General features: G+C 43.7%; 2 protein-coding genes across 5 annotated transcripts; both read right to left on the reverse strand.

Moving 5' to 3' along the window:
- Positions 1 to 3,126: 3,126 nt before the first annotated feature.
- On the reverse strand, positions 3,127 to 592,648 carry ATP11C (ATPase phospholipid transporting 11C). 4 transcript variants are annotated; one of them, XM_069212455.1, is made up of 30 exons: positions 590,999 to 592,648; positions 386,180 to 386,299; positions 356,118 to 356,207; positions 327,088 to 327,168; positions 312,485 to 312,592; positions 299,930 to 300,058; positions 288,619 to 288,722; positions 279,504 to 279,554; positions 276,567 to 276,631; positions 275,378 to 275,459; positions 265,917 to 266,067; positions 233,545 to 233,742; positions 197,058 to 197,219; positions 172,386 to 172,543; positions 171,144 to 171,215; positions 158,370 to 158,443; positions 142,344 to 142,447; positions 132,627 to 132,808; positions 114,491 to 114,754; positions 97,188 to 97,362; positions 72,356 to 72,458; positions 59,232 to 59,377; positions 58,966 to 59,025; positions 54,665 to 54,792; positions 47,864 to 47,999; positions 45,377 to 45,442; positions 40,174 to 40,277; positions 13,228 to 13,381; positions 10,807 to 10,897; positions 3,127 to 5,282 (listed from the first exon to the last, which is right to left on the reverse strand). In XM_069212455.1, the coding sequence occupies exons 1-29, from the start codon at positions 591,023 to 591,025 to the stop codon at positions 10,808 to 10,810; spliced, it is 3,384 nt and encodes a 1,127-aa protein (XP_069068556.1). In that variant the 5' UTR covers positions 591,026 to 592,648; the 3' UTR covers positions 3,127 to 5,282; position 10,807. The 4 variants fall into 4 exon arrangements, with proteins under 4 accessions (XP_069068556.1, XP_069068555.1, XP_069068553.1 ...); XM_069212453.1 differs by lacking the exons at positions 10,807 to 10,897; positions 590,999 to 592,648 and adding exons at positions 7,941 to 8,027; positions 425,234 to 425,329 and having other exon boundaries at positions 5,150 to 5,282; XM_069212454.1 differs by lacking the exon at positions 10,807 to 10,897 and having other exon boundaries at positions 5,055 to 5,282.
- A 235,827-nt stretch (positions 592,649 to 828,475) lies between these two features.
- Positions 828,476 to 872,232, reverse strand: VGLL1 (vestigial like family member 1). Its single transcript, XM_069212456.1, has 4 exons — positions 871,954 to 872,232; positions 846,906 to 847,141; positions 844,282 to 844,698; positions 828,476 to 831,832 (listed from the first exon to the last, which is right to left on the reverse strand). The coding sequence occupies exons 2-4, from the start codon at positions 847,117 to 847,119 to the stop codon at positions 831,759 to 831,761; spliced, it is 705 nt and encodes a 234-aa protein (XP_069068557.1). The 5' UTR covers positions 847,120 to 847,141; positions 871,954 to 872,232; the 3' UTR covers positions 828,476 to 831,758.
- Positions 872,233 to 1,029,538: the final 157,306 nt, after the last annotated feature.

A 1,029,538-nucleotide genomic window follows, 5' to 3' on the forward strand; every position in this document is an offset into this window, starting at 1 on the left:
ATGGGGCATGGCTTCTTCATATAATGCTGGTGCTATTTGTGGGCTGCCACTATGAGCACCACAGAAAGGCCTGCACAAGTGTCTGCAGCCCCCTCTGCAGTGTGGAAGTGCCGTGGAGAGCAGAAAACACCTCGTCAGTGGAAGTAAGAACTATTTAAATACAATAAAAAAGCCTAGGCGCGCATGCCCGTTTCGCTTCTAGAGCACTGTATGGGATACAGTCCCAGAACTGTGCAAACCTTCCCTTAGGACCTCTCTAATTGTATCTCCCCGAAGCAAGGACAGCACTTCAAGAAAGACCAAACCACATTGTGGTTATCACATGAATAAGAGATCCTAGTTATCCTGAGTGGTAACGATCTTGAAGCACACAAATATTGTTCACATAAAACTTTTCTTATTACACACCTTAGGACTTTGGACATTAGACAGCTGTAAGTGAGAGACACTAAATAATGTACATGCAGTGCTTACATCTTAGGTAACTTTTCAACTCGGAAAATATTTTTTCTAAAAAGATTTTCCATCTCCTACCCCGTCTCCAAATTTGGGAAGGGTCACTCTATATTTCCATCACGAAACCCAACATACCATCCTTGTGGGGGTAACTTACAATAAAACGTTTTATTAATACCCCAAACCTGCGAGTTTGGAGTGTTCACCAGCTTTTGCTGGTGTCATCCAGAACTCCCATAAATGTAGACTGGTTCCCATGGAAATTCCATCATACTAGTGGAAAGTACCATGTGAAAGCCCGATTTAAAATTCACACAATTTTTGGTTCTGTGATTCAGGAACCGGAATTGCCTGCCATAAGCAAAGGTCTCTGTACATTTGACTAGCTAACAATCATGCAAAGAGTGAATTTGAATAGTTCCCAGTATTTGGGGGAAACTGGTGAATCCGGTGTGCTAGTACTGACTTCCCTGATTAGTGCCCTATCCCGCTTCTGAACGCGTGATCGGGAGTGAATACTAGACCAAGGAATTACTAATGGTCACAACATATATATTCTTCGGGTGCGGGAATTCCCACCAATTACTGTGTTATTTCTAATAAGCAAGTAACTGGACAAATATGTTGTGTATGGTGCCCAAAAACAAATCAGAATAAAAACTGCATCGCCGTGAAACTGGAATATAACTCTAGCAATTTTTAACTGCTTCTTACTGCACTGTAAACACGTTTCCTTGTCTAAGTATTCTCTGATAGCAGCACTGCCCCCTCAGTGGCTCTCCTCCTATTAACACTAGAAAGCAGAGTCAGATATCCATGTTAAAAATCTGAAACATGTAAGATTTTACATCACCGACATATGTGTTCTGGGAAAATGCATTGTAATAAAATCTGTTATTCCAGGTCAGAATAGGAAAAAATCATATTACATACTTTACTTGAAGATATACAGGGAGTGCAGAATTATTAGGCAAGTTGTATTTTTGAGGATTAATTTTATTATTGAACAACAACCATGTTCTCAATGAACCCAAAAAACTCATTAATATCAAAGCTGAATATTTTTGGAAGTAGTTTTTAGTTTGTTTTTAGTTTTAGCTATGTTAGGGGGATATCTGTGTGTGCAGGTGACTATTACTGTGCATAATTATTAGGCAACTTAACAAAAAAAAGATATATACCCATTTCAATTATTTATTATTACCAGTGAAACCAATATAACATCTCAACATTCACAAATATACATTTCTGACATTCAAAAACAGAACAAAAACAAATCAGTGACCAATATAGCCACCTTTCTTTTCAAGGACACTCAAAAGCCTGCCATCCATGGATTCTGTCAGTGTTTTGATCTGTTCACCATCAACATTGCGTGCAGCAGCAACCACAGCCTCCCAGACACTGTTCAGAGAGGTGTACTGTTTTCCTTCCTTGTAAATCTCACATTTGATGATGGACCACAGGTTCTCAATGGGGTTCAGATCAGGTGAACAAGGAGGCCATGTCATTAGATTTCCTTCTTTTATACCCTTTCTTGCCAGCCACGCTGTGGAGTACTTGGACGCGTGTGATGGAGCATTGTCCTGCATGAAAATCATGTTTTTCTTGAAGGATGCAGACTTCTTCCTGTACCACTGCTTGAAGAAGGTGTCTTCCAGGAACTGGCAGTAGGACTGGGAGTTGAGCTTGACTCCATCCTCAACCCGAAAAGGCCCCACAAGCTCATCTTTGATAATACCAGCCCAAACCAGTACTCCACCTCCACCTTGCTGGCGTCTGAGTCGGACTGGAGCTCTCTTCCCTTTACCAATCCAGCCACGGGCCCATCCATCTGGCCCATCAAGACTCACTCTCATTTCATCAGTCCATAAAACCTTTGAAAAATCAGTCTTGAGATATTTCTTGGCCCAGTCTTGACGTTTCAGCTTGTGTGTCTTGTTCAGTGGTGGTCGTCTTTCAGCCTTTCTTACCTTGGCCATGTCTCTGAGTATTGCACACCTTGTGCTTTTGGGCACTCCAGTGATGTTGCAGCTCTGAAATATGGCCAAACTGGTGGCAAGTGGCATCGTGGCAGCTGCACGCTTGACTTTTCTCAGTTCATGGGCAGTTATTTTGCGCCTTGGTTTTTCCACACGCTTCTTGCGACCCTGTTGACTATTTTGAATGAAACGCTTGATTGTTCGATGATCACGCTTCAGAAGCTTTGCAATTTTAAGAGTGCTGCATCCCTCTGCAAGATATCTCACTATTTTTGACTTTTCGGAGCCTGTCAAGTCCTTCTTTTGACCCATTTTGCCAAAGGAAAGGAAGTTGCCTAATAATTATGCACACCTGATATAGGGTGTTGATGTCATTAGACCACACCCCTTCTCATTACAGAGATGCACATCACCTAATATGCTTAATTGGTAGTAGGCTTTCGAGCCTATACAGCTTGGAGTAAGACAACATGCATAAAGAGGATGATGTGGTCAAAATACTAATTTGCCTAATAATTCTGCACTCCCTGTATACAATGGAATGTTTAGGTTTACTGGCAAAATGAAATATTGTAACATAACAAAAAACTGTGTTAATATACGAAGGCAAACAATTTACTTTACCATTAGAGAACTTATTTCCTCTCCTATGCACACTAGACATTATTTAAGCATTTCTGACTTCTGTACGGGGTGCTAAGTGCTCTTTATTGCCCACCAGCAAGCACGGGCTTGAGCCAATGATGCTTGTTGAGGGAAAAGCAATGACCAGGTGTTTACGTCTGACAACATTTAAGCAATAAGGCTATTAGCGCTTATCCCCTAATCTTATCCAACATACAGAAAAAACCTGCCCACTAAATCTGCCTGTTTCTTGTCACTGCCACTGACAAGTAGCTGGCAGGCATACAACGAACGTCAGTGTCAACATTCCAAACAATCTGATTGGCTGAGTCAAACGTTGTGCTAATGACGGTTAAAAAGAAAGCAGTAACAATGTTAATTAACAACAGAGAGTGTCGAAAAGACAAATACATTGATTTTTCCCCCAAGACGACTTGTTCATTCAATGTATATGAAATCAGAAAACCTATATAAAAAACGTAATAAATATTAGGCACGTTGATTAGAAGTGCACATGATCAAAGAACGCCGCAATAAAATGTTAAAAAATAAAGTGTACATGTTTTTATACAATCTAATTTAGAATTTCCACTAAAATGGCAATTATATTGGAAGGATTGGCTAGTAACACAGCAGAACCCCTTGCAGCAGTTAACAAACAAACTGTTCAGAAATACAGCTTAATTTATAAACGGTAAACAGTTTGATGACAACTGTATTGGCATTGACCTGAAAAGAAGGCTTTATCACTGTTAATATTTGGCACTTACCTGCTCGTCAGTCTACCAATCACATTCGACCCTTTAATCCCTCTACTACACCGACACATCAAAGTAAACCATAAAAATGTCTCTGGCAAACACTCACATATAAACTAAGGTTCAGCAAATTTCCAAGGTCAGTGCAACTTTAATGGCTGGCTGGCCACCACATGCCACCAGCCATGACTCAGTAAATCAGACTCCGCCCACTAGCGGCACAATGTCCGCTGTAGGTAATGACTCATGTTAGGAATTATCCATAAACAGATCAATATAATACTGTGTAAATGCAATATTTGCTTAGTAACAAAATGAGTATGAGCAAGGATGACTAGGTGTAATCCTAGATTATCTATCACTGAATCCTTTGTAGCCAAACGAAGCATCACATGGTCGTGAGTTGCTTTACTGGCTGCATGCATAGTAAGATATATCATACGATATTGCAGCATATAGCAGGTTATCACGCGCGGTCGGAAACTGCGCAATATGAGTTTGAAGTGAGAACTACAAGGCAGGGAGCTCCACGGTGAAATGACACCGCACCAATGGGAAATGAAAATGTAGCATTAGCATTTCAACAAAGGTTATTCTATGTTGCCACACATTTTGCCTGTGAAGATAACTGAATTTAAGGGGTATTCTGACACAAATAGTTTTGTACCGAGTTCCATCGCAACAAAAAGTTATTTTTCGGTAAAATATAAAAAGTAGCCTGCATGCACTGACCAAAGGCTCAGGCCAAATGGACCTATAATATGTAACTGGGTTCTAGAGAACCCTTTTCTTTAACTCTTGGCAAATATGAGCAAATATTTAAGCTGGATACATTTTAAATGCAGCAAGTGAAGCCTGATTTCAGTTGCCACATGCATTATTAGACATTGTCCTGCGAGTCTGCTGTGGAGTCAGTTTGGTGGATGACAACTGCATTGTTGTTAGTTTATTACACTTGTGATGATAAAGTCAACTGCATCCAGGCACTGATGGTCACTGAGATTGAACCACAAGCGGGAAGAGCCCGCTCTCTCACTAGTGTGAGCTGCTCTTGAGATCAAATAATATTAAATTCTTTTGTTGAGATCCAGGCAAGGCTTCTTCCTAGTTCTTTTTAATGACGCAGCAATGTATAAAGTTGAGCACTACTTCTCGATTTAATTCCGGAAACCGACCTAAAATCAGATGCATAGGTTCTTTCTTTTTGCATTTCTTTCAAGTGTTAGACTTTTTAAGAAGTTCTTAGCTAAATGCTTTGCTCCAGGTTGCCTTGAAATAGAATATATCGTTTGTTAAATAACTGAAATGTGGGTGAAAACTTCCACTGTGTGAAATGGTGGCGTCAGACGTACAAGGCGACTTTGCCCTAGTTGAAGGTACAGTTTTTCGGATGCATTTCCAGGGTGCATTGGTTCTCAGAATGCTTGTATGAAAGTAAGAATGGCTTCTGCAAGTGCCTGATCTGTAAGAAAATAAACAGCGTATTAGGCTCGCTTAACTCAAGGAATCTACAGAAACAAAGGTGAAACTGAACAAATCAAATATGTAATGTAATAGTAAACGAGAATCAATGAACATCAGGACCCTAAACATAAAAGTTGAAAGGATACGCAACTTCATCTTTAACTAGGGGAGAGGGCGTGGAGTCAAGGCCAGAGCTGGCAACTGCGAAACAAGTTTTGAGTAAGTCGCCTCAGTAGCCTGTGATTCCGGGCAAATAACTTTATCTCCCAGTGTCTAACGTAGATGATGCTTATCTAAAGCGCTCCAATACCTTCAGGTCAAGTGGGTTGAGGTTGCGCTATATAAAATTACAAAAAAACAACAACATTTAAACTATGTAACAAGCTCAGAGCAGACACATACGGTACTACCATGGTCGTACTCAAAGACAATGGCTTTAAGTTGTAGAATGGAACCGGAAACTAGAAGACTGATGGAGTAATTTGAGGCCCCACTTCTATCCCATGATATACTGACAGCTGTAAGCAGCTAGTCTCTCAATAGGAGACTTGAGCATCCAGACATTTTGGATCTGAGTATATGCCCTTGAATGAACAGCTGTGTGGTAGGTTTCTAAATAAAGCCATTCATTAACAGTGGCCCACATACTGATCGCTGGCAATTCATTTGAAGAGCTGACACACCACTTCTTGTCCTAAATGGACATGCATACAAACCCTTTCCTTACATGCCTCTAGTTACACTAGATTTTAATATCCCACGTCAGTATTCCCTAAGACTGATTTATAACTTTCAAAATAGGGCAGCGCAAGACCTTTTTTCCAGTCATAGTTGAGTAATACGTTCCCACCACCCACCTGCAGCACGTGGCCAAGCCTTTTATTAAGGCAGGCAATCCGTTCCCTTCTACGTAATTGTGGCACACATGGCGGCTGCCATGTCTTGCCTTATACACATGAGCTGTGCATGTACACTTACCTCATTTTCAGAGCATCATCACAATCTTCCCACACAATCACCCTGTCTGGCGGAAAATGAACAATAAAGCCACGTACTCCACCAATAAAATGTTTGCAAATTAATTGGGGTGAGGATCAATAAAAGCTGTTATATACAGCAATACAAAACGACTGAAACTGTCTCGGTAGGCACTACAGAAACACAAGTTATTAGTTCTCGGGGTTGCAGTGGTAAGTTGATTACCCAGCTGTGAATGGTACCTTCCAAGGCGGGTTACATTGTTATGGAATGTTGCTGACAGTGTAAAGGGAGACACCTGGGGGAGCGGTGTGTCCAGGTGGATGGGGCGTTTCCTGGACAATACTTCCAACTTCATCCTTGGATGAACAACTTTTATTACCCTGGCAATTACCTGGATGGAACTGTCATGGAGATGCCTCATAAAGGATGGAGATTGTATTTGGACCCCATTTATTATCGGACTCGGACTGAGTTACTGGCGGCTTGCCCTGGAGCCTGATAGCTTGACTTCGCTCTTCTGATCGGTCCTACGCTAATAACTCGAGGAGGACTTTGGTTTGCTTCACTGATTAACCATTGTTCTCTGAGGGTTTCTATCTGATCCTGTAGGCCTCCTGGAGCCTCAGCTGGGCCTCAGCAGTGGCCTAATCCTCAACATAAGATCCGGTGTCCAACAGTGACCTTCTGCAATCACAATAACAAGGCCTTCATAGTGTTTTTTGTCATGTGGTGCAAACTAGTAACTTGTTCGTTCAACCGGAACAGCCACTCCTGGATAAGTCAGTGATGCTTGTACCCTTAATTTACAGTCACATGTGACCACAATGGTGGGGCTAAATACTGGAAGCATAAGGAGATATATGATTAGAAAACACACTCGTTTGAATTTGAATTTAGAACTACGGATTCCCCTTCCCACACACAACCCACGACAAACAGCAATCAATATATTTAAAATACCTATATACGAAATAATATGTAGTTGGGGAAACAGCATTGCCACTGGATTTGGATCACATGCCACCACTGATAGTGAAATGTTTTGTCGGTCCGAGGTACATTAGGTCAAGGGCTGTCCCGTGTAGCTCCAGCGAGCCACATTTGTGCTAGATTTCCAGGACAGCCACTAACTGTGTAACAAATTTATACTTCGATGCGCTCAAAATAAATGTATTTTATCAAGATATCTTTCAAGTACATCATTGCGAAGGCCTCTTGGCCCTGTGTGGGACACCCTGATCTCGTCACGCAATAGGCGTTCTTTTAAAGCACACACCAAATTATTTCTAATGTTTTTCATTAAAGGTTCTGCTATTGCGATAGCAGTCATTGGCTGTGCTGAAAAGGACGTCCAGTGCTGATCCAAAGCACCAGGCCGTGATAAGTCAGCAACGCTTGACCTGTGGCAAAGCCATCCCCAACTAGACATACTTCGTTCTAGATTATTCATATTAAGCAACATTCAATCTCTCACAATCTTTTGAATTTATTTGACGTCTTCAGAGGTTAAAGGGATAATTTAAATCTACTTATACACCCCGCATGCATTAAATCTATACATTGTAAGCAAAGAAGCAGGAATCCACGCCAGAAGACGAGAGAGAGAGGCGCTTTTGATTGGGTGAAGATTTCAGACGGCATTAGGCTCCCCCCTATCTTTAGCAGCAACGGGTACCTGTCACAAAACATTAGACTCATCAGAGAACGTGCGCATAAGAAGAGGTCGAACAGCAGATCTGGCTGCAATGCTGCTCGACGTTTTCTGCAAAGGTGAGAGCACACGAGTGGTTTAACTTTTACAGTGGTGAGCAACTATACTAACATCAAACAACCACATGATGTACACATGTCCCCTTGGTGATAACATTGCTGTGAGGTTAGTCCTCCATTCATATTGAAGAAAAATAAACAAGCGGTACTGTATGTGACAATGGGACCCAATAACACATGCGGCGTTCACTTGGCATGGTGTGTTGACAGTCATGTTGAGTTCACATACACATTTACTAAGTTAGCAGGATTAACCGAACACCAAGGCAGCAAGGACCTGCATTTACTAAACTTTATTTACAGCTCCAATCCTCTTCATGAAGCCACAGGAAAACATACACCACCAAATCAGGAGGCAATTAGTGGAGACAGCCAGTGCTGCAGGAAAGCGCCTAGAGTTCGATAGCACCTTCCCTAAATTACACTTACTGTTACTTATTAATAATCAATCAGCGTACCAAAACATACACTGAGAAATACTTAGAGTATCTTGTAGCATCCTAATGAGCGCAAAGCTGTAACTTACTGCAAATACAGCAAGCACTAGTAAATGCAATACACAGTTTTTTTGTTGTTCTTTCTTAAATAGACTTCTTCACACAATTCCACATTTGTCAGCAGGGACACTTATCCTGAAGCAAGTCTGAATAATATTTTACGGTTGTCGTTTTCGAGGTGAAGCTCGAGCTCAACTGTTCAAATCATTAAGGGCTACATCAATTAGATATGATATAAACTTTCATTTGTTTAGTTTAATGGACATTAAAAGTTATATCATTTCTAATTTAAATAGCTTTTCTGAAGAAACTGCAGGACTTGGATCCATCATTTATCCATTATGTGAATATTGTGTATCAAGTGATTTTTTTGTGTTGAGGCAGCTTTCTGCACCTAAAACGTAGAGACACCAAACAGAAGAGAACAGACCGAGCAGGTGCTACACTAGTCTTGCTTGTGGTACCCCAGGCTCTGCATCTGACCTTATGTGAGATGAAGGTGGCATGAGGAGGAGAAAACAATACACGATCTAAGGGTAACTGGTACCATTATGCCGCTGTCCCATCAATCATGTTTCACTCCCCAAGAATGATTCCAGATCCTTTATACTCTCTAGCAAGCTCTTCACCAGAGGCACTTAACCTGCCATCAATTTACTGATGTCAAGCTACCCATACTGTGCTTATGTCAAGGAGTGAGGAAAACCTGGCTATGCTAAGTAAGTAAGTTGAATCTATTGGTGGTTTTGATACAGTGGAATATGCCTTGCTGGCGAATCAACTCTCAAATATTGTTGGGGTAAAAATCAGTGTCCTGGTATAATTATCCCAGTAATTTTGAAAGGCATACAAGACGGTCAAACTGGACATAATCCCCTATGCCTCTGAATCATTAATATAAGAATTCCTTATGGTTACACTCTGTTCCCATATATGTTTACAATGGTGAGTAAGAGTTTATAGGTAAATGTATCCAAGACGAAGGTCATCTGATTTGGGAGTTAAGCATGTCCTAACGAATAGCTAAAACAAGAATTTTTTTTACAAATTATTTGGTCAAGCAGTCCCTTTGGCATACAAAGTCAATAGTCTATGTATCTAGTTGTAAAGTTGGCCATAAACACGCCAGTTTCCCTGCAAACATTATTTGTTAGGCATACTTGGTAAATCTACAGTGGACTGTGCCAGGAAACTTAACCTGAGAAATGTGAGAAAAATAAGAATAGAGCTTCTTAGAAGAAATTCACATCTGCATGCAGCTAACCAGAGCTGGTATTTGCGTGTCAATTCTATGCTTTTTGCTGTACAAATGGCAAAAGACTGTCATTATCCAGCTCTGCATGGATAGCACTGTGCTGATCCTACGCTGGGAACTTCCCAGAGTTCTCCTTTGTTTTTTTGCATAATTTATGCGTCACTCTAACCCTGAAAGGGCCTTGTTTTGACTTATACTGGGTGCTCCCTTGTGTCTGGACAAAGCTAAACCCCTCTGAAGAGCTCTAATGAGAGCGAAACACGTGTCAGGGGTTGCTTTACTCAGTCCAGGTTGGCTTGGACGGTATTTGACCAGTCCAAAGCTGTAATACTGTGCCTGGAGTGGTAAATGGCTTTTGTTATTTTACAGCTCGGCGAGGATGACACTGTGTCAATCCTATGCTTAAAGATTTTGCTGTACAAATGGCAAAAGACTTTGCACTGTGCTGATCCTATGCTTAAAAACTTTGCTAGATAAGCAGACATTTGAGGTGAGCAAATCTAGAGTGTCGCTGGTGTTGCAGGATGCCCCTTACTAGAGCTGCTCTCCACCTAAATTTGGGAACTTCCCAGAGTTCTCCTTTGTTTTTTGCATAATTTATGCATCACTCTAACCCTGAAAGGGCATTGTTTTGAGATATATATATATATATATATATATATATATAGTGTTACTCTTGATAGCGGTAACAGTGGCAGAGAAACAAACTCTTAATTTCTTTTTGAAGATCAAAGCAAGCAAATCCATGAAGGGTATGTGCTTTACAAGTATGTAAATATCCACACAGAGATTTGGGTCATCAGCAAAAATGATTTTGTATAGAAGTAAAACAAGCTACGCTTTCTCAAAATGTAATAGCTCAACAGTTGCTGGCAGTATATACAAGGGAAGGGATTGAGAAAAAGGAAACATGCATAGATGACATTTATTTTATTTAATTGGAAGTCAGGGACCATATGTCCAACCAGAGATGTAAAAGTATAGGAAAGCAATCAGAAGTCTTTAAGAAAGTATGTCACCTTAATCATTCCAAGAGAAACTGTGACTGCTGGAAGTTTGAGAGAGCATGAAGACAGTAGAAATCCCAGAGGAAGGAAGGTATCTTTTTACCTAGTGCACAATAGTAGAAGAGAGGGAAAGGTGGTAAGCAAAGAGAAATGCAGAAAAAAATGTTTAGCTGAATAGTCGAAAATCAGTGCAGGCAAAAGTGGAGATGTGATTCTAGCAAGACACTTACCTGTACACAAGTTATACTTAATACTTACAAATTAATATATTTGATCTCCTTGGACATACATAATGTTGATTCATTACATTCTAGAAATATGTCTTCTATTATTAATAACATATTTACAATCTTAGAACTGATTCCTTATTCTATAATGCAGGTTGAGGCCACACTGCATGTGCTCCGGCACCAAACCTGTGTAATAAACTCAACAAAGAGTTGAGTCATCATGGACTGTTAATATGGCAAACAAGGATAGTAAAGATATCTCTTTTCCAGCCCCTCTTTAAATGAATCAGACCACGTATCCTTCAGGAAGGCTTAAGACAATGGTAGTGTAAGTAACAGTGCTTTTTCACATGAATCGAGGCCACACCCTAAGCGTCCCCATTACATCTGTAATTTACAGGGGCATGACCAGCATCGTGATAAAGTAGCAGTATCTAGTTTTTGCCAGAGGCAATGGAGGCAGGTCGAGTTAACTAACTAGCTGTCAGCAAGGCCTCCTATCCCCTCTCTGTACTACCATTGTGAAAGACCTGATTGCCAGACTGCTTTGGGACTAGTGAGCTGGCTGGCAAGAGGATTCGACAGACCCAAGAGCGCAGATGGAGGCTTCCTCAGATTGACTTTGCTATGTGAAGAAATTGGCTGAGGGGAGTTGAGAGCAGAGCTGATTGGCAAAGCAGGGGCCACAGTTTGAGGGAGAACTAGAGAACCCTGCTGAGCCACCTGGATAGGAGTGGTGCCAGAGTGGTGGTCGGCAACACCAGTGGCCAGATGGTGGGAGTGTGGTACTGTTGTACTGGGAAGCGCCATTATCTGAAGGTTGTTATGCAATACAACTGAGAGTGATGACCACAACACACCAGAGAAGGAAATGGAAAGAAGATAGGACTGGACCAGAGTTGTCACTGATGGTCATCTTTAAATTGAACAAATCATTCTCAGTGCCACTTATGGGCTGGAAATATGCGTTGCCAAATGTGGCAGTTTCTATAGTATGAGACCACTGGGCTGGGAGATGTATTTTTCTTAAAATAAATATATATTTTTATTAAAACCTGGAAGCAGACAATCATAAAGGTTATGATCCTGTAATGCCATCAGACTGGAGCAGTGCAGGGCGAGTGACTGTCAAAAAGGAATCCACATTTTTAGGAGAGGCGGAGGGGTGTGTTTCTATCTATAGATAGATAGATAGATAGGTAGATAGACAGATAGTTAGATAGACACACATGAGTTCTAGTCTGGGAATTAAAAGACCAAATGTAAAGAAGTAAATCCCACTTCGCTTAGAAGGCCATCTGCAGTCATTGGTGGAGAAGTTCTTCACTGAAACTCCCATTCCGAGAGCCTCTACTGCCTCTCAGACAAATGTTTCTGTGCACTATTTGAATGAACCACACTCAAGTGGACACAAAGTCCTAACCAATTTAATTTCACACCAAATTATCAAAATATCATAAAACAGAATAATCAACAGCACTTGCCCTTAAGGATAATTCCCCATGTTGGAAAAATGTAAATAGCCACAATTCTCCAGTAGATACTCAGACTGTGTAGGAGAATCCAAACCAGGATACTGAGGCCACACATGAGAATCTGTTCAGTGTTTAGCGCAAATTCCTGCAATAACAGAAATGTCTGAGATCTGATCACAAATCGTATTCACCCACCAAACAGCAGTTCCAGTATGGGGGTTGTGGGAATGTAAGCCACAGGTACAGATGGCCACCGCCCATTATAGATCACGTCCTGAAACAGGAAGGTTCTTAAAAGTGCAGTACACATTATTTATCAGGAGCACAGTAGGACTTGCCAGGGCGTTCTTCCTACAGATTCTGTGGCGATCCAAAAAAATGCCAAGAGAAAAGAAATATATCTTGGAATTTATGCAAACATTGCAAAGAGTGCTGGCAGGCATGTAAAGTAAGTTCGATCTACTGCATGAGCAAAATATATCAATGTTTTCATTTTCCCTTATTCCAAATTGGCAAGGTGGGTAATATATAAGGGACAAAGCACAACGCCCTGCCGTACATTATAAGGATATTGTAAGTCACCAAGGAGTTTTATAACCATTTAGAGGAAGTAGGCCGAAGGAATGTATGATAAACATTCAAAAATAATTCTAATATTATCTCGCACTCGGATTTGTTTTTATTTTTTATTTTCTAGGTGTCAAGTTCCCTGACATGTTTTCACTTACCTTTTGATCAGATCGTTTCAAATTGCTGAAAATAATTAGAAGAATCTCTGGGAAAAGGCTGACGAGTATCAGAAGAATTATCGTCAGCCAGACTGAAACAGAAGTCAGCATGTGAGCAAATATGAAATACATTCTTTGCTGTTTGAGGAAAGGCCTGAAACAAAAGAAATGGAAAGAATAACAGATCTTAAACTTGATGAAGTTCAGCGAGGAAGAGCCAATAATCACAGTTTAAGGTGAGCACAGTATCATCTTAAAACCTTTTACAAGCATGCAACAAACACAGGTCAATTGAAGACAAAATGGATAGACTAATATTAATTCACTCTTCTAGGATGCTAAGTTTACAGTTTGTTTATGCAGCATGCATCACGAAAGGAAAGCTGGGGGAGCCTGCAAATGCCAGTAAGACCACTGACAATTTCCCTGCAATACCTGCCAATGCCAGCAGCCATGTGGAAGACCATTGACAACTCTACCCATTACCCCCGTCCGAGCAACTATGCAGGAGACTCCTGACAACTTTATCCATTAACCCCATCCCCGAGGACATCTACGAGACTGCTGGTGACTCTACCTGTTACCCCATTCAAGCAGCGGTGCACAAGACTACTGACGACTTTACCCATTACCCCATCCCAGCCGCCACCTACGAGACTACTGATGACTCTCCACTTCCATTTTGCCACCACCTCTGATTTGTGATTTACATGGACTTCCTATGAGAGGGTTTAAAAACTGTGTTTCAGGATAGAAGGAGTGAGGAACTGTGCAATGCTTATTAGCACAAGATGCTTGATTAGTCAAGGAGCAAATGAAACAGAAGAATGGGGTATTCGGTATTAGCTCCCGTCCGTCTTTGAGGCAGTGTGGAATGGTCGGTTTTCATGGTTGCGCTGGACATGGATGGGGCCAACCTAATATATGCTGAGATATGCACTGGGAGAACATATGTGCTCTTTTGGTTCTCACTGTGAGTGGAGGCACCACATGGTAGGGAGGGATGGGGGTAAGTGGCAGTATTTTGGATAGCAGGATAAGATGCCTGTACCCCCTACGGCCACTGGCAATTAAAAGAGGAATTGTGGAAACAAATTAGACATAATGCCACATAGATGCTGTAGTTATCAGACAAACAGACAGAGCTCTTAACCTTTTCCATATTACCAGTCCTACCTAGGTACTACCAACTACATTTGTTGAGCCAGAAGCTCTGTGAACATTTTGAGAATTTAATACGCGTATGAGGAAGAATCCAGATGAAACAGATAATTAATGTCTTTACAAGGAACAGTAAATGTCATATTTGCTATCATCTAATTTAAGAAAGTAATCCAAACTATATTCTGTTGCATCTTTGCCAAAAGTCATGTCAAAATCCTGCAAAAGGTTGCATGTGTTCAAGAAACGGCATAGTGCCCCTCTTGCAGCAGGTCTGAACGCTCCTGGAACATCAATCAGTGAACACATACCACATGCACGACCCAGAACATTGTGGCCTCTCTACATTCGTGATCACCCAAAACCTTTTTCTGTAAGTCTCCTGAAGTGGAACGCATGTAAGGCGGATGTGTCCAGAATGCAGCTTTAAATGGACAATACTGAGATGCCACTTTTTCTCCCATCTCCAAACACCAGAAATTTGTGAAAGCAGGCATGGAAAACACTTACAAGTAGGCTTTCTCAAGATGGCAGACTAACCAGACAGCATTATTAACAGATTCAAATCTAGGATGGAGTTTGAATCATTTCTTGTGATGTAAGTTCATGTTTAATCATATATAAGGGAGACAGAGCTGAGAGTAAGACATGTTGCAACACATTCATTCCTTTATTTTGTCTTTGGTTCTTTCTGTGCACATAGGCAACAACCCAATCAATGAAGTAGCCGTCTCTTCACACCTCACTAAGGGGATCCATTCGCCAGGATTCCCTACTGGAGTCTTATATATATTTGTATAGCACTTACTACTCCTGACGAGGCATTTAAGAGCTTTACAGCAAACAGCATGCTACTCCAGACAAGGTTTGAGGTTAATGTTAGGTTAAAGGGATAGGGTTTTAAAATGGAGTGAGGACAAAGGAGAAAAGGGTCCTATAGAAATCAGATTAGGTCCTTCCCGTAGCACTACTACTTGGTAGATGGTGGGGGTGAATGAAGCTGTAGTCCCTGTTGTTCAGACCACCATTTTGTCTCTTTCCTGATCACTGTCTTTGTGTTGTTCATAGCCAGGAGCAGATAGTAGGTCACACCTCTTTGTGCCTATGTTGTGAGTACTCCAGGCTGGGGGACTACCCTGCTGTGAGGAGAATCACCAGTCACGAGGCAGCGTCTGCAACTGCATAGAGAGGTATTTGAAAAACAGAAGCCACCCTTAACCATTTTTCTTGCATGCAGATTTCTGGTGAAAAACAGCTCTTCCAGGTTTCTAGAGTAGGTTGACAGAAAGTGGAGGGAGCCACATTTTTCATGTATTTCAAGACAAGACTAGCTAATAGCTCTTATCGCAATCAATTTATGTAAACTGTTCTTTTTTACGTTGCAGTTAGTCATGTTTCACTATTTATGATGAAAGCAGTTTACAATATTTATAAAAAAAAACAGTAGTTCGATTTCATTGCTGGCACTGTTATTGCAATGGTATGGGGCAAATCTTTTCTACTTATGCTGTCTTGGTTGAAAAGCAAAATAATAATGATGACTATAGTAATAATAACAAAATAAAAAAGATGGCTCAAAAGATTCTTAAAAGTATCCCATATGCTTGTAGGCCTCAAAGTGTGGGGCTTTTAAATTCTGTATGGATTTTCACATCCTTGGGGACTGTTGTTTCGATCTCCTCTGCAGGAGCTGATTGTAAGAGTCTGGATCTGCCCCAGTAGCGGCTCGCAGTGATTCCTGGGGGAGGGGTGACGCGCAGGGGTGGTGGGGGTGGTTGTAGGTGGGGGGAATTAATAACATTAAAAACAATAATAATAATAAAAAAATATTACCTCCTCTCCAGCGCCACGCCGCTCCTCTCTCCCTCATCGTGTTGCCAGTAGACAGGCACAGGCTCCCAGCCTTCCCTGCGGCCAATCCTGACACTGCTCAAAGCAGGGTTAGGATTGGCTCGGAGTGCCCAGCCAAAGCGCTCCCAGGCAGACTGGGAGCGTGTGCAGGCTCTCTCCAGCCCAGTAACTGTGTTAGCTGACTTTTTGCCCATGGTGCAGCAGAGTTCTTCCTAATTTGAGATAATTTCTGCCTGGAAGAACGACAAACCATACCAATTCTGTTCTCTTCCCCTCATGGATGATAGGAAACAGATCCCCAAGTTTTGGCCAGGTATCTGGTGACCATGCTCATCTCTGCTAGCTATGCTATCATTGTGAGTGCAATGCATCACTGCGGGGCATTGCTGCAATACTTATAGTCTGACCTTTTATAAAGGGGTACGTTTAGAAGAAAGCGGAGAAGAAACAATGAATTTTGACAAAAAATAAAACATTACCTTTTATTCCTGGAATGTCAAACCTGCTGCAGAATGTGCTTACTATACCTGTGGTGCCATCAAGTCCAGTGACCCTACAGGGGAATTGTTAGAAATGGGGTCTTTGGTTGACAGTCAGGTTACCCCCTGTTCAAGCAAGGACCCTCACTCTAGTCAGGGTAAAAGAGAATCACCCTCAGCTAACCCCTGCTTACCCCCTTGGTAGCTTGGAAGAGCAGTAGGCTTAACTTCAGAGTGCTAGGTGTAAAGTATTTGTACCAACACACACAGTAACTTAATAAAAACACTACAAAATGACACAACATCAGTTTAGAAAAATAGGAAATATTTATCTAAACAAAACAAGACCAAAACGAGAAAAATCCGACATACACAAGTCAAGTTATGAATTTTTAAAGATTAAACTAAAAATAGCGCTTAGAAACAAAAATGCTTCGATGAGATGTTAACACAGCGTCGTGACGGAGTCGTTCCCAACAAGCCGACACCAGCGGCGCCGGACACGGAGTCGCGTAGACCCCCAAGTACAGTACCTTTGGTGAAGAGTGAAAACAAACCGATGCGCGAAGTCAGGGATCGCGGCGTCTGTGCGAAACGTTGAATCCACGCACTTTGAGTGGCGTCAGTCACGACGTGGTGCGGCGACTTCCACGGAGTCGCGGACTTCAGCGGGGCTGCAGCGGCGTCGGGCCTGCGAAGAGTGTTGCGTTCCAGCGAAGGTCACGGCGTCAGGTGCAGGCGGCGTTACCGGATTCAGCAGCGGCGTCGGTCCGGATTCGTCCGAAGTCGATTTCCTTGGATTTCCACCAGCTTTTCTTTCAAGGGCCCAGGGACTGGATTGGGCACCACTTGTCGGAGCAGGAGTCTCTCCAGACACTCCAGGTGCTGGCAGAGAGAAGTCTTTGCTGTCCCTGAGACTTCAAACAACAGGAGGCAAGCTCTAACTCAAGCCCTTGTAGATTTCTTCACAAGATGGAAGGCACACAAAGTCCAGTCTTTGCCCTCTTACTCTGTCAGAAGCAGCACTGCAGGAAAGCTCCACAAAGCACAGTCACAGGCAGGGCAGCACTTCTTCCTCAGCTATCAGCTCTTCTCCAGGCAGAGGTCCCTCTTGGTTCCAGAAGTGCTTGTCAAGTCTATAGATTTGGGTGCCCTTCTTATACCCATTTTAGTCTTTGAAGTCACCTTTCTTCAAAGGGGACTCACACCTACTTGTGAAATCCTGCCTTGCCCAGGCAAGGCCTCAGACACACACCAGGGGGTTGGAGTCGGCATTGTCAGAGGCAGGCACAGTCCTTTCAGATGAGTGACCACTCCACCCCTCCCTCCTAGCAGAGATGGCTAATCAGGAAATGCAGGTTACACCCCAGCTCCCTTTGTGTCACTGTCTAGTGCGAGGTGAAAAACAACCCAACTGTCAAACTGACTCAGACAGGGAATCCACAACCAAGGCAGAGTCACAGAATGGTTTAAGCAAGAAAATGCTCACTTTCTAAAAGTGGCATTTTCAAACGCACAATCTTAAAATCAACTTTACTAAAAGATGTATTTTTAAATTGTGAGTTCAGGGACCCCAAACTCCACATGTCCATCTACTCTCTAGGGGAATCTACACTTCAATCATATTTAAAGGTAGCCCCCATGTTATCCTATGAGAGAGACAGGCCTTGCAACAGTGAAAAACGAAGTTGGCAGTATGTCACTCTCACGACATATAAACCACATTACTATATGTCCTACCTTATCCATACACTGCACCCTGCCCTTGGGGCTACCTAGGGCCTACCTTAGGGGTGTCTGACATGTAAGAAAAGGGAAGGTTTAGGCCTGGCAAGTGGGTACACTTGCCAAATCGAATTTACAGTTAAAACTGCACACATAGACACTGCAGTGGTATGTCTGAGACATGATTACAGAGCTACTTATGCAGATGGCACAACCAGTGCTGCAGGCCCACTAGTAGCATTTGATTTACAGACCCTGACACCTCTAGTGCACTTTACTAGGGACTTACTAGTAAATCAAATATGCCAATCATGGATAAACCAATTACATACAATTTACACGGAGAGCATATGCACTTTAGCACTGGTTAGCAGTGGTAAAGTGCTCAGAGTTCAAAAGCCAACAGCAACAGGTCAGAAAAAAATAGGACGCAGGAGGCAAAAAGATTGGGGATGACACTGCATAAGCAAAAAAGTCTAACAGGAATGTTAAGTAAAAGTGGCACTATCTGGCTGCCTATATTTAATTCTTTCTTGCAGTTGTTAGATAATTCAGGAATGGATAAAAAAAGCTCCAAAACCACCATGAATCAAAGTTTGAAAAAGAGACCAACATAAGACTTCCAAAAACAAGAAGATCCAGAGGAATTCCTGATGTAGAAGCTAAGTGGCAATCAACAGGATAAAAATTCTGGGAACAGATGTGTTGTGATGCCTTCACCTTAAGGTATACCTCCTTATATATGATTCAAACAGACAACGCCATCCCAGAAAAATACATTACCATCATCTTGAATTGTGAATGTCCAGCAACAATCACTTGAAAAGCAACCATGTTTAATAGGCATATATTTAAGGCTAGCCAAGCCTATGCCATCAGTGATACTATGTTTTGAGGTCAAAGAAAAACATCTGTGTTTGACATCCTTAAAGCCCTCAACCACCATCTTCCTAGGACAACACTCTACACAGGTCAGTTATCTCCCCTCTGGGTAACCGTGGCTGCGGATACACTGACACTTACGCAGCAGCGTATGGTAAGATGCTTGCCCAGGTGCTGAGCGTGAGGAGAAGACACAACCTACTTTAGAGAAACACATGAGCTGCAAAGACACACAAAGTCCAACTCTGGGCTTACTGGAATGCAGTTGGGAAAAAGCTGAACCATCAAGGAGGAATGAAAAGCAGATGCATCTTCCAAGAGCACTGAGGTGTATAGACTTCAATGAATAAAACACTGAAGACATCCTTGACGAAAAATTGAGAATCACAGATTTTTTCATATTCTTTTTGCTTCTGTACCATAACTGTTGTAGTTCTGAAGAGAATTGGTGGTACATATGGTTTTATTACGCAGAATGAAAGACAGGATGAATTCTCCAAGTACAACACAACGTTTGCCGGAGAGCTAAAAAATTAACTTGTGATGGCAAATGAATCAAAATATTGTGATTGAACTAAACTAGCAAATAATGGACAGGAGGAAAACAAGAAGACAACCAAAATTTAAAACTAAGAAAATATTTATATTGACTTGTCAATGTGTTCCTTTTTGATATTAGAATGACAGATTAAAACCTTTGCTTTTATAAATGGTTGATATAGTCAATAGCTAATGGAATCAAAGGATCAACAAGAGTAAAAAAGTGGAAACTCTAGGATGAAAAAGTTACAAACAGAAAAATCATGAAAAAAAGGGAGCAAGGTGGCTGGGTTGCGCACACACACACACACACACACACACACACACACACACACACAATATCAAAGATAACACTGGATGCTCACAAAGGAAGAAAAGCCACCAGATTTTCTTCTAATGGAAAACTTCCATAAGCATAGTCCACTCTTTTGTATGTAGTCTTCTCAACCATTTATTCAAAGTCAAGATCAGCATCACTACATCCTTCTAGCCAATACGTGTTTCTTCTAAGGATGGGTACATCCAACTTGACCAGAAGGCAATTTAATAAATCGCTGCTTGTGGAACAAAATTGGTTAAGCAATATGAGGGGTTTCATTCAGGAGTCTGTTTTTAGTTTAAAGTCAGTACTACCTCAATTTTCATGGTCTGGGAAGCGTTCAAGGTCGCATTCAGGGAACAAGTGATATCTTACAAAGTTAGACTAGGCTGGGCCTGCTCAAATAAAATTCAGAACCTCCAAGCAGCTTTAGCTATTGCCCTGAGTGAATTCACAAGGCTACTAAAAGCCCATTCTATAGCTTGGTCACAAATACCAGATCAGGTCGCTAAACACAAGTTTAGGAATTTTCTCTTGTAAGAAGAGATTACAGGCAGTAAAGCTTTTCAGCAGAATCTCTATGAGGAGAGCCAACACGTGGGGAAATTCCTGGCATGGACAACCAAAACCCAGAAGAGTAGACAGTTAATTACTCATGTGCAGTATCCCGCTACTTGGGCGATAGAAGATGACTGCCGCAAGGTAGCCGAGGTGTTCTTTTGCCACTGTAGGTGGATTTATAAGGCGACTCAAATGGTATCATCCTTTGAGTTGGAGCAGTACTTCAGTGCTCAAGTTTAGCTACCGTATCTCTCTAATACCCAAAAATGCACTCTGACTAAAAAGATTGAGCCTTCTGAAATGGCTGGCACCCTCAAGAACATGGCTAATGCGAAAGCCAGCAGAGTGATAGTAACCCCATCGAAGTTTATAAGGCTTTTGAGAAATTGCTCCCCTTTCTAACAAATCTTTTAAATTAAATTAAGGATGGGGTGCATGTTTTTAAAAGATTTCATGCCACAACAGCGCATAGCCATGAGAAGAAAGCATTGGAAGGCCTAAGACTGAAAAAGAAAAGATTCACCAACCCTTTGTATACTATTTTATAATACCACAGTGAAAAAGAGATGTACTTATCATCTGGGCCACAATCTCTATTCCACCCTGATGGTACACTGGAGATACATCATTATTAATAAAGTATTATGTTGTTAAGAAATACATGAATATTTATGATAAATACCACGTTACACTTCAACCCATAGTATATATACATATAGACAAACCCGAAACTTAAACGTCAGACAAAAAACTGAAATGTAATTAAGGTGCGACTCCTGTATAATGACTAAGTCAACCTGGGAACCTAGCTTTGAATCTATCTCGGATCATGACTGAAAATTGTTCAGTTCTGAGCAAATCACTTAATCTGTGATGAAGTGTAATTGTGTATAGCCTAAAGATTTAGGCTCCCATCAGATGTACACAGTCTTACTTTGTCTCCATCACTGCCTGTAATATACAACACTCTGTTGCTCTCCGGCTAAGTCTGTATTATATAAACTCATACATGTTTTTGCACTGTGAAGTTATCCCACTTATTCCTCTCCGTCAATGCCCCTTCCTTTTGGGCTCTTTGTGAACACCCGTCACTTTGTAACATTTACATAGAAGCCCTAGTTCATTTTCTCTATCCCAGTATATGTGCCACACCTTTAATTGGGTTCATATAAGTCTCTTTCTCGTTGTAGTACTTTCTTGTGTTTTTTTGGGGATCCCCTCAAAAAAACATCTTTTTTTTCCCTAAAACATTTGTTCATTATGTGTCTGAGGTTGTTTTTAGTAAGAAAATACACTTTTATGATAAGGTTTTCTTTTCTGTGTGTCAGACATGCACACAGGCACAAGATTCACTTGGTACAAATCATCTTGCAGACATCTGCTACTCTCCGGTCTGGTGGATAGCCTTGAAGCTCCAGCAGTGCTTAGGGGCATATTTACAATCCCCTTTGCATCGATCTTGCAGCAGACAACGTGGTGTAAGAGTGACACAGCTGAAAAATGAGATTTATGAAGCCACACAAGGCCACCTTACATGGCCCAGAGCGGCTTCAAAAAGCTCAAGTAATGCAACACAGCACAAATCACGGTGTTGGATTACTCTGCTTAAGGGAGGCATTTCTATGGGTGTTGCATGGGTGTTACCATGCAACATCCATGGATTTTGACACATTCCCAGATTTACCAGAAGTGGTAGACCTGGGAACGTGCCCAAAACATATGCCTCCCCCGCTGAGGCGTATTGAGGAGAAATGTCTTTATTTCTCTTCGTTTTTTCCTCTTCATATAAGAAAAAAGCCTTAGGGTATTGTTTTTGTGCAGGAAGGTTCCCCCTGGTGCAAGTGTTTCCCGCGTTGGCACTAGATTGCCAGCGGGGGGAAAAGGCAGGAATGCACTGTATTGACTTAAATACAGCACATTCCTGTCCCTTTCCTGTCACAAAGTGCAGCGCAACAAGGCTACTTGCTGCACTGTGTAACAATCTCGTAAATATGCTCCCCAAGTGTTTGAGTGGAAATTATTAGCAAAGCCAGTACACTTGGCTTTAATGTGTCCATGCTTAAAAATATAGTCATTCATAAATGCTGTTTTAATGTATTAGTACATTGAAGGCAGACATATTGGCACTGGGTGCTCATACACTGGTTCTGAGAATGTCTCTTCCCGCACTGTGTGAAACGGTAGCTCCACTAGTGCCGCTTTATGTAATAGCCCCCTCCTCCCAAAGTTCAGGGCTAGTTGCGCCCCTGGCCGGAACTACTTCTTTTGGGGTTAGTCAAGCTGAGCCCAGCCTCTGACTCTCTCTGAGCGAACCATGTGGCGTGTCTCAGTGACGCGTGATGGGTGTGAACATAATGACTATCCGGGATGGCACTGTGTCCATGGCATCATGAGTTAGATTTACAGATATAAAGTCTCTGCATCCCCACAACATTTGAAGAAAGTTACACAAATGAGTGGAAACTGACAAGGCTGAAATCAACTGTCTGCTTGCCCGCACTGCTGCTTACTTATGGCCAACAGGCAAATATTTTAGCCCCAGTGGCGTAACAAAGGCCCCCGCCGCCCATGCGATGTGGTGGGAGACGAGCTCCAGGGGACCTCCTCAGCAAAGTACCCTATGCACAGGCAGCAGGCTTCTGACTGGGTATGGGGGGGAGGGGACTCCTTCAAGGTACTTTGCAGGGGGACCCCCTTAAACTTCGTTACGCCACCCCCCCTGATTGCATAAGCTACTTGCATTACTTGACCTGCACTTTTGCCATTAAAAACCTGATATTGACTATCACCTTCCCTGCAAAGTAATTGCTGGGAATCCATCTCAGGAAAAAAAAATGTGTCCACAGAGAGTCGAGTGGCAGCCCTGCACTCACCCGCGGAAGTCAAGTGGCTGTCAGAAGGAGTATAGTGACTTTCAGTAGTGTCTCCCTCTTAGGGACCGGATGCCTGGAGTCTTCCAGAGTCCCTCTCATCTTTTCACATGACCCTAAGGCTGCTCTGAGACGCAGTCACGAGACGAACAATGCTGCTGCACATGAAGAACCTGGTCCACAAAAAACATCTACAGCCATCATGAAAAAGTAAATTTGTCAACTTGTTTATCAGGTTTAAAAAGCTGATACAATTCACGTTGGTGGAGGCTTTGCAACTTGAATGTGAAGAAAAATGTAGTCACATAAATCAAATATGTTCTGATCGTTATGACAATGCTAAAAGTGTAACATTGTCTTTAAAAGTAAAGTTGTTTCCTAGGAAGAATGTTTCGTAAAATGCATCACATATTGATGTCGGTCTGTGCTGCTTCGTCTCATTATCATAGGCTCTGTTTCAAAGAGATTGTTTTAAATTTCTTTCACTAAAGCAACATCTGGGGGTTTTGTGGACTGTTGCTGAATTTTACTGACAAGATACATATTTATGGAAAAACAGCTCAGTAGCTTCAGCACTGACTGCCAAGAGCTGCAACTTTCATCCTCTTGGCTGAGAGGATCAGTGTTGTTGATAATCAAGTTGCCTTATGGTATTATTGTGAAATGCTTGGCCCAGTCAAGTGTGGTCATTTAGCAACATAATGGATTCTGCGAATTGTAGTTTTCATTCTCTTCAAATAATGCTATTACCAGATCATAGTGGTTTCGCTTATAATACACTGATGTTATAGGTCTTGTAGGCTGCAAAAATAAACTAAAAAGAACAATCTGCAAAATTTGAAATTCTGGTCAAGCACATGAATGTTTGCATGTGTTGTGTGTTTGCACGGGCAAACCCATGATATAGTTGATAAGCAGTCTCTTGTGCTGGGTGACTGAAACCTTTGGTCTCACCTTGCTTTTCTGCTAAGATTACTTTACATTCTGGGCTTTTTTAAGGCCACTTCCACACCATTATCTTGCACAAAGTAGGTATTTGTATCCTCTTTCATGGACATAACAGCCTCATTCTATTCACAATAGCGTGTCAGTCAGAGTGTCACATCTGACACTGTCAGACACAAGCACACCGAAAAAATGGAGATGTCACACTCAAGCAAAAAAATATTGGCACCTATGCAGGACATGCAAGTTAATATTTTGAAAAATCTATTAAGTAAACACAAATTAATAGGGGGACATAGTGGTCTATCAAAAAGAAAACTGACACATTGCATGCTATTTATCGTACACTGCGGTAAGAGACTGCACAATTCGACTTGTGCCTAAACATTTGCAAAGCTAAGTTACAAAACCACATGAGGCCCTGTGTGGACGAGTGGTCTGATGTGCAATCCAACCACGTCTTTGGAAAGAGGCAAAGTAAGAGGGACGGGGCGTATGTGGACGTTGTGGAAGCACCCACGCTGCTCCAGGCAGAGATTCCTTTCTTCTATGATGGTCTCCCCAACAGCTTTCAAGTTCAGAGCTGGTGTATCATTCTACTGTTTATACCCTGTCCTCTTTCTATGATTGTGCTTTAATGAATGGAGACGTTCAGAGGTCGGAAAAAAAACGTTGCATAATCTTCCTCAATTTAGACATATTTGCAGCACTACAGGTTACGAGTTTCACTGGCAGACATCAGGGGTGGCTTCTCCGCTGAAGAGCGTCGCCCCACTGCTTTCAGCAGAAGGGGAAGGAAAAATAAAATGATAATAACAAGGCATAATTATCATTTTATTATTTAGCTGGGCCAGGTTAGGGCAGGGCATTGCTGGAAGGAGGAGTGGTTTGTGTACCGTAAGTGTGCATGTCTGTTTGGCTGGCTGTATTGGATCGGCCAAACAGACATGTACATTTTGCATTTTTTCTCCTGGCTGTATTGCACAGCTGGGAGGAGAAAGCGCACAGGGTGCCACTTCCTTTGTGAGTGCCGAACCAGGCCACTCACACCGATCACAGCCCTGCTGTCATGCTGGTGACAGCAGCGTCATGAGTGGCTAATTGGAGCCTGTGCGCTTCCTGGACGAGGACGGAGGAGACGAACCTGTCTCCATAGGAAAAATGTAAGTGCTTTTTTTTCTTTTTTCATCCCCTCCTCCCCCCACCACACCTGTTCAGTGGCAGCCACCACTGGCAGACAGTGTTGTAGCATCACCAGGGAATGTTCTCTATTTTCACTCCTTTCTCTCTTCCTCTTTGCCCACTATTGTTTTACCCTTTTCTCACCCCTCCATTCCCCCTTCTCTCTCTCGCTCCTCCGCTTCTTCTCATTCCTTTGTGTTGTGAACACATTATCCTCAAAATACTCATTATGCGCATTTTGCTGTCAATTTGATACACAGAGCAGAAAGTATGTCACTGCTGTATGGAGAATGTACCGTCCTGCTCTCATGCGGGTAGATGAATGCATTCACATCCTACAGTAAGGCATTGCTACCTGGCCTTCTTCCAAGTGGCACTGGTAGGTCTGTGGCAAGGAGCTGCACAAACACATAGTCGTTGATGATGAACTTTGATATTACAAAAAGGGTAAACAGAACAAGCATGTGTTCCACCCCTTATCAGAGCACTGGTGGCTTATAGCACAGTTGGAGTGGCATTGGCATTTACTGAAACAAAATCTAAATATAAATATAGAAAGGGGTGTGTACCTTCACCTGAGTAAAGGAATGCTGCTCACTCTGCAAGGTCCAGACAGTATGCATTTACAGTGGATGCATAATTTAGGGCCAGATTTAGAGTCTTGCGGATGGGTAAGTACAATATAATTAGTCAGACGGGATATCCATCACTTTTGTGGCAGAGTACCCTTACCCCAAAATTTAAACCTGGCCCTTATTTTGAGACTAATGCCGTCAATAACATTCAGGCCCTAGTGTAAAATTGGGTGCAAGTGGAATCTGTATACATGTTTACACTAATACGTTTCAGAAGATGAACCCAATACTGTTTACTGATGTGCTTGTGTGGGCAAAAACTACCAGATCCTAAGCAAGGCTCCACTTCCAGAGGCCAGTGTCACACATTGGCCTGAGGCCTGAAGAGTTATAAAAGGAAGGACAATAACTGGAAATGCAAGATAGCAGTAAGTGCTGACAGTTTCTTATAAGTCTGTGTTCGGAAATGTGGCCTTCCAGCAGGCTAACCCCAGATTTTTGCCATCTGTTGCTGAATCATTTTTTTGTTGTCCACAGAACTCTGTGCACTTTACCTCTGCCAAGCAGTGGTAAAGTGAGTATGCTTTCCCTTCTAAACATGGTAAGAAATGTCATATCTACTTAGAACATATATCTACTTAGCACATTTGATTTACTTTTACATCCCAAGTTTATGGTACTACATGTACTTAGGGCCTATAGATTAAATGCTACTAGTGGGCTGCTGCACTCATTGTGCCTCCCACTAAAGTAGCACTGTAAAACATGTCTTCAGGCCTGCCACAGCATCCTAGGTTTGTAGTTATGAAACTGCTGTTCCAACCTGGTAAAACAACCTTTTGTCAGACATAATCCTTCATTTTTATGTGTATAAGTCACACTCTTAAGGTAGGCCCTAAATGCCCATAGGGCAGGGATGCATGGTATTTAAAAGGTAGGACACGTATAATTTATGTCTTACGTGTATAATTTATGTCTTACTTGTCCTGGCAGTGAAAATCCTACAAAGTTATCTTTTACAGAGGGCAGGGCTGGTTCTCCCATTGGCTAACAATGGTTTACATTCTTACTTTTAATAAGTGCTAAATTCAGCTTGGGAGCAGCTAGAAAAAGGCTGAAGGACTTGTTTTATTAGTAATTTAAAATCCAAATTAATTGTCAAGTCCGATTGTATATTACTATTTTGGAAATGACACTTTTAGAAAGTTGTCATTTTCTTGCCTAAAACCAATTGCATTTCCTGGCAGTGTCCAGCTATCACCTGATCCTGTTAGCTCTCCTGTGGTGAGATGTGTAGTACCCCCAGACAGTGTACAAAGGGCCCTGGGAGTGGGGAGCTGACCCCTCCCTTGACAGGATGGCCTGGGGAACCGTGGCCAGCCCTTTTCTGAACTTCAAAGCATACCTACCTTGTCAATGGCATATGAAGTTCACACACACAGGCTTGCCTCCCCTTTTCTCTCTAGTCAGGATGGCACCAAACCCAGAGGTGGTAGAGGAACTTTCCAGAACTGTTTTTTGGGCTGTGGGCAGGGAGAGAGACTTGTCCTTCATCCACAGGCTTTCACTGGGCACAAAAGTGGATTCCACAGATCCCTCCTCAGACCTGTGAAGACTCAGAAGAATGACTGCTTTGCTGTCTGAAGAACCTGAAGACTGGACCTGTTTGTCTTGAGCCTAGGTCTGCAGAAGTGACTCCAAGGGTCAGTTGGCTGACCTCCTGTTTGAACTACCCTGAAACTACAAGCTTCTCAAGACCCGTTGCCTGTATCTGCCCAGCTGACCAGGACCAACTGGACCTGCTGGTCTGTGTTGGAATGAGTCCTAACCTCCGAGTGGTGCCTGCCAGGTTCTGAACCCTTGGCTGGCTCCTCTCTCCAAACTGCAAGAAGAGGAACTTAGAAACCCTCTGCCAGCTTTCTGCCTGATAACTGATGGAGACCAGGACCAGCAGCTTGCTGGTTTGCTTCGCTAATGGAGATCTGACTTCCAGAAACGTTTTCAAGTCCCAACATACAGGGTTTCATCAGGACTGACACTGAGCATCTTCCCATTAATGTTGAGGCTTTACTGGGCATGGACTTCACCTGTTTGCAGCTTTGCCACCTTCGTCGATGACCACACCAGGTCCCTACTTTTCAGCAACTTGTCATCGTAGACTCCTGCTTCGGAGCCAACTTGCCACCCAGACAATTTGATGATCACTTTTCTCCATAAAAGTTTCTAAGTCCAACGGTAAACATTCCACTGGGATGAACTTGGGCCCTGTATCCGCTCTGTACTCATCATGGTCGAGCTTAACCTCCGACTTTGAAACTGGCGATTGTAATCAGATAACCACTGTTGGCACATTGTGGTTTTTGGAGCTTTTTAAAATTCAAACTTTAAAAATTCATATCTACAGTTCCATGTATTACAGTTCAATGTATTGTATTTTTGTCATTTTGGTATTGTATTTATAAAAATGTACTCCTTTTCTAATTTGCTTTCAGATTTTTCTTGTGTTGTTTTGACTTTATTACTGTTTGAGTGCTGCATAAATACTTTACACATTGCCTCTATGTTGAGCCTGACTGTTTTGTGACAACCATCCTTCATAACTTGTTAACCTATATTATGATGGCAGAAGAAATTCAGAAAACGTCGGAGACCTGGGGCTCAAGGAAGCTCAGTTCTGCAGAGACTCCATCTACCACCTCTATGACCCAAGGCCCAAACCATGGGATCGAAGACACAAGTGCAGAAGAAATGTAAGCTGCAACACAAACTTGGCCAGTCAACAAAACCACTAGGTAAATTTTCAATCCCAACAGTGACCTGAGCAACCATTGAGTACATGGAGAGGTCCGACAGAGAAACACAAGTGAAGGAGACAGGCCCTTCAAGAGTCTCTACACTTAATTTCTCCAACCTCTGGAGTTGCCTAGTCCTTTGCGCTATCCCTTATCATCCTGAACTGGTGCTTTCAGCAGAATGCAGTCAGTTACAGTCACTTCATGTGAAGGTCTCACTGTCTATCCTCTAAAAACTCTGAAAGGACCCCTTCTCAGCGGTCTTAGCCAAGTACACCTCTCACAAATGAAAGGCCAAGTAAGAGGATATTAGTTATGCCAACTCCACCTGGCAACTCAAAAATACGGTTTGCACCAATGTACCACTCTTATTTGTACAGCACTGCAGTTTTCAAGTTTATATTTTTGTAAGTCTGTTCTCTGCATGCAAAGAAAAAAACACTTGTGGAGCAACAGAGCTAAGCAGGAATGTCAAATCTAGAAGTAGATCTTCAAACATGTTCATGGGCCAACTAATAAATGCAAAGCAGGTAGTAAACAGGTTTGAACAACTAAAGAAAGGGAAAGGCAGCATTTGGCACACTGCAAGCAGAAGGCTGAGTCAATTGTTCTGGAGAGAATACCCACTGACGAATGGTTATGGAATCTTCTTCTACATGGAAATGCTTGTTAAGCCAATTTCATTGTATATTGTTATAAAAAAAAACAATAATCCTGAATAAATCTAATCTTTGTAATTTCTTCCACATTTCCTTCCAAGTAAATTGATAATTTCTAAAACTTAGTTAACAATAGAATTAACCAGACAGTTGGAATACACCACTCCATTCAATTTACATCTTTAACTAGTCCCTTGTTGCTTTTTATTGCTCGAGTTTATATTATCCAGGCTGCTGTTATAAGTTGACATGTCATGCAGTTTAACTCATATGGTACGATGAAACCATAGAAAATGTAGCTAGATAGATCTTAAATGAACCCACTGTTCATGGATCTCATGCAGAGAGGAATAAATGATATGATTCTTCAGAGCCACCCTGAATTAGAAAATAGGAGGCCTTCATTTTGCCTCTATTGTTTTGGCTCATTTACAAAATTCTTTAAGCAGGAGAGGAATATGCCAAGAGGCATCAGAATCTCCTGCAGAGAGGTATAAATGATATGATTCTTCTGAGCCATCCTGAATTAGAAAATAGGAGGCCTTTATTTTGTCTCTAGTGTTTTGGCTCTTTTACCAAATTATTTAAGGCAGGAGAGGAATATGCCAAGAGGCATATAATATTGTTGCATGTCAGAGGACTGGAATCACCCACAGTTTGCTGTTTTAGCAACTTTATCTAGAAAAGGAAAAGAAAAGAACTGAGATTTGCAAGAGCACTGGAAACATGTACCAACAAAAACTATTCTGATGTTGATTGGCCACATGTTTATCGAGACTCTCAAAAGTTTTGCTTTGGTGACCATAGTTTTGACCTCAATTAGGTGCTGGGTCTATGAATACCAGAAATCAAAGGCCTATGTGTTTTTATAAAATACCTATGCTGTAGCATTCTTCTACACCAAGGTGAAGTGTACTTCCTGCTAAAACACGTTACACTGATGTATGGCTGCAATTTAAGTAGGTTTGAACCATTTTGGGAATACAAAAATAATTTCAGCAATATTCATGGGCGTCTATGCACATTGTAAATTTCTGTGAGCGATACCGCTTATGTGTAGGTACTACTGTGGTGTGTTTGCAGAGGGGATAATCAGCAGGACAAAATATAGTGGATTTGTGAATTTGCCTAGCAAACTTTCATTTACTCCACTAGGATTTCATTTTTGATGAATTGTCCTAAAGCACCTTGAAGTTGAGGGTATTCTCTTCCATTTTCCACCCAGGACATCTATACGCCAAACTTTTTAGAGTATATTTACCTTCATTTCCATGGCATGAAAGGCAATGCCAATGGGTTTTGTATACACAGAAAAATCGAACTTTGCAGGTGTTTTGCATGACAGCCCTAACTAATATACCTCCTTCCGCAAACTTCTAACTGCAGGCTATCTACCAGAGTATCAGGGTTTCCCCAGTTGGAGGTTTCACTTGGGGAATAAATCTCATGAGATCCGAATTTTGCGTAGCAAAAATGATGCAAATAAGGATCTAGGAAATTATACCCACAGTGATATTTTCACCACCCAAGTTGAACTGGGATGCACAAGCAAAGTTTTCGACCCATTATTGGCAACAAGTTAACTGTGGTAGATGCTTTGAAAAAAACATTTTTTAATGGCTTACATAGATTCAAAGTAGATCACTTAAATGGCCGTTGAGATATAGCTGAGAGTCTCTTCATCAAGTCAACTGAAATATGTACAGTCCCATGTCTGAGCCATTTAGCAGGAAAAACAAGACCCTTACCTCACAGTGATGAACTATCTTTATTTAGCTAGGAGGACTGTTATGTATTTCCTGTGATATTATCTGAAAGATATACCTCTTAGAGGAGCTGTACCCATAACTACTCTATCTGTGTCCAGAAGCCAAGTCACTTAGCCAACATGCAAAAGAGTTTTCTTCAAAGAGGGGAGACTGTTTTCTCATTAGGAGAGGGTGAGGAAGGGTGGTATTCATGAAGGGATTCCAACAAAAATGGCTGCAGTCCAGCCTGCTATCTGGCTATACGTCCATTGTTCTTCAGCAGCCAAACGGTGGGCTTACTGCCAGAATAGTGAGAAGCCTGCTGGGGAAATGTACCAGAGGCTGAATTGTTGGGCAGGATGCCAGTGGGTGGCTGGCAGCAGAGTGGTCCTGGAGGGCTGACGTGACATGGGCTACCAGCACCTACACATGGGCATACAACTCATAAAAAAACAAGAAAGCAGCGCAAACAATAATCAGTGAACAATGAAAATCCTTGTTTTTATATAAAAAGAAGTATTTTTTTCGAATTCTACACATGCAAAGGTAAACGACATTCAAAAGCATAACACAATCCCCCGTGAGGTCAGTTCTCTAGTAGTTGTCCTGCCATTCCCTTTCCTACTAGCTTTAGTGAAATGGGTTCACATCCAGGCAATGTAAACTATTAGGCCGTACACAAGAGTTTTCCCCTCTGACTCTTTTTAGAAGTTCAGTCACAAGAGTCTACAGGGTTGCAGGCCCAATTGTAGTATGTCCCTGATGGCCCCAAAGGCCCAGTTCCTGGTTTACCCACTCAGGCGGTATGGAACCTTGCAGTGGGGCAGTGAAGTCCTGCTACAGATCAGCAAACTCAGGCTGCGCGCAGGCACATGACGCAAAATCCAGCAGGCCCAGGTTCTTTCCTCCGAGCGATGCTACTGGCTGGTTGTAGCAACCGGTGTTGTTACTGCTTCCACAATCACATGGTAAATCACACTTCTGAGGGGGAGGGGGTTAGGATGCGTTGAGGGGCATAGGGGGCGCAAAAGGAGGTTCATTTGCTTGCTCCAATTGAGCTCTGGTGATGTCATTTGATCTTCAGACCTCCTTTGGTGCAGTTCGCAGTATGCAGGCCTGCCTTGGCCACAGAAGCAATTTCTTGGTCCTTACAAGCTTCTCCAGTGGCCCCACCTGGCATTTGGGGGTCACCATCACGGCACTCACAAGTCTGGTCACACTGATCTAGCGTTGACGTTCACGGTGGCCCTCTCTCTGGCGAGGTCATGCAGACCTGGCACCCTCCACACAACCCTTGCACCTCAGCTTATTCCACTCTTGGTACACGGGGGTTGCCGAACCAATCCAGTAAACGGGTTACGGCCCGATCAGTGCATGAGTGGACTCCTCACACATCGCACAGGGAATCCTCATGATAGTGCTCCACCCTGGACTGTGGTCTTTCATTGCTCTCCTCCTTCTCACAGGACACACTGGTCTTAACGAGCAGGCAGGTGCTGGTGCTCCAGACTCCACGGCAGGTGGTCTTTGTTTCCCTGGGTGATGCCCCCTCACCTAGCAGGGTGACAAGCAGGCTTGGGCTCCCTGTCCTGGTTACAGGCAGAGGTCTTGCAGCGCATTCCTTTCTAAGACAGCCCATCTTGTTATGCAGCAGATGACAACGGTTGAGGTCTCAAACTCCCCTACATACAGTCCTCCTCCAGGGACAAAAAGTAATTTCATGTCTGAGCCTTTCAAGGGGATGTCTGTTACAGCAGGCAGGACTATGAAACTGATTAACCCACAACAAGATTCATGGGAGTGACCAGGGTTCACACCTGGATATCAGGCACAGTGAGATGTGAATCAAAAGGTTAATCCCTGGCTCCAAGCCCTACTCTTTATGACTCTCTTATCAACCTCATCTTTCTCTTCCTGAGATGTGTCCAGGCCACTTCCTTGTGATCTATCACTGAATCGAAGAGCCATTTTAAATTAAAGAGAGAGCCTGGCTCTCCCATCCTCCAGAGCTTCCCAGCTTACAGGAATGCAGCAATACACAAATCTGTCTCGGGGATTTCTCCATTCGTTATGTTTGCAACAGGTAGGCCTGGCCTTCCCACAATGGAACTCAAGGTCCCCCATGTAATGTACCAGTACAGGCACTTGTACTCAGTGTGCATCCACAGCACACTTACTGCACAGCACTGTTATCCTTATGTATTATGCTACCACAAGCAAAACTATATGCAGCAAATGCATTCAGTCTGCCCACACTGTTCAGTACTGCAGCCCTTCTGCATTGTACCAGAGTGTGTTATTTTAGCAGCACACACTGCCAGCATTCACACAATAGACATGGGCACACGGTACCAGACAGTGTACTTCCTGCAAGCACACATGCACACAGCATATTCCCATCATGCACACACTTCCACATCAATCTGATGTAGGACAGGGGTGATTTAGACACACAGCAGTGGAACTTTTAAAAAGGAGCGCAAGACTGTGGGCCCCACTTCAGTGACACAGGGTAAAAAGGTCCTGTTCATTGCTACTGACCACTACAGGGTATGCTGCCACCCCTGTGCTTGTGCTGCTTAACACCTGGCGAAGGCAGTAGCCTTCCACCACTTTGAGGGCAGCACTTTGGGCGCCCATCCTGGTCCAACAAGACCACAATCCGTGAGACAGACCTATGTCAGGACACACACCCATGTTCCCCTATGACCCAAAAAAATAAAATCAGCATTGGGGATTCAGACAACAGTACAGTTGGGCACTCAGGGCAGGGATACACGTCTCTTACCATGCACAGGGCTTTTCTATTCCAACACTGCTCTTCCTTCATTTCCTCTATTTGTGGTTATACTATGTGGAAAGGTTTTGTGATTTTTGTCCTATACGTTTATCATTTACATCGTTAAATGGTCTACAATATATCTCTATGTATTGTATTGTTAAAGTCAAACTTGGCAATAAGGCAAGGGTTCGATGTTATGACTTCATTTGATGCAGAAATGCTTGTCTTTAGTTGTATGGTATTTAACCACCTTTTGTTATTCTTTAATTATTTTCCATATACAACTTTGTTTTTCTTTCACTTGTCATGAACTTAATGCTTAGGTTGGTCCTAATCTTGTTCCTTGGTTTTTCTTTCGGATATAAAGTACTCTGAAATAGGTTATTTGGAGGGTAACTTTAAAGTATATACTTGTGTTTATGTCTCAGTTAAGAGTTGTTACTTGGAGTATTAATGGGCTTAAAAAATCCAGTTGCGAGACTAAGGGTGATCTCTCATTGATGCAGACATAAAGCCTAAGTGGTGTTTTTGAGAGAAACTCATAATATATATAAAGCAGAGAACGCTGGGTAGTTCCCAGGTTTAGGTGGAGAGCAGCTAGTTTATAGAGCACACCAGCAACACTCTAAAATCTGCTCACCTCAAATGCCCGTTTTTCCAGCAATGTTCTTAAGCATAGGATTAGCAAGGTGCTATCCCTGCCGAGCTAGAAAGGAACAAAGTCTTTTGCCATTTATACGGCAAAGTTATTAAGCAAATGATTAACTAGTGCCATGCAGAGCTGAAAATGACAAAAGGCTTTTACCACTATATATACATCAACAACCAAACTTTGCTTGTTGGCCCAGCTACAGCACAGCAGGCCTCGACGGGGTAGCGACGCCCTTCAATCCACAAGCCTGTTTCTCCTGCTACCAGCTCCTTCTTAAAGATCCCCTTGCAAGAAACAATCGCGGCCACAGCATCTTCAATTTTATAGGTAAATGGCAACCAAACACCTGATGAGCTTCAGGGTCAGCGTCTCCTTGATCGCAGCCTTTGAGAAGGAACTGCTAGCAGGAGAAATGGGTTGGTGTATGTAAATATATATCTTACAGCATTCAGGGAGACACCGGCTGCTTCAGTGAAAAAGGAGCACTGCATGGTCCTCTATACCAAAGGCACAGGCCTTTAAATGTAACTGCCACCCTTGGAAGCAATAAAAATCAGGGTAATAATTTAACATACAAGGAGGTAACGGGGAACAATGAAAGGCACACAGGAACTGGGCTCAGGGAAAAGCTGGACTCGAACAAGGGACAGGGCTGGATTGTAGAGAACTGAGAATACTGGAAATCTGCAGACATATCCAGTGAGTACAGGAACACAGAATACAATACAAAGAATCTTCATATGTAAGATAGGTCTGGATGTATACAGTCAGTGTTAGGAACAAAGCAAACACATGACCAAAGAGGCAAAACACGCAAGAGAAATGCAACACAAATAACTAATCAGAACAGGCACATGGAATCAAACAGCAATGAAAATAGAAATCAAAAGCTAAGCCTGGACTATAGTAGCAGGATCAAACAGATTGCAAGGAGACTCAGCAGCAAGGTCAGGTGTGATTCGCTATACTCTGGGCTTACCACACAGAAAGAGGAGAAGGCTCGGGGAAGGAGCACAGGTGCAGGGAGAGAGCCAGGTGCAAGAAATCAAGCAGGTTCAAGAAACTGTGAATTCTCAAATAAGGGTATGGTGGAACTGGGACTTGGAAAGGGAAGGAGCACAAAAACCTGGTGGAACAAGCAAGGACACAGGAAAGCCAGAACGAAGTACGAGTCAGAGTCAAGAGAGTGAAAAGTCCGGAAAGGAAGTGTATATAATCCTATTCTCGGATAAAGGCAGGACTCTAGAGGGCCTATGTGAACACCAACTATAGGCCATATGGTAAAATCCTAACAGAGTTCAAGAAATATATTGATAACCTAGGTCCAAAAGTGGTAACAAATAAGGGTTTTATGAGATTGATGGTAATTTATAAAAAGAAGGAAATTAGAGATGCTCTTATTAGACTTTAAAAAGACAAGGCTCCTGGGACACATAGCTTTTACAGTCAAGTTTTAATGCAATTCTCGAAGCTATTAATTCACAAATTGTTTATACTTAATTATATTGCCTTATTATGTTCATCACCTAGTTTCTGTAAATGGAATGTTGTCTTCATTTTGATTTTCATTCTATCCTCTGTGCTACTTATGCTGCTTTAGAACCTTTTTAAAAAAAACAAATTAGACAAATAAATCTATTTCTGGTTATTCTTCCAAATCCAATCAGATCAAATTAACAGTTTATGCAGATGATATTTTATTATTTATTTCTAACCCTGAATTACCTCTACCGGCTTTCATTTAGGAGTTATCAAGGTATCCTGATGTTTCAGATTATAAACTCAATATGGAAAAGTTGGAGGTATTATCTCTAAATAAATAATGTTTTAACAAACCTTTCAACAAGTGGGACACAGTAGGGTGGGACCAAGTTAAAATGTTTAGGTATTTAGTATTCCAACTCTGTTCATAAAAATACCAAATTTAACTCAGAGGTACAAAGAATTACACTTGACAATTTAGTGGAGAGATGATTCACATTATATTTCTCTTAGTAGGGATGTTTTGTTACAATCAAAATTATTCTTCTGCCTAATATTATTTTTATTATGGTGACGCTGCAGAACAAAATTAATGGATCTTTTTTTCTCTAAAACAGATATGTTAGAATTTTTCCTATAATTCTTAAAAAGGATAAGTCTAATGGAGGAGGGGTTAACTCCTTTAATTTGGTAGATATCACCAGGCCTTCTGTTTGAAACAAGCCTGGAGCATTTGATTTGATTCTGTAAGGAAACTCTGGTTTTTCTACAATTACACTATTTCGATCCCTTTTTATATACAAAAGTTTTATATATGACACAGCCTCCAAGGCAAATTTTAGGTATTACAATCATTTTTTCTTGTCTATTAAGGTTTTAATCCATTGTCAATACAAGATACTTTTTACTCCTTTTTTATGGCATAATAAATAAATTACAGTTAATAATAAGGTTATTTTAAGGAAAGTTTGGTATTCCCATGGAATAAACACAATTTCTCAGTTGATTGAATTTTATTCCTATTTCAAAATTAAAAAGGCATTTATAAATTACTCCCTTCACAAGGTAAACAGTATGAAATATTAAGTAATAGTCTCAAGTAAAAAATCTAATGGATATAAGATGACAGAGTAGTGCAGTGTAATTGGTAAATGGGCTACAGCTATTTATATATTTCTAACTTCGATTTCATATCCAAGAGATAAAACTGATAAGTAATTAAAATGGGAAAGTGATAGGCAACGTAATTTGTCTTGGGGCTTATGAAACTTATGAACTTATGAAACTAAAATTCACTAAAATGAACTTATGAAACTAAAATTCACTTGACACGCCACTCTGCAAATGCCACCCAGAGAGTATTTTGTAACCGATTATTTTATGTGCATACTGAACTTTATAAATGGAAAATACAGGACACATGTTGGTCATGTGGTTTCTCTACTGGTACACTTATGCATTTGTTTTTTTAATGGTTCCTTCTCTTACATTATTATATTTTTTGATGGTTGCCATGATTATTACAAACACTAAAAGTTCTATCTAAATTAATTGCTATGTTTCTTGCTAATGCTATTCAGGTTATTACCTCAGACTGGAAATGAACTGATGGGGTTTCTTGTAAGCCTTTGAAGAAATTGGTATGCAATAGTCATAGACTGTATACTGTATTAAATATTGGCAACTAGCTATAAGAGATAAAATCTGGCAACAATTGACCAAATTTCTCAACAAATCATCTGTACTGTAATAAATATTTAGCAAAGAAAAATGGAATGCCACTGTAATATTATTTACCCTTCTTACAGAGAACTTTCTTTTGTTTACATTGACAGTTGGTTTTAATTATAGAATTTTTTTCTGTAAATAATTACGATTTGATCTATTAGGCCCCTAGTTCGAGAATTTTAATTTACTGCCATTATTTTATATTCTTGCTTCAAGTAACAGGAATTATATTTCTATCTCTATATTTAGTTTTTTCTTTCAATAAAATAATAATCTAAAATTTAACAAAAAATAGAGAAATAAACATATTTTCAGCAGCCTTAGAAAGCAGACGTTTTAGCCAGACCCATGACAAGGAATTCGCAAAGGACAGTGAAAACAGTATGCTTATCTGTAGAATCAAAATAAATTGGATTTTTTCTCAAATGGCTTTTAGCAGGGAGAATCATAACAGAGCAACAGGCCCACATGGCATGGCTTCATCACTGCAGTTGCTTCTGATGGTGCCATAGCACTCATCAAGGATATGAGTGCCCACTATGCCAAGGCTGCAGGAGTAAAACTTTGTGACTGCCACTTGGGTACCTGATGTGCTAAAGGAAATTATATCCTATTAGGACTCTAGGATCAAACACCAATGGCCGTTGTAAAAAGCGAACACCAATGAACAATGGCGTTTGCAGCTAAGTATTAATAAAATGTTCAAACTATTAACATAATAATATTAACTCTGGAAACAGTTAATTTTGATACAGGTACACAAAAATATGTGAAGCACAAAAGATGATGGGATTAATACTTGCAAACAGCCTAACCCTTGCAAACTGCTCAGGGCAGCAATCTAATCCATAATTTTCTTGTCCACCATGCCACCCCAGATTGGACCAGCCTTATGAAAATCAGCCTTGGTTTTGCTTCAATAGGCCTAAAATGCCAAGGCAGGGCCTCTCAGAACCGGCGAAGACAAGCAACACAAGTCTAGTTTCAGCCTACTTGAGCCGCTTCACTCAGGTGTAACTTTGTTCTAGTGGCACATAAAGCATGGGACCCACATCTGGGCATATCCTTTGCCAGTGCTTAATTTGTAAATAAAAAGGTGCCTGTGCGCAAAGCTCTCCTCTGAAACACGCGGCTGCTGCAATTAAATGTGCGAACACGGAATACTGAGACAGTGTAATCCTGAGGCCTCTCTGAACTATTTACAGCCACTCTCTGCCCCTTCAGCTCACTCCTGCAGCGTTCTACATTCTCCCATTGTGATGCTTTTTCGTTTTTCTCTTCCTCAGTCTTTCCCATATGAGTATTTTGCCTCCAGTAAATGCTTGAGGCAAAAGAATAAGCGCCGGCCCTCATAAATAAGTGCTGGTGTCCGCACTGGAAACAAAAAGCACAAATTAAGCACTGCCCTTTGCCACTTAAAGTGCTACAGCAAACACAAAAGGTGATGGGAGGGATACTTTCAAATAGCCTACTGGCAATCACTCAGGTACCATTCCAACACATAATGTTTTATACAAAAAAAATGTAGGCACTAAAACAGAAGAAATTGGTAGTAAAATATCAGTGGTAAACAACCAGCATATAGATCATCTGCGAAATGAAACCTTTTCTCTTACACAGCATGCTGAATCTAACTTTAATGTGATACATAAATGAACAAATATAAATGAGGAAATCAATTAAGACAGCAACACAACCCCAGTTTTCACAAATCTGAGATTATCACCTCCTCCCTGTGACTAAAGGTGGGACTGATTTCCTGTTTGGGGGGGATGGGTAAGAAACGATACTTTTATTTGTAGTGTGACAGAGAACAGCACACCTGTCGACTGCGTAGACCATTATACTGGCATGGAATATGTTTCATAGGCAAGGAGCACACCATACCCTGCTTTTGTAATTCGATTAAGATTTGTGACTTGTCACATTACACACAAATGAAAAAAGGCCTTACATCTGGATGTGAGACAGACATTCTTTTAAGGAATATAAATGGAAAGCAAAAATAGTTACCATATGATTCCTCCCCAAAAGAAAGAGAAAAATACATAGAATGCTAAGGATCCCCAAATCACAAAGTGATTAACCCACGTCCAGAATCGAGTATCGAGTGCCAGCTGAAAAGAAAAAGAACATAAGATAAACAATAATTTATCATGGTCGTGCATTACTAGAAACAGATCATTAAAAAAAAAGATGTTGCAATATTTACTCTACGGCAGAAAAGGATCATTGCAACCCTGGGTTATTAAATACAATTATTTACTGAAACTGTAACGATCACCCCCTTCCGCCCCTTGTTTTTGTGTACGCCTTGTGTTAAAGTGCATGACACTGTTTTTTTTCTAAGTATGTGCAGAGGCAGAACATCCATGTTTCTAAAACGAGTTAAATGCAGCTTTGGTGGAATAAGCCTTAAGATTTAAGTGGAAGCCAACTCGTGCAAGAAAGATAAATAAAAGACCCACCAAATGTTCTGCCAAAGTTTTTGTCATCAACAACCAAACAAATATATGCATTAGGGCTTTAGGTCAGCCCTCTTTAGCCATTGCTTGCTTTAAGTGTATTTGCAATGCTAATACTGTTTTAAGAAGCAATAAGTCAGTGATTTGATTTTACAAAAACAACAAGGCGATGGAAGGAAACCTTGAAATAATCTCAGCCACTGGCAATCGCTTTGAGCCGCATTCCAGGCCATCGTTTTTTGCCCACTCTGCCATTCTAGACAGAGACTCGACTGATGCAAATTAGCTTGGTCCTGCTCCAATTGATTTTGGGCAACACATGCAGCATTATAGCAAAGTGCTAACTTGTGCATTAAGCACATGGACATTCACAAAATCAACAGCCGAGGTTAGGGCATTTTCACATGCAGAGAGGTATGACTTTCTCGTTAAACACCGATTCTCGTCTAGTGGTGCAAAATAAAAATGAAAGGGCCTTCCCACAGAATGTGGTGAAGGCAGTGCTTGATTTGTGAAACAATACGTGCCTGGTTCCAAACCTTTCCTCAGAAGCCTGAATCCGGCGCTATGAATATCAGGGGTACTGAACATCTTAGTCTTGATTTCACCTCATGCCTCTTTCATCCACCTTCAAGCACTCCCTGGCCCTTTATCTCACTCTTCTGGGTTATTTTTCACCCCTGCGTTGTCCCTTTGATATTGTTTTTTTCGTCTTTCTCTTCCTTTTTCTTTCTTCAATTACTATTTTCTCTCCCTTGCTCTGGGTGAAAGTCTGATGAGGAGAAATAAGTACCAATCCACAAAAATAAATGCTGGTGGACCCCACCTGCAACAACCGGCTCGGATTAAGCACTGGTTGAAGGGACCCTGAGACTCCTGCATCATGCAGATATTCACAGACCGTAGGCTGAATGGGGCCCAATTAAAGGTGAATGCACCGCAGTCCTCTTGCCTGCTTTACCGTCTTCTGGGGTACAGAATGTTCTTGTGAAGCCCACATTTTTTCTTAGTCCCTGAGCCTTTCACAAACTGAACAACTGTGAAATCCATTGGTTCCAGTGTGGATCCCCCCATCACTTATAATACAAATGAACAACGAGGCCACAGATGCCAGTTTTTCCCTTCATCACCTCACAAACAGTGAAATCTCTCATCACTCCTCTCCTCTCTAAAGGACAGGTAAAAACAGTCTACACAGTAGGACTACTGTGACGGTCTTTCAGCAAAGCTAACCGAGCTGGTGCTGCGCATTGTTTTCTGGCTTTGCTCTAAACCATTTTACACTCTTCAGTCAGGCTGATCACTTCAAGCAAAAACTTCAGATATCTCCTCCATTCTTAAAAAACGTAATTGGTTACCACAAAACGCTTGCTCTAATCCACCTTCAAGCTATGCTACATAAGGCACTACACCTGAACAGCTATCCCTAGCTTGATGCTCTACTGCCAGCCACCAGGCGTGAAAGAAATCTATTGATCCGGACACCCCTGATGACTAAAGTCAATAGGTCAGAACTTCCACCACCAACTATCACTCCTTCACAGGTGCTTCCCCATCACCCTGGATCTTTCTTCCACTTAGCATTAGATCTCATCTCTCCATCATCGCCATCAGGAAGCAGCTAAAAACTCAATGCTTCCACCTCACTACCCTTCTCCTCTTCCCTAACCATCCTCCCTTTGCAGCCAATCTTCCCCTTGAAGGTGTTCTGGTTGTTTATTTTGCCTTCTGATTTTGTACTCACTTAACTTATTATTTCTACAAGTTATCTGTTCACTCTGATGTTTAGAGATTTTAACATAGTTTGCTATGTGCAAATGTTAAGTAAATAAGGAGTGAGTGGGTGAGGGATGGTTAGTGAGAAGCGAGTAAAGTTTGCAGAGAATAAATCACCGGATAAGAAAAGGTGGAGCAGAGTCTTAATAGGGTTAAGGGATCCAGATAATCGCTGGAAAGGGGTTGTTAAATGACTGAGGAGGGGCAAAGGGATTAGGCTGTTCAAGTTGGGAGACGATGAGAAGGGGGAACTGATGGAGTCAGAAGTTCCCAAAACGAGGTGGCAAATGTAAGGGTTGTGTTAGCGGGGGATTGTGAGAGGAATGGGGATGTTGAGGAGATGGAGAGGGGTTAGGACGGTCAGCCTTGGCAGAGGGAGAACAGGGTGAGGAGTGGGAGACTGCTAGGTTGTGGGGGGATAGGAGGGACGAACAGTCCAAGAAGAGGGGTGGAGGAGCCTGGGATGGATTTGAGAGGGCGACTCAAAGACGTTACAAGGTAAGGGTGGTTCAAGGAAAGGACAAAAGATAGTGGAAAGGACTGGGAGGTTACTGGTGAAGGTGGGGCAAGGAGGTGCATGGAGGGAAGTAGAAGAATGATGTTATGGGACCAGGCCAAGCAGGGAGACGGTAGGGAAGGAGCGGTGTAAGAAAGGGAGAGCTGGTGTAGTCTGGAAAAGGAAGTTGTGGAAGAAGATGAAACAGAGGGGGGCAGTTGGGTTACAGAGGAGAGGAGGGTTGTGAAAGAAGGGGCACAGAAGGAGGTGAGGGTTACAAAGGGACTGATAGGTTAGAGTGGAGAGGAAGGTTACATACGGAGGAGTAGGAGGAGGTGCTGACGGAAGGCAGGAGGCATTCAGAAAGGTGAGAAACCGGTCATGACGTAAAGATCGTTCTTGGAAATAGAAAAGGAAGCAATAGCATTCAGAGGAGATGGAAAATTTACATTTCATGAAGGACATTGTAGGTCTGGGCCAGAACTGGAACACTTTGCTTCAAAAAGTGGGTTCTGTTAGTTGTGCTTCTTTGCAGGGAGACAGATGTCTAAAGGTCAGCAGGTGTCAAAAGATGCAGACTACTGGGCCAAGAAGTTTAAGAAACGAGCAGACTGATGTTATCTATGGATGATGCTTATTCCCAGAATTACACTTAACATAGGCATTTATCCAGTGTAGCCCACAAGAAAATGCTGCTTCACAAGAACACCAGCTGGCGTTAGAATCTGTGGGATCCACCGCAACATTGCCGTGGATAAGATGCAACAGTTTATACATTGAGTATGGAGGAGAGATAGGGTGATATCTCCTAGAGGTTCCCAGAGGGGGTGTTGGAAGGGACAGCCCACATGCCCTAAGAGTCATGTCGCCACTGCAACTTACATTTGACTCTTCCACCCTTCAAATGGTCACCCAGGCTAGACACTGTGTGGACAGTAGTTATCAGGGAGAGGTATTCCACGAGGGAAGAGAGGATGGGCACATTACCACCACAGAGGCCCATGGAACAGCACTGAACAGGGAGCTAGGACTGTAAAGGATTTGGGTACGGTGAAGGGAAGAAGACAAAGGGAGTGGCAAGAGCAAAGCACAGAGGGAGAAGGTTTACAGAGCAGGAAGTGATAGTTGGGTTGACTACAATGCATCCGGTAGAAACTGGACACAAGCTGGCAGTGCTGCCTAGGTTGTTAAAGTGATGGCTAACCACCTCTCAGACACCGTATATCGGGCACTGTCCAGAGAAAAAACGTATATTCAGTTTTGTGTTTTGTTACATGGAGGGCACCTGTTGGACAACATGCAATGGACCTGTAATTCCAGTTGAAATTAAGGGTTTGTGGCACATATTAGGGGTAGATTGTTTTGGTTCTATTAGCAGTGTAATGGGTGCCATTAACTTCATAACAGTAATGTTTGGTTATTTTACTTAAGGGACAGAGCTGTAGATAATGTTAGCTCCCATCGTTGAGAGAGTGATTTCCTCTTTGGGCACCTATTCAGCTGGAACATTTTTACACTTGATACTGTCACAGAAAATGGAGTCAGATTTGCGTCTGGTCAAATGGTTTGCTTTATGGTGAAGAGTATCATGAATCATGTTACAGCAGTCTCTGACCACCCACAGTGTAATAGTTGGGTGGAACACTGTGAAGGCAGCAACTGAAATGGCCGAATTAGGTGGCCCTTCTGTAAAAGAGACATTGAAACCAAGGTGGGTAGTAATACTGACCGATGGGAACACTGTGGAAGAACTGGGAGGCACATATAGGAATTACAAGTTATGACTCTGAAGGTTCGGGACATATTTATGTTTATTTGCTGTGATAACACCGCAGAACTTAATTGCTTATCGTTCTGGGGTCCTCTACCCAGATTAGGTAGTTGTCATTAGAATGACCTGGCCACACCTTGGCGGGTGAAAAGAACAGTAATTAAATTGAATCAAGGACATGGGTTTTTGACTTAAGTGCATCAAACTGAGAGAAATACAAGTGATACATTTCCAGACAAACAGTAAAAATAGGCATGACCAAGGTTGGTTCCCCACAATACATTGGTTGGAGTCATGCTTATGGAAGAGGTACAGTGCTTCCAATTATTGCCTAAGGACAGAACTGTAACTAAGTGGGTAGTGTGATGGAAGATCTCAGTTGGGGGTAGCTGTGGAGGAGGTAGAGGTGGGTACTTGTGTTGGAAAAGGTATTGTGAACATTTTACTGAAGGAGTCATGCAATAAAGATGATGGCTGGGGTAAGCATGGCTGTAGGCTATCTAAGAGTACGGCCACATATTTCTCACATTTTAAGTTGTTATATGCGTCATTTACTTTTCTGTAACAGGGAAAGTGATGTGGTATTCTTTATTACCTGTTGGTAGTGCTGTTACAGTGCGTATAAGACAAAGATAGACATAGGACCTGGCATGATAAATATCAGTTTTTCTACCTACAATTGATAAAACACAAGTATTATATACTGACCTTTAGGGTAACTGTAAACACTAATGTAGTGAAAACAAGAGTTCCAAATGTCCAGTTGCCAGAAACCTAGAAAACAGAAAGACTTGTATTTAAACCTCATTCAGGGAATAAGAATGAATCATACATTTATTCTACAATGTCTCTATTATGGAAGAAAAGCACCAACTGACGAAAAAAGGGAAAATTACAAAATGTGCAGAATTCAGCAGTGTGAGAAACATAATTTGCTAAAATGTTGAGATGGGTTAATATTTACTATTCTCATATTATAAAAGTGACTTTAGTTACTGTATGCACTTTGTAAGTACTTCATAGCAAGTCACCGGAGAAGGTATGTCAGGTACAGACCTCAAAGTCCTAGGATCTCACTATCAGGTCTCTTGTAGACCTACCCGGTTACTTTACCCCCCAAGAGTTAATGATTCTGGGAACATCTATAAATACATGGAGACTGAGTTATCGGGGATTAAAAGTGAGACCACGAGGGTTCTTTAGAAAGAAGGAGTTTCGGGGTGGTGGGGGTCGGTGGTGTCATTTCGGTCTACATTCCCTTGGTTACACACCTGGTATTCCCTTGGAGATTCCCCTTGTACTTAGCAGGTAGGAGGCAATGGTGAAAGACATTCAATTGGTGATGTTTCTGCAGGATCCTAAATCCGATGCGGTTGCTAACTCCCATTACTGTCACCATCTGAATTAACATGTGCCTTCTAATTAACCTCCAAGGCTCTTTGGGTAGCAGGATTTCAGGCTGGAAGAAGGTGATGCACCAGTCTTGTTTTTTGAGTAGGGTTTCAAACATCTGTGGAATTTTGAGTTGGGTGTGAGGATGGAGAATTGCTGTAGGTGATATCTAAATGGGTTTGTTAAAATATAACACTTGCATATGGAAGTTGCATTGATGGGAAGGTAACTTTGGAATCAAGCTTCCAAATCGTTTGAGATTAGCAATGATTGATGACATACATGCCAGTAACAACTAAACAGATTTAGAGCGTTAATGTAAATGAACGCCCTCGCCCCAAAAACCACACACCACCTACTGCTTGAATGGTCAGATACTATGTTCAGTGATGACCACAGAACTAATGATGTGGAACTACCTGTGCACAACCTATGGTGCCATTGGTGGTTTACATGCATTGATGTGAGGTATTGTCGATCTTCTACCGGGGAATCCAGTTGGGGAGAAAAGAGAGGCACCTTTCCCTGTAATTGTCACTTGTTTGCATGAACTCAAAACACAGCTCCGTGTTTGATTTGGGAATTACATGCATCTTGATCTATTGTGTTCCATCTTTCAAATCTCCATGGGCTCTCAGCCTTCCAAGCTGTCTATCTTAATGGTTCTCTTTATTGGTCATTGTTCCTACTATAAACCTATTCCTTACCACATGTCAGATCCTCACAATCATCCAGAGGCAATCTTTGGCAAGTCCCTAGAATTAAACAAACTTGCACTGCAGATGTTTCTTGCAGTAAAACATTTAAACTCTCCATTCCACAGTATTGGCAGGACTGTCCATCAACATGGCAGAAGTCATTCAGTAAAATGAAACTAAGCAGGTCAGCTCACCATGCCATGCCATGGTGGCACGGTGGACAGATCAGCATTAATTCAGTTTTCCATAGACAAACCGACAGGAGTTTGTTTTTGAAAAATACAACATATGAGTCCCTGAAACTCAAAGAGATTCCTCACAGCATGTGGGAGAAATTGGTGTTTCCTATTCCGAACATAACTGGATTTGTCAGTATCACCTGAGAAGAGATTAAACACTGCTTGAATGTGTGCCTTATATTTAATAAGTCAGCAACTTCATGCTGCACCATTTGCAGTTAGTTTCCTAATGTAGAAGACCAAGAAGGAATGAATGGGGTTTCTGGAATCAAGAAAAAATTAAACAGCTGGTGGTGCATTTATTAAGCTGTTGTCTTGGAACAAAACAGTTAAAATTACCCTTTGAAACGTTTCACTGAAATAAAAGGAGCAAGTAAAAAGTTTACTCTGCAGTGAAATGCAATGGACAACTCAGATGACAGTTTAATGCATAGACTTCTCCCACAGACCCAGAGAAGGTGTCAGTCGTGGTGATGGGAGGGTCAGGCGCGGCGGTGCAGTCACTGCAACCCACAATCAACACCCACATCTGAAAAGATTAATTTTAGCCATTCACTAATGGCTGACAATTCACAAAACCTTTAGATTGGTCCCACTTTCCAAAGGAGATATGATACATCATTTGCCGAATTTTTACATCCTTTCTTCGCTCAATATACAGTTCATCGTGACGGATATCCCCATCCACCATAGTACGATCTCCATAGGCTATTATGGGATCGTAATACGGCGGGCGGGATATCCGTCGCGTTGTGACGAGTAACCCCCTCCACCAAACTCTAAGTCAGGCCCATAAAGAGGGTAAGTACCACCGCCCTCATGCACGCCAGAGACGAGACAGGAGGAGGGATTACTTCTTGGTTTACCTGCCCGTTGTCTTCTAAAGATGGGTTCTGAAAGAGTAAGTAGACTCCAAAGAAAAAAACAAGCCCTTCAAAAGCACCAAGGCAGGTCCAGTACAGGAAAGGCCTCCACTGCAGCATGGCATTATCCGAAATTGTCCTGCCACGAAAAGAATTCAAATGAAAGGCCGTATTTATTTCTGTTTAATAGGCGGTGACGTACAAAGTGGGGAAAGAGGAAATACAGCAGGTCATGTTCACAAGCAATGTATAAAAAAGGCAGCAATTTACATATCAACCTACATTTATTTTTTCATAATTTGCTATTCACAAACATTTCCTGGCAGAGTGTGTGAGGAGAAGCTGACTGGATTCCAAAAGCAGCTCTGGGACAATTTTTTAAACGAGCCTCTACCCCCCAATTTTTGTTTTCTCTCTCTCTCTCTCTCGTGTTTTGCCGACCCCTCCCCCCACCCCCTCGGTAGCGAAAATCAACCTTTAAAAACAGGCCTTCAGTGGCTCCCGCCCACTGAGACACATGCACGACGGAATACATAGCCGATCCGGCCCCATGTGAGAGGCAGAGCTTAGGAGGATTGCCTGAGTAGAGATGAAACTATTGCAACTTCTCCCAAAAGGTCCTCCTTCCTCTGTGCGGAGTTCTCTGTAACGGAGACCTTTTCACTGAGGAATGGAGCAAATGCACATTTATTTTCGCAGCAGAAAAACATTTTTCCTGTGGAGAAAACTCAAACTCTACACCCCCCAACAAGTCTATGAATCTCCCGTCATTCCGAAGGTGAAAAGGTGTCAGATCAAAGTTTGAAAATACTCACATACAAAGTTCCTTAAGTCGGTTTTACAGATGACTGATGTGGACTTCTCCACACTTATGGCAGAGAAATCTACACCTGAAAATCCATTTACGGCCACCAGGATTCCCAGCATACATACAAAAAGGTTAATTTGTTCATAATCTGATTATTGCCAAATTCAGCTATCTATGTAGGACCCATAGGGTGGTGATTTAACGTGAAGTGAATACTAAGCGCTACAGGTCAGGCCAAGGACTTCTACTCATTTTTAACAAGTCAACCGAATTGCTTTCACTGTGTGCCATTATAACACGGAATACTGGATCAAAATAATATATTTGTATCTAGTTCTTTAACAACTTTACCTTCATGCAGTTTGGAAAATGTAGGTATTTTACAACAACAAAGTGTACGGTGAATAAGTGACGAAATTAAGAAAAGCATTTACAAAGACATAAATTGGCAAGGTGCAATACAATAGTCCAATACATGCTGAACCAGTTAAGAGCAATAGAGTGAGAAAGATAGGGTGAGGATTTTAGGCTAACAATAAGGCAGTGACAAGGGCAGGATGGATATAGTGGAACTGGCGGTAAGAATATGGCCATTAAGAGCAGCTTTAGGGGACTGGGTGGAGCCCAAGGGCAGGTTGCAGAACAGAGGGGAGGGGATGGTAGGACCTCCTGACAGGGACAAAATTTGACAATGGATCTAAGAGTTCTGATTTAAATGGAAATTGAATATGTGAGTATTTAGGTGCACCTGAAGCGATAGTAGGGTGGGTTTGGTTCTATGCTCCACTGGAAGCAAGTTCCTAAAGAGAGTCGCAACTCCTGAGAAGAACTGCTTTTGATTGTATAAGCATAACCAATGGCCTGTTTTTGTACATATGTCTGATGGTAGGGGTCACAATGATTAATCAGTTTAGAAATTATCTTATTTGTTTGTTGAGCTGTTGGGATTAGATTTGTGGCTGGTGAGGTGTTGGAATGAATGAACTGAAACAGGTTTGTAGACTGATCAATTTGCTAATTGACTTTGGCCACAGAGATTGCTTGTTTGAATTTTCTAAGAGATTTGAGTTTCTTGAGACGTGTTGATGATTTGGACAGCCTCCGAGCATTTTCCAGTTTGTAGCTGTCCCTCCTCTTTGTGTTTTGTTGGTATACGAACGAATGCTGGGTATGTTTCTAGTAACATTATTTTACTTTCAATGGAGCTACAATGTTCACAGCTGAAGAGACAATATTGTTTTATAACTCTAACACTGAGTATATAATCCCTATGTAGGTGGAGCAGCAGCTTTTTAGTGATGAGTTTCTAGGTCGTCCACAGTAAGAGCCATGAAGAAACTATTTCCATATTAAATGCCATGATGGACATTTGCTGATCTGGGATTGTGAAGCAAACAAGAAAAAAAGGTTGGATGTTTTGTGAGCCAGATAAAAAAAAAGTTAATCATAAAAGTTAATGAGACTGTTTGTATTCGTTCTCTATCTGTGGACTAGATTATGTCCATAGCCTTGGAGGAAGTGACATCTTGCCAGTTGGTAACAGACAGAACAGGGTCAGTATGGGGATTCTAGTTTAATGACACAATGGAGAGATAAGGAAGAGTCAGAAACTATTGTTGAAGTTGCTGGGTGAGTTGCACTCCAGATGGAATGATACCATCTAGGTGACATTGTTGCTGGTTGCTATTAAGACCAACTAGCTGCAGCTAGTTGTTTGTTGAACCAGAACCAGACAAAACACAGTCTTTGCTTAGTGCTATGGCAAATACAGGATTGAATAAGAGTTAGCTAACCCTGGAGCGTGCTTTGAGTTAACTGAGCACAAAGAGGGGCGTGCAGTCAACTGAGAGAAAAGGAATAATCCCATCCCATGGACAGCTGGGGGCTAAAGAGTGACTGTCAGGTACAATCACAGTTTGAGCAGTCGTAATAGCCTTCATCTATTAATGAAAGGACCAGCTGGTTTGTTCGAGCTTGCCAATGGAGAGGCTTAGCTGACTGAGCTGAAGGTTTAGAGGACCTGTTGAAAGGGCCAGAGGATGCACAGTATAAGGCTAAACCAGCAGAGTAAAGAAATGAAACACTAGTGTAAAGTGCAATAATTCCTGCTTTTAAGATGGTGCTGCTCAACCAATTCACATTGGAAAATTTACTTTGTTTGCTGTGGGGGGTGATGCACAGTGCAAGTTGCAAACCTCCTCGGAATGAAGCCGAGACAACAGGATGAAATGGTTACTTGTTGGAGTAGTTGACTGGAGCGACGAAGATGAACAAAAAAGTTTAAATTATTGTTAATACCTCTCTGTAGTAAACAGCGAGATTTAGTTAGTTGGTTTAGGTAGATGTGTTGATCTTCAAGGTAGTCCTAATGAAGCAACTGGGGAGATGAGAGCAGCAGCTCTATTTTATAATATTCATGGGTTCATGGAGCACTTCTAGTGCATCACCAGTGGGGCTGCTTTTTCAAAAAATTAATTTGGCTTGCAATTCAAGGGGCTTTTTTGATTCCACAGTTGGGCCTACCAGAACCAAGAGCGAAGAATGATACCTTGAGCTGATGTGATTCAGAACTTGAAGTCACTGGATTCATTTTAAAAGTGTATAAGCAATCGTTACATTACAAAATGTTCAGAACCTGCATGAAATAATTCAACAAAAGATTACAGTGGAGCCACGATACGGTCTCATTCCATCTTCCCGCCTTCAGGATGATTCAACATACATGTGGAACTAATGTCAGATATTTGGATTGACTTTAAATGAGGGAACCGCAAATCTAGAATCATATAATCAGAGGACTACAAAAGACAGGTGATTCTGGGCTTCTCTTTCAGATCACAAGATGGTTATCTCAGATGGGGTCATTGGACAAATGAAGAGTGAGGAGGAGAAGGGGAGAGGGCGTAGTATTGCCAATAGAAAAGGGCGATGATTAGAAGGTGGGGATTGAGAGAGGGGGTTAATTCTCATCAAACCACAGATACTAACTTAAAGTGTGAAACATTGTTGCTTGAAAAGGTGAATCTTCATGTCCGTCTGGTAGTGGAAAAAAATATGGCCTTCCAAATATTAACTGGGATAGTATTCCATACTGTGGGCTTGTGGCAGGAGGATTGGCATCTCATTTCCTCAAGTCATTTCCAGTCTTTCAATGCTACTGGTGTATGTTGTGCCCATTCTGGCAGACATCTTGGATGCAGGTTATGTTTGGTTTGTATTGACAGCCTACCATTCAGTTGTTCTTGTGCGTACTGTATGTGGGCAGTTGAAACTAGTGACGTTCTCTGAGCATCAGAGTTTTTGTCACATTTATGAAGACTTTTCATTTGACAGTCTGCTGCATGGAGAACACTCTTCAGCAGTGTTAGATGAGTCTCTGGGATGTTAGCCAGGAAGGTGTTAGATGGTTAAGATGAGACAGAATCCATCCTTTTCACAAACGTTCTTAAGTCGGCTTCTGGAGCTAAGAGCTTTAGCTAGATGATTACGGTAAGCTAGTGCTAGGTGGTCATTGGGTTTTGTGGTGTGTAGGTGTTGAAGCTGAGGTTGTTGTCAATGTGGAAGCCCAGGGACTTTGCACAATAGGAAAGTCGTGGGGGGAAACCATACAGCTTATTCTTTAAGAGTATTCCTTCTACTGTCTGTTTGCTGTCATGGGCAAGGAGTATTTATTCTGTCTTGCTGGGGTTCAACTAGAAGGAAATATTTGGACGGCCTACTTGGATGTCGCATTTCACTTATTTATCAATAATAAGCTTCTTAAATTTAGGGCTGGACTTTCCATCCAAGTAATTTCTTAGTTACCCTGAAGGCTGCAGGCTTGGGTGCCATGCAACATTAAAAGCCCCTCTGGCCTCTCTCCAGCTGCAGTCTCCTGTCTGGAATGCACATAACCAAGAGGGCTACTTATCCACTGACTCAAAGTGCACCCCCATTTTCTAGGGAGCTTGTTTTTCCAGACAGGAAAAGCTAACAACCTGTGAAATGGCCCTACAGCAAATGTACTGGCACAAGCTTGTATAATGATTCATTCGCTGGTCAATATAGCAGAACCAATAGACTGGAAGAGAGGTCTGCTATATTACAGGAGCAAAAACAGACGAAGGAAATGCAGGTATTTTTTTTTTTTTTTTGATTTTATATAGCGCAAACTCGACCCGAAGGTATTGGAGCGCTTTACATTAGTAGCACCAGTTACGTTACACATTCATCTTTTTGGTGGGCACGGGGAGATTAAGTGATTTGCCCAGAATCACAGGATGCTGAGCCCTTGCTGATACTCGAACCTGATTCCCCAGCTCCAAAGTCAGCAGCTCTGGCCGTTACGCCACAACCTCTTCCATGGTTTCATTCTATCTGTTCAGAAGTTTACTTTTGTGAGCTGTGGGAGGACAACACTGCAGTTCCAAGTGTGTGCATCTTCAGCCACCAGCCTCTAGTTCAGCCCGGACTGTTTGAGTAAGAAAGTGATAAGGGAAGAAGAGATGAGATAGGGCTTTAGGTGTGTATCATGTTAGCAAAGGGGTTTGCACTGAAATAAGGCTTTAAATAAAAGGAAATTTGGATTATGAGCTGAGTATAGTGCAGTGCATGCCTGTGCAATGGGAATTCTAGCAGGACAATGATGGTGTACACAGATGTGTAGTATGGATTATGGTATGACGGCAAAGGTATTTAATAAACCAGAACATTGTTGATGTATGCACTACAGTGGTGCTTTTATAGTGGGACAGTTTGATATCTTGCATGACTGTGATGCTGTGCATATCTGTGTGGAATACATTTGTGAATGGCATGTGAGCCTCTCCTACTAGGACAATAGGAGTTCTGACTTGGAAGTGGTGGTTCTCAAAATCCAACAATGTCTTACTGACAACATGTTCTTCACACCATGTAAAAACTCCTCTGACATTGTTTGATTTTAGACTAAAGCAGTCTAAACAGTGGCATTATTATAATCTATTGGATAATTGTTTATGTCTGAGTCCTGAGCCTTTAAAATAAGTAACTGACACCAATCCTAGGGCAACGAAGCAGGGCCCATGTTAACTGCTTGGTTACATGGCACAGTGAATTGCCTCCTGTCACAGTGTTGACTATATTAAGCATCAGTGATCACCTCTGGTCAGCCAGCATTTTGAGAAGTATTCTGGCATTGCTTGAGTGGCACTTCTAACAGAATAAAATGGTTAGCATTGTTTTATTAATGGCACAGAATGTTTTGCTCTTAAGCGGCACAAGAACTGGACATCACATCTTTGACAAAAAGTTCAAAGCTGGTGTTATTTCTCTCAGGATATTATTTTATATCTGAAGTTTTTCAGTGGGGCATCGTTTTAGAAAGGCTCTGCTAGTCCTTTGGTACAAATAGTCTCATATTGGGCTTTATATTTATAAACATATTATGGTATTACTGCCGGCGAGCTTCTCTTCCTGCTAGAGTATCCACTACTGTTAACTGTGCTGTAAAGGCCCCAATGTGGCCCAGATTAAAAACATGTTTTTGGGGACAAACAAATATGAATTTGTTAAAAATGTATATACGTTTCTGATCAGACTGGACCTGAAGAAAGTTCTTTCTTTCACTGAAATGTACACCCATAGATTCTGACTAGCAATCAGACCCTCAAAGAGTTGGTCATTATCATTTGTGATAAATATCGCATCCAATACAAAAAGACACCAGGGTGTTCAGTATTCATGGGTGTAATAAATATAACCTATCGCAACTTTTTGGGGGAAGACAGGCGGATGTTAGTGTCTGCCACATCATAAGTCACATAGTCAAGTGTTTACCAGGTATGTTTCCTCTGGTAAATATTAGCATATTTGATCTGACAAAAATGTATACAGGGGAAGCATTATATAAAACAAACCTCATAATTCCGATAGGTTCGGTAACAGGAGTTATTGCACATATCGGAATTTATCAGCCACTTGTCGTGAGCGCCTTTCCAACATCCCACAGACGCAAGAGCCACGGACGCAGTACTTACATGTAGAGTTTCGGGTCGGCGCTCAGGGTTTCAATGGTGAGGTGCTGCTCCAGCAGACTGAAGGCCAGGATAGGCAAGGAGGTGAAGCAGATGTTGTACATTGTAAGGTAAGCTGCATCATAGAGCGGCTTTATCCACAAAGAGACAAAGGAGAAGAGGTGGACAATTCAAATGTTATAGGAAGCAAACTTAAGAGACATACCAGAGAGATTTATTCCACATTACTATTCCATAAAACTATGTAACTGCAACTGACAACAGACTAGCTGAAAAAGCACACTGTCCCAAACTTGAGATAATCCGACTCACATTTTCATCAAAAAATAATTTGTCTACACGTTCTACTGAATGCAGCATTTTACAAACTACAGTGGATCCTTAGGGATGCTATTAAGCCTACTCCTAGTTCCATAACATCTAAAACAAATTAGGAGAAAGGCCGGGGCTTACCGTTTTACAATTCACAGCAAATTACATCATACAAATGGAAGGTACACTGACAGTCCTCTATTAAAATAAACAGAGAAGGATACTACCAGGAGATGGGTATTTACTTTTATGTGGCTCAGATACACGGGTATGGTCACATATGGTCTACATTAGTGCCTATGACTAGCTAAGTAGCTTCCGTGGCTATAACCAGGGATGTAGCTTCAAGTGGATTGAGGTGCCATCCCCAACTTCCCCAACCCCCAAATAAAAACTTCCTCAGATTGGTAGTCAGGGGGGCCCTTGGCACGCCCCTGACTAATACCGAGTGGCAATCCCAATTTCCGAGTGAGTGACAGGTTATCTACTTGCAAAATAGGAATGGTACATGCCATAAGGCCATTCTATGGTCGCAAAAGGCAAATTTCGCTATTTGCGACCACAAAATAGCTTAGTACTTCTGGCCCCTGGTGCAGAGACGTCATTCTAAGGTAAAAGTATGCTTCTCGTCCTTTTTTCTTAAAAGGAGACAGTTTTCTCTTAGTGTTCGCAACACACACTGTCGAGATAACTTGGCTGTGATGAGAAGGGAAAGTGTAATGTAAAGACTAATGGACCTCTTCTCCACATCTCATGCAGTGTTTGGGTGGGAGGCCAAAGCGAGCAGAACAAAAGAACTCAATACCTTCCCTTGCATTTTTATGATTTAAATGGAAATGTTTGACAAGGAGCTAAAACAAGACCTAGAAATGTTGTCATCCCAGTTCCGTATTACACTGAGCGAGAGCAGTAGGAGGACCCGAAGTAGAATTCACATCAATATAATTAAATAATTATAATTCAGTAGGGTTATAGTTAGCTAGCGTAAGGGTATCATGATTTTAAATAAAGTGGTATACATTTCATTTCAGCAAACAAAAATATTTATAATTATTCTCAAAAGAACTGAAGATTGTATTGGTGTGAGATAAGATTAGGGTTTGGCATTAAAGATGAGGTGAAGATAAAAAGAAAGAGGTTTTGGGCCAGCTGAGAATGTTATACTTAAAACTTTCATGAACTCAGCCCTACCAAGAGCAACGTTTCTTTATTGTATGTGGCAGTGATCTAGTGAATAGTTAATTGGAAATGGCAGGCAAAACTAGTTAAATTCGATATTTACATAGCACATATCTCAACCCTTTAATATTGTATTAGATTAATGTTTGTGGTTGTTTGATATAACTACCAGTAAGTGGTATTGAGTTGACTTTGACGAGTGTTTTTGATATCCCAGTACTTGTTTGCTTACATTACAAATAAACGGATCACAAAAAAGAAGAATGTACTTTAGTAATACTAAATTTAATGTTACAAATATGCTGAGTAGGGAGTGGAATAGGTGGTAATAGTACTGAGGTATTGTAGAGGAGGCAATGGCTGCAGTAATGGCCCTACGTATTAGTTTCCAAACACTCATCCAGCTAAGTTCTCTTTTTGGAGTTCAAAATCATCCAGGGCAAGCCTGAAGCTGTGTCTGATACATTCCTTACAAAGTGAGGCATCTTTACCACGAGGTCCCCCTAAAGCTCTAGTGCTCTTGGAAATCCAAAAATGTGTTAAGTTCCAACTTTTCAGGCTTTCTGGAACAGTTCTTCTTAGCAACTTGTATGGCTCCCAGAACCTCAGGCATAGTACTCAAGGTCCAGGACACACTAGAGCAGAGTCCACAAGCAAGGTCCAGTTTCAGCTGTAACTGGTCAACCATCAGACCAGGAAAAAGGCCTCTTGCAGCTTTTGAGGACCATGTAGCCACTGGAGGTCAGCTAATGGAGCCTTTTAGTGCATATCTTAGTCCTGGGTACAAGTGGGAGCACGTCCAGCACTTCAGATTTCCTCACAGATTACAGACAGGAGATCCAGTCTTCTTCAGGTTTGCCACTTGTCCAGAAAGTTTTCTGAGCGAAGAGGTTGGGGTAACTCCTTTACACTTCCTCACCAATAGGCAAATGATTTCCACTGGCAAATCTTCACAGTTTTACAGCACATCCTATTTGCCTCATTGCAAACTATCCCACAGTATACCATTCTTATTAAAATCCAACATGATAACATCTTTCTGCCCTTAGAGGTGCTTTTGGCACACCTAGGTGTATTTAAGGTAATGAATAATCCCTTTCAACCACTCTTAACTAGTTTTTGGGCCAGATCCCTTCTCCATCGAGTCTAAAGCCAGGAGCTCAAGTGTACATTACGATCAAAAGACCAGTCTTCTCTAGACGCCCTCTCTCCTAGTTCCTTTTGAGTTAGTGAAATTTCAGGGCACTTCTAAACAGCCCTGCTTTGGTTAAGCTGGGTTACATTCCTCCCCCCACAACCCCAAGCCTTTCTGCCAGAGCCAAGCCATTATCTCTGCTCTGATAGCAGTATTTCACACCTCCTTAAAGCCGCAGGCAGGCCCGTGCAAATTAGCTTTCAGTGGTTGAGGAAGAGAAAGTATAACTTTTAGAATGTTACTTTTCCTATATATTTAGCAAACGTCCACCTTAACCACTGAATTTAATAATTAATAAATAGTGATTGAACCACCTCTATCATATTCCAAACCAAATATACTCAGTTAGCACATTACGTTTTCTTCATAGAACCAGCTACAGCCCTAGCAGTGAAAATAGTTTTTGGAGACTGGTCAGTTTAACAAAATGTAAAAATTTAAATCTGACTTGTTCCACTTTTAAATACCAGGAACCTTACATTGTGGGCTACAGGGCCTATTTAGTAGCGACTTACCTAATATTTAATAGTAGTATTTCCCTATTGTTAAAATCTTTTTTTTTTACAGGTCTGCCTGCAGGTATAAAAGCTGCAGGAGTAGGTCTACACACTTAGACCTGAAGCCACACTTATTTTGTCAGTCTAGTGAATGGCACAGTAGGTTCTGCAACCTACAAGTTACATTTACCTTTCTATGTGTGTATTTTCCTACACGATAAGCTATGGCATTACTTAAGATTTAAATATGCCAACTGGAGATCAGCCAATACTATCATGTTTTATGGGGTCAAAACACATACATTGGGGGCAGGGCAATAACCCAGTGGGTAGATTTTTATAAAACAGCATTACATCTATGTGGGGGTGGGGGTGGGGGGGGGTGGGGAGGGGCTTGGAGGGGGGAGGGTCTGATTTGCACGGCCCATGTGGATATCCTGTCCATGAAAATACCAATTTGGTATTATGGCACCAGTGTTGTGAGGACATACACCATCTTTATAGTCCAAATAAGGGTGTTGTACACAAAAGCTTCTTGAGGTGCACTTGCTTATTGGTAGGTCTGACAGACTGCATTTATCTGTAAAGAAGTGGCCACAGAGATTGCTTTCCCAGTGACAAGATTAAAGTCTAAGGCTCTGATGAAACGGCTGGCGCAGTGGGTGGCTTGGACTGGGTGGGTGGAGAAAATGGGCTGCTCTGCCCTTTTTCCACCACCTAATAGGGTATGGATTAAAGTGGACAATGCTTTTCAGAAATAACTGTGCCTGTGCCTGTGCCCAAGCACCCTGCCTTGCCTATCCTGCTCTCCATGTTGCACAGTATGGGCTTCTACATTGCATCCACGGTAGTGCTCTGTCATTCTCATTTATTAGAGAAGCATAGTCATGGTATTTTTTTCTCTGGCTTTAAACTTTCTCACGGACATTTGTGGCATGCTGCAAAATATATAGTAATTACTAGATAGTTCAACACAAACATATTTCAATGGCATATCTACAGAATTTCCATGGTTTGACTGCTTCTATACAGTCAAGTCTGTGCTCATGTTTTGCCAGGTACATGAGCATATACAAACATTTTGTAACATGAGTCATGTTAATTCTACACAATTAACTTACCTGTTGAGAGAATCCACAAAAGAATTGGTACAAAAACTGAGGTAAAATGAAGCAGAGATTCTGAAACATAAAAATGAAAATTGTGAGAATCAATGTAGATTTTCTAACTTTCCATGCAAGCAAGTTTTACTTTAAACTTCATCTGATCAACAAATGTTGAAATGAAGTAACAGATGAAAGAAAGATAAACAGCTAGCTTCATTTGAAAGTGTGCAATACATAGTGTGTATAGTATCTGTGCAGGTTTTCTAAGTTAAAAGTCCTACCTTGTAAAAGAAATACTGTACAAGGTGGGCGATTCTCACATAGTATAAATGCCCATGTGCTAATAGTAGTTTCTTTAAGTGTTTAAACTTTGGAACAGCATAATCACTGTTTCTTGCTGCTTGGCGGCCTTCTTTTCCTTTTATACCTAGACAAATAAAAGGATTGCATTAATGTGATGAACTATTTGGAATAGCAAAGAGCTGAAAGGTGCCACTGCTTTGGAAGCATAAAGAATCATCAATGGCACTGGTTATAGGGCAACCCCTTTGGCACTTATTTTTCCCTCAACAGAAGACAATTTAGGAGATATCATCATTAGCTTTACTGCCCATTAATCAACACTCCCTATTGTGCTTCACCAACACTGCACCTTTGCCGAACATCATGGGCTACCATTTTGATATTCAGTGACTTAGGTGTCTGCCACATCAAGGATTAGGGCACTCATAAGGAACTTTGGCACCACAGGTGAGTACATTTTCTGAGCCACACTAATCTCTTTATCTGCACAATTCTAGTGCTAGTCAGTGCGCCTCTGCCCTCCATTCCACCTCCCACCCTGTTTCAGACTCTACATTCACATCACCAAGGGAAAAGGAAATAGCTCATTTCACTGCCTTCTTCTTATAAAAACTCTAGTGGTGTATGGTGGTATTGCCTGTGAACGTCTATGCTCCCTGGGTCATGTACCTGTAGAAATCAAAATATCCTGGAACATCAATTTCTTTTATTGTTAATTTCTGTTACATTACAACATTTATAAGCATCACTGCCCTCTCTAAGATGTGCATACTTATTAGCTAATGATTTGTCAGGTGATCTGCACCTTTGCAGAACTTGGCACTTAGCTCGTCTTGGAAATCGGTCACTGGTTTGGGGGCAAGGTATGGTACTGTACAGCATGCAGTGCATCTATAGGATCTGTGGCAGAAATCCATTTAGCATGCACTGGCTGAAGTGGGGATGCCCTGCTGGGTAGCCTCACTGCTATATCTAAGGCCACGCAGCCCAAGATAGCCCATCTGGTAGCAGCCTGTAAATCACCCCTGTGTGACCTCCACCGGTATGGAGTAGTGATAATAGTGTAGAGTAGGCTGTGCACTTTTAGGGCCTTGGACTCACTTTAGGGACCTGTCTCTCGTTTCTCTCAAGTTCCCACTAGTGACCACTCAGGTTAAAAGACACTGCAAAACCTGCATGGTAATGTACTGTGCACTGCAGTACCACTATCTGACTCTTCTCCAGGCAGCCACAGAGAAAAGAATGTGCCATCAGCAGAAGGTGCTACAGGCAGGCAACTTCCTGTGTCATCTATGTCTTGAGATGTGTTTTCTGTGTCACCCATGTCTAGAGATGTGTTTCCTGAGGACTGGTCGCTGCAGAGTTTGAATAATTCTCACAATTGTATGCTCTGATGATTGTACTCAAAAGTGCAATGTGGCTGCTAACTGATTCTGTGAATGAGCGTTTTAGCCCTAAGACTGGCACCTGAAGGCACCTATTTGTGGTTTGGTTGCTTATAAGTTTAGTGAACTATGGGAGCCTGAATGCAGATTTAGCCCACCAGTTATATCACAACCCACTGTAAAAAGGTGCCACTAACAATTATTGCCACTTCAAATCAATACAGTCAGTACCCTAGCTTTAAATAAGAAACAGCAAACTTCTGTACTTTGTGATGCCTAATGGTTGCTCCTGGGAAATGCAGGATGAATTACGCCCTGGCACCGTGAAAGGAAAAGGCGAAAGAGCAGTACAGAAGAATAATGATAAGAAAACAAAACTGGTATGGAATATGCGTGCTGGGAACATTTTGAACCCATTTGTATACAGTGAAAACCAGTGCAAGCACTTCTACTCTTTTTACAGGCATACTCATTCTAACACAAATGTTGTTGCCCTGCACTACAAAATATGCATTATTCAGTGAATTCTTTACTTCTTACAGAGGCTTATGTAATGGAAGGATATCTTAACGTTTGAAAAGAATGTGTACTACCCATCACTCAATAATCACTAGTTGATCATTTTGAGTGTGTGAAATCAGCACTGCAGAGAAATAACAGAGCATTAGAGCCTTGCCCTCAGAGTTTGGGAGAGGGCAAAGCTCTGACGCGTTGCATATAGTGGAGGGGTAATGGTATGAGATGGGGATGTTATCTTTTTAACAATAATAGAGGTCTACAGAACTAGCTGAGCTGCTGTTGCCCATCTAAGTGAAGCTTTCATCTTATGGTGACTGACTTGCCTCTCAGGGAACTGGGACACGAGTTTCAACGACTACCACAGCATCAAATGGCACAGCATTCCTAAAAACATCAGAAGAATCAGCAGGTCATGCTGCTGCAAACGTATACACAAGCAATCCCAGTATACTGCTGTAAGGACCACCGTGCTACAATTCAGCACCCTACCAAATGTGATTCCATGAACTGTCTCAGGATCCAAATAATAAATACAACTCAGCTGTAATGAATATTTGCAAGTTAGCCTTTAGACTCCTCCGTTCTGTTCTAATCGGAAGTGTGGCTCACACCCCAGATGGTGTACTGCGTCAGAGGAGGGATGTTGTGACGGTGCTGAGAAAAGTAGAGCATTCCTTAAGTGTCTTGCTTCCTCAGGGCGGTATATGTGTGGTCTGTGTTGTAACAAGAAATTGCCTGCAGCGCTTGAAATAGCAGAAGCGGAAAGATGAAAAGTGCAAGAAAAATGTTTTTGGGGACGCTCCCACAGCAGTCCTCATTCCTGAGGAAACGTTGGCCTGAGGGAGCACCAGTATCTATACAGTGTTGGCAAAGCTGTAACTATGCCATTCTCCTGCGAGGATAAGTGTGGCTAACACTTTAACCTTTCCAGTATAGGATGGCCGTCATTTGCACCTGAGCTTCCAAAGCCAAGCTGGCACTCTCTTCCCTTCTAATGATGTTGAGTACTACCTAGACCATAGATAAGGTGGTCTTCTTTTGAGATGGATGTTTCACAATGGTTTCTAAACCCTACTTTTCATTGCGATCACCACCCACTTTGATAATTGTTCTTCCTGATCTCTGCTCTTCTTAAACATCTAAACTCTTTAAGAAATTGTATGCTCCCAATCTGCAGTGCTTTCTCTACTCTCAGTTAGAGTAGATTTTATTATCTCAGTGTTCCTCCTCTCCAATCACGTGCCAACTTGTTGTCAAAAAAACATTTTGTGCCCTCTGGCTTTTTCTACCTACCATAACCCTCTTTAGGAGAACCTTAAAACATTTCAAGTGTAAGGTGGCACTGTGGCTACTGGGAGGATTTATATTTTTCCATAGGCAATCGAGACAGATTAGAAGGACCTTCATAGCGTTTAGCCCTTGACATCTTTAAATCTTTATATTCAACCAATATTTTCGAGGTGTAGGAAAGTCCCCAGCCAGGTAGGGGGCAAGGGTGGGGGGTGGAGTCCTGACATGCACTGGCATAGTTCCAGCAACAACGGGGTCAGAAATATCTTACATAAGAAAACCGAAAACTTACAAATCACACCCTCTGGAATCTTTGCTGAGCTCAAGACTCTTATATGATGTTAAGGGCACAAGGATAACATTCTCAAAATAAGTAAATCAGTTGTAAAAAAATAAAAGATTTAAGGGTCAAACCTAGTTAATAAAGTTTAAAGATGTATTAATTAACATAAAACGTATTATGCAATTTCAAAAATTGTAAAATGCAGATATTGATGTACATCACTTGGAGCAAAGTTAATCAAGCATTGCAAAAAGCAGCAGGTTCGGCATTTTATTTACAAAAGTATAAAAATGGTTAACTTTGCATGTTGTTGTAATAAAGGTTCACATAAACATGCAAAGATGGCTGCCCATGTATGCATGCACTGGCAGATGTATTTTAATGTTTCCCTAGTAACGTTTTACAAAAATATAAAAAATAATAAAAGATGAACTCTTTATGTGGACATTTACATCCATGTGCATGCAAAAGGGCTATCTTTGAGTGGAATACAAGCCCATTCACAAAGATGGCCGCCCATAACTGTTCATGGGTGATGAGGTGCACGCAACTGTGGCCATCCTTGAATAGAATGGCAGCCCATTCACAAAGATGGCCCTCTAATATGCGAATGGTCAAAACACATTAGGACGGCCATTTGCGTCTTATGCGGCAAGTGCTGTAAAATGAGCAAAGACAGGCAGCAGCGAGAGGACTCTGAGGGAAGCGGGAAAGGGGTACAGGTATAAAATAAAGTCATAGTGGAAGCAGGGGACAAATAGTGAGAGAGAATAGATAGTCCCTCCCCCACCACTGCTACGTAAAGTCTGACATAAGCAGCAGAAGGATATATAGGTCAATTCAAACACTGAGATTGTAATGCTCCATGGTAAGACAAAAACAAGAATAAAGAGGAAAGCAATATACGCAGGATTGAAACAGACAATAATGATACTCAATCATGACCAAGGGGCAGGCTGAAATTTGTAAAGTATTGGACACAATAGGTTTAAGACATGAAAAAGGGTAATACTACTGCCTTCAAAAGTTGTATTGGAGAAATGATATATGCTGGAGCCTATACTGAGTAAATCAGATTCTGACAAAAACCAGCTGAGATTCAAACAGTACTGTCATCAAGGGCTTTAGAAGACGACTAACTTCACACTTCTGACATTCATCACAGAAATTCAAGAATGAGTGTTCTAAAGAATTTGATCTTAGAAACAGTCACACATTCGTATATGGAAACTCTGAGCTACAAAAGCGCTCATTAGCACTATATGTCTTCCATCACTGAAAATACTTGATACACATTCCTGGGAATCAGGGAGTTTCTCTTTTCTGTCTATTGTGCATATATTGAATCAAACAATCTCAGTTAGTGCATGAAACACAAATAAGTATTTACTGCCCTGTGTTTCTGAACCCTGCTCTGCAGTCCATGCACTGACTCAGAGATCTTTTGAGTTAATTTGTGCACTGAAGATAAGAAAAACAAACCGACCACTTCTGCATCAGCACAGCACACAGAATGAGATAATGATACAGCGCCATTTGTCAATAAGGAAAATGTTACTTACCCAGTAGGCATCTGCTTGTCGCATGTAGTGCTGTAGATTCACATGATCTGCTTTAACCTGCCATCTGGTGTTGGGTCCAGAGTGTTGCAAATTGTTTTTGTTCGAAGAAGCTGTTTTTCAAATCACAAGATCGAGCAAATCCTTCTTCTCAGTGATACTACGCATGGGCATCGAATTCTTTGTTAGATTGTTTTCTCGCAGGCAGATGACAAAGAGGAATGAGAAGGCAGTATAGAGAAAGAGATGTCCATGCAAGTGTATCTACATATATACAAATATATTTACAAATATAAAGTAACTGCAACAGCCATAGGCGTCCGGGGAAGAGGGAGAGCACATGTGAATCTACAGCACTACATGCCACGAACAGATGTCAACTGGGTAAGTAAAATCTTCCGTTCCATGGCATGTGTGGCTGCAGATAGACATGCTCTGCCCAGACTGTAAAGCAGTCCCTCCAAAAAGTGTTGGCTAACCTGTGGGAGTTGCAGCTGTCTGGAAAAGTGTTCTGAAGACAGCCTGCCCTCCATTTGTTTGCTGTCATGCTTGTACATCTACACAATAATGCTTTGTGAATGTGTGCGGTGTAGTCCAGGTAGCTGCTCTACAGATGTCAGCTAAAGGAATATTTCCCCAAAATGCCACAGCAGCACCTTTTTTCCTAACGGAATGCGCCCTAGGAGTTTGCAGCAATTGTCTTTTTGCCTTAGCATAACATCTTTGTATGCATTTAACAATCCAGCTAGCTATGCCGTTTTTTTAAATGACTTTGCCCTTAAACAGCAAAGCAAAAGCTACACAAAGTTGTTTGGTTTTACTAAACTCTTTTGTCCTGTTAATATAGTGCATGAGTGCTCTTTTTTACATCTAAAGTGTGGAACACTCTTCTATTGAATCAGGCTGTGGGACAAAAGAGGCAATTGAATGGCTTGATTGATATGAATTTGAGATACAACGCTTGGTAGGAATTTTGGGTTTGTGCAAGGGACTATATTGTGTTTATGTATTTGAAAGGAAAGTTCTTCTAGAGCGAATGCCTGGAGTTCACTCACATGACTAAGGGATGTAACTGTGATTAGAAAAGCCACCTTCCATGAAAGGAACTGAATAGGACATGAGTGAAGTGGTTCAAAAGGAGGACCCATGAGCCTAGTGAGTACAACGTTAAGATTCCATGATGGAACAGGAGTAAGTCTAGGTGGGATTCTTCTTTTAAGTCCTTCCATGAAGGTTTTAATAACCGGGGTTCTAAACAATTAAATATCTTCTCTATTTTGTTTGTGTGCAGCTATGGCTGCAAGGTGTAGTCTGATTGAGGCATAAGCCAACTCGGCTTTTTGCAGGTGTAGCAAATAGCAAATATTGTCTTGGACAGATGCTTTAATTGGGTCAATGTGTGTGGACTGACAGCCACAAACAATACGTTTCCATTTTACCGCATAGCACGCTCTAGTTGTTGGTCTGTGAGCCTCCTTAAAAATTTCCATACACTCAGTAGGTAAATTGAGCTAACTAAATTCTATGATTTCAGGAGCCATATTGCAAGGTTGAGCAATTTGGTGTCTGGATGTCTGATCTGATCATGCGTGACAAGGTCCGGCCTCTTGGGGAGCCTTTTGTGAGGAACCTGTGAGATATCCAGACATGTTGTGAACTAAGGTTGACATGCCCATGTGAGCGCTACCAGTATCATGGTTAGTGATTTCTGTGTGAGACTGCGAACAAGGAGCGGAATGAGTGGGACAGATGGAAAAATGTAGGTAAATATCCCTGGCCAGTTCATCTATAGAGAATTGCGCTTTGACAAAGGGTGAGGGTACCTGGACGGATGTTTGGGTATTTTGAGTGTTCTGCTGTGTAGACAAAGTCTTTTTGAGGAGTTCCCCACATTTGGAAGTATTTTTGAAGGACTTCTGGGTGGAGTTCTCATTCGTGGACTTGTTGATGCATCCTGCTGAGCAGGTCTGCAAAGTTGCTGTCCATTCCTGGGAGATATTCTGCCAATAGGTGAATATGGTGGTGATAAGCCCATTTCCATATTCTTTGTGCCAGTTGTGATAACTCAAGCGACCGCTCCCTCCTGTTTTTGTAGATAACACATTGCTGTCCTATTGTCTGTCCGGACTAGGACAACTTTATGTGAGAGGTAAGGAAGGAAAGCTTTGAGGGCTAGAAATACTGCTTGAAGTTCTAAATAGTTGATGTGCACGTATCGATGTATGTGATCCCAAAGGCCCTGGACTGTGAAGTCTTGAAGTTGTGCTCCCCAGCCTGTCAAGGATGCATCCGAGGTTAGAATAAGTTGAGGCACAGGGTCTCGAAAAGGCAGCCCTTTCAAAAAAAGTTGGTGGAGTTCAACCATTGCAGAGAGTGGTAAGTTTGGCGGTCTATCAACACTGGATCCTGAAGGTGACTCTGTGACTGAGATCACTGACGAGACAGACACTACTGTAGAAGACGCATGTGGAGTCTGGCATGACAGACGATGGCAATGCAGGATGCCATCATCCCTAAAAGATGCATGTCAGTTTTGATTGGGAGAACGATTCTCTTGACACTGAGGAAGAAGATGTTGAAAACTTTGTATTTGAGCTGGATTGGGGATGCTAGCCCCAGTTGCGTATTGAGAATGGCCCCTAGGTACGGTTAAATCAAAAGGTGTTGTTGATGAGATTTTAGAAAGTTGAGTGTAACTAACTTGTGAAGGAGGTTTACTGAGATTTGGGTGTGGGATTGACACTGCTGTAGCGTGCTGGCTTTGATAAGGTTAACTGCAACAACTGCTAGGCAGTTAGTGAATACGATGGGAGCAGTTCTGACCCCAAAAGGGAGGACTTTGAACTGATGTTTGCCTCTGACCACAAATCTTAGATATTTGCAGTGTGGACGGGAATGTGGAAATATGCATCTCTCAGGTCTACAGCTGTCATGAAATTGCCCTGTTGAAGTAGTGGGATGACATTCTGAAGAGTGACAATGTGAAATTGTTCTGAAAACATTTTTTGATTAAGGGGCCTGGGGTATGAGGAAATATAGTGAGTATACTCCTGTTATGTGATATTGGGATGCGTAAGACCTGACAGCCTTAGGGTGGTCATCCCACAACTTTTTGCCGGCCTCCCTCCACTTTTCTGACACTGTTGTTGCTGGTTTTAGAACTCTGTGCACTTTATCATTGCTAACCAGTGCTAAAGTGCATTTGCTCTCTCCCTTAAACATGGTAATATTGGTTCATCCCCAATTGGCTTATTCAATTTACTTATAAGTCCTTAGTTAACTGCACTACGTGTGCCAAGGGCCTGTAAGTTAAATGCTACTAGTGGGCCCGCAGCACTGATTGTGCCACCCACCCAAGTAGCCCCTTAACCATGTCTCAGGCCTGACATTGCAAGACCTGTGTGTGCAGTTTCACTGCCACTTCGACTTGGCATTTAAAAGCACTTGCCAAGCCTTAAACTCCCAGTTTTCTACATATAAGTAACCCCTGAGGTAGGCCCTAGGTAACTCACAGGGCAGGGTGCCATGTAGATAAAAGGCAGGACATGGAGATAACGTATTTTACATGTTCTGGTAGTGAAAAACTCCTAAATTCATTTTCCACTACTGTGAGGCCTGCTCCTCTTATAGACTAGCATTAGATCTGCCCTCATATACCTTTTCAGTAGTAGATTCTGACCTGAAGGGGGTAATCAGGTCATATTTAGTATGGCCAGAATGGTAATAGAAAATACTGCTTATTGGTGAGGTTGGATTTTATATCACTATTTTAGAAACAGCACTTTCAGAAAGTGAGCATTTCTCTGCACTTAAAAACTATCAGCGTCTTACAGCCTGTCTCCAATCATCGTCTGGGCTGGGCTGATTGACAGCTACTTTGTGCATTTCACCTAGACAACCACAAACACATGAGACTCAGTCACACCTGCACTCATCTGCATATTGAATGGTTCTTCCTGTGCTGGAAGGGTGGAGGGCCTGACACTTACATTTCAAAGGCCTGCCCTAACACAATGGATTGCCAAACCCCCTACTGGGTCCCTGTCAGACAGGACTGCACTGAAAGGGGAACTTGTGCACTTCAAAACCACTCTTTTAAGTCTCCCTCATTTCAAAGGAATTTTTGGGTATATAAACTGGGTCTATGACCCCACTAACTCAGACACTTCTGCATCTACACCTACACCTACACCTGCATCCTGTCAAAAGGAACTGCCTTGCTGCCCAAAGGACTCACCTGGGCTGCTTTGCTTAGAAGGACTGCTGTCCAGCTGTTGATCTGCTGCCCTGCTGGCCTCTGACTTCGCTGAGAAGGACTCTGCCTTCCCCAAGGGCATGGATTGAGCTTATCTCCTGTTTTTTTACGTCTCAGGGCCAAAAAGCCAGAATCAACGCGAAGCCTGCATTGCGACTGAGAAATTATTGCACAGCCAACTGGAACAACGCAGCCCAACTTCCCGAGTGGAAATTCGACGCAGCGCCTGCCTTGCGATAGAAAATTAGACGCATTGCCTACCAGATCGATGCAGAGCCTGTGCCTTCTTCCAATGCATCAAGGATCTTTTCCCGCATCGTCACTGGGCATCAAAATATCCCGCATCACAGTGAGGAACCAAGACTGCGTGCCTCAAAACAATGCAAACCCCTTGCAGTGTGGAAAGAAACACTGTCAAAGAAATCGACGTGTCAAAGAAATCGACACGCCACCCTATTTTTACACGCATCTCCTTCTCTGCGGTCTCCGTCTATTGTTATTTTTAACGCATACCAGGTACTGTGTGTGACAAAGAGACAAATGTTTATTTCCAAGGATTAAGACTCTTTTAAATCTTGCAAGAGTGAAATTTCAACTTGGGTTTATTGGATCTTTGTCGTTTTTACCTTATTTCATTCAGATACATATTATCTAGTTTTCTAAACCTGTGTGGTGTATTTGTGTTGTGTTTTCACTGTTATTGTATGAGTTATTGCACAAATAGTTTATTTACATCTTGCCTTCTAAGTTAAGCCTGACTGCTCAGTTCCAAGATACCAAAGGGTGGGCACAGGATAATTTGGATTGTGTGTGACTTACCCTGACTAGGATTGTGGCCCCTACTTGGACAAGGGCGTATACCTCTGCCAACTAGAGACCCCATTTCTAACAGCATGGAACCGGTTCTTTGGACCCTTTTAGAAGAGGAGACTGTACCTCTTCTTTGAGGAAGCCTGTGTGTGCAAGGAGGGATACTGAGAGATGTCGAAGTGAGCACCAGGCAGTAACCAAGTTGGATAATGGAGAGGACCCATTGATTTGATTTTATGTCTGTCCACTGTGTGTAGTAGTCCTGAATTGGTTTTATATCGGGTTTTTGCATTTTTAGGTAGTCAATGATTTGTTGTGGAAGCTGAGCCCCGGGAGTTATTGTTTTGGCCCCTGCTTCTGAAATTATTGCTTCTGAATGTGCCTTTAAAGAAGCCTCTGGTGTAAGAGCTTGAGGCTTGATTATTTTGGGAGGTGGAAGGGTCAGATGTTATAGATGTTACACACATTGGGCGGCCAAAAAAATCCCCTTTGTGCTTGGGACTGAAGAGCCCCCATGGCCTTCACAGTGTCCGTGTCTTTTTTTTAACTTCTCTAATGTAGTGTTAAACTTGCGGACCAAAGAGATGCTCTTGGTCAAAAGGCATATTTAATACTGCTTGTTGAATCTCTGCCTTAAATCCAGAGCTCATAAGCCATGCATGCCTCCTTATCAACACACTGGTATGTATGCCCTTTGCTGCTGTATTGGCAACATCTAGTGCACACCAAATTGAATTACTTGCAATTGTTTGTCCCTCTAAAACAATTTTCTGGCCACGCTTGTGATGCTCCTCTGGGTGATACTGGAGGAGATCCTCCATTTCGGCCCAGTAAGCTCTATCGTATCGAGAGAGTAAGGCTTGTGAATTGGCAATACATGAATGATTGTGGCTTGCATAGCCACTCTCTTGCCTGCCGCATCAAGCTTTTTACTCTCCTTGTCTGGTGGAGGAGAGTCTCCAGTGGCCTGGCTATTAGTCCTCTTTCTGGAGTTAGTGGACTTTATTGAATCTGGTGGCACTTGTGACCCGATAAACAGTGGGTCCGAAGGTGCAGGCTTATATATCTTTATCCACTCTAGGTGTTAGGTTTCTGGAGTGGACAAGCTCTAGAATGATATCATCTGCATGGCACATCATCCCTGAAAGCATAGGGAGATATAGGGTGTCTCTATGGGTGGTGGTAAGGGTATCAAACAAGAAATCTTGTTCAGTGGGTTCCTTATGTAGTGGTACATTACGGTAAGCAGCTGCCATAGCAATAGCTTCTTGTTGGATGGTAGTATCCTCTGGAGGGGATGGCCTAGCAGGATACAAATCCAGGTCAGTGTTAATGACCAGGTCCAGATCATAGAAATCCCAGGGTCTGAATCCTGTAGTGTGTCCTCTAAGTAGTGCTCTACAAACAATGGTGAGTTCTGTGGAGTGAGATCTCCTGCAGTTGGAGAGGCGGGAGAGTGAGAAGAAGAGACAGGTGGAGGGGAAGTAGTGGGAGGGGGAGGAGGAGGAGAATGAGGCGGCAAGTTGTCAAATGCCTCCTGAAAGTGAGCTTCCTTTTAAAAGTCACAGTAGGGGAAGCTACAATTCAACCTGCGCCTTCTTGATTGTATAGCCTGTGCTGTTTAGCATCCATAGTCTCAAGTATGGGCTGAATGGGTGAGGGCATGAAGGAAAAGTGGCCTGAGTCCAAAGGCTCCTAAGTAATATGGCCTCTTATTTTTCAGAGCCAAAGTTTTCAGTCCATTGACCTTTACACTGCGAAATTGGTTCCTAAGAGAGTCGGCTCGAAGTGGATGCTGTTGGTGCTGATTGTTTTCCGATAGTAGGTCAGACCGAAGTGGATGAGGTCAATGCCGAAGATGCAGCATTAGGCTTCAGAACTATTAGTGCTAAGCCAGTAGGCGGGGCAGCTGAAGCGTCCTACTGAGACCGATTATGGCTTGATTGCAGTGGTGGTCCCATGACCTCCAAAGGGACTTTTTCTGAGTTTTTGTGGGTGGGGGTTGAGCCACAGTACTCACTGTTTGCGCCGACATCAGTTCTTGGCTCTCAATGGCAGATTGGATGTCAGAATCTGAATCTTGGATGGAGATGGCTTCTTCCTGTTCGTCCCTAAAAATATCCGGGGTGCCAATTCTGGAGATTTGCATGCCATCTCAAACCTTATCAGTCTTGAAGAGTTTTCGTGGATCAAAACGATTGACACCATTCACAGGTAGCCTCTTGATGATCCAGTGAGAGGCACAGGTTGCACACCCAATGGTGATCGGTATACAGGTACTCAGGTGGCACTGAGGACAGAGTTGAAACGGTGTCCATTCTATCAGGATTATATTCTTTTTGGCACCACAAGTATATAGGTCCGAAGGCCGGCGGGGCCCGCCTCAAAGGTGGAGACTAGACCTGAAAAGATAGGAAGAACAATGTACGAAAAGAAACTGCGATCTAAAGTACAATACCGTTGGATATAGAAAAAAACGGGAGACCGGAGCAAGTCAAAGACAGAGCAAAAAAATGACACGTCCGAACCCGACGCCGGCGAGAAAACAATCTAACAAAGGACTCGATGCCCATGCCCAGTATCAACAAGAAGGAGGAGTTACTCGATCCTGTGACTCGAAAAACAACTCCTTCTAACAAAAGCAACTTGAAACACTCTGGACCCAGCACTTGTTGGCAGGTGAATGCAGAGCATGTGTATCTACAGCTACACATGCCATCAAAAATTAACTTTGGCAATTTTAATGGCAAAGAAATCTTATTTTTTACTTTTGATAACATAATGATCATACCTGCTCTAGTAAATATTAGATATTGACCATTTTGCTTACCTGTTCACGGAGTTCACTTTTTAAAGAGGATGAATCAAAAATTGAAATCGTGCATTAACTATGTGGTAAAGGGACTCTTTGAAATTCACAACAGAATATTTATTTTGTGCTCAGAATGCTTCTTGATGTCCTGCTTTACACTAATAATTTCACTGATAGAGACCTACTTACCTATACCGACATGTGCTTCCAAGATCATACTAACATCATTTGCACCATCCCCCACAGATAACGTAATCGGGCTGCCCCTTGTGTTCTTCACCATTTTCACAATCTATTGAATAAAAAATAAAACACATGTATACATCCATAAAAAAGAAACATTTAAGTATATTCACACTGCCTGTGTCCTCCATGTCTGGTGAACAACTGCTCTCAGGTAGCGCCCAAAACTTCAGCCAAGATGCTCCTCAGGCAAATAAACATCTGACCTATATGGAAAATGTCACTTACCCAGTGTACATCTGTTCGTGGCATGAGACGCTGCAGATTCACATGCTGTGCATTATCCTGCCATCTAGTGTTGGGCTCGGAGTGTTACAAGTTGTTTTTCTTCAAAGAAGTCTTTTCGAGTCACAAGACCGAGGGACTCCTCCCTTTCGGCTCCATTGCGCATGGGCGTCAACTCCATCTTAGATTGTTTTCCCCGCAGAGGGTGAGGTAGGAGTTGTGTATATAGTAAAGGTGCCCATGCAATGGAGTAAGTATGTAAGTATATAATGTGATTAAAAGTGATATATATTTACAAATGTACAAGTTTCATCAACATATAATATACAGTTTTCATCAACTTAAACGGCTACAGGCTCCCGGGGAGGCCGGAGGGGGCATTTGAATCTGCAGCGTCTCATGCCACGAACAGATGTACACTGGGTAAGTGACATTTTCCGTTCGATGGCATGTGTAGCTGCAGATACACATGCTGTGCATAGACTAGTAAGCAGTGATGAAGCAGAAATGAAGGTTTTACACTTATTTACGCTTAAACGTAGTGTTGAAATAATCATGTGTGACTTTAACCGAACTAATAAAGATTGTACGGGGACAAAATGTGCCCTTAGAGTAGTTTGCCAATATTATAAGCGTGCTTTATATAACGTGATGTACTAGAATTGCACTAATCCGACATAATCGTAAACGTGTGCTACGATTTGCTTGTTTGAAATGCTTTAGCTTAGCATAACTTTAGCGGAGGCTTTGGCCTAGTTGCCTGGTCTCACGGTTTAGATGCTCGTATTTTTCCAATGTGCTATTAAACGTGTATTTTTGCTTGAAGCTGTACTTTTCCACTGAGATCGTTCACATGCTTATCTTAAAGTTTCGTGCCAGCTTGGCATTTTTCTCTTTACTCCAAGGTCGATCTGCAGGTGCGGACAATGGAGGCTCTGAAAGTGAGCTAATTGGTATAAAATGTTGCAACTTGCGTACCCATCTCCAAGGATAATGTATGCTTAAGTAAAAGCTTGAGAACTGTTGTTTTTGATTGGACAATTTGAAGCTAACCTATGAACCCTCCAATGGAAGACCCTACTGGATTTGAACTGTTGTCTATAAAAACCAGGTGCACAAGAAGAAATTAGATCATTACGGCCATTATCGGACATCCCGCCATTTTGTAGACTTCGTAGCTATTATGGCCCACTTTGCTGCGACGCCATTTTGAAAGAGACTTTGATGCTTTCTCTAATCGAGAGAAAGAGACTCTAAATGATTCTTGCCCTAGAGACTTTAACTTTGATCCCTTTGCATGAAGTAGTAGTTTTACCTTGCCGCCGTGAGGCAATTGCCCCGTCCACCCCTGCCCCTTTGCCCCGTCCCATGCTGATCGAAACGGTACCCATGCTGATCGAGAAACGGTACCTGTGAGACGAAGACTTCCTTGTATGCTGATCGTAATTGGTAAATATGAAAGGAAATTGTAAAATTGCATTGTGTTTCTTTTAGGTAACCAACTGCTGATTTTTGACAAGATCCCTAGTCAGGAGTTTTTCTAAATTAATGTTGCTAAATTGTTTTGCATGAAGTCCCACATGCCGATGCTAATTTGAGGTTAGATGAGGATTCCTTGTGTTGCACGATGCAATTTGAGACCTTGTTATGCTGACTAAATGTATGCGATTAGCTCGTTACAGATTATCGTATTAGTGATTTGCATAGCTATTATCGAATGCCTTGTGATTCAAATGCTGCATAGATTACACTTGTTTCGCCGCTATGGACAGCTATTAATGTTCATTTATGTTTATCATTTGGTGTTGAGACACATTTATATTGTGCTAGCTTTGTTAATATAGGGAAATAAATTCACTAACTTTGAATAAACTGGTGTGGTTATTCCTGACTGAAAGGTCAGGGTTCGCCGAAATGTATTCTGGATTAATTGTTAAGTGTTATGTTGATCAGGGTATTGCTTATGTTCGTTATTGATTATTGATTTAATGAAATTGATCGATATAAGAGTACGGAGAGTTCCCACTTAGCCAAAAGATTAATCGGCCTAAAGAGCGTCCGAATACAGGTAAAATTACTAGTACGGACCGCTCTATCAGTAGATGGTAGCAGAGGATGGTTTCGTCTTTTGGGACCCTGTACTCTTAAAGTACATGGTGTTGAATTAACGAGTACGCATTTTGAGACCCCACTCGAGAAGTTGGATTAGATTTTTCTTGGGTAAACTGATTGACAGAATGATGATGGGCTAGGTCCACCACGACTTTCCCGGGATCTCGGAGCTTGCGAATGGAGAGAACGGAGGTGTGGAATCGGCGTTGGCGGTACTAGTGATGGTATGAGTGAAGTTAGGGTTTTGCGCTTGCACAGCTTATTGCCGAAGATTGTGTGAAAAGGTTGCGAGGAATTTTTTTCTTTTTAGGGAATAGCGGAGGTGCGACTCCGAGTGTAGAAGTAGGGAAGTCGTCGAACTTCATAGAAATAGCAGAGGTGCGGCTCCGAGTGTGAGAGTAGGGAAGTCGTCGAACTTCATGTGCGTGTGGCGCTTTGTGCATAAAAAGGTCCACGTGGTTGTTGTTGTTGAGACGGGCCCTGCGAGGTCAAGAGACTCCGGAGTATGTTGATCTATGTTGTGGTCTGGGCGGTTTAGTAGGTTGATCGGGCGTGGTCAACAAGTCGGTACGTGTGTTAAGGGAGTGAAAGAAACTTCGACTTCGGGCTTTGACAAGATTCTAAGTGCACTAGAATAGATCATTGACAAGTTGAGAGTAGGTCTGCGGGTCAGATTTGCTTGCGAACGTGGGGACCGAGAAAGACGGAATAGCGGCCGAGGCTAGTGAAAAGTCCCTAAGGTCCTGAAGCGACTGTGTTACCCTTCCTGTAGTAAACCGACAGATCCGTTTTATTTTTTGGTAGCTCGCGATACATGCAAGAAGTTGTTACGAGAGGAGCTGAATGAAGGAGGATTAGCCGCGAGGCTTTGTCAGCCGCAGTGTGTGTGAGTGTGACGTCACTAGGAGCCGCGCTGGGATAGGTTGGTTGGAGAGAAGGGTCGCGAACGGATTGGACGCAGTCCGTGGGGCTCGTTTGGAAGGGGAAAGGCAAGCGAAGAGTATTCCGGGAATTAAAGTCACCTATTGATTACAAATTTTGTGAAATAAAAGACGAGAAAATGAAATTCTTTAAAGCATTCAGGAGTGCAATGAAGGGGGAGTCTTACATTAAAGCGAGCGTAGGAGAGGAGACGCCGCCCGAAGGCACACCAGCTTACATTGTAATGGAAGAAAAGGGGTTAGCTCCGTGCCTTTGGCTAAAGCAATGGCACAAGTTGACAGAGAAACATGGGAGCGTAGCATTCCCGATCCACGGGACATTCAATATAAGGATTCTGGAGAATTTGAGATTCACGATGTACGACATGAAGGTACCTCCAAGGCCAGCACAGTTTGAGGCGCTAGCAATTTGGGAACTGATGGCTAGACAGCAACAGCAAAATAAGTTCGAGAACAGGATAAGGAAGGTAGAAAAGACACTAGCGGACGCTAGGTGGGATAGTGCACAGAAGGTGTGGAGGTCAGATGTACTGCAGGGGATAAAATTGTTTCCCGCAATTACTAAGGAAGAAGAGGAGACAGGTAAGAAAGCTACCTGTAAGACAAACAGGAGGTGTTCCAAGGATAGAGAGGACGAGGAAAAGTTGAGAAGAGAAGAGGAGTTAGAGGATGAGGAGTTAATCATGCAATTGCTGAACGACCGTCCACCACCTTATGCAGAGAGTGGACAAGGTCCAAGTACCAGTTCTGCCCCTCCGGCATCGGTACAGAACAGTGAAACTCAGAGCTCAGGAGCTTCATCGGGATCTAAGGACCCGAGTCTACTGTTCACCCCGCAGATACCGCAGGTTAGGAGAATATATCCAGATGTGCCCATGTTGAAACCTGCAGAAAATTATCAGCCGCAGATCCCAGGGTACTACAGCAGTGACAACGGTGCAGGAATGATTCTAGATCCAACCGTAAGGGGAGTACAGAGTGGTCACAACCAAACAATGGTACAAGCTGAATCAACCCAGTTTTTGATGCCTCAGAAGCAGATGCAGGGGGGAACAGCACATGCTCAGATGACGGGGAGTCAGATGGGCATGCCGGCAATGATGACCCATGGTGTGGGAATGAACATGCCTCAGAACATGGGGAATGGACAAAACCCAGATGCGATATCGCTACCCATTACTGTAGGTCCACCGGTACCTTTGTACAGTCAGCCTAATCTAGGTATGAGCGGTCAGGGATCAATGCTGCAGAATGGGACAGAGAGGAGGTGCATAGAAAACACTCCAGGGATAACTCCGATAGTGGCTCAGCCAACAGGATCTGGGACCTTGATGGAGTTTAGTCCCATATGTGCTCAGTCGACACTGGTGAGGTCGAGTCCCCCACTGATAATACCTCTGTCATTGAATACTGAAAAGTTGCCGCAACCATCAATGGCAGTCGATGTGAACGCTACACTGATGGGGTTGAATGCGCAACAGCTGACACAATGGTTCAACAGTCTAAATTCCACACAAAGCTCGGACAGTGGGAAGGGAGAAGATTATGTGAATAGGATGAGGTTGAACATGGAAGCACAAGAATTGGTGGAAGGGACTATGGGTGTGAATAGGTTAGAATCCTACTCGGAAGAAGAGCTGAGGTATCTATGTCCCAGGATTACGAAGGAAGTGAATAAGGTACATAAAAGCTTGCAGGAAATAGCTGACAAAAACGGGGTTGATATAGACAAGACAAAACACTTGAGCAGGAGCTATAGGTTGGATTTCGGTACCGCAGATTTTGAACACATGAGGTCAGCAGGCATGAAGGCGCACCTTAGAGAACTGCTGCAGAGTGCACAAGTGTGGAGGTGCTTAGACAAATGGGAAAGCAGGTGGGTAAAGAGAAAGGAAAAGAGGAGGGACAGTGCTACAGAGCTCAATGAGAAAAGACCACAGAGTAGCGAGGCAGTAACCATGTTACCAATGAGGGAGACAGCAGAGGGAAAATTAATACATGTACCATGGCACAGAAGTGACATTCAGTCATTTACGGATGACTTTCCCAAACTGAGAGAGAAGCCGATTGAATGGTATCAACAGGCTGATAGGTTTGTGAAGCTTGCAAAATGTCTCTGGGAAGACCTGAACACTCTCTTCGAGATTGTGGTTCCGGCAGATTTGTGGGAGGATTGCAAAAGAGCTGTAGGTTGGCCGACAAGTGAACCAGAGAGAGACAGGGAGACGGGTGCACCATCACCTATGGTGATGAGCTTGTACTACAAGGTGATTGAGCATTTGAAGACGAAGGTTGCCGCGAAAAATGTGGATTGGCAGAAGATCGATCGAACGGCCCAAGAGGCTAAAGAGTCGATTCATAGTTACTATGAGAGGTTGTTGAAGGCGTTTAAGAACTACAGTGGCACAGAGACAATAGAGGCGAAGGACATGCTTCATTTTGTGTTCAGATTTGTGGAAGGGCTGAGACCAGAAATAAGTCAGATGATAAAGTCGCATTTGATTTGTTGGCAGTCGAAACCGATCGATGAGGTGTTGAATTATGCGAAATACTGTAGCGACGAAATTGAAGTGAAACAGAAAAGGTTGAAAGAGAAGGTGATGATGATGCAACTTAAAGCAGCTCAGACAGGTCTGCAAGGTTTGCAAGGGATGCAAGGGTTCCAACAGCAGGTACCGCAACCGCAGCCGCAGTTGCAGGGAAATATGATGTTTCAGCCACAGGCGAGAGGCAGAGGTAGAGGAGGTTTTGTGAATAATGGTCCGGATTTGAACACTGTTGTGACTGGTGTGCAGGCAATGAAGAAGGTGATGCCGTGTCACGTGTGCGGAATTGTCGGTCATTGGAAACGCGAGTGCCCGATGGTGGTGCAGGAAGGTGCAGGTGCAGGTGTTGGTCAGCAAAACAATGATGTCAATGCATTTCAGACAATGAGGGGACCGAAAATGAGAGGTCCAAACCCAAATTTTCAGACCATAAATCAGTTGCAGGGATTACAACCTATGCAGCCGCAGCAGATGCAGATGCCTCGTATGCAGATGACGCAAATGCAGCCAATGCAACAGCAGTTACCCATGGTACCTAATCAGCAAATGCAAATACCTTTGGCACCAATGAGTCAGCAGCAAGTGATGGTTCCTCCACAGGTCTCGGGTCAGGTAATGAGTACAAATGGCACAGTACAGCAGTTCCCACTACACAGTGAGAGTGGAATAAACAATGTATGGGAGAGTGAAAGTTCAGAAGAAGAAGGAGATTGTGTGCTTGCAGCATCCTTGGAAGTTGATCAAAAGGGTCCGTACGTAGATGGAAGAGTAATGGGTCATCGTGTTTCATTCTTGGTTGACACAGGAGCCACACGTTCGACTGTTAAGAGCAGTGAAGTACCAAATTTGCCACTCTCAGGGAGGACAGTTCAAGTGGTGGGAGTAGCAAACAGGCACCTGACGAACCCAATAACAGATCCGGTACCAGTCAGCATCGGTAACTATCAAGGGGTGCATCAGTTTGTGGTATGTGACTCAAGCCCGATAGCACTGTTAGGGAGAGACCTATTGTGCAAATTGGGTTGTTCGATTATGTGTTCGAACGAGGGAATAACAATTCAGACGAGCAGTGATGGGGAAGAAGAGGACAGTGTAGAGGGGGATGAGATGGAAACTGTCGATGAAGAGTATCCTCTGATTTGTCTTTTCCCGATGATAACTGAAGAAGATATTCCAGCCGAATTACGGGAAACAGTCGGAAAGGAAGTGTGGGATATGACAGGGAAAGAGGTGGGATTGATGAAAGGAGTGGAACCAGTGAAAGTGACTGTAAAGCCCAATGCAATCTTTCCCCAGACCCCACAATACCACATGGCACAAGATACCCTCATGAAAGTTGCCCAACTTATTGACGAATTTGTAAAACAGGGGGTACTGAAAGAAGTGTTAAGCAGTCCATGTAATTCACCAATAATGGGACTAATAAAGCCAAGTGGAAAGGTCCGACTTGTGCAGGACTTGAGGAAAATAAATGACATCATAGTCAAGTGTTGCCCTGTCGTACCAAATCCAGCTGTGATAATGTTTCAAGTCCCTTGCGATGCCGAGTGGTTCTCAGTCATCGACCTGTCACAAGCATTCTTTTCTGTGCCCCTTCATGAGGACAGCCAATTCCTCTTTTGTTTCAAATTCTTAGACAGGGTGTACAGTTGGTGTCGAATTCCTCAAGGGTTCTCTGAGTCACCGTCAATCTTCAATCAGATTCTAAAGAAAGATTTGGAAGCATTAGAATTGCCATTCGAGTCAACCCTAGTACAGTACATTGATGATTTACTGATCGCGTCAAAGACAGAAAGTGGCTGCACAGCCGATACCATTGCTCTGTTGAACCATTTGGGAAGGAATGGACACAAGGTGTCTCCTTCCAAATTGCAGTTCTGTCAGAAGAAAGTGAAATACTTGGGTCACCAGATAGAGAAAGGGTCAAGAAAAATAATGAAGGAAAGAATAACGAGTGTACTTCAAATGAGTCCACCAAAGACAAGGAGGGAGGTGAGAAAGTTTTTGGGAATGGTGGGCTATTGTCGCCAGTGGATTCCCAACTTCTCAACTCTAGCAAAGCCTTTACTGAAACTGACCCAGAAGGATGCCTTGGATCAAATTGAACTGAAAGGAGATGAGATGGATGCTTTTGTTGAATTGAAAGAGTGCATGTGCAGGGCTCCAGCTTTAGGTATGCCTGATTACACAAAGCCTTTCACATTGTTTTGCCATGAACGTGATGCATGTTCTTTGTCTGTCTTGACACAAGCCCATGGTGGCGTAAACAGACCAGTAGCGTATTTTTCAGCTACTTTGGATCCGGTTGCAGCAGCATTCCCAGGGTGTTTGCGCGCCGTAGCAGCAGTTGGTATCAGCCTCACTCAGAGTGAAGGAATAGTGATGGGACACCCAGTAACAGTCATGGTCCCTCACTCAGTTGAGATACTTTTGACCCGCTCCCGAACGCAACACATGACCGGAGCGAGACTCACAAGGTATGAAACGATAATTCTGGGCTCACCGAATGTGCAGCTGAAAAGGTGCACTACGTTGAATCCAGCAACCTTGCTTCCTGGTGAAAATGCTGAAATTGAGAACGCTGAAGACGTCGAGCATGACTGCCTTCAGGTGACTGAATTTTGCACAAAACCTCGACCTGACATTAAGGACACTAAGCTTGATGAAAATGACCATATTGTTTTTGTTGATGGTTCATGTCTAAGAGATGGGATGGGAATTTTGAAAGCAGGATATGCTGTATGTACTGTAACAGGTGTCTTGGAAGCGGGCTGGCTCCAAGGAGTCTATTCTGCACAAGTAGCAGAACTTGTAGCTCTTACAAGAGCATGTCAACTGTCTGCATTGATGAAAGTCACCATTTACACTGATAGTCAGTACGGGTTCGGAATTGTGCACGACTTTGGCCAACTATGGTCACAGAGAGGTTTCCTGACTTCTTCAGGATCCCCAGTGAAAAACGGGGAGAGAATAAGGGAATTGTTACACGCCATTCAAATGCCAGCTGAAGTTGCAGTGGTAAAGTGCAGTGCTCATACAAAAGGACAGGACTATGTTTCTCTGGGAAATGCATATGCGGATCAAGTCGCAAGATTTTGTGCCTTGAACTGTATATTACTCAGAGATGAATGGAATTCGAAAAGTGAACCAGAACTCGAACCAGCTGAAGCATTTGCCTTGAAGGTTGTAGATACAATCGATGAATTAAAAGCACTACAGAATAACGTCAGGGAGGATGAAAGAGAGTCCTGGATTAAATCACAATGTATAAAGAGACCAGATGAGTTATGGGTTTCAAATGAGGGAAAATTTGTTTTGCCAAACAGTCTCTTATCACAGCTTGCGCGGTTCTATCATGGGCAAGCTCACCTAGGGAGAGATGCCATGATAAGATTGTTCAAAACTGATTGGTTTAACCCCAGATTTCGTCAAGCTGCAGAAGCAGTTTGCCATCGATGTGTCACTTGCCAGCAGATGAACCCAGGAAAGGGAACAGTTGTGAACGCCAGCCACATTGGCAGGGCCAGTGGGCCATTTAGTAGGATGCAGATAGATTTCATTGAGATGCCTGTGCATGGAGGTCTAAAGTATGTGTTGGTGATTGTGTGCATTTTTAGTCACTGGATTGAGGCATACCCCACACGTAGAAATGACAGCCTTACAGTTGCAAAGCTATTGTTGAGGGAGTTAATACCACGTTTCAGATTCCCGATCTCTTTAGAATCAGATAGGGGAAGTCACTTCAATAACGAGGTGATAAAGTTACTTTGCGAAGCGCTGAACATTGAGCAAAAACTGCATTGTAGCTATCGCCCTGAAGCATCAGGATTGGTGGAGCAGATGAATGGTACACTGAAATCAAGAATGGCGAAAATATGTGCATCGACAAATTTGAAATGGCCTGACGCATTGCCCTTGGCGCTAATGTCAATGAGAAACACCCCTGATAGAAAGACTGGATTGTCTCTGCATGAAATTCTCATGGGCAGGGCTATGAGACTTCCTGCAGTTCCCGCAAACGCGCTTTTGAATATTACAGATGATATGGTGTTAGACTACTGCAAGGGTCTGGCTGACGTGGTTTGCTCTTTCTCTCACCAGGTGGAAGCAACCACCTTGCCACCGATCCAAGGTCCAGGACACACACTGAAAGCAGGTGACTGGGTCGTGGTAAAGAAGCACGTGAGGAAGTCGTGTCTGGAACCCCGTTGGAAAGGCCCTTTCCAAGTGATCCTGACGACAACTACCGCTGTGAAGTGTGCGGGGGTTCCCAACTGGATTCACGCCAGTCACACAAAGAAAGTGTTGTGTCCCACAGATGAGGAAGTTGAAGCGCTGAAACTGCCAGTGCCTGATAAAACAGTGCTGAGTGCTGGGACAGAGCAAAACCGAACTGAAAGTGAACAGGCAGGAACGGAAGAGAGAGAGATATTCTCTGAGGACGAAGAGACCAACTCACTTGGGGAAGACCAAGGAGAAAGTTCAGACAGCGACGAAGCAGCTGAAGGTGACAAAGAACCTGAAGCAGCTGAGGGTAGCAAAGAGCCTGAAGCAGCTGAAGGTGACAAGGAACCTGAAGCAGCTGAAAGTGATACAGAGCCTGACGAAAGTAACCGTGACGAAGGGCTCGAAAAAGGTGAAAAAGCAGGAGAGCCTGATCAGAGGAGGGCTTTCCCAGAAGCAGACGATAGAGAAAAAGAAAAAGAGAACGTGATCGATTCCCCAGAAGGAGGGGACAAGGCAGAACAGAACGAAAAGGTTCAAGCTTCCACAGAAAAGATCGCAGGTCCAACAAATGGACATGGTGCAAAGAGGAGACTAAGTATATCACCAGTTAAACAAAGGACTGGAGAAGGTTTGAATGACGGAGAAAGGCCAAAAGTGAAAGAGAAAAGAAAGGAAGTGTCTGTCGTGGTACCAACTTCGAGTGAAGAAAAAGACTTGACAAAAGAGGAAAGTACCAGTGAGGCAGAATCGAAAAGAGAAGCAAAATTGAAAAGGAAAAGGATACCGAACAGGAGATATTCCGTTCCTGAATGGGCATATGTAGTCAATGACGATTGGACTGACGAATTTATATCTCTAGGCATCGAGAGCGAAGAAGAAGAGATACCAATAGAAAAGAAAAGTTTTATGGACAGTGTTGATTGAAAGGGTGATAAATGACATTGCCTGCTACAATCTAAAGTGAAACAAACAACCAGCTGAGACATTGCTAAACCGGATGAGACATTTGCTAAACCGATAAAGACTGAGTTATAGCCGAATTGAGACAAATGCTGCTAACCGATAAGTGACTGGCCTCTTGAAGAAGACTGTGTGAACATTGCGCTCGTTCAGCTTTGTAACTGAATTGCTAAATAGTTTCATTTATAGGTGCTTCTAGCTCTCTGATTCTATACAGATCATGACGCAAAACAGTAGAAAGAAGTATTGTAAATATGTGTGTATAGGCTTGATAATTGCATGTGTACTAATAATAATGGCAATTGTACTTGGAATGCATGGTAAGGGTGAGAATGAGAGAATTGATGCTTCTACTTTTGCTCCTGTTACTGTCACTGAACTAACCGCATTGAAAAGATTAGAAATAGATGAGAGACTCTTGCATGGTAAGAAAGAACTTTCATATAATGTTTTCTATCGCTTGCTAACAGAATATGTTGAGACTATGGATGCGAAAGATTGTTATGTGTGTACACAGATACCGACATCAGTAAAGGAAGGGGTGACTTATCACCACATGCCTCTTACATACGGGATTACATGTAGTATAGTAATGTCTAGATTTTATGGTCAAACTAACATACAGTATTTTTACTCAAATTATGATGTTACCTTTGCATATGTTCCTATAATAGCGCAGCTAAGCCAGATTGCTAAAGATTGGGATGCTAAAATAATGAGGGAATTTTTCGAGCCAATGCTACCTTTTGAAACGGCTCACGCTCATAGGGAAAACCTTACCTGCTCGCTCTCTGCAGTAGAAATAAGCTTTTTAGATCGTACAGATGATAGAAGGGCACAAATGAATGCGAAATTAGAAAAAGAGCTACATAAGAGGGCTTCAGTAGATAATTATGATTTTGCTGCAATAAAAACACAAGGGAGAATAGCTTTAGATGCTTGGCATGTAGGGAAATTTTGTATATATCGAGGTGAATCTTATTATGACAACATTTTTGTAGGAGCGAGTGAGTGTAAACATACGTTTATCTTTAAGGCCAAATGGACATTCATGATGAACGGACTTGACCCTGTCATTCCAGGTGTATATTACATTTGTGGGTATAATGCCTATTATCGTCTTCCGAAAGGATGGTGGGGGAGATGTTATTTGGCTATAGTGTTCCCAAAGGTTTATCAACTGGATGACCTATCGATGATTCCAAAGACATCTGGATCCCATCGTATCCAGAAAAGAGAGACCGCAGCTGCTGTGGTAGGAGATATATTTGGAGCCATGATTCCTTCATTAGGAGTTGTGTTGAATTCCATCAAAATAAGAAAGTTGTCTACTATAGTGGATAACATGTTGACAAAGTTTTCACGTGCTATAATCCTGATAGATGCTGAACTTGCAGCGGAAAGAGCTATGACTCTTCAAAATAGGCTTGCTTTAGACATTCTTTTAGCAAAGGATGGCGGAGTTTGCAAAATGCTTGGTGCACGACACTGTTGTACATATATTCCCGACAATAGTGTGAAGATTAAAACTATGCTTGCTAATCTAACAAAAGAGAGTGCAGATTTGAAGGAATTGAAAGAACCAGGAGTGTGGGAGAAGGTTGGAAAAGGACTTGCTTCAGTGGGACATTGGATTGGGGGAATTTGGAATGGGATACTGTTAAAAATAATAGAGGGAATATTAATTGTAGTGATTTGTATATTTGGAATTTGGGGAATAATAATGATAATGGAAAGAATTAAGAGAAGAAAGGAAGAGAAAATAATGAAAAGAATGGCAGAAGAATACAAAGCGACAACTAGGGGAACTAAAAGGAAAAGAGAACTGACAGAATTTTAATGGAATAAAATTTGTGGGCATGATTTGTGTGATAACTAGTAGTCATCAGAGGAGGGATTGATGAAGCAGAAATGAAGGTTTTACACTTATTTACGCTTAAACGTAGTGTTGAAATAATCATGTGTGACTTTAACCGAACTAATAAAGATTGTACGGGGACAAAATGTGCCCTTAGAGTAGTTTGCCAATATTATAAGCGTGCTTTATATAACGTGATGTACTAGAATTGCACTAATCCGACATAATCGTAAACGTGTGCTACGATTTGCTTGTTTGAAATGCTTTAGCTTAGCATAACTTTAGCGGAGGCTTTGGCCTAGTTGCCTGGTCTCACGGTTTAGATGCTCGTATTTTTCCAATGTGCTATTAAACGTGTATTTTTGCTTGAAACTGTACTTTTCCACTGAGATCGTTCACATGCTTATCTTAAAGTTTCGTGCCAGCTTGGCATTTTTCTCTTTACTCCAAGGTCGATCTGCAGGTGCGGACAATGGAGGCTCTGAAAGTGAGCTAATTGGTATAAAATGTTGCAACTTGCGTACCCATCTCCAAGGATAATGTATGCTTAAGTAAAAGCTTGAGAACTGTTGTTTTTGATTGGACAATTTGAAGCTAACCTATGAACCCTCCAATGGAAGACCCTACTGGATTTGAACTGTTGTCTATAAAAACCAGGTGCACAAGAAGAAATTAGATCATTACGGCCATTATCGGACATCCCGCCATTTTGTAGACTTCGTAGCTATTATGGCCCACTTTGCTGTGATGCCATTTTGAAAGAGACTTTGATGCTTTCTCTAATCGAGAGAAAGAGACTCTAAATGATTCTTGCCCTAGAGACTTTAACTTTGATCCCTTTGCATGAAGTAGTAGTTTTACCTTGCCGCCGTGAGGCAATTGCCCCGTCCACCCCTGCCCCTTTGCCCCGACCCATGCTGATCGAGAAACGGTACCTGTGAGACGAAGACTTCCTTGTATGCTGATCGTAATTGGTAAATATGAAAGGAAATTGTAAAATTGCATTGTGTTTCTTTTAGGTAACCAACTGCTGATTTTTGACAAGATCCCTAGTCAGGAGTTTTTCTAAATTAATGTTGCTAAATTGTTTTGCATGAAGTCCCACATGCCGATGCTAATTTGAGGTTGGATGAGGATTCCTTGTGTTGCACGATGCAATTTGAGACCTTGTTATGCTGACTAAATGTATGCGATTAGCTCGTTACAGATTATCGTATTAGTGATTTGCATAGCTATTATCGAATGCCTTGTGATTCAAATGCTGCATAGATTACACTTGTTTCGCCGCTATGGACAGCTATTAATGTTCATTTATGTTTATAATTTGGTGTTGAGACACATTTATATTGTGCTAGCTTTGTTAATATAGGGAAATAAATTCACTAACTTTGAATAAACTGGTGTGGTTATTCCTGACTGAAAGGTCAGGGTTCGCCGAAATGTATTCTGGATTAATTGTTAAGTGTTATGTTGATCAGGGTATTGCTTATGTTCGTTATTGATTATTGATTTAATGAAATTGATCGATATAAGAGTACGGAGAGTTCCCACTTAGCCAAAAGATTCATCGGCCTAAAGAGCGTCCGAATACAGGTAAAATTACTAGTACGGACCGCTCCATCAGCAGTTATTCCCCAAAAGCGGTGGCTTAGCCTGTAGGAGTGGAAGTTGTTTGAAATAATGTTTGTAATACTGCCTGTCCTACTGTGGCTTGTTGTGTTGTTAACACATCTACACAGTAGTGTTTTGTGAATGTATGAGGCGTAGACCATGTGGCTGCCTTACAGATTTCTGTCATAGGTATATTTCCTAGAAAGGCCATTGTGGCGCTTTTCTTTCTAGTGGAGTGTGCCTTTGGGGTAATAGGCAGGTCTCTCTTTGCTTTCACATAGCAGGTTTGAATACATTTCACTATCCATCTGGCAATGCCTTGTTTGGATATTGGATTCCCTGCATGAGGTTTCTGGAAGGCTACAAACAGTTGTTTTGTCTTGCGAAATTGTTTTGTTCTATCAATGTAATACATTAGTGCTCTTTTGATGTCTAATGTATGTAAGGCTCTTTCGGCTACTGAGTCTGGTTGTGGAAAAAAGACTGGGAGTTCCACTGTTTGGTTTAGGTGGAACGGTGATATAACTTTTGGTAAAAATTTGGGATTTGTGCGTAGAACCACTTTATGTTTGTGTATTTGTATAAAGGGTTCTTGTATACAGGGAGTGCAGAATTATTAGGCAAGTTGTATTTTTGAGGATTAATTTTATTATTGAACAACAACCATGTTCTCAATGAACCCAAAAAACTCATTAATATCAAAGCTGAATATTTTTGGAAGTAGTTTTTAGTTTGTTTTTAGTTTTAGCTATGTTAGGGGGATATCTGTGGGTGCAGGTGACTATTACTGTGCATAATTATTAGGCAACTTAACAAAAAACAAATATATACCCATTTCAATTATTTATTATTACCAGTGAAACCAATATAACATCTCAACATTCACAAATATACATTTCTGACATTCAAAAACAAAACAAAAACAAATCAGTGACCAATATAGCCACCTTTCTTTGCAAGGACACTCAAAAGCCTGCCATCCATGGATTCTGTCAGTGTTTTGATCTGTTCACCATCAACATTGCGTGCAGCAGCAACCACAGCCTCCCAGACACTGTTCAGAGAGGTGTACTGTTTTCCCTCCTTGTAAATCTCACATTTGATGATGGACCACAGGTTCTCAATGGGGTTCAGATCAGGTGAACAAGGAGGCCATGTCATTAGATTTCCTTCTTTTATACCCTTTCTTGCCAGCCACGCTGTGGAGTACTTGGACGCGTGTGATGGAGCATTGCCCTGCATGAAAATCATGTTTTTCTTGAAGGATGCAGACTTCTTCCTGTACCACTGCTTGAAGAAGGTGTCTTCCAGGAACTGGCAGTAGGACTGGGAGTTGAGCTTGACTCCATCCTCAACCCGAAAAGGCCCCACAAGCTCATCTTTGATGATACCAGCCCAAACCAGTACTCCACCTCCACCTTGCTGGCGTCTGAGTCGGACTGGAGCTCTCTGCCCTTTACCAATCCAGCCACGGGCCCATCCATCTGGCCCATCAAGACTCACTCTCATTTCATCAGTCCATAAAACCTTTGAAAAATCAGTCTTGAGATATTTCTTGGCCCAGTCTTGATGTTTCAGCTTGTGTGTCTTGTTCAGTGGTGGTCGTCTTTCAGCCTTTCTTACCTTGGCCATGTCTCTGAGTATTGCACACCTTGTGCTTTTGGGCACTCCAGTGATGTTGCAGCTCTGAAATATGGCCAAACTGGTGGCAAGTGGCATCGTGGCAGCTGCACGCTTGACTTTTCTCAGTTCATGGGCAGTTATTTTGCGCCTTGGTTTTTCCACACGCTTCTTGCGACCCTGTTGACTATTTTGAATGAAACGCTTGATTGCTCGATGATCACGCTTCAGAAGCTTTGCAATTTTAAGAGTGCTGCATCCCTCTGCAAGATATCTCACTATTTTTTACTTTTCTGAGCCTGTCAAGTCCTTCTTTTGATCCATTTTGCCAAAGGAAAGGAAGTTGCCTAATAATTATGCAAACCTGATATAGGGTGTTGATGTCATTAGACCACACCCCTTCTCATTACAGAGATGCACATCACCTAATATGCTTAATTGGTAGTAGGCTTTCGAGCCTATACAGCTTGGAGTAAGACAACATGCATAAAGAGGATGATGTGGTCAAAATACTCATCTGCCTAATAATTCTGCACTCCCTGTAGTAAATGCTTGTATTTCACTTACTCTTCTAAGAGATGTGATAGCTATTAGGAAGGCTACTTTCCAGGTTAAGTATTGCATTTCACAAGAGTGCATGGGTTCAAATGGTGGACCCATGAGTCGTGTTAATACAATATTGAGGTTCCATGAGGGACCTGGTGGTGTTCTCGGGGGTATGATTCTCTTTAGACCCTCCATAAATTTGATGACTGGGATTCTAAAGAGTGATTTTGAATGTGTAATCTGCAGATAGGCAGATATTGCTGTGAGATGTATTTTAATGGACGAAAAAGCTAGATTTGATTTTTGTAAGTGTAATAAGTAGCTTACAATGTTTTTTGCGGACAATGTAGTGGTTGAATTTGATTATTATGGCAGTAATAAACAAATCTTTTCCATTTTATTTGCATAACAATGTCTTGTAGTAGGTTTTCTTGCTTGTTTAATGACCTCCATACACTCTTGTGCAAGGTCTAAATGTCCAAATTCTAAGATTTCAGGAGCCAGATTGCTAGATTGAGCGATGCTGGATTCGGGTGTCTGATCTGTTGTTTGTTTTGAGTTAACAGGTCTGGTCTGTTTGGTAGTTTGATATGCGGTACTACTGACAGATCTAGTAGTATTGTGTACCATGGCTGACGAGCCCAAGTTGGTGCTATTAGTATTAGCTTGAGTTTGTTTTGACTCAATTTGGTTACTAGATATGGAAGGAGTGGGAGAGGGGGAAAAGTGTAAGCAAATATCCCTGACCAACTCATCCATAACGCATTGCCCTTGGAGTGAGGGTGTGGGTACCTGGATGTGAAGTTTTGGCATTTTGCGTTTTCTTTTGTTGCGAATAGGTCTATTTGTGGTGTTCCCCAGCTTTGAAAGTAAGTTTGTAGTATCTAGGGATGAATTTCCCATTTGTGGGTTTGTTGGTGATCTCAACTGAGATTGTCGGCTAACTGGTTTTGAATTCTTGGGATGTACTGTGCTATTAGGCGAATGTGATTGTGAATCGCCCAATGCCAAATCTTTTGTGCTAAGAGACACAGCTGTCATGAGTGTGTCCCTCCCTGTTTGTTTAGGTAATACATTGTTGTCATGTTGTCTGTTTTGACAAGAATGTGTTTGTGGGCTATTAACGGTTGAAATGCTTTCAATGCTAGAAATACTGCAAGTAGTTCCAGATGATTTATATGAAGTTGGCTTTGTTGAGCGTCCCATTGTCCCTGTATGCTGTGCTGGTTGAGGTGTGCTCCCCACCCTACCATGCAAGCATCTGTTGTGATCACGTTTTGAGGTACAGGGTCTTGGAATGGCCGCCCTTGGTTTAAATTTATAGGATTCCACCATTGAAGCGAGGAGTGTGTTTGGCGGTCTATCAACACCATGCTTGTGTCCATTGTTTTGCTAGGCACTGTTGTAAGGGCCGCATGTGTAGTCTTGCGTCTGGGACAATGGCTATGCATGAAGACATCCTGCCTAGAAGTTTCATCACAAACCTCACTTGATAGTGTTGGTTTGGGTGCATGTTTAGTATTACATTTGTACCCTTTGTGGACTTTGAGTGGCAATCCCTTTTTCTGTGTTGATTGTTGCTCCTAAGTATTGTTGTATTTGACACGGTTGTAGATGTGATTTTTGGTAGTTTATAGAGAACCCTAGCTTGTGAAGCTCTTTCTATGATGTATTTTGTGTGTTGAAGACACTGTTTCTGAGTGCTGGTTTTTATTAATCAATCGTCTAAGTAAGGGAATACGTGCATGTGCTGCCTCCTGATATCAGCAGCTACTACCGCAAGGCATTTTGTGAATACTCTTGGTGCTGTTGTTATCCCGAACGATAACACTTTGAATTGGTAATGCACGCCTTGGATTACAAATCTTAAGTATTTCCTGTGGGAAGGATGTATGGGTATGTGTAAGTAAGCATCCTTGAGATCTAATGTTGACATGTAGTCCTGTTTGAGCAAGGGAATCACGTCTTGAAGTGTCACCATGTGAAAGTGATCTGATTTGATGTAAAGATTTAGTGTTCTGAGGTCTAATATGGGTCTCAGTGTTTTGTCCTTTTTTGGAATTAGGAAATACAGAAGATAAACACCTGTTCCTTTTTGATGGTTGGATACTAGTTCTATTGCTTCTTTTTGTAACAACGCTTGGACTTCTAGTTGTAACAGATCTAAGTGCTGTTTGGACATGTTGTGTGCTCTTGGAGGCACATTTGGTGGTATTTGTAGGAATTCTATGCAATAACCATGTTGGATATTGGCTAGGACCCACAAGTCCGTAGTCATGGGTTTCCAATTCTGGCAATAATGTGTGAGTCCCCCCCCCACTGGTGTTGTGTGTTGGGGGTTTGTGATGTTGGAGTCACTGTTTAGTTTGTGGAGTTTTTGGGCTTTGGAATTTCCCGCTTGTTTTAGGGAACTGTCCACCCCTATATTGTCCCCGAAAGCCTCCTCTTTGGTATTGGCCCAGGTATGTGGGTCTGGCCTGTGAGGTCGAAGGCTCTATGCTTTGGGCCCGAAACCCCCCTCTAAAGTGTGGCTTCCTAAAAGTGCCTCTGCTCTGTGGGAAGTAGAGCGTGCCCATGGCTTTGGCCGTGTCAGTGTCTTTCTTTAGTTTGTCTATTGCTGTATCCACCTCCGGCCCAAACAATTGTTGTCAGTTGAAAGGCATATTCAGCACAGCCTGCTGGATCTCTGGCTTAAGTCCGGAGGTACGTAGCCACGCGTATCTCCGAATGGTGACCGCCGTGTTTACTGTTCTGGCCGCCTTGTCTGCTGAGTCCATAGCCGACCTTATTTGATTGTTGGAGATGGTTTGGCCCTCCTCTACAATCTGCTGGCCACGCATTTGGAACTCTTTTGGAAGGTGTTCAATAAAATGTTGCATTTCGTCCCAATGTGCCCTGTCGTATCTTGCCAATAGAGCCTGCGAATTGGCAATTTGCCATTGATTGGCTGCCTGTGCTGCCACTCTTTTGCCTGCAGCATTGAATTTCCGACTTTCTTTGTCGGGTGGTGGTGCATCCCCAGAAGTTTGTGAGTTCGCCCTTTTCCGGGCTGCTCCCACTACCACTGAATCAGGAGTCAGTTGTTGCGTAATGTACACATGGTCCGTAGGGGGAGGTTTATATTTCTTTTCCACCCTAGGTGTGATGGCTCTGCTCTTGACTGGGTCTTGAAACAACGGTTTGGCGTGTTTCAACATGCCTGGTAACATTGGCAAACTATGATATTGGTTGTGTGTTGATGACAGGGTATTGAATAGGAAGTCATCTTCTATAGGTTCAGAATGCAATGCTACGTTATGAAAAGTAGCTGCCCTGGAAACCACCTGCACGTAAGCAGTACTGTCTTCTGGTGGTGATGGCCTTGCCGGGTAGCAATCTGGACTAATATCAGAGACTGGTGCATCGTACAGATCCCATGCATCTGGGTCATCTTGGCTCATCCCTGTGTGCGTTGGTGACTGCACCATTGGGGGTGTTGCTATTGGGGACAGATGTGGTGAGGTTGGTGGTGATGGCTGTGGAGAAAACTGTGGTGGTGTTTTTTCTTTAGCCACTTTTGCTTTTGGCTGCATTTCCGCCTCATGGAATGCGAGCTACCGCTTCATCTTAATTGGGGGAAGTGTACTTATTTTCCCTGTGTCTTTCTGTATATGGAGCCTCCTCTGGGTATGGTCTGGCTCTCCCATCCCCAGTTCTTGTTCAAACCTGTGGCCTTGTAATTGTGAGGAAAGGCCCTGTTCGTCCGTATAGGAGCTTTGTTTCGGCTCCGAGGCTGGGTGTTTCGGCACCGAAACCTTTTCAGCAGTCTTTTTTGGCTCCGAAGAAACCTTCTTGGATTTCGGGGTGCCGATTTCTCGGTGCCGGATCTGGTCAGAGCCGGTATCTCGGTGCCGAGTATATTCAGTGCCGGTATCTCGACCGGAGTCGGATGTCTTCGGCTGCTGTGAGGCCTTTTTCGGTGCCGATGCTTGGTCACCGTGCTTTCGGGTAAAGCCATGGCCTGTCGGCGGTGGCGTCCCCTGGGCCTTAATGATTTTCGAGTGAGTTTTTGCCGGGGCAGGTTTACTCACGGTTTGTTGCCTCGTCGGATGCTCAATCTCGAGCTCGTCCAAGTCCGAATCTGGAATGGAGAATGTCTGCTCTTCTTTGACGTCGGTGTGCCCGGCCGGTGTCAACGCCATTTGAAGTCTTCGAGCTCTCCGGTCCTGCAGCGTCTTCTTCGACCGAAATGCCCAAAAGGCCTCGTACGTAACCTCTTTGTGTTCGGGGGACAAACACAAATTACAGACCAAATGTTGGTCTGTATAAGGATACTTAGTGTGGCATTTGGGGCAGAAGCGAAATGGGGTCTGTTCCATGAGCCTTGAAGACACACGCTGTCGGGCCGACCAGGCCCCGCCGAGGAGTGGAAGTCCCGAAGGGCTGCCGGAGCTCTTCTTTTCATCGGTGTCGATTTGCTATCACTAACCCGATACCGAGCGCAAACAATACCGTCGAATTTTCCGATTGTTAACTAACTTTTCCGAACCGAAACACGGAGCGAACCCGATGGCAGAAAAAAAACAATCTAAGATGGAGTCGATGCCCATGCGCAATGGAGCCGAAAGGGAGGAGTCCCTCGGTCTCGTGACTCGAAAAGACTTCTTCGAAGAAAAAAAACTTGTAACACTCCGAGCCCAACACTAGAAGTCAGGATAATGCACAGCATGTGTATCTGCAGCTACACATGCCATCGAACTGGGGGTTATCATGCAAAATTATTTACTGTAGACAAAAAAAGTAACAATAATAGGTAAACAAGTTTCTCACACCTGTGGTAAAGGTGGTCTTAACTCAGGTGTAGTTAGTGGTACACCTACATGAATGAACTGCTAACTGTGTAGTCTGTATCCATTATATCTTTGTCTCTCCAAAATGGTTTTAATATGGATTCAGTATTCAGTGTGTTCCGATTATTATGTTCATTTTTTTCAGGGAATGCGTTTACATAAAATACTTTGGAGTGGCACAGGACAATATTGTCTGTTCAACAACAGAATGAATGTGACATGACCATGTGCTTTTCATTTCTCTTTTTGGTTTTGGGTGAAGATATATTGCCCACTTGGGCTCGAGTTACCTTGGTGTCCTGCGTTTTATATTGATGGGTCAGAAAAGGACTGATGAATATTTCAATAAATTAGAGGATGGTGAATAATTTGCACTACAAATGAATGGTTCCTTTCCAATTGATACATGAGATTTGATGTTTGGACTTAATGCAGAATACACAAGCACGTTAATTTATACATATGTTTGAACAAATGTAATGTACCCACTTGGGCAAAACAGCACTGAATAACAGCACATACATAAGAATTTTTGTTTTTTAACATGAAAATGATACAACTATGATAGTATATTACCTCCTCAGCGATTCCTCATGCATGAGGCCAATGTTATGGATGTCTTGTTGGACATACAAAAATCTTTTCTTTTGAATATTTTTTTCTTTTACATTTAGTTGCCACAGTGTCCTATTTCTATTTTGATACAAGGTATAAACGTAAAGAAGTAAGATGTTTGCTTCAACTTCATGGTGTGTGAAAAGCTTTTGCTGAAGTGCATTACCTATTAATGTTTTTATTTGCTTACAATAAATACTTTTGATTGCTTGATATGTGCCTCTGGAGTGCTGACGTATTTGCCTGAAAAAATCACATGTACAGCAATGTATAAGATATAAATATATATAGGTAGAAAATACTTTTTTTTTGTTTTGTTGGAAAGACAATGCTTGCTTTAAGCCTGTGTATGAATTTATGGTAGTCAATACAAATAGGCAAGATGATAATCAGAAAGCGACATTAATGAAGAAGAACTAGAGACAAATATATTTTCATTGGTCTGACATTAAGCATTTCTAGCATAATGTTAACCTTATAAAAGCTCTCTTACCCAATAGTTGCAAGAGCTGGAGTTCAGAAAGCTGCTAAAAAGGGTTTCTAATTGGATTTAAGATTTTTTGATAACCACTAAAAACATTCAACAGCGCTTCCGAAAAGGCAAGTAAGTATTTGTCATTCATTGTTTGAATTGTGCCCTTTATATTTGTACACTGTTTTTAAATTTTTACATTTAGCTCATTCCAATATTGTTGTGTTCTAATTTACCTGTACTATAGAAATTGTTTTTGCAACAATCTTTCATCTTTCTTTGCTTTTCTTTTATGGTATATCTTGGGAACTGGTGTTTAATTTGGGGAAAAGCCTGAGCTGATTTTTATGTATCAGACAGTCATTTGTCTCTCCACCTTTTTCCTGCTATGCAGCCCTATCTCCCTGACCATCCTAGACATTCGGAGAAAGAGCAAGCGCATGTTCACAAGGAAATGTGGATTATATGAACTCTCACTCTAGGCTCTACGCCTAGGTTACTCTAACATGGCACAATGGACAAGGCCACAACATGGCTCTTGATTGCAGTGACTTTCAATAGGTTAGTCATATGCTGGGTATTTGCAGTCAGTGTATTTATGTGGATCAAAAGGATTGCTACGATGATTTCAGTGCGGTATGCATGATGATGCAAAATCACACAGTGCTGAGGAAAACACTGGGGCAACAAAGGGTGGCCGTTTACATTGCTTGTCTAACCTGTTGAGGACATTTCTTGGTAGCACTTAAAAGTACCTTGGATAGTGGTCGGCCCACAAAACATTTGGGGTCATTCTATAATGTGTAAGTATTCGGAAAATGATAAATGCCTGCACTATGCCTTTTTGACACATGGTACAAGCAGACCAACACCCATCAACCTAACCTCCCCCATTTTTTTATTTAGCTATTGCAACTAACTTACCTCTGACAACTATACAGATTCTAATTTGAATCCACCTCCCATTCCCCGCAACAAAAAGAATGTTTATCTTAGGAACTGAAGAAGTTAAGATAACAAACCATTTCAAATTTCTATAGACCCACACCTTTAGAGCTCTTTGAGAATCACGCCCTTGTAATGTTTCGAGACACAACCTTGGAGCATGTCTTAATAAGTAATTATAAATTAACAGTAACAATTACATTTAAATAAAAAATTGACATTTATAATAATATATAAATTCGAAACAGGTTGTTAAAATATTTTATAATATCTATGTATCTTTTTAACTATTGCAAATAATGTAATTATTCCTATGGGGTTTCATTTTAAGTCCCTACCTCCATTATTTTCAGTGTGTGGGGTTGCAGTACCTGTGGATGACTATAGGTGGTGCTGATCTTACTGCTGTTCCTTTTTGGCAGTAGTAACAAACTCATACATTTGGCCACACTCCCTTTTACGGGTGGTGGATAAATGTAAATCTACACTTTTGACTACCATTACCAGACCTCCCAACTTGTGAATTTTTTTTAACTGTGTGAGTAGGCAGTGTGGCAATGAAGGGGCAGGGCCTAGTACCAAGCACAGCCCAAGACACTTCTAAATCCACAGCCCCCGCTCCCACAACAAGCCTTCTCCGTTTCCACGAGTCCCCCCCCCCCCCGAACTCACACCCACCTAGTCAAAATACAAATCAAAGCTTTTGAGGCTGCCTCTTTTGTCCTGGGGAAGTTCCTCAACTTCTAATGGACATCGGCTGACCTAAACCTCCAAACAATTAGACGGAAACCTGCTCTCTGCAGGGGCTTCCAGCTAATTGTGTTCCCAAAATGTGTTATCGGCTTCTGACCAGGTGACTGTGTGAAAGGAGCTGCTATCATATGACACATGGTGGCACCATCTGAGTTAGGAGGGCTGCTTTAGACTCATATTTCTGAATATCCCAAAGCAGTAAAGTTGCTCAAAAGTGTAAGAGTGAATTCCACCTGTAAATTACTCACAAGTGTAAGTTACCTTTGTGAATAGCCCTGATTCTGTCTACATAATACAATTCAATTCCATTCACTTTGATATTAATATAACTTCTTTACCATCCACAGTAAACTGGTAAATTTCAGACACAGCAAGAAGTGGGTACTCATAAGATCATGTTGCACATAAGAAGATAGTTGAATGGTTTCCCACAGCTTGAGTGATTTTTACGAAGACAATTTAAAATCAACAGTCTGTAAAAGTAAATAAATTTGTTGAGGCAATAATACCATATTTACCTGTGCTTTTTGTAAAGGAGCCATTCGACAACATAGAACAGCAGTACATTTCTGACAAATTTGTAGAAAAATATGTTTGTAGTTACTGGAACTGGAGTTCAACGTTGAATTTAATATTAGGGATAACGTGAAGCCATCAATTATTAGGCCATAGTCTTGGGTTACTGAACAGCTTCTATAACAATAAAAAATGCATTTAATGTATTTGTCCATCAACCAGAGATTAACAAGAAGAAAGGGCCCTTAAACTTAGATGGAGGCATCATCTACACAGAGTAAATATATATGCTTTTGGAAAACATACTATATTAATACACTTTACAATTTTAGTGCTAACATTCTTATGACAAAATGTTCAATTTAGGCGCACAGATATCAGACTGTGTTTTCAGCAGTAGAACCAGTTGTTATTTAGCTGAGCAGCACATTGTTATTTTAATCATACACAACTTGGGTCTTCAAAAAGTCTTTATTTCATTGCAATCCTTCTAAATGTGGTGCTCAGCTCTAACCTTATAATTGGTACTTGATTATATGTAGATCTAGGGTGGATAACATTCTTCCAACGTGCAATACACACATTTTGGATGCAAGAGCAAAATAGTTTGTCAGCCAGACCACTATTATTTGCTAGACAATTAATCTCACATATAACAAGTGAACTGGGGACTAAATTGTGTATTCTTGATATTGGTGTCAATTTATCTATGCAATATTCTGCGCCAGGAATCTTATTGTCCATGGACAAGGATTTTATGTTAGCTTTAAACAGCTTTTAGGATTTTGTGATATCCAATAATGTGTGTCTGTAGTGAAATAAGTGAATTGGTTGGCATTTTCAAAGCAGAAACTCTGGTTAGGTCTTTCTGACATATTTTGTTACAGACATGCAGTTAAATCTTTTTGTTGAAGCATTCTTCGGATGTAAACAAAACCCAGACCTCAGTATTACCCAAAAGGCTGTTGCCAAGATTCTAATGTGTTTTACTAAAACCAGAAATCATAACACTGCAAACCTTCCACTTGTCACAGGCCTGGCTAAAAGTAACACCATTTTATACAAGTCCTCCCATACAAAATATTAAGAGTTTCTAGGGTTGTGATCGAGAGAAAGATGCAACAGAATCACTCTGCCAGGCTTTATCTCACACCCTATACGTTTTAGGGAGCATCTTATTTTTTGAGGAATTATGCCATCTGTTTTATCTACTAGCCCGAGTGAGACTGAAATGACTAAAAAGGACTTTGGGGGTTATTACAACTTTGGAGGAGGTGTTAATCAGTCCCAAAAGTGACGGTAAAGTGACTGATATACCACCAGCCGTATTACGAGTCCATTATATCCTATGGAATTCGTAATACGGCTGGTGGTATATCCGTCACTTTACTGTCACTTTTGGGACGGATTAACACCTCCTCCAAAGTTGTAATAACCCCCTTTGTCTCCTTTTTGTTTTACAGTGGTAATTGTGTTAGAATAGTCAAAGTCTATTTTTTTGAGGTGGGGTAAAAGTCAGTATCAAACACTAACACAATTACAAAATGTATTCTAAATCCAAATGAAAATGGCTTAACCTCTTGGATGAAAACTACAGTTAAAATTATGAACCACCCTCAAAACCAGAAGACTTTAGCCAGAACCATTATGGAGCTATGACCCAAACATCTGTGACACAAAATATGATGTTACTGCACTCATGAAAATGAATGTATCTGTATTAACTAATGGGGGGATTTAGAATTATGTTTACTCTATTGTTGAATGTTAGTCTAAGGTATCATTTAGTATCTGCTCATACAGGTATGCACAAAGAATGGACTAGCCACATTTTATAGCTGTTTTAGTGGAGAAATAATTTACAATGATTGTTTAAGAATGTGAGACAGCTCCCTGTTAGATTAAATAAATGGCCACCTCAAAACCTTGCAACCTCAAGGTTAGAGAAATATGCAAAAGACTACATACTACGTTAATTTTGCTGTATTGCAGTCACACGCTTGGTGTCAGCAGGGTGTGTGGTGCTTGGCTAAAGCATGTATAGGAGCTACCAGGAGGCAAAAAAAACATTACCTACGTTTCTGATTGCCACAGCAGGATTGTTCCGTACTCGTTTAGTGCCTAGTGACTTGCAGCCCTTCCTTTTAGAGTAGGGCATACAGGGACGAGGTGGAGGAATCTGCAGTTAGGAATGGAGAAAATCTCCCCACCTACCACCAAAAAGGAGCAGGAGGAAATCCAGGCTGCACAGAATCAAACAGCAGTCTCACAGCCAGGTGTATTTTGGGGGAATGGTGTCAGCAGTGGAAGCACAATAAAGGCAGAATGTTTTTGTGTGGTTTGATGGTGACGAAGCTAGATACTTCTGACTGACAACTCATCACAAAGAGACCCTGGGATGCCAATCATTAATCCAAAATCTGCAGATGAATCAAGATGTCCCTGTGAGAGAGTTCTCGAATGATGAGAAAATAACGTGCCAATGAAGCAGAGCTGGGTAAAGGATGGTTTACAACCACCAACAAAATTGTGTTACATTTATCTTTCACTCTTGCGGTGGGGAAGGGGGTCTGGATATATCACTATCAAGAGGCCTAGAAATGTCTAAGTGTCCTGAGAGAACCTCAAAAAGAAATTGCCTGGAGACATGGACAGAGAGCTGGGAAAGGCAAACCAGGAATTATTTATTAGTTATACTCCAAAAGAGCTTAGGAGTGCCTGATTGCAGTTACTGTATTTTTAATTTTATAACTTAATTTTTTGCACGCAACTTTACCTGATCTTTTAATAGAGTGGACCAGATTTATTTACTCCTGAGTTGCCTACACAAGATATGGAGACGGGGAGGCATGGTTATACCATATGCTGTGGTAGGGTCCAATTAAAAACAAATGCTGGGCGACTGTGAGTGGTATTCTTTTGGAGAAGACAGAGAGAGCAGAAACAAAGAAAGCTGAGACATGCTTACTAAGCTTGAAGGCGAAAGTAAATTTATAGCTCTTGCTCTACTATTAAGAAGAGGTGCCTTGTGATGAACTGAATATCAGCAAGTACTCCAAACACTATGTTGGAGAACTGAACTGGTGAGATGAGCAGGACTGGACAGGGACATCAATTGTGCACGCATAGATATGCTGTTATTAGAAACCGAGACCAAAAAAATGATATTAGGCCTCCATAAAATCTCATGAGAGGAAGGGCAAATGTAGCAATTGTGTAGAGAGGTGTTGATTCTAGATCATTATAATTAATTTCTCAATTGAGTATTTTTTCCATTTCCAGCTTAAGAACTGTGAGTTAAGCTTGGACACACCTACAAGATGGCAGTGGGTAAGTGCCTACTGATGTGGGGAAAGGGGTTTTAATCATCTCAGAGTATCCTAGTGGTATGATTACCAGGTTACAGAATCAGCTATCTAGATGTTGCAGCGTCTCCCTTGTCACAAGGCTGGCATTTGAATGGACAATCATACCAGGGACCCCAGATTCACAACTGCTCAGAATGGTGTACGGTTTGAAAAAAAATATATATGTTCACTTTAAAAATGTAATTATAGAGTATATATATGGAGATCAGAGGTAACTGTTTCCCAACGTATTAGACTGATTTGGCTCTTTAAGTACACAAATCTAAGTGGACACAATCTGTTAAAAACCAATGATTAATGTGTTTTTAAGATGATCTTTAATATGGAATTCAGACTGACCGAAGAGAACCTACATTTCTGGCCTGTATCATAACCCTTTATAATGCAGAGAGGGTTTACTGCAAGTAAACAGCAAAAGAGTGAAGTACTAAATGGGTTCTGACTGTGATTAATAATAGTAATTTGGTTTTAAAGTTTGTTAGTTAACTGAAAACCACATATCCTACTTCGATTGCAATAGACACAACTATGTGCAAATGAAGTGGCACACCAGAAACGTCTTCTGTACCTCTACCTCAGGACGTGATCTCTTTGCTTGTTTCCTATAGGTAAGCTTTGACATTAGTATCTGCGATTATTGTGGAATCACTTGCTTGAGGTATTGAGCTTACGAACTTTAGCAACTTAGAACATGAATCAATCTTTCCATATTTTACTACCTCCTTGGCTTTCTGCTCCAATATTACAACCTCACTCGTTGCAGACAAAACATATTGAAACCTATTGCTTATTTGCTTCACTTGCATATACTAAATCCCATTTTCCATGACTAATTCAAGGGCTACAAAGTCTTTTTCACTACTGCCCTAAAAACGAAAACCCACAACAGTTATCCAAAGCCGTCCTAGAACACTACTTGTCCACTACAAAATTTCAGTGAAGTGGAAGAACATCAGCACTCTGGCTCTCCATTACAATCTCATCAATCCACATCAAATAACTTATAGCCACTTCAGCACAGGTACCAGGCAAGCTGCGGACCACCATTCAAAAGCATGAATGCTAAACATACAACATTCTAGTACACACTAGACCACGTCAATGTGAGCAAAAAAAACGAAAGTTAGGAAAACTTTGGCTGAAAATCTTGTCCTCTGAAGGCTGCTTCATAATGGAAGGTACTTCTTGCAAATAAGCCATTATGTCTTTCTCCAGAGAATTTTAAAAAACAATTATCACCAGCAAGTGTAACGATCTCTTCAAAACTGCAAAGCCCTGAATCATCCTGTTCCTACTAAATCTGATCCGCCATTGAATCCTCCAGTGAGCTCAGAAATCCTGGCTCTAAGCAGTGTTTCACTGAAAAGAAATGTGCACCATAGGACACAATCTTTTGACTGACAGCTTCGCTTATATCCCCCTGTGCCTATCACAGCATCACCCATGTAGCAGACCTTTACCCACATTAACCATAGATCTCACAAAAATTCTCCATTCCCTAAAGACGAACGGCAAAACCCTCCTGTAGAGGCGTTTTCATATAAGTCAAGATTTTATGAATTTTAGAGAACTGTTAACAGCCTTCTGTAGAATTTCCAAAATAAAGTAGCCATTAATATGATTACTTAGCAGTATGGAACAACTCTTAAAAATGTCACCACAGTAACTCTTCCAAAAATGTTTAAAATATTCTTCACCTTTATTTTATAAAAAGTTAAAAAACAATAGCACACTTAATTCATATTCTACAATCCACAGTAGCTTTTTACTCTTTTGTTCTCCAATCTAGTACAAGCCTCAAGCAGGGCCAGCATCTGAGTTTAATAAAGTTATGTAAAGTTATGTATAAAACCAAATTCATCAAGGAGGAGCCAATAAATGCTGTCCATCAAAGACATTGATTACGCTATTCATGATAAGGAAAAATTCATCATTTTAAAACTCCCAATCCAATCTCAACCTTTGGCTAAACAATGGCATCTCTTTCATTCAACACAAGAGTCTTAGCAGCCAACTGTAGCAGAGTTTAGTTACCGGACTACAAAGTGGGATACATTTTTGATTAATTGCAAAATTCTTAAGAGTCAATGCCAAAGATAGCTCAAATAGTTTAAAATATAAACCCTCCTTCCATCTAGTGTAATTTTAAGGAATAATTCTCTCCCTGTAGATTTTATGCATCTTTCTCATGATTTCTTTTCTCTTCACAAAGATTAAAAAGTAGCAATGTTTCAAAGAATAAAGTATAGTGTATAAATGCTGTTAAACCTGTCTCTTTATTCTTGAAGACAGTAATGAGAGGTAAATAATCCATTTAGCTTCTTTTTTTCCTCATGCTTGATTTCCGGCATTAGTCTTTCCATGTCACAGAACTGAAATCCATTACATTTTAATTCATGACTTTACTTGAATGTTTATACAATTACTGTATCGTTGATAATGGAGAGGTGCAGAAACAGGACATTTTTTATGGTTACAGCTTGGTGTACTTTATCATAGTTTATTGGTGGGGATACGTGTATTTGAAGATGGATATAAATAAGTTAATGAGATTCTATATTTGGTTGTTACCTTTGGACATCCTTTAGGTAAATTGGTGTTTTGTTGTTTACATCATAATTGCTTTTAGTAGCTCCTGCATGTTATGACACAGGATCTTGCTAGAACACTTTTCATTTTTCACAGGAATCAAATGCTCACTGAGGTCTTTATCTTTGTGCCCAGAAAAGGTGTGGTACAACAATTACACCATTTCAAATACAAACCAAATACATTACATAGTATGGCCAATATGGCCATACAAGGAAAACTCCAATTACGATTCAGGTTAAGATATTTATTACAAACTCAAGCTCATGTAGAAAATTCTAAGAACGAAATTATAAAAATAAAGCATCACCAAGGGTTGACCAAGGCGACGAAATGAATGCAAACAAAATAACATTAGAATTACAAGGCTCTCAATTAAGATCATATTAAAAACAAGAAACATTTCTGCGAATTAGAAAGACAACGTTGCGCATTATTAAATAGCATTAGTTCAGTTTAAGTTACAAAGTCAAAGAGTTGATCAATAAAGGGTAAAACTACTGCTAACTGTTAGACTTTTCATCCTTGGCGTGGTCTCCCTTAACTTTTTGCCTCTGTTCCCCAGGTTGTTGATGTGTGCTGTACTCTGATTTTACTGTTTTTGTTACTCTGGGCACTTTACCACTGCTAACCAGTGCTAAAGTGCAAGTGCTCCTTTGCAAATTGTGTATGTAATTGGTTTATCCATGATTGGCGTATTTGGTTTACTAGTAAGTCCCTAGTAAAGTGCACTAGAGGTGCTAGGGACTGTAAATCAAATGCTACTAGTGGGCCTGCAGCACTGGTTGTGCCACTCACCAAAGTAGCTCTGTAATCATGTCTCAGACCTGCCACTACAGTGTGTGTGTGCAGTTTTTACTGTAAATTCGACTTGGCAAGTGTCCCCACTTGCCAGGCCTAAACCTTCCCTTTTCTTACATGTCAGACACCCCTAGGGTGGGCCCTAGGTAGCCCCAAGGGCAGGGTGCAGTGTATGCTTAAGGTAGGACATATAGTAATGTGTTTTATATGTCCTGACAGTGAAATATTGCTAAATTCGTTTTTCACTGTTGCAAGGCCTGTCCCTCTCATAGGTTAACATGGGGGCTACCTTTAAATCTGATTAAAGTGTAGATTCCCTTTGGGAGCGAATTGACGTGGAGTTTGGGGTCTCTGAGCTCACAATGTAAAAATACATCTTTTAGTAATGTTGATTTTGAGATTGTGTGTTTGAAAATGCCACTTTTTAGAAAGTGAGCATTTTCTTGCTTATACCATTTCTGTGACTCTGCCTGTTTGTGGATTTCCTGTCTGGGTCAGTTTGACAGTTGGGCTGGTTGCACCTCACACTAGACAGTGACACAAAGGGAGCTGGGGTGTAGCCTGCAAATCCTGATGAGCCATCTGCGCTAGGAGGGAGGGGAGGAGTGGTCACTCACACATGAAAGGGCTGTGCCTGCCCTCACACAATGCAGTCTCCAACCCCCTGGTGAGTGTCTGGGGCGTGGCCTGGGGAAGGCAGGATTTCACATTCAAAGGATACTTTACTTTGAAGTAGGACTACTTCAAAGGAGAAACTGGGTATAAGAAGGGCACCCAAAACCACAGACTTTAGAAACACTTCTGGAAATAAGAGGAACCTCTTCCTGGAGAAGAGCTGAATAGCTGAGGAAGAAGAGCTGCCCTGCCTGTGACTGTGCTTTGTGGAGCTATCCTGCAGTTGCTGCTTCTGCCAGAGTAAGAGGGTAAAGACTGGACTTTGTGTGCCTTCCATCTTGAGAAGAAATCTCCGAAGGCTTGATTCAGAGCTTGCCTCCTGTTCTTTGAAGTCTCAAGGACAGCAAAGACTTCTCTCTGCCAGCACCTGGAGTCTCTGGAGAGACTTCTACTCTGCCCTGTGGTACCCATTCAGTTCCTGGGAACCTGAAGGGAGAAACTGGCAGTCTAAGAGGAAGAAATCCACGCACAGAGCGCCGTGCGAGGAAAAGATTGACATGACTCCGATCTGCGGCTGAAGAAACGACGTGCCGCCAGCTCCGTGGATGAGAATCGACGCTCACCGGAAACGTGACCGAAGAATCGACGCATGGAGCAGGAGAAAGGACGCACAGCATCGCTGATGGAGGCTGGGAGATCGCAACCCGCGCTCTGTGGTTTTGGGATCATCGTGCGGCTGAATTTCTGACGTGAACCATCATGTGCGTGTTAAAACAACGCAAGGCCTGTCTGGACCCGTCAGCAGACCAAATTGACGCCTCACTCTCCTGCGGAGAGAAGAACTGATGCACGCCAACTCGACAGAAGGGGGAAACAACGCAAAGTCTCACTCGTGAACGACATCGACACACCGCAAGCCCTTTTCAATGCACACCCGCCCGCCCGGGGTTATTTTTGACACACACCAGGTACATTTTCACTCTAGCAGCACTAGCGTGTGTTTAAAACTACTTAAAGACTCTTTTTGCATTTTTATTGATAACTTGACTTGTATATTGTGGATTTTGGTCTTGTTTTGTTTAGATAAATATTTCCTATTTTTCTAAACCGGTGTTGTGTCATTTTGTAGTGTTTTCATTGAGTTACTGTGTGTGTTGATACAAATACTTTAGACCTAGCACTCTGAAGTTAAGCCTACTGCTCTGCCAAGCTACCAAGGGGGTAAGCAGGGGTTAGCTGAGGGTGATTCTCTTTTACCCTGACTAGAGTGAGGGTCCTTGCTTGAACAAGGGGTAACCTGACTGTCAACCAAAGACCCCAGTTCTAACACTAACCAAATTAGGGAAATACATATGTGGGGATGAACATGTGGGCAAAAGACAAAAAGGACAAAATAATTTGGTAAAAGGCAAGCTCAGTCACCAGATAACTAAGGATAGATAAAAACTGGGAGCATCCGCATAGCAGAAGCTCGCTCAAGAGTCTTCTGATAGGGCATAAGGGGAAATACCTAAGCTCAAGCAGGGCATCTCAAAGGGCCAAAGGCAGAAAGGAATATACCTCTCCAAGGAGCTCAGGATATGGGGTTCTTCATCTGCTTCTGTTAGGGACTGCTTCAGCAGGTACTCTGATGGGTACTCTGACCCTAATCCAAATGTTCATCAATATATATCAAAAAGGCCACATCAATCTGATTTGTCAAAGTGGTTGGTTCATATTACGTTGAAAGGTTTGCCCTCCAATAGAAATCCATCACTCGACTTCAAACAATATTCTGCCATCTTTTCCCATGTATGTCATGAGAACACCATCTCTCCGTCCGATGCCATGAAAAGTTGCAACAAATGTTTGAACTTTTAGTCCATAGTCCGGGATGTTCCTGCTTCAAGGACGAAATTACACCTCTCACTATGCCAACTAACGTCTCGTGAGAAAAGAATCTAAAAGAATGTTCTAGTTAAGAAGAATAAGATTTCAATTTCTGCAGTTATGAAATTAAATTAGGCCTCTGTTAAGCTAACGCCAATAATTAAATACCACGTTTATATTCAAACAAAGCATTGATTTAATTATGCAAATTAGAGTTTTCAACAGAAATGTAATTCATTAGTGTTCATGTTACATTGGTTCAAAACGTATTACTATTTCTGGCACATTTCAATAAGTGCGGTGCACTACTAAATGTTTATACATTTGCATACATATTTAAAACAAAGCATTAGAAATTCAGTATAGTTTTTATATATTCTGTTAAAGCAGAGTCTAAATTACACCATTACATCCCTTTAGTTCGGTTAACATTCAGTAAAACTTAATAAAGCTTTCTAACAATACGTTAAATGAATAAAGCTTGATAACAAGTTAAATGTATGCACATTTAAAATGACTACGTGTTAATTCTACATTTCAAAGCATAATTGTATATTAACTTGACACATTTTCTAACATGTAGATATTAATTATATAGCATGAGGGACACTCCAATATTTCAGCTATATCAATCTTATGACGCAGGATCTTATTTTAGGGCATCAAAATTCTTTAGAGCGCGGCTGAAGCTGAGAGCGAAGCTCATGTCAAAGGTACCTGGCACAGGCTTGAGACATACTGCTGATAAAATGGTGTCCATGGATTATAGGCCCCCTTAGCAGCTCTCGTTTTGTACTATAAGCTCTGCTGGTGGATTTGGGTAGCACAAAGTGTGGGAAAGGGCCTTCCTCACTATGGTGCTGGGTCAGACACTTTTACATTCTGTGAGCACTCCTGTTTTCAGTGCTTTACTCTCCTTTGTGGATATACACTGAACACACTCAAAGCTTCCTTCTCTATTGTCGGATAATCAGGAAAGTTTTGGGAATTTTAAGAGAACATGGTTTGACTCTTAAAATTGAGGAGTGTTCATTTGGTACACCGGAGGTAGAATATTTAGGTCATAGAATAACTCCCAATGGGGTGTATCCTAAGGAAGAACTTATTAAGAACATTTTGGGCCTACGGGAACCTGAGAAAAAGGAGGAACTGTTAACATTTTTGGGAATGGTTGAATTTCAGGCAAAGTTCTTGCCAAATCTAGCATCCAAAACCACAAACATGAGGAAATTGTTGAAGAAAGGGAAGGAGTTTGTGTGGGATGATGAGTGCAGAGTGGAGTTTGAGAGTATAAAGAAAGAATTGGACCCATGTAGCAAAGTCACCATTTCTGTTATATTAGGCAAAGGAAATTGGTCACTCACTACACATTTATTAAGATTCCTCAAATCGACACACATTCTAATATCACCTGATTGTTTCCGTGCGACTACAATTGGTGATACCCATTTTGATGACTCCACAGGCTCAATGATTCCATTTTTGCACAATCTTTGTATTTCTCTTTCTACATCATCTTTCATAGCAATTGGTACAGGACGCACTTTGGAAACTACAGGAACTGATCCTTCCTTTATTCTAATGCGGTGGACATATTTCTTAAGACGTCCCAATTTGTCACTGAATACGTCCTCATAGTCCTTAACAAACTTTGGCCAGACATTTCCTTTGATTTCCTGCACAGGAAATTCACCACCATCCTGCACTTTTTTGATGAATTCATCCCTCAACATTATCGGAGAAGTTGAGTTAGGATCTAAAATGACGTTCAAGTCTCGTTGGTGCGGCCAACTTAACACACTGTCCCCTTCAACTGGAACATAAATCTTCACAAAAATAGTATTTCCTCTGAATGAAATTTCTGATTCAAAATAGCCCCTCAGTTGAATGGTTTGGCCACCATATCCTCCTGGGATAACATCCAGATCTTTTAAATGGATCTTGCAAGTCAAATTTTCATCAAAAAACTTATTTGAAATTAGAGCCAACCACGCTCCAGAATCAAACAATATTTCCACATCTTCATTTAAGATCGAAATTGTGTCTCTCGGATGATTTTTCCTTTGAGCATTTGCTGAAATCGACAAAATGCAATCTTCCACCACTTTCACCGATGTTGCACTTTTGCTTGACTTACAGCATTTAGTAAAATGTCCCTTTTTATTACACAACTTACATATGCTGTTGATCGCTGGACATTTCTTATATGAAGCAAAGTGACCTGCATTCCCACAACGGAAACATTTAAAATCCTTAGATTTTAACCATTGAGCATGAGTCACTTTATCTTCCCCTTTGTCACCAGATGCTTCTTTACTATGATCTTTTTTTTCATATATCTTATTTACTGAATTATTCTTTCCTTTCTCTAATTCTTCTACACATGCCAAAGTGTGCTCGACACCCTTTGCTAATACAATGACCTCTTGCAAAGAAGGATCGTCCTTGCTCCACAATTCCTGACAAACTTTATCACTCGAGCATCTCAGCATAAATTGATTCCTTATACGTTCCTCTATGGTTACTCCAAACTTACAAGTAGATGCAAGTTTCCGCAAAGCTGTAATATAATCCTCAACACTTTCTCCTGGTTGTTGCTCTCTCATGCCAAAGTGATATCTTTCCAAAATGGTACTGACTTTTGATAAATAGTGCAAATCTAATTTGTTTAAACAAATTTCAAATTCGTTCAGATCTGTTCCCTCATCACCAGTGTCAGGTAAGTTCTCAAAAATTTCTTGTCCTTCGCATCCTAGACAATGCATTTGGAGAGCTGTTTTTCTTTCATTAGAAAGATTAGTTCCACACACCCTGGAATAGTGTAGGAAAGTATTTTTTCATTTATACCATTTTATAGGAGGTTCCCCTGGTGTAGTAAGGAAAAATGGTGGAGGCGAGATGTTTTGCATACTTCCTTGTGATTTATTTCCAAAACGATTTTAAAGTTGAAAAATATATGTTAAATATGCTTTTAGTATAAAGCTTGAAAACGACCAAAAATGGGATTATATTCCTATTCACTTCGTTGTATGAATTTATAAACCAACAGATTGTTTTCTAGAGGAGGTTGGAGTTAAGCACCTTCCTATTCACTTCGTTGTATGAATTTATAAACCAACAGATTATTTTCTAGAGGAGGTTGGAGTTAAACAACTTCCACAACAAAACAAGTTAGAAACAAAGAAGATTTGGCTGAAAATCAGATTCTGCACGCTTCACTGTAAGGTAGGAAATCTTCAATCTTCATGGGTGGTTATAAAAACACACAAAGGCAGCTATTAAAGACGTGCTAGAGTGTTTCTTAGCGCACACTCATAAAAAGGAAAAGCTTGTAAATCCAACATACACAAGGTATAAAGCATTTCAAATTTCAAAATGAAAGCGTTTGAATCCAAAAAGGGAAAGATGTTTCTCACCGTCTTTAATTAAATATCCAGCTCCCTCGATGTAGAAATTCTAACGGTCTAATTGTCTGGAAATGAAGGCTCGATTAGAAGTGCTGGATAAAGTAAAGTCCCAAAAATATAGTGTTAAGATACTCCTGCACACCCTCGTCGCCAAGTGTAATAAAGATTAATCTTGATGGTACAAAATGTAGGTTCTTTAATAGGAGTATCTTAGCCACATACAGATCAGGTCAAGCCAACAGTCAGCTCCAACAGCTTCCTCGGAATCCCTCCTCTCTCACACTCTACTCTGATGTTAGATATTACATCAGTGCCACATCAGTGCCAGAGAGAGATGAGATCCCTCACATTCTAATGCTGCATTCTACCATTACACTCTACCACAGCAAGACCAGTGTATCATACAAAACTCGGGTTAAGATTTTTGCAAATACTGTACATCTGAATACAATGTGAGTCAATTAACCTACTCTTCATTTTAAGATGTTGCAAAGACATGTCTAGTGGCCTGACCAGGTGAAAAGGATTCCCTTTAAAACACAATGAAAAAAGGCAGAGGCTAGTGTTCAATCTTCTGTCATTTGTCACTCTAAGTGAGAAGAATATGCCCAGACATGGGTTTCGTGCTCGCTATGCCACCGGACTCCAGCTAGCCTGGTAGTTGAGGGTTGATACTCTGAAACCGGTCACAGGATGCTGGTTTCCGGTCCAGGGAGGACCTAGTCTGGCAGTTTGGGCTGGACTGTTCCCACAGGGAGCAATGACAGGACTGATTTGAACATAGCTGGGTCCAAACTGGAACAATGAGGCGAGCAAAAACAAAAAAATGGATTTAGGCACAGAATTGTGCCTGGGTGTGAATGTTTGACATTGTTCAGCATTCCATCCATCATCTGTTTTTTTAGCATTTGTCGCCCGAAGTGGGAAGGGTATTCTCAGAAGTGGGTTCTGTGCTTGCTATGCCACCAGATTCAAGCTGGCCTGGCTGATGAGGAATAATACTCTGAAACCAGTACCACAATGCTTGTTTCCGGTCCAGGGAGGACCTGGCCTGGCAGTTCGGGCTGAACTGTTCCCATGGGGATCAGGGTCAAGACTGATTTTCATATGGCTGTGTCCAAACTGGAATGATGTCACAAGCAAAAAACACAATGGATTTAGGGCTAGATCTGTGACTGGGGGTAAATATTTGACATTGTTCAGCAGTCCATCCATCATCTGTTTTTTTTTTTGCTTGTTTTTGAAACCTTCTGATCCAACATACATGGTGTAAAGCAGAGGTTGAAGCCAAGCCTAGTAAAAAAGTTCTCAAGCTATGTAAAGAAACCTCAAGGCAAGCAGACCCCTCAAGCACCAAGGAACATAGAAGGGAAGAACTGAAATGGTCAAACAGCTGAGATCTGGGACCAGAACATATGACGAGATAATAACATCCATCAGGCTACCTTTGTAACCTCACAAACCCCCTCACAAAAGAAACCAGCTACTTGGGGAAGGAGGGCATATGCTCCTGTCTGTACCTTTCTAGAGTCTCCCAAGAGATGGGAGTCATCAAAAGGTAAGTCCAAGAAGTCCGACTGGACAGTCCCTGAAAAACAGAAGTACCCAGTAAGCAATATGGGGTGGAGACACAAGAACCCATGGATCTAGTCACTGAGTTCACTGTGTCAGGGCCAGACCCAAGTAGCTGGTTAGCTATTTCATGAACAGGGCCACTGGAATGATGTGAATGTGTGGCAGCGGCGATTTTTGTATAATCCTAGTTTTTCAGTTTTTCTGACATAATCCATCATCTGACACACAATCTACAGATTTAAGCAGTAAAAAATGCTTCTAGATCAAACCTTTTCAAAAGTTACTAAAAATGCAGAGACAAATGTCGCTGCGCAATGAAAGGCCCTTTGCTAATGTTGACTGGTCACATTTCTATAGCTTGTTGCTACATTTGGGTGTTAAACTGGTACTAACGAGGTGCAACTAATGACCAGACAGCATTAAAAAGCTAATAAATGATAAAATAATGAAGCAATACTATCACAAAATGTGCTGCATAATTTGCCTTTTCTTGTTGCATAATTCACTAAACCCTGCCGCATAAGTTAGCCCTCTCCCCTGCAGCATAATTCCAGCAGCCCTGATCATGAACTACCTTTGCAAAGTAACCAATGACATGGAGTTTATGTTTGATTAATGTAGTAGTACATCATATTAAGAGTTATGCATTATGTCTTAGCTTTATTAATTGTAGACCTTAACTTAGCGGAGGTCTTGGCCTAGTTGCACGACCTCATGTCAAGCTGTATTTCTAAACCGATTACTAAAATGTCTGCTCAAAGAATTAAATTGTAATTTTCCACTGTGCTGACTAAATGTGCTTGTAGCTAAAAGTTTTTCTCATGAGAACCGCTTGCTAGAAGACGCTATACTTGCTAAATGGAACAATATAAGCGTAATGTCTGTAAGACTGACTTTCTCAGGAGAACAATGTAGACACTGACTGGAGTAAAGGCTGCAACAATATTGTTACCTGAAGAGTTATTTTGATAGAGCCATAGTTTAGATGTTTTCTAAATTTGTGTTAACTAAAATTGAAGCATGAAGCCCAACATGCTAATGCTAATCTGGTATTAGATAAGGATCCTCAGTAATGAAAATTTGCTATAGGAAGTAACAGTCGATGTCTTTCCTTTGCTGAATATAAGCGTATGTAATATTGTTTGCTCAATTGTTATTGTTATTAATTTGCACCATAACCTTAGAATATGTAATTGTTCAAGCTTTGATTAGATTACGTTTCTTTCGCCACTTTGGGCAGCCAGTGATGTTTCTGTATGTCTATCATTTGATACGGAGATTATCTTAAGTGACATTAGCATTGTTAATATAGGGAAATAAATATTCTAACCTTTACTAAAAGGTGTGGTTATTCATAACTGAAAGGTCATGGTGTGTGATAATTACTGATTCCTATTGATTACTATTGTTATTGATTATCACTGATTGTTGAGGTTATTGATTAAAATTGAATTTTGATCTGCATGTACTGTATCCATGGTGGGAAAATCTTAAATGCAAGTCAAAAGGTTCATCGACCTATTCCAGTCCCCTTGTAAGTTTACTTATTAAGGTCTGATGCACTAACAGAAATTATCCATGATCTCACACTCCATCCCAAAGCTGATAATATAGAAGAGCGAGCCAAGTACCCAGATTCCGAGGTCAAGATCTTGATGTCAAACCAAAACAACATATCACTTACAGCACTCCCAAGGCTGTGATTGTTGAAGCTGATGATGAACCAACTGGGCAGGCCTTTCAGATGCAAAATTGAAAGCGTCAGAGGCAAAATGAAGCTGACAAGGTGGTCTAAACCGACTAACGATGAGGCAGAAGTAGTTTGGAGGAGGGGCACATACCAGGACTAGGATGGAGACCATCCGCTGGTCAAGGATAATTCAGGGGAACATTCACCAGAGGGGGGAGGGAGAGCATACAGTGGGCCTGGAAACTCTTTAGTGTCCAAATGTGTGCCAGAGGGAGTTGGAGAAGGTCAAAGCCTCACCAACAGAGCCTGATGAATACTGTCACTTGAGGAGGGTCAGAAATAGATGCCAATAAAACCATGAATGGATCATTCAAACTATGCATCATGCTGGAACAGAGCTAGGCAATGGCACCCGGCCTGTGCTGAAGTCAGCAGATGTGGAGTCTAAAAACAACATTGAGGTCGGAGTCGAAGAGTGATCGCATACAAAGAACCTGGCTTGGATCAGAGATGGATGGTGGATAAGAGGGACACCTCGCAAACAGATGGAAGTAAAGTATCAAAGGGAAGGAGGATACAACAAGAAGGATGAATCTTCAAATAAATCTCAGTGGCAGGATTCAGACTAAGACTGGGCTCTACAGCGTTCCCTGTTATTTCCTCGGTCTATCAAAATACTTTTACTGCCCACTGGGGTCAGTAGGGAAAGAAGCCTGAGGAAGCAGTCCACGGGATGCGCCAGAGAAAAACACCAAAAAGGGGACCAACAAAAGTGATTATAACAGGATCACTAGGACTGCACAAATGTGAAAAAAGTTCAGAGAAGGGCACCTTGGATCCGTGTTGAAGGGCACTGGAAATAGGGAACTGATTTCAGAGTACCAGTTGGTGCCACTGCTCAATCTTCTGGCACAGGAGAGCTTTTGCAAAATGTTTAGATCCAGTGGAAATTTATGAGTTTAGGAGTAGAATTATCCATGAGAAGGTAAATAGCATCATACTGATAAAATGCTGGAGACATTATGCTCTCAATCCTCCTGCTACTAAAAGCAACATGAGAGTCCTCTTACTTGTTACTATGCCTTCAAACAGTTTTTAGGGCTATAATCCCCATACTCTACTAAGAACAAGAGTTAATAATGGAGAATGACTTTTTAGGGTCTGATTTAGATTTCGGTGATGGATATCCCACCCTCTTTACTACGATCTCTATAGGATATAATTGGATCGTAATACTTTGGACGGGATACTGTCACATTTGTGCAAGAGTATTCCCCTATGCCAGATCTAAATCAGGCGCTTAGTAAAGTTGCAAAACTGATCTATTTAAAATGTTCTTTGAATAGGTTAAACAGAGAAAAAGTACAAGGGAAAGATGTTGCATGTCTTACCTTTTCATACTCCCTTTTAATTTGGGAACGTCCTGCACCAACCTCTTATGATAGTCAAGCAGCAGTTCAAGCAAGCGATCTTCCCTTCGTTCCCCACCATCAGTGGTTTTTATAGTTAGTTCCAGTAGCTCAGTATTGGTTTGGAAAAGTCTGCAGGCATAGCATGTGGATTTTGCAGTCTCCATCTTGTCTCCAGTGAGCACCCACACCTTCATGCCTGCAGCATGTAGAGACTCAATAGTTTCAGCAGCTCTTTCCTGGAGCCTGAAAAGAGAAGCAATTGAATTCAAACCACTGAATAAGGTAAAATATTATCTTATTCTATAATCATAACCCATATGAAAACAAGCATTAACCAGTCCCTAATCAATTTGCTTGGCTTGATGATTCTTAGAAACTGGGTTTCTGGTTGGCAGAGGTATGACCCTTGTCCAAGCAGGAACCACAATCCTAGTCAGTTTAATTTAGAGACACATCATATAATAACTTGTGCTCACCCTCTAGTAGCTTGTCACAGAACTTAACTTAAGAGGCAATGTGTAAAGTATTTGTGCAACACTTCAAACAGCAAATCAGTGAAAAGACCACACAAAAGACAACACACCTGGTTAGAAAAACAGAAACTAATTTTATGAACAAAACAACAAACATCCAATTAGTAGAAGTTGAGATGATTTTTTTAATGATTAAAATGCACTCGACTGCTATAAAGCATAGAGCACCAACCAAAGCTATCTGGTCGCTAGACTGGATTGAATCCAAAAGTTCAGGCCAACCATGATGGACTGCGAGTTGGATACAGTCCCAGGTAAATCCCGCTGGGCCCAGAGTCCTGTTCGCGGAGACGACGTTTACTGGGAACAAGGACAGAGTCGCTGGCAGTGGTCTGCAGAGAGTCGGCTGGGCATCGAAGGCGGCAATACTTGTTGTGCAGGGAGATGAACTTGCAGAGGCTCTAGCTGATTCTTTGAGCGATTGCTACGAGCAGGCCAACTTGTTGTTGCAAGGGGCCCAAAAGCTTGATTTCAGGAGCCAAAATCCACTTCCAAGGGCTCAGGACTAGGGAGGTGCCTCTTAGGGGCCAGGAGCTGGTTGAAGACAGGTCCAGGAGCTGTAGCAGGTGAATTGGAAGTCTTTTTTGCCCCTGGGACTTAAAAAGAGGGCCGCAAGTCAGCTCAGCAAAGCAGGAGTCCAGCATAGTAGCCGCTTAGCAGAGTGGCAGTCCTTGTTGCAGCATAGCAGTCATACTTCCTGGCACAGTATCCACAGGTCCAGAAGTGTACTGAGTTGGTGGTATCAGAGGTCCAGGACTTGTACACGGTTGCACTTTTGAAGTGGGAGAGACTTCAAAGAAAGGCCTTTGAAGTGCATAGTCGTCCTCCCTTCCTGCTGTGCCTGCCTCCAGACTCACTGCAAGGGGTATGCAGCTTTTTTGTGTGGGGCAGGACACTGAGTCAGCTCCTCCCTCCAATCCAGCATGGCCCATGAGGCTGTGGAAGGCAAATCAGTCACACCTAAGCTCCCTTTGTGCATGCCTGTTTATAGGAAATGCACAAGCCCAGCTGTCACCCAACCCCAGACATGTATTTGATACGAGCAGCAGGCACCAAATAGCTAAAGTAAGAAAATGCCAACTTTCTAAAAGTGGCATTTTCAGAACTGCAATTTAAAATCCGCCTTTACCTTAAGTTGTGATTTTAGGTTGTGAGTCCAGAGACCAAACCTATCTCTTCCAGATGGTGAATTATACTTATAAGAGGTAATAAGGTGATTCCAATGTTATCCTATGGGAGAGATAAGCTTTGCAGTAGTGAAAAACTAATTTGGGATTTTTTTCACTACTAGGGCAAGTAAAACTTAAAAGTACATTTTCTGCCTTTTTAAATACATTGTGCCCTGTCACGTGGGTTATACAGGGCCTACCTAGGGGTAGCATATATTTATACAAAGTGAAGGTTTAGGCCTGGTAAGAGGTTTATCTTGTCAGGTTGAAGTGGCTGTGTAAACTGCGCAGACAGGCTCTGCAGTGTCAGGCCCGAGCCATGGTTATGGGGCTACTTAGGTGGGTGGCAAAACAAGTGCTGCAGGTCCACTAGTAGTATTTAATTTACAGGCCCTTGGCACATTAAGTGCTATTTACTAGGGACTTATTTAATTTACTTATATGCCAATAGGTGTTAAGCCAATGTTACCTGAGGGGAGAGAGCACAAGCACCTTAGCACTGGTTGGCGGTGGTAAAGTGCACAGAGCCCTAAAGCCAGCAAAAACAAGGTCAAAAAATTGAGGGAGGCAGGGAAACAATTTGGGAGAAGACGATCCAATGCCTGCCAGGTGTAACAATATTACTAGAGCTCTCTCCTGGATTTGACACAATCAATCAAAAATCTTGAGTGCCAGACTAGACTTATTTAGGAGTGGGTGACAAATCAGAATCAGTTGGTCAAGCAGGTTCCTTTATTGTCCATGACTACTCCCTTCAAGTGCCAAATCCCTCAATGCTACAAACACTCTCTCAGCCTTTACAATGCACAACTGGAATCAATGACATGTATTGTGGAGGCTCACAATCTTCCTCAAACTTGTACATGGAATGGAATCAAGACAAACACTGTCTGAAGCAGTTACAAAACTGGATGCACCACAGTTATCTTTGAAGAGAGAAACGTTGCTTGTGGAAAAAGTCGACCCTTCACTTCTCCTTTTCTCACTGCCAGACCACATTAATCTGGCCTCAGCCAATCACCAGATCTGAAGGTTTGCAGCCTGGGTTTGTCTTCAGCAATAATCTTAACCTTACACTTCATGTGAACTGAGGCACCAAATGTGCATTCTACCATTTACGCTTGCATCAGGACATCCCCCACCACTTTTCTACAATCCAACTAAAAGGTTGCACTAGTCCTCATTATGCTATCATCTCACCTATATTACTGAGCAGCATTGAGCTCCTTAATTGACCAATAGCAAAGAGTTTAAAATCATGCAGCACAAACATTGCATCCCTCCAACCCTCAGATCAATACAATGGCTACCTATTATAGTGAGATTCCACTATAAAGGCTGTGCATTGTCCCCAGGTCTGTTCAGAGTGGTGTGCCACTTTACCTGGCCAGAGCCTGCTATAAGAATATGAAATGGGGAAGGGAAATGAGGAGGGAATAAAGAAACACTGCATTAAGCCCAGGGGTGGTTCCTCTATGACAGGGTAAGAGTTTTGCCCCCTGGCCCCTTTATTGTGCAAGCTCCAGAGGGGTTTCCTTTTGTTATTTTAAGCCTCAGGAGCTGGGAAAGAGCTTCCACAGCACCTGAGGCCGTTTTTTGCTATGTAATGATCAGCGCGCTGAACACCCACTAGACACCAGAAGTTTTTTATTTTACTGCAAAAGCATCAGGCCTAGTCACCACCCACCCATACAACCTCCAGCAGTCTTTCTGCCCTCACTTGGGGCAGATAAGAGGTGTTTCCTCCAAACTGTCCCCGGCAGGGGGTAGATAGCCCACTAGACCACCAGGGATTATATTTGGAGGACAAGAACCCTCCCACCCCGAAGCAATGGGCTAATGCGCTTCCTAGGGCCGAAAGTATTTCTGCTTCCCTGGGGGAAGGTTGGAGATTGTTACCTTCAATCTGCCCCCCGGGAGAGCAGGGCAGAAAGCCCACTAAACACCAGGGATTTTTTGGGGGGTGAGAAATGGGTGGGGTCAGCCCTCCAAGGAACTGGGCCTAATACCACCCCTCAAATGAATAGCAACAATCTTTCTGCCTCCTCTATCCCACGAAAGTGGGAAGGTCAGAAAGGCCACTAGATACCAAAGAGTCTATTTTTATTGCTACAAGGTGTAGGGGAGGCCAGCCCACCTGCCCACACATTGGCCCTAGTCTCAACCTCCAATATGACCCCAACATTCTTTCTGCCCCTCTGGGGACTAAAGCACCCCCATCTTTTTGGCAAGAAGGGAAATTTTGATTTATGATGCTTTTTTATTCATACGTATGGGTAGAAGTGTTGGGCTAGGTCCCAATATCGTCCTACTTCTGTCTTGAATGGCTGGACTTTTTGAGTTGGGATCAGCTGCCACCTGGGGAAACTTGTCAAACCCAGACATTTCTGAAAACTAGAAAAATCTGGGGAAATCCAGGGTGGTGTGCCTCATGTGGATCCCACAAAGTTTTCTTACAGACAGTGCCCTGCAAACCACAAACTTTGTCTAAAATTGCACATTTCCCTTACCTAAACTTCCGGAATCAGCAAGAGTCCACACAATTTCTACCATCCAGTGTTCCCATACTTAAAATATTACCCCATTTTTGTGTCCTGGCAAAGTGCCTTCCACAGGCACAAATTAAAGCAAGGTCAAAAAGAATTGCTACACAAAACCCCTAATGACTTTTGATGCTTGCCTTTTGTGTGAACTAGGCCCAGCCACAAAAGCGAGGTAGCATTTTTATCAGAAAACTTAGGGGAATGCTGGAGATTCCAAAACTTTACATCACAGAAACGTGAAGAAAATGTGCTTTTTTTTAGTCAAAGCTTGAGGTTTCCAAGGGATTCTGGGTAATTCGACCTGGTGAGAGCCACGCCTGTAACCCTATGCTGGATTCCCCTGGGTGTCTCGTTTTAAAAAATGTAGAGGTTTGCTAGGCTGAGGCTGTACTAGGGGCCAAAATTCACAGTTACCCTCTCTGCAAAAAACGGGTTTGTTTTGGGTGAAAAATGCAATGTACCCAAGTTGCCTTTTGGGCTGCTCCTGTCATGAGCATGAGGCCTACCTGCTCAAGCGAGGTACCGCTTGCATCATAAGACATATGGGAGCATAGAATAGTAGGATATTTATTATTATCAATAAGATTTTGCTGCATTTGTGACTTCCAAACATAAGCCGGTGTGTAAGGAAGAAGACATTTTGAAAAATATCCTCCAAGTCATGTGCTAGTATGAGTACCCTTAAATTCAGAGATGTACAAATACCCACCGCTCCTCAACTCCATATCTTGTGCCTATTTCAGAAATACATCGGTTACCATGGTACCTATTTTCACTCCTCACATTTGAATTGGTCTATACTCATTGAAAAATCATTGCACAGTGCAGCTCAGTTGTTGGCTCTGAGTATAAATATAAACATATATACACATAGAACCAAAAGGGTCTAGGGAATGTAGTGGTATATTGCTCTTCTAAATCGGTCATCGTGACAAAATATTACAGATGAAAACATTGTAACAAACTGCTGATTTTCCCTACTCCTTTTAAATTTGTATTTCTTTCAACAGTTAATTTATTTGGGAAAACCTTAAGGGATCTACACAAGATCACTTACTGAACTCGGAATATTTTCTACTTTTCAGAAATAAATACATTTCCTGCATCACCCACGGATTTCACACTAGTTTGCACCACAAACTTGAAGAATTAGTGCCAGATCTTATCACCACTCACTTCAAAAAGGTTCTCAATGAAGTCATTAGTACCAGGGTTTTTCCTTAGCTATGGAAGGAGGCTACTGTTATCCTCCTTAAAGAACGCCAAATAGAGAGGTCTTAAAAAATGTAAGTCCCATCTTACTTTTGCCTACACCAGTCAAAATCCTGGAAAAATATATGAATCAGACCCTGGTGGGATTCATTGGCACTCAGAACCTTCTGGAACCTTCTCAGAATGGTTTCTACAGTGGTCACAGTACTGAATCTGCTATGGTCGATGCAGCAGAATATATGCGGTCTCAAGTGGACCAGGGCAGTACCGCCATCCCTGTGAGGCTGGATCTATCTGCTGCATTTGAGACAGTGTTCCCAACCCGCTTAGTGCATAGATTGCACCGGGCAAGGGTAAGGACACCATATTGGCCTTACTGAGCTCTTTTCTTAACAACAGAATCCAGAAGGCCAGCAGCCCAGCTTCATGGCATCCCCTCCTCATGCAGAATCCCACAAGGGTCCCCACTTACCCCCACCTGATTTAATATATATGTGGCCCCACTCACATCCCTGGTTCAATCTTTTGGTTTCCATGTCCTATCTTATGCTGGCCATACCCAGATCATTGTTTCCATGTCTGATGACACCACAAAGAACTAGGAGTTATCTTTGATAACAGGTTGACCTTTGACACACAGGTCAATAAGACAAGACTTTGAGAAAACTATTTCCCTTCATTCTTCCAGAACGTAAAACTGCAGTGACTATTGCCCTTGTGATGTCTTGCTTGGCTATTGCAATTCACTTTATCTAAACATCAACAAATCCTCCCTCAAGAAACTTTAGGTGATTCAGAATGGAGCTGCCCGATTATTTCTGAACACACCTAAACATTTCTAATTGAGAGCAGGCCTGCGCTCCCTTCACTGGTTACCGGTTACACAAAGGGTGAACTTCGAAGCCCGTTGCATGGTACTCAAGGTTCTGCACCAGCAAGGGTCATTTTCCGAGGTTGGCATTTCAATGGTATTGTCCCTTAACACAATTAAGATCCTCCTCTCTGAGGAAGGCTGTCATACCTAATTTTCGGAAGACCAGATGGGTTGGCCGTACCTTCTCGGTAGCGGATGCCAAACACTGGAAGATGATTCCTATAAGGCTTTCTGGAAGCAACTAAAGACATGGCTACTCTCTCTCCCATAATTTCCCCCACTTTTAGGGCTCTTTCTCTCTGTTGGTAGTGCTTTGACACTAAAGGGCATAAAATGCTTTATAAACTCTAAATACAAAATACAAATACAAGAAGGTTAGGAGCACAAAAAATAGGAAAAATGGGCTACCTCTTTGAATAATGCCAAAACTGTGGTAAAAAAAAAAAAAAAATAATAATAATAATTCAACTTTGCTTGTTGCTGAAAGTGACTTTAGCACATCAAACCGTTTGTTGATGCCATTCTTATGCTAAAACCAGACACTTTTATCCAGAGAAAGTTTTTTTAATTTTTCTCAAAAAAAACAAATTTAGCTGTATTTTGGCTACTTTCTCATTCCTCTCCAGGAGAATCCACAAACCCTTGGTTCCTTATGGTGGAAAAAAAGACACAAATTTGGCATTGATAGCTTATGTGGACAAAACGTTATGGAGCCTGAACTATCCCAAATAGCCCAAACAAGGCTTAGCACAGGCTGGGCAAAGGGGGGCTAGCAGTGTAAGGGTTATTTGCCCAGATCAAAGAAGAAAGGAGTTTTGCAAACTTCCCAGTGCTGGTTCTTCCTGTGGGGTGACAAGCTGAATGAACTTCTGTAAGTATGAATGGAGCGAACTTGACTGCATGAGTTACTATGTTTCGTAAAAATGGATTCCTCTTTATGTGGTAAGTTATGTTATGTTATGTTATTGGATCTTATATAGCGCCAACTACCCGGAGGCCTTGTAGTGCTGTTTATGTGGTAAGTTGTTTGGTTATGTGATGACGATGATTGTTGCTTCAATTGGAGAGCTCCCACACACTGTTCACTTATTTTCATTTTCTAACTGACTCTTCCAGTTCGGTGGTCAGTCTTGCGCAAAGGTCCTATGAATTAAGAGGACTGCATTTTTGGTCAACAAACTTTTGGATATAGGGACATAGTCTATCTATACCATTAGGAAATATTGACACAATTCCTTGCTAGCTCACAGTGCCCAGTCTGAACCTCTTAACATACCAGGGTACCAGATCGCGTCTGCAACCTCAAACATGACTACTCGGACTCCCAAAGAAATTGTGGAAACAGATCAATGCAGATCAAATCTTTCATTGTTACTTTGCACACACAAAGCAGAACACAAAAAAGATACAAAATGTATTTTCAACCCTTTATTGCAGTAATCATATTCTTGTATTAAAGGCACGAGCTAGGCAGATGGAATAAGGCATGGTAACCAGCATTACACAAATGGTGAAAAAGATAAACAATTCAACTATGTGTTGGTTTACTCCTATCTGCCACTAACTACACTATTGAAATCACAGTGCGAGTACCCTCTACCAGATCAATTGGGATAGCCTAGCCCTCATACCTGGGTAAGATGTACTGAGAGGCAAAGACGTTTTTCTGATATAGTGCAGGCTTTCGTTCCTTGCAGAGAAGAAGTTAGCAGGGCTGCATCTCGGACACAGGGCACAACGTTCCAGGACAATCCCAGCACAAGTGCTCTTCTGCCGAATGTAACACAAAGGTGATTTATATAATGAAACCTTGCACTGTTTCAGAGGTGCAGAGCTGATGCAATGATATGTCTGTGGCTTCGGAGATGTCTCCAATGAACAATCATAAGCAAGGACATTGTGTTCTGTGTGTGCCTAGCCTTTGGCGGAGTGTGTACACTACATGGCAGCAGCGTTTACAAGGAATAGGACTCCTGTACAGTCTTTTCGCAGTACATTATTGCATGTGTATTATATCATGTAAAGGGTCAATATTAGAAAAAATGCAAGCTAAAATGTGCATTCTAAAATGGAGGTTCTGTGCAGGCCTTGCCGTGCTTTACCTCAGAGCCAGGTCGGAATATAAAAAGTTAAACAGATTTCACAATGTCAGACTGTATTCAACAGAGCAATCCCTCAGGCTAAACAAATTTCACTGGCTCAGTTACGAAATTTATCTCTACAAACTTAAAATGTTCACATGGCTGACATATCCATTACGCTACACTGACCTTACATGCTCAGGGTCCAGATGATAATCAGTGGAGGTAATAATGTTATGAAAATAGGAATCAACATAACATTTTTTTTTTTAATCAAGCATGTGCATGTATTACAGCCCCATATAATGAAATTCGACCTCATATGTCCACATATATCACAATCGCTACAAGACTAGCAGGGATATGTCACGGATGGCCACCATACACTTGGGGTGGTCATCAATTTTGCAGGAAAACCATCATATTGACAAAGATAGCCATCACTTGCATGAGATCACAATTATGCAAAGAATACCTACAATATACCAAGTAAGAACATTATTCTTGGAAGACCATTATGCTGTGGAAAACCTTAATGGAGTGGGCATGACTCCCTAGTGCAAATTAAAAGAGGTAACTGAGATTTGGTCCTCTGACACATGCTCATAGTAGAAGACTGGCTTGATCTCAGCCTTCGCCACCACATCCAGGAGAAGCATCTGACTCAACTCACCCATGCAGTGGTGCCTGTCCCAAACAAGGACATGAGCTTTACTTCACAATGCACAGGAGTATCTCTAGCAGAAGACAGTTTGATTCCCAGTGCGACATATACCTCCTGGGAGTTTTGACCCATTACCTTGGACCATGACCACCAGTGGCGTAACAAAACTAGAGCCCCCTTGCAAAACACATGGAGAGGGCCCACCCCTCCACTCACTCATGCCAGGTGCCGTGCTGAGGTGGCCCCTTGGAGCTCACCCTCCCCTCCCCCGCTTTGCAGGGGCCTTTGTTAAGCCACTGGTGACAATTGGGTCTGGCTGGTAAACCTAGGGTATCAAGGAAAACGTTTCTTGTAACCATGAGCTTTCATCTCTCTTAAGGTTAATTCTCAGTTTGTGTAGATTCTGTCTGGGTGATTTACAGTTTGGATGTAGAGAGCCCTGGGCAAGGCACAGGAAAATGACATAGTGAATAAAAGGAAATCATACAGTCTGTATGATGAGAATAACAAGGGAATTTGGACAGACTGGGTGTATGGAAAGTCCTTATTAGTTCTCACGACCCTCATGTTCTGCTCCTACGAGTAATCTTGTTTCAACCACAGGCTCTTGTTCCCTTGACACCTCACGATTCCCTAATCACTGTCCCCACTTGTTCACTAGGAAACTAGTGTTGCTCAGCAGAATGGTAGGTGGAAGTTTTAAGTCGGTCCTTTCTTCTTTTTACTTAGTGGTTGGAGGGCAAAAGAGTTTTTTCATAAACTCAAACTACATCATGTTTGGAAATGAGTAGTAATATAGCAATAGATGATGCCTATTAAAAGCTGTGTGGCAAAGCAGCAGGTGATGCTGTCCAGGACTGAGGTACATTGCTAGAGCTGAGTGTAAGTCACAGTACTGGAAGAAAGGGTAGGAACCACAGGTAGGACTGAAGTGAATTGACAGAGTTCTAAGTATGCCATGTACTAGAACAGCAAGAGTTGCTGCACACCAGGACAGATGTGCACTAGTGAAGCTGTGTCTTATTCACACTACTTGTATACTTAGGGTTTCTGCAGGTCGTGAATTGGGTGCACTGGTAAAGATGCTTATGTGTAGGAAAAGCCATAAATGGGTTGCTGGAGATCAGAATTGAGGTGCTTTTTCGGAGTTGGACATGGATTGAAATACTCGCATGGCACATGGCATTTCAGCATGCCATTTAAGAAAAAAGAGACAGAATGGGGAGGAAAAAAAGAAAGCTAACAAGACAGAAATATAGGCATAGAGGGAAAATTGTGAGGGAAGGAAGAAAGAGTGAGAAAGAAAGAAACCATGAGACAGTAGTGAAATATGTTAACAAGCAGCAAGGGGCAGACTGGAGGTGAAGAGAACCCCAAGAGCAAACAGAAAGGTGTAGACAGAATACAATAGACAGGTAGTTGAAAAAAACAAAGTTGAAATGAAGAGGCTAAATATGCAGTAAAACATATGGAAGAGAAGGCTGTGGTGAAGAGATATAAAGAAATACAAGGAAGAGAAATAAAAAGGCAAAGCGGTAAGAAATACTGAAAGAGAGGGGTCAAAGGAAGAGAGGTGAACTACAGAAAATCTGAAGGGAGTTAAGAAAATGAGAACTGAAACAAGAGACTAGATAGGAAGGTAGGAGAGCTACAAAATGACACAGGAAAATCATACTGGAAAAAAGTGAAAAGACTGGTGGAGATGGAAAAAAGGAAAATGTTACTTACCCAGTAGACATCTGTTCTTGGCATTTAGTGCTGTAGATTGACATGTTTTGCATAAGTCCGCCATCTAGTGTTAGGCTCTGAGTGTTACAAGTTGTTTTTGTTCGAATAATATTTTAGAGTCACGAAATCGAGTGACTACCCCTTTCGGTGACAGTGCGCAGAGGCATTGAGTCCTTTGTTAGGTTGTTTTCCCTCAGAGGGTGAAATAAAGAGTGTATATAAATGATATATAGATATAAATAGTAAATGAAAAGAGATGTCCATGCAATGTATGTACATATTTGCAATATGTTGTACTACAATGACTACAGGCTTCCCGGGAGGAGGGAGGGCGCTTGTGAATCTACAGCACTACATGCCACAGACAGATGTCTACTGGGTAAGTAACATTTTACGTTCAATGGCATGTGTAGCTGTAGATACACATGCTTTGCATAGACTGTAAAGTAGTCCCCTCCAAATAAGCGATGGCTAGCCTGTAGGAGTTGGAGTAGCTTGAAAAAGTATCCTAGGGACTGCTTGACCAACATTTTACCTGTTGACAAGCTAGAACATCTACACAATGGTGTTTAATAAATGTGTGTTGTGTAGACCAAGTAGCAGCTTTACAAATATCTGCTATTGGAGTGTTCCCTAAAAAGGCCATAGAAGCACCTTTTTCCTGGTAGAGTGTGCTTTAGGAGTGGTTGGTAGTGCCCTTTAGCTTTAAGATAACAAGTTTCAATAAACTTGACTATCCATGTAGCCAATCTATTCTTTGAAACTGGATTACCTTTGTGAGGCATTGAAAAAGCTATAAAAAATAGTTTTGATTTTCTAAAACTTTTGGTCCTGTCAATGTAATACATAAGAACTATTTTAACATCCAGTGTATGGAGAGACTTTTCAGCAACTGAGTCTGGCTGTGGGAAAAGACCAGCAACTCCACTCATTGATTAATGTGAAATGGTGAAACTTCCTCAGGTAGGAATTTAGGGTTTGTCCTAAGAACTAAAATGAGTCCTCTAAAGTGAACACATGTATTTCATTTACTCTTCTTAGTGAAGTTATAGCTACCAAAAAAGCAACTTTCCATGAAACAAATTGCAAAGAGCAGGAATGCCTGGGTTCAAATGGTGGACCCATAAGTCTAGTAAGTATGATGTTAACGTTCCTTACTGGAGCTGGAGGAACTTTAGGTGGAATAACTATTTTAAGCCCTTCCATAAATGCCTTAATAACAGGAATTTTAAACAAAGAAATATGTTGTCTATTTTGGAGATAAGAGCTATCGCTGACAAGTGAAGTCTAATAGAAGAGTATGCTAAGTTTGCTTTTTGTAAATGTAGCAAGTAACACACAATGGGCCTGATTACAACTTTGGAGGAAGGTGTTAATCTGTCCCAAAAGTGACGGATATACCACCAGCCGTATTACGAGTCCATTATATCCTATGGAACTCGTAATATGGCTGGTGGTATATCCGTCACTTTTGGGACGGATTAACACTTCCTCCAAAGTTGTAATCAGGCCCAATGTCTTGTACTGAGGCCTTAAGTGGATCAGCGTTTTTAGGTTGATAATATACAAAACTTTTCCATTTAGCAGCATAACACTATCTAGTTCTTGATCTACATGCTTCTTTAATAATGTCGCTACATTCAAAAGGAAATTGTAAATAGCAAAACTCTGACTTCAGGAGCCATATCCCAAGATTGAGTGTTTTGGGGCTTGAATGTTTGATTTGACCTCTCTTTTGAGTCAGAAAAGCTTAGACAAATATCCTGTTTCCAATTCATCCATAGCACATTGCCCTTGGAGTGATGGTGTGAATATCTGGACGCAAAATTTTGGCATTTTGAGTTTTCTGCGGTGGAGGAGAGATCTATTTCTGGTGTTCCCCATAGGTGAAAGTGTTGGTGAAGTACTTGTGGGTGAATTTCCCAATCGTGGACTTGTTGCTGCGTTTTGCTTAATAGGTCCGCTAGCTGATTGTCCATTCCTGGGAGATATTCTGCCTGTAATTAAATGCGATTGTGAATCACCCACTTCCAAATTGTCTGAGCTAGAAGGGACAATTGAAATGAGTGTCTCCCCCCTGTTTTTGCAGCTAATACATTGTTGTTATATTGGCTGTATGGACTAACACCACTTTGTGTGAGATTAAGAAATGCCCTGAGTGCTAGAAACACTGCTAGCAACTCCAAATAATTGATGTGATAAGTCTGTTGAATGGGATCCTATTTCCCTTGTATGATCAGGTTTTGAGGTAAGCTCCCCAACCTATCTGTGATACATCTGTTGTGAGAGTGATCTGAGGCACAGGGTCCTGAAAGGGCCGCCCTTTTGAAAGGTTGGTGGGATTCCACCATTGCAGAGAGCGGTGAGCATGGCGGTCCAACAACACTAGATCCTGAAGATGACCCTGTGATTGAGACCACTCACAAGAAAGACACAGTTGCAGAGGACACATGGTTAGTCTTGTATGGGGAACAATGTCAATGCAATAGGCCATCATCCCAACAGTTGCATCACTAGTTTTACTTTGTAAGCAAGATTCTGAAAAGCTTGAATCCTTACCAGGTTTGGATATGCTAATGCCAAGTGAGTGTTCAGAATTGCTCCCAGATAAGGCTGTATTTGTGAAGGTTGAAGATCAGAATTGAGATATTTTATTGTGAATCCCAAATTGTGTTGAAGATTACTGTGTATTCAGTGTGTTGCTGACATGTTTGAATGGTATTGGCTTTTATGAGCCAATCGTCCAGGTATGTGAAAACGTATACGTATTGTCTTCTAAAAAAATGCAGCTACTATGGCCAAGCGTTTTGTGAATACTCTTGGGGATTTTGTTACCCTGAATTGTAGTACTTTGAATTGATAATGCTTTCCCTCAATGACAAATAGTAGACAGTGTGCTTAATGTGTGGGAACGTGGAAATAAGCATATTTGAGATCTAATGCTCTCATGTAATCTTCTTGCTGTAATAGAGAGATAACATCTTGCAGGTTGGCCATGTGAAAATGCTCTGTAAGTATGTATAGGTTGGGAAGCCTGAGATCGAGAATTGACATTTAGGAACCGTCTTTCTTTGGGTATGAGGAAGTACAGTGAATATATTCCTAACCCTTGTTGAGACAGAGGAACTTGTTCTATAGCTCCTTTGAGAAGAAGGGACTGTACCTCTTCTTTTAATAGAACAGGATGGTTGTGAGAAAGTTTGTGAAAACAAGGAGGAATGTTTGGTGGAGTGGAGATGAGTTCTAGACAACAACCATGTTGGATAACTGATAGAACCCACTGGTCTGTGTTGTACCATTGTGGGCAAAAATCTGCCAGTCTTCCTCTTACGGGAGATGTATGTGCTGTGGGGATTTGTAGAAAGTCACTGTTTTGTGTTAGAGGGAGATCATCTAGAGGCAGATGTTTTGCCTCTTCCTCTATTATTTGTGCCTCTACATGATCCTCTAAAGGAACCACTGTTATAGAAATGTTTTCCTTATTTTTGTTAGAGGTAGAAGGCTCTGTGGTTGATGTTTTAAACCCACCTCTAAATTGTGGCCTACGAAAAGGCCCTTGCTGGGTGTAGTGTATAAGGTACCCATAGCCTTAGCTGTCTCAGAGTCCTTTAAAAAAAATTCTATAGTGGTATCTACCTCTGGGCCAAACAGAGGCTCTTTGTCAAAAGGTATGTTCGAGACTGCTTGTTGTATTTCTAGCTTAAATCCGGAACATCTTAACCATGTGTGTCGTCTTATAATAACACTAGTGTTAACCCCACGTGCTGCTGTGTCAGCTGCATCAATGGCACATCTGATTGAATTATTGGAGATGGCCTGTCCCTCTGTTACTATCGCATGTCCTCGTTTTTGGTGTTCTTATGGAAGATATTGTAATAATTCCTCCATTTTGTCCCAGTGAGCCCTATCATACCTCGCCAGGACTGCTTGAGAATTTGCAATTCTCCAATGATTAGCAGCTTGAGCAGCCACTCTTTTGCCTGCTGCATCTAGTTTTTTACTTTACTTATCTGGAGGAGGAGCATCCCCTGTGGATTGACTATTAGCACACTTTTGTGCTGCACTTACCATTACAAAGTCTGGTGGTAGTTGTGTCTTTATAAAAGTTGGATCTGTGGGTGCAGTTTTATATTTCTTATCTACCTTTGGTGTAATAATTCTTGCTTTAACGGGTTCTTTAAATATGTCATTAGCATGCCTAAGCATGCCTGGAAGCATGGGTAGAAATTGGGACTCTTTGTGTGTAATTGTTAATGTATTGAATAGAAAGTCTTCTTCTATTGGGTCTGTATGCAGTTGCACATTATGATACGCTGCTGCTCTAGCTGTAACTTGGTTATATGCAGTGGTAACCTCAGGGGGAAAAGGTCTAGCCTGATATAAGTTCAGGGTCACTGGGTAAAAAGGATCTGGATCACATAGATCCCATGGGTCTGTATCTTGCGGATCATCACTGAAATCGTCACTAGGAGGTGATGATGATGCTTGTGGAGAAAATTTAGGGTGAACAGAATATGTAGGTGATGATGATGGTGGTGGAGTAGAAGAAAGTACAGGAGAATGAGGTGGTGAAGGCCGAGGTTGTTCTGGAGCATCGTCCTTTTCTTTAGAGACTTTTTTAGGTGGAGGCACAGTGTTCAAAGTCTCTTGGAATGTAAGTCTCCTTTTAATTGGAATAAGAGAAGCTATAATTCTTCCTGTTCCTTTTTGTATATGAATTTTGCACGGTTTAGTGTCTATTACTTCAAGGATAGGCTTTATAGAAGATGACTCCTCCGAGGGAACTGTAGAATGTTTGCTCACTACAGTTTTCGGCTCTGAACCCTTCAAGACCGAATGTTTTACTCAAATAAAAAATGTCAGCCCGAAGTGGATGGCATTTTTGTCGGCTCTGAAGTGGATGGGTCCGCTTTTCGGCTCGATCCCAAAACAGACTGGGATGAAGATGCCTGTTTGGTCGGTGCCAAAGGCATTTTGGTCTTTGTTAAATTCGGTGGCGAGCCAGAAGGTGGACAAAATGAAACAAACACAAATGATGGGTGGAATGTGCAACCAATCAAACAATCACCGTAGTCACAGATCTGGGTTTAATCGATCAGTTCTTTTGCTCACCACGCTACCCCAGTTTGGACCCAGCCATATGCAAATCAGTCTTGACCCTGTTCCCCATGGGAAAAGTCCAGTCCGAACTGCCAGGCCAGGTCCTCCCTGGACAGGAAACAAGCTTCCTGGGACGGTTTCAGAGTATCACACTTCATCAGCCAGACCAGCTTGAATCCGGTTGCATAGTGAGCCCGGGACCCATGTCTGGGCATACCTGGCGCACTTAGGGCGACAAAAGCAAACAAACACAAATGATGGTCAGAATGCGGAACCAATCAAACATTCACCCCCAGTCACATATCTGGGTTTAATCCATCAGTTTGTTTGCTCACCACGCCACCCTAGTTTAGACCCAGTCAATCTTGACCATGAACTGCCAGGCCCGGTCCTCCCTGGACCGGAAACAAGCGTCCTGGGACTGGTTTCAGGGTATCATCCTTCATCAGCCAGGCTAGCTTGAATCCAGTGGCATAATGAGCCCGTAAACCAGAAGGGGAGGAATTCAAATGTATTGTTTGGCTCCTACGAGGGCCCATGGGCAGTGGAGGATCAACAACCAATTTAGGAGTCTTTTTAAAAGTGTTTGTTTGGTGCGATGTTGCTGGTGTACTCATGTACTGCGCTGCTGGGATGGACTGACTCTCAACGCCCGAATCTTGATCCGACTAGGAGTCTCGAATGGTAAAGGATGTCTGGTGCCATCTCCAAAGTGTGGTCTGTTGCTTTCAACGCCATTTCTAGCCGACATACTCTTCGGTCCCGGAGGGTCTTCTTTGATCGAAAAGACCTACAGGCATCGCAGGTCTATTCTTTGTGTTCTGGGAACAGACAGAAATTACACATCAAGTGTTGATCTATGTAGGGAAACTTGGAGTGACACCAAGGACAGAACTGAAACGGAGTACGTTCCATCAGCCAATCATTCTCTGACTACAGTTGTCGAAGTAGGCCCAAAAAGGGCATGAACGCCCCTGAGGGTGTTAAATAGACCCTGAAGATAAAATTCGGATTGACTATTAAAGTATAGAATATCAAAAACTATAGCAACGTTGATAGAAAGATGGAAATAAAGGTCAGACGATACCGAACCGAGATTCACCGGAGCGAGAGGAAACACGTCTGAACCCGATGGCAGAGAGAAAACAATCTAACAAAAGACTCAATGCCCATGCACACCATCAGCGAAAGGAGGAGTCACTGGATCTCGTGACTCGAAAATGTTCTTTGAAGAAAAACAACTTGTAGCACTCCATTCCCAACAATAGATGAAAGAAATAAGGATTGGTTGGAGTCTGAATGGGAATGTCTGCTTAGAAATCATTGCCAAGCCGATAACCCATCATTCAGAAAACAGGAAGGACAAGACCTTCATGGAGAGTAATGGTGGTAACTACAGGCTTGACATAGCCCTCTGCAGGCTATGATACAAGGGGTTCCTACTGTTCAGGAGTCTCCTTCCCAGCTCAAGGACCTTGAATATGCATGAGGTTCAGGAATCTCAGAAGCTTGTAAATACCTTTTGCCTAGTTCCCCTTCATTGTGCGTTGTGCCACCAATAGGTGCACAATATGGCATTCAATGGCAAGGAGAAGGAAGCAGTCTGAATATCAACAAACAAGGCATTGGAAGAGGGGCTCAATGATGCTCAAGAAGCATTTGCACCACTAGAGAAGCGGGTTGGATGCAATGTATAGATGTCTTCTCTGTAGCTAAGTACATCCTACTGCACTCATTGCTCTTCGTTACCTACTACTCCTTTGAACACTCAGCTAACACCCTATCACATCAGATGGTTTTGCAAGCATATTCCTTCTCAGGCCCTATGTACTCTCCTGGACTCCAACCAATTAACAACATGGGACTACATTTAATGTTGCTAAAGCAAGGTTCAGTATGCCTTGTTATGACGAGAAGGCAATACCAATTGTGAGTAGAAAATACTGAAATCATTAACTAGGAAGCATGTTGTCTTACAAAAGAACTGTGGAATGTGTTGCACACATTAAAGTGTGATTATCCACATTTCCGTCTCCTACTATACATCATTGGTAGAATGGCGACTGAGTACTAATTGCTTTGATTATTCAAAAAATGAAATATTTCACACGATTCTCACAACCCCTCAATTACAAACTTTAATTAAAATGCTGGAGAACTACACATTTTCCTTTATTGATAGTATTTCAACACATTTGCCCTAAAGGTTACCTGTCTTCCACTGCAGTTGCTCCAATCAAATGCATGTCAGTCTCAATGTCGTCAAAAGCCTTTGCCATCTTCTCCTCTCTGTCCTGCAGAGCCATCTTGGCATCATCGAGCTGTTTGTTAATTTTTTCATATTCACTTTGGGATAGTTCTTTGAAAGCCACACATAGTGTCCGGTAGCCATCCTGGTTATGGAAGAAAAGTAGAGGTACTATGTGTACAGAAACAGCAAACGCTTCTTTCGGAGCGAGTTCAATCTGTTTCTACACCATGCAGTATACTACTTAATAAAATATATTTAAAAAATTGTAAGCAACGAGATTGTAGTTTTTTCAAACAAATTTAAATGCTAAATGAAAGATGCTCTAGGGATAATTGTATGTAGCAAGACTGGTGGAAAAGGCTTCTCTTTTTTAGGATGTAATACATTTTGAAGATTCATTCTATGCATAGTGCATGTTTTACCCTCATTGTTCAAATACTGAATTCCATGTAATGGTACTCACTGGGATGTCGTAACTGCACAGCTCAGACCTTCAATTCATACGTCAGACAATCTGTTAGGAATATGTAGTCTGTGATTTAACAAGGTGGTTTGTACATCAGCCAGGTCTACTCTTTTGAACCAATAAACAATGAGGTGCATCTGCTAGCCTTGACAGTGACTATGGAATCGAGATGTGGGTGACATTTAACCAAAGGTAAATTAAGAGGCCTGCTTTACATATGTATGTGAGCAGAAGCATGTATTATATTCTAACAACTCTTCTCGACTACATCTCAAAAGAAAGTCAACATTTCCCTGTGATAGCTGTTGAAGGAGTCTTCAACTGTTAGGAACAAAACCATGTTTCTACATCATGTGTCTAATGATGACACTTCTTGTCTGCATAAGAAGAGTGGATAGATTAAGAACATAAAAAATGAACGTCAATGGCACAATATTGAGAAGGAAGGAGACAACAGAAGTTTTTCCATCCCAAAGAACAAGTTACTTACCTTCGGTAACGCCTTATCTGGTAGAGGCACATACTAGCTGCAGATTCCTTATCTTAGAATTCTCCCCCACAGGTCAGACTGGATCTGGAAACTTTTCTTCAGCAGTACCTCTGCACATCGGTAGAGGGCGTCGAGCGACTCCGCAGCAACGTCGGCCCTGGAAATAACACCAGCGGAGTCCATATATTCTCTCCTCCGACGCACTGACATCAATTTCTTCAGTGTCTTGAAGTCTCAGACCAACACAGAGCCACAGAGAAACTGGCAATGGAATAGAAAAACTGTGCAATAGCGTATATGCCTACCAGAAGAAAAAGAGATGTCTTGAGACATAGCAGAACAGTAAAACACCCAAAACCACCACAAACGAGACTGAAGAGTACACAGTTCGCAAGCGGGGAGGATGGGTGGATCGATAAGGAATCTGCAGCTAGTCTGTGTCTCTACCAGAGATCGCATTACCAAAGGTAAGTAACTTGTTCATCTGATAGAGACAACTAGCCGCAGATTCCTTATCTCAGAATAAGATACCCAAGCAATCTCAACCTATGGCGGAGGGGCGAAAACAGACCACACCAGTCTTGCAAGAACAACCCAGTAGTACAGAGAAAGAACCAGGGTTGAGACAGAGTGGCAAGAGAAAAATATAAATGACTGATACTAGACAAGTGAACTGCAATTCCTCTGGGGAAAAGCTAAGACATGGCTGGGAAGGAACAGCCTCCACCGGAGGCTAGGCAGCAACCACCCCGTAGGAGAGGTACACTGTGAACAACCCAGCAGGATAAGGAAAGGAAACCCTGTAAGGGACACCAGAAAGACACACCCACGTGTGAAATAAAACGTGTAAAAGAGTCAAAGTAAAAAGACTAGCATAACTTTGACATACAACAATCTTACAGGCAGAAGGAGAAAGTACTCCAGACAGAAAAGTGAATGAAGACCGGATGGTGGGCTCAGATGGGGGCAAAGAAACAGCACCAGGTCCAAAAGGAACAAGAAATTGGGAAAGACCAAGAAGGTCTTGCGCAATTGCAAAGTATATAGACATACACCAGCCAGGGTAAGGAGAGAGCATTGAAGGAGAACCGGAACGACAAGGTAAAAGGAGCAGGAGCAAAAATGGAGGTCAGAAAACCAGCTGACAGGGAAACTGGAGGCAGAATAATCCAGGAAAAGAACTGTGCAGTAGGAAGCACAGAGTACCACGAAAGGAGCCTACTAAAATGTAAGAGCGGTGGCGAGGTGCGAACCCCTGGAGAGGGATAGCCTGCTGCACCAAAACAGTAGTCCTAGCCACCAAGCTAGAGCTACTTAAAACCACAAAAACACCAAGTCATGGCACCCCGCAAGGAATATGAAGGGAGAAAGACATGGCATCTGAGACCCAGGAAGGAATAAATGTTCAAAAACAGTGAGGGACTGTGAAAAGGTTTCAGAGGACGGAAAAAAGACATTGACAGACAACCAAGGCCCATGCCAAGGAAAACAAATAGGGAACATGCAAAGTGTCAAGAACACCAGCAGTAAGAAAAAAACACAGAACCATCCTGGAGGCAGAAGGACAGAGTGTGGTGGAGAAATCCGACAGGAGTAATGGCAAGTAATAATGACCGAATAGTCAAAACCACTAGGGAAGAAACCCTAGAAGCATGCCTAGAAGGAGATCAACACATGTGGTCCGTGACATACCAAACAATGGAAGGAATACCGACAACAGGACCCAAAAGGTATAACACCTCCCAGGCCATCACTATGAACAATGAAGGTGAGGGACTAAAGGGCACCAAGCAATTCTTAAACCTAGTGGAAGACAGCAATGGAAGTAGCACCATACCCCACCTAGCGAAGTGTAGCGGAGGGGGCTGAGGGAGGGATGAAAGAGAAAGTGGCGCCAGGAATGAAATCCAAGAATAAGGATGCCCTGTGGCAAGGTGAAAAAGAGGAACCAGACTGCTTCAAGAAGAGGCAGTACGAGAAAAGAACCCAGAACATCCTGCTGGAAAGAAAGCAAGAAACCGTGAAAAATAGCACAGGGAGGGCCCAGCGTAGGATGGAGACCACATAGAGAAGAGTCCATTATCAGCACAGTACTACAGGAGGAAAACAGAACGCTAGAGATCCGTTTTTTTTTTTTTAAGGGAAAAGTACCTTGAAGTAGGAGGGATGCATAGGTGGTTATGACACCAAAGGCACAAGACTTGACACCTGAGCCACAGCTCTTGGATGAAACGGGGAGCCAGTACCTCGAAAGGCAGAAAGCACAAGACATGAGCTAGAGTGAAACTGACCGGGATGAAATGGGAGCAACAACCAACACCAAATTCCTGCAGCCCCTGACAGCAGTGGCAGGAAGTGAACCACTGTCCGGGGAAGCCTGTACCACTAGAAGCAGAAGACGTTGGCCACTGAGTCAGAGCACCCTGATCCCAAAAGACACGGAGCGGAACCTGCAACAAGCACAATATGAGCCCGTAGCAGAGGAAAAAGAGAAAATGGAATATGGAAACTAAACCTTCCTAGGAAGGAATCCAGAGGTAAAGAACCTACCAAAAGTAGGCAAGGATGATAGCCACATGGGGAACAAAACATGAGAAATGGGCTAAACAGCATCCACTACCAAAAGCTCAAAGAGCGAATGTCCAACCCAGTCTCTTAGCAACAGAGATAAAGGGTAAAATGCCCAGGGTAAATAAAAAAAGAGAGGCAATGGGGCAGGTACGCCCAACAGAAGAAAATCCACAAACCGTGGTAAAAAAAGACCAAGCAAGGGCGGAGTCTCCACCAGGAATTAGGCCAAACGAGAAAAGGGCACTCTGCCAGTCTCAAAAGTAGAAACACACCAATCATGGCAAAGCCTCCCCCAAAGTAAACAAAAGGGAAAGTTGAAATTTACCAAAAAACTATAGAGGACCATACCGTTATGGCTGTGGAAGCAACCCTGTGAACAAGGGAGGCTGCACCAGCCGAGGCACAAGATATGCTCTGGAACCACTGCTCCGCTGAAAGGAGCAGCAGAAAAGAAAGGTGCTTTGCGCACCAAAGGAAGCACAAAATACCCAACGTGGATGACAAAAGCGCTTCTAAAATATGACTCCAAAACGACTCAACTAATGGAACAAACACCAGCACAATAGAGAAGGGGTGCAAATGTTCACACTTGAGAGGAACATGACAGTTCTCAGAAAGTCACAACAGACAAAGACAGAAGAGGAAGGACACTAGTCTCCACCAGGGTAATCACAGAAACAATGCAAGGCAGAATCTGCATGCACCCCAAAAAGCGACTTGCCATCAAATGGTATATCAAGGAGAGCATCTCTCACTGAGATGAGAAACTGGAGCCGCTAACCAAGCCCTGAGACGTATGGCAACAGAAGCAGCCATGATCTGTCCAGTGGAATCAGTAGAATCCATATGGGAGCGTACTGCAAGGCGAGCAGCCTGTTGACCATCTCTGATCAAAGACGTTAGAGCAGGGCGAACATCATCAGAAAGCGATGGGAGTAAACGTTCCACAGAGTCCCAAAGAGCATGAGAAAAGCGGGCCAACACACATGAAGTGTTGATGTAACAAGAAGCAGCACTAGAAGAGGCGAAAATACGCCCGAAAGCAGCATCCAGCTACCGAGAGTCCCTGTGTGGGGAAGTAGGTGGAACCTGTTCCAGCGCAGGAACACCTAAAGCAGTTTGAATAAAAAAAAAAAAAAACGATGGGTAGGGTGGTGGTGAAGAAACAAAGGGTCTGCCAGTGCCAGCAGATGCCTGTGCGAAACATAACGATTCACCGAAGTACCAGAGATAGGTTGAGGCCAGACACCTAGAAGGATGTTGTAGAGAGCCTCGCAAAAAGGCAGAACTGGTTCGGTGTCAGATTGATCCGCGGTAAAAGACAACAAGGAATCTATAGACAGTTGCACCGTAGGAAGATGCAAGTCCAAAACATCAGACACCTGCCTCAAAACATCGGTGAATGCAGTGCTGGCTTCCATCGCCAAGCCAGGGGGCGAGAGCAGGCTGGACGCTGGGGAGGAGTCTAGAACACTAGGATGTCCCAAATGAAGCACCCAATCCGAGGATGAACCTGGAATGGGCCCCAGAAGGGGAGCATGAGGAAGTGCAAGAAGGTCAGAAAGTGGGCCCAGCACAGAATCCCCATGTAAAGTCCCTAGCGTCGGTATCAATATTGACTGATGTCGAGTGGGGGAAGCTTCCTCAGAAGCAGCATCCTCCGACTCCATAAATATTAATATAGGTGCGTCGAGTGGAGTAGTCGGGTCCAACGGCGCTGTGTCAGGCTTTGGGACAAGAGGATCAGGCGAAGGCGACAGAGGCCACAAGAGGCAGTGCGCCGACCCGACTCTGGAGTCTGATTCAAGAGGGTGAGCAGGCAACGAGGTGGAAACCGCCGACGAGGACCCTGCCCAAACACTCACCACCTCCATAGGGCTGGAAGGCACTCCAGAGGGAGGGGAGGGACCAAACATAGAATGATGGGATGTATAATAATATCGCATTTGGTCCATAGGCGCTCCAACGCCGGGAAATGTAGGAAGGGATGGGTCAACACAGCTGCGGACTCCACTGGAGGAGAACGCGGAGGCGTCGAAGAGCGTGCAGGCACCTACGAATACCTACCTTGAGACGTCAAAGGTGCAACCGAGATCGATGGAACAATCCGAGAATGACTCCTGGAGTGCTTCCGGGACCATGAAGATGGACTGCGACGCCGACGCGAAGAGGACTTGTCCGCCCGCGCTGCAAGGAGCTTCATATAACGCTCCCTAAAAAAGACTTTGGCTTCAGAAGGTGGCAGGCGTCACCGGCGTCATGATGAGATCCCAGACACCACAAACAGACAGAATGAGGACCGTGGCTGACATCTGCCTGCAACAGGATCCACTGGGCTTACACCCAGAAGGCATACACACTATTTACTGTGGAGATATTTATTTTTAAACAAAATACCCGAAGTCCAGTAGAAAACGCGAAAAAGGGGTCGAAGTACTACGATACACCAGATCTGAGTTGCTGCGTAGAATAGAAGAGACTGACGTCAGCACGTTGGAAGAGGGAATATATGGACTCCACTAACGTCGTGTTCGGGGACAACGTTGCTGTGGAGTCACTCGATGCCCTCTACCGATGCACAGAGGTACTGCTGAAGAAAAGTTTCTGGATCCAGTCTGATGCTTGGGGGAGAATTGTAAGATAAGGAATCTGCGGCTAGTTGTCTCTGTCAGATGTCAATATCAATGAGGATTGATGTTTGAGGCAAGGCCAACACTGAGATGAATGCTGCCGATACTGTGAGCATCATCACTGCTCACAGGTTTTACATCATACACCCGCACAAGAACCATCATCCATCTCTGCACATCACCACTGATCACCAGTTTTCCATCATCCATCTGCACAGGAAGTGACTATAATGGATTTCCCATCATTCATCTGCACTGGAAGTGACATCACTCTTTCCCCTCCCAGGACATACTTAATGGCAGCCGTAGCTTGATTTGAAGTGGACGTGTGCAGCTGGTGCGCCAAAGGCAAACCCATCTGTGCTCATTTGTGCCTGGTCTATGCCCAGCACCAGGAACCCTGGTCCTTCCCCTTCCCGCCGCTAACCTACATCGACCCTCTATGCCCTCAACCCCGGCCGCCAGTCCCCAAGCTGCTGTCTCTCCACACCACACAACACTGAAAGAGCGCTCTCCTGCACTTTCTGCTAGTTTTCATGCACTTACCCACACCCAACACTAAACCCACTGCAGCACCCAACAGCCCACTCTCTCACACAGTCCTGCAACCCCCCACACAACACTCTGCATTCACAAGCACGCTCAACATCTGCTCACTGAGCAAACAAGGCACAGAGATCTGGGACCTGCTGCACAACAATGCCCCGACCTACGGAAACCTGGCTGAATCCCATGTTGGGAACTGACATCACCAAAGCCATACTCCCTGGATACAAGATCGCCAGACAGGACAGACTTCACAAACCCTGATACAGATTTGTCATCATCCACAAAAACGCCAACTGATGCACCACCTCCTCGGACATGTCATCCTCCAACTTTCAACACCTGTCTTTCAAGCTTCATATCAACTTCACCCTAAGGAGCACTGTCAGCTACAGGCCACCAACTTCACCAACAACATCACAGACTCCATCCCAGTACTAGCCCTCGAGACCTGAACTTCCACCTGGAAGACCGTGCCAACCTAAACTCAAAAGAAGTGATTGAAGACCTTCGAAGCGTGGGCCTCATTCAACGAGTAAAGAGAACCATCAATGTTATTGGACACCTCCTGGATCTTATACTCACCACCTTCGACAACATCCAACTAGAACAGTCCACACCAGTTTCCCGGATAGACCAGAACCTCATCAAGTTAAGCATCCACTTCCTGGTCCAATTCGTACACACCACCACCACCACCAGACCAGCCCGCCAAAACTGGAGAGGCATCACTGACAAGGACTGGAACACTACTCTCAACATCTACTGACCTGAACACAGCAAAATACTCCCTAAAGTCACCAAGAACTTCAACAACTAGATCACTTCTTGTGCCAATGCTCTGACACCCCTCAAACACAGCAATACAACAAAATTTGGGTCTGTTAGCGACTGAAAAAATACTTTTTTAAATATATCAAAGCATAAATCAAAATGTGATTTGGTAACACATTACTGAATCACAATTTGTGTTAGTAATTGGTTATTTGGAAGGGGAGTCTTTTGGGCATCCCTTCCAGATAACGAAATGCAGTGGTATGTATGAATGATCTGCGACCAAATTAGTCATAAAACATTCATTTTTTACTGATACCTCAAAGGAGATGATAACCATTCACAAATGGAAAGGTGCCCCTAGGGACCTCTTTCCCTTTTGAAAATGTTCAACAATATATTTTTAAGAGCAGGCAGTAATCCCAGGGATCAAGTTCAAAGCATGCATGACTGAAATTGTCTACTGGATAAAGCCCAACTGTCTGAAGCTGAACACAGACAAGACCGAAATCGTAATCTGCAGGAAGAGCCGTTCACCATGGAACTCTAACTGGTGGTCAACAGAGCTAGGAAGGATAACCACTCCCACCACCCACGCCAAGAACTCAGGATTGTCATCGGGATTTACATGACCGCTCAAGACAATGCTATCACTGCTTCATGCTTCCACACCCTGAAGATGCTGAGGAAACATCTTCAGGGTGCTGCCAATATTCCCTGGAACCATCTGTAACCCTGCTTATCATCAAACATGCCCTTGTCACAAGCAAGATGGCCTATGGGAATACCCTCCATACAGGGATCAACAAAAAACTCACCCTCACAATTCAGAGCTCAGTGGCCAGAATCATTCTCAACATTCCATGCCGCACTCACATTGCCCTACACGTGAAAGAGTTCCACTGGGACCCTGTACACAAATCACAATTCAAACTCCTCACTCACACTTTCAAGACACTTTATAATACTGGCTTTTACAATTAGACAATAATAACTGTATTTGTTAATAAGGTTCACTCCTTTCATTGGAAATGTAGATCTATACTGTATACACCTGTATCTTCTCATCACCAACAAATTACATACAACCAGTCATTATTAAAGAGAAAAACGGTCTTGTTTTCCCATCTGTTGGATGAATTTCTTTGGAGGAGAAAAGCAGAAAGTGGGATTTTGTGTGTGCATGTGTCTATATGTAAACGTGTTGTGAGAGTATGGTTAAGACATCCTCACGCAATGGATTTATAGTTCTTTCAGACAAGTCTTTTGGAACATGTAAGCTGGTCTGTAGCAAAAGGGTAGTTTACCAGTTTACAACCTCATCTTGAATTATGTTACTGACATTGACAAGAAAATTAAGAATAACATCAGCTAGTTATGATCTTGATTACAGAATCATGGTGTCTGTGTGATGTTTAACTTACAGGGAATAAAATGTCCCCCTTCACGTTTAATTCTGGGTGCCAATCAGAAACCTAGATCCTCTTCTAACACTTCTATAATTCTAGAGCTCACAAGCAAATCAGGAATCCCCTCAAGACGAATAACATCTACTGTTGAAGGAACTTTAAACTTCGAGGCAACAAAGCGAGCTTCTAATGTTGAAGCGTCTTCTACATTTGGGCAGACACTGGCCTCCGCAACGGTTCCACATCCCCTTTAAGTGCACTATATACTGAGCTTGAACTGTGCTCAGCCTGAGTTCCCTGACTAAGGGTCCTACTGAAGCTGTCAGCCTTCTGCACACCTTTGTAGAGCACCTACAAAGTTAGCAGGGTAGACGGCAGCATGCCGGCAAAGACAGAGAATAAGTACAGAGACAGTCTGGTCAGGGCAGAGGCCACCGCTGTGGCAGAGCTCCAGACCACTGATGGTGTGTGTATGTATGCTTATTTATGGGGCTAAGCAAAGTGATATGAGATAACGCGGAGCTGAGATTTGAAAAAAACAAGAGAAGTGGCAAATGTTATATCTGGAAGATCACAAAGATAGTATCAACTGTGAATTCAACAGGTGCCACATAGAGAAGAGTATGGCTAAGAAAAGACCAAGTATCAGTTCTTAATGGATTAAAGTTGTGCTGCTTTGAAAAAAAGTAGAAGTGTGTAATAATTAGTTATCAACATAAAAATGCCAAACGTGTCACATGTACTAGTTTAGGCTTTGCAGGAAATAAAGGACCTTGTCTTCCAGTACATACCAGCGCGTTGCGCTCTACGTGGGCCTTTGTCCGTTCCACTTCATCTTGCTGGACTCGATGAAAAATAGAAGAATCTGCTCCTTTACAGAAGAGTAAGATCTTTCCTAAGGAAAAGGTAACAAAACTGAATGACAACATGCAGAGTTCTGGCAAGTCTTTAACCCAAATTGGTTCCCTATGCACACCAACTGGCAAAACATACACCTGCTTGTTCTTTGAATTATATTATTTATTCAGCTAAAGTGCCATTGTAATTAGTCTTATTTTATTGAGGTCAAATGATGAAAGGTTTAGTCGATCCGCTGAGATTTGAACTCCCCTGCACTGGATACATTAGTAAATTGAGCCACTCGATCCAGCATGCAGGAGACAAACCAACAGTGCAGGGACCCAGCCCTCCTGCACACCAGCAGAACACAAACAAATCTGAAGTCAATGGAAAGGGAAAAGAGAATTCCATTGGAAACGTAAGGGCACAGTTTCAATCGAGGGGATGGGACAGTCCTTTCATGCCTTTGTTGAGACATAAATAACTCCTCTGACACCGACCTCCCGTTTGATATATCTGCAGCATTCGTTGACTATAAGTTCTGAAAGGAGTCTGCCATTTGCTTTTTTTTTTTTTAAATGTCTTTACTGTTTTTTCAAAAAGAAACGATGATCAACGACAGGGGGTGAGGGGAGCAGCATATGCAGCTGGTTGCAATCATGTTTCTTTATCAGTGCGCGGTTCATACGTGTACAGGCACGCTAGGGTGTGGTCTCACTGAACGCTACTTTGCACGCAACCTAACAGCTGCCGTCCACACCTTTGTACAAGAATACGTTTAGATAGTAAGAGTAGTAATCAACACTTTGCTATCAATGTAAATTACAGCACTCATATTCCTAACACATGAAAATCTTTGGAAGAGCGAAAAGGAGTCTGGCGTATGCTCAGTCTGACTTGTCGCTGCTTACCTCCTATGACTTACCTGTGGCTGGACTTTGATTTTATGCAGCCTTGTCACTATCTCTGCTATTAAACATGAAGAAACCTGGATTTCTGAACCACCGAATGACTTTGGCTTAGTTCTGCTCTAAGCTACACAAATTGTATGCTAACAAACAGACAATACTGGATGCAGGATATTTCAAGGCCTACCTTACTCCAAGCCCAAATCCTTCTTATTCTCTCTGCCGGTCTCAAGAGTCACTGTGCATCCAAAACTAATATGTATCTGCTTGTATACATGCACCGAGCTAGTATTAACTCCAGCACATCACTCAATATCACTAATGATTGAATATGTGTGGTGCACTTTGAGCACTCATCATCTCATGCATTATATACATCTTCCATGTGCACCCTGAAGATCATCAATCGCTAAATTATGAGCGAGAGAGGGCACAGTGGAGTTGAGAGCTGTGACTGAATGTTCACAGAGTCGAACCTGATCTCCTGTGAGAAATCACAGACACGCCTTTGGTGTCTTGACCAACATCAAGCCTTTGCCCAGAGAACTTCATCCAGTAAGAGTGCAAAACTGAACCAAAACCGAACCAAAACAACAATAAAGTTAAGAACATAAATGAGGAAGGTAAAGGTCTAAACCAAGTTAGTGAAAACAGAAACAAGCAATGTGACAAAAAATAATGAAAACTGATGTAGGGATCAAATATCAAAGCAACAAGAAACTGAAATTACTTTGGAAGTAAAAAAACAGTTCACTGCAGTCACAGCATCTAGTTAGTTTGCTCAAAATTGCCAGAATGGGACAGCGGTGGTTTGTTTGGCACAGAAAGATGCAACGCTCCCAAAGACGGCAGTGAAAGAACATGTTTTAGGAAAGGTATACTCGAAATAGAACGGTCTGCTTCAGAAGAAATCCCCCACTAATCTGGACGTTGTGTCCACTTAGTCAAAATGACATACCCTAGATATTACATTAATCAATGCTTCTAGCACCAAAGATCCTACTACATTTTAAGAAATAAGTAAATACCACTGCATGCCCTGTTAACCCTAATTTATGCTGTGCCTTAGATCTGGCCTGTAATGATCAATACTTTGTTAAAGTGTTTGCGCACCGTGAAGTGTCTCCTCACAGGAGGTGCAGTTAACTACCGCTGGCAAAGGAACATTTAGTACTGAACGCCTATAATACTTAATAGTCCTGTAAGCCACAAAAACTACAAACCTAGCTTCTTTGTGCCAAAATATCCAGAAGGGAAAGCAACGGAAGCAACAAATTATCTTTCAGTAAAGATGCGAAAATCAAGACACCATTGAACCTTATGACGTCAAACATGCCTGAGATAACCTTAGTACACTTAATACCAAGTGAACCACAGGGACTTATGCTCATTGGAGAATTTAAGAGGGTTGCTTAATATGTTCACTGATTTCACCTCCTCCCATAAAAAACTGAACAAGGCTCAGCTCTTCTGTTGCACAGGTGCTGAGAATGTTGTTACTGCATTGATTGGTGGAGACGCTACAGAAAATCTACTAAATCTAGGAAGGGGCGGGTTAGCTTTTTACCAACAATCTAGTTCCTGAAAGAAGTGGAGGGGCAAAAAACATAACAGATAAGGCTTTACAATTGTCATGGTTTGTGTATGTGTTTGTCGATAAAACAAGTGTTCTCATTATATGCACTGTATCCTTCAGAAGGGAAGAGGGTAGTAATGCCGTCTGATTAACCCTTTCGCTGCCAGGCCTTTTCCCCCTCAGGTGCCAGGCCTCTTTTTTGGCTATTTGGGACAGTGCGCGCTTAGGCCCTTATAACTTTTTGTCCACATAAGCTACCCACGCCAAATTCGAGTCCTTTTTTCCCCAACATCCTAGGGATTCTAAAAGTACCCAGAGTTTGTGGGTTCCCCTGAAGGAGACAAAGAAACTAGCCGAAATACAACGAAACTTTTATTTTAAAAAAAAAAAAAAAAATGGGGAAAAAAGGGCTGCAGAAAAAGGCTTGTGGTTTTCTTCCCTGAAAATGGCATCAGCAATGGGTTTGTGGTGCTAAAATCACCATCTTCCCAGCTTTCAGGAACAGGCAGACCTGAATCAGAAAACTCCATTTTTCCAACACAGTTTTGGCATTTTACTGGGACATACCCCATTTTTACTATTTTTTGTGCTTTCAGCCTCCTTCCAGTTAGTGGGTGTGAAACCAATGCTGGATCCCATAAAGCTAAACATTTCTAAAAAGTAGACACAATTCTGAATTCAGCAAGGGGTACTTGGTGTAGATCCTACAAGGTTTTCCTACAGAAATAAACAGCGGTATTAAAAAAAATATTGAAATTGAGGTAAAAAAAACAGCCATTTTTTCTCCACGTTTTACTCTGTAACTTTTTCCTGCGTTGTCAGATTTTTTAAAGCAATATATCGTTATGTTTGCTGGACTCTTCTGGTTGCGAAGATATATAGGGCTTGTAGGTTCATCAAGAACCCTAGTTACCCAGAGCCAATAAATGAGCTGCACCTTGCAATGGGTTTTCATTCTATACCGGGTGTACAGCAATTCATTTGCTGAAATATAAAGAGTGAAAAATAGGTATCAAGAAAACCTTTGTATTTCCAAAATGGGCACAAGATAAGGTGTTGAGAAGCAGTGGTTATTTGCACATCTCTGAATTCCGGGGTGCGCATACTAGCATGCGAATTACAGGGCATTTCTCAAACAGATGTCTTTTTTACACACCGTCTTATATTTGGAATGAAAAACTGTAGAGAAAGACAAGGGGCAATAACACTTGTTTTGCTATTCTGTGTTCCACCAAGTCTCCAGATAAAAATGGTACCTCACTTGTGTGGGTAGGCCTAACGCTCACAACAGGAAATGCAACATGGACACATCACATTTTTACATTTAAATCTGACGTGTTTTTTGCAAAGTGTCTAGCTGTAGATTTTGGCCTCTAGCTCGGCCAATATTTAGAGAAACCTACCAAACCTGTGCATTTTTGAAAACTACACACCTAGGGGAATCCAAGATGGGGTGACTTGTGGGGCTCTCACCAGGTTCTGTTACCCAGAATCCTTCGCAAACCTCAAAATGTGGCAAAATAAACACTTTTCCCTCACATTTTGGTGACAGAAAGTTCTGAAATCTGAGAGGAGCCGCAATTTCCTTCCACCCAGTGTTCCCCCAAGTTTCCAGATGAAAATGGTACCTCACTTGTGTGGGTAGGCCTAGCGCCCGTGACAGGAAATGTCCCAAAACACAACGTGGACACATCACATTTTCCGAAAAAAAACAGAGCTGTGTTTTGGAAAGTGCCTAGCTGTGGATTTTGGCCTCTAGCTCAGCCGGCACCTAAGGAAACCTACCAAAACTGTGCATTTTTGAAAAGTAGACACCTAGGGGAATCCAAGATGAGATGATTTGTGGGGCTCTCACCAGGTTCTGTTACCCAAAATCCTTTGCAAACCTCAAAATCTGGCCCAAAAAAACACATTTTCCTCACATTTTGGTGACAGAAAGTTCTGGAATCTGAGAGGAGCCACAATTTCCTTCCTCCCAGGGTCCAAAAGATGTTTTTTTTAAATTGCCAAGCTGTGAATTTTGTCCTCTAGCTCAGCCAACACCTAGGGAAACCTACCAAACCTGTGCATTTCTGAAAACTAGACACCTAGGGGAATCCAGGATGTCCTGACTTGTGGGGCTCTCACCAGGTTCTGTTACCCAGAATCCTTTACAAACCTCAAAAGTTGCCCAAAAAAACACTTTTTCCTCACATTTTGTTGACAAAACGTTCTGAAATCTGAGAGGAGCCACAAATTTCCATCCCCCCAGCATTCCCTCAAGTCTCCCAATAAAAATGGTACCTCACTTGTGTGGGTAGGCCCAGCGCCTGCGAAAGAAAAGGCCCCAATACACTAAATGGAGACATCAAAATGATCAAATACAAAATTACCTGTTTTTGCGGGGGCACCTGTGTTTTTGGTCCTGGGATCAGCAGCCATACAGGGAAACCTACCAAACCCAGACATTTCTGAAAACTAGACACCTGAGGAAGTCCAGGGAGGTGTGACTTGCGTGGATCCCCCAGTGTTTTCTTACCCAGAATCCTCGGCAAACCTCACATTTAGCTAAAGCATCATATTTTTCACACATTTCTGTGTGGGACCACTGCACTAGGACAAATTTCCTACCACCCAACTTTCCTCTCAGTCTCCCTGTGATACCTCAATTGTGTGGGTGGGCCAAGTGCCTGTGACGGGAAATAGCCAAAAACATGTTGAAATTGAGGGGAACCAAAGCAGGTCCAAAAGAGCAGTTTGACAAAAAAAGATTTTTAGGCTGACAAGTGGGGAAGAATTTTTATCGGTATAGATGAGACAATGCTGGGTGGTAGGAATTTTGTGGATTCATGCAGATTCCGGAAGGTTCCCTCACAAAAATGTGGATTTTTTTTTTGATTTCCAGCAAAGTTCAAGGTTTGCAGGGCACTGTGGGTAAGAAAATGGTGTGGATGCATGTGAAGCACACTACACTGGCAGCGTCCCCAAAGTCCAAAAAGTGCTGCCCTCACCATTCCAAGTGGGACGATTTTGAGAGTTAACCAGCTAGAGGGGAGCGAGGCCTCCAGGGGGAGCAGTAGCGCATCCCCGAGGGTCTCTATCTGGACATAACGGTTACGAACGGTGCTGCCCAGGACGTAACCATTATGTCCAGGGCACACAAGGGGTTAAAGCAAAAGTCAAAAACTCCTTTTTGAGCGAGGAAAGACCAGTTCTTAACAAACCTCTATTACAATGACATAATTCATATAACAGAACAACTGCAGTTTAGCTGAAAAGGTGGGTCCATTCATTTTTAAAAGTCAAAAACAGATGTCGACGACGGATATTTTTGGTACTTGAAAGTTGCTAAGTATAAAGACGGAAGCCCTATCGGATTTAGGCCCAGGCACCCTGTATGGCAAGTTTTAGCATTTTGTGTATTTGATTGTGTTCAGCATGCCCAGCTGATGGGCTCTGACTGGCCGAAGATGTCTGAGAGTAGTAAGTCACTCAGAACCCAGTGGAGATGTTCAGTGCAGAGAGAGACATCAGCTCTACCTGCAAGCTTCCTACCAAAAGCTATTGCCAAACTGAATGAACACCCATAAGACAGTTTTTGTTAAGAGGTCATGTTAAATAATGTTAATTTTAGCTATGACAATTAGTTATATGTCACATACTTAAATGTGGAGATACTCTAAAGGTTTAGCAATATCAAAGAATATCCTGTGATGGAGACGACATCAAGTATGCACTTCTACTGAATCGGCTACCAAGACGAAAGTCATACTTAAAAACCATTGTCTGATACATGGCACACTAGAGTGGCACAATGGTAACAATACTGGGCATAAAGGAAAACAATTGGATTTGTCTATTTCTAGGCACATGGGTCAGACAAATGTATTCTCCTCATTCTCGTATTTAAATAAAAGGTCGCAGAGTAACACAACACAAAAACTAGAAAGTGCAACCAAAGCCCCAAATCAAATGAAAATATTGGTGCAGAACACAAATACCAATGGGATAACTGTGAGACACTAAGCTGAAATGCCAAAAATCATTGGTGCGTATATTAAGGCTTTGCTCAAAGACAAGAGAAACAGAAACTTCATGAGAAAGAATAATTAAAGCTGACACCCTAGAAAACTGAATTTAAGAAAAAAACAAAACAGGTCAAGGTCTACTTAGATCTAAAGACGTATGGGCCACAAGCCCAACTGTACTAGCCTACCCATTTTAACTTTAAAGTTATACTTTAATCACTACCTAACACTGAGATCAAGTGCCTAAAACATATTCTTTCTAACTCATAGTTCTGTAACATTTTCATTCTTATGATGGACAAAGAGGCTGATAAAAGGGATAAGTATGAGTAGCCGAGAAGGCCTAACTGAAGTCTAAAGGGGGAAGACTGTTCTTAGTAAAATAGTCTATAAGTGAGACTACTACTAGACACAGAAAAGACTACTACTAGACACAAATCAATTATTTGTTCTCTTTTGTTATCTTCGAAACAATCTGAGGGTAGTTGTTTAAGAATTTTGTAGCAACATGACTCAAGCAACTGGAACTACTGTGCTATAAAAGTGTGGTCACATCTTTGGCATTTTTTTAAACCAAATGATGAAAGAGGCAGAAAATCTAGCATGGATTTGGCATGTGGTGGACAATAGAGTTCTTGTCTAAATCCTTCTACTTCCATCAACAGGGTTTACAAAATCCCTACAGGAAAGATGATCAAACCCAGTGATTTTAAGAACAGTAAGATCGCTAATAGAGGTCCACTGATTACATGTCATGGAAGTGAATAAAGAAGGCTTATGTTCTAACCTTACATGGTCCTTGGTTTTATTTATATTTATTTTATTGGTTTTGCAGTTGTACATTCAAAGAGAAAAACAAACATTTCCCAACCTACCCCCCGATCCAAAGAAGAGGAGCTAGGCACAGAGTATTCACTTCTGCACAATAAGTTTAGCATTTTAAAACAGTACAGGCATTTTTAAGCTTTTAACCACTGGTTATCCCCGTCCGAGTTCCGACATATGTGCATGAAATAATTGTTCCGTTATCCATCATTTTGAATCTCTGTATCCCCTTCCATTCCCTGTTGTAATCTTTTTCTGTCCTCCCAAACCACTTCTGTGCATGGCGCCTGCCTGTCTAGGTCTTCAATTTGTCATTCCAGTTGTGTCACTGTTCTTGTTAATGACCTACAAACTCCACAGGTTACCCAGTATGGTGAACTTAAACGCTTCGCATAGTACCCCAGCAGAAGCAACAGTTCCGGTGGTGAGAACAAAAAAATTCCCATAGCACTCTTCTAATTTCTTCCCTGTATGCCTGGTTCCCCAGCACGCAGGGATGAAATCTCCACTGCGACATTGGTGCCATAATGTATCCTCAGTGACTTAACTCCGCCACCAATGGGGCATGAACCAATAATGTGGGATATAGGTATTGAATCTCACAGCGACCTATTCCGGGTGTACCAAGAGGTAATAAATCCTAGAGAACGTACCATATGGGTATGACTAAAACAAGTATTTCCTTGTGCTTCCATGTGTCGCCCTCCACAGTTCTAGAAGATTCAGAGTGTCCATGCCTGTATTAGTGCCCTTGAAGCCCTGCCCAATGGCCTAGCAGTCTGCCTGGAACTGTCTAGTTCTTTATCCAGTACACAGTTGTAATCCCCCATCCACAACACATTGCAGAGGGCATGAGGTATCATCAGGCGCACCACCTTTTCAAAGAAGTCCGAAGTATCAACATTAGGAGCATATGTTTTAGCAGTATTGATGGTAAACTACCTATATCCCGTACCACTCCAACATATCGGCCATCATCTGCTTCCAATTCGATATCGGCCCATAAGGAAACACTAGCGTCTACACACAGTAGCACTCCAAGGGCTGTGGAATTAAAATGTAAGTAAAACCAGCATACCACAGTCTGCACCCCAATTTTGCATGCAATTTCTCATGCTCCTGCAGCAGTAGGTGCATCTTCTGAAGCATCACTATCTTACCTCGTTGTTTGTATATATATATATATATATATATATATATATATGCATATATATATATATATATATATATGTATATATATATATATATGTGACCATATTCTTTGTCTCTTGATGGGATTATGGATCCCCTTTACATTCCAAGATAAGATTGTTGCCCCCCATGCACATTTCTCGTGTATCCCTCTGTGACCATGTTTTAGCCCTCCAATCAGTAGGCCTCCGTTTGTCTGCGGCCCTTCTCCTTGGGTTAATAACATATGTATCCCCCATCCTGTGTGGCCTACCCCAACTTGGCCATCACAAATGACACAGAGAGTGTCTGTCCCTCCTTACCTAACATCAAACCTTTTTTCCCCAGTCACAGCACATTGTCCCTCAGGCTCCCTGGAAGGGAGCACACCAGGGACAGCACCACTACAAAGCAAGTATATGATAAGGAGCAATAATCTACTTAAGTTTACCTCCTACCCAACAGCCATATTTAGAATGTTCAATGTTAGACTTTTCATCCTTGGTGTGGTCTCCCTTAACTTTTTGAGTCTGTTCACCAGGTTGTTGAAGTGTGCTGGACTCTGATTTTGCTGTTTTTATTACTCTGGACACTTTACCACTGCTAACCAGCGCTAAAGTGCAAGTGCTCCTTCACAAAATGTGTATGTAATTGGCTTATCCGTGATTGGCATATTTGATTTACTAGTAAGTCCCTAGTAAAGTGCACTGGAGGTGCCAGGGCCTGTAAATCAAATGCTACTAGTGGGCCTGCAGCACTGGTTGTGCCACCCACATAAGTAGCCCTGTAATCATGTCTCAGACCTGCCACTGCAGTCTCTGTATGGGCGGTTTCAACTGTAAATTCGAATTGGCAAGTGTACCCACTTGCCAGGCCTAAACCTTCCCTTTTCTTACATGTAAGGCACCCCTAAGGTAGGCCCTAGGTAGCCCCAAGGGCAGTGTGCAGTGTATGGTTGAGGTAGGACATATAGTAATGTGTTTTATATGTCCTGACAGTGAAATATTGCTAAATTCGTTTTTCACTGTCGCAAGGCCTGTCCATCTCATAGGTTAACACGGGGGCTACCTTTAAATCTGATTAAAGTGTAGATTCCCTTTGGGAGCGGATGGACATGTGGAGTTTGGGGTCTCTGAGCTCACAATTTAAAAATACATCTTTTAGTAAAGTTGATTTTAAGATTGTGTGTTTGAAAATGCCTCTTTTAGAAAGTGAGCATTTTCTTTCTTATACCATTTCTGTGACTCTGCCTGTTTGTTGATTCCCTGTCTGGGTCAGTTTGACAGTTGGCTGGTTGCACCTCACACTAGACAGTGACACAAAGGGAGCTGGGGTGTAGCCTGCATATCCTGATGAGCCATCTGTGCTAGGAGGGAGGCGAGGAGTGGTCACTCACACCTGAAAGGGCTGTGCCTGCCCTCACACAATGCAGTCTCCAACCCCCTGGTGAGTGTCTGGGGCCCGGCCTGGTCAAGGCAGCATTTCACATTCAAAAGAGACTTTACTTTGAAGTAGGCCTACTTCAAAGGAGAAATTGGGTATAAGAAGGGCACCCAAAACCACAGACTTTAGAAAAACTTTTGGAAACAAGAGGAACCTCTGCCTGGAGAAGAGCTGAAGAGCTAAGGAAGAAGAGCTGCCCTGCCTGTGACTGTGCTTTGTGGAGCTATCCTGCGGTTGCGGCATCTGTCAGAGTAAGAGGGCAAAGACTGGACTTGGTGTGCCTTCCATCTTGAGAATAAATCACCAAGGGCTTGATTTAGAGCTCACCTCCTGTTGTTTGAAGTCTCAGGGACAGCAAAAACTTCTCTCTGCCAGCACCTGGAGTCTCTGGAGAGACTTCTACTCTGCCCTGTGGTGCCCATCCAGTTCCTGGGACCCTGAAAGGAGAAGCTGGCAGCCTAAAGACAAGGAAATCCACGCACAGAGCGCTGTTCGGGGAAAAGATTGACGTGACTCTGATCTGCGGCTGAAGAAATGATGCGCCGCCGGCTCCACAGCTGAAAATCGACACTCGCCGATGAATGACCGAAGAATTGACGCACGTCGCAGGAGAAACAACGTGCAGCATCGCTGACGGAGGCTGGGAGATCACAACCCGCGCTGCGGGGTTTTCGGATTATCGTGCAGCTGGATTTCCGACTCAAGTACTGCTGGGCGTGGAAAAACCACGCAAGGCCTGCCCGGACCTGAGGGCACTGACCGGATCGACACATTGCTCTCCTGCGGAGAGAAGAAACGACATACCCGACCAGGCGAAAGGAGAAACGACGCACGGTCCCGCTCGTGACTGGAATCAACGCATTGCAAGCCCTTTTTGATGCGCACTCGCCGGGGCGGGGTTATTTTTGACGCACCCAAGGTACATTTTCACGCTAACAGTGTTAGTGTGTGTTTAAAACTACTTAAATACTCTTTTTGCATTTTTATAGACTTGTGTATGGTGGATTTTTGTCGTTTTGGTCATGTTTTGTGTAGATGAATATTTCTTAATTTTTCTAAACTGGTGTTGTGTCATTTTATAGTGTTTTCATTAAGTTACTGTGTGTGTTGGTACAAATACTTTACACCTAGCACTCTGAAGTTAAGCCTACTGCTCTGCCAAGCCACCAAGGGGCTAAGCAGGGGTTAGCTAAGGGTGATTCTCTTTTACCCTGACTAGAGTGAGGGTCCTTGCTTGAACAGGGGGTAACCTGACTGTCAACCAAAGACCCAATTTCTAACACTCAATCAACTGGAATGTGCCCCCCTCGGCTACAACTATACAATTGTTGTTAATTTCCTCAAATATACGGCAAAAATCACATCTACACATTGCACAGCTAATAATTCTCCTCAATATAGATCTATCAAGCTACTCAGCCATTCTGTTAATGATTCTCCAGGGACCGCATGGCTTCTTCAGATTGTTAAAAAAAAAAAAATGCTTTTTCCCCTGGAAGTCCACTCTGAGTTGTGCTGGTGGTAGTAGGGCATAGACCTAGGCTTTTTCTCTTAGTTTCTTCTTCACCTCTGTGAATGTTCTGTATCTCTTTTGGGTCTCCACTCCATAGTCCGGATAGAAGGAGATATGGGTCCCGTTAAATGTGACCTCTCCCTGCTGGTGTGCTGCTGCCAGTATACCCATCTTGTCTTTGTATCTGAGCATTTGGGCAATCAACATTCAGGGAAGCACTCTGGGCTTGGGTCTCTCACCAGGTGTTCTATGTTCTCTGTCCACCGTTATTCCATCTTCAGTGCCAAGCAGATTTGGTAACCATGCCTCCAAAAGCTGCTCTACGGCTGCGGTCTCTGTGCCTTCCGGTAACCCCGGAATACGCACATTATTCCTGCAGGATCTGTCCTCCAGGTCAGCCAGCTTAGCTTCCTGCTGTTTCAAGCACCTTTCCTGGTCCGCCAGTTGGCTAGTATGGGCTCACATAATCTCCTCCGCGCCGCCTGCTCTAGTGCTCTGGTCCTTCTCCCATTCTCTAATTTTCTCCAAATCCTGGCGCAATAACGTCACGGTGATGGCCAGACCATCTATTTTTTCTGTTATGGCCTTGTTCCCCTCCAGTATATGATGTCAGGCGTTGACAGCGGAGCAGTTTCATCCTTCTGCATTTCCTCGTCCGGGGTGCTTACCTGCGCCATTCTGGCTATGCCCTCTTCTATAGTGTATTGACGTTTTGGAGCCAGGCCAGGTCCCTCCTTATGTTTGGGAGGCATTCGCAACTCGCTCTGTTGCATTACAGATTCCACTGTTTCGGGGTTTAGACCTCCCCCTGCACATACAGAGATTCCGGAGTGCCCAGCCACAGTTCGGCAAATGCTCTCCTAACCTCCCCCTCTCTCACTGTAACTGTGTCACCAATACCAATCCTTCATGAATGTCTCCAGTAGCTGGGGTTTGAGGGAGGACTTTGCTTTCATCAGTTCTGGTCCCAAGTGGCCTGGCAAACTTTAGAACCACACCCCCTGTAAGATAATGCTGCCTCGCTAATGGAACACAGGCGAGGCACATTAGGATTTAGCCCAGTGCTTTCAAAGACCCGGTGTCAATAAGAGAGGATGCAGACCCCTGTTCTCATATTGTCACAGGGAGGGTGGGATTAGCAAAATTCACTGATCCCACCATTCCTCTGATGAGATAGGACAGGTACAGGTTTCCACAGACTCAGAATAGTTTTGCTAAGTTATCAGAGAGCGTTTTAACAGTGCATACTTCTCCGTCTCATCCTTTCATCTTGCCACTCTTCAAGCTTACAATGTCTGAAAATACCAGACACATTTACCGTCTGGCTCTATGCAGTGGCATCTTGTCAGTCAGAGCAGACCATGCGTGGGCTGGCACATAATTTTGCTTTCAGGTGAGGTCATTTTCAATTTAATTTTGTGAAGGCTCAGGCTTTCTCTGAAACTTTTTTTGCAGTTTTATTTTGTGCAAACTCAACCTGAAGGTTTTATTGAAAAATTCAGTGAGTCCGCCCACCAGTTTAAGCCCAGGGATCATGGCGCACTGCATTTCATGGAACCTGCTGATGCCACAGACACTGCGTAAACTACCCAGGATTCACCTCCATAGGCCTGCAGAATAAAGATTCTCAGGGACAGCACATTTAACTAGAGTGGCTACCGGCCATTTGCTGAATTAGCTCTTGCTGCATTTGCCATTCATGGTGAAAGTGGAGATATCAGCCAGGGTCTCCTGTTCGGCAGCAGACTGTGAGCACAACATTATTGTGCATTCTATCCTGCTCCCCTTCATTGTATGACATATATATGGAGAGTGTTAAGTCCTGAGCTGGGGACCGGATGAGATCCGAATCTGGACTGTGCTAGTGAAGCACTGTGGCCTTCCTTGTCTGCATATTCACCATGATGAATCATTCACAATTTCACAAATAACGCCAGGCAGGCAGGGCACCTTGACGGTTCTTTAGCATGCTACCTGAGATGCCTGAACCGCTACAGCTGTGAGAGACATATCGTTCAGATATGTTTCTTTAAAATAAATGTTTTTATCTGTGGTTATTTTACACATTGTATTGACATCTACCAGAACTGCAACTTTAAGAAAATGAAGAAAATGCATCAGCACAAACACAGTTAGTCAGTTATTCCTTTTACGATAAACAATTGCGACTAGTTAGGTACTATTTTAAAACACACACATAGCAGATCTGATAAAAATGATGCCATCACTGCACACCCGCCAAGACATACTTGCAGTGTGCATGCTCAAAACACGGCAGCAAGTTACCAACTCAAAACATATGCTTAGAAAAATCCCAATGCTCCTGCTCTGAAGCATGACTGAAAAATCACACACTGAAAATGATGCCGGAGGTACATGTGCCCATAAAGATGCCAGCAGTGCTACCTGACGAGACACCAGTGGCTCCATGCCAAATCACCCATGTAGGTGGAAGGGGGGGGGCTTCATATGTCACAGTAATGTGTGTGCCTGTCTCAATATATAGGGCACATTAGTAACAAATCAGTGCATGGCTGAGTATAACAGAAATCTGTATAAGAAGAGAGCCCACTGTGTGTGGCAGCGTGCAATTTTGTTTGTGGAAGTTGTGTATTATGGTTGTGTGTCTAGAATCTCTCTGCAGCTGATTGTGTAAAACCGCAATATCTGCAGGCCGAGTATGAGCCCAGTCACCAGTGTTTGTGGGCAATTTGTTTATGCATGTCTTACTGTTACATGTCTGAAGAGGTTAAGTTTCACAGTATTTTGTGTGTATGTGAGCACAGACGATTTGTGAATGGCTATATGTGATGCAGAGTATGCCAGAAGACAGTAACTGTATACTTGAGAACAGGAAGTAGTTTGTATGCTGCAAACCTACACAGTGTCAGGTTTTACACATCTCTTCAATTCCTGTGCAGTAGTGTAGCAAGGGTGCAAGAATCCACAATGCAAGCAAAGACCATTACTGAATTGTAACAGAACATCATTATTGAGGTGTGGGGCTAAGGGGACCCATCAAGCACCTGAACTCCAGTCCAAGTGCTGTACTAATAGCCACCCCATTGTTCCTGTACACAAACATCATGTTTAAGGGTGATTAGTTTGGTGTTAGTGTGGCTATATCAACTGCCTTTTTAGCTCGGTTTTCATTATTTGAGTTGCACATGTATGTAGCTCGATATTAGTGTGCCCATTATTGTTATTGTCACATAAATAGGATGCAACCTGCCCTGTGTGAGTCGAATGGCTTTAGCTATGCATTGGACCAATGGCAAATATTACACACCTCTCATATAAGAGCAAGATAATGAATGCTGTATATGTCTGAGGTTCATTGCTGATGGGCTCAGGTAAGCACTACATGTATTTTGCTTAGAATTGTTTTCCTTTAAACTTAACAGAATCCCCTTGGTAGCCATGCGAGTGTCACGCCTGAGGCACTGCATCTCTATGTACACGCTATGTGAGAAACTGGGAAGCCCAGTAAGGGAGCAGAACAAAAATGGCGTGCATTGGCAAAGGTGTGTGCAGGGCACTGTGCTGAAATAAAAACACATTGTAGGGTAGGATGAGGTACATCTGGAAAGCAGGTTGTGGGTCTAGACCTGCATTAGGGGGCATCACTCTTTAGTGATTGAAGTATGTTGGAGAGAGAAGTGTTTGGAAGTTGATACTGTCATAGTAGGACTGCATTAGGTGAGATTTTGAGATCTAGTGACGGAGAGCTATTCTCACTCTCCATGTCCGTGTAAAAGTTTTGTGCTGCAAGTCAAGACTGAGATGGGTTACACACTTTCATACTTGGTGGGTTCAACTGTTGGCCATTTCTTAGTGGAATGATGTCTCTTTAAGGTGATGTACTTTCGACTAGTAATAAAATAGCAACTCACACATCCCTATGTCTGTAGTCATGCCGCAAAATACTTGGTTCTACCTGAAATATCTTAACTTGATTCCTCTATTTGCATTTGCTTTTCTTACCACTGTAATATTGGGGTATTTCACGTTTAGCCTTTCTCTAAACTTAAGTGAACACTTTCCAAGCTTTGCACTGCTAACATTAAACAAAATTTGAGGGACGGGTGCCAAGGAAGACTGTTGCATTGATAGCCGGCAATGCTATAGCTGGCCCTGGCAAGGTTTCACCATTTGCTGGGATGTACCAATCTGGAGCTCTAAGAAGGAAAGCTAAGGCAGCATCCAATACAAAGTGCCACACCATACGTTATGCTTGTTCATATTGTGACATTTTAATTGAGATGAACTGTCAAACAATACAGGCACACCACTTTTCATTACTGGCTCAATACATAACGAGAGATAATGGCAATGACTGCCCGCAGAGTAGAAGTGATGAGGGTATGTAGATAGTGTGTACTGTTCCAGTCAAAAGCATGTAGAGTTGAAATGCAGGAAAATTAAGTTATCAAGACATTTTTGCATTGGTGTCTTGTTTGGTGGGTGGTCCTTGCAATTCAAGACAAGAGTTTACGCCCCACCACTTTCACATTTTATCAGCCCCCACTACTTACCTGCACTGTTTTTCACAAGAACGCTCATTCGTCGACGGACGGGGTCAAAGTTTAAAACGTGGAGGAGCTGATACCTAAAAGAAAAAACAGTCAATACAGAACTGATGGTTTTAAACTCCTAGAAATATACAATAAATAAAACAATAAGGCTGTATAATATTCAGCAGATAAACAGAAAAGTGGTAAGTATTTTTGTTTATATATTTCTGCTTCGAAGACTTCCTCTATTGATAACATGCAGAGTTACTTAACTGGAATTGTAGACCAGTTACTAAAAAAAAATGGTGCATTAAATTACCAAATGACAGATGATTTAAAAAATACATTGATATTTCTGTTACAGAAATGAATCACATTTTAAATTATATTTGACTGGGCTTGACATTTATTTTCGGAATGTATAACTTGATTGAACTGCATTTTCAGTGCCACAGTAAAAGCACAAGAACTCCTAGAAAGTTATGAACCCCATGATCTCATAAATAGATTTATCTGCAGTTTATTCACAACTACCATAAATAGAAGGGTGAGGAGATGGGGCTGATAAGAGAATCATAAAGAGTATGACGGGGCCTTTGGCTAACCTTTTGATACACACATCACTGTGGCTGACATCCAGGTGTGAACTCTAGTCACTCCCAAGGCCTGTGTTTTGTGGCTATCGATTTAGAGTCACTACTGCTGTGACAAACCGCTTTCAAGAAGAAGAGAGAGCAAAGGTGTAGACACTTTAAAATGAAGCAGACCCCCAACATAAACTCTTAATAACATTTGGTGTTTGGAAATGCTCTATAAGAAGGGGAGCTTGAGTCCCCAAACTTTGTCAACTATCAAGCAGCTATTCAGGTTGTGTGAGGAGGAGAAGCTCTGCAAGACTTCTGACTGTGACCAAGCCAGGGGACCAAGGACTGCTAGCCTCCCTGCTAGGTTAGGGGACATCACCCAGGGAATACAAGACCACCTGTCTTAGAGCCTGGAGCACCGGCACCTTTCTGCTTGCCAAGACCAGTGTGCCCTGTAAGAAAGAGGGGAGCATTGGAGGGATCGAAATCCAGTGGGGAATGGAGTGTATTCTCTGAGCGAAGTGTGAGGAAGTGGATGCTGTACCAATCTGGTCGTTGCCTGAGTGCAGGACAAAGCTTGTGACTCCCCGTTTGCCAGAGGAGGACTGCTGTGAAGTGAGCTGTGGATAAAGCCATGCTGATCAGGTTGGAGCCTGTGTGCTTTGAGGTGTCAGTGACCCCATATGCCAGGAGAGGCAGCCACAAAGTGAATTTAATTGTCGCTGGGTCAGACTGACAGTTGGACTGTTTGTGAATTCTCTTTAGACAGTGACACAAGGGTAGCTGAGGAGTGTCCTTCATTTTCTGATGAGTCTCTGGGGCTAGAGAGGGAAGGGAGGAGCTGACACTTACACCTGAAAGGGCTGTGCCTGTCCTCACACTATGCAGTCGCTAACCCCCTGTGGTGTGTCTGGGGCCAGGCCTGGACAAGAAGGATCTTGTGAACAAAAGTTTGCCTACTCCAAAGGCAGAAATGAGTATAAGTAGTGGACCCAAAACCCAAGATTGTTAGATTACTTCTGGATCAAGAGGAACCTCTGCCAAGGAAAAGAGCTGGAGGAGGAGTACTGCCCCATTGCCTGTGACTGTGCTTTGCTGTGTTGGCCTGCAGTTGCTGCTTCTGCCTTAGAGAAGACAAAGACTGGACTTTGCTGTGTTTTCCTGCTTGTGTAGTGTCTCCAAGGGCTTTGACTGAGCTTGCCCCCTGTTCCAAAGTCTCAGGCCATCAAAGACTTCCTATGCCAGCACTTGGACTCTTTTGCTGAGGGTCCTACCCTGCCAAGTGCTGCTCAATCTAGTCCCTGGGCCTTTGAGAGGAGAAACTGGTGGAGCCGAGCGGGAGACAAATTGACAGAGCACCTGCTTTGTGGCTGAAAAATTGAAGCACCACTGGCATTGCAGCTGGAAAATCAATGCAACACCCGCTTGCGGCTGAAAAAAATCAACATCACCCACGCAGCGCAGCTCTTCACCACTGTGCGTCAGGGTTTTGCATGCATCTTCGCTGGGCATCAAAACCACAGTGAGCCTGCACGGACCTGAGACTGCTCGTCCAGAAATCGACACATCGCTCTTCTGTAGGAAAGATAAAACGACGCATCGCCTACCCGACTGGAGAAGAATCGGCAACCTGCCTCACTTGCGATTCAGGAATCGACGCATTGCTTACTTTTCCGACACACGTTCACCCATGTGGCTTTATTTTTTATGCATACCATGTATTTTGTGTAAAAACAAAGCATCCTATAATGTCTATGGATTAAGACTCTTTTTAATTTAAAAATTCATATCTTGCTTGTATAAGTTAGATTTTTGTCATTCTGGTCTTGTTTGATTTAGATAAATATTGGCTATTTTTCTAAACTGGTATTGTCGCCCTTTTGTAGTGTTTTCACTGTATTACTGTGTGTGTTGGTACAAATACTTTACAAACTGCCTTTGAGATAAGCCTGACTGCTTGTGCCAAGCTGCCAAGGGGGTGGGCAGGGGTTGTCTTGACAGTGTAACTCTCTTACCCTGACTAGAATGAGGGTCCCTGCTTGGACAGAGTGCAAGCTGACTGCCAACCAGAGACCCCATTTCTAACAAGCACCTCACGTCCAAATCTGTGTCTCTGCACTAAAACATAGTTACTGTACTTTTCTCCTTGCCTCCATCCATGGCTCAAGTCAGAGGTTGACACAAGTTTCTGGAGTCCACCCACGATTTTTAGAAAGGGGGTTCTGTTCTCCTTAGAGACTAAGAGATATCACCTACTGCCTCAACAATGTAGCTCCTTGCCTTTGCAAAAGCAGTATGTTGTAAACCTCCATCACAGTGGCAGTTTCCTCTTTGTTTGTGTGAATGGCCCAGGAGGGTGTATGTTTTAATCACTTATTTACTGCAGATTAGAAGCACGTTTGTGCTGTGAGGCTGCATAAAGGACACCAGCATGAAACAAATAGGCATTACCAGTGACCTTAATTTTTACAAAATATTCCCAGCACATTTTGATTACACACTAAAAGCAATTTAAATATGTAATTAATGAGTCTAAAAACATTAAACAAACAAAAACTGATGGGAAGAATGCTTGCAATAAGTCTAACCACTGGCAATCGCTCATGCTAGTCGTCCAAACAATCATTATTTTGACCACCATTCTACCAAAGATTGGACCCAGTCAAATACAAATCAGTCTTGGTCCTGCCTCAATAGAACCAGTACAGCCTTACGGCCAAGCCAGGTCCTCTATGAAATGGAACACAAGCAACCTAAGTTCAGTTTCAGCCTGTTTAGACCTCCTCAGTCTGTGTAGCTTGGTTCTAGTGGCACAGTGAGCAAGAGACACAGGTCAGGGAATACCCCACAGCCACTTTGGGTGTTTCATCAAACAAACAAAAGATGATGGGAGGAATGCTTGCAATAAGTCTAACCACTGGCAGTCGACATGGTAGCATTCCAACCCATATTTTTTAATATCTAGTGTTTGTAATTATACTTATTTTCTATTAATATTGTTGCACCATTTATGGATAAATAATAACTTTACTTTTTATTTATTGTCATTGTTGTAATTAATTTAATGATTATATTTTTATTTTACGTTTGTAATTTATACTTTTATTTAACGATATTGTGGATTTCTATACCTTTGTTATCAAAATGTTTGACTTTGCATACAGCGTATGTAAAGTCAATATACATGACCTCGATATTTTTTGGTGATAATGTTGCTCGAATGAGAATTTACCTTAAAAATCAAAAGGCAAGAGGCGTCTGCCAAAACAGGAAATAGTTTGCTCAATTAAACATTATGGCTAGGAGAGTAGTTACAGAACCGGGGTATGAGGACTGTCTCTCTTTGTACATTGGATTGAAGCAACTTTTATACATTTCTCTGGATGCAATAAAACCATAAAAATGCAAATAATTGTCACAGAGCCATAGGCACAATTCCAGATAGGGAATAGAGGTGGACCTCAACCTGGCGTGGACACAATGTGGGCCAGCGAGTAAGTGTCCAGATTTCCGGCCAGAGGGGCATGTGGTCACTGCGTGTGCTGTGTCCTGATTGGCTAAGTGTGCCTAACTACATGTGGCATCTAACTTTAAGATGTTTTGGAAATGCAAGCATCCCTCTGGCCATGGCTGCTTTATTGGTGCCATTCTCCAGGGACCATTATAGTGTTGCTGCCTATTTGTGTGATCTAATCTAAGCTATCCTGTTTGTGTGTTTGGCTGCTGGCTAAGTGGTATGCCACCTGCGACCGGTCAGCCATTAACCTTCAAGGGCCTGAACCTCGGGCCTTCCTGACCATGTACCTACATGCTGGGGTTGACAGATAATTCACGACAGGGGACTCTAACAATGGTGATGTGACTTCGTTTATGTATGAAAATGTCTTGTTGGTGTATAAAAATGTCTTGTTGGTGTATAAAAATGTCTTGTTGTCATGCGCATCGTCATTGATCAATCCGATTTCAACAATATTTGTGCCCCGATATTTTTGTCAGAGATATTTCATCATACAACCAAAGGTTTATTTTCGGTTGGATATTGAGGTCAGAAGAAAGGCACCGACTGCAGCAGACCGGCAGGTGCACAGCCTGGAGTGTGTAGGGATGTCAGGACATGGATAACATTTATCTTAGAGGGCGGCAAGGAAGGTGTAGGGAGACCCGACGACACCGCCCAACAGTCACTTTGAGCTTTACAATAATATGTTCGTTTTGCGTGAAAATCCAGTTATACTGCCATACGATAAGTAGTCACTGAGAGGTCAATCAACACGAAAAGTAAAAAGTAAAATGATATTTATTTTTTTAAGTGCAATTTAGGACTGATCTAATCTCCAGGCACTGCAGTTCCAGCAACAGTGTCTTAAAACAGATCTAACAAATCAAGTATCGCAATACTTTGAACTCGCCCAAAACCGCCATTATATTTAAAATATTGCACAACACTTCGAGTTTCCTTCGTCAATCGGAGTACGGATTCCGTCCATGTGTAACTGGAATGACCTGCCACATACCACCAGCTGCTGTGAGCCAAATAGCTGAAGAGAGCTCGGGCACAGGTTGTACTAGAATTTATTTTCATTTATTGGCCGAACAGCAACTTGTACCGTGAAAAGATTTACTGCTCCTCCGTGTACATTCCGAGGTAACCCTGTTACGAGTATTTTTTTTTTACCAGTTAGTGAATAAAAGTAAACCTGTCTGTTATTTGTCATTTTTTAAAATTATTTTTTGTTCGAAGTTCACCGTAAAAGTACGCTTTCCCTGCAAGCAATACCAGACTCAACTTCGGCTGCTTGCAGTTTACACTCGTTACCACTGGATGGCAGTCTCACCATTCTATTGCCATAGAACGGCGCACGCAGCTAACGCATTATCTGAAACACTACATTCAATTTGAACACGGCGCTTGAAATGCAAAAAATAATTGTTCTAGGGTCCAATAAATTGGGGGTCAAGTTTAAGAGTAGAAAGGGGGTGGAGTCACAAGGGGCGGGGTCACAAAATTCGCGTCTGAAAGTCAATTCTTTAAAAACTCTTCCACAAATAAATTGGAAATAAGGACATGACAGTAAATCTTACTTGGTCACAGACAGGCTGCATTTAAAATGTCCCTACCAGTATGGGGGATACCTGACTCCTATGCTTTGTAATCTTTGTTGTCTAATGCAACATTTCCTTACACTGATTTACACGTGTATGCTATAAAGTGATCTGACACCCTACACTGGGATGAATAGTGCTATAAAAGATATTGTGCAAAAATGAATGAGTGCTATTTAAACCGTTATAAGTGTAAATACTCATACAGATACAGCTGACTTTCTGATAGTGCACGCAGATCTCTTACATACAAGGGTTGAACAAACCCCCAAACCTGCCTGCAAATAATAGTTTGGAGAAAGAATTTCTGTTATTTGCATTTGCCCCCAAAACACTATACAGTAAACATCCGCTTAATTATGTGCCAAGGCACTTACATTCACCTTGGACATCAACCTTACCTTCAAAGAACACCCTGCCAGAAACAGAGATGACCTCATACTGGCTCACCCTTCTAAAGAAAGTCAAACTATTACTTCCAAAAAGTGACTTCAGAAATGCTGTTCAAGCCCTTGTACTCTTGCATCTGGTTGGTGGCAATGCCCTACCCCATGGCCTCCCAGATTCCACACTTGCACCACCCCTTAGGGACATCCTACATGCCACAGCACGCCTCATCCAGGATATGAAGAAATAGGATCACGTCACCACATACTAACAGAACTCCATTGGCTCCCCTTGCCAGCCTACACTTTCTTCAAAACTAATGGCATCATTTACAAAGCCATCATAGCCAGCACCCCGGCTTATATTGCAGACATGCTCATTTCTGATGTTTCTCGGTATAGCTGCAGCAAGGACAGCATCAGACTGCAAACTATGAAGTGTGAAAAATTAAAAACAAGACAGCAAGTCTTTTCCATCAATGCACCCAGGATCTGGAAAAATATTCCTGCAACTATCAGAACCAGTCCAACCCACTTCAATTTAGAAAAGCGTTAAAGACTCCCCTCTTTATAGAAGGCTACATTACAATGTGTTAAATATCCACAACTTCCTCCCCTATTGATTGTTGCCTGGCTTGTATTTGAACTGTAACAGCGCTCCGCTGCCTTGTAACTACGTTTGCTTTATAAAAGTAGCATATACATTCATGCATGCATACTTTCTCTTATGCACATGTGAAGTAGGAACATGCTGAGTGCCTTTGCTTACTTCCATTACATTGGTAATTAGGTATTAGGCTCCAGATGGCTCCCAGCTAGGATATAACTCCAACATAAGGAGGGCTGATGGCCCTTTAAGTGAGGCATTTCTGTTGGACCCAGCTGGGAGTAAAAATAAGGAAACTTCTCTCACGCCCTGCAGGTTGCTGCTCCAAATGGAAAGCACATAATATGTGAGTCCTGTTTAAAGTGTTCCTATCTCTGCATACTACAACAGGACAAATGTAGCATATTACACTGGGGTGCCGGCCAGATTCCTGGTTCTGCTTGATGCCCTGGAGTCCTTGCACTGTTTATACCTTCAAATATAAACAACTCCCAAAGCATGAAATCCTGTTATATTCTATGACTCGGCTTATCTTTAAGGGGCTACAACATTATTTGTGCCAAATCTATTGTCATGAAATAAAAACAACCAAGTACCTCTCAAAAGTGAAAAACATTAGTATTATTAGACTGTGTAATCAACAGAAAGCATTTTGAGAAGAATGCTGAGAGAGGGGTATTGGCTCCATCCAAATGTTAACATTTACTAGAGTACAGATTTCAACTAGGTAGAAGTTGTGTGCTCCTGCAGTAAAGGAGTGCTTGTACTGCACTATTTGCCTTGTGTGAGCAAGCATGTGCTCAATACAACATGACTGCTTTGAATATAGTGACAAACTAATGATCAAGGCTACAGACCTGTTTATTTTACAGATAACATATTTATAGTGAAAATCATATGTTAAAGGCAATGCATAAGGCAATGCATCTTTGAGGATGGATTGTCATTACCGTTTTAAAGCTTCTAGAGAGGTAATATACTGCAAAAAGCCTCAAGGGTACCATAGCACACAAACATTTTGGTGTTGTTTTCGCCCTCCGACAAACTAACAAAAGAAGATTTGCACTTTGAGAATACGTGTTATGTTATTTTAGCAAGGCTTGCATATTGTTCTGCCAACTGTAATTTTGTACATACTTGTGATTTTATGACTGTATACCAATAGCTGCCTTGTGGGAATGCTTTGCAGAATACAATAGGCTTGAGTTGGAGGCCAGTCTGTGCTCAAGGCTATTCACCTGATTGCTTATTTGGAAAGGTTATATCAGCTGCCATAGGTTCAATCTTATTATTACGGAAATTTACGACAATCACAGTAGGCCAGCCTTATTTGTTGTGAAGAACGCATATTAAAGTCAACAGGTCTTTACAGCTGGATTTGTCTTACATTGTGCTAAAACCTGTAGACCCTGGTTTACATGGTTTTTCAGAGTACTATAGTAGGCAAGGGTTTTGGTTTCCTCATCTGACAAACTCAGTGGGTAGAAGATCTTCACTTTGATAATCCTTGTTAACCCTCTTAAGAGGTGCTGAACACTGTTGTGCCAACTGCAACATTCATGCTTCAGACTCACTAAACTCCAGTGCACGCCAGATGATTCCCACTGACAAAGGTAAACACATTCAACAGCTGAAATCAAAAGGATCTCAGTGCTGCACAAGGCTATCCAGTGTGCAGAGGGATGTGGAGACCTCATCAATTTGGCTGAAAATAAAGGCTGTTTCCAAGAAACGAGCCAATCATAGCATGAAGAGGATATGTGACATGCTTGCCAAAACTTAATAACTTCAGTGATGTAATTTCACTAATATCCTGGGGCAGCGGAGGTGACATCGCTCATCTAGGGAGTCTCACGCAAAATAATATAACGAACTAAGCAATAAACACAAATTCAAGCACAAATAAGCATATCTACAACACACAAGTATGTGTGCAAACATGCCCACACAATCATAGGCACGACTACAGACCCAGCCTAAATCCCAATGGTGATGTTTTAGTCTCAGCATGCATACCTTAAACTCATGTTACTAGGTTTATGATGTAGACCTTGACACCGTTTTTTCATCAATGATTGTGCAATAAAGTGAACGCTTTTGGTGAAATTATATGGATGATGCCAGTGTCCGTGACCTGCTCACAACTCTTTGCTGCCTTCTGACCACCTGATCACGACCACCTATCATTCCATCACTTGCCTTCCGCTGCCCTCCTTCCACCTGCTCACCATCTCATCCTTTCGTTATGGCAGCCTCCATATCACCTGTCCCCACTGTTGGCCTTCTACCACCAGCCCATCATTGTTACACATAGGACACTCATAGGACTCTCCCATCACTTGTTTATTTGTACCCTCTTCCCTGCTTGCTATTGGCCTACCTCATGCTTTAATAAAAGCTCCTACCACTGCACACAAACTCTACAAGTCTAAGACTATCTCACCTCTGCAGTCGTAAGATTTGTTCATTGCTATCGCCATACCAAAAGCACAGTTGACCTGTACTCATCGACCTTCTGCTTATAATGCCCTGCACCCACCTGCCCACCACTGTTACCCTTCTCACAACCAGTCACCACCTACTCATCACTGCTGCCCACCTAACACTTGCTCATCTCTACTCTTGGAGCATCTTCTCATCACTGGCCTCCTGCATCGTGCTCCGCTCACCTCCACCCTTTGACTACCTGCCTACTCGTCTGCTTCAGACACATGCTCACCACTGCCATCCTCCCCGCACCTGTTCACCACTGCTTTCCTACAACTACCTGCATACCGCTGTTCCCTACTCCTACCCTCGGCTCACGAATTCATACACGAGCACGCACAAATGTGGACTTTGGCGTGCTTATGCTTACATGTGTTAGCACTTTAAAGCCAAAACTACTGCAATTCTCAAAGACTCGTTGGCTTGATTATGCTCACCGCATTCAGCCACTGCCTGTCGTCGTACTTTTGGCTCATCCTACATCATATCGGAGATGTTAACTTTTTTTTTTTTTAGCACTGTCTTCAGCTGGAGTCCATGCTGTAAGAGTCCTTCCAGAAACAAATGGACATTGGACATCGCCAACGTCATTTACCACATGTGCACATTTTGCAATGGAAAGGCATGCTAGTGAAAGCAGGAGGGGTGCAGTCCAAGCAGCAGTCAGTTAGGAGTTATCTTCTGCTGATAACATCCTAAGGACCGCACATCACTGCACCATACGTAGAGGCGTGGGCCAGCTCTCAGATAGCAGCCTTACCCCAAATCCTCCCATATGTTTCAATACCTGGCCCATTCATGCACCTTCAAGCTGTCTCTCCTCCACCTGTGTCACTGCACGTCGCCTTCCATGGAGCACGCACCGACCTGTGTTGCTCAATGGAGGGTGGTGTGCAACGAACCATCCGGACGCAGGGTTTTAGTGGAGCTAGTGAGGAATTACACCTCATGCACAGTAAACTGCTGCATGCCTCTCGGCCTGTAAGCATGTTGTGCTTTACTTCTGCGTTCTGAGGCTTTTAGTCCAATGTACCCGAGCAACTGGGAGAGCTGCTAGAGCAGTATACCCGCCAGCAGATCCTTAAACAGACCTGCAAATAAGGTCCATTCTTTCCCAAACAGGGTACAACGTCCCAGAACCCCTGCACTACGTCAGTCCAAAAGTCCCCACATTCTCCATCTGGTAGCACACCAATAAGCCTTTATCTGCTGGGAGCTAGACAGCATCTGCTCCTCAGAGGCAGTCATCCTCAGCTTGGGGACCAAAGCCTGCTGTTACAGAAGTGCCAGGCACTGCTCCTCTGTCACCTGCATGGGGCTCCGCTCCTTCCATACAGCCACCTTCATCCACCAGTGAACACCTAGAGTGGAGCCACAACTACCATATACTGTTCTTGTGGGCATTTTCTTTCACCATCTTAAATGGGTCATGTTTTGGGGCACACAGCCAAGCAAGCAATGCAACTGCTGAGCCCTAATGGCCCCCCACATCCATACACCCAGCCTAACGTATGCTTTTAAGTGTATAGAGGATCCAGATGGTATATCTCATTACCGTCTGCAGAGGTGCTTGTGCAATTTTCAATGTGGGGGTGCTGCTATCAACATAACATCACTGAAATCATAAGGTCTGTGAAAAATGCAAGAGTCACACAAAGAACAAGTGTACCAAATGTATTCAGCAACACCGTGGTAAGGATGTAGTATGCAGCTAATGGCGCATTTTAGAGCATACTGTTGCAAATATATTACTAAAGCATGCTGTGGTTGCACACTGTCATTTACAGACAGCAAGCACACTTCCCATTGAAATTGCCACTAAATTTGCAGAGACGTACAGTTTTGGTGAAAAAACAATACAGCGCACTGGCAATGTGTGGAAATCGAGTTTCAGGGAATATTTATCATTTGTGGTCACCAAGTGTCTTGATTTATTTTAAGTGTCTCAATATATTTTGACCATTAAAAAAAAAAAAATGTTTCCATCACACACTTCAGATTTACAGACCTGTCTTAACTGGTAATATATTCCGAAATATTTGCACAGTTAATATATCGGTATTTACTTTTGTGTGTGTGTGTGACATCCTACAGCCTTACTTTTCAGACTCCCTGAGTCCAAGCAAGATTGTCATGTAGTTCACTTTACAAAATCCTCCGACTTTGCAGTGAGAGAAAGTAAACATCATTCTTCGTGTTAAAAGATGAAGCCGTTTTTCAAAAGGCACAACCTGCACAGAAAACGTAACAAAATAACAACATAATTTAAAGGCATCTTTATTGCACAGTCACCTTCTGAACTACAGCGTGGTTATTCTGGGGGTGCTGCAGCACCCCCACACCTCTTGGTCCAGCACCTGTCACTGTCTTCCATCCTTACTCCAATGTGAATGGAGTTGAACATTTTGTTTTTCTTTATTTTAATGCATCTCGCAGTTGCATAGTGAGGGTGCCCTGGGCCCTAATATAGGTAAAATAAACAGGTCCCCCGTGCCCTGGTCAGGTAATAAATGGCAGCCATGAATGGGGTGTAAAGTGCACTTTATACATTTTGGAATGTTCCAAAAATTATTTCACTCTTTGACACAGGTTTCAGCACAGTATGGTCTGAAAGAGTATGGGGATTCTTGATTGCACAATGAATCAACAGAAAAGTACCGAAGCAATACGTGTGTGTATGTGTCTACAAAGCTAGAACAAAACACCAGCAGCAGCAACCCACACGTAATACTTAGCGCATATACGAAACACGCACAGAATGTACACGAGCACACCCCACACACAAGCACACACATAGGTATGATCTGGAATTTAAAATCAAGCAAGGCCTATTGGCTTTGCAAATGCTTGCTCTGCCTGGCGCTGCACAGGAGTGTTGGGTGAAAATGTCTCCGACGGCACAGCGGGATTTTTGTGTTGGGTGGCAGTGTCTCTTGTGAACAGGGTATTCTGCTGAGGAAACATTCGACAAGCGACTCTGCCACTGCACGGTGGAATGTAGGTCGCCACTGGCGGTCACCACGGTGACCACTGGGGGAAGGACAACCTGACCATATACGATGAAGACCCCAGAACACATCGTGCTTCAGAACTCTAGCTACACCCATTACTGTGTGCAATCTTTGTCCTTTGGTCCACATTATCATTTTGTCTTTATAGTTCTATGACTCTATACCGGGACAAGATAAATATAATTGCATAATTATATACCGTAATCTAAATAAATACAGCTGTAGACGCAAGAAAAAAGCAATATAAACAAAAACACCCAATTTTTAAAATCAACTGAAAGGTTCCTCTCAGTGACACAGGAGGGAAGAGGCAGATTTTCATCAGCCAATAAGAAACACAAAGATTTTTTATCTAACATAAAGGGAAATGTGCGCATCCCAAAGAAAATACATCATCTTTACAGCTGAATTACAGCAGTTACGGTCTTCCACATGATTTACATTGCCCGTTCTTTACAGTCTGTTTGTTACCAGGTCTTTCTGTATAAATCAGCTTCCAGGTTGACTGGACATCACCGTGTTTTTGACACTGCAATGCTATGAAACTGGTTTACCAGTGAGGTACACAACATATGTAACAATACAGTTATTTAGGATTTGTGGTTGCCATTACTCACATTTCCGTTTCTTGTTTTTGATTTTGTATTTTCATGTACTCATTCTCGACTCCTAAATATGTAAAACCATATCTGTGCCGGAAAAAGATCAGACAAAACATTTTCAGCTTCACTTGATCATTGAATCACTACGTTTTCGACAAAAACAAAATGAGGTCTCTGTTTCCTTAGGTCCCACATCCATGGAGACCAGCCAATGAAAGGAGTTCCACTTGGGCTGCCCCCTCCCAATGATTATCACCCTGTGGAAAACACTGAGCGCAAAGGAATCCTAAGCTGGAGGGTTTGTGATGGACTCTCTTCTACCCTCGTGGGCACGAGCCAAAGAAGCCCCTCAGCAGATGTACACGAGAGCTACCGGGCAGCTAAATCCACCAATGCCACAACAAAGTAGGGTTAGGGGACTGGATCTCCCACGTGCCCCCGCCACCTCGGTGCTCTCGTGCCCCACATCATTACCGGGTATAAAACTCTTTTACAAGAGATTGCCGACTTTTAGGATCCTCCATAAAGCTGGCCAATCGCAACTGTAACAGAACATGGCATTTTACCAGTTAGGAAGACATCCTTTTCCTATGAAAATAAGCAGTGACCACTGCAAGCATCAAGAAAGTTGGACGCATATTCCCCAGTTAGTGGTCTGAGCGCTAGAAGCACCTCAGAGCGAACATTCAGTTTCCAGGATCCTTACTCTAGGCCACCTCTCGTGCAGCACCCATTCCCCGCTCCCGATCCAAACGCAAGACGAGCTATCCGTGCAGGACGAGCCATCCTTATAATGGAATGTATAGCCTTTAGGTTTCTCTACTGTAGCTGCTGTGATACATGGCATACAGGAAGTAATCCAACCAGTAAGTAAGGCAAAACTGGGTGAAAAAACACTGCCATCCAAGGAGTTGAGAAGCATCAACTTTCATGAAAAGAGTCAATCAAGACAGCACAGTTTCTGGCTAAAACTCTATGCTCAGATATCTCTGAAGCTTCCCTCCCCGCTGTGGTCACCTATGACCCCTCACCCCCACTCCACCAATAAACACTCTTGCATTTGCAGCCATTCTGTCCTGCAGACGCACTAAAGATGCAGTCTAGAAGCACGCATGCATAAATGAAAAAAAAGAAATATAAAAATTAAAAACATATGTTGATAATACCACGTGTACTAGGCATTAAAGAATATATAAAAATACAATAGTATTCCAAGAAGTAGGACATTCTTCAACTAAACCTAAATGATGAACTTACTTTTTAGCTCCTGTCACCAATGCAATTTCATCAGGAGAAGATGAAATGTAGGAATATTTACGCTCTGAGGTTAAGGGTCGTCCATCAACCTGATCGTGCTCTTTAATTCGTACAGTGTGACACAAACACAAAGCACGCAAAAACAGCTCCTCCTTTTCCTAAAAAATAAAAACATAGGATCAAACAGGTTCTTTTTACTAAATTATTACTTCACACACAGAGAGCGAAAACTAACACAAAAAGTATGCAAAAAAGACAATTACACAACACTGAAAAAATGACCTCCATGTAATACATGCAGACATTTAGAAATTAACTCATGTCTAACCTGCTCAAAACCACTCATAACCGTGGGACACTTTCGACTTTGTAACTCGGTTGCCCACCCAAATGGGGTGTCTAACGCATCAATTGTTTGCGACCATTTGGCGCTGCTACATTTCATAGTGCCTTGCACACAGGAGAATAGGGACCATGTCGCCCCATTGTATTTGTGAATCAGAATGATTCGCATGTTACTTTGCTAATTCAAAATATTCTTCTGGCACCCCAAATAACTTTTGTACATTGTGACATAGCTTTCTGTGGTCACAAAGCCTGTAATTTTGTGATTTGCAACGGAAAAAGTTTTTTTTTACATCGGGCTCTAAATTGCAAAATTTACTCCAAACAGATTTATTGTTCAGATACTCCACACCTACTAAATTTCCTTCAAAAAGACATTTGCTTCCGATACTCCACATCTGTTAAAACATCTTCTATTAAATATTCACCTTGTTCCAATATATTTGGCTTTCTCGATCCTCACAGCAGCAGTGATGCGTCGGGGCGATGCAGTGTCCTCGATCCTTGCAGCAACTTTGATATGTTGGTATCATTGGAGATGTGCCAGTTCGAAGTGGTGCAATGATGGTGATGCGTGGATTTTAGCAGTTGCAGCACTTTACATCCACCTCCTAGGGCCCAGGACTGGATTGGCATAACCTAGCAGGGCAATAATCTCAGATGGCAGAATTCAGGTGCTGTAAGCAATGAGTTTGAGGTCTTCTGTGTCCCTGAGCCTTCTTAAGAACAGGAGGTAAACCAGTAACCTCTTGAAGTCAATTTGGTTCGGGGTTGTAGAGATGCAGGTCTAGTTCTTCTTACTCCCAGGTTAGGAGGGCAATCAAGCAGCAGGTCAGCAGGGCAGGAGTTCAGCAAGTCCAACAGAGTGACTGTCCTTTCAGCAACATAGCAGTCCTCCTTCCTGGCAGAGTATCCACAAGTCCAAAAGTGTACTGAGTTGATGGTGTCTGAGGTCCAGGACGTATACCCAGTTGTGCCTTTGAAGTGGGGGAGACTTCAAAGAAAGGCCTTTGGAGTGTACAGAGTCCCTGCTCTTCCTGTCCTGGCTCCAGACTCACTACAGGGGGTATGCAGCCCTTTATGTGGGTGCAGGACACAGCCCAATCAGGTGCGGGTGTCAGCTCCTCCCTCCCATCCTGCCCAGGATGGCCCATCAGTCACACCTAAGCTCTTTTTGTTTGTGGCTATCTGAAGGGAATACACAATGCCCAGCTGTCACTCACCATATACATGAATATAGAGACAGGCAGAAGGCACCAAATAGTTGATGTAAGCAAATGCCAGATCTGGGGGTGTTTGAAAAGTTTCAGCACTCGATCCATCATCCTTTTCTGTTGTCAAAGTTGCCATAAGTGGGAAGAGTATGCCCAGACGTGGGTCCCGTGTTCACTGTGCCACTGGATTCAAGCTAGCCTGGCTGATGAAGGGTGATACCCTAAAACTGGCCCCAGGATGCTTGTTTCAGTCTAAGGAGAACCTGGCCTGGCTGTTCAGGTTTGATTGTTCCCAGGGGAAACAGGGCAAACACTGATTTGCATATGGCTGGGTCCAAACTGGGGTGGCATGGTGAGCAAAAGAAAAATGGATTCAACCCAGATCTGTGGCTGGGGGTGAGTGTTTGAAAGGTTTCAGCTCTCCGTCCATAGTTGTTTTGTGTTGCTAAAGTTGCTCGCGTGCTCATTGTGCCACGGATTCAAGCTATGAAGGGTGATACCCTGAAACTGGTCCCAGGATGCTTGTTTGAGGGACAGGGAGGACCTGGCTTGGAAGTTTGTGCTGGACTGTTCCCATGGGGAAGAGGGTCAAGACTGATTTGTATATGGCTGGGTCTAAACTGCGGCAGCATGGTGAGCAAAAGAACAATGGATTAAACCCGGATCTGTGACTGGGGGTGAATGTTTGAAAAGTATCAACACTCTGTCCATCATCCTTTTGTATTGTTGATTTTCTAAAGGTGGCATTTTCGGAATTACAGTTCAAAATCCAATTTCACCATAAGTTGTGATTGTAAATTGTGATTCCAGAGGCACCAAATATGAGTGTCCCATCTCTTCCCAATTGGAAATCACACTTATAAAATGTAATAAGGTAATCCTGATGTTATCCAATGGGAGAGATAGGCCTTATAGTAGTGAAAAACGAATTTAAGAATTTTTCACTACTAGGACATGTAAAACTTAGAAGTACCTGTCCTACATTTAAAATACACTGCACCCTGCCCTTGGGCTGTCTAGGTCCTACCTCAGGGATGACGTGTATGTATTAAAAAAGAAAGGTGTGGACCCAGAAAGAGGGTTAACTTGCCAGGTTGCCATGGCAGGTTAAAAGTGCACACACACAGGCTCTGCAATGGCAGGCCTGAGACATGTTTGAAGGGCTACTAAAGTGGGTGGCACATTCAGTGCTGCAGGTCCACCAGTAGAATTCAATTTACAGGCCCTGGCCACAGGAAGTGCACTTTACTAGGGACTTATAAGTACATTAAATATGCCAATTGTGGATAAGCCAATGTTACCATGTTTTAAACAGAGAGAATGTGCACTTTAGCAGTGGTAAAGTGCCCAGAATCCTAAAGCCAGCAAAGACATGGCCGGCAAAACAAGATGTATGAAGGAAAAAAGTCTGGGGAAACCACACCAAGGATGCCAGGCCTAACAGAAAGTCACAAGCCCATAAACCTGAGGAAGGGCATCTACACAAGGTCTTGGCAGTGGTGTCCATAAAACTCCATGGCACAGATACTCAGAGCCTTTGCATACTTTCTGTCACATGTTAAACCAGCAATGTTTTACAACTCAGCACAAGGAGTTACAGACTGCATTAGAGTAGATGTGGAACTCCAGTGTGGCCCTGTCTCCATAGGATGGGAGGCAACAAGAAGTCCTCACATGAGCGGAAGAGGGTCTGCAGAATATCATTAAAGGAGGAAAGAGCAAGAGGAAGCAATTTGAGTAGCCTAACCGTTACAAAAGTGAAAGTCGGATTCTGTTCCTAAACAAGTACAACAATGGAACAAACCATTCCATTACCCTGTGAGGAGCAATTGATTGGTAGCCAACTTGTAACTCTTCTCTATGGGCCATTTAAATTAAACAAATTGTATGCACACTTGTAAAAAGAACATCAAGCCACAATAACAGTCTCGAGCACATTTACATTATTTAGTTACTGTACTAAAGATCCAAAATCAATGCATCTCTCATCCCTATCTATTTACCATACCACATAACTCCACCATCCAAATACAGTACACACCACACAATTTCACCCCCATACAATTCCACAACTAACAATTTCAATTCAACCCACATAGTTCCACTCCACGCCACATACATCCACTCCAAACAAAAACACATGGGTAAAAGACATTGTCATTTACTACACGAATAGCCCCAACTCTCACAAATATGATACCTATTACATTGCAACTGCTTGTTACATGTGCATTGGAGAGTGTACAGTCCCATGATCCTGAATTTGTGCCTGTGCAGCACTGCCTACTGCCTAGCAGTGACATGCTCTAAAGAATCTCACCTCTGAAACCATGATGTGATTCCTTTGGGACATCTGGAACACATCTGCATTAAATTAGAGTGTCTAAAGTAATGGGGGTTGTAGTATAGTGGAATTTGTGTATTTTATGGTCTTTTTTTATTCTTGTACAGACTTGAGATTATGTATGGGGAGAATATAAAATCGTCCTGAGGAAGGTGAGGAAAGATTGGTGAGAGACCACCAAAACACGTCAACACAATCTGGATAGCTGGACCCATTGGAACTTGCCAAGAATAGATGAGAAATTTTATGAGAAATGTTATGCACGAATAAACTGGCCACTGCATACCTTTATTGGGACAGCAAGAGACGATAGACGGGGGAGGGTGTCTTGGCTCCCATTTTTGTTAGGCCAGAGATTGTACAGAGATCCCTTCTGGGGTCTCTTGAAATTTTTAATTACTGGGTTTTTATATATATTTTTACATATTTTTGAATGGGATTATTTAATAAATAATATTTTCGACATTCCCTTATTAAGATTGATCATTAGACTAAATGGGTGTTTTGAGAAGAGTATTGTGGGGTGTATAGTATATTTCCCCCAGGGGGTAATACTTTTCATATCACTGTGATACGGTAATGTGGCCCCTAGAGTGGGTAGGTTACGTGGGGGGGCCCTCTCTCTCCTTTTTTGTAGTTTTTAGGAAAGGGCAGGGTAGCTTTTAGGGTTTAGGGTGGGGATCGAGGTAGAGTAACGCAGTGGCCAGGTAAGTGGGGCTTGTTTAGGACAGATCGGGTTAGATTTTAGGGTTCAGGGCAGGTGAGGTTGGGGTAGTTTTTAGGACAGGGCGGGGTAGGTTTTAGGGTTCAGGGCGGGGGCGGGCAGGGTGTTGCATCACACAACCATGCATGTCCTTACCACATATACCTTTACTAAGCATGCTTTTACAACAAAATTTGTTGTAAAGGCATGCCTGGTAAAGACGCAGTCGTGGTTCCAACCGCGTTAAGCCATGCATGGTTCTGCCATGCGTGGTTCTGTGATACAACCCAATGGACACTCCTAACTTTTTATTTCTATACTGAGCAACCTAAAATATGAAGCTTTTTAGCATCTGCAGAATTTGAAGAACAAATATTTTATTTAGCATCATGTTTCTTTTAACTATTACGGACCTATAAACACATTCAGGTTTCTTTAGGCTGTTCCCATGCAGTCTGTGTTTTTAATTGAATAATTAACCCTTGGAACTAATCTATACTTACTTTATTTTTGTTACGTTTTCTAATTTGTAGGATTTTTTGCATTTTTGCTATAAATGTTTAGGCAAAAAACAGGTTGTTTTAACTTGGTTTATGGTTGTACAATAAGGGGTTGGATCGAATATTGTATCAGGCAAATACATGTATATTTTATGTGCTTGTTGCCTGCTTTTACTGTGTTTACTCCCATTGCTTAACGTGTACATTGTAACAAAAATAATGATTCGTTTGTCAATTACTTGATTTTGTATTAATACTTGTTTCCTAGTTTACAGGATTATTTGGCCGTGAATAAAATCTTTTATGCTTTAAAAAAATGGGTTTGTTTGAAACTGGTTTATGTTTGTAGGCTTCTGAGTCGGAGAGAAGATTGTAGGTCTGCCTAGATGATGTTTTTATTAGCAGCCAACTCAGGTAGTGTCTCCTGAAGAGCAAGATGTTTGGTGAAAGTGTGTGGGGTGAATGGTGGTTCACACAGGCGGAGAGATAATCTGATGGTGGCTTCTAGGCACATAACTGTTAAACATGTGCACCATAAAGTGTTAGGAAACAGCGCATGCGGTTGAAAGAGATGCACGGTCTTCTCTCCTAGCACTAGAAAAAACGCTGAAATGGTAGAGATTGTAAGTAAAACAAGCATTGGTAAAACCAATTGGTCTCTGCTACGTGAGTTCTACTGGCTTCGTCAATGTGTTTTTATCAATGTAGTACAGCAGCGTAAATGTGGTGAAACATTGGTAAAAGTAAAAAAGAAAAAAAAGAAAAGTGATACACCTGACCGCGTCATAGTGTTTTTTTAAATTTATTTATTTTCAGCTGCTGGACAACATTGTTAAACAAGTTTTTGCAATGTAATGGGTCTCGCATATTTAGAACATGTGTAGAAATTGAAAAAAGATGACTTGGCAAAATAAAAAAAGTTAGATTTAAAAAATAAAACTTTGCAATTTTGTTTGTCCTGCTGGACACATTTTTGCCAGTCACAAGCCTTCTGTTTGCGGGGCAGTAGACGTTTATAAAAAGAACAGTACCTTGTTCATGTCAGGAGCAGCAGACGGGCACTAATTAGTGCTTGATCCCTGCTCCACACAGAAAAAAACAGAAATGATGCCAGGCGTGCCGTGATGAATTACGAGGTTGTAAAGAAGAGTGCGATGCAAACCAACAAATGGCGAGTGACAGGCGGGCTCCAAGCCCTTTACTGAACACAACAGTCTCTCGCAAGCGAGACACATGCGCTAGAGCATGCACTCGCAGATTCGACGCTAAAAAGCGCTGACAAAGCCAATAGATCGTACAAGACCTATTGGCTTTGCCAATGCTTGTTTTTACTCTGGGAATCTCTATTTCAACATATTCCAGTAAGATAGCCCCCGAAGGTCAAAGCATACAATGCAGTGATCTGTGCATAACCTGTATATTTGAGGGTCAAATTACCCGTGGCTGGCACAGAATGCCATTATTATTAAATTAATGCAAGGATACCATTAATAGGTTTATTACTGTGCAATAAGGTACATGAAGCATAGTTAAATCAAAGAGTGCAAACACTGCAGAAAAATGCACAATCTTCCTCCTCATCTTTGCAGTTTCTAGTGATTTATAGAAGAGTGTGTGGTGAGAGTGAGTAAAACAGAGTGTGTAGGCTCTGTATACAGAGAAAGTAAAAGAGACAGTATGCTAATGAGATAGCTTGTCAGATAGCTAGTGAGTTATATTATGCTAGATTTTAATATAGCGCTTTATGCTCAGCTCACCTCAAAAAGATCTGGGAGTAGAAAGTGAGAGAGGTGAGAAGGAGGCACGATAACTGTATGAGTGAAAGAGGAAGGGAAAGACACTCAGGCCCTCATTACAACTTCGGTGGACAGAAATGCCCGTCCACCAAAGCCGTGCAGTCATAAAACCGCCAGTGCGGTGATCAGACCGCAAGGGTTATTAAGAGTTTCCCGCTGGGCCAACGGATGGAAACACAGCTTGCGACCGGCGGCCCAGCGGGAAACAGCCCACAACATTGATGCCGGCTCATAATAAGAGCCGGTGGCAATGTGCCAGTGCGTTGGGTGTAGCAGCACCCATCAGGCTTTTCTTTGTCTGTCAAGCATGGGCTGGCCATGGGGGCCCCTGCACTGCCCATGCCAAGTGCATGGGCCCCGTGGAGCCAACGCACCCTATTTCCGCCAGCTTTTACATGGCAGTGCAACTGTCAACCGGCTTGCAGCGCTGCCCTGGTGCATTGAGACTACCGGCACCACCAGGCCGTCGAAAAAGTGGTTGCGCCGGCGTTCCGACCGTGGCGCTTTTGCCACGGTCATAATGTGGAGGCCAGACCGCCGCATTGGCAGCCGTCCGACTGCCACTGCAAGTCTGGCGGTCCTAGGACCGATGGACTCGTAATTAGGGGTTCAGTGAGAGGGAGGAAAATGAACACCTGGAAAGGGAGAGAGGAGCTGATAGGCAAGCATCATGTAGCCCAGTGTCAGACCGGCGGGATTTGTGTTGTGCAAACATTCAACGGCATAGAGACTGTTGAACAAGGACATAGTATAATATTGGATGAAAAGGGAATAAGCAATGGAAAGAGATCATGTTTAAAGCACATTAATACACAATCGTTCTGTGTAAGTTGAATAAGCACTGTAACTGATGTGCTTTTTCTCTAGCAAATGTGAATGTCATGGGCATATGTATTTATTGAGATGAAACAAGTTTCTTACCTGTAACTGCGATTACCGAACCTTAGTATCTTTCATGCTGTCACCAGCTTGAATCATTCCCTGTCATCAAGTTAAGGGTCCTACAGTCAATTCCAATAGGAGTAGAAAACATTAACAGGCCTGAAAAGCTTTAAAACACTGTGGGCCTCATTTTGACATCGGCTGTAAAAACCGCCTAACGCCATGGCGATGGCCGCCAAAAGACCGTCACCGCAGCTACCAGCTGACCGCCATATTATGACCACAGCCGGATTTCTGCCACAAGAATGGCGGAAATCCAGCTGTGGCCATGCCGGCAGATGGCGGTAAGGTGGTGCTGCTTCCACCAGAAGTGCCACACCAGTAGACTGCCGCCAGCCATATTATGACTATTAATACGGCCTGGTGGTGTTCTGCTGGCTGGCGCTGCTGGCGGTAGCAGTGCCCCATCCTGTTCCCTGCCACAGGACCCCCTGGATCCAGGTAAATCGGGTCTCAGACAGGGGAGGCAGCAGGGGGTGTTGTGTGTGTGTCAATGTTTGTATGTGCGTGGATGCAGGTGTGTGTTGCGTGTGTGTGTCCTTTATGGAGGTGTGAGTGCGTGTATGTTGTGTTATGTGAATGCGTGTCTGCATGTATGTTTGAAAGTGTGTGCAGATGTGTGTGTGAATGGATATATGCATGCGTGTAAGCATGTGGGAATGGGTGTGTGTATGCGTGCATGTGTGCGTGTGTGTGTGTGTGTGAAGGGGGAGTGTGAATGTAGGAGGTGCAGTGGGGGACTGGAGCGGTGGGGGGTGAGGCAGGGGTAACCGGAGAGGAAGGGGGGAGACCCCTATGAGTGAGAGGGAAGGAATTCCATGTCACTAATATAGCCTACCGTCATGGTTTTTGTGGCGTTATCAACGCCACGAAAACCATGGTGGCAGGCGGGGTCATAATCCCGCAGGCGGTACGCCGTGGTGGTCAGAGTGGTACATTGGCAGTAAGTACCGCCAGCCTGATGGTGGTACTTACCGCTACATTAGCACCGACCGCCGGAGTCATAATGATCCCCTGTGTATTTAATTGTAGACTCACCTAATTGAAAAAAATCCCAAATGTTAGTCAGTGGGGTGAATGAGCCCTGAACTCTCGCCCCTAGAGGCCACTATATCTTGATAGCGGAGCTCAAGTGTAAAGATTGTAAAGATTGAATAACAGACCAGCCCCTGACTTGGGAAGAGAGATGGTTGCATATGAACCTACTGATGACACTGGTATTTAGAGGTAAACCATTTGCTTATTTTCTTGCACTAGATCCTTCATAGATTTACAGTCTTGAAAAGAAGCACTAAAAGAAAAATCATCATCAAACAAAAAAAAGAATGTGAGGTGCCAAAGCAGATGCGCCTTATTGGAATAAGGTGCAAAGAACCACCTGACCCACCTCTGATTCTCTCTCAATGTCTGTTTTTAATAGTAGAGTTTTGTGAATAATAGCTGCCTCTTCCATGTGACTGTACTGCAAATGTCAAAAAGCAGAAGCTCTGTGTAAAGGGGTGCTGTCAGTACCATGCGCCTCATGGAATAAGCTGTCAATCTTCCTAAAAAAAAGAGCAGTTGGCGTCGATATGACCGAAACCGATAGCTAGCACGATCCACCTTGTGATCTTCCTTTGAAAAGTAGGCCTATTTCCTGCTGACAAAAAGTCACTAACAGCCTGATTTACACTTTGGTGGACAGGTACTCCATCACATATGTGACGCTATCCTGTACCCCTTAATATGAGGGTGGATTAGGATATAAAGCACTTGTAGTAAGTTGGACAGGGAATCTGTCACATTTGCAACAGAGTAATCCACCCACCAACCACTAAATCAAAACCTTAGTCCTTTGTCTTTACTGCAGTGAAATTCAGGAATCAGTGAATGCCAAGTGAATGCAATAGCCTCTCCCCAAAAGCGGCAGGATTCGGGGCACAACATTTTAATATTATCTGGTTATTTAAAAATTAAATGCACCTTTCCTATGAATTTGTTGTTGGTTCACAGAAACACTGACTTTATGAAATAGAGGGTTTTTGTTTGTGAAAGCCTAAATGACACTGACTTTCAGAGCTAAGAGTGCAAACAATAAGGATACCTTTTAGGGGAGATCTCGCAGGTCTGCTGGATGAGTAGATTCTAATAGATTCTAATAGTTCTTTGTGAGATGGGATAGAACTATATTAAGCTACCACTTGATGGGAGGCAGGTGCATTGGTAGGAAGACCTGACCATCCACCTGAACTCTTTGGTGATTCTGTGGGAGAACGGAAATGCCATCTTAAATGTCCAATAGATCTTAAATATCACTAAGAGATGCAACCCTGCTGAACAGCATTTAGGCAGGACTTTGACAGATGCAACAGATAACCCTGAATTTTGTGTGAATGCAAGGATATTGGGTGAAGACCATACCACAGACACCAACCACTGAATATCATCCCACTCTGCCTGTGCTAGGATCTGTCAACTTTCTATTGGGATGTTTAGGTGTTTAAACCCCAAATATTCAATACCAGGCCGTCAAACTCAGAAATGGTGTGTGGATTTTGACCTATTAGGTGAGGGGGACTTTGATGTGTGCTGAGGGGAATATGAGGCACTTCAACAGATGAAGATAGGCCTGCCACCAATGTTTGCACAGCCATGCAAATGTAGCAGGAATGATGCAGGATGGTTCCTCCTTTGTCTACTGATGGTACAATGGATGAACGTAAAAGGGGAAAAAGTTATGCAAATGTCCCACAGTGGGTAATCTAAGAGGTATCAACCTCCTGTACTGGTTGCCAATGGTGATGGGGTAGAGCTGGCATTTTCCTACTAAACCTACTGATGAAGAGGGCCAGAAGTGGCTTGTTCCATCAGTGAAAAAACTTGTTCAGCTGAGTTTGATTTAATTTGCACTTGTGACAGTCTCCTGTTGACCTGCTAGGTTCATCAACCCGGGTATTTCTGGTATCTGGCTGAAGCTCTCAGTGCGGTGAGAGTTGATTGGCCCAGTTAAAAAGCAGTTGTGTTTTCTCTGACATGACAAAGAACACATTCCTCATTGCTTGTTGACATAGAACATGGAGCTAGAGTTGTTCATCCTTCATATCCTTGGAAGAAACACTTGCAGGCCAAACCTGATTACTCTTAATTATAGAACAAGAGAAGGTGAACTTTTGGAGAAGGGCAACCTGCCTTCAAAGCATTTGTCATCATGACACAATCTAGAGTTTGGACTTGGAACTGGAGGCCTAAGTAATTGTTATGTTTCTCCCAACTACCACGTAAGAACTTTCTTAAAACTGGACATGATCAAAAGCTGGCTCTCTCACGGAGCCTGTGAATTGGATCAACTTTCGGTCCACTTCTTCTTGCACCAGCCTCATCATAAAAACTAGAGGCGGAAGTGATTGCACAACGTTGGTTTTTCTTTTTTGAGGGTTAATCGTACACCAGATGATAAGGTAAGGAAAAACTTAAAGGAAAGACAGCGACTGAAGGTCCTGGGAGAAGATTTAAAATCTTCTAAGTTGATACTTCTTAGAACTAAATTGTGACTAGCCAACACGAATCACACAAACATTTGGTTGGGAATTAAGGGGATATGGATGTATGTGTCTTGTAAGTCCAATGATGTCACAAATTATCCTTATAGAGTGGAATATGTTATTTTGCTTTTATCTGGGGATAGCCTCCAAAGTCCCTTATAGCACCAACAAGATGATTTTGGCTAATGGATCATGTGGTGTTGATGGACCTTCTCCTGCTCTGGGATCTGAGAAGATGTGTCCCCAAACTGGATTAAATCTAAAACCCACCAATCTAATGTAACATTCTCCCACCAATAGGGTGCTGTAAAGAAGTAGTTAGGGAAAAGATGGACATGCTGGTGAGGAGTCAAACTCTCATTGTGGTGTTTTGAGACCTGGATTGGAAGGCTCCTCATATCTAGGAGGCTGCCAGAAGGAAAATCATAGGGGGAATCTGGATTGCGCCTAAGGATTATAAAGATGTTCATAAAATGGCTACTGTGGCTTTGGGTACTGACAGGGATTGTTGCCTCCACTACATGGTAGGTGGCTGTGACCTTGTGTGTCTGCAAAGGACAGATGGAACCAAAGGATCTTGGCATTTTGGTGTCAGTCTTGATGAACTGAATGGAATCTTCAATGTGGTGTCCAAAGAGGGGCTTCTGCAGAGGGTAGTATATCCAGCACCCTATTTTGCACCACTGGGTGAAGGACTCAACTAATCCTGGTAACGAAGGACTGACAGCTGTTAAGAACCAGTACTTGCCATTTCCAGATACCTAATTGACCTCTGAGGAGGTGTGACCCATCTCACATAAAGTTGTGCTTTGCCTCTTCTCTCTTTTCCTCCAAACTGAGGTCCACGTAAGAGGCTTTGCCCATCTCTGTCCATCATACCTAATCAATGCAGCCAGAAAATGTGCAGATTTGATTAAGTTTGCAGCCATGGTATTGACTCACTTCCAGAAGGGGCCTATCCTTCTACCCTCATAGTATGGGAAGAAAGACTGTGGAATGGCACTGGACTACTGCCAACACCACTGAGTCTGTCTTGGGATGTCCCATTAAGCAAACCTGTTTCTTCTCTGGGGCCTTGTTTTCTTTCACTTGATGTAGAACTACCACAGGTAATGGTTGCAGGATTTGCATTTTTTTTCTTTTCATCCTCCCATTTATGTTCCAGCATTGGAATTCAACTTCACCAACCTTGAAAACAAAAAAGCAGTCATGGGGTAAATGGACTCTCCTAGAAACTCTCTAAATGACAGAATTAAACTTTGGGATTTTGATAGGTGGCAAATTCAAAAAGGGGTGTTTTTCTAGCATTTTCAGTTGCTGAAAATGTAGTCTGCCAATTCAACGCACAGGTCTTCTATGCCCTCATCTTCGGCCTCTGCCTTGACATGCTGGGAGAGTGTAACAGGTGGCTGCAGTGGTGACGGTAGAGGAGGTTGCATTGCTGGAAGAGGCTGTTGGGAATCAGGAAAAAAGTAATAAAAGTTTTGCATCCTACCTTGTAAATCCCTAATGAGGACCACCAGGATGTGTGACATCAACAGCTTTTACTACTGAGGTATATGCTTATTGCAAGGGTCATAATCTACCCCACAGTTTGGCTTCTTGTAGTGCACATGGTAAAAATGATCCTCCAGGGTCTAGAGACAATGCAAACCCATTGCCTCATCCTATTTAATTATTGGGTCCTGTTGAGGATCCTGGCCAGGATCTTTATTGTTATTATCATCATCATGTAAGTATTTGATGCTCAACTGTTCCAGGCCAAAAGCTAGCAAATCAGGATCTGTCACGCTTCTATCGCCTTCTGATCCTCCTTCTCCAGATGATATTTTCACTGCTAACATAAAAACTGTGACACACTTGTGGACAATGTAAGAATGGTGAAGGTAAACTATTTCCTTGCTGTCTTGGACACCCTTTTGTGAATCATCGACAAGATGGACATTGATGCTGTTTTCAACGATAATTTGTTAGTGACAGATCATTGATAATTATTGAGGTATCCACAAAATAGTGGTTATCAATGAAGGCAGAAAAGAGGAGGTGACAGTAAACAGGACAGTCATTAACAGGGTAAACTGGGGAGGTATAAGACGAAGGTACCAATGACAAAAGAGTCTTTCACAATATCACTGATGGCATTTGCTCAGATGGAATTCTTCTCTTTTAAAGATAAGCAAATGATTTGTCACTTGGTTCAAGGCATCAAAAACAACTGGAAAGTTTTCTAAGCCAATACCAGAGTAACACAAAAGACATCATGAGGTAAAAACATGTGTCTCGAAAGTAGAGCAGAGCTATCAGGATGTGTAATGGAAACTTGAACTCTGGAGGCCTTCAGAGGGAACCTTAATTCAGGTCACAGTTACTTCAGATGCCTCTTTGGCTGAAGTTTCGGTGCTTTTCAATGAGGTTAATGTGGTATTAAATATTGTTCTATAACCTTTCAAGCAAGTTAACGCTATTTACTGCTATCCTAAAGTACCATAAAACTCCTAACTCAACAATGGGCAATAACTCAAGCATGTGAATCAGTAAATGTTCCAATGCTAAGAAAAGAAAAACAACTCATTTTGAGATCGGCAAGCATTCTATACCACATCAGATCTGAAAAATTCTGAGAATAGTTCAAGAAAGCTTCTGCAAATCGCAAGGCATGATCGATCAGGCAACCAGACTTTATTGCACCTGCTTCAGGCACACTTCAATAATAGATTCAGCACTTTCTCTGATCTGCATTGACCTCAGAACCAATTTTGACTGTGTGGATAGGCATGCCCTTTAGCAGAGAATGCAGATCAAGTTCTCTGAATTAAGCAGGTGAGTGCTGTATGACAACTCCATATAGACAAACAGCTTTGGGCTAAAGGGCGAGTGTATACCAAGCATCACAATAAAAACTTGTATCAGGCAAAGATGCGTCTTATCTCTGCTGCTTTGTAACTTGCTCATCAATGAAGTTGGGAATCATCTACAGCTGATACATCTGGATGCTCCAAATAGGGGGAGTTAAAACACCGATCCTACTATTCGCTGACAATGCTGTACTGCTGTCTAGCACAAAACTTTCCGTGCACAAGCTGCTGAAGGGCTTCAAATACTTGCTAGCAGACGATATTCATGAAGAATGTCTCCAAGACAAAGTACATGTTGGTCAACGCAGGGCGCAGCTTCAAAAGTGCATTTAAAGTATACAACAGCCCGCTGGATGAAGTCAATTTTTATGATTACTTAGGCATAAGATTTGATGCAGACCTATCATGGGCACAAAAAAAAAGTCTACAAGTGAAGCCAGTCTTTCCCAACATGCTAATGCTGGCCTGCCATTTAGTGCCAAATGTGGGTGATGATTAATTAAACCTGCCCTGCAGGCCTGGAAAAGGTAAACCACAGTATCGGGGTCGAACACTGTGGATGTTATAAATGCCCTGGCCTTCAGAAACTTGAAAAAACAATTTTTGTGCCACCTACTACAGCTTGGCCTGGGGACTCCAATGGCTGCCCTAATGAACAAATTGGGCATGAGTAATACTGAAGCTGTTGCTGCACTTAAACCCTTTTTGCACTGAGACAGAATACGTAGCAAACATTGCATCTTACCTCAAATCTGTCCCTGAAATCTGGCAAAATAGCAATTTAAACAGATTCAAAAGATTCTATGCTTGAACCATACTGCAAGGTCCTTAATACAGGATGTCCGAATTTTTTGAGTAACACAGGGACAACGAATTCTCCTAGAAGTAATTAAATATTCATAGACAATACGTGTCTTTATCTTACAGGGAGGTAAGCTCTTTCTATTGTTCCAGGAAATAAAATCTTCCCAGGGCATTGACAAGTACCTGGATCGGCCTTTTACTAGAATAAAGGGAGCTTTATTTGAAAGTTCAGGTTAGGCCTACTGCCTGTAAATACTTTCACGAGGGAGGAATTGGTTGAACAAGAATCAGTCTACTGTCTGCAACTGCATTCAAGGTGGTAACGAAAGGCCACTTAAAAAAAAAAACACAATATAAGGTACTGCAAAGATTCTATTATTTATGTCAACAGATTGACAGTGAATGTATTTTTGATCCAGTAGAATCTTACTGGAAAGTTACATGCTTGCAAGTGCACGCCTAGACTAAACACCTGATCACATTTGCTTGCGGTATCAACTGTAAATTTGATTTTAGCTCTCCAGGTACGAGCTACAGTCTGCGGTTACAGTATACAGCCATTATGTTGTCCTTTGAGACATCTCATTACTGTGAAAATGTCACTGTGGATTACTAGCAGGACAAGGCATGAAGCACGTATTCTATGTTCATGAAACAAACCAATGGCACTCATTGTAAGAGCTTAAATTGTTTTAATGTTTAATGAGCTAATTGCAGTGGCAGCCGCAGCATACGTCAAGGGGGGACCAACGACGGGGGCAAAAGAAAGCACTTACCATCTCCCTTGCGCCACCACCTCCAGCCACCGCCTCCAGCTGCCTTTGCTGGGACACCAGCACAGGCTCCCCAGCAATCCTGGTGTTGCTTACATGCTAAACATAGCATGTAAGCAGCGTCAGTATTGGTCTGAGTGGCTCGGAGTGCCACTCAGAGACAATCCTGGGGTCTGTGCTGTTCATACAGCCGGGTTGGAGAAACCTAAGTGTGCACTCAGACTAAGTGCGCTCTCCCCTCCTCCCACCTCCGTGGCCCAGCCCCAGCCCTCCCTACACACTCTGCTGGCAGAGCCAGCAGATGAAAAATGATGAAAAATAAAACGATAGCAAGCTATTTTTTGTTTTTCATCTGCTGGCTCAGCCATGGTGGCAACGCCCTCCGCCACTGCGGAGGTGCTGCCCCTGACTAATTGGGAAATTTGAACTCTCCTAAATGCAAGCAATGGTCTAGAAGTACAGCATATTTCGGGAAATTTCTGATTATGCAGGGCTGCACTTTAGAAGAGAAGCAAGGTAAGTTATTTGCCCAGTAGGCCCGTTTAATGTATGAACTCATGGACTGACTGTATACTTGGGTTTATATATTAAAGTCTACTGGGATCCGAGGGTTACTGGGTTTTGGAGTCAGGAGGCGCTGAGATGCAGGATCAGTAATTTGGGACCAGAGGGACTAGAATTGTAAGCCCAATTAAAACGTTCCTAAAAGGTGAAACAGGGGAGCATTCATTAAATTGTAAACCCTAAACACAAGCGTTACAATTTTAAAGATGCTCACTAAACTATCATCGTAATCATTATTTTGGCAAATAAGTAATCATATCTAAAAATATCCAATAGCCACAGCAATTATAAGCTGACTGCTCAATGTCAGATACAAATTAACAGCTGCAGTTGAAATACCCCACATTTCACATCTCTTGTGTGGTAGGTTACTCAAATACCTTTCTTTTTACTGTTATTTGGAATATTTTCTTCAGCACACAAGGACTTCATACTGCTGTAGTCTCAGAGTATGTAAAGACATCTAAGCATCAACTAACACGCTGTAAGAGAAAGTAGCGCCTTTTTAAATGTGTTTTGTGTCTTCATCCATGGTGTCTATGCAGGCACGTTCGAAGTATAGTGGAGGAGGCAACTGAGGCACTTACAGAACCTCAAGTTTTGATATGAAGTCTACTGCTTCGGTCTGTGATAGCTGCCTCCTGATGTGTGTATTTTAGCCATCGCTTCATTGAGTTGCCTTGAGTTGTTTGCCTTCACTTGTGTCACCATGGTAGCACATGCCTAGCTGGCACTGGGAAGGCAGCACTCACTATTGTAATTCCAGTCCTTGAATAGTTTGGACACATTTTAACATTTCCAAAATATTATAAAGGAGCATATACTTTTTGTAGATCAGTAGCACCACACTATCCTGTCTGCTAATGAGTGACAGCACAGCTGAAGAAAAACAAATAGGAATGCCCTTCTTTGGTTCCTCGATCGAGGTTGGCACATAATTCCTGCTGTATCTTCCCTCATTCTTGGCTTCCTCTAGTGCTCTCCCTTGCCTGTGGTTATCTTCCTGTCACCTTTGGGTCTGTAGAGAGTAGTGACTCAGCCCATGCATTTTGGCCTTACTTTCTAACAACTATGGATGACTAGGCTTCAACAGCCCTAAGAAAAGCGCATCCATGCTTGGTTGGGGAATAGCCCCAGTCACCACCAGGCAGGTACTTGTCAGTCCAACCCTTCTGTCTGGGAACCAGAAAACTAGTAGTTCTGACATGTAATAGACATTTCCACCACTCTATGGAGTGACTTCCTCCTATGTAGTGGCCTCCATCCTTTGGAGTGGCCAAACTCAATTCAGCAGGGGTTCTCAAACTAGGATCCATCAACTACTGGGGGGCTGTAACGCCTACTCAGAAAGTTCACAGCTATTTAGAAAATTAAATAACATTAGAAGATTAATAAAGTACATATACATAAAAAGCAAAGTTAAAATTGTTAAAGGCTCTGTAAATGTGAAGGAATTTTTAATTGAAGGCTAAAAATTATGTTGGTATCCTTCACTTGAATTGCAGGAGCAGCAAAATCACAGCAGATGGAATCTATTATGCAAGTTTGGTAGCTGCAACTCAAGCACTGAAATTCTTTGATAAAAAGAGAGCTTGCATTAGGAGCATAAACGGCAGTGATATGACAGCCTAGCATATCCCCATATCTTTTATAACTAAAATTCAATTTTGAAAAATTCCAACCTTCCATTAAATGGAACATCTCACTTTTTATAATTTTTAGTTTGTGAATTAAACCATTTGTGTGTTTAATTGATGTATGTTTGTAATTTTTGTATTGCTTTGAGGTTCAAATTATGGAAACTGCTGAAGCAGAGGGGCCCCAACTGCCAGTAGTGATTCAGTGGAGGTCCACAGAAGTCAAAAGATTAAGAAACTCTGCCAAATAACACTGAACACCAGTATTAATGGTCCTCACAAGGTAGGGCCTCTGGAAGTCATAGCAGAGACATAGCAATGCCAACATGCGCACACTGGGTCCAGAGTATTCCCACAAGGCCAAGTATCTACACCCTGCTACCTGTCAAATCCTTCGAACAAGGGATCTGTATATTTATATATTATCCCTCAGCTATCCAAACAAGCAAAGGTTGAGCTAGGTTCACCTTGGAAAGACACTGGTTAATTTTTGTTTATGAATACGTTGCAACACAGAAATATCTTCAACAGAGCTTTGTTGCTAAAGTAATGCTTTATTGTAAACCAGATGGCTCCACGCAGTCCTTCCCCACGAGTTAGCCGCCTCAACTGCCAGTGAGTGGAATTTTCGCGTTGAACCTCTTAACAAGAGTCTTACAATGAATCTCCCTTCTTTGCAAACAACAGAAAAAATAAAAATAATCCAGAAACAATATGAATAAACCACTTATTGATGTAAGAGCAGCAATAAAACCTTCTGAACTTAACACGACATAAAATATAAACTAAAGTACTTATATACAACTATTAATTGCAATTACATCAAAAAATCTCTCAAATGCCCAGGAATCTAGTGATTTCTTTGACTTCTCCTTGGTTCCCTTGTTTCAATTCCAGGGACTGTGTCAATTCGTTCCATTCGTCCATTTTCACTCATTCCTTCTTTCCCACACATTCTCTCTTCTCCACACCTATCTGGACTTCCCCTACTACCATTGTTTTGTGAAAGTGCCCTGTCATCCATTAATATATAACTACTACACGCCTATCATCCTCTTCAACATTGACAGAATTTGCATTACCATACCATTCCACTTTCCTCAAATTCAATTTGCATTCTCCAAAACTACAAAGAACCAATGCACTTCCTTCACTTTGAAAGGACCACAGATTTTTTTTCCGTCCCTTGTCCACCTGCTAGTTTTGAACTTGACATAATCTCCTTTCTGAATTGTTCTACACCTATTTCCACAACCATTCATAGGAGTACTACTACTGCCTTGAATTTCCTCATCAACTTCCCGCTCAGTATCCAAAAGATTTCTCATCCATGCCGGGAAAACTTAAGTCCCCGCTTTCCTTCCTCTAATCAACTGGAAAAGGCACTTTCCGTGTTACACTATTTTTTGTAGTATCCTAGGCCCATACTAGATTTCAAACTGTGGATTTGATACAAATGCCATTTGTCACTGTCATCTGAATTGCTCCTTTTACCATGCGGTTGGCCCTCTCAACAATACCATTAGTCCGTAGGTTGTAAAGACTGGTACAGGAGTGTCTGACACCAATTTTATTTAGATAATTTCTCATTTCTTCAGACACCAAATGTGTCCAATTATCGGTTATAATTGTATTGGGGTATCCCTCTTCTTTAAAAATCTCTTTCAAGGTTATTATGGTAGATCTGGTGGTAATTTCTCTCATAAACCTCACAACCAGCCATTTTGAACTTGCATCCACCATGACAAAAGCAAATTTCAACTCTCCACTTACACACCATAGTGGACCAATGAAGTCCATGCAAACACTATGCCACACCTTCCCGGAATCTTTAATGACATCACCAATTGTTTGATTGCTCAACTTTAATCTCTTCTTGCTGTCTTTAAAATCCTTACAATTTTCTACCCATTCTTCCACATCTCCATCCATTCCTGGCCACCAAAAATGTTCTCTTAACCTTCTTTTTGTCAAACTTTGTCCCATGTATCCCTCATGTGTTAACTTAATATCATACACACACAAATTGGGGGAATACATTTATCTCCTCTCATTAGTACCTCACTCCCAACAATCAATAACTCATCCAATACCTTTGAATACAGGCGTACAGGTGCACTACCTGAACTTTCTCTTTTGCTACCATATTTCACCGAAGCTGCCACTTCTATCAAAGTAACATCCTCCTTCATTCCTAGTTGCCACTCTTCTCTAGATACAGCACCTTGAACACATTCAAGAATATCTTCTATACTTTCTACCGCACTTTCTCCCTCACATTTACCCAGATTTGTTTTTTCTATTTCTTGCCACTCAACAGGCATAAGTGACAAGCAATCTGCTTGAACATTGCGCCACCCCTGGAATATATTCCACTGTATACGTAAATAAGACGAGCAGCTAATCTTGCCAGTCTTGCATAACCTTTTCCTGCTCCACCTAGTGTGAATACTTTAAGCAAAGGCTTGTGGTCTGTGCGTATTGTTATGGGTACAACCCAAATGTATAAACAAAAATATTCCAACGCCCATGCAGCAGCTAAAGCTTCTCTCTCGATAACAGAGTAATTTATTTCACTAGAGGTGATAGACCTTGACGCAAATGCCACCATTCTCTCCTCTCCAGTATTGGATTGAGTCAAAACCGCCCCCACACCTACAGCATTTGCATCTACTATGATGATAGTTTTAAGTCTTACATCAAATGAGGTTAAAACTTTAGCATTACACAATTCATCTTTTATGGTATTAAAGCTCAACATTTGTTTCTCACCCCACACAAAACTACTATTTTTTTAACAACTTCTTTAAAATTTGAGTTTTGTCTGCAAGGTTGTGTAATATTCAATAAGACCCATAAATGATCTTAACTGATCCTTATTACTTGGAACTTGGGCATCTTTAATAGATTTCAACAAGTCTTTCTTTGGTTTTACTCCCTCCTTTGAGAGTGTATAACCTAGATACTCAATTTCTTTTACCAAAAAATTAAATTTTTGTTTCCTGAGTGTTAAACCTGCAGCTATGAATCTATCCAAGACCTGTTTCAATGCAACATTATGACTTTCTATGGTTTCTCCAAATACCAAGATATCGTCCTAAATATATAGGACATTGCTCACATCCTTGAAAATATCCGCCATCATTCTCTGAAAAACACTTGCAGCTGATGATAACCGGAAAGGCATCCTGTTAAATTGAAATATACCTTCCGTAGTTTTTTTGATTCCTGGTGTAATTTGATTTGGAGATACACTATCTTCAAGCCAAGTTTACTAAAAAAAAAAAAGTCTACCCTTAAGCAATATCATCATTTCATTGATATTCAGTAGTGGAAAACTGTCAGTTACTACTCTACAATTCACACTGCGTAAGGCCACACAAAATCAGACTGCCATCAGATTTTTTTGTAATAAGAACTAGAGAAATCCATTCAGAACTTTTCACGGGCTCAATAATCCCCTTGGACACCATATCTTTGATTATGTTCTTCACCTCTCCTCTCACAACCACTGGTACTTTCCTTAGAGTATGTTGTACAGGTACTGCATCTTTTTGTACTACTATTTTATGCACATAGCCTTTTAATTCACCAAGATCCTCAGAAAACACATCTTTTGCTCCATCAAGGACCTCTTTAATAGCCATTTCTTCAATAACTATAACCTGGTTAGGAGTTCTGGGATTAATAACAATGTGAAGATCATACTGATGTTGCCAACCTACAATTAGAGGTCCAGATTCTGCTACATAGATTTTCCCTACCACAGACCTACCATGAAATTCTATTCTTGCTATCATGTACCCAATTAAGTCAATTTTTTCTTCTTGGTAACCACCAAGGTTTATGTCTTTCGGCAATAAGCAAACTTCAGGCTATTCACGTCTTAACATGCTCCTAGGTATAATAGTATATAAAGAATCTGAATCAACCTTGAGTTGTACAACTTTTTCTTTGATTACAAAATTAGTTTTTGGTCTAACTAATCTTCCTGCGACAGAGTGTGAATCTTCCACATACAAAATTGTGTCTTCTCCATCGTACCCTGCACAATTGCCAGAGTTGTGTTCTTCTTGTACAATTGACACCTTCAATTGGGCATAGGCTCTACATACTCTTGCAAAATGTCCTTTATGCCCACATTTCTCACAATCTTTTCCTATGGCACTACACCCTCTGAAATCTGCATTGTGGAAACTATTGCTGCATCTGAAACATGCTTTACTGCTAGACTTGTAACCACTCGTTGACTTGTTTACCAGACTGCGTCCCATGGAAGGTGGAATCTCAGAGGACTATTTCTCTCTACAAATGTAACTTTTTTGCTTATGTCTTTTTCTCCCATATCCTTGATGTAAAATTCTGATTGCTCCACCATCTTAGCAATTTCTAGAGCATCTTTAAGTGTTGGATTTTTCGTTGCCCATAACCTTTCCTGTGTCTTCTTGCTTTTGCACTTTACAATAAATTGATCATGAATTAGTTTGGCAGTCATCCCACCAAACTGACATTTAGTGGACAACTTTCTCAATCCAGATACAAAATCATCAATAGATTCTTCCATCTTCTGTGGTTGCATGTAAAACTTGTATTTACACATTGCTACATTGGTATCTTTCGCAAACCTTTTTTTAGTCTTAATTCTGCTTCTTTGTAGACATCTTCAATCTGAGTTCTATCATCATTGGTGGCAACTGGTAAGTATCTGAACACATGTTGGCCTTCTTTACCCGATACACTCAACAAAATAGCTTTTTTACATGTAGGTCTGAAGCTATGACCATCTAGTGCCTCTAGATAATTTTCAAACATGTCAAACCACTCCTCCCATTCAATTGGTGGTGCACCAATATCTTTCAAAAACACTGGTGGTGGAATTATAGCTGAGGTGTTCATTTTTGTTTGTTTGTATAGTTTCACAATACAATCAAACAAATTGAGAAAATACATTTACAGGATTCCCTCCATTTATAATATGGTAGGATGATTGGACTATAGTCTTTTCTCAATTTTGATTATACAAGCCAGCCAGCAACTTGTCCCTTCACTCTGTTGATTATGTCTTCATAGAGTGCAAAGAATTCTCTCAGCCTGCACTGCATAAAACGTGTTCACTCGGTTTGCACTGCCTGAGGCAACCTGAACTAAAGGTACTGTCAGGTTTCCTTTTTTCTTTTTCTGAATAGTGGTACGCATTTCCAGAGTAACGTATTGCGTGCATTTATATCAGCACGAATGCAAGCTGGCCTGAACTGTTGTCCCAGTAACAGACGACGCGCATTTGAAGCAGCGCGAGTGACAGCCTTGACAAAAGCGCGTGCGCGTATATAATTTTATTACAGTTTTACAATTTTACGGCTCGCAACCCCGATTACCCTCTGGCTGTATAAGTCGAAAAAAAAACAGCCCATTGCCCAGAAACATTCACTTTACGCTTAGAGACGTGCAGGTAGAAAATTCTACTGTACATATATCGATTCGCTTACGATGAACGTAGGTTCTTTGGACCGCCCACCGTCTTTGAGAGTGAACTGGTGACTCGTCGTCAAATAAGTTTTGCAATGCAGAAATATCTCCAACAGTACTTTGTTGCTAAAGTTTGGCTTTATTGTAAACCAGATGACTCCATGCAGTCCTTCCCCACCAGCTAGCCGCATCAACTGTCGGTGAGTGGAATTTCTGCACTAAACCTCTTAACAAGATTCTTACAATGAGCCTTCTAACATTCTTTAATACAATATAACAGAATACTTAAATCCAGGAGCTAAGGGAGTTTAGATATAATCCGCTAGGCTTTGACCTCTACTTCCACTTCAAACTTCCACCTCTACCAGGCCACTGACTTGCTCAATACCATGTATCTCTATTTTTTTGAGTCTACTGCTCCACAATTTCTCATTTCAGTATCACTTTTCCATACTCTCCTCCATTTTAACTGAAGTTTATACGCTATAATGCAATGCAGAGCCCAGTACCTCAAAAACCTAAACATATATATCTAAAGAATGTGTTCCTCCCTCTTCTGTCCCCATTCAAAAAAAGTACCAGACCAATTGTTATATATGGAGGCAATAACTAGGGAGATCTTCTTTCTGGACTTTCGAACCAATGCAGTACTGTTCATATTTCCTCCTACGCTCCTCCATATTCCCCCTACGCTATCCACATCATCAATCTCCATGCAACATCTAGGCATCAGATGATTCCTGCTTAAGAACTTTTTTTCTTCAAAACGACAAAAAGTAGAAGTTGATACAAGTGAAACAAACATGGGAGCGAAAGACTCAAAAGGAGTTTGTTTAACGGTGTAAGACTACAAAGATGATCTACTGCTTATTCATCTTTACCCTGCCCGATCTTTGTACAAGATCTGTTCATCAAGGGGGGAAGGATGTATAGCAAAAGAGGCACAAACATATTTCAGGCATACAGTACCATCTTAGGGAGTTCATTTCACTGCAGACATTGAGATTAGGTCAAGCTGATGTGCAGGTTTCTCCCTATGTTATAAAGAATATAAGCTACACATATCAATTTAGACATTTACAGTTTGTACACAAACTGTAACGAGCGCCGGAATTCAATTCACTTCATTGAGTCAAAGGTGCACTTGTAGAAATTTCTCTTTCAAATGCCTACAAATTCCAACAAAAATGCATCGCACACACATTTACCTTCTGATCTTTTCTATAAAATCCAATTTGTCCATCAACGTCTAGAAATCCGTCAGCTTCTGAAAACTGCTGGTTATATTTGAGTCCATCAATGCAACACTCAATGAACTCCATGCTGTTTTCTGTAAGGGTTCCTGTTTTATCTGTAAATACATATTCCACCTTGGGAAAAATGGAAAATTAAACAATATTAACTTACGCAATTCTGACTAGAGATGCCTTTATAAGAAAGGTATTCTGTGGCCAAAAGTTGTTTAAAGATTTGCTTGTTGAACAAACATAGGTATTTACCGGACCATAAACACATTTTTGAAGGTTGCACTATACCCCCCTCAGATCCCCCATCTAATAAATGCCACGAAAGGCCTAGCAATCCCAATGAGAATGTTAATACTCAAACTACATTGCCAGGTAGTGACTGCGCTGCTCAGAAATAAACCCTTGTGTGATCACGTCATGAGACTTGATTGCAAAGAGGGCAGAGCGAGCTGTGTTTACTGAATTCCTTAAAACATTATTACCAAGAAGATGTCTGGAAGCAGTGAGCATTTCAAGATGAGAGGACAGTGGATGAGAAAAACGTCCTGAGAAAAAGTTATCCGTCAGAAAAATGCAATTACTGTTGAGTATTCTAACTGCCCCCTACATACTGCAGGTTCATTATCTTAGAAAAACTCTACTAAGGTGCAGTGGCAATCTAAAAAGTCCAGACTAATTATTATATTATAGTATTATAGTTAGGATCGCGTTTCCATAGTAAATGCCTTTTTTGTGTTGCTAATAACTTTGGAGCCGTTTGACGAATCTCCACAATACTTTCCAAAAAAGCTGCTTTTTGTCTAGTTAGTGAATGGTAATTTTTGGGGTGGTCCGTCAAGCAACGGCTGTGTAAAAGGGGTCCAAAAACAAGATTCGTTAGTTTAGTAAAACTCTACTAGGGTGTGGTGGATAACTAAAATGTTTAGAGGTTTGAGAGTTATATTGTAATCAATGCACTGTGAAAGTCTTTTTAAGTCTGGTGTTAGCCAAGCCGTTTTGGTTTTAGTAAAATTATATATATTATTAAAAATGTATATATTTCTATATTAGTGATGTGTGCCCCAGGGCCAAAGCCTATAAAAAAGGGGTGGGGGTCAAGCCCCGGGGCATTCACTAAACACATCCTGGAGGCTGTCTGGGGAGCCCCAGTGCCCTTGTGGCTCCAGTTAGCATTGTTCCCACCCACAGGGAGGAGCTAGTTATGCTGTTCTCTTCAGACAGGGGCAATACGGGTTCTGTTTCCCTGCCGGCATCAGTGCAGGCAGAGCAACAGATCACAAGTCTGCTCCCAGCCAACAGGGGTGTTTTTAAAGCCCCGTCTGCTGGGAGCAGACTTTATGCCTGATTTAGATTTTGGCAGCGGGGATATCCCGTCTGCCATATGACAAGCCCCTTATATTCAATGGAGATCGTAATCCGGAAGACGGGATATCCGTATTGTTTGTGATGGAGTATTCCATCCACTATGATCTAAATCAGGACCTTTGTGTTTCCTCCTGTTTGGTGGGAGATTGCTCCTGCCAGATGAGATCAAACACATGGTTACATGCCCACGCCGGTGGGGGCAGAGAAACTACTGTGTCTCAGGGTGGGTTCCCCAGGACACAGCCTGTGAGCCAGCCTTGAGGGAATGTGGGGTGTTACTAAAACAAGTGCAGGAGCCAGCACTCTAAACAAAAACAAAAATTGTCAGAGATTCCTAAATCTTCTGGGAATTAGCTGCAATTTAAAAGGAAATGTTTTTGGCCCAAGGCAGGATTCCTCTGGGACTCTACCAGCATGCCTAGGGGGCTAGGGTATCTGTACCCTGCACCCTATGCCTTTTTTGTGCTTTGTTAGGACAGGGGACTCAGTCCAGAGTCCTAAGTTGGCTGCCACCACTTTCTGTTTGAGGAGGTGGCAGACAATCACATCTCATGATGAGATCTTTCGGCTCCACGGATCATTCATGGCATGATATATCCACATCTTTTAACCTTAATTTCTCCAAAACTACTGAACAGATTTACACCAAAGCACAAAAAGCACTCTTTTTGGACCAAGGTCTAGGTTTCTGCCAAATTTGCTGTAAATCAGTTCAGCAGTTAGGGCTGTAGCTGTGTCCAAAGTTCCTATTGAAGAAGAAATGGGGAAAACACGTTTGGGACCAGCCCCCCCCCCTTTTTTTTTCTCCGCCCCTACTTGGCAGATCACCAAAAAAAGTTACATGCACAAACTAGTCAAAAGGTTGCACTTTTTGGAAAGTTTTGTGGAGATTCGTCAAATGGCGCCGAAGTTATTATCAACACAAAAAATGCTTTTCCTATGGAAACATGATCCTAACTAACTGCCCAGTGGCGATCCCACTAGGTAATATACAAATTATACTTTTTTATTGCAGCTTTCATTGCCAGCCCTTTTCATCTATTGATTTGCTGTTGAGTTATTCACATTTTCCCCACCCACTATGGCATACAGACTGGAGCTACGCGTCAGCCCTATACAGCCACTGGCTGATTTAATTGTGAGTGACGGTATTTTGCTCTATCACAACGAGCACATCCTCTGACAAAATTAGTATGATTAAGACCATGGTCTAGCACTGGATGGGTTTTTTCTGAGACAAAAAATATTTAGGCTTTTAGCTAATGTTTTCTTTCTTTGCTTTGGAGATGACATTGCAGCTTCCCAAAAAATAAAACAAATGAAACAAATAATGACAAAGCCAAACGGCGTGCTGCCTTTGCCAAACGGCGTGCTGCCTTTACCAATGCTTGTTTTCAAATGTACCCATGCCAGTAGTTAGCATTCAGTGGAGACTCATTCTGTGGAAGATGAAGAAACTTTGTCAGAATATGTCTGCCTTCCACCACGACAACAACAACCTTAACACCTCCTGCTTTACTCCCTTCTAAAAATCAATTACACTGGTCTGTGGAATAAAAAGGAAGGCTATCAGAAGATACCTGCCTGGCATCTTGAAGAACCATATTAAAAATAAAAACAAATAAGTAAAATTTCCTGTGGAAGAGAAAGGAAGCTTACCAGGAAATGCATGCTTCCCTCCATGACCAACCAAGGGATGGTCAGGAAACTCTTTTAAAGCCAGGTCCCCTGCAAGTCTCCCCTTTTATTAGGAAGCAGATTTTCTTTTCACTTTGTGAGCAGCTTGATGTCTCAGGTTGTGTGGCCATTTATTTTTTAATTTTCAGGATTGTACTCTAGCAGCTGACTCCATGTGCAGTTTGGGCCGGCGTATATAAATCACCTGCATGCAACAACATGCAGCAGGTGAGCCAATGGCACATCAAAACCCAAAGTTAAGCCCTGGACCCGGCCAGAATCTTTGCGTGTTTTTTATCCAGTAGAAGGATTTTATCTAGAGCAGAGTTAACCCATCTAGCTCCTGCAGATGTGAGTATGGGTCAAAGGTTTTACCTTGCTGACTATTCTGTAGGGGCAACTCAACCTCTACTGAATATTACTGTAGATTGTTTTAACCAGTCATGGATAATCACTCCCTTATCAGGTTATCTTTATTTGAGGATACAGAGAAGCTCAGTTTCCTTCTCAACAGAATTCCTATTAGGGGCCAATATGGTGTCACTAAATATAAGACCATCCATGATACGCAAGGGTCAGCTGCTTGCAACCCTGCTACATAACCATTGTTCAATAACTAAATTATACCTCATCTATATGACGCAAGGACACTTCTGGCCCAGTTATATTCCTGACAGCCACAGGGTTATAACATACTCTATTTGGAACATATCAGTAAACCTGGAGGTAGCACTGCAGGTATTTACAGAGAACAGATAAAAGTAACACTCTTAGAAAAGGAGGTATTTCCCTATCCAGAAAAATCACCCTTTTCCTATTCCATCACTGCTTCGGTAACCTTGTTTGGTACTCTGCTTTACCATCCCCAAAAAGTTGAATTTTGCTAGACTTGTGCAAAATATATTTCTTCATTAGCTTTAGACTCATCCAAATGTATTTGTTAGGGGAATTCAATTACTGGGTTGATCTCCATTCCTCATCTGCTTCTTTGAACTTACCTTCCACATGTACATCCTTGGGACGCACTCAACTAGTTTCTATACCACTCACTCATACTGCAGGAGGTATCAATAAACAGTATTTGTTTCCGGTAACCTCACTCTAGATATAAAAGATGTGTCTGTTGTTTGGTCAGACAATTTGGCACTCATGTTTGAGGTTAAATTTGATGATCTGGACATCAGGTTCAGTGCTACATGTTTGCCATCTACTGCTAAAAGTGCACTTAGAAACAGCTCCTCTGGCAAAATTGGTTCTTAGCTAAAAAAATAGATTGTGTAACTTAGATAATAACAACCAGGGGAAGAACATACACGTTAATGCTTGGAGTGCATTTCTATTAGAAGCAGTAGCTGAGATAGTCACTACTACCTCCCATCATAGGTCCCCATCGGCCCCATGGTCTTCTAGTACATTTGTTAAAGGAAAACACATCTATGAAGCCTTGGAAAGAAAGTGGAATAAAAAATATTCTATGGAAGACAAAATGAAATATAATGAAAGGCCTAAAGTTTATAGGGAACAGCTGAAGCAAACTAGCTCAGATAACTATGCTAATTGCATCCTCTCAAGCAATAATGCTTCTTGGGAATTTATTTAAATAGTTAAATGATTTTCTACTTCTAATAGTAACAGTCTCCATTCTGTTGTACTGCATTTAAAAGATCTATGTAAGATTTGTTTTTCAGTTTCTTTGTTAAAGAGATCCAGGACATCCAGCGATCAGTTACCACCGCTGATAGCCTGGCGTCAATGTCAACTGAAGTTCATACTAATCCAATTGAATGTCTATCTGAATTCAGCACCATTACTATAGACAAGGCACTGCAAGTTTTAAAACTATTTGGTGAGGTGTCATCAGATGAGCAAAAGACTCAGGTTTTCATCTGATGACACCTCATATCAGGATCTCTCATTTATTCAAGCCTTTCAAATCTATATGGAAGTGTAGGTCCGCTGCTAAAAAGACAACTTCAGACTCTGCATCACTATGCAACTATTGGCACATTTATTTGTTACTTTTGCAAAATTCGCAGAATAAATTGTTAACAAACTGTTGAAAGATTTTTTTCTTGAATAATTTTCTTCTCAATCATTTTCAGATATATCATGGCACTGAAGTTGCACTGTTCAACAGGATAAAATAAACTGTGCAAGCCACCTGACCAAGGAGGTGTGGTGGTCCTCACTCCTTTCCACTACCTTTATCATGATTTGTTGTTAAACAGACTGGCTGAAATTAGAGTTAGAGGGCTCACATTAGATTCATTACACTAATTTCTTAATGGAAGGAGTCAAGCAGTGTTCATCATCATTCAGATCACTATGCAAATCTTTCAAGGGGGGTATTCAAATGGGTTTGTCTCTTAGTTCAACCCTATTTGATCTATATGTTTTTCCTCTGATTAAACTCATTAAGGACCATCAGCTGTACTGCCTGTGCTACTCAGACGACACTAAGGCAGTAGTTGGACTGGATGGGAGTTGTGACAATGCATAAAGCAGCACTGGAAATTAATTTAAGCCAGTGGTGGATTGGATGTCTTCTAATTGCTTGAAATTAAAGTAAAACAAAACTGAGAAACTGAGAAACTGAAGGTAGGTAGATTGTACACCCAAGTGGTGGCCTAAGGAGCTGGGGTAACACTCTATCCCGTTGATTCTGTTTAAAATTTAGATGTTATCACTCTGTACTCGAATTGAGAAAGTTACATTGTAAAGAAATGGCTCCCTGTTGCAGTTACCCCCCACTTTTTGCCTGATACTGATGCTGACTTGACTGAGAAATGTGCTGGGACCCTGCTAACCAGGCCCCAGCACCAGTGTTCTTTCACCTAAAATGTACCATTGTCTCCACAATTGGCACAGCCCTGGCACCCAGGTAAGTCCCTTGTAACTGGTACCCCTGGTACCAAGGGCCCTGATGCCAGGGAAGGTCTCTAAGGGCTGCAGCATGACTTGTGCCACCCTAGGGACCACTCACTCAGCACAGACACACTGCTTGCCAGCTGGTGTGTGCTGGTGGGGAGAAAATGACTAAGTCGACATGGCACTCCCCTCAGGGTGCCATGCCAACCTCACACTGCCTGTGGCATAGGTAAGTACCCCTCTAGTAGGCCTTACAGCCCTAAGGCAGGGTGCACTATACCACAGGTGAGGGCATATGTGCATGAGCACTATGCCCCTACAGTGTCTAAGCAAAACCTTAGACATTGTAAGTGCAGGGTAGCCATAAGAGTATATGGTCTGGGAGTCTGTCAAAAACGAACTCCACTGCTCCATAATGGCTACACTGAATACTGGGAAGTTTAGTATCAAACTTCTCAGAATAATAAACCCACACTGATGCCAGTGTTGGATTTATTAAAAAATGCACACAGAGGGCATCTTAGAGATGCCCCCTGTATTTTACCCAATTGTTCAGTGCAGAACTGACTGGTCTCTGCCAGCCTGCTGCTGAGAGACGAGTTTCTGACCCCATGCGGTGAGAGCCTTTGTGCTCTCTCTCTGAGGACAGAAACAAAGCCTGCTCTGGGTGGAGGTGCTTCACACCTCCCCCCTGCAGGAACTGTAACACCTAGCAGTGAGCTTCAAAGGCTCAAGGTTCGTGTTACAATGCCCCAGGGCACTCCAGCTAGTGGAGATGCCCGCCCCCTGGACCCAGCCCCCACTGGCCAGTCAGGACAGCCCCTAAGGTGTCCTGAGCTGAGGTGACTCTGACTTTTAGAAATACTCCATCTTGTAGAAGGAGGATTCCCCCAATAGGAATAGGGATGTGCCCCCCTCCCCTCAGGGAGGAGGCACAAAGAGGGTGTACCCACCCTCAAGGACAGTAGCCATTGGCTACTGCCCTCCCAGACCTAAACACACCCCTAAATTCAGTATTTAGGGGCTCCCCAGAACCTAGGAACTCAGATTCCGGCAACTTACGAAGAAGAGGACTGCTGAGCTGAAAAACCCCGGCAGAGAAGAAGAAGACACCAACTGCTTTGGCCCCAGCCCTACCGGCCTGTCTCCCTTCTTCAGAAGAAAACTGCTCCAGCGACGCTTTCCCTGGGACCAGCGACCTCTGAATCCTCAGAGGACTGCCCTGCTTCCAAAAGACCAAGAAACTCCAGAGAACAGCGGCCCTGTTCAACAAAGACTGCAACTTTGTTTCCAGAGGAGCAGATTTAAAGACCCCTGCAATCCCCGCAAGAAGCGTGAGACTTGCAACACTGCACCCGGCGACCCCGACTCGACTGGTGGAGAACCAACACCTCAGGGAGGACCCTCCGGCGACTCCGAGACTGTGAGTAACCAAAGTTGTCCCCCCTGAGCCCCCACAGCGACGCCTGCAGAGGGAATCCCGAGGCTCCCCCTGACCGTGACTGCCTGACTCTAAAATCCTGACGGCTGGAAAAGACCCTGCACCCGCAGCCCCCAGCACCTGAAGGATCGGAACTCCAGTGCAGGAGTGACCCCCAGGAGGCCCTCTCCCTTGCCCAGGAGGTGGCTACCCCGAGGAGCCCCCCCCTTGCCTCCCTGCATCGCTGAAGAGACCCCTTGGTCTCTCATTGAAACCTATTGAAAACCCGACGCGTGTTTGCACAATGCACCCGGCCGCCCCAGTGCCGCTGAGGGTGTACTTTTTGTGTGAGCTTGTGTCCCCCCCGGTGCCCTACAAAACCCCCCTGGTCTGCCCTCCGAAGACGCGGGTACTTACCTGCTGGCAGACTGGAACCGGGGCACCCCCTTCTCCATTGAAGCCTATGTGTTTTGGGCACCACTTTGAACTCTGCACCTGACCGGCCTTGAGCTGCTGGTGTGGTGACTTTGGGGTTGCTCTGAACCCCCAACGGTGGGCTACCTTGGACCCCAATTTGAACCCCGTAGGTGGTTTACTTACCTGCAAGAACTAACATTACTTTACCTCCCCCAGGAACTGTGAAAATTGCAGTGTCCACTTTTGAAATAGCTATATGTGTTTTATGTAAAAAGTATATATGCTATTGTGATTATTCAAAGTTCCTAAAGTACTTACCTGCAATACCTTTCAAATGAGATATTACATGTAGAATGTGAACCTGTGGTTCTTAAAATAAACTAAGAAAATATATTTTTCTATAACAAAACCTATTGGCCTGGAATTGTCTCTGAGTGTGTGTTCCTCATTTATTGCCTGTGTGTATGTACAACAAATGCTTAACACTACTCCTTTGATAAGCCTACTGCTCGACCACACTACCACAAAATAGAGCATTAGTATTCTCTATTTTTGCCACTATCTTACCTCTAAGGGGAACCCTTGGACTCTGTGCATACTATTCCTTACTGTGAAATAGTGCATAGAGAGCCAACTTCCTACATAGGTGGATCAGCGGTGGGGTACAAGACTTTGCATTTGCTGGACTACTCAGCCAATACCTGATCACACGACAAATTCCAAAAATTGTCATTAAAAATTGATTTTTGCAATTTGAACTATTTTTCTAAATTCTTAAAAGTCCTGCTAGGGCCTTGTGTTAGTCCCTGTTAGCATTTCTTTTAGAGTTTAAAAGTTTTGTGAAAGTTTGAATTAGAACCTAGAACTAGTTTTAGATTCTTAAAAAGCATTCCAACTTTTAGAAGCATAATGTCTAGTACAGATGTGAATGTGATGGAACTCGACATCACCCCTTACCTCCATCTTAAGATGAGGGAGCTAAGGTCACTCTGTAAAATAAAGAAAATAACAATGGGCCCCAGACCTTCGAAACTACAGCTCCAGGAGCTTTTGGCAGAGTTTGAAAAGGCCAACCCCTCTGAGGATGGCAACACAGAGGATGAAGATAGTGACTTGGAGGAAAATTCCCACCTACCAGTCCTAACTAGGGAGAGCAGGGCCACTCCAGCCCTGTCTCCAAATATAGTAGTAAGAGATGCTGCTTCCCTCACAGGAGGGACCAACATCTCTGAAATCACTGAGGATAACTCCAGTGAAGAGGACATCCAGTTAGCCAGGATGGCCAAAAGATTGGCTTTGGAAAGACAGATCCTAGCCATAGAAAAGGAAAGACAAGAAATGGGCCTAGGACCCATCAATGGTGGCAGCAACATAAATAGGGTCAGAGATTCTCCTGACATGTTGAAAATCCCTAAAGGGATTGTAACTAAATATGAAGATGGTGATGACATCACCAAATGGTTCACAGCTTTTGAGAGGGCTTGTGTAACCAGAAAAGCAAACAGATCTCACTGGGGTACTCTCCTTTGGGAAATGTTCACTGGAAAGTGTAGGGATAGACTCCTCACACTCTCTGGACAAGATGCAGAATCTTATGACCTCATGAAGGGAACCCTGATTGAGGGCTTTGGATTCTCCACTGAGGAGTATAGAATTAGATTCAGGGGGGCTCAAAAATCCTCAAGCCAGACCTGGGTTGATTTTGTAGACTACTCAGTGAAAACACTGGATGGTTGGGTAACTGGAAATGAAGTGCATGACTATGTTGGGCTTTATAATTTGTTTATGAAAGAACACATTTTTAAGTAACTGCTTCAATGAAAAGTTGCATCAGTATCTGGTAGACCTAGGACCAATTTCTCCCCAAGAATTGGGAAAGAAGGCGGACCATTGGGTGAAGACTAGGGTAACCAAAACTTCCACTGGGGGTGGCCAAAAGAAAGGGGTTACAAAACCTCCTCAGGAGAAAGTGGGTGACACTAGAAACAAAGAAAAAGAGTCCTCTGTAGGCCCCCAAAAACCAGACCAGGTGGGTGGGCCCCGAGACACAACCCAAAACAAAGATGGGTACCAGGGTAAAAACTGGAATGCCACTAAGGCATGGTGCCATAACTGTAGACAGACAGGGCACCACACCAAGGACACTTCTTGTCCCAAAAACAAACCCCCTAGCAAAATCCCAGGGGTAACCAGTGTAGCCATTGGGGATGACTCCTCAGATGAGGAGGTCTTCATAGCCTTCAACTGGAAAAAGGGCCCAACAGGTGAGTTGGAGATTCCAGAGGGAAGTAGACACTTCCACCACCTACTGGTGAATGGAATCCCAGCCACTGCCCTGAGAGACACTTGTGCCAGTCACACTATTGTGCATGACAGGCTGGTGTTCTCAAACCAGTACATCCCAGGTGAGATGGCCAGAGTAAGAGTTAGCCCAGACAGGGTCACTGATAGGCCTGTGGCTTTTGTGCACATAGAAGTGGGTGGGACTTTTAGCTGGAGAAGGGTGGTAGTCAGTACAGACCTCCCCCTTGATTGTCTCCTTGGAAATGACTATCCAGAGGTTAGTCAGAGCCCAAGAGAGGAATTGGTCCAGTGCGAGTCCTCTCCCAAGGATTCTGAAGGTGCTACCCCTGCAGTAATTGCAAGTAGGCCCCAGAAGAAAAAGAAAAGAAAACAGAGTAGGAAAGGTGGACAACCTTTAGCCAAGGTTCCAGCAAGCCAAGGAGATTCTGCTCCAGTAGGGGAGAACTCCCAAAGTGGCACTGGTACAGTTCAACTTGACCCACAAGAAGTCCTGGCTAGTCAGGCAACTGTTAAGCCTGAGTGGGTGGCTCCTCAGCTAACAGAAGAAAGAGTGGAAGAAGGGTGTTCACTACAAGATGTGGTAACCCCCCACTCTAATACAGCAGACAGGAACCCTGAACCCAAAGAAGCCTGTAACTTAGCCCCTTCCCTTGTAGGTGAAGAGCTAAAGGTGTGGTTCTGGGCACTGACAGCTGTCAGTGGCCTCTGCTGGGTGTTAGCCTTTATGGCTGCACTATCCTTGGCATGGTGGTCAGACCCCATGCCAAATAGCAAGTTAGGCCCCCTGACCCTGTTGGTCATGGTGGGGTTACTCCAGCTCTGGGTAACCTCTTTGGGTAAGCTAGGGGTGACCTTGGCTAAGATAAGATTAGCAGAGGTGGATACCTCTAACCCCAAAATAGAGAGAATGGGTGAAGACATTAAAAGCACAGACAATCAGCAGTTCAGATTAGGTCCTATCACTGTGGAAGTGGGTCAGTTCCCCAGAGGGAATGACCTGAACAGAAGGATGTAAGGCAGAGTAGGCCCTGCAACAAACCAGCCTATTTCCTCTACTCTTCCTCGCCTGACAGACTAGGAAGACTCTCCCAGCTTTGGCTGAGTCTCCTGTCCTGTGGGCTGGGGGGTGGGGTGGCGGGGGGCTTGTGTAAAGAAATGGCTCCCTGTTGCAGTTACCCCCCACTTTTTGCCTGATACTGATGCTGACTTGACTGAGAAGTGTGCTGGGACCCTGCTAACCAGGCCCCAGCACCAGTGTTCTTTCACCTAAAATGTACCATTGTCTCCACAATTGGCACAGCCCTGGCACCCAGGTAAGTCCCTTGTAACTGGTACCCCTGGTACCAAGGGCCCTGATGCCAGGGAAGGTCTCTAAGGGCTGCAGCATGACTTGTGCCACCCTAGGGACCCCTCACTCAGCACAGACACACTGCTTGCCAGCTGGTGTGTGCTGGTGGGGAGAAAAGGACTAAGTCGACATGGCACTCCCCTCAGGGTGCCATGCCAACCTCACACTGCCTGTGGCATAGGTAAGTCACCCCTCTAGCAGGCCTTACAGCCCTAAGGCAGGGTGCACTATACCACAGGTGAGGGCATATGTGCATGAGCACTATGCCCCTACAGTGTCTAAGCAAAACCTTAGACATTGTAAGTGCAGGGTAGCCATAAGAGTATATGGTCTGGGAGTCTGTCAAAAACGAACTCCACAGCTCCATAATGGCTACACTGAATACTGGGAAGTTTAGTATCAAACTTCTCAGAATAATAAACCCACACTGATGCCAGTGTTGGATTTATTAAAAAATGCACACAGAGGGCATCTTAGAGATGCCCCCTGTATTTTACCCAATTGTTCAGTGCAGGACTGACTGGTCTCTGCCAGCCTGCTGCTGAGAGACGAGTTTCTGACCCCATGCGGTGAGAGCCTTTGTGCTCTCTGAGGACAGAACAAAGCCTGCTCTGGGTGGAGGTGCTTCACAACTCCCCCCTGCAGGAACTGTAACACCTAGCAGTGAGCTTCAAAGGCTCAAGCTTCGTGTTACAATGCCCCAGGGCACTCCAGCTAGTGGAGATGCCCGCCCCCTGGACCCAGCCCCCACTGGCCAGTCAGGACAGCCCCTGAGGTGTCCTGAGCTGAGGTGACTCTGACTTTTAGAAATCCTCCATCTTGTAGAAGGAGGATTCCCCCAATAGGAATAGGGATGTGCCCCCCTCCCCTCAGGGAGGAGGCACAAAGAGGGTGTACCCACCCTCAAGGACAGTAGCCATTGGCTACTGCCCTCCCAGACCTAAACACACCCCTAAATTCAGTATTTAGGGGCTCCCCAGAACCTAGGAACTCAGATTCCTGCAACTTACGAAGAAGAGGACTGCTGAGCTGAAAAACCCCTGCAGAGAAGAAGAAGACACCAACTGCTTTGGCCCCAGCCCTACCGGCCTGTCTCCCTCCTTCAGAAGAAAACTGCTCCAGCGACGCTTTCCCTGGGACCAGCGACCTCTGAATCCTCAGAGGACTGCCCTGCTTCCAAAAGACCAAGAAACTCCAGAGTACAGCGGCCCTGTTCAACAAAGACTGCAACTTTGTTTCCAGAGGAGCAGATTTAAAGACCCCTGCAATCCCCGCAAGAAGCGTGAGACTTGCAACACTGCACCCGGCGACCCCGACTCGACTGGTGGAGAACCAACACCTCAGGGAGGACCCTCCGGCGACTCCGAGACTGTGAGTAACCAAAGTTGTCCCCCTTGAACCCCCACAGCGACGCCTGCAGAGGGAATCCTGAGGCTCCCCCTGAACACGACTGCCTGACTCGAAAATCCCGACGGCTGGAAAAGACCCTGCACCCGCAGCCCCCAGCACCTGAGGGATCGGAACTCCAGTGCAGGAGTGACCCCCAGGAGGCCCTCTCCCTTGCCCATGTGGTGGCTACCCCGAGGACCCCCCCCCCTTGCCTGCCTGCATCCCTGAAGAGACCACTTGGTCTCTCATTGAAACCTATTGAAAACCCGACGCGTGTTTGCACACTGCACCCGGCCGCCCCAGTGCCGCTGAGGGTGTACTTTTTGTGTGAGCTTGTGTCCCCCCCGGTGCCCTACAAAACCCCCCTGGTCTGCCCTCCGAAGACGCGGGTACTTACCTGCTGGCAGACTGGAACCGGGGCACCCCCTTCTCCATTGAAGCCTATGTGTTTTGGGCACCACTTTGAACTCTGCACCTGACCGGCCCTGAGCTGCTGGTGTGGTGACTTTGGAGTTGCTCTGAACCCCCAACAGTGGGCTACCTTGGACCCCAATTTGAACCCCGTAGGTGGTTTACTTACCTGCAAGAACTAACATTACTTTACCTCCCCCAGGAACTGTGAAAGTTGCACTGTGTCCACTTTTGAAATAGCTATATGTTTTTTATGTAAAAAGTATATATGCTATTATGATTATTCAAAGTTCCTAAAGTACTTACCTGCAATACCTTTCAAATGAGATATTACATGTAGAATTTGAACCTGTGGTTCTTAAAATAAACTAAGAAAATATATTTTTCTATAACAAAACCTATTGGCCTGGAATTGTCTCTGAGTGTGTGTTCCTCATTTATTGCCTGTGTGTATGTACAACAAATGCTTAACACTACTCCTTTGATAAGCCTACTGCTCGACCACACTACCACAAAATAGAGCATTAGTATTCTCTCTTTTTGACACTATCTTACCTCTAAGGGGAACCCTTGGACTCTGTGCATACTATTCCTTACTGTGAAATAGTGCATACAGAGCCAACTTCCTACATACATCCTAGAGCTTTTGATATTTAAAGAGCTTAAGGAACGTTCAGAGGAAAACTTATCTCTTAGAGTACATCACGTTGTTATCCAGGCGGAGGCTAGAATTTGTCTCAACTAGGCCAACACCCCTCACTTGGGGCTGATCGGCATAACAATTTCAGAATCTTCAGTTTGTGCAAAATTATGAAGCATGTTTTCGCCTTAATTGATCATGCCTCACTGCCATCTCAGGTCATCTTTGCACAATTCCTTGGATTTCTATTGAGAAATGTGTTAATTTCAAAAGAATGTTTACATTTCTTAATGATTGTGGCCCTGCTATTGTTAAGGAGTTGTTCTCGTAGTATGTTACAGGCAAGGTGCTTTGCTCTTCTGCTTGATTTCTTCACATCCCCAAAATAATAAAAACATCTAAAGGGGGGTAGATACGTGCTTAGCTGGTCTCCACTATGTGTACATTGCTTCCTTGCAATCTTATGTGTTAATCTAATCTTTTTTATTCCAGGAAACAACTCAAATGCGTTACATTCTGCAGTCGATCAATTGTTTATTTTCCTTCTACCGCTAGGACACCTTTGGGTAATTGTGTACTTTCTGAATATGTTACATAAATAAATAAATGTATAAATAAATCACTTCCTCTTCTGCTATCCCTCTATTTTGGATAGAGTAGGTATCTTATTTCACATGCCTGGGACCAAATATTCAACGAAGAATAGGGGATGGGTAAGGCAGGTTCCTATCACTTACACAAAACTCAGCCAGCGAATCCTGTCCCTTTCCCTTTGGCCAGTGTTTATTTCAGCACATCCCTTAAGTTCCTTTCCTCAGGTGGTAATGCTAAAGATAAGGTAACCATGGTGCACACCAAGAACAGGCAGAGTGAAAATATTCATCCAGTGATCCAGGGAGGAGTACGTTTGAACTCACCCTGCTCCTCATGCGAACAGTCCATCCCAGTTTACCAGGTTAAGTTTTCTCCAAAGGGTAACAGAAGCAGCCCAAGGCCAGATACAACCTGTCTTGGCTTCATCAGTAGGGTGCAGCTTGCACCCTAATCACAAAGGCTATGCCCAATCATGCATCCCATTCTCTTTGCGACTTTGCAACCAATCCACACTCTCCTGACAAAGCTCAAGTGGGCCAAAACTAGACTGGGGTTGTTTCTGTCCCAGTTCAGAGGGGACCTTGCTTGGCAGTTCAGGCTGGACTGGTCCCACTGGAGCAGGAACAAGACTGATGTGCCTACAACCTATCTGAGGTGGTATGGAGAAGCAAAAATAAAACAATGGACTGGGATGCAGACTGAGTGGCTAAGATTAACTTAAGTATTTCCCCCATCACTTTTCTGTATTCCTTAGTGGGATGTAACGAATATGCTCAGAAGTGGATCCCTTGCTCACCATGCCGAACCAAGCTGCACTGACTAGGCTCAAATAGGGTAAAACCGATCACGGGTTGCATGTGTTCTCGTTCAGAAGGGACCTGGGTTGGGAGCTCAGGCTCAACTGTTCCTAATGTAGCAGGACCAGGGCTAATTTACATGTCAATAGTTCCCGTCTGAGGTGGCATGGTGGGCAAAAAGCACAATGGATTGGAATACAGCCTGAGTAAATATCAGTGGCTAAGATTAATTCAAGCATTACCATCCATCACGTTTTGGATTCTAGCCTCCTACCGCCCACCAGCTCCTTATCAATTTTGGGGCTAGTATTCTAACTTTTCTGTAAAAATCTAATTGAACAAAAAAAACTGAAAAAGGAAAAAAGTCTTGAAAACGCAAAGGCTTACAGCTCTAGTTTGGCAAGGAAACATGAGGAAAGTAAAGAAGTGTATATAGTTAATAAGTATATCAGTTCTCTAGCCGCATTAGCCATTTGACATATAGGCACATTGTGGAGAAAATGATCAGCTTTGAGGGACCAAATACCACATAGTAATCCTGAAACATTCAAGACATGAATTAGGCTCCTAAGAACAGTATTAGGCATTTCATATTTCAAATTCTTGAGGAACCATACAGCAAACAGGAATACAGAGCCCAATTAATGAAGCATCTTAACACACTAGCAAGTTGTTAATATCTTCTTTCTTGCAATGTCCAAACAAACCACATGACATGCATAAGAGACGAGTAAGACATCCAGGCCCCCATTATGAAAATGGCGGTAAAAAACGCGATCGCCGTGGCGACGGGCACGAAAAGATCGTCGCCCCGGCTAGCATCCTTCTGCCATAATATGACCACAGCCGGATTTCCGCCACAGGAAGGGCGGAAATCCGGCTGTGGCCATAGTGGCGGATGGCGGTAAGGTGGCGCTGCTACCACCAGCAGCAAGACAGCAGTAGACCGCCGCCAGCCGTATTATGAAAAATAATACTGCCTGGTGGTGTTCTGGTGGCGGGCGCTGCTGGTGGTAGCAGTGCCCCGTCCCGTCCTCTGCCGGAAAACCCCCAGGTAAGTCAGGTCTCCGTCAGGGGAGACTGGTGGGGGATGTTTTGTGTGTGTGTGTGTAGGGGGGGAGTGTGCATGTATGTGTGAGTGTGTGCATAAATGCAAGTGTGTGTGTAGTGTTGTTTGCGTGCGTGTATGAATGTGTGTGAGTGCGTGTATGTATGGAAATGTGTCTGCGTACATGTTTTGATGTGTGTGCGGATGTGTGCGTAAATGGATGAATGCATGCGTGTATGTGTGAATGAGTGTGTGTCTGCGTGTGTGTGAATGGGGGGTGTGGATGTTGGGGGGTGTGGATGTTTTGTTTGGAGAGGATGGGGCCTCCTATCAGTGACAGGGAAAGAATTCCCTGTCACTGATAGGGCCTACCGCTGTGGATTTCATGGTGTTACGAACGCCACGAAAACCATGGCGGTAGGCAGGGTCATGATACCGCTGGCGGCACAATGGTGGCCGCCGGGCTGGAGATTCTACTCACCAGCCCGGCAGCTGCTACCACCATGGCGGTCGGAGTGGTACATTGGCGGGTTGGCTTCAGCCAACCTGCCAATGTCATAATATGGCGGTAAGTACCACCAGCATGTTGGCAGTACTACCGCCACATTATCTCTGACCGCTGGGGTCATAATGACTCCCCAAATGTATAAAACCTAAACTGAGATCACAAAATATCAAAATATAAGAATCTGAAAACAATATATCGTAATATATAAGGAATAAATTCCATGTTGATAAAGACAAAAAATAAAGTTCTATCTGAATAATGTGATAAACTAGTTCTTGTGACAGATGTTCATGTCCAGTGCCTCAGTAATCAGATCAACACCCTGTGTCAGCCTATCTCATTTGTTTAAAACCCTGAAACATTAGTTTGAAGATTATGTTACCTGATATCACTTAGGCAATTCCCCCTTTCTCTTGTCAACACAGTCTTACAAGAAGTACTGAACCAAAGACATCCAAGTTCAGAAATTACCTGGCAACAGTGCAAGTAAAGTCACGTGAGCACACTGCACACCAGTAAAACAATTTCCGATGTTAATCATTTCCTTTAGCATGACCCCCCAGGAGACCATCACCCAGGTGCACAAAGACTAAGATAAGTTCTGTTTTGTCTTGTTAGGACTTGCTGAGGAACGGAAGGTCCAAGGTCCAAAACCTATATTTCTCACATACCCCCACCTCTTAGCAACATCAATAATCACTCAGTCATCTATTAAGTGCAATCCTTCAACATCACCCAGCACCAAAACACCATAAGCACACCTGACACCCAGGCATCAAAACAACTTCAACATCCCACTCACCACAACACATAATCACACTAAGAACCCATTACATTTCATGTTGTTCAACACACACTTTGCAGTCCTATGTGCTGCAGATACCACAAGCGTGGGTGTCATATACAAACACAAAACCTCAACTCCATCTTCATCATGGAGGCCTAGCTTTCCTAATTTCACACAAGCACTGATGTCTTCATCCTGCCAGACTAAAACATCCAGCATAAACCAACATTATAGATTAGAACTGTTGGAGTCATCCATAAACAAATCCATGACTGGTTATCAGCAATGAACCTCAGCTACTCAAATGTGCCTCTGAATTTTCACATCAAAACCACCGTCAGAGTTTAGACTCACATTACTAAATGACATAAAATGCATAGTACTAATTCACCACACGCCACAAAATAAAGGCTTTTCTCCCTGACTGCATTACAGTCATCGCAGCCTTGCTTCTGTCACACAGAGGCAATGAACTCCTTGTCAGCGTCACAGATTCAATCTTTACCCTTCAGGAATCTCTTTCAGAACACAGACTGACTGACCAAATGACTCAGTAAGTTTGACAGACTTTCTCTATTCACCAACTCCCTTTAACAACCTGTATTACCTTCTCAATTTGCTATATCACTTAAAAGTAATTCAATCACTGCACCCTACCTTCAAGCAGGATCAAGATGTCTGGTGGGTAACACATCACTCAAAGGAGCGATATGATGAGACTTGAAACAAGAAAATGCAGACAAGGAATGACAAAATAACAGGCATTCATCAGCAATGCACCAAGGATCTGTGGCTTCTTCTGACCCAGATCTGGCATGCGTCTCCCTCATTACCTTAAGACCCTCCTCTTCAAACAATACTTTGCTCTTATGTGACTCCTTTGGATGATGGATCCAGCCCCCCCTTCAATCAGTAATGCCTACACCTTCGCCATCTCACTTCCCTACTTCCGCCTGCAGTTATCATGCTGTCTACTATGTTACAATTCTCCAGAAGGGAGATTATTATTCATAAGTAGGATGCACTATATCAATTTCAATACATTTCACATCACAATACAGGCTTTCGATTGTTTCTACTCAAGACACGATAATGCAGTCCAGCCATTAAGTTGTTTCTACTTAAGACACACATATGCAGTTGTATATGGTTCAGCTAGGATCTCAATTTAAAGCTCTTTACAGTCAGATTTAGGAGCATTAGCAGCTGTCAGTTTGATGATCACCTTTGCCTGTAGGAGTTGTATCCATAAGAGGACCAGACAGATGAAGGGTACTAGGAAAATGTTACAGCTCACGACCAGAGCATCACCACAAAAGTGTTTTCAATGGACCAGAACAGAAATAATTTCCTTTTTTGCCCTTTGAAAACAGAACTACATTGAAAACACTTGGTGATTAAACATCCAGTGAGCCACACCCTCCTGAATTGCTTCATGGCAGAGTCTGAATGGAAAAAAGTACTTTTCGTACAGTCTGGAAGCGTCTTACCACAGGGACCAACTGTCAGCAAATATTGGCTCATGCATAAAGGTGAGCACAGCAGACAAATAAAATGTGGTAGTTTTGCCTCCTACTCTTCGTCCATTCACAGGCCTCCCTCCGTAACCTTGAGGGGCTGACTTTAATAATCATGGTGCCCTAGTGCACCTACTAACAGTGAGCCCCTGTCACATTGACAACATCTCTACATGGGCACCCCATCTTCCCTTTGGTAGGGGGCTTCAGGACCCACTAAAGGGTGTTTAGTTAGAGACAGCAGACTACACGTTAGGTCCTCAAAAAGCTCCCCGAGGCCCTACATCCCAGCCTAAAGAAGGCGTGGGAGGAAAAGAGTGCATTTGCTAAATGTATAGCATCCACTGGATGGCTTGCATTCAGTGCGTTTCTCCACACAGAGTTTTGCTCAAGTGCATGTTTTAGTAGAATGGTGTAAGCACAGTGGCAAAAGGGACTCCTTAGTTGTATGTTGTCATATGCTGCAAAAGAGGGAATGGCTTCTCTCAAATGTGTGCCCTCTGCAAGAGTGGGTATGAATTCAGTATTAAAAAACAAGCTCTGCTGTCAGTTCTTTAGACCCTTTCTGGGTTTTCTGTGGTGCTAAAATCCGACAAGGGTCCCACTACGGTAAATTGCTCCTTTTAATTAAGAGATGAACTAACATTGGTGATCACTGTTTAATTAGAAGCAACACATTTCTTCTCTTGTGCAGGTAGTTCACTGTTGCTAAGAGGTCTTTTGGGACCACTGAATTAGAATTCTCTATCATAGAGTTCAACGAGCAAGAAACCACGTTTTTCAAAGAAGCCCATATTCTGGATCCTGGTGTGTTCTGAAAATCTCTTGTACCAGCAAGAGGATTTCAACACTCACTAAAGAACATCACTGTTAATCTAGGATGAAGGTTGGTTTTGAATAATGCAAATGCAAGATGCCATCAGTCTAAGAAAAAATGAGAAGATGACTTCCGAATGGGGCATCTAGCCTAAGAAAAGGACTATTTGTTGGCTCTGACTGGCACTTAAAAAAAAAAAAAAGGAAAAAATAGGAACAGTGCTTTACTGTTTTGATTTACTCAGAAGTGAAATTATGAACTTGAGGCAGGGAGTGCAAAAAGGGATGTGCAGGAAAAATGTATCTCCTGCCTTTCATACATCAATGTATACAAGTGAAACATTTTAATTTGATGACATTGCAGTGTATCTGAAATGAGTAATACGGTTGCCTCGTATAGAGAGTCCACACACTCTTGTACTAACAACCCCAACCAGATATATTATCACAAACTAGCCAGTAGATAATTTTGAGGTTTTTATCAAGGTGAATGTTTAATCCAATGAGAATAAAGTAACATTTAGAGGAACTGAAAATGACTATTCCAGTAAAGTCATGTTTTAATGCTATTTGTATTACACGCACAATGTATAAAGTTGGTTGACTGACTGGCAATATTTAAAAAAAATAGAAGCAAGCTGGTAGCCAGATTGAACACGTCAGTCAAAAGGCATCACACCATTTTCACGGTGCATGCTAAATCAAAGTAACCAAATGGCTTGACAATCAAGAATGGGACTTCAAGACTTAAGCAGAATGACACAGGCAAAAACTGCAGCTCTAGGGTGACTGGCATGACATGACAACACGATGTGCTTGCTGTCTGTTAGCTTCAGTACATGAAGAAACCAGACGCTACTTTCTCCTGAAAGATCCAATAGTGAAGTGGAATTAGCTTGACACTAAAATGTAAATTATTAAGCAAATAGGCCTTCACAGAAATTACTATAATTAAATGGAACACATGCTCTGTACTATAAACAAACAAAGCTGCAGTTTCTAATCCAGGATTCATTCACTGTTGCAGTAGTGAGAATACAAAAGGGAGAATTGCCATCACAATGATGGCAGAGTAATCCAAAAGGTAAACATCACAATAAATATGATTTAAAACAAAAATCTGATAAAAAATGATGTTAGGAACACATGCTTAAACCGAGGCCCATTTGAAGCAAACATTAACGAGGCTTGTGCAGCTGCATTCTTAATGGAGTACTTGCTGTGATACATAACATTATAGATGCTTTGGGACAGAGTTAATTCGTAGTGTGGCAGTCAGGATCGGTATCTATGAAGGCTACTGCTTCTAGGAGCTGCTTTCACCTTTAACTATGCATACGTAGGAAATTGGGTTATTGGTTGAGGGGAGGGTGAAACCCTTCTCAAGCACCCACCACAATTTTTCTAAGGGTGAAGTCACAAGGATACCCTAAATTGGCATGCCCTCAACCCTCGGGTAGCATTATACAGAGCAGTCAGGCTTAACTCAGGGCAACATGCAAAGTATTTGTGAAAAACTTGAAACAGTAATACAGTCAAAACACACCACAAAAGGAGCCCACATAAGGATTAGAAAAATGGAAGACTTTTTAATAAACAAAACAAGACCAAAATGACAAAACACCAATTAGCAGAATTGGAGATATTCCATTTTAAAGATTTTAGTAAAAATAATGGCAAAACGCGTACTGTGTCAACTGTGGCTATCTGGTCGCGCCAAACTGGGACAAAGTCACAAGTTCAGGCCAACCACGATGGAGCATGGGCCGGCTACAAGGACCCAGTTAGGCTCGCTGAACAAAGTACTTTCAATCCTGGTTTGCAGAGTGTTTCGTGGATCTGTGAAGAAGGTGCAGTGTGCAGCCAAAGTGATGCATCAATTCTAAGATGCAGTAAGGCTGCGGTGTGAGGTCCTGTTGTGTCATTGCCGAAGATTCCATCAACAAGGGCTTGCGGTGTAAGGTCCAGAGTCGGGGATGTATCACACAGCAGGGGTGATGCGTTTGGTCTGAGGAGCTGCAAGGATGAGATGTGGAGTCTGGCATGATTGCCGAAGATGGTGGTGACGAGAGATAAGAGGGGCTGCACCAAGGATGTGACACGCAGCGTCGATTCCAAATGTGATGCAGCCTGTGGCAGCGATGCAGGTCTTTGCAACAGGTACCCTCAACACAGCAGCAAAGATGCAGCTGTTCAGCTCATGGTTGAGCAATGCTGCAGAGGAGATGGGTCGGTTCCACAGAGGCTGGCACAGCACCCTAGGCCCACTTCCAAAGGTCCAGGACTGCAGTGGAACCGCTTGGCAGTGTAGACTCACAGATGGCAGAGTCCAGGTTCAGGTGCCAGGTTGTTGGAAGTCTGTTATTACCCTGAGGCGCAGATTAGGAGGTCAGGCAACTAGCGCTTGGAGTCATTCTTGGTTTTGTTTTCAAGAAATGCAGGTCCAGTCCTTCTCACCCAGGCAGGATGCAGCAGGCAACAGGTCAGCATAGCAAAGCAGCAGCACAACAAGGTAGCAGTCCAAAAGAGTACAGTCCGACAATGTGTTTGTCCTTCAGCAGCACAGAAGTCCACTTTTCTGGCGGAGTATCCACAGGTCCAGAAGTGTACTGAAGAGTTGGCATCTGGAGTCCAGTATTTATACCCAGCTGTGCCTTTGAACTGGGAGAGAAGATTCTAGAGGTTTCCTTTTGAAGTCCCCAGGCATCCTACCTTCCCTGGCCTCAGTCTAAAAGCAGGGGGATATGCGGCTCTTTGTGTAGAAGCAGGACACAGCCTATTCAGGCGTAAGTGGGGCGGTGCCCAGCTCCTTTTTCCCATTCTCCAGTAATAACCCATTCACACCTAAGCTCCCAATTGTGTGTAACTATCTAGGAGGAATACACAAAGCCCAACTGTCAGCTACATCCAGTCAGGTAACCAGAGACACGCTACAGGTACTAAATGGCTAAGGCAGGAAAATGCCAACTTTTTGAATGCCTCACTTAAAAATGCTCCTAAAGGTATTGTTTAGATATAATTTGTGTACATAAGATCCAGCCTTCAATTAATGAATAAGACAACTCTATACTGTTCAAATCCAATATATTAATCAATAGGATTCAGGAAGTTCAAAAAAGTACAATAAATACAATGAATGTCCATCCCACAGCCAACACTGTCTATAACCCCCACTAGATTACACAATTGTATCCCAACAGAAGATCCAGGAAGGGGTTATAACCCTCCTCTTGACACTGTCCTGCACAATAATTGCTGGGTTTTCAGTCCACGTTCACGCAATATTATGGTCTTTCAATTCAGCTTCTCAAAAGAGAAGGTAATTTCAATGTTTTGGTCTGTGGTGGCAGCTAGAGGTCCGTCAGACCATCATCAGGACTCAGGGGGTCCTTATGAGTTCGGCGGGCGGCACCTTCGCCCGCCAAACTCATTGCTGCCACTTGACCACCAGTGCGGTGAAGTCCCCGCCGGAGCTATTATCATTTGCCTTCTGGCCCAGCGGGAAACAGGGCCTTTACATTGACGAAGGCTCCTAATAGAGCTGGCGCCAATGTGGCGGTGCGGCGGGTGCAACAGCACCAATCGCGCATTTCAGTGCCTGTAATTCCGGCAGTGAAATGCACAACAGGGTTGTGCACGGGGGCCCCTGCACTGCCCATGCTAAGTGCAAGGGCAGTGCAGGGGCCCCCAGGGGGCCCAAGCCACCCATTCCGCCAGCCTTTTCCTGGCGGTGTAAACCAAGAAAAGGCCGGCGGAAGGGGACTCATAATCCCCAGGGTGGCGCTGCATGCAGTACCACCCTGGAGGATTACAAACGCCGAGACCACCAGGCTGCTGGCTGGTGGCAGCGGAGTTTCGAACATGGCGGCTCCGCCATGTTCTTAATATGGAGGGCGGACCGCCAGGACCGCAGCGGTCCGCCCGCCATGGTGATTCTGGCGGTCCCAGGACTGCCAGACTCATAATGAGGGCCTCAGTGTTGTAAAATAATACCTACACATAAGGAACATTAATTATAAAACAGTACGTGCAATCTGCCAAATCGAGCCATGTGTACCGTTTGTTGAACCCAAGAAAACACCACAAACACAGGTGTGGATACTAGTATAAGCCACCACCTACATGACAAATAAAGTTCAAAAAGTACCTTAAAAACATAGAAAGCGTGCAGCATGTAATACACTGTGTCAGGCTCCCAACCAAAATAGCTACATTCCGCTACCTACTAACTTAAAAAAAATCTGCATTTTTAGAATTGCTAATTAAAATCCGACTTCACCATAAGTTAGGATTTTAAATTGTGATTCCACAGACACCAAACATGAACTGATATCCCTACCCATTTAGAAATTATACCCATAAATTGTAATAAGGCAACTCAATTGTTATCCTATGGGAGAGATAGGACTTGCTGCAGTGAAAAGAGCATTTAAGAGTTTATTACTACCAGCGCATGTAAAACATAAAAGTACATGTCCTACTTTTTAAATACATTGCATCCTGCTCTCTTAGGGTCAAGCCACTGAAACCCCTCCTCCTCTTTCGAGAGGTGTGTGGAAGCAAACAAGGCTGTAAGGAGATGGACTCTCTGACAAAGACACACCCCTTTGGCAGGAAAGGAGTCTGCGTTCTCAGCATTAGTTTGGAAAGAAAGTGGTTTAGGGAGAATGCACCAACAGTACTTGTAGTTTACTTCTGCACACCACATAAGTGATCACAGTGAGGAAGACTTTTTTGATTGTCAGGAGATGTAGGGAACAAAGTATGCCTACGTTTAAATGTGGGCACAACAGGAATGTGAGGACCAAACTGAGGTCCGATGGTAACATGACTAACTGTTCCGGGTGAAACATGTGAGTCAGACCTTTCAGGAAGCACATCACATAAGCTGATTTGAAAAGAGAAGGTTGGTCAGGCAACCATAAAAAGGTAACAACAGCCAACATGCAACTGTTGCTGAGACCCAAGATTCTCCCAAACAAGAAGCCACATTGGAGGGTAAATGCTCATACTGAACATTGCTGAATATCACAGTCTTCTGGCCCAGTCTGATGCTATTAGGTTGTAGTGGTGACCCATGTTCCATCATAGGTGCAATGCATCTCCCAGTGACTTTACCAAAGGAAAAACAAGTCTGCACTACTTCTGACACGGCACACCACATGAAGATGTTCTGTGTCACCGTGGGATGAAGGGCTATTTGTGGTCCAACTCACCTTCTCTGCTGTTTAGGGACCATGCCTGGTGGTTGGCTGCCAGGAAGATCTGCTAATGATTCAGCTACATGCAAAGGCACAAGGCCTCTTAGCACAAGATCTAGGACCCCACTCTGCCCGCTTGTTGCAGTGCCACATGGCTATTGTGTTGTGAGTGAGGACCTGCACCAGCCTTCCCTTCATGGTTAGCAGGAGGGCTTTCGAGGCCAACCAGCTTGCATGAAGCTTCATCAGACTGGTCTGGAGCTAGCTTTTTACTGGATATCAGACACCTGTGATTTCTGTCTCTCCCAGATGGCCCTCCTCAACTCAAGGACGATGCATCCATCATCATTGTGACTTATGGTTGGGTAAGGGGCAGTTGACTTCTGCAAGTTAGGTTGGTGTCCATTTGCCACCACAGCTGGTCTTGATCATTCTCTTGGGAGCTCTGGATTGAGTTGAACAGGCTGCTCCGGTGCCCCTGCATGTGCCATCTGGTGCACAGCATAGGGAGGCTGCACTTGGCCATGAAGCCTCAGAACCACTGTCCAAAGGACTCGGGACTGAGCCAAAAACATCAGGAACATATCCTGAATGTCTCTGGCATGCTGTGGTGGTTGAAAGGCCTTCCACGCCGCCGTATAAAAAACAGCCCCAATGAATGGATTCCTCTGCATAAAGCTCAGGAGAGATTTCAGCTCACTGCTGGAAAACCCAAGGTAAGTCAGGAGGGTGACCATCATCCAGAGGGAGTCCACAACCTACTACAAACCTTTGAACAGCCATTCATCGAGGTATGGAAATACATATAACCCCCACCTACTAAGATGATTTGCAGCCACTGCTTTCACCTAAGTGAGCAACCAAGGGGTGAAGGCTGAAGAGCAACACGGCAAACTGGAAGTGTTCTGACTTAACTGACTTAACTTAACACCAACGCGTTTCGACCTTCCCGGTCTTGATCACAGGAAGGTCGAAACACGTTGGTGTCAGTTTGTTGGGGTTCTTTTTATGGAATAAAAGAAGTTGACGTAATCCTGTGAGTGCCGCATCTTTGATTTATTTGTCAAATTGGTGTGAAGATTAATGGGAGTAGGTCCTTCCCTGATGCGGACACTGACAAGAAATGAGCGTGCCCTTTCTGGGCCTGTTGGAGCTGAAATATATATATGGAAAATGTCACTTACCCAGTGTACATCTGTTCGTGGCATGTTGCGCTGCAGATTCACATGATGTGCACTGTTCCTGCCATCTAGGTTGGGCTCGGAGTGTTACAAGTTGTTTTCCTCCGAAGAAGTCTTTTCGAGTCACGGGACCGAGTGACTCCTCCCTTTCGGCTCCATTGTGCATGGGCGTCGACTCCATCTTAGATTGTTTTCCCCACAGAGGGTGAGGTAGGAGTTGTTAAAGTAAGAATACTAGAGGTGCCCATGCAATGGAGTAAATGTGTATGTACATAGCATGTAGTAAAGTCAAAATTATTTACATATTTACAACTTGAATGCAACTAAAACAGCTACAGGCTTCCGTGGAGGTGGGAGGGCGCATGTGAATCTTCATCGCAACATGCCACGAACAGATGTACACGGGGTAAGTGACATTTTTTGTTCGATGGCACGTGTAGCTGCAGATACACATGCTGTGCATAGACTATAAAGCAGTGATCTCCCCAAAAGCGGTGGTTAGCCTGTAGGAGTTGAAGTTGTCTGAAATAATGTTCTTAGTACAGCCTGTCCTACTGTGGCTTGTTGTGTTGCTAACACATCTACACAGTAATGCTTAGTAAATGTATGGGGTGTAGACCAGGTGGCTGCTTTACAAATTTCTGTCATTGGTATATTACCAAGAAAAGCCATTGTGGCGCCTTTCTTTCTAGTGGAGTGTGCCCTTGGAGTAATGGGTAATTCTCTTTTAGCTTTAAGGTAGCAAGTCTGAATGCATTTAACTATCCATCTGGCAATACCTTGTTTGGATATAGGGTTACCTGCATGTGGTTTTTGGAAAGCTACAAACAATTGTTTTGTTTTACGAAATTGTTTTGTTCTGACAACGTAATACATTAGTGCTCTTTTTATGTCTAATGTATGCAATGCCCTTTCTCCTACTGAGTCTGGCTGTGGAAAAAAGACTGGGAGTTCTACAGTTTGGTTTAGATGAAACGGTGATATGACTTTTGGTAAGAATTGTGGATTTGTCCTGAGAACCACTTTATGTTTATATATTTGTATAAATGGTTCTTGAATAGTAAACGCCTGTATTTCGCTAACTTTTCGAAGTGAAGTGATAGCTATCAGAAAAGCTACTTTCCTATCAAAAATTGTATTTGACAAGAATGCATGGGTTCAAATGGTGGGCCCATGAGTCGTGTTAATACAATATTAAGATTCCATGAAGGTACTGGTGGTGTCCTTGGGGGTATGATTCTTTTTAGTCCTTCCATAAAGGCTTTAATAACAGGGATTCTAAAAAGTGATTTAGAATGTTTAATCTGCAAATAAGCAGATATTGCAGTGAGATGTATTTTAATGTAAGAGAAGGCCAGATTGGACTTTTGTAAGTGTAGTAAATAACTTACAATGTTTTGTGTGGAGGTGTTTAAGGGCATAATTTGATTAGCGTGGCAATAGCAGACAAATCTTTTCCATTTGTTAGCGTAACAATGTCTTGTCGTGGGTTTTCTTGCTTCTTTAATGACTTCCATACACTCTTTGGAAAGGTTTAGGTATCCAAATTCAGAAGACAGATTGCTAGGTTGAGCGATGCTGGATTCGGGTGTCTGATCTGTTGGTTGTGTTGAGTTAACAGATCTGGTCTGTTTGGTAGTTTGATGTGGGGTACCACAGATAGGTCCAATAGTGTTGTGTACCAGGGTTGGCGTGCCCAAGTTGGTACGATAAGTATCAGTTTGAGTTTGTTTTGTCTCAGTTTGTTGACCAGATAAGGAATGAGCGGGAGAGGGGAGGGAAAGCATAAGCAAATATCCCTGACCAGCTGATCCATAGAGCATTGCCCTTGGATTGAGGGTGTGGGTACCTGGACGCGAAGTTTTGGCATTTTGCGTTTTCTTTTGTTGCAAACAGATCTATGTTTGGTGTTCCCCAGTGGTAGAAGTGATATTGTAGGATCTGGGGATGTATTTCCCACATGTGAGTTTGTTGGTGATCTCGACTGAGATTGTCGGCTAACTGATTGTGAATGCCTGGTATATATTGTGCTATTAGGCGAATGTTGTTGTGAAGTGCCCAATGCCAAATGTTTTGTGGTAAGAGACACAGCTGTGACGATTATGTCCCCCCCTGTTTGTTTAGATAATACATTGTTGTCATATTGTCTGTTTTGACAAGAATGTGTTTGTGGGCTAGAAGGGGCTGAAAGGCATTTATTGCTAGAGAGACTGCTAACAGTTCTAAGTGATTTATGTGCATTTGTTTTTGCTGACTGTCCCACTGACCTTGTATGCTGTGATTGTTGAGGTGTGCTCCCCACCCAATCATGGATGCGTTTGTTGTGAGAATGACTTGAGGCACTGGGTCTTGGAAAGGCCGCCCTTTGTTTAAATTTATCTGGTTCCACCATTGAAGCGAAGAGTGTGTTTGGTGGTCTATCAACACTAGATCTTGGAGTTGACCCTGTGCCTGCGTCCATTGTTTTGCTAGGCACTGTTGTAAGGGCCGCATGTGCAGCCTTGCGTTTGGGACAATAGCTATGCATGAGGACATCATGCCTAATAGTTTCATCACAAACCTGACCGTGTATTGTTGGTTTGGTTGAATGTTTGATTTTATATTTTGAAACGACTGCACCCTTTGTGGACTTGGAGTTGCAGTTGCTCTTTGTGTGTTGAATGTTGCTCCCAAATATTGTTGTATTTGGGATGGCTGCAAACGAGATTTTTGGTAATTGATAGAAACCCTAGTTTGTGTAGAGTATCTATTACGTATTGCGTGTGAACGTGACATTGTTGTCGAGTGTTGGTTTTTTTAGCCAATCGTCCAGATATGGGAATACGTGCATGTGATGTTTTCTTATATGAGCTGCTACTACAGCTAGGCATTTTGTAAATACCCTGGGGGCTGTTGTTATTCCGAATGTCAACACTTTGAATTGGTAATATTTGCCTTGTATTACAAACCTGAGGTATTTCCTGTGAGATGGATGGATGGGTATGTGAAAATATGCATCCTTGAGATCCAGTGTTGTCATGTATTCCCCTTGCTTTAGTAAGGTAACTACGTCCTGAGGTGTTACCATGTGGAAATGATCCGATTTGATGAAGAGATTCAGTGTTCTGAGATCTAAGATAGTCCTTAACGTTTTGTCTTTTTTTGGGATGAGGAAATATAGGGAGTAAACGCCTGTCCCTTTTTGGTGATAGGGTACTAGCTCTATGGCTTGTTTTTGTAGCAGTGCTTGGACCTCTATCTGTAATAGGTCTAAGTGTTGTGGAGACAATTTGTGCGGTTTTGGTGGAACATCTGGAGGGAATGTTGTGAATTCTATGTAATAACCATGTTGGATAATTGATAGGACCCACATGTCTGTGGTAATGTGTTTCCAATTGTGGTTGTATTTGGTTAGTCTCCCCCCCACCGGTGATAAGTGTTGGGGAAGTGTGACATTGAAGTCACTGTTTGCTAGGGCTTGGTTTGGAGGGCTGGAATTTCCCTCTTCCTCTTGGGAATTGTCCTCTGTAGGAACCACAAAACCCCCCTCTCTGGTACGGAGATTGGTAGGTGGGTTTTGTTTGGGAGGTGGATGGTTCTGATGACTGCTGTCTAAACCCCCCACAAACTGTGGTTTCCTAAATGTTCCTCTGTATTGTGAGGAGTAGAGCGCGCCCATGGCTTTGGCCGTGTCCTTATCTTTTTTCATTTTCTCGATCGCAGTATCGACTTCCGGCCCAAATAACTGCTGTTGATTAAACGCCATATTCAATACCGCCTGTTGTATTTCTGGCTTAAATACAGAACTTCGCAGCCATGCATGCCTTCGAATAGTCACTGCTGTGTTGACAGTCCGTGCTGCTGTATCAGCAGAGTCTAGGGCAGACCGGATTTGGTTATTCGATATGGCCTGTCCCTCTTCGACCACTTGTTGGGCACGTTTTTGGTGTTCTTTGGGCAAGTGCTGGATGATGTCTTGCATTTCGTCCCAGTGTGCCCTGTCGTAGCAGGGCAAGTAAGGCTTGTGAGTTGGCAATTCGCCACTGGCTGGCTGCTTGCGATGCCACTCTCTTCCCCGCAGCGTCGAATTTTCGACCCTCTATCAGGGGGTGGCGCATCCCCTGATGATTGTGAATTAGCTCTTTTTCTTGCAGCCCCCACAACCACTGAGTCCGGAGGGAGCTGTTGTGTAATAAACACCGGGTCTGACGGGGCGGTTTATATTTCTTTTCTGGCGTGATGGCTCTCCCTTTTACAGGTTCTTGGAAGACCTGTTGTGCGTGTTTAAGCATGCCCGGTAACATTGGCAAACTCTGGTAGGAAGCATGCGTAGATGCCAGAGTGTTGAACAGGAAGTCATCCTCCACTGGTTCCGAGTGCATTGTTACGTTATGGAACGTAGCTGCTCTGGCAAGTACTTGCGTGCATGATGTACTGTCCTCTGGTGGTGAAGGCTTGGTTGGACAAGTCTCTGGGCTGTTGTCCGATATAGGTGGGTCTTATAGATCTCAGGGATCCGCATCATCTTGAGTCATCCCAGTGTGTGTGGGTGACTGCGCGATCGGTATGCCCACGGGTGACAATTGTGGTGACTGTAGTGGGGATGTTTGTGGTGAGAAATGTGGTGGTGGTGACTTTTCTCTAACCACTTTGGCTTTCGGTTGCATCTCGGTCTCTTGAAAAGCCAGTTTTCTTTTTGATTTGAGTGGAGGGATGGTTTGTATCTTCCCTGTGTCCTTCTGGATTTGTAACCTTTGTTGTGTTTGGTCATGTTCTTTTAAATCCAGTTCCTGCTTAAATCTGTGTCTTTCTTTGAGCTGCAGAGAAAGCCCTTGTTCTTCAGGGTAGGAAGAACGTTTCGGTTCCGAAGCCGTTTTTTTCGGTACCAAAATTCCCATCTAAATTAGTTTTTTCGGTTCTGATACGCTTGTTTGAGGCTTTCCCGACTCGATTACTCGATGCTGACTTTTTTCAGTGCCGGATTCTCGACCGGAGTCGGAAGTCTTTGGCAAATCTTTGGCCTTTTTCGGTGCCGATTTTACTTCGTCACCATCTTTTCTGTGGGTTGAACCATGGCCTTCTGGCAGTGGCGTCCCGTGGCCTTGGGTTTCTTGGTGTGACCCTGGGTGTGGGACGGGGCAGGTGTACTCACTGTTTGCCGCGTCGTTGAAGGTCAATCACGTCAGATTCATCCGAGTCTGATTCTTGGATGGAAATTCTCATCTCTTCTTCCTCGATGCAGAGATGTTGTTTCGGCTTCTACGCCATTTGTAATCGTCTTGCGCGTCGATCCCTTAAGGTCTTCTTAGATCGAAACACTCGGGAAGCTTCACAAGTATCCTCTTTGTGTTCAGGCGACAAACACAGGTTACAGACCCGGTGCTGGTCTGTATAAGGATACTTGCGTGACACTTAGGACAGAAATGGAAGGGGGTCCAGTCCATTAGTGCTCGACGATGGGTGTGGTCGGGCCGACCAGTCCTTGGTGAAAAGCGGAAGCCCTGAAGGGCCGCCGAGGCGGTTTTGATGTCGGTGCCGATACGATAAGGCTAAACCGGTACCGAACGTAAACAATACTGCCAAATTTTCGATTCTTTTCTAAGTTTCCCGATTTGAAATACGGAGTGAAGAGGAACACGTCCAAACCCGATGGCGGAAAGAAAACATTCTAAGATGGAGTCGACGCCCATGTGCAATGGAGCCGAAAGGGAAGAGTCACTAAGTCCCGTGACTCAAAATGACTTCTTCGAAGGAAAACAACTTGTAACACTCCGAGCCCAACACTAGATGGCAGGAACAGTGCACAGCATGTGTATCTGCAGCTACACATGCCATCGAATATATGTGTGTGTGTGTGTGTGTGTGTGTGTGTGTGTGTGTGTGTGTGTTATTCTGTGCTTAACATGTTCATAGGTCATTGCAGAACGCCTAGATAAGTTGTTATACTAGATACTTATGAATCCCTACTCTCATCTTATATCACACTTATCTACCCATCACCATATGTCATGCCTCTATCAATCTATCCTCCATTCCCACTCTGACTCATCCCAAATCCACTCCTTTCATCTCCTGAATAACTCTGCCTAAGCTCTTCCCTCCGCTTCCACATCTAACTCCCCAAACCTCACTTTACTATCATGATCTCCAAAACAACCCTACTATATTCTCCCTCATTTATCTCACCCTGCTACTATGACCTCCCTAACCCCTCCCCCAGACTCTTCCTTCCTCCATCATCCCTTTACTCATCCCAAACCTAAATCCTATTACCATATACTCCCAATTAACAATTCTGGATTCTTTCCTCCTCCCCCCTCCATTACTCCAGTCAATCTAACTAACAAACTCTCATATCTGCGGCTCAAATTAACTCATAATAATACTAAAACTGTACTCATATTTCCCTGTACTAATCCATCACTAATTCTTATTGGATTCCGGAGTAGCGTGTTACTCGCCAAAAAGCACTTTGACGCCTCATCAGGGGAAGTAAGCGCTATATAAATACTATTACAATACAATCCAAAGGCCCATACCCCTCTCTGAAAAGTGTTTCAGCTCTACACTCTAGTGCAGTTCACCATTTGCCATTTTTATGGGAAGATCAATATCTTGGCCAATGTTCAATATTGAAGGGAATGGGCAAGGTTGTGACATTTACAATCAATTGCTGTTACTACATTAAAACATCAACCTGCCTAATGTCCATTAAATCTATCTGGGTCACGAAAGTTTGTCGTTCAAAAAACTATGTTGTGGTACTAAAAGGTTTAGGCTGCTCTACAAGATGAAAGTGGAGTCCAATACATTGAAAGCAGTGCATCTTATTTAAAGGAGAAAGCACCACAGAATTAACATCAGGTCTGGACAACAGAAATATCTCCTGAAATTGCATTCTTCATATTGGAAACATCAAAAACACCTGCCCAGACACAAAAGGCAGTCCCGTCATTAAATAAGGCATCCAAAAGCTTAAGGCCAGAAAACCCCCGCTTTCGCAAAGAAACCTTGCCATTAACACAAAACAAAGATGCCAAATTGAAATACTGGTGGGGAGAAGCATATTGTGCCATCTTACAGAATAGATCAAAATGCCCAATGACAGATAGTCCATGAGTAGTGTGCAAAATGGCTAAGCCTTTATATTCACATTATCCTCTTCCACTATCACACTTAGAAAATCTTGCCAGTACTAGCCTGTACACCTGCAACTGGAAGCCCATTAACTTCTACAAACACAAGAGAGAAAGCAGTTCATTTGTCTCAGGAAGGAATGAGATCTATCCCTTGAAAAGTCTGATACAAAAGAAAAGTAAAATGTGTTATTTCAGATCAGTTATTGATTACCAAACCAATTGGTACAGTAAGAAACATTCAGAATGTTAGTTCTGTAGATACTGCCCGACTACCATTGACTTACTAGATGCCTATTTCAGCATAGTTGTCTGTTAGACCTCTCAACCTTAGGGTGGTCTTCCCCTAACTTTTTGTCATGCTCCTTCTGTCTTTGCTGACCTCGTTTTTGTTGGCCTTAGAACTCTGCACACATTGCCACTGCTAACCATTGCTAAAGTCATTGTTCCCTCGCCTTTAAACATGGTGAAATTGCCGTACACCCAATTAGGACACTTAATTTACTTGTAGGTCCCTAGTAAAGTAGTACATAATTTAACTTGTAAATTAAATGCTACTAGAGGGCCTGTAGCACTAATTGCGGCACCCACTTAAGTTGCCTTTTAAACATGTTTCAGGACTGCCACTTCAGCCTCTGTTTGCAATTTTAAAACTGCCATTTCAACCCCTTCTGCTGTGATGCCTTCCGAAAAACGTATTGGTGAAAGTCCTTTTTCACTAACAATGGTGCAGCAGATGCATCAGTGCTCAATTTGAGGAACTTTCTGGTAACCTTTGAAAAAAGCAGGTGAAAACAATTGCCAAGACAACTGGGTTATTCACCAACTGCATTTGCAGTACATTTTGTAGTACTACAAAAAGCACCACAAACTTCTCTTCACAAAACTACACATGGAGTTTACACCTCCACCTCTCCTATACTTATATGAGTGGAGATTTTTACCCCGACTGAGGTGGCTCAGCATATGTAAGTATATGTTTTAGTAGTAAATGTGGGAGAGGCAAGGGGAGTGGCTGGAAAATAAAAACATATGAATAAAAGGAAGGTGATTAAGGAAAAGTAAGGAGGTGTTTTGGGGGTAGTCAAGAAGAGGTTTTGGGAGGGCGTCAACCCAACCACAAATAAGCCTAGAGCTATTAAAAAACTGCACTTCTACAGCAACTAGAGCCAAAAATAGACCCAAAACACTAGTAAAGTACTCAAGCTCAAAGCTGGAGTATGTCTATCACCACATATGGCCAACAACTGGTATTGCAACCTTCTCCAATAGAAAATGATGGAGTTAGGGACCTAAACTAAAATATGTATTTACTACATTATCATATTTTAATAACATTTGGTTTTCAGTAATTTTTAAATGCAAAAAGTATTTTATATATGTTATTCGTATCATTACTTATAATATGAATTAATTTAATTTCATTTCACACTATTTCTTATGGGTTTTTGTTTAACTTAATACCTCAATTATTGTCCATTGGAGGGTGTTGCGCTATCAGGGGTTGACAATGTGTGATGCTAGACTTACTGCTGTGTTTTATTTTTTAGTAGTAACTTACACTTGTAGGTTATACCCTTTGTTTGAGGAGGTGAAGTCATGTAAGATACAGTTTTTCAGTAACTTTACACACAGATTTTAAGAATAGCCGACAATAGTAAAGTTACTCAAAAGTCTAAGAGTAAATTACACTTGTAAATATCCTCACAGGCTTAAGTTACCTTTGTGAATAGCCCTGAACAGCTATCCAGAACTGGGTTCCAATGATCCTGAAAATTCATCAAAAAGTTTAAAATGTCAAAGAAAAGGAAGAATTTCATTCTTGCCAAAACAGCCTCCGAAACAGTGGTTTCTGGATCTCCTTCAGCTGTCAGAGAGACAACACCAGAGATTGCCTTACACACTAAATCTCCAGGCTCTAGGACAAAATCTACTATTCCAGCTTACTATCACTGAACTTGGTTGCGTGTCTCCTGAGGTCTTACAATAAGTTTCAACAATCTATGCACTTGCTTAATGAAGCAAAGGGTCCAACTAGAGGGTTGATTTATGCCTTCCAACAGAAGATAGACCTGCATCATATATGGTAAAGTTCCATGAACCCTTCCTTTGCTAGGAGGAAGCACTGTTGTTAGGAGGAAGTAGTGTTGTTCTATTCCCCTGATCAAGTATTGTATTGTACTGTATTGTTTTGCTGCATTTATATAGCACTTACTACCCCTACATGGGGACCAAAGCGTTCACCTACATTTGTAGCAAGCTATGCCAAGTAGGGTGTGTGGTTGGAAGGCTATCACCTTTGTTTTGTGATCATATGTGCGAAGTGTTTCCATGTTGTGAGTGAGGACCACTAAGGTGTGGGTCTCGTGTTATGGAATGCAGCGAGTAGCAGTGTGGTGGAAGATGAGGTGTGAGGGATAGACTTGCAGTTTTATGGTTTTCAGGGTGTTGGTAGCTTAGAACAGTTCAGCAGGTCCCTTTGTGGTATTTCTTATGATTGTAGTGTGCTGAACTGGTTACTGCACTGGGTTGTCCAATCAGAGATTTTGTGTATAGTTGTGGTTCTTAGCTGGCATGGGTTATGGGGCATATTTTAGCCAATCTATGAATCTGGATTTCAAAGAACGGTATAAAGGAGTGTGGGAAGGTATAGATTGTTCATTGTTACATGAGAAGTTAGAGAAACTGGGAGGGGGTCCTGTTAAATATTTAATTTGATGTGTAAGCCGAAGGAGTAATTTACTGCAACATGAACATTTCCTACAGTTTTCCCCCCAAATGTTTAGTTCTGTTTATGTAGTTAGATGCATATTGTAAAAAAAAAAAAAATGCCCCCTTACATGTGTCTTATTAAATGACACTCACTAGTACCACATCCCAATGGTATTTCTAATATATCTTAATGTATTCATCAATGCCATACACAACTAAACTATAATTCATTCCATACAAAACAGTACAGTATGTTAAATATAATTCTATTCACAGGATGTATGGCGGAATAAGGTATTAACTTTATTCAGAAGGAAAGAATGGAAATCTGACCTGGCCAAGCTCTTCATTGAGGTCTGAAGTGTTAACAAGAGCACCTTCTTTTATTTCTTCATCATACATTTCTTTGTCCCAAGAAATGAAGAAGGATCCCAGAAATTTCTGCATCTCAACGGTTACGTACATGGAGACTGGGATAATGAAGTTGAAGAGAACCATGAAGGATAAGAAGTCGGTGAACATTTTCAAGATCTTAAAAAGAAAAATAATTTATGTTGTTATGGGGATACTGGTCAGGCTGGATTGCTAAACACTCAGGAAAAATGTTACCTAGGCTGGAACGTGGTACAGGTATAGTTAACACAATATAACAAAAAGTATAGATCCAAAGGATAGACAATCAATGTGAGTAACTGAATAACACTTTTGTACAAATGTGTACAACTTTGAACAGTCCAACCAAGGGGTAAATCGATCCAGACGAACAATTAAATTGACCAATAGCTTTTTAAATTCACTATACTGCAACCAAACCAAAATGCACATAATCTCACCACATATAACTCCCATCATTCGAAGATTTTCTGTGATCTCACAAATAATTCTTAGTGTATCTTATCTATACTTTGCATTTCAATACATTTGAACAAAAAATTGTGAAAAAAAATGACAAAATATAGTATCATAAGAGAAGGGGCTTTACTCTTACAAATTAGACAACATTTGTCAATAGAAAAAATAGTACAATTCAAAGGCACTTGCTTTGATTGCCATATCTGTCAGACTGATAAATAAGCAATCAATGCTCAATGAGAAATAGCTGCCATAACGCTGTATGCCAGGCGCACCAGATGTACAAATGAATCAAATAATGTATGTGGTAATCAAATACTGCGCTAAATCAGCCTGGTTGACTTGAAACGTTAAAAAAATAATGAGAAATCACAGCCAAAACTTAATTTAGCTGCTTTGGGCTGAAGATTACCCAACCAATCAATGCTAGACTGTAATGTCCGTATTCACAAAAATCTTACACTGGAGCGATTTGCAAACAGAAAAGATTAATTTAGGTTGTGTGAAATGTACACTTTCTGATGGAATTTACTATCTGCGAGTATATCTAACTTTCACCAGTCATGCATTCAGTGTAGAAAGTGGAAGCATGGGTGTCCCCAGGGAAAGGATACATAGGTCACTACTGGAAATGTGGTGAACACCCACCAAGTCGTAACTCTGTAGTTAAAGGCAGTACCAAAAAAAGGCCCAACATCCATCAAGTGGAATACTAAAAAATATTCTAATGTGGCAGGAGTAATGTAACAAAGTTCTCTTTTAGATACAAACATCTGAGAGAACACACGGGTCTCGTGATGTTTATTGGCATATGAACCCTTCAAATTCTGTAATGGAGGGCATGACATCCAGCCAAGCATTCTCTGGTGTTTATTAACGGCCATGACCCCTTCTCGCTCTTCCAAACGAAATAAATACTGCTTGAATACACTAACATAACAGAGGGGACCTAAAGAATCGCACCCATTCCTTTCAATTCTTTTATTTTCTGTGAGCAAAACAAATCCTGTGAGAAACTCAATGAACAACTACAATTGTTTTCGTTTTTCAAAACTTTCTTTGGGATTTCTAACAATATAATCATGCAGCAGATCAGCAAGCAGAAACAACATTAAGTGACAGCACATACTAAGCATTGCCACACGCTAGAACATATAGATCAGCTCCCATGTAACCAGTTTACACTATTTCATAGCATAGCAACAGTAATATTGCTGTCAGAGTATACAAAATTCATGTTTTCAATTCATTACAGTGACAAGGCATCTGAGGGTAGTGGAGTTTACAGTCCAACAAACACCAATCATTGAGTTCCTCTGTAAGTTTGGCGTCTGTCCATCTCTTGGAGATGAATTTCAACCACTGACCAAACACACCTTTTCAGCCCACAGGAAACTAAAGGCCATTAGTTAGCAACCAATACAATGCTACTCTGAATTGAGCAAGCACGAGGCACAGAGCAACAAACCAGTATCACACCTTTCTCCTATATAGCAGTGGGCAGAATCTTAATATTCAGCGGTGTATGGTATTTTCAATAATAAGTCCCAAAACCAGCCTCAGCTCAGACACCACAAGCTCCAGTATATTACGATCATTACGCATGTTCATTTCATAAACATGATCCTGATGCCGCCTTACCTTATCTTATACATTTAGTGGGAGAAATTGCGTCAATATGATGTATCGCTACAGGTGGGAGTTAAATTGTGTACACGAATTGTGCAAGCTTAAACTGTGTATTACTAGACACTTTAACATATATGTAGGTTATGCCCCATATGTCAATTGTCAGAGGGGTACCAAGGTCATGGTCCCAGTAATGTCTCATGATCATTATAGGTCTAGGGTAGTAATGGTGTACTGCTTCATATAGGAAGTATATCCTTTGACCTTCCGTCATCAGCAATTTATCAGAATTTGCAAAGTCTGAGGTTGGGCTGGAACTACCCTTCCATCCCTCCTCTCTCCCCCTCTCCCCCTCTTCCCCAGCCCCCCTGCCCCCCAGCCAAACTAGCTAATCTGGCATGTATCTAAAAAAAAAAAAACAGCAGCACCTTAATCTGTATGTCTTCACATTTTCATACATCAGTATACCCAACCTGGATGCATCTACTGACAGCAGATTCGTCATTTAATGTGTTGCCCCCATCCCCATGTCAGCAGCAGCAGCTGCAAAACGTGAAAAATACTATTAATATCATAGGTTGGTGACAGGAAGGGAGGGGGAGTGGTGTGCACTCCCCTCAGTGCATATGTGGGTTTGGCCGGCCATCTCGGCACAGCCAAACCCTCATGCGCACTGAGTTGTCCCCATCCCGAGCTGTGTTGCCGGGTTGCAGAGAGCAGGCACCAGCTCCCAGTCTGCCTGGAAGTGCAAAGGCAGGGCGCTCAGGCCAATCCTGACTCTGCTCTCATGCTCATAGCAGCATGAGACAATTGTAGGGAAACATCCAAAGGCACAAAGCATACAACTGGAGGGAAACATCCAAAAGCACACTAATGGGTAAAGATTAGGGGTAGTGCTGTTTATTGGGGGTTCAGGGATGGCTGATGTTTGGGGTGATGAGGGTTTTTTAGGGTTTACAGATGGGTGGAGTTTAGAGGTGAGGGTTTTAGAAATACCAGGCATGGGTGGAGCTTAGGGTGGTGTTTTTTAGGGTTCACAGACAAATGGAGTTCAGGGATGGGATGCATGTAGGGGTGTTGAGCTTTTTAGGCGCAGTGTAGGGCTGGTGAGTGTTTGTAAGGTTCAGTGATAGAGTTTTGTGGTGGGGAAGGGTTTTCAGTGTTCGGTAATGGGTAGAGGTTAGAGTGGTGGGGGCTTCAGGGATAGGTGGAGTCTATATGTAGAAACGTTTTTTAGGGTTCAAGGTTGCAGGAGTTTAGAGGTGATTGGGGTCTATAGAGGTCCTGAATGGGTGGTTTTCAGGAGTAGTGAGGGATTTTTAGGGTTCAGGGATGAGTGACGTTTAGGGTGGGGCAGGATTTTAAAGGATCAGGGATGTGTGGGGTTAAGTATAGAAAGGGATTTTTAGGGTTCCAGAATGGGTGGATATTAGCAGTAGTGAGGAGATTTTAGGTTAAGAGATGGGTAGAGTTTCATAGTGGAAAAGGCTTTAAGAGTTTAGGAATAGGAGAAGTTTAGAGGTCACAGATAGGGGTAGTTTAGGTGGGGTAGGCATTTTTAAAGAACAGGGATGGATTGTGTCAAGGGGAAGTAAGGGATCAGCGAATTAAAAGCATCCAAAGTAATTGCTTGACAATGTAAACGATATAGATCAAAGGACTGAACTAAGTACCTTTGACAAAAAAATGTTTCTGAAAGACCTGAAACTATTTAATTTACACCTTTGAAAATAAGCATGGCAAAGCCAATTTCGATAGAAAGACTTTCTATGAATTGTTTTTTATGAAATGGTAAATGCCATTCATCCTGAAAACGTACATTAAAACATTTAGATGACATGGTTTTTCAGAAATGGTATTCCATTAAATTGTTTTTCTATGAAATCACATACAACCTCTATATATACCTGTGAAGCACTACCATCTTACATCAACAGATCAGCGGCTACACGCTACGGCCTGCTGCCAAATTTAAGGAAGATTATCTTGTTTCTGCCTCAGCCAGCAATGAAGCTGGTGGTGCAATGCTCAGTGTTAAGCAGAATAGATTACTGTAGTGCACTTTTGCTGGGAGTTTCTGATTATCTACTCAATAGACTTGACAAGGTTCGAAGAATGGTATCGAAGCTTGCACTTAACAAATCCAGATTTGACTCTGCCTTAAGCACCTTAAGAGAATTACACTGGTTACCAGTTAAAGAAAGAATTGTTTTTAAAGCAATGTGTGTAGTTTTTAAAGCTCTAAATGGTACTGGTCCAACACTTTTGAGGAATACGTTTTGTCATTATAGGCTACAGAGGCGGCTACGGTCTCCGTCAGCAAAACTACTAGTGTACCAAGCTTCAGGAAAGTAAGGTCTGGAGGTAGATCTTTCCAGGTGAATGCTGCTCAGCTATGTAATACTTTGGCATATTTTCTTACAACGGCCAGAAATCTGTATAGCTTTAGGAGGAACTTAAAAACTTGGCTCTTCCGTAGGTAAAAGTAGGAGATGAGGTAAACAGGTAGCTAAAGTTTTGGCTAGTTCTATTTGATACAGGCAGTTTGCTAGTGCCAAACAAGATACCTGTGAGGTGAACACAGTGCTTTATAAATGCTTGTTAATAATAATAATATTAATCTTGCCTACGCTATCCATCCATCAACAAGAGGGGCAAAGAGGGCCAAATGACAATGTGGTCCTCCGAATCCTCGAGTATGGGGATAATATGCAGGTTCACTATGTTGTGTGGCACGTGTGCCAATTGGATAATTAGGTATTGATCACCCTCAATTGCCATGTGAGTCTGACAGCCAGATAGGATGTCTGCCAGAAGAAAAAGTCATGACTCTAATCAGTGCATAAGCCAGATAAAGTACTATATGGTTTCAGTTGTTGTGGCAGACACATTTCACTCAAATATACCAATGTGCTATCTCAGAGACATAGACAGGCCACATTTCCTATTTCCCACTTTCAGCTCACATGGTATTTCTGAGTGTTACTGAGAGTGGTTCTATTACCTAGGCGAAAATGATATACCTCTTGGATACCTTTTTCTAAAGTGCAGCTCTAAGATATCCACCTTCTGCCTTAACCTGGCTTTTGTTGCCATGTACAACACCCTGATCTACCTAGTGAATTAAGATCCAAAGTTAAACCGGTTTACAGTGTGGGAAAAGAATTCACAGCTTATTGTATCAAAGGTCTTCTCAATATCAGGGAAGGCCAAAGCTAAACATCCTCACTGAAAAATATATGGAAGTGAGTCAGACAATGGAGATTAAGCATAATCTACAACGTCTATGTGTAGACAACACTGATTTACAAGACCCATTGAGATGGAGTTACAAATAAACTCCTAAAAACGTCTCTTTGATGGGATGAGATGCTTGGCTGCCCTACCTGGTATAGTGGTCAGAAGCCTGGAAGGTGTCACAAAACAACTGACCTTTGACTGGGGAGTAAGAATGTAACCTGCTACTTTCCTTGACTGGGTAAAGTAACTTGCAAGGAAGACTGAGTGAAAGACTCATTATACGTTTGTAGACCAATGAACTTGTCTGCACACAAGCGAGGTCCTTGGTGAAATCATCTCTAAAGCGGCAGCTATTGGTATAAGACCTCTCAAATTATTTCCCAGGTCAAATAGCTTGGGTGAATTTTGAGCAGTATTTCTATTCTAAGCTCCATGTACAGAGCAAAATTTGCATTTAGAACTTTGCTGATATCTCTCGGTTTCCACCCTTGAAAATATCAATATACACTGAGCTAAGAAGTGTTGAAAAGATCAGGAGGAACCTTGCAGTATCTCGAGTATGGCCTTAGCAGCTGGGCCATTTTCTGTTGCCCAATCACAAGACACCTATCCCAGAATACTGTAGAATTCAGGCCTGTCTCAGAATATGGGATGGTATGTATACACTGACAGGTATAACAGTATTGGTAATACTTATGGATTTACTGCATGCCTAGTAGTTGCAATCAGTCTTTTCCTTTTGAAAGTCTTTATGAGGAAGTCTTTAGGTGATCAGGTTAGTAGTCTGACAAACATGAATGTTATCCTTGTGGGTTAGAGCTGTATGGGTCATGGAGAAGAGAAGGGAGAGTACATCAGTGTCCATGTAGTTTCTAATTCTCTTCTCACTTCCACCACTGTATATAAACCTCCCAGTGTAATCCCAGGATGTCTGCAGTCCCTTCAAGTCCCACTTGCCAGCAGAACAGACTGGAGAGCCCATTAGTGACCCTGTGGCTGACACTATATCATGATGCAGTAACAGCACAATTCTTCTCCAAGAACCCAGCTACCTCTCTTATCACTCGCTAAGTGTCCTTTTTCCCTGCATAAAGATCCCTGCCTTTTGGCTAGATTCGCGCTACACAAATACCAGATACATACTTGCATATACTGTGTCTTTTTGCTGACTGCCAGGCACCCCTGTTTGACATAGAGGGTGAAGGGGAAAGTCACATCCCTGGGATACTCACCTCTGATCTTTACTGTCCCACCTGTTGGGGAAAGGCCAGACAACTGTGCATCAACTCTGGTGATTTATTCCAATTTCCTTGTTCCTTGGTAGCCCCTCTCGTTCCTGGACTGAGTGACCGATGACCTCAGGCTAGGGAGCACCGTAAGATTCATGGGCCCTGTGTTCTGTGAAATGTTGGGAAAGTACTGGAAAGTACCACACTGTTGTTCTACCCCCAACTCTGAACAAGGTCCATATAGGCCTTATTGTTGGCAGGACTGGCTGTCATACTAACTTATTCATATTGCCACTCCAACCATGGGAACCAGTGATGCCAATCATGAAGCTACTTGGTGGTGGTCAATAATTAGAGACACTTTGGGATTTTGGATTTGGCTAGCAAGACAGTTGGATGGCAAATATCTTTGATGAAAGTTCATTGAAATCTCTTCACAAACGTAAACTTTATGTTCATGGTCAGAAAAAATGTATCACCCTATAGACGTGAGAGCCTGTAAAAATGAAGTAACATGAAAGAATCCCACAGAGCTATTTAACAAATGATTCACTGGTTTATATACACATCATTGATCACCAAGGCTAATATTGGAATGCCAATAAAATGTTGTTGTCAAACAGTTTTAAAGAGCATTGACATTTGGGAAAACACAAGATCATACTACATATATGAAAAAGCCTTTGGGTCTTGAAACAACTTTTGTCCTGAAGACTCCACTAACATCAAGCGGAAAAGCGTGGACATATTTAAAGTGCCTTTTATTGTAATGCAAGCTTTAGCTGGTGACTATTTCTTGGCTTTGAATAGGACATTACAGTGCATTTCACTAAGATTTGTGATGAGTATTTCTCAGGGTACATACAGATTGTAAGGTGACAACACCACCATGCACTGTTTACGTAGGGGCAGATAGAGGTGATGGAGTTCAGGTCCACACTCTAGAACAGATAAGGACTTTATCTTCAGTTTCATTCCTCGTATTCTTTTGTTTATTTTTGTCAACTTGACACCAATGATGAGAAATACAGGTGTAAGGCTATTATCATGACCAAGACTCATGTGGCGTTATTCCAGTGAGGTGATTACTTACTTTTTTTAACTTATTTTTATTTACTCTATAATAGAATAAAACTGTTAAACATCTATTAAAATCCCCAGTTACAAACTGTGTCCAGCACTATGCCAGAACACATTGTCCCTTTGGACTCATTTGAAGATTGGATTCAACAGAGTAATGGTGCATTGGAATGTTGGTGTAATTTCTGCTAATAGCTATTTTTGGTGAACCCTTTTTATTTGGCAGATGTTAAGTTACACAGGATACCACCTACATAAAACAGGGATGTCCAAAGTCCAAGAGGGCCCATCCCAGATTATCAGGATAACCATACAAAATGAATCAAAGCAGAACAGAACTAATTAACAAAACTGGAGGTTATCCTGAAAGTCTAACATTGAAATTATCCTTACGGGTCCACAGAGGTTTTTTCAATCAATCAATCAATTTTTATTTTCATGATTTGGAACTCCGAAGAGATCCACATGAATAATGATACAAATCCATATAAATACATAATAAAAGGACACGCTTTTCTAAAAAAAAAAAAAAACAGAACCATATAAATGCATAATAAAATAGTACATTTTTAAAAAGAACACAAAAGATCAGAATATCTGCAGAAAAGCTTGAAAAAAATTAAAAATCCTATAACAAAATCTTTCATTACGAGGAGTATAGCATAAGTCTAAGGCCTCTCTATAAGATCTAATATTTAGCCACAAAAAGAGGGGTTTCAGCCATATTTTCCTTTGTGCGGCTAAAGCGGGACAGACAAATAAAACGTGGCACAAATCACAGGAGTTAGTAGAACCATCCCACTTGGAAGTAAGGTCCCTCAGCGGTAGTCCATCAAGTCTGATCATGATTCAAAATCACCTCACACCATGTGGTAGCTTCCAGGACAGGTAAGGTTGCACCAATTTCATAGCTACAGAATTGATTAACTTCTCAAGACCTCTTCTATGGCAACATGCATTGAGGTCCATTAAAAAGCCTTTGGACCATGTCACTATCTCCAAGATTTTTTTTAAAGTTATTTATGAAGGGTACTGAAAGACTGAGGTTCGAGTCCAGCTCTACGGGCCGAAGAGCATGGGTGTAGTTTCTGAAAAACCTGGATTTTTCTCTCAAATTGTTAAAGATTTCATTGAAGGCCAGGTTTCTCAGCGTAAGTTCCTTGCTATGGATAAGGCTATGTGTCCTAATTACGGCTGCGAGGCCTTGCACAAAAATATTCTTAATGCCTAATTCAAGTCTTAGCGCTGCCCCTTGGGTTGAGTGATTACAAGAGGCCATGCGCCTTAGAATATGGCCTTCTGTGTTGTCAAGGAAATCCCATTTGTGTATGTCTATACATTCTATCGCATATAAGAGAGTAGTTGGAATCTTAACCTAATATGCAGACAATAAGTGCAAGAAGTGACGTTTACCATTTGCATTACAGAAAGCCTCCATACCTTGGGTGTGTGAAATAGCCTTATTAGTATTATTGTGAATATGGTCTTGCTCATTTATTGAGGCAGAAAAGATCTTACCCAAAAACCAATATGTATCTAATTGTCCCAACTTATGTTGACCCAGAACCCAGGGGTTACAGATTTTCCTTCTGTTTTTTTTCCTGGAGAAGCATACAACCTGAGACTTCGATGTATTGATTCTTAAGTGTAAAGATTTAGAGCGGCCAGGTGTTGATTTAGGCCTTTTGGGGTAAGATCGAACACAACTATGTCATCCGTGTATAATAAGCATACGATTGGCCGACCACCCACCACGAGTGTAGCCAAAACCACTCCAAAGGTTTTTAGGGAGATCATGAATATAAAGGGAGAAAAGCAGTGGGGCCAATAAACATCCCTGTTTCAGGCTGTTTTTGGTTGAAAATTTTGAAGCCAATCCCTGCTTTCCACCCATGAGGATTTTACACCAGGTCGAAGAGTGCAGGGCGATCACCAATCGCAGGAGACAAGGCTGAACCCCTAATTCTTGAAGTTTCTTCCACAGGATTTTCCTATCCACTCTATCAAATGCTGTGGAATAATCAATAAATGCAGCGTACAATGTTACCCCCGTAGTCTGGACATATTTGTCAATTATAGTTTGCATTATGAGAATATTATCTAAAGTATTATGGGCCTTTCTGAAGCCTGCCTGTTCCAATGGAAGAATACCATTTTCCTCAACCCAATCGGTTAGTTGCAGTAAGATGCTTTTCGCAAATATCTTTCCTGTTGCACCTAATAAGGCAATTTGTCTGTAATTTGACGGTACTGTTCTATCTCCCTTTTTATGTAGAGGACGTATTATACTACCCGTCCATGATTCCGGGATATTACCATGGGCATAGCAGGCGCCAAATACTGGATAAAGAAGTTTTGCCCAAAGCAAAGGCTCCCTTTTAATTAGAGTCATCGGAACCTCATCGGGGCCCATGGCGCCCGATGAGCGCATTGAAGTTATAATCCCTTCTAATTCAGCCACAGTAGGAGCACCTGTATTGTCCATTTCTCCCCCTCCATTTAATACTATTACCTCTCTCCCACGGTCAGCACATCTGTTTTCAGCGTAAAGGACTTGGATATACAACTTCCATTCTTCCTCTGCTATCGGAGGGCAAATAGAGTTTTACAGTTTCCGCACCCCTCTGAGATGATAGCCCAGAATTTACTGTGGTTTCTCTTTACGGCTGCTTCCCTCAATGCGATCCACTTATAATCCTCTTCTTTTCTTCGGACCGCCAGTTTCAGCCGCGTCCTTCTTCTTTTAAGATGTATTATTTTCCTACTCATTTCCTTAGAATTATGCTCCAGCTGTCGCCTTACTAACTTATTTATTTCTCTATTCAGATTCATGATAGGCAGCTGAGCTTTTTTGATTCCAGATGTACTACGCTCAAGCTGCTTACGCGTAATAATGTAACTCATTAAGTTGGGAAAATGTGTTAAAGCGTATTTTCCCCAAACCTGCATAGTTCCAAAAAGGTTTTCCAACAATGGCTTAATCAATGTTATTTTGAGCTGTCGACCAAAACATTTTCCTATTTTGTTCCGTTAATTGAAGGGTTTGTGCCTTTTATAGACCATGGATCTATGGCCCCTAACTGTAATTTTAAGGTAAGTTTTAGAATCATGTGGTCACTGTACAGGGTATTTATTATTCCCATATCTTCGACTCTTTGAGCGATGTTGTATGAGGTACAAATATAGTCTATAATAGAGTCATTCTTGACAGACTTATGTGTGAAAGCTGCAGGCAAATCCGAATAGAAGCGCCCATTCAGAATAATACTGCTCCAAGACCTCAAACTTTTCTCTCTTTTGTCTGTCCTAATTCTAGGAGGGAATAGGAAAGGTGGACTATTCAGTGCTTTTTCCCTGTCTGGGTCACAAAAGATGTGGAGCGAGGAATTAGAAATTTTACAGTTTAAGTCCACCATTATAATTAAGTTGGCAGAATTTCTTATAGCACAGACGTGTTTGAGCTATTGTTGCAGAATATTATCGAATTCCTTTTCAGGGGGGATATATGCATTTACAATATTCAAGGGAAATTTTCCAGCCTTCTCCCCCCTAACATGTACTCACACTATTTTAAAAAGATTTCTAGTCCGGGGAGGCTATCAAATTCCCAGTTATATCTCACTTAAAAGCATGGCAATACCCCCTTTAGCACGCCCTTTTTTGGAGAGGAATGCTTTTTTACTTAGAACCGTGTAACCCGGGCATGAGAAGTCATTTAAACACCAGGTCTTTTGAATGCAAATCAGGTCGATCTTCATTGAACACAAGTGTTGGACTTTTGCTTATGCAGGGTCATCCCAAATCTTTTTGCCTCCTGCCTCCTATTTTTTCTGACCTGTTGCTGTTGGCTTTTGAACTCTGAGCACTTTACCACTGCTAACCAGTGCTAAAGTGCATATGCTCTCTGTGTAAATTGTATGTAATTGGTTTATCCATGATTGGCCTATTTGATTTACTAGTAAGTCCCTAGTAAGGTGCACTAGAGGTGCCAGGGCCTGTAAATCAAATGCTACTAGTGGACCTGCAGCACTGGTTGTGCCACCCACATAAGTAGCTCTGTAATCATGTCCCAGACCTGCCACTGCAGTGTCTGTGTGTGTATGTTTACACTGTAAATTCAACTTGGCAAGTGTACCCACTTGCCAGGCCTAAACCTTCCCTTTTCTTACATGTTAGGCACCCCTAAGGTAGGCCCTAGGTAGCCCCAAGGGCAGGGTGCAGTGTATGGATAAGGTAGGACATATAGTAATGTGGTTTATATGTCCTGACAGTGGAATACTGCCAACTTCGTTTTTCACTGTTGCAAGGCCTGTCTCTCTCATAGGATAATATGGGGGCTACCTTTAAATATGATTAAAGTGTAGATTCCCCTAGAGAGTAGATGGACATGTGGAGTTTGGGGTCCCTGAACTCACAATTTAAAAGTACATCTTTTAGTAAAGTTGGTTTTAAGATTGTGCGTTTGAAAATGCCACTTTTAGAAAGTGAGCATTTTCTTGCTTAAACCATTCTGTGACTCTGCCTTGTTTGTGGATTCCCTGTCTGGGTCAGTTTGACAGTTGGGTTGTTTTTCACCCCACACTAGACAGTGACACAAAGGGAACTGGGGTGTAACCTGCATTTCCTGATTAGCCATCTCTACTAGGAGGGAGGGGTGGAGTGGTCACTCTCATCTGAAAGGACTGTGCCTGCCTCTGACAATGCAGACTCCAACCCCCTGGTGTGTGTCTGAGGCCTTGCCTGGGCAAGGCAGGATTTCACAAGTAGGTGTGAGTCCCCTTTGAAGAAAGGTGACTTCAAAGACTAAAATGGGTATAAGAAGGGCACCCAAATCTACAGACTTTAGAAACACTTCTGGAACCAAGAGGAACCTCTGCCTGGAGAAGAGCTGATAGCTGAGGAAGAAGTGCTGCCCTGCCTGTGACTGTGCTTAGTGGAGCTTTTCTGCAGTGCTGCTTCTGCCAGAGTAAGAGGACAAAGACTGGACTTTGTGTGCCTTCCATCTTGTGAAGAAATCTCCAAGGGCTTGAGTTAGAGCTTGCCTCCTGTTGTTTGAAGTCTCAGGGACAGCAAAGACTTCTCTCTGCCAGCACATGGAGTTTCTGGAGAGACTCCTGCTCTGACAAGTGGTGCCCTATCCAGTCCCTGGGCCCTTGAAAGGAAAGCTGGTGGAAATCCAAGGAAATCGACTTCGGACGACTCCGGACCGACGCCGCTGCTGAATCCGGTGACGCCGCCTGCACCCGACGCCGTAACCTTCGCTGGAACGCGTCACTCTTCGCAGGCCCGACGCCGCTGCAGCCCCGCTGAAGTCCGCGACTCCGTGGAAGTCGCCGCACTACGTCGTGACCGACGCCGCTCGAAGTGCGCGGATTCAACGTTTCGCACAGACGCCGAGATCCCCGACTTCGCGCATCGGCTTGTTTTCACTCTTCACCAAAGGTACTGTACTTGGGGGTCTACACGACTCTGTGTCCGGCGCCGCTGGTGTCAGCTTGTTGGGAACAACTCCGTCACGACGCAGTGTTAACATCTCATTGAAGCATTTTTGTTTCTAAGCGCTATTTTTTGAGTTTAATCTTTAAAAATTCATAACTTGACTTGTGAATGTTGGATTTTTGTCGTTTTGGTCTTGTTTTGTTTAGATAAATATTTCTTATTTTTCTAAACTGGTGTTGTGTCATTTTGTAGTGTTTTCATTAAGTTACTGTGTGTGTTGGTACAAATACTTTACACCTAGCACTCTGAAGTTAAGCCTACTGCTCTGCCAAGCTACCAAGGGCGTAAGCAGGGGTTAGCTGAGGGTGATTCTCTTTTACCCTGACTAGAGTGAGGGTCCTTGCTTGAACAGGGGGTAACCTGACTGTCAACCAAAGACCCCATTTCTAACATTGGTGATCAGCGGTTGGGATTTGGACTTGTATTTGTACTTGACATACAGTGATTAAGTGTACACTACTGTTTTGAGCTCAGACCACTACGTGACCACATACTACTTGTCTTGTGATTCTGCTTTTTGTTCTCTGATGTCCTCCTGGAAGTATTGCTAATATTTTTGGACTTTGGTTTTTGGTTGTGAAGCCTTTGCAGAATGGAAGTAAATTTCTGGCACCTATTTATGTATAAAAAGTGGCAGTTTAAAGCATTCTGCATGTAAAGAGGACTGGCTGTGAACATGAAATCCAGAAGGGAGGATCTTGAGTCAGCCCTGTTTCAGTATGAATTGAAACGTTGTCAGGCAACACCACCAAATGAGTCTGAGGAGGATAACTACTCTGAGGAGGAGGACTACTCTGAGGAGGAGGGCAGTGGCCCTGAGGAGGGAACAGAAAGAGATTATTGGCTCCTAGCTTGAATCCGGAGTCTGGAAGAGCTAGATGCAGAGCTTGAGAGGGCTGAGGAGAAGAGAGCCTTAGACCTGGAAAAAGAAAGGATTACAGCTCAAGAGCTGAGCTGTGAAGAGCTGAAGCTGGAGGCCATGAGGGCTGAGTCCAGTTCAGATGGTGGCAGCAAAAATCTTGTATCCAGTACTGCTAAAGAAGTGCACATGCCCATAGATGTAGTGCCCTACTTGAAGGAGGGAGTTAACACACGCCAGGAGGTTCAGGGGTATGAGGTAGCTCCAGTGATGCACAGGGTCCCTGAAGTGGATTGGGGAACTGGCATGGGGAGTCATATTCCTACTGGTGGGAGGGACACTCTACTGACTCTAGTTGAGAGTGACAGGGAGAGGGGTTCCCCCCAGGTAGAAGTCCTGGTTATGGAGTGTGAAGACATCCCAGAAGAGTGTGGGTTGAGTGTCAGGGACAGTCAGGTACTGTCTCACCAGTCTCAGGAGGGTGATGTGGGGTGCTTTTTCAAAGCAGAGTCACTGGATGGTTGGGTGAAGGGTACTTTCGTTAATGCATGTAAGGGGTTGAGTGATGTAATTGCTAGAGAGCATATGTCTAGTCCTTATTTTCCAGAGCTACGCCAACACCAGGTGGAGTGTGAGTTCTCTGACCCCAGGGAGCCGACAATGGAGGCAGACCTCTTGGTGAGTACCAGAGAGTCTGAAGAGGCATTTGGGGGGGGCTCCTGAGAGGAGTGGTCTAGGTATTTCCCAACCAGGTGAGGTAGGGAAGGATTGTAGTGTCCCAGGTAGGTCCCAGTGTAGTGGGATGGGTGAGGGACCCCATGTCCAGTCTCTGAGGAGAGGGAATGGGGATGGGCTGAGGTCCAAGGTGCCCAAGATCCGGTCCCAGGTCCTGGAGGGTTCCATGAGGGAACACCAGGAGGGGAGCCTAGCCTGTACCATAGGGCCATCTGTTGAGGGAGATCCCACAGTGTCAGGAGAACTTGGGGGAGGCGGCTGTAGCCAGCGTCCCACCAGTTCTGGTGTCTGGCAGTACCACTCCTAGTGAGGGGGTGCAGAAGTCCAGACAGAGGGTTGAGAGGGGGTTGCGGACCCCAGTGGAGAACCTGGAGGGTCAGCTCTGAGAGCAGAGCCCCCCAGGAATGACCTCGGTGAGACCATTTCTGGGTTGGGGGGAATCCAGACTCTGTCAGATGGGCAGAGGTCAGGAGACCTGCGCCAGCCAGACTCTTGTGTGGCCTTGGGGACAGTGTGTCCCTTGAGGGGGGTAGGTGTGCGCCCCTGGAAGTCCTGGTGTGCCAGGCAGTGGTTCAACCGCAGGGTGGTGACCCTGGGTTGGATGACCAGGTTCAGAGGGTAAACTCTAACCTGGTGGGGGGTAGGTATGCCCCCCAGAAAGTCCTGGGTTGCCAGGCAATGGTCCAGTCTGAGGGTACAGACCCTGGACTGGAAGACCAGGTTCAGGGTGCCCCCCCTGACCTGGAGGAAGGGGCTACTGCTAACAGTGCCAATCCCATGTTGTCTTCTGAGGGGGCCACTCCTAGTTGGGGGGTGCAGGACCCCAGAAGGGAGGGCAGGGGGAGGGAAGCCTCACCCCTGGCCCTAGTCCAACCTGAAGGTACAGACCCCAGGTTGGAGGACCAGTTGCAGGTTAACATCCCTGCACTGGTGGAAGAATAGTGCAGGACTGCGTCTACAAGCACCCTGACAGTTTTTTACTCTGGGGGTGCCGCTTCTGCAGGGAGGGTACAGAGCCCCAGAGGGGAGGACCAGGGTCAGGTTGTCATCCCTGACCTGGTGGAAGAGAGAGTGGTCAAGGGGTGCCAGGCATCTGGGGCTACTGCCCCCCACTCTCCGCAGTCACAGTGCTTGGAGAGGCCTGAGGTCGGGCTCTCATCCCTGACAGTTGTCTGGGGCCACTGTGGCTTGCTGTCCTGGTGGACAGAGTTGCCCCTGGGGGGGGAGGGGGAAGAGGGGGGGGAGAGAGTCACACCCCGGGGGTGGAGTGGGCAACACCACTGTGTTGGCCCTGGTGGTGCTATCTGGCCATTGGGATACCTCTGTGAGCAAAGTAAAGTTAGGTGCTGCACAGATGGTGTCTGCAGATGTGGAGAAGGGTTCCCCATGGGTTAGCTTAGTGGGCCCTGAGAGTATGGACAGAGGGATCCAACTGGAGTCAGGAAGGCGTAGAACTGGAACATGCCCCTGCTGTTGTGGGCCTGCGTCCTTGTTCTATCGCCCCAATCAGGGAAGTACATCAAGGTATTGATTGTTCTCCCCTGGCTTTAGGCTGGTAGGGGGTCGTGTTGGACTTTTGCTTATGCAGGGTCATCCCAAATCTTTTTGCCTCCTGCCTCCTATTTTTTCTGACCTGTCGCTGTTGGCTTTTGATCTCTGAGCACTTTACCACTGCTAACCACTGCTAAAGTGCATATGCTCTCCGTGTAAATTGTATGTAATTGGTTTATCCATGATTGGCCTATTTGATTTACTAGTAAGTCCCTAGTAAGGTGCACTAGAGGTGCCAGGGCCTGTAAATCAAATGCTACTAGTGGGCCTGCAGCACTGGTTGTGCCACCCACATAAGTAGCTCTGTAATCATGTCCCAGACCTGCCACTGCAGTGTCTCTGTGTGTATTTTTACACTGTAAATTCGACTTGGCAAGTGTACCCACTTGCCAGGCCTAAACCTTCCCTTTTCTTACATGTTAGGCACCCCTAAGGTAGGCCCTAGCTAGCCCCAGGGGCAGGGTGCAGTGTATGGATAAGGTAGGACATATAGTAATGTGGTTTATATGTCCGGACAGTGAAATACTGGCAACTTCGTTTTTCACTGTTGCAAGGCCTGTCTCTCTCATAGGATAATATGGGGGCTACCTTTAAATATGATTAAAGTGTAGATTCCCCTAGAGAGTAGATGGACATGTGGAGTTTGGGGTCCCTGAACTCACAATTTAAAAATACATCTTTTAGTAAAGTTGATTTTAAGATTGTGCGTTTGAAAATGCCACTTTTAGAACGTGAGCATTTTCTTGCTTAAACCATTCTGTGACTCTGCCTGGTTTGTGGATTCCCTGTCTGGGTCAGTTTAACAGTTGGGTTGTTTTTCACCCCACACTAGACAGTGACACAAAGGGAGCTGGGGTGTAACCTGCATTTCCTGATTGGCCATCTCTGCTAGGAGGGAGGGGTGGAGTGGTCACTCTCATCTGAAAGGACTGTGCCTGCCTCTGACAATGCAGACTCCAACCCCCTGGTGTGTGTCTGAGGCCTTGCCTGGGCAAGGCAGGATTTCACAAGTAGGTGTGAGTCCCCTTTGAAGAAAGGTGACTTCAAAGACTAAAATGGGTATAAGAAGGGCACCCAAATCTACAGACTTTAGAAACACTTCTAGAACCAAGAGGAACCTCTGCCTGGAGAAGAGCTGATAGCTGAGGAAGAAGTGCTGCCCTGTCTGTGACTGTGCTTTGTGGAGCTTTTCTGCAGTGCTGCTTCTGCCAGAGTAAGAGGACAAAGACTGGACTTTGTGTGCCTTCCATCTTGTGAAGAAATCTCCAAGGGCTTGAGTTAGAGCTTGCCTCCTGTTGTTTGAAGTCTCAGGGACAGCAAAGACTTCTCTCTGCCAGCACATGGAGTCTCTGGAGAGACTCCTGCTCTGACAAGTGGTGCCCTATCCAGTCACTGGGCCCTTGAAAAGAAAGCTGGTGGAAATCCAAGGAAATCGACTTCGGATGACTTCAGACCGACGCCACTGCTGAATCCGGTGACGCCGCCTGCACCCGACGCCGTAACCTTCGCTGGAACGCGACGCTCTTCGCAGGCCCAACGCCGCTGCAGCCCCGCTGAAGTCCGCGACTCCGTGGAAGTCGCCGCACTATGTCGTGACCGACGCCGCTCGAAGTGCGCGGATTCAAGGTTTCGCACAGATGCCGCGATCCCTGACTTCGCGCATCGGCTTGTTTTTACTCTTCACCAAAGGTACTGTACTTGGGGGTCTACACGACTCCGTGTCCGGCGCCGCTGGTGTCAGCTTGTTGGGAACAACTCCGTCACGACGCAGTGTTAACATCTCATCGAAGCATTTTTGTTTCTAAGCGCTATTTTTTAGTTTAATCTTTAAAAATTCATAACTTGACTTGTGTATGTTGGATTTTTGTCGTTTTGGTCTTGTTTTGTTTAGATAAATATTTCCTATTTTTCTAAACTGGTGTTGTGTCATTTTGTAGTGTTTTCATTAAGTTACTGTGTGTGTTGGTACAAATACTTTACACCTAGCACTCTGAAGTTAAGCCTACTGCTCTGCCAAGCTACCAAGGGGGTAAGCAGGGGTTAGCTGAGGGTGATTCTCTTTTACCCAGACTAGAGTGAGGGTCCTTGCTTGAACAGGGGGTAACCTGACTGTCAACCAAAGACCCCATTTCTAATACATTTAATTTACCCCGATCTTTCCCTAGTGCTTCAGCATTCCAAGAGACCAATGAGAGGTCAGTGTTAGTAACTTGACTGTATCAATTTACCCTTCCACTGAGATCTATTCAGGGCCCCCGCTAACCAATTCCAGTTTTCCTGATTGGGACTGGAGCCCTGATCTTTGGGACCTTCCAACACATTCACTACCCTTGTACCCTGGAATAGGGAAACTTGCACAACTTCGCCTGAGGTGAAAGAATGTTCCTCCCCTCCCCCAGATCACGATAGTATTTGTGGAGTTTAAACTAAGAGTCGTATACTGCTCACCAAGGTACGTTGACTTCTCCCGAACTGGGATAACATCTATGCCCCTGCATTGGAGTTGGGCATAGTTAACCGAATTAATTTCAAAATGGTTTTAGAGGAAAACCATTCCTTTCCCTTACGCCCCCCTATACTGTGGTCAAGAAAGACAATATCAGTACTCTCAATTGAGTTCTTTTATTTCCAAAAAGCAAGACAGTAGAAAGGAACGATTTCGGCATATATTTGAGTCAAATATAGTCAAGAATTCCAAGCAGTCCGGTATCTCCATATGCCCAGCAAGGGGATTATCCCTTCTGAATTTTTCTCCCGCTTTCTGAGTAATGAATCTGAGGGCAAATGTCCATAGCTCTTAGTGGGGCAGTATCAGGCAGGATTACGTTGATGGAATCAGATATAGCACTAGATGTGTCACCTGGAAGATCTGTCTGTCCATGATCTCGCAGCAGTACAACAAGAGTCGCCCCCTCAGGCTTGTTCTGAAAAGTTCTTGAGTAAGGGGACCTGTTCCAACTCGTCTGTAGATTCCACCTGTTCCCTTTCCTCAAACTTAACCTTCTGTGCTTTCTTTTTAGAAAGTCGCCAGTTCCTTTTTTTCCAGTCGTTTTCCCTCTTGTTTTAATTGCTTTACTAGTCTTTTCCATGACGATTTCATTTTGATCCATCGACTTTAAAGATAGATGATATTCAGGAAGAAAGATTGGGAATGGAGCCATCTGAGGATTTAGAGTGGGTTCCTTTTTCTGGACATCATGGGCCAATGGTAGAATATTGTGCGGTGAATTCATACTAGAAAAGAGGTTGTCTAGGTTTAGGAGGCTGGCCTGGCTTGTAGTGGGTACCAGCGGTACTTACACCTTGTGCCAGGTCCAGTTATCCCTTATTAGTGTAGAAGAGGTGTTTCTAGCAGCTTAGACTGATAGAAGGTAGCTATGGCAAAGCAGCTTAGGCTGAACTAGGAGACATGTAAAGCTCCTACTATACCACTTATATCATATGCACAATATCATAAGAAAACACAATACACAGAGTTACTAAAAATAAAGGTACTTTATTTTTATGACAATATGCCACAAGTATCTCAGTGAGTACCCTCAGTAAGAAGGTAAGTACTATACACAAGTTATATGTACACAAACCAAAATTAGGTAAGTAAGAGCAAGAAAAGTAATGCAAACAGTGTAGAATTACAATAGATTGCATTAGGAGCACATAGGTATAGGGGCAACCCAAACCATATACTCCAAAAGTGGAATGCGAACCACGAATGGACCCAGACCTATGGGAGCTTGTAGAGGGTCGCTGGGACTGTAAGAAAACAGTGCGGGTTAGAAAAATACCCCACCCCAAGACCCTGAAAAGTAGGAGTGAAGTACACCTACTACCCGCAGAGAGCACAGAAGTCGTGATAGGGGGATTCTGCAGGGAGAACAAACACCAGCAGTGCACTGACAACGGATTTCTGGACCTGAGCACCTGTAAGACAAGGGGACCAAGTCCAATAGTCGCGACAGTGTCTGGTGGTGCAGGAGCCCAGGAAACCCCAGCTGAAGGTGCAAGGAAGCTGCCACCGGTTGGAAGAAACTTGGAGTTCTGCAAGGAAGAAGACGACTAGGAACTTCTCCTTTGGAAGACGGATGTCCCACGTCGCGATGAAGCTTGCAGAGGTGTTCCCACGCAAAAAGACCGCAAACAAGCCTTGCTAGCTGCAAGGGTCGCGGTAGAGGTTTTTGGGTGCTGATGAGGACCAGGAGGGACCAGGATGTCGCCTTTTGGAGGAGGAGACAGAGGGGGCGCTCAGCAACTCAGAGAGCCCTCACAGAAGCAGGCAGCACCCGCAGAAGTACCCAAACAGGCACTTAGAAGTTCACACGAAGTCACAAAAGGGAGTCCCACGATGCCGGAGGACAACTCAGAAGGTTGTGCACTGCAGGACAGAGTGCTGGGGACCCAGGCTTGGCTGTGCACGAAGGAAATCCTGGAAGAGTGCACAGGAGCCAGAGCAGCTGCAAATCACGCAGTACACAGCTTTGCAGTCTAGCGTGGGGAGGCAAGGACTTACCTCCACCAAACTTGGACTGAAGAGTCACTGGACTGTGGGAGTCACTTGGACAGAGTTGCTGTGTTCCAGGGAACACGCTCGTCAGGATGAGAGGGGACCCAGAGGACCAGTGATGCAGTCTTTTGGTGCCTGCATTAGCAGGGGGAAGATTCCGTCGACCCACTGGAGATTTCTTCGGAGCTTCCGGTGCAGGGTGAAGGCAGGCTACCCCCAGAGCATGCACCACCTGGAAACAGTCGCGAAAGCCAGCAGGATTAGGCGCTACAATGTTGCTGGTAGTCGTCTTGCTACTTTGTTGCGGTTTTGCAGGCGTCCTGGAGCAGTCAGCGGGAGATGCAGGGAACTCTGGTGAGCTCTTGCATTCGTTATCTGAAGAATTCCCCTAAATAGCCAGAAAAGGAGGTTTGGCTACTAAGGAAGGAGGATTGGCTACCAAGAGAGGAAAGAGCCTATCAGACGGAGCCTCTGACGTCACCTGCTGGCACTGGCCACTCAGAGCAGTCCAGTGTGCCCCCAACACCTCTGTTTCCAAGATGGCAGAGGTCTGGGACACAATGGAGGAGCTCTGGTCACCTCCCCTGGGAGGTACTGGTCAGGAGAGTGGTCACTCCCCTCTCCTTTGTCCAGTTTCACGCCAGTGCAGGGCTGGGGGATCCCTGAACCTGTGTAGACTGGCTTATGCAGAGATGGGCACCATATGTGCCCATCAAAGCATTTCCAGAGACTTGGGGAGGCTACTCCTCCCCAGCCCTTCACACCTATTTCCACCCTCTCTCAGAGGAAATCCTTTGTTCTGCCTTCCTGGGCCAGGGCTGCCTGGACCCCAGGAGGGCAGAAACCTGTCTGAGGGGTTGGCAGGAGGAGCAGCAGCTGCAGTGGAGACCCCGGAAAGGCAGTTTGGCAGTACCCGGGTTCTGTGCCAGAGACCCGGGGGATCATGGAATTGTCACAATTCCATGATCTTAGACATGTTACATGGCCATGTTCGGAGTTACCATTGTGACGCTATACATAGGTAGTGACCTATGTATAGTGCACGCGTGTAATGGTGTCCCCGCACTCACAAAGTCTGGGGAATTTGCTCTGAACGATGTGGGAGCACCTTGGCTAGCGCCAGGGTGCCCACACACTAAGTAACTTTGCACCCAACCTTCACCAGGTGAAGGTTAGACATATAGGTGACTTATAAGTTACTTATGTGCAGTGGTAAATGGCTGTGAAATAACGTGGACGTTATTTCACACAGGCTGCAGTGGCAGGCCTGTGTAAGAATTTTCAGAGCTCCCTATGGGTGGCAAAAGAATTGCTGCAGCCCATAGGGATCTCCTGGAAGCCCAATACCCTGGGTACCTCAGTACCATATACAAGGGAATTATATGAGTGTACCAGTATGCAAATGTGAATTGGTAAATGTAGTCACTAGCCTGTTAGTGACAAATTTGGAAAGCAGAGAGAGAATAACCACTGAGGTTCTGGTTAGCAAAGCCTTAGTGAGACAGTTAGGCATCACACAGGGAACACATACAGTGCACATACTTATGAGCACTGGGGGACTGCCTGGCAGGGTCCCAGTGACACAAGACTAAAACAAGATACATACAGTGAAATATGGGGGTAACATGCCAGGCAAGATGGTACTTTCCTACACCAGGGAATATATCTCATTCTCTTTGGGGGCCAAATTCACTAGTGTAGTGACTACTTCGTCCAAATGTGGTTTTCCTGCTTGGGTTCCTTTATTGGAGTGGAAGAACCTTTCACCTGTGTTCGTCAAGTCTTCAGCAATTGGGACCTGCAAACAAGTACCATTTATATTTAGACCCAAGCCTTTACATACCTCCTTTTTGATTATCTTGGCCGACTCGTCGGGACAGTGGCTCACATTTTGATTTACTAGTAAGAATTTTAGAATGGAAACAGGAATATCTTGAGTGTGATCAGAGTTTTTTATGGATTTTTTCGAGAATTTCCAAAATAGACGATAGGATTCTTTCGAGACATTAAAGGATTCAGAAAGGATTGTGTTGTTCTGGTGGACATACTAAGTTTCGGGTTTCTGAAGATCTTATATCTGAAAGAAAGTGGTCCGAAGGAGTACTACTAAAGAGCTTTAGCATAGGGGAATCGATATTCGATTGTGCTACTACGGGCGTTATTGGGATGAATTGAGTGGCAATTCTGCGGCCGGGCACCTCATCTGAATCAATATCGGGAAGAATAAACTCCATAATTTCAGCTTGGTTGGACCTACTCAGGAGGGGGGAGGCGTTCAGAACAGCTGATCCCTCCCTGGCAGTGTAGCCATCATCCGTCAAGATATTCAAATCATTACCGTGGGCGGAACCCTGGGCGGAACCTTGATGGATATTATTGTTGACGCCGAATGTATTTCCTGCCTTGACCATTATTTTCTCACAAGAATCCTTTAGAAGAAATGGGAGGATAGAGTTCAAACTTTTTACATTTATGTGTTGCACCCCCTTGTTTCTTAGGGGGTTTGATTTGGGTTTTTTGCAGGCCCGACTAAGGAATGACCTACTCCTTCTCATACGTTTATTAGTCATTTTTATTTATTCCTGATCTTTTTATTTCCTTTCTACTATAATCTGCTTTTATCCTGGATGTACTCTCCCAGAAAACCAATTTTCCTGTCAAGAGTTGTTTGACGATCCACCAGGACCTAGTATGTATCTGGTATGTTTCTGGCTATGATTTTCCTGCTACGCCCTTCTAATTCACTCTGAAATACGGGCACTCACTCGGTCACAAGGTACTTGATCCACGAACAGTCCACCGACCTTGAGTACCCCTTTCATCACAATTGCAGACAGACTGAGGTTCAACAAAAAACAAAATAGGGCAGAGCGGAGCAGATCAGGGCGAGTCAAAGCCAGGCCAGAGGAAAAGAAATAACATGTGTGAGGTCAGCAACAAGTCACAGTACCTTAATGTCAGGTGACAGGCCCCCCCTTCAGTTCCCGACTCAACCAGCTCTCAGCCAGGCCAGCAGTTCTTCGCCACCTGCTAGCCTTGTTCCTCTGTGTCTGATTCCTCTGTGTAGCTAGCTCCTACGTGCTTCCTCGGTGTTCAGGCTCTTTCCTTGAGTGGTTGGGGGGATTTCTTTCTTCTTTCCCCTCTCACACAGACTTTCTTGCTACCAGAAGCTCCACCGAGCTTCCAAGTTATCCTGGATCAGGGGTAGGAAAGGGTAGCATAAGTGGCGAATTACTTTCCTGCAACTTTTCTTGCCGTGACTCTTGATGTGTTTACTCTGCCACTCCCACTACAGCCGCTTTATGTTCCCCGAAGTGGAAGAAAGGGGTGACCCGCCTGCCCCGGCGTCTTTTCAGTCTTTTATACAAATGTCGCTAGTACCGCTACTGCTGCTGTATTCTGCCTCCACCTCCCTTCCAGCACTACCACTGTGTTATATGCAGTGTGATACACGCCCTGGGGTGGGAGCGTGGGCAGGAGTGGGAGCAGGAGAATATGCGGGCGGCTTTGCGGTATCACTATCACTTCCCGGCGTCTTCTCCCGCACTGCCACTATTCTATCAGCTCCCTAGGGCGGGAGCGTCACTTTCACTTTCCGGGAGCAAAAGCAGGCTCCTCGTAGCTTGCGCTGCCCTTGGCTGCACAGAGTCTCTTGGCTTGTGGAGACTTTGTCCACCTGGAAACGGGAGTGGGAGCAGGGAACAGCCCCACCCCCCGTAGCTAGCACTGTCTGCGGCGCGCTTTCTCACGGTTTCTCGCTTAGCTGCGCGAGCAAAGAGCAAGCTCCTCGTAGCTTGCAGCAACTTTGCCCTCCTGGAAACCCTCCTGGGAGCGGGAGCGAGGGACAGCCTCCCTGTAGCTTGCGCCATCCACAGTGCGGTTTCTACCCTCACGAGCAAAGGGCAGGCAAAGAGCAGGCTCCTCGTAGATTGCACTGCCCCAGCACGGCACGGTACTTCTCGACTCACCGCAACTTTGCAGCGACGCATGCACTCTTATCCCCCTGCGACGCGGGAGCAGAAGCGAGAGCTTACGCTTACGCAGAAGTTTAAAATGGTGGTGTTTGATATAAACAAAACCAAGTTGAGATAATAAATGTCTGTCAAACTGGTGTTTAAATCATTAATTTTGTTAATGAAAATACATCGTTCTGTGTTTTATAGGTAAGTTATTAGGAGGTCACACTGCGAACATTGAGAAGTCTGCATTCTCCTTTCCTAAGTAATTATTACTTTGCTTAGATCCCTGTTTTAGTGGTTTTAAAGACGTGCTATTTTAATTCTTCTATATTCTGTTCATACACCACAGGATACGTAATAGCATTGTTTAGGCTAGCCTAAGCATTACCTGTTATATTACCTTGTTCCTCAGGTAAGTAACGCAAACGTTCCGCAAAGTGAGTTGTTGAGACTGATGAAGCTTTTTGATTCAAAGCCATCTTGTGCAGTATCGGAGAAAAGAATCCCAGAAATCTGAAGAAAACCACAAGATGACCACTGCTGTCATTCCTGTCTTTCTATTGAGGCCTAATGCTTAATCTACTGTCGCATCTGATTTGAAGTTTCTGCCGAGGTTTGATTAATGCAGCGCCCCTTGTGGCAGTTCACCAAACGCACTCACAGCGGCACTTTTTTTAGGTGCAGTTTTACTCGCTGGAGAACACTAACGTGCACTTTTTTGGGCAATGAGGAATCTGGAGAATTCTAAACTTCACAGACAAAGTCAAACGAGATGAGAGAATGAGAGAGAGATAGGGCGAGCAAAAGAATCTGGGTAGGAGGGATGAAGGTGCGACTGGGTGTGCAACAGAAAGTCAAATGGAAGGCGAGACCCACCTGAGCGGCTGCCCCCCACTACATAATCTGGGTATTTGATACTGTTCTATGATCACCTTCACCGTGGTCGTTCAGGGTTACTGTACTTCACTAGGATCATGGAATGATGTTTGCATATGAAAAACGAAATAAAAACAGTTTAAAAAAAGAAAATATGGAAATTGAGACTCTTCCCATCCTCCTCTGCACTACCACCTGTGCAAATATTAAGTTTTACAGATGACATGAATCTGCACGTGAAAGCATCAATTACTTGTACAGCATGCCGGGATGTTTCATAAGGTGTTCACTGAATAATTTAACATAATTATGGAAAAACACCTGTTTTCATTTAAGGAAGAGAAGAAACACATTTAGCCTTCCTCTCCGCCGTCTCCTTTTCCCCATTACTCCTTTAAACAGTGTTTTTCAGCCTGGTGCTTTGGTTCAGAGAGGTTTCCCAGAAATGGAGGAACATAATTACAGTAACTGTTTTTATACATCTGAGTGCTTCACTGACCACCTCAGTCGCTCACCATAGCAGACAATCGGGTTGTGATTCACTTCACTTACTTAACATGGTACATAAATAGAAACTCCTATTATTGTTTTTTTCTCGAAATTAGCTGCTTTCTCTATTAGCTTTGATATCCAACCCACTGGAATACGACATGTGCCGCAGCCCTACAGAGCTCATAAGCTGATTAAGTCAAGGCAAACTCAGCCTTAGATGAAGAACAATAGTTAGAGTGGGCAGCATCCAAGATGGTCGAGATGAGCGATCTGTCTTTTGAAAGAATTTTGCAGGATATTGATGGGGAAAGGTAAAGGAGAAATGAGAAGAACATTTCTCAAAGGACTTGGAGATGTTTTTTGAGGAGGGGGGTCATCAAAGAGTGTTTCCAAGAAGAGAGGATAAGAAGTGGACATAGATGTATTATGTATAACCTGTAATGTCTGGGCTACCAAACGGGCATCCTGAAGGGGAACATCTGGAGGACAAGGATCAAGCAGAGAGCCAGAAGAAGTGGAACACATAAGTTCTAGGATGTCCTTTATAAACAAGCATTTGCAATGCAATGGGTCTCGCATTGCGTCGAGTTAAAGCTATTAGTGTTGTAAACTCCTAACCGGACTTCTCTTGACACACTAAAGGAAAAAAAACATTAAATTAAAGAAAAAGTAGTTCAGAGACCATGGAGCCTCGTATGTTTCCAGTAGGTTATGGTGCTCTCGAGGAGGGCTAAACACCAGAAAAGGTATGGCATGCCTTTCACGAATGAAAACAAGCAGATTTTAAAAGGCAAGCCCACGAACCAATGAAAGTGACTGACGTAACATAAGTGTGGTTAAAATCCCCCTAAAGAGAAATTAGAAGAGGGGTGGAGTGCTTTGCGCTCGCCCCTTCAAAGGAGAACAGTCTAAAACAAGAGCAGAATTAACCGTATCAGTGGGTGGCAATGATGGGCAATATAGTGGCCACAGGATGCGAACAAGGAAATAGCTGCAGATTGTGGGTCGTTTTATCTGTGGAATAGTCTGAGAGACTGACACAACTCTAGCACTCTGGTGAGGGTAAAGAGTGTCCAATATTCAAAAGCTCTTCTGTAGCACTGTGAGAGCTGACAATCTTGGCCACAAAATAATTAGACAGGTAGTGGGGACAACAAGTTGGTTGTAAGAACCAGGTGTTACTGAAAAAATGCATAGCTTGCTCAATCGACAAATTAGCCAAGTACATGAAATCTTGTAATTAGTGAACAACGCTCTCAGTTTTTATTGTATAAAGGCATCTGTCAGTTTAATATAAGGATGATTTTTTCGAGATGCCATCCGATACAAAGAGATTGACTTATTTTTACGTGTACACAGCAAAAACAAAGCAGGGGGTTCTTCTGTAAAATTTTGTAATTCTGGGACATGATACGGCGCATCTTATTCTTGTTAAAACCTAACATAAACCAGAAAATTTAAATTCACTCCGCAGAACACAAAAACAAATACCAAAAAACTATTTTGCGGTCAAAGCAGCAGCTACTTTAATAACACAGTAAAGACTGAGCATTGTATGTTCACTTGAATGTGTGACTGAGCACATGTCCATTGTGTCTGAAAACAAGGGCTGTTGCACATTGCCACACATCTCCAACCACAGCCTAATTTAGGGTATGGTGGAGAGGCAGCACTGCAGAACTTGTCATTCCCGCACTCTATTCGAGGCATTGGAAGTACCGGTTTACACCAGCAGAGCTGGTCTGATGCCCCGTCCACCAAAAGGTTGCAAGGGCAGGGAAAATGCAGAATGATCCCCATGTGTAAGGAGAAAGTTCCTTGCACATCGGGGTCTTTTATTTCTTGCTTCCTGCTTTGGGAGTTTGTTTTCTATGAACAAAAAATTTGCTAAGCTGGTGCTGTAAACATGCCACCTGCATGGAAAACTTTTAGTGTGGCTCCCTTTGCAGCACAGAGGTCCCTACCAGTCAGGCTGAGATCTATAAATAGCGCAGACGACCTCTGCGACTTGGTCAAACCTGGGGACCATCCAGGAGGATCTCAATAAGGTTGCTTTTAGGTAAAGTATTTCAGGAATGAATGATTCAGATTGGTGAAAAGACATAGGCTAACTGAAGCAACAAGAAATTGTTTTTTAACTGGCGTCTAAAAACCCATCTTTTTTTGTGATCACCCCCATGTTTTGCTTACTGCTATTGCTGGGGCATCACTTTCTAATTTCCACTGTATGAGCCCTGACCCCTAAAACAAATTAAAATTGCCCCACACCCTGATCGGCATTTTTAACTTTCCAATGAAGCTATAGTATAAGGTGAAGGAAAGTACACCAATGACATGGAAAGTTAAATGTCACCTGTGGACTGCAGCACATGTGAAATCCACTAGGCGGATAAAACAAAAGCATGGTTTCAGGCCTACTGGTGCCGCCTGATCGATGCAGCTGTTAACCCTGCAGACGAGCCTCTCACAATAACAAAGACAGGAAATGAATATCATAGCCAAAGGGATAACAGCATTTTCTCAGGGTTACAAGTAGGCGCCTTTACCAAGAATGTCGATTTCAAATGCAGACCTATGTAATTTGGATAATTTGAAATGCTACCTTTCACCGAAAAACATGGGTGCAAAGATCGGAACGATGCAGGGCTTGACCCAATAAAAGAAAAGATGTGCTGTTTGGTATCAGTATTGTTTGACCTAATGAGAATATGTAACATTTTGAAAAAACTAAATTAAAACAAGACATTTCTCAAGAGATGTGCCGGAAGAGGCAGTCATTACTTTTTCTCAACAACTTTAATTTTATTGTTTTAGAAGATCGAAAACAGATGAAAAGAATAAGTATCCATTATACTTATACAGATATTCATCACATAACAAATATTGGCAAAGCCAATAGTTTGCATCTTTGGGATCTATTGGCTTATCCAATACCTTTTTAGCCATGCTATAGAACATCTCCGATGGCGAGTTGAGAAAAACAAAGCCTATTGCGTCATTTTGTATGCAAGCACACCAAGCATGCATGTGCCTAAAAAATGCAGCCACTTTTTTTTTTTTTTTTTAGTTTTAGTTTTTATTTGCTGATTCAACTTGGATTGGCAAAAGAAAAAAAAACACGAAAGTGTTTTTTTCTTTTGGAAAGTGGGTGGAGTAGAGGAAGGGGGGTAATGGGTATGGAAGAAACCTGGGGGTAAGTGGGTGGGAGAAGCAACACAGAAGTCAGAATAAGAACATAGCAAGGCATCCATGCTTCTGGGGAGGGATGAACACAAGAAGAGGAAGGAAATCTCACAAATGCTAACGAATAAGAAGTAAGCAACTGAGAGTGACAGTGAAGCCAACCAACAGTAAGCAACGACTCTGCACCAGCTGTAGCCTAACAATACGTTTTGCAATAGCCGCACATGCAATGTCTAGCAACAAGACCTAAAATCCTTGAGATGTGGGCTCCTCGAGCCTTTCAGTAAATGAACGCCAGTTGGTTTCGGTGAACAACATCATGGACCGAAATGATAGGGGCAGTAACAAGTTACTTTGCTCACCTGTATGAGGCCAGACCAACCGCCTCACCGAAACCATACCCTCTGACAAGGAAATGTTTAGACATTTCTCGCCAGACCAGTATTTTGTTTTATTCCTGGAGAACAAAGATTATCTGTGCTGCTTTGGAACACAAATGAAAAGGGAACTGCATTTCAGAGGTGCTCGTCAAAAAAAGTCTACGTGCATGAGAGAAAGTGGCAATACTTTGTTTTTCTTCAAAATACCGATTTCTGTATTTTATTCTAAGTAATCAGTATTTTGAGGAAAAACACTCCGCTGCCACCTCTCTGTGTGGTAGGCATGGTTTACCATCATTGTTGGAACCCCCTGTTGAAAAGCATGCCTGTTATACTTTCCAAATCAGTGCCCGAAATGTTGAGCATTGCGTTTGAAGACTGATAGTAAGGGGCTGCCTGATAGCTGCCTGAATTGAACTACTGGGGCCTCGCCAAAGGAAAAATAATTGCAAGCATGCAATATATTTTTATTAAATAAAAAAGGCACATTAGATTATCAACTGTGGCGCTGCAAGGCCCTTCTTTTGGGAAGAATGTGCACTTTGTGCACAAGCAGAATGCAATCAGTCAATGGCGGCAGTGACACAGTGGGCTGACCCTTTACCCTGTTATGTATGCTAAGATGGGCAGAAGCAAAGAGTGAATGACAAAAGGCCACAGTATGCAAGGATCACATATATTGTTTCTTAAAATCAAGAATTTAGCCTAACACCTAAAGCTGCTGGCAGGCCAGGCCTAAAAATATTTCTCTAAAAGTGAGCGGTGGAAGGAAACAAGTAAAAAGGATGTGCTCTAGGGGAGCGGCAAACACAAGCTGGACAAGGCAAGGATCAGTATACAAGCAAACAAATGAAAGTGGCAATCAATTCAAACATTTGTGAGCAATGGGCGGACTTTAAGGCCACTGTAAATTCTTGGTAAGCTGAAATAGGTATTTAGCAAACAGACAGCTTGCACTGTGGTAGGTTCGATCTAAAAACGAAACAGAGCTGGGGAGGGAGAACGTTTAGTACCTAGAGCTTTAAACATGCACTAAAAGGGCAAGGATTGAAATTGAAAATCTGACCTACTGACACATTTTCCACCAAATACATTTACATCAACACAAACAGGATTCTAACACCGTTGTAATGTACATAATGTAGATTTAGCACATAATCACCTTATGGAACAAGCTACTTATGTCCGTTAATGCACTTTCTGGTAGAGACTCCAAATAGCGTCAGATTCCTCACCTTTTCAATATTCCCCATGCATCAGACTAGATCTGGAAGCTTTTCAGCAGTACCTCTGTGTGCCAGTGGGTGGCGTTGTGAGGCTCCGCTCTGATGCAATTCCGCTCCAACTGCGACCCCTGCTAACCCCTAAATGACATCCATGGGCAGGATACAACCCTGTCTACCCTGTAGGGGACATTTCAGTCCCAACACCAATAATGAAATGTATGGCCAGAAAAACAGCTATTCAGCTTTTCCTCACCCAGTATTTGCAGTTCGAGGTTAGAATAACAGTAGGAAAAGAAGCCATTCAGAGAGAAGGATAAAAAACATAATCCTTATCCCCAGGAAACGCATGCATTTAGAATGAAATCTGACAATAAAAACATTGACAGAAGCAAAACATTGTGAACCAAGATAAACACTAAAAGGCCGAGAACAGTGTAATTGCATCTTCTTCACAAAGTGGTAACAAGCATTGGCAAATCCAAACGTTCTAGCTATGCCAGTGCTTGTTTGCTACTGCTATAGCTTTACCAATGACAGTAAAACGGTGATGCAAGCATCAGCAAAGCCAATACTGAAGTGTAGCCGTTGTGGTCTATTTCTTCGTATACTTTGAAAATGGCTATCATGTTTTAATTTTCTAGCGGGTTTGAGTGCCCACAGTACACATGCATAGATTGTTTGCACTCTGCAAGTAATCTGTGGCAGGTCTACATTCGATAACGATGGATATGCATGCATTGCCATGCATACTTACTCTGATTTTTGTGAATCCATTATGATTGGACAATCTAAGCAAACGATAGGAGGAAACCTACAACGAGCATTGACAGGCTTGCTTGTGCTTCGAGTCTACAGTGCACACAGAGTAGTGGATATCTTCCAGGTGGCACTGTCTGACGAGGTTTGCTACTTTTCACATTTGCACCCGATCAAACCCCACTGTACTATTATTTACTGCATTACTGTAGCCAGCAGGCTGGCAGCGATAAGTTGGCGAAACAACTGACAAAGTAAACATGAAACAATATACAATTGATACTGTATTTTAAAGAGGCCATCCGGTGCATGATATCCCACCTGGCCTCAAAACCCAAGGACACCAAACAAATACAAGAGCAAACCAGAATGTCCACGTGAACCTGGGTATAATTATCACAAAACACATTTTCATGTGAAACTCATTTTCAATCAATTTAATTATAGCAGAAAAATCTTGCTACTGGTTAACTCATACAAAAAAATCTTAATTGAAGATGAAAATCATCTGTCTAGAAGCTTTAAAAAAACTCCCTCGAATCCAGTACAAACACACATGCGAAAACGTGTTTTTAATGCTTAGGAAGCTGCACCAGCATATAATGGTGAATCATTTTTATAATAATACTTTAGGAAAATAAACAAGCGATCGTCGTACCTTGAATGACTCCTTTTCTTTCCGCGTTTTTTCACTGTACCAAGGCTCGTCATTGGCGGGGTCACTCTGCCAGACGTACTTCAAAGTAGTGCACACGATGGCCTTGCAGAGCAGGATACACAGATACACGATCAAAAAAGCATTAATAGACCTGAAATAAACAAAGGGCAGAATTAGACACCAACACAAACGCGGCTGCAGTCCCAAGGCACAGCCCCGCCTCGAACACGGTCCTTGGCTCTACATTAAAGTCCTCGTTCAAAGCCCCACGTATCTGTGTGCCCTGTGCACGTTGGTCACATCGGCTGACAGAGGTTAGAGGACTGTAATAAATTAAGCATTTTATCACCCGACCCATTAAACAATACAAATATAATTGATCAAACGTTACTGTGTTTGAGGAGACGGTTAAGGGTGGAACCCATGTGGAGATTCCTGGTGAAATGGATGTGAAACTGTCTGCGCCAACGAGAGTACACTCACACCATAAAAGTCTGACTTATAACATTGGGTTCTTACAGTGCTTATTTTGAGCCGGTGGGGGGCACCAGCACTTATTTGGGGGGGCAAGCACTAATATTTTTTGCGTCAGGCATTTACTGAGAGCAAAACACACATGGGAAAGATGGAAGAAGAGAACGACGGAAAAGCGTCACAAACAGAGAAAGCTGCAAGAGTGAGGTGAAGGTGCAGGGAGTGGCTATACGTGGAAAAAGATGCCCGAAATGGCTTTAAGGAATATCCTGCCTGATTGCTTCCTACCATTTTCATAAAACATGTAGAGCGAGGAGCAGCCATTAAGGTAGCATGACATCTCCTTTATACAGATATTTCGATCAGAGATGACAGCATCTGTAAACTCATCCATCAAACTGCATGATTTACACAGTTTTTGAAACTAACACTAGAGAAGGGCAAATGTAAGACTCACATTCCCTTTGATGCACCCTGAAACACTTGATTGATTTTCGAACTCCCTTGTGACTACCTTCCTTAGCTGGTATAGCTAGCGTACACTACGTTGTTGGGGATGTAGACCTTTAAGGGTCAGGTGATCGAGTATTGTTCGGACAGGCACGTGCACTGCGCACTTTGCCATAACACCTAAAAAGTATGGGCCATTTGGGATTTTAGTGACAGGTGGCAGCTTGGCCCTTAAATCACGATTCTTGGACAAAATCCAAGAGTTGTTATCCAATGTAAAACTGTATATATTAAATTCAAAACTGGCCACAAGTTTCAAAGTAACCTGACTTCACCTTTGACTTTCGATTAGAAACCTAAATTTTACAAATGTGTAGCTTGAAAGCAACTCCCTCTCTACCACGGAACGTCATCTCCACACACAAATGAAATCCTGCTAGCTAGCAGTCTGGACTTCAAACCGACCATCATATCAGCAACCACAGTGCTGCATGCTTCATCAAGGAACTAAATAAACGTGATCGCATCACCTCCCACCATTTAAATATTTGAATTGACATCTCTTGCTCAAGCCTAAGTAACTTTCGATATCCGCTGTCACTTGAAAATCAGCGACAATCGAAAGCACCTCCCTACCTGTCGCAAAACCGAAATTCTTGGAGGCCAATGCACCACAAACAGGGAGGTAAAATGCAAAGAGCCCCAGTAATACTGCTTCTGTAGTTATGCACTTGGAACCTCAATGAACTTCCCTTCACATACTGGGGAGAAACAAATACTCCTGCAAATCAGAAAATAATTGAAGACACAGCTCTTTAAAGTGCACTTAATCCACCACAGAGAAAGGGCTCTGCCTCAAAACCATGTTAGATTTTCATCTATACCATCCTCTCAGCTCTACAGTGCTCTAATGCTCACTAGATATGTTAAAACCTAAAAATACCAAGACATTAAATAACAAAAACTTTATGAATGTAGGTTTACAAATTGAAATAACAGCAGACTTCTATATGGCTAGAACATTGGAAATCTTTCACTTAGTCTGAGTAACTGCCATAAATTGACTTGGACCTGTTTGAATCAACCAATGCCCCAATGTGAAGTTGTTGTCAGTCCTCTTCGTCCTGTCTGGAAATAAGCTTGAAGGTGCTGTCGAAGCTCTGCAGGTCTGCTATTCCCCTCCATTGCCTGCATAGAAGCGCCCATCAATCCACGGAGACCAGAGCGCCAAAGTATAAACCTGAAGCTAGTTCAAGCCCCCATCAAGCGACCAGAGGCATGCTGTTGAAGAATCAACTTCCACAATAGATATTCATGAACATCCACTGAAACCCCCACAAAGATGGAGGAGGGTTGCCTGAGACATTGACTGCAAAATCTACAGGTGAGACAGCTGATAAATATGCCTGCTGGATACACCCTCACATGCACCATCATTTGTGATTTCTATCCCGTTTGCACTCCACTGACCTGCCACTGTGACAGTCAAACACCCGAATGGCTATAGACTTTGCTGCACCCAGAGAAGTCTCATAGTCTGGTCCTGTGTTGGGTTTGTCACTCAAAGGGTAACCAACTTCCACCATGGGCATCAATTTACAAACTCCAAAAATAGTGTTTCCTTCCTTGGTAGGTACTACTGATGGAGTAGATGTCATTGAATTTGCTTTGCTTGTGTTGTTGATATGTTTATAAACATTAGCACTTCAAGAACACTAAAGCTGGGGGCAATTTCATCACTGTATAGCTTTTTATGGATTATTTGGTTAACAGTTCCTGATGAGATTACTATTATAATTGTGAGATTACTGATTCATTGTATCAGTACTGTATTACATATGTCAGTGTTTTATAGGTGTCCTGTTTTCTGATTAGTGCTTATACTCTTAATACACTTAATGAACAAGTTACTTAATTTTCACAACACTCCCTCTGATGGACACCCTACTCACAGATTCCTCACCTTATGAATATCCCATCAGGTGTCAGACTGGATTGGCAAACTCAAAAGCAGTACTCTTCATGGATAATGTTCCAATCATAAATTGAGAAGCGACCCGCATATAAGTGCCACCTGTGCAGGCAGATGTTATTTGCTTTCTAGGGCTTGTCCATTCCCTCAGACACAGCCCATCAGCACATTGGCTTGACCAGTGTGCTGATCTCCGGGTTAGGACCTTTTTAGATGGGAAAAGAGTGCACTTCCCAGAATGGGAAGGTGGGAGGATCAGTGAGTAACCTGTTGTTGATAGAGTATTCACCAGAAAGAGCGTTACAGAAGGTAAGAAGCCTGTTCTTCTGATAGATACTTCTAACCTCAGATACCTTACCTTAAGAATAGATACAAAAGCAGTGACTCCCCAGGTTTTGTGTCTGTGGAATGGCTCACACTGAAAATTCCTGAAGGGCAAAACAGACAACGTGAGCATCCAGACGGATTCAATAGTGGTTTGCAAATGTGTGCACTGATGTCCACGTAGCAACCTGATGGATATCCAGGACAGCCACTCTGTGTGCTAGAGCAGTAACAGCAGCCTTGGCCCAAGAAGGATGATCCCTCAACCCTTCACGAGGCTGCCTCTTAGCTAGCTCTTACCAGATCTATAGTGACAGACTGCCCAACATGGAAAGGTGTTACTAACTTCAGTAGAAATGCTGCTTGAGTTCTCAACACCAGCTTGGCTGGGAAGAATGTTGTATAAGGCCAATAGACAAAGGGCCTGCAGCTTATTCACATGATGAGCTGGCGTGATCGCACCCAGAAAAATGTTTTCAGGTTCAAGAGATGCAATGGACAGCTGGGCATTGGCCCAAATGGGGTACCCATTGAAAAGTGAGAACCAAATTCCAGTCCCACTACGGCTTCACAAATGGCTGCGGTGGGAACATGCTGTAAACCATTAAGAAAGCTAATTGCAATAGATGATTAAAATAAAATGACTGATCTGTCAACCTCACAAAAGCCAAATAAGCCATCAAATAGTCTTTAGTAGTGCCAAACGCAATGTTTTGCTAGGCTCTTGAGAATACAAACAGCACTTCAGACAGCTAAGCTTGTCAATTCGTCAGGTGCCACACCAAGACACAAACTCGTCCCAGCACACGCTGTACACCAGTTTGGTAGATGGAGGCCTGCCTGCGAGAATCACATTAACATAGTTCAGAGGAAAATCAAGAGATTCTAAATGCTGCAGCTCAATCTGTACATATTGAGATGCACAGTGGGGATGCCCGCATGCAGGACCCTGCCCTGTTGCAACAAGGTTAGGTCCTCCAGAAGCGGGGACAGATGCTCATGCCCATTAGTTCTAGAAACCACACCCTTCTGGGCCAATATGGAGCCACCAGAATGACTTGGGCCTGGCCAGTCTTGACATTCTTCAGAACTCAAGTCACAGAGGTAGAGGCAGAGAGGCACATAGGAGTCCCAAGCACCATTTCTGGCAAATGCTTCTCAGAGAAAGTGCTTTCTTGGAAATTCTTGGATGTAAAAAGCTGACACTGAATGTTCTTGGTGTGGTGAACAGATAAGGCCAGGCCCCATTGTAAGAAAATGGCCTGCACAACCCCCTGGTGCAGCTGTCATTCGTGATCTGCTAGGCATCAGTGACTGAATTAGTCTGCCTTGCTGTTTAAGGATCATACCAGGGGGTTCAGGAACAGAGAAATGTCAGGGCGAGCCAGCCACTTTCAGAGGTACAAAACCTCTTGGTACAGCTTGAGGCAGTACCACATGATGGCAGTCTTGTCTATGAGAACCTGTACCATCTTCCCTCTGATGAATGGCAGCAAGACTTTAAACCTCAAGACGATCGCCTGCCACTCTAGCAAACCGATATGGTTGCAGATTTCACTGGAGAAAGGAGCCTTTGACTTTCACCTCGTCCAGACGGCCTTCCCATGTCAGTAGTTATGCATCCCGGACCTCTGTCAGCTTGGTGTGGAGTAAGAAGAGGGGCCTTCGACTGGCCCAAGCAAGGTCTAGCAGCCAAACCTGCAGAAACTGTGAAATCTCCTCTGATATCTGGATGGAATCCAAAAGGTTCCCCTTCTACTGTGCCCACTAGGACTTTAGATCCCACTGCTGAGTTCACTTGTGCCATCTGGTGAGTTGGACTAGCACGACACAGGATGCCAAGAGTCCCAGCAGCCTCAAGCCCACCCTTACTGAGATTCAGTACAGAGGATGAAACATTGGGATAGTAGCCCGAATGTCCTGGACTCTCCACTCTTGGGGAGGGCACAAAACTACACCGTATCCAGGATAGCTCTGATGAATGAGTGTGTCTGGGAGTCAGGTGTGACTTTGGCATGTTGATAGTGAACCCTCACGATGTGAGACGGTTTGCTGTTGTGTGGAGATGGTCTATGACTGCCTACGTCGAGCCAATCTTCAACAGCCAGTTATCGAGGTACGGATCACTGGTACCCTGACATCCAAAGATGCACTGGCATGCCATGCAATCACCACCATCACTTTTGTAAGCACCAGAGAGGTAGTGGTAAGATCAAAGGAGAACATCGCATATTTTCAAAACGCTCCTGGGCCATTGAGAACCACAGGTTATGCCTGCGGGCCTACAATATGGGGATATGGAAATCTGTGTCCTGCAGGTTTAATGCCAACATTTCTCTAGGATCCAGTGCAGATATCACCTGGGCCAATATGAGCATTTGTAATTTGCCCTCCACAGGAAGGTGTTGAGAAGGTGGAAATCTAAAATAGGACAAAGGTGCCTGTCACTCTTCAGCACAAGGAAGTAGTGGGAATAACACCCAGTTCCTACTTCCAAGGCCGAAAACCTCTCCATGGCTAATTGTACCAAAAGAGACTTCTCTTTCTGTTGAGAAACTGATTATTCCTCCACCAGCCGCATTGATGGGGTGGTAAGAACAGCGGATTATCAAGGAATGGGAGGGTGTTGACCCGCTTGACAAGTTGGAGAACCCATATGTCAAAAGTGATCTCACGCCAACCTTGAAGGAAATGTCTGATCCTGCCTCCTACAGGGTCGGTGTGAGTAAAAAAAAAAATAACAAAAAAAATGGCATATTAAGAAGTTTTGTGGTGGTGGTTGCTAGAGGAGCAGGGAACGAAGCTACACATTGTTCCTGATGTCCTGAATGTGGTCTCTGGGGGCTGCTGCCTCAGCCATGAAACGACTGAACAGGCCGTTATGGTTGTGCCAGAGTTGAAACCCCCTAGCACAGCCATGAAAGGGGTGAAAATGTTGAGGAAGCTGTCTGATAGGGGCAGACAGACACAAGGAATGAGTCTTGGCACAACTCTTTAAATCGTTCCAATTTTCTCACCAAAAAAGTAAAAGCCATAAAATGGCGTGTCCTTCGACAGATGCCTGGACACTCCTAGCGAAGTCTGTGGACCTCATCCAGGCATGGTGCCAAACCACCACACTTTTGCATATTACGCAAACCAAATAGTTAGTTGTACCAAGGCCAGACAGTTTAACGAATATTTCTGTATCCTGGCCATCCTGCATGGTTTGGGCTAAAGACGCCTGTGGGTCTTCTGAAAATGCCAGCAGGATTCGAACAACTGCATCCCATAAGGTATGACTCTCACCGCTTCGAAGGCAGCTGGCAATGACTGAGAACAAAGCATGACTAGCCAAAGAAAACATGCACTTGCTAAAGGTTTCTATGTGCTTAGACTCATGGTCAGGAGGTGCTGTAGGAAAGGTTAGAGTTGACTTTGGTGCTGAACACATGGACCACAAGACTCTCAAATGTAGGGTGTTGTGTCAAAAAGTCTGGCTCGCCCAGTGCCTGTCTGTGGGGATGAGCTACCTTTCTATTAACTTGGGGGACAGGACATGGCTTTGCCAGACTGTATAGGAGGGTATTCATTGAGGCATCATTCAAAGACAACATAGGTTCAGCAGGTGCCTGGCCAGTTTCAAAATTTCTATTAAATCATTAGTTCAGATCTCCATAGTAGAGAGCTGTAGGTCAAGGACCTTTGCAGTGTGCCTCACAACCACAGAAAAAGAGGCCCTCTCCTCAGTGGCAGGACCTGGGGGACAGACAAGTCCAGTGTCTGGGGAAGTGTTGAGACCACTGGCATCATGAAATTCGACATAGCAATTGTCCTCAGCATATTGAGGGGCAAGTTTGTCCCCTTTACCATAGTCATTATTGACAGAACCAGATCCAAAAAGCTGAAGTAAAGTTTGAGCTCTGATGGTGTGGTAAGGGTAAGGTATCTGTGAATGAAGGATTGGTTTTAGGCAAAGCCCCAGTGGGATCAGTGTGTGGTCTTGGTCGAGTTGAAGCCAACTCTTATTCATAGATCACTGTAAGCAACAGCTCCTCTTCTGGTGCAGGCAAAGTTGGCACTGGCATCAATGATAAAAGAACTTGTGCATGGAGTGGTGCTAGAACCAAATTTGGCACTTTAGCCAGTGCAGAACCCAATGAGGGATCAAGAAGCACAGACGGAGCCAAGGGGACACCTGCGGTGTGACCCCAAAAGGAAGCCTCTGCGAAGTCTTGGGGTACAAAGGCATACCAGACGGGGCTGAAAGAATACCAAATACGAACAGGATGGCCTTCCTAAAGGCCTCTATTTGCAGCAACAATGACAGGTTGGAAATTTGGGCTGCATTGGAATCAAACTTTGAATTGGTTCCTCGGGATTTAGGGAGCAAGACCAGGAGGCACGCTGATGACACTGCACCCTCTATGAGTTAGAGGGTGGCAGGAAGTGGCTGATTACCACTTTGACTTCTTCTGTTTCGTTTTAGACTTACACAGAGACTCCAATAAGGCGCAGAGTCTTCGGATGCTTGGCGACAGAGTTTCACCTCTCAGTTCCATATGACCCTCGGGTTCATCTGGGTCATTGCAGGACCTGGAGTCATGCTCCGACCCCACGCACCAAAGGCATACCTCATGGGGATGCGTCACAAGCATTTGTTTGTGACATAGAATGTTGGCTAGACAGTGAAAGTTTATCAACACTGGATAACTGTGTTCTCGGGTGAGAAAGCTTTCGGGATGTGGTATTTCACAATTACACTTTATTGAGCCAGGGGGGAAGGGAGATGAAGGTGCTACTGGCGGAGGTAGGCACTCTTCTGTTGCCTAATTGTTACATGAGATTTGTTTTTTTCTGTATTTTACCAACAATTAGCAGTATCCTCTCTGTAAAAGGCAAATGGGTAACTAGTGTGGAAACATGCACCAGCAAATATCGCGCACAGAAGAGACATGGGATGGCCTGACACAGAAGAAAGTGCAGCAGTAAGGACGAGAGACAGCAGAAGTGGATGCGACAGACAAACAAAGAGGGAAAACAACAATTAAAGATAGCAGAAAGGAGAAACTTTCAGGCACAGGGAAAGAGAAGGTAGGCCTGGTATGAAGGTTAGAGAAACTGGAGAGAAGGGATAGAAAAATGGATACAGAGCAGAGGAAGGACAGAGAAGGAGTAAAGCAAAGGGCAAGCTGACGAGGGCTCATGGGGAGAAGGTAAAAAGCAAGACAATGGGGAGAAGAAAGAGAGCAGGGGAAGCAGTGACAGAGGAGAGATCTACTGATTTTGGGGGGGAACCAAGAAATCCTTACCCATGGTCCTTAAAAGTCTACACACCCAACTCAGAGCTCTTTCTTGTAGGATGGGGAAGGTTTACCCACACAGGAATGTTGGTATACCCACTGTAGTATACGCTGGTTATGTCACCTAACAACGTTGTTCACAAGGGACTTTGGTCAATCAAGTGTTTCAGGATGCCTCAAAGGGAATTTGAGTCTTAAATATGCACTTTATTAGTGTTTAGTTCAAATACTGTGCAAATCATTCAATTCTGATGACTGTTTTTTTTAAATATTGTTATCTCCGATTGAGGCGATTGACAACCCGTGATTAACAAAGACAGAAAAGGGGTACAGAGTAGTGGAGACAGACTGTAAACTCAAGCAAGAGGAGCAAGGATAGAGATCAGAAGTAGTGGATAGAAAGGAAGGCCACATCAGCTGTGGAAGTGGGCTATACGCATGAAGGAACTGCGCAGCTCAGATGAAGGCAGCGGGAGGTGGTTTCCTTAGAAGAATTGTGAGCACAACTGCATATTTTATTTCTAAATTAAACACTGCAAATAACATAGAATCAATCAAAACAGAATACAACAATTTCAAAACAAATCAATTAACACATATTTAAAATATATATTTCTTATTGTTCATTTAAAAAACTTCTACAACATACATTATGAAATGTACCAATTAGATCCAAATCGAAAAACATGCCCAATGGCGTGGGATCAGTATCTGTACAGCGTACACTTTTGATTACATAAAACTTTGAAATGTGAAATTTGTTTTTGCTAAACAGGAAAAAGAGATTTTAATAAAAATATGTTACTGCTATTTATAAAACACCCATAAGGGCACTTGGAAAGCACCTCAATTGGTAACCGCTTTGAAAGCTGGACTAAACTAAACAACACACTTTGAGGCTAAACTAAACAACACATTAAGTAAACAAGACACTTCAATACTAAACATAACGTACTTACTTTTCCACCGCAGAGCGCTTCTGGGACTTCCCTTGGTAGTTCAGAGCCATTTTCGTTTCCATTCCAGTATAGATAGCAACTCCTGTACGTCATAAAGTGCTTCGCATTAGAGAGTTGATGGAGTAGTATAGTGCCTTACAAGCATCAGCAAGATACTTTATGTATGTTAGGCTGTAATTTCAAAATGAGCCATCCTCATAAACGCAGCCCCTTCCATCATACTTGAGTCTCCAGAAACCGGAGGTCACCTCCATCTCTCCACTGAACTCCAGGGCGTTTACACTCACCCTATGAGCAGCAGACCCCTGGGGTCCACAACACCTACTCATTAGCAGGTTAATAAAGCATATGCACATAAAAATGATGACAAAAGTTTAATGTGTTCTTTAAGCAAGAAGGAATTTTAATTTGTTGGCTAAAAATGGAGTTGGTAGACTTACCTTGATTTGTGGGTGAGGCACAAGTACAGCTAATACAATATTCTAAGGAAATAGGTGGCCTCTGGTCAATCAATGGTAAGAGGAGCGTGCATTAGGAGCCATAAGACAAAAAATGTGCTACACTTTAGTATGTTGCTTTATCTTTTAGAAATTAAGTTAAACCATGAAAAGCTCCAACCTTCCCATTACAATTTCTATATTTGCATATTTTATGTTTGTGAATTAAATAAAATATTTCATAGTACGTAAATGTGTTTGTTATATATTTTCTGTATTATTTTGAGGTTCAAATCATAGATTATTTTTTTTTAGCAGGGGTCCCCGGCTTCCACTATTGATTCAGTTGGAGGTTAAGAACCACTGCTCAATAGAATTTCCAGTAAAATGCCTAATTTATTTGTAAACTCAAATTTGCGTTGTTACCCCACATCTTACCATTCAATGGTTCATATGCTCTGTATTCCTAGACATTTTATATTTTTATTCCCACCCTTTCAGAAAATTCTGTCAAGTCCTATGTCATTCCATAGAAACTGTCTTTATATTTCAGTACCGCACTCCAAGAAGATGTATTAAAACACCATTCCGGCTATGGGGAACAAAAACAGTACTAATATTCCCCATATTTGTGAAGAAAATATCCAGAAAACATAAGCTGTTTTAGGCATACCCTGGCATTCAGAAATGAGCTCTAGAATGATTGTTAATTCACATTTTGTTTCCAAAAATTAAGACTCAACAATGCTTACCATAAACCTTCTCAGTATTTTTCAAAGTAGCTCCCTTTAGCAGCAGGTTTTCAGGGCCCAGCGATCTAGAAACCAGTATGTTGACAGTATTAGCTAATATCAAATGCATTCAAACATCTACATCTTCGAATTTCACTAATCTTCTCCTTAGATTGTTTTGGGGAGAAATAATGGCTATGCAACCAGATCACTCTTAAGCATTGCTGACCTCTTCTTAGGGTATTAAGAAGTGATAATTGCCAGTCCAGTCGTTGCAGGTTTGGGTTGTGGTGGGGCTGCATAATTAGAGATGGGTCAATTAACTGTTGTAAATGCCAACCAAAGTGTCAGTAATATATTCAAAACATCCACACAACCTGATCCCACATGCATTTAACCCTTTCGCTGCTAGGCTTTGCCCCCCCCGCCCCTTCCCAGTGCTAAGCCTTTTTGTTGGTTATTTGGAGTAGTTCGCGCTTAGGCCTTCATAACTTTATGTCCACATAAGGTGTCCACGCCAAATTTGTGTCCTTTTTCCCCCCCAACATCCTAGGGATTCTAAAGGTACCCAGGTTTGTGGATTTCCATAGAGGGGACCGAGAAATTAGCCTAAATACAGCACACATTTCGTTTTTTGGGGAAAAATAGGAAAAAGTGCTGCAGAAGAAATCGTCAGATTTTTTCACTGTAAATGGCATCAACAAAGGGTGTGCGGGGCTAGAATCCCGGAAAACTATACATTTCTGAAAAGTAGACACAATTCATTCATGTAGTTCCTTCAAGGTTTTCCTACAGAACGTAACAGCTGAAAAAATATATTAAGTTAAGTTGAAAAAAACAGTTGTTTGTGTCTATGTTTTAATATGTTACTTCTAACTATGGCAGATTGTTAAAGCAACATACCGTTATGTCCGCTGGACCCTTCTGGTTGCGGAGATATACAGGACTTGTAGGTTCACCAAGACCCCCATGTACCCACAGCCAATAACTGAGCTGCATGTTGGAATGGTTTTCAATTGTGTACCGAGTATACAGTAATTTCTTTGGTCAAATATAAAGAGTGAGAAATAGGTATCAAGGAAACCTATGTAATTTCAAAGTATATATGTATATATATATATATACACAGTTCACTGCATAAAAAAAGAGAAAGGACGGATAGGCCCACTAAAATAGTTTTCAAGCAAGGGAAATTATTCGTGGTGAGCTTTGGAGCTCGATTTTAGCTCCCCAGCGTTATGTCTGTTTCCTCTGAACCCAATAGCTCAGTTTCACTTTTATTAAATGTTCTTGACTTTAAAACTCTATTGCTAATAACTTTGTACGTAGAAATAGAAAGGCATTTTTACAGACACATTTCTTCATGGCATACCACGAAGATCTAGCGCGAGATGGGATTAACAACTTTGCAGACTTTTTACTACATTGTGTTTATTGCACTTAAACTAATAAAACACAAGCAAGCCGTCTCTTATGACATGTTCATGGTCACAGACGTAACTGACTGCCGAAGCGGATGCCGTGAACGTGACGTGAAATAAGAACTGCGGCAGACGGTCATCTTGGGTTGTTAGCTCAGTAGTGCAGTCAACTAAGGATCAGAATGATTTTTATGCGTCAAAACGGTATTATCATTGGGCATGCTTACATTTATAGATTAAAAAAAAAATACATAAGGCGACTTGGATATAGAAAAGACACCAAGTTCCAATCACCAATCCACAGCACACCCATCAGGGTGAATCCCACCATCAACACAGTTTGCAGGAAATACATTCTGCTGAGGTTTGTCATCATTTGTAAAGATGTCGAACAGTTGTGTACCACAGGTGTGTGCCATTCCTCTGTTCGCAGTTCTTTCTTCCTGAGCTCTAATACCTCAGTCCGTTTGTAATTAATGGACTGTGGCAGATTTCCAGGCCACTGCATTGTTACATTAGCAAGCCTGCTGACTAGCCCAATCAACCTGGGCTCGACCAGGACTTTCTATGGCCTTCTCATGATGCAAAGCAAGCAGGCCAGCCCTGTCTGTCAACTAAGATATTTCTTCAATCACTTCAGGCCATAGTGTAACTGATATCACACTCAGGGCATGTACCTTCCACATTCAGGTACAGTTTACAGAAAGGCCAGATGTCAAGTAAGGTAGGGGTCTGACCCGTACATTCCAAGACAAGGAGCGCCCAATGCCCATGTCATTCCACCATTTTGCCCTGGCATCGTTCATTATATAAAAAAATGAACTTACAGAGGTAAATAAGTGGCACCGTGTTATTCGGAGGTAGTACGTTTGAGGAAGCCTTTACAAGGTTTCAAAACAGCTGTAATGCTGGCCAGAGAACGAGCAATGCGCTAGATGTAAATGCACTATTTACCAACTGGCAATACAATACCATATGTGAAAGAAAAACCCAACTGGAGTTTTCTGCTGCGCAGGCTAAATGTGGTCAACAAAAGGCACTCAAACTTAGGGAGGACAGAGCAAACGCACCATGCAAAATCCAGTCCAGTAAATGACAGCCATGAAGTTCTGCCATGAGACTCGATGAAAGACCAGACCCTAGAAACCGGTGAACACATTTTTCACACCCACAAAAGACAACACGAGAACTGTAAAAGGGATGAAAACCCGAGTGCAAAACCCATATGAAATTAAATGAACAGGGCTAGCACAACAATGCATTTATTTGGACAAAGCACTCGGGTACTCTATCGACTATTCGATATGTAGTGAAATTACAGTAAATAGCGCAAGGAAATGTGAAAAACATATCCAGCTTCAACAGGTTCAAAAGGTTAAAAAGTATGGATGCATGGTTTGAGTGGAGATGAAAATGCACCAGAAAACCATCCCTATTTCTCAGTCCGCACCTGCTAAATTGTGACAGTAAAGTCGGCAATATTAAGACATACATGCGTAAAACAAAGATGCACCATGCCCTGGAGGAGCAAACTAACCGTGCAGTGATTGTTTGGTGATCTTCATAGATGTTCATTCGTCCAACAAACCTGCAACAAAATAATGAGAACATCTTTTAGGGTTTCCGTTTCCGGTGTGTGATAAGTCAAACCCAGCAACCATCAATTCTGGCAGAGCCCCATAGGGTGATCAGCTCCCTCCACTTCACTAAACTCACTATCTCCAGTCCTGAACTATGAACATGGAAATCATTCTTTTCAGGTGTGTTAGTCTACTTAGTTTAATGGAAGCATCACAAGAACACAACACCCGTAAAGCATTATGATATCACATGATGTCTCGAACTGGAAATATGGTCTACAACACCGGGAGGGAAGTGATTCCCCCTACATTCTCCTCAGATGCAGAAGAGACTGCATGTCACCTAATTCGAAGTTAGTTAGTCTTGACGTACTAAAGACAAGTCAGTGAGCACGCATATAAAGTTATAGGCAACTTTAAGACAACATTAACTATAAAATGATCCCATGTCAGTTCACATGGCCAGGACGTTCTTTGTGAGGTCACGGACCATTTGTTTAGTACTAAATCCTTGATTACGATCTTAACAGATACATCCTGGCCAGCATCCTGGTACAACCTGAACTTCACAACTTTGTCTGACGTTCAAAATACTTAGCGAAACTCGACCTTAGCTCTTCAAGTAAAGGCTCAATAGAATATAGACATGTTCACCTGGCACGTGCTTGAAACTTGCCACAGCACAAACAGGGACACTGTGCCAGTTACTTAATACAGGCCCAAATGTGCATCCTGCTGTTGACTGCAATATCACCCCAGAATATATTTATTTCTGCTATCTGAAAATAACCAAAAAGTAACCCAAACTAGTACTTGAAGTCACTAATAGTATTTACCCTTCTACTGAGTAACGTGGTGATATGCAGGGTGAGGCAACATGCTTGTTAACCCGAAAGCAATGTCAGATAATAAAAATGTACGTCTTAAATGGATGTTTTCTACTCCGATTTAGTTTGGACACATAATTTAGAAAGTGTGCAAAAGTTCACAAATCATACTTATAAATCAAAATAAATAATTGTATTCAATGGGCAGGATGAGGCAAAAGGGGAAGTTCTACATAAAGTCACAAGAGCCTAATGTGACTCTTGAAACAGTGGCTGGCGTGGTCACACCATCACTCCTGCAATCCCCTTCACAAATGTTTGTTCTCTTTCTACTTCTAACGAAAGAGCTCTTCGTGTGGCTGATAAGTAGCAAAAATGTGTAATACGTCATATAAAAAATAAAGATGTAAACTGTACTTTTTTAGTAACATATTTTATGATTTATGCCATTGATTAGAGCAGGATTCGTTTCGTAGCACCACAGATTAGTTTGTTTTCTTTAGTTGTGAACTATAGAAAAAATGCCTTCAATGACTTCGTATTCGCCAATCAATGTGGATTTTTTAGGGAAAGAAAAAGGACAGGAAGCTTAAAGACTTTGGGCCTGATTACAACTTTGGAGGAGGTGTTAATCCGTCCCAAATGTGAACGGATATACCACCAGCCGTATTACGAGTTCCATACGATATAATGGACTCGTAATACGGCTGGTGGTATATCCGTCACATTTGGGACGGATTAACACCTTCCTCCAAAGTTGTAATCAGGCCCTTTGTATTTACAGACTGCCAGTTTCTGTTGCCCTGAGAGGGCTGCATCACCACTGCCCTTCGGTTCTGGCAGCACGTTTTATTTCACAACTCTACTGTAAATTATTATTACAGAAGAGCAGTACGCCATTTTCCTATTAAGATGACTACTGATGTAACAGACACGTTTCCGTCTTGTATAAGACTTGAAGGCAACATCAATCAGTGGCAGCAGCTGCTAGTCATCATTTGGGAAGTCGACCCTACGAAAGGGATACATTTAGACAAAAGGTGGCTTGGTAACTGAAGTGTGACATGTGGACTCTGCACCATTTCAGACACAGATTACTAGATGAGTCAGGGACCTCAAAATAGCCCCTTTCAAGAAGGCCACTGGGGATAAATATTAATCACAGCCATTGGAATTATGCGATTGTGCGACAGCAACAATTTCCACACAATTGTAGATGTGTTTCATTTGTCACTTAATCCATCATCTGCTGCATAATCTGCTGAATTTCTGCTCAAACGGTTTAAATGCAGCGACCCGTGTTACCGCGCAGTGGAAGGCCCTTTGCAAAGCTGGATTGGTCACCTTTCTTTTGCTTCTTGTTATATTTGGGTGTTAAATACCTTCTAATAATGTGCAACCAATACCCAGACAGTGTTACTAAATTTAGAAATGCGAAATAATGAAGTAATACGAATACAAAATGTGCCACGTTATGCTGCATAAATTGCCTTTTCTTGCTGCATAGTTACATTTCAAAAGCCTTCACTGGCGGACCGATTACGAAGTAAGTACAAAAAAAAATGAGAGGAAAATATCCCCATTAAACAAAGCAATGCAGCTGAGGTGTGACATTAATTTCAAGTATCCTTGTGAATCCTACAATTCAAATCTCAGAAGGTGTGCTTTTCTTATTTTTTTTTTCCCGATTGTGTATTCTGTCTCCATCCAAGGTTTCTGTAATGTTCATCCTTGGGTAGACGAACAAAAGCACCTGGCTGCAAGGTGATTCTTGGTCCCACAATGAGGATGGAGCCATCCACAAAAAGTAAGAGGAGGGCGTTAGGTTTACTGATGTCCAGTGTTGGACTTTTGCCCTTTTGCAGGGTCATCCCCAATATTTTTTCCTCCTGCCTCCTATTTGTTCTGACCTGTTGCTGTTGGCTTTTGAACTCTGAGCACTTTACCACTGCTAACCAGTGCTAAAGTGCATATGCTCTCTGTGTAAATTGTATTGTTGATTGGTTGGTTTATCCATGATTGGCATATTTGATTTACTAGTAAGTCCCTAGTAAAGTGCACTAGAGGTGCCTAGGGCCTGTAAATCAGTGCCTGCAGCACTGGTTGTGCCACCCACATGAGTAGCCCTGTAATCATGTCTCAGACCTGCCACTGCAGTGTCTGTGTGTGCAGGTTTTAACTGTAAATTCGACTTGGCAAGTGTACCCTTCCCTTTTCTTCCATGTAAGGCACCCCTAAGGTAGGCCCTAGGTAGCCCTAAGGGCAGGGTGCAGTGTATGGTTGAGGTAGGACATATAGTAATGTGTTTTATATGTCCTGACAGTGAAATACTGCAAAATTTGTTTTTCACTGTTGCAAGGCCTGTCCCTTTCATAGGTTAACATGGGGGCTACCTTTAAATATGATTAAAGTGTAGATTCCCTTTGGGAGCGGATGGACATGTGGAGTTTGGGGTCTCTGAGCTCACAATTTGAAAATACATCTTTTAGTAAAGTCGATTTTAAGATTGTGTGTTTGAAAATGCAACTTTTAGAAAGTGAGCATTTTCTTGCTTATACCCTTTCTGTGACTCTGCCCGTTTGTGGATTCCCTGTCTGCGTCAGTTTGACAGCTGGGCTGTTTGCACTGCACACTAGACAGTGACACAAAGGGAGCTGGGGTGTAGTCTGCATTTCCTGATGAGCCATCTGTGCTAAGAGGGATGGGAGGAGTGGTCACTCGCACCTGAAAGGGCTGTGCCTGCCCTCACACAATGCAGTCTCCAACCCCCTGATGAGTGTTTGGGGCCTTGCCTGGGCAAGGCAGGATTTCACAGTCAAGTGAGACTTTACATTGAAGTAGGCCTACTTCAAAGGAGAAATTGGGTATAAGAAGGGCACCAAAAACCACAGACTTTAGAACACTTCTGGAAACCAAGAGGAGCCTCTGCCTGGAGAAGAGCTGAAGAAGAAGAGCTGCCCTGCCTGTGACTGTGCTTTGTGGAGCTATCCTGCAGTTGCTGCTTCTGCCAGAGTAAGAGTACAAAGCCTGGACTTTGTGTTGCCTTCCTTCTTGTGAGGATCTCCAAGGGCTTGATTTAGAGCTTGCCTCCAATTGTTTGAAGTCTCAGGGACAGCAAAGACTGCTCTCTGCCAGCACCTGGAGTCTCTGGAGAGACTCCTACTCTGCCAAGTGGTGCCCATCCAGTCCTGGGACCCTGAAAGGAGAAACTGGCAACCCAAGAGTGAGAAATCCACACACAGAACGCCGTACGGGGAAAAGATCGACCTGACTCAGATCTGCGGCTGAAAAAGCGACGCACAGCTGGCTTTGCGGCTGAAAATCGACGCTCGCCTGCAACGCGACCGGAAGATCGATGCCCATGGCTGGAGAAACGACGCGCAACATCACTGACATAGGCTAGTGAGATCGCAACCCACGCTGCGTGGTTTTCAGATCATCGTTCGGCTAGATTTCCGACACAAGTACCACTGGGTGTGTAAAAACAATGCAAGGCCTGCCCGGACCCGAGAGAGCTGACCGGATCGACGCATCGCTCTCCTGCGGAGAGAAGAGATGACGCACGCCGACCCGACTAAAGGAGAAACGACACAAGGTCTCGCTCGTGAGTGATATCGACGCATCACAAGCCCTTTTTGACGCACACTTGCCCGTGCGGGGTTATTTTTGACGCACCAAAGGTACATTTTCATGCTAACAGTGTTAGTGTGTGTTTAAAATTACATGAAGACTCTTTTGCATTTTTAGTGATGACTTGTGTATTGGGGATTTTTGTCGTTTTGGTCTTGTTTTGTTTAGATAAAATTTTCTATTTTTCTAATCCTGTGTTGTGTCATTTTGTAGTGTTTTCATTAAGTTACTGTGTGTGTTGGGAGAAATACTTTACACCTAGCACTCTAGAGTTAAGCCTTCTGCTCGTGTCAAGCTACCAGGGGGATAAACAGGGGTTAGCTGAGGGTGATTCTCTTTTACCCTGACTAGAGTTAGGGTCCTTGCTTGGACAGGGGATAACCTGAATTCCAACCAAAAACCTCATTTCTAACACCCAGTATATCATGTGAGGTTGCTAAGGCTTTACTCTAGAGCTTTGTGTGGCTACTCCAAAGCGTTGATATGAGAAATCACATTTGTTTCACTTCCTTAGAATTATTATAAATTATGCCTTTAATTGGAATGTCTGCGATGCATGCATATTAGAGGGCACAGGCTACTTTAGGACCATTATGAGGCCTTTTCCCACAGCAATGAGTTTTGTAATATTTTGGAGTGTACATATAGGGGGCACGGGTCCCTGGGAAGGAGACACTTGAAACGTTTTGTCGCTATGCTCCAAAAACACAGATGCTCTATCAGGTGTAACTTGGTTTTTATAGCCCTTCTTCTCTTTCCAGCATCCCACTGCACTGGGGACCTTGCAGCTAAGTTCCACGGTGCATTTATTACATCACGACTACAAATTTAGAAATCCGATGGCAGGAGCATGAATGGAGGCTGTGATTTCTCCAATGAAAAGGAAGCACTGGTACTGAAGGAGGCTTTGGGGCAGACACCAGCCCCAGAATGTATTCTAAAGCCAGAGGTCAGGAGGATAACTGCTCCTCCACTAACTCCATTGTCTACTTATCTCATCACATAACTCAATGCTGCACTCCTCTCGAAAAAACACTAAGTACCTCCTACCACTACCCTCAGTGAATCCCCAGTCAATATGTTCTACCCTTCCAATGCCCCAAGCAGGAGAGCTGGTGAGGAAGATGGGGGTGGGCATATGTTCACAGCAGGCCGAGGCCTGAGGGACAGACGGCAGTCCTGAAAGCAGTGCCACCTGTATCTGGGACATGCACATGCTGCTAGGAGCCTGCAACTCTTAGAACCAATGACCTCCGGAGGGAAAAAGAGCCACCAACACCCACTGTGCAGAGCCACGATGGAGTAATGGCTGTGTCATGGAGCTTTGCCTTAAAACGTTTAGATTTATACGTTCTTATCGCTGGCAGGTTTTAATCTATCTGAGTCACTTCCTTATTCATCAGTTTGCTCTATTAATGCCTATGCTTCTTATCTTTAGAGTAAAAGTGCAGGCAGCCAAAGCCACCCATGGTAGGTCAGCCAGAGAGAGGGGCGACTGGATCATGTTTGCAGGAAGGCCCAAGGATAGAAACCCTCTCCAAAATCAGACGAGTAAAAGCCAAGAAGGGGAGACACATGCGTGGACATGTGGAGAGAGCAGCAAGAACATCGGAGCACACAAACATGAACAGAGAACCTAAGGAAGGGAAGAGTGGTACACTGGGACAAGGATACCTGACACACAGGAACAGAGGCACAGGGACAACGAGAGCGGCTAGGCACGGAGATGTGGGCAGTCTGCACCCACCAGCTGGGAAACAGCAGTAGAGACATCTGGATAGAAATGCACAGACCCTGGTACAGAAAGGCCTAGACTGTGAGTCAGAGAAAGCTATGTCCATGTAAAACTGTATTAGCAATGAAATTAAAAGGTAGTCTGTTCCTTCCTAAAGTCTTGACTTGCTCCTTTGAGACTGGCTTTATTGCTTGGATCTGTTCATATACTGCAGACCCGGGGCGTGTTTAGGTGTGGAGGGTATGGAGACTAAGCTCTCATGTTTAAAGGTTACCTGCTGTTGTTAAACTAATAAGATTTTTTTAAAGACTGGCATTATTTAAATCTATTTCAACCTCTCAAAATTCACCCTTTATTCAAAAAAAGTCTTCTCTAGAAGCTAGCAACCTGTTTAACATCAAATCTTCCTTCTACCTAATCCACCCCAAATGCTGCAAACCATACAACTGCAAACATTTAGAGAAAACAATGATTTCCTCAACGGTGATCAAGCTGACAAGCTGGCTTACATCCTGTCAAGGGCGAGGAACATACTGGGATTTCCTTTGAGGTGATCACAGATGAAGGTGCACTATTCTTAATAGATGATATAACTGCATTTGTTACCACAGGCCGACTTTCAATAACAGTTAGCCGACTGCTCAATCCTGGACGCAACACCCAATTGGATGGATTCTTTTTTCTCAAAGAGCTCAGTCAGTCCATCCTGGACTTTCCACCTCTTCTTCTAGTTGTGCTCAATACATCAGCACGTTATTAAATGTCTTTGGGAGTATTGTGATCATACCTTCCTTGGTGTGGCTAATTCTGCTTTCAAGGCTGGACTACTTTCCGCATTTTGTAACAACTGTATAAAATGCTCTGAATTAATTCATTATTTATTTTTCAAGATATACATATACAGATTTATTGTCAAACAAGATATTAGGCATGAATAAGTGCCATGCCAGGTTAGCTGATCTGTGCATAGATCCCCTCCCTCTCGGTAATCCTTGACCAAGTAATAATCAACATCTACAAACTGTGGCTTTAAAAGCTTCTGAAGCTGGGTGGACGTAAAGAATATAACTTTTCACATCTCTAATCCACTCTTTGATATTTGGCATTTATTTTCAAACCCAAACGTTAGCCTGAAGACAAACTAAAAAAAAACAAGCATTCACTAAGTTAATAGGAACAGGCTTTATCAATGTTTTTTGTGTTAGATAACCAATACAAATGTACACACCTCTCAGGGAGCCATCTTGGAACAAGATTTATTAAAATGCATTTAAAGATGGCCGCTGTGGATGTGCGTCCATCCACGACAGCTGTTTTAACAACCGCTGCTCTATGGTGGTTTCTGCGGATGCACACACGTTCACAGAGGCCACCTTTCAATGCATTTGTAATATTTTAATAAACCCAGCTCAAAGATATCCTCAGTGAGAGCATGTGTTTCTGTGCCAGCTGTCTTTGAATGGGTTTGTTAAAATGATAGAAACCAATTTCTGGATTCCCACAGCACATGCATGCCCATGTTCCTTTACGGGTGGACATCTTGAATTGGTTAAAAAAAAGTATTTGATGACAGACATCCACTGATAGTGTGGCAGGCAACACATCCTAAAACAACAAATGATATTGGAGAGGGTGGGAAGGAAGTACTAAGCGGGGAAGTGCAGGGCAATCAACAGAGATGCAGGTGTGGGGAGAATATTATTAAAATGAGAAGAAGTGTAATGTGGGGAAGCAATGGACAAGCTTTGGGGCAGGAGGGAATATCACAGAGAGCGTAGGAGTCAGTCAAGAGGGAAGCAACACATAGGGCAGAGAGTAAGAAAACACATGCACTCCCATGGGGTGCTTAAAGTAAAAGAAAAAAATGTTTCATGAATGCAAGCAATCTCAACAGTAGACAGATATAAGTCAACCAATCGGAACACTGAGAACAAAATGCACCAGGGCAGAAAAAAAATGGATAGGGAAGGAAGCCAGTAATTCAAGAGAAGACCACTGAGATATACAACAAAGCCAACCAATCATGAGCAAGGGACTACCCAAAGTGCAATCTAAATATTGCAAACAACAGGTCTGGCCAATCACTAACAGCTAAAGCGGTCTGAAGCCTTGGCTTAAAAAGGAGGGATTCCACTAGTTTCACCTTTGGGCTAATCAATTGGGCCACTACAACAGACTGCTGAAAAAAACTAAGTTACTTCTAGACTATGACCCAAGAACTGTCAAATGACCTGTGAGTAACTGCACATGAGAGCTATGCCTGTCAAATACAGACATGTGTCTAAGGCATGGCGTGTCTTTAAGAAGAAGTATCTGCCACTTCTGTAGGCCTTCTATGTCTCTGGATGGAGTTGCATCACTTCCACAAAGCTGATTGTGGAATTCAGTTTCTTGCAGTGCTTTAACCAACTAACTAAGCGCACCACCCCAGGGAAGGAGGTCAATCCGGTGCTTTGCCTCATGCAAACTAAAACTTTACCTGCACCTCTCCTCCATCCCATGAAAAGCAGGCAAAAACAGCACCCTCGTATGAGTCCAGTTTGCAAATTTCACTGCCTGACACAAAGGGGTGCGTAACACCTGCCCTGTGCTTAAGCCAAGTTTGAGATGTCATTCTGAAACCTCAGAAGGCGTATCCTTCATCTGGGAGAGACTGGAGCATGTTATAGGTGAATGTGACTACATCTCCAATGGACTTGTGCAGGGAACTTGGAACTGTATCATGTAGTACGAAAGTAGGGAATCCATTTCCCTTTTTTTGATCTGTACTTACCAAGGCGACCAATGTGTACTGTAAGGTGTCAGAACAGTGAAGAGAACAGGAAGCATGCACCCACTGCCAAGAGCTCATGGAGGAATAAGGAGTCTGTGAAGCCTTACTTGTAGAGGTCAGGCTGAGGCTGCTCGCATTCAATGGTGGCATTGAGGCAATCCACAGTCTGGACGGTGGACAGGGCGGCAGTTTCACGCAGAGCATAGTAGACCTAGGTGAGAAACAGGAACAATAAGGGGAAATCGTTCATTTCACACGACAGAGTTAACACTTGCACTGTGACCTGCTGGCAGGGTCTGGGGGTTTGCATTACATGCTTCCAGCTGTTGAGGAAACATCACGGCTGTCTCCGTGGAGTGATTAAGATATTGTTTCCGCTGCAGAGGAATGGTTGATTGAAGCCTTGCCAAAGAGCCCTATTCTTAGCATCAGCTGCTGAGATGGGCTATTCCGAAGCGCGCCCACAATCAATGGAAACATCCGACATCGACCCTTCAGTTTGCATTCAGCCATCAGGGGAATCCGAAATTATCAGAGTCACGAGGCAACTGCTGTAATTGATTTTAATTAAACTAATCACAAAGCGGGCCTCCCCTCTCTCCAGACATCTACTGCAACAGCCTTGGAATGAAAAGCGCGCGCGGCGCAGGCACTGGTTTAATAAACAGCTTCTGCAGCAATGCTGGTCCGGACATGGCTCCTTGCAGCGGCTGCATTAGGATTCAGACAGCCCTTGCACGGTTAAATATAGCACATCCTCTAACTCCAAAGCCCATAAAATGTTATTCTCCTCAGACTGCCAGCCTGGGGTCACTCTCTCATCCCATGATGCATTCAAGGGCTCCCTCTCCCCTTCACCAGTGCACTGAGGCGTGCTCACAACACCCCGGGTCCCGCACCAGGCAGCCTCTGGTGCCTGTCATGAGATGTTCACTTGGGCTTAAGGGCGGAGTGCAGCACAACCTACCGACCTCCTTGGTGGATTATAAACATTGGCCACATGCTGTGAGGGAAACGTTTGCCATGTCTCTCAAATGTCTGCTGCAGGCGTAGGTACATTCATAATCACAAAGACAAATTCAGATGTGGGATGCTAAAAGAACCTTAACTAATACATTGTTCTAAAAAAAATGCAACAGAGATTTACTTTTTGAACCACAACACAAAATCAAAACATGCACTGGCAAATCCAATAAATGTGGCCTCAGAATGCTGGTGCACTGGTTGATTTTTAGGCTGAGCGTAAGCCTAGGGCCTCTTGTATACTTTTAGTATAATTCTGTGGGCTTAAAGCCATTTGAATTGTTTGTTTCAGTGTAATTTAAAAAGCCTTGCTTGTTAGTGGTCAGTCATACTCCTTTGTCCCTCCTTTTTTTTCCTCTTTGCCAGCAGGGACTAACTACTGTATAGTTACGCTTCTTTGCCTGTTCTTTGAGGGACTTTTTTTTTCTTCGTTTCCTGCTGGGTTGGGCGACGCTTACCTTTTAATTTCCACAACTTTCTTGCTCTCAGCTAACGTAACCATGTTGTTCCTGCTTACATTTGACATGCTTTACTTAATCTAGCATTCTCTACGAGTGTTTGCTTTGTTTCTGCCAGCATATTACTCTTGTCTAGCCTCCCTCATAACCTGAAGGCACAGCGTAAAACTTTTCACAAAACGGGCGCTGCGCTTCATTTTTCAGCACAGCGTCCAAAAGTCATTGGGGATGTGTTCAATCCACGACTGCAGGGTGCAGTACCTTATGTGGCCAAAAGAGGTCCCAAGGGACACCTAGGGACAGGCTGTGGTTCGGCACCCTATCCCTGCTTTATGCACATTGGAACGGTAAATGTGCCTGTTTTTTTCAGTCATTTTCTTTTATGACTATTTGCTTTTTCATAGGATTACAAATGCTGGCTCATATTTTACTTGTATTGTTTATTTTGCTTAAATCCGCAATTCACACATTTGGAAACAGTTTTATTATTGGTTTTAGAATGTTTTGTTTTCACTGAGATATTGATTCTGTGCTTATATTGATGGAATTCCCAGTCGGTCGGTGCTCACGTTGCTACAATTCCGACACAGTAATCATCTTCTGTTCCTGTTTTTTCTGATTTGCTATATTTACTAATTGATGTATTAACCCTCTGCACTACCTTACAATAGAGTCAAAACTTCCACTACACAGATTTCCGATCTCTCTCCAGAAAGAACATTAATCACAGTTATGTTGACATTTTTATTGTTGCCTGAAAATAGAAATGCCAGCAGCAGGTGCTTTTAAAATTACATTACACTTGCAAAAACTGCACCCCCACCAAAAGTCAACACCTGGTGCAGTGGCACTGGTCGCACTGTAATTCTTTGCAGCAGGCATACTGCCCCTTTGCGCTACCTTACAATAGAGTCAAAACTTACACGGTACAGATTTCCGATCTCTCTCCAGAAAGAACATTAATCACGGAGTGTGATGACATTTTTATTGTTGCCTGAAACGCCAACAGCAGGTGCTTTTAAAATTATAATACACTTGCAAAAACTCTGCCCCCACCGAAGCCAACACCCGGTGTGGGGGCACCGGTCGCACCGCCGTTTTTTGCAGCAGGCATATTATCCCTCTGTGCTACCTTACGACAGAGTCAAAACTTACACTATGCAGATTTCCGATCTCTCTCCAAAAAAGAACATTAATCACGGAGTTATGTTGACATTTTTATTGTTGCCTGAAAATAGCCAGCAGCCGACATTAAAATTATTATACACTTGCAAAAAGTGCTTAGAACTTCCTGCTTGTGTTTTATGTGTGTTTTAGTCCAAATTGCTTTTTTAACACTGTCGCTGTTTTTATATTATTTTTCGCATTTTACAAATAAACTCTACTGGTTATTTTTTTTTTATTTTTTGTTAGGATTTAACAGTTTCAGGAACAGGGCATTTTACAAAGTAAAGAACTTGGTTGTTAAATTCTAATGGAAAATAAACACACTTTTTCTGTGTTGGCCTCACTGTAACATAGTACTTTATGTGGCCAGGAGAGGTCCCAAAGGTCACTGAGGGACAGCCTGTGGTACTGCACCCTTTCCCTTCTTCATGCACACTTGAACAGTAAATGTTGAAGGTTTTTTTAAGCCAGCATGTTACAAGTGTAAAAACGTAACCATGTTGTTCCTGATTACATTTCACATGCTTTACTTAATCTTGCATTCTCTATGAGTGTTTGCTTTTTTAGGTTGAGCATAGCAGCGCGCAAGCACTGCTATTCCAACGTGTTGGTATCTATGTGGGCTTTTTACCACACCCACCTCAATCCCATCACTTTGACTCGTTCGTGGGCTTGCCTTTCAAAAATCATTTGTTATCATTGGTAAATACATTACGTTTGTCCCTCCTTGGGGCAGTTTTGTTACTGCCTTGGACATCGGCCCAGTTACATGGATAACTGCACGATTGTAGATATGTTTGACTGCGAGCAAACTTATTTTTCCTTTTGTGTCTCTCCTCCACGCTCACGCTCATGGTGGCTGTGGTGCTTTGAATTAGCTCGTTTATTTTTATAAACAATCATGGCTATCCATGGCTTATACGCAGACAGCCATGGTTGGGACCACTTAGTATTAACCTTTTTCTACACATGCATTTCACTGATAATCTCTTGTTATTTGATACCCAGGTTTCACTGCCACAGAGGACTTTGTGATCATCCTGTCCACAAAGTCCTTTGTAATCAAACTTCATACAGTATGTATTCGTTATATTTTGTTTTTATTTCTTATACCACGTTTTCTAGAGCACTCTAAAATAAATACAAAATATAAAACAAAAAAATTTGCTGCGCAGGTTGAAGAGGCCACAAAGTGGCAACAAGCAAAAAATAATGGCTGAATAAAGATTTCTTGCAGGTTTATGGAAAAAGAAATACAGGCAGAAAATAAACACATTTAAAAACAACGCCGAGAAAACGAAACCGAAACTGAAACTACAGCAAGCATGGCTATTAACTGCTTTCATGGAGATTGCAATTTTTTATTTATTTAATTCTAGACATATGGAAAAATGTGGCAATCACATGGAAGACCAAATGGGAAAAGCGTAGCAGAGTTTAGAAACTCAGGGAATGAAAAAAAGATATAGGAGTATATATTTGCCATCCTATAAATAAAGATATATTTTTCTGGTGGGTCCTTCATTTCACCTATGTTTAGAGTTACTATATGCCCCTGGGGCACACCTTTTTAGTCCTGGATTTTTTTTTTGTGATTAGTTACTTTCAGCTTTGCTAGTGTAATTGAACCCAAAAAACACAACCCAGGATACAACTCTTATAGTACTCTTTTTTAAATCTTTTAAGTATGCCATATACAAAGAAACATAGTAATATTTGACACTGATAGAACACACAATTCAGAAATCAATGTTTCATATATAATAAAATTGAGCTGACAATTTGAAAACCCACCAGATTAATCGTGGTGTCTGAACTACTTAATTTGTAAAAAAAAAAAACGAAAAAAAAAAAAAACATTGCTGGGGCCCTTGTCAGGAAGCCACTACAGCTAGCACCGCCCATTGCCACTGTCAGCACTACCAATGACATTTCAGAATTTGTATACATTTAAAATGACTAGTACCAGCCAACAAAACTATTCTTATAGCTTTGGGTGGCAAGTATTAGTCATTTTTAATGTATATGGCATTATTAAGCATCTGTTGTTGAGTTCCTTACGAAATTAGACAAGCAGCACTAGGTGACTGGCTGTCATGAGTCCCAGTGTTGATGAATAAGTGCCGGTGCTGAGCACAGGAAAGCCCCAGCTCAAATTAAGCACTGGGTGTCTGTATTCACTCCAGGGACCCCATTTCTTTTCAAATTTTCATGGGCATCCCCTACTTTTATATATCGTCCTTTGAGACTGCATGCATCAATCCATTCCCGCCTGCCATTGAGAGAGGGTAGGTACCTCTCTGCTCCCCCATTTATAAGCAATGTCCTTTCGTGCTGTGATAAGGGCCACGCTGCACAACAATAGCCCATGTGTAGGTAGCGTTTGGTACCCCCATAGCCCAAGGCGCCCAGCTTCTGGTTCGAATCCACCGACACCTCTGCAACTGTAGAGAGAGACAGACCCACTTGCATCCAGAATCGTCGGATGATTGGGCAGTCCCAGATGATGTTTGTCAGGGTTCGGCCGCGGCCGCAGCCCTGCAGACACCTATGGTTATCGACCCTATCCATTAGGAAGCAATCAAGTTCTGGGGAGGTAAGTGCGATGGAGGATTTTCAGTTATACCAACCAGTAGCCTGATTTTATAGCTAACTCATGAGGGTGGCGACACACCTCCCCTCGGTCTTTGTCTGTCAGAACCCCAATATCTTCCTCCCACAGACCACGGAGCTTGCCTAGGAAAGCTGGTGATTAGCCACTAGTGTCCAGGATGTCTGGGAAGTAGCATGGCTCTACAGAGGACCCAATAGTAATCGAAATTCCAGCAGCCCACTGGTTGGGGACTTTATATAACATATCCCAGCAACCCTGGAGTGCGTGTTGGACCTGCAGATAATGGCAATTTTCAGTTATCAGTTCGTATAGAGTTTGCAAGTCAGGGAAGGGGAGAAGTCCCCCCAGATCCCAGATGTCTCCCAATATTGGCATCCCAATCATATTGCACTGTTGCCTGCATTCCAACCCCTGTAAGGCTCCCACTAGGGCTGAGTCCCATAATGGGGTTTGTATCATTAATCGCCCCTGCCATCTCATCGTTTGTGGCTTCTTTCCATATTTTTATTACTAGGGCCATCGATGGAAGGGTGTTAGAGAAGCTGCGCTCATCCTAAAGCCTCTTTAAGTATCCCTGGGGAGCCATCAGTCTCCTACTACCTTCAGAGGGGGTTCCTGCTGTGGGGCAAACGCCCAATCATTGACAACCTACAGTTGAGTGACCCAGTAATACAAATGTAAGTCTAGGCAGCCGAGTCCCCTTCGTATGGGTGTCTAGTCAGCGATTGTAGGTCAATGCGGGTGGACTTATCATTCCACAACAGGGATCTGGTCACCGTATCCGTGGATTTAAAGAAGTCATCTACTCCCATAGTACTCTTACATGCAAATGAACAGCCCAGGAGTCAACTGGGATTCCAACCCATTTTTAACATCCCACACAGAGACTTGCTGCCCCTACTTATCAATGTTAAGCTATCTACTGTTCATAAAGATATCAACAGATAGGTTGATATACCTACAAATATAAAAACATAGGGGGTTATTACAACTTTGGAGGAGGTGTTAATCCGTCCCAAAAGTGACGGTAAAGTGACGGATATACCACCAGCCGTATTACGAGTCCATTATATCCTATGGAACTCGTAATACGGCTGGTGGTATATCCGTGACTTTAACGTCACTTTTGGGACAGATTAACACCTCCTCCAAAGTTGCAATAACCCCCATAATATTGACTGAGTCAATATTGCCAGTGGCGTGGTACGTGGATTAAGATACCCTATAATAACATAGCTAAATATAAGTGTGTTAGCCGCGATGCCAACAATATTAATAGATGTTGTGGTGCATACATCAAGATACCAAATGTTACTGATAAGTCTATCAAGCCTGGTGTGAGACACCTGGTTCCATAAAATCTTGGTACGTGGATAAAGATACACAACAACAATGATCAAATGTTTTCATGTATTAGCTAACGGATTTTGGTGATTTAAAATCCCCAACACAACATAGAGAAACGCGTATGTGTGATGGTAGAAATATTAACAACATTGATAGACATATTGGTGCAAGATATTGAATAATATTGATAAATCTACATACGTGTGTGTCAAAGTATTCAGACAAAAAAGTTCATTTATTTTACAGGAGAACAAACCAGTGGATTAGGAATGTTCCAACTCACTCCTGTCTCCCTGGTTTAAAGTAATCACGTGTTCCAAGCGGCGCCTCTTAGTAATGTGGCTGCCTGGTCTGGTGACGGATAGGTTCCCTGTAGGAATGCTGCATCGGCGAGCATTCAAACCATCAATCAAATCTCCATTTGCAGGGCCGATCACCCTTAAAGTAGGGTTATCCTTCTAGCACAGCACCTTATGTTCTAAAAGCAGCAGCGTGTGGAGGCAGCGAAAAGGCTTGGACTTCGAGCATTGCAATTAGCAAGAGACAGAGAAGAAGCACGTCGCATAGGCCAGAGTGCAGAAACGCGTGCAAGTGCTGAGCTTCCCCAGGCCTAAGATGCGTCCTGCCCACCTGTACAAAATCTCCAGTACAATCAGAGGAAGCAGGAGTTTACATTTAAGATGCTCCACAAAATAACATGTCTGTATGCAAGTGAAAGGCGTAAGCCTAGAATGTATAGGTTCAGCTTTTGTGTGAATTTATATTGCCATGTTTTGCAAAACATTATATGTAAGCACGCGGACTGCAGAGTGAGCATGTGATTGTAGTGTGCTCACCTTAGTTGTTCAAGACCGGACTGCCTATTTGTTCCACCGGGCACTTTCCCCAGTGGGCTGGAGCCTTTGGAGGCTAGTTTTAAGGCAGGGGAGTCGCTGCTGGTGGAAGGGTGCTGGGCTGGTTTGAACTTATTGCTAGGACAGTTGTTGGTCCAGCCCCGTTGTCAAAACAATATTTTACTGTCACAGTTGTGTTGGTACTGGGCAGTGACATAGTTACCATGACAGAGGCTCTATGACTCTGCTAAGGCCTTACTGTCTCTTTTGTGGGCTCAGTCTATCTGTTGTGAGTTCAGTGACTAACTGCACAACTGAGTTTATAAAGCACTCACTTTGTGGTGTCTTGGTGCTGGTCTAAACACAGTTTAGCCAAACAGGTAATTTTCAGCTTTTTAGGTCCAGTGCACAAGCACTTTCACCTGTTGTAATATTGTAGGCTTTTAACCACGCCCATAACTTTCACGCATTCATGGGCTTGCCTTTCAAAAATCCTTTATCATCATTGACAAATGTTCTACGTTTGTCCCTCCTTGGGGGAGGGGGGTTGTTACTGCCTTGCAAACTACCCCTGTTACATGGATAATTACACAATTGCTGATATGTCTGACTGTGAGCGAACTTCTTTTTCCTTTTATGTCTCTCCTTTGCAGTCATGGTGCTTTAAATCAGCTTGCTTATGTCAACTGTTTTACTGCAGCTTTCTCATTTTCATGCAAATTTAGATCTGTGATATTCTCACTCAAAGGGCAATAAAGCCAAGGGCTGAAGTGGCTTCACCCATTACCTCAATCTCTACGCTGCCACGGGGTGAAGCAGAATCCGAGTGACATCTGAACAGAACAACAGATGAATAGGGCTTATCCAAAGCCCCTCTTTTTAGGCATATGTATCTGTTTTATATCATTTTGGATAATAATAGTCTGTAAGACAGCTAAAGCTATCAAGTCATACCTGAAAAGTACTTCCATACACACACAGCTAAATAATACACAAACAATTACAATGATTTCCAAATTACAGTCAGCAAAACAATAGTCAACCCCTCCCAAGAGTCCTTGACAAGGATTCTCTCAGTGCAAATTTTCTACCCCCACAGGTTCTCAAAGGGGGTAATTAATACAAAAACTCTCTCTTGTGTGTCCTATTGCCCCTGAATTAGGTCTTACAGCAACCATCAGGTATACAGTCACAACATATTATACATATATACACAATTATAGTTGGTAGAACAATATATAACTCTTCCAAAGACAGGTTAACCAGATATGTCACAGTGCAAATAGTCTACCCAGAAGGTGTAACCAACACCCCAAACCCTTGCCTCATGCAATAAGCTTAGATTACATGTCATGAAATTTATGTTTTAACGGTCTATTGCCTATTTCATAGCAAACGGGCCATTAGCTCAGCATTATAATCAACTCATGACTACTGTACTGAGCTTAACCTTTCCCACAAGGTGCAAAGCCCAATACTAACACACTTGTTTCATTGGAAGTACACACCTTCTGCCCAATCAAAACTTGTAGACAGGAAGCTCAATGTGTGGTTGAAGCCTAAGGCCCTCGAGTACTGCTTTCCAAAGCTCTTTTTAACAACACGCAACAGTTGTGCCAGACATAAAAAGTATGCTTGCACTTCATTCACTACACCATGGATAACTAGGTCACAATCTGACCGATTTGGCTAATCCCACATCTTCTTATTCCACTAAGCAACCATGGGAGGAAGCAGCGCAGACTTAAAAGGGGGCAGCTGAAAGATGTACAACTGTATGAAAGCAAAACGATATCTAATTTACAGATTGCCACTTGGGCTGAATATGGAACTTGAAGCCGTAGATAACATCTTCCACACCTCCAGTAACAACCCGCTGGACACAGAATCACTGATGAAAGGCCTAAACTCTGCCATATGTTTTGACTCACTAAGCCTCTGCTATCATTGCACCACTCCAAAACATACAAACCACCTCTTCGGAAAACGTGGTGTTTTAAGTACCTTCGATAAGGCAAAACAGTTTGTCAATCTCTTAAGTTTCCGAGACAGCCTTAAGAGAACTTTTGAAAAATTCCCCTCCTTACCCTCACTATACTGGCAAGTCACCCTCACGGTAACTCTCTGCTGTCTTGAAAACAAAATGTAAAGATATGCTTGAGATAGCAAGATCAGGGAAAGTATGCAAAAATATCCAAGAAGCAACTACCAACAAGGCTAATACATTGAATCAGGACAGTGACATTGCTATTCGATAATGAGCGAAGATACAGAAAAAAGGACAAAAGAGAGTCTGCACAAGATAGTTATTTGATCTGCTGATAGGAAGCTTAACTAACGAGAATCTTGCTAATGGTTAACTGTTAATTGTTGCAAAAGCTTGGCCCCCGTTGGTTACAGGCAGACCCTTGAAATACATCACTCTGCTCTAATGGAAGGAGGGCAGGCAAATATGTAATTTTCAATGGTGATGGATTTATCATATTTCTATCTATCCTTCATGCGAACTGCTGATGTTCTGCCAAATGGTCAATTTCACCTGAAGCTTTGCAGGGATTGGACAACTTCACCAGAGGGTTTTCTGCAGGGGTGGCTCCTCCATAAGGGCGGGGGAGCATCGCCCCCTCCCCCCCCCAAGCAGTAACCGCTGCAAATCCTTTCACAAGGAAAGGATAATAAACAGGGTTTATTATCCTTTCCTTGGGAAAGGGGCGAGGCATTGGGGATGATGAGCAGAGGAGAGTGCACTGTACACTCCCTTTAGAGCGCGTGTGGCCGGCCAAACACACATGCGCACAGGGCGCTCTCCAGCCCAGCAACACAGTTGCCGGGCTGAAGGGAGCCTGCACAGCTCCCAGTCTGCCTGGGAGTGCCCTGGCTGGGCATTCCCAGCCAATCCCGATGCTGCTTTGCGTGCAGGGAGCAGAGGTAAGTTTTGTAATTATTTTTTTTTTTTAATGTTATTAATTCCTACAGCCCCCGTCCCCTGCATGCCGCCCCACCCCCAGGAATCACTGAGAGCCGCGACTGGTTTTCCGACAATATCTGATGACACTGAGGGAAGTTCTGACCATCTGTTCAGGCAATGGAAAAGTATCATTAATGAGGCACTTTATTATTGCCCAAATTCCTCCACCCACAACAGCCATTGGAGGTTCCCTTGCTTAATGTTTCTTGCCTTTGCCAACATCCTTTTATAGCAGTGATTTTTTAAGGTTAACAGGTTTTAAGGTTGTGACAGTGTTCTGGCTCTGGATACGGTAGGTTTGCCAACACCTATGTTTCATTTCAGCCATGCTTGTTAGCAATAAAGATGACAGAGTTCACAGTGAAGCCTCTCCACAGTTTTTCATAAATATAAGTCAGCAATTCTTCTGTCATTAGAAATATGCATCTAATCTAATTTCAGTGATTTGTGATTTACACTATATAAATCAGATAAAGAATTCTTTGATCACTCCAAACCATCTCCACTCATCACTACTTTGACGCAGAGGAAAACACGGAAGCAACCTGTTTGGAGGCAATATCATTGTCACAAGAGAACATACTGACTAGGTAGATTGTATGACACTCCCAGAAAATCCAGCACAATACCCACCAATCACACTTGGATGAGTTGGTGGAATTTCGCAAGATTACTTGTCTGCTGAGGTCAGCCAGAACCTGCAGACAACATGGAGAGGGAGAACACATACTTGGGGTCGAAAATACAAACTCGTAAGAGTCCAAAGCAAATGGAAACAGCATAAATTGACATTGGAATGATCCCCACATAGATTGAGACAATCACAATACCTGCTTTGGTAACGACATACCAGCAACCACAGAGTGTGTAGACTGTACCAAGACTGAGCCTCTCTAGCAGTACCCTCAAGCAGGAAGAACTACTATCATGGAGCCTGAGAGACACAACACGAAACCGGCATAACTAAAAAAAGAAAACAACAGTAAGATCTTTATGTGGCACGTATACCTTGTAGTTGGATTCTCCGTCTAGACTTGCTGTAGTAACGGAGCAAGTGCCATCATCATTACTCGATGACAAGAATATCAGGTCACAGGGGAAGGTTTCATTGTCTGCAACTTCTACAATATCTCCGACCTGCAGTGATTAAGAAAGCTGTTATTCTGCTGAACAGTAGTTCATTGATTGCCCAGTGTTTTCAAACATGAATTATGGTAAACCTCAACTGAATCCTACGTCTGAAAATGGAGAAAAGGTAAGCGAGTCTGAATAACAGTCTAAAACAGTCTAGTTAAATCCACATACATCAAGTCCAGGCCACCTAGTATATGCCTTCTCTCAACATAACCAAAACCCTCGACTGGGCAGCCCCTTAAAATGATGAAAAAAGCAAAATTTAGATGCAAAACTACCAACAAATGCCCGATTCACAAAGGTAAATTTATATGTGTAGATTTACTCACTTGTAAATTTACTCCAGCAGCTAGGAGTAGGTTTACAGCTTTTTTTGCTATTCACCATTTCTGTGAATTAAGTTACTCCTAGGTGTAGACTTACATTTCTCCACCCCCAGTGGAGCCTCATAGGGTAGGATTCAGGAGTGTAAAGTTACTACTTGTAAGTTTTCACACACAGGCATAGGTCTCCGCCGCCAGGGCAGAGATCCTGGTATGGTGAAGTACAGCAATCTCTACCATCGGGGCAGAGATCTCACCATGGTAAAGTACGGTATAATTTATTAAACTTTAAAAAAATTACAAATACTTTATTATAAAATACTGGTGTAAATAATTAAATATTTTAAATCTATAATTAATAAAATTGTTACAGCATATTAACTTAAATACGCATTAAAATAATTAAACTATATTTATTTTCAAGTGAGTGCTGGCAAAAAAAAGAAAATATATTTATATTATTTAAAAATAATATTCCGAAAGAATAATAGACTAAAGAAAAAATTCCAAATACATAAAATCTTTTATTGTGCAGTGCAATGTATTTAAAGTTTTGTATAGAATTTATTTTAAATAATTATTAAACAAAAATGTATTGAACAGATTCTCTCTTCTATATGTATGTTCTAATGCCAGTTTGTAAATGCAAGCGAGGATTTGCTGATATTACCTCTATTAGAATAAGACCAAGCAGACAATACAAATCACTCAAGCAATGTTTAATAGAAGCTAAAGATAATACATTTTTTATATCATCAACTTACATAGCGCATTTCATTTATCTACTGTACAGTTCCAAAACCTTTGGTCTTTTCTTCAGCTTGACTTCAAACTCTAGTAAGGACCTAACCTGCATCTGTCTCAACCCTCATGTGTTTCTCTTAAAATGACTAGCCTTTCCCTCAGGAGCTAACTGTGTGAGGGCTAACTTTGTTCAAACCAACAGGTATGTTGCGGAATACTTTTATTCTTAAGTTTGGTTTTTCCATGTGTTCCAGGTGCCATGTGTTCTGACGTTGCCAGCACAAGGACATACAGGACACCTTCAGGCTGCTACGTAAATAATGTATTTAGTACATTATTAAAAAATATAGCTATGCATGTATTTAGTATTGAAATATTTTTTTTAATTTGTTTTATTATTTTGAACGCTTGTTGAGCATAACTACCTATTTACATATCAATGATCATTGATTACAGTTACCCATTAGAAACAGACAACTAGACTGAAGCGGAACACTACAATCATTAACAATAGACATGGCTATATTCAATACTTCAATAGCATGAGATTACACAGAAAAGAGAAAAAAGAAGCACTTCCTGCCCTCGTGCGGAGAGGACAAGGCAGTAAAAATGACTATACAGCAAGGTGAGGTGTCTTAGGATAATGTACTGTTCACGGCGGGAATAATTGTCATGATTATCATTGTCAGCCTGGGGGCGTGAACTTTGTTGAGCCAGTGAGACAACCTACATAGCATACTGAGAAGTTATAAATTAATAGTATGATATATTTATGAAAAAAATCCATACCTCACTATTGGTAGAGTTTTGTAACCAATTGGGATCCATCAAATTTGATATTTATTTGGGGAGAATGTCTCTGAATTTGATATCATAAAATCCATCATGAAATTAGATCTGTATAACATAGTTGTGCGGTTCAACACTGGCCTTTCATGAATGGTTGAACAGAGGTAATCACAAGGAGCTTCACATGCCCATCCTTACTCAGGAAGAACAGTTAGCTTTAATCACCTAAGTAGAATTTGTTTGCCTTCACTGGGTACAAGGCAGTCTCTCTAGATCTAGGCCGAGCAAGAGAGGCCGTCCCCTCCGTCCTGCTTTACCCCAGAGGCTACCTTTAAAGTGATAGGGGCAAGAAAAAAGTGCAGCATAGGCTGTGCTCCTTGTAAATAAAACCTTATGAAGCCATGGAATTTAGGAGGATAATTTGTGGTAAATGTGGGGGGAGGTTCTCTTAGAAACCAAGAGGAAAATAGATTCTCCTTGTATAGCACATAGCTGGGACCTATGGAATATTGAAGAACTTTCTGTTTATTAAGGACAAAAATTGGACAGTTCTCCCTTCAGCCAATGTCTTTGTAGGATTGAACTTGACAGTTAGGAACGGGGAAGCGGGATGCTTGATCTACCAATAAAACCCTAGTTCCATTGAGGTACTTTGGGTTCTGTTATTCCATTCTTTCTTGGTGTGGAAAGTTTAAGTGCAGAAAGGCCTTGGCACTTGTGATGCTCAATGCCGAACAGAGAAGTGACAGCCGGAGAGACCGAGCCCCAGTCCCTGTGCCTGGATGAGTATTGGAGGTGTAAAAGGGACTTAATTGGCATTCATTAGACTTGTCGTATGCCAGGTCATGGTTGTCTGGCTCCCAGCCTTGAGAACACTGAAAGAACACTAATCTACCACTGCAAAGGCAAACCTATCTCCCATGCCAGAGGCATGAATGGCCCAGAGTATCAGTCCTCTTTGCATTATCTTTTGCATGCCAGATGGCCTTTATCCCTGAAGCCTGAGTACGTCCAGTCTTCATACATAGGGTCAACTACACCTGGGTGCAGAAGAAACACTGAAGACAATTTCAAATGAAAAATTCCTTTTTTCTTTTCATTTGAACTGGAATATGCAGTGATCTTAATCCCCATAAATATGTTTTTCACCTCCTTCCCAAGTTTTTCACTGCACTTTTATATATTTAGTTTATAGTCCTAATTCCGTTAAGAGTATTTAAATATATTCTGTTTGAGTAGTGTTGTCCTGTTACCCGATAGCACTTCTGCATTGTTGGAACCCTCCCATAGAGGTCCTGAATTGGCAGCATACAAGTGGAAACGTTCTTGTCGTATTAAGACTGCTACTGCTAGTACATATGTGTCTGTACATTGCCAAACCCAATTAGCTTTGAGCTGAATGGAAATACCACCAGAAACTAAATAGGTGTCTTTAAGATGTTGAAGCTGGGAAAATGCTTGCCCGTGCTCCTAACAAACTTCACACATCACATTGCTGGTAGGAGAGACGCACAATGCAGGATAAAAGCAATTATTGCAATGCCTTTGAATGTGTTTCCATCAGTTATGGATTTTTTGCTCACCCTGTATCTGAGGGTTTGAAAAAACCTATACATCTCACACATGTAGTCCGATGGGAAATCAAGCCCATGTGAAATGACTACCTGAATTCGAGGGGGTATCTGCCAAAATCACACAAAAAATGGGGACTTGATTAAAAATGAAAATTTCAATTATACTCTCACATGAATAAAAATATAGGTTCTAACGCAAGAACCAAAAAAATAGGTCAAACAATGAAGTCAATTTAAACAGAGAAAATTGAAGCATCAATAAATTATAAAACTCAGTGCATAAGAAATCCACATACATTTATTTAATCCCACTTTCTCCAGCCTCTACCAAGGGGTCACGTATACAAAACCATTTCTGGTCGCAAACCTTGCTATTAACAAACACACAGCGTTTGCATTAAAACATTTGTATTGAGCCATGTATTAAACCTATTTTGCAACTCATTAAAGCCTTTTTAAATTGTAAAATGGATTTTATCGACTCATTCAGAACAGCAAAATAGGAGAGCTTGAAAGGGGCATTACCTCGTAGATGTGATTCTCAAAGAGATGTAACAATCATCTGCTGCAACTACAGTAACAAACTACTGAAGTGTCACAGAGTCCTCAAAAGATGCGGTAACTGGCTCAAATACGTGAAGGTGTCTCTGTTGGATAGCTTCCCCTTTGGGAACTGTTTCTGGAGGAACAGGATGTGGTGACTGGAGCCTATCAATCTCTTCCAAAAGGGCTTTTTTTAAGCAGTACTGATTCCTTTAAGTAACAGATAGTTTATGTTGGACTTTTGCTTATGCAGGGTCATCCCCAGTCTTTTTGCCTCCTGCCTCCTATTTTTTTCTGACCTGTCGCTGTTGGCTTTTGAACTCTGAGCACTTTCCCACTGCTAACCAGTGCTAAAGTGCATATGCTCTCTGTGTGAAATTGTATGTGATTGGTTTATCCATGATTGGCATATTTGATTTACTAGTAAGTCCCTAGTAAAGTGCACTAGAGGTGCCCAGGGCCTGTAAATCAAATGCTACTAGTGGGCCTGCAGCACTGGTTGTGCCACCCACATAAGTAGCTCTGTAATCATGTCTCAGACCTGCCACTGCAGTGTCTGTGTGTGTATTTTTACACTGTAAATTCGACTTGGCAAGTGTACCCACTTGCCAGGCCTAAACCTTCCCTTTTCTTACATGCAAGGCACCCCTAAGGTAGGCCCTAGGAAGCCCCAAGGGCAGGGTGCAGTGTATGGATAAGGTAGGACATATAGTAATGTGGTTTATATGTCCTGACAGTGAAATACTGCTAAATTCGTTTTTCACTGTTGCAAGGACTGTCTCTCTCATAGGATAATATGGGGGCTACCTTTAAATATGATTAAAGCGTAGATTCCCCTAGAGAGTAGATGGACATGTGGAGTTTGGGGTCCCTGAGCTCACAATTTAAAAATACATCTTTTAGTAAAGTTGATTTTAAGATTGTGAGTTTGAAAATGCCACTTTTAGAAAGTGAGCATTTTCTTGCTTAAACCATTCTGTGACTCTGCCTTGTTTGTGGATTCCCTGTCTGGGTCAGTTTGACAGTTGGGTTGTTTTTCACCTCACACCACACAGTGACACAAAGGGAGCTGGGGTGTAACCTGCATTTCCTGATTAGCCATCTCTGCTAGGAGGGAGGGGTGAAGTGGTCACTCTCATCTGAAAGGACTGTGCCTGCCTCTAACAATGTCGGCTCCAACCCCCTGGTGTGTGTCAGAGGCCTTGCCTGGGCAAGGCAGGATTTCACAAGTAGGTGTGAGTCCCCTTTGAAGAAAGGTGACTTCAAGGACTAAAATGGGTATAAGAAGGGCACCCAAATCTACAGACTTGAGAAACACTTCTGGAATCAAGAGGAACCTCTGCCTGGAGAAGAGCTGTTAGCTGAGGAGGAAGTGCTGCCCTGCCTGTGACTGTGCTTTGTGGAGCTTTCCTGCAGTGCTGCTTCTGCCAGAGTAAGAGGGCAAAGACTGGACTTTGTGTGCCTTCCATCTTGAGAAGAAATCTCCAAGGGCTTGATATAGAGCTTGCCTCCTGTTGTTTGAAGTCTCAGGGACAGCAAAGACTTCTCTCTGCCAGCACCTGGAGCCTCTGGAGAGACTCCTACTCTGCCCTGTGGTGCCCATCCAGTCCTGGGACCCTGAAAGGAGAAGCTGGCAGCCTAAAGACAAGAAAATCCCCGCACATAGCGCCGTGCGGGGAAAAGATCGACGCAAATCCGATCGGCGGCTGAAAAACGACGCGCCGCCAGCTCCGCGGCTGAGAAACGACGCTCGCAGGAAACGCGACCGAAGAATCGACGCACAGAGCAGGAGAAACGACGCGCAGCATCGCTGACGGAGGCTGGGAGATCGCAACCTGCGCGGCTGGATCGTCAACTCATCGTGCGGCTGGATTTTTGACTCGAGTACCGCCGTGCGGAGTTATTTTCGACGCACGCCCGCCCGTGCGGGGTTATTTTTGACGCACACCAGGTAAATTTTCACTCTAGCAGCGCTAGTGTGTTTTTAAAACTACTTAAAGACTCTTTTTGATTTTTAATTAATAACTTGACTTGTGTATGGTGGATTTTTGTCGTTTTGGTCTTGTTTTGTTTAGATAAATATTTCCTATTTTTCTAAACCTGTGTTGTGTCATTTTGTAGTGTTTTCATTGAGTTACTGTGTGTGTTGGTACAAATACTTTGCGCCTAGCACTCTGAGGTTAAGCCTACTGCTCTGCCAAGCTACCAAGGGGGTAAGCAGGGGTTAGCTGAGGGTGATTCTCTTTTACCCTGACTAGAGTGAGGGTCTTTGCTTGAACAGGGGGTAACCTGACTGTCAACCAAGGACCCCATTTCTAACATTGGTGATCAGCGGTCGGGATTTGGACTTGTATTTGTGCTTGACATACAGTAATTAAGTGTACACTACTGTTTTGATCTCAGACCACTACGTGACCACATATTACTAGTCTTGTGATTTTTGTTTTTTTCTATTTGGACTGTTTTTGCTCTGCATTCAGTTTCTTTTTTCGCTGATCCGGTGATTGACTTTTCTGGAACTTCATTTGAGAACTTGCTTTTCTGCATTTGGAACTTTGCACTCTTTTAACCTTTTATCATGTCTCTACTTGGAGATGCACCAGTTGAAGCTGTTTTTGACCTGAAGCAATTGGATAGTTATAACAAGGCTCAGCTAAAGCAGTTTTGTAAAAATTTTGGTTGTCCCATTAAGAGCTCTTCCAAGAAGGATGAGCTGAAAAAGGCGCTGAGGGCCTGGGTGACAACCAGAAGCACTGGAGGGCACACTGAGGATGAGGAGGATGAGGATGAGGAGAGAGAGCAATCAGTACAGAATGGTATATTGGGGGGGCCTGTTATTCCCAGGGAAGGAGTCTCTAGGGCAAGTAGCAGTGTATCCTCCAAGGGTCTGACACCTGAAGAGTTACAGGACAGACAGGCAGAAAGGGTTCGCCGGTTGGAGGCAGAAACGTTGAGGATGCAAAGGGAGTATGACAAGTGGGAAAGGGACTTCGAGATACAAAGGATGATTTATGCTTACAAGCTTAAATTGAAACCGCTGGAAGTCATGAGGGCTGAATCCAGCTGGAATGGTGGCAGCAACAATTTTATATCTAGTGCTGCTGAAGAAATGCACATGCCCAGAGATGTGGTGCCCTACTTGAAGGAGGGAGTTAACACACACCAGGAGGTTCAGGGGTATGAGGTAGCTCCAGTGATGCACAGGGTCCCTCAGGTGGATTGGGGAACTGGCATGGGGAGTCATATTCCTACTGGTGGGAAGGACACTCTACTGACTCTAGGTGAGAGTGACAGGGAGAGGGGTTCCCCCCAGGTAGAAGTCCTGGTTATGGAGTGTGAAGACATCCCAGAAGAGTGTGGGTTGAGTGTCAGGGACAGTCAGGTACTGTCTCACCAGTCTCAGGAGGGTGATGTGGGGTGATTTTTCAAAGCAGAGTCACTGGATGGTTGGGTGAAGGGTACTTTGGTTAATTCATGTGAGGGGCTGAGTGATGTAATTGCTGGAGAGCATATGTCTAGTCCTTATTTTCCAGAGCTATGCCAACACCAGGTGGAGTGTGAGTTCTCTGACCCCAGGGAGCTTACAATGGAGGCAGACCTCTTGGTGAGTACCAGAGAGTCTGAAGAGGCATTTGGGGGTGCTCCTGAGAGGAGTGGTCTAGGTATTTCCCAACCAGGTGAGGTAGGGAAGGATTGTAGTGTCCCAGGTAGGTCCCAGTGTAGTGGGATGGGTGAGGGACCCCGTGTCCAGTCTCTGAGGAGAGGGAATGGGGATGGGCTGAGGTCCAAGGTGCCCGAGATCCGGTCCCAGGTACTGGAGGGTTCCATGAGGGAACACCAGGAGGGGAGCCTAGCCTGTACCATAGGGCCATCTGTTGAGGGAGACCCCACAGTGTCAGGAGAACTTGGGGGGGCGGCTGTAGCCAGCGTCCCACCAGTTCTGGTGTCTGGCAGTACCACTCCTAGTGAGGGGGTGCAGAAGTCCAGACAGAGGGTTGAGAGGGGGTTGCGGACCCCAGTGGAGAACCTGGAGGGTCAGGGGTCAGCTCTGAGAGCAGAGCCCCCCAGGAATGACCTTGGTAAGACCATTTCTGGGTTGGGGGGAATCCAGACTCTGTCAGATGGGCAGAGGTCAGGAGACCTGCGCCAGCCAGACTCTTGTGTGGCCCTTGGGGACAGTGTGTCCCTTGAGGGGGGTAAGTGTGCCCCCCTGGAAGTCCTGGTGTGCCAGGCAGTGGTTCAACTGCAGGGTGGTGACTCTGGGTTGAATGATCAGGTTCAGGGGGTAAACTCTGACCTGATGGGGGGTAAGTGTGCTCCCAAGGAAGTCCTGGTGCGCCAGGCAGTGGTTCAACCGCAGGGTGGTGACCCTGGGTTGGATGACCAGGTTCAGAGGGTAAACTCTGACCTGGTGGGGGGTAGGTATGCCCCCCAGGAAGTCCTGGGTTGCCAGGCAGTGGTCCAGTCTGTGGGTACAGACCCTGGACTGGAGGATCAGGTGCAGGGGGTAAACCCTGACCTGAAGGGGTGGGCGGTTTGCCCAATCACCCCCCCTGGTGTGACTTCAAGGGGTACTCTCCCTGAGGGGGGGGTGCAGAACCCTGAGAGTAGGGGCAGGGGAGAAAGAGCCTCACCCCTGGCCCCAGTGCAATCTAAGGGTACAGACCCTGGATTGGAAGGCCAGGTTCAGGGTGTCCCCCCTGACCTGGAGGAAGGGGCTACTGCCAACAGTGCCCATCCCATGTTGTCCTCTGAGGGGGCCACTCCTAGTTGGGGGGTGCAGGACCCCAGAAGGGAGGGCAGGGGGAGGGAAGCCTCACCCCTGGCCCTGGTCCAACCTGAAGGTACAGACCCCAGGTTGGCGGACCAGTTGCAGGTTAACAGCCCTGCACTGGTGGAAGAATTGTGCAGGACTGCTTCTACAAGCACCCTGACAGTTTTTGACTCTGGGGGTGCCGCTTCTGCAGGGAGGGTACTGAGCCCCAGAGGGGAGGACCAGGGTCAGGTTGTCATCCCTGACCTGGTGGAAGAGAGAGTGGTCAAAGGGTGCCAGGCACCTGGGGCTACCGCCCCCCACTCTCCACAGTCACAGTGGTTAGAGAGGCCTGAGGTCGGGCTCTCATCCCTGACAGTTGTCAGGGGTCACCGTGGCTTGCTGTCCTGGTGGACAGAGTTGCCCCTGGAGGGGGGACGAGAGTCACACCCCGGGGGTGGAGTGGGCAACACCTCTGTGTTGGCCCTGGTGGTACTATCTGCCCATTGCAATTCATCTGTGAGCAAAGTAAAGTTAGGTGCTGCACAGATGGTGTCTGTAGATGTGGAGAAGGGTTCCCCATGGGTTAGCTTAGTGGGCCCTGAGAGTATGGACAGAGGGATCCAACTGGAGTCAGGAAGGCGTAGAACTGGAACATGCCCCTGCTGTTGTGGGCCTGGGTCCTTGTTCTATCGCCCCAATCAGGGAAGTACATCAAGGTATTGATTGTTCTCCCCTGGCTTTAGGCTGGTAGGGGGTCGTGTTGGACTTTTGCTTATGCAGGGTCATCCCCAGTCTTTTTGCCTCCTGCCTCCTATTTTTTTCTGACCTGTCGCTGTTGGCTTTTGAACTCTGAGCCCTTTCCCACTGCTAACCAGTGCTAAAGTGCATATGCTCTCTGTGTGAAATTGTATGTGATTGGTTTATCCATGATTGGCATATTTGATTTACTAGTAAGTCCCTAGTAAAGTGCACTAGAGGTGCCCAGGGCCTGTAAATCAAATGCTACTAGTGGGCCTGCAGCACTGGTTGTGCCACCCACATAAGTAGCTCTGTAATCATGTCTCAGACCTGCCACTGCAGTGTCTGTGTGTGTATTTTTACACTGTAAATTCGACTTGGCAAGTGTACCCACTTGCCAGGCCTAAACCTTCCCTTTTCTTACATGCAAGGCACCCCTAAGGTAGGCCCTAGGAAGCCCCAAGGGCAGGGTGCAGTGTATGGATAAGGTAGGACATATAGTAATGTGGTTTATATGTCCTGACAGTGAAATACTGCTAAATTCGTTTTTCACTGTTGCAAGGACTGTCTCTCTCATAGGATAATATGGGGGCTACCTTTAAATATGATTAAAGCGTAGATTCCCCTAGAGAGTAGATGGACATGTGGAGTTTGGGGTCCCTGAGCTCACAATTTAAAAATACATCTTTTAGTAAAGTTGATTTTAAGATTGTGAGTTTGAAAATGCCACTTTTAGAAAGTGAGCATTTTCTTGCTTAAACCATTCTGTGACTCTGCCTTGTTTGTGGATTCCCTGTCTGGGTCAGTTTGACAGTTGGGTTGTTTTTCACCTCACACCAGACAGTGACACAAAGGGAGCTGGGGTGTAACCTGCATTTCCTGATTAGCCATCTCTGCTAGGAGGGAGGGGTGGAGTGGTCACTCATCTGAAAAGACTGTGCCTGCCTCTAACAATGCCGTCTCCAACCCCCTGGTGTGTGTCTGAGGCCTTGCCTGGGCAAGGCAGGATTTCACAAGTAGGTGTGAGTCCCCTTTGAAGAAAGGTGACTTCAAGGACTAAAATGGGTATAAGAAGGGCACCCAAATCTACAGACTTGAGAAACACTTCTGGAATCAAGAGGAACCTCTGCCTGGAGAAGAGCTGTTAGCTGAGGAGGAAGTGCTGCCCTGCTTGTGACTGTGCTTTGTGGAGCTTTCCTGCAGTGCTGCTTCTGCCAGAGTAAGAGGGCAAAGACTGGACTTTGTGTGCCTTCCATCTTGAGAAGAAATCTCCAAGGGCTTGATCTAGAGCTTGCCTCCTGTTGTTTGAAGTCTCAGGGACAGCAAAGACTTCTCTCTGCCAGCACCTGGAGCCTCTGGAGAGACTCCTACTCTGCCCTGTGGTGCCCATCCAGTCCTGGGACCCTGAAAGGAGAAGCTGGCAGCCTAAAGACAAGAAAATCCCCGCACATAGCGCCGTGCGGGGAAAAGATCGACGCAAATCCGATCGGCGGCTGAAAAACGACGCGCCGCCAGCTCTGCGGCTGAGAAACGACGCTCGCAGGAAACGCGACCGAAGAATCGACGCACGGAGCAGGAGAAACGACGCGCAGCATCGCTGACGGAGGCTGGGAGATCGCAACCTGCGCGGCTGGATCGTCAACTCATCGTGCGGCTGGATTTTTGACTCGAGTACCGCCGTGCGGAGTTATTTTCGACGCACGCCCGCCCGTGCGGGGTTATTTTTGACGCACACCAGGTACATTTTCACTCTAGCAGCGCTAGTGTGTTTTTAAAACTACTTAAAGACTCTTTTTGATTTTTAATTAATAACTTGACTTGTGTATGGTGGATTTTTGTCGTTTTGGTTTTGTTTTGTTTAGATAAATATTTCCTATTTTTCTAAACCTGTGTTGTGTCATTTTGTAGTGTTTTCATTGAGTTACTGTGTGTGTTGGTACAAATACTTTGCGCCTAGCACTCTGAGGTTAAGCCTACTGCTCTGCCAAGCTACCAAGGGGGTAAGCAGGGGTTAGCTGAGGGTGATTCTCTTTTACCCTGACTAGAGTGAGGGTCTTTGCTTGAACAGGGGGTAACCTGACTGTCAACCAAGGACCCCATTTCTAACAGTTTACAAAAATGCATGTTTGGAAATGCAAGCACAAGGATGGTGGTCTTCTGATCTTTGCAGGCTGAATCCTTTGTCTGTGGCAATCACCGGGGGTCGAAAATAACAAACTGACCGCTTACTACTCAGTACGCAAGTTGGTCTGCATCACTAAGTGACCGAAGATTTTCCAACGTGAGCTATTAGTAGGTAGGTCCCAAACTCTGATTGCAAAACATTGTGTCCAATACGTGACCGCTTTCTGTGCCCATCTGGCCCAATGTTCACAGATTCTCGAGTCACAGAGAAAATAAATTTGAAATGGCACCAGGGTTTATGGAAAGTTGAGGACCCAAGAAATGACAGCTCCTAAGTAAGCTACACACCCCTAAGCAAGTTACACATGCCTAAAGTATGCAGCTATGACTCGTCTGAGGCAAGGTGATTCTATCAAGCGTTCAGTGGATGCGAAGGAGATGCTGTGCTGTGGAAACACTAAATTAAAAGAACGGATAGATATATCTTAAGTAACTTTATTGTGGCTAATTAAAATCATTAAAAACACCAACAGTGAAACTTTCGAATACAAATAAAAACACTATACACTTAATATCAACATTCATCTGATAAAAACTTAATAAAATTAGAAATTGGAATGGGCTAAGGTAAAGTAAGACCTAAAAGCTTTTTAAAAATGCTTTGCAAAAAGTTTGCGTATCGGCAAAGTTCAGTTTCATCCTTGGTAATCAGGCAGCGTCTTGCTGCTTCCATGCAGGTGTTAAGATCGTTCTATAGCATGAGCTGATGTATAGATGTATCTTAATTTATCGCTTTTCGTAATTACATTTCAAAGGAGTTTCTGTGGATGCTTACCTTGATTTTTTCACTCTCTTTTTGCACGCACTTGGAGGACTCGACAATGAAGACGGTGCTCTTATTGACCTCGTGGTCAGCTCTGTGCCGGAGCCAGTCCTCATAGCCCTGAAACATACGAGAGCAACGCACTGAAGGGGCTGCGAGGACATTCACGCGTTACACATATTCATCTTCAGGCGCCTGCATTTTGACTTCAGAAACTCCTGCCTTTTGAAAACTTTGCATTTTAAAATGTAAACCCCAACTTGACAGCAGATGACATTGTTTACTGGTCATTTCACACGACAGATAACAACGCTTGAGGTACTACTGAATCCGAGCCTCATTAAACACTGACATGTAGAACGGGAGAGAAAAGAGACCGAATGTTGTTCTTTCCAAGCAGGGGAGCCTTTTCCATTGAAAATTGCATATACTTCACAGTTTATTAAACAGGGCAAACAGCTTTTCAGTATGATCATTTCAATACACTCTTTACTACAACATATTAGCTACTATGGAATTACTATGGAATTATGTAAAAATTGAAATTTATTCAGAAGTGCCAAAAACCCCAGAAAGTGATCTGGCAGTAAGTTGCAAATGCAAAGTCTGAAGGCCATCTTAGAGCAAAGGCAGCATCTGACGCAGGGATGGCAGTGATTCCAGCTTGAAGGCACACCAACAGGCATGACTTCCCGAATAACTCAAGGAAAGGATAGCTCCTACCGATTCATGGTCGTATGAGCCCCATCCAAGGAATGTCACAGCACAATGGTTCACACGCAGCCATTCAAATATGATGTTCGAGGATGACAGACACTGTGCAATGCATGTCAAATACTGAACAAGTCCCCCCCACCTACCCTCTCATTGACGTAAAATGTGAATATTATAAAGGTGAATTTTATACTGTTGTATTATATTATTAGTACCACTATCTACGAGCAAGCATTGCACGCTTTGAGGCACAAGCAGGCTGTATCACCTACACGTGCAACACAGCGAACCAATGAACGGCCAGAATCACAGATAGTGGGAGGAGCAATTAGAGAAAGATTCTGATCAGTAAAAAGGCAGGCATAGACGATACAGATCGCCTGCTAAGTGGGAGTTATACAAGCGGAAACACCAGCAGAATGAGAACAAGTACTTGGGATGGGTGTGGGATTACAAACAACGAGCCACGTAAGGGTAATGCAGTTCTTTGTTAACTAGCATGGCTGCACCCATGAGATCCACTTGTATCTCCATGAATTCTGGGTCAAGATTGGATTAAGGACAAATAGCGTGCCTCAGACAGCATCAATTGTGCATTTAAAGAACTTCTGATATGAGGAAAGGGCCTCGCTATCGATGGATCAAAAATATTCTCAACTTTAGAGGGACACCTTGTCTACTGCATCCTGTACAACATATTCATTCAGAGCTCCACTGTGCCCTCAACCACGTTAAGTGGCACAAATCCACCGGTCGGCATTTCTGAATTAAATGACCACAACAATAATGAGTGATGAAGGACAGCCATACAGCAATGCACCTTTCCTATTCAACATCAGACCAACACATCATGTTTCAATGTAAACATGATCCTACAAGCCAAAGCTCCATAAACTGTCATAGGCCAGGCAAGGCAGTTGAGGCACAGAGTAAACAGCTAACACCAGTACATGACTATATCACCAACAGAGAAGCCTGACGGGCACATCTGCATGAAATATGGCACATCAGCATGGCATGCCAGGCATCAGACTGCACATTTGAAGACTAGCCACAGCAGCTGACTGTAGGCATCGGATGGTATTTAATCATGAGAGGCAACAGACTATCAAGATACAGGCAGATAGAAGAAAAAATTATCAAAACAATTATGTAGATCTCTGCAACTAAAAACCCACACTGTTTAGATCAGCTACCCACCCTCATTCAATGCAACAAACTAATATAGTCCTGGCCCCTTGATAAAGATTTGTGTTTTGTATCATTAGAGAAGTAATTTAGCTGGGTAGACATTGCTAATCTGGGACAATTGTGTGTAGACATTTTTAAAAATGGCGGATGTGTTGCAGTGATGATGTAATTATTTCAGGAACCATGATACCTATATACCTCATTTTGGTGTCAAAACATAGATATTGGGGACAGAAAATAACTCCTCAGAAGAACCCTTCCGCCATATTCCAAAATGGTGGATCTATAATGATGTGTTTTAGCCACCATATTGGCGATTTATTTTAAGATTGTTTTTGTTTCAGGTTTTTCCAGTTGATTCAAATTTGTATAAATGAGCAAAGCAGGTGGTAGCAGAGGATCTTTACCTCCTGGCAGAGTGTTGATAACTACAAAATCTGAGGATTCCTTTAACAAAGAAAAATGTGCCATTTGTCAAACTAATCCGAAAGAAAAGCTAACATCAACTGCGGTGGGACAGAAGAGAGTTTAAGATGCTGCAGAAATACGGCAAGACAAAGCTCACAAATGAATGAAACTGATGGGTAAAGAGGATCAAATATTTTATCGTTGTAACAAGTGCTACAAGTCATAGACAATGGAAGGAAAAAAGCCTGGAAAAAAATGTCAACAAGTAGCAGAAACCAGTGAATCACATCAAGAATCCAAGTCTTCTGAGAAAGCGACAACAACCAAACCCAATGCCCATCTACTAAGAAGATCAATGGCTACCCCTCGTCTACCTCCAAAAACTGATCGGAAAGCAGAGAATCTTCAATGTGTTATCTGTGGTTTAACCAGAGCAAAGGCCAAAGGGATTGACAAAAGAACAAAGTACAGAGTGTGTGAGCCTCAAAGGGCAAGCATGTTTTTATTCGCAGCTAGTTTCTTCCAAGATGAAGTTTTCAGCCAAGTAGCCGATCTAAACAGCGTGGTGAATATATTTTCAGTGGATTTGTGTGCCCACCCGAACTGCAAGCATGTATACATTCGAAAATAGGAATGTACAATGAGCTCCCAGCAGTAATGTAACCACCAGCCTTCAGTTAAGTCTGCACTCTTTGAAAAAGCAAATAAAGTCTTGAGTGCTGGCTACGAGTTCACTCTCAGTGAGATCAGAGAAATAATGGTCAACATTGATGAAACTTTATTGATCCATAACAATGAAAATACGATTTTTCTGGTGAGAATGTACAATGGTAGAATTTTTTTTTATAGTCTAACAAAAAGAATGAGCTACTTATGGTGTTATCAGCTGATCCGACTCCTGAAGTTCTTACTGCCAAAATGAGATCACAGGATGCAATAAAATCAGCAGGAACAATTTTAACAAATGCCCTGAAAGATTTAGATTTTGGACTTAATAACACATTTTGTGATGCCCCAGAGCTCGGCAAATCATGGGAGTCAACACGAATGCTTGATGTTGTCTTAGCATTTTATTACATCATTTTTTAATATCAGCATAGCAAAATTATTACAAACAAAGGTTCTTGAGTTTGGAACAGAAGCAGACAAAATTTATGATGGCATTGAAGATAGAAGCAAAGAAGTGGAAGACAATCCATTGAACCGACAGGCTTATGCTGTGCAAATGTATTGTATTTTCCAAATCATGTTTTATTACATCACAGCAAAAAGAAAACTCCGCTACACATGATGACTGCCCACGCAATCTATGACAAGTGCAACAGTAGAGAGCTAATCACTTCAATTAATAGGATTGGTGCATCAACTAGTTATAATTACATAGTACGGTGCAGGAACTTGTTAGCAGTTCATGCTGTAAATTCTTGTAAATCCCTACAGCACATCACTTCCAAGTCATTTTACCAGGAAAGGATTTACAATTGCTGCTCTTGATAATTTTGATTTTGAAGACAGCTCTTCTTTGTCTGGAAAATCTAGCACATACGATACTGCCATGGTGCTTTTTCAAGACTGTGCCAATGAAGTAGCTGCCAGAAAACAAGCTGTGTCGGCTGTGGGCATTAACAAGCAAAGCTGCAAACTTATAACCTAACTGCCTTGCCAACATGTGTAAAATCACTACAAGCAATCAACACATCCCAGCCTACCGGAAAGTTTCAAAGTGGCTGAGGACATGGATTCTCTTGTACCTGATGCTGCAGTCTGTAAAGCTGATTTAACTGAAGTTATAAACCGCTTATTCGATGCGGACTGAAGGATGAAGAAAAGTCAGTTCCTCCATGGGCTGGAAATTCATGCTCTGACCTTTCAGAATACCACCCCACTAAAAAAGGTTGGGTTTTTATCAGTGATACCATCTCCAGTCACAAACTATGCAACAGTATAGATAGCACTAATAAATGTCCAAAATGTACGTTCTCAGCTTGAAGATCGGCCTATCCTGCCAATTTTGTGCAATGAAAGTGTTTTCCATATTGAATCTGACATTTTTATGAGAAATCCAGTTGAATTTGATGATATTTATCCAATCCAGTCATCTCAGTAGATGTGGCATAGGCAATACACTTATCGAGGCTGACATCTTAGGAAGCAAAACTGTCCAGTCAGTATTGATCAGAACTCATTATGTTTGTTGGTTACCAGGTGTGCTCATCATATATGAGGCTATAGACTCTTTGCGGTGGAATATCTTATCTCAGAAGTGAACAAGGCACTGGGTGTACTTCATTCAAAAGACATAATGCAAAGCCAGGCAATGTTCAATACACTCAGTTCAAAATCTGAAAACCTGAAAACCAAGTTCATAGAGTTTATCAAAGAATGTGAAAATAAATCAGAACTTTAGAAGTACTGGGGAAATGTTTTACACATGATAGCTCTAGTGGAAAACTTGATGCATGCTGATCGAGAAGGTGCTTGGCAGCTGGACATGAAGACTGTTGAGTCACTGATTACTGTGTTTCGCCAATTCCGCTACCTGAGATATGGGTCCTGGTATTTGGAAAGGGTGAAGAAGCTAGAGGTGGAAAACCCAAGCCTCTATAGAAAATTCATCCAAAGACATTTTGTGGTGAAAGACAAAGAGACAAGGTTCAATGTTGTGGCTCCAGATATGAAACTGGAAAAGATGACCCAGAGATCACAGAAATACTCCAAGGTAATTGTTGGTCATATACATAAAAGTGTATATGTTGTTCAATACAGCTGCTATTGCACATGGCAGCTAGTTTACCATGAGATGAGAGATTCAAAGTTAATTGAACTTTGTGAAACTGTTCCTCACCACGAACTTGTAAAGAGAGGGGAATGTTTTAATAAATATGTTGACAGCCTTGCAGCAGCAAGGAAACATATTTGAAATGACTGGGCATGTGCAACTACACAACTTTGTGAGCAAACTATGGGCCTCATTACGAGGCTAGCGGTCTTAAGACCGTCCGACCACCCCATAATGACTGTGGCGGAGCCACCAAGGTCAAACCGCCGACACCGCCAGGCTGCAGCCAGCCTGCAGCCTGGCAGCCCTGGCAGTTGTAATCCACCAGGGCTACGAGTCCCCACCTGCCAGCCTTTCCATGGAGGTAAACACCACCATGGAAAAGCTGGCGGAATAGGGGCAAAGGGGCCTTCTCAAAATAGACAACAAATCTAACTATCTAGATAGCGAGATAGAGGGTTAGATAGGTAGATAGAGAGCTAGATAGGTAGATAGAGTGCTAGAGCTAGATACATAGGTAGACAGAGAGATAGGTAAGTAGACAGAAAGCTAGATAGGTAGCTAGAGAGCTAGATTGGAAGATAGAGAGCTAGGGAGCTAGACAGCGATAGATTGATAGATAGATAGAGAGAGAGATAGATAGAGAGATAGAGAGATAGACTAAAACTGCATGTTTCCCCCTTGTCCAGAGCTAAAAAAACTCCAAATCTGGGCTTCTTTTTCTTGCACAAATTTCACCAGGGTCCAAGTGCTCTTCGCTTGGTACGAGAATGTCAAACTGGGTGTAACAACTGGTTGCTTCAGATTAGATATTTTACTTTGATTCAGAAAGAGGCCCTGAATATAATTTTTCAATGTATTATGTGAAAGGTATTTCGCCAACACTGTTACCAGCCCGGCTGTGACAAAGCATGGATTTATTACAGGCGGCCAATGGCAACTAGTCACCGCTTGCAGAGTATAAGCAGTCGCTTTCTGAGAACTTATACTCTGCATTTCAAAACTATAAGGACCGCAAGAGCAGGCAAATGAACCAAAGAGCATAGTATTCACCACAACTGGCCTCTCTGTGGAATTGCAAACCCTTTACCGAACCGGGTGTGCAGTGCCAGCACATTGCAATACTGTGACGGAGGGCTGCTGGCCAGTGCAGCTGCATCCAAGCACCGGCTACAGTGAACAATGAAGTACACAGTAAACTCCTTTCATTTTAATTAGATGGGCAGGGTGCGCCTTACTGCACAAAGCCATTTACACACAAAAGGAGCAGTAAATGCTTCAAAATACAAAATGTGAGGGGGCCAGCAGCCCAATTCCAAGCACTGGACGTAGACTCTTCATGAATCTGGACTGTTATGATATTTCAAAGGACTTCCAAATGTTCTACTGATGTTTTTCATCTGTTTGAGGCTTTGTGGTCTGAGCAGTAGGCTCATGTGCCCACTGATATACCTTATCATTCAAAATACTATTTGTTGCTGATTTGCTTTTTAGGAGAACCCTAATGGTCCCGCCATTGAAATTTAGACAACCAAAGTACTCTATTATGCACAAGGTGTTGGGAAAAACAAATCACCTCCAATTTCATATGGAAATCTGGAAATTTCAAGAAATTAATTTTAGTTCTGGTGTTAGCCAAGATCATTTCATTTTACAAAACATAGATATATATTTCTTATGGGGGCTTTCAATCCAGCCCTCTTCATCCCCTAGTCTGCTGTGTCATTTACATTTATCAGCCACCCACTGCAGCATACACCTTTGGGCAAAGGGAACCCACTTTAGCTATTAGCTAAGGTGACTATTAGTGACATAATTCTTCTGTTCTACTAGACGCACATCAGCATATAAAGTAGTTCCTTTTTGTACAAGGCACTACTATGCCAAAGTGTGCTTTCTGAGACCAACAAACATTTTTTCGATTTTTTTTTTTTATATTGGCAAGGGTCCATCCGACCCCCATCAATAATTTTTACAAAACACCACAAACATTGACAAAGATAAAATCCTGGTTGTCAACGACAGGCCTACTGGCTTTGCTAATGCTTTTTAAGATTATACTGTGAAGTAGGAAGCTCACAGGAACGTTAGATTTTGAAAAGTTTTCAATTCTATTATCAAAAGATAATTATTAACGCAAGCTCAAGCTTGATGTTTTCATAGCTGTAGGCAAAGTGGCTCTGAAAGATAAGCCCTCAGTTGCACGATCTGCAGATAATGAATATGAACACCAGTAAGGTTTTGCCTTTTTGAATTATTGGCTTTGCCTCTGATGATGCAGTATAGCATTGGCAAAAAAGGGTGCGAAAACACAAATGTGTGCACCTGCACATACAATGACACTGCTGGTGCGCAGGACATTTCTTTTGCACATGCATGAATGATGACGTATGTGAGCATGCATGCACATATGGAATGATAGACACAGGTGGCGTTTTATTCAATCTTGCATTTACCATTCCAAGATGGTGGATGTCACTTGGCGCACTGATTTAAAAAAATGAATTTTCATTTGTGTGAAAACGCTTTCATGGAAAACATAGTGGCTGAGCAGCAAATGGCAGCTGCAGAGCACTCCTAACAATTGGAAAGAAAACGGTAGAGGGTGGGGAAGCAATAGAGGAGCAGGGCATGATAACAACCAAAAAAACAAGCATAAAAAAGGAGGAGTGGGTGAATCAATGGACGGAGTGAATGGAGGAGAAACCAACATTGGGAATACGGTGTGGTAGCGAGTATTTGAGGGGGTAAGGAGCACACATAAGAGAGCTAGAAAACACATACACTTTTAGTGAGTGCTTGACGAAATAGAAAAAAAAGTAGTTCTTTAAATGTGAGCAGTGAAAGGATACATGCGGTCCAATCACAAGACCGGTAAAGAAGCTCTACTCTGGGAAAGGACGAATACAACAAGCATTTGTAATGCAATGGGTTTCGCGTTTGCTCGAGTTAGAGCTGTTAGCATTGTAAATTCCTAACTGGACTTTTCTTGCCACATAAATAGAAAATGAAAAGTAAAACAGTTGAAATAAGCAAGCCGATTCAAAGCTACACAGCCGCCAAGAGCATAAGCGTGAAGGAGAAACACAAAAGGAAAAAGTTCACTTGCAGTCAATCGTATTGGCAAATGTGCAATTATCCATGCAGCAGGGTCGATGGCAACAACACCTCTGCGCAGATTGGGAGAAGGGAAGGAGACACATCCAAATACAAGTACCAGATATTTCCTTCATCACTCCACAGTGCCCCGAATGGTCTTGCTTCATATCGTGCCCCCTGCACTGGTTGCCTAGGACGTTACCCTTACTGGGGGACTCTTGATTCCTTCCTGTACAGAAATACTGCTATGGTGAAGACCCAGTGGGGGAGTCCTTGGGGTTACCATTGCCACCACAGACACAGAAATGACGGGGCACGGACCACTACATGCAGCGTGACCCTAAGAGAGGAGGCAATCCACAATTCGTAGATTGCGGCAGCGGGTATTACGCAACCCCCCCCAATTCGCACCGCCCCCAAAGACACCTAGTGATCAGGGTACCTGCCCTGCAAAGGGTGCCAATGACATCGCGGGGACATTGGAGACCCCGCGTGCCAAACACCTCTATATCACTAGAAGCACATCTACGAGAAATGGACCTGACCTCCTACTGAGGGCTGTCATCGCTCCAAATAGTTTCAGACCACAGACAGTGCTAGAATCATTGCTTCCATTATCTTCCTCCCACCAGAAGTGCCGCCCGCCTACACCTCCCCCTTCTTCTTCAGCTGGCCATCTATCCTGTTCAACAGGGAGTAGGCCCGATGATATGCCCTGTTGACGGTTGTAGCCCTTCGCTCTCCATGGCCTCTCTAAAACTTCAACCTGGCCCTCAACATTTTGCAGCTGAATTGACAGACGACAGATCCCGTCCATACACTGACAATAGATTTGCAGATACATTACCAGACATTTCATTTGTTGGCGTGAGGGGACACAGCACATCAGGACAATACAGACCCATACGACACATTCGGCCCAGGATACTATCTGCCAAAAGTGATAAGCAACCCCGGACAACACAGGATTCTCCAACCTCAGCTCGCCACCCCCTCTCTCTTTTTTCTAGAGCTCTCATTTCCTTTTCCCTCCTCTCCTTCTCCCCCATCCCCTACTACTGTCCTCTCCCAATGGTTAGAACAACTGTTGATCACATTTTTCATTCCATAACACCATTACCGTTTGAATCTGTACAATTACTTCTCTTCCTTTTCCCTTCTGTATCTTCATGATCCGCTAATAAATAAATAAATAAAAAAAAAAACAGCAATGGAAGTAGTAAGAAACCAACCCCTCCCAACCAAGCTAAAAGAGGGATTTGCATTCAAGAAAACTCTAAGAAATTGATGATTTGAAGTTTTCAATCTCTGTATGGGTCAGCGGCTCCTTTAACTGCTGCTCTCCTGACCCTGCTTCCTTACATCCTGTGGTCGTGGCCAAGAAGAACTAACCACTGGAGAACAGAAGCTTGGAAATGGACATTTATGGAATCTGAGAATGTATATGAGACATACTATGCGAGGTAAGTATGATGGGAAAGCATTAAAATTTGATCGAGGTGTCAGTTCTTGAACAATAAGTTACAGTTTATTGTTTGAAATAAATGTCTTTTGTGAAGAGAACATAGCAGGCATTTACCAACTGTAAAATCGCGGGTAGCCAGTTGTCCAACTTCCACACAATTATATGATACATTATTTGGGATGAATGCCTAATAATAAGTATTTGGGGAAAAAAACTATGAAACATTCTGTATATTACCATGAACAGCATTGCTAGTCACACTTTCTATTATGAAGAGCACAGTTATGAGGTTAGGAGTTTGGAACAGAGCATTTGGTGGTTGAGGATATCATGATGAATAACTTTCAGCTCTATTTGTAAAAGAGACAGCCATTTTCTAAATTGTGAAAAGTAATTATGAGCTAAATATTTATCTTATTAAGACTAACTTGGTTTTCTGATGGTTCTTTCTGCAGATTTCACTGTGTAAAGTGGCCATTCTGATCGTGTATGTGCCTTCAATAAATTAGCAATTCAAGTTCCACGCATGGTTTGGGGAAAATGTTCTTTAAAAGGCACACTGTGTTCCATTCTTAGGTCGAGTGTAGGCGTTCGACCTCATGTATACATTAAGTATACTAATACTGTGGGCTTAAAGCAATTTAATTTGTTGGTTGCAGTGTCCTTTAAAAATCCTTGCTCGCTAGTGGTCAGTTCTGCCTCTTTGTTCTTCCTTTGCCTGTTTGGGAGCAGTGACCAACTACTGTTTAATTATGCTTTGTTGTGTTTGTTTGGTCTTTGAGGGACTTTTTTGGGGCTATCTGCTCATGTTTGGCACAGCTGCTCTATTTGTTTGCAGACCATTTGTTTCCTCTCACCTTACCTTCGCTGTAACGTTGCTCTAGGAAACAGATCTGTAGATTATGTTACATGTCGTTTTTTTGGTTACTTTTGCTTATTATTGAAATTGTGAACTTGAGTTTTTTGTGGTGTACCACGATTTTATAAAGTTTAACTTTTTCTGTGCAAGATGTGTTGCCTTTATTGTAGATCACGGCCTTTAAATCCAAATGAAAATGTTGTCTTTTTGGCACGTTTGATTACTTTTGTTGAAAGAAACCTTCTTGATGACATAAAAAAATATGAAAAGAAATAAAACATTGCCCAATGTACAAAAAAAATCAGTGTTTAGTTTTTTCTGGAGGTTTTCGGTGCTGGGCACTGGTACTTATTTTGGAGGGCTGGTACTTATTTTTCCGCCTCAGTCATTTACTGTGAGAAAAAGACACATATGGTCAATATGGAGGAAGAGAAAAACAAAAAGGCGTCACAACAGTGAAAGCAGAAAGATGCTTGAGGGAGCTGGAGTGGCAGGGAGAGGCTGCAAATGGATTAAAGAGGCCCGAGATTGCTTCAGGATTACACTTGTGTCTTTTGCTCAAAAAAATGCCTCATGTAAAAAACTAAGTGACAGCCCTCAAAAATAGGTGCTGGTGCCCCCAACGCACAACTTAAGCATTGGATTTTGAATGTAGCTTTGTATATAGAGCTGTATAGATAGGTTTGTATGAGTAACAACCTGGGTGGCCCGCGTAATTGCTACAATAAATGGAGTTGTCCAAACATCCCCCTCTTTTCCAGAAAGCACTGCTCCCATCTAGTACCTTTTAATGCAGCACTCTTAGTGTATATGGAATCATTTTGTTGGTCGTTTTAGGTAAGGATGCGTGCATTGTTAAATCTCACACCCCTAGTCCACTGGTGCTAAAGGTATTGCTGTTTCACACATACAAACCTTCCATTTTCAGAATCCACGGCTGGAATGCAGTTGCACGCAGACACAATTGCCCTCACATAGTCACGCATACTGTTGCGCACGCCCTCAGGGTACCACAGAATCGCATATATTCCTAAGGGCAAATTGCTTCTAAAAAAGAAGTGGCATACCAGTCAGAGCTGCTGACTAAGGAACCTCGAAATCAGGCCGAGTCTCGGCTTCCACTTACTATCCTGTGATTCTAAGCAAAACACTTTAACCTCTCAGTCCCTAAAATCAACAAGCATTGGCAAAGTCAAAAGGTTTCACCTATGCAGAATATGTAGTTCAATTATTTATTTGTTGCACTTGGGCAATGTCACCAGTACCAACTGCAAAGTAAATACGTTTTGCACCAGAGAGTAGTTTGTGTTTTAAGGGCCTTGTTTAAAAACAAATATTCCAGTAGGCCTACTAGCCCTTTAGTTATATACAGGGCCACTGGAATCATGTGGCAGAAAGGAACAAAATATGTGGCAGAAAGGAACAAAATATGCAGCAGGTTTGACCAATGAATGTGGCAAAAAAAGTCCAGTTATGCATTTACAATGCCAATAGCACCAACTCAAGTATATGCAAGACCTATTGCATTGCAAATACGTGCTCAAAAATGTCAAAGAGAACCAACAAGGGAGTCATCATTCTCTTCTGGAAAGGTCTGGCTGTTTCTAACCTCACATCTTCTCATACCTCTTGTAACTAGCAAGCTGGCATCACTAGCCAACTCCTAAACTCGAAGAATTGTCCCAGCACCACTGGGTGGAACCAACTAATGGATGAAATAAAAAGTCTTGGAAAGAGGCCACTCACAAGGAACTGGCTGAGAGCCAGGACACAGAACTTTCAGGAGAGAAAATATAAATGATAACCACAAACACTAGAGAATAAAGTAATTTAAGCTTGTAAAATGTATCAGTTTGTCTATGCAAATATCACACTAAAGCCAGTGGAAGTATGTCGGCTCTTTGTAACCGGATCCTAAACTCATGACTTACCTCTTAAAGCAACCGGGTGATGCAGTTTGTGACACAGAATTAATTAATGTTACCTAAGCCTTTCATAAGCTTTGTGAGATGGCTAGAGCAGTGTCTCCTAACCAGATTAGGGAAAAACAGAAAAGAAACTGCTTTCACACGAAAGTAACAATCAAAAAGTAAAGGAGATGTTGACGTAAAGTATATTAAACTCAGCAAGGTAAAGCTTCACTGGAAGGAATGGGTGCTGTCAGTAAATCCCTCCATCAGGAAGAGACAAGATAAATGCACAAAGAATATCTAATTATTTTATATTTTAAAGGCACAAGACTGACAGCAACGCCAAACTTAAGACATGCCAACCTCTAACAGCACCAATACCAACAGGTCAGTCTCAGAAAGAATTATGAAGTGTGAATTAGATTTTCAGATGGACACTGGGGCTCTGAGTCAGTGCCCATAATTGAGTGCTAGTAAGAAGACAAAATTATTTTTAATGTTTATAAAAGCTACTATTGTTCTTGTTTTAAAAGCAGAGGGCCTGATTTAGTTCTTGGCAGTAACGGTCCAGCTACCAGCTTTCCTCCAGAAAAAACATTCCCCGCCTTGGCAGTTCACCGGCCCGATTTAGATGTTGGCAGGACCATAGGTGAAAAAGTGCCCAAGTCCCGCCGACTCCAGTGCCCTCAACTGCATCACTGGGAAAAGGGGCTGATGGTGGGACTCCACACCTGAGTTGGCGGATTGGAGGGGCTACCTTTTTCCCCGTTCCACTTCAATTTCGACTGGACAAGACCTTCCGTCACTGTTGCCTCTGGACACAGAGAAAGCCCAACCCCCACTTCTCTGTCACCGGACTTAAAGGTAGAGAACCCGCATTGGCTCTTTTACATTGTGTGGTCACCGCATATGATCTGGAGACCACTGCAGTTATATACATGTCACAGTAGTTCTTTTCAATTACTGTGTCATGCATATGTCGGGAGCACATTTGTGTGGGACATATATGGGAACACATAGGTACATGACACATATCGCACACATACACAACTGTCATTTTGGTATCAGTATTCATTGCTAAATTAATGCTGGCACCACAGTGACGTTACATTCAAACCCGTCGACTATGTCCACTTGTGCATATTACAAGGGGACCTGTACCTGTGATGTTGTGCTTCCAGTTGTGTATAGGAATCATTAAGTCTGTGTGTGTGCGATTCAATTGGCTGTTTGAGGCAAAGGAGGGCTGGAATGGGTGATGTGGTTGTGTCTGTGTGTGCCACTTGCATGTTGGTTCGATGTTGTGTATATTTGGTTGTGCACAGTGTTGCTGTGTGCAACACTGAGGTGAGTGTTGCTGTTGTGTGGTTGTAATTGTCATGATGTGTGTAGCTCTGCTTTTGTGTGAGTGAATTTGAAAAGATAGTGTGTAGTTGTGTTGGTTTATGTGGCTGTGTCATGTGTTGGTGCAATGTCAATAAATTGTGTGTGTTTCATGAATGAATGCCAATGTGTGTTTTTGGCATGTAGGTGTTGTGTGGTGTTGGAATGGAAATGGATTATAGACTATGTGGTGTTTTGTGTAGTGTGTTGTGCAGTGGGACACCTATGGCTAAGGTACAGTGTGTGTGCGTGACTTACTTCTATTCCATTGCACTGCCACTGTACGATGTCTGTTGGGTCCAGCAACGGGCTCCCTACGTCAGCTATCCGCCACCAGTACACCACCTGCAGGACTGTAACATCTAAATAGGGTCAGTAGGAACTCGACATCCTGACGGATAGGAAGAGCATTCCGTTGTGGCAGTCTGCGGCTCAGCTGCAATACATCTATTTATGGCCAGCAGAACACCGTTGACTTGGTGGTGTTTTCGGGTCATAAGCAGTGGCCGATTGGCGGTAATACCACTGAGATCGAAATCAGGCCCAGAATATTTTCATTCTTGTTGCCAAAGGTCCAAAATCCAGACCTCAAACTTAATCTAAACTAGTAGCTAATGTAAAATGGCCTGGAATACCAGTCCTGTGTTTTAGCTGCAATACATAATCTGTAAAATCAGAGCATCTGCATTCAGCAGATTAGTAAATATTTTTTTTCAGGGCAACCATTTTCAAGGACCACAGGCAACAAAAAATGGGCATGCCAGTGAGTATTACATAGACTGAAATGATGAGAAAAAACATGTTTACCTGTTTAATAGCTGTGACAGTTATGACAAAAAACAGCGGCAATCCACTGGTTACTGGGCTTGTTGGTGTGTCAACTATAACCTAAAATAAAAGAAAAAATATCATTATGTGAAAATGCAACAAAAAAGCCAGTATTCTAGACCCTTTATTAACCATACTTCAACTGGTCGCTGAACTAGTCTCACTTCAATAGAAAACTCGGACTTTGAATACTATGTTGCAAAGATCAAAGCTGTAACCCATTGACTCGTCCTCGGGGTGGGGTGGGAGGATACTTTTGACATGGAGTAAAATGATATGGTTCTCACAGGCTTAGTCAACCTGCATGGTGACAGTGGCTGGCAGCCACAGAGCAAACAACCACCTCATTGCAGTCACCAATTGACTGCTCCTACACAGACAGATGGATGAGAGCATTTACAGACCTACTCATTGAGGCAGTGCTCTGACTGCCTGATGATGGAGCCTGAGTAGGAAGAGATCTAAAAGACTGATTTTGGCATATGTGTACTAAATCACAAATGTGACTGATATCCCATCCACCTTACTACAAGTGTATTAGGATATAAATCAGGTCCTGAGTAATTTATGAGCTGTGCAGTACAGAGGAACCAGCATCTGTAGTAAACCTGGTCCCTGTGAAATTATCTGCTTTAACATCATGCTTGACTTGTCAAGTGGAAGAAATCTTTCTCTCAAGATCCCTGCCTGACTTGATTGACCAAATGAATCAAACCCTCCACTGCAGAATCCCTGCAAATGATATTCAGTACCTACTAAAATACCTAGAACTTTTTCTAAGGTCCACAGAAACATGCATACAAAGGACCTTCATTATTCTAGAGGAGACTTTTGTTTGCCACGTAACCAGGTGAATGACCTTCATTATTCTAGATAAGACGTTGTCCCCACCGCAAGCGCTTGCAAGACCAATTCGACCTTGTAGAGCTCTGTTGATCCTGAGTTACAACCACTGCTTGCTCATGAAAGAAAAGCTCCTGTGTTAAAATGCTAGAGACAAACTACAAAAGTTTCTAGTATTCCTCCACCTTGTATCCAGAAACAGAAATATCCTTAATTTTTCTCTTTAAATCAACTATTGCTATAGGAAATCAGAACTGTGTTCTCACAACACCAACATGTATTGCCTGTCCTGTACCTAAGGGTCATTAGCCCCATAAAACCTTTAAACAGATGTGTAACAGCAAAGCAAACCAAAAGTCATAAACATTAATGATGGCAGATGAATGATGCCCTGAATCCGTTAGCTGTATATCGTATGCACTGGAGCATGTGTGAAAAGTGTCACATACTTAATCTTGATCAGTAAAGCATCTTGTTTCCTTAAATTTAAACAGGTACTGTCTTATTTTAAATCCATAAAAATACATCATATATATCATATTTTATACATATATATATATATATATACCTCATTCTTGTGCTAAGTGGCAGGTTATAATGCTATCTCAAAGTGTTAGTCATACCTGCTAACAGAATGCATGCAAGGTCCCCTTTACAGAGCTCACGGGACGCTATATAATTTATTCCATACATTATGTGGAGGAAGTTCGGGGATGTAGCCAGGGTAAAATGCATGTTTGCAAATTATGGTTATGCCATGGAAAGAAAGCACGTCATTAATCAACTGATTTTTCGTTGTGAACCAGCAGTAAGTACATCCAGTGTGCTTATTTTTGCTTTGAGAGTGTGTCTCGGTGGGTGCAGCTACCCAGAAAATCTTATGGCATTGTAACCTATCTCTATCATTGGTGTTTCAGTACTTCCCTGAGGAGGGCAAGGAACTCATTTATGATTGTTTTTTAAAGAATTAGGCACTGTGCCAATCTGAACACAGAAGATGCGATATATTGAGAATGGGGTGAGGGAGTCAGAAGACAGGTATGTGATGATGGGAGGATGTCACTGTCGTATGTCTCTGCCATTAGAAAGTGGATGCTGTCTAGGATTTGAGTGAACAGAATCTGGAATGAGTCCTCTGACAGCTTGATATGTAGTGGTACAGTCCCAACAGATTATTATACTCCCATATATAGTTTGAAATTTCGATGTGTTATTGCCTTAGATTCATTCATTTGAATTAGGGTTCTTCCCATTTTGCAAGCTGGGCCCCTTCAAATATGACAGCCAGTATGCCATTTGCTCTCTGACTCACTGCCACGAAAACAGCTGTCTGACGGACTAGGAACAACAAATTTACCCACGCACCAAACTATTTTCCATAACATGTACCTGAAACTCTCCCTGTATTGGACCCAAAACAAAATACATGCAAAAGGTGTATCTGAGCATCCTTTTTTGCGGTTCACATCATGTTCATATTATGCATTACCGCACTCTTTATCGTCAAAGGCAAAATCCAGAACCTCATCATAAGAGCACTGCCTTCACTCAACCGCCTAGATTCACCTTCCCTAAAGCGGAATGATCGCAATGCAGTTCCTTTCAAGTTAACAACCAATTTGTCAAATTAAGTTGATTGGGAAATTCATAAATGCATGGGAAGTGTCTCTTTAAGCTGTTCTTTGCCTGGGTCAGGCGAATGCTGCTGGAGTTAGAAATGGCAACAGTGGATGTCAATTCTATTGTGAGGTCCCTGTTACAGCTAAGAGGTGAGCTGAAATGTGATTGGCAGAGACAGAGGTAGGAAGAGAACAGAAGAACCGGAGGTGATGGAGGATGAGGTAAGTGAAGTGTGCTGCAGACAGAATTTACAGTAACAAGTGAGGATTGTCAGAGTCCTCCCATATCACGACCAATTTGATCCCCTTTGGCCATCAGGCAAGCACGAGTATTACCACCTTGGGCAGGGACAACAGAACAGTTATGACCATCAGAGCTCTCACACATACCATGGAGAAAGTGTTTCAGGCACATAACAAACCTGCCAGCCTGTCAGGCATTTGATTTATTTTTGTGAGTTAGTGACACCCAATCACCCACAAGTGCGTACACACAAGAAATAGACAATATAATCTGCAAGGATTTATTTAATGCCAATTTTAGTGCAGAGTTCATCTAAACATATTATTGCAGATATGAGAACAACAGTAGCGATTGTGAATATATATACTGACTAAAGGTTACAGGGACGTTATAGTTAGGCTCACATTTTGAATGTACCAAACCCTATAAATTCACCAGCTATAGTTAGAGTTACCTCATGTAACTATAACTCGTTCCCTAACGTAACTATAACTCACGCTCTCGCCATGCACTGCTAAATACCCCACAAATTACGGCAATCATGCCATCTTTCATAACATAATTTAAATTATCTATGGAATATTTTCTGTAGAATTTTTGATGGAAAAAGCGCCCCCCTGCTCAAAAATATTTGCTGCCCTGGGGAGGAGGGGGAAGTAAAGGGGCCAGGGTGTCCATACCCTTCCCCCCCCCCTTTTTTATTTTGTTACATTTTTGGGGGGGACTAGGCTGAAGCTGAGTCCCAAGAGACTGCCAACACTTCAACAGCTTCTGTTGTAGAAGTGTTATCAGCCCATCATATCTCTGCACAAGATCAGGAGAGGTCACAAATCCTTCGCGTCCCTAGATATAAAAATTTGTTTTCCCCTTTAATAAAAAAAAGCACTCTTTCTGGATCAGGACCTACCTTCTTGCTAAGTTTGGTGCAATTCCATTCAGTAGTTTTTGCACCATCACTGTTCAAAATCCCTATGGAAAAATGAAAGGAGGAAGTGTGTTTTGGGGCCCCCATTTTTTCTCGCCCCCAAAACACACATAGTACAGTATTAATGAATAACACTGTGCAGAAAAAATATAAAGCAACTCTGGATATATCCAACGTGTTCTTCTGTCAAAACATAGTGCCTGAAAGTAGGGACTTAACAAGTTTTAGCGCTTTAGGCTCTCAGAAATGTTTTTGCCAACTCCGACAAGGCTATAAGAACAGTCCTGGACTGTTCTCAGCTCGTGTGACATCAATATTACACGACATAGACCCTGAGGCGCTGTCCTAAATGGATGATATATACTTCATGGATGATGACCTCATACAACATTTAAGACGGGTAGCCCGCGTTGTCGGTTTCGCCAACATCAGCTACAAATTCCATAAAAAAAAAAAAAAATAGCCTTTCTCCGCGTTCTGTTTTTGGGATACGAATTGTCAGATGAAGGCAAAAGCCTGGTGCCCCAATTTTTAGAAAAATGTGCTCAACTACAACCACCAAATACAATAAAAAAGCTCCAATCAGTGTTAGGCTTCCTGAATTTACAGACTATGCACAACACATTAAACAATTATATGACGTAATATGTCCTGACTTTACCAGCAAATGAACAGTCGATCACACACGCATTCTCAAAGCAGTACAAAAAGACATGCTCGAAGCAAAACATCTACACACAAGGGACAACAAAAAACATTTGGTCATCAGAGTAATTGTTGGTGCCATTGGTTTCACCTATGTGACTTTCAATGAGGGGGAGACCGTCCCAATTGCGTATAAATCTCACTTACATTCCATAGCCGAACAACGCTTTGCTCCCACTGAGAAAATTCTCACTGCTGTGCAGATGGCGATCCTTAAAGAGAGATCACAGGCCAAAGGGAAATGCATTATTGTCATATCCCCAGTCCCAGCCCTTGAGGCTGTCACCAAAGCAAGCGCCCGAACGTTACATCCTTGTTGGATTCAATGGGCTATATCCCTGACGGCTACTGTTGATTGTGTGTATGATTCCAAATTACAGACCCAAGAATTCCTACAATACAAACTTGAATATCCAGTGTAGGAGGCTGGCCTCCTACAGAGGTGTTCCCACGCAGAAAGACCGCAAACAAGCCTTGCTAGCTGCAAGGGTCGCGGTTAGGGTTTTTGGATGCTGCTGTGGCCCAGGAGGGACCAGGATGTCGCCACTTGGATGAGGAGACAGAGGGGGCGCCCAGCAAGTCAGGGAGCCCTCACAGAAGCAGGCAGCACCTGCAGAAGTACTGGAACAGGCACTTAGAAGAGGAGTGAACCGGAGTCCACGCGAAGTCACAAAAGGGAGTCCCACGACGCTGGAGGACAACTCAGAAGGTTGTGCACTGCAGGTTAGAGTGTCGGGGACCCAGGCTTGGCTGTGCACGAAGGAAATCCTGGAAGAGTGAACAGGAGCCGGAGCAGCTGCAAATCACGCGGTACCCAGCAATGCAGTCTAGCGTGGGGAGGCAAGGACTTACCTCCACCAAACTTGGACTGAAGAGTCACTGGACTGTGGGAGTCACTTGGACAAAGTTGCTGAGTTCCAGGGACCACGCTCGTCGTGCTGAGAGGGGACCCAGAGGACCGGTGATGCAATCTTTGGTTGCCTGCGGTTGCAGGGGGAAGATTCCGTCGACCCACAGGAGATTTCTTCAGAGCTCCTGGTGCAAGAAGGAGGCAGGCTACCCCCAGGGCATGCACCACCAGGAAACAGGCGAGAAAGCGGCAGGAGAAGCGATACAAGGTTGCAGTAGTCGTCTTTGCTACTTTGTTGCGGTTTTGCAGGAGTCCTGAGCAGTCAGCGGTCGATCCTTTGGCAGAAGGTGAAGAGAGAAATGCAGAGGAACTCTGATGAGCTCTTGCATTCGGTATCTGAAGAATTCCCCAAAGCAGAGACCCTAAATAGCCAGAAAAGGAGGTTTGGCTACCTAGGAAGGAGGATAGGCTAGTAACACAGGTAAGAGCCTATCAGAAAGAGTCTCTGACGCCACCTGCTGGCCCTGGCCACTCAGAGCAGTCCAGTGTGCCAGCACACCTCTGAATCCAAGATGGCAGAGGTCTGGGGCACGCTGGAGGAGCTCTGGGCACCTCCCCTGGGAGGTGCAGGGCAGGGGAGTGGTCACCCCCCTTTCCTTTGTCCAGTTTTGCGCCAGAGCAGGGCTGGGGGATCCCTGAACCGGTGTAGACTGGCTTATGCAGAGATGGGCACCATCTGTGCCCATCAAAGCATTTCCAGAGGCTGGGGGAGGCTTCTCCTCCCCAGCCCTGACACCTTTTTCCAAAGGGAGAGGGTGTAACACCCTCTCTCTGAGGATGTCCTTTGTTCTGCCTTCCTGGGCCAGGCCCGGCTGGACCCCAGGAGGGCATAAACCTGTCTCAGGGGTTGGCAGCAGCAGCAGCTGCAGTGAAACCCCGGGAAAGGTAGTTTGGCAGTACCCGGGTCTGTGCTAGAGACTCGGGGGATCATGGAATTGTCTCCCCAATGCCAGAATGGCATTGGGGTGACAATTCCATGATCTTAGACATGTTACATGGCCATGTTCGGAGTTACCATTGTGACGCTATACACAGGTAGTGACCTATGTATACTACTTTGTCCAGTCATTCAATAAATACCTGCATTACTGGCGACAAAAGGGTTCAGAGATTCAAAAGCTAATACCATAAAACACAGACTTCTGTGGGAGAAGGTAGCAGATCTGAAGGAAAAACAACCTAATGTCCATATTGTACACACACACTAGGACACCAACGTATTAGAATACATGTTGAAGGCAACACTTTGGCTGATGAAGCAGCAAAGTAAGCCGTAGCAACGGCTTCGATCGCAGCAGTAACACGCTCTAGAACAAGAGTGGAGGATGAAAAATTAGCACCTATAGGAGCAACCGCAGATGGCACACCCATGCCCAAGGCCTATCCCACGAAATATTCCTGCTGGATGGGAGGCATGCTTGACGCAGAAGTAACAATTCCAGGCGTGGGGATCCAAGTGATTCCCAACAAAGACCTGAGACCTGAGTTAGTAAAAGCAGCGCATGAGGGAGTTACATCTACACATGCTGGTGTGGCTGCTACTATATCAATATTACAATCACACTATTGGTGGTCAGGCCTTTATAAACAGGCCAGACAGTATGTCCTTTGTTGTGACATCTGTCAACAAATAAACGGCTCCAGTGTTAAGCGCCCACCACAGACACCTTCCAATAAACCTTTACAATGTGTGTACTTGGACCACTGTGTTCCCCTGACACCAGATAGTGCATACAAATAAATTTTAGTTGCTGTAGATCATGCTCCAGATTTCTATGGGTCTGGTCACAATGCTCGGCTGACGCTTGAACTGTTATTAAAGATTTGCAAGTCTTTGTCGGTACATATGCTGTTGCGGCTTTCCATTCGGACCGGGGCCCTGCTTTTGCCTCAAGGGCTTACAGGGATACCCTGGCTTCATTAGGGGTCCAACTGCAATACTCGTCTCCATTTCATCTAGATGGAATTAGTGTTGTTGAGGAACGAAACCGCGATCTAAAGCAATCCTTAACAGCCAGAGTACTAGGCACGGGTCGTAGTTGGCTTATACATCTGTATGGAGTTCAGAGAGCACTTAATAATCTGCCTAGAAGTTCCCTGGGACAGTGTACCTCATATGAATGCCTGTTTGGAACTCAAACATATGTTCCAGATCTTGATGGTCCTGGTATGGAGGCAGAAGATACACCTTTTGACATAAATGAACGTGTCCCAACCTAGGGGATCTATTACGTGAAAGGACTGCTGCGAAAAAGGAGGTCGGTCCTTCTTATTGAGCACCCATCCCAGTCCTGGGAATACACAGCACCAGAACTGTCATTCTACCACGCTTTGTCTCAATCAACAATGTCAAACTACACCATGTGGCCGATCCTGCACTGCAGACGTAGGGGGCTCCAAGGTAGTACCCGAATCCCTCCCACTAACAACGAGGATCTTTCCCTACAAGTCATCATCAACAATACTGACACCTCTCCGAGCTTGGGGAGGGTGGAAAATGAGCTTTTGTTGGTTCCACTGACGACTGCTACTTCACTGATTTCTGCTGATATGGAGCAACCTTCTACAAATTCCACATAAACGGATGTTGTAACATACTACTCACCACTGAGGAAATCTTCAGCATTTTCTCCTCTTCTAAATACACCATCAGCATTTGTTTCTACAGACGATGGTTACTTCGTCGATGCTGACAACTTTTCTTCAGACCCATCTGCCTCAACTGTGACTGAACTGTCAAGAGCATCTAAGCTAGTATATTGGCTAAAATTAACTATTTCACTCATCCATGGAACTATTTGTGGTTATCGCTGACTGTGGTTGCCTTTCTCCTTTGGATTGGGTTTGTCATTGTCTTCTTTCTTCTTATCCATGGTCATTACCTTCCTGATCGCTCTGTGGTTGAACTGATGGATGAGGTTTCAAAACTTCTGATGATTGGGACGTGAAAACTGTTGATACTATGATATCTGATCTACAGTATTGTACAGTTTTTTAAAATGATGATGTGCACCAATTTAAAAGAAATTATGGAGATATGCTCTGTTATATTAATTATGGACATCATTTCATTCACAGAGCTAGTACTCCAAAGACTTTTTAAATATGCACAATAGGAACACTGACCGACTCCGCCAAAAGGCAGTTCAAAAACATATATTGAAAAGTTTGCATTTTTTTTTTGGACATAATATCAAGAATGCTGAGTCATATTATTTCAAATTGCCAGTGATGGAAGATTTGCATGTATTACTGACTAATACAAAATTAATATATTTTGACTCTTGTTTCCCGATTGTCCATAGAAGGTTAAGAACATTGGGTTAATTCGAATGATTTGAAAAGTGTGTGAGGAACAAAAAAATGGCAAATTAGAGGTACAGAAGCTTGATTTAGAGCTTGTATGATTCCTGTTCAGATGATACTTTTAAATGAAACAGTACAACAGACGAGTTGTTTAGGCTTAGCAAACATTAAAGAATTGAATGCCCACAGTATTCCCGCCCCTATGAAATTTAACAAATGGCAAAGGTGTACAAATGCATCTGAAGATCAGCTTAATGAATGGGTACAAAATGGAACATATAACACATCATTATCACGTCCTGGTGGGTAGTTTTTGTGGCCTGTAGACACCAATGGGTGTCATAGGCGTTTTGTAAACTCCTCGGGTTGAGGGGGGGGGCGTTTAGAACTAAAAAGCTGGATCCTCGCTATATACCCTTAGAACACTCGGGTATGGTGATAACATATAGTGTAGGTAAACTATGCCAGCAATGGATGAAGGTCTCCTCATCTAGATGCTATTAAAGAAAATCTTGGTCTCCTGTGCAATAACACAGATTTACAGGACTTCCTGTTAGGCCCCAGAAGACAACTCCGAAAACGCTTCATATATGAAAGTTATAATAAAATTTGGAAAGTTTCCCAGCAAGAAGCGGCTGCCCGGTTAAGGCAAATGGATCAGAAAAACTTACAGAAAGCATTAGCTGTCGTAGATAATGGAATTAACACCTTGTCCGACCACATTTACACCCTAAATAATATTGTGTCCTCTGCAATAAATACAGTACAGAGTGATGTGTCATTTCTGCAACATGGACAAAGTCAGATACAATCCATCATGCAGTTAGGTTGGACACTACAAACGCTGAAGGCAGGTCGCGTCCTGTGGCAATATGTGAGCATAAGGGAGATTTTTTCAGCATTTAAGTTAATGCGACAGCAACAAATTATGGCTGTTAGACTTTTCATCCTTGGCGTGGTCTCCCTTAACTTTTTGCCTCTTTTTCACAGGTTGTTGATGTGTGCTTGACTCTGTTTGTGCTGTTTTTGTTACTCTGGGCACTTTACCACTGCTAACCAGTGCTAATGTGCAAGTGCTCCTATACAAAATGTGTATGTAATTGGTTCATCCATGATTGGCATATTTGATTTACTAGTAAGTCCCTAGTACAGTGTACTAGAGGTGCCCAGGGCCTGTAAATCAAATTCTACTAGTGGGCCTGCAGCACTGGTTGTGCTACCCACATTAGTAGCTCTGTAAATATGGCTCAGACGTGCCACTGCAGTGTCTGTGTGCAGTTTTAAACTATAAAGTATACCCACATAGGCCCTGAGGTCATAGAATCTGACTGACGTTTTTATTTACTTTGAGCCATAAAATTGTTTACTAAAGATACGGGGTGCAGCGATTGATTTCAAAACCGCAGATAGGAAGAATAGCATCAAATACATATCTAGCATTTTTGTATCTGTTGCACATCAGCTCTTGAACCGATTTTCTGCTGTATATCTGTATCCACTATTTCAACTTGTGTTCCTCCAGGTACTCATCCTTTGCTTCTTATTACATTTGAAATCTTAAAACCTGTGGCATTATAACCACACACTGGGACTAAAACTGGTCTGAAACTACTCCTTTATGCCACCATATTTTTACCAGGTTTTCTTGAGATGACAGTGCCAAAACTGCTAGTGGAGTGGGAAAGGGGCTTGGGAATCAGACAGCTAATGCACATCAAAAACGAATTACAATAGTACAGGATCATCTCTATTGACATTCGTGTAACAATGTGTTTTATTTTTTTAGCTAACTGATTTGAAAATTGTGCTATACAATGCACAATTTGGTCCCATTTATTCAAAAATCATCCCTGAGGAAGGTCAGTTTTCTTGGCTAATATTTCTTTTATGCATAATTTCATGAGCGCCCATTCAGAACTGCCAGGAACATTTTTAGATATTGACCAACCTCTTAAACAACTGTGTAGTAAAATGAGGCGGTTCTCAAATGTCTGTCGGGGATCACGCCCTTGGACATTCACACGTAGGGTTTGGCTTGCCCATCTACTCTCATTCGGGTATGGTTCAGAATAGCTGGTATTTCATATTTGTAGATTCTCCCATGACAGGGAGATGGAGTGGTGTGCTTACAATCACACACATTTCGGTCAAGTGGCAAAGCCAAGTTAGAATCAAGGTCTCGAGGGGTTCCAAGGTCATCCACTTGGCCACTAGTACCAAATCTTTTCCCTTATTCAATGTTCTGTAGTAACCAACTATTTCAAAATACCTATGTTGAGTGCTTATGTTTCATGGAATGTCTGAATATTGCTTATTAATTTTGTAACAGGAAAAATAAATGAAGGAACATTTTCCTAAGGACTTATGTATTTAAATTGAAGTGTGTTGTCAACAGTTTCCTCTTGGATAAACATTGTCATAAAAAACGAACAAATGTTATGTTGCCAGTGCGTGCCATCTGTCGTCATCTGGCAGCAGGGGAGCGAGAGGTTGGAATCGACTTTGCTAGACGCTGCCCATGGCCATGTCACGTGAATGAACACAGTGACTGACCTAGAAATGGGGTCTTCAGACCCATCAAACATGGGCATCCACCGATTATCACTGTGAAGAACGAACTATCACACTTCTTACAATGACAGCTTATTTTAAACTGCAATGCCAAACTCTTTAAAGGACAGTGAGGTAACCCTGAAAGCTAAACCCATCTGGGTAAATCCGCTAACGTTCAAACAGCCTGGTGAAAACAGGGTTCAAATCTAAAGAGCAGACCTCATCTGCTCCAATAGCTACAAAGGTTTGGCGAAAGGCTCCCCCAGTGTGCACTTGCGGCTTCTGTCTTGCTTGCAGACAGTAAACACACAACCACTGCGACTATGGGTAAGGCAAAGTGCCAAGTAAATACTTCATACTGAATGCCCTTCAAAGCGCATTTGAGGAGCATAGGGCGTAAGATGAAGCAGGCAGTCCCAAAGTCAAAAGGTGTGGCTTACAACAGAAAGTGCCTGATGCTTTGATCTAGGCAGCCATTCATCCATCCATCCATCTATCCATGCGCTAAACTGGTCAACATTTATGCACTCAGTCATGCACCTTGCATTCACTCATTTCAGTACCTCACACACCAACTCACAAGTAAAGGAGCTTTCATTTTATCAGCCAGACCTATGACCATTGTCCAGTGCTTAATTTGTTAATAAAATCATGCCGATGTCCAAAGCTCTCCTCTGGAACACACGGTGGCTGCAATTAAATGTGCGAGCATGGAATGCTGAGGCAGCATAATCCTGAAGCCATCTCGGGCCTCTTTAATCCATTTACAGCCACTCCCAGCTCCTTCAGCTCACTCTTGCAGCTTTCTGTTTTATCCCATTGTGAAGCTTTTTCATTTTTCTCTTCCTCCCTCTCTTAGTTGTCTTTTGCTCGCAGTAAATGCTTGAGGCACAAACATAAGTACCAGCCCTCAAAAATAAGTGCTGGTGCCCTGCACCGGAAAACACTGGCTCAAATTAAGCACTGGTGTTGCGGCTAGTTTGCAAAAAGGGTGGGAGCGATTTCAGGAATATATGTGAATGTTAATCTGTGAGGGGTTTTATGGCTGTCTGTAGACTACGACTGCTAGTTAAGAGTCTAAAAATACATCTGTTACTGTACTCAGTGTGGGGAGTCGCAGTGCTTCGGAAGTATGTGGCTAGAAGTCTGTAATGCGCATAAGACGGCTGACAGCATTTTCACAGTGTCTGAATAGGAGCTAAACAGTGTCCCCTGTGTTTTCTTTGATATCAAGGCTGAAGACAGTTATTTATTGATGAAGGACTCATTCTTTTGACACAATGGAGAAGAACACATCCCTAAGATGATTCCACTTCGTGCACTACTAAGCCGTGATGGTTTGATGTTCATAATGAAGCTGATTAAGACTGGATGGGTTGTTAATTACCGAGGCTGGCTATTTGCTTTCAAGAAACTTGCCCAATAAACACTGTCCGCATGCAGCAGTGTCTAGCAGCTGCTCTCCCAGGCTGATGCCAGCATCTGCACACCAACCTCTAGGACGTCCTGGTGATCCAAGGTGGTCTCTCAGTGCTAGAGCAAAGCCCCCTTCTGCGATGTTCATTATAGAGTTCACAATGTAAAATCCCACCCTACAGTAATTGTCAGAGTTCATAATGTAAAACCCCTTCTTATAGTGCCTGTCTGTTAACTATGTGAAACCCTTTCATACTTGTCAGACTCTTTTTAGACCTAGCACACAAATCCCCAGATCTTCAAAAACAGCATTATTGACACTCTTACTACAAGTTTTCCAAAGAAACTGTGGACAAAGTGGGCTGACACTTGTTCTTCAGAATAAGGACTAAGAGAAGAGATTTGAGGATTCACAGATTGACTTTGATTCAAGAAGCAAAACAAAGAGCAATATCCCATAAAACCATTGTGGCATGATGGAAATCAGATCATGGAGGGACAGAAGATTAAGGTTGAAAGTCTCCAACGGGCTTTGAGTGATAGCAAGCACAATGCAGCAGGCACCTGTCAGAGGGTTAGGATTCACCCCATGTTGAAACAAATGTTTCAAACTTTGAAAAAATAAATGATATATGCAATATAAAAAAGGTTTAGGAATCACTAAATCGACTGCGGTCAGCTAAGACAGCACAATCAAAAGTCATTCTTCAGTTGGAGAAGTGTCAGTATGCCAAACTCACCCGTTCAGCGTGTAGCAACGCTGACAACTACAAGAAGGCACAGGAGGTTTGCGTCACAAGCTCTAAATAATGAGGCCAAAGTGTCAGGTGAAAACATCCCTTGTACGACCAACGTCCTGTGCATTCTATAAGTGTCAACACTCATTTACCGAGCTCCGGAACAATGTTTCACAGCAGTGTTATCCCAGCAGATCAGCAGCTTGAAAATAACACTCGTGGTTTCGACAGTGTTCTGCCAACAAGGATGAGGCATGACTAAGCTACCGATGCACCTCAGTTTGTGAGCCTCTAGCCCAAAATGTGAAAAATGTGCACAGTAAATGTTCAGTAACTGAAATGTTCCTTGTATAAAGCAGGCCTAAGATGCATGGTTTACAGGAGAGACGACAAAACCCGGAGGCAGGTATTGGTTTTCCATCATGCAATAAGAAAGCAGGTTCATCAAAGTTATTTCTGTTGTGACTTAAATTGTTGCTATTGGTGAGAATGGTGGGGCGCAGTCTCGGCTGGTGACTGGAAAAGTGGCGGGGGGACTAAAACAAAAATAAAAAATGAATTTAAAAAAAGTTCCTAAAGCTTGCCGCCGCTCTCCGCTGCGCTGCAGGCTCCCAGGCTGCCCTGCGGCCAATCATAACGCTGCTCAAAGCAGTGCTATGATTGACTAGAGTGCCCTGGCTGGGTGCTCCAACGTAGACTGGTAGCCTGGTAGCCTGGGCTTGCTCTTGCCAACCTGACAACACATGGCCGGGTTGGAGAGAGCCCGAGACGGCCGGCCAAGCATACATGCGCAGTGAGGGGAGTGCTCTGTGCACTCCCCTCATTGCTCGTCACCCCCATGGCCCCACCCCTTTAAAAATAAAATGATAATAAACATGGTTTATTGCGGAGGAGCCACACCTGGTGGGGTGTTACCCGTAACCTGTAACTAAGCTGAATAAACCTACATCTTATAATCTACAAAGGATCTATCTTTATATACAACACTTTATAGCGTGACGGAAGACAGAGCATCATATGATTTCTATTTGGTCATGTATTTGACTTTCATTTCTATTATGGCGTTATTGATTGAGATCATCTGGGTATCTTACTTAGCTTTTGTGTTTTGTCAAAGATGAATCCTGCAAATTATTCTAATTCCATTTTAGATGTATATGGGATGGCTGATTTAGGAATTTGAATTTTGTTGATCATAGTAATTTTTATGGCCCACTAGTCTCTTATTCGCTCCCTTGAGCCACACTGATAGAAAGAGGCTTTGACCTAGAGTAGGTTTTGTTATTTTTTTCTCTGTTTTTCTTGCTACTTTTAGAGCATTTACATTCAGTTCAATGTCTTTGCGGCCAAACCCTCTCAAACACACTCAATTTCCTGACTCCATTAACATCTTTTGAGAACAAGTAGTGCTTTGTGATTATGTAGAAAATAGAAACTGAACAGAAGGTCCGAAACTGTATTACTTCACAACAGAAACCGACAGGAAAAAAGGGCGTTCCTAACTATTGTGATATTTGTCACATTACACAGATGTCAATGGCAACATATTTGGCTTCTAGCTCTATTTGTGTAATCTCACAATCGTGATAACATTTATGTTCAGACCATTATGAAGATGATGACCTTCGCTGGGAGAATCAACTTAGGTTATGGTGTTGATGCATGGGACATTACAGGTTAACGAAGGCCAACTGCCATGTATTATTCCCTTCGGGAGAGGGAAGGATACTTTTGCAAATTATAAACCCCCCTTTATCTTTTTAAAAGGAGGTAAAAACATCTTTGTGTATAGCAGCTTGTCATGCATTAAAAAGGATAAATCCTTGAAGGGTCCTATTGGTAGGTAGGTGCAGGTAATGGAAAGGAAAAGTATTTTATAACCGTAGTCTCAAACTCACAAGAAGAGATTCAGACAAAGCACTGAAACCAAGTAAAGGTCAGAAGAAAACCAAACGTACATTTGCAATGACAAATGGCCCATGATTATGTACAACACTGATTCATTCACCAATTCTGCTGTAATAAGCGATGTCATTCGTAGACTGTGCCTTTGAGTACTTTAATTCTAATATAAACTTAATAAAAACAGTTTTTTTTTTTTAAAAGGTCCCACTATACCAAAAAATGATGTTAGATTAATATAACAACAACTTTATTAGCCAACACTGACTGAATATTTGGAAGTCTCCTGCAGGAAATCTACTTGGTGTTCGGTAGGAAGACTCTGTACAAGCCTTCTCTCCACATGCAGCTGCAGTCAAAGTATCAGAGCCAAGGCTCTCATGTGCGTGGCTGCCTCTAGAATTCTACTCAAGAGGGATAAAGAACATCCAATGGCTAGGGTACATCTAGTCACTTCTGGCAACTACATAAGCTATGTCTGGATCCCATCAAAGAAAAGAACAGAAACTGGACCACCATTCGGTTAAAGATGTTTGTTGTGAAATACGACTGGCACAAATTCACTTTTATCAGGGCCAAGAATTGTGAAAAAACTTGCACTCTAGTTGCAGTTGGTGGGTCAGAAAAAAAGTCGGATTTGTTTACTAACCTCAAAAGTGAATATCCTATTAGAACAATACATGATAAGCTGGGAACTCCACAGTCAGCACTAAAGGTGGGCATCAAATTGGTTCACAATTATAAGTGGAACATTCCATTGGTTCGACCCTACTTAATAAGAGGAATGTCTGCTCCGATGTGCTTCTATCCAACCGCACCACAGATATAGCTAATACTGACTGTGGCTAACATAAGCTGCATTGGGCTACACGTGTATGATCATGCATGGTCATGCACGTCCTGAGGTGTTCCTCATGCCTAGTAATATCAAAATCAAAGGATGAATGTATTTTCAGGTTTTCAGCAGAAACAACCTGCTGATCCTGCAAGACTGCAGTCTCAAAAGAATTTGCTGCAGTACTGGAGCTGCAAAGAATGTAGAGTGAGCATGACTAGATTAAGTCCTGTGGTAGCACAGGTAATAAACCTTTTTGACTCAGAAGGGAACCTGATGAGCTGAGATCTCAGGAAGAAGTCCTGATCATGCTGCAATAAAAAAGGCAAATACTTTGGAGACAACAAGACAGTAATGGATATAAAAAGAAGGTATACCAGCAAACAGTCATCCTGTCACCACCGAATAAGGGAAGGAGCCTTACACTAAGCAGAAGCATATTTCACAGTGGGTGAAAGGCGTTGTGTTGTACAGCACTGAGCTTCTGGGAGCTCTTAAATACTTAGGAAGTTGGTCATATCTGAATTTCACAAGGATCCTTTAAGTACTAACGAACACATTTGTGTTACATTAGGGGATGGAGCAGGGTTAATGCAAAATGTGCATTCAGTGCCTTAAATACGGATTTGGGAAATATTTAGGAACTGATTTAGAGTTTGGCGGAGAGGGTTACTCCATCACAAACGTGACGGATATCCGTCCGCCGTATCACTATCCATTAACAGCCTATGGAGATCGGAAAATGGCGGACAGGATATCCGTCACGCTTTGTGACCAAGTAACCCGTCTGCCAGAGTCTAAATCAGGCCCTTGATGTGTTCTAAGTGATTTCAAAACATTAGAGAAGAACCTTCTACCCTTAAATGTTGTGCTCAATTTTGCTTCGTATTTCTAGACGGCTCATTTTTCAGAGGATCAGGCACCTCCAACTGCATCAATAACCAAAGCTGCACACTTGAGCAAATGCCATTTTAGTGGACCAGACTAAGAATCAGGACTAGTAAAGGGGCTACCTCTGGCTAGCTTGGTGTGACCTGCCCTGGAAGTAGCCAGCGAGCCCAAGAGATTGTACGAACAGAGGCATGTAAGGTGGCTGCTCTAACACTGCCAGAGCAAGGCAGTTATATAAGGAACACAAATGATCGTATACTAGAGTTTTGCCATACAATACATGAATAACTGGAAAATAGTAATTTTAAGATTAACCTGTTAACAGGTAGCCAGTGCCTATGCCACAGCCCTTAAGTGAAGTATATTCTACTTGGTGTCCTAGAAAAAAAAAAAAAAAAAAAAAAAAGCTGCATAGTTTTCAGTCTACTGAAGATAAAATGGGCCAGGGTGTCAGACCGCGCCTGGTATTACAGCACTCTTTCTTGGCATGCATATTTGTTTGCAGCGCCGTTATCAGATGTTTCCCAGCATATATTTTGCTAATGACATGACATAGCCAATGAACTGCCCTTCTTGACTAAATACGACGCCCCAGATTCTACTTGGTAACTTGTGCTATCGCGAAGTGGGTGCTCTACAGTCACATCTCTGTGGGTGCAGTGCGAGTGTTTCTGAACAACATATCAGTTTTACACCTAAATGTGATTTATTTGCTGATGCTGCATCATGGGCAATTTTGTACTTCAACGTGCTGTCAAGTAAATGTGATGTAACACCTCGCACGACTTTTCCACTTAATTTGACATGTTACCTCTGCATTTTCTCTCTCTATTGCGTGGCTTTTGCATTTAAGTGTCTCACCCCACTCCTACTAACTTTGCATCAAATGGGGATTTGCATCAAAAATGCTTGAGCCCCGATTGTGATTTTCACTCTTAAATGTGTACACTCAAACGGGTTTACCCAATCCTGTTGGCCATGAGAGTCAAAGGTGAAGTTCCACCTTAATGTATTTTTGAATCTAAAAGTCTTTCCGGACTCCTTGATGCACAAAATGCGACTGCGAACCTAAATGTGTTTCATTGCAACAAGTATTATACAACCCTACCGACCTTGCACCACTTATTGTGTTTCTGCAACTAAATGTGATCTGAGCTTCCTAAAAGTGTTTACACACACCTACTGGTCTTGCAAGAAGCATGATTTTGCACCTCAATGCGCTGTCAACAAATGTGATGTGAACTGTTGCACATCTTTTAGGCCTAATGTGACATTTTACGAGCTGATAATTTCGCTCTTCTCTGAGTGATTTTGCACAGTATTTGATACCCCACTTCTGCTGACTTTGCCTAAAGGGTGAATTTGCATCCCACTTTGTTGCCTAAAAGTATTTCCACACATCTAACAGTCTTGCAAGAGGCATGATTATGCACCTCAATGTGCTGTCAACTGATGTGATGTGAACTGTTGCATATCTTTTACATCTAATGTGACATCTTACTAGCTCATGCTTTCTCTCTAATCTGAGTGATTTTGCACAAAATGTGATACCGCATTCCTGCTGACTTTGCATGAAGGGTGAATTTGCACCTCACTTTGCTTGCACCTAATACTAACACTACACCCTACGGAGAATGAAAACAGACAAGACAAAGCTGACATAAATCAAGATTGTCAGGACCATAAGCTGGAACAAAGCTACCCCTACAAGGGGGCCTATTTAAATATTATCAAAGGCCCAAACCACAGACTGTTGCGGACTACTCCGTACACCCCGACCAGCATATTGCCATGTCTGCTGGACTGACATAGAGGATTCACCTACCAACTTACTTTATCGGCCCTATCTGTGTTTGGTCTGGCACAGAGCACTACCTTGGCCATCATTATTCTGGGCTGCCTCCTCATAAGGGCTGCATTGACCGGTGGGGGGGCCTTGGGGACTATAGAACCACATGAGCAACTCTGCTACTTCTCCTAATGTCATTGACATCAAGGGGGGGCAGACAATAGCCTCTGTCTCTGAGCCTGCTCGTGCCCCCTGGCATACAAACCTCCCCAGGGCCCCGCAGACTCCTTGTCCTAGGTCCTGCCACATGCTCGCACCCATCGCCTCAGCCTGTGACTCAGCGCATAGCATGCCCATCTCCACGCCGGGGCTTCACCCACCTGTTACCTGCACCGGCTGCCCAGTCTGCCTTCGTCATAGAAAAACATGAAGCTGAGCAATCAATACTCTACTTCGAGAGTAGGCGACTTAATCGCCAAGTGGAGCAGGGCCAATGTTCCGAGCCTGTTGTGGATCGCTCAGAGGGCGATGGCCGCCAGGAGATTGACCTCACAGAGTTACTTACTGACATAAACACAAGACTGAAAGCTATAGAGGCCATGCTGGATCTGCTCACCAATCAGCTGGATCATGTCAAGCAACACGTGGACAAACACTAAGCAAACCTGGACCATTTAGAAAACCGCATTTCTGATGCTGATGACTTTCAGGCAGATTCTAAGGCACATCTACTCTGTATGGACAAGGTACCTGAAATCATAACAGCCAAAAATGAAGATTAAAAGGCGAGATCAAGACGTAACTACCTCTGAATCACCGTGATCCCGGAAACAACCGCAATCTCCATAATGGAAGACTTTGTTGAGACCCTGCTGTGGTACCTCTTTCGCGACGGCCTGTCTGTGGTGTTCACTGTGGAGCGTGCTGACCGCTTGCTTGGCCTCATCCACCCCTGGGTGCGCCGGCTTGCCCCCTTAATTGCTTGTTTACTAAACTACTGAGATCATGATGCGGTCCTGTGGCTGGCACGTGAGCATGGTTTGATCCAATACCAAGGTAAAAACAACTCATTTTACCCAGACTTTACGCTGGCGGTGCAGGCCGTCCGCCGCAACTTCTTGCCCATCTACAAGATTCTTCAAAAAGAGGAAATTCCTTATGCTCTATTATACCCGGCCAAGCCGAGGATCTCCCTCGAGGGCAAATCACACTTTTTCCACAGATGCAAAATCTGCATTAATACAAGCCAAGCATGCCGTCAAGGGACATTGTTCCTCAAGGTGCTCGTCAATTGCCACAGAGGAGACTCTACTAAGTGACAATGATTGAACAGATACTGCAGCAAGCTACCCTCGCTTTCTAAACTGCTTGCATGTACTGGGGATCCCCACATTGCCCTCCTCTGTGTTTCCAGTGCAGGGTGCTTTTTGCTCACTCCACTTGTTCCTTTTGGTTCATCATACCCAGTGTCAATGTTCTGGATAGTTCATTTACATGGGGTGTCCCCTTTTATTCCTTGTTCGGCCACCCAGCTGGTCATGGCAGGGTTGTCGCATGGTGTTTCCCCGTCTCCAGGGATGATTCCAGTCTGTCATATTGTGGTAAGATGGGGAGATGGGTGGTGATGCTTATCTCAACCTAGTTTGGGGGGTTTGAGTGGGTCGTTTGTTCGGTTTATGGTTCTTTGTTTTGCTTGTTTTATCTTTTTCAGTTCCTGTCACAGGACTTTCTTCCTCCTGAATGCACCTTCTTACTAGGGATCATACAGCACATGCCTATCGCATACACTATTCACTCCCTACTGAAAACACTGCCACCTTAAATAGCATCACCTGGAACATTTGCGGCCTCAATGACCACACTAAAGCACACCTGATTCACCTTAACAGACACAACATTGACAAATGCTTCCTACAAAAGACTTACATGCACAGCCCATCAGCCCCAGGTCTGTGCACCCGGTGGTGTGGTGACACTTACAACTCCACTTACTCCAACTATGTTGTAGCATGTTGATTCTGGTGCATTTGGGACTCCCATGGCAAATGTCCCACTCCCCTATCGATCCGAACGGTTGATGTTATAATTGCAGGCTCCCTACACATGTGCCTAGTAATTCTGGCTGCTGTGTACAGTCCCAATATTGACAACACAGAGTTGTTCTCTGAAATATGGACACAAATAACCAGACTAGGTTCCCGTGCTAAACTATTGGTTGGCAAATTTAACGATGTAATGGACGACTGGTTGGATCATTCCAGCGTCTCTAAAAGCTTACATACACACACTGCACTGATGTCAGCACAATGGCACATGACAACTGTCTACAAGTTGTCTGGCACCTCGCACACCCTTACCTGAGCGTAGGCACCAGCCTTTCATCATTTCACAATGCATGGTCCAGGGCAGATTTTTAGTTGGTTCCAAAGATGTCTGGACCTGGACAGCCTGGGTGGCTCACCTGCAGCGCACCCTCTCAGATCATGCTTCGGTTTTGCTAATGCTTCAGGTTCCCCAGGCGACTCCCCGCGCCTTCACTTGGAGACTCCCAATGACAGCCCTGCGAGATTCAGTATTCCGAGAGGCAATTTGCAAAGAAAATTGTAGAACACCTTTGCTCATAATGTAGGCTTTGTAAAATCAACATATGTACTCTGTGAAGCTTTCAAAGTTGTAATATGGGGGCACCTGTATCGTACAGCAATTAGGGGTCCTGAAGACAATCCAGGGGACTCTGACCTGATTCGAGCAAGACATGCGAACTGTGGCGATACAACACTTCCATTCCAAGGATACAGACATCTTGGACAATATCCATGATAAACTGACTGTGTTCCAGGAGGCCCTCCATGAGACTTGCTATCTACACTGTGATGCAGAAGCTGGATGCTATGGGAAAGGGGACTGCCTGGGGCAAAACACTTGCAGGTCTCCTTTGCACTCCGCGTGCATCTCATTAAGTCGCTGAACTCCTTAACCCCATGGTCCCCATGCCTTAGTCATTAATGGTCCAGGAGACCCCATCCTCCGGGACAGGCTCAGGTGCTATGTCCCCACCCCCAAGACAAAGTGTTTTTCTGGTCCTGGTAGTGTGGACAGCAAAATATGTGTTTGCTCTCCCTTGGTGGGGGCATTTTTAAATCTTTTGCCAAGTGGAAGAAAACATCAAGTCCACTCCCAGTGGACATGAGCTTTGAAAATGTTCCCAACCGCTGGAGCAGACATTTGATCTGTTTCCCTGCCCACACGGATGAGAACAAGGAAACGGACCAAAATATTGCTCCTGCCCAGAGGAATCCGCTTTAGAAGCATGCTCCTGCTGCATGAGGGGAGCTGCTTGGTGCTGCAGGGGCCTTGGAGCTCCCCTCTGCAGCCCTCAAAGACAGTATGGTGGGTGCCCTTGGTGGGCACAAAGCCATCCACCTTTTAAAGAGGGACTTGGGGTCCCCAGGACTCAAATCGGTCCAGAGAGGAGGGCCATGTGCCCCCTCCCCCTAAAAGTTTCACCAGACCTTCAGATCCCTGGGGCCAAAATGGTGAAGTTGCTCCTCTTCCTTGAGGGGATGTGGCAGAGTGTAAAAAGTAGGCAGACTGATGGACTGGCCTACATGAAAAGGGAAAAATGACTTTCAGCAGGTTAAGGACAACTGGATGACAAAGCATAAAGCTCACTGGCCCTCCAGGCTATGTTATTTCCATCAGGAATGCCATCTTGTTAGTAAGAAGCCCAAGGGGACAATTATGTAATGGCTCAAAGGGAGTTTACATCAGAAAAGTTAGGACAAGATTAAGGTTCCACTGAGACGTGATGATGGGCGATGGTGGAATCATGTTCAAGAATCTATTTACAAATGAGGATCTGAAGACTGATCTGGGAACCGCAGAAAGGCTGAGATGGTAGAATTAACCCTTCAGGTTGCCCAGCGCAGAGCCCTGCTGGCTTTGAGAAAGGATAAAAAGAAAGACCTGAGAGAGGGCAGCAGAGTGAATGTCAACCGGCTTCTCAGCACACCATGCCCCAAAGGCAGGCATACACAGTCTTGGTAGAGAAACACCTGGCTGCCAAGATAACATTGCAGACTTCGGAGAGAAAGTCGAAAGCTGTCAATTGTTACAGCTCAAAGGTGGAGCATTGACAGGTTTGGGTCAGGTTTGGCTCAGCCCGTCAGCAATAGGGTGGCTTCATCCAATCGTTTTGCTTGCTTGCCTCAATCTTGTCTGGATTTTTGCTCTCTAGGCCTTAGGATTCTTGGTACTTTACCACTGTTAAAAATCACAAACGTGCTTGTACTTACTCTCCTAAACATGGTTTGAGTGGCATATACCTGATTGGCATATTTAATTTAAATGTAAGTCCCTTTTAGAATGGCATACCATATATCCAGGGCATGTAAATTAAATGCTACCAATGGACCTGCAACACTTATTGTGCCACCCACCTCAGCAGCACCTTAAAGCATGTCCCAGGCCTACAACTGCAGCAAGAATGCATTGTTACACTGCCATGTCGACTTGTCATTTAAAACCCCTTGCCAAGCCTTAAACCCCCTTTTATTACATACAGGTCACCCCAAAGGTAGGCTTTAGTTAGCCCATAGGGCAAGGTGCTGTGTAATTAAAAGGTAGGACATGTTCTAGCAGTGAAAAACTCCCAAATTAGTTTTGTCACTACTGTGAGGCCTATCCCTCCCATGGGATAACACTGGGGATTCCTTATTACATTTAATAAGCTGTAATCCCTAAACCATAGGTGGTCGATATGTCATGTATAAACTTGCACTAATAAACCCTATTTAATGGTAGCGTTGGATTTATCATTACAAGTTTGAAAATGCCACTGTTAGAAAGTTGCCATTTTCCTGCACTTAGCCCTTTGTGTTTGTAGCATGTCTTAGGTCACACGACTGGGTGTAACTGACAGTTGAGACTCTCTGAATTCACCTCAGATGTCACACAATAGTGGGATTAGCAGAGCCTGAATGGGCCATTAACTGACTTGATGGGGGCAGAGCTAAGCACAGCTCGACATACACATGAAGAGGCTAGACTAGGCCACCACACAGGAGGCATAACAACCCTATATTGTCAGTGCATCCAGCTAGGAGCCAGAGCAGGGGAGGCAGGAAACTCCTGGAGCTTCAAAGAACGCTTCTAGAAACTTCTTCCACCTTCCAGGAACAGGGCACTAGGGTAAAAAGCAGGGCTCTCACACTCCTCTTAAGTTCACTACTGGACCTGCAGAAGGCTCTCAGAGTACTGCTTGCTGCTGTGACCTGCTGTGCACTCTACCAGACTGCTTTGTGCCAGACGCCTACCTTGAACCTTCACAGGCTAGCCCCACTGTGAAGCCCTGCATCTTCACATGCACCCAGGACTTTAGAAGTGACGCTAAGAGCTGGTTTAGCTGACCTCCTGTTAAGAGCCACAGGGACATAACAGACTCCCACCATCTTAAACTCGCACCTGGACCCAGTTTGAGTGAGTCCTGAACCCCCAAAAGGTCTCCATCCACTCCTGCACCTTTGGTTGTCAGTCTAAAGGTAGTAATTTTCCAAAATAGAGGATTTGCTATTTTGAACCTTAAACTTTAATAATTCATAACTCCGGTTCTACTAATTGGATTGTGTCAAATAATTTATTAAAATGCTCTATTTTTCTAAATTGGTTTGGAATTTTTATTGTGTTGTGTTTTCAATGCATTACTGTTTGTTTGCTGCATAAATGCTTAATACACTGCCCCTAAGTTTAGCCTGACTGCTTTTTGTGCCAAGCCACTCAGGGTTAAGTACAGGTTAAATAAGTGACTCTTTGTGGCTCACCCTGCAAGAGTTTGTGGCTGTTGCTTGATCATAGCTCACACCCCAACCAACCAACCTTGCTGCTGCAACAGAAGATCCTCCCAAAGGGGCAGCCTGATTGGAAGACCGATTGCCATGCTCAATAAACTCAGGATACCAAACTCTTTGAGTGCAGCCTGGAGCCACAAGGATGACTTGGTCCCAGTCATTCCTGATTCTTGAGAACTCTGGAAAGTAGTGCTATGGACAGGAAGACGTACATGAGGCCTGAGCTCCACTTAAGACAAAAAGCCTTGGAAGCTTCTGCATGTATATCCACTGATATTGTACTTTCTTGTCAGTGGTGAACAGATTTAACCAAGGCTGTCCCCAATGCTGAAAGAGACCTTGCATCACCCAAGGATGGAGACAATGTTTGTGATCTACTAGGCATATTTGGCTGAGTTTGTCTGCCCTTGCTTTTCAGAGCGTCCACCAGGAGTTGAGCCAATAGGGAAATGCCCTGATGTTCCAACCATATCCAGAGACGCAGGGCTCTGGCAAAGGGTCCATGACCCACCCCACCCTGTTTGTTGAAACACTACATGGTGGTGGTGTTGTCCGTGAATACCTGCACTAACCTTCCCCTGATGGAGGGTAGAAAGGATTTCAATGCCAGCCAGATCACGCGGAGCTCCAGTAGGTTGATGTGAAGTCTGGATTCTGCCAGAGACCAGAGGCCTCTGATCTCCACCTTTCCCAGATGGCCACTGCATCCCAAGAGTGATGCTTCTGTCACTATTGTCAGATCTGGTTGGGGAAGGGAGAAGGGTCTGCACCTGACCCAATTGAGGTTTGTTAGCCACTACTGCAGACCTTTTGCAGTTACCTCTGGGATCTTGACCATGTTGGAGAGATTCCCCAGATGCTGTGCCCACTGGAACTTCAGGTCCCACTGCCGAGCCCACATATACTAGCAGTCATGTCCTACACGCAGGAGGCCATGAGGCCCAGCAGCCTCAGAGTCAGTCGCACAGAAATCCAGGACAGAGGTTGAATGATCGGTATCATAGCCTGAATATCCTTGACTGCCATTCAGAAGGATAGGCCAGAAACAGCACTGTGTCCAGAACAGCTCCAATAAAATGCAAAGTGCGAGAGGGAGTCCTGTGTGACTTCGGTACATGGAGAGTGAACCCCAGCCAGTGCAGGAAGTCCACCATAGTCACCCATGATCCCCGCAGATGAGCTGCAATCCGCCATCACCTTGGTGAACACCCGAGGTGCGCTGGTAAGGACAAAATGAGCAAACAAGTGCTTGTGGCCTATTGTGAACTGTAGGTAACAACTGTGGGCAGGTGGGACAGGAATGTTAAAGTACGTGTCCTGGAGGTCCAACGCTACCATCCAGTCACCCAGGTCCAAGACAGGACTTGAGAGAGCGTGAGAATTTTGAACTTCTTTTTTAGGAAGAAAATGAGAGGGCACAGATCTAGGATAGGATAGGATGAAGGCCTCTGCCCTTCTTGGGTACCAGAAAGTATCGGGAATAGCAACCACAACCTACTTCTGGCATTGGCACCCTTTCTATGGCTTCCTTTGCCAAGAGAGCTGTCACTTCCTGGCAGAACAAAGTGAAAAGGTCCTCCATCAGCCTTTCTCAAGTGGATGGCATGGGTGTAGGGGTGGTCACAAAGGGGGGAGTAGCCCCGTCGGACAATTCGAAAAACCCATGGGTTTGTTTTAGACCTCCAGTGGAATAGGTGTCGCCCTATGCTGCCTTCCATTGGGTGGGGCTTGGAGGCTGTGGCTGCTTGAGGGGTCGGGAAGTGGAGGAGCTGTGCGACCGCTGGCTGCCCGACCCACAGGGTCTATGGGTACTGCTTCCTCTGCCGTGAAGAGGCTGGGAAACATGTGTGCAGTGGTGACTGTGTGGCTAAAGACATGGTGGCCACGAAAGTAGCAAAAGGTGGACTAGGTTGGCAGGGGACCATGGAAAGACCCAGTGACGGGGTCATAATTCTGCTATCCTTGAAGGTCTCCAGCGCTGAGTCTCCGAAGAGACGGGAGGACTCAAAGGGCATTTCCATAAACAATGCTTGAACATCCCTGGAAAAGCCAGTTGTTCTCAGCCAAGTGTGGCACCGTATGCCCACCAACGAAGAGACCACTCTGCCTGGTGAGTCGGTCATATCCAGCCCACAATGAATTGTGAACTTCGCTGCACCTCTCCCATCAGAGGGAGCTTGGGAGAGTATGGCCCGAGCCTCCTCCTGGACCACGGGCAATACCTGCACGACCGAACACCAAAGAGCTTGGGAGTAATGGCCCAAAAGGCATGTGGTGTCCACGCAACACAGTGGTAGGATGGTGGAAGAAAACTTTTTCCTTCCTATGGTGTCCAGCCTCTTGGATTTCCTATCCAGTGGAGTGTTAGGGAATGCACCTGGATTCACATGGGAAGTAGAGGCTTGGACCACCAGGGGCTCCGGGGTAGAGTGCTGCATGGGGAAGTTGGGGTCCCTGGGGCAGGGCGGTGGTGGCAGGCAATTGTCCTGTTCAAAGGAGCCCTTGTGCAGGGTGTGGATCAAGTCCCCAGCAGGACGTCCTTGGGAGAAGCAGGTCTGAGGGACTCACTCTAGCTGAAGCACCTCAGTCAAGACATTAGTCTTGACTGCCAATAGGGGAGGTTAAGGTCCAGGACCCTTCTAACCACCACAGCGAATGAGGCTCTCTCCTCTGTGGCCATAATAGGAAGACAGACCATGCCAGTATCTGGAGATGTCCAGTCCACTAGCTTTCACTAATTCCTCACACCAGTCCATGTTGGGGGTCTAGGGGCTGGTATTCTTCAGGATCCAACAATCCCTCCCAATCCTCCCCAAGTCCCAGTCTAACTGAACAGGGCTCAGGTCCGGCCTGGAAGGGAGGGCTCCAGTTGGTGCCAGAAATGACATCAGACAACGCTCCCCCAGCTCTGTGTCGGAGTCAGGGATAAGAATGGGGACAGCGCTGCCAGAGGGCACCGGGAGTGTCAGCATTGAACCTGAGCCAGGGAAGCTTGAGATGGTACCACCGTTGCCAGTCCCGATCCTTCTGTGGATTCTAGGGGCCCGACTGGAGAGGGGCATGAAACTGCTGGCTGAGAACCAGTGAGGGCCCCTCCCATGCACCTAGGGCCCAAAGGCACACCAGATATGAGGTGCCTGGCCTCATACACCTTGCAGTGTTGGGCAGTGGTCACTCTAGCTCCCGGAAACTTGGGGAGGTGCAGAGATGGCCCAGGCACAGGCTCAACCACCGAGCCAGGCCTAGAAGACAACACTCCCTTGTCTTGTCAGACAACTTAGACAGATGTGGTGAAGTCAAAGACTTTTTTGACTTCTTAATCTTCTTGCACTTATGGGATTTACCCGAAGACGACTTCAGATGCAACGAGGATATTGGGCTGCACGACCAATCCCAGGACCATCTCTTAACCAGGATTGAGACTGTTGCGGTGTTACGTGCCAAGCAGCAAGGGTCTTGAGGAAGCGCTCCCTCAAGACAGTGGGGTGCAAGTCACAGCAGTCCATGCAGCTCTTCACATCGTGGTTGCGCTTTAGGTACGACAGGCAAACAAGGTGCGAGTCAGTCACCAACATCTGTAGAAGCAGCACAACTTGGAGCATACCTTCCTAGCTGACCTCCTTGCCACACCAGGAGAAGATTCTAAAAAAGGCTTTGACAAAAAGTCAAAAAAGGTCAGTCAAAAATTGACTCTGGGTAGCTCTCTCCAGATCTGCACTGACTAGCGCGGAAAGAAAAGAACTGACATCAACGCGCTGGAGGAGCCCCTGTATTGGCATGTGGGGCAAAACAATGCCACATACCAGTGTGCAGAGGTACTGCTCACTAAACATTTCAGGGTCCAGTAGGACGCCTGGGGATAAATCTAAGGTAAGGAATCTGCAATAAGAAGCCTATCCGATTACCCTGTAATTTCTGGGTTCATCTCACTTTTGTGTCAATGAAGTTGTGACGTGCATGTTGCTTACTACATAGCAGCAAACCTCCATTTATTTTGAGTAGCATTTACTATCCACCAATTGCTGATGAATATGATGAAAGACACTTTCAATCAACCAATGAATGATACTAAAATATCAATCACAAGTTGCCCCACTGTGGAAAATACATGATCTTTATGATACGGATAACTAAAATGTAATATGGAAACCAAACAAATATTAAATAGCATAGAATAAAGCGTGCATGGTCCACCGGCGACAAGCAACTTAGACTGCAAAAAACAACCACTGAGAGACTCGGAACTTCTACGCTAACGTGAGAAAAATGCAGATAAAATATTTAACGTCTGTCATTTGACTAAAATGTATTTTCAGGGTAGATCCCGTCTGAAGAAAGAGAGTAATTCAGAGTTTTGAGTCCCGTGAGAGACAACTGAATACTGAGGACAACATTACATGTTAGTTAGGCACTTTATTGAAACATCTTACAAAAAGAAAAGATTTGTAAAGTGGTTTATTAGTTCTCACTTAAAACATCTGTTCTTACCTGTACGAGGAAAATTATTAGAAAGTAAAAATTTGCAATTCTTCTGAACTGCTCGAAGAGGTTCTTCGGAATGAAGTTCCATATTGTATACTGCAGAAAAAGATAAAAGGGAAACACGTCACCTATCAGTTAAAAATACTCTCTCCGTTCTACAGTAAAAAAAAGACGCAAAGTAAATCAAAGTAAGTCACACAAACCAAAAAAGGAGCTAAACATCGCATAAGAAATATAGTTACACTTAGGAAGATGGACACGATCAAGTTTCAGAGTGCATGATTAAAAGTTATGGGACCGTAAAACATAGCTTTGGTTCCCAATTCAGATTCAGCACTTGTTGTTACCTTAAAACCTGGATATATTGTAACACCTCACAAGAGCTACCTCTGTCTGGACAAAGGCCTCTTGCCATGGGATAAGAAAGGGCTGATCTCAGTACTGTGAGGAAGTCTGTGCGTTGCCCCACCAGGAATAAAATGCAGACATGCTGAGCTTCTGGGTCGAGGTAGAACACAAGCCAGCCTGCTGCTGCTGCTGGGCCACTGCACTGCAAGGGTGATGCTGCCCTCCAACCCCAAACTGTGGTTTAAGGCAACGTTTTGGTGTTTTGGGCCTGTATTTCCACGTGGAAATGCATACACACCACACCTGAAGAAGCCTTAATGGTACTGGAGAAGGATGGAGGATGTTCCCACAAAAATTAAGAGACTAAAATGTAGGCTGAAGAGACCGAGTGTGCTCAACAGGGAGAGTCACAACTGAGCTCACCAGGTCATTTCTAAACGGTTCTTGGTTCTTTAATAAAAAGTAGTGACGGCTTCTTGGCAGGGACAGTTCTTCCGTAAGACATAATTACTAAATCTATGCCTGAAATGGCCTTTTTTCATTAACGAAGAGCTCTCTAGGAGGCAATATTCTGTGCTAAAACTGCTTGCAGTGGTGCTGCTCTGGCACTCAGTTGCATCACCTCTTCCCTGGCACTCAGTTGCCTCACCTCTTCCCTGGCACTCAGTTGCCTCACCTCTTCCCTCTTTAGGCTGGCCGAGAGCTTCCAACCAGGCACTGTTCGCAGCGGAAGAGCAGCAGAGCTTTAGCACTAGCTCGGTGCTAGTCTTAAGAAAAGGGATAACACACGGTTCCATATTTAAGAAGCACCACCGGAGGGTCAATGCAGATCTAACCTGATGGAGATCTTGCAAGTGCTGGAATCGGGCTCTATGTTACATGACCAATCCTAGAGAACAGGGCATTACACCAATCCTAAGAAAAGAGGAGCGGCATGGCGGAGCAGGTACGTTTTTATTATTATTTGTTTATTTTTATTAAATGCCCCCCTAGCGAGCCGCAACTGGATACCAAGGTGCCTGTATGTCAGAGAGGGTGTTGTACCATGAGGGGGAGCATGTAAGCACTTCACAGAGGCGGGCGGATAAGTGTAATTCAAGTATTTATTAGAGAAAGAGCAACTTCCTAAGACCTGTATTCACTCAACTCCCAACCACTCTCTGCCTTCGTTCCCGAATGTGGCGTCCGGTTACCATAGCGATAGTAACCTAGACATCTCCTCTCTTTGATAACATTAATAATGCTGTGTAAATATTTTAGATTCAGCAAAAGTTATTCATGCTACAAGTATCCCTATCACTAAGCTTAAAACTATACCATTGTGAGAAAACACCATTGTAACATTCCAGAACGCAACCTCCCCTTACATTTCACATAACAAACCTTTCACATAACAAAATCTTTGAATTTCTTAGATAATATAACCTCTTTTCCAGTTGTTTTACTAAAATGAGTACCAAGTACATCTGTAGGTTGTGGTAAATTATCATAAGTATCCACCTGAACACTTGGAGCCGTGGTCCTAGATTCAGGTGTGCATCCATGTTGTGTATCTTCATTTATAATGTCTTCCCGCAGCCAGCTAATGTTATCACTCCGTAAATTCCCCTTCTAATGGAATTCTTGCACCATCAAATCATCACACTTAGTATGGCACTTTGGCAGAATGTTTTTAACTCAACAAGGCTGACTTATTGTACACTTCACACTCTCCTAAAGGAACTCAAAATTTGCTGTATGCTTTCTTAGTCCTATGACCCAGTTTCACCTTAACCCAATCACCTCGAGAGAAACATACATCCTTAACACTGTGTTTTTTATCAAACTGCTTTTTGTACTCTTCTTACATTTTCCTCAGGTTGCTCTTAACCACTGAGGGTGACCATTTACTACATATTTTTTTGTTTTTTGCCAAATTACAATATTTTTCATAAAAGGGTATCTACTTCTTAAAACCCTGAAAGGGCTACACCCAATCCCAGTTGGGGTTATCCTGTATGCCCAAATAGTTCTAGACAGTTCCTTCTCCCAATCCTACCCCCCCAGCAATGGCAGCCTGTACAATGCCCATAATTACTCAGTTAAATAGTTCTATAATGCCATTCCCAGCCAGATGATGAACTGGAGATTTTTTTGGCAATGATTCCATTCCTTCTCATGAACGTAACCACATTCTCAGAGATGAATTGTTGACCATTGTCACAAAGCACATATTTGGGAATACCTTCTCTTAAAAAAAACTCTTTAGGAAATTGACAATATCTTCTCCCCGAATCTGTTACCATAATCTCGGGCCACCTGGAATAGTTGTCCACGGCAACTATAATGTATTTAGCAATCTCTGAATCATTCATAATGGGTCCCAATAAGTTTATAATAACTTCTTCCCATGGGTGTTCTGGAAGTGTGCATTCTCCCATGGAAGGCCTGAACAGAGTGGAATTTATCAGCATTGGAGCAAATTATACAATTCTTTACAAATCTTTCAATTGCAACGTCCTTACCAGGCCACCAGTACAATGACTTCATTATTTTTTCAATTTCACGTTCCTTGAATGTCCTTCATGATTCAGTTCTAAAATCCTCAATCTCAATCCCTCTGGAGGAACCAATCTTTCATTTCTGAAAATATACCCTGCTTCACTTACAGAACGATTGTTTTTAATCTCCCAATACTTCTTGCACTCCTCCAGTAGTCTGTCCTTTGCATTCCACCCTTTGACAATAAATTGCTTAATTATATTCAAATTATCATCTTTTTCATATTCTGCATCACACTGTTCCTCTAAAATGGCCCTGTGACCATCATTCATCACAGCCACATTGTAATCATCCCATTCTGTCTCAATCTCCTCTATAGGTAATGGAGCTCGACTTAAATAGTCTGAAATTTTGGTCAACCTGCCCGGTAATTATACTAAATTGTATACATAATCCAATAACTTCAAAGTCATCCTTGCAATATGTGGTGTTGCTTTGAAATCCCCCCTGAAGTAAGAACTTTCACCAAGGGTTTGTGATCAGTCCTTAATGTAAATATTGGTCCCCAAATCTACTGTCTAAATTTTTCCATTGCCCAGACTGCAGCTAACATCTCCCTTTCTATCACAGAAAATGTATTTTCTGCAGGTGCAAGTGAATGGGAAGCATTTGCTACTGTGTACTCACTGTCATTCCCCGATGTCTGGGTAAGTACTGCACCTAGGCCCTTTCCGCTAGCGTACGTTGTAATTATGCTATACCCACCAATTTTAAACCCTTGTAAAGGACCTGCTCTACAAATGTCTCATTTGATATTTTCAAAATCCATTTGTAATTGCTCATCCCAATTGAAGCCTTGCCTAACTTTAAGCAACTGTCTCAATTTGTATGTTTTCATGACAAAGATCTCCACAAACTTAGCATAAAACTCTGTAAGACCTAAAAAGAATCTCACTTCATCCTTTGATGTAGGTGCGGGTGAGTCACTAATTGCTTTAATAATATCCTTCTTAGGCGTGATACCCTCACAGCTCACTTCGTGACCCAGGTAAGATACCGATTGCATTGCAAATTTACACTTCCTTAATTCTGCCGTTAATCAAACCTTGTTTAGTTTCTCCAATAACCAACTTGAGCTTTTGATCATGTTCTTCTCTACTGTGGCCCATAATTAATATGTCATCTTGGAAATTTACCCATTCCTTTAAATAGTCTGGACATCAGCCGCTGGAGTACATCTGCTGCTGATGCCAATACAAACGGCATTCTTACAAATCTATAACACCCAAAAGGGGTGATGAACGCTGTCAGATCCCTGCTGGATTCATGTAACTAGACTTGGTGGTATGCTGAAGTTAGATCTATTGTAGAGAACCACTTTGGCCTCTGGATTGAGACAACACCTCATTAATTTTAGGTACAGGAAACCTGTTGATGATAATGTATATGTTTAACTCTCTCAAATCAATGCAAAGGCGCAACTGTCCATCTGCTTTACAAGCTACCACCAACTGGGCCAAACATTCAGCGCTTTCTATAGGTTCAATGATCCCTTTAGATTCCAACGCTTCCAATTCCAATTCATTCAAAACATCACCTCTTATGCTAATAGGTATATTCCTCACTTTGTGACACACAGGAATAACACCCTCCTTTAATTTAATTTTATGTGTGAACCCTTTTAATCTCCCCACAGTGCCAGAGAATAAATTTGGAAATGGTTCCATAACCATTCCTTCAACGTTTGACTTTGAATACTTGATGACCATCACTTGGTCTAACAATACCCAAAGCTCCTTGCTCTATCCAACCAAGAACTGATGGACCTTTCTCTGAAATGTATAACTTCCCTGTTCTTGAATTTGAAACTTACTTTTTTAAACCCCACCAAAGGAATCTTTTCACCCGTAAAGGTGACAGGATGTATGTCTGTAGGGTGCAATTGTTCTCCCGAAACAGCTGCCAATTCTTCCTTCCATACTGATCGCTGAATAATTGAGTAAGGAGCCCCAAAGTCCACAACCACCTGAATGTTAACCCCATTTATGCCTATGCCACACTTTGGTTTCTTCTAAGAATTACAAGTGACATACAAAATTGTATCACCATCACCAATACTCAAAATACTTTCATCACTCATGGAATCACGTTCATCTGTTCCATCCCCACTTAATACACCTTTTACTCTACAATTATTTGTACTTTTCTTTTTTCTGCACATCCTTTCGTAATGTCCCACAATTCCACAAAATGTACATTTAATTCACATTGCAGGGCAGCTTTTATTGCATGCAAACTGTCCCTTATTGCCACACCTAAATACACAGGACCTTTGTCAGGTTGTATGACTTATTTTGCAAATTGCTTCCTCCCCATTCTTATTTTTAAAAACTACATTTGCACACATCTTTTGGACATTTCCGCTTTTTAAACAATTACTACCACCTCATTTAGAGATGATTCGCCACACACCCACAATTTCTCTTGTATACTTGTGTTGTTGGAAGGCATAACCACTTGGTCTCTGATTAGGTCAACATGCAATACGCCAACTTTACAATTGATGGCCAATATTTTTAAGGCCGAAACATAATCAATAGTTGTTTCTTTTGGAAGAATGCATATCTGTCAATTGCTACACAGACTGTAGGTTGGTGGTACAAGTTTAAATCATCCAATGCGTCTTTAAATATATCTGTGTCTCCAGTTGGTTTATCCTTTTTCTCCATCTGATTATAAATGCATAAGCCTTCAGGACCCAGACAGTGCAATAAAATCTTTTTTTCCCTGGACGGAGTAAACAGTTCTTCATTTTCATCCTCTAATGCATACAAGTAATTTAAAAAATACTATTTTCAGTCTGTCCATTTAAGTGAAGGTTCTCCTGGTTTAAGACGAAATGGTACTGGAGAAGTTAATCAGCAGGCTTGGGCACACATTTTCTTCACTTAAATCTCAACACTTCCTTTAATGTTTTGTAAATAATAGTGTGCTCAAATAAACCTCAGATCTTCCTTTACAGCTGTAAAAATTAAATTGTGTATATCACAACTTAATTTGCTGCCGTAAACACACTTCTTCTTAAGTTATTCTTTTTTTTCAACAAACTAAACATTGCTTCCATCGAAGAAATACAATAATAATTGTGCCGTAATTGTTCAGTATGGGATGCACGTCGTCCCAACCTAAAATGTCCAGGGTGCAAGCGTGCCTCCTACGTAGACGCACGTAATGCGTCAATGACAAAGTGAATCAGTACCAACATGCAGCGCAAGCTCGTAGCACATGAAGCAGCGTAGCGCGAGCTTCTCTGTTTCAAGTCCAGTAGCGACCCAACTATCGCAAGCTCGTAGCGCGTTAAGGTAAGACCAATATTTTCGGGGGAAAAGAAAATATACCTTAACAGCCCGAGATCTAAGGGGTCTACTACAGTTGCGTTTCATTGTTTATTTCTGTGTTCACTGCAGCCAATGAGGTATCCACTGAAGAAACATTCCAATTCCCCTCTTTCCATGTTGCCGCTGCACTCCAATTTCTAGGTGCTCACTTCTCTTGAAGTATCAATCATCCAGTCTCGTCGCCATTCTGTAAGCACTTCACAGAGGCGGATAAGGGTAATTCAAGTATTTATTAGAGAGAGAGCAACTTCCTACGACCAGTCTTCACTCCACTCCCAAACGCTCTCTGCCTTCGTTCCTGAACATGGCGCCCGGTTACTATAGAAATAGTAACCTAGACACCACACAGCACACCAGGAACAGCCCTTAAACAATGGGTGGTGGGAGCCTGCAGTGCAGTAGCACCAGCTCAATCTCACCTCATGGTTCACAGAGCAGTACTGGGGCCAAAAGGATTTTACTCACAAGAAGAATGTATCCTGCTAACTTATAATGGAAGCCTAATTTAGGTGGGCATTCGGGTGGGAAAACATAATGAATTCAGGAATTGATTATATCAAATTTTGCTCCAGTATGTTGAAGAGTAACATTCATACTGCAAATCAAGAAACATACTCGGCTACTGCAACAGTTTGGATTGTTATTTATACAAACGTGATGCATAGAATCAAAACAACTGGATTAAGGAACTGAAATATTTTAAGACGAGGTAACACCCAATGCCATTAGGTAACTAAACATGGGGTTATTCGTGCAATACTTCTGATATCGGAACCCAGACTACCAAAAGAATGCACCGGAGCAGCTCTATTAACCAGGGCCTCTGGGATTATATGATTTTGTGGCTGTGGCGTTTTCTGTTTAATTATGGATTTGTTGCACTTTTCACATAATTCATCATCTTATGCCTAGTCTGCAGATTTTACAAAAAAATATGTTTCTAGCTGATACGGATCAAAAGTTACTGATAATGCTACCACACGTGCATCTGCGTGGTGGGGGGAGTCGCAAAATGTGGGTTGCAAAAAAAATCATGGGGGTTGTATGGTCATATCTGTACTCTATTCGAACACTCCCCTTGGGCTGTCCGGCCCTTTTCCCTCGAATTGCTGTCTTGCTGTATTTGAAAAAACTGAAAATAAAAGTTTTAAAAAAATCTTTGATTTCCTTCTTCTTCTTGAGTTCACCAATCTGCGAGGCCAGAGCAACATTTCTGCTTCTCAATGTGCTTCCCCATCTCGAATCAGTGGTAAAAAATGAGATTGAGCTTGAGGTTGAAAAGCCAGTGGGGGCAGGGGTTCATGGGTGCCCCAGAGTGGATGGAGATGACACGATGGCTGCGGTGGTCTGTGAGGTAATCAGGGACCAGGAGGCTATCATTTGGCTGGTGTTCGCTGCTGGAGAGATGTTGTCCAGGCTGGAGGTGGAGGGTTGGGGGCCAAAATTGTTGTATATGGTGATGATTTTGCTGTGGAAGTACTCTGAAAGGGTATGGCAGAGTTCTTGGGATGGGTGGATGGTGATCTCTGTGGCTATCGGGTTAGAGAATTCCTTTGTGATTCTGAAGAATTCTTTCATGTGGTTGGATGTGGTGTCAATGTGGGCAGTGATTAATGCTCTTTTTGCCTCCTTGATGCGGTGGTGATAGTTGTTCAGGGCTGTCTTGCAGGAGGCTCTGTCTGAGGGGTCCTTGGTCACGTGCCATTGTTTCTCGAGTCTGTGGCAGTCACATTTGGAGTTTGAGCTCTGGAGTGTGCCATCTCGCTGGTGTGGAGGTTTGTTGGTTTTAGTTGGTTTCAGCGAGGCGACTGTCAGCGGATTTGGTGATCCAGGTGGTGGAGTGTTGGACGGTTTGGTCACAGTCTATCATGGACTCGGTTTGTGCTGTGCCTAGGGCCTCTGCCCCAAGGGTTTCGGTTACCCTGCCCCAGCTTCAGTGGGGGGTGCTTGGAGGTGGTTTGCTGGGAATTGGAGATGGTAAAGTGGACAATTACGTGGTCGGTCCAGGTGAGTTCAGTCACGTGGGTGAAACTGATTCTGTCAGTAGGAGTGAAGATGGCATCATGAGTGCACGAAATAACTTGCTTTCCATTAAAAATATAAATGTGATCCCATGCACCACAGAAATATTCTACTGAGAGTCAACCAATACTTAGATCCTCTTCAAGGCCACTTCTGTGCCTGCCACATTTTATACGATCACAGATTAAAGCACTGCTCGATGTTCGTGCATCCAAGTGAGAGCAGCATGCCAGAACCTATGTTTCTCACAGGCCCAAGTATTGCTTGCCTATATCTGACATGCAGGCCTCAGTACCACTAAAGCAAACATGGAGGAACAAGGCTAAAGAAAAAATAATAAACAAATAAAAGGAAAAGCATGCAAGCCCGGCAGCACCAAAAGTAGCGCACTCCTTTGATGCCACACTTAAACAAAAACAAAAATTAATATAAATCTAAGTTCTACAGATCTCTCTTTGTGGACACAGCCCACCAGAAATCACAATCAGATTCTCGGGCCCAAGCCCTGGAATCTTTACAGAAAAAAGTTTTCAGGCCACTGTACCACAACAAAAAAATCAACTTATTTCCACAGGAGCAGCACAATGGGAAGAGAAAGTCACTCAGCAACTCCATATATTAAAAACAGGTTGACCTATGGGGGTATTCCCTTTTAATTGTTAAAAGAAGTGAGTATTGTTGAAACAAAGTTACTTGGGGGGGGGGGGGCATCCTGAATATCAACGCCATAATATAGAGGACAAAATATTGATAATAAAATATGAACAAGTAAGACAAAGTTTTATGTACCTAACCAACATCTATGTACCTTGATAAAATATATATCTTCTAGGTATGTTGATGTAGAGCTACGAATAGTAAATCTATACTTCCTTAAATGCACTTAACTTTCGATATTTTGTCCCTCTATAGTCTGTCCTCGCTATTTTTGTGACACAATATTTTGGGATATATATTTAGTACTCAGTGTGTATCTAGTTTGTCGTCATGTCAGTGGAATTTACCCAAATTGATTATTGGGTGGGTAAATAAAAATGCCAGAGGTGCAATGCCGATGTATTAAATGGATAAATGTAAACTTGCACTTCCATAAACTATTAGCTAAGTAGCCACACAAAACAACACCCTCGCTTACAAACTTTAGCATTATAGTACTGGCAAATGCTTCATTGTCTCACTATTTCCATTAGTGATTCTCACTCCATGAGTTGTTAACTCTCATTTTGATGATATGAACAGTTACTGGCATAGCAGTTATGAATGGAAGCACGAAAATACATTCTAAACAAGCATTTGCAATGCAATCGGTCTTGCATTTGTTGAGTTAAATCTTATGGCGCTGTAAATTCATAACTGGACTTTTCTTGGTACATAAATTGGTCAACCCTGCCTCATAATTTGGTCTTCTTGTGCCACATTATTCCAGTGTCCCTGCATATAACTAAAGCACTTCCATTTACCTTCTTCCTCTATTTGCAGCCAAAAATGAAAATGTTGTCATTTAGCATCCTAATTTAAATCTGCCATGCCAATTCCACTAGAATACCACTTTCACCAACCCACCATCAGAGTTGCTGGCTGGCTAACACAATTCTCAAAACAAGACAGCCACAAATGAGTAGCAAGAGAAATAAACATATCAAGAGTATTCAAACAGTCATAGTATAATATGGATGTTAAGTTGGCCTGAATCATGGTCATAACTTCAATAAGGAGAGATTAATAAACATATACAATTATAATATAAACCCAACAAAAACCTTTATCAAAAATAAATGTTTGGCACTAGAATGTAATGCTCGGAAAAGCCACTAGAGGACACCACAATGTAAATACCATTTGTAAAAAACATGGTCATGTTACCATATAGTTAGCCCCTAGAGGGCATAACCACATGAAAAGAAAATGACTGAAAGTATTGCAGTGTAACCATATATGTAGCCCCTAGGGCATAGCGCATTACACATTGTAAGGTCTAGCAGGCCTACTGCAATGATATTACAAACAAGACCCTTAAATCACAAACTACTGTCAGTGGTAAAACACTAGTTCCAGCCATGAGAGAGATTAAAAAGACACTGAATGGAGGAAGGGGTTAATATGTTGTGGCCCCCACTAACCTAGTGTTGGGTTCCAGAGATAATCTAGACAGAAAAAGCAGGCTGTGGTGAACGTTTTGAAGGTGATCCCATTGTCCTAGGACCACCACAGGCTGAGTTATGAGCAAAAATGTTTTGTAAAAGAATGTCCTGCAAAGCATTATGGGATGACCAAGTGCAGCAAATATTGTAGTGTTTTGACTGTAATGCTCAGAGCAGCCCCTAAAGGACACCACAATAAAAATATCATTTGTAAGAAACATTGTCACGTAACCATATACTTAGCCCCTAGAGGACATAACGACATGAAAATAGAATAGCACAAAGCAATGTAGTACAACAACATATTTAGCCCCTAGAGGGGGCGTAATGCCTTACACATTTTCAGGCCTAACAGAAGTACTGCAATACTAAGGCCCTTGCAACACAAACTACTCCAAGCTGTAAAATAAAAGTTCCAGCCATAAAAGAGCTTTAAAAAAAAAACACTGAATGGTGGGAGGGGTTATTATTTTGGGGTCTCCACTTACCTAGTGTGGGGACCAAGAGATGACCTAAACAGAAAGTGTGTGTCATGCAGAATGTTTTGATGGTGGTTCCATTGTCCTAGGACCACCTCAGGCTGAGTTATGGGCAAAGTGTTTTGGAAACACATGCGCCGGGAGAGCTGAGTTGCGAATTTCTATGTTTTTTTTAGTAAAGCATTTATCATTTATTAGTGTTTTTGGGAAAGCTCTGAAGCGTGAAGGGGGGCCAAAAGAAATGACTCTTATTAGGTAACAATGTGAACAATATGACTAGCGTTCCAATACCGCTGATGGAGCTTGAGCTGTTGGCCATGTTTCACCCACACTGAAGTATATTGGCAATCGTGCAATTATCCATGTAACAGGGTCATTCTCAAGGCAGTAACAAATCCACCCCAAGACAAGACAAACGTAAAGCAATCCCCAATGACATCAAGGGACTGTGGAAAGGAAACCCCACAAAAGAGTTAAAGTGATGCCGTGAGGTGGGCATAGTTAAAAGCTCACACTACGTACAACAGGTCAAATCGCTTGCACGCTTGACCTAATCAAAAGGACTCAATTCTTCTTTTTCCGTTCTTGAAAATAAATACATAGAGGGAAACAAGGCGTGTTAGCTATTTATGAGCAAAAATCAATAGAAATACAAAACAAATAAAAAGTATTTTCTATTTGCATGAATCATGCAAAACTAGCAACCCTTTACACAAAAACATTTAATGAGCTTAGCTTACCAGAACTGTTTTTGTCCTTGAGCTTCAGAGCCTTTACGCTTGAATTTCTACTTCTCGCAAACAGTTGCAAGTCTAGAAGTCCCATGCACCACACAGGGTACTTTTGTGTATGTTATGTGCAAAGATATACCATGAATGGAGCAAGCACTACTAAATGAAACCTAAAAGGTAATATTGTAGGGGGAAAATGTTGGGCACTGTAAACCCATGAATCTTTTATATTATGAATCCCCGAGTTACAATAGTTAAGAACCCTTCTGTGCTCTTGCATCTGGCTTTCCATCCCCAGAATTATCATAGAGATTATCAAGCAAGAAACATTCGTGGGATAGTGACCTGACAGGAAACGGGAAAATACATTACAAAGACGATTATATGAAGTTGAGTCTTTTCGCTGATTTTTGTAGCTGGGAATGTATTGACAGATTATAAGTGAGGCATCTCAGGTGACCCCTTAAATACCTCAAAATGACCGTTTGATTGTGTAAACAACAGAAGTTGTCTTTTTTCTAGTGAAGCTGTCATGACGTCATTCAGTGAGCATCGGTGGCACACACTGAAATCCAGAGAGAAGCAGAAATGTGGACATCATTCCCACGGTGTCCATTTCTAAAATAATTCTCACAGTGAAAATTAATGAAGCTACATTTCTTGGTGTAATCACTGTGAATCTCAGCACATGCCCAAAATCCACCTCAGGAGATGGACCCCGACACCTGAATGCAGGTAATGTAGAGAACAGAGGAATATGAATGCCCTGGTTTAAATGAAAATATCGAGGCTTCGAGTATGAGGTACACAACACGCAAATCAGGGAGGAAATAATACAAATACCAACAAATTACATACCAAAATAATCAACCTCAGGACATTTTATAAAAAGTAATTTATTTTTCAATCAATTTTTTCCATCCCAAAAAATTTCCCCATAATCAAGAACATTTTTAACATTGGTTATATCACAACATTCCATTTGTGGTATAAATGTTGATCCAACCATCACGCGCTCTTACTTGGCAGTGTCAGGCATCTATTTCGATGTTGGCAGTCAAGTTCGGTATTGATATCCAATTTAGATGTTAGCAGCCAACATGTGTTTTGCAAGAACCCACGCTTCTTTATGGCAGAAAATTATTGATAATACGTTGCTCGAACCTCTCTGTACAATTTTAAGGGTTTTCTTCAAATGCCGGTTACCCATTTATTTGCAACGCTGATCACACCTTTAAATTTCTCCAAAATAGCTACTGAAAAGCCACTTTAAAATTCAGAAGGACGGCACACGTCGACACATTGTCAAGTTGTGCTTATCGGTATTCTAATGGGTATTTGTTTGAATGACGGAAACCTCTATCTCACTGGTTAACACAAGCCCTGTGATTTCAAAATATGCAGGCAGATAAGCTGGACTGAGCTGTTGGCACCGTTACAGGAGGCCTCTGCAAACACCCCATCTCTGATAGTTGTGGAAACTGTCCTGAAGAAACTCCGCGAGGGTCTACAACCCGAAGACCAACCCCCTTAGTACTCCGAATGGGTTGTTCCGTGATTGCACAACACCCTCAGCCTGTGATCAGCGCTCCTATCTGACCGCCACGCTCCCTCTAACCAGACCCAGGTACACTCATGTCTGCTCTCAGTTGTATTAACTCTGTCACAAATGACGGGGGCAGGACCGTTAAAATCTTAATGGTTGTAATCAGTTACGTTCTATTGAATACCAGGCATCAGTTAACGTCGCCTGTGTTTAAGCACGCTCGTTTATATACCCCCACCTTGACCGAGGCACACAAACGTTGTATTTGTTAAACTGCTGCATTGCTTAGCACTGTGTTACACCAATCGCACTGTTTATGCTGAACAATACGCTTTGATGTCTGTACAATAACTATGTAAATGTCAAAATACCAATAATAAAAAAGTTGTTGACACTGCTGAAGATATCCTCACAATTTTATCAACCACAAGACATCAGATCTGCCACTCAGCACCGGTATGCATAGGCTGATAGGGTTAGGTTGATGTAGTGGGCATTAAGGTAGGATAGCACATCTGTAGTTATTATTAGGTCAAGTTTCCATTCAAAATAATGTTTTGTTCCTTACAAACTTGTGCACAATGCGTTGAATATATGCAAATGTTCCCAAAAATATTTCCCCCGCAAAAAGTAATCTGATTTGGGTACGGAATTACGAGGGGAAAAGAAAAAGGAAGAGGATCAGAAAAATGTTTCTTTCTATTTTAAATCCCATGGGATTCTTTGCTCTTCTATACCGAAAGAAATGTCAAAACAGAATTACACCAAACGTGCCAAGAAAACAGTACTTTGCTCAAGTGCCTTTGGTTGGTGAATTTCAGGTGCTTTGTAATTGTAACAGTTTTTTACTTGTGTTTTTTTTTCACTGAATACAAAAACACATATGTACAGAGAAAGACAGATACATAAGAACAAGCTACTTACTTTCTGGAACAATATTTCTGGTGATACTCTAGCTAATTGCAGATTCCTCACCTTTTGAATATTCCCCAGGTGTAAACCTGGTTTGGGAAACTTTTAAAGCAGTTTTCTTAAGCACCAGTAGGTAGCTTGGTGAGGCTCAGGGCTGATGACGTTCCACTCCTGAAGTGACAAGCGGAGCCACATATAATCACCACCCATAAGCACTGACACGAGTTGTTTTCTAGACTACCCTCAGACACAGAGCACCTTAGCAAACTGGCTTGACCAGTTTGGAGATCTCCAAAATTGGGACCTTTTTAGATTGAGAAAGTGTCCAGTTTATACATCTGGGGAGGTGGGAGGATCAGTGAGTAATCTATGGTTAGAAGTATCTACCAGAAGAACACGTTAATTACCTTTGTTAACAAACTTTCTGGTGAATACTCTGTCTAACTGCAGATTCCTCACTGATCCTCCCACCTCCCTGTTGTGTACACTGGACTCTTTCTCGATCTTCATGTTCTTCTGATAGATACCTCTAACCGTAGATTCCTCACCTTGCAGAAAGGTACCATAGCAGTACCTCCTAGGGAGGTGAGTCTGTGAACTGGCTCATACCAAAACATCCTGCACAATCGAGAGGGCAAAATGCCCTTTTCAACAGACCTTATTGTTGTGACAGTAGTGTTTCATGAATGTGTGTATCAATGCCCACGTAGCTGCCTTTTCAGGACAGACATTCCGCATGACCCAGGTGGAGTGAGCCTGCCGGAGGCTGCTTCCTTACCAGTGCTTCACAGACCTTTATACAGAGAACAATCCATCGAGAGATGGTAACATTTTGTACTGCTTTGCCTTTCTTTGCCTTGGAGAACCCTACAAAGAGATGATCGTGCACTTGACGTTCCGTGGTGAGATCGATACAAACGCATAGTACCCTGTTAGGGTCCAAACAATGGAATCTTTCTAGCCCCTTCGAGGGAGGGATGAGGTGGAGCAAAGAATACTGTAAAGGAGAGAGCCTGCCCAGCATGAAATGGAGTGAAAATTTTCAGAAGAAAGGAAACTTGGGTTCTTAATACCAACTTATCCAGGAAGAAAGTGGTATAAGATGGGTCGATAGAAAAAGCTTGCAGCTCCCTCACACGTCTAGTCGATGTTATGGCAATGAGAAAGACTGACTTCACTGTCACAAGTGTTAAAGAACAACTGTGCAGTGGCTCAAAAGAGGTGCACTTCAAAAACGTAAACAAATGTTGCAAACCTTTCAAAAATCTCATCACAAATGGTGATTTAAATAACAAAGGCTGAGCTGGAAACGGCAAAAAAGCCAAAAGAGCCAATAATTACCCTTCAATACAGCCCAAAGCAAGTTCCTGCTGAGTTAGGGAGAAGGCAAACACAAACACAAACCTTCACACAACTTTGCATGAAATTAGTCAACATGTCGGGGGGTGCATCAAGCCACAAATTTGTCCCAACAACTGGAGTACAATGATTTCGAGGAGGTATGTCTTGCTGCCAAAATAACATTAACAACCTCAGGAGGAAGACTGAAATGGGTCTACTTCTGCTGCTCAATCTCAAAGCATGGAGGTGCAGATGTGCAAGCCTGAGTGCTGCACATTGCCTGGCTGTTGCATTAGAATATTCTTGCAAAGCGGTAGTTTGATCGGAGGACAAATGCTCATGCCCAGGAGTACCAGGTATCAGACTCTCCTTGCCCCATACAGTGCCACTAGTATGACTTGCACCTGGTCCTTCCTGATTTTCTTCAGAACTCGTGGCAGGAAAGGCAGTGGCAGAAATGTGGAAGGTGTCTCTGAGAGAGCTGCCTTGGAAATTCAGGACAAGGCGCATTCTCAGAGATGGCAAAAAAGATCCACTCTCCCTACTGCTGGAAGACACCATGCACAACCTCTGTGTGCAACTGTCATTCGTGACCCACTAGAAGTTTGCGACTGAGTTTGTCCACCCTGGTGTTTAAAGATCCCACAAAGTGCTTTACCACAAGAGAAACCCCCTCACAGCCCAGCCACATCAGGAGGCACACAGACTCCTGACACAGGGCTCAAGAACCCACCCTGCCTTGCTTGGTGTAGTACCCCATGGCGGTGGTGTCCATGAGCACCTGCACCAGTCTTCCTACGATGATGGGCAAGATAGCCATCAACACCAAGTGTATCACCCTCATCTTCAACAAACTAATGTGGAGTTGGGTCTCTGCTGGAGACAAAAGGCCTCTGATCACCACCTCTTGCAGATGCCCTCTACAGCTCAGTAGTGATGCATCCGGGACCACCTGCAACTCTGGGTTTGGTAAGGAGAGGGGCCTGCCACTAACCCAACCGCGGTCCAGTAGCCACCACTGCACATCATTTACAATCTTCTCTGAAATCTTGATAGTATCCAACAGATTTCCCTGAAGTTGTGCCAATTGGGATTTAAGACAGATTGCAATGTCTGCATGTGCCATATGGTATGTGTGGCCAGCAGGATGGAAGAGGCCAGTAACCCCAAGAGCCCTGATTCATCCACATACAGATTCAGGATAGAGGCTTACATATCTGGATCATATCCTGAATGTCCTGGACTCTGTACTGGGGGAAAATCAACATTGGTGTATCTATTTTATTATGTCAACCTCACTAATTTAGGATTACTGTTATTTCCAATCATTTATTTTGGAATACCAGTATTTCAGCCTGGAAAGCACCACTAGATTCAACATGCCTACATTGAGCTATTGAGGATAGTGTGGAAATGCAGAAAGAATCAAGGCCCAGACAATGGAGTCATCAAATAACAGGCTGATATTCCTCAGCACAAGTGTTACAATTGCTTTTTTACAAAGAGAAACAGCAACTACAGTAAATGAGCCATTGATAATCATGTAAAATAGTGCAGCTATTGACAATGAAATAGTTCAGCTACTGACAGTGTCAGCAGGGCTTTGACTATAGCCAGGCAAAAACTAACTGGTGAACCAAAACATTTGCTTCAGATGTTGTCTAGATGCAGAGGCTGACACAAAAAAAGAGTACATGACCAAAGAACAAGTTACTTACCTTCGGTACTTATCTGGTAGAGATAAAATCAACCAATCAATCATGAATTTGTAAAGCGCAGCTATTCACCTATAGGGCCTCAAAACGCTGAAAGTAGGTGTGCTGCTCAGTCGAAGAGCCAGGTCTTGAGGTCCTTCCAGAACTGCTTCAGTGATGTGGTCGGCCTGAGCTTGCAGGGAGGTGTGTTCCATGTCTGGGCTGCTAGGTAGGAGAAGGATTTTCCTCCTGCTATACTTTTCCGGATCTTAGGGACGGCTGCAAGGGCAAGCTGGGAGGAATGGAGATGTCTGTTGGGTACATAGAGGGTGAGATGGTGGTTGAGGTATGCCAGTCCTATTTTGTGCAGTGCCTTGAAGGTGTGGATTAGGAGATTGTATGTGATGCTCTTGTTGACTGGGAGCCAGTGTAGGTCTCTGAGGTGGGAGGAGATTCGGTTGTGACAGGGGATGTCCAAGATGAGTCTGGCTGCTGCATTCTCGACTCTTTGTAGCCTTGATTCAAGTTTCTTGGTAATGCCAACACAGAGTGTGTTTCCGTAGGCCAGTTTGCTGGTGATGAGTGCGTGGGTGACTGTCTTCAGGGGGGGGGGGGGAGGGATGAATCCATTTGAAAATCTTCCGTAGGAAATGAAGGGTGTGGAAGCTTGATTAAGAGAGGGCATTAACTTGGCGGGTCATCAATAGAGTCCAGGATGATAGCCAGGTTCCGCGCATGGATAGTGGGGGCGGGAGTGAGGATCCTTGGGGCACTCCGCAGTGTATTTAGGTTTTGATATGAGCGGTGGTAGACTGACCCTTTGTGTTCTTCTGGTGAGGAAGGACCTGATCCAGTTCAGGGCTTTGTCTCAGATGCCAGCGTTGTGCAGTCTGTCGCAGAGTGTGGAGTGGGAGAGGGTGTCAAATGCAGTGCATAGGTCGAGGAGGATGAGTGCGGCAGTGCCTCTGCAGTCCAGTATGATGCAGATGTCATCGGTGGCTGCTGAGAGTTCGGTTTCAGTACTGTGGTTGCTTCTGAATCCAGACTGGGAAGGGTCTAGGATACGTTGTGTCTTGAGGAACTCGGTGAGTTGTTGGTTGACTGCTTTTTCCTTTACCTTGGCTGGGAAAGGGAGCCAAGAGATGGGTCTGTAGTTCTTCATCTCCCTGGGGTCGTGGTGGGTTTCTTGAGTAGCGGGCTGATTTCGGCATGTTTCCAGTCTGTGGGGAATGTGGCAGTCTTGAAGGATAGGTTGAAGGTTTGGCAGAGCTCTGGTGCTAGGGTGGCGCTGGCCAGGTTAAGGATGTGATGAGTATATAATCACTAAAGGTGTGGGGTAGTAGGAACTGAGGGTAGGACTGGGTCGGTATTCCCTCAGTGAACGGTGTTAGTTAAGTCGCTATAGCTTCTGAAGCGGGGAAGTCATGGTTGGAAAATGTCCAAGCAAGGGGGTGCCGTATTGTGCTACAGGTGGAGGGGGGGAGTTCCCTTACGGACTAGGTGGTCTCACACACATAATAGTGTCTTATCCAGTCAGTCTAATTTCAGCACTCCCTCTGGTTCTTTTAACCAAGAGGTTGAGTCCGCCCAAGTAGTATCATCTTACTTGGGTGGGGCTAGGTGGTCAAATGATGAAGCAAGACACTATTATGTGTGTGAGACCACCTAGTCCGTAAGGGAACTCCCCCCTCCACCTGTAGCACAATACGGCACCCCCTTGCTTGGACATTTTCCAACCATGACTTCCCCGCTTCAGAAGCTAAAGCGACTTTAGTTCACTGAGGGAATACCGACCCAGTCCTACCCTCAGTTCCTACTACCCCACACCTTTAGTGATTATATAGTTTCCTTTGGGAGGTGGTGTGGGTTAGCAACACTCCCAGTGCTCTCCTTTTGTGTATTATAAGGATGTGATGAGGGCATGGATCCGAGGGTGCTCCCGAGTGGATGGAGTTCATCAGTCTTTGGGTGTCCTCTATTGTGATGGGGGTCCAGGAGTTCAATAATTGGTGGGGTACTAGGTATGTGGTGGTGAGCGGTTCTGGCAGGTTTTGTTTCCCGAAGCCCTTGTAGATGTCCTGGATCTTTCAATGAAAGAAGGTGGCAAGGTAGTTGCAGAGGTCTTGGGAGGGAGGGAAGGATGAGGTGTCTTCTAAGGGATTGGTGAACTCTTTGACGATGGCGAAGAGCTCTTTGCTGTTGTGAGTGCTGGTGTTGAGGCATGCTTGAAAGGCAGATCTTTTGGAGGCTCTGATGTTCGGCGGCGCGTGGTGACTGCATTTCTGTAGGCTGTGCGGTCTTCTGTGGATTTGCTGAGCCTCCATTTATGTTCGAGTTGTCTGCAGGCACGTTTAGATTCCTGTAGGTCTGGCATAATGACTTGGGTGTTTTGCTCTGTCGACTCCCTGCTGATTTCCTTAGGGGGCTACGTTGTCGGCGCAGTATAAAAGCAAGCGGTGTAGGTTGCTTGCGGCTTCATTAGCGTCTGCTGTGTCCGGTGAGAGGGAGTGGTTGAGTGCGTTGGTGAGCTGTGCTTCTGTGACTTTGCCCCAGCATCTGCCAGGGGAATGGGTGGGTGTGGTGGCATGTGGTGTTCTTAGTGTAGGTAAAGTGGATGCACATGTGGTCGGTCAAATCGTGTTCGAAGGTGTGGGAGACGGTGATGTTGTCCCCTGCTGAGAAAACAAGGTCAAGAATGTGTCCAGCTCTGTGGGTGGGGACATATTCTAGTTGCCGATTCCTTACCTTAGAATGTCCCCAGGCTTTAGACTGGATCTAGAGATTTTTCTTCAAGCAGTACCCCTGTGTGCCGTCAGGCGGTGTCGGTCGACTCCACGTATGTCGTTGGCATCGTGGTCGCTGTGATGATGTCGCAGTCTTATATAGGCGCCACCCCAGTGCGATGACGTAAGTTTCTTTTCACAACTTTCTACGTCAGTAGCACGGAGCCATGAAGAACACTGAGAATGGTGTGCCAGAACTATGGCCCTGAAAAGGGGATCCCTGTCCCTAGAAATCAGTTCACAGTGAGGGAAGGGTTGGCAGTGCGGTAAGGAATCTACAACTAGAATATGTCTCAGATAAATCGTTACCAAAGGTAAGTAACTTGTTCATCTGGTAGAGAATTAGAGTTGCAGATTCCTTACCTTATAATACATACCAAAGCAAAGACATCCTCGGCGAAGGGCTGTGAACCAAGATCATACTAGAAAGTCCTGCAGGACCGAACAATGAAAGTAGCCGTCTCTGCGGACCTGACTGTTCAGGCAGTAATGGCTTGAGAACGTGAGCCGGGATGGCCATATTGCTGCCTGGCAGATGTCCAGGATAGGAACTCCACATGCTAACACTGTGGTGGCAGCAGTTGCTAAGGTGGAGTGAGCACACAAGCTCTCAGGTGGTTGCTTCTTTGTCAAAGCGTAGCACATTTTGATGCAGAGCACCACCCATCCTTTCTTGGCACCCACATATCCCACAAAGAATTGACCCGGAAATCTTTGCTATGATTGAGGTAGAATGCCAATGCTCTTTTTGGATCCTGGCAGTGGAGATTCTCCTCTTCATGAGAGGGATGTGGGGATGTGTAAAAAGTAGGCAAAGTGATAGATTGGCCTACATGAAAAGGCGTAACAACTTCAGGAAGGAAGGAGGCCCTGGTACAAAGCACCACTTTGTCAGTATGGACAGATAAAAAATGTGGCTTCGACAAAAGAGCTTGAAGCTCACACACTCTGCGAGCAGAGGTGATGGCAATATGGAAAGCAGTTTTTAGTGTGAGGAGCTGCAAAGGACAATTATGCAGTGGCTCAAAAGGGGCACACATAAGGTAGGTAAGTATCAGGTTCTAATCCCATCGGGGCATTATGAACAGGGTAGGAGGGTACAGATGGGTGAGTCCCTTAAGGAACCTCCCCACAATGGGAGATTTGAACAGCAAAGGTTGATCTGGCAATCTGATAAAGGCTGAGATAGCACATAAGTAGCCTTTAGGGGGGGCCAAAGCAGAGCCCTGCTGGGCAAGAGAGAGGATGTACAGCAGAACCTCAGGTGCAGAAAGGGGTATCAATAGATGTGTTGGTACGCCAAGCCACAAATTTGTGCCAATGACAGACGTGTACAGTTTTGTTGGAAGGACACCTGGCTACCAAGATAACATTACAGACTTCGGGCGGAAGGTCGAAAGCTGTCAAATGCCGCAGCTCAATCTGCACACAAGAAGGTGGAGACTGCACAGGTTTGGTGGAGAACCGTCCCCTGCTGCTGCGACAGAAGATCCTCCCAAAAGGGCAGTCTGATCGGAGGATCTGTGGCCATACTCAACAGCTCGGGATACCAAACTCTTTGTGCCCTGTCTGGAGCCACACGGATTAATTGGGCCCGGTTGTTCATGATCTTCTTCAGAAATCTGGGCAAAAGTGGTATTGGCGGAAAGACATAAAGGAGGCCTGTGTTCAACTAGAGATGAAATGTATCGCCCAGCGAGTGCCACCTTGGAAACTCCAACGTGCAAAACAGCTGACATTGCTTGTTCTCTACAGAGGCGAACAGAACTAACCAAAGCTCTCCCTACTGCTAAAAGAGACTGTGCACCACCTCCAGATGGAGATGCAATTTATGATCAACCATGCATCGACGGCTGAGTTCATCTGCTCTGGCGTTCAAAGAGCCCACCAGATGATGAACCAACTGGGTTATGCCATGGTGTTCCAGCCACGTTCAGAGGCACAGAGCCTCTTAAATAGTCCACAACCGTACTTCGCCCTGGTTCTTGGAGTACCATGTGTTGTCCGTGAACACCTGCACTACTTCAACCTACTTCTGGTGCAGGGACCCTCTCTATGGCTCCCTTGCCAAGAGAGCCATGTCTTCCTCGTGGAGAAGTGCCAAATGACACTCTGCTAAGCAGTTGTAAGATGGTGGCATGGGCGGAGGTGTAGTCTTGATGGGGAAGGAGTAGCCTCTTTGGATTATTTGCAAAACCCACCTGGCAGTTGTGATGGATTCCCAGTGGGGAAGGTGATGGCGGATCCTGCCACCAACTGTTCCAGGATGTTGCAACTGACTAGGAGGGTTTGGAGGCTGCAGTGGTGGGCGGGGATGGACTGGGTAGACCTCTGGCTCCCTGACCCACACGCCTGTGGGATTCCGCGTTCACAGCCATGAAGTGGCTGAGTGGCATGTGCGTCTCGGTGACTGGAAGCGAAAGGATGCAGGAAGGAGTGTCTTATATGGCCATGAAAAGGGCGAAAAGCTAACTCTGCTGGGCGAAGGGCTGCCTCAAGGCTAAGGGACAAGACGTAGCCCGGGTCTCCTTAAAATGCTTGAGTGCTGAGTCCGCTTTGTCTTCGAAGAGATGGGTGCCATCAAAGGGCATGTCAAAGAGAGACAACTGGACATACCCCAAAAAGCTTGAAGTCCTCAACCAGGCGCGGTGCCTTAAGGCCACCATCGACACAACTGATCCACCCAGTGAGTCGGTTATGTTCAGCCCACAACGGATCGTGAACTTGGCTGCATCCCTCCCATCAGCAACGGCTTGAGAGATAATAGCCCGGGCCTCCTCCAGGACCTGCGGCAAACACCTGTGTGATCATATCCCATAAGGAATGTGTGTAGTGGCCCAACAGGCATGCAGTGCTCACGGACCAGAATGCCAGACTGGAGGAAGAAAACATCCTCTTCAAGCCATTTTGATTACCTATCCGGGGGAGCAGATGGTAATGTGCCAGATGAGGAAGAAGTCTGGAGGATAAGGCTCCAGGCGTAGGGTGTTGAGACAGGAATTTAGGGACAAACAACATAGGACGATGGCGGCGGGTGATTGTCCTATTCACAGGAGCCCCTGTGCTGGTTTTGGACCAGGTACCTAGAAGGACATCTGTGAGAGCTTCACTGAAGGGTAAATGGGGTCCCAAAGTGGAAGCCCTAGGCTGAAGCCCCTCAGCCAGGAGGTTAGTCCTGAACCCCTCAGAAGGTAGCTCAAGGCTGAGGACCTCAGCCGCCATGCTGATCACCATTATATATGACGTTCCCTTCGCCGTAGCCACCGTACCGGGAGAAAGCATGCCAGCGTCTGGAGAACTATCCAGACCACTAGCGTCGCCCAATTCCTGTGCCAAGTCCAATTCAGGGTTGTCTAGCTAGTATTCCAGAGGGTCCAAACCTTCCCTGTATCCATGCCCGTAGAAAATATGTTCAGAACCCAACCAAGGGTGATAAGACCCATTCGAAGACGAATCCGGTGTTGAGCGATGCCATTTCGGCTCCGGGTCATTGGGGATCAGGATTGGGTCGAAGTCAATTGTGGGCAAAAACAGCATCTTGAGTGTCAACGTCTCGGCCGGATCCCACAACGGATCAGGAGGGGCCCTCAGTGGCTGGAACCGAAGCCACCGGCACAGAACCCGGGGGGCAGCTATCCAATCCCCTGGACACTAAAGGGGCACAGTGGGGTCGTTCTGCCCAAAGATGAGGCAGGAGTGGGCTCTGGCTCCCGGGAAGTCAGGGAGGAGTGGAGCGGACACAGAAGTAGGTTCCACAGACTAAGGTCTAGAGTGTCAACCCTTTTCCCGAGTTGCATCGGCCAAGAGACGAGGCGAAGTCGAAGAACGTTTGGCCTTCTTCTACTTCTTCTTTTTATGACACGAGTGTCAAGAAAATTTTGAATGGGACATTGAAGAGTGGTGATGACTCCGGGAGGGGTCTCATGACCTTCTTCTCAAACAAGACCGGGAGTGATGCAGAGTCAAGCACCGGGTCGCCATGAGCTTGGGAGAAGAACCCAACAAACTACGGACGTCCTGGGGAAGGGGGAGCTTCCACTTTGATGGTGCCTGCTCAAACATCAACACAATTGAGCAAGCCATCCAGTCCTCCTGCCAGACCCTTGAAACAAAAATTGGGGAGGTAGGGGCAGAGATGGGGACAGACGAGGTCTACACAATATCACCTCTCAGGTCACTGAGGCAGAAGACTTCATAGCCGCCTTGGAGGGCATAGTTGTGACCCTTTGCCAAACAGTCCAGAAACTACAGTGCTCCAATGGTAAAATGTCAGCCCGCGCTGAGGATGCAGCAGGTCACTCCAGAAGAAACTTCCTGCGTCTTCTAGGTTTCCTGGAGAGTTGTGAAGGAACTCAGCCCGAGAAATGTCTGGAAACTTGGCCTCAAAACCTTCTTGCTGGGCAATACGGTTTATCCATGATTCCTGCCTCAGTGGGAACACCGAGCATGGATGCCAAATCCCCCACCTGGAGCCACACCTTGGCCTTTTAGTGCAAGTGTCTTAAATACAAATCCTGCAAAATAAAAAAAATTCTACACTATAAAAGAAATGTGCAGCGGCAGAGAAAATCCTTTGAACAGGTGAAGAAAAAGCTTCATCTGATGGATGTCAAATATATGTTTTGTTACCATGCTAAATTTAGAAATCTATAATGGGAAAACACTAATTTTTAACTACTTAGACCAGGTTTGGAAGTAGACTGAAGAACAACCCTCCCCCCCCAACCTTTGGGAGACTGAAGACAGGAGGAGGTGAGAGATCATGGTGATACAGAGGACTGGATCCACATGAAGCCACTAACAAAGGTCACACAAAAGCCACAGAACTGGTCACACACCCGCCAATGCCGGCTGCAACATAGGTCATGCGACGGACCCGAAGGACATGGAGGACAGTGTCAGGTCCCAATCCCCTGACAGGGAGATGAGGACTGGTACACCCCTTGGTTAATACTCCTAGCACTTCCAGGCATTCTACATGGATTTAAGAAGTGTTATTCCTCCTCCCCAACAGAAACACACGTTTATTGCAATTTTCTCTTTCTTTTGTCTATTTCAGCCAGTAAGTTGAGCAACAGATACTTCTGTGATGGAAATATAGGGTGAAGTGTTGAAAAGGGAGGAGGTTCTTCTTGTTTTTTTTTTTCCTGGTTTATAGTTGCTGATGGCACTAAGCAGAAACGCTGCAGCAAGCACAGAGTATTTTGATGTCCCACCCACAGTTATGAGGTAATTCACTGATCAGTTCAAAGAAATAACCTGGAAGGGCATTGGGATCCTTGAAAAGATTAGGATAGGGGCAGTATTGGAGTATGTTAAAAAACACTCTTCTAGGGATATCCTGATACAAGAGAGCCATCTCCAGGGGACTAGATGCCCCTTTCTTGGGAGATACAGTTATTCTAGGGTCTACCATGCAGTCTTTGCCAGGGGCTCTAAGGGGTTGGTAATAATACTCATAAGTCACTCCAACTGTCATTGACCAAGGTGCACACAGATAAATTGGGACACTTCATTGTCGTAGAGGGCACAGACACAAACGTAGGCACCTCAACTAACAGAGTTCAAGCACTGATGAAATGGGTGACATCCATGAGATCGGTTGATGCCTAGTGTGACTTTCAACCACACAGCTGAAGTTTCACTCACTACTCACTACTCCGCCCTACACAATTGCTGCTCAAGAACAGATAACCTGTTTGTTTCCCCAGGGGATTTTGCCAACACTTTAGGCAACCTGATTCCACTGTGGGGCCTTTTGAACCACGTCCGAGCTGAAGTGTTCTCCAGGGCCTGGGGGTATTTGGCAAGTAAATGAATGGTGGCTCTAAGATGGGGATTTAACATATCTTTTCTGTGAGGCAATTGCTGAATGCCTTGATCTCACGACTTCACCCGTGACCTCCCCTGTGAGCCTATGGGAGGCACTGAAGGCAACGATAAGGGCGAAGGGCATCTCCGTGATCTGAGACAGGGAACGGGAGATCACAGGGTTGGGGAAAAGATCTTTCTTGACAGACGGAAGTACACCAGACACTTTTAGTAGGACTGCGTGCGTCTCTCTGGCATATGTTAATGGACACGGCCAAGCTTGTTTGGACCATGTCCCAATATAGGATCTATGAACAAGGCAACAAATTTGGTAAGCTCCTCTATTGGCTAGCATAGACAGAAGAGGAACACAGAATAATACCCGGACTGTGCTCAAACGAAGGATAATTGATCTCTAGGTCGCATGAGATTGCAGAAGCCTTTGTAAGCTATTATATGGAGCTTTACAGAGTCCCATTATGACCCGAACAGCTATACCCATCGTGAACAACCTCCCACTATGCTGCAGTTCGAATGCAGACAGGGAACTCTGAGAACACCTCTAATGGCGCTGGGAGAATCTAATGCCTGTCTCAAACTGTCATTGAGCGTTGGCCTAATCCCTGACTGCCTCCTGCTGTTCCAGGACATGAGACCGATCGGATGATCAGGGTATACAGTGACTGGATTTAGATACTGAACCCTCCCAAAATGAATGTGGATTGTGACAAGTCTGAAGCCAATTGCAAAATGTAATGTATAAATTAGCAATTCTACATTGCTGTTGAAACATAGGGAACAATGGAGTGCCCCACAAAGCAGGAGGGTTGACACAGGAACTTGGTTATTACCCTTGAGGAGGTATGGAAGCACCTTACATCTGGCAGGATACTGAACTCCACAGCAATTCAGCATTAAGGCACGGCACTGGCTCTGCCCCAGCCCATTAAGCCCCATAGAAACACCAATCTGACCCGTGCTCAAGTGTGCTCCAGCCCAAAAAGCTCCATAGAGATGTCAGTCAACTGACTACCTCCGCCACAGCCCATGAGGCCCCATGAAGACTTAAGCCTGACATGTGACTTACTCTGCCCAGCCCTAAAGCTTGTACAAAGCACTGGCATGTCTTCAAGTGTTCCCAATTTGCCTGGCTACAGTGCAGCGTGATAAAAAGACCCATCTTGCACTAATTTCACTAATTTTTGAAGTTTTTTTTTTTTTTTGCAACATTCCATAGAGCAAATTCAACCCAAAGTTTTTGGAGCGCTTTACATGAGCACCAGTTACATTATATAAGGACATATTCATTTTTGTAGGCACAGGGATATTAAATGATTTGCCCAGAATTACAGGATTCCGACCCGAGTCTCGAACGTGGTTCCCCCGCTTTAAAGTGTGCGGCTCTGGCTCCCCTGCTACCCACACTCTCTCCATGGACGAATCTTCACAAGACCGTGTGAATCTCCGGGGAACCTGAAAGGTGTAAAGGGCCCACTTTACCTTTTGCAAAACACACTCATTCAATCGCCTGTTGCAGCGCTGCTTACATTGCACGATTGTTTACTTTTAATCGTCTCTTCTACTCTTTTTTCTTCACCTTTGTTAGTGTAAACGCTCGCACGGGGCTCCGTTATTTAACAATACTAAATCAAAAGTACATGCAGAGTGCCAGCTTGTGTTTGGGGTGGTTTAGGGGTTCGTTTCCTGGGTGCTGTGTCTCTGGGCATGGAGAGAGCGAGCAACTTGGGACTTTGCTTCAGGGGCTATGCAAGAGGAGCCTTTTAAATAAAAAAATACCCATTAAAAAAAATAAGACTAATTACACAGTACAGTAACAGTAGATAAACAGAGATAAATGTAGTGAGCACACAAATAAATAAAAAAACATACACACAAATCCATACAACGGCCTTAAAACCCTTTTCTGAGACAGTAACAAAAGGCAAGGGCTTCGGCAGTGCACGAGTTTAAGGGGTGGGCTGCTGGTTTGTTTGTGGTAATCCGGGGGCTGATACAGTTTCCCAGCACTGCTTGAAATCAAGGGAAAGACACATGTAGTCATCAAAGCCCAAACCGCCCGCTTTTCTTCCCTCACCTCTACCTGTGCATGTCCATCAATATCAGCCAAGCCAAATCCTCATTAGCTTACTCAGCAGTCTGTGCGGTAGGGTATAACCACATGTATTTACAAACAATGGACTGCACCTGAATACTGCGCCGCTTCCAGTTGTATCTACGTAGAAAAGATGAAAGGATAAGACAGCCCCAACACAGCGTTCCAATCATTGATCTATGCGTTAAACTGGGGCTCGCCCACTGAGTTACTTTTTCCATCCTAGGTAAGAGCGCACATGGTAGGGAACAATCAGCATATCTCACATACGCCACATCGCTCCCCCTCTCTTTCCACTCACCACTGACGGTGGACCGTACGCATTGGTAAGCATGACTGCAGACTAGGGAATGTCTGATTAGGTGTTACATTTATAGCCTGAGCCCTGCCCTCCATCTTTCTGCCCCCTGTGGACTTCAGATCACTATCCAACAAAAAGGAGTCTCTTGGAAGGCCGATGATGGCTGGAAGTGTTGGTGGTTTTTTTTGTTTTTTTTCACACTGAGGGCAAAATGGAGAACCTGATAGGGACCTGTCTCAGCACCTGACTTTTAGAACTGCCGGGTGCTGAGCACTGGCAGGACACGCCCACTTAATGTCCTGGCACCAGCAATGATCGGTTCTGGTGGCAACCTACCCCGTACGAATCTTTGGGCTCCATCACTTAATTATTTACAGCTGAACAGTGGTTGTGGGTTCTAATCTGATCACTATAGCTGATTGCTGGAGTAAGCTATGCTTTCAGTAATGCTTAGTGTAGGTAAGACAGATGATAGAGCATAACTTGGCTGCACCATTATGCTTTGTTGGAAGAAGAGCATTTAATCATAACATACCAGGGCATCATTAACATACCAGGGCATCATTGTGCCTTTATGAGTAAAGATACAACAAGTTATATGTAAACTGCCTTTATGTAATGTTAACCAAATGCATTTAGACCTTAGTATTTTAACAGATTATATATTTTACAATCACTCTTCATTTATTGTGTTTAAGACACTAGTATTTGTGAGTCCTGTGTTTGTTACATTTCAACATGATGTTTGCTCTTTTTGTGCATTTTTAACTTTCCTCTGCAGGTGATAGATAAGGCAGCATGGTTTGGGTTGTCAAGGACGAGAATCTGCAGCAATGGGCCGCAAGAACAGAATCCCGTATTGGATTCCTGAGTGTGGATGTAATCCAAGGTCAAGCAGATGTGTTCAGAAGAAGATAAACGTTAACTGGATATAATTCACAATGGTGTCTGGTTAGTGGAAATTTCCTTTGGTGTGATGTCAGCTACTGGAAGGTTCTGAGCTTGATTAAAGTGTTGTTTAGTTGGGTAGAGATTCAGCTACCCTTTGCCCCTAAGATAGATCTCCTTTCTTTATTAGACTAAACTCCTGATTACTACATTGATTTCTACCAATGTTTCCTGTGATGCTGACATTTTCCTTTGTATTCATCATTATTTTATTAGAATTGTTAGGAACTGAGATTTGTTGATTAGGCAGGAATATCTGAGTCTCAATTCGAAGCATCATACACTTTTCTTTATCTTCTGCATTATCACTATTGAATTATCTGTCTTTTATATGTTAGTGAAATTTAACATTATGCAACATTTCAATTCTCCTCTGGTGATCATATACATCACGTTTCTAAGACTCATTTATGCAAGTTTGGCTTTGAGTCTGTGATACACCCCTTTCTAAACTTCAAGTTGTCTCTGAGATTTAAATGTGCAACCAAATAGGTTGCACTGTCATTAAACTGCTGTGAGTGAAGGTGTTTCTCCTTCCCTCTCGGTCTCCTAAAACGATTCATCAGACTGAGAAAGAGACGGAAGGACGGCGCTGGATCGCAGACATCAGTATTTTGAAACTTCGCTGTGTTGACATTCAATGAAAGCACGTAGAGTGTCAGTGCACAGGCTAAGGCGGCCTCTCTTCCCTTTTTAACAGGCCACCGTAACAATTATGTTAGATTGCACTGCTAGCAGCTAGCAGAGGACCCGCCCCCTTCAACCACTTCCAAGAATACACTTCAAGGCAGCCGTACTGAGGTTTAACAAATACAAAATTTCAGATCTTGCAAAATGTACTGAAAAAGTGTGAAGACAAGTGTCTGAAAATGTGTGCCTGGCTCTGTAGATGCACGTCCTTGACCTGCCATCACCAAAAGGAGCTCTTAAGCAGATTTATGGAAAACGACAACATTGGCGACACCAATCTTCTGAAACACGCGTGCCGAACACGACCACGAGCAGTGGAACAACCCTACCTTGGATGAGACAATTCTGTTGTCGCAGAACTTCTGTGGGACGTAAGCATCTGTCTCGGAGCCTGGCCGGTGTCCAACATACACTGTGCGGGTGCCAACTCTATTTTCTTCGCCGGGACACTGTTGAAAAATAAAGAGAGTAAACAATTTAAATTGGAGGCTTTTTGCTTATATAATTGCCTGTCACCAACAATTGATAACTCCTTAGTTAAAAGATGACCTTGCAGTTCAACTGTTTCCTGCAGCCTTGCGAGTCATTTATATTCACCTTCCCAGGGAGTTCGATGCCATCTGAGGCTGTAGAAAACCAAGGTCCCCACGGCCGTCTACAGAACTCTAGATGCAACCACCGCGCTTAGAGCAAACTCTATTACATGGACAGTTCTTCCTCTTTACTGCAGTCCTTTTGCTAAAACCGGAAAGTTAATTTACAATGTGTTTGGCAACTATGGTCAGTCAACACTAATAACACCTGCCTTGGAGAAAATCTCTTGTTTGCATCCAAAACAGGACTCCATGGGCACAAACTGTGTAAGCAATCAGCACTTGCGAGCGGTTTAAGCACCACCTTCGCTACCGGCACTACATTCCCATATCAAGAACGACAGAGAGCAATGCTCTGAAGCAAGTCTCTGGGAATTAGCAAAGGAGGGCAATACCCAAGCACCAATCCACCCACTAGACACCAGGGAGGGAGAGCGGCCCTTTGGGCAAGGGCTTTTGCTTCGCCATTTTTTGGGGAGCAATATTTCAGTCTTTCTGCCCCCTCCACCCCCCCCCCCCCCGGGTGAGATGTGGTTAATAGCCCCTGATCTGCCCCCTCTCTGGGGGTGGGGGGGGGAAGGGGGAGGGATGGAGGTGTCCACTAGGCATCAGGGATTACTTTTTTTCCTTCCAATCTTTGGGGTGGGGGCTGCCCAAAATGGGCTTACCAATGCACCCACCCCTGCATATGTAAACAGTCTTTCTGCTCCCTCTGCTGAGGGCAAATGGGGGCAATAGCCACCGATCTGTCCCCCCGGTGGGGCAAAAAGCCGACTAGGCACCAGGGATTACTTTATTTTTCCAAATTTTGGGGTGGGGGCTGCCCAAAATGGGCTTACCAATGCCCCCCACACACCTCAAAAAAGTAAACAGTCTTTCTTGCCCACCCCCACACCCCAGGGGGTGCAGAAAGCCCACTAGCACCAGGGAAGAATTTATTTTAAAAAGAGGGGTCAGGGTATGGCCATGCCTCCACCCCAAATAAATGAGGACAAAGTCTTTCTGCCCCCGGGGGTGGGGCAGATGGAGTAATTACTTGCTAGACACCAGTGAATTAATAGTGGGATGGGGGCTGCCCATGGGCATGGTTATGCTCCCTACCCCACTGAAGGGGGTAACTGTCTTTCAGCACCCCCCGCCACCCTGCATTCACCCCCTGCGCACTAAAGCATCTCATCTCAATGACAAGCAAAAGGACATTTGACTCTTTTGGGTTTTGATTTTACATATGGCCCAAGAGAGCTTGGCTAACTCCCAATATCGTTCCACTTGCAATGGTGAGCGGCTGCACTTTTTGGACTTAGGTACCTGAAAAAAACCTACCCGACCCAGACACATTGGAAAACTAAACATCAGGGGGAGTCCAAGATGGTGTGCTGCACATGCATCCCAGACCATTTTCTTACCCACAATGCCTTACAAACCTCCAACTTTGCCTGAAATCACACATTTTCCCTACATTTCTTTGATGGAAACTTCTGGAATCCGCATTTCTACCATCCAGCATTGCCCCATTTGTATCAATAAAAATGCTGCTCTTCCTGTGTGGGTGCCCAAAGCAGAGTCAGCTAAAAAAAAATATGAAACAAACTGCCATTTTGGACCTACTTTGGTCACCCCTCAATTTCTACACATTTTGGCCCTTCTCTGTCACAGGTACTTGGCCCACCTACACAAGTGAGGTATCATTTTTATCAGGAGACTGAGGGGAATGCTGAATGGTAGGAAATTTCTGTCAGTGCTGTGATCCCATACAAAAATGTGAGACAAATGTGATTTTTTTGTAGCTTAATTTGAGGTTTGCAGGGGATTCTGGGTAAGAAACCTCTGGGGGGGTCCATGCAAGCCACATCTCCCTGGACTCCCTCAGGTGTCTAATTTTCTGAAATATCTGGGTTTGGTGGGTTTCCCTAGATGGCAGCCGAGCCAGGACTAAAAACACAGGTGCCCCCATTGTAAAAACAGATCATTTTGTGATAAATCATTCTGATAGCTCCACAATACGTTTTGAGCCCCTTCCTGTCCCAGGCACTAGGCCTATCCACACAAGTGAGGTACCACTTTTATAAGGAGACTTGAAGGAATGCTGGGTGGAAGGTAGTTTGTGGCTCCCCTCAGATTCCAGAACTTTCTATCACAGAAATGTGAGGAAAATGTTTTTAGACAAATTCTGAGGTTTGCAATGCATTCTGGGTAGGAGAACCTAGTGACAGCCACCCAAGACACCCTATCATGGATTCCCCTAGGTGTCTAGTTTTAAAACAATGTACAGGTTTGCTATGTTTCCCTAGGTCCAGCTTTGCTAGGGCCCAAAATCCACAGCTAGGCACATTGCAAAAAAGGGTCAGTTTTGGATGGAAAAACGTGATGGGTCCACGTTGCGTTTTCAGCCGCTTTGTGTCACAGAGACTAAGCCTAGCCACACTAGTGAGGTACCATTTTTAATCGAGAGACTTGGGAGACTGTTGGGTGGAAGGAAGTTTGTGGCTCCCCTCAGATTCCAGAACTTCCCATCACAAAAATGTGTGGAAACTGTGTAATTTAGACAAATGTTGAGGTTTGTTTGGGATTCACAGTAACAGAACCTGCTGAGAGCCACACAAGTCACCCTGGATTCCCCAAGATGTCTAGTTTTAAAAAATGTACAAGTTTTCTAGGTTTTCAAAATGTGCTGGCTGAGCTAGAATCCAAAATCCACAGCTAGGCACATTGCAAAAAAGGGTCAGTTTATAGTGGAAAAATGTGCTGTGTCCACATTGCATTTTGGGCCGTTTCCTGACGCGGGCACTAGGCCTACCCATACAAATGAAGTATCACTTTTATCAGGAGACATGGGGGGACATAGAATAGTAGAATAAGTGTTATTAGCCATTGTCTTTCTCTGTATTTGCGCCATCTAAATGTAAGACAGTCTGTAACAAAGAAGTCATTTTGAGAAACGCCCTCTAATTCACATGCTAGTATAGGAACCCATAAATTCAGAAATGTGCAAATAACCACTGCTTCTAAACTTCATATCTTGTGCTCATTTTGAAAATACATAAATGTCCTTGATACCTATTTTTCACTCTTGATATTTTACCAAATGAATTGCTGTCTACCCAGCACTTAATGAAAAACCATTGTATGGTGCAGCTCAGTTATTGCCATTAGGTAGCTCGTGTTCTTGAAGAACCTACAAGCCCTATATACCCCTGCAACCAGAAGGGACCCGCACATATATTGCTTAAAGATATCTGGCATACTTGCAGAAAGTTACAGATGAAAACTTAGACACAAATGGCTGTTTTTTTCAGGTCAATGTCAATATTTTTTTTATTTATTTCAGGTGTTTCTATAGGGAAACCTTGAAGGATCTACTCAAATTACCCCCTGCTGAATTCAGAATTTTGTCTAATTTTAAAAAAATATGTAGCTTTCCAGGATCTACCATTGGTGTCACACCTATTGCTGTTATTAACTGAAAGGAGGTTGAAAGCACAAACAATAGGAAAAATGGGGCATGTCGCAGTAAAATGCCAAAACTGTGTTGAAAAATGTGTTTTTCTGATTCTAGTCTGCCTGTTCCTGAAAGCTGTGATAATGGTGATTTTAGCACCACACACTCTTCATTGTTGCCATTTGCAGGGAAAAAATGAGATGCTTTCTTCTGTGGCATTTTTTCCCATCCCCCCCCCCAAAAAAACAAATGTTAGCTGTATTCTGGCTAATTTTGCGGTGCCCACCAGGGGAATCCACAAACCCTGGGTACGCTTAAAATTCCCAGGATGTTGGGAAAAAAAGGACACACATTTGGCATGCACAGTTTATGTGGACAAAAAGTGATCAGGGCGTAAAAGGGAACTACCCCAAATAGCCCAAAAAAGAGGCTTAGCACAGGAGGGGGAAAAGGATTAAGAAGTAACAACTTCCTACTTCCCCTTCTTCCACAACCTGTCTGTCCTTCACCTCTTCAAGTATTACAGACATAGAAAGAAGCACCCCTACAGGAGACCTTTGAAACTTCTTACTGGGGATCAGTCTCAGTTATTAAAGTCTTAAAAGCCACCAGGAAAATGGTAGCAATGAAGGACAAATCCATGAAGGAAACACTCTTGTGGTCGGGTGGAATGCTGGGAGAATGGGTCAGCTTGGAGGCTTATTTGGCATCAGGAGATTATTTATGCACTTGGTAGACATGGCTTCCTGAAAAGAACTGACCAACTTGAACTTCAGTATGATTACTGATTCGACACCCAAAAGGGCAATAGAGCGCATGTTGGGGGTTCTAGATCTACCTGGCATGGCCTTACTTTGGGTGCACCGGGGCTCAAGAGTGCAAGGCATGATACTGCTTACGAAAGTGAGAGTGCCACAGTAGCAGACATTGGGCCGTGCATAGTTGGTTAGCTAAGTAAGTAATACAGGAATTAAGTGGGTGCCCAGAAAATGTGTAAAAATGCAGGGGCCTTGAAAGAGCTATTATGAGTTGGAATGCACTTTAGGATGCTATACTACATGAAGGCCTCATGTGGGAATGAGGATTATTGGACTTTTGATTTTGAGAATTACTTACGTCTGTCAGCTTGCTTACTGGTTAGAGCACTGATTGATAATGCACTCTCGCTCATACTGATGTTCACAACCTTTGTTTTAGTGTGTTCCTCTTCTCTCTCGGTTAGTGTCGTTGTATTTGATTAAAAAGAAAAGACAATATCTAAACAAGCATTTACAATGCATCGGGCCTCGCGTTTGCTCATGTTAGAGCTGATCGCGTTGTAAACTCCTAACCCGACTTTTCACCTATCGGGCAAAAGTGCATTTATGTGCATAACCCGAAAACGTGAAATCAAGTACGTAAAGCGCTCGACTTCTGCCAAGCGAGATCGGGCTCGTAAATTAGAGAAAAAAAACTCCACGAGCCCGATGGAAAACAGCGAGCCTCGCATGTTTTCTGTACTTGGTCGCTGCGCTGGAGGTGGGCTAGCCACTGGAAAAGGCATGCCATATGCGTGCCTTCGACTAATGAAAGCAAGCAGATTTTATTAGGGAAGCCCACCAACCAATAAAAAAAACTGATGTGAAGTTGACAGGGCTCCGAGCCCTTTTATAAATACAAAAGAGTCTCCCTGCGAAACGCATGCGCGAGCGCATGCAACGCAGGCTCGACCCTAAAAAGAAAAATATTCTTTCTGATTCTCCTGGGGACAACAAACCATTTAAGAAACAAATAAAATATTTGTATGCAAGGTCTCATGAGGACAATATTAAGCCTTCGAGGTCACCTCGTTTTTTTCCAGTGGTTGCTATAATATTCTACTGCTTTAACATTGTCCACGTGGATCACACGTCTCTCCTATAGGCACTTTTAACAGAAAGAACCAAATAAGAATCATACAAAACATGTTCACCTCGTAAGCTCCCAGTCTTCCTACAGAAAACCCATAGAATCCATGTTGATCACAAAGGAATACCAACATGCCCTGGTGGCATTAACAATACCAGGGCCATTGGTATCTCTGGAAGGAGGAGTTGTCAGGGTATTTACAAGTTGAACCCTGATAGTTTTCTTCAATAATGAGCAATTACCAGAGGACGTTGATAATTCTTGGTCCGATTACTCTATTAAGTATTCATTTTGCCCCAGAGTTTCACCTGGACACTCTAGCTTCTGTCAACAGAAAGCAAACAGGTCCAACATATTCCTGATGAACTCCTAATTCCACTTGGGCTGGCAACTGGAATTGGGTGGCCTTTCTTATTGAGGGCCTAAGTGCTATTGTTTGGAGCCTAAGTTTATTGCACCTCCGGTTGAAAGGCTACAGGGAAAAAAATGTCTACTAAATGTTATTTTTTAAGTGAAAACTGCTGGCACAGCAAAATAGCGCTTATCTAAGTGAGCATTATTATATTCGGTTCAACTAGTCACTGACTATGAGGTTCAGAAATTCCCTAAGCCAGTAAAATGTTATTTGCACAAGATCCCCCGGTGTCATGGTAAGGAGTTACAGGGTATGTCCTCTCATGGCCGACACAACAGCGCCATGCACCTACCTTCCTGGCCCCAGACCACGAGCCAGCTGGTCACCGTTTAGAAGCCATGGTCTACCTGACTACTTAGCATGCGGTTTGCTTTAACAAGGCAGACACAAGATCCTGATGTTGCCTCCTTGTTTATGTAATATATACTTTCCAGGAAGTAACGAAAAGAAAGCTTGAAGGGTCATAAATCAAGATTAATGCACACACCTTCCATTAAGTTTATAAATAAAAAGCAAACGGGGGCCTATGTAGCAGGAGCTCTTCGGGAAGATGCTTCTGGTTTCTTTCCATGATGATGGCAGGCACTTAGGGCCAGATCATGACCGTGCTCCCTCCTTCCGCTTGGACCGATGACGGAAGCTGTTATTGAGTATGCATGCGCAGGAAGGCATTTACACAAATCTATCTCTTGGCAAACGTGTTTGTAGCAAATTCGAAAGGAGTCAAAACGTTGATTATTTGCAGGTGGTATTTCGGAGAGGTGCCGTGTCAAATTACCAGAAGAAGCATTTCATTTTACATACATCAGCATTTAACAAACACATTTATCTTGTATTGCATCGATTACGGACTTTAAATAATTTGCTAGAGACAGAGAAAAACACTTAAAAAGAAGGGAAAGAACTAAGACCGAGGATAGAAAATAAAAAATAGAAATCATGCTTCAATTTATTATCACAAACCAGCAGCAGTCTAGCAGTATGGCTTCAGGTCTCTGGGGTAATTAGAATTTGGTACACCACAAGGGCCTCCACTGGTCCTTTAGAGCTGGCGCAACTGTATCAGCCATAAAATAGGAGTAGTACCACTCTACCAAATCTGTGATTCATCCACTCCATTTAGAGCGAGTGGAAAAAAAAATAACAAAAATCAACAACAAAAAATCGCTGGGCTCCCTCAGTGAACCCTCAACCAACTCTGCCAGTAAAGATGCTAGACCCACTGGTCCGTCCACTGCAGGACCATTATTAGGTCATAGGGGTGATCCCTTTGCCCTAGGCAGAGTGGGGTCAACTTACCATCATTCCCTCCCAGGGCCAGTGCTTAATTTATGCTGGTGGTTGCAGGTAGTCCCGCTGGTACTAATATTTGGGGATCGATCAGTTTGTTTATTTGAGACACCATATCCATAACCAAAATATGATAAAATGAACACGATTTATTTCTACTATGATTCAATAAAAGTCTTAGCATTCGAGCTTCAAAATGGCTGCACACGTTTACCCCTGCAGCTGTCTCCGTTTGGGGCAGGTGCCAAGAGGCTCGAAGGGGTTAAACCGGTGTCGGAACACCTTGTGTCTCAGATGCGGCATTGGGACCAGTCTTTTGACCCTCTTCCAGTGAGAACTATAGAGACATGCCCTAGCACCTTCAACCTGAAGGGATCACAAAATGGCAGAGACCATTGGCGAAGCTGTCTTTGGAACAGGAGGAGCTTCCAGTGCACAGGTTTCTATCGAGTATGGGTCAATGGTGGCTGAACCAAGTGCATGCTGGGGGTGATCTAGCAGCTGTAAGAGTTAATCCCAGTCTGTGTTTGGGTTCCAAAATACCATGATGGTTCAATCTTCCCACCCTGCAAATGTTTCGGGGGAGAACAAAGATCTTGGATCCTAACTGAATACAGAAGGACCTTGTGATGTCTCTTGGTGACATACACATGGAGGCATCTGACTAAGTGATCAAAAATAGGCAACTCACAGAGGGAGAGGGAATGTGTCCCCAAGACAGCTGCGGGACAAGAGCTAGAAGGGAGGGCTCCCTTGAAGTATGTTTGCAGTCTCAGTGTCCGTTCCAGGGCAGTGTGAAAGGTGTAAGCTTCAGGAAATCATATAGCAATGTCTATGGAAGGCCTAACACAGGCGGAAAGAGCCCTGATTACATTCGTAAATAATCTTCATACGAAGGCTTTATGTTAGTATGTCAAGACAAAAATAGCTTGCTAGCAGAACAAAAGATACAATTTATGTAACATCACCTTTCCATTTTGTCCACGAAACCAATTCCAAATAGAATGTCTTTTTTATTTGGCTAATTGAAAAGGTGGATCAACGATAGCACGGTTCTTTTCCTGAGCAGAGAAGTGACATTGACAAATTAAACACAGTATGAGGTAGTCACGTTGGCCTGCAAGCATTGACGTTACATCTTGGACAGCCGGTCCATGGCTTTCATCTTTCAATTGTGGTGTGGAAAATTAAAACTGACTATGTTTCCTCATGGAGTACTTACAGATATCTCTCTGCATTTCCTAATTTCTTCTTACATGTGTAAAGGAAAACTAATGCTAATAGTGAGACACATCCAGGACAATGGCCTTGGCACGCAACGATAAATGCCCAACTGAGGTCAACATTGATGGTCCCTAAAATCAACAAGCATTGGCAAAGCCAATAGGTCTAGCCTACACAAGAGATGGAGTGGCCTGGAGTGTCGTAAAGTGGAATGATGAAGAATGGAGTAGAGTGTTATAGAGTGGAGTGGCACAGAGTGTTGTGTATTGGAGTGGCATAGTGTTGAGTCGAGATGAGTGGCCTACACTGGAGTGACAAAGTACAGTGGCCTGGTGTCAAGTGCATTGCCGTAGAGTGTTACACAGTATAGTGACGTAGAGTGCACTGGCACTGAGTGCAGTGGCATTTAATTCAGTGGAGTACAATGCAGCATTGTAAAATGCACTGGCTCAGACTAGAGGGGTGCATAGTAGAGTGGAATGGTGCAGAGTGGAGTGGCGCAGAGTGAAGTAGCAGACTACAGTGGTGCGGAGTTCAGTGGTGCAGAGTGCAGTGGCACAGAGTGGAGTGATGCAGAGGGCTGTGGCTCAGAGTAGAGTCAAGTGGCATAGAGTGCAGTGGTGTAGAGTGGTGCGGTGTAGAGTAGCATAGATTGGTGTAGAGTAGAATGCACAGAGTGCAGTGCCATAGAGTGGAGTAGTACAGAGTAGAGTGACAGAGATTTCAAGATTGCAGTGGTGTAGAGTGAAGGAGAGTGGCATAGAGAGCAGTGGCATAGCGTACAATGATTCAGAGTGCAGTGCGGTGTCTTAGAGTGCAGTGGTTAAGAGTAGAGTGGCATAGAGTGTAGTGGCATACAGTTTCAGACTAGAGTGAAGGGGCGTGGAGTGGTACAGGTACAGTACAGTTGCGCAGACTGCCATAGAGTGTAATGGCGTAGAGTGGAGTGGCATAGAGTGCAGCGGCACAAAGTAAATTATAGTGGCATACAGTGGATTGGCAGAGTGCAGGGACATAAAGCTGACCATTACAGAGTAAAGTGCATTGGCGTAGAGTGTATTGGTAGAGTGCAGTGACATAGAGTGCAGTGTTATAGAGTACAGTGATGCAGAGTGGAGTTCTGCATAGTAGATTGGTGTGGCCTAGACTGGAGTGGTGCATAGTTCAGTGGCGAAAGTTTGCAGTGGTGTAGAGGAGAGTGGTGAAGAGTGCGTTGGCACAGAGTACTACAGGGTAGAGTAGAGAGGCGTAACATGAAGCGGCATAGAATGGAGTGGCGCAGAGTGCAGTGATCTGGAGTGGTTTAAAATGGAGTGGTGCAGAGTGGAGTGGAGTGGAGTGGCGTAGACTGGAATAGTCAAGATGTGGTAGCACACTGCCATTACAGACAACACATTATGACCATTACATTTGCACAGATAGTTTTACTAACAAAACTATACAGTGTACAGATGAAAATGAGTGGAAACTACACCACCTACTTAAATGATCTCTTCTGATTATATTAAAGTACATGTTTCCAACACACTTCAGAAATAACAAAAAATGTGCTTCATTTCTGTGTTCATAATTCTAATATATTCTGAAATGCGTACAAATCAAATCAAATCAAATCATTAATATTTATAAAGCGCGCTACTCACCCGTGCGGGTCTCAAGGCGCTAGGGAAAAAAAAGGGGGGGGGGTTACTGCTGCTCGAAGAGCCAGGTTTTTAGGAGTCTCCGGAATGCGGAGTGGTCCTGAGGCTGGTGGGGAGGGAGTTCCAGGTCTTGCCTGCCAGGAAGGAGAAGGACCTCCCACCTGCCGTGGAGCGGCAGATGCGAGGGACGGCAGCGAGGCCCGAGGAACGGAGGAGACGGGTGGGGGCGTAGAAGCTGAGGCGACGGTTGAGGTAATCCGGGCCCTTGTTGTGGAGGGCTTTGTGTGCGTGGGTGAGAAGTCGGAAGGTGATCCTTTTGCTGACTGGGAGCCAATGCAGGTGTCTCAGGTGTGCGGAGATGTGGCAGTTGCGGGGTACGTCGAGGATGAGGCGGGCCGAGGCGTCTTGAATACGTTGCAGGCGTTTTTGGAGCTTGGCGGTGGTCCCAGCATAGAGGGTGTTGCCGTAGTCCAGGCGGCTCGTGACGAGGGCGTGGGTCACGGTTTTTCTAGTGTCGGCGGGGATCCAGCGGAAGATCTTGCGGAGCATGTGGAGGGTGAGGAAGCAGGCGGAGGACACGTTGTTGACTTGCTTGGTCATGGTGAGAAGAGGGTCCAAGATGAAGCCGAGGTTGCGGGCGTGGTCTGCGGGGGTCGGTGCGGTGCCGAGGGCCGTGGGCCACCAGGAGTCGTCCCAAGCGGACGGGGTGTTGCCGAGGATGAGGACTTCCGTTTTGTCAGAGTTCAGCTTTAGGCGGCTGAGCCTCATCCAATCTGCGACGTCCTTCATGCCCTCTTGTAGGTTGGTCTTGGCGCTGGCGGGGTCCTTGGTGAGGGAGAGTATAAGTTGGGTGTCGTCGGCGTAGAAGGTGATGATGATGTCGTGCTTGCATACGATGTCGGCGAGGGGGCTCATGTAGACATTGAAGAGTGTCGGGCTGAGTGATGAGCCTTGAGGTACGCCGCAGATGATCTCGGTGGGGTCTGAGCGAAACGGAGGGAGGTAGACTCTTTGGGATCGGTTTGAGAGGAAGGAGGCGATCCAGTCCAGGGCCTGGCCTTGGATCCCGGTGGAGCGGAGGCGGGTGATTAGGGTGCGGTGACAGACTGTGTCAAAGGCAGCCGAGAGGTCGAGGAGGATGAGGGCGACTGTTTCACCATTGTCCATCAGGGTTCTGATGTCGTCTGTGACTGAGATGAGGGCGGTTTCAGTGCTGTGGTTGGTTCGGAATCCGGTTTGTGAAGGGTCGAGCAGGTTGTTGTCTTCCAGGAAGGTGGTCAGCTGTTTGTTGACGGCCTTCTCTATTACCTTGGCGGGGAAGGGGAGGAGCGAGATGGGGTGGAAGTTTTTCAGGTCGCTCGGGTCAGCCGTAGGTTTCTTTAGTAGCGCGTGGACTTCGGCGTGTTTCCAGCATTCGGGGAAGGTAGCAGAAGAAAAAGAGGAGTTGATGACGGCCTGGAGGTGCGGGGCGATGATGTCGTCGGCTTTATTGAAGATGAAGTGAGGGCAGGGGTCCGATGGAGCGCCGGAGTGGATCGAGTTCATGGTGGTTTTGGTTTCTTCGTGTTGATGTGGGTCCAGTCGTTGAGGGTGATGGTCGGAGGTGTGGGTTCGGTGATGCTTGGTTGGGTCTGGTGTCCGAAGCTGTCGTGGAGGTCGCTGATCTTGCGATGGAAAAAGATGGCGAGGTAGTTGCACAGATCTTGTGAGGGCGTGACGGCGTTGGCGTTGGAGAACTCCTTGACGATGCTAAAAAGTTCTCTGCTGTTGTGGCTGTTTTTGTCCAGTCTGTCGGTAAAAAAGTTCCTTTTGGCAGCGCGGATCAGGTGGTGGTGTTCGCGGGTAGCGTTCTTGAGGGCGGTCATATTGTCAGTGGTGTGGTCCTTGCGCCAGGCCTTCTCGAGTGCGCGACAAGTTTTCTTCGATTCTTTGAGGGTGTCAGAGAACCAGAGAGGTTTTTTGGTGTTGGCCTGTCGATGCGTGCGTTTGAGGGGAGCAAGGTTGTCTGTGCAGTTGGAGATCCAGTTTGTGAGGCTGAGGGCTGCGTCGTTGGGGTCAGTGGTGAGGGTGGGTTGGTTGGCGGCGAGTGCGGAGAAGAGTTGCTCTTCGGGGATTTTGTTCCACTGTCGACGAGGGATGGGTTGAGTGCGGAGGTGGCGGGTCTTGCGTCGGAATGTGAAATGTACACAGCTGTTGTCGGTCCAGTGTAGAGCGGAGGTGTGGCTGAAGAAGACGTGTTTGCTGGCGGAGAAGATGGGGTCAAGCGTGTGTCCGGCGATGTGGGTGGCGGTGTTCACCAGTTGCTTGAGGCCGAGGTTGGCGAGCAGGGTGATGGTGTTGGGGTCGTTGTTTTGTTCCAGATGGAAGTTGAGGTCGCCTAGGAGGATGTAGTCCGGCGAGGCGAGGGCGTGCGGGGAGATGAAGTCGGCGATGGCGTCGCTGAAAGGGGCGTGCGGTCCGGGAGGACGGTAGACGAGGGATCCTCTGAGGGTGGTCCTGGGGTCGGTGCGAATCTGAAAATGCAGGTGTTCAGCAGCGAGAGGGGTGTCTTCGGTGGAGGTGGTGACGCTGATGGAGTCTTTGAAGACGATGGCGATACCTCCTCCTACTTGGTTGGTGCGGTCTTTTCTGGAGATCTTGTAGCCTTCGGGGATGGCGGTGGCGATGTCTGGAGCAGAGGAGGCGTTCATCCAGGTCTCCGTGATGAAGGCGACGTCCGGTGCTGTGGAGTCCAGGAGGTCCCAGAGTTCAACAGCGTGCTTGTGGACGGAACGAGCGTTGACCAGGATGCACTTGAGGTGGTTGATGGCGCGTGGGCTTGTGGTCGTGGTAGTTGCGTGGTGGAAGATGCGTTTGCAGGAGTTGCAGGCGAAGGGTCCATGGGTGCGTTTGGGGTGAGCTTGGAAGCAGGTGTTGGAGCGCCCTGGGTTGAGGGCGTGGAGGGTGGTGGGGTCGTAGCGGATCAGCGGGGCTTGGGAGAGCTGGGGACCAGGGGTCGTGGTGCTGGGCGCGGGCCAGGCACGGACGGGCGCAGACGGGCTTGCCTCTGGCGCGCCAGCGGCGCAGTCGCGCAGCGGCCGCCATATGAGGTAGGAGGGGGGGGAGGGGTCAGCTGGGGTCGAATGGGAGCTGGGGGGCAGGGGCGTGCAGGAGGTCGCAAAGGGAAAGTGCGAGGGGGGGACAGGTAGAGTGAGAAGAGCTGGGGGAGGGGGATTTAAGGGTGGAGGGGGGTGAGTGTTAGGAGGTTTAGGAGATTAGGGAGAGAGATAGGAGTAGGGTTGTGAAGATAGGGGAGGGGGGTTGTAGAGGTGGGTGAGAGGTAGAGTGAGAGGATAGGAAGATAGGTGAAAGAGGGGGTGGCGGGAAGGGGGGGAGAGATAGAGAAATAGATAGAGAAAGTAGATAGATAGAGAAATAGATAGAGAAATAGATAGATAGAGAAATAGATAGATAGAGAGATAGGTAGATAGGAGGAGTGAGGGAGGTAGATAGCGAACGGGGTAGGTAGGGGTGATAGAGAGGGGGGGGCGAGTGAGGGAGGGGGATGAGGCAGGAGCAGGAGGGCAGGTGCGGGGAGAAGAAGACGGAGGAGGCAGAGGAGCCGAAGACAGAAGATAGAAGACAGAAGACCGAAGAACAGAAGAACAGAAGAACGGAAGACCGGAAGAACCGAAGAACAGGAGAACCGAAGAACAGGAGAACCGAAGAACAGGAGAACCGAAGAACAGGAGAACCGAAGAACAGGAGAACCGAAGAACAGAAGAACAGGAGAACCGAAGAACAGGAGAACCGAAGAACAGAAGAACAGGAGAACCGAAGAACAGGAGAACCGAAGAACAGGAGAACCGAAGAACAGGAGAACCGAAGAACAGGAGAACCGAAGAACAGAAGAACAGGAGAACCGAAGAACAGGAGAACCGAAGAACAGGAGAACCGAAGAACAGGAGAACTGAAGAACTGAAGAACAGAAGAACAGAAGAACAGGAGAACAGAAGAACAGAAGACCGGAAGAACAGAAGACCGGAAGACCGGAAGAACAGAAGAACAGAAGAACAGGAGTCCAGAAGATCACAGATGAAGATACGAAGAACAGAAGGCAGAAGACAGGCAGAAGACCACAGAAGAAGATGAGGAAGAAGAAAGGCGAACAGGAGAGGCAGAGAAGCACCCAGAAGAAGAGAGCAGACGGGGAAAAGAAGAGTACAGAAGAAGATTACAGAGGAGGAGCGAGGAGGAAGAACAGAGAAGAAGAAAAGAAGAAAAGAAGAAAAGAAGCAGGAGCAGGAGAGAGGGTGAGTAGCGCGGGGCAGGGCGAGGGGCAGGGAGGTGGGGGGTACTTACTGTGAGGTGGGTCTCAGGAACTCAGGAACCTGGAGGAGCTGCAGCGGCAGGGGGAGCGACCTACCCTTAATTTACACTTTGTCATATGCTAGGAAAAAAACACTTCCCAACCTCCAATATCCAGCAAGATTGTCATATAAATCCTCTCACTTTTAAGTCAGAAAAAAAACAAAAAAACAAGCGCCCTGGGAGAGGGGACAGTGCCTGACATTTGACATGGGTCTTTGAATGCACAGCATCTGCGAGTATCTGGAAGGATACAGAAAACGGGGTTTTGGCAAGGGAAGGTACAAACTCAAGCTGGACAACCTAAAACAAATAAAGCCAGAAAATGTTAATTACAAACCACACAGCCAATGGCAAGCAACAAGTAGAACGCCTTCCTAGGTCAGTTTTCTGAAAATACCCAAGATGTCTTTACCAAACCAGACAGCAGTTCTTTACCAAACCAAAAGAACGACCCACACACTGACCTTTCAGACCAGCCCGTTGGACGTTGCCTGCCTTATGGGCCACTCCAATTCTGCAGTCCTTCACTAGACACATTTCAGAACGTCAGGCACCCCCAACCTACCCCCACACATCCCCAGCACTAAGAAAACCGACTTGACCCTTTCCAACAAGTATTAGTTACAGCTAATCGATATAGGAGCAAGACTTTTACACAAAATATTCACTAAAAGAAAATATTTTTACTCCACTCTATTAAAATCTTCACTTGACAACATTAAAAATGGAATCGCATTTTGAGCAAACGTGAACAAAGTATTTCCAAAATCTGAACATACTACTGTCAAAGAAAGAGCTGTAATGGCCACATAGTCCCTAGTAAATCTATCCAAACTGAACTGCCTTAGAAAACGAGAACTAAAATATTTGTATATTTATTATTTATACGTTGTCTTATGAATTGCGAAAAGCAGATACGGAATGAAGGGGCTGCCCAAATGTTTACTACATAAAGGCAAACCGAGCTGCTAGTAAAAAAATTCAAAGGTGTCAGTGAGGTATTTTACTGATATTTGAAAAATACTCAAGCAGACAGCAAAACTACACCTTCATCGACCACATACAACAGTGACTATCATAGGAATCAATTTTAGAGAAACATGTTTTTTCCCATACCATACACCGGTTTACAAAAGACTATTCTCTTATTGGACCTATTGAGGTTGCTTATAACCTCTGTAAATAACAAGGGCTACTGTTGTTACCCAGTATATTGACAGTAATCACAGTATGAAGCACTACATAAAACAATTCTTTTAATATTACATACAGGAAGTAAAACTCCCTGATAGTAATGGATTAACTGCTCAACCTGGGTACCAGAGAGAAAACACTACAGTTACACTGAATTAGAATTCAACTGCAAATCAGTAAATTAGAAGGTACAGCAAAAAGCAGAAATTTCAGGTCTCAGGCAGATCTAGTGGGGATTAAACATTTGTTGATGTCAACTCATAGTTGATTCACTACCTCCACAGGTCAGAAATGCCCCAAATACTTACAAATGTCAGTACTGGGCAAGTTGTGGACAAACAAACATTTAATATACAAACGCTTGCAGCACCCAGTTACAATCTAAAGGTTAAAAATTATTACTTAATTCTTCACGCTCATCATCAATAGCTCCAACTGTTGATTACATAACGCTCTATAGTCACGTACAAAGATGGCTGTAAGAAATCCCTTCACAGGCGATTATTTTCATTTTCCTGCACTTCCATTTTGAATAGAAAACTGCTTTAACGACAAAGCTGAAAATGACCTAATATATTCTTCATACCCAACTCAATGTAAAGCTCAACAATCATTAAACATAAGTTCTGTTAGATCACCAAACTTTACTAGCTGTAGGCTTAAAACGCATTGCAGTAAAGCGGCCAAAAATACAAAAATCCCCTTTCTGGTGGAAATCAGTATGCAAGATTTGGAAAAATACAATATATATAGACAATAATCTACTTATCAGGGTTTGGAAACTAAAGCCTGCTTCGGTGAGAGGACAGAGGCATAGCTGCAGTGCAAACAGGAATCCCTTTAAGACATGATGTGTGTGTAGAGGAGGGAGTTGTTTGCATAACTGTAGCAGAACCATCTATTACACAAACCGTAGACCAATGTCCATCGAGCAATGCAATGAGGAAACACTCCGCATTACAAAATGCTGCTTCCTTCCCTAAGCAGCATGGCCTTGGAAGATAGTGAAGAAACTACCAATAAATAAATAAGTGCATGAGAAATGGATAAGTACAAATAATATCTCCTCTCCTTCTCTTCCTCTGAATTCTATTCCACACATTGAAACACCATTAGCTTAAAAAATATGTGCAATATTTAAACACAAAAACAAAAGGCAGAAGAAGTTATTTCTTAGTAGCAGGACTTCAGGAAAGTGGAGCACAAGGTGACATAAGCTAGTCTCCATTTTAGACCATTTTAATTGAAGGCGATACCGGCCTCGAAGTGACTATTTCTTTAAATCTTCAAGCTTTGGTGCACTTACAGATGAAGCCTCAATAACTTGTGGTGCAGGCACTAAGACCATACGATGAAGGAGGGGAGCAGCTGACAAAGATGAGGCCCGGCAAAGGGTGTGGGGTGGGCGACTTGGTGCTTGTTGACAACTTTAGGCGTTGTCAATGTTTGCACGTGTTTTCTTGTAAAACTGTTTAAGGGGGCTACTTTTGTGCATAAATGCACACTGGGCAAGATCAGAATATTGTCACTCACTGAGAGGTAAGGCAGTGGCTGAAATGGCTGACCTGTGCCCCAGGCTGCATTTTGTGGTGGGTGGAACACAAATGTGAATGTCACAGTGGCAGACCAAAGGATGAAGAGTGGTGTCTGAAAGTCCCTAAAACTAAGTATATCATACATATCATTTTAGTAAAAATCTAAAAGTCTTGGCTAACTCCAGACCTAAAAAAACAGTCTAGGTAAACAGAAATGGCTGTGTCGTCACAAACACATTTGAAAAATATGGTTCCGGACTCAAATATTTAGCAAGGTAGCACTTTGATTTAAAGTGCAGTTAATATACTTAATGCAGACTCAAACATGGTCCAAAACATTTAGGGTGGTTAGTGATAAAGCTATGAAGATATTATTAATATCAATTAATTTTTAGTTAGCGTGTGTTACTGTTGTTACTGCCATGTCTAAGGGGTGGAAGTGGGTGCAGATTTTCGGCATACGGTTTTGAGTTGTGTCCAGATTGTACAATACTGGAGGGAAGTCACTAAGACATTAAAGGAGGCATAGGGGATCCGACCGGAAATGTCAGATAAGCACTGTCACCTAGCAGTGGTCCTTCGCCCCCAAAAATAAAAGGATGTAGAGTAGCTTTGTGTCGCGGGGGTGTCTGCTGGCCAAGAGGCGGACAGCCATACAGTGGTTGGCAAATACCAGACCAGGTCTGTGCAGTCCTGTGTAAAGATATAAAGGTATGGGAGCTAGCCGAGAAAAGGCGTAGGATGGAAGTGCCTACAGATGAGAAAGTAGGGGATGACTGTATGATATGGGATGAACTAATGCGTGAGCTCGACACCTACACCCCCTGAAGGGGTTGAGCCGACTCAACGTACTACCGATACACTCTCTTCAACTATAAATGGGTGCAGCACAGTGAACCAGAGGAATGTTTTGTAGTGCAAGCTTTTGCATGACTAAATGGGCCAAAGGCATATAATATCCCTCTAAGGGAATGTGTAGTCTTGTGAAGAACACCATGTACTTTCTGAATGCAATATGTATTTCACCCTTGTATGCCTATGAAAATGTAAATATTTTAAAAAAAGAAGTTATTATTTGAGTTTGCAACCTGGGTAAATAAGTGTTGGGGGCATCTTATGCCTAAAAGGTTTTTGCATTGCTTACGGAAAAAAATATGTAATTTCTAAGAGATTTAAATGACAGGTGTCTTCCCTCTTTTTCCACCTTCCTCTAAAGATGCAAACACTACGTTATTAGGACTACTGAACACAAGCACTTCCTGTTCAGGAAATGAAAATGTCTCCAGTCCCTTTGCAAACTCCAGACACCCAGAGAACAGAGCTAACGCTGGGCCGTGTCAATGAACGTAAATATCCCGTGATGCTGGGCTTTCCAGAGGGAGGAGACAGCTTTATTAAATGCCATGAGGGAGAGCACGGGTGTCACGAATACACAGCAAACGCCAACAGCTCGCTCCAACCTCGACATCGCAGCAGCTGTGGCGTCCATTACATCAGGTGTTAGCATCTCTCACCCGTCGGTCGCAGGTTCGCCCATGCAGTGCTTAATTTGCAAATAAAAACGTGCCGGTGCCCAAGGGTCTACTTGGAAACACGCGGCTGCTGCAATTAAATGTGCGAGCACAGAATGCTGAGGCAGCCTAATCCTGAAGCCAAATCTGGCCTCTTTAATCCATTTACAGGCACTCCCTGTCCCTTCAGATCTTGCAGCTTACTGCTTTCTCCCTTTGTGACGCATTTTCGTTTTTTCTCTTCCTCGGTATTTTTCATGTGTGTCTTTTGCTCGGAATAAATGCTTGAAGCAGGAAAATAAGTGCCGGTTCTCAAGAATAAGAGCCGGCCCTGAAAAATATGTGCCAGTACCCCGGACCGGAACCCATCGGCTCAAATCAGTGCGCCCATATAGCATCAACACAGTTCCCGGGCTTTGAATGGTACTACATTTCAACCAAGACAACTACTGTTTTTCGCTCACTAAACACGCTAGACGGTGTAACAGCAATGCAATGCAGAATCAGAATATTCAAACAATACTTGAATGCTTTGGACTGAAAAACACTAATTGACAGATATGCATACAAGGTAAATGTTCTCTTTAGCCCACGCTCCTTCACAAAATTAAAACGCAATAAACACAGCATGGCTGACCACCCGGCGCGAAGTAGAAATGTGTAGTCGATGCCTCTCGTGAGCCTTTTTTGTCCCTCGAGGGAATTTCAACATAAAATGCATTCAATTAAAATTATACGATACGCGAGTGGCACAAAAGTACAGTAGTCTGTTCCTTACTTTATTCACAAATACAATAACCTTTTTCTTCGCGAAGACTGAGCATATGAGCTCAAAAAATAAATGTGTGATCGTACATTTCACTGCCTAATCCACAGACTCGGGAAATCATAATCTGTGGAACTGTATGTTGATGAATTGCACTTACGTTGTGCTAACCCTGCCAGTGTGGCTAACGTGCGGTACACGTCCCTCCAACATGAGGTTTGCATTGGAGCATTCCAGGGTGTGGAACTGCAAACATGAACAATGCAGCTAACACTTAAATACACAGGTGTGGGGGATTTTAACAAACATTTTGCAGGTCGTTTCCCGGTCTTAAAACACATGATCCTTAATGTCAAAGGTAGGTGTAAGTGCCTTTTCAGAGTGAGAAAGTGAATGTACCACCCCCACATTTAATAGGAGCGTAAGGGAATCGTTTTCTACAGAGGGGAAAATACCCTGGAGAGAAGTAAAAAAAAAAAAAAAAAAAAATACATACACAAATGCAGATTACCTCATAATTTACCCATGTGGATTTTCATGTAGGGGTTCAGTACATTTTGCAAAGTTGGAGTGCTATTGCAAATGTAAACTGCAAAATTTCCAAAGCCATTACACCATCACGACAAGCAACCTCGTTTTCACAAGGCAAGCGCCCCATCTCCAGTGGACCTCAGTACATCTGCATGTAGGACACTCTTCGACCTCATTATGAGTGGTTCACTAATTGGAGTGATGTTTATCACAACTGATAAGTACCACCCAATAGCTACTTTTTGGAGAATAGCATATAGATTTTGATGCTTGAGACACCCAAATCCATGTGTTCTAGTAAATAAAGGCCATTTTTCCTCATGATCAACAACAGCGGATTTGACTTACCACAAAACTGATATCTGAAATATGTGCCCTAACAATTACCACACATATTGCAATTAACCAACCTGCTCATAATAAGGGCTCCCAAAGTAAAAACAATAAAGAAGTAGCAGCTGTTTTTTAACATGTTTGTACCCAGGATATAGAACTACATTCCATATCCATCAGGACCGCCTCAATCCTGATCCAACTAAGGAAAGAGTTGAAGGCACTCACCTTTGAAGCATTTGTTGACTGCATCATTGCGCCTTTGACCATGAACAACGCTCCACTAACTTCTGGCTAGGTTTGTGCTCTACAAATACCACATACATACGTACATATATGAGCTGTCAAAGACTTTCAAGAGTATTCATGGGAGTATTTGCGAATTCCACAGAAGTTAGTTACCTTCCGCAAATGTAGGAAAAATTCCACAGAAGTAGATTTCTGATATTTTTCATCTTGCATTTGTGAATGAAATCCATAAAATATTTCTCCACCTAATGTCAATTCCTTCTATGTTTCAGACTGACGCAAAGCCGTTTTACGCTACGGATGATGCTTACGTGCAACATGACAGAGGTAGAGCTTTGGCAGTAGAAAGAAAAATGTCTAGGTTCACATAGTGACACCAGTAAAGACCTTTGGGACATCACAAACAAGAATGCCTAATGGGTAAGATCAGTGTGGGTCTAGACGCATTCATCTATTATTCCTATTCTATGGTTCCCAGCCACAGATCCATGAAGACTGACATGACAAAAAGAGCTCAGCGTGGCACTAGCAATGGGAAATTCCACAGAAACTAGCACTGCATTAATGGAGGAGACGATGCCAAGTAAGGGAATACGCCACACAACAGGTTTTGAGACTAATCGAAAACCCTGATTTCCTGCTGCATAGCGAAGAGTTTCGAACCTACCTCCAACACATGCACACATCTGACAAAGTAGAAGCGTACAGGGCTCTGGTGATCATAAGATAACTGCTTCAATAGAAGCGGTTGCACATGCACAGTAAAAGGGACAAGTACTTTCCTGATTGTCAAGTAGTTTGAGGAAACCATTGAAAAATAACTATGGACTTAGCCTCCACATCATAAATTCTCATGGATTCCCCTGGTCCATCACAAAAGAAACTGTGGTCTTTCCCCAGCTCTGGTTGCAAAAATGTTCACATCTTTCTGTAGCTGTTCCGGGGAGCAAGTAGGCCCCACAATGTAGTTCTCGGGGGGGGTTAGCACACAGTTCTCAATATTGGGTGCCTCTAGGTGCAGACAACTGGGAACTTCAGTTCACTTTAGGAACATCTCATACTAGCTTCTCTCAGGCACTACCCAACTCTTATGTCTTCTCCTCTCCTCCGACTTCACAGGTGTCAATTTGTAACTGTTGCACTCTAAAGATTGAACAGATTGCTAACTCGTGAACCTACAAAATTGATGATCCTTTGAGAGCCGGCTGTTGCTCATACACCACGTTTTAAGAGCTCTTTACCATATTATAGTGTGCTTATTCTGCATCAATCTGTTGGGTCAGTCTCTGACCCTCTTAAGTATATGCCTTAAGGGATTTACAGGTTCGGTGGTAAATGTGATTCTTTGATATCTACGATGAAAGGGATATGAAAACTGACAAAAATGTTTTTCAGCTTGCAATGCTGTCCCCATGCCTCACTACAAAACTATCAAAAGTTCAACTCGCATTGAGTCAACAGGTAAACGTTCACAAGCTGCTGCAATGGATTTTTTTTTTTTTTTTTTTTTTTTTTTTTTAAATCGCAAGCACATGCCGCAAAAATAAGAACGATCAAAAGAGAAAGTATGCTGACACCTAAAAAAAACAGCCATATGCTCAAACAAATTTGAAATCTAAAAATAAATGAATCATTGCACAGAATTTTAATTGAACAGTATGGACACTTCCTAACAAGCAGATGTACTTAAAAACAGGCATAGAAACCTTTCTTGAAATTCCCTTTTTTAGATTTAATGCACAACATAGGCAAATAGGATACCTACTGCTGTAAGAAAATATACTATTGCCGTTGAATATCTGTAAACGTAACCTGAAAACACGGTATAAACACACAACGGTGACTAAACAAATAAGCACTGACAAGGCCAATAGGTCTTGCTATTATGTGCCACTATATGTAAACGCTGGCACTCAGTAATATCTTTTATAGGCTTCGCATTTACAAATGCCATTTACTGCATTAAACCAGGGTTACGGCTTTGTGAATGCTGTGAAGAAGTACCAAAAGTTTCGCTTTGTCTAGAAAGCATCTAGGTGATAAAGTGTTGACTATGACAAAGAACATGATGATTAAGTGTACCTTTCAGATGTAAAATATCCCCTCATGAATTCAAATGGAAAAAACTTCCCGGAAGGTAAGATGTTATGTTAAATAGTCAATTGTCTGCAGTGAGAGAGTAACACTACACTAATTTGAGTCAAAGTCCACTTTATGTATATCTTAAAGATTTGGTAACAGGACTTCTATAGACAGCTACACTGTCAGGCCAGAACTAAAGAACGATAAAGAATGGTAAGGGAAAATCCTTGGCAAAGTTCACTTCTTTTAGGCGGATTTGCACATGTCATCAGTCAAAATGTGGTTAATGATATTGGAACAAGCAAATAGTTGAAGCTGTTTGAGAAACTGGAATATGATTTATGATGTGGGGTAGAAGCAAAATCTGAATGATAGTTGAAAAGATTGATGGAAAAAGAGGGCTGACCCAAAGTTCCTCTAAGTGTATACATACAATCATTTTATTTACGACTGGATTTAAAAAAAATTAAATACGGGTGGAGATCTAAAAATGACAGAAAGCTGTTGAAACGGATACAAGAAACTGCACATATTTATTCTGTGCGGAAGGTGTAGTCTGATACAGAATAAGAGACTGAGCAATTTAGGGAATACTTGTGCTTTTGGACCTGGAAAGTGGGCCTTAGCACTTACTGAAAAGGAGCTTGCAGGATGTATTATCTTCAGAGGAAAAGTGGCACAATGTTTCCTTGAGTGGACTCTAGGTGCTCAAGTTATTGCTTTCAACACAACTGTCTTAGTGTAAGTGTTTGCAATGAGAAACTATGTACTACCTCAAACAGGGATGCCACCAAGACAGTCTACGTGAGATTCTAACCCTACTGGGAAGCAATAAACAGTGTTACGGAAACAAAGCAAACCATTAAAAAAAGTGCCACTATTGGTAATCTAAACAGGGAAGGCTTTTCAGACAGACGCAGCAACCAGATAGCTCATAAACGAAGACATTGCCATATTCTTCTGTGCAAGGGACAACACAAATAGCAAGATGTTGGAAAGCCGAAATTTAAAGGGGTTGATGCCTTTGAATCACACCGCTGAACAAACTTATTCCAGTAACCTGCTGAGATAGATTTGGTAGCATGATTCCTGGCTGCCAAAATGATTTTTGCTACCTCATCAGGAAGGCATAATAAATCTAACTAGCTCAGCTCAATATCTGTGCATTTGTGTGTGGCATTTGGGAATTAAGATGTAGGACTTGACCATCCTGCTGCGGGGCAGGTCTGCCGTCCATTGGAGATGAAAGCGCGGCTGAGTGCCAACTGATCAATTTACAAGATGCACTGAGCCCATTCTAGGATGATCAAAACCAGTTATGCACAATCTTCCTGCACCTTCTCTCCACTATTTTTGATAAAAGGAAGTGAAGCAAAAACAAGTACAGTTGGACCTGAAAGCATCCCTTAGGGAACCATTCAGAGAAGTGCAGTGAACAAAACTGAGGGGACTTCCTGTTCGAGGCCGCAGTTTAGAGATCCACAAATGGAACCTCTATCACTTCGAGGTATGACTCTCACATAAAGGCCTCTAGTGAGAGCTGGCTGAGGGAATCCATTCTCACACTGAGGAAGCCTGCTAGATGAGCCACTACCATGAAGATTCCCACCACTGAGCCCACGTATACAAGTGAACTGCCTCCAAACTTAGGGTCCACCAGGCGCTGTCTGTTGATATAATACACAATTGTGATACTGTCCGACAAAATCTGAATGTAGCTTCCTGACACAGCCGAAGAAACACTTTCACTGCATGACTGACTGCCTGCAGCTCAAGCACTATGTCCTCAGATACTACAGAAGAAACTTCCTATGCTACCTGGCATCAACAACATGCCCAAGATAGAGTCAGAGTAGACTCGAAACCAACTCCTGAATATACACGATCCTCTGAGAAGGAGAAAAGATATTCACTTATCGATAGTCGAAGTGTGAATCAAAGAATTGCAAGGGTTTTTTGTTTCTATTGTTGGAGAACAGAGTGCTTCCAAGACTGAAAGCCAAGTGAACAGTAGATTTAAATTTGGATTACACCCTCTGTTAAATATCATGATCTAGGTTTTGCCTCTGTTTAGGCAGAGGAATTTCTCCCTCACCCAAGTGAAAATATGTTCTGAGCAGTTAGGATTGTTCTTATGGTCAGACATACTTCTTTCTAGTTGAAGTAGAATATGATTGCCATTAGCATGTAACTGAAAATCCAGGTGGTAAGAGTACCTGATCTGAGTAAGAAAAACAGGCCTAGACAAATCAATATGGGGAGTCAGCTATTTTTAGGACCTACTCTCCCCTTCTGGCAGTTGACAAAAAAACTGTTCAGTCAGAAAGTGAAGGAGCAATAAAAATGCTTTAAAATCTTGTTTTTGTCACATTTGCTCTGTGTTCTGAGACAGGTCAAAAGTCAGTCTGTCTTCTTACAATTAATTTTCCTTCTGACTGCAGAGTTCCAGGATTCTGTAAGGTGAACTCTGACATACAGTACAAACAGTGGGAAAGCAAAGGCTGTAGGGTGTCAGATTTTTCCTGACACACATTTAAGTAGCTAAGTCAACTCTAAAAACATTTCAAAATATTTTTCAGTACTTGTGAAAGCCCATTTTTTGTACTTGTGTGATGAAAACAATATTTAAATGTGATGAAAATGAATCAGAACACTTTACTTGGTGATGTGCAAATGATAAATATGTTTTCAAAACCCAATTTTTACAAGTTATTGTTAACACTATATAGTTTTATCAGTAAATCTGCAAGTTAGTGGGAAGGATTTTGGACATTTCTTGGAAATTTAATGTCTGTAGATGACAGTGTGCTACCACATCATGCGTCTGTAATATATTTATTAAAGATGACAATTTAAACATAAACTGAGAAACACTGCCCTGATGACAGTGCAATTAGTAAACTAAGAGGCAAATCATGGATCATGTGTCCCCTATATGTGGGCTGGATTCTTATCATACATGGAGCAAACGTTTAGTCTATTTAATCAAACAAAAGACGTTTTTGTGTACAGCAGAAATGCTGAGCTCATGTATTTGAAGGTGCACTCATATGTGAGAATGAAGAAAAAGGCGACTCTGTAAATTAAAATATTTGCCTCGGATAAAAAAATTGAGACCCGCCTATTAGTCAAGTACATTACAGTTAGGTCGCGTAGATTGTTCAAGTTACTTGACCTGCAGGTCTAGTAAAATTTTAATGATTTTTCGAGGCCTGAAAAGCACATGTACATTGAATATGAGAATACAAAAATGATGAACCTTACAAGACCCCCACAATATAAGGGTTGCCAACTGAACTCTGAGGGGCTGATTGTGAGAAAATGTCAATTTTTGCATGGTCTTTCCCATTTTTTTGCTGAATTGTATTTCTTTTTTAGACTCTGCACACTGAGACATTGCTGTCCAATGCCCAGTGTGTGTCCTCTGACCCCTGAGCATGTATAAATTGACCGGTCCCTTATTTAACTTTCTCATAAGGCCATAGTATATGGTGGAGAAAATACCCCGTGGCATAAAAAGTTACAATATCACTTATAGACAACTGCTCTTATTGTGCCATCTGCTAGTGTGACAAAGGAAAACATGGTTTTAGCCCTAATATTCCAGCATGACTGCTGCAGTGTAAAACTCCCTGCAGTGCGGCCTGTACAAAACCCTTTTTAACAGGTACAACGTCTTTTAAATAATAATGTCACCCATAGCCCACAAGGCAGGGTGAGTGGTATTTAAAGGTGGGGAATACAGAACATTAATGTTACCATGTCCCTGCTGTGACAGGCCCTAAAAGTTATTTTCACTGCGGCAGTCCTGGCTGTCCTATGTAGAAAACCACAGTGCAGATGGAAATACTAATGCTGTTTCCTGGGAATGGGAAAAGCTAGAAAAATAACTGAACTGCTATTTTTAATAAATATAAAAAAATCGAATTCAATGTTCAAGTTGCATGTTTGATAAATATGCCCCTCCTGTTGACACCACAGTGCATGCATGACAGCACAAGTAAAGGTTTTGTGCCCTTCAAAGGGAGCAAACCAGATGCCAGGAGAATTATTGTGTATTCCTGGTCTGGTTGCTGAAGGACTCTCCTTTTGTCCTACCAGACTTTTCTTTTTGGGTTTGATGTTACCCTCTACCTGATACCCTGAGAGTCTCTGAGTACTGAGGGCTTGGAAGTGTACTCCTGAGGCTGCTTGGGTGCCTGAGCTTCAAGGAGACCACGAAATGTAATGGACCAGACTATCAAACATAATTCCAAGTAGTGCAGTGATTGAGATAAAAATCTTATTATAGGTCAAACGTGGGATTTCCCTCTGCCAGGAAAATTGTGTATTTTACTCGGCTAGTAAAATACACAATTTATAGATCATGTTCACTTGTGAGAGGTAAACAAATGTGGCATTTGCACATGCTTTTTATGTTTTATTTTGCTTTACTACATGAAGAGTTCACAGTGTCTCCCTGAGAAAGGAACAATCTGTTCATTCCCTTGGAAAGTTCTGTACACATTAAAAAGTTGCATTTGATCCCTAGCTCTGCAGAAGATTGCGTCACATTCAAACCTAGTTCTGTAGCGCCAAGCCGACTTAAGGAGTAGATTTCTACTTATTAGGGCACTTAAGTTGTTTCTCAGGCCCAGGAACATTCTAGGGAACTTGAGGCAATCATAGATTTGCAAAACTACTACAAAATGCAAAATTTACTGAGACGGGTTATCCAAAACGGTGGAGTATTCGCGTGGCTAAATTATATGGAAATATATTTCTTCCTCTTTAGCATTATGAAGAAAGTTTCCATGAAGCGAACCCTTACCCTGCGCCACCGTAAAATACGGGGGTACTCCATCCACTTTCCCACCCTACACCGCAGGTTATGCCTGCCTTTCACAAGAGTAGTTTGCATGCTTTCCAGAGTGGGAAGCTACCTGTACATTGAACCTAAGAATGTCTTGGTGTTTTCTAGAATATGCATGACAACCCACAAAAATCCCACCCCCACCCCTGCTTTTATTAGTCTTAAAGTACTAATGCATGTTACAAGAGTGAAACTGTGGCTATCCCAGTTTTGTGAACTGGAATGAGAAACTTACTTTCAAAATTATTTTGTGTGCACCAAAAATGAACTTTTTTATTTATTTATTTTTTACAATTTTATTTTTTATTTTCCATTATCAAGAATACCATACAAGACAAACAAGGACAAGAGGACCAAATAATAAAAAAAAAAAAATAAGACAAATCTGTGTTACCACATATGAGAGCATTCAGTTGGCTGTTTCATAAGGTACATAACTAGGACAAACCATAACAAACAGTGTATCTGTGTCACCAGATATGCCATAAAACAAAGCATGAAGTAAAATAAGTTGCGTGGAAGATTACGGATGACAGTGAGGGTGAAGAGGGATCTTGGGACACTAGTGTCAGCAGGTTGTCTTGAAGGGGCTGCCACATGTCTTTCGGCCTGGGTGTGGATGGCTGTAGGGATGCAAAGAGTTCATTATCTGTATCACAATACATTAAGCTTTCGATCCATGTTGTTATAGGAGGCGAGTGTTTGCTGCCTCAGTTAATTGCTATATCTCATTCAGCTAAGAGGATAGGGATTGCCACATATCAGCGTAACTATTTAGATATGTCTCAGACGTAACCCAGGAGGGCTAGAAGCGAGAATGACTCAAGAGTAGCATGAGTCATCAGGATAGTTTATCAAACACCTCCCTCCAGTATGATGCAATGGTGTTGCAGGTTCATGACAGGTGAGCACAGTCAGCGTTCTGGCCTCTGCATTTCGGACACTCCGTGGATCTCGCAGGGTCTGTGTTTCAGATGTGAAGTATGCTCTGCGTAGGAATTCATAGTGGATGAGCTTATGATGATGACTGAATGAAACTAGCCGTGTATGTGTGCAACAGGATTTACAAACCTTGATTGCCAATGGGTGGCGCAAGTCAGTGTCTCAGGCAGTCTAGAGTCTCGAGTCGGTAGGAGATTCAGACATGCATGATAAAGTTTGGATACCAGTCTATCTCCATCACCGTAAGTAATGAGCATTGTTAGTTGGGTAAAATCATCCAGTGCAAGATGAAATGTTAACGCTGAAGTTACTAATGAGTTTACTAATGAATATTCATGTATTCTGAACATTGAAGTTGCGTAGAAAATGTATTAATGTAGAGAAAAATAATGCACACATTTGAAGGTGCACCCACCTGAGTGGCCACCAATGTTCATGAAGTGTACTTATTAATGGCTTATTAATATGAAATGTTGAGCTTATGTCTGATTAATGTAGTAATATGTCATATTAAGGGTTATGTATTATGTATTAGCTCTATTAATTGTAGGCCTTAACTTAGCGAGGTCTAGGACTAGCTGCACTGCCTCATGTCAAGCTGCATTTCTTAGACGTTTTATAAAATAGATGCTTAGAGAATTAAATTGTGATTTTCCACTGTGCTGACCTAATGCTCGTAGCTGAAAGCCTTTCTCATGAGAGCTGCTTGCTAAGAGATGATGTACTTGCTAGTGAAACAATGTGTAATGTAATATGTGTGAGACTGACTTTCCCAGGAGAAGACAATGAATACAACAACTGGAGTATAGGCTGCAACAATATTGTTACCTGATGAGCACAAATGACGAGAACGGCATAACAGGAACCAATCATCGACATGTGAACCATATACTAGTAGCAGTACAGATGTGAGGGTTTAGTTTTATTGGATTAAGTGTGAACATGCGATGCCCTGACCAAGGAGAGTGTGAGAAGTAGTTTAAGGAAATCTAACTTAGCCAGACTGCACTGAGAAGAGACACCATTTGCCCATTTTCAATCTTGCAATAAGGCCATTATTTTCTTGACAAGCTTGAGAAGAGACACACTTAACTTTATTGCTTAAAGAGACTTTGCTTTTCTGAACTTTGATGCTGAATCCTGATGCCTCGCTGACCAGACTGATGTCCTGATGAGGAAGACTATCTTAGCTTGCTGATCCACTTGAGGAGAGGTATACCAATAATGTTATTGATTGCTATGTCTATTTGCTTTTGTTTCTTGGTACCAACCACCATTTTAATAGATCCATAGTAAGATGTTTTCCAAATCTGTGTGACTAAATTGTTTGCATAAAGCCCAAACATGCTATTCTAATCAGAAGTTAGTTAGGGTTCTTACTGATAAAGTTTGCTACATGTAATAACAGCTGATGTATTTTCTTTGCTGAATCTAAATGTATGTAATATCATTATGCAGTTATTCTTGCTATTAATTTGTACTGTAACCTTAGAATGTGTAGTAGCTCAAGCCTTGATTAGATTACGATTCTTTCGCCGCTTTGGACAGCCAGTGTTGTTTCTGTATGTTTATCATTTGATTTTGAGATTAAGTTATGCAACATTAGCATTGTTAGTATAGGGAAATAAACATTCCAACTTTTACAGGTCATGGTGTGTGAAAATTTCTGACTCATATTGATTATTGATGTAATTGATTGTTACTGGTTATTGATCCGTATAGGTACGGGATATATGGTGGGAAAACCTTGAAGCGAGTCAAATGGTCCATCAACCTATTCGTGTCTCCTTGTAAGTTTACTTATCAACGTTGGACGCGCTAACAGGAAAGGCAGTATCCGGGCTCTAAGCGAACTCTGAAGGCGCCGAACTACGAAATGGTCCATCTGCGTGGCAGCTTGAAAGCTGATATTGTTGGTACAAGAAAACACATAGCCATCGGGAAAGAGGTCACAAATGATGTGCAGATTGAATTTCGTCGGGGTGCGCTGCACTAATTTTTCCTGAGTGATGGAGAGCCAGGGACTACTAGCCAGTGAGAGTTCCGAAGAGTAGAGAGTCCGGTATCCTAGCATCCGGGTAAGTTTACGCCAGGCCCACTAGTAGTGGACAGCAGTTGTATGTGCTGTGGATCTAAAGATAGACCTGCAGGAACCAGTGCTTTCAGGGGCGTCAGATCTAAAAAGTCTTTTTCAGGTCTGCAGTATGGTATTCGTATATCTACATGGTACCTATGGTGGGCAAAATGGCACTGCACAACTAGGTAATACAGGTGGAGATTTAGTGACGCCAGATTATCTCAGCCCACACCTGGCTGCTTCCTCACCCAAAACAAAAAGGAACTTAAGTGAGCCAGTCGACTTAAAAACATAAAAAGGAGCCAAGAGCGAGCCCAGTTTCTCAACATTCATTGTGAAAGATGATTCTGAAACCACTCTCAACTGAGTAAAATCACAATACAACCACTTGCCACTGAAAGCTCAACTTTATGGATGAAGTCACTTCATGTATGTTATCAATACTAAAAAAAAAACTCTTATCGCTGACTGACTCATCTAAACATTTTTCTAGTTGTATCGAGGAAAACGCTTGTTTTTTCACTCTGATCCAAGATAGAGTGCTGAAGGGTTGTCAGCTAAGGATATGAAGGATAAAAGTAGAAAATGAACACATATTAACTGCGTGGACCATACTGCTGATGTTTTACAGCAATGAGTTGTGACATTACTTAGTTACGATTGTGCTGTAGACTCACTCTCCTACCCCCAACTGAATAGTCTAGAGCAGTGGTTCCCAACCTGTGGTCCGGGGACCCGGGGGGGTCCGCGAAGCCTCCGGGAATGCTTAGAAAATTAAATAATATTAACAGATTAAGCCCCAGCAGTCAGTGGAGGGGGTCATCAGATTCTAATAATGATTCAATGGGGGTCCCCGGGTTCCAGTAATGATAAAGTGGTGGTCCACAGAAGTCAAAAGGTTGTGAACCACTGGTCTAGAGCAGCAGTTCTTAACCTCTGGTTCACCGGCACCTAGGGGTCCGCAAAGCCAACTCCTAGGGGACCACAACTGCCTAGAAAATTTAATATTACCAGATGCCTAAAGTACATATCCGAAAAAGTGACATTGAAAAGGTTACATATCTCTGAAGATGTGAAGGAGTTGGAAACTGGATGCTAAAAATTAAGTTGTGACCCTTTGTGGGAGCAGCCCAAGTTCAGCAAACGGAATCCAGAGTGGACAATTGGTGGTCTCGGCCGAAGCAGCACTGCTGTGTGCCAACACAAAGAAAACAAGCATTAGGGACAAAAAAGGCGGTGAAATGCTAGCGTCGGTTCGGCTTTTAGGAAACAAAAACTACATTTTGAAAAGCCCCAACCTTTCAATTAGGGTTAAAATGTCAATGTTTACATTTTTTGCTGGTTAAATAAAATAATTAATTTTGTATGTGTTTAATGCATACTTTTTCTGTATTGTTGTATATTGGTTTGAGGTTCAAAATGGAGGAATGGCTTAGGCAGGGGACCACTGCTCCCGGTAGTGAATGGGTGACTTAAGTCAAACGGTTAAGAACCGCTGGTCTAGAGACAAAGGACTGAATTTACTGCGCCCCGTTCCCAAACCACGGTGTTCAATGTTCACTGAATTGTTTGTGAACAAGGCTTAGTTTTCTGATATAACTGATGTGCAAATTAGCTGCATCGCAAAAAGTACATTTTTTAACGAAGTCGCAAAACCTTGTTCCTCATAGAAATTCATGAGGCGAGGGTCATTCTGCAGCCCCTTTGATGATTGCTAAGAAGGGATAGGAGCATGAGAGGGGCAGCAGACCACTTCCATCCATTCACATTCCTTCCCAGTGAACATTTTAATTTTTAAGCAGCTCGTGTCTCTAACGTGACACTGACTGATGTAGATCAGTTCTCAAATGGAAAGAATGACATAAGGGGAGCATGCCATGCGGCACAATAGGCCCCTTGATCACTGTATGCTCGTACCCCGAGGCTGCCCACTACGATTTCCAATGGGGAAGTTGTTCTTCAGACACAATTACAACTTTGTGTATCAGTACCATGATTGTAAAGCAATGCCTCCTTGACATGGTTAACCCCTGACTTTTTGCCTTTGCTGATGCTAAGTTATGACTTGAAAGTGTGCTGGGACCCTGCTAACCAGGCCCCAGCACCAGTGTTCTTTCCCTAAACTGTACCTTTGTCTCCACAACTGGCACAACCCTGGCGCTCAGGTAAGTCCCTTGTAACTGGTACTCCTGGTAACAAGGGCCCTGATGCCAGGGAAGGTCTCTAAGGGCTGCAGCATGTCTTATGCCACCCTGGGGACCCCTCACTCGCACATGTACACTGCCTCACAGCTTGTGTGTTCTAGTGGGGAGAAAATGACTAAGTCGACATGGCACTCCCCTCAGAGTGCCATGCCAACCTCACACTGCCTGTGGCATAGCTAAGTCACCCCTCTAGCAGGCCTTACAGCCCTAAGGCAGGGCGCACTACACCACAGGTGAGGGCATATGTGCATGAGCACTATGCCCCTACAGTGTCTAAGCAAAACCTTAGACATTGTAAGGGCAGGGTAGCCATAAGAGTATATGGTCTGGGAGTTTGTCAAACACGAACTCCACAGTTCCATAATGGCTACACTGAAAACTGGGAAGTTTGGCCTCCCAGACCTACACACACCCCTAAATTCAGTATGTAGGGGCTCCCCAGAACCTAGGAAACCAGATTCCTGCAACCTTAACAAGAAGAATGACTGATGACCTGAAGCCCTGCAGTGAAGATGGAGACGACAACTGCTTTGCCCCAGCCTTACCGGCCTGTCTCCCAACTTTGAAGAAAACTGCAACAGGGACCAGCGACCTCTGAAGCCTCAGAGGACTGCCCTGCAACCAAGGACCAAGAAACTCCCGTGAACAGCGGCCCTGTTCAACAATCTGCAACTTTCTTGCAACAAAGAAACAACTTTAAAGACTTCACGTTTCCCGCCGGAAGCGTGAGACTTTCCACACTGCACCCAACGCCGTCGGCTCGACCTGCGGAAAACCAACACTTCAGGGAGGACTCCCCGGCGACTGCGAGCCCATGAGTAGCCAGAGATGACCCCCGAGCCCCCACAGCGACGCCTGCAGAGGAAATCCAGAGGCTCCCCCTGACCGCGACTGCCTGTAACAAGGGACCCGAAGCCTGGAACCAACACTGCACCCGCAGCCCCCAGGACCTGAAGGAACTGAACTCCAGTGCAGGAGCGACCCCCAGGCGACCCTCTACCTAGCCCAGGTGGTGGCTACCCCGAGGAGCCCCCCCCCCTGTGCCTGCCTGCATCGTTGAAGAGACCCCTGTGTCCCTTCATTACTTCCTATCTGAAACCCAACGCCTGTTTGCACTCTGCACCCGGCCGCCCCTGTGCCGCTGAGGGTGTACCTTCTATGCCTGCTTGTGTCCCCCCTGGTGCCCTACAAAACCCCCCTGTTCTGCCCCCCGAGGATGCGGGTACTTACCTGCTGGCGGACTGGAACCGGGGCACCCCTGTTCTCCATTGAAGCCTATGTGTTTTGGGCACCTCTTTGACCTCTGCACCTGACCGGCCCTGAGCTGCTGGTGTGGTAACTTTTGGGTTGCCTTGAACCCCCAACGGTGGGCTACCTTGGACCAACTTTGAGACTTGTAAGTGTTTTACTTGCCTGCAAAACTAACCTTTACTTACCTCCCCCAGGAACTGTAGATTTTTGCAGTGTCCACTTTTAAAATAGCTTATTGCCATTTTTACAAAGACTGTACATGATATTGTGATTATTCAAAGTTCCTAGAGTACCTAAGTGAAATACCTTTCATTTTAAGTATTACTTGTAAATCTTGAACCTGTGGTTCTTAAAATAAACTAAGAAAAGATATTTTTCTATATAAAAACCTATTGGCCTGGAGTAAGTCTTTGAGTGTGTCTCCCTCATTTATTGCCTATGTGTGTACAACAAATGCTTAACACTACCCTCTGATTAGTCTACTGCTCGACCACACTACCACAAAATAGAGCATTAGAATTATCTCTTTTTGCCACTATCTTACCTCTAAGGGGAACCCTTGGACTCTGTGCACACTATTTCTTACTTTGAAATAGTATATACACAGAGCCAACTTCCTACAATGATACATTGCACTGCAACTCACAAATGAGAGGTGCCACCCCTTTAATGACCCCATCCTAGTTGCTTTTCAGAATGAGTCGCAAATTTTACTTTGTGATTCAAATACTTTTCCAACTCAAAAACTAACTTTTGCATATTGAGACATAGATTTTTGCAGTCACAAATCTTGTGATTCTGCAAACTGCAGGCATTACGACCGCAAAACGTTTTTGTACATCGGGTTCAAGTTTCCAAGCTATATTTGTTTTAATTCGTTTGAGAGTCCGATCTGGTAAGCCAGAGGGAGGGTGTGCACATGAAGGTCCTCCTCGTCTGGGCGAGAAGCAGTCGTGTCCTGATGACAAATACAGCCGTGAATGTTTTCAGCGTATCCAGCACTTGCCTCTGTTCTCAATAATTCACATCGAAGCTTATAGCTGCACAACATCCATATTTTCCAACAAAATACAAACTATATGAACAATTATACACCAATCTTATTTACTGACCCACATGAATATCCTAACAATACCACACATAGTCACTTCGCAGGTATGAGCAAGTCTTTAGTTACGAACATTAAAAGGTGTAGCAGCTCACTCCTGGTAACCACTAGAACATTGTTAGATCCTTAGTATGTACATCCACCTCCGAAGTATTTCAACTGTGCCATACCCAAGACTGTCCCTCTGCTGCCCAGGGGTAATCCTTGCTGCTCTCTTGAAGCATGGTGTCTGGGTTCCCATACGACAACGTATGGCAATGTTTGGGTTTCCTATGCTCATCTGCATTTATGCTAAGTAGATCATTCTGGACTACGTGTGGAGTCAAACTGCATTTGAATAAACATTGCTCTACAAAATTTGCAGAGCACAAGCCGTAAAGTTTTTTCATTCGACTAACACAAACCACCAATAGCTACATTCTTTAAAATACTGTCTGTACACCTCTAGCTAGTACTCGCCACTGTCAAGTACTGAGAAAAATCCCCCCTCTAGTTCTCTTTTGTACATTATCCTGGATGTCAGGCGGAGCCAACAGTTTCAAGTAAACTCTAAAACCGAAACACAAGTTTTTCAACTTAAGTGAAAACCCACTACTCTACCTACTCATGATCAAAGCAAAGTATTCCCATAGTTCTCCTTACGTCCTATCATTATACCAATACTGTAAAAGGGGAAGAGAAAAAAAGGGATTATGAGCGAAACATTGGAAAGCAGGATGCCAATTGCAGGGTTAATAGATTTAAGCATCTTGGATCATTATTTAGCCTTATAGCCCACTGCTGAGGGGTATACCGGTTGTTAAAGGCCCTGAATCTGGGTTATAGGCCCGAGCCACTGGTGAAAGACTATAACGAAGGAGAGGGCTTTTAACAACTGGCGTAGCCCGCAGCAGAAAGACTATAAGGCTATTAAAACTTTGCACACACTACAGGTAGAATGATTTAAATTAAAAAAGGAGAAACAAAAAGACCATCATTGGAATATTGGAGCAGAGGGTTATACCAGCCATTACAAACCGGGAGCTACTCCATTGTTTCCAATGTAACTCCCCACATTCCAATGTTCTAATCAGGACTCCACCACACCTTTCTAAGATAGAAAACCTGTCCGCAAGCAAGGGTATCTCTAACCTTCTTCCACACTCAGGTGAGTCTTAGTGAACAATCCCTATTGTTCGCCAAATCCACAGTTTTCATTCACCTCCGCAGAAGACTTTCCTTGTTCTTGTACTCCAGCTTCTGTCCTGACTCTCACAGCCTCAGTTTGGAAGTCTCCAAGGTGATAACAAATCCTCCCCCAGAGATTAGCTGTTGAAAGTTAAAAAGGGAGCAGGGACATTCAACCAGCAACAACATGGTAAGTGGGTACTAATGCAACATAAATTAAAAGTCATCCTCCCCTTGCACAAGCACACTTCACCAAGTAGTGACAGGACTACCCTTCGTCCCAATTAAGCACAATACTTATGCGTATGTCATGTCTTCGATGCTGAGGCTGTTCTGGGTGAAAAAGGCAGCCCTATTTTAAAGACTCATGATCAGTCCACTCTGGCCGGGAAGCTCTGGGGTACTGAGCCTTACCAGGCGACACATGCCTTTCTACCTGCTGTCTACTACTACACGGCTTTCATTTCAACCGCAGCGGTGTTAAGCAACAAATCAATAACCGCAGAGAAATGAATATGTTTCATGCTGCACAAAAGCAACCTCTGGATATTGGGACCCGAGAAGCAGCATTTGCAAAAAACAATTTGATAAATGTGTGAGCTAAGCGAGAAGCAGAAAGAACAAATATATTATCCGTGTACTTGTATTGCATGAAAATGTTGACTTGCAGGACTGGTGTATCCCATTTATTAAGTTATTACTTCTGTACGTAGTTTGAATTAACTCTTGCATGTCTGGAAATATACAGGAAGGACACCCTTTAAAGTCTATAAAAGGAGGCAAATACTTGTATCTCAGAAGGCAGATATTATAGTATGGTCTAAGATTTTTTAAATCCCTATAATTAAAGTGATATTAGATGCTTAAGGTTTTCTAATGAGTTTAAATGGTAGACTATATGGCATGGCAAAGTCTTAAACTAACAGGACAGTGAGCTTCAGAGTTCATCACCAGGGGCTGCATTAAAGACAACGCACACTGCCCTTTTGATAGATGCACTGGTGCAAAAGGGGACAGTGTGCACCCTAAGGGTCTGTCTGTCTCTCTGCTTGCATCCGTAATAAGGCATTGGCAACTGGCAATGTGATTCACTCATATGCATGGGGCCGCGCCCCTATTGCCACTGAGGGGACACACTCTCAAGAAAGTGCAGGCACAAGCGACTGGGAATCCTTCTGAAATACCATAGTGCCCCAGGGGCACACATAGAAGAGTTTGCAAGAACATCCCTCACAAGCCTGGTAAACGCTTCCGGAGGTGTGTCTTAGTGGGTATTCACAAATATTATGAATACATTTATCTAACTTACCAGTACATGGCAGACACACCTGAAAGAGCTGAACTTCTCACCGTGGGAAAGCCACTGACACCTGCTCTACACCAGTGGCTGGCCTGCAGTGATACTACTACACTGCCCTGTTCACTTTCCTTCCCCAACCCTTGTGGGCACCTTTTTTTGGGCCCCGAGCCATATGTCAAGCTGTGATCACTTTCTGCAGGCTGACCTTTGTTGAGTTGTGTTTTTTCTTCTATTTTTCTCCATACCCCTGCCTTTCTTTTTTATCTTTCTGTGCAGGGGGTGGCCCTCTTACTCCTGTTCTTCCAAGCGGCCCCATTCTTTTCCCTCTCCCATGAGACATTTACCCACCACTAGCTGCTGCACTCTGAGGTGCGCAGTGCAGTGCTGGAGGGTAAATTCCGGCACAATCCCTCCATACCAAGAGATCCAGGGGTAAGCTCTGTTGATGGTGCGTGGGAAGTGCACCAGTTACCCCAGACAAGCTATAGAGCGTGTCATAAAGTGAAAAGAATAAAATACATTCAAAAGGTTTATTGTAAATATGCTTTATTATCTATCTCTTAGAATGTGTATTTTATACAATGTGCATTGATGGGAAGAAGGGTTTGGCAGACAGGAGTAAGTATGGTTTGTTAGTGGATATCATACACTTTCCCCTGTTTCGTCAACCAGTCACAGAAAATGCCAAATTGAAAGGAAAGTTTTGTGACACCCCAAACTGGTGTAATTAAGAAACGTTTACATAAATTACGAGTGGCATGAGTTACAGCTTTCCTTATGGCGAGAGTGATAGTGCTGCAGTATTGTGAGGAAGCATCCTTGCGAGGGAAAACTCTTCTAAATAGTGAAATTTCTGTTCAATAGAACTGGACTATAGCAAGGCATTCATACAAGTAGACTTATGCATGAGTGTTAATATTCCATCAACATCAGCTATCCGTATTAACTGCTTGTAATCAGATAGCAGCAGTATTTCCTATCTGTCAAAGATCTGCTCACTTTAAATAGTTAAGGAAACTGTATTCTGGCCCGCGGCTTACCTAATCAATTCCTGAACAATGTGATGAGGGTCTCCGAGTCACCCATATCCGAAGGATATTCAATGAGCATGGCCAAACTGTGTCCCCCCGGCAGTGGGCCCACCTCCCCCCGCGCCGCAGGGGCTGCAGAGCCCTGCGTTACTCCCCTGATTCTGGCAGCATTCACGTGCACGGCTTTTAATAGATGTCTGCTAAAAGTAGCTTTGCATAGGTCCGATATTTTCAGCTGGTCATTAAATAAACTTGTCTAAACACGCCGCCTCTCTTTGAAGTTGAAGGACGCGTGCGCGGTGTTTAGACGGCCATGTCACCACTCCGCAGACACTTGGAGACGTGATTTCCGGACGCTCAGAAGTTTAGTTCGAGTTTCTTTGTCCTCGATAAGACAGTAGCTAGCACTTACCCAGCGTGACCAAAGGGCGTAGCAGGATTCGTCCCTCAGGTAGGCTTCCATCCCTTCCAGTTGGGACAGGCCAGTGAGTCACCCACTCCCGTCTGCGGGCCGGACCGATGGATTACACGCTCTGCGGGGTGGAACGTGTCACATGCTAAACTTTACATGGGCAAAGTTCAGGGACTCTGTTTGCCGAGGCCAGCGCCAACTCTCAGCCAAATTTTCGAAAGGGAATTAGGCTAGGGATCAATGGACAGTTTGCTTTTAGGGAGGGGGTGGCATAAATACTGAGCAGTAGGCGCAACACTTTAGGCCATGGGAAAAACATCTAGTGCAACGTTAAAAAATCAGCAACACACGATTTGTCAGAAACATACAAAGTATCTATTGCGAGAATCTATTGTTTGGGATAGGAACGACTGTAATAAGGGAATTTAAAAAAAAAATACAATAACAAAAAACTCGTACTCATTCTAAGTCCCGTGGTAAATCTACAATCTATTTCTCGTTAAAAGTCATTGTTCTTGGAGCCATGGCCTGTCTCTGCACAAACGCATCCGGGTATCACGGAGGTGTTTGCGCATGAAACGCAGTGCAGAAACGGGATTTTATGTAGATTTAACGGTCCGTGCATCTGAAACAACATATCTTTGCCCATTCCGAAGTCGAAAACCTGAAATTAACTGGTAATACCGCAACATTCACAGTATTTACGCGTAAAAGCACTGGACGACAAGCCTAGAGACGGTGGGTTTAAAAAAAGGCGAGTGATAAAGGAGACAAAATTGGAGGGAGTTTTTATTTAATCCCTTGATATAGAATACTTTTTACTCTACATAAAAAGAAGGACATTCTCTCTAAATTTTGTCACAGCGCATCAATCTGGTCCAGGAATTTAATTTTCAAACACTTTTATTGACACTTCAAGGAATAATTTACAGAAAAAGCCAGCTCCAATGCCTTCATGAGCACGGTAACATCTACCAGCATCTGGGTGTTCAGATCATATGTTTAAAAATATATTCCCCACACCACAGAGTGACAGCAAAGCATCCGTCATTCGAGTGGCCTCTTCACATTGGTCTACAAATCTGTCTAATCAAACAAGTAAGCCCTAAACTTTTGAATGAGACCCAAGAACACATTTTGCCTGTGATGAAGCCGGTAGCAGCCGTCTCTTGTTACAACCGCAGCAGTTTTAACTTCAGATGTTGAGAGCATGAGATCCTGGGTAGAGAGCGCCAGAGAGAGAAAGGACAGCAGTAGACACTGGAAAGTTACTGTAATAACAGAAGCAGTGTAGGGTACACTTAGTGATCAAGTAGCAGGGTGGAGCTGGGTTAGAAAATTCTTGGGTAGACAATGTTGCCTCCCTAAAGCTTTACTACTTTGGTCTAGCCCGGGCTAGGAATTGTGAAGGATACTTTGATATGGAAAAACTGATGACAAAAACACTTCAGGGGATGACATTTCACAGTGTCTCTGGCCTTGTGTCTGAGAAATATGAAAAGCATCAAGTCCAAAATATGTGATTTGAAAAAGAGGGAGGACTCAGGATGTGATCTGAAAAAGAGGAAAGCCTCTATCCCTGCTGAGCAGCTCTCGCAACAGCGTAGCTCACCTGTACTGTGCAGCTAATAGAACAAGTGGACTTAAACAGTCTAAAATAGGTCGATTGGATGCTGAAGGCCTCCATGAAAAAAGAGCAAGTCAAACAGGATACTGTGCAGCAGAACATAGCAGATTTCAACACCAAACAGGAGCATGGGGAGCCACCATTGTTAGAGGCCAACAAGACAATTGCTTAAACAGAGGCAAGACAACAAAAATGAAACTGGTGGTGTGCCATGTAAGGGATGGCTCCTCAAGGAACTCGGTTATCCAGTCTTGTGCACTGATTTCCACAGACTTCCTAGAAGCCCAGGTGGTAAATCTTGAGAATTTTGGCTAATTCAAAACTATGAGCGTACTGGAATGGTCTTCATGTGTCAACAAATTACTTTGTTACATTACCTCTGTGGCAAGGGAAGTTATAAGACCACCTAAAAGAGGTTATGCCAAGCGAGGGGAGCAGGAGCATACATTTAACTACTATGGTTGTAATGTACACTCATGAAAGATAAGAGGGGCAGCTACATCAAACCCATCCACTAAAGGTCTCAAATGCTCCTAGTTTCGGACCTCATCTCCACGACTATCACTAGGAAACAGAAAATGCATGAACTAAGAAAAAAAACAATTAAATGGAGGAGGGCAAGGGCTCGAGCTGATCATTCTCACATGAGAATAGCTGTTGGAGAAAAAATGTCTTTATTTGTCATGGATGAAACTGCTGGAGTATTTTTGAACCACCTTAGACAAGGGGACAATAAGAAATCTGGAACCTTGTCAGCCTACTCCAGCACATTGTATCACGTTGTGGCATTCCGTAGTAAAGTCTGGTGATGAAGGAGTCGACAACACAGGAATAAATCAGGTAAGTTGGGTTTATTGACAGGAGCCACCAGAAAAATGCAGTGACAGCTTGGCTGGAACCAGCAACTGACCACATTTTCAAAACTTCCCACATTCCACTTTCTCTACATTCTAATGTTCAGACATAACATTCCAACAATATGTCTGAACATCACACAGAGCTTGAGGCAAATGGGCTTCCTGGCAAGGAGTAGGGTGGCTCTTAAGTCTTGAGCCATTCCAGTGTTTGGCCTTTGGGATTAAACAATAATTTGCATCTCCTACCCCTCCTACTCCCTTTTGTGGGGCTTGTGGTTTTACAAGTGCAGAGAGGCAAACAAAGGTTATACCATTCCACTCCTTTGCCGCCTCAGTATAATCCACTCCATATTCAGGTGCAGGTTTTTATTCTCTTCTCAGGCTTTCCACAATTCTCTCCCACCACCATTTCTATCCTCCTAACTCTTTGCATTTTTCCTCCTCTTTAATCTGTCCTATCCTAACATTTATTTTTATCTTTCCATGAACTGCCAGACACTTGGGACATACCATTATGTGTGGAGACAAAACCCTCCCTTTTTGGGAGCAAGGGACCCTGAGGAGCAACAGGGATGGCATACCCCCACCCACAACATTGAAATAGGTCAACGTCATTGGAGGCCAAATGTGGTACAGTATTCAGCATTTAAAAGTGTAATTTTTTATGTTGCTTGCTTTTGTGTGCTTTAAATAGAACTACAAGCTTACTTGTGAATGATGTTTTCTTGGCATACCTTAAAACGACAGCGTTACTAAAAACAGTGGGTGTGACAGTCCATTGTTCAAGGTTAAGGCATTTCATAACAGAGGTCTTTGACTTGACAAGACCAGACCACCTGTGAGGTAAGTTTATTTTTGAAGCCAAGCAACTTACCCTGAGTTCTTCTGTTGCCAAATGACTGGGAGTCATTTGATGCAGGAACGTGCACAAAATGAACAAGATTTGAAATGCAATACGGTCCTTGGCTAGAAAGTCAATATACGGTCTGATGAGCAGATGAAACATGGTCTTGTCTCTTCAACCCAAAAATGGCTCAAAGTGCAGCATTGCAGTGGTCGCACCAAGCAGTTTCTGTGGCTTCTACCACAAATGCTTGATTCTTTAGAAAGAGGAGAGGAAGTCAGGGTTTTAGCAAAGTGATGTTGAGCAGCTTTTAATGAGAAAATGTACTTGTAGTTTAAGATAGCATCTTTACCTGTTCACTAGGGTTGTAGTTAAGTTAAAATTTATTGGGATCTTGAGGGGAAAATAGGAACTACATACTGTTAGCGCCAAAATAACCAACTGACAGATAGGCATTCTGTCCTTGTCAAGGAACTGGGTACACGTGAGAAATAAGCTCCCTTCCAAGAATCCCTTAAGCCTGTACTTTACATACTTTAATATTTTGAAAAATACTGTTGTTGCCCCCAATGTGCCCACTATTCTATCTATGGATGCACTCCACACTGTATTAATGTCACCTGTCATCAGAATATCCCGACACTACGCTGTAAACTTGTTAAGAAAGTTAATTAAAAAGTGTCCTGATCTGTATTAGGGGTGAACACTGTAGTTATCTTTAGGGATATTTCGTTAAGGGTTCCTCCATACATGAGATAACTCTCAGCATCACGCTTCTGGTCAGATGCTTGAAAGTGGAAGTGCTATTCTATTGTGTTTTATGGATATTGAGGACAAATAAGCACTTGTGTATCCTCATCTGATATGCCCTAGTCAGGTGAGTCAGATTACCTGGAGTTTTTACTATAAGTAGCCACAACTGTTCCACTAAGCAGGCAATGATCTGGAAATATTTACAATAATCATGACTGTTCAAGTGGTTCAAAATTCACACAGATCCTGCTGTGGGAGCTCTGGTAACTGGAAATTCCTTGTTCTTGTAATCGGGATTGACTGAGAATCCTGATCCAATACAATGTTACCACTCCAGGATGAATTCCTTCCTCTCCTCTAAGCCATTCCCCCTCATTTCCCAATATGAAAACAACTATAACTTCACATAGGTGAATTCGAAGCACAGCGCCAGAATGACCCCTTGTAAGGAGAACTGCTTTTTCAAGAAGGTAACAATCTCTCTGTGTAATGGTTTGCTCCTTACTGGTCCACATTCCCATCCCAAAGGTATAATGGGATGAAGAAACAGATCTGCCCCGTGCTAAGCCCACCTGAACATATATAATTTTTCTTGTGGTACCTCTTCGGGTGGTCCTGTTCTCAATTTCAATCCAAATAAAAGTATTATTGCAATGAATCTGGCAGTCAACTCAATGTATCTTACTTCAGACCCCATGTTTTTGGGTATATTCATTGTTCTGGAGTAAGCTGTGTCTCTGACCCACCTTCTCAATTCTCTTTCTCTGAGGTTTACCAGGCTCATTCCCACCAGCCTTCACTTTTAACGGTCACCACCTGCCCCAGGATTTTTTCCTTTTTGAATTGGGATTTGTAGGAATTGCAACACCAGTATTAGGTCAAGGAAGAGGTGAGTTTTGTCCTCTTTCTCCAACGTGATTCCGTAGAGTTTTGTCTGTCTGCAGGATATCTTTAATTCTGTGAGCTGGCCTGTGATGAGCTTAAATATGTGCCTCCCCTCTGCAGGGCTGTATTGCATTGTATGGTGACAAATTTATAGCCCTTTCTACCTCCGTCTGGGATGCTGAAAAGCTGACCCACATGCACAGCAAGCTACACCATGTAGGGTGTGTGTAACAGTGTAGGGTGTGTGCCTTTGCTTTGAGCCCACGTGGAAAGCATTTTCACATTGTTCACAATGACCACTCTGGGATTTGTTTCTGCTGAAATGTCCTGAGAGGGCTCACATGAGCATTCTTGGAAAATTATGTCATCCTTGATTTTTTGCCCAGTCTTAAGACTTCTTCTTTTTTTCTGAGAAAAAAATGAACATTCGCTAGCAAATACCTCTGTTTTTGGTCATTTATTGTGTGCCTGTGGTCTAAGCCGTGCACCATTTCTAATATTACTTGCTAATTTCTGTCTTCTGGCAAAAAGAAGAACATGCACACCATGAACGCCTCCAGGACTGCACCTCTGCCGTCTCGTCGATGCCTTTCATCATTTTCTCTCGTCTTGAACGGTTCTTCAACAATTTGTTTTGTAGTAGGGCACTGTCTGCTTTCACTTACAGCTACTCTATTGTCCAGGATGATTTATGGTGAACCTTCTCCAATTATGTCCACTAGTCCTCCAATTCCAAAGTTATGGTTCCCCAAAAAATATGTTCATTTTAGTGCCATGGTCTGTTCTAAAACATTAGATGTTTTTGGTCAGGTTCTGAAGTTTCTCACTCCGTTCTTTTCTGAATGTCGCTAGACTAGCTAGTAACCTTGATTTTTGAGTCACTGAGCACTAAGGCTCAATTTGTTTTGCTGCTAAGCATGTCCTTTCCCAGGTTCGCAGCATCTCCACCAGGGTTGCCCTCCAACTTTTCCCCTCTTTGTCATACAGCCCAGCAAGTAGAGGGACAGCTAAGCCCAATTAATGCTTTGAGAGTAGGGCAGTTCGTCTCCAGTTCGACAACGCAATGGCTTATTAATGCGAGCACTGTTGTATTTTTGTGTGTTTGCCAATATCAGGTTGTAGGACCCAGACTGAGGGGGCTTCAATGCAGAGACCCCTTAAATGGGATAGCGCAGTTCAAGCAAAAAATCAGCACTCCTCTAAGGGACTTATTTTCTACTAAAGAGGGCAGGCAGTGGTGGTGGAGGAAAACGTTCACCTCCTAACAAAGGTTCATTGTATTTCTCTCCTATACCACCCGCCCCCTCACTCCCACCTGGAGGTGCACTTATGGCTTCTCAATTAATTTATACACATCTTGAGAACGACCTACTAATTAGTTCTTCATTTGTGCTTCTTTGTTTCACCTCTGTGGTGTAACGTGCCACCATTCAAGCAGCATCAGATCACATGGCATGGTCGCTATGCTAGTTTATTCCTGCTAAGGAATGCCTGGGCTTCAGTTGCTTGTCTCAGTCATCTCAAGGCTGGGCCACTTTTCTGCAACTGTCTCATATTGTGGGCCCCCCCAGATGGATCTACATTGACAGTTTTCTGGCCCCTGGCGATAGCCTCACAACAAGCTCAGGTGCCCACCTCTGCCACACCAGCTGGGTCTAGGAAGACACAGGGGACTGGCAAGACTCGACCATTGTTCTGTCCATGGAGAGGCATGGGTCAGTATGGTTGAGTACTTGTTTTCTGAATCAAGCCAATCTCACCCCACTCTTTACCACTGATCACTACCTGAAATCATCAATACCAAATCATCTCGAGAATCTACTTGTACTACTGCACTCAAAAGAGCTGACTAGGCCAGTGGACCACTATTATCTGCTGTGTAAACCGCTATTATCTGCTGTGGAAAGTAGCAGCTCGCGGGGCGTTGAAGGGGTAGAGCGGCGCACATAGGGGGGAGGGAAGGAATAAACATTTATTTTATTTAATAATAAAATAAAACACTTAATTTTACTCTCCGCTGCTCCTCTCCGTCGCCGGATGCTGCAGGAACAGGCTCCCAGCCTGCCCTGCGCCAAACCTGATGCTGCTCAGAGCAGCGTCAGGATTGGCTGGGAGCGCCCAGCCAGGGTGCTCCCAGGCAGACTGGGAGCCTGTGCAGGCTCTCTCCAGCCCAGCAACTATGTTGCTGGGCTGGAGAGAGCCCTGTGTGCATGTGTGTTTGACCGGCCCGAGACGGCCGGTCAAACACACATGCGCTCTGAGGGGGAGTGCACTGCTCATCACCCCGTGGCCCCGCCCCCTTTACCAGAAAGAGATCATAAACAAAGTTTATGATTGTTTTCTGGTAAACGTTTTGCAGCTGCCGCTGCTGGCAGAGGGAATGGGGGGGCGACGCTCCACCACCCAAACGGAGGAGCCACCACTGGCTGTGGAAACAACTTCCATGAATCGACCAGATATGTAGCACACAAGAGCCACATCTGATCAACTCTGCACCATGCGCTACCCCTCTGGGTATTTATTAAATACCTTCAGATAGTAAGGGAACCAATGAACTTTGTGTGCTGTGATCGTGACAACCAAAAGGTGAACAACTGATCCACAGATGATTCCATAGAGCTAGTAAAGAATTGCATGCTTCGCTCGCAGAGAGTTTCTCATTTATTATGTGTTGAATGAGGATAATGTAAGAGAACGTGACCATACCTCAAGCACAGAGTAGTAGAATTGACAACTGTTAGAAATGGGGTCTTTGGTTGACAGTCAGGTTACCCCCTGTTCAAGCAAGGACCCTCACTCTAGTTAGGATAAAAGAGAATCACCCTCAGCTAACCCCTGCTTACCCCCTTGGTAGCTTGGCAGAGCAGTAGGCTTAACCTCAGAGTGCTGGGCGTAAAGTATTTGTACCAACACACACAGTAACTTAATGAAAACACTACAAAATGACACAACACCAGTTTAGAAAAATAGGAAATATTTATCTAGACAAAACAAGACCAAAACGACAAAAATCCAACATACACAAGTCAAGTTATGATTTTTTAAAGGTTTAAAATAAAAAGAGTCTTTAGGTAGTTGTAACAACACACTAGCGCTGCTAGCGTGTAAATGTACCTGGTTTGCGGCAAAAATAACCCCGCACGGGCGGTGTGCGTCGAAAATAACCCGGCACGGGTATATGCGTCGAAAACAGCTCGGCTCGGCGAGGCGCGTCGAAAAAGCCAGCCACGCGACGGTCCGAAGTCCCGCGGCGCTGGTTGCGATCTCTCAGCCTTCGTCAGCGATGCTGCGCGTCGTTTCTCCTGCTCCGGGCGTCGATTCTCCGGTCGCGTTTCCAGCGGCGTCGTTTCTCAGCTGCGGAGCCGGCGTCGCGTCGTTTTCTCGGCCGCGATCGGATTCGCGTCGATCTTTTCTCCGCACGGTGCGCGGTGCGTGTATTTTTGTCCTTAGGCTGCCAGCCTCTCCTTTTAGGGTCCCAGGAACTGGAAGGGCACCACAGAGCAGAGCAGGGGTCTCTCCAGAGACTCCAGGTGCTGGCAGGAAGAAGTCTTTGCTATCCCTGAGACTTCAACAACAGGAGGCAAGCTCTACATCAAGCCCTTGGAGATTTCTTCTTCAAGATGGAAGGCACACAAAGTCCAGTCTTTGCCCTCTTACTCAGGCAGAAGCAGCACTGCAGGAAAGCTCCACAAAGCACAGTCACAGGCAGGGCAGCACTTGTTCCTCAGCGATCAGCTCTTCTCCAGGCAGAGGTTCCCCTTGATTCCAGAAGTGTTTCTAAAGTTTGTAAGTTTGGGTGCCCTTCTTATACCCATTTTAGTCTTTGAAGTCACCTTTCTTCAAAGGGGACTCACACCTTCTTGTGAAATCCTGCCTTGCCCAGGCAAGGCCTCAGACACACACCAGGGGGCTGGAGACAGCATTGTCAGAGGCAGGCACAGTCCTTTCAGATGAGAGTGACCACTCCACCCCTCCCTCCTAGCAGAGATGGCTAATCAGGAAATGCAGATCACACCCCAGCTCCCTTTGTGTCACTGTCTGGTGTGAGGTGAAAAACAACCCAACTGTCAAACTGACCCAGACAGGGAATCCACAAACAAGGCAGAGTCACAGAATGGTTTAAGCAAGAAAATGCTCACTTTCTAAAAGTGGCATTTCCAAACGCACAATCTTAAAATCAACTTTACTAAAAGATGTATTTTTAAATTGTGAGTTCAGGGATCCCAAACTCCACATGTCCATCTACTCTCTAGGGGAATCTACACGTTAATCATATTTAAAGGTAGCCCCCATATTATCCTATGAGAGAGAGACAGACCTTGCAACAGTGAAAACGAAATTGGCAGTATTTCACTGTCAGGACATATAAACCACATTACTATATGTCCTACCTTATCCATACACTGCACCCTGCCCTTGGGGCTACCTAGGGCATACCTTAGGGGTGCCTTACATGTAAGGAAAGGGAAGGTTTAGGCCTGGCAAGTGGGTACACTTGCCAAGTCGACTTTACAGTGTAAAAATACACACACAGACACTGCAGTGGCAGGTCTGAGACATGATTACAGAGCTACTTATGTGGGTGGCACAACCAGTGCTGCAGGCCCACTAGTAGCATTTGATTTACAGGCCCTGGCACCTCTAGTGCCCCTTACTAGGGACTTACTGGTAAATCAAATATGCCAATCATGGATAAACCACTTACATACAATTTAAACAGGAGAGCATATGCACTTTAGCACTGGTTAGCAGTGGTAAAGTGCTCAGAGTTGAAAAGCCAACAGCAACATGTCAGAAAAATATAGGAGGCAGGAGGCAAAAAAGTCTGGGGATGACCCTGCAAAAGCAAAAGTCCAACACGACCCCCTACCAGCCTAAAGCCAGGGGAGAACAATCAATACCTTGATGTACTTCCCTGATTGGGGCGATAGAACAGGGACCCAGGCCCACAACAGCAGGGGCATGCTCCAGTTCTACGCCTTCCTGACTCCAGTTGGATCCCTCTGTCCATACTCTCAGGGCCCACTAAGCTAACCCATGGGGAACCCTTCTCCACATCTACAGACACCATCTGTGCAACACCTAACTTTACTTTGCTCACAGATGTATTGCAATGGGCAGATAGTACCACCAGGGCCAACACAATGGTGTTGCCCACTCCACCCCTGGGGTGTGACTCTCGTCCTTCCCCCCCCAGGGGCAACTCTGTCCACCAGGACAGCAAGCCACAGTGGCCCCAGACAACTGTCAGGGATGAGAGCCCGACCTCAGGCCTCTCTAACCACTGTGACTGTGGAGAGTGGGGGGTGGTAGCCCCAGGTGCCTGGCACCCTTTGACCACTCTCTCTTCCACCAGGTCAGGGATGACAACCTGACCCTGGTCCTCCCCTCTGGGGCTCTGTACCCTCCCTGCAGAAGCGGCACCCCCAGAGTCAAAAACTGTCAGGGTGCTTGTAGAAGCAGTCCTGCACAATTCTTCCATCAGTGCAGGGATGTTAACCTGCAACTGATCCTCCAACCTGGGGTCTGTACCTTCAGGTTGGACCAGGGCCAGGGGTGAGGCTTCCCTCCCCCTGCCCTCTCTTCTGGGGTCCTGAACCACCCAACTAGGAGCGGCCCCCCCAGAAGACAACATGGTAGGGGCACTGTTAGCAGTAGCCCCTTCCTCCAGGTCAGGGGGGACACCCTTAACCTGGCCTCCCAATCCAGGGCCTGTACCCACAGACTGGATCACTGCCTGGCAACCCAGGACTTCCTGGGGGGCATACCTACCCCCTACCAGGTCAGAGTTTACCCTCTGAACCTGGTCATCCAACCCAGGGTCACCACCCTGCGGTTGAACCACTGCCTGGCACACCAGGACTTCCTGGGGAGCACACTTACCCCCCATCAGGTCAGAGTTTACCCCCTGAACCTGATTATTCAACCCAGAGTCACCACCCTGCGGTTGAACCATTGCCTGGCACACCAGGACTTCCAGGGGGGCACACTTACCCCCCTCAAGGGACACACTGTCCCGAAGGGCCACACAAGAGTCTGGCTGGCGCAGGTCTCCTGACCTCTGCCCCTCTGACAGAGTCTGGATTCCCCCCAACCCAGAAATGGTCTCACCAAGGTCATTCATGGGGGGCTCTGCTCTCAGAGCTGACCCCTGACCCTCCAGGTTCTCCACTGGGGTCCGCAACCCCCTCTCAACCCTCTGTCTGGACTTCTGCACCCCCTCACTAGGAGTGGTACTGCCAGACACCAGAACTGGTGGGACGCTGGCTACAGCCGCCCCCCCAAGTTCTCCTGACACTGTGGGGTCTCCCTCAACAGATGGCCCTATGGTACAGGCTAGGCTCCCCTCCTGGTGTTCCCGCAGGGAACCCTCCAGGACCTGGGACCGGATCTCGGGCACCTTGGGCCTCAACCCATCCCCATTCCCTCTCCTCTGAGACTGGACATGGGGTCCCTCACCCATCCCACTACACTGGGACCTACCTGGGACACTACAATCCTTCCCTACCTCACCTGGTTGGGAACTACCTAGACCACTCCTCTCAGGAGCACCCCCAAATGCCTCTTCAGACTCTCTGGTACTCACCCAGCAGTCTGCCTCCATTGTAAGCTCCCTGGGGTCAGAGAACTCACACTCCACCTGGTGTTGGCATAGCTCTGGAAAATAAGGACTAGACATATGCTCTCCAGCAATTACATCACTCAGCCCCTCACATGAATTAACCAAAGTACCCTTCACCCAACCATCCAGTGACTCTGCTTTGAAAAAGCACCCCACATCACCCTCCTGAGACTGGTGAGACAGTACCTGACTGTCCCTGACACTCAACCCACACTCTTCTGGGATGTTTTCACACTCCATAACCAGGACTTCTACCTGGGGGGAACCCCTCTCCCTGTCACTCTCACCTAGAGTCAGTAGAGTGTCCCTCCCACCAGTAGGAATATGACTCCCCATGCCAGTTCCCCAATCCACCTCAGGGACCCTGTGCATCACTGGAGCTACCTCATACCCCTGAACCTCCTGGCGTGTGTTAACTCCCTCCTTCAAGTAGGGCACCACCTCTCTGGGCATGTGCACTTCTGCAGCATCACTGGATATACAATTGTTGCTGCCACCATTCCAGCTGGACTCAGCCCTCATGACTTCCAGCTCTTTCAATTTAAGCTCGTAAGCATAAATCATTTTTTTAATCTCTAAGTCCCTCCTCCTTTCTGCCAGGACTAAGGCCCTCTTCTCCTCGGCCCTCTTAAGCTCTTCCAGACTCCGGATTCGAGCTAGGAGCCTATCATCTCTTTCTGTTCCCTCCTCAGGGCCACTGCCCTCCTCTTTGGAGTAGTCCTCCTCCTCAGAGTAGTTATCCTCCTCAGACTCATTTGGTGGTGTTGCCTGACAACGTTTCAATTCATCCTGAAACAGGGCTGACTCAAGATCCTCCCTTCTGGATTCCTTGTTCACAGCCAGTCCCCTTTCCATGCAGAATGCTTTAAGCTGCCACTTTTTATACATAGATAGGTGCCAGAAATTGACTTCCATTTCTGCAAAGGCTTCACAACCAAAAAACAAAGTCCAAAAATATCATCAATACTTCCAGGAGGACATCAGAGAACAAAAAGCAGAATCACAAGACAAGTAGTATGTGGTCACGTAGTGGTCTGAGATCAAAACAGTAGTGTACACTTAATTACTGTATGTCAAGTACAAATACAAGTCCAATCCCGACCGCTGGTCACCAATGTTAGAAATGGGGTCTTTGGTTGACAGTCAGGTTACCCCCTGTTCAAGCAAGGACCCTCACTCTAGTTAGGATAAAAGAGAATCACCCTCAGCTAACCCCTGCTTACCCCCTTGGTAGCTTGGCAGAGCAGTAGGCTTAACCTCAGAGTGCTGGGCGTAAAGTATTTGTACCAACACACACAGTAACTTAATGAAAACACTACAAAATGACACAACACCAGTTTAGAAAAATAGGAAATATTTATCTAGACAAAACAAGACCAAAACGACAAAAATCCAACATACACAAGTCAAGTTATGATTTTTTAAAGGTTTAAAATAAAAAGAGTCTTTAGGTAGTTGTAACAACACACTAGCGCTGCTAGCGTGTAAATGTACCTGGTTTGCGGCAAAAATAACCCCGCACGGGCAGTGTGCGTCGAAAATAACCCGGCACGGGTATATGCGTCGAAAACAGCTCGGCTCGGCGAGGCGCGTCGAAAAAGCCAGCCACGCGACGGTCCGAAGTCCCGCGGCGCTGGTTGCGATCTCTCAGCCTTCGTCAGCGATGCTGCGCGTCGTTTCTCCTGCTCCGGGCGTCGATTCTCCGGTCGCGTTTCCAGCGGCGTCGTTTCTCAGCTGCGGAGCCGGCGTCGCGTCGTTTTCTCGGCCGCGATCGGATTCGCGTCGATCTTTTCTCCGCACGGTGCGCGGTGCGTGTATTTTTGTCCTTAGGCTGCCAGCCTCTCCTTTTAGGGTCCCAGGAACTGGAAGGGCACCACAGAGCAGAGCAGGGGTCTCTCCAGAGACTCCAGGTGCTGGCAGGAAGAAGTCTTTGCTATCCCTGAGACTTCAACAACAGGAGGCAAGCTCTACATCAAGCCCTTGGAGATTTCTTCTTCAAGATGGAAGGCACACAAAGTCCAGTCTTTGCCCTCTTACTCAGGCAGAAGCAGCACTGCAGGAAAGCTCCACAAAGCACAGTCACAGGCAGGGCAGCACTTGTTCCTCAGCGATCAGCTCTTCTCCAGGCAGAGGTTCCCCTTGATTCCAGAAGTGTTTCTAAAGTTTGTAAGTTTGGGTGCCCTTCTTATACCCATTTTAGTCTTTGAAGTCACCTTTCTTCAAAGGGGACTCACACCTTCTTGTGAAATCCTGCCTTGCCCAGGCAAGGCCTCAGACACACACCAGGGGGCTGGAGACAGCATTGTCAGAGGCAGGCACAGTCCTTTCAGATGAGAGTGACCACTCCACCCCTCCCTCCTAGCAGAGATGGCTAATCAGGAAATGCAGATCACACCCCAGCTCCCTTTGTGTCACTGTCTGGTGTGAGGTGAAAAACAACCCAACTGTCAAACTGACCCAGACAGGGAATCCACAAACAAGGCAGAGTCACAGAATGGTTTAAGCAAGAAAATGCTCACTTTCTAAAAGTGGCATTTCCAAACGCACAATCTTAAAATCAACTTTACTAAAAGATGTATTTTTAAATTGTGAGTTCAGGGATCCCAAACTCCACATGTCCATCTACTCTCTAGGGGAATCTACACGTTAATCATATTTAAAGGTAGCCCCCATATTATCCTATGAGAGAGAGACAGACCTTGCAACAGTGAAAACGAAATTGGCAGTATTTCACTGTCAGGACATATAAACCACATTACTATATGTCCTACCTTATCCATACACTGCACCCTGCCCTTGGGGCTACCTAGGGCATACCTTAGGGGTGCCTTACATGTAAGGAAAGGGAAGGTTTAGGCCTGGCAAGTGGGTACACTTGCCAAGTCGACTTTACAGTGTAAAAATACACACACAGACACTGCAGTGGCAGGTCTGAGACATGATTACAGAGCTACTTATGTGGGTGGCACAACCAGTGCTGCAGGCCCACTAGTAGCATTTGATTTACAGGCCCTGGCACCTCTAGTGCCCCTTACTAGGGACTTACTGGTAAATCAAATATGCCAATCATGGATAAACCACTTACATACAATTTAAACAGGAGAGCATATGCACTTTAGCACTGGTTAGCAGTGGTAAAGTGCTCAGAGTTGAAAAGCCAACAGCAACATGTCAGAAAAATATAGGAGGCAGGAGGCAAAAAAGTCTGGGGATGACCCTGCAAAAGCAAAAGTCCAACAACAACCAACTCTTAATTTTTGGAAATAAAGTGTCAAGGATGTGACATTTGCGGCTGATTTCCCTCTATAATTAAGAGGGGCTAGTAAGAGTTAATACCAGCCTCATTGGAACTATAAGATCAGCAGGAGAACCACAGATCGGTTTTGCTACACTCAGAGTTTGGCTGCTAAGGCATTTGAAATCCGTGGATGAATCTCCAATGGAAAATGAGGTATTACTGGGTGAATCTGATCCAGAATGACTAATTCCTTTGTCATCCATCTCGTGTGAGGTGACCCTCTAGGTCCCACTTGTAATCACCTGGTACCTCTCCACTTTGGAGCACAGGTACCGGAGGTAAAAGTAATTCTGGGGGAGGGGCTAGATGACAGCCATAAATCAGAAGATTCTGTACAGAGGTCCCTCATGTGGGGCAATCAACGTACCTGAAAAAATCCTAAGTGTGACAACCTCTGGACTATCCTCAAAGGGGAAACAACCTTTACAATGCTGCCTTCACCATGCAATGTTTTTACCACATATATCTTTCCCACGCAGGTAAGTTTTTTTTGCCTTTACCACACAAGGTAAGTATTGGCAATGTAAATCTAATATATATATATTGTATATATATATAGATATATATCTCCAACAAGTTACTCCGTGTTTGAGCCTAATCACTAACAGGGCGGCAACGGCACTGCAGGGACGGAGCACCCTTGCAAAAAATTCCAACAACTTCTACACACAAAAAGAAAATGCGCCGTACTCCTCAGTTAGCAGTAATGTGAGGCACTTTATTTTCAAATCAACAGGGAAAAATGTTCTTTCCTTTCCTGACGCGTTTCGGCTGCGATGTCAGCCTTAATCATAGGTATCTGGTTCTCCTGTTTTAAAAGATCCGCCCGTTTTCACTGCACGAAAGATTAAGGTACGGGGATACCGACCAAAGTAATTTAACTAATGTAGCATCATGTGAAACTGGGAAAGGGCAGTGAATGTGTTATTATAATTCCATTCACTAGTTAACAGTTTTTGTGGGGCATGGAAAGAACGCTATCTGCAATTTGACACGCATTGAGGAGTACGGCGCATTTTCTCTTTGTGTGGAGAAGTTGTTGGAATATATATATATATATATATATATATATATATATATATATATATATAATAGATTTACATTGCCAATACTTATATATATATATATTCACACATGTATACACACACACACACACACACACACACACACACACACACACCAGTGGTGGTTGCCACTAGGTAGTTAGAGTTAGATCTGCTTGTGCATAGTAAAAGTGTTTTTTGTGCTGCTAATAACTTTACCACTGTTTGACGAATCCACAAAAAAAGTCCAAAAAGATGCTACTTTTTTGGCTAGTTTGTCCATTGCAGGTTTCGGAGTGATCCGTCAAGCGGGGCAGAGAAAGAAAAGGTGTCCCAAAATGCAAAATCCCGATATATAGACTGTTTTTTTAAGACAGTATTAGACCAAATTCGGCAGGAAGCTAGATCTTGGCACACAGATTGTGCAGTTTGAGATTTGGTGTAATCCCATTCAGTAGTTGTTGGGAAATTAAGGGTAAAAAATAATAGTATATTTTGGCAGTTGGGCTCACGAGAGTCTCAGAGACTCTCGCAGGAGTGCCAATGTTCTGACAGGCCCAGGAAGCTTTATTTCTCTTGGGCCATCTGCTCCCATGGAAGTCAGAATCCCGTAACAGCGAGCACCCTTAGTTACTGTCAACAGCATGAGAAAATGTTGCTGGCAGCCATTAGAGGACTTGGGGACGTAGGCCTGATTTATAACTTGGCGGACGAGATACTATGTCACAATGGTGACGAATATCCCGTCCGCCAAAATATACATCTAATTATACCCTATATGATTTATATTTTGGCAGACAGGATATCTGCCACTGTTGTGATGGAGTAAGTTCTCTGCCAAGTTCTGAATCAGGCTCTTAGTCCCCTGACCTTGAGATATAAGAAATAAATAATACAAGGGGGCAGGGTAGGGGTACTCTGAACCCAAGGCCCCACGTGAGTGTGTATGTGTGTGTTTTTAGGGGAAGGGTTGTTCGAAAGGGATCACCTCCCCGGGCCCAAATTTTTTTTTGACAAAAACGAAAATTTCCCTCCCTGAGTCTCAAAAGGCCCTGAGGCCAACACTTTATAAAATGGGCACGGGCCCCCATCCCCGAGCCTCAAAAGGCACCTGGGGAGCCTGCCCTCAGGGCCAAATAATAACTAAAAGGGGAGGGGGGCCACGCAGGACCCTCCCCGAGCCTCAAAACATCCTACAGAGCCTACCCCCTGGGACTATTCTTTTAAAGGATTATTAGCATTATTAGTTGCTCATGCAGGCGGGAGAACAGCCAGCTCTTGCTGGATGCGGGAAGCCTGCTTGGGCTACAGGGGCCATGGGTTTCCCCACGGCCCCCAGTGTACTATGATGGGTGCCCTGGGTAGGCACCTTTTGATGCTCGGGTCCCGGGGAATGGGGTCCTCGGGACAAATTTGGTCTGGGAGGGGGCTGTGTGCCCCCCTTCTCCGTGAATTTCTATGTTTATTTTAGTTCAAAACATTAATGTTGTCACTGACAAATTCACCTAACTGTAATGTTACTCTAACCTTTGTGTGTGTGTGTGTATATATATATATATGTATATATATATATATATATATATATATATATGAAACCAAAGGTTACAGGGACTTTATAGTTAGGCCCAGAATTTACACGCACCATGCGAGTCAGGGGTTTGGCCCCCTCATACAGTCACCCCTACGCGTAATCCCATGCAGGGCTGGTGAGTGAGTGCATAAAGGGATGTCTTTTTTTTCATTGGGTTCCTGATCCACGGAACCTTCCCACGTTTACAGAAGGCCACGCTGCCATCCCCCCTCAAGCCCCCCCCCCCCACTGAGCCGATAAACAAAGTGGCATCTGAAACTTTTCTCTCAGGTTGCGGTCAGCCAATCAGGGTCATGCTTTGGCGCTTGGATCAATGAATCAGTTATTTTAGAGCACGCTACTCGCCCATGGGGTATGTCCTCAGGGTTCAGTCGAAGAGCCAAGTCTTTAGGTCCTTCCCGAATTGAGGTAGCAATGGCGACTGTCTGAGGTGGCGAAGTAAGGTGTTCCAACCTTTTGCCGCCAGGTAGGCGAACAATCTTCCTTTGGCAGAGGACTTCTTTATGCGGGGTACAGTGGCAAGCGACTGCTGGGAGTAGCTGAGGGCTCTGTAAGGGGCGTACCAGGTGATGCGGTGGTTGAGGTAGCTGGGTCTGATGTTGTGGATGGCTCTGTAGGCGTGTATGAGGAGTTCTGGCGGTGGTGTTCTGTATTTGTTGTAGCTTGCTCAGGTTCTTCTTGGTTCTTCCGGCATAGAGGGCATTTTCGTAGTCAAGTCTGCTTGTGATCATGGGATATGTCATGGCTTTGCAGCAGTCGCTTGGTATCCATCTGAAAATCTTCAGAAGGAGTCGGAGGGTGTAGAAGCAGGTGGATGCAACAGAGTTGACCTGTGTGGTCATTGTGAGCACTGAGTCGAGGATGACGCTGAGGTTTCAGGCTGTGTCTGTCAGGGTAGGAGGGCTGCCGAGTGTTGAGGGCCTCCAGGAGTCGCCCCAGGCTGAGATGGTTGGTCCCACGATGAGGATCTCAGTCTTCACGAAGTTCAGCTTAACACAGCTCTCTTTCATCCAGGCCATGACTGCTTCCATCCCGTCTTTGAAATTTTTCTTGGCTGTTGAGGGTTTTTCAGGCAGGAAGATGATCAGGTGGGTGTCATCAGCATAGGTGACGATGTTCATACGGTATTTCCTGAATAGCGGTGAGCAGGGTCATGTAAATTTGGAACAGCGTGGGGCTCAACGAGGATCCTTGGGGTACTCTACACCTGATTACTGTAGGTTCTGACAGGTGTGGCAGGAGCCTGACTCTCTGTGTTCTGCCTGTCAGGATGGAGTGTATCCATTGGAGGTCCTTGCTGCGCATGCCTGCTGAGAGTAGACTGGCACATAGGGTGTGGTGGGACACTGTATCGAAGTCGGCTGAAGGAGCTAGTAGGATGAGGGATGCGGTTTGGCTGTGGTCAAGGAGGGAGTGGATGTCATCTGTGGCGGCGAGTAGGGTGGTCTTGGTGCTGTGGTTTGTTCTGAATCCTGATTGGGAGCTGTACAGGATGTTGTTGTCCTCGATGTGTTGGCAGGGCTGGTCGTTAATTGCTTTTTTTGTGTCCTTAGCTGGGAAAGACAGCAGCAAGATGGGCTGGTAGTTCTTGAGATCCTTTCGTTCGGCTGTGGGCTTCCTCAATAGTGGGCGGATCTCTGCTTCCAGTCCTCGGGGAAGGTTGCTGACTAAGGAGCAGTTGATGGTCTCTGGTGCGATCTAGACACTTGCCTTGTTGAGGATGTAGTGGGGGCAGGTGTAGGAAGGGGCTCCGGAATGGATCTGTGGTGGGTCCGTGGTGGATCCCCATCCCTAGATACCTACATTTCTTATTCCTTTCTTATCTTTGAAAATACTGAACAGATTTACACATAATTAGAAAAAGCACGCTTTCTGGACCAAGATCTAACTTTTTAAATTTGGTGTAATTAAGTTCAGCGGTTTGGGCTGTAGTCATGTCTAAAATCCACATGTGAAACTGCATGGGGATAAAATGTTTTTGGACACCCGCTTTTTGGAGCCCCCGCTTGACGAATCACCCTGAATCTTTCAAGACAGCAACTGAAGTGGTGGCGTAGAGTTTTGAAAATTGCATGATGATTCATCAAATGGCGGCAAAGTTATTGGCACAGCAAAAAATGCTTTTCCTATGGAAATTAGGACCTACCTATACCTACCTACTGACGGCCGACAAAAAGACCGGCAGGGCTGTTTTGTCGGAAACACCGCCAACAGGCTGGCGATGCTTTCCTTGGAATTACGACCGTGGCGGAAGCGCCGCAGTCGCAATGCCGGGACCGGCGGTTTCCCACCACTTTGGTCCCGGTGGTTTCCTGCCACTTTGGTCCCGGCGGTTGTCATCCCCAGGGCAGCGCTGCCCAGGGGATTACGAGTCCCCCCTCCCGCCAGCCTTTTCATGACATCACGTTAGGGATAACCTAACCATTAACTAATTACATACATTATTTTTCAAATCAATGTAAGTAGATTTTTATGTGGATGACAATAAAATCTGGCATGAATTTGGTTTTCCTGGACCTACATAGAACACCCTTACAGTCACTTTCATTTTAGCTGGTTCGTACAATAAAGAATGGCGCAATAATGGTTGCTGAATTGGGAAGTCGTGCTTGGAGTGCAAACGCCATGTGATTTATGGTTTAATTAAATGCAAGCTCACACAAGTAATATTTCAGGTAGGTAAACAATGTTACAACGTAAAGAAAATCTTAATATACTTTTAACTGAATCATGCCAAAATTAGGAGAATAAACAGGACAGTTGGTACATCAATTTGGCTGAAAGTTGGTATTTTCAAAAAACATTTCCTATTATCTCCAAACTTGAGAGACAAGGTGGATATGAAATGTTAGCACTTGAGCTGAGCTGAACATTCCTCAATACAGAACCCAGAAGCTGTGGCAGAGCAAATGAGTGCTGCAGCACCGGATAGGAATGCTGTGGCCTCGCACATAAGTGCGGGTTGCGTGTAAGACCAACTGGGAAAGTAGTCACCAAAACATGTCAAAATATGCCATGCCCTTATTCTCAATGTACTGCCCTCTTGGGCAAAGAATGAACAACGCACTCCAAAGAGCACTGAGAGAATAACGCACTTGTGCAAAGAATTAGCTAAGTGTGACAAACAGCATTGACAGAGTACCCGGTGTGTTCAAAGAGTGAACCAATCGCTACAAATAGCAGTAACAGTGTAACCTGCTTGTTCAAAAAATTTACCAAGCATTACAAAGAGCACTGAAGAATGAACCAATCCCTACATAGTGTATTGACAGAATAACCCGCTTGTGAAATAGGCCATGAGCCAGGACCACAAATTTAGGCTATTGGTACCACTCGGGGAGATGGTTTATAACATGATTTTTTGCAAGGTAAGGATGCCTAGAGATGGAAAATATGTGATAGCAAGTCATCACTCTTTGCCTTTTGTCTGATATCATTGGATTAGCAAAAGTAGCCAATAAAAAAAATAATGTTTTTCATATTTTATATAAATAGCATACAAATTCATCATAATATGTGGAAAAATAAATCTAATTCCACCAGATTGGTTACATTAAACATAATTAAAAAATAAATATGATTATTCATTGTAATAATAACAATATAATCCTTAAAAATAACAATAAAACTTCATTGTACTCCTCATATATTGATATAGATTATAAGCATAATTTTCACTAACAATTTCAAATAATAGTTGTGACATCTTACATAGGCAATGTATGTCATGAGTAAACAAACACAATTTTATCATTCACATTCGTCGTCATCTTCTTCTGGATAGGTGTCATCATTCTCTGTGTCTATTTTATTCTCACAGGCGGTAAGTATGAACACGTCAATGCACCTGAGGCCATTTAAACAGCAGACACATTGTTGGCATTTTGCAGTTCCTGATGCAGTTGCAGGCTAGTAGATCTAACACAGCCTGAGGTGCTGGCTGCCTCTCCATCCGGTCCAATACCAGTTGCTCTGTTCCCTCGTGTTTTTCTAGCTTCCACCCTCTCCAAATTGGTGCAGGTGTCTGTGGACAATTCAGAAGACGGCTCTTGCTCATAGCGGCTTGATAATTCACACATTTGGCATGTTTCTTCAGAGAGTCCCTGCAAGGTGGAAGTTGATGACTTTATCTCACCCTTCTTTGCGCAGAATAGGTGATATATCAAGTCTTTCACGTGATGAACGGAAGATTTTGGTGCATACCGCAAGAATTCCTCCAATTTGTCCATTAGTTCTTCAGAGAGATCCCATTTGTCTCCGATATGCAAAAATGTTTCCTGCGTATGTCTGTTGGCAGACAGGATTTTGAATGGACTTACGTTTCCTTTTCCCACAAATGTGCTTACTGTGTCACATCCGGTAAAAGTATGGAGACCTATCAGAGCTCGACAAACATTTTCACCAAGAGTTGAAGTTACTTTCCTAATGTCAAGGGCTCACATGCATATTTTAGTACCACATTTCAAAAACAATTTAGCCATGATTCTGTCATGGAATCCCAAACATATAATAAGCACATTGGTGTCATCTGAGCTTATCACTACTGCCTCAAAATCCTCATTAGCAGCGTGTGCAGCATGCAGTAACAAACAACCATCTGCTTCTTTGTGTGTACTGTTGAGATCGGGCACTTCGTGGCTCCCTTCAGACGTGGTTTTGTAGCATTTATCTTCACAGTTTGCGAACAGTGTTTTATTCTCATGTTTTACAAAATATTCTGGTTTCCTCCATTCGTTAACAAGAGATGCAATAAGAGTTGTTTTACTGGTTACTTGGCTAAGGAATTTCCTCCACTGTCTGACAATCTGGGAAGGTGAGATGCTCTGTAACTGGTGCCTGAGTTCTTCCCCTCTGATTGTCTTGGTGCTGTTCTTAATAGACATCTCGTTGTATGTAGCAGACACAACATTGATTCTTTTACTCCTATTTCCTTCTCGCACAGCCATGGACAAGACAGATATAGCCACCTCACCAAAGTAGAATTCCTCTCCTTTTACTCTCTGAACATGAACCATACCATCAATCAGTGTAGCTGAATTTCAAAGTATTTCCTCAGCAGGAGTAACTTTTTTCTGCAAGTATGTTGCTAAAACAGCTTTGTTTGCCTTTTGCAACAGACCTTATGGAGTAGCCAAAGCCCATGGTAAAGGTCCTAAGGGATGAGAGAGTATATCTGCCATTTGAAGGTTCAGATTCTGTGCTGTTACAATGATTCAACCAAATAATGCTTTGTCTGCCTTCATGATGATTGTCCTGTCATTGCTGTTCACTGCCATATTCTTGGACATGTTAGTGAAGGTTTTTAGTTTGTTCATTTTCATTGGGTCATGAAACTTCTTAATAGGTGGATTATTTTCAAGTCGCTCAAGTCTGAAGTCTGTATAACACTGTTCACCTATTTCATGCACAATCATTATGTCAGATACTATGGGCCTAATTACGACTTCGGCGGTCTATTTTGAAGACCGCTGAAGCCGCAGCAGGCAACAGACCGCGGTCTGTTACCCGCCATATTAGGAGTCTTTGGAGGACTTCTGCCCATTTCTGGGCGGAAGTCTGACTCTGAAGAGGCGGTTGCATCGCCAATGCAGCCATGGTAGCAAGACTCTGCCCGCAGTATTACAAGGCATCATCCGGCTTGGCAGAGTCCTTCTGGCTTGGTGGTGCTGGCGGTGCAAGACCACTAGGACCCATCCCCTCCCGGACAAACTCCTTAACAAAGAAGGTGAGTAGGTGTCCGAAAGTTGGGCGGAGGGTGTCTGTGTGTGTGGGTGCGTGAATGCAGAGGGGGGTGGTGAATGCGTGCGTGTATGTGCGTGAATGTGAATGTGAGTGTGCGTGCGTGTATGTGTGCGTGTATGGGGGTGTCTGAGTGCATGTTTGCGAGTGAGTGGGGATGTGTGTCTGCATGTTTGCGAGTGAGTGAGGTGTGTGTCTGCATGTTTGCGAACGCGTGGTGGTGTCTGCATATGCTGACGGGTGTGTATGTGAATGCATGCGTGAGTGAAGGGTTCCGGGGTGTTTGAGAGTGTGTGCATGGGTGGGGGGTGGTGTGCATGTGTGAGGACATGTGTGCATGTGTGTGCTGGTGACAGGAATGGGGATTCCTATTGCCGGGTACATGACTGCTAGGGTTTTCGAGGCGGGGTGACGTCCATGGAAAGGCTGGCGGTCTGCAGCCTTGTAATCCGGCTGGCAGGCTGAGGCTGAGGCCTGCCGCTGGGTTGGAGGTGCACATCACCGGCTGCGTCTGTACAGTCGCATCGACGGGCCAGACAGAGTTGTGGAGGCTTGGTGTCTGCTAAGTCCCGTAACTTGTGATGTGGCGGTCCTTACTGCCGGGTCCGTGGCGAAGTCATGGTCTTCTTCCTTTGCTTTAACCCTTGAATAGTTCCTATAAGAAGATGCATGATAAAGGGCTTCTACAGCCACTTTGGCCCTACTAAAAAATGGTAATATCTTTATATCACAATTAAGGGTTGCACACTCTTTAAGCCTTTTGTCAGTTCTAAGCTTTATGGCCTTGAATAATTTCTCACATATTGATGTTCCCTTGTAGAATTTTATCTTTCCACAAAATATACATTCTTCAACGTACACGTTTGACTTCAATGATGTTCTTCTGTTAAGTGTTTACTCGTGCACTCACTCGTTCAATCATCATCTCTGACACTTGCTTCAGCTCTTCGCTTAATAGTCTGCAAAACCTTCTTCATAGTAAACAGGATCCTGCACTTCCTGTGGTAAAACATTTGGAGAACCGTGTTGCTTTCCACATTTCTCGCAATGTCTAACAGTGGAAGGTGATTCCTTACTTAAGCTGCCTCTAACAAAGTTTTCCATGATAAGAAGTCCTGCAGGCTTGTCAGCATAACTCCGTGTTTGACATTTGGCATTTGACCATAAATTAATAATACACTGGGGATCAGAGGGACAGGATGTGCTTTTTTTCCAGTCTTCTTCATGATGCTGCATGGTCATTCACCATCAGCTCTGTAAAAAGAAATTAATTTAAAAAAAAAAATGAATTTTATTTGGTTTACTTAACACAATCATAATTTCGATTATTATCAATTTATATAAGTACGTTTACTGTAATTTAAATTTTTGATAATAAAATATGCAATAACAAAATTAGGGGAAAAATTTGCATTTACATCACAGTATCTTGGGAGTGGAGGCAGAGAGTTATGGCTTGCTATCACATATTTTCCATCTCTAGGCATCCATACCTCAGAAATAACTCATATTAAACCCCATCTTCCCAAGTGGTACCAATAAGATGGTTGGTTTAAGGCCTAAAAAGGACGAGCCAAGTGCTACAAAGAGTAGTAACAGTATTGTCCACTTCCTCAAAGGATGAACCAGGTGCTACAAAAATCACTGCCGGAATGACACGGCTAATCAAGCAAGCAAGCCGAATGATAATACAGACACTTATAAAAACTGGGCAACAACATAGGCAGAGTGCAACCTAAGCTGCATTTACCTGTAGCTTCCAGGAAAATGTTTTAATTCTATTTTTGAATGGATGCGCATTTCAGAGGGGAAAGGGCAATGCTAACCTTGGTAATTGAAAAAAGTGTATTTTGAAGGAGAAAAGAGACAAAAATAAGCATTAGTGTGGCATCTAAGCAACAGCATGTGAGTGCAGCTGCACTAATAAAGCGTGGGGAAAGGACCTGACTTCAGAGACTGCAGCTGTGCACTACAAAGCACAAAAATAATATCAAACACTGAAATACAGCACACTGAGATACTGAACAATGGAGAGCACCTCCTGCGCTGCAGATCTGTAAACGACCCCACAGGGAGGTCCGGATCAAGGGTGTGTGGTTCATATCACAGGAGGCAGGCGAGCTCAGAGCCTGCTGGCCTCCTCCCAATCGCAACAGAAATTAATAAAAAAAGGTTTGAAGTAAGAAAATAAAGCGCTAATAAAGCTGGCCATCATTACAGCAAGGAAAGAGGGAGAGAGTGAAGATAAAGAGACTGGATTGATTTGCCACAGAATATGCATGCATAAAGCCGCCAGTGGCAGGAATCTCATTGATTGAATGTACTGAAAACACTTCTCTGCTTAATTTGTAGCACTGAAGTTAATAGCAGCTTTTTTGCCTTTTTCCGAGCTCCAGTCCAAATTTTGAAAGGGCCACTGTACAATGGAACCACACACCCTTCTACTTAGTGCATGGCTCAGAAAAATGCAGAAGAAACAAACAAAAAATAAATGCGCTATGGAGGGAGAAGCAGACAGGGAGAATGGGGATAGAGGAGAAATAGTATCTCATATCAGGAGCAGTGGACGGGCACTGATTAACTTTAATCAATCTGTGCTTGGTACCTGCTTCACGAAAGGATTGAAAGTGACGTTTTGCCTGCACTAGCCAATTAAGGAGGCAGCAAAGAAGAATGACAGCGAAGCCAGCAAATGATAAGCAAAGTGCAGGCTCCTAGTCCTTTTTGTAAACAGCAGTGCCTCGCAAGCGAGAGTGCATGCGCTGGCGCTTGCTATTGCAGGCTCAACTCTTAAAATAAAAAAAATAAAAAAAAGGAGGGTTGGGTGAGATTACTTCCAAAAAAGGAAACAATTAAATTAAATATTAAATAAAATATATCTATGGGTTTCACTTACCTTATAATACTTACCATGCATAGTAAAGGCATGCGTAGTAAAGGCATCTGCATAGTAAAGGCTGTGCAGTAAACGCATGCTTAGTAAAGGCATGTGTTATATTGTCATACATCTTCCAGAAAGAGACAGGATCAATAAGGACATAAAACCACACGCCAGAGTCCCTTACGATGACAAAGGAGATGTGGAGGTTGGAAAGAGATGAATACATAAAAAGGTGCTCTGTTACTGGTTTAGAGGGTGATAACAGAGCAAGATAACTGTACTCTCCATGTAATCCAGTACTCAGGGAGTAGAACGTTTGGCTGGTGGCATGAGTGGGAGTAGAGAAGAAAACAAGATTGCTGTGCTTTAGATTCAACCGCTTCAACAGTAATGAATAAAGATATAGTACACTGTATCCTGCAATCATCGTATAAAAACCCAGCTCTAATTTCTTTATTACAGGCAACTTGTGACAACCCTAGTCATTTGTATAAAAGAAATGATTCAGCTGCTCAACTTTAGTAAGTTAATAACGTTGAGTTCTAACACCATAATGCTTACTGCCAGAGCCACAAGGCTGGGTAAAAGGCAGTTCATACAGATAAGGATAAGTTACTTACCTGTAAATCCTAGTTCTCTTCCAGGGGTATCCTCATCAAAGTCATAAACATTGAATATTCCCGCCCTCGTGCGGGGACCCTGGAGCATATATAAAAATACACATATATAAAGTATGAAATATGCACGAAAAATATATACAGCTTTGTTAGTAGACACATTTTCATACTAAACTCATATAAACATGTGTAAAACAGCAATGCAGACTACAGTATAATCATAAACAGGCTAAAATGCTTTATTTCTATGGAGTTTTTTTTTTTTTTTAAACCATCCTTTTCAAAATTACAACAAGAGAAAAAAACTGGGCCTAGGGAAATAAGCAGTAGTAACATCAGAGAAAAAGAAGAAAAAACTACATTGAAAAACAATGGAGCATTCTTAACCAATAGGCTGCATGCTGGTTAACACAGGAGAACCATAAAAATTCTGGCACCATGCCTTTAAGACCCTGAGCACCTCCAGTATCCCACCATGCCTCAGGGGTGAAGGAAAGGTGACAGTTGGTTCACAGTTAGGTCAGTACTTTTTTACGGTGACAAGCTGTGTAGCAGATTCGAAAGATAGTCTGTCCTGCACTTCTAGAAGACGTGCGTCCGGGGAGGAGGGTGGGCTGTTTATGACTTTGATGAGGATACCCCTGGAAGAGAACTAGGATTTACAGGTAAGTAACTTATCCTTCTCTTCCAGGGGATCCTCATCAATAGTCATAAACATTGAATAGATTAGCAAGCCCATCCCTTAACTCTGCGGACTGTCTAATAGAAGTGCTGGAATAGATATGTATCATGCGAACAAATTTCTCAGAGAAGCTTGCCCAACTTGGGCGTCTGCTCTTGCATCTGAGTCCAAACAGTAATGTCTAGTAAATGTATGTACAGACTTCCATGTAGCAGCCTTACAAATTTCAGAGATTGGAACATTATTAAGGAGGGCAGCAGTAGCCGCCTTTCCTCTTGTCGAGTACGCCTTAGGTCTAGCAAGTAGTTGTTTGTTAGCTAATTGATATGCATTAACAATACATGAAACTATCCATCTAGATATGGTTCGTTTTGATGCTGCCTCTCCTGTTCTCAAATGACCATAATTTACAAACAAGTGGTTGGAATGTCTAATTAGCTTGGTTTTATCCAAGTAAAATTTTAGCACTCTTTTCAATTCTAGGGAGTGCAAAGCTTTCTCCGCCGGAGTCTCCGGATTGGGGAAAAAAGTTGGTAGTGAAATAGTCTGATTGATGTGAAATTCTGACACCACCTTCGGTAAGAATGATGGATGAGTTTGTAGAACCACACTATTCTCGTGGAAGACTGTGTATGGTTCTTTGGAGGACAAAGCCTGAATTTCACTGACCCTCCTTGCGGAAGTAATGGCTACCAAAAAAGCCATCTTCCACGTAAGGTGTTGCAAAGAGGCTTTGTGTAAAGGTTCGAAAGGAGTGCCCATAAGCTTTGATAGCACTATGTTCAGCTCCCATGGAGGGGAGGGTTTCCGAATGGGTGGAAAAACTTTTTTCAAACCTTCTAACAAATCCTTGAATACTGGTCTTGTAAAAAAGGATTCCTGAGAAGGTGACTTACGATAGGCTGTAATGGCAGATAAATGTACCTTAATAGATGATACCTGCAGACCCGATTTTGCCAAATGGAGTAGGTAACACAGTATGACCTCCTCCTGAGCCAGTATAGGATTCTGACCTTGCTGACGACACCATATGTAGAACCTCTTCCACTTGAACGCGTAAGAACGCCGCGTGGAAGGTCGTCTGGACTCCTTCAAGATGTTCATGCACTCCTGCGAGAGCCCTAGGTGCCCATACTGCAGGAATTCAGGAGCCATGCCGTCAAGCTCAGAGAGGGTAGGTTGGGGTGAAGTATCCTGCCTCCCAACCTGCAAAGGAGATTCGGTCTGCACGGCAGCCTCCTGTGAGGTTGTTCCAATAGGTTGAGGAGATCTGTGTACCAGAACTGACGAGTCCATTGCGGAGCTATGAGAATCATTCTGGTGCTGGATCTGTAGAGTTTGTTGATCACCGCAGGTATGAGGGGGATCGGTGGAAAAGAGTAGAGAAATATCCCTGACCAGTCGATCAACAGGGCATTCCCTCGAGATCCCAGACAGTAGAACCTGGACGCGAAGTCTGGGCATTTCCTGTTTACCTCGTCTGCGAAGAGATCCAATTGAGGCCGACCCCATTGAGTGAAGATGTCTTCGACGACTTCGTCGTGAAGGACCCAATCGTGGGCGTCCTTGAGGTGTCTGCTCAGGAAGTCCGCCTCCACATTTTGTTGACATGGTAGGTGAACTGCTGTAAGCGACATTCCTCTCGCTAGGAGCCAATGCCAGATGGTCTGAGACTCCCGAGATAGGGGCAGGGATCTCGTTCCCCCTTGTCTGTTCAAATAATACATTGTGGTCGTATTGTCCGTTTGTACAAGGAGAGATTTCCCCTGAATCGATGGAGCAAAAGACTTGAGAGCCAGATGGACTGCTCTGAGCTCCAGCAGGTTGATGTGGTACTCTCTTTCGTTGTCGGACCACAGGCCCTGAGCTTGAAGGGAACCTAGATGAGCCCCCCATCCCTGAAGAGACGCGTCCGTTACCAGAGTGTTGGATGGGATTACCTGGTGAAACGGAGCTCCCACTGACAGGTGAGGTCTGTGCATCCACCATTGCAACGATTGTCGCGCTCTTATCGGAAGCCACACTCTGTCCTCCCAGCGGCCTGTGCTCTGGTTCCAGTTGTTTTCTAGCGCCTCTTGGAGAGGCCTCATATGTAGCCTGGCATTCGGGACAATGAAAATGCAAGAGGCCATGGAGCCCAGTAGAGATGTCACCTGACGGGCCGTAGGTTCGTCGGACTTTAGCAGGTCTTGACACTTTCTATTTATCGATAATAGTCGTTCCTCCGAAGGATACACTCTTTCGAGCTCTGTATCCAGTATTGCTCCCAGGTAATGTAGATTTTGCGTCGGAGTCAAGGTGGACTTCTGGTAGTTGACTTGTAGACCTAGAGACCTGAAAACACTGAGCACAATGTCCCGATGGCTTCTCGCCTGCTCTGGAGAGGAGGCTTTCAGTAGCCAGTCGTCTAGGTATTGGTAAATGAAGATTTTTTGTTTCCTTAGATGTGCTGCTACCGTTGCTACGCATTTTGAGAAAACGCGAGGGGCAGATTTCAGGCCGAATGGCAGCACCTTGAACTGATAGTGCTGGGAGGCTATCCGGAAGCGTAGGAATTTCCGATGCTTGGGAATGATCGGGATATGAAAATATGCGTCTTGCAGGTCGATGGAGCACATCCAGTCTCCTCGATGTAGCTGAGGGAAAATCTGGTGGAGAGCCAGCATCCTGAACTTTTGCTTTTTTATGTACTTGTTCAGTAGTCGTAAGTCCAGAATCGGTCTGAAAACTCCCTCTTGACCTTTTTTTGCTACCAGAAAATAACGGGAGTATACCCCCTTCCCTCTGTGTGCGACTGGAACTTTTTCTATTGCTTTTTTCCACAAAAGGGCGTGAGCCTCTTTGCGTAATAGGCTCATGTGAGACAGATTGCATTTGGTTGGCGGCAAGTGAGGAGGAGGTTGTCGGAAAAGAAGAGTACCCATTCTCGACAATGTTGAGCACCCATTTGTCTTTTGTTATACCATGCCACTCGTGAATGAACATTGTGATACTTCCCCCCGCCGAAGTGGTGCACAGTGCTAAGGGAAGCGAGTCCTCATTGTTTTGCTGGAGTTTTGGGTGTGGACTGCTGTGGTCTGCTTGACCCTCGGTCCCTCGTGGCCTTACGAGATTGGAAAAGTGGGCGTCCTTGTCTCTGCTGTGGCCTCTGGGACCAATGAGGGGTTTGAACCCTCTGCTGAAAAGGGCGCCTGTCGTAAGGCCTATACCTTCGCCTGAAGTCCTTTTTCCTCTCCAGGCCTACTGCTCTCATGGTATCCACCTCCGTCTTCATGCGCGCCATCTCCTCGTCTGTATGGGTACCAAAAAGCGAGTTCCCGTTGAATAGAAGATTTAAGATACGCTGCTGCGCTTCCTGCTTCATTCCTGTCAGTCTCAACCAGGAAGACCTTCTTGCACAAACCCCATGTGCGTACCCATGTGCAGCTAAGTCTGCCCCATCTGCTGCTGCGCTGATGATCTTATTGGAGACCAGACATCCCTCTTGAAGGATCTCCTGGAAATCCTGCCTGTCCTCCCTAGGCAATTTGTCTGCGAACCTGCTCAGTGAGTCCCAGAGTGAACGGTCATATCTGCCTAGGAGTGCGGAAGCGCTGGAGACCTTCATCATGGAAGCTGCCGTGCCACACATTTTCCTCCCCAGAGAGTCTAGGTGTCTACTCTCCTTGTCAGCTGGAACCGTTGAGGATGATGCCACAGAGTGCGTTTTTCGGGCTGCGGCCAATATGACGGCGGATCCGTCCTGAGAAACAAAGGATCTTGTTCAGGTGCTTTATATTTCTTCAAGATCCTAGCAGGAGCTGATCTGAATGTGGCTGGTGCTAAAAAGGTGTCCATGGTTGGTTGTAACAGACCAGGCCCTAGCGGCAGCAGCTTTTTTGAAACCGCCCTATGTTGCAGGGTTTCAAAGATGACGGATGAGGAGGTTGAAGGTTCCGGAGCCTCTATATTTAGTTTTTGTGCCCCCCTGAGAAGCACTTCGTTAAAGGTTGTGATGTTGTCCACCGGGGAAACTCTAGCTGGTGGAGAATCCGTTAAGGTCGGGGAGTATTGTCTGACAGAGGACCCCGACGATGACCAAGCGGGAGACCTTCTGCGATGGTGTGACCGTGACCTAGATCGTCTCTGGGAGCGTGACCTGCTCCGAGATGCTGTAGCAGAGCGCCGAGGCCTCGTGGTCGACTGGTGAGAAGCAGAATGAGCCCGTCCTGCCCGCACTGTTGGCAATGGTGTTCTCGGGAGAGAGGCAGAAGGAGAGTACATCCTCTAATACTGCGAGTCTGGGGAGGCAGTCGTTCTATTAAGGCTCTCCAACCACCTTGGTGACAAGTTGATGGGCGAGACATGCCCAGACGATGTAGCCCTCGACTGAGATGCACCACTTCTTATGGAGACCACCGGAGATGTTGGAGTGGTCTTATCCGCCGGCGGAAGCCGATGCTGTGCTCCCTGCAAGACAGGTAAAACCTGTGTCGACGTCGACAGCTGCAACGACGAAGGGAGTGCCGTAGGTTGCTCTGGTCTCGACGTTGAGTCCCTCGACGGTGACCGGCGATCCCTTGACAGCGACCTGCTTGACGTCGTGTGCCTCGCCGTCGAGTGGTGGGCCGCCGGCGGCGGATGTCCTCGTTCTCGCCGCTGAGGCGATTTCAACGTCGTCTTCCTTGACGTCGAGGGGCGTGAGGCCTTTGGTGGCGAATGGGCACGCCGGTGATGGCTCGACGTCGATCGGTGGGTTACCGTCGACGGAGATCTGCCCCTGCGGTGGCCATGTTCCTTCGACGTCGTATCCTTCGACGTCGGTCGGGTCGCCATCGACAGCGATCTATGACGGTGTGATGGTGGCAGCGATGACGTAGACGGGGAACAAACAGGTATCTTCCTACCTGCTGACGTCGATATAGCCTGTCTCTCCTGAGAATGGCTTGTTGGTTGCCTGGGAAGCGAAGAGGACGATGTTTTCTGCCTCTCGTGAAGACCATGAAGCCTGATCCTCTCCCTGTCCTTTAGAGTTCTTTTTGACATGTTCTTGCAGTGTCTGCAAGTGTCAGGGCAGTGACTCTGAGGCAAGCACACAATGCAGAGAGTGTGTGGATCTGACTGGGCCTTCTTCTTCCCACAGGAAGGGCACTTCACAAAAAGAGAAGGCATTTTCCAGTCAGGAGAAAACTTCTAGACTCAGACAAAATTGTTAGATGTCGAGTAAAAACAGAAAAAACGCTGTTTTGAAGTATTTTTCTGAGAAAAACTCAGAAAAACAGAGCTCAATGCTCCAGGATCCTCTCAGAAGAAGCCGGAAAAAAGAACTGACCTAACTGTGAACCAACTGTCACCTTTCCTTCACCCCTGAGGCATGGTGGGATACTGGAGGTGCTCAGGGTCTTAAAGGCACGGTGCCAGAATTTTTATGGTTCTCCTGTGTTAACCTGCATGCAGCCCATTGGCTAAGAATGCTCCATTGTTTTTCAATGTAGTTTTTTCTTCTTTTTCTCTGATGTTACTACTGCTTATTTCCCTAGGCCCAGTTATGGGGCTTTGGTAAATATTTTTTTGCTCTTGTTGTAATTTTGAAAAGGACGGTTAAAAAAAAAAAAAAAACTCCATATAAATAAAGCATTTTAACCTGTTTATGATTATAGTCTGCATTGCTGTTTTACACATGTTTATATGAGTTTAGTATGAAAATGTGTCTACTAAAAATGCTGTATATATTTTTCGTACATATTTCATACTTTATATATGTGTATTTTATATATGCTCCGGGGTCCCCGCACGAGGGCGGGAATATTCAATGTTTAGGACTATTGATGAGGATCCCCTGGAAGAGAATTACTGCTGTAGTTTACACAAGAAAAAAAGGAGCTGGCTTTTCCTTCTTTTGATATATTTTTCTAGAAGGATGGTGAGCAGCAGAAAGGAGATATTTATGACAATGTTTATTTTCAGCAAACTTTAGGTAATTTTATGTAAGACAGAATCCCTCTGCATGTTTTTCCACATTCTGAGTTATAGTTTTTTTTTCTCAATTTGACTTGTATTAAACTGAATCTAATATCCGTTTTCAATACATTCTAAATGTTCTTTGGTGGTTTTACTTTTGAGCTGCATATTCTACTTATATTCTTCAGGTACGCAAACACCCCATCTTTTTCACATAAAACAGCAGCACACTAAAACGTTAGTAGTTTGTGTGAAGGGTATTGGTGCAACCATGTATTAAAAGGAATAAGGGACCCTCTGAGTTCCATGACCTTGTACAGGAATGAGGCCTTGGGCCTCGTTCCGCTATATGGTCACAGAATGTCTTGGGTACTTGCAATATCCTTATAATGTATGTCAGGGGGTACTTTATCTCATGTATATTGTCTGAATACAGTAACTTTTAAGTGTCTTGGTGACCTCAGTAACTAGACAAATGCAAAGCTCAACCCTACTGTATGCAAGAGTGCATGTTTTCACTCCTATTGCATCTTGTGATGGAAATTAGTCTAAGGTGCTTTTGCCAGCATGCAACTTATTCATATGCAGATACAGCATGGTGACTAATGTGTACTCCTTCACGTTACGTCAAAAAGCTCTTAAAAAGTTTTCATCCCCCAGCAGAACCCTTCAACTGAGACATCCATCATGGGTGGTTCGTAAAGGCAGGCAAATCTGTGCCTGTCCTTCGTTTAGTCCACACAGGCTTGGTTTTTGAGCAGAAAACAATTAACGTTTTTGGTATCAATGATGTGATGCTTGGCATCAGGACGTCTCTTCTATTGTGAATACCAGAGGTTGAAATATGGCTTAACTTTAGACTGAGAAAAAATTCTGAGAAATATGTTCTGAGAAATTAAAGTTCAGCGGGGCAAGGCTGCAGGTTGTGTCTGAGGAGGAAGCATAGTCATCAGGGAGCCGCTGGATGAAGAGAGAAAACCAGGAAGCCAGATACCCCTATGTCGAGGGACCGTTGAACAGGATTTGCTGGTTGGAGAAGAATGTAGCGAGAGCTGCCACAGAGTATGGCTGACCGGCGATGCACAATGGGAAGACAGAAGAGCGGGTAAGTCTCAGTCTCCTCTTAGTTCATAAAGCAGTTTTTAGATTAAAAAAAAAAAATTAAGTCGAAAGTTTGGGATTTTGTCAATTTCTGCACTTTTAGCACCACTACCAAGGGTTCAGAACTGGAGGGGTAGCAGTTGGGGATTTATGTTTCATCCAGACTGGGTCCAGGTGTGGGTTCAAGATGGTTGGAGGCTTCTCTGCCCATGAGGTTCTGATCAGGAAGCCAGTCAATTAGCCACCAGAATCATTTTGGTAGTCCTGGGTTCAGCAGTAGAACAGGGCTCAAGCAGCATGGCACACCTCTGAGGGTTCAAGGCAGACTTCAGGCAGCAATGCAGTCCTTCCAGGTGTAGCAAGGCAGTTTTCTGAACTACAAAGCTAGCCACAGCAGCAGGTTGTCCTCTGAGAGCCCTTCTGCAGGTCCAGAAAGTGTCTGAGGGTCCTATTTCTAGGTCTCTGCTAGACATCGCTTGCACCGTCTGTTCGAGACATGTTTATATACTTAGTGGGTTTCAGTCTGCTCGTAGGATTCTTATTTACTGGCTCCATCGTCGCTCTCCTATTCCTTCTCCCCATAGGCCATGACATGCACTTGATCTGCCTCTTGCTGTGCTTAGCCCTCCCCAAGAGCAGGGACAAAATACTATATCAATCCACTGGTCACCATCTTAGCATCTGATTTAGGAACTACTTTTTTGTCTAAGAGCAGCTCACATGACTGCTTGTGTTTCGCTCCGAGCTTCTCTGTAAATAGGCCTGTAAATCTTGTTCTTATCTTCTTACATTTGCTGTGATTCAAAGACCAAGATCAAATCTCAGAAAGTGTTTTCAGATGGCACCTGTTTACTTTTCTTTGTCTGACTTCAAAGGGGAATCAAGAACATACACTGCTGCTCGCTCATTTTGCACACAGTAAGGGCTGTGGAAGCCTATGAGCTGTTTTCTAATTTTCTGTTTTAATTTGTGTGCATACTTTGTTAATGAGCAGCTGCTTGTTTCCATGGCAGCAAACCTGGATTTTCTTTTAATCCTGAGGTCCCGCGGGAGTCAGCGCTGCTTGACTGTTTTGTTATTTGTACTATACTTTGTAGTGACTTTAGTAAAAATGTTTTTCATTCTTCAAAATATTTTCAGATGATTTTGATTTAAATTAAGCTGTAACAATAAATGTACATTTAATTAATTTTATACAACAAATTTACTGTGCATTTGAGGAACGGCAGCCATGTACACAGAAAACCACCCTGAAACGTTATCACGAGAGCCACTGCTTATTAAATTATTCCTCTTTTCAAAATCTCCATTAGCTGCCAGACCCCGACATCTAATGGGCAAGCATGTTGAAACAATGTTGAAACAACTCAGCAAAAGTTGAAACAAGCACTAGTAAAGCCAATAGGCCTCGGCTCAGGATAAAAAGCACTATTACTATTAAACGACCAACGCTGCCTGCTTAATATCGTTTTTCGAGGCTCTGGCCAAAAGAAGCATTATTCACATAATAGGGCTTTTGGTTTATATCACTCCCATAATGCAGGACTCTGCAGTCTCTTATATGAAGGAGGAAAGTGTTATCTACCGCCCTGCTGACAAAAACTTTAGCGATGTAATTGATCTCTCAATCCACAAGGCTGTGTCTGATGTGGTGCCCTTAGACAGGAAATTCCTGCAAATGGCAGTACAATGTTTAAAATGTCTCCCCGCGAGGGAAGACCTTTCCCGGTCCTCTCGTCCCTTTACCTCTAGGGCAGCCTCGCACTACATCCGCAGAGAGCAAAAGGAAGCGCCGACCTTGACGCTTTTGAGAGGCTTAAAAGAGCCTTTTTCAGCTAGGCCCAGCTGCTAGGGTGAGAGCCCCCTGGTACTCCCAAGCCGGGCACATCAGATGGGTGGCTCACTCCCACTCCTGAATCCCCTCCCTCCCTGGACCCCTTAGATGGGAATGACTCCCCAAAGCCTGACACGTCCTTGCACCCTTCTGCTGCCACGTATACACCTGATGGCGATGCCACCCTGGGCAAGAGTACTCAAGACACTGGGTCAGATATGCTAGATCCTGAAGACCTAATGCACCCACATTTGGCGGCGCAGACCCCAGCGGCGAAGGTAGGGGCCTTTGTGCGGGGCAACTTAGGAAGCCCCTCGAGAAAGAAATACATAACCACCTTTGGGCGAAGTGCCCACGACTGTCACTGGAAAGCAAGGTTGCTTTAACTCTTGAGGCTGACGCCCGAATGGCCACCTTCCTTGCCATTTGGGACCCTAGAAGAGGCTAGACAGTTCCTGGAGCTCCAGTCAGGATACACTCAGACATTTCTGTTTCCGTCTCCAAAATCCTCGATATGGCAGAAGATGCCAAAGTGTCTGGTCCCCTGATCTCTCCAAAAAACTTATCAGGCTGGGCCCAACAGGCCATTATTTTTCTAGGAAATGCCAACTGCACCTTTTCCACTGAGCAGCACCGGTCTCTGCTGATCAAGATAGACCTGAAACTAGGAGACCTAGCGACTTCAGAAGCGGGTCATAGTCCCCAAGGATGCCTTTTTGGAGATCCACTTATAGGGGAGGTGGGAAAATTTGTGGCCACATTCAATTCCCTCTTCAAGGCTCAGGCCTCCATGAATAGAATCTTTACCTCACAGCTTCTTGCCAGGGCTGGTCGCGGCAGGGGGCGCTTGGCTGGTCAATCCCAATCCAAGCCTCCTTGAGGTGTCAAGGGGTCCAGCGGGGCCAGGGGCAAAAATCCCTCAAATTCTGCAACTCCTTCTCACCAGAAGCTACCCCACCAATGAGGCTCCAGAGGGATCTCCAGAGCAGGCACCAACCATGCCTCCTCTCAAGGGGAGTGTACAATATTTTTTGCAAGTAAGACTGGCAGCCAGACTGCCGGCCTTTGCTCACAAATGGGGAGAGATCACATCGGACTGCTATGTTCTTCAAACAATTCCAAGCTACTGAATAGAATTTTATGGGTCCCTGTGCCAAAAACCCTCTCTCCTCCAAAATCAAAGGCTGCCCTCGTGGATCAAGAGGTTACAAAGCTCCCTGCGAAGCGGGTGATTATCCAAACACTTTCCCATCCCAATGGGTTTCTCAGCAACCTCTTCCTAGTAGAGAAGAGAGATGGAAGACAACGTCATGCCATTAACCTTAGGGAATTCAATGAGTGGCTGATCTTCTGCCACTTCAAGATTGAGAGTATACACCTCATGCAACATCTGCTGCATCCCAAGGATTGTATGGTGCGCCTGGACCTAAAAGACGTGTAGCTTATGATCCCGATCTATCCACCATTCCGTAGTTTACTGCAGGTCCAATGGCATCACCAGATCTTCAAGTTCACAACTGTTCCCTTTGGGCTGTCTTCGGTGACGTGGTGCTTAACCAAGGTCATGAGACCAGTGATGGAAACACCTCAGCCAGGGGCATATGTCTCATTGTGTACTTGGACGTCATCCTTCTCATGGATCAATATCCAGAGGCTGTCGGAACAACCGCAGACAGTCATCGATCTCCTGGCATCCCAGAGCTTCATCATCAATGGGAACAAGTCCATAACATCATCAACACAATCTATTGTGTTCATGGCTTTCATGGTGTACTCTGTCTGAGTCATTCAGAGCCTTTCCTCTCAGAAATTGACCAAGATCAAACATGAATTGATAAGGATGGTGTACAAACCATCCTTCTCCATCAGGCACATTGTGCGGATAGTCGGCCTCTTGTTGTCCTCAATACAGACCATCTTCCTGGGATCTCTGCAGTGCCAGGCCACCCAGCCCATGAAAGCCTTTCATCTTCGCAGAGGATTCACCTACTCTTAGAGAGTTCCCTTATTGGAGAAATCCACAGAAGAGATAAGGTGGTGGATCGCCCGCATGGAGGCCTGGAACAGCTGAGCCAGTTTCGGCTCTCAATCAGACCTAGTAATTAAACCTGATGCCAGTGGCTCAGGCTGCAGAGCACACTGTAAGGAGTTCTACATTGGTGGAAAATGGTGGTTCTATCAAAAAGACAGTTCAAATCAACTGTCTCGAGCTGATGTGGGATCCTTCACTGTGAAATACTGAACCCAGGACAGGATAAAGAGCTGTCTCCTTCTAAAGATGGACAACATAGCCACGGTCCGTTACACCAACCATCTGGGTGGAACAAGATCCTGAACCCTTTCCGATTTGGCTCACAACTTTTGGGCATACTGCCTCGAGAACCACATTTCGGTGATGGCAGACCAACCCCCAGGGAAAGCCAATCAGGTAGCGGACTGGCAACTCAGGCACTGGAACGCCAAGTCTGTGGAAGCTGGATCCAATAGTTTTCTAAGAACTCCAGACATGGTAGACGTGTTAGCATCCCATCTAGATTATCAACTGGTCAGATATTTCAGCTGGAGACCAGACACCAATGCAGTGGCGAGTGATGCATTGCTTCAAGATTGGCGACAGGAGAAGGGGAAAGCCTTTCCCCCCATTCGCAACGATAAGGAGGATGTCTACACAGGTCTGGAGACAACAGGAGAACCTGGTGGTAGTAACCCGGCTCAATCATGTTGTCATGTAGATTCTTATTATCCTAATGAGACTACTGGATTTGGGCGACAGAATCGCCCAGAATGCTGGGGACTGAGTCTAAACCCGCTCCAGGTGATGCCTGTTGGCCCAATCCGGGTTCGTTCCAGCAAACTAGCAGGGCCTCATCTCCACCCACGAGCAGGGATGATTTGTGCAACCGGGCGCATGACATAAATGACTTCTCAGGGGAATCGTGGTCACTCTGATCTCTTTAGTTTCTCTCAGTTACATTTGTCTCACGTAAGCAAGGACAATCAGAGGCAGGATAAAGTTCAATAAGGTTTTTTTGAAGTAACTGCATCTTAGATAATAAAGCATGTATTGCAATAACTAGGACGATGAAGCACAACAGAATTAAAAAAGTGACAAGAAGAGTAAAACGCAAGAATAATCCTACCATATTGTCACTAGGGTTTGTTTAGATAGTTCCTACCTAAGCTATGTTAAAGCACAGCATGTTAAGCTCTAATTCTGCCCTTTGGGTTCCCCATGGGAAGACACATCCCTCATACCTGAGCAAGAGGCCTGTAGTCTACATAAGCAGCTGCAGCGAAGCAATCAGCATACAGTCATGGTCATCTGGCTGGAATCTCCCTCTAACGTACATGGGTCAAAATAGTGTTTTTATAATAAAACAGCTGATGTTCCAAGAAGGGATCCCCACGTAAGAGTGTGTATGTTTCTGTGAACAGTGGAGACAAAGTGTACCACTTTTGCCGACAACCTATCTCACTGCAGCGTTGAGAAAGCACATAGTGAAAGAAATGTCTTTATTTAAGAACGCAGTGCTGACCTAGGCGAGGAGCAACTAGATAGAGAAAATAAAACAAGACCGCAAATGTGTCTGTTATAAAAATAATATAACAAAGCTAGAATAAAAACATATCTAGGTTAAAGTGCACATTGGCAGGCCTAGTTTAGCTAAAATAACACGCACAAAGGTATAGTTAAAATGGCTACACAACAATGGTATCCAGTTCTGATGGAATTTTCCTGGGATTCTCCAATCCGTTGACCTCGGTTTCCAGGTCTCCTCAGGGATCCCACAAATAACCCTCATCACCTGATGCTGGGCAGCACTCTGCATCTTATGGTGTGGAGCAGTGATTCCCAACCTTTTGACTTCTGTGGACCACCACTTTATCATTTCTAGAACCAGGGGACCCCCACTGAATAATTATTGGAATCTGGGGACCCCTCCACTGAGTCATTACTGAAAGGTGGGGACCTAATCTATTAATATTATTTAATTTTCTAAGCAGTCGCATACCCCCTGAGGAGGCTTTGAGGACTCCCAGGGGTCCCCGGACCATAGGTTGGGAATCACTGGCATGAAGGATTACATGGAAAGCTGGACAGTCCCACGCTATTCGCAACAAGCTGCATGATTACTCTCCAAAGCCTGGGCTAACAGCACGATCAAGCTTTACAGATCGGCCTGGTCTTGATGGTTGGGCTGGTGTCACCAGAGACATCTGAATCCTGTGGGGACCAACAATGTTCATATCTTGAACTTCCTCGCTACCCTGGCCTCGGAAGTATGGCGTATAGGCCTATCAACACCTTCCAGTCACCAATTTCAGCACTCCCAAATTGGGGATCATCTGGTGGCCGAACGTCCTCTGGTCTGTAAACTACTCAGGGGTATTCGATTATTTCTTCCACCGGAACCCCAATACACCACGCTTTGGAATGTTAACAAGGTCCTAAATCATTTCCTGTCTTGGCCCTCTAATAACTACCTTTCCAGAAAGGAGATGCCAGCGAAACTGGCTACATTGTTGTCCCTTGTGTCCTGACAGAGGGTGTCGGACATCAGAGCTCTGGACATAACAGGTAGCATATTCACCACAAAAGGGGTTACTTTCCATACATCCAGAAGACCAAAATGTTACTCTTGTGCTGTGTTGCATCCTGTCTATACAGAGTCTCCCAAATTCTGTGTGGTTTTTAGTATTACGGCCTATGAGGCTATGGTGCAAGACGTTCACCCCCCAGGAGAATAGCAATTGCTCATTGCGCTTTGGAAGCCCCACAAAGAGGTCTTTTCCTCTACCTTCGCTAGATGGGTTTGATGGGTCATGCAAGAAGCTGGCATTGACGCAAAGATGTTTGGAGCATATTTTGTTAGAGAAGCAATGACCCCCAAGTCCTTTGCCCTGGGAGTACATCAGGAGGACATTCTCAATGCAGCAGACTGGTCATCGCACTCTACTTTTAAAAGGTTATTTTTTAAACCAGTTCCCAGCACTGTGGCAGTGGATAAGCTTTGAACTAGCGTAATCCTCGCCTTCTGGCTGACATAGAACTGAAACTTTCTGTTATGATAGCTAAGAATTTTTTTATTCTACTAAGGGCACGGAGGCAAGGATTAGACCACCCCATGCTTCATGATCACTTCTCCCACCCACCAAAGGGCACTGCTGTATGGATGTTACATGTAAGTATATACTTCTTATGCACTGACAGCACACTGCCCATGAGTCAGTGATGAAAATGATGACTTGATGCCATGGAGTTTTTCCTGTGTATGAGGTTCATCTCCTACTGGTATTTTACACTCTGGGCTCTCTGATGGTAAATGAACATCAATTTTACCATAGGAGTAGAGTCGTCTAAGCAAGAATGAAGGACACCATTACCGGCTTCTGTCACAGGAGGAAAGAGGAGGCAGGGGTGTCTTTAAGGCAGGATAAAGGGAGTTACTGTGTGCCATCTGGTTGTAATGACGGTCTTTTTCCTTTCCCACTGGTTCGTGGGAAATAGAGTTTATTGTTACTGTTGTTTCTGGCATGGCTGCTCTTAAGAATAAAGTGAAGAAAGAACAGCGTAATCCTCGCCGTACTTAATAGAATTGAAACATTCCATTACGATAGCTAGGAAATTTTTCATTCTCAGTTACCTAATGCATGCAGATTGTATCTGGCTCATATCTTACTTAGGAACATGTCAGGTATGACCTAAAAAAATATGTAGCTGTCTTAAGAGAACATTCATTTTCAAGGTGGCCATTCTCCCCATTCACAAAATAAAGAACTGTTCCCATCTACTCAAATCACTTTTTCTCTCTCTTGTGAGGGGATATAATTTGCTTTGTATGGATCATGGAGCGTAGGTGTAATTTGTAATCCCAAATACTTGATGGCCTTTGCCCATTTAAGCGGAGAAATGTGTTCAATCTCCGACCTAACTTGCCTGTATATCTTGATCCCAAGGACCTCAGATTTAGTGTAGTTGACCTTAAACTCGCATAACCATTCTATGCTGCTGCTGCAGGAGTGGGATAATCATCTGGGTGGAGTTTATAGGGTCCACCAAACACAATCCAATGTCATCAGCAAAAAAGATATATCGTCCGCAAGGGTCCCTCAAACAGCATCCCTGTTATTATTGTAGTCTGCCTAATCAGTTGGGTGAAAGGTTCTATTAAAAGTGCAAAAATGACAGGGGTTAAGGGGTACTCCTGCCTCATTCCACAAGACAGCCTAAACCGTTCTGATTTATCTCCATTACCAGAATGCTGTCCGTCGGGTTCTAGTAACTAACCCCAATGTATTTCTGCATTTAGGGACTGATCCCCACTTCTTCCAACATCTGCTGTAGGAAAGGTCATGATCACGACTGAATGCCTTTTTGGCACTGAATGTCAGTGTTAACATTATGGAATGTCTATTGGCCTTCTCTATTAAATGCAGAACTCTGCACATACTGTCAAAGGTTTGGCGGTTTCTTATAAGCAGAGACTGGTCTGGGTCAATCAAAAAGGAAGTTAATTTTTCAGTCTATTCACCAGTACTTTAATATAAATTTTCAGGTCTGAGTTAAAAAATTAAATGGACCCATAAGGCAGACATTGTTCTTTAGTTCTGCCTGATTTATGTATCAGGGTCATGCCTGCCTCATTCATAGATTCCATCAAAAGCTTTGTGCTATGAAAGGTAATAAATAACCTGGTCAAGTGAGGGGCCAGCAATAAAGTAAAGCATTTGTAAAATTCATTGGTCAGGCCGTCTGGGACAGAGTTTTTATAGGAGAGGAAGGTTATAATGACCCTTTCTACTCCCATACTTGTGAGTTTCTTCTCTAAATCAGTTTTAGTGTCTTTCGGTAGAACAGGTAATTTACATGTCAATTCTGAGGAAACAGGGCTAAATGCAGAGGCCCCATGACTTTTTGCCCCTATTTGTCTCTTTTTGCTGGTGTTTTCCTGACTCTAATGGTGCCTGGGTACTGCTAACCAGTCCCAGGGCCTGTGCTCTGTGTAAACTCAGTATGCAAATTGGGCTAATTATAATTGGCTAGGTCAACCTACCTATAAGTCCATAGTATATGGTAGGGCATGTAGGTTTAGTGACCCCAGCATTGGTGGTGCACCCATAGGTGCACTGCTGAGGTGCCCAGTGTCATTTTAAAGGCAGGCCTGCCTTGCTGGCTGCTTTTAAAGTACAGTTACATGCAAATTCGACTTTGGAATTAAAAGTAGTTCCAAAGTCTTCAACTACCTTATGTTTACATATAAGTCACCCCTACGGTGTGCTCTATGTGCCCCTAGGGCTGGGTGCCATGTAGTTACAAGTGGGGACCTTATAAAAATAGTTTTGTAAGCCCTTGTGAGGTAAAACAGTCAAATGTGTTTTTCCCTCATTGTAGTGGATGGCCTCTATAGGCTAGAATGGGGAGACTTTATTTTAATTTCTAAAGTCCCCTCAAGTAACAGATACCTTAATTTTGATATGAAATTAATTGTTATAATAAATCCCACAACTTACAATTGTCGGATTTAATATAACTTGTTCAGGTAAAGAGTTTTAAACTTTACCTGAAAAGTTGCCAACTTCAGTCCTGCAGTGTTTTGCTGCTTTGCTCTGATTGGCCTGCCTCTGGCAGCCTCGATGAGGTGTGAAGTGGCCTGGCTCAACACAAACAGATGTTCCTGGGGAAGAGATCTTACCTCAGCAGATGGGGAAGGAGGAAGGGGGGAGGGCTGCTAAACTGGTCGTCAAAGGCAGGGAAGGACATTTGGAGCAACCCAGCACCTCCCTTGACATCCTGCAAACCCAGACAATTAGGTGCCCTCCTGATTAGATTAGGAGAGGGTAGGATAAGGGTGTGCTTAAGATTTTTAGCCACACCAGTGGGTGAGCTCAGCCAGATGTAACCTCCAAAAATCACTTTTAGCCATGATGGATTTTTGAGGAATGTTGCTCCCTGGGATTGATTTTTGCCACACTTCCCAGAAAGTGGTCTTCACAGGGGCAAGGACCCTGCACCTGATTGGAGAACCAGGACCCCCGTTTTTCACCCAGGATCAAGGATAAAACTGGCAGACCTGCACCCACCCCTCAGATCCCTACCAGATTCCAACAAGGAAGAACTACAGAAGGACTGCCCTGCTTGACCCCTGACTTGCACCTGGTCACTGCACTCTGGAGGTCTGCACCAGCTGCACACACGGGCTCCATCACAAGAAGGACTTTGCCTGGCTTCAACTGGTTCAAGGAGGGACTTCCTGTTTACTAAGGTGAAAACTTGCTAACCAGAGTCCTCAGCACCAACTCCTGAAGAAACTGACCACCTGACCAGTGGCCAAAAAGGAATTTGCGCTAGGTGCATTCTGGGAGTTGTAGTCCGCACCCCTCAAAGAGCGTCTCAGAGCTTCTGGAACCTTGGGGTGAGCTGTGGACCTCAAAAGAACCTTAAAGGAACATCTGGAGAAGATCCAGAAGTTTAGAGACGTTTGGAGAACTTTTGAAAAAAAGCTCCATAAAGGGGCTGACCCGCCGCTGCAACTCTAGCCAGCTTGCCTCAACCGCGACCAGGCCTGGCTTGTAGGTTCGTCCCGGTGAAGAAAATGTCCAAAAAAGTGACTAAGTCTGAACGTAGAAAGTTGACCGGGACCTTCCAGGCAGTGTTTTCGAAGAGGGCTCCAGGGACGTCAGATCAAGATTCAGGTTTGCCCCGGTCGAAGAAACGACTAAGTCCGAAGGTAAAAATATCCACCGAGGGCACTCGCGACGCGTATCCGAAAAAGAGTTCCAGGAGGTCCGATTGGACTGGCCACTTGGTCCCGCTGAAGAAAATCTCCAGAAAAATGAGGTAAGGTAATCTTTTGACCGAGGCCTCCTGTGGGCTGTAGCGATCAGTGCTCCATCGCGGTTGGCCTAAAACTTTGACTTTGTCCCAGTCGAGGTGCAACCAGATGACCAGATTGGCGCTATTAGTTTCTAAGCGCTAAAAAGCACGAATTCTTTAAAAATTCATATCTCCATTCCCCTTTTCAGATTTTAATCATTTTGGTGTCATTTTAAAGATAAAAATATAATCTACTTTTATAAATTGGTGTTGGACTTTTATTGTGTTTTACTTATTTACTGTTTTGTGATTTTTAAATGCTTTACACATCTGTCTACTAAGTTAAGCCTTGTCGCTATTTGCCAAGCTACCAAGGGTTGAGCTGGGTTTAATTTATTGAGACCTAACTGACCCTAAGTGTAGGTTAGTGGCCTATTGCTAAGTGTAGGTACTCACCTGCCCTTACCAATAACTGATTCTCCAACATCAGTTATTACCTGTAGGGCAAGGTTTTAGCTTTGGTAAAGTCCCTTGTAATATTCTAAGAAAGCAATAATTTTTCTCAGTTTCCATCTTGCTCAAGACCCCTCCCTGGCATCCAACACTGAGTATTCGTGTGGTATCTTTTATTCCTGTCAATCGGGCTGCTAAAAACTTGTCAGCTTTATTGGCTTTTTCATGGAATTCCCACCCAGGGAGGCCCAGAAATAGTGTTTTTATGTTGTGAATTTGCAGCATTTTTTATTTGGTTGAATAAATTATTGCAAAAGGTGGTTACATTCGTCCCCTCCAGATTTTCTATGGCATTGTGAATCCTGATGTTATCTCTGTGTGAATGTCTTCAGGATCTTTGCACATCCGTTTCAATTCTTCGGCAGTTGTCTGTATGACTGCCTGGACTTCTCTTACACCGGTAAGACAAAGTATATGTAAATTTCACTTGCATATCCAATAGGCAAGGTAAAAGGTCTTGCTCTGGCAGGGTCTGTTGTTCTCCTTTCACAGTTTTCACTGAGGTGCCTGTTGTGTGGGTAAAGAGGGGACTAGAGAGTTGCTGTTGTCCTAGGAACCACCAAGATTTGAGGACTCGCTGTGCTTTAGGAATGGCTGAGCACTTCATCAGCTGGTGTTTACGTGGTGGCTCCTATTTCTTGAAAGTACCTTTACCTCTGGTGTAGCCAGTACTACTTGTATGAGTGGGAAGAGGAGGTTTCCAATGTAGCTGTGGTGCACAGAGTGGATTAAGTTTCCCTGATCCAGGTTCAAAGGAAAAGAGAAAATTTTCTAAGTATGCTGGGGGAGAATCCTTACCTGCAGACTGCAGTTTTTGGCACTATAACGATATCGGCCCGCGCATTTAAGCTGTATCAGTTCACCCATCATCTGCTCCAATCTCATGTATTTTACAGTTGTTAGAACCCCACTCAGGTTGAAAAAACTTGTTTTTAGACTTGGGATCTTCGTTACGGATTCCTGTTGTAAAAGGATTGGATAGGGTTCACCAGGCAGGTATATCAAAGGAATAGAAAAGCGTTCCCCATCTTAATGCTTCTTTAGTCTGGGCTGGAATCAGCCATTCTGTGGCACCCACTACACCTTGGAGTGGACGCTGGTTTGATGGCATTGCTAGGTTGCTGTTTGTCATGCCTCATACATGTCCTGTGAATATTCAAGATGGCCAGACCCCGTTCCGTATGTCTAAGATCCCTCTGCCGGTGTTCTACATCACCAAGCATACTTCAGATGAGTCGACCAAGTTCCACCATCTCCCATGGCTCAGGCCTCCCTCAACTCAGTTATAGGTTGGTAAGCGGAGAGCTTCCTAAGTCATAATGTATTCGTCGGGCCGAGAGTTCTCAGCTAGCACATCAACATAGTGCATCGCTGGCCACGCCTCCCTTAGCTATATTTATTATAGTGGAAAAATCAGAGTATGGTGAATGGAGAGCTGGCATATGTTTAGGGTTAGGTAGGGGAAATGAGCCTACACGAATGTATGCAGTAAAAACAAGTGCATACAAATATTTTGAAGGTTGTTTCCAACCTGGAAACACCAGCAAAACTACTCCTGTAAACATCACTTGCACGTTACTTTTCAGGGTTGAGAAAGAAAGGCATAGCCCCATATTTCATGAGGCTGTAGCAGAAGGGGTTCTCCACAAGCAAAAATGTTATTACAGTGAGGAAAACAGAAACAAAATCCCTTCCACTTTAATTACTCCTTTCAATTGTCAACCACACAGACATTTCACAAGAGGACAAGACTTTGCAAATACAGGAAATCTACACCTTCCACACATTTTCAAGCAAACTCAAAGCTCTTGCAACCTTAGCAGGTATTTTAACCCCCTGGATGCATCTGCTTCGTCTCTGAAATGAGACCTTCAATGGGTGGTGTCATTAGAGCTACTAAATGCTTGTAAAACACACTAAGGGCCTCATTATGAGTGTGGCGGGCCGAGGACAGCCACACTCGAGGTGACAGTCGGATCGCCGCACTCCAGGCGGTCCGACTTCCTCATTACAACCCTGGCAGGCGGACCCGCCAGGGGACCGCCATCACTGCCAGGAACATCGCCCCCGATTGACTGATGGACGTTTGAGCTGTACTCAGCCAAGGCGGCGCTAAACTCAGCGCTGCTGCGCAGATTACAACTCAGCTTTCCGCCAGCCTTTCCATGGAGGCCAGCACGCCATGGAAAGGCTGGTGGAAAGCCAGTGCTGGGGGCCACAGTTGTGTGCAGTGCAGAGGCCCCCGTGCCCAGTACCATCAGAATGAGCACCGACTGCTTTGTAGACACTGCACATTCTGGTGTGCTGTTGTGCTACGGTATTGGACTTAGCTCACTTAAGCCAATACCGTAGCTCTGTTCCTGCCAGTCAGCCCGGCGGGAACGGCATTATACAATGTTCTCACCGGTCAGCAAGGTGGGAACATTGTAATAGGCTTCGGGGTTACGCCACTGCCACGGCTCATTCGACCGCCAAACTCACAATGAGGCCCTAAGTGTTGTTATCATGATTAAAAAGTGACACTGTCTCCACAACTAGTCAAGATATATTCTAATGCACTTCGACTCAAGTTCCAAAACACATACAAACAGGAAGCAAATGCATTACACTGTCATATTCGAGAGAACAGCTTGTTCTTTCATAATAAAACACTCTTTATGCAGAGAATAGGATTTGGGTCGGAGCCCATCAGCAACTGGATGTTTTGGATCGGCCCCCTTAGACATTACTTTATTACCATGTTATTCACACCTTGGATGGGTTGAGCAAAGCACCTCTTTCTCTATCGCACCTTTGGATATCATTCAATCTCCAAGGCAGTGCTTTCATTCCAGTACATAACTATTGTTTGAGAAGCAGCAGAACCCAGCAAGGACTATTTACCGAATGCACCCTGAAAAGACGTATTCTTTTATCTAAAAGTAATTGATTTGCGTAAAAAAATCAAACTATTACGTGAAGTTTCATCCAAATGAGTATATAAATCAAGTACATTGGGATCAGACGGTTTTTTTTTAAAGCATGTTTTGTGTGCAAATGAAAAATATAAAAAAATACATGGCCTTTAGGAAAAAGCACACACAGGCAGTATTTTGGTGCATTTACACAAGTATCCAGATCACACTTAAAGTGTTTCTCTCTCTTGTGGCTTGTGTTGCTTTCACCCAGTTCAGTCTTTCAAACGTCAATGATTGTCTTTAGTCGTTGCTTTCTTCTTATTTGCTACCTCCTGGGGTCCCTAAACTGAAGTGAAAACATTGCAAAGGCAAGTTGGCTATGGTAGCACTCCAGGTAGTTATGTTGAAATGGTGCAACGTGTTAAGAACTATCTCAACAACTATTCTCTCACAGGAATATTAGAACACTTTTGGAAGCAAAGGGTCAGAAAGTGAAGCTCTCTCTGTGTTTTTTGTTACTACAGAGGATAGTTTTAGGCTTCTTTTCAGGGACGATTGTGCTTATGAGGGCTTCTTTTGTTAGTACAAAGGCTTGTTTCAGGTGTGCCTTCATGGAGGGTTACATGTATTTCAGCCTTCTTTCAGCAGGATGGTAGCTTGCTTTGGGCTCTTTTCTACTGGAGAGAGTTGGCTTTCCCTAACTTTAAGCAAGAGATTACACAAAAAGGAGTATGCACGACCTGCCTATGACAGACCTGGCATACATCCTCCACCATTGCCTCTCCAGGACCACGACTCATCGTGGAAGCGCGCGCCAAACCATCAATATGCCGCTGAGGGAGGGGTTGTTTGGCAGATGCTTACTAATTGCAAACGCACATGCGTGTAAAGAGGAACTGAGAGCCGTACGGGCTCTCTGTATCACGTTAACGTGCTCAACGTGTCCGGGAGGGGCACGGAGCACGAGGGTACAAATAAAGGACGGAACTGTGGTGACGCAGTCCCGAGTGTGGCAGCCAGGCATCGTGTCCGTGTGATTATTAGCTCCTCGTGCCACGTGTCTACAATGGCGACGAGTGGGATGCGAGTTAGCGCGGTATGAACAAATGAAAATGTCCAGTACTGTAGGCGTGTAGGAGCTTACTTGCAAGAGAGGTGCTGCCGGCTGGAAAAGTCACGGCGGGAGCCCTGGCTGTCGAGCGCCCGATTGAGAAGGGTGTGGTGTGGTTTCCCGGTCGGGGAAACCCAAGAAGGTGAGCCCGCAGTACGGCCCCGCCCAAGAAAAGACCGTCACATGCTGATGATTTCCCAATCGGGGAAACTCAAAAATAAAGAAGCCCGGCCCCGGCCCCGCCTTCGTGTCGACTGCCACGTGGGGCAGTGATCGTTTCAGAAAGGAAAAAACGCTCTGCTCGCGGGAGCGAAGCAGCGCGTCTGACACGTGGGGTCGTGAGGCCCTGAAGAACGCTCTGCTCGCTGGAGCGAGGCAGCGCGTCTGCCACGTGGGGCTGTAAGGCCTTGAAGAGCGCTCCGCTCGCTGGAGCGAGGCAGCGCGTCTGCCACGTGGGGCTGAAAGGCCGTAAAAAGCACTCCGCTTGCTGGAGGAGGCAGCGGATGTGCTGAAGAGAAGACGTGTAAGCTGAGCGCTGCCCATAACAGCGTCTCAGCTATAACGGAGGTGAAACTGACACGCATGTGGGAGCATGTTGAAAAAAAAAAAAAAAGATTTTTTTTTTTTTTTTAAAACAAAAAAAAAAGCAAACAACAACAAATTCAAACACAGTTAAGAAAAGAAAAGAACATTATTGACTCGGGAAAGACACTATATTGAAGGGGTGTAAAAATGAGTGCACCACCGCCAGACAATGCAAACAATGCCAATCCCCCTCAACCACCAGGGAATCCCCATCTGCCAGCTCCACTAAACAATAGCGTTCACTCCTCGATTACCTCTTTGCCACCGTTTAGCCAACTGATTGACCCGGCCACTGCTGCGCCAAGGTGGCGTCTATGGATTAATCGCCTAGAAAACTATTTTTGTGCAACCCGAGAAACGGATGGAGAAGTGCGCAGGTCGGTGATGCTGCTGATGGGGGGAGACGAGCTGCAAGAGTTGTTTGATTCTTTGCCGGATACAGGTGAAAGGTCGGACTTTGATGCAGCAGTGACTGCGTTGAATAGATATTTTGATCCTCAGCTTAACTCGGATTATGAAAGGTTCAAACTGAGACAGGCGCAACAGACTGAAGTAGAGTCTATGGATATGTTTTACGCCCGATTGAGGAAACTAGCGAGTTCGTGCACGGGACTGAACCAGCAAGAAGAAATCCGGGCGCAGATTATTCAAGGATGTCGGTCCAATGCCTTAAGAAAGCTTATCCTTCGGCAACAGGGCATGTCCCTTGATGATATTCTGATTTTAGCGAGGTCACATGAGTTATCGGCAGTGCGAGCTGATGCGATGGCGGCGGTGAGAGGACAGTCGTTGGCTGCTGCTTCTTCGACTCGTGCAGTTCAAGTCAAAGAGGAACAAGTAGAGGCCGTCCAGACACGTCCGGCCACACCTCGCAAGATGAACCCCAGCAAACCCGGTGAGAGAGTCTGCGGGAGTTGTGGTTATGAACATCGACAGAATGCGGGGTGTCCGGCCAAAGGTCAGTCGTGCAATCGCTGTGGGAAAGCTAATCATTTTGCGAAGGTGTGCAGATCCAGGAGGAACAAGCCAGGAGAGCCGAAAGGAAGGGACACGAATGTCCGGGCTGTATCGAAAAGTGTGGAGGATGCAAGGGATCAAGCGATGGCGAGTGGTCCAGTTTGTGAAGAGGACGACGAAGAAGACATTTGAGCAAGAAGCACACGTGGGCAAGAACACTCATCCTAGCTTAGAACCTAGCCTCATGTCGTCATTTCCCAGAGAACTCCTGTCTGGTGGAAGTTTTGCAGAACCATAAAGACATTGTGCCTCTTTGTTAGGCCATCATTCAGTGGTAATGCAGAACTATAAAATCCATGAGCTTTTTTGGACTGAAAGCAAACTATAACTATGTTAAGAGAATGCCTTCCTTCTTTTGTAAATTACTATAACAGGAGCACTGTGTAGGTCACATCGTAGTTTTTAAAGCTGGATATATTATTTTTAGGGCTGGCTTTAATATGCTAAAATAAGCAAACAGGTTCGAAAAAATGTTGCTTGCATGGTTTAGCACAATAAAGCCAACCCGATTTGCATCGCCAATGTTTGTGATTGTTTAGCAGTTGTGTACTGCATACAACCTGTTTATTTGGGCAGATTTAACGCAAGCCGAGAGGGATAATTCACAAGCACTGTGCATCTAATGAAATGCTTCCAGTTGACTTTACTGCACCGTCGAAAATGATACCTTGACGTTTTATAAGAAACAATCACGCTGCAGCACATTAGCAGCGTTCCAGTTATCTAACAGGAAAGCAACGATAAGCAAGTCCAAACACAAAGTACTATAATCGCATAGTTTTCATTCTTCCCTGTACACCATGTCCCTTCAGGCACTGTACAAGACAAGTGTTCAGGGAGGCAGTGGAATATGCACAAGCACATGTCTGCAAAATACCGAGTGCAGCCCAACCCTTCAGAATTCACGGCAAACCTTCCTGTGCGTTTGTAAGCAATTAGTAAGCCATTGAGGCAAACCTGGAACTTAAATAAGTTAGAAAACTGTTCCAATAGCCACTTTTCTGTCACAATCCTGCTCCAGCACTGTATGTGTCACTTTGTAAAGGAATCCTTCCTATCCAGATACAGCACTCCCTGATTGCAAATGTCTACTGCCCACTACCCTAACAAATATGTATATATGGGGCGTTTATTGCAAAAGACGCTGATTGGGTGAATGAACATATGAAAACCACAAAACGCTGAAGGACAGTACAAAATAAATCTACTATACATAAGCGGCTAAACAAAGGGAAAATAAACATCAACAAAGCCAACAGGTCTGGCTTGCATTTGGAATTCGGACTAACATTTTCCAAACGTCTCCAGTAGGGAAAAACAACAAAACAAAAAAATCGAGAGTACTTCTGAGATGTGAAATAGTCCCACATGCATTACAAAACAAGCTCTCCAGGCTCCAAACCAATGCCTGAAGATAAAAGAGAAAGGTTTCTTTTCTTTTTAAAGACTTGATAACAATAAATACTTAGCCAGCTGCACTGTCCAGCCAGACTTAAAACAACAAACCAACCAAAATGATAAAAAGCCCTGTAAGACTGGCACATGATTAAAGTTATTAAAGCAGAAACTACCTCGAATTAAATTCTGAAAAATCTTTGAGGACAATGTCATGGCATCCTCTGCATGACACCCGGATTTGCGAAGATCATAACACAAACATTTCATTACACAAACTAATCTGTTAATATTTCATTAACACAAAATTGTTAGAACACAAACTAATCGGTTAATATACCCCGGGCAGTCTCATCAGAACAGCACTGGACTGCTTAGGACAAGAGTAGTCACTCCCAACCAGTTATTGATAAAACACTACATCTGAATGAAAGCATCCCCTGTCATACATTGCACAGGCACTGCACGTCACCAGGAGCTATGGGACTATAGAGGGAACAGGTCTGAATGGCGAGTCCTTCATGAAGACACTGAACTCTGAGAAGACTTGCAAACTTTCAAGCTGTGTGGGTTGTTGTCTTGGGGCAACTGCATCTTATTAAACAAATGCTCTTTTTTTCCTATACGTTGTATAAATATGAGGTCTATATTGTGGAAAAAACACACCAATATGCAGGGGAGTCCAGCCCATGTGCGTATTCGGGCGGTTCCATACTCCCATTTCCCCTCATTACTCTGAATGTCTCGAGTTATCCAGCTCTGCCTCCAGCAGACAGCTTCAGACCCTGGAGCGACTGGAATAAAGCATGTGAACAGGCAACAGACCAGTGGTCCATGCTCATCTCAACACATTTGAAGTTTATCTCTGTTGTACAAGTGCACAAAAACGTGGCTATGGGAGATGGAGACCAGTAGGCACAAGGAGGAGCGCCGTCAGAAAGCAGATGTGTTGCGTCTGTTTCGTGCAGATGTGGAGGTGTACGTGCTTCCCACACATGCATTTGCGTGTATGTCTGTTTCTGTATGATGTGCTCACTCCTATAAGGCTGACCTTGGTGTAATGTTGGCCATTCTTTGCACTAAACCTGGAGGACACTAGGACCAGGACGATGCCACAGTTGATGAGAAGTACTCTCGATTTTTTTGTTTTGTTGTTTTTCCCTACTGGAGACGTTTGGAAAATGTTAGTCCGAGTTCTAAACTGGAGTAATGTACCAAACAGTCCACAACTACTTAGAATTAACCCTTAAAAGTCCATCAAGCTCCTTATTTCTTATCGTACAACTATCACAAAACCTACTAAACACATCTAAGGAAAGCACTTCTGAGTAAACCTTTATCCTAAATTCAGGTTTTGGATGGTCCTGTTCAATAGTTTTGACTTTAACAGTGAGCAAAAATTCTTATGGGACTTTAAATGCGAAATTATACACTTGACTCCAATCCCAATAACATTGTCCCTCCCTCAACCAGTCTGTGCATACTTTCAAATGAACTAATTACCAAAACAGTGGTCCCTAAAGTATACATACAATGTTAATTATCAATCAATTGCTCAATCAGGATTTATAAAGCACAGCAAATCAACCAATAGGGTATCCAGCCTCTTATCGATGCAATTCTGAACCATTTCTCATTTAATAAGAATACTAATTGTAAAAAAAAAAGCAGGTGCCAGTGAGAAATGAATGTTATAGGGTCCGTGCTATACGTCAACAATATTGTGATCCGGTAGTACAATCTGGGATCATCATCAGGACTCTTATAGGGAGAGGGAGCTGAAAGATAGAGAAGAGGGAATTATTTATTTCTCAATTTTTCAGCTACCTCTCGGGCTTCCCCCTGAAGATGACTGGGATTTAAATGGGCGGTATCCTTGGTTACATGATACACACAGTGATCATCTTACTCAAATGTGTGTTGCGCTAAAAAGAGCACAAAGCACGTTCGTCACTGAAACCTGCCTTTTATCATAATTTGTATGTTGTCATTAAATGGAAACTTATTATAATTAACACTGTAAGTGTACTTTAGGGACTACTGTTTCTATAATCACTTGACGACCCCCAGGTCCCTAGTGATCCTCAGGTTCCCTCTTGTTTCCTAATACTTTCAAATGAAGACATTTATTGAAATGAATTACGTCTGCCAACTTTTATGGAGATTCATCAAATAACATCAAACTTCTAATTCATATGTACTTACCTACTGAGTCATAACAACAGATTTGCATTTAATGGCTCTGTTGAATACATATATAATTAAATAAAAACACTTAAATAAGGGCCTTACAGTTGATATATGTGGGGGGAAAAAACCACTCCCTCATGCACCTTAAATGTAATGTTTTCCTTATTGAAGGTGACAGTAGGTGCATTATGGTTCCAGTGGCACCACTGACCAGAGAGCTTGTGCAGATCTCAACTGTAATGTCCCATAATGCGAGTCCTTTTTAGTGGCTGTTTGTGTTTTTTTTTTAATCATATTTTGTTAATCTGCAAACTATCAGCACACATAAAACAATCACAACCACTAATATGGTGATAACATCAAATTTAGTCTGCTGAAATCACTGGGGCTCTTCACCTAAAGTGAATCATATGTGAATGAGGTAAACATATGGCAGCTAAAAGTCCACAGACACTGAATATATATGGGAACATTAGCAAATCAGATTGTAAGGGAATGTAGGCTTACTCACCCATCTGTAGTGAGATCACTTTCATTGTAATACTCAAATGTATGGATATAAGGATGCTTCAGGAAGCCCAAGTGTGCATTTTTGACATTGGCTACAGCAGTGCTTCCTAAACGTTTTAGAACACTGACCCAATTTTTAGAACCACAATCTTTCATGACCCTCTTAGCTTTAATCGGCATGAGGTGGGGCTAATTGCTTGTAAACATAAGACACTTGATGTAGAAAAGTGCCCCTTTTGGACATGGTCTCCCACACTTTTTGCTCACTGGTACGGAGGTTTTTCGAATGAGATGCACTGGGTCCCTGCTAAACAGGTCCCCAGAGCCAGTGCTCTTTCCCTAAAAGAGGTAACGATTTGTACAATTGGCTATACTCCCCTAACTCAGTAATTCCCTAGTAGAGATTGCCCCTGGCACCATGGGCCTGAGTAGAGAAAAGAGGGTTCCTAAGGGCTGCAGCACACATTGTGCCACCCTCAGGGATTCCCTAAAACAAGATGCACACAGCTGCCATTACAGTATGTTTTTTCTGGTGCAAGCCAGGCGAAAACACGACATGGCACACCCATTGTGTACCATGTCCCCCTCACTGCCTCTAAGTATATGTAAGTCACCGCTACAGCAGGCTTGGAGCCCTAAGGTAGGGTGCATTATATCTGATGTGACCCTGTGATGCCTGCCTCCATTGCTGAGCATTACAAGCGAGCAAGGACGCCATCTTAGGGCATGTGCTGGACACTAATCATCACGAGTTCCCCAGCTACATAATGGCTTCCCTGAAACCTGTGTTTGGTATCAAACAACCTGTCTTAATAAGTCCAATCTGATGTCTGCCTCAGATGTATTATTACCTGGACCCAGAGGGCACCTCAGGGGTGCCCCCTGAACCCCACTAGTCTCTGACCACTGGTGTTGGCTGACTGGCCGCTACCAGCCTGCCACCACAGACAGGTTTCTGACACCCTGGAGGTGAGCCCCCTCACTCCCAGATGCCAGAAACAAAGCCCCCTCTAGAGTGAGGTCTTGTCACCTACTCCAGCAGGATGGCTAGTGAATCTGCATACTAAGGCCAGGGACTTCAAAGGCACTACCGCCTTTTGTATGCAACCCCCTGGCTTCCCCAGACCTGAGGGCAGCCACCCCCTTCCCTGAAGCCCACTTGGCACCAGGACAGGTGGGAAAATTAGTCAGTAGTCGTGTACCATCTTTAGGCTAACCACACACCTTAGGTGGCCTACCCAAAGTGGACACTCGAGAAAGGGTTCCACCATATTCTTTTTGGTGGCACTAGGCCTTCTCGGAGAGTGTTATGCCAACTCCCTACAGTAAATCGTCATATAGAGGGTTTAGTAACCCCAACGTAAGTAGCCCATTGGCTACTACTCTACAGTCCCCTAAAATGCCCCTAAGGTGAGTATTTAGGTGCCCCCCTAACACCAGAAGAACAGATTTTTCTGCCACAAAGAAGAAGAGGACACAGATGAGCCGGAAGAGCGAGAACTGTGGACTGGTAAAAATTTGGCATGAAACCCTGCCTACCTGCTCCTGTTCTGACAATTGCAACATCATAACTCACCCTGCAGCCGTGGGGACTCCAAAAGCCTCAGAGGTTTTCCAGCACTTCGACCAGCTCATCAGCATCTCCCTTGGAGTGGAGGAACCGCAACGTCCAGTCAACGGTTCTGCAGACCATCGGCTCCACCGAAGGCACCCAGGAGGAGGTCACCAGGCTCCATAAGACCAGTTCCCTCTGCCCTCTATGTGAGAAGACTGTATGACCAACCTGAGCCAAGCTGCAGCAATACCTGAGGTACTAGACCCCTTACACCAACCAAAGCTTGTTGAAGCCCCACCCATACTCCAGCAGTATATCCAAAGACTCAACATCTTCCAGAGTCATCCAGTTGTCCTGCCTTGTCCCTCTTCTTGCAGGTCCCCCGAAGAACTGTGGGTGCCTTGACGCAGGAGCACCAACTACAAAGACCTGCTCCCCCCAAGCTTGCTTGCCCATGTTCAGCACACCCGACAGTGCCCCCAGGTTCCCAATACCCCCACTGACAACCCCCATTGGGAGCTCCCTAACCTGTCCCCAAGTCTCCCCTTGCAATATTTTTCTAGGTGGCCTCCCTCGTCGCCAAGTTTGCGGTGCGCAAGAACCCAACTTGACTAGCACCACTGCACCCAGACGCCCCAGGCAAAGTAAAACTGAACTGCAGGTTTTATTTGTGACTTTAAACCCCTAGCACCCTACTACCTACAGGGGACCCCCGAGAACTGATTGCAAGGACCACTATGCAGTAAAAGTACTTTGGAACCTTAATTGCGTATAAGTGCATTTCAGTAAAAGTGGTACCTACTTGCAAATCTTCATAAAAATGCAACAGTACTTAGGGTCTGATTACAACTTTGGCGGAGGGGATTAATCCATCCTAAATGTGACGGATATCTCGCCCACCGTATTACAAGTTCCATAGGATATAATGGACTTGTAATACGGCGGATGGGATATCCGTCACATCTGGGACGGATTAACCCCCTCCGCCAAAGTTGTAATCAGGCCCTTAGTCTTTTGAAAGTATTCTGGTGTTGAAACATAATATTAACAAAGTAACTATTTTTCTAAACAATTGGTCTCAAGTTCCTTCTTGAGTGTGTGGCTTATTTATTGACTGTATTGTGTAAAACAGACGCTTAGCACTACCCTCTGATAAGCCCAACTGCTCGCACACACTATCACAAAAGAGAGCTTTTCGACTGTCACTTTTAACCCTGTTAACCAATAAGGGTCACCTGTACTATCTGCATAGTGTACCCCTACATTTGGTACTCTACATAGATAGCCAGCTCCCTACACTCGACCACACCCTTTGATATCAGACTGTGGCCATGGTACTTATCTGCCCACACAAATGGTAGATGGTGACCTGCACTGGAGTCTGAACACTATTTAGAGTGAGGTACTGGTGTGTGGCACTCATTCACTAAAATCAGAAGGCTTCAGAAAAATCTTAGTGTTGGTACCAGTGAAGTTAGCAAATCTGAGAAACCCTTCTGCAGCACAGTGTGGTGTAAGGCCTCATACCCATTTTTCAGTTAAAACGAGGCAGAGTTTTACATATATATATATATATATATATATATATATATATATATATATATATATATTTCACTAAAAACCCAAAGGTTACAAGGGCGTTATAGTTAGGTTCAGATTTTAAACACACAAAACCAAAGAAATTCAGCAGTTATAGTTATGCTTATCTCGTGACCCCACCATACACAGTTTTCACATCAATAATTTTATTACAAATGTTGCAGTGATATTGGCAATGAAGGCAAAGAAGATGTCATGACTGATGTAATATGAGGGTTAATTAATAATGCATGGCCAGGGTGCTAGTTATAGGTACCTTAGGTCACGAGTTAGAGTTTCTTGAGATAACTATATCTATAACTGCTGACTTTCTATTTGTGTGTTTAAAATCTGAACCCAACTGTAACGCTCAAGTAAGCTTTTTTTTTGGGTGAACTTCTACTTTTTTTTAACATAATGTAATATTTAATTACCATACATTAATTAAACCGCCGCCACACAAAGTCTTCAGAGGTGCACGGTGACTAGCAGCCAGGCCCTGCAGCTGACCCCTCCCCACATGCAGCTAACCCCACGCTGCATGCAGCATTCAGGCGTGTGAGGAAGGGCTGGCTGTAGGGCCTTGCCGCTAGCCAGAATCAAAGGGTGTTGAACTAATGCCAGGACTCAAACCTGGTTTTCAAGAGCCAACTTTGGCTCTCTGGCTGTTTGGCACATCCATATTTCTCAGTTTATGTGTGAAAGTGGTATGGTTGTGTATGATCACATATAGTGAGCACATTCTCTGTTGAAATGCCGTTGTTAAGTAAAAAACACAGCAGTGTGAAATACTTGCAAGGGTTTTTTTTTAAACTGGACTCAGGAACATAATTCTGCACCTTTGCACTAGTGCACAAACAGGGCTAATCACTTTAAATATTACACACAGACTAAGACTTTCGTGACCCATCAATAATCACCCATGGCTGGCCCAGAGAAAAATCTCAGGGGCCGCATCAGAGATACAGTGCATTTTCCTTGTTTGCACCGGGGGCAGCTTTTAAAAGGTGCATCCGGCGCAAACAAGGATAATGCGTGGCCCCAGGGGCAGTCGTGAACTCATAAAGCTGTAAGGGCAGCGCATTCATGTAAAAAACAGAGGTTACTTTGAAGCAGCTCTGAGTTTCAACCGCGCAGGGAGCAACCTGCCTGCAAGGGGATGTCTGGGGATCCATGGAACCACTTTCCCCCCCTCCAGAGGACTGCCATCAGGGACCCACTGACAGTATGCCACCTTTGAGGTGGTGCACTGTGAGTGCGCCTCCTGACAGCTTCTTTGCCTCTGCGCCCGTGTGTATGATATGGCACGGGTACAGAGGCAAAGGGAGTCCTTCATTTGCTTGAGGCCATGCCCCATGCAAATGAGGGAACACCCTCTGATGATAACTCTGGCGCTTTATGTGCACCAGCACTATCGGTATTTCAGAAGGGGGGTACAAGCATCTGCGGCCCCTTCTGTAATACCAAAGTGCCCCGGGCGCGCAATCTGGCACAAACGCCCGTTTCGGTCCTGGGATACTTCCATGATATGGCTCCAGATGTTCTAAGCCAATCACAATCAGGCAGGTTCCATTGACTAAGTGCACTCAGTCTAATTTAGATGAGGATTTATCAGTTGATCACAACAATTAGATTTACATGAAATGTACAGTTACAAATATGATTGTCTGTTTTTCCTAATTGACAACATCTTCCAAAATACTGAACATATTTACACCAAACCACAGATCGGTTTTGGCAAATATTGTGTCTCTGTGTAACGTTTCTAACCAGTACTTTGGGCTGTAGGTAAAAACGAAAATAAGAAATGCCTCAGAGGGAGCAACCGCAATAGGAAATTGGTACTAACGAGTCACGTAGTTCAACATTTCTTCCCTAGGCGAGAGGCTGGCAGATTCCTTTCACATTTTGAATCCGACAAGCATATTGGGTAAACGTTCAGCAATGTCTTGATCAAGGAATGCACATTATTAGCATGAACAAAATGTATTTCCTATAGAATAAACATCAAACAAAGCCCAGGCTGTGCAAGAGTCGTGGAGTTGCTACCGCACCAGGCTTGGCAGGGACACCCGAGGGATTTGAGGATGAGGCGCACGCTGCCCTCAGAGGCGACGGTGGCACGAATGTGGTTGAATCAGAGCAGAGCTCTAGCTGCCCGTGCTGCAATTACCTCCAGCAATGGAGCTGTCTTTGGCTGTGGTCAGACAAAGCAGAGCTCCTGACCCGCTGGCTCTACCTGTCACAGCACATCAGCTTTATTCAAAGGGTTCTTCCATCTTCCAACAGAGGCATTGTTTCATAATGCATTCTCCTGCTTTAGACTAACAGCAAATGAAACATTTCTATAGCAGTTCAAGCATTAAACTGCGTGTTACATGTCATAGTTGCTTTCTAAATAATACCCTTCATTAGCAGAATAATCCCAGTGCCTGTGGCAGGACAGTCATTCACACTGCAATGCGTAAACTAGCATCAGCTCAAGCGCTTATACACCAGGAGGGCGCCTGCCACAAGGGTAGGAGGTATCACCGAATATTCAAGTGCTAACAGCACATTGCCTTTGATGCTGGATCTGCACAATAATGGTAAAAACTCGAGGAAATGTTGTGATTGGCTAACTTCTGTTGAGAAAAAACATGGGAGGGAGGAGGCGGAACTGAACCGCTCAGCAGTATTACTGGAAATACTGGCTACAAAAAAGTCCTGGGAGTGGTAATTTGTGCAATCCTGTATTTATGGGAAAGTTACCATGTCCTGATTTAAGAAAGTCAGCCTCTACTATCTAGCGGCATAACTCCAGTGGCCTGCCCACTGGCTAGCCTGTCATAACATGCCTGAGGTGGGAGAATTTGGCAAGCAAGTTGTCCTTGGTTGTATTCAAGAGCTCTTCAGTCCCAGCTCCACAGTGCCTAAGTTCTCTAATACATTGTTGTATACTGCGTATAACAGCTACCATAGGGCTCGGAAGGGTTCCCCTAATGTTGCACTGTATGCGCCAGGGGTTCCTAAAAAGCATTAGTTGTTTCTGACAGGCACAGCCGCTGAGGAGTGGGAGAATTCTGGGATCTGCCTCATAAGTGACCTGTTTAAAGACAGGGCTCTGATTCCCTTTGACTCACTGATCAATCAATTTGTTTCTCCAGCGGTGCAATTTTTGACTACAAGACAGCTCACTGTGGCATTGGGGCCCCTCTGGAGCATAACTGATGCTGGACTACCCCAAATACTATATATAATTAGGTCAACACGGATATTATTTTCTTGGCTTGTTAGAGCTATACCAGATCAGTCAGTGTTAAGGCATTGACTGATCTGGAATCACTCCTCTAGCTAGTCTTCTGCAGAACAGCTTGCTAAATGGGAAGTCGACGCTGGTCACTCTTTTCCCCAGAAGGAATGGGAGAAGCTACTTTCCTACCCACACAAAATTTCTCATAATATTAGGTCTCAGTACATCAGCACAATACTCTTCATTGTGCTTATCTGACTCTAGCAAGACCAAGCAAATTCTACACAACTGCTAACTCTGATTGGCCTTGTTGCTTTGCTCAAGATGCAGATATCAAAAATATGTGCTGGATTGCCTAATTGCTACTATCTTCCCTGGTGAGATTTGTCCTGTACTATTGTCTACTACTGGCTGCCAAGAGCTATATCTCAGAGTGTTGCATATTCAGACTTTACAAACGACCTAAGTCCAGTAAGGTAGCGAGTACATTTCTAGCCGTGACCTTTCTCCTAGTTAGATGCTCGATCACAATGAGATGGAAGGCCTCATCCATGGCTGGGGTAACTCACTGGTATGCCACAGTCACTCGCTGGGCCGGAGTGGAGTCAGTATCCTTGAGATGAAAGTAAGCTAGGGACTCTAAAAACACCCCACTGCTTTTTCATCAGAGCAACTTATTTTTTCCTTTAGAGACTGCCTCACAGATGACACCAGCACACCTTTGAAAGACCCATGTATGCCCTTACAAAATCAATAACTTCTCCAGCATTACACTGGCTGATCTAGATCTAAATCGATATTCCATCCCGAGTCCTCTGATATATGGCCACTGGGCACACAAGTAGCATATCTCTAACCCAGCTACACAGCTTTCCTTCACTTCTATTTTTACTACATAGAACTGTTATGTGTCCTTCCTTATTTTATTTTGGGTTAATAATGTTCAATTATTTTGCATTACTGATCTGACGTCATATTCTGTTATTCTGATAAATTGTTGTTGCTGGCATTAAACCTACTCATGTAGATTTTAGGGGAAATGTCCCAATGATTATGTCATGTAGTGTCATCTGTTCTTAAAAACGTAGTGAATTGTGTTAAAAAAACAACAACAACAAAAACAAATAGACAAGGTACGCCCCAGTATTCCCCCAATGCAAAATCTAGGAGCCCTCTGCTGAAGTAAAGAACCAGTCAGGTGCAATTAAAAAGGAGAAGAGTTCGCAAGTCATAAGAGGCTGGTGGGTAACGCTCTGATTTGATTAGTACTGTACTAGCAAATATTAAACATGCGCTAAGGGTTCTTTCTAGGTTTTTTTGTGAGGACTGTTATATGGCCTATGTACTAAAACCCAAATTCAAATATATATTTTGACCAAAATCATTATTGAACTATTCAATCCAAATAAGCGATGTACAGTGGGTAAAATGTGTTTAAGGGATACATTTAAAGTACTTTCAGATGTGAGAGGTGTTATTTTAATGAAGCATGTGAAGTCTAAGGTACATTATTATAAAAACAATTCAAACATTAATCACCCTGCGATGCCATCAACATGTTTCAGCGCTGCTAACATCTATTAAGGATCCCGTGCCTTCTTTAGGACATGTGCATCTATATATCGTGCTCACAACACCATAAATGAGTTTAAGCGCTGTGGCTTACCAATTGGTTATGTAACTAAGCAGTGATCAAACTTTTTGATGTTGCTACCTGGGCCCTGGGTTTGGAAATATCTTTGGTAAGATACAACATGGCTTAAGGCTCTCCTTTTGGAACTCCAGTTCTATATCAAACTAAGAAGTGGTGAGGGGGGGGATCAGCGGAGGTGCCTTTTACAATCAAGATAATGTGGGCCTAATAATTAAAGGTTTGGGTGAAATGCAAGCTAAAATCTTTGGCAAACATAGTGTTGATGAAACCAAGGGGAAGTGGTAGAGAAAGAAAAATAGTGTGGGTTACTAGAGGCGTTTCACAAAAAACTCAGACAAGCATAAGCTTCGTGTAAACGGTGGTAGACCACCACGCAGCGGAACTCACCCAAGCTATTGACTGTTGACAGCGGAAACCCAGCAACTCCTACACTGATCCATGGAAATATGTTAAGGTTAGAAACAGCAAGCAAGTATTGTCACCAATACCTTCAACTTTAATTATGCATTTGCAGAAATGATTTGTTTAAAATGTATTGCACATATTGCAACTGAATTGTAAACCAAAATCCACAGTCTCTAACAACAAGGTGCAGAAGCCGACTCCAGCAAGCTTTTGTGACTAGTTTTAGGGCAACAAATTGCATGCCCTCTTATCTCTACAGAAGGCCGCAGTACTGTCACTTATATCCCTACAGTAGCCCACAGAATAAAGCATGCAGAGGTGCAAAGCAGCTACAGGAATTCATCCACAGGTCTCAAGGAGACTGTATGCGCCACAGGATAACAATATACTGAAGGCTCCATAGGCGCTCAACACTTAATACCAGCTCAAATCCTAGCGAACAGCACTTGTCTCATGTAAACTAGGACTAAAAATGACAAACATAAATAGGAAAGGAAGACAAAATATACTTTCACTAAACTCCATTGTTGCAAAAAGGAATTTAATACTTAGTCCTTTCTGTTTTCTAACACTGCAAAGCTACCCTTCCTTCGGCTTACTGTGAAGTAGGGTTGTAAATGCATTTTTTTTGCAAAAACCCAAACAAACCTCAGTGTCTGAACCACCTCTTTCTAACAAAACAAAGCAGGTGTGGCTCACTGCTGCACCCACAGTACACAATGGACTGAATACCACTCGGGTCTCGGCGGAATAGAAGAGTTTACTGAGCCACATAAAAATAGAACCACACAATTTCTCTCAACTCTGAGTACTGAGTAATAGTGACAGAATGTAAATGTGCAAAACGGATGAGGATTGAAGGTAATACTGAGAATATAACGTAGTGTGTATGTCCGTCATCTTATTAGAGGCAGTGCTTAATTTGTGCTTGTTGTTTCCGGTGCGAAGCATCAGCACTTATTTTTCTGCCTCAAGCATTTACTGCAAGCAAAAGACACATATGGAAAAGACAGAGGAAGAGAAAAACAAAAAAGCTTCACAATGGGAGAAAGCAGAAAGCTGCAAGAGTGAGCAGAAGGGGCAGGGAGTTGCTCTAAATGGATTGAAGAGTCCCAAGAAGCTTCAGGATTACGCTGCTGCCTCAGTGTTCCGTGTTCACATATTTAATTGCAGCAGCCGCATGTTTAAGAGGAGGGCTTTGAGCACTACCACCTTTTTATTTACAAATTAAGCACTGATAAAAGGGTACAAACCAACATGTATTGAAAGTAAAATGGAGTTTGGGGAGAGGGGCTGATTAAAGCGCATCCCTCCCCCCCAAGTAAGCTTTTAGGGGAGGTTGTGCGACCAAAGTATAAGTAACACATTGTCAGCTAACTGTTCAGTGCAGCAGCATGCAGGCAGCAAGGGGACCTTCCTATTGTAGGCTCCAGTTGGGCCCAAATATAAAAGGGCAATCAGCCCTCCTTTCATTCGAGGCTGGGAGCTAGCTACGCCTCACACCTAGATGTCAGTGCAATGAGGTAAACAAAGACACACCGATTGTCATCACTTCACAAGTACTTAAGAGAAACTACGATTTGGGGGCAGGTTTGTTCAATTCCCACATGTAAGAGATGTGCTTGCACTATAACAATGCCAGATATATTGGTCTTTATGAGTATTGACATAACAATTAAAATAACACTATTTTTTTAATTTCATTTTTTTATAGCGCTACTCATTCCAGTGTAGGGTGACTCTCACGGAGCTTACATCACACATAAACATACATTGACAATAAAAACTACACATGTGTAAATCAATGTACAGGATGTTACATAAGATAATGATGGTTTTAAAGGGTAGGAGTCACACATCGTCTTTACTGGTAGGAATTATTTGTTAAGAGTGCATGGCGGGAGGAAACACAGAGTCAGGATATAAGCATAAGATAAAGTTTGGGGTTGACTGTACTAATAAGTCTTTTATTACAACCCAAATAAGCCTATTGTATCAGCCTCATAATAACTGGTTAAGAAAAAACACACAATGAGGTTCCGAACTCATGCCTTGCAGTATGCAAGCTGGTTTCTTAGCTAACTGTGCTATATTAGAAGGACTGCAATTTATGAAAGGCAAGTAATAAAAGGACCTCTGTGTCTAAAGCAGTAACCCACTTAGCTAGATAAAATAAAAGCACTGTGTACATGCATCTGCATACTACACTGTGTGCTTTGCAGGAGACATATTAACCATCTATACAACTTTATGAGTCTAAACTGACACTAGATAAACCAGAGATCTCTTCAGCAATTACATTAACCACCAGCATTATCTTACAAGTATTCCCTGAACTCTACTGGGCAAAAAAGCTCTCTGTAGCAGGTGCCTTAACCCCATAAGATATTTTAAAAAGCAACCTTTGCAACCAAGTGAGCAGGAACAGATTAACTGTAACTCACTTCTTTTTGCCAATTTATTTGTGGAAGAGAGTTTTTAAAAAATAAATGTATAAGTTGACTGTCAGATTGCATTTCATGAGTACCCATCTTGTGACTCCACCCCCTTTGTATTGCCACACCTTGACCTCCAACTGAAGGCTTCCTTGAGTAAAGTTTTTCCAATGGCAGCACTGTGCAGGGGTCCTCTTTCCATGCATCAGGAAGGTTACTGGAAGGTACAGATTGCCCAAATTCTTTGGAGTAGTTGAGTAATAAGTTGGGTTAGCTACTTTCTGGGAATATGAACATCAAAAACGCTAAGGAGGTGGCAGAGTTGCTTAGGGTTTTCAGGGACGCTGGGAAGGAAGACCTGTTAATACCAGGGGTCCTAGAACATTCCTGCTCTTCAAGGAGGTCGGCAGGTGTGGTGGCGGCAGATGTTAACCAGCCCACCACTTCATTTGAAGAAATGCAAGGTAGGGCCTTTCAATTTGAAAAGAGGATCCTAGGGAGAAGTGTCAGGGCAGGCAGAGATTAAGCAGGAGTGCTTCGACATTTCTGTGGCTGGAGCCAGTGTAGGAGGAGCAGGGCGGAATAGACGGCTCACCTGTTGCTGAAATGAGGCCAGTATCAGGGCTGTGCATGACGTGCAGCCCAAGCAGGAGCAGAGTGCAGTTGTGGTGCAGGTGGTGTGAATAGTGAAGCTCGGACCTGCAGTCATCAGAGGAAGGGGCAGGGAAAGAGAATGCTTTGGCGTTCCCTAGCCCACAAAGCAAAAAACAGTAAAAAGCAACCTCAGCAATGAACAGCAACTAATATGATTTGCCTACTATGGGATTTTGTGGGTAGAGGAGGATAAGCGTCAAGTAGGACTTGAGGGCAGAATTACTTGCAGGATGGAAGTCCAGGTCATGCCTGGAGAGGTCTACAGAGAAAGGGGTAAGTTGTCGACCTTGAGACATGAACATCAGGCAATATGGGCCAGGGGCAGAAGAAGCTGCCTGAGGAAACATAAATTGACTTTGTGGCGACAGAGGCAAGGTTACTAATGGACAAGAAGGTGGCAATGATTGGCTTGCTTGAACAAATGTTAGAAAGAAGAAAGGTGCAGGCCAGGGTCTATCCTATCGCTGCTGGGACATTTGAATTTTGCCTTCCATTCAGTGAGGACAGGCAGGGACTTTTGTAGGTGATTAGAGTTGTCTTTGTCGGGTCAGTCATTGCTACATCACTGAAAAAGACGGTCTGCAGAAGTAAGCGCACATTTGAGAACGTTTTTGGCATTTTTGAGACATTTCAATGTTGTGAATCTGGAGAATATGAGGAATGAAGTATACATTTCTTTCCTGATGCATCAATAGGGACAGGCTTGGGAATATATTTTGGCAAGGAAATCAGTGTGCTGAACAGTGGTCTGCAGACTGGAAAGCCAAAGTACAAAGCATTGCATTTTGGAGTTTTTTCTCTTTTTGGTGACTCTGGTGTTGTGGGGTCGGAACTTCTTGAATGGGAAAGTTTTTTAAACGTTGACAACATGGCTGTGGTTCACCCAGTGAACAGATAGTCTGCAAAGGATTTGAGGGCCTTAGATTTGCTGAGCGTATTTGTTCTGTCTGCTTACAATTCAACTGGGTTTTTTAGAGGAAGGGAGTGGATAATGAAATTGCAGATGTGTTATCTCGTTTACAATAGAGGAGATTTCTTGGATTGGCACCAGAGGCAGATTTACACCAGACTGAAATGTCAGAATTATGGCAGACAGGGTAAGTTAGGATAGCACAGTTAATTAAAAAGTCTTTGGCTTCTTCCACTGCTAAAGCATATCCTCAAGCTCTGTTGGAGTCTGTGGCATAAGGTACGCAGTGTTGCAAGTAAGAGGCTTGGTCTGCAGTACAGCAGTGTGAGGTTGCTTTTATGATGGAGTTAATTGACAAAGGTTTGTCAGCTATTACAATATCAGGCAAGCTGTCAGGGGTTGCATTTGATGGCAAACCTTTTTGAGGTACGAAGTGTCAGCGAGGGAGATGTGGAGGGGGATTATAAAAGACTGGACAAAAGAGAGGGGCCTGCAGCAAGAGATGTTCGGAGGCCAATAACGGTACAATTGTTGGAACATTTAGTTGGAATTTGATCAGAAGTTAGTTTTGATGGTAAGGAAGTGGTTTTGCTTTCATTTCATTTGCTGATGTCATGGTTATTTTGGGGTATTTAGAATGTCCGAATTATTGGGGATGACACAGACTGTGGGGCTAAACTGAGGTCAGTGGTGAAGGAAACACCTATGGGGGTGAAAATATGGTTGAGGAAGGGTATCCAGGGGCGCACGCTTGTCCTGTGGTATAGTGACAGGCATGTTAGAGGACTTACACAAAATGTGGGGACTGTCTGTACATGAGACTGGGAAGAGGATGTCCAGTTTCCAGTTTTGCAGGCGTTACAGGTGGTGTTAGCAAAGCTGGCGTTACCAAGCAAAGAATATGGTTCACATTCTTTTCAGTATTGGGCGGCAACAGAAGTGGGTATCAGAGGATCTTCAAAAGAGTTTATAAAATGAGTAGAGGGGCAGAAATCTAGTAGCTATAAGTGTTGTATGAGATCAGGTTGTTCTTGATGTAATGGCTTTGTGCAAGCTTCTAAAATATTTTTTTTTCTTATCTAGGTTGTGTAGCTGGCATGGCCTCTGCAACAGTATTGGTGTGGATTTGTGGCCATTCTTCGTTTAAATGGGCAGTGAAAAAGGCAGGGAAAGGAAATGTGGCTTTCAGGTTTGTTTTGATAATCAGAGGGTTCAGGTTTCATGGGGGTGTATGGTTGAAATGCATGGGGGTAGCTGTTGCCACAGTTGGTGAGTTGTTTAAAGGCAGGATTGTTCTTATGTTTTGGCTGTGCATGCTGGTGAAAAGGACCCTGTTGAGCTGAAGAGCCTGGAGTCTGTAAAGTATATGCAAAGGAATTTATGTGAAACTAAGCGGTTGTGGTCCGGTAGACTGAGTTGACTCCTATGGTGTGGAGGCAAGCACTCAAAAAAAGCAGCAATAGACGGTGCTGAAGGCGATGATAAACTCCTATAGATAAAAAGGTGCTGGCAGAGTTCAATATGGGAATTGAACTATATTTGATGGAAGTTTGTGATACACTGGCAGCATTCCTGGGTGGAAAATGTGTGTGGGAGGGGCAAAACAAAGTTGTAGGTTGCAAGCATTGGTTGGTCTCGCTTCTGGTTGGATGGTTCAGCTCGAGAAATGGAAAAGGTTGTGAGGCTGGTGAACGCTGTGAAGTGGTTATGTGTTGAAGAACAATTGGTTTGAGTTAGGTCAATGTTTTTTGCATGTTTCAGGGTAGGATTTATGATTAGAACTAACTTGAAGCATAGTGTGGTTGATAGTTAATTTGCAAACCATTTGCCAAGAAATGTTCTGCGATATGCACCTTTTCATTAAAGTAACCTTTTTCTCAGTAAAAATGGGGTGCTTTTTCTTGCAATTTCTTTCCCAACAACAGTTCAAATTCACCATGGACTGGGCAACCATTCCCTACCTCTTTCTGACATCTCGCGCATAAAACTGTGCAAGAATCACAAGGTGGAGACCATAGGCTTTGTTTAGATTACAGCAGTTTGTCAAATGAATCTTTGTTGTGGTGTCTTCATCCCACCAGCAGTTGCAAGCTAATTAATTTACACTTATCTCCATTTCCATTTTTCTCCAAATTCAGCTCCTGCGGATGTGGTGGAAGCATCTCAGGACAGAAAGGACACTGGTGGTAATGGCACCAGAAGACCTGCTCTAAATTGCATGCACCTTCTGATGCCATTTCCACTGTTGTCAGGTCTGTTGTCATAGTAAGGGAGTTGCCAATGGCAGATCTGGGGGTGGCACCATCACTGGTAGCGCTGCATTCCACCGCGATGTAAATGAGGCAGGCAACAAAGACAAAAGCAGATAGGACAACTACATTTAGTGGTGGATGTACATTACAACTCCTGAAAGCCATCATTTGTGGGGTAGATAGCAGTGCATGACGATAGCACAAGTTACCTTACGGCATGAGTTATAATTACTTAAGATAACTAACTTTAAATTTAAAAGGTGAATTTCTACGGTTTGGTACATTTAAAATGTGAGACTAACTAGAATGTCCCAGTAACCTTTGTTTTTTTCAGTGAATTTCTATGTTTTTTTTTTTTTTAACATAAAGTAATTTTCATTACTGTACGTTAATCCAACCACCACAGTGCATGGGCTTGGGCCTTGCGCAGCAGCAGTTGCGCACTCACACTCAAGGACCGTGTGCAGCAAGGGGTTCGGTGGATATAGATCCACTCAACCTCGTGCTGCACACGGTCTTTAAGTGTGCGCAGTAGAGATTGGCCGCAGCCTGCAGCCAACCCTTATAAACACCCGGCCGTGTACAGCGGGGGTAGGGCCACAGGGTCTGGCCTGTGGCCAGTACCTGCGGCCAACACCCCTAACCACCCAACCCCACGCTGGGCCCAGCTTTTGGCCATGAACAACAGTAATTGGTCACAGGTCCGCATGCCCTCCTCCCCAGGCTGATCTCGATCCCAGGGAGCCAATCCCCTGGGGAGTGATCTAAATATTTTATTTTTGGGTGGAGGTGAGTGGTGCCACATGGCCCTCCCTTCCCAGGCCAAACTCAAGCCTGGGAATCCCATTCCCCAGGGGCCTGGCCATGTGACCTTGGTGCCCCCACAGTACCCAGTCAAAATGTTGGGTAGCCTGAAGGCCTCCACGGTCCCAGCCGGCTCCCCACCTCCTGTGGGAGCCAGCATTGCTGACACAGAGAGGGAGTTTTCTCTGTTTCCCTGCCTGCATCTCCACAGGCAGGGAAACAGAGGAAACCTCCGCTCGCATGAAGGGAGATCTGCTTGACAGCTCTCACTTCATCCGATCAGAGTGATTGCTGTGACTTGGTGGGAGCTATCCAAGCTCCCACCAAGTCACAGCAAAAAGCTATGCCCCAGGGGTGGGCACCCCTGAACATAGCAGGAGCCGGCTCTGGGGTGTGGCGTTCCCCAGGGTTATTATTGGTGCCATAAGGGAGGCCACACAGACCTCCTCCAATGAACATTGCCCCGTGGAGGTGGCAGTCCCTGGGTCTGTGGGGGGTGCCGAGTGGCCCCTTGCACTTGTTTTGTTTGGGGCCCCGGGGAGATGGCGGTCCCTGGGGCTGTGGGGGGGCAGGCAGCCCATCTGCACTTGTTTTGATTAGTGCACTGGGGAGGTGGCGGTCTCTCGGACGGGGGTGGTACCCCCTCCTCACATTGATAATTTCAATTTCCCGGGGGCCACACAGAAACAAGTGCAGGAGCCCTTGCCTTTTTTTTTTTGGGCAGATCCGCTGCCCCCGTTAGTTTTTTGAAACATTGTTTTCGGTGACTCAGCTGAAGCCGGGCCCCAAGATGGCTGCCAACACTTCCTTGTTGAAGTGTTGGCAGCCAATCAGATCTCAGCATGAGATCAGGAGGGTTTGCAAAGCCTTTGCATCCTTATATACATATAAATTTATATATTCTTTAATTTCTCAGATTTTTTGGGATTTACACCAAATAACAAAAAGGTCACTAACTGGACCTTTCTGCCAAATTTGGTGTAATTCTGTTCAGTGGTTCGGGCGCAATCGCTGTTCAAAATCCCTATGGAAAAATGAATGGGGGAAAAAGTGTTTTGACCCTCACTCCTTTTTCTCAGCTCCCGCTTGATGGATCGACCCTGAAACTTTCCAGACAGCAGCTCACATGAGCGACAAATTGTTGTGAAACTTCATTAACCGTCACCAAAGATATAGCCAAGTAAAAAAACACATTTTCTATAGAAATTAGGTCCTAACTATAACTATATATATATATATATATATATATATATATATATATATATATATATATATACATATATATACACACACACACACACACACACACCCACACCCACACATAGACTTACCTTAAATATACTTACCTTTTGTTGTAAAGGCATTTGCATGGTAAAGGCACTGCGTGGTAAAGGTAATTCTTTGTATGGACAGCATTGGAAAGGAGGTCTCCGGTAGATGCTGCCCGCACAAGGTAGGTATAGCATGATTAATATTGGGGAAAGCCTTCCGAAATAACTCTGAGGGGCAGATTACAAATATGCATGATCAATACATTTATATCATCACAACTAAATAACTACGTTTTCAAAGTAAAGTTTAGTAAAGTAAGTGTCAGGAACATAAAATAAATACATTAGTAAATATGTTTTCACAGCTCCAGGTGGCCTCCAATGTGAGCATCTAAAACCAAACAGTGACGTTTTACTGGCAGTCGCAAGAGCGAAGTCTGGGTAATTATTGCATGTAGGTATATATAAACACAGCGGTAAGTGTTGGATTCTAGGTGACGCAGATTGCTAAGGAAGGTGGCGTTAAACACTAAACATTTAGAGTTGTGAAGCTACTCGTCGGTGTGAAACGCATTGCTTCCTTCCTGCGCTGGTAATTTTTGGACATCAAGTGTAATCCTCCACAGAAGAACAGGAAACAAAAGTTAGTGTCTGGAAATACAAATAAAAAAATATTTTTTTCGTCTCTATAAACTTCCCCCACTTTCTTCTGATTTCCTTCCTCTAAATCCTGCTGCATACCACTCACCACCTGTTGTTTGTCATGCACTTTATGTTAAAAGTGAGACCCCCCTACATCTGCAATGTCAGTAGGACAGTTGGCCCCTTTTAAGTTCATGCAAAATCCTCCTGAATCCTCTGAATGAAACAGATTGTCACCACCGTGGGCCTCTGCCCCTGCCTGGGGCACAGAGAGGTGCGCGAGGCGGTAACATCTCCAGTGCCTACGGGAGGAGACAGAGACACTGCAGTTATATGAGCAGGAAAGGCACAGTAACACCGTGTCAGATTCACTGAATCAACGGAGAAACTAAGGCACAATTGGTAAGGACATCTTTCTCTTCCAGCTACCACTGGACTAGCACACTGTGTAAAACTAATACTGTAGAGAGGAGTGGCACAGACGTGATAGGCGCGCTATACCAGGAGTCCAACCTTTTCAGTGAGAAGAGCTACGCTGAAAGAAAACCATCCCGAGCTACTAATATTATTAGTTTCATAACAGCCAACACAGCAGACAAATTATGAGAGTGGCCACCATTCACAAGATTACTAGCAGAGATCACCTCATTTCAGCAGCATACTTGCCAGCAGTGATGTAAAACAAGCATTTGCAATGCAAGGGTCTCGCATTTGCTTGAGGTAGAGCTATTAGCGTTGTAAACTCCTAACGAACTTTTCTTGCCACATGAATTGAAAATGAAAAGTAAAACAGTTACACATAAGCGAGCTGATTCAAAGCACCATGCCATGAGCTTGAAGGAGACACAAAAGGAAAAAAAAGTTTGCTTGCTTTCAAAGTTATCGGCAAAAGAGCAATTAGCCATGTAACAAGGTCGATGTTCAAGGCGGTAACCAAACCGCCCCAAACGTAAAGTATTTACCAATGCTAACAAAGGATTTTTGAAGGGCAAGACCATGAAAGAGCAATAGTGATGAGCGTGAGGTGGGCGTGGTTAAAAGCCCAAATAGATATCAACACATCAGATAAGCAGCGCTTGTGCGCTGCTATGCTCGACCTAAAAAGGATTTGTCAATATGGAATTCCTCTCCACTCGCCACTCCACTTTACGCCTCTCCATGCCACTCTACTCTACACCACTTTATTCTACACTGCTCTATGCTATTCCACTCCACTTAATTCCACTGTACTCCACTCTACACCACACTGCTCCACTCTAAGACAAGCTACTGTACACCTCTCCACTACACACAATGCCAATCTGTGCCACTTCACGCTACTCTATGCCACTCTAAGCCACTCCATCTTACTCCATGCCACTCTAGAACAGTATCTGTAAAATTAAGAAAAAGTACCCAAAAAAGTAACAAAGGCCCCGCTGAGGCCTTAAAGAATGATCACCTTTAAACAGAGGCCATGCAGGGGATTGAATCTTTAATAGGCCTGGTCAACTATGTTTTAGAGGTCTAAAAGCCAGTAGTTGACAGTCTGCCTATCTTTATAGGAAATGGGAGAAGCATAATAAACGGTAGTTGCTGAAAAGGTCAGTAAAGATTTTATTTATAGCAGATCCTGTTTCCAGTAAAAGGGAGCAAGGCAGAGGTCACACTGCGAGGACAAAGATCGGTCAAATAAGGTTCTAATGTATCCATGTGGCCATGTCATTGTAGTATTTGTGTTTTTCTAGAAAACAAAATCGAAGGATCTAGGTCGCTGGAAAATTTCTCCCACTTTGTCAGAATCACTGGCCCTTATTTTTCTGCCCGTGAACTTTGCATGGCATTCACGGGTAGGAAAAATATAGTTTGAAAACCGCCTTAAAAAGAATTGGCAAAGCCAATAGGTCTCGCCTATGCGAGAGTTACTGGCTATGCCAATGTCTTTTAGCAATGTTGTACACCAGCGTGCCTGTACAGCATGGCTAAAATTAAAGTTATAAAAAAAACCTATAATTTTTCAGCTCATTTTCCAAACTTTATCTTTAGCCATGCTGCACAGACACTTTGCTGTACATCAGGGCTAAAAGAGGTTGGCAAAGCCAGAATCTTTCAGTGATGACACGCTGTGGTGGGAAGCCTTATTAGCATTTGAGCGCCACTAAGTGGCATGTCATCGATTAGAACACAGGATCCTAGCAAAGATATTGTATCTGGACTGTAGTCACAGCAGGATTAAACTACGGATTGATTCGAGGGGCACTCTGCAATCAGAAAGGTATGGGAATGTGGAATGTCACTGCCTGGTATGCAGAAAGGATTCAGATTTCACTTAAAGTTTTTACATGCCTTGTGATGGAGCATAGCATTGCCAGATATAGAGTACAGATCATTGCATGAACACTTCACCCGACCCCCACCATGTAAGTGTGTGCATGCATGTGTGTAGGAGGGAGGTTATGCCATCCATGTTAGCTGTTTGTGAAACATGACTCAAAGCGAGGGACCAGAACAACAGTCCTTTGGTCGTATGTTACTTTCACAAAAGACTTCTCCAGCAGCAGGGAAGGCTGCTAGCTGTCCTGTGAGTCAATTTTAAGTCTATGCCTGCAGATCAGTACTTCAATCATAGTGTGAGCAGCTGACAGGTACTTATCAAGAGGAATCAATCTGTACTTGGGCCATGCTCCAGAGAAAAGGAAAAGGAAAAGGAAAGGAAAAGAAAATGGAAGGGGGAAAGGGGAAGGGAGAAGGCAATGAGGCCCGGCAAACAGTGGCAAATTAGGAGGCTACAAAGAAGAGTGACAATGAAGCCAATGAATGGTAAGCAGTGGGTGACCTGGAAGTCCCTTGTTGTATACAACACGTCATGAAGCAAGAGCACATGTGTAAGCAGCGCATGCATTCTTGCAGGCAAGACCTAAAAAGGACTGGACTTCTGATGGTGTGGCTACAGCAATTCTCTGCTGGCTTGAATGTTGGGGAAGGTTTTCTGACCAACTCCTCAACTGGAATTTTTAAGATTTAATAGCTGCAGGTGCACATTTTAATTAAGCTACTAAAATGAATAAACTGTTGGTCTACTTTAGGTTTTGACAGGCTGATACAATGCTGCTGGGGTGCTAGAGACACTTTTTGAACTAAGCCTTAAGTGACTCTTTTAACACTCAAGTGATACACCCGAAATGACCAACCCACCAATTTTATATTTTGCACAGGAAGGAGAGTTTCTGGTGAAGGTGCCTCACTGACAAGAAAAAAAAAAGTTCAACGCCCAATCATGCTGGAACATTTCGCTCATCTTCAAGGGGTCATTATACCTTTTTCCTGCTTGTGAAATTGCAGGCAGGAAAAAAAAAATAGGGCCTGATTGAGAGTTTGGCAGACAGTTTACTCACAAACAAGACAGATATCTGTCCGCCATAATCAGATTCCCATAGCCTATAATGGAATCGTAACATGGCAGATGGGAGATCTGTCACATCTGTGATGGAGTAACCCCATCCAAGGAACAACTCTAAATCAGGCCCATGGTTAGAAAAAAACATAGTGGAAACTCCTTGCTACCTAGGGCTGGGTTTCCCATGCTGTGACGATGACTGATCTCTAGTGAATGACTGGCTGGAAAAGATTTTGTGACTGTGCTATCAGGTTAGTGGCCGGTGTCTGAAAAAAAGTCATTGCTAAATGCTAAAAAAAGGCAAGGAGATTCAGAAAGGGCACTCGAGAAATAGCCACTTGTTTGTTTGAAGTTACATTTAAAATTGACAAGTTAGTTTTCTAGCTCGGTTAGAACCACTTTAAAATGAAGGATCTGAGGAACTGTTTAAGCAAATATTTTCTGAGTCCCTGGGAGATTTTTAGCGGAATACCTCAATTCTGTTGCCATTCTTTGAAGACTGAAAAAAGGCTGTCCTGATTCACATCCCACAGCTTTGCGAGGTACTTCTTTTTTTTTTTTTTTTTTACAAGAGTGCATGTCTGTGCAGTTCATCCACCCTCCCCCGCTGTTCAAGTTCATCCTGACTCCTGCCCACCTCCTGCTGTCTGTGATCTTGCCTAAACCGCCCTATCCCACCACAACTTGTGTTGCTTGTCCCCACTCCCCTCTCCTGCTGTCCGTTTTCTTTGTGCTCTTCTGCCTCATGTTCCCCTACCGCCTACCCCACTCCTCCTTGTTTTGCTACTCCCTCCTGCTGTCTATCACCCCTCATGTCTCCCTGCCCCTTCCGCCCACCACCAAAAATCAATAAAGCCAAATAGCTCTTGTAGAAATATTTGGTTTTGTTATTGTTTTTGTAGATGCAACATGGCCTTAAATAAACAAAAAAACACTAGAACACGGACCCCTAATCAGTCAGTCAGGAAGTTCTTTAGTCGGCAAATTGCCATAAAAGCACAAATTCATTTTTAACGAAAATATAAAATTACTGAAACACATTTCATAACATATAAAAGTTGAATACGTATCAATAAAAAACAAAATCATATAATGTCCTAAAAACATAAACACAGCTAACAAGTTAAAACCAATTTAAATAAACAAGAAGTAAAATGTAGCATGTACTTAGTTATATTAAGAATCATAAATCTTTTTTATAAACTTGTCTATATCTAGTTTACGTTAAAATACAGATCGGTCTACCAGCTCATATTGTTTCCTAATAGCGATTGCAGACCTAATAAAATTTAGAACGGAGTAACAGATTTGGGTTGTTGACAATTTTTTAACATGGATCAGTGCAACCTTATGGGATACAAATTCTAATTTACGTAAACCCGGCAGAGTAAAAACATGTGTAGATGCAGTATATAATGTGCAAAATAAAAATAAATTACATGTACTCTGCTTGGATCTAGCATCGCAGGGACAGTTTAGAAGCTCTTTTTTCCAAAAACATTGTTTGGGAAAGGCCACTCTAAAATGAATTAAATTCAATCTAAATAAGGATAAAAGAGAGCATAATTGGGGGCTCGAGAACCAGGTTAAATAGGGTCCCAAAATATCCGTAGTTGAAATTTGAACATAAGGATCAAAAGTTTTCAAATTCAGAGCACCATGAAGTCTGAGATTCAAGGTATACTCGGTGTGCCGTTTTTTCACCAGCTCCTTTGCATTTAAGGGTAAGGACCTTGGCTCAAGAAACATGTACTCAAGCCCCATATTCCGAAAGGATGCATGCAGATGTAAAAACCAAGGAATTCTGTTTGTTTTGGCCAGTTGGATACAATCAGTCAAACAGTCTTGTACCAAAATAGCCTCAGGATTGCTCCAGCATCTAAGCCACAATAAGACTGGGTCAACCGCAATAAAGTCCTTTATATATTGTAAGTCTAATTCCTGGTGATAAATGATATTTGCTACATTCTTGGGTACCTGCAATAATATGTGAGCAAATGTATTCTCAACCCTTAGTAGCTAGTCTGATTCAGCATAACCCCATAAACCCCCCCATATGTGGCTGCTGAAATATTTAGAGTTATAAAGCCTGGTAAGCTGGTCTATGTCCCAATTTACGGGCAAAACGGAAAACTGCTCCAACGTTTCTCACCATTTGTTGCGTCTTAATTCTAAAATGTGTATTCCATAACAGAGGAGCTTACGTGCATACCTAGGTAACAAAAGTCTTTAACTTTATTAATGATGTTTCCTCCCTTAGTAAATTGTTTCGACCTTGGGTTTCGAGGGCCACAAGTCATGACATAAGTCTTTGAGTAATTAACTTTCAAATCAAGACCCTGCATGAAGGTTAAAAAGAGGTCCAACATACCTTGAAGACGATTTGCTGTACGTGCGATTACAACCGCGTCGTCAGCATACAATAGTACTGGAAGCTGTCTCGGTCCTACCCTAGGGAAATCTTTCCCATTTTTTAGTAAGAAGTCATAAAGCCCGTTAATATATAGCAAAAATAGGAATGGTGCTAGGGTGCAACCCTGTCGAACTCCTTGCGTGGTTGGAAAGGAGTGGGTTCTCTCACCATGAATACCATATTGCACTGAGACCAAAAGATCAGAATGTAGTCACTTTATTAGTGCCAACAAATTTGAATCAATCCCCATGGTTTCTATGATCTGCCAAAGTTTGCCTCGATTTACCATATCAAAGGCACTTAACAGATCAACGAATGCCATGTGAATGGATTCTTTTCTAACAGTGACATATTTACTAAGAATAAGATGTAAGTTAAGTGCTTGTTCTACAGTGCCTAAACTGGGTCTGAATCTATATTGGGTCGGGGAGAGGGTCTTAGCCTCTGACACCCACTCCTCTAGCCACGACAAAATCACACTCCCCAAAATCTTAGCTGTTGAATCTATAAGGGAGATTGGCCTGTAACAGGTTGGATCTGGTCTATTACCCTTTTTAAACATAGGGATAATAATGGCCAACTTCCATGAGGAGGGAATTTTGCTCTTTACTATACTTCTTAGGAAATTTGAAATTAGGGGACCCAGAGGTTTGGCATTGATTTAAAAAGGTCGACAGGAACCCCATTGGGGCCGGGAGCCGTACCTGACTCTAGACGATTAACTGCTGTGATTACCGCATGATGCTCAAAGGATATATCTATGAGGTTCAAATTTGATTCCACAGGCTTCTGATTAACACTATCAGCCCCCACCAGATGAGGATCATTACCGGGCTGAAATACCCTTGTGAAATGATTAACTCAGACCGATTCTGAAACCAAGCAGTCATCATCCTGGATATCATGTTCAGGAAAAAAAGGGTGATTTACCACACTCCAAAATTTAGATGTATCCCTCAGTTCCGTGGCTGCTAAAAAGTTCATCCCATGCCTTATCTGATTTCCATTTTCCTCTCTTTTAATGTAGTCTTATACTGTCCCCTGACTGAATCCCGGGAAAAGGGAACAGATTTAAAAGCTTTTATTTTTATTTTTATGAGCAGCGTACATGCAGGATTAAACCAGCAATGTACCTCCGGACGCCCTTACCAATGCCTCAGAGATTGCTTTGCTTAAATGCTCATATTCCATTACTATAATTTCATGCATTGGGAGGGGCGACAAACATAAATGTATAGAGTCAAACTTTTGTTTAAATATTTTCTGATTAAAATTCTTTGGGTCTACCTTTTCATACGTGTTCCATGTTTTTTTTTTTAAAACAGATTTACAACTGACTTTCCTATTTGATTTGTCCACTTTAGAATTATAAGATAGATTATTACATAGAGGGTTATGATCACTGGCACAATGTGGAATGACCTTAAAATCAAGAATTAAGTGGAAATCTGAGAGGTTAATAAGAATGAAATTAATAATGCTCCCTCTAAAATTCCCTGTAAACGTGGGGATATTTTGCACAATTGCAGGACCCTTCTCCCTTGCGTAAACAAGATCATACTTATACATAAAAGAATGTAGGTCTTCACCTTGATTTGAATGAATGAAATGAGTTGTCACTTCTCTACCCTCCATAGGGGTGCTGCATACATGTGAGGGTTCCTGATGGCATAGGGGCGTGTTAAAATCTTCTAGCCATATCAAGGTTAGTTCTTTGTCTTGAAGCCGAGTGAACGAATCCAGGAAATCTATTACCTCCTCAAGCCTTCCCTCCAGGAGGCCGCGTGGTATGTTATTATAAAAATGTATTAACAACATGCCTTTATTCCCCTTAATCAGCAATAGAACTATCATAAAATGAGAAGAAGACCAAATTAAAGATGCCCCCGTTTTTGGTAGCTGCAGTGAAACGACAACCAAATGTCCCCCACTTGCCCTTCCCGCTGTGGAGGCAATTGCTGGTTGATATAGGGATACATAACCATCCAATAAGAGGAGGTCCATTGACCAAGTCTCCTGCAAACAAATTATGGCATACATAGATACAAAATGCAACCAATCTGGATTTTTTAGACTTAGATCGAAGCCGCTCATTATTCCAACTAATTAGAGTCCAAGATTTTTGGCCTGGTCCCACCACCTGATCTTTCCTAATGGTAGTGGGTACAGAAACGTCAAGGAGAATACCAATCTCATCAAGGCCATCCTCTAATGGGGAATATCATGCCAAATTCCTTCCATTATACCAGTAAAAACATCCCTCGTAAATCTATCAGTACCAAAAAGTAAGTCATTCTCATCTAAGGGGTTGGAGACCTGACAACAATGAGTAATAGGAACATTGGACCGAGCTTGTAGCAAAGGCGGCCCTAAACGGAGTTCACACTGCAATGCTGAGGGAGCGTAGAAATGGCTTAATGGGTAGGTTTGGATCCCCTCTTTGGTCCGAAAAAGGTGAGCCAAGTCAGCCAACAGGCGCTTAACTAAATAGGGATTAGCAAAACTGATCACAACACAATCACCCTCATGTGCTTTCTTTGATGAACCAACTCTACGTGCCATGAGGATCTGGTTATGTAAGTCTACGTGATAACCTGATTTAGTCCTCAGCCAGTGGGCAGACCTCCTTATTAGAGCTTGAGTATCTTCGTTATGGCAGGCGTCCAGAGAGGTAACATTTACTAAAAGCAAGACGTAAGGGGCACATTCAGGAGGTAATTCCAATGGCTCATCGCAAAAATTATTCAGATAGGTGCGAGGCGGGGTTCGATGCCCAAAATGTACTCCATTATGGTTTTCTGAGCAGGGCTTGGGCTTCATGTAAAGAGAAGAGGAGCCACCTCGAGGTTGGGCCGATGATAAACCAATATAATTTGATGGAAAGTTAGATGTTGGACTTCCATTGCTGTGAATCGCAACTTGATTATGCGGCATCCCGAGATTGGGTGGTCCATTAATAGTTTGGAATATCATACTTGACATGTTAGTATGAAAAAAATCCAATCTCTTAGTTATCAAATTGATAAGCTTCTCTTCCAAAGCAAGACAAAAAGGTTTAAGTATAGAGTCAATTATATGGATGGGATCATTCAAGAGGAGTTCCTTCTCTCCGAGCTCGCTTGTCATTTCATGAGCTGCCAAACGGGTAACAGGTTTCCCCAAATGGGAATAGCTTTTCCTTTCATTCCCTGAAACTCACTTTATGTTTTTGGCCTTTCCTCCCCCTTTCCTCTTTTTCAGGGGTGGGGAATCCGCCTGCGAGCAGCCTATAGTTAGAACATCACTATCTGTTAAGGCTTGCACTGGTGTAACACATATTCCAGGAGGTGAAGTATCAAGGATGGGGGCCTTCATAAATGGCTGACCCCCTTGCATAGACTTTATAACAACATTAGTTTCCAAAGGCGGCCTCTGGGTTGTTTTCTGGAAGGCCCCAATTTTTTCCTCTACTTATACAAGTTCGGATTCAATAGCCCCTATAACAGATGAAAGATAGCAGGTAATCGATGGTTGAACTAGAGGGTTTGAACCACCCTCCTTACCCTCCCCCTTATGTATGCTGATTTTTCTTTTCCCCATTATAGCCACTAATTTACAGGCCCTAAAACAATTCACCACATAACTGGGTAATCAAAGGTAACAAACTTCTCTAGGAGGGACTATCCAAACTGGTTCCTGATCTTCTCCAGCGAGCTAGCCTTGCATGCTTCTTCTTACCCGTAGATCAGAAGGGTGGCCCGGCCTGGCCTCGTCAGGCCACTGACGGGCAAAGGACGGGCCTGCCCTTGGCCTGGGCTTCCCCAGGCACGTCCCACGCTGCGGGAATCATCCGGCTCTAAAATGCGCCTGTGATCAGCTGCTCCGCCCCCCTGGCGTGGCTTATGAGAGAGGGAGTCCCGAGTTGGCAAGTCTTTACCTGTGCTTTACCTAATCCTCTCCTGTCTGCCACCAAAAAAATAATAATAATAATAATAACAAAGACAAATAGCTCTTGTAGAATTTTTTGGCTGTGTTATTGTTTTTAAGAGATGCAATATGGCTTAAAGTAAACAAAAACAGCGCTATAACATGGTTAACGCTGGCTTCACCATAGCGCTATGTTTTTATTTACTTGAAGAGACCTGGCTCTTCAACTGATCTCATGACACACCCCTCAGCGCCTTGAGGACCTTTAGGTGGGTAGTGCGCTTTAAAACATATGATTGAAGCCATGTTGCACAGCAGCCCGCTCTGTTGTGCAACTTGTTTAAAAAAACTTTGACAACACCAAAAATTCTTGCATTGGTAAAACCTATTGGCTTTACAAATGTCGGTTATCCATGTGGGCGTGTTACAATAACGTCACGTCCGAAGGAAATGCGGAGCGCACACTAGTGTTCCACTGTGTCTCTTGGGCTGCTTTTCACTGAGGTGGTGTTTCATTGATTAGTCGACCAGAAGGGGGAAGGAAAAGCATCTGCAGCAGGGAGATAAAACTCTGTAACGACCTCAACTATAGATAAGTAACGCAGCACGAAAAGTGAAGGGCAGATGTGGCCTCCCTTCTGAAACTCACCTCTGCTTTTGAGTCCTTAAGTGCCCACCGCGCCCCTGCCGGGGAACAGCAAACACAACACCGGCTCTTTCCTACGGGAACCCGCGGCCCAGTTTACTGTCTGCATTCTCCCCTCGCACTGGCACTATTTACATTAGTCGCATCTATCTTTGTCTTGTTTTTTATTTCTATTTTTACATTAATAGATCACACTTTCTTTTCAAGGGGCCGCTGTGCTATATCCGTGGCTCAGACAGTTCACTCCTAAGGCTTCGCATGTACATTTCCTTCCAGGTTGCTAGTAACACGCGCCTCGCTAGCAGAGGCAGGCGCCCGCGTGCTGGTGCGCCACAGACCGTCACGGTGCGCGAGATAAACCTGCATTATTTTAGCAGGGTGTTGGCGCATGAAGTGCTGGTTCGTGGCACCTACAGAGCAGACCTCAGGCTAGAGGACAAGGGGAGACTCATACCCGGGAGAAACAGGAGATAAAAGTGGATTTTTTTTTTTAGGTTCGTCATTGATAAATAAAACCCGAGGGGTCTGAAGACACTGAAATTTACCTGATAAAAGAAAAGAACAAACAACCTTAATTTAGGCCTGGGTGACTTTTTATTCTCAAAGTTACTGAAGGAACGAGTCCAAACTCGAGATGTTCTCTTTACAAACTTCAAGAAATCCTTTAAGCAGGCACCACCTGTGTCAGCTAAAAGGTAATATTGCTGCCATCTACTAAATAATGATGGCGCGCCAGTGCTTCCTGTCCGGCTACCCCCTCTTTTACAACACGAGCGTCTCCTCACAAGCCTGACCCAAGCATTCAATGGGCGCCCCAACGCTCCAGCACAGCCACCTATTGGACCAATGGCAACTAGGTTCCCATCCAGCAATGGGCCCTCCGTGCCATCACATCACACACAACTGCTCTTCCAGACAGGCAACTAAGTGGCTACATGTCACTTCACCACCTAGAAAGTCTGTAACTGTGGTGTCCGCCAGTCATGCAAACCATTACCCTAAAGCACCACACCTTAGCAATCAGCAACATTTCTTCTTGTGATTTCTTCTGAAACAAGGTTATAAACATCAACCTTTCCCCTGGCAGCTCTAGCTTCAACTGGGTACTCCAACTGTAGCAGAAAACACCACAACTAAACACTTTCCAGATGATGCACTGGCCACTGTCTTGTCAACCCTCTCCCCTCACTCAACCTGTAGCCCCAACGGGTCAGGAAGAAAGTCAGATATTTTCCATGGGCTTCATTTAGCGCCCCCACGTCGCCCCACAACTGTGGCAAAAAGTAGGGAGTATTACAGTGTACATAGGAAAAGGAATGCCCCATACTCCCAGTCCACTGGTACCTGACATATACATGTACCAGTAAGCCATGATAATTAATTCATAAATAAATAGGTGCCAGGCCTACACATTTTCTTAGAATAATGTAGCCAACACTGCCCAGTGCCATCACTGCCCCCTTCAACCATATTGCCTCACCTATAAGTCTCTCCCTTTCTCTGTGAACCATGTCAGTCCTATTACCATGTGTAGCACTGCACCGAACCCCAACTAGATGTGGTATGTGAACATTGGCTCTCCTAGCTGGAGTGAGCAGTGGGAGTGTAGAAGAAGTCTTCTGTGCCACTCCCACGCTGCCCTTTTCTAGGATTGCCAGTCTTGAAATAAAGAGGATTATGCATGTCACTTATGATTACTAATATTGCTCAGCAGCAGTCATTTATCATCAATCAAGAATGTAATTATTTCACTTAAGCCCACAGCTGTGCCCTGGCAAACACCTGTACAAATTAAGCACCTAAGGTGTGTTCCCTTGTAACCCTCTCATATATTGGTTTGTCAGCAGCCAATCAGACTGTTTCAGTCAGGTACTTACTGCTGTACTGGTTTACAATAAGCATCAGTAAACAGAAGACTAGTCAAAGTTATTTGATATTAACTGAAACTACGCATAATCACATTTTACAACAACTGGAAAAATTTAAAAATATTTGCAACACTACAGCAAACCTTAATTTTTCGTTCCAGCAAGTTGGCAAAGTAAGTTAAAACTTGCTGCTGACATCTGCAGTGATGTGAAGGTCAAGTGTGTGACACCCGAGACATTAGACTCAGCCTTGCATTCTTCCGTGGTCAGTAAATAAACTACCATTACATTAGGTAATAAGAGCATCTGTGATTTAAGCGCTTGGAGACGGAAGGATTATGGTATGAAGCACTACATTAAAGCAAGTAATGATTGAGGTCGTAGGACATGCAAAAGTCCAAGCAAGTGACATCTCTGAGCTACAGTTCACCTACGACTCTCTTTATACCTTGTTATGATGTTATACATTTTAGCTCTCCGAATTATGATTGTGCAAAAAAAAAAAAAAAAAAAATCACAATTTGCATATTCGTATATATATAGCTATAAGACGTATACTCCATAGATATTGGTTCGCAGTAAATCTTCCATAAATCCTGCAGAGTGCAATTCAGCAAGCTCAGACTTAGCCGCGGTTTTTGCAAGCTCTCCACCGATTTTGCAGCCCATGTTATCAGGCAAGTCACGTGACAGCACCGAGCCCAAAGCTACATCTGTACTTGCAAAACAAAGATGGGGAACAAAGACCGCATTTACACGGCAAACAACATCTCGGTGGCTACGTTTGTGCAATCCATGCTGATAAGACTGCTTCCAGTAATGTTTTACCACGAAACAATCTCATTTCCTTCTTCCACCGAGTTGAATTCAAGGCAATAACAAATAAATACTTTATAACTAAAACGCTGGTTCTGTATTAAAATACAGAAACCACGAGCAGCCTGTACTCAAGTCCACGGAACAGAAAGTCAACTTCTTACACACACTGCAAATGAAGAAAACCAAAAAAAGACAAACAAACAAGAGGGGCTTGGACCAACCTCCAGCAAAAGTGCACACAGAGCTGGCAGATGGGGAAGGGAAGACGGGAATTCTCCACATCGTGCTGTACCTGTGGCGTGCAACAACATATTCCCGTGTACATCTTTCTAATTTACCTCTCTGCCCTGTAATTAATATGGACCAGAGTTTAGTTACTGTGAAAATGCAAATTCAATAAGCCAAGCTGTTCGAGTCAGGCGGGACGTAGTTGTTGCGTTCGCAATTCAACATTTTTAAAGTGTTTTTAAGTGGCACGCAAAACTGATGTATTACTTTTTGTGTTTTTATGCGGCGCGGACCAAATCAGTACCAACGACAGAGCACTTGACATAATGCATATGCAAGCAAAGATGCTGCAATACAAACGCTATACAATACTGCATTCGGATACAAACTACCTTGCGTACAAAATGATGCTTCTTTTAGTGGTTACCGTGGGGGAAGACATCCACGTGAATCAGAGATTTTACATAAGGCCCGGTAGTCTTCAAAGTGAACACTATGTAGTGCCTTGAGGAAAACCCAGAGTTCAGCCAAGAGTGATACGTGACGTCAGCAGTGATGCACCTTTGGTCGAGTGAACACCTGTCCCAGTGGGGGATCGAATTGGTTCAGCACACGGCAGTAATACGCCACCGTGGGGTTGGCTTAAAAAGAAGAACAAGTTACCTTCAGAAGGAGAGGGAGGCAATGAAGCCCTAAGCACATTCTCTCAACACTAGACAAGGGCTACAAATGAGTGCTAAGGCCTGTTAGGAAGGCGGGAAATGCCCTGCTTTCCCCTTTGGGTGCTGCGAACTGAACTGATCTGAAGACATTGTGGTTGAGTGGTGGACTCGGAACCCCCGTCAATGACACAAGGTGCCATGCTTTATGATGGGGGGTCGCACCTCGCCTACAACTGAATGTTGCTAGGTGGGTGCCCCAAGAGCTCTTTTTGTGTGTGACCCTAGAAATACTTTACGCAGTTAAACTCGTGTGCAGTTTGGATATCTTGTACTTGTATTTAGATGTACTCACTACTACCACAAGATTAAAACCCTGGACAATCAGGTTATTAGGAACCTACCTGTCTAGCGAATAAAATGCTGCCAACCTCCTACTAAGGTCTAGACCACCTTCTGAACACTGATGAAGCCTCAGATCTTCCATTTTTCCACCAAAGCGGCCTTCGTTCTTCAAGAAGGATAATGGTTGCCTGAATTTTCATACAGCACATCTTAAGTAACGTGAATGATTTTTTTACCTTCAGGCAAAAGCTTAATATCACCTTCTATAACTGGAAAGTTCTAGTGCCATTCTAAGTAGAAGTATGTTCTGGTCTCTGAATACAATAACCCTGCCACATGGGCTATTTACCACTCTTATGGCTTACTGGTACTCAATGTACCGACCACAAAAAGAGACAAGGCCAAGTTGGCCTTCCTGGTGTTCAAACTCCTGGCCTTCAAGTCACAGCAGATGTCAGCGAGCGACTAATTTACTGAGCCCTCTACCCAGCGAGCTCTGGATACTATTTTTGAGGCACGAGAATCACAACATGTCACAGACAAGTTTGGCAATTGGGGAGAATGTAGTAACGACTCAATCCTTGGATAGAGGAGTCAATGCAGGAATGGATGGGTGAATGAATAAGTGAATGGACAGGAATATAGAAAGTGAACTCACTGATGGATGAATAAGCTAGTGCACTGGTGGATGGTTCGACGATTTGGTGCATAGGTGAGTGGGTGGATGCAGATAGGACAGGTTACACCACTCTTACAGCCTGAGGCATCAGACAGCAGCAGTAACAGAGTTAAAAAATGCAAACAATTAATAGCAATGTGCCATATACGCATACATAAATAATTACCAGCATTAAGGCAGTGCAAGCTTTACACCGCAGGTGGGCGCCAGTGTTCCAAAAGTGTCTTTATTATGTAAAGAATTACCGCCATGATCTCAATGCAAGCGTAACGCATGGCTGGGCGCTATTGTGTCTAGAATGCCAATGGTGTCAAGAATTACCACTGCCAAGATGGTGGATATTCAGAATTGCCCACTTACTCAGTAATCCTTAATGCATGCACCGATCTGTACTTACACTTACCAATCACAGCTACACATTCAGATTAGCACCATTACTCTGACATCATTTGTGAAGATTTACATTTGCCCCATCACTGAGGGATCCGTAGTGCGTGTTTATCGTGAATGCCAAAATCTTGAGTGTTAGGCCAGATGTGCATCATTAGTGAGAAAGCTTGGTGCACTGCAACATTTGCACCATCGCTCATCAGTCCTAGATCAAGTGCAGATGTGCACCATCGCTTAGTGATCATTAATGTAGGTTTTGATTTTCATCATCGCTCACCATTTTTGAATACATACCCATAATTGCACAGCCATTTAGTTATACAGCCGCATTCTAGTAACAAACATGGTAACAAAAATGCCCCGTTTCCATACACTATAATAAGCCACTTTCATGTTAAACGACACAGTCTTTATAGGACGACACTGCATCCATCCCTATCCTTCCCCATTGGCAACTTCATTAAACCGCCTCTTCCTCCTTGTGCTGTCAGCTGCGGAAAGCTGTGCAGCTCCCCAGATAGCTCCTAGATGTCCCTCTAAGTAAGCAGGAATGGTGAAGCACCTCAGACCATGACACACGACGTCCCTCCACAGTCAACAGAAGGCGTGCAGTAAAATAGGATATATAATGATGTAAATATTGTAACTCATCTTATGCTTTTGTATATGATATACGCCTTTCATTGAAAAAAAATATATGTCAAGTCAACTGGACTCACTAACTAAAGATTTAATCCATCGAGCAATTGGTGTCCATATCAATCTCAAATATCTTCTATCGTGGGTGCGATTAATAATAACCATCTCTAGACCATGCCCTGTGGCGGAACAAAACGTGAAAGGCCCACTTGCAGGACATGGTGAACGGCCCCCCACACTCACATCAGTAGGGGCTGCGGGGCCCCCTCTAGTATGGGTAAGCGTGGGGCACCCCGCACCAGAGGGCTGCAGGGCCCTCTGTTATGCCCCAGCCTAAAAACTGTGACCTCCAAAGGAAAACATTCGGGAATGCGAGTTGAACCGAGACCTAGAAAGCCAAGTCTGGTGGTTAATATCATAAAAATACATTAAATAGTATATTCTAAAGATAATGTCACCAGAAACCCAGAACACCCCCCTCCCAAATCCTAGATTCAGGAGAAGAAACGACTGTGGGGCAAATTAACTTAGATATTGTGCCAAATATCTGCTCCCAATAATTGTGCATTTTGAGACAGGTCACCAAGTTATGTATTGTGTAGGCTGAAGAAAGGCCACATCAAAATTGAATACCTTTTAGGTGTCCAACATATGACTTGATTTACTTTAAATCCCTGTGTTTTTAACTATGAAATATTAAGACACTGATTACTAGGCTTATTAGAATATTTTATAGTGCCTGTGTTAATATCCTTACCAATCTTAATTGATCATTTGTGAGCTAGAGCTGAAAGGCTGCCAGCATGACCTTGCAACAATACCTTATAGAAACTACCAATCAAGCCTTTGTTACTCGGGTGCTTCAGTAATTCAATTAATGGGACTAGACAAACTAAAATACTTTTCGAGCTGTTGCAACTGAATGTATTTGGAAGTTCCAGTGCTCGAACGGAATAAGTCAACACTAACTGGTTGAATGTACACTTATAATCTCCATCAAATACCTGGGCCACCTCCTGTAATCTAGACTTAGTCCATCATGCTGTAATAGAATCCAGCAAGAATATAGGAAGTTTTGGATTGCCCTATAATCCTGTGTGTCTAGATACACTAATACAGGGAGTCTATTAGTAATCTTGGGCCAAAGAGAGGCAAAGGATGATACCATCTTAAAACATCTGCATACAATGAGAAGATGTCACAACTCGTATAGATAAAGCCATTGACAGCCAGTTAGCCAAGGCCGTGCAAAAGTACAACTTGAGAACCCTAAGGAGCTACCCCCTATTATATACAAGGGAATTAATTGGCAGTTGCAAGGTACACCCCCCAAAAAAAAAAAATCAAACAACACAGTTGCATAAACAATATAAAAACAATATTGTATTTATAAAGGAGGGCCAAAATGAAAACATAATAAAAACATTGACATGTCTGCATGTTTGTGTGCTCATATATATATATATATATATTATGTCCTTGTATTGGAGATAGTGTGAACCTAGTTGTGAAGAAATAGAGCACTGTACATTCTGCAATTTTATATATATATATATATATATATATATATATATATATATATATATACACACACACACACACTTAAAAAACAAAGGTTAAAGTGAAGTAAGAGTTTGGTATTGCAACAATATCTTACTTTACATTTAAAAAAAACCTTAGAAATGTACTAAAAAAAACTAAAGTTAAAGGGACGTTATAGTTAGGTGAAAATGTCAGTTAAAACAGACCTCTTTAAAGAAGAAAACCACCGAAATTCACCAGTTATTGTTATCTCAAGTAACTACAACTCATGCCCTAAGTTAACTGAGGCCTCTGCCCTGCACAGTGTTATCACTTATGTCATTTCAGATGTTGCAGTGATGTTATCAATGATGCCTTAGAAGATGTCATGAGGGGAATGATATATATATATATAGATATATATACACATACTAACACACACACACACACACATAATTGTGTGGGTTAACAGGAACGTAAATAGAAACAGATATGCATACTAAAAAATGAATTAAAAGGATGTTAATAGAAGGTAGAAATTTCTGAAAAGATGTTTTGGTCAAAATAGTACATTACAAAGAAAAACAATGTTATTGTAAAGGATGTTTTGGAAAACAATGTTATCACATGGAAATAGTAGAGCCCCAGTGATAACAATTTCCTATTGTGCTTATATATTTAGAGTTTTTAAGGTTCTCTCTCGTCTTGGCAGCCCTTTTCAACATGTTAATTATTTTCTTTACAGGTTTAGTAGCAACAGCTTTTTAGAATATTTTAACTGCATTGTGAATGGAAATGAAAGATGGCCAAAACCTAACACGCTTCCTTAGTTAAAACATCTTCGATTTTAATTAACACAGCAGCATAAAATTTGAGGGTAAAATGCTTTCCCTTAACAAATCAAGATACAGCTATGCTTCGGAATCCTCAACAGAGTATTTTAAGCCAAAGTCGGACTACATTTTCACTCTGCCTTTTTTGCAGTCACTTAGGGCCTGATTTAGCATTTGGCGGAAGGGTTACTCCGTCACAACGGTAACGGATAGCCCATCCTCCGAAATATACATCCTATAAGAAATAATGGAATTTGTATTTCGGCGGACATGATATCCGTCACCACTGTGACAGAGTAACCCATCTGCCGAAATCTAACTCAGGCCCCACGTTTGGTCGAGTTTAATGGCAGCCTCTCAGCCCAGAAAGTTAACCAGGTTTAATGCAATAGTGGTATGAATTCTAAAAAAAGTTTTGGGACATGGAAACCCAATACCACTCTAAGAAAAGAGATCCAGAAGCATACACTATCAGTTATGGAGCATGGGTTAACTAAAAAGGTACATTTCCTAGCACTGCTGACAGGTGGAAATATGTAAAAAAAAAAAATAATAAAAAAAAAAAATTCTTAATTAAGATGGGGAAAACAAATGCAGCACAAAATAACAAAATATCTGAGAACGTGCAGAGACAAATGGCAATTCTGCAAATGGAGGGAACGAAGTAGTAAGCAAGAAAATCAAATATTTTTTCATTAGTAGATGCTAAACATGTACTTTTAGTACCAGAGTAAAAATGTATGAGGATGGGTAAAAATATACTGGGTTCTTTTTCACAAACGCAAACTAAGTATATTCGACAATGACAGCTTTGAATGTATAAAATATTTTTGGAAAAAAAGATAAGGAAATGTTGAATAAACTGAAAATGTATTTTATAAGTCTTCGTACACAAAGAACGCAGATGCAGAAGCATGTCAACATTTCCTTTGATATCTAACATTTTCTTTTTTGGCGTACGATCAACAAGGTTTCGGTTAATCCTCATTTACAGGATAAGAGTTCTGAGATGTCTTGAACAAGGCAGCATCCCAATCTAACCCAGGCCAAGATCAGGTGGAGGCAGGGCCCTGTTTGTACTGCTATTCAGCACATCTTTGGGTCCAACAGCATGGGATGCACGCAGGGTGTGGCTGGCACAAGACCAGGCCTGCCTGCGCCTGTCGGTGGACAGACGAGGTTGGGTCTCTGCCATTTGCCTAATTTTTATTATCCTGGAAAATGGACCAGTACAAAATGCCTGGAGGTCGGCGCACCGGTGTAAGACAAACAACTATTGAGGGATTTCTGAACCATGCAGTGGGGGTAATATCGAAAGAAACTGAAATTGCAAAAAGACAACTTTCCCTCTGGCGAACTTGTGGTGTACCCTTGGTCTGCCTCATGCCCCCATATTGCATGACATAACCATAGTGGAAGCTCATGTGCCCTGTAGCCCCAGTAACTCAGCTGAGGAGTCTGCTGCACTGACAAAGCCTGAAAGGCCTCAGTCACCCATCAGTTCACCTGTGTCCACACCAGGGCCATCAGCAAAAACATTGAAACACTAGTAGTCTTAACAGAAAGGGCCAGGACAAACTTCAAGTGTGACATGATGCCCACTGTTAGAAACTAGGTCTCCGGTTGGCAGTTGGTTTTCACTCTGTCCAAGCAGGGACTCTTACTCTAGTCAGGGCAATGGAGATACACACTTAGGATAACCCATACTCACCCCCCTTGGTAGCTTGGCACAAGCAGTCCGGCTTATCTAAAGGTAATGTGTAAAGTACTTGTACCAACACACACAATAATATAGTAAAAACACCAATGGATGTGTTGTTGTTACACAAAGTACCTGATTTTCGTTAAAAAGAAAGGCGCACAGGTGAGCGTGTGTTGGGGAAGTCAGCAATGCGTCAATTTTTTATTGGCTGTTTCTTCTCCGGTCGGGTAGACGTTGCGTTTTTTTTCTCTCCAGCAAGAGACCAATGCGTCGATTTCCGGACGGGCATCTTGGGTCCGGAAAGGTTCACGACGATTTTGAGGCGTGCAAAATCCAGGCGCATGATGACGAGAATCTGCACTGCATGGGGTTTGTGTCGTTTTCAGCAGTCGCTAGTGGGTGTTGCATCATTTCTCCAGCCGCGATGCAGGTGGTGTGTCGTTTTTACAGCTGCGTTGCATCAAAATGTTCCCCTTACAGCTCCTGTGCATGGATTTCAGCCTTTGTTCCACCAGCTTCACCTTTCAAGGGACCAGGTACTGTATAGGGCACCACTTGGCAGGGTTGTAGTCTCAGCAAGAGAGTCTAAGAGCTGGCAGAGAAAGTCTTTGATGGCCCTGAGACTTCAAAACAGGAGGGAAGCTCAAGCTAAGCCTTACGAGACACCTCACAAGTAGGAATATACCATAAAGTACCAACCCAGCCAAGCACAGTCACAGGCAAAGGGGCAGTACTCCTCCTCAAGCTCTTCAGCTGTTCTTCTAGGCAGAGGTCCCTCTTAAATCCAGAAGTAATCTAAAAATCTGGGGTTTTGGGTCCACTACCTATACCTCTTTCTGCCTTTGGGGTTGGCAAACTTCAAAGGAGAGTATCTGTTGTTCACAAGATCCTGCCTTGCCCAGACCTGGCTCCAGACTCATACCAGGGTGTTGGAGACGGCATTGTTTGAGGGCAGGCACAGCCCTTTCAGGTGTAAGTGTCAACTCCTTCCTCCACTCTAGCCCAGATGGCCCTTCAGGATATGTAGGCTACACCCCATCTCCTTTTGTGTCACTGTCTAGTGGAGATTAAAAAACAACCCAGCTGTCAGTCTGACCCAGACAGGGAATACACACGCAGGCAGAGTCACACAATGTTGTAAGCAAGAAAATGCCCACTTTCTAAGAGTACCATTTTCAAACTGACAATTTAAAAACTAACTTTACCAAAAGATGTATTTTTAAATTGTGAGTTAAGAGACCCCAAACTCAAAATCTCTATCTGCTCCCAAAGGGAAACTGCAAGTTATTTAAAGGCAGCCCCTATGCTAACCTCTGAGAGAGATAGGCCTTGCAACACTGAAAAAAGAATTTGGAAGTATTTCACTGTTAGGACATGTAAAAACACACATGTCCTACCTTTAACATACACTGCACACTGCCCATTGGGCTTTCTAAAGCCTACCTTAGGGGTGCCTTACATGTATTAAAAGCAAAGGTATGGCCTGGCAAGTGGGTAGGCTTGCCAGGTCGAACTGGCAGCTTAAAACTGCACACAGACACTGCAGTGGCAGGTCTGGGCCATGTTTAGAGGGCTACTCATGTGGTTGGCATAATCAGTGCTGCAGGCCCACTAGTAGCATTTGATTTACAGGCCCTGGGCACCTCTACTGCACTTTACTAGGGACTTAATAGTAAATCAAATATGCCAATCACGGAAAAGCCAATTACACATCCAGTTTACACAGACAGCACTTGTACTTTATTACTGGTCAGCAGTGGTAAAGTGCCCAGAGTTCCAAAACCAGCAAAAACAAAGTCCAGAACACAGTCAAAATATAGGAAGGAGAGGCAAAAAGAACAGGTGAGACCACGCCAAGGATGCCAGGTCTAACACCCAATTACATCTTTTGATTTAAATGAATTCACAGGGATACTAATTGATACATTTCAATCCCTCTTGCACATTAATCTCCATACGTTGTTTGACCCTATGGGGCCCACTGACACCCAACTTGTGAATTAAGTGATAAGATATCAGATGCAATACCCGACCCCCAAAGTCAAACCTCTAATTGCCACAAAGTTCTTACCACAGCTCCAATTAAGCCAGTGGAAACCTCTTCAGTACTCTTCAGTTCGGGACACATGGGGCGCATTATAGCCCACTGTGCGGATTTGGGGTCTCTAAGTAAAGAGGCTGTTCCAACTCAGGAAGAAGCCACACCAGTTATACATCTTCCCCAGATGTATACCCCTACATCATTGTTTTGGCAGATATGCCACATTTAGCCTAGCAGACAACTAAAACTATTACTCAACTAAAACACAAAGTTTTTCATTGGCTAGGGAGAATTGTCAAGTCCTCTCTGCAGGGTCATCCCCAATTTTTATGCCTGATCCCTTCTGTTTCTGAACCCATTTTTTGTTGGCCTTTAGGACTCTGTACACTTTACCACTGATAACCCTTGTAAAGTGCTTGTACTCTCTTTTTTAATATGGCAAAATTGGCTTACACCCAACTACCACATTTAATTTACTTGTAAGTCCCTAATAAAGTTGAACAGCATGTACCCAGGGCCTGTAAATTAAGTGCTGCCAGTGGGTATGTAGCACTAACTGTGCCAGCCACTTACTTAGCCTTGTAAACAAGTCTCAGGCTTGCCACTGCAACCTGTGTGCAAGCTGCAATTTCGATCTGGCAAAATAAATATTTTGATATATATATATATATATATATATATATATATATATATCACCCACAGGGTATGCCCTCAACAGCCTATAGAGCAGGCTGCACTGTATTTAAAAAGTTGGCCATGCATGTTTTAGTGTTACATGAAAACTCCTAAATTTGTTTTTCACTGCTGGAAGGTCTACCTCGCCCATAGGATAACATTGGTGCACTTTATTACATTTAATAAGTGATAACTTTTGCCACGGAGCAGGTTGGAATATCAAGTTTGGTGTCTGAAGAACTGATACTTAAAACCCTCTTTGATGGTTAAGATGGATTTTAAGTCACAATTCCGAAAATGCCACCTTTATAAATTTGGTGCTAATCATTTTGTGCCTGCAGCCTGTTCCTCACTCATATAACTAAGTGTAGCTGGCAACTGGCCTTTGAGTATTCCTCCTAGACAACATCACAAAGAAGTGTCAGGGTGTTGGCAGGATGAGCCATCTCTGACTAGATGGTGTGGGGGCAGAGCTGCCACTTCCCACACTTGCACTTCAAAGGCACTGGCTCAGCTCACACACAAAGGATTTCACAGTAGACTATTGTGCCCCGGACAAACTGGGACCAAGGCAGGAAATTCCAGACACTTGTATGGGGGAAACTCCAGAAGCTTCACCCACCTCAAAGGAGGTCACCAGGGATAAAGAGAGCCCTCAGATGCACTCTTCAGTACACTCTTGGACCTGTGGATACTACAGAATAAGGATGACCTGCTGCTTGAGGCCTGCTCCGCTTGCTGTGAAGAAAGACTGGACCTGCACCCTTTATCTTAGACTGAAATAACTCCAAGGGTCAGCTGACTCACCTCCTGACCTGAGGAACAGGGCCACAAAAAGCTCCAGAGGATGCACAATAGCTGCCCAGCTGAGCTGCTGCACTCGACCTGCAACTGGATCTGCCTGAGCCCTGCTGGCCCTTGCTGGCCCTTGCTGGAGTGAGATCCTGACCCCCAAGAGTTTCCCTCAGGTCCTGGACCCTTTGTGTTGTATGAATTCATCCCTGAGAAATAGAAGAAATTCTGAAGTTGTAGGTTCTTTGTGATTGCGAAGAGGCCCGCTCACACCAAGATCTTGCCATTTGTGCAAAGCGCTAAGGCAAAGCTCTGGTGAACCCTACTCTTTGTCCTACAGCAACCTCCAGCTACAACTGGCAACACTACATCTGGACTTCGAGCTACAGAAAAGACTGTCTGTGACCCCTGGCTTGCCCTTCACTCTCCCTGCTGTAGACTCTTTACACTGGACTTTAAAATGTAACTCTTTCAGCGGGTCTAATCTGGTCCCTTTATCCAACCTGCACTCCATCGCAGTCAGCCTCAGCTTGTGACTTTTACTCAGTCTCACACAACCAGATAACCATGAGTGGCACTTTGCAACTTGCCTTACATCTTTGAAATTACATCTCTCTGGTTGTACTGATTGGATGTTTGTTGTTTTAGCATAATATGTGGCAAGCCATGACGGAGACGCAGATCACTAATCGCACTGAAAACACCATTGTCATAAAACTTCACAACAGCAGAAGCATAGACTACAAAGGTGGTTACCCACACACAGTTTATATTCAAGGAATGCAAACAATTCAGAGCGCATGCAGAGAAGCTCAAATGCTTGACAAATTAACAGCTATCGCCTCTCATCCAGTGACAGACACACAAACTATCAACTGTGTCTTCATACATAATGAGTAAGATTTTAGTGGAATGACACTGAGGACCCTGTTAACAAGTACCTTTACTATATTTGCTGAAAGTGACACAAAAGTGTACACTTCCATACCCCCCACCACCTGAATTTAGGTAGACGGAGCCTAATTTAAGAAAGTAGTTAATATTTGTAATTTTTCATGGATAGGAGGAGGTCTCCACCACCGGGGAGATCTTTCTATGATAAAGTATGGGAAAATGTTTAAATATTTGTTAAACGTAAAACAAAAATAGTAACAATATTTTAATGTAAACATTAAAGCAAATTATTTTAAACTACATTTAAAATGTAAAACAAAACATAAAAATATAAGCAATATTAATTTCATTATTAACTATTTAAATCTTTTGAATATATTAAATTAACATTCTCTTTAACATTATATAACATAAAATCCAACCAAAAGTATAACTTTTATAATTTTAAATGTAAAAAAGGTTGACATGTTTTAGAATAAACTAATGATTGTGTTTTATTTATTTATGATCATTAAAATTATTTATATTTTTTTAAAGTAAAAATACGTAAATTTAACATTAGTTCCTATCAGTCCTCATCGCCATAATTTTTTATCTATTGAAGGGTGTCGCTGTGCCAGTGGTTGTGGAGCTGGACGTACTCCAGGTGTTAGCTGGAGTACATTTACAACTGTTTTGTTCCTTTTTGGCTGTAGTAACTACAGAAGTGAGGTTTGTGAATAGCAAAGGGTGTGTTAACCCTACCTAAACTCCTCCTTCTCCTCCTTTAACCCTTCCCATTTAGTAGTAAGTAGTGTCCATTTTTAAGCTACTCCCATCTCCCTCCCATATTTACTACCAACACAAAAATTACATGTACGTAGATCTCCAGAGTCCCCTGGAGGTCGCCGCACATGAAAGACAGGAGAGGCAGAGACGTAGGCCTCCACTTGTAGGTGAGTGAATAGCATTTTGTAGTACATTAGAACTAAACGTACTACAAAATGCAGTTTGTGAACAGACCCCATAGCTTTCAGACAAAGGTCTCACAGGCAATACAATTGACACTGATGTGGGCCAACTGACTGACAGAAGACGTCAAGTGCTGTGGAAGACTCAAATGTTTGAAACAAAATTGATACACAAGAAGAAGAGGAAAAATGAAAAGAGGTTTTTAAGAAAGTCGTTGCATGGGGCTGAATAAGATTCTTTGCGTTTAGTACAAGCGCTTGGGCTTCCAACCAGGGTTTATCCTATTACATAATCTCCGTTCACATCATAGATACATGAACCTATCAGGAGAAGACACCTTCCTCACGAATAATAGTGGCATGCTTCATCATAGGTGCCTTTTCCTCTGAAAAGGTAGATACCGCTTGAATGTGCTCAACTACATTATGGGAGCTTATAATAAACGTTTTTTCTCCGGATAAGTGCACGGATCCTTCTTTTTCTAAAAATGAGTCAGGATCTACCCTCAAGATATCTCTTTTTATTTCATGGGTGCCTATGCAATAATTGAAAGGGCATGAAACCTAGATGCGCTATGAAAAAGCAATATGCCATATATCCTTTGAGAAGTTTTTTGCCGACTTCTTTCAAATGTTTCTAAAAGCCCAAGTTGGTCTCCGGCTTTCTTCAGGGCATGCAAAATCCCTGCTTAAACATAATTCCATGGCATGCTCTTTATTGTAGAGGCACAAGGCTCTTGTACCGGTTTGTTGTCTTAAAGTCCTTGATTACCTATGGAGTAGATTAGAAAGTTTATACCATGACTGACAGGTATTATTGTATTGACTGCACTCCCATTGCGTTCTGTGCTGCGTTCACCATCCTGGTCCCGTCTTACAATGCTGTATTTTTATACAGCTCCTTCAGTGGGGGCAGGGCTGTTTCTATACATAAGCTATACAGGTGGTCCCGTCAGGGCATTACCTACACGAAGCCTGGCAGCGCTTTGAAGCAGGTCTAAAGTGACATGATCAGAAAAGTGTAGGGGAAGCCCAAAAAATACATACCTCACTCAGGTGCAGAGGTACGTTGAGATGACCTGATAGTAGGCAATAGCTACAATGAAAATGGTTGGAATGGGGAAAAGCATGTACAATGAAAAGGGTTGTAATACTGGATCCTATTCAACACTTTGGAAACTCGGTACCTCTCAAAAGTCCTGAAACATCACAATTATGGTAGAAATACAGAAGACTGGTATTCTATGTACCTAGCATTCCACATTACACATTTCAGAGAGTGACTAAGTTAAACGTCTGAGAAAGGACACGTTCTAGTTAGACGTCAGACAGAGATCAATTAAAACACAATTCTGTAAGAGATGTTGAAGCAGTCGAATTTCATCTCAGTTTTGCTCTGCTTAATAATATGTTGGGTATTTTCTCGCGGCATCCCGAGCCAACCACTGCAGGTACCACCATAGCCTAGCGTTAATGGAGCTTGAAGGACGTGCCAATCCCGTTCACGGATGCTGTACATTTCCCACAGGCATTCAACACACTGGTGAGAAGGTGAGGGTTACAACAAGCAGGCAGTCCATCTGCAATCAAGGTGGCACGTTTTGAAATCGTGTTCCTAATTATCTTCCACTAAAATGTATTTTCCAAAATATTTTATACAATAACTTTGACCTCCATGACATCCTAAGCCAATTTTTAAAAAGTAATGCAATGTGGTCAAAACAATTCTAATTGCACAACACAGTTTGACACCTTACTTTTATTAACTACCAATGAAGCAAACATCAACGTTTGTAATAATCTACAGTTACGTTTATTTGCAATTTAACATGCAAATAGTCAATAAAACACATTTTAAAACAGCAAAAGAAGGGTTACATTGTCACTAACTTTAAAATAGGCTGCTTAGAAATGACATGTATTTGAAAGTATATAGATACAGAACGACTACTAGACAAAGCAAACAATATACTGATAGATATTAGTAATATCACTATATTATTGGAATATCATTTATCTTTGCCGGTGCGTTTGACTTTTACCTTCTCATGACCTATTTAGTGCTCAAGTGCCAGAGGCAATGGCAATAGCTATAAAATACAAATGACCTCAAGATTTAATTATTCTAGGACAATAAACATGACAAGAAGGAAACGCCAGACTAAGAGGAAGAGCCAAGCCTGACCTTTGCCCTCATCTTTCAATTATCTGCCAAATTCTCCTACAGGCACATAATAAATGTAGTTAAGTGCATTAGAATGATGGAAAGTACATCAAACAGCGAGGCTCGATGGAGGGCTGCACTGAGCCTTGCAGTCAGATGTAACAGGCTGACCATAGTCCTAAACCGAGTGGCAGGTGTACCCCATTAGCTTTGTAGCATCCTTAGATGAACTCTGTAGCTGAAAATGCTCCCTACTTCCAAAGCACCCTTCGGAGTCTCTGCTCTGCCTGCCTCTCCACTCTTCAATAGTCCATGCCAAACATCCTTCTTGGGTGTCTGGCTAGCAGAGGTAACTGGTGGATAGTCCGGAGATATATTCTAATCTTTCCAAGGGTGGCCACACTTGGACATCCAAGTAAAGCACCAAACAAGCTGACAGCAACAGCCGATGGACCCTTTTTTGGCTTTGTTAGACCTAGAATGGCTTGGCCGAAAGTCTAACCTCCTCCCAAACTAACTCCCATCCTTCCCACCACCACAATATTCAATCATGATTAAACTCAGAGACTTTCTCCAATGAAGCAACACACCAGTGGCTATTAACCAGGCCAGTACCCTTACCCGTCAAGACTAAGAGGAAGAGGAGATGATAGAACACCCAGAGACCACAGGACTAGTTGAACGAAGGGTTTGGGACTACTTTATTCAAGGAAAATAGGTGTCAGTTGTCAGGTTGCTTTGCTCTACATGCACTGCTCACAATGAGGGGATGACTGGAAACACACACTGCTTACGATTTGTCTAACCACTCAATGGCCCGGCGTAGTACTCTAACTCATCATTCTTTTGTCCATCATGCAACATCAGTTTGGCCCGAGCCATATGCAAATCACTGTTGACCAAGCTCCAATAGGAACAGTCAAGCCCGAACTGCCACCTTCCACCTGGACCAGACCACTAGCAATGCAAAACTGGTTTCATTCTGGATGAGGCTCGTCAGCCGTTGTGTAGCTTTGTTCCAGTGGCATAGTGAGCACAGAACCCTGGTCTTGGCATACCCTTGCCACTTAGGGCAGTACATCAAACACACAAAAGGTGATGGGAGGAAGACTTGCATTTTGTCTAACCATGAGAAATCCTTCGGGGTAGAATTCAAAGCCATAATCCTGTGCTCCCTATAACACTGGCACTAAACTACTTCTCTTTCGCTCTTTGGAGTTTCCCTGAGCCTGCTGGAGTTAATCTGGAGAAAGTGCTGAGGAAAGTGATAGAGAAACAAGGAGCAGCCCCAGGCTTCAAAACATGCCTCCAAGGGCTCCAGCCATCGAGGAAATGCCCAGTGGAATAAAAGGCATGTCTGGCCCTGCATGCAATCAGAGGAAACGCACGATAGTGGGGCTGATGAGCAGATAAAGGATTCAATGGCCAGACAGATGTCATAAGGATGGTTCCAGGATTCAAGTTCCTTAATTATTCACCCTTGTGCAGAAGAAATCCATTTCTAAGTGAGGAGATGAGCAGAGATGTACCATCCACTTATTCTGTGACCGCTCTTTACAAAATCACTTCTACTAGGAAATGGAACACTTCACCTGCATGTCCAATCAATTCTTGCCCTCTTTCTAAAAATGCAGAGCAGTCCGAGTGCCCATTCCCTTCTTGCTCTCTTTGTTATGTTGATAATTATGTAGGAATTCAACTCAGTATCTGCATCTCTTTAGTACTATTATACAGCATTCTTAGATTTGTCAGATCAGGCCAGTGTGGAGCGAAAACCAAACATTAGGTGTGCTAGTCCAAACAGTCTAACTGGGTCAACTTAAGAAATGAATACTACCGCACCCAAAATACATTATTTGTTAAATGAATGCCATCTGATTTGCCTGGTACAAAATAACCCTGCATTGACTTAAACAGGTTTAATTCTCTACACCAGTGGTTCCCAACCTGCGGGTCGGGGAGCCCTGGGGGTCCGTGAAGCCTCCTCAGGGTGTCCGCAACTGCATAGAAAATTCAGTAATATTAACAGATTAGGTCCCCAGCATTCAGTAATGACTCAGTGGGGTGGTCCCCGAATTCCAATAATGATTCAGTGGGGATCCCCAGGTTCCAGTATTGATAAAGGCTGGATCCACAGAAGTCAAAACGTTGGGAACCACTGCCCTACACAAAATATTATGTTTTGAACTTATAATGTTGATTCGTTCCCTAACCTTCATTTCTAAGCTTCAAAAGGAATTAATGTGACATAAATGCCACTTTAACAAGACCCAACAGCCCTGCATGTTGCATGGCAATCTTGCTGCTACAATCAGAAAGTGTGCCAAATGCCAAAGGCAAACTTAACAATTCATGTTAGAACAGGAATGCATTAATGATCTCACAGCAAATGTTTGATTGGTATGCACCATACAACTTAATGTATTCACTGTAGGTATTTTCATTACTTGTGGAGAGTTTAAAAAAAGCACTGAAATCAAATTGAAAGCTGTAATTACTATGTTATCATTCTTAAGAAGTTCCCTTGACTCTCCAAATACACATGGTTAAGCAGTCACGGCTTAGCTCAAAGCATGTGGTGAAGGGCCGCGCCTAGGTACAGAACAACATAAGTGTTATAGTTGTAATAAAGGTATTAATAATGTCCATCTGGAGTTGTGAGCTTTTGCAACTATTTTATAATGTCAAAAGTACACAAGTAAGAGTTAGAAATCCATATATGATCCATACACACCTATCACAAGATGATATCGAAAACGAGAAACACAAATGTAGCACCTTTTAGTCAATGTAGAAGGTGTGAAATGTACACACAATGTTCACAAACATGTAACATTCACAATTGCTAACTGATCACATAGTCAATACTACAAACTTGAGAATCGCAGTTCTCCATCTAACACTAGTAGCTCTGTATCAGGGTCCAACCCTTTATCGTTCGCGATCCTGGTGATCACAAACTCGGAAAACAGCTAAAACAGGACAACTCTGGGGCCAATCAAACTGGAATATTACAGTGACACTGCCTAAGCGTTACGGCAGTTCAAGAAATGTGCCTGAGAAGAAATGTCGATCTGGCACCTTAGTGTTCGTGGAAGTTGTTCTGTCCCTAGACCTAACGGCTGTAAAGAGGTTAGTGGCACCACTCTGTAGGAGATGATCTCAAGTGATGAGGGGAGAAGACTTACGTCTGACCCAAAGACATTAGTGCTGACCCACCGCACACACTGGCCCACTCAAACCAATCTCAACCTGGCTAGCATTCAGGCCAAATGGATGCCAGTCTTCTCCACATACTGTAGGACCAGTAGAAAACCCCCAATAAAAGTTGGTGCAGGAATGGAGTGTGCTCATCAGACACACTGAACACTCACCTGCACCTACAGCAGTAGTATCTTTGAGTAGCTCTCTAATAAGCTCTTTTAAGGGTTAGAGAGGGCTCCTAAGGACTTTACCTGTGGACTCCTTAGGGCAGTTGAGGGCTTTCACACAGGACCTGAATCACAGACATGTTTATAATCAGGTAGCGGTAACCTTAACAAAAGGAACATCACTAGCTATTGGAAAACATCTACTGCAGTGGTTATTAACATTATGACTTCTGTGAACCCCTACCTAATCACCACTAGAACCCAGAGAACCTCACATAATCATTACTGGAATCTGGGGGCGCCCACGGAGTTATTACTGGAAGCCGAGGATCCTGGTCTAAGCATATTTGATGATTTGAACAGCAAAATAATACAGATAAAATACAGAAAAAGCATTCATGAAACAAATACAGAAATAATTTATATAATTCACAAACAAATAGAAAAAACATTTTAATTTTAATGGGGAAGTTGCAGCTTTTTTAAGTTCAGTTGAGGCCACTTAACATACATGCTATATTTTGTATGATGCACCTGCACTACTCCCATGGACCAATCTGAGGATTCTAACTAAATATGTAGCCTCCATTTTCAAATTCCTCTGCTTTAACCAAATGTTTAAAAAATTTCAGTTTTACACATCTTGCTTATCTATTTAAATAAACCTCATTCAAATGATAATGTTATTTCATTTTCTGAGCAGTTGCGGACCACCTAATCAGGCTTCGCCAAGCCCTGGGAGTCCCCAGACCACAGGCTAAGAACCAGTGGCTGACTGTGTACATGCATTATGATATTAACAATCATTTTTTTAAAAACTGTGCATTTAACATTGCAAACATTTCAAAGCATACCAAAAATAAACCTGAAAGGGCATCAATGTGTCCAAGTAAGGGAGGCAAGTGTGCAACTCTCCTGGGTATAGGTACCACACCAGAAAATCTGTAATTGCGGTCACCAGCTAGGGGCTGGACATAGGAGCAGGAGCTGTTACTTCCAGGCTACAAGGCTGGAATACCAATGCTGGATCTACACATCTCTTCCTGTGTGACTTCCTTGTGTTTGTGTGGAACATGCACCAAACTCATATTGATCTAACTTAATGTTCGCCCGCTGGAGTGGGGTGGATTATTTTGGAATGGAGTGGGGTGGGCTTTATTGGAGTGGGGGAATGGCATTGGAATGGGTGGAATGGATTTGAGTGGGTGGACTGGGGTAGGATGGATTGGACTGGAGTGGGACGGAATAGATTGGAGTGTGGTGGATGGGGTGGGTGGATTGGGGTAGAGTGGATATTAGTGGGGTGGACTGGAGTGAGGTGGGGTGGATTGGACTGGGTGGATTGGGGTTGATTAGGCTGGTGTGGAGTGGACTGGATTAGAGTGGGGTGGATTGTGGTGGACTGGATCAAATGGGGTGGATTGTAGTGGAGTGGGGTGGGATGGATTGGAGAGGGGTGGTGTGGAGTAGACTGGATTGGTATGGGGTGGATTGGAGTGGGGTGAATTGGTCTGGATTGGATTGGGGTGGGGTAGACTGGAGTGTGGTTGGGTCGATTGTGGTTCACTTGAGTGGGGTTTAATGGGATGCAGTGACGTGGTTTGGAGTGGGTTCGATTGGACTGAGCTGGATTGGAGAGGGCTGGATTGAAGTAGGGAGGATTGGAAAGGGGTGGATTGGAGATGATTGAAGTGGGGAGGCTTAGGGTGGATTGGATTGGAGTAGGGTGGACTGTTATGGGGTGAGGTGGGTTGGATTGGATTGGTTTGGAGAGGATTGGATTAGGGAGGAATGAATTGTGGTGGATTTGAGTGGGGACGATTGGATTGCAGTTGACAGGTGTGGGTGGATTGGATTTAGAGAATCAGAGAGTGGTGGATTGGAGTGATTACACTGGGCTGAGTGGGTTGGATTAGAGTGGGATGGTTTGAATTGAGTGGGGGTAGAGTGGATTGGAGTGGCGTGGATTGGAGTGAGGTAGATTGGTTTGGCTTGGGGTGGACTCGATTGAGTGGAGAGGATTAGACTGATGTGGGGTGAGGTGGGGAGAATTGGAGTGGGTACACATACACAAATTCCCTTTGGGAATATTCTCAATCCAAAACCCTTATTGATATTGCTGGCACACAAATAATCTATTTTAAGGTGAATAATGATTAATTTGATAACAGTAACTGAACCTTTCACCAAATAAACACCCTTTTTAAACCACAATTTATTCTTTACTTTTTCTTTCCTTTTTATTTTTATATAAAAGTTACGATAAATACACAATACAACCTCTACAGTACATAGTACTTCATATCCCTTTAACATATAATGAAACATTATCTTTGACATAAGAAACAGCATTCATATCCACAATACAAACTTTATCTCTCATATACACTCTAAAAAAAAACTGTTGACGCAGTGTTTTGGTGGTCTTTTTGCTAGTTCACCTAACCTTCTTCAGGACAAGTTCATTAGTTTACAAACTGTTTTTTCATAAAATGTAACTGAAAAATAAAAAAAAACAATCTTTACAATTTCATAGTGTCTAAAACTAAGGATCAACAATGGCTATATATTATTCACCAAATAATTTCCATTACTATCTCAGTACTTCTTTTTCTTTTCAAAAAGGTATCATAAGTATCACCATCTTAAATATCTCTTAAAAATATATCTTATCAAATCAATATCTTTAAACATGCTCATCATATTTTGTAACAAACTAGATTATGTGCCAGCCTATCTATTTTTTTATAATTTTATAAATTCAACATTTGTTGTATCTTTTTTTTTTTTTTTATCAGGTTTGTTCATTCATCTAGTGATAACCTAATACTTCATTTATTCACTGTTATACTCACGGTTTATTTTTAATCTCTGAAATGTCCACTATTTTATATGTCCCAATTTCTTCTACAGAGTCAATCATCATTTAGGAAATTCTTTAGTTGTTCTTTTAATCACTATCATGTGGCAGCCTATTCATTTGCTAACATCATAGATTCAACATTTTGTAATACATATTTTAGCTTACTTGTTTGTCTTTCAGTTGGCAGCCCTATATTATGGTTGTTTATTGCTGTTCTCACTATTTTTTCAGTTTGAAGTTACAAAGGACATTTTTCACTATTCATTCCACTTCCAGATCTCACCTAGAAAGCCATTCAAACTATATGTCAACTCTTTGTCCAACAAATAATACCTTTTCATTTCTCCAACGCAATCTGATCCTCTCACACGTTGTTCTATTATTATGTTGAGTCGCCTCTGCTAATACAGGTCCAATGTCACCCTTCAAACTATCATGCTTCCTTCATATAATTTGGCCTATACAGCGCGTGTTATATCTTATAGAGACTCTGCTTTTGTCCAGATCTAGAAAGAGTAAAATACCCTCTATGAATTATACTGTAAATTTTATAATACCTATACTCTCACAATCCACTTACATAATCTAACTTGCTCACCTCTTGGGTGGCATTCTTCATCTTAATTCTTCTAGCAAAATCACCGTCCACCATTTTAAGGGCTATATTTATATGCTACGTGTTACTGAAGCGCCCCTTTCTCTCTTCTTGCTTCAGCCGTCACCATGTTGATATCAGGCTAAACCAATCCACTTTGAATACAATTTCTTGGATGTATGCCTACAGTGGTCTATACATCTGTATCGCTCATCTACACGAGAGCAAATTTCCTCACCCTAATCACTATATTGCTATTGCACATTGCTACGACACGTCCGTTTTCAATTTACCGGGGCCATCCTAAATGCAATTTATTATATACTTACATTATTTTCTTTATGATCGGAGTCATAGTCTTTTAAAATGGTCTTAATTAACATCCTGCTTAAAAAATGTAAAAAATCGTATCAAATTGGAGGCAGCAAATTATTTTTTTTCTTTTTTTCATACTTATTCAAATACCTGTGGTACTCGATATTTCTATTGAATTATATTAATTTATTTTAATTTATCCATGTGTTCATATTGATCCCTCTCAGGGTCCTTACACAATCCCTTAGTCCTGATCTACCATTTTTATAAATACTGTTTCGGGTTGAATTTCTACTAGTTATTCTTTCCTGATGCCATCTGAAGTTCAGGCATGACTCAGTCTCCTTTTGGTAGCGAAATCCTAATTCTTTCATCTTTTCCCCAAGTGTGTTTAACATAGATCCCCACCATTGTTCATTATACTTACTAACCTAATAGTTATTCCTGTATTATTTTCTTTATATTTTCTCTTTTTCTATTATCTCTATTCATTGTCCATTCAGTGAGAGGTCAGGGGCTTTTACATTCTTATCTTGCTAGATAGTCCCCTTCTTTTCATATTGTTCAAACCCTCCTTATGTGTTCTAAATTTACACAGATAATACTGTTCTCTTCATTTTCTTTTCTTGTGTATATCTCCCCCTCGTCTCATTCCCTTTACTCTTTCTAATATGCACCATCTTAAATTATCTTCATTGTGGCTCTGCTTCACAAAATGTTCAACTAAAGGAGCATTTTTCTTCTTTCTTCTTATTGCTGACCTATGTTCGTTTAACCTTAACCTAAACTCTCTACCGGTCTCTCCTATGTACCTCTTATTGAATAGCAACACAATCAGACATATCTCATTTTTTGTTCTACAATTTACCATGTCTATCAGGTGATGTCTCATCCCACCTAATTCCACTACTTCACCCATCTTGATGGTAATGCAATTACCACAGGTACTGCATGGGAAATTATCTTGAATTGTACTTCCATCTCTTATGTGTCTCTGCTGGGCTACCTTTGGTTCTTTATACGTATGTACTAAACAGTTTCATACTGTCCTATTCCTTCTAAAAGGCAAAAAGAGTTTTTTTCTAAACTCCCCCATGTCCTCCACTTAAATGTGTCCAATGTCTATTTATCAATTGGTTTTAGCTTATTACTAATATTGGAGTGATTTGTGATACAAACAATTCTATTGTTGTCCTGTACTCCATGTCCTCCCTCAAATAAACTTTCCCTGTTGTAATATTTTGTTCTCTTATAGGCTTTTCTTATTAGTTTTTTTGGATAACCTCTATCCAACAATTTTCCTTCCAATGTCCTAGCATGTATCTCCCCATTGGCACAATTTTGCCTAAGCCTTAGGAATTGGCCAAATGGTATGTTATATTTCTGACATCCTGGTGGTTATTAATATAATGCAATAAGGTATTTCGATCTGTTGGTTTTGTATATATCTCTACCTCTAACTTCATCCCCACTACTTTGATCTTGATATCTAAAAAAAAAAACATCACACTCCAACTGAACTCCAGGTGAATTTGAGATTCGGATCGCCACAGTTTAAGAATAAAAAAAATCTAAGTATATATCCCTGCCATATAAAAAAATATATTGTCAATGAAACATACCCAATTTTTAACATTCTCACAAAATAGGGCCATTTCATTGTATATATGCTTTTCCTCAAATGAACCTAGATAAAGGCATGCCAAGCTTGGTGCACAAGTGGCTCCCGTGCTGGTCCCTTTTACCTGACCAAACATTTCATCATTAAATTAAAAAAAAGGTTTTTCAAGATAATCTCGACCCACTCTATAATTAAGTCTGCACAGGGCTTCAATTAATTGTAAAATAGAAGGAATAAGGTTTGATTCAAATAAGGAATGGCTTGAAACCCTTGAGATTGAAGCCCTGTACACAAATACCCCACAGGATGCTACAGTAGAAATGTTTAAGCGGATGTAATGCGAGGACGAAGGTGATTTGTCTCCCCATGCAGACTTAATTATAGATCGAAACATTTATTTAAAAAAAGTAAAGAATTAATTGTGGTTTAAAAATGGTGTTTATTTGGAATAAGGTTCAGATACGGTTATAAGTTAATAATTTTTCACCTTTCCCTAGATTATTTGTGATCCAGCAATACCAATAAGGGTTTTGGATTGAGAATATTCCCAAAGGGAATTTGTGTATATGTACGTACTTTAACCTTGTCCCTTTCGGGGTGTGAGGGGTACCTCTAATTTATTTGGAGAACTGGAGTGGGACAGATTGGATTGAACTGCACGTCGCCTTGCAATATTTAGAAAAAGATAATCACCATATTTTGAGAACAGCGCTCACGAGCAAAAAAAGACAAGTGCAAAGTGAGAAAATAAGGCTTGGCAAAATGAAAGAAAAGAGTTAACTATAGAAAAAAAGTTTTGCAATTTTGTTTGTCCTGCTGGGCACGTTTTTGCGAGTCACACGCCTTCTGTTTGCAGGGCTCTGGATGTTAAAAAGTAACAACTCAATCATGTTGGGAACAGCTGACGGGCAATGATTAAGTTGAAACAATCAGTGCTTGGTCCCTCCTCCACAGAAAGGAACGAAAATGAGGCTAGGCCTGCAGTGATGAATTACAAGCCAACAAATGGTAAGCAACAGGAGGGCTCCAAGCCCTTTTTGTTAACAATAGTGTCTTGCAAGCGAGACATATGCGCTAGCGCATGCTATTGCAGGCTTGACCCTAAAAAAGACTAAGAAGCATCCAATGCTAATGATCGAAACGCATTAGCCCTGGCTGCATCATAGCACGTGTTTTGGCCGCAATGCGAAGCATAAGCGCTGTTATACAGCATGGCTACAAAACATTGCGAAAGCCGATATCTCTCATAGGCGAGTCCTTCTGGCTTTGCCAGTGCTTGTTTATCTGGGTCACAGAGGAGAATCCAAAGGATAATGCATATTTTGATTCAGACAGAAGTTTTTACATGTAGAGACGAAATCTCACGCTAGCTTCACCATCACCACGCATGTGATGGTGTGGCAGCACTATCATGGAATGCTGATCTAACCCGCAGCCCCACTTGCGCATGTGTGAGAATAGAGAAAGGCTGCAATTAAATGGGCCTCCCTAAAAGAGCTAAGAAACCAAATAACAGGCTGGATGTAAACCCACACAGACAGACGTTACTGTGGCAAGTCAGCAGCAAACAGACAGGCTGACTTGCATTAGTAGATAAAATAAAATCCCCTTCAGGCGGGAAAAACCATCCCAAATGTAAACCTGCGTGAGAACTAAAGCCCCTTCCTTATCGGCATATGTCTTAATTTAGGTATTTCCACCCCCATGCGATACTCAACTTCTGTTGCAAGAAGTAAAACTGGAGACAGCATTGTCTGTTGTTTGTTTGTTTTCAATTATGACGTTTACCTCCGCTTCAGCTGTGCTTATTGGCCAGACAATAGATGTTATGCGACATTCACATCAAATCCTATTTTCATGCAGGAAAGAAGCATCCGCTTCTGTATGTGTTTCTCTGCCGTCAATACCGGTCTACAGCTACTTACAGATAATTAGGGCACAATTCCTAAAGGTATTGTGGGAGGGGGAGGTGACAAAACAGAGTGACGTCATCGATATGGCAACTTCATAGCGCTCGTGTGAAAGGCAATAGCCATTTTTTATATGCAGAGCTGGGATGTATATAGTATTTTCTTCCATATGTTAATGGAAATATACGTATACCATGTATATTTTCAAATATCAACCATGCTTTCATGTACGTCAACCTGGTGTCTGGTAATGCAAAGCAGTGAATGGTATTGAAAATAAAGTGGCCTGCATTGAAAGCATACGTTTATTCCTTTGCATAGCAAGAAATAATGAGTCAATGGATATAAACATGATGTGCAAATACAATATTGATAAATACAGATATTAAGATATGTGTTTCCAATATGGTCATGTAGTTACAAATAATACACGTTTTTGGATCGTCAAATATGCAGCAATGAAGGTGGCAACACAAACTAGAATTATGTTCTTATTTCAGAGCCTGCCTCTGCCTCTGCCCCTGACTGCTCAGTTGCTCAGAACAAAGCATAGGGCGATCAACAATTTCCTCTGAGCAGTGAAAAAAGCCATGGATCACTGAGCATTGACTAGGAGGGGTGTTTTGTGTCTCTCCAATCTTGCCAAATATTATCAAGCAGCCCAACTCAGAATATGTCTTTATGTAGGAAAGAAAGGAAGGAATCAGAAAAACAAGGGTGCTTAACAGACCAAAATATTGTAGGCATACAAATACTGAAGGTCCCCGGGCTCGAAACAAAGTCCTTGGAAGAGACTCTACTTACCTACCACCAGGGCAACTCTACCAGTCTGGGACAGGTTATTCACATAATAAGCATGTCCACATACCCTTGGCTGCTAACCAGACAGTGGGGCATTCACAAAGGCGCTTGACAAACATGCTTATAGTACAAGGAAAATTAACAGTTGTGTAAGAGTAGGTCATGTATTTGAAAAGGAAGCAGGAATTAACCTCTGAAACCATCGAAATGGTGTTTAACCTATAAGAAACAGAAATAATTTACTATTGTCGGGTACAGTTTTGGGTTCTACAGCAGTCCACCAGGCCACATGCTAGCTGATCGCTGACAAAGTCTGAAAAACTGCCTTTGGTAAAAAAAAAAAAAAAAAAAACCTAAAAAAAAAAAAAAAAAAGACATATGGCTTATCCCAGATGATTTATAGGTTTTTGTAGCTGAACCCGCAAAGAAGAGTTCCCCTGGACAGAAAGGATGGGACACAGAGCTAAGAAGACAGTTAATCAATGGGGAAACGATGGACATAGTTTTGATGTTTCAGCAAGGTCAGCTGCAGGAAAAGAAGCCATGATCTAACCGACAAGGTACTGGTGACAAACATACCTGTCAAACTGCACAGATGGGTTTCACAGAGGTTAGTCAGGTATCCGCGTGGATGTGAAAACACAGCACTATAACTCAAGTTTTGTGTCACTGTCCAAAGCTTCATCACTATCGGATAAAGGTAGCTGATTGATAAAACGTTTGACACAGATATACCACTTCTCCCTTTCTTCGCTCTACGACATCTGCCAAACTATCAATCATATCCTTCTACATTCCTAAAGGGGTAAACTAATCTCGTTAGCACAGCGGGTCCTCGAGGCCAGATTCTGGTTGTTTAGTGCATGGGAACTGTGCGGTGTTTTCCTCGATGGTCGGAGAGAAAAGGGAGGGCAGTAGATGAGCAGGGATTGACGAGGATGTTTCAGTGTCGGGAATATGGGCACAGCCCCTAGAAGTATCACATCTGGTCCTTGCAGGACTTGGGATGCAGGCAAGAGCATGTGTAATCTTTAACTACAAATAAAAAAAAAAACTAGAGAAGTTGATATCAGGAATGATATAAGAACTAAGACTAATTATGTGTGATATATTAAAAAATATGACACGGTGCGTGAGGTTTCTGATCTAAGTGGCCTCCAGACTGTGATTAGACTTTAGAAAAACAGCAGATTATTGTAGTCACAGCGAAATGTTAAATGAACATTTCTGAAGTTGCTTTTTTATATACACCGCAGGCATTATTTCTTATATCAGTGTCTAACTGAGCTTAGAAGTAGCTAAAGTGACAAAGTGGCTCTATAGAGTAAACAAAATGTATTGTTCTTCAGCTGGCTGCTCATGCTTCTTTTTCCAGCATTGGTGCTTTGTTAACCCATGGAAAACTACTTGACAAAGGACGGTTGGTCACGCTCCCTTTTCCAGCTTTAGCCCTTTGTTAAGCCATGAAAGGGTACTTGATAAAGGGTGGCTGGCCATGCACCTTTTTCTAGCATTGGCACTTTGTTAAGCCACGGAAGTGTACTTGACAAAGGGTCCAGCCAAAGACTGCACCTCATTAGGGCACTGCAGTTGGCTCAGTCCAACAATAGCCCATGTATCGCAACTCACAAACCTGCAATTTATACAGATGAGTGTGGCAGGTAAAATTACACTTAAAAGTTACGTTGTTTTTGTAGATTGCTTGTCCCTAACCCAAGTTTTAAGTTAAAAACGAAGGTGCCTGCTCTTTAAGTTTAATCGTTTCAATAACCAATCAATCAAAATATGGTACAGTAAAAGAGCGCAGCACCGTCTTATCATTTTCCACTATGTATCTACACTCTATAAGCACAAACAATTTTATTAGGAAAAAATATTCTATGAAGTCACACAGAAAAAATAATTACAGAATGGCCCAGAGCCCCTTGGAGCAAGAGAAGGGACAGTGGAGAGACTAAGAGTGGAAACCACACCAGAAAAAAAACTATTCAACACTGTGAAACATTCCCCACGTCTCCTCTGTCCAGAGTCAACACAATTAAGCACTGGGCCTCAAATGCAACATCCCCACCCCCCCACCCACCCCCACAGAAGATAAAGCAAACCTCAAAAGGTCATCCTTTTTTAATCCTTCCACTCTTAAGGAAAGATCTGCCAGCCTTCACCTGCCAAAACATATCTGTTATCCACTAGACTTACCTTCAATTTACCCGGGAATCTCACCAATGCCTGAGCACTTTTTTGCCACAGTTCCCTTTTAACAGCCATTAGTTCTCTCTTCTTGTGAAGTGTGGTGTGGTGTGGTGTGGTGCATATCTGGAAACATCAAAATGTAGCAATCTTCCCACATCTCTTGGTCTATTGCTCAGATCCACAGATGACAGTGTGATCATCTGTGGGGTTGAAGGTAGTCCACAGGTCTTACAGACAAGCTGTTGGACCTGCTCATTTTGGCACTCCAGCAATTCTCGCATTTTGGATTTTCCTGAGGAAAGAGAATCTGCTCCAGTACAACAGCCAGCACTCCAAGTCACACCTCATGTTATCCAGGGTTTCAATCACCTGCTCAAGGCTTACCGTGCCTTCTGTCGCACTGACAGTGAATACCTAGATATCATGCAGCCACTTAATTATATCCTGCCCTTGACTCTGAAGAGCCTGCAGGCAAGCCGTGCTGTCAGCTGCTTTTTTCCCCACTTTTAACGCTCCCCTTTTGACGCCCTACTTCTCCTCCCCAGACTGAACTCCCACCTGAATACTTCTGGTTTGCTTGTCAATTTCTTCTCTGGGTGTATTAATGGAGCTCAACAGCATAAGCTTCCTTCCACAGAAGTCACAGTCATCAGGAGAACATCTTCTTTATCCATGTGCCCCTTTCTATCTGTGCTGGACTTTAAAGAAAAACAAAAAAATGTTCTTGATTTTATGTTGACATTGCAGAAATTCAGTCACTCAGGCTTGCGAGGTCGGAGGTCTAAACTCCATTCCTATCGGAATATCAGGAGACTATGTCAAGGCTCACAGGAGAACTGGTACCTCAGGATTCATAGCTCTGACTTACCCTGACAGTGCAGAGTGTGAAAACTGAGATTTTCTTGATCAAATGTTTAGTCTTTACGTAATTATACTTACAGATTAATGTTAGAATACATTTAATAATAATACTGCGTTTACAAGAAATGTGATTAATTGAATGGCCACCATCAAGTGTAAGGCCTATATTTTGTTTTTCATGCTAACTTAAGCTGATGGTCTTTACAAGAGTGTGTTTCTGAACTAAAATGTATGTTAGAATTAAACGTATTTAGTGGCCTCTGCTGGACTGAAGTAGAAGCAGATGCAAGGTCATTGTGTAATGTAAGCCATATAAAATGTTTCTAGTGTGTCCCGTAGCTTGACTGACTTCATTGTTTGTAGATATGTTTCTAACTTGTAAGTCTTTCTTCCAGGGAAAAGAAATGATGTGGTAACATATTTTGTCATCGTCTTCCTGTGACTGTATTCCGGTGGAGTGAAAACAAAGGATCCACAGATGAGGCTGGAGAAAAGGAAGTTCAGGATACTAATGTATTAGTTTAGATTTCGTCAATGAAATAACAGCAAATAGAAGAGCTTGGAGTAAAATAAATTGTATAATTTTGATACCTGTTAAAGTTCTGATTGGTCATAACTTTCTCACCTCATGCTTTATCCAATCATTTTCGTTTAACAAGTTTAATTTAATGTTCAGTCACTGTGATCATTGAAGCATTCCTTTGGCAGTTGCACTTTGTCCATGTTCCAGGTTCCTGAGACTTACTTTATGATCTGTCACTTTGACACTTCATGTATTCCAGAGAGTCTATTGACATTCTGGTACTTTATTAGTTTATGTCTGTTCAATACTAAACTTATGTCTAGATGGTTTAGTGTATCTTAGAGTCCAAATTCTAAACCATCACCCCTACCCTTATACCTGTTCCTGTCCTGATGTTGGTGCCTGATGTTGCTGTCCCACTGATGAAGTAGACGTTGTTGCTGATTACTATAGTGAATCAGTAATGTATGTATTGTGTGTTATTTGTCTTTTGTTTTTCAGGTACCACCTGCAAATGTTTATTTACTGCTGCATATTTTGAACGCACCATAGCTGGATGTTTTCTAAGTTTGTTTTACTAAAACTTTTACATGAAGCCCAACATGTGATGCTAATTAGTGGTTAGTGAGGTGTTACTCACATGCTCATGAATTGTCGTTGATATTTTTGTATCTTATCATTATCAGATGTATTAAATTTCTCTTGTAATAACCATTGAGATAATTTGTCTTTTTGCATTGATTAAACTTAGATATATCCGGTGTTCGAATCAGCCTTCATTGTTTCTTTATATTTATCATTTGTGTTTGAGAATTATTTTCGTGACTTTAGCATTGTTAATATAGGGAAATAAATCATTAACTTCTTAATAAACTGGTGTGGTTACTGGAGTTGAATTGATTATCTTATGTTATATGTGATGTTTATGACGTATTTCGAATGACATTTTCTCTAAAACAGATTCAGTTCGGTTCATCAACATAGGGTGTGAAATCCACTATCTAGTCTCTTGTGACTAAAATATAACTAGGGTTTCTCAGCGTCAACAAGTGCCCGATGCCCAGCGGCTCTGCCTGCTCAGACGGTCTCCTCCCCTGCTCTGCTCATGCCCAGGCTGCCTGTAATCATGCCTGAAGATCTAGTTCAGCTGTAGGAGTCACAGAAAGAACCACTGGTGCAGTTGTATAGCAAGGATGCCATGAGCTGAGGTGCAAGCAAGGAAAATGGTCCCTTGGACAGATGTTAAGGTAGCAAAATACAGCATTGTCTGGGTTCAGTGGGCCCCAGTGCCATTGCACCTGCTGCACTAATGGTAGGTACGGCCCTTCACCAGTGTTCATCTTCACATCTCTGCTCATGGTACACAGTCAGGACGGAGAAGAGGTTGATCAAAAGAGTTTCCCCAACCTTCTTGGAGCTTGGCTAGCTCCACCCTGGTACATTTAATTTAAAGAGACATGGGTTTGCAGCAGCTATCAAAATTTGGCAAAACACTTAGCTGCATGACGTACTTTCAAAGTGGGGCAACAAAATTATCTTGCAACCCATAATTCATAACCTCAGCACTAAAATTGCTTACTTACTAGGCGCCAGTTATTATTCATCTGGACCGGCCTCACTGGAAGCTTAATGCTCTGACAGAGTTGGGACAAGACAACTGTATTAAGAGTTCTACTAAGGAGACAAAGGCACTGACTTTTACAGAGCACATGGTTTTAGGCAGTGTACAGCAAGCACCGGGCACAGGAGAGGCCCAAAGTTCAACTGCCACAGGAAAACACAGGGAGACACATAGAAAGCAGACGGAATTTATCACAGTTACTTTATAATGGAAAAGCAGGGGAGTTGGGTCTATGCTGATACAGGAACTTCACATGTAGTTTATCACACGTCCAAGATGATAATCAATGTCCTAGTTGAGATGAGGGCGGATCTCAGAACTCTGCAGAAGATCACACAAGTGGCCCTGACATCTGCTCTGCCCTGCTGGTGTTTTAATTGGTGATGTGAAAAAGTGAAGGTATGTACTCTGCATTACACAGAGCAGTCTGAGGGGACTTTGCTCTCACTGGAGAATGGTGTTAAAAAGTGGCCAACTGTTTGCTTGCATGCAGCTCCTGCTGATATTTATTTGAACCATAATGTTTTATACAGTCAGTGAGACTGAGCAGCATCGTAACACCACTTATGGCCTTCTAAAGAGACCTCACGGACTGGAGGTGTGCACATCTGGATATTTAGATAAAATGTTTAGATGTCTAACCCATATCCATTTTGTCGATATTACTGGCACAGAGAGGTCAAGTTACAAGTCCAGGATCCCACGTTGTGGTTAAAAGCAGTATGCGTGAATTGGAGCTCTGATCATCTTAGTCCCCCATTGACATGATAGCCACCAAAAGTATAATAGAAACAGTTACCCAAAACATATTCACTAGACCCAATCCTTGACCTGGGAAATTTACAGTAGCTTGCAGAGCAGCGAGAGACTACCAGCAGGCAGAAACTCATCCCATAAGAGTACACCGGCCAGCAGTAGAGTACTGTGTGCCAACAAAATTCAAAATTCACAAAATGTCAATATTTGACACTAATCATCCACGAGTAAAACCGTTCACGAAGGGCCTGTTTTTTCTTGGACCAATTTAATGGAGTTCAGTATTTTTCCAGTGGATGTCTGAGCACTGTGCAAACAGACACAAAACTGAAAGCAGTATTTTGCACTGTACCACAGCCTCAATCATCAAGTATAAAACCTAAAAATATAATTATTATTTTTTTATAAATTGGAGAGTCCATTGAAAAAAGGTCGCCCAGAGGGTGTTCAGCCGTGCGATTGGTTGTTCTGTGACCCAGGAGTGGTGAAATTATGGCAAATGATAGTCCTTTAAATAAATCGGCAGTCAGGCTATGGACGGGAGGATGAATTTGTGGACTATCCGTGTTTTTATGCTCAGAGGGCATTTTGGATTTCACAAAACGTAGAAACAAAGGGATTATTTAGAATTTTGCTGATTGAAGTGATCTGCACTCAATCAGAAGATCAGAATCCAGTGTACAGGAAGGAGTATGTGAACTCCCTGATGATGCTCCTGTGAGAGTGAACTGTGTTGGAAACTGATTTCCTTTGGAATAAATAAGGATAAAGAGAACTTCTATCCTTTACCTTAAACCCTGAAGACCTTTCTTCAATGGACTCAACTTATAAAAAACTTTTGTGTGTCTCAAATTGCTGCGTTTATTGCCTCTCTTCTTTCGGTGATTGTCTACTGGTTGAGTTGATAAACAGCTAATCCCTCAGAGGAGGGCAATTATTTGGACAAGGTGGTGGAGATACTTTCAGTAGTGCGGTGCTTTATGTCCTGACCTGTTCAGTCTTTTGTGAATAATGAAACTGTTTAACTACTTTGAGGTTGTCATGATGCAGATTTCAGGCCTCTGTTTTTTTCAATGCAGGTTAGGAGGGTCCAAAAAAGGATAATGATGGATTGTAGAGAAAAAATACATCCACAGTGGCAGAGATATAAACCTCCGGCAGGGGAGGGATTGCAATGCAAGTGCCGATGGCGTATGCAGTGTCCTCGTCTTAGACCAGGACATGGAAACTACTATGGAGACACCGGATTTCCTTTTTAATGACACTGAGTGGGAGTTACTGTGAGTGTCTCAGCGAAAATTAAACCAATCTGCAACATGTGTGAAACACACTAGCGTGAAAGAAGGGAGTAATAGAGGGGGAAGAAACAAGATGGGGCGGGTAGGGAAAGGTAAAAAAAAGACAAAAAAGGACTGTGACGCTGCAAGTGTAGACCGCGTCTTAGTGTTTTTTTGAAAAAAGAAACAGTACTTAAATCACAAGGGGGCATCATATGGCCGTCAGAGGGACACTAATTAAAACTTATTTAATCTGTGCTTGGGCCATGCGCCACCAAAAGAAAAGGAAGTGGCGTACGGTAAGCGCTGCCCAATTAAAAGGCAGCTAAGAAGTGCGACAAAGCTGCAAATGAATAGTAAGTAATAGACAGGTTCCGAGCCCATTATAGAATACAAGAGTCTTGCAAGCGAGAGCGCATGCGCTGGAGCATGCTCACGCAGGAGAGACGTAAAAAGTGGAAGCATGCATGGAGAACTTGTAATCGATTTCATGCAACAACAACAAAAATCCTTGACAGACGCCTGTAACATAACATGCATGCACTGCACACTATAGGAGAAAGGCATCTCATCATGGTAGCACGGAACAACAATTCTCTTGGGAATAGAACCTGCACTATGGAAGCAAAGGGAATGCAAGAGAATTTTCGATGAATCTGTCCTCGATGTGGCAAGGTGCGCAGGAGATGGTTAAAGACTGTCATGATAGATAGTGGCGTGGGGGGAGGAGAAATGATGGACTTCTTTAAAAGAACAAAATCCAATAACAATTCCTGAAGTGGCCGCCTAGCTTCTTGGAACGTGGAAAGAAATGATTTTATTTCTTTAACGTGGCACACTTCCAGGGTGGCCACGTGTGCAGACCTGTATGTATCAAAGCTGTCTCTCTGCACAGCAGCTCCCCAGTCCAAGCTTTAAATGTCACCTGTTTTTATATGTACTGTTTCTTGAACTTTGTGAAATGGGTTTGTTATTTTATTTTATTCATGTATGACACCAAGGGCCTTCGGACTATATAGTTCTAATTATTAAAAGACAATGCGAGTTATTCCAAGGTTATGCTCGTTCCACTTCCAAAATTGGGGATTTTTCAGGTCTGAGAGCAGCTGCTCTCCTGCACCCACGAGTCAAGTCACAAGTTTTTATTGACAATCATCACGGGATCAGCTAATAACAGCAAAGCAGTATCCGCTTTATATCCTCTGAGTGGGCTCCGTTAATGCCCCAGACTCCTCCATCGACGACGAACTGTCCACGTTGGACCCGTCTGCCAACATTCCACTAACACTCCGCCCGGTATGTGTAGCGGGTGCTTTGTGCTGCTTCCAGGCCTAATGCCAACAGCTGCCCCTCTCACTGCCCTCTGTGGGTGTGATGGGCTCACGGAGGGTTGGGTGACCTTGATGTAACCTAGAGGTGCCCCAGGGCACCTTGGTTCCCCACCTGGGATGGACGTGGCTCAGAGTGTGATCCTGCTTTCACAGATTATCCGTATAAAGATGGGACTTACCAAATGGGCGGATATAGGGCACGGAATCGGTAGGATCGATGACAAAACCTACCCTTCCTGTGGCAATAAACAACAATGCAGGGAATTAGAGTCACATTTCTTCCGGTTAAATGAAACAATGCCTGAAGTCCCGATTAAAACAGCTTTCTTAAGTTTTACAACAAGAGAACAATGGGTAGCCTGATAAATACACATTTCCCAGGACGTCGCAGGGCAGAATAGTGTTAATATTTTCTAGACACTGTCACATGTCCCACCAACATACGGTATGTATTCTGTGACTGTGTGCACCATGCGTGGCAGACTGACAAAGACAGTAGTGTCTGAAAATGGATAATTATGATTGAACATAGAAAAAAAGACTAATAGAACAGAACAGGTGCAACAGCATGGGAAGAATCCAAAGGAATGCAACAATTGCTCCTCTCATATCCCTTCACTCTCATATCCCTTCACTCTCATATCCCTTCACTCTCATATCCCTTCACTCTCATATCCCTTCACTCTCATATCCCTTCACTCTCATATCCCTTCACTCTCATATCCCTTCACTCTCATATCCCTTCACTCTCAACTTCGAAACCCGGCCTGAGAGGCTCCACTCTCTTGTCTCCCAAAGATGAATGTAAGCTACAAACAAGCACTGGCAAAGCCAATAAGTTTCGCCTATGCCATGGCTATTGGCTTTGCTAATATGTTTTAGCCATGTTGTAGCTCAGCTTGGCAGCTGTTCTGCAAGGCTAAAGGGCTCGTAGCGTGGAGTAGTGTCAAAGAGTGGCATAGAGTCAAGTTGAAAAGCGCGTCAGAGTGGACCGATAAAGTATGGTAGCTTGGAGTGCACTGGTTTTGAGTACATTGGCGTAGAGTTCACTGGTGTAGAGCGCAGGTACAGTAGTGCTGTGCAGAACAGAGTGAAGTGGCGCTGGGTAGACTGCAGTGGCATAGAGTGCAGTGGAGCGACGCAGGGTGGAGCAGTGCAGGGTGTAGAGTGTAGTTGGCTACAGTAGATAGTTTCAGAGTAGAGTGGAGTGGTGCTGGGTTAAGTGGAGTGGTGCAAGATACAGTGCACAGGTGTAGAGCAGAGTGCGTAGAGTGCGTTGGCGTAGAGTGGAGTGGCAAAGAGTAGAGTGTTGCAGAGTAGAGTGCTGTTCAGAGAAGTGGCGTAATGTACAGCAGTAGAGAGTAGAGTGCTGTAGAGTGCAGTGACATAGAGCACTATGATGTAGAGCGGCGTAGCCTGCAGTGGCATGGAGTGGTAAAGAGTAGAGTATAGTGGTGAAGAAAGCAGTGGTGCAGAGTAGTTGGCATATAGTGCAGTGGCATAGAGAGTATTGGTTTTGAGTCAAGTGGCGTAGAGTGCATGGGCCTAGAGTAGAGTGGTGCAGAGAAGAGTACAGAGGTGTAGAGTGAAGTGGCGTAGAGTGAAGAAGCATAGAGTGCCGTGGTGCAAAGTAGATTAGAGTGGCATAGAGTAGAGTGGTGCAGAGTAGAGTGGAGTATAGTTCAGTAGCAGAGAGTGCAGTGTTGCAAAGCAGAGTGGCAGAGTACAGTGGTGTACAATGGCATAGAGAGCACTGATGTACAGTGCAGTGGCGTACAGTGTATTGTTTTGAATAAAGTGGTGTAGAGTGCATTGGCATAGAGTAGAGTGCTGTAGAGTGCAGTGGTGCAGAGTAGAGTGGCTTTGAGTGTTTTGGTGTAGAATGCAGTAGCATAGAGTGGAGTGGTGCAGAGTGGAGTGCAATGGCGTAGGGTAGAGTGATGCAGAGTGAAGCGGCATAGATTGTAGTGACAGAGTGCACTGGCATAAAGTGGCATAGAACAAAGTGGTGCAGAGTAGACTGCAGTGGGGTAGAGCGCAGTGGCATAGAGTACAGTGGTGCATAGTAGAACAAAGTGACAGAGTGCAGAGAGAGTACAAAAGTGTAGAGTGCAGTGGCATACAGTTTTGCAGAGTAGAGTATGGTCGCATAAGTGCAGTGGTGCAGAGTAGAATGGCGTAGAGTACAGAGACTTGTGGAAGGAGCTGGGCATTCCCCAAAGAGCAATAGCAGATTTCACATTTTAACCTTTTTTTTTTACACATCACAGGTGTGTCAGGATGAGTCATCCATCCACACATGGAGTATACACAAGGGAATCCAAGGCAGGATTGTCCTTCCTCGTTATTTGCTTATAATGCATCTTATACTCCCTACTGAAGTCCGGCTTAATTTTCGTTTGGGTAAATAGGTTTATTATTTTGATTACAACAAAGTTAATTCTAAACCCACGTGCTTCACTCTGAACGATTCTGGGTTAATAGTCTCTTTTAAGAAATTAACAACAAACAATTAGCTTAGGCTTGACGAGCTAAGCTCTTGTAATGAGCAATCATCTGCCAAAAAAAATATATCAAAGCCTGCCTTCTTTTAAATACCCATAACCACAATATAACCACACCAAGCAATGCAAAACACAGCTGCCTCTGTATACTCATCCTCACCCCTTCCACGACCATGGATGCTCAGGGCAACCAGACAATCAAACCCACCAGTACTAAGAGAAACCATTTTCATAAGGGACATGGCCAACACACGTGTATGGATATCACTTGGCCAAAACAGTCGAAGACGCCATTGGATACTGCAATATGCTGTATGTGATGGGATGTACACTGCCTTTAGCAAAAGGAATACCGAAAAATAAAAGAAGCAAAGGGAAGAAGTACAGATATGCGAGAAAAGCTTTCTCAGAATGATAGAAAGTTCAAATTCCACTTTATTAACTTAGAAGACGTTTAAAACATTGCAGCACTGGCAGCATACCCACTAGAGACAACGAATGAGGCCACGAATATTAAGATAAAAGTGGTGACTGATGATGTGCAATAAGTTCACTCATGAAGGCTCTATTCGTAAACACAATTATCATTATTTAAAACATAATACAAAATATTTCTTCAGATGTTAGACATACGTTTTCATTTATGTTATAGTCACAGTTTTGAAGATCTGTGCATTCTTCAGTCATTCTTCTGGCACGTGAGAGGATATAATTTTGCCCTTGAACAGACTCGGAATGTTCAGTTGGAGGTGCTAGTTGTAGGGTAAGTGAGCCCCTCAACTTGTTTAACAGTAAAGGCTGGCTCTAATCTTATGGAAAAATAGATAGCTAGAGAAAACAGTGAGCCCCACTTACGACAGGAATTTACTACTGTGAAACCCCAGGACAATGATTACAAAATTCTACTGGACAGAAAGGAATGAGACTAAAAATCAGTTTTCAAAACAAATACTTGCCAATATGTTTGGTTATGCTATATTCCTTCTTGCCACAAGATGTTACGAGCATGTCATTGAACATACCTACTCAACAAAATACAATGCTATGAACAAATCTGTGATAAAAACATCCCACTAAAATACAACGGTAGGAACATATGTGTCCACATAATTATTCACTAAAACACAGTGGTACAAACGTGTCTATGCACACAACCGATCACCAAAATACAGCAGTACGAACACACATCACCACTCAGGTATGAGGGATGATGTCTTCCCAGGGGGAACCTGAAATGCAGAATTAGCGCTTAACATGCTGTGCTCTAGCATAGCTTAGGTAGGAACTATCCCTACAAACCCTAGTGACAGTATGGTAGCATTATTCTTGTGTTTTACTCTCCTTGTCACAATTTTAATCTTATTGTGCTTCATCGTCCTAGTTATTGCAATACATGCTTTATTATCTAAGATGCAGTTACTTCAATAAAACCTTATTGAACTTTACTCTGCAGTGGATTGTCCTTGCATATGTGAGACTAGTGTAACTGAGAGAAACAGATGAGATCTGAGTGACCACGATTCCCCTGAAGACTCATGTATGTCATGCGTCCAGTTGCCCTAATCATACCTGGTCTTGGGTGGAGATGAGGCACTGCTAGTTAGCCGTAACAAACTCGGATTAGGCCAACAGGTGTCACATGGTGCGGGATCAGACCCAGTCCCCCACAGTAAAGGCGATTCTGCCACCCAAATCCAGTAGTCTCATTAAGATAATGAGAACCTATGCAACAGTAGTAACCCATTTCTTCACACAACTCCTCACCAAAATGCTATGGCAGGAACTTATGTGTGAACACAAATACTCACCAAAATAAAATGGTATCAACTTATCTGCCCAGAAAGCTTCTCAAGAAATAACATTGTAAATATTCCGTATTTACCAAGTAATGGGATTACTAGAGTCTGTGAACTATACAAATCGTTTTGGCCATAATGACAAAAATCAGAGTAGATGGTTTACTTCATTCCTTACAATTTAAGTTTTGTTTGTTGGTTACTGCAGCTTCACTTACTTCTATACGAAAACACTGTGCTCAGTCAGGCCTGCTATCAAAATGTGGGCACAGTGTACTGTACAAATCAATGTTTGCCTTTTGTGCATGATTATCAACACCTAATTTCGGTGAAGTTCTGGTCTGGCACCATTATAGGTCTTCACTCACCCCCCTTTTGACTAAGGGCATGATTTAGAGTTTGATGGATGAGTTACTCCGTCACAGACGTGAGGGATATCCCGTCCGCCATATTACGATCTCCATAGGATATTATCGAATCATAATACAGCGGGCGGGATATTTGCCACGTTTGTGAGGGGTAACCCCTCTGCCAAACTCTAAATCAGGCTCAAATGCTCAATCAGCTCAAAATGCTAAATGAATTCATTTATTTGGTCTTATTAGCACAGCAGTGAGATGGAGTACTCGAGGAAGGCGTACAGAGCATCCAACACTGGTGCTTAAGACAATGACTCCACGCATAACAATAAGCAATGGGCAATGCTTATCGGAGCGGCCTGTCCCTCGCACAGCTTTGAAGTCAAACAAACAATATATTTTGTAAACATAGAAAGCGCATTTTGCATACAGTGGAGAATTCGCAAATTTGACATTCACGAAACTGGTGGAAGAATAATCGATATTTAAGAATCAACATTCATAATATGTACACAACCTGCATTGCAGTTTCTGTACATAAAGTTCCTGTTAGTCCGGCACACAGGGTTTAAGAGAGCTCAGTGTCAATGTATCAGGAACAAAAGACCACAAGTGCCAATCCTAGTGGGTGGGCTTAGCCGATGAGGCTTCTGTGGTTGATGAACAGAAGATTGGCGAAGACAGTACCTGTCACATAAGCGCCTCGATGACTAGGATGAGTTACAGTAATATTGTTTATTCCTACGTGATTGTGCAGTACAGACTCCGCATGTCTTTAATGCACTGAGGTGGTCCGGAATCACTACACAGACTTGCTAACAGCAGGAATACATCACAGGTTTAAAGGTGCCTCATGGTGTACTCCACAATGCCATGGTCCACACATCCTGTCTCCGAGTCCACCATGTTTGCTGACCCCAAATAGCCTCCCGGGAATTGCAGTAAGAGCTACCCTCCAAGATGCCCTGCTCGTCAAGCCTCCAGGGATTACTTCTGAAGTCAGTTCCACCGTAAGACTGCTTTGCTGATTGAAAATCCTTCTCCCAGAATCTCATTTACCGGGATACAAAAACTGCGGATTAAAAGCCACCCCAGGACATTTAAAAACTACTTTCCACTGCACAGTGAATTACTACGGCCGTCTTACTCGCCTTGACGTGATTTAAGATGGGGCATTCCCGTGCCTCATCCTAGTAGGAACACATCTGTCCACACAAGTTCTCACATATACAATGTGTCAAAAATACCTCTGCACACAACTACTCTCCAAAACACCACAGTAAGAATACATCTATGCACACAACTTCTCACTAAAATATAAATGGTACGATAGTGTCTATGTAAACAACTACTCACCAACATACAATGGTACAAGCATGCCTATGCACATAACTACTCACTAAAATACAATGGTACAAGCATGTCCATGCACACAACTAATCACCAAAATACAATGGTATGAACAGGTCTATGCACACAACTAATCAACAAAATACAAATGCAGGGACGCCTCAATTTACACAACTACTCGCCAAAATACAACAATGGTACAACTGCCCACCAAAGTATAAAGGTAGGGCCGTATCTGCCCACACAACTACACACTAAAAATGCACAGGTACAGATGTGTCTTAACACAACTACTCACATAAATATATTATTAAAAAGATATCTGTCTACACAACTGTTAATGCACAGCACCAACCCATCCTCCCTTTTACTAATCAACGGAGCGGCCGCCGCTGCACTGAATTTACTGTGCCTTCTGAGCATTCAAATGTTTGAAATACTTGCTGCATGCACAGGCTTGAACTACTATCAATTAACATTGTTAGGGTGCGAGAGCACCTGCAAAAAACAGAAAAGAGGGTTTGGTCTTTGCTTTCTGTCTTTTTCTTCTTTTTCGGGGATGCATCTAATTCCTCGTCACGGTTAGCATGTAATTTCTTTCAAAATGCCCCTTGTTTACAATCCAATCCTGTGCCCGTCTTCTTGAATAGTAAAGAATCTCTTGAGACCCGTCGTGAGTTCAGTGTGATGCAAAACGGGCCTTCCCACCTGAGGTAACTAGGTGTACCCTGCACCGTACGCTACACTTCCCCCCTGTAGTAACAAGTGCACCCTGCACTTCCCGTCTGAAGTGCCAGGTCTTCCCTGCACTTCCAGTCAGAAGTACCAGGTGTACCGTCCGCTTTCCACGGATGCACTAGGTGAACCCTGCACTGAACCCTGTACTTCCCACCTAAAGAATGAGGTGTGGAACGCACTCTACTCCGCACTTCCCATCTGAAATACAAGGGGGGTCCTGCACTTCCCCCTTAAAGTACCAGATGCACCCTCGCGGTACCCTGCACTTTCCGTCTGAAGTACCAGGTTTACCCTGCATTTCCGAACTGAAGTGCCAGGTGTACCGTGTACTTCCCACCTGAATTACCAGGTGGTACCAGGTATATCGTGCACTTCCCACCTGAAGAATCTGGTGTGGCACGCACTGTGCCCTGCACTTCCCATTTGAAGTACAAGATGGGCCCTGCACTTCTCAACTGAGGAACCAGGTGCACCCTACCTGTACCTTGCACTTTCCCCCTGAAGGACCTGGTATACCCCGCACTGTACCTTGCACTTTCCGTCTGAAGTACCAGGTGTACCCTCATTGTACCCTGCACTTCCAGTCTGACGTACCAGGTGTACCACGCACTGCACCCTGCACTTCCTGTCTGAAGTACCTCATGTACCATGCACATCCCCCCTGAAGTACCAGATGTACTTTGTATTGTACCCTGCACTTACCACCTAAAGTACCACTTCTGCCCTGAAGTACCAGGTGTACCCCCACTGTACCCTGCACTCCGCCGTGAAGTACCAGGTACGCTTCACTGTACGATGCACTTCCCTCCCCCCGTGAAGTGCCAGCTGTGCCCTCACTGTAGGGAGACAGAGGGTGAGTTATGCGTCTGTGGAGGGTCTCACGGCACAGAGAATGACAGAGCTTTCAAGGGTTCTGCGATATCCGTGGAACAGATAATGTAACACGTTTTCTGCTTGAACATGACAGATATTGTCCCCTAGCACGACATCTCGCAGGACAAGCACCTAAATGATGCCTTTGATCCTGGGCTCCATAAACTCTGCAAACATTGTCTTTCTGCGGACAACACTACAACCTTAGAGAGACAGCATAAGGCACAGGTTGGTTGGGCCTGGAGTTGCATAGCACGGACACCAGCGCGTGGGTGCAGCGGAGCCCACTGGCCCCCTGTGCACAGATCAGGGGTGCTGGAACCATGTGACACCAGCCCCGGAAGCGCTGCACCAGCTCTGCATGTCAAGGTAACGCCAAGAAGGGATGAATCCTGCACATGGTCTACTGAGGCGAAATGTCTGAGCAGCTCCAAGGGGTCCCTCCTTGTTACGCACCAGCCACGCCATCAGCCACCGCTCCCTACATCCCAAGCAGCCCTTCAAGCGGAGAGGGTAGGAGGAGGACCACCAGCAGTCCCAGGTCCTAGACCAGTGCCTGAGGGACCAACCAAAGTAGCTTCTCATGTGGAGATTCCTAAATACAGAGCCATTCAGTGGCCCATTGAATGATGCGGATAGGAAGGTGTGGGCGGCGATGCAGGAGTCGGGTTTACCTGTTTCGTCCAGTTGGATTCGCATCAGATCAGGTGAGATGTAGAAGTGGTTGTGTTATTTTCATTGCAAACCTAGCCAGAAGGCAGCAGAGCACTGTGCAGGGTTGAAGGCAAAGCTACAGCCAGTGAGTGGGGTGGCATTCTTCTTCCGGAAGTGGAGTGTTGGCTGCCTTGTGATACAGACCTCTTTACAGAGGTGGGTCTTCAGCGCTTGGGCCGGGGCGGGCAGTCCTGACAGATGCAGGGAGGTTGCGTCAGATCCTGGCTGCACAGATGAAGAAGGTCTGTTTCCTTTGGGTTTTTTCCTTCTTTGCACTTCTTTATCTCCAGTCTGATGGGAGTTCTAGTTGTGAGTTCTCCAAGAGCCAATGGCGGTGCAGAGCTTGTCAGTAAACAGATCGGTGCTGGCCGTGGATATGGTGCAGTTTTGTTGGTTTGAGGTGACTGCCGGGGGTGTTTGAAGCTGGCTAAAACGACATTATAATCAATAAATATCTGATGCTATGACAGAGGTCCTGCTCACCCGGCCACCTTGGGCTTCCTTTACAACTTTCACGAATGACATTGCAGACGCCTTCTTAGTAAATGACAAGTACATGAAAAACTCTCAAAAACAATCCACTACTTCATTGTCTGTACAGTTAATTCCGACTGCACAAGTCCTATTAAGGCAATCTCTAAGGAGCTGCAAAAACTGCTCCCCTGCTACAGACCAGCCAGGAGCTTTCCATCAGCCACCTTTCACGTGATCTGCCAATGAACCTTCAAACAGCAAACACATGGTGCAGATCACGAGACCCAGGAACACAGCCTTACAATATTCTGAGCTAAATGAACTATCTTTGATGCGAGGTTTCTAAACGCGGAGCTGCTCAGATGGATCTTCACTTGGGAGCTTCTTTTCCAGGTGCAGTGAGCGAGGAACAGCGAATATGGGTGTAACTGCTGTACCCATCCCATTCTTGGCTCATCAGGCAGTCTGGTGTACTATGTAGCAATGCGAGGTGGACGCAATAAGTTATTCTCCTCAATAAAAACATACATATCTGGTTCTATGGCAGGGTGCCCAGCCACTCAGCCGTGAGGGTCGGAGTAATTTAGTGTTTAGGGGTTGGGCCATTTTGTATCTAGGGCAGGGTTTTAGAGGCAGGGGTCGTGGTAATATTGTATTTAGGGCGGGTGGGGGGGGGGGGGTCGGGTTTTAAGGGGCAAGGGTGGAGGGGTTGCAGCAATTTTGTATTTAGGGCGGGTGGGGGTGTTGGCTTTTTAGGGGCAGGAGTCGGGGTAGGACATGGTCAGGTAAGTGGGGCTAGGGAGGATTGGGGGAGTTTTTGGGGCAGAGTAGTTTTGTTTTTAGGATGAGGGTCAGGCTAATTTTGTTTTTAGGTTTGAGGGGCGGGGTCATTTTTGTATTTAGAGCGAGTGGGGGTTGGTTTTTAGTGGTGGGGGTCAAGGTAATTTTGTACTTAGGGCTGGAGTCAGGTTTTTAGGAGCGAGGATAAGGAGTCGGAATAAATTTGTTTTTAGGGGCGGGGTAGTTTTAATTTTGGGGGTGGGGTCATTTTTTTATAGGGCGGGGGTTGGGGTAGGTTTTAGGGCTCAGGGTGGGTGGGGGTTATCGGGGTAGTTTTTAGGGGCAGGTGGGGTAGTTCTATTTTTGGGGCAGGTGAGAGGGGGTTGGGGTCGTTTTATTTTGTGGGTGGGCGTAGTTTTATTTTTAGAGCGGGTGAGGGGGATCGGGGTAGTTTTTTTTAGGGCGGGGTCAGGGTAATTTTGTATTTAGGGGTGGGTTAGTTTTATTTTTGGGGTGGGGTCAGTTTTTAGGGCAGGTGGAGGGGTTGGGTTAGGTTTTAGGGCTCAGGGTGGGTGGGAATCGGGGTAGTTCTATTTTTAGGGTGGGTGGGTGGGGGGTTGAGGTATTTGTGTTTATAGGGTGGGTGGGTGGCATGAGAAACCCACTCATGCCATTCTACACATGCCTTTACTAGGCATGCCTGTACAAGGAAAAATCATTGTAAAGGCATGTGTGGTAAAGGCATTTGTGAAAACAATGTGGTCGCTGTTCCGACTGCGTTGTTCAGGCGTGGTTGGCGCATGCGTTGTTTCATCATACATCCGAAAGAGGCACTCACAAAAATGTCACCAAGTTAGGACTCCGTGACTTCACGCTGGCTCCTACACCTGCACTTTACACCGCCAAGCTGTGGCCATCTGCGCAGTACACACCTCTGTGCACGTACATAGTTGCTGCTGTTTTCGCTTAGTGTTTGCCTTCCTTCACGACTACAATGCTCTCCCAGTAAATGGGAAGCAGATGAACAACACTCAGATATAACCCACTGCCTCTGTGGCTTTCTGTAATTAACTTTTGCCGAGTGCAGCATTGTTCATATTCAAGCAATTAACGCCAAAGCTGTAAAATCTTATGGCTCCCAGAAGCCCTCTGCCTAAATTGAAATGTGATCTAGAAGAAAGCACTCCAAAAACACAGAGCACAAAACCACAATGTGCTCTGCTCTGTTATTAATGCCATAAACTGCGGACTCCACAAAAGTGTCTCTTCGGCAGCCAAGCCATGCAGCTCACTACAGGCAAAGAGATGCAACATTCGAGATGACCTGGACTTCAGGGAGGAGGTAAACCCCTGGCTCTTGCCAAACAGAGGACTCCTTTACCCCTGGAGGAGAATAATACATCCTCGCCCTCTATCCGATTGCCCATTGAACCCACAGTGAAGACTAAGCTGTGAGACCGACACTGTTGGATCCAGCAAGAGCACTGATGCTTGACCGCGCAGCAACAAGCTCTCTGCGCCGAGCCAGGCCTCATGCACAGCAAATGCCTCTTCCATTCAGAACACACCCCTCACTGGCACCCTAGCACGTCCCACAGCTCGGGGGATAGACACACACAGAAAATATGGTAAGTGTGCACGTAATGAAACTATCTCAAACTTCACTTCAACTGCAAGTGCAACTAGACCTTCGCTGCCACTTGGAGAGAACACAGTTTCAGTCTTCATATACAACACACAAAGTTCTTCCCACATAGGACATATTACAAAACGTATACTCTTCCAACCAAGCACGACGACTACACTCTTGATTTGCTGCTGCAGTGCAGGTCGGGCCTCCTCAAGGATCTGAGGGGCTATACAAATGTTACTACAATACACTACAGCATGAGCCTCTAATCCATCCAGTTTGCGCCTGCCTCTTGGTCCGGCATCAGACAGACGCTCCGAGCGATTCTAGCTTGCTTGTGGGTATAGTGCTGTGGGCTACGGCCACACTGCTCACATACAAGCCTACAGTCCGGCAGCAGACAGTAGCTTTGAGCGATTCAAACTTGCTCCTCGTGGGATAACACCCGCACTTGGCTCACTCCAATGATTTGTAACGTAATAATACCAAACCACCTGCGGCATTTTGTAATAAAACAGGCAATGTTCTACAATTAAGCGTAGATATAACTTGGCCGCTTTATTGATCTGGACAAATGTGTAATTGCCTGTGAGTATTAAACTCCTTTGATTATGTGAACATTATTTTCACTGCTAATCACATCACAATTCTGTCAATACAATCTTCAAACTTAGTCACGATCAAGACAATAAATTTACAATGAATTCAAACCAAAAGATGTAGAGCTAGCAGTGACTGCTCGGCCTTAGAGTCCTGGCCTCTGTTTGACATGTATTTTTGCCCGATATGTTGTAGGCAAACCCACATTTCTTTTTTGGAGGGGGCTAAATCCACATTGTTAATTTTACTGCATTTCTCCAAGGGGGTAGCCTCAAATTCTTTGGATTAGGCCCAACTCGCTACCTGGCATGTACCTGTACCCTGCCATCCGACCTGGCTGGTCTGGGCTGCGAGTGCCATGTTCCGCTTACTCCCCTTGGCTGGCCTTCTTTCACCCTGCCGTAAGGCATCCCCAGGTGTGTGGCCTTCAATTTGCACACTGCCTTACTAGGTGTGCTTACCGTCCATTTTGGTAAAACCTCCTTTTATTTCCGCCTGCCCGTTCCGTCCGACATTGCGACTGGATGCTTTATTGTTCGGATGGGAGAGTGGTATTTTTGTAGATTCCGTTGGCGCGCCGTCCTGGGTCATCAACAGACTGTCCCCAGCGGACGGAGCATTTCTTAAATGCCCCCCCTTGACCCCCTCATGGAGAATACTCATTTTGCCATTGGGGGGTTTGTATAATTCAAACCCCCCTCATTGGTCTCTTGTCTTTGGGCACATCCCCCCTCCCCCAACTTGGCTGCTTCGGGGGGTGGGGGGTGCCATTGCTGTTCCAGCGCACCCTGCCCAAACCGGTTTAACCGGTCCAATCCGGGTCCAAGGCGGCCTTTACGGCGCCGGACCTTTATGCCCCCTTCGGGTGCGGCCTTTGCTCGTGCAGCGGGATATCATCACAGTGCTCTCACAAAGGCCTAAGGCCCGGCAACAGACAATACCTTAAAGCGACTCACTTGCTCCTGGTTGCAGTGCTGTGGGCTACAGTCACACTGGCTGCTCACACACAGAAGTGGCAGCGGACAGTAGCCTTGAGGGTCTCTCCCTCGCTGCTGGTTCTACTGCTGTGGGCTATGGTCACACTGTTCACACACAGGCCTGGCAACAGACAGTAGCTTTGAGTGACTCCCCCTTGCTGCTGGTTCTACTGCTGTGGACTACAGTCACACTGCTCACACACGGACCCAGCATCAGACAGTAGCCTTGAGGGATTCTCCCTTGCTGCTGGTTCAACTGCTGTGGGCTATGGTCACACTGTTCACACACAGACAGTAGCTTTGAGTGACTCCCCCTTGCTGCTGGTTCTACTGCTGTGGACTACAGTCACACAGACTGCTCACACACGGACCCAGCAGCAGACAGTAGCCTTGAGGGACTCTCCCTTGCTGCTGGTTCTACTGCTGTGGGCTATGGTCACACTGTTCACATACAGGCCTGGCAGCAGACAGTAGCTTTGAGTGACTCCCACCTGCTGCTGGTTATACTGTTGTCGGCTTCAGTCACACTGACTGCTCACACAAGGACCCAGCAGCAGACAGTAGCCTTGAGTGACACTTGCTGCTGGTTCTGCTGCTGTGGTCTGCCGTAACACTGGCACACACAGGCCCGGCAGCAGACAGTGGCTTTGAGTGACTCCCCCTTGCTGCTGGTTCTGCTGCTGTGGTCTGCAGTCACACTGCTCTCACATGGACCCAACAGCAGACAGTAGCCTTGAGGGATTCTCCCTTGCTGCTGGTTCTGCTGCTGTGGTCTGCAGTCACACTGCTCTCACACGGACCCAGCAGCAGACAGTAGCCTTGAGTGACACTTGCTGCTGGTTCTGCTGCTGTGGTCTGCAGTCACACTGCTCTCACGCGGACCCAGCAGCAGATAGTAGCTTTGAGTGACTCACTTGGTGCTGGTTCTGCTGCTGTGGTCTGCCGTAACACTGGCACACACAGGCCCGGCAGCAGACAGTGGCTTTGAGTGACTCCCCCTTGCTGCTGGTTCTGCTGCTGTGGTCTGCAGTCACACTGCTCTCACACGGACCCAGCAGCAGACAGTGGCTTTGAGTGACTCCCCCTTGCTGCTGGTTCTGCTGCTGTGGTCTGCAGTCACACTGCTCTCACACGGACCCAGCAGCAGATAGTAGCTTTGAGTGACTCCCCCTTGCTGCTGGTTCTGCTGCTGGTTCTGCTGCTGTGGTCTGCAGTCACACTGCTCTCACGCGGACCCAGCAGCAGACAGTAGCTTTGAGTGACTCCCCCTTGCTGCTGGTTCTGCTGCTGTGGTCTGCAGTCACACTGCTCTCACGCAGGCCTACGGCCCTTCTGCCTCATCCGGTTCTATCTGCGATCGCAGTGCGAGCAGCTTCATCGGGCAGACCATCCATCGATCTCACCACTCGCAGAATCAATTCTGCTTCGCTGGCATTTCGATGGCTTCCAAGGCATCAATCTCTCACATGCAGAGACATTAACCGGTATTGGCCGGCTGCCCTCGGCATACACTGATTTAATTGAACCCTCAGGGGTATCCTAACCACTGAGAGGCTCGCGTTTAGCTGCATTGCTCTCCCCATAACAGCATCAGAACATGGAATTGATGCAGTAATCTGCAGCGCAGCCAGAGACTCACAGTCCCACATTCCAAGACGTATTGGACAATAAGGATGAAAAAAGGCGGATATTTAAAAAGAGTCAATCCTAAAAGTTATTTGCAAAACAAAATACTGTAACACTGGATTGTTCCCCTTGGTGCAGAAGGCATGTTTTTCTACTGCCACCGACCAGTCATGCTCACAATCCATTTAAATAAGCCCCCACACCTCTTATTTGTTTCATATCGTTTGTCAACAGTTTTCTATTCGTTTCCTTACATTGCTAATTAAAGGTACTCGGTTCGTAGACTTCAGAACAACGAGCTTAGGCCCGGCCCGCCGTTCACAGCAGTGTAACTGCGAGTGCTTAACTCACTGAGCTGCCCTGCTAAGTAATGACATTGAGGACTGCCGTTCAAATGATTTCATTCTTCATAACTATCCTAGAGAGAATGACGGAAGACAGAGAAAAGAGTAAAAGCTTTGACTCAACAACATGCAATGCATAATTTGTAAATAAAAACGTGCAGGTGCTCAAAGCCCTCTTAAAACGCAACTGCTGCAATGTAATGTGGGAACACGGAATACTGAGGCAGCGTAATCCTGAAGCCATCTCGGGCCTCTTCAATACAATTGAAGCCACTCCCTGCCCCTTCAGCTCACTCTTGCAGCTTTCTGCTTTCTCCCTTTGTGTTGCTTTTTCGTTTTTCCCCTTCCTCCGTCGTTCCCATGTGTGTCTTTTGCTCGCAGCAAATGCGTGGGGGCAGAAGAATATGCGCCGGCCCTCAAAAATAAGTGCCGGTGCTCAGCACCGGAAACAACAAGCACAGACAACATGACATGACCACATAACCAGATAAAATGCGCAGATAACAAAGCTATAGTATTAAATTGAGCAGCCTAGCAATACAGAACATCAACAGAAGAAACGTAAACCTGGTGTGTTATTGCTGTACATGTGCTGTGATGTTGGTCGGCCATCAAGGTGCTATGCCCAAACTACGCCATGCCAGAGCACCAAAGATCAAGGGACAGCTATGGTCACTTCAGCCTCTCGCTTTTGTGGGACTCAAATTCTCTATAAAGTAATCGAAAGTAGTATCCGAGAAGGAACTTAACAATTGCCTCAGGTATCTGAGACATAGGGAATCTAGTAAGTAGTCATATGTCACAGGATGTGATTTTAAAGGGAAAAAACAACACAACAAATATGGCCTCTGGCGTGTCCACTCAGTGTGCTGCTGGTGCTCAGAGGCTAAGTGTCATGATTGCAGATAAAGTTAAAGAGGAATACAGAGGAAGGTCTCTAGGCTGTAATAAAAGGAAATAGAATCTTACCATAATTCCTTAACAAACTTCCATTGCAGGAATGTGTTTGTAGTGATATCCCGTCAAAGATGGTGGTCACTGTAGACAAGCTTGTCACAAAGTGAAAATGAAACTAAACCAAAATATTGCAAGACTTGGAATTCTCATCTCGTGAGATTTCGTGGAAGCAACCATCTTGAATCTTCAGTATAAAAGGAGAAAGTGAAGCGAATCAAATCACTTCCCAAAATTGACACTGTAGTCTTGGAGCCCCCTGTTATTCATGTTATTTTAGATTTCTTAGATTCTGTCTTTTGCTGAACTTTAATAATCTCCTGCAAGGATTTGCTTGTGACTCTATTCACCTTATGGAATGAACACTGCTTAACTGGGAGTCATTTAATGAGAATGCAAAGACTGAACCTTCTGCATATTTTGTGAACTTTTCTGGGCTGTGAGTGCTGTTGACTCACCTCTTGTGATACCGTGATATTTCATTTGTTTTTTCTGTAGAGTGTTAGAAGTAAGGTGAGTATTTTTAACACACATTTCATTATTCTCTCTGTAGAGGATGTCAGCATAAAACAGTAATCACTGTGATATTTTGTGTTTATACATACCTTTACATGTTATAAGAAATTTAAGGAGAGTAGCTGTGAAAAGTTGTTTGTAAACCAGGTATAAGTTTTCTTAAAAATAAAGTGAAATTAGAATCTAGCTTTGATAGCAGTTAAATGAAAAGTGATGTTATATTTTCTTTTGAACACAAAATATGTAAGTTGCCCGTACCGAAATGTGTCTGATGTGAAGAAAGAATTGCATCAGCTAGTTTTTCCTCTCATCCCATTCCCCGTTTCCCTTGGGTTATCATGGTCCACATTGAGTTGATGTGGATCTAGAATACATTTGGTGCGAACTGAAGCAAGTCTTGATGCATTCAAGGTACTTTCGTAGAACAAAGACTTCCGGTAAGTCTCCAGAATTCATGAAAGTAAGACCTATGCCACTGTCTACAGGATGTGCAGCTCTTGCAGTAGCGAGAACCAGGAACTCACTCGGAGTTCTACTCCCCATTGTAGTAAAATGTAGTATTTTGAAAACAACTGAGAAATCAGACAACAAAAATACCCTTGATGGAAATCACAATTAGCACCAAAGGTTCACAGGAGATACCCATCCAAATAACCTTTCAATCAAAGACGGTCTATGATAAAAAGTAGGCCCGGGTACCCCAAAACAAACGTGGCCTAAATTCATAGATCATTACTTTTTGTGAAACATTAATTTGTTAGCATTATCAAGCACATTTTGAGGCCAGTAGCATTGGCAAAGATACCTTCAGGGCTCCCAGTGCTCATCTTTAGGTCTTTAAATCTCATTCTCACCCTTAGGTCCCTAACCCCTTTATCACGCTCAAATACTTGAATGCCAGGTCCACCAGCACATCCTAAGGCTTCTGCTCATTGTCGGGGACCCTAACAGTCTCCCAGTAGAACATGTTCATCCTCTGGTCGAGACTTTTGTTATCTATCAGGGACCTGCCTTTTTGCTCACTCTAAGGTCTGAGGCACCCGCTGACATCCATATCGCAGGGGCCCACACTTAGCCTCAGGAATCGAAGGAATCGAGCAGGAGCACAGCTCAATTTATGCTCCTGGGGCTCCAGGTCCTGAAGACACATCTTCACCCTCTGCTCCCTGGTGCTCATACTTAAACTCAGTTCCATGAGGCTCATATTGCCTCTGAGTTTCTAGAGGTTCCTACTCACTTTCGTCCTCGGACGCTTCTACTCACACTCCGTTTCCTGCATCTCCTATCCCCCCACAGGTCCTTTAGGCTCATGTTCACACTCTGTTTCATGGGCAACTGCTAAATCTGAGATCAATGGGGTCCCTGCTCACTTTCAGTTCCTTGAGGCAATGGCTCACCTTTAAACTCTTACCCACCCTCAGTTCATTGAGGGCTCCATTCACATTAAATAGCCTTGATTTTCCTGTACACACTCAGTTCCACAACACTCCTGTTTACCCCTAGATTCTCAAAGCTCCTACTCCCCTTCAGTTTCTTGACACTCCTACTCACTCAATTTCCTTACGCTCCTGCCCTTCAAATGCTTAAACTTCTTACTCATCCACAGTTCCTTATGGCTACTACTAACTCTCATTCCTTACACGCAGGTCCCAGAGGCTTCTATTCACACTCAGTTTTTTTAGACTCCTTCTTGTCCCCAGTTTCTTGCACCTTCCTTTCAAACTTAGTTCCTGAAGGCTCCCATTTTCACTCACTTTCCTGAGGCTCCTGCTAATCATTTTTCCTTGAGGCTTCTACTCACCCTCAGTTCCCTGAGGTTCCCCTTGAAACTTAGTTCCCTGAGGGTCCTTTAGTTCCATGAGGGTCCTATCCCCCAACTCCACGAGTCTACTACTCAGCCACAATTCTACTTGGCGGTTATCATCCCCAGTTACTGAAAAACTCCTGCTCATGATCAGTTTGCTGAGATTCATGCCAGCTCTTAGTTCCACAAGGCTCTGCTGACCCTCAATTCCCCAAGTCTCCTGCACATGATGCCAGGAGGTCTTGTTCAGAGGAGGGTGGATCTGAGTGTGCACAGATTTACTACAGGTCAGTACTAGGGATCGGTAGTAGAACTGCTCTTCACGTTATGTCCAGGTGAGGATTGAGATGTACTGGCAGAGCTTTGCATGCTCAGATTGTGCTAATTAGGATTTGCACTGGTGCAGCAGTGTGTGCAGTGAATTTACAGGTCAAGACTTAGGTGCACTCACTGTGCTAGGCCAGGATTGAGGTACACTGATTGAGCTGTGTGGATGTTTAGCTTGTAGCTGTGGCCCATTTACAGAACTTTGGAAACTACAGATAAGGTTGGAGGTGTAGTGGCAGAGCTATGACAATACAGAACATGTATTTTGTGACTGAGGCGCACTGACAGAGGTATGCGTGTATGCGGGGACAGCAGGCGCTGAAGACACTATTAGATAAATCACAACTTACAACTCACATACAATGAAAATAATCAACATATAGAAAAGGCATTGGCACATTCTGAAGTTGGATAAGGTTATTGGTACATCATTGCAGCAACACCCAATGTGTAACTTTTTGCAAAGATAGATAAGTAGCCTTATTCGGCAAAATAATACCATCAAAGCAGATAAAAAACATAATACATCATATTAAAAAAGTCTTAAAATAAGTGAATAAAAATGGTGACATAAAACAGTACATCCAGCACCTCAACCCTCATTTGGGATTCATAAATTACATTTAAAAAGAGAAAAAATAATCAAATGCATAAAAATATCAATGAAATAAATACAATCCACAGCACATAAAGCTCATTTGAATCTCATCACAAATGATTGGCATCAACTGCTATTACCAGCTCATAGCGAAGTAAGATTAAATTGGATGGCATATTCCTGGCTTCAAAGATTTATGTCTGATTGGCCATATGGCCGCCAGAAACTTTGCCAACGGGCATGCCACTTTGCCATGGGCATTTGATTTAAGAATCCTAAAAGCTGCTGACCCGCTCGCAAAGCGCATGGATCTAAAAAAATGGGATGAGCCATCGTGCTCTTTGCTTATGATACGCAGGGCAACAGAATAATACATGACAAGTGCTCAACTACTCCACATCCCATTGGGTATAAATCACTGTTAACACCCGAGTTGGACCATTTGCAAATAAGCGAACAAAGTGGCAGTGATCCCAACCTGAATCTAATAAAAAAGAGCTTGTGTGAAAGGAGAAACAATCATGTCCATGAAATTCTCAAATTCGTAATGGCCCTTCAAGGATAAAAAATTATTAGTTAAGCTGGGTGAGGGAACCTCTGCTAGTTTTTCCAGCTGGACTTTTAACCAATACGCATCCTTCACAAGCTGGACAGCATTTTTTGGGAGTTGTGTAGGATCCAACCAAAAACTGCTCAATCCAAGGGCGAAGAAAGATTCTTTCACATATTTGCACCACCTAACTCTTTTCAGGGCTTGCGCGCTAACTAAAGTACTAAGCCCAGCTCTATGTGGGCCAAATATATCCGAGGACCATAGCCTGAGCCAATAAGTCAATGGCCTAAGGTGGCAATATGTGAAATAGAATAAAGGTTTAAATCCAACCGAATGGGCAAGGTTGGAGAGCTTGCAGGGATTTTTAATAGCATTTTCAAAAAGGAGTTTTCAGCTTTCTCCAGATCGTTTAGATTGCAATAACCCCGTAGCTCTGCGCCATATAGTGCTCCACCCCTGGCCTGGGCTTTATACATTTCTAGTGGAGGAGTGATTGCAAAACTAGGGGATTTGGCAACATATCTCAAAATGCATCCCGATTTCTGTTTTAAACTCACAACTGACTTAGCTAAATGTGCCTTCCATTTCTGAGAGTTCTCCAACCTGAGACCCAAATAGTCAAAATCAAGAACTCTTTCTAAGGCCTCTCTTTCCAGATATATATTTTTTCTAGCCTTTTGTTTAGGGTCACCAAACACCATATAGTTGGTTTTGGAAGAATTTATTTCCAAACCATAGTCTTTACAAAAACATGTAAACTTATGTAGCAATTTGTTTAGGTCAGAGGCAGTTTGGGATAATAGCAAGGTATCATCAGCAAAGAGCAAACACGGTACCTTTTCTCCCACAACCCTGGGGGCATCACTGTCACAATCCATTAGATAGGGGATGCAAGCGTTGAGAAATAGTAGAAATAAGGTAGGGGCCAACACACATCCCTGTCTAACTCCTCTACTTATTGGAATCTCGCCTGTTAGTTCTCCTTGCGTCCCCCATCTAATTCTAGCATAGCTCCCTGAATGCAACTCCTTAATCAGATTTAATAAGGGGCCCGGCACTCCAACTTTGTTCAAGACGCCCCACAGTTTCCTACGTGGGACCAAATCGAAGGCAGACTTAAGGTCGACAAAGAGTTTCCTGGCCTCCACATCCACAACCGTCCATTAAATCGTGAGGAAACGAAAAGCCTGGTCAACCGCGCTAATTTTCTGTCGAAAGCCAGCCTGTAAATGACTCAATACTTGATTGGCATTCATCCAGTCCTTTAATCTACCCAGTACCTGATGACAAAATATTTTTTGTAGGTTGTCCAACAAACTAATGGGCCTATAATTACCCGGCAGCCCCCCGTTGTCTTTTTTATGAATAGGGACAATAATTACTCCCTTCCAGGTTTTGGGGTAGTTGCCACTTTCTAAGACAGCATTGGAAACCCTATTTGTGTAGGGACCCCAACAGACAGGATCAGATTTAAAGAGGTCCACTGGTATACCATCCAGTCCGGGGGCTTTGCCTTGTTTTTGGGCCTTAAGAGCCATCTCCATTTCCTTAAGGGAAAAGGGAATAAGGCTGGATATAGGAGGCAATTCCTCAATGAGATCATTTTCAAGGACACAAGTGGTAGTAGAATCACGGCTGTATAATTCAGTAAAATGAGCAGTCCAAACCCCAGAAGGAATATGACAATCAGGTCTTAAGTTGTCACCACGAATATTTCTAGCTACCAGTGACCAAAAGCAAAAAGAGTATTTAACCCTAGCCGCCATCAATAATTTCTGCCACGATGTTTCCCCCCATAAGTGTTTACTGGACTTAATAACAGATGTGTATTCTCGCCTAGCATGCATTATCTCGGTTCTGTCTTTCGATTTGATAGCTCGTAAGAGTTTAATCTTAGCATCCTTACATGGCTTGCCAAACCACCTTAAGTTCAATTATTTTCCCAATCGTTTGTTCCCACCACCGGCTTTAATGAGTAGCATGCTTACCGCCGCAAATAAGTCCCCATGCAAATAAAACACCTCGTTTGGGGATTTCAAAGAAGAGATAGTGGGCAGCTGATAACTTGAAATTAGTTTGTAAAATTTCCCCCATAGTTTAGATGAACCACTAAAAGAGTCCCATTTCAAGGTACGTTTGTTGGAAGATATTTCTAGGGGGAGAGAAACTGCATGAGGTGGTCGAACAGAATTTCCCAAAAGAAGTTGGCTATCACAAGTTATAATAAGAGGGGCAAGGTCGCTATTATGCTGGTCACCCACATTGAGGTCTAAAACAGTATACCACAGCCTCATATCATTAAGTATGAGGTCAAGTATACTGCTATAGGACTATCTAAAATACGTGGATTTGGCAGGGGTGTCGGATGGAAAACGGTCATTTCCTGGACGAAGACCATAAGTTAGCATAAGGTCAACGATTTGCAGAGCCCTGGCATTGGATTTTTGATGTTTTCTCTGGGCTACATATGGGGGAATATTCCATACACTATCCTCTATCTGGGTAGCTTCTGTGAATGCAGAATTGGGTTCCAGCATTACATTAAAATCCCCAGCAATAATAATACAGTTAGTCTTGCTGTAGTCTCACAAAAAAACGTTCAAAATCTGTATAGTTTTACATGGTTGGTTATGGTGGCCAGGTCTATTATATACATTGACAAAAAGCAAGGGTAAATCTTGCTTTGTCTGGATAGACAGAGCTAATATATCTGACGAATCCACATAGAGTTCTCTAACTTCACCCACATCCGATATTCTTAGCCATGTGATAAGCCCTCCTGCTGCTCCTCCCGCAGGGGACCGCCTGGCTACCTTGCAAAAAGAAGTAAACCCATGTCTATGTATATTTGTGATAGCCCAGGTTTCTTGAAACAGACATATACTAAATTTATCTACAAACAGCCCCCAGTCGGCATCAACTATTTTGTTTCTAATCCCGGCCACATTCCATGTTAAAAATTTTAAGGTCAGTAACTTATGGACCCTAGGATTTTCCGGGGGGATATCAGGTAAGCTAACCTCATCTTGGGGCTGGGAGAATGACTTTTTGCAAAGCAAAAAAATCTACAAAACTAGACAACAATTTCTTACCCAAGGAACCAAAACATGATCCCTTTTTACGTAAAAATTCTTGGTTTTGGAAATGTAGCAAGTGTAAAGCTTGCATAACAACGTCACATTGCCAGTGAATATAGCTTTTCCCAGCAGAATGAAACACAAAATGAGTATACACATAACACGTTTTATTGATTACACAGTTGACATGATTTAGTGCTCTTGGTCTAAGAGATGTGTAGGATTGCTCACATTTGCAGTAAAAAAGGGTATTTTGGATCATTTAAGGGTCATAAGGAACAAGGACAATCCACATCCTGTATCATGGCATTTTGAAAAAAATGCACAGTTGCAATGAAAAATAATCTCTTGTTTTGGACTAGAATACATACTGTAAGATATTCAAAGAGGCACAAACTCTGAGAGTCAGAGAATGTACATTATTCATTTGTAGACCTGTGAAGCTAATGGTTTACATACATCCAAAATAAGCTGCAGTGATCGTATATGGTCACATAATGAAATTCTAAAACATATTTAATTTACTATAATGAAATGCTGTTTACTTACAATGTATCCGTTTTAAGAATTTTGTGTTTTCTTTAGACTTAAGGTAATAGTTTCCCTGTGGTTTTCTTTGTTTCACTGTTGGAAATGGCCCCTTTTGCAGGGTTACCCCCAAACCTTTTGCCTTCTTCCTCCTATTTTTCTGATGTTTTTGTTGGTTTATTGTCTCTGCACACTTTACCACTGCTAATCAGTGCTTAAGTGCACGTTCTCCCTATATACATTGTACTGTTGCTTGGTTTATCCATGACTGGCATATTTGACTTACTGGTAAGTTCCTACTAAAGTGCACTAGAGGTGCACAGGGCCTGTAAATCAAATGCTATTAGTGGGCCTGCAGCACTGATTGTGCCACCCACATAGGTAGCCCTGTAAACATGTGTCCGACATACCACTGCATTGTCTGTGTGTGCATTCTTGCACTGCCAATTCAACCTGGCAAGTGTACCCATTTGCCAGGCCTCAACCTTTCATTTTTACTACATGTAAGGCACCCCTATGGTAAGCCCTAGGTAGCCCCAAGAGCAGGGTACAGTGTATTCTAAAGGAGGGACATGTACTGATGTGTTTTACATGTTATAACAGTGAAATACTGCCAAATTCGGGTTTCACTGTTGCAAGGCCCATCTCTCTCATAGTTTAACATGGGGCTGCCTTTAATTATCCTTAAAGTGCAGTTTTCCTTTGAGAGCAGATAGAGATGTGGAGTTTGGGGTCTCTGACCTCACAATTAAAAAACACACATTTTGGTAAAGTTGTTTTTTAAATTGTCTGTTTGAAAATGCCACTTTTAGAAAGTGGGCATTTTCTTTTTTAAACCATTCAGTGCCCATTCATGCTTGTATTTTCAAGGTATGGGTCAGACTGACAGTTGTGCTGTTGTGAATTCGCTCTAAACAGTGACACAAAGGGAGCTTGGGTGTAGCCTGCATATCCTGATGGGCAATCTGGGCTAGAGTTGAGGGAGGAGTGGTCACTTACACCTGAAAGGGCTGTGCCTGCCCTCACACAATGCAGTCTCCAACTCCCTGGAGTGTGTCTGGGACCAGGCAGGATCTTGTGAACAACAGAGACTGTCCTTTGAAGTACGCCTACTTCAAAGGCAGAAAGGGACCCAAAACCTCAGACTTTTAGATTATTTCTGGATCAAGAAGAACCCCTGCCAAGGAGAAGAGCTGGAGGAGGAGTACTGTCCCTTTGCTGTATTGCTTTGCTGAGTTGGCCTGCTGCCTTAAAAGAGAGCAAAGAGTGAACTTTGCTGTGTATCCTGCTTGAGAGAATTCTCCAAGAGCTTGGAGTAGAGCTTGCCTCCTGTTGGAAGTCTCAGAGACACCAAAGACTTCAGTTTAATCTGCCTACAGCACTGGAAACTCTGTGTTTTGCCCTGTTCGGGAAGAAAAACCACTGTGACGCCACCAACAACGCTGCTGGTTTGCACCGTGACCTGCCAACGCCGCACGGAACCGCACCGCCCCGCTTCACATAGCAACCCTGGTCTCACTGACGCGCTATTTGACACTGCCACCAAGCCACTGCTTGCACCGTGACCTGTGGGTCCCGTAATCCGACATTGCCTTGCTCACACTGCAGCCTGGACTTCCCTGACGACACTCCTGCTGACACCGGCGCCGCTGCCTGCACCGTGGCCTGTGGACACAGCTTGTGAGGAACACGAAGCACAGTCCCGTCCAGCTCTGCAGCCCCGGCCCACCGATGCCAGCACCATTTACTCCAGTGTCATCAACAGCAGTCCCAGTCTGCACCGTGACCTACGGATGCCGCACGGAGCCCATCCAGCCCCACCATGCTGACTTGAGCCTTCCGATGAAAGTGCTTCAGCAACGACGCCGCTGCCTGCACCATGACCTGGTGACATCGCACGTCGCACAGTCCCACTTCACACCGCAGTGCTGGTCTCAGCTACGCCGCGGGACGCTGTCCCCGAGACGCTGACTGCACCGTGACCTGTGGGCACCGCACGTAGCATTGTCGCGCTTCGCACTGCAGCACTGACGCCACACACAGCAGCAATCCCGACTTCATCAGCCCGGAGTTCGATCCGCAACACATGTGACTTCAACAGCCCGATGACCCCCGCACCAGCCTCCAGAACCAACACCAGCGACGTTGCTCTCTGGATCCTATCGCAAGGATCACGACACCCTGCAATTCCAGAGGTACTGTTTACAACACCATAGCTGGCAAGTGACACCATGGCCGGCCTGAACTGTTGGTTTTGTTGATCATGATGCTGTGATAGCCCCAGGTGGAGTTATCGACTTCAAGGAACTGTCTTTTTAAGTAACTTATAGGTCTAAAACCAGTGTGGTGTCCTTTCATAGTGTTTCCACTTTTTTCAAATGCTTTACACATTGCTTCTGAGATAATCCTGACTGCTCGTGCCAAGCTACTAAGGGGGGTGAGCAGTGGTTATCTAAGGGGGTATTTCACTTATCCTGACTAGAGTGAGGGTCCCTATTTGGACAGGATGCAAACCGACTGCCAACTAGAGACCCCATTACTAACATTCACCGTTTTCATGGGTGAATTGAAACTGAGAATACAGACAAAAGGAATGAGCCCACTGCAGCAGGACTGCTGACACATTTCACTGTCACTGGACTTAATATTATATATCCTCAATAAAGCTGATCTGTAAATACACAGCTCAGTTGACATTTTTGACTAGGGGGATATGAATTGTCGTTTTGATCTTGTATTTTTCTGATTCTTATAAACTTATTTTTTTCCACTTTTTATGCACATATTTAAAAGGAACCTGGTAGCGTTGCATGTCCCAGTTGTCACCAAGGCGGAAGTGCTGAAGCACATGGGCATGGCAGCTCAAATATATTTTATATATATATATATATATATATATATTCACTGAAAAAAACAAAGGTTACAGGGACGTTATATTTACATACACAAAACCATAAAAATTCAGCAGTTATAGTTATATTAAGAAACTATGACTTGTGGCCTAAAGTTACTTAACAGCATTAGTTATAATTCTTCAGATAAGTCTAACTATAAGTCTAAGTATAACTGCTGAATTTATAAGGTTTTGTGTGGGTAAAACATAAACCTAACTAGAACGTACCTGTAACCTTTGTTTTTTTTCAGTGAATTTGTATTTTTTTAAACATAAAGTAATGTAGAATTACTATATGTTAATACAACTACTGCCGCGCATGGCAACAGGGCCTGGCGGCAGCCAACCCCCTCACATGCACCCAACCCCATGCCATGCATAGCCTTCAGCCTTCCGTGTCAGGGGTTTGATGTATGAGTGGGTGTATTTGTAGATCCTCACATAGGGCAAAAACAACAAATTTGGGCAATTACATGCCCATAAGGGGTCCCCAGGGACCCCTATAAGTGTCCCATGGGGTACGGATACCTGTATCCTGACCCCTTATGTGTTATTACACTATTTTTCTCCTTGCGCTGGGCCAGGCAACAAAGAAAATGGCAGCCGTAACTTTCCTGTCAGGTTTCGGTTAACCAGTCAGGGCCTTGCTTTTCGCCCGGATCCCCCGTGGGTAGATCCTTATGCCGATATTTACAAATTCCTTTCTTTAAGAACTCCAAACTAACAAACAGATTTTACACCAGTTTACAAAAAGGGACCTTTCTACACCAAGATCTAGATTTCTGCCAAATTTGGTGCAATTCCGTTCAGCGGTTCGGGCTGTAGCCAGGTCTAAAAATTACAAAATCCTTTACACATTGCATGGGGAAAATGTGTTTTGAGACCTCCTTTTTCTTAGTACCTGCTTGATGAACCACCCCAACACTTTCCATGCAGCAGATGAACTAACTTGCCTACTAGTTTTGAAAATGTAGTGAAGATTCGTCAAACGACACCAAAGTTATTAGCAAAACAAAATACTCTTTGTCTACAGGAAAAGTTGTTCCTAACTATAACTACCTACTGGCTACCGCCAGCAGGAGATTATATATATATATATATATATATATATATACATATATACACATACACACACACATATACACACCTCTCCTTCCAAAGAAATTGATAGCCAATGTAAAAGACACTGTCTAACTGTTTTGTCCTATTTTATTGGAAAAAAACAAATTGAAATGTGAACTATGAGTTGCTAGACTTTATACTGGTGCTTATTTCTTAAATAACTCATCTGTTATATATCCTGACCATGAACACCTGCTTTACAGTCACCACAATCAAGTACTATTGATTTTTCAATTTCTTCTCTTGATAAAAAAAAATACTATTAAAAAATCTTCACAAGTAAAAATTAGCCTAGGAAGTAATGTATCTGCTGCAGAGATCGCTGTCCATCCAGTTAATCGCAGAGTAAAAAAAGTAGCAAGACAGGTCAGGTTGCTCATGCAATTGCTACAGACATATGTGCAATTCTGCTGGTGACAGCTTAGTTCCCTGGTAAAATAGCTTAATAGGTCAAGGCCAGTGATCTTCTAAGGTTGACCAAATACGTTGGGGAAACAATTAGAAACTATTATTACATGTGAAAACTATCATTTGTAACACGTGGTATAGTACAATTATAGATGGAAAACTGCCAGCGCACGATGCCTTACAGATACAATGTGTAAAAGGCATTTCATCTCATTCTTCCGGTGTCTGCGGGCAGGGTATATCGGTGTACGGCACCCTGGCAAGGTCAGATTTCTCCAAGCTCAGCCAGAACCTTGCAGCAGCGTGTAATAAATGTTCTGGCCGCGTAGTGGCACGTCCAGGAGGACCATAGGATAAGTTGCCATCAACAAATCATGGAAGCACGAACATACTGATTTGACAACAGCGGTGAAGGAAGGAACAGCACAATATTATAACAGCAACTTGACTTTTTATATAGCGCTCTGTGGTACATGTGTACCACTTCAGCGTGCTACACATACCACGTATAATTGACATGACTCAATTTACGCTCCTCGGTGGGATGGGAAGCTCAGGGAGCCTTCCACGACTAAAACTCGCCATCTGCAGATCACTGCATGTGTCTAAAGCAAGCTTTCATAAAGAAACCTTCCGTCACTGCACTGATCAGAGGGCTATGAAAAAGTTCGACATTCCCTAAATATCCGGATCTTGGACAACTCTCTCCGGGAGGCACACTGGGTGGACAACACCTGCCTTGCCATGAAGGGGGCTTGGATGCTTTAGCAGAATTTCGGGCTCAGCTCGATTAAGACTCAGAAGGTCCTCTGCCATCCCCCAGCGCACGGAGGCGGGGGTGGGCACTGGGTGGGCATTCCCCCCTGGCTTGCTTTGAAGAGGGAGCTTGGATGTTAGGACAGACATTCGGTTGTAAGGTCCTCAGCCACCCTCCCCTCCGTCTCCCGTCTACAAAGGTCAGAGTGGTGCTGATGAAGCCAGACGACCTCTTGTCACGGTCATGAGACAAACACTGAGAGGTGTCGTCACACGTGAAACACTCGACTCCGTAAGTTTGCCAGGGGGACTCAGATAACAATATTGGAAGTGCAGCCAGAAAAAACATTCCACTCAGCGGTCTTCAAGAAGAGGGACAAAAAAAAAAAACACCCCAAGACACACATCAGCGGTATAAGAACACGAAAACAGACGTATACGGTGAATTTGATACAACAAAAAATAGTGACTCGTAAAAGCGCAATCAGCTCAGAATGAGTCAGCGAGGCCAACGCTGCAAGGCATTTTTGTCCGTCGACGCAGGAAGTCGCGGTTCCCGCAATGGCCTCTTACCAGTTGCAGCTGCTCTGAAGGCGCGACTACCGACTTCTTCATTTCGGCGGGAAATCGTACAGCGTCCTTTAACCCTACAGAGCAGCCCCGGGTGCAGTGCAGAGCGGCACCTGAATTAACATTCTTCGCTGCGGAGGCCGTGTGCTTATTTGAGCGTGATTGGAAGTCTCAGTAATCCTAGCAACATGCAGCATGTTGTCACCAACTAGATTAAAAGCTGAAATCAGGAGTTCTGGTCTGATCCGACACAGAAGCACGACGTCAATCCTCCCAGAGACCAAGACATTGGTTTTACGTTAAGTTGTCAAATCAAAGGGAGAAGGTATCGCTTCTGACCGTCATTATTGTAGTGCGTTCCTCTTGGTATGTTGCGTTAAACTCTGTTTGACTGTTGTTGCGCTCTGTTACATTTTTTGTTTTGTTATTTCGCTTTGTGTTACGTCAAGGTGCAGCGTATGTTCGGTTGTTTACTTCAAAAAGGTCAACACATGCTGCTGCATTTATAGTAAAAGGCAGCACCTTGGTTTCAAGTTCCAGTGACAAGCTAAGATTGATGCTGCTATTAGAGACACCAATCACCCCTAAACTGTGATGCAGAACTATCTTAATTTATAACTGTCAGTGCTCACTTTATATGAAACTCCCAGAAAGGATACCCTCGCCCTGTGTGTCCCGCCCTCCACACACAGCTTCAGCCACCAAGGAAAACTATGAAGAAGCCACCTCTCTAGGCTATTCCTCTCAGTCTGCAATCAGGAACCACCTGTCTGGACAGCTGCAACCTGACCGAGGCATTCATGTCCTGCCCCGATCCAAGTAGCCAAGATAATCCTAACATGCTGCAGCTAGGCATGCAGGTCTCGAAAGTCAAATGTGAATATATGGTGATTGATGGAAGTGGAACCACATAAAAACGTTGGTATCCCCTAGATTTAGATCATACTACTCATGTGGAGGATCTCCAGAAAGACTTCACGTTTAGTCTATTCACCTCACTAGGACCATCCATTTTGTTTGGAGCTCGATTGTTTCAGAAAGGTTCTAAACAACATGCACCACTTCCCACATCACAGCCTCTCTTGCGTTTCTCACAGATGGGGCGGGATGATCTGAGACCCTATTCTGAGATGCAGAAGGGAGCTGCAGTCATTTAGGTTTACATCTGTTCAACGTACTAATGGTGTAAATCAACTCCTACACAAGCTTCTGTTTCCTTCCTCATCACTTCAATGCCTATGGCGTCACATGCTTAGACAGTGGGCATAGTAGTGAATATGCATATGGAGGAAGACAGTGAGGAATTAGATTTCACTTATGTAGACCTTTGACCCAAAATTTGGCCTGGACGTGTCTACATGCCGAGAAAGGATATGAGCCTTAAAGCCACCCCCAGATGATCTGCCTCCTTAAGTGGTATACTGATACACGTATGCTATCTAAACACAGTTTATGTGCCAGACGACATACTTCTGTAAAAACTTGAAGAAATAAGATGCCCGGTGTGGCTGTCTCCTTAAGTAATATACTGATGCAAGTTCGCTATCTAAGCACAATTTATGTGCCATGACACATACTACTGTAAAAGCTGGAAGAAACTAGATGCCGGTGTGTCTGTCTCCTGAAGTGATACAGTAATACAAGTAAGTTATTTACACATAATTCGTGTGTTGGATGATGTACTTCTGTAAAAACTTGAAGAAACAGTGAACCTGTCTACTTAGGTGATATGCTGATGCGAGTATAAAGTTTATGACCCTAATGGTACCCTTCTCTATTCACTTGAAGAAACAAGATGCCCAGTGTGACTGCCTCCTTTAGGCGACATACTGACACAAGTGTATTATCTAGACACAGTTTATGTGAGGGATTATATCTTTCTATATACACATGAACAAGATGCTCAGTGTTGGTACTCCGTAGGTGATATACTAATACAAGTATGTCATACGGACACAGTGTATATGCAGTCTAGTATAGATTTTTTTAAAAACAAGATGCCCTGTGTGGCTGTCTCCATAGGCAGTGCTTAATTTGTAACATAATGAGTGCCAGTGCCCAAAGCACTGCTCAAAAGACAGTGTCCAGTGCTATTAAATGTCCCTGCGCCGAATACCAAGGCCTTGTAGCCCTGACTTCACGTCATGTGTCTTTAATCCACTCCCAAACTCTCCCTGCCCCTTTATCTCACTCTTACAGGCTCCTGCTTTCTCCCTTGTTGACACTTTTCCCATCTTCTCTTCCTTCTTCTTCCCCGTTTGAATGTTGTCGCCTCTTGCTCTCGGGGTATGTCTGATAAATGAGAGCCGGTAGACCCCACTGGCTACCAGAGGCTCAAATTAAGCACAATCCATAGGTGATACACTTATACAAGTGTGCTTTCTGGACACAGTTTGTGTGTCGGATGGTATACTTCTCCATACAAGTGAAATCAAAGAATGAAGCGGGAGTGACCCAGGCACACTTTCACAAAAACACATCAACAGAAACAGTCTTCTCACAGATGCTGCTCCATGGTCCACAAAAACGCCAAACTTTAAACCTACTGTACTAAATTAAAAACCTACACTCCACATAGTAGGAGTAAGGCTGCTCCAGTAATGAGTGCACCCCTAATTAAACAAGTGCCAAGACACTATGGTGGACAAGACACGAGGGGGATTTGTGAAATTGAGCAAGCCCATCCTTGTGTATATTACACCAAACCCTCAGCAGAACACCATGAAACACATGCCTACAAAGCAGCACTTCATTTATGCACCAGTATATGTATGCGATCCCTCACACATTGTGTCCACCTGCAAAAACCGGTGGACTGGTTGCACTTCTCAGTGGTTTGAAAAGAATAGCTCTGTAAATCATAAGATATACAAATGGTCAGTGCAGGCAAGTTCTTAAATTCAAACGCTCAAAATAAATTCAGTTGTGCAAAAGGTCAAGCAAGTGTAAAGTTTACTACTTCTAAGCACCTTAAAACTCCCGATTGATCCTGCTCCAGGGTGGTCCCAGATGAAGCAATATGGAAGAAAACTAGAAGCTGCACATGCTTGTCAGAACATAACGACATTTTACACAGTTAGTAGGTCTTGTGTTGTACTGCACTAGTTAAGTGGTAGTAGATAGCAGCATGGTCTCTCATTTTATAGTATAAGTGCAGTGGTTCCCAATCTTTTGACTTCTGTGGACCCCCACTTTATAAGTACTGGAACCCGGGGACCCCACTGAATCATTATTGGAATCTGTGGACCACCCAATGAGTCTTAACTGAAAGCTGAGGACCTAATTTGTTAATATTATTACATTTTCTAAGCAGCCACAGATCCCGTGAGAAGGCTTCGTGGACTCCCAGGGTCCCCGGACCACAGGTTGTGAACCACTGTACTAGGGTATTTGCAGTGTTTGGTCATGGTTTTGTATAATCCCATGGTATTTATCTAGCTGGTCGTTTGAAGGTTGGGAGTGAAGATAAACTAGTTATTCACCTTCATCAATGGAATACAGTGTTTGTTTTCTTCTGCCAGTGTTTGACAACTGATTATATCTGCAATGGGAGACAGACAGTGGGCATTCATTGAGAGCTCACGAAGGGTGCTGATGGCATAAATGCAGGCTTCGATGTGGGCGCTAGACTGTGTGCATTTAATAATGAACCACAGTGTGATAACCAGAGCAGGCTGTCTGGTGCTCTACTTTAACCGAGGTTTTTCCTTTCCTGCTGCTCCGAATTAGGTACAATTCTTAAAAAGGCCTTTATCTGCCCATGAGTGCTGCGTGACAGTCCCCTTCTTTGTCAGCCTGTCTCAGCTTATACTGGATTTTGCACGCTGTACCACCTATGAGGAATCTCCAATGTGTTGGAAGATACTGATAACCTACGTTTCAAAGGATCTGCATCCCAAAAGCCTTGTTTAGCAACAACCCCCTTCTTGTGCGTACTGGTCCTCACACAGCCCCCTAAATGTTGGTACCCATTTCAGTAGCGCTCATTCAAGCATACACCAAATGAACTATCTTAACTGCGCGCTTTTTATAACCTTATTTATCAGGCACACAAACTGCCACATAAAATCAGGGATGAGGAAGTCCTGTAGCCCGACACCAAAGACATATTATTTGTCGTGACAGACAGGGACACTTTTATTGTGTCCACTGTACAAGAAGCTCCTGTGCAAGGAAATGGGGTGTCAGTTTATAGCATCACAGCACTATGTTTTCAGTTTACAGCCTCAAAGGATAGTTAGGAAACAGAGTAACCCTCTGCCGGTAAAGCAACCCAAGCATCCAAATATGCAACATGTTTCAAGTTATATAGAAGATTGATTAATGCAACGTGTTTACTGTTATGGTAATGTAAGCTCAGCATGTGTAGGTGAAAGTGTCATTTGCACATTTTTACATCTAACAATTTGTGGGTACTGCTACTTCTTCCAGAATTCTCCCTGATTGTATACAAAAATCTAAAGTGCTTGTGGAGATTAAAGTAATCCCACAATTGATTTTTCATGGAAAAAAAATACTTTCCTTGTGGAGAAACCCCTTTCCCTGCTCCACAGCCCCATTTTGGAGGAAAAGGGCATTAACTCAAGTAATGCCTGGAATAAACCTCTAACCATTCTGAGTGTTCAAAATGTTGGGAAGTATGTGAATGGCCACACGTGTGTGTGTTTGTGGGTATTCAGAAACTATCAAGGGTCAACATGCCTTGCACCTCCTACTACCCACCCCTTGCTTGGGGTTTACTCCCCATGTGTTATTACACGGTCCTGGGTTCACATTCTGTTGGAGTAAATGGATTTATGATTGATAAGTCATCTTCTGCTCAATGCCCAGCAGGCATAAGTCCACCCAAACACACATGTAAATTAACAAGCGCAAAGTGCTCTGTGAATCAGATTGTCTGCTTTTGCTCTGCAGCCGTATTTAGTCCACCGTTAGGAGTTTAATGGTGTGCACTCTGTAAGATGACCAGGTCTTCCACTGTGTTAGTGTTGTTGAGTTCTGACAAAGAATCACAGACATGACCTCCAGTGATACTCTGTGTGGAGCTGTCAGGTTTAATCTTTAGCTCTGTGCTTGCCCTCACAGTATGACTGCCTCCCTGCATTGTGCGAGCTCCACCTTTGCCCAGGTTTCACAAGCTGCATGTTGTGTAGATGCTGCTGGTTAACCATGCCGGACAATAAATATGTTTTCTTCAACTGTGGTTTTGCTCTTACAGCATGATCTCTCATTAATGTGTATACTGCTGTGGGTTTCCTAAATTTCCTAGGCTGGAATTGGTGGAGGATGACGCTGATCTATCCTTCTTGCACTCCAGCTCCAAGATTGCTGCACTCTGAAGATCTCATATGACCTGTGCTGTGTGAGAACTACAAACACCTCCTGGTGTAAATGTCACTGAGCTCTGACAAAAGTTTCCAGTGCTGCCATTATTCTAAAGGTAGGACTACTTGCCTGTCACAACTTTGCATTGTGCCAACTTAGTCCCCTGCTCCTTTTATGCTCCCCGTACGATATTTTCTTGTATATTCAAGGATCCCATAGCTTCCCAGGCCACACATCATGTCAATTAGCTCTGACGGACTGTTAGACTATTAGTCTCCACCTCTATACTTGTGTATGGCATGGGATATCAATGGCAACACTACACAGAAGTAGAAGCAGTTTAGCAGCTGATCCATGACCCTCTATTTCCAGGCCTGTGTTTGTTTTTGTGCTATAAGTCCTAAGTGAAGGGTGTCTTTTTGTGTGACCTCTGAGATTCTGAGGCATTCTACTGCATGGCAGTTGCTTACTATTGACAGTGGAGACTACACTTTATTTAGTCTTCAAGTCTGTGTTGCTGGAAAGCCTCGATTACTCCCTGTCAAAAGTTTCATGGTGTATGCTCGGGGACGTCCCATGTCTCACTTTATCCCACGTCTCACTTGGTATGGCTAATGCTGGGCTCTGGTGTATCACCTCAGACTCTGCTCAGTCTTTGCTCTCGTGATTTTTATTCTTCTCCTATCATAAGCTGTAATACATGCTGTTGTAGATCTCCAGCAGAAACTTGTGTGGATGGTGTTGGGCTTTGGTAGCTGAGAAGTCATCCTGTTTAGTCTCCAGCTTTGTCTTTGCTCTCATGCTGTGATTAATCCTGGGTGACAAGTTCTGGCTGTATGCTTGGTGAAGTCTCCTGGTCTCAATCTGAGTGGACGTTGTTAGACTCTGGCAGCCAAGGGGCTCCTGTGTGCTTATTCCAGAATACCTAGCTAATAGGCCTATTTTCCTCAATGTGCAGAGGCTGGTCAGGGTTCACTCTGAAGTCCCTCTCTTCCTGCTTCACCCTGCAGCTGGTTACTACTAAGCCTGTTTATTGCCACCTATGTAATAACTTTCACTGTATTCAGGTTGAGCCTCTGGCACTAAGTTGCAAACTATAAGAATACATTCCATCACTCCCCAGTCATACTTCATCTCAAATTGCCCGATTCCTGGCACCGATCATACACATGGCGCCCTCAACCCAAAAACTTGCCGGACAAAGCCTTTAGGGAGGAGATTCCACAAGTTATTTGATCTTATTTTTAGGCTAATATGGAGTCGGCATCCTCATTTGCTATACTATGGGAGGGCCTCAAGAGTGTGTTTCAGGAAGAATGTATTTCCTAGGGTAATGGGATACTCAGGGCGATTAGGGCTCAATTATCCGCACACGAGACCGCGAGTTGAGACAACAGGAGCAGTGTTTTGAGCACACCAAAGACAGCTCCTTGCTCAAGCTTGTGCGCACTAAACTGTATGAATTCCAGAGAATTGAAAATTCTTGGTAAATATAGTCAGTTCCAAACATATGTGGAGGGGGAGAGATCGGGTCACGCCTTAGCAGCCCTGCTTAAACCAGGCTGGGCAGTGACACACATCCCTTGTATGTGCAACTCTGAGAAAACTCAACGTTTAATCCCATATACTAGAAGACTTTCTCTCCTTTTATACAAAGCTCTAAACCTCCAAGATGAAGTCCAATCCCCCTGACGTCCCCTCATGCTTAGACAAGGTAACTCTAAAATGGTTGTGCGCGGAAGATAGGCACAACATAAATCAACATATTACTTCTTAAGAGATCAAACAAGCTATTAGGCAACTACATAAGGGCAGCGCTCCGGGAAGCGATGATTTCCCAGCGGAATTTTATAAAAATTATATGGCAGAATTGGCCCTGGTGCTTTCAGAGGTATATGAAGAAGCTTTCCAAGCTTAGAGATTACCGCTCACCATGCGGTAAGCAATTGGCATAATTCTCCTTAAGCTGGATAAGCCGGTGGAGAAATGTAAATCATAGTTGCCCTTGTCCCTTATTAATGTGGACAGCAAAATACTTGCCAAAATACTAGCTAATAGACTGCTTCTATCAATGCCTCCATTGGTCAGGCCTGACCAATCTGGATTCATCCCGGGTCGCTCTACAGCTGACAACCTTAGGTCATTGTTCACCATTAGGCACCTAACTGATCCAACTTTAAAAGTGGTAGCCACTTTTTTAGATGGTGCAAAGGCATTTGACACGATCGAATGGATGTTTTTATTGGTGGTGCTGGAAAGATTGGGGATCAGAAGGGTAATAATGACTTGCGTCAGACTCATTTACACAGACCGTCTTGCTAGAGTGTGGCAAACAGCAGGATGTGCGTGACGTTTCCCATACGAGGGGGACACGGCAGAGCATTTGGCTTGCACCTTTTGAGAGCATCACTGTAGATGTGGCATCAATATGGGATTCCAATATACTATCTTATTGATGTGTGCTGATGATGTTCTCTTAGTGATTCAAGACCCTGAAGAGAACCTTCAACTGGTCATCAATGAGATACTACAATTTGGTCATAGGTCTGGACTGTGGATCAATTGGACTAAGTCTATTATAGTGCCCTTGATGGAGGCCATGACTCAGCCTGCTGTATCTTACCCGTTACAATGGCAAACTGGTCCGGTTCGCTACCTAGGTATAAAATATCATAAGCATTTCCCAACCTTCCTTTGAGCGAATTACGCTACATATTTGGAAGCACTTAGTGATAGGGTGGATCGCTGAATTTACTTTGCCCTAAACCTAGCAGGGATGATTGCTCTAATGAAAAATGGTGGTTATACCGAAACCTCTGCATATGTTTCAAAATATTCCTATTCCCCTGAATAGAGCATTCTTTGTCCAGCTAAACACCCTTATGATCAAATTAGCATGGGTCAGGAAACAGTCTAGAATGAGTTGGAATAGGCTGCGCCTGTGCATATGACAAAGGAGGGTTTGCAGCGACACATTTTGAAGTATACTACCTGGTGGCACAACACCTTATGTTGTCCTTGAAAAGGGGCAGATTCATCCGATTCCACTTCAAGCGGCACAGTACTCCAGGTTTGCAAGACCCATGGAAGAGGTACATTCTGCGGTTCTGCCTGGACGTTGGCATGCCTGGCATCCTTGTGTGCTGTCCCGGTGCTCTATTCACCCCACATACAGATAGATCACTATTGATTACTTAAACTTGGCCTTAGTTTCACGCTGCACACCTCCCTAAACTGACATCACATCCAGACCCTGGGGGACCTTTTTCCAAAACATACTCTGAAAATTTGGGAGATGTACCTGGCACATTGGTGAACATCTTAGCTTTTACTAACATTTCTTATGATTCTAGGCGGATTTCTGCTACATTCCCCGTGGAGCCTGTTGAATGGCCCTTGCTGAGTTTCCTAATTTCCAACCCCTATCCAGATAAACTAATTACTAGGCTCTATGCCGCGGCCATGGAACAGATAGAAAATGTCACATCCCAAGCAAAGGTACAGTGGTCAGAAGACCTGGGTGTTGAAGTAAATGATCTAGTGGGGTGATATTGTTGTCAACAAACTAAAACAGTATCTTCTAATGGTAGATTTCGGCTGATTCACCATTCCTACACAGAGTATATATGACTCCTATGATGCTGGCCGAGATCAGTAACCCCGATGACACTACGTGTCTGCGCTCTGGCGCATGGGGATCAGGGTTCCTGCACCATGCATGGACCTGTACGGTGATTACTGAGATTTGGCAGCAGGTAATGAATGCAGTTGCTGCTATGGTGGATCATTCCTTTCAACTGACTTCTAACATGATGTTACTGGATATGTGAAAAACATTCCGAAAGATTACCGCCAGCTTGTTACCCCTGCAATACTTTGGGGAAATGGAAGGTGGCCATGATGTGGGGTGAGCAGTGGCCTCCCCTTTTTAAAGAATGGCCCAAGGATATGACTTTATGTGAAGAATGGGCTGGAAACGATGCATTCACTCTGCCATCAGCTGCAAAGCCAAGAGATTTCTGGGGGCCGTGTAGGTCTTATCAGGCCAGTTGAACCCTGGCAGAGATTTATCTCGCTATACTTCATTTATGCTGAACTGTTCATTTGGAGCATACAGCTGCTTATTAACGGATTATACTGAGGAGGTGGGAACTGAATTATTGATTGCAACCTGGGGAGTATGATGTGTGCCTATGTGCTTCTCTAGGAAATTCCCCATTATTTACTTGATAAAGTGCTTTCCTCCTAAGTAATTGTAAGATGCATGATTACCTTTCATTGTACTGCTCTGTACTTCTCTGCCGTGAATTGAATAAAATAGTTAAAAAAATAATTAGTTCCAAAGAAGTATGCATCTGTAGTACTTCAAATGATTCTCCCTGCTGGGTTGAGGAGGAGCACACTCCTTAAAGGAGTGTCTCCACCTGGAAAGGGGCAGTTGTAGGGGACACAGCAGCGAGACCTGTACAGGCAGGGGGTTGAGGGTGACAGGAGGTGAGCATGTTTAAAGGCAAAGGCAACACAAGTGAAGGGGTACAAAGGACAGCATGCTGAGCAAAGGAAAGCCCTTGGCACCAAACGCAAACCAAGAGCCAGAGGTGCACCTAGCAGTGCTTCCAGCTTTCATCAAGTGCAACCTCAATCTTATTTTACTTATTGACAGGGCTGGAATATTGGCCTGCAGTTTCCTTCTGCGGTGGGGAGGCATCATCAGATCTTTGGATTGCAGGAATTCAAAAAAAGTTTCCCAAGGAACACCTGGAAACTTACAACAGTCAACTTTTCCAGACACAATCTTAGCAAACCTCTGTGCATGTCATTATTGAATGTGCAAACATACATATCCATATATGTCCTTATGGAAACCTCTACAGAGCAAATGCACCTGCTAACTTTTTTTTTGACTTTTCATCTCCTTGGGGGAAATATTGTTTCCGCGTGACACCTCGTATTTTAATCTGTGCAGAAACCTCTTTTCTATACACCCGTGCCTTTCAGAGAAGTGTTATTTTTTGAACCCTGAGAAAGGTGTTACAGCTAACTTGTCAAGAGTGACGTTTATGAATAGCCATAAACCTGTAAGTTTCTAAACGTACACAAAATAAACAGTATTATGGCCTGGAATACCGACTTACTGCATGCAGCACATTTACTCACATGAAAATCAATGTGTAAGTAAATCACTTTGCAAAAGCAAAAACATTTTCTGTGTGTAAACCAAATGTATATATGGAAGGTAACTGGCACATCCCATTCCTACTCTAACTCGACCTTGCAGAGGACACCCCATACAATGTAGTTGTCCAGACACTAGTACAGCACCGGGTACATACTCATCATTTGTGCAAACAAGGGAACTGAGGCACAATGTGGTGAAATGATTTGCCCAACATTACACAATTTGGTGTGGTCAAGGTGAGAAAGTCCAGACTTTGGGGGATTTTTTGATACCCACTTGAGAGCGTATGTAGTGGAACCCATAAATAGTACAGAGAAATGCACAAAATGCTTCTTCTAACCCTTCGGTAAGAAAGAGAACATGGGCATAACGAGAACTCAAATACATTACGAACTCTGCTTTATTAAAGTGCTGACATATTCCGAGCCCCATTGCGAGCAGAAAGCTGGCCCAAACAAGAAATAGGGCCTCTGCATACGGAGAGAATGCACATTTTCAAAGACTTAACATTGAGCCCTAGTATATACTCAGAATCTGGGAAATCACCCCAGAGTGTGGTATAATCAGAGCCTTGCTAGATTCCAAACCAAGCGATTGAGGGGCGTCTAATCAAAGCTGCCATACAAGGAAGAAAGCTACTACAATTTGTCAATTCACTTCTTGGCACTAAATGAAACAGAAAGATTTAACAGGACAAGTAGATTTGAAAAGCATGTTGTGCCTAACAATCAGATATTTTGTAAAATTCCAGACCCTGGTTAAAGGCATTCTTGAGGTGTAGGTGCTAATAATAACTTCTTCTAATACAGAACTTTCTATCGTTCTCCGAAATATGAAAGACTGAGTTTGTCTTGTCAGGATTACAACCTGTCCCAGGCGTGGGCATTTAGAGCACTGGGCCATCTTCCTGCCTTCCTGTGATAAGTTCCAAAAATCTGTTCCCGCAAGTGAGCGGGCCTGTGAGGGTAAGTCACAAATACAAAAAAGAAGTGAAAGCAAATACAGCACGTATTATGTTGCTGGCCTTGTCCACCTCAACTTCACGTCAAAACACAGACCTCACCGAAGACTTTTTCGACTTGGGTTTCGGAAACAGCATTGACTCACCATATACAGATTGAGCACATGTAGTTGCATCGGTCCTTCTATTCTATGAGTGTGAGGCTGAAGAACAGAGGGGTCTGTTGATCTGCAGCATGTGTACAGAGAACACCCTCAAAGCAGCCCCTCCCTCGTGGTACCCAAAAGAGGATCTGGGAAGGAGCTGGATCCTGTTTCTTTCAAGTACACAAGCCAACCTTACACCTGGGTTGCTTAAGGGGAGCATCAAGCAACAGGTGAAGCCTTCGGACTAACCTCAACTGGAAAAATCTAAGCTTCATAACAGAGTCCTAGTTCAAAGGAGGAGATGCTCACCAGGACAAAACCCCATGTCCACCTGACCATGAGCACTCCCAAGACGGCTTAAGTCTATCCCAAGTCCAGCTGAAAAGAGCCACAGTGCAATTAGTCCTAGAACTTACATTGAAGGTTGCCCTTACTGAGCTGCATTGTATTCTATTTTGCCTCTAGAGATGTTCTTTAAATTTATTGGGGTAGCTGGTACATTCATCTTTTTATGAAAGTGGTTGCGACTTTATATTGTTTAATTGAAGTACTTTATTGCTTTTTGAGCTGTACCATTTCTTCCCCTAGCACCTCCCTAGTTCCAGGTGCTGAGCCTGGCCTGTACTAGTAAAGAGAAGGCAAGGAGACTACAAGCAGAGCCTTCGTACGTCTCTGTTAGGACCACAGGACAAGAGTGTTTTGGATAAACAGCCTCTGCATATTCCAAAACCTTGAGCAGCTCTCCTCCAGCACCTCAGGTGTATTTCTAAAACCATCAGGAGCCATTCATGGCGCCAGTAGAACAAACTTTCCCTTTTTATTAAAGCAATTGCAAAAATGATTCAAAAGCCAGCCCGAGTACCTTAAAGATGGTGACTGAATGCGCTGCCGATTTTAGGGAGGATCAATACGGATGATCTCAGCATTTTATCCCGGGGGATGGGGTTTGTGTCACTCTACGGAAGTCCCCTGCAGGATCAGTACTGAAAAGGAACACTGGTGGGTAAGGAAAAGAAACACTGGTGGAGGTGATCATCGACCAGAGGGAACTGTCTGAGCAAACCTAATGCACAGAAACAGCCCTTGGAATATGAATTATTCAGTCTAAACGAAAGAATCATTTATTTGCAGAGAAGTGATAGAAAGTTCTCTAGCTTCCAGACAACAAAAGAGAGCTCTGAGGTAACAGATACAGAGCATGGGATGAAAGGTAGCTATATGTGATTAATGGATGAGTTAAGAGACAATGGAAGCAACCTTTGTGTGTCAATAAAAGTATCAGGTGGAAAAGCTGCAGGTCGCGGACTAGCTGCCCGAAGGGAAAACTAGATTCACATGGAGCGGGGAACTCCCACAGAGGAAGGGAACAGGTTACGGAAATATCTATCAAAGCAGGAGGGTGTAAAGAGGTGCTGGGGTACCATGCACAGGGAGGGCTCGATGTATGAAGGTGAACAGACATATTTGCTAAGAGGAAAGAGTAGGGATAGGAAAGAGAAAAGAAACTTGGGGTAAAATTGTCTCTTCACGTAACTCCATGGGTCTAACTTCACTTGACAGCTAAGGCGAGAAGGATGCTGATAAGGTCATCAAGGGACAATCGTGGACAGAGTATGGGATGTGGAATTAGAGGCCTTTATATGGGTGTCCCCGATATCATTACGGAAAGGACGTTTTACGTACCAGAAACATTGAGCAGCGTTGCTCATCTATGTACAGTCTTCCAAATTAGACTTTTAGTACATAGCATAACACGTCCTCTTGACAGAAGTCTGAATAACATCTCCGCTTTCAAATGAGTTACGTGAAGTTTGTGAGCTGAAAGAGGGGCAAATTCCATATACAACATGGGAAGAATATGAAAAATACAAACTTTGTTTATCCAGAGTTTTCCTCATGCCATGAAGCATGGCCCTGCCAAAGTGATCCCAATTGTTATGAAATACTGTTATTTTATTGGAGAATTAATAGCAATGGTAAATACCCGTCCAAACCCAATCTCTGTGTGTGGATACACTGGCTTCAGCCATCAAAGCCACTTTACACTTTTCTGCCCCATATTACAAGCATCCGTAACACTTGAAATCACTTTTTGCAGGTCAGTTTCGTGATCTTTCCAGTATGCTTAAGGCAGTCACCACATTAAGAGGTGGGTCCTTTTCTTCAACTACTAGGTTAAAGTTTACCCAAGGTCACTTGCCACAGTGACACTTATGAAGGTATGTTCCTGACTTGTATAAGTCATATATCCTTACCCATGACTGCTGTTGTGTCTTCTAAGACTGCAATCGTTATGGTAGTAGGAACTTGGATGACTTGTTGTCCCAGCAGTGCACTGTTAAACTCCGGTCTCATCAGGTCTGTTTCTTCACTGTTGTCCTCCTGTTGACAAATCCCTAATACACAATCTATAACCTGCTCTGTAAGCGCAGTAGGACGACGCACCCACCAGGTTAATGGCTGTTTAATGATACAAACAGTGGAAACCCTTCTACAAAGACCGCTGTGAGAATTACAAGGTATTTACAAAATAAGGGATAACAGGTGGGTGGTTCCAGAGAATGGTGTGGTGAGTGAAGTTCATAGTTTGAGTGAAAGAACAAAGGCAAAAAACATAAAAAACACACTTCTATATTGTTGTATAGAGATATGTACATAGCAGTACTGAATACACTAAGCCGGAAAGTTGAGGGATAAGTAGAGATGGTGTCATGAGGTGGATAGAAGGATTTTTTTTTAAACGGCTACAGTGATTGGGTTTCATAACTGGGCCTTATGGTCTTTTCTGAGTTGTTCTACACAGTAAGTGTCTTGCAGTTGCTGTGAAAGAAGTTCCAAAGGTGGAGTCTGAGTAATTCAAGCAATGTGATTATGAATATGAAAGGAGTCAGTCGCCTTGCTGTAGCTCTCGTGCTCATTCTTCTAATAGCCGGAGAAGACCACAAGAAAGACAAATGTTAACACCACTGGTTACCCTCTGCCTTAAGATTCAAAAGGAGATGGGGAGGGTGCAATATTCAACAGCTTGTGCCCTGACCTCATATCACAGTTGAGTCACAAGGGTGAGGGGCTTTGAGACTGTCTCACCCGAGTACCCCATCTGTCACTACAGACCAAGGATCCAACTATTCAGTGGACGGAATTAATCACAAGGACTTATCGTGGCTGATGTGAAGACATGCTGATGAATGATCCCTCTGTGGCATCAGAAAACAATTAATATCCATTAAAGTCCCCCATCACTGAAAATGTAGGTAACAACACATTACTGTTTTTTGTATCTCCCTGCTTCCTTGGAACTTTCTTGAAGCCGAAACTGAAGTGAACTTTACTGATCCATGCATGTGTTCTTTTGTGGCTAAACGCCACCTGCAACAATAACTTCATATCATTACACACCATCATTCCTAAAATGTGCAGTCTTTTAGGGATGGTTTAGGCACTCCTTCTATATAAAGAGCATACCCTTACAGGTAATCATACTTAATATAAAGAGTTAATGGTACAGAATAAGGAAATAGCTAGGATTTTTTTTTTTTTTTTTTTAAACTCCCATCTCTGGGTTTACATTATGAACACCAGACACTATACAGACCTCAAGGAGCCTTGTCTCCTAGTGAGCAGCTAATAGCTGCTAGGGTTTACTTTTAGGTCTGGCAACAGACCGCTTTAGCTATATAAAATATCTTGTCGTCAATACTTCACAAACTACAAGAAGAAGTACTGGCAGGTTGTGCTCTGGATCAGCCACCTTCTGCTTTTGGCTTTCATGTGTATTTATAGTTTTCCATTGGTTACAGGGGCTGTCCATCCGGGCTATAACATTTTGAAGATGAATACATTGCCTCGTTTGTATTACGTTTTAGTGGTAAGGCAGCACGTAGTTATTTTGTTTTACTGTAGGTAGGTACTTTTATTTTGACCAATTTCATTTGAAAGCAAAATTACATTTTAGTCGCTTTTTATAGCGCTTTTGTTATGGATTTGCTCTTTGCATGTTTTATTCTGTTATAACACTACAGTGCTACTTACTAGCCACTCGTGCAAAAGCATTCGCTTTATTTTGTTGCCATGATAACATGCAGCTACGTCTATTGCTTTTTTAGTCCACAAAGCAAAGATGTGCACACACATAAGCTTCCTTAAAAATGTAATATTACTGGCCCTTTGCCAAAGTGCCTACTATGCAACATCTTTCTATGCATTTCCTATTCACCACTTACAAGGCAACATAGTATTTTGGGTTCTTTTGATGACACTCTTATTTGTAGCACAGGTTAACTCTGTTCAGCAATGGTTGACTCCCCGGGCAGCATGAAATAATGTCTTGCGACTGGTCAGCTCCAGTCTCTTGCTTCAAAGACAAGTGAAGTACACACAAAGCCTCTTCCCAGCTGCCAAGATAACAATACAAGGTGTGCGCGAGGCTGTCCCGGGTCAACCTCTGACACCTCGGCACCGCTGTGGCAACAGTGCCTGTTCGTAGCACAGCAGAGGCGAAGGAGCCCACGCGGGCAGGCACAGAACCTGCTCCTCCTGCCGTGTGCACCGGGCCCACGCGTGCCTGCGGGCGGAGGAGCAGGCTCCAAGCCTCACATTCCCCGCGCACACACCAGGCGCAGCTTCTTCTCTCCCCGCGCTATCTGCAAGCCTGCCAGGGACACAGAAGGCTGGCAGACAGAGCCCCGGGGAGAGAACGAAAGAGGAAGTCATCAAAAGCACCGCAATAAAAGACCAATATTGGCATAAGTTAGCCGGCATGAAACGGGGCGCAACAGTGGGGCCGAGAAATGCCGGACACTGCACATTAAAGCCCATCATCGGTGGCCCACAGGTACACACAGGGCGGCGGGGGGCTCTGCTCATCATGCCGGTGGGTGAGCGGTGCCACAACACAAGGAGTCTGGGCGCTCCAGAGCCCTGCATTCACGGGCGCGCAGCGCTAGGGTAGGAAGGTGCCACTTACCAAACGGCTGAACGCCCTGCGCAGCATGGCGGAGGAGCTGGAGACGGGATCCGCTGCTCGACGGACTGCTGCCGGTGCGGGGAGGCCCTCACGGTGCCGTCCCGGTCAACATCCCTCGGACCCGGAGAACCGCGGTGCAAGCCAACGACTGTCAGGCAGCCACCTGCCCTCTGATCTGCCTGTCGGAAGTCACCCAGGACAGCTGCCTGGCTCCTGACACATTTCTAGGGCAGATCATGCGACCCACCTCGCCCTCTCCCCGTCACAGCACAGGGGGCGCACGCATCCCTCTTCTCCCGCCTGACTGTCATGCACGAGGGGCAAAGCATCAGCCCCGAACACCTCTCCTCCCGCTTATCACACTACGGGGGCAGCACCTGAGCCTGCATGCCCCTCTCTCCTCCCCGTGACACGGCGGGGGCTGGGCTCTACACTTCACCAGCTCCCCCCGCCCCCCGTCACACGGCAGAGCCAGCACACGAGACCCCCACACACAGGCTGTCCTGGCAACAGCCGCCTGCCTCTTCCTCCGGTCAAGCCCAGGTACAAAAGCCACAGTCTAAACGCGCCTCTTGCGACTGTGGCAATGGAAGGGTGTTAGACTGCTCGACGCTTCTGAGGTGGAGCAGAGACATACCGGGCTACACACGCCCTCCTCCTCCCGTCTCCGAGTGCAGTGTCACGCAGGGTGCCTCTGTCTTCAGGCTGTCAGTGACTGACATAGGTCCGGGACACATCTAGCGAGCCAGCGACTACCGATGGCTCCTATCACTGCCTATGTAGGCAGTGCCAGTCCCAGGCTAAAGCACCTCTCCACGTGCCCCGGGGCAGCACTGTCTGACCCGGGATCTATCCCCCTGTCCCAGGGGCCAGTGACTGGCCAGGATGCCTCCACTGCCTCCCCGGGCAACACAAGCCCCGGCACACTTCTTCCTGACACCTAGAGACAGGTCCCGACTACTGCCCCCCCCTCGTTCTAATATCGAGGGCAGTGGCAGATGTGTCCCGTGGGAAAAGGGCAAAAAAAGATCTCCTCCACCCAACGCCTCTTGGGGAAACGCCAACCCGCTTTCACTGTCTCCTGGACCAGTGGACCCCTCCTCCCAAGCCAGAGTCAAACCTGCCCTCTGACCCCTGCAACAGGGGATGGAAGAGGAATAATTCTGCTCATCGCCTATGGCAGTGTGCTACCCGCCTTCCTGTCTCCATTTTTAGTGCCAGAAACCTCTCCCGCCGCACAGTGCAGGCCCCCCAGCGCAGAACTGAACCCCTCCACCCGATTCATAAAACAGTGTCAAATCCTATGGGGCTGCACCCTAATGCTCACGCCCCCCGACCGCCTCGGGCAGCATCAAACCTCTCCCCCTGCCAGCGGGGAGCAGGAATGTCCACTCCCTCTGCCCCTGGCTCTGTTATCCCTCCTTCTGCCCAGGGCAGTGCAGCTCGCCTGGCAGCCTTGTGTATGTGTCGCTTGTTGTGGGGGTTCCCCGTGCTCTGCAGTCCCGGGTGCCTCTGATCTGACAAGAGCGCCACCCTTCCTTGCTCTGAGTGGGTACACCGCTCCAGGCAGCCAGGGGGCTCTCCGCACACTGACACACCGCGGCTCCCGGGCAGGAGGGAGGTCTGCGCGTTCCGGGCTCCCCAGGCCCCGCCCCCCGGGACTTCCACTTTCAGATGCTTGGTCAAACAAGCATAAGCGCTTGTCAAAATACGCCCAAACAGATCTAGGCTAGAAAAAGAAGCCGCAAGCAAGACCATGCCTCATAACTATGGTATTTGGTTACTAAAGTGAAGACTTGCTGTAATAGTCCAGTATGTACATTGTCTCGATTTTTCCTGGATATTTTGCAGGGTCTCATTTGCAGAACAAATATGTCATAGCAAAATAACAGTTATAATAATAGGTAAAATATGAAAAATACAATATGTACATTTACATCATAAATAGTCAGAAATATTAAACACTGGTGCAAGAGGATACAAAATCACATTCAAGGTTACAAAATATAAAAGCAAGTGGGCAGCAAAGGTGAAGACTAAAGTGCAAGAGGCCCTAAAATATAGACGAATATATATATCCCATTCTTTCAACTCAGTAAGTGCAATCTGGAATCCCCCGGTATCTTTCCAGTGCTTAATTTGTGCTTGTTGTTTCCGGTGCTGAGCACCGGCACTTATTTTTGAGGGCCGGGGCACATTCTTCTGCCTCAAGCATTTGCTACGAACAAAAGACACAAATGGGAAAGACGGAGGAAGGGAAAAACGAAAAAGCATCAGAAAGGGAGAAAGCAGAAAGCTGCCAGAGTGAACTAAAGGGGCAGGGAGTGGCTTTAGATGGATTGAAGAGGCCCGAGATGGCTTCAGGATTACGCTGCATCAGTATTCCGTGCTCGCACGTTTAAATGCAGCAGCCACATGTTTAAGAGAAGGGCTTTGGGCACCGGTACTTTTTTATTTACAAATTAAGCACTGCATCTTTCCTTCCAGATCTTGACCAATCTTTTTTTTTATCCTATCACCTATTTTTGCCATGATTTCACCACAGTCCAGGGACGGACTGGGAGAGAAGACAGGCATGAGCATTATAAGAAATTGAATTATTATTTAAGGGGTGAAAGTGACTACCCACCTCAAGCTATAATCACAACCCTTGTCAGGATGAACCCTCAAAGTCACTAAATTAGCCTGAGCTTAACTCCGTGGTAGCTGTGGCGCGAAACAGACAGGCTTAATTTAGAGCAATGTGTAAAGCATTTATAAAGTACTAACCCTTTCAGACCACAGCCCTCTTGAGGCCAAACTGCTTACGGACCGGATGGGAAGGGGAGCCATTACCCAGATCTACCGCTCGTTGCTTACTAATGCCCCTGAAGGCCTGGACATTTTACGAGACAAATAGACGTCCTGAGTGGACGGCTTGGACGAGGACGATTGGAGGGAAGCATACCTTGCACCCAGGGAACTGGCAATATCTGCATGCTTGCGGATGGTACAAATCAATTATTTCCAAATGGCATATTTGTCCACATTACACCCACAGCACATGTGTCCGGCTGCCACTTCTGGATGTGTGAGATGTGGACATCAGGCAGCAAACCTCCTGCATTTGGCTTGGGAGTGCCCAGGGATGGGCCCCTTCTAGGAGGCGGTGGGACGGGAGATCTCTGAGGTCCTGGAGAATCCGATTGTGCTGACACCTAAGGTAGCATTGTAGGGGTTTCTGGAGGAACTGGGAGGACCGAGGGCAGACATAGTGTCTTAAAGGGATATTGCTCAATTGTGGAGAAACCCCACAGCACCATGGGTGTCTAAATTGTGAGCCGGGGTTGACTGGTGCTCCCAACTGGAAAAAAATGATATATGAATCGAGGGGATGCCCTCAGAAGCACGGGACAATTTGAGGGAAATTGCGGGCTTACCATGATTTGTTTTTATAAATTGAACAATTTTGTTTTTTTACGGGGAAGATTGCTATTATCATCATGTTTATTTCCATGCTTTTGTTGACTCAGCAGACATGTGCTCACTGCTTTTGTTCTGCCTTTTCAAAATAAATTAAGTTGATTATAAAAAAAGTTGGATCGAAGCTCCTAGGTCCAACCCTTCCCACTTTGGGCATTTTCAAGATCACAAGTCTTCTGCCACACTAAACTTGGGCTCTGAGAGCTGGGTGTGTGCGTGGAGAGTGTACTGTGGTAATCCTAGTGTCCTCCGACATCGAACATTAAAATCCAGTTTGGGTCAGTCACTGTACCCACAAGAAACCTAGAAGCAGAAGGCTGGTAGAACAAAAGTAGGTTTTCCAGCAACCAGACAGTGGACACACAAGAATTATTTTGGCATCCTGTTTCTCTTCCATTCAAGTGCACCTCCAATGCTATATATGTAAACCAAGCAGACCTGTGAAGCAGAATTTGACATTCAATAACGATTTTACACTTTAATGTCCAAAAGGATGCTCACAGACCCACCTTGCATATTCTGTCAGGTTCACAGAGTCATCTTTGTACATCCAGATTAGCTTCAAATAGCTAAAACACCTACCCACACACTGGCCTGTCAGACCAGCCCTTCAGGTACTGCCAGATTGCTCTACCTGCAGTCCGATTTTAGTACACCTACTGCTTTCCTGGTAGTAGTATTAATTGCTACATGCTTGTGTGCTTTTGTCATGCTTGGGATGGCTGTAGAATGATTAAGTACATTTGTAGTAAATGTCAATGTTCAGTCAGTGGTACAACTTATAAAAAGGTCTGCAATTTAATGTAGACTTAGAAAAAGTACAGTAATTGGGCAGTTAAAATAAGACTCAGCAAGTCAAAAAACGAAGGTCCTTGGACTTTTGAGAGTTAAAAATGAATCCAAACATAAATGTATATTAGTGTCAAACCAAAATGAGGGTTATATCCTTGCTGTGGCAGAGGTACAGGGGCCAGAGAACAGAGAATGTCTATCTCTCCAAGACATGTTTGTAAATTGTTGAAAATTCTGCATTCAAAGCTGCTTCGGCAGCAACATAAGGTAGAACTGTTATGGTGTAATTTTACAGAAAATGTATTGGAAATGTGAGGAATGGTACACATTAACACATTTGGTAAGTAATATTGACCATAACCAGTATGGCTTAAAGAACACTTTGCAGTGGGGGTGTTGGAGATGGCCCTTTTTAGGGGATTTCTCTGCATTGTTTTGCTTTTTTCCTCCCGGTCCTTTGCTGGGTCTCTTTGCATAGCCTTAGGGCTCTGGGCACTTTCCTCCTGTACTGCCTACTCATGCTAGGAGCTTACATGCTTGGTTCAGGTGCTGTAACCCGGAGTGCCCTGTAAAAAGGTACACCACATATCCAGGGCACGCACAGCCCTGGCTACTAGTGGGACGTTGCACTGAGTGTGCCACCCACTAGAATAGCCTGTGAAGCATGTATCGGTCCTGGTAATGTAGGCCTGTGGAGGCGCAGTTGCACTTGGGCTTAGGTTGGCACTACTAACTTTGTAGCCAATCCTGAGGGGTCCCTCCACCACCCCTAGAGCACCCCCCTGAAGGGCAGGGCAGGTGGTAGATGGAAGGCTGGGCAGGTACACATGGGTGTCCCATTCCCAGTAGGGAAAGTCCCTAAGATGGATTCCCTACCTAAGGGGGTCAGCTCTTCCCATAGGTTTTTGCTGATTCCCTACCCGGTGGCCTTTGGGCCCTGGTCCCTTTCCACTGCCAATGCAGTGTGGAAGTAGGCAAGTCTTTCTACATATATGAGGAAATGGCGGTGGCCAGTGGGTGCATGCGTGCTCACTGGCACGCCAAATGTGATGATGCAGGCCTGTGTGCACACTTGCCCCTAGGGCGAGTTTAAGTATGACTCCTGCATGTCATAGCAGGCCTGGGTGTGTGCATTAGTGCCTATGGTGCTTTAAACCTGTGTCCATCCTGTCATAGTAGGCCCTTGCATGCACACTAGCACCTGTTTTTAAACAAAATATGTATCCAGCTTGTCGTAGCAGACCTACGTGTGCGCACTAGCGCTTATGGTGCCTTAAACATGTATCCTGCCTGTCTTAGCAGGCCTGTGTGCTCATTTGCATCTATGGTGCTTTTAATCACATGTCCAGCCTGCCCATGTGGGCTTCTATGTGCGTAAGAGCACGTATGCCCAGAGAGTGAAGAATGCCCATGTGTGTTTTCACTGCATAGGAAAGCTGCTCTGCCCATAGGTTAACATGGGAGAAGTGTTATAAATCACTCCTAGTTGCAACAGTGGATTGCAGCAGAGAAGCCTCTTATTATTTACTATCATTGAATTCATCCTGACAAACCCCTTTCTATGGTAAAGGTGGTTTTGTCAATAATCATGGAGAAATGTCACTTCTAGAAAGTGGACATTTCTCTGCCCTAAAACGTTTTGTGTGCTTTTTAATTCTACTCAAGTCAACACTGAGGGATGGAGGAGCACATCGGTGCATTCCCCAGTGACAGCTATAAACCTTGGGCACACAGCTGAAACGAAGACCTCTGCCATTTGTGAGTGTGGCTGGATAGATTGGATGGAGAGGTTCTGACACTTGACCTTTTGGAGCTAGATTATGGCCCCACTAAAAGTTAAGATCTGCTTTCCACAGCCCCATGGCAGACAGCAGCAGCAGAAATATACTTTATTAGTTAATAAAAAAACATAAACATCTAAAAAGGATTGCAATGCCAAAATGTTTTTTGCTATTCACCCCTTGTCACCTTTAAGTCCTCTTACATGACATGCAAAACTATAATGTCAGATACAATACAAATGCTAAAATGGAGTATAGATATGGTATACAAGCGGTAACATGTATACATAATTTAAAAGAAGCCCTCATAATTAGGACATCCAGAACCCTGGCATAATTCTTCGGCAGAAAACAACCTGTCATTTATGCCTACGCAAGCTAAAGGATAAAGTGCATTTAGAATTAAAACAAAAACCTTGTATTAAGGGCATCTAAACCCTGGGCACATTTCTTAGGCAAAGCTCACCCTGACCCTCCCCTTGTTACAGTAAATGGGATACTTCCCGAAATATGTCTCTCTTAGACCTGGGCACATTTAGCAATGCCATACAGTTCTTGCTTATTAACCCACCCCTTGCATCCATGGGTCCTCACCATTAGTAGGCTGTGGGATTATATATCGAAACGGCCCCTCTCTTTACTTCGTGGGGACTGGGTGAACTATGTGAGGCAACCAGAGAGTCAAAAATTCTCATGCACTGAACTAATCTGAAATTTACCATTTCATTGCTTGGGCCGAGTGCTGTCATAACTGCCGCCCTACAGGATCGAACTCCTAGGGCTTTAAATTCACTTCGCAGCAGTTCCTTTCTCTGGCTTACCAGAACTGGATATATGCAAACCACATGGGATAGTGTCTCCCTAGTCTGATGACATTCTGTTTGATTTTCCGGGCTAAAAGGGCAGACAGGATGGGTGATTCATTACCCAATTCATATGAGTTTAGGACTAACCAGCCATGTGACTGATTAGCTAAGGCTTCCATATCTTCTAGCTGGCTTAAAATTTTAACTGATTTATTTACTGCTTTTTTAAAGACTGGAGCCGACAATGAGCTGGGCATAGGTCACCCAGCTCCAGCTGTGCTATGCTTTTTTTCCCAGTAGTCTTTGGAAGTGTTATTGCCCTTCTCAAAATTAATTTCCCGCCAGACTAAGTTTTCTAAGGTCCCTTTTGGGGCTAGATGTAATTTTAAACAGCCGTTAACAAATGCTGCCAGCCTGGTCAGTGATTGCTTTACTAGGGAAAATTCTAATCTAACTTGGGCCAGGGAGGCCGATCTAGGTAGCTGAAAGACTTGTTTGTACGATTTAACTAATAACTTATCTAGCATGGCCACCTCCACCCCTCATTATTTTTGTCCCATATGCAAGTGTCAGGATTAATTTTGCTCTCATGACCATAGTCATCGGCATTAGAGGCCACCAAAGCATTGACTTTGCCAAGTTTCCAAAGGCAGGATTTAACGCTTGTGCCTTCTCCTTAATTACTTCTCTATGCTACAAACGTGCCTTTTATGTCAATCCTGACCCTTGAAGATGTATATGTTGCTACTTCCTCAAAATACTGCCCATTCAGATGCCACTTACGATGTAAGGTGGGTTTGCAGTTAAGGGGGGTTATTTTTGATTTCCAAAGTTTATTTTCAAATCATTGGCCAGCACATATCTTCCTAGACTATTCAGGAGTCTCTGTCAGCCTACTCGGAGTTGCTGAACAGCAGCAGATCATCTGCATAGAGTAGGTAGGATATTTGGTAACCGCCAAGGGATGGGGAATGGGCTGGCTGATTATCTAGAACTGGAGATAGATCTGCTATGTACAGATTAAAAAGAAGAGGGGCTAACACACAGCCCTGTTTCAGGCCAGTAGTAATTTTAATAGGCCTGGATAAGTAGGGACCTTCTCCCAATACAAACAGGACTGAAATTTAGGAGAGACATCTGTGGTTCAAAGGGGAACTCTCTGAACCTCCTCCAACTTCAAAGGCACACTACAGTATACCTGATGGTGCCACACTGCAGCAAAGAAGAGATACACTAAAGGAACATGGGACAGAGGCCCTCGACCACGTGGTGCACTCTGCCAGAAGAATCTGTTGTGCACAAGAAGTAAATACTGCCCTTGGAAGGGACCGTGCACCCTTCCTGAATCGTGGCTGGTCTAGGCAATCTGGCGGCTGCTGTGTGGCACTCTGAACTCTGCTCTCCAAGGTCGTGTTGGCTTGCCCCCTGATCTCTGGTGGAGGTCTCAGGGACATTAAAGACCACCTGCGAGGGAACTACACTTTCTACCTGTGTCATCTGGAGAGCAGTGCCTTCTTAAATGCCTACAGCAGTGTGAGAGTGGAAAAAAGTATTGTGCCTGGAGACTAGATTTGCCTGGATCAGAGCCTTCAAAGTACTGCTCACATTCAAGGAGTGTGGCCCTTCATCATGGGGCTACAACACACATAAACGTCTTGTTGGTGGTGAGCGGTTTCCCATTGTGGGACCCCTCATGGCCTGCTTTTGTCCAGCGTGCTGCATTTCTCTTGTGTGACACCGACTGCATGCTCTTTGTGTGTAGCGTCTGATTCACTGGTTGTGACTCTCAGAGGTGAGGGCGTACCAGGAAAAGTGCCACATTCTACCTCATTAATTTACGTCTTTCTGTGTGTGACTGGATTTGTCTGATGCAACTCAAGTTATTGCGCACTTGACGTTGTGCCTCATTCCAGGGAGGTAAACAATAGGAGCTCTTCGTGTGTGTCTGGATCTGTCTGAAAGACGTTGTGCCACATTCCAGGGAGGTACGGCATTGATAACTCTTCGCCTGAGTCCGGATTTGTCTGCTGCGACTCAAGTCATCATGTGCCAGACGTTGTGCCTCATTCCAGGGAGGTATGGCATTGACAACTCTTAGTGTGCAGTCAGAATTGGCTGGTGTGACTCAAGTATTCTCGCACCATACGTTGTGCCTCATTCGAGGGAGGTAAACGATTGGCGCTCTTCGTGTATTTCTGGATCTGTCTGAAAGACTTTGTGCCTCATTCCAGGGAGGTACGGCATTGATAACTCTTTGAGTGAATCCAGATTTATCTGGTGAGACGCAAGTCATCGCACACCAGACGTTGTGTCTCATTCCAGGGAGGCATGGCATTGATAACTCTTCGTGTGCAATCGGATTTGTCTGATGCAACTCCATTCATCATGCGCCAGACATTGTGCCTCATTCCAGGGAGGTATGGCATTGATAACTCTTCGTGTGCAGACGGAATTGGCTGGTGTGACTCAAGTCATTGTCTCCTCTTCCAGGGAGGTGGGGATTGGATAACTCTTTGTGAGCAACTGGGACTGTCTGGGGCTACTCAAGACATTAAGTCCCAGATGTCCCTATTCGTTTATTTTCGTGCCTGGCTTGGCTAGGCACCACTGTAAATAGCGTTTGTCCCATAGCGACTCGGGCCCATGCCGGAAGGCACGGTGCAGAGACCCCTGAGTGAACTTCCCAAGTGGTGGCCAAACCTCCATTTGTCGACTGTTGCCTGATCAGCCGTTATCTCTTTCTCACCCCTACCACCTTTGCCCGAGGATCCTGAATAAGTGTACCTCCCACTGCGAGTGGCCTAGGATCTTGGGAAAGGATGCTTTCATCTCCCGCTTGTGAGGGATGGGGTAATAGGAACTGGTTGGAGGGTGGAGGAAGATTTGGACCCAGGGGGGTCTGCGAGCACAGTGTCCACTAACCTGCTGGATATCAGTGCACCACATTAGGGTGCTGGGAGTGAGTGTGTGTAAGTGCGTGTTGTAGTAGCCTGCCTGATATCTGTGGCACCGCGTAGTAGTGGGGAGTGATTGCTGGTGTTTGATAACACCGCACAGCAGTGTTACCATACACATTATTTCTGTGTCAGAGGACTATCATGGTTGACATTGGGTTTTACCTGTTCAGCCTAGGCCGCGGAGCTATTTAAAAGTGTTGCAATTTTCTGTATGTATACATTGCTGCTATCATTGTGAGTCGGGTGCACTCTATTACTGTGTGATATTAAACTAGGGTGATCGCTAGGGTGGGTCTCGTGCTGGCAATGTTTTGGTACCTCATGAGGGTGCTGGGAGAGAAAATATTATCTTTCTCACATGTACAGACCTAGTACTGCTAGTGATATTTCTAAATGTGATTTATGCCCAGATTTATATGATATTCATGTTGTGTTAACTAATGTGTGTGTTGAATACAAACTTTATTTAATACACTTCATGTGAAGTCTCTTTTGTGACGCTCAGTGTATTTGTTCTGTGGTAGTGCTGTGACAATGCTTTACACACTGCTCCTGTAATAAGCCTGATTACTCTGTGTCAAGCTACCCAAGGACCAGCACAGGTTATACAGTGAATGTAATCACCCACCCCTGATGGAAGAGGTAGGTTCTGCCTGGCAAGGGCCTCGCCTCAGCCAACCAGAACGTGCCTCCTCCAAAAGGGAGCTTTGGTCTTGTTACACTAAAGTTTAGTAAAGGTTATGGAAAATTATTCATTTTAAATCACGTAAGCCTTGTAATTTTAGTCAGAAAATGAAAAGTTTCGAAACACAACCTCCTTGGGGTCTACTGGCCTCATCTGTGTATCAGGTCTTTTAAGTTTTTGAAGTCCGTTCACGGGTAGCTCATCTAGTCCAATGTTTTTGTTTGCATTCAGGTACTTACATTTCTGTTAAAGCTATTATAAATTCAGCACCAAATTCAAAGAAAACATCTGGCTTGGATAGATACTCACACATGGACATGGGCAACTTTGAAGGTCTGAAGGCTTATTTTGAAAATGTGCATTTAATGTAATTGGGCAAGTGGCAGCTACATTTTGGCTTCGAATTGGAGTTTATGTCCTGAAGGAATATTTGTGGAATTATATGTCAAATTATGATTATAAAGTACAATGGCTTTTATCCTTCCCACTGAACGTCCCCGCTTCCTCATGACAAACGTGTGAGAAGGCAGCCAAAAACGGAGTATCAGGAGCTAAATAAAACACGATAGCCATACAAGACTCTGGGGGTTATTCTAACTTTGGAGGAGTGTTAATCCGTCCCAAAAGTGACGGTAAAGTGACGGATATACCACCAGCCGTATTACGAGTTCCATAGGATATAATGGACTCGTAATACGGCTGGTGGTAAATCCGTCACTTTTCCGTCACTTTTGGGACGGATTAACACCTCCTCCAAAGTTAGAATAACCCCCTATGTTCTTCTCACATAGTGACTTGTGATTAGAACTGAGTTTCTCATAGGGTAGATCTGCTCTCAAAAAATCCTGACTTGCTGTCTTAAGGGCTTTGCAACTACTATTTACAAGTTCTAACTCTGGCCATATACAACAGAGACTGTAAAAGAGAAACACACGAGACAGATAGGAACACTACAAACTGCTTCCTACAACCAATCTTTTGTGTCTCAAATATTTACAGCACTAATTATGGTTTACAGCTCCCATGGGTGGAATGCCACCAATGAGCATAGAGTTCTCACGTTTTACAGGTGTAGGTAAGAGTGGCTCATTTAGACCAGATTTTTCACTTTGTAGTCTGGAACGTGCAATCTTGTTTAGTCCATTATAAAATATGGACTACGCTTTCTGAGAATAAAAGCAAAAATATGGAGTGGATGAGATGCTCACAGATGGATCTGGGAAACCCGAGACCTATTCAGGCAACAGGTGCCTACATGATTAACAGACCTCGATAAACTAACTACCACGCAGTGTGGGATAAGGTAGCCCGGTCTGGTGGATTAGTGGACTAATACATTTACTAGTCTGTGATTGATCCCAGGCACACAATTTGGAATCCTGGGACATGCACTCACTCTTTCATATTCTAGGTCTATTTAATGAATACTATCAAGTATGGTGACAATACACATCTGGTGTCAGTGCCAAGATGCCGCTTGATATGAAGACAAGCATTGCAAATATGTCTGTTATTTTAAGGCTGAGGTCTTCAAAGATTTCTACTCTGAGCCTCACCCTCCCAAAATGTTTTGAAGTTGGACCCCTCTCAAAACTTTATGGAAAGACAGAGCTGATCACAGGGGGTGGGGTATATGAGATCATTTCCTGGGGGCTTTTCAGTATCTCATTAGTCTCACTAAATGTAAGATTTATAAATGAGAAATACATTAAAAAACCAGAAATAGACCAAAAACACTACTCCCATCATTTGGGGTCTTGTGACACCCTCACAATACTCGGCCCCAATGCAACTGCACCTTCTGCACTAATGATAGTTGCAGCCATGAGTAGCAGGATATCCCCTCTGCCTCTTTCACTCTTCCCCACCCAGCCTGGCAATCCTTCCGAGCTTGAAACAGACTCTGCCCTTTTCAGAAAAAATGAACTCCCATGTGTTTCCCAGCTCTTTGCATCAAGGGTGCACTAAGCCCTAATGCTATCCACCAGGCCTCTATTATAAAGTAAGACAGTCATAACTGTGATGCAGAGGGCCCTTCAAACTCCTGGGCCCCAGTGCCAATGCACCTGTCACGCTAATGCCTTCTGAAGCGGGAACTCTCCTCTGGCCCTTTTTAACCCCTGCCCCATCCTCCTTTCTGTTATCTCTCTGAGGCCTTAGCTAAAGTGTCTCCTCTGCTTTAAGTTTATTCTCTCTTGTGCCATTGGTTCTATGCCAAAAGCAACACTGGCTCCACAAAGATGCACTCAGCCCTAATACAACAAAGGAATAATGGGAAACACAGCCATAATAGGGGTTTAGGTAGGCTTGCACACCACCAGGCCCCAGTGACACTGCACCTGCAGCACCAATGACACCTACTCCTCTGCCCACACTACTGGGCCATTAATGCTAGGCCTGAAGCCCCCAAAAGATGTCTTCCCCTTTCTATTAAAAAAAAACAAAAAAAGGAAAGTACCACATCTTGCCACCCTCTTGCTTGGGACCTGTTTCCTGTGCAGCAAGGGGGACTTGGGCCCCAATACTAAGAAGGAAAATGGCTCCCTACCCCCATTGTTTGCTAGTGACATATGCTTAATTGGGTGTGCAGTGATTCCTCACATCATTGCCTCAGTGCCAATGCACCGGCTGCAATAATGGTAGTGGTGACACTTAACACAGATGAGCCCACATTTCTCAAAACTTTCTTCAAGGCATCCCTTTCAGGAAGTGGGGAAGCTGTCTCTGTTCATTTAAGAATTAAGATATTAGATGGGCATCTCTTTGACACTAGCCATGGATTTTCCGCTGATCTGCTTTCTCCTGAGCTATTTTGTGAGGCCTCAGTAGTCAGGATAATTGTGGGTTTGAATATGACTCTTTTGGACACCTTCCTCGCACCCCCTCTACTCACCGGAGAGAACATCTGCATGTAAACAGAGGTTGAAGTTCACCTGGTGTTTTACAAAACAGTTCCCATATCTTTTTTTTAAAAAAAACAATCATCCCTGAATTGCTAATAGGGACCTGGAGTACTTTGAGGGTTCTGAAAGTGTGGAGGGTGGGTTTGAAAGTGCTTTAATTGAACGAGTTACTTGAAGAATCATGATGACAAAGATTTATAAATTAATTGAGACCCAAATTATGGATGCTGACCTTTGGAAAGTGCCCTTAAATAGACTTATAAGAATGTCTACACTAGGTTAGTTATTACGAACATGTATTCTTGGAAAGTACATGTTTTTATCATACGCACTAAATCATTGTGTGGCAGTCTTTCTTATACTGTTACAATTTTAAAATAATGATAAATATTTTCAGTGCTTTCTGTTACTTGCTGGGACCTCATAGCCCAATAAATATATGTGTTAGACCTGACAGCCTTAGGGTAGTCACCCCTAACTTTTTGCCTGCCTCCCTCCTCGTTTTGGATACTGTTTTGCTGGTTTTTAGACTCTGCGCACTTTACCACTGCTAACCAGTGATAAAGTGTATATGCTCTCTCTCTGTAAACATGGTAACTTTGGATCATACCTGATTGAACTATTTAATCTACTTATAAGTCCCCAGTCATGTGCACTCCAGGTGCCTAGGGCATATAGATTAAATGCTACTAGTGGACCTGCAGCACGGATTGTGCCACCCACTTAAGTAGCCCCTTTTCCTTGTCTCAGGCCTACCATTGCTAGGCCTGGGTGTGCAGTTTCACTGCCACCTCGACTTGGCATTTAAAAGTACTTGCCAAGCCTAGAACTCCCCTTTTTCTGCATATAAGTCACCCTTAATGTGTGCCCTGGGTATCCCCTAGAGCAGGGTGCTGTGTAGGTAAAAGGCAGGACATGTACCTGTGTAGTTATATGTCCTGGTAGTGTAAAACTCCTAAATTCGTTTTTGCACTACTGGGAGACCTGCTCCCTTCATAGGCTAACATTGGGGCTGCCCTCATACACTGTTGAAGTGGCAGCTGCTGATCTGAAAGGAGCAGGGAGGTCATATTTAGTATGGCCAGAATGGTAATACAAAATCCTACTGACTGGTGAAGTCGGATTTAATATTACTATTCTAGAAATGCCACTTTTAGAAAGTGAGCATTTCTTTGCACTTAAATCCTTCTGTGCCTTACAATCCACGTCTGGCTAGGTTTAGTTGACAGCTCCTTGTGCATTCACTCAGACACACCCCAAACACAGGGTACTCAGCCTCACTTGCATACATCTGCATTTTGAATGGGTCTTCCTGGGCTGGGAGGGTGGAGGGCCTGCCCTCACACAAAGGACTGCCACACCCCCTACTGGGACCCTGGCAGACAGGATTGAACTGAAAGGGGACCTGGTGCACTTCTTAGCCTCTCTTTGAAGTCTCCCCCACTTCAAAGGCACATTTGGGTATAAAACAGGGCCTCTGCCCTACCTCATCAGACACTTGCTGGAGAAGAAACCGGAACCAGAAACTACATCCTGCCAAGAAGAACTGCCTGGCTGCTCAAAGGACTCACCTGTCTGCTTTCTACAAAGGACTGCTGTCTTGCTGTTGCCCTGCTGCCTTGCTGAACTCTTGTCTGGCTGTGAAAGTGCTCTCCAAGGGCTTGGATAGAGCTTGCCTCCTGTTCCTTGAAGTCTCAGGACCAAAAAGACTTCTTCCTTTCACTTGGACGCTCCGTGCGCCGAAAATTTCGACGCACAGCTTGTTTCGCGGCGAGAAAAACGCTGCACACCGACGCTGATCGACGCGACGCCCTCGGGACGATCGAGACTTCGCCGCACAACCTCGCAAGGACAAAGCCGCTCGACTTTCCAGGAGAAATCGACGCGACGCCCACCGTGAGTGCGAAACTTTGACGCACGGCCTCGCAAGGACAACGCCGCCCGACTTCCAAGGAGAAATCGACGCGACGCCTGCCGTGAGACCAAACTTTCGACGCACGGCCTCGCAAGGACAACGCCGCCCGACTTCCCAGGAGAAATCGACGCGACGCCTACCGTGAGATCGAAACTTCGACGCGCAGCCCCGCAGAACGACGCGCAGCCGGAAAACAAGCAGGAGAATCCACGCACAGTCCCGGGACATCTGGTAATCCCCGCGATCCACAAAAAGAGACTGTCTGCGCGCCGGAAAACGACGCCCGACTTCCCCGCGTGGAAAAGACCGACGCAAGTCTGTGTGTGCTGAGGAGAAATCGACGCACACACCCCTTTTTCCACGCATCTCTTCTCCTGTGGCCCTCTGAGGAGATTTTCCACCAGAAACCAGGTACTTTGTGCTTGAAAGACACTGTATTGCATTCTAAAGACTTAAGACACTTTATATCACTTCCCTGTGATATTTCTACAATTTTCCATTGCAACTTTATTCTTTTTGACCTACAATTATCCTGATAAATATTATATATTTTTCTAAACACTGTGTGGTGTAGTTTTGTGGTGCTATATGGTGGTATTGTATGATTTATTGCACAAATACTTTACACATTGCCTTCTAAGTTAAGCCTGACTGCTCGTGCCAAGCTACCAGAGGGTGGGCACAGGATAATCTTGGATAGTGTGTGACTTACCCTGACTAGAGTGAGGGCTTTTGCTTGGACAGGAGGTAACCTGACTGCCAACCAAAAACCCCATTTCTAACAATATGTCAGTATTCTGCACTGCGGGAGGCTGGATTCAATTCCATGACTCTTTGGTCTCACAGACATCTGCAGTGATGCCTTAACCAATCAATGTTTCATAACTGAAAGAGTGCATTTCCCAGCAATTCATTTAATTTGCTTTTTTTATTTTTATTTAAGGTGTCTGTATTATTTTACATGCAGTTGCTGTGAATGTGAAAAAACAACAAAATACTTATAAAATATTTTGTTGTTTCTACAAATGTTTTTACAATGTCACCACAGGGTTAGGATCACAGTTGCTGTCATTTCCAGTAAGTTAATGTCCATACAAATATTAGAAAAATCACATACAGCTGGTATTAATTCCTGTTATTAGTACATACTTTAAATAGAAAATGTTAAAAGAAAACACTTTAAAATGTGTGCTACTACTGCCCTAATGACTTCTGACTGATAACTAAAGCACACAAAGATAGAAAAAACATGCTACAAACTAATGCATATGTCTGGCCCTTTGCAGAATCTTAACATGTGAACAGATGGCCATTATTCTCTGTGAAAGGTGGCATTCCTAACCTGGAAAATCGAAAAACAAAGAAACTCGCACTTCCAGACCATCATTATTTACAAGTACTTACTAAGGCATTTGCGCCCTCCTGGGAAAGCTGCCATGGACACCCAGGGAGATGCGCCCCAAAGTTTGAAGCCCTCTGTTTTGAGGTATCTTCACAAGTGAAGTGTTGTGACCTCAGCTCCACTCTCTTGTCCTTCACCCCTGTACCTATTTGCCTCATTCAGTCCCAGCTGAGAAGGAGCTGTAATCATTCTTTTACATTCCAGCTTCCAATGCAGCTTTTCTTTTTATCCTTCTGACTCATGTCATGTCTCCTCGTTCATCCCAGCTCTTCTTTTGATCCTGCTCCCACTGAGCAGCCACGGCACTCTCCCTTTTTTCACTCCATGTCCCTTCATTATCCCCAGCCTCTTCTTTCTCTCTTACCTCATCTTCTTCTTCCATGCCTCATCTCAGCTTATTTCTCCCTCTTTCACACAAACTTACCTCTCTTCACAAAGCTCTATTTTTTCTACTCTGAGCACAGCTGACATACACTCCTCCTCTAAGACACCCAATTGCGAGAGAATCTGGTATTCTAACTTTCTGTTGGCCCAGCACACACAAAATCCTTCATGTGCACTGAGGCCTAGGCCCACAGTTGACTTGTCTCTAAGGTCATGTGGACAATGTTAAAAGTGTGCTCCTGAAGTTCCTTGCAGGGTTGCCAGTTCCTATGGCATTATGGAACCTCTTCTAGAATAAATGATGCTGCATGATGGATAGATAGCCACAAGTACAGTCTGTATAGGCCGCTGCTCCTATTGCCCCCGGGCCATATCATTCCTGTATTCGCCAGTTACATTGCCTGTACTTATGTTCAAACATAATTAATGTTGAAATGTATCCTATCTTGTATGTGTTAATAAAAATTGGTTAAAAAAAGTGTACCACTTAAGTGGCACAAGACTGTTTCTATGACATGTACAGTTAGAGGTGGTGGCAGCGTACCATTTTTTTGAATCCATACTTGTTGCACAGACCTTTTGCCCTGCCCTAAGAACGGGCTTGATGCCTACCAGTATGCTCATGTCCAGACCTTGCACTGACATTCCTGTACTACCTGGGCTCAATGATATCTGTGAGTACATGTATGCTGTAGCTAGTGGGGTGCGTTTTCGATTGCCTCTTGTTTTGACACAACATGCAGCAGGGATGTTGATACAACCGCCTGAGAATGTGCAAGTGTATTGCCTTCATTTCTGAGCTGGAAGGTGCTAGCACATTTTCCCCTCACCCTTCCCAGAGTCCGGAAAACGCTCCCTTTCCCTCAGGTCGATGGATCTTTTCACTCAGTGAAAAGTGCAGTAACCATTTACAACCAATTCAACCAACAATTTAGACTCCATGACTCATGTGGCCATGGAAGAACACTCTAATCAATGAAAGTTTCAAAGTTTATTTTATAACCAAAATCAAATTGTAAAAATAAATGAACACCATGGGCTGACTAAATCTACAAAACAATTGTAATATACTCAACATCAATACCATTAGACATTCAAGAAGAACTATGTAAATTAATAAAGCAATCACTTGTGAGACAAAGACATTTCTCAGTTCATACAGTGAGTTCATTAGTCAAGACAACTTGTAAAGATTCAGAATACAGGTATTGGAACTTAGGTTCTCCAGACTACTAACCATATCAGCACAACTATGTGTGGGAGAAGGCTACAAATGAGGGCAAAAGTCAAAAATAAAGGACAAAAATAATTTGAAAAACATCTATCTCACAATAAATTAAACTAGCAAAGAAAAATAAAAGACATGTATCAGCATGCAAGTTCTACTCAGGAAAGCAGGTCAGGGGGAAATAACATTTGCATTACAATATACCTTTCCTAGGTTAAGCATTCAATTCAGTTTCATCAGCAAAGGATGTAAATCATCAGCAAAGTATGTAAGAAGCACCATCAAGGGAAAACTGCAGAACATGGACTGCACATGGAAATCAGGAAATCTCCAAGAGGACAAGTTAACAGAACAAGATTCAAGAGGGGACTCCCACAAACTTAGAACGTTCTTCCCTAATCAGAAATACTCAAGTTAGTTTGATTGGTTCATTCGATGAGTCCACATTACGAAAAAGGGGCAATATCCAATCAGCTCCTTGGCAAAAATCAAGTTTCCAACATCACAGCAGTTTCACAGGTTTGGTCTGGTGTCATCTCCTGTTTCCATGTGGCTCCATTAAACAATATGTACATCACATGTTACATTCCACGTTCCTTCCCATGCCACAAGACAAATTTCTACTTTATCATGCGAACAATTCTCTTAAACAATGGTATTAATCTCCTTTCAGTCATTATGTTTCAATGTTGAAACACTCAAGGTTACTGCAATGTAAGACTTACACATAATACAATAGGACTCTTTACTAATCATGCGAAACAACATAATAGGACAATTAATGTTAGAGGGAAACGAATGACTTGACATTTTAGGCTGCGGCAAATATGAAGATTTCAGGCCTAATCATGCTAACACAAACATTATAATGCATTAATATCATCATTAATAAAACACACATAGCATGCAAACTTATAAATTTAACATTAATAAAATATTATCAAAATATGCAAAAGCATTTTATTAATAATATCAATCTTTGTTAAGACATCACAATAAGTACAACGTCTGCCATGAAATAGAAACGTCTACACTTTTAAAATGTGTGTCAATGCTGCTCTCTTCTAAGTTAAGCTTTTAATCATGAATATACATTTTATCAAATGCTGACTTCTGGTGCACTAAAAGCATTACTAAAATGTACACTCCAACAAAGGTGTAGCTCCAAATACTGAAGTGTGGATGGAGAAGAGAATGAGCTGCATTTAGACATGTGACTTGTTTAGCAGGGGATTACTGTATTAATCCTTCGTGAGCATTGCTATTTGGGTAGTGGTAGGGGAGATGGATGAGTCAGCAGACTAATTTGTGGGGGGGAAGATGTTTTTCTAGATAGGCATGGGCTTTTTGTGTTTTCTTGAATATTCCATCCAGGAAGGCCAATGACAGCCATATGAAGAGCTCCACTCTAAATGTGATTGTGTTATGGGAATACTCATGCTGGGAACCAGCATCATTACTACGTGTTGTGACAGCCATCACCTTACACAAAGAATTGCATGAGCTGCAGAGAAAAGCTGAAGATGTAAAAAGGAACCACACCAAACTGCTTCCTGAACTGTAGACTGTGGTTTTATATCCCGCCTGTAAACTATGCATAAAGTGAAACCCACACTTCACACTTTGTTCCAGCTCTAACCTCCTTAACTGACCAAAGATGTGGGTTCGCCACATACTATTAAAAAAACTGCTGTGATCCATGGCTAGTATCACTGATAGCCAGCCTCCTAGAAGAAAGGGGAGGCCTGAAATCTGTATATGTTGCTGGATAAGCTGTGGGTCTGGTTGAAGCCCTGGAGCCTGCCTACCTGCCGAGAGGGGAATGCGTTGTCCCGCAGTAGCTGCCTACCTGAGAAGGAGAAGCCTAACTACCAGGTCTGAGGAGTAAAACAGCCCAAAAGAAGCAGAATGTAAAGGAAGTGTGTCCAGAACTGGAGGGTCTTCCGACCTCCCAGGCTGACCAAGAAACTAAGTCAGTAAGTGACTATTCACCAGAGTGTCCACGCTGCTGGAGTGTGTCTTTTAAAAGCAATATTAACATGAAAAGCTTGCAGTATATTGTATAATGAAGCTACATAGAAAATGTGTTAACATAGAAAATAATGCACACGTTTGAAATGTGCCCACGGGGAGTGGCTACCAATGTATACGAAGACTAATTAAAGCTTGTTAATTCTGAATTAATTATGCAATAATGTTTTGAATCTGTACTAATGTATCATAATTAGAGTTATGTATTAAGAGATTGTTTATTAATTAATGGGTCTTAGCTCAGCGAGGGTATGGGCCTAGCTGCCTGGCCTCATATTAAAACTGCATTTTCTAACGTGCAATGTGCTGTTTTTCTGAAGGACGCGAAGCTGTACTTTTCCAGAAGTTATGTGTGTGTGTGTGTGTAGCAAATTCTTTCTCATGAGAATCGACTGGCTCAAGGAGACGTTCTTGCTTAATGCAACAGTGTAATTCGTAACAGGTGCAAGGACAACAGAAGTAGGGGAAGACAACGGAGACACTGACTGGAGCGCAAAGTGTAACATTTCTTACCTGACATTACAACCGATGAAGACGTCAATAACATGGACCAATCCGCGACATGAGAACTGTGGGTTGTGTAAAATTCTGGTAAAATGCCTGAATAATTATTGGACAGAGATAAAGATGCACCAATTATTATTCAATGAGGAATTATGGGCTAATTAAGTAGTTTTGATTTAACGGAGTGACCCAAGGAGAGAGAGGCAGAGCAGAGACGCAGAGAGACAGAGACTTTTCACTTCTTTTGCTTTATCCTGATACTTTTAAACCATCCTCTACCCAGTCTTACCTGATACTTACTTCTCCTCCATATGAGGGAAGAGTCCTGTTCTTAGCTATGCTATATCGAGACTTTGCCCCGTCCTATCTCTGCTGATGGTGAATCGACTGATGTCCTGAGGACGAAGACTGACGCTGCTTGCTGATCTATTGGATTGGTAACTATCTGATGCAAAATTGTAATTGTCTGTTTGCCTTTTCTTTCTAGGTACCAACTGCTATTTTGATAGAGTCCTTAGTTTAGAAGTTTTCCAAATTTGTGTTTTGCTAAAATGTTTTGCACAAAGCCCAATGTGCTAATTCTAATTTGAGGTTACTTGAGGGGTTCACACATATCTGCTGCAAATAGACAAATGACTGATTTCTTGCTTTGTTGAATCATGTATTAATGGGACTTTGCTAAGTTGCTTCATATTAATGATGTGTCTAAATACTGACTGACTATTCTCTATGCAATGATTAACTGCGTTCTAATTGCTAATTAGATGAGTTTCTAATGGGTTTAATGAAAGTGAGATTAACAGAGATGACATTAGATTGTAATCAATAGGGAAATAAATATCCTAACACTCAACTAAATTGGTGTGGTTATTCATGACTGAAAGGTCATGGTGTGTTCAACTTATTGATTTTATTAAACGATATTAATTGACTTGTTGATTAATTATTGTGAATATTGATTGGGTTATTGAACTATTGACTTGTGATGCCAAAAGATATCTCGTACTGGAAAGTCCCCGAATGTGGTCCAAAGGTTCATCGACCTAGGCGTGTCTCCTTGTAAGTTTACTTATCGAGGTTCTGACGCGCTGTCAACACCAACGAGCACCAAAGATGAAGACTGAGAGCTTTTGCTCGATCTGCCTTCACTGAAAGAGGGTCTTGCTCCTGCACCACAGCCTGGAAGGAAAGGATTCCCCATCTGGATGGCTGGAACCATTTGTCTGAAGTGCCTTTGTAGAGCAGCTCCATTCTTCATTGGCCTGATGGAGTGAGAAGGAGTTCGGGCCACCGAAATGAGCTCTGGTGACTTCAAATATAACAGCTTACCATATGTGGAAAACAGCTGCACACTCATACTTGGAAGATCTGAATGCTTGCCATAATCAGATAGAAAACAACACCTAAGAGTGAGTGAGTGGCTAAAAGATTTTACAAAAAAAGTCTTGTTTTTTACCATTAATGTCACTGGGGTCATTCAGGTTTTGGTGGAGTGGGATCACTGCTCAATTTAGAGTGGGTGAAAGTAGTGGATTTACACAGATGCAGCTTCAGCTGGCTCTGCAAATATATACCTCTGAGCTGGCAGCCCACTTGCCTCTGGGCAACCAGGTCATAGTTTTAATTTTCCCTGGGAGGTATGGAGGTTCCCGGTATGTAAAAGCGCAAATCGCCCTTGTCCCAGCTCTGCACTTGTCCTCTGGGATATCTTCCCCATCCATCACCTTTCAGGTTGATAGAGGCATTCCATTCCATTCTAACAATGCCTCTTTCATACAAATCACTGCTCCTGGATTGTGGGTACACCAAAATCCACGAGCAGGGATCCCACTAGACACCAGAGATCTGTTTTTTGTGCCGGTGATTCTGTAGAACATGCCCAAGACAATCCTGATGTCCCTTTGCAAAGCACAACTGTGCTGCAGAGAGACAGATGCAGTGTAGCCCAATACAGGGTGTAGGCAGGTACACCACTGAGCACAGGCAGAGTGCTCACTGGGCAGACACCTACTTGAGTTTGGCACACTTTCCCTTATTCACTGCAGCAGCTGAATGTTAAGTCAATATTGCAAATTGCTTCCCCATCAGCAGACATATTGCTCTGCTTGTACAGTGTGGGAAACACCCAGTAGTATGTCAGTCATGAGCAGAGATAGGTCTTTGATTTTGCAGTGTATGCTGCATTCCAGTAATAATTCTACTGCATTGCCCAGACCATGACATTTCGTTCAAAATTCTGCCTGTCATGAAACATTCGTCTGCCAAATTTCCAGAGATTTATACTACAGTAAAGTATATAGCGGTCAATATGTGCTTGATCTTGTGCAAAGGGTGTCCGCTTTCAGGTAGTACATACCAAGCAAAAGAGCTTATTGTGGTATCAAGATGTACAAGGTGTACAAGAACTCTATTGGTATTGTATATAGCATGAGAGTATATACAGGGAAGAACCCCAACATAAATCATGCAGGTTGCTCTTCCATGTTAGGAGTTATTGAGAAGATTGTATGGAAGTTTCCCCAATTGCTCTTTCACAAAAGTTATAAACCTTATGTAGATAACGTCTACACAGGCGTACAGCTGTTTAGTGAACTGTTCAAAGCTGGCACTGTGACTTGCGGTACAGTTTGAAAGCAAAGGATTGTCTCAGGAGCTTGTTTGTCAGAAGCAAGAATGCAATTGCAGTATGTTGCATTGTAACAAACTTTTCATTGTCAAATGTTCAGATCAGGGGACGTATATGTCTTCACTACACTTCTCGATGAGAGCACACCTCCATTATGGTTTGAGGTCAGTTGGCAGACATTTATAAGGCCACTTGTATACTTTTTTACTTCAACTATATGGTGGAGTGGATAAAATCGACCAGGTACTTCAACCATATATTGTGTTGTAAAACTCATGCATGTTATAAGAAGTTGGTTAGCCACCTGACTCAATTTGCAATGAATAATGCATATGTTGTCTATTGATAAACCACCCCGGGAAGACTATTTTCCTTCCTTGGCTTTCAGTTGGCTGCTATTGAAAGCCTTACTGCTGTACCGTGTAAAAGAAGTAGCCTCTAATTCATCTTTTGTTAAGGTCGTTGCAGGGCTGCAGGATCGGTACTTTGTCGGTCCCATTCCTGCAACAGAACAAAACAGTCACTGTGATCGGTGATGCAGAGTTTGCATTCAACAAGGAAAAAGGCAGTAAAGTAGATATCACTGTCTCCGGTGCCCATCTCAGCCTGACCTGTGTTTTTCAAACTTGCTTCATTTTGTACCACATTAAAGTGAAGTTCTTGAAAACTTACTGAAATAGAGCACACAGAATAAGAGTTAGTGCCTATCCCAAAATGGCTATTCATGGATACATACATTACATTGCATATTACTAGAATAATTATGTACCTTTTTAAATTTGTCCACCTAATTTCGAAAGAAGGTCCATAATCTAATCCTTTTTCTATCTTAATTAGCTTGACACCTTCATCCTCTGTTGAAACATGGCGGATGTTCTAACCACTGCTTTACAGTTGAGTCTCAGTCAATGCACTGCACATAATGGTGGACAGGGAATGACCCATGTTCTGTCTGTCAAACCATAAAGCCTTTAGTCTTTCTGAATGTAATCTTTAGGGAACTTGGAAGAGTCTGCCCCAGAATATTTACCTCTATTTTCAAAACTAGTTATGCTCAACCTGTTTGAGGAATGAGCGTCAAACTACATTGGCTTGGCACACCAAGGATTTTTTAGACAATTTGTGTGGCATTTGATCTAATTTTATTCCAAATTGTCTCCGTAGGGAATCCCCCTGGTCTCCTAGCAGAAGTCCATGAGTATGATTGAAACCTGCACTGCCATAGCTGGTGCTGTACCTGACCCCTGTGCCTTTCAGCCTTATTTGTGCCTTTTCATGTGGCTGTGTGTCCAGAATTGGGGCGGGTAATAGCACACAGGGTTGTAATTGGACAGCATAGCATGCAGTCTGGAAAATTGTACATGCCCCTGGGTATGTGATGGGTGCATTCCTGAAATGATCATAGCCCTTTTGGAATATGTATAATAACTACAACAGACTTCTTATATCTCCTCTAGCATTTCTTTTCTTATTTTGTTGACCCTGGATTTAGTTTTAGTCTTATTCCACTTCTTGTAATGCTACCAGGGATTATGTTATGTGATGTTGCTTGTAATCATAGGTCCAAGGGCATGTGATGTCACTTCCGCTACACCTTGCGTTTTGGTGAATTGACATCTATGCTTGAGGATTGTGCATGACGGGTCAGGTTTGTCACTCTTGTTACTATAGGAGCTGAGTAGTGTCCCAGCCGCCCACTTTATTCAATTGTTGTTGAGGTCTGAGGAATACAGGCCACAAGAGTGCACACTCATGCCCCACCCCAATTTTAAATTGCAGAATAGGTGGTGTTTTTGTGTATACATAGTCTGAGATCTAATGAGCGGCTCTTGAGGTAGAGAAATGGACATAGGCCACCAAAGGCCTTTCGATGACTGGAGGAGAGTGGGGTGTGGATTGTGGTGAGAGGGGTAGACCTTTACAGACAGGAGTCATTTAGAGTTAACCAAGTGGACCAAGTGTTACTGGAAAAAGGACAAGGACTTCACCTGGCAGCAGGGCTATGCAAGCAAGACTTCATAGGAGTTTCTTAGGATGCTTGAGAAAGCGGAAATGGGGCCAGTCTGACCTTACACTGAGTAGGGCAGGGAGGCACATATGCAGAAGGAACTTTGTACATAAGCAGTGCTGGGGGTTCCAAAAAAAAGGATAGGGGTGTCTTCATAGGTGGAAACTGGAAGGCTGACCCACCACATGGTGGGGATGAAGATTGGAAGTCAGTGGACTGAGGTAACAAATATCTACCGGAAGTTGGTAAAGTAAGAGGTGGCTTGCCACTAAGGAAGTGTAAAGCCTACATGGTCATTTATTCTGGGACATTTTGTGCATATCCAGGTGATGAGATGGCAGGGTTAGTGGCAGTCCAAAATGCGTCAAAGAAAATACCCGCAATCATGTAGTATAGGCCTTGAAGGAAGATAACTGAAGGAGTACCTGACGTTATGTACATGGCTGTTTTACGGTGGACCCAATGGTGGCCTTAGTTCTGAAAGCCTCAGTGAGTGCTGCTGGGCTGGCCGAGCTGAGCTCTAACTCATCTTCACTGGCATTGACTGGATTCCACCATGGCAGGCAATGGGACAAACGGGCAAGTGGTAACTTATGTGACGAGGCTGTAATAAAAGCAGAGGGAGGAGACTCAATGCCAACTTCAGTTCCACTGACCGCATTGGCAAAAAGTCATTCTGGAGTAGGCTGAGAGCATCAAGCCGGTAGGGAGCGCTTTTATGCACTATGCATGATTGAAGGCCCTGTGGCACTGGGGCTAGGGTAGCAGCGGGCAAAGTATGTGTAGTGAATCTGCACAAACGTTTGGCAGTAGGATGGAAGCCCTGATCGTGCCACGCATTGTCAACACTGCACCCAGAAATAGCACACACAAAGGACACGCTAGCTCAAATGAGCTAACCTGCCAAAAGAGTTTTTTTCTTACGTAAATGGGGGAAAATTGCCTATTTGTGCGAAAAGAAGCTCAGTCTGGCAGTAGCGCAAGTGGCCATATAGGAAGGCATAAACCACCATTCAAGTCCTTGCCGGGAGGGAGCAGCCATCTTTCTACCTTGGGCCATTCCATCTTCAGGAGGATGTTGTTGCTTAAAATGCCAGCCACGTTAGGTGTGGATCCACTGACTGCCTTTACATGCATGATGATACAAGTAATCAGATGACGCATCATAGTACCAGAACTTTCACTTATTAAACTGAGAGAGCGTAGTTTAAACATTACCTATTTTAGATGTGAAATGCTTATATTTAACAATGCTGCATTAATAATATTATTCATTGAAACATATTTTAAACGTGGAGAATTTTTCACACGCATAAACTAATGTCGACTGTAAGAAATAATTGCTTGTATTATGACTAACTGAAAACATTAACACGTATGAAGACTGCATTTTATTAGAATCCATACGCCTTAAGTTAGCGTGAGTCGAAAACTAGCTCTGTAGCTCTCATATTAAAGCGTATTTTTCTGTTTCTCCAGTGTGCTGACTTGCAAAAGGCCATGACCCAGCAGTTGTTCTTTTCTTCGCTTATTTGCAACAATGCTAATTTTTCTCATCTGCATGCTAGCAGCTTTAGTATAAAATTATGGACTTTGCAACAAACATGGACACTTTCAAGGACATTAAATCGCGGAAAGGAGAACTCTTGACCCGAAGTGTGTGCCAGAAAATGAAGTAACCCCGGATATGCCACCTAAGAGAAACGTCAATTATGAAGACCAATCAAAGTGTTATGAGTTATCATAAAATGACAAATGCATTACTTAATGTATAATTTGATAGGTTACAGATAGTGGGGTGTAGTGACTGTCCAATAGAATTTTGGGGGAATGTATTACGAAAAAGGGATAAAAACCCATGACACAAGAGACAAAGGGCATTAGGTAGAGAATGATATCAATTGCATCCAGAAACTCTGTCACTCTATTTGGTGATTTGAGACTTAGACAAAACCATCCTCACCCATAGACTGCCCCATTACACTTTCTTCCTTATGAGGGAAGTGTCCCCTGCCCTTAGATTAGATAGACTGACGGCGATCTAACTGATGTCCTGAAGACGAAGACTGATCCTGTATGCTGACCTATTTCGAGGAGGGTAATTATACTGTCGCTAATGGAAATTCATTTGTTTGCCTTTTCTTTCTAGGTACCAACTGCTGTGTATTTTTGATTAGTGACCTTAGTTAGATGTTTTCCAAATTGATGTTCTAAATTGTTTTGCATGATGCCCAACATGCTAATGCTAATTAGTGGCTAGATGAGACATTCACTTGACTGACATAGTTGACGTGACTGACGTGGTGCTATGCTGAACTGAACATTATATAAGATTTAGGCGTTTAGATTATTCATCTTCAAATTACTATTTTGTGATTATGATCTTTTGTATTATTGTCATATAGCGACTATGTCCTTTTGCTTCTTGGGTTTGAGATTAATACATTTGCTATTAGATTGTAATCAATAGGGAATAAAATTCACAAAATTCCAGTAAGGTGTGGTTATTCATGACTGAAAGGTCATGGTTGCGCCAAAGGTTTACTAATGTCAAAAGTGAAATATATTGTGGTGATATATGTTGACAATATTATTGACGTATTGTTTGATGTATTGATTAGTTATCTCGTCTTATGGTGTCTCACCACTGGGTCCAAAGATTCATCGACCTAAAACGAGTCCTGATGTGTATAAAATTAACATAGACGGACGCGTTAGCAGTTCTGGTAGCAGAGCGACGGTTTGGCCCTTGGGGGCCCTAGGATGGAGTTTCATTGTTTAAATTGTTTTCTGTGATAATGAAATTTGGAGAGATGATGGGTTGCTAGGTTCGCCATGGCTTTCCCGGGATCTCGGAGCCTGCCTAAATGAGTTGGGAGTGTTCTCGGCACCATAATATGTGTGGTTAGGGTCTTTGCGCTTACCTAAGCTTATGCATCTTGCAGGTGGTTGTGAAATTTGCGTGTATTTAGGCCAAATTAAGTGTTGTTTAGCAGGAGTGGGCGTACTCCACAGTATGATAGTAGGGAAGTCGGTGTACTTCATGTGAATGTTGCGCTTACTGCTCAAAATTATCCACGTGGTTGGTGTTGTGTACGGACCTGTTGAGGTCTAAGACTCCGGAGTATGATGATAAATGTGATTTATGTTGTGATCTGTGCGGTTTAATAGGTCAATCGGGCGTGGTTGACAAGTCGAGTTTGAGTTATGATGTATGTGTGAAATCTTCGATGGAGATTTGACAAATTCTAAAGTGCACTAGAAGGAGTCATTAACAAGTGGAGAGTAGGATTTGCAGGTCGAATTCTGCTTGCGTATGTGGGAACTGAGAAGGAGGGAGGAGCGGCCGAGGCTTCAAGTGAAATCTCTGTAAAGTTCTGAAGCGAATGTGTTACCCTTCCTGTAGTAAACCGACAGATTTGTATTGTCATTTTAAGGTGCTCGCAATAATTCGCATTAGTTTGCATGAGTTGTAATGGGTCAGTGAAGAGTGGACGAGCCGCAAGACTTTGTCAGCTGCAGAGTGTGTGAGTGTGACGTCAGTGGTGCCGCGCTGAGATAGGTCAGATGCCGAGAGGGGTCGCGCACGGATTGGCTGCCGTCCGTGAGAGGCAATAGGTTGAGAAAGGGCAGGTGAAGAGTGTCCTGGGAACTAAGCCATTTTTGATTAAATACGAAACAAAGAATCGCAAAAATGAATTTTGTCAAGGCATTCAAAAGCGCTTTAAAGGGAGATGTGTATATTGTCGCAACTGATGGGGAACCTACACCACCTGAGGGTACTCCAGCTTATACAGTTATGGAAGAAAAGGGTGTTGCACCTTGTTTATGGATGAAACAATGGTGCAAATTAACAGAGAAAGAGGGGTGTCTAGCGTTCCCAGAACATGGGACATTTAATCCAAAGGTGCTAGAAAATTTGAGGTGGATGTTCAGTACGCAGAAACCACCTCAGAGACCGGCACAATACGAGACTTTGGCGATCTGGGACTTGATGGCTCTTAAACATAGACAAGAAAGGTTTCAGAGAAGACTGAGAAGGGCAGAAAAATCCTATGCAGAAGCTAGATGGGACAATGAGAGCAAAATGTGGAGACGGGGAATTGTAGATGGGTTAAAGTTATTCCCAGCAATAACACAGGGAGAAGAGACACAGGGAAAGAAAGCCTCCTGCAAAACCGACAAAGATTCAGGCAAAACTAAAGAAAATAAAAGGTCCTGGGAAGAGGAAGATGATTCAGATGAAGAGGAATTTATGGATAGATTGTTACATGATCGTCCGCCACCGTATGCAGTGAGTGACGGTGCTCCAAGCACTAGCTTGGATCCTGGGAACCAGACGCAGGAGAAGGGAGTTACTGATACGGTACAGACTAGTGATACAGCATCGATACAGAATGGTGTCAGCGTACCCACTGCACCAGACTTGCCGATACAGTTGCAGCCTCCACCGCAGATAAAAAGAATTTACCCTGATGTCCCAGTGCTTGAGACTACTACAAACTTGATAGTGCCGCCAGACCCGATATACACAAAGCCAAGGTTAATACAGATCGAATCGACCCCGAAACTAGTGTCTCAACCGCCACAGCTGATACCTGCGTATAACCCTGTAGCAGGACCACCGTTAGTACCTGTACCAGGTACACTGGAGCAGACCTATGGTGTTGCAGCTCCAAGAAGTCTGACTTCAGGTCAGACACCTGCTGCTATATCACTACCTATTACTGTTGGTCCCCCAGTGCCGTCATATGCACAAGGTAAAACAGGGGTGTGTGAACAGGGAGTGATGACACAGGAAGCCATAAGAGGAGGGCCTATGGGGACTCCACAGATAATGGCCTCTGGAGAGCAAGCAAATGAGCCACCGAGATCTTTAATGGACCTTAGTCCAGTAGGGGTACCTCTCAAAGCAATGCGTCAAGCAGGGTTGGGAGTTTTGACTCCCCAAACTATGAGTACGAATACCTCACAATCTCGAATGATACATGCAGGGAACATTTCGCTGCAGGGTTTTACAGTACAACAGCTAAATGGGTGGTTAGAGAGAACTTGTACCTCACAAAAGACTACAGTGACCACAGTTGAACTGGAGAAAGAAAAACAAGATGAATACTTGAATTTTGTACGACTAGGGGCAGAAGCTGCCGAGTTAGTGGAAGGAACAATGGGAGTAAATAGGTTGGAATCATACACTGAGACAGAATTGAGGTACTTATGCCCCAAAATTACCAAAGAGGTTGGGCAAGTACATCTGAGATTAGCGAATTTGGCAGACAAATACAATATCGATATCGGAAACACTAAACATTTGAAAAGAAGCTACAGATTGGATTTTGACTCCAAAGATTGTGAACACCTGAGATCTGCAGGCATGAAGGCACACCTGAGAGAACTGTTGCAAAGTGCACAAATTTGGGGTGCATTAGAGAAATGGGAAGGCCGATGGGCAAAGAAAAGAGATAAGGGAAAGGGAGATAGCCCAGGGTCTTATAAAGTTGGGACCACACCTAATCTAGATTCAGTAAAAATCTTACCCATGAAAGAGACAGCTGGTGGTGTTTTAGTGCATGTGCCATGGTCTAGGGGAGACATTTTATCCTTTACGAATGATTATCCTAGGCTAAGTGAAAAGCCAATCGAGTGGTATCAACAGACGGATAGGTTTGTGAAGCTTGCAAAGTGTCTCTGGGAAGACTTGAATACTTTGTTTGAGATTATTGTTCCGCCAGATTTGTGGCTCGAGTGCAAGAGAGGGGTAGATTGGCCCACGAGGGAGCCGGCAAGAGATAAGGTGACTGGAGCACCTTCAGAAGAGGTGATGAAATATTATCATAAAGTAATTGAGTTCTTGAAACAAAAGGTGTCGCCGAAGGTGACCGATTGGCAGAAAATCGACCGGACGTCTCAAGAGGTTAAGGAGTCAATACATGCGTATTACGAGAGACTATTAAAAGCGTTCAAACATTACAGTGGTACTGAGACTATCGAACCGAAGGACATGAACCATCTTGTGTTTAGGTTCGTCGAAGGGCTGAGGCTGGAGGTCAGCCAGATGATTAAGAATCATTTGATTTGTTGGCAAGCTAAACCGATTGATGAAGTATTACAATATGTGAAATACTGTAGCGATGAGATTGAGTTGAAGCAGAAAAAGTTGAAAGAGAAAGTGATGGTGATGCAGATAAGGGCTGCACAAGCTGGAATACAGGGGAATGGAGTTCAGCAAATGATACAGCAACAACCGCAAATGAATGGTGTGTTTCAGGCACAGCCGAAAGGCAGAGGCCGAGGGTTTGTGAACCGTGGTTCGGACATGAATAATGTTGGTATTCAAAACGACGGTCAGGGAATGAAAAGGATGTCACCATGTCATGCGTGCGGGGGCATGGGGCATTGGAAATGGGATTGTCCGAATATGGTGCAGGATGGTGCAGTTCAGCAAAGCATTAATGTCAGAACATTACAAAATCCACGAGGTCCAAAAATGAGACATCAAAACCCAAATTTTCAGAATAATTTGGTACAAATGCCAGGGGTACAACCCATGCAGCAGATGCAAATGCCGCGTTTCCAGTCAGTATCAATGCAACCAGTGCAGCAGCAGATTCCTATGGTGCCTAGACAGCAAATGCAATTACCCATGGCCCCGATGGGACAGCAACAGGTGATGCTTCCTCAGCAGGTCACAGGCCAGGTAACCAATCAAAACAACACTGTGCAACAATTCCCATTACGAGGTGAAAGTGGCATGAATGAGGATTGGTCAGATGACAGCTCAGACAGTGAAGAGTGCAGGCTTGCAGCATCTTTAGAGGTGGATTAGAGAGGCCCATATGTAGAGGGAAAAGTAATGGGCTATAAGGTTTCATTTTTGGTCGACACAGGAGCTACACGCTCTACAGTTCGAAGTACAGAAGTCCCGAGATTACCTCTCTCAGGGCGTACTATACGAGTGGTTGGTGTGGCAAACCAGTACTTGACTAACCCGATTACTGATCCGGTGCAGGTTGAAATTGGTAATTTCCAAGGCCTGCATAGATTTGTTGTATGCGATTCAAGCCCAGTATCCTTACCAGGGAGGGACTTACTATGTAAGACAAAATGTTCAATTACCTGTTCCAATGATGGAATAGAAGTACAAACAAACAGTGACGATGAGGGAGATGAGAGTCGATACATAGAGGAAGGAGGAGAGACTAATGAAGACTACCCTTTGATTACTTTATTCCCAATGCATACTTTGATCGACCTACTTGTTGATTTACAAGGGACCGTAACAGAGAAAGTGTGGGATTTGACTGGGAAAGAAGTAGGATTAATAAAGGGAGTAGAACCAGTCAAGGTACAGATAAAACCGAATGCAGTGTTCCCACAAGTGCCACAATACCACATGACCCAGGACGTCCTCATTGAGGTATCACAAATAATTGCAGATTTTCTCAGACAGGGAGTCCTGAAAGAAGTTCTGAGCAGTCCGTGCAACTCTCCCATTATGGGTCTGAAGAAGCCCTGTGGGAAGGTTCGAATTGTGCAGGATTTGAGAAAAATAAACGAAATTGTGATAAAATGCTGCCCTGTGGTACCTAACCCAGCAGTAATAATGTTCCAGGTTCCTTGTGATGCTGAATGGTTTACTGTAATAGACCTATCACAAGCATTTTTCTCGATACCTCTTCATGAAGACAGTCAATTTTTATTCAGTTTCAAATTCCTGGATAAGGTGTACAGTTGGTGCAGAATTCCTCAGGGGTTTTCTGAGTCACCATCTATCTTTAATCAGATATTGAAAAAGGATTTGGAACCTCTTGTGCTGCCTTTTAATTCGACTCTTGTGCAGTACATTGATGATTTACTGATTGCATCTAAAACCAGAGACAGTTGTAAATATGATACCATTGCATTGTTGAATCATCTGGAAAAGAATGGACACAAGGTGTCACCCAGAAAGTTGCAATACTGTCAAAAAGAAGTGAAATACTTGGGACATCTGATTGAGAAAGGGTCCCGAAGAATATCAAAGGAAAGAATAACAGCTGTTTTGCAGATGAATCCCCCAATAACAAAAAGAGATGTCAGGATGTTTTTGGGAATGGTGGGCTACTGTCGCCAGTGGATACCCAACTGCTCGATTATCTCAAAGCCTTTAATAAAATTGACAGGAAAAGGAGTCAAGGACGAACCATATACAATCACTTTGACAAAAGAGGAGCTTGAATCATTTCTAGAATTGAAGGAATGCATGTGCAGGGCACCAGCATTAGGAATGCCTGATTATGAAAAACCTTTTCTGTTGTTCTGTCATGAACGTGATGCTTGTTCTTTGTCTGTTCTAACACAGGTCCACGGAGATGCAAATCGCCCTGTAGCATATTTTTCAGCTACTTTGGACCCTGTCGCAGCAGCCTTACCGGGTTGTTTGCGAGCAGTTGCAGCAGTTGGTCAAAGCCTTTCACAATGTGAAGTCATAGTCATGGGATACCCCCTGACAGTAATGGTTCCACATTCAGTTGAAATTCTGTTGACACGAACTAAGACACAACACATGACAAATGCACGACTTACTAGATATGAGACGATTATACTGGGGTCACCAAATGTCACACTAAAGAGATGCACTGTGCTGAACCCGGCAACCTTACTTCCCAACGCAAATACAGAAATCAAAGATGGGGAAGAATTTGAGCATGATTGTCTTGAGGTGACTGAGCTCTGTACCAAACCTACATACAGGATACCCAGTTAAAAAAAAACGATTGCATTATGTTTGTTGATGGGTCCTGTCTAAGAGACTCAGCAGGAACATTGAGAGCCGGTTATGCAGTATGTACCATAACTGGCATTGTCGAAGCCTCCTGGCTCAAGAAAGTGTTTTCCGCACAGGTGGCAGAATTAATAGCTCTTACAAAAGCATGCCACGCAGCTGTAAATTTGAAAGTCACTATGTATACTGACAGCAGATATGGATTTGGAATTGTGCATGATTTTGGCCAACTCTGGTCCCAGAGGGGTTTCATGACCTCCTCTGGTTCTCCTGTGAAAAATGGTGAACAAATAAGAGATTTGTTACATGCGATTCAGTTACCTCTTGAAATTGCCGTGGTAAAATGCAGTGCCCTCACCAGACCACAAGATTTTGTGTCAATGGAAAACAGCTATGCAGATTAGGTCGCAAGATTTTGTGCATTAAATTGTATATCATTTAAGGAGCGGTGGGAATTGTTACCACAACCTGAAAATGACACGAGTTTAAGTCTAGCATTACGAGTGGTCGATACCTTAGATGAGCTAAAGACATTACAAAGTCGTGCTAGCAAAGAAGAAAAACGTTCCTGGCAGAGAATGCAGTGTGTACAAAGGGCAGATGATCTGTGGGTTTTAGAAGAGGGAAAACTGGTTCTGCCAAATAGTCTTTTGTCGCAGTTTGCACGGTTATACCATGGGCAGGCCCATCTAGGAAGAGACGCCATGATTAGATCCTTTAAGATTGATTGGTTCAATCCAAAATTCAGACATGCCGCGGAAATCACTTGCCATAGGTGCGTCATCTGTCAACAGATGAATGCTGGAAAAGGAACTGTGGTAACTTTGAGCCACATTGGGAGAGCTGGAGGTCCATTTAACAAAATGCAAATGGATTTTATCGAAATGCCTGTTTGTGGAGGATTGAAGTACGTGTTGGTGATTGTGTGTGTTTTCAGTCATTGGATTGAGGCATATCCCACACGTAGGAATGACAGTCTCACAGTTGCAAAACTACTACTCAGAGAATTAATACCAAGATTCGGGTTTCCGGTTTCTATAGAATCAGATAGGGGGAGACACTTTGACAATGAGGTGATTAAACTTTTGTGTGCCGCACTCAACATTGAACAAAAGTTGCATTATAGCTATCGCCCTGAAGCATCAGGACTAGTTGAACAGATGAATGGTACCTTAAAATCAAGAATAGCAAAAATGTGTGCTGCAACAAACATGAAATGGCCAGATGGTTTACCTCTAGTACTAATGTCTATGAGAAACACCCCAGATAAGAAAACGGGACTGTCCCCCCATGAAATCCTCATGGGCAGAGCAATGAGATTACCAGCGGTACCTGCAAATGCACTAGTGAATATTACAGATGATATGGTGTTGGATTACTGCAAAGGTTTGGCTGACGTGATTCGCTCTTTCTCCCACCAGGTGGAAGCTAACGCGTTGCCACCAATTGGCGAACCAGGTCACTCTCTGCAAGCTGGAGATTGGGTGGTTGTCAAGAAGCACGTGAGAAAATCGTGTCTTGAGCCGCGTTGGAAGGGGCCGTATCAAGTAATATTGACGACCACCACTGCTGTGAAGTGTGCCGGGGTTCCCAACTGGATACCTGCCAGTCATACAAAAAGGGTAACTTGTCCTGTTGAAGAGGAACTTGAAGTTTCCGATACAGCAACTTCAGGAAGAGAAATCTCAGAGTCAGAGATCAGTCAAGAAGGAACTGAGACTACTGAAGAGCCCACTGAGAACAGCCTTGTCCCTCAAACTGTCAATGAGTTCGAGAGAGGTGACAGAGTGCCTATCTCAGTTGAGGCAGCAGGAGAACTAAATCAAGGAGAGGTTCTCCCAGAAGTAGACGAATACGGATTAGAGTCCGAACTCAGCATAGAACCAGAAGATGAAAGAGAAGGAGAAATTATAAATACAAATCAAAACGTGTCAGAGTCTCTTGAACCAGTTGCAGGAAACACCATATCACAAGAGGAGGGTGCTGTCCAACGTCCTGAAGGAAAACACCGAACCAAGACACATAGAGGCGATAATTGGCCAGACAAGTCACATCCTAAAATAAGAGAGGTATCAAATGGGACAATAATAGAAGAAAGTGACACTTCACAAGCAGATGATCTGAGTGAAGGAGAACAACAAGGTGAACGAAGGCTAAAAAGAAAAAGAATAGCAAACAGAAGATATACAGGTCCTGAATGGGCATATGCTACAACCTCTGAATGGCAACAAGAATTCTTAGCATTCTGCTTTGATCTAGAAGTACCAGGCCAATATTACGGTACCTGAAGATATTCAAAGGGGAAACTCGGCTAAAATTTGAATTCGTGAAAACTGAAAAGAGAAAGAGACTTTAGAAACTACCGGAAAGTGACACTAAAATTGGATTTGACTTTAAAGAAACCTAATTACGACAAGCTGCTAACCTGAATTGACGAAAAGGGTCCTGGAGTGAGTGAAGACGCTGTAACATACGCAAAAAGAGTTTTCTTTTCAAGTTGATTGTTGATCTGCTATTCTGATTCTATACAAACATGGCTTACAGTAGCAAAGGAAGTAAGGTGTGTGGTTGGTTAGGTCTTATAATAGGTGTTGTATGTGCAGTAATGATTGTGGGAGTGATTGTGGGAATGCCATGGAGAGAGAAAGAAACTATTAATGCAACTTCGAAACCTGAAACTACCACTACTAAACTATCACCGTGGGAGAGATTTGAGCAAGACGCAAGACATATGCATGAGGGAACTAATGCAAAGGGGGAACTTTCTACTAATGTCTTCTATCGCTTATTAAATGAGTATGTGGAAACTATGGATGTGAAAGATTGTTATGTATGTACTAAAATTCCTTCGTCTGTGCAGGAGGGAGTCACTTATCATAGCCTCCCTCTTACTTATGGAATTAGTTGCAGCTTGCTATTAACAAGATTCTATAATCAAGAGCATGTGCAATACTTTTATTCAAATTTGGATGTTGTGTTTTCTTTTGTGCCTGTGATTGAATTCCTAAATAAATTAGCTAAAGAGCATGATATTAAAATAGTTAGAGGATTCTTTGAGCCAACACTTACATTTGGAACTGCTTATGCACATCGCAACAATTTGACTTGCTTATTGTCTCCTGTAGAGAAAAGCTTTTTAGATCACACAGATGATAGACGCAAAGCACTTAAAGAAAGGTTAGTAAAAGGCCTAGAAAAACGTACTTATGCAAATGATTATGCTTATACTGCAATCAAAACACAAGGTAAATTAGCTATAGATGCATTACACATAGGTAGGCTCTGTATATATAGACCAAAATCCGACCAAGACAATTTGTTTGTGGGTACGAGTGAATGTAGGCATGTGTTTTTGTTTCAGAGTAAATGGACCTTTATGTTAAATGGACAAGATCCAGCAATCCCTGGAATCTATTATATTTGTGGACTGAATGCATATTACCGACTTCCTAAGGGATGGTATGGGACATGTTATTTGGGAATAGTATTTCCAAAGATATACCAGATTGATGACTTAAAACAAATACCTAAAACGTCTGAATCACAACATCCTAGACAAAAACGAGAATCAGTGGTGGCTGTCATTGGTGATATATTTGGAGCCATAATCCCATCAGTAGGGGTTATCTTGAATTCTATGAAAATTCAAAAGTTGTCTACTATTGTGGATAACATGCTGACAAATTTTACAGGAGCTATACTCCTGATGGATACTGAACTTGCTGCAGAAAGAGCTATGACTCTTCAAAATCGGCTTGCTTTAGACATTCTTTTAGCAAAGAGTGGAGGTGTCTGCAAAATGCTTAATGAGCGTCATTGTTGCTCATTTATTCCAGATAACAGTAAGAAAATTAGAAACATGCTTACTAACCTTACCAAAGATAGTACAGATTTGAAGAATCTGAAAGAACTTGGTGTTTGGGAGAAATTTGGAAAGGGAATTGCCCGAGTGGGAAGCTGGTTTACCAACATTTGGAATGGGGTACTTGCAAAAATTATGATGGGTCTATTAATTGTTTTAATTTGTCTATTAGGATTATGGGGGTATGCAAAGTCAATGACAAGGTAAAAAGAAATTAGACTAAAAGAACCAAAAGAAATGAAGAAAGTGAAAGAGAGAAAATGTTCAATGAAATATGGGAAAGCTCACATAAAGGGCAAGATGTTGAAATGCGTATTATGCGCAAGGTGAAAAATTAAGAAAAAAAAAAAAGAAGATTGTGTGATGACGAGCGTCATCAGAGGAGGGACTGAGAGAGCGTAGTTTAAACATTACCTATTTTAGATGTGAAATGCTTATATTTAACAATGCTGCATTAATAATATTATTCATTGAAACGTATTTTAAACGTGGAGAATTTTTCACATGCATAAACTAATGTCGACTGTAAGAAATAATTGCTTGTATTATGACTAACTGAAAACATTAACACGTATAAAGACTGCATTTTATTAGAATCCATACGCCTTAAGTTAGCGTGAGTCGAAAACTAGCTCTGTAGCTCTCATATTAAAGCGTATTTTTCTGTTTCTCCAGTGTGCTGACTTGCAAAAGGCCATGACCCAGCAGTTGTTCTTTTCTTCGCTTATTTGCAACAATGCTAATTTTTCTCATCCGCATGCTAGCAGCGTTAGTATAAAATTATGGACTTTGCAACAAACATGGACACTTTCAAGGACATTAAATCGCGGAAAGGAGAACTCTTGACCCGAAGTGTGTGCCAGAAAATGAAGTAACCCCGGAAATGCCACCTACGAGAAACGTCAATTATGAAGACCAATCAAAGTGTTATGAGTTATCATAAAATGACAAATGCATTACTTAATGTATAATTTGATAGGTTACAGATAGTGGGGTGTAGTGACTGTCCAATAGAATTTTGGGGGAATGTATTACGAAAAAGGGATAAAAACCCATGACACAAGAGACAAAGGGCATTAGGTAGGGAATGATATCGATTGCATCCAGAAACTCTGTCACTCTATTTGGTGATTTGAGACTTAGACAAAACCATCCTCCCCCATAGACTGCCCCATTACACTTTCTTCCTTATGAGGGAAGTGTCCCCTGCCCTTAGATTAGATAGACTGACAGCGATCTAACTGATGTCCTGAAGACGAAGACTGATCCTGTATGCTGACCTATTTCGAGGAGGGTAATTATACTGTCGCTAATGGAAATTCATTTGTTTGCCTTTTCTTTCTAGGTACCAACTGCTGTGTATTTTTGATTAGTGACCTTAGTTAGATGTTTTCCAAATTGATGTTCTAAATTGTTTTGCATGATGCCCAACATGCTAATGCTAATTAGTGGCTAGATGAGGCATCCACTTGACTGACGTAGTTGACGTGACTGACGTGGTGCTATCCTGAACTGAACATTATATAAGATTTAGGCGTTTAGATTATTCATCTTCATATTACTATCTTGTGATTATGATCTTTTGTATTATTGACATATAGCGACTATGTCCTTTTGCTTCTTGGGTTTGAGATTAATACATTTGCTATTAGATTGTAATCAATAGGGAATAAAATTCACAAAATTCCAGTAAGGTGTGGTTATTCATGACTGAAAGGTCATGGTTGCGCCGAAGGTTTACTAATGTCAAAAGTGAAATATATTGTGGTGATATATGTTGACAATATTATTGACGTATTGTTTGATGTATTGATTAGTTATCTCGTCTTATGGTGTCTCACCACTGGGTCCAAAGATTCATCGACCTAAAACGAGTCCTGATGTGTATAAAATTAACATAGACGGACGCGTTAGCAAAACCAAGTAGATTTTTTAAAAATGAACTCACTCGACCAATACCTTACGGTTGTTAAATGTTATGTTGTCCTTATTTGTAACACTGAAATTGTTCTTGTGTAGACTGCTTACATGCTAGTGAAATTATTATCATGTAAAGTGCTCTGGTACCTATCTGGTCTTCTTTGCACTATACAGGAATGCATGAGAGAGGGGAAGAAGAGTCAATACTTGATGGGGCATAGCCAAGACGTTACTGCAACAGAGCTTACTCAGTTACAGCCACTTCCCTCCACAACAAGGTCCACCCTAACCGACGAGGGTACAAACACAGATGAAAAAGCCGTAGTATCACTTCTCCTCTTCCTTCCAGTTCATATACATGTTAGGAGAAATGTGCAGACAGAGAGCAGGTTTGGGATTCCTGAAAGGTATGGTGATGACTGCCTTCTTTCATACTCTAGCGAGTGCTAGAAAGGTACCAAAGGAGGATGTAACAGGCAGAGAGTGGAGGGAGAAGAATGGAGACTCAGAATGGTAATTTGATTTCTAGTTATGACTTGTTTTTCTCTTCAAAGAAATTTTTATTTACAACTTTTAAAAATGGCCCAGACCTGGATTGCACTTTTTAAAAATAAATGGCTACTCAGAGATTAGAAACTGTTTACCATTACTCTCAGGGAGGGGGTTAGAAAGACAACAGAGTGAGGTGATATATCAGGGCATTTCTTTCTCTCTCTATTGTGGAAAATAGCATTAAGGACACTCTCTAACATTTCTAAAGTTTAACTTCTTGATACCAAGGCAACCAGTGCATGAGTCTATCATCCTAAATATTTCAGTATTGATGCCCACTTGAAGCTTTGACAGTGCACCTCAATCCTGACCCTCAGCATCTCCTGCGGGGGCTCACTTTCAACCCTGCAAGTATACCTCCATCACGGCCTTATCTGCTTGGGGTTCCCAGTCCTTAGCTCAACTGCTGAGAAAAAATATAAATTCCACCTACTCCCTTTACCAGAGCAGCTGCAGGAGCTGCAGGGCCGCGATTCTGCCATGAAAGGGGGAGTAAGTAGCGAGCCATCTAGGGGCACTGAGCAAGGAGGCAGCTTCCTCTAGTACAAAAAATACCTACCTGTATATAAATACCTGATTTCCTGGAGCTGTCAACTTGACCAGGTGCCTGCACCTGGGCCTGAATTGCCGCACGCAGGCCTGCCAACTTGTGCAAAAATGTCACTTGTCAGGAAGGGGAGGGGCATTGTGCAGAGCGCACACCCTGAGGCACTTCGACTCACCGACTACCAAGGAGCGTAACAAAGGCTCCTGCAGTAACTGTGGTGGGGGGCATTCAGCCTCAGAACTAAAACACCTGCGGTATAAGTGAGTCTCAGGGGCCACTCAACACATTTTGCACGTGGGACAACATTTTATGTTAGGCTAGTCCGCCTTCGCCGTCCCACAACCCAAGAAAGAAAAAAAAAAACAAGCTTCAGAAGCTGCCACCAGCGTTCTGGGGAGGCTTCACACCCCTTATTAGACATTGGCTGAGCAGAGCCTCCAAAAATTAGATTTTTTATAGAAATAGAAAATTTTAAATTTCTTCAGGGGTTTCCAGTTGACAGTTCAAACCCTGTGATGAAGGGTGAACGTGAGAAGGAAGCTGACATTGTGTGAGACTGTGGAAGTTCTGCACCTGCTCCCTCGTGGGGTTAAGTCAGGGATGGGTCCCGCTGGAGGTCTTCCTCTGTAAGTTCTCACCCTTTGTTCCTCCCATATCCTCTCAATGGATTCCTATTTGCCAGGGCATATCTGAGGAAGAAGGGAGGGGGGAGCTTTTTAAAGTCATCTTGGCTCTTACAAAGCCCTGTTTGCTTTCCTTTCCCTGATGCTGCATTGCAATCTCCGAGCAAGTGGTTGCAAGGCAGTGCCATGAGTAGCAAAGGGCTAGTCAGGGGTAGCAAACTCTACCCTGGTGACCCCGATTTACCATCTTTCCACAGCACACTTTTGCGGCCCGCATGCTCACGCTGTATAAGGAAGGGATCGGTCTCCAGGGAAACAGCACAGCCCATTAAGGCTGTCACTTGTAAACAGCACAAGCTGCTGTGCAGGGTCAGCTTTATTTCATTTCGTCAATTGACTGTGATAGCACTGACAAGTGCCGTTCATTTCTGTGGTAATGTTCAGTCCTTGCGGGAATACACAGTTGTTATTAAAAAGCGTTAGACTAACTCGAGATGTGTGGCACTTGACATGGCAGAAACTAAAGTGTGCTTTGGAGGTCGATAGGAAATCAGCGTGGTAAGGAGTAGATTCTGGTTCTCTTGAGTAACATTTTACCTTAGATTTTGGGAATAAACGATGTAAAACTTTGAAAAATATGGGAAAAGCGGGAACTAGAGAAACCCTCAGATTGGTTGTCTCCTTTCACTTTCAATAGAGATGGCAAACTGATATTATGTGTGGACCATGAAAGTTTAAACTTGTTGTAATAAGTGCCTCAATTACTTACCGGTAATTGCATTACTCAGAGTCCTTACCCTCGCTTTCATTTCGTACTTAGTTGAGGCAGTTCGACCTTGCAAGACATCCAATTCTATCCAAGTCAACAAAATAAGAAGCCCCACCCCCTCCACTCCTCTTATTTGTTTCAAAATCACTCTGCATGGTTCTGACTAGTTGGCCTGGGTAACCAGTTAGGGAGGCAGTGAAATGAGTAAGGAAAGCGAGGATAAGGACCTAGACTAATGCAATTACCCATAAGTAATTGAGGCATTACCTCATCATTGTTCTCGCGTTCCATACTTATTTGAGAAGTACAAAGCTAATTGTACACCAGGACAACTAAGCCTTGTGTGCTTTAAAGAACAGAAATTTTAAAATCTAGAGCATACAAATCTATGGTGAAGATTTGCTTCTATTACTTAATAGAAGCCAATACTCATGAATCAAAAACATTGCCCATCTCTATTTCCTGTGCAATTCTATAGTGATTTACATTTGTTGTTCGGAACACCCAGGTGACCGCCCTACAAGCCTCTACTATAGAACCCCCTATTTTTCAGCAATAGAAGCTGACATTCCACAGATAGGTCTCCCCTCAAACCTCTCTGGTTTTGACTGGTTTGATGCCCTATAGGCTTGTCCAATGAGGGACCGGACCCAACAGCTTAACAAAGCTACAGATGGTTTATACATTTCCCTTGCAGTATTGACACCGTAAAAGAAGCTACTCTCTTAAGGTAAATGAAGAGTGCGCTCTTAACATCAAGATTGTGAAGATTCTTTTCCTCCTCTGTCCAGGGGAAAAATGAAAAACTCTGGAAGGTGACCTCTTGTTCACTATAGAAATGGGAATTATCTTTCGGCACAAAAGAAAGGAGCGGACAAAGGACAACTCTGTCTTCATAGACTGACAAAGCGGGTGTCTTCAGGACAGAGCTCCCAGTTCGCCCATTCCCCTGGACCAGGTGATAAGGACCAAAAAGAAAGATTTGAGTTAAGATCTTAATAGATATGAACACTTAATGCTCAAAGGTGGGGGCATGGAGCATTAATGCCTTTGAAAGTAGAATTACGTCCGAAAAAGGAAACTAGCGAGGGGGGTCTGGATGGCTATAAGACAACTCTTTGAAGAATCTGGAAAGCATCTAGGATCAAGAACACAGCCCCATGATACTCTAAAAGCTCTGATGGAAGCTCCTTGGATCCTTTGGCTGGAAATTCCTAGACCCACAGAAGCTCCATCTTTTAGAAATCACATGACCTGAAACAAGACAGCAGTAGTGGGTTCCAAATATCGTAAATTACACCATTTACTGAAAGAAACCCACTGTAACCTTTTAGGGTGTTGCACTTCCTGATGCGTGCAAGGTAGAGATTAATCTGTCAGACAGGCCTCTTCTTTCATTCCTAGCCTCACAATTTTCATGCCATTAGTTTCAGCCTCCCAACACCTCCTGTTGTAAATTTGGAAAGAGTAATGGAGAGTGGTTGGTTGGAAGTCTCCATTCTTCTCCTTGCTTCTCAGTGCTTAATTTGTGGAATAATAAGTACTGGTGCTCAAAGCGCTGCTCAGAAACCAGCGGTAGCACCGGCGCGCTGATACCACGCTGCTTGTTCTTAAATCCATCTCAAGACACTTCAATACACCGTCAGACAAAGGGGGACATAGCAAACTGAAAGTGTTCTGAACGCATCATGTAATGCAGACAATGCCTTTGGGTTGCAGAACAGGTATATGAACTGAAGAAGGAGGACAGGTAGGTACATATATTTTTAATATTTACTGGGCCCATCGCACAGGATTGAAAAATTCAATAACTTGTTAAATAAGTGCCAGTGGTAAGCACTGTAAACCACCAACACAAATTAAGCACTGTTGCCTCTTCAATGTAGGAAGAGGAAGCCAATTTGAGCGTGCCCATGTTGGCACAATCAATATCACAGTAGCTTTCTACTTCCTGACCTTTAGGAGCAATTTGAGAGGAAGGGGAAACAGGGAAAGGCAAACAGGAGACCAGAAGTCCACCTGCAGGAAAAAGCTTCTACTGCTCACACATGGACTTCCCTCTTCACAGAGCAAAATGTGTTTACCAACACATTCATTCTAGTAGCAAATGTGTCTACTGTAGAAGACTTCCATCTTTAGACAATGTGGGTGGCAATTGATGGAAGATGGTAAAAGTTAATTGACAATGGATGTCTATGACTACAGTCAGAGATCCCCCAATGTAGACTGCTCAGATTATCGTGATCTTTTTCTTTGCCCAATGGAATGTCCTGTCTAAGATCCTCACTAGAGAGGCTGATCTTGCCCCCCACCCCCATTTTCTCTAATTAGGGTTTGATGGTTATATTGTCTGTCCGGATCAGAACAACCTTTTCTGCAATTTGATGGGAGAAAGCTTTCAAAGCTCATGGAACGGCTTCTAATTCCCTCCAATTTGATTGCATTTTGCTTTGAGGCAGAGACCGTACTCCTTTTACTTATTACCCATCTATCTATGCTACCCAACCTGAAAGGCTGACGTCTGTAGTGATGACTACAGGAGTCAGAACAAATAGAGGAATTCCTTTAAATAGATTTGACGAATTTAGCTACCATTGAAGTTGTTGATGGACCTTCTGCATTCTGAGCCAGATTCATTTCGAGAAGATGCCATGAGAGAATGAATCTCATTAGCTTGTGGAGATGGTACTTTTCACAGTGTACAACAAATATTGTTGCAGTAAGATCTCACTATACCTGAAGGCATTAAGATATTCTGGGAGATGTCTTTGAAAGAAGATCCTTTGCATAAGAATATACATTTGCAACTCTTGCTCATGGAAGATTAACAAAGCTGGTCTGTGCAGAACCTTGCTCGGATAAAGTCTGTCTATCAACAGGTGCCATACTCCATACTTCCTTACAATACTCCATACTTCCTTACAATCCTCCATACTTCCTTACTTTCCCTCATGCACATACTCCTTCCAAACACCACCTCTCTTCTCCAAAATGCCCCCATGCACAGTCTCCTCATATCTTACATTTAACACCTGCTGCACTCCACTAGCTTGCAGTACCATAGGTAGATGATGTTGCTGACTTCAGTGTATTAATGCCAGATTATGTTTAGCTACATATACCTTACCACAATAAGACTGATCTTTAATTCCAAGCTCCTTGCTGTAACCTTTCATAAGTATACACCACATTACACCTCTCCAAACAGACCACTCTCTAGCAGTGCCTGCCCCTTCTAAGATTCATTAAATAATTTCCAATGGGTACATTAAACCAGGTGAGAAGTGTTCTTTCGAATACATGTCAAACATCCCTGAGAAAAAAGGCAGCTAATTTTGGTTAGTTCCTCAAGTTTATAGTTGACTAGGATTTTCTTCAGGTACGAAAAATAGTAACCACATCAGTAAATGTTCATTGCGCAATTCACGTTGCTTAGTGTGTCTGCCTCGTGGCTGGTAGGTTAGAAAATGAACATGCAGGTCCACAAGAACGATGCTCTCACTAGGTCCTCATAACGGATGAATGATAATGTAAACTACAGCTAATTTCTTTGCAGGATCTGGTAAGTCACCACCCGTCATTACCAGCTCACAAAGCATCAGTACTTGTGTTGAAAAACATGCCCCTTCCTGAAAGAGGAGCAACTTAGAAGTGTTGGTGCCCTAGGCAAGACATAATTTGGGGGCCCTGTTCAAAACAACTTTATTTTTTTTACCCATGTTCCTATTACCCATTTTCATCCAATTCAGGCCCTTGCGATGCCAAACAATATTGCATTATACTTTAAACTCTGAAAAACAGGGGCATCCATTACAGATCACAGTTCAGGCTACCAGGTTTCCAAGATTCAAATAATACCAAAAGAAAGCTTCAGTAAGTATTGATAAACCCATTTTATTTTACAGCTGGATCTAGATTTTTTGCTAGGAAATATCTTATTTGGAATTCAGTGCATAACTAGCCTCTTCCTCTATTTGTGGGAAAGATATGTTAAGGGTGAATTGATGGATAGTTAGTGATCTCGTGCATTAAAGGAAAATAAAACATAAGGACATAGCACTTGCAATTGTATCTTTAAGTGCTGGACACTCACAATCACAATAACATAGAAATATCCCTTCACCTTTGGCTTTGGTGCTGAAACTCTGAGGATTTTCACCATTCCATTAGGTGAAATCTGACATGATAACTTTCTAAATAAAATAAATCTACATCTAACCTGTCCCTCTTTTTTAGGTTGAATCCTACCACACAACACAGCTGTCTGGTTGCAAAGGCAAATTGGAGACGAGCTGAAAGCTTACTTAGGAATGCATTCCTCCCAGTACTACCATTTGCTTTGCAATTTGTCCCTCACATTTACTTGCTTTCTATTCACTAGCTTTATTTGCTTTAGCCTTTCCAGTATGTCTCTGTCCCTCCGTTCGAGAACAGCCTGTACCGCCTCTCCTCTCCTAGCACTCCACGTTTATCTCTCTTGTGTTTTTCTGTCTCCCCACTTGGCACTCCATATTGTCCTCTCGCCTGTGTCTTGCTCTCCCCCACCTGGCGCTGCATGTTGTTCTCTTTCACCCTTATCTTCTCCCTGCTTACCCTCCATGTTGCTTTGTTCCCTGTCTTCTCCCTGCCCCCCAACCTGCTCTCATCTTTTTTTAAAGCACTTTTGAGCAAAAAAACACTTTTGTTGCTACCTTTTATTCACCAATTATTTCGGTAATTTAAAAAATCCTTGCTTTATATTGTAGGAGCGCACATAAGAGTTGACGTGAATCGACAAAGTGGCGTTTGGCCGCATCATAGTGCAAATTAAAAAAAGAAAATAGCCATGTTACACAGCAGCTGAGCTGCTCTACAGAAGGCTAAACATAATTGGCAAAGCCAGTAGGTCTCATAGGTGAGACATGTTGGCTTTGCAATGCTTGTTCTTTTCATGGATACATATCTTTGGCTAGACGGTCACCTCTGACTCTGACAGATGGAGCGGGGGGCAGCAGAAGAACAGAGAAGTAAAGAGAACGGTACAGTGAGAGAGGTGGAGTAGGGTGAGAGGTGAGGCAGAGAAAGAGATAAGGTAGAGAGATGGGTTCACTAGGGAGAGATACATGGTAAACTGAGAAATGTGAGGTAGCTAGAAAGAAAGATTAAAAAGAAGTAGAAAGAGAACAGGGTTGGTAACAAAAGAAGTAGTAAGTTAAGCAAGGTTTTAGATTGAGCTAGACAGAGCCAGCGATAAAGAGAAGGGCATTTTGAGACAGGGCGAGTGGTAGAGTACAATGAGACATGAGGTGGACAGGGAGGTCAGGAAGAAAGAGAGGTGAGTTACAGAGAGATAGAAAAGTAGGGTAGAGAAAGTGTTGAGGTAGAGAGAAGGCCAAACTGAGAAGAGGTATAGAAAGCTGTTCAGTTTTAGAGAATAGTGAGAAAGAAAAAAAGGAAGATACGGGTGAAGACTAGAAGGAGAGATGAGGTGCAGAGAGAAAAAAGTTGTGCTAGAGACAGAGAGGTGAGGTGATACATATGAAGAGAGAGAGCAAGAGAGAGAGAGGGGTAGAGCTGTTAGGTAATCAGAAGCAAAGACAGAGCGGTAGGAAGATGCTTAAATAAAGAGAAAGCGATGGGTGAAGTATGTACGGTGAGCTCTGATAGGGAAGGAGGTGCAGAGCAAAACAAGAGAGAGGGTGAGGCAGACAGATAATTAGAGATGTGAGGAAGGGAGAAGTGTAAAGAAAGAGTGGTAGAGAAAGGTGAGGTAGAGAAAGTGAGTGGAAATAGACAGGGAGGTGCAGGGAAAAATGGTAGTCACAGAGGGAGAAGGAGAGATACAGGAGGAGAATGTAGTGATGGAGAAATGAGGCAGAGAAAGAGAAAGCGGTTGCAAGAAAGGATCAATTAGTGATGGAGGTAAGACAGAGGGAGCAGAGGTAGAGAGAAGATAAGTGGAGAGGTGAGAGTGAACACATTGGGAGTTAAACTAAGAGTTGAGTTAGAGAGAAAGTTGTGGGGTGAAAGATGTGGTAATGAGGAAGAGGTGAGCTAGAGAGAGGAATGAGGAGGAGAGAAAAGTAATGTAGAAATTGGTGAGCTAGACTGGAGGTTGATAGACAGGTTACATACGTTGATGCAGGTCTTTATGTGTCCCTCTCAGAGCATTAGTAGATGTGCACAGGTAGCCACAAGCAGTGAGAGAGCAGTAGAGAGAGGTGACGTATAAATTAAAACAAGGCTCAACTGTTAAAAAACCATACCTTCGAACATGAAGCATGGTACCGAGCTACAATGAGAAAGGATTGCAGCTCGGATTAAAGGGAAAACCAAAACCAGATGGGAGGAGGGACTATCACATGCTGGAACAGGAGGAAGTGTGACGTAGTGTGATGGCCAACAAAAATGTTCTCTTAGTGAAAGCTCCCTGGACGGGAACTTGGCATGCAAAGGAGGGATATTTAGCACAATGCACCAATAAAAGTGAAGCCCTTAAGACAAACACAACAAAGAACGAATAGCAAGACTGGGTGTGGTTAAAAGCCCATATTGAATACAACACATCATGCAAATAGCGCTGGGCGCTGCCAAGCTCAACCTAAAAATGATCTGTTTTTTTTATGCACACAGTTTTTACTTTACAAGGGGGTCCAAGGAAGGTGGGGGCTCTGAGAAGTCGCCCACTTTGACTTTTCACAGTGTCAGCCATGACTCAGGTTTTAAACGCTTCCACCGTGACTTATTTTCAACACATGCCTGTGGCAACAAACTACCACAGAAGAAGACAGAGGGCACCCACGAAAACGACATCATTATTCTGGCAAGGGTATCTCGATGCTGCTCACACACAATTCATCTAACCAAACAGTAAAGTTACAAGTGTATGATTTATGCACGGTCGTGTTTTATTGCTGTACACCCTCTCAAGAACAGTGAATATTCCACCATTAGAGTGTACCTTGCTTTACTTTAGATGAATAAATTTGCATTAAACACATCTTTGGGTGGATGGCTAGCTCAGCCCCATACCAAAGCTTATAGTAACAACATGGGCTCCGAAAACAGAAATTATGTAAGAAGTCCATCTGACCTCACTGCAGAGCGTACATGACAACCAGCAGCCAAGCTGACATATGTAATGCCACCCATATGTAGATTAACATTTCACTAAGTAAGTACAGTCCAATCGAGAGAGCAGGAGAAAACTAGAGAGAAATATAAACATACACGAATAACACTTGTATTATTTACGTTTTGTTCATTGCCTCAGGGCCGGCTTCATTGTTGATGGCACCCTGAGTGACAATTCTCCACAGGTCCCTCTTACTACCACACTGCATTGGTACCCCTCATCTCTCTATAGCACTTCTACTACTTTTCTTAATTTCTGTTATAGCGCTACTCTTCACAAAACACAAATTTAGAAGACCCACGCACAGAAAAAGATGCCCCAGGACGATCAGGCCCCCTGTTTCACCATGCCTAAGGGTGTACATAGGGCCATAAGCACAACTCATTTGGCTCCATCGCTTCTCTTTCAGTGCTGTTCACACACGGATCCCGATGGCAGCTACAATTTATGTATGTAGCCCAAAATGATAATTTCATATTTGTTGGAAAATGGCTCTCTATGAAGGGTCTCCACAAACGTTTTGCCTTCCTCCTCTTTTTCTGACCTAATTTTTGTTGGCTTTAGGACTCTGGACATGTTATCACTGCTAGCCAGTGCTAAAGTGCATGTGCTCTCTCCCTAAAAGCATGGTAACATTGGCTCATACCCAATTGGCATATTTAATTTACTTGTAAGTCCCTAGTAAAATGCTCTACATGTGCCCAGGGCCTGTAAATGAAATGCTACTAGTGGGCTTGTAGCACTGATTATGCCACCTACATAAGTAGCCCCTTAACCATGTCTCTGGCCCACCATTGCAAGGGCTATGTGTGCAGTTTCCCTGACACTTTGGCTTGGCATTTAAAACTACTTGCCAAGTCTTACAATCCCCTTTTTCCACATATAAGTCACCTCTAAGGTAGGCCCTAGGTAACCCATAGGGCAGGGTGATATGTAAGGAAAAGGCAGGACGTGAAAAATTCACAAATATGTTTTCCACTACCATAAGGCCTGCTCCTCTCATAGACTAGCATCAGAACTGCCCTCTTATACTTTTAAATGGTAGATTCTGATCTGGAAGGAGTAGCCCTGTCATGTTTAGTATCACCAGGATAGTAATAGAATATCCAGCTTACTGGTGAAGTTGGATTTTATATTACTACCTTAGAAATGCCACTTTTAGAAAGTGGGCATTTTTCCGCACTTACTGCTTTCCGTGTCTTACAGCCTGTCTCCTATCCACGTCTGGATTGTGCTGGTTGACAGCACCCCATGTGCATTTCACCCAGACAGCCATAAACACAGGACACTCAGTTACATCTGCATTAATATGCATACTGAATGGGTCTCCCTGGGCAGGAAGGGTGGATGGGGCTCTCTCTTACACTTCAAAGGCCAGTGGCCTGCCCTCACACAAAGGACTGACAATCCCCCACAGGAATCCTGGCTGACAGGACTGGGCTGAAATGGGAACTTGTGTATTTCAAAACCACTCTTTGAAGTTTCCCCACTTCAAATGCATTTTTGGGTATATAAACTGGGTCTCTGACCCCACCATATCAGACACTTCTGGATCTACACCTGAACTCTGTCAGAGGGACTGCCTGGCTGCCCAAAGGACTCATCTGGACTGCTTTGCTGAGAAGGACTGTTGCCCTTCTTGTTGCTCTGCTGCATGCTGGCCTCTGACTTTGCTGGTAGGACTCTGCTTTCCCCAAAAGTGCTCTCCAAGGGCTTGGATTGAGCTTGCCTCCTGTTCTGAAGTGTCAGGGCCAACAAAGACTTCACCTACAAGCTTCTAGCTAGTTCACCGTCTTCAGTGACTCCAGTACCGACTTCATCGACTCTAGCACCGACGCTACTGCCTGATGCCACATCAGTACCTGTTCCAGCTCCATGTCCCTTGCTGCACACAACGACTGCGGCCTGCAACATAAGTCAGATGTTGCTGCGACGCTGCTGACATCCTGCATTGTGATCACGACTGTGAAGTCAATACATCACATCCTGACTGATCGGATCCATTGACCCCGCCGGGTTACAAGGAACCGATGCCTCGCCACCAATGCCGCACCAGCTCCCCCTGCAAACAGACGGAACAGACGCCTTGCCTCCCCTGCCTCGCAGTGTGGAACTCACACCTCACCTCCCCAGACTCCGTAAGGGACTCGCGCTGCACTGGGTCCAGCGACACATCACCTTCATGACTCCATGCAACGTCTTTGTATTTTTGTTTCTTTGTTTTCAAGAGTACTGTGCCTGGGGGTCCGTGCGACTCCATGACCGGCATCTGTGTCATCTGACTATTGGGAACGACTCAGTCAACGATGCCGTGATAGCCCCATTGGAGCTATTGTGTTTCTAAGCTCTTTAGTGGAATTTAATCTTTCAAAATTCATAAGTTTGCTTGTGTACATTGGATGTTCGTCATTTTGGCCCTATTTTATTCAGATACATATTATCTACTATTCTAGCCATGTGTGGTGTATGTTTGTGGTGTTTTCACTGTTACTGTATGAGCTATTGCACAAATTCTTTACACATTGCCTTCTAAGTTAAGTCTGCCTGCTCTGTGCCAAGCTACCAGAGGGTGAACACAGGATAATTTGTGATTTGTTGTACTTACCCTGAGTAGGATTGTGGTTCCTACTTGGAAAAGGGTGCATACCTCTGCCAGCTAGAGACCCCATTTCTAACAACATTGGTGAACGGTAGCCCAGATGAACATCTTCCTTTCAAGCTTCCCTGATGAGGAAAGGCTAGAAGCATTGGCATGCAAGTGTCCTCTCTCCTTAAGCACATCTAATCGATCATGCTAGTACAGTCCCAAAGTAACCCACCATTCATCAGTCCATGGCTAGTTGGAGCCCAGCCATTCTTTCAGGCTTGGAAGCATGTAACTCACTTCAGTACCCATCTGTAAAGACCACCTTCAGCTCTGTGGACTTCCTCACAAGGCATCTCTTTCAATCCAGCAGGCTCAAAGTTATTGGGGGCATTAAAAATGCTCTTCCTTTGGGTAGAATCAGCATTCTGGACTTTGGGTCTTGTTGAGTAAAAATACTTAGGCCCTCATTCCGACCCTGGCGGTTTGAAACCGCCAGGGTGGAGGGCAACGGAAGCACCGCCAACAGGCTGGCGGTGCTTCCAGGGCTATTCTGACCGCGGCGGTAAAGCCACGGTCAGAAAAGGGGAACCAGCGGTTTCCCGACGGTATTCCCCTGGCCCATGGGGATTCCGACCCCCTTCCCGCCAGCCTGTTCCTGGCGGTAAAACCCGCCAGGAACAGGATGGTGGGAACGGGTGTCGTGGGGCCCCTGGGGGCCCCTGCACTGCCCATGCAACTGGCATGGGCAGTGCAGGGGCCCCCTAACAGGGCCCCACCATGATTTTCACTGTCCGCTATGCAGACAGTGAAAATTGCGACGGGTGCTACTGCACCCGTCGCACCCCTGCAACTCCGCCGGCTCCATTCGGAGCCGGCTTCCTCGTTGCAGGGGCTTTCCCGCTGGGCCGGCGGGCGATCTTCTGGAGATCGCCCGCCGGCCCAGCGGGAAAGTCAAAATGACCCCCGCGGTCATTTGACCGCGGTGCGGTCTTTGGCCGGTTTCCGCCCGGCGGGCGGCGCCCGCCGCCCGCCGGGCTCGGAATGAGCCCCTTAGACCCTATATTTACCAAGACCCATTCAGATTATTTTATACCTCATCTTTTCATTGTTTTCCCTTTGAGATAAATATTCACTGATTGCTTACAATAACGAGGGATGGGTATTATACTCAGTACCTGTGGATGGTACAGGACAGTTGACCCACACTCTTCATTCAAAACTGCTGATGTCACCAGCTCCATTAGGAGAGACACAGTCCTCAAGGAGTCTCTCACATTATATACACTGTGTTATCACATGGTTGCCAAGCCATTTATTTGTGTCAAATGAGACCCAAAGTCATCACAGTCCAGCACTTATCAATGAGATAATTTAGTGATGCGCAAAGCAAGGTTACTTGACCTCTTGCAAGCCTTGTGGAGGGTATCTAGCTGTGCCAACCCAGCTCACTAATTATGCATGTTACATACCAATCTTGCACAGGGCTTAATTTGTACTGGTGATTGCAGGTGGTGGACACTAGCAGTCATTATTGTGGAATGGGACTATATTTCACCATGAGACTTTGACCTAGAACAAGACAGAGATGGAAAAGGTAGAACAAGGAGAAATTACATGAAATGGAAACATTGACAAAGAGAGAAAAAGAACCTCCGAAAATTATATGGAGGCAGGGCATGTAGAGGTGGAAGAAACGGGCGTAAGAGGAATCAAGATTAGACAACCTTTGCATTCAGCATGCCTGCCATACAGCTGACTGGTGGTGGGTTCCTAAGAAGAACTATGGGCCCATCCACTTGTTACAAATTACTCACTGCTCTTGAAAAAACTCATAATCATGATTATAAAACTAAAATTGTAAACAGAATTTATTTAATTCATTGTTTTCACTTACGCAATTCTATTCCATTAAGTACATCATATTTGCTTTAAAAAATTGCCCAACCAGAGCAGTGCTAGAATAGTAGCTTAAAATATCAGGGCCAAATTTATGGAAGGGTTTGTATTGCCCTGCACCATGCAAGGGGATGCAGGGTGACCCAAAACCTAAAATGAGATTCACCAAGCCACACAAGCCCACCTTGTGTCGCCCTACTTGGGTTGATAAATCTAGAGTAATGCTAGGCAGTGCAAATTGCTGCCTTGCGTTACTCAGAGGCAGGGAGGCATTCTATGGGTGGAGCATGAGTGTTCCCTCGCATTCACCCCTGAATTCCGCAACATTCCCAGATTTACCATTACTGGTAGACCTGGAAATGTATCAGAATTGCATGCCTCCCTCTCTAAGGTGGAAAGAGGAAAAATATCCTTATTTCCCATTGTTTTTTCCTCTTTCTACATGTGTTGCATTTTGTAGCACACGTAGAATGAGGAAGATACTTCTGTGGATTGTTTGTGTGCAGGAATGCACACCTTCCTGCACTAAAACAATCCTGTCTACAATGCAGGCACCCTTTCACCATGGTGAGAGGCTCCCTGGTTTGGGGCTAGGCAGCTGTTTGTGCACCATATAATGTTAAGTGAAATCCATTTCTCCACTCTCCGTTTCACGCAGCAGAGCAAGGTGGCTTGCTCCATTGCTTTGCATGAATATTTGTTGAATATCCAGCTCAGTTTATAAGACAAACTGACAGGCCCCTATATTGAAGCGTTTCCTGGGTGGTTCACAGTAGCCAGGGCACACTTTGCTTCATGGCTATTGCTATTAAAAAAAGCAGTGCTCCATTTAAAGCATTTGGCCCTCACAAGGAGAATGAAAAGCAGACAGACTCCAGAAGTAAATGGCTAAAGTGTTTCCAGGGGAGGCATTTGAGAAATTAATAGGTTTATTAAAAATGCTTTCTAGAACAAATTCCCAGATAAACTGGCACGATCAATAGAAATTCATCAGTAGCATTACATCGATGATGTGTTCTTGATGCAAAATGGGAGTGTTGAAGTAAACCCACTTTTGATAAATCACTAAGGCCGGGCCGTATGCAGCCCTGCTGTCTTCTCATGCACTCTCTGTGGTGTTAACCATCTGTGCTATCAAAGCAGTGTAATCATCAAAGGGTATTCTTCCATCATCTGTGGTATTTCTGACAGGTAATAACACGCGTGGAAATACCAATATCATAGGATTTTGTATTTCCCCAGTGTAGTATTAACCCCCATGTAGCGTCTTCCCCACGCTAATGACAATGACTAGGCCACACACTGAGCTGTGTATTACATGGCTTTATTAGTCTCCGTGTAACTGTGAACTCAACTTTCTAAGCCTGCACTAACTTCACCACTTTCTAACACTTATGGCACACTTCTACAGAGTCCATCAGGAGCCAAAAGGGTTCCGTCATTAATAACTCATACAATACCACACACCCCTTTTGAGTTTCAGTCAGAATATGGTAAAACACAGCTACACTGGTTGTTCTTCATCATTCTGTGCCGTGTCTGTGAAAACAGAACATCAGGGTGCACTTCAGGAGCAAACACCTGTCGGTTCTTAGACACCAAAGGCTGGATTCACAAGCAGCTTCCGCAGTCATGGCGGAAGCTCCACAGTTGTGGTGGAGGCTTTGCAGTCGTTGCAGAATTTCCACACTGCAGTTTCTCATTGTGGAAATTCTGCCATGAATGTGGAGACTCTCTAATGACTGTGGAGCCTCCGCCACGACTGCAGAGGCTCTTTTTGAATCAGGCCCCCGGAAAGTGCAATGATAAATCCACTGTCTGTCTCGAGGTGGAACTCCTCAATTGGAGCATAATTTCACTCTTTGTAGGGTCAATCTCCTTCACTGTTTGCCTAGCCATTGGGAATTCAGCATTAAATGTAGCGGAAGTGACCTGGGTAGTTAGACACCCTGCATGTACAAGAGCAGTGATAAGACTAGCAAGCTCCTGTGTTCGCTTGTGATGGGTAGGGTTGAATCGAGAATGATCTTGGGCATCCACAATGAAGCAGTGAACCTCGCCACTAATGCTGTGGCTATGGCAAAGGTTTTCCTGATTGCTATAGTTAATTGTGTGCAGCCCCTTACCCGCTAAATGCCATATTGATGCTGGATGGAGCAATCAGTTAGCTGTTTGACTCTCATGGAGTGTGAAAAAGGATGCTTTAATGAGATACTTGCAAACTGTAGGTAAACAACCACGTGGCAACATGTTGTGCAGACTAATTCAAAGACATCCTTTCACCTACTCCGCACATCTCTACCTGGGTCTTAGTAAAGTAACTTTCTGTAAAATCTTGACATACTGGTGAGAACACCACCACCCTACCTGAAGCACCTGCTCATCAGAGACAGCGTGACCATTTCTTTAACTCACAGTCACGTTCCCTCTCGCCAAAAAGAAGGGGAGCTGGGAGCACACTGCCTCACATCCCAGCACAGTTTGCCCCCTTGCATTATATCAAATGCGATACACAATTAGCGCTTACTTCATGTGTCTAGAGATGTACAGCACTATCTGTACCATCTTTGGTGAAAAACTACAGTCATATTTGAAGTAAGGGCTAATTGTGAACCACATTTGCCATAATGTAAAGTGGCAAACTGTGCTGGGATGTGAGGCAGTGTGCTCCCCCCTTCTGTTTTCCTCTTGTCAAAAAAGGCCTGCCGAACAATACCCAGGTAACAACCCCCCCCTACCAGCTCCTAATTTGGGAAGGGAGGATGGGAAACCTGACATTGGTCCTGCTGACCAAAGGAGGGCTAAGTTTTAACTGCCCTCTTGTTATATTGTATGTTCTTGTTATTCAGAATCTTACTGCGTCATGATGTTGGAACGTGGCTGTGTCAGAGGGGGGTTGGAATGTTGTGGTTTGAAGAGCGTATGATGCGGAATCTGGTGTGAGGAAGAGAGTAGCTGTTGGAGTAACCGAGGCTGGGATGTTTCTTTTGGATTAACTTGAAGATGTTAAACTGATAATAAAAGAACAGTTTCCGTTGTTATCCACTAATGGCCTCTTGTGGAATTTCTTCTTCGTGACACTTCATGTGGAGGTTTAACGTTATAACACTTTTTTTTTCTCTTCGCATTTTGAGAACCAGGATTTGTGCCAATCCTATAATCTTTTGATTTGCTATCTTTTACTATAGCCACATCTTTTACTAAAGACACATCATTATGCCAGAAAACTGGACTTACATTACTTACCTAAAGTCAGTACTATTTTGGAACGTTATTACTTTGGCCAAAGACGACAAACTAATGGTGAATCGGTTGAAAATTATGTCACTGACTTAAGACGTTTAGCTTCATCTTGCAAATTTGGGCCATCCACAGATGAAAGAATTCGAGATCAATTTATGCAAGGCTGTGTTATTGATAAAGTGCGAGATGAGTTGTGGTTATTAGATGATCCTCACCTTGATGAAGTCATTTCTTTAGCTAAACGCATTGAACACTCCTTGAAATGTATTGATGTTATAAAAAAGAATGGGCATAATGATGTGTCTTTAGTAAAAGATGTGGCTATAGTAAAAGATAGCAAATCAAAAGATTATAGGATTGGCACAAATCCTGGTTCTCAAAATGCGAAGAGAAAAAAAAATGTTACAGATGTGGAAAGGAAGGTCATTTTGCGAATGATAGTTTGTGTCCAGCTATCAATGGTATCTGTCTGTTCTGTAAAAAAAGGGGGCATTTCTCAATTGTATGTAATCAACGTAAGTTCAAGGAAAGTGTGAATGCAGTTGATTCTCATATCACTAATGATGATTTTGGTTGTAAGTCACAATGTGATCCAATAGTGCTGCAGGTGTCGGACTCTAAACCCAGTGGCCCTCTGGATTATATTGCGATTGAAGGTAAACATACCAAAGTACTTTTTGATTTGGGTGCAAAAATTACTATTGTTTCCAACCAGTTTTATCAAGAACAACTCAGAGGATCTGTTGAGTTGTTGAAACCTGACATTAGTCCTTGTGCATATGGTGGTGATCCTATTCATTTATATGGATATTTCATAGGATTAATTGAGCACAATCAGCGGTACACCTCTGGGAAGGTTTATGTCTCTAAAAAAGGAGACAGTATTATTGGTTGGTGGCACCAGAAAGACTTAGGAGTGATACTGGATCCCAATAGTGTTCCCCCTATTATATTGAAAGATAAAACAACTGTTGAATTGGTTGACACCTACAAAGTTTCGGATTTGGAGAAATCTCTCCACCGGGACTTTACCGAGGTTTTTTCTGACAAAATTGGATGTATGAAAGGTGACTTACACAAAATCAAGTTGATTTCTGGGTCTGTCCCGTACTGCAGTAAAGTTCGTAATGTTCCTTTTGCGGTAAGAACTCAACTCAAAGATGAATTGGGAAAACTGTTAGATCAAGGAATTATTGAGGAGGTAGAAGGAACAGAATGGTTGGCTCTGATGGTCATTGCAAGGAAACCTAATGGCAAGATAAGACTATGTGTTGACCTTCGCAGACTCAACAAGTGTGTTGCAGTTGACAAATATCCTCTTCCCAACATCTCTGAGCTACTAACAAGGGTATCAGGTGCCAAGCTCTTTTCTACTATTGATCTAACCTCAGCGTATCACCAGGTAATGTTGGATGATTCTAGTAGAAGTTTAACAGCATTCATTACACCTTTTGGAACATTCAGGTTCATTCGTTTACCATTTGGTTTAGTTTCAGCAGCATCTGTGTTTCAGAGGTTAATGGAACGCATGCTGAAGGGTCTTGAGGGCGTATGCATTTATCAAGATGACATCTTAATTTATGGTAAAGATTCCATCCAGCATGATATAAGATTAAGGGAAGTTCTAAGAAAAATTTCTGAACATGGCTTAACAATTAAACCGGAGAAATGTAAATTTGCAGTCAAGTCTATAGACTATTTAGGTCATACCATAACTAGTGATGGTCACACACCGAAGAAAGAACTAGTTGACACCATTCAGGGTCTAGCTTCTCCCACATCTAAAGAAGAGTTATTGAAATTTATGGGTATGGCAGAATTTTATAACAAGTTCATCAGAGATTTTGCGAGTTCATGTTATCACATGAGGGGTTTATTAAAGAAAGGAGTGGAATTCATATGGAACCAAGAATGTGAGAAAGAATTTTGTGATATCAAGAAATCTCTTTCTTGTGCTCCGGCTTTGAAAGAGTTTGACCCAAATGCACAGTTATTCTTAACTACAGATGCGAGTGGTAAGGGTTTAGGAGCAGTGTTACAACAAGGTAATTGTGCTCCTGAAAACACTATTGTGTTCATCTCCAGGAGCCTTAAAGGAGCAGAAACCAAGTATTCTGTTATTGAAAGAGAGGCGTTAGCGGTGTTTTGGGCCATAAAGAAATTGAAGAAGTTCTTATGGGGAAGTTCTTTTATTGTAAGGACGGATCACAAACCCCTATGTGAGGTTCTTTGTTCAAAAGGGATCGACTCGGTGTCAGGTAGGATTACTAAATGGATTGTTGCACTGCAAGAATATGATTTTGTTGTGAGATATGTCACTGGTGCTGACAACTTACCTGCTGATGTTTTATCTAGGCTAGTTACATCCAACTCTCACCTTCAAGATGATGAGTCAGTAAATAATGACACAGAAAATCTCGAATGGGTGTGTGAGGTAGATTGTGAAATAATTTCTGAGGATAGGTGGCGTGAAGAATCTTCATCTGACAAGGTTCTAACAGAAATAATAGAATTAGTAAGGAATGGTTGGAGGAGTATACATCAGGGTAGCATTGAGAGTAAGAGTTTTTGGAATGTTAGGAATGAACTAGCAGTGGGTCAAGATCTTCTGTTTAGAGGTACAAGATTGGTTCCTCCTGTTAAGCTTAGAGATCAACTAATGAGCCAAGCTCATAACAGTCACATGGGCATTTCCAAGACCAAAGAAAGGTTGCGTTCCTCATATTGGTGGCCTGGTATGGATACCCAAGTAGAACGCCTAGTGAGAGAGTGTGTACAATGTGCGGTTAGTGAAAAGGCTATGAAACCCAGAGTACAACCAATGATAATTCGAGAAAATCCTGAGGGTCCGTGGACGGATATAGCATTTGATATTTTAGGACCTATTCATAGTGATAGTTCGGTGGATTACATAATGGTGGTGGTGGATATGTTCTCAAGATGGCCAGAAGTGTGTTTTACTAAGAACATTGAGACGTGGAAAGTCATTGATTTTCTGAAAGATTTGATAAATAAGGAGGGGATTCCTTCGAATCTTCTCACAGACAATGGTGTACAGCTAGTATCAAGAGAAATGAATGATTTTTTGAGTGGGTGTGGCATAAAACATAAACTTTGTGCATTATATCATCCAGAATGTAATGGAATGGTAGAGAGATTTAATAGAGTCATTAAATAAACTATCTCTATAGCTAAAAGCAATCAATTAGACTGGAAGCAGGAAGTGTTGAAGAAAGTTTATGTATATAGACACACTCCTCATTCCACTACTGGTCAAACACCATTTTCACTTTTCCGTGGGAGATGTGGTAATACTATTTTGGAACCAAAATGGGTTAATGATCTGTTGGACAGAAAGGGAAGAAAGGTGATAAAGAGTGATTGGAGACTTAAAGAACAAGAAAAACTGTTAAAGAGTCAAATGAATTTTGACAGAACAAACTGTACAAAGAAAACACTTGTGGAGATTGGTGATTGGGTTATGATTAAACAACCTTTTTCAAAAGGAAGCGGGAAAAAATTATCCTCTCCTATTAAAGTTACGAAACTTTTTACCAATGCTGTTAAGACTCAAGATAACAGAATATGGAATTTAAATAGGGTTGTCAAATGTACTGGAGTTGCGGGTTATGCTAAGGATGAGGAAACAGGGAAAAATGAGAGTTGTACAAAAGAAACGATTTCAAGAGGGTTGGGATCCTCCATGAAGTATCCCAGTGTGAGGAGGTCTTACAGAAATGTCAAGGTGCCCATGTATCTTAAGTATTATAATCTAGAGTGAAACTATAATGTTTACTTCTTTTATATTTTACCTTACTTTGTTTAATCTGTGTATTGCAATATCAATGAGTTTTAAGTATATATAGAGGGGAGGGAGAGGTGTTATATTGTATGTTCTTGTTATTCAGAATCTTACTGCGTCATGATGTTGGAACTTGACTGTGTCAGAGGGGGGTTGGAATGTTGTGGTTTGAAGAGCGTATGATGCGGAATCTGGTGTGAGGAAGAGAGTAGCTGTTGGAGTAACCGAGGCTAGGATAATAAAAGAACAGTTTCCGTTGTTATCCACTAATGGCCTCTTGTGGAATTTCTTCTTCGTGACACTTCATGTGGAGGTTTAACGTTATAACACCTCTCCTTTGAAGTTCCTAGCTCTATCCCCTAACCTTTCCACCAGTGCCCTCCTTTGTGGTCACAGGGCCACACCATCCACCCAAAAAGCCCGAGGGCGTAGGGCTCACAATCACCCTCTCACCAAACCCCATAGTGATGAGACAATTGATGAGCTCTTGGTGCGGTGCTGGGATTTCAAGGGCCGTACTGCTGTGGACATTTCTTTAATGCCTGACGGGCTGACAGCAGACGACTTCTATGCAGTCCTGAAAGATGCTCAGACTGACTGGCTTTCCGTCTGAATTATTTAAGTGACTGACCTCTCAACTGGCCCTGCACATGCGGACTATTTTTAATGCACTGGCTACAAAGGAAATCCTCTGCGAGGACATCCACACGCCGACCTTCTCAGTGATGCCTAAGTCCAGACATGCCTTGGATAGACCTTTCTCCCTTATCGTTATTTTAATGAAAGCCACAGTTTGCTCGGAGTGATGGCCGTCTTGGTGCATCCTGTTCAAAATGGCTTCATCACTCATCAAGCGATCAATGGCATCCTGCGCAGACTGCACTTGGTGCTCCCCAATCCTTGTAAACTCTCCGGCCCAGTCGTTCTTACTTTGGTCGACTCCAAGAAAGTCTTTGATTCCCTCGACTGGAGATACCTCATTCGAATACTTCATAGAATGAATTGTGGCCGTGGCTTTCACTGGTGTGTACAATTTCTCTTTAAAGAATCAATGGCTAGGATGAGGGTAAGTGGAGTTTTGTCTCCGCCCTTCTGTATAACATGGTGATTTGCAGGGGTGTCCCCTTTCACAAGTGCTGTTTACTCTTGCTATCGTGCCAGTTGCGTTCTGGTGCATGGAGATGGGCTTGTCCAGGGCCTCATTAGTTTTTTCCCATATGCGGATATTCTGGTCCTCTTTGCCAGGCACCCATGATTTGGGACAGAGACTCGTAGAGATTCTTGATTGTTTTGGAGGGGCCTATTATTTGGAACAACCTTATCATCTATCCCACGCAGGGTAACTCCTTAGCTGCTGCCTACCAGGCTCGATACAGGGTAGCTACAGAAAGTTTTAAATATCTGGATATGCACATCATACTGAACTGGCGACAATGCTACTATTTAAACTCTAGCCTATGTTGCATAATTTATGCAAACATGTTGTAAATTGGAACTCTCTCCCAATGTCCATTCTTGGCCGTGTGCCACTTTTTAAAATGGTCACTCATCCCAATCTATTATACATACTTCAAAACTATCCATTTGAAATCCTACCATTCTTTGTCAAGAAAATCAGGCAATATTCACTTCCCTTGCTGATGCACCCAGTTTTTATGTTTTGGGAAATGTCTAATATCCAATTATAGCACTGGGCATCCCAGCATATTTAATTTAAGGACGGGCTCTTTGGGCATATGGATGATGCGACATTTTGATTGGAACTGCAAGGCCCACTGTGAATTAACCTGGCTTCTATGCCATGTGGCTCTATTGTGCCTGCCTCTCTACCGCCCATGTCTAGGGTGATCTTGGACTACTGGTACAGCAGTCTCGTTGGATGAGATGGGATCACAGGCCTAAGCAGTGAATGCCTTTATGGGTAGGGAACCGGGGGAAACACCCTGTTCACCCACCCAGTTTGAAACAATGGGACCATGTTTAAACTTGGGGACTTCTGGGTAAGGGAACAAGAGTTTCAACTGCAGTCCCAGTTCTTATCCTGCTCTCGAGGCCCATAAACCTGATGTAAACCGCCTGTAAGTTAAACAGACCATGTGAAAATTAGAATCTAAAGGTGCATCACCCCCTTGTCTTTATTGCGCCAGATAGGTTACAAGTACTTAGATCTAACTGGGAATCGAACATAGGCTCACTAGAGAATGAATGGAAGGAGGTCAATAATGGTAATTATTTTTCTTTAAAAAAATTGCAAAACACTCAAAATTCTACAAATATTTTAACAAATAGTTCAAAATATAATTATTCAAAAAGTACCATAATAAACATTTACCAATTAAAAACTGTTGGAAATTGAGTTACTGGTTGAGAGGGTGAAACTCTGCTCAAGGAGCAGCCACAATTTGTGTCATGGTGAAGTCACAAGCAACAACTAATTAACCTGGGCCTAACCCTCTAGTAGCTGGGCACAGTGCAGTCAGACTTAACTTAGAGGCTGTGTGTACAGTATTTGTGCAGCACTTGAAGTAGTAATTGTAGGAAATGGCTCACTGTTGCAGTTACCCCCCACTTTTTGCCTGATGCTGACTTGACTGAGAAGTGTGCTGGGACCCTGCTAACCAGGCCCTAGCACCAGTGTTCTTTCACCTAAAATGTACCATTGTTTCCGCAAGTGGCACACCTCTGTCACACAGATAAGTCCCTTGTGATGGGTATCCGTGGTACCAAGGGCCCTGTGGCCAGGGAAGGTCTCTAAGGGCTGCAGCATGTGTCGTGCCACCCTAGGGGACCCCTCGCCTAACACATGCACACTGCCATTGTAGATTGTGTGTGTTGGTGGGGAGAAAAAGGCAAAGTCGACATGCCATCCCCCTCAGGATGCCATGCCTACAAAATACTGCCTGTGGCATAGGTAAGTCACCCCTCTAGCAGGCCTTACAGCCCTAAGGCACAGTGCACTGTACCACAGGTGAGGGCATAGCTGCATGAGCAATATGTCCCTACAGTGTCTAAGTCTATTCTTAGACATTGTAAGTACAGTGTGGCCATATTAAGTATATGGTCTGGTAGTTTGTCAAAAACGAACTCCACAGCTCTATAATGGCTACACTGAATACTGGGAAGTTTGGTATCAAACTTCTCAGAATAATAAACCCACACTGATGCCAGTGTTGGATTTATTAAAAAAAATGCACACAGAGGGCATCTTAGAGATGCCCCTCTATTTTACCCAATCCTTCAGTGCAGGACTGACTGGTCTGTACCAGCCTGCTGCTGAGAGACGAGTTTCTGACCCCCTGGGGTGAGGGCCTTTGTGCCCTCTGAGGCCAGAAACAAAGTGTGCTCTGGGTGGAGGTGCTACACATCTCCCCCTGCAGGAACTGTAACACCTAGCAGTGAGCCTCAAAGGCTTAGGCTTCGTGTTACAATGCCCCAGGGCACTCCAGCTAGTGGAGATGCCCGCCCCCTGGACACAGCCACCACTTTTTGGAGTCAAGTCCAGGGGCGATAATGAGAAAAACAAGGAGGAGTCACCCACCAGTCAGGACAGCCCCTAAGGTGCCCTGAGCTGAGGTGACCCCTGCCTTTAGAAATCCTCCATCTTGGTTTTGGAGGATTCCCCCAATAGGATTAGAGATGTGCCCGCCTCCCCACAGGGAGGAGACCCAAAGAGGGTGTAGCCACCCTCCAGGACAGTAGCCATTGGCTACTGCCCTCCCAGACCTAAACACACCCCTAAATTTAGTATTTAGGGGCACCCCAGAACCCAGGAAATCAGATTCTTGCAACCTGAAGAAACAAGAAGGACTGCCGACCTACAAGCCTGCAGAGAAGGAGGAAGACGACAACTGCTTTGGCCCCAGCCCTACCGGCCTGTCTCCAACTTCGAAAACCTGCTCCAGCGACGCATCCGACAGGGTCCAGCGACCTCTGAGGACTGCCCTGGACTAAAGGACCAAGAAAGTCCCATGAACAGCGGCCCTGTTCAAAACCAGCTACTTCTTTGCAACAAAGAAGCAACTTTCAAAGACTGCACGTTTCCCGCCGGAAGCGTGAGACTTCACACTCTGCACCCGACGCCCCCGGTTCGAGATCCAGAGAACAAACACCTCAGGGAGGACTCCCCGGCGACTGCGAGCCCGTGAGTAACCGGAGACGACCCCCCTGAGCACCCACAGAGACACCTGCAGAGAGAATCCAGAGGCTCCCCCTGACCGCGACTGCCTGTAACAAGGGACCCGACCTCTGGAGCCAGCACTGCACCCGCAGCCCCAGGACCTGAAGGAACCGAATTTCAACGCAGGAGTGACCCCCAGACGACCCTCTGCCTTGCCCAGGTGGTGGCTGTCCCGAGAAGCCCCCCCTGTGCCTTCCTGCACCGCTAGAGTGACCCCCGGGTCCCTCCAGTGCTTCCTATCTAAAATCCGACGCCTGCTTTGCACACTGCACCAGGCCGCCCCTGTGCCGCTGAGGGTGTGTTTTGTGTGCCTACTTGTGTCCCCCCAGTGCTCTACAAAACCCCCCTGGTCTGCCCCCGAGGACGCAGGTACTTGCCTGCTGGCAGACTGGAACCGGAGAACCCCTATTCTCCACAGGCGCCGATGTGTTTTGGGCACCTCTTTGACCTCTGCACCTGACCGGCCCTGAGCGGCTGGTGTGGTAACTTTGGGGTTGCCTTGAACCCCCAACAGTGGGCTGCCTATGCCCCAGAACTGAGACTTGTAAGTGTTTTACTTACCTCCTAATCTAACCTTTACTTACCTTCCCCAGGAACTGTTGATTTTTGCACTGTGTCCACTTTGAAAATAGCTTATTGCCATTTTTACAAAGACTGTATATGATATTGCTTTCATTTAAAGTTCCTAAAGTATCTAAGTGAAGTACCTTGCATTTAAAGTGTTTAATGTAAATCTTGAACCTGTGGTTCTTAAAATAAACTAAGAAAATATATTTTTCAATATAAAACCTATTGGCATGGAGTAAGTCTTTGAGTGTGTGTTCCTCATTTATTTCCTGTGTGTGTTCAACAAATGCTTAACACTACCCTCTGATAAGCCTACTGCTCGACCACACTACCACAAAATAGAGCATTAGAATAATCTACTTTTGCCACTATCTTACCTCTAAGGGGAACCCTTGGACTCTGTGCACACTATTCCTTACTTTGAAATAGTATATACAGAGCCAACTTCCTACAGTAATGAAACAAAAATGCAACACAAGAAGATTCCCACACCAATTAAAAAAATAGAGGAAAATGTAACACATTATTTGAGTCCGAAATGACAAAAATCCAAAAGAAGAACCAGAGACATGGAATTTTAAAGATTTAAGCGAAAAATAGTACCTAAAAGCACAAAGTGCCAACTGTAGTTATCTGGTCGCGCTGGACCAGGACAAAGTCACAAGTTCAGGCCGGCCATGATGGAGTGAAGGCTGGACACAGCAAGGAAGTTAGGCCCACTGAACTGAGTACCACAAATCCTGGTTTGTGAAGCGGTCCGAGATCCTAACTTGAGGATGTGTTGCTCAGCGGCAGTTCCAAGGAGCTGCAGGACTGCAATGCAAACACTTATGTCAAAATGCATCATGCAGCAGAGGTTCTGAGGAGCCGCAGGCCTGCAATGCAATCACTTGCATCGAGATGCATTGTGCAGCAGACATTCAGAGGAGCTGAGATGGTCCTGCATCAGGGATGCGTTGCACAGTGGTTATGATGCATTGTGCTGCTTTGGTTCTGCTGGGACCACAGCTGGGTTGGCAAAGCACATCCAAGCCCAATTACAAGGGTCCAGGACTGGGATGGCACCACTTGGGGGCAGGACTCACAGCAGACAGAGTCCTGGTGCTGGGTTCAAGGTAGTTGGAGCCTTTTCTGCCCTTGAGGCTTTCATCAAGAAGCCAGCCAACTAGTCCTCATACTAAATCTGGTGGTCCTGGGATCAAGATACAGGTCCAGTCCTCTTCAATCAGGCAGCAGGGCAACAGAGTAGCAGTCCTTCTTGCAGAGCAGAACAGCAATCCTTCTGAGTCTTCCACAGCTCCAGAGGTGTACTGGAGAGTTGGACCTGAGTGTCAATTATTTATACCTGGTGCCCACCTTTCCCCCCTCAGATGTGTTTGCAATTTCCTGCCTCCCTACCCTGGCCCCAGCTTGTCTTGGGTCACAATAGACTAGTGTCACAAACCTTCAAGGCTTTCAAAGCTTTTGTACCTGCCATAATTTCCTGTTTTGTAATGGGTTCATCTAACTCCTCTGATTGATCTGGAGTCAACCTACATACGTTTGCCGATTTTACATATTCTTGTGCTAATTCAATGTCTGTAGGGGGACTGTATATAGATGCTAATAGAATTTGCTAAATGGATTTGCCTTAGCACTATCATCGTATAGTACTGTGTCTTTTTCACTTTTGATCAGACCTTTATGTCTTTCTTTTCTTTGCTTTCAGTTTGCTATAATTTTCTGAGCTTTGTTTTGCTGCTTTGACCTTCTTTTATCAGAGCATATTCAACTTTGCTTTTGTTAATCAGCCTTAATTTTCCTCACTGTGCCAGGACCCTTTTCCCCTTTTTCTATGACTGATTTGTCCGATGGTGAGACCCAGAATCTCTTACTTCTTCTTAAAGTTTAACATTATAATCTGCTTTGCAGGGGAGTTAAGGCCCACCACTTTGAAAGTAGTAACCCAAAAGTCACTCTCGATCTTATAGTGTGGCTCTCAATAGCTCTTAGAATAGTTATGTGGGACCTTGATGTATATAAAGGAACAGCTAGCATTTTCCGTCCCTTTCCTCCCTGCTTTCCCCCAACTTTGACATTCAAATTTACAACTTCATCAACATGACTTGTTACAAACTGTCCCCAACCCATTCTTTCGGCCATTCAAAGACCAACTTTGGTCCTTTTTCTGATTCCCTTCTTCCCCTTTGCCATTACCCCTACCTGGCCGCCATCCCTGGAAAACTACACTCCTGGCTCTGTGCTCTGTTCTTCAGGTGTTTTCAATTTGACTTCTTGCCGCCATTGCGCGCGTCCCCTTCATTCATGTTCACTCATAGTTTCTGTTAGATTCTGGGCTTGGTCAGTGACTGTCTTGAAGGTCTGCTGTATCTCTTTTTCCATTGGTTCAATTTCCATATTGTTCCTGTGGACCCTTATCCATCTCTCCTTGTGTGCAAGAAAGAGTGCCTGGACACTCCCATTTTGTTGATCTTGTTCAATTTCAGTAATATTTAATACTCTTTTGCCTTCACTCAGAGATTCCAAACTGTACTTTAATTTCTCCCATTCGCATTGTACCTTAGAGGGGTAAGCCCACCTATACCATGAGTTCTACTTCTGAAAAACATCTGTGATCAGCTTTAATTCCCTTGTTTTGTGCAGAGATACCTGTGATAGATCCTGATAGATGGTTGTCATTCACCCTCACATTGGAAGTCTCTTGGCTGCCTAGTGGCCCTCAATATTCCCTTCTTAAGTGTGTAGTGGTGGAACTTCGGAATGATATCTGGTGGATTGTTCCTTTGGGGCCAGTGACTGCCATTCTGTGTACTCTGTCCATTTTAAATTCCATGTATGCAGATGGGTGAAGAAGCTTTTGGACCTACTTCTAGATATGTGCACCCTCTACTTCAGTGGGAACTCCCCAGATTCTGATGTTGTCCCTTCTTAATAGGTTTTCCATATCTTCCAGTTGTTCTTCAAGGGTTATTTATTGTTCTATCTGATTAGGTATGTCTTGTTTCAAAAAGTCTTGTTATTTGGCTTTGTTGTTTATTGATTCCTCCAGTCATTTTACCCTTTCTCCAAAGTCTTGAATGTCTCTTTTGACTTCTTTTACGTGGTTTGTCAGGTCTGCATGCAGTGTGTTGAGGTCCTCTGGACGTCCATGAAGCAGCTGTTTTAAAGTTTTAAAAATCTCTTGTGACTTCTTTAGACTTATCTGAGGGGTCCGTCTCTTCCACCTTGCAGGAGGGTGCTTGTGGATCTCCGGGACTCACTTTGTTTAAGGGCATATTGTTTTCGCTTCCTGTGTGAACATGCCTTTTGACTGACTTGTCTCTTTTGCCTCCTTTTCCAGCAGACATCTTCCACTTGGGTTCAAGCTTGATGTTTTGCGGTTTGTCCAATTACCTCATGTCTCAATAGGACAACAGCGGGTAAGTGGGGGAATCACCTGAGAGCCCCCAGACACCCACACCACACCATCAGGACTCCTCCTCCTTGCAGGTTGGCTCTGCTGCTGTCTGTACCGAGTGAGCTGCCCCAAACTCCCCTCAGCTCAGCCTCTTTCTCTACCCTCTGAAAGGTTAGATTTTGCCAGTCTTGGGGCCGTTGGTGGAATAATGCCCTTTTGCACAGCTGCTGCATGTCATCAATCCTTCTGTATTTGGGGTCTTCATAGTTCACAGGCCCACCAGCAAACAGCTATTGCAACATTGCACAACAAATATTTGCAGATTTGTCCCACAGCCTGTCCTTACTTTCTTCCCTGTGTTGATGAGAGATGATCAATCAAATGTCCCCTATGGTCTGCTGGTGCCAAAATCTGGCAACAAGGACCACAAGTTACTACTAATCCAGGAGACCCAACCAGGCGGCAGTTGGCAGAATCCTACTACTTGAAGATCGCAGCCCAGTAACAGACCAAAATTGCTCCACATGGGCAAATGCTAATGCAGGACAGACCCCAGAAAATGCCCGCTTCCCTGATCATGGTCCAGCAGCTACAAATCATCGGGGATGAGGGATAGGCGAGGAGGTTGAGCACACCTTCAATATTCAGATCCACCACCGGAGCTAGCTAAGCACTGCATCAGTACAAGGTCTGTTGCTGCCTCCTTTGAGAGTCTTTCAGTGTTACTGAAAGGCCTTTCCTCCGTCCACATCTATACAGGCCCCACTGCATCAGAGCCAATTATTTTGTGTTTGTCAGCAGGGCATGTCCTCCTTCTGTCTCAGGACCCCTCTTCCGCACCCCTCCGAGAGAGGTCAGCCATCAGCCCAGTGGACTCCCAACTGAGCCTCCTCCAGCTCTCAGCCATTCTTTTGTGCTGCATTGAATGCGGTCATTACCTTTGAGCACTGTGCTAATTTTCCTTCCTGTGTCAGTGTCTGTAGAGTCTCTCCCATAGCCTCCTCTTGCTGGCCTCTCAATTAACCCTGTCATGCTGTACCACAATTTGACGCTTCGCTGGCAACAGAGCAAAGGAGTCTTAAAGTTGGGTGTACCCAAGGAAGGCCTCAATAGACTCCATACTGGGCTGTGGCTGCCAGTTTATGGCCTTGGCTGCACTGCACACTTTCCCATCTCTTAGGCCCTTATCACCACCCATCAGAGTACCAGGTGTCATTTGGCTGTTATTCTAGGATTTTATTCTCACCCACAAGTGCTGGATGGTGGTTGATGGTGACAGCTGTATCGGAGAAGAGCTGGAACACATTTTACTAGGCTGCCATGTCCCATGTGAGGCTCCTTATGTGCTGGTAGGACAGGAACCACCTGACTTGAAGTGGTTGCTCTCTATCATCAGGCAGGAAGCTGCTGGTCTTAGAAATGGCCATTCTGGAATGGTGTTAATGTTTTGTGACCATCTCAGAGTGGAGTATGTGTATAATGGCCATCAAGGAATGGATTCTCTCAAAAGGAAAGTCTGACTTTAGCTTCACATATACAGTCTTGCTTGCTGCTGGTCTGAAACCATAAAACAAGTACAGCACAGAAAGAAGCAGTGGAAGCTCCTTCCCAGGCGCACACACAGAACAGATACTGTATGGGCATCAACAGCATAAGCTTCCTTCACACAAATGCAGAACTTGTATAGCACTGGTAGAAGACATGTGTACCTTCTGCTCATAGACCAAATGGGCCTCAAAAGTGTAACCATCCTTCATACACACACATCACGTACCCCAGTGGTATCACCGTCCATCCAGCATCTCCGAGAGGTGAAAACAACACATCATGATTCTTCCTATCTTTTTTATAACAAAAAGTTTATTTTTTTCCATGAATGTTCATCCATCTTGATCTTAATTTTCAGAACTTCCTAAAAATAGAGTTCACAATATTCGGCCCAACTGTATGTAAAACCAATGACAGTATGTACAAGTGAGAACACAATACGTTCCCTCCCGCACCTTCATGCGGTGCCAAACATTGTCAGCACAAGTCCCACGCTAGAGTTCACCAACTTTGATGTAATACTTAAATTCAGGGTGCACCCCAGTTCCCAACGCTAGCAGCAATAAGTACATACCAGGGTTGTAACACTTCCATGTAGCACTGTGGTCTAGGCCGCACTAGTAAATCATGATGACAACCTCAGGAATTCCCTGGCAGAAGAATGTGAGCAGTAACACCATGGTTCTGCCCTCGCATTCACCCACACTCACTCCTGCTTATCCACTCTGCATTGCCAGGTGGTGTCTGCTCCTGCACATGCACATTCATACGCATGCACTCTCAGCACTCTAATTTAGTGCCCTTATATCAGGCTAGTGGATGCCACTGTGTTTGCAAGCATCCTCAGTCCAAATCTGCCCTCCACCCACCAACCAGCTTCAGCTATTCTGCCCACCACAAACCATAGATTGAGTCAACATTCCCCCTGGATACTAGGCCACTCGCGACCCTAGTCACACTAAGCAGGATCCTGGGGGCAAGAGGTGGGTGGGGAAAAGACAACAGCTGAACCTGCAACAATTAGCAAGGAGACAGTTGGGTTCCCAGTAGGAGGTTCACTCAGAGGTCTGCAACACACAGGGAAAGAGTCACTGGGCCTGCCCGTTAGCCTTCACTGCACCCAGTCCTGCTAGGCAGTCAACGTTACAATATAGTTGCCAATTTTGGCACACCCGGAACGGAGGTTCAAAGTCGGGGCATGTTGACTTGAGCCACCCTTGACAATTTCGGTTGCGCATAACAAGTTACCAGGTCCGCGCCCCTTTACAAGGTGGCGTCGCATCTGGTGCACAAAGACTTGTGCTGCACCAGACGATTATGCTCCCATGTGAAAAGTGCTCAGTGCTGTACCTCCACAAAAGTGAGGCATAATGTCAGGGGCCCAAAGACCTGAATCACCCCCAACCATATGATCAGTCCAAAGACAATTCCCAATGTGGTACCTCCTCAGGAGGAGGCGCTAGTCTGGTGCGTGATGACTTGAACCACACCAGGCACTCCCGGATGTTCCCATGAAGAACGTAAATCCCACACCTCTCTGGAATGGGCACAACTTCTAGCACTTGATGACTTGAGTTGGTCTAGATCATCCGGTTACACAGGGAACTTTGTTTCCGTACCTCCCTGGAATGAGGCACAACGTTTAGTCGCACCAGACTGCCAGGTCACACACTTCAACACAAGTTAATCTGTACCATATGAGGCAGTGTATAGCACACCTCTGGTTGCACCCACACCTTAAAGGGCCGCAACCTATGAACAGGGCACAGCATGCAATGCGTGTGCAGCCTAGGGTCACATGAGAGAAATGCGACTCACTCAACAACAGAGGGCCATGTGGGGTGCCGCAATGGGTGATCCTGCTCACACTACAAGATATCTCAGCATGCAGTGGTCCCCACGATGAAGGTCCACTCACCTGAAGTGTGGGCAGTACTTCCCTGCCCGAACCAGGTAATTTCTGTCTTTAGACACAATATTTACTCCACGCTCATGCTGCTGCTGCTCGGTTGAGTCCAGCATATAATGTAGGTGCAGAAGAAGGCAGCGCTCTCCAGATGGTATCGGCAGACAATGTAAATTTCTCGCAGGAGGGCTTTGATGTCCCTTAATCCTCTGCAGGGAACAGGGGGCAGCCAACCTGCCATTGGAGAGCACACCTTGGGTTACGATACAGCAGGCGGCAGCAGGCAGTCGGCTCAGGCCAGCCACAATACAGGGTGTGCGGATCCCTTCCTCTGACTGTTATCCTCCTGTGCACAACAGATTCCTCTGGCAGTGGGCACCACACGATCCAGCAGCACCGGTCCTGCATCACCGTAGATGCAACTCTCCCTTTCTGCAGGATAGTGCCCCTAGTTAAACTAAATTGTGCCTTTGAAGTTAGGGGTGGCTCAAAGGGTTACCCTTTGAACCACAGATGTCTGCCTTTAATTGCCTCCGCATCCGCCCGAGGAAGTAGAATGTAGATGTGTATCTTTATTGGGGTCATGTTCTGGCTCCTAGAGGCCAGGTGTCAGAAACTTGTCCCTCCAATCAATCTATCCTAGGCCCGGAATGGCAGGGGTCTGTCGCTCTGGATGCCCATGTTTTATAGCTGTTGCTTGGGGAATGCACAGATGTGCTATTCCCCTACACCCAGTGGAATGAAGCTGAATTTACACGACATACAAACCATTTTAGAATCTAAAAATGCCCACTTTCTAGAAGTGGCATTTCTAGGGCATTAATAATAAAACCACCTTTGCCATTAGAGGGGGTTTGTCTCTCTGAATGCAATGATCCCAAACACCATGAGGCTGCTTCTCTGCAATCCACTATTGCAGCTAGACCTAATAAGATTATTTTCTCCCATGCTACCATATGGGCAGAGCAGCTCTCATGGGCAGTGCGAACACGAATGGGTATCCCACACCTCCTGGGCACATGAACCCTGGCACACATAAAGGCCTGCAGAAGCAGGCTGGTCACTTAGGTTACAGCCACCACAAGGGGGAAGTGTGCCTCTACTGGTCTGCGCTATCAGGCTCAGTCCCTATATTAGAATACCTGCATACAAGCGTACACACCCTGGCATGTGATGCCAGAACCAATATTTATATAGAAAATCACCTGTGTGCCAGTATGTGCACATCGGCTAGTGCCAGACTCACTATAAGTATGATGCCCGGGTGCAAGCAGGCACCTAAAGGCCAGCTACATCAGACCCATTTTATATATATATATAAATGTGTGTGTGTGTGTGGGGAGGCACACCGAGCCTATTGGGCCAGGCTCCGCACCTCTAAAGGTCGCCTGGTGCAAGTGCACACCCCAGAGCCTGCCACGGCTGGTCCTGCCCACGTTGGTCAGAGGCACTTCTTATCCAGTAGCGGACATGCACGCACTTCCACTCTGCACCTACAAGGGAACATTGCCCAGGTCCTGAAGGCCAATACTAGGGGACCGGCCCATCCCATAGGCACAGCCGACCCCCTTGCGTAGGGGACACCCATATGGGGCCTTCCCTACCACAGCAGAGTACTCTTTGTATGCCTCCCTGCCCCACGCCTACCACCTGCTCTGTCTTCGGGGGTCCCAAGGGAAGGCATAAGGCTGGTTCAGGGTTGGCCCCAGCAGGGGGACTGCCATCATGAGTGCAGGCGGACTAGCGTCCTGACAAGCCCTTCCAATCGTGACTAACACACGGTTGACAGGGCTTTTCTGGGTGGTGGCACGCACAGTGCAATGCCCCCCTAAGTCTCCAAGGCCGTACATGCCCCAGTGTGTGGGATACTTTTTTACAGGGTTCTCCTGGGCACAGCCCTTCAACCTTGCCAATATTTGCCCCTTCCTAACTTAGGTAGGAAGGACACACGCTCTTTTCCACTGCCATACAGTGGAGAAGTGCCAAGAGTCCAAAGGTCATGCACAGGGTTCCAGCAAAGACAGGGATTAATAAAAACGTTTTAGGAAAAGTCCACAAGAAGTGCCATGTCTAACAGTAGGTAACTGCTATTCAAGCTTGCCTGGCACATATAGGTAACCGGTACCACATTGGCATCTACAGGGCAAGTTTACACTGCATACAGAGACAGCAGGTACCACTTGACTATGGTCTGTGCTAGGTTCCCTTTCAATACCATACTTTTTGCACACATAGATAGAGTCCATACCTTCACCATCTAGTTTTTTTCAAGTTTTCATATCTGTATCAAATATAGGGCCAGATGTAGGAAAGCATTTACGAGTCGCAAACGGCAAAAATTGACATTTGCGACTCGCAAATCGCATTTTCCTATTCAGAAATGCATATTGCGAGTCGGGACCGACTCGCAAAATGCATTTCAGAATCGCAAATAGGAAGGGGTGTTCCCTTCCTATTTGCGATTCGGAGTGGTATGCAATACCATTTGCGACCGCATATGCGGTCGCAAATGGTGTCGCAGTTACCATCCACTTGAAGTGGATGGTAACCCACTCGCAAATTGGAAGGGGTCCCCATGGGACCCCTTCCCCTTTGTGAATGGACCCAAAACAATTTTTTCAGGGCAGGTAGTGGTCCAAGGGACCACTACCTGCCCTGAAAAAATACCGAAACAAAAGGTTTCGTTTTTTATTTTAAGTGCAGCCCCTTTTCCTTTAAGGAAAACGGGCTACACTTAAAAAAAAAAAACTGCTTTATTTAAAAGCAGTCACGAACATGGAGGTCTGCTGACTACAGCAGGCCTCCATGTTTGCGAGTGCCTATAGTCGGTATGGGGCCGCAATTTGCGACCCACCTCATTACTATTAATGAGGTGGGTCTCTGCGACCCCATACCGACTCGCAGACGGTGTCTGAGACACCGTTCTGCATTGCAAATTGCGACTTGCAATTTGCGAGTCGGAAGGACTCGCAAATTGCAAGTCGCAATTTGCAATTTTCCTACATCTGGCCCATAGTTACCACATAGGTAGCAGTAGTGAAAACTCACATACCAAACAGATATAACAGAGCATCAATCACTGTGCTAAAAAGCAGTTGGAGATTGGGGTGACAGGGATCCCCTAGCGCTCAACCTGACACCTGCACACAAGGAACACTGCAGCATTGGCATGGGTGGGAGCTTGAGTGCCTGAGAGCATCAGCAAGGAGGGATAGAGGAACTGCATGGGGTCATGAGCGCATAAGGCAGGTACAGACTATGGCCCTGATTTAGATCTTGGCCACCTTGGCGGCAGATCTGAGAAGACCGGCAAGTTGATGGTCTTCTGCCCACCATATTTAAATGTATTCTGGCTGATCCAAAGACCGCCACAATGGAGTGCTCTTCCTAGCCGTCAGGCAGGCGGGTATTTAGATGTTACAGTTGGACAGACGGTGTACTGCGGTGGTTTGCTGACTGACGGAGGGCATCTCTGAACCCAATGGACATCAGACAATGCCAGTGGCCTTGGAAAACAGGTAAGTCACACATACATGTCCCCCTGCATCACACACGACATGACACAACACACCATATACTCACCATCATCCATTGCATTACACCACAACACCTACATGGTGCAAACACACATACACGTACATCCATCACACAACATACACACACTAGTGACATTGCACCCACACATGTCACAACCACAACAAACACACTTATTACTCAAACACACACACACACACACACACACAAGCTCAACTACACACATCAAAACAGTGACCACCAAACAACAAGCTTCAAGAGAAACAGAGTCTATCCTATTTCATGTAACTGAATGGAAAATACCCATAGAAAATTCTGTGCCACCATAAATAATGCCTATGTTTGGGTCTGGCCAGAGATAGCTTCAATAGTTTGAAGAACACATGTCATCAATTCAGAGAGCGGGCTTCTGGCCAGCACCCTTCAACCTTTAGCTTCCATGTTTTTTCATAGTTTGCCAGTGAAGGCTGACCATGAGGATTGTGGTATTCTGTAGATGATTATATTGTCCCATTCTTGTTAGATTTTAGTGGTGGGACATCAAGTAGTTCTAGTAGTGAACAGCAGATGTGACATGACATCTAGTTTTTTTTAAAGTGTGTATTGTTTGATTTACTTACTATGCTCACACAAAAAAAGTATAATTGCTGATTTATTGCTTTTTTGTTGAGGGAGTGCATACTGTCTGGATACCTTTGTTTCTTCTAAATACAAAATGCAAATTACTAATAACCATTCCACATACTTTCTTTTTGCTGATTAAGTGTAAAGAAATGACTCTTTTTGTATAGTCACTGCCAAAAGTGTGGAATGGTACTGCTCTTTTTTCAACTCTGAGAGTGCACTAAGGCCTGCTACCCATACCTCAAGTGCTGGTGCCCTAATCCTTAAACAGGTATGTCAAAGTAGCTTGTACCCCATTGGCAAACATAACTTACCTGTAAGCCCCTAGTAAATGGTACCCAGGCCATGTAATTTAGAGGGTCACCCTAGGGACTGCAGCACTGGTTGTGCTACCATGGATGTGATACAAGTAGAACAAGACTCTCAACCCGCCATTTGCAGGCCGGAAGAGCAGCTTAAACTGCTAGCCTGACTTTGCCATTTAAAGTATTGTCAAAGCCAGACTTCCCCACTACATGTGTTATCACCCCTATATGGCGTGCCTAGTGAGTCCTAAGGAAAGGTTCCACATACCTCATTAGCAGAATATGTATTTTATATGTTCTGATTGCAAAATCATCGTGAAACTGTTGTTTTGTACCATGGAAAACCTTGATCACCCCATTGGTGAGTACAGAGTTAAACTCTGACCCCTCAGCTGTGATAACTCTGGAATGCTGCGACCAAAGCTGGTCATCCACAGTATCAAACAACTTGTTACATTAAGCCAGAGTTGATTCTCAGGTCAAAATTAATGTAACAAGTTGCAGTGTGCAACTTCAGCAAATTTGCTGCTTTGTTTCCTTTAGCCCCCTATGTCCAAACCGGTTGCACATGGAGTCCTGGCGCTGAAATAGCTTTCTGCCCTAATGGGAGACTTGCTAAAGACTCCTGAAAAAGAATGGCCCCAGGAAAATTGGGGCCTGTTCTGAAAGGAAGTGTCACCTCCCTCCTGCAGGAAGCCACACATGTGTTGGCCCAAAAGGTGGGCCTCAAAGGAAAGCCGCCTTTGCAGGGAAAATGGGTAACACTTGGAAGAGGGGTGCTCCATTGTTCAGGCAGACAGGCTGATACTTAGGACAGGTAAGGCGAAACTTGTTGCCAAACCAGTTTCCAAGGGTGTGGAGACCCCCCCCCCACCCCACACTTCTGGATTTGCCTAGGGAGCTCCATACCTAAAGGGATATTACGTGGTGAGTTTCCACAATCACACCATATAATACACCCCATTTCCTCACTGTAAAGTATTAGTGGTTTGCTGTTGACATATGGCTGGTACAAGCAATTGCACTTTACTCTGTATCTTTGCACTTTACTATGTACACATCAATGCACGATATTTCTCTGTTTACCCCTGCTAAGTGGCAAGTTGCTGGTTCTTTCACTTTATTTAGTTGCTTGGTTGCACAAGTATTGAATGTTTTATTGTTTGGAACCTCTTGGGAATGTACAACTATGCCTTCCTCAGACGAATAGGCATTTGAAAGGTGGGAACTACAGCACTTTTGGCGTTTGACACATGGTTGATTTAAGCACTTGCACTTTAGTTTGTTTCTTTGTACTTTTTATGTAAATAGCAAATGCACGAGATTACTTAGTCAAGATGCTGGTTATTGCAGTTCTTTGGAAACTGTGGTGAATGTACAAATAACCGTAGCCTTGAATGGGGATGTATTTAAAAAGCGAGGACTCTAGCATTTTAATATTTGGTGTTCTTGCACTGCATAGGAATGTTTATACTTTAAGAACTCTAACAGAAGGAGCGGGCATATGCTTAGCAATTTCTATGTTTACATTTGTATCACTGCATTTTATTTAAATGTACAGTCGTGTGAATACCCTGCAATGCTCATGATTAGTTTTAGATGACTAGGTATTAAAAGGTAGGGGCTATTGTATTTTAATGTTGTATGGTTCTGTACTGTACATGAATGCTTGGTTTTATGGGATTTAGCAGAAAAGTATCTTCTAGCCGTATACCTATGTTTACATTTTTATAATTTTTTGCATTTTAAACGATCGGTATATTTGATGTATTATACTTTTCTAAAATTCTGTTTAGAGCTGTGGTATCACCAAAATAAATGCAAACGCAAAAAAAACTTTCCACATTAAGTTGTCTTGTTTTGCTTCCATGGTGACCGGTTGTTCGAGTTATACATTATTGTGCTCACAAAGTAAACATATGTGTGCGCATAGGCTTTTTAAACATGTAATTTAAATACTGCCACTTTGTAGAAAATATCCACTATGTAACATTTAGCTCTGTATTCCTTCTAAACTTTATCTTCCGTCTCCTTTTCATAACACTCTCCTCTGAGGGTACTGCTTAACTCTGCTAATGCAATCAGTTGTGCAAAGGGACCCTTTTGAATTGTTGCTTAAGACAGCTATAGGTGGAATGCAAGATAATACAATGAACTAAGTAGACCTTGGCCAGCTCTTTGCACAAGGCTGGGTATCTCAATTCTCTGTTCCTTACTCAAAGGCTTTCCTCCCATTGTTGGGTTTGTTCCATCCTTGCAGTATTTATATTACTTCTGAATGAAGGGCTTGCATCATTCCACTGCTGCACTAAGGGGACTTTGGCCCATATTTATACTTTTTTTAGTGCCGCATTTGCGTCATTTCTTGATGCAAAAGAGGCGCAAACTTACAAAATACAATCGTATTTTGTAAATTTGCGCTGCTTTTGTCTCAAAAAGCGGCGCAAATGCAGCGCTAAAAAAGTATAAATATGGGCCTTTATTTTTTATTCAGTTCTCCGTGGGAGAGCAATTCTTGCACTGCGCTGCCTCACCCTCTCAATACATTGCAGAGTGCCTGCCTCAGCAATATTATGGGGGGGGGGGGCACGGTATGTTTGCAACTTATTGTGAAAAGTAGTAGAAGCTGGGATGAGGGCTTCTCTGGGACAACAGGCTTCCATCCCAGCATTCTCATGTGCAGTGTTCCTGTATTGCGACTCCTCACTTTTAAATGGAAGGGGATAACAATACAACAAACAATAGCCCCCTTTACAAATTGACATCAGGTAGAGTGCTCCTCTCAATGTCCCTTCTCCACATGGTCTGTGTAAACTATCATACATTGACAGCTTGCCCCTGGCTCTGTGACTGCAAAAACAGAGGTAAGCATTCATGCATACAACTGAGGGCCTCATTTACCAGGCATTTGCACCACTGTTGTGGCATTTATTTTTTGAAGCAACGGTGGTGCAAACAGTGCTTTACACTGCTCCACATTTACAAACTGACGCATTGTCCCCAATGCATCAGTTTGTAAAGCCTTGCGTCACATTATACCTGCGCCAGGTATAATGTATACAAGGTAGGTGTTCCCTCGGGAAAGGCCATACATAACTAATGCAGTGAAATTTACAACATTTCACTGCGTTGTTTTGCGACTTCACTGCATCAGAATTTTAATGCCTACTCAGGGCAGGTGTTAAACTGAGGCAGGGCTTTTCTCTATGGGAGCCTTCCTCTCATTGCTGGTGTAGCATCATTTTTTTTAATGCTAGTCCTGCAATGTGTCGGTTTAGCGCCATAGATGCGTCAGAATTTTTAAAACATCTGTAAAAACGTGTGCCATGGTACTCTGTATTGTAAGTATAGTACATTCATCGCATCGTTAGGGGGTCGTAAGGCAGCGCAAGGAATCTGACGCATCGGAGCTGATGCATTAGATTCTTGTAAATGAGGCCCCCAGAGTCTTAAGGGGGAAAGAACACTAATTGGAAACCCCGTTCCTTGTGGCTCGCAGGGGAAGGCTTTTTTGTGCGTTGTGATGTGTAACGCCAATTCTGAATCACAAAACACTTTGTGCTTTGCAAGTGAAACTACATTTTTAATGTCAGTTAGACTGACTGTACGTATGTAGAGTCTTACTGTCCTCAGGTTCCTTATCTGAAAACAACTGTGGAAAATGTCATTGCATTGTTACATGGAGCGGAAAACTGAATATTTTCTACGGATTGAACAATTTATATATGAGCACTATATGAGCCATGTTTTTCGGTACTGTGTCCTGTACCATCTCATAGTGAAATTGCATTTACTTGCATATTTATTTATAATTTTTGATAGCTCTACTTTTAATCCGAAGGGTGTAGTATGCAAGGCCAAGGTCTCTGAAATACATTAATAAATCACAAACAAGAGGCATTTAAAACTTCAAGTAAGTGCTGCATGAAGAGGAGAGTAGATCAGAGGTAGAAGTAGAGTATCTTAGGTACGGGGCAGTTTTTCCAGCTATTCGTGATTGCAAGAATGAGAAGGAGCTGAAAGTTACGGTGAGGACTGAATAATAAAGTTGTCATTTATGCCAAAAAGGGACGTTATTTTCCTAGCATCTCCCACCTTCAGGGAGGGACTTCCACACAAATGTATAAGCTCCAGAAAAACAGATTGTCTTGCTGCTGATTGAGATTTGGTTCAAGTTGTAGAACTGCTCTGCTGAGGCAATGGTTGAATTAAAGCATGGAATCCATTTAAATTTAACATTTTCGGATGCCCATTTAGTCTTCTGGGTTGCTGAAGGACCCAACTCCACCCGCCCTATGGAGGACCTCCCACCACATTTAAACCTCTACAACAAAAAATCAGGGGGGCACTGGTACATATGGAGTTTTCTCATGGTGCGTGGATTCCATTGAGGATGTTTCCCTACCTGGGTCTGGATATGCGTCAGGAGGACGGCCCCAAACGTGGTGGTCCTTTTGATGTTTTAAAGGCTGCAGCCCTGTGATTGAACGGCTTAGGCCAATGACTGATTGCCGGCAAGCTGGCAGAGTCTCTACAAGCCATCACTTAGTGGTTCCCCCACCTCAAAATGATGGGGGAGAACCAGAGCTTAAGCGGAGCTCAAGCTCTACCAAAATCCTAAATGACCTCATACATGTTTTTAAGGCAAAGAGGTAGGTGCAACTCATGTTTTCATAGAGGGGTTTGAGTCCTCATTAAAAAAATCAACAGATTTGACTTCTTTGTCCATGGTTGGAGAAAAGGCATCCATTTTTAGCTCCGGGTTCAACTTTGATTTAATCTTAGTTGTTATCTCTTGCAAAGAGAATTAATTCAATCCTCTCTCAATTTAATCTGATTAAGTTGAGAGACATGCGCTTGTTAGTGTTTATTAGACATTTTAGGGAGAAATGAAGAGACTATGTTTATGCAAATGTGTGTATCATCCGCACACTGGAGCATGTACACACCTGACTGTACCTAACAGGGCTCTCAGTGGCTCACTGTACAAACTGAACAAAGTTGGGGTCAAAGTAGAACCCTCCATGGCCCCACACGTGACAAAATCAGGGTCAAAGTAGGTATTATCCCTTCTCATGAAATGTATGTGCTGGTTGAGGCATGACGTAAGCCAATTTAGGATTTTCTTTCCATGAACATGGAGAGTACAATGGCTGTTTCTCGATGATCATTTAGCGCATATTTTTACAGTATGAATCATTCTCATCTTTTAAGAATATTTAATAATGACACCAGCGGACATTTAGCCATCTCATTGTTGCTTGTGTGCCTGATGTGTTTTTTTTCCTAATAGTTCTTAATAGTTACATTTCTCGGTTGTCCTTCGACAATAATGTTCTGCTTTTATCATCCTAAAAACATTTAAGTGCTTTTCCAGGAAATAAAAAGAAAATATGAAACTTAATGATTCATGAGCACAAAAAGGAATTTAAGCTTAGTAAAACAAGACGTCAACCATGAGATGTTTCATTGATTTTAAGAGAGATGTTCTACGCTTCATACTGCAGTGTCTTCTAGGTGGATGAATATGTATTTCCTGTCTGCCTGAAAGGAGACAGATGCCACTTCTACGGTCAAAGCTGCTTACTTTCAAATTAAAAAACCCGAGGTTCTTCTTGCACTGGCCTTAACTCACAGCACTATCCCCCACGTCAACTTTCCATCATAAGTCATATAAGTAATTCTTATACAAAATCCTTAAGAAATATATTCAACGGGAATAACGCGCCCCCAACAACTTACACTTTTAAAGTTTCTGATAGGAACATAAAGGGGTAGGAGATAGTGTGCATACGTCTTCAGGGCATTAGATTTGTAGCATTAGCCTGCACTGAACAACATAAACAAAATCAAAGACGGGCTTGTGGGGTCTTCTCTAATGAGTTTGGAGAAAATGATGGGCAAAGGTGCAGTTTAAAGAGCATTCGACATCTCACAATGGTCTATAGTTGGTTTACAGACTGCTTCGAAGTGAGGTAAGAAAGTTATTGAAAAATGGTGCCCAATTCTGTTCTCTGCTCACCGTGATTTCCATTGCTGGGTTTTATTCTTGATTTATCCCGAGTGCTCTGACTTCCTGTACAGTTTTCTGCTGCCAATTGATTTTCACTCCGCAGTCAGTACTGTGCAATATTTATGAATTTTCCACACAATCCTGTGTTCGATCACTAATGTTCCCCACACAGTGCTGGTGGTTATTACTGATTTTTTTTTATAAACAAATTTTATTTACTTTAGACATAAGTACAACAGCACAATAAGTGCAATAGTATCTAACAACAAAGTTTCACATCACTTCCTCACACCCGGATCTACAGGAAAATCAAGAGCAGTCCAAGGTAATTGCCCCAATTGCTCCATATCTCCTCACATTTACAGGGGCATTCTCTGGCAATATAGAACGTCTCTTTCTCCTTGGCACACCAGTCCATGGCTGGCCCTCCACTGGAGCAATGTTGGGGGTCGTTGGTGGCTCCATTTGCCTATTGCGTCTCTCTTGGCTACCATTGTAGCTATGCCCAGGAGTGTACGGTCCCCTTGTCCCCCCCTCACTTCTTCTAAAAGGCCCAATAGGGCAATTTTGGGAGTCGACTCAATGAACCGGTCAAATACTTGGGAATCATATCAGGCAGCCAGTAGTGAGCCATAGAGGAGCACTGCCACACCTTATGGAGGAAATCAGCTTTTGGAAGGGAACCCCAAACTACTTTGAGTAGGGGCACTATGAAAGGGCTTCCATGTGTGTCAGTGAGAGGGTAGTCTTTGTGGATGTATGCGCATGTGCTTATGATCGAGATATATGTGTATGGGTGACTAGAACTTGTGTCATATGTACTTGTGGCACAACATATCATTCATCATGTGTGGCATCACTACGGGCATAACACAAACACACAGTCATTTGTTTTAATGAGGAAATTTAAAGTGTAGAAAAATGTTCTGCAAAACTGTTCATAATATGGAGCATATTGACCTATTAGGAGTTGCCCGCTAGGTCGGGGGGCAGAAACCTCGGTTTCCACCCGCTGCCTAGTGGGAAACAGGCTATAGCATTGTCTCCAGCTGATAATCGAGCCGGCGGCAGGTGCACCACACCGTCACAATATTCACTGTCTGCAGAAGGGGAGTTCTTACCTGCCCATCCCACCAAGGAAACAGATTTAACCTTACGACTGACATCACTGAATGTTTCCAGGGTGGAAAAGGGTCATGGAAAAGATATATGAATACCAACACATTTGTGGGTTTGTATTTGTTCCAGGGCACACACCGTGAAATGGCCACGCCTCATCCTTGCAGAGAGACTTGTACATGTGACATATTACCATGATGTTCCTTCTGTGCCTGAACACATCTTTTATGTGTGCTAATTCTTTTTTTGTGAATTTCAAAAAGAATTTGCACTCGTAATAGTTTGACAAACAAGTAAAAACTGTAAAGAGTCACTATTTCCTTGAGTATACTTCGCATGCTTTTGAAAATATTTCTAAAGTTTAGTTTGTAAAACAAATACCTGTTTTTTGCACATGTATGTTGGAAACTATTTTACATACTATAGCCACTTCCAGTCATACACTCCAACAAATTGAGAATATGTTTAAATGACAAACTTCCCTCACTATGCTGTCACAGAAAGGAAAATGAAACATGGTCTCTATGTTAAAATAATCAGTAGAAGTTTGTTGGATATGAGACAGTCTGGAAGTCATTACGAACTTGGCGGTCTTTAGGCAAGACCGCCGCAGTTGCGGTCACCAAAAGACCACCATGTTGGTGGTCATCCGACCGCCCTATTACAACCCACACTGTGAAGACTGCCAAAAACAGCCAAATTTCCAAAACTGCCAGGACACTGGTGGGTGGGAAAAAGGTTGTCCCACCACCAGCACTGCCAGGCCGACACAAATCCGCCCACCAAATTACGTCCCACAAATCAACACAGCGCTTCTTCTATGGTAGTAAAACATTGGCAGTGCGAGCCACCACGGTCAGAAACCACCACGGTCAGAAGACAACACCACATAGGACAGTTTGAATACCCCACACCTGGCACACATCCACACATCCAACACACCTACACACTGCACAATATAACACACTGCCACACAACCCACAATCCTTTGCAACTAACCTGCCATACAGAGACACTGAGAGCAGGCACATACCCAAAGAGAGCACACTAACACTATAGGCACACATACATCACACACTAATAAAGAAACACAACACATATAATGAGCACACACATTCTGCTTCAACCGGCCATCCCTCACAATGCACCACCCACACCCCATCATTCACCCATCTGCAGTGCCAAATATACAAAACATTGATGAAAGCAGACAACATGAGATATGGCACTCCTGTCAAAGACTTCTATGTACCATCATGTTATGTTGTGCAGCAACTGTCATTGTCATTGCTGGGAAGCATGCTAAGCCATTGCCTGTATCACACAAAGAGGGTACCAAACACACTTTCTTAACTGTACTCTGTGTCTCACTCCATTCACAGGTAACCCTCCCATTGCCACCATGGAGAGGATACCAGACACTGCCAGCCTCCTCAGGATGAAGGCCCCAGTGAAGACAACACGCCTGGATGTCTGGACAGTGACAACCTACCTGGCCCATCTGGAACATCCGGTCAGTAGACGATCCCAGCCTCACCATGCCCACATCATTTTCCCCCACCCCAGTTGCTCAGACATCACAGCCAAGCAAGCGGACCCAAACCTGTGTCCCACTGACTGTTCACACTATTGTGTGCCCCACAGTACAGGGTCCTGAGTCTGACCTTGACACCCCAGACAATGATGGTCCTGCTAACAGTGGGAGTGGGCACACCGTGCCAGGGGCACAGGAATGTGGGGGTAGGAGGTGTAGGAGGGATGCTGTGGGACAGAGGATGGGGCAGCCAAGGGACTCCACTGACCAGGATACCATCTCCCAAATCCTGGGAGCATACCAATCTTCGAAGGAAAGGATGGGCCAGAGCATCACCATGTTGGGATAAAATCAAAGGCTGCAGAGGGAATACCACGAGGAGGCCATGAAGCAGTGGCAGGCATACAATGCCACCATGGCCTTCATAGCAGGGGTGCTGAGGAACATCAACACCACCCTACATAATATAGCTACCCACCATCACGCCCCTTCCACTAGCAACGTTACAACTGCCCCCTCTACATCAGCAGCAGCGAGTTGAATGGAGGCCCTGCCAGGGGAAGCCCAAGCCTCAAACACACCTCCCTCTATAGCAACCCCGCAAATGTGGATGTCCATCCAGACCTCCAGCTGCAGTAGATGCCAAGACCAAACCCACTGCCAGGAAGTGATCCTCTCCTGGTTTGTCACCCTTGTGTGCCACTGAGACACCCTGTTGACTGTTCTGAATCCTAACTCCATTTTCCCTTGGTACAAGGACACAGGGCCTGTGTGACCAAATGTTGTAGCAGCTACTCTGACCAATCCATCTCCCATGACTCCACTCATCCCCTCTTTGTTATGTTGTTCACTGTGACAAAGGCACAGAAGGATCAGTTATACGCCCTATTAACCCAGCACCCAGGGGTGTTTTCAGACGCACCTGGCAGAACGTCCCTGATCCATCACAGAATAAGAACACCAACAGGACAGACTATTCGGTTACGGCCCTATCGTATTCCTGAGGCTAGAAAACATATCATAGAAGAAGAAATAGAAAAGATGATACATTTGGGAGTAATTGAGCCTTCTGTCAGTCCCTGGTGTTCACCGGTAGTTCTGGTTCCCAAACCGGACGGAACAGTTCGTTTTTGTATTGACTTCCGCCAACTCAATGCCATCTCTGTATTTGACTCCTATCCTATTCCCCGGGTGGATGATGTTCTCGAGAAGCTAGGAACAGCTAAGTATATGTCTACCTTAGACCTCACTAAAGGATACTGGCAGATACCCCTTTTCCCCGAAGACAAAGAAAAAACAGCCTTCTCTACTCAATCTGGTTTATATCAATTCACCGTGTTACCTTTTGGTCTTCATGGGGCGCCGGCAACCTTTCAGAGGTTGATGGATAGATTGCTAAAGCCCTTCCATTCATTCTCTGCCGCTTATCTTGATGATGTCGTCATCTTTAGCAATATTTGGCTAGACCATCTGCACCATCTACACCAAATTTTGAATACTCTTGCAAAAGCAGGATTGACTGCTAATCCTAAGAAAGGCATCTTGGGGAAGACTGACATATCATATCTCGGCTACAAGATAGGCAGTGGCACGTTAAAACCCCAAATGACTAAAGTATAAGCAATTCAAAACGCACCAACCCCAAAAACAAAGAAAGATTTGCGTTCCTTTCTTGGACTAGTGGGCTACTATCGTAGATTTATCCCGGGTTATTCCACTGTGGTGGCCCCGCTTACAGACCTATTATCAAAAAAACACCCCAACAAATTAGCTCCTTTTTCTAACAGTCAAAGACATAGGGGGTCATTTTGACCTTGGCGGATGGCGGAGGCCGTCCGCCAAGGTACCGCCGCTGAATGACCGGCCATTCAGACATTTCCAAAAGAGCGCCCGCCGGCCCAGAGGAAATGCCCCTGCAACGAGGACGCTGGCTCAGAATTGAGCCGGCGTAGTTGCAGGGGTGCGACGGGTGCAGTTGCACCCGTCGCGTATTTCAGTGTCTTCTTAGCAGACACTGAAATACTTTGCGGGGCCCTCTTACGGGGGCCCCTGCAGGGGGTGTCAGAATCCCCATGGCTGCGGAGCGCGCTCCACAGCCATGGAGGATTCTGAAGGGCAGTGGTAAACCGGCGGGAGACCACCGGTTTACCCTTTCTGACCGCGGCTGAACCGCCGCGGTCAGAATGCCCTCGGGAGCACCGCCAGCCTGTTGGCGGTGCTCCCGTGGTCGGTGGCCCTGGCGGCCACCGGCCGCCAGGGTCAGAATGACCCCCATAGTTTTGATCGGTTGAAATCATCCCTTACCTCTGAACCGGTTATGCAATGTCCTGATTTCTCCACACCTTTTCATTTGTACACGGATGCTTCTAATGTGGGCATTGGCGCAGTGCTCGCACAACCGGATGAGGATGGTAGGGATCACCCGATTGTCTTTATCAGCCGGAAACTGCTTCCCCGGGAGTGCCATTACCCCACCATAGAGAAAGAGTGTTTGGCCATTAAATGGGCGGTGGAGACCTTGCAATATTTTCTCCTGGGTCGACCTTTTGTACTGTATACTGATCATGCTCCCCTTACCTGGCTTGCTTCACATAAGGATTCCAACTCTAGGATTCTTCGATGGTTTCTTGAACTACAGCCTTTTTCCTTCCAGGTTTGTCATGTCCCTGGAACGCAACAAGGTCCCGCGGATTACCTATCCAGGTTTCCCTGCCCTACTCCGGTCCTCGAACAGGACCGTTCTTGGGAAGGGGTATGTGATCGGGTGAACCCGATCCCAGCGCCGGCAGCAGCAGGAGACGCTGTATCGGGCGAACCCGATACGTCATTTCCGCGTCCCCATGTTGCCATGGGGACGCTCAAGCCGACTCAGCTGCGTTTCCCCGTTCCCGGGGAAACGCTCGCGCACAACGAGCCCGCGGGACACCATAAAGGGCCGGAACACAACAAGGAAGGAGAAGTTGGCGGCGAGAGGAGGACGGACAACGAAGACATCGGGAAACAGCAGGAGACACAAAAGCACGAACCGAGCAGTCCCAGAGAGGGGGAGAGCAAGACCACGGACCCTGAAACATCGGAGATTCGGACGAAGGAGCCCAGCCACGACCCTGGAGGGTCGTGGCTCACAAAGGTACGGTCCCTCCTAGGGACAAGGGACAGGAATCTCAAAACTACACTGGGAAAGGGAGCTGGGGAGGGGTGAGAGGGGAAAAGGATAAAGGAAGGGCACAGCCTATTAAAGGACTGATTAACCTAACCTCTCGGGGCACACCCTAAGACTTACCTGACTCACAGACATTGTATGAGGTTAAACACAGTTCACAGGTGAATGCACACTTTTCCTATATCCCTACTTACCTATTCCATATTCCTTCGTATTAGAGAAAACCCCAGAAAACACTTATATACTTATCGAGGCATTCTTTTGTTTTCTTGCCGGTACCTCCCTGGAGCCTTCCCAAGTTCCCAGAAAACCCTGACGGAGGAAGAAAAAAAAGAAAGAAGAAAAACCCAAGTTAAAGAAGAGACATTTAACCGGGTTACTCCATATATAATCTGAACTTTATTAAAACACTTGAACAAAGAAAATCACACCTATAAATAAACTCTTACTTACCATATTATCGGATCTCCGTCTGGTTTATACCGTTCAGTCTGCCACATTCACTTTTATTTGACTCCTCACAAAACTGATATGCACGATAAATCACTAGCTATTGTACATGTGGGTTTAATCGTTCTGCAACATATGTCAATCAACACAAATGTGGTCTGGTAATGCCCCCCTGATTCCAACTGGCAATGTAATGGCAACAGACGGCAGCCCCCTCAGCAGGATGCACATGAAAACAGTAATGTCACAGGACATATGTCAAGGTATGAATTCGAAATCCATGGCAACACCAGGGTATAACCATTGAGCCATCTGCAATTAGAGCAAGCCAGAGAGTACCATCAGGATGGAAGGCATGAGTACACAGTAAGCACATATAGAAGTAATCAACTGCGTGCCTTTATATAGTATGACTCCAAATCATGGGCATTTAGATAGGATCTATACAGCACAAGGTTCAGGGCCTTCCTAATATGATTTTAACAAGCTATCTGTCCTTGACACCACTCCAAACTGTACTCTTTAACCACTGTCTACTGACTACGTATACCCCAAGCCCTAGGTAGCAGACCCACAGATGATATCCACATCGTGTGGGTAGGAGGAGCTAGCAATAGGAGAATACATGAAATCCAGCTCTGAACTGGTCAGTCCATGAGAGAAGTGAATGTTTGAATTAGTTGCTACAACACATTTTAGGGCAGAACCACTAATACTGTACAACTAACATTCCTTCTGTCTGCTACAACAACTCACACACAGGCACTGGACATCATACCCCAATCACATTCGCCAAAGGTCAGGAGGTGTAATATCAGCTATCCAATTCTGATTGTGCACTGAAACTACATGAAATGGTCCACCTCACGTACCTGTATGTCACTGGAAGTACTGATTAATGAGCTCAGTCCTACAGTCAGCAGCTCCTTCGTCCTTCATCACTTTCGATATCACCAATTACAGACAGAGGTACCGCTGCCTCACCCTCATCAGCTTCCATTGGTATCTGAAAGCTCAGGGCTAGATTGTGGAGCATGCAGCAGGCAGCGATGATGTGGCAAACATTGTGCGGCGAGTAGAGGAGGGCACCTCCAAATAGGTCTAGGCACCTGAATCTTGCCTTCAGGAGGTCGAAAGAATGCTCTATTACACTCCTTGTCCTCCTGTGGTCCTCATTGAAATGGAGTACCCCTGGCGTGGCTGGGTATCTCATAGGTGTCAACAGCCAAGGAAGGTTTGGATAGCCAGAGTCACCTGTGAACACAATGGTAGAACAAAATCAACTGAGATACTGCGGTTGTGCAGATTGTGATGACAGGTCCCATTACATGTAAAAACATAACAATGCATACCCACCAACCAGCCAGGCCCTCTCTGTGTGTAATCATGCCATCATGGTTGGGACATTGCTGTTCAGCATAATGTAGAGTTGTGCTCTGGTCCGGGAAACTTGGCAGTCACTTGGGAGATATACTGGTCTGCCAGACACACCACCTGCACGTTGATTGAGTGGTAGTTCTTCCTGTTCCTATACACCTGTTCATTGACTGTGAGAGGGACCAAGGATACATGAGTGCCATCACTGGCCCCTACCACATGAGGAATCAGTCCCATCTGATAAAAGTCACCCTTCACATTGGCCATATCCTCTCTTTGGGGAAACCTGATGTAGCTGTCCAGGTGTTGCAAGAAAGCACACAGTTCACCCCTCAAAACCTGACTGAACATGGGCTGAGACATCCCTGATGTTAAGGCGACAGTGTGGAATGAGCCAGTTGCCAGGAAGTGTAGCACTGACAATACTTGAACGATGGGAGGTATGCAATAGTGATTGCCTGGAATCAAATCTGGCTCCAACTGTCTAAATAGATCTATGATGGTCTGGCAATTCAGCCGGTAGGCCCAGATGACATGCCTGTCCTCCATGGTTGCCAGGTTTACCAGTGGACGGTACACTGGTGGTTGTCTCATTTCCCTCATGGCAGGATATCTAATTTAAGAGGAGAAAATGTACAATAAGTCATGCAGGTTGCACATGACAGCAGCACATTGTATAGTTGCAGACTATGCATGTGTAGGGGTTGCGGAGCAGTGCTGACATACACATTACAAACAATAGAAATACACATCATACACTGTCATTGCAGCACACAGGCTGGAATGTCAGTCGGATAAGACATTGGACACATATGTATGTGAAAATGTGTGGGTGACTGTGGAGTCCTCCACTGATGACACATATGTAACCAAAGTAACCTATATCTATCAGACGTCTATGTACCTCAGAGTAGCTACACAGAACTATCCACATATATACAGGATCAACACATCATTTCTTCATGATTGTCCCATTATGCAGCACAATCATAAAGTTGCAACATTGGGTGACATAGATTTCTGGTCGACTGGGTGTCTGATGCACTTATTTAAGCCCCTGCATCGAGGACATGTGCCCAAAATGGCAAGCACCTGACCTACTGTTCTGGACAGTTGGAAGTGACCTAAGTCCACTGGCAGAAGTCACCATGGCTGTAGGCTATCAAAACCGTTGTGTAACTTATCGTAGGTTAACATTGCTGGCTAGGGCAGGCTTGGGCCAATGGCGATGACTACCGGCGGTGATGGTCCTGCGCATGGTTGCCATGACTGCCATTTTCTGCAGTCTTGCTCACTTGACTCCTGGCACTGTTGATGGCAAAACCTACACTACGTGAGCTTCTGTGTACTGCCTCTTGGAGCTATCATGCCATGTCCTGCAGGTGATAGTTCCCCGGCCTTCACACAGGAAGAGCTGGAGAAGCTGGTGCAGGAGGTCCTACCCCTGTATGAACAGCTATATGGGGTACCAGAGGAACAGGTGAGTCCAATGCCCCAGCCATGTGTGATTGGTGTTATGTGTGACAGTGAGTTGGCCATGTGAACTGTTGTTGGAGTAGATGCATGCATGTGACATGCCATACAGGCGTGTGGGCAGGGAGGATGGGTATGTGTGCTCACTTTCTGTTACAGTTGTGTTGTGTCAACTACTGTTGGTATGGTGCATGTGTACATGACTTTCTCCTTTTATCTGTGTCATCCATGCAACTGAACGCCCATGAGAAGAAAAGGATCTGGTGTGCCATCGGCAAGCAAGTGCTGACCCTAAGGTCCACAGCCGGCCGAGCACCCATTGTTGCAAGCAGTGAGAGAACATTAGGTGCTGGGCCCAGAAGACCGCGGAAGCCCAGCTGGGGATGTACTCCCAACGAGGGAGGCTTGCCCGTTGGATCCTGACCCCCCTAATTGCCCACATTTTGGTGGTGACCTACCCTGAGGTGGATGGGCATTTGAGGGAAGCACAGCAGCCACAGGGGAGTAAGTACTAACTGTTACCTGGTACTTGGCTCTGTTTGAATGTTGTTTTCTGTCGCACTGTACCTTCAGTGATGATGTAGTAGCTGACAAATGTTTCTAGACTAGTGGTAATCAGTTGGTACCGCCTTGCTGGTGTATGAAATGTGGAGCTGCCATCATGGTCTGCTATGTGTGAGTTTTGGAATCATGCATAAAAACATCATTCTGACTGCATGTGGAAATACCCTAATGTCATTGGCACATGTGTTGCACATCCTTTCATTCCTATGCATGTGATCAGATGTTACACCATACCCTTTTAGCCTATCATGGACCATCGCTCTGCATATGTGCGTCAGCAGCTCTAGGGTGTCTGAGCATTCCCATCTGTGCTGATCACCTCTAGTAGCAACAGTCTGAGTCACTTATTTGGTACAGGGTCCACACATTACTTCTTACTGGTACAGGTCTTGACTCCATGTGAGGCTAACATCTCATGTCCAACACAGTTATGGCCTGTCTAGGCCAGGACATATCTCTGTTTTTTGTTGTAACTCCATTGTCCATTCATCTCCATTCAATGGGGTGTGTGAAGGTAGCAACGAAGGAACATTCTACTTTTGGGGTCTGCTTAGTTTATTTGTAATAAATTTGCTTTTCCATGTGATTGACATGTGGGCATTTCATATCTTTCCCAATAGGTGGGTTGTAGAGAAGGTAAGTGGTTTGGCAGAGCTAGCCTTAAACAATACGTGATGTCAATGGTATGTGTGCAAATGCCCTACAAATCCCTTAGTAACCTTGGTAATATGCTGCCTAAATCATGTCTCATTGGTTAATTGGAGGCACACCATGTGGAGAAGGAGAATCTATGTTATACTTGGCCTAGCTGATGTGTCCAGTCACGTGAGGATTATGTATTGCATCACTTATGTAGTCATGAAGTGATGGTCTGGTTGTACTACTATGTTGAAAGCAGGTATGTGTTGAAATGGAAGATGTTTTTAATGCACTGGCAATCATGTAGGGCCATGTGTAAATCATGTGTACATGTAAGTTCTGTGTGACATTTGTGTAGTCTTGAGTTGGGTACATGTATTCACATGTCAGGTATGGTGTGAGTGATGTTGGTGTACTCATGTTGCCATGTTCTGAAACATTAACTGCATGTCAGGTGGAATGGTAGGATGTCTATAGTGGCTGCCTGTAGTGTAGTTGTTTTGAGACTGCACTCAGTCATTGCCTGTAGATCGGTAATTGGTGCTATATAGGGCATTGTAGCTGCACATGCAAAAATGAAGTGATACTTCTCTGTGATTATGTGAATGTCATGCCATGGCTTTTCTCCAGACAAGTTTTCTACACATCAGTTGTCACCTGTATTGCGAGTGCTACTTGGTGTGGCTTGATCAGTTCAGGTACCCCTGTTGTCATTTATGTATGGGGATCAGCCATCAATGTGATATGTATGGCATGTGCTGTGTGGGATGTGAATTGAGTAGTCTACACTTTCAAGGGACATTAGTAATTTAGATGGACTGGTCAGAAGATCGACGCAGCACCAGCGTAGTGACCGGAAATTTGATGCACGGCCTCAACGGATTGACACACAGCCAAGCCAGAATGACGCAGCCCGACTTCCAGAGAGGAATCGACGTAGCGCCTACCGTGCAGTAGAAAATTTGACGCAAAGCCTACCGGATCGACGCAGCTCCTGTGACTTTGTCCTAGCAGCACTGGAAATCCATGCATCGTCTCTGGGGCATCTGAAAACCCCACAACGCAAAGAGGATCCACGACTGAGCACTGGAAATCGACGCACAGCCGCCCCTGTGTGAAAACTAAACAACGCATCACTGTGTGCGGCCTGAGAAATCGACGCACACTCTTTCGTTTACACACATCTCCTCCTCTACGGTCCTTTGTGGAGCTTTTTCACACAAACCAGGTACTTAGTGCTTGAAAGAGACTTTGTTTACTTTCAAAAGACTTAAGACAATTTATATCACTTTTCAGTGATATCTCAACATATACTTATTTTATTTTAATCGTTTTGACCTGCATTTGTCCAGATAAATATTATATATTTTTCTAAACACTGTGTGGTGTATTTGTGTGGTGCTATATTGTGTTATTGTATGGTTTATTGCACAAATACTTTGCACATTGCCTTCTAAGTTAAGCCTGACTGCTCAGTGCCAAGCTACCAGAGGGTGGGTACAGGATAATTTGGATTGTGTGTGACTTACCCTGACTAGAGTGAGGGTCCTTGCTTGGACAGGGGGTAACCTGGCTGCCAACCAAAGACTCCATTTCTAACAGTTGGGATCACTCAGCTGCTCTTCCAATAGGTGATAGGAGTATGGAGAGAGAGGATTTGGATTATGCACGATATCTCTAGTTCTGCAAGGGCATGAGTAGCATGTTGACATGGCTTTACAGGTGCACAGATGGATTTATCCAATCGTGCTAACTTATTCAAATTGTGATGTGGGTGAGAGGGATGACCTGAAGGAGTGGATAGTATTAACTTGATGTGACCTGATGTAGGATATGTGTAATGCCAACTGAAATAGCTTAGCCTGGACATGTTCACCTGCAGTACTGCATGTATCCATGTGTGTATGTAAGGAATGTGATAACCTTTTCTCTCCCTCTCTGTCTCTCCTTCCCTCTCTATTTGTATGCATCAACACTGGCAGGTGAAGGAGACGGGGCACAGGTGAGTGGGGATGCTGCTGGGCACTGGACCCAGAGTGCAGCGACCAGCGACAGCAAGGGATCCAGTGGCCTGGAGGGTGAGGGTAGTGCCATGGGGGAGACCGGAACATCATCATCATCTCCAGAATCCTCTTCCAGTGGACACTTCCTGTCAGTGGCGGACCAATCTGGGACTACCCCAGCACCATCTTTGCCCGCCACTCCCGTACTACCACCACCCTCACTGTAGCTCCTCACCCAGTTGTACGTGCCCGCTCACCCAGGATGGTGGGCATCTCCTTCGCTGCAGGCACCTCTGCCCCTGCCCTGGTCCGGTCAGCCCTGCTGCCCTGAGTGAGGAGGTTATTGATCTCCTGAGGTCCATCTCCGTAGGTCAGTCGACCATTGTGAATGCCATTCAGGCACTTGTAACTCAAGTCCAACAGAGCAATGTGTTCCTGGAGGGCATTCACGGTGCACTGGCTTGCCTACAGAGATACTTTCAGGCTCTGGCCTCCGCACCTATAACAGCCAGTCACCCTTTGTCTTCCCCCTCCATCTTCCTCTACCCAATCCCACACCCCTCTTCCCTGTCCCAGCCAGAGCACACAGACAGACAAGCATGCATCCACCTCAGCAGTCAAGGATTCCATAGTCGAACACAAGCACCACAAGACACACCACTGGCATGCACACAGACAACACCCACCTGCAGACATACTAACAGCCTACCTGCTGCACAGACCCCCCATCGACCCCACCTTCACATACACTACACCTGACACACCTGACACACCAGCAGACACCATACCAACATTCACAGATCCAGCCACAACTCCAATACTACCCACAGTCAGCACAATAGCAGATCAGCAGACATCCACCCCAGTCACCACATCCGCAGCCACCACAACCACCAGCACACCCACATGCAGCACATCCACCATACATGGGGAAACAACCTGAACAACGAAGTTGGAAGAATGACTTGGCTGAACAACAAATCCTAAACAACTACTAAGTGCTTTCCACGAAGTACTGAAGAACTACTGCCTTATCAACGATTTTGCCTCAAAACCTATTGCATGAACAACTAATTTTAAGGTACTTTTTTTTATTGTTTTTAGTTGTTTAAATTTTATTTTTAGGTAAGTTTTTATTTGAATTATTATGTGTTTACATTTTCTTTATATATATACATATATATATAAATAAATATATATATATATATATATATATATATATATATATATATATATATATATATCAAAAACGAAGTTGTCCTCATGTGAAAGTGCACTCCCAACAGGTTATATAAACGGGAAGAAAAAGCAAAGCCAGCAACTCACAGTGAACTCTTTAAGCAGTTTCATTATTCCATGCCTTAAGTTATAAAATCATCTCTGGACACGTGTTTCAAGGTCAATCCTTTCTTCAGCAGAGAAAAATACAAAAGTGTTTCACCCTCGTAGGTGCAGCCAGTGCTGGAGGTGTTCCAGGCATCTCTTTCTTACTGAAAAGACCGGCATGGCTTGTCTAATTACAGGCACCTGATTAGTCTCTTTAAATACTAGTCCGCACAAGTGGGCCTCTGGGGAGGACTGGTATTTAAAGAGACTAATCAGGTGCCTGCAATTAGACAAGCTGAAGCCATGCCGGTCTTTTCAACAAGAAAGAAATGCCTGGAACACTTCCAGCACTGGCTGCAACTACAAGGGTGAAACACTTTTATATTTTTCTCTGCTGAAGAAAGGATTGACCTAGAAACACGTGTCCAGAGATGATTTTATAACCCAAGGCCTGGAATAATGAAACTGCTTAAAGAATTCACTGTGAGTTGCTGGCTTTGCTTTTTTCTTCCCGTTTATAAAACCTGTTGGGAGTGCGCTTTCACATGAGGACAACTTTGTTTTTGATATATATATATATGTACATATATTTTAAATATTTATATTATTGTATATATTAATGTATACATGTATATATACATATTTTTATATATATATATATATATATATACTTTATATATATGGGATGTAGGGGTTATGTGTATTAATACTCAAGTATTTATTTTAAGTTGCATAGTTTTTGTGTAGTTTTTTAAAAAGATGCAGCGCAATTGGGTGCAGTTTCTATGGGATGTTGGTTTTATGGGTGGGGAAGTGTGTTAATACTGTGGTAGTAATTTTAATGGTTGAGTTTTTTTTTTAAAGTTATGGATTTTATTTGTGATTAAATGCTTTTTTTTTGGGGGGTGTTAACATTTTATTTTTTTTCATTGGTTTTAAAATCTACAAGAGTTTACTGAAATGTACTGGGATAAGGGGTGAGGTATATGGGATGGTGGCGTTATTGGTGGGGAAGTGTATTAATACTCAGGTATTAATTTATACACTTGGGTAATTTTTTATTCCTTTTTTAAAAACATGTTGTGGGATAAGGGGCGGGATATATGGGATGCAGGGGTTATGGGCGGGGAAGTGTATTAATACTCAGGTATTAATTTATGCCCTTGAGTATTTTTCTTTTTTTTAAAGGCATTCTATGAATTAAGGGGCGGGAAATATGGGATGTAGGGGTTATGGGTGGGGAAGTGTATTAATACACAGGTATTAATTTATACACGGGTATTTTTTTAAACTTTTTTTTAAAACATGCTGTGGAATTAGGGGTGGGATATATGGGATGCAGGGGTTATGGGTGGGGAAGTGTATTAATACTCAGGTAATAATTTATACACTTGGGTAATTTTTTATTCCTTTTTTAAAAACATGCAGCGGAATAAGGAGCGGGATATATGAGATGCAGGTGTTATGGATGGGGAAGTATATTCATACGTAGGTATTAATTTATATACTTGGGTATTTTTGTTTACTTTTTTGGGAAACATGCTATGGAATTAGGGGTGTGATATATGGGATGCAGGGGTTATAGGTGGGGAAGTGTATTAATACCCAGGTATTAATTTATACACTTGGGTAATTTTGTATTCCTTTTTTTAAAACATGCAGTGGAATAGGGGGCGGGATATATGGGATACACAAGTTATGGGTGGAGAAGTGTATTAATCCTCATGTATTAATTTATACACTTGGATATTTTTTTTTACTTTTCTTGAAAACATGCAGCGGAATAAGGGGTGGGATATATGGGATGCAGGGGTTATGGGTGGGGAAGTGTATTAATGCTTGTGTATTCATTTATACACTTGGGTAATTTATTTTACTTTTCTTAAAAACATGCAGCGGAATAAGGGGCGGGATATATGGGATGCAGGGGTTATGGGTGGGGAAGTGTATTAATACTCATGTATTAATTTACACACTTGGGTAATTATTTTACTTTTTTTTTAAACATGCAGCGGAATAAGGGGTGGTATATATGATATGCAGGGGCTATGGGTGGGGAAGTGTATTAAAACTTGTGTATTAATTTATACACTTGGGTAATTTTTTTAGCTTTTTTTTAAAACGTGCAGCGGAATAAGGGGCAGGATATAGGGGATGCAGGGGTTATGGGTGGGGAAGTGTATTAATACTCATGTATTAATTTATGCACTTGAGTAATCTTTTTATGAGTGTAAGCACTTTTTTTTAGGGATGGGATAGTGTGAATTTAGGGGTAATGAGTGGGGAGTGAATTAATATTGAAATTTTATTTTTAATAGCAGTGAACTTATTTTTTTCTTCTTAATTTATTTTGTTTTTCAGCATTAAAAATGTTCACTTTTTTTAATCTAAAATAGTTATGTATTAATTTAATATTTAAATATCTATTATAATTGAATTTTGTGGAGTAAGATATTGATTGTTAATATGTAAAATGTTTGTTATTTTCAATTAATTTTTCCTTAAAGTTTCTTTTTTAATTCTACATTGTTTTCTTTATTTTTAAAAATTGTTAATATTTTGTTTTATTTAGTTTGATTATTTATTAATTTATTTTTAGAAGCATAATTGGAAATTTATATTTTATTGAAATATTTTTTTTTTTTTTAAATTTTATTATTTGATTTAAAAATCCCAGAAATTATATATATATATATATATATATATATATATATATATATATATATATATATGTATATATATATATTTTTTTTTTTTTAAATTCATTTAGAGTTCAGAAATGTTTTTCCACCAACAAAAACAAATTTTCACATGCAAATATATTTTTAAAAAAATATTAAAACATTTTTTTGAAATATTTATTTTGTACCTAATATAGTTTTAAAAATGCAAAAAATTATTTGTATTTATTATTTAATATTACATCTTTTTATACACTTTTTACAAATATATTTACATTTTTTAACCATTTTCAGTGGTATTTCTCTCTTTCCTATTATTTCCTATGAGAGAAATAGTCTGTTTTCTATTTTCAGTGTTCTTCTCTGTTTACGTTGTTTGACGTCTTTTTCTTCAGTCGGTTCAGCGTCGCGGTGAAGACTGGATGGAAGAAGAGACCTCGTTCGGGTAAGTGGAATTACAATTCTTTTTAGAGTATGTTTAAGGGTATTTTTATTGCAGATATATATATCAGAGGTACATGTAAGGTAGCGAGTAGCATTTGGATGTTTGAAATGTTTATTATGTTTAATTTTTCTTCCCGTACAGGTTTGCATTGGATACTGGTATCGGTTAAAAAAAAATGTGTAGCAGTGTTTCAGTTTTTAAACAATTGTACTGCTTTTTTTAGAAATATGAAAAATTGTTTTTTTGCCTGTAATTATTTTCTTTTAGTGGTCGATGGAGTAGGGCAGTGGTTCCCAACCTGTGGTCCGGAGACCCCTGGGGGTCCGTGAAGCCTCCTCAGGGGGTCCGCGGCTGCTTAAAACATTTAATAATATTAGGTCCCAGCTATTAGTAATGACTACTCGGGGGTCCCGGTGTTCCAATAATGATTCAGTGGGGGTCCCCGGGCTCCAGTATTGATAAAATGGGGGTCCACAGAAGTCAAAAAATTGGGAACCACTGGAGTAGGCAATTGTTCGGCTTTTAAAAAGACTATTTACTGAATTGTAACAGCCTTCGTATTTATTTATTTTTGTATTAATACTGTCTTTTGTTTCGTTTTCATGTCTTTTTGCTGCTTATTAATTTTTTGTTTAATGCTGTAGCTTTGGCCAGTATGTGATTCACATTTTTTCTTTTGTTAGATATAAAACGTTTTTGGGGTGTATTTATTATTGGGTTTTTCACAAAATTTGTAGTTTGGCAGAATGTTATACTTTATTTTTTCAACTTTTTATCGTATATATAGATGTTTTTTCCATCATCCATTTTGTATGACCAATTTGAATTATTTCCAGGGTGATTAATTTTTTTATTTTTTTTAATTTTGCAGTGTAAAATGCTTCTTCTATATTAATCAAGATGAAGATTTCTATAGCAACAGGTTTTTGCGTAAAGACATGAAAACTTGAAAGGTAGGAACCGTTTTTGTTGGATCAATTTAGTTTAAAAATTATTGCAAAAATGTCAATTTAATTCGTGTTTTTTTAAAACTGGGAAGTAATGGTGAGTAGGTTAGTGGTTGTTAGAAATGTAGTATATATGCTAGACTGTCAAGGTAGTCTGAAGCCACCATTAAAGGAAATTCTTGTATTTTTGCCAAAATTCTTTCTATCTTTCTTTGCTTCTTTGGCTTGTGCGTGGGTTCAGGCTACCTGACAGTGACTGAGCAAGCCTCATTTCTTGGAAACTTTGCTCCTTCTTCAAAGTTTCCAAGAAATGATATATAGTTTTGGATAGGGTTTTCCAATTGCTTTGTTGAAGGAGTTGTGCCATCCCTCAATGGCATTATTAGTCTTTGCACCTCCTTCTAAACAGGTCTGGTAGCTGTTCCACCACTCTATTGGAAATCTTGGCTTTCTTCTGCGGCCTGATCTGCTTAGGTGTCCAATCCATGTTTCTTCGAAGTAATTTAGTAATGGTGCCAATTTGTCTTCATTTACTGTATAATAGGTAGAACCTGTGATGATTGTGTAATATTCGTCTATTTTTTTCAGGTGGTACAAAGCATGATGCTGTTAGTTTCCTTAATTCAAATTGCAGTATGCAGTCTGAGAAATATTCTCTACTTCAGGATGATTTTTTAATTTTGCGTCAATATCCCTGTGAAAAGTGGAAAAAGCATCCTTGTATTTGGGTTTCTGGATATATTTTTATTATTGTGTTTATCATTGACAATTCGAAATCAAGTATTACTTTTCTAGGTCTTTAATTCATTTTTTTCCTTCTGCTTGCTGATAAATATTCAGTGTAAGTAGAGGAATGTCTGTCAGGTAATAATGCATACACTAGGGGGACTGTAGTGTTATTTTTTGTTGCATGTATGGTGTAAATTTGAGTGAATGGATGGGGTGTAGATTCAAATGTTCCATCCATCATCCAAATTTCACTATTCTCTAGGATTAGTAAGTTGCGGGTTGTGCTAAATATTAAAATTCTCTTTTGAGGGTTTTCACTGTCACACATGAGAAAAGTTTCATTTGAGAAGGTAATTTTTAGTTCTGAGGGGGATGTTAATAGGATTGCAGTGTTACATGTTGGGGGTTACTTGCCAGTTTTTCTCATTGAAACATTAGTCTAAGGTTAGGTATTGAAGGCATGCTACCTGCAATATGTACAGGAATACTTCGTACTACTTCCCTTAGAACCTGTCCGCAGGAATCATTAGAGGTGTGTGCAAAATGTTTTTATTTTTGTACATTTTCTCTTATCTCTATTTCCATTGCAGAGGCAGAGTGGTTGTGCTCTGCTCTCCTAACAACGGTATCTTCCACAGTAACAGCTCTGCCTCTGCAATGTGAAGAGTAGAATTGTACACACCTTCAATGACTCCTGAGTTCAACAAGTTTATCTCTGCAATAAAGATACCCTTCAAATTTTAGAAGCTGACTCTATTCAGTGTCTAGCACATGCTGTACACTAAGTACTTGGTGGAGTTGTAATAGTACATATTCCCTATAGTCACTGTTCAGCACCTGCCCTCACGCAAGTATCTGGTGGAGTTGGAATAGTACATTTCGTATTTATTGACTGTCTATCACCTGCCCTGTGCTAAGGACTTGGTGGATTTGTAATAGTAAATTTCCTCTTTACTCACTGTTCAGCACCTGCCCTTACGTTAGTATCTGGTGGAATTGGAATACTACATTTGGCATTTATTCACTGTCTATCACCTGCCCTGAGGTAAGTACTTGGTGGAGTTGGAATAGTAAATTTGTCTCTATTCAGTGTCCATCACCTGCTGTATGGTTAGTACTTGGTGGAGTTGTAATAGTAAATTTGTCCTATACTACTGTCCAGCACCTGCCCTCACGTAACTATCCGGTGGAGTTGGAATAGTAAATTTGGCATTTATTCTCTGTATATCACCTGCCGTGAGGTAAGTACTTGATGGAGTTGGAATAGAAAATTTTGCCCTATTCACTCTTCAGCACCTGCTGTAAGGTAAGTACTTGGTGGAGGTTTAATAGTAAATTTTACCTTGTATGTAGAGTCCACACTTAGGCTGTGTTAAATTGTTCATCTATGCATGGATTACATTTATTGTATAATTTATTTTTCTTTAATATTATACTTACTTTATTTATTTTGCTCAGCTTCTTTGTTTTCAAGTTTTTTTCTTCAGATTTTTCACAGCCTCCTGTGGTTATTTTGTTGTTTGGAGTCTAAAAAAATTGTAAAGAGTGTAGTATTTAGTTTTTTATTTTGTATTAATAATGTTCTTACTTTCAATACTTGTGATCGGGTAAGTACACAGTGCAGTTAAACAATTAATTTTTGGCCTTTTGTCACTGTTTTCCACCTGCTGTCAAGTAAGTATTAGGTGGTGTTTGAATAGTTAAATTGTCATTTAGTGGTTGTTTATAACCTGCCCTGAGGTAAGTACTTGGTGGAGTTGGAATAGTTAATTTGCCCCTATTCAGTGTCCAGCACTTGTCCTAAGGTAAGTAGTTGGTGGAGTTCGAATAGTAAATTTACTCTCTTCTCACTGTCCAGCACCTGCTCTCACATATGTATCAGTGGAGTTGGAATCGTAAATTTGGCTGTTTTGCCTGTCTATCACCTGCCCTGAGGTAGGTAGTTGGTGGAGTTGGAATAGTAAATTTGGTCTTATTCAGTGTCCAGCACCTGTCCTGAGGTAAGTACTTGGTAGACTTGTAATAGTACACTTCTCCTATACTCACTGTCCAGAACCTGTCCTCACGTAAGTATCCAGTGGAGTTGGAAAGGTAAATTTGGCATTTACTGGCTGTCTATCACCTGCGCTGAGGTATGCACTTGGTGGAGTTGGAATAGTAAATTTGGTCTTATTCAGTGTCAGCACCTGCCCTAAGGTAAGTACTTGGTGGAGTTGTAATAGTAAATTTGCTCTATACTCACTGTCCAGCACCTGCCCTCACGTAAGCATGCGGGGGAGTAGGAATGGTAAATTTGGCATTTACTGGTTGTCTATCACATGCCCTGAAGTAAGTACTTGGTGAAGTTGGAATAGTAAATTTGGCATTTATTTACTGTCTATCACCTTCCCCGAGGTAAGTACTTGGTAGAATTGTAATAGTAAATTTCTCCTATACTCACTGTCCAGCACCTGCCCTGAGGTAAGTACTTGGTGGAGTTGGAATAGTAAATTTGGTTCTATTTAGTGTCCAGCACCTGCCCTGAGGTAAGTACTTGGTAGAATTGTAATAGTAAATTTCTCCTATACTCACTGTCCAGCACCTGCCCTGAGGTAAGTACTTGGTGGAGTTGGAATAGTAAATTTTGTCCTATTTAGTGTCCAGCATCTGCCCTGAGGTAAGTACTTGGTGGAGTTGTAATAGTAAATTTTCTCTATACTCACTGTCCAGCACCTGCCCTCACGTAAGTATCCAGTGGCGTTGGAATGGTAAATTTGGCATTTACTGGCTTTCTATCGCCTGCGCTGAGGTAAGTATCTGGTGGAGTTGGAATAATAAATGTGGTCTTATTTAGTGTCCAACACCTGCCCTGAGGTAAGTACTTGGTGGAGTTGTAATAGTAAACTTTCTCTATACTCACTGTCCACCACCTGCTCCCTCGTAAGTATCCAGTGGAGTTGGAATACTACATTTAGCATTTATTGACTGTGTATCAGCTGTCCAGAGGTAAGTTTTTTGTGGAGTTGGAATAGTACATTTCCTGTTTACTCACTGGCCAGCACCTGCCCTCATGTAAGTATTCACCTTGTATGAGGTAAATTCTTAACTTACTTTAAAGATTTATGTTACCCTCAGTTGCTATTTTGCACCTGCAGTAAGGTATGTACTCAGTAGATTTTTAATACTAATTTCCCCCTACTTGTTCCTATTTATCATATCCTGTGAGGTAAGTACCTTTTGAAATGACCCTAGTAATATTTCACAAGTTCATTTCTTCTACTTGACTCAGCTTCATTTTAAAACTATTTTCTTTTTTTGTATGTTTTTTCTCTAGCCTTCAATTTTGAGGTAAGTAGTATGTAGCCTTTGAATTTCCTTTAGTAGATGAAATCAATTTTTTAATTTTTTTTACAGATGAATTTTATTGCATTTAAATTTTTTTACTAATGTAATCATAGTCATTTTTTAACAAATTTTTTAACGCTTTATTCAAACTTTTTCTAAAAACAGAAATCGTTTACCTTTTATGGTAAAGACGTTCTATTATTTTTTGTTCACTTCCTTCAAATATATGTCTGTAATGTAAAAGAGTTAAATTTAATTTACTTCTTCATTTTTTTAGCTGCCCTATAGCAATGTATATATATTTATATTTATTTTATGTATATTTTACCTTCGAATGTGAATAGATGGCGCTGTTGTATAAATTAGTCTCTTTCCGTACTGCTGCACACGTCTTCTCTGTAAGCTGTTCTGTTTAATACTGAACACAAAATGGAGGTCGGCTGTATATATATATTTTTTTAAGAGTAATGTCATAATTGAAAATAAAATGTGTTTTAGACATGTATTTTTACTCTAAACATATTTCTGACTGAACTTATATTTATTTTAAAAGTATATTAACTGCGTACTTTGGATATGTTTTCCCTGCTAGTCGTCGTTTCATGAGGAGAAGAAATACTTCCTGGGTGATGTAGAAACTGTTGTACGACTAAGTTTTTATGGAGTGTTGTTTTCGTTACTGTTCTACCCTTTTTCTTATTGTTTAAAAACAATTTATATTATATTATATTAAAATTGTGTTTACATGTTTTCGATTTGTGCTGATTTTTTAAATGTTTTCTGTAGGCAAAATATAATCGTTTTCATTTTCACAGTTTTTTTAAGGTGCTATTGTAGTGGTTTCCGTATTCTTTGAATATGATGTTGTTGTTTAGGCATATTTCTGTTTAATGTTTTTTTTCGTGGTTTAGACTTCATTGTTTAAAATGTCGTGGTTTAGGCTTTTTCGTTGTTCAGCAGTAGTGGTTTAGCCTGTCGTTGTTCAGGAGGTAGTTGTTTAGTCATACATTCGTACATGCAGCCATCACCCCAACAGACACTCACTAACCCAGCATGACATCTCCCAGCACTTCCACCCTCTCCTCCCAAGACACATAAACGCCCACACTCACCCACCCAACAGACACCCAGCACACACAAGCATTCTTTGCACACACCTCACCCAATACATCCACCAAGGGACCTCCTACAAGCACTCCCTTTCCCTCCACTCCCAAATCCTTTTGCTATGACCCTGTGTGCCTAAAAAGGATTTCCTCTCAGAGTTAAACCTTTTCCCTACTCCTCCCTGATGCCCTATGACTCCCAAAAGATCTGTTTCTCTTCCCAAGTCCAGCCCTACCACCTCCAACTCCTCCCCTGCCTTCTGCAAGTTACAATTCCCCTGCCAACAAGTAAACCCCCAATTGTTCCCAGCCCTCCCCAAGCCATCTGAAAAGCCCCCACCTCCCAAGCCCAAACCCAAAGACCCCTTTCCAAACCTAGGCCAAAACCCCCACCTCTGCCCGCCCCGTCTAATCCCTGATCCTGCTCCCTTTATGCCCCTACCCGTGGAGGTAATTTAGTAGTCAGGAGTCAAGTGGGGGTAGTCTGACATGCCAGCTGTGCATGTTGCATTTTCAAGTTTTGGACTGGCCTAGGCCTTTTATATTTGTAAATACTGATATCTAAAATATTTTAAACATTATTTTTATACACACATCTGGGCCAACCAATTGTTTGTTTCAACGTTATCATCTTTGTCCTGCTTTTTGTTCCTCATAGCTGTTATGGTCTTGCCTGTTTCATATTGTGTGTGAGTGTGTTATGTGTGCGTGGTGGTTGTGCTACCTGTTGTGTTTGAGCAGCTTGTGTGGGTGTGTGCTTTGCATTTCTCCCGCAGTAATGGCTTGGGTATGGTGTGTTGGGCATGTATGTGTGTGGGACACACATTTAGGTTGATATTGTGTGGATTGATTGTGTTGGATGTTGTGATTTGGAGTGTGGTGTGCCCTTGTGTGGTTGTACTGTGTGTGTGGGTGTGTGTGGTGATTGGTATGTTCGAACCACTGTGTGGTGTGTTTGCATGGTGTGACACATGCCTCGTTGTATGGCTGTGTGATTGTATGTCTTGGTACAATGGTGTTGTTATGGTGTGTTGTATATATGTATTGTCAGGTGAAGGGTGTGAGTTGTGGCGTATTGATGGTGTGTTGGAGGTGTTGCAGTTGCTGTGTAGTTTGCTGGTGTTGTGCGTAGTCATGTTTGACAGTGCCGGTGATGTGTGTCTGCGGCTCGGTATGTGTTTTGGTAGTGTGTATTGCCCATGGTGTGTGGCTTGAGTTTGTGCATGTATGTATATGGCTGTGTGTGAATGTGCATGTCAGAGTAGGAATATGTGTACGTGTCGCCCTCGCAACCCATTCTGGATGTGTATGTTGCGTATTCGCCGCAACCTTGCCACTATGCAACAGTGACAGGTAAGTGGGTGTACTCACAGTTGCTGCCATTGTCATCGTCGCTGGTTCCGGAGTCGTTGGGTGAGCAGGAGCAGCAGGAAAATGTATAGTTCAGGTTCCATAGCGGTTTCATATGGGTATGGCTTCCTGAAGGTGGGTGTCTCCATTTAAACTGTTGGTTTCCACCAGGGTTTCTGTGATGGTGCGATTGAGGTGGAAACCTTAGCGGTGTGGAACTTCGTGATATGTCCTGAGGTGACATGGTCTCCACCAGCCTGAAGGTGACTCCTGTCGTCTGTGGCAGTTTGAGTGCAATGGTGGTGCCGGCGGTGGATTGGCTGTATTCAGGTGGTCATGGAACCGCCAACATCGTAATGACCCCCTCTGTGTTTGAAAACACAATAAATCCTGCCAGAAGAATAACTCTTGAATGGCCCCTAAATCATTAATTGTACATATAAACACTTTTAACTTTTTATAGGGGTGCTGCGAAACTGCCTGGACTCCTAGTTACAGGACTCTTGCTCAAGGATACATAAAGATTGCCTTTTATTTGCCTATGAATGTCCCTCACAAATAGCCTGCTGATTTTATTTTTTCACTGATATCCATCTGTGCAGAACTGGCCATATACTTCAGATAGGTGCCATGTTATTTTTTGGCGATGGACATTGACCTGACATCACTGCCTGAGCTAAATGTCCAAGCTCTATGTATTTATTTTCTTAATTTGAATAGTTGTAGATCTCCACATAACAAGGAAGGCTGAAGGAACATCAAAAAGATGGTAGAGGGAAGTTAAGCTAGTGAATACAAACCAAGCATGGAAAAGAGAAGGAGTAAATGAGAGATGGGGAAGAAAGAAAGAACAAGAGTAAAAGCGAGAGGGTAAGAAAGAAGGAAATGTATTTGAGTGGTTGTATGACAGAATATTGTGAACAATATTATGACACCAGAATATCATGTCAGAAAAATTGTCTACAAGAATATTGAGGTGACATACTTTGTATATAATTTGTATATAAACTAACAAAATAGTGTGTCAAAAGTACTGTGGAACAGAATTTCATAAAAAAAGGTAATGATATTAAAATTATTTATTTAAATTTACTTAAAATATTAATATAGAAATAATAATGTAATAAAAATAAATAGTTTTAACAAGTAATGTAAATAAAGTATGCACATATGAATACACATATATTATTTATAAAATATAGCAACCCTAATTAAACATTTGTAAATAACACATATGTAACTTATTTTGAATATTAAAATGAATGTACAAATGTTTTTAATACTGTCAAGTAAATAAATAACTAACATATATGTCTCTCTCTCTCTTTCTCTCTCTCTCTCTCCCTCTCTCTCTCTCTCTCTCTCTCTCTATATATATATATATATATATATATATATAGACCACAAGAAAAAAAGATAATACTCGCACACTCAGGACTCAAAGAAAAGCAAATTGCTGTTTAATCCAAACACAACGCGTTTCGGCTAACACAGCAGCCTTGGTCACGTGATAATTACCACCAAAAAACCACCATTTAATACTATCTCAAAATAATCATAGAAATAAGACAACAAGTTAGTGACTCCGCACAACACAGCCTCTAAGCATATACAGACATGGTATTAATACTAATAGTAATTCAAATATTAAATCACAGAATATAACCTGATACATTTTTGATAAATTCATAACAGTATATCTTATTTTTCGAAAAAGGAGGAAGAAAACAAGCACAAAACAGGATAACATAATAAAGTTGATATTCATCTGGGCCACAATGTAGACAATAAAATATTGTAATTTTAAGCCCAAAATAGAAATATAAACAAATGAAGAAATCACACACTGTACATTGACGTTTTCTACCTGAGTGACTGCAATGAACATTTGTAAAATACCTAGATCTTATACAAGGCCATATTCCTATTAAAAAAATAACTACTATAATATATTGAAAAATATTGTTGTCTGAAAATCTGCAAAGAGGCACCCAACGATAGCGTGAAATATAGAAAAAAATGAAGAATGATGACAAGCAGAACTCAGTGGCTTTCAGTCCGACCCATTAAGTCTGAAAGAAATATATATATATAAATAAATGTAGCTTATTGGAGAACGCTTCAATTTATTTTGATTACTTTTGAGTCCGTATGTATTTAATTTAAATTCATATTGCAGAGATACCACGGATTTTCTGACAAAAATACAGGACATTCCTTGGCAAACCAATTATATCATGGTAACCATAGATGTAGTATTGCTATATACTTGTATCCCACATGAGAAGGGAATCCAGGCATGTCGACATTTCTTTAGGGACAAACCGATTAGATTTTTGGAACACTCTGAATTGCTTCTGAGTATGTTAAGGTTTTGTCTAGAAAACAATTTCTTTATACATGAGGATCAGTGGTATAGACAAACAACCAGGACTGCGATGGGAAGCTGCTTTGCTCCCAGTTATGTCTGTCTGTTTATGGGGTGGTGGGAAACACAATTGGTGATGTCAGATGAAAATTTAAATGGTTCCAACATATTATTTTTTGGAAACGATGATATATTCATGATATGGGACGGTCCTGAATCTGTATTATGTGATTTTCTGAATTCGTTACCAAATAAGGATTTGAATTAGCATTTTTCGCACAAAACACACAAACAGGTTATGGAATTTTTAGATGTAGAGGTTAGTGTAGAAGAAGGCACGCTTCATACTAAACTGTTCAGAAAAAGCACATCTGGGAACAGTATCCTACACGCCTCAAGTCACCACCCACCTAATGTTAAATGGAGTATACCCTATGGGGAATTGCTGAGAGCCAAGAGAAATTGTAGTACCCCACAAAGCTTTGAAAGAGAACAATTGATAATGATACAGAGATTTAGATCCAGGGGATATCCATATAAAATAGTGAAGAATGCATGCCGTAAGACAGAAGTTCAAAGGGCTGAATTATTGGTTCCCAAAAAGAGATAAAAAGGCATTAATACCCCGAGATTTGTGACAATATTTAATGCATATTCTTCAGAAGTTAAGAAGATCCTTATGAAATATTGGCATCTCATTAAGGCTGACAGAATAATTGGTCAGTTAGTCAGTCCTACTCCAATGATAACTTACAAAAGAAGCAGCTCTCTGAGAGATATTCTCGTACATAGTTACACAAGGAAGACAAAAGGGACCTTCTTAGATAAACATCAAGGTTTTTACAAATGTGCCAGGTGCAAAGCGTGCAGATATAGTTAAAATCATAAGCAATATGAGCTACCTACGGGTAGGCAAGTGAATATTAAGAAATATATAAATTGCAACTCAGATTTCGCTATTTATGTAATTGAATGCCCGTGTGGATTGAAATATGTTGGAAGCACAATTTTTCCCCTGAAAAAACGCATCCTTGAGCATTGGAGAGCAATATTGAATAAGGATGCTGCTTATCCAGTAGCGCTACACTGCAATCTGAAACACGATGGCAAAGTAGAAAAGATTAAATTCTTTGGTATTGATAGGGTTCTGGGTACTCCGAGGGGTGGGGACAGAGAAAAACAATTAAGGAAATTGGAGTCAGAATACTTTATTCAGCTGAATAGCTGACATCCTTGGGGATTAAACAAGGATTAAGAACTTTTTATTCATATTGGTTAGTCAGATGGTATAGAGGTATGTGAAAATTGTAACAGTTTCAGATCAGGTTACTTTTTATTTTTCAATTTAATTCCAACCTGATGATTCTACTGGTTTATAGAGGGGGAAAAACTTTTTTGTGGCTCATCCAATTATTTTCAATATGGTCTATTACACGTTGATATTGTTTAAATGGGTTAGGTTATATGTGATGGATATCTAAAATTACAACATAATAATCATGAATTAAATTATAGATACAAAAACAAACAAAAAAAATGATTTTTTCTATGTCTATGGACTAGTAGATATATAGAAAATAGGAGGGGCCATATTTGTTGTATGTTTGTAAAAAGGGCCAAGGAAGAAGACCGTGATGGTTGAAACGCGTCGCCCTATGGTTTGTTCAATGGAATTTTTGGAATAAATAAAGGCCAGTAATCTGCATGGAGTGCCAGAGTTTGAATTTCTTATGGAGCAGATAAATAAATATATATATAAATATAAATAAGTGAATAAATAGCTGAATACAAATTAGTGACTAAATACATAATCAACCATCATATCACTACAAATCCAATCTCAATAAATTAAATCTATTATACATCTAGTATTTACAAATTTAAATGAATCACAGTAATTCCATAAAAATCATCAGATAATAGATCTTAGTCAAAGTTTTGTAGTATGCTACTAATTGTCATACAGGTGAGTATTCAGTTCCTCCACCATAGTCTCCAACTCTAAGATATATATTGACTCTTTCTTCATCAACGTCAATTCTCTATTACCTCCTCAGTGACATGAGGGAACATGTTCAATGCCAAAATAAGATAACTTGGTACAATCAGAATTATGTTTCTCTTTAAAGTTTCTCGCTACCGGATAGTGCTCATCATTCGATGTAATAGCACACATATGTTCTAAAATCCGTTTTTCGACACTGTGTTTGGTACTGCCAACATACCATCTTAAGCAGGGACATTCTAGTACGTAAATCACAAATGGGGTATTGCAAGTTATGAATTGGTAAATTTGCCTAACTCTTCCAGGTTTGCACACAGTATATTGTTTCCGCATAATACTATTGCAACATGCCTTACAGTGGCCACACGGAAAGAAACCTTGTAGGTTATGTTGTTTCAATTGAGGAATTGTAGTGATATCATTTGATCTTAAGATATCGTGAAAACTGCGTCCTCTTCTATAGGTAATCTGTGGTCTTTTCTGTAATGTACCTCCAATAACGGGGTCACTTTTCAAAATATTCCAATTTTTCGTGATTATACTGTTGATGTTTCGTATCCTCGTTATATGTCATGATAAGTCTGGTAACATCATTGTCATCTGTCTCTTGCTTGGTAGTATTATCAAAGAGAGTGTCAGATCTTTTTATCCCCTTTGTTTTATCAATTGCTTTTTGGATTACCCATTCGGGATATCCCAGCTGTCTAAATCTCATAATCATCTCTTTTTGCTCTGCTTCAAAAGCTTCATCAGTGCTACTTACTCTTTTGGCTCGTAACAGTTCTCCATAGGGGATACTCCATTTTAAAACTTCAGGGTGACCGCTAGAAGCATGTATTAAACTATTACCTGCTGTATTTTTACGAAATAGTTCAGTAGTAATACTGTGATCACAGATCTTTATCAAAATATCCAAAAATTCAGTTGAAGATCTACTTATGTTGTGAGACAAAACAATGTTCAACTCATTATTATTTAGCTTATCCACAAAGTGTATAGCCTCCTCTTCCGTCCCTTTCCAAATAATGAAAAGGTCATCAATATATCTAAGCCACAAGATTGCCTGGTTAGCTTCTGGGTACAGTCCCTCATCTTTAAAAATGGCTCTTCCCACCAACCTAAAAAAAGGCAGGCAAAACTTGGAGCGAAGCAAGTACCCATTGCAGTCCCAAGCATCTGTTGGTATAAAACCCCATTAAACAAGAATAAATTATTAGTCAGGCAGAACTTTATCATGTCCATTATCATGTCAGTATGAGCCAGATATTTCAATGATCTAGTACGTAGAAAATGCCTACAGGCAGTAATGCCCTTGTCATGATCAATAATAGTGTATAAAGAATTGACATCCAACGTCAATAACAGAAAGTCATCTTCCCATATAATACCTTCCAGTTTACCCAAAAAGTCCTTAGTGTCACGGACATATGATGGTAAATTAACAACAAATTCTCTCAAAAAATGATCCACATATTTGGAAACATTTTCAAGTGCACTCCCACAAGAGGATACAATTGGGCCCATATTTATACTTTTTGACGCTAAACTGCGCTAACGCAGTTTAGCGTCAAAAAGTTTTGCGCCGTCTAACGCCATTCTGAAGCGCCATGCGGGCGCCGTATTTATGGAATGGCGTTAGACGACGCAATCAGACCGGCGCTGCCTGGTGTGCGTGGAAAAAAACCACGTAGACCAGGCAGCTCCGGCGTTGGGAAAAAATGACGTTAGGGCGTCTTAAAATGGCGCAAGTCAGGTTGACGCTAAAAAATCGTCGTAACCCGACTTGCGCCATTTTTTTTCGACGCCCATCCCCCATCAACATGACTCCTATCATTGTAAAGATAGGAGTCATGCCCCCTTGCCCAATGGCCATGCCCAGGGGACTTCTGTCCCCTGGGCATGGTCATTGGGCATAGTGGCATGTAGGGGGGCACAAATCAGGCCCCCCTATGCCACAAAAAAAAAAAAAAAAAAACTTACCTGGACTTACCTTAATGTCCATGGGATGGGTCCCTCCGTCCTTGGGTGTCCTCCTGGGGTGGGCAAGGGTGGCAGGGGGGGTCCCTGGGGGCAGGGGAGGGCACCTCTGGGCTCATTTTGAGCCCACTTGTCCCTTAACGCCATGCCTGACCCAGGCGTTAAAAAGCGGCGCAAAAGCGCCGTTTTTGGCCACGCCCACTCCCGGGCGTCATTTTTGCCCGGGAGTATAAATACCACGTAAAGGCCTGGGAGTCATTTTTTAAGACGGGAACGCCTCCCTTGCATATCATTAACGCAAGGAAGGGGTTCACGCTAAAAAATGACGCCCACTCCGGGCACTTTGGCGCCCGAAGCGTCTAACGCCATAGTATAAATATGGCGTTAGTTTGCGTTAGTTTAGCGTCGAATTTGCGTCGAAAAAAACGACACAAATTCGGCGCAACCAGAGTATAAATACGGCCCTTGGTCTCCCTGGAGGGTTAGTTTCACTTTTATGAATTTTGGGAAGAATATATAGTACTGGTAATTTTGGAAAATCTCTTTTCAGAAAGCAAAATTCTTCCCATAGCAACAGACCTTTGTCTTTCCATTCCATTAACAACTGCCAGATTCCTGTAACACTGTTGGTATAAGCCTCTTTGGTGGTAACCATATACAATTGTGGATTGTTGACGCATGGCCTCCTCAATATATTTGTGTTTATCCATTAATACTATATTCCCACCCTTATCAGCGGGACAGACAACTGTATTGATATAAAGACGATTCCACAATCGTTGTTCAAGTGAAAGGCTTTATTTCACATCTCCACTGCTTCAATTGTCATATTCTTCAGACAGCTCCTCTTGGCAGCTCCTCTCTAGTCAGCCAACTCTCACAGAATCCCAACATTCTATTCTGCCCTCCTGTACCCAACATTCCGGACATGCCAAGTTAGGAACAGGGGAGAAGGATCTACCATTCCTAATTATGTGTAATCTCATTCTGTTAACTTATATACTATATCAGCAATATTCCTATTATTAGTCCTCTAGTGAAAGTACTACCATTGAACTTCATATATATATTTTGATGAACTATATTACAACACATCTTCCCCCTTAACAAATATTAAAACTTATATATATACACAATATGTGACATGAGTACGCTGGTTGTACTCTTCTGGAAAAGGACGGAAATTTAGGTGGTGATGTCATAGTCCTTCTGCCATGCTGGAGGTTTAATTTGTCTTTGACTTATGTCCCTTTGGAGTTTACACTTTGAGGAGTCCTTCGGCTTTTCTTCAGGTACAGGCTCCCTTTCAACGTCTTCCCCATTCTTTTTTTGTGAGTTGGAAAGTGGTTACTTAGCGAGTCTATCCATACTCCAACATTGACCATTTTCTAAAATGACCACGTTTTTCCTTACCCGGTTAATACGGAGAGGACCCATGAACTTGGTGATTTTTGTGCCTGAATGCATTCCACCTACTGGTTTCTTCACATACACTAGGTCATTCACAGCCCACGGTTGTTTCTTAGTACCCTGTTTAAAATCATATCTGTACTTGTACTTGTCTTGGTGTTTAGAAATCCTGTCCTTGCTAAGAGGAATGGAATGCTCACTTCTTTCCCCTCCTCCCAACAATACAGGAAAACATTTTGTGCATGGTTTCCTGCCCTTTAACGCTGAAAATGGTGCTACTTTGGTGATCGAATTAGGAGTGGTATGATATGCCCATAACATATCCCAAATTGCATTTTCCACGTTCAGGTGATTGATGCTGGCTAATTGAATACACTAATTGAGCATGCGATTTGCCCTTTCTACTAAACCATTAGCTCTGGGGCAATATAGAGCCGTTGTAAAATGTTTAACACCCATGGAATCAAGGAAATCCTTCATCACCGAGGAGGTTAATTGAACACCATTATCAGTGATGAGGGTTTCTGGAATGTCCTCTATGGCAAAGATATCCTTAAGGAAATTTACAACAGACTCAGTAGTAATTTGATTGACGAATTTGGTGGAAATCCAATGAGAATGATAATCTATTAAAACTAAAGCAAATCTTTTTGACAAACCAGTAAAATTGAATGGGCCAATAATGTCTAAAGCTAGCTTAATCCAAGGTTTATCTGATACCTCAACAGGAGATATAGGGGTTTTGCAGACGATTTTACTTTTGTCACTAAGCGCACAAATGGAGCAACCTTTGACCTCTTGTTCAATCAACGAGTCCATGTTCGGGAACCAAAATCTATCTCTTACTCTGGATTTAGTAAGACTTCTGCCTAGGTGTCCCTCATGTGCCAGTGTTATGATTTTGTGTATTAAACTTTGAGGAGGAATGATCTTATCGTTTCTGAGCACAAAATTTAAGTTTTCGTTGATTTCGTATCTTACCTCCCAATAACTGCTAATACTTTCTTCAAGATCTTTTTTTGACAAAGGCCACCCCATCTTGGCTTTAGATCTGAGTAAGGCTAGTGTATCATCTAGTTGGGATGCCGAAATCCATTCCTCCTTACTAATCGAAGGAATGTCAAGCAACATTATAGGGTGTTCATCAATTACGAAGTCTTCTTCAATCTTCAATGGAACTCTGGACAAGAAATCAGCTGCTGTATTCTTGTTGCCAGGTGAAATAAAAATGTTCTAACCCTAAAATCCATCTGGCAATCCTAGGCGTGCTATTTGAGGACCCTTTCATGGAAAACACATAAATCAAAGGCTTATGATCCGTCCGCAAATCAAATTGAGTACCCCATAAGAAGAATTTAAAATGGTTTATCGCCCAGTAGCAAGCCAACGCCTCCCTTTCAATGACCGAATAATTAGCTTCTGCCTTACTTAAGGCTCTGGAAGCAAAAGCTACGATTTTCTCACCTCCATCTGCTATCTGAGATAGTGTTGCGCCCAACCCCAATTTACTGGCATCTGTGGTAAGAATAGTATTTCTGTTGTGGTCAAAATTGCAGAGGTAGGGTGCTGACACAATAGCCATTTTAATTTCTTTGAATGCATGGTCATGGTGTTCTGACCAATTGTAAGGTATGTGACTCTACAGCAACTCCCTGAGAATACACGAGATTGAAGAAAAGTTCTTAACGTACTTTGCCATGAATTCGGCAAGACCCAGGAATGATCTTAACTCGTCCTTGTTTCTTGGTGCTTCAGCTTTCTTTACAGCGTCCACAAGGGAGGTTTTAGGTTTGAACCCATCTTTAGATATGATGTGCCCCAGGTACTCCACCGACTTTACCCCAATGCGACACTTGTCTTTCTTTAGACCAGTTATTCTCGTTTTGTTGAGAACATCTTTCAGATTTTTATCGGATTCCATCTCTGTGGCCCCATAAACCAAAATGTCATCCTGGAAACATAAGGTTTTATTAGCCCCCTCCAAGATATGTTGCATGATCTTTTGAAATACAGCAGCTGCTGAAGCGAGCCCAAAAGGCATTCTGTTGAACATGAATGTGCCAAGGGGCGTGGTGAAAGCTGTTAGTGGTTTGGACTCTGGATGTAATTCAACTTCATGATACGCACTTGAGAGATCAAGAACCGAAAAGTATGCAGCCTCACTCATTGTGCTTAGTAACTCATTGATCTTTGGAAGAGGGTGTCTCTCGACCCAGATATTTTTATTTAGGTACCATAAATCCACATAAATCCTAATATTATTGCCGTTGTTTTTTTAGCAATAACTACGGGGGCCAACCGTTCTGAACACTCGATAGGTTGTAAAATCCCAAGAGATTCTAGTCTTTCAAGCTCCTCCTTGACTGCATTTCTAAGTAAATGAGGAATGGGCCTGGTTTTATGCACTACCGATTAGAAATTTGGTTTAAGTTTGATTTTATGTTGGAAGTTTTTTAACAGGCCAAGTTTGTCACAGAAGATTTCAGGGAATTCTTGGACAATTTGATTGCTTGAAATGGACGTGTCTACACTCAGTGCTTGTTCTGGATCATTGGGGTCTAATTTTATTCCCAGTTCTTTTTGGTGCTGCCACCCTAGAAGACTTGACCCTTCCTCTACTACATACACCTTCCTCACTGTGGAACGGCCCTTAAAAAAAAAAATTGCTTTGAACATGCCCTTCCTTATTATACCCTTTAGGGTTAATGTCTGGTCTTATTAATACAATCTTGTTATCCTTTTCCACATTATTGAAATCTGCAGCATTTATAATGGTGAATGGTGAGCAAGAATCCGCAAATACCTTGGTCATCCTGTTATTTATGGAAATCGTGCATTCTGGTTATAGCGGTATGGGAATACCTTCTTTATTAACTTGGAGTACTATTTTCTTAATTAATTAAGAACCCTCTTCTGACCTTTTACTGTCCGATTCCTTTTCTACCTTCAATGTGTTCCTGCAGACTCTAGCAAAATGGCCTTTTAGGTTACATTTCCTACAAATTGCTGATTTAGCCTGATACAAATTGGAATTTGCTAAATGGTTAGTGCTTCCACAACGGTAGCATGACAAAGTATTCCTAGAATTAAGTTGTTTCTGTGTCAACTTATTACCAGACCTAATCTTTAAAACTTTGTCATCAGCTGTGTTATCAATTATTTCACTAACTTGTTCATTTGCAGGAGAGGATCTTATTTCTTGTAGGCATAAAGCCGTATGTTCAATGGATTTTGCTATTTCAATAGCCTCTTGTAACTCGGGTTGCCTTTGCAATAATTTTTCTTGAATTTTAATATTGTTCGTGCAACGAACTAACTGGTCCCGTATAAGGGAATCATTTAAATCACCAAAATCACATAAGGAACTTAGACCCCTTAACGCAGCAATGTAGTTGGTAACACTCTCCTGTTTCCCTTGGCTGCGAAGGAAAAATTTGTGCCGCTCCAATACTACATTGATCCTCTCACCAAATTGCTTCTCTAGCTTCAAATACGTGGTGACATATTCATCCTGTGCTTGACCCTCAGGATCATATGGTTCCGGAAGAGATTCATAGATTTTCCTACCATGTGTTCCTAAATTGTGTAACAATATATGTTGTTTCCTGATAGGATTGAATTTATCCCCCCCAATAGCAATCAAATCCGATTCAAAAATTTTAATCCACTCCTTCCATGGGACATTAGGTTCCCCCAATTAATTTAGGAAAGGAATAGGTTGAGACATACCAGCAGCCGCCATACTAATGACAATTTTTAAAATACAACTAAATAAAATACACTTTACACTTGTACTGCACAAGGTTAAATCAACTGGGCCCTCAGTATCTTGTTATACATATAATATGATGTAAAACACTTGTGCTGCACTGGATTACTTCAATTGAGCACACAGAATTTGTCATACATGTAATATGATGTAGGAACTATATTGTTATTAATATTTAAATTAAAAATTGTTTAACTGTGAATAATAGGAAGCTGTGCCTGTCAACGTTGACAGGCGATTTTCATTCCTGAGCTTGTCTGAAGATGAAGTTCTCTCCACGAGGCGGAGCGCGGAGTCCGTGTTACAATCCTTTAAGCAATGAGGCAAATTCAAAGTGACGCGCTTAAAAAAAAAAAGAAAACGCGCGTTTACTGAAGAGGCCTGAAGCCGTTTAGAGAAGCGATGAGATGCGCATGTTCTGATCCTTCAGACACACTGAAGAGAATTCCAAGGACAGCAAAACGTGTGTACTGTCTCTTCAGACGCGCCGAGGCCGCGTTCTGAAGACGTGCAGAGAAGAGTTTCTTCAGTGAAGCGCAAAGTGTGTGTTCTGATATTTTAGACACGCTGAAGAAAAATTAAAAAGACTGCGCTTGTAAAAAAAAAAACGCTGCTTAACAATGAGGAACGCAAAAAAATAAAAAAAATAATACACAATGCCTGTATCGAAAGTGTTGAAAAGGGTCGCCTTTCCAACAGCGTGTGTATTGTTCAGGCGGAAATGTTGAGGAACACGGCGATTATGCTGTGCCTGTCAGCGGAAGCGCAAACAGGCATGTATTCAATTGTACTTTCCAAACGACCTTATACATTCGTTGTTTAACGCCAGTCAGACGTTTCAAAAGGTATGACGCGCTTCCCTATGAGGTAATTACAGTCCTCTGTTCACAATCACGAAGTTTGAATAACAGCAAGCAGTACCTTTCAGTGTTTTCGTTTGACAGGTGCCAGTTATAATGGAATTGCACTTTACATAGGTATAGAAAAGGCACTGACAGTCTTACTTGGTATGAAGAGTTGGACCAATTGAAGTGATACTTTCCAAGAGGTGGAGATGGAGGTGCCCCCTTACGCACCAACTTGTCGCCAGTGATATAAAGACGATTCCACAATCGTTGTTCAAGTGAAAGGCTTTATTTCACATCTCCACTGCTTCAATGGTCATATTCTTCAGACAGCTCCTCTTGGCAGCTCCTCTCTAGTCAGCCAGCTCTCACAGAATCCCAACATTCTATTCTGCCCTCCTGTACCCAACATTCCGGACATGCCAAGTTAGGAACAGGGGAGAAGGATCTACCATTCCTAATTATGTGTAATCTCATTCTGTTAACTTATATACTATTACAGCAATATTCCTATTATTACTTATCCTCTAGTGAAAGTACTACCATTGAACTTCATATATATATTTTGATGACCTATATTACAACATGTATCTTTATCACCAACCAACTTAGTAATCAAGGTTCTCTGTGATGGAGTCAAATTTTGGTTACATCTAGGTTTGAACCATGTTTTATGTCGAAATTGAATTAAATCTTTAACCACCATGTCATAGAATGTATCAATATTGTCATGGTTCATGATTGGAAAAAATGTTGATTTAGGTTTTAAGCCAGTTGGAGCAGATAGATCATATGTAATATTTAACTCATCAAGAATTTGATAAACATTATTCATTACATTGGGGTCTAATTTATTTCTCTCTAATTCATACAGTGCTACTAGAGCATCCACATCACTGATACTGAGCACATATTGATGATCAACCATCTGGGAACGTAAATCCCCCACCTCAGATTAACTTTTTAATTTAAACCATTTTTTCAATTTCCTAATAAACTTTAAAAAGTCAATTATTGTTTCCGCATAGTTAAAGCGTTCAGTAGGGCAAAATGAAAGACCCAAACATAATGTTGATTTGTCACTTTCAGATAAAACAAAATTGGATAAATTCACAATTGTTTTATTCACCATATTGATATCCATTATGTCTGTAGATTGGAGCTTCTTGTTATTTTTCCCACTTGCCCCATATCGACATCGGTTCTTGTTGTGATTTCTAAGTCTTTCTCGCCTCTTTTGACTCCACCCGTCTTCCTCTTCGGCCTGATGTCCTGCCTTTGTAATTGGAAATTTGGCCCTGTTGGTTTTTGGAAATTTGCCTGCCATGATGCAGCAGGCGATATTCGTCTAAAAAAGTCGCTGGTTTGTTAGTGATTTTCTCAATGGATTTCTCACTCTCTGTAGAACTAGGAGTATCTGACTCCCTCGCACTTTCCACATCACTTTCCAAAGTAGACTGACCTTCATGTAATCGCTGATTGTTAGGGGATGATTTATATAGGTGATCGAATTTCCTATTGAAGATCAAAATTCTTCCACTCTCATAGTCACCCACCGCTCTTGGGCCGATTGAGCTCCTTTCGAGCATTTGGAATTATTATACATATATATAGATATATACACACATATATACATGTATTTATATTATATATATTTAAAACACTAAAAAATATGTAAACTTTAAAAAAAAATACAATATCAGCAATAACTTAAAAATAAAAATTAACAAACTTAGATTAACAATGACATATAATACAATTAATTTAAAAGTATATCATTAATAATTATAATGAGTAACATTAAAATTGAAACTTTTAAACAAACTTTTAGATACCTGAAAGCATCAAATTATTAAAACATACTCAAAATATCAATATGTTCTGTAGAAATGATTTTGAATGTAAAAAAAGATGAATACAAAATATTTCAACAAATAAAAAAAAAGTAAAACAAATGTACTCCCTGATACCCAAAGAAACCCACAACCCCCAAAAAGTATGAAAAATGATAAATAAAACAATGAGTTAATTAAAATATTAATTAAAGAAAACTAATAACATTAAAACCAATAATAAATCTAAAATACAATTTTCAAATGTTATTATTAAGCACATATGTTAATCAATTGATAATTAATTCAAAACAACACATAATGTACTTAACAAATAATTAAAATGTACATAATGAATTAACAATTAAATATATAACATAAAAAGTAATTTATAAACAGAAATATAATTTAAATAACTTCCCACATTATTTCACTACACCCCAACAACGTACAACTAAAATAGAAATTACTAATTTAATTATACAAAGATAAAATATACATTAGATCACAAAATACACCTAAATAAATACAATTAGAATCAATTAATCTATTTACATAATTAATCACCAATTAAATATTTAATTAACGTAAACAAATAATTGAAAAAAACCCAAAACATTTAATTTAAATAACTTCCCACCCTATTGCCCTACAAACCCAACAACCTGCTAATAAGTTATAAAATACTAATTAAATATGAAACATTATTTGCACGTTACAAATTACACACTATACATAATCATTAAAACAATAAATTCAATAATATTAACACTTAAAATTCACATAATAATGAATAAATATTACAATATATAAAACCTATATCTAATGCAACTATATTATAGTAAACAATATTATATTAAAGTTTTATAGCCTGCTGCTGAGGGCTGTCAATTGTTAAAGGCCCTCAACCCGAGTTATAGGCCCGAGCCTCAGGGAGAGGGCCTTTTTACAACTGGTATAGCCTGAGGTAGAAGGGCTATATGGCTATTAGAACATTCTACCCACAGAGGATAGAATGTTCTAAATTAAAAAGTGAGAAATAGAAAGACAATCATCGGAATGTTGGAGCCGAAGACTTATACCAGCCATTATAAGCCCTCAGCTAATTCATTGCCTTCAGTGGGGATCCCAACATTTCGAAGTTCTAAATAATTATATTTTTAAAAATGATAATATACATTCTTTTCCTCCATATTTTTGTAGAGACAATAAATTTGACACAATATTCATGTCACATTATATTTTTGATTCAATAATTTTATCATTCATCACCTGACTACATGAATGCTTTTTCATATGACCGATGCAGGTGTGGCAATTGGGAATTATTTCTTAGGTGTTAAAGCAGAAGGTAACTACAAATCTGCTGGAATCTGAGGAATGAGCAGAGGAATACTGCAGTGTGATCAGGCTAATGTTTGATGAAAGCAGTGGCAAAGAGATATTAGATCCAGGATTCTTTTGGGTTTGAGATTTTATGCCATTGTTTGAGTAACCATAAGAAATGTGCATTGACATATTTCCTTTACTGGTAGCCAAGGAGAGAGTTGAGCCTCAGTTGATTATTTTCTAGGTGACTTGTGAGGAAATACATTAAACTGCAAAGTTCTGAAAGATCTGGAGTTTTTATTCAAAGGAGGAGTTTCTCAGTAACAGGCAGATGTTTGAGTTTACAAATTCCTAGTAAGTCTGCAACAATTCTGATGTAAATGTTGGAGACAATGAGGCCCGTATTTATACTCCGTTTGCGCCGAATTAGCGTCGTTTTTTTCGACGCAAATTCGGCGCAAAACTAACGCCATATTTATACTTTGGCGTTAGACGCGTCTAGCGCCAAAGTATGGGCAAAGAGCGTCATTTTTTAGCGTGAACCCCTTCCTTGCGTTAATGAGATGCAAGGAAGGCGTTCCCGTCTAAAAAAATGACGGCGACGCAAATGCGTCGTATTTATACTCCCGGGCAAAAATCACGCCCGGGAGGTGGCGGGTCAAAAAAACCCGCATTTGCGCCTGAATTTAACGCCTGGGTCAGGGTAGGCGTTAAGGGACCTGTGGGCTCAGAATGAGCCCACAGGTGCCCTCCCCTGCCCCCAGGGACCCCCCCTGCCACCCCTGCCCACCCCAGGAGGACACCCAAGGATGGAGGGACCCATCCCAGTGAAGTACAGGTAAGTTCAGGTAAGTATAATTTTTTTTATTTTTTTATTTTTTTTTGTGGCATAGGGGGGCCTTATTTGTGCCCCCCTACATGCCACTATGCCCAATGACCATGCCCAGGGGACACAAGTCCCCTGGGCATGGCCATTGGGCAAAGGGGCATGACTCCTGTCTTTACTAAGACAGGAGTCATGAAATGGCGTCTGGGCGTCGAAAAAATGGCGCAAATCGGGTTAAGACGATTTTTTAGCGTCAACCTGACTTGCGCCATTTTAAGACGCCCTAACGTCATTTTTTCCCAACGCCGGCGCTGCCTGGTCTACGTGGTTTTTTTCCACGCACACCAGGCAGCGCCGGTCTGATTGCGCCGTCTAACGCCATTCAATAAATACGGCGCCCGCATGGCGCTTCAGAATGGCGTTAGACGGCGCAATATTTTTTGACGCTAAACTGCGTTAGCGCAGTTTAACGTCAAAAAGTATAAATATGGGCCTGAGTTTTCCTAATTCTTCTATATTTTAATGTGAAGTTGCTAAATTAAGAGAGGAGGCTATTAAGGCAACCAAATTCTTGGCTTTTTAGAGAAGACACTGGTAGGTTGAAGATCACCTGGCTAGGGAGAAGGGAAGTTTGTAGAGATCTTGGAGACCTATTAGTACACATTGTTTATAACATTTTATAACATTCACATGTTGGAATTCTTAAAAAACTTGGACATTGTTGAAGGTTCATCACAGGATGTCACGTTGGGAACTGAGGTTACAGGTCAACAGCAGTGAGCTTTTCATTGGAGCTGGAAGACAAATGATCCTTCAGGCAATTCATGGATGTTGCTGAATGGAGACAGGTGGTGGAGAACGATCTTAACCATTTTAAAATGCAGCCTACCTAAGGTATGGTCAATCTAAATGAACTCAATACATTATGGGTTAGATGTCAATGTTAGTATTAGGACAAAACAGTTAGTTATGAAGAATCACCATCACGGGCACCTTTGAGCAGCATTCAGTTCCCTGTATGGTAGTTCTTCTGATCATAGAGCACTAGCTGGTTACTGCTCTTGGTTATCCAACCTGAGATATTTTATGAAAAGGTGTTGTAGTATTAGCATTAGGTAAGGCCATAAGGGTTATTTATGGAATGCCATTAGTATATAATACCTAAGCTAGCCATATGTCAATCCTTCATAACTTACCTGGATATAGAAAGGTAGTGTGCTATTTGGGCTGTTACACATCTGTGGGTTTTAAACTGGGGGTTGTACTTGAAGGTGTGATTATCATTCCAAGTTCTATTGGAGGGTTGTGATCCTGAATGCTTTGAATCTTTGCTGGTAGTAAGTTTCAGATCTTGGTGGCTTGTTCTGAGAAAGCTGTGCCTCCTATGAATTTCTTATAGTAAGGTGGTATGATGATCCATGGGGAAAGCCTTGAGCACAGTGTCCTGTTTTGTTTGTATTGCTGAATTTATCTTGTAGGTATAGTAGTCCCTTTCCTTGAAAGGCTCTGTGGAAATGCATAGTGCCTTGAACATTGTTCTTCTAGCCATAGGTAGTTAGTAGAGTGGTTGCGGGACTGGAGTCATGCATCTCCTAGGTGAAGGCAGAGAAGGAGTCTTGCTGTAGCATTTTGAGTTACTTGCATTTTGCAAATGATGAATCTAGGTACATCACGGTATAGGCTGTCTGCATTATCAAGTTTGGAGATTACGGCTTGTAGCATTTGTTGGTATTCAAGGTATGGGAAAATTCGAAGCAGTGCTGCATTGTGTAGCAGGTGCTCTTGTTACATTATTAACATGTGGTTTCATGGATACGTCATAATTCAGTGTTACCACTAGGTTTCTTACTTGTCTTGAAGTTGTCAGAAAGCTTTTTATGTCCTTGACCATGGACCAGTAAGGTCATGTTTTTGGCATTGCCTTCTGGTGATGTTCTCTGGCTTTGCAGTGTTGAGCTTTGTGGTTCCTCATCATCCATGTATTTATGGTGCACAGGCAGTTGTAATGTTTTGAGTTGTATATGTCTTCTGGGTAATCTATTTTAGAATCATTTGTGCGTCATATGCATAGTTATTACAGGTGCAGTTGAATCCCACCTCAGATCCCTACACTGGCTGCCCATCAAGAGAAGGATCATCTTCAAAATCCTAATACACGCTCGCAAAGCTCTCCACGACACCAGACCGGCCTACCTCAATGAACGCATCAACTTCCACAACCCAACTTGACAGCTCCGCTCCGCATACCTCGCCCTCGCAACAGTCCCCCGCATCCAACGCACCACCTCCAGCGGCAGATCCTTTTCCCACCTCGCCGCCAAGACCTGGAACTCCCTCCCCACCAACCTACGCAAGACCCAAGACCTCCTAACTTTCAGAAAATACCTCAAAACTTGGCTTTTTGAGCAGTAACCCCCACCCACCCCCAGCGCCTTGAGACCCTACCGGGTGAGTAGCGCGCTTAATAAATTTGATTGATTGATTGATTGATTGATTTGATCAGGCTTGGTAAAGGGCTAGGTCGATAATGAATAATATAGGAGATATGACAGACCCTGTGTGACGCTACAGTGTTGAGTGTGAGGAGTTGAAAAGTGGTAGGTACAGTATGCTTTGTCTGTCTCTGAGGTAGGAAGAAATCCATTTGTTAGAAATGGTGTTCTGGTTGACAGAGGTATGCACCCTGATCCAGCAGGAACCACAATCCTAGTGAGTATGTCACAAACAGAACCCTAAACTAAGTATTTGTGCAACACTTCAAATAGTAAAACAGTGAAAACACTACAAAAAAAGATACGAGAAAAATTGAACTTAATTTAATAACTAAAACAAGACCAAAACAACAAAAATCCAATAAGTAGAACTTGAGTTATGAATTTTCAAAGAATAAATTGTAGAAAAGTTCTAGAAGCAAAAAGAGCTAACTGGGGCTATTTAGTTGCGCCGAACCAGGACAAAGTCAAAGGTTCAGGCTGAATGCGATGGAGGGCAGGCCAGCTACAGGTTTAGTTGGGCCTGCTGAACCAAAGTATCTTAACTCCTACAGCATGGGTGTTGCGCTGGTTCTGAACCACGCCATCGCGGAGATGCGTTGATTTTCCCCATAGAGTCAAGGAGATGCACGCAATGGTGGCAATGTGTCGGAGCAGAAATGCAATGGACTTTAGGTGCACGTGCCGGCTGTGTCGACATCAAGGCGATGCACTGGTCCCGATGAGTGAAGTGACTGTGATGCAAAGTTCAACGTCATCATCAAGGCTGTCATCGATGGGAATGCAAGGACCTTGCACCAATGGGAACAATGCATGCAGTGCTGGTTCTGACTTCTGTGTGCCCATTTTAGCCATGCAACAGCAGAAATGCACCAGCTCTGGTCCCGTAGCTACGGAGATGCAGTGGCTCTACTGGAGCAACACCCGAAGATGTACTTCCAAGGGCCCAGGAATGGAGTGGCACCACTTAGCAGGTCAGGCTCATAGCTGTCAGAGTCCAGTTGCAGTGTTAGGTTGGTTGGAAGTCTTTTATGTCCCTGAGATTTCAGATCATGAGACCAGTCAGTTGGCCCTTGGAGTCACTCTGGGAGGAGTGTTGCAGGTGCAGTCCTTCTTAACCAGGCAAGGAGGGCAGCAGGTCATCACAGCCAGGCAGCAGTTCTTCCAGAGCAGCAGTTCAGCAGAGTGACAGTCCTTGTAGCAGCACAGCACTCCTTCTTTCTGTCAGGATATCAGGTACAAAAATATATTGAAGTGGTAGTGTCTGAGGTCCAGTTCTTATACCCAGTTGTGACTTTGAAGTGGGGGAGACTTCAAAGAAGTCTTTGGAGTGCACAGAGGTTGTCCCTTTCTGCCCTGGCTCCATACTCAATACAGGGGTATATGCAGCCCTTTGTGTGGGGACAGGTCACCGCCTATTCAGGTGTAAGTGTGTGGCCAACTCCTTCCTCCCATCCTGTAAGAATGACCCATCAGGGTCCATCAAGTCACACCTAAGCTCCCATTGTGTGTGGCTGTCTAGTGGGACTACACAAAGCCCAGATGTCACCCACCCCAGACAACTAGTCAGAGTCAGGCTGCAGGCACACAGGGCTAAGAGCAGGAACATGGCAACTTTCTAAAGGTGGCATTTTCAAAAATTTAACATTAAATCTGACTTTACAATTAAAGAGGATGTATAATTACAATTCCATAGGTACTACAACTGACAGATCTACCTCCTCTTAATCAGGAATTACAGTGTATTAAGTGGGATAAGGAACCCCCAATGATATCCTATGAGAGGGGTAGGTATCTTAGTAGAGAAAAACGAATTTGGTAGTTTTTCACTACCAGGACACGTATAGCTGAAAGACACATGTCCTACCTTTTGATTATATAGCACCCTGCCCTATAGGCTACTTAGGGCCTATCTTAGAGGTGACATATATGTAAAAAAAGGGAGTTTAAGGCTTGGCAAGTGGTTTTAAAAGTTGACATGGCAGTGTGACACTGCATTCAGGCTGTCATGGCAGGCCTGGGACATGTTTAAAGGGCAACTTAAGTGGGTGGTTCAAATAGTGCTGCAGGCCCACTAGTAATTAAATTTACACGCCCGAGGCACATGTAGTGCACTTTGCTAGGGACTTATAAGTAAATACAATATGCCAAGTAGGTATATACTAGGCGTGGACGGAGTTCTAGGTGTTTCTCTACGCAGAGCTCTCCAAAGTGTTCAAAAAAACTCTGTCGCGCTATGCAGAATTCCGCAAGCGGTGGAGTGCGTTAGGTCATGCCATTCGCGCAGATTTTTAGCACCAGGTGTGTCCCACGCTGAAAAATCAGCACAAATGGCTCCCTGCGCAGTGCAAGAGGGTGCTGCTTCTTTTCTGTCGGTTGAGTTGATTTTGTACTGAAGTGGCAGCTACCTCAACACAAACTGAAGATTTCTCAATGTGAGAGGTTGCAATCTTCTGTGACCGTTCGCGTTGAGAAATCTCGCCAGGAGGTGGTCTTGAGTAAGATTTTTCCTGCTCGGCTCGCCAACTCACTGTTGACGAGCACAGGCAAGGAAAAAACTCTGCTACGCTCCACTATACGGAGTTTCTCAGAACTCCACGATCTAAGTGGAGCACAGAGCGGGAAAAACTTTGCAAACTCGGCAAGTGGAATTCATCGTCTACCCCTAGTATATACCAATCAAAACAAGCACTTTATCACTGGTTAGAAGCTAGAGCCAACAAAAACAAATTCAGCAAAATTGTGAGGCAGGTGGGCAAAAGGTTTTGGGAAAGACCACCCTAAGAATGACAGGTCTAACACCATTTTAGGGTATTTTCACTAATATTCGAGAAGATGGAAGCTTGTAGTCGCATTTTTTGGTGGACAGTGTAAAATGGTGAAAATAGGCCCAGGTGCAATAGGGTGGTCACTCCATTCTTGTCCACTGGAATGGATATGAAGGCTGACTCTGTACTTCTGCCTGGTCTGAAGGCAGAATATTCGTCTGACGTCAAGCCATTTTCTTCTCTAAATTTTTAAAGTTGATTAAATACTGCTGTTTCAGATTTTTTCCTAAGAATGAGCAGTTTGACATTGAACTAGTTTGCTGGGTTGGATGAGTTGAATTTCTTCATTTGAGAAGTGGTGTGAAGTAGGAGGTTTTCAGCTTAGCTGGGAATTAACCTAGTTCCAGTGAATTGTTGTGCAAACAATATCTTTCAAGATTTTTTGGAGATGTCTGAAAGTGATCCTGATGGTCTGTTTGCAATGATAATGTCGAGAGCAAATCATTTTCAGAGAGGATAATGAAAGTCTATAATGGTAGAAGACTGCTTTTGTCTCATTCTATAATGGTGGGTTATGTATTGCAGTGGTGTATTGATGTTCATCTTAAGGTAATTCCCTGTCTTTTTAGTTTGTGATATCAATTTCCTTGCGATCTCATCATAGAAGAGTTTTGATTGCTGTGTTTATGTGTTTTGAAACTCTAGATTACAGAATTTTTCTAAAATCGTGTGAAGTTCCTTCGAAAGGCAGGCAACTTCAATCATAGTCGAATAGTGTTGTCTTTTGTGGCTCTTCTGTAGGCTCTGTTATATTGGTACAGTGTGATTCTGTCATTTTGATCTCTTGATTTTCTCCATTTGTGCTGTTGTGTAGTGGGTTGTGTTGTTGATCTTTTGATGTTGTCATTAATCCATGTGGTTTTCTTTTTGTGGTTAACCCTTGATTTAGTCTTGTCAGCATCTGTTCGCCAACTCAGTAGAGATCCAGTTGCACACTGTGGGTTTGTCTTGAGGCCACATATCTATGGGGGTTCTTTCAAGTTTGGAGACGAGAGTTAGAGGTCTAATTTTTTCCATGGTTGTTGATGTCTTCGAAGTCTTGTTCTTGATGGGTGTGTTGAGTCAGTAGGTAATGATGTTCAGGTCCCTTAAGCTTACAGTGGAGCTCTCTTTTCCAGTGGGCTGTCCAAAGAGGGCAAATATGACGTCCAGTGTTTGTCCAGTGGAGTGAGTTGTGCCAGAAACAATTTGTTCGGCGTTGAAAGCATCAAGGTTGGCTAGATTCCTTTGCCGAACTATATGTTGAAGTTTACTAGAATGTATACGTTGGGGTGGTTCTTATGATATGATTCACCATACAGGGAGGTCACATATTTTAGAACACATGTGAAGATAATGTGAAAATAGTTTCTGGTCAGTCCTCTGGCCAGTTAACTTGGCTATTAGGGTCTGCCACTCATGAATACATGTTTTTCATTTGTCTCTTAATGGACCTGAGGTCGATATCTACAACCATCACAGCAGCTCCCAACCAGCACTTTGCCTTAACGTTTTTCTGAAATTAGAAAATGTCTTTGTGTTACGTTTGGCACCTGTTTGTCTACTCTAACACCTATACACACCTGCTATCTCTTCACTCAGGAGACCCAAGGGAATACACGTTAGCTAGGCTAGCCTTCATACCTGAATGGCTGCAGCTGAAGGGAAGTGTCGTCTTTTGAAAATGCATAATCTGAAAACTGATGTTTACACCTTAGAGACAGGTGCTGCAGCCTGCAATGTTAGCTTCACTTCATTCTGATAATGGCCACGTGCATTGTATCTACTTTTTCAGCAATCAGTGCGCCAAACTCACTGAAAACATGTATATGTAAGTTTTGCACACACTCAGCAGATGCTGTGTAACACTCATGTGGGTTGACTTTTTCCGCAGACAGTCCTGTGCAAGGGAGACAGAAGTGAAAAGCCATCTTTGGAAAGATTTTCTGAAAATACTGAGGCAGTAATATTCAGCAGGGTCTTTCAGGCACACCGACAGGTAAAGACTTAAGAAAGCTGAAAGAAATGTTATATTTTGGAAATATGTGGTGAAAATATAAGATGCATCATTTGGTGTGCAGGCCCTGGGTCTTCCAATCACCTAGGTAAAGCTGTCACCAATTGCTAAATTCGGTGGAAACTACAATATAGCGCAGATTTTTTAAGGCTCGGATGTCTATCTGTATCCAAATGCCAGGGCCCCCAAACTAGAAATTAGTTTACTCCACAAAGACTGAAGTAGCATTTGTGGGGTTTCCACCCCTTGAAAGTATATACGTATTTGGTACTGTCACACACTGTCAAGCTAGGCAAGAACAGAGTGAAAAGTAACAAAAGGAGGGCCAGATTCCTCAAAGCTTTACAATGATGAAGTGTTACAAAAAGTGACTCAAACCAGTGCAAAGTCTTTGTGAACTGTTTAGCATTCAGCAAAAATCTTGATTTCTGCTGGAAACTAGCTTTAAAGCAATGTAAAGTAGTACTTTGCGCTACTTTGTGGTAAGGGGGTGGCCCATTGGAGGTAAATGAGGATTCCCTTGCAACCACTCCTAGTTTTTGGCACTAAGCCCTGTCTACTAACACTCGAAGATAGGCCTTTATGCCATAAAAATTGTGACTTCTTGAGGCAGGAGTTACGTTTCAGAAACTTTTTATTTTCTTAAAACTTTTCAAACTTAGCACTGTAATATGCAGCACACATACAAAGTGGGAAAAGTTTTAAACTATGGGGGTCATTTTGAGTGCCAAACTCCTGCAGTCAGGTTGCTGCCAGTGCGGCCGCCTTCCTGTGGGCCCCATTACAAGTTCCCCGCTGGGTCAGTGGGTGGAAACTGTGTTTTCGCCCACTGGGTCTGCGGGTGGAAACTATGTTTCCGCCCGCTGGCCCAGCAGGGAACAGCCCACAACATTGACACCAGCTCATAATGGAGCCAGCAGCAATGTTGCGGTGCGTAGGGTGCAACAACACCCCTCGCACTTTTCACTATCTGTATAGTTAGTGAAAAGCGCGACAGGGCTGTTCATGGGGGCCCCTGCACTGTGCATGCCAAATGCATGGGCAGTGCAGGGGCCTGCATGGGGCCCCCTGCACCCTGTCTCTGACAGCTTTTACATGGTGGTGCAACCGGCTTGTAAAAGCTGGCGGAAAGGGGGCTCGTAATCTCCAGGGCGGTGCTGCATGCTGGTGCGGGTGGTCCGACCATGGCCGAACCGCCACCATTATAATGAGGTGGTCTGACAGCCACCAAAGTGGTCAGACCACCACTTTGGCGGCGGTCAGACCACGAAACAGCCCTGCCAGTCTGTAGACCACTAGGGTCGTAATGACGGCCTGTGTCGTAGCAGAGAACTTTGTTCTGGAAGGGTACCCTTTCAAAACCTGTGCTAAACATAAGGCACACAACGTTGCACTATGGAGCAAGGGCTTATGCGTTGCACGTGGCAACCTAAAGTGCACCAGAATTAAGGGGGAGCAACAGTGCTCTTTAGTAGTTGGTTGCTGCACTGAGTGAGTTCTAAATAAATTTGGCTTTCATTTGAAATTCATTCCAAAGTACTGCACAATGCATCCGTTTCGAAAAGCAACATTTATTTCATTCCGTTAATCCAACAGGTTACTACATCCTTCACACTAACCTGTTTTTTACTCCAAAAAACATCACTTTCTCCAGGCAAGAATACGACAAAAATACCAGCAAAACCAACACTATTCCCGATGAAAAATGACCAGTATTATCGCAAACTTGGTAGCACTAAAACATCGAAGACCACCTGCAATGTAAGCATAAAAACGAAAACTATATGAAAACCACAAAGAATTTGGAGGCTCTTAAATCGTCAATTTCTTGGCTAGAATATAACATACTATCAAACCTGTCCCATGTAAGTGTGGCTCACAAAGAATGTTTTCTCCCGTTTAGGTGATATGTCAGTGCTTAATTTGTAAATTAAGAGGTGCAGGTGCTCAAAGCCCTTCTCTTAAACACGAGGCTGATGTAATTAAGGCCCGTATTTATACTTTTTGACGCTAAACTGCGCTAACGCAGTTTAGCGTCAAAAAATTTTGCGCCGGCTAACGCCATTCTGAAGCGCCATGCGGGTGCCGTATTTATTGAATGGCGTTAGCCGGCGCAAGCAGACCGGCGCTGCCTGGTGTGCGTGGATAAAAACCACGTACACCAGGCAGCGCCGGCGTAGGGAAAAATGGCGCTAGGGCGTCTTAAAAATGGTGCAAGTCAGGTTGACGCAAAAAATCGCCTCCACCTGATTTGCGCCATTTGTAACGACGCCCAGACGCCATTTACATGACTCCTGTCTTAGTAAAGACAGGAGTCATGCCCCCTTGCCCAATGGCCATGCCCAGGGGACTTATGTCCCCTGGGCATGGTCATTGGGCATTGAGGCATGTAGGGGGGCACAAATCAGGCCCCCCTATGCCACAAAAAAAAATTAAAAAAAATATTATTTATACTTACCTGAACTTACCTGAATGTCCCTGGGGTGGGTCCCTCCATCCTTGGGTGTCCTCCTGGGGTGGGCAAGGGTGGCAGGGGGGGTCCCTGGGGGCATGGGAGGGCAGCTGTGGGCTCATTTTGAGCCCACAGGTCCCTTAACGCCTGCCCTGACCCAGGCGTTAAAAAGTGGCGCAAATGCGGGGTTTTCTGCCCCGCCAACTCCCGGGCGTGATTTTTGCCCGGGAGTATAAATACGACGCATTTGCGTCGCAGTCATTTTTTTGGACGGGATCGCCTACCTTGCATCTCATTAACGCAAGGAAGGCGTTCACGCTAAAAAATGACGCTCTTTACTCATACTTTGGCGCTAGACGCGTCTAGCGCCAAAGTATAAATATGGCGTTAGGTTTGCACCGAATTTGCGTCGAAAAAAACGACGCTAATTCGGCGCAAACGGATTATAAATATGCCCCTAAATCTGCCAGCACTGAATACTGAGGCAGTGTAATCCTGAAGCCATCTCGGGCCTCTTCAATCCATTTACGGCCACCCCTGCCCCTTCAGCTCATCCTGCAACTTCTACTTTCTCCCTTTATGACGCTTCTTAGTTTTTCCTTCTTCCGTCTTTCACATATGTGTCTTTTGCTCGCAGCAAATGCTTGAGGCATAGGAATAAGCCCCGGCCCTCCAAATAAGTGCTGTTGCTCAGCACCGGAAACAACAAGCACAAATTAAGCACTGTGATATGTTCTTCTAATAAGGATCCCATTATCCCCCTCGCGCCTGAGGTGAGTCGCTCTGCATAAAAACAGATTTTAGTCACAAAGGTCGTCCGTTCAGCCTCGACAAGCAGCGACCTTTGTCACTGTTTCATGTGTTATGACGAAAAATAAAGGTGGTTGTGTCTCACATGCCCTCGCGCCTTTCTATCTGGATCTTTGTGCCCTGGGAACCCAGAGCAGTGGCGCAACGAAACTGTCACCCCCCCCCCCGGCACGGTACATGGAGGGCCCTCCTCCGGACTCAGGAGCTCTCGGGGCAGGGCACTGTGCTGAGAGGGCCCCCTGAAGCTCGCCCCCCACCCCGCACCACAGGAGCTGCGGGGGCCTTTGTTGAGCCACAGACCCAGAGGCGCAACGAGACCTGAGCTGAACTTCGTGCGGGGGCTAAGAGCAAGCAGTGAGCGCGAGGTTCACACTTCATGGCACGGGAGCGAAGTTATACCCCGAGCCAGAAGGAGAAAATAGATTGACAACTTGTGCATTTTAAACACATTGGCCGAGCTTGAAATGTTTAGAATAAACATGTGTGACGCTACTCAGGCTATTTATAATGATCTCTGAAAAGGGGGATTGAGCGCGCTGACAATTAAATATGTGCTGACCCACTGTCTCCTGCTCTATGCTCTCATGAACAGAATCAATATACAATTGATACTCAAAGAGACCATTGACAAAAGAGAGGCGACCAAGTGCCCCCCCTTGGTATGTACCAGTGTATGTCTATGTATGTCTCTACATGCTTTTATGATTTTTTATTACACATGTCTGGCAGAGAACTAAACCTTTCAGACCCGCATGGGAGGTTCAAGCAAGAATGTCACAGTGCAAATCATCTACCCCCGAGGGTTTCTCAAAGTGGGCACTAAACACAAACACCTTGCCCATTAAGGTCATCTCTGTGATTCCACGTGACAAAAACACTATCCACAAGCTTTACTAAGACGAATTAACAATCCATCTTTAAATGTCTATTAGCTTCAATATATGTTTTTATAAAAAAGCTTATTACCTTAGTCATACCTTTTCATAATAAAAATAAGAAACACATGCAATTGACATAATTTTCCCAACCAATCAAGCCTGGAGCCTTTTAGACTGGCTTGCCACCTTGACAACCTCAAGCCTACTATACTGAGCATAATCATTCCCACGAGGCATCTTTCAGACATGCAGCAATGACATTATAAAGATATACAAATATATAGTTGGTAAAACTATAAATCAACCACCTTACCTGCTCCTAACAAGGGTTGTCAGTGAAAAACGTATATCTTCAGGGTTCTCCTGAGGGTGTGACCAACAGCAAACCCATTGCCTCCTAAAGTAATCTGTGAGATTTCATGTAAAACATACCTCTTTAAAAATGTAACACAGTGTAATATTTGATCCATAAATGCCTAATAGCTTTAACAAAAAAAAGTCTCGCCCATTGCCTTTGCCAGGCCTTTACAAAGCAAACAGATCGGTCATAGCTTCTCCTTACGAACCAATCAGGCCTTCAGCCTTTATCACTGACTTGTCAAAGTAACCAACTCAGTACTCTTGTATTGAGCACACAAGGCAAAATATGAAATACAAGCTCTTTTTCTCAGTGGAAGCACACAACATGTGCTCAATCAACATATGGGTGGAGCCAAATCTCCTTACTCAGTAATGCTTCTAAAAGCAACTTTTCTGTTGATGTTTTACAATCTGGCAACAGGTGAGCTGTCAAGCCAGAACTAAAAAAAACCCACAGCTTTAGCACCCCACAATAAGAAGTTCTCATATTCATGGCATAATGGAGCCACATCACTGTAGACCGGCACAAGACTGTTTTAGAAAGGGTGACAAAAAAGGTAGTCACCATTAAATAACTTTGCAAAGAACAGACTTCTGGCATGCTAGTGATGGAACTAGTCTAGCAACCAGTAGAACACAAAATGTCCCACCTGTGTTTCTACTGTGCAATGTCTTTGAAGAGGTCACTCCAACAGAAACACATTACAAGAATATCAACTGTGATTTTATTTCAATTCTGCTTGAAAGCTGTATTATTATTTGGGGTCAGGGACTATTCACCTCAAGGAATACACACAACCCTTGTCAGGGTGAACCCTCAAATTCACTTAATTAACCTCAGCTCAACCCAGCTGGTAGCTAGGGCACTGAGCAGAAAGACTTAACTTAGGGCAATGTGTAAAGTATGTATGCAGTACCAAAACAGTAATAAAGGTAAAATGCTAAACAATAAAAATCACAAACTGAATTGGAAAAATAGAGTAACATTTAATTTAAAAAATGACACCAAAATGAGAAAAATCCATTAAGGGAAACTGGAGATACGAGTTTTTCAAATGTCAGAGTAAATAGCGGCAAAAGGACAATGGGCAATATCAACCTAGGCAGATCTGGAACTAGGCAAAATTTCAGGCTGACTACAATGGAGCATGGGTCAGATGCACCAACCAGGTTTGTCCTGATCAAAGATTTTACCCTCTGACTTAAGGCCCTATTATGACATTGGGGGTTGTAGGACTGCCAATGCCGTGGTGGTGGTCAGACTGCCGCACTCCAGGCGGTCCGACCGCCACATTACAACCCTGACGGTCGGACTGCCAGGGGACCACTGTCCCCGCCAGGAACATGGTTCCTGACCGGCTGACTGCGGTTGGAGTCCTGGTCAGCCACGGCGGTGCGGAGCTGATCACTAGTCCAGTTTCCACCAACCTTTTCATGGCAGGGACACTGCCAGAAAAAGGCTGGTAGAAACACAGTGCAGCCCCCCCCCCCCCCCCACCCAGCACCCTCAGAATGCGCACTGCCTGCTGGTGTGCTAGGGTATTGGCCTCACCTCCCTTAAGGGAGGCAAGATCAATGCCGTAGCACTGTTCCTCCTGGCCAAATCAGTGGGAAGGTCATAATACGATGTTCCCGCCATTCAGCCCGGTAGGAACATCATAATATGACGGGGGTGAGGCAGTCATGTTGACAGCCGCCTCATCCCTGTGAGTTTGGCGGTCAGCTCATCTGACTGCCAAACTCGTAATGAGTCCCTTAGTCTTTTAAGTCACAATCAAGAATAGGAGCACACTTTTAAGGTCCCAGTACTTCAGGACTTAAGAGGAGGCACTTTGAGACTCACAGGGTGACAGGCAGAGCCAAAAACATGATGCAGACCAGGGTGAGCTGCCACTGGTAAGCTGGGTACTTGCAGGACAAGGCCTCGTGCAGGTTGTTGTCTTCCTGTAGCCACACAGGAGATCAGACAATTGACCCTCGGAGTCCACGTCTTTGCAATGGATACAAGAGGGAGTATGCCCAGTCCTGCAGGGCTCCTCACAGGTCACATACAGCATGTTGAGTCCTCTTCTGATCTTCCGCAGGTTGAAAAAGTGTTTTGATGTGGGTGCATGAGTATGCCAAATATATGTCTAGCACCTGCTAGTGGATGGGGGAGTGATTCCTGGCTCCTTGCTAATCAGTGGTGTAAAAGGTCCCAGATGTAACTCTACTCTTTGTTGCAGCAATTCCTGGTTTCCTTACTACAAACAGGCCCAAAATATCAAGTGCCCTGGCATTTTCAAGATGGCAAAATATCTTCGAACACACTATTCTTGGGGTCTCGGGTGTGTGGGGGGAATTCGCTATGATAATCCTAGTGCCCTCCCATACGTAACACTGAAATCCAGTTTGAAGCAGGCACTGTACTTACAACAAAGCCAGCGACAGAAGTCTAAAAGGACAAAAGCAGTGTCCTTCAGCAACCAGACAGGGCAGTTGTAAGAATTGTCTTGGCATCCTGTTCTCTCCATTTCAAATACACCCCACTGTTTCATGATGCTTTTTCTGTGGAGTTCAGAGGAACCATCTCTTCCCATTCAGGGCAGCCTATTGTCTGCTCCTGAGAGGCATTCATACATATTTCACACCTACTCTAGGCTGTGCACAGAGGCTTATGTTAATTAGCCTTCTGCTAGTTCAGGCAGCTCAAGGGTAACTTTCTAAAAGTTGCTTATCCTTACTATTTCTTAAAAACCCAACTTCATAATTCAATTGGATTTATAATAAGTATTAAAAACAGTTGTCCAATTATTATTCTAGCTGGTCCCATTCCCGAGATATTAGTATTTTAAACTGTACTCTGGTTTTCTACATAAGACAACACAGCCTGCCCCCGTAAATATAGCTTTTTGTCGTTTTAGGAACACTGTAACATTAATGTTTGACATGTCTCACTTTTACATACCATGCACTCTGACTTGTGAGCTATTAGGCCTTAAGAGCAGTGACTTACTAATATTTAAAATGGAAGTTGTTAACTGTCAAAAAGGTTATTTTTATAGGTTGTACTTCAGATTTATACTGCAACAGTCAGGCTACATAGGGTATGCCTTAAGCTAATTTTGCAGTGCCGCTATAGAGGACGGTACAATAGGTACTGCAGTCCATAAGTGGCATTTAACTTCCAGGAATTGATTGCACTTTTTACACCATATAGTGAGGACTTACAGGCAAGTAAAATGTACTGATCTGGAATAAGCAAATTTAACCATGTTTAAGGGGTAAACGTAGGCACTTCCACTCCTGTTTAACAAGGTTACAGTGCATAGAGTGCTAAAGCCAGCAAAAACGTAGGCTCTGGCAAAAAATCGTGGGTGACCACACAGAAAAGACAGAGGGCCAGATGTAGCAAAGGTTTTTACCCATTCTGTGTCTATGGGAAAAAGTGTTCGTACATATGGCCCGGAGTTCCTACAAAACCCCCACAGGAAACAAAGCGCTACATCTCTTACAAAGTGTCAACCGTTTAATTAAATCTTAAAGGAGCAATGTGTTTTATAAAATGCATAGTTTGCTATTAATTTTGTTAAAGCTCCATCAGACAGAATGACCAAATTCTCTTTAATGCTTGTTTCTAAATGTCTATACTAATTGCACAAAAGTGTGATAAACATATTGGACTTGGTAGAGTGGTATATGAGCATGTGGTATCAGGAACACATCAGGGGTACAATTTGGTCTATGATTTGTTTATGGACCGTATTGTGCTAAAAGTAGGGAATCTTCCATGTGCCATGCTTTTCTGTGGGTAATTTACTATCCTTCTTCAAACCAAAAGCAGATGTATGCTGCCCCAGGCTTAACTCAACAGCAGATTAAGGTTTCCCATGTATTCTGCTGGAAAACTGATCTAGTTTGAGGAAAGAGGCCACATCTATATAATGCCTACATAACGAGAGGGCTGTAGTTACAGTATCCTGTCAATGTATAGACAACACTCTAGGAAGGAAACACATAATATATAGGTTGAAACAGATTCGACGTCCCATGCCTCCAAGTAACAAACCTTAGTAGCATGTGATTTAGGCAGTGGAGGTCTGCCTCAGATTACACACCACTGAGATGTCTCAAGCAGGTTTTCGTTCATGTCATGGCAGCGAATTAGCTGTCCTTACATTTGGAGGCACCCTCAGGATTAAGAGTAGCTCTTCTCCTCTTAGATTTCAGTGCCACATTTTACACAGTCTTCAGTCACATATTGCAACAAAATCTTCAAATGTTGGCAACCCCGACAAAGCTTTCTCATGGCAGTCTTTCTTTTTGGGCAACAGTACCCAAACATTTTTTTCTTCCTCTGCGCTGTTCTTGTAAAACCTTCATCATGATAGAATCACAATGACAGATTTAGGAACCAGGTATCTGGTTCCTAATTGTGGAGAATTTGAGTTCTAATTACTGCAGCCAGTAATTATTTGTGTGCCTGAGTGGGGCATTTCCGGGGTTGTTAATTGCTGTCAGAGTCACCAGATCCTCGGGGTCTGTGCATGTTCCCAACACTTCCACCACAAGACAGCTCCAATACTCTGATTAGATTTATCACAGAGTCTAAGAGAGTCCAAGTGGGGAAAAGGGGATTAGGACGGGAACAGCTGGGAAGGAGACCTGTAGGAAGCAAAAGGTTAAAACACAACATCAAAATTACATCTCATGAAATCAGTACCATGCTACAACTCTAAGCTTCGTCTTTTCCGAAAAAACATGAACAACCCTAGAATAGTCCTAAAACTGACTAGGCTTTAGATGACCGAATGCCTGAGGAGGAAACAGGAAAAGTTAAATAGGACTTTCAGATTCGAGTACTTTCTTTAGCATGAGAATCAGGAAACACTCTGAGCAATTTCTAAACAACCATATGAATCTCCTTTTAAGAATATATATCAGGAACACACAGCATTACATCTAGAACTCTGGTATTGTTGTGTTCATCTCAGAAAAAACATTGGGAAGTGAATTGCGCACATTGCAGATTTTTATATGAGTATTAATCACCATAAAGGATTGTGCACCATGAAATCACACAACGTAGATTCAAGGAATAAATCACGCAACTTGTCAACTTGAAATGCTACCAAGAAAATGTCTTAGAATAGTAGCGCACAGTAATTTACATTATTTATACATGAGGAAAGAATTGCGCGTCTTGCCGATTCAAATGCCACCATACAAATGCCAAGAAATGGTAGCGCACAATGAACAACATGAAAAGCACTCAGGGAAAGAATTGTGCGTCTTGCCAATTCAAATGCCAACATGCAAATGCCAAGAAATGGTAGCGCACAATGAATAACATGAAAAAACACTCAAGGAAAGAATCGCGCGTGTTGCCGATTCGAATGCCACCATGATAATGCCAGAAAATGGTAGCGCGCAATGAACAACAAAGTTAAATGCTCATGAAACGAGTTGCACGTCTTGCCAACTCGTAAAACATCATGTAAATGTCAAGAAATATCAGCGCGCAATGAACAACAATGTAATAACGAAGTCAAATCTTTATGGAATAAATTGCGCGTCCTCCCTATTTGCAAACCACCATACAAATGTCAAAAAATGGCAGCACACAAGTAATCTGTTATTCATTTAAGAATTAAAATAAAAAATATGAACATTTTCAATTACGGTGTTGGGAAATGTCCAAACACCATCTTACCGCCTGGAAACAGTGATCACCAATGAGAGATGAGTGCAGAAGACTGGAAAATCCAACAGGAGCTCAGGAAGAAGCTGCTGCTCTGCACCGGGACCTCTGAATAGTGAGCACTGGAAGTTGGGCTGACTCTCTTTTATAGAGTCTTGGCCCAGCCTAGAACCATGCCCAGGCATGTTGCAGGGAAAGTCTCTAGAAGGCCCTGGAAAGGGACCACACCCTAACACACTCTGAATGTCTGCAGCAATACATTGCAAATGTACAGTATTTATAAGCACCTTAAAAATGAATCTTTTGGATGGAATTCTGCAATGCAAAAGGTTAAACAATAACATATCATCACAATGCATGAATTACATTATCTTGCGAGTGTTGGGTTTTTGCATTCTAGATGCCCGTAGAGCGCGCACTGTCCTGGTGTTGACAGTACTCCCCTCTCCCAGGCGCGCTCTAGGGCCTGGTTTATCTGGATTGAGACGATGAAAGCGTCTCACAAGTACTGGAGCATGAACATCAGATGCGGAAACCCATGAATTACTTTCAGGGCCATAACCTTTCCATGAGAATAAGTACCATAGGTTACGCCCTCTCAGTTTAGAGTCCAACACTTTCTTGACTTCATATTCTTCTTCCCCCGTACTAGAACAGGAGCTGGATGAGGGTGGACCTTTTGGACTGCCTTTTTTAAGAGGGAAGTATGGAACACTGGATGAATCCGTAATGATTTTGGCAATTGTAGTTTATAGGTCACAGGATTGATTTGCTGAAGAACAGTGTAAGGACCTATAAATTTGGGGTTGAACATGTGCTTCTTCTTGAAGTCTATATGTTTTGTGGAAAGCCACACTTTGTCACCAGGTTGATACTGCGGTCCCTCACAATGTTTCTTGTCATAATGCTTTTTGTATTTTTTGGGGGCTTTTTCTAAATGTTGTTGAATCGATTTCTGAGTTTGATGCAAATGTTGAATGATTTCTGACACAGCTGGAGTGAGAGAACTTTCTTGAAGAATTGTGATGGGCAAGGTGTCAGGATGATAGCCAAACAAACCAAAGAAGGGTGTAACGCCAGTAGACGTGTGGAAGGAGTTGTTGTAGGCTAACTCAGCTAACCAGAGCATTGATGTCCATGAATTAAGTGCTTTTTCAGCGTAAGCACGTAGGTATTGCTTCAAATTCTGATTTAGTCTCTCCGTTTGACCATCTGTTTGAGGATAGTGGCTAGTAGATAGGGTAGATGTCACTTGGAGTGTTTTACACCATGTCTTCCAGAAGTTGGAGGCAAATTGCGATCCCCGATCAGAGAGGATCACTTTTGGCAGTCCATGATAACGAACCACTCTATTCAGTAAGATAGTTGCCAGTTCACTAGAGGTGGGTAATTTCTTACAGGCAATGAAATGTCCATATTTCGTGAGACTATCTACTACCACCAGAATTACTGAATGCTGTTGAACCACTGGCAGACCAGTAATAAAGTCTAAAGAGATGTGTTCCCACGGACGACTTGGGGTTGGGAGTGGGTGTAACAACCCTTTCGGTTTTGAATGACTTGTTTTAGTGCGAGCACAGACTTCGCAGTTGTTTACCATTGTTTTTACATCCTTTGTTAAGGTAGGCCACCAAAAATAGCGTTGGATTAATTCAAGAGTTTTAGGAGTACCAGGGTGACCTGCTGTAGGTATAACATGCAACCAATGAAACACTATCTTGCGAAGTTTGGTAGTGGGCACGAACAAACGAGCATCGTGAAAGGGTAATCCTTGCTTGATTGATCTTTTCGGATCTGCTTGGGCCCAAGCCTGCCATTTTTCAACAGTGAATGAATTGCGGATGTCTTCAAAGAAATCTTCAGTTTTTATGATACATAGGACCTTGTCAGGAGCAATGATAGCTCTGGAGGTTTGAACTGCAGGCAATGTGGTAGACTCTTGGCGGGACAAGGCGTCAGCTTTGCGATTATCTTTACCAGGCCGGAACGTTATCACAAAATCAAACTCGGCAAAAAACAGCATCCAGCATAATTGCTGAGGAGTCAAAAGTGTGGCAGAACTCATGAATTGAAGATTGCGATGATCAGTATATACTGTGACAGTATATTTAGCTCCCAACAAATGATGTCTCCATTCTTTAAAGGCGTCACGAATCGCCAGAAGCTCTTTTTCAGCAATGACATAGTTCTGTTCGGCTTCGTTCAACTTCCGAGACATGTAAGCTACAGGATGAAGCTGACCAGTGTCTTTGTTTCGTTGTGACAAGACTGCTCCTATCGCCACATCTGAAGCATCAGCTTCCACTATGAAAGGTCGATCCGCATCTGGATGAGTCAAGACTGGGGCAGTGGAGAAAGCTTCTTTCAAAGTTGAAAAGGCTTGGTCTGCTTCTGGGGACCATACAAATGTTTCTTTCTTTCTTAATAACTTAGTAATTGGAGCCACTGTCTGGGAGAAATAATTGATGAACCTCCGGTAAAAATTTTCAAAGCCCATGAAACATTGTACATCACGAACAGTCTTTGGGATGGGCCATTCAGATACGGCTTTTACTTTCCTTTCTGCCATCACCATACCTTGAGGGGTAAGGATAACCCCTAAAAACTCAACTGTGCTAACATGAAACTCACACTTGGTTAGCTTGCAATACAAATGGTGTTTACGAAGGGGTGCCAACATTTTCTTGACATGTTGAACATGTTCATTCTCATTGTCTGAGTAGATCAAAATGTCATCAATGTAAACTATGGCAAAGAAATCGAGGTACTCTCTAAGAACGTCATTTAAAAAAAATTGAAATGCTGCTGGAGCATTGCACAGACCAAAAGGCATGACGGTGTATTCAAAAAGGCCATATCTTGTTTTGAATGTCGTTTTCCATTCGTCACCCTCTCTCATTCTGACCAAATGGTTAGCACCTCGAAGATCAAGCTTCGTGTAGATTTTTGCTTTCTTTACTTGTTCCAGTAAGACCGGAATTAGAAGCAAAGGATATTTGTTCTTGATGGTGATTTTATTCAAGCCTCTATAGTCGATACAAGTTCGAAGCTCTCCGTTCGCTTTTGGAACAAAAAACAAAGGAGAAGCTGTGGGAGACTTAAAGGGGCGGATGAAACCATTCTCTAAGAATTGATCCAAGTATTTTCGTAAATGTTGATTTTCATGTTCTGACAGGGCATACACACGACAGTTGGGAAGTATCCCCCCTGGGACTAGATCAATTTGACAGTCATAAGATCTATGAGGAGGTAAGTTCTCTGCTTCCTTCTCATCAAATACATCTTCATAAGACGAATACTGTTTGGGCAACTGAACTTCTTTCTCTGCGGCGGTAGCTATGTAAGAATGGCGAACTTCCGATTCTTGAGTCCTGTGGAGACAATGTTCTTTACATAGCACTGATGAGAACACGATCTTTCGTTCTGCCCAATTAATCTCTGGATTGTGATGAGTTAACCATGGCAAGCCAAAGATGATCCCATACTGGGGAGCATGGATCACGTCAAGGATGAGTTCCTCTTTATGTTTCTTTCTTTGATTTTTACCTTCACAAATTATTGTAAAGGGGGCAGTCTGAAGAGTTATCGGACCTCCAGTCAAGAGTTTTCCATCAACTGCCTGGATGGTTTCTGGGGTCTTCTTTTCAATACATGGGATCCCCCATGCACAAACCAATTGGGCGTCAACAAAGTTTCCGGTAGCCCCAAAGTCGACTAGAGCCTTCTTGAAATAGGTCTTTTTCTTGACCTGAACTCTTATTCCCAATTTTAGATGTTTGGATTGTGAAGGATCCACGGTGACACCCAAGAGCAACCCTTCTCTGCAACTTGGGTGCGTTAGATTTTCCGACTCGACTGATGCATTGGTTGCAACTTTCTGAACTGGGCCTCGCTTGCTCTTTGTTTTGATTGGACAATCTTTGGCGAAATGACCTTTCCGCCCACAATAGAGACATTGCCCATTTTTTCTGCGTAGGTCCTTTTCATCTTTGGTCAAAGGTCTCCTGATGGTTCCAATTTCCATCGGTTCCGGCGTTCTTTCTCTCGGAGTTCTTGAGTCTTTGTTATCATGAGCATGCCTAGAATGTTTTTCAGTCTTTTTACACATTCCTTTTTGTTCGTTTAAACGATGATCAAGCCTCAAGACAAGGTTTATTAAATCTTGACAGTTTGCAGGTTGTGGGTCGATTTGCGCTAAGATGTCTTTTAGCTCCTCTTTGAGTCCCCTGTAAAACAAGGCCGCTTGTTTTTCTTCAGGCCAGGATGTCTCAGCGACCAGCAGATTAAAGTTGGCTAAATATGACACTAAGTCCTGATTCCCTTGGCGTAAGTCTAATAATTCACGATCTGCTGACTGTGTTACAGTTCTACGATCGAAAACTCTCTCAAATTCACAAACAACATTTTTCCAGTTGTACAACAGGGGACTATTTTTACGCACAAGAGGAATAGCCCAGGTAGCTGCATCTCCAGACAGATATGACAACAAGAAAGCTACTTTAGACTGGGCATCGGGGAAAGATTGCGCTTTCAAGGGATCACCTGAGAAGCGTTCTGGGGGAGCTAAAGGAATGGCTGAAGGAACATTGAGGGAAATGTTAGTCGGATTACCTCCAGAAGTCTGAGAAGAAGTACCTGGCCAAGACACACCTGTGGGACTTTGTTCTTTCTTCTCAACCTTATTCTGTAACTGACTCACCCTCTCAGCTAGACTATTTGTCAAATCCTTTGATGATACCACTTCTGACTGGAGCTAGGTGATAGCCTTGACTAGCTCGTCCAGTGAGGCCATGCAGAGAACATACACAAACCAGGAGGATAATAATTCGTGGGCTCACTATTCTGTCAGAGTCACCAGATCCTCCGGGTCTGAGCACGTTCCCAACACTTCCACCACAAGACAGCTCCAATACTCTGATTAGATTTATCACAGAGTCTAAGAGTGTTCAAGTGGGGAAAAGGGGATTAGGACGGGAACAGCTGGGAAGGAGACCTGTAGGAAGCAAAAGGTTAAAACACAACATCAAAATTACATCTCATGAAATCAGTACCATGCTACAACTCTAAGCTTCGTCTTTTCCGAAAAAACATGAACAACCCTAGAATAGTCCTAAAACTGACTAGGCTTTAGATGACCGAATGCCTGAGGAGGAAACAGGAAAAGTTAAATAGGACTTTCAGATTCGAGTACTTTCTTTAGCATGAGAATCAGGAAACACTCTGAGCAATTTCTAAACAACCATATGAATCTCCTTTTAAGAATATATATCAGGAACACACAGCATTACATCTAGAACTCTGGTATTGTTGTGTTCATCTCAGAAAAAACATTGGGAAGTTAATTGCGCACATTGCAGATTTTTATATGAGTATTAATCACCATAAAGGATTGTGCACCATGAAATCACACAACGTAGATTCAAGGAATAAATCACGCAACTTGTCAACTTGAAATGCTACCAAGAAAATGTCTTAGAATAGTAGCGCACAGTAATTTACATTATTTATACATGAGGAAAGAATTGCGCGTCTTGCCGATTCAAATGCCACCATACAAATGCCAAGAAATGGTAGCGCACAATGAACAACATGAAAAGCACTCAGGGAAAGAATTGTGCGTCTTGCCAATTCAAATGCCAACATGCAAATGCCAAGAAATGGTAGCGCACAATGAATAACATGAAAAAACACTCAAGGAAAGAATCGCGCGTGTTGCCGATTCGAATGCCACCATGATAATGCCAGAAAATGGTAGCGCGCAATGAACAACAAAGTTAAATGCTCATGAAACGAGTTGCACGTCTTGCCAACTCGTAAAACATCATGTAAATGTCAAGAAATATCAGCGCGCAATGAACAACAATGTAATAAAGAAGTCAAATCTTTATGGAATAAATTGCGCGTCCTCCCTATTTGCAAACCACCATACAAATGTCAAAAAATGGCAGCACACAAGTAATCTGTTATTCATTTAAGAATTAAAATAAAAAATATGAACATTTTCAATTACGGTGTTGGGAAATGTCCAAACACCGTCTTACCGCCTGGAAACAGTGATCACCAATGAGAGATGAGTGCAGAAGACTGGAAAATCCAACAGGAGCTCAGGAAGAAGCTGCTGCTCTGCACCGGGACCTCTGAATAGTGAGCACTGGAAGTTGGGCTGACTCTCTTTTATAGAGTCTTGGCCCAGCCTAGAACCATGCCCAGGCATGTTGCAGGGAAAGTCTCTAGAAGGCCCTGGAAAGGGACCACACCCTAACACACTCTGAATGTCTGCAGCAATACATTGCAAATGTACAGTATTTATAAGCACCTTAAAAATGAATCTTTTGGATGGAATTCTGCAATGCAAAAGGTTAAACAATAACATATCATCACAATGCATAAATTACATTATCTTGCGAGTGTTGGGTTTTTGCATTCTAGATGCCCGTAGAGCGCGCACTGTCCTGGTGTTGACAGTACTCCCCTCTCCCAGGCGCGCTCTAGGGCCTGGTTTATCTGGATTGAGACGATGAAAGCGTCTCACAAGTACTGGAGCATGAACATCAGATGCGGAAACCCATGAATTACTTTCAGGGCCATAACCTTTCCATGAGATTAAGTACCATAGGTTACGCCCTCTCAGTTTAGAGTCCAACACTTTCTTGACTTCATATTCTTCTTCCCCCGTACTAGAACAGGAGCTGGATGAGGGTGGACCTTTTGGATTGCCTTTTTTAAGAGGGAAGTATGGAACACTGGATGAATCCGTAATGATTTTGGCAATTGTAGTTTATAGGTCACAGGATTGATTTGCTGAAGAACAGTGTAAGGACCTATAAATTTGGGGTTGAACATGTGCTTCTTCTTGAAGTCTATATGTTTTGTGGAAAGCCACACTTTGTCACCAGGTTGATACTGCGGTCCCTCACAATGTTTCTTGTCATAATGCTTTTTGTATTTTTTGGGGGCTTTTTCTAAATGTTGTTGAATCGATTTCTGAGTTTGATGCAAATGTTGAATGATTTCTGACACAGCTGGAGTGAGAGAACTTTCTTGAGGAATTGTGATGGGCAAGGTGTCAGGATGATAGCCAAACAAACCAAAGAAGGGTGTAACACCAGTAGACGTGTGGAAGGAGTTGTTGTAGGCTAACTCAGCTAACCAGAGCATTGATGTCCATGAATTAAGTGCTTTTTCAGCGTAAGCACGTAGGTATTGCTTCAAATTCTGATTTAGTCTCTCCGTTTGACCATCTGTTTGAGGATAGTGGCTAGTAGATAGGGTAGATGTCACTTGGAGTGTTTTACACCATGTCTTCCAGAAGTTGGAGGCAAATTGCGATCCCCGATCAGAGAGGATCACTTTTGGCAGTCCATGATAACGAACCACTCTATTCAGTAAGATAGTTGCCAGTTCACTAGAGGTGGGTAATTTCTTACAGGCAATGAAATGTCCATATTTCGTGAGACTATCTACTACCACCAGAATTACTGAATGCTGTTGAACCACTGGCAGACCAGTAATAAAGTATAAAGAGATGTGTTCCCACGGACGACTTGGGGTTGGGAGTGGGTGTAACAACCCTTTCGGTTTTGAATGACTTGTTTTAGTGCGAGCACAGACTTCGCAGTTGTTTACCATTGTTTTTACATCCTTTGTTAAGGTAGGCCACCAAAAATAGCGTTGGATTAATTCAAGAGTTTTAGGAGTACCAGGGTGACCTGCTGTAGGTATAACATGCAACCAATGAAACACTATCTTGCGAAGTTTGGTAGTGGGCACGAACAAACGAGCATCGTGAAAGGGTAATCCTTGCTTGATTGATCTTTTCGGATCTGCTTGGGCCCAAGCCTGCCATTTTTCAACAGTGAATGAATTGCGGATGTCTTCAAAGAAATCTTCAGTTTTTATGATACATAGGACCTTGTCAGGAGCAATGATAGCTCTGGAGGTTTGAACTGCAGGCAATGTGGTAGACTCTTGGCGGGACAAGGCGTCAGCTTTGCGATTATCTTTACCAGGCCGGAACGTTATCACAAAATCAAACTCAGCAAAAAACAGCATCCAGCATAATTGCTGAGGAGTCAAAAGTGTGGCAGAACTCATGAATTGAAGATTGCGATGATCAGTATATACTGTGACAGTATATTTAGCTCCCAACAAATGATGTCTCCATTCTTTAAAGGCGTCACGAATCGCCAGAAGCTCTTTTTCAGCAATGACATAGTTCTGTTCGGCTTCGTTCAACTTCCGAGACATGTAAGCTACAGGATGAAGCTGACCAGTATCTTTGTTTCGTTGTGACAAGACTGCTCCTATCGCCACATCTGAAGCATCAGCTTCCACTATGAAAGGTCGATCCGCATCTGGATGAGTCAAGACTGGGGCAGTGGAGAAAGCTTCTTTCAAAGTTGAAAAGGCTTGGTCTGCTTCTGGGGACCATACAAATGTTTCTTTCTTTCTTAATAACTTAGTAATTGGAGCCACTGTCTGGGAGAAATAATTGATGAACCTCCGGTAAAAATTTTCAAAGCCCATGAAACATTGTACATCACGAACAGTCTTTGGGATGGGCCATTCAGATACGGCTTTTCCTTTCCTTTCTGCCATCACCATACCTTGAGGGGTAAGGATAACCCCTAAAAACTCAACTGTGCTAACATGAAACTCACACTTGGTTAGCTTGCAATACAAATGGTGTTTACGAAGGGGTGCCAACATTTTCTTGACATGTTGAACATGTTCATTCTCATTGTCTGAGTAGATCAAAATGTCATCAATGTAAACTATGGCAAAGAAATCGAGGTACTCTCTAAGAACGTCATTTAAAAAAAATTGAAATGCTGCTGGAGCATTGCACAGACCAAAAGGCATGACGGTGTATTCAAAAAGGCCATATCTTGTTTTGAATGTCGTTTTCCATTCGTCACCCTCTCTCATTCTGACCAAATGGTTAGCACCTCGAAGATCAAGCTTCGTGTAGATTTTTGCTTTCTTTACTTGTTCCAGTAAGACCGGAATTAGAAGCAAAGGATATTTGTTCTTGATGGTGATTTTATTCAAGCCTCTATAGTCGATACAAGTTCGAAGCTCTCCGTTCGCTTTTGGAACAAAAAACAAAGGAGAAGCTGTGGGAGACTTAAAGGGGCGGATGAAACCATTCTCTAAGAATTGATCCAAGTATTTTCGTAAATGTTGATTTTCATGTTCTGACAGGGCATACACACGACAGTTGGGAAGTATCCCCCCTGGGACTAGATCAATTTGACAGTCATAAGATCTATGAGGAGGTAAGTTCTCTGCTTCCTTCTCATCAAATACATCTTCATAAGACGAATACTGTTTGGGCAACTGAACTTCTTTCTCTGCGGCGGTAGCTATGTAAGAATGGCGAACTTCCGATTCTTGAGTCCTGTGGAGACAATGTTCTTTACATAGCACTGATGAGAACACGATCTTTCGTTCTGCCCAATTAATCTCTGGATTGTGATGAGTTAACCATGGCAAGCCAAAGATGATCCCATACTGGGGAGCATGGATCACGTCAAGGATGAGTTCCTCTTTATGTTTCTTTCTTTGATTTTTACCTTCACAAATTATTGTCAAGGGGGCAGTCTGAAGAGTTATCGGACCTCCAGTCAAGAGTTTTCCATCAACTGCCTGGATGGTTTCTGGGGTCTTCTTTTCAATACATGGGATCCCCCATGCACAAACCAATTGGGCGTCAACAAAGTTTCCGGTAGCCCCAAAGTCGACTAGAGCCTTCTTGAAATAGGTCTTTTTCTTGACCTGAACTCTTATTCCCAATTTTAGATGTTTGGATTGTGAAGGATCCACGGTGACACCCAAGAGCAACCCTTCTCTGCAACTTGGGTGCGTTAGATTTTCCGACTCGACTGATGCATTGGTTGCAACTTTCTGAACTGGGCCTCGCTTGCTCTTTGTTTTGATTGGACAATCTTTGGCGAAATGACCTTTCCGCCCACAATAGAGACATTGCCCATTTTTTCTGCGTAGGTCCTTTTCATCTTTGGTCAAAGGTCTCCTGATGGTTCCAATTTCCATCGGTTCCGGCGTTCTTTCTCTCGGAGTTCTTGAGTCTTTGTTATCATGAGCATGCCTAGAATGTTTTTCAGTCTTTTTACACATTCCTTTTTGTTCGTTTAAACGATGATCAAGCCTCAAGACAAGGTTTATTAAATCTTGACAGTTTGCAGGTTGTGGGTCGATTTGCGCTAAGATGTCTTTTAGCTCCTCTTTGAGTCCCCTGTAAAACAAGGCCGCTTGTTTTTCTTCAGGCCAGGATGTCTCAGCGACCAGCAGATTAAAGTTGGCTAAATATGACACTAAGTCCTGATTCCCTTGGCGTAAGTCTAATAATTCACGATCTGCTGACTGTGTTACAGTTCTACGATCGAAAACTCTCTCAAATTCACAAACAACATTTTTCCAGTTGTACAACAGGGGACTATTTTTACGCACAAGAGGAATAGCCCAGGTAGCTGCATCTCCAGACAGATATGACAACAAGAAAGCTACTTTAGACTGGGCATCGGGGAAAGATTGCGCTTTCAAGGGATCACCTGAGAAGCGTTCTGGGGGAGCTAAAGGAATGGCTGAAGGAACATTGAGGGAAATGTTAGTCGGATTACCTCCAGAAGTCTGAGAAGAAGTACCTGGCCAAGACACACCTGTGGGACTTTGTTCTTTCTTCTCAACCTTATTCTGTAACTGACTCACCCTCTCAGCTAGACTATTTGTCAAATCCTTTGATGATACCACTTCTGACTGGAGCTAGGTGATAGCCTTGACTAGCTCGTCCAGTGTGGCCATGCAGAGAACATACACAAACCAGGAGGATAATAATTCGTGGGCTCACTATTCTGTCAGAGTCACCAGATCCTCGGGGTCTGAGCACGTTCCCAACACTTCCACCACAAGACAGCTCCAATACTCTGATTAGATTTATCACAGAGTCTAAGAGTGTTCAAGTGGGGAAAAGGGGATTAGGACGGGAACAGCTGGGAAGGAGACCTGTAGGAAGCAAAAGGTTAAAACACAACATCAAAATTACATCTCATGAAATCAGTACCATGCTACAACTCTAAGCTTCGTCTTTTCCGAAAAAACATGAACAACCCTAGAATAGTCCTAAAACTGACTAGGCTTTAGATGACCGAATGCCTGAGGAGGAAACAGGAAAAGTTAAATAGGACTTTCAGATTTGAGTACTTTCTTTAGCATGAGAATCAGGAAACACTCTGAGCAATTTCTAAACAACCATATGAATCTCCTTTTAAGAATATATATCAGGAACACACAGCATTACATCTAGAACTCTGGTATTGTTGTGTTCATCTCAGAAAAAACATTGGGAAGTGAATTGCGCACATTGCAGATTTTTATATGAGTATTAAACACCATAAAGGATTGTGCACCATGAAATCACACAACGTAGATTCAAGGAATAAATCACGCAACGTGTCAACTTGAAATGCTACCAAGAAAATGTCTTAGAATAGTAGCGCACAGTAATTTACATTATTTATACACGAGGAAAGAATTGCGCGTCTTGCCGATTCAAATGCCACCATACAAATGCCAAGAAATGGTAGCGCACAATGACCAACATGAAAAGCACTCAGGGAAAGAATTGCGCGTCTTGCCGATTCAAATGTCACCATGCAAATGCCAAGAAATGGTAGCGCACAATGAATAACATGAAAAAACACTCAAGGAAAGAATCGCGTGTGTTGCCGATTCGAATGCCACCATGTAAATGCCAGAAAATGGTAGCGCGCAATGAACAACAAAGTTAAATGCTCATGAAACGAGTTGCACGTCTTGCCAACTCGTAAAACATCATGTAAATGTCAAGAAATATCAGCGCGCAATGAACAACAATGTAATAACGAAGTCAAATCTTTATGGAATAAATTGCGCGTCCTCCCTATTTGCAAACCACCATACAAATGTCAAAAAATGGCAGCACACAAGTAATCTGTTATTCATTTAAGAATTAAAATCAAGAATATCAAAAATTCTCAATTACGGTGTTGGGAAATGTCCAAACACCGTCTTACCGCCTGGAAACAGTGATCACCAATGAGAGATGAGTGCAGAAGACTGGAAAATCCAAATAGGCCGCCGGGACAGGAGCTCAGGAAGAAGCTGCTGCTCTGCACCGGGACCTCTGAATAGTGAGCACTGGAAGTTGGGCTGACTCTCTTTTATAGAGTCTTGGCCCAGCCCAGAACCATGCCCAGGCATGTTGCAGGGAAAGGTGGTCATTCTGACCCTGGCGGTCTTTGACCGCCAGGGCGGAGGACCGCGGGAGCACCGCCGACAGGCCGGCGGTGCTCCAATGGGGATTCCGACCGCGGCGGTAAAGCTGCGGTCGGACCGGCACCACTGGCGGGGTCCCGCCAGTGTACCGCGGCCCCATTGAATCCTCCGCGGCGGCGCAGCTTGCTGCACCGCCGCGGGGATTCCGACCCCCCCTACCGCCATCCAGATCCCGGCGGTCGGACCGCCGAGATCCGGATGGCGGTAGGGGGGGTCGCGGGGCCCCTGGGGGCCCCTGCAGTGCCCATGCCACTGGCATGGGCATTGCAGGGGCCCCCGTAAGAGGGCCCCTACATGTATTTCACTGTCTGCTGCGCAGACAGTGAAATACGCGACGGGTGCAACTGCACCCGTCGCACAGCTTCCACTCCGCCGGCTCGATTCCGAGCCGGCTTCATCGTGGAAGCCTCTTTCCCGCTGGGCTGGCTGGCGGTCTGAAGGCGACCGCCCGCCAGCCCAGCGGGAAAGTCAGAATTACCGCCGCGGTCTTTCGACCGCGGAACGGTAACCTGACGGCGGGACTTTGGCGGGCGGCCTCCGCCAAGGTCAGAATGAGGGCCAAAGTCTCTAGAAGGCCCTGGAAAGGGACCACACCCTAACACACTCTGAATGTCTGCAGCAATACATTGCAAATGTACAGTATTTATAAGCACCTTAAAAATGAATCTTTTGGATGGAATTCTGCAATGCAAAAGGTTAAACAATAACATATCATCACAATGCATAAATTACATTATCTTGCGAGTGTTGGGTTTTTGCATTCTAGATGCCCGTAGAGCACGCACTGTCCCGGTGTTGACAATTGCCACCTATTCCAAGTTCTCAACCTCAGAATGATGCATGACAGTGGTCTGTATACACAGCTCAAAACACATAAAACATGGGCCTAGAAAAATGCTCAGAGATAAAGGATATTGATCCAGGGAGAAAGAAGCTTGCACCAACAGTGTGATATGCCCTGGAGTGGAGGCTGTCCGCTCATGCAATGTGCTGCTTATATATGCTAATCCAGATCCTAGTGCTAACATCCCTGCTGTTTGTTATGTGGGTGAGTGGCCTGTGTTATACATCCATAGTGTGTATGAGTGAACTAGACTAATGGAGGCCTGCAAGTTCCATTTTGGAAGCCCCTGGTCCATTTAAATGGGAAGGGTGGAGGTGAAGATGTTTTCCCAGACAGTAGAAGCATATTGCTGACATTATTGAAGGTGTAGGGATGAGACCTAGACAGTGAAGTGTGGAAAGAAGGCTCCTTCAGGAAACTTATTAGGTCCTTCTGTTAGGAGGGCTGCTGATTAGTTTTCTTAAGCACTTCCATTTGGTAGATAGGGTGAAGGGTAGGACTGAAGCATCTGTTGTTGAAGGTGAGAAGAGTCCTTTAGGTGAGGACTTCCTTTTATCCCTTTCCTGATTACTGCTCAGCGTAGTTGTTGATAGCCAGGTGCATAGAGCTCACACCTTCTTTGTGCCTCTTTTGTGGCTACTCCAGGTTAGAGATTACCCTGCTGTGAGGAGCATCACCCTACACAAAGGCTGTGTCTGGAAAACAGCCTGGACACTTGGAAGAAGAATCACCACAAACTGATACTTAAAATGCACAAAGGGAACCCACATCCCCTGTTCACTTTCACTGTATAAATGTGGGAGACACGGGCCACCTTCCAGTTCCCAGTTTTCTTTAACCAGTGCTCCACGAGTACTCAGTGGACTGCTGTGCAACCAGAGTCGGTGTCTGCCAGACAGACATCTTTCCAGAGGCAAGAAGAAGTCACCTGGAGTCTGGCCTTGCTGTAAGAAGGTGTATCTCTGGCCTGAAGCGCCCTGCCTGCTGCCTAACCTGCTGCTTATTGAGGGAAGGACTGCAGAGGTGTGACTGACCTGAAGTAACAAAGCAACATACCCACTGGAGCTGTGTGGGTCTACCAGGTGAAATAAGGCTGTGGAGAGCCATCTCCAAGAACCGGTGTCAGGTGAGCTGCAGAGTCTATGTAACAACAATTTCCAGAGGAGCTATGGGCAGGGGGAACTATTGCCACTCCCAAAATACAGTATCCATGGTTCATCATGCTGCTGAACAGACCCTTGTGTTGAGTTGGAGTTCACTTACATCGCAGAATTATACTGAGGCGGTGTATACCATATGCAAGATGTATTATGCCTATGGCAAAATGTGCTGCTGTTTGGAAGATTGTGCCCAGGAGGTCCGTGCTGCCGCCTTTTAAACAACTACACCTGAGGTGATGTGCCACTGCACCTGTGACCCATTTAGTGACTGACATTGTGCAGGTGTAACTTCTGATCAAAGTGGCTGAACAACCACAACTCATCAGTGACCTACAAGTAGATCCTTCACTTAGATCCTTCACTCACCAGAAGCAATATCCATAGATGAGGATGTCAGAAACCTACTCCCTCTGGCTGTTGTTTTCTCTGGAATGTCCCTCAAGCCTTCAGCTTGCCCGCCGCTCCCAGAAGCAGAAGCAAACATCAATGCATGCTGCAGGCCACACCTGCTAGAACTGGACTCGAACTCTGAGGTCTGAACTGGGTGAGACTGGAAATCTGTGGTTTACCTGACTCACTGAGCACTAAGGCTGCCTTTGGCAATCTGCATCTAAGCCTTGAGACTTGCCTGACGTACCCTGAATTGTAGAGTGGGAATGTCTATTTAGATTTACCTAGGGGAGGGAATAGCGTCCAGACAAAAATTGTGCCTGTTTTTGATTGTGATTAAGGGCCTTATTTATACTTTTTGGTGCAAAACTGCACTAAGGCAGTTTTGCCCCAAAAAGTTTTGCACCGGCTTGCACCATTTTTTAGCACCATCTGGGCACCATATTTATGGAATGGTGCAAGCCGGTGCAAAGGGTAGGCTAGCTTAAAAAAAAATGACGTTAGGCAGTTTTGAGTCAAAATAAATGATTCTGACCAGATTAGCATCATTTTTTGATGCTACGGGGCATATTTATAGTCTGTTTGCACTGAATTAGCGTAATTTTTTTTTTACTCTAATTCAGTGCAAAACTAACTCCATATTTATACTTTGGTGCTAGACCAGTCTAGCACCAAATTTATGGAGTTAAAGTCATTTTTTGGAAGTGGAAACCTACCTTGCCTTAATGAGATGCAAGGTAGGCGTTCCCGTGCAAAAAAATGACTCTATGGCCTTAACACCATATTTATACTCCCATGTAAAAATGGTGCAAGGGAGGGAGGAGGGGTCAAAAAATGGGGCAAAGCTTGCTTTGCCCCATTTTTTAAGACCAGGGTCAGGGCAGGCGTTAGGGGACCTGTGGCCCTATTTCCATGGTGGAACACCATGGAATAAGCCCAGCGGTGCCCTCCCTAGGCCCTAGGGGCACCCCCACCCACACTAGAGGGACTGCGAGGATGGGGGACCCCATCTCAGGTAAGTACAGGTAAGTGCATTTTATTTTTGAAAGTGCCATAGGGGGCCCTGAAATGGGCCCCCATACATGGCACATGGTGCAATGACCATGTGCCCATAAAATGACGCTAATCTGGTTAGAGTCATTTTTTTTTTACTCTAACCTGCCTAAAGCCATTATTTGCTGCTAAACCCTCTTCTTCTATACTGCCAGCCCCACCCGACTAAAGTCATTTTTTAGCCTACCCTTTGCACCGGCTTGCACCATTCCATAAATATGGTGCCCGGCTGGTGCACAGAAATGGTGCAAGCCGGTGCTAAAATTTTTGGTGCAAAACTGAGTTAGTGCAGTTTTGCAGCAAAAAGTATAAATAAGGGCCAATATTTTGTAAGTTTGCGCCACTTTTGCGTCATAAAATGACGTTAATGCGGTGCAAAAAAAGTTTAAATCAGGGCCTTGGTGCTAGATGGGTCTAGCACCAAAGTATAAATATGGAGTTAGTTTTGCACCGAATTAGAGTAAAAAAAAATGACACTAATTCGGTGCAAACAGAGTATAAATATGCCGCAGAGTATAAATATGCCCCTAAATATGGTGTTAAGGCCATAGAGTCATTTTTTGCACGGGAACGCCTACCTTGCATCTCATTAAGGCAAAGTAGGTCTCCACTTTCAAAAAATGACTTTCACTCCATAAATTTGGTGCTAGAGGGGTCTAGCACCAAAGTATAAATATGGAGTTAGTTTTGCACCGAATTAGAGTAAAATAAAATGACACTAATTCGGTGCAAACAGAGTATAAATATGCCCCTAAATATTTTGTTTTAAGTGTGAAGATTGAAGAATTATTCTTTTATCAAAGTTAAACACTTAGTTGGACATTGTTATACTATTGATGGGTGATCATCAGATGATGAGCTCGAGAACCCCCCACATAACAACCGAAGAAGCCTGTGACTACTTGCCATCATTACTGCAGAGTCAAGTACTGAAGGGGCATTCCTTTGCCTCGTTCTTAGAGTCCTACTAGGACTGACCCACGGACATCAGAGGCACACAGCTCCAGTCCCTGTGGCTGAAGCCCAGTAGCCCCTTCTTGACTCGTGGCTTTCCAAATAGGATCTGCCATTTATGCTATGTAAAGTCCTTCCAAAAGGTGCATGAAGCAATCAAACGTTAGGCACATTATACACTCAGTAGTGACTGATGAGTCAACCCAGACTTGACAAGGAGTAGTCTTCTTACAACCAGCCATGCTATGTGCCACCCAATAGTGTCAGAGAGAAAAGAGCCTATGACTCTATGATGAAGCATGCCACTTGGAATCCCAGTGTGTGGAAATCTTTTTAAGACCATAGGGTGATCTCCCGTTAGTGGGTACAGAGAGAGAAGCTAAGCACGGTAGGCGTTCCCTTCTGTTGTTTTTCTCTGAGCACTTTAGATAGAAACTAACCATAGCATCATATTTTAAATTTGTTTGTTATTTATGTGTGTGCTTACGAATTTGTATATGGCAACCTGTGGTTCTGGACCCTTTGGGGCATGCTTGTCTGGTGCATTAACCCTGACTGAGGCTTACGTTATGGTGTCTATATGTATACCCTGCATACGTTTGCCTTGTCATTATATAAACCTTTGCCCACTGACATTGCAAGAACTGGCGTTCTATTTAGGGGTTCTCTGTCTGGTTGGCTTGCTGTATCCAGGACAGTTGGATGTGAGCTGGTTAACCTGTTTTATTAATACAGTCTATTCCCAGCACCGTTGTTAGCTGGATTATTCCACCCCTTCCTCCCCCTCTTTACATTTGACTGAAGAGTTGTTAGCAAGACCACAAGGGGGGACCAAACTATGCTAACTAATTTACGCGATAAGATGTGGTAAAATATGTGGCGTAATGCAGCACATTTTGTGACAGTACTGCTTCAATATTTTGTCATTTTTACACACATTAACACTGTCCTGGTAAACGTTTCACTTCAGAAATATCAGTTTAAAACTTAAGTACGACGATGAGCTACTTAAAAGTGACCAGTGTGCAGTAACTCATGGTGCTGTGGTTTTAGTAACTTTTGATTTTCCTTCCTGCTTTTTTTGTTCTTTCTTTTCTTCTTCCCATTCTCATTTCATTGCTCTTTCAATCTTTTTTCCATCTATTCATCCTTCTTTTGTTCCATCTCTCATTTTTTTACCTTTCTGTCTTTTTTCTATTCTTATTTCATTTTCTTTCCATTCTTCTTTCAATTCCTTAATACTTTTCTTTTGCCTTCCTTTCTTCTCATGATCCTCTTGTCCGTCCTTTTTACATTTATGTCATCCTTCTTTTTCTATTCCTTTTATTTGTTGTTTCTCTTCTTTCCTTTTAATCCCCTTTCCCCATCTCCTATTTCTTTTTTCCATTATTTCAATCTATTGATCTACTCTCCATATTTCTTTTGCTTGTTCCAGTTTTCATTTTAATTATTTGTTCTTTGTATCTTTTCTTCTTCTTGTCCTTGTTTCCATGTTTCATTTAATTTCTTTCCTTCTATATTTGTTCTTTCCAGTTCTTTCCTTAATTCTATTTTTCTTTTGTGCCGTTTTCCATCTTGCTTCCTTTGTGCTTTCCATCTTTATCTCCTCATTTTCCTTCTATTCTCCTTCCTTCTTTCACGCTCTCTCACTCCATTTGCCTCTCACTTTTCTTTTTACTTTACTGTTTAAAAAATTCTCTTTCTGTCTGCCCCCTTTTGGCTTCTTTGGCACCATTTGGCCCTCATTCCACTGCTTTTTCATAGTAATTATTCTTGCCGCACTATGAGCCACAGATCAAAGTTAGAAAGGGCCATAAAACAAGTTATTTTTCTCCAGTGCCACCCCCGCTTAAGCTGATAAAGCAGGTACTTCACTACACCCTTGGGGTGCCATCTAGAGTTACAACTACACCAGGGCTTGCATTATGTATAGGGCGCACTGTCCCTGTTTACGCATGGGGCACATTTAAGCGGATTCGCCGGACGCAAACAGAGACAGTGGCCCTCATTACGACCCTGGCGGTTTGTAACCGCCAGGGCCGCGGCACGCGGGAGCACCGCCGACATGCCGGCGGTGCCCCGCGGGGCATTCTGACCGCGGCGGCTTAGCCGCGGTCAGAGAAGGGAAACCGGCGGTCTCCCGCCGGTTTCCCGCTGCCCCCAAGGAATCCTCCAAGCCGGCGCAGCTTGCTGCGCCGGCTTGGGGATTCCGACTCCCCCTCCCGCCATCCAGTTCCTGGCGGTTCTCCCGCCGGGAACCGGATGGCGGGAGGGGGAGTCGCGGGGCCCCCGTAAGAGGGCCCCAAAATGTATTTCACTGTCTGCCTTGCAGACAGTGAAATACACGACGGGTGCAGTAGCACCCGTCGCACTTTCCCACTCCGCCGGCTCGATTACGAGCCGGCATCCTCGTGTGAAGGGAGTTTTTCCCTGGGCTGGCGGGCGGTCTTTTGGAGACCGCCCGCCAGCCCAGGGAAAAACTCATAATACCCTCTGCGGTCTTCTGACCGCGGAGCGGTATTATGGAGGGCGGAATCCTGGCGGGCGGCCTCCGCCACCCGCCAGAGTCGTAATGAGGGCCAGTGTGCCCTATTATAATCAATACATTGCCTTCAGGGCAGGCAAGAACTTGCGGCTGCGCTGGGGGCAGAACATTCAGTGAAATATAGAGCAGCTGCTTACAAACCACTCTGTGTTTCACAGTGCAGGCAGGAGCCATCTGCATTTTAAAGAGGGGATAGAGAACCCCATGCAGACAGATGCAGTGAGTCACTGCATCCACCTGCAGAGGGATTGTCTGAGGGCCCCGGGTCACTACAAAAATGTATCTGTGGCTTAGTAAATCTCGTTAAATACTGTGAAAAGCAGGACAGTTTACAAACACAACCTTAGAGGGCCTTAGTCATGACCTTAGTTACTCTTCACAAGAGCCCAGAAGTACCACATGGCCTTGATGCAACAATGAGGCCCTTATGATAATTGTACTTGTAATTGCATTTATTTAGCACTTGCTATCCCTGATAAGGCAATGAAGTGCTATACGCCGGGCAGCATGCTGCTCCCAAACCCAAGATAAGTGGTTAATTCTGAGGTTATTGTTGATTATTGTGGTTCGTCTTGTGCTGTCAAGGATCTCAACCCCTGCATTTACTCCAGTGTCTTTGTGGTGGATTAAATTTGTAAGAGTTAGGTGTGACTATTGGTGCAGGGTATGTGAGTTCGATAGTAGGTGGTATTAGGGGATGAGCTCCAGGAGGTTAAGTATTGCACTTAAAAAATGCAAAACTACAGAAGGCAACATCATAATTTCATGTGAGATAGTGCTATATTAGGTACGTTAGGCTCTAAAATCAGGCAAACAGTCTACCTACTGCTAGGCTATTGAAAGACCACAGCTTAAGCAAGGACAGTTGATCACCTCAGGTTATGGAAGCATAAAGTAATGGCTGTGCACACACATTGGGACATTTCAAGACTTTTAAACTGCACTCTGACAAAGCAGCAATCTTATGATGAAAGCAAATTTGAGAGAATATACAAGGTAAATAAATCAAACATCAAATGCAAAGATCAAAGAGGAAATTCTGCCAATTGTGGGGGGGATGCCTTCTGATGTTTACTCATAACCTTTGTCTCACAGTATTAATTATCATTGCAAAGTGGGATCAATTTAAATGCATCTTGGCTTTGTATGGTACAGAATGAGGATATCTTCAGAGACAGCAGAAGTGTATTGCCTGCACACATGGAGCTGCAGGGAGGAGACCCAAACATTGAAAATGAGAAGGGAGATGCTGGCCTACCCTTAGACATTCCATGAGGCCTTTTGTTTAACAAGGAGATGCAGATTAGTGTTCCTGAGCACTGCCTTTTGGTAGGGATGAGGGTGGACCTGCAGCTTCTGATTTTCAAGGTGGGGAAGCTTCTAGGTCGGCCTGCCCTTTATTTGTCCCTTATTGTCAAAAAAGATGACACAGCCAGCACTGAACAGAAAAGGCACACCAATACATTATGTACTTTTGGCCTAGAGGACACGGGGCTTCAAGAATCCCCTCCTCAAAAGAAACACATTCAAAGTAAGACCTCCACATGATTCTGCCATGCATGCCAGAGGGGCAGCCACAAAGCGCAGATCATTGAAGGTTCTAAAAAACATGTTAGAAATTACTTCCTGTGGAGCCGTGGCTTCGCTGTCGATAGAGATTGCTTCCTATTGATTAGGCTCTGTGCCATTCCAGACATTTGTTCCATGACGTGGAGCAATGTACAATAAATACATGAGGAGACTGGTTTGGTGTAACTACCAACTGGGAGATGCAGGCGGTATGCTTCACTCACTCCTTCAAGTTAGGTAAATGTATTTATTTTTAAGTTGCCACCCTTTTGTGTATTATGCCCCCAGGGTTGCTGATTGGGCGCTTTGTCACCAGAATATGATTTTTTCTAGGGTTCATTTAATGTATCTTCTCAATTCCTTTAGACCTTACCACACATTCTAGAGAGTTTTCTTTCATTTTGCTTAGTAAATACTATGCTTTTTGCTATGAGGAAGTCATTTTGACGATTCCTGGATTTCACTATTTTTCTTTTGTGATCAAGCTGCCTTTGCGCTGTGCACTATTGGACTGTCTCTGTAAATATTATAGTATGTCTACCCTTTATCACTCAGGCAACAATTCAGTAAGCTTTATCATGCTCCAATCTTATAGGTCTGACATTGTGGTCAAATTCTCTGCTCATCATTTAAGGCAAATGATTGAGTCCCACCTTAACATCTAATTATGGATACCTCTTAATTTTTCCCATAAGTTCACTTATGTTATATTCTGACTATATTTTTTGTGGGGACATTTAGTAAATGTAATTATAAGAGTGGATCATCTCTTAAAATGTAAGCTTGTTCACCAGAAGACGTTCCTTTACTAAAAAGCACTATGGATGGCATAATTGTGTTCAACCAACATAATTCATTATTTTGTCTGTCAGAGTCTCTTCTGAATCCAAATCTTGCAAATGCAATTCATCCAACTCAATAACAAGGGAAGAAAGAAAGATCCGCCTTTAATAGTGAAATATTCACCTGAACTAATAATGGAGGTGATTCTGGAAGAGAAAGAGCTCTTAGACAGTTTATGGAAGAGAAAAACAAGAGCCTCCAAAGAACTGATGACAAATTTTCTTACATGGGAAAAAGAGTCCTGGAAGTGGAGCATAGGGTTGGCGATATGAAGCACTCAATAAGTAACATTGATCACATTCAATCTGAAACTGAGACTCAAAAAGCATATGAAATCAAAGTAGAAAGAATATCCTTTTTTTAGAGTTTTTGATTTGCCAGAAGCAGCTGAGGGCAATGATCCTGTGATGGTTTTTAGAATCCTTCATTACCAGATTTTGGATATGCCATAATCCATATACTTGAACATCCAAAGAGCTTATTGATTGGGTCAAAGACAAAAATCATCTAACTCTTTTTCTATATCTAGAAGAGTTAATCTATTCAGCTTGTAAGATATTGACATGGTAAACGTTATAATGGCAGTGAAAAATAAAAAGCTTCTGCTATAAGAATAAAATAGTTTTTTAATTTGATGCTGTCACTGAGAGCACTGAATGCTAGGTTTGGCCTTGTGACTAACAAAAACAAAACATTCATTGTCAGAATGTGGGGCTGAAAGTACTGCTTGCTGTCATGAGAGGTTCATGTGCAATTAAGCAATGCCTAGCATTCATGAATGCTCCAGGCCCTCCAGCCTGAAGTGGCCAGCCTGTATGGACTGAGGGGCTACCCCCTACCTTTTTCCTGCCGTGAAGAGTGTCTCTCAGGCTGAACAAAAGTCAGTCTGACAGATACTCTTCTGGTTCAGGTCAGGCAACCAGGAGCTGGAGCTGCTCTAATGCGCAGACTCCTGGCTACCTGAGCTGAACTTTGCTGGGATGAAGAAGTCACAGCTCCTGTAGGTAAGACCCCTTGAGCCTGGTAAAGGTGCCTCAAGGCCCTCTCCCACATGACGAGGGGAAGCACCACTGATTGCTTCGGATCCGGGCACTTCTTTTATTCCCTGAAGCGCCAAGGTTTGAGTGTCAATCAGTCATATGTTGTTACAGAGTGTGGTGGGTTCAGCAGTCTCACTGACCCATCCCACTCTGTGCTGAGATTGGCACTGCTGCCTTTCCTCATTGGCTGACTTTAGGCCAGCCAATGAGGAAAGGCAGCAGTCCCAACCCTTGAGACTGCTGCCCTCCATCATTGGCTGACCTTATGTCAGCCAATGAGGGAGGGTAGCAGTCCCAACCCTTCTGGGACCTCCAAGGCTTTCCTGTTGGAGCTGTTGCTCTTGAGATATTTGTTTTTGTGTTTGGTGCATGGATGCATGCATGTATGAATGTATGTGTATTTGTCACTGAGTGTTGTGAATGAGTGTGAATGTGTGTTTGATTAAATGGGGGTGAGTGAGATGTATGTGTGCATGTGTAACCCCTCCTGCATAAAATTATCCACACCACTGCTTCCAGCAAAGGATTAACTTGCAGTCAGAACAGAATGTGTGCACTGACTGACCGGATACCACATGGTAGAGCACTGAACTATGTTTTCCAGTGGGCCATGGACTCTTCTATGTCAAGAGAGACTGCCCTAATCCTGTAACTTCAGGTGTAACTTCCCTCACAGTGCTTGGTGTTTATGCTAGGAAATTTCTGCTACAATGTTGCTGAAGCTCAACCCTGCTAAATGGATGTTTCAATTTTATGGAATTGTTGCTCTTAGGAAAGTATCCTGAAGTTGTGTGTAATTAGAAAACTGATTTTGAACTATTTTTGTGCATTTATTTGAATTCCAAATAATAGGTTTACATGTTCTGCCAAAGTCATATGATGGAACAGGACTTGCTCTAAAACAACGTTTCATATCGTATATGTATACAGTACAAGCAAGAATGTTCTTTAACATTCTTCGCGAAGTTTCCAAAACAGACAACCCATGAGCAGCCTTTACATGAGATGCTGAGAAGGTATTTGATGGGAGAATTGGAATTTTATTATTGAATCATTGGAATGGCATGGTTTTGTCCCAAAATATGTAACTTATTGTATAAGATGCCTAAAACCTCAAATTATGTGAACAGTATTTCTTCTTCCTATTTCACATTAGGTAGAAGAATTGGACAGGGTTGACCTTTATCATCATTATGATTTTATCATTTGAGCTATTTTATGTAGAACTAGGTTTAATGTTAACAATGGTTCACTATATGATGATAAATTAAAATAAAATGATGATGACATCTTTACATCTCAGATTTTGATACTTCCATGCTTGCTATCCTTTCTAAAGTGGATGTATTTTCCATACTTTCAAGCTACAATTAAATATAGGAAAATCAGAAATTCTACTTTTAAAACAATTGTACCTGAGAACGATGCTTAAGACTTCTGGGTTTGCTTGAAATTGTTTGCAAGTAAAATGCTTGGGAATTTGTTTTACTTGTTCGCTAAGAGATACAATTAACATTATTTGAAAATTGGAACATGTAATATTAAACTGGAATCATTTCTTTTGGTGTTAGACTCCTTTAAAATTATGTTTTCCCTGATAATTTTATATCCTCCATCAATAATTCCAGTTAACATTCCTGGTTCTTTCCTTAAAAAGATAGATTCCATTTTAATTACATTTGTTTGAAATAACAAGGAATCTTTCAATGCTACGAAATTCTAAATTGGAGGGCAGAGTGATTTTTCCTATTTTTCAGAAAGACAATCATGCTTTTTTTTCCTAAGACAGAAAGCGTACTGACTGAACTACATCAACAACCCACTTCATACAATCTAGCTTGGCCTGGCAAAATCATTTATTTCTCTTTGCTTCTTGTCAGAATGTTGTCTTTTTTGTAAAGTCCTAAACATATGTCACTAACAATCTTATAAATCCTAGTAGATTATTCGCTCTACTTTTTTAAAGCATCTCTGTGACAAAGAAAACATTTTCAGTTACTCTGCTTGGTACAATAAATATATCCAATTAACAAGGATATATTTTGGGACAGATGGAGATGAAAAGGTATGGTTTGGTTGGTCAACTAGTGAATCATAGTTCTCTTTTGTTCTTTTATGGATCTGCACAGCATGCATGATTCATGACTTTTGTTTAAAACCAATCCAGTAGTTTAACTCCACCACTTACCAAAAATACTAGAAACATTTGATTTTTCAAATATTGTGAATCAAAGGCATTATGATTTTATTTCCATCCTTTCATCTTGTTCTAGAGCATCAATTCTTGCTGCTAATACAATTCACATTTTGTTTTGGAGATACAGCAGGATATTATTAAATCACTGTAGTTTAATCAGATAAATAATGCTCTCAACAGTGACTGTTGTTTTTGTAATTATGACATAAGCAACTTGTTTCACATGATTTTCACAAATTATCATGTTCACAACTTCTGGCTAAAGGTTTGGAAGAGGATCAATTTAATATTTGACACAAACATTCCATTTACATTTTCTACTATCTTTTTTGGTTTCTTTCTCTGGAGCTTGGGATGTATTCCATGAAAATAATAAATTAATTGATCTTTTAATAGTTATTGATTTCCAACAAAGAATAGCAAATAAAAAAAAATACTTCAAATATGTCTTTTTTTAAATAATCGTTTTATGAATTTTTTGGGGTATAAATAATACATTACTTCAAGTAATTTTCATTTGCATTTACAGCAACAGTGTTAAACATGACAAGTAGAAGGCACATATAGACATCACTCAGAGGGTGTGATCAGCAGAGTTATCTGACAAGTGTGAGATACATCATATGTTAATCATATACACATGGCAACTCAGTAGCCAAACAGGTTTAAATTAATATAAAATGCTCACTTAAAAATTCCTATGATAGTTTATGGGCTCAGCGATGCTTTGGCAAGGATTTAACATTTGCCATGGCAAACAGATAGTTTGCATAACAGGGCAGAGGAGAACAATAACAAGCCATGGGGGCGAACTGAGGCTAAGAATGTAAACTGTTAAGTGAGGAGAAAGCAGAGGGCAATTGCGGCTCAAGGGTGCGCATATGTAACTTAGCATGCTTGTGTAAGCGGAACAGCTAAGTATTAGGCTGTAACGCAAGACAACTGTGAGCTGAACAGTTAGAGGCTAGGCAAATGTAATTACCATTTTTGTTGCCTGGTTTAAGAATGGAACTAAAAGGGGCAGAAGGGGTAATCATCAGTATGAAGGGGGGAGAGAAGCACTCATTGAGGTAAGGTATAAATGTATATAAAAGAGCAGTGGAGGTCACATAACCCAGAAGCACAATCAAGGTGGAATGGTGTAAACATTGGCTATAGCTCAGAAACTAATGCTGAAGCAGGTGTCTTAACTAGAAATAATTAATGAGTGTTTATGTGTTTTGAATAATGAATTTTGTAGAAAATAAATAACGTAGAGAAAAATAATGCACACGTTTGAAAATGTGACCTCGAAGGATGGCCACCAGTGTTCACGAAATGTACTAATTTATGATTAATACTTATGAAATGTTGAAAATGTATTAAATTAATGTAGTAATATGTCATATTTAGGGTTATGAAGTATGCTCTAGCTTATTAATTATATGCCTTAACTTAGCGAGTGTCTTGGCCTAGTTTTACCAGGCCTCAAGCAGAAGCTGTATTTCTTAGCATTTAATAAAATGCTGACAGAGTGAACTAAACCTTGAAATGTCCATTGTCTTGTTAAAAGTATTGAACCGGAGCTCTCTGTGGGAACCAACGGACAGGAGAAGAAGTTCCTAGTAATGTAACAAAATGTGTGTAATATGTGTGAGATGTACTTTCCCAGGATGCGAACAATGAAGGGGGATGAAGATGCAATAAAGTTGTTACCTGACGAACCGGATGATGAGGACATCGTAAAGTGGACCAATCAACCTTGTGAGAAGAGCAAAATATTAGAATTTATAGATTTCGAGTAGAAATATTATTGGGTAGTGTATAAATGTACGATTAACTGACCAATGGGGAATTAGGGGATAGTTTAGGTGACTTTGATACAACAACGCGACAGAGGAGAAAGATTCAGATTATATTTATGCAGATTTTAGAGAATTACTGTGATATTGAGAGAAGAGACTTTAGAAGAGATTAGAGATTCTGTCATTGGGCTCATGTTCTCTGACTGAGAGCCTGATGCTTTGCTGATCGATTGATGACCTGAGGACGAAGGCTGATTCTGCTTGCTGACCCATACTGAGGATAAGTAGATATGGCAATGTGACTGTTATGCATTTTATGCCTTTTCTTTCTAGATAGCAATTGCACTGTCTTGATAGTTTCCCTAGCTAGATGTTTTTCTAAATTTGTGTTCTAAATTGTTTTACATGAAGTCCAACATGCTGATGCTAGTCTCGGTTAGTTGAGGTCATTCACATGACGGCTGACAATATTATGGACAAATGTTTGACGAGTTATCCTGCTGAATTCTATGTATCATATATCTTTATTGCAGCTGATTCTGGTTTTGATTTGCACCATTGCCTTAGAATGTGTTGTGATTCAAGCTTTGATTAGATTGCGTTTCTTCCGTCGCTTTGGTCAACCAGTATTGTTCCTATAGTTTATAGTTATAGAACTTATAGTTCTATAAGTTTGTGGAGGGAAGGCCAAAGACAGGCACCTCCATTTTGTGTTCCTCTGTGCATTCTCTCCTGTGTCCTGATACAGCCCAGTGTTCAAGGATTGCAAAGAGACCGAGGTAAGGAGCCCAAAGATATTTTCTAGTCAAATAGTATTAATTGTTCAAAAAGTGTTTGTCTTACTGTGGACTCTCTGTGTTTTCAGGCAGCCTGGCCTCTTTTAAAGTGGTGTTTGTTTCAAAATCGTTTTTGATGTGACTGTGTGAATTCCCTTGCTAGTTTGTGGCACACCCCCCCTTTTTCCCCCCCTCAGCCCCCCTTTTTTTTCACCCCTATTCTTAGTAAAAAGACTACATAGATCTTTCAGAGTGTGGTTTTAGGAGACTGTTTTTTAATCTGTTTGTGTGACTTAAATTGTGCTTAAAAGATGTCTGCCCCCCTGTATTTTTTGCCTTAAAAAAGCCCGCTTTTAGAGTGTGCGCCCAGAACTATTGCAGTGTTTGTCTCTTAAACAATCTCCCCCTTACCTGAAAATTAGACTCTGCTAGCTTGGAAGTGTGGATTCAGCCTGTCTGTATCCAAGGAGATACTGAATAGAGCACCAGTAGCCTCCCCCAGGGACTGGACCTAGCTGATTGGCTCCCTGAGTCTCTGCTGCACCTGAGACCCGCCCCCCCCCCCCCCCTGCTCTGGCTCCTTAAGTTTGTGGAGGGAAGGCCAAGGCCAAAGACAGGCACCTCCATTTTGTGTTCCTCTGTGCATTCTCTCCTGTGTCCTGATACAGCCCAGTGTTCAAGGATTGCAAAGAGACCGAGGTAAGGAGCCCAAAGATATTTTCTAGTCAAATAGTATTAATTGTTCAAAAAGTGTTTGTCTTACTGTGGACTCTCTGTGTTTTCAGGCAGCCTGGCCTCTTTTAAAGTGGTGTTTGTTTCAAAATCGTTTTTGCTGGGACTGTGTGAATTCCCTTGCTAGTTTGTGGCACCCCCTCCCCTTTTTCCCCCCCTCTGCCCCCCTTTTTTCTCACCCCTATTCTTAGTAAAAAGACTACATAGATCTTTCAGAGTGTGGTTTTTAGGAGACTATTTTTTAATCTGTTTGTGTGACTTAAATTGTGCTTAAAAGCTGTCTGCCCCCCTGTATTTTTTGCCTTAAAAAAGCCCGCTTTTAGAGTGTGCGCCCAGAACTATTGCAGTGTTTGTCTCTTAAATAATCTCCCCCTTACCTGAAAAGTAGACTCTGCTAGCTTGGAAGTGTGGATTCAGCCTGTCTGTATCCAAGGAGATACTGAATAGAGCACCAGTAGCCTCCCCCAGGCCCCAGGGACTGGACCTAGCTGATTGGCTCCCTGAGTCTCTGCTGCACCTGAGACCCACCCCCCACCCCCCTGCTCTGGCTCCTTAAGTTTGTGGAGGGAAGGCCAAAGACAGGCACCTCCATTTTGTGTTCCTCTGTGCATTCTCTCCTGTGTCCTGATACAGTCCAGTGTTCAAGGATTGCAAAGAGACCGAGGTAAGGAGCCCAAAGATATTTTCTAGTCAAATAGTATTAATTGTTCAAAAAGTGTTTGTCTTACTGTGGACTCTCTGTGTTTTCAGGCAGCCTGGCCTCTTTTAAAGTGGTGTTTGTTTCAAAATCGTTTTTGCTGTGACTGTGTGAATTCCCTTGCTAGTTTGTGGCACCCCACCCCCCCTTTTTCCCCCCCTCTGCCCCCCTTTTTTTTCACCCCTATTCTTAGTAAAAAGACTACATAGATCTTTCAGAGTGTGGTTTTTAGGAGACTGTTTTTTAATCTGTTTGTGTGACTTAAACTGTGCTTAAAAGCTGTCTGCCCCCCTGTATTTTTTGCCTTAAAAAAGCCCGCTTTTAGAGTGTGCGCCCAGAACTATTGCAGTGTTTGTCTCTTAAACAATCTCCCCCTTACCTGAAAAGTAGACTCTGCTAGCTTGGAAGTGTGGATTCAGCCTGTCTGTATCCAAGGAGATACTGAATAGAGCACCAGTAGCCTCCCCCAGGCCCCAGGGACTGGACCGACCTAGCTGATTGGCTCCCTGAGTCTCTGCTGCACCTGAGACCCGCCCCCCCCCCTGCTCTGGCTCCTTAAGTATGTGGAGGGAAGGCCAAAGACAGGCACCTCCATTTTGTGTTCCTCTGTGCATTCTCTCCTGTGTCCTGATACAGCCCAGTGTTCAAGGATTGCAAAGAGACCGAGGTAAGGAGCCCAAAGATATTTTCTAGTCAAATAGTATTAATTGTTCAAAAAGTGTTTGTCTTACTGTGGACTCTCTGTGTTTTCAGGCAGCCTGGCCTCTTTTAAAGTGGTGTTTGTTTCAAAATCGTTTTTGCTGTGACTGTGTGAATTCCCTTGCTAGTTTGTGGCACCCCCCCCCCTCTTTTCCCCCCCCTCTGCCCCCCTTTTTTTTCACCCCTATTCTTAGTAAAAAGACTACATAGATCTTTCAGAGTGTGGTTTTAGGAGACTGTTTTTTAATCTGTTTGTGTGATTTAAATTGTGCTTAAAAGCTGTCTGCCCCCCTGTATTTTTTGCCTTAAAAAAGCCCGCTTTTAGAGTGTGCGCCCAGAACTATTGCAGTGTTTGTCTCTTAAACAATCTCCCCCTTACCTGAAAAGTAGACTCTGCTAGCTTGGAAGTGTGGATTCAGCCTGTCTGTATCCAAGGAGATACTGAATAGAGCACCAGTAGCCTCCCCTAGGCCCCAGGGACTGGACCTAGCTGATTGGCTCCCTGAGTCTCTGCTGCACCTGAGACCCGCCCCCCCCCCCCCCCTGCTCTGGCTCCTTAAGTTTGTGGAGGGAAGGCCAAAGACAGGCACCTCCATTTTGTGTTCCTCTGTGCATTCTCTCCTGTGTCCTGATACAGCCCAGTGTTCAAGGATTGCAAAGAGACCGAGGTAAGGAGCCCAAAGATATTTTCTAGTCAAATAGTATTAATTGTTCAAAAAGTGTTTGTCTTACTGTGGACTCTCTGTGTTTTCAGGCAGCCTGGCCTCTTTTAAAGTGGTGTTTGTTTCAAAATGGTTTTTGCTGTGACTGTGTGAATTCCCTTGCTAGTTTGTGCCCCCCCCCCCCCTTTTCCCCCCCTCTGCCCCCCTTTTTTTTCACCCCTATTCTTAGTAAAAAGACTACATAGATCTTTCAGAGTGTGGTTTTAGGAGACTGTTTTTTAATCTGTTTGTGTGACTTAAATTGTGCTTAAAAGCTGTCTGCCCCCCTGTATTTTTTGCCTTAAAAAATCCCGCTTTTAGAGTGTGCGCCCAGAACTATTGCAGTGTTTGTCTCTTAAACAATCTCCCCCTTACCTGAAAAGTAGACTCTGCTAGCTTGGAAGTGTGGATTCAGCCTGTCTGTATCCAAGGAGATACTGAATAGAGCACCAGTAGCCTCCCCCAGGCCCCAGGGACTGGACTTTAGTTAAATTGCTCCTTATATAGGTTCCTCGTGATTGGTGGATAGGGCTAGGTTTCTGATTGGCTGTTGGTACTAGGGCTGTGATTGGTGGATAGGGCTAGGTTTCTGATTGGCTGTTGGTACTAGGGCTGTGATTGGTGGATAGGGCTAGGATTCTGATTGGCTGTTGGTTTTAGGGCTGGGGCTGTGATTGGGGGTCAGGAAATAGGGCTGTGACTGGTGATTAGGGCTGGGTCTCCCATTAGTTGTTTGAATCAGGGCTTGAAATTGGATTGGCTAGGGTTAGGACCAGCTTCTTATTGGCCAGTAGGGCTATAAAAGGCTAGGATTCAGGGCGTCTCAGCCTGGGCGTCGAGGCAAAGGGCGGAGAGGACAAGGGCAGCTGTCTGTTTGGGTCTGTTCGGGACAGGTAGGGACTAGGGAGTAGGGCCAGAAATGCTGCCCTATTCCCATTCCACCAGGAATGATTTCTGCCCCATCACATCCCACAACATGCAAACACATTATCTGCAAAGATATCCAACTCATGCATCACAAACTGGCCATAGACATATTGCATTGCCCCACCACCCAACACAATACCCTACATACAACACATATACACATACACCCCATAACTACTACAGTCAAACACCTTCATACTCACAGCAAACACTACTCTGTCCCCTCCCACTAACTCTACCTGCCACTGCCCACACAATACAAAACTACAACATACAATTCTCTCAGTTTCAGTCTCCCAGATACACACACTCTACACATACTAACCAAAAACACTATCCGCTGTTCGCTTCACACAGACCGCCTGAACTCATAACAATGCCAAAACCCTGCCTTCAAACACATCATCTACACACACTCTTCCCCTCTGCTCACCAATTACACACAACCATACAATCCCCACATTTTCACTCCACCACTCATATTACCTCCTCCAGTCATCTCAACTAATACTTATCTCCCTGACACACATCCATCACCTCATATACACCTCATACATTCATCTCCAAAACACATCAACACCCCATCTAACACTCAAATTCCACTTAACAGCACTAACTCACATACAAGTCCCTCACCAAAAACAACTACACCAATAGCCCCCCTCATTATTCCACAAAAACAATACCAACCACAAACATCAGCACATCAAAGCAACACAAACTTACATTACACTCATCATCATACCCACTCTCACCCCCAAGACTACACAAAGGATACAAATTCCACCCTATCTCCACCCCTACCCCCCCACTCTTCACAAACACCTACCACAAGCACCCCATCCCAGCAACCTTCTTTCAGTCGCCTCTCCTCCATTGCACAATTCAGAGCCTTACATCATGATCCACATGCTCCTCCACCACCGCTAACCCATACTCCATCCACACTAAACAAACGCAAACAAAATAAAAAACATGCCACTCATAGCAACCTCGTATCCCCTTGTTTGTCTCATAATAAAACTACCCTACAAAAAACACTACACTCCTCATGGCTCTCTCAGCCACCAAGTTCACCACCCACACACAAAGACCCAACAAAATGCCTCCTTAACCTGCTGGAAGAGGAACACTATTATGAAAAGCAAGACTATTGTGAGCCTCAAACAGTTAACACAACTAGCAACACTCCTGTTTCAAGCTCACATTATACTACTTACCCTTCTACTAAACAAAACAACACTACCACTAACACACCCTATCTAAACTGCCAGCTCATAAATGCTCGATCACTCTCAAAAAACAAGCACCACATCTACGACCTTCTCACAGACACACAACCTGACTTACTATTTATTACGGAAACCTGGTTGGGAGATGACATGGCACCAGTATTGCACGAAGCCCTTCCTCCAGGCTATCAAACCATCACACAAAACCGTATAGGCAAGAGAGGAGGTGGACTAGCTATTATATTCAAACAGGCAATAAACCTCAGTAAAACAGACAACATCTCCATACAAGGTTGTGAAGCCCTCCTTACCAAATACCACCCTACTCCAACTTCCACCTGTAACTTTCTCCTCCTTTACAGACCTCCACCTAACAACTCCACTTTCCCTGATGCCTTCCTTGACATAGTCTCAAACCTTATTACACTATACTCCAATCTATGCATTCTTGGGGATCTAAACATTTGGTTTGACAAACCCAATATGCCCCATCCAAAAGCTATCACCAATGGCCTTCTCACACTGAATCTACATCAGATTGTACACAATCCTACACACATCGCTGGTCACATCCTAGATGTCATTTTTGCTAAGCCTGAACTTGTTACTATTCATAGCATCACACCAACCACCTGGTCAGACCACCATCTGATAACTTTCCGACAGACAACTCCACAAATCAACACACCCCACAACCACTTACATACATACACCTATCGACCATGGAGAAAACTCAATTTGGATCACTTAGAAACACAACTAACAGCAAACACAGATCTAGGTACAATCAATTCTGTACCTAAACTTTATGAGTGGCTACAGGAAGCTTTTGATGTCCTAATACCACTCAAAAAACTAAACATGACAAAAGAAAACCAACACCTTGGAGAAACACAGAACTTAAAAAGATAAAGAAACAAATCAGAAAGTTGCAGCGGACCTGGCTCAAAACAAACAACAGTCAAGACAAACTGCAGCTACACAAACTTAACAGGATATACAAATCGTCAATCAAAAAAGCTAAAAAAAGATACTACTCAGACAGAATTCTAAATGCTCAATCTACAACCAAGGAATTTTACAAAATTCTCAATGAATTTCGAAAACCCACATGCATGGAAGGAAGTTTTCCCACCACTCAAGATTTCACAAACAAATTGGCAACTCACTACACAACCAAGGCAGACACATTGGACTCCTATTTAAAACAGAAGAAAACCATCAGCACCAACCCCTTTACTAAAATACCCTTTAAGAATAAACCATCCCAACCTCTACAGTCCTTCAAACAAATATCCAAGGATGAATTTATGGATTTGGTCAAGGCAAGCAGACCTTTTGGTTGCCCTTCTGACCCTTGCCCACCACAGATCTTCAAGAACATCCTGCTATCTACTTCCGCTGCCACACCTGTAAGAAGAATCATCAACAACTCTTTAACTTCAGGAACTTTTCCTACAGACCTGAAAAAGGCATACATACGACCATTATTAAAGAAAACAAATCTAGACCCGCAAGACCCCAACAACTACAGACCTATCACAAATGGACCTTTCCTGGGCAAATTGATAGAAAGAGCAGCATTCGCCCAGATGTCACAATTCATTGAAGACAATTCTATACTTTCAGACTTCCAAACTGGATTCCGCCCAGGAAGAAGCACTGAATCGGTACTCATGGCAATCTGGGACGATCTTAAAAACACAGTTGACCGAAATGGAGTTGCTGCACTACTTCTCTTGGACCTCTCAGCTGCCTTTGATACGGTTGACCATGACACCCTAACTCAAAGACTGCACAAAGCCGGCATACAAGGGATTGCGCTCGACTGGATTACTTCCTATCTCCAAAAAAGAACAAATATCATCCACTCACCCCCCTTCTCATCCGAACCCTACCTCACAAAAACAGGGGTCCCCCAAGGGTCAATCATCTCACCTTTGCTTTTTAACATCTACATGATATCTTTACCAGAACTGATCAATGATTTCCATCTCACATGCTACAACTATGCAGATGACACACAAATACTACTTCAATTAGAAGACCCCAAAAACATTGAAAACTCTCAAATCTTCAGTTGCCTCAGAGCCGTTGATCAGTGGATGACCTGGAGCCATCTCAAACTAAATACCTCCAAAACTGAAATACTCATATGTGGTGACTGGAAACATTATGACCCTCTGTGCGTCTGGCCTGATGATCTCGGACCACCTCCTCAATTATCCAAGGAAGTGAAAAACCTAGGAATCACCATGGATTCCAAACTAACTATGAATGCCCAAGTAGACAAATTAGCACGCACAAGCTTCATCACCTTAAAGACTTTACGACGCATTTTACCTCACCTCGGATTTCCACATAAGGTGCAAGCTACTATCTCACTTGTATTATCCAAACTGGATTATGCCAATAGCCTCTACCATGGATCATCTCTATCTGTTATGAAAAAACTACAACGTATCCAGAATTCCGCAGCCAGGCAACTACTACATATAAAGCCGCAAGCCCACATCTCCCCTACCTTGAGAGCACTACACTGGTTACCCGTTGCCAGAAGATGCACTTTCAAGCTGCTTTGTATCACCCACAAAGCTATACATGGAACAGGACCGCTTTTCATCAGAAAGAAAATTACCAAATACATCCAACAAAGAACCCTCCGCTCAAGACTGGCACCCCGCCTTAGAACACCACCATACAAGAAAAAGACTGTAGGTGGTACATCCTTCTCCGTCCAAGCAGCCAAACTATGGAATTCATTACCCCCAACTATAAGAGCCACAGATAACTTTCTTGTTTTCAGGAAACTACTCAAGAGTTGGCTCTTTCCTTCATAACCACCTTTTTCAAACAACTATGAACTGCATATGCCTATGTGGATAATTTTTTTTTCTTCAGATTATATGTATATTTCTATTTATTTATAGTTCTTTGGGAACTAAATCAAGGCTGTACGCTCAGAGATCCCATAGCAGAAAAAGATCTAGAATCCATACTGGAGGTGAACTGATGATGTACTGGAGCGAAATCTGTATCTGACTGAGACGCGCGGTTTCGCCCGCTGAGCCACGCCCCGTCCACCCTCGAAGTAGGTAAAGAATTCCCGCCTTTTTACCAGGATGATGGACAGCTTTCCAAAAACGACCCCAATGCGTTTTTACCGCCGTTTCCGGTGGTGCGTTGTTGATGCTCAGAAGCACGAGGACATCTCCACAAAGACGCACTAGTAACAATCACATTGCCAAAGGCACACAAGGTTGCTGGAGACGTTTTTTACCCCGTGGCCCATCACGTACCCTTAGTGTACAATATAAACGAGGCGTACAAAACATGCTAGGTAACACTTACTGACATACTCGTAGATAATACTCCGGTTGGGGAGGCCACGATGCTCTTTTTACAGTAACTAAACCTCAAAAGAAGCACTTACAAATATAATCGTAGCAGGTGCCGCAGTTGAAGCTCAGCTTCTGGAAAGGACAAGCCACTGTAACTCTTGGGCTTGGCAAAGATAAAGCAAGGCTGTGCGCTCAGAGATCCCATAGCAGAAAAAGATCTAGAATCCTTCCTGGAGGTGAACTGATGATGTACTGGAGCGTAATCTGTATCTGACTGTGACGCGCGGTTTCTATCTTCAACTCCTGGAGACACAAAGTAGAATGTTCTCCCTTTATAAAGCACTTGTAAGCTCCGCCCGCTGAGCCACGACCCGTCCACCCTCGAAGCAGGTAAAGGAATTCCCGCCTTTTACCAGGTTTGATGGACAGCTTTCCAAAACGACCCCACTGCGTTTACCGCCGATTCCGGTGGTGCGTTGTTGATGTGCAGAAGCACGAGGACATCCCCACAAAGACGCACTAGTAACAATAACATTGCAAAAGGCACACAAGATTGCTGGAGACGTTAACCCCGTGGCCCATCAGGTACCCTTAGTGTACAATATAAACGGGGCATATAAAACATGCTAGGTAACGCTTACTGACATACTCGTAGAAAATAATCCGGTTGAGTAGGCCACGATGCTCATTTTACAGAAACTAAACCTCAAAGGAAGCACTTACATATAAACGTAGCAGGTACCGCAGTTGAAGCTCAGCTTCTGGAAAGGACAAGCCACCCTAACTCTTGGGCTTGGCAAAGATAAAACAAGGCTGTGCGCTCAGAGATCCCATAGCAGAAAAAGCTCTAGAATCCTTCCTGGAGGTGAACTGATGATGTACTGGAGCGTAATCAGTATGTGATTGTGACGTGCGGTTTCTATGTTCCTCTCCTGGAGACACAGAGTAGAAAGTTCTCCCTTCATAATAGCACCTGTAAGCTCGGCACGCTGAGCCACGCCCGTCCACCCTCCTAGTAGGTAAAGGAATTCCCGCCCTTTACCAGGATGATGGACAGCTTTCCAAACGACCCCACTACGTTTACCGACGATTTCCGGTGGTGCGTTGTTGATGTGCAGAAGCACGAGGACATCCCCACAAAGACGCACTAGTAACAATAACATTGCCAAAGGCACACAAGATCGTTGGAGACGTTAACCCCGTGGCCCATCAGGTACCCTTAGTGTACAATATAAACGGGGCATATAAATCATGATAGGTAACGCTTACTGACATACTCGTAGAAAATACTCCGGTTGGTAGGCCACGATGCTCATTTTACAGAAACTAAACCTCAACAGGAAGCACTTACAAATATAAACGTAGCAGGTGCACCAGTTGAAGCTCAGCTTCTGGAAAGGACAAGCCACCCTAACTCTTGGGCTTGGCAAAGATAAAACAAGGCTGTGCGCTCAGAGATCCCATAGCAGAAAAAGCTCTAGAATCCTTCCTGGAGGTGAACTGATGATGTACTGGAGCGTAATCAGTATGTGATTGTGACGTGCGGTTTCTATGTTCCTCTCCTGGAGACACAGAGTAGAAAGTTCTCCCTTCATAATAGCACCTGTAAGCTCGGCACGCTGAGCCACGCCCGTCCACCCTCCTAGTAGGTAAAGGAATTCCCGCCCTTTACCAGGATGATGGACAGCTTTCCAAACGACCCCACTACGTTTACCGACGATTTCCGGTGGTGCGTTGTTGATGTGCAGAAGCACGAGGACATCCCCACAAAGACGCACTAGTAACAATAACATTGCCAAAGGCACACAAGATCGTTGGAGACGTTAACCCCGTGGCCCATCAGGTACCCTTAGTGTACAATATAAACGGGGCATATAAATCATGATAGGTAACGCTTACTGACATACTCGTAGAAAATACTCCGGTTGGTAGGCCACGATGCTCATTTTACAGAAACTAAACCTCAACAGGAAGCACTTACAAATATAAACGTAGCAGGTGCACCAGTTGAAGCTCAGCTTCTGGAAAGGACAAGCCACCCTAACTCTTGGGCTTGGCAAAGATAAATCAAGGCTGTGCGCTCAGAGATCCCATAGCAGAAAAGATCTAGAATCCTACCTGGAGGTGAACTGATGATGTACTGGAGCGTAATCTGTATCTGACTGTGACGCGCGGGTTCTATCTTCAACTCCTGGAGACACAAAGTAGAATGTTCTCCCTTTATAAAGCACCTGTAAGCTCCGCCCGCTGAGCCACGCCCCGTCCACCCTCCTAGTAGGTAAAGGATTTCCCGCCCTTTACCAGGATGATGGACAGCTTTCCAAAACGACCCCACTACATTTACCGCCGATTCAGTGTTGCGTTGTTGATACGCAGAAGCACGAGGACATCTCCACAAAGACGCACTAGTAACAATAACATTGCCAAAGGCACACAAGGTTGCTGGAGACGTTTTTCTCCCTTGGTCCATTACGTAGCCTTAGTGTACAATATGAACGGGGCGTATAAAACACGATAGGTAACTCTTACTGACATACTCGTAGAAAATACTCCGGTTGGGGAGGCCACGATGCTCATTTTACAGAAACTAAACCTCAACAGGAAGCACTTACATATATAAACGTAGCAGGTGCCCCAGTTTGAAGCTCAGCTTTCTGGAAAGGACAAGCCACCCTAACTCTCGGGCTTGGCAAAGAAAAAGCAAGGCTGTGCGCCCAGAGATCCCATAGCAGAAAAAATCTAGAATCCTACCTGGAGGTGAACTGATGATGTACTGGAGCGTAATCTGTATCCGACTGTGACGCGCGGTTTCTCTCTTTCAACTCCTGGAGACACAAAGTAAAATGTTCTCCCTTTATAAAGCACCTGTAAGCTCTGCCCGCTGAGCCACGCCCCGTCCACCCTCCTGGTAGGTAAAGGAATTCCCGCCTTCTACCAGGATGATGGACAGCTTTTCCAAAACGACCCCACTGCGTTTACCAACGATTCCGTTGATGTGCAGAAGCACGAGGACATCCCCACAAAGACGCACTAGTAACAATAACATTGCCAAAGGCACACAAGATTGCTGGAGACGTTAACCCCGTGGCCCATCAGGTACCCTTAGTGTACAATATAAACGGGGCATATAAATCATGCTAGGTAACACTTATTGATATTCTCGTAGAAAATACTCCGGTTGGTAGACCACGATGCTCATTTTACAGAAACTAAACCTCAACAGGAAGCACTTACAAATATAAACGTAGCAGGTGCCCCAGTTGAAGCTCAGTTTCTGGAAAGGACAAGCCACCCTAACTTGTTCTCCCTTTATAAAGCACCTGTAAGCTCCGCCCGCTGAGCCACGCCCCGTCCACCCTCCTAATAGGTAAAGGAATTCCCGCCCTTTACTAGGATGATGGACAGCTTTCCAAAACGACCGCACTGCGTTTACCGACGATTCCGGTAGTGCATTGTTGATGTGCAGAAGCACGAGGACATCCCCACAAAGACGCACTAGTAACAATAACATTGCCAAAGGCACACAAGATTGCTGGAGACGTTAACCCCGTGGCCCATCAGGTACCCTTAGTGTACAATATAAACGGGGCATATAAAACATGCTAGGTAACGCCTACTGACATACTCGTAGAAAATAGTCCGGTTGAGTAGGCCACGATGCTCATTTTTACAGAAACTAAACCTCAAAGGAAGCACTTACATATAAACGTAGCAGGTGCCGCAGTTGAAGCTCAGCTTCTGGAAAGGACAAGCCACCCTAACTCTTGGGCTTGGCAAAGATAAAGCAATGCTGTGCGCTCAGAGATCCCATAGCTGAAAAAGATCTAGAATCCTTCCTGGAGGTGAACTGATGATGTACTGGAGCGTAATCTGTATCTGACTGTGACGCGCGGGTTCTATCTTCAACTCCTGGAGACACAAAGTAGAATGTTCTCCCTTTATAAAGCACCTGTAAGCTCCGCCCGCTGAGCCACGCCCTGTCCACCCTCGAAGTAGGTAAAGGAATTCCCGCCTTTTTTACCAGGATGATGGACAGCTTTCCAAAACGACCCCACTGCGTTTACCGCCGATTCCGGTGGTGCGTTGTTGATGCTCAGAAGCACGAGGACATCTCCACAAAGACGCACTAGTAACAATCACATTGCCAAAGGAACACAAGGTTGCTGGAGACGTTTTTTACCCCGTGGCCCATCACGGACCCTTAGTGTACAATATAAACGGGGCATATAAAACATGCTAGGTTATGCTTACTGACATACTCGTAGAAAATACTCCGGTTGGGTAGGCCACGATGCTCATTTTACAGAAACTAAACCAATAACAATAAAATACACACACACTCCTTTAAACCTGTCAGACTAAGTATTTTTTACCCATGATTCTAATTATGTATTGTATGTGCATATGTGTGTGTATTCATGTGTGTGTGTATATAAATATATATATATATGTGTATGTATGTGTATATGTTGTTTCTGTGCCTGGCATGTTTGTGGATCATTGCATGGCTCCATTTCTCACTCGGACTCATCCCAAATCCCTTTGACCATTTTCATCTCCTAAATATCTCTGCCTAAGCTCATCCCTCCACCTCCACATCTAACTCACCAAACCTCACTCTACCTCTGTGACCTCCCACACAACCCCACTAAATTCTCCTGCATTCATCTCACTCTGCTACTATGCTCTCCCTAACCCTTCCACATCCTCTTTCCCCTCCGCTCCCCTTTTATTCATCTCAAGCCTTTGGATTGAGTAAATGAAGGATAAACTCCCAATTAACACTTCTGGATTTCTTTCCTCCTCCACCCCTCCATTACTCCAGTCAATCTAACTAACAAACTCTCGTATCCGCAACTCAAATGAACTCATAATAATACTAACACTGTACTCCTTATTAAATTATACTAATCCATCACTAATTCTTGTTGGATACCTGGGTAGCGTGCTACTCATCGAAAAGCGCTTCGACGCCTCGTCAGGGGTAGTAAGCGCTATATAAATACGATTACAATACAATACAATACAATACGATTACAATACAATTATATGTGTTCCATTTGATACTGAGATTAATCTACATGACTTTAGCATTGTTAATATAAGGGAAATAAAAATGCTAAACTTTTACTGAAGGTGTAGTTATTCATGGCTGAAAGGTCATGGTGCATGATATTTACTGACTCCATGTATTATTGATGAATGATTATTGATTAATGATTATTGATTATTGTGAATTATTTGTTCATGTATTGGAGTTATGGCGAACATCTTAAATGAGTCAAATGTTCATCGACCTATTCACATCCCCTTGTAAGTTTACTTATTAAGGTCAGACACGCTAACAGTTATGCTAGCAGACTGATGGTAAGTCTCTTTAGTGCTGATCCAACAGACCCAGGCACAGGCAACGGGGACAGTGAGCCCGGTATAGGTTAATGCCAACCTGACACAGAGTGCGGTGCAAAGTAGTCCTAATGTGTTGACTACTCCTGTAGTTCAGGCACAGATGCAGCCGCCACAGATACAGAGAATTTATCCTTATGTGCCTATTCTAGAGATGACTTCGAACTTAGTGGTACCTACGGAGCAAGTGGTTTCGAGACCAATGCTAGTCCAGACTGAGCCGACTCCGATTTTGTTGTCCCAAGTGCAGCCGCAGGGGATGCTGAGATTTACGCCAATGACAGGGACACAGTCGGACTTGACTCTGGTAATGAAGCAAAGTATGGGTGTTGCTCTCCCACAGAGTATAGGTGCCAGAGTAGCCCCAGATACAATATCGCTGCTGATTACTGTTGGTCTAGTGGTACCATTATTTGTGCAAAAGAAACAAATTAAAAGTGAACAGGGAGCAATAACCCAGAGTCTAATGAGGGGGGGACCAAGTGAACAAGTTCAGGTAGTCTCTTCTGTGGGTCAAACATTTGATGGATCAAGATCGTTGTCAGATCTTAGTCCACTTGTTGCAATACCAGAGTATGTAACTGGACCAAATGCAGGTAAGAGCTTGAAACTATTGACACCGCAGACTCCAAATGCAGTGGTACAGCAGGTTAAACCGGTTCAAGCGAGTAACATTTTGTTACAGGGACTGACATCTCTGCAGTTAACTGAATGGTTAGACAAGCTGAATACCCCACAGAATGTTTCTAAGGGTGAGGAGCAAATAAATTGTGTCAGACTAAGCATGGAAGCAGGTGAACTAGTTGAGGGGACAACGGGGGTGAATAGATTAGAATCCTACTCAGAAGCAGAATTGAGATACTTATGCCCAAGGATTACAAGACAGGTGAGCGAGGTGAATCAGAGATTGACAGATTTAGCAGAGAAGCATGGAATAGAAATTGAGAAAACAAAGCATTTGAAGATAAGTTACAGATTAGATTTCGAAGCAAAAGATTTTGAACACATGAGGTCTGCCGGAATGAAGGCTCATCTTCAATAATTATTGCAGAGTGCTCAGCTTTGGGGAACTTTAGAGAAGTGGGAAGGCATACGGGTAAAGAAAAGACACAAGAGGAAAAGAGATTCTCTAGAAGTGACTGAGAATGTACAACAGGACAAAGATCCAGTGAAGGTTTTACCAATGAGGGAAATTGCAGGTGGAAATTTTGTTCATTTTCCTTGGAGTAGGAGTGACATTCTATCATTTACAAATGATTATCCAAAATTGAGTGAGAAGCCAGTAGAGTGGTATCAGCAGACAGACAGATTTGTGAAACTTGAGAAGTGTTTGTAGGAGGACTTGAACACATTACTGGAGATAGTGGTTCCAGCTGACATATGGGTTGAGTGTAAGAGGACTGTAGACAGGCCAACAAGTGAACCAGAGAGAGATAAAAGTACAGGTGCATCATCTCCTGAGGTAATGAAATATTACTATAAGGTGATTGAGTTTCTAAAAACAAGGATTTCGACCAAGAATATTGATTGGCAGAGAATTGACAGGACAGTGCAGGAAACAAAGGAGTTGATACACGCATACTATGAGACATTGTTGAATGCGTTCAAGGATTATAGTGGTAAAGGAGCAATTGAGCTGAAAGATATGCTGCATTTTGTGTTCAGATTTGTGGAAGGACTGAGACCTGAAATAGGTCAGATGATTAAGAGTCATTTGATTTGGTGGCAAGCAAAGCCGATTGATGAGGTGTTGCAGTATACAAAATACTGTAGTGATGAGATCGAATTAAAGCAGAAAAGGTTGAAGGAGAAGGCAATGGTGATGCAGATTAAGGCAGCTCCAACATGAGTGCAAGGACATTTTGTGCAGCAGATGCCGCAGGAAAATGTCATGTTTCAGCCTTAGATGAGAGGTAGGGGTTGTGGAGGCAATATGAATCGTGGTCCAGATTTGAATACTGTAGTGGTTCAGAATGATGTGCAGGGAATGAAGAAGCTATTGCAGTGTCACATTTGGGGAGCCATGGGACATTGGAAGCGGGAGTGTCCGATGATGGTGCAGGAAGATGTTGATCAGTAAGGTATTGACATCACTACATTTCAAAATGTGAGAGGACTGAGATTGAGGGGTCCTAATGCAAATTTTCTGAATAATGTGATTCAAGTGTAGAACTTTCAGCCCATGCAACAGGTGCAAATGCCCCGTGCACAAGTGTCACAGTTGCAGCCAATGCAGCAGCAGGTTCCCATGGTACCTAGACAGCAAATGCAGATACCTCAAGCCCCAATGGAGCAGCAACAGATGATGCTTTCTCAAAAGGTCACAGGTCAGAGACAAGACAGAAGTAGTGACACAGTGCACCAATTCCCGTTACACAGTGAGAATGAAATAAATGGTGAAAGGATGAGTGTCAGTTCAGATGAGAAGCCATGTGTGCTTGTGACTTCTTTAGAGGTAGATCAGAGAGGACCCTATGTGAGGGGAAAGATAATGGGTCAGAGTCTCAATTCTGGTGGACACAGGAGCTACACGCTCTACAGTGAGAAGTGCAGAAGTTCCAAATTTGCCTCTTTCGGGAAGAACAGTTCGGGTTGTGGGGGTAGCGAATCAGTATTTGACAAACCCGATTACACATCCACTGCAAGTTAAGGTTGTCAATTTCCAGGGACTTCATACATTTGTAGTCTGTGATTCGAGTCCAGTATCCCTACTGGGAAGGGACTTCTTGTGTAAGACAAAGGGCCTGATTACAACTTTGGAGGAGGTGTTAATCCGTCCCAAAAGTGACGGTAAAGTGACGGATATACCACCAGCCGTATTACAAGTCCATTATATCCTATGGAACTCGTAATACGGCTGGTGGTATATCCATCACATTTGGGACGGATTAACACCTCCTCCAAAGTTGTAATCAGGCCCAAAGTGTCTGATTACTTGTTCGAATGATGGAACTGAGATCCAGATAAATAGTGATGATGAAGAAGACCCAGCCCCTGAAACTGAGTGTGAAACTACAAATGAGGAGTACTACTTGATTGAGTTTTTCCCAATGTTCACAGTGAAAGAGCTTCATTCTGATTTGCAGGGAACTGTACAAGAGAAGGTGTGGGATTTGACAGGAAAGGAAGTAGGTCTGATTAAAGGAATGGAGTTAATCAATGTTACCTTAAAACCGAATGCAGTGTTTTCGCAGCTTCCACAGTACAACATGACACAAGATGTCCTAAAGAAAGTGGCTCAGATACTTGCAGATTTTGTGAAGCAGGGAGTTCTAAAAGAGGTATGGAGTAGCCAATGTAATTCACCGATAATGGGTTTAAAGAAGCCATGTTGGAAGGCTCAGATTGTTCAGCATTTGAGATAAATAAATGAGATTGAGGTCAAGTATTGTCCCATAGTGCCCAATCCAGCTGTGATAATGTTCCAGATTCCATGCGATTCAGAATGGTTTACAGTCATTGATTTGTTACAAGCGTTCTTTTCTGTGCCCCTTCATGAGGATAGCCAATTTCTCTTTTGTTTCAAATTTTTGGATAAGGCCTATTGCTGGTGCAGGCTCTTCAAGGGGACACAGAATCACGTTCCTTGTTTAACCAGATCTTGAAAAAGAATTTGGAGTCATTAGAATTGCCTTTCCAATCGACTCTGGTGCAGTACATTGATGACTTATTGATTGCGTCCAAGACAAGGGACGAGTGTAAGTATGACTCGATTGCCCTGTTAAATCATTTGGGAAAATATGGTCATAAGGTGTCACCACTGAAATTGCAGTATTGTCAGAAGGTTGTGAAGTATTTGGGTCACCAGATTGAGAAAGGGTCGAGGAAAATATCCACGGAGAGGATTACAATGATACTGCAGATAAGTCCCCCAACCACACAGAGAGATGTCAGGATGTTTCTGGGAATGGTGGGCTATTGTCGCCAATGGATCCAGTATTTTTCTGAAATTTCAAGACCACTGCAGAAGTTGAACCATAAGGATGTTACAGATCCCATAGTGCTAGACCAGGATGAGATGAAATTGTTCACTGAGTTGAGAGAGAGTTTCTGCAGAGCTCCAGTGTTGGAAATGCCTGGCTACACGAAGCCTTTCATATTGTTTTGTCATGAGCGGGATGCATGTTCATTGTCTGTTTTGACTCAGGTCCATGTAGGTGCTCATCACCCAATAGCATATTTTTCAGCTACTTTGGACCCAGTTGCAGCAGCCTTACTAGGTTGTTTGCGTGCAGTTGCCGCAGTTGGTCAGGGTCTTTCACAGTGTGAAGGTGTGGTGATGGGATATCCCCTGACTGTAATGGTCCCTCACTGGATTTAGTTTTTACTGGCAAGGAAGAAGACACAATACTTGACTGGTGCTAGGTTAACTAGGTATGAGACAAGCATTTTGGGAGCACCAAACGTGACACTGAAAACATGTACAGTGCTGAACCCGGCAACTTTACTTCCAAGTGATACTACTGAAATTGAAAAGGAGGAAGATGTGGAACATGATTGTCTTGAAGTAACTGAGTTGTGCACAAATCCCAGACCTGACATTAGAGATACCCGATTGAAAGAGAATGATCAAATTGTTTTTGTTGATGGTTCTTGTCTAAGAGACAAAACAGGGACATTGAGAGCAGGATATGCTGTGTGCACAATTACAGGGACCTTGGAAGCTTCCTGGCTTCGAGGAATGTATTCTGCCCAGGTAGCAGAATTGATTGCTCTTATTAGGCCGTGCCATGATCCTGCTCGATTGAGAGTCACTACCTACACAGATAGCCAATATGGATTCGGAATAGTTCATGATTTTGGTCAATTGTGGTCGCAAAGAGGTTTCCTGACCTCTTCTGAAACACCAGTGAGAAATGGTGAAAGAATAAAGGAGCTGTTATATGCAGTTCAATTACCTGAAGAGATTGCTGTGGTAAAATGCAGTGCACATCTAAAGTCGTAGGACTATGTGTCATTGAGGAATAGATATGTGGATCAAGTCGCAAGGTTTTGAGCACTGAACTGTATATCATTCAAGGACAAGTGGGAATTGTTACCTGAAGAAGACACCACATGTACAAGTTATGCATTAAAGGTGATTGACACTTTTGGAAAAGTTTAAATCGTTGCAGAGTAATGTCGACAAGGAGGAGAAACATTCATGGAGTAAAATGAAATGTGTTCAAAGACAGGATGAATTGTGGATTTCAGAAGAGGATCAGTTGGTTTTGCCAAACAGCCTGTTGTCTCAAATGTTGTCTCAAATGGCAAGGTACACATTGGGAGTGATGCCATGTTTCGTCTGTTCAAAATTGATTGGTTCAACCCTAAGTTAAGACAAGCTGCTGAAGCAGTTTGCCATTTTTGCGTCATTTGTCAGCAATTAAATGCGGGGATAGGGACAGTGGTTAATTTGAGACACATTGGAAGAGCAGGAGGTCCATTCAGCAGAATGCAGATGGATTTTATTGAGATGCCTGTGTGTGGGTGTTTGGGATATGTATTGGTGATTGTGTGCATCTTTAGTCACTGGAGTGAAGCATACCCTACATGGAGAAATGATAGTCTCACAGTAGCAAAACTGCTGCCTATGGAACTGATACCGCGCTTTGGATTTCCGATCTCTTTAGAATCAGATAGGGGAAGTCACTTCAACAATGAAGTGATTAAACTACTGTGTGCAGCATTGAACATTGAGCAGAAGTTGCATTGTAGTTCCTGTCCTGAAGCATCAGGACTAGTGGAGCAGATGAAGAATTGAAAAAATGTGTGCCGCTACGAATTTGAAATGGCCCGATGCACTGCCTTTGGCGCTGAAGTCAATGAGAAACACACCTGATAGGAAGACAGGATTGTCGCCCCATGAGATCATCATGGGCAGAGCAATGAGATTACCAGCGGTGCCTGCAAATGCATTTGTCAACATTTCAGATGAAATGGTGTTGGATTACTGCAAGGGTCTGGCTGATGTAGTCCACTCTTTCTCTTAGCAGGTGGACGCCACCACACTGCTACCGATCCATGACCCAGGGCACAACCTGAGTGCCGGAGACTGGGTTGTTGTCCGAAAGAATGTGAGAAAGACGTGTTTGAAGCCCCGCTGGAAGGGACCGTTCCAGGTGGTCCTGACAACTACGACAGCTGTGACGTGTGCTGGGATCCCAAACTGGATTAACACCAGTCACACAAAGAAAGTGGCTTGTCCACTGGATCATAAAGAAGCGTTGTTGAGAGTGCCAACAACAGTGAGACAATCACAGCATCAGAAAAAGAACTGAGACTGGATCTGAGCTTGTTGAGGACGGTTCAGTTACTCCTGTGAGAGACGAGGGTGGAGACCTCCAGGAAAGTATCGGGGAACCTATCTCAACTGAAGCAGCAGGAGAACCTAATTCAGAAGGGGTTCTCCCAGAAGTAGACGATTCTGAAAGACAAGCAAAGCAATTGCCAGACCGAGAAGGGGAAGGAGTTGAGGTGGATCAAAGTCAAGGTGATCTTATTCCTCCTAAACCGGTTGCAGGTCCATCAAGCGAAAACACCAGAGAGAAAGAAAAGGGTTCAAGTTCAATTTTGAAGAGCACACTGACAGAAGGTTCACTGAAAGGAGATAAGTGGCCGAAATCGCAAGTGGAGAAAAGGAAAGAGGTGGTTGTCGAAAAAAACAATAGAGGAAGAAGTAGATACTACGAGAAAAGAGAAACTAAGTGAAGGAGAGCTGAATGGTGATCGAAAATTGAAGAGAAAGAGAATGGCAAGTAGAAGATACGCAGGTCCTGAATGGGCGAATGCAACTACAAATGAATGGCAACAAGAGTTCATGTCTTTTTGTTTTGATAGGGAGGTTCCAAGTCAATATTTTGAGGTGACATGAAGAAAATTGATAAACTGAACTGTTAAAACAATCTGAGAAATATTTTTGAGAAAGAGACTGTTGAAAGTAACCGGAAAAGACACTGACAACCTGATTTGACATTTTGAAACCTGATTTTGACAATCTGAAGAAGGGTTCCTGGAAGTGAAACTAAATTGTTGAAAGAAGAGTTGTCTATTTTCTTTTTTCTTTTTGCTGCAAGTTTTATAAGTTACTTCTGCTTTCTGATTCTTTACAGATCATGGCTGATTTAGATAAGCAGGTTAGAGGTGCTAGGCGCTGTAAATATATGAGCATTGGTTTGGTAATTGTGTGTGGGATATTATTTGTGGTGTTGATTGTGGGCATGTCTGTTCTTGATGCGAAAGGAGCCAACCATACTTCTGCTTTTGAGACGACTACTGCACTAACAGCTGTAGAGAAATTTAAGTTGGATGAGAAGCATTTTACATGATTATACTAATGCACAGGGAGAACTTTCTTCTAACGTCTTCTATCGCTTATTGAGCGAGTATGTTTAGACAATGGATGCAAAGGATTGTCTTGTGTGTACGCAGATTCCTAGGAGTCATCTACCATAGCTTACAGTTAACTTATGGGATAAGTCGTAGTCTGCTACGAACAAGGTTCTATAACCAGGAGTATATTCAATATTTTTAGTCTAATCATGATGTTATGTTTTCGTTTGTTCCTATCATTAGGTATTTGAGTAGAGTAGCTAAGGATAATGACATAGGGGGTCATTCCAACCCTGGCGGTCGGTGTTAAAGCGGCGGCAAAACCGCCAACAGGCTGGCGGTAAAATAAATGCAATTCCGACCCTGGCGGAAACCGCCAACAGAGACCGCCACATTAACACACCGCCCTCCACGGCGGGACAAACAAACAGTGCGGCGGTCACCGCCAACAGACAGGCGGGAGACAATGTACCGCCCACCCTATCACAACCCACCAAACCACCACCTTTTCCGGGGCGGTAGCCCCGCTGATAAAAACACGGCGGAAACAGCCATTTCAAACGGAAAACGCTCACCTCCATACACCCCACGAGGAATCTGGACAGCATGCAACCCGAACTCCACATCCTCCCAGCCATTGTCTTCCTGCTCCTCTACCAGGAGCACGAACGCCGGCGCAGAAGACAACGGTGAGTACTGCACCTACGACACAGGGGAGGGGGGAGGCAAAAAATTACGGGGACACACATATGCGACACACCCATCCTCACCCTCACCCACTACAACACACACATCAATGCATAGCAACACATCACAGTTACCCCCCCAAGCACCCCGGAAGAATGCAAAGACAAAAGGAAATGATTATAAATTTAGAATTATATTGTAAGACTGAGTATAAAATATATCACACATCTATAACTTTATATACATAAATTGTCCAGTTCGATATGTGTATCAGCCATTGTTCGTGGGCCACTGGGCCAAAACACATGGGCAAAGCCCACACAGGATACCTGCCTCCAACGGAGAGAACACTGCAGGGGCATCAGATAGGAAAACTACAGGCACCTCAGGGGGAAGGGAAGGGGGGGCACCTCAGCCAGATGATACCACGACGCCAGATCCACGAGGGGCCTCCATGCCCACTGTGCCATCCTGGGGAGTGCAAAGCCACAGTCTCTCAAGTCTCTACAGTGGGTGGCTTGCCCACTGTGCCATCCTGGGGAGTGTAAAGCCACAGTCTCTCAAGTCTCTACAGTGGGTGGCTTGCCCACTGTGCCATCCTGGGGAGTGCAAAGCCACAGTCTCTCAAGTGGATGACAGTCTCCACTGGTACTGGAGGGGGACTAGTGCCCAGAGTGCTTCGTGCAGCCCTGCCCGACACAGATGCGGGCCTGCCCCTTCCGCCAATGGGCCAGCGGTGCTTGAGATGAAGGGCCCAGTTCAGCGGTTCTTGAGACGGCGGTGCCCAGCGGAGCGGTGCTTGAGATGAAGGGCCCAGTTCAGCGGTTCTTGAGATGAAGGGCCCAGTTCAGCAGTGCTTGAGATGAAGGGCCCTGTCCAGCGGTTCTTGAGACGGCGGTGCCCAGCGGAGCGGTGCTTGAGATGAAGGGCCCAGTTCAGCGGTGCTTGAGACGGCGGTGCCCAGCAGAGCGGTGCTTGAGATGAAGGGCCCAGTTCAGCGGTTCTTGAGATGAAGGGCCCAGTTCAGCGGTGCTTGAGATGAAGGGCCCTGTCCAGAGGTTCTTGAGACGGCGGTGCCCAGCGGAGCGGTGCTTGAGATGAAGGGCCCAGTTCAGCGGTGCTTGAGACGGCGGTGCCCAGCGGAGCGGTGCTTGAGATGAAGGACCCAGTTCAGCGGTGCTTGAGACGGCAGTGCTCAGCGGAGCGGTGCTTGAGATGAAGGGCCCAGTTCAGCGGTGCATGAGACGGCGGTGCCCTGTTCAGCGGTGCTTGAGATGAAGGGCCCTGTTCAGCGGTGCTTGAGACGGTGGTGCCCAGTTCTGCGGTGCATGAGACTGCGGTGCCCTGTTCAGCGGTGCTTGAGATGAAGGGCCCTGTTCAGCGGTGCTTGAGACGGCGGTGCCCAGTTAAGCGGTGTTTGAGATGAAGGGCCCTGTTCAGCGGTGCTTGAGACGGCGGTGCCCAGTTCTGCGGTGCATGAGACGGCGGTGCCCTGTTCAGCGGTGCTTGAGATGAAGGGCCCAGCGCAGCGGTTCTTGAGACGGCGGTGCCCAGTTAAGCGGTGCTTGAGATGAAGGACCCTGTTCAGCGGTGCTTGAGACGGCGGTGCCCAGTTCAGCGGTGCATGAGACGGCGGTGCCCAGTTCAGCGGTGCATGAGACGGCGGTGCCCTGTTCAGCGGTGCTTGAGATGAAGGGCCCTGTTCAGCGGTGCTTGAGACGTCGGTGCCCAGTTCAGCGGTGCATTAGACGGCGGTGCCCTGTTCAGCGGTGCATGAGATGAAGGGCCCAGCGCAGCGGTTCTTGAGACGGCGGTGCCCAGCGGAGCGGTGCTTGAGATGAAGGGCCCAGTTCAGCGGTTCTTGAGACGGCGGTGCCCAGCGGAGCGGTGCTTGAGATGAAGGGCCCAGTTCAGCAGTTCTTGAGACGGCGGTGCCCAGCGGAGCGGTGCTTGAGATGAGTGTCCAGGTCAGCGGATCCGGCCATGGCATGGATGTCACTCGCCACCTGACATGTGGCTGGCGGGGCCTTCCTGCCCATCTGTCTGGTGGCTTGCGGGGCCCTCCTGGGCTGCAGTACCGGGCCTGTGGGTGTCCTTCTGCCCACCTGGGACGTGGCTTGCGGGGCCCTGCTGGGCTGCAGTACCGGGCCTGTGGGTGTCCTCCTGCACACCTGGGACGAGGCTTGCGGGGCCCTCCTGGGCTGCAGTACCGGGCCTGTGGGTGTCCTCCTGCACACCTGGGATGGGGCTGGTGGGGCCCTCCTGGTCAGCTGGCCTGCTGCCGGACTTGTCAGGCGTGCTGCCCTTCCCACCCTTCCCTGTTCGCCTGTGGCCCTTTCCCACCTTTGGCGGTGTGCCAGGTGGCACCCGACTTCCTGCCGGAGCCAATGTAGGGATTTTTGTCCCTGGTGTCTTTGGTCTTTCGCGCCGGGCACTGGCAATGTTCGGATGCTTTTCCGGGGGTGGGCTGGCCGTGCCTTGGCTCCTAGCTGAACTGGCTGCCCTTGAGGGTGGGGGACTCCACAGTCCATGGCAAACAGTCTTTACAGGTCCCGGTTTTGTGGTGGCTGAGGTGCTGATTGGAGTCTTATGAGATGGACGGGGTGGGGGAGTTGTTGGAAAGAGGTCAAGTTTGGAAAAGAAAAGCAATGGAAAGAGAGGGACGGGTAGGTGTAGTGGGTATGGGAGTGGAGGAAGAGGATGTGGTTGTAGGAGTGTGAAGTCTGGTGTCTTTGGGTGCAGGTGCTTGGGCTGGAGGCTGTCGTGAGGTGGATGGCTGTTGGGTGGGTGGCTGCCTGCGTTTGTGTAGTTTGGAAGAGGGGGTGACAGACACACTGGGAGAGGACACAGGGGACGTGTAAATGGTAGTGGGGGTGATGACTGCACGTGTGCGGAGTGTTCCGGTGGGTGTGCTGGTGATGGACGTAGTGGCTGAAGATGTTGTGCATGCAAGTGTGAGTGGAGATGTCACAGGGAGGGAGGAGGGAGACGAGGAGGAGGGGGACACAGTGGAGGCAGTGGGTGTTGGTATGTCTGCATGTGGCTGTTGCTTGTGTGAATGCTTGTGTGATGTGTGGTGCTTATGTGTGGATGAGCTTCCCTTGGGTGTTGAGGTGTGTGCAGGCTGGTCTGATGGTGTGTCTGGGATAGGCAGAGGTACAGGGGATTGGGTCTGGGTGGAGGAAGTTGGAGGGGGGAGGCTAGAGACAGGGACAATGGCTGCCGTCAGTGCTGAGGCCAGAGCGTTGAACGATCGCTGATGGGCAGCCTGACCAGAATGAATGCCCTCCAGGTATGCATTACTCTGGTGCACCTCCCTTTCTACACCCTGGATGGCATTCAAAAGGGTAGACTGCCCAACAATGATGGTCCTCAGGAGGTCAATGACCTCCTCACTGAGGGCAGCAGGGGTGACAGGGGAGGGCCTGAGATGCCTGGGGCGAAGGAGATGCCCACCTTCCTGGGTGAGCGGGCACAGGGCAAACGCTGAGGGGCTGCTGGGAGGGCAGTGCTGGTGCGCTGGGTGGCGGCTGTACCTGTTGTTGCGGGGGGCACGGATGTTGCTGCCACCACAAGGGAGCTCCCTTCAGAGGACGAGTCGCTGTCACTGACATCAGCACGGGTCCCCGCTGTGGAGCTCCCCTCGCCCTCCGTCCCACTGGTGTATTCGGACTCCGTTGCATGGCCCTCCAGGGCCATGTGGGATGCAGCTCCCTCGTGCTCCGATGCCACTTCTCCTCCGCCTGATGATGCTAATGCACACATGAACAGGAAGACCACAAAAAAGGGGGGGGGAGAAATAAAGACATGTTGAGTGCATGCATTGGCGACACCGTTGGCGGAGAGGACAGAGACAGAAGCCCCCTGCACTACGCAGCGCACTTGGCGTCCACTACGCAATCCGTGGGACATGGCCTACAAGCCTATGGATGACAACTGCACACATAGATGACACAGGGCCATGGATACCTGTACTTGGCACCCTACAGAGGTGGGGGGCGGGGGCACAGGGCCATGCCTTACGGAGGGGCCTAGCCTACAGAAATCGGCCTGGCCTACGGATACCCACAGCCCTCCTCCCCCACCCAGACACCTCCACTGCGCGCAAAGTCAGCAGGATGTATTTGTACTCACCCCCTTGTGTCTGCTGTGATGTCCTCACGCGCCCATCCAAATCGGGGTAGGCCACCGCCAGGATCCGGGACATCAGGGGGGTCAAAGTACGACTGGCACCCCTCCTACGTTGGGAGGCCATCCCCAGCTGAGCCTCCGCCGTCTTCCTGCTGCAGCGTCGGATGTTCTCCCACCTCTTCCGGCAGTGGGGTCACAGCAGCACTTGCAGTGTAGGTCCTCTCCTGTGGAAGATCAGGTATCGATTGATTAAGCAGATGGAAAATGGCGGTCACGCCCGCGGCGGTGCGTACCGCGGCGGTGCGTACCACGACCGCCGAAGCACATCGTCATTGGCTCCTGAAACCCATAGGGTTCAATGTTAACCAATGCGGCTTTGCGCCGCGGTCTTCGACGGCCTACCGCCACGGTGTGCCACGCCAGCGCATTGACCTCACATCCCACTGTTGCACTTCACAGGTCAGGCAGCCGCCATTTCAAGGGCCCACACGGCTTAATTTCTACTGCGTCACACATACCTAGGCCTTGCATCAACACTCATACAAACCTTTCAATGCATTGGGAATCATGTTATGTGCAAGCTGTGGTTACGTACCTGTGGGTTGATTGACTCTGTGCTCGCTGTTGTCCTTCATAGGCATCGTCCGCTGGGACATGCGAGGAGATGGAGGAATCTTCCCGTGTACAGACCGCTGGTGGACCTGTCGACAATGGAGGAACAACATGTCATACTGACATACAGGCTTGACCGAGCCACTATACAGGAACTGTGTGCCCAACTGGAGCCAGACCTGATGTCACCCATCCGCCAACCCACAGGGATCCCCCCTCTAGTGCAGGTGCTGTCAGTACTCCATTTCTTAGCAAGTGGGTCTTTTCAAACAACAGTGGCCATATCATCAGGGATGTCCCAGCCCATGTTTTCCAAGGTGTTGTCCAGAGTGTTGTCTGCCCTGCTCAAACACATGAGGAGCTACATCATTTTCCCTGAGGTGGGGGATTTGGTTACAGTGAAAGGAGACTTCTATGCCCTTGGACATATTCCCAACATCATTGGTGCCATTGATGGGACACATGTTGCTTTGGTCCCCCCCAGCAGGAGTGAACAGGTGTACAGGAACCGGAAGAGTTATCATTCCATGAATGTACAGATGGTGTGTTTGGCTGACCAGTACATCTCCCATGTTAATGCCAAGTTCCCTGGGTCAGTGCATGACGCCTACATCCTGCGGAATAGCAGCATCCCGTATGTGATGGGTCAACTCCAGAGGCACCGGGTGTGGCTATTAGGGGACTCTGGTTACCCCAACCTGTCATGGCTATTGACCCCAGTGAGGAATCCCAGGACAAGGGCAGATGAACGGTACAATGAGGCCCATGGGTGGACTAGGAGGGTGATCGAGCGAACCTTCGGCCTCCTGAAGGCCAGGTTCAGGTGCCTCCATATGACTGGTGGATCCCTAATGTACTAACCAAAGAAGGTGTGCCAGATCATCGTGGCCTGCTGTATGCTTCACAGCCTGGCTTTGCGACGCCAGGTGCCTTTTCTGCAGGAGGATGGTCCAGATGGTGGTGTTGTAGCAGCTGTGGAGCCTGTGGAGAGTGAAGAGGAGGAAGCCGAAGAGGACGACATAGAGAACAGGAACACAGTAATACAGCAGTATTTTCGATGACACACAGGTAAGAGTACACACCGGCATATTACATTTACTTAAAGACTCCTACCTCTCTACTGTCTGACTTTTTCCCCCAGTGTATGGTAACTGTGTTGTGACTTTCCCTTCCGTTTTCAGAGATGTGGGCACACTGCGTGACATCTGCTTTGTTTCCCCATGGACTACAGCTGTGTGACAGCGGTTTGTTGGCATCACAATGTGAATGAACATTTTGGCACGGTCATGTCTAATACATTTGTTCTAAATCACAGCCAGACTCCAGATTGTTTTGTGCAATAAGTGTGTTTATTCAAGTGCTCTAAATTGGATGGGTGGTGCAAATCGGTGAGGGGTGATGTTGGAGGATTGTCCATGGCAGAGTCCAGACTATCAGTATCACAGGTGCATTGTCCAAATGCCTGTGGAAAGTGGAGCAGGGGCAGTTTAAGGTTGGACAGGGTGACAATGTGAGACAGTGGGATGACAATCAGGGCGGTATCCTTTGCTGGCGGGGTCTTGACATCTTACTCTGTCTTCTTCCTGGATCTCAGGGCCCGCTTGCGGGGTGGTTCTCCTTCTGCAGGGGGTGGGGTTCTGGTGGCCTGTTGGTCTTATGTCGGGGCCTCCTGTCCACTAGCGCCGGCGGAGGTGGAAGGCAGTTCTTGGTCCATGCTAGTGTCAGGGGCCCTTTGAGGTGCCACAGTGTTCCGCAATGTGGTGACTACCTGATTCAGGGCCACTACGATGGTATCCATGGCGGAACTGATGTTTCTTAGTTCCTCCCTGAACCCCATATACTGTTGCTCCTGCAGAAGCTGGATCTCCTGAAACCTGGCCAGGACCGTCGCCATCGTCTCCTGGGAGTGGTGGTATGCTCCCATGATGGAGGAGAGGGCCTCGTGGAGAGTGGGTTCCCTGGGCCTGCCCCCCCCTGTCGCACAGCAGCCCTCCCAGTTCCCCTGTTTCCATGGGCCTCTGTCCCCTGGACCGTGTGCCCACTTCCACTGCCCCCAGGTCCCTGTTGTTGTTGGGGTGTTGGGTTAGCCTGGGTTCCCTGTAGTGGTTGACACACCGCTGATTGACGTGTCCTGGGGACAGAGGTATGGGCCCGCTGGGTGGGTGCTGTGCTGGTGTTTCCAGAGGGGGGAAGGTCTGCTGTGGCCTGTGGCTGTGTGAGGGGAACTGACTGTCCCGAGGTCCCCGATGGACCGGGCTGGTCATCTAGATCCAGGGAGACAGAGCTGCTGTCCTCACTGTGGGCCTCTTCTGGGGGTGGAGTGGACATTTGTGGACCCTCCTGCGCAGTTACCTGGCGTTTGGGTCCTGCAGGGGTATAAAAGTATGGTTATTGCTTCTGTGTGTGCCATAGCGTGCAATGGGTGGGTGCCCGTGTACCCCAGTGCTGGCATTCCTTTGTGGGGGCTGTTGTGACGGTGGTTTGGGGGGGGTTGTATGTGTATGTGCAGTGGGCATGCTTTGGTGATGGGTGTCCATGCTTTGTGGACGCATGCAGGGCTAGGTGTTGGGATGGGTGGGTTGTGATGGTGACACATTTGCAAGGAGTAGGTGTGATGGGGGTGGGGGTGAGGGTGGGGGTATGAGTCAGCATGCAGGTGGGGTGGGGGGGATGAAGAAGTGAAGATGAGACTTACCAGAGTCCATTCCTCCGCCTACTCCTGCGAGGCCCTCAGGATGCAGGATGTTCAAGACCTGCTCCTCCCATGTTGTAAATTCTGGGGGAGGAGGTGGGGGTCCGCCGCCAGTCTGCTGCACCGCGATGTTGTGCCTGGATACCATGGACCCACCTTCCCCCGTAGGTCGTTCCACCTCTTCCTGATGTCGTCCCGATTTCTTGGGTGCTGTCCCACAGCGTTGACCCTGTCCACTATTCTGCTCCAGAGCTCCATCTTCCTGGCAATGGTGGTGTGCTGCACCTGTGCCCCGAACAGCTGTGGCTCTACTCGTACAATTTCCTCCACCATGACCCTGAGTTCATCATCAGAGAACCTGGGGTGTCTTTGCGGTGCCATGGGGTGGTGTGGGTGATGTGTAGGGTGGATTGTGTGGTGCTAAGTGTGGTGATGTGTATTGTTGTGTTGTGTGAAGTGTGTGCAAATATTGCTGGGTGACAGTGAATTGGGCGTCTGGGTGCTCGGATGTCTTTTCTCAGTGCATGTTCATGAATCTCTAGGAGTGGAGGTTTGTGGGTGATGTGGGTGTGTATTTTATATTGTAATGGGTGTGTGGGAGTGGTGTGTGTATGTGTATCAGGTGTGTGTATTTTGAATTGTCCAATGTGGTAGTGTTTTGTACAAGTGTGTGTATTTTGAGCGCGGCGGTGTGTACCGCCAATGGAATACCGCGGTTGAAAGACCGCCGCGTGGATTCGTGTGTCGTGATAGTGTGGGCGTATTTCTGTTGGCGTGACGGTGGAGGTTTGGTCATCGCCAGTTTCTCGCTGCCCTTTGGTGTGGCGGACTTTTGTGGATGTCTGTATTTTGGCGGTTTGCCTGTTGTGGGTCAGAATGACCGTGGCGGTTTACCGGTGCCACGGCGGTGTTATGGCGGTCTTCTGAACGGCGGTAAGCGCCTTTTACCGCCGAGGTTGGAATGACCCCCATAGTGTTAGTTAGAGGATTCTTTGAACCTACATTGACGTTTGGCACAGCTTATGCGCACAAGAATAACCTAACATGTTTGCTTACACCTTTAGAGAAGAGCTTCTTAGGTCATACTGATGATAGGAGAAAAGCACTAAAAGAGGAATTAGAAAAGGGCTTAGAGAAAAGGACTTACAAGAATGATTATGCTTATACTGCATTAAAAGGCAAGGGAAATTAGATTTAGATGCATTACACGTAGGGAAGCTTTGTATCTATAGGCCAAAGTTGCGCACTGACACTTTATTTGTGGGTACGAGTGAATGCAGGCATGTGTTTTTGTTTCAGAGTAAATGGACATTTAGATTGAATGGACAGGACCCTGTGATTCCAAGGATATACCTGTAAACTAAATGCTTATTATCGTCTTCCAAGAGGATGGTATGGGACATGTTATTTGGGGATAGTTTCCTAAAGATTTATCAAATGGAGGATTTGAAAAAGTTTCTGAAAGTGACTGAATTACATCATAAGAGACAGAGGAGGGAGTCCTCTTCTGCGATAGTGAGAGATATATTTGGTGTTCCTTCAGGTATTCCTTCAGTGGGAGCCATCCTGAATTCGATCAAGATTCTAAAGTTGTCTAACTATTGTGGATAACATGCTGACAAATTTTTCCCCTGATAGATACTGAATTAGCTGCGTATAGAGCTATGTCTCTTCAAAATCGTCTTGCTTTAGACATTCTTTTAGCGAAGGATGGCGGAGTCTGTAAAATGATGAACTCTAGGCATTGTTGCTCATATATTCAAAACAATAGTAAAGAGATAAAAGACTTAGGGCCAGATGTAGGTAGTCGTTTGCATGGTGCAAACTGCGAAAATCGCAGTTTGCGCCATGCAAACAGCCCAATGCGATGCTCTTTCCCAAATTGCGAGTCGGTACCGACTCGCAATTTGGGAATGCGACTCGCAAATAGGAAGGGGTGCTCCCTTCCTATTTGCGACTCGCATCGCACTTCAGAATTACTTTGTGACCGCGAATGCGGTTGCAAAGCAACTCGCAGTTACCACCAGTGTCACACTGGTGGTAACTCATTCGCGAAAGGAAAGGGGTCCCCAGGGCACCCCTTCCCCTTTGTGAATGTCGGAAAAAATATTTTTGCAGAGCAGGCAGTGGTCCTATGGACCACTGCCTGCTCTGAAAAAACGAAACCAAATGGTTTCGGTATTTTTTTCATTTTGCAACTCGTTTTCCTTTAAGGAAAACGGGCTGCAAAATGGAAAAAAAAACTGCTTTATTTAAAAAAGCAGTCCACCATCCCTGTGAGTGCAGGGACTCGCTATGGGGTCGCAAAATGCGACCCACCTCATGAATATTGATGAGGTGGGCCTTTGCGACCCCATAGCAAGTCGCAGAAGGTGTCTGAGACACCATTCTGCATATGCTTTTGCGATTCTGAAATTGCGAGTCGCACCGACTCGCAATTTCAGAATCGCAAAAGCATATCTTGCTACATCTGGCCCTATTTTACTAATCTGACTAATGCAAGTAGTGATTTGAAGGAATTGAAAGAACCAGGTGTTTGGGAAAAGGTTGTTAAAGAGTTTGCTTCAGTTGGAAATTGGCTCAGTAACATTTGGAATGGAGTACTATTGAAGATATTACAGGGAGGTTTAATTGTCGTAATTTGTCTATTAGGGATATGGGGATTATGCAAATTATGTAAAAGGATTAAATTGAAAAAGTCTAAGAATAATCAAAGGAGGGAAGAAAAGAAAAGGGAAAGAATTTATAGGGAAAATTCAAGGAGAAGACAACATTTTGAAGAAATTGAATTATAAAGTTGTGGGTGGTAATTGGTGTGATGACACATTTAGGGGGTCATTATGACCCCGGCGGTAAAAACCACCTACCACCAAGGTGATGGCCGTCAAAAGACCGTCGCTGTGGCTGCCAGCCATCCGCCGGATTATGACCACAGCCGGAAATCTGGCTGTGGCCATGCCAGCGGATGGCGGTAAGGTGGCGCTGCTGTCATCATCAGCGCCACGCCAGTAGACCACTGCAGGCCGTATTATGAGAATAATACGGCCCGGCGGTGTTCTGCTGGTGGACGCTGCTTCTGGCAGCAGCACCCCATCCGGGCTCCTGCCGGAGGACCCCCTGACTACAGGTAAGACAGGTGCTCCAACAGGGGGGGGAGGGAATGGGGGGTGTTGTGTGTGTGTTTGGGGGTGCGTGTGTATGTCTGTGCGTGTGGGAGTGCGGGTGTGTGTTGCATTTTGTATGTGTGTGCATGTTTGGGGGTGTGAGTGCATGTATGTTGAGTTGTGTGAATGCGTGTGTGTGTATGTATGTAAGTGTGTGCGGATGTGTGTGTGAATGGATGAATGCATGGGTGGATGAATGTTGGAATGGGTGTGTGTATGCGTGTGTACGTGTGTGAAGGGAGGGGCGTGTATGAAGGGAGGGGTTTGGAGAGGAAGAGGGGGTGGGGGAAGCGAGGGGAGGAGGAGGGGGCGGGGAAGACCCCTATCAGTGACAGGGAACAAATTCTCTGTCACTGATAGTGCCTACCACCATGGTTTTCGTGGTGGTAAGGATGCCACGAAAACCATGGCGGTAGGCAAGGTCATAATCCCGCAGGCGGGCAAGTGACGGCCGCTGGGCTGATATTGAAGTCTCCAGCCTGGTGGTCGGTGTGGTACATTGGTGGTTTGGCTGAAGCCAAACCGCCAATGTCATAATATGGAGGAGAGTACCGCCAGCCTGTTGGCAGTACTTTCCTCCATATTAATGCCGACCGCCGGGGTCATAATGACCCCATTAGTATAAGAGGAGGGATTGCTGAAGCAGATGTCTTAACTAGAAACAATTAATGAGTGTTTATGTGTTCTGAATAATGAATTTTGTAGAAAATAAATGACATAGAGAAAAATAATGCACACGTTTGAAAATGTGACCTCGGAGGATGGCCACCAGTATTCACGAAATGTACTAATTGATGATTAATACTTATGAAATGTTGAAAATATATTAGATTAATGTAGTAATATGTCATATTTAGGGTTATGATGTATGCTCTAGCTTATTAATTATAGGCCTTAACTTAGCGAGTGTCTTAGCCTAGTTCTGCCAGGCCTCATGCAGAAGCTGTATTTCTTAGCGTTTAAGAAAATACTGACAGAGTGAACTAAACTGTGAAATGTCCATTGTCTTGTTAAAAGTGTTGAACCGGAGCTTTTTGTGGAAACCAACGGACAGGAGACGATGTTCCTAGTAATGTAACAAAATGTGTGTAATGTGTGTGAGATGTACTTTCCCAGGACGAGAACAATGAAGACGCTGACTGGAGATGAAGATGCAACAAAGTTGTTACCTGACGAACCGGAAATGACGACATCGTAAAGTGGACCAATCAACCTTGTGTGAAGAGTGAAATATTAGAATTCATAGATTTAGTGTAGAAATATTATTGGGTAGTGTATAAATGTACGATTAACTGACCAATGGGGAATTAGGAGATAGTTTAGGTGACTTTGATATAACAACGCGACAGAGGAGAAAGATTCAGATTAGAGTTATGCAAATTTTAGAGAATTACTGCGATATTGAGAGAAAAAGAGACTTTAAAAGAGATTTGAGATTCTCTCATTGGGCTCATACTCTCTGACTGAGAGCCTGATGCTTTGCTGATCGATTGATGACCTGAGGACGAAGACTGATTCTGCTTGCTGACCCATACCGAAGATAGGTAGATTTGGCAATGTGACTGTTATGCATTTTATGCCTTTTCTTTCAAGGTACCAACTGCGCTGTCTTGATAGTTTGCCTAGCTAGATGTTTTTCTAAATTTGTGTTCTAAATTGTTTTGCATGAAGTCCAACATGCTGATGCTAATCTGCGTTAGTTGAGGTCATTCACATGACGGCTGACGATATTAGGGACAAATGTTTGACAAGTTATCCTGCTGAATTCTATGTATCACATATCTTTATTGCAGCTGATTCTGGTTTTGATTCACACTGTTGTCTTAGAATGTGTTGTTATTTAAGGCTTTGATTAGATTGCGTTTCTTCCGTAGCTTTGGTCAACCAGTATTGTTCTTATATGTGTTCCATGAAATTGAGATTAATCTACATGACTTTAGCATTGTTAATATAAGGGAAATAAAAATACTAAACTTTTACTAAAGGTGTGGTTATTCATGGCTGAAAGGTCATGGTGCGTGATATGTACTGGCTTAATTGATTATTGATTTTGATGAATGAATATTGATTAATGCATATTGATTATTGTGAATTGATTATTTGTTCATGTATTGGAGCTATGGCGAGAACATCTTAAGCGAGTAAAAAGGTTCATCGACCTATTCGCGTCCACTTGTAAGTTTACTTATTAAGGTCAGACACGTTAACACTAATAAGCATTTCATTCCAGCCTTCAGAGAAGAGACTCTTCGGAAGGTCCCTGACCTCTCACTTCAAATATGTATTTAAGGCTACAGTGATTTAGAGTGCGCTATAATCAAAGACTGACCTGACAATCTCCTGTTGAATTGGCTGTTGGAAGAGAATTGTATGGTTACCTTAATCAAATTTTTTAAGTTCAGTGTGTCTAGTAGCTTATATTGTAATACATCAAAGGAGGTCCTTAAAACTCCTTAAGTAATTTATATGTTTCTAGGTTAGATGTGTTTAACAAACTGTACCCACAAATATAGCTGACTGTTTCATGTAACAGTGTTATAGATTTATTCTTGTAATGTTTTTTGCTTGAGGGATGACGTATGCAGGAGGTGAGATTGGATGACAGAGTGCAAGAAGATTGACAGATGTAGGCTGAGATGCTAGATGAGATAATGCAAGCTGAGCAGAAAAGGGACACACAGAACATACACACACGGACACATAGGGTTCCATAGTCCGCGAGCAGATGATAGAGGGCTCAATATAATGCTGGGATGAGTAGAGGGGAGAGAGATGTGAGGGTCAGATGATGGGGGGCTTGCTTGGGGAGATGGGGCCTGTTCCAGACGACCGTGCCCATGATATTCATCCTCATGCATTGTGCTACAAGAAATGTTTTTTATTTCACTACCTGCTAGACATGCTTATTCTGGTTGCTACTGAGTTGTAGCTTTAAAAAACATAAATAAAGATATTTAAAAAATTGTTATTACTTAATTCATACTGTTTGTTACTAGAATGGATTATTTTGCCCATTCCCTTTTACGCTTTTTCCTATCCACACCTGAAACTCATAATTAAAGCCCAGCCATAGATAGAGGGCACTTGTGTGTGAACACCAAACTGGTCAAACAAGGAGGATGACAACAAGATACAAAGTGTAAGAAATTGAATTAGTAATTTGAGTGACTGACTTGCATCCTTAAGGAATAGTCACACCCCTTGTCATGGCTAACACTTAAAGTCACTAACTTAGCCTCAGCCCAACACCTTGGTAACTATGGCACAGAGCAGACTGGTGTAACATAGGGTAATGAGTATTTATACAGTGCTAAAACAGTAATAAAGTGGAAATGCAACACAATAAAAAAAATAAACTGAATTGGAAAAAATAGAGCCAAATTTAATAAATAAAATGGCATTAAAATGGCAAAAATCTAATAGAAGAGCTTGGGATATGATTTTTTTTTATTTTAGGTAGGAATAGTGTTTAGAAGCATTAAGTGCAATGATGGATGGTCAATGGTCATGATATACTTGGTCCTCGGAGCAGTTTGATGCTGACCGCGATAGAGCAAGGCTCAAATACACCAAGCAGATTCATCCTGGTCAAAGATTTTACTTTCCGACTTTAGAGCCTGATTTAGAGTGTAGGGGATAGGGTTACTCTGTCACAAACGTGACGGATATCCCGTCCACTGTATTATGATTCTTTTGTATCCTATGGAGATCATAATATGGTGGATGGGACACCTGTCACATTTGTGACGGAATAACCTGCCTGCCAAACTCTAAATCAGGCCCTTAGTCCTTTAAGTCCAATTCCACCACAGGACTACACTTCTAAAGCCATCCAGTCATGGACAGGAGGGCCCAGTCCACGTCTGGTTCCCACTGGTCAGCTGAGGAGTTGCAGAGAAAGGCCTTTTGTAGCTTGTTATGTACCTGCAGCTTAACAAGAGGTCAGTCTTATGATTGTTGGAATCAACTTATTCTTCCTGGGTAGGAAGAGAGAGCAGGTCCAGTCCTGGAGGGCTTTTCTCAGAGTGCAGACAGAAGGTTCAGTCTTTCCTGTTCCTCAGGTCCAAGATTGCTCTGAAGTGGGTGCATGAAGGTGACACATTTACACCTGACATAACCTAGTGTGTGGGTATGACTCCAGTGCCCATCCTAAGCAATAGAATAAAAGTTCCGAAGGACACCCCTACTCACTTTGGGCATTTTCAAGATGATGAAAGTCTTTGCTCACACTAGACCTGGGGCCTTATTTTGAGTGTGATGGTCCAAGGACCGCCACACTCATGTTGACGGTCAGAGCGCCGCACTCAAGTTGGTCTGACCACCCAATTACAACTTTGGTGGGAGGAACTGCCTAAAGACCGCCATCCCCACCAGGATCATAGATCCAGACGGGGTGAAGGCGGTTGGGTTTGTAACCAGCCAGGGCAGTGCTGAACTTAGTGCCGCCTGGCTGATTACAACCCCACTTTCCTCCAGCCTTTACAGTGGGTCTCTGCCATGAAAAGGCTGGTGGAAAGCCAGTGATAGGGGCCACATGTGCCACCCTCCTGCTCAGCACTGCCAGAATGGGCACTGTCTGCTTTGCAGACAGTGAGCATTTCGAGGGTGCTAGATGGCCCCCTCTGTGCTACGATATAGGACTCTGCTCCCTTAAGGGAACAGAGTCCTATATCATAGCATGGTTCCCATGGGACTGACCGGCATATCTTTCCATTTCTTTTGCATAGAGACAGTAGTGTTTGATTGTTGGCCTTGTTAAGTGTAAGTGTAAAATCATTGAGATAATGGCAATATATGAGATATTAGAGCATCTTTAACTGCAAGAGCTTTTATATGGACTTCATAGGACCTTGTGGCTTACTTTATTTTTGAAGTGGTACACGTCCATTGAAATTTATGCTTCCAGAAAAAAATATCCCATAGCATTACACTGCAAAGAATGCCAGAATAGAGATAACTCCAGTTAACATTTACAGAAATCTGTATCTAGAAAAGGAATTTGAGAAGTGAAGACTGTAAATTAAGACTGTGACAGCTTGAATCCAAGATTATTATCATGATATTGACGTAATAAGTTAGCAACTATGAGGCCCAGCCGGCTACTGTTAATATTTTTATAGTTGTACACTATCAATTACCACAAGATCATAAATGTGGTGTCTCTGAAAATCAATTATTTGGAATTTGTGAGATTCTCCAATAGTTGCTTGAGTATTTGTAGCAATATATTCTCATATATTTGAAGGACTTACTGAATATTTCTATTTGTGTTCATTTTTTAATTTGATCTAATGTCTCTTGCTTTGTAGTAGGGATATATTTCAGCAAATCAATTATCCACATTACCAGTCAGATTTCCTCTGGTACTGTGGGAAATGGAGTTATTGTTCAAAATATGCTACTGAGTAATGTGAAGATTCATGATTTTATTTATAACATCATACGTCTATGGTTAAATGGCTTATTAAATATGTTTGCTTGAAAGACATCTATTGGTAGGATTAATCAAAATATGTTACCTCTTATTTTGGCGTTTACAGAAACCAGTGCCCGCGTTATTGGAAACTTACGCTTGGGCATTGTGGGTCTCTATGGCTTTCTGTGTGAATGAGCCTTATGGAAAGGTGGGGTATAGATTTTGAATATAAAGATGCCATTGGTTGGCTGACAATCTATATTATTAATGGCTAATTTAATATAATGTTCATTTTATATTAAAAGGATGTAGATAAATCTGTGACTCGTAAGTGCTAGGTTTCCGAGGTCAAGTTGTGATGAGCTGCTCACATCCAAGTTTTTTTCTTTCCATTCTAGGACCTGTATTCCTGGTTTTATTTACAATTGAACAAACAAGACTCCAATTCCCAGAATTCGTAGAAAAAGACCCGGACATTGGAAACTTGTCCGGGTTGCAGTGGGTCAGTAGATACTCACCACTATGAATCTTTATTGCACATTTTGTACTTTAAATACGCAGCGATAAGTACTTTGTACTTTTGCACTCTGGATGAACGTTGATTCTTTTACCATATTGACATAAAAATTGAAGTCCAGCCGCTGTGTAAGATGTAATTAATTTACCGGACCTCGGAGATTCGATGTACTACTGCTCCTTTCTTCTGCAATGTGCGCAGACTTTGGTTCTTTAAAAAATAAACTGAAACAAATATTCGAATTTAATTTGGAGCAATATTATATCAGAAATGAACATTAGACTGCTTTAAGGTAAACTACAGAGGAACTATTTTTTGACTGCGATCTATTATCAATGTTTTATACTTTGCTGCCATCTACTGGCCTTTATCGGCACAGGCACTATTATTTATTTAGCAATATGCTTTGATTTAGAGCAAAAATAGCGGGAGATAACAAGCCGCAGCAGTGTGCACAGCCCAATGTGAAAAGTTTGAAAAAAAGTAAGGGAAAACTCACGAAATGTACATTTTTGCCAAATATAAGAACGGCAATAATTGTATGAGAGTTAGTGCTTGCAAAAAGTTACTTATACTAATAAGAAAGGTCATTGGATCTAGCCTGCAGTGAAAGTAGCATTACAGAAATACCATAATGTACATCATCCTGAGAACCTGAGAATGGTGGCTGGTGAGGTTTGAAAATGCTGGGGCTTAAACTGACCACCCAAAGCGCAGCATGTCAGTGTTAGCTCAAGCTGACAAAAGAGTGCTTGCTGGATACAAACCCAAAGATCTTTTGTTAAAACGAAGGATAAATGGTGTATTTTCCAACAAATATTCAAGCAATACTCAAGGGTAAATAGCATGGTCTTTGATAACTACAGCGGGAGTGTTTGGTTTTTACTCCAAATCAATTCTGATTTATGCATGACGTTTCAAGAAATCCATGAACATGCAAGCATACCTGTAGGAATACATTTATGTGTGTACACATACATGTACACTAAGCCCCATATTTATACTTTTTGACGCATATCAGCGCTAGCGCAGATTTGCGTCAAAAAGTTTACTGCCGGATAACGCCATTCCAACGTGCCAGCCGGGCACCTTATTTATGGAATGACGTTAGCCGGCGCTGCGGCCTGGTTAGTGTCAAAATAAATTACTCTAACCGGGCAGCGGAGGCGTAGGAAAGAATGGGGGTTGTGCGTCAAAGAATGGTGCAAGTCAGGTTAGAGTCAAAAATATTGACTCTAACATGACTAGCGTCATTGTTTGACGCACAGCCCCCATGGAAATGACTCCTGTCTTAGCAGAGACAGGAGTCATGCCCCCCTGCCCAATGGCATGTAGGGGGGCCCAAGTTAGGCCCCCCTATGCCACTTAAAAAATAAAAAAAACTTACCTCTACTTAACTCTACTTACTGTAGATGGTTCCCCCCATCCATGGGTGTCCTCCAGGGGTGGGCGAGGGTGGCAGGGGGTGTTCCTGGGAGCAGGGAAGGGCACCTGTGGACTGCTTCCATGGTCAGAGACCATGGAAAGGAGCCCACAGTTCCCTTAATGCCTGCCCTGACCCAGGCGTTAAAAAATGACTCTAAATAGGTTCATTTTTGCACGGGAGTATAAATAAGGCGCAAAGGCCTTAGAGTCATTTTTGCGGGTCTAGCGCCAAAGTATAAATATGGAGTTAAGTTTGCGCCGGATTTGCGTAAAAAAAATGACGGAAATCCGGCACAAACAGAGTATAAATATGCCCCTTAGATGTATAAAGGGTTATGTACATGTTTGCATAACTAAATGCATGTTTTTAAATGCGTGTATACATATAGTCAGAAAGATCTGCATATGCATATCCATCCATGCATAAATACATGCACAGTTTCAAATGTACATATATATCCATGCATGCCATAGAGGCATTCAGTGTACACATGACTTTGCAAAGAAAAATGTATTTATAAATTTTGCTCAGTGCTGTAAGTCCAAATTGCCGAGACGTTTCACTAGAGTACTTCATCTTTTTTGTTATGAATGAGATGATGGGGGCTGGAGCACGCTGTGTCTCTAGCAATTGGAAGTCTTGCAGACACATGCAATTAACTCATTCAAGTAATTAGTAGGTTATCCCGTCCTATTTTTCTTTCCTTTGTGCTCCTTATAGCTCTACATTTATATGAGAAAATAATAGAAATAATAAAATGACTCGATAGACTGCTCCCCTTGGTAAGAGTAAGGGGCAATCCTCTGATTAGTTGTCTGTCTTTCTGTACTTTGCTTCAAACAAAAATCATAAAAAGGTGATATGAATTATTGCTGGTGGTCCAGGGGGGTTAAAGTTGCCCCAGTTGGTGACTACATTGTTTTTAAACTAACCTCATCTCGTCCTTTAGGTTGCTAATCAACTGGTTCAAAACTGCTGCGATTTGTTTCTGAATAAAAATTGGTAGGTCAGAATCTCAAAGATGTAAATGAAACTTAAAAGAGTATGTAATTATTCTAGCTGGATAGACATTAAGCGGTTTTTAGTGCATTAAAATGTCTGCCAAAACATCCTAGAATTCCTATAAAAGATGGGCACTTTTTAAACTGTAGTATGTGCCTTTGTTTACCTTTTAAAAAGCAGACAAATCACTCTGTAAATGTGATTGCCATCAGTGTTTGCTCATGACTTGGTACTGCAGGATGGCCCTTTGTGGTAAACAAATGATTACAGAAAATATTACATTGCATTGTATTCTCATGCAGCAGATTCACCTGCCTTAAATAAAATGATTGTTGCGCAGATATGGAACGGGCCATGTTTATTAGACCAGGGTGCTGCTCTTGTCAGTGGCGGACACTATTCTGGTGTTCCTTTAGTTTTGGCCAGTTCCAAGCAGGATTTGGGGGACTTCAAATATATTTCGAGCAGCAGCGTCAAAAAGAACCCAATTACAAAGGCATACTCATGCACATATTCATGCATTCAAACATTCAATCACACATACCCTCACAAGCACAGTTTAACACGTTTCATGGTAAAGGAAGTTCTACTCTAAGTTAAAGGTAATGACATCATACAAACAGTGCATGGTAAACGACCAAGGAAAAGACACTATGGGGGTCATTCCGACCTTGGCGGGCGGCTACCGCTACCGCTACCGCCGCCCGCCAGGCGGAAACCGCCATGCGGCCGCACTCACGCGGCCCCCATTCCAACATTCCCGCTGGGCCGGCGGGCGCTAACCAAGTTTGCGCCCGCCGGCCCAGCGGGAATGAGGCCGCAACAAAGGAGCCGGCTCCTAATGGAGCCGGCGGTGTTGCGGCCGTGCGATGGGTGCAGTTGCACCCGTCGCGCTTTTCACTGTCTGCTATGCAGACAGTGAAAAGCTGGCCGGGGCCCTGTTAGGGGGCCCCAGGACACCCCTTACTGCCAGCCTCTTCCTGGTGGTGCAAACCGCCAGAAACAGGCTGGCGGTAAGGGGGTCATAATCCCCAGGGCAGCGCTGCTTGCAGCGCTGCCCTGGCGGATTATCCCCGCCGGGACATAAATGGCGGGAAACCGCCGGCCCCGGCGGTGCGACCGTCGGAATAGGGAAAAAAGCACCGCCAGCCTGTTGGCGGTGCTTTGGTCATTTTTTCCCTGGCGGTCAGAATGACCCCCTATGTGCTTGATGAGGATAAATCAAAGACAAGCGTGTAGACTATAACGAGCCAGGCCCCATATTAGAAAGTTAAAAAATAGCAAGATAAAGGGTGCCTTACTTTAAGATAAAGACACTCAGGCCTTACTGTGAAAGGTGAAATCCAGCACAAAAAATGAAGACATCTCACTGCAAGAATAATTACCTCAAGTCTGCACTCGTTGTTGCTGCAGTAAAGCTAATGCTCAACTTGTAAATCAACATTCTACACTCTGCACGGCACGCGTATGATGAATAATGGACACTTCGCCTCAACAAAAGTTTTGACTGCGTTAAATAAATTAATTTAAGCTAATGGCATACCTTCTCCATCAGTGCACAGGCAATAAGTTCCTGGGAAGGCAGTGTTCTAATGTAAACATGGAAGATGGACTGTAACTGGAACAAAACATGAGGGAATGACGGCATCACTAGGGCTTCAGTGTCCATCGCCCCGTGACCCAATATTCCTTCAGCGCCATTTTCATCTTTGATGCAGCCCCCTGTGCTGTAATACCTGTGGGCTGAGAAAAGGTAAGCCCAGGCATGCGCAGTGGGCTGATTTTCATTGCCCGACTCTGCTCGTGTTCGGTACGAGGGACAGCCAGCCAGGTACTTTTAGCATTTCAAGACAGAGACAATGCATTATAGCTTTGAAAGTTAGAGGGGCAGAGCCCCAGAGCCCTACAACAGACACCTTCCCTCTTGAGGCCACACTGTTCACAACTCTAGGTGTAGTACCGCTGTTGAGAGGGCTTGATTCAGGGCAAGTGAGGGTAATCCCTGGTTAGCTGTCATTTCAAGGATTTTTGAGGGCCCGGGGCAAGACGTATTTCAAGCCCACATGATGCAAAACAATAGTAAATGTATACAACTTTGACAGGGTCACATAAAAACAGATGAAATATGTGTGGCTCACGACCCCCAAAATCCTTAAATTAACACACAGTGGAGAGTCAGAGGTAGAGATACACAGAAAAGGAAAGAGGTTTAGATAAAGAAATAGGATAGACAGAGGTCAGACAGAAAATTCACTTTCCCATGGGGCCTCCATAGGAGGTGGGGGCCCTGGGCAATTGCCCATTTTGTCCATTCCTTAAAATGCCTCTACTCAGGGGCCGAACAAGAGTCCAGATGTACATTTCTGTTTTTAGTTACAGCTTGACAGCACAGTTGTCGCGTTACCTTATGTGATCAACAAAAAAGAGCTTTTAGAGTACGACTGTGAGAGTGGTTTCTGCTTCGTCCACATGTCCGAGCCCATGGAAATTAATGATTGTATTGTATTTTTTGGCCTGTGACAAAGCATAGCGAATACAGCAGGACTGAGGTAGTTATGGTAGCAAGCCAATGTCAAGCACAATCTCACAGACTACTGTAGTACACAAGACTTTTGTTGTTGATTACCCCCTTGACAACCATCCGTGAATATAGAAGATTTGGTCAGTGAGAATCATTATTTGGGAATCTTCTCTTAGGAGGGATAGTTTTTTTTAGCCAACTGCGAATTGGACTGTGTTCCCGATTGACTGTGTCCTTAATGGTTGCTTTGTGGAAAAACTTGCACTCAAACCAGTATACCTGAGTTGGTTATGGTGACAAGCTATAGATTTGATTGGTGCTCTGGGAAAAGCTATGTTTGATGCCATTGTTCTGATCTAATTATTATGAAAAGTTTGAACGGAGGCAGTAGACGAGGTTTATTTAGTGTGGAAAGCAGTTGTGAAAGCTGGCAGGCCTTTAATAGTTGGTCATCACATTTTTTTACAAGTAATACCAGATTATCATGGTAAACAAATTTTTGATTTGTGCCACTCACTATGCTAAACCTTGGGGGCTTTCACTATGAATAGCCCTATTGAGAGGGGCTGTATATTGATTTGTATTTTCTACATTTTTCTAATGTAATCAGTCAATCAATCAATCCATCAGGAATTTGTAAAGCGCACTACTCACCCGTGAGGGTCTCAAAGCGCTGAGGAGGGGGGGGGTGGAGCAGGCGGAGAGGAGCTGCTACTGCTCGAACAGCCAGGTCTTGAGAAGTTTCCTGAAGGTAAGGAGATCTTTGGTCTGGCACAGGTGAGTGGGAAGAGTGTTCCACGTTTTGGTGGCGAGGTGCGCAAATGATCTATCACCGGTTGTAGTTCTGCAGACGCTTGGGACAGTTGCGAGGGTGAGGTCGGCTGAGCGGAGCGGAGATGCCTGGTCAGGGTGTAGAAGGAGAGCTGTCTGTTGAGGTATTCTGGTCCAGTGTTGTGCAGTGCTTTGTGAGCATGGGTGAGGAGTTTGAAGGGGATTCTCTTGTTGACTGGGAGCCAGTGCAGGTTTCTCAGGTGGTCTGTGATGTGGCAGTGGTGGAGGATGTCAAGGATGAGGCGCACAGGGCCATTCTGGATGCGTTACAGCCTCTTCTGGAGTTTGGCCATGGTTCCTGCGTAGAGGGCATTGCCGTAGTCCAGTTTGCTGTTTACAAGGGCTTGGGTGACTGTTCTTCTGGTTTTGGTGGGTATCCATTTGTAGATCTTTTGGAGCATGTGGAGGGTGTTGAAGCAGGAGGAGGAGATGGCGTTGACTTGCTCGGTCATGGATAATGAGGAGTCCAAGATGAATCCTAGGTTGCGTGCGTTGCCGGTGGCAGTCGTAGCGGCTCAGAGAGTGGCAGGCCACCAGGAGTCATCCCAATGTGGAGGGGGGAGCCGAAGATGAGGACTTCCCTCTTGTCAGAATTGAGTTTGAGGCAGCTGCTCTTCATCCATTCGGCAATGGCCTTCATTCCTTCGTGGAGGTTGGTCTTGGCAGAGTCCTTGGTGAGGGAGAGGATCAGCTGAGTATCATCAGCGTATGAGATGATGTTGAGGTTGTTGGATCGGGCAATGTTAGCGAGTAGGGGCCATGTAGACGGAGAAGGGGGTCGGGCTGAGGGACGAACCCTTGGGTACGCCACAGGTGACAACCTTCTCGATGACTTTTGCCGGAAAGGGGAGCAGTGAGATAGGCTGGAAGTTCTTGAGGTCCTTTGGGTCTGCCTTGGGTTTGTTGAGGAGAGCGTTGATCTCTGCGTGTTCCCAGCTCTCCGGGAAGGTGGCAGACTCAAAGGAGCTGTTGATGATCTTCTGTAGTTGGGGTGTGATGACGGAGCTTGCTTAGTTGAGGATGTGGTGAGGGCGGGGGTCAGATGGAGAGCCGAAGTGGATGGTGTCCATGATTTTGATGGTGTCTTTGACGGGGGTCCAGGAGAGCAGGAGGTTAGTCGGAGGTAGGTGAATCTGTGGTGTTGGTGGTTGCCAGGGGAGTCTGGGTGCTGAAACTGTCATGGATATCTAAAATCTTGCGGTGGAAGTAGGAGGCTAGGGAGTCACAGAGGTCTTGGGACGGCGGGATATCTTAGGCGTTGGACCTAGGGTTGGAGAATTTCTTCACGACGTTGAAGAGCTCCTTGTGGCTGTGTGCGTTGTTGTTGATTTGGTCTTTGAAGGCAGTTCTCTTGGCGGCTCAGATGAGTTTGTGGTGTCTGCGGATGGCGTTTTTGAAGGCTGTGTGGTTGTACAGAGTCTGCACTTGGCGCCACTTTCTTTCGAGTCTTCGGCAGGTTTGCTTAGATTCGTGGAGGTCGGCAGTAAACCAGAAGGCCTTTCTGTCTGTGCGTCTGTTGGAGGGATTCTTAATTGGGACGAGAGTATAGGCACAGCTGTTGAGCCATTGCCTGAAGATGAGGGCAGCTGCATCAGTGTCAGTGGTGTTGATGGGTGGGTTCCGGGAGAGGGCCGCGATAAGTGTATGCATGATGGTTATCAGTTTATGCACACTTAAATAGGCTTTTGTTGCTTATTGCTCAAGCCAGTGGAAAAGACTATAAGCATTATCAGTTTATTGGAAAAGTAATGCCAAATTCAATAAGTTTGATTTTTTTTAATGAAATGTTATCACAAAGCCAGTAGGCCTGACTTATTTATTGTGACAAGCATGTGTTAAAGGTAATAGTTATTTAAAGGTGTATTGTTATCACGCTGTGCCACAACCTGTACGCAGGTATTTTGTTACATGAAGTCTCACAGATTACCATAATAGGCAAGGGTTTGTTGCTGGTGACCCATCTGAACAAACCAAGAAGACAGAAGACATTTGCTACATAAATATTTAATAGGTTCTCTCAGGAGGGCTTTTATATTGTTTTGACAACTACAATTGTATGCATTTTTGTAATTTAGAATCACAGCTGCGACAAGACTGCTCAGTTCATCTCTACATTAAGCCTCTGAAGTTACTCTCTGCTTTGCTTATGTTCACAAATCTCTCCTTTGACACAGGACCTTGTCTGTTCAGGCACAGCTTATCTGGAACATGCTAACGATTATCAAAACATGTCCTGTCTTCTTCTATTCAAGAAAGCCATTAATATCTGGTTATTCTTCTAACCTTCACAGACCTTTGTTTTCTGCTGTAGTCTTCAATAGTGCACAGAGACAAATTAAAAAAACAAACAGTCTCGCTCTTTCTTTTTTATCTCTCCTGATTTTTTGGTAACACAGTACTAAAGTTTCTCTAGAAAGGATTACACACAGAAGCCATGAGGGTCCACCACTTGACACTTACTTGCCTCTGTATGTCATGGACCTTATCTATTTACATGTCATCTCTAGCAACAGAAGAATAATTTGCAAACAATTAAAAGGAACTGACTTAAGGCCAGATGTATGAAAGCATTTTGCATTCGCAAACGGTGCGAATGCCCGATTGCGAATGCAAAATGCCATTTCAGAATGTATGAAATACATTCTGAACGCAATTTTAAGGAATCGCTAAAATAGTGATTCCTTAAAATTGCGACCCTGTTTAGAGAGTCCCAAATTGCGACTCTCTAAATTAGAATTCGCAAATAAGGAATCCTTACTTGCGATTTCTTAGCACATGTATGAAGCCATTCCTAAATGCGATTTTGGCATTTAGGAATCGCTAATTACCACCAAGTTGAACTTTGTGGTAACCATGTGCAAAATTTAAAAATGCATTTAAAATGCATTTTTAAATTGTACATGTAAAGCACACATGCCCTTTTGGCATGTGTGCACCTTACATGTTCCCCAAAAAACCTTTGGGGTGCAGCAGAGGGGGCCTTAGCCCCCCAGCACCCTGGGGTTTTGCATTTCCAAAATTGCGATTTCTGGTTCAGAAATCGCAATTTTGGAAATGCAAAAAATTTGCAGATATGGCCCAACAGGCCCATAGGGGTGAATGGGGCCGGTATCGCAATTTGCGAATTGGTAATAGCATTTGCGATTTTTAAGAAATCGCTATTACCGATTCACAAATGTGATACATGGCACTTTGCGAGTCGGAAATAGCGATTTCTTAAAAACGTTTTCAAACCATTTTATTAATTTTAATGATTCTCTCTCTTGGCACAATTTAAACCCTGTTGGTCATTCATATTGGAAAATGTTTATCCACATTACATTTTCTTTATTTTTACTTTTCTCCGTGCTTCTTTTTACTAATATGTTTTTCTTCACTTGAATTGTCCCTGAACAACAGACTGCAGAACTTTGTTCTTTAAAAGAGTACCTAACATAAGACTCTTTTTCCCTTCTCCGGGATCGTCGTTATACAGTTCTGGAGCATTTCCATCCTTCACAGGAATCAATGCTCATTGTGACTGATGGATCTTTGAACCCTGTGACAGGGTGTGGTAGAACCACTAACACAATTTCAATATAAACCCAATTAAGTTACACACAATGACCAATGTGGCCATAGAAGGAAAACTCCTGTCCAAAATGAAGTTAAGGTATTTATTACAAACTCATGCTCAAAGTTATGTAGACATATCACAAGCTCAAAGTCATGTAGACAATTCATAAGTCAAGGTTACAAAGATACATAATCACCAAGGGTTGCTCAAGGCATCTAAATAAATTCTGGTTGACTAATGTTAACAACACTAGGCATTAAAGAAGGATAATACATATCATCCACAAGAATATTTGAGATAAAGAAATCAAGCATTGCTCAGGATTAGCAATCATCAGTCAATTCAATTTAGCAGAGTCATAATTTCACCAAAAGTGACAGTCCATTTTATGTTGAAAGGGCATCATTCAAAATAAATCGATCACAACATCATTAAATCTTCCCAGGTGTGTCATGGGCACATCCTCCATCTGTGTAGTTCCACGCAAGTTTGAAACAATTGTATACAATAGCAGTCCATTTTTCATGATGTACTACGTTCAAGGACACTGTTGCACTACTCTCTACGTCTAAAAATATAGGGATCTATTACCAAAGCTTGTCTTTTCATGGGAACAAAGTCTGAAAGAAAACTCATGTTAAGGAATGAATCAGCATTTTCTGCACAGTCACGAAATAAAAGCTTAGCAGGCCTCACTTAGGCTAATGCAAGTGAATTACAGCAATACATTTAATTAATACGTTTTAATAAACACATCTTAATATGCAAACGTATGAGTACAACATTAAAAATAATTAATATGTGTGTTACATTCACTTTAAATGGGCAAAAGACTACGTTTCTTCCATCTGCACATATTATAAAATGATTAATCATTAATTCAATATTGTTTCATTGCATTCTATTAGTCTAGAGTGTTAAAATACATCATAATATAAGTTTAATCCTTTTAACGTTTGTTTTGATTCAAATACCACCTGTAGGAAGCTGGCCTGGTGTGTGCAGGGGGTACCTAAGGTACTTACACTTTATACCAGGCCGAGGAATCCCCTCTTAGTGTAGGCAGTGTCTAGAAGCCAGGCTTTCTAGAGGTAGCTGTGGATGAGCAGCTATGGGTTTATCTAGGAGACATTCAAAGCTCATGCAATACCACTGTAGTCACACAGCACTTACACACATCAAGGAAAACACTCAGTTGTACAAAAAGAAAGGTACTTTATGTTTGGTCACACAATCCCTCAAAATACTAGAAGGGCAACCCTCCAATAGGAGGTAAGTAATACACTAAATATATCTACACTAGTGAACAGCAATAGGCATAGAAAAGGTTAGAAAACAGTGCAAAAGCAGTTAGACAATAGTGACCCTAGGAGGAGCACAAACCAGATACTAAAAAAATGGAATGCGAACACACAGGACACCCACCTAGGTATGTGGAATGTGTAGAGGGGAGCTGGGAGTACTAGAAAACCACAGAGGTAAGTAACACAGTACCCCAGTGACCAGAAAAGCAGGAGTAAATCACTGGAATTTCCCCAAATCATCCAAAGGGAAGAAAAAGAAGAAAAGAAGGCACCCAGACAGGACTGCAAGAAACCAGCAGTGGAATCCTGGAGAGGAAGACCTGTAGAGAGAGGGAACCAAGTCTAAGAGATACAGTGGAGTCTAGGAGGAGTAGGAGCTACTACCCACCCAGCTGTACTTGCAGGAGTTGGTCGACAGTGATGAAGGTCAGGTCAGCACTGCAGCCCTGGAGCTGGAGAAGAGTTCCTGAGGGATGCAGAAGATGTCCCACGTTGGAGTGAAGATTGCAGACAGGAGTCAGTGCAGGACTTCCACCAACAAGCCTTGGCAAAGACAAACTTGCGATTAGTGGAAAACGTGGTGTTTCCGGGCCCAGCAAGGCTCAGGAGGACTCAACCCAGGAGGGGGAGCCTAAGGGGGTCCTCAGTGACACAGAGAGCCCACAGGAGTGGAGGCAGCACCCACCAGAGTCCCACAGGATATGGATACAGAAGTTACCAAAGGAGCCCATGTAGTGTCCAGCATGGGAAAACAAGGGCTTACCTCCACCAAGGTTTGACAGCTGACAGAGAGGAGCACTAGGACTACTCCAGACCACCACCCGTGGTGCAGGATCCATGCAGCTCAAGGTGAGGGGACATCCACGCAGCTAGTCGTCACTGCAGAAGGTGCCTGCGGATGCAGGGGAGTGACTCCTTCACTCCAAGGGAGAATCCTTCTTTCTTCTAGTGCAGACTGAACACATGCCACCCTTAGGTGATGCACAGCCAGTGGAAATGTTGCAGTTGCTCGCAGGAGCCCTGGAAACAATGTTGCAGAAGAGTTCTTCTTGGAGGCAGATTGTCGGGTCCTGGAGAGTCCAGTCGCAGTTACGGAGGCCAGAAATCAAAGTGAAGGTTGCAGAGGAATCCCGCTGGAATTTTGCAAGCCGAAATCTGAGGACCCACCCAAGAGAGAGACCCTAAATAGCCCTGAAAGGGGAATTGGTCACCCAGCCAGGTAAGCACCTATCAGAAGGGCGTTTGACGTCACCTGGCTAGCCTGGCCACTCAGATACTCCCAGAAGTCCCTGCCAACCTTGGATTAAAGATGGCAGCATCCAGGGACCCTTTGCAGGAGGTCTGAGCACCACCCCAGGGGGGGTGATAGACAGGGAAGTGGTCACCCCAGTTTCCATTGTCCAGTTTTGCACCAGAGCAGGGACTGGGGGTCCCTGAATGGGTGGGGACTGGTTTATGCATGGAGGGCACCAAACATGACCTTCCAAGCATACCAGTGGCTTGGGGAGGCTACCCCTCCCAAGCCAGTCAGACCTATTTCCCAAGGGAGAGGGTGTTACCTCCCTCTCCCAAAAGAAATCCTTTGTTCTGCCTTCCTGAGCTTGGTCAGATGAAGCAGCAGGAGGGCAGAAACCTGTCTGAATGGTGGCAACGGCTTGGGCTATCAAACTTCTCAGCACAATAAATGCACACTGATGCCAGTGTGGATTTTATTGTAAAATGCACCCAGAGGGCATCTTAGAGATGCCCCCTGAATACCAGTCCGACTCCTAGTGCTGGGCTGACCAGTGTCTGCCAGCCTGCCACAACCAGATGAGTTTCTGGCCACATGGGGAGAGTGCCTTTGTCACTCTGTGGCCAGGAACAAAGCCTGTACTGGGTGGAGGTACTTCTCACCTCCCCCTACAGGAACTGTAACACTGGCGGTGAGCCTCAAAGGCTCATGCCTTTTGTTACTGCACCCCAGGGCATCCCAGCTAGTGGAGATGCCCACCCTTCTGGCCACTGCCCCTACTTTTGGCTGCAAGGTAGGAGAGGATAATGAGAACAATAAGAAGGAGTCACCCACCAGTCAGGACAGCCCCCGAGGTGTCCTGAGCTGAGGTGACCCCTGCCTTTAGAATTCCTCCATCTGGAGTTTGGAGTATTCCCCCAATAGGATTAGAGATGTGCCCCCCTCCCCTCAGGGAGGAGGCACAAAGAGGGTGTAGCCACCCTCCAGGACAGTAGCCATTGGTTATTGCCCTCCTGACCTATACACACCCCTAAATTTAGTATTTAGGGGCGACCCAGAACCCAGGAAATCAGATTCCTGCAATCTGCACAAAGAAGGACTGCTGACCTGATAGACCTGCAGAGACGAAGGAGACGACAACTGACTTGGCCCCAGCCCTACCAGCCTGTCTCCAGACTCAAAGAAGTAAAGAAAGGAGGGACTGGGAGGATTATGGTCCAGTGTACGTTCTCCCTAAATGTAAACCTAAAAATGAAATGAGTACACTGTTCCAGAAGAGACTGTCTGTAAGGACGGAAAGAGTCAGTACTATGGTAGGAGTGCCCTCAAGCATCAATTAAGACGCTGAGCATCATCATTGGGCCAACTCCTCGCCAGACCGGCACTGCAACGTCTGACGGGCCACCACACAAGTGGTGGTGGCACTCAACCGAAGATGGTATTACAGATCCAGTGGAGTCCGCAGTACAATCTGACAAGGAAAAGGAAGGAGAGTGAAAGATGTGTTCAAATTGGGGGTTCAGAGCCAATTTTAACACATCTTTCACTCTCCTTCCTTTTCCTTGTCAGCTTGTACTGCGGACTCCACTGGATCTGCAATACCATCTTCGGTTGAGTGCCACCACCACTTGTGTGGTGGCCCGTCAGACGTTGCAGTGCCGGTCTGGCGAGGAGTTAGCCCAATGATGATGCTCAGCGTCTTAATTGATGCTTGAGGGCACTCCTACCATAGTACTGACTCTTTCCGTCCTTACAGACAGTCTGTTCCGGAACAGTGTACTCATTTCATTTTCCAGACTCAAAGAACCTGCACAGCGACGCATTCGTCAGGGACCAGTGCCCTCTGAGGACTCAGAGGTCTGCCCTGAACCCGAAAGACCAAGAAACTCCTGAGAACAGCGGCACTGTTCACCAACAGCAACATCTTTGCAACAAAGAAGCAACTTTTAAACAACTCACTCTTCCCGCCGGAAGCATGAGACTTTACACTCTGCATCCGACACCCCCGGCTCGAGCTCCAGAGAACCAACACTGCAGAGACGACTCCCAGGTGACTGCGACTTCGTGAGTAACCTGAGCCGACCCCCCTGGACACCCACAGCGACGCCTGCAGAGAGGATCCAGAGGCTCCCCCTGACTGCGACTGCCTGGTAACAAAGAACCCGACGCCTGGACCAAGCACTGCACCCGCAGCCCCCAGGGCCGAAAGGAACCAACCTCCAGTGCAGGAGTGACCAGCAGGTGGCCCTCTTCCTAGCTCAGTCAGTGGCTGGCCCGAGAAGCCCCCCTGTGCCCTGCCTGCATCGCCTAAATGACCCCCGGGTCCCTCCATTGCTTCCTATAGCAAACCCGACGCCAACTTTGCACACTGCACCTGGCCGCTCCTGTGCCGCTGAGGGTGTGTTTTGTGTGCCTGTTTCTGTCCCCCCCAGTGCTCTACAAAACTCCCCTGGTCTGCTCCCCGAGGATGCAGGTACTTACCTGCCAGCAGACCGGAACCGGAGCACCACTGTTCTCCATAGGTGCCTATGTGTTTTGGGCCCTCCTTTGACCTCTGCACCTGACTGGCTCTGTGTTGCTGGTGCGGTGACTTTGGGGTTGCGTTGAACCCCCAGCAGTGGGCTGCCTATTCCCAGGAGACTGAACTTGTAAGTATTTTAGTTACCTCAGAAACTTAACCATACTTACCTCCCCCAGAAACTGTTGGTTTTTGCTCTGTGTCCACTTTTAAAATAGCTTATTGCCATTTTAACCTATACTGTGTGTACTACTGCTTTAATTCAAAGTTCCTTACTTACCTAAGTGGAGTACCTTTCATTTTATGTATTTACTTCACATCCTGAATCTTGTGGTTCTAAAATAAATTAAGAAAATATATTTTTCTATATAAAAACTATTGGCCTGGAGTTAAGTATTTGAGTGTGTGTTCCTCATGTATTGCCTGTGTGTGTACAACAAATGCTTAACACTACCCTGTGATAAGCCTACTGCTTGACCACACTACAACAAAATAGAGCATTAGAATTATCTAATTTTGGCACTATCAACCTCTAAGGGGAACCCTTGGGCTCTGTGCACACTAACTCTCACTTTGAGATAGTATATACAATAACCCTATCCACTGAGCTTTCAGCTGCAGTGGTGGAGAAGAGGTCAGGAAGAGGGTCACTCTCTTCTTCCTGTCCCTCATCAGTGGCCATTAGCCGGGTCTGTATGCCCTGTCAAAGTAGGGCTTAAGGTGGTTCACATAAAGCACCGCGAGGGGCTTCTGGGAGTGCCAAGGTCCACCAAGTAGGTGACCTCACCCTTCTTCTGCACTATGGTGAGGGGGACCACTCCAGTTGTCTTGGAGTGCCCTGGGAGCCACAGGCTCTAGGACCCACACTTTCTGCCCTGTCTGGTAAACAGTTAGGACAGCCTTCTGGTCATGCCATTGCTTCTGCAGTTCCTGGCTGGCCTGAAGGTCTTTAGTGGGCTTTTTCATGGACTCGACCATTCTGGATCTGCAACCGAGTACATAATCCAGAATGTCTTGTTTAGGGCGCTTGAGAGGTGGCTCCCAGCCGTCCCTTACAAGAGCAAGTGGACCCCTAACAGGGCGTCCAAACAGAAGTTCAAAGGGGCTATAGCCCACTCACTTCTGAGGAAGCTCCCTGTACGCAAAAAGGAGACATGGCAGTAGAACATCCCATCTCCTTTTGAGTTTTTCAGGGAGTCCCATGATCATGCCCTTGAGAGTTTTATTAAACTTCTCTACCAAACCATTGGTTTGGGGGTGGTAAAGGGTGGCGAACTTGTAAGTTACACCACATTCCTTCCAGATGGCCTTAAAGTATGCAGGCATAAAGTTTGTACCTCTGTCGGATACTAACTCTTTTGGGAAGCCCACTGCGGAGAAAATACCCAGGAGGGTTTTTGCCACTGCAGGTGCTGTAGTGGTCCTAGAGGTATAGCCTCTGGATACCTGGTGGCATGGTCCATCACACCAGTATAAATCTGTTTTCAGAGGCAGTGGGTGGGTCTAGAGGGCCAACAATATCCACCCCAACCCTCTCACAGGGAACCCCAACCACCGGCAGTGGGATTAAGGGGGCTAGTGGGGTGCCACCTGTCTTGCCACTGGCTTGACAGGTGACACAGGAGCGACAAAACTCCTTTGTATCTTCAGACATATGAGGCCAGTGATACTGTGGGACAAGTCTGTCCAAAGTCTTGCTTTGTCCTAGGGGACCTGCCAGGGGTATGTCATGGGCAAGGGTCAACAAAAATTATCTATACAGAGGTACTACCAACCTCCTGGTGCCACCAGGTTTGGGTTCCCTTGGCTCTGGGTACAAGAGGTTGTCTTACCAACACACCCTGTGGGTGCCACTGACATTCCCTGCTTTCTGATGGGCAGCATGCTGTCTTAACCCTTCCAGTGTGGGACAGGTTTTCTGAGCCATACTGAACTCTTCCCTGGCAGGCCTCATTCCACCCAAGAGTTCAGCTGTGTCAGCTTTCAACTCTTCAGGTGTAGGTTCTGCCAGGGAAGTGGATTCCTCCTCCTCAAAGGGGGAATCCTCCCTGGAGGGTGTGGTAGGTGGCAACTTTTGTCCCTTTCTACCCTTGGCTTTAGGAGCTTCTTGGGCCATTATGTCAGGCTCCAAGTTCCTTTTTTCTTTTTCTTTTTTGACCTGTGCCCTAGTTAAAGCAAAAATATGTCCTGGGATGCCCAGCATTGCTGCATAGGCGTCCAACTCTACCTCACCCCAAGCTGAAGTCTCCAAGTCGTTCCATATAGACACTCTACGGGTAGGTCTGTGGACACAATAACTTTCTTAGGGCAATAACCTTCTCCAGCTGAAATCAACAACTTCCATGGGGTGGCACACAGTATTGCTGTGGGCGTCAGTCCCTTGGTTCTGATGACCAAGTAGATGTTGCTCAGGGGACACCAGTTTTTCAGTCATCATAGTGACACTGGTACCTGTCTCCCTGTAGGCCTCTGCCTGAACACCATTTATTAGTGGCAGCTGCCTGTACTTATCCATGTTAAGGGGACAGGCAGCAAGGGTGGCAAGATCAATGCCCCTATCTGAGACTAAAACAGCCTCAGTAGTCTCCCTACGTCAGCCCCCGGCTCTCTTCCTAAAGTGAGCCCAGCTACATCCTTGGATTGGCTGTTGTTACCTGAGCCACCCCTGCACAGTAAGGAACCAATGCATTGCTTTGATTTTCCGGTGCCTCACCTCCCCTGCATCCCGCATTGTTTTTGTTTTTGACACATCCCGGGTACTTTGTGCTAAAAACATACAACCCTTAATTCCTATGGACTCGGACTCATGTAACCCTTTTAAAAGTGATAGCTTTACTTGCGTATGTTAGATTTTTGTCATTTTGGTCTTGTTTTACTCAGATTAATATTGCCCATTTTTCTAAACTGGTGTGGGGTGCATTTGTAGTGTTTTCACTGTTTTACTGTGGAGGTGTGTACAAATACTTTACACATTTCCTTTGAGATAAACCTGACTGCTTGAGCCAAGCTGCCAAGGGGGTGAGCAGGGGTTATCTTAGGTGTGTGACTCCCTTACCCTGACTAGAGTGAGGGTTCCTATTTCCTATTTCCTCAAATGTGTGTTTTGTCTAGGATACGTTGTACTTCATATTCTTTATGATCTCAATCAATCAATCAATCAGTGCTTGTAAAGCACAACTACTCACGGCGCTGGGAGGGGCGGGGGGTAAAAGAGTAGCGTATAGCTGTGAGGTGGTTATTAAAAAAGCCATGTCTTCAGTTCCTTCATGAAGCTGAGGAGGGAGGTGGTTTGTCTGATGTGGAGAGGAAGGGCGTTCTAGATGGTGGCTGCGAGGCAGGAAAAGGAGCGTCCTCCTGTTCTGGTTTTCCTGATGCGGGGTACTTCTGCAAGAGAGAGCTGGGCTGAGCGAAGGGCCCTGTGGGGTACGTGGAGGTTGATTAGCTGGTTCAGTTAGGCTGGTCCGGTGTTGTGGAGGGCTTTCTGTGCGTGGGTGAGGATCCTGAAGGTGATTCTTTTTTCTATGGGAAGCCAGTGCAGTGTATGCAGGTGTTGCGAGATGTGGCAGTGTCAAGGTAGGTCGATGACCAGTCTGGCGGTGGCATTCTGGAGGTTTTCTAGTTTGCGGGTGAGTTTCTTGTTGATTCTGGTGTAGAGTGCGCTGCCGTAGTCCAGTCTGCTAGTGATCAGGGCGTGTGATGGTTGTTTTATGTTCGAGGGGGATCCACTTGAAGGACTTGCGTAGGAGGCAGAGGGTGCAGAAGCAGGTGGAGATGACTAAGTTGATTTGCTGGTTCATGCTGAGGTTGGAGTCCAAGATGATTCTGAGGTTGCGGGCTTGGCTGGTGGGGGTGGGCGGGTTTCCGAGGTTGGGTGGCCATCAGTTGTCCTTCCATGCACTGGGTTGAGGGCCCATGATGAGTACTTCTGTTTTGTTTGCTTTGAGTTGAAGGTAGCTGTATCTCATCCAGTTGGCGACTGCTTCCATGCCTTTGTGGAAGTTGTGTCTGGCTTTGTCGGGTTTGTTGGAGAGGGAGAGGATGATTTGGGTGTCGTCAGCGTAGGAGATGATGTTGATTCCGTAGCTTCTGGTGAGGGTGGCTAGAGGGGTCATGTAGACGTTAAAAAACGTGGGGCTGAGGGAGGATCTCTGGGGCACTCTGCAGGTAGTGGGTGTGGGGTCTGCGAGGAAGGGGGCGAGTCTTACTTGTTGAGTTCTGCCAGAGAGGAAGGATTGGATCCAGTTGAGGGCCTTGTCTCAACCGGCTTCATGGAGTCTTCTTATCAGGGTGTGATGGGAAACTGTGTCAAAGGCTGCCGAGAGGTCTAGTAGGATGAGTGCCGCAGTCTCTCCCTTGTCCAGCAGGGAGCGGATGTCATCTCCTAATACCACTGGGGAAGGGGGTATATCCTCTCATGTGTGTGGATGATTTGGTTTGATAAGAGAAACATGAAACACCGGATGTATAGCATATTCACCTGGTAAGTGTAAACATACTGTGACAGGTGTCAGAATATTAATGAGTGGAAAAGGATCTATGAATCGTGGTTGAATTTTTCTTGGGCCGTCAAGTTTCATGTTGCGAGTGGATAACCACACCATGTCTCCTTTCTTAAATTTTGGTTCAGGAGTTCTATGTTTATCCACTTGTGCTTTCTTGATTAGTTTGGTTTGTGCTTAGCATTTACGGGCTTATACTTGTGTGTCTTGTAATGTAAATAACCTTTCAGAGAGTTAAGGCATTAGCTCTGGTAGGTTGGGTAACATCACTGGAAGGGACCGTGGATGATAACCAGTGAAGAAGAAGATAGGAGACCAACCCAAAGCAGTTTGAACACTTTTGTTAGATGAGAACTTGGACAATGATAGGGCCTGGCCCCATTCACTGGTAAGAGTGGAGGTTTAACACCTAAGGATCTGTTCTAAAGATTGGTTGACACTCTAATTTTGATCATCTGTTTGGGGATGATTGGATGTTGAAAGAGCCACGTCAATTCTTAATATAGTACATAGGACCTTCCAGAATTTTGATGTGAATTGGGAATCACGATCTGACGTAATCTTATTTGGTAATCCATGTAACCCAGCATTTTGTTGTAAGAATATAGCACTAAACTCCAGGGTTGAGGGTATCTTTCTGAGGGGAATGAAGTGGGCCGTGTTTGCTAACATATCTACCACTACCAGAATGGTTGTAAATTTGGTAGATTCTGGTAAATCAGTGACAAAATGCAAACTGATCATATGCCAAGGAGGTGATGGAATGGGTAATGATTGTAGAAGACCTGAGGGTGCTAAGTTTTGAGTCTAATTACAAGCACATACAGGGCAAGAATTTATGTAAGTCTGAACCTCTTTTTGAATATACCTACCAGAAATTTCCTTAAAATGTTCTCTAGGTCTTCTGGATATCCGGGTGCCCAGCTAAGGCTGAGTCATGATGCCATGCTATGATTTGGTGTCTCAAATCTCCTTGTGGTATAAACATCTTTTGGTGATGAAAAAGGTAACCTTCTTTTATGCTGTGTTTTGGGTTAAGCTACCAATCCTGGGTCTTAACTGTTTGCAGTGCCTTCTTAACTTCAGTCAAGAAAGTATCGGCTATTGTCACTGCCACAATCTCTTCAGAGGGTATAATACTAGGAGGGAATGTAGAGTGCTCCTTGTCTTCTTTTTGCCCTAACCTAGACAAAACGTCGGATTGTAATTGCTTTGTTACAGGACAATAAGTGATAAGGAAATCAAAATCACTAAAAAGTATAGCAAATGCATTTGGAGAGGTGTGAGAGCTTTTATTGAAGTAAGGAATTGTACGTTTTTATGATCTGTGAAAATTGCAGTGTTGTGTTTTGCCCTCAATAGGTGATGATGCCATTCTACAAAATCCGCCTTGATGGCCAATAACTCTCTCTCTGCCACTGTGTAGTTTTGCTCAGCAGGAAGCAGCTTTCGAGAATAATATACTAAAGGGTGCAGATGGACGGTCTTGGGATTTCTCCCCTCCAATGGCTTTTTGTGAAGCGTCCGCCTCAACAAAGAATGGCTGATCAGGATCCGGATGTGACAGAATAGGAGCTGTTGTGAATTAGTAATTGGCACCACAATATCTAAAAAACCTGCAATAAATCTCTGATAAAAGTTAACAAAGCCAAGAACTCTCTGGATCGCTTTAACAGAAGTTGCTACCTTTTTAGGGGCCATTGTAATACCTTCTGGGGACAGATCGTAACCCAAAAATTCCACTGACCAAGAGTGAAATGTACATCTATCTAATTTAGCCTACAGAGAATGCTCTCTCAAATGCTGGAGAATAGTTCTTACATGCAGAACATGATCCTGCTCATTGCACAGATGTCCAAGAAGTCATGGAGAAGTTTGGTGATAAAATACTGAAATTTCACTGGGGCATTACAGAGACCAAAAGGCATTACAGTATGCTCAAAAGCCCAAGTTTAATTCTGAAAGCCATTTTCCTCTTACCTCCAGCTTTAACACGTATGAGGTGGTAAGCGCAGCGTAGATATAACTTTTTATAGATAGTGGAGCCACGTACTTGATCTAATAGCACATGAATGAGTGGTAATGAGTAATGATTTTTAATTGTGGCCTCGTTAACTTTTGTGTAACTGTGCTAAAGTCGATGTAGGTCTGTAATTCCCCGTTCTGTTTTGGGATGAAAAAGAGGGTCGAGGAAATGGGTGGGGTGGAAATCCTTCTGAATCCTAGTTCTAGCATTGTGTCCAAATATTTACGTAAATGTTGGGTTTCTGGCTCAGTAAGAGCATAAATACTTCTGCATGGGAGTACAGCCTCGGGAATGAGATCAATTTTACAATCATACATCCTGTGAGGTGGTAACTCGGTAGCTACGACAGGACCAAAGACATCTGAAAAGTCAGGATATTCTTATGGTAATGCGTTAGAGTGAGAATGATGTGCACCCACACAATGGGTTGGTGTGACTGGTTTCTGAGCTTCTTGATAACATGGGGGAATCCAAGTTTATAGTTCTCAGGACCCAATATATCTTTGTGATGCTCTAACCAGGGGATGCCTAGAATCAGACCAAAAGTTGGTGTGTCAATAAAATCAAAGATTATGTGGATTACCTGGGTAAAGCCAGGGTATTCAGAAATTATCTTGACAACAAGCATTGGCCTACATCTGCTTTAAACATTTCTATTATGTTAATAATTGAGTTGCCAAGTTAGACAAGGTTTTTAAAGGCATAACATGATTCAAACTGGCATTGTGGTACTGTGATGAAAAGAAAATAACAACACCTCTGATATCATTCGTAAATGGGAAGAAGGCATGTCTAGCCCTGCTCACAGCTGGGACCATGACATAAACATTCCAGCAATGGAATATTGAAGACATATTCCTTTAAAAATGTGTGGGTTGAATGCCATAGCTAAGTCTGGACAGTGCACAGTAAGGAGGCACCTCTGGCCTAGTGGTGAAGGTCTCAGACATGCACACTGAAGGTTAAGAGTTCCAGTCTAGGTTAGTCTGTGGTCATTTCCTGATTTTTATTCTTTTCAACTATAAATATGTAAGCTGCATACTGAAAGGTAATCTCATTCTTCTCAATTGACAAAAAAACATGTGAAGTAGCCCTGGGGAGGTGGTGGTCCCCAGGACTGCAATGGTCTGTGCCGGGCTCCCTTCCTTATCTAAATTTAGTCCTGGGGAGGTAGCGGTTCCTGCTGCTGCAGGGAGGGCTGTGTGACCCCCTGCAGTCATTTTCATCAAAGCCCCGGGGAGGTGGCGGTCCCTGAAGCTGTGGGGGGGCTGTGCATCCCCCCGCCTTCATTATGAATAAAGCCCCAGGTAGGTGGCGGTCCCCGGAGCTGCATGAGGGCCATGTGTTCCCACCACACTCATTATGAATAAAAACCAAGAGAGGTAGCTGTCCCTGGGGATGCGGAGACACCGCACAGTACCCCCACACTCATTTTGAATAAAGCCCCAGGGAGGTGGCAGTCCCCAGGGCATAAAAGGGTCCGTAAGGGGGGCCCCTGTGCACCCACTCCTTCATTTTCATATGCCCCTGGAGCCTGGCCCACCCAGGGCCTTCATTAAAACAAGCGCAGGTGCCCACGCTAGTTTTTCTTTTTGGAGTTTTCACCGGATCTGCTGCAACTTGCAGTGAAAATTTTAAAAAATGCTTTTTTGCCCTTGAACCCTCTGGGACCACAGCTAAGGGGTCAGGGTGTCCCTACACTGACCCCTTTCCTTTTTTCACATTTTTTGTGGGACACGGCTGAAGCCTAGTCTCAAGTTGGCTGTCAACACCTCCTGATTGAAGTGCTGGGAGCCAACCAGAGTATTTCCCTCCACAAGCTTGTTATTATTTGTGAATCTTTCATGCATCTAGATATCTATATTTATTTTTCTTTTAGTATCTAAAAACTTACTGAACCAGTTTACACCAAATAACAAAAAGCATTCTTTCTGGACCAAAAGCTACCTTTATGCCAAATTTGGTGTAATTTTGTCCAGTGGTTCGGGCTGTAGTTGTGTCTAAAATCCCTTTGGGAATTATAATGGGAAAAATGTTTGATCCCCAATTTTTTGCAGCTTGACAGATCACCCCGAAACTTACAACGAGATTCACTGGAACACTTTTTTGGGAAACGTTTGTGAAGATTCGTTGAACGGCGCAAAAGATATATGCAAGTCCTAGCTATAATTGCCTACTGGCGACTGCCAGTAGGTGATATATTCACTGAAAACGGTTGCAGGGACAATACAGTTAGGAAATATAATTTCAAAAATCTTAGAAATTCATTTAAACAAACCAAAGGTTAGAGGGACGTTATGGTTAGCCAAAGAATTTACTTGCACAAAACCACAGAAATTCAGCAATTATAGTTAGAGTTATTTCAAGTAGCTATAACTCACGCCGTAATATAACTTCAACTCGCACCCCCGCCATGCACAGTTTTTTCTTCAATAATTTGACTTCTTATGTTTCAGTGATATTTTTCTTAACGTTATAAAAGTTGTCATGAGTGCTGAAATACCTGGGGTATTTAGCAGTGCAAGGGGAGGGCATGAGTTATAGTTACCTTATGGCATGAGTTATGTTGTCGTGTAGGCTCTCATTATTCTAATGAGGCTACTGGATTTGGGCATCAGCATCACCTGAATTGTGGGTAACTGAGTCCAATCCCACACCATGTGACAACTGTCGGCCTAATCCGGGTTTACCGGCTAACTAGCAGCACCTCATCTCTGCCCAAGAGCAGGGATGATTGTGGCAACCTGGCGCATGACAAGATTGATTCCTCAGGCGAATCATGGTCGATCAGATCTCATTCTTTTCTCTCAGTTACGTTAGTCTCAAATATGCAAAGACAAACAGAGTTATAGAATGCTTCAATAAGGCTTATCGAATTACTTGCATCTTAGATAAAATTGCATGAATTGCAAGAACTAGGATTATAAAAAACACTAGAAGCAAAATGGTGACAAGGAGAGCAAAACACAAGGACAGTCTCACCATACTGTCCCCATGCGTAATATGTGGTTCCTACCTAAGCTAAGTTGGAACACAGCGTGATAAACCCTAATCCGTCCTTCAGGCTTCCCCCATACCTGAGCAAGGAAGCCTGTTGTCTAGAATGACACCATCCCCATGTAGGCCAGGGATCCCGTAGTCTAAGCAAGCAGCTGTAGTGAAGGCAATCAGAACGCAGTTGTGCTCATCTGGCTGGAATCTCCTTTTAATGTGTATGGGACAGGGAAGTGTTTTATAATAAAACAGCTGATGTTCTGAGAAAATGTTCCCAGGTAAGGATGTGTATGTTTCTGTGAATGTTGGAGACACAGCGTACTACTTTGCCAGCAACTCTATCTGGCTGCAGCCTTGAGGAGAGCACAAAGTGAAAAGAATGTCCTGCTAGGGACGCAAGGCTTTCCTAGGCGAAAGAACAACTAGATAAAAAAATAAAACAGCACCAGAAATGTGTGCTATGCTAGAAAAATAAAGTGCACAACGGCTGGCCTAGTTGCTAAAATAACGTGTCTAAAAACATGGCGAAAAAAGCTATACAACAATGTGACCTATAGGAGGAGCACCTCCTTAAAGGATATGTTAGTCCACAGTCTACAGTTTGAGACCAAGACTGACAGACCTAAGGTGACTGTTTTTTATCCATGCATGTGTTGTAAGGCATGTAAATGCAGTAGAAAAGTGAAGGATTATGATGTGCCAGGGATCAAAGGGAAGAAACTCATTACCATGCTGCTGAATTGCAATTTTGACTATGTGGTATACGGCCAAATTTGTGGAAAGCACAGTAAATGTAGTTAAGAAGAGAATTTTGGAGCACATGCGTGTGATACTGAAGGGGGATCCAATATACCCCGAGGCACAACATTTCCAAACAACACGAGAGTAACAGGAATTTGTTACACTTTTGTGTGTGGATCAGGTCCTTAAAGATGAGATAAGACAACTTGGATCACAATATATTGCTGAAATGCAAACTAAAACCAACAGGGTTAAAAATTGATGAGGAGATGCGGACCCATATTGGATAGTGTCAGGAGAACGGGGACGCTATTTGAGGACTGGCTGCTGCCCGGCAGTAAATAATTTAACCAGTATGCCCATTCAGGACTTGATTGATTTAACCAGGGAACTCTGGCAGTGACAGCGAGGAATTATCCAATTGTGTGGTAATAGAATATGTATTTTGATTGGTCATTTTTTGATGCATATCTAATATTGTTGGTGTTTATTTGTACAATGGAATGGTTTGCCATGGGGATGCAGATTTTATATTCTTAATTTCATTATTCATTCACAGCGAAGATTGATATGACTCAAGAATCATGAGGGTTGAAAATTGTGGCAACTGTATAATTAACATTACATGCTCTTTGGATATTAACTACAACAGTGGATCGATCCAAAATAGGCATTTTGTTCTATTAATATGGCTGCCACTGTGTGATTGCAGGGCCACAGTTCCTTGTACCATCAGCGCATCTTCCATTTCCATGAACAAGCTGCCAGAAGAAACTGACTCTGTTTTCTTTATTTAAATATTTAAATGACCGACACACTGCTGGTTTTTGACATCGAGGAAGGGTCTAGTCCTAAATGGTTCTGTCAAAGCCTGTTTTTCTCTTGTATGCACAATAAATACTTTATTTATATGTGTATATATATATATATATATATATATGTATATATATATATATATATATATGACATTTACCTCAATATAGATGTTGCCTAGTAGTGGTCACCAGTAGGTAGTTATAGTTAGGACATTGTTTCCATAGAAATAGTGTTTTTCGACTTGCCTGTATCTTTGACATCGTTTGATGAATCTTCATGACGTTTTCCAAATAAAGTGTTCTTTAGGCTCTTGTTGTGCATGAAAAGTCTTGGGGTGATCCGTCAAGCGGGGGCCGAGAAAAATGGTGTGTGTGAAATAAATTGTGTTTACCAAGTTAATTCCCAAGAGGTTTTAGACACTGCTGCAGCCCGAACGGCTGGATGGAATTACTCCAAATTTGACAGAAAGGTAGCTCTTGATCCAGAAAGCACCCGTTTTCTTATTTGGTGTAAATCCATTCAGTAGTTTTTGAGAAATTAGAGGAAATCCAAATTTGTATATTGAGGGTTGAGACAATTTCGCGAATATTCCCTATTTCAGCAAGAGATCTGATTGGCTGCCAAGACTTCAACCAGGTAGTGTTGGCAGCCATTTTGGGCCTCGGCTTCAGCCAAGTCCCCCAAAAAATGCAAAAAAGGAAAAGGGGGCAGGGTACGAATACCCTAACCCCTGATTCTTGGTCCTGGGTTCCCCCTAGGATCCCACCAGGGCAACAAAGCTATTTTTTTAAATAACAGCAAAAGACACGAATTGAACAATGAATAAAAAAAAAAAAACAAGTGCATTCTCCTGCACTTTTTTTGAGCAAATCCTGGGTGGGCCAGGTCCCTAGAACATGCACAATTTATTAGAAAAAATGTAGGGGGGTTGCGTGGGCCCACCTCTACAAGGGCTTCTTCATTCCAGGGGGACGATCATTTCCATGAGGCTGCATATCCAAAAATATATTGAGGGGGCTGTGCAGACCCTCCTGGGCCCCAGGAACCACACCTCTCTGGGGCGTTTACTTAAAATAGAGAGGCAGCCGCATGGACCCCCCTCCTGGGGCTGTATGAAGCCACGGGGACCTCCACCTCCCCGAGATAGAAAGGAAAATAAGTGCGGGCGCATGGACCCCCACACTCCGGGGACCACCACCTCCCTAGGCCATTTAGAATTTTTTTTAAAGAGAGGGGCCTCCTCTCGTGGCCCATATACAGATCATCACCTCCTTGGTGCCGACCCATGCAAAAGAGAGGAAGGGTGCTTTATGGCCGCTCTCTTGGAGCCTTTAATGTCCCTGGGAACCATCACCTCTCAGGGCCACCTCCTGCTATCTCTCAAGCTGCCCACCCTCAGGTGATATCTTCTAGCTAGCAAAGCTGTCAAAATGCTCCCGCTTGTTGGAGGAGCGGTTTTCATCTCTTTCCCTGTCCGCAGACATGCGAGCAGGGAAAGAGATAAAAGTATTGCTCCTGCATGCAGAGAGCTGCTGAAAATTCAGATCCCTGTGTGCAGGAGCAATGCTGGCTCCTGCTGAAGGCTGGAAGGCGGCTGGGACTGTGGGGGCCTTGAGGCTCCACCCACGGTCCCTTCTTGATGCCTAGGAATATGATCACATCACCACCAAAAAAGAAACGCTTACTTTTGTAAAGTACAAATCATTTGAGTGTGTTTTCTCTGTGGTTCACCTTGAAATGTTATCTGGTGTAGACGCTCAAGGAACAATCACCCAACAAGGTAGCACTTACTAATTAGCCAGTAGAAAGTACTCCAATTGGGTATACATGCTGTACAAAACGCTAGCCTCTTCTTGGATAAATATGCAGGGTAGGATTCATTCCAGCACGATGCTCATTTCACTGAAATTAAACCTCAATGGGAAGCATTTACAGATATAAACAAAGCAGGTGCCCAAGTTGAAGCTCTGCTTCTCTAAAGTACTGATCATCCTAATTTCTTGCACATGGTCAAGGCAAAGCAAGTGTTTTTTTTCCCCTGCATTTCCACCTTGAAAATTTATCTGTAAACCTTGATAGCGATGTTTACATCCTTAATTGCTTTGAGTGCAATATCTCATGTTGTGACGGTGATGAGTGGGTTCTTTCTAGTCATCTGCTGCTGAGACCAGAGATCATGCTCTCCCTTTTAAAAACTACAAGTATGTAAAGCGGCCTAGAAACCTCGGCTTTTGGTCCCATCCCATAAAGATTAGTGGTATGCAATGTCTTCCCACGCCCCCCCCTAATTTTTTAAACACATTCTTGATGCACAGGAATATGATCACATCTCCACCAAACAAAGAAGCACTTCGTGAGTGGCATGGGGTTGGATGGTTATAGGGGGTAAGCATCAGGGCTTGCACTCAGGCCAGGCCCTGCCGTCATTCGCTGCCATGCATGGCCCAAGACCTCACATGGTGTGGGGTTTGGTGGTTATAGGGGATAGGCCGTAGAGCCTGGCCATAGGCCAGGCCATACAGCCAATGGTGTTGGATGGTCAATGGGGTTGGGTGGTTATAGGGGCTTGGCCACGGCAAAGGTTGGATTAACATAAAGTAATTAAAATTACTTAACGTTATAAAAACTATAGAAATTCACTGAAAAAAAAAAAGGTTACTGGGAAATTATAGTTAGAAAATAGAAAAAAAAACATAGAAATTCACTTGAAAAACAAAGGGTACAGGGACGTTATAGTTAGGTTCACATTTCAAACGTACAATGCGTGTCTTTAGGTAAATTTAGCAGTCTTCTAGATGTCACATTCTGCATAGTCTGAAGGTTTCTCATACTACCTTCAGCTGATAATGGCTATTTCCATCGTAGCTTCATCCATTTCCTATAAGAGGTGTCTACTTTTTCTGAATATCTTCATATGAAAGTGCATGACTGAGGCAACCCTTTTGGTGTGGCTGCCCCTTAAACGCTCTCAAGCTGAAGATGGCTCCTAATGTACTGACCTTTTCTCACACTAGAATTTCTGAATTTAAGATATTAGTATGTACAATGAACAGGGACTCTGTCTTTGCTACATTGAAACTCGGCCAATTACGCTCTTGATTATCTAATCTCTTTACTGTATCAAACACGTCAGCAGCAATTCTTTGGTCTTGAAAAGGATCTAGTGACAGGGAGAAGACTATCTACGTATCATCAGGTTAATTCTGGAACCCAGCACCTAAATCTGTCGGAATCAGGTGCAGATGAAAATAAAGGGGAAGCAGACTGGAGGCCTGCGGGACCCTATGTGCCACTCAAATCCACGTTGTGCTCTCTGAGCCAATCAGCACTCTGGCTTTCGTTTTACAAATAAAGACTCCAGGCACGTACTATTGAATTCTAACCCATCAATCAACCAGACACCTTACCCTGTTCAGCAGTGTTGTGATTCAAGGTACTAAACGCTAAAGACAAGTTTAGCATCATCAGCAGGGTGGGATTGCCTGAACCGGAGATATTCAAGTTGGTAGTTTCAGTTTTAGTACCTGTATGGGATCGGTCACCTTAGTGACAGCATTCCCCCAAGAATATTATTGGCTTTCACGAAGTTCTGCAGGTGTTGTCACTAACTGTTTAAACATCCATGAGTGTTCAGACCTGAGAAGTCAAGAGATATTTTCAGCAGTATGTGTGGGTGTGTGGGTGTGTGTGCGTGTGTGTGTTCGATGACCCAAGATTCTTCAATACTTCAGATGAGTGGTCAGAGTAAGTTGTTAATATAATGCACGAATAAACTTAGCATTACATTCCTAAACTTTCTTAATAACCATAGAAAGGTGGAGATCACAAGAACAGGATGCAGGATTGATACATTTTATATAATATCTACCGTTTTCCCCAGGGAGATCTTTCTAAACCTGAAGCGGCGGTCACCACCTGGATTATCCTATATAGACGCCTTACTTGAACTTTACAAATGTGCAAATCAAATCATATAAATATTGAATTTCATTACTTTGTCGTTTTATTTCGGCACTTACTTTCATCATTTTCCAAACTTTCTGTAATTTGACCTCTTTGTAATCAAAAGAAGAAATTATTGCTAAATTTCCCACCATTTTGCACTTTCATACATGCCATGTATGGCTTTTGCCCATTTCCACAGACATTTCCTAAATGTTGCACATCTTAAGGTAATTAGAATGCCACATTTAAATATGGATTTCCATTTAATGTAGCCAGGGTAGGTACCTGGCATCCTTCGTTTGCACTTTACTAACCTTGGCCTCTGGTTCATGGTGGTCGTGACAGAAACAGAAAATGAACATGACTTAAGAAGCCCTATTTAATTTCTGTAATGTCCACTCATTTCCTTTCCTGTGTCCAACAACCATCTCAGCAAAAATGAAACTATCCACAGCCTAACGTTAGAATAAAGGGAGACCCTACATTGTCAGAGTGGGGCCAAAGGGTACATGATGTCACTTCCGCTACCGTTGGTATTTTGGTGATTCAATATCCAGGTGATGAGCCTCTCCTAATGCAATTAATCCTGTAAACACATTTGATGCCAACTTGCACTTCCGAAAAACCCTAGGGGAGCTCCAACTGTTTGACACTTCATGCAACAAGGAGAAATTGGTGACGACATGAAAGGAGCAGGGCCCCAGCTCATTATCGGGCCTTCTCATTGGTTCCCTGCAGGTGATACAGCAGAGATAGTGAGTAGATCAAAACCTTCAAAAATAAGGAGGAACAATAAAACACTAAGGTACTAAATTCTTCATTTTCGTATTTCCACATGCTATAGAAACGTCATTTTTAGACACAGACTGTAAGGATATATTTATGCCTTCATGACTGGCTTCTGGAGAGTTACTCAATATTTATGAGGACGTGAACACAACCACCTGCATGTACAACCCCCTTGCTTATAAACAAAAGAAAACATCAAAACACGTTTCTTTATTTATTTCTCAAAAAGGTAGTAACTTTGTTTAACCTCAGATAATTAGACCCCCGCACATATTAAACATGTGCATTACTTCACTTGCAGACATTGTACGTTGAACACTTGTTTTATATAGTAGAGTATTTCAAATCCACAACCATTCTAACTTTATTGTATATTACATTATTTAATATATTCAAATATCAACACATTTGCAAAACAAATACAAAAATACACACTTAGAGGCCTTTGGAAAAAATATAACATTTAGTAAGATACGATATTCTTCATTTCGGGTTTCCACATTTAATAAGGAAGTCCATTCTTAGACACAACCTGCATATATGCTTTGCTTTCTTCAAGTCTGGCCTATCACAGGATACTTCTGGATGCCATCTTTCCACAAAGACAGAGCAACCTTAGGACTGCAAGTCATCTGTTTGTCCACAAGAGTCAGACCTGAGATGGCAGATATTTATTGGTGATTATTCAATAGTCCTCATAGTAAGAGGGGTCTAGATTAAGGAGAATACTACACTGTTGAGTGTGTGCGAATGCTTTGGTGGGTCTTTCTTTAGTCTTGACATCCAGCTGGTAATGTTCATTTCAGTTCTACTGAGCCGATTCTTCAAGAGGACTATTGTCCAGAAAATGAAAGAATTGCAACAACAGGATATCAGTCTTAAGGCCACCTTCAGGTTTTGAAGGGTGTATTGTATACATACATCGTGGTGCAACCGCTAAAAACAAATGTATGTTCCACAGTAAAAGTCATTCAAGACTTATAAAACAAGCTTAATCTTAGCATGTTGTGCACTTTATAAAGTAAATAATAACATCACCTGGACAGTTCCTTAGAAAGAATTAACTGTTAATGCATAAGGAGGTAGAATCAGCTAGGATCATATCAGAGGCCATTGTCCATTTCCATCTCTTCCAAAATGTGAATCTCTTTGGACTTTGGAAAATATCCATCCCAATATTTTTACATTAATAGTTTGCATTAAACCTTTTAGAAGTTGAATGGCTTACGTCCTATGTTGATTCCATATGGAAACACGTTGTTGGGGGAGATGCAAATATATAAACACACACCTTTATTTAGCAGTGCCCCAATTTAATGTCACTGATGTAGTAACTAGTTCAGTGATAGTGGGCAACATAGTTGAGTGCTGGACATCTGGCAGCAGACCATATTACATATCTCAGAGCTTTCAAGTGTACTCTTTAATGTACATGAACATAACGAGAGTATTGAAGTTTTTTTATCACAAAATAAGCTTTGTGAATGTGTTACAATAAGGTGAGCTAAGTGGAAAACTCTGAAGAGGGATCATTTGAATATTTCTTTGAGATGTGTATTAGAAGGTACCCTATCCCATCCCACAATAAAGCACCAACTGATGTCAAGAATATAATGGGCCTAACATTAAGGGCCTAATTGCGACCTTGGCGGATGGGATACTCTGTCACAAACGTGACAGATATCCCGTCCGCCGTTTTACAAGTTCCATTATATCCTATGGAACTTGTAAAACGGCGGGCAGGATATCCGTCACGTTTGTGATGGAGTATTCCATCCGCCAAGGTCGTAATTAGGTCCTAAGTCTTCATATGCAAAATCATACATAATAAAATATTCCTCTGATGTTTACTTTTTTTAATTTGCCTCAGTTCTCATATTCAATTTCTATGGTTAAAAATAAATGTTTACGTGCCTGGTTATGGCTTGCCTTATTACAGGCATTTTATACACATTTTTATAGTGAATCCTTCCAACATTAGAAATCTTGAGATTTTCATGGAAGCTTTTGGTGCTTATGAGTCGCTGGGTGAGTACATCAACTCACTCTATGCACCAAGGCCCATATTTATACTGTTGTAGTGCCACATTTGCGCCGCTTTTTGAAGCAAAAGTGGCGCAAACTTACAATTGTATTTTGTAAGTTTGCACTGCTTTTGCGTCAAAAAATGACGTAAATGCGGAGCTAAAAAAGTATAAATGTGGGCCCAAGTGTTAAAACATTCTGTAGTGTATTCCTGGAGTAACCAAAAATGTCTTGTGACATGATGTCTAACAATTTCACAATTTAATAATCATAAATAGTAATGTCAATGAGGAGCTTTATATTGTAAACTATAAATAGCTAGAACCTTTGATGCCATTAGCTGCAAAGCAAGTATACATTTAAAAGGAATTCTGCTTTACAATTACAGAAAAATATCACATGACATGAACGGTGAATATAAATTTGATCATTGTTGAATTTATTTGACTTCACTCATTGTCAGTCAAGTCTCCCAAAAATAACACTAATTGAATCAAATACGCATGACATAAAACTCTTCCAGTTTCTAAACTATCTATCTTATCGTGCCTCTAACTGTGGTGAAGAGGTCTTAAACATGGTAATCAAGCGTGAAACATAATTACAAAGGATTGCAGGAACGTTGCGCAGATCCCTTCTGTATTGTTCACTTTAAGCTTGTGGAAGTCGAATGTTAAGCTCTAAGTACTCTGTGACTGCTATTACTATGTTGAAGTAAATATAGAGAAGCTAACCAGCTTTTCCATATCTTTGGAAATTTGCCATAGTCTTGAAACTCAGTCCTAGTCATTTGAAGGTATGGCACAATTATATGAAATATGCATTGTGTTAACTTAATGACCATTCACCTACATAGCCCCTACTTCTCCTGACATCATTTGACCTCATCATGGGGTGTTATGTCATCAGTTGTGATAGCGATTGGCCAGTGACTGAGGAACACGGCCAATGGGTGTTTACTGATATGTATCTCCTTTGATATATCACCAAAAGTTTACAAATTTTCACATGATTTGATGAGATTTATCCTTTATAAGTTTTTAAATGTCTACTGGGGTATCACTTCATCATGCTACAGTTGACAGAAACAAACAATATAAATAGGTAATTTGCAATTGAATGTACATTTTCAATATTTCAATTTTTCCAAAAGTGTTGCATGTACTGCAGTCAGTTGAAAACGAAATAAAGTTGTGATGAAAGACTTATCCAGAGGTGATGAGGGCATCTATACTGTAGAAGTATATGCAAAAAGAGTGTGAGAAAGAGGGGATGTATAGATATGGGCAAGTAGTAGGAAGATTGTCTCAACTTCTCATTACTCTTCAAATGCCACTGTTAGGTTCCTTGCCCACTGGAAATCATGAGCAAATACCGCTGCATTCACAGTTACAGAACATGTTGGAATAGTCAATCAAATAATGTGCTCTATTCAAGTAGAGCAAAGAAAGATGTTCTTCTAATAATAGTACAAATCCGTCCTTCTGTCTTGTGATTGGAACAAATCCTTTCTTCTTTCCTGAGAATGAATATCTAGAATGACATAATAAAAAGTAATATGTGAGACACCATTAATAATAATATTTACATTGTAAAACCTGAGGATTTAGAGATAGAAAATAATTTCAAAGTACCAGATAGACACTGCACAAACACAATAATACTTCAAATCCAATGAATAATGCTGAGTGGAAGAACGTTTTATTTCTGAGCAGATTGAGCTAAGATATTTCTAATATTAATTATTATGGAATATGATGTGACATGAGGAAAATCTCAGGGGATATTCTCTAAGTGCTCAGATAAATAGTATTTCCATTATCCAGCTCAATGAAAATACAGACTTATAGATGGCTAAGAGTGAATTATGGGAATTTTTTATACCAAAGGGTTCTGAGAGACCTCAAATAGACGAGAGCACAGCTTGAGTAGTCTATGACGTTACTCGGAACCCAGACATGAAAAACATTCCTGTAATTCACTTTTTACCAGTTTATTAATTTTATGTTATGTATGGCCCCCAAGATCATCTGCCCCTGCTTTCATCTGCTATGCAATGTCAGAGGGGGGATGGGGAAGCCATACATCACAAGGCCTCTGCTGTGTATCCCTGTCCCAAAGGGAGAAAAAGCATCCCTACCATCCTTCACCAACCCCCACCAACTTCCCTGCCTTCCTTTAACCTGCTGCAGCTGTGCTTTCCGCTTTCAATAAAAACAGGCAAGCAGATCTGTGCTGACAGGCTCTCAGGAAGGCCTGTCAGCCTGGCCTGGAAGTCCCTTATGACATCACAACAGTGGCTAACCTTTCAACTGTCGCTATGTCATAGCAATGGGTTATGAGATTCAGAAACTGAAATAAAGGATAGAGGCTCTCTATGAAAGCCATACATAACAATTGTATTATCACCTTTAGACAGAAGAAATCCTGACTAAGCCCTGCCATGATTTACACATGTTGCTTTATTGCCCACAAACCCAATTTACTTTGAAATTCACCGATTTATGTTCCATCTACCCTGGGATGGAGAAACTTTGCTGAATGCATCAATTCTCAATGTCCGCTTCACTTCTTCCCTGATTTTCTTTCCCTTTTGACACGGTTTATCATTGTGCTTAGGAGTGAGAATAACAGAACCTTGCAGATCATGAAAAAGGGATTTCCACAAAATATTGCACTCAATATGGAAATGACAGAATAAAGTTATTGCATGATGGAATGAAGGTATTGCTTATTGGAGTCTCCACAAAGATTGGATACAAATGTATCCAGAAAAGGACTGTTTCAACTCAGTATGATGACATCAAGGTATGGGTTCTGGGTTGCCTGTTGGAGTGGTGTGACGGTAACTGGGATCACAGCTAAAAGAGAATGAAAGCAAAATGGAATATTGAGGCTATATCAAAAGCCCTCAAAGGAAAATGCAGACAAATGAAAATCTTTTAAAAATGACAGAAATGGAATCCTACACCCAACAATTTACTATCTTCTCCCACATTGACCACTTGTTGACACCAGCCACTGGACTGCTGGGGGTGAAAGAAGTGAAAATCCTCCCCCAGAGCCTATCAGACAGTTCTCCAATTTAATTACATCTTGAGGGACATAGACTTCTCAAACTTGGCACCTTAACATCTGGTGGTTCCCAGGTGAAAAATTCACAGAGAGTCTCCAGGATGCAATAACGAATTACTTCAAGACTAACATTAGCTCAGTAGATTTGGCTATTACTATATGGGAAGCCTTCAACCCATGGTCACTTTAAGGTTCTTATCACCGGCACTAAAATGACCAAGACAAGAAGGAAGCAGCACTGGAAACAAACATAATAGCATTAGAACATGAAATCTCTCTCACTGGAAGTACACGTGAAACACTAAGACGGCTAACCGTGGTCTTAGAAGACCTATGACACCTTAGACTGCTTGCAGCCAAACGTAATTGGCCAGTGTCCTAACATCATATCTACGAATGGGGAGACAAAGCGGTCCACCTCCTGTACTAATTGATGACCAGAGACTTGGAGTCTAGGGTAATCCGGGGTGACCGCCATCACAATGGTGAACTGACTTATGTGGCCCACACCATCGCTGAAACCTTCATCAGCTAATATTCGTCACTATATGCAAGTCTCACACCACCATATATAGAGAGAACCATCCCTATAGCTAAAGATCTCCCAGTCTGCCCCCTCAATGCCTTCCAAAGAGTGGAACTTGAGGCCACAATCACACTCAAAGAGATGCAAGTGAACACCGCCTCCCAGAATTCAGGTAAGACCCACAGCACCAGGGGTTTCCCCACCAAGTTTTTCAAATGTGTTTCCTCCCTGCTAGCCCCACATCTTCTTGCCATGTTCGGGGAGATGACAGGAAAAGGCCTCCTGAATGAAGACATAAGAGGAGAACCTATTCAAGTCATCCACAAGGTGTGAAAAGACACCTCTGCCTGTGCTTCCTATTGTCCGATTTCGCTGATCAATATAGAGGCAAAAATCTTAGCAAAAATCCTGGCTACGCAACTAGTATATCTCATTTACTTCCTTGTCAAACCAGACCAAAATGGCTTTATGTCAAAGCAGGGGGCCAGACATTGCATTCGGGGGGAGGCTGCAATTAATTTAGGCCAGAGCAAGGGAACTGTGGAATAAAATAGACTTAGCACTTATTGATTTCGAAAAATCTTTTGACTCGCTTCATCTGCCATTCAAGTTCCACATCCTTCATAGAATAAACTTTGGGCCCCACTTCTTGCAACTGGTCAAAACTTTATTTCACCAACCTTGTGCGAGAGTCTATGTAAATTCATACTGTTTTCCTCATTCTCAATTGAAGGGAGCACTAGACAAGGTTGCCACTTTTCCCCCCTCCTTTTTGCACTGGTGGTCTCGCCCCTGCTAGAATGGATACAACGTGGTGCCCAATTCACCAGTATCCACTGGGGATCCCCATTTGAAGACTGGGTCTCATTTTATGTAGATGATTTGCTGGTCTATGTGCAGAAACTGTAACGTTCTGTCCCTAGGTTGTTTTACGGATCTATAGTGAGGCATCCGGCCTTTGAGTAAATTATGGCAAGTCTAGATATGTGCCTATAGTGAGCCCTTGCCCCTTCGCCAGTTTGACTCAGCCCCTCCCATTAACAGGAGAACCCTTTCAATACTTAGAAATAGACTTCATCACAGACCGACAACAATCCTGGAACCTTAGCATCACCCCTTGCTCCTTACCATGCGCAGGGATCTTACAGCCTGGACCATGACCATGATTCATGACACTATAAGTAGAATCGCAGGGTATACACTGACCCCAAACCCCATGCTCACCATACTGGATATTGAGGAGTCTGGGTTTCAAAACGAGGCATTGCGCTGCATCGGTTTACACTGATTCCTCCAACAGTTACAGAATGGACAAAGGGAACGGACACATGTGCAGCAGCGAAGAAATCAGTTTAAACTGTCTATGGCTGCCACAAAAATACAACAATATAATATAGGACTGGAAACACTTAAAAAGTAGTTAACCGACCTTGCTTGCATGATGCCATGTGTAACCTTTTGTGAACTAGCTGTGGAAGCTTTCAAGTATTCACTGTGCTGTTATGAAAACATTTAAAAGAATTCTAAAATAAATGATAGGAGTAATGCCTCACCTTTTACCTGACTTATTGACAGAGTAGATTTCCAATAAAAGCCCTCAAAGTTTCTGAAAGATATTTAATGCATACAGTTGGTGATCCATTTATCTATCTGTCTGTCTGTCTGTCTACCTATCTGCCTGCCTGCCTGTCTGTCTGTCTAGCTACATGTCTATTTATACAGAGAGAGAGAGAGAGCGAGAGAGAGCGAGAGAGAGAGAGAGAGAGAGAGAGAGAGAGAGAGATGGAGTGGCTTGTAAATGTCACTAGTACCCCAAGAGGGTAATATTGGATCATATTATACTATTATACATTTCTATACTATATATTTAATTAGGGGCAATTAACTTCAAAAAGCTGCCATCTTCAATGTTCAGCTAACGACGTGTGCAAATTAGAATTAGAATGTTTAGGCTTTGTTTAACTTTCTTGAATAAATTGATAATAAAACATCGGACAATGGTAATGGTCAGTGGATGAAGGAAATTCTGTGGCTGCAGCGTTCACCACATAATTATGGATTTAATGTTTGTCCCACATAATTAGCAAAATTTGCAGATTTCATCAACAATGTTGGTTCTATCTCAAATGCATACAAAAATAATACTGACAATGTGCTGCATAATTTATATTTTTGCCACACAAATTAGATAACCATGGCACGTTGTTTGGCCCTCAATGGGGCGTGAATAAAATGGGGCCTTGTCCACAGGCAAAACATATGAGATGAGAAACCTCTTATCCTACACCTTTCACAATGACATCCCAATGTACATGCACTAAACGGCAACTACATGCAGTCACAGTGGGAGATCCTAACCATTGATGGCTTCTCCTGAAAGAAAACGCTTCCCTATGTTGATTTAAAGTGCATAGCAAAGTACAAGTAGCGAATTATGGTAAACTTCTCTGAAGATGTGGAAGGTGTTAACCAACCTTTCATACGGGGTAATATAAAGGGAACATGCAGGCGGGCTCCTTGCCTGTTCGCCCTCCTAAGATAAAGCTGATGCTCCACCAGAGTGGTGGCACTGTCTGGCATGGGCGTTGTATCCATTTGTCTGACCGGTTCTATTCATCAGGAAAGAGCTGTGGCACTGGTAGGCGTTCTGGGAAAAGGATAGAAAACAGCCCTCAACATGGTGCTCATAGACCTTACTGTAGGTCTTTCCGAGGAGGAAGAGGGCGCTTTGCAGAACTTGTTTCACAAGGGATTGGATTTGCTGCTCAACATGTTGCCAGATACATACAGTGTGTCCTGGGAGTAAATAGTCCTCTTTGACATGCCTTGGGCTGCCTATTACTGTATTCCCTTTGTCCTCTGCTGGAGGCTGTGGACCACTTGTGTCCACACTCAGCCTGCATTGTTACTGCACTGACAGCCCCCTACCTCGAACTTGTCAAAGCTGTTGTTACCTAGGACTGTAAGAATCAATCAATCAATCAGTTATTTCTAGAGCACGCACCTCACCCATAGGGTCTCATGGTGCTCTGCGGTATGTCTTGAGGCCCTTCCTGACTTGAGGTAGCGATGTCTGAGGTGGAGAGGTAAGGTATTCCAACCTTTAGCTGCCAGGTAAGCGAAAGATCTTCAGCCGAGGTCTTCTTTATGCGGAGTACGTTGGCGAGTGACTGCTGGGAGGAGCGGAGAGGTCTTGAAGGGGAGTACCAGGTTAGGGGGCTATTGAGGTAGTCGGGTCCGATGTTGTGGAGGGCTCTGTAGGTGTGTACGAGGTGTTTGAAGTTGATCCTCTTCTCGACGGTGAACTAGAGGAGGTCTTTCAGGTGTCTTGTGATGTGTTCTCTGTGGGGGATGTCCAGGACGAGTCTGGCAGCGGCGTTCTGGCTTTGTTGCAGCTTGCTCAGGTTCTTATTGGAGGTTCTGGCATAGAGGGCGTTGCCATAGTTAAGTCTGCTTATGATCAGGGCATGTGTCATGGTCTTTTGGCAGTCGGTTGGTATCCACCTGAAGGTCGTCCGTAGAAGTCGGAGGGTGTGGAAGCAGGTGGATGCGATGGAGTTGACCTGTCTGGTCATGGTGAGCGCTGAGTCAAGGATGATACCAAGGTTTCGTGTGTGGTCTGTGGGGGGTGGGTGGGCTGCCGAGTGTTGAGGTCCACCGGGAGTCCTCCCAGGCTGAGGAGGAAGGTCTCGGGATGAGGAACTCGGTCTTGTCAGAGTTCAGCTTGCAGCAGCTCTCCTTTATCCAGGTGATGACTACTTCAATCCCGTCTTTGAAATTCTTCTTGGCTGTTGAGGGGTTTTCAGTCAGGGAGATTATCAGCTGGGTGTCATCAGCGTAGGAGACAATGTTCATACTGTAGTTTCTGACGACTGGGGTGAGCGGGGTCATGTAAATGTTGAACAACGAGGGGCTCAATGAGGATGCTTGGGGACTCTGCAGCTGATTTCTGGAGGTTCTGACAGGTGTGGCAGGAGCCTGACTTTCCGTGTTTTGCCTGTCAGGAAGGAGTGTATCCATCTACGGTTCCTGCCGTGTATGCCTGCTGTATGGAGGTTGGCGCATAGGGTGTGGTGGGACACTATCGAAGGTGGCTGAAAGATCGAGTAGGATGAGGGCTGGTGTTTGGTCGTGATCAATGAGGGGGCGGACTTCATCTGTGGCAGCGAGTAGGGCAGACTAGGTGCTGTGGTTAGCTCTGAATCCAGATTGGGAGATGTTCAGGGTGTTGTTGATCTCAATGTGTTGGCGGAGCTGAATGTTGATTGCGTTCTCGGTGACCTTGGCTGGGAAGGGCAGCAGTGAGATAGGGCAGTATTTCTTAAGATCCGTTGGGTCGGTTGTGGGTTTCTTCAACAGTGGACGGATCTCAGTGTGCTTCCAGTTCTCGAGGAAGGTTGCTGACTCTGGGGAGCAGTTGATGGTCTTGCGGGACTCGGGTGCGAACAACACACTGGCCTTGTTGAAGATGTGGTGGAGGCAGGGGTCGGTAGGGGCTCCGCAGTGGCTGCTGCTCATTATGGAGTGAGTCTCGTCCGTCCTGAGGGAGGTTCAGGCGTGCAGGAGCTGTGGGGGTTCAGTGGATCCTGATTGGATTGGGGTATTGTTGGTGGGTTCGGAGAGTATTGGGGTCCGAAGCTGTCATAGATGTCCTTGATTTTTTGATGGAATAAGGTAGCTAGTCTGTCACAGAGGTCCTGAATGGAGGGATGTTAGAGGTCTCGGCTTGTGGTTTGGCAAATTCTTTCATGACGTTGAAGTGTTCTTTTGTACTGAGTGTCGTGGTGTTGGTGCGGTCCTGGAGGGCTGTTTTCCTAGCAGATCTGATGAGGCCATGGTGGGATCTTGTGGTGGATTTGAAGGTTGCAAGGGCTTCTGGGGATTTGCTGTTCCTCCATTTCTTCTCCAGCCTCCTGCAGGTGAGCTTAGATTCCTGGAGTGCAGGGATGAACCCACTGGCTTTCTTGATGGTGTGTTTCCTGTGGACGTTGGGAGAGGAAGTAGGGTGTTGGTGCAGTCGGTGATCCATTTGGGGAGGTTGTGTGCTGAGGTGTTGGCATCTGTTGTGTTGGGGTGTGGCGAGTTGCTGAGAGTGCTGATGAGTTGTTCCTCTGTGGTCTGGTTCTATCTCCTGCGGGGGTGAGTTGTGTGAGTGTACGCTGTAGGTGTGAAGATGGAGAAGTGGATGCAGTGGTGGTCGGTCTAGGGTAGCGGGGTTGAGTCGTCGATGGTGATGTTGCTGCTGGCAGAGAAGATTAGGTTGAGCGTGTGTCTGGTGGTGTGCATTGGTTAGGTGACCAGTTGCTTGAGCCTGTTTGTGTCCAGATTCTCGAGTAGTGATGAGGTGTTGTGGTCACTGAGGTCGTTAAAGTGGAAGTTAAGGTCTCCGAGGAGTATGTAGTTGCTGGAGGAGAGTGCATGGGGGTTATGATGTCAATGCTGGAGTCATTGAAAGCTGGGCGTGGTCCTGGTGGTCTGTAGATGAGGGTGCTGTGAGTGGTGGTCTTCAGGGTAGTGTGCACTTCGAAGTGGGGGTGCTCTATGACAGGGGAGAATTCCTGAGTGTTGATCGTTAGTCGGACGGTGATCTTGTGAGCGATGGCTATGCCGCCTTCTGGTCTGAAGGATCGGTTCTTGTGGAGTAACTTGTAGTCACTAGGGATAGCGATGGCGATGTCCGGTCCAGACGTTGAGTTTGGCTATGTCTCTGTGAGGAAGGCGATGTCCGGTTGGGTGGCATTTATCAGGTTCCAAAGCTCCACAGCTTGCTTGTGCAGGGATCAGACATTGAGAAGGATGGACTTGAGGTGGCCTGGAGTCGGTTTTGGCAATTCTGCCGCTGGGAGGTCTGGTGTTTGGTGTGCAGAGGAGGTGAGGTGGCAGTGGCGGCAGGAGAAGGGTCTGCGGGTGTCCTTGGGGGAAGCATGGTGACAGGTGATCTGGCGTCCAGGGTTCAGTGCGTGGAGGGTTCCGGTGTCTTATTGGGTGATGGTGTGAGATCCAGGGTCTGTGGCACTGGGCGCGGTCCAAGTGCAGACGGGCTTGCCTTTGGCGTGCCATCAGAGCACCCGTTACGTGTACCCGCTGTGCGCAGATCGGCTTCCAGGCCACTAGGGATGCAGGTGGGTGCCTGCAGGTGAGACAGGCCTCAAACACAGAGCGGGCAGGCTCTGCCAGGAGACAGCGGCAGCAGTGGCCACGCAGGAGGGAGCGACGGACACTGGCCAAAAGGTCGGAGAAGTTGTGTTCTGTCCTCTTCTCATCACCTGTGCCAAGGAGAGGCCAGCTGGGGTCAACGTCCACTCAAAGAGGGAAGTAATCCTCCCTCAAGCATGGTGGGGAATCAATCTCACCACGCCGGTGAGGAGTGATACCAGATTCAAGAGTAATTTCAAAAGTGTTGTACTGTGGATTAACTGCATCCTGGGCTGATGTTTCTGCTTTTCCCATTGGCTGCACTGGTTCCCTGCTACCACCAGGAGCTGTAAAAGTGGTTTGATTTCAAGGAAAACGTGTAATGACCAGCCTGCCAAAAGTTGAGCAGGGTGCTACCGGTTTACCTTAAACGGTTTCCTTGACTCACAGCATCCTTGCTTTCAGTCCCCAAGGGTGGGGCCTGGGCTGCTTTGGTTCACCAACCCCAGCTCAAATCTTTCGAACCACTGAGGTGCAGACGCCATGAACCCACACTTGCTTCATCACCCTTCTCCGGGATCTCATCTGCGTGCACCTCATTTTCACGCCTACAGTGCAGTTTGGGGGTATTTTTAGGTAAGGGTCTGTTTTTATGCTTGGGATCTATGGCAGCATTTTACACAGCCGTGGGTTGTTTCCTAACATGTTATTCACTCTTACATTGACTAAATCTGTTTACTCTACGTATCTCTTTCCTTGATTGTGGTAATTAACTGAGTGTAGAGTATGCCGCAGTGATTCTGGGAAGACAGGTTTCTATCCGGACATGCAGGTGGTCTGCCCTGCACAACCCAGAGCTGTTTCAGTGCTCTTAAATATACATGGGGGATGTAAGGCACAATTACACATCAGGGTGCGGAGTCCTGTAAGCCGCCCCTGGAGGCATTTACACCTGTCCCTTTCTTCTAGTTTGAACTCAGATCACCTACACATTTCTTGGCAGTCACACCCAGAGAGGCCTGGAAACACCTGCTCGCGCACCAGCTCCTACAGAGTCCTCCAAAGTACCTCCACAGATCATTCCCAGCTCTGGGAGAAGACAGCTTTCAAGCATCAAACTAATACCCGGAGAAGCCAGTTCACTATTCTAAATGTATTTTATGTCAATTGACTGCCCTGACATACTTCTGCTTAAGATCTGAATACCTAGAACGAAAGTCCGGAGCAGATGGAGCCGTGTCCTCGGGAGCGGATAAAGGCGAGGGCCTGCATGTGGCCGGGTGATCTCACGCAGCGCTTGTTTTGGGCTGGTGTTTGCAGGTGCGTGGCACCTTTTTGGGGGTCGTGACTTATTTTTCAACATCGGGCTTCGACCCGGAGCAAGAGACAGAAAGGCAGGAAAGGATAAAGGAAAGACGAAGAGAAAGACAGAAAATATGCAACAAAGGGGATAAGAGGGAAGAAAAAGATCAAGCAAAAGAGACAAAAAAGAGTCTCTTCTTCCGACATTCCTTGTGCACTTTTCACTCATATGTCACCCTTTACAATTTCCTAACCCCTCTCTCTCCATCCCTCCCTTGCCCTCTCTCCCTTTCCTGCTCACACGTCACCAGAGAGGCCCTGTCTGCTTCTCCCTGTTCATTTGTACCAGGCCCAGCCAGACCCCGGGGGCACATCGGGCAAGTGCACTCACTTCCAAGGCTACAGCCCGTACCCTCCACACTTTGCCAACTGTTGTCACTGCTAGTGGCTCACAATGTCCTTTCAGCATCTGTCCTCTCCCTTCCCGCCTCGCTCTCCTCTATGAACCTAAGTATGTCCAGGCCCCCCTTGCATGCATCACCCCTCTTCCATCCTCCTATGTTCTTTCTTTCATCTCTCTCTCTGCTCTTTCTTTCACTCTCTTTTCCCTCTCAGTGTCCTCCAGCGTGGCCCCTGTGACATGCATCCTGGCAGAGTCTCCCCAGGGGTGATATGAGTGACTGGCCACCGCCATGGCTTCAGCCTACATCCTTTGCACCCTGTCAATCGTGGTCACTGATGCCAGTGTGTGCATGCTTCCCCCTGGAAGGGTTTCCCCCCTTGCAGTCACTCTCTTCTGTCTCTCTACTATCTGACTCCCGCTCTCCCCTCATGTCACTCTACTCACCTCCTCTTTTACCTCATTTCTCGCACTCTTCTTTTCTTTTGTTCCTTCATCCCCCCTCATTGTTCTGTACTGTTTTACTTTCCAACCCCTGTCTCTCTCACTTTCCATCTTCTATCCAGATGTGCCAGTGCTTAATTTGTCAAAGAATGAGTGCTGGCGCCCAAGCTTTTGATTGGAAGCCGGAGAATACTTGCTTTCTTAATCCATCACCAAACACTCTTCTCTTTTATCACACTTTTGCAGGTTCCTGCTTTCTCCCCTTTGTCACGTTTTCCACTTTTCTCTCTGTTCTTCGTTTCCCCTGGTGTGTTTTCACTCTCTTGCTCTGTGTTAAAGTCTGTGAGGAAAAATAAGCTGATCTCTAAAGTGAGTGTGGGTGAGTCCCACCAGTAACCACAGGCATAAATTAAGCACTGAGTATTTCTCTCTCTGAGATATTCCTCGAGGATTTTCTTTCCTCGATCATGTTTTTCAAATCACTGTGTACAGCATCTCTCTTCTTGTGACTCACATGGCACTTCTGCTTTAGCCCTTTCTGTTCTGCAACAGAAGAAAGCCTGCATTGATGTTTCCATGCTGTACCTCTTTTATGAGGGCAGTAATATGGCATTGCTCCTATTGTGCTGTGCCTGTTGTATGATGGAGGGAAGCTTACATTGCTGCTCCTATGCTGCACCTCTTCTGTGAGGCAGAAAAGGTTGCAGTGTTCCTACTGTTTTATGATGGAGGGAGTCTTGCACTGCTACAGCTTTGCTATCCATGCTCTGCGTTTGAGAGGCTCTTGCACGGTTGCCATGGTAAGGTGCCTCTTGTGTCATGGAGGAAGGTTACATTGCTGCTGCCATGCTGTGCCTATTGTGTGAGGGAGGGAAGATTGCACTCTTGACACCTACAATGTACCTGTTCTTGGTGGGCGTGAATGAAACATGCATTGCTTCCACCTCACCATTATCTGTTCCTTGTGCTAGGAAATCATACACTGCTGCTGCCCATATGGTACCTGTATCGTGTACTAGTGTATCTTGGTAAACCCGGTTTTTACTATGCAACAGCAAAAATGTTTGTCATTTTCAGTGCTTGTTAACATTTACACGAAATAGCCTTCAGAGTAGGACCACTTGTGTGACTTCCTCGCTGGACGTGGCCCAGGCTGAAGAGAACTCTTAAATGACACGACCACCTCCTGAGGAAGCTGCTTCAGTTCTTCTGCTGAGGATGGATTTTATGCCTGGTCACATAAACCAACTTGGAGGACATTCCTGTTTCGGATTTATACCTCGATGCACAAGGCCTACGTGATGTTTTGAGAATGAAACTTGAGATATAACGGACTAAGGGCCACATGTAGGAAACTCCGAGATTCCGACTGGGAAATTGTGAGTACTCGCAATTTCCGAGTCGCAATCTCGGATGCAGAACGGTGTCTCAGACACCGTCTGCGACTCGCTATGGGGTCGCAAAGACCCACCTCATCAATATTCATGAGGTGGGTCGCATTTTGCGACCCCATAGCGAGTCCCTGCACTCACAGGGATGGTGGCCTGCTGTAGTCAGCAGACCTCCATGTCTGTGACTGCTTTTTAAATAAAGCAGTTTTTTTTTTCCTTTTGCAGCCCGTTTTCCTTAAAGGAAAACGAGTTGCAAAATGAAAAAACTTCCGAAACCATTTGGTTTCGTTTTTTCAGAGCAGGCAGTGGTCCATAGGACCACTGCCTGATCTGAAAAAATATTTTTGTCGACATTCACAAAGGGGAAGGGGTCCCATGGGGACCCCTTCCCTTTTGCGAATGAGTTAACACCAGTGTGACACTGGTGGTAACTGCGAGTTGCTTTGCGACCGCATTCGCGGTCACAAAGCAATTCTGAATTGCGATGCGAGTTGCAAATAGGACGGGAAGACCCCTTCCTATTTGCGAGTCGCATTCACAAAGTGCGAGTCGGTACCGACTCGCAATTTGTGAATGTGCATCGCGTTAGGCCGTTTGCATGGCGCAAACTGCGATTTTTGCAGTTTGCGTCATGCAAACGGCTTGCTACATCTGGCCCCTAACTTACAAAATGTATCACTTGAGGGCATCTACACAATTATGGCCTTACCTGCTTGAGGACTGAGGCTCTGAAGCATGCTCTGTGATCCTGCAGGTCCAGCTGCACACGGTGAGCTTTGCTCCAGTTTCATGGCAGGTTCTTGCATGGGTGGTGGGCACCTCTCGTGCTGCAGAAGGCTGAGAAGAGACCCATACTTTCCATCGGGCGCCGGTCCCTGGACCATATGGAGCTCAGCCGGTATGGAATGATGATGATAACCTTGAGCAGCCGTGATGGGAGTTCCCATGGTGGGGTAATGCCACATGTCTGCGGGCTGTGAGTGATGGCTTTGCAAAACGGATGCAGGATAGTGGTCTGGAGGAGAGTTCATGCTCGTGCCAGGAGACATGTTAATCACCGGAGCTGCTTGGTGCTGTTTTGTCCATTGTGGCGAATAATTGATGTGACCTTGTGACGTATGGTTAGCTGGAGATAGGAAAAAACACATCATCAACTTGTGTGCTTACATCTGTTTCCGTATGCATAGTATTTGTTATCCCCATCTTTACCAATATATGATGTCCTGTATTTCAAGAATTTCTAACCCATCGATGTGACATCATTGATCTATATGACAAGAGGCTATTTTTGTATTCATCTTCCATTCTCTAATTTTAAATCTATGTAAGTTACATTTAAGTAGTCCTGATCTATGCTGAGTTTTATTCGTAGGAACACTTCACAAATCTGTAGAGTTGATCCAAAATATTTACAATATGTGTCTGAGAGATAGGAGCAAAACATGTTGATGGAAGTGCATACGCCCGCCATAGAAATTATGTGCTGGGGCAAATCAGTTCTTGTATTCCCCTTTTGGAGATGGCAGCTGGAGTTGTCTGCACTCTACATGCACCAGGCGTGTCTTGGTGAGGGTATACAAGCAACGTGTTCCCTTATGTATTGGGGGCAGATTACAAAGAAGTGGTGCAACACAGCACAGCAAGCAAAGTTACAGGGCTTCGTTGCCCCAGCCTGGAGACAGCAGAAGTACTCATCTTCAAAGAAATGCTACTGGAGAACAGAGCCACTTGCTATCCTTATCACAAGCATTGTCAGGGGCTGCAAAGTGCAAACAGTGGATGGCTGAAATCCAAAACATAGGACATGTTTAATGCACAGCGGTATGTGAGCACTTGAAATGAAGTGCAAATAAAAACTGAGCCAAGTCATGGTGCAAACAGATTTGTGTAGTAAAATTAAATATGTTCCTTAATTTTAGGTACTCCAATGCCATAATTTAACAGTGAATCAGTCGTGTGCTCTTTCCTGTAGTTATCTGTGTATACTGGGGGAAATCATAATTACAGCACAGTTGAATACAAATACATAGGGCGATGTTGCAAGAATCGCAGAAATAGTACTGACTATATAAAATCATCAATCAATCCAGTGATTAATGTCCTGTGTGAATATTCAAGTAAATCTGTAGAAATAATTCTAAAAACGAATATAAACCAGGAGGCTGATTAAAGACTATACCACATACTGAACTTTCAGTAGGGATTGGATTACAGTGTGTTATTGGTATCTAACTCACTGGCGCAAAGGTGCAAAGACGTCCAGGTAAAATAACATTTTGTGACAGAAGCTCTACGTTTATCACTAAAAAAATGGGTGTTTTTCAAGGCTTTTATATTATTTAGCACATCTACTGGTGATACCCTAAGGCTGCTGACTTGTCTGATGGAAGTGCCGACCCTAACCTCTTCAAAAGGGACTGAGCCCACCAATCAAATTTATCTGGAGCCCATAGCAACTTAGCTTTTACATACACTTTCTTCTCTTGCATGAGCTGATTCTTTCCATAAACATCACACCCACTAACATTGCAACACTTGGATCATTGTGCACCATGTATGGAATCAAATGTGCTTGAATTAGTTGGCAGGCAGTTTGCTGACTGTGGTACAAAGCAGTCACCTGCATGTCTCAGGGTAGGCACACAGGTCACTGAGCCACAACTAATCTCGTCACGAACTTGGCTTGCACACAATTAAAATAAAAAAGTAGGTGTGAACCCTGAATAACAATGCCACGGTATCGATCACACACGATATTGAGAACAAAGTATTGAAAATAAAATATCAGCAGGTAAGTAGGTCTAGATATTCTATACCTAACTCCCTATAGATGTATTTTGGTGATATATATATATAGCTTCAAGGTGCGTAGATGTGGAGTTAGGAATAGAACATCTATACTTCTCTATATGCACTTACCTTTCGATATTTTGTTCTTGGATTTTTATGTCTTCAATATTCTTGTACCTGGAGGTCTTGTATTTTGGTGGTCTATAATCAATAGTCGAACCAAAAAAATACACCTCTTTCTGCGCAAAGCTGCATAGTATACGTCCCAACAAAACACTAAAAGTGGCATGATGATGCGTGGAACATGCTGATGTAGCAGAGTCTAAAATATGCTGAACTAATCCATGTAGGTGAAGAGGAACATTTGTGGGTGCATTCACCCTCTGCTACTTTATGATTATTTAGGAGTCACCGACTACTTAAACCAGCATAGACTACTATCAAGATAACTGCAATATTACATTTAAATTTTAATGAAGCAACACATACAACATAATCAAATAAGGTATCATCTAAATAATGTAAAAATTCCATGTGGCTTACCGTTTTTCAAAATAACGCTTTCGTTCTTATTTTTTATACTGAGATCCTGCGGGTTCTTCACGTTCCGTAAGGCTCTAGAGAAGTGCTCATCTACCACTGTATTAATGTCCCCTTGAAAGTAAGTGAAAACCACACATCGTGAGCTCCATTCAGCTTTAATGGGCTGATCTTTGCCTTTGTTTACACCCGAGAGGTGTTTACCATGTTCTTCCATTTTCTTAGGTCTTCTGAAATTCCTATCAACAGAAAAACAGTATGATACAATTAGATGCCAATCTTTTCACAAATCAAGTTAGGATTTCTGCAAAATTGGAGAATCCCATACATTGTCCTTAATAGGTCCAATTAAATTGAGTTCCTAAGAAGGCAGCCAGGTGGTACCGTCTAATGGCAACATTCCTGGGGGGCATCCCTGATTTCCAATTTTTTCATCTTAGTTGACCACATTGTGAGAACTTAATCAAACTATTTAATGCCTGCCTCTGAGTTTTATCAGTCAAATAAGGTGAGAGGAGCACTGGAAGAGGTAAATCTGTAATATTAGCCACTTTTCAAAACTACATTTCTATTTACGCCATTATTACCAGGGGTGTGCGAACACTGCGTGAGTAATTATTAAAGGTTAGGAGTAAAAATGGTAAAGGGTAAATGGTTTGGTTAACGGAATAGACATTCTCCTGGGGGCGGACTCGCCACATAAATTAGAAAGGATATTTGAAAGATTAACCTCCAAAGTTCTAACCCTCTACACTCTGTTATTAGTAGCTAATGAAAAAAGAGGGACCCGAGATTAATCACCCTAAGATTAATCACCCATGATTCAATATAATCATTGCGTTTGTAATGCGCTTTATTACTTCAAGGCTTCAAAGCGCCAGTAGAATTTTAAGGATCACATTAGAATAACTTTATTAGTTTCCAGAAGGACTATAAATTGTCACAAAGTCAAAGGTCAACAGGAAGATTATTCCATAAAATAGCCGATCTTTGGGGGCAGCCCACCTCACTTCCATACCCTCCTTGTATGTGTTTATCCTGATTCGACCAAGTAGCATTTGGTCTTTTGACCTCATTTCTTTTGTCGGTTAATAAAACTGTTTTTTTGGTAATTCAACACAGAGCCATAAATTGCTTCGTGTGCCAGCGTGAGCAATTTGAACTTAACTTCATGCGATTATTCAACCTACAAGATACACATGGAAATGAAATGTGGATGATCACAGGTATACGCATATTCACCATACCGGGCAGTACCAAGTTGATAACAATTTAGTTTCAGTTGAGCTTAATTGAATAGATTTATTTAGTTCTGTTCCAAAAACTAAATCAGGGATTTAGGGATCTGCTGTGGGCCTGTTCTGATTTTGGGTCTCTGACAAGACAGTATGGTGTACGTGTTAGAGATTAAATGGTAGTTGCTAGTGTTGGAAGGTCTCGGGCTGCATTTTACTGGCAAAGACAGGTTTATAGAACTGACACACTTTAGCTGACTGGTAACAATGTTACTGTTGATTAAGGCTGTGATTGAGTACATTGAATTTTTAGGTTTGACTGTCAGAGGTCAAACGGCAGAATCCACTGCTTAAATGTTAGCAAACACCTCTGCTAATGATATAGCAAAGAATGTAAATTTAACACATGTGGGCGGTGGATGAGGGGATATGTGGGATGTGTATGGCACTGAGTGGGATTAGATGTATCGATATTGTAGTCATGTTAGATGGCTCCTGAATACAGGTGGCAAGCAGGATCATCATATTGATTACCTGCTTGGTGTCCTAAGTGGTGTGCAGTTGATGATAATTTGCTTGGTAACATTTGCAGATCCGGGGTTCATTTTGAGATTGTGTAGTTAGTGTGTCCTCTGATTGACTGTAGACATTTGGTGATACAGGAAGATGGTAAAAAGTTAGTGTAGTAGTAAGGTTAGAGATGATAACATGCAGGAAGATTCTGAATCCATGTATCTGCAGAGGGTTTCTCATTTGTCTTCCAAAGGTGCCATAATTCACTCTTTGCAGAAATCTTTGCAAAATCTATTTGGACTTTATTTTCTCTGAGCCCAATTAATCACTAGCGCAGGCCTGAGACTAAACTAAGCATTTTTCACTTTTAACCTCTTGTTCCACTACCAGCTCAATGATTTCCATAACCTAATTCAAAAATGAATTTTAAGACAGATCTAAAACAAGAGTCTTATTTTTTCCTTATAATTTCATCACAGGTGAGATTTAAGTAATCTGTGTGTTTACATTTTATTAGCTGTAGCTACACGATCCTGGTTATTTAGCAGGTTTGCTGAAATTAAGGTCTGTATGTTTGATATCTAGCTCAGAATTATTGAACTGTATAGTGACTCTGATATAACATTACTTACCAGGTGTCCCTCTTTTGTTCAGAATTTTTCCATATCGCTTATAAACTCTTCCTTAGCTTTAATTCTATTCTTATTGACTTTAAAAGACTGAGTATCCTAAAGTTATACATTAATGTCACAACACTATGGGTGGTCTAAATGATAATTGAATTGTACTATCTTCTTCTAATATATATATGTGTGAGACTGTGTTCTTTAAAGTTACTACTTACTGATAATAATGTCAAAGGTACTCCAAAGTGAGATTGTATTTAAAATACCGGTGATTAGATGTCGATTTGTGAGACTTTTCATGTGGATCTACTAAACTGTTTCAATGGATAGCACTCAACAGTCCCTTGTATACCTTCGCCTCTAACGTGATCTAAGGAGTCATCTCTTATGGCTTCTATACGTCACTGAAGATGTCACTTGGTGTCCTGCTTGAATGCAGGAATACCAGTCTGACAGGCAAGCTTCATATTTCACACATGATCTTCCAATAGGTCTTCTGTGTTACCTGAAACAGCCTGGGACCAAGTCTGTGTATAAGAGTAAAAATCTTCATGGTCTCCAGAAATGGAGTATGGATCCAGTGCAAGACAATCATGTTCATCAAGCTCAGATGGGGCTAGCCACATGAGCCTCACAAGTACCACCTGTATGTTCGTTTCTTTATTCTCACTGGCGGTGAATGGTACTTTATGTGCACTTTTGAATTATACAAAGGAGCTTCCTATAAGATCTACCCTTTCGGAGATCTTTATATTATGTCCTACTACCCTTTCGGAGATCTTTATATTATGTCCTTCTACCCTTTCGGAGATCTTTATATTATGTTCTTCGGTTGTAAGGAGGTTCATGGTGGTGGCACTTTGGCCAGGGATTCTTTGATTATGTTAGTTGTTAGACATTAGGTGTAGTGTGTATGATTACTGTCTTTCAACCATCGAGACGAGATGTGTTGATTTCAGGTAAGGGGGCTTTATACCCACAAGAGGGCCGCATGTCTGTCTCCCTCTTGTATTTGATTTTGTTGGTTATTTCATATTGCAGCACATTCCGCCTGAGTGAGCCCTTAAGGAACATGTGGAATCGTTCAGCAAGCAGTTTTCACTCTTGCTTGTGTTTTTAATTTAATTTTCCTTTTGCTGTGGTTGCTCACATTCGCACTACTTCATAGCACATTTTGGCCCACCAGGCACAGACGCGACTTGTGGCAGTAGTGCTATATAGGACCTACTATCAGTTGTGTGGAGTCCTGGCTTACCCTGACTTTCAATAAAGGCTTTCCTTGTACCGCTGTGTGTCTTTGTTTATTTGGTGTCCTGGCTGTAACTCCGCATTTTAGCACGTGGGTGTTGGCTTACTCCCAACTTTGCTCATGCACTCGGCAGGTTTTTATTTTTGGACTTGTGATTTTCTAAGTGTGCATTCTTGCTTTGGGTGTAAGAGCAAGGCTTGCCTGCAAAGTAGCAATTTTTGCAGACGCTCCTTTTCATTAAGACGTCAATGTACCTTTTCATTAACTTTGTTTAAAATGTGGATTTTCTGATCCCTACCTTTCTCCTTCCACCTTTGTTCGATGTCAAATTGACCTTTCTTTTGCAATTTCTGTTGCATTTTCATTCTAGATTGTGTGTGTTTGGACGTGTGTGTGGTTGATTTGTTATGGAGTTGCTACAAAGTGTAGGTTTGCGCACAGTATATTTTTACTGATGTTTTGCAGATATTCTTATTTTCGCCCCGACTACAGCTCAGCATGTGGCACTGTTCGCTTGCAATAGTCATTTTATGAACGGAGTGTTCAAGACATCCTTAAAATTAAATCCTAAAACTTGAGGCAGGTAATGTTTTATATGTCCCGGTCCTGTCCGGTAGTGAGTACCTACTTCTCTTTCATTTGAAAGGGAGCATGCTAGCAGCTCCCAGGACGGGTGCAGTACTAATGATGGGACTGTTCCAGGGGTTCTCATTAGCAAACAGGTACCCGGGGACAGCGAGTACCTGCACTTCAGTGATTTCATTCCAAACGCTGCATGTAGGTTTGGTGCTCAGGGTCTGAAGGTCTCTCGCCAGTTCTTTGTGAAATGGCGGTGTCAGCTCGTGGAATGCTTAGCAGGCCAGGGGTTGCTTTCTTCTAGATGCCGTGCAACTTTGCAATGTGTCTTGTGTCCCAGTGGCTAAAGTGACACAGTGGGTTGTCAGCTCACAGCAGTCCAGCACGTGGTTTGTTTGACTTGCACTAAGGTTTAATGTCTAATCGGTATTGCTCATTTTGAAAAAGAACAAGGCTTGTTTACAAACTAGGTATGCAATAGCGTATTAAGGAAATGAGTACAAACCTAAGTGTAAGTATATTAAACAATCTATACAAATACAAGGCCCACTGTTATTAAGGGAAAAAAAGATGCATTCGTCTATAGGCCAGGACATGGGATCTTTGAAGACACAACCCCAATTTCAATGTGCACAAGATAAAGCAACTCGAATGGGAATAAATAGGAAGAGGTGGGCAGGCGAGATTCCTTCATGAGCATGACTGGAGCACAAGAAAACAAGCACAAAGTGCTGAAACTTCTTAAAGAGGGGTTTCTTCAAAGGGTATTTCCTTTTCTTCCGAAAGGGCCACACAAATCTGCTCACATTTTGGATGGGTCAAAACTCAAAGCTAGAGTTCAGGCCCCCAACAACATGCCTTCACTTCAAGAAATGGCAGCATTGCCACATCTCGCGCAGCACCCTCCTAATGGGAGCTGTTCATGCTGACTTTGGCCGTAGCGCCAGAAGTGAATAAGCAGCTTTATTGCTTTAAACCAAATCTATGCAGCTTTTGACTTGAGGAGAGGAATGGAGATATTGTTTGGGTGTTTGAGGATTAGAGGTTTGTAATTACAGCAGCAAGTATATCTCCTGATGGGAGAGGGCCAAGAGAGCATTGGTAAGGAACTTACAGGTGTCAAACATTTGTACCAGCTCTAGATAAGGCTCTACCCGAAAATTAATTTGAAATACCCTTAAACCTTATTTTAAACACTGGCCTTAGTGCCTAACAGCTCTTCTGCTTAAGGATTTAGAGCAATGCTCAATAACTGGAATGAGACAATTAATTATGGACTGTGAAGATTTTGAAGCATTAATAAGGCCCAACACACCAGGAGTTCATTATATGCATCACCAGATCGGGACACAATCCTGGCACACCAAGTCACTTCCAGTTCATTCCCTCAGCATTCCAGGGATTTCTCCGTCACCTAGACTGGAGTCCACACAGGTAGAGTGTGCTTCACAAATGTAGTCATTATTAGCAGTATTAGTAGAAGCTCAGAAGTAGCAGTTGTGAACATTAACAGGCAGATCACCAGGTGGACATCAAATCCATTACCTCATGGATACGTATAAAGGTTTTGAGCTGAAGTATATCAAGCACCTCCCAACAAACATACTCTCTACTCACACTAAAGTAGACAGTCAGAGTTTGGACTTAGATCTTTTTAGGAATGATCCCGGGTATGCACTGCTGATCACATGAAGGCCTACATCAGTCTGTATATAACACATCCTAGTCCTGCAGTTTGAGGCACCCAGGACATAAAAGTGACAAACCTCAGGCCTAAGTCATCAAAAGTGGAAGCCAGTTCCAACATTTTTCCAGCATCAATAAATAGGTTTGAAGGCCTCTTTCAAATGTAATGGCTGTAGCACAGCCATTACATTTAAAGTCTCGTTCTAGATCATGATGTAGTTATTCCGTTTCTGAAAAACAAAATCCTTCACAGCTTCATTTCTTCGTGCTATTGTGAATTGCTACTCAGAAACTAGAGAATTGATCTAGAGCTCCATTCAAAAGGAGTAACCTGGGATAAATACTGCAGGACTTTACTCGTAACGTTTGCATACAAATGAAATGTAATCAAGGCACGTATCAAATAGTCTGCCCACCCCGTTCATACCTGAGAAAAAACCCAATAACCTTCACCAGGTCACTGAGTCACAACTTTATCGAGCATTTGAAAATCAACCACTTTGCACAATACAGAATTTCTTACACTACTTCTTAACTAAGTCCAAAGTTTTTATTGCTTGTATTGTCTAATGCCTTAAGAAAAATCTGTTATAAGGGCATTTATAAAGGAAAAATAGATGTACCGTCCATGCTCTCTGTGATTCTTGCATCTATTGCATCCAACTTATTCTACACTTTGGAGCACTTCTAAGGATGATGGAGAAGTTTAGCATAATGCTTAACAATTGTATCACTGAGTAAGCTCAGCGTTGGAGATGACAGATTGTGCTATTTAAAAAATTTAGATGGCCTGAAATTGTTTTCAGGTCAAAGGAATCCAGTTTGAGAAAACAATCACACTGAAACAATTGTGCTCAAGAAACCAGATCTTCATTAAAAAAAGATTCATCAGAATCACATCAGGCGCCAAGAGTTGATTGATCTTCATGGAATTCACAGACCAATTTAATTCCTGACACACAGATGAATAAACATTAAATCACGCAGACGCATCAGGAGTTATTGAGTTAATGTCGAAGTAAATTAGAGATAGCCACAATAGGCAGCATTAATATTATGTTCTTGGGATGTGTCATAATATTTTGCAGCGTTTACCACAGTTCTCCCGTAGATATATCATTTTTGGGGGGTTCCATACCCATAATCTTTAAGTAGATTTACTCTTGAAAAACCTTCTGTTTGATGCAATTGAAAAGCAGGAAATTTTCAGTCAGAGGAATTATAATAGTAATATATATTCTGTTCTTTGTCTTTCTGACTGCCAATCAAATTAAACTGTATACACAGAATGGCCAACGATGCAAGTTTGAAAACAAAATGGCCCTCACATCTGTACTAATAGGTTCTTTCTTCACTAGCAAGTGTACTGAAACCAACATTAGTAGTGACCCTCAATAGTAGGGGCCACCAAAGTAACTAAAGACTTTTTAATAAATATGCTATATAGACATGGTTTCATGAAGAAATCCACATATGAGTTACTTAAAATAGCTTGTCAATCCGTCCAACAAAATGTCCTTCATTCAGCAGCTTCATTTTAAGTAGGGATTCTCAAACATATCTCTCCCACAACTACATCTAGAGAATTCCTCTTGCAATGAATCAAGCAAGGGTTTGTTTGATATACATTTAGTCAGTTGAATCTATGAAAAATGACTACTACATCTGCCAATGCAAAAGCAGAACTCTTAAAATTCAAAGACGAAACCCTATCTCTTCCTCCCATACAGAATGCGACTTGATACTCTTTAGATGTAGTTGTTGCACAAATGATTGTAGAACAAATTTAATCTCACCACATTTCAAGTCAATAGTTGATAAAGATATATTTCAAGTAAAATCTATATGCTATGTTTCCATTACATTGTTATCAATGATATTTGATACCCCAAATGTGCAAGACTTTAGGCAGTAAGGGGCATATTTATACCCCATTTGCGCCGAATTTGCATCATTTTGTTACGCAAATTTGGCACAAACCTAACTCCAAATTTATACGTTGGTGCTAGACCCGTCTAGTACCAAAGTTTTGGAGTTAAAGTAATTTTTTGCCTGCAGGAAACTACCTTGCGTCAATGAGATGCAAGTTAGGTGTTCCCGGGCAAAAAACGACAATATGGCCTTAGTCCATATCTATCCCCCGTGCTAATTAAAATCAAGCACGGGGGGAAGCTGGCCTTAAATAATGGTACTAAGCTTGCTTATTGCCATTATTTATTGCTTGGGTCAGGGCAGGAGTTAGGGGACCTGTGGGCCTATTTCCACGGTCAGAGACCATGAAATGAGACCACAGGTGCCCTTCCCTAGTCCCTGGGACACCCCTACCCAAACCAGAGGGACACCAGAGGATAGAGGGACCCCGTTCTCTGGTGAGTAAGGTAAGTACAGGTAAGTGTATATATTTTTTTAAGAAGTGCCATGTGGGGGCTAACTTGGGCCCCCCTACATTACATGGCACTGGGACCAATGGCCATGCCCAGGGTACAAAAGTCCCCTGGGCATGGCCATTGGGGTAGAGGGCATGACTCCTTTCTTTACCAAGACAGGAGTCATGTCTATGGGCGTTGTGCATCAAAGGATGACACTAGTCTGATTAGAGGCATTATTTATGCCTCTCCCCATACTAGCATCATCCTTTGATGCACAACCTCCTGTTCTACCTACACCTCCCCCACCCAGCTAGCGTCCTTTTATTATGACGCTAGACGGGCCTTACGGCCGGCAACCGCCATACCGTAAATATGATGCCGGGTCGGTGTCTTGGGATGGCGCTAGCCGGCGGTAAACTTTTTCACACAAAACTGCATTAGTGCAGTTTTGCTTGAAAAAGTAAAAATCAGGGCCTAGGCCTCCACAGACACTGCAGGTAGGCTAGCAAGCATTCTTTAATTCTTAAAATAGAAGTCCATGAAAATTTCAAATCTACTTTCTTTGGCAATAGAGTGGTGCACGGTGTGGAAATTTCACCCACAATATTGTGGCTCCCCTCACCTACCGTCCTCCCCCACCACGGTAAGAGACCTAGTTAAGGCTTCTCTCAAAACCAATAGAGCTCAATTCTAAATAAACTGCTTTTTCACAAATAGTACAGAAAATTGCATGATTCAAATCCTCAGACGGATAAATTCCAGAACACACTAATTCACTACAGTACATGTAAGTTAAGACAGTCAACGCTACTTAACTGACATACCTAGTTTTGGGGAAAAGTTCAGAAATGGTCTAAGGGGCAAGGAAGACTTTCCTGAGTATGTGAAGGCTCCTGCAGTATTTTAGTCTTGGAGAAACAATCTTGGAGAATCAACCCCTAGACTGGAAGGTGTGAAAGCGGCGGCCCACCAAACGATTCTGTCGAGGTCTCTGCGTGCCCTGGATCTCAAGAACTGAGCCGGAGAGACTCCTGTCCTTGAACAACAAGAACTGGGAAATCGTGGAAGGGGAAGGGGAAGGAGGCAACTGGCTAAAGTGGCTCACCTGGGCCAAAATGAAAATTAGAACTATCAAAATTCTTTCCTTGTGGACAACGGTCCTTACAGACAATAAACGCACTCCCTTTTCATTGTCCAAGGGAGGAACATATGACATACAGCGCGTGGCCACTGTGAGGTAGGTGCAAAACAGTAATCCTCTGGCATTGGATGCAAACAAGGAAGGGGGACCTTTAATACATTTTATCAGCTAGAAACAGAAGACGTAAAATACGGATCTCACAGTAGGCTACCACCTCATCAGACCATCACCTGTAAGTGGCCCTTCTTAGAGGGGACAAGTGAACCATGTAGGCATTCACATTTCTTAACTGAGTTTTCTCTCACGCACAGAAATGTAAATTGGGGTTGCCCTGGAAAGGGGCAAATTGTTTTCTCCAATAACTCTTGAATAGCAAGAGATACAAAAAAATGGCGTGCCTCTGTGTTACCCATCCCTTACCGGCTTCCAAAACAACTGAAATAATAGTTTTAAGAAAAAAAACGAATTATGTTTGTAAAATAACAAAAGATGGAATGCCTAGAAGACTCTCAGACACTAGCATGCGCTTGAAGCCAAATATCAGTCCATTGGTTTTTAGCTCAACACCTCCACTCCAAATGAGGAGCAACCATATGCAAATCAGAGGTGGTCCTGCTCCAATCGGAACAGTCCAATTGGAACTTTCAGGTACGTCACCTCTGAACGAGAACACAAGCAATCCTAGATCACAAATCACTAATTACTGTTACTAATGCATCCCTATATGGAATACTATTCTCCGTAGTTTCAAAGACAACAATACCTGTTTCGTTTCGACAATTACATGGAAAAAAGACTCACGTTTAAACGTAAACTGCATAACTGCTTTAAAGAAGGCGTTGTATGTATAAGAGAACTCTTCTAGAACTATTTTGAAAATTACAAAAATAGGTGTACTTTGGATATTTTGCATTATTATTCAATAGTAGGTGACGTTACAGAAGCAAAATGACATGAGCCAACGTCTGTTCTCTGCATCCCACTCACCGGTTGGAAGACCCACGAGTAAGCACAAAACCCGGGTCTGCTTTAGGCAAATCCAGGAGCATAAACAGCATAAAAATGTTCCCGACACATAATCTTTCTTTTGAAGGGTAGACCCAGGAGCTGGAAGCGCAAGGTATGGTGCACGTGCATTCAAAGTCTTTCTCAAGAAGTTGGCACGTGCATGTCTGACTCGAGCAAAGTTACTTGGGAGGTAGCTGATTACTCTTATTAACACTAGGATGTTACAGAGATGCTCTTCAATCCGCGGAAAACGAAAAAACAAACACAAACTCCAGTAGTTTGGAAATAAACCCAAACCTTTCATTTTGCTGTTTTTTTATTAACGAAATACCATAATTCATCTTGGAATCACAAGTGCTATGAGTTAAGTCTACAATCCTGTGTAGGATTTTCTTTTCGGGTATCATCAGAAGGACCTCTAAGTTACTAATGAATCTTTGCATGGGATGTCATAGTACTAGGAGAGACAGCGTATTTGGCACCATTCTAGAGCCTGTGGGACAGAAATATGCGTATTCTCAGGTGGCAAAAATCAATGCTCTGACCCTAGGTGGTGGAAGGAGAACGAGCAGGTGATTAAAGGAATTAAGAGAGAAGGTAGGAGAGAGATATAGAAAGTGACATAGGGAAAATGGTAAGAGTGTAACTGTGTAAAGCGTATGTAGGAAAGAAGAGGGCAACAGTCTGGCAAGTGTGATGACCGAGGTGAGGGTAAGAGATGACAAATTAAAATTAATTAAGAGGAATAGGAGAACATTTTGAGAAGAGAAAGGGATGAAAGCTGGAAAGATGAACACAAACGAGAGATTGAGGGAGAAAAAGATAGAGAGAAAAAGAAAAGGAAAAGAATGGAAAGGGATATAGAATGGAAATAGAGACAAAGGGAGAGAATACCTAATAGAGAATATAGTGGTCAGAAGGGACAATGGAAGGAGAGAATAAAAGAGCATAAAACTGCATTTTTGTATTTAAATGTCTCTACCAGACACCATTCTCTCTCTCTGGCCTCTTAGACCATAGGTAGGAAAGGTCTCTGTACAGGTGCACAAAGGCCTCAAAGAAAGAAATCAAGGTTAATTGACGAGTGTGCACCTGAACATCAGCAGTAGGATCTTCAGGAATTTAATCCAGTGGATATGATAAAAAGGGAGTAGCAGCAGTGATGACTGGAGTGATTGGAGCAGGACTTTCTGGATATGACAGAGTCATCACTGACATTGTTGTGAGTGAATGTTGGGGAGGTGAAAGAGAGTGACAGAAAGTGTGGTGATCTGGAATGTCACCTGAGTGACAGTGGTGGCCCGGACTCACATATTCATTCACTAATCTACCTGTACACTCTTCTGTGTGGATTAGACACCGACTTTAGAGATTTTTGTATGACCTACATGCCACTGATGCCTGAGTTGTACATGTTCTGTGAGTGATGGAAGATTGCGCTAATACTGCCATACTACTATTTAATCCTTTACCACATACTAAACCGTAAGTACTGTAATGCTTGTAAGTATTTGCACTGTGCCTGTCTTCTGTGAGAGAGGTAAGCTTATTTTGTTCGGGGATCAATCCTGTGATGTCATTTGGGTCAAATGGTGCATAGTCTGGTGTTTTAGTCAATTTGTATCCATGGTTACCTCGGCTTCCATTTATAAGTTATGAGAGCGATTGTCTAACATATGCCAAAGCATGGAGTGGAACCTGTTATTACACACAGTGTAATCTGAAGGCAGAGTAACAGGGAGTGTGCTCGGTCGGCCAGGGCAGCATTATGTCAACCTACAATGGGAGGAGTGTGTGTGCTGTTTGGGGACAGAACAGACAGACAAGGAACACACCTGAATGTCCTGCGCCTTGTTTGCCTACTAGGAAATTGTACATCAGCAACTCAATAGGTGCCCCGTTGTGTCTCCTCCCGCTAGTGAAGTGTATTAAGTCCATACTCTGGATGCTCAGGGGTTGAGACATCAGCCAGGTGACCAGTGTTTTACGCACACTGCAGGAGCTGACTGCATGCCTGGGACATGACAAGACCAAGGAGCAGGCGCCATTTCCTCCCAGAATGAGATACATTGTGGCATTGTCATTTATGATGTACTAATGCCACATTACTGTGTACCACATTCCTCAATAGGCGAGGTGTTATGTTGAGCTCAACCCGTCTACCACTGACGGTACTTGCCCTGTGACGTTGTAAACACAGAAGTAAGATGAATATTTCTGTGTGCCTCAAGGAATCTAGTAATATGCTAGAACAACTGGAACAGCGAGCTGGAACAGGAAGCAAACATCCAAGAAGAGTGAGGGTGATGTTGAAAAACAGCTGGAATGTTGATGAATGCACAGAAAATGATGGAAGGAGCTTGGAATGTTGGAGGAAAAATTAGATTAAAAGTCTGGAAAAGTGAAAGTGGTACTAGGAAATGTGGAATAAGCACAGGCGGTAGAGGTAAAGGAGGCCAGAGCTCTCAGGAAGCGCTCAATAGCTGCAGGGTGACAAGACCTGGGTGATTCTTGGTGAAGTGCCAAGTGACCACACTATGCCCCCCTAAACATCTGATATTAGCCCAGTCCTAGTGGTTCCATTACACGCATTTAGGCATTACTACAGAGTGTAGCACCGAGGATTCCCTGACTTCCTACTTTTTGATGGAGTATGAGCATATTTCATCTCTTCCTCAGACACCATTCCAACATTCTACAATCACCCCTGCCCCATTGCGCCACCTCCCTGATTACAATAAAATGGTACCTAAAATATCAAATCACTCCTGCCACTCTCTTATTATGAATTGCACCAAAATGCCATACTCTTAAGAACTTTCCGTAGGGGCCACATTGCACTGGACATGACAACACACCTCAGGCTTCAAAGCAATTTTTCATATAGCCGGTTCTCACCAGGTGATTCACAGCTTGCAATTGTTCTTGACATATCTGGAACTTGTTACTCGAATGCCTAACCGGAAAAAAGGCAATAAAGATTATTTTAAAAAAATAGAGATGGTGAGGGGTGGAAGTACCATAATTGGACCTAAGGGAAGTCCAGTAAATGTGACCCAAAAAGTCATGAGTGTTGGAGGATTGGTGGGAAGGTGGAAGAAGAGGATCAGAAAAGTGGAGGAGGACTCAGGGAACCAGGTGGGCGAGCAGAGAGCTCTGTATCTTTCTTTGAGTATGTGTTGGGTGATAATGCAGAATCCTCGAATTTCTGGAGGCAGTGCTAATTCATGAAGAGGCTCTATCAATGGAGGGTCTCCCCTAGAATGGTAGATGCTCTAACACATTTACTACCCCTTCCACAAATCAGAGGACGTTCTGTTTCTTTGGTTTTATGTAACATACTCCAGCCATTGTTATGGCCTGAACTGCTGTGGGTGTCCTGGGGTGTACTCTACTACCAGGGGCGAGGGCATTCCAGGATTCAGGAGTCTTTTCAGTGAGATGTAGTATGTGTATCTCTTTGTGTCCATATTTTCAGAGTCTGCCACTTTTGATCCTCCCAGTGCCCATGTCTCCCAAAATCTCAGAAAGTCTGCTACACTATGATGCGTGACCATGAAGGCACTTAAGACTCTTCCAATAATTACCCAACAACGAGCAGGCATTACTACTTCCCGTCAGTAGGAGATGACAAATCTCAGGATCACACCAACTTGAAACTGGATCAAATCACACTAGAGATGGAGGTGCCTTAAAGTGTGTAGTTGTTTCTCTGTGAATCAAGATGGTTCCATATGTACGCTTACTGCAACACACCCCAGCCACAGTCTGAAGGCAACTGACAGCTACAGAATCCTCAGATCCTCTTGATTACATGTGGTCCAGTTTGGAATCCAGAGAATCCCACAACAGACTGGAAGAACGCTACACTCTCAATTCCCTTTACTCCTCTCCGTGCACTGGTGCAACCCTATATGAGTAGCCTCTGCCTATCTACGCACAGTAGAACACTTACCACACAGGCCACACAGCATCCACACACTTTCTCTCCACATCTGTAAGCCGAAGGCCCTCATTATGAGTGGCCTGTCCCCAATATTTGGCTGCTCGGCATTGCCGTTATAGGGGCTTCCAGGGATTAAAGGTTTTTGGGGGAAAAACAATCAAGCATCTGGACTGATTCCTGCATATTTTCAACTGGAGTTTCACTCACACAGCAGCCAAAATCTCAGTGTTAAACATAACTTCTCATTTAAATGGGCCCATTACCTGGCCCATCAGAATTTACCAGCTCCTTGTAACTGAGGCATTAGTGTCCTGTGTCTTACTGCTTTTGGTTCATTCCATGGCAAGGCACAACAACAGAAACCACAGTAAGAGCACAACCCTTGTCCTCGCACACATCAAACACTACTGATAGAGGTCACATGATAGACACAATGGTCTCCATCCAAGCACACCCCTAGTGCTACCCAACCGCGAATGTGTTTCTGCACCTCTGCAGGGCATGAACTACAATATTTGTAAAATACATGTCGTCTCTGCCATTAGTTTGATCTAAAGAGGTGGAAGACAAGAATGACCATTTTGAGGGAATGCTGGGGAATGTAGAACCAAAGCTGGGAATCTGGAGAGTGCGTCACGGAATGAGGAGAGTGAAGTGGTGAACGTTAATATCTTGTAAATATAGGCTTGTATCTGATGACTTAAAAACCAAGCCGGACTAGCCATTCTGCCACTCGGTCATTTCCCCAAGAGGCTACAGGCCTGGGGGGCTGTTTTCAGAGCCTGATGGCTGCCATGACTCAGTGTCGATGGATCCATTCTAACCTCAGTCTCTGCAGTTTGCGGACAGTTTGAACATTTTTGCCACGACTGATTTTGGTTTACAGTTAGTTCCTGGTGAAGAGTTCTTCAAAGCACTGATGTGACACCAAATATCCATCAAACATAGTTAGCATTTACCATAAGCTCTCTTATTGAGTTGTGGTGGGCAAGCCAGCAGTTCATAGTGAATACTGAGCCAGAGCTGAGTTATGGGTCTGGCATGCCTCTAGGCACTATAGCACGCGCTGAGGTCTTATATTTGGCATGCAAATGACACAGCAAAACTAAAAATATGATAGTGTTTGAAATCTTTTTTCTTGAGCACAATTGTTTCACTTTTTTTTTTAAATGAACTTCCTCCTCACAATGTTTTGACGTCACTGCCATGAGTGAACCAAAAGATGTCAGTATGTCATGCACTCTGTTTTAATGGCCAATATTGTTGGTAAATTTGGGATAAATTATGGTCTAGTAAACCATATTCAAGTGAGATTTTTATATAGCACACATCCTGAACTGAATTTCTGCAAGATGCTCTTGGATTTGACACTGAATAAAAATGAGGCACAGTAAAGTAAGTCATTTGCCTAGGAGCACACAGTTTCATCAAGTGGGGCAGCTGATATTTGAACCCACGTTTCCTGCATAGACATTGTGCATTTGAGCCACTGGATGAATATCTCATGACCTTGGCGACTCTAGGGCTGTGAGACAGGTGCTACCGCACCAGGTGATGACTTCTGGTTGGGGTGCTGTGTTTGCAAGTATATTATGTTTTTAAAAGCACCTGCTGCCGTTTCTTGACGCTGGCAGTTTTCAAGCAACAATCAAAAATGTCAAGATAACTCTGGTGATTAATGTTCTGCCTGGAGAGAGATCAGAGTTTTCTCTAGTGCAAGTTTTAAGAGGATTAATATGCGTGCTGTAAAGAACGTGTACCATGCAGATCACAAAGTGCATATCATATAAATAGGTCAGTGGGTACTGCTTTTGTCAGAGATGTGGTTATGGCGACTTGAGGGTGATAAGGAGGGAATCTGTGGTGAACATAATCACTGGGGGGCTTGGGCAAAAAAAGATTCCAGGGGGCACCCCAAACTGTTTTCAGCAGGGGCTGGGCCAGTACTAGTGAAAGCAGCGTAACACTACGGCAGCCCTAGTGTTATGCTGCACTGTGAGCCTGCACACCAGGCTGTACCTAAATCCTGGGGTGGGGGGGCAAGCACCCCCGTTTTCCCCACTGTGGACGCCCATGGTGGGAGGTGCCCACAAACACTGCGGCTCAGGGCACCACCAGCACCAAGACCGGCCCTGCTCGTGACTGCTTCCTTTTCCATTAAAGGACAGGGGAGTGTTTCAGGCTAATAATGGTTCATGCCACTGACTTAACAAACAGCAAAGCGGGGGAGCTTCAGTACCTCACTGCCGGCTATTGATAAGCAAAACAAAGGACTGAAATCTCACAGAGGTTGCCAGAGGTTGCTCGACAGTTACCAGTTTTCATCGAGAAACGGGTAAACTGCAGCTCAGTGGCGGACAGACGCACACACACATCAAGCAAGCAGCTTTCCAGATGACCTGTTCTGAGATGAAAATGTTTTTAGAACTGTATTGGGGAACTGTAGGGGCAGTGTACGGGATGCTTGGCTCGGCTCTATTATGGCTCGAACATCCCAGTGGCATAAAGACCGAGTCGGAGCCAGAATTAGGCTTGATTCAGGCGAAACTTCATTGACAGAGCCGAATATTGCAGGGGCAGAGATGAGGAACATGGAGGCAGGACACGGATATGAGGAAGAATAGCCAGGGGGTGTAGAGGAAGGGGAAACACCAAGAAAAGCAAACCTGAGGTAGGATGAAAGGGATTAGAGACGCTTAAAGGAAGCAAGAAGAGAATACGATCAATGACGCACACAAATAGTTACATATAACACTGAAAATGATTTTGTTCAGGAAAAGGAAGGTTGTTCTTGTGCAGAGAAATACTGCACCACGCACAGCTTGTATCTGAATGGACCAACCGATATAAAAATGCAGTTTTGCACCGTTGGATCACTGCAAATATTGTTTCCTTTCTAAATCGGTGCAGAAGTCCATTGTATTAGTCCAAAGATTATCTAATCTGACTCTTGCCTCATGCTCATACGGCGATCTGCTCTGAAATGTTGCATGTTGTGTTAACTCAGATAGCCCAGTGCCCTGGAATTGTACCCTAAATAAATGCAGATTCCTTCAGTCAACCCCTGTACTCGCATCGGTAGTCCAGAGAGTCTCACTCGGCAGCCTGGGATCTGCCCTGATAGCCGTGAAGGACCGGTGACCTCCACAGGGTGAGAGGGCGAGAGTGGGGTATGTAGCGCCTCGGTGAGAGGCCGGCAGCAGCCCCAGTCATGCGGCACACAGGGCCCTTTTCAAATCAAGTCCTGCCCCCTGGGAGTGGCCGACGACGATCCTTCAATACACGCATGCAGCCCTGTAATATACTGCAAAGGAGCCCTTTGCACACCATATACCTCTAATAAACACCAACAGAGGGGCCTCTAGCATATCACACCCAGGTCTGTAGCACACACCCAGACGCCGAGCATCACAAGCAGGGCGCAATCCATACTCAGCTGTAAATGCCCTCACACCCAGGCCCGTAATGCACAGCTGCGTCAACAGTAGTTACCACATAACTGTCAGGTCCGCAATACACTCCAATAGGGTCTTCCGTACAGTGGTCGATTGGATCTATTGGGAACGACATTCCCACTCTTTATTTTTATTTTACAGAAATAGTTTCCATACTTTTCTTTATAAAACAGACTGTTTCACAACAGATAATGACCTACGGCGTTGCATCCTGGAGTAGAGCTCCCCTACTTTTTGTTTGTGCACTCCGTTCTCTGCTTCAGTACATCACACGTAGGTCTGTCATGCACACTAGCATCAAGGCCTATCGCTTCCCGCACAGGACTTATTCAAACTACCGGCCCCTTCTGCAGAAACGTGACACGGGGCACCAGGACATACTCTTGGCCAATTTGTGGGCCAATAAAGTACTTGTTCTTTTTTCTGAACCCTTTATAGCCACATTCGGGTGAAAGCCTTACTTAAAGTGCGTCAACGCGGTGCCCTCCACATAACATAGTTGCTCAGATGTAGTTCAGTTTGCCGGGTTATGCTTTACAATACCCCGCATCAATCGTTTGTTTGAATGTTCTTCTGCCCAGCCACCCATTGATTCATCCATTTGCTTGTAAGGTTATTCATTCATTCATGCATCCAACTCGCATCCGTAGTGTGCCACATATGTGTCCAAAACTGTATTGCATTTGCTACAACAGCTTTTTGGTGGCATGAGCTACAACTATTTTTTCATTTTTTGCAGCTGGGCCACACACCTTTAAGTGGCAGCCTTGGGACCCCCATTTAAAGTTTGGTGGTAAAGCGTCCAAAACGTCATTTGAGCACCAGCTTCTGCCAAGCCACCTAATTTAAAGTAGTCCTCGGTGTAGGTGTACATTCACCCCTCCTCCTACCCCGAACATTCCCCCAGCAAAGATATGATTAGGAGCTTTTCTGTCAGGAACCCATTGAGTTCACATGCTAGTTTCAGAAAGAAGCTATTAAAAGAAACTACTGAGTCGGAAATGGCGCTACAGTAACCAGACGCTTTATAAATCTCCTAACATAACATTTGGGCCTTTGCTCCGATGCCAATTCCACCGGTGTCAGCTCAGTTGAAGGATTCCTAGTGGTACACTTGCCACGCGCTCTACAGGTGGCTGGCTACAATGCGAAAGGACGATAGCACATCGCTTTGTTTGTGGTTAACCAAATCCGAGTAAATGGGATACCTACTCCTTGCCTTGTACACCTAACATCTCTGAACATTAATCTGGCTTGGTTTCTGAACAGCACCAATGTCCTCAGACCTGGGGCCACCCTCTCTTGTCTCCCGGCAGTGGCACTGTGGGCAGCTCCTGAGCACTCCGCTCGGTGTTGCCACCATGGGCCGACCAGAGGCAGAGCTGGTCTATTGCCTCTGGGTCACACCCCGGCCACTGGAGTGCTCGCCCAGTGCTGAGAGGCCTGTTTTCTTTTAACAGGACACATTTTAGCTTCCTCCTTCCTGTACCCTTGGCAAAGCAGGCTGATTGTAGTTCATCTCACGCGCCACCTCGTTGGGCGTGAAGTGTCTTTGAAAATTCAGACAACTTTTTCCTGTTTGCCACAAAGGTAAAATGGTGGATGATACGTTTATCTGTGCAGATCTCCTGCCCTGCGCGTGGGTTTAGGCTGTGCCTGAGGCGTCTTCACTCAGACCCTTCGCTGGGCCCCGCTCACCAACTGTCACACTTGAACCTGATCGACCCGCTCCTCCAGGCTCCTTGTGTGGTGTACTTCCGCCTGCGTGGGCCCTCTGTGCTTTTTGTGTTTCTTGGACACAGCCAGGAATGTAGTTCTACAAACTAGTGAGACCTGAACCTGGGCCTCGAGCAAAACCTCGAGCAAAGAAAGAGAAACTAAATGTGTGTGCGAGGAAGGAGCTACAGAAAGAATTGTCTCTGTCGAGGGCAGGCAGTGTGGTACAGGTATGTCTCACGGTTCACGGATGGTCCATGATTTGTGAACCGTTAGTGCATGGACACTCCTTTTGGAGTAACCAGACGTTTTATAAATCTCCTAATATAACATGATTCATTGATGAAATTGGTATATAGTGCAATCCTGTAAACTGAAGCTCCTCAAGGCACCTCTTGGTAGGGCATGGCACAGCGCAGTCAGGAAAGTTTGAGTGGCCCCTATGGATGAGGTGGTTGCCTGTGCCAATAATCTTAAGGCATGCTTTCATAGCCAGGGTTATAAATGAGTGAGAGCAAATGAAGGGAGGGACCACATCCGAGAACTGTGAACCTACAAAGATGACGTCCCTGCTGAAAAAAGGAGAAATAACTTGCTGGTCTGTCACATCTCTTAGGAGCAGTGAAAAACTACAATTGCTGTAGCCTCCTGCATCAGGTGTTAGAAGTGAGCATGAACTCTGCTAGCCTGGGCTGGCCTGTGAGATCCCAGCCTGAAGTATGCTAGCACAGCTTGAGGTCAGAGAAACTAGACTCAGCTCTGATAGTCCAGTTTAATCTGCAATACCTGAGACTGAGTCGTTCTAGTCTGGCCTGAGTTGTGAGACCCAAGCCGGAGCTATAATAGCTGGCGAAGAGCTGTAACTTTATGACATGAAATGTAGGACCCTGACTTCAGCCGTGTTACCTAGGCTTTAGGTGCGAGATACAATCCTAAGCTTGGTTTGAGCTGTGAGAGATAACCTCTGTGTTAGCCAAATTTACGGTGTGAATTCGAGAACCCAATTTGACAGCACTTAATTTGTAAACCAATAGGTGTTGGTGATCAAAGATCCTCAGATGCCTGTGACCTGAGTACCCAAATGTCAAGCCTGCTGCATTACGAGGCTGCATAGTCTTGATTCGCTTTACGCCTCTTTCATCCAACAACAAACATTCCTTGACCTTTATCTCACTCTTGCAGGTTTTTTTTTCTTCCCTGTTTCCTCTCTCTTTCACTTTTTTTCTGTTCTACCTTATTTCATATTTTTTTATGTTTTTCTCTCTCTTGCTCTGGTTCTAATTATGTTGGGGAGAAATAAGTACCAGTCCCCAAAGATAAGTGCCGGTTGGCCCCATGTGCAGCCTCTGGCTGAAATTAAGGCTGTTCTGTCCTGTAAGAACCTGGGATCAGCTGTAGGAACCTTGTTTGAACTGTGCATCCCTGGCCATCTTGAGTGCAAGAATACATTACATAACATCACAACATATGTCATCCACAGAAGCAGAGTTTGATCTACATCTGTGGGCAGAGAGTCAATGCTGTGCTGTGACGTTCAGAGCAGGTGTTCAAATTATAATCCTGCAAATGAGATACAGAGGTAAAAAGGAATTTCATGACTGAGATATGATGATTGATGATGTTGAGGAGATCTAGTGCTGAAATGTAGGTTACTAAATTATGAAGGAATCCAGTCCTGAGAAGGCTGGCCCTGTGATCCTGTCCTGTGCGAGACACACTCACAGGGATAAGGGCCCACTAAATACGCTGGAGATCCACTACAGAAGATGGAGATGCATTCATGAGATTGGAGATCAAGCAGTCATATCTGATACTCAATCTTCTGGGTGAAGATCCAGTGTTAATATGTGAGATGCAGTCGCGGTGAAAGAGATCCAATATGGAGGATGGAAATCCAGTTCTGAGTATGGAGATTCAGTTCTTTGAATGGAGTTGCTGTTGGGAGTATGGGGATTCAGTTAAGAAGCTCAAAATACAGAGGTCAAAAGTGAGATTCACTCTGAATAAAAGAGTTCCAAGACTGGTGATCCAGTTTGGAGGATGGGGATCCAGTCTGGAAGATGCAGATCTAATTCTGATAGCACAGATTAAGCCCTGAGAAGGAAATCATGGGTTGTGCAAGTCATCCAATTCTGGAATGGGCACCATTGAGTGGGTCAGACATGGACAAACACCTGTTGCAGGTTCACATGACTAAAGCTTGGCTTGTCGGCAAATATTGCTCTTCACCCCATGATCTCATCTTTTGACTCTCTCAGCAGCCTGGTTCCCAATGACCCCACATTCGATATGTCTCTACACCACTATGATGCTCATTGCTACAACTATCTTGTAAACCACCTCAAGTCTTTTAAAAGTTATGTATCTCTTAATCCTCAAATCACGAGTTTCAGTCCGTTTCTCTGGTGCTATACCTCTGATAACAGTTGGTGATAAAATTCCCCTCCGGCCTATACCTCCCGCCCCCAATCTGGTCCCCACCTTCACTTTTACCCCATCCTCACCAGTCATATGGCGTGTTTGGCCTGGTCTGCTAGTTTGCACCAGACCTCTCTGTTTATGCTCATAGCCATAAAAAGCAGGAGTTTCGCTTTTCTGCTTACTTAACTTTATGCACCTTTCCCCTCATGCCACTAAAGTTAAATGTGCTCACACTGCCAGCCTCTTTTCTATTGTCTGTACGGCTGTTTTTTCTTCTCAGTCATCTCCATTAACCACACCGCATTTACCAAATCTCTTTTCTTCACTGAACACCAATTACCTATATTTATTTAGTGCCTTATTTAAACATTCCCTCACTTACCCTATTCTCAGCCTCACTGTCCCTAGGATACCATGTTTTCCCAGTGTTCCTGTTTAATAGGCCCATAGTGGGCACTGTTTTATCAATTTGCCTTTGTCTATCTCAGCAATCTACACCAGAGCTTGCCTTATCAATTCACATCAGAATCTAGCCTATAAATCCACTCCAAAATCTGTCCTACCAGTGCATTACAGAGCATACCCTACAATTCACCTCAGAACCTGCCCTACCAGTGCATTATGGAGCCTACCCTACAACCCACCCCAACCTATTCTACCAATGAACTACAGACCATACAATCCACATCAGAAACTTCCCTACCAAAACATCACAGAACCTACCAAACAAATCCAACCCAGAACCTTTCCTACCGTACAAGCCACCCCAGAACCTACCACGCATTGGCATTACAGAGCACAGCCTTCAATCCACCTCAGAACCTGCCCTACAACTACAAATGCATCACAGAACCTGTCCTGCAAATCCACCCAGAATCTGCCCCATCAGTTCACTTCAGAGCCTGCTCTACAAATCCACCTCAGAACCTGCTCTACCCTACTAATGCCTCACAGAACTTACTCTACAAATCCACCTGCCCTACAAAATCACTTCAGATTCTTCCCCTAATTCACCCCATAAACTGCCCAGCAAATCCACCTCAGAATGTCCCTTACCAATGCACTACAGTCCATACAATCCACCTGAGAACCTTACCTACCAATACATCACAGAACTCATACTACAAATCCACCCCAAACCCTTCCCTACCAATTCACTTCAGAACCTGCCATACACGGCCACCTCCAAACCCGCTGTACCCTGCCAGTGCCTCACAGAACATGCCTTACAACTCCATCTCAGACCTGCCCTACAAATCCATTTCATAGTCTTCCCATACCAATTCACCTAAAAAACTGCACTAAAATACATTTCAGAAACTCGCCTACCGATACGTTACATAACCTGCCTTACAAATCCACCCTAGAACCTGCTGTACCGATGCATTAAAGAACCTATCCTACAATTCTCCTCAGAATTTTCCCTACCAATGTACCACATTCTATACAATCCACCTCGGACCCTTCCTTACTCCACCAATGCCTCACAAAAACTACCCTAAAATCCACCTGAGTATCTGCCCTAAAAATCCACCCAAGAACTTGCCCTACAAATGGCTCTCAGAACCTATTCTAAAAATCCACCTTGGATCCTGCCCTACACATCTTTTCAGAGTGTTTCCCTACCAATTCACTTAAGAAACTGCCCTGCACATGCACCTCACAACCTGTCCAATGAGTTCAGATCAGAAGTTGTCCTACTAATTCGCTCCAGAACATGCTGTACAAATTCAACCCAGAACTGACCCCACAAATCCACCCGAGAACCGTTGGTACCATTTTACGTCAGAACCTGCCCTGTTAATTTACAACGGAGCCTGCTCTGCCTATTGCCCCTGAGTCTGCCCTTACTATTCACTCCCGAACCTGCCCTACCGATTCACACCAGGTCACCGGCCTCCGTCCTTCCAAGCCGCCCTGCAGCCCGCCTCACTGACGCCCCTCACAACCCGCACCAAAGCCCGTCAGTCATGCATTACCAACCCGTGATCTCCTGTACTCCCAACACCTCCACATCCTGGACCACCAGCTCCGACAGAGCCTGTGCTACAACTGCCCTCGGAGCCTGCCCCACCAGCCCTCCTTAGAAGTTCACTAAGCCTTGCTAGATACACGCGCCGGATCCCTTGCAGCTCCACTCAAGACTCACAATACCGCCCCCCTCAGCCCACCGCCCACATAACCAGTCCGACTACTCCTCTCAGCGCTTTCCCACTAACCTCCCTCGTGGCGTCCCCTGCCAAAACCACCCTCACCCGTCGCACAACTCCTCGCATGCCCCCCCCCCTGCCAACTCCATCACAACCTGCCTTACATTCTGTCGCACAAGCACCTCCGATACCCCAGATCCTACCCTACAACTGCCTTTGGAACCCAGGGGCGTCGTTTAGTCAGTATGACTTGGGGGGCGTTAGTTTCAGATTTCCCTGCAGTCAGACTGGCACCTCTTGTTAATATGCATTACACGACAGGCAGGGTGCACGAAAGGGGTTAGGGGGCAGTGGAAAAGAAGAGGAATGCGGATTGGTAGGAGGACTAAGTGAGAGAAAGTGCATCATTTTGAGAACTAACCAACATTTTTTAAGTCTTTCTAGACAGAGAAAGGGGAGACGGTGTGTTTGTTTTTGTCTCTGTGTGTAAAAAGTCCCGGTGAAATCCGACAACCACCTCATCATACCCCACTGAAAGCACCACTATTTATCACAAAATACATTTTTTAGGGGGGTGCCAACGCCCACACTCCAATCTACGCCCCTGTTAGAACCTTCCAAACCAAATTATATCGACCCCTTCTCCCCCACAGGGTCTGCTTTCAGCTTCACCTCCTCACGCTGGTCAGTGGCGTAGCAAACATACCACGGACCCAAATGTAAGAAGTCACAACAAACTCTTAACCACTGCTTATGTAGTACAGTATAGTAATAAATAGCGTTCAGAGAGCACATCAGCCCTCTCTGCTCCGGTGCCACTGCACCTGCTGCATCATTGATAACGACGCCGCTCCTGTCGCCCCTACCAACACACGCGAGCTGCTCTGACAATCATGGATGGCGGATATAAATAAGGCTGTATTCCTTCCCGTGACAGGCCGGAGCTCAGCAGGTACTCGCCTGTTAGACACAACCTGGCGGCCTGTCCCTCGGTCCACTGAACAGACGCTCCCAGCCTCACCCCCGTCCCGTGCCTTCCACTCGAGTCAAAGGGAGCGCGGTCAGCCCTGGGCGCACAGCAGCATCCTACAGGTCTCCGGTCCTGAGTCCGGGCTCAGACAAGCCACAGCCGGCGACGGGTGTCTCTGTGCCGGGGAGAGGATCTCTGTCCGCTGCGGGATGTCTAGTCTCCGAGAGCGCCGGAGTGCCTGACCTGCGCCCGCCTCCCCCGGGTGCTTTTACCCGTAAGGGGCTGAGGTGCAAGGCGTCCCCGCCCAGGAGGCCAGGAATGCCAGCTATGCTCTCAAACAGGTAGACCAGGTTAGAGGTTTCACCAACGAGGATGGGTGCAAGGCGCTATGTAATGAGGGAGCAACGCTCACATTCCCAGGAACCTTTTGTAAACAAATTAGCGCGCAGTTAAGTACCACACTGACAGGCACATATCTCCTTCAGTTTCCCCAGCAATCCTTGTGTCTTCACATAATAAGTTACACAGACCGTGTCGCGTTCAACTGCAACATTTCACCTGCTGAAATTACCAGCAAGATATGTACATATACTTTTCACGCACTTAAAGATAGCGCCTGGAATCGAGTATGTTTCGTCTCCCAAGCTCTTGCTTTACTCAGCGGACTGCTCCAACGCACACTATCTTAAAATGTATACATCCTGATGCAAAGTTGTTCAAACCTCGCCAGCATGAGTTTTTGCCAACACAGGCTCATACTGTATACATAGGGAACAAGCCTACCAACGTTTGTGAACTCTTGGCATTTGAAACTCCAGGAGTACTTTAAAGAGAACGATCCATTGTCTTTTCCCAATAGTAATAATAAAAACGATTGGATTTATAAATGTAAAGAGCTGACGTATAAAATAGACCGCGTCGAAAAATCAATTTCCCGGGATTAGTTGCAGCCTGATTAGTTAGGTCTGGTTTGAACATTTGCCCCAGGGCTAACTTAGGTTTCCTGTGCAGCCCTAGGGTTCACTGCTTAAGGAGATTTTCTCAGGAAGGGCAGTTTTTACGTTCACACCTGCAAACAGTGGCATAACCAATCAATCAATCAATCAATCAAGGCATTTATAGAGTGCGCTACTCACCCGTGAGGGTCTCAAGGCGCTTGGGGGGGGGGACTGCTGCTCAAAGAGCCAAGTCTTGAGGCTCCTCCTGAAGGCGAGGTGGTCCTGGGTGGTTCTTAGGTGAACGGGGAGGGAGTTCCATGTCTTGGCTGCCAGGTAGGAGAAGGATTTACCTCCGGCGGTGGATCTGCGGATACGAGGGATGGTGGCGAGGGCGAGGCTGGCTGAGCGAAGTTGACGGGTGGGCGTGTAGAACGAGAGGCGTCTGTTGAGATATTCGGGGCCCTTTTTGTGGAGGGCTTTGTGTGCGTGGGTGAGGAGCCTGAAGGTGATCCTTTTGTTGACGGGGAGCCAGTGCAGGTGTTTCAGGTGGGCGGATATGTGGCAGTGGCGCGGTATGTCGAGGATGAGGCAAGCGGAGGCGTTTTGTATGCGCTGAAGACGATTCTGTAGCTTAGCGGTGGTTCCTGCGTATAGGGTGTTTCCGTAGTCCAGGCGGCTTGTGACGAGGGCGTGGGTAACGGTTTTTCTAGTTTCAGCGGGGATCCAGCGGAAGATTTTTCGGAGCATGCGAAGGGTGTGGAAGCAAGAAGACGAGACATCGTTGACTTGCTTGGTCATGATGAGGAGGGGATCCAGGATGAATCAGAGGTTGCGTGCGTGGTCTGAAGGGGTTGGTGCGGTGCCCAGGGCCGTGGGCCACCAAGAGTCGTTCCAGGCAGACGTGGAGTGTCCGAGGATGAGGACCTCCGTCTTGTCCGAGTTCAGCTTTAGGCGGCTGAGCTTCATCCATTCTGCGATGCCTTTCATTCCATTTTGCAGGTTGGCTTTGGCGGTGGCTGGGTCTTTGGTGAGGGAGAGTATCAGCTGGGTGTCGTCGGCGTAGGAGATGATGTTGATGTGTTTGCAAACGATGTTGGCGAGGGGGCTCATGTAGATATTGAAGAGGGTGGGGCTGAGCGAAGAGCCTTGAGGAATGCTGCAGATGATCTCGGTGGGTTCTGAGCGGAAGGGCGGGAGGTAGACTCTTTGGGTTCGGTCAGAGAGGAACAAGATGATCCAGTTCAGGTCCTGTCCTTGGATTCCAGTGGAGAGGAGGCGGGTTATTAGGGTGCGGTGGCACACAGTGTCGAAGGCAGCCGAGAGGTCCAGGAGGATGAGGGCGGTTGTTTCTCTGTTGTCCATCAGGGTTCTGATGTCGTCGGTGACTGCGATGAGGGCGGTTTCTGTGCTGTGGTTGGCCCGAAAGCCTGATTGGGAGGGTTCGAGCAGGTTGTTATCTGCAAGGAAGGTGGTCAGTTGTTTGGTGGCAGCCTTCTCAATGACCTTGGCCTGGAAAGGGAGAAGAGAGGTGGGGCGGAAGTTCTTCAGGTCGTTGGGGTCGGCCGTGGGTTTTGCCAAAATAATGCCCATCCCTGCAGAATGTGCAATGGGACCCCTGAGGTTTCTGTTTGTTGGGTGTCACTGCAAGGCTAGCCCTGAGCATTGAGTCAGGCCATCTCTCTCTCACACACACAGTTAATTCAGGGGGTGTCGTTCAATTGGTAAGGGGGTACTGGCAGGAGAGACACGTGTCATGAACGGAGGCAGAAGAAGGCCTGGAGGAAGGCAGAGAAGAGGATTCTAACTTAGAGGAAGTAGTTTTAAATACTTCAGACTAATGTGAAGTTTGAGGAAAGAGGTTTATATACTGAAGTCTGTCAAAGCCTTAGAATTAGAAGACTCATACTGGCACACTGTGCTCCACTGACAATCCACACAAAGGCATGGGGATACTATCTCTCAGTGGTACCTACACACATTATAATGAAATACTGGGAGATACAATCAGAATGGAAATAGAGAGAACCCCAGAAAAAGAACACCAGTGTGAAAACACCGTAAAATAGAAAGAGTATATATATATGAAATAGAGAATTACTTAGCCTGAAAGCAATGATGACATCGTGTGAAACAGCACTGCAACAACAACCACAGCAAATACCACTTCCTCCTAACGGCCATTGAGAGAGAAGAGGGGCAGGTTTTGCAAACAGAGAGGCAAGCATTGCGCCACTTTGTAACCCTTTGCGCTACATTATGCATAATGTATGCAAAGGGGGCGTTCCCCTGTTAGGGGGGCATAAAAATGGCACAAAGAAATCAAAGAAATTTCTTTGCGTCTTTTTTTTTGCACTTTTAACACCTGCTCAGAGCAGGCATTAAAAGGGGGCACGTCATTGTTTACGGGTTAGCGCTGGAAGATTCCAATAACTCTGAACAGTACATCAATAGTGTAAAAAATGTTGACACTATTGTCCCCTACCCTGCGCCATGGTGCGCCGTATCTTGGATGCGGTGCAAACATGGTGGTGGAAAGGGGGCGCTAAGGGGTGCAAGGAAAGTGGCACTGCACCCAGTGCAGCACCACTTTCCTTACATTTGCTGCATAGGATCAGTTCTAAATCCCAACATCAATTCTTCCTACCTGAAGCATAAAGGTCACACTGAATGATCCTGCAACCATAGTGCCACATTGTACTGAGTGCTGAGTGAGTCTGAAGCAGACTATCGATGCTCCCCCCACCCGACCTTGCCAAGTTGCCTCCTGGCCATATAAACCACATATACTTCACAGTGGTTCAGAGTTCAGTGGAAGTTCAGTTTGGCTGGAGGTAATGACACACTTCTGATGGGTCATTTTGGTAAGACAGTCAGCCCAGAAGAGGGCATCCCCTGCAGATACTTTACAGGTCTAGCTGCCGGCATTGGTGGTCAGACTTTATAAATACACAACAACAATAAAAGGGAGGTGAGCAACATTTAATTTGTACTGGTGGTTGCAAGTAGTGGACACTAACACTCACCTTTGAGGACCAAGAGATATTTTTCATCCACTGCGTTGACCTGGTGCAAGACAGCAAAAGAGAGAAAAGGGAGAAAGAAAGAGGAAGAGAAATATAGGAAAACACTGACAAAGGGAGAGAAGAGAGATGAAAAAGAACATGCAAGATTGAGATAAAGTGGCAGGAAAATTAAGATGCTGGAGGAAAGAGTCATGATGGGAAAACAAGACTAGAAAGTTTTGCAATTCTATAACCCTGGCATTCAAAAGAACCAGCTACCGGCTTCAAGAAGAACTTCGGGCTCCTGCACTTATTTGTTTTTCAAATTAAGCACTGGCGTGAGTTCCACTGGCAGCTCTAGAGCTCACTGGGCATGGTTACAACTGCCCGTGTATTTGGCCAGGAGAGAGTGCCCTTACAAGTCCTGGATAGCATGCATTGTTTTGTTTGTTAATTTGACTTGCTCCAGAAAAGCGAAGAAGGTATTAAAGCTCAAAGTTTATGAACCTTTTCACTAAACTCATAAACTTTGCTTGACAAAGGATGTGGCAGGGCACCTGGTTTGGCAGTGACTTGCTAAAAGTATTTATTTCAGTAACATCAACTAGTGCAAAGTGATCCATGTGAGGTTTTCTTCAGCTATGCGATAAGAAGGATTACTGTATTAAAGATTATTTTTTACTGTAACATTTCACCAGTGTTGGAATTGGGGTCTTTGGGTGGCAGTCAGGTTACCCCCTGTCCCAGCAAGGACCCTCACTCTAGCCAGAGCAAAGGAGAAACACACCCAGTTAACCCCGCTCACCCCCAAGGTAGCTTGGCACGAGCAGAAAGGCTTACTACAGAGACAATGTGTAAAGTATTTGTCCAACACACACAGTAATACAGTGAAACACTACAAAATGGACACCACACAGGTTTAAAAAAATAGCCAATATTTATCTGAACAAAACTGCAAAAATCCAACATACACAAGTCAAGATATGAATTTTTAAAGATCAAACACAAAAATAGTGTTTAGAAACACAAATGCTTCGATTAGGTGATATCACAGTGTTTCAATTGAGTCGTTCCCAACAATTCAATGCCAATGGTGCCGGTCACGGAGTCACATGGATCCCCAGGTATGGTACCTTGTGAAATGCAGAAATAAGCCGGTGCACAGAGTTGGGGATAGTGGCGTCGCTGGATCCTAGGCGGTGTCATTTCTGGTGCTGTGGAGCGAAGGAGCAAAGCAAAGCAGTCCTTGCTGTGGGGTGGTGGAGGTGAAGCAGCGTCGGTGCAAAATGTTGGATCTGTGCAGTTCGGGTGGAGTCGATGTCCAGCGGTCACGACGTGGTGCAGCAACTTCCACTTGCAGCAGCATCGCGCCTGTGGGGTCGTCACACTCCAGCGAGGACCACGGCTTCAGTTGCAGGCAGCATCACGGGTTTCGGCAGCAACATCGGTCTGGAGTTGTCTAAAGTCAATTTCCTTGGATCTTCTTGCTTTTCCACCAGCTTCTCCTTTCAATGGCCCAGGGCCTGGAATAGGCACCACCACTTGCCAGGGCAGCAGTCTCAGCAGAAAGTCCAAGTGCTTCCAGAGGAAGTCTTTGATGGCCCTGAGACCTCAGAACAGGGGGCAAGCTCAGTCCAAGCCCTTGCAGATACTTCTTAAGCAGGAATATACCACAAAGTCCAGTCTTTGTCCCCTTTCACAGGCAGAAGCAGCAACTGCAGGATAACCGAACAAAGCACCATCATAGGCAGGGGCAGCACTTCCCCTCAGCTCTTCTCCTTGTCAGAGGTTCCTCTTGAATCCAGAAGTGATCTTGAAGAAATACAAAGTTTGAGGTTTTGGGTCCAAAACTTATACCCCATTCTGCCTTTGAAGTTGCCCAACATCAAAGAAAAGTCTCTGTTGTTTACAGGATTACAAGATCCTTTCTTACGCAGGCCAGGCCCCAGACACACACCAGGGGGTTGGAGACTGCACTGTTTGAAGGCAGGCAGAGCCCATTCAGGTGTACGTTACCACTCCTCCCTCCACTCTTGCCCAGGTGGCTCATCAGGATATGCAGGCTATAACCCAGCTCCCTTTGTGTCACTGTCTAGAAGAGATTCACAAACAGCCCAACTGTCAGTCTGACCCAGACAGGGAATCCACAAACAGGCAGAGTCATAGAATGGTTAAAGCAAGAAAATGCCTACTTTCTAAAAGTGGCATTTTCAAGCTAACAATGTAAAAACCAACTTGACTAAAATGTTTTTTTGAATTGTGAGTTCAGAGATATTTCGATCTGCTCTCAAAGGGAAACTGCACTTTAAAAGATATTTAAAGGCAGCCCCCATGTTAACCTATGAGAGAGATAGGGTTCCAACAGTGAAAAACAAATTTGGTAGTATTTCACTGGTAGTACATGTAAAACACATCAGTAGATGTCCTACCTTTACTATACACTGCACCCAGCCCATGGAGCTACCTAGGGCCTACCTTAGGGGTGCCTTACATGTATGAAAAGGGAAGGTTTGGGCCTGACAAGTAGGTACACTTGCTAGCTCAAATTGGCAGTTTAAAACTTCACACACAGACACTGTAGTGGCACGTCTGAGTCATGTTTACTAGGCTACTCATGTGGGTGCCACAAACAGTGCTTCAGGCCCACTAGTAGCATTTGATTTACAGGCCCATTGCACCTCTAGTGCACTTTACTTTGGGGCTTACTAGTAAACCAAATATGCCAATCACGGAAAAGCCAATTACACATATGATTTCACATAGGGAGCACTTGCACTTCAGCACTGGTCAGCAGTGGCAAAGTGCCCAGAGTAACGAAAACAGCAAAAACAGAGTCCAGCATACAGCAACAACCTGGGAAGCAGAGGCAAAAAGTTAGGGGAGACCACACCAAGGATGCCAGGTCTAACAACCAGTCTTAAATAATCGCATACATTATGCATCTACAGTACAGAAGAGCCTGCAATTATTGTATAAAGCGTGTTTCTAATTTCCCTATTACATATGACATTTGCCCTCCCTAGTGGCCTATCAGGTCTTCCCTGATTTTTCGATTTTTGACCACCTGCTTTTTGACTTTTTACTGTGCGGAAGCCTCCTATGAGGTGACTCACGCACAGTAAACACATGGTAAAATGGACTGCGTGTATTTACTGCCGGTGCCGCCGTGCTAAGGAAAGGGTGCTGTGGCGCAGCCAGGGCAGGAGGCCCTGGGCAGGTTACATGTGATCATGGGTGGGCCTGGATGTGCACCCATGTGAGGGCTGTGGGAGGAGGATTCCTGGTGTGCGCATCCCAAGAACTGCGCTTAGGTAATCCTGGCGCAGGAGGAACTATGCAGAGTGGGTGGTGACCTGGAGTAGGTCTCATGAGAGGGGTGTACACATGTAAGGGAGAGTCAGTGTGCTTACTGTCTTTTCACTGAAGGGACACTCAGTTCAATTCCAATGTCAGTGTGCTTCAGGTATTTGCATTGTAGGGATACACCAATAAATGTCAATGGGAAAGGGGGGCCTAGAGTCAACTCCAGTTCTCTGGCGTCCACCGAGACCAGAGTCACACCAAAGTACGCTGTAACCTGTAAGAAAAGAATGATGCAGTAGGTTACAAGAGCATAGTCGTACAACTTATGGGTCATCCATGGATGTCATCTTTCTCTGACTCAGCTCAGGATTAGGGCCAATTACTGCTCTGTCCAGTTGCTTGAGCAGGGCCTTGAATCAATCAGCTAGCTGTCATTCCGTGCCAGGAGCAGGCTGGAGAGGCCCTGCGAGGAATGTCAGTGAGGAGGGGCAGAGACTTTCAGAGCACATGTGGCTACTAACTCCTGGAGGATGCCATTTTGAGCTATCCCAGAAGACTGTGCAAGAAGGAGGGGATGGGGGCAAGGAAGTGATGTGGCACATCTGGATAGGCCAGAGGTGCAGACCTGCTGGACACTTCGGCCCCCACTTAAAAGGTCCTGCACAGGGGAGAGCTCTCTCTCTTGGCTGTGCTTCACTGCTGGACACTGGGACTGCAGACGGGCGTCATGGATAACTGGAAGGAAGAACCTCCTGACTGTGCTTGGGGCAGGGACTCTGCCCCTGATGGATTCCAGGCCAGCGGGGCGAATGCGAGGGTCAGGCAAGCTGGCCTCCTTACCCCCTCAGAGGACTAGTTGGGGGAAGGACTGGGCTAGCGCAAGGAGAGCACGCTGCCCAGAAGGAAAAGAGGGAACCCAGAAGAAAGGTTGGCGCAGGGAGTCAGTGGGACTGGCTCCCTATGATCTGGGACCCTTCGAGGCCAGGAGGCCTAAGGAGAGTGCTCCTGGTGGCAAGGGCTTGTCACCAGGAGCAAAACGACACAAGAATGATGAAAATCGGCCCTTGGGGGACCGAGATATCCCAGGAAAAAGGATGGTGACCTTTGACCTTTGGAGAAGCAGCTACAAAGCGCGTGGGGCTCGGCAGCTGCTCGAGACTGTGCCCCCAGGGTGGGCCAGGGCCCGGGGGCTGCCCCCGGAGGAAGAGGAGCGAGGTGAGCGCAGTCGCACTCCCCCTCTCAGAAGAGGAAGGGGCCCGGACCCCAACCCGGTGCCCCGTGAAGCCTGGCCTATTTTGATCTGATGGGGGGGGGGGGCGCTGTCGTGCACCCCCCTGCCGCGGTGGGAAGGGACCCCGGACCCCATCCCGGTGCCCCCTGCGGTGAAGCAAAGCCAGGGTGAGCCGTTGCGCTCCCCGCGAAGATGCAAGGTTGGGGCCCGGACCCCATCCCGGGGCCCCCTGAAGACCGAGGAGTGGGGGGGCACCATCGCGCTCCCCGTGAAGCCAGGCCGGGGGGCCCCAGACCCCTTCCTGGGACCCCCAGCAGAAGTGAAGTCAGCGGGCGCCGTCGCGCCCCCGTGAAGAATGCCAGGAGGGGCTCTGGACCCCATCCCAGGGCCCGAGAAGATGTGGACCCCAGGGAGTGCCGTTGCGCTCCCCGCAGAGACGAGGAGGGGCCCAGTACCCCATCTCAGGGCCCCCGAAGCAGCCGGGAGAAAGGTGGGAGTGCCGTTGCACTCCCCCAAGCGACCCGTCCGGCCGCGAGCCTTCCCGCGTCTGCCCGCTGGGGCCAGTGGAGGTGCTGGCCATGTGGGGAGCCGGCAGGGGCGGCCAGGGGTGGGCTCCCTGGGCCGCCCACCAACGAGGGAGCACTTCCCTGGTGAGGGGGTGTCCGGGTGGGACTGGGCACCCCCCTAGAGGAATGTCAGCTCTGCCTGCACAGCGGCTCTCCCCAGCGCTGCGGGAGAGCCGCTCATCTCCTATGCGGCTGCCCCAGCATGCTTTGCGGGGCAGGGGCCGCAGTTTGGACACCTAAATCAGCGTGTGGTGGTCCCAGGGAGATGGGGCCACCACCAAGTACATGCCCAGAGACAGGGGGAGCTGCAGGAGCAGTGCAGCCTCCCCTCAACATCGTTTTGTGTCCCCACCCTAGGTAGGGTGGGACAAATGAACGATAACCCCCCAAGGGTTCGACCTGTGTTTGAAGCACAAGCTTATGTGAGCTTTTGTTCCAGCTTGTTGGATAGTGCCTACTAGAGGTGTTGGCTGGTATTACCCAATGTATTGAACTGTTATTTTGTGGTCAATTGGGAGCAATCCAAAAGTAATCTAAAAGTAATCCTAATGATTAAATTTGAATAATGACCCTGACAGCCACCTCTTGGCAAGATGAAAGTATTTAATTGCGAATGTAGGTTTACTGTTCAAATGTCGCAGGGGGGACACCGGGGATTGTTTTGCCATGTGGGTTGTCCCTTGAGGAGACATGAGAGATTACACAATGTTTTCCCAGAGTGATTCCATTACTTTGTGTATATTTGTAGATTGTTGCATAGTATTGAGTAGTGTGTGTGAACAATAAAAGTACTTTCACTTTATCAAAAGAAAAAGCACAGACTGGACAATAATTTATTGAGAGTCATGCTTGTGTGCTTGTAAATGGGGATTACTAGCCCACACCACCTCCCTTGAGTAAGCCTTGGACTGCTCTGCAACGCTACCCTATGAGAGTCAAGCTCTACAATGGGGTGTTTGGTTCCCAGTGGCAGTCGTGTGCGGACTCATTACTTGTGCAGGCCACACAACTAATGACCCACCTTCCAACAATGACATAGTCGCTCAATTGTAAAAGCTTATTACAGCTATGTTCCTTACCTCACAATGCATACTGCCAGGGCCATCAGACAAGGGGAAAGGCAGATCAGGGCATAATTAAAGCTGCACTTAAAACAAAACATGGGTTTTTACTTATTATTCTCTGCTTTTCTAGATGAACAGTGAAAAAGCAGAAATGAGTTGTTCATGGCAAAATGTTAATTTTTTCCACACTTTAGGAAAGTACAGGAAAGATAGAATCTCTCGATCTTTTTACTAATTCTCAGTTACAACGTGGTTTTAAATGTCAGACTAGTTCTAAACTGAATTTAACTGATTCTTTCTTTTGCAACAAATATATATCTGATTTTAGTGTGTTTAATTTGACACTAGAGATTCAAATTTTATATTTCATGTTTACAAACATCCTATTGCTTTCATTTGAAAAAGCACCACACCAAGGATATAAGTGGTTTGGGGAAGGGTTATAGTGTTATCATGTTTCATAAGAAATAAAGTCTCCGGCTGTACATTATAAGGACTTGAAGTTCCACTACCTTCTAAATGAACTCGGCCTTTGGCTTCGTTGCTCTATACGGTCACAGAATGTCTTGGTTACTTGAAATATCCTTATAACATACAGTATGGAGAACTTCATCCCATATACTGCCTGTAGGAAAGTCACTCTTTTTGGCATGGTTACCCAAACTTTTTTCCTGTTGTCAGTGTGCTTAGACTGTTTTCACTGGGATCCTGCTAACGAGGACCCCAGTGAGTGTGCTCTCTCCTCTAAATCTAGTTGCCTGGTTCCCTTTACACCACACAATTGGCATGCTGGTGTACCCCTGTAAGTCCCTGGTACATGGTACTTATTACCCAGGGCATTGGTACACCAGGGGTCTCCCAAGGGCTACAGCATGTATTATGTCACCCATGGGAGTACATGCAAACTGTGTCTGCAGGCCTGCCATTTGCAGCCTGCATGAAAAGGTGCATGCACCCTTTCACTGCTTGTCACTACACCAGGTCACTGTAAGTCACCCTTAAGGTAGACCCTTCCAGCCCTAAGGGCAGGGTGCAGGTCCCTGTGTGTGTGGGCACCCCTGCAAGAGCTGAGGTGTCCCTACAAACTCCAATTCCAATCCCGGACTTCATAAGTGCAGGGAGCCATTTTAGATATGTACTGGCCATAGGTCAGTACCTATGGTCTAGCTACATACTGGTAACTCCGAACCTTGGCATGTTTGGTATCAAACCTGTTGGAATCATACCCCAATACTGATGCCAGTATTGGTGGCATGATTCCATGCACTCTGGGGGCTCCTTGGGGGACCCCTAGTATTGCTCCTACCAGTCTTCCAAGATCTTCAAGCAGCCCATGCTGCTGCAGCCCCTCGGAGGGGATTCTACCCTCCTGCTGCTTGAACAGCTCAAGCAGGGGAAGGCAGAACAAAGGATTTTCTGTGGGAAAGGGGTGCAACCTCATCTGCCTTGATAACAGGTGTTACACAGCTGGGGAGGGGTAGCCTCCCCACGCCACCGGCTTGCTTTAAAGGGCACATTTGCTCTGGCATGAAACTACACAAAGGAAAGGGGAGTGACCAGTCCCCTCTCCATCACCACCCTGCGGTGGGGCCCAGAGCTTCTTCTTCAGGTGTGCTGCCTGGGCCTCACTGCAACTTACTGTGCCTTCTGCCAGTGAGTTGTTTGTGGGGGCTCTGACTGCTTCTGCTGGCTTTCCTGTCTCCTTACGGTCAGCCTGGACTCCCCTCCAAGGGATGAGTTCCCTAGGACCTCGTTGGTCCTCTCCAGCCTGCAAATCTTCTTCAGCTCCAACTTGCATTTGCTTGTGCTTGTTGGTGGCCCTCCTGACCACTGATCAATCTGTAATCCGGCAACCGTCGAGGAACAGCTCCTAGATGACTTCAGGGACTCCACCGCAGCTCCTGGACTCCGCTGCTGGCCTTCACCCATCACCATCTTCCCGGATCTTCACCCACAGAAGGGCGGGCATTGCCTCCTGCCTCGCCTGGACACTCCTGCTTGGACTGGACTCTGACCCCTTCTTTTATAGGTCCTGTTCATCTGGAATCCACCACTGGGTTCTACCAGTCTGGCCATGGTCTTGCATTTCTCCAATTCTAAGTCCCCATGTTAGCCTATAGGACGACTAGCTAACTTACATTTGCTCTCCTGGTCACTAGGGGTCTTCTAGATAGTTGCCTGTTGGGGTGCCATACTCTCCCAGCCCTGGGCTAACTACTCCATATCCCATGGTGGGGGACCCATTTTCACATTCCACTATTTTAGTATATGGTATGGCCTCCCCATAGGGCCCTTGCTATTTCTAAGGTTTTTATGCTAATTCCTATTACTTACCTGTTAATATTTTGTGTGTACGTACCTCCAGAGAGGGGGGTTTCCCATAGAAGTCTAGTTTAATGTTTCTATAATAAAGTACCTTTATTTTTGCAACACTGTGTGGTTCCTTTCATGAGTGATAAGTTACTGTGTGACTACTGTTGTATTGGAAGTGCTTTATACTCCTAGATAAGTTTCGCCACAGCTACCACTAGAGAGTCTTGGCTTCCTAGACACTGTAACACTTACTAATAAAGGTTGCCTGGACCTGGTATAAGGGGCCAACACCATAGGTGTCCACCACACACCAAGCCAGCCTCCTACATTGTCCTTCTGTATTTCATATGCAATTGGCATAACATCTTAATTCAGTGCATGTTGTATATTCAGTGCGATCATGCTATAAGTACTTGAGCTCATAAGTAGACAATGTAAATTAGTGTTTCTTTACCCCACAAACACTAATAGTTCATTAAAACAATAAAATGAAATCTTGGCAGGCAAACTGAAAGGCAGGAAGCGTAGTCAGTCACTTGACAAAGCATGACGTGACATATGACATCCGACTGACTCGCCTTATTTGCCTTTGGAAGGCTCTACCCTGCAGCTAAATGTCTAAATCTTTCTAAATCTTTCTATTGAACAGTCTGGTAATTCAATATATGCATGTTTCCAATCCGTACCTCTCACAGTGCCCTAAAATGCTTAACACGGCAGCACAAATTGTTGTATATAAATATAATAAAAGTAAAATAAAAAACACAGAAACAAGGTCATTCATCTCACAAAGAGGGCATGCTGCAACTTAGGGGCAGATTTAAGAGCCGCTAGCGCCTCCTTACCCCACATTAGCGTTTTTTCCACTAACGTGGCCCAATGAGGCCAAAAGCACAGCACCAAATTTACATAGTGGTGCAATGCATGCTTTGCACCACTTTGTAACCCTTTGCACTACATTATGCCTGCATCATGCATAAAGTACGTAAAGGGGGCGTTCCCCTATTAGGGAGGCCGAAAAAATGGCGCAAATAAATCCATGAGATTTATTTGCATCATTTTTTTCAGCACTTTTAACGCCTGCTCAGTGCAGGCATTAAATGAGGCACACCACTGTTTTTAATGGGCTTGGCAGGGTTAGAGTCAACATTTTTAACATTAATCCTGCAAAGCTCTGAGCTAGCGTCAAAATTTTTGATGCTAGTTCCCCTAACTACCGACATGGTGGCATTAGGGAGTTTCTAAGGGGTGCAAGAAAAGTGACGCTGCACTGGCTGCAGCACCACGTTTCTTCAATCAGGCCCACAGTGTTTTGCGCTTAATAGAGACTAGAAACCTCTACTCTGGGGACTAAATACTACAATGTACTTCTGCTTCAGGACACATTTTCTGAGAGTAATACAACACAAGTGAGTAGAGTTGCTTTTTAATATGTAAAAAGGTTTTACGTTTATTCCTCTACTTATTTTGTTTGCTCTGATCTGAAATTCTCCTACAATTTTCGATCTGTGCTAGATATTTGTTGACTCGTGAGCTACTGTTTTCTTTTTCTAAAAGTTATAATGCAATCCACTTGAGGAACCATAGCACCTTCGCTGCTGCAGTGAGTGGTTGTGAAGGGCAGTGGCTTCTTCTTCACAGGAACTGATTTTGTTACAGGACGGCTCCTCCTGTACCAGGAGGTCTTTTACTTCTCATTGCAGCTAACGGCCAAGGGGAGGTTTGTGTCTGTTTACCAAGAAGCCAGTCTAGTCCTACAACAGGGAGGGCTCATACTTCACCCTCTATTTTGTCCCAAATATATAGACGTAGTTATAGTTAGGACCTAGTTTCCACTGAAAAGGCATTTTTTGACTTCCCTATGTCTTTGGCACCGTTTGACGATTCTTCATGAAATTTTCCCAAAAAGTGCTCCATAGAATCTTGTTGTGCGCAGAAAGTTTTGGGGTGATCCATCAAGCGGGGGCCGATAAAAAAGGGGAGGCGGCAAAAAAAAAGTGAGCTTCCTATTTTAATTCCCATAGAGATTTTAGACACAATTACAGCCTGAACTGCTGGACAGAATTACACCAAATTTGGCAGGAAGGTAGAATTTGTTCCCGAAAGAGTGCTTTTTGTTATAGTAAATTTGTTCAGTATTTTTTTAGATATTTAAAGAAAACCACATTTTTATATATAGGGTTGTGACAACTACACAAATATCATTGATCTGCAGAGATCTGATTGGCTGCCAACACTTCAACCAGGAAGTGTTGGCAGCCATTTTGAGACGCAGCTTTAGCTAAGTCTAAAAAAAAAATTAAAAAAAGAAAAGGGAGGAGGGTACTTTTACCCTACCTGCCTACCATTGGCGCAGGGGTCTGTAAGGGTTTTCCCAGGGCTAAAAAGCATTTTTTTTTTAAAATTGCAGCGACTAATTGTGAATTTCGCAATATTTCTTTTTTTTAAAAAGCAAGCGCGGTGCCCATGCTTGCCTTTATTTTGGCCCCCAGGTGGGCCTGGTCCCAGGGGCATTGTGAAAATATAGGAGGGGGCGCAGGGGCCTCCCTCCTAGGGCTTAAGAAAGCCCGGGAACTGCCACCTCCACAGGGCACTGCAAAATATGTATACAGGTGGGTCCGCTGGGCCTGCCACCTTCCCGGGGCAAAACATGTTTAATGAATGTGGGGATGCAGGAGGGGCCCCCATGCCACCCCCGCAGCCCTGGGGACAACCATCATCCTGGGCCTTAAATAAAATAAGGTAGGGGGTCCTTCATGGACCCCTGGCCCTGGGGAGTACCATCTCCCTAGGGCAATCAGTTTCATATATGGTGGGGTCGTGGACCTGGGACCGCCACCTCCCCGGGCCAAAAGATGTTTAAATAATGCTGGGGGGCCCGCATGGCCCCAGGGCAGCAACAGGGGCCACCACCTACCCAGGTCTTAAATAAAATAATGTAGAGGTCCCTCGTGGATCTCAGGGGCCCCCACCTCCCGAGGGCAATTTATACAAGTTAAGTGGCGACCACGTAGCCCCCTGTGCCTCAGAGACTGCCACCTTCCCGGGGATCACATAAAATAATAAGGAACCACTGCCTCTCCGGGGCTAGAATAAACATTGGAGGGGCGTCGTGCCACCCCCATCTTGGACAAATAGATTGCACTGGGGACGACCAGCCCCAAGGCCAGCTCCTGCAGAGGCAGCTGTTTGCTTTTGCTTGGTGGGAGCAAAAGCAAGCATAACTCTGCTTTCTGCAAGTCCACTTGCAGAAAGCAGACTTTTCATCTGTTTCCCTGCATGCAAGTCTGCGTGCAGCGAAAAAGATTAAAACATTGCTCCGCAAGTAGGAAGCTGCTATTTAAAGCAGCTTCCTGCTTGCGGGAGCAATGCTGCCCCCCCCAAAAAAAAATACAAAAAGTAATTTCAAGGTGGAACTGCATATTTGCAGTTCCACCTTGAAGATTATATATTGAGGACACTCGAGGAACAATCACATTGACAAAGTTACAAACACACAAGGTCAGTGGAGACATTTCCTCGCCATCCTTTTCACGGCTGTAGTGTAGAAGATGCACTATACATTTACCCAAGGAGGTAGCACTCAGTAAATTACCAGTAGAAAGATTTCCAGTTGAGTTGACATTTTGCAGAAAATGGTGGCCTCTTCTTGGATAAATACACATGGCAGGATTTATTCTGGCACAATGCTCATTTTAGAGAAATTAAACATGAGCAGCAAGCACTTACACATACAAACAAAGCAATGCCCATGTAGAAGCTCCACTTCTTTAGGGGTAGGGTCATGAGTTATAGTTAACTTAGGGCATGAGTTAAAGTTACTTGAGATAACTCTAACAGGTGAATTTCTATGATTATATGGTTTTATTTCTTACCTATGGTTAGTGCCATATTTCCATAGGAAACACATTTTTTGACTTATCTATATCTATGCCACCGTTTGATGAATCATTACAAAAGTTTCCCAAAAAAGCATCGGTGATTCTTGCCGTCCACGGAAAGTTTTGGGGTGATCCGTCAAGCAGGGGCTGAGAAAAGGGGGAGGTCAACAAAGTTGCATTTCCCATGTTAATGCCCATGAAAACTTTGAGTACGACTACAGCCCAAACCACTGGACGGAATTACACCAAATTTGGCAGAATGCTAGTTTTTGTTATGCAGATTGTGCTTTCGCTTATTGATGTAAATCCTTTCAGTAGATTTAGAGATATTAAAGGCCACATACATTTGTATATCTAGGGACAGAGATCCTTCACGACTATTTCACATCGATCATGGCAAATTCGCAAATGCAGGTGACAACAAGACTGCTGTGATTGGCTGGTCGCAACCTGACCAGAAAGTTGTGGCCACCATTTTATTTAATGGGCAATGGTCCCTGGGGCTGAATTAAAAACGAAAAGTGGCATAAGGGGTCAGGGGGGATGTAATTTGACCCTAGTGGTGTCATGTAGGAGTCTTTGTAGGTCAAAGTATGACCTTACAATGTTTTTTTAACAGTTAGTGATATTCGTAAATACTTCTTGGTGCTCAGCGCGGCCTCTGTGTAATGTCATGATGAATCAGCTAATAATGGCAGCAAGAAAAAAACATTGAGAGAGTTAGTTATACACTAATTCATTTAGTGATAGCAGCACTGAGAAACTCAAGCACCCAGTCACAGACCCACTCAGATGCTGATGCACTCAGTCGCAGACCCAATCAGACCCGGATGCATCCACTCACAGACCCACTCACACTCTGATGCACCCATTCGCAAATCCACTCACACCCTGACACACCCACTCACAGATCCACTCACACACTGATGTACCACTTTACAGACTGAGTCACATCCTGACACACCCATTCAGAGACTCACTCATACCCTCATGCACCCATTTGCAGATCCACTTATAGCCTGAGGCACCCATTTGCAGACCCACTCACACCCTGATGCACCCATTTGCAGATCCATTCACAATCCCACACACCCATTCACAGCCCCATCACACCCTCATGCGCCCATCTGCAGATCCACTCATAGCCTGACGCACCAATTTGCAATCCCAGTCACACCCTCATGTACCCATTCACAGACCCAGTGACACTCTCATGCACCCATTCATAGATCCACTCACACTCTCACACACACAGATTCATATTTGCTATCAGATCTTTACACACTCATTCAGAAGCCCAGTGACACAGTCTTGCACCTATTCGGAGATCCAGTCACACCCTCATGCACCCACTCATAGATCCACTTACAGCCTCATGCATCCATTCACACACCTAGGCACATTCTTATGCACCCATTCACAGATCTACTCACACCCTCATGCCCCATTTGCAGACCCAGTCATACTCTCATCCCTCATTCATCCATTTGCAGATCCACTCACAGCCTGACACACCCATTTGCAGGCCCAGTCACACCCTCATGCACCCATTCACAGGCCCAGTCACACCCTCATGCACTCATTCACAGACCCAGTCACAGATCCAGTCACACCCTGATGCACCCAGTCACATCCTGATGCACCCAGTCACAGATCAACTCAAACTCTCATGCCCTATTTGCAGACTCACTCACAGTGCCATGCACCCATTCACAGACCCAGTCACAGCCTCATGCCTCCATTCATAGATCCACTCACGCCCTCATGCACCCATTCGCAGATCAATTCACACCCTCATGCACCCATTTGCAGACCTACTCACAGTCTCATGTATCCATTTGCAGACCCAGTCACACCTTGATGCAGCCATTTGGAGCCCCAGTCACACCTTTATGCACCCATTCACAGACCCAGTCACACACTTATGCATGCACCCAATCATAGATACTCTCACATCTTTAAGCACCTATTTGCAGACCCAGTCATACCCTCATGCCCCCATTCAGAGACCCAGTCACACCTTCATGCACCCATTCATATATCCATTGACACCGATGCACTAATTTGCAGACATAGTCACACTCTCATGTATCCATTCAGAGACCCAGTCACATCCTCATTGATCCATTCATAGATCCTCTCACATCCTGATGCATCAATTTCAGACCCAGTCACACCTGTACACACCCATTCACTGACCCAACCACAGCATCATGCATCCATTCACAGATCCACTCATACCCTGACGCACCCATTTACATATCACTCATACTCTGATTCACCCAATCTCAGACACAGTCAGAGTCTCACATATCGATTCACAGATCCACTGACACTCTTATGCACCCATTTGCAGGCCCACTCAGAGCTTACACACCCATTCAGACACCAGCTACACTCTCATGCAGCTATTCATTGATCCACTTACAGCCTGACGCACATATTCACAAGCCCACTCACATTATTATGCATCCATTCACAGACCCAGTAACACCCTCAAGCACCCATTTGCAGACCCACTGACACATTCGTTTGGAGACCCACTCACACCCTCATGCACCCATTCACAGAAACCCTCACAAAGTGATGCACCCATTCCCAGACCCAGTCACACCCTCAAGGACCTTTAGACAGACCCAATCACACTCACACTCAACCATTCGCAGACCCAGGTCCACCCTTATGCATCCATTCATAGATCCACTCACACTCTGATGCAACCATTCGCAGACCTATGCTCACCCTGATGCACCCATTCACAGACCCACTCCCATCCTCATAATCCCATTCACATACCAAGTCACACGCTAACCAACTATTTGGAGACCCAGTCACACTCAGATGCACCCAATCGCAGACCCAGTCATACTCTCATGCACTCATTTGCAGGCCTAGTCACAGCCTCATGCACCAATTAATAGATCCACTCACACTCTGATACACCCAACCACAGACTTGTTCACACCCTCACGCATCCATTTGCAGACTCACTCACACTTTCATGCACCCATTTGCAGATACACTAACACCCTGATGCACCCATTTGCAGACCCACTACTACCCTCATGCACCCATTCACAGATCCACTCACACCCTGATGCACCCATTTGCAGACCCAATCACACTCTCAGGCACCCATTCATAGATCCACTCACGCTCTGATGCACCCATTCACAGACATATGTTCACCCTGGTGCACCCATTCACAGACCAACTCAAATCCTTAAACACAAATTCACATACCCCATCACACCTTACGCAACCATGCGCAGACCCAGTTACACTCTAACTCATCCAACCACAGACCCAGTCATACTCTCACATACCCATTCACAGACCCAGTCACACCCTCATGCACCCATTTATAGATCCACACATACTCTGACGCACCCATTTTCAGACCTAGTTACACTGTCATGTGCCCATTTGCAGACTAACTTACACTGTCACATACCCATTCATAGATCCACTCATACCTTGATGCACCCATTTGCAGACTTAGTCATACCCTTACAAGCTCATTTACATATCCAGTCAGACCCCTATGCTCCTATTGACAGATCCAGTCACAACCTCGTGTACCCATTCAAAGACTGAGTAACACACTTGTACACCCATTGACAGACCCAGTCACACTCTCATGCACCCATTCATACATCCACTCCCACCCTGATGTACTCATTTGCAGACCTAGACTCACTCTGATGTACCCATTCACAAACACAGTCACATCCTCATACACCCATTCACAGACACTGTCATCCTCACACACCTATTTTTGGACCACTGAAAGATTGATTCAAAATCCTATACATGGAGTTGGACACATACTCATAGATATGTTTGTGGACTTCTTTGAAAATAATCTTTGGTGTCTGTTATTGAAAATTGCAAATATAGATAATTATTATTTTTGAATGAGTTGGTGTGTATTGAAAGCCTGCTTTTGTTTTGTGTTTTTGCAGCATAATTGCGAATATTGCGACATTGTCACGAATATGTTGACATTTGTTTTAAAAAATGTATACAAAAAATGAACAAGAATTTTGGGATGGACCTCACAAGAGCCTTGGTGTTCATTGATATGAGATAGTTACATGTAAGACTGGATGCAGAGTTTCAGGTGTGAAAGAAAAACTCTGTTGCCTTTTCCTGTGAAGTGCACACCGTCACTTCTATATATACCATTCATGTGAAAGTGCAGGTTGTTGTTGTGACCATGTTATGGACCCTGATGAATGCAGAAACAGTTTTATTAATATGCTTCTTGACTTTGTCATTTCTGCCCTTGGCACATGTTGGAGTATACCAAGACAGTGTGAGGGACAGGTCTCATCAATTGTGCAAGGTATCTTTCATTAGGATTTCCAATCCTACCCCAGTTAGTGTGACTTGCTCATTACCACCACAGTTCACAATCATGAGGTCAGGGGGTTGGCAATCCTAATGCTTCTAACCAAAGGCAGCAACTGATGTCACTTTAGCCCTCTCTGGCCAATCCAATTAATGTTCACATTAGCCAAACCCAAGCCCCCATCAATTGCACTCTTTCTAGCAGTCTCCCTAGCCCAAAACACATAGCAGTACCAAACAATCCATACTCTAACCATCTTGAAGTGAAGCAGTAGTAGCAGTTAAGTAAAGGCTGGAGCTGAATGAGGCAGTTTTGAAAATGAGATGCAGCCAAAAGGGAGGTGTGCTCCTGACTTAAAAAAAATATATACTTTTGATTGGGTAATGTGAGTATGTAGGTGACTGAAGTTAGGTAGTGTTTTGAAAGGATTACTAAGTAGTTTTTTCATTGGCTCCGGTAAAATTACATTTTGTACTGCAGACTTAGATATGGTTTTGATTCTGTACAGTAAACCACACCCGCTGCAACACATTTTGTAACAAGTGTGCCCCTTCTTGAATGTGCAGCGAACTTCTGACATGCTGTTTCTAGAGGGATGCTATGGACAGTGTGCTTAGAGTGTACTGGGGGGATTGTCTTAAGGAGAGAGTTCTCTCTTAGTAAAAATTTAAAGGGTTAATACCATGCTGGGCTTCTTCAGAAAAGTGCATGAAATGATTAACAAATACTAACCATTCAGAATCGGACTTATAAAAGTAAATAATGAAAGGTATGTTTTTATTTACTTTCATCTCCAGTATTGTGAGAGCAGAAATTTATTGTGAAGAATTATCTTTTATGTAATCATACTTATGTACTAATGTGAAATGATTTAATGACGAAAATTAATGTTGACACAAAATATGCCTTTATAATTGGTCCCCATTGAATGCAATGCCGGCACATGCTTTTATAAATCATGTACTAATGTTGTAATGAAAAACATGTCTCTTTAAGAGCATGTTCTCTGCTAAATTAAATGCTGAAATAATATGAGCATTTCTTGTTTTCTGTTGAACCTCAAGCAGACAAGCCTAGAGCAATTGTTCATCTAACAAATGTACCCACAAAAGAAACGTGTAGTTCTTCACACGTCAGTTGTAGAACAAACTTCTTTTGTTTAAGTCACAAGTTTATTCTGTGTCTGTACTAATGAAATGTATTTCTCTTGAGGAAATGAAACTGATATGAAAATGTTTCCACATCTTTGTAACTATCGTCCGGTAGCAATGTATTCTTGAATGGTTTATCAAAAGGCTCCACTGACACCAGTCGAAAGCAAGTCTAAGAAGCTACAATTAGTATCGTATTAGTATTAGTAACTGTCATCCTTTCCCTGCCCTATTCTGAAGCAGACGCTGCTGTCCTCCTGATGAAGTCGTAACCCCTCTGCTGACTTTCCTAGGGATTAGGTAATTATGATTGGTCTGTGCATTGTTATTTGTCTTTTTTTTCAGGTACCAACTGCTACTGTCCTAATACTGCTATTTGTTTTGATAATGCCATAGTTAGATGTTTTCCAAATTAGTGTTACTAAAACTTTTGCATGAAGCCCCACATGCTAATGCAAATCTGAGGTTAATGAGGTGTTTTATCATGCCAATGAACTGATATTAATTTTGCTTGCTGAACAAATGTATTACATATCTTTTTCTCAAATATTGCTGCTATTAATGAGTGTTTTCGCCATTGAGATAATCGTTCTTGTTGCTTTGTTCAAGTTAAGATCCTTTAGGAGATACGACTAGCCTGTGATTTTTTTTATCTTTATCATTTGATGTTGATACTAATCTTCGTGACTTTAGCGTTGTTAATATAGGGAAATAAACCTTTTAGTTGATACCAGTGGTGTGGTTATTCGTGGCCAAATTTGTCATGGTGTGTCCTTTACTGACTCTCTATTATTGTTGAATTGTTTATTATTGATGTGTGTTACAACACTTTACAATATTAATTTAAACAAGTCAAAAGGTTCATCGAACTTAAGCAAGGCCGAATACTTAATTTTTTTTTACACAAAGTAGATAGGCCAAGGCCGCGCTAACAGTTTCACACAGTGCAAAGTTGAAAAGTTTGCCATTTATGGTTCCTCGGTATAAAAGTGCTCACTCATTCTTATACTTTGTTTTGACAATCGCTGAGAGAACTGATTCTATTGAAAAACAGCTAGAAAAAAAAAATCACCAACAATTTTAATTTTCGGGTATGTGAATTACATTAAATTTTGAGGAATAAAAAAAATGTAAAGTACATATTCGTATGTGAGAGGGTTAAAGTATACTATTAAGTATATAGTATGGCATAGACAGTAGTTCAGATGATCTATGATTGGTAGTGGGAGTAGTTGTACATATTTATTAATAGCTAACCAACACATACGTTGTCTGAGGTATACAGAACCTGTGTAAGAACTATGTTTACAATGTGTTACCATAGAAATGTATATTTTAAATGTAGTATTTTGCTGTATGCTGTTCTTGCTAGAAGAACATGTAAGCATGCTGAATCTGAGACATTTAATTCACACTGTATTACAAGATATGAAACTTTTAAATTTGTACACATGTGGTGCTTGTAAAGAATATATTTGAAATAATTCTGGGAATTGTAGGCCTATTCTATTTTCTAACAGGACTACAATACTGAGAATGCATACAGAAAAAAATTACTTCACGTGTATGTGAAGCATTAATCTGTAAATGTTGATAGTACCCTTTAGCGTAGGCATAGGTGTTGGCAAATTGTAGGTCAGGTTTGCTTGTGCTAAGATGGAAACATATGTTGTTTGAACTAATAGTAAGTTACATGTGTACTACTAGACTGCTAGTCATACTTAACATGTAGTTTTTGAACACGGTCAGTTTTATTGTGAAGACTGTGTTTATGGCAGAACAGTGGCAATTTCTTATTGCATGTATGAGCTATTAGTAAAGTACTTATTCTATGCAGTAATAGATATTATTCATCTCAGAGATATGAAGTATGCATATCATAAAGTATACAGCAATGTGCTTAAATAAATAAGAACATCCTTTTCAGTTTTATAAACTTACTCATACAATTGCAAACCACTAGCCCCAACACTATATAGAATATACCACTCACCAGAGAACTGATATTAATATTTATACAGCATAGATCCTGTGTGCTACTGACAAAAGAAGAGGAACACTTTTATATTCACTAACATACTCAGAAAGGTTTTATTTCATGTGGAGCACTATCTAAGGCAATTATAGACTTACTACATTTCCCTTTATTCAGTAACAAAGGCACAGAACTTTCAAGTGCAAGTATGTCACCTCTGTGATACATATAGTAGGTATCTCATGAAGCATGGTGCATTGTGCTTCAGTGATTAAGAAACATACTATTTTGTTATACAAGCTTAACTGAGCATTTCCAAACTCCAAAGCAAGCACTAGATACAGTATGCCACTCATCAAACAACTGACATTTATGTTTCCTAAGCATGGATTCTGTGTTTTAGTCAGTAACAGAGAAAACCCGTTTCCAAACTCTCAAACTCATGTTTAAGTGCAAATATGTTACATGTGTGATATGTTGTAGGTATGCTATTAAGCATGGTGCATTGTGCTTTAGCGATTAAGAAAAATACTTTTCAGTTTAAGAAGGTTAGTTGAGCAGTTTCAGATCCCCTAAGCCAAGCACTACATACAGATGCCAGTCACCAGGGAACTGCCATTCATGTTTCCAAAGCATATGTGCGGTCTCTTAGCCACTGAAAGAGAAAGAAAGACACTTCTGCATTCAGTCACATACTCAGAAATCATTTACATGTGCAGCAATATCTAAGGCAATTGGAGACACACTCATATAACCCTGTATTCTGTAATAGAGGTGCTAATGTAAATGATCAACCACTTACGTAAAGATTTACAGTCATAATATTTGTGAAACATGCAATCACATACCGGTAGATATACTAAAATATCTCATGGCACTACTAGAGGTAGACACCTGTATTTGTAATCACTCAGAAATCTAGTCACGTATGCAGAGGAATACTGCTTCAATCAAGAAGGAGGCCTATTAGTGTAGAGTTTCTCTGTGCTCTCTCACTGGTGACTTTCATAAGCCTCAAATTGTTGTTTAAGAGGAAATATGTCTCCTCTGTGATATATTGTAGGTATGCCATGAAGTATGCTGCATTGAGCTTCTCTGTGTTATGTTACTGCATTACTGAAGTTGCTCTCTGAAAGTTATCTCTTAGAAGCAACAGATACAAATGTAAACTTCATAATTAATACAATAATATCATTGTAGATAAGTAATTATAATACAATTTTGTATTGATTTTCATGTATCAATTTCCTCTTGAGCGCACACAGTTACCATGCCATTAAAAAGTCAGAGAAGATAGAAACTGAATCAACAATACTACCTCCTTACAATTGAGAAACATAAGGAATACAATGCAGAGAAAATACTGAAAGAAAAACAAGCTGCTGGTAAAAGAACAAAGACATTTCTTAAAATACTATGGGGATTATTACAACTTTGGAGGAGGTGTTAATCGGTCCCAAAAGTGCCGGATATACCACCAGCCGTATTACGAGTCCATTATATCCTATGGAACTCGTAATACGGCTGGTGGTATATCCGTCACATTTGGGACGGATTAACACCTCCTCCAAAGTTGTAATAACCCCCTATGTGCTCAACTTGAAAGTCAGCAAAATGAAGTACAAAAGAAACAATCTTTGACATCAAGTAAGAAAGGAATAAATGTACATTATATCACAAGTTAAAATACCCTACATTGAACCACAGAGTTTAACTAGAAGGCAGAGCCAGTTCAAAGAAATAAGAGTTAGAATGCTCTGTAGCAGAGTAATAAACAATCTAATAAGAAGTATGAAGAAGTATAAAAGAAGGAGAGAAGCTGTGAAACAAAAAGAATGTGGCAAGAGTATAGTTGAGAAGTCGTTTGCTCTGAAGAGGCAGCTTTTTATCTTGATCTTGAATAGAATGAGACCACTGGATAAAATAGTGTTGAGTATGAGGAGAAAAAGTGTAAAGAGAAGACTAACATTTGCAAAGCTTTTAGTGGGAAAGGGATACATACTTCTAGTACTGAGCCTTTCTTTAATGAAGAAAGCTACTTGTAAGAGAACAGACTAGTGCATGCAGTTAATTAATCTGGACAGTGTTATTGTAGGAAACCGGCACTTGTTGCAGTTACCCCCTCCCCCCATTTTGTTCCTGATATTGATGCTGACTTTGGGTGAGAATGAGCTGGGTTCCTGCTAACCAGGCCCCAGCACCAGTGTTCTTTACCTAAAAAATTACCATTGTTTCCACAATTGGCACACCTCTAGCACACAGAGAAGTCCCTTGTAAAAGGTACCAGTGGTACCAAGTGCCCTGTCACCTGGGAAGGTTCCTAAGGGCTGCAGTTTGTGTTATGCCACTCTAAGGGACCCCTCACCAAACACATGCACAATGCCATTACATATTGTGTGTGTTGATTGGGAGAAAAATGCAAACTCGACATGGCATCCCCCTCAGGGTGCCATGCCCACAAAACACTGCCTGTGGCATAGGCAAATCCCCCCTCTAGCAGGCCTTACAGCCATAGGGCAGGGTGCACTATACCACAAGTGAGGGCACAGCTGCGTGAGCAACATGCCCCTACAGTGCCTAAGTCCATTCTTAGACATTGTAAGTGCAGTGTGGCCATATTAAGTATATGGTCTGGGAGTTTGCCATTTCGAACTCCACAACTCCATAATGGCTTCACTGAATACTGGGAAGTTTGGTATCAAACTTCTCAGCACAATTAACAACCATGATGCCAGTGTGGGATTTATAAAAAAAATGCACACAGAGGGCATCTTAGAGATGCCCCCTGTGTTTTACCCTATCCTCTAGTGTAGGACTGACTTTTCTGTGCCAGCCTGCCACTAGCAGAAAAGCTTCTGACCCATGGGGTGAGGGCCTTTGTGCCCTCTGAGGCCAGAAACAAAGCCGGCTCTGGGTGGATATGCTTCACCCCCCCTTGCAGGAACTGTAACACCTGGCGGTGAGCCTCAAAGGCTTAGGCCTCGTGGTACAGTGCCCCAGGGAACTCCAGCTAGTGGCGATGCCCACCCTCTGGACAAAGCCCCACTTGTAGCAGCAAGTTTGGTGGGAAACTTAGGAAAAACAAGGAGGAGTGACCACTTCAGCTGGGACCACTCATAAGGTGTCCAGAGCTGAAGTGACCTCCTCCCTGCAGAATCCTCCATCTTGGTTTGGAGGGCAGGGACCATTAGGGATAGGAAGGTGCCCCCGTCCCTAAAGGGAGTGTACACAAGGAGGGTGTAGCCACCCTCAGGGACAGTAGCCATTGGCTACTGCTTGCTGACCCCTGTAACGCCCCTAAACCTTGTATTTAAGGGCTTCCCTAAACCGAACTCACCAGATTCCTGGCGGCCTACAAGAAGATGAAGGACTGCTGAAACGCCTAGCAGAGAAGAAGGAAGACGACAACTGCTTTGGCCCCAGCCCTAGTGGCCTGTCTCCTGCTTCAAAGAACCTGCAAAAGTCCAGTGACGCGTCCAGTGCGACCTGCAACCTCTGCCCAACTCCAGAGGACTTCCCTGCTCCCAAAAGGACCAAGAACTCCTGAGGGCAGCAGCTCTGTCTAAAGATAACTTACAACCAAGGACTCCCACCTCATTCCGGATGTGTGAGTCTTGATCCCTGTGCACCTGACGCCCACGCCTGTGTCCAGGTGGTCCACCCAGCAAGAGAGGGTCCCCAGGCAATTGTGAGTAAGTGCCCACCCTGGGTTGACCTCTCCACCCATCCATGATGACACCTGCAGAGGGAATCCTGTGGACCCCCCTGACCGCGAAGCTCCAGATGAAGATATCCCATGTCTAAAGACACACTGCACCCACAGCCTCCAGGCCTTGGAGAAACTGACCCCCGGTGCCTCTACGTTCAGCAGGCAGCCCACCTCCTTGCCCAACCAGTGGTGTGCCCAAGACACCCCCCTGGACCTAGCCTGCAGCCTCTGAGTGACCCCCGGGGTCTCCTCGTAGACCAGCATTGAAAACCCAATGTCCTGTTTGCACCCTGCACCCGTTCGCCCCTGTGCCGCTGAGGGTGTGTGTTTGGTGCCTACTTGTGGCCCCTTCAGTACGCCGGATGCGTGAGTCTTGACCCCTGTGCACCTGACGCCCACGGCCTGTGTACAGGTGGTCCACCCAACAAGAGAGGGTCCCCAGACAATTGGGAGCAAGTGCCCACCCTGGGTTGACCCCTCCATGATGATGCCTGCAGAGGGAATCCCGAGGAACACACTGACCGCAAAGCTCTGGATGAAGATATCTGATGCCTAAAGACACACTGCACCCGCAGCCCCCAGACCATGGAGAAACCGACCCTCGGTGCCTCTATGTTCAGCAGGCAGCCCTCCTCCCTGTCCAACCAGTGGTGTGCCCGAGACACCCCCCTGTACCTCGCCTGCAGCCTCTAAGTGACCCCGGGGTCACCTCGTAGACCAGCATTGAAAACCCTACGTCCTGTTTGCACCCTGCACCTGGCAGCCCCTGTACCGGTGAGGGTGTGTATCTGGTGCCTACTTGTGGCCCCTTCAGTGCTCTTTTATCCCCCCTGGTCTGCCCTCTGAACTGCAGGTACTTACCTGCAGGCAGGCCTGATTCTGAGTACCCCCTGTCTCAATAGGAGGCCACGTTAAATTTGCTCAACTTTGACCTCTGCACCCGGCCGGCCCGTGTTGCTGGGTGTTTGGGGTTAACTTGAACCCCAACCAGTGGACTTCCTAAAACCCAGAGACTGAATCAGTAAGTGTTGTACTTAGCTGTAAACCAACCTAACTTTTCTTCCCCCTGGGACTGTTTCTGAAATTTGCAGTGTGTCCATTTTTAAAAGAGATTATTGCCAATATTTCAAAAACTGTATTGCTTACCTATTTCAAAGTACTGTTGATACCTGTGTGAAATACAAAACGTTTAAGGTACTTACCAGCAACTTGAATCTTGTGGTCATAAAAATAAATTCATAAAATATATTTTTGCTATATAAAAACCATTGGTCTGGAGTTAAGTCATTGAGTGTGTGTTTCTTCTATTTTCTGTGTGTGTACAACAAATGCTTTGCATTATCCTCTGATAAGCCTAACTGCTTGACCACACTACCACAAAAGAGAGCATTCGTATTATCTACTTTAGCCTCTGTTAGGCATCTGGGGAACCCCTTGACTGAGCACACTAGGGGGGTCATTACAACCCTGCGGGATGGTGGAGAACCGGCGGTAAGACCGCCAACAGGCTGGCGGTCTTACCTAGGTGAATTATGACCATGGCGGTTACCGCCATGGTCATCCGCCGGTTCTCCGTCCCGCCCGCCAGGGCGGAAACGACCGCCGGGCTGGAGACCTGGGTCTCCAGCCCTGCGTCCGTCAGTATACCGCCGGCGGTATTTGGACCCGGCTTACCGCCGTGGATTTCCAGCGGTTTGAACCGCCATTAAATCCATGGCGGTAAGCACTATCAGTGCCAGCGAATCCCTTCCCTGGCACTGATAGGGGTCTCCCCCCACCCCGACTCCCTCCCCTACACCCCCCACCACCCCTGCCACCCCCCAAAGGTGGCAGGGCCCCCCTCCCCACCCCGACCCCCAACATAACATTACTGACACACACCCGACACGCATGCAGGCACCACCAACACACACACGCACACACCCCGACATACATGCCCACAGCCACACACACTGTCAGGCACGCATACCCACATTCAAACATACACGCACACATCCATACAGACATACCCACAGCCATACACGCACTCATTCCCATACACACAACACCCCCGCAAGCATACACGCACTCACACACCCCCTCTACATGCACACACGCACACCCCCATGCAGGCACACAACACCCCCCACCCCCCTCCCCTAACGGACGATCGACTTACCTGTTCCATCGATCCTCCGGTAGGGGACGGGAGCCATGGGGGCAGCTCCGCCGACACTGCCACGCCAACAGAACACCGCCACAGCGAATCTCAGGACGTGATTCGCTGGGCGGTGTTCTTTTGGCATGGCGGTGGAGCAACCTCCACTTCCCCGCCGCCCGCAAGTATGGCTGTTGGCGGCTCTTCGTCGGAATAACGATGGAGAGCAGCCAACAGTCATAATACGCCGAGCGGCAAACCGCCTGCACAGGCGGTCTTCCGCACAGCGGTCTTGCAAAAAGACCGTCGAGGTCGTAATGACCCCCTATATCTCATTTTGATATAATACATACAGAGCCAGCTTCCTACAGTTATGAAATGAAAGATGGTTCTCCTATTAAAAAAAGAGGTGATGTACCTAGAAATGTGGAGGAAGTCATAGCTGAAAAGGATCACAGAGGGTGTAGACAGGCCCCTTTATATAAGTGGAATTGCAGCAGTATTTATACTGTTTGCCAGGAATCAACTGACATAGGCAGACGTTTTTTTACAGAAGTTTACATGTAAAAGTGTTCAAGAGAACATTTTTGTTTTGCCAAGACTAGGTCCATGCAAGACAATGCAATATACAAATCTACAGGGACAATCGCTAGCATGTTTATCAAAGAAAGTGTGCCAAAGCACCTTTCGTCATTTTAAAATATTAGCTGTAGACCACTCACAAATGAGTATTCTAGTTAGAAGGCTTTACCATGTGAAGAGTCCAGCAGTATGCTTAGGAGAAATGAATAGAGTTATTTTGTATGGAACAGTGGCAGAGTTACAAAAAATGTGCGATGATGTGCAATTTTGTTTCTTTGGACCTTAAGAGGAGTGCAGAGAAAATGAACAGTTGCAATCTGCAGGTGCAACAGAACAGGAGATATATATTAGTGTGTATAACTTTCATGAAGAGATTGGAAGGTTTAAAACAGTGTGTTCAGAAAAACTAGACTGTATTTACATATGCTGAAAATGTAGTCACTATAAAACTCAAATTCTGTATGTTATTGTGTCTTCGAAAACTGAAGAAGACAACAGAGATAAATGGCTAGAATTGAAAGCTTATTTGTAGAAGAAGGTTTTGATTGCTGCAAACGACAAGTTATATGTAAGTACTGTTATAATAAAATAGAGGAGAATAAAATGCCAGCAGAGCAGTGTAAACAAGTTAGAACTAGTTTCTAAACCACAAGAACTGCAAGGCTTGAATGTTTATATGTCTATACTTATACAATGTGTGCATCCATTTCAAACAATTGTCCATACGGTGCTAAAGACAAGATTTGTACCTCAAACTGAGTTCCAGAAGGGTCTAAAAGGCAGAGTTGTTTATTTCCCATTAGGTTTCAAGAAGAATGTTGTAACTGTTGGTGTGGAAAGAGATTTTGAAGAAAGACTTGTGATTTTAGTACATTATTTGTATACTAAGAGTAAAACAATATGGGAGTTAGTAGATGTTAGTAAAGTTTAAAAAGCAACACTATATCTGGTACAAAATACCATTTTGTCACGGTTTCGGGCGGGTCTGATCAGGACTCTGGTTGGGACACCCCTTGAGGTCACCGAATATCCTAAAGAGGTAGTGTACTGGGGCAGAAGAGCAGCTAAAGGCATACACGGAAAGGACGGCTATGGACAGACACAGGAAACAGGAAAGTAAAAGCAGAGCAACCCTTGTGTGAACAAATAGAAAACGGATTACTAGTGGACAACCACGCTGGGGTTGTACACAGAGTAAGGCGCAGAACCTCCCACAGTGACATGGAATCTCAATGCCTCTGTGCAGTTTGCTCTTACACATAGTCACGCTGCCAGCCCCATAGAAAGGAGGCAGCAGAAGTGATTCTGTCTCTGGACCCTAGAGCACAAACAAGGATAGTACTTACATACACAGGACACGCTCTTGTGGGTCCAGCTGGAAACACAGTGGCGATTCCTGAGAAAACAGCAATAGCACACTGTCACTGTTAGGCACGAAATACAACGTATAACACTGGACAAGGATGGGGGCTGGAATTGCCTCCTGGAAACCAGGAGCCAACCCCAGTACACAGGAGGACACGTATACACTGGTGAAGACTGATAGAACACTTACCAGACACAAAGAACCAAGAAGAAACAGAAACAGAAGGGAACAAACAAAGAGGCAGAGGCAAGAACTAGGAACAGGCTCAGGCTGAAGCAAAGGCGGGACTAGGACTTGAAAACAGGGCACAAACTTCTGGCTGGGACAAACAGAGACAGGACTGGGAAACTGAGAACAGGCTCTGGCTGGAACAGGCAAGGACAGGACTGGAATACAGGGAGTAGGAAATGAGCAGTAAACAGGACTGGGAAACAGAGTGAAGGTTCAGGCTGAAACAAGTCAGGAGCAGGGCAGAGAAACAGGGAGCAGGCTTTGGAAGAAACAAACAGATACAAGGCTAAGAGATAGGGAGCAGATTCCTGCTGGAACAATCAGGAGCAGGGCAGAGAAACAGGAAACAGGATCAGGCTGAACAGAACAGGAACAAAACTGGAACACCATCCAACAAGGGGTCTGTAACACAAAGGAATTGAAGTCCAATGCACGACGGGGAGCTTGAGGAAATGGCTGCTTATAAGCAGTTCCAAGCTGGGCTGCACAGGAGAGGTCACAGGTGTGTGTAGTTTCGGACACTTGCAAGTCCTGGAGGAGAGGATCCAGTGAAAAGGAGCAACTGGACTTCTCCCATAGAAGACAATGGGAAACAGAATCCGGGTTTTCCTGACTACCAAGCTGTGCATTATGGGATTTGCAGTCCCAAGAAGCAAATGTAGTCCTACACAAGTGTACCATGGAGAAAAGAGAAACAAACAGGAGTCAGCAAGGGACTCTAGATAGGTGTTCAACGTGATTCCCAGGCTTCTGACAGTCCCCTTACAGCGCCCCCTGGAAATGGGACGACCAAGTCGTAACACATTTACTATAAAAATGTAAATGCTCTTCAAGATATTTCACATATAGACGATGATACAATATCATCGAGAGGCCAAATTGAAAATGTGGATCAAAGGAGAACAGTAGAAATTTATGAACACTATAGTATTCATCCTCTACATTCTAAAGAAATTATTGGAGATGCTATTGAGCTATTCCAAATGAAAAAAACAAAAGGTTTTCCATTAAGTATGTGGGATAAAAGTTTAGAAGCTTTTTGTTTCCCACACCTGTTTCCTACTGGAGTAGGTGGTAGGTTTGATGACCAGTCTATACAAAACCAGCAGCTGAGTACAGGTCAACTAGACTGTGTTCAGAGGACCCTAGATTTTAACAGTGCATTTCTATGTATTTCATCTACTATTTGAGAGTGACTTGTCCAGGTTATCCTGTGCAGGAAATCACATTCCAAAAACAGGATTAAGGTGGTCATTACAACCTCGGCGGTCTTTTAAGAAGACCGCTGAGGGACCGCCGTGCGGAAGACCACCAGTAGTGGCGGTTTGCCGCTCGGCGTATTATGACCGTTGGCTGCCCTCCGTCGGTTTTTCCGACGGAGAGCCGCCAACAGCCATACTTGCGGGCGGCGGGGAAGTGGAGGTTGCTCCACCTCCACCGCCACGCCAACAGAACACCGCCCAGCTAATCACGTCCTGTGATTCTGCGCGGCGGTGTTCTGTTGGCGGTGTGGTGTTGGCGGAGCTGCCCCCATGGCTCCCGTCCCCTCCCGGATGATCGACGGAACAGGTAAGTCGATCGTCCGTTAGGGGAGGGGGTGTTGTGTGTTGTGTGGGTGCATGGGGGTGTGCGCCTGTGTATGTAGGAGGGGTGTGTGTGTGCGTGTATGCTTGCGGGGGCGGTGCGTGTTTCGGAAATGTGTGCGTGTCTGTCTGTATGTATGTCTGTATGGATGTGTACGTGAATGTGTGAATGTGGGTGTACATGTCTGAGTGTGTGTGTGGATGTTGGCATGTATGTCGGTGTGTGTGCGTGTATGTGTGTTGGTGGTGCCTGCGTGCGTGTCGGGTGTGTATGTGTAAGGTGATGTCGGGGGTCGGGTGGGGAGGGGGGCCCTGCCACCTTTGGGGGGTGGCAGGGGTGGTGGGGGGTGTAGGGGAGGGAATCGGGGTGGGTGTGGGGGTTGGGGGAGACCCCTATCAGTGCCAGGGAAGGAATTCCCTGGCACTGATACTGCTTACCGCCATGGATTTCATGGCGGTTCCTACCGCTGGAAATCCACGGCGGTAAGCCGGGTCACAATACCGGCGGCGGTATTGTCACGGCCGCCGGGCTGGAGACCCAGGTCTCCAGCCCAGCGGTCGTCTCCGCCCTGGCGGGCGGAACGGGGAAGCGGCGGATGACCATGGCGGTAACCGCCATGGTCATAATACAAAAAAAAGACCGCCAGCCTGTTGGCGGTCTTACTGCCGCTTTGTCCGCCAGGGTTGTAATGACCCCCTAAATCTCTAGAAGTTGACAGCAAGAGAATTTGTTGATAAAGTTCATGGAAAAGATTAACACCTTTAAAACTACTTAATCAATTTTATGGCATGTCAACATGGTACAAGTGAATATTGGTTCCGTCTCCATGGTGAACTGAAATACATGTTGAGGAATGTAGCATCACCTACTTGGTTTGTGACACTCAGTTGTGCTGAGTATGCATGGGATGATCTCCTTGATTACTTACGAGATGCGAACTCTAATATAAAATAAATCAATCTAAAAACACCAGGAGAACTCTGTTCATTGAATCCTGCAAATGTTTGCAGATATTTTAACCACCGATATCAAGCAATGATGACTCATCTGTAACAAAACAAATGCACCACTTGGCAAACTCACTGAATTATTTTGCTGCAAAGAGTATCAAGCTAGAGGTGCTACACATATTTACATGCTGTTATGGGTAAAAGATGCACCAAAGTGTGGAACAGACAGTGATGAGTCTGTCTTGTCTTTCATAGAACAGTGTGTGATGTGCCATCCCAAAAGAAACTTCTGACAAGGGATTACGACAACAAGTTCTTAGATTGCAAACTCATAGGTGTGGCAATTACTGTCATCAGAAATACAAATCAAAAGCATCATTTTATTCATGAGGTCATTTTGGATTTCAAAGTCCTGTTATCTCAGAAAGAAGAGTGAGTAGCTTTTTGTCTGCAGTGAGACACACATTGGCACGGAAATCACTGAAAAATACGTAAAACATCAGAAGAACAGAAGCTTCAAAATAAATATAGAAACAACTACCACTCTGTCATTCTAATGATGTGGAATGCAAATATGGATATACAGTTTGTTGCAGATAGCTCACTACGTCACTTCTTACATAACAAAGGTCAAAAAAGACAGATGAAAGAGATGTGGGAAGAGATTTCAGCAAAAACAATCTCCCTAAAACATTGTACAGTTTTAGTTTAAAAATGTTTTGCACAGGGACATTGGCTCTTATGAATGCAATGACAGGTTGAGCTCTGAAAGTTTGTTCTCCAAGTCTAAAGCAATTGTGTGGGCAAGCTTAGGCCTTGCAAACAATCATAATAGAGTATTAAAGAATGTTCCAGCAATAGAGTATCTTGCAGAAGTTGACCTAAGAGTACAGACATTCTACAGACTAACATGTTGGATACATACTACCCAAGAGGAAGCGTCCATCTTGAAAACATGTGTCTGCACAAAGTACTTCAGCATTACACATATAGAACTAATGTCACTGAAAACAACGAAGAAGGAAAATTTGCAGTTTCTGGATGTGATGGTTGTTTGGTAAGATACAACAAAGGAAATCTAATTAATCACAGGAAGCTTAGTTACCAAAGTCCAGATAGAAAATAATTTTTCTACTTTGTCTCTGAATGATTCTTCAAACCATGGAATAATTCTTTAAACTTGGCCACTACGATTGTTATGAAGACGCATTTAATGCTGTAAAAGATAATATATAGTGTTCTATGTTTCCAACATAATTGCAGACATTGAAAGATGAGGTTGCACATGAAGAAACCATTGCTGCTGAAATAGCCAAGGAGAGTTCATGAAGCAACCAAAGGTCTGCACCAGGAAGTCAAGATCCTCTTAGAGAACCAATAATGCAAAATTTAGCAGCTATAGCAATGAATGAAGTGGAGCTTGCAATGCAGCAGGTAAGAGAAGGAACTGTGGATTTTGAACAGTTATTGGAACAAATGAACAATGAACAGAGAGAAATTTACAATGAAATTAAAATTAAAAGAGAACATGGATTTCTCCACAACAAAATACTATGTGACAATATTATTGTACATTAGTGGACAAGCTGATTCTGGCAAAAGCTTCCTAATTAAAGGTCTCACCAGTTATTTACAGAAGACTACTGATTCAAACTTGTCATGTGTAGTAACAGCACCAACAAGATTAGCTGCTCATAACATTAAAGGAATTACTTTGCACAAATTACTAGTGCTACCTGCTGAACATGACAATAAACTGGAATACCAAAAGTTATCTGGTGATGCTTGCAATACTTACAATGGAATAGCAGGAGTTTAAAAAAAGGTGACTCATGTAAGGAGGCAGCAGGTTTTGAGAACAAGCTATGATGTACTGTTTGGAGGAAAGCATTTAATTGTCTTTAGAGACCTCCTCCAACTCACACCTGAAAAAGGACAACCCATTTACAAGACTCTTCTGCATAAACAAGTAATTCCCTAAGAAGTATTGGCAATGTAAATATTTAGTTAGAATTGAGTACAAATAATTAGTAAAACATATGCACCAAGTTTCTGATATGGAATATGGGGGGAGCCTGAAAGACATTAGAGTAGGAGTTCCTCCAAAAAAAGGAAAGCATGATTTGGAAACTCGCCTAATCAGGAATCTATTCCCATCTGACATTACTGCACTAGAACTAATGTTTACTTTCATTAAAGAAGACATATCTATAGTTTGTTAAATGCCAACACTTTAAAAGTGCTCAAGTTTTAATGAGAAATTACAACAACTGGAGAAAGAAAACATTTTAGAAATTATAACTATTGATAAAATGTAGCATCATTGAGCCACAATACTACTGACAGATAAACTACAAGCAAAATTGGATTATTTGGAGAAATTAGTATCCAAAACTGCAGGATTAGAAATGCATTTCGTGTAGGAGGCTGGCCTGGCTTGTAGTGGGTACCAAGGGGTACTTACACTCTGTACCAGGTCCAGTTATCCCTTATTAGTGTAGAAGAGGTGTTTTTAGCAGCTTAGGCTGATAGAAGGTAGCTATAGCAGAGCAGCTTAGGCTGAACTAGGAGACATGCAAAGCTCCTACTATACCACTGGTGTCATATGCACAATATCATAAGAAAACACAATACACAGATATACTAAAAATAAAGGTACTTTATCTTTATGACAATATGCCAAAAGTATCTCAGTGGGTACCCTCAGTATGAGGATGCCAAATATACACAAGATATATGTACACAATACCAAAAATATGCAGTAATAGCAAAAGGAAGTAATGCAAGCAATGTAGAATTACAGTAGATTGCAATAGGAGCACATAGGTATAGGGGCAACACAAACCATATACTCCAAAAGTGGAATGCGAACCACGAATGGACCCCAAACCTATGTGAGCTTGTAGAGGGTCGCTGGGACTGTAAGAAAACAGTGAGGGTTAGAAAAATAGCCCACCCCAAGACCCTGAAAAGTAGGTGTAAAGTGCACCTATATTCCCCAGAGATCACAGAAGTCGTGATAGGGGAATTCTGCAAGGAAGACCAACACCAGCAATGCAACCAAAGCGGATTTCCGGACGAGAGTACCTGTGGAACAAGGGGACCAAGTCCAAGAGTCGCGACAAAGTCGAGAGTGGGCAGATGCCCACGAAATGCCAGCTGAGGGTGCAAAGAAGCTGCCACTGGATGGTAGAAGCTGTGGGTTCTGCAAGAAAGAAGAGGGCTAGAAACTTTCCCTTTGGAGGATGGATGTCCCACGTCATGAAGAAGCTTGCAGAGGTGTTCCCATGCAGAAAGACCGCAAACAAGCCTTGCTAGCTGCAAGGGTCGCAGTTAGGGTTTTTGGATGCTGCTGTGGCCCAGGAGGGACCAGGATGTCGCCACTTGGATGAGGAGACAGAGGGGGCACCCAGCAAGTCAGAGAGCCCTCACAGAAGCAGGCAACACCCGCAGAAGTGCCGGAACAGGCACTACAAAGTAGAGTGAACTGGAGCTCACCCAAAGACACAAAAGGGAGTCCCACGAAGCCGGAGGACAACTCAGGAAGTTGTGCACTGCAGGTTAGAGTGTCGGGGACCCAGGCTTGGCTGTGCACGAAGGAAATCCTGGAAGAGTGCACAGGAGCCGGAGTAGCTGCAAATCACGCAGTACCCAGAAATGCAGTCTAGCGTGGAGAGGCAAGGACTTACCTCCACCAAACTTGGACTGAAGAGTCACTGGACTGTGGGAGTCACTTGGACAGAGTTGCTGAGTTCCAGGGACCACGCTCGTTGTGCTGAGAGGGGACCCAGAGGACCAGTGATGCAGTCTTTTGTTGCCTGCGGTTGCAGGGGGAAGATTCCGTTGACCCACGGGAGATTTTTTCAGAGCTCCTAGTGCAGAGAGGAGGCAGGCTACCCCCAGAGCATGCACCACCAGGAAACAGTCGAGAAGGCGGCAGGATCAGCGATACAAGGTTGCAGTAGTCGTCTTTGCTACTTTGTTGCGGTTTTGCAGGCGTCCTGAGCAGTCAGCGGTCGATCCTTTGGCAGAAGGTGAAGAGAGAGATGCAGAGGAACTCTGATGAGCACTTGCATTCGGTATCTAAAGAATTCCCCAAAGCAGAGACCCTAATAGCCAGAAAAGGAGGTTTGGCTACCTAGGAAGGAGGATAGGCTAGCAACACAGGTAAGAGCCTATCAGGAGGAGTCTCTGACGTCACCTGCTGGCACTGGCCACTCAGAGCAGTCCAGTGTGCCAGCAGCACCTCTGTTTCCAAGATGGCAGAGGTCTGGAGCACACTGGAGGAGCTCTGGGAACCTCCCCTGGGAGGTGCAGGTCAGGGGAGTGGTCACTCCCCTTTCCTTTGTCCAGTTTCGCGCCAGAGCAGGGCTGGGGGATCCCTGAACCGGTGTAGACTGGCTTATGCAGAGATGGGCACCATCTGTGCCCATCAAAGCATTTCCAGAGGCTAGGGGAGGCTACTCCTCCCCAGCCCTGACACCTTTTTCCAAAGGGAGAGGGTGTAACACCCTCTCTCTGAGGAAGTCCTTTGTTCTGCCTTCCTGGGCCAAGCCTAGCTGGACCCCAGGAGGGCAGAAACCTGTCTGAGGGGTTGGCAGCAGCTGCAGTGAAACCCCGGGAAAGGCAGTTTGGCAGTACCCGGGTCGGTGCTAGAGACTCGGGGGATCATGGAATTGTCACCCCAATGCCAGAATGGCATTGGGGTGACAATTCCATGATCTTAGACATGTTACATGGCCATGTTCGGAGTTACCATTGTGACGCTGTACATAGGCAGTGACCTATGTCCAGTGCACGCGTGTAATGGTGTCCCCGCACTCACAAAGTCCGGGGAATTTGCCCTGAACGATGTGGGGGCACCTTGGCTAGTGCCAGGGTGCCCACACACTAAGTAACTTAGCACCCAACCTTTACCAGTTAAAGGTTAGACATATAGGTGACTTATAAGTTACTTAAGTGCAGTGGTAAATGGCTGTGAAATAACGTGGATGTTATTTCACTCAGGCTGCAGTGGCAGGCCTGTGTAAGAATTGTCAGAGCTCCCTATGGGTGGCAAAAGAAATGCTGCAGCCCATAGGGATCTCCTGGAACCCCAATACCCTGGGTATCTCCGTACCATATACTAGGGAATTATAAGGGTGTTCCAGTATGCCAATATGAATTGGTGAAATTGGTCACTAGCCTGTTAGTGACAGTTTGGAAAGCAGAGAGAGCATAACCACTGAGGTTCTGGTTAGCAGAGCCTCAGTGAGACAGTTAGTCATCACACAGGGAACACATACAGGGCACACGTATGAGCACTGGGGCCCTGGCTGGCAGGGTCCCAGTGACACATACACTAAAACAACATATATACAGTGAAATATGGGGGTAACATGCCAGGCAAGATGGTACTTTCCTACATTTCGTGACTGAAAAAACTGTTGAGTTATTTTACGTTGCAATGCAAATTTTGAGGAAGACTTAGTAAATGGTGCAATGGGTAAAGTTGTTAAATTGATTAATTTTCCAAATAGAGATGAAGTAGAATACATAGCTATAAAAGTTGATGCGATAGGTGAGGTGAAGAAGATTGGCCGGTGTGTTGTATGGTTTTTGCTTGTAAAAGAATTATATATCAGACTGCAACAGTTTCCACTGACTTTTGCCTATGCAGTAACCATCCATAAATCACAAGGTTTAAGTGTAGATGTAGCTTTGGTAAATGTTGGTAGTTCTCTGTTCTAAAAGGAATGTTATATGTAACATTGTCATAAATTATAACCTTGCCCGATTTGCTTTTGATTGACTTTGATGACAGCAAGGTTAGCACTGACGTAAGCTGTGTAAGAGAATACAATCAATTAAAAAGTCTATACTCTCCTCATTTAGGCCAGTACCCTGTTTATGAGAAACTGATGCTCTGCCCAAGCGGAAGGTTACAAAACAATGTACAGACCTTCAAGAAAAGAGAGGACAAAAAGACAACACAGACGGTGCTAAGAAGAGGAAACTGGAACCACACAGTGAAATTGTACTTTACCAATTATAAAACAGTACAGGAGTGAACTCCTATGCGAATGTCATTCTCAATGTACTGTTCCATTTACCCCATTTAGTAAACCAAATTGAGCAAAAGGCAGATGAGAGAATGTGTTCTGGGCTATATAATTTGCTGCAACATTTAATAACTGACAGAAGTATAGTACATTCTGCTTCAAGTATCCGAGCTCTTTTAGATGTATGTAGTGGATCAATAATGTTTACTATCAACACTCAAAAAGACGCAAAGAAATTCATTATGGTCATGCTTAGAGTCTTAGAAGAAGAACAAGTAAATATTGATGATCTTTTTAGAGTCAGTTACATATGACACATGATTGTGAATACTGCTTTTTAACATCTAGCACTGAAATCAACTCTGAATGATTTCTGTACTTAACATTACCAGATTGTAACATTTTACCTTTCGACAAACTGTACAGAAATGGTAGGCAAAAATTGACCTGCCCAAACTGCAGATCTGACCTTCTCTCTACACTATTTCTGCAAAGGTTAGGAAAATACCTTATAGTAATGTTGCAATGCTGCAGACCAGATGGCTCCAAATTGGAAACTCTAATTACGAACTTTAAAGCTGAACAAATATCACTTTCAGGAAGAACTTTTACTACTGTGGCTATCATCTTTCATGAAGGACTTCCAGCAACCACTGGGCACTACACTGTATATTTAAAAAGTAAAAGTAGATGGACAGAATGCAACACCATCAACCTAAAATACAAACAAAAGCTTCCCTTCAAACTACGAAACTCATACTTTCTCATTCTTCAACCAAAGTTCTAAGGAAAAATTACAGGTAAAAAGTGGAGTACCATGTTTCCTCTACATGCTTTATCTATTGTTTAGACATTATTCGGCCGATTAAGAGCAATGTCTTTTAAAACGAACATCAAATGTCAATAGTCCTGTTAATAATCTAAAAGAAGTTGATACATCAAATATATATAACGCTCTTTAATTAAAGAGTAAAACTGGAAGAATATACTCAAATTGCAACAGCTCAAAGTTAAAACAAAAATATTCCTTCAGAACTAAAAAAAAGTTCCCTTTTGCTTCTCCAACAAAACATCTACATCATAATTGAGAAGAAAAATTATTGAGTGAGATTTTGTATGCATGGATTATCAACACCTTAGACATCGTTCAGCCTACCAGGGATGATGTTTTCCCAAAACACCTCTAAAATAGAAAACTACTTAACATTTATTTCTGATATTGTACCAGATATAATTGTTCAAGTAAAATTATAAAATGTGGTAGTTTAGATTACCGTTGTAACTAGATAGTAGGCCACTAATTAAAGAAATTAATTGAGAGCATTGCATAGTGTCACTTATTTGCAGTGATCTAATGTGCAGCTTTGTTTTTTTTTTTTCAATCCATTGATTGTTTTTCCCCACTGTTCAAAGATGAAGCTCTATACAAACCATTGGTATTCAGTGAAGTAATATAAAAGCTGAGAACAGTGAAAATATAAAATGTATGCTTTAACTACACTGTAAGAATGCTTTACAGTAATGCAATGAATATTATTATGTTTGTGTAATTGGGAAGTTTAACTACTAACATGACTTTCTCTTTTGTTTTTTTCCCAATAGTTGCTGCAGTTCGTCAATGTTAGGTAAAAGGTTTTGAAACATATACATATTGCTGACAAATACAATGGAGACTGCTTTTAAGCATAAACAAAATCTGGCTATAGCTCTGTGTACTTTTGTTCCTACTTTAGAATAAAGGTTTCAGTATAATTCGAGCATTGGTCATGCAAATATAGAACAGTTTGGTAAATACTTCAACTAATAGCTTATAGGAAAAGCCATACAACTACTAACTCACTCGCACACTACTCATACACTCACTTACATACACATACACCACTCATACACTAGTTCAGGCACTCATACACTCACTTAGTGACTCATATAAACACTGATACACTCAGTCAGTATTCCATATATGTACTCATGCAGTCAGTTAGTCATCCATATATACTTAGCATTCATTCACTTATCCATTGTCAGGAATCCTCAAGGTGCCTCCTGCGTTATCTGTCAGCATCTCCAGGGATAGGGTTAAATCATATCTCTGTTCCTGGTTAAATCTTCATGTTTTTAAGTAAACATATTGTGCTGTGTTACACAATTGCTTGTTTTACCAATGCTTGTTTGCTAATGTGAGCAGGTGTAGACATGTGCTTCTAATTGGGTGTGGTGTAGACATGTGCTTCTAATTGGGAGTGGTGACTCATCCACATGTGGAAACTCAACTGCTTTCCTGATTGGCTATAAATAACAGAGTAAAGCATGCCTCCCTGCTTGGCTTTGTTTTGCTTCCTGATCTCAGCATCTGATTTGGCAGTCCAGCCCCTGCTGTCATCCTCGTATTCAGGACTTGTGAGGCAATTCTTTTCTTCATTCCTGTACCAGCTGACACCAGGCATTCCTCCAGCCCTCTGGAAAAGACTGCAGCTAAGTGACTAGTATTCTCCAGGGAGTCTGTTCTTTGAGTGCCACGCTTTCCTAGAACAGCTGGTGTATTTCAGACCTCGTATTTTGGCAGAGTGCTTATCTTGAAGAGACAAATGCATTTCTGAACATTCTACATTATTATTGTAGTTACTTGCCTAAATGTGCTTCAGGAAATCTGCTTGAGCTCAAGTACTACAAAAAGTGACAGTGCAATTTTAAAACAGCATTTACGTGACTTTTCTTTCTCTAATAGCTTAACTCTGAATTTAAATTGTGTCATTCATGCTCGTGTTTCAGGTTTGAAGAATTTGCTTTTGAAGGGTTTTTCACACACACAGTGAAACCAAACCAAACTGTGCCACCGTAACTGTTTAAACCCAGAATGGAGATTTGTATTATCTTGGATTTCTTGGATTATTTTTGTTCCTTTTAGTTTAACCCTATGCATGCAGGAAATATGTGATATTTTTTATGCCCTTGTTTGTCTTTCTTGTGCATGATAAGTGTAACCACAGTTCTAATTGTAGTGTGCAACAGTGAATCTCTGTGAAGCCAGCCCCAGTGTCGCAGTACTTATTGTTATGGTACTCAGTTTGGGATTTTGGTAATGCAGTGTTAGTAATTGTGCCAACAGTTGTTATTATCCAAGAAAAGTGCTGGAGCATCCCGGTGTTCTTCTACTGCTCCCGTGCCCATATCAGAAAGAGAGATTCAGTTTCAAGGAAAGTGAGTGCACTAACTCTACTATCACTCTGTCAACAACGACCTGCCCCCCGAAGATACAGGTGCCTGGCTAAACCAGCACGACGTGGCAGTGTTTTGTCTCTTTCTCTTCCACCCCCGTTCCTTTTGGGATACCTGCTGGGGTTTCTGTGTCTACCAGGAAATGCCGAGAGGTGTTCCAGGAGGTCGGGGGCATACCATCACCCCTGCAGACATCTTGCTTTTCAGGTGAGTGGCCCCGTATCCATACATTGTCTGATGCACTCAGTCACCCCATTGCCACTAATCCACTCACTCACTTACCCATACACACACTCAAACAGCCCCCTCAGTTACCCATGCACCACTGTAACACTCTATCACCATACATGCATTCATACAGTCTGTCAATTACTAGATCACTCTTCCTTTCACTTGCTCACAGATACATTACTCACACACTCAAGTCAATTAGCCATACATGCACTCATGCATGTACTGACTTACCAATACATGCACTCATGCACTCACTCAAAGTCCCATAAATCACTCATCCAATCACTCACCGCCCATACCTGCACTTATACATACAGTGAGTCACCCATGCACCATTTGTGACCTCACTCACTCTCTCATACTTCACCCATACATTCATTTGCTCACCCATAGAGGACTCATGCACTCAATCACTCACCCATACAAACAATCATGCACTCAGTCAATCACCCACAAACACTTATGCACTCTCACACTCACCCATACACACACTCATGCACCCACTCAGTCAGCCATGCACCACTCATGCAGTCATTCACTCATTCATACATGCACCCATACAGTGAGTCACCCATGCACCATTTGTAGCCTCACTTACCTATGCACCATCCATACATTCATTCACTCACTCATACAGCACTTATAGACTCACGCTGTCACTCATACACCTCTCATGCACTCACTCTCTCGCCCATGCAGAACTCATGTACTCACTCACCTGTATACTCACTCAATGTCCCATAAACCACTCATCCAATCACTCACCCATAAATGCCGTTGTGCAGTCACTCATACAGCCAGTCACATACCCAGTCACTCAACACAGCCATTCATGTACCTGCTCACTCATCCACACATACAATCATACATTCAGATACTCACCTATGCATGTACTCATACACACACACTTACTCACCCACAGAGGCACTCATGCACTCACTCATTTAACCACAATGGACTTATGCAATCAGTAAATCACCCATGCATGCACTCATGCACTCACTCAGTGAACCATAGAGGCACTCATACAGTTTATCTTCCTTTTTAATCATTAAAGGTGGTTCTAACAAGAACCCTCTTTATCTGGAACTTTTTTTAGTTTATTTGGAGTTTTATTAAACGTTGTCATTTTGTTTTTCAAAAATAAAATGGAAATTGGAAAAAAAACAATTTCCATCAAGAACTGAAACTGGGGAACTAACTTTAACTCAAACAAAAAACAAAAAAGCTCAGCACTGATAGTCCTTTGTAGTCTGTACAAGGCAGGAACCTCAAAGTTTCTTCAGCTTAAGTGCTTTGTCTGTGAGCTGCTCCTGTATGGCAGCAGGAATAGGGTCACCAGGTGCCACCGTTGGAGACCTTGTCAGGCGCCTACTGTGGTAGGATTTCAAGAGGTAAAGCATGCTGGTAGTTCCACATGAATACTTCTTCGAAGTGCCCCTGGATAAGATCTTGTCACAAAGGGTGCACTTGACGAGTTTGGCATAAGTTTTACTCTTCCCTGGTGGTATAGTAAAGAACTCCCACGCAACTGATTGTTTTAATGCAGGGGGTTCATCTTCTGATGAACATTTTTCCCGTTGGTGAGAAGCTTCCTCCCCATTACCACCAAACGCCAATTTATATTTGGAAAAGAAATGAGAAAGTACAAAATTAACTCCAAAACGCAACCAATGTGCAGCTCCAAAACAATTCCCTAGAAACAACACTTCAGGTGAAAACAAAAGGAAACTGTGCGTGGTCTTCCTGTTCAGGTGACAGAGAACTGTCTTGCCCAATCAAGTCACCTGATTCCATAGTCATGCGATCTCCGCAAATGTCATTGCGGATACCGACATCGTCGGAATGACGAAAAACGTAATGAAAAAGTTTTGGAAATCATGTTTGAGCCCAAATAATTCTAGATTTAACTTTTTATAGAAAACGAATACCTTCAACAATTAATTACAATATGTCTAATATATGATATTTATAATTTGTCCAAAATACGCCGAATCCGAGATTAGTCGCAAAAGCAGAAGATATGTATCACTACATTTTGCGACGTATTCGCTATTAATGAAAAAGGTGGAAAAAAATAAAAGTAATACCTCCCCAATAAAACTATTTTGTGCTAAATAGTGGGGGGCACCTCCTTTCAATAAGACTTGGCCACTCTATAGTGTACTAACTGGTACCACAGACCAGGGGTTCATTTTGGAATTGGCACCATGCTTGCAACTGTAATATGTTTTTAAAAGCACTGCTACCGGTGGTCCTTGCCTCTACCTATTTTCAAGGAACAATAAAAAACTCAAGATAACTCTCCAGATAACTGCTCTTTCTGGAAATATATCAGACTTCTGTCTAGTACGAGATTTGACTGTACTGTAAGGTCACGCAAAGGGTTTCTCTGTCTGCTGCATAGAACATGTACCATGCAGCTCACAAAGTACATGTAACATAAACAAATTTCACAGTTTTACTGCTTTTGTCAGAGAGATTCTTTTGTTTTCTCCACTCTCTCATTATTCTAATTTTGCAAAGATGGATCACTTGGGTACAAATCAATTGATATTAAAGAGAACCTTCAACAATGATGTTAGATTATAAAGTCTCTGTTTGTAATTCCGCAGAACAAGCACTCTTAAGCTATACCACCTACCAATATGGATAACCTGTGACTCCTACACCTTGTTGTGCTCTTTCCCATTTCATATTTCCTGTACAAAGATTTACACACATACGATTGCTTCTCTTTCTGCTTGGACACCCTAACATACTATAGTATGAGTGATGCTAAAAAGAGAGTTGTTATGGATACTTCAGTAGGTCGGTTAAAGGGTGGCACTAAGGGAATCTATAGCAAAGGTGCTCATTGGGGGCACCTTAAAATCACTGTCAGACTGAGTGCCACCAACACTAAAACTGGCCCTGCAATCAAGTGTGCAGAGTTATGTCTCGGATTACACCTAGAATGTGCACATACACACTTAAAAACAAAAGCACACTTTCTTCATCTCTCTGCAATGCTGCTTTGGGTGGTTATGGGTGTTGGCCACAGGGCCCACCGCACACAGCCAAATATCATGTGCTGTAGTGGTTGGATTAACATATAGTAATGAAGATGACTTTACTTTAAAAACAAACATAGACTTTCACTGAAAAAAAAACAAAGGTTACAGAGATGTTATAGTTAAGAAATAGAATTTAAAAAACCTTAGAAATTCAATGAAAAAAACAAAGATTACATGGACGTTATAGTTAGGTTCTGAATTTACTATTACAAAACCAAAGAAATTCAGCAGTTAAAGTTTCCTCAGCTAACCATAACGTACACCCCCGTAATACACTGCATATGACTTCACAAATTACACCACTCATGACATGGCCAGTGACATCACTAATAACATCATTGATGACATCTCAAATGACATCACTGATGATATCATCAACAAACCCACTTACATTCCACTAATAATAACTCATACACCCACACAACCATTGACATTCTCATTCAAAAAGCCATACAAACAGTCACACACCTACCACTGAACCATAAAGCTACTCACAGATCAACTCACCCATACATGACTGAAACAACGGCTAACTCACATTTACAGGCACTCATGAACCTACTCACCGACCAAAACACTCACTTACACATTCCGATATATGGAATAACAGTTAAACACCCACTCATACACCCATACAGCCATTCACACACTAAATCAGTCATGCATACAAGTACTCACACTCCTACTCACTCATCCATATAGTCACTCATACAGCCACCGAATCACCCATACAGTGACTCACACCCCCACTCACTTAGTCATACATATACTAATACATGTACTCACTGATGTACACAGTCAGTAAGACAAGCACATGCTCACCCAAGAAACCTTTTACACTTACTTACTTGCCTACAGAGCCACTCAAACATCCATTCACTGAACCATAGAACCACTAACACAATCACTCACTCATCCATACAGCCACTATCACACTCATTCATGCAACCATACAGGTCCTCATCTACACTACCACTCACCCAAAGAATCACTTGTGTAACTGCTCAATCACTCATTTAGCCAATCACGCACCACCTCATTCATCATTTACAGCCCCTGACACACCCACACACTCAGCTGTTCAACCACTCATTCACCTCTTCATTCACAAATACAGCCACTTACAGACCTACTCACTCACTCATACAGATACTCACACATGCAGACACTCATACACCCACTAACACAGCTACTCACTCATCCATACAAAAACACACACACACCCTTACTCATGTATACACCACGTACACCCACTCACTCACTTATAGAGGTACTTCCACAGCCACTTACCTTAGTATACACATTTAACACTCAGTAACTTTTAGAATACACTTACAATCATGTGATTATGTCATCAGTGATGCCATCAGTGATGCCATTTGAGATGTCATCAGTGATGTCATTTGAGATGTCTTCAGTGATGTCTTCAGTGATGTCACTGACCATGTCATGAGTGATGTAATATGTGAGGGCATAAGCAGTGCATTACGGGGGTGTAAGGTATAGTTAGCTTAGGTTACTATAATTGCTGTATTTCTTTAGTTTTGTATTAGTAAATTCAGAACCTAACTATAACATCAATGTAACTATTGTTTTTTTAATGGATATACATATATATATATATATATATACATATATATATATATATATATATTCAGTAATAGTGATATATATTCCTATCTAAAACATTTGTTTTTTTCAGTGAATATATATATCTATATCTATAACTATTTCTCTAAATACTTATATGTATTACCTTCTGGCGGTCACCAGTAGGTAGTTATATTTAGGACCATATTTCCTTAGAACAATCATTTTTTGACTTGCCTATATCTTTGGCACCATTTGATGACTCTTCATGAAAGATTCCAAAAAGAGTGTGCAGGTGAATCTTGTTGCGCACAGAAAGTTTGGGGGTGATCCGCCAATCGGGGGCCATGAAAAAGAAGGGTAAAGAAAAGTGTGTTTTCCATATTATTTCTCAGGAGTTTTGAACACATCTACACCCCGAAACGCTGGATGGAATTACACCAAATTTGGAAGAAAAGTAGCTTTCAGTATGCAGATTTCGCTTTTGGATATTTGTTGTAAATCCGTTCAGTAGTTTATGAGAAATTAAGGAAAATCCAAATTTGTATATTTCTGGCCATGAATAAATCGTGAATATTTGTGAACACATATGTATTAACATATTACCTGCTGGCAGTCGCCAGGCGGTAGTTAGAGTAAAGACCTAGTTTCCATAGAAAAAGGCTTTTTTATTACTTGCCTATAGCTTTGGCACCGTTTGATGAATCTTCCCAATCTGTTCTAAAAAAAAGTTCCCTCTAGGGACTTGTTGTGCACAGACAGTTTCCATCAAGTGGGGGCTAGGAAAAAGGGAGGGGTGTAAAAAGTGCGCTTTCCATGGTAATTCCCATAGACTCTTTAGACACGCCTGCAGCGGGACCGTCAGATGGAATTACACCAAATTTGGCAGAAAAGTAGGTTTTGGTCCGTTTCTCACATATGCTGTTATTTGATCTAAATCTGTTCTGCAGTTTTCGAGCCATTAAGGGAAATCCAAATGTGTATATCTAGAAGTGCAAATAATTTTAAATGAATTTGAGGTGATTCGCAAATGCACATACGAATGGAAGTGCAGTGACTAATTGGCCACAACCTGATTAGAAAGTTGTAGCCACTATTTAATATTCGGGCACGGTTCCCAGGGCTAAAAAAACAGATGATAAAAAGTGGTACAAAGGATCAGGTTGGATATAACCTGCCCCACTGTTGGGATATAGGGATATTTCTTGGACACAATATGGGCATAAAACGTTGAAAAATAGGTTTTTGCGCCCCATCTGCAATATTCACAAATTTGTTGCGCCACCCAGTGTGGCCCCCTATGTAGCATTGCAACAAATATAAAAAAATAAAAAAAATGGCATTCACAGACACTCATGCACCCACTCATACACCCACAGAGGTACTCATGCACACACTCACACACCCACTCAGAGACTCATGCACGCACTTATATACTCAGAGACACATGCACCCGCTCACAGACCCATAATAGACTCATGCACCCACTCACAAACCCACTCAGAGACTCATGCACCCACTCACAGACCCACTGAGGCACTCATGAACACAATCACAGACCCACTTAGAGACTCACGTACACATTCATACATTCACAGACGCATGCAACCTCTCACAGACCAACTCTGAAACTAATGCACATACTCATAGACTCAGAGACTCACACAACCACTCAGAGACCCAATGAGGTACTCATGCATGCACTCAGAGACCCACTGAGAGACTCATGCATGCACTCATAGACTCAGAGACTTATGCACCCATTCACTCATCCACTGAGGTACTAATGAATACACTCACAGACATAATCAGAGACTCATGCACACTCTCATACATTCAGACACTCATGCACCCACTCACAGACCCACTCCGAGAATCATGCATCCACTCGCAGATCCACTCAGAGACTCATGCATACACTCACAGTATGAGAGGCTTATGCACCAATTCACAGACCCACTGAGGTCCTCATGCAGACACTCACAGACCCACTCAGAGACTCATGTATGCACTCAGAGACCCACTGAGGTACTCATGCACACTCGCAGGACCCACTCAGAGATTTATGTACGCACCCATATGTTCAGAGACTCATGCACCCACTCACAGACTCCTTTAGAAACTACTCCACACACTCAGAGAATCATGCAACCACTCACAGACCCTGAGAGGTAGTCATGCAAGCACTCAGAGACCCACTCAGAGACGCATGCATGCACTCATAGACTCAGAGACTCACAAACCCACTCACTCACTCACTAAGGTACTCTTTTTTAACATAATTGTTATTGTTATTGAGGTAGATGCACACAACTGTTGATAACCATTGGGTTGTACTAGTTAACATCACAATACATATACATTGCAAGTCGCAAAGCAAAACCATACAGTACGTTGTTGTCATTTATTGTATCATTCCATCAGTACTGATAAGTGTAAACTGCCCCATTCCCTCCCCTCCCTGCATCTGTCTGCCTAGACATTGACCAGAAATGTGTGGGTTGCTAATCTCAATAAAATGTAAGGAATGGAAAAAATTATGTAGGAGTCAGTAGTGTCACCTTAACAAAAGTCTGAGTGAGGCTGAACCTGTAGAAGTGTCTCACCTGTGTAGGGAGGTGGGGTTAGGGACGGGAGCTGGTGTTACATTAAGGGGCATATTTATAATGCCCTAGCGCCAACTTGCGCCACATTAATGTCATTATTTTTTTACGTTAATGTAGCCCAACAAGACTGAAATCCCCACTCCTTATTTAAAGGGTGGCGCAATGCAAGTATTGCGCTGTTCTGTAACCCTTGGTGCTACATTCAATCAATCAATCAATCAATCACTTGTGAAGCGCGCTACTCACCCGTTAGGGTCTCAAGGTGCTGAGGGGGGGGAGGAATGCTACTGCTCCAATAACCAGGTCTTGAGGCGTTTCCTGAAGGTCAGGAGGTCCTGGGTCTGTCATAGGTGGATGGGGAGGGAGTTCCAGGTCTTGGCCATGAGGTGGGAAAAGGATCTGCCACTGGCTGTAGTTTGATGGATGCGAGGAACGGTGGCGAGAGCGAGGTTGGTAGAGCGGAGTTGTCGGATGGGAGCGTGGAAGGTGAGCCGCTCGTTGAGGTCGGCAGGGCCTGCGTTGTGGAGAGCTTTGTGGGCATGGATGAGGAGTTTGGAGGTGATCCTCTTGTTGATGGGAAGCCAGTGTAGCTCTCTGAAGTGGGCTGAGATGTGGTCGCGGCGTGGGATGTTGAGGATGAGGCGTGCAGAGGCGTTCTGTATTCGTTGCAGTTTCTTCTGGAGCTTGGCCGTTGTTCCCACGTAAAGTGCGTTGCCGTAGTCCAGTCTGCTTCTGACAAGGGCGTGGGTGACTGTCCTTTTGGTTTCGGTGGGGATCCATCTGAAGATCTTGCGAAGCATGCAGAGGGTGTTGAAACAATAAGATGAGACGGCATTGACTTGCTGGGTCATGGTGAGCGATGAGTCTAGGATGGAACCTAGATGGTGCGTGGGTGGTGGGTGTTGGTGCAGTTCCTAGGGTGGCTGGCGACCATGAGTCATCCTATGCAGAGTGGTTGAAGCTGAGGATGAGGATCTCAATCTTGTCCGAGTTCAGTTTGAGGCGGCTTATCTCTATCCACTTGGCGAAGGCGTGCAGTCTGTCGTGGAGGTTTGTTTTTGTGGTGGCGGGGTCTTTGGTGAGCGAGAGGATCAGCTGGGTATTGTCTGCGTAGGAGATGATTGTGAGATCCTTGGGGAACGCTACAGATGGTCTTGGTGGCTTCAGACAGGAAAGGAGAGAGGCGGACTCTCTGAGTTCTGCCGGAGAGGAAGGATGTGATCCAGTCCAGGGCCGTGTGGCAGATCCCGGTGTCGTAGAGGTGTGTGCGGAGAGAGTGGTGTCAGACGGTGTCGACGGCAGCCGAGAGGTCTAGGAGGATGAGGGCAGCGGTTTCGCCTTCGTCAAGCATGGTCCTGATGTTGTCGGATCCGGCGATGAGTGCGGTCTCGGTGCTGTGGTTCAGACGGAATCCAGATTGGGAAATGTCTAGCGTCTTGTTGTCCTCCAGGAAGCGGGTCTGTTGGGCGTTGACGATCTTCTCAATGACCTTTTCCGGGAAGGGAAGGAGGGAGGGAGATGGGCCGGTAGTTCTTGAGGTCTCCAGGGTCTGCTTTGGGTTTCTTTACCAGGGCGTTGACTTTTCACGTGTTTCTAACTCTCTGGGAAGGTGGCAGTTTCAAAGGAGCTGTTGATGATCATATGGAGTTGGGGGGGCAATGGTGTAGCTTGCTTTGTTGAAGACATGGTGGGGGCAAGGGTCGGAAGGTGATCCGGAGTGGATGGTGCTCATGGTGTTGCTGGTGTCCTCGTCGTTGATGTGGGTCCAGGTGAGCAAGAGGTTGGTGTGGCTGGGAGCGTTGGGGTTGGTGGTGGCCACGGTGGCCGTGGGGTTCGAGGACTTGAAGCTGCCGTGGATGTCCGTAATCCTACAGTCAAAAAAGGTGGCGAGGGAGTCGCAGGCTGGTGGTGGCGAGTTCTTTGACGATCTTAAAGAGCTCTTTGCTGTTGTGCGCATTGTTGTCGATGCGATCCTTTTAGAAGGATCTTTTGGTGGTCCGGATGAACTGGTGGTTCTTGCGGATGGCTGTCTTGAGGGCGGTGTGGTTTCTCTCTGTATGTTCGTGGCGCCACTTCTTCTCGATTTTCCGGCACTCCCAGTTGGATGGCTGAAGTCGGCGGTAAACCAGATTTCTTTAGTGCTGGTGCGGTTGTTGGAGGGTTTCCTGAGCAGAGTGAGGGTGTTGGCACAGTTGTCAATCCACCTTTTGAGGTAGAAGGCGGCTGTGTTGGGGTCAGTGGTGCTGGGTGGCGGGACTCGAGCGAGGGTGGAGATCAGATGGTCTTCCGAGATCTTGTTCCAGCTGCGGTGGGGGATCTGTTGTGGGCGGTGGTGAGCGGTGGGTTTATGGAAGGTGAAGTGGACACAGGGGTGGTCGGTTCAGTAAAGTTCGGTGGTATGGCAGAAGGTGATGTGGCTGCTGGTGGCAAAGATGGGGTCGAGCGTGTGGCCAGCAGAGTGGGTGGGCGTCGTGACCAGTTGTTTGAGACCGAGGTTGGTGAGTTTGTCGATCAGAACGGTGGAGTTGCTATCGCTGGCGTTCTCTAGGTGGAAAGTCAGGTCGCCGAGGAGAATGCAGTCTGTGGAGGCGAGGGCCTGGCTGCTGATTATGTCAGCGATGGCATCTCTGAACTGAGGTCGGAGCCTGGGGGCCTGTAGACAAGGGTTCCTCTGAGGGTGGTGTGGGCGTTGATGTGAATCTGGAAGTGTAAGTGTTCGCCGGTGTCGAGGGTGTCATTGGCATTGGTTGAGATCCTGATGGTGTTCTTGTGGACTATGGTGATTCCTTCTCCCGGTTTGTTGGTGCGGTCTCTGCGGGTTATCTTATAGCCTTCTGGGATGGCTATGGCGATGTCGGGTTCCGAGGAGGGGTTCATCCAGGTTTCAGTGAGGAGGGCGACGTCTGGGGAGGATAAGGTCTCAGAGTTCAACGGCGTGCTTGTGAACGTAGCAGGTGTTGAGGAGGATGCAGCTGAGGTGGTTGTGTGCTTGGCGGCTTCGGGCAGGTGAAGTAGCAGATCCGACATGAGAAGGGTCCCTGGGTGTGCCTCGCGGTGGATTGGATGCAGGCGGTGGAGCGGCCTGGATTGAGGAGTTGTGGAGTTTGTTGGCCCTGTAGCAGCATCTGGCGGTGTTGGGGGCACGCGGGCCAGGGGGACTGGCACTGGGTGCGATCCAAGCGTGGACAGGCGCAGACAGGCGCAGACAGGCGCAGACAGGCGCAGACAGGCGCAGACGGGCTTGCCTCTGGCGCACCAGCAGCACGGCCGCGCAGCGGCTTCTATTAAGAAGGGGAGATGGAAGGGAGGAGAAGCTGGGAGGCAGGAACAGAGGGCGAATAAGGGCGCAAGGGGGGTGGGGCCGCAGGGACGCATCGGCAGGAAAGAACGGCTCAGAAGAGCCGAAAACTGGCGGAATATCTAGCGCAAAGGCAACAAAGCAGAAAAAGGGGATAAAACAACAGAAATGGCACAATGCAAAAAGATTAAAAAACAGATCCAAAATACACTTGCAAAACTCATGGAGAACCCACTGGACACCAAGGATGAGGTGCAGGAGGGTGCCTGCAGGTGGTTTTGGGCCTCGAACTCGCAGCAGCAGCGAGGGCGGGTTAGAGGGCACGGACGCAGTCAGGAGGAGCTGCGCGGCGTGGGGAGTGAAACCTGGCCTTAAACCAGGTCAGGGGTCACCTTAAACCAGGCCAGGGGTCACCTTAAACCAGGTCAGGGGTCCTCTGATAGCGCTATCGTGAAGAGTACATCAATGGTGCCATGAAAAAAACACTATTGCCCCTTACCCTGTGCCATGGTGCACCGTATCTTAAATACGGTGCACGCTTGGTGGTGGTATGGGGGTGCTAAGGGGCGCAGTGAAAGTGCCGCTACACTTGGTGCAGCACCACTTTCCATAAATCTGCCCCCAAGTGAGGAGACAGAATGGACAGAAGTCCAGTCACTAGTAATAGCATGGATTAGTCCTGTAGGCCTTTGTGTCATGCAGTGTCAGTGTTCTCCCTCATTTGCACTGAGTATCCACTGAGGTACTCATGCACACACTCACAGCATACTCAGAGACTCATTCACACACTCATACATTCAGAGGCTCATGCACCCATTCACAGACCCACTTAGAGAATCATGCATTCACTCACATACCCACTCAGAGACTCATGCATACACTCACAGAATGAGAGACTCATGCACCAGTTCACTGACCCACTGAGGTACTCATGCACACACTCACAGGCCCATTCAGAGACTCATGTACGCACTCACAGACTCACTGAGGTACTTGTGCACACACTCACAGATCCACTTGGAGACTCATGCAGTCATACATTCAGAGACTCATACACCCACTCATAGACCCACGCAGAAACTCATGCACACTCTCATAGACTCAGAGACTCTTGCAATCACGCACAGACCCAGTGAGGTACTCATGCGTACAGTCACAGACCCACTCAGAGACTCCTGTACGCACTCACAGACTCACTAAGGTACTCATGCACACACTCACAGACCCACTCAGAGACTCATGTATGCATTCATACATTCAGAGACTTATGCACCCACTCACAGACCCACTGAGAAACTCATGCACACACTCCTAGACTCAGAGACTCTTGCAACTACTCACAGACCTGGTGACGTGCTCATGCATGCACTCAGAGCCCCACTTAGAGATGAAGGCATGCACTCATAGACTCAGAGACTCATGCACCTGCTCACTCATCCACTGAGGTACTCATGCACGCACTCACGGACATACTCAGAGACTCATGGATACACTCATATATTCAGAGACTCATGCACCCACACACAGACCCACTCAGAGACTCTTGTATGCACTCATACATTCAGAGACTTGTGCATCCACTCACAAACCCACTCAGAGACTCATTCATACACTCACAGAATGAGAGACTCATGCACTAATTCACAGACCCACTGAGGTACTCATGCACACACACGGACCCACTCAGAGACTCATGTATTTACTCACAGACCCACCGAGGTACACATGCTCACACTCACAGTCTCACTCAGAGACTCATGTATACACTCAAAGACTCACTGAGATACTCATGCACACACTCACAGACCCACTCACAGACTCATGCATGCACTCATAGACTCATTTTTTACTGCCTCTTTGTTGCCTTTCACTCCTCACTGCTTTATACATTCTCTCCCCCCATTTTGTGTGTGGCTACTGAATGCCTTTCCCTCCTTTTCACTTCTAGCTCTTCACTATCAGTTCCATTTTGGGCATCCCTGCAGCATGCCTTTCCCTCCTTCTCACAGGTTTTCACAGTCACTTTGTTGATTCACAGCAGTTTCATCACATCTACAACAAAGAAAGAAGTACTCCATAAGTGCTGTAGGGTACATCGCAGGATATGGCCACTGACATGCACTACAGATAACCCCCATTGCGCAAAGGCTGTGCGTGATGTGGGCTTGAGTGATTATAAACTGTTGATTACAGGGCCTGGCCCTAGGCCAGGCCCAGTGGCAGTTGAATTAATGTAAACTTACTGAACTTACTTTATGTTAAAAAAAAAAAAACCTTAGAAATTCACAGAAAAAAACTAAAGGTTAAAGGGATGTTATAGTTAGGAAATAGTTTATAAAAAAAACTCAGAAATTCACTGTAAAAAAGGTCACGGGGATTATAGTTAGGAAATAGAATTTAAAAAAGCTTAGAAATTCACTGAAAAAAACAAAGGTTACAGGGACGTTATAGTTAGGTACTGCATTTACTCATACAAAAGTATAGAAATTCAGCAGTTATAGTTACCAGACCTAACTATAGCTTACTCCCTGCAATGCACTGGACGAAGGTGCGCCAACAGGGCCAAATATTCTAACTGTAGTGGAAGAATTTGATTTTTTATAGCAAGACCACAGGTTCAACCTGCGTCCCCGTGAGCAACCATTCCTGGTTCTTAGAACTAAGAGGTCCCATCCCATAAACATCGAGGACCATAGCGCAGAGGGAAACAGGCTTTACAAAGCAGCCGCAGCCACGCAGGCCGTCAGCACGCAAGCGTTACCAGTCTTGCCCTGAACCACGCATGTGCCTGAACCATGCAAATGCGTGGTTAAGGCACCATGCACTTGCGTGGTTCAGGCATACAGGAGAAACAGCCGGAAGAGGAACGCAGCAGCCGGGTAAGTGGGGCTAGGGAGGGTTGTGGGATTTTTGAGGACAGGGTGCGGTAGGTTTTAGAGTTCAGTGCGGTGGTGGGGGGGTCAGGGAAGTTTTTAGGACATGGTGGGGTAGGTTTTAGGTTTCAGGGTGAGGCCAGGGAGTCGGGGTAGTTTTTAGGACAGGATGGAGTAGGTGTTAGGGTTCAGGGTGGGGTCGGGGAGTTGGGGTCGTTTTTTGGACAGGGTGGGATAGGTTTTAGGGCAGGGTGGTTTTTGGGACAGAGGGCAGGGTAGGTTTTAGTGTTTAGGGCAGGGTCGGGGTAGTTTTTAGGACAGGGTGGGGTCGTTTTTAGGACAGTGTAGGTTTTAGGGTGGGTTGGGGTAGAGGTAGTTTTAAGGACAGGGCGGGGTAGGTTTTAGGGTTTAGGGCAGGGGTTGGGGGTCAGAGTAGTTTTTAGGACGGGGTGGGGGAGTTTTTAGGACAGGGCTGTTTTTAGGGTTTAGGGCGGGGGTCGGGTAGTTTTTGGGGCAGGGTAGGTTTTAGGGCAGGGCAAGGGGTCAGGTTAGTCTTTAGGATAGGGTGGGGTAGTTTTTAGGACAGTGTAGCTTTTAGGCATTAGGGTTTAGGGTTGGGGCATGGTCGGGGTAGTTTTAAGGGCAGGGGTAGCGTTTAGGGTTTAGGACAGGGTGGGGAGTTTTTTGGACAGGGTAGGTTTTAGGGCTTCGGCTGGGGCAGGGGTGGGGTACTTTTTAGGAGAGGGCAGGGTAAGTTTTATAGTTTACTGAGGGGACAGGGGGTCGAGGTAGTTTTCAGGATAGGCTGGGGAGTTTTTAGGACAGGGTAGGTTTCAGGGTTCAGGATGAGGGCAGGGGGTCAGGGTACTTCTAAGGACAGGGTGGAGTAGGTTTTAGGGCAAGGTAGGGGTCAGGGTAGCTTTTGGTATAGGGCCGGGTAGGTTTTAGGGTTTAGGGCAGGTCGGGGTAGTTTTAGGACAGGGTGGGGTTGTTTTTAGACTAGTGTATGTTTTACGGTGAGAGCGGGGTCGGGTAGTTTTAAGGACATGGCAGGGTAGGTTTTAGGGTTTAGGGTGAGGGCACGGGGTCAAGGTAGTTTTTAGGACAGGGTGGGGGAGTTTTTAGGACAGGGTAGGTTTTAGGGTTGAGGGTAAGGTGAGGGGTCCGGTTAGTTTTTAGAACAGGGCAGAGTAGCTTTTAGGGTTTAGGGCATGGACGGGGTAGATTTTAGGACAGGGCATTGTACGATTTGGACAGTGTAGGTTTTAGGGTGGGGCAGGGGTTGCGGTAGTTTTAAGGACAGGACAGGGTAGGATTTAGGGTTTAGGGTGGGGTTGTGGGGGCGAGGTAGTTTTTAGGACAGGGTGGGAAAGTTTTTAGGACAGGGTAGGTTTTAGGGTTTAGGGCCGGACAAGCGGGTCGGGGGTGGTTTCGGACAGGGTGAGGGAGTTTTTAGGACATGGGTAGGTTTTAGGGTTTAGAGTGGGGTGGGGGTCAGGGTAGTTTTTAGGACAGGCCAGGGTAGGTTTTAGGGTTTAGGTTGGGGGCAGCGGGTCTGGGTAGCTTCTAGGACAGGGTGAGGGAGTTTTTAGGACAGGGTAGGTTTTAGGGTTTAGGGCAGGGTGTGGGTCAGGGTAGTTTTTAGGATAGGGCGGGGTAGCTTTTAGGGTTTAGGGCGGGTCGGGGTATTTTTTAGGACAGGGCAGCATGGGATTTGGACAGTGTAGGTTTCAGGGTTTAGGGAGGGGGTTGGGATAGTTTTAAGGACAAGGAGGGGTAGGTTTTAGGGTTTAGGGAAGGGCCGGGGTAGTTTTGAGGACAGGGCAGGGTAGGTTTTAGGGTTTAGGGTGAGGGCATGGCTCAGAGTAGTTTTTAGTACAGTGTGGGGTTGTTTTTAGGACAGGGTAGGTTTTAGGGTTTAGGGCGGGGGTCAGGATAGTTTTTGGGGAAGGGTGGGGTAGTTTTAGGGTTTAGGGTGGGGGAATGGGTCAGGGTAGCTTCCAGGATAGGGTTGGGGAGTTTTTAGGACAGGGTAGGTTTTATGGTTTAGGACGGGAAGTCATGGTAATTTGTAGGACAGGGCGGGATAGGTTTTAGGATAGGGCAGGGTAGCTTTTAGGGTTTAGGGTGGGGACGGGGTAGTTTTTAGGACAGGGCAGGTAGGTTTTAGGTTTCAGGGCAGGGGTCAGGGAAGTTTTGAGGACAGGGTGTGGCAGTTTTTAGGACAGGGTAGGGTTTAGGGCAGGGGTGGGGTAAATTTTAGGACAGGGTGGGATAGGTTTTAGGACAGGACATGGTAGCTTTTAGGGTTTAGGGTGGGGGTGGAGCGGTTGGGGTAGTTTTTAGGACAGGGCAAGGTAGGTTTCAGCGTTTAGGGCAGGGGTTCGGAGGTAGTTATTAGGACAGGGGCAAGTAGTTTTTAGGACAGGGTAGGTTTTATGGTTTAGGGCGAGGAGTTATGGTAGTTTTTAGGACAGGGCGGGGTAGGATTTAGGACAGGGCAGGGTAGCTTTTGGGGTTTAGGGTGGGGGTGGGGTAGTTTTTAGGATAGGGCAGGGTAGGATTTAGGGTTTAGGTTGGGGAATGCGGTAGTTTTTAAGACAGGGTATGGTCGTTTTTAGGACAGGGTAGGTTTTAGGGCTTAGAGAGGGGGCAGTGGTCGGGGTAGTTTTTAGGACAGGACAGGGTAGGTTTTAGGACAGGGCAGGGTAGCTTTTAGGGTTTAGGGCGGGGGTCGGGTAGTTTTTAGGACATGTTGGGTAGGTTTTAGGTTTCATGGCGGGGTCAGGGTAGTTTTGAGGATAGGGTGTGGTAGCTTTTAGGGCAGGGTAGGTTTTAGGGCAGGGGTGGGGGTTGGGGTAAATTTTGGGACAGAGTGGGGTAGGTTTTAGGACAGGGTAGGGTTTAGGGCAGGGGTGGGGGTTGGGGTACATGTTAGGACAAGGTGGGATAGGTTTTAGGACAGGGCATGGTAGCTTTTACAGTTTAGGGTGGGGGTGGAGGGCTTGGGGTAGGTTTTAGGACAGGGCAGGGTAGGTTTTAGTGTTTAGGACAGGGGTTCGGGGTAGTTTTTAGGACAGGGTCAAGTAGTTTTTAGGACAGGGTAGGCTTTAGGGTTTATGGCGGAGGTGAGGGGATCAGCAGGGTTGTATCACACAGCCACGTATGGTGTTACCATATACACCTTTAATAAGCATGCTTTTACCATGAAATTTGTTGTAAAGGCATGCGCACTGAAGTCATGTGTGGTTAAGACGCGGTCGCTGTTCCGACCGGGTTGTTAAGCCATGCGTGGTTCTACCATGTGTGGTTCTGTCATACAAACTAGTCCAGATAGTCAAATCTGCATAATCTCAAATAGAGATCAGGTTTTAGATTATCGCAAAGAATGCATGAGATACTTCGACAACCATTACTCGCAAAGAAAGTGCAACCCTTTCCGACCTGATCGATACAAACCAAACATAACATCGAAAAGTCTATATAGTTTACTATTTATTTGGGATTTATTTAGATATGTTGAGAATGTTGCCTTCTGTCTTGTTCTATTTTAAGTACTTTGTTTGTTCTTAAATACTTTATATATACCCATTATGTTTTAATTTAACATAATGCAGAGTATCATACCTCATTATCATTGTAAGTAAAAACTGACAGGTAATCCAATCCTAACACGTAACATGATTATGTAAAACACCATAAAATATTAGAAGAATGTCATTACAATATACAAATAATCTCCTAAAACATCAATGTACAGAACAAACTTGTGGAACCAGAAACTCAAGCAAATCTGCTCCTGAGCCAGTTGAAGCCTGAAAGAGCTTATTAACAAAAATAAATACTAATAGATTTCGTTGTCCCCTGCAAAATGGAATGGAGCATGTTCAAAAAGCATAGACAAAGCACAAATTTAGTTGCTCACACTGGTCTGCATGGTCAACAGACGATAAATTCAAAGGGAGCACAGAGGTGTCCATAGACTGAAACCATGAGAAAGAAACAAGATGACTTTCAGATTACAAAAAGTATGTAAACATTTCTATTGAGCAAGCTAATTTACACTTTCTCGTCTTTAAATCCAAAAAGTGGAAAATAAGCTCAAAATGTCAGAAACTGGCACTTTCTTTAGGCATTTGTAAACTTTCCACAACCACAAATGTAATGTTAGTGGACAAAAGGGGGGTTAATGGGATATGAACTAGCCTTTCAAAATACAAAGAACACCCATAAACCCAGATGTTTTGAGCATTCACAAATATTTTCTAGTCAGCCTCCAAACATGGAAATGCATAAAAAGGTACTCTTGTTAAAAGCAGGACTGAATACTTTTCCAGGGCAGGAAAAAAAGATAATACTATATATTTCATGCAGACAGCTAGGAATTGATTTCTTTTGAAGGAGGGACATTTCCTATCCATATGCACAGTTTCATAGTTGAGTCAGCAGAAATTAGAAAATCTTCATCAGTAATATTTACCATTAGGATTAATTCTGGAAATCTGCAATTTCCATAGTTTTTAAGGAGGGTCACTGGGATTCTCTGCAAATCCCCAAAAATCATAAACGAATTCTAAATATAGGTGAACATCTATAAGAGTTGATTTGTTACTGCTTCATGAAATGCGCCCAGGGTGATGCTTTTTAGGGTCGAGCCTGCGTTGCATGCGCTCGCGCATGCATATCGCAGCGAGACGCTTTAGTGTTTAGAAAAGGGCTTGGAGCCCTGTCGACGTCACGTCAGTATTTTTCATTGGCTCGTGGGCTTGCCCAATAAAATCTGCTTGCTTTCATTAGTCGAAGGCATGCATAAGTCATGCCTTTTCCTGTGGCTAGCCCTCCTCGAGCGCATCGACCAAGTACAGAAAACATGCAAGGCTCGCTGTATTCTGTCCGGCTTGTGGACTACTTTTTCTCTAATTTACTAGCGCGATTTCGCTTGGCAGAAGTCGAGCGCTTTAGATAGTTAATTGCACTTTTCCGGGTTATGCACATAAATGCACTTTTGCCGATAGGTGAAAAGTCGGGTTAGGAGTTTACAACTCTATCTGCTCTAACATGAGCAAACGCGAGACCCGTTGCATTGCAAATGCTTATTAATGTTATGTTCACTTACGAAAGTGTCAGTCTTTCGTGTTTTCGACCCTAACTCATTTCGGTTACTTAGGATTTCAGGCATTGCTGACGCCTGATGTGTGCATAGTTGCTTAAATATAAAGTGTTGGAATGAGGCAATATATCAGCTGAGGTTTCCATGCGAGGGTCAAAGCCTGTATTAAAGTCACTAGAACCATCAGCAGACTTTGCATTTTTATAGCAGATAATACTCCATACATTAGATCAGCCATTGGTGATCTTAGTAACGCAAAATTGTACAAGGGGCTGGACCCAGAAGATGGGAAGTTGCTCCTTCCCTTCGAATGAAACCGCCCCCTTTCTCTGTTACCAGCAAATGGTATGGAGACATTCACACAACTCAGCTGTGTATATCACATATCATACTTGTGTCTGATGGGTTGAAATGATGAGAGTGTTTGAGTGCTTTAGGTGATATGAAACAATGCAGTAGTAATGATAATAACTTACAATTTTTTGTAATTATACTAATAGTAAGCTAGGCCTTACGTTTTTCAATATAAAATGAAAATGTTAGACACTTCAAAATGTGACTGTGAATGGGGAAAAAAACAACTATGACATTTTTGGAAATATTATAATTGTTTTATTGCTTTTAAGTATTTTCACAATTTCATAAGTATCTTAATTTCATTGTGCTGTATAAACCATATAATAATAATGAAAGATTTATAGTTTGTAAAAATCCCATGTCACTCCATACGGTGAATTGAAGACCTGTTGTCGCTATGTGTGGTAAATAGCCACAATTCAATGTACAAGGCCTTCCTAAATGGTGTATCCTTATTTAATCAGGATGACACTCCTTTCTTCTTCTCCGTCATGCTTTCAATAAGGCAAAGCGCCACTACAGTCAGTATCTTTTCATTAGACATGTTTATACTCATACTGACCAGTAACCTTACTCTCAGCTCACTTCTTTATTCTGCATGTCCATAAAGCGATCAGTGAGTCAAATCCCTTTTTGAGTAGCATTCGCCATCTTAATTTGAAAGCCAGGATCGTAGCAAGCAAGAATATCCAGTGACCAGTGGATGTAACCACATTAATAGACAGCCTATGCTAGCGCTGTGTCAGTGCAAGGCTCCCTCTCCCCAGTCAACTCCTCTGGTCAACAAAAATACAGTGAAGAAAAAGATCACATCTAAAGTATCACCTCACCTGCAAAATCAGGCTGAGGCTAACCTGCCTCCTTTGCCAGGGTCATAACTCCAGGAGATACTTCCTTCCAGTTTGATAATGAAATCATTACTAAATCTGATCAATGGTTTTGAGGTCACCTGCAATACCTATGCAGATAACACACAGATACTTCTGAAATTGGAAAGCCCAAAGGATATTGCAACAGCAAAAATCTTCCATTGCCGTCGGCCCATTGATCAATGAACACCTTGGAGCTACCTCAAATTGAATGCCTCCAAAAACAAAATACTCACTGTGGCGATTGGAAAACCTATGACTGTCTTTGCGCCTGGTCTGATGATATAGAACCACTGCAAAATATCTACGCAAGTAAGAATCCTCAGATTTACCATGGATACCAAGCAATCAATGAATGCACAAGTGAATAAGGTTGCCAAAGCAAGCTTTCACACAATGAAAACACTGCAAAACACATTCCCACAACTAAAATTGGTACAAAAGGTTCAAGGTACCATCTCTTTAGTCCTATCAAAACTGGATTATGCTATCGGTCTGCATCACGGCTCACGTCTATTAACTACGAGAAGATTACAGAGAAATCAGAACGTTGGTGTTAGATTCCTCCAACAAGTAGAGCCACAAGCACACATGGCAAAGGACAATTCTTCATCAGGAAGAAAATCATCAAATACATACAACAAAGGAGTCTATGCTCGAGAATGGCACCCTACCTCAATATTCCTACATGCAAGAAATACAAAAACATTGGTTGAACATCTGTTTCTGTTCAAGCAGCCAAACTAAGGAATTAATTACCCACAAACATAAGATCCACTGACAACTGTCTCAGCTTCAGAAGATTAGTCAAGAGCTGGCTCTTCCCCGCATGATGAATATACTCACAACACAACAGTGTACCACAACAGCATACTCACACATGGCAAACTATGCATTTCAAGATATCAGATGAGATTGGCATTAAACATGAGTGATTGTACATTGAACTATGCTTCCTTTTCTAAGTAGATACATGTATATGAAAGGTAAAAATGTATATTACACCACATGATTCATGCGTATATCAGACCATGTCATAATTGTTGCTTTCATGTAAATATAGGTGAATAGATAGAGGAGTGTATACCAACGCTTTACAAAATGTCATGTTTATCTATGTATACATAAGGTAATTCCAGGTTTGGAAAAAAAAATACTCCTTTCAATTTCTGTCCCATCCCTCCTTTCTCTGACTCATCCCAAACCTTTCTGACTACTATGAACTCCCAATCTTCTTCCTCAAACTTCATTGTTTTAGCTATGTCACCCAACTAACTGGCACACCCAACCATTACTTACAAAAACAAATTACTACTTCCTCTTTCAAATCCACTCACCCCATTCTGTCCCTACTCTAAGCTCTACTAAACAGAAGAAATCAAGAGCATAAACTTAACACACCTAAAGTACATAGGAAAGAACACTTATTACAAATCTACTAATAATTTACTCTAATCTTGGGTTTTGGAGTAACGTGCTACTCACTCCAAAGCTCTTCAACACCTCACCAGGTGTATTATAATTACAATTAGGAATGTACCCGTTTATGCATCCACCAAGTCAGCAAATTGCCACTAAAATTCAAATGATACTCAAAAACAACATTTTTTACAAAACTAAATCACACAATTAAGCTATCATATCTATTAAAACTCTGTTTGGCCCTCAACCATGCCTTTAAAAAAACATGAAGATAGTGTCTAACTTCCATCTGTCGCGTAGGCTCTCATTATCTTAATGAGACTACTGGATTTTGGGCGGCAAGATCATTTGCATTGTGGGGGACTAAGTCTGACCCACGGTGAAGGACCCTTGTCACCCCAAATCCAAGTTTTGCTCCGGCTAACTAGCAGTGCCTCATCTCTCCCAAAGGGAAGAGACAATTGGGCAGCCGAGCGCATGACATCTTAGTACTTCCCATGGAAGTCGTGGTTACTCAGGTCACAACCGGTTCTCTCATACACAGTACGGTCTCATATAAAAATGACAAAGGCAGTTTAAGTTTTAAAGATTGGTTTAATAAAACAACTGCATTTTAGATAGCAAAGTGTGAGCTGCAATAACCAGAACTACACAACACAGTCGGATTGAAATAGTAACAATGAGAGTGAAGCACAAGAATAAGGCTATCACAGTGCAACTAGATTAGGTTCTCTCTAAGTTATATTCTGAGCACAGCATGTGAAGCTCTAAGACTGCCTTTCAGGTTCCCCCGGGAGGACATCAACCCTCATACCTGAGCAAAGGCCTGTAATCTGCATCAGCATCTATAACGAGGCAGTCAGCATCTAGTTGTAGGTTCCTGGTCGGAATCTCCCTCTGACGTGTACTAGGACTAGAAAGGGTTTTTATAACTAACACTAGATGTTCTAAGAAAACGTCCCTATGTAAGAATGCGTATTTTCTACGAACACTAGAGACTTAACTTCTACCACGTTTACCGGCAACGTACCAGACTGTATCCTTTACTGAAGCACAGGGTGAGCAAGAATGCATTGTTTGAGCACACAGTGCTGAACTAAGCTAAACAGTGTGATAGAAAGAAATAAAACAAGACCGTAAAACTGGTTATTGTAAAATAACAGTGCGAAGCTAAATAAAATGTATCTAGGACAAAGTGCACAAAGGCCTAATATGTTAACCTATCGTGCATGAATCTCTATTAAAAATGGCTACACTACACCCTCCCCTTGTCGGTAGAAAGTGGTTTAAGCCGAAGCTAAAAATGCCCTAAGCTATAATATAAGTAAAACCCTATTCAAGGACACACAAGCATAATAATCTTCAATTAAAAAAATGAGCATGCGGCCAAATGCCGAATTCAAATGATAATGTCAATTTAGAATAAGTCCAAATCAAGCAGTGGTCATGGAAAGCAGGAGATTCTCCACTTTGGCAGATGACAAAACCGGAAAATCCACGCCAAAGACTATCAAGGAGCAGGTGTGTTCCAAAGCCCTAGTGTCAACCAAGGAGGCATCCTGTGCAGTGCCTAGGAACAAGTTAATATCAACTTCCTCCAGGAAGGGTATCTTGTAATCAGCTTCTCGAAGCAAACACAGCCGCAGCACGCATGTCTGGTAATGAGCCCTCATCGGGAACATCAACAGATCAGCATCAACCACTGGGGGCGTTGCTGTGAGAGACAAACATCCAGTGCATGTTCAAAAGAGCACCAATGGCACCGAAACACGGGCTGCACACAGTCCAAAACCGGTCTGAATGACAGAGACCAGTCACACTCCAAATGTTCCAGGAGTGTTGCTCCAAAGTGCTTCATCATGCGTTCACGACATAGCTGCGCTGATGGGAGCGCCCACATTCGTCCTTGTTGCGGCGGGACAGCCATTGTGGAAAAACAACAGCAACAGCAAAATGCCGGCTAATAAAGCCAAAGTTATCGGAAATCCCCCAAAAATGCTTCCGAAAATTGAATCAATAGCCGAAGGTATTAAACCGAATATGGAAGAGAAGGTGTGAACGAAATCAACACCAAAGGCTTTGAAAAAATGTGCCAATCCAGCCAAGCTGGAAGCATTAAATATTCGTCCCACGAGTTCACCAAAGTGGCTCGGAAAGTTTGTATTTAACAGGGACTGTATTTCCTCGGATGACCTTGCCACCTGAAGTGCGTAGGTCTCACGTGCAGATGTAAGGGCCACATGCTTCTGAAACAATAAAGCCTTCAGTCTGCTTAACTTGTTGAAATTCACCTTGGAAGGAGCAATGTGAGGCCAAATATCTGCTACCTCCCTAATTTTAGTGGGGGGGGACAACACGTTCCCGCAGCAAGTAACGACCTTAGTGACCGAAACAATGTAAACTATTCCGGCTTGCATACCACAACAGTCTTCACTATTGAGGAGGACGTGGCTGCTGTTTGAAAGCACCTAGAACGTGCGTCCAATCAAGGGGACCAGAACTCCCTTTAGATAGCAAGCCAAGTTCGCAACCAAGGCATTACATGCCCCATGCAAGGACAGCTGCTTACAAATCATCGAATGGCTGACTGAAGTCTTGCATTCACTACCGCTAAGAAAGACCTCTTTCATGCTATAGTGGCATTTGTACAAGAAGGGAAGCTCCCACACCTCATGGATTTAACTATCTCCCAACTTTTCATATCTGCCTACCGGAACATGTTTCAAACAAGAAGTGAATTGTAATGTAGAAATAGGCAGATTAATAACCCTGTGTATCAACCACTCTGCAGAGGGAATCTCGGCCACGGTAAAAGGCAATCTTTCTAACTTTTCAATGTTGAGCATGACATAAGTCGCCTCCTTTTTAGCCATTAGTTGTTGTTGTCGCGTCAAATTAAAGGAAAAATATATTTCCCTGGCACCGATATGCTGCCACGGAACGCGACCCGCCTTCAATGTCTGAAGCGTCCAACCCAACTGCATAATGGACTTGGTCTGACTCTGTCCATGATATAAAGAAGACATATCAGATCATATAATGTCTATAGCAGAAGAAACAATGTTGTTAATTGTATATATCCGGTCGGACAAGGTGTGAATTCCATTATCCACAACAGCTAATGCTTTTTTCAGATTTTCCTGATCTATCTGCCTTAACCGGGCTGCAGCCTCTTGTTGGGAAAGTTTCCATATTTCATTGTATACTTCATACAAGAAACGTTTCCTACGTGGTATCTTCGGGCCTGACAAAAAAGCTTGTAAGTCAGTGTTATTAGACAGGAGAGTGAGATGTGTCTTGACTGCATCTAGCGAGGATAATTTTAGCCATTGCTGGCACTATTTTCCCACACTATATGTTGTAATTATTTCAGCATGTTCTGGTGATATACAGCGAGTGTCTGACATACTCGTTCGGAAACCCCCAGAGGAGGTGACAAAATGTTGATGACACCCGTTGGTATCTATTGGCCACAATAACCACCCGCCTGGACGTGTCAGTGAAGCATTAAATGTACCATTCTGTACCCATTCAGTAAGCTCACTAAAAGTTGCATTTGTATACTTATGCCAGCTATCAAATTTTGCAGGGGCAGGGATGCTAGGCATGTTTAATTCTCTGATTGTAGCTAAGCCTAGGCAGCTGATCTGTTGTACTGTTTCATTTAAAAAAAATCATTTGAACTGGAATGAGACAAGCTCTAAACAATGTTTCTCTACCCTTAGTTTGCCAATTTGTTGTTCCCCAAACACTTTTCAAATCAACATTTTTTGACCAATATTCATAACCTTCAATTGATAACCGGGAAACAAAGGAGTCCGAATATATAAATTTCGTGTTGGTCAGCAACATTTGTTTATCTTTAGTCGGAGTTAATTTTAAATAATATGACTCAGCATTCTTTTGATGATGCCCAGAAAAATACGTACATTTGTCAAAATAAGTTTTAGAACTCCCTTGCGGGGGAGTTGGGCAATGTTCCCATTGTGTATAGTCAAATATCGTTTTGGACTACTTGCTTTATATATGAAGTGGTGCCCATAATAATTATAGCAATTGTCTTTAAACTGGTAAACATCTTCATTTTCATAGACAGTATAATATTGCAATTCTGTCATCATTGAGTCAACTGTTTTCACATCCCAATCATCAGATACAATGCCTGGTATCACTATATCATTCATAGATAACTTTAGCACATATGGTATTTGACGCTAGATTTCGTAACAGCCTCAAGGGCCGGAATAGGAGAAACTACAATAATGCGTTTCCCCTGGGCAAGAGGTCTCTTAATAACAGCCATCTGTACAGCAGTGAGTATTTTCTCTGTGGGTGCATATCGTTGTTCAGCAGCAGAATACAAGTGTGACTTGTATCCAATCGGGACTGTCTCACCTTCATTAAATGTGACATAACTAAACCCAATGGCCCCAGCTATCACCCTGATGACCAAATGTGTCTTATTGTCCCGTGTGTGTAGATGTTTTGCTGCTAGCATATCTGCTTGTAACTCCCTAAGAGTATGTGTATGTTCAATTGTCCAGAATTTGCTTGAAAAATCAGGACGTATTAATTCATATAAAGATTTTATGCGTGTAGCATAATCAGGAATGTATGTTCTGCCAAAATTTAGAAAGCCCAACAGTGATTGGAGTTTCTTAATCGTATTTGGTGGTTGCAATTGTGCACAATTTTCTAAGAATTGTGGCGCTAGGCTCTTCCCTTCATTTGACAGCTCATACCCTAGGAATATGATGCTGAGGAAAGCAATCCTTGATTTTTTTAAGTTAAATTTGTAGCCGAGTTCGGCAAACCCTACAACAATGTGGGCTACCCGTCTTAAATGTTGTAGCAACTCGTCATCCTTGAGATAAATATCATCCACATATGACAATGCTTCAGGGTCTAACTCGTGTAAAATAGCAGTCACACGAGCTGCAAACAGTCCTGGGCTGTTCTTATACCCCTGAGGCAAACAACAGAATTTTTTCTGGGACTCTAGCGCACTAAAGCTTGTTAAATCCCTGCTTTCAGGTGCTATATTCTGGCAGTAGAATCCATTTGAGATATCCAAAGTCGTTTTATATTTTTTTCGCACAATGTTGCTCATTAGTGCAGCGCTATGTGAATTTTGTATAGCATATGTACGTGTATGTCCGTTCAAATGTCTGTAGTCTAAGACTATTCTATATGAATGGTCTGGTTTAGCTACATGGAATAAAGGATTATTCATCGGTGAGACACAGGGTTCAATCACCCCCTGGTATTCTAATTGTGTAAGTATTTCTCTCACTGGTGCCCTTGCTTCATATTTTATTGGATACTGCAGTTGTGGCTGAGGTTCATCTTTAATGGGAATTACATGATATGGAGAATCCCTATCCCACCCTACGTGATTTCTATATAACGCAGGTGCCTGTGCGAGAGCCCATTTTATAGAATAGGACTCAGCGAGTTCCTCTGGAACAAGGGGCGAGAAGGAAGGTTTAATAACCTCCTCCCCAGCTGGGCAGGTGCGGACAAAATCAGGTGGCTAATTTTGTTCGGCCAGCAAAATGTCATATATCTTAACTACACGATCCCAAAAGATTGCGTGTATAGTGCGTTCAGTGTCTCCTTCCAATTGTAAAGTTACTGTATACACCCTATCGGAGACACGCATATCTGCTGTTTCTACTTGTATCAAGTCATCAGTTGCTTTCACCTCCAGATACTCTAGAAGATTCCGGCGAACTATTATGACCTCTGCCGCGCTGTCTAGCAGTGCTAGAGCCCATGTCTTGTTCTTCAAGAGAACCCTCTCCCTGAGTGGCATGTCTAACTGAGACTGCTGCCACTTTTTTCTTTTTAAACTGTTGTTTTTGTTGTGCCGGTTTCTCTTCCTTCTTGACAGAAACCTCCGAAGAGCGTTGTGATTCCTGTCTCGGTTTCATGTACTCTGTTCTCCGCTCTGACCGCCCAACTCCCTCATTTCTCTTTTCCGATGAGTCCTGAAAGGAACGAGATTGGCGTGTATCAGTATATTGATATCTGTCAGGCGTTTTTATATTATCTCTATTTCTGAGATTATACCTATTCTGCGGGGTCTCCGTACGTGGAGATTCTCCCCTTTCTTTTTTAGGTGTTTGTTGTTTTTTCTCCCAGCGCTTCTTATTACCCTCAGGTTGCTGTTTAGTATTATCTTTATTAATTGTTCCCTGAAATTGAGGTTTTTGCGGCCTAGCCCCCAGGCTATCTCGACCGATACTGGAATATGTTTCCGCTATTATTTTAGGCAGTTCCCGCTCCTGATCTTGTTGTGGAACATCATGAAGACGCATGCGCACAGCAAGTGCAACTGCTTCCCCTTTAAGATTGTTTAGGATTATCGGAGAAACCGTGGCAAAATTGCCCATCAGTTGCATTCCTAAATATAAGGCCGGGGCAGAAGTTTAAGCACTTCCGGTAGGTTGGCTAATGTCGGTGTACCGTGTGCCATTGTATAGAGCGCAGCAAACACCGTGCCCCATGTATTACAATGTTCCACTGTGGGAATCATCCCAGAGGGTAAACACATAGTTAGTATTCTATGTTTGTCCTGAGTTCCTGTATGGGGAAATACCGCCTCCAGCGTATTAATCTTTTGCACCAGCCAAAATGGAGTCTCCTCCCGTTTTGCTGGGACTTTACCCATAATAGAGTGTACAGTCACCGGATTTATACCTGTTGTTGCTGTGTGTGGTTGTGCTGGAGCAGCACGCGCTGGGTTTGTATTTAGTGTCTGTGTCACAAATTGTACTAAACATCTATATATTGCCGTTAAGTCAGTATATAAGCGTTGAACCTCAGCCACTGCCATATTTGCAGTCACAGGATGTGGTGTATATGTGGCCAATAAAGGCCAGGTAGGACCATCATTACTTAGTGGACCTAACCTTACTGGTGATATTGTATGGGGTAGGGTGCCATCAAGCCAATTATGTTCTTGAGATAGAGGAATCTCTAAATATGCGTACGCCCTGTATTGTCCAGGCGCGTTCGCTACTGTATATGTATGGAATTTTTTTGTATTCCCATCCACTGCTGGAAATGTGACCCAAGAGTAAAAAGGTTGGGTTCTATAAGCTGCGTGGGCGTCCACCACAAACGTGACTGGACCACTCTGGGCCGTAAGGCCGTGTGCTAGCAAATGTGCTATGAGCGGTTGTCTCATGTTAAGAGCTATTTGTACAACCTGGGGATTCGCCATTGTAAAAGCACCAAGAATTCAGAGAAGGCACACCAAGATGTTTTTTTTATCCTTTTAAGGTTCAAGCTTGAACAAACACTCGCTGTAATTAGGGTTACCTATACCGGTGGACCCGAAAATTAGAGCCTGACCAAACGTTGGCGGCACCATGTACACTACACATCAATCTAGCATTGTTTGAGACGGATTCTTTTCTTTGAGTTTGTTAGGGTTCCTGCCCATCCATCTCCTCTTGCGAGTTACACATATTCCACCTGGAATAAAATTCCACTCACCCTGAATTAAAATATCGAATCACTGCCCCAGCAGTGTGTTCCAAAGCCATCTCCTTCCTAAGGTATCACATGCAATGCAGAAGTAGATCAGAGGAAAAAAGGAGAGGCCTTGTTCACATGGTTAACTTGATGTTGAGGAATGTGCAGAATGAGAAGTGGGAAAGCAGTTGCTGGAGGGTAGTCTGGTGTCCCCTGTCACCTGGGCCAGAGACTTCAACTGTGTCCTGGATGGCAAGCGGTATCCCCACCTACCCAGGCTTAGAACTAAACTACTGATGACCAGCTTGCTTGCTGTAATCATGTGGAATCTGGGTATCTTGGATGGGTGGCAAGTACTTCACCCAGAGGGCCTGGAATACACCTGCCACTCCCTGATGTATAACACTTATGGCAGCCTGGATCGTATATTAGTGGCTGGGGTAGACCCTGAGGGATTGAGCGCGGTTACTTACCTGGGGCTGTTCCATTCTGATCACATGCCGGTGTTGCTCCTATTGCTGTGGGGCACTGATCCCCATCTGGCTCAGAGCTGGCACATGCCTGGTGAGCTCCTGACAGATGCGGTCTGTGAGGACTCACTAATGAGCACACTCTTTCATTATTTGGGTGCTAATAAGGGGACTACCTCTAACAGAGCTACTGAGTGGGAGGCCCTCAAGGCAGTAATGAGAGGATTGTGCATAGGGACCACCTGTGGTGTTCAGAGACAAATTAAGGCAGATATCAAGGTGCAGGAGTGATGCTTGATGGAGTTTCATAGGTCTGAGGTGGGCTTGGTGCTACCATAGGCCGAGGTGATACACACTCAACGTGCCATTCAAGGGCTATGGGATATTCTGGACAGAATTACCCTTAAGACATTTTGCCAATGATTGCATAGGGAGGGTGCTAAATCTGGTAGGCTTCTAGCGTGGATCCTTAGGTGTGAATTAGAGCCCCGTTCTGCATCTCCATGCCCCAAATGGTGCTCTGGTGATGAGCTGGCAGGAGATTCTGTGTACCCTTGGGGTGCATTTCTAGACTGTGCATAGAGCAGGAGGGGTGGAGGGGTTTCTCACAGGGTTGGGACTGCCATGCTTCATGCCTGAATGTGTGCAAGAGCTTGATGGGGATTTCACCCTGGAGGTGTTGGGAATGGCACTCAATGCCTTAATAAAGCTAAGGCCCCTGGTGGGGAGGGCCTCCCTGCTGAATTCCTTCAGACATATTCCTCCAAACTTAAAGAGAAATTATTGGAGGTCCTCACTGGGGTACAGGAGAGGCAGATCCTCCTGCCCTTCATGTGTGAGGGTATAGTTTGCCTCATGCTCATTTCAGGGGGGTATCCGACGGACCACCTCTTCTTTCCAGCCACTCACCATACTTAATTCAGATGTTAAGGTTATCTGTAAGCTGTTGGCAATTAGACTTGGGGTCATACAAGGACTGGTGCATATACACCAATGTGTGTTCATGTCAGCTCGCAGCATGGTGTTCAATCTCTGTCTGCTCACACGTGGTACACAAATTCATGGATGATGACTGGGAACTGACTCTTGAATCTATAGATCTGGAGAAGGCCTTTGATACTGTGGAGTGAGACTATGTGATGGTGGTGGTGCGGGAACTGGGGTTCAGACCTGTCTTCTGCACCAGATGAAGTCACTGCACACAGGGCCAGTGATGCTTATCAAGGTCTCAGAAGCCTGGTCGGTGGGAAGAGGCACCAGGCAAGGCTTCCCTCTTTCGCCACTCTTATTCCCAATTGAAATTGAACCTTTTGCGTTATTGCTATGCAAAGAATTGGATCCCTCAGGTGGGCGATTCGAACCATATAATCTCGCTATATGCTGATGACTTGTTAATACTCCCCCGAAAGGGTGGTGCCAATTATGATGAGGCTATTGGCTGACTTTGACGAGGTATCCGGCCTAAAGTTTAATATTCAGAAGATGCTATTACCTTTTGGGAGCCTTGTGGCAAGACCTCTTGAACAACTTCCAAACTTGGGGATCCGCTGGGAAACTGAGAGTTTCAGCTATCTTGGAATAAAGGTTACACATACTGATGCCGCCCAACGGTGTCTAAATGTGGACAGGGTCTTTGAGGGTCTTCTGGGATTCATTAGGCTCTGAAATAAATTGTCTCTGTCGGTAATTGATAGGGTGGCAATAGCCAAGGTTTGTCTTCCACGCTTCTTCTACTTAGTGCAGAATTTGCTGTTCCGACTTGGGCCACAAATCTACCACAAATTGAATAGCCTACTGATCTTGTTGGTCTTGCCAGGATGATGCAGCATGGTAGCCGGCCGGTCCTTAAAAGGGACATGGAGGACGGAGGCCTCGCACTCCAAAACATGCAACTATATTACTTTGCGGCTCACCTGCAGCATGCCACACGTAGGTTAGCGAGCGAAGCAATTAGGAAAAGAGGCTGTTCCGAAACATGCTTGGGGATGACACATTGGCTCAATTAGTAATGCAAGGGGGTCGATTGGAGCACCCTGTCCTGTAATTGGTATGGCACACCATTGCGATTTGGGAAACAGTGGTCACGAAGTTGGTGCACAGGGCACCCTTTGACAGGGAATTAGGGGTCTGAGTTCTGGCATCATTTTCGGCGATTGTTGCTGATATGTCCATGGATCAGTGGAGGGTGGGTGAATGTCAGGTGGCAGAAGACCTATATCTGGGGTAGGTGTTTCTTGCCTTTCCAGGGGCCCAGGAGGCATTCAGCTCAGGACTGGCCATTTTCTGCACTTTGCCAAACTGGGAAGAACAGCAAGGGATGTGTGGAGGGAGTTCTCAGCGGCACCTCAGCCCTCAAAAGTTTTGGGTTGAATTACTTTGATGGGGGAAGGGACATTACTCTCTTTTATAAATCCCTTAAGGGGGACACGATACAACTTACCTATGAGGCCAGGCGAGCCTAGGCAGCAGAGCTGTGAACCAATCGCAGATGCAGATTGGGTGCACCCATGAGAAACGGTGAGAACAGTGTCCTGTAATAACAGGTTTCCAAGTTGCTGCACTTTAACTACTTGCACTGCATGCATGTGACCCCCTTCTCAACTCAACAAGATGGCAGTGAGATGTGCATGGTGCGGGGTGGTGGGTGCCTCCTTTCTGCACCTTGCCTGGGCCTGTAATGCAGTTCAGGGGTTTTGGAGGGAGGTAGTCCCTAGGATTGAGGTGGCTACTGGCATTGAGATCCCCCTTGCCTGCCGAGCCCCCGGGGCCTGCCTGTTGGGTGTGGTGTGGTGAGAAAACCTAAGGGACGGAAGATCCTGTACAGACTCTCCCACCTTGCACTTTTACTAGTTAAACGATGGATGGTCATAGGGTGGTTGGGGACCAAACCACTGCAGATGTCCTCCTGGCATAGGGATTTATTCAAATGGGAGGTGGCGGTAGAGCACCATATGTGCCTTTCCCGTACTGATGACAGGGCTGCAGATGATGTGATGGCATGGGTTAGGCTCCTCAACAAAGTTAATGATGAGGGGAATTCAGATTCGGACTCTGGCTTGGAGGATGAGGTGTGACATCTGCATGATTAGTATTCTTGTATTCTTGTGACCAGATGATGTGACAGCCAAGTGTGGTAATGTTCGATCTCCTTATGTGAATCTTGCTTGGAGACTTGGACCTGGACAGGGTGCTGTTGTATCCTTTAGTATGTACTTTCCTGCTGTCTTATACTGCCTTGCTTGGAGATGTTCTTCATCCTTACCTGTTGCAATATTCCACTGAGACCTACAATACTTGTACTTGTGCTTTGCACTGCTTGTTATGTTGTTTTTTTATGTTGAAAATCAATACAACAAAGCTTTAAAAAAACGTGAACTGTAATATACATGAAGGAACAACTGGACTTATATTTAGCTGAGCAATAATTTGTTAGAAGCAGTTTATCAGCATTTGTACATGGCAGATTCTGCTTATATATATTCCTTATGGTCTATTAGTACAAATGATGCAAGGCAAGTATAGGTCTCCCCACTGAAGTAGGAGCGATGTTTTGTGGAAAAGCAACATATACAATTGTTGAGTAGTCTGGCACCTCCCAAAAGTGGGTTCTTTTTTGTAAATCATGGATCAGTAAGGTAAATTAGAGCCTTAAAAATAATAGTGATGTATTCTATTGAATTCAAGGAGACCTCATCCCTTTTCCTCCTCCAAGCATTTGTCACCCACCAGTTTATAAATTCATGGCATAGGCTTAACACAGGCCCTGCAGCCCCTGCAGCAAAGGTTGCCCCTCACTCATGGACGTCAATTAGGGGTAGCCAGCGGTTGCAACTGTGAACCCTAACCCTCCTGTTGCGACCCCTGCCACCATGCTTGCGGCCCATGGCTGAAAATCACTTATCCAGTTTGAGCAGTACAAGTGCTTGAATGCACTGCTATAGCAGAAGCTTCAACTGCATCTTGCCTGCAAGCTGGACCTGCCGGCCCGGGCCTGTGGAAAAGAACTCGTCCTCTCTACCGCGTTGCTATGGTGACCCCACCTAGGCCAGCCGGTGCAGTCCTAGATTTCTAGATACATTATATGTATCTGCTGTTTTGTGCGCCTGGGCCTCACAGTCACTTGCAGGGCTATCAATCTAGTAAGGTGCGAAAGTGCTACTAATGATGACCCTAGCAAGATTTATTGGCCAGCCCCCACCGGCCCCATCAAGACCTTCTTGTGGTGGTGCTGGCCAGAGTGTTGGCAAAAAAAGCCGAAAGTCCTATCCTGGCTTCTGGCACGCTAGTCGCTTAGACGAGGCAGTTCTGGCAGGCCGAGAACTGGAGGGTGAGGTCAGGATCCCAGGTTACCTGTATGATTTGCTGTGGTCTGTTTTGTGGGGTGCACCACACACTTGGTGTCTGGAGATGGTAAATTACCGTCTTGTGCCATTGGCATTCCTCAAGCCCCTCCAGCTAGAACTCGCCCTCTGGCACTGCGCCCCTTTAGTGGCCATGTTAGGAGGTTTCTCAGGTTCTCAAGCCCGCTGCAGGTTTCCTGTGTGTTGTATTTGTCTGGGGCCTCCACCTTTCCATACTCAACTTAAGAAAAAGACCTCAACTGACCAAAGCAATCCTTTTAAGCTTCAGCCTGAACACTATTGTACACAAGAGGCTGACATACACAATCTATATATTCAGTCTTTTCTATGAGTCTGTGCTCCCTTTTGCACCTTTTGAGGTGTGTTGTTGCTCACAATTTGTTTCAGTGCCACTAGATTCCTGTAGTTTGGAATGCAACATCTACAAAACATTACAGCAGAACATTTGCAAAGCTTTGCAGAACTTTTTAACTGGTGTATTCTCATTGATGGAACCATTTCTCGTAGTTGAACCCTTTTGGGGAAGTCATTTTTTAAGGGAGCTTGAAAAAATGTGTAGGTAACAGCCTGTATGATCCAAGGGAGTGGCCACAAAAATAAAATGCACCCCCATTTGAAACATGGCACTGAATAAGTGAGCAAATGATGCAAGTGACCCTGCCACTCATTTGGTCATCTCCCCAAGGGAATTCTGAAAACAGTGTGAGAAACTGGCTGTAAAAGGATCCACCCGTCCTCCCTTGCTCCCTCCTTCTCAGCTACATCTATATTCAGCATCACCCATTCTCAGGGGCGTGGCTTCAGAGTGGGTTTTTGGGGTGTTACACCCTCTGAAAAATGTATTCTGTAGTAAATAGTTGGGCACAGATTCTTTCTGGTTGGTATACTGAGGTATCTGGTTGATTTCACCCTGGAGTTTTACATGCCCACCCTAACAAAAACACAAGGACACTCTCTCTCTTGTCTCTGCCCTAAAACTATATTTAAGTACCCCTTGCAATCCACACTCCTCATTCTTTCCACTGCCCCTTAAAACCTCCTCATGTCCTGCTTGTCATGTTATATGCCAGAATGATTTAAAGCTTACACCCTTCCCAGTCTTATTGGCCAAGCTATGCCCCTGCCCACACTCATATTTTCCTTATAACTCTGCCTATATTCAAGCCTGTTTCCAACCTCATTCGATGCACCCACCTTTATCCCACACTGAACAACCGCAAACACATTATTTCAAACACTAACCTGAAGGCACCATGGCAACCAAGGAGTGCTTCCACTGTCTGCCAGGGCACCGTAAATAATACATTTAGAGTAGCAGCATTCTCATCTATTGAGAAAGTGCAGGCCCTTCCAGCTCCTCCTGGACACTGCTGAAAAGCGCTACATTGCGCCTACAGGCAGTGGCTTACCCAGTTTGCTGCCCTCCTCTGCCCAGCTGTCTCTGTGACTCTGGTCACTGGGACACTGGGGCAAAGTGCCACATAGCACCTGCAGGCAGTGCCCTGGCCAGTCTGCTGCCTCCCTCTGCCCAGCTGTCACCTGCCAAGCCCCTTCAGGCCCCCCCAGCCTTTCTGCATTTTCCCCATTCTCTGCTCTTCAGGTCAATACCGCTCAGGCCCCCCACATCCCACTGTTTTCTGCCTTCTTCCCTCCCACCCTGCCCACTCAGGATATACTTAATCGAGGTCACTGTGCGACTGCACAGCGGGGCAATGCACGCAGTATGCGTGCCGCTGAAAACCAAAGGCACACCAGAGGCAAGCCCATCTGTGCCCATCCACGCCTGGACCACGCCCAATGCCAGGACCCCTCGATCTGCAACCCGGCACCGGTACTCGTCAGACAAAATCAAGAACCTCAGGCTGAAGACACAGGACTCCAACTGCATCACAGCCTCACCATGATCCATCAAAGGTCCCTTCTCCTGCTACAACTACCACTTCTCCTGCCACACTGGAACCACTACAACCTCCACCCAGCCAAAACTCAACTTCACTGCATACTTCTCAACGTCTGATCTCTCTGCAAGCACCCCATAGAAATCTGGGATACCCTCACCACCTTGCACCTGACATTATGTTCACCACCGAAACCTGGCTCACCCGTGCCTCTGCACCAGACATTGCCACTGCCACACCCTCCCGGATATAAGATGATCCACCACGACCACCCAAACAGACACGGTGGAGGCATCACCAGCATCCACAAAGACCCTCTCTACTGCACCGCCTCTAACGACGACACTACACCGATAATGGAAAACCTCAACTTCCAGATCAAACCCAATGCCAAAACCTGTCACAACTTACAGGCTGCTTTACCCTGGAGGCCGCAGAGCGAGGGGCGTGGATCCTGTTCTTGACTGTTCGGCCTTGGCCCAAGTAGGGGCGACTCTTTCTGGTAGCCACGGTGCTGCAGGCAATGGGTACGCCAAGAGCAGGCCGTGTCCCTCAGAAGTAGCGCCAGAGGAGACGGAAAAAACCCCAGAAAAGGGGAAAAAACCTCCACAAGGATATGTTCCTAAAACACGAACAAAAAGGAAGAGATATCAACAAGAGCAAATACAGGAAAAAGTATTCCGAACTGTCGAGAACCAGCACAAGTATACGAGGAAGCAGGAGCAAAGACACCATCCAAACAGAAAGTGTTGCAGCGCAAGGAGAGAAAGAATCACAGCCCTTAAATACCAACAAACAGGAAACGACCAACAGGAAGTAAAAAGACACCATCTTAGATAGGGAAAAGTACATGGAACAGAATGGACAAGGAACCATAGAGAATAGGGAACAAGGAATGCTGGGAAGAGAAAGGTAACATGGGAAGGGGGAAAAAACATGAAGGAAGGTACAACCAGATGTCCCAGAAAAGAAGAAAAGAAAAAAGAGAAGAAAAAAACAGGTGAGTGGGGGTCAGAAATGTCTGAAAACGCGGTGCACAGAAAAACAGCGAGGCCCCATGCCCAATTTGGGGCCTCGGAAAGCACACAGCAGACTGGCTCGTTCCGCGTGCAGCGGCGTGACAGTAGGTCCCCCCCCGAAGGCCCAGGTTTGTGCGGAAACAAGCGGTGAAAATGACGAATCAGAAGAGGTGCGTGAACAGAAGATGCATCTTCCCAAGAGCATTCACTGAGAGGGTAACCCTTCCAATGAATCAAGTACTGAAGACGTTTGTGAAAGATACGAGAATCACAAATCTCATGTACCTCATATTCAGGTACATGGATCATCCACTAACACAGGAGGAGGACAGGGAAACTGACGAGAGTAAGGATCAGGTACATAGGGTTTTAGCTGAGAAACATGAAAGACCGGGTGAATCCTCCAGGTACGAGGCAAGTGAAGACGGACAGTGACGGGATTGATCAGCTGAAGGATTCGGAAAGGACCATAGTAACGAGTTGTGAACTTATTCTGAGAAAGGCGTAAAGGTAGAAATTTTGATGAAAGCCAGACTTTATCCTGAAGGTGATATTCTGGAGCATCCCTCCGTTTCTTGTCTGCTATTCTCTTCATGTATCTCTTGGTGTTCAACAAGTTAGAGCGAATCAATCTATGAATCTGTAAAAGTCATCTGGAGAATGAAGTAACAGCAGGAAGAGAAGAGGTAGACTGAGGAGTAGTAGGAAAAGAGGTAGGATGATAGCCATAAGAACAGAAAAAAGGAGTGACCTCGGGGGCACTATGGACAGAGTTATTGTAGGAGAATTCAGCAATAGGGAGGTAAGTGTTCCAGTTGCTCTGAGTAGAATTACAAAAGCAGCGAAGGTACTGCTCCAATCCTTGGTTGAGACGCTCATTCTGTCCATTGGTTTGAGGATGGAAACCCGATGATAGTGCTATGTTGATATTCAGTGTCCTACAAAAAAATTTCCAAAACCGGGAGATGTACTGAGGTCCCCTGTCAGATACAATGCTGTGTGGAAGTCCATGGAGACGGAAAATATGTGGATAAATATCTGACTTAGTTCTTGGGAATTAGGTAGTTTTTTCAGAGCAGTGAAGTGAGCCATCTTAGTAAAAGAATCTATGGTGACCATGATAATCCGGTTTCCTGCTGATGGAGGTAATGAACACATAAAATCAGTAGAAATGGTGTGCCAGGGAGCCAGTGGAACAGGTTATGGTTGTAGTAATCCTGCAGGTCTGGTACGTGGAATCTTTACTTGAGCACATATGGGACAAGCCTGAACGTATCTTTCGACATCTGATTTCCAGGTAGGCCACCAGAAAGAGCGCGAGAGTAGTTCTTGTGTGGCCTTAATGCCTCTATGACCAGCAACCGGTGAATCATGGCAACTTTGTAGTGCTTTTTCTCTGACTCCATTAGTAGGGAGAAACAAGTTCTTATAATAATAATATCCTTGCATCTTACATATGTTCAGTTTCTTTATTTCTTGATCAGTCAGATTGGAGTATTCCAGTTGTACCTCATCCAGGAAAGACTGAGCTACTCCGATGATTTTACTGGGCTCAAGAAGATACTGTGATGGGGTAGAAGTACAATCTGGATAATGGCGAGATAGGGCATCAGCCAGAATGTTTTGGGATCCAGGAATATAAGTGACATAAAAGTCATACTGACTGAAGAAGAAGGCCCAACGAGCCTGACGACTGTTCTGGCATAAAAAGTTACGCAAACATTGTAGATTGCGTTGGTCTGTTCGTACCTCGAAGGGCTCTTTGGAACCCATAAGAAACTGTCTCCACTCAAGGCAGGCTGTTTTCAGGGCTAACAACTCCCTTTCAAGTACTAAGTAATGTTGTTCTGACGCCGAAAGTACATGGGACAAATAGAACACAGGATGTTCAAGACCGTCATCTTCTTGCTGTTGGAGTAAGGCAGCTCCAATGGCTCCTTCGGAAGCATCTGTAACAACAATAAATTGATTGTTGGTATCTGGGTGCCTCAATATCGGTGCCTGAGTGAAGGCCTTTTTTAGACTCTGAAAAGCTTGTTCAGCCGCCTTGGTCTAGATGAAGCCTTTCTTTAGATTTTCCTTTTTTAATGTTTGTGTTATGTGGCTGGTTTGTTCTGCAAATTCCAAGATAAACTGCAGATAAAAATTAGCCAATCCTAAAAAACATTGTGTTTCCTTAATAGAGGAAGGAGAAGGCCAATCTAGAATGGCTTGTACCTTTTCTTGGTCCATAGCTATGCCAGTGGGACTAAGGTGATATCCCAAATATTTGACTTCAGTCTTGTCAAACTCACATTTTTGGGGTTTACAGGACAGTTGATGTTCCCGGAGTCTTTGGAGGACCTGTTTAACGTGAGAGGAATGAAGTTCAGGATGTTTAGAATAAATAAGGATATCGTCTAAATAGATGACGACCGTATGGTTCAAGAGATCAGAGAATACTGAATCCATAAATCTATGGAAAATGGAGGGGGCATTAGTAAGACCAAAAGGCATAACTCTGTACTCATAATGACCAAATGGGGTCCGGAAAGCAGTCTTCCACTCGTCTTCTTCTTTAATACGCAAAAGGTGGTAGGCTCCACGAAGATCCAGTTTGGTAAATCGTTGAGCCCCTCTGACTGCCTATAGTATATCCTTAATGAGAGGCAAAGGATAACGGTACTTTATAGTTATTTTATTTAGCCCGTGAAAATCCAGGCAGGGACGAAGATCCTTCGTTTTCTTGGGTACAAAAAAGAGAGGAGTCCCAGCCGGAGAGGACGATGGTACAATAAGACCGCTATGTAAGTTTTCTTGCAGATATTCTTTTAGTACTTCTCTTTCAGGTTCAGTGAGTGAATGCATCTTTCCAAAGGGAACGATAGCTCCGGGTTCCAAGGGAATAGCACAATCGTAATCTCGATGTGGGGGTAACACAGGTCTGGTTGGTTTTTGGAACACATCTTGAAATTCTAGATAGTGATCAGGAACTCCTTGAACTGTATTGATGGAACATACAGTAATACTTTCAGTAGGCATCAACCTCTTGGGTGACCAATAAGTGTCTGAAGCAAAGCAATTCTCATGACAAAACTGGGAGGACAGGGAAATAATCCGTGTTTCCCAATTTACATAAGGGTTATGTCTTATGAACCATGGAATTCCCAAAATGACAGTATGGCTGGGGGATGATATTAGATCAAAAGAGATGTGTTCTTGATGGTTTCCAAATTGTAAACTCAGTGTCATGGTGGTGGTATCAACTGGACCAGAGGATATTAAAGACCCATCCACTGTGTGAACTTGTTCTGGGGTTTCTTTGGGTCGTGTTGGTATTTGTTGAGTCATGGCCCAAGTCTTATCCATATATATGCCACCGGCACCACAATCAAGTAAAGCCAGTGTTCTCTCTTGACGGCCATCCGGTAAATGTAACGTCACAGGTAACATAAACAAAGTAGTGGCATCCTTGAAGGAACTGATGGAAGGTATAGCTGATGATCCCGGCCCCTCCCTTTTTACAGAGGACAGGAAGTGGCATTTCCCGATGGCCTTTGAGGACGAACGGGACAGGTCCGGAGCATGTGGCCGGCAGCACCACAATACAGGCATAATCCCTTCCTACATCTGTCTTCCCGCTCACTAACGGAAAGTGGTCCTTGAGTGGTATCCACCTGCATAGGTTCGCCTTCGGCGTCTCTGGCGGGAGGATGAGGTTCCTCGGGACGATGCATAAAGACACGTGAAGTGCTTGGCTGAGATGATCCTCTACTCTTTCTCTTCTCTATACGTCGCTCTTGGAGACGGTATTCGATGGAAAGAGCCTGATCCATCAGACCATGAAGATCTTCAACTCGGGTGGAGTGTACTAACTCGTCTTTGATTTCTTCTTTAAGTCTTCTACGAAATAAGGTCACCAGAGTTCGTTCCACCCAAGTGGTCTCAGCCGCTAGCTGTCGAAAGCGGGTAATACAGTATATTGGAGGACATCTTGTGAGCCTTGTTGGATGTCACATAAGGCTTCTTCCGCAGAGGCCTCCAATCCTGGACGACTGAACATCTGTTTAAACCGACTCACAAAGGCAGGATAGTCTGATAATACTGGATCATTGGAGGATACCATCGGGGTTGCCCAGGCCAAGGCAGGACCGGATAAGGCACTGATAAGGTATCCCACCTTTGTCTTGTCGTGGGAGAATTGGGTAGGTCGGAAGGCGAAATACACAGTTAATGCATTGAGGAACTCTCGCAGCTTAGTTGGTTCACTGGAGATACGAGGAGTAGAGGTGGAGACGGCCGGAGCATCCGCACTCCGAAAGGCCAAAGCTTGACGTAAAGCAGCATTCTCGTTGCGTAATTGTTGCCGTTCCTGAGCCTGTTACTGAATGGTTGCCAGAAGAGATTGATCAGGATCTGCAGCAGCCGCCACTGTATCATCCATGATGTTAGACGACGTCTGGAGTATTGGGCGCTGCAATCTGTCACAACTTACGTTCTGCTTTACCCTGGAGGCTGCAAACCGAGTGGCGTGGATCCTGTTCTTGAATGTTCGCCTTGGCCCAAGTAGGGGTGACTCTTTCTGGTAGCCACGGTGCTGCAGGCAATGGGTACGCCAAGAGCAGGCCGTGTCCCTCAGAAGGAGCGCCAGAGGGAAAAAAAACAGAAAAGGGGAAAAAACCTCCACAAGGATATGTTCCTAAAACAGGAACAAAAAGGAAGAGATATCAACAAGAGCAAATACAGGAAAAAGTATTCCGAACTGTCGAGAACCAGCACAAGAATACGAGGAAGCAGGAGCGAAGGAACTGCTAACACGTCCCTCTATGTTAATTTATACACATTAGGACTCGTTTTAGGCCGATGAATCTTTTGACCCAGTGGCGAGACACCGTAGAACGAGATAACTAATCAATATGTCAAGCAATATGTCAATGATGTTATCAACATATATCACCACAATATATTTCACTTTAGACATTGGTTAAACTACCGACGCAACCATGACCTTTCATTCATGAATAACCACACCTTTATTGGAGTTTTGTGAATTTTATTTCCTATTGATTACAATTTAATAGCAAGAGTATTAATCTCAAAACCATGAAGCAAAGAGCATAGTCACGATATGGCAACTGTGATAAGATTTTGACAACGCAAAGATCACAAACATGAGACACAGATTTATGAGGCACACAAATCAGAATACATAGAACATTATATACGCCTTAGTTCAACATAGCACGATGTCAGTCACGTCTGTTGGCGTCAGTCAAAGTGAATACCTAATCTAACCACTAATTGGCATCAGCATGTTGGACTTCATGCAAAACAATTTAGAACACCAATTTGGAAAACATCTGTCTAGGGTCTCTAACCAAAAAAAATACAGCAGTTGGTACCTAGAAAGGAAAAGCATATAGACAAATTACGATAGCAATTGTCATAGTTACCCTCCTCGGAATGAGTCAGCATACAGGATCAGTCTTCGTCCTCAGGACATCAGTTAGAGCACCAACAGTCTATTTCATCTAAGGACAGGGGACACTTCCCTCATAAGGAGGGAAAGCGTAATGGGGCAGTCTATGGGTGAGGATGGTTTTGTCTAAGTCTCAAATCACCAAATAGAGTGACAGAGTTTCTGGATGCAATCGATATCATTCCCTACCTAATGCTCTCGAGTCTCCTGTGTCATGAGTTTTTATCCCTTTTTCATAATATATTCCCCCAAAATTCTATTGGATAGTCACTACACCCCACTATCTTCAACCTATCAAATTATACATCAAGTAATGCATTTGTCATTCCATGATAAATTATAACACTTTGGGGGTGATTCTAACCCTGACGGGCGGCGGAGGCCGCCCGCCAGAGTTCCCCCCTCCAGAACACCGCTCCGCGGTCATAAGACCGCTGCGGTGATTCTGGCTTTTGCACTGGGCTGGCGGGCGGCCGCCAAAAGGCCGCCCGCCAGCCCAGTGCAAAAGAGCCTTCCCACGAGGACACCTGCTCAGAATTGAGCCGGCGGAGTGGGAAGGTGCGACGGGTGCAGTGGCACCCGTCGCGTATTTCAGTGTCTGCAAAGCAGACACTGAAATACAAAGTGGGGCCCTCTTACGGGGGCCCCTGCAGTGCCCATGCCGTTGGCATGGGCACTGCAGGGGCCCTCAGGGGCCCCACGACAACCCATAACGCCATCCTGTTCCTGGCGGGAGAACCGCCAGGAACAGGATGGCGGTATGGGCTGTCAGAATCCCCATGGCGGCGCAGCGAGCTGCGCCGCCATGGAGGATTCTAAAGGGCAGCGGAAAACCGGCAGGAGACCGCCGGTTTTCCGCATCTGACCGCGGCCAAACCGCCACGGTCAGAATGCCCTGCGGGGCACCGCCAGCCTGTTGGCGGTGCTCCCGCCAACGGGGTCAGAATGACCCCCTTTGATTGGTCTTCATAATTGACGTCTTCATAGGTGGCACATCCGGGGTTACTTCATTTTCTAGCACGTTCTTCAGGTCAAAAGTTCCTTTGTCCATGGTCGAATGTCCTTGAAAGTTTCCATTTTTGTTGAAAATCGTATAAATCTTATACTAAAACATCTAGCAAGCAGATGGGAAAATAACTAGCATTGTTACAGGAAGCGGAGAAAAGAACAAATGCTGGGTCATGGCCTTTTGCGAGTCAGCACACTGAAGAAACAGAAAAATATGCTTTAATATGAGAGCTACACGACTACGTTTTCAACTCACGCTAACTTAAGACTTATAGATTCTAATAAACGTAATCCTCATAAGTGTTAACATGTTCAATTAATCATAATGCAAGCCATTATTTCTTATAATCGACATTAGTATATGAGTATAATAGCAGCTTCACACTTATAATTGCGTTAAGAATACATCCAAGCAAATAATATTTTGTGATCGTTTTTGTATGCAGCATTGTTAGGTATAAGCATTTCACGTCTAATATGTAATATTTAAACTACGCTCTCTCAGTCCCTCCTCTGATGACGCTCGTCATCACACAAATTTCTCTTTGATCTTAATATTTTACCTTGCGCATAATACGCATTTCAACATCTTGCCCTTTATGTGAGCTTTCCCATATCTCATTGAACATTTTCTCTCTTTCACTTTCTTCATTTCTTCTGGCTCTTTTGGTCCAATTTCTTTTTACCTTGTCATTAATTTTACATGTGCCCCATAGTCCTAATAGACAAATCAAAACAATCAGTAAACCCATGAGAATTTTTGCAAGTACCCCATTCCAAATGTTGGTAAACCAGCTTACAACTCTGGCAATTCCCTTTCCAAATTTCTCCCAAACACCACGTTCTTTTAGATCTTTCAAATTTGAACTATCTCTAGTAAGGTAAGTAAGCATGCTTCTAATTTTCTTACTGTTATCCGGGATAAATGAGCAACAATGACGCTCATTAAGCATTTTGCAGACTCCTCCACTCTTTGCTAAAAGAATGTCTAAAGCAAGCCGATTTCGAAGAGTCATAGCTCTTTCTGCAGCAAGTTCAGTATCCATCAGGAGTATAGCTCCTGTAAAATTTGTCAACATGTTATACACTATAGTAGGCAACTTTTGAATTTTCATGGAATTCAAGATAACCCCTACTGATGGGATTATAGCTCCAAATATATCACCAATGACAGCCGCCACTGATTCTCGCTTTTGTCTAGGATGTTGTAATTCAGACGTTTTAGGTATTTGTTTTAAGTCATCAATCTGGTATATCTTTGGGAATACTATTCCCAAATAACATGTCTCATACCATCCCTTAGGGAGACGGTAATAAGCATTTAGCCCACAGATGTAATAGATTCCAGGAATTGCTGGATCTGGTCCATTCAGCATAAAGGTCCACTTGCTCTGAAACAAAAACACATGTCTGCTTTCACTCGTTCCCACAAACAAATTATCCTGTTCAGATTTTGGCCTATATATACAAAGCCTACCTACATGTAATGCATCTATAGCTAATTTGCCTTGTGTTTTGATTGCAGTGTAAGCATAATCATTTGTATATGTACGTTTCTCTAATCCTTTTTCTAATGTTTCTTTCAGTGCTTTGCGTCTATCATCTGTGTGATCTAAAAAGCTTTTCTCTACAGGCGATAATAAGCAAGTCAAATTATTGCGGTGTGCATAAGCAGTGCCAAATGTAAGTGTTGGCTCAAAGAATCCTCTAACTATCTTTATATCGTGCTCTTTAGCTAATTTATTTAAGAACTCAATCACAGGCACAAAGGAAAACACAACATCCAAATTTGAATAAAAGTATTGCACATGCTCTTGATTATAGAGTCTTGTTAGTAGCAAGCTGCAACTAATTCCATAAGTAAGAGGGAGGCTATGATAAGTAACCCCCTCCTGTACAGATGAAGGAATTTTAGTACATACATAACAATCTTTCGCATCCATAGTTTCCACATACTCATTTAGTAAGCGATAGAAGACGTTAGTAGAGAGTTCCCCTTTTGCATTAGTTCCCTCATGCATGTGTCTTGCGTCTTGCTCAAATCTTTCCCACGGTGTTAGTGCAGTAGTAGTTTCAGGTTTTGAAGTAGCGTTAATAGTTTCTTTCTCTATCCATGGCATTCCTACAATCACTCCCACAATTATCACTGCACACACAACACCTATTATAAGACCTAACCAACCACACACCTTACTTCCTTTGCTACTATTTCTATTGTAAGCCATGTTTGTATAGAATCAGAATAGCAGATCAACAATCAACTTGAGGATAAATCCCTTTTTTTTTTCTTTTTCTTTTTTTCTGCGTATATTACAGCGTCTTCACTCACTCCAGGACCCTTTTCGTCAATTCAGGATTAGCAGCTTGTCGTAATCAGGTTTCTTTAAAAGTCAAATCAGGTTTTAGTGTCACTTCCGGTAGTTTCTAAGTCTCTCTTTCTTTCTAGTTTTCAATTTAGCCAAAAAGATTTTCTTGAACTCATTCAGGTGCCGTAGTATTGGCCTGGTACTTCTCGATCAAAACAAAATGCTAGGAACTCTTGTTGCCATTCAGAGGTTGTAGCATATGCCCATTCGGGACCTGTATATCTTCTGTTTGTAATTCTTTTTCTTTTTAATTTTCGTTCACCTTGTTGTTCTCCCTCACTCAGATCATCTGCTTGTGAGGTATCACTCTCTTCTATTATGGTGTCATCCGATACCTCCCTTATCTTAGGATGCGACTTGTCTGGCCAATTATCGCCTCTATGTGTCTTGGTTCGATGTTTTCCTTCAGGACGTTGTACAGCACCCTCCTCTTGTAATATGGTGTTTTCTCTTGACGGACCTGCAACTGGTTCGGGAAACTCTGACACGTTTGTGTTTACAGTTTCTCCTTCTCTTTCTTCTTCCGGTTCTAAGTTGGGTTCGGGCTCTAACCCGTATTCGTCTACTTCTGGGAGAACCTCTCCTTGGCTTAGTTCTCCTGCTGCCTCTACTGAGGTAGGCACTCTGTCACCTCTCTCGAACTCATTGACTGTTTGAGGGACAAGGCTGTTTTCAGTGGGCCCTCCAGTAGTCTCAGTTCCTTCTTGACTGTTCTCTTACCCTGAGACCTCTCCCTCCAAAGTTACTGTGCCGGAAACTTCAAGTTCCTCTTCAACAGGACACGTTACCTTTTTCGTGTGACTGGCATGTATCCAGTTGGGAACCCCGGCACACTTCACAGCAGTAGTAGTCGTCAATATTACTTGATATGACCCTTTCCAACGTGGTTCTAGACACGATTTTCTTACGTGCTTCCTGACAACCACCCAATCACCGGCTTGTAGAGAGTGGCCTGGATCGCCAATCGGCGGCAACGTTTTAGCTTCCACCTGGTGAGAAAAAGAGCAAATCACGTCAGCCAAACCTTTGCAGTAATCCAACACCATATCATCTGTAATATTCACTAGTGCATTTGCAGGTACTGCTGGTAATCTCATAGCTCTGCCCATTAGGATTTCATGGGGGGACAGTCCTGTTTTCTTGTCTGGTGTATTTCTTATTGACATCAGTACTATAGGTAAGGCATCTGGCCACTTCATATTAGTTGCTGCGCACATTTTTGCCACTCGTGATTTCAAAGTACCATTCATCTGCTCTACTAGTCCTGATGCTTCAGGGCGATAGCTACAATGCAGCTTTTGTTCAATGTTGAGTGCGGCACACAGGAGTTTAATCACCTCATTGTCGAAGTGTCTCCCCCTATCTGATTCTATAGAAACCGGAAACCCGAATCTGGGTATCAGTTCCCTGAGTAGTAGTTTTGCAACTGTAAGACTGTCATTCCTACGTGTGGGATATGCCTCAATCCAATGACTGAAAACACACACAATCACCAACACATACTTCAATCCTCCACAAACAGGCATTTCAATAAAATCCATTAGCATTCTGTTGAATGGACCTCCAGCTCTCCCAATGTGGCTCAAAGTTACCACAGTTCCTTTTCCGGCGTTCATCTGTTGACAGATGATGCACCTGTGGCAAGTGATTTCCGCGGCATGTCTGAATTTTGGGTTAAACCAATCAATTTTAAAGGACCTGATCATGGCATCCCTTCCCAGATGTGCCTGCCCATGATAGAGCCGGGCAAACTGTGACAAAAGGCTATTTGGCAAGACCAACTTTCCCTCATCTGAAACCCATAGATCATCAGCTCTTTGTACACATTGAATTCTTTGCCAGGAGCGTTTTTCTTCCTTGCTAGCACAACCTTGTAATGTTTTGAGTTCGTCTAAGGTATCCACCACTCGTAATGCTAGATTTAAACTTGTGTCATTTTCAGTTTGTGGTAACAATTCCCATTGCTCCTTAAATGATATACAGTTTAGTGCACAAAAATCTTGCGACTTGATCTGCATAGCCGTTTCCCATAGACACAAAATCTTGTGATCTGGTGTGAGCACTGCACTTCACCACGGCAATTTCGAGAGGTAACTGAATCGCGTGTAACAAATCTCTTATCTGTTCACCGTTTTTCACAGGGGAACCAGAGGAAGTCATAAAACCCCTCTGTGACCAGAGTTGGCCAAAATCATGCACAATTCCAAATCCATATCTGCTGTCAGTATAGATAGTGACTTTCAAATTTACATCTGCATGGCATGCTTTTGTGAGAGCAATCAATTCTGCCACTTGCGCAGAAAACACTTTTTCGAGCCAGGAGGCTTCGACAATGCCAGTTATAGTACATACTGCATAACCAGCTCTCAGTGTTCCTGCAGAATCTCTTAGACAGGACCCATCGACAAACATAATTCAGTCATTTTCATTCAATTAGGTGTCCTGAATATCTGGGCGAGGTTTGGTACACAGTTCAGTCACTTCAAGACAATCATGTTCAAATTCTTCACCATCTTTAATTTCTGTATTTTCATTTGGAAGCAAAGTTGCCGGGTTCAGTACAGTGCATCTTTTAAGAGTGACATTAGGCGACCCCAGTATGGTCGTCTCATACTTAGTGAGACGTGCATTTGTCATGTGTTGAGTCTTAGTTCGTGTCAACAGAATTTCAACTGAATGTGGGACCATTACTGCCAGGGGGTATCCCATGACTATGCCTTCACATTGTAAAAGGCTCTGACCAACTTCTGCAACTGCACGCAAACAACCCGGTAAGGCTGCTGCGACAGGGTCCAAGGTAGCTGAAAAGTATGCTACAGGGTGATTTTCATCTCTGTGGACCTGTGTCAAGACAGACAAAGAACAAGCATCACGTTCATGACAAAACAACAGAAAAGGTTTCTCGTAGTCTGGCATTCCCAATGCTGGTGCCCTGCACATGCATTCTCTTAATTCCAAAAATGACTCAAGTTCTTCTTTTGATAGGGTTACAGTATATGGCTCATCTTTGATTTCCTTTCCTGTCAGTTTTATTAATGGCTTTGAAATGATTGAGAAGTTGGGTATCCACTGACAACAGTAGCCCCCCATTCCCAAAAACATCCTGACATCTCTTTTTGTTGTTGGGGGATTCATTTGCAAGACAGCTGTTATCCTTTCTTTTGATATTCTTCTGGACCCTTTCTCAATCAAATGTCCCAAGTATTTCACTTCCTTCTGACAATATTGTAACTTTCTGGGTGACACCTTGTGTCCATTCTTTCCCAGATGATTTAGTAATGCAATGGTATCGTATTTACAACTGTCCCTGGTTTTAGACGCAATTAGCAGATCATCGATGTACTGCACAAGAGTTGAATTAAAAGGCAGCACAAGAGGTTCCAAATCCTTTTTCGATATCTGGTTGAAGATGGATGGTGACTCAAAAAACCCTTGAGGAATTCTGCACCAACTGTACACCTTATCCAGGAATTTGAAACTGAACAAAAATTGACTGTCCTCATGTAGTGGTATTGAAAAGAAGGCTTGTGATAGGTCTACTACGGTAAACCATTCAGCATCACAGGGAACTTGGAACATTATTACTGCTGGGTTAGGTACCACAGGGCAGCATTTTATCACAATTTCATTTATTTTTCTCAAATCTTGGACAATTCGAACTTTTCCACAGGGCTTCTTTAAACCCATTATGGGAGAGTTACACGGACTGCTCAAGACTTCTTTCAGGACTCCCTGTCTGAGAAAATCTGCAATTATTTGTGACACCTCAATGAGGACGTCTTGGGTCATGTGATATTGTGACACCTGTGGGAACACTGCATTCGGCTTGATCTGAACTCTGACTGGTTCTACTCCTTTTATCAACCCTACTTCTTTCCCGGTCAAATCCCACACTTTCTCTGTCACTGTTCCTTGCAATTCGACAGGCAGGTCAACCAAAGTATGCATTGGGAATAAGGTAATTAATGTATAGTCTTCATTTGTCCCTGCTTCTTCCTCTATTAATTGACTTTCATCTCCTTCATCGTCGCTACTTCACTTCCATCGTTGGAACAGGTAATTGAACATTTTGTCTTACAGAGTAAGTCCCTTCCCAATAGGGATACTGGACTTGAATCACATACTACAAATCTATGTAGCCCTTGGAAGTTGCCAATTTCAACTTGTACTGGATCTGTAATCGGGTTAGTCAGGTACTGATTTGCTACCCTCTCTCAGGGCGTATAGTACGCCCTGAGAGAGGTAATCTTGGAACTTCTGCACTTCTAACTGTGGAGCGCATAGCTCCTGTGTCAACCAGAAATGAAACCTTATAGCCCATCACTTTCCCTTCTACATATGGGCCTCTCTGATCCACCTCTAAGGATGCTGCAAGCCTGCACTCCTCACTGTCTGAGCTATCATCTGACCAATCCTCATTCATGCCATTTTCACCTCGTAATGGGAATTGTTGCACAGTATTGTTTTGATTTGTTACCTGACCTGTGACCTGCTGAGGAAGCATCACTTGTTGCTGTCCCATCGGAGCCATTAGTAATTGCATTTGCTGTCTAGGCACCATAGGAATCTGCTGCTGCACTGGTAGCATTGGTATTGTTTGGAAACGTGGCATTTGCATCTGCTGCATGGGCTGTACCCCTTGCATTTGTACCTGATTATTCTGAAAATTCAGGTTTTGATGTCTTATTTTTGGGCCTCGCGAATTTGGTAAGATACCAACATTAGTGCTTTGCTGAACTGCACCATCCTGCACCATATTCGGAAACTCCCGTTTCCAGTGTCCCACGACCCCGCACGCGTGACATGGTGACATCTTTTTCGCTCCTTCAACATCATTTTGAATAACAACATTATTCATGTCCAAACCACAGTTCACAAACCCTCGACCTCGGCCTCTTGGTTGAGCCTGAAACACACTATTCATTTGCGGTTGTTGCTGCATCATTTGCTGAACTCCATTTCTCTGTATTCCAGCCTGTGCAGCTCTTATCTGCATCACCATCACCTTTTCCTTTAACTTTTTCTGCTTCAACTCGATCTCATCACTACAGTATTTTGCATACTGCAATACCTCATCAATCGGTTTAGCTTGCCAACAAATCAAATGATTCTTAATCATTTGGCTAACTTCGGGTCTCAAACCTTCGACGAATCTAAACACAAGGTGATTCATGTCCTTCGGTTCGATAGTCTCAGTACCACTGTAATGTTTGAAAGCTTTTAACAATCTCTCGTAATAAGCATGTATTGACTCCTTAACCTCTTGAGAGGTCCGGTCCATTTTCTGCCAATCAGTCACCTTTGGCGACACCTTTTGTTTCAAGAACTCAATTACTTTATGATAATATTTCATCACCTCTTCTGAAGGTGCTCCAGTCACCTTATCTCTTGCCGGCTCCTTCGTCGGCCAATCTACCCCTCTCTTGCACTCGAGCCACAAATCAGGCAGAACAATGATCTCAAACAAAGTATTCAAGTCCTCCCAGAGACACTTTGCAAGTTTCACAAACCTGTCCGTTTATTGATACCACTCAATCGGTTTCTCTCATAATCTAGGATAGTCGTTCGTAAAAGACAAAATATCTCCTCTAGACCACGGCACATGTACTAAAACACCGCCAGCTGTCTCTCTCATAGGAAATATTTTCACCGATTCCAGATCAGGCGAGGTCTTGGCTTGATTAGATCCTGGACTATCACCCTTTCCCTTATCCCTTTTCTTTGCCCATCGGCCTTCCCATTTTTCTAATGCACCCCAAATTTGTGCACTCTGCAACAGTTCTCTCAGATGTGCCTTCATGCCTGCAGATCTCATGTGTTCAAAATCTTTTGAGTCAAAATATAGTCTGTAACTCCTTTTCAAATGCTTAGTGTTTCCGATATCAATATTGTATTTGTCTGCCAAGTTCGCTAATCTCTGATGTACTTTGCCTACCTCTTTGGTAATCTTGGGGCATAAGTATCTCAATTCTGCCTCTGTGTATGATTCCAATCTATTTACTCCCATTGTCCCTTCCACTAACTAAGCAGCTTCTGCCCCTAGTCGTACAAAATTCAAGTATTCATCTTGTTTTTCTTTCTCAGGTTCAATTGTAGCCACTGCAGTCTTTTGTGAGGTATAAGTTTTCTCTAACCATTCATTTAACTGCTGTACTGTAAAACCCTGCAATGAAATATTCCCTCCATGTATCATTGGGGAGTGTGAGGTATTTGTACTCATGGTTTGGGGAGTTAAAACTCCCAATCCTGCTTGACGCATTGCTTCGAGAGGTGCCCCTACTGGACTAAAGTCCATTAAGGGCCTGGGCTGTTCAATTACTGGTTCTCCAGGAGCCATTATCTGTGGAGTTCCCATAGACCCTCCTCTTATCGCTTCCTGTGTCATCACTCCCTGATCACACATCCCTGTTTTACCTTGTGCATACAATGGTACAGGGGGACCAACAGTAATGGGTAACGATATAGCGGCAGGTGTCTGACCTGGACCCAGACTTCTTGGGACTTCAACACCGTAGGTCTGTTCCAATGTACCCGGAACAGGTACTAACGGTGGTCCCGCTACAGGGTTATACCCTGGTATCAACTGTGGTGGTGGTTGAGACATTAATTACTGAGCCGATTCAATCTGTATTAGCTTTGGCTTTGTGTATATCGGGTCTGGCGGCACTATCAAGTTTGTAGTAGTCTCAAGCACTGGACCATCAGGGTAGATTCTCTTTATCTGCGGTGGAGGCTGTAACTCCCTTTTCCTGCGTCTGGTTCCCAGGATCCAAGCTAGTACTTGGAGTACTGTCACTCACTGCATATGGTGGCAGACGATCATGTAACAATCTATCCATAAATTCCTCATCATCTGAATCATCTTCCTCTTCCCAGGACCTTTTATTTTCTTTAGTTTTGCCTGAATCTTTGTCGGTTTTACAGGAGGCTTTCTTTCCCTGCGTCTCTTCTCCCTGTGTTATTGCTGGGAACAACTTCAACCCGTCTACAATTCCCCGTCTACACATTTTGCTCTCATTGTCCCATCTAGCCTCTGCATAGGATTTCTCTGCCCTTCTCAGTCTTCTCTGAAACCTTTCTTGTCTATGTTTAAGAGCCATCAAGTCCCAGATCGCCAAAGCCTCGTATTGTGCCGGTCTCAGAGGTGGCTTCTGCGTACTTAACATCCACCTAAAATTTTCTAGTACCTTTGGATTAAATGTCCCATGTTCTGGGAATGCTAGACACCCCTCTTTCTCTGTTAATTTGCGCCACTGTTTCATCCATAAACAAGGTGCAACACCCTTTTCTTCCATAACCGTATAAGCTGGAGTACCCTCAGGTGGTGTAGGTTCCCCATCGGTTGCAACAATGTATACATCTCCCTTTAGAGCGCTCTTAAAAGCTTTGACAAAATTCATTTTTTTTTTTTTTTGTGATTTTCTTATTTCATATTTAATCAGAAATGGCTTAGTTCCCAGGACACTCTTCACCCACCCTTTCTCAACCTCTTGCCTCTCACGGACGGCAGCCAATCCGTGCGCGACCCCTCTCGACATCTGACCTATCTCAGCGCAGCACCATTGACGTCACACTCACACACACTGCAGCTGACAAAGTCTTGCGGCTTGTCTGCTCCTCACTGACCCCTACAACTCACACAAATGAATGCAAATTATTGCGAGCACCTTAAAATGACAATACAAATCTGTCGGTTTACTACAGGAAGGGTAACACATTTGCTTCAGAACTTTACAGAGATTTCACTTGAAGCCTCAGCCGCTACTCTCTCCTTATCAGTTCCCGCATACGCAAGCAGAATTCGACCCACAAATTCTACTCTCGACTTGTCAATGACTCCTTCTAGTGCACTTTAGAATTTGTCAAATCTCCATCGAAGGTTTCATACACACATTATAGCTCAAACTCGACTTGTCAACCACGCCCGATTGACCTACTAAACCGCACAGATTACAACATAGACCACATTTATATTCATACTCTGGAGTCTTAGACCTCAACAGGTCCGTACACAACAACCAACCACGTGGATAATTTTGAGCAACAAGCGCTACATTCACATGAAGCACGCCGACTTCCCTACTCTCATACTGTGGAGTACGCCCACTCCTGCTAAACAACACTTAATTTGGCCTAAATACACCCACATTTTCACAACCACTTGCAAGATGCATAAGCTTAGGCAAGCGCAAAGACCCTAACCACGCACACTATGGTGCCGAGAACATTCCCAACTCATTTAGGCTGGCTCCGAGATCCCGGGAAAGCCATGGCGAACTTAGAAACCCATCATACCTCCGAATTGCATTATCACAGAAAAACAAATTAAACAATGAATCTCCATCCTAGGGCCCCCAAGGGCCAAACCGTCGCTCTGCTACCAGAACTGCTAAAGCGTCCCTCTATGTTAATTTATACACATTAGGACTCGTTTTAGGCCGATGAATCTTTTGACCCAGTGGTGAGACACCGTAGAACGAGATAACTAATCAATATGTCAAGCAATATGTCAATGATGTTATCAACATATATCAAAACAATATATTTCACTTTAGACATTGGTTAAACTACAGACGCAACCATGACCTTTCAGTCATGAATAACGACACCTTTATTGGAGTTTTGTGAATTTTATTCCCTATTGATTACAATCTAATAGCAAGAGTATTAATCTCAAAACCATGAAGCAAAGAGCATAGTCATGATATGGCAACTGTGATAAGATTTTGACAACGCAAAGATCACAAACATGAGACACCGATTTATGAGGCACACAAATCGGAATGCATAGAACATTATATACGCCTTAGTTCAACATAGCACAATGTCAGTCACGTCTGTTGGCGTCAGTCAAAGTGAATACCTAATCTAACCACTAATTGGCATCAGCATGTTGGACTTCATGCAAAACAATTTAGAACACCAATTTGGAAGACATCTGTCTAGGGTCTCTAACCAAACAAATACAGCAGTTGGTACCTAGAAAGGAAAAGCATATAGACAAATTACGATAGCAATTGTCATAGTTACCCTCCTCGGAATGAGTCAGCATACAGGATCAGTCTTCGTCCTCAGGACATCAGTTAGAGTGCCAACAGTCTATTTCATCTAAGGACAGGGGACACTTCCCTCATAAGGAGGGAAAGCGTAATGGGGCAGTCTATGGGTGAGGATGGTTTTGTCTAAGTCTCAAATCACCAAATAGAGTGACAGAGTTTCTGGATGCAATCGATATCATTCCCTACCTAATGCTCTCGAGTCTCCTGTGTCATGAGTTTTTATCCCTTTTTCATAATATATTCCCCCAAAATTCTATTGGATAGTCACTACACCCCACTATCTTCAACCTATCAAATTATACATTAAGTAAAGCATTTGTCATTCCATGATAAATTATAACACTTTGATTGGTCTTCATAATTGACGTCTTCGTAGGTGGCACATCCGGGGTTACTTCTTTTTCTAGCACGTTCTTCAGGTCAAAAGTTCCTTTGTCCATGGTCGAATGTCCTTGAAAGTTTCAATTTTTGTTGCAAATCGTATAAATCTTATATTAAACATCTAGCAAGCAGATGGGAAAATAACTAGCATTGTTACATGAAGCGGAGAAAAGAACAAATGCTGGGTCATGGCCTTTTGCGAGTCAGCACACTGAAGAAACAGAAAAATATGTTTTAATATGAGAGCTACACGACTAAGTTTTCAACTCATGCTAACTTAAGACTTATAGATTCTAATAAACGTAATCCTCGTAAGTGTTAACATATTCAATTAATCATAATGCAAGCCATTATTTTTTATAATCGACATTAGTATATGAGTATAATAGCAGCTTCACACTTATAATTGCGTTAAGAATACATCCAAGCGAATAATATTTTGTGATAGTTTTTGTATGCAGCATTGTTAGGTATAAGCATTTCCCGTCTAATATGTAATATTTAAACTACGCTCTCTCAACACCATCCAAACAGAAAGTGTTGCAGCGCAAGGAGAGTAAGAATCACAGCCCATAAATACCAACAAACAGGAAACGACCAACAGGAAGTAAAAAGACACCATCTTAGATAGGGAAAAGTACATAGAACAGAATAGACTAGGAACCATGGAGAATAGGGAACAAGGAATGCTGGGAAGAGAAAGGTAACATGGGAAGGGGGAAAAAACATAAAGGAAGGTACAACCAGATGTACCAGAAAAGAAGAAAAGAAGAAAAGAAAAAAGAGAAGAAAAAAACAGGTGAGCGGGGGTCAGAAATGCCTGAAAACGCGGTGCACAGAAAAAGAGCGAGGCCCCATGCCCAATTTGGGGCCTCGGAAAGCACACAGCAGACTGGGAAAAGCATGTTGCGGCCCGAGCCGAATGTTCGGCTCGTGCCGCATGCAGCGGCGCGACAAAACCACCATCAGAGGAACCCTCATCTCATCTTCTGCAACTCCATCCCAGATTTTATTGCCGCCCTGGCTATCAAACCCAGACACTTTATCTTCCTAGGGGACCTTAACTTCCACCTAGAAGACCAAACATGAGCATCATCGGCCTCTCTCAGTTGGCCACTACACCCACACACAGTGCAGGACACACACTAGACCACCATCTTCTCCTCCAGCAACATAACCAAATTCTCCCAAACTTTTGAGGTAACTTGGACCAACCACAACCTCTTGCACTTCACCATCATTGGATTACTGGGAATCCGGCAAGACTGCCCACTCCCCTGCCGAAACTGGAGCAACATCACAGAAACTCCCTGGATCGCCACCCTCAAAGAAACCAGACCCATCCCTGCGGACACCCTCAAACGTTGCGTGCAAAACTTCTTCCACTGGATCTTCTCAGCCACCAACACCACTGCCCCACTAAAGAGGACCACCTGGAGCAGGCCCACTAAACAGGCCAAATTGTCCAACCCGGAACTTCTGACCCTCAAACAACAAAGCAGAAAACTATAGAGACACTGGTGTTCCAACAAGAACACCACCAACCTCAACGCATCTAAGAACACCCTCAAAAGATACCACCACCGACTCAGAGTGATCTAGAAAGAGGCACTCACCACCCACATTGAGGCTAGCACCAACCACAGCAGATAACTTTACAGCATCGTCAGAAAATTCTCCTGCCCAGCCACCACAAAGAACATGATCTACCCCTCCCAGGTCCCATGCGACAAGCTATCGGACCACTTCCACTACAAGATAGCCGACATCTTCAGCAACTTCGACCCCCAACCCACCAGCCTCGACTACCCCTGAGCCCATTCTACCACTCCCCCCTTATAGGATCACCGAATGGAAGCAGTTTTCCACTGAAAACAACCTCTCCATCATGGCCTCCATCCACTTTGGATCCCCTGCGGATCCCTGCCCGCACCACATCTACAACCTAGGTGGAGAGACTATAACAGCTGCACTCACAGAACACCTTTATCTCCACAGCCACCGTCCCCAGCACCTGAAAGCACACCAAGGTTAAGTCCATCCTGAAAAAATCCTGAAGCAACCCCAGCAAACTTAAGAACTACCTACCTATCTCGCTCCACCCGTTCTCCACCAAAGTCCTAGGAAAGGCCAGCAACAGCCAGCTCATGGACTGCCTCGAACACAACAACCTGCTCGACCCTTCCCAGTATGAATTCTGGCCAAATCACAGTACCGTAACTGCATTGATCTCAGCTACAGAAGACATCAGGTGCTTACTTGAACAAGGAGCTGCAGCAGCCCTCGTCCTCCTTGATCTATCCCCAGCCTTCAACACCCTCTCACACCACATGCTCATCTCCATACTCCAGAACATCAGCATTCAAAACAACCCACTCAACTGGATCACCTCCTTCCTCTCCAGAAACACACAAAGGATCCTCCTCCCTCCCTACGTCTCCGCGCCCAAAGATATAATCTCTGGCATCCCCCAGGGCTCATACGTCAGCCCTACCCTCTTCAACATCTACATGACTCCACTGGGATACATCACACGCACCCCCGGACTAAACATCATCTCTTATGCCAATGACACCCAGCTTGCCCTCTCCCTTTCAGACGGTACTGCACGAACCAACTTCGAAAACACCATGACAGGCATTGCCTCCTGGATGAGGACCAATTACCTCAAACTCAACTTGGACAAAACAGAGATCCACATCTTCGGGAACAAGCCCTTTCCTTGGAATGACATGTGATGGCCCACGTCCCTCGGTCCCCCACAGACGCCCACCAACCACGCACGCAACCTTGGGATCATCCTGGACACTCAACTGACTGTGAAGCAACAGAACAACGCACTCTCATCTGCCTGTTTCTACATCCTGCTGCCAGCACTGGCATGCTCTTTAGGGTTTTCAAATGGATCCCCATCTCCACCAGGAAAACAGTAACCCAGGCCCTCATCTCCAGCCAGATGGTCTACAGGAACGCACTCTACCCCGGAACCACTAAACAATGCATGAACCACCTCCATACTATCCAGAACGCAGCAGGAACACTCACCTTTGATCTCCCAGAAGAACCAGGATCACACCTCACCTCAGGGCCCTCCACTGGCTCCCTGTCCAGCAGAGATGCCTCTTCAAAGCTCCTCATTCACACATACAAAACCCTTCTCAACATGGGACCTGACTACATCAACAATTGCCTCTCCTTCCACCAACCCACAAGAGACCTCTGTTCAGCCTCCCTGTCCCAGGCCCACGTTCCCCGCCTCTGCCGTGAACGCTATGGAGGACAGTCCTTCTCCCACCTCCCCACCAGATCCTGGAACCCCCTACACCCGTGCTCTTCCCATCCCTGAAGGTGCTTGAGGTTGCAGCTTAAAACCTGGCTCTTCGACCACCAGCAACAGGCACACGAGGCTTGCAGCATCCCCCTAGCGCCTTGAGATCTCTCACAGTGAAAAGCTTGTGCTGTACAAGACTCAGGTCCATATTTATGCTATTTTAGCACCGCATTTGCGTCATTTTCTGACGCAAAAGCGGTGCAAACTTGCAAAATCCGATTGTATTTTGAAAGTTTGCGCTGTTTTTGCGTCAAAAAGCGGCACAAATGCGGCGCTAAAAAAGTATAAATATGGGCCTCAGTGTATTGTATTGTGAATTTATGGTTCCCAGTGGGTATAGAAAGCAGTGTATAAATACCAATAGACAAACTGTATGTGTGAAGGAAGCTTGCACTGCAGCTCCTGGTATCAGCCTTGTTAATGTAGGGAATCTTCTACTATTGCTGCCTGGGCACTAATTGTACTGTGTGTGAGAACCTTGCACTGCTGCTCCCTGTGCAGTGAATGCATTGTGTGTGGAGAACTTGTACTGCTGCTCCCTGTGCAGTGATTGCACTGTGTGGGAAGCTTGTACTACTGCATCTTGTGCAGTGATTTCACTGTGTGGAAAGCTTGTAATACTTCTTCCTGTGCAGTGATTGCACTGTGTGAGAAGCTTGTACTGCTGCAGCTTGGGCACTAACTGTGCTGTGTGAGAAGCTTGTACTTCTGCTCCCTGTGCAGTGATTGCACTGTGTTTAGGCAGCTTGTACTGCTGCTCACTAGGCAGTGATTACACTGTGTGTGGGAAGCTTGCACTGCTGCTGCCTGTGCAGTGACTGCACTGTTTGTGGGAAACGTGCACTGCTTCTCACTGTGCAGTGAGTGCAGTGTGCACGGGAAGCTTGTACTACCACTCTGTGTCCAGTGACTGCACTGTGTGTAGGAAGATGGCACCTCTGCTCTCTGTGCAGTGACTGAGTGACTCCACTGTGTGTGGGAAGCTTGTACTGCTGCTGCTCCTTATGCAGTGACTGCACTGTGTGCAAGAAGCTTGTATTGCTTTTCCCTGTGCAGTGACTGCACTGTTTGTGGGAAGCTTGAACTGCTTCTCCCTGTGCAGACTGCCCTGTATGTGGGAAGAGTCTACTGCTGCTCCCTGTGCAGTGACTGCCCTGTATGTGGGAAGAGTCTACTGCTGCCCCGCGTGCAGTGATTGTACTGTGTGTGGGAATCCATTACTGGATTACTAAAGTCTATATAACTGTAACTTAATTATTTGTTTTATTTTTATTATTCATGAACCATGCTAAAGACTCCTGAGGTTCCTTTCATTTACAGGACTTTTAGAATTTTATAGTTGCATAGAGGTAGTTTGTTTCATCTTCTAGATTCCTAAACTCGACCCAGACCTTTAATGTTTGCTTAAAACTTTTCTAATAGTTTTTAATAAAATACCAATATTAAATAGGAACATAGTAGAAGAAAATAATTCTCCATTCAGTTACAATCCAAATCCCAGGTGAGGTCCTAAAAATAAAAAATAATAGTGAATGTGTGACAAGGTTACAGCTATAGTTGTTAACTCAAGTATGAAGAATAAATCTTAATCAATTCATGGGAGCCCAAGAGCAAGAGATTGAATATGGAGTAAAGTACTATATTTATTTGTCCTGGTAAAAGACTTATCAAACAATTACACCAATGAGGCTGCGTTATTAGTATACTGTGAATATGTACCCAGCCGGATCCAGCAATGAATGATCTGAAAGGGCTGCGAGCTTTGAGGTGCATTTAAAATTGTTAGTAACAATAGCGAATCAGACTATGTGAATTCGAGATTAGGTTTGTTAATGGACTGAATAAGGCTGACAACTAATGTTTTCTGTTTTTGTTTTTTTATTGATTTAGCAATATGTATGTATTAATGTAATGTTTATTGGTATACCATGTTAAGTAAGTATGGCACATTATTAATTATTTACTCCTTTAAGTGTGTTATTGTGTGAATGGATAAAGGTCATAGATGAAGATGTTACAATTTTGTAATAAAGGCCTCTGAATTTCAGGTTTCTTTCATTGATGTAAATGTAACTATGGGCCTACTTATCGGAAGGTGGACGGATCTCTGGACTGTTTAGAGATTGAGGGGGTCATTCTGACCCTGGCGGCCAACGACCGCGGAAGCACCGCCAACAGGCTGGCGGTGCTTCCTGGGCCATTCTGACCGCGGCGGTAAAGCCTCGGTCAGAAAAGGGGAACCGGCGGTTTCCCGCCGGTTTACCCCTGGCCCAGGGAATCCTCCATGGCGGCGCTGCTTGCAGCGCCGCCATGGGGATTCCGACCCCCTTCCCGCCATCCCGTTCCTGGCGGTATTTACCGCCAGGAACAGGATGGCGGGAACGGGTGTCGTGGGTCCCCTGGGGGCCCCTGCACTGCCCATGCCACTGGGCAGTGCAGGGGCCCCCTAACAGGGCCCCATAATGATTTTCAGTGTCTGCAAAGCAGACACTGAAAATCGCGACGGGTGCCACTGCACCCGTCGCACCCCAGCAACTCCGCCGGCTCCATTCGGAGCCGGCTTCATCGTTGCTGGGTCTTTCCCGCTGGGCGGGCGCCCGCCCGCCCAGCGGGAAAGTCAGAATGACCGCCGCGGTCATTTGACCGCGGTGCGGTCTTTTGGCGGTCTCCGCCCGGCGGGCGGCGCCCGCCTCCCGCTGGGGTCGGAATGACCCCTGAGTGCCTTCTCTGGATTGGCCTGTAGGGCTTACCCATATGTATCCTTGCCACAAATATACATGCTCTAATACGTATTGTCTTTTACTTTCACTGTCAGCTCCTCAGTCTTGAGTGAGCCCCCTCCCCTGCACCCTACCAGGCTGTAGCCGTTCGCCATAACAATGAACCACTTCTTTCAAAGGAAGTCTTTCCCCAGACTGCCCAATATCCTGCAATTCTCTCCATGTTGTTGGAAGATGACCGGCCTCTGTCACTCTCTGCCACTGTGTCATGTCGTTGGGTGTTTGTAATCAACGGTCTAGCATATCTATTATATGCTACAGAGAGTAGTTCATGAAACATACTTGCCCATCGAGGACAATACGTGCCAATGTGATGAGATGCCTTGGTATTGGGTAAGAGGGGCTGTATGTTAAAGAGAAGAGGAATTGGGGGCTGAAGTTGCAAGACATTACGTGGGCAGGTGTATTGGGCTAGCAAGACAAGTTTGGTCTTCACCAATAAACGTGTTAGAAGAGGGTGGTGTGGCAGGTTTAGACGTTTTCATGTGAACAGTAAAGACACAAAACATAAAATCTAGCATTTGCAGGTCACAGTTCTAGAACAACAGAGTTCAAAACAACCATTTACAAAAGACTTTATGTACCACGTGCTTTCGCTGGGAATACTTGACATTTCAATAAATTGATTTACCTAGTAATGGTGGCTCTGCCACTATTGAGCTAGAAGCACACACTTCCATATGGCCCGGGTCTTAAAAATCTCTCTTTTTGTTGTTGTCCCAAAAATCTTACTGTAAAACTGGATGGTTTCTGCGCTTCACATGCTACAAGTTTCCCAAGCTCACTCCATATATCCCTTGTCTGGATAGAAGCTTATGGGTCTCACCAAATCTGCCAGCAAGCCAATGTCTGTGGAGGGGTCTTGATTCCTGAAAGCCTAGTCCAGGCTTCATCAAGTGAAGTGAGTGAAAGACTCCTACTCTAACACTGATGCCGCTGCACTCCCTGAAGTCTTACCATATAAAAACAGCCACTGGCAGATGGGTTTTGCCATTTGCACTCAAACGCATGCCTCAAGAAGATTGCGCATGCAAGGCAAGCAATGTTGCATTGATTTTCATGACCGAAAAATAAAATCATTCTATGGTGCCCACAATGTGTAAGCATCCATAGTGATGCATACACTTATATGTACCGTTATGCCTGTGTATTTGTGTGTCATGACGCTTGGGTACAAGTCCCAATGTATGCAGATGTATGGGTGTTAAACAGTGCTTAATTTGTAAATAAAAAGGTGCCGGCGCTCAAAGCTCTCCTCTTAAACACGCGGCTGCTGCATTTAAAAGTGAGAGCACATAATACTGAGGGAGCGTAATCCTGAGGCCATCTCTGGCCTCTTCAATCCATTTACAGCCTCTCCCCCTTCAACCCACTCTTGCAGCTTCCTGCTTTTCCCCTTTCTGACGCTTTTTCGTTTTTCTCTTCCTCCCACTTTCCCACGTGTCTTTTGCTCGCAGTAAATGCTTGAGACAGAAAATTAAGCGCCGGCCCTCAGAAATAAGTGCCGGTGCTCCGCACCGGAAACAACAAGCACAAATTAAGCACTGGTGTTAAAATGTGGCCATTTTCATTTGGCAGTCTAACATGTCCCTCCTGAACCTATACTGCAAGATCCTAAGGAAGGTGCTCTGATCCACAACAATCAATCTGGATTTATACCAGGTCGCAGTACATTCCTCAATATAGGCCGTCTTTTACGGATTATACATCACAAACTCCCCCCCACCCCCCACCCCCCTTGGCCCCGGAGGCATACAATTGGGTTGTGGCCGCTGACCTGGATAGACTTTGCTTCGGGTGCTGGGCATACAACTGTCTGCCCTAGGCTTGCCAGATTGAGTGTTTCTACTTTGCTGTTAGTTCGTACCTGCCCACCTCAGCAGGGATCGATCCTGAGAATGACGGTGAGGTTGTGCTGGCACCAGTCTGTGCATGAACGCCATCCTGTCATCCCTTAATCCCTGTTAATTACCTGAGGCCAATTACTGGGCATGTGAGGGCTGGTTGGCCGACAAGACCTGACACCGCGGACATCGGCAGGGATCGATCACTTGGGGGATCTCTTCCATGAAGGGACACTCATGTCGTTCGCGGACATAACTGATACACATGACATGGTCATGGGGCACTTCTTGACTTATCGCTCTACTCAGCATACAGTGAGAACTACTTAGGGAGCTGGAGAGGCGGAACTGCATCAGTCAACCTTCCTAGACGTTACTCAACCATGGTGGAGTGCGGCATGCCATCTCAGAACTGATGACTAGTGACCTAGCGGACATAGGGAAGGTGCTGACTTGGTGAAATCACGAGCTTCCCCAACCACTGATAGATATTGCCTGGGCTAGAGTTCTCCAACATTTAAAAGAGGCGTCTCAGAATCCCCGAATCTGATTTACACAATTTAATTACACACATCAGGCATACATCTTCCCCAAATATATCAAGCACATATACCCTGCACCCACACCCAAATGCCCAAGATGCAAGCCTCCAGTTGTCTTTGAACAGCAGATCGTAATGCAATGGAAAGCTACCACGGCCATTGATACTGCTAAATTGTTGGCTAGTCTACTACAGTAGACGTGTGTAGTCAAATGTCCTGCACTTCCTGTGAGCCAAGAAGTTGGCAAGGGTGTGGGGGGGTGACAATTGGGACCCATATGTTATAAACATTGAAGTCAAGAGTGATACATGCCCACCTTCAACAGAATACTCCACGTCTACAAGACCATCACTGTCTTAAAGCAACATTCTTGACCCACAGGTCTCCCACATTATGGCAGCCCAGTGGGTGAGGGATGTTCGGAGTTTACATCGGACCTTTCCCCTTATGGTCATCAATGCCTGCCTCTAGGCCCATGAGAAGATTATTTTTGCTATCTCCTTGGCCTCCCTCATTATCCGCTGACGATTTCATCCTCCTTTTTTTTCCCAACAAGAACCTTTGCAGCGAAGGTATTATGTGGAACATCCGTGCATCATTATATGTGAAATATCTGTGGTTATTGTCATGCCTAAGTACAGCACCTCTGTGGAAACATGATGTACAATATTTACCTGGCTTCACATATTATTGTTGTTGTGAAATAATAAAAACAAAGTTGAAAAAAAGTAGGATGACATGAAAAAGAACCAGGGAGAGTAGGTGCTGATTATCCAGGTGAAATGGAAATACCAGAAGGACAATGTCCAGGATGAATAGGACAGGATCCTATAGGAGAACCAGGAGTAAGCCTAGGGCTACAAAGATCAGGACAAGGATTTGGAAGAGGTCCAGGATCAGGAGACGCACCTGGAGAAAAGTCAACAGAAGGTTAAGAAGGGGCAGGAGGAGGAGCCCCGGATGAATAGAATCAGGGGCCAGAAGCGAACAAGAAATATGAGGGAGGCCAGGAGAAGACCAGGAGGAACAAATGGATGAAAGCCAAGAAGAGAATCCTGAGGTGAAAGCCCAGACGTAGGAAAAATAAGAAGAGGGCAGGAGAAGGATCAGGAGGGTAATTGTGATGAGGAGGAGAAGGAGATAAAGTAAGAGAAGGAGGAAGAGGGTGATAATAATAGGCAGAAGAAATGGGCAGAGGAGGATGACCAGACGGAAGATGCATGGGGGGGTCAAGAGAATAAGGAGGAGGAGGTCAGTGTGATTCTACGACACATGTATAAAGCATAGCCTTAATTTCAGAGGCCATATCTCTTCGTTTTAGTCTTATTATGGCCCTAACCCATTTGCAGACTCCCATCTTGCTTTTCGGGACCCTGAAATTAATGGTTAACATGCTCAGCTGTCTTAAAATGCAGTCCATTTTTGATCAATTAAGTAAACCAGAACAGTTTTGCTGTCACATTTTTCCTCATTGCCAATTTCTTTAGGGACTCTAGTAATTGTTCATCTTGAGTACCAGTGAAGGTAGAACTGTCTATCCAGTACATTAGTTATGATCAGTCATACAGAGACTGTCATTGTATTCACCACTCCTGACCCTGTCCCCTTTCTGATGCACCCAATTTACGGGATCCAGAGGAAACGTTTCTCTTTGCAGCACTGATCACACAATTCAGAAAATCATTCATTACACGTGAAATTGAATATTTTATCATTCTTTCATATATTGTTAGAATTATTTTTAGTACATAGATAGATTGTTCTTCTCATTATGGCAGAACATAGAAGAATTACATCTCTGTCGGTAAGTTAAACCGTTGCTGCTAAGCCCGTGTCCTGTAATGGGCTGTATGTTTGCCTCTCATCAAAGCCAAGTTATCACTTTCTCCTTCCGAGGTTGACAAATTCAGGCCCTGATTTATACTTTGGATGCAAACCTGCACTAACTCAGGTTTGCGTTAAAGTATAGCACCGGCTTGCACCATTCCAGGATGCCAGCCGGGTGCCATATTAATGGAATGGCACAATCTGGTGCAAAGGGTGGGTTAGCATTAAAAGAAACTGACGTTAGCCGGGTGGGGGTGGCGGTTTTGGGAGATGGGTGTTTAGCATCAAAAAATGACACTAGTCTGGTTCAGATTTTTATGGTGCTAAACACCCATCTCCCATAGCGCCACCCTCACCCGGCTAACATAATTGTTTTTTACGCTAGCCCACCCTTTGCACCAGATTGCGCCATTCCATTAATATGGCATCCGGCTGGCGTCCTTGAATGGCGCAAGCTGGAACTGTCCCTCTGGTGTGGTTGGGGGTGTCCCTGGGTCCTGGGAAAGGCACCTGTGGACTCATTCCATGGTGTTCCACCAAGGAAATGAGCCCACAGGTCCCCTAATGCTTGCCCTGACCCAGGCGTTAAATAATGGTGCTAAGCAAGCTTAGCGCCATTATTTAGGCCTGCCTCCCTCCCATGCACAATTTTTGCATGGGAGGATAAATAATGCACAAGGGCCTTAGAGTCATTTTTTGCCCGGGAACGCCTATCTTGCATCTCATTGACGCAAGGTTGTTTTGTGTAGGCAAAAAAATGACTTTAACTCCAATATTTTGACGCTATACGGGTCTATCGTCAAAATATAAATATGGAGTTAAGTTTGCGCTGAAATAGCGTAAAATAAATGACACTATTTCAGCGCAGAGTATAAATATGCCCCTCAGTATCATTAAACTGGATAAAAGTAACATCTGGATTTACAGTTCTAGGAAACAAAAACTAGTGGCAAGTGTTATATAAGCACAAGCCATTTACTCTACTAATAATTATTATCGACGCACATCCATCTTCAGTGAATAAACAATTTGTCACAGTAACCAAAGAGTGTATTGCAGAGGCTCTTGCTTGACCCTGTTACACTTCCGCCAGACCTGTCGGTGATTGCTGGCACAGACCCCAGTCCAAAATCTCCTCTCCCTCTAAGCAGCAAAGGAATCTCTGCCAGAGTGTGTGGCATGTAATCCACAAGCTCCTCTCCCTCTCATCACCCAAGAGCAGCAGCAGCCATAGAGTAATTGGCCTTTTGCTGTGTCCAGGACTTAATTATACCATTGGCAATGCCTCATAGTTTCAGGCTGAATACGCCATCATTATGATACTGTCGACATCTCAAAATAGCATCTGTTGCTTTTGCAATAGCGTCAGGGTCATTAATCCCAATAAAGGCTTGTAATTCTTTTGATCTTAGTGTGGTTTGGTACGCAGGGAGTTGTATCAATCCTTTGATTAGAATTCCAATCATTCCACATCAAATGTCTCGAATTCCAAAATATTAGAAAATCAATTCTTGAGAAAAAGGAGTCAGTCTGAGGAAAAAAAAGTCATAAGACTGAAAGAGAAAACAAGTATTTGTAATGCAGTAGGTCTCGCATTTGCGAGAGTTAGAGCTATGGGAATTGTCAATGGCAGACATTATAAGTGTTTAGCTATGCAGCACATTCTCCTGACATCAATGTGTGTGGTAAATCCTATATGATATATTGGCCCTTCTACCACCAGGCATTAATACAAGTCCTTTGACAGTGTTGGCATGTGTAGTCAATGGCACTCGTGTTCTGAACACATGGACATGCACTACTCAGAGAACCACAGATGACCATTAGCACATGCGTGCACAGGTACACACACCCACAGGCAGAAAGAACACATACAGATACAGAGCTTCTGATGCCGCTCTGACAGAAAGTGCTGTGTTTATCGCCGTGCAGCTGAGAGTGCAGTAGATTCCTATGTGGAAACTGCAGCGACCCTAAAACAGCTATCTATTGCCCCAAGCCTCGTCCCCCCTTTTCTAATGCTGTGTGGGAAGAATAGATCCCACAGAGCAAGCAACATATTGTTTTATGTTAGTCTGTGGTGGATGAAAAGACCCCATAAACATTTGGTGTTCCCTTTTTTTTCTAGTTTCAATGAATGCACTCCTGGCACTTGCAACATTCGCACATGCCACCACCAGAATAGCCCAAGTGTTGAGGGTTATGTTGGCCCCTGCCTCACTACATGCAGGGTAGAGTTTTGTTTCTGCACCTGGCACTGGGGCTACTGACAGCTGCCTTCAAGTCCTGTTGGCTATATCAATGGTGATACACTGGCAACAGTTAGCCAACTAGTTCCTCCCTCTCCCACATGTTTTGCTGGATAAGGAGGACTGCAAAGCTGGAAGCTGCCAAATGCTCCAATGCCACTTGATACTTGCAGGGCCCACTACACTGCCCTTGGACAACGCACTGGGAGAGATTTTGGAATCACTCATCTCATCGGCTCTTCAACAAGGTTGAGGGTGTGTAGGGTGGGGAAGCAGGGGCTGTGACAGCACTACCTATTTATTTGGCAAAGGCCTGGAAATTAGAATATTGAGGGGTGTTGAACTAGTGAGGCACATGAGCAATGTTTGGGGAGAGGCAGGAACAAAGTCTACCAGGGCATGTCATCCCATTAAAAAAGGATATGCTTTGTTGGACGTACTCTTCCCCAGAACATTAGTGAATTGCATGAAAGGCAAACTAATTTGTGTTTCTTTTTTATAAGCTCAGAGCATACGCGAATGACATTGAAAGGACCATAAGCTTGATCAATAAAACACAGATTGACTACTCACTTAGACTCGTGTTATTGGGAGATGTCAAATCTCTCCTAAAACAACTGAAGAGAATGGCTGCTGTATTGATATAAGAAGCAAGATGTTGCTTGCTCTTCGCATGGTCAAACAAAAGTGTTCCCACTGCCTTCGCAGGAGTCCTCTCTCCGTGCCCTGGGAGGCAGTAGGTTGTGCAGGGGGTCCCGTTACAGACAGCACGCCAGTCAATTTTTCCTATGAGTGAATGCCTCACCAACACCATCACGGCCATCGTGTGGGACTGAGGGGCTCACAGCCACACACCAAAGAATCACAACCACAAGCCACAGAGGAATTCCTGGCTCAAGAGAAGAATAAACAAACCAGCCCATGAACAGAGGAGATGGACTGGCAGGGTAAATTCTATGTCAGGACCGGCGGCTCTGATTATGCTATCTCTTTCTTTACTGTTCTAAAAATAGCAGAACCAAGTAACCATAAACAAAAAAACTTCACATCCCATGATGCCAACAACCCAGTATCACATGCTCCAATCACTAAGCATGACCTCTGTCCATAATATGCATGACCCCCAATGTCACATCCTCTTTCTTTGCTGCTTCGCAGCAGATAAGTGTTATTACTTTTTTCTCTCGTGTATTTGTACTGTATATTGAGAGATATTGCATGTTTTTCTTATTGGCGTTTAGCGACGCAATTCCGCTCGCTAGCCTTAATGTATTCCTTCGTTTTCGGCTTAGTGTCGATCTTTGGGTTGTAAAATTAATTCAGGCATTGCCTAGAGTGTTTTTGCAGGCAGCTCCCTCCACATCTTATTGGGCCTCACTGTTTCTGTTGTGCCTGCAAGGGGTTTTTACACTCCTCCTGTAATTCTGCTATTTCTGCATAAGCTTATTGAATATTACTTTGCTTTGAGCATTATGGCTCAATGGAATGACCAAGATGCAGGATATTATCCTGATGATTCTACCAACCAGTTAGAAGTTAATCTGGTGGAAGCACTGGACTCACGGGTTCAGCAATCTGTTAATAATGCCTTAGTTTGAGCGTTAAGACCCTTCTCGGGTCAACTTTTTAAATACACTCATTCACAGGGCTGATTGGCAGGTCAAAGCCCCATCTTTCCCCAAGGGGGATAAGTCTAAGGTAAAGGCAAAATCAAAGACAAAAACTAAGAATCTAGAAGGTTCAGATGTCCCTTCGGGGGATTTTCATGCGGATATTTTTGAGAAACTCCGCAAGAAACAAGTGGCGGAACATAACTATAGTACAAGAGATGCTTCTCCATCCTCTTCAGATAAGGACTCTTCGGACAGAGACTCAGAGGATTCAAACACTCCAGGTCCCAGAAAAAAAACCAAAGAAGCAACCCACTACTTTTCAGGTTTTGGACTTCGACCTGTCTGAGATAGTTCACCCTAGATCTTCTAATTGGCATCCGTCTGCCGAGGTGGCACAATATGTTCATGCTAATCTGAGAAGGGGATTTGACAAAGAGGTTCGTTCTCGCCTTAGGGCAGAATGTTCTAGACCAGATTTGGATAATAAAGTTTCTGACACTCCTGAAATTGACCCTACAATGGTCACCTTCATGGAGAAGTTTGCAAAGGACCCTAAAAAAGGTCTTTATAGATCCTGGTGCCTATGTCAAGACAAGCTTCTTGATTTAACAGGCCCTTTGACTAAAGTTTTAGACATGGCCGTTCTTGCTAAGGAGTCAGGCACCCCAGTTTTGATGGATACAGAGGTTTTGATGGGCTGGGCTCAGAAAGCCATTTGTCATCTGGGCAACACCAACTAAGCTATATCTGCAGAACGCAGGAAATCCGTTCTTATGCGGATTGACCCTAAATTAGTGGATTTAGCTTCTTCCGAAGCAGGTCCAGCAGCAGAAGGACTTCTTTTTGGCTCCTCATTCATCAAAGAAGTCGCAAAATTTTGTTCCACTTTCTCTTCACTAGATGAAGGTAACTTTGTGTTGTGCAATGTTTAAAAGACTATGAGGTGGTTACCAAGGAATTTAGGCAGACTGCTAATGCGCAATTACTAATTTCTTTGCAGAAACCTTTTAAGCCAGTTTCCTCAGCCACTCTGTCAAGATGGATAAAATGGTTAATGAGTGAAGCAGGTATAGATACCAGTCATTTTGGAGCTCATTCTGTTAGAGGAGCTATGGCCTCGAAATTTCATGCCTTAGGTTCCAGATTGGAAGATATTATGAAGGCAGCAGACTGGTCTTCTGAATTTACATTTCGAAATTTTTATCATAAACCTGTGGTAGATGTTGCATCTGTTGTAATTAGTTAGCTTTGAACGAGCATAATCGGAGCTCCGGGGCTGACATCGAATAAAAAAAATTCTATCTTACGCGTCAAGAATTTTCAACTCTATTAAGGACACGGAGGCGAGGATTATCCCTCCCATAAATGCATTATTGTGTTATATATATATATATATAAATGCATGTTTATATTGGATTTTGTATTATTATTATGTCCTCCCTGGGTTATTGGTTACATATGGTCAATTCTTACTGACTATGTCAGCATTATGAGGTATTACCTTTCATCATTGTTCTTTTAGGTTCAGATCAGAAGAATGCCTGATTGTCTGTTCTGGTGGACATCATGGCAGATGTTCTTCTACTTCAGTTCTTAGGAGGTTTGTCGCGACTTCCAGTTCCAGTGAAGTCCTTTCTTGTTTCGATCGACTTGGAGGAGTCTTGATTCTAAATCTCAGAAGGACGTTTCGTATCAGAGGTTTCAAGGTTATCTGTTTGGACAAAGAAAGAGGATGTGACGGGGGTCATGCATATTATGGACAGAGGTCATGCTTAGTGATTGGAGCATGTGATACTGGGTTATTGGCATCATGGGATGTGTAGTTTTTTGTTTATGGTTACTTGATTGGCTGCTATTTTTGGAACAGTAAAGAAAGAGATAGCATAATTCTCGCCTCCGTGTCCTTAATAGAATTGAAAATTCTTGACGCGTAAGCTCGAAATTGTTTTACTCCCTAGCAGTTCAACAGAATAGTAGGTCAGCTGCCCCGTGTAACATAGTAAACGTGTCGGCCATCTTGGAACAGTGAAGGTTGAATAACCTTTAAATTGGATGGTGTTTTTAAAGTACTGCAAAACATGAAAACTGATGGGAAGTGCTTGCGGTGGCCATGAAGTGGGCCCTGCACTGTAGCTGCAAGATAAAGCATGGGTGCCTGCTAAGCATGAAAAGAAGCCATTTTAGGGAGTCAGCGCTGTTTACGCATGCATATGAAAAACAAAGTAAACAAAACCCGAGCACGGATGGGAAGTGCTTGAAGAAGCTGGGAAGTGCTCACAGTGGCTGTGAAGTAGGCACCGCACTGTAGCTGTAAGATAAAGTGCAGCGGGCCCGCGCTGAGCATGAAAAGCAATGAATACAAAGCAAGGAGGTGGAAGGGAGGGATGCTATTCTAAAATGGAATGCTATTTTAAAATGTAAGCAGCTATGGTGTAGAAGCTGAACAGAGGCAAACAGTAAGGCGAGTAATGAACCAAAGGAAAAAATAGTCCCCCAAAGAACAGATAAACATGACAAAGTGTAATTATACAGTAGTTAGTCCCTGCTCTGAAAGAAAAATGGAGGGGCAAAGAGGCAGAACTGACCACTAGCGAGCAAGGGTTTTTAAAGGACATTGCAACCAGCAAATTTAAGCCCACAGTATAAGTATACGTACGTATACACCAGGTCGAACGCTTATGCTTGACCTGAAAATGAAAGACTGTCAGGCATCACACTGGGTGGGTTGCCAGGATATGACAGTGCTAGCAAGCTGCCACTGTTGAAGCATGACTCCTCGACGGCGGCTCACGAGCTCTATGCGTTTATGTCTAGGTGGAGTCCAAGATGGTGGCAGGTATCTTCTGGCTTCCTCAAACCGCAGCTCAAACAGAGGAAAACCTATGCGTACAGGTCATCGTCAGCAGCACTACTTAAAAGGCAGATGTTTGGGTAAACACGCTGCCTGGCTGAATCATGTTGGTGTGTTGTCACTTGTCTGGTCAGTTCACACCTAAAGTGTCCATGGAGAGCACCTTTATTGTGTTCTTGTGTTTTCCACCTTTCAGACTCTTCAGTGGAGTTTTGTCCCCTTTGACCGGAAGTCCTTTCTCCTATGCTTTACGCCTTCTGCTTTGCCTGTATTTACCAGTCCTTCTGAAACCTCCAGGGCTCCTTTTCTGCTGCTCTAGCTGTGCTCACAACCACCTGAGAAAGTCAAGCTGCCCAGAACGTGAAAGGTGGTGACTGAAATTACATTTTCATTATAATGGTCATGATTTAAAGGTTGTCAAATATTGTATACTGTCTATCCTAACTGATGCAGTACCTGTGACAACTGATATAGACACAACTCAAGATTCTAGGTCTCAAGGTGACATTGAAACTTTTGGCATGGCTCCGTTTGTGTATCCCTTGAAACCTTATACTACAGTAGGTGAAGGACAAACTACAAAGGATACGGTTAGTGATTGCTTTGCACCACGGAAGGTAGGAAAATGTACCTGTATATGCACTAGACTGGTAAAAGGTATGGCAGACAGAGGCATGACGGAACATATAAAAGTGGATAAGCAGTAAAAGGGAAAAATAAGAAGCCTTTGAATCAAAGATTTATTGACAAGAAACACTGAGGTATAAATTAGGCTGCAAAACACTATACTCTGGGTTGATAGAAATATATTGATTGTGAGAAGAATACAGTCACACTAAAACGAGATTTAAACATCATTAACAACATAAAATATCGTGACCCTACTTAATGAAAACTAGAACTAGCACTGTTTTAAGTCTTTGAGTTTATGGACACAAGAAGCTAATACTCCTCACACACACTATAGAGAAAAGTGCTGTAAACTATGAGCATCCCCAGAATTAAGATGCGCTGAGGAAGGCTTCACTTTTGATGTGGAATAGCCGAAATTCATGACATCAGGGTTGACAATTATATATAGGTAATATGAGGATGTATTTTGAGTTACAATCGAGGACTGTTGATTAAACATACTATTGTGCTTGTGAGATATCGCAAACCTGGGCACGGAACATAAAGAATGGCCTGACATGCAGGGAGAACACTCCCTCCTCATCATAGCCATTTTTAGTTTACACAAAACAAGACCCTGCCTTGCGAGTTTGTATTCTCTAATAAAACAGTTAGTGAAGTGGCCTGCTTAAACATGGTGGATGGGAGCCTCTACAGCAGTGTCTGTCTTCACAGCACAAGGATCCCCATCGGGCTGGCGGGGGACTGACTAACAGATAATGCACCAGAGTCCAAGAGACCCTGCACATATTTGACTAGCGCTCTCCTTTAACTAAATGTTGAACAAATCAATGTTCCAAATTCACAAAAGCATAGAGACAATGGAAGCAATGCACAACACTGGTTCTGGGAATCATGTTGAATTGACTAATGAATTAACTAATATTCTATCAATAAATGATTAACATTGAATAGTGGGTGACAAGTGTAAAACTCAGTAATGCATTGTTGAACAATGGTTAGTACTGGACAGTTGTCGGCCACTGTGGACATGACTATTCTACTCTTATATTTAGCCCAAGACTACCTCTGAGAAGGTAAGAGAGGTTTTTATATTTTCTTGGGGGAATGCAGAATACTGCCGCCCAGTCTAGAGCCCCAAATCACCAAGGTATCCAACCACCATTTTGACTGAGCCTTGGCTCAGTTTATCCATCGTCCTTCAAGATGGAGAGATCACAAACATTTTTAGGAACCTTCACACACCCTTTTGATGCTTCATCCGCAGGTCTCACCTTGGACCCTATAAACTAGGGTGGGCTCAACCCTATTCCAGGGAGCATTTGGGATATTTCTTCCCCTGAGATCTTAAAGATAAAAACACCTAAAGGATATCCCGGTTTCCCTTTATTATTGGGTGCCTTTGGCATGGTTAAAAACTCTCTACTCAGGTATGTATAGGGGAGAGGGTACTCCTGCACCCTAACTTTTTGTTGACATGTTTCAGCCCTTTGTAACAGACTCTAAAGGTTCCGGTTTTTATCATGACTGGTGTTTCAATGCCCCATATGTGTACCTAGGTATTTCCACTGCCACAGGTTGAGCAATGGAGAATGTAGGTGAAACAGCAGCATGGTCCCCTTCACATGAGTGTGACAAGAGAGATGTGCTCATCAGCCTGCATATGCTGTTACTAAGCACCAGTTAGGGCATTAGTACATGCCCTAATACAAGGAGACAGGCCTGTTTTAAGATCCCTGTCTGAAGTGGTTTGTCCAATGTACGGCACAGACCTTAGAATATAAGGATGACACATTTTGACAGTAGGAACACCTAGATAATAGACACATGGCACTGAAACATCAGTCCTGATAAAAGCCCAGGACCTTTAAAGAACGTTAGAAAGGGCTAAAACATGTCGAACAAAAACTAGGGTGCAGTGGTAGTAGACGCTCCAAAACACACCAGAGTAACAAGTGTTTACCCATACCGTAGGCACTAAATAATATGGGGAAACTGGGGAGTCTTTTAGGTATTTTTATCTTTAAGACACTGTCTGAAGCGATATCCAATTGCTTCCTGGAATACGGTTGAGCCAATCCTGGGTCACAGGGGCCAGGGTGAGATCCATTGATGAAGCATGACAACAATAGAGTGTATGGGGGTCCCTAAAAACCTTTTTTGGATCTCTACATCCAGAAGGGCAAGGGTTATTCTACTGTTCAGCAGGGGTTTATATTGGATAGTGGTTGGGCAAAATTCAACTGACTAATCTACTGGTCAGCAGTTAGTGGCCAACTAGAGTAGAACTGACGAATAATGTCTTGTTTAGTAACGGTTCATACTGGACGGAGATCGACTATGGTAGAACTGACTAATGAACAGTTTAGTAACTGTTCACTTTGGGTAGCATTCAGGGTAACACTGACACTTGCACTGTTTAGTAATAGTTCATATTTAATAATTTTTCATATCTGATAGTGGTTGGCTAGTATATAACTGACTAATGTACTGTTCAGCAAGGATTATTAATGGATATTGGTCAGCCAGAGTAGAAATGACTGTTCAACAAGGGTTCATAATGGATTGTAGTCGACCAGAGTAGAACTGACTAATCTACTGTTTAGCAGTGGTTCATTTATGATTGTGGCTAACTAGGTAGAACTGACTAAGTAAGGTCCTGTTTAGTACCGGTTTCTATTGGGTAGAGGTTGGCTGTGTTAGAAATGTGTTTAGTGATTGTTTATACTGAGGAGTAGTCGGGGTTGAACTGACAAAGATACTGTTTAGTAATGGTTATATATTTAGTAATGATTCACAATCTGTAGTGGTCGACTGGAGTAGAACAGACTGATATACTGTTTAGTAATTGTTCTCTTTGGGTAGCAGTGAGGAGAGAACTGTCCAAAGTACCATTGCTTATATCTACTGATGGCTCACATTATAAAGTGGTCAGCTAGAGTGTACCGGACTAATGTTCTGTTTAGTAATATTTCATATCGGGTAGCGGTTGGCTAGGGTACAAAGGACTAACGTACTGTTTATCAATTTGTGATAGTGGTTGTCTAGGGAAGAAGTGGCTAAATGTTCATATTGGATAGCAGCTGGCCAGAGTAGAATTAACATGTCTTGTTTAGTAATAGTACACATTGGATGACTGCCGGTCATATCCTGTCAGAGAATGCATAGTGACTGTTTGTTTCGTTTTGCTTTATACAGCACTATTACATCATGACTGGTTAAAAACTACAAATCCCACAATCAGTTGCGCTGCACCTGGAATCAAAAATGTAAACAAAGAATCAACAAATCTCCCTGCAGGTAATTTTTTTTAGTGTGCAACAAATCAGAGTCATTTTATGTTCCATACCTTTAGACATTTATAGTATTACCAGCATGAAAGAAGCGTATGGATTGGTGTTGGGGAGTCTGAAAGCTTGTGCACTGGCAGCAGAGGAGCACCAAGGTGGTGGGGAGGCAAGTGGCAGGTAAGTGCTTTTATTTTTTTTATTGTTTTTTCCCCTGCACTGTCTCACCATTTTCTTTTCAGATACCAGCTGCTACTAACCTTTAATCTTATCTATTTTTCTGACCTCTCTTGCTTACATCATAACAGCTTTGCAGTATATGTGGGCAGATAGCCTATGGACCATGCTAATTTTAAAAACAATTTTGTTTCTCTTCATTAGGAAGGCACTATGTCGTACATGTTGCGCTTTACACATGCCACCCTAAAATGAAACCCAATCATAACTATTCTAATTATGTTTCACTGATGGAGATGCACCACTCCACTGATTTCCCTTAGCTCTGTAAACCTTTAAAGTATACATCAATACATGAAAAAGAAAGATTTCACAACTTGGAATGTTAAGTTGACATTCTACAAATTCTTGGAGTATGCATCTGAATGCATTACATAATTAATTATGGATTGAAAAGTGTGTCGCGCGTGGTGAAATACAGTTAATGCGTGAAACATTATGTCATCCGGGCAAATGACTCATCAGTGAAGAATTAATTTAGTCCTTGCCTCTGGGCTTTTATTAGACATTGCAGGTAGGTGTGGTGATACGAGCTTGGCAGACAGACAGGATTTAAGAGAGCCACAGTCACCAGACACTTTTCCATACAGAATAGCAATATTAGTTCTAGAGGACTCCAGTACCAGTTGAAATAAGCATGGGTTTGCTTATTTCGCTTCTGATATTTTATTTCATTTTCTGTAGCTATGTATGTATCTTAGGTTCAGTCGCAGCTCGTGGGTGTAAAAAGGGTGGGCACGCGCGGAGGGGGGGCAGAGGGAGTAGCAGGGGGAGAAAATGTGAATAAAATAAAAGTAAAAAATAATAAACTTACCTTTATGCCATGCAGCGCCGCGCTCCGGTCCTCTCCTCTCCTCTGCTGGCCGCAGGCAGGCACAGGCTCCCAGCCTGCCCTACGGCCAATCCCGATGCTGCTCAAAGCAGCGTCAGGATTGACTGGGAGCGCCCAGCTAGTGTGCTCCCAGGCAGACTGGGAGCCTGTGCAGGCTCTCTCCAGCTCAGCAACTGTGTTGCTGGGCTGAAGAGAGCCCACTGCGCATGTGCGTTTGGCCGGCCCGAGACAGCCGGCCAAACACAAATGCGCTCTGAGGGGGAGTGCTGAGTGTCCTCCGCCCTCATGGAGATACCACCCCTGCTTAGGTTAGTGTGGGACAAGACAGAAATAAATCTCACTGTTCTGGACATCCATTGCACGTTCATATTCAATGGCGTTGATTCACAAAGTAATGAGCATTCAAAGTCAGTCAAAATAATCTTTAATCGGTTAATTAAAACCATAAAAGATACACACAGCACATCAAAGACAAAATTCATAACAATTAAAAGACCAAAGCAGCCATTAAGATACGATATAGTATAAGCTAATTAAAAATATTAGATATGTCATCAAAGAGCCACCTGGGGTGCATGTAATATGCAATAATACAACCAGCCCCTTCTTTTTCTGATCCGGATTGCACTTATTAAAAACCTTGCAACATTAAGACAAACATATTCATTATATAACATTACAATACAATACAATATAACATTTGTAAAAAAATAATAATGCTGGCCTTGCCCGAGTAAATTGTTTTCCTCTTAAAAGAAGTAAAATAAACTGATGCCGGAGGCCATTATACAATTCACAGAACAGGGTAAAATGCAAAGCATCCTGGTCAGAAAAATTGTCACAGCAGCATGGAACTAGATTCTCGGTTTTGTTCCAGCCTAAAGGATCTGCCAAAAGCAAGTGCAGTAAATTCAGCCTAAATCGTGTCAACAAAAAACGGTGATGGGAATTATTGACAAAAGTGAGGTAAGGTTTGGCAAGGCCACATGTGGAACAGTAACATGAGCACAAACTGAACTTAACTAGCTCCCTACTTTACCTTGTGGCCTGAGCTCTAGTTCAACAATGTTTTTGACCCACATCAGGTCTCCTCTCACAATCTTTTCAGGGTGATCATATAAGTCTGGACAACCCAAATCCCCACAAGTAAGCCTAATATAATTCAACCAAGGAATTAGTTTAACTCTATCCAGTCGCAAACAATCCCTTAAAATTACCCTGTTTAGCTCCAATGCAGGGTTGGTCCAAATTGAGATAATTGTAACAAAGGGCATCTAGACAGCAGATCAGAGATATAGCCCATGCCTATTCCTCCATTCACCACAAAAGAAGGTGTAGATTGGGGCATAGCAACAAGGCACCTCAATAATTTATTCTTATTAACCTGGAGTCCTGGGTCCATTATGTAGCCCCAGATGTCACTACCATATGAGGCTAGGGCAATATATTTCGATTGGTAAATTTGGATAAGGGCCTTAATAGGTTTTGCCATGAGGCCACTTGAAAAATCAAACACAGAAGTCACCGCCTTCGCCAGCACATTCTTTTTGGCCTTTAGAAGAGGGGGCCAAGAGCTCTTATCACTAAATAGAGCCCCCAGGTAAGGAAATACATTAACCCTTCAGATCTCGCCCCATGTTAGGGTATAGGCTCTCCGACATTTACTACCCATCCCAATCACCATTGTGTGAGGCTTACTAAAGTTGACACATAAATCCAGCTTACTCATAGAGCTGACAAACGTGTTCAACAAGATCTGGAGCCTAACCGTGGTCCTTGACAAAACAACTGCGTTATCAGCATACAGGAGTACTGGAATTCTAGGAGTGCTAGCTCGTGGGATGTCTACACAAGCAGATCGAAGTGTCTCCGCCAGATCAATCATATAGAGGTCAAATAATAAATGTGCCAGAATGCAACCCTGTCTAAATCCACAGTGAACTTTAAAAGGAGCTGTGATGCCTCCATCATGGTTGTATCTTATGACTGCCTCCAAATCTTTACGCAAGTCATGCAGGAAGTACATAATATCTTTATCCAGACCCATGATTAACAAAATGGACCATAATTTAGGAATGAGTAATTTATTATGAAAATTGTAAGCTTGGATCTAAGATTTTCCTAAAGTTGCCTATTTTCTAACTTCCCATCCTACACTGACAAATTTACTGAAATCCTAGATCCCATTGCAACATCAGTATGTCAAAGTAAAAATTTGGTTTCAGCATTAGGTTAATATGCACAATTAATGGTGTTGATAATTAATCATATTGTCACTAGTTTTAATTTTGTAGACAATGTACAAGATAATAGCGTGATGTACTATGAATACAGACAACGTCCCTGGTACTTTCAGGGTATTTGGTATAAAGATTTTAGAATATCAAACAAAATTAAGTAAGAAATGTTTACGGCCATAATAAGGTATATAGTCATTTTTTAAGTGCATGTTGAGCTTTTTTAATACATATTTTAATTTGTGAGTGGACATCGTAAATTAGAGAGTATGTTTTGATAGATATATAGAAATTAAGAATTCAATTTGTAATGATTTTTACTAATTGAACAAATATACATTTCTTTCACCCTCACCCATTAATAGGGGTTAGGTACTCTTGCATCTTTTCATTCTTTTTCTCCATGTAGAAAACATTTTCCAAGGTGGACAAAGCCTTCGCATATGCACCTCCACGAAATACACTATTCAATAAAGAGATCTAGGCAAGCCTTTTTTGGCTTTAACTTTAGAGAGCTTGTGAGAAGGTAGCCTCTTTCTAGCCTTGTTACCCCCACTTTTGGCCTGTTTGTGAGTGTATGTCAGGGTGTTTGTCACTGTTTTCACTGTCTCACTGGGATCCTGATAGCCAGGCCTCAGTGCTCATAGTGAAAACACTATGTTTTCAGTATGGTTGTTATGTGTCACTGGGATCCTGCTGGTCAGGACCCCAGTGCTCATAGGTTTGTGGCCTATATGTATGTGTCACTGGGACCCTGTCACACAGGGCCCCAGTGCTCATAGGTGTGCATGTATATGTTCCCTGTGTGGTGCCTAACTGTCTCACTGAGGCTCTGCTAACCAGAACCTCAGTGGTTATGCTCTCTCATTACTTTCAAATTGTCACTAACAGGCTAGTGACCAATTTTACCAATTTACATTGGCTTACTGGAACACCCTTATAATTCCCTAGTATATGGTACTGTGGTACCCAGGGTATTGGGGTTCCAGGAGATCCCTATGGGCTGCAGCATTTCTTTTGCCACCCATAGGGAGCTCTGACAATTCTTACACAGGCCTGCCACTGCAGCCTGAGTGAAATAACGTCCACGTTATTTCACAGCCATTTTACACTGCACTTAAGTAACTTATAAGTCACCTATATGTCTAACCTTTACCTGGTAAAGGTTAGGTGCAAAGTTACTTAGTGTGAGGGCACCCTGGCACTAGCCAAGGTGCCCCCACATTGTTCAGAGCCAATTCCCTGAACTTTGTGAGTGCGGGGACACCATTACACGCGTGCACTACATATAGGTCACTACCTATATGTAGCTCCACCATGGTAACTCCGAATATGGCCATGTAACATGTCTATGATCATGGAATTGCCCCCTCTATACCATCCTGGCATAGTTGGCACAATCCCATGATCCCAGTGGTCTGTAGCACAGACCCTGGTACTGCCAAACTGCCCTTCCTGGGGTTTCACTGCAGCTGCTGCTGCTGCCAACCCCTCAGACAGGCAGCTGCCCTCCTGGGGTCCAGCCAGGCCTGGCCCAGGATGGCAGAACAAAGAACTTCCTCTGAGAGAGGGTGTGACACCCTCTCCCTTTGGAAAATGGTGTGAAGGCAGGGGAGGAGTAGCCTCCCCCAGCCTCTGGAAATGCTTTGTTGGGCACAGAGGTGCCCAATTCTGCATAAGCCAGTCTACACCGGTTCAGGGACCCCTTAGCCCCTGCTCTGGCGCGAAACTGGACAAAGGAAAGGGGAGTGACCACTCCCCTGACCTGCACCTCCCCTGGGAGGTGTCCAGAGCTCCTCCAGTGTGCTCCAGACCTCTGCCATCTTGGAAACAGAGGTGCTGCTGGCACACTGGACTGCTCTGAGTGGCCAGTGCCACCAGGTGACGTCAGAGACTCCTTGTGATAGGCTCCTTCAGGTGTTAGTAGCCTTTCCTCTCTCCTAGGTAGCCAAACCCTCTTTTCTGGCTATTTAGGGTCTCTGTCTCTGGGGAAACTTTAGATAACGAATGCATGAGCTCAGCCGAGTTCCTCTGCATCTCCCTCTTCACCTTCTGATAAGGAATCGACCGCTGACCGCGCTGGAAGCCTGCAAACCTGCAACATAGTAGCAAAGACGACTACTGCAACTCTGTAACGCTGATCCTGCCGCCTTCTCGACTGTTTTCCTGCTTGTGCATGCTGTGGGGGTAGTCTGCCTCCTCTCTGCACCAGAAGCTCCGAAGAAATCTCCCGTGGGTCGACGGAATCTTCCCCCTGCAACCGCAGGCACCAAAAAGCTGCATCTCCGGTCCCTTGGGTCTCCTCTCAGCACGACGAGCGAGGTCCCTCGAATCCAGCGACACCGTCCAAGTGACCCCCACAGTCCAGTGACTCTTCAGCCCAAGTTTGGTGGAGGTAAGTCCTTGCCTCACCTCGCTGGGCTGCATTGCTGGGAACCGCGACTTTGCAAGCTTCTCCGGCCCCTGTGCACTTCCGGCGGAAATCCTTCGTGCACAGCCAAGCCTGGGTCCACGGCACTCTAACCTGCATTGCACGACTTTCTAAGTTGGTCTCCGGCGACGTGGGACTCCTTTGTGCAACTGCGGCGAGCACCGTTTCACGCATCCTCGTAGTGCCTGTTTCTGGCACTTCTCCGGGTGCTACCTGCTTCAGTGAGGGCTCCTTGTCTTGCTCGACGTCCCTTCTCTCTGCAGGTCCAATTTGCGACCTCCTGGTCCCTCCTGGGCCCCAGCAGCGTCCAAAAACGCCAAACGCACGATTTGCGTGTAGCAAGGCTTGTTGGCGTCCATCCGGCGGGAAAACACTTCTGCACGACTCTCCAAGGCGTGGGGGATCCATCCTCCAAAGGGGAAGTCTCTAGCCCTTGTCGTTCCTGCAGTATTCACAGTTCTTCAGCCTAGTAAGAGCTTCTTTGCACCAACCGCTGGCATTTCTTGGGCATCTGCCCATCTCCGAGCTGCTTGTGACTTTTGGACTTGGTCCCCTTGTTCCACAGGTACCCTCAGTCAGGAATCCATCGTTGTTGCATTACTGATTTGTGTTTTCCTTGCATTTTCCCTCTAACACGACTATTTTGTCCTTAGGGGAACTTTGGTGCACTTTGCACTCACTTTTCAGGGTCTTGGGGAGGGTTATTTTTCTAACTCTCACTATTTTCTAATACTCCCAGCGACCCTCTACAAGGTCACATAGGTTTGGGGTCCATTCGTGGTTCACATTCCACTTTTGGAGTATATGGTTTGTGTTGCCCCTATCCCTATGTTTCCCCATTGCATCCTATTGTAATTATACATTGTTTGCACTGTTTTCTAAGACTATACTGCATATTTTTGCTATTGTGTATATATATCTTGTGTATATTTCCTATCCTCTTACTGAGGGTACACTCTAAGATACTTTGGCATATTGTCATAAAAATAAAGTACCTTTATTTTTAGTATAACTGTGTATTGTGTTTTCTTATGATATTGTGCATATGACACTAGGTGGTACTGTAGTAGCTTCACACGTCTCCTAGTTCAGCCTGAGCTGCTTTGCTAAGCTACCATTATCTATCAGCCTAAGCTGCTAGACACCCTATACACTAATAAGGGATAACTGGGCCTGGTGCAAGGTGCAAGTACCCCTTGGTACTCACTACAAGCCAGTCCAGCCTCCTACATTGGTTGTGCAGTGGTGGGATAAGTGCTTTGAGACTACTTACCACTCTTGTCATTGTACTTTTCATAAGAGAAAAATATACAAAACAAGGTCAGTGTATATACACATAGCCAAAAAGTTTTGCATTTCCTCTTTTCACTCTTTTCTAAGTGCTGAAAAGTACTTCTAAACTTTCAAAAAGTTCTTAAAAGTTTAAAAAGTTTTTTCTGTCTTTCCAAAAAGTTCTGAAAACTTTTTTCTCTTTTGCTATCACTTTAACTCTCTCTAAAAAATGTCTGGCACAGGCCAAAAAGTTGAACTGTCCAAACTTGCATATGATCACCTTAGCTGGAAAGGAGCAAGGAGTCTCTGCATAGAGAGAGGTTTGAGTGTAGGGAAGAATCCTTCCTTAGAACTGTTAATTAATATGCTTAGAGTACAGGATAAGGCCATAAGTGCCCAATCTGTAGAAAAAGTAGCTAATGGTTCTCAATCTGATCCAGGGACTCCCCCAGGAAAAGGTTCAGGAAAGAAACTTCTCAGCCTGCCCATTACTAGACAGTCTAGCATAGTTGGTACAGAGGTTGAATCACATCATACTGATGATGTGCTCTCACATTATGCTGGTAGCCAAGCTGTTAGGGTGCCCCTTGTAAGGGACAGGTCTCCTTCTGTTCATTCCCATCATACCTCTGTATCTAGAAATGTCCCTCCCACCCACCCTGATGACAGATTGTTAGAAAGGGAGCTCAATAGATTGAGAGTGGAGCAAACCAGACTGAAGCTCAAGAAGCAACAGCTGGATTTGGATAGACAGTCTTTAGAAGTAGAGAGGGAAAGACAGAAGTTGGGTTTAGAAACCCATGGTGGCAGCAGCAGTATTCCCCATATTCATCCTGCAAAAGAGCATGATTCCAGGAATCTGCACAAGATAGTTCCCCCTTATAAGGAGGGGGATGACATTAACAAGTGGTTTGCTGCACTTGAGAGGGCCTGTGCTGTACAGGATGTCCCTCAAAAGCAGTGGGCTGCTATCCTATGGCTATCATTTAGTGGAAAAGGTAGGGATAGGCTCCTTACTGTGAAAGAAAATGATGCCAATAATTTTACAGTTCTTAAGAATGCACTCCTGGATGGTTATGGCTTAACCACTGAACAGTACAGGATAAAGTTCAGAGAGACCAAAAAGGAGTCTTCACAAGACTGGGTTGATTTCATTGACCATTCAGTGAAGGCCTTGGAGGGGTGGTTACATGGCAGTAAAGTTACTGATTATGAAAGCCTGTATAACACAATCCTGAGAGAGCATATACTTAATAATTGTGTGTCTGATTTGTTGCACCAGTACCTGGTAGACTCTGATCTGACCTCTCCCCAAGAATTGGGAAAGAAGGCAGACAAATGGGTCAGAACAAGGGTGAACAGAAAAGTTCATACAGGGGGTGACAAAGATGGCAATAAGAAGAAAGATGGTGAAAAATCTCAAGATAAGCATGGGGATAAGGATAAAACCAAAGATCCCACTTCAAATCTTAAACACTCTTCAGAGGGTGGGGATAAAACAAATTCTTCCTCTTCTTCCCAACCTGCACACATTAAAAAGCCTTGGTGCTTTGTGTGTAATAATAGAGGCCATAGGCCAGGGGATAAGTCCTGTCCAGGTAAACCCCCTGAGCCTACCACCACTAATACATCAAGCTCTAGTGCCCCTAGCAGTAGTGGTACTAGTGGTGGGACTGCTGGCAACAGTCAAGCAAAGGGTGTAGTTGGGTTCACTTATGGGTCCATAGTGGAAACTGATGTAATCAGTCCCAAGACAGTTTCTGTCACACCTAGTGGCATTGGCCTTGCCACACTGGCTGCTTGTCCCCTTACAATGGATAAGTACAGGCAGACAGTTTCAATAAATGGTGTTGAGGCCTTGGCCTACAGGGACACAGGTGCCAGTTTCACTTTGGTGACTGAAAACCTAGTGCACCCTGATCAACACATCATTGGACAACAGTATAAGATTATTGATGTCCATAACTCCACTAAGTTTCTTCCCTTAGCTCTAATTCAGTTTAGTTGGGGTGGAGTTACTGGCCCTAAGCAGGTGGTGGTATCACCTAGCTTACCTGTAGACTGTCTCTTAGGTAATGACCTAGAGGCCTCAGGTTGGGCTGATGTAGAGTTTTATGCCCATGCAGCCATGCTGGGCATCCCTGAGGAATTGTTCCCTCTCATTTCAAGTGAAATGAAAAAGCAAAGGAGAGAAGGCCTGAAAACTCAGGATCCCTCTCCATCAACAGGTAAAAAGGGTATCACAGTATCCCCTAACCACCCTACCATTCAGGATACTATTCCTGTGGTGGGAGAAACCTCTCCTGGGGTGGCACCTGTTCCAAGGGAATCATCAGCTGGCAAAGCTGGACTCCCTGAGGTGGAAGTACCTCTCTGTGGGATAACTAACATTGGTGAGAAAAACAGCACCATTTTAGTTAACATGGAGCATCCCTCCAACCCTCCCAGAGAAACTTTAGTGCAGAAACTCTGCACTGCCTCACAACACTTAGGACAGCATCCCTGCCCTAGTGTGGAGCTGATAGGACAGCATCCCTGCCCTGCTCCAACCCAAGAGAAACAGCATCCCTGTTCTCTCTTCCAGCCATATGGACAAAGTTTTTGCCCAGCTATGGCTTTTCTGAGACAGCATCCCTGTCTGGCATTTCCATCACTACAAATAGGTTCAGTGGACAATTCCCACTGCTCTAAACTAAAACTTACTGATAGAAACTCTGAAAATACATCTTCACATTGTTGCTTAGCTAAAAAACTTCAAACAGGGTGGTTTACATCCCCACAGGGAAGTAACCATATAGTGGATGATAAAGGGAGTAACCAGTCTATTGCAGAGCTACTCTCTACTTATCACCACTTAGACAATAAAGTCTCAACTGGCCAAGGTTAGCCTTATTGTCCTTCGTTTGGGGGGGGGTTGTGTGAGAAGGTAGCCTCTTTCTAGCCTTGTTACCCCCACTTTTGGCCTGTTTGTGAGTGTATGTCAGGGTGTTTGTCACTGTTTTCACTGTCTCACTGGGATCCTGATAGCCAGGCCTCAGTGCTCATAGTGAAAACACTATGTTTTCAGTATGGTTGTTATGTGTCACTGGGATCCTGCTGGTCAGGACCCCAGTGCTCATAGGTTTGTGGCCTATATGTATGTGTCACTGGGACCCTGTCACACAGGGCCCCAGTGCTCATAGGTGTGCATGTATATGTTCCCTGTGTGGTGCCTAACTGTCTCACTGAGGCTCTGCTAACCAGAACCTCAGTGGTTATGCTCTCTCATTACTTTCAAATTGTCACTAACAGGCTAGTGACCAATTTTACCAATTTACATTGGCTTACTGGAACACCCTTATAATTCCCTAGTATATGGTACTGTGGTACCCAGGGTATTGGGGTTCCAGGAGATCCCTATGGGCTGCAGCATTTCTTTTGCCACCCATAGGGAGCTCTGAAAATTCTTACACAGGCCTGCCACTGCAGCCTGAGTGAAATAACGTCCACGTTATTTCACAGCCATTTTACACTGCACTTAAGTAACTTATAAGTCACCTATATGTCTAACCTTTACCTGGTAAAGGTTAGGTGCAAAGTTACTTAGTGTGAGGGCACCCTGGCACTAGCCAAGGTGCCCCCACATTGTTCAGAGCCAATTCCCTGAACTTTGTGAGTGCGGGGACACCATTACACGCGTGCACTACATATAGGTCACTACCTATATGTAGCTCCACCATGGTAACTCCGAATATGGCCATGTAACATGTCTATGATCATGGAATTGCCCCCTCTATACCATCCTGGCATAGTTGGCACAATCCCATGATCCCAGTGGTCTGTAGCACAGACCCTGGTACTGCCAAACTGCCCTTCCTGGGGTTTCACTGCAGCTGCTGCTGCTGCCAACCCCTCAGACAGGCAGCTGCCCTCCTGGGGTCCAGCCAGGCCTGGCCCAGGATGGCAGAACAAAGAACTTCCTCTGAGAGAGGGTGTGACACCCTCTCCCTTTGGAAAATGGTGTGAAGGCAGGGGAGGAGTAGCCTCCCCCAGCCTCTGGAAATGCTTTGTTGGGCACAGAGGTGCCCAATTCTGCATAAGCCAGTCTACACCGGTTCAGGGACCCCTTAGCCCCTGCTCTGGCGCGAAACTGGACAAAGGAAAGGGGAGTGACCACTCCCCTGACCTGCACCTCCCCTGGGAGGTGTCCAGAGCTCCTCCAGTGTGCTCCAGACCTCTGCCATCTTGGAAACAGAGGTGCTGCTGGCACACTGGACTGCTCTGAGTGGCCAGTGCCACCAGGTGACGTCAGAGACTCCTTGTGATAGGCTCCTTCAGGTGTTAGTAGCCTTTCCTCTCTCCTAGGTAGCCAAACCCTCTTTTCTGGCTATTTAGGGTCTCTGTCTCTGGGGAAACTTTAGATAACGAATGCATGAGCTCAGCCGAGTTCCTCTGCATCTCCCTCTTCACCTTCTGATAAGGAATCGACCGCTGACCGCGCTGGAAGCCTGCAAACCTGCAACATAGTAGCAAAGACGACTACTGCAACTCTGTAACGCTGATCCTGCCGCCTTCTCGACTGTTTTCCTGCTTGTGCATGCTGTGGGGGTAGTCTGCCTCCTCTCTGCACCAGAAGCTCCGAAGAAATCTCCCGTGGGTCGACGGAATCTTCCCCCTGCAACCGCAGGCACCAAAAAGCTGCATCTCCGGTCCCTTGGGTCTCCTCTCAGCACGACGAGCGAGGTCCCTCGAATCCAGCGACACCGTCCAAGTGACCCCCACAGTCCAGTGACTCTTCAGCCCAAGTTTGGTGGAGGTAAGTCCTTGCCTCACCTCGCTGGGCTGCATTGCTGGGAACCGCGACTTTGCAAGCTTCTCCGGCCCCTGTGCACTTCCGGCGGAAATCCTTCGTGCACAGCCAAGCCTGGGTCCACGGCACTCTAACCTGCATTGCACGACTTTCTAAGTTGGTCTCCGGCGACGTGGGACTCCTTTGTGCAACTGCGGCGAGCACCGTTTCACACATCCTCGTAGTGCCTGTTTCTGGCACTTCTCCGGGTGCTACCTGCTTCAGTGAGGGCTCCTTGTCTTGCTCGACGTCCCCTCTCTCTGCAGGTCCAATTTGCGACCTCCTGGTCCCTCCTGGGCCCCAGCAGCGTCCAAAAACGCCAAACGCACGATTTGCGTGTAGCAAGGCTTGTTGGCGTCCATCCGGCGGGAAAACACTTCTGCACGACTCTCCAAGGCGTGGGGGATCCATCCTCCAAAGGGGAAGTCTCTAGCCCTTGTCGTTCCTGCAGTATTCACAGTTCTTCAGCCTAGTAAGAGCTTCTTTGCACCAACCGCTGGCATTTCTTGGGCATCTGCCCATCTCCGAGCTGCTTGTGACTTTTGGACTTGGTCCCCTTGTTCCACAGGTACCCTCAGTCAGGAATCCATCGTTGTTGCATTACTGATTTGTGTTTTCCTTGCATTTTCCCTCTAACACGACTATTTTGTCCTTAGGGGAACTTTGGTGCACTTTGCACTCACTTTTCAGGGTCTTGGGGAGGGTTATTTTTCTAACTCTCACTATTTTCTAATAGTCCCAGCGACCCTCTACAAGGTCACATAGGTTTGGGGTCCATTCGTGGTTCACATTCCACTTTTGGAGTATATGGTTTGTGTTGCCCCTATCCCTATGTTTCCCCATTGCATCCTATTGTAATTATACATTGTTTGCACTGTTTTCTAAGACTATACTGCATATTTTTGCTATTGTGTATATATATCTTGTGTATATTTCCTATCCTCTTACTGAGGGTACACTCTAAGATACTTTGGCATATTGTCATAAAAATAAAGTACCTTTATTTTTAGTATAACTGTGTATTGTGTTTTCTTATGATATTGTGCATATGACACTAGGTGGTACTGTAGTAGCTTCACACGTCTCCTAGTTCAGCCTGAGCTGCTTTGCTAAGCTACCATTATCTATCAGCCTAAGCTGCTAGACACCCTATACACTAATAAGGGATAACTGGGCCTGGTGCAAGGTGCAAGTACCCCTTGGTACTCACTACAAGCCAGTCCAGCCTCCTACAGAGCTACATTTGGATTTTCCATTGGGAATATTTATTATAAAGTACTCTGTCATTGCTTTTGGAACACTGTTGTCTTATCCAAGCCCTACACTTAGTACTTTAGAAAACCTGACAATTGTTCAAATGTCACCGTTCTCAGCAGAATTATATAGAAACCTCTATATTGGGATTCAGTGAAACTATTTTGAGAATCAACAAATTTTATGTTTTGCACAGTAAAGGAAAATTTTGAGGCACAAGACTTTTGGAATTAGGGGTTTTTGTCCTGTTCTCTAATGCTACAACCTCTCTCCTTTGTAGCCTCTTTTGTTCCAAGTATCACATTCATCATTTTACACTTTCACAGAAGTGCCGAGAGCTCTGGTGTTCTTAATACAAGGCCTATTTGTGTTTCCTTCGTTCCCAACATCATTTACTGTGAAACAAACCTTTGGGAAAATGTCCCGAACCTTACAAGTTCATTGTGAAAAGGAATGAAAAATGTAAGTGTGAAATGTCATACCATGTGGCAGCACCTGCCTTCTGACCACAGGTAGCGATGCTAGTGTGCGTGAACCCCATCCGCAAGGCATAGGGTGTAGTCTAGTTAATTAACTTTTGATCTCTCACACACAATCACTTTGATCTATATTGCCCTACTGATTGCGTTAGTCATAAAAGCGAGTATCAGAAAGACTTAGAAAAATAAAAACATTTCCTTCATTTTTTTACGGTTCTTATAATGCATAGTATGTGTTATTCTTTAGCTACTTTACGTTATGTCTGGATTCTAAATTCCTTCTTTTGTGGGTTCTGTAGTGATGAGTTTGAGTTATTTTTGGTCTGAACTTCTATCCCATGATCCACTGTTGGACGGTGCTCAGGATTCATGGTGTTGATGTATGTTAATGGCTGGGTACATCTGACCAACAAGCAATTCTAGTGGACAAAGGATAAGTCGTAGTGTACTTATTAATTAGGCTGAACTGTTGCTTACCTTGTGTGTCTTGAGACCTCTGGAACCAAGGGATTAGGAAGGGGTGATGAGCATTTCGGGCTTCCTTGCTTTCCTGAATCTTTAGTTTATTTCTGAGTCTTCTATTTTGAATTTGAATGGGTATTTGAGTCAGCTCCACAGTTGCATTGCACATTTCAAATGTACATTCACTATGCTTTTTTCATGTCACCATCATGTGAGGACTGAAGGTAAAAAAAAGAATGGGCCTAAGAGTTCTAAACAGGACCTAACAGGGTTGCAATTTTTGCAGGTAATTTAGTATTGTTCTCAAGGAGGCCATTCTAAGACATGCACATGACCATGTACTTGATGTTTTCTCTACCAGGAGCCAGCAAAGTGGTTTCAGAATTCTTGGTCACATTTCCTGAGTTTGAGATAAAGTTTTGTGTCCAGTGGCTTTTAAGGATCCATGTCTTTGGAGATATTGCATTTGTTGGTTTATGGGAGATTTAGGGCTCTGAATAGGTCAACTCAGTTGTTCCACTGGAGTAGCCGAAGAATTGACATCATCATAATTGACTGGTTGCTAATTCCCTTCAACGTTGAGATGACTTATGATCCAAAGCTGATGTCAGAATTGAAAAAGAGTCCCTGGTTCTTTACCATTGGAGATGGTGTGAGTTACCGGGGAACCAACAGGAGCAGAGTGTTTGGTCCACTTCCTACCTGCAGCCATTGAGGCGGAGGAAACTGTCCTTCCTCTAGAAAAATACATGGTATAGGCCTGATAAAACGTAGTCTTGATTCCTTCTCCAGCCACAGAAACAGTTATTGTTTTTCCAGATAGGTTAGGAACTGAAGTAGGTGTTGTTCTGCAATGTTGGACAAGTGGCACATATACATGTTCAACGTCAGGGGAAGAGTGCAAAAACCTGTGATATTCTGCACAAACTATTCTTTGATTGGGAACAACACTGTCCCACCTGTGAGGACTTTAACAGTGTGTTTTATCATAAAGGCTATGACAACCAAAAAAAAACACAAACGAATGAAGGAGCTGATTCATAAAAACTTTTGGGTAAATTTGTGTTAAAAAGTCTTTATCTGTACTGCAAATGGCAGCCCAAATACAAACCCAAGATCTGCAAAAATGTGTGGGTGCAGACGGCACCCACTACTGTGTGAAAATCTCCCTGTATGTTTCCTGCAGTTGTAAAAATGAGTTGGTGGTGGAAAAAGGGTGGTCTAATGGCAGGGTTATGAGAGGTGGCATTATAAATGTGGTGACACACACAAAGATGTAACTTTGTGGTTATTAATGAAAATTGCTAACACCTTTTCCTGCACTTGCTGTATTTCTAAACTTAATTTGGCGCATTCAAGGGGGGAGTTCCATGAAATGCAATGAAAGTGCCCCATCTGCCCTGGTTTCAAAGAGTGCAAGGAAAGTGATTTATTCATATTTTAAAGAAAGAGAACTACATGATTTGGAAAAGAAAATTAATGAATTAGACATATCATTGTTTCACTATGTGTGCCTCTCCCATCTAAAACTGAACATAGGAGAGGCACACGTGTAGTAAGTAAGGTAAGCAAAACCAATTACATCAAGATCCAGTATGCCTGAAGTATACATTATGTATGCATAACTTGATCTGAGTACCTAGGCCAATCGCATTTTAGGCTCCAAACACATCATCCCGAATATATCACATATACAAAGCATTATATCAATTAATATTATTCTACATGCTTTACGTCTTTTTAACATAGCAGAGACATTTGACTACATGAATGTAGAGATATTCTTTAGTGTGATTCTTCCTCTAAATGAGTGATGGTATGATAAGCAACATGTGGTCTGATCTTATGAGTATATCTAACAGAGAATCCAAGGATCCCGGTCTGTAGAAACAGAGAAGAGCCAGAGAAACAACCAGAGATGTCACTAAGAAGGATTGGAACAATGTAGCACCAGCTCTCTGAAATCTCACACATAGCATGTTCTTTACATTCTTGCGTAGTCAGCTTGTAGCACACAAGTGGGCCCATGGTACACATTTTAAGGCAATAACCTATAATGCTAGAGCAGAGTGCACACAATTGTACATCCCCAGATCTGTTGAACGCATGTTGAAAGTGTAACATTCAAAAATACATGGATGGCATGTTGGAGGGCATATGCTTCCTCCCAATCTCGGTCATCAAGGAATTGTGGATCCACATCAGAGGACATGAGTTCATTTGAATCTTCAACTCGAGTTGTAGGTGTGATGCCATAAAACAATGATATATTTTGGCTATTCCCTGTGAAACCTTTGAAAGAAAACATTCATATCAGTGTGTGATGAATAAACCCACCCCTACACTGCTAACTGGAAAATAGTTTTTGCAAGGACAACATATATAGATGGTAATACAAAATGCAACTGGAGGAATGATTATTTTATTTATAATATGAAATTGGTCTCTTTGACTACACCCCGTCTATGTAAAAGCTACCGTGGTGCAAGCAAAATGAAGAGTAAAATCCAGCGTGGCAGATTATGGGTGGGTTCCAACCCAGTAGGAAATATTTGTAATGTGATAGTCGTCACCAGTGTTGAGTGTAAGTGATGACTTCATTACCTCTGGGTGTCAAGACCAATTTCTACCCTTACATCCTTTCAAAAGTGTCTCAACCTACACAGATAGTCACCCCGGGTGTCATATAAAGAAATAAGAGAATAAGGTGCAGGGTTGTGTCCTTTATGAGTGGTCCAGGTGTCGCATGGGGTGCTTACCTTCTTAGGTGAGCCTCTCCCATCTGAAGTCCCATTATCCACGCCTACCCCAAAGCTCTCATGAATTCCATGTGGAGAAAGGGAATCAAGTTTCAGTGGTGGACCCGAGACTAATTCCCACCAACAGATCTTTGCCCCAGCATGGGTAAAGAGAGAATGCAAACTTAGCCAGGAGAGGGACATCCTGTACTCTTCCTGGTATTCTCTGAGTATGGAGATCAGTCACCCTGCAGGTTAGCTCCACGGTGGGTAGGGAATCCAACTGAAGCACTGATCTGGGGAAAGTACAGGTTCAGGGATGGCCATGAAGCAATTTGTCAAAGGCCACAGTCAGGTGGAATATGTAATGACTATGTCCCATCCTTGATGAACCCAAAGGAATCGTCCCAGAAGCCCAAATAGAGCTGTTTTAGATCTGTGTGATGTCGGAAACTAGAGTGTGTAGGGGGTCACAATACCAGTGGAGTCTACGAAAGCTTGGAGTTGCTGGACTACCACATTTTCTAGCATCTTCTAATACTTGTAAGGTAGTTATTGAGTGGTGGTTATCTGTGTCTGATAGAAACTAGTTCGCATTCTTGAGGAGAGATTTATTAACCCGTTTATCAAGGAAACAGGGACATGTGCCACAAGAATTATGATCAATGAGGTTTTGCAGAAAGAGTTCAAAGAGAATAGCATCCCGGTTTTGGATCGATTGCTGAATTAGTAGTTTACAAATTAGGAAACCAGCACTCACTTTGTGCATCCGAATAAAAGAGCAATCTTGTTCTCAGACTGGCTTGACCATGATACATGTGGGCCCTTATAGTTACTGGTAAGTGACAACAAATTGTTCTGTAATTTATAAAAATCATCTAAAATACTATTCTAGGCCTGGGGTGATGTTTAAAGAAATCTGTGAGTTGTCAGCAGCTGCCAGCATCCTCAATAAGCTTACATGTTGTGATAGTAGTTGGGAAGCTTGTTAATTTCCTCAATCGAATAATCTTTTTTTTTCTTTTATATCTCTTAAGGTTTATGTTTTAAGCCCAATTGTTAGGTGAAATAATCAGGTTCCATTGCTCTTTAAATGGATCAAATAATGTTTCCGGTAAGGAGTAATGTAATTGCATTACATTAGGAATTAAACACAGCATGTGGTGCAAGGTGTGATTTTTTATACTTCTTCAGTAGCATATGCAACTTAATTCATCTGTCTCTACTGACTCCCCGAACCACCAGCAGCAACCAGCACCCAAATAACCCTTCCACGCTTTCACGCATTCCTCGGCATGCACGCTCGGACATGCGGGGGGAAGCGGAAAGGACATCACATGCACTTTCACCCCCACTTTCACTCAGACACATACTTACATACACACTTGCATACACTCTCTCTCACATAAACACTCTCTCCCCGCAAGCATGCACACAACATACATTTAAAAGCATTTTTCACTTACCTCAGCTGCTAAGGAAGGGCATCTTCCAGCTGATTGTACTCCATTTTATTACACTAATAGTGGATATGTTATTATTCACTATTAGGTTCGTAAACAATTGCCAGAAAAAAAAAAGAATTGAGCCCCAACTGACTTCCATAAGCACGAGCTGTCACTGTGTTCCTGGCACTGAATTTGCCACTTCTGACGCCAGGGGGCGCAAAGACAGTGTCAGGGGTCACAAAGGGTACGCCAGGGGTCACAGCTGCGACCCCTAAATGACATCCACGTGCACACTCCCAGGCACCTTGCCTTACATTATTCCTATACTTTTTTTGTACTCACATACACACAAGGGATCAGAAACCTATGTGCCTTGGAGTGGAGCATAGAAAATTCCAGATCCGCTTAGAAAGCTCTGAAATACTCCATTTTACCTCTTGAAATAGAACGTCCCTTCCTGAAATCAGTCAGAAAAGACTGCCCAAAAGTGCATATGGGAGCGCGAGAGAGCTAAAGGACAGAATGAACGTCTGCTGGTTTCCTTTTTCATGTATCAGACTTTAGGGGCCCCGCAGGATGCATGGGGACCATAACAGGCTCTCCTAAAACTGTTCAGAACTCCCTTGGCACAGATCACAATGTATTAGCTGCAACCCCCTGAAACAACAGGAGCAATAAGCATGAAGTCAACGCCTAGATAATTAGTACATGGAGGGCCACACCCCCAAAGCACCGGGGCCAGATCATGAGTGGGTGCACTGGTGTAGGGCAGAGCTAGGCATCCCTTTTAAAGACTGCGCACGGTCTAAAGTGCATAGGCTTAACTATGAAAGTCTTCAAGTTAGCGCATGAGCTGCAGACAGCACAGCTAGGACACGGAGAGAGAATCAGTGCGCCTTGTTTTGAAGCTATCCTATCTGCACTTAATGCACTCTCAGGATCCTCCAGTATGTATGTATTGTAGACATTACAGTATCTTACAGATCGCTGCACAACTCTTCTCTGCCTCAGAACACATGGCCTTGGTCTTCCCACTGGTAAAAGCTCACTGTGCAGCAACTGGAGGTAACCACCAGTACTCGACGGATGCTTCACCACACCAGAGGAATTCAGTAACTCTATCTGCTTTGCATGTTGTTATCCTTTGTTGTTTTACAATGCATTACTTTAAGAATAAACGTGTCCATGTCATTGCCTTAGCCTTAGATCTATAAGATAAAGACTTTAGAACAATCTTAACCGAAACCAAAGAGCCTTGGACATGGTTCCCTCAGGGTTGGATTGACATAGATGACCTGCGAGTAGTCATCTTGAGGAAGATGGGACAGAAGCTAACTGTGAGGACTGGTTCAGGAGGCAGGCCTATGGGTAATGAAGGGTTAATCTGCATCAATCATATCACATGGATCTTTTTACCTCTGGTGTCCTGGATCCGCCTTATAATTGGATCCAAAAGTTAACATCATGAACACCACTACTGCCAAGCTAGCTCGACAGAGCAGGCTAAGCTTAATCAGGGAGAAAAGAAGCAGAGGAAGTAACAACACACAGTAATGCCTCTACTTTAAAAAGAAAACCCTTCATTCTAGTCACAGCTAACTACACATGACAATATATATGTTCACGGTGGACAAGCAATGATGAAGGTATGTGTATGGTGCTAGGAAGTTTGTTTGTGCACTGGCACAGGGCTAACAACAGTAGCAGGACATTTTGAGTAAATATGGCTTAGTGCAGCTTTTTACCTCTTGTGAAACACAGTGCAGCACCGTTGGTTATGTGTGGTGCGGAGCTGCACTGCTTTGTGTTAAGGGGTAGTGAATCTGCCCATAGATTGTTTTGCATGTTCCTGTTCTTCAGTGATGCTAGCTACCACTGGCTTCTACAGAGATGTTTTCTGGGGATCAGTGTCAGTTAAAGCAACCTTCGGAGATGACCAAACTGAAATGGGCTTTGTCCTGTCATATTTAAAGGGGAAAGTGATTAGCTGGAGTATTTCATCGATAGAAAGAAATGATAGGTTACTTTGCAATTTTTCTGACTTTTGTGCTCAGATACGGAGGATGGTTGATTGGAAGTTACGAACTACTGTTTGGATACACAGTTGTTACATTTTAGATGCAAAGTTGTTGCATTTTAGATACAGAGATCTTACATTTAAAACAAGAACATAAAGGTTAATGAGTTATATAGATATATTTAATCGACTGGTAGTTGAGACTATTTGGCAAGAAAGAAAAAGTGGATCTTTAGTTTACCAAGGTCTTCCGAGTGAATTGAAAGGTGTCCTAGTATGAGTCGTTAATCCTTCTCTTCAATGCGATGAGGTTATAGAGTTAGTGAGATAGTTAGATTTTCATTTGCCTGAACGTAAATCGGAGGTGTTAGTAGTACAAAAGAAGAGAACCGAAGGGTAGGTTAATCAGCAGTTGGGCAGTATCAGAGTACCCATATCTAAAGAAGAGCGAGACAAACGGTTGGTGTTTAAATTGTGGCAGATCAGGACGTTTTGTAAAAGATAGCAGAAAGAAATCTAAGATCTTTAAAAGTAAGGTGGTGGCAGCGTTGCCTGCAAACGAGTCACGGCCGGCAGACAACTAGAACCCTTGAGAATGAAAGGAACTGCCTTATCGAATTAGGAAATTAAGTTAGTTCCCAGTGGGATATGACTACTATGCACTCAGCTGTGGCCCACATGATAATTCCAAAGAAAATTATTTGTTTTAGAAATAATCAAGAAAAAAGTCATTTTCATTTTATACAAGCTCCACAGATTATTGTGAGTGGCTTGGTTTACCCTGCACAATACTGTTGGGTAATGAGTAGAATGTTAAGAGAGTTCCAATTCCCGGAGGGAATGTGGAACGTATAAGGGGATGGTTGCGGCAGTTACTGTGGGAAAGAAGGAAATAAACCACAGTGCTCCAACCTGGTGTCGTCTCCTTTTCAGTGGCGATGATCAGGTGAAGACACTCATGCAGGAGCAGTTTTCATGGTAGCAGAAAGTGGCTTACCATTACATTGCCGGGCTGCACTGGAGTGCGATCTGTGCTGGATCGCGTTTTCAGATTTCTAATTTAAACTCTGTTCAACTGGTGCTATCCTTTATAACACGGTAAAATCTCTCCGCCAACCCGTTGCTACGGGGATGTTACAGGGGTGTTTGGGTATAAAGCACACTCTAACCAGCCAGAAAAATTGCAATCTCTTTAGAAACAAGTTGTGTCCCATTACAAGTGACAATCTCTTCCGGAAAACCTTCTCTCAAGAACACTTCCTTGAAGAACCTCTTGACTATATCGGTATTCACATGATCTACAACCTTCATTTCTGGCCATTTGGTCATGTAGTCCACCATCACCAAAGCATACTTGGGTGCACCTCCAATTACTCCAAACGGTCCTGAGATGTCAAACGCCAACTTGGACCAAGGTACATAACCTCAATGGGTTCTACCGGGGATGGATATGTTATCCAAGATTTGTCACTCTTGATTGAGCTGCCAAGACAGTTCGGTTGTACTTGCAGGAGTGGACAATTTGCACAGCTGTGGAGCATGTTGTTTCTTTACTCCTTTGTTACCAAGAGATTAGTAATGTTTTGACACGGAAAAGGCAAATGTGTTACCTCCACATATAAGTACTTTTCTTAAGATTGGGTTAGAACCAAGCACGTAGATTCCTTGTAGTTGAGTGTGTGCTCTCAGCATCAGAGACAGAATATCCGAGACAGTGTCTAGATGAAGAAATCTGGCTGATTGTTTCATTAGACCCTTACAGTTTCTGGCTTATTCACCAATATTTTTTTATCCAATAAAGGGGTGAGGTGAGGATGAGCAGAGATTTAGGAGCTCTCAATAGGATTACTGAGAAATACCATTCCCTCTTGCCCTTTATATCTGCCTTACTAAATAAGAAATACCAAAATATTCACTAAGTTGAATTTAAAAGGAACTTATCAGCTAGTCTGAAGCAGAGGGTGTGATGAGTGAGACAACGGCTCAGAGAGTTTGGTTCGTCTGAATACTAGGACATGCCTTTTGGACTTTTGTTTTCAGTTTACAGCAGTCAATTAGAAACTATATTCATCTTTCACAAGGGTGCTAATAGTGACCCAGCTAGATGTAGTTATTCCAACTTAGGGAAGTGTGGAAGCATATATATATATTCTGGACGTTATTCGTGTCTTGTTACTTTTAGCTTTCAGAAATTCTCATTTCCCTGTCAAAGCAAAAGGAGTTTCTTACACAGCAATATTACTAAGAGAACTAAGTAATGCCTGTGGCCTTCCTAGACTCAAAATGTGACAAGCCAAAGTGTGGAGTCCCGTGTCTCTGTTTTTCCATTCCCCCTTTCCTTCTCCTATCACTGGCTTTCATGTTTAGTGTGGTCACTGGTTGGAATGGCCTGAAAGGGAGTGGTGCATTTTGAATACCCCTTCTGACATCATACATGTGTGAATGTGTATGGGTTTTTGGGACAAATACTAGGTTGCAAAGACATATTGGTGACATTCTGTAAGATGAGCTAGGAATGCATTCTGCCTGTTGCTTACCAATAGTTTTTTGTTTTGTACTCAGAGTTGCTTGATTTTTATTCTCTGACTCTATTTATTTTAGATCATCAAGCATGTCTCTGTGCTTCCTGTGGAGCATAGCCTGTTTACCACCTCTCTGTTTTATTGCACAAGGTTTTTTGGCAGTAGAGTTATTATGGATTTTATTCATTTTTGTTGAGCACAGGTGGGTGGATACACTGGTTGCGGTCTATTACTGTTGGCTATTTCTTTTGATCTTAAGACAGGACTGTTCCTATATCTCCCTGGCTTGGGTTTCTTTGATTTCCATACTGAGATCTATCATATATATTATGTTATATTAACTCTAGTATTTAATCTGTTTATGTGCACCTAAATTATTGGTGGTGGGAATGGTTTTTAATGTACTTAGCAGTTGTTTTAGTTTGTTTTTGTTTGATTGTAGCCCTGATGAAGTTGAAGGCATATTTGCCATAGCGACAAAACATGTGTTGCTTAATGTGCATTTGCAACTACGTGGGTTCATGATTATAAGATCATCTCTGAAAGTGTGCTGAAGATTGCAATAAGGAACCAATGATGTACCTTGGACTTTAGATTATGCTCAGAGAGTTTTATGCGTTTTGTTTTAAACAGTTGTGGTCTCAACTAAAGTGTTAGGTGGTTCCTTTACCTCCTTTGAGCACCCTTTTTGTATGACTACAATTTGGAACTTTACTATATGTATAGTCAGGGTTTTGCCTCTTAGTGCCTAGCTACCTAGCTCAGATCTGTTTCCTTAAATTAGGCCAAGGCAGCACCCATAACATGATTTATTTTACACTGTTAAGATGAGTTCAATACAAGAAAGAGACAAAATTGCTGAGGATCTTTTTAAGAATTTGAGTGCAAGGTTATGATATGTAAGACAGTAAATCGGGGGGGTTGGGAATAATATTAATGCATCATGAGAAGCTTAAGGATTCAGAGATGTCAAAATGGTGTTATGGTGCTACTTTAAAGCAATACATACATTTGAATAGCATCCCTAGAGCTCTTAGAACCCCAATTTGTTCTGCGTATCAGGAGCTTGATGATTATTTATTATTGTGTTGGGAGAAGGAGCTGACTAGGCGCTCCATGAATGTGATGAGCATACTGATCGAGAATGCAGATAGGAAGGTCTCTAAATTATTGCAAGAGGTATCAGTGGTGGAGGAAGACATTTATGATATGAACTTACCAGGGCCTACAAAAAAAGAATTATGATATTGGAGGAAGTTTTATGTAAACACCAGGAAGAGATAAAACAGAGAACTGCCAGGAAATTAAGGAGGGATGAGACAGATGACTGAAATGGAAGAGTTTTTACTTTTGCTAAACAGTTTGATAATTTCTTTAAGAAAGATAACAAATCAGTGAGGAATAAATCACCTTTGACGGGAAGCAGGAGTGCCACTCCTTGCAGTAACATCTCGAGTAGTGAAAGCGAAGATGCAGAGGAGCGGACTTTGGACCAGTGCAAGGATAATACTTTTTTAAAGGAGGTAACACATATCAGAATGGGAAATCCAGATATGAATTCCAGGTCCAGAATAAACAACTTGGAAAAACCAAAAGGGGAACATAATGAAAGGAGGCGTTTGCAGACAAGATCCTAGATAAAAAAAGATCCTGGAGCAAGAAGTTGTGTTGAGTCATTGATTCTGATCATGATGTTAAGGTTGTTTATCTAATATGACTTTGATGGAAGAAATGTAAACCTTATTAAGAATAGGTTTGAGTTTTTGTCCACCAATGGGTTACAAAATACATGCTCTCAAGATTAATAAGCATAAATTCATACGCCAATTGAAACTAAAAAAGTTTTTACACTGAACCCTATGAAGAATAAAACTAATGCATCTGAGAATCTTTTTAATCAACTAACTATTCAAGATGTTTGTGACATGACTATTATCCAATACAAAATGTGAGTAGGATTTTGTCGGCTCATGAGCTTTGTACTATTTTGAGCATAGATAGTGGTCTCAAACAGAAGTCTAGATGGACACCAACTTACTAGTGGTAATAACATTGGTCTTTTTCATAAAGCAGTGGGATATGAGCTCCTGCTTCAAACATCAACATCAAAGGTGATACAAAGACAATTTATCCAGTAAGGATAGTGTTGCTATGAAACAACTGCAGTGGCATAAGGACCTAATTATCACAGGAGCACACACAGGAGGGAATATGGTGGTCATGAATAAGTCTGATTATGACTAGGAGATTAATAGCCATCATGCTATTGTAAACTGGGTCACAGTCCTATTATGGATATTGCTAAGCAAATGAATACTAAATTGAAATACTGGCACTTTCGCAGAGAAGAGCCAGCCACATTATAACACAATTGCATGGTTTTCACTTTGATATGTAAAGCATATTACAACTGTGGCAACTTATTTTGGAGAGTTGAATATGTTTAAAGGCACTCTTTATGAAATCTTTTGTGTTTGTTTACCTAAAAAATAATTATATATTTTATTTGAAACTCTGCTTTTTTTAACACATACATTACAAGATATGAATGATTTCCTCATGTTACTTTGCAGGCACTAGGCCCATGATTTGCATGGTGCAGCAGATGCAGTGGCACAGGGGGCAAAAGCTCTAGATAACCCACAGAACACCGTGGTCACAAGATCAGTCACCTTGAAGGCAATAGAGCCATGATTTTGATGGTGCAGTGGGTGCAGTGGCACATGGGCCAAAAGCTCCAGGAAAACTACTGAGCACCAATTATTGCTATATGTTACCACTGAACAAGCAGTCCCAAGCACACTTACCTTGCAGGCACTAGGGGTCCACGATTATACTGGTGCAGCAGATGATGTGGCAGATGGACCAAAAGCTCTAGGAAACCCTCTGAACACTGATTATTGCTATATTTTACTACTAAACAAGCAGTCATGAGTGCTTTTATGATTCTTTTGTAACCATTGCACCCAAAGTAACACATGGCCTGAAGCATCACTGTAATAAAAGCTGTAACCTATTGGCTTTTCTCTCTACCTACAAGCTATGTTACATTCAGTGCTCTTACATGGCATATTTTGACAGTTTTTTGTATGGCCGTAAAATGCTGCTGGATCTGGACACAGTAACACCTTGCCAATAGCATTCTCCATTCTATAACATTAGCACATCACCGCTGTAAACACTATATAAGTATTTATAACTAACCATAGGACAATTCCATACCAAGCATTGGCATAGCCAATAGGTCTTGCCTATGCGGGATCTATTGGGTTTGTCAATGATTTTTAGCCATATTATACAGCAGCGTTAGCTTCAGTGCAGCATAACTGACAACACAAAAGTGGTAAAATTCGGACCACGATGGCTGTGTCATACAGCTTTTTTACATTACTTTCAGCCATTTGCGAATTAGCTAAAAACAGTAGCAAAACCAACAAATATTATACAGGCAAGACCTATTGGCTTTGCCAATGCTTGTTGTTTTTCATTGTTTTGAGAGGCCACTCCTAGTTCTGCCACAATGGGACAATTTTCCAGTGGCCATAAATTGATATCACCTATGGGCTAAACGTAATGCTAAAAATAACACAGGCAACAAAAGGTAACAGTTCTAGTTTCAGCCTGTTAAAAAAATACCACGTTCAAGGTTTTTTTGGACAGCAATTAAAATTCTGAGGTTAAAAATATAGTTGGTTCTACTGTAAATAAAGACTGAAGGTCCATTTGGTGAACAGAAACCATCATTGACAACCTCACTGCCATCGTTTTACCAGCACCAAGGGGCTGTGTGCACTGATGTCCTGTGTGTGGTGCTCGTCACACTTGACTTCACATTGAGGGGCTTCCTGACGGCCCAGAGGGCCCACGGTGTGGGAGTCGCAGGGATTCCTTTGACGTGCAGGATTATGCATTTCTTTCTGGGTATGTCAGATTGACCTGCAAGAAGTAAACGACAGCTATTGATTCTTTCCGGCTCTTGTAAAGTGATTGATCATCTGAGCTTTTCTGAGCTCGAATTCAGACTTTAGAACAACCTCTCCCCCCTTCCAATGTGGAAGTACAAGTCTTTTTTGTCATTCCAGATAGCATTAAAGAAGTGATCGCTCTGCTGATCTGCATGTTCCCTCTGGTGTTCCTATGGTTGCATCTGGTTTTGTATCTAGATATGGTTAGGTCTGTTGAGTGTTTGGTATAAGTAATTGTGTCCCTAGTAGCCTACAATCAAGCTGTACAAATGACACCATACCATTTGTATGGTCCTGGAGAGCTTTTGCAGTCTGGGTGCCCTTTGTGTGAACTCCCAGGCTCATCCTAACATTTCATCACGATGGACTCATGGAAAGTGCTACAGAGCTCAGAACTTCGCACAACATCCATTGCTCTGCAGGCTTGGTGAACATTGTATCTTTCCTGGAAAGATAAAGACTGGCTTGAGATTCCAGATTTGATCAATTGGACTGTAGATTGCACACACAAGTGCACTGACATGGTTTCGAATAAATGAGTAGGAATTTTATAAAGCACACTGTGATCCAACAGAGACTCCTAGCACCCACCACTCAAAAAAGAGATGTAGGTAAAAAAAACACTTGGACAACAAAATGTCTCAAGAGAAAAGCTAAGTTTGTAGCTCTTCTAGTTGGATTCTGAGAGAAATTGGGAGACCACATTGTAGCTTGAGAGCAAAGAAAGAAAATGGCCTCCGAGCCTTAGGCGTTTAACTTTTTTGTTTTTTGGTGATCTTCTTTACCTCCAATTCTGAGCAAGTGGTACCAGTGAGAGAAAAACTTTGCATATGCAAGTATCACAGGCAGGTACGCAGATTATTTGCATGTACTATTCCTCATTTCTGTGGAGATTAGCAATTCAGGAACCAAGGATGCAGGATGCACAGTGACAATGCCATTGCTACCAAAGGGTTTTTGAAAAATTGTAAACCAGAATTACCCCATATTAGCCCATATATTATGTCTGCAAAGTCGTTTTTTACCTAATTCTTGCATTTCTGAGAAAATATCTGATGGGTCAAACCACCTTCTAATCATCGCGATCCAGCGGTCCAAAGTCATCATGTCACCCCAGGTTCAGGGAATCAAGTTATGAACCTCTCATGTTGAAAAGCCAACACCTTAAATTCTGAAAACAGAGAACTGTCTCACCCTTTAACGGTCCTCTCTCTACCTCAAAGCATCTTGCTGCTGTTTTTTTTGTCTTACCACTCTGGAATTTCTTGCCTTTCTGCTGACGCGTGAAAATGTACTCCGTGTTTCACATAAAAGAAGATATCTCTGTGGTAGATGCATTATTTCAGTGTAGGGTTTTAGCAGCGTTGTAAATTCTGGTTATTCAAGCCTGGCTTTGTAGCGATCGAAAACCGAGAAATAACAATGGGTGACAGAATTCAGCACCAAAACATGGTCACGGGTGCTCTGACAGAAGCAGCCATGCGTACAATCACTGTCTGTCTTACCTTTACATACTGCGCCCAGTTCTACCCCCGGCAAGAAGGCCGGTCTAAAACCACAGCTTTGTGAAAAAGAACATATTCTGGGGGAGAACCATGATTTTGGGTTGGTCTTTTCTTCTTTCTTTCACTGTGGTCTATCTGGCCAGTATTTCTCCAGCCTATACTGTTCATTATCTCTCGTTAGGCATTGGCCAGACACGTTTCTTCTTTATTTTGTTTGTTCAGCGCTTTTTCACCAGCACTATTTTACCAGAGAAAAGCCATGCAGTGGAAAGCAAAGAATGGGAGATCCAAAGATTTTTCCAGCGGCTGTTTCCTCTAGCTCCTGGCAGCAAGTTGCACCGGGATCCATCTTCCCATGGTCTACCTCCACTTGGACAAGACACTTATTATTTACAGAGGCAGTGTACCACCACTACAAACCTCCGGTCACCTTTGCTCTTGTTTGTGACTTTAAGAGGTATTTTCATGTGGAGGGGGGTAGGAAGGAGGGAGAGAGAGAGAGAGAGAGAGAGAGAGAGAGAGAGAGAGAGAGAGAGAGAGAGAGAGAGAGAGAGAGAGAGAGAGAGAGAGCGCGGGGACACTAGGGTGAGGGCGTGTTTGTATGTATTTTGGGGCTAAGCCTTCATTGCACTTGTAGGTTAATCAGAGAACCATGAGTTATATTGTTTCCTGTGCTCAAAACCTGTAGAGGTGCATGCTTGTGTAATGATGCATGCACACCCTTACGAAATAACCTCAGCCACATCATCACTCTTTATTTTTCTTTTTTGTTGGCTGATTGTGTACAGCTTCTGCTGAAACTACTTCTTCTCAACGCTGTACAGGAGTTGGCAAATCCGAAGGATGCCAAAAGTAAGACCTATTGGCCTGCCAATGCTTGTTTTCAGAGGATGTGAGTGTTGGCTCCTGTTTAGAGGTATGCATATGCATCCATGAGAACAAGTCCTCATTTGAGTTCAGCGTGTGCGCCAGCATTTCTAGATATGTGTGACATCACCAGTTTATGTATTCACCTGTGCAAAATTGTCACTTTGTACATGTGTTTACACCTTGCACAATCTACTCCTTTGTACTCTGTACTCCCATCCTAATGCATCCTGTTCTTCCCTTTCCCCTGCACCATATCAACTCACCCTAATACTCCTTGCAGTTCTCACCCTTTGTGCATAACCCTTATACATCATAAACCTTCCCCTTGTACCTAACCTTTCTTTCTATACCCTACCACCTCGCATGGCACCCTGTGTTCTCATCATGCATCTACCACTCCCAAACCCTTACTTCCAGTGCTCCCTACCCCCTTGCGCTCTGAGCTCTCTGGACCCCCTGAGATTCCCTCTACATCCTGCCCTACCTTCTTGCTCAGCATCCTCACTCTAGGTTCTTGCACCTTCCACTACCTGCTCCATTGCAATGAGAGCTAACTCCTTTGAATTGTGAACCTCCCATCCCATTGCACCCTTACATTCCCCACCCGCTTACACCTTGCTCCCTCCCAGTCAATGCCAATCGTTTTAACATCTTTCTAATATACAAATACAAAAATGACTGGCATTGGCAATGTATGTTGTTTTTGTGATGTACTGAAGGAGGATCGTTAAAAAACGCCAGACACAGAAGACCATATGTAGGTTTTAAAGCTCCTTTCGTCATGCTGTACTTTTTTTAAATTTAAGAGATACATTTTAATTTGGAGCGCACCCAGCTAACAGCAGTCTCGGAGTAGCAGCACCCTAGCAGGAGTTACAGACAACCTGCCTAGAAGTGATTTGCAAATAGATAACTGTGATGCAAGTCTGTACAGACCAGAATATATCATTTCATTTAAGTGAAAAGTAATGCTCAAGAAGCAATTTATTTCAGTAGTTCGTAGTGGGATAATGTAGTGATGGTGAATGGGACCGCTTTGTTGTCACTCCAAACAAAGGTCTAGCCCCACTGCAGTGCTGCCAAACTGGAGAAGGTGCTTAGCTGAAGAGGGCGGACCTATGAACAAACTTTGAAGTCACAAAGCTTAGCCTGATTAGGTTGTTGAGGATGATGTTCCTAATAGAGCTGTGAAGGTCCTCTGCAAAGGTTGTGCCGTGTCCAGGTTTGTTTTCTGAGAAGAAAAGAGTGTGAGGGACCAAGGATGAGGCTGCACCTGACAAATCATTTACATTCATTGGTGGATAAAGTGAAAAGGGGCACGGCTGAAAACGTATTCCTGTGCACTCTTGACAGGTTATCCGGCACTCTTGTTTAACTGGGGATGAGCTTAAAACCCAGTGCAGTTATGATGTCAACTCCATTTATTTAGGTTATCTACACAGACCTTCTTGGTGCTGAAGAACAAAACTGCATTAAAGCAAATCTGTGCACTAAGAAAAGGAGTGGAGAAGTAAGAGCAACATACTGTTAGAGTAATTACCACATGCAGAAAAGCTAAATTCATCATTATTTTCTGGATAGACGGAAAAGGGCAGTTTGGCAGCTGCAACTAGAAGGTCCTAAATCCGTAGGCTGTTAAAAAAAAAATATGGTTAGAAGATTGTAGCACTCCGGAGGGTGAAAACAGGTGAATTTAATGGACAACAAACGTTGACTACTGCCATTTGTCTTGCAGGGAATGGTCGGAGCTTCCTGAAGGGGGCGCTTCATGTAGTACACATCCTAGCTTCCTGCCAGTAATCTTGTTGTGAATATGATATCAGTTCTTGGAGTGAGATTTTCATTGCCAAGGATGCTTTTAGACAATGTAAAAGGAAGAAAGGGAAAGAAGTGAATGGGCCAGAAAAGTGTGCAAGTCTGACCAGGAGGTCAGACATTTATGCGCTAGTTTTGCAGAATATTTTGAGAAGGCATCTTAAAACCAGAATCCCCTGATATCCTCACACTCACGGTGGTCTCCGCTGACCTGTCACTGTGAAAGGGAAAAGCCTTACAAATATTAACCATTTTTCAAGTAAGAAAAAAACAAAACAAGACGGCCTCAAGTACAATACAGCCTGTCATGTCAGTTTGAAGAGTGCTGGTCCGACAATGGGCTTCGGAATGCATGCAGAGTAAAAAAAAAAAAAAAAATACAAAAAAGAAAAAAAAAAAAAAAAAACTTTTGTTTACCTCTATTTTTCTTTCAGTCCGTCGGTTCATGTTAGAGAAGTGTGCTTTTTTTCATTAAAAAAATCTTGTGGCCCAGTTCCACAAACTCCTTATTCAATAATTAATTGCGTTAGTTCAATCTGTTTGGTTTGCCACAGGAGGGAACAGAAGAGCTACAAATTAGGGGCTATTTTGTTCTCAAGAAGAGTTACATAGGAGTGATCATTGACACAATGTTCGCACTTGGAAAATCTACGATAGTGCCTGGATTTTCATGATTCATTTTGTGACATACCAAAATACATAAAAAGAAAAAGGATACAATTGCCAGATTTCTTTTCTACTTGGGTAGTCAGATCATGTTGGTATAGGAGATTACTCCAAACAAACACTGCCTCTCTCCCTAGATAAAAAACACAACAAAGTAGCATCAGAGTGCTTTTTTTTTTTTTTTTACTTTGTCATGTTGTACAGCAGCTCAGCTGCTGTGCAACATGTAAAACATTGACAAGGCTAAAGATTTCGCATAGGCGAAACCTACTGCCTTTGCCAATGCTTTTTTTTTGTTTTACTTTTAAACTCCACGAACACACAGTTCATTATTGACTGCACATGGAGGCCATATCCTGAAAACATATAAACAAAGAGAGGATGTGGCGCAATGGCCACAACTGCCAACTTTGAACCTGGGGAACCAGGTTTGAGTCTCGGCGTTGGCATTCTGCCATGCTGGGCAAATCACTTAAACTCCCTGTGCCTACCAAAAACGAAAGTGTTTTTGTGTAAGGTAACTAGTGCTCATGTAAAGTGCTCCAAGTCCTTCCAGTCAAGTTTGCGCTGTATGAATCAAGCTGTAATGGAGGAAGGAGAGAGGTAACAAGTGACGGGGTGGGGAAGGGGCATGCAGTGATGGGAGTGAGATTGTGGGAGGGATGGACAAGCAACGAATGGGGAAGGGGGCATATGGCGACAGGGGTGAGGCGGTGGGAGGGACGGGCAAGCAATAAACGGGGAAGTGGAATGCAGCAACAGGAGTGAGGTCGTGGGAGGAACAGGCAAGCATCAAGCGGACTGTGGACGTTAGAGATGGCCTGTAAAACGATGCGCTCTTAAGGGGTGCTACCCTGGAAGGTACAAAAATAAAGTACCTTTAAAAAGTGCACTGCCAGTGGAAGGACACTGGCTACATGAAGCAGTACTTGATCCAAGTTCCACAGCAAGGACAAAGACATGAAGCTGAACAGGAAGGTGGAGGAAGGAGGAGATGCTGACCAGCAATAAGAAAAGAAATAAGAGTGATGTGGGAGTCAACCAATGGTAAGTAAAAGGTGGGCTTTGAGCCCCTTTTTTTAAATATTTTTTAATTACAAGAGATTTTGCAAGCACAGTGTAAGCACGTTGCAGGCAAATCCTAGAAAACAGGTAACAACGAAGATATATACTTTAGGTGCTTTCAAACTACTTGAATAAATACATTTTACATTAGGAGTTAATATTATTCGGACTAAAGAGTGGTTGGAAGCAACAATTCCAGAGAAATTATGCAAAGGTATGGCTAGTCATTTTTCCACACTTTTCTTTTATTAAAAACACAATATAAAACAGACTTCAATTAAATCAAAACTCGAGAGCAAAACTATGTGTGAAATAAAACTTCAGTAAATTCAGTAAAACGTCTCAAAATAGCCACAATTTGAAGCTGTTTATGTTTCCAAAATGTTTGTTTCAATTGCAGCAAACTGATGATTAATTTCAGAAATATTTAGTGCCTATGTAATAATAAAGTTGTTGCTGGAAAAAATGAACGCCAAGGTACAAATATGTTCTGTGGTTATGCACATGACATACTAAAACCAAACATTCTTTCTATGAACTTCAAAACTGTGACAAAGATTCAAACTGGAAAGAGTAAACAAAACTTGAATCAGATGGATATATACCCTACTCATTTCAATCTCAAACAAGCGTTTTGCATATCTTACTTTTTAGATTCTCTGCCATGCCTAAAGGAATTTTTAACACTACACACCATGAGCAAAGGCGATAAACATGAGTTAAAAGATTTGCATAGAGTGGGCTATAACTCTTTCAATGGACAATTCTCACTCCACTGATGCTATACCTTGAAACAGTAGGTACTCATTTCGACCAAACATATCACCACACACACATACACTTTCTGTAACTAAAGAGAATGCACACACTGGACATTTTTAGACGGATATAGGTGCAGCTAAAGCCTACACAACATATTTCAAAATCAATTATGTAGTTGATAGGAGTTTAAAATTGGATGGTGACTCATGGACAGCTGGTTTACGGAGGGAAAGTATGTGATATTGACAGAACAACCCTTGATGAATGTGTGACTACAGTTGGGACACCCCTTGTACCAGACCATGATGTTGTATTAACCCAGAATTAGGGTTGCTTTAACTTACATTAAAGTGGAAGTAGGAAATTCCTTTTCCAACACGAGTGAATATCTTTTATAAATAAAATTATAGGTATCCCTTGAGACCCGACAAATGCCCCTAACCAAGCTCATCAGGACTAGTGTGTAGAAACATTTTAGCCTTAATCGAATGAACTAGTCATTATACCGAATGTCCAACTTAATTTCTAACAAAACAGGAAGTACCTACTACTATTAAAGGTACTTCTTTAGCTCAAGGTATTTTTATATTTTTTTAGGATCCCACCTTATCCAATGCGTCTTTTATAAAGAAGTTTCTCGAGTTTTCTCTCGTATTATCACCTTACCAGGGTCAGGTGAGGAAACCAATAATAAAGTATGCCACAAAATGTGTATGAGGCGTCCTCATCCAGTGTAACTGATACACATAAATATCCACTAAGATAGGTTAGTGCCTGTGCCAGGCACAACCAACATCACCATTGCGTTTTGTGTGCTTGCCTAGGAGTTTAAAATTGGACAGTGACTTGACAGGAAAAATTACACTCGAAACATTGTTACTCGAAATGACACACCCGGTAAACGAAAAACTCCGCAAAAAATAAAAAACGACCAAAGACCAATAAGAGTGGATCTATGCATGAACATTTTTATGTATTGCAAATCAATACTGAGTTGATATGAATTAAAACAATGCTGCTTTAATGTGAAAAATAATTTGCTTTTGAGAAAAGATCATTTCCAAAAGATTGTCTTGTGGCTGTTACCTTTGTACAAACACACACAACTTACAGAACTATTCCAGTTTGCTTGCATTCCTGCTGCACACCTTTTTCTCGACAAAGGATCAGTTTGGTGAGGCTTGCAGGCTCTCGAGTAGTGTTTGATTGTTGACATCCTGGTTCCAAATAGCATGAAAAGAATAGAAGCAATGTAAAAATACACCAGGTTCAGAGGAGTTTAAAATAAAAGTCTGATAAAAGCTGTTCCAAATATTGCTATCAAAATCTCTTGTCTGACACTTTAAACACCTCACTTCGAAACTTAAAGAAAATAGAGATACAGTCACAACACTACTGTATGATCAAGACTCTTTAACACCTTAAACATCTTAAATCTTAAACACTTCACTTTGAAGCTTAACAACGAAAAAAGAGATATAGTCACCACTATAAGATCGGGGATCTAAATCTATCTTAAGCCTTAAGAGCCTCACTGAACTTCATTAATCGTCAGAGTCTGCAAATCTTATCACTGACCACCACTATAGCCATGTCAAAGTATGCTAGTTGCCAATGGAGATGCAAGTGTGTCAAAAAACATCCACTGTGTCTACGGGTGCACGCTGAATGTCAGGTTCAACAAGAGAGCAGGTTTGCTCAGCTCTGTGGCCTTGCTGGTGACTTGGGATACCTATCGGAACAATGGAAACGTGAGCAGGATGGGGGATATTTTTAGTTCTCTAGAACCATCGCATGTGATGGTAATCTCAAAGCACATTGAGTAATACTTTTGTGTTGCTCGTTTTGAGTCACATGCTGAGTGTGCGCTTGATCAGGATTTCATTCACATTGCTATTGAGTGAGGATTGGGGCATGAGTAGGCTGAAACATCAAATAAATTAAGGGCTTCCCTCAATTATGTACGAGAAGTGGGAATAGGACCAACATTGCGCATGTACACCTCAACAAGCAAGCTGTTACAGAATGACAGAGAGGGCGCGAGCCTGACCGACTGAGAGAAGCACCCGAGATGAGACACTGTCCCCTTAAGGAAGAGATACCGACATTTCCTTCAAGAGCCTGGAGGCTAATTCCCCAGCACTTAACATATACACAGTGGTAAGAGCAGAGGGGGAAGAGGGCGAAGCCAGACCGGGGGACGCTCATCACAGCGACAAGAACACTGAATTCGAAGATATCCAGAAATAGCTAGGCACACAAGAGGGAGGGGGTGGGAAAAGGGATTAGCTGCCTACATAGGAGACCCACCCTTAAGAGAGAGGACCTAAAAACTACCCATCACTAGACTACAAGTAGGAAATGTGACCTATAGGCGCTAAGAACACTGTTGAATATGATTCTATGCAGCATGAACAATTGCTACAATTGTACTATAGCTATAGATACTGCAGTCTGTGAGTGTGCGAATAACTGATGTGAAATAAGTGATGTGAGGGGGGTGCACCCAAGGTACGCAGAACTTTGTTTTGCTGTGTTTCAAAACTAACAAAATGTGGTTAAAAAAACAAGCATGCTGTTGCCATCAACCTCAGTACAAGGCGGCAGTATGTTATTCAGCTAATGTTCTTGCCATTGCAGACTGTCTTAAAGGAAAAGGCATTGCTACGGCATAGCAGTACACGTAGAGCATGTACACACAAGAGAACTCAACATTGTACAATTTTGAATGAAATGATGGTGTATCATGCAGAATCGTAATAAAATAAATGAGTTGTACATACTGCAGCTTGTACTACTGTTAAAACCACTTACTTGGGTCTTCTATAATAGACACCTGAACTTGTAAAGTGAACCACGTTTCACTCCCTAAATAAGCAGCCAGGACAAGCTGAGTGGTGCAATGTGGAATGCAACACTCCTGTTTCTACGTGTTAAGGTTTAGAACCTTTTTGGGGAATAATTTGTTCTTAACACAGAAAATGTAAAGTACAGGTTTGAAGCAGATGTATCTCACCTGTTACAGAATACGTGTCATAATTATAGCAAAGTGCTGTGAAAGTCACCAAACTGAACACAGGTTTTTTTTTTTTAGTTAAAATTGAGTGTAAAGATTTACTTGTCATTTTATTCACTTCTTTCTGGCTCTCTCTGCTGAAAACGTACCTCGATCTCTTTGAAAGAAAATTATTGAAAAAGGAAGTGTCCATCTTTTGCAAGATTCATAAAACCTTTCTTCTGTAAAAGAATCTCTCGTCGGCCTCTATGGCACTATCTAGATATTAGCGGGTAACACCGCTTACTAAGCAATAATGGGGCAATTAAAAAGTCAACCGATTCAGAAATATGTAGGGTGGAATCTATTCGTCATATTACAAGGGGGCAGTACTAGTATCCCTGGTGCTGTGGTGCTACTGTCAGGACAGTCCACAAAACAAAATGAAGAGAATCACAACAATAGAGTTAACCTGTGACCGAAGAGCATAGAAAGATCCATTAACACGTGAGACACATAAAACAAGATGCACATCACACTGCATAGTAATTGTGCCTAATATTAAAACTTAAACCTGTCTTTGTGTGCGTACTGGGATTAACACAAAACGAGTCGACCACCACAGTAGGCAATTTATCAGCCCTGAGAATGATGCTGAATCCAGAGGAAGGAAAAGACTGTGAGAATCCTGTCAGAAAAATATTTGTACAGTGGCTTTTATCTTTTTCCAGCAAACGTATTTCGAATAACCAATGCTTTTCCAGCAAACATTAAAGAGAGATAAAGCAGTCCTTTTCCAGCAAACATTGTATCGCAGCTACCAAGGAAAACAATCATTCTCGTCACTTTGTAACATGAGTTTCTTACTCTAAAAAAACTTTTTTTTCAGGTGGGGATCTACTGCAAAGGAGTACAGAACGATTCCTAAAACATATTTAAAATGTTGCAAATGTCCTCCTACTTCTAGGAGGAATTTCTGACTTTTATGCAGTTCAGAAAGATTTCCGGGAGTACTTCTGGACACTTATGCAAGCTGCACATTTGCACAAGTACTCAAAACAGTATCTATTTCCACAAATACAAAATGAAAGAGGTGTACATTTCCGCATGCAGAAAGACAACACAAAAGTTAATTTGCATGTATTTTTTTATCCAAACGGAAAACATGCCCCGGTGGTCAAACTGGTTGTGCTACACACCCTTAACTCCCTACCCAATCCATTGGTGAAAAAGCATCCTCCTCTATCCTTGGCAGGAGTGCCCATGTGCGCAAATTAATGCTGGATATCCACAAACCTGAGTTTGCGGGTGTTCACCATCTTCTGCTAGGATGCATCAAGGATGTTCAGAAAACCTGCCCTGACTATAGGAGTTGCTCACTAAGAAATTCCATCTATACTGGTGGAATTCCCATGTGAGCAACCCTATGGGTGAGCAGATAATCTCAACGCCAGTGATTATGCGAATCAGCAACAGGATTTGCCTGTGTTAATATTTTAGCTATATAATCCAAGTTGTTTTTAGGAGTGCAAAAACATTCTGAAAATTAGTACCTTGCACATTTGCTCATTTTCAATCGATTCTGCTTATCAGCAAGTTCATCTGCAATAAGGACAGACTACGCCTTCAGATGCCTTTTGTTGTCACTCGAGGCAATCGCACATCCGAATGAGCTACTAGTGATGGGACCATAAACACTTTCTTTGA

The sequence above is a fragment of the Pleurodeles waltl genome, chromosome 2_1 (genome assembly GCF_031143425.1).
Source record: "Pleurodeles waltl isolate 20211129_DDA chromosome 2_1, aPleWal1.hap1.20221129, whole genome shotgun sequence".
Classification (NCBI taxonomy): Eukaryota; Metazoa; Chordata; class Amphibia; order Caudata; family Salamandridae; genus Pleurodeles; species Pleurodeles waltl.

What these genes read in the sequence shown, in the direction of transcription:
- VGLL1 (XM_069212456.1), bottom strand. Translation starts at nt 847,119, where the DNA reads ATGGAAGAACATGGTAAACACCTCTCGGGTGTAAACAAAGGCAAAGAT. An exon ending in AAGCGTTATTTTGAAAAACG is followed by an intron (nt 844,699 to 846,905) that starts GTAAGCCACATG and finishes TCCTATCTCCAG; the next exon opens with CTAACCATACGTCACAAGGT. An exon ending in GAGCCTCAGTCCTCAAGCAG is followed by an intron (nt 831,833 to 844,281) that starts GTAAGGCCATAA and finishes ATGTCATTCTAG; the next exon opens with ATATTCATTCTCAGGAAAGA.
- ATP11C (XM_069212452.1), bottom strand. Translation starts at nt 425,284, where the DNA reads ATGGAAGCCTACCTGAGGGACGAATCCTGCTACGCCCTTTGGTCACGC. An exon ending in TCAATGAAGAGCTTGGCCAG is followed by an intron (nt 197,220 to 233,544) that starts GTCAGATTTCCA and finishes ATTTTTCCCAAG; the next exon opens with GTGGAATATGTATTTACAGA. An exon ending in TTAAAAGGGAGTATGAAAAG is followed by an intron (nt 97,363 to 114,490) that starts GTAAGACATGCA and finishes TTATTGTTATAG; the next exon opens with AAGCTGTTCAGTAACCCAAG.